This window comes from Ambystoma mexicanum, chromosome 12, assembly GCF_040938575.1.
Source record: "Ambystoma mexicanum isolate Mex_15411 chromosome 12, UKY_AmexF1_1, whole genome shotgun sequence".
Classification (NCBI taxonomy): Eukaryota; Metazoa; Chordata; class Amphibia; order Caudata; family Ambystomatidae; genus Ambystoma; species Ambystoma mexicanum.
The window spans coordinates 438678786-439584548 of record NC_090936.1 but is presented as its reverse complement, the minus strand read 5'-3'; the positions used below and the strand labels follow the sequence as shown (position 1 = coordinate 439584548).

The following is a 905763-nucleotide window of genomic DNA, read 5'->3' as shown; positions in this document are numbered from 1 at the left end:
GGTAATTGTTAGTATAGACATATGTGTGACTTTTATAGAGACATAACCCACTGAAAGACTTTGAACAAGTGTTATTTAGTGCATGCATTATCGAGAATATGTTATGTTAGCTTAGATAGATAGTGACCACCCTGCTTCACAGCGACCAGACCTTCACCCATTCGGAGCACAGATGTCTGACGTCCATCCTTGAATGGAGACACACTTGATTCATTTAAAAAATCGAAACAACCGTTGTTAAAATACATGTGGTGTTTTATTTTGTATCTTATTTTCATGACACAAAAATACAAGACTTTAAAGATTATACAGGTCAGGTTGCAGCACAGCGAGAGAAAATCCCCTGTACTGACCGCTGTCACTCGGGAACGTTTCTCTAATGGCACGAACGGCACAGGCGGGTATCACTCTTCGAACGCGGTGTCGAAGCCTCCCGTGGAGCCACCATGTAAAGGAATGATAGGCCACCAGCCTGTACTACCTGTGAAAAGGAATGAAACAAACTGTTTTTAAATGACCAAGATAAGTTTAATAAACGTTTGTTGTCAATGACAATTCTTGTAACTAATGGCATTCTGCACGGACAAATGCTATCTAGACAATGCACACTATTGAATGACTTACATGCGTTAAAATGATATTTAGATGTCATTTTGGATATAGTAGAAGAACATGAAATCGGCGTGGCATGACAAGCAGAGTATACGTACTCGTTACTCGGATTATGAGGACGAACAGTTGCGCGAAGTTCGTGCATAAGCACCATCATTATTCTCAACACGGCCCGTGTGAGGCAGGCTGCCCTGAAGTCTGGCAGCTCGGTGATGCATTGCGGTCGTGGCTCGCCTTCTGAAATGTAGGCCAGGCATCCCGAGTTTTCTCGGCAGCAGCAGTTCTCTTCCTCAGTTGGCATTAGCTCGCACCGATTGCATGTGCACCAGGTGGAGACGCCGTCCATTCGACTAGGCCCAGGCTCTTCATCTGTTGATTCGTCCTGCCAACTGCCGTCCGAATCCCCATCGTTTTCGCGTGCTTCTCTTTCCAGTAGTTCCTCCTCGGTATACTCGGGCTCGTACATGTAGGGCATTATTGTAGCCATTGTGTGTTAAACAAACTAAAATAATTTATAGCGGTGGTACTGGTATCTGTTCACACGGGCTACAATCGGCGAAGGTAGCTGACCAGAGCACTGAAACGAGTCACAGAATACTCAAAGTAACACAGAGAGAGGAATGGAATCGAAAATCTGCTGCTGTGTGTTGTGAAACGGTCTGTTTATACTTATTGAGGAAAGAGGCGTCCTGCCATTTCCATGGTGACACGTCATTAGCTGAAGCGCAGCGAATGTTGACACAAGACGTGCTTTGGCGTTGGGAAATGGGCGGTAAGAGTCTGCTGATGACAGGCTCAGGGGCAGGGGAATTGATTTAGTGCCGCAAAAGCAGGTCAGCCAGGGCGATCGGGGAAAAGATAGGATTATCAGAAAATGGCGGCTCCCTGGTGCTTGTTTTCGCGTGCGTTTAATGGACGAAAACTCGGGTAAGGTCCATAGGAAAGTTTTCTAAAATCGAGCCACTTAGGCTTAAAAAAACATGGCCGACCCGTAGGGACAATAACATTTTTTACTCGACCATGCCTTTAAGTTTAAACTGCTCTATGTTACTGAGGATTCCAAGCCTGACGACGGGGAATATTCACAGCATGTGAATCTAGGAAAGATCCAATGGAGAAATAACCATTCTCATCTGGGGGGAAACGGCCTGGCCAGTATATCGACATCCGGAGGTTCCCCATCCACAGGAACGTAGTCATCATACTCATCTGTGTGAGTACCGGTGGTGTCGGTGTCCGTGCCAGTGTCCATTTGATCACAGGGGGCAGCATCCCAGGCACTGGCTGAGGGGTAACAGTGGCCTTAGGAGGAGGTGTGGGCTGAGGCCGAGAAGGCCTTGGAGGGCACTTGGCCTTAACAGGCACAGGAGCGGTAAGCAGTTAATTTTGGATTTCAGCCACCAGTGTCTGTAATGTGGTCATTGTGTCCAAGGACATGTCCCTCGGTGCAGGTGCAGGAGCCTGGCCTGAGCCCCTTGGAGGGCTAAACAGCTGGTAAGGCCAGCGGGTTGGTAACCCCTGATGACACATAGGCAGAATGGGGGGAGGTTCCCCTTGACCCCCTTCCTGTTCCTAGTACAAACATTCTGGCAGGTCTTCTTCAGAACTGGTTTAGATTGGGGGGATCCCAGACGTCCCAGAGCTAAGAGCGGTGCAGCCTTGGTGGGTCTGAGCAGGAAGTCCAGAGCTGTAGGCATGTCTCTCACTAAATCATAGCCCCTAGGAAAAGAGGCAACGGCTGGAGCATGCAGAGCAGGAAAAAGCTCTGTTGTTGACAGGACTGCCATTGGAACCACTGATGGAGGTCTAGGAGGCAGGGAAACCCTGTAGGCGTTATAACCATTGCAGAGGTAAAGGTGACGGTTGTGGACGAACCCCTTGGTGTAAAAGCTGTCGACAGAAGAGCAATCTTTGTAGACGCTCAACAATGGGGTGGTCATTGATGGGGTGACTGTCTTGGAGGATGAATTTGTTGACGAGGCTTCAATGATGGTGAAGCCAGCGACGTGTCCTTTGATGATTTGCTCTTTAATGAAGATCAGTGTTTGGTCAACAAGGCCATCGATTTCCTCACAGATGAGGTAACCCGCCTGCCGGTAGGCTAGCCGTCGACAGAGCCAGTGACGGCGACCGACCCTGCTCCGAGCTGGGTACCGCAGCCACGGTGACCGTTGACGAGGAAGGTGAGGGAGCATGTGATTTTGCCTTCTTTTGATCTTTGCCAAGGAATCATCCTCAAATGATCTCTACCTCTTTTTACTAAAGGGAGCATGCTCTTTGGACCTGCCAGTCCTCGAAGTGGCATTACTATGCCCATGGGCCACATCAGAGGCCTTCTCCTCCTCGATCCATGCCACCAAACTCAGATGACGGCTCATCCGTTCGCATCGTGGTCGGGATGAAGACAGTAAATGCACTTGATGTGCCAATCCTCGAAGATATTCTTCAGGCTGCAGTTTTCACAGGACCTGAAAAGACTTTTCTTCGTGGCATCTGCCATGGTATTTGAGCACGGCCAAAGCCTGGGTCTGTGGCGACACGAGGTGAAGATCTGACAAGGGACTGAAGATCTTCTCCTGCAACAGGTCCCTGCTGCTGGTAGTGACTCTGTGATGGTAGACGATAAAGAGATGAGGAATGTTCTTTAAAAATAGGTAAAAGGGCTCAAATCTATCGATTTCGCGGAGCAATGTACGAAGACTCCCAACACGAGAAACGTTCTGTAAAACTCTGATGATGGCTACCAGGGGTGGAGCTTTAGAGGACAAGTGTCATTGGCTGGGGCAGTATGACCCAAAGTGACACTGACAGGCTATAGAGGGGACAAGCAGTTTTTTTTAGATTATAGCTAAACTGCTTTAATTTTACTGAGGATTCCCAGCCTGAAGACGGGGAATATTCATGAGCATGTGAATCCATGCACAACCCCATGCTGGATAACTCTTTCTGCGCAGGGTTGATTGTGGCATTTAAACAGATTCCTGAGGGGGCCTGGGCAGCTCTGTGGGCATCCCCTGGGTACCACCACTGGCGACTGCATCACTTAGCTGGTGGCTTACCCTATCATTGCTGCACCCTGAGTTCCACATTCTCCTCCATGCCCCTCCATCAGTGAATCTGTCACATTTAAAGTCTCAAGTTTCCTACAAGTGGAATGAGAAACAGCCGTCCCGATGGGAAGATGTATTACAGTGTCTGTTATTGCTCTTAAAATCTGACACCCCGCAAAGATCTTATGCTGGCTTCAGCACTTTTGCAATGAAGGTGCTGATTGAGTGCCAGACAGGAGAGCGCACCTACAAATTGCGGGGACAAGGAGGGTGGGCCTGGGACACATCACTAGGGGGGAAACAAGGGGATCTCTGGAAGCTGTAGTCAGACCGAGAGACCAAGCATGGAGGGAACAATGGGGTACACTCTGTATATAATACAATACAGAAACAAGGGCACTTGCCACATAAAGGCGAGCGAGGCGAAACTGCAGGTAAGCACACTCCGTGGGGGTGCCACAGGTGAACCTCACCCAGTGTGCCAGCTTTGAAAACACAGCGTGTGCGTCGTGGCTGAGGGGAGGGGAGCTGAATTCAGGCTGGTCCTCTCCAGCAGACCAAAGTCGCAGGAAACCGCACTGGGTGAGGTAATCAAGGCCGGCGAGCAGGTGCCACGGCTACTCGTGGGAGCTGGAGCAATCAACTTAATCCAGAGAGGCACTTGCATGGCACTAAGGCAGTTTCAAATTGCCCCTTAGCTAGTAGGTATGGGAACACAGATGTGAAATAGAGGGCTGCTCCATGAAGAGCCAATCAGACGGTAAGTTTGTGTGTCCCTGTAAAGTAACATGCCCACAGAGTGTCTACAATAGTGTTTGCGAAGGTAATCATCAGGCAGGTGCTGTGTGAATGTCTCCCTTGCCACCAGTTCAGTGTGTCATGTGAGCCTTGCTTTCTGGTGCTGGCCAATGGCACACAAATAAAGACCTAGAGGTCAGCACAATTATGTTATTATTAATTGCAAACTGTTTGTGGGGTGGAGTGGGAAGCAATATGCCACCACACAGGGAAGGGATGAGCCCAGAGAGGGCAAGTCTGTTTGCTCCAATCATGTCTAGCTAACGTATGTCTAACTATAGAGGTATGATTTAGTTTAATCAGTCAGCTTCATGAGAACCGAGAAGATGTTACGTTTGAAGTGAAACTGTTTCTAACTGTACACACATTGTATTCGCGATATAAAAGTGTCCTCCGCTGTGAGCCAGTTTGTCAGCTCTCATCAACCAGTTCTGTTCCACTGTGCTGTTTGATTTGTGCTCGTCCAGCTGTAATAAACAGCGTTACTTATTGCCTGGTGTGCACTCCTTATTGGACTACTACTGGTAACTTACCTATTATGAGCCCAAGTGGAACCCTAATACAACTTGGCCAAAAAAACTGATCTTGTGAGAAGCCTTTTATGGTTGTAGGTCAAATGGTCGAATCTAAATGGTCGACAGGACAAATGGTCGACACCAAAAGGTCGACAGGTCAAATGAGCAAATTTTTTTTTTTTCACTTTTTATTTTTTGGGGGGGGGTCCCCCCGCCCCAACCCCATTTTTTTTGCTTAAAACCCCTTTTTTTTCCCTAAACGAAAACCTAAAAAAATATATATAACTAAATAAAAATTCGATCATTTGTCCTGTCCACCAAATTGTGTCGACCATTTGTCTGTCGACCATTTGACTAGACACCGCCTTTTATCCACCTGAACCTTAAAGCTAGGCAAAACAATACTTTCAGTCAATTTCTAGTAGCAGGAAAAAATTATTAAGACAATGAGTCAAAGGTGGTTTTACTTAATATAAAGGCTCCGTGCGGCTTTGTAACCCGGCCCGACTCCCAGTAAGGTATTTGAGTTTATTTTGTGTACTACGCTCCTGCGAAACACCGTTTTACAATATTTAGTGTTTTTGTGTGGACATTTGCCAGATCGCATCCTACTGAGCCCCCTGCTCCACCACATGCCCTCATTCTTCTCTCCCTCTCCCCTGGTTGCCTCCAAGCCCACTTTGTCCCTTGATTGGGGTGTATACCCAGTGTTTGAAACACCAGTGTGGTGTACCTGTGCAGCAGAACGCTTGGTGCTGCTTTGTGACCTGTGCCTGCCTCGTGGTAAAGTATCTGAATGTATTTTGTGTGCTCTGCTCCTGCAAAGCACTTTTTTACAATATTTAGTATTTGTGTGTGGACTTTCACTGTATCGCGGCCTGCTGAGCCCCTTCCTAAGCCCTTAGCCATCTTTCTTCTCTCCATCTACTCTGCCCGCTTCCCAGCCCATCCCTTCCCCTGATTGGGCCTTGGGCCCTATAATTAATTTAAATTTTGTATTTTTAAAGTGCTCACACAGCCCGCGGGCATCGAGGCGCTGTTACAGGAATTGTTTGTTTTTTAGTTGCTTAATTGTTTTGCCTTAGTTGCATATTTATGATGTGCTTGAATACCCAGCGGTTTCTAAGCGCGGACCCGGGGATCGAACCTGTGTTGCTTTGTGTCGTTTTGCTTCTAAGGCGATTTAATTTAAGACTCTAGGGTAGCTCCCTACCCATGCAGCCCCATCGGCTAAGGGCCCTTAGGCAAAAAGCAGCTCCGGAAGATGCAGTTTCAGACCATGTTTTCCCATGTTCGCTTGCGAAGCCGGCTAGCTGCCAACCCGCAGCGCCTGAATGGGTAAGTGCGGTCTGGGTGGGCAGTACAGCAATTACTGCGTTCAAAAAGCCCAACCTCTCTACTCATCTACATAACTTAGAGCACCAAAGTTATCCAGCTAGTAATAGTATCCCTATCACTGCTGTGCACCAGTAACTCTCATTGCATGTACTGTTGTGCTCCCATTTTAGCCGTCTCTCCCTCTATCCAGGTATCCCAAATCCAGTTCTTTCTGCATTTATTGTTCTGTCCCCATTTTAGGTGTCTCTCCCTCTTTTCAGGTATCCCAAACCCAGTTGTTTCTGCATTCACTGCTGTGCTCCGATTTTAGGTGTCTCTCCCTCTATCCAGGTATCCCAAATCCAGTTGTTTCTGCATTTACTGTTGCGCTCCCATTTTGTTTTATTTTATTTATTTTTATTTATTGGGCATTTATAATGCACCTATACAGACAAAAGGTGTTTCAAGGTGCATCACGACAAGGGAGGGGGCAGTACAGGGGAGAAACGACAAAACATTCCTACTAGGTCTTAAAACATTCAGATCATGCAAGTGCCGTAACAAGAAAGAAGGGGAGGGGGGGACGGAGAGTGAAGGTTAGGGGAAAAGGGAAGAAGACCAACTGTAATATTCCCACTGGGTCATGAAACAATTTGAATTGGGGAGGTGAGGTGAGGATGGGTGGTTACAGGGAAGAAGACAGATGATAACGTTCCTACTAGGTCGTGAAACGATTCAGAGAGTGCAAGTTCAGTAACAGAGTGCGTGGAAAGGAGGAGAGGTAAGTGCGGAACAGGGAGGAAGGGAGAAGCACAAGAGAGAGGGAGGAGAAGGGAACATAAGTGCAAGTGGACAGGTTCACTTGCACTTAGAGGAGAGGGTGCACAAGGTAGTGCTAGAGGAGAAGCAGGAGGGAGCCAGTGGCAAGGAGTGATTGCAGAATCCGCCAAGGCAGGGGCAACAGAAGCAATGTTGTCCTTGAAAGTTCAGGAGGAGCAGGGTAATCCTGTTAGGTTGAAACTCACACAGTGCTGAGCCATCCAAAGACCTTACCAGGTGACGTGGGAGAGAAGAGGAGAGTATCATAGAGGGGAGCCACCGTAAAGGAGCTATGTATAGGAAAGGAAAATCAGTGGTCGACAATGAAAAAATGTGGCTGGATCAGCACTCCTCCTCATGTCTAGACAGCACGGAATGAGGCAGTTTCCACAGGCAGGATGACACACTCTGGCTCGGGCTTTAACACTGAAACAGTTCGGAATGTGAATCGAGACCTGCCTGGCTTACTCAAAAAGTTCCCAATGGTCCCCATCTGTCGGGCTCAGACCTTTAAAAAAAAAAAAGAACAAAGTTCAACGTTGGTTCCCCTCTAACAAGCTCAGACCTTGCACAGTTCAACGTTGGTCCCCCTCTGCCGGGCTCATACCTTTCACAGTTCAACAACACTTGCTGGGACTCACTTCCCCAAGCTTTTACTCAGTCAGGCTCAGATCGCTTTTCGGATGTCGAAGACTTTTGAATGTACTGTGCTTCCTTTGCAGACCACCGCAGGACCATTTACTTTATTTGTTTTAGCTGTTAATTACAACTTTTTTTAAAATATTAACCACATTTTGAATTCTTAGAACAATCACACAGCTGCCTTTAACAAGGTTAAAACATCTACAATTTACATGAGGAATTACATCTTAATGAATCATAGGATACTAGAAAGTAAAACGATAAAACATAGCAGCCGTTATACATACAGGGATAAGATAAAGTGACATTGCATTGTAGAGATTTATTTCTAATCATCCGTGCAAAAATGTGTCATGAATTTTCAAGTCCAGTAAGAATTTGACTGTACCAATATTTAGCGGTACAGAATGTGCATTAAAACATTTTGACCACATCTTCAGTAAAAATCCTGAATTGATTAAAATGTTTAAAAATACTTCTCTTCTTTGTTGTGCTAAGTGACGACAAACAATAATTAGATATTTTAACGTTTCATGCTGATCTCTGGCTTTACAAAATCGACAGTTTGAGTCCGCATTCAGAACTTTAGAACGCAAGGCAGTCTGTCGTTTAGTCGGCCAGAGATTCAACCAGAATCTCAATAGAACGGTGGCGTACCTAGCATCTGGGAATTTTTCTAAATAAGGAGGAATCGTATGCAAAGGTTTTAAAGCAAAATCCCCAACACGGAAGATTGAGTAGGTGGAACACTTTTCCACGTCATTCGCCAATCCCAGAACCAGAATTTTGATTTAACTTTATCTGGATGTTTGACTAGGGCTTGGAAGGAGATATCAGCGTTTAGCAATAATTGTTTACAGTAGGTTTCCCAAGCATGTAACAGACTAGAACCCTGGCCATTAAGGGCAGCGACTAGCAATGGTAGTAAAGTTATAACCTAAGCAGGGCTGCTTAGGCACTTTCTTTACAAGGCCAGAGCTTGCCACGCCACCATAGCAGATAAACAAACTAGGCCCAGCTTGTATCGTAGAATTGCCATAGGTATACTCTTTGGAACAGGATTTTTTTCCCCAATATATGCCTTCAATATCCTCTAATTTTGGGTGATTTTTCAGTTGCTTGCATTGAGCTCCATATACAATAACTGGGACTACTTTCTGTTTATGAAAGGTAATCACAGGGATGTAATAAAACCTACCATACTTCTTTTGAATTATTCTACCTTGTGATGATAAAGTACGCATTTTTAGTTTTAGTTCAGTTCTGTATGGAAGCTCAGTAATGCTATTATTAATATTCTGCCCCAAGTACTTGTATTCATTCATGATAGATAGCAGTGTGTTACCAAGTACCAATTGAAATTTACATTTAGCTTTGTTAGCAGTGGGATATAATATCAAAGTATTACATTTTTGAATATTGAGGGTTAACCCATTTGTTTGTGCATAGCTCTCAAGAGCATTCAATTTCCTTTGGAGCCCCGCCGGCGTTTGATCAATTAAAACCAAGTCATCGGCATATAAAAGCCATGATACATGCTTGTTGCCAATTTTAGGAGGTAAGGAGCGTGTTTGATCTAAAACAAGGTTAATATCTTTGATATAAAAGTTTAAAAGAATTGAAGCTAAAATACATCCTTGTTTGAGACCAGAGGTCGCTGGAATTGCTGCTGTTAGCAATCCATTCCTTGTAAGGTATACTTTAACGGAGGTGTCCATATACAATTGATGTATTCAATTTAAAATGTAGGAGGGGCAACCTGCTTTTAATAATTTCAACCATAGTAACTCACGTGAGTCGAACACCTGTTTAAAATCAATGAAGGCTAAAAAATGGGTTGGCTTGTATTAATAGCTTGTTTTTTGATAGCAGATAACAGGAGTAGGTTTAGGGTTGTGCCTATTCCTTTTACAAATCCTGATTGGTGACAAGTCAATAAATCAGCCATTTGCATCCAATCTAATAGATCTTTTAAAAGTAGTCTTGCAAACATTTTACCAGGAATGTCCAAAAGGGCTATAGGTCGATAGTTAGCTGAATCATCTCGATTGCCCTTCTTAAAAATTGGTATTATGATAAACTCCTTCCATGTAATGAGTACATTGTTAAAAATGATTTCTAGAATTAAGGCCCATTCGTGCAGATGTTTTTTAAGAGTTGCATTTGACAAACCACCCAGGCCCGGGCTCACAAACTACTTAATTTATTGATGAACAACATAATGTCTAAGTGGTTAAATATAAGGATAATAGGATAAGCTTTCGGCATAACTATTGGTGGGGTTTGAGTAGGAGCTCTTGCAGAGAACAATGAAAAGTGGGTAATCTATACCTGCTCACTGACTGATTTCAACAAGAGAGTCGCTGATGCAGATGAAGGTTTTTCTTTCAAGAAGTTCGATATTTGAGCAGAGGATTTGCTTGCTATCGCCGTTAGCATTCTTCCCCATCTATTTGCTTTTCATTATTTTTTATTTGACAAACTGCATTTCTATAACGGGTGCAAATGTTAGATCTTGATTTTTTTATGGTCAGCAGTACAGCATTATAGATCTTTTCGACGAAGAGATTTTAATGTTGGAATAGTTAGATGAAAAGTATGCTGATGCTTAAAAATTGGACAGCTGTAGGCACTAGATATTTCTGCAATCAGCATGGGAGTATCTTTATTCTTGATCCGGTTGTATGAGTTTGAAGCATTAACACAATCCGAAAGAGTACTTTTTAAATGGTTTAGTTTGGTATGGGACCAGCTTATCTTGTTTCTGCCAGAATTCAGTGTGATAGAGCCTTTAAACATTTCACGGGGAGGAATGTGTAAAGCAGCCCATTTAATTTCCATGATTGTGATCACTGGCATCAATAGGGATGAAAGAAAAGGATTGAATTCTATTGATTGCATGCAAGGAGATAAAAGCATAGTCTAAAATGGCTTCAGATTCTCCACTCAACCAAGTGGGAGCAGGAGGTACATCACCAGAGATAGTACCATTCAATGGAGTATAGTCACAGGCCTTCATGAGAGATGTCCATCTCGCTGCACACTGAGAAGGAGGCATAGCCTCATTGAGTATGCCTTTGATGCTCAGATCACCCACTTCTAAAGTTACAGAGGACTGACCGTCCACCATAATTATTTTATTTTTTAAAAAATATTTGTATTTTATTTTGAAGCCAAACAAACACACTACAACTGTTTCAATACATAAAAAGCATCATTAGACCAACACATTTTCATTAGAACTCCCCCCGCCCCCTTGTACTAGAGCCGGTTCTCACATGTCATTTACAGGAGCATCATCGGGTAGCACAATACTTAAGCAGTTATCATCCAAGTCCTCTGTTCCGTTGTTACCCTGGTGAGGGTTTGCCATAGAGGCCACCAATTGCCGCCAGGCCAGCAAGGTCCCTACTTCCTCCTCGCCCCCCCTAGTGACCGCTTCAAACCAGACTACAGATTCAGCTTCCGCCCACCTCAAGAGGTCTGCCCACCATAGCTCCACCCTAGGTCTGTGGGCTGCCTTCCAGCCCATGGCAATCCTGCGCTTGGCCAAAACACAAGCCAAGTCCTTCATCTTGCTTATGTGTTTTGAATGTCGGGGTCTAGGAAAAAACCCCAGCATGCATGACCAGGCTGATTCCACATCCAGCACCACTCCCCCACCAGCCAGTTTAGTCTTAACCTCATCCCAAAATCTGCGCACTTCCGGGCAAGCCCAAAACATGTGTAGCAGCCCCGCATCCACCTCCCCACACCTGGGGCATTGCTGCGTAGCTGGTCCCCCAAACTTTGCAATTTTCCCGGGAGTCAGATAAGCCCTGTGGGTAACGTACAATTGAAGTTGTTGGAATCTCGCGTTCCGGGACACCTTTTTATGGTACCTCTGGGCCCACTCCCATTGCCCGTCTGTCATGGGTCCTCCCACCTCCTCTTCCCAATCTTGTCTCAATTGGAGCAACTGCTTCCCTGCCCTTACTCGCAGGAGCTCGTATATCCTCGATATTTCGTGCCCGCCCTCCGATACATCATACATAGTTTCCAGGGAGGCATCAGGGTCTTCCGCTAGCACTGTCTCGGGCCATCTTTCTCTAGTCTTTTTCACAAGCCTAGCGTAGGTTATATATTGGCCAACATGCACCCAGTCTCTTCCTGCAACCTCTGAAAGTCCAATGCCTCCCCTTCCTGCCATATGTCCCCGAGGGTGGCCAGGCCTACCTGTTCCCAGTATCTACGGACCGATTCAAGTAGTTGAGTCGCTCCCGCACAGCGCCGCCAAAGGGGCCTGCTGGGAGTACGGCTCTGAATCCCCCCAATCCTCCATGTCCTGTGCCAGATCTCCCAGCCCAGCCTCAGTAGCCGCCCCCTGCCCACCAGTTTGTCTCTGCGCAACCACACCACTTCCTTCAGAAAGTATGGGGCTGAGTCTCCACGCAGAAGCCTAGCTTCCGCCGAGTATTCAGCCGAAAGCCACCTGGCCACATACAGCAGCTGCCCTGCCAGGTAATATAGTAAAAAATTAGGCAGGCCTATCCCCCCCTTGTCACATGGGTTCTGGAGCTTCCACAGAGCAACCCTATTCCTAGAGTTACCCCACACGAAACCCCTACACACGCTGTGAAGTTTCACGAATAGGCTCCTAGGTATCAAAAACGGGGCATTCACGAAAAAGTGCAAGAGTCTAGGCAGGACCACCATACCGTCCACCATAATTAGATGTAACAGTTGTTAAATATAGCGAAGAACTTGTGATCGTCAATGGCAACCGGGTTCCAGTATATATTAAGCAGCGCAGCTTGGGAATTTAACGGATGATGGATAATAGATGTTGTTATCAATTGAATACCCGGGTAAAGTGAAGCCCAAGGTTTAAGACGAATGTCAGAACCAAATTTTAGAGCTGTCAGCAGCCCTGCCGCGGGGCAGACTTTAACTTGTTTGAGAGCTGGAATCCAAACTATTTGGTACTCGGGCCATATCGGTTGACAGGATATCCATGTCTCCTGCAATACTTTGATATCATATGAGGCTTATTTCTCTTGGAGCGGAGTAAGTGTGTGAACCCTCTTGTGTTTCATATGGTCATTGATAGGGGCATCCTGGTCAAGGATGTTTGTCATTAATATGCAGGATTGGAATTGGCTTGATTAATAGCTTCGGAGAGCCACAACCATTTTGACTGGGTAAGGAGAGTAGGACTATCTTTAAAGTCGACCTCACGCCCCGCAGGTCCTCGTATAGTGGCGCATCTAACCACAAGAGGCTGGTGTTTCAAATGGCACTCGTTAGCTGGCAGGGCTTGCTTATTTTTATCATGATTAGGGAGGAAAACCTTTGTTGATGGTTGGAGCTAAATTTATTATACTTCTCATCTGGTACGCCACTAACTGATTTTGGATTAACATTGGCCTGTTTTTTTTGCAGAAAGCCAAACTGAATTAAATCGTCTTTCGTGTGCTATAGCAGGTCGGCCACAATTTGTGATGGAATCACAAGTTCAACGGTTTTATGCCTGCAGCTGTTTATATACGCAATTGCTTTAATATAACCTGAGCAAATGTATTTCAGATTTGGAATAGCTTCAAAGGCAGTCAGTACTGTTGTGTGGTTCGGATATGGACCATTTATGTGCCTATCTAGCATTGTTAGAAGAAATCCATCTGAACTGGTGTCAGAGTCCCCTTTAGAATTCGTATTAGGGAATTTTGAGTGCCTTTCGTGTAAAGATGATACTTTAGGAGCCAGAGAAAGACTACTAAACTTTGTGGGCTCTTGGTACAATGGTTTCACAGGTGGCTGAACTCTGATGTGAAAGCGCACTCTTTTTGATCCAGTGTTAAAAAATTAGGAAACTCCTCTTCAATTTTATTTGAGATTATTATCCTATTAGAGGTGTTTGATTGCTGTGGATAATGAAGGCTCTGAAGAATAGTCGAGTTGGGGAAGCGTTGAAATGAAGTAGGTAGAAAAATGTCTTCCTCTGTTTGATCCACATCATTGAGCGGGGGTAACTGTGCAATGTCAGAATTCAATATTACTCCACTCGGTGGGGAGACATGCTGGTCGCAAGGAAATGATTTGGGCTGAGGAGGCACCTGGTCAAGGAGTTGTGACGGAATTTGGACATTTGTCTGATCACTCCGCTTAGTAGTTTTGGTGTTCATTACAGATAGCAGGGATCTTGTTGGGATTGTCAAGCCATGAATTAATCTTTTTGCTCTGTAACTAACTGCCTTTTTTGCAGTAGGTTGATTTTTAGTTTTTTTAAAATTTTTGGATTGTGAAGTGAAATTGCGTTTCTGATTTCTCTTCTTACGTGAGATTGGATGGAATAAATCAAACACAGGCGGGGGTACTACTTCTTCAGTGGGTTCTTGATCAGTTGTAATCGGTTGCAGTTCTATAACAGTACGGCTCAAGTGAACGGGAGTAACTCTGCTACTTGAATCCTGGGGAGGAGTTTGATTAATTTCCTCACACTCTCCCTGAGATGGATCCTCCTCAACCTCAATCAACAACATTAATTCACAGTCATTCTGAATCATGGGTATTGGGGCGGGGAGAAAGGGCCCGGGGGTTCTTGGATGGGATGGTTGAGCAGTCAATTCTGCAGCTAGCTAGTCAATTTTAGCTGCCAGTAAGGACCAAAAGGTAGTGTGATAATAAATGTGCTTGTCCATTGCTTCATGCAATTTAATTAGGCTATACATACTTGTATTAATAGCAGATAAAGTAGAGTCATACAACACATTACGTGGATAGGTGATGCCAAATGACGGTCTCAGGACTGGTTTGGCAAAAGATGCTACTGATGAAGTAGATGAGAAAGAGGAATTCGCTACTACTCCGTTCCCTGTTTCTGGATATAAAATGGGGGATTTCAATAGATTCAAGGCAGCTTTACTGATAGGAGGACCCAATTGTATTTCAATCACAGTATTCAATAGCAGAATTGGAGATTGAGAAGTGTGAACAGCATTAGTATTAATTTTTGAAGGGCCTGGGGTCGAAGCAAAAAAGAAGGGTTCAACGGTGGGAACCTGCATTGATGGAGCCGTTTGAACGGCTTGAGAGTATTAGAAGGGAATGTGAGAGGAATCGACAGTGTGAACGATCGGTATGCAGTGATCTTTCACACCCGTTTGTAACACAGCATCTGGCGTTGCATAAATCCCATGATCGTTATCCAGTGTGATAGGTGTGCAGCATGCTAACAGGTCAGTATTAGGTAGATGGTGGTTCACACCCAATATAAACGTCGGACTTACTTCAGAGTCACTTTGAGTGCTTGCAGAGAAAGCTACTAGAGAAATTGGGGGAGGGCTTAGTTAATGATGCAACAGCTATTGGAGGGGCGGGGCTATCCTTACTTGTACGATAAAAATATCAGATGTCTGTCCATCCCTGTGGATTTCGGCCATTTAATTGCAATACGCGGCTGGCTCGCATCAACATTCCTTGCAGTGCCTTTCCCTTGAGGAGTTACGGGGGTTCAAACAGCTGAATGTGGTGGCTGTTTTCAAAGGCATATCACTTGTTAACGTGTATGCCGCCATCCGTCTAGTGTGCTTAAAGAAGGACAACAAAAGCACTTGGTTTCAGGAAAATAGAAAAAAAAGGAAAGAAGGATCCTTTAGCAAATGAGGGGAGCAGTGACACTCAGCCCCACTGAACCGCTGAACAGTGGAACAGCACTCACCAGACGCACTCTCCCGAATGCACGCAAATGCGCACACCCTCCTGATTATGTAGCATGCTGAGAAATATGGGCATGGCTTGGACACTAAAAACAAACAAATAAGAATTAAGATGTAATCCGACGCAGTATGCTCTTATATGCATTAGAGCATACCACAGTCACAAATCCACTGTAGTTGACGAGTTTACTTAGTCCAGAAGTAAAAGTATCAAGCACACGAGGAGGAGCCGGTCAGAGCAATGAGGTAGAAGGCAGAAACAGCACTCGCCGGATGCCCTCTCCTGGATGCGTGCCATTCCCTTTTATCGCCTCAAACAATGTACCTTTCACAGAGACTTTCGAGTGGGCTACCCCTTTTCCCCAGACCACTCCGTTACGCAGTATCACTGATTCCAAAGCTGTTTTTATCTTAAAGTTGATTCAAAGGTGTGCCTTTCCTCGCATCTCATCCACAAGCATGCAGACTTCACTTGCGATATATTGTTGCAAACCTCAATCTCTCTTAATACACACTGGTCTCTCAGGTCGCTTGCCAACTCACCGGCTGTGTGTGGTTCTTTCTTGCTTTTTCGATTTCCAATTCACGAGTCAAGGTTAGTACCAAAGGCTTGACCACGCCTCCCCAACTCTGCCGTTCACCCGGGAGGGTAGCCGGCGTCCTTGAAACACAATGCAGCCTTCGATATTGGGATCTGGCCTTCACGTGTATTTCACGGCCTTGTGGAGGTAAAGACCACCTGTAGGGAACTCTTGGGGGTTTCCACCTGCTGCTCTCATCCCTTGGTCCATCGCTCTGCTCCAGTAGGTTCGCCTTTGCCCCAGAGGTTCTGCTGGTACTAGTGTTCCACCGTGCTCTGTGTGTGTCTCTAGGTTCCGCCTTTTGTCCGTATGAGGAGAGCTAATTGGAATCAGGTGTATGTACTTGAAGTTAAGTGCCTGACTTTTCCTGACCCGATTAGCAGGACATGTCCATTACAATGTATAAGAGTTAGTCTTGTTACTCTCAGTCGCCCTCTTCCTCGGACTAGTGTTTGTGCAGAAAGGGAGGGTGGGGGAAGTTGAGACATTGGATCCTAAAAAATAGGAGGTGCTGGATGTACCAAAAAGGGGGGGGAATACCACATCTCACCATCAGCTACCTCACCCCCACTCCCAAAGACCCCTCACCCAGGTGATCCTCCTGAACTGGTCCACCCCCAGGAACTAGATCGAAAAGCGATGGCTGTGTGCTGGCCACCTGGATGACAAGTCCCTGAGGATTAGCGGGCGAGACACCTTTTGGATTCTCACACCAGGTACCCCCCAAATCTATGTGTTTCTGCATTTATTGTTCTGTCCCCATTTTAGGCATTTCTCACCCTATCTCAGTATACCAAATCTAGGCGTTTTTGTGTTTATTGTTCAGTCCCCATTTTAGGCATCTCTTCCTCTATCGAGGTATCCCAAATCCATTTCTTTCTGCTTTTACTGCTCCCATATTTGGCGTTTCTCCTTCTATCCAGGTGTCCCAAGTCTGGGCATTTCTCCATCTACTGTTCTGTCCCCACTTTAGGCGCTTCACCTTCCAGTCCTATCTCTGTTAAAACCCTGCCGTCCTTGGTACCTCACTTAACAATCTAGCTGTTTATACTCACTGCTGTTATCTCAAATTTGAGTGCTCTCTCGCAATAGCCTAGTACCCCAGTTTTGGCTGTTTTCTGCCCACTGTTGTTGTCTCAAATGTAGGCATTTCCAAATAGACAGATATCTCAAATCTAGCAAATTATACTTGCTGCTGTTGTGTCCAATTTAACTGTTTATACTTGCAGCTGTTGTCTCAAATGTAGGAGTCGTCACCCACTAATCAGGTTCTCTCAAATCTAGCTGTTCCTACTTACGGTAGTATCTCAACCTCAGACGCTCCCAGCCCCCGGCAACCCACCCACCTCCAAGCCAGACCCTACCACGGCAATTGACACACACTTGAGACGGACACACCGACAACCAGGATCACTACCTCCCACACCATTTTCCTGTCTAATCATACCACAACCACCCAGACCGCCCCCCTCGTGCACACTGCCACTCACCACACACCTCCCTACTCACATACAAGAGGAGATCTCAGGCATTCAGAAATACACCACTTCCGACCCTTTACCCATCACCCTCATTCTTGAACCCACCATACACACTGCAAAAACTTTTCATTGCCAACCCCTCCACACAAAGCCTACACACGTACCGACCCATCGCCACTACCATGCACCATACACCCTCCAACTCTCTCTGGCCTACCAAGATTAACCCACTCCCTGCCCCCTCACTTAACTACCTCTGCTGACCTCCTAACCATTTCCAATTCTTCTTCCCCGCCCTCCCTTCCAGAGAACTCATAGCTCCCCACATCCTCTCAGCACCCACCCTCCAACTCTCACACCAGAGGATCTCTCTGGCGCACCCAGAAACAAATGAACCCTGCACCTCTCTCAGCAACCTCTCCCCACACCCTCCCACTCTGCCACCGCCCCATCCCACCTTCCCTGGCAGAAGGCTTTTTCCCACCCACAGTTTCTCACTGCTGTGAGAGATGGGCATGGTGTCAAGAGATGACACAGACAACAGATTGTGACTTCAACAGTAGAAACTTTATTAAGTATCAGGATGGGTGTAATGCCGAACCTGTCCTATAACTATGGTGGGGATTTCCTTACCTAAAGAAACTAAAGAAAGCCTATGTCCATAAGTCCAAATCAAGTGTCTGTCTGTGTCAAAACCTATGCTTGACCTCACGTCTAATACAGAAATGTAGTATATGGTTATTCCAACTAAAATAGTGTTAAAAATAAAGTCTGGAGTAGTCTCTAGTTCCCTTCCCCAAGTTCGGGACACATTTCCACCAATTATAAGCTTCAAATGTTCCTTCAGGACTTGGGTTTCTCTTTCCCAAGTTTCAAGAACACTTGGTTTCAGTATACAAAGTTCAGAAGGAGCTTAGGGTTCGCTTCCCCAAACTTAAAATAATGCTTCACAAAACAATGTTCCAAAGGCGCTCCGGGTTCCTTTCCCCAAGCTTCATAAAACAACATCACAATGTTCAGCTGGATCTTGTGTCAGGGTTGCTTTCACAATTCTCCTGGATTTGTTGAGGCTACCTGTTAATGTTAAAGGATATTTGTACTGTGCACCATCAGCACCGGGGTGGCGCTCGGGCAGCTCTGAAAGGTAAGAGTGTGGGGTTTGTTATTGGGGTATAGTGGGAAAAAGGTAGAGCAAGAAAAGATTATGATGTACTGTTGACAGCTTCAGTTCGGTTAGCACCGTTCGCTGAGCACGAGTGTGGTTTATGGATAGGTAGACTCCCATGTGCTGTTGTGCGAGGCTATGTGTGGTTTGTTTTGTTGTTGTAGTGGGTGTGGATTGCTTCGCAAGGACATGGTTGTGTTTGTTTAGTGTTTGAGATGTTTATGCAAAGAGGCGAATTGAGGTTCAGCAGTTGGGTTAGTGGGTTACCTTTTTGCTTTTGGATATTCAATCCTCACAGAGTCCCTTGCAGTGTTCTGCGCCAGTGTTCTCGTCTCTTTGACACTCTTTGGTGGTCTGAGGGTAGGAAAGCGGAGAAATCCCACCCCCTTTGGGTCTAGAAGTATATGGTATTAGGATCGTTCCTAGGTTGCTATGGGGTGGTCTGCCGTTGTGTCCATGAGTTCTATGGTTGGTTCACTCCCACTGATTTGTAGGTGCTCCCTGTCTCCCTGCGTCCATTTATGGTTAGTGCTCCCTGGATTGTGGCTAGGGTGCCTAACCTTGGGCGAAGTCTAGAGTTGGGGTGGGTTGGGGGCAGGTATGCCCTGGGTTCTCCCCCCCTCTGGCCTTCCATGTGCATTCATTGTGGCCCGTTTTATTTCCTGTGGTGTCTTGATGTTTCTTCTTGTTCCCATCTGATTGTGACTTGTAGAGCTAGGTTTGGTAAGAATTCTGCTCCTTTGCCATGAATTGCTCTGTGTCTAATGCACATTGTTCTGAATGTAATCCGCTGTTTGATTGGCAGCCAGCGTAGAATCTTCAGTGCTGGGGTGATATGGTTCCTTCGTGACATTTTTTGGAGTAGTCTAGCCACTGCATTTTGTATACAATGCAGTTTCTTCAGCAGGTGTTCTGGCATTCTGTGGTAAAGGCTGTTGGCATAGTCTTTTCTGGATGCGATGGTGGGCACTGTTTTATGAAAGAAGGAGAGGAATGGTAGGTTTTCTTTTTATCATGTGAAGGAGGAAAAAGCATTTCTTGATAATTGTGTTTCCTTGCGGTTCTAATGCAAGTCCATTGTCCATTAGGACTCCAAGGTTTTTGACTATTTTCGATGGAGTGGGTGCTGTGCCTAGTTCTATGGGCCATGGAATATATTGGTTATGTTCCTGGTTTTTAGAGACAATCATCATTTCTGTTTTGCCTGGGTTGAGTTTGAGGCTGTTTGTGTTCATCAATTTGTAGAGTTCTTTAAGGAAATCTTCCAGCGTTGTGTTCTCTTCTTGTGGGTCTTCAATTTTATAGATGATTTTTGTGTGTCATCTGAATAGTTGTAGCAGGTAAGGCTGTGTCCTTTCATGAGCTTGATTAATGGAGTCAGGTAGATATTAAAGAGCAGTAGGGATAGGGAGGGTCCTTGTGGTACCACAGTCGGTGACTCGTGGAGTGGATTTGAAGGGTTTCATCCAGACTGTTTACATTCTGTCAGTTAGGAATGACTTAATCCAGAGTAGGGCTAGATCGGTTATTCATATTTCTTCTAGTCTTTTGATGAGGATGTCATGGCTGACTGTGTCGAATTCTGCAGAGAGGTAGAGTAGTTTGAGGGCAGAGTTTGTGTCTGTATCTCAAAGGAGTCCGGTCAAGTCAGGATCTGTTCCAGGGCGAGTCCTTTAAGTCCAGTTTTGGTCTAGCTGTCAGCACGCCAAGACTAACAATAAAACGCACAGTAGCTTTTTATTTCCAATCTGAACAATACAAGCAGTGTGCTAGCTATACTTATTCTGGATTAAATCATTCCTAGCAGACAGAACAGAAACTGTATGGATAAAACCCTTCAAATCCACCCGACGAGTTAACAACTGTGGAGTACCACATGGGTCCTCACTATCACCACTGTACTTCAACATCTACCAGACTCCAGTAATCAGAATCTTCAAGAATACAAAATTACATGCTAGAACAACGCAGGCGACACTCAAATCATCTACAAAATAGAAGACACTCAAGCCGATCACTCAACCCTAATCGAGTGTCTAAAACAAGTCTTTAACTGGATGAACGCCATCAACTTGAAAATCAACCCAGGAAAGACAGAAATCATGATTATATCCAAAAACCAAGAGAACACCACCTACATTCCGTGGCCAACGGAAATGGGAACCGCACCAACACCATCTAAGGTAGTAAAAAATCTGGGAGTCCTGATGGACAACACCCTAACCTTAGAACCACAAATAAATGCAATAATCAATAAATGCTTCTCCCCCCTTCACACAATAAGAAGAATCTTACCTTTCCTCTCCTTCACCCACAAAACACTCACAATCATCGCCCTCATCATGTCAAGAATCGACTTTGCAAACAACCTCTATCTCAGGATGCCAGAATACCTCCTGAAGAAACTACAATGCGTTCAAAATACAGCAGCCAGACTCCTCTTCAAACTATCCAAAAGAGACCACATCACTCCAGCACTAGAAACACTGCATTGGCTCCCAGTCAAACATCACATCACCTTGAAAACAATGTGCATAACACACAGGGCAATCAGCGGACAGGGAGCTGAATTCCTACAAAAGAAAATAATCTAGAAGCCAACAAGACTCCTCAGATCAAGCAACAAAATCCACCTGGAACAAAAACCATACCTTAAGAAAAAACTAGGGGCTCCTCCTTCTCCCACCTAGCGGCAAAAACCTGGAACAAAATTCTGAAAGAAATAAACACCAACTACAATTCAGAAAACTACTAAAAGCCTGGCTCTTCAACATCACAGATTCAAATTGAAAAAACTAAACAGGATGACAGAATTTAGGAAGACACTGACAACATCCAGAACCGACTAAGGGAAACTCATACTATAACAAGAGAGACAATGCTCAGTTGAATAGCACACAAGCGACACCCCATGAGGACAGAAATCAGCATCCCTTGCCAACTCCAGCCAACAACCTCACCCGCTCCATAATCGCTACCAGGTATCATATTTGAATAGAGTTGTACGAATGTTAGCAGTTGCCACACTTGAACTAAGTTGTGGACATTGCCATGGGCCAAGCCCGGATGGAGTTGTGAAGGATGGCAGGTGCCATGCCTGGACGTAATTGCAAGCGTTGGCATGTGCCGCGCTTCGAAGGGGCTGTGAGCGATAGCCTGCATGAGCAGCTGGATAAGACGATGAATGCCGACAACTGCCACATATGGATGGAGTAACGTTGGCTGACCAATGCCATGTACTGGCTGGATTGGGAATCCTATCTGGCCCAGATTTGGATGTACTCACAAACGCCTGCTTGCCCAGCATACAGACAGGTTTGACAGAGGTGGCCGGGGCCGAACTTGGACAAGGTTATTAATGTGAGTGGGCGCCATGTGTGGAAGGGACTGGGAGTGTCAGACGGTCCCAGATCTGGATGGAGATGCAGAGATGCTTGCGCGCCCCACCTGGAGAGAATATAGATGTTTAGCGCCTTGCTTCCAGACAGCAATGCCAATTAACCAATCCACTAACAATTTCACCCCTCTGCATACACCTCTCAACCAAACACAACCACAAGCCTATAACACAACAATCCGCACAAACTTCACTACACTGCAACAACAAAACAAACCACACATAGACTTGCACAACAGCAGACAACGATTACTGACCGGAACACACCCCAAGCCCAGCTAACAGAGTTAACCGGGTTGAGGCCGCCAACAGCACATCACTGCTCTCTTGCACTTTTCCAGCTTATTCCCACTAACTCACCCACCCCCCTTGCATTTTCAGAGCCGCAAGAGTTAAAGGGGACCAGTCCAGTGGTGATAGTGCACGGTACAAATATCCTTCAACATTAACATTCATAGAATACGTACTCACATGTATTTGTATTGCTTAAGTTCTTTATTGAATTACAGACGTTCCACACATCAAATTCACCTTCATTAATTGCTCTCAGAGTTCCATACTTCATTAGATACTCTCGGGGTACTATACATGCGTAATTGACTTCTTACAGTGCTTTTTTCGCCCCTCCTTTTCAGTCGTCAATTGTATCTTCATTGATTGGTTTTATTTGTTTAATTTCCTCTCAATGGCTTAGGTTCTAGTACCAACCATCAATTGGTTCTTCATTGAATGGTCTCATTGGTTTATTTATCCTCATAATTTGTTTGCTTTTCTCTCAATGGGCCTCATTAGGACCCTGGCGGTAAGGGGTTTGCGCCAGCGTTAGCTGCGCCGACCCCTTACCGCCAACTACGAGTTCCCATAGCGCCATGGTCATTTTTCCGCCCGCTTTTTGCGGGCGTAAAAATCCATGGCGCTATGGGACCTTGGTGTTAATTACGCCACCGTAATTTACGGTGGCGTAATTAACTCCTTCCCCACTCCCATTATACCCTATGGGGCCGAAATGGGAATGGGGAAGGGTAAATGGGTCAATGGGGACTTACCGCCCCGCCGACCTCGGAATGGGGCGGTAAGTCCACCATCCGCCATGGCGTAAACGGACTTTACGCCATGGCCGGAAAGTCCGTCGATGGCGGAAAAAATCCGCCAGGGTCGTAATGAGGGCCAATGTCTTAGATTCTGGTACCACCTATCAATTGTGTTTTCATTGATTGGTCTCATTAGTTTTTCCTCTCATAGTTTCCTCTCAACACGCGTTTCTCCATGGATCCATCTCCATGGTTCCTCAGGGGAGAAACTGTCAAGGAAAGTATTTATTGGAACATAGTTACTAATGACTTGCATCTTGTTTAAAAAGAGGTTTATAATATCTCTTGATAAACTGGTAACTATATTATCAGTTATTATGTACTTACCCAGATCAGTTTGTTACAGAGTCTTATAGTTCCTTCAATCCACATATTGCTGTTGCTCTTATCGGTTTATTTCTCCTTGTAGTCAAGGGGTTTCCTATGGGTAGATGTGTGGTCATTAGTTGTAGTCAATTTTTATTTACTTTAACCAACTTTGACATTTAATGTCATTGTTGTTTGGAAAGCGGGATGGTGAGGCTAGTCAATAATAATAATAGTTCATTTTTTTATGCTACGTTTGTCCCTTTTAAAACTAGTTGTAGTAGTTTGTTGCTTTTGCTAATATGAAGCCATTAGTGCCATGTGAATACATCTCTATACAATCTGGTTACTTTTGCTAAGCCCTTTTGTAAGGCCATGTGAATATATCTTAATACAATCTGGTAGGGGATTCAAAGTAGGTTTTTCCAAATGTATACCCGATTGCCAATAAGGTTCTGATTTACATGCCAAGTCCAAACCAGAAAAAGAATTAGAGAGGGACTTCTAATGCAGAAAGCCTTTTCTCCTTAACTTACTACAGGTTTTCCTGGATGCGATTGTCCTCAGCGTTCTTCCCGCTCTGAGTTCAACACACATTTGGATTTCCTTTATATGTGCAGTGATAAACGGTGGAAATGACGTCATTGCGCACGTTTGCAAGGTCATGTAACTGCCCAATTTGGGCAGACAAAATTGTTGATCACCGCGAGCCTGCACCTTTTCACCCAGCCCCGCTGGGCTTTAGAAGCTACTCAGCTACCTACACTCGGGACCTACTAGGCCTGCAATTCACGCCTTGAGAAAGACCCTAGGTCGAAACACGACTTGGCAATTCTTGACATGCAAAGCATATATGTATGATGCAACTGTAAACAAGTTTGTCTGCCCAAATTGGGCAGTTACTGTGACCTGACCAACGCACCATTAAAATTCGACCAACCATAAACATCTAACTGTGTCCAACATTTATTGGAAAGTCATACTAGGGTACTACTATACCACTTGGCAACTGCCATATCCAGCGCCATTGTAAACGAGGTCCCAAACCCATTTCTCCACTTTTACAACCGCTGGGACTTTAGGAGCTCTGTCCCACTGGAACTTCATCACCAGGCTGAAGGAAGAACTTTTGTCAACCTAGAGAGAACAGATCAGCACGGGGGTCCACTCTTCCTATAAGCTCCTGATTGCAATCAGATCAATTATTGGGACATGCTTGACCTTCAGCTCTATAGTCTTCAGGGTCCCTCTTCTTCGTCCCAGTACTATAATGATGTTTCCTATAGTTATTCTGCATTACACTTTGAGGCATCTTCTTCTTTGCAGTACTTCATGAAATTTCAGAGGGTAAATTAGGATACAGACAGCAATATCCTACAAAGTCTGAGGGAGAGTAGGGCAAGTCACTGTCAGGAAAGGGGGATACCGTGTTTGGCCCTCTGGCACCCTCTCCCCAAGGACTCTTCACCCAGGTGATCCTCCCTCACAAGGCCACCCCCAGGGTTGGGATCCAAAGGTGATGGCCCTTCCATGGCCACCTGAAAAGAAGATCCCTGGGGAATAGTTGAGAGTTCCTTCTGGTTTCTCACACTGCCCAGCGTCCAACTCTCAGACCAGAAGAGCCCTCTGGCACCCCAAAAATCTTTGCACCACCGCAACCCCTGCACCTACCTTTTCGGGAACACACCCTGTGCTTCTTTTGCCCAGCTCCTGTCCCTCTCTCCCACAGCTAGAACCCTAGAGACCACCTTGCATCGCACTCCGTCTACCCGTCATACGAAGTAGCCCCCTAGCCCAAATACCCCACCTCTCCACCTGCACCCTCTAACCGCACACTCTCCCTCACATCCATTTACAACCCGTCCCACACCCTCTCCAACCCCACCTCTGAAAGATCCTGGCAGTGCTGTAACAGCCATCACCCAATCCCCACGCCAGCCCCCTGCACCACCTCTGGTGCTACAACCACCTGCCTTGCCCCAACCACACCTCCCTCGACATAGATGGCCCCCAACCTCCTATCCTCTCCAACACACTGACCACTACCAGAAGACCACCCCCGGCCATTTCCTTCCCTTCCCTCAACATGGCACATCTTGCCCTTTCACGAACCATCACCCTCAACTCAACATGCCTAGCCAGCCTGGTATTACTTGACCCACCTCACCTTTCCTAGCTTCTCTACCTTGTCCCCTTTGGCACTGTTGCCTCCCACTTCCCATCCTGAACACAGCATTTACCCCTTCCTTCTCCTTCAAACCACATCATATCCTCCTTGTTTATGCCCTTTGCACCAATCCGTAATAGCACCAAGCCTGACACCTCCGAATGGCCAGCTCCTCTCACCACCCCCTCAAACCTCTGATCCCTACCAACAGAAACACCCATCCCACACCACTACTCTGCCGCAGACCTGCGACCGCCCACCCTCTCTTCCCGGTCCCAAACCACCCGCCTTATTCTACGCATCCACCAACAGTATCCCTCCACCTGACCAACCCCTGTCCGACTCTATCCACCCTCTCGCCTGCCACCACCAACCCCACCAAACTTCCCAGCTCTGCCCACCCAGACACCCGGAAAAACACTGCCCCCACAACATTCCTTGGTCCGAAGTCACCTCCCTCCTCTTCAATGTCTACTCTGTGGCCAAAAACAGACACAGCATGTATGATCTCCTAATCACAGAGAATCCTGATCTCATCTTCATCACGGAAACTTGGTTCTCGGGCAACCTCAAACCAATCGCACATGAAGAATTCCCACCCGACTACTCACTCATCACCCACAAAAGCCCCTCTAGAGGAGGCGGATTAGCCATCCTCCCCAAACCACATATCTCCATCACCCCCACTGAAACACAACCCTGCACAGCTAATTGAAAATCCCTTCTAGTCAAACTCTCCTGCCCACCATCTTGCACTGCTTCCTACTTATCTACAGGCCTCCCAGATACGACAGACAGTTTGCCAACAGCCTATGGGACTCACTAGCGGCCACATTAGTTAACCACCCTTCACTCACCCTACTGGGGGACTTCAATATCTGGTTCGATCTACCAAACAACTCCATGACTCTACCCCTGGTCAACAGCCTAGAGGCACTCAATCTCACCTAGTATATCCCAGGACCCATGCACACTGTTGGCCACACCCTTGATGCCATTTCATTTCATCCAACCACATTTCCACGTCCACCCATAAAACCTCTGACATACCTTTGACATACCTTTCTCTCTCCTCACACCGCTGCCCCCCTCATCCCCCAATGCATCCTCTATCCCTACCTCTCAATTCAAGTACTGGAACAAGGTCATGGTACTACCTGTCCAGGGCAAAGCACTGCTGCATGCCATCCCCGCACTCCTGGCCACAAATAGACCCATACCCATTGAGCTCTTTGACTACTGGTAAAATTACTCACTCCTTCCTCTAAACCCCTCCAAGTCCACTCCATCCCACTAAGGACCTACCCCCAAAAGGTGCACCCCCACCTGAAGACTCTCAAAACCAATAACCGCTTCCTCCAGTGCAAATGGTGAGCCTCCAGAAACCCGCCAAGCAAATCAGTGTTCACCCACTATCACCGAAATTACAAATTATCGATCCGAAAGGCCAAAAAAGCCTATTCTAATAAAAGAATTCTGAGCTGCCGCAGCAAAAGGCAAGAGCTCCACAAAATCATCAAAGAATTCGTGGACCCTTCCTGCAGCGCAACCCTGACTGGGTCCTCACAATCGCTCTGCAACTCCCTCTCTGAATATTTCCACAAAACAGCCACAGACAGGACGGCCACCCTGAACACCAAACTCTCCAACCTATCTGCTTGCCCAACACCCACTCTGCAATAATCAACCCCCTTTTCCCCCCCCGAGAACCCTTTGTAACCCTATCTCGAGCAAGGAGTTGGCCAAACTACTATCTAACAGCCGACCCTCCATCTCCCCTCTTGCCACGCCTCTCTCCTCAAAGAAATCTTCACCTCCACTTGTGCAGGAGAACTGGCGAGGTCGATCCTTAATGACTCCCTTACCACAAGCAACTTTCCAGAACACTTCAAAATCGCACAAATCAAACCTCTTCTTAAAAAAGCATCCCTCGACCCTGTCCTACCAATCAACTACAGGCCCATCTTCAATACGCGATTCTTGGCAAAGCTCATTGCCCGCTCTGCGTATTCAACTATATAGTTTTGTGAAATCGAACAATCTCCTAGACAATCGTGTTTCCTTCCGCGCCATGGAAGAGAAACCACACTGATCTCTTTCTGGGATGACCTCAAAGTCACTGCAGGATGCACAGCATTTGTTCCTCTTGACCTCTCGGCAGTGATTGACACCATTAACCACATTATACTCCTTGACAGACTGCACTCCCTAGGAATACGAGATTGAGTGCTCAACTACATCGCTTCATTCCTCACTAACAGACAGCAAATCACCCATCTCACCCCTTTCCTCTCCACCACATGCCCACTGAACACTGGAGTACCCCAAGGAGCCTGCCTTTCACCCCTTTTCTTCACCCTTTACATGACCCCTCTGCCCAGGATCATCCACTCAGACACCTCACCTGCTCTAACTATGTAGATGACACACAAATCATATAGAGAATGCCTAAATTGACCTCCGACCTAGCAGCATGTCTCACTGACATTGACCGCTGGACGACGACCAATCATCTCATTCTAAACCCAGGGAAAACAGAGATCTTGGTATGCGGCAAAACAACACTATTCTTTCATCCGACTCCCTGGCCACCTTCACTCGGCCCTCCCCCTCCGACCAACACCACTATCAAAAGCCTCAGCTGCACAATGGATTCAGACCTAACTCTGTCTCACCACATCAACAATGCACCCAAGTCCTGTCATTTCCACCTTATGCTTCAAAAGGATATCTTCACCTACCTCACCTACCCCAATAGACTGACTGCAATTATGTCCATTGTCATGTCCAGACTTGATTATGCAATCTCTCTCTACCTGGGTGCACCGGCTTACCAACTAAACAAACTCCAAAGAGTCCAAAATGCAGCTGCTAGACTGCTTCTCGCAATGGGACGAAGGTACCACATCTCACCTGCTCTCTGCACCCTACACTTGCTCCCAATTGGATGTAGGGCCACATTCAAAATCCTGTGTATCACTCACCAAGCCATGCACAAAGTGGGCCCCTAATACTTACAAGAAAAGATCACACCTTATCACCCGGCCTGCACCCTAAGGTCAAGTATGGCTCCCCTCCTAGTGGACCCCGACTCCAATTCGGCCAGGATCGGAGGGTCCACCTACTCAACCCTTGCGCCAACACCGTGGAACTCACTGATTCCCCCGCATTAGACACAGCCAAGACTACATGACTTTCCAGAAAGCACTCAAAACCTGGCTCTTACCCTAAAAACACATAAGGGACCGCTCTGACCACTCGATCTACCACCACGTCCAACATGTCTTGGTAACCCCTTCGATACAGGACCCTTCAATAGGCTCTCAGACCAGGAGATATCTACCTCCAACTATCTAGAGCCATTGCCCTAAACTGAAAATCTGAATCCTAGTAACACTTATGTACCTACGCCATGACAGAGTTGAATCACTGCCTTCCTCCACCAGGTATATACTACGCTGAGGCCAAGGGATATCTATCTACAATTATCTGGATCGATTGTGCTAGACTCATAACCCAAGCACTAACAGCACTTGTATGCTAACACCATGACTGAGCTTGATCATTGCCTCCTCCAGTTATGCACTATGTTATCAGTCCAAGAGATGTCCATCCTTGGTAATCTCACTTATCTGGAAATATTTTGAGCAGAACTACATAATTAGGGCCTACTAGCACTTATATCTTTGCTAACCTTACCTATCAGGGAAAGTTTTTAGCAAAATTACCTACCGAGGTCCTTCTAACACCTATATTGAAACAATATGTTTAGGGCCGGATCTGGTTGTCATCGTCCAATAGCCATGAATGCTCTCAGATCATTTGATGCTTAATCTGATCTGTCTGGGAACTGATCCCGGAACAGCTTTCACGTGGGGTGCAGTGACACCTGTATTCTGATGCTTTACTGGGCTCGCTCTCTGTAGCTAGCTGTTACTATGCTATACTATCAGATAAACTCTCTAGCACACCCAGCACTCACAAGGGACTTTGATGCAGTGTACTTTTCACAAATGTGAACAACATAATAGGACGGGAATACCGACCACCTGCTATAAACAATTACTCAGGACCCAAATACTTGGATCCAATAGCGCCTAGGTTCTATCTTTATTCCCTCGTCCAAAGGAATACGCTCAAGAATTCAGGCAGCGAAACATCTGAGGCAAGTACCTGCAAGTGACATTGTTTTGTTGTACATGACAGTGTTATTCAGATATAACACAAACAACAACCTGGTCATATGCTTAACCTTTGGTTTCACTGAGTACCCGTCACCATATCTAGGATGCACTCAGGTGTCCGTTAAGACAGAACTTGATGCAACCGCACAGTAAGATGGTGCCACCAACAAGCAATTGCAGACTCAGCAAAACAAAAGGACGACTATGATGCTGGACTGGGCTCAAGCACTGGCCATCATTTCAAGGATGTAGTGCTAGGATCGATAGAACTGAGCAGGATGCAGTGGTACTCCAAAAAGCAATTGCAGACCCAACAAGACAGAGGGATGACCAAAGCCTATTAGCCCGAACCCCAAGGGGAGATACCATCCCCTCAACAGACACTGGAATGTCACCAGCCAGGAACAGTCTCCCTCCAATCCACACAGACACTCAAACACACCAATATGCTAACTCTCACCTCTGCACCAACAAACAATAGAATGCAGTTATACCCCTTGATTACTTCGGCCTATCTGTACACATACTTATACACCCCATGATCACCTCAACAGTCTTTAGAATGCAGCTATACCCCACAAAAAAAGCTGCACGCATCATCTCATGCCCAAGCATCACCACCGTCATAATGCAGCTACCCAAGTCCAATTGGCCTTGCTGCACACATTCTACTGATCTCACAGAAGCTCTGCATCACGCCTTGCCCTAGAATACAGCTACACACCACTTAAATCAGCCCTGGCTGCACACATACCGAGTGTATCCAAGCACTGTTTACTAAATAACTCTGTCCACTGACTTTGACTACAGTCCCAAGGGCATTCAACCCACAGTGCTTTGGAATCAAACCAATGGTATAAGGTGCTATACAAATATATGCCCAACAACATAACATATCAGGCATGCTGCCCTGGGTTCTGCTCTGGTTTCTAGTCTGCAGTGACGTAGTTGATGTGCAGGATGTGGCTGACTACTGCCCTGGCACAGTACCTTCTCGGTAGTTGCCACCCGTGCCATTTTATGCATGTAAATATTGTTCCTATGCGTGATGCTCATTATGGAAGCTAGTGACATATGGACACTACTCCAAGATGTTGGTTGCTATTCACAAGAAGGCTGGAATTTCTAGCCACGACGTTGACTAGATAGTGCCTGCTGCATTTCTCTTCCCACTTTTCCAGTAATGTTGGTCTTTCAGTATTTAAAGAAGTGGCCAGTTGTGATGCAATAGATAACAGCAAGTTATGCCTTTAACACCGATGATGCAATATGAGGAATATGAGGAAATAGAAATACTTCTTGCAACCAAGGGGCAACTTTGTCCTCCCAGTATCCCAGGTTTTTAGAGCAACTGCAGTTCTCAAATTCATCTACTTTTGTTGCCACCTCTAACAATTTGCCCATGAGATTAGCAGATTATGGAATAATGTTACTGTACTGTGCTGTTTTGCTAGTCAAAGTGAAATTTATTTGGCAACAGAAAGTTAATCTTGTTGATGGTTTTGGTAATTCCCAAAACCTGACTAGGCCTCGACTAGGGTTAGTATCCTATCAGCTGCCCAACCAGGATCACACCGTGACATTAGAATACTTCCAGGCTTCAATGGTGGAATGAATGAACAGACATCAATGCTAAAATCTCCCACTGTCTGTCTGTCCGTGGGAAATACAACACTTCGATGGGGATTTACTATGTGGGGGCTAGCTGAGGAGAGGCCGACTTCCATAAGGGTTCTCCTCAGTTGCTAGCCCCTACCCTGTCTAGGACCAGTGGTTGATCACTGGTGCCCCAAGCATATTCTGGCTTGGTGGCAATTGCTGCAGGAACCCTTCATATGGCGTTTCACCTGACCTAGACCAGGCAGGGATATCTCTTTGGTACCCCACCCCAGTCATTAACCAGTAATAAGGGCCCTCATTTTATTTATTTATTGTGCATTTGTAAGCGTGTATACGTCAAGTCAATTGTGTTTCAATTTGCCCACAGGGCAACAGTGAGGGAACATGGGAATGAAAAGCAAGCATAACAATGAAAGAGAACGGCGGTCCTACTAGGCCTTGTGAGCATTCAGAGCGTGCAAGTAGCGGCCATCAACTGAAAGAACCTCAGGGTGGCCCCACTAGTTTGTTCCTGCGCTGTCTACATCCAGGAGGGGAGCGGAGGGGGAATTTTGAACCATATGCTCGCTGGTCCCCTCAACCTGCAGCGAAAAAAAAAACAAGGACGTGTGCCCAGGAGGAACCAGCAACAATGAAAAGGGCAGTCCAGGCTGTGAGAATGGGTCAGGGAACCAGCCTCAGGCAGTGGAATTTTTTCAATCCAAAGTCACCTCTCATATCGAGTAGTGATATGCTAATCAAAACTAACCACTATGAGAAAGTCAAATGGAGTTTCGTCACCCATATAGCAAAATTGTTGTACACCACCTAGCTTTTAGAAAAATATTAAGCTTTTTAATGCACCACAGTAAAGGGCAACACCCCACGAAATAAGACCACCTAAATCACATCGCACAGTCATAAAACATCACCTCACCATCGGACAACCTGGTACCGGCCAACAAGCAAAAAATCCCACCAGAATTAACATAAGGGAAAAACACTCAAGGGAGAAATCTACAAAGCAACTTAAATTGCAAAAACTCGAATCGCTTTGGAATAGTGTGTCATAAAGGCACAGCCTATCTAGTATCACCTTCGGATGACCTGACATCCGCCCAACAAGCAAGCATCCCTCTACAAAGAACACAAGGAACAGACAACACCGATCATGCTTGCAGAAAGACTCAAATTGCATTTTCTTAAGACTTCGGACTAGCATGCCATAAAGACGCATCCCAACATGCCTCTCAACCAATTTCTTTTCCGCAATGCTAACCAAACTGGAAAAAGGCGAGGAATGCTCATTTGACAACTACTCCATAGCCGAAACCAATAAGGAAGATCCTAACACATCAAAAGCAACATTGCAATCACCAGCAAGAACCCAACTCCCTAAAATCCATGCTCAACCACCTACACTCATCACATGGCCCAAAATACAAATAACTGAAGAAAAGACCTCTCCCCTTACTAAAAGAGTCACAACTCTACCTACGCCTAATCAACTTACAAACCACACCCTTGTATCTGAAGCATCCTAACAAGGCAGACACCTAAAGTTTGCCATCTGAAAACAGACACCAGTTGCTCTTGGTTCTACAAGCACCAACAGTTGAGCAGAACTGCTGGTCTTTCCCTTCTCCCATAGCCATTACTATCCCCTGCACATGGTATAAATCTCAATAGCACTACCTGCTACATAGCAGCAGCAGATATTGTCTTTTCTGCTTCTGCCATATTGACTAATATCCTGTTAGAACAGGAATTTCAAATATGGTAGCAATTCCTTGAAATGGTGCAGGGTTTTGCAGGAATCGGGCTCCCCTCCTTGAAGAATTCAAATGTAAAGGTTGCAGGGCCTGAGAACGGTCTGGATACCCCTCATATATAGTAACTGATGTATTTTCTTATCTGGTTGTGGAGCCTTGCGCAGTAGACACAAAAGGGATGGTGGTGGTAGAGGGATGTATGCCATCCCCTGGGTTTTGCAGTTGCTCACACAGAATGAGGATATACTACGTGAAGTATCACACTGTGGTGATCACGCGAAGAGGACATGGCATACTGCCACTGGCAAAAGGAAAGGCCTTCCTGCATCCTTTGAGCTGGAGAGTTAATTCCTTTGCAGGGTCCCTGGTGTCACTAAGAGACAAGAGAACAGCGCAATGTTGCCCTCTCGGGAAGATGACATCTGTGTCACATGGGCACTATAACAACTTGAGCACCTGGAGACTGCGCCTGGGTGTTAGAGGTGCGTGGTATAAATCATCATAACATAACTTGATTGCCTCTGTGGCTCCTTTGTATGCTTCTTCCCTAGTACCCTACAAGTATTCATAAGGGTTAATTATGAGAGAGGAGGGTGTCGCCAACCATGATCCTGAGGCCAAAGGCAACAGAGCGACTGTGAGCAAGCAGCGTTTCCCTGTGACCTGTTACCTGGGAACTGTGGTGAATCAAGGTTTTTCCTCGACTCATACAGATAACACATCTCTAAAACCTTGTGGCGGCGAAGGGGCTTGCAGCATGCAACGGGACGCACTGCCAGCATGGAGAGAGAAAAAGCACTTCTCAGATGCAGGATAAAAGACTACAGCCTCTCTCAGCAATGAACGGCAGCACCACTGAAACAGCAAAGTGGTAGACACCTCCCAAGTAGAAGACCCAGGGTTCAGTTCCCCATTAAGGTCGGTGGGCAAGGTTCATCTTAATTTATGAAATAACATGTACAACTCCACAAAAGCATGGGCAAATAAAATAAAACCTTCTTTCATGAAGCAAGAGGAACATTGAGAGCTTTACCGACCATCTACCCAGAAGGAGCAAACCAGTTAAAGCGGAGCAGAGCTCTTATATAGTAGAGTTAATTGGAACTCCAGATTGATCAAACTGTTATTTGAACTGACCAATAGGGGATGACTTACACTGGGAGGATTTGATGTAAGCACTTCCACCAATGGTGAAGCCAGACAGTTCAGTCAATCAGTAGTTGGCTAAGGGGAAGACAGGACTGAATAAAATGAGAGTGAGTTCACATGCAAGTTGTCTCAGCTGAGCAAGGAAGGAAGGAGCCCCTCTGATCCAGGAGTTCAGAGGAACTAGAAAAAAAGTAGCCTGTGGAAAGGGCTAGGCAACCTTAAGTTCATCAGTGAAGAAGGGACTGTGGGCAACCCCTTGCTCAGCGTGAAGCTACCTCAAGAGAAGGGGTGAGAATGAAGATACCCGAATAGTGGGGAATAAGAATCAAGAGATCCCAGAAGAGCAGAAGAGATTGAAGGCACCATGGAATAGGGATAAAAGAGAGAAAAAGCCTTAATCCAGTGAAGTGTGTGAAGCTCTAGCTGAGAACCGAAACACTCCAGAGTGGGGCAAACAAGTGAGAACAGCAGAGAGAGACTGAAATACCTCAGTAAGATTTTATGTGGAACATTTAGCTAGTACATTGGCACCTAAAGAACTTTGTATTGAGGGGAGAAAACTTGGAACATAAGCAGCAGTCAAGCATAATTTTAGGTTTTAAATGCTTTATATTCATGTGTGTACGTTTTGCTATAAATGTGGTAGGCTAGTATAGGATTTGAATTTAGGCTTTTGTTTGGATTCATCCTGTCAAGAATATCTTTTCCTTAATCCTGTGAGTTTTTTAATTAGCAATTTAGCACTTTTGAGTTAATTTTCATTACTTTAGTGTATTATCTTTGAAGCTGGCCAAGAGGTCAGTCTAATTGTAAAAGAATATAATTAAAATGTTAAATGTTAAAGGTATTTGTACCGCACACCGTCACCAACGGAGTTGGTCCCCAGGCGCTCTGGCGGATCTGCAAATTAGAAGATGGGTTGGTTAGTAGGTGAAGCGGGAGTAGGATAGTGAGAACAGTGGTGTTCTGTTGGCAGCTTCAACTCGGTATACACCGGGTGCTGAGCTGTGGTGCGAGTACTGGATCGTTGTCAGTCCTCGTGTGCTGTTGGTGTTGCTTATGTGTTGTTGCAGTGTTGTGAAGTGCATACGGGTTGTTGTGCGAGAGATGGTTGTGTGAGATTTTTGAGTGAGATCAGTCTGCAGAAAAGCTGAGTATGTTAGTCGGAAGTCGGAACAGAAGTTCCCAAGTCTGTCCGAGTGTGGCACTCGCCAATCCTCACCGTTTCATCGGGGTGGGCAAAAGGCTACGCCTGGCAGGGTTTAGTTTGAGTGGGGCGCTCCCTGTGCTGTTCTAAAGCGCTTTGTAAGTGTTCTGATTGCTCCTCGTTGTTCTATTCTAGCCATTTCTGTTGGTGTTCTGATGCTGAAGGTAGGTAGATGTGGGTTGGGTGTCTATTCTCCTTCTTGGGTGCTGGACTTGTGTAGCGGACTCCTCTCAGACTTTCTATTTAAGTGCGTCAGCCGGTTTGGATATGGTACCATTTCATTTGGGGCTTTCGTCTGGGTCTGAGTATGTGATCAGTCCCTAGGGGTCTGTCATGATCCCTGCTTCCAAGGGGTCAGGACTTGCCCCACGACCTTGGAAGCAGGCCCATGACTCTGATCCCAGGAACCAACCAGTCCCTATAGGGACCCTCTGGACCTTGTCCTGGCGCCAGTGGCGCCAGGCTCATGATGGTGACTAGTCCCGGCACAGGATGCGCCGGGCTCATATTAGATAAGAGTGCTTGGTGGACCTACCTGTAGCAGACCATGCTGCTTACTTACCAGCTAACTGGTCTCCTGATCCTTCTCGGCCTGGAACTACTTTTTCTGTCTGGGTGGAGCAGGAGCCACTCCCTGGAAGCAGAACACAGGAACTCTTCTAGAAATCTGGAACTCTTTTCTTACCTGGGTGGGGCCGTGGAAGGAGATGCCTAAGCACTACAGAAGGCTATTTAAACCACACCCGATTGGTTTCACGTGCTTCGCGTTATTCTGCATCTGCAGCAGGACGCTCACAGTGTCAGCTCCAGGAAACCTCCAGCTCCAGATCCTGTGAACACGAAATAACCTGCTGGAATCCAATCTTCAATCTTCTTCAGTCTTCTGCAGCTCCTGCAAAACAAAGGCACAGGTTAGGCTAAAGTAAAGGCAGTGAATCTACTTACCTAATCCAACGGCAGCATCCAAGGCGCCTTTTTCTGCCTTTCTCTTCCGGCATCCGACATCTGCAAAGAGAGAGAACATCGGTCAGTAATATTCAACTACAAGTTCTGCTTACCTGTGTTACGCCCGTTCCAACTCAGCTCGCGCTGCATTCCGGCACCTGCAAGGCAAGATAGATCGGTTAGTAACGCTTAGTTACAAGACTGCTTACCCGTCGCTTTCAATCTGTTCGCGCTGCACCTCAGCACCTGCAAAGACAAAAGAGACATTACGGAGCATTCTCCAGCGCTAGTGCAGTCTTTCTACTTACGTGCCATTAGAAGGATAATCTTCATCGTCACAGCATCTGAAAAGGGAAAGACATAGACTTTACAGACTTAAGACTTTTGAAAGAGAAGAGAACAATGCAAAAGGAACTTTAATACTTACAAGGCACGCTCGTGCATTAACGGCGTCTTCGCTCTCAGCAAATCCTCTGCTATCAAGAGGCAGAGCTCGCATCCAGTGAAGCAACTGGATCCAGCGCCCCTGCACAAGACGCAGGATGGAGAGCCCGGCATTTACCTATATAAGACATCTCACTCTTCAGCTTAAACTGTCGGTGGGAAGGGGGCCCAGTCCGGGAGCAAAACGAACCCTGCGCCTAACACTGAAGACAGTATCCTCGCCAGATCAAGACCTGCGCCTCCGGGGGAACCAGGTGAGCATTACAGAACGCGAAGCCTTACCACAAAATTCCCGCCCAGGCGCAATGGAAACCTCAGACACAGACCAGTTGGCCCAATTACTCGGGGAGTTGAGGGCGGAAGTACACGCTGCACGTCAGGAAACAAATGCCCTAAGGAGGGAATTAGTGGTCTCCAAAGAGCAAACAGACGATTTGGCTAGACAATTGCTGCAAGCCCAAGCTGGACAAACTCCTCTACCAACCCCAAGTGGGGGCCACGCTCCTCCAGCTTCCTCGAATCCGGTACAAATCAATCTACCAGGAAATATACCTTTGGCTCCGCCCGAACGCTTTTCAGGTGATTCAAAAAGGTTTGCTGTGTTCTTCAATCAATGTCGCTTGCACTTTTTGTGCAGACCCGCCGCTTTTCCAACGGACCAGGCTAAAGTGGCCTTCGTGCTCTCTTATCTCAGTGGCAGTGCCGCAGATTGGTCTGTTCCTTTAGTGTCTCAAGATGACCCCATTCTCCATAACTTCCAGGACTTCCAAGCCAGTATGGAGAAACTGTTCGCAAGGCACTATCAGGGACAGGCCTTGGACAATGAACTTCTTTCACTGCGACAGGGCAATCAAGATCTTCTGACTTATATTGCATCATTTAACAGACTAGTGGTGGAAACCGGATGGCCGGAGGATAAGAGGATCACACTGTTTTACAGAGGTCTGCGTGGGGAATTAAAAGACGTTCTGGCTCAAGTGGTAAATCCTCCACAAGACTGTTCCGAATATATTGATCTGGTAGTGCAATTGGATCATCGACTACAGAATCGGAAAGCCGATCGATCCAGATTTGAAACCCGACTTTTTTCAAGGCCACAAAGTTCTACGAAAGGAACTGATTCCGTGGAACCCATGCAAATAGGGGGTGTAAAAGGACCTTTAACCCAAAAGGAGAGGGAAAGGAGGAGACAACTGCAATTATGCCTCTATTGCGGAAACTCAGGGCACTTTCTTCGAGATTGTCCAGTGAAGCCCAAGAAGAAGATAGTAGGGGCGTCTGATAAAGGTACCGAGAATTCTGAGCCGGGAAACGACCTCGCCCGGCAAGTGTAGAGGTCCGCTTGCCGAGCGTTAAAACCAGTTCTTTGACCGCACATTTCATCATGCCCATGGTCCTCGTGAGTCCTGAACAACCTAATCGTATGCATGCCATTAAAGCATACATTGATAGTGGCGCAATCGGGAATTACTTGGACTGTGAGCTGGCCGCCAGGATGAATCTGTCTCTTTGTCCAAAGACGGTGAAAGACGTCATTACCACCGTGGATGGGACGGAAATAGCTTCCGGACCCGTAACTCACACCACCATGGAAGTAACGTTAGTAAGCCAAGATGGGCATCAAGAGAAGATCGTGTTTGATGTGATCAAGGCCCCTCAGTTTCAAGTCATCTTGGGAGTTCCTTGGTTGGAGAAACACAATCCTCAAATTGATTGGCGAGCAAAGACAATCCGGTTTCCAGAATGCGCTTCTACCTGCTACCCTCAGCTCTCCACCAAACTAGCTGCAACTGTTTCTGAGAGTCCGCAACTGCCTCCTGAATACCAGGAATTCCAAGATGTCTTTCGGAAAGACCAAGCTAATTCTTTGCCTCCTCACAGATCATACGACTGTCAGATAGACCTGATTCCCGGATCCACTCCTCCGTGCAGTCGGATTTATGCCCTTACTGAACCTGAAAATCTCCACCTAAGGCAATATTTGGACCAGTACCTGGCTAACGGATTCATCCGTCCTTCGAAGTCCCCGGCCTCCTCAGCTCTGTTCTTCGTGCCAAAAAAGGAGGGAGATTTAAGAACGTGTATAGACTACCGTGCCCTGAACCAGATTACAATTAAGAACAGGTATCCATTACCATTGATCCCAGAACTACTTGACCAAGTCAAAAACGCCTGCATATATGCTAAGTTAGACCTCAGAGGAGCCTACCATTTGGTGCGAATAAAGGAGGGCGATGAATGGAAGACGGCCTTTTGTACCAAGTATGGACTGTTCGAGTATCAAGTGATGCCCTTCGGGTTGTGTAACGCACCGGCCGCATTCCAGTTCTTTATGAATGACTGCTCCGTGAACTCATTGATGTGTGTGTAGTTGTATACATTGACGACATTCTGGTTTATTCGTCCTCTGAGGCAGAACACCGAAAACATGTAACAGCAGTACTGGAGAGGCTCCGCAAACACAAACTTTTTGCAAAATTAGAGAAGTGCGTCTTTCATGTTACTGAGGGCGAATTTCTGGGATTTATTTTGTCACCTAACGGAGTTCACATGGACTCGAGGAAAGTAGATGCAATAATCAAGTGGCCCTCACCATCATCTGTAAAAGGGGTTCAAAGTATGTTGGGCTTCGCCAACTTCTATTGCAGGTTTATTCCAGACTTTTCTCGGGTAGTCCAACCCATTACAGCTCTCCTCAGAAAAAACAAACGTTTTGAATGGTCTACCGAGGCAGAACAAGCCTTTCAGGAGCTAAAGACTAAATTTACCTCCGCCCCGATTTTAAAACATCCCCGCCCGGAACTACCTTACATCGTCGAGACCGATGCCTCCAGCCTTGCTATGGGAGCAGTGCTTTCACAAAGAGATCCAGAAACCAACCAGTTGCACCCCGTGGCGTTTTGGTCTCGTAAATTATCAGCCCCAGAAATCAATTACACCATTACCGATAAGGAACTGTTGGCTATTAAGTCCGCCTTTAAGGCCTGGCGGCATTATCTCTTAGGAGCCCGACACACAGTCACTGTCATTACTGACCATCGTAATCTACAGTATCTTAAATCAGCCAAAGCTCAATCCTCCAGACAACTTCGCTGGGCATTATTTTTTGCCGAATTTGATTTTATAATCACCTACCGACCAGGCAATAAGAATGGTAAAGCGGATGCCCTCTCTCGAATCGGAGTAGAGGAACACATGGTTAACCCTGAGCTCGTACCTATTATTCCTGAACAAAGAATCCTGGGTTTGATCAGCATGCAGTCCATTGAAGAAATTGAAACCCAGGTTAAACAACTTGTAACTCCAACGGACATACAAAAATGGCAGCTTCAGGGGGAAGACTTCACAGTAAAGAACGACTTATTATACTTCAAGGAACGACTTTATCTACCCTGTACCAGCTTACAAAATCAAGTCATCTCTTGTTATCACGACTCCTTAATGGAAGGACACCCGGGTATGGCCAAGACCTCGGAAAAGGTCAAGCGTCACATTTGGTGGCCATCTTGGAGAAAAGACATCAGAAACTTTGTCATGTCCTGTGGAGTGTGCGCCCAGAACAAGAGTCCTAAGGAAAAACCAGCAGGCCTCTTACAACCACTTGAAATCCCACCTCATCCCTGGCATACCCTTTCCATGGACTTTATCACCGACTTACCTCCCTGTTCCGGATACAATACAATCCTGGTAATCGTAGACTTATTTTCAAAAATGGCACATTTCATCCCACTAAAGGGGTTACCGTCAGCAGCAATCCTGGCTCGAGAATTTCTTGAAAACATCGTTCGGTTGCACGGCTTTCCTTCAGTTTTAATCTCAGACAGAGGAAGTCAATTCATCTCCCACTTCTGGCGGAGTTGCTGTCAGTTAGCTCAAATTGATGTGAGGCTTTCCACCAGTCACCACCCACAAACCGATGGTCAGACCGAAAGGACCAATCAGACTTTGGAACAGTACCTACGCTGCATGCTGCAACAGACAGGAGGAACTTGGAAGGACATCCTTTGGATAGCCGAGTACGCTTACAATAACTCAGTCCACTCTGGAACCGGAAAGACCCCGTTTTTTCTTTTGTATGGTAATCATCCTCGAACCTCTAACCTGGATCCACCTCAGGATCTTGGAACACCAGCAGTTGACCACCTACATTCAACCATCACCCAAGCCTTCAAGGAAGCTACTACCCACCTTCAAAGGGCCAAGGAACAATACAAGAAAGGAGCAGATAAACATCGAAAGGAAGCCCCTCAATACCAAATAGGAGATCAAGTCTGGTTATCCACCAAATATTTACCCCTAAAGGGACCACGCACCTTTAACCCAAGATACCTGGGACCCTACTCTGTTACTGCCATAATAAATCCAGTAGCGGTCAAGTTGGATTTACCCCCTCGCATGAAAATGCACCCAGTCTTCCATGTTTCACTACTAAAACCAGTTCAACCAGAAACCCGATTGACTAAATCTCCTGAACCTATCCTAGTTGACGGAGAACTTGAGTTTGAAATCAAAAATATCCTGGATTCCAAGATCTCCAAATCAAAACTACACTACCTGATTGACTGGAAAGGCTACGGCCCCCAAGAAAGATCTTGGGAACCTGCAGAACATGTACACGCACCCCGACTAATCAAGAAATTTCATCGGACATTTCCTAACAAACCAAGACCTCCGGAGAAGTCAACCTTGGGAGGGGCCTTGAGGGGGGGTGCTGTCATGATCCCTGCTTCCAAGGGGTCAGGACTTGCCCCACGACCTTGGAAGCAGGCCCATGGACTCTGATCCCAGGAACCAACCAGTCCCTATAGGGACCCTCTGGACCTTGTCCTGGCGCCAGTGGCGCCATGTTCATGATGGTGACTGGTCCCTGTACAGGATGCGCCGGGCTCATATTAGATAAGAGTGCTTGGTGGACCTACCTGTAGCAGACCATGCTGCTTACTTACCAGCTAACTGGTCTCCTGATCCTTCTCTGCCTGGAACTACTTTTTCTGTCTGGGTGGAGCAGGAGCCACTCCCTGGAAGCAGAACACAGGAACTCTTCTAGAAATCTGGAACTCTTTTCTTACCTGGGTGGGGCCGTGGAAGGAGACGCCTAAGCACTACAGAAGGCTATTTAAACCACACCCGATTGGTTTCACGTGCTTCGCGTTATTCTGCATCTGCAGCAGGACGCTCACCGTGTCAGCTCCAGGAAACCTCCAGCTCCAGATCCTGTGAACACGAAATAACCTGCTGGAATCCAATCTTCAGTCTTCTTCAGTCTTCTGCAGCTCCTGCAAAACAAAGGCACAGGTTAGGCTAAAGTAAAGGCAGTGAATCTACTTACCTAATCCAACAGCAGCATCCAAGGCGCCTTTTTCTGCCTTTCTCTTCCGGCATCCGACATCTGCAAAGAGAGAGAACATCGGTCAGTAATATTCAACTACAAGTTCTGCTTACCTGTGTTACGCCCGTTCCAACTCAGCTCGCGCTGCATTCCGGCACCTGCAAGGCAAGATACATCGGTTAGTAACGCTTAGTTACAAGACTGCTTACCCGTCGCTTTCAATCTGTTCGCGCTGCACCTCAGCACCTGCAAAGACAAAAGAGACATTACGGAGCATTCTCCAGCGCTAGTGCAGTCTTTCTACTTACGTGCCATTAGAAGGATAATCTTCATCGTCACAGCATCTGAAAAGGGAAAGACATAGACTTTACAGACTTAAGACTTTTGAAAGAGAAGAGAACAATGCAAAAGGAACTTTAATACTTACAAGGCACGCTCGTGCATTAACGGCGTCTTCGCTCTCAGCAAATCCTCTGCTATCAAGAGGCAGAGCTCGCATCCAGTGAAGCAACTGGATCCAGCGCCCCTGCACAAGACGCAGGATGGAGAGCCCGGCATTTACCTATATAAGACATCTCACTCTTCAGCTTAAACTGTCGGTGGGAAGGGGGCCCAGTCCGGGAGCAAAACGAACCCTGCGCCTAACACTGAAGACAGTATCCTCGCCAGATCAAGACCTGCGCCTCCGGGGGAACCAGGTGAGCGTTACAGAACGCGAAGCCTTACCACAAAATTCCCGCCCAGGCGCAATGGAAACCTCAGACACAGACCAGTTGGCCCAATTACTCGGGGAGTTGAGGGCGGAAGTACACGCTGCACGTCAGGAAACAAATGCCCTAAGGAGGGAATTAGTGGTCTCCAAAGAGCAAACAGACGATTTGGCTAGACAATTGCTGCAAGCCCAAGCTGGACAAACTCCTCTACCAACCCCAAGTGGGGGCCACGCTCCTCCAGCTTCCTCGAATCCGGTACAAATCAATCTACCAGGAAATATACCTTTGGCTCCGCCCGAACGCTTTTCAGGTGATTCAAAAAGGTTTGCTGTGTTCTTCAATCAATGTCGCTTGCACTTTTTGTGCAGACCCGCCGCTTTTCCAACGGACCAGGCTAAAGTGGCCTTCGTGCTCTCTTATCTCAGTGGCAGTGCCGCAGATTGGTCTGTTCCTTTAGTGTCTCAAGATGACCCCATTCTCCATAACTTCCAGGACTTCCAAGCCAGTATGGAGAAACTGTTCGCAAGGCACTATCAGGGACAGGCCTTGGACAATGAACTTCTTTCACTGCGACAGGGCAATCAAGATCTTCTGACTTATATTGCATCATTTAACAGACTAGTGGTGGAAACCGGATGGCCGGGGGATAAGAGGATCACACTGTTTTACAGAGGTCTGCGTGGGGAATTAAAAGACGTTCTGGCTCAAGTGGTAAATCCTCCACAAGACTGTTCTGAATATATTGATCTGGTAGTGCAATTGGATCATCGACTACAGAATCGGAAAGCCGATCGATCCAGATTTGAAACCCGACTTTTTTCAAGGCCACAAAGTTCTACGAAAGGAACTGATTCCGTGGAACCCATGCAAATAGGGGGTGTAAAAGGACCTTTAACCCAAAAGGAGAGGGAAAGGAGGAGACAACTGCAATTATGCCTCTATTGCGGAAACTCAGGGCACTTTCTTCGAGATTGTCCAGTGAAGCCCAAGAAGAAGATAGTAGGGGCGTCTGATAAAGGTACCGAGAATTCTGAGCCGGGAAACGACCTCGCCCGGCAAGTGTAGAGGTCCGCTTGCCGAGCGTTAAAACCAGTTCTTTGACCTCGCATTTCATCATGCCCATGGTCCTCGTGAGTCCTGAACAACCTAATCGTATGCATGCCATTAAAGCATACATTGATAGTGGCGCAATCGGGAATTACTTGGACTGTGAGCTGGCCGCCAGGATGAATCTGTCTCTTTGTCCAAAGACGATGAAAGACGTCATTACCACCGTGGATGGGACGGAAATAGCTTCCGGACCCGTAACTCACACCACCATGGAAGTAACGTTAGTAAGCCAAGATGGGCATCAAGAGAAGATCGTGTTTGATGTGATCAAGGCCCCTCAGTTTCAAGTCATCTTGGGAGTTCCTTGGTTGGAGAAACACAATCCTCAAATTGATTGGCGAGCAAAGACAATCCGGTTTCCAGAATGCGCTTCTACCTGCTACCCTCAGCTCTCCACCAAACTAGCTGCAACTGTTTCTGAGAGTCCGCAACTGCCTCCTGAATACCAGGAATTCCAAGATGTCTTTCGGAAAGACCAAGCTAATTCTTTGCCTCCTCACAGATCATACGACTGTCAGATAGACCTGATTCCCGGATCCACTCCTCCGTGCAGTCGGATTTATGCCCTTACTGAACCTGAAAATCTCCACCTAAGGCAATATTTGGACCAGTACCTGGCTAATGGATTCATCCGTCCTTCGAAGTCCCCGGCCTCCTCAGCTCTGTTCTTCGTGCCAAAAAAGGAGGGAGATTTAAGAACGTGTATAGACTACCGTGCCCTGAACCAGATTACAATTAAGAACAGGTATCCATTGCCATTGATCCCAGAACTACTTGACCAAGTCAAAAACGCCTGCATATATACTAAGTTAGACCTCAGAGGAGCCTACCATTTGGTGCGAATAAAGGAGGGCGATGAATGGAAGACGGCCTTTTGTACCAAGTATGGACTGTTCGAGTATCAAGTGATGCCCTTCGGGTTGTGTAACGCACCGGCCGCATTCCAGTTCTTTATGAATGACGTGCTCCGTGAACTCATTGATGTGTGTGTAGTTGTATACATTGACGACATTCTGGTTTATTCGTCCTCTGAGGCAGAACACCGAAAACATGTAACCGCAGTACTGGAGAGGCTCCGCAAACACAAACTTTTTGCAAAATTAGAGAAGTGCGTCTTTCATGTTACTGAGGTCGAATTTCTGGGATTTATTTTGTCACCTAACGGAGTTCACATGGACTCGAGGAAAGTAGATGCAATAATCAAGTGGCCCTCACCATCATCTGTAAAAGGGGTTCAAAGTATGTTGGGCTTCGCCAACTTCTATCGCAGGTTTATTCCAGACTTTTCTCGGGTAGTCCAACCCATTACAGCTCTCCTCAGAAAAAACAAACGTTTTGAATGGTCTACCGAGGCAGAACAAGCCTTTCAGGAGCTAAAGACTAAATTTACCTCCGCCCCGATTTTAAAACATCCCCGCCCGGAACTACCTTACATCGTCGAGACCGATGCCTCCAGCCTTGCTATGGGAGCAGTGCTTTCACAAAGAGATCCAGAAACCAACCAGTTGCACCCCGTGGCGTTTTGGTCTCGTAAATTATCAGCCCCAGAAATCAATTACACCATTACCGATAAGGAACTGTTGGCTATTAAGTCCGCCTTTAAGGCCTGGCGGCATTATCTCTTAGGAGCCCGACACACAGTCACTGTCATTACTGACCATCGTAATCTACAGTATCTTAAATCAGCCAAAGCTCAATCCTCCAGACAACTTCGCTGGGCATTATTTTTTGCCGAATTTGATTTTATAATCACCTACCGACCAGGCAATAAGAATGGTAAAGCGGATGCCCTCTCTCGAATCGGAGTAGAGGAACACATGGTTAACCCTGAGCTCGTACCTATTATTCCTGAACAAAGAATCCTGGGTTTGATCAGCATGCAGTCCATTGAAGAAATTGAAACCCAGGTTAAACAACTTGTAACTCCAACGGACATACAAAAATGGCAGCTTCAGGGGGAAGACTTCACAGTAAAGAACGACTTATTATACTTCAAGGAACGACTTTATCTACCCTGTACCAGCTTACAAAATCAAGTCATCTCTTGTTATCACGACTCCTTAATGGAAGGACACCCGGGTATGGCCAAGACCTCGGAAAAGGTCAAGCGTCACTTTTAGTGGCCATCTTGGAGAAAAGACATCAGAAACTTTGTCATGTCCTGTGGAGTGTGCGCCCAGAACAAGAGTCCTAAGGAAAAACCAGCAGGCCTCTTACAACCACTTGAAATCCCACCTCATCCCTGGCATACCCTTTCCATGGACTTTATCACCGACTTACCTCCCTGTTCCGGATACAATACAATCCTGGTAATCGTAGACTTATTTTCAAAAATGGCACATTTCATCCCACTAAAGGGGTTACCGTCAGCAGCAATCCTGGCTCGAGAATTTCTTGAAAACATCGTTCGGTTGCACGGCTTTCCTTCAGTTTTAATCTCAGACAGAGGAAGTCAATTCATCTCCCACTTCTGGCGGAGTTGCTGTCGGTTAGCTCAAATTGATGTGAGGCTTTCCACCAGTCACCACCCACAAACCGATGGTCAGACCGAAAGGACCAATCAGACTTTGGAACAGTACCTACGCTGCATGCTGCAACAGACAGGAGGAACTTGGAAGGACATCCTTTGGATAGCCGAGTACGCTTACAATAACTCAGTCCACTCTGGAACCGGAAAGACCCCGTTTTTTCTTTTGTATGGTAATCATCCTCGAACCTCTAACCTGGATCCACCTCAGGATCTTGGAACACCAGCAGTTGACCACCTACATTCAACCATCACCCAAGCCTTCAAGGAAGCTACTACCCACCTTCAAAGGGCCAAGGAACAATACAAGAAAGGAGCAGATAAACATCGAAAGGAAGCCCCTCAATACCAAATAGGAGATCAAGTCTGGTTATCCACCAAATATTTACCCCTAAAGGGACCACGCACCTTTAACCCAAGATACCTGGGACCCTACTCTGTTACTGCCATAATAAATCCAGTAGCGGTCAAGTTGGATTTACCCCCTCGCATGAAAATGCACCCAGTCTTCCATGTTTCACTACTAAAACCAGTTCAACCAGAAACCCGATTGACTAAATCTCCTGAACCTATCCTAGTTGACGGAGAACTTGAGTTTGAAATCAAAAATATCCTGGATTCCAAGATCTCCAAATCAAAACTACACTACCTGATTGACTGGAAAGGCTACGGCCCCCAAGAAAGATCTTGGGAACCTGCAGAACATGTACACGCACCCCGACTAATCAAGAAATTTCATCGGACATTTCCTAACAAACCAAGACCTCCGGAGAAGTCAACCTTGGGAGGGGCCTTGAGGGGGGGTGCTGTCATGATCCCTGCTTCCAAGGGGTCAGGACTTGCCCCACGACCTTGGAAGCAGGCCCATGGACTCTGATCCCAGGAACCAACCAGTCCCTATAGGGACCCTCTGGACCTTGTCCTGGCGCCAGTGGCGCCAGGCTCATGATGGTGACTGGTCCCGGCACAGGATGCGCCGGGCTCATATTAGATAAGAGTGCTTGGTGGACCTACCTGTAGCAGACCATGCTGCTTACTTACCAGCTAACTGGTCTCCTGATCCTTCTCTGCCTGGAACTACTTTTTCTGTCTGGGTGGAGCAGGAGCCACTCCCTGGAAGCAGAACACAGGAACTCTTCTAGAAATCTGGAACTCTTTTCTTACCTGGGTGGGGCCGTGGAAGGAGACGCCTAAGCACTACAGAAGGCTATTTAAACCACACCCGATTGGTTTCACGTGCTTCGCGTTATTCTGCATCTGCAGCAGGACGCTCACCGTGTCAGCTCCAGGAAACCTCCAGCTCCAGATCCTGTGAACACGAAATAACCTGCTGGAATCCAATCTTCAGTCTTCTTCAGTCTTCTGCAGCTCCTGCAAAACAAAGGCACAGGTTAGGCTAAAGTAAAGGCAGTGAATCTACTTACCTAATCCAACAGCAGCATCCAAGGCGCCTTTTTCTGCCTTTCTCTTCCGGCATCCGACATCTGCAAAGAGAGAGAACATCGGTCAGTAATATTCAACTACAAGTTCTGCTTACCTGTGTTACGCCCGTTCCAACTCAGCTCGCGCTGCATTCCGGCACCTGCAAGGCAAGATACATCGGTTAGTAACGCTTAGTTACAAGACTGCTTACCCGTCGCTTTCAATCTGTTCGCGCTGCACCTCAGCACCTGCAAAGACAAAAGAGACATTACGGAGCATTCTCCAGCGCTAGTGCAGTCTTTCTACTTACGTGCCATTAGAAGGATAATCTTCATCGTCACAGCATCTGAAAAGGGAAAGACATAGACTTTACAGACTTAAGACTTTTGAAAGAGAAGAGAACAATGCAAAAGGAACTTTAATACTTACAAGGCACGCTCGTGCATTAACGGCGTCTTCGCTCTCAGCAAATCCTCTGCTATCAAGAGGCAGAGCTCGCATCCAGTGAAGCAACTGGATCCAGCGCCCCTGCACAAGACGCAGGATGGAGAGCCCGGCATTTACCTATATAAGACATCTCACTCTTCAGCTTAAACTGTCGGTGGGAAGGGGGCCCAGTCCGGGAGCAAAACGAACCCTGCGCCTAACACTGAAGACAGTATCCTCGCCAGATCAAGACCTGCGCCTCCGGGGGAACCAGGTGAGCGTTACAGGTCTTCTTTTGTGGCTATTTCCCATGATATCTTATGGTCTGTCGTGTGGTCGGTTCTTTGGGCTCAGTGTTTGTCCATTTGAGAGTGGTCGAGGTTTGTGTTATTTTCGTTGTTGTTTTAATGGGGCGGGCATTTTAGTGCGTCGCTGTTGTGGTTACGCTGTGAAGAGCCATGATTTGAGGAGTTTCCTGAATGCTAGGTGGTTTGTTGTGTTCCGTATATTCTTAGATAGGTCATTCCAGGTTTTCGGTGCCTGGTGAGAGAAAGAGGATCCTCCGAGTTTTCTTCTGTTATAGGGTTTTGGTTCCAGGCGGATTTCGGTGCTTGATCTCAGTGTTCTTGTCGGTTGATGCAGACGTAGTTTATCGCTTAGGAATTCTGCCCCTTGTTTGTGTATAGCTCTGTGCTTTATTTGTTGTTTTAATGGTAGCCAGTGTAGTATTTTGAACGCGGGTGTGATATGTTCTCTTCTTGGTACCTTGAGGAGGAGTCTGGCTGCTGCATTTTGTATGCATTGTAGTTTTTTTTAGAAGTCGTTCAAGCATGCCCAGGTATAGGCTACTGGCGTCTACTTTGGACATGATCAGAGCGATAATGGTAAGTGATTTGTTGGCGGACAACAGGAAGGGTAGGATCCTTTTTGCTGCTCGCAAGAGGAAGAAACATTTCTTTAGAGAGTTTACATGTGACTCTAGAGTGAGGTTGTTATCCATCAGGACCCCTAGGTTTTTTACAGTTGATGATGGTTCTGGTGTGGTGCCGAGCTCTCTTGGCCAGGGGATGTAGCTGATGTCTCCTCCCTTTTTTGAAACAATCATTATCTCTGTTTTGCCTGGGTTGATCTTGAGGTGGTTGAGGTTCATCCAGTTTAATATCTCACAAAGGCAATTCTCTAGTGTCGTTTTTTCTTCTCGGTTGTCTTGTATGTTGAAGATTATTTGAGTATCGTTGGCGTAGTTGTAGCATGTGAGGCCGTGTTTCTTGATGAGTTTGATTAGTAGATACATGTAGATGTTGAATAGAAGCGGCGAAAAGGATGATCCTTGTGGTACTCTGCATGTGGAGTCTCTAGGTTTGGATTTAAAAGGTTTCATCCATACGGTTTTGGTTGTGTTTGTTAGGAAGGATTTGATCCATAGTAGGGCGGTGTCTGTTATCCCTAGTCCTTCTAATCTCTTTGAGGATGTTGTGGTTGACAGTGTCGAAAGCTGCGGACTGATCCAGGAGAATCAGGGTGGTGCTGTTGTCAGAGTATGCATTCATTTTTAGGTCATCCCATATTGAGAGGAGAGCTGATTCTGTTCCTCTGATTGGTCTGAAACCAACTTGTGCCTGGTCTAGTAGGCGGTGCTCTTCTATGAATTCTTGGGTTATTTTGTAGACGTACGTTTCTAGCAGTTTGGCTATGTAGGGTATATTGGAGATGGGTCTGTAGTTGGATAAGTCCTCTACGTTTCCTGTTGTGTCTTTGAGTAGCGGCTTGATGTATGCTGATTTGAAGGCCTGTGGTACTTTACCTGTTGAGATTGAGGGGTTGAGGAGGTCCCTGTGGTATTCCATGGGCGTTCCTTGTTTGAGAATTGTTTTGTATATGTCTGGGGGGCAAGGGTCTTCCGGAGAGCCCGATTTGTTGCTTTGGTTTACCAGTTTGACGAAAGCCTCAACTGATATTTCTGGGAAGTTTCGTAGCTTGTTTGGGTGTTCCTCGTCGCCATCACTGGGGTTTGAGCTGTGATTGCTTGGTCTGTTTTGTAAGGTCTGTTGGATGGATTTGTTTTTGAAGTGGTCTCCTAGGTCATCGCAAAGTTTCATCGACGGAATTGACGTGTTGTTGCAGCCTGGTGTTTTTTTTATTCCGTTTATGATTTTGAAGAGTTCTTTTTGTGCGTTTGGCGCTCTGAAGATTCGGTTGTCGTAATGTTTCCTCTTTGCTTTTTGTATTTCCTTTTTATATGAGCAGATCTGTTGCAGGAATTTCAATTTGTTTGCAGTGGTGTTGTTGGTCCTCCATTCAGATTCTAGTTTTCGTTTTTTTATTTTCATGGCGTTGAGTAGTGGGGTGAACCATTTTGCTGTTGTTTTCTTTCGTGATGGGGTGAAGGGCTTTTCTTTGGCGATGTTGTCTAGTGTTGTTGTGATCCAGTTGTGGAGCATGGCAACTTTTTTGTCTAGGTCTGCTTCTTCCATGGATGGTGCTTGTGGTCTGCTGAGTTCTAGGAGTTCGGTTAGGTTGGAGATTATGGTTCTCCAGTTTCTTTTCATCATGATCAGTGGTTTTTCTTGTTACTTTTTTGTTGGAGCGGCCGTTGTGATTATGAATGGAATGATGAGGTGGTCGCTCCAGAGTATTTGAATTGGGGGTGCCGTGGTGATGAGATCCTTGTTGGCGAAGATTGCGTTGAGTGTATGCCCTGATGAGTGTGTTGCTGCTTTGACTAGTTGTTGTAGGTTCATGGCTGCTAGTTGGGCGGTTAGGGATTTTTGTGTGGTTGTGGTTTCTTCGTCGAACCAGATGTTGAAGTCTCCGAGGATGATCAGATGGTTGTACTTGATGGCTCGGATGGTGATTGCTTCCGTGAATGTGTCTATGAAAGTCGCATCGTAGGTTGGTGGTCTGTATATCAGTATGAATTTCAGGTTAGTTTTGGGGTTTATTGATGGCTGTAGCATTAAGGATTTGCATTTCTCGATGTTTAGTGGATCTTCCAGTTTGATGGCCAGTTGTTCCTTGTGGATGATCGCTAGCCCCCCCACCCTCTTTTGGATTTTCTGTTTGCTTTAAAGTCTTGAGGGTGATCTTGTAGTTGTTCAAGTTTGTAGTTGTCTGGTCGCGGTGTTTGGTCACGGTGTTTCCGCATTGGTGTTGGTAGGATGAAGAACGGCGATGGCTGCTTCTTCATTGAAGTGGTCCAATAGGTTGATAACAGGGCTGATCAGTTGTGGTGTTTCTGCTGTGATGCTACTCGGATGGAGATCAGTGGTGGCTCCTTCATTGAGTCTGATCATTGGGTTGGAGGTGGCTTTGTTGGTTGTCGTGGCTTCGCTGTATTGTGTGTGTGATGTTGCGGAAATCTATGGTGCCCCTCTGTTCTTGAGATGTAAGGGGTGATGGGGTTGGAGCCCTCCCACTCTAGTTGGGCGCTCCCATCTTTTTTCTGGGTGTTTCGGGAAATTCTTTGCGTGTCTCGAGGTTTCCATGTTGAGACGTCGTCGTTCCGCGGTTGTTGTGAGGTAAGGTGTGAGGTATAACAGAGTACTGAACTAAGCACAGTTAGATTAGGGGTCCTGTGTAATGGAAGAAAGGCTTGCACCTAGGGTTTGACAGAGGTCTGGACCCTAGTTTGGGGGTGCAGCTAGGACTTACTAATTATCTTACCATGCAATCTTTACACAAAGCCCAACTAGATTAGAGGGACCTGCGTAGTGGGAGAGAGGTCTATCAATGCAATCTAAACATCACAAATGCAACTTGGAGACAGAACCCCAGCCAGACCCGGGAGAGCTGTACAGTGGGAGAGAGGCCCATCAATGCAATCCAAACATCACAAATGCAACTTGGAGACAGAACCCCCGCTAGACTTGAGAGACCTGCACAATGGGAGAGAGGCCCGTCAATGCAATCCAAACTTTACAAATGCAATTTGAAGACAGAGCCCCCGCTAGACTCGAGAGACCTGTACAGTGGGAGAGGCCCATCAATGCAATCTATACGTCATACAATGCAATTTGGAGACACAACACCCTCTAGACTTGAGACCTGTATAGTGGGAGAGAGGCCTATCAGTGCAATCCATACGTCACACAATGCAACCTGGAGACAGAACCCCCGCTAGACTTGATAGACCTGCACAGTGGGAGAGAGGCCCATCAATGCAATCTAAACATCATACAAAGCAATTCAGAGACAGAACCCCCAACTAGATTTGAGAGACCTGTATAGTGGGAGAGAGGCCTAACCATGCACTCTAAACATCATACAATGCAATTTGGAGACAGAACCCCAGCTAGATTTGATCCATGAACATGTTAGGTTTTATACAGCACATCGCTACCACCAACGGGCAGTCTCCAGGCGCTCGTGTGGCTCTGCAAGAGAAGTGGAGTTGGGGGGGGGAGTAAGTGAGTCTAGGATAAAAGGATACGTTCAGAACCAGGAGGAACGCCATCTGTGAGTGTTGCTTTGTATTGTGGGAGTTCGTGTGGGAGGCCCTGTGCATTGTAAACATATGGGTAAGACTCAGTCCCTCGAGTGTGTACTAGTGTTTGTGTTTGTTAATGTTAAAGTTTTTTTTTACCACGCACAGGTGTCACTTGCGTGTTCCGTCAGCGCTCTAGCGGTTCTGTGAAAAAATAAGGAGGGGAAAAGGTACGGTTAGTGGGAGGAGCAGACAAAGAGCAAGGGAGATGTGATGTGCTGTTGGCAGCTTCAGTTCATATGGACCGTTCACTGAGCCTGGTGCGCGATTCAGCGGCGGCCCTCGTGTGGTGTTGCGCAAGGTTATGTGTGCTATGTCTTGTTGTGAAGTATGTGCAGTTGCTGTGCTGAGGAGTTCTGGTTGTATTTAGTGCAGTATGTGAGAGGTGTATGCGAAGGGTTGAGTGTTAGTATTAGTTCACCCAGATGTGAGTGATGGATAAGCAATACAGTTTGCCCAGAGATGACAAATGGCTGACTAACGTAGTTCACCTAGATGTGGCGAGTGGCTGACTAACGCAGTTCACCTGGATGTGACAGATAGCTGACTGACACAGTTTACCTGGATTTGGAGAGTGGCTAACTAACAGTTCACCTGGATATGAGAGATAGCTAAGCAATACAGTTCACCTGGATGTCACAGATGGCTGACCAACACAGTTCACCTAGATGTGACAAATGGCTAGCTAACACAGTGCACCTAGTTATTAAATGAGCATTCCTTGCCTTTTTCTAGTTTGGTTAGCATTGTGGAAAAGAAATTAGTTGAGAGGCATGTTGGGATGTGTCTGTATGGCATGCTAGTCCGAAGTCTTATTAAGAAAATGACATTTAAGGGGATGTGCCTTTGTGCCACACTATCCCAAAGCGATACGTTTTTTGCAATTTAAGTTGCTTTGTAGATTTGTCCCTTAAGTGTTTTCCCTTGTGTTAATTCTGGTGAGATGTTTTGCTTGTTGGGTGGTACCAAGTTGTCCGATGGTGATGTTTGATGACTTTGTGCTGTAATTTAATTGGTCTCTTACTTGGGAGCGAGTTGCCCTTTACTGTGGTGCATTAAAAAGCTTAATATTTTTCTAAAAGCTAGGTGGTGTACAACAATGTTGCTATAAGGGTGAAGAAACTCCACTTGAATTTCTCACAGTGGTTAGCCTATTGCTACAAGATATATGAGGACCCTGTGTGGGTGACAAAGGGTGATTTTGGATTGAAAGAATTCCACTGCCTGACCATGATGTGCTGTGCGTATAATGCAGAGCACATTCAAATAGATCATGTTCTTCACAGGTAGCCAGTGAAGGATTGTCAGGGCTGTAGTGGTGTTTTCTCTCCTGTCTAGTCTCAGCAGAGTTTTTGGTCAATGTTTTGGACCCATTGTAATTTCTTGGTCAGGATATCTGGTACGGCTAGGCTGCTTTCATAGTCCATTCTGGAGAGTATCAGTAAGTAATAGGATGTTGGCGAGTGTCCAGTGTTGGGGAGTGAGATATGGAATGATACACCTGACTGAACGTAGGTGGACATGTGATTCTAGTGCGAGTCCACTATCCAGGAGACTAGCAGAGGTTTTTTTATAAATCGCTGTTGAGGTATCTAGTCTGGTTTCCATTTCTACAGGGAAGCAGTGCGTGTGCGTGTGTTTTATGGTAAACAGAGTTGCAGCTCTAAACAGCAATAGGAACCACATGTGCTGGGGTCTCTGGTGACCAACCAACAAAGGTGCGCAGAGATGCAGATGTTGTGGAGTGCAGAAGCCAATGGCTGTCACTCACAGATTAGCAGTGCTGTATGCTACACTGACTCTACAGTGTTAGATGCATGACCCTACACAAGCACTGCAGCTTTTGCGGAGCGAGCAATTTGTGCCACACAGCTCTCTTGCTGACAGCAACAGCTGCTGTGCGGGTATGCCTCACTACTAGAAGCATGAGGTATACTCTGGCTGAAATTCGTGGTGGTGTCCCAATAGTCATGGAGAGGTGCACCACATCAATGCCTGTCTATGTTAGTGGATGCATTTCTACTAAGGGACAAACAGGAGAGAGGGAAAGGACCGTCCATATCTTTTAGTGAGTTAATCCATCATAGCTTGGCCACACAAACAAATCATAGATTTACACCATGCACAGCTACCCTTTGCATGGTCTTCAGATTCTCATGTGGATCTGAAAGTGAAGGTAGGAGTTTGGGGATTGGCTAGGGACGGAGAGGGTAAAGACAAGCATTTCCATGGTCAACCAGGAACCACTACTGTCTGTCTGGGTGTCTTTTCTAGGTGTTTAGTGATTTGTGCACCAGAGATGTTTTGTTTCCAGATGGAAGGATGGAAGACTTCAGGTGTCTGACTTGTCAAGTTGTTTTGGCCTGTGGATGAGGTCTGCAAATTGATTAGGGAGCGGTAGAGTTGTGACTGTTTTGGTAGAGGGAGCAAGATCATCCTTCCGGCACATGAGGAACATTCAGAGATCTACATTACAAAGAGGAATGTAACTGGAAAGTATTTGTGGCTAGAGATGGATGCCAAAGTGGAGAGAGTTGTGATAGAAAGTAAGCTGTGTGCAAACGGAAACAAGAGTGTAAAATAGACTAGGTACTTGAAGTAAAGACCCATGGGTGAGTTTAGACATTGATATTTTTCGGACGGCACCATTTCCTAAGCAAGAGAAACAAGTTTCTATTGGTGTCAACAGATCACTACTAGAAATGGCCAATGGTTGCCATAGTTGACCTAGCGACCATGGGTAGCCTTATAGTTCTTAAAGGTTTTCATAAGGAAGAGTTCCCGACAACCATTCTTAGTGATAACAGCGAAGGAAATGGCACAGTTCTCATAGAACATTGGATTCTGGTGGAATTTCACTTCAGTCTACCACCAGAGGCCAAAGGAATGATAGAAAAAGGCTGAACAAGGGTCATAGGTTGGTACCTGAAGCAAGCATGTATGCCAATTAATTGGATAACAAATGGTAAATAGCCAAATTCTAGGCTGAGTAATCACTGATCCATGCCGGAGATCTCCTTCCATGTGGCCAGGGGACAGCAGCCGCTACCTTATCCTGCCCCTGGGGGTGGTATTCTGAGGGAGGATCACTCGGGAGGAGACAACTGTCAGGGAGAAGCAGTGACCCCATCAGGAGAGATGCTGTAGTCTTCCCTTCCTAGAGAGGAAGACCTCATAATTGCTAAAATTCTTGATGGCTTGTTATACAAGTCCCTCCCATTGTAAACCCAAAAAATCCTTTCCTGCAAAACACTAAGCAGAATAATACCTCGTATATATAACAAACACATAACATCTCCCGTCTCTGCTGTTTTTGTGCCAACCAAAATCATTTTAGAAGTCCTATAAATCCTATTCACTCCAACTGCAATAAAATCAAGTACTGAGACGAGGAAGAGGGAGAAGGAGTTCATGTGGATCAAAGGAAATACTAAACTGAACATGCAGTCTAGTTGTTGTGATGAGGTCCAATTGTGCAGGACATTTAAAATAGGGTCTGCATTAGAAGAACAAAGAGAAGCAGAACCCAGGGCGAAGACAACAGCATGGCAACGGACTGTGCTGGAGAAGGGAGGCGCTCTCAGACTGCTGCTCGCAAGCAGCAGCTACTGGCGTGGCGTGAGGCCACAGAAGGCACCATCAGAAAACCGCTGGGGAGCTGGCAGCAAAAGCAAAGCTACCGGGAGCATAGTCGTGGCCAGAAGCAGCAGGCTTACCTGTGGGTGAATACAGAGCCTGCAGGGGAGCCGAGAGGAGCTCTGCAGAGCGGGAAATGCTGTTGCAGAGTGAAAGCTTCACCGCAGCAACGTGCCACGGGTCCGGAACTTTACCAGGCATTGGTGAGTCTGCCCAGAGATGCTGGGGACCCTGGTGTGTCCTGACAGGCATGTGAGCCATTAACAACTTATTTTGAATACCGACCAAGTAGAATACAAAGACAGAATTTGCCCAACACCTCATGTACGAGATGTCAATATGGGTAAGGTTGGAGCAAGTATTGCTACAAGCAAATGAACACTAGTGAGGGAGTTAACAGACTGAACTTAAACAAGTCTCTATAGATGAGATATCAACGTGGGGAAAGTTTGAACAAATAGTACTTCAGGCCAAGAAAGTATAGACAGTGAATGAATACAAGTGTGCTATACTGAAAGCCAGTGAGAACATTAAAAGAAGCTCTGATGAAAGAAGTACATAAGGCAGTGAGCATTTGGGGAGAGGATTCCTGGCAGGGAAGCATGCAGGGTATCTGCAAGCCCCAGAAAGGGGCTCCTGTCAAGGGAGTACACCAGGTGATTCATTTGAAGTATGCAGAGGAATAAGATATTGTGGGTAGACCTGGCAGGAAAGTATATCAGCGGATCTGATACACCTACTAAAGGATTCCTTGCAGGGCACTATACCAGGAAGTCCACTAAAGTCATAGAAAGAAATGTACTTACTTACTCTTGCAGAACACATGGCAAAACACAAAACAATTGAATCAAAGACTCCAAGAAAACAGGCAAGTGAAAACAGGCACTTGGAAGCTGTGAAATTGAATAAACACCATTTTTCTTGTTAAAATCAAATACCTGCCTGAAGGTTATAAGCAGAGAACTAAAGAGCTCGCAGGAGGATTCTGATGGACCAATATATCAGGTAATCTACTAAAATATCAGAGAGGTTTATAAGAGAACCCTAGATGGAACATCACATTGTGAGTAAGAACCCTTTGGTTTGTGAACTCAGTGTCAGTACATCTAGAAAGGATTGAATGGTGTGGGACATATTGTTTATACATGGTTGTTTGAAAGTGATCCCTTTGCCATTGTTAAGTGGTTGCTTGAAAGAGATAGGTTTGCTATTTTTAAGGAACTATTGTTTGAAATAGACACTTTTCCCATCCTACATGAGACAGCCAGTGGAAGGGAACCACCCTCTGGATTCAAGGAATATTTTAGTTGGATGTACCTACTTCCTTTTGAACACTTTTACCAAACCTACACCAGAAACACTTTCCTCATACCCTTAGCTCATTTCTAGTGTGAGGGTCGGATTAGTATGCTTTGGGCACAAGGACAGTGTATATAATTTTGACGACAAGACACAGATTGACCTTTAGTTTTAGTTTCCTAGGTATGGAAACGGTCTTTAGGATAGGCACAGATGCCTTTATCCAAGCCTTTTATTTTAATAAAGATGATGTACCACCTTGTGTCCGCCTCCCATTTCTTACCTCCTCATATTAGGAACAGGGAGGATCGGGGAGGGTTTATTTGCAGGTAACCTCCAGTCACAGTGGAGAAAATACAGGTCTTAACCATGACTCCAAGTTTCCAGCAAGAGTTACCAAGAAAACTGTTGAAATTGGTGATTATGTCAAGATTAAGTGGGGCCATGAAAAGGGCAACACTGAAGTTTTCCAACCCTGTCAAAGTGGTAAAAGTTCTCAAGGACACTGCGGGCAGAGGGCTGTATGGTATGGAACATGAGCTGGATGCCTGTATGCGGAAATGTTATTTTCCACACAGCGGGCTCTGGCATGGCACTTGGCTTCCATGGTTGGAGTTATTTGGGACAATGGGCCGCGCCATTGCACCGTGGCTTCTGTAATCCAGATAACTGGACCAAACCTACCATACGGGGTCGATGCACAGATCCACCATGTTGGAGAATCTTCAGCTATGATGCATATACTCTGTAAAGGGGTCCGCTGCTCGTAGGAGCCCACATTGTGCCCCCGCTGACCAGCCGACACATACCTCAGCATCGTCCAACTCTTTCCAATTATTAGCCTGTTCAAGCATAATACGAGTTTATTAGAACATCTGTCTTGGAATGGAAATCTATCAGAAAACCATGTATGTGATCATTCAGGGTTTTGGTGATCAGCAAGATAAGTGTAAGGTTCTCGTGATTAAAATGCATTCTGGAAATGAGCATTTAAAATAAACATTGTATACTTTTAATAAAAGAGCCGATGTTGGTAAAATTATATTATTTGCACCCCCCACACCACCACCAAAAGCAGTGTTTGCAACAATAACACAAAAACGCCCCCCCTCCCAATGTTACAAAGGATCTGTTTTTTTTTTATTCGCTGGGGTAGCAACCGCTGAGGAGGGTTTAGCAAATGCGCGGCGGAATGACAATACGAACCTCGGGCACACAGGAAGGAAGGGATAGAGTGAGACAGACATATGGTGTCCTTTTACTGTCCTAAATGTCATACGATAGGCTTGTTAAATCTAGCACCACTATAAAACTACCTTGCAACCCTGACAATAACCATCAAATGCAACTGGTTTCCAGGCAAGCTTACCTTTTGCTGCAAGTTTGAGATTCTGAAGGGGCAACCTGCACATACACTCAATGGACGAACATCCTGCTTATGACACAATTATGCCCGTTCTGAAAGAGCACATACATCTTTATAATTCGATTCATGCGTCACCCTTATGTGCTTTTTCAAATAAAAAGTGGAATAAGCCATTTTAGTAATCAAGCCACACATGGCACAGCGCTACCTAGAAGCCACCCTCCCCCCCGAAGTTCACCTCCAGTTTAGAGTCACAGAGCAATGGGTATGCAGCCATTAAATGTAACGACCCCAAGTAGGAAAGCAAGCGGGGGAGGGGGAGAGAGAAGTAAAAAGAAAAAAAAAACAAGGATCCTCACTGTCCTCGTCCTCACCGGAGGTGTGGCTAGGCTGCAGGAGGGAAACAAAGGGTGTGCCATTCAGAGAGGCGGTTGGAGCTGCAGAGAGATTGCAGCACCCACCTTGTGAAACTGAGGAGAGTGAGAGACGGGCCAGCAGTGAAGCCAGCTCCCGAGTCCCGCCAGAAGCCATTGAGAACAAGCCACGTCTGACACAATCTGCATCTCCGCCCACCCCCTCCTCACCTCCAATCCCTCTCTTCCGCCCCCCTCGTGGAACACCTAAACCCCCACCCCACATCCACACCTTCTCCACCTCCTAACCTCATACCCGCTTTCTATTGTACTGACCCCTCCCACACCCGCTCCAACCCCACTTCCAAGAAACCCTGGCAATGCTGTGTAATCCAAAACCCACTCGCATAGCTCCCCACAGCTGCCCCAACCAACACGACCAGCCTAACACCCACCTCACATGCCCCATCAACACATCCTCCTACAACCTGCCTCCCTCAACACCATATCCCCCCGGCCACCCCTTTCCCCTCACTCAGTAAGGCATGCCTTGCCCTTTCCAGAACCATCGCCTCTACCTTGTTCCCCTCAGACCCACCCTCTTGCACACCTCTAGCACCCAAACGTACAAAATTCAAAGGCAGAGACCTTGTTAGGGAGAATTCTCTCTTTAGGCTGAATTTCCTAACCTAGTGAGCTCCCCAGCAGCTTTGCTGGATTTCTGGAGTTTGTTTTTTTCTCCTGCCAAGAGTGAGACTCTTTTTCTCCCACTCTTGGACATGATTTATGGTGTTCCTTTGACTGCTAATGTGTTTTATGGGCTATGGGGTCCTTTACTCCATAGGGTCTCATGTGTTTTTTCCTATGTGTGTTACACAGCACCCTTCGTGCAGTAACACAGGGGTGTCATAGTGACACCCCACCATAGACTCCATACCCTGGGACTGACTACTGTCTCCCCGGGCATGTAAAGTCACCATTGGCTTTACTAGTCCCAAATTATTAACAGGAACCAGTGCAAACCATCATATTGTGGACGTACTGGTCGGGGCAATTCGATTGCCCCGGGGTCTGTTAGTCGAGGGGGCACGTCTCCATCCCCCCTGATAGAGTTTTGGCTTGTGGCAGTGGATACTACTTTTTATATTCGACCGCGAATATATTCCTATGGGATTTTCCCATTATTCGAGGCTACCAACTTTAATTATTTAATTCTCATAGCCTCGAACATACCGCCGGTTTATTTATTTAATATGAATTCGCCGGTTGGTATTTTTTGCTGGAACTCGATTCTAAAATGGCGTTTGTGTTCTCTTCTGTGACTCCAACCCAAGTCGAGCCCTTTGTTACTCTTTTTGGCGGGCTTCTCCACAGAAGCCTCCAAAAGTGGTGCCACTCTGTCTGGGTACCACAGGGGATGTGGGAGGGGGTTTAGGCACCCTGGACTGAGTTACCTTGGTAACTCAAGTCGCACTCTTGTGTGATTGGCCCAAGTGGTGAGCCGGCCGGCTCACCACTTAGCATGTTTGGTTGACAGCTAGGCTGAGTGAATGGGGGTGTGCTGCATAAAAGCAGGGCTTTGGGGACTGGAACTTCAGAAGTCGCCACAGGACCTGAGAATCCGATGAGGGAGAAGCTGAGCTGACCTACCACGACGACACCACCGGTGGAGCCCTGCGGAACTGACTCACCACTTCCCGACGACAGAGAAGATCTCCCGGCTGGAGAGGCTTCTTCCCCTGACTGGTGGGCACAACCAGTTTACCTTCTTCTCTTCGCACCCCAGACCGGCTTGTGGTCGAATTGCCCATGCCAAGCACCCCGGCAACCGGATAGCCACTTACCACTGGACCGCAAACTAAAGGACCGTTCCTTTTAACTTAGAACTCCGCAGCTGGTTTCTTCCATGGCAGTGCAACGGACTCCTGTCTTCCTCCCCGACGAGATCCTCTTCCCCCGAACGAAGCACCGACTTGCATCCGCTGCCAGGAACAACTGCCCCCACTGGAGTATTCTCACCACTTTAAGGTACCGTGTCCGCCAGGCCTCCCTTTCTAAAGATTGCTACAAGGTAATAATAACCCCTTAACCTTCTGGACTGGGCTGGCCGCCTTGACCTTCTAACTGGTCCCTTTCTTTGGTCCAACTCCTTTTTGAACCGTTAAAAGACTTTTGTGCACTGCAACCGTGTGACCTTGGACACATTTCGTTTTGATCCTCTTAAAGTGGATCCGGCCTACTGACTCTCACGGTGTTACTTTGCCTTCCTCCCTTGTTGTGTTCGTGTTGGGATCGTTTTCAATTTATTCTCTGCTTTTCTCTCCCTTTTAAAACAAATTATTAGAGTGCCATCTGCGTTAAGCGCTCACCGCTGTCTGAAAATAAGTGGGGCTTTACTTAAGACTTGTCTAATATTGTTCTAAGGGAGTGTATATCTTTTAGGGACCATGTTTTTGAATTGCTTACTATTAGTGCCTGTGTGTTTTTCTAGATGTGGTTTTAAATAAATAATTATATCTCTTTTACACCAAGCCCTGGTCAGTGTTTACTTCTTCTACTATGTTCTTTTGACCTATTGTGAATATTCTGCATACTGCCTAACTCTTCTTGAGGGAAGTCTGACTGCTCAGCCACAGCTAACAGGTGAATCTGTGTGGTACAGACTGCTACCAAGTGGGTTTACTGCCAAAAACCTGTAGTCCTAAATCTTTTGCAGTGGCCCCACAGGTTTATGCCTAACACTGGTGTACAGCGGTGGGATTTGTATTGAGTATACACTTTAGAGTGCTTTTTGAACACTTTAGGACAACTAACCACAGAACCTAGCACTAAAAAGCTGATTTTCTAACTATGTCTGCTATGGAGAGTTATACCCTAGAATCATTGTCTGCCAAAACTGCTGATTGCTTAAAAGTATTGTGTAGACATAAGAATCTCTCTGAGAAGGGCAAGGAAATGGAACTTATAGAAAGATTGTTAGAAAACCAAAGCCTGGGTGGTACAGAGGAATCTACCTCCCCAGCAAATGTAGAAAACAGTGATGGTATTGATCTGAATCAAAGTCTTGATAATGAGTCAGAAGAGGAAAGTGAACCTAATGCAGTTAGCCACTCTGAGCCTCTGTCTGCCTTACCTACTGTACCTACTGGGCCTATACCAGGTCCTACATGTAACCCTGCTTATTTTGAACTTGAAGAAATGAAGCTTGAATTAGAGTACAAATGTTTTATTGCTCAATCTGAAAGAAACCAAGAGCTAGAGTTCAGAAGAATGAATGCCCAGGCTGAGCAGGAGCAAGCTGAGTTAAGACCCAGATAAATAGAGCTTAATCATGAACTAGAAATGAAAAGGTTGTCTGTGGAAAATGCTTCTCTCTCCTCTGGTTCCTCTAGGAGTTCCAGTCCCAAAAGACCCATGATGCCTAAGGAATTAGTGGGTATGTATGAACCTAAGTTGGATGTGTTGGATTGGTTAAAAATGTTTGAGTATAATCATGGGCTCCAGGACACCACGGGGAATGAGTTACTTCCCTGGTTGTTCTCTAGGCTTCCCCCTGTTGCAACTGATGTGGTAATGGAGTTGGGGGAGGTGGATAAGAAGGATTATAAATGTGTGAAACTAGCTTTAATAGCTAGATTTGGGAAGACCCCTTCCCAGTACCTTAAGAGGTTTAGGACCCTCAAAAAGCATGATGGTACCTATTGGGCTACCTGGGTGAGTGAAAGTTTGAAAAACTTAGAGGGATGGATTAAGGGTTGCAGAGTTAACACTTATGAAGGAATGAAGAATCTTGTAATGTTGGAGTCAATTTATGATGCCTGCTCTCCTGAGCTCAGACAGCACTTGGCTGATTCAAGGGAATTAGATTCCAGGAAGGTAGCTAAGGCTGCTGACTTGTGGGTTGCCAACAGGGCCATTCACAAGGATTCTGGGGCTACTCATAAAAAGGATGAGAGAAAACAGCCAAAAAAGGACTCCAAAGAGAATTCTAATAATTCCAATTCCAAAGAGGGCCCCAAACCAAACCAAAAGGGTAAGCCACAAGGGAAACCAAATCAGGCTAGTGTACCCCCTGGTGCCAAACCAGAAGGAGGTCAGAACAAGCCTCCATTCCAGAAAGCATTTGGAAAATGCTTAGTTTGTGGCTCTACTGACCATGTGAAAGGAGATCCCAGATGTAAGGGTAAACCTTCAGGGGACCAGCTTGTCTCCTTAGCCTTCGCTCCAGAGGAGGAAGTACAAATGGCAAGTGGAAACTTTCTATTGCTGGCTGATGAACCCATTGGAGTCTCAGCCAGTGTTTCTTTAGTGTCTCTGGGTTTGTGGGAACAACAGAACTTAGATGTCTATAATTCTATCCCAGATAATACTAAAGAGTATTATAAGGACAGTGTCCAGGTGAATGGTCAGGAGACTCCTGCCATTAGGGACACTGGGGCCAGCATAACTGTGGTGGACAAATCATTTTTTCAGGCTGAGGATGTTGCTAAGGCACTCAAACGCCTCACCAAGTTAGCTGGAGGGCCTGTGCAGATGCTTTCTCATCCAGTGTAATGACATGACTGTGAAGATACCTGTCAGCATACAAAGTGAGGTGCCAGGAAGGGTTCTGCTGGGTAATGACTTGAAAACTCTTGGAGTAGTGTGACATACCCCCAGACCTCCTAGTAAAAGGTTACAGGAGCTCACCAGACCTGCAAGGGAGAGAACCATGTGAGGTACTCCCAAGGAGATGAAGAAAGAGATCACTCCTGCTCCACTGGAGATGTCGGCTGCTGTCTCTAAGAAACTAGAAGAAAAAGGGAAACATAAAACTTCTAAAAAGAACCTCACAGCCAGCACTCCAGTGCAGCCAACAAGGACTTCCCCTAGGTTTTCCAAAGTTACACCAGTAACTCCCCCTCCAGCTGAGGCCGAGAGGGAGGTACAACCCTGTGTGGTTGAACTAGACTCTGAAGAAGAGCTAGTGGAAGGCCAGGAACTCATTGGAGATCTGGATCCTGTTGACCATCCTGAGCTGCAGTCTTTACTGGCAGAAGGTGGACCCAACAGGGCAGACTTCAGTAAGGGAGAGAGAGAATGTCCAACTCTGGAATGTCTTCGCCACCAGGAAGATGCTCAGGCTGAAGGGCCAGAGCCTGGGAAATATAGGTTACACTGGGAAGATGCCCTCTTCTACAGTGAACCAACGGAGTCTGCACCTGGGGACAACAGACGACTTGTAGTACCCCAAGAGAACAGACCACAGTTCTTGCAGTTAGCCCATGAGATTCCTTTGGCTGGTCACTTGAGTTTCAAGAAGACTAAGGAAAGGCTCTCACTCTACTTTTATTGGCCATGGGAGCTGAAGTAGATAAATACTGCAGGAGCTGCCACACCTGCCAGACTTCTGGTAAGGTTGGCTCCAAGAATGTGGCACCTTTAGTGCCCCTCCCTGTAGTGGGAGCCCCATTTGAGAGAGTAGGGATTGACATTGTTGGTCCCCTTGATCCTCCAACTTCCTCAGGCAACAGGTTTATACTTGTTGCAGTAGACCATGCTACTAGATACCCTGAGGCAATTCCTATGAGGACTGTTACAGCTCCGGCTGTGGCTAAGGCCCCCCCTTGGTGGTATTTTTACCAGGGTTGGGCTTCCTAAGGAATCTCTGACCGGGTGTCAAATTTTATGTCCCACTACATGAAAGCCATGTGGAAAACCTGCGGAGTTACTTACAAGTTCTCAACCGCATACCAGCCTCAGACAAATGGACTGGTTGAAAGGTTCAACAGAACCATGAAGAGCATGATAGGTGCTTTAGGGGACCCCCTTAAAAGAAAGTGGGACCTTCTACTGCCATGCCTTCTCTTTGCTTATAGAAAAGTCCCTCAGGAGGGAGTAGGTTATTCTCCCTTTGAACTTCTTTATGGTCATCCGGTCAGAGGTCCATTGGCCCTGATCAAGGAGGGGTTGGAGAGTGCTCCTTCCCCCAAGCCAGTCAGAGTGACTGACTATGTGATAGGTCTCCGAAGGAGAATGTCACAAATGATGGCAGAAGCAAGTGATAACTTGAAAGCTGGACAAGCATTGGTCAAGCACTGGCATGACCAAAAGGCTAACATGGTCGAGTTTACTCAGGACCAGCTAGTTCTCATTATGATTCCAACAAGGCAGAGGGCCTTGCAAGACAAATGGATGGGACCCTTCAAAGTTGTGGGTAAACTTGGAGAGGTCAACTATCTGGTGGACTTGGGCAATCCCAAGGAGGCTCCAACAGTCTTCCACACCAACAGACTAAAAGCGTATGTCTCCAGACCTGATGTAGGAGCTTTGCTTCTAGCATCATCAGAGGAAGAAGAAGAGAGTGAAGCTCTTCCTGATCTCCTCAGAGGCTTACCTTTAGACAAAAAGATTGAAGGAGTAAATCTCTCTTCAAATCTGACACCTGAGCAACAGGAAGAGTGCAAATCTATGTTAAATCAGTTTGCCTCTCTGTTCTCACTTTCCCAGGCTTGACCCATTGGGGACAGCATGACATACTCACTGGTGACTGTCTGCCAGTCAAAAGCAGAGGATATCGAATGTCAGAAAATGTAAGACCCCACATCAAAGGTGAGGTCAACAAGATGCTTGATCTCGGGGTAATAGAGCCCCGAATAGTTTTGGGTTTCCCCTTTCATTTGCATCAACCATCTCAAGGGTTGGTGGTCAGTCTGAATGACAAAAGTAGAACCACACAAGTATGGCCTAAACTTCTTCAGAGCCCACATACATGCCTCGTCGGCGCTGCACGATCCACCCACCTCACCGGTCCTAGCCCCTCTATCATGCCCACTATGTCACCCTTGCCTCCCATCTCCGTCTTTAAACATGATCTTTCCCCTTCCTACCACACCCAACCACCACCTCAACACCTCACCCTTCTCCTGGGCACCAATCTCAAACAGCATCATGCCTGACACCACCAATCACCCGACCCCCACTTAGCACCCCCTGAAACCTTCGATCCCACGACACTCATTGCAAGTAGCGCTGCTACTGGCTGCTCTCTCTCTTCCCGCTCTACCATCCACACTCTTTTATCTGGCATAACACTGGGCTCTCCCACACTGCAGGCCACACCCTTGATGCTATTTTCTGCTCCTCCAACCTGGTTTCGGTATCCACCCCTAAACCCTCATCTGGACAGACCACTCAGCCATATCTTTCTCTTTCCGCACACCGCCCCCAAGACCTCCTCTGGACCCCCTTTTCAGTTCAAGTGCTAGAACAAGGTCAAGGTGATACCTGAAGTAATGGTGGAGGCGAGTTAAGGGTAAAGGTAAGAGCCTTTATTAACAAGCAGACCCCGTGGCCGCACCACCACTCAGCCCCTTTCCAACTGACAAGAATGCAGAATGCTGACCGCGTAGCACAGGCCAGCATTCCAGACTACATTACAACACTTCTCCCCCCTTAGCAGAACACCACAAAATAGGTAATGCAACAAAATGAAAAAGAACAAAACTAACAACTGAACAGAACTCAGCAAAAACCACAGTGAAAAGTAGTGCAGAACTAGAAAGATGCTTCCTAGTAACTGAAACATTCATAGAATAATGAAAAATGCATCAAACAATTGAAAAATGCTAAATACTGTGGAAACACCCATAGAATAATGAAAGATGCATCCAACAATTTGGACGATGCGAAATGTAGAGGAACAAAAAGGAACACTGCAAAATGGGAGAAACTTACACCCATGCGTTACTCACACCCACACTTCCAGACATAGGGCCTCATTATGACGCTGACGGTCCTGTAATGAACGGTGCGGGTACGGCACCGGCACCGTTCATTACGGGATGCCCTATTACGAGGTTCCCTTGCGGGACCCGCTCAGAACGTCTGTTCAGACCAGACGTCCTTAGCGGGTCCCCCAATAGGACCAGGGAGCTAATAGCCGGCCCATTATTAACGGGCCCGTTATTAGCTCCCTCCACATTCCCACTGAGCTCTATGGGGGCTCAAATGGGGATGGGTTTTTTCAATGAGGAATTACCGGGTCCTCCAAGGATGGAATGGCTCGGTAATTCCTCATTGAAGGAACCCAGAGCTGGAACCCGGTATGGAGGCAGCCATGCCCTTATAATTAAGGGCATGGCTGCCTCCATACTCGTAATGAGGCCCATAGTCTTTAATTCTAACTTGAGGTACCTGAATCCTCAGCGGGCGCCCCCCGTCACTACTGACCAATGCACGAAGAACACGGTCCTCAGACACACCCACTCTGTCCAACCAGGACAAGCAAGCACTTCACTGCACCCCAGTACCAAACCTCCAGCGGACCCACACACTTGCTGCTCCACGGAAAAAAACACTTAAATGAGATTCCAGAGAAGAGCCAGCTTCAATCGATAGCGCCATGGCGGCACCCATCAAAACAGCTCCCCTTCTCTTGCTCTACTTTGTTCCATCATCCAGAACCACATATCCTGTCCCCACCCTCACCACGATACGGGGGGACATGAATTTACTCCTCCCCTTTGGCACAAACCTGGGGTTCTTTACACATATGCGATCTCCAACCTTGACATCAATGAGTTTCCTCTCACTCTGCTGTGCCCTCAGGCGATCCTGGGCAACACGCACCCTTTCCAACACCTCTGACATGTTCACCTCAGTGATAACTCCCCCTCCACAAGCAGCCGTTCTCAACCTTGACCATGCTTTCCTACCCCTCATGAGTTCAAATGGAGACCTGCCAGTATAAACGTCGAAGGTGTCCGCCTATATGCAGTTCAGGCCTCCGAAACCACCTCCTGCCAGCATAAACCATTGGTGATGGCCAATTGAATGGCCCCTTCACAAAACCATTCATCCTTTCGCCAAATCATTAGCAGACGGATTATATAAAGCTGTCATATAATGCCTAGTGCCATTGTTTCCCAGGAACTCCTGCATGTGATGAGACACAAACTGCACCCCATTGTCGGTGACCATACTCGCGGGTGTGCCTTCCCTGTCAAAAACCCTTTTGTGAAAACCAATCACCTTATCCGTGGTTAACGTTTCAAAAGCAGCAGCCTCGGACCACCACAATGAATAGTCCACCAATACCACTGAGGCACTCCATGGGACCCATAATGTCTAAAGCCACCTTAGACTACACTTCATTGGGAACATCAACTGGGCACACTGGTTGCAGATGCACAACTTTGTTATTATCGCACATGGCACACGTCACACTCTCCTTTACCACCAACTCCACCTCATCATCCATACCCGGCCACCAATACGACTCCTGCAACCTCCTCTTCGTTAGGGACCTACCCAAATGCCCCTAGTGTGCCAGCTCGACACGCCTTGCTCTCAAACTCACAGGCGGCAACAGCCTATCACCTCTCGTGACACCCCACGGTCCCTCTGCCAATTCACTCAACACATGCATGTACGCCTTTCCTTCCTCCCTGCCATTGACCGTCTCCCAACCATCGCACAGACCATCTTTAATTCATGGCAACTCCGAATCTGTGGATGATTCTTTTTTTGCACTCATTCTTATCCACAGCAGGAAGCACAGACACCACCTAGGTGCCCACATCACTTTCCCTCTGCTCCTCCGGCACCCCCACAGGCAATCGCGAAAACCAATCTGCCACCACAATCCTTATGCCTGGAAAGTACTCCACCCTGAAATTGAATTCCTGCAAATCCACTATCCACCTCACAATCCTAGGGGACACTGATCCCCTAGGATTGTGAATCCTGGTGGTGAGTATGTATGTAAGCGGCTTGTGTTATACGGAATTCCCCACAGAAACATCCTGAAATGCTCTGAAGCCAAGGAAGCAGCAAGCGCCTCCCTCTCAATGACTGCATAGCGCGTTTCAGCATCCCTAAGTGCCCTAGACGCAAATGCAATTGGACTGCACACTTCATCTTGCCACTGGCCCAAAGCTGCCCTTAGACTGACCTCACTAGCATCCACCGTAAGCACTGTTCTATTCGTTGGATCAAACAAACTTAAAGATAGCGCTCTGTCCACATCCTCTTTCAACTGCACAAATTCCGCCTGACACTACTGAGACCACTCGAACCTGGCATTCTTTTTCAGTAAGGCACGCATGCATACAGTTTTCTAAGCATACAAAAGGTATGAACTTGACGTAATAATCTGTCATTCCCAAAAACGACCCGAGTTGGTCCTTGTTCACTGTGGAGGGGACCTCATTACCATAACAAACCCTTCCCTAGGTTTTATGCCACTGGCATAGATGGTGTGACCCAAATACGTCACACTGTGCACCCCCACCTTACACTTCGATAACTTCACTGTCAAACCACTTTGCCACAAAATCTGCATGACCCGATGTACCCTCTCGCTAGGTTTGCTTTTATTTTTACCCCACGCTACAATATCACCCTGAAAGTAGCTCGCTTCCGGGCACCCCCAAACAATTCCTGCATCAAGCACTGAAAAACTGCAGGCGCAGATGCCAACCCAAATGGCATGCGACAAAACCTGTATGCACCAAAAGGTATCACAAACGAGGTTAGGGGGCGCGACTCCTCATGTAGATTGATCTGGTGATACGCCGATGAGAGATCGAAGGTGGTAAACCACTGCGCATGTCCCATAATAAACAATTCATTGATATTGGGGAGGGGATGTTGATCGACCCAAATGTTGGAGTTGAGCTCCCTAAGGTCCACACACATCCTTAATCCTCCATCCTGTTTCCGTAATAAAACCACTGGGGACAACCACTCAGAGCTCTCAATTTCCTCTATTATCCCTGCCTTCTTCAATTTTTCCAATTCCAACTTCAACCCTTCCCTGGCCAATACGGGAACATTCCTGATCTTTGGCACCGCCCGCCCCCCTTTTGAGAACAATCTTGTGTGAGAATCCCTGCAACATACCTAGTTGCTCCGCAAACACTGTAGGGTACTTGCTACATAAATGTTGTGACAACTTGTTGTCACCAGACTGTTCCTCCACACTCAGCACAGGCAGACTTTTTCCAGGGCGTATCTCTGTATGGAGGGCTGTTTCTTCATCCCAACCCAAAACGCTCACCACATACTATTTTCCTTCCGTGCTGCATCCCTTGAACTCAATTCGTGCCCATTCATACCCCAATACCTTCATGGGCACCTGGCCATATGCACTGGAATTAATGTCCGGTGCTTTGAGGGCAGACACCTGTACAGGAGTTAGTTATACCCCTCGCAAACTGAATGCATTGGAGATAGACCCCCACCCCCCCAAACCAAATGCTGATAACTTGCTGGGTTGATCAATGACTTTAATATTGCAAAAAATAAGAAATTTAGTGCTGTTTAGAAATGCACTTTTAAGGGCGATCTATTTTATGAGGTCAGAATGCCTTGCAAAGTGGAGAATATATAAGGTAGTACATGTTTATGATAAATTATCAAACAATCTTGATTCGAAATTGAGTAGGGACTAAGCTATGGGCAAAATAGGTTGGTCAGGCACTTCGTAAGTGATCAGCCATTTTGGGGGTGGGACAAAGTCAGGCAAACTCTGAGATAATGCTGGGCATACAAATAGTGGATTTCTATAAAACCATGCTGACCAGAGATGCCAATGCCCGGTGCAGGGTGATGGGACCCTCATTTACACACCTCCTTCCCAAAATTCTCTCTGTATACTTCTGGGGAGATAATAGCATAAGGGGAACCCGAGTCCACCAACATTTTCAGCCGTACACCATTCACAGTCAATGTGTCCTTAAATTTTACAATGCCTACACTCCACAGCCCATGCAGGGCACTTCTTTGCCGCAGTGGGATGACTCGACCAACCGCACTTCTTGCACATCTCTCTCATGACGCCCCGTTGGTTCACTCTGCTCATTCTGTTTGATTGACCCTCAAACTTCTCAGTCTTCCTTCTGACGTCGCCACTGCCCTTCTTGGGTGGGGGCACAACTGCTTGGATGGACTCCCCTTGACTATTCCTGTGTGTCCTCTCAGTGACGACCTGAACACTGGCGCGTGACTCAATGTTTCTCGCAATTTTTATTTCCTTGTCTAAAGGCATGTCTCTGTCTATCCAAAACCTTTCTCTTACCTTAGAATTGCTCGTCTTCAACATGATCTGGTCTCTGATGTATTTTTCTTGTACTCTTCTGTAAACTTGCACATGGCCATGAGAGTATGCAAAGCCGTAACATAGGCATCGATACCTTCCCCAACCCCTTGTGCCCTGGACAAAAAATGATATTATTCAAGTTCCACATTGGATCTCTTTCCAAATCAACCTCATTTCTTGAGAGCGGTTTCATACGCACTCACTACTCTCTCCCTTTTTCCGCCACCTGGGATGTACACCTCTTCACCCGGAAGATGCCTGAACACGGAGTCCTTCAGTCCCCCAGACAATTCAATAATGCCGCCTCCTTTTCATCATCTCTGTACCTCGTTCCTCCAGCCGCTCTTGTATACACTTTGAATGCATCCACCCAAAGATCCTACAAAACTGGGGGTTCACCCGGGGACATTAAAAACACTGGGGGAAGCCTGGTGTTGCTGTGCAGTATGATTGGGTAGGGTTGCTCCAGTCACAGTGCGTGTGCAACTTACAAGGGTGCACTGCATGCCCTCGTAAATCACTATCCCTTACACCCTTTCTCCTCTTGTGCTCCCTTGCTGTACAGCCTACTCGATCGTAGAATTATATGGTGACTCATACACCTGGAGTGTCACAGAACCTGCTTGATTTGTTTGCCCCCTACTTGATTGTAGATCCTTTCCCTGGGGTGGCACAGCACCTTATTGTATGGCAAAGATGGCACAGTACTTTCCTTCTCATTTTCCAGCTCAAGTTCTTGTTTCTTGCTATTTGCCAGGGGATGGCAAACTTCAGTGCTAGTCGCTAGCCAGGAGTGACACAGCAACCAATTCCTTATTTCCTCTTCCGTGCTCCTCTGCCTTACCACCAGCTTCACCTTGCTGAATGCGGATGTGGAGATGCTGCTGCAACACTGTCCTCGGGGTTGCTAAGGAACCAAAGATGGCTTCTGGGAGCGCCGACATCACTAAGTCCTTTCCTCTAGTGCCGTGTAAACACTGGAGCCTTCCAGCTCAGACATTCAGGGCTTGGTGCGGCAAGGATGTCGGGCCGCTTGTGCTTCCTCTTCTTGTTCCGCCGTCGCCCAGGAGGCAGGGAAACAGCAACGATGACCCACCCAGTCTCAACATAGTCACGCTTCACACGCGTGGATGAACCGGGGTCCGCACCTCACCACCCTCGGCGCCAGTGAAGTAATGGTGGAGCCAAGGTAAGGGTAAGGGTAAAGATAAGCGCCTTTGTTAACACGCAGACCCCGTGGCCACACCGCCACTCAGCCCCTTTCCAAATGACAGGAATGTAGCCAGCACTCCAGACTACATTACAACACCATGCTATGCACTCTGCCCCCATTCCCAGCCACAGATAGACCCGTACCCATCGAGCTCTTTGACTCCTGGCTAAATGACTCACTCCTTCCTCTCACCCCATCAGCTCCACTCCTCCCCGAACAGGACCAACTCCAAAGTGGTTCAACCCCCACCTGAAGGCGCTCAAAATCCATCAACGCTCCTTCGAGCACAAATGGCGAACCTCCAGAACCCCTCAAAGCAAATCAGTGTTCGCCCATCATCACCGTAATTACAAATCTGAGATCTAGAGGTAAAAAAAAACATTACAATATAAGAATCCTGAGCTTCCGCAGGAAAGAGCTACACGCACCACAGGATCAGCACAGAATTCCTGAACTCTTTGTGCTCCTCTGCCCCGGCCACCTCCTCGCAAACGCTCTGTAAAACCCTTCCTGAACACTTCCACAAAACAGTCCTAGACAGGACGGCCAACCTCAATGCCAAACGTTCCAACCTCCCCACCCGCCCAACACCCGCTGTGGAAGAATCTACCCTCCAGCCCTCCAAGCCACTGGGCCTCATTACGAGGTTGGAAGTAGCCTTGCCGGTAATTGCCCTTTCGCGGGTGCTGGGCCCGGTACATCCCCATTTCCATTTGAGCCCATACGGCACAATGGGAAAGGGGAGGGTGGTGTCACTAGTACCGTTAATAACAATACCGGTGCTACCATCACGTTATGCTCGCAGGTGCCGGTTAGACCTGGTGGCTTGCAAGGGCATCCGCGAGCAGAACTCCTAGTATGGTGGTACGGTAGCAACGGTGCCGGTAGTGATACCAGCGCCGTTGTTGCCTTACCGCCATACTTGTAATGAGGCCCACTGTCTTTCTGCTTTTTCAACCCTGTCTCGAGCGAGGAGCTCATGAAACTTCTATCCGACAGCAGACCCACTGGCTCCCCCCTTGACCCTTATCCCGCCTCTCTCCTCAAAGATATCTTCACCCCCACTTGTGTAGGAGCTTGCAAAGTCCATACTTAATGGCTCACTTACCTCCGGCAGCTTCCCAGAACCCTTCAAAATCAAGCATGTCAAACCACTTCTAAAGAAATCATCACTCAACCCTCTCCAACCAAGCAACTGCAGGCCCATCTCCAACACCTGCTTCTTGGCAAAACTCAGACTGCACTGCTTATTCCCAGCACAACTGTTTCATGGAATCCAACAACCTAACCTCCTAGGCCCCGCGCAATCAGACTTCCGTTCTCACCACAGAACAGTAACCTCACTGATTGCTATCTGGGATGACCTCAAAGTCTTGGCAGACTCTGAAGGGTGCACAACACTTATTCTTCTTGACCTCTAGGCAGTGTTTGGCACTGTTAACCACACAATCCTCCTCAATAGGTTACACTCTCTAGGAATCCGAGACTCTGCACTTAACTGGATCACCTCATTCCTCAATAACAGATAGCAACTCACTTTCCTCTCCACCCATGCCCAGTGAACACTGGAGTACCCCAAGGCGCTTGCCTCTCACCTCTTCTCAACCTTTATATGACCCCTTTGCTTTCACACCCTCACCTGCTATTAAGTATGCTGACGACACGCAAATCATCCTGAGAATTCCAAAATCGACCTCCGATCCTTGCCCTGACGTTGAAACAGGTCTCACAGACATTGACCTCTGGATGACAAGTAACCATTTCCTTCGGAACTCAAGGGAAATTGAGATCATGTTGTTCAGCAATACAGCACTATTCCTGCAACTGTCTACATGGCCACTCGTCCCCGCAACCCCCCAAATCCCGAATGTCAAAAACCATGGCTGCACAATGGACTCAGACCTAACCCTATCCGACCACATATATAAAGTATCCATATCCTGTCACTACCTCCTTAGGCTCCTGAAGAGCATCTTCCTTTACCTCTCCTACCCTAATAGACTGGCTGCCATTATGTCCTTTGTCAAGTCAAGACTACATGACTTTTCCTTCAGAAAGCACGCAAAACCTGGCTTGTTCCCCAAATCATGTAAGGGACCACTTTGGGCCACTCAACCTACCACCATAGCCAGAAATGGCTGGAACCGCATCAACACGCAGAGGCAACAACTATCAGGACACAGAAGCCTGCTCTAGTGATCAATGTATTCCAACACTAGAAAGTTGCTGGCTCAGCAATTAATGGCCTAGCTGCTCCCATGCGTCAATAAGCTGACTGTCACACCAAACCACGCTACTAGCCTTATACAATAGCACATGACAACTACTGACCGAAAAACGACCTGGGCTTCAGCAAACGATGTAAACCGAACTAAAGCTAGAATCAATCAACAGCACATCACAGCTTTCTAGTGCTTTTTTCCCCCTCTCAGTCCACTAACTTACCTTACCCTCTTGCTTTTCATATCCGACAGGGCACCACTCAGGTGGTGATAGTGCGTGGTATAAATATCGTTTAACATAAACTATGACAGGACTACCCATCCATTCGCTATAAACAATTACCCGGGTCCTGGAAAATGGGCCCACTGGCACTTATAAACCAGCTTCAGAAATGGACAGACACTGTTCCACCTCAAGGGAATACGCTCTGAATCAGGCAAGGAATCTGCATCAATACTCTAACTGCACACCAGATCAGGAACTCCCTAAGCCCCGCTGCATGTAACAATGCCAGTCAGACACACCACTAACATCACGGCCTGATCTGTTGCCGGACCTTCGGGTTCACTGAGTACCTGTCTTCATGCCTAGGTTGTACTCGTATGTCTGATAGAACTGGACTGAAGTAAATTCACACTGAGAAGGTGTCATCCTATAAGCAACTGCAGTCTCAGCGAGACACAGGGATGACCATAGCCGCTGAAGCTGGACCTTGGAACCACTGAACAACAGTTTTCAAACCAAGTTAGTACTCGTAAATCCAACAGAACAAAACAGAGCTGGAGGCAACTGCACAAGGAGAAGGTATCATCCGATAATGAATGGCAGACTCAGCAAGACACAGGGACGACCATAGACCTGTAAGTCACTTAACCCCATAAAGAATAGGAATAGGGCAACACAACACCAATGGCCACTACCAAGCAGGGAATGACAACCTGAAGCCTGGTGCAGAGAACAAACTCCACACTAGACAGAGAATTTATCTCAGAGAGCCAATGCTCCAAACCCCGCAGACTCCTAGGTCAACGGCCTTCCTGCACATATTCCACTGATCTCACACAACCACTGCACCACGCCTAGCATTAGAATGTAGCTACACACCACGTAAACCACACTGGCTGCACACATACTCAGTGCACCCAATCACCATTTACTACCCTACTCTCTCCACTACAGTTTAACCCACAGGGCTTTAAGATCATGCCAATGGTATATAAGGCGCTATACAAATGCACAATAACATAACATATCAGAACAGAAGCGGGTTGAAACATTGTGTAAGCGGCTCTGCATCAGATGGGCTCACCAACCTTCCCTAGGGGCGCCGCCAAGAAGACAAAAGTACACACTAGCACCGGGAGGAGAGCGGTGAAACCAAAGCAGGGGAGAGCCCACAGAGTCCCCAAAGTGCCGAGAGCATAGGACAGCCCCAGAGTGGGGAGAACCGCAAGAGCCCGAAGAGACCCCAAGGTGGGATGAGAACCAGGAAGCCCCAAAGCGGGGGGATACCAACCAGGAAGCCCCAAAGCGGGGGGATACCAAGAGACCCCCTAGGCAGGATGAGAACCAAGAAGCACTAAGGCAGGGTGAGAACCAAGACGCTCAAAGGCAGAGTGAGCCCAAAGAGATCCGTGCGGAATGAGAGACTGAGATAATCTAATGTGTGGGGGAACAGAGGGAGTGGGGGCGACGGTCACAAGAGACAAAGATTCCCAGAGTAGAATGGAGAAAGTTCTTCTGATAAACCTGAGCTGAGAAACACTCAGTAAAAGACACTCAGTGCATGGTTAGAGCTGTATCTAGGCAAGCAAACTATAGTAAAGATACAACAGAGAGGGAGTCAGATACCAGCCACTGTCCCTGTGTTTGAGCAATGGCCTAAAGTAGGTGTTTGTTGGATTAATGTTTTTCTTGTGTAGTAGTAGAGACAGAACTCAGGCTAGAATAGGATTCTGGACCGAGGACTTCATTTAGGTAAGACATCCTGATGAGTGACCTTTTTAAGTCTTTTCTTTGTACAGCGGGTCATAGAATCCTAGGCTTTGGGACAGTTTAGGAATAGGTTTTAGTTAAAGAATAAAAGCAACCATTCAGACATCATGCCCCTGTGTCGTCTCCGGATTCTGACCTATAACATTATGTTCTCATAAACTGGCATGAAACATGTAAATACTCCTTTTAAACCCCTTTTAAATGCATGGCTCACATAAATCCCAAGCAGCATCAATTTGAGGTTGCGCTCACACCACCTTCTCACACCATGTCATTAGGTTTTTCAATGTTTTTTACTTGACAGTTTCCATTACAAAGATAATACATATTTACAAACTTGCTCACAATGCTTTCACTCGGTCAGCCACCCTCCCCTACCACCCATCGCAGCATTTTGAGAGAAAACGCTTCGCTTCCGTGGAGTCGAGCGGTAGGAAATCCAGCAGCTGGAACTTGTGAAAGCTCCATGGGTTTCTAGTAACGTCGGTTGCTCCATGGGCGTGTTGACGCATCTGAAATAAATAGTCATCAAATCCAAAGTAAAAAAAATAATGACATATAAAAAAAAAAACAGCTCAACAGTGAGAGTCCTTTTATACTATACATCCATTGAAAGAGGAGGGAGAATTGACATTAACGCAGTTATGCAGTGAATCCCTGCGCGGGGTATCCAAGTATGGAAAGTAAAATGGCTGCCGCGCGGCCCAGCAGTAAACCAGACTTCATTCACTGGGGGTGGTACTGCATCAGTCTTCCATTTGCAGGATGTCTCCATGTTTCCTTTGCACGCCCATCAACTAAGTAAACTAAATACACACAGTAGAGTAATTGAAAAAGTCTAAAAATGCCCAAGATCTAATAAGTCCCTTCTGTGGAAATAAGACCTAGTGAATGCGGAACTGAATAAGTAGTGAGGTACCTAGTTTTACAAGACATTGTCTGTAAACGAACAACGAGTTTGTGCCACTATACCCGTAGCTGGAATTAAGTTGTCCACAAGAATGCAGTTTCATGAAGATCTTTCCACCCTTTTGGAAAAAGCGGAATGCCGGATTAGAGGAAGGTGTGGAAGCGTGCACAGGCATGTTGGAAATCTGAAAGGAAGTGATAATTGCTCTACTAGCCAAACAGCCACAAGGAGCTACTTGCCCTCTGCAGTTTAACTCACAGATGGACCTGGGAGCGGGCGGGGGCTGTTTTGAAGGCCCTCCAATACTTCAGGATAAAGCTATACAGTACTACTTTATCAACTACAATCAAGGATACTGGGTTCGCCTTGTAAGCATTTGTAAGCTTGCAGGTCTGGGTTCAGGCAAATCTGTGCACTTGTGGTGTCAGCGACTGTCTGCATTACTTAGTTCAATCCTTGCAATTTTGGGATGTTGGAGATGGTGGGGGAGGAAGTTCAGCTTGGTGAAAGTGAAGTTGTCCCATTGGCAAATGATTCAAGGAACGGAGAAATGTGGTCCCATACCGCCATCGTTCCTGCTTCCAGTGTTGGTCTTCCACAGAGCCCCTGCCCATCTTTTCCTCTGGTTACATAGTCCGGTAGGACCATCTGAAGCTTTCGACTACCCCCTCCTCAGCTTCCAATGAAACTTCCGTTTCACTGGTTTCATAATGAAAAAAGGTCTCTTAAATAAGCATTTAATTATTATCTATCTATTTATTTATACACATATAAAATATATATTTATATATTTATATAATATATATTTTGGCTGGTTTCTTCCTTTGCTTTCCTGCCCGCTCATTCACTTACAGACATACTGATCCACAATCTCGGTGCACTTTTTGCACTTCACAAAGCAGCACCAATGGAACTTGCAGTGGCAGCGTTCCACCTGGACGGTCTTGAATTGGTCGTAGCCCCGGCCGCAGCACATCAGCTCGCAGCCGTCCATGCCCTCGGAGGTCTTGTTGCAGAGTCGGCCCAGGGTGCCTAGCGAGCCAGTGGACTCATTGCGCAGGCAGTAGTCGGGGCTCTGGTCTGTGTACACCAGGTCCTCCACGGTGGGCAGGTTGAAGCGGTTGTTGACGAGCTCCAGCTTCCCCTTCCGGTTGATGCGCATGGCGGCTGCGCTGTCGTACTTCTCCTTTAGGTGGTCGCCCACCTTGCGAAAGTCTGCCAGCTGGAGCCAACAGGTCTTTAGACTGCAAGAACCAGACACGCCGTGGCATTTGCAGGCGGCATCTGCTAGTTTATAGACAGCCTAAGGAACAAGAAAAGAAAAACAGAAAAGGGAACATTAATCTTTCTGAAGCGTTGTAAACAAAGAGAAGAAGAAACTGTATTTAGCATTTCACTTGTAGCCAGGGCTACTTTGAATTAGGATCCTGTGACAGCTTAAAATATTGCAATGGCGTCATGCACACAATTGCACTGCTGAATGAAGAGGGGGTACACCTTGTGTTGTTTTATAATGAGTGGGCTGCGCTGTGATGCTTGCACATTTGCTGCTAATAAGTCCACAGGTGTTTGCACTGTGAGACATAATGTGATTTTTCAAGCGCCTGTGGGAATCTAAACTATCTGTGCCCTTCGAGAACCTTCTACACATACCGACAAAGCAACTCACACGGCAGGTGAACACCGGAGAGCAGACCCCCTCCAGAGCATAAGCACTCCCACCAGCATGCACGCACCTCCTAGAACACTAGGGGCACGCCAAGCCCCTTGTGGCGAACCATGCCACAAAACAACCTTGCCACAAATCACCTAGACACATACCAGCGCACAGAAGATGGTGGCTTCCAGTCTGCATGCATCTACACTGGTTTGCCTCCGTCTGCCCATGAAAGCCAACACCAGGCTCGCAACCTACCAGCAAGGACGAGGCAAATATTACTCTTCCGCTGTTAGAACTACTGTTGACCATCGACATATTACTCTGCTTTTGCCACCGCACGCTTACACTTCACGGCTGTAACTCTTAAACTGAGCCTTGCATTGCATTTGGCTGTGATTTTTAATTTGGCCTGGCTGTGATCCGGGCGTTGCCTTGAATTGCATCCAACTGTGATTCGGACGTTGGCTTTGTATTTCATCTGGCTGTGATTTTGCATCTACCTGTGACTTTAATTTTAGCCTTGTATTGCATCTAGGTGTGATTTTGATTTCAGCTGTGTAATGCATCTCGCTGTGATGGATAAAATGTGTTCTAGCTGCACACAAAATGTCTCTCCTGCTTCAAATACCTTGCACAGCACTTCTACCATTAGAATGCAGCTATCCCCCACGCTAAAATTTGGTCTAGCTGTGCACACAATACTTCTCACATACCCCCCAAATAACCTCTTTCAACATCCGCTTGCCTGCTCAACATGGATGACTAGCAGCGACCTGGCTACCCCTAGCTACCTTTGTACAGGCTAAAATGCACACACACATTCTATAACTCTCTGGTGAATTTCCAATACCTGGACTTCGGTCCCCCAAGGTTGTTCAACCTACAGTGTATTGAGACCATACTAACGGTGAAAGGCACTATACAAATGGCCATTAGATTGCAACAGCAAAGCAACCTTGCACTGCTTCCTCTACTAACTACCAATCAAACCAAAGCCACTTCTCTTGCAGATCCCAAGGCATCAAGAGACCGGGCAAGTGGCAGCAGTGCACCTTATAAAACCCAATAACATTGCATTATACAAACCCAAGGAGAAACAACAACAAAAACGGCTTATAATGCATTTGGAGAATCTTCATGCAAATCCAAATTGAACGTAAAACTTTAAGAGTTTGAATACACAGTTATCCAGAGAGGATGAGGCAGTGCATCCTTGCAAGACCCCTCTGGCACAGAGACGGACTTAATTGGTGGGGGTTCCTGAGAATGGAATCACACTGCAAGAAATATCCACCAAAATACAGTAGGTTTTTTGGGCAGAAGAATCTCAGAGGAATGAATGGCTTGGCTGCCATCAGGCGAGGTTGAAGTACAGGTGTGGCTTGATTGATTAGCCACTGTAAGTGTGTGACCAACTAACGCGTCATATCCTCTTTCAGATGAAAGAAGTGGCGTGGCGACTACAGTGAAGGGAGTTCGGCTCAAGCGAGGGCACCGCATTTAGGGTTATTTCTGTAAATTGGCTACTTATTTAATGCAAGCCCTATTTTACCTGAGAAATGGCCCCCAAAGGCTATATTAAGACTCCCAGGAAATCCACCTTTGGTCTGAAGGATAATAACGGGCCTGTAACAGGTTTATTTATTGAAACATTTCTTTCTTATGTCTTGAGCATCCACTTATAAGTTGTGTAACTACCTGGTAGCCCAAGTTGTCAGCCCGAGCGAAGTGAGGGCAGATACCAAGGGCTCTGGGCCGTTACCACCCCCCCGTTCCAGCCCTTAGATCAGAGGATTAAGGCGATTAGCACCTGGGGTTACCAAAGAGGTAACCCCGGGGGCTAAAAAAAAGAAAGTATTTTCCTTTGTTCGGCGAGACGCTGCACGCTCCGTGGAGCCCTGCCTTCCCTTTCCATGGTGGCCAGTGCCACGAAACACGTGTCTGGGGATGCTATTGGTACTCTTGTTCAGAGGAGAATTGCCTAGCATTTTGGTGCTGGACTGCCCCAGGGCAGGACAAACACTGATATGTTTGGGATATTTCTCCTCTGTGAAAGATAGTGAGCTAAAGACTCTGGGTAAGGCTCTTGTAACCAGGACTAATGTCTGGCAGAGAGTCTCCCAGGACCTCCCTTGTTATTTGCCTGTTCACAGACAAAAAGGCTTGGTGGCAGGGAGAACTAATACTGCGTGGACCCCCTAACTGATTTCTGCATGGGGTTGAGGGGTCTATTGGTAGGCTGTGTAATCACTACAATGTCAATATCATCACTTTCCCAAAACAACAGTGTCCAGAGGATGCCTGTTATTGTAATAGGGACAGGGTTACTCGACCTCCATTTCTTTGCATTCTGGTAGATTAAGTCTTTCAGTCAAGATGGAGGGGAAAGAATTACTCTTTGATTAACACATTTTTATTAGGGGGTTACTATATTTGTCAAGCTGGTTTATTAGAATGTGTGTACTTATCAGTACTCTCGTTAAAGCAGAATATTCTTGAAAGCCCAAAACTATACTAGAGAAAATGTGGGGCCAAGTTCCTAAATTGCCAAAAGTGCCTGATCCTGGGCAGATCATATACGTGGGAGTTCTAATGTGGTGCACATAAGCCCCGTTTTTGCACCAAATAGAGGCTAGCCTGACAATTAAACAGAGCAGATGTGTGCATGTGGCTCAATGGCTCGTTTTACTCGGATGAAAATAAATAAATTACAAATGAATGCTGATGCCAAGTTACAAGTGCTGCTTTTTTCCAGCTTGCTCTACAGTTATGGCATGAGAGAGTGTGCGTGTGTATTATATACGATATAATCTCAAGGGTTCACATTGGAATACATGGATCAGGAGTTGGAAGTAGCACCAGGGAGTCAGATTTCCCTCTGACCAGTAGTTCATTGTGGTGACCCAGGAGCAATCATAGTGAGGTCTTGTGAATGAGCATCGGAGGATGGTGTACACTTAAACGAGTAACACAAGATGATTAAGATAAATTCAGAGATTTGAAAAATGCTACTTTTGTACAGACATTCAATATTGAGAGATGCACACATGTCAGAGTGCCTAAAAGATGGTGGAACTTGGCGGTTGCGTGCCATTCGCCCCTTCCCGTTACTGACTAGTCCTGTTGATTTCGCTCTGCCTCTTTCCTTTCCATTTCATTTACTCTTCCTAGTTCTTCCCTGTCAGTTCCTCGGGCTGGCTGCTACCTCTCATTTAGTCATTACCTATCTCTTTCACTACAGCCATAACTCTGTCACTGCATCGTTAATAATAATAATAATAATAATTAGGCTTTTATATAGCGCTACAAACCCTCAGGTATCTGAGCGCTGCTTATTATTACCCACGGTGTGTGGTGCTCATTTATCGACCTCGGAAGGATGAAAGGCTGAGTTTGGCCCCGCCGGGATTCGAACCTGCGTTAACAGGCTCTGCACGGGTGTCAAAGCGGGCGCTCTACTCGCTGTGCCACTTGACCGTTGTGGGCTGCAGTTGCTTTACTGCCACTTCATTTGTATATCCAACACCACCTCTTTTTCTGGGATGCCCCCTTGCTTGCTCTGGCTCTCTGCTGCAGAATGAGGAGTTGGTACAGTGTGCCACAAATCTAACTTACACATCAGATGCACATTATAACTCTTAGTACACGTCTTTGTGACATGCCCTAAAGCTCCATTATACGCATGCTCAAACACACGTGTATGGCGCCAGTTACTTGGGAGGCTGAAAGTAGCTCCTGGTAGCTGCTAGTGTCAAATATAACCGTGTCTTCTAGTCTACAACCTGGAGCTAAATAGCTCCATCAATTTTGAACCCAATATTTGCACAGCACTCAGGCACTTTATTTGAATTATTGACATGCATATATGCACCGAGTTGATTTTTAAAATATTTCTGCTCGGGAGTATTTATCAACAAAAGAAGTCGTGCCTTTTAATATTAGTGGGTTTTTGTGATAGTTCTACGTACGTATTGCTATGTGAGAGGAATTGACATGACTGCACTTATGCAGTACTAGACACCTCATACATTGTTAACATGCATAAATGCACACATTGGAGTCACTTTATTGAAACTGTTGATATGCTATGGATAAAACCTAGACATTCCATATGTTTTGTTGGATGGATTTTATACTGAGTTGTACTATAAACTTCTGGCCGGAAGCACTAGCAAACAAACTAGGCTGTGCCATTGAACTTAAGTGGGTCTTGGTGTGTGCAACACACGGGAACCGGGGTTTGCTCAGGCTGGGGGTGGCTGGTACATCCCTCGTTCTGCTTTCTCAGCGGCGCCAGAAGAGGAGATGGGATGGGTACCGCTCAGGGTCATCGGTGTTCAGAGGGGGAGGAGGTTGCATCCGGCTCCTCTCCCCAGTTCTCCTGCGAGTTTGATCGTGGAGCGGGCATTATAGTGACGCTCAGGGTCATCGGTGTTCAGAGGGGGAGGAGGTTGCATCCGGCTCCTCTCCCCAGTTCTCCTGCGAGTTTGATCGCGGAGCGGGCATTATAGTGACGCTCAGGGTCATCGGTGTTCAGAGGGGGAGGAGGTTGCATCCGGCTCCTCTCCCCAGTTCTCCTGCGAGTTTGATCGTGGAGCGGGCATTATAGTGACGCTCAGGGTCATCGGTGTTCAGAGGGGGAGGAGGTTGCATCCGGCTCCTCTCCCCAGTTCTCCTGCGAGTTTGATCGTGGAGCGGGCATTATAGTGACGCTCAGGGTCATCGGTGTTCAGAGGGGGAGGAGGTTGCATCCGGCTCCTCTCCCCAGTTCTCCTGCGAGTTTGATCGTGGAGCGGGCATTATAGTGACGCTCAGGGTCATCGGTGTTCAGAGGGGGAGGAGGTTGCATCCGGCTCCTCTCCCCAGTTCTCCTGCGAGTTTGATCGTGGAGCGGGCATTATAGTGACGCTCAGGGTCATCGGTGTTCAGAGAGGGAGGAGGTTGCATCCGGCTCCTCTCCCCAGTTCTCCTGCGAGTTTGATCGTGGAGCGGGCATTATAGTGACGGTCAGGGTCATCGGTGTTCAGAGGGGTAGGAGGTTGCATCCGGCTCCTCTCCCCAGTTCTCCTGCGAGTTTGATCGTGGAGCGGGCATTATAGTGACGCTCAGGGTCATCGGTGTTCAGAGGGGGAGGAGGTTGCATCCAGCTCCTCTCCCCAGTTCTCCTGCGAGTTTGATCGCGGAGCGAGCATTATAGTGAAAGATTGTCAGCACCAAGCCTGTGTGGGGGAGGCACCTTGTGCACCACAGGGTTGTACCACAGGTTATAGTCTGCAATGCAGGGGGAGGTTGACAACTGCGTTGTCCGGTCAGCGCCCACAGTCCAAGATGGTAGCGACTCTGTGGCCCGTTCAGATCGGACAGTTTTGCAGGGGTTAAACTTCAGATTCTTGTCCAGGTTGGGTCAGCTATCTTCCAACACCAGTGCCTATAGAGCAGGAGCAATTTGGGAACAGGGGGTGGGGGGAAGGAGCATGATATTATTCAGGATTGTGGAGGCCGCGTAGGAGCAGTGGAGCCCACATCCTTCCCAACATGCTGCGCCTATGGGTGCGTGTTTAAGACTCTCCATAGTGTCTTTTAAAAGTTATCCTCTTTGACAACTTTTGGCAATATTTTTTAACGCTATTTATTCTACTGCATTTCATTGTGTTGAAAGGTTTCTTTGCTACGTGCTATTCTGCCGATTAATTTTACTCTCCTGCTGCTACTGTGAACTTTTAGTACATCAGTTGAGTTTTCTTAGACTGTGCCACCTTTTCTAAAATTGTATGAGTTGCACTAGCTTTTAGAATTCACTTTAGGGGCTTGCCATTTGATTTTCATTCCTTTTATTAATATAAACTGCTAATCCATTTAGATAAGATTTGATTGATCTTCATGCAGTGGAAAAACCTCAGTTAAAGTGCATTTGAGGCGCAGGTTTAAACAACCCCCTGACTTTAGGAAGGTGTTGCAAGCTATACCACGTGAACAGGGGGCACCACAGGTTCGGACCCCGGGTCCGCGCTTAGAAACCTCTGGGTATTAAGCGCGTCATAGATAACCTATCATATCATATCATAACTATGAGCCCCTCGATTGCACAGCCCATAAGCATACCAACGGCACCAATTACGATGTTAGTGGAAACTCGAGCACACTGGTGACAGACACGTGGATTCACACCCACATTTTCCAGTTTTGAGCCAAACCTAGGTTAAACTATTTTCTGGGGAAAATGTCATGATGATCTGTCCTTCATGGCAAAAGTTATAAGACCTAGAATGTTCATCTTGGCACCTTAACTATATGGGGGTGTTAGTCGCTCAATAATATTATATGTGAAACACACAAGCAAACACCCTTTTTTACCCAATGGTGAGGCAAAGGCAACGTTTTGTACACTTATGGACAATGCTAAAAGCACACTGCAAACAGGGTTTTTGAATTTGCGTTGTAGGCAGATATGGGTGCACATATTTTTCTTTGCAATCTGGCAAATGTATTGCGATTGTAGCAAAGAAAACTAAAACTGCTAGAATGCAAAAGAAAGAAAAAAACAGTGTAATGGGCGCCACTGGTGACCTCTACGAAATACCATTTCAGTCAGGAGCCTCCTACCACAATTCAGCGATAGCTTCACTGCTTGAATGCATACATGCCAACATTCTGTGACCAAAAATCAGTAGGAATCTTAAAGTTTCAAAAATAGTCAGGTGAGGAGGTAATGATAGGAATAGGGCGCGTCAGCAGCCCATTGTCATTGAATGAGCCCGCCGCTGCGGGTGCATTCAATGACAATGAGGCGCCTGCCACGCCTTCTGCCATCACGCCAGCTCGGGGGAGCCCTTGAAAGACTCGCCGGAGTTGACGTGATGGGGGGCTAATGGCGCCTTTTGTGAAAGGCACTCGCGGCGGAGGGGCGTCCTTAGCCCACCGCCATGGGCGCCTTTTACATCAAAGGCCTGCATGCTGCACCTTCTCCCGCTACGCCAGCTAGGGGAAGTCCTTGAAAGACTCCCCCGAGCTGGCGTGGTGGGGGGCTAATGGCGCCTTTGGCCAAAGGCACCCGCGGTGGAGGGGCGCTTTTAGCCCACTGCCGTGGGTGCCTTTGACATTAAAAGCCTGCATGCTGCGCCTTCTCCCGCTACGCCAGCTCGGGGAAGTCCTTGAAAGACTCCCCCGAGTTGGCGTGGTGGGGGGCTAATGGCGCATTTTGCCAAAGGCATCCGCGGCGGAGGGGCGCTTTTAGCCCACCGCTGTAGGTGCCTTTGACATTAACAGCCTGCATGCCACGCCTTCTCCCGCTACGCCAGCTCGGGGAAGTCCTTGAAAGACTCCCCCGAGCTGGCATGGTGGGGGGCTAATGGCGCCTTTAGTTTCGCCAAAGGCACCCGTGGCGGAGGGGCGCTTTAGCCCACTGCCTTGGGTGCCTTTGACATTAAAAGCCTGCATGCCGGGCATTCTCCCGGTACGCCAGCTCGGGGGAGCCCTTGAAAGACTCCCCCGAGCTGGCGTGAAAAAAAAAATGGAAAAAAAAAAATCGGTATTTGGGGTCAAAAAATCGGTAGGCGGTAGGACTGCTTAAAAAGCGGTATCCTACCGCTTAAATCGCCTAAATCGGTAGGGTTGGCAAGTATGTGAATGTGTGCCTCCTTTTCATACACCTCTTTCCTTGCCATCTGTACATGCACAAAGGATATTTTCGTGCCCATCGTGAAAGAAGAACAAAGAAAGCAGATGAAAGCAGGTTCTTGTGAGATGAGAAACAACCGGAAACGCGGGCAGGTCTTCCACAGGGCACTGAAGTGGGAGTCTGAAACAAAGCATCTGGAGGCTCTGGCCAGCTGCAAGATGGCGGCCTGCCGGAAAAGGTCATTGAACCATGGGGCCATGCGGGCGCAGCCGTCCATGGAATGTAGGCAGATCACTCGAGAGCGCTAGCGGCCAGATTGGGATATTTAGCTCTGGCTAGAAGGAGCGAGCCCTTGTGCCTTTAGACAGAATAGATTGCCAAAATAAGTAATTTTGCATACAATTACACGAAATGCAAAAGTGCCGTTCCAGTATGTCCAATTAAGTGGATGGCATACTGCTGTTTGTGCGCCTGTCTACGCTGTAAACATGATACAAATAGTGCAGTGTTTACAGCCCTTCTATGTGTTTGTTTACAGTAAACAAATGCGACATGCAGTGCAGTGCTTACAGCCTGACTAAGTTAAGAAGTATGGTTCAGTTTTTACAGTCTGTTGGTGCCTGGCTCAACATGCCACGCGAATCCTCACACTAGGCTTAATAGGGATACTGCGGTACCGCAACATATTTTCTTCACATACGTGTACCCGCTAAGTCTAAATAGAGGCAGCACCATGGCTAAGACTTATTGCGGCCAATCACATGCAACATTTGCTTATATCCTCAGGTTTCACCTCCCTATATCATGTCTCGCCCGTGCTGCCATTTACAGCGCCGCCGCGTACCTCAGAGGCTTTGCCCCGCAGGGACATTACCTTGCCCAAAGGGCAGTGTGGGTGAGTAAGGTAGGAAAGGGGCTTGAAGGCACAGGAAGGGAATAGTTTCTTACCTGTAACTCCATTTCTCCAGCATTGGTATCTTTCATGGATTCACATGCTTAGAATATTCCCCGTCGTCAGACTGGGACCCCTCGGTACACATATATAGCCTTTTCCAATAGGAAAACTTCTGACACTTTTGTGTCCTATCTACGTCCTTTTAGGACCCGCCTACGCATGCCCCGTAGGCCGTCCCCGTATAAGAGGTCCGCCCCCGCGGTTCCCCTTCAGATTTCGGCCCCTCCAAAGTAGGAAGGGTTAAATTTATCAATCAAATACATTACATTCCGGGGAGGTTGGCGGGCGCATGTGAATCCATGAAAGATACCAATGCTGGAGAAATGGAGTTACAGGTAAGAAACTATTCCCTTCTCCAGCATTGGATCTTTCATGGATTCACATGCTTAGAATAGATTGTATAGCAGTAACACTTGAGACGGCGGTGAGAATGTAATGTAATATACCCTAAACATACTACACAATGCATATGTAAAGTAGGAATAAGTTACCTCATATAACCTTACCCACATAAAATAAACTGTCATTAAAAAAGGTAGACCACAGATTCTCCACAGCGTGGAGCTTACCTTACTGAAACAGATGGCGCAGGACAGCTCTTCCCATCTGCACCTCGTCCGCATGCTGCCTGGCAAGGCAGTAGTGGCGGGTAAACGTGTGGGGCACTGACCATGCCGCAGCTTGGCATATGTCCGTCAACGGAATTCCTGCCCATAAAGCTGTTGAGGAGGACATCGATCTTGTAGAATGGGCTCTAGGATGTCCTTGCAGTGGCCTTCCGGCCTTAGAGTGACAAAACGCAATCGTCGATGAGACCCATCGAGCCAATCCTTGTTTAGAGATTGCTTTTCCTCTCGTCGACGGACCATATGCGACGAACAGTTGTCTAGTAGACCTGAATTCCTGTGTACGATGTAGGTAAAATTTCAGAGCCCACTTAACGTCCAGGGTATGAAGAGCTTTTTCTGCTGCCGATGATGGTGTGGCGAAGAAAGTAGGGAGAACAATGGACGAGTGTTTGTGATACACTGTCGGAACTTTTGGGACGAACATAGGATTAGTTGCCAGGACTACTTTGTCCTTAAAGAATCTTAGGCATGGCGGGTCTACGACCAGCGCTTGCAGTTCCGAGATTCTTCTAGCTGATGTGATAGCAATCAAGAATGCCAACTTCCACGAAATGAATTTTATGTCGTACGTGGCCATAGGCTCAAAAGGCGGTTTCATTAAGCCTGCCAACACAGTGTTGAGACTCCAAGTCGGGGGGAAACGTTTTTCCGGGGGAAAAGCTCGAAATAAACCCCTCATGAAGTGTTTTTACAAGTCTGTCACTAAATAGAGGAGACGACTGCCTTTTCCTTGTGAACCTCGAGATGGCAGCCAGGTGCACCTTTATCGATGTAAAGGATAATCCCCTCTCCGTCAAGAGGAGCAGGTAAGGAAGAACTTGTTCCGGCGTCACCAACAACGGTTGTAGGCCCTGTTGTCCCCTACACCATTCACAGAACCTCCGCCACTTATGGGAGCAGGATTTGTTTGTAGAAGGGGCTCTAGCCGCCTGCAGAATTTTTTGACAATCCTCCGAAACGTCTAAGGCACCGAACTCCGAGAAGTCAGGAGCCAGGCTGTAAGGTTGAGACTGTCCGGGTCGTGATGCCACACCGTGCCTTTGTCCCGGGATAGTAGGTTCGGGACTTTCGGAAACCCTATGGGATGTTCCAGCGACAGGTGAAGCAGGTCGGAGAACCACGGTTGCCTTGGCCAGTATGGTGTCACTAGAATTACCCGGCAATTGTATCTGCGTATCCACTGTATTGTCCTCCGTATGAAGGGGAACAGGGGAAAAGCATAGAGGAACATGTCCGTCCATGGGAAGGAGAATGCCTCCCCCCTGGAGCCCTCTTGAGGCCATCTGCTTGCGAATTGCTCGCATTTCTTGTTGTCTTTGGTCGCGAAGGCGTCCAGAGGGGGGTGACCCCATTTCTCGAACACTTTCATCAGGTGAACTGTGTCCATTTCCCACTCGTGTATCTGGGCCATGCTTCTGCTGAGGGAGTCTGCTTGGGAGTTCCTCACTCCTGGAAGGTGATGAGCCACGATGGAAATTTCGTGCTTTAATGCCCAATGCCATGTTTTCTGGGCTTCTATGGAAAGAGTTCTTGATCGCGTCCCTCCTTGTTTCCTCACATAAAACATGGCTGTTGTATTGTCGGTCAGTATTCGTACTCGCGAGCCCTTGATGTGTGGTAGGAATGCCTTCAAGGCCCATCGTACTGCTCTGAGCTCCAACACGTTTATGTGTAGGAGTGACTCCGTTGGAGACCAGCGACCTTGCGTTTGGAGAGCACCCATGTGAGCTCCCCATCCGGTTAGGGACGCATCCGTGACTATGGTTTGCTGAAACTCCGGCTCCTGTAGGGGTACGCCGTTGTTCAGATTGTGGAAACTCTGCCACCACTGAAGGGTCCGAAGCAGCTTGTCGTTGTCGATTGTTATCTTGTCTGACCACGATCCTTGAGCCTGCGTCCATCGGTCCGCGAGGAATTCCTGGACTGGCCTCATGAATAGGCGACAGTTTTCCACCAGATGGATGCAGGATGCCATGGCCCCTAGGACCGAAACGTATTTTCTCACTGAGATCTTGGTGTTTCGCCGTAGTCGGCATGCTTGTTGATTGAGTCTTGAGGTTCTGTCGAGAGAAGGTTTCACTAGCCCTAACTGGGTCTCGAACTGTGCCCCCAGGAATACCAGCGATCTCGATGGCTGCAGAGAGGATTTTTCGAAGTTTATGGCGAATCCCAGCTGTTGTAGAAGCTGCATGGTGGCTTGTAAACTTGTGTTGGTCGACGCTGGGGAGGATCCCCTTACCAGCCAGTCGTCGAGGTATGGGAATACATGGTGGCCTTGCTTCCTTAGCCAGGCCGCTACTAGAGCCAGGCATTTCGTGAACGTTCTGGGGGAGGTCTTGAGCCCAAAAGGAAGAACCGTGAATTGGTAGTGAGTCCGCCGTATTACAAATCTTAGGAATTTCCTGTGTTTCCGACACATTGGAATATAGAAATACGCGTCCTGTAAATCCAGGGACGCTAGAAATTCCCCCTCTTGAACGGCGCGGATCACTTCCTGCAGAGTGAGCATCTTGAATTTTAGGCTCTTTAAAGACTTGTTGAGATCGCGTAAGTCTAAAATGGGACGCCATTTGCCGTTCGGCTTTTTTACGACGAAATATCTTGAGTAGACTCCTTGACCTCTCTGTGATGTTGGAACTAATTCTATCACGCCCTTTGCTAGCATGAGTGTTACCTCTTGTTGCAGTATCTTCAGATGGGAATGAGCGGTGAACGCAGGTGGAATTTGCGGAGGGCTGTGTTTGAATTGTAGAGAGTGTCCGTTTCTTATAGTATCCAGCACCCATTGATCCGTCGTTATTCGTTCCCATTCGTCGACATATGCTGAAACTCTTCCCCCCAGAACGGTGTGTTGTATGTCACTGCTGATCTTTATTCTGCTTGTCTCTCGACGACGACGGATATGATGGTCTTTTCCTGGAAGTCTGGAAGTTCCGTCGACGGTTTGCCGTTTGGGAGGCACGTCTGTATCCCTGGGAGGGGTAAGCTGATCTGCCAAAGGATCTGTCTCCAGATGCAGAGAATCTTGAATTACCTGTAGCCCCTCTAAAGGGATGAAAAGACTTGTAGTTTCTGCCACTCTGGAGGGCACCCAATGAACGTGCCGTGTCCGAGTCCTCTTTCATTCCCTTTAGGGCTTCGTCCACCTTCTCACCGAAAAGAAGGTCTCCCTCAAAGGGCATATCTAAAACTTTGTATTGTACTTCTGGCCTGAAGTAGGTACACTTAAGCCATGACTGTCGACGTAATACGACCCCATTATTGACTTGCCTGAAGCCTGACTCAGCGAGGTCCACCGCGATGTTTATTGCGTGATTTGAGGCTTCCTCACCTTCTCGGACGAGTAGCATCGCTGCCTTCCTATGCTCTTCCGGAAGATGATCAAGCAACAGAGCTAGCCTGTGCCACATCTCCCTATCGTATCTGGCAACAATTGCCAGAGAGTTTGCGGCCTTCACTGTGGTCGCTCCCACGGATAGCACTTTTCTGCCAAAGGCATCTTGTCGTCTCGCTTCGTTCTCAGGAGGAGTCGTGCACTTCTGCTGGGCCTTCGCCTTCCTCGCCGCTGCCGCCGACACCACCGAGTCTGGCATTGGTTGGGAGGATAAACACTTGGGGGTAGACTCTGGAGCCTTAAACTTTTTTTCCAGGCGTCCTTTCACTGCTGGCTCTGAAAACGGGTGACGCATTTTCTGCAACCCCTCCTTCCATACATGGTCTAGTATTGGTATCGAGAACACAGACCTCCTTCTCTTACCCATGTGGTCGAACAAAAAACAGTCCTTTTTCTGTTCTTCCTGGGACAAACCAAATTCTTTGCATGCCTTCTCCATCATAGAATGGAATGACGCAATGTCGTCCGGAGGGGACGGGTGAGCTGGGCTTCTAGGGGTTTCCAACTCCACCTCTGACTCCCAGGTTGGATCCCTGGAGGGGGATGATGAGATATCCGACATAGCTCCCCTGTCACACTCCGAATCTGGCAGCTCACCTTCCTCTTGTGCCAGCGCTGAGATTGGCGTGCGTAGGTGCGTCGGTTGACGGGCCCGGCTCGTCGACTGGTGACTGTGGCAGGTTTGCCTGAGGTAGTCTCTGGTCCAACGACTGTAACAACGACTGAAGCGTGGACAGAATTTCCAACGACAAAACAGATTGAGGATTGAGAAGAGGGGCAGATACCGGTATAACGGATCCCCTCGTCGACGACTTGTCAGCCACTCGTAGCCCTAGGTCTGCTGGGCCAGCTATTCTTTCATTCTCGTCCTCCGAGGACAGCAACACAGCCTGTTCTTGTAGTAAAGTATCCGGGGGGGTCGGATCAAAAACTTCAGGCCTCCAGGCCTCCTGTAGAACCCCCGTCGACGAGGCCATCGACGACGTCGTCGTCGGTGGGACGGTGGATGCCACCTGCGTAAGTGGCAGGGTGGAGGCCGATGACTGGGCCGCCGTCGATGACGGTGACTTAGCAGGTGGTTTTGGCGGTCCCGCCTTTTCCACACTTGACTTGCTTTTACTCGACTCTCGACTCGTGGTCGATCTATGATGATCGCCCGAGGAGGATTTCCTTTCCTTTTCATGCTTTTTTGCTGAAGATGATTTCTTTGACGAGGAGTCTCTTCCAGACGACTCTTTTTCCGTCGGTCGAGATTTCTTCGCTGGTGGTTCCGACGAGGTAGCGCGGCGTGATGTTTTCGCCGATTGTGTGGAGCCTACCTCCGAAGGGGGGTATGCCCCCGCTCCATCATTCAGCCATGCCACCAGTCGTCGACTGCGGTCTTTGAGGGTTTTTTGAGAAAACCCTTTGCATATGTCGCAGTTATCCGCCGAATGATGAGGGTGGAGGCAATATATACAATCCATATGTCCGTCCCCCTCGTAAACTTTTTTCAAGCCGCACGTCGCGCATGGGCGGAACAGCGCTTTTCCTGACACGGAGGACATTTTCTGTACTCAAATTCCAGTAATGCAACCTTGTACAAAATAGTAAGACAACGCGAGGAGATCCCACTACTTTGGAGACGGTTGAAATCTGATGGGGAACCGCGGGGGCGGGCCTCTTATACGGGGATGGCCTACGGAGCATGCGTAGGCCGGTCCTAAAAGGACGTAGATAGGACACAAAAGTGTCGGAAGTTTTCCTATTGGAAAAGGCTATATATGTGTACCGAGGGGTCCCAGTCTGACGACGGGGAATATTCTAAGCATGTGAATCCATGAAAGATCCAATTCTGGAGAATGGGTGCAGAGGATAGCCGCAGACAAAATGAGACAGGCTGGTGATCTGGTGAGGCGGGGAAACTAGATAGTCTGAGAAACGAGTAGGAGAAAAAGGGGGGTCCCCATTTGAGCGAAATAAAGTAGGAGTGGGGTCAGCGCAGCAAATGCCAAGAGCAGGAAACTCACGCGTCTAACTAGACGCTAAGAAGAGCTATGCAGTACTCTCTCCCAAACAATACATACATGTCCCACTCTGAGACCAAATACATATACATTAGATGCAACGCCCAGGTTCGGACAGGCCTATAGGGCAATGGCGAACCAAAAATGCATTATGCTAGTGCGGGACAGTTTTTTTTGGCCAATGTGGAACATTTTCATGAGTTACTGAACTATGCGGCTAGTAGTTTTGACCAGTGTTGCTGAATGAATATTCTTTAAAATGCACAATTTGTATCACATTTTATCAAAAAACTCTCCCAGGGCCATGGGTACTACTCAAACAGTCTGTCACAACAGGAATGAATTGCAATTTGCAACTGTGGGTCACTTTTTCATTGGTCCCCGAGACAATTGCATGCCCCAGTCCAACCCTGGCAACACCACGTAGCGACATCATGAACCAGGAAACTCTGCATAAAACACTTGCTTATGACCATGCTGTACCGGTATCGCTCCAAAACATCTAATGTAATCACTGCAAACCCGAAAATGTAGGCTCTTTTTCATCGAATTGTTGCACTTTTTCTCACAAAAATTGATGGTAAGTGGGGTAGGGGTATTAATTAGGCATGGGGGATGTGTTTGGGGAGGGGGGTGGTGGCTGTGGCCCCACCACCCCCTGCATTTTTTTGTGAGAAAAAGTGCAAAAATTCAAGACGAACAAATATACAATCGCCATTTTCGGGATTCGCAGTGATTTCATTGCAGTAATCACATAGATCCGTATACCAGGGCCTAGACCCTTGCAGCCTTCAGTGCAGTACAGCCACAGCACTGGCAGAGTGACACTACAACACAGCATACACATAGTGCAGTGATTATCGCCTGAATCTGGAAACACTAAGCACAGTGCCGACTCAAAATCAGCAAATGCCAGTGCATGGAAAATGCTATTAAAAAACAAACCTTTGAATTTCAAATGTGGAATACACAACTTTGACATTTTTTAAAAAAATGAACATCCCTGGAAGCGTGTGGAAGAGGGAATCTAGGTGCATTTACCCACTAGTGTTTAACCTGAACTTAGGTGCATTTTCCCCACTACTACCAACTTTCCCGCACCTTACCAATTCTGCGACTCTGTCAACAACACTAGAGGGAACACCTGTGCACATAGTCCATAAAACCATCAACACTACTCAAATGCACACTAACACAATATATTAATACACCTAACAGCCATCCGCGTCTCTGGACCCCTTACGGATACAACTATCCAGTGTGCACGACCACAAACCCCACCCTAACATCGCACGACACACACGTCCAACACAAACACTAGCACACATCCCAGGCACTGATTCCTACCCATAAATACGGTTACAACACATGGGGCCTCCCCGAACCAACTACCACATGCAAGACAACGCTCACAGACACCAATGGCACCTGGTTCTGAACCAATCCTATCTTCCTATCCCCACTAACACACCCAGCCCTATTCTCTTACAGAGCCACTTGAGCGCCTGGTGAGTGCCATTTGGGTGGCAGCAGTGTGCAGTATAAATCAACAAAACATAACACTACTGTGTATCTTGAAACAGGGTGCTTTTTCTCCACTACTGGAGGATAGCTCAGCGGCAAAGTGCGCGCGCCTTGGAAGCAAGACAACACGAAGCAACACAGGTTCGATCCCCGGGTCCACGCTTAGAAACCTCTAGGTGTTTAAGCGCGTTATAAATACGCAACTAAGACAAAAACAATTACGCAACCAAAAATACAGAACAATCCCTGTAACAGTGCCTCGATGTCCGCGGGCTCTGTGAGCCCTTTAAAAATGTAAAATAATAAATAAATACTGTGTATCTTGAATCCAGATGCATTGCCCCACTACTGTGTATCTTGATTTTAGGTGCATTTTCTCCACTACTGTGTATCTGGAAGCTAGGTGCATTTCCCCCCATTACTCTTATTGCCTTAAGTCCCATACCCATGGGCCCCTGGCCTGTTTGTGTGACTGTGTTTCACTGCTCTGTTGGGGTTGAGTCTGGGTGGTTCTATCTTTGCAGTCTGTAGGACTGTCAGCCGGATGTGTTGGGAGTTGTCTGTGTGCTGCACTTGGATAGATTAGTGGGTAGGAGATGTGTTGCACTTGGATGGATTTGGGGGTAGGAGATGTGTTAGAAGACATATTAGGATTGCCCCATCTGTGCGTAAAGATCCATCAGGACAGCTTGCCACACCTCTGGTGCCTTGGTACCGGACCTGGTAGTTTGACATTAGCCCGGTTACAATCCCTGTAAGGACAGCCATGGGGGTTGTACTTAGATATGCAGATAGCTTAGCACTGCAGGTAGAAGAAAGCACACGTAGGTTAACACATGTGGTACACTTGGAACATTAATGCCTACCATGTTTCGCCTGCCCATGATGCTCGAAGTTATAGGTTGATAACACTCCATTGCACCTACAACTGCTTAATATAGCCACTGTAACACACAGTGGTTACATGCTGGTATCCTTGTTATTGCGCGTATTCGACTGCTTTGGTTAGCGTTTGTGGAACGTGGGAGTTATGTTGTAAGACTATAAAGGTCACCGGTCTATTGTGCTCAGAGAATCCCATTAGCCTAGTTTCTATGGTGCCCTGTCTGTCCCACCCAGAAGATGTTCTACGTTAACGAGTCTATTGCACTTGGTAGACTTGATGGTAGCCTGTCCATAGTGCCCAGAAAAGACTACAAGGGTTGTTGGCTTTTTCTTCCCCACAGAAGACGGGATGACATAGCAACATCAAAGATAAGCTCCATCTGAGCTTAAGGCATGTATAAACGCACCATTTTGGTGGACACCCCCCTACCTGGTCAAATAACCTTTTCGCACTGAAACACCAGCCTTGCCTCAACACCTCTGCCATTAGAATACAGCGACAACCCATGACAAATTCGGTTTAGCTGGGTACATATCGAGTCTCTAGCGCTCTGCCATGACCTCCCTCAGCACCCGCCCACGTGCCTGACCTCTTGGGTTGCTTATTGGAGCCTAGCCAGCCCTCCTAAGTCCTAATCTTGGCCAAATTCACGCACGCATTTTAAGCCTTCTGTTAAGAACTTTCCCATACCTGGACTTCGGCCCCTGAGGGCGTTCCTACCACAAAGTTTGTTGAGGCCATACAAATGGGAAAAGGTGCTATATAAATGACTAATACAATACAATATAGCGAGGGCAAGGAAGCTGGGTATGTTATTGGTGTGTACAAGTTAGGTGATGTTTGAGGCTTGTGGAAGACTCTAGAATCTCTGATCATTTCTCCCAGAACTCTACCCTCGTACCTGCCATGGTCGCAGAATAGATGCCGTTTTTGCCCTATCTGGCAAAGGTCCAGCAGGGCCCACTGGACAGAGCACACCTGCACGAGTTAGAGTGAAGTATGAGATGGCAATCTACCGGCCAACCAACATACAAAAGAGGGTGAAATGGGCACCTCTGGATTTAATATCTGGTGCAGCGCTTTTTCAGGTAGGGAGGGGACTCGCTCCCTAGTTATTTTGCTACAATGGATTGGATCCAGTTCCTGTCTCCTGTAAGGGCCAGATCCAAGCTACTCTAGAGTTTGCCTTTTGATGTTACCCCAGAGAGTGGCTTGTCTGTAGGTAGTTTGGAGGGGTGCAGGAAGTGTGGCCTAGGAATTTCTCAGATGATGGATACCTTCTTCTGGTGATGGCTGCTATTCTCTGAATCTAAATGTCATACCTTCCATAACCCTTAGCACTCCACCAACGAGTGGAGTCTCCAGATTGCCCCTCCAAACAAACTCCTCCATTACCTATTCAAAGATCATTGTTGAGTTTAGGGATTCGTGTATCTATTTGAGACAGCTAGGAGACAGACGGGGAGAGAGAAGGAGAGACGGAGAGAAAGAGTGCGACAGAGATTCGCGGGGAGAGAGAGGGAGAGAGAACGAGAGACAGAGAGAGAGAATGACAGGCCCCCAGATTCGAATACTGCCTAACTAAAACAGTTCTTGGAGATTGTGACATCACTTTCCATTCTGTATCCTCTATCCACCACACCACATCACTTTCCATTCAATATCCTCCACCCACCACACCACATCCCTTTCCATTCAATATCCTCTACCCACCACACCACATCCCTTTCCATTCAGTATCCTCTATCCACCACACCACATCACATCACTTTCCATTCAATATCCTCTATCCACCACACCACATCACTTTCCATTCGGTATCCTCTACCCACCACACCACATCACTTTCCATTCAATATCCTCCACCCACCACACCACATCCCTTTCCATTCAGTATCCTCTATCCACCACACCACATCACTTTCCATTCAATATCCTCTACCCACCACACCACATCACTTTCCATTCAATATCCTCCACCCACCACACCAGGGGACCTTAACCTCTGGATTGATGCGCTTTCCAGCAAAGCTGCATTGTCCTTTCATGACTGGCTAACAGCCTTTGGGTTTCACTCATTGACCTCCCGCTCTCTCAGCACACGCATAAGGGAAACGCACCTTTAGACGTAGGTTATTCCACTAATCCTGATTTAGTAATAGAAAAGTCCATCCCACTAAACTGATTTTCTTGCAAGCTGGAACATTTAGCTTCATATCAGTCTTCTTTGAATGTAAAGAAGACAGGCCAAACATTCAGTTGAACCCCCGACCCACTATCATATCATATGTTATGTTTGCACCTCATAAATAGCTGATGACCCCAGTTGTGAAACAGCTTTTCAGGAATATTTTAGAGGATTTCACAATGTACATAACTCTAATGCCCAGAATAACTTCTCCACAACAAGCTCCTGCTGCATCATACTTCAATTCCGAATTAAAAGCCATAAAATAAACTAAGAACATTCTGAAAGAAGGTGGCATGAACATAAAAGAGAAAATAGAATTGCATATTGACATCCAGCAATGGAGCTACAAAAAAGCTATAGTTGAGGCAAAGAAATCCTCCAGACTCAGCCGATCATCGATCACAAACTGTGGCCTAATAATTTCATGGCCAAACATCATGTACCTCTTTCTCTAGATCTATGTGAGGTAATTAATAATTTCTTTCCAGAAAAAATATATCTATCAGGCTGAACGTCGGTGAAATTGCCAAATACACAAACTCTTCTGCAGCAAGACCCCAAAAGAAATTCCTACAACCTACAAACTACGGATGTACCAACTCCAACAGCACTACTTAGTACCATAAAGTCCACAGACTCGGGGGCCGATCCGGTGCGTGGGTTGTGCTTATTCATCAACAACCCAAGGCTTTTGCTGAATGTATCTCGCCCCTGATAAACATACTTTTTGAATCAGGATTGCTTCCTGCACACTTAAATAAGGCTTTGTGTCTCCATTCTTGAAGGAAAGTGGTCTAGACCCTACCCACAGTGTTGCCCAACTTCAACCCGCCAACCAAACTTCCCCTTCTTTCCAAGGTTATAGTAAAAATGGTAGTCAACACGCTTCAGATTTTTCTCGACACAAAACAAGGCCTGCCTCCATTACATTCTGGCTTTTATCCTGGGCATGGGACCAAGACAGGTCTTCTGGACTTTTGAGATGATACCTTGATCACAGTTGGTAGCGGTCACGGTGTGTTGCTGACACTCCTAGATCTATCTGCCACCTTTGAAATTAATGATCATCCTATCTTAATTAATACATGATCACCAGCGGTTAACATGTCAAGCAACACCCTTGCAAGGCTCCATTCACTTCTACAGGCAAGAACTCAAAAAGGATCTTTTACGTCTACCATAAGGGTTAGCTGTGGAGTTCTGGAAGGGTTGTCCCTCTCCATCCTTTATACTCTAACAGCCATCTGGTTCTGCTCCTTCAACTTCTGGCATCTTGGGATGTTTCCCAATAATATGCAGAGGATACCCAGATGTACATCAAAATGACAGGTATGGAAGATACATTCCTCACTTTAAAAGAATGACTAGGGAGCTACAAAAGAGTAGACCAAATTTCTAAATTAGCAACTAAATGGTAGTAGGACAGCTCATAGTTGTGTACACAAAATATGGAGACCTTACAGTCCATTACCACTGGGCACCTTGTCGCTTTCTCCTCAAACTAATTCTATAACCAGCAGCTGTGTTTGTTTCCGCTAAGAAGACTAAGGAGCATTGGGCCGTTGATATCTTTTCCACTTAGGAATCTAGCAGTAGGATCCGAAATGCAAAACTTGATTACTGTGACTTCCTTCAAGTGGGCTTGCCTTGGTTCTAATTTGTAAAACTTCAAAGTGTGCCGAGTACTGAGTTCACCTTATTTACAACTTGCATACATTTGACCAGGTCTCTGCTGTTTGATCACCACTGCATTGGTTAGAAGTTTACAATATAGTGATAATTACAACGGTTCGCTGAGCTTTCAAACCTACGTACTCTTTGGACCCGCCAATCCATCGTCTAAAATGATTCCATATGTGCCGGAGAAAGCCCTTCGAAGCGCAAAGCAATATCTCTTATGCATTCCTTCCTGTCGCCTAAGTTCAAAAGGTGGTAGAAGTGTCTCAATCTGGGCTGCTAAGATTTGCATCACCCCCTCCCCCCTTCTTTTAGCTCAATTAGTACCCTGTTGCTGATTGGGTCATAGTTGAAAACCCATTTATTTGCATAGGCAGTCAAAAGCTCAGCGCCTATGGACCTTTTTTTTTATAAGCATGCTATAGACATTTTCCTAATCAATCAATCGGTAAAAACAGAGAAAGAGAAAAAGGGTTTGGTAGTGAGAAAGGGAAATGGAGCGGTGAGTGTGGGGAAGAGACCAGGTTGTTTGCCTCATTGGGCCGGCCAGGCCTTATTCATGCTTCTGGTGCCATGTTATAATTTGCTATATGTAGTGATCTATAGTCTGCCCCTGACTAACCTGCCCATGAAGGTCTCCACCGACTGCTCCGTGGGCAAACTGTACATTCCAGCACGATGTGCATACCAACGAAGCCACCCACAAATGGCAATTGAACACTGCTACCAAAAGTCGTCAAACGTCAGAACACTACACCGCTACCAACAACTTACATGCCACAGCCCCAGCAAAGGCACTCTAGCTCCACAGGCAGAGAAGGCTGCGCTCTGGGCATGAATACCTCTACGCTCTCAACGTAACACCTAGAAACAGGCCCACGGGTTCTTTCAGCCTGCCTTCATTAACAGAATGCCACGGCAAAGCCATCTTGTATTTTCTTCCTCTTCCCACCAGTGGCGTCGCCAGGAATCAAATTTAGGAGGGGCACAGAGGGGGCCAAAGACAAAAGTAGGGGGGGCACAGACAAAAGTAGGGGGAGAACATGGTCACTGCTCGTCTTAGATAGGGGGGCTTGGCCCCCCCAGGTCCCTCCCTAGCGACGCCACTGCTTCCCACTAACCTAACCCACCCGCCTCTTGCATATCCGCCAGCGCACCGGTTGACTATGCAAATAGCGGCATAAACTCCAGTATCACAGCATAGGCATTGACAGTGAGCTTCCCCAAAGGTTCCCTGTCCTCCTAGCCAGTATATGTCTGCTGGAAAGCAGGTGGCCAACTGACCAGGGATCCAAGGGGCAACATTCTGACAGCTCTGGCATGGCACCCCAAGGTTCTGGTGCGTCAAGCCAATCCAGGATTAGGTGTCTGCCATGCATACACTGGAATATAATACAACACAAGGCCACAAATGCCAAGTGTTTTACTAGCATCCAACTAATAATGCACACTTCATAAACATGTAAAAAATGAAATGATCAAACACATGCAATGCACGGGCGATTTGCAACCTTATCCAAAATATTGAATCGTGATGCTGACATTTCTAGTCTAGCAAGGATCCTGGGTATTAGACCAATCAGTCAGCAGGCCAGCAACTAGCGAACTAGAGGTGGGACCCATGCACATGGCAAAGCGGACCTTGGCGCGATCTTCGGGGCTGGCACATGCAAAGATCTACACTCGGTGCGCTCACGGGTGTGCACCTTGGGCGAGGTGACAAAGGCATTCATCCTCCTCCAGTCAAGTTAAGGACTGGCAGTGAGCGGGAAACCCCATTACTCAGGTGCTAAGCAGTTCACATTCTGTGGGGGGGGGGCGCTATATGAATGGTCACTGCTCTCCTCGGGGACTCTGAACGCACTGATGTTTTCTCCACTCGCTAGATGAGTTTATTTGCACTAAGTAAATCATATGAAAGACATTACGAAAAAAGCACACCCTGTTGCCCCCTTGCACAGCTAGGTGCAAATGCTCCCACCTACAGCCGGAGAGAACCTGCTTTGCCTTTAAACACTTGTGTATAGGCGCGTTATAAAGGCCATACCATATCATACATTGACCAAAAATAAACCCCCTTAGAACAAGGCATATGAAGGCCACCCTCCAGGGTGGAGTGCTCGTTGAGAGAGACAGAAGGGCCGAACTGAAGAGCGACTCCAGTCCAGCCGAGCAAGAGACCTTGAATGTTGGCGGCCATCCACCTGGCCCCAAGCTTGAAAGCAGCCACAGTAGGCCACAGGATGTTTGGGGGAATTCACCGCTGCGCGCCTCTTGTTTTCGACTTGAGCAACAACCTACGCCCGCAGCTGCAGACAGCGTTTCCAGGGGGCTCCTTTGATTCTGAGAGTAGTCGTTACGATTGGCTCGAAACGCGGTTCACTGGGGGCACAGGCGATGCTGTTTCAACCTTCTCACCTCGGAGGTTTTAAGGCTCAGCAATGTCCATGGTAAATAACATTCCACGACTTGCTAATACTGAACAGTTCAAGTCTGAAGTTGATTTTCAAAATGGAAGGGCCACCATTTGGATTCTGCAACTTTAAGAATACAAATGTACTGACATATAACATTTGTGCCAGTGGTAAAAACGCCTGCTGTAGCATTACATAGAAAGCCCCTCTCCCATATGGGGGCATACAGAGGGAATCAGTACAAATGGCATGGGGGAGGGAGGAGCAAGAGTCATTTTGGCTGAACACCCATGTAAAAAAAAAAACACTTTATCCAGAAAATTGCTATTGTCTTACAGGGCAGTGCTATTTCATACACAGGTTGTTTGATAAGGGTTGGTGATTTGCGCTGGGCAAAAGCAATAATAACCCTATGTTTAGAATAGTGTTTCTCCAAAAATCAAAATAAGTTCTGTTGCTACAGGTTAGTTTATTGGTGCCACGTGTTAAGTTTTAAATTGCAGCCGACGCGTGTTTCGACCAAAGGTCGTCTTCAAGGCTGTCATTTACACGAAGATGGTGTATGCATACAATACAGAAAAAATATTATAGAGAAAATATAATACAGAACATATATTACATAGAAAATAAATATGATCACATCAAATGAATTGAATGAAAATAATAGACAGCACCAATGTCACGAAAAATATAACAGAAGAATAGTCACATCGAAATTAAATGATAAATGACAGCTATACCGAGAATGGCATTCGCAAGATGTCAAAAGCAAGTGCGTTACATACAATAAGGACGATGGACAGTCAGGGTCAGAGTTAGAAAGACACAAAAACAGCAAGTCAAACTATTATCTTATAATAAAGTAAGCTATTTTATGAATAGTATGGTTGCAGAATTGTACACAAATGCACAAAGCACGACTAACTCACCAGGAGGCCTAGCACTGCAGATGGATGCAGATAAGTCAGGTGCAGACAGTGGCCTACACAGACTCTTCAGGACCACCTCTGGCCAGTCAGGCCCTCCTTCCAATGGGGCAGAGGCACAGATGCAGCAGGCGCAGGCCTTAGGCTTATAGGTAAATGGTGATGCGAGGTGCTAGGAGTCAGAGGCAGCAGGGGCTCACGTGGCTCCTGCAGCAAATAGGGAGGCGTCTCAGGTGGGACAGACCCTGCTGCAAAATACGCAAAAAGTGCCTAGAATCGGCAATCTCACGGCACTTCTTGGAGCAAGGACAGCCAATCATAGAAACTGGATTTAGGGCGCCATCCCATCGGCGCCTAGAAACTGACAACACTGTTGTGGCAAAAATATATCTTCATTTGCCAGGGTCTGAAAGAGGGAGTATCTATTGGCATTTACATATTAGGAGACAGGGTTTGCCAGTGCAAGGGGTTTGGTTTGCAACCAGACAGCAGAGAAGGACAGCTTATTAAGATCTCGCTGTGTGACAATAAAAAAGTGTGTGTGTGTGTGTTAATGTTAAAGGATATTTGAACCGTGCACTATCACCACCAGAGTGGTCCCCTGGCACTCTGGTGGTTCTGAAAGAAAAGGGGGGATGGGATTCTGTTAGTGGGGATGAGCTGGAGAAGTGCAAGAGAGCAGTGATGTGCTGTTAGCAGCCTCAGCCCGGAATTACGCTGGCTGGGTTTGGGGTATTATACTGCCGGAAGACGTTGTGTGCTGTTGTGCGGGTCTATGTGTGCTTTGTTTTGTTGTTGCAGTGGTGAAGTTTGTGCAGACTGCTGCATTGTAAGTTTGTGGTTGCGTTTGGTTGGAATTTGAGGTGTATGTAGAGGGTGAAGTTGTTAGTGGGTTGGTTAGTTGGCATGCCTGTCTTGAAGTGTGGCGCGAAATTTCCATATTTCTAATCAGGTGGGGTGTGTGGGCGTCTCTGTGTCTATGTCCAGTTTAGGTGCTTTGCGACACTGACGGACCATTTCCAATATGGCATCCGTTCATATGCATAACCTTGCCCAAGTTGGTGCAACCGGCTGCCTACGTGGCCCCTGTTTGTATGCGGGGCGGGCAGGCGTTTGTACGTCCCTTGCTGTCTTGCACAGGAAGCATTCCTAATCTAGTAGGAGGGCGGCATTGGTAAGCCCGGGTTTGCTCTCTCCATGTGTTGAGCTCTGCTCGGCCTCTATCATTTTATTCAGTTGCTCATTCATGTTACCGCTCCTACCCCTTTGGTGTGTTGCAAGGCTAGCACGTGCACTTATGTCGAGAGCCGGCGTCTGCCTACATTCACAACTCTTTGGTCCATGCCCCTGTCAATATCCACAGCTTAATTAGTGTGGCAAGTGCTAATGTTGACCCAACTTTATACAGGTAAGATCTATACTAGCAACTATCCAGCGGGTGAAGGTTGTTCGCCTGGAGTTGGCTAGGAACGCTGGATATTGTCCTTATGGGTGTTGCCTCTCTTGTTGTAGTAAGAGTTTCTTTATTCGGTTCTAGATGTTGTCATTGTCGTCCTAGGTTTGTTCTCTGGGAGTTGTCAAGGGACGCTGGATTCTGTCCTTATGGGTGTCGTTTGTGTCTTATTAGACATAGTGTCGTCTCTGTTGTTGTAGTAGGAGTTTCTTTATTCTGTTTTAGATGTTGTTATTGTCGTCCTAGGTTTGTCATCCTTTTCATTGCGTTTCCCGTTTGGTGGTTTTGGCTTTTCAGTTTGCATCAGTGATGTTGAAGAGCCAGGTTTTTATTAATTTTCTAAATTGTAAGTAGTCTTTGGTGTTTCTTATTTCTTTCCGGATGTTGAAGGCCAGTCAACAAAGCTACAGGTCTGTGCCAACGTCAGCCATGACACAAGATGGTAGCAGCAATCCAGAAGGAAGCGTTGGACTGCAGCACAGTATAGGATCCCAAATGCACAATACTAGTAAGTAATGCCATATGCACTGTACAGTGGTGACACAGGGGGTATCCTGCTTTCTGAGATGATACAAATCAGGCGGCTCCCAGACAAACCTGCTTGCCCTTTCCTCTGCTGTGGTCTCCACATTGCAGCCGGCAGGGGCAGAGACAGGTTTTCAGACTGAAAACTGTAATTGTAATTGAGGCGGCCACCATTTTAGGGTCAGGTGCTCGGCTCTGCAGGCCGAGGGAGAGCTAATCTGTCTCCACATCCCACACCTTGTCGCTAACTGTACTAAATACCCCCCCCCCCATGTTCCCGGAGCCGGTGTGCCGTACTTTTCTCTCGCTGTTGCAGGTAGTGTCGGGCATTGGCACCCCCGAATCGCCTACAGTTACAGATTCGCCCCCAGCGTTCTCTGCCTCAGATTTTAACTTGTAAGGGCACTCTGCTGCTCCCATTGATGGTGAGGTGACTGCAGAGGAAGTCAGAGCCAGGCCGCTGTCTCCCATCAGGAAGTGCCAGATTGTTCACCTCCGTCGGCTTCGTAGTGCTAGGCTTTGTTTGCCAGCATTCCACGCAGTCAGGCCTATGATCTTTTTGTCATGGGCTACTGCCTGCCCGGATGAAGCATATCCTCAGTGACATGGCACTGGGTCACAATGCATCAGGGATGCTGCTGGCTGCAACGGTCTCTGTGTCGATGAGTTTGGGACCAAAATGGCTGCCTCGTCTAGCTTACCTGTGTGCCCACAGGTGCTCTGCCTGACACTCTGCAGTGCACCTCACTCGGTGCACCTGCGTATCAATGAACTTCAGTAAGTCTCCTTTTCCCTGGAAAATGATCAGCGTTCAAGAGGTATAATAAAGGGATTATGTGCAGCCGGCTACGGAGCTCCTCAGACACTTATTTCACGTCTCTCACTCGCTCTCCTTTAGAATGACCCTTTCACCCCCACTACGTGAGGTTTGTTGTGAGCACAAAACGGAAGTGTGTCTACTTTGGTGCGAGTACGACTGGCTTGCTCTTATCAGTCTTTTGACGTTCTGAGAAGGAATCCATGACTTCAATGCAGCGTTTCTCGATACATTGTTTCAGTGTAGTAGCCAGGGTAAAAAAGCAGTTTCCTTCTGTGTTATATTTTTGTGTGCTTGTCCTCAGAGGTTTTGAGTTAATGTTAATGTTAATGTTAAAGGTCATTTGTACCGCGCACTATCACCACCGGAGTGGTCCCCTGGCGCTCTGGCGGCTCTGAAAGAGGGAGGGAGGGGTGGGTTAGTGGGTGGAGGCTGGAAAAGTGCAAGATTGCAGTGATGTGCTGTTGGCAGCCTCAGCCCGGTGGTTCCGTCGGCTGGGCCTGGGGTGTATGCGGCCGGTAGTCGTCGTGTGCTGATGTGCGAGTCTATGTGTGTTTTTGTTTTGTTGTTGCAGTGTAGTGAAGTTCGTGCGGTTTGCTGTGCTGGAGGTTTGTGGTTGTGTTTGGTTTGGAGTTTGAGAGGTGTATGCAGAGAAGGAAGTTGTTAGTGGTATTGGTTAGTTGGCATCTCTATCCTGGATTGAGCCGGTTGGGCTCGTGTAATCTTACACGACGGGATGCTTGTACACCCTGTGCCTCAGGAGGTACGTGCTCGTTTTTTTTTTTTTTCTCCATTCGAGGTCGTTTGAGGATTTAGCTGTCCCCTCCGCCCGCTCCCTTAATAACTTTGCATGCTCCTCACCCCCCCACATGACTAGCGCAGCTGCTAGTGTCCATACTTCCGTTTGTGTGGTGATTAGTTGTGTCTTGTCCGTTCCACAGCTCGTGGTACCTAGTTGTGGCTGTACGGGTGATGGGGGATGGTGAGGGTTGGCTGGAGTCGTTGCCTCCGTCTCCCTGGGTCTCGCAGGTGGACCCCTGTGTCAAGGTCCTTTTTGTTGAGTCATTTGTCTTATTGTTGTTTCGGTTTTAGTCTCTGGTTTTGAAGAGCCAGGTTTTTAGTAATTTTCTGAATTTGAGGTGATCTTTGGTGTTCCTTATTATTTTTGGGATGCTGTTCCAGGTTTTCGCGGCTAGGTGGTAGAAAGCGGTTCCTCCGAGTTTCTTCTTGATGTAAGGTTTTTGTTCCAGTCGGATTTCATTGGTTGACCTGAGCGGTCTCGTTGGCTTGTAGATTGTTATTTTCTTTTGTAGGAATTCTGCTCCTTGTCCGCTGATTGCCCTGTGCGTTATGCACATTGTTTTGAAGATGATGCGCTGTTTTACTGGGAGCCAGTGTAGTGTTTTTAGGGCCGGGGTGATGTGGTCTCTTCTGGATAGTTTGAGGAGTAGTCTGGCTGCTGTGTTTTGGATCCTTTGTAGCTTCTTCAGTAGGTATTCCGGTATACCGAGGTAGAGGCTGTTTGCATAGTCGATGGTTGACATGATGAGGCCGACGATGGTGAGTGTTTTGTGTGTGAAGGAGAGGAAAGGTAGTATTTTTCTTGCCGTGTGGAGGAGGAAGAAGCATTTCTTGACTGTTGCGTTTATTTGCGGTTCTAAGGTTAGGGTGTTGTCCATCAGGACTCCCAGATTTTTTACTACCTTAGATGGTGATGGTGCAGATCCCATTTCCGTTGGCCACGGGATGGCGGTTTCCTTTTGTTGGTTTTTGGATATGATCATGATTTCGGTTTTACCTGGGTTGATTTTCAGGTTGTTGGCATTCATCCAGTTGAAGACTTCTTTTAGACAGTCGGTTAAGTTTGAATGATCGGCTTGGGTGTCTTCGATCTTGTAGATGATTTGAGTGTCGTCTGCGTAGTTGTAGCATTTGATGTTGTGTTTCTTGAAGATTCTGATTACTGGGGTTTGATAGATGTTGAAGTACAGTGGTGATAGTGAGGATCCTTGTGGTACTCCACAGTCGTTGACTCGTGGGGTAGATTTGAATGGTTTGATCCAGACGGTTTCAGTTCTGTCTGCTAGGAATGATTTAGTCCAGCGTAGCGCTGTGTCTGTTATGCCTATGTCTGCTAGTCTTTTGGTTAGGGTGTCATGGCTAACTGTGTCAAAGGCTGCAGAGAGGTCGAGCAGGATAAGGGTTGTGCTTGACCTTTGTGTGCCTGGCTTTCTTGGTGTGCGTTGGTCGGACCCATGTTTTTATGAAACCTACATGGCAGCCTTGGTGTGGTGTGCAATGATAGCCGTCTTCTTCTGTGTATGTACCTCTATGGGCTTCTGTTTGGTGACTATCTTCAGTGTTTCCTTCTCTTTCCAGAACTCGCTCTCCACTTCCTTTCACCCAGAAGGCAGAGACGCTGCGGTCTTGGCTGCGAGAGGTCTTTTGTGGACATTTTTCCCAGCCTTATGCCAGCCATTTTGGAGCTCCATGGCAAACCTTTCAGAGTACTTGTGGTAATGGGGTGGATGGTTGTTTTGCAGCTTTTGCTTCTTTTTTCCCCATATGCTGCCTTAACGGCTCTTAATTCCTCATGCGCAGAGTTGTGAACCTCCTCCCCCAGCGCATAGGCCTTGGCTAGAGTTCCTCAGAGTGTGTACTATGCCCATTTCTGCCTGCACAGCATAGGTCACCCACCACTCCTGTCTTCTATTGTTTACGGTTTTGTGTTTAAGCCTTCTGCAGGCTATGCTCTTCTCTTTGTGGTCTTTGAGGAGCGTGGGGTGGGGGGAGGGGGGGGGGGTTGAGCGCACATTAGGCGTGTACCTGCCCATGCAAAGATTGTTTTGCAATAGCGTCAACATTTGGATGGCGTTTTCTCCAAGAGGACTTATGGCACAGGTAACTGTATGGAGATCAGAAATGTTTGATTATATAAAAAAAAATCTACATGTGAAATATGCATTTTTTGTCCCTACCATTGAATCCACAGGCCTCCGTAGATGCTTTGTCGGTGTCATCTTGCCTCTGAGTCCAGCTGTCTAGGTCAGGTGAAGAACCATACTCCTGTGACCATCGCCATCCAATGGTGAAAAAAGAAAATACCCAATCTAAGACCGTAGGCGCACAGGGGCATTGTGGGTACCTGCACGTGTAGGGACAGTGTGACAACTGTAGTGCCCCAGACCAAACTCCTGATGGCGGGATATGCACAGCCTGTCAATCTAAACAGACTCAGAGTGTGAATGGAGGATAGTACAGGGGCAACACGCTGGTCCTGGAAGCAAGACCACACAGAGCAACAAAGGTTTGAATCCCGGATCCGTGCTTAGAAACCAAAACTCAGGTATGGCATTAGGTGTGTTATACAGGTTTCACTGTAGCAGATCTAGGTGGGGCACCACCTCAATCTGGCTAATATTTGGAGGATATGGGGGAATGAGGTGGAAGAATTAGCATGGAGAGTAAAGCGTCATCATCTTTAATCCTTATGCCACTTTCCAAATTCCTCCTTGTTCCTTCTCCTCATAGCCCACCCTTCCTCCAACGAAAAGTTAAAAGCCAGATGTGGTTTGATGGACAAGTATAGGTTGTGAAACTGCTGAGGCCGGTTTCTAATCTCAGCCTCTTCGCTTGAGTAGTTTTTTTTTTTACTGTGTGACCCGAGCAGGGTCAGACTGGGAAGAATTGCAATGTTGTCTGGGGTCAGCAGGACGTCTGAGGAATATGGAGGATGAAGGAGGACGTGCGATGGCCTACACTCATTGGCATATCGCAATATGCAGGTCACATAAGCAACCTATTTTTGGGAGGGTGAAACTGGAGATTTCTATACAGCGGAAAGGAGTGGCGAGTTCAGAGAAAAATGGGCACAGTTCACCATTCCGCCTGCAGAATCGATCATTTCCCTCTCCAGACCATACCTGCCTAATCTCCGGGTTTATCCCCGAGACTCCAGGTTTTTACGCTCTTCCCCGGAGTCTCCGGGATTACCGGCAATCCAAGGAAATCCGCCCACACCTCGATGTGACTGGTTACACCGTTGGTGGACAATCACACTGAAGTGTGGGCGGGAAGTAAGGATCTGCAGCAGATCAGAAGGCCGGGCGCCCAGTTCCCCTCCTAGCAGCATCTCCTGCACTGAAGAGAGTGAGTGACAGGCGCGCACACAGGAACTCGACTCACTTCAGAGAAAAAGACGGCTTGGAGATCTGCTGCTTCAGTCTGTTCAAAAAGGGCAGGCGGGCTCAGGTGACGACAGCATCTGTAACTTGCTTTTACCATTGCAGTTTTAGTATTTATGGAATTCGGAGTAAAGAGCTAATTATTTGGCAAACAGCACGTGATCCGGGTTTTATCCGAAATTTACCTAGAACTACCTTTGGAAAAGAGGCTCTCAGTCGTTTTTTTAAAGTGGCCGAGTCGGGTGGGCGGTGTCTTGGAGAAGGGGGCGGGGCATGTGTAACGTTATTCCAGGGGCTTTGCGTTTAGGGGTGCAGGCAGGTATGCGCAAGACATCATTCAGAGTGCGAAAATGTCGCCCATTTTGTGGATGTTGATACCGAGCATGAGACCGTTTCAGCCAGTCAGCAACCCAGAATATTATGTGCATGAAAATGTAGCCCAATTGGCAAGAATGTGTACACGCCAGAGGAAAAAAACGCCCAAAACACATTAAGTTACGCCCTCAGTGGCGAGCCTAGCAGGAAATCCCTCCCATCGCCATAGTTCCATTATATGGAGAATGAGTCTCCTCCATAGGCCCCCAAAAGAGAGTGAGGTCTCTCCTCACAGGCTTTGCATGCCACGCGGCGGTTCCTTTTGGAACCGCACGTGCTCCCAGTCACATCTCACGCTTCATAAGGAAGTTCGCAAGTATGCAACATGCTGCAGAACGTTTGAATGAAAAGGCTACTCTTCCCCATTGGCCAGCGAAAGAACCTAGCCCGGAGAGCGGAGACTAAGATGGTGTGTGTGTGTGTTATAAGGGCGCTGGGTGGCGCGAGCAAGCCGGCGATCTCCCGGGGCCAGGCGGCATTCCTGAGGGCGCGCCCGGGTGCCCAAGTCAGCCGGGCACAGGTCGCGGTGATTGATGGCAGGGGCCTGCTGCAGGCCGCCTGGGCAAACAATCCAGATGCGCAGACTGGAAAGCAAGATGGGCACAGGGAGAGATAATGCCTGGGACCCGGGCGGGGTTAGGAGGAGAGAGGGAGGAAGTGTTGCAACCTGGGCTGAGCACAAACAAATAAAGCAGGGCAATAAAAACAGCGGGGGCTCGGCCCGGAGCCCTGGGGGAGGGAGAGGGAAAGGAATAGCAGTTACAGGCAGCAATAATAAGAAGGAAAATACAAACACCCCCGCCGCCCCCCTTTCCATCCCAACCAAACCAGTCCTGGGAACTGCAACATCTGTGCTCCCTCCCTCCACCCCGGCCTCATCTAGGTGTGATTAACTGGGAGCGTTTATTGCCGTTTTATTGTAGGTGGCAGAGGAATGGCCGGGGAGGGGGAATCTGCCTGGCCGGGCGCACAGCCCCAGGTATTGGCCGCATTGTCTGATCCTGCATAGGCGGGCATGTGAACTTTATTACCCCCCTGACAGGGGCTGGGGGAGGGGTGACATGCGCGAGAGGAGGCAGAGAGGAGGCACACGGAGAGAAGCAGGCAGAGGCAGAAAGAGGGGACACAGGGAGTGCCGAGAGGGAAGGAAGCTGACAAGGGGCGACAGGTCACTGAAATAAATGAAGGACTACACTACAGCAGTGGCTGCCAGGAGCGTGATGGCAGCAAAACAAACATCAGCGCCCTATTGTTGTTAAACGTGCACTGCTCCCAAATTAGAGGCACATTTCATTTCAATAGAGCGCCAGTGTCGCCTTCTGCCACCACAGCAGTTCGGAGGAGACCTTGAAAGACTCCCCGAGCTGGTGTGGAGGGTGGCTAATGGCACCCCTTAAGGTCGGCCCTGGTGATGGGATGGGATTCAAGCATTCCCCTTGATACAAACTGTGGATTTGTCCGACTGTAGACCTGTAAGCATCTTAAAAACAAGAGATTTTGCTCTGCTTGCAATGACGGGCCTTTCTATGCAAGCCTTTCCCAAGCAGTAGCGGTGGCACAATTAGTTAATGCATGTGCTTGTCACTTAAAGGATAGGTTTTCAAGCCCACCCTGGGAGAACAGCGAACCAGGGGGCATAGCTCAGTGGCAACGTGTGGGTCTTAGAAGCAAGACCACGCTGAGCAACACCATAGCTCTCAACCATTTCTGTTGCAAAGGTGGGTGAAATCACACAATTTTGTTTTTGGCGGGTGAGACGCCCATTGGAATGAATGGGCATGCAGGAGGCTTGGGGGGGTGAGTCAGCCCTTTACAAGGCGGGTGACACCCGCCAAAAGCGTGAGAGTTGAGAGCTATGGCAACACTGGTTCGAATCCCAGATCCGTGCTTAAAATCGACCTCCGTATTAAACACACTATAAATACCTGCACTTGCAACGATCCGAACGTACAAGGCCTAGTAGGATTGTTCGCCCCTCCCTCCACCCCCTTGCCTTGTTGCGCCTTGAGACACACAGGCGCATTACAAATGAACAATAGAAAATAACTTACATTTTGAAGGAGAGGGGCGAGGAGGAGACACAGAGGGAGGAGGTTCGAGAATGGATACTGAAAGATTGAGGAGAGAGAAACTGGGAAGAAGAAAATCAAAATGGAAGATGGGGACACAAAGGGAGCTCTAGCCTTGACTGAGTGGAGTGGTTCTATTACTGGGATTTACTTGCAGCACACCTGTGTACAGTCTCCAGGCGCTCTGTCGCCAACCCCGTTCACTAATGGGGGGGGGGTGGAGAGCTCAGTGGGGGCCTCTCCAGAAGAAAGTCCCCTTTATGTCCCTTACCGTGCCTGGGCATCAGGAGAGCGGTGGAGGGCTGCTTGAGGCAAGGAGCCGACCGGCTGCTTCACTTGGCCACCCATTGAACAATTTTGAGGGCAGTTACAAAGAGGGGGTGGACTAGGTTAGTGGGGGGGGTGTAGAGGGAAAAAGTAAGGTTGTGTTGCTGCACCCAGTTGGGAATTACCCAGGTACTGTCTACTAGTCTGTGTCGCGGGCACATAGGTATCGGAGCCCAGATGGAGCCTTGTGTTCCCATGGTGCTAGGGTGCACTGGTCGAGGCAGTAGTTTGGAAGTTGGTTGTACAGTTATATAGGGATTTTAAACTGCTGTGTGCGAGTGGCATAGTCGGACTAACTGTGTGTACTATGTTAGCCGTGAAAAAAAGGGTGGTGTAAAAAGGCAATTTTTTTGGGGCTGTTACCTCCTGGCCATCCACAAGATTGCATCAACTGCATCAGCTCCCTCTGCACACCTCCTGCAGCTTGCTTTAGACGCAGTGCTATTAAAACTTGTTTTTGCTGTACACCGCCTTGAGTAAAAATATTGTTTCCTGCCCCCCCTCACTCCCCACCTAGGTGCATATATTTTCTATTTACAGGACTCGCTTTTTGAAGGCACTTTCACCACCACCCTCCCACCCCCGGAACATCCTTCAGGGCCCCCATGGGGGGGCCATCCCCAAAGTTTGAAGACTACTGCTTTAGAGGAAGTGATGCAGAGGTAGGCCTCTTATGAGCTGATCTGGTGGAGGTTTTGCTTTGTAATTGAGTAGTGCCAGGGGCTACTGGAAGTGGTAGACTTTTTCCACTGTAGTCCACATCTTCCCCTTACCGACTGATCTGCCAAAACAGCCTAAAATGGTAGCAACACAACCTCTGACGAAGCTGTTTGCATGAGGAATAGAACATCACCACAGGGGTCATGAGTGGTGGCGGAACAGGTTCCGTGTACAGCATACCCATGAGAAAAGCAAGAACAAAAGCATGAGGCACGCTGAAATCACAATGCTGCAAAACCCAGAACCACTGTCTGGACACAGACCCTCACCAACTATACTCAATGAAAGTTGGTAAAAAAAAAAACAGAAGCAAGTCAAACTGCCAGTGTGTGAGTGGGGGGTGGGGGGAACAGACTGGTTTCCTTGCAAAGTGATGAATTAATCATAATCACTGGCAATTACAAAGGGACGGCTTCAATACAATAAAATACAAGAGTGCTTTATTGATATGTCAGAAAAACAATACAAAGCCTTCGTGATGAACCTGATGGTGTCATCGCTCCTTTCCCAGAGGGCGCCCCTCCTCATGTGGCCAGGGGACGGCAGCTTCTACCTGATCCTGACCCTGGGGGCAGCCAATTGAGGGAGGTCCAAAGGGGGGCGGAGGGGAAGCAATATCATTGAGTGAGACATGGGTTCCCTATTAGGGACACCCCTTCAGTACCTCAGGGGCTCATGGCATAGTGTGGCAGTAATCCTCAATATTGCTCAACACTTAGTCGTAGAACTCTCAAACACCTTGCAGTGTTATCAGTAACAAAGACTGACACGAGGAGGAGAGCAACCATAGTGAAGATTACACAGCTAGACCAAGTGAACGGTCTAGCTGTTGGAGGAAAACAGCTCCCTTCACTACCAGAGTTCAAAGATGAAGCTGCGCAGAACTGGAGAGAGACCCGACCCGCTAGTGGTTGCCAGGGGACCAGAGATGTCAGGTGGACAGGCAAGCGAAAAAGGGACACGAGACCCGCTGGCGCGAAACACGGAGCAGGGGAAGCTCTGCCGCATTAGCCAGAGGTGGGAGAGGACCAGCTGAGTGTTAGAGGCGCCAATGTTTACTGGAGCACGAACGATGCACAGAAGAGCACACGCAGAGGAAACCAAAGCTGCCTAATAATACCAGTGAGCCAGAGAAAGCAAAATTGGGATACTGGGGAACTTTGGGGCATGGACCGCCATGAAACCCATAAAGGAGGGCTCGATTCCGAAGCAGTCAACCAGAGAGCTTGGACATTGTGAAAACCAAGTGGACAAAAGTGAATTTGGGAAAACCAAGTTTTGGGCGCGTCTGAGACCTGCACCCATAATCACATATGGTGAAAAGAATTCTCAAGGAAGACTCATACCATTTGAGTGGTTGTCCTGGCAGTAGAGTACACTCGGACGACAGCGAGAGTGAACAGTGTAATTAAGACCTGGCAGGAGTGTATACCAGGCGTTGTGCAAGTCTGGGACCTGCACCCATAAGTGTAATTGTTTGAGTATACTATCTCGAGGAAGAATCATACCATTTGAGTGGTTGTCCTGGCAGTAGAGTACACTCGGACGACAGCGAGAGTGAACAGTGTAATTAAGACCTGGCAGGAGTGTATACCAGGCGTTGTGCAAGTCTGGGACCTGCACCCATAAGTGTAATTGTTTGAGTATACTATCTCGAGGAAGAATCATACCATTTGAGTGGTTGTCCTGGCAGTAGAGTACACTCGGACGACAGCGAGAGTGAACAGTGTAATTAAGACCTGGCAGGAGTGTATACCAGGCGTTGTGCAAGTCTGGGACCTGCACCCATAAGTGTAATTGTTTGAGTATACTATCTCGAGGAAGAATCATACCATTTGAGTGGTTGTCCTGGCAGTAGAGTACACTCGGACAACAGCGAGAGTGAACAGTGTAATTAAGACCTGGCAGGAGTGTATACCAGGCGCTGTGCAAGTCTGGGACCTGCACCCATAAGTGTAATTGTTTGAGTATACTATCTCGAGGAAGAATCATACCATTAGAGCTATTGTCCCGGCAGCATATACCAGGTGCTTTTCGAGTCCTTAAGGAGGATTCAAGCCCTTAGGATTTTGAACTGCATTGAATGTGGAAAAGACCTGGGAAGGGAGTCATTTCCCCTGGAGTGAGTTGCAACACCAAAAGGGGGTTCGGGGGGGAGGGGATAGCCTCTTGGGCTACCAACAACCTGGTTATTTTTTTTTTTACTTTATGTTTTTCCTGGGGCAGGGCGTCATTCTCTGCAACTGAACACTATTGATTTGGAATCTGTTAGATTTATGCCTTTTTGATGAACTTGAACATTAGTGCACTTTTCAAGCCAAAGACAATACCTTTAACACCTTAGAGTTACTTTTAGAAGGAGAGGGCTAGGGTAGCATTTTGGCACAGGACATTATTGCTTCAGACACCTTGACACGTGGCAGGCCCTTAGTTTTTGGTTGAGGTAGGGAAATACCTCCTAGATTAGGGGCAGAGAGGCATTTTCCAACCCATGTATTATTGAAATAAAGGTTTATAGCAATCATCATGAGTCCTATGTGTCTCTTTCCTGGCTCCTCACACCTTCCACACCATTTTTTTCTCCAGCTGTCCGTACTATTACAAATAGGGAAGACTAAATGGAATCCAGGCCTTATTTAAACTCCAAAAGTGGCACTCCAAACAGGGTCACATTACTTCTGCAAGAGACCACATGTAGCTTTAGCCTCACTGCGTGTTAAACTCGAGTAGCTTGGAACTGGAACTCAACAAGCAGCAAGCTTTGCCCCATATGTAAGCATACATGTGACACTTAGTGACTCTACAACAGTGACAATGGATGTGAAGGCTTTGAATTAATCATACCCACTGGCAGTTGTTAGTCGCAGACTAGAATGCAATTTTCAACCTGCTGTACCATTGCAAAAACATATGGCAATCAGGCTTGATCCCACCCTAAAACGGACAGCTCATCCTGACCTGTGAACTGCTCGGCTTCATGCGTTCTCCAGGAGCCCAGGGGTTGAGATGCTGACCCCTGACCCATGGCAAATGGGAGGAATGACAGTCCTGGTTTACACGTGGCTCAGCGGTTGAGAGCCCGGTGGGGGATTGCAGGCTGGAGGATGAGGTAGTGAGTTCCCTGTGCCGTGGGGAATAAAGGGGTAAAGGCCCAAGTCTCCACGTGGCTTAGGGTTGGGTGGTGAGCCCTCCGCGCCACAGTCAGTGTGAATGCCTGGGACCCTGCGGGGAGAGTGGGCACGAAGGTTTAGTGAGATGACGGCAACTGCAGAAACAACGTTTGCTGACTTTGTTCAATGTCTTTTCATACGACCGGGCACCAGAAGCTTAAAAACCATGCCGGGGAGTGTGTCAACTCTCGAGACCACTTCATACCCATGCCAGTTCCCACAAAACAGTGGTTATGAGCTTCTTAGGTTGCTTTGTTAAGTGCCATACACTATGGGGTCCCTGGGTACCCCAGTATAGGCAATTCCTTTTGTCAAAGAAGCCCGCCCCTTTCTAGTTGAAGACCATTACATTTATACATCGAATGCTCCACTATCCCCCCAAAAAAGAAAACAAAAACCTTCCTTTCACAAGAAAAAACACTCCACGTTCACCGATGTGTCCCTCCTTCCACAATAAGGCCACGCCACGTTCATCAATAAGGACTCCTCCTTTCACCATTGGACTCCATAATGCCTCCTCGTTTCATCGAGGAAGGCTTTTATTTTGCAACAGCCCCACCTCACCCCCTCCTTCGTCATAAAATGGTCCTTTCTCCTGTCACCAGTGGGACCTCACTTCCCCTTACCCGAGTATTTACTAGGGCATACAGAGTGCCAACTAGTTGCCTGCAAGGACTAGAGTAGAATCCCAAAGTCGACTCTTTGCAGGTGCCAAATGTCAAGTCTGATACCGACAGGGCCATCGAGGCATTTTGGAAAGGGGCAGCCTGCATTTTGGCTTCCAAGGCTTGCCAGGGCAATCAGAGATCTGCCCACGCCCTGGTAAGCCCTCCTGGCAGACAAATTATTCTACAGCGTAGGCGCGATAACGGGCCCCAGGGCTATCGCGATAGGACGAGAAGCGTAACTGAGAGGCTGCGCCCCTCCCCCGGACACGTGTAGCCTCCTAGCAGCCGTCAGGGCCTGCTCTGCCTGCTGCCATGGGGGGGAAATCCTCCTACTGGTGCCCACGGGCTCTACTACCCGGGTACACTATCCCCCGCCCCTCAAGGAAGTTCAGTGAGCTAACCCAGGACCCCGGGCCCTGCCTACCACGGAGACAGTGCATGCGCCCCTGGGACGGGTGCAAAGTCCCGGGCAACATCTAAATGGCCCTTTTGGTTTATAGCGCTGGGTGTTAAACATCTTTGTTTTAAAAGCTCTCAAACGTTTGCAGAAGAACGGAGTGTTGTTATGCCCAGAATCACACAATTTGTTGAAGTGCGGAGATGCCGTGATTAGAACTCACGAGGCACAGAAAGATTATCTGGGTGCAAGGCCCCGTGTTGGCGTGGTCTCAATGCCTCGTGTCAGAGAGGCAAACTCGCTAGCAATCTAAATGTAACTTAAACCTTGAATACACAGCAGCAACGTTCTGGCAGTCGAAATAAATGGCATTTTGTTGGCTGTAAAGTTAGAGCCACATCTGGGTCAAGTCGCCCGAATGACATGACATGCAATGTGCCTGCTCAAACGCGTGCACCCCCTTCAGAGGAGCCATTTCCAAAAGAGGATGCAACATCTCTTGGGAGGGCTGCCCAATAAAACATCGCAGGGCTGAATGTCACCGGGACGACAAGGAGAGACAGGCAGAGGCAGGCAGAGAGAGAGAGAGAGAGAGAGATGCCTGATAAACGGGGAGGTCTCCTGCATTGCGGATCAAAGGCAGCGACACAACAAAGAGCAATCTCTGGCCCCATCTCCTCCAGCGCTCAGCAAGAGGGCCCTGGGCAGAGGAGAGCAAGATGGCCGCCAGCTGCAACAGCAGCAGCAGCAGCAGCAACACACAGACTACCCAGACCAACCAGAGGGACGCTGCCCGAAGAGAAAAAGGCACACACAACAAAAGGCTAAAGAGAAAAGTGCAGAGGCGTACACATCCCAAGACAAAGAGGCACGTGGCATAGAACCATGAAGAGTAAGGAGCACAGGGGACAGGCATCTGCTCAGTAAGGAGCACAAGGGATAGGAATCTGATGAGTAAGGAGCACAGGGGACAGGCATCTGCTCAGTAAGGAGCACAGGGGACAGGCATCTGCTCAGTAAGGAGCACAAGGGATAGGAATCTGATGAGTAAGGAGCACAGGGGACAGGCATCTGCTCAGTAAGGAGCACAAGGGATAGGAATCTGATGAGTAAGGAGCACAGGGGACAGACATCTGCTCAGTAAGGAGCACAAGGGATAGGAATCTGATGAGTAAGGAGCACAGGGGACAGACATCTGCTCAGTAAGGAGCACAAGGGATAGGAATCTGATGAGTAAGGAGCACAGGGGACATGCATCTGCTCAGTAAGGAGCACAAGGGATAGGAATCTGATGAGTAAGGAGCACAGGGGACAGACATCTGCTCAGTAAGGAGCACAAGGGATAGGAATCTGATGAGTAAGGAGCACAGGGGACAGGCATCTGCTCAGTAAGGAGCACAAGGGATAGGAATCTGATGAGTAAGGAGCACAGGGGACAGGCATCTGCTCAGTAAGGAGCACAAGGGATAGGAATCTGATGAGTAAGTAGCACAGGGGACAGGCATCTGCTCAGTAAGGAGCACAAGGGATAGGAATCTGATGAGTAAGGAGCACAGGGGTCAGACATCTGCTCAGTAAGGAGCACAAGGGATAGGAATCTGATGAGTAAGGAGCACAGGGGACAGGCATCTGCTCAGTAAGGAGCACAAGGGATAGGAATCTGATGAGCAAGGAGCACAGGGGACAGACATCTGCTCAGTAAGGAGCACAAGGGATAGGAATCTGATGAGTAAGGAGCACAGGGGACATGCATCTGCTCAGTAAGGAGCACAAGGGATAGGAATCTGATGAGTAAGGAGCACAGGGGACAGACATCTGCTCAGTAAGGAGCACAAGGGATAGGAATCTGATGAGTAAGGAGCACAGGGGACAGACATCTGCTCAGTAAGGAGCACAAGGGATAGGAATCTGATGAGTAAGGAGCACAGGGGACAGACATCTGCTCAGTAAGGAGGACAAGGGATAGGAATCTGATGAGTAAGGAGCACTAGGGATAGAAATCTGATGAGTAAGGAGCACATGGGATAGAAATCTAATGAGCAAGGAGCACAGGGGATAGAAATCTGATGAATAAGGAACACAGGAGATAGAAATCTGACGAGTAAGGAGCAAAGACATCTGCTCAGTAGAGAACATAGGGGACAAAAACAGGGGCATGAAAACCGGAAGAGAAAAGGGCACGAGAACATAAAAACGTGTGAACAGGTAAAACAGAGGGTCCGACCAATCGGAAAAGACACGAAAACAGGGACATAGGAACCCAATAAGAATTGTGCATAGGGCATAAGAACCGAAATTGAATTGTGCCCCATTCTGGTCAGGTGTCTATGCCCCACCCACAGGACAGAGAGACCGGAAGATAGAAAGTATGAGCAGGGGATGGGGCGCATACGAGCAGGGGATGGGGCGCATATGAGCATGGGATGGGGCGAGGGGATGGGGCGCATATGAGCAGGGGATGGGGCGAGGGGATGGGGCGCATATGAGCAGAGGATGGGGTGCATATGAGCAGGGGATGGGGCGCATATGAGCAGGGGATGGGGCGCATATGAGCAGGGGATGGGGCGCATATGAGCAGGGGATGGGGTGCATATGAGCAGGGGATGGGGCGCATATGAGCAGGGGATGGGGCGAGGGGATGGGGCGCATATGAGCAGGGGATGGGGTGCATATGAGCAGGGGATGGGGCGCATACGAGCAGGGGATGGGGCGCATACGAGCAGGGGATGGGGCGCATATGAGCAGGGGATGGGGGCGCATATGCGCAGGGGATGGGGCGCATATGAGCAGGGGATGGGGCGCATATGAGCAGGGGATGGGGCGCATACGAGCAGGGGATGGGGCGCATACGAGCAGGGGATGGGGCGCATACGCGCAGGGGATGGGGCGCATATGCGCAGGGGATGGGGCGCATATGCGCAGGGGATGGGGGCGCATATGAGCAGGGGATGGGGCGCATATGAATCTTAACAGGCAAGAGCCCGGTGGACTAGAAATCTCAAGAGAAAAGAACAGCAAATAATAATGTTGACGAATTAGCACACATCGCAAACTGAAGGGTCTCTTCTTACTGATAAAAGCCTTGTTGTAGAGGGAAGGGCCATTATTGCTGGATAAAAACCCCACACCAGAGTTATTGCCCGAGGTGAAGCAGAGAGCTGTAAGTTGCCGGTCTGTAAGGCTAGCACATGGATCTGAAAATTAAAGGGTTTTTAAGGGGGCTGGGGGGGCAGAGGGGTGAGCACACACAGTTACTTCTAATGTTAATTTAATGAACATAGAACTAGAAACAACAAACTGGACACCTTCTGTGATTCATTGTGGGGTGCTAGTTTGGGGAAATTACCTCTACTTGCCCCTCTCTGATTTTAAAAAGCTTAAGACAATTGTTCCTGTGCTTCTTGCCAGGCTATTGCTCGAGTCCGAATGCTTGGGGTGAGGTGTACCCAGAGTTTTAGGAGCACCATGCTGACACCCATGTGCTAATAGGTGTCATTGTCCAACCCCATGGGACTCAAATTGTCGAAAGTGTACTATCAGGCTTCCCATTGTCAAAAGAAGGGGGAGAAGGCCCAAAAAAGCCAGGTCCATCTGTGAACCGAACAATAGTGAGAGAAACCCCCAAGCCCTGGTGCCACATTTCTGCCATGCTGGCCGCTTTTGAGTCATAGTGAAAAAATGAGGGAAAACACTCATGTTTCTGGGGGGGCTTTGCTCTTGAGGGTTGTATCAGTTCAAACAAGAAAAAAAGGATGAGGATGAGACGACGCGTCCCCTCCCTTCGACGCACAGGTAGGGCCACCTACTGGCGGCTAATGCGAGCACCCATCAGCTATTCATCAGCTATTCATGATCAAACTCACAAGTTATACTAACCAACCCACTAGCAACTTCACCCTCTGCATAAATCTCTCAAATTCTAACCAGACAACCATAAACTTACAACACAGCAATCCGCACAAACTTCACCACACTGCAATGACAAAAAAAAAGCATGCACAGACCCGCACAACAGCACACGACGCCCTCCGATAGTACAACACCCCAAACCCTGTCAACGGAATTCCGAGCTGAGGCCGTCACCAGCACATCACTGCTCTCTTGCACTTCTCCAGCTCATCCCCACTAACTCCCCCCACCCCTCCTTTCTTTCAGAACCGCCAAAGAACCAGGAGACCACTGCAGTGGTGATAGTGCGCGGTACAAATATCCTTTAACTTGAACATATAATGCTGTTAAAACAAAGTTTATTTTAAAGAAAGTATCTTGATGAAAACAGACAAACATATGACGTTAGTTGTCATTCACAATACGAGAACATGTAGTTCTTAAAAGGGTGATCTTAGTCACACAAAGGTGATGACATGTACTGTAAACAATGTCAGCACATTTCTACCGTCACGCCACGCCCCGGCAAGATATTGGTCCGTATTTTTCCATTCCTCAGACCACTCAGAAAACAGTGTGGGAAGAAGGAAAGATGGACCAACTGAGCCGCCCGGCCAACAAAGACAGCAGCCACTTAGAGACTACGGGAGAGAGAAGCTGTGGCCCTTATCTGCGGCATGGGCAGGCGGATGGAGTTGTTGGACCGAGCCGTCGAGCCGGTGCTCTGAACATATGCCCCTGGAGCAGCAGCAAACCCGAATGGAAAAGGACCCTCCCTCCCCAACAACACTTACCTGTAACCAAACCAGAATGGAGAAGTAGAACACCAACATAAGCCTTAGCCCGACTTCACCGTTATATTAACTATAGGAAGGAAGAGTGGACAGGGCGTAGTCCTCTATTTAAAACATTGCACTCTATACACACGCCCCCTGGGGAAAAGAACTGGCCAGATTGGCTTGGGGAAGCTGTCCAATAAGGACGCAGGATTTAAGCAGGGGACAGAAATCAGAAAGGGTGTGGTCAGTAGAGGAGGCGAAGGTAAACCAAAGGACCACAAGGTGTGAGGAGGGAGTGGTGCCTTGTGGTGGAGCACTGTGGAACAAGTGAGGTATTGGGTTAAAAGGGATAGTGGTTCCCATCTGCTCTTAAGCGCCAAGGAGGGGTAAATATCGGCCTCGATCAGAGCCGAGTACATAGCACTTATCAGGCCACTGGAGCCCGTACATCGATCAAGGATCGTTTCAAATGGGGTAAGATCCCTCTGCAATTGGTCCTTCCAGATTGACCTTGTCATTACCCCTTTGAGTCTCAAATACAGGAAGACTGAAAGCGAGCCTATACCGAGCGCCTCCTGGAGCTCCTGTATGGTTATAAAGGTTCCATTGCGCCATAGTTGGCCCAACCTTTCCAGCCCCGCTTGATACCATGTTTCATAGCTTCCCGGTTCTGGGATTGCATCTCGGATTCCTGGTGACCAAAGGTGTCCTAAGGGGGATGGCCATGTCGTGACGCCCACCATTTTCCTGCCGGGTTTCCATACTGCCCACAGTGTACCCAAGATAGGGTGGGATCTGACTCTCCCACGCAATTGAGATCTGGGGACCCATAACCATTCGGACACAATAAAGGGACGAAGGTGATAATTATCCAGCACTATCCACTGGGGCTCCGAACGTTGCCTAAAGTGCGGGACAAGAACCCTAAGTTGCGTCGCCCTGTAATATGTCTCCATATCCGGGAGGCCTACTCCTGCGTTATCTTTGCGGAGCTGGAGTAAGGATCTCGGAATCCTTGACCTCTGGCCCTGCCATAAGAAGGTCAAAAACAGTTTTCTCACTTCCATGAAGTATTCCGGGGGCATCCTAACGGGGAGCATCTGAAACAAATATAATATTTTAGGGAGAAAGACCATCTTTATGGCATTTAAACGGCCCATCCAGGAGATATGGGCAGACAAATCTCGCAAAAACTGTGGCTACAAATCTGCAGACGCACTGCGAAATCCTCTATATCCTGCCAGTATAAACTGCATGCTATAAAGTTATTGTACAGATGGCAGTATGACCCGATCAGGCTCGCCAAGATGTATCAGGGGGTTAGCCCATACTGTTGGAGGGGTTGTGGGATGCGGGCTGATTATTGGCACATGTGGTGGGGGTGTGCAATGGTTCAGACTTACTGGTCGGAGGTTCTTAGCTGGATCAGGGACCTGGACAATGAAGGAAGGGTGCAGCAGCCAATGTTTATCCTGTTTGGTTTGATCGAAACAGGGGACAAAGTCGTAAAAGCACCTAGGATGGTACACGGTCTATTGATGGCTGCACGAGCCTGTCTCACTATGGTATGGAAGAGGCCCAAGCTCCCTAGTAAAACCGAGTGGCTTGGGGTTGCCCAAACTCTCTATAGAATGGAACGCTTGACTGCCGCCTTACGCGGAGATCTTACTGATGTCGAAAGTGCCTGGTCTGAGTTCAGAGCCAAACATGCCTTGTAAAGACAATGTGTGCAGAATATTGTTGCGATCTGGGTCAATACTGATAATGAACGATGATTCTCGTTGTGGCGGTTCCTTGGGCCATGTTATGTGTCCTGGTCGGATATCATATTTGTACTCGATGCTTTCTGGTGTTGTCTCACTGTTTCATGTTGTTTTTCAATCCCGTACTTGGAGATATTAGAGGGGGGGGGGCAGGGGGGAGGGGAGGAGTGAGATTGGGTTTTACAGATCTTATTTGCTATACTGTTCGATTCTCAGGAATTATTGCACATGCCATACGAGGACGGTATTCACCTTACATGCTTTTTCTAATATCTTATTGACAAATTCTGTATGTAAGTGATTGTTGAATCTGTATAAAATCAATAAATTTTGAATTTAAAAAAAAAAAAAGGGATAGTGGTTCTGCAGTGTGAGTGGGCGGGTTTGTGTAACGTTTGAGTAGAGTCATTTAATGTAAGCAATGAATGCAAATTGGGAGTACACGGTGGAGAAGGGTGTCAGGAGGTGGGAGTGTAGTAGTAGGAGTAATAGTCATGTCGGAGGAGGAGTAGTAGCCGGGTGAGAGGAGGAGTAGTGGCGTGGAGCGGGAGTAGTAGTCACATCAAATGGTGGAGGTGGGAACTAGACTGTGGGAGAGAGACCAGAGGGGCAGAAGGGAGAAGAGAGAGGCCGGAGGTAGGAGTGCAATCAGAGTGTAGAAGAGAGGGGAGAGTGGCCATACAAGATAACAGGGGATTGACTGAGAGGCTGCAAGGCACTTCCCAATTCCCAGACACTAACCTATGACTAGCAAATCCCCAAGGGATAGGTAGTTGGCATACAGAGAGCACAGTGCTCGCACAGAACAGCAACCAGACAGTAGGGGCTACACATCAGTAGCACTAACCTGGGATTATGGATGCCTGGGTGAGGGAGGAGGTACCAACACAGAAGAGAGAGAAGCACCTTTAGGGAGGAGATACCAATGGAGATGAAAGCGAGGGGCGAACCTTTGGCCCACAAAATGTCAACAAAGACCCAGGAACTGTCCTTCAGACCCACAGCGGCTTGAGTGCCATCTGTGACATTTGCCAATATAGACATGCACCATTCAACATTTTCACCATCTCTGATTGGGCGTATATATTGCATGCAATCTGCCATTCCATTCCGCAGCCTTGAGGGGAAAAAAGGCGGTTTTTTTTAGCCACACTAAACGCACATTTATTCCATCTCCACACGTCTTAAAATGAGTTATTTAAAAGTACTGGAAATTTACCTTGAAAAATAGCCATTCAATTCCTTAGCCAGACCCATTTTTGGATGCTGTCCTACCCAGACAAAAAAGCAAAACACTCCCAAAAATCGCAGCGTTGGGAAGTGATACTTCTGTGGAGCGCATTGTTTTTAAAACATCACTCCCAGCTGTGGAGCCCCAGTAGTATTCTTAATTGGCCATTGTCCAATCGTTTTCCCTTCAACCTCTTCCCGAGTTTTTCCCTTCCATCCCGCCCCCAAATTAGAGGTTCTTACAGATCTGATGACCTACCCCCGCCTTCGGTTTTGTTCTTAGAAAAGATGCCAACTGGCACCTCAGCAATCTGCCTTCATTTTTTGTTGTCATGGAAGTTATTTCCTACCGAAATGTTTTGCGTGGAAGGATTCAGATGATCAAAAGAAAATCACGTTCAAATTAAATTTGTAAGCATGTCTTGTATAACTGCGTCTGCACGAAGGGAAACACATTTTATTTCCCTTTGGAAAACCCTGTTGATCCCTAGGAAATGTGACTTTCTCCTACCCCAGTTATCCACATTTGGAGAGGTACCAGGACGTCCCTGTGGATCCCTAGGCAATGTGACTTCCTCCTACCCCAGAGTTACCACATTTGGAGAGGTACCAGGACGTTCCTGTGGATCCCTAGGCAATGTGACTTCCTCCTACCCCAGAGTTATCCACATTTGGAGGTGTACCAGGACGTCCCTGTGGATCCCTAGGAAATGTGACTTCCTCCTACCCCAGAGTTACCACATTTGGAGAGGTACCAGGACGTTCCTGTGGATCCCTAGGCAATGTGACTTCCTCCTACCCCAGAGTTACCACATTTGGAGAGGTATCAGAGCGTCCCTGTGGATCCCTAGGAAATGTGACTTCGCCCTTGCCCACAGCTTCATGCTTTTGCAGAGGCATCAGTGTGTACCTGTGGATCCCAATGAAATTTGACTTCCTCGTACCCCAGAGCTTCCTGCCTTTGAAGAGGCACCATTGTATGTGGATCCCAAGAAAATATGACTTCCACCGATCCCAGAGCTATCCACCTTTGGAGAGGTACCAGGATGTCCCTGTCGAACCCTACGAAATGTGACTTCCTCCTACCCCAGAGCTTCCCGCCTTTTGAAGGGGCACCAGTGTGCTTGTCTTGCCCCTACACCAGAGCTTACTGCTTTTGGAGAGGTACCAGGGTATCCCTGTGGATCCCTAGAAAATGAAACTCCCCCCGGCCCCAGAACGATCCGCCTTTGGATACGCAATGGTGCGCGACCTGTGGATCCGTAGAAAATTGGACTTCCACCTACCAAGCTTCCCATCTTTGGAGAGGTGCCAGAATGTCCCTTCGGATGCCTAGGAAATGTGACTTCTCACTACCACAGAGCTACCCACCTCTGGAGAGCCACCAGTCTGTCTCTGTTGATCCATTGGAAATGTGACTTCCAATCACTGCAGAGCTACCCACCCCTGGAGAGCCACCAGTCTGTCTCTATTGATCCATTGGAAATGTGACTTCTCATCACCGCAGAGCTACCCACCTTTGGAGAGGAACCAGCAGGGGAGTTGGCCAAGTACCCTCATTTCAAAGGATGCCAATTCAACTCTGTAAACAGCGTACTGTGGCCGTGTTTCTATAATGACATCAAGAAAAGGCTATGAGACGATCTCACTAGGGGCAGCAGCCAGCCGGTAGGGCTGATTTGAAAGTTGGAACCAAATCCCCCCAGGAACAGGGACCGTCAGATTACCTTCACCTGAATGACGTGGTTTTGGCTCCAGGCCTTGACATAGCTGCGCCCTCCTCTCCGACAGGTGGTCAGACCGGAGAGGTAGTATTACATGCGTGGGCCTGCTGTGTGCAGCTGATGAAAATGCAGACAGACGCTGCTAGACCGCAATGGCAGGGGCAGTGCCAACTGCCCTGGCACCTCTAGCACACATATACACAAGTTACGGGAGTTTCCATCGAAAATGTTCCATCTACACATTTTTCCATCGAATGTTTTCTAACGAAAAAATGTTCATCTATTGCATTATTTGAATTTTTTTGGGAGGGTCCCCCAAACCCAAGCCTCAGTGAGGAACAAGCGACGAGAACCTGCAGAAACTCAACGTCATTGAACACGTTGGTACTATTAGAATGGGGTCAATGGAAATGGATAGATCCTTTTTTGGAAAATTGAGGGAAAACACTGATGATTGGAAGCATTGTGAAATTTGGCAGGTAAGAAAACGGAGAAATTGGTATTTGCTCGGGATCCCACCGTTTTTGTCATGAAGTGAACCCAAGCAAGAGAACCCTGGTGCTCTCGCCCAACACTAAACCCATCCCTTCCAGACTATTCAAGTTATGTGTATTTAGCTCCTTAAATTATCAAGGTTAGTTCTTCTGTTCAAATTTACAGTATGTCTAAACTGTGTGCAGGATTTTTTTTTAACCAAGTGACTTTCTCCCCTTTTCTTCCTGGCTTCCTTCACAAGGACTTACATATACACAAAAGAGAAAAAGCATGTCCTATAGGCGTTGTCTGTCCCACTCTTAAACATCAACACATAAATAATTTGATCAAATATCGATTTATTGTAAAAATTCACCTTAGACTTAAAACAAACCACATGAAATAGTAGGCCAGGTGTGTCAAAACTGACCAACTTCAAAAAGTTGGCCATTTGTGTCCTCATACAGATAGCCATGTATTAGGACACAACTGGGCAACTTTTTGAATGTATTTGTTTTATCCATGTGTTTTGTAAAAAAAAAAAAATCATGAAATATGGAATTGCATGTGAATGCATATAGATGTGTCTATGTCTAGTGGGTGCGTTTTCTTTTGATTTCTAATTTTACTATTTCATGTGGATTGTATTAAGCCTAAGGTGAATTTGACAATACATCGATATTTGCTATTCCTGATATAATGATTTCTGTGTTGTTTTGATGTTTAAGAGTGGGACAGACAATGCCTATAGGACATACTTTTTCTCCTTTTGTGTATATGTAATATATAGTCACCCAGACAGTAGAGAAATAGAGTTTGGGGTCCGTGCAACAGGCTTCCTTCTGGGTTTGAGAACCAGCATCTATACCGTCCTTCACAAGGAACCGTGCCTCATTACTTTCCACTCTTTCTGATTCTCGTGTGCGACTTCGGGACGCCTTTACTCACTGTGGCTAGAATCTTAGCAGCGTCATATCTCGGCGGGGGTTCCATCCTTCAGTGGGGGAGGCAGACGGTCAGGAAAAGTCAGGAAGTGCGAGAGGCTGACAATCAGGAAAAGTCAGGAAGTGCGAGAGGCAGACGATCAGGAAAAGTCAAGAAGTGGGAGGCAGACGATCAGGAAAAGTCAGGAAGTGGGAGAGGCAGACGATCAGGAAAAGTGAGGAAGTGGGAGAGGCAGACGATCAGGAAAAGTCAAGAAGTGGGAGGCAGACGATCAGGAAAAGTCAGGAAGTGGGAGAGGCAGACGATCAGGAAAAGTGAGGAAGTGGGAGAGGCAGACGATCAGGAAAAGTCAAGAAGTGGGAGGCAGACGATCAGGAAAAGTCAGGAAGTGGGAGAGGCAGACAATCAGGAAAAGACAGGAAGTGGGAGAGGCAGACGATCAGGAAAAGTCAAGAAGTGGGAGAAGCAGACGATCAGGAAAAGCCAGGAAGTGGGAGAGGCAGACGATCAGGAAAAGTCAGGAAGTGCGAGAGGCAGACAATCAGGAAAAGTCAAGAAGTGGGAGAGGCAGACGATTAGGAAAAGTCTGGAAGTGGGAGAAGCAGACGATCAGGAAAAGTCAGGAAGTGGGAGAGGCAGACGATCAGGAAAAGTCAGGAAGTGGGAGAGGCAGACGGTCAGGAAAAGTCAAGAAGTGGGAGAAGCAGACGATCAGGAAAAGCCAGGAAGTGGGAGAGGCAGATGATCAGGAAAAGTCAGGGAAGTGGGAGAGGCAGACAATCAGGAAAAGTCAAGAAGTGGGAGGCAGACGATCAGGAAAAGTCAGGGAAGTGGGAGAGGCAGACGATCAGGAAAAGTCAGGAACTGTTATCTGAGATCAGAGCGATGCAGAAGAAGAGAAAAGATAGATTGCAGAAGTACCCGCTCTCCGAACAGGTTCTGTAGACAGACATGATAACACTCATTATTTGTTGAAAATGAATGATCTTGTAGGTGGCTGTCCGCCTCCCTCTGGAGTGCTGCAGTTTGCTGCAGTCCATTGCGGTGCAAATATCTTGAAAACCGTGTATCCTTGACTTCGAGTTTAGTTCCTCGTGCCGGGACCAGTTTAGAAACAACATTTTTTGTTTCTCTTCCCAGTGATCATGGTTCTCAGCATTGTAAAGCTTGTGTAGAAACATGTTTTGCTTCCCTTGCCTGTCAACATGGTTTACGGCTTTGTTGGCAGGCACCATCTCACAAAAATCCTCTGGAAAAGTCATTTCACCTGATGCAACAAACTTTTGGAAACTTCTGGAATGCTACCTGCCTTCACCTTCGCCTCTCAGGTCCATTCGCCTCTCATACATTTTTTGTTTCCCTCCCAGGTGAACATGGTTTATGGCTTCCTCGACAGGCCACAAACCCACAAAATCCTGCTAACTTTCACTGAAATCCAGGGAAAGGGGTGGAGTGTCCAAATGTAGTAATGTCCCAGGGTTCTAACAGGTAACTATGAAAAGTTTGGTGCAGATTGGTGAAACAGTGTGGAATTGTATAAGGAACAACGCTTCGCCAAGCCACAAACCCACAGACACATTTTGACTTTGATATCTATAGATGAACAATGTTTTACCAAGAAGCACTGTACAAAGTGCATATTGATGGCTGGAGCAGTACCATTGATGGGGGATTAATCTCAATCAAAGCTAGCCAAATGATGCGTCCGCTTACAGCCAGGCGACAGTGACAAAAAGATACAGAAAAAAAGGCTCTTTGATTTTGGAAAGTGCATTGCAACCTTAACTGTAGGGCTGCGCAGGCGCGTGGGTGAGCACGGGCAGGGGCGGCCTATAAACGCACACTAGACACATTCGCACACAAAAAGCATACACAAATAGACCAGAAAACAAAAGACTTTGGCGGCAATCAAGCTCTTATTCCTGGCGCTGCAGTAGGTTCCTCGCATGAGCACTTTGCAAAATCTATAACAAAATACGTTACAATTATGGGCCAAGAAGTCCCATTGCATAACACACGTCCTTTTGTAGGTACATTCTTAAACACACACAGATCCATGCAGTGGCGTTCCGGTAACACCCAGCCCTGTGTACAGGTACACCTCTATGTCATATACCGCTATCTCTACTTGGTTTTCGACAGCGTGTTACATCAGGTAATCTCCCATTAACTCGCTCTCTGCCGAGCCGGCACTGGCCACCATGCAGGTCTTGAACGAATAGCACTAAAATGCAGCGCAATGAAATCTTAGATGCACCTACATGTAAATAACTCCACCTGGCACTCAGACTGGACACAGGTGCACTTGGAGCAATCACCACAACCGTGGGGTGCTGGCACGTGTGGCACCCAACATCCGAGGGCTGGCCCGCACTGCACCGGTTACAGCCTGCCCTACTCAATTCACAGGATAGCTTGGCAGAACCTAGATGCAGGGACAAACTTGCAGAGCAAATGTGGTGCACCCCGGCCAACCCTTCTAGCCATTATGTGTCCAAGACACCTTCCATCCAAACACCAGGCCACTGTCTGATAGCGGAGCTTTGCAGCGACAGCACTTTCCGATAAGAGAACAGCACTGCAAAGGCATACCAATTGCAGCTGTGGGCTATACAGACCCCCTTTGGAATGGGTGAGAGGGGGATTGTACAGGGGCAATGCGCTGGTCTTGGAAGCAAGACCACACAGACCCATTAAGGTTCAAATCCAGGATTCGCGTTTAGAAACCGAACTCAGGTATGGTATTAGAAGAGTAGTTGGCTCTAGCTTTGGAAGTGACCTTGCTAGGCCATTGTTTTCTTGGTGCATCGTGGTGAAAAGGCACGTTGTAAGATCACAGGTAACTGGTTTGAGGTTTACCCAGTCTTCAGGTCCACCCGGCAGCACAGAGGTTACAGGATGCCCCTCGCCGGCATCACACGGCCAACTGCAAACTGCAGCACTAACACCAGATACTTCTACCAGGACCCCACAGGGGGCTACAAGCCAGTACCAATAGCCTTGATAAAGACCCTCGGGTCGAAACATGTGTCGGCTGACAACAAGGGGATTCAAGAACCCCCCAATGTACAATATGTATTGACAACATAAATCAACCACTTGCACAATTAAAAGCAAAATTACATCGCAATTTGCAACGTTTAAGAACAATTCTTTTCTAAATCCATTGAGCAAGATAGCCAGGAACGAACCCCCTTTTTCTCCAGGTATGGTATTAGGTACGCTATTAAAAAACTATCAAATAAATAAATGGATATATAGCACAGTGCTGTTGGATGAGGCCGACATTCTAGCAGCTATGAACTGCCAGTCAACTAACTTATCCTAACAACTACTGGCAAGGGTGTCTGTCCTCATAGGAAACAATGGGGTTAAGCTAATGTTGACATTTGTAGAGCGCACTTCAGCCACGAGTGACCTCTAGACACTGGAGCTGAAGGATTGCGTTTGAACATCAATGCCTAAATGTGGCAGGGTTCGGCTAAAGAACAAAGATACTGACAAAGAGGTAGGTCTTAAGGCTCGATAGAAACAGGAATGTCCTTGAGGGCAAGTGGAACATAGCTCCTTGAGGATAGGTGTCAGAAACAGCAAAAGTCTTTCTCATATCTGCCTGTGCCCAGTTCCTGTGATTGCACGACCAGTGGCATTCTGGAGTTACTGCAGCCGTGACAGAGCAGTGGTCGGGCAAAGACCGAAACAGAAGTATAATGCCAGCAGGACAGAGATGTAATGTTCAAGACAAGGCAAGAGCATATTCACGGTTCTTAAATGTTAAAGGATATTTGTACCGCACACTATCACCACCAGAGTGGTCCGGATCTGAAAAGGAAAGTGGGTGGGGGGTGAGTTAGTGGGAACGAGCGTGATAAGTACAAGAGAGCAGTGATGTGCTGCTGGCAGCTTCAGTTCGGTTAACACTGTTTGCAGAGCTTGGGGATGCTTTCCGGTCGTTAGCCGGCGTGTGCTGTTGTGCGAAGCTATGTGTGGTTTGTTTTGTTGTTGTGGTGTAGTGATGTTTGTGGGGTTTGTTGTATTTTAGGGTTGTAAATGGCAAAAAACGTTTTGCACTACGGCTTTGATTCAGAGTATCGGTTTTTCACCTGTGTAGATGGCAGGGGGCAGTGGTCTTAATTCAGCAGGCCAGAGACCATCAGCAGAGACTAGAGGGAGGGTCAATAATTAGGATCTCTAATTTAGAAGGATTCAATCTCAATTCATCCAGGGGCTCTGGGAGGGACAGAGGAGGTGGGCGCTGTGTGATGTCAGCTAAATTAACATCAACTTGAAGAGGGGGAGAATATACACATTAAAGGGGAGATTAAAAATAGACGATGCCTGCGGGGCTCCATTAATCAAGGTAGGAACTCTGATCTGTAGCCGGATAAACCCAGGAGGACCAGGGCTGAAGTAGCTGGTGTGTCCACAGGATAAATCCAGAAGGACCAGGGCTGTGGCAGTTGGTGTGTCTGCCGGATAAATCCAGGAGGACCAGCGCTGTACCAGCCGGTGTGTCCGCAGGATAAATCGAGGAGTACCAGAGCTGCAGCAGTCGGTGTGTCTGCAGGATAAATCCAGGTGGATCAGGGCTGCATCAGCCAGATTCCAAAGATACTGTACAATTAAAAGTAAAGGATGTGACTTCCTCCGGCCGGTTGAAAGGGAAGAGGTTGCGATTCTAAAAGAAAGTGTGCAGCTGGGAGGTCACTGCCTTTTAAAGCAGGTTTGCTAGATCGGGCCGACTCTAAATCGGAGGATAAGTAGATAAGTGTCCAATATCAGCATTGGCGTTTTTCAGTAGTGGGATGACTATAGCTTTCTTCACACATCAGGATACCAGTGTTTGAGATACGGAGGAATTAACTGGTTAAGGGGGTCGGCCACTTCACAATCTGCTGCACGTAAAACCGCACTCGGTTTGGGAGGCCTGTATGGACTCTGTGATAACAGTGTCCACCCGCAGGCCGGCCACCAAGGATATGCCCTTTGCTTGCCTTGAGCTACCTTTGCCCAAGGCAGGTACCCAGAGGGGACCTTACCCTACAAAAAAAGTGGGGTGGAAATGCGTGTTAGTTGCTCCCAGCTGGAGCAATGCACGGCACACACAGAGCAAAAATCTAGCGAGCAAAAGAGGAAGGGAAACAAGAGCACTGCCACTAGTCAGTGAGATCCTTCAATTTGACAGCACTGGCGCTTCTCCGCAGGGTTGTCATACTATTTACGGACAGTGCTGGTACTTTTCAGGAATACAGTGTGTTCAATGGTAAAAATTGGCTCTTCTCAGCAGTGCCCCTATATATTCAATATAATACTATCTCAGTTGGATGACTATAGTTTTCTTTACTTGGACCACACCATTTGAATACCCTTCCCCTTTTTTTGCGCTCTATTTCAAAATTCTTTCCTCTTTGCTAAACTCGCCTAAAAACGTACCTTCTTTCGGTATCGCCTGAAAAAAAACAATGCCAAAACGACGAAGCCGAAAACAACAAATTCTTTTATCGAATTTAGTTATTTTAGAATTTTTTTTTCAAAACAAATAGATGGGGGTTCGGTAAGGGAATAAATGTAGGTAGGGGAAAGGCTTCAAGGGGGTCTCCCCTCCACATTACATTTCACAAAAAGAAGCACACAAAAAAAAATGATTTTGTTTCCTCGAAACTTGAATTAAAAAAATGTGGTCTTTTCGGCCTCAGTTTTTTCCCCATTATTTTAATTTAGAAACCCTTCTTTCTTCTTGATCTTTTGGCTTGATTGTTCATTGCTCATATCATTGTACTGCGATTATGTTTTGTGAATCGCCTAGGCATTAAGCACTATAGAAATACAATACATAAATAGTTTTAAATGTAGTACTGGAAACTCTGAACTGGAATGCTGGACAATAATTAGGAATGTAGCAGTCCTTCTGATGAGACAGTGCTGGGGTTTCCCAGCAGGAACCATATTTGCTAAATGGGACAGTACAGCCACTTCTCGGAAAGACTTCCGTAGGGAGAGTAATGGGATGTCTTACCAGAACTGACACATGCCAAATCGGGAAGGCACTGGCATTTCACAGAAGGACTCAGGCACTGTGGTACAGAGAGAGCCTGCAATTACTTTACACATTATTAGCACAGTTTTGTTTGGCGCCTGGCTGTCGAGGGGGTGGTGGGAGAATGACGCTAGACACCAGTACCAAGCCTCCTTACCCTACGTCCAGCCTCGTTGTTCTGCAGGTTCATCAATGTTCGTGCCTGTTCTTCTGAGCCTTTGGGGTAGTTCTTTTCCCTCTCTCGTGCGTCAACAAACTCCTTGGCGAAGCGGTAACCATAATCCACATTGTCCCCACAGCCGCCCCAGAGCCAGTCTCGATGCAGGTCCTTGGGCCGTGTTGTCCGGCTGCAGCCACAGGTGGAGAGCTCACCCTCGCGACAGGCGCGGCTGATGGCGTTCACGACTCCCGCCGCACTGACTGCGTAAGTGAACGCCGTCTCTCGACTGCCTGCCGTTGGGGGAACAGAAAGGGAATAACCATTGGTAAGAAAACAAAAAGGCAAATATTGGAGCAAAGCTTTTCTTTACATGTGTTGCTCTCCCGTCTCCTCGCTTCTCTATCCATATCTTCCCCATGGACAAGGCACAAGGTAAATAGCTGAAAAACCCACCAGCCGGGAATTGTGGGTTAAGTAGATTGCTAAAAATCCTGGCAACCGCATTTGTCGCAGACTCCACATTTGTCATGTGTGCCTCTAAAATAGTAATTGGACTAGAAAGAGAAGTTCTTGTGACATCACAAAATGTCAGCGAGCCCGTCCCTAGCCCCACGACTGCTCCGCTGACGTCTTGATATGTCAGACAAGGAACGTCCCATTTATTTATTTTGGATTTATAAAGCGCCCAGCGGCCCTTGGGCATCGTGGCGCTGTTACAGAATATTCACTTATTACCCGAAGGCAGATAATACATATGCAGTGATACAAATATCATATATAGTAAGTAAGAGAAGTACATGAGGGCAGATATACAGAGGTAGTGTTACAAATAGCACCAATGGTACATAGGAGTAATACAGGTTAATGACAGTTGGTGTTCAATGGTTACATCGGAACAGTGTAGGAAGCTGTACAATTTGGAGGTGGTCTAGTTAAATAACTTTGTTTTTAGTACCTTTCTGAAAACTGTGAGGGATCCTTCCCTTGATAGGGATTCCGGCAGGCCGTGCTGTGGCCAGAGAGCAAGAGGAAAGTACCCAATTCACCAATATCATCCTCCCGTTTCCACAGTTTGTTTGTTTGTTTATTTATTTTGTATAGCGCTCCTGACCCAGAGGTATATGGGCGCTTAAGCATCAGGTTACAGGCATAGGTAAGAACATTTGTACATTTGTGCAGTAAATGTATAGTTACAAAAGCAGTTATGAAAGCAGTTATAGTGGAATTAGTAACATCGTAGCGGATACATACATACATACAGTGCTAGTTATTTGTTGAGTAACCAGGTGATGATCTTAGTTCTGAAAGGTTGAAATGTAGGGGTAGATTTGATGTCCAATGGAATAGTGTTCCATAATTGTGAGGCTAGAACTGGGAAGCTGGATCCACCGGCTCTTTTTAGGGAGTATTTGGGCACTGTCAGTTGTAGTGTATTAGAGGATCTGGTGGTTCTAATATTCTGTCTTAAGGTGAATTTATCGGTTAAATAAGGTGGGGCCAGGTGGTTAAGAGCTTTGTAGGTGAGGCAGATAGTTTTAGATCTATTTTTTGTTGGATGGAGAGCCATTTGCATGTGATTCTTGTGGCTGAGATATGTTCTCTTCTGGGAATATTAAGGGCGGCACGGAGTGCATTGTTTTGTAGAACTTGCAGTTTATTGACAACCGTTTTATTGGCACCTACATACAGGCTGTTGCAATAATCCAGTTTGGATTGTATAAGTGCTCTGGCTAGAGTAAGGCAATTGTTGGGGGATATCAAAGGTCTGCAGGCTCTGATTAGTTTCCCAGTGTAAGCAGTGGCTGAGGCGGTCATATTAATTTGTTTGGCGAGGTTGGTGTTAGTGTCGAGATAGAAACCCAGAGTTTTTACACTTTTGGCAGTGGGAATAGTGTTGCCGTCAATGGTGAAGCTAGAGTAGCTAGGGCTGAGATTCCGGATAGTGTTGGGTGAGCCGACAAGGAGCAGTTCAGCCTTGTCATCATTCAGGCAGAGGCCATGTGTGGCCATCCATGCCTGAATGATGGAAAAGACTTCACCGATCCTGTTGGCGTCCGCGTTGTAGTTGCCTGATAAAGTGAGGAGTATCTGGGTGTCATCTGCGTAGTTGGTGTAGGTGACACCCAGATGGTCCAGTTTATCGAATAGGGGCTTTGTAAATATATTATACAAAGTGGGTGAAACACAAGATCCTTGTGGGACACCGCAGGTAATGGGAATAGGGTCGGCTGCTGCTATGGGTGAGAAGACTCGCATGGTCCTGTTGTCCAGGAAGGATTGGATCCATGTGACCGCCGAGTGGGAGAAGTGTGCTGCCGATGATAAGTGGTTGCACAAGATTTTGTGGTCAACCAGGTCAAAGGCAGCGGAGAGGTCGAGGAGAAGCAGGCTGGCAGCCCTCCCTTTAGCTTTGATTTCGTCTATCTGGCTCTTGAGATCAACAAGGGCCGTTTCCGTCCCATGTTGGGGACGAAAGCCAGATTGGCGAGTACCTAGTAATAGGTTAGTTTCAAGGTAATCCTGAATTTGTAAATAGGCCACTCTATCAAGAATCTTTAGTAAAAATGGGACAGTGGTAATGGGTCTATAATTTGTGGGTATGTCTGGGTCGAGGGTCTGTTTTTTTAGCAGGGGTATGACCCAGGATTGTTTCAAATTACTTGGGACCATGTTGTTAGAAAAAGACAAGTTTATTAATTTGGTGATGAAGGGGGAGAGATCCCTGGCAGCATCCTTGTTAATCTGTGCGGGGCAACTGTCCCCCTTGCAGTTCGAGGGTTTCAAGGATGCTATAATTTTTTGTACTTCAGGTATGGTAACCTTTTTGAAGGTGAAGCCTGAGCTAGTGGCGGTGAGTGGGGGATGGGTGGGTCTGGAGGTGGGGTCATGTTGCCGTTTGTTTCAAATTTTAGTTTGGAGCCCTGAAATTTTGTTGGCAAGGGCATTCTGGATCCCTGTGCACCAAGGTTTATCCTTTGTGCAGGTATCTTCGGGAGGAGTGGGGTTTTCTAATTCCTTTAAGATGTTAAAGAGCTCTTTTGTGCTGGAGCCTGCCTGTGAGATCCTGGAATTAAGAGATTCATTCTTAGCACGTGTGATCTCATTTTTGTAGAGGGTGGAGATATTGGTAAGGTTGGTTCTATTGTCTAATGAAGGCACCGATTTCCATAGTGATTCAAGTTTGCTTTTTTGTAGTCGGAGAAGTTTGAGCTCTGGGGTGTACCACGTATTCAGGTGCGCTTTAGGTTTCCCTTTGCGCATTTTTAATGGGGCAATGGTGTCGATAGCTTTAGCCATGGAGTCATTATAGGCGTTGACCAGCGAGTTTAAGTCAGTTGTAGTTGGTAGGGCGTTCAGAATGGGGGTCACCAGAGGCATTAAGCCTTCAGCTGTGATGTTGCTCTTTTTCCTAGTTAGGCAGGCCGGAGCAATAATAGGCCTTTTGTGCACTAGGTTGTTGATATTAATGTCAAGGGGGAGGAAGTGGTGATCTGTCCAGATGAGCTGTACAGGGTCCTTTAGGGTGATGTTGCAATTGAGGGCGGTTCAGTGCTGAGCTAATTGATGGGACACGTTTATAATGGAGCATGACCAGCAGCAAGCTACCAGAATCCATTCATGCATCTATGTTATTATGGGGGATGCCCTACCCTTATGGTATGATGTTCTTACATCGGCAGACTTTTTTTCGTGGAATTTTGCCGAAAATGTTCAGTCAGAAAATCGAATTTGAAAATAGGGCGGGTGAGGGAGAGGAAGAGGATATAAGGGAAGGGGGGAGGGGGACGGGAATAGGGACTAGATAATAGTGAGTTTTCCTGGCCAAAAATATTCTGCCAACAACTCAGTTTTAATTAAAAAAATCTGCCGATCTAAGAACATAGAACCACCCTTACACATTTTAGAACCATAAAATATTCTTTCAACAATACCTGCCGGATGAATACAAATCCCTCTCCCCACAACAACAGTCCTTGTAACTATGTTATTGTATAAAATGCCATGCCTAATTCGGGCACAATCCTGCTGTAAAGCGCTCTGCTGCTCTTGAGAGCTAGGCTCGCACTATAAGCAATAAAATACTTTTTTTAAAAGGCAGTGAAATGTTAAGAGGAACTGCATTGGGAATCGCCTCTCTTCTCACTAACAACGCCAAACCAGGATCAAAGATGACTCTTTTAGGCGACTTTAACTTGGGCCTCAATGACCCCAAAGACAAGAACGCTCTGGCACTATCAAATACTATGTCTGAACTAGGCTTCCTGAACCAAATCACCAGCCCTACACACAATAAATGTAGAACCCTAGATTGGATCACTGATCTCAACTGGGACATCAAGATCCTCTCTAATCTACAGTGTGCCTGGTCAGACCATCATCTGATCATGTTCAATATTCAGGACTCACCCCCACGCGGCCTTAACCAGAAACAAAAAGAACATCACTGGAGATAAGATGCTCTTGCTGCTCTCTCCCATCACCAACATGCAGAACCACACCAACCTTAACACTGAAAAGTTGGTAGATCTGTACAATCATAGCCTCACCGCGGCCTTAGATAAAGTAGCCCCCTTAAACATGCGGAAAGATAAACAGCCCACCTCAACACTTGGCACACCATTAGCCTAAAAAAGCTTCGGAGCACCAAGAGAGTAGCTGAAGGGGCTTGGAAGAAAAAAATGTCAACCCTCAACAAAGAGAAATTTGCATTAGCTTCCAACAACTACAGAAACGCCATCCACCAAATGAAACGCGATACCTACAACGAGAGAATTAGCAATGCTAAATCAGGGACCAAAGACCTCTTCTTCATCCTCCGGGAACTGGAAACCCCTGGGACCCCAGACGACCACTGTACTAAAGACACCCTGTGGTGGTCTAACATTCAAAAAGCACTCCTAGGCAAAATTACTCTCCTCCAAACCAAAATTGACCAAAAAAAGCTAAGGCTACTCCTTGAAGACCTACACTTCGACCATAGCAACACTATACCTAATCAGGCTATTCCATTCCAATTCACGCCAGTCTCAGTACCAGAGGTTACCAAAATAATTGAAAGTTACAAACCTTCGAAATGCTAGGGCGACACCTGCCCCCCTACCTTCATCAAAGAAATGGCAGCGGATCTCGCCCCTTTCATCATTACCTTCATTAACTCCTCATTTGAAAGCAGCATAGTACCAACCAACCTTAAAGACCCCTGGGTCCTCCCACTTTTAAAGAAACCTATGGTAGATCCATACATTCCAACCAATGTTCAACCCATCACCACTGTACCATTCCTACTTACAATTCTGGACAGGGGCCATACCCCCAAATCTAAAATTACCTCGAAAACCACAACCTCCTGGGCCTCTGCCAATCAGGCTTCAGACCAGGTCATGGCACGGAAACAGTGCTCATTGACCTCAAAATCCAAGTGGATGAGTTAAGGGATAAAAGGAACATAGCTCTCCTTCTGCTACTAGACCTTTCGGCGGCCTTCGATTTGGTCAGCCACAAGGTCCCCTGCGAGCACCCGACTACTGCTGCTCACTTCTCCACCAAAGCCACAGACTGGATTCAATCTTTTCTATCCAACAGGACCAGGAGTCTTATCCACCACAGCAACTGCCGACCCAGCCCCAGTCCTACACGGTGTGCCACAAGGGTCATGCGTCTCGCACACTTTGTAAATATCTTTACAAAGCCACTATTTGATAATTTAGAAAGCCTGGGTATCTCCTACACTAATTATGCAGATGATACCCAAATACTGATCCCCCTCTCAGGTTCCTACAACTCGGATTCCACACTTTTGAACAAAATCTACCAAGTCATTCAATCATGGATGGCCATCCACGGTCTCTGCTTGAAAGACAACAAAACAGAAATCCTTCTGATTGGTGCACAAAACCGACTAACAAATTGCCTATCCAATTCCAATCCTTCACCATTGATAACATCATTCAAGTTGCCAAAGCAGTCAAAACACTAGGGATTTACTTAGACTCCACCCTCAGCCTCACTAAACAAATCAATGCAACAGCCTCCTCTGTAGCTTACACAGCTAAACTCATAACCGCCTGCAGACCATTCCTGTCACCCAACAGCTGCATCACCCTAGCCAGAGCACTTATCTTATGATTACTGCCATGCCCTATACAACGGAACCAGTCTTCACAACTTGAACAAACTTCAAGTTCTACAAAACAATGCGCAAAGAGCAGCCCTGAACATACCGAAAGCCAACCATCTCTCAGCCACGCGACAAAATGGCCACTGGATTCCTATAAAATACAGAATCCGCTACAAAACATTATCCTCGACACACAAGTGCTTAGCCAACTCTGCCCCCAAATACCTGAACTGCAAGTTCTCTAAAAACGTCTCTGACAGACCCACCAGATCCGCCCAAGTGAACCAACTCACTATATCCCAAGACACAAACTGGAAAAATCTGGAGACAAGAGCTTCCCAGTCCTAGACGCCAAAATGTGGAACGCACTGCCTTTCGAAATCAGAAAAGAGGCAGAATACCAGCCCTTTCAAACTAAAATGAGAACGTGGTTAGTAGCACAAGAATAACCCCTGTCCTTGAAGCAGATCCCCTGCATTGTGTACTACTCAAACATGTAACCCTGAGTATGTCTAACTGTAACCTGCTAAATAAACTAAACCGGATTCCTGTATTATCAACTGTTATGTAACACATGAATCGTGACAACTGTACTTGGAATGCTCAAATTCATAACATCGAGCTGCAATATGTTGAAACCTGCAACCCCTTGCTTGTTCCTGTTCCAACCACAACTTCCTAAGCCGCAGGACAAGGTCAACTATAATGTAACCCAGTGACATTGTACTCTTAATGTAACATGTAAACTTGCGTCCGGATACCTTTGGGTTTCGAGTGCCATATAAATAAACAATGATGGAGTCCCTTCACCTGAGAGCAAGTGCAACTTGAGCTGTAAGCACTTGCAAGTAAATGTACACTGGAATACTCTGCATTACACACGTGTGGTACCCACAGCAGAGATCAGCAAGTGACCTGGAATACTGACACCGATTTGTGTCGTCCATGAAAGGCATCAAGTGTTATCCGTCGTGTACACTTCAAGATGCATTAGTGCACCACCACACCTAAATAGTGGAGGAAACTATACCCTTTCTTAACCCCCTCAACCACATTGACTTCAGACACTGCGCCCATTACTTATTTAATGAGCTACAAGGAACGTTGAGACCTAAAGTGATGCATGCTCATGTGCCATACGGCCACTACCTGTGGGTGGAGGTTGGAGGTATTTGAAGTGGCATGTACTGAGGGGTGCATTTAAAGGCCCCAAACAGAAGTCCCTTTCACATAAATAGCAAGATTTTAAACACTGAAGTAAAAACGGCCTGGCGTTTGTTTTTGTTTTTCAAGTAAAAGCCATGTGGAAAGGGGCCTATCTGTCATTACCAATGAATAAGAAGCATTTTAATTTACAAAAGAAGGAGGAATCAAAGATACCTATCACATGGAAAACAGGATTTTTAAACATTGAAAACATAACAGCCTGCACATGTGTGTGCAAATAAAACAGGTTTTGAAAAGGTAAAAGTAAAATAAATATCACTGCTCACAGAAAAATGTTAGGAAAACAAAACCCATGTGGGTTGACAAGAGCAATGTATACTATATTTCACCCACAAAACTCCAGTGACATTTGATTTGAAGAGCCACTTTGTCTTAATGATAAAATGGCTACCCAAGGAAAACCCTTTTGCTGGCTGAGGGTAAACCTTTGCAAGGATATCTCCCACTTCCAGCCTGATGTCACATCTCCTATCTAATGACAAACCGCAATAAAAATGTTCTGCTAAAGGCGTCGAAATTCAGTGTTCTCCAGACCTGCTGGCTCTGAAAGCAGGGTCTTCAAGAAAAGCCATCATTGGCTGCAGTACGACTAATATGTGTTAAAATAGGGGCACCCACTTCAAAGAGCAAGCTTCCAACACAAAGGAGACTTATAAAGGTACAGGGTGACCCAGTGAAAACAAATGGCCGGAAGTAGGAGCATGACCATTTCTCCCGTATGAATATACATAATTTATTTTAAAGGACTATTATCATTTAGGCCCTTTTTTCAGCCATCATAAGGCGTGTGGATTTCATTTATGTACCATTCTTGATGTCATTTCCAGGCAATTTGGAGGTTATAAAATTCATCTTCCTGTGACTCTGAGAACTATAAGGGCCAGTTAAACTAGGTTTCTGGCTGATCTGAACATGTTCCAAATGTGAGAGTTGGTGAGCAGGGGGAAGTTGTAATTGGGGATATGCTTAAAAACGTACATATTCATAACTATTGTGCCGTTTATCGAAACGGCAGAAAGGTGCCACATGGTCGTGCTACATGATACATATTTGGTGGTCGGCTTATCTAATTGCCCATGATCAGCGGAAACAGAAAATATGTTTAGTCTGGCAGTTGCTAGTAAAATTATGAAGTTGTGATACATAACTAGTTTTTGCCAAAAAGTTGAAAGGAGACCAAGGACGACGACCAAACCCCTAAACCACTCCTGACTTGGAGGCTGGGTTTGGGAGGAGAGAGAAGAGTAACTGTCCAATCCTAGTGGCAGGGATTATTGCAGGGTACTTCCCCCAAGATGGTAAAATTAGTGGTGTCATCGCTGCTATGTAAGGGGGACTGCACTAGAACAGGTGGAAAAAGGAGCAAGACAGGAGGACAGAGAGAGGAGACAGACCAACAGGACGGCTGCTGAAACTTACCATCTGACAGCTATAAGGAGATACCAGAGCAGATTGCCGAGAGTGCATCTGGGTGGAGCCGTCTAGCTCTCTAGGAAGGCCTCAAAGCTGACTGGGTCTTATGGTGGAGAGCGGGAGGCCATCTTTGAGAGTGGAGTGACGAGACCGCTGCTCTATCTTTCCAGCGTGTCCTGAGATGCAGCTGGCTTTCCTGAACCTTAAACAGAGCTTGGCTTGCTATGTAAGTAGAACTGGGCTCTGGGAAACCAAAAAGTGGGGGAGTCTGCTTGCCTTGAATCCCTTCCCTTTATAGTGGGCAAGGGGAGCAAAACTGTGTAGATCCTTAGCCTGTTCCCCATTTGGCACAACACTACGGGGGGAATTTTGTTAAAATTCAACGAAATTAACAAAGCTCACTTCGCAGTGTGTGTTGAAAACTATAGCCTATAAATGCATTAGGGAATACAAACATTTTAGCCAGCTTCCCCAACACAGGCCTTTCAATAAGGGGGGGTCTGAAATACAAAATTCCCCAAATCATTCCAATGTTTTGTGTCTAACTTCCCAACATGGACCAAAGCAAGGGGGGGTCTGAAAAACAAACCACTAAATCACCCTGTGTTTATTTTAAACCAAACGTGTGGACGAAATCATCATTACCAATATTGAAAACCTACTCCTAGCCTTTTAAGCCTGCAGGTAAATCAAAATCGCACATTACATAAGTCCCTTTATTATTGATCTGTGTAATTATTTTGTGATTTGAAATGTGCAGAAAGTGAATAATTGTGATTGCATACTTTTTAATCCATTTCTGTGATTTATTTATTCTGAGAGAGGTGGATTGTCTTATGCCACAGATAAAGTGGTTTTGGATATTTTCGTGCTAATTTCCATTACTTTTAATTTAAAGAAATACCAATATATTTCCTGTTAACCAGCCTTGATCTTGGCTCATTGTTAGCTAAGTGGTGAGGGATCCAAGGGACGTGTTATTTGTCTGGGATAGGGCTAAAGAAAATGATCTGTTAATGTTAAAGGATATTTGTACCATTCACTATCACCACCGGAGTGCTCCCCTGGTGCTCTGGCGGCTCTGAAAGATGGAGGCGTGGTGGGTTAGTGGGAATAAGCTGGAAAAGTGCAAGAGAGCAGTGATTTGCTGTTGGCAGCCTCAGCCCGGTGGGTCCGTTGACTGGGTTTGGGGTGTTTTATGGTCAGTAGTCGTCGTGTGCTGTTTTGCAAGTCTATGTGCAGTTTGTTTTATTGTTGCAGTGTAGCGAAGTTTGTGCGGATTGTTCCGTTTTAGGCTTGTGGTTGTGTTTGGTTAGAGTTTGAGAGGTGTATGCAGAGAGATGAAATTGTTAGTGGATTGGTTAGTTGGCCTTTCTTTCCTTGCAATTATGTCTAGGTGTGATGCTTGCTAATTTCAAAATTCTGTCTAGATGTGAGGAAGGCTAGTGATCATGATTCCATTCGGGTGTTGCACTTGTCATCATTCACAGTTTCATCTAAGTGTGGCGCATGCCAACATTCACATTTCTATCTAGATGCGACGCAGGCTAAAGTGAAGAGTTCTATCTAAGTGTGGTACATGCTAGCATTCATAATCCTATCTAGATGTAACGCTGTCTAGAGTTATGGATTCCATCTAAGTGTGGTACATGCTAAAATTCATAATCCTGTCTAGATGTGACGCAAGCTAAAATTGACAATTCATTCGAAGTGTGGTACATGCTAACATTCATAATCCTGTCTAGATTTGATGTAAACTAAAATTGAGAATTCCATCTAAATGTGGTACATGTTAACATTCATAATCCTGTCTAGATGCAACACAGACTAAAGTCAAGAATTCCACCTAAGTGTGGGACATGCTAGCATTCATAATCCTGTCTAGATGCGGCGCAGACTAAAGTCAAGAATTCCATCTAAGTGTGGTACATGCTAACATTCATAATCCTGTCTAGATGTGACGTAGGCCAAAGTAAGAATTCCATCTCAGTGTGGCACATGCTAACATTCACAATCCTGTCTAGATGTGATGCAGGCCAAAATCCAGAATTCCATCCCAGTCTGGCACATGCCAACACTCACACCTCGATCCAGATGCGACGCGGCCCAAAGCCCAGAACCCCATCCCAGTGTGGCACATGCTAACATTCATAATCCCGTATAGATGCGACATGGGCTAAAGTTCAGAATTCCATCTCGGCGTGGCACATGCCAACATTCACAATCCCGTCCAGATGTGACGCAGGCCAAAATCCAGAATTCCATCCCAGTGTGCACATGCCAACACTCACACCTCAATCCTTATGCGACACAGGCCAAATCCCAGAACCCCATCCCAGTGTGGCACATGCTAACAATCACAATCCCGTCCAGACGCGACACAGGCTAAAGTTCAGAATTCCATCTCATTGTGGCACATGCTAACTTTGGCAAGTAGGTTAGTATGTAATGGAGGCAACATTTACAGTCCAGCCTTGAGTAGATTTAGGCTGGTGGTCACAAATCTCTCCAAGTATGCATGGTGTGAGACTATGGCAATCCACAATATCGAAAGGTAAAGTAGAGTGGCAGGGGCTTTCTGGAGTAGAGTAATTGCTCTACAACCCACCCATGCCACACTTACAGTTTTTGTTGGTGTCTGTTGACTTCTGGCTTCTTTGGCTTCCCCTGCTGACAGCTACAGACACATCTTGGAGCCGCTAGTGTGGAAGCCGCCCTTTGCCTCGGGCCCTTAGCCATGGGGGCTGCAAGGCAGAGGGTTGCCTTAGGAGGTTCATTTAAGACTAGAGAGCCGGCCTATCACGGGTGGAGGGAGGGCCGGGAGGTGGGTGGAGGGAGGGGAAGAGGAAGGGGAAAGAATCGGGAGCGAGGCCGCACACAGGGGCCTGGGTGCACATGGAGACACGGCACCAGATTTGTTTTTTTAAAAAGGCCCAGATGGGACAGAAGGGGCCCACCAGCTCACCTGGGGACGCCACGTTGTAAATGGTATTGTCCCATGGTGTGCCTGCATGCCTCCGGAAGCGTAAGCCCAAGTGGCCTATCACGGGTGGAGGGGGGGTTGGGAGGCGGGCGGAGGGAGGGGAAGAGGAAGGGAAAAGAATAGGGAGCGAGGCCGCACGCAGGGGCCTAGGTGCACATGGAGAGGAAGGGGACTGGGAACACTGTGTTGTAAATGGCCTGTCTGTTAAACAGTTTGTTGTGTCATGGAAGGGAAGGAGGGTGGCTACTCAATAAACCGTTACAGTAGCATTAGCCTAGAAAAGGCTTCTAATCTGAGGACTAGCAATAACTGGAATGATAATATGCTGCCCTCTAATGGCAGTCCCAGGCAACTGCAGGGCAGGCACGGCTGAGTTATGAAATTCAAATTCAACCAAAATCTCCAAGTTGCAATACCTTTTATTGGCAAACTGAAACTATTACGCGGGGATGGAATGTGCATACGCTTTCAAAGTCCCAAACTTCATCAAATGGTGGGCAATTCACGGTGTGGCCTTGTTAACATGCCCACCTCAACCTATAAACATGGCAGCCTGAGTGTGCAGAGCAGCAAATCAGTGCCCACCCCCTTAAATATGTCCGCCTTGTTGTGCATTGCCCGAGCACATCATTGGCTCTGTGGGCATATTAGCCTGAGAGTGCAGTGGGCCGCGCTCATGGCTGCCTTCCACACATTGGAACTAGACCGGGCCTTCACCATGACTGGAGCCAGTGTGTGCGAAGAGCTGCAAACAGCCCCCCCTTCCCCCCCCCCAACGCCGCTCATTGAGTTACATTTATATTATACCATGCCAACGGTCTCTGTTGTTAGATGTATTTCTGACTCGAACACACGTGTGCTTCACTCACTCGGACCCACTCGACACTAGCATGCCCCACCGCCCCCAAAAGAGAAATTAATGCGATTGAAACTCATGGACTGTGGGAAATTTCACTCATGGTCCCACCCAGCCCAGCACTCTAGGGGCGAGTGCCACTCACTTGGCCTAGCCCTCACTTCAGGCTTATTCTGCGAAAAGTGAGTCACACTCGCCCAGCCCAGTGGAAGCAGTTATTGTGCAATTGGAACTTCATTCATTGAGTAGTAAACATGTCATAGTCATCACAGACACAATAATTCATTTCAAATTAACCCACAACCCCCTGCCCCCCCCCGACCCAGAACTCCCCCTTTAGTGGGTCGAACTCCTTCAGCCCAAGCCCCGCTCGCTGGATGCTGAGCCTTGCTCATAGCCATCCTGAGTGAGTGCCTGGACTTCACCAACTACTGGACTGCAAGATCCTGCGGCAATATCGCGAAGAGGTTTCAGTCTCCACGACGAGGGCCCTGGGGTTAGGAGAAGAGGATGTGGATTTAGGAAACACAAGGCAGGCTCTGTGTCTGGCCCCCAACGCCCCTTCAAAGGCTGGCCTCCCCAGCAACCCGCCCCCAGGATGGCTGGATATCTACATGCATCCCTGGCGTAGATGGGGGCCGCTCTGTGCCTTATAAAGGGGACCGCGGGGGTGGGCAGGCCCCCCGCGGCTTTAACACCTTGCTTTTATTGTCCGCAGGGCTGGAGACACGGAACGCAATGTCTCAGCCCCGGGAAGATTGCATTTCAAACAAGCCCCGGGACAATGCGGCCGGCTCACACCTCCACACAAAGAGCGGCGAGGGCCTGTGAATGCGGCTCTGATCACTGCAGGCTGGAGAAACCCAGGGCAGGCAGGCAGAAAGGAAAAGAAAAGAAAAGGGCTTTACACCTCCGCACACAAAAACGGATTTCACACCTGCTTGCTTGGAAACTTGACTCAGAACGCTGCCCGGGCCGCCCTTACAATGAAGCTGCTAAGTGGGTGTCAAGAAGGGGTAGCCACGGATGCTGAAGCAAGGGGTCTCCCAGGAAGTGGGCACCACCTCCCCTCCCCCAGCCAGCCACAGGACACCATTCAAGAAGCGGCAAAACGGCAAGCAAAAGTGGGCGTTTTTGTATTGCTGACTGACAGGGCTTTTTCCAAGTATCCCCCGGCTTGTCGCCCTGGCATCATTTATCCCCATGGCACCCCATGCGCACCGCAATGTCCCTTACCTATCTGCATAACTCGGCCAAAGACCGAGGTGTTGTCCACTGTGCTGCAGTTCCAGCGCCGCTGCTTGAACTGGTACTGGCACTCCTTGATGCCAGTCTTGGCCCCTTCTCCGATGTACATCATGTGGTCCTGGTAGAGCTGGCAGAGCTTCTTCTGGCCCGGAGAGAGGCTGCTGAGTTGGCTGCACACAGGCTGCGCCCCGATGATGTACATCTCCGGCCTCTGCACCGGATTCTGAGCCAAAGACCTGAAAAAGAAGACGGTGCATCAGCCGAGGCTAGGCGCCACCATCCACCCTGCCAAGATCACACAAGCAACAGATACCAAAGCAACGCCCATCATCTGAGTACCAGTGCCAAGTGCATGCCATGACCGTGCACAACACCCATACAAGCAATGCACGCCCGGAGAACAACCTTCAAGTGAGGACCAGCACCAACATCTGCCCAAGATCACACAAGCAACAGACACCAAAGCAACGCCCCTCATCTGAGTACCAGTGCCAAGTGCATGCCGTGACCGTGCACAACACCCATACAAGCAACGCACGCCCGGAGAACAACCTTCAAGTGAGGACCAGCACCAACATCTGCCAAGATCACACAAGCAACAGACACCAAAGCAACGCCCATCATCTGAGTACCAGTGCCAAGTGCATGCCATGACCGTGCACAACACCCATACAAACAATGCACGCCCGGAGAACAACCTTCAAGTGAGGACCAGCACCAACATCTGCCAAGATCACACAAGCAACAGACACCAAAGCAACACCCATCAACTGAGGACAAGCACCAAGTGCATACCATAACTGTGCAAGCAGCACAGGCCTTGTGAAAAACCTTCAAGTGGGGAAACCGCTAAGTGTGCATGCCGTAACCCTGCAAGCAGCACACGCCAGGGGAACAACCTTCAAGTGGGGACCAGCATCAAGTGCATGCCATAACCCTGCAAGCGGTACACGCCAGGGGAGCCACCATCAAGATAAGGCACCAACATCTGCCATGACCATACACAACACCCATACCAGCGAGACACACTAGGAGAACAACCAAGTGAGAACCAGCACCAACATCTGCCAAGATGACACAAGCAACAGACACCAAAGGAACACCCATCAACTGAGGACGAGCACCAAGTGCATGCCATAACCCTGCAAGTAGTACATGCCAGGGGAACAACCTTCGTGGGGACCACCACCAAGTGCATGCCGTAACCCTGCAAGCAGCATACACCAGGGGAACCACCTTCAAGTAGGGATAAGCACCATGTGCATGCCATAACCCTACAAGCAGTACATGCCAGGAGAGCCACCATCAACTTAATAGTAGCACCAACATCTGCCATACAGAGCACCCATGCAAGCAATGCCCACTAGGAGAACAACCTTCAAGTGATCACACAAGCAACAGACACCAACAAAACACCCATCAACTGAGGACCGGAATCAAGTGCATGCCGTAACCCTGCAAGTAGTACAAACCAGTTGAGCCACCATCAATTGAAGAGCAGCACCAACATCTGTCATGGCCATACACAACGCCCATAGCAGCGACACACACTAGGAGAACAACCTGTAAGTGAGGACCAGCACCAATATCTGCCAAGATCCCCTGATGACCAGCACCAGGTGCATGCCATAACCCTGCAAGCAGTACACGCCAGTGCAGCACCCATCAACTAAGAACCAGGGCCAAGTGCATGCCATAACCCTAAATGCAGCACTCAACAGAGGGGGCACTTTCAACATCTGCCATGACCATACACTACACCCAACCAAGCAACGCACACATGGGGAACATCCTTCAACGGGAGGACAAGCACCAACACCTGCCATGACCATAGAAGCAACACGCAACACACACACACACACACCCCCTCCTCCCGCCCCAGGGGAACAACCTTCAAATAAGAACCAGCACAAACATCTGCCATGAGCACACAGCAATACGTGCCAAACAGATGGACAACCATAGATGAGGCCAAGGTCCAACATCTAATATGAACAAATGACAAATACCACAAACACACCAGCAACCGCGACACGGGGCTTACATCTGCCAGTCCACAAGTTCAAATAGAATACACCAATCTCAAGAACAATGAACAGCTGAGTGACAGAGTCAGCCTCACAAACACAACACATCAAGCCCAACTGGAGAACTAGTATGCGTCACAGGACTAAGAAACACACTCCAAACACAAGAAATACAATCAAACTAATAAGACGGGTATCAGCCATGACACAATCACCACACATCAAGCCTGATGCTCAGCACCTACAAACACACAAACAATACCATCAACCATCATTAAAGGCCAGTTAACATCTGCCAATGCACTATCTGGCAAACAACAGAGGACAATCGGAACAGCAGCCATCAACTGAGGCTCAGCATCAGTGGCTGCCATTGCACAATCTAATAACCACTGCAGCCATAAACATGGCGCCAGGGCCAGCCATGCTACACCACCATCAAGTGAAGCCCTTCACCTGCACTGGCACGGTAACAACACACATAACCCAGAACCACCATCAAGTTAGGCGCAGCACTGCCTCTGCTGCACCACCTTACTGCGTACACATTGTGCAAAAAAGGCACACGGCAGCCGAGGCCCCACACCAGTGCTTGCCACAACACGCAGAGCAGCGGTCACTCGAGAACCAGTGTCATCCGCGATTGTTAGTCACATAAACCACAAGCAGCGAAGGCCTCAATCTCACAAAACACACACTTAACAAAATATCAACTGTGAGGCAGTAAAGCGCAATGACTACCAGAAACACACAACAAACTCCCACCAAACTGAAGAACCACCATCAGGTAAGGACCAGTGCCAGCTGTGCCACTGCCACACACATAACCCAAACAGTAGACAGCTGCCAGCGGAGGAAAATAGACAGGCATGCCATGACCACACACGCGGGCGCGCGCATGACACACACACAATAACATGCATACAGCTGAACACAAACACAGTAATAAATGCATGGCTGCCGTTTTAACATAATGTCACAGAACATCATAGCTCAGTGGGTTAATGTGCCCGCCACTGCAGAGATCTGGCCGCAACTCCTGGACTCAAAATGTGGCAGGGGACATCGCCTTTCTGTCCGACAATGTCATCAAATGAATACATTAAGACTGATCTAAATCACAAACAGAAAGGACGCGGTTTCTGGCAGACGCGTTCATTGATAATTTGATAATAAAGTGACAGCTGACAGGCACAGGTAAGGGGGCATATGGGTGAAATGTAATTCAGGGAACCCTCTCAGCAGTGGGTTCACCACGCATTCGGTGTCAAGGATGCTAAGAGGGGGCGATCAGCCCCTCAGACTCCGAAGAAAGCAGGTCACTGCGCTTTTGTGGAACCTCTTTAGATCAAAAGGGAAACTTTCTGCAACAAGTGAGTCCAGCAAAAGGATTCCCAAGTGAGAGATCCAGCGGGTCCTGCGCCCGGCAGTAGCAATGGGGACATAAAGCAAGCACAGTGCCCACTTACAGATCACCAACTGGTGAGCTCTTTGGAATGAAACTCAAGCTCATTGTGCCAAGGGCCCTGCGTTAAAAAGGGCCCAGCTGGGTGCCTGTGAGTAGAAGCAAGGATGCACTGTTGCCGAGGGAGTGCCTGTGAGTAGAAGCCGGGATACACTGTTGCCGAGGGAGTGCCTGTGAATAGTAGCAGGGTTGCACTGTTGCCGAGGGAGTGTCTGTGAGTAGAAGCAGGGATGCACTGTTGCTGAGGGAGTATCTTTGAGAAGTAGCAGGGATGCACTGTTGCTAAGGGGGTGCCTGTGAGTAGAAGCAGGGATGCACTGTTGCCGAGGGAGTGCCTGTGAGTAGAAGCCGGGATACACTGTTGCCGAGGGAGTGCCTGTGAATAGTAGCAGGGTTGCACTGTTGCCGAGGGAGTGTCTGTGAGTAGAAGCAGGGATGCACTGTTGCTAAGGGGGTGCCTGTGAGTAGAAGCAGGGATGCACTGTTGCCGAGGGAGTGCCTGTGAGTAGTAGCAGGGATGCACTGTTGCTAAGGGGGTGCCTGTGAGTAGAAGCAGAGATGCACTGTTGCCGAGGGAGTGCCTGTGAGTAGTAGCAGGGATGCACTGTTGCTAAGGGAGTGCCTGTGAGTAGAAGCCGGGATACACTGTTGCCGAGGGAGTGCCTGTGAGTAGAAGCAGGGATGCACTGTTGCTGAGGGAGTATCTTTGAGTAGTAGCAGGGATGCACTGTTGCTAAGGGGGTGCCTATGAGTAGAAGCAGGGATGCACTGTTGCCGAGGGAGTGCCTGTGAATAGTAGCAGGGTTGCACTGTTGCCGAGGGAGTGTCTGTGAGTAGAAGCAGGGATGCACTGTTGCCGAGGGAGTGCCTGTGAGTAGTAGCAGGGATGCACTGTTGCTAAGGGAGTGCCTGTGAGTAGAAGCCAGGATACACTGTTGCTGAGGGAGTGCCTGTGAGTAGAAGCAGGGACGCACTGTTGCTGAGGGAGTATCTTTGAGTAGTAGCAGGGATGCACTGTTGCTAAGGGGGTGCCTGTGAGTAGAAGCAGGGATGCACTGTTGCTAAGGGAGTGCCTTTGAGTATTAGCAGGGTTGCACTGTTGCTGAGGGAGTGCCTGTGAGTAGTAGCAGGGATGCACTGTTGCTAAGGGAGTGCCTGTGAGTAGAAGCCGGGATACACTGTTGCCGAGGGAGTGCCTGTGAGTAGTAGCAGGGTTGCACTGTTGCCGAGGGAGTGCCTGTGAGTAGAAGCAGGGATGCACTGTTGCTGAGGGAGTATCTCTGAGAAGTAGCAGGCATGCACTGTTGCTAAGGGGGTGCCTGTGAGTAGAAGCAGGGATGCAGTGTTGCCGAGGGAGTGCCTATGAGTAGTAGCTGGGATGCACTGTTGCTAAGGGAGTGCCTTTGAGTATTAGCAGGGTTGCACTGTTGCCGAGGGAGTACCTTTGAGTAGTAGCACTGTTGCTAAGGGGGTGCCTGTGAGTAGAAGCAGGGATGCACTGTTGCTAAGGGAGTGCCTTTGAGTATTAGCAGGGTTGCACTGTTGCCGAGGGAGTACCTTTGAGTAGTAGCAGGGTTGCACTGTTGCAGAGGGAGTGCCTGTGAGTAGAAGCAGGGATGCACTGTTGCTGAGGGAGTATCTTTGAGTAGTAGCAGGGATGCACTGTTGCTAAGGGGGTGCCTGTGAGTAGAAGCAGGGATGCACTGTTGCTAAGGGAGTGCCTTTGAGTATTAGCTGGGTTGCACTGTTGCCGAGGGAGTGCCTGTAAGTAGAAGCAGGGATGCACTGTTGCTGAGGGAGTATCTTTGAGAAGTAGAAGGGATGCACTGTTGCTAAGGGGGTGCCTGTGAGTAGAAGCAGGGATGCACTGTTGCCGAGGGAGTGCCTGTGAGTAGTAGCAGGGATGCACTGTTGCTAAGGGAGTGCCTTTGAGTAGTAGCAGGGTAGCACTGTTGCAGAGGGAGTGCCTGTGAGTAGAAGCAGGGATGCACTGTTGCAGAGGGAGTGCCTGTGAGTAGTAGCAGGGATGCACTGTTGCTAAGGGAGTGCCTGTGAGTAGTAGCAGCGTTGCACTGTTGCTGAGGGAGTGCCTGTGAGTAGAAGCAGGGACGCACTGTTGCTGAGGGAGTATCTTTGAGTAGTAGCAGGTATGCACTGTTGCTAAGGGGGTGCCTGTGAGAAGCAGGGATGCACTGTTGCCGAGGGAGTGCCTGTGATTAGTAGCAGGGATGCACTGTTGCCGCCGAGGGAGTGCCTGTGAGTAGTAGCAGGGATGCACTGTTGCTAAGGGAGTGCCTTTGAGTAGTAGCAGGGTTGCACTGTTGCTGAGGGAGTGCCTGTTGCCGAGGGAGTGCCTGCGAGTAGTAGCAGGGATGCACTGTTGCTAAGGGATTGCCTGTGAGTAGTAGCAGCGTTGCACTGTTGCTGAGGGAGTGCCTGTGATTAGAAGCAGGGATGCACTGTTGCAGAGGGAGTGCCTGTGAGTAGTAGCAGGTATGCACTGTTGCTAAGGGGGTGCCTGTGAGAAGCAGGGATGCACTGTTGCCGAGGGAGTGCCTGTGAGTAGTAGCAGGGATGCACTGTTGCTAAGGGAGTGCCTGTGAGTAGAAGCCGGGATACACTGTTGCCGAGGGAGTGCCTGTGAGTAGAAGCAGGGATGCACTGTTGCCGAGGGAGTGCCTGCGAGTAGAAGCAGGGATGCACTGTTGCTGAGGGAGTGCCTGTGAGTAGTAGCAGGGATGCACTGTTGCTAAGGGAGTGCCTGTGAGTAGAAGCCGGGATACACTGTTGCTGAGGGAGTGCCTGTGAGTAGAAGCAGGGACGCACTGTTGCTGAGGGAGTATCTTTGAGTAGTAGCAGGGATGCACTGTTGCTAAGGGGGTGCCTGTGAGTAGAAGCAGGCATGCACTGTTGCTAAGGGAGTGCCTTTGAGTAGAAGCAGGGATGCAGTGTTGCCGAGGGAGTGCCTATGAGTAGTAGCCGGGATGCACTGTTGCTAAGGGAGTACCTTTGAGTAGTAGCAGGGTTGCACTGTTGCAGAGGGAGTGCCTGTGAGTAGAAGCAGGGATGCACTGTTGCTGAGGGAGTATCTTTGAGTAGTAGCAGGGATGCACTGTTGCTAAGGGGGTGCCTGTGAGTAGAAGCAGGGATGCACTGTTACCGAGGGAGTGCCTGTGAGTAGTAGCAGGGATGCACTGTTGCTAAGGGAGTGCCTTTGAGTAGTAGCAGGGTAGCACTGTTGCAGAGGGAGTGCCTGTGAGTAGAAGCAGGGATGCCCTGTTGCAGAGGGAATGCCTGTGAGTAGAAGCAGGGATGCACTGTTGCTAAGGGAGTGCCTGTGAGTAGTAGCAGTGTTGCACTGTTGCCGAGGGAGTGCCTGTGAGTAGAAGCAGGGACGCACTGTTGCTAAGGGAGTGCCTTTGAGTAGTAGCAGGGTAGCACTGTTGCAGAGGGAGTGCCTGTGAGTAGAAGCAGGGATGCCCTGTTGCAGAGGGAATGCCTGTGAGTAGAAGCAGGGATGCACTGTTGCTAAGGGAGTGCCTGTGAGTAGTAGCAGTGTTGCACTGTTGCCGAGGGAGTGCCTGTGAGTAGTAGCAGGTATGCACTGTTGCTAAGGGGGTGCCTGTGAGAAGCAGGGATGCACTGTTGCCGAGGCAGTGCCTGTGATTAGTAGCAGGGATGCACTGTTGCCGCCGAGGGAGTGCCTGTGAGTAGTAGCAGGGATGCACTGTTGCTAAGGGAGTGCCTTTGAGTAGTAGCAGGGTTGCACTGTTGCCCGAGGGAGTGCCTGTTGCCGAGGGAGTGCCTGCGAGTAGTAGCAGGGATGCACTGTTGCTAAGGGATTGCCTGTGAGTAGTAGCAGCGTTGCACTGTTGTCGAGGGAGTGCCTGTGATTAGGAGCAGGGATGCACTGTTGCAGAGGGAGTGCCTGTGAGTAGTAGCAGGTATGCACTGTTGCTAAGGGGGTGCCTGTGAGAAGCAGGGATGCACTGTTGCCGAGGGAGTGCCTGTGATTAGTAGCAGGGATGCACTGTTGCCGCCGAGGGAGTGCCTGTGAGTAGTAGCAGGGATGCACTGTTGCTAAGGGAGTGCCTTTGAGTAGTAGCAGGGTTGCACTGTTGCCCGAGGGAGTGCCTGTTGCCGAGGGAGTGCCTGCGAGTAGTAGCAGCGTTGCACTGTTGCCGAGGGAGTGCCTGTGATTAGAAGCAGGGATGCACTGTTGCTGAGGGAGTATCTTTGAGTAGTAGCAGGGATGCACTGTTGCTAAGGGGGTGCCTGTGAGTAGAAGCAGGGATGCACTGTTGCCGAGGGAGTGGCTGTGAGTAGTAGCAGGGATCCATTGTTGCTAAGGGAGTGACTTTGAGTAGTAGCAGGGTTGCACTGTTGCCGAGGGAGTGCCTGTGAGTAGAAGCAGGGATGCACTGTTGCTGAGGGAGTATCTTTGAGTAGAAGCAGGGATGCACTGTTGCTAAGGGGGTGCCTATGAGTAGAAGCAGGGATGCACTGTTGCCGAGGGAGTGCCTGTGAGTAGAAGCAGGGATGCACTGTTGCTAAGGGAGTGACTTTGAGTAGTAGCAGGGTTGCACTGTTTCCGAGGGAGTGCCTGTGATTAGAAGCAGGGATGCACTGTTGCTGAGGGAGTATCTTTGAGTAGTAGCAGGGATGCACTGTTGCTAAGGGGGTGCCTGTGAGTAGAAGCAGGGATGCACTGTTGCCGAGGGAGTGGCTGTGAGTAGTAGCAGGGATGCATTGTTGCTGAGGGAGTGACTTTGAGTAGTAGCAGGGTTGCACTGTTGCCGAGGGGGTGCCTGTGAGTAGAAGCAGGGATGCACTGTTGCTGAGGGAGTATCTTTGAGTAGAAGCAGGGATGCACTGTTGCTAAGGGGGTGCCTATGAGTAGAAGCAGGGATGCACTGTTGCCGAGGGAGTATCTTTGAGTAGAAGCAGGGATGCACTGTTGCTAAGGGAGTGACTTTGAGTAGTAGCAGGGTTGCACTGTTTCCGAGGGAGTGCCTGTGAGTAGAAGCAGGGATGCACTGTTGCTAAGGGAGTGACTGAGTAGTAGCAGGGTTGCACTGTTGCCGAGGGAGTGCCTGTGAGTAGAAGCAGGGATGCACTGTTGCTAAGGGAGTGACTTTGAGTAGTAGCAGGGTTGCACTGTTTCCGAGGGAGTGCCTGTGATTAGAAGCAGGGATGCACTGTTGCTGAGGGAGTATCTTTGAGTAGTAGCAGGGATGCACTGTTGCTAAGGGGGTGCCTGTGAGTAGAAGCAGGGATGCACTGTTGCCGAGGGAGTGGCTGTGAGTAGTAGCAGGGATGCATTGTTGCTAAGGGAGTGACTTTGAGTAGTAGCAGGGTTGCACTGTTGCCGAGGGAGTGCCTGTGAGTAGAAGCAGGGATGCACTGTTGCTGAGGGAGTATCTTTGAGTAGAAGCAGGGATGCACTGTTGCTAAGGGGGTGCCTATGAGTAGAAGCAGGGATGCACTGTTGCCGAGGGAGTGCCTGTGAGTAGAAGCAGGGATGCACTGTTGCTAAGGGAGTGACTTTGAGTAGTAGCAGGGTTGCACTGTTTCCGAGGGAGTGCCTGTGAGTAGAAGCAGGGATGCACTTGTGCTGAGGGAGTATCTTTGAGAAGTAGCAGGGATGCACCTGCACTGATGAATTGTGCCCCAAAGCAGAGAGCTCAAGGGCAGATTAGGTGACAGTTGCAGGCCTGCTCATACTCGTAGCGAAAGATTATGAAAATCAAAAGGTAGGCACCCATGTTGGCCGGGCTGGGAAGTTTCACACCGGGATGGGCTTACAGGTATCTCATCCTGCCAAGAAGACCAGGGCACACATGCACTGGGCGGGGACGGTGGTATTTGCAGGGCAGATGGGGGTGCCAGTACTCTACCCGCTGGCAGCACAGGAGCGCGTTTGCAGGGCCTGGCTTGTGCGTAGGCTACAGGCACCACAGGAACGCACACCGCCGGCAAGAGAAGCGGCTAGGTAGCGGAGCACTGGCCGAGAGTAGGTGCAGGGGTTGCGAGGGAGCCAGTGGCCACCAGAGGGTCACGTCTCAGCCACACTTTCCATGTTCATGTCATGTAAACTCTTATACACGTGCTGGCCGTACCCGCTACCCAGGCGGTCTCCGTGCACCACACCAAGTTCACAGGGAGGAGGGGAGTTACAAGGCTTTCAGAATCGGATAGCAAGATAGGGATGACGGACGCTGGGGCGGGGGGTAGGGGTGGAGAAAGAGGCCAGTTTTGAGGCTATGCATGGGGGGTGGGAGGGCGTTCCAGGTTCGGGGTACCCACTGGGGGGTGAAGGCTGTGTGCTGGTTTACTTGCAGAGTGAAAGTTAGAGGAGATTTCGGGCGGCGTGTCTGGTTTTTGTGTGGATGGTGGGTTTCAGATTGGCGTGAGGGTAGGGTGGGGCTTTGGCCCCGTATGCCATGCAGTGTCCTTTGAAAGCAATTCTCGGGGGGCATGGGTATTGGTGGAGCTGGGGTGGCGAGCGAGTGTTTGGCTAAGTGCAGGGGGGCCACAGTACTCTTGGGGAGTCTAGTGAGGACTGAGTTTCTGCAGCCCAGCTTGAGGAGGTTTTAGGGCCTGGGCTGGGCCTTGTGGTGTGAAGGATGGGTTGTGGGGAGGGCGTGGGGGGGGGCTTGAAGGTGAAGACTTGGGATTTGACTGGTGTGGGGGGAGAGTGCAGGTTGCCCGCCGTGAGTTATTTCACCCAGAGGCTCCCTGAGGGTGTCTGGGGCGGTGGGGGTTAGTTGAAGAGGCATTCCGTGGAGGTTGAGATTTCGGAAGTGGGAGGCCATCCAGGTAGTGACGGTGGAGAGAAGGCCTGAGGGTGTGGGTCTCGGAGGGAGAGGGGAATTAGGGGTCTAGCTGCGTGTCCTCCGTCAGTGTGAAGAGTCCGTCTCTCGTGAGCAGGAGGGGCGACGAGGACAGTCCGTGCGCTACTGTGTATTTGGCAGGGAAAAGGATGTGTTGAGGGGCATGGGTCGTCGGCGAGGAAGGAAGGAAGGGAGCCCACGATGTGCATTGGGAGAATGAGGGCACAGAGCGACGCGTTCATGCTCAGGTGCAGTGTGCATACACAGTAGCAGAGAGGATAGGCACTGTAGCATTGCATACACCACAGAGGCACAGCAACGCCGCCCGCAGCGGCAGTAGCGTGTGGGTGCAACATGCATGCAGTGGCAGAGTTAAGGCACAGTATCGGCACACATGCTTGAGCTCTGGTAGCAGAGTTCGGGATATAGACAGAACGGCAGCATCGGGCACAGTAGCAAAGTAGATACCCGAGTTCCAAAGCCAAGGCACAATAACACACACACGCACACGAACAGTGGCGGAATATACACAGGCAGAAGAGTAAAGTCACTGTAGCAGCATGTACACACAGTGGCAGAATAAACACACGGAGGGAGGCATAGGTGTGGAGGCATAAGAGCAGCATATACACAGTGGCATAGTTATGACAGCGTGGCAAACTGTATGCCAGCAGAACGGGTAAGGCACAGTAGAAGCGTGCATACACACAGCATGGACACAGGGGCAGCAAGACACATTGGGAGAATACACACAGACACGGCAGATGCGTGGCGCCACATTATCAATGCGTGTGCGCAGTGGCAAAATGAAGTGTACCGGGGCATGCACCCAGCTCAGGCTCCTGCCCACTGAGCTCACCTCCAGGACCATGACACCCCCCCACCCCCGCACACACACACAACAGCGGGTTTTAGGCTTACAAATCAGGAAAATAAGAATCTGAAGAGGTACTCACCACCAGGAGGTGGCCCCCGCCGGGGGCGGGCAGCAGAGCAGGGCGGCAGCCAGCAGCAGGCGAATCCCGGGCATAGTGGCCCCCAGCCCTCGGTAAAGTCCCCGAGCCAGCGGCCTGCACGGCACAACTTCCTGCGGACGAAGGAAGGGAGCAGGGGGTCACCAAAGAGACTGCGAGGGGTTACACAGATCCAAGCCCACCTCAGAGAAGGACGGGAGAAGACACGCACCGAGCGCCCCCTAGGTGTCCCGCACGGGACCAGTCTGCTGCCCCAGGGCTGAGTCCTCCGATCCACCTGGCCCTCCTGCACCCGTGCGCACTCCTTTCCGCTCAGGTGCGGGGCGCATCTCATTCATACTGCCCCCCACCCCCAACGCCACTTCCACCCCCTGGGTCTGCAGCGTGCAAATAATCCTGCTTCTCTCCACAGCCCACCCCTTTACTCGGCTCGCTATCTCCCCTTCACAACACGCGCTACCACCCGCCGCCAGGCAGCGCCCCTCCCCGCCTACTTACCTACTGTCCCACTCTCCCTGGCCCGAGCCGCCCCATCCTTCTGGTCGCTACTCCTGTCCCCTGCCCCATTGTCCCTGCCTCGCAGACCCACGGCCCCACTCTTGCAGTCACCGTGTGCCCCCTGCACAGCATGTGCTACCACCCGCAGCGAGCCCCCCCCTACCTACCTACTCCCCCATTCTTCCAGTCACCGTGTGCCAGCCACCCTGCATAGCGTGTGCTGCCAGGCAGCTCCCCTCCCCACTCTCCCTGGCCCGAGCAGCCCCATCCTTCTGGTCGCTACTCCTGTCCCCTGCCTCGCAGACCCACGGCCCCACTCTTGTAGTCACCGTGTGCCCCCCTGCACGGCATGTGCTACCACCCGCAGCCAGGCAGTACCCCCTCCCCTACCTACCTACTGCCCCATTCTTCCAGTCACCGTGTGCCAGCCACCCTGCATAGCGTGTGCTGCCAGGCAGCTCCCCTCCCAACTCTCCCTGGCCCGGGCCGCCCCTCCCTTCTGCCCACCACCGGTGCTACCCCCGCCCCCTGCGCTGCGCACCTCCTTTCCTGTGCCCCGTCGCCGCTGGCTCCCTGCCCCGGTTCCCCCCGAGACCCTCGCGCGCCCGGACCTGGAGCTCGGCTCAGCAGCGGCGGCGGCGGCGGCGCTCACTCCACACTCCGGGGAAGTCCATGCTCTGCCCAGGACAGGCGCTCAGGCTCCGGGGGCCGGCGTGTGAATGGGAGCGCACTTGGGGGCCGTGCACGAAAAAGTGACACTTGGGAAGGCGAGCGCGGGAGGGGCGGGGGGCGAGGGAAAGGCCGCGGCGAGAGCATTCATCAGGACAGGCGCCCTGCGTATCTCCGCAGAGATCACACTGCCAGCCTAGTAACAGCGCCTCCACCCCGTTCCCCAAGTTTAAAGCACACACACACACAACATGCCCACACCGCCGCGCCGTCAGGGAGGGAGGGTCCCGGGCTGGCCCGCATGGAGATGCTCACTCGGCGCACCTCCCCCACCCACCCACCCGCCCGCCAGCCAGCGCAGGGACCACCAGGGGGGCGGGCGGCCTGGGAAAACAAGCACACCAAATGGGAGAATGTCTGGGAAAACAGTCCACCGGGGAGGATGGGAGGGGTCCCCCACAAATCATGGGACGGGCAGGCAATCAATGGCAGACTTCATCAGCAGCAAACCAGGGGTGCAGGGTAAGTGAACCCACCAGCCAAGGCGTTCCCTTTGGAAAAATGGCGAGGGGCGATTTCTCCTTGGCCCACCTACCTATAGCGCTTTTATCAGGGCATCAAGGCGCAGACTGAAGAAAAAGCCTTACAGTTCGGGCTAATTGGAGGAGTGGAGTGGGGGGGGGGGTGGGGGGAGCTGGGTTGGATAAACACCAACCAGCGAGGATTAAGCACACATGAGGGAACCCCACATTTAAATGAGGATCGGATGGGACCACATCAAATGGGGATTAAATGCTACCCAACAACGGATACAACCAGCATTAAATGGGGATTACGTACAAATGACAGGGGATGCGTTAAAAAACAAAAGGGAGGGGGCCATACAGGCACCCAATTAGGTTTTACCGAAATTAAAGGGATTAGACACATCGGTGGTGGCGGGGGGGGGGGGGGTTTAGATATCTAAAGGGTTAAACACCAGGGCGGCATCTCCATCCAAACCAAAGGGGCTATGCACTGCACAAAGCGGGCTGACCCGAGCCAGGCGCCCGTCAAGGTGGATTAAACCGCGATCAGAGGGGACACCATCGAGGCTTTCAGCACAAATCTGATGGGGCCAACACACATCAAAGGGCGTCAGTTGCAAATCCTGGGGAAGGGGGGAAGCCTAAAGGAAGGGGGCTACGCACAATGTAAAGTAGATGGGCACACATAACGGGAGGTCAAGGCCAGATTAGGGGGGTCAACACAAACGCAGAGGGGGCAACTGGGGTCAACACCAGGGAAGGTGGAACGACCGAATGCAAGTAGGGGTACACGCACGGACGGGGACACCATGGGGGGCTGCGCGGAGGGGTGCTAAGAACTAGCTATGCGCCAAGGGGAAATATTAAGCACATGGGATAAACGCACTTTAAGGGGGCTACAGCCCAAAGGAAGGGGGCTGATAACTATTCAATGGAAGGTGGGCGCATCGAAGGGGGTCGGGAGGGCAAAACAAGGAGGTAGCTCAGTGGCTGGAGCACCTGCTGTATCACTGCAGTATTATGCAAGTCGTATGTTTGGATAAGAACGTGGTAACGGTGCCTCGTAGCTTTCTGTGGCCATTAATGAGCACAATTACTATTAAAAGCACCAGTTTTGTCTCGGGAGGATAACTCAAGGGCAACGTGCTCGCCTTGGGAGAAAGACGACACGGAGCCACGCAGGTTCGATCCCCGGGTCCGCGCTTAGAAACCTCTGGGTATTAAGCGCGTTATAAATAACCTATCATATCATATCAGGCTAATCCAGTCGGCGGTGCGTGCTGTGCAAACGAGCGCGGAACAACAGCACCCTTAATCTAGGGACATAAGGGGCCAGTTACTGCAGGCAGTGAGGGGATTAGGCTAGGAGGGGCGCAAGTCAACAGCACAAAACCACACAAAGACTAACCCACCCCCCCCCCCCCCACACACCACACACACACACACACACACACACACACACACACACACACCAAGAAGTCTGATGCCACCGGGGACAGAAGTGACGCCCAGGCTTTAGCCCTCCCCACGAGAAAGAGCTCACACATACGGACGGTAAGTAGATCAAAAACCAATCTGTGAACCATAATTCAAAAGTCCAGGCCACCACAAACCCAGGGAGCTGGGCTATGACCACTCACCTGGAACATTGCACCCGCTCCACACACTGCAGGCAGACACCTGCGGCCTACCACCCCCGAAGAGCCCCCAACCCCAACAGAGGGGGTTCACAAGAGACACAGATATTGGCCATCCAATACAAGTGGCACAGTTGCCGCATCATTTCCCCGAGATATTTGCAGCAGTGTGGCCATCAACAAGCAGGGTTCTACAGGCCTTTTAAATGAATCCAGCCCTCATCGCTCCAAGATGGATTCTGGCATGACACAGCAGGTGCATGACGCAGGAATGGGAAGGGACGAAGGTGTGTGTGTTCCATGGCTGGCGGGACATACACTTGTGGGGCAGGTTTGGGCCGACGAGTGCAGTCACCTACTTTCTGTGGGACCCAATGGCACGGCCTGGGGACCCTTTCTGTGTGTGCAGCGGGAAGTTTCCCAGCTGGCAGAGTATTGACTGGAAGCCCAGAGCGAGACTGCTGGGTCTGAAGAGTGTGACCGACAGAAGAGGCCCTTCAGTGAGTCTGGCACCAAGGGTGCAAGCAGGAATTACTGGAGCACGACTGGTGCTGCTTTGTGCAATAGCTAAGAGTAATGTGTGTAAAAAAAAAAATAGTCTTTTTATTGCAGTTTTAATTGCAAACATAAGAAGAACAGGCCGCTCAGTGTGAAAGATCCCAGCACTGCAGGTGATAACCAAGACAACATTACAGGTGCATCCTGGGCCTGGAACTCAAACCATACCTTAAGAAAAAACTTGGAGGCACCTCCTTCTACCACTTAGCCGCAAAAACCTGGCGCAAAATCCCAAAAGATATAAGAAACACTGAAGATCACCTAAAATTCAGGAAATCACTAAAAACCTGGCTCTTCAACACCACAGACTAAATCTGGAAACCAAAACCGGAAAAAGGATGACTAAGCCGGAAAGGACACGGACATCCCCGTCTGAGAGGGTAGCTCCCACGGCACCTGGACGGGCGACACCGGATAGACTGGAACATAGGCGGCACGCACAGAGACTGAGTGAACTATCCCAGACAATCCCACCAATACTTTCGCCCGCTCCTTAGTTACCCCCAGATACCACAGTAGTGTGGAATTGTCGAGACATTGGCAATCACCCCACTACCTGAGAGGTTGTCATTGGCAGGTGCACTGGCCACAGGAGTATGAAGGGAGGATAAGGGGAGCTATGAGAGAGCATGTTAGAGGTGGGGGCCAGAGGAGTAAGGAACCTTGTATACCAGTCGGACCCAGATCAAGACAGAGCCGCATTGGGGGAGACTACGCTTCAATTCAGGATAGAGACGCAAACTAACCAACCCTACTAATATTTTCCTTTTCTGCATACACCTCTCAAACTCCAAACCAAACACAACCAAAACCTACAGCACAACAAACCGCACAAACTTCACTACATTGCAACAACAAAACAAAAACACACATAGTCTTGCACAACAGCACACAACGACTACCGGCCGCAAACACCCCAGGCCCAGCCAATGGACCCACTGGGCTGAGGCCGCCAACAGCACATCACTGCTCTCTTGCACTTTTCCTGCTTCCTCCCACTAACTCAACCTCCGCTCCTCTTCCAGAGCCGCCAGAGCGCCAGGAGACCACTCCGGTGGTGATAGTCGCGGTACAAATGTCCTTTAACATTAACATTAACTCTGTAGCACGGGGAGGGCGGAATAAGGATGCAGACAAGTTGGATGAAAGTGGTGGAGATTTCTCCAAGACCCCTTGCAAAAGAAAATATTGTTGCATAAAAAGGAAAAAAGAAACACTCCAGAAATGCTTCATGTTCTAAGCGTGCTGCCACATTAAGCATTGTTCTAAATCCAGGCCTCTTAAAACCTTTCAAGTTGGCATCCAAGGACCACCTTAAGTGTAATTCCGCCAGACAACCAATATCTGCGGCGCCCAAACAAAGGTCCCACCCACTGGATTTTCATTGGGTAGACTGGTTCTTTCAATTTCTATCCATATCTCTACACCAGTGACAAAGCATCTCCTGTGGGCCTGTTAGAGACGAGAGCGATTCATTGCACCCTCACACCCTTTCACCGCCCCAGCTGCAGAAAATACAGAACCTACGCAACCGCTAGAACCATCTGTGAAAACGATGGGAACACAGCTTCCGGACCCGTAAAAGTCAACTATATCTGCTACTTTTCCAGGGATCAATTTGAATAACTCTTCAGCTCTGTCTGCATCCCAAAATATAGACTCCTTGCATTTCCAGGTGAGCCTCAGCTCGGTCTGTGGCCGTATGCCGGCTTTCACCACTCGAGTGAGAAGGGATTTCTTCAGGATATTCACTTTTCCCTTTCTCTTCTCAGTCGCTGGCGCCAGGTCCGGGAAGAGTAGAATCTGGTGTGCTGGTACTCTAAATTCCTCTTCGCGGCTCAGGCTTTCAAGATTCTCTCCTTATCCCAGCTATCCAATAGCATGGTTGGTCAGGGGTACGTGTTGGTATAATGTAGCATTTATCTACAAATATGGGGTCATCCTCTTCTTCTAAATTGATCATTTTCATAAGCCAGTTGGAAGGAAATGCGATTGGATCGCCCCACTCAACTCCCTAATTCGTGTAGCCTGCACTGCATTTTTAAGATATTCAAGCCTATTTTTCATGGCTCTGTTCCTTAATAACCGCCTGCACTTCAGTTCCACTTGTTTCATTATCGGGGCCATTTTGGGAGCACTGTGGGCCTAGTTCAGCAGTTCTCTGCTCCAACGTGCAGGTTCGTGCATCCAGGTGGGCCACTTTCTCATTCAATTTATCTAGGGTGACCAGATTTTCAAGACAAAAAACCGGGACAACCAACAACATACAAGAAGGACCCCCCCGCCCCCTAACCGGACCTCCCCCGCCCCCATTCCCACAGTATATGCATAAAGATTATGCGGCTTTGAGTGTTGATAAAAGCGCGTAAATACCAAGCATGCCACTGATTGATTTATGCATTTTAATGGCAGATTTGTACAATGAACTTGACTGTTATTGGTATTTATTGTCAAAATGTTGAGCATCTCAACTATAACACTGAAAAAAACATGCAAATATTAATATTTATTTATTAAATATGCTTTTAGCACAATTGGCTTTACATAAATACAAAACATCAATACATCCATTTGCCACTTAACACATTTTTTAAAAAGATGTAAAATATCCACTCATACATATACAATTCCTAATGACACATTTTTTAAAACCGTTAAAATTAGATTATAACATTTCATCATATGATATATTAAATTAATATCATTGCCTTCTAACAGGCTTTGCCATCTTTTTTCCATATCAGCTGTTGTAGAGGTGTTATTATATCCTTTCAAATATAAATTCCTCAAGGTCTTTAAGCTTTCACACTCACATTCGAGATGTTTAGCAGATTCTATCATTGCATAGCCACATAGTCTACACATTCTTACATTTCTTGCTATGCCAATCTAGCACCAATAATTTCCATGATATCACATTTGTTATATTTAAAAAGCATGTAAGATCTCACTGTATCAGCACGCGGATATGCATATAGATATTTAGGTTTTCCAGTGTCCAAAGTGCAGTATGCAAGGAACATGCCACTGTTAGATTTGGCAGCTAAATTTACCACATCCCTTTCTTTTGCTAAGGTATATATTGTTTCTTTCAGTAAATATTAATAGCAAAAGGTGCTTTTGCTCTGTTTGACATTACATATCTTGCGATGTACTTTCCTCAGCCGGTCTCTGTGGTGCAAGCAGTTCATGCATAAGGCTTGTACCTGGAAGGATAGAGGTTCGAACCCATCCTAAAATGACCACATTCTTAACATCTAATATTGTTTATAGCGTGATTAAAAAAAAACTCGGGACAGGGGGACAGAGGTCCCAATCCCAGGACAGTCCTGGCAAAACCGGGACGTCTCGTCACCCTAGTTTATCAAACGTGTTCTCCAGTCGGGCCATTGAATTCTTGATTGGCCCAAGTGCCAGCATCACCGGGTCCCACGATGGTGAAAAAGAATGTGGTCTCACCGGGACTAGACGGCTTGCTACGTGCATCAAAAAAGTCCAGATCCACCTGCTTCATCTTGTTCTTGTTCTTCCCAGCCGCCATTTTCCCCTTTTGCGTGCTGTTTTTTTAAGATGTCAAAGCAGTGCTACGATCGATCATCAGTAAAAAGTTTGCCTCGGTCTGTAGTGCCAGACTTTGAGTTGAGATCTGTTCCATTCGCAGTAGTGGGTATTGGGGATTACCGTTCTGGGTTAGTTTGGAGTGGATGAACTTTTTAAATAAGAAATGTGCATAAATGAAGAAGCGTAACAGGCCAAGAAAAGGGCGTGTAGTTGTTGGTGATGGTCAGTTTGCACAGGTGTGCGTTTTTTATTTTTTATTTAACTAGTGGCATGACAATGGGCCTCATTACGAGCCTGGCGGTCCGGAAGATAAGGGTGACAGTAGCAGTGTTCTGGCACACTTTCCGGACCACCAGACTACAAGCATGCCTGTAGGGGCCGTTGCTCAGGGCATGTCTGACCTGCCGGGGCCACCGGCCCCTGCAGGCATGGTTTTCACAGAAGCACCGGCACCATTACCAACGGTGAGGGTGCTTCCGTGTCCCCACTCCCATGGAGTCCTATCATACTCCACGGGAATGGGGACTTACACTTTCCGCCGCCTGACATCCCGAGCCGCTGGGACGTGTAATGTTCCAGTGGCAGCAGGTTATCAAGCGGCAGAACAGTGTTACGATTTCGGCAGCAACCCGCTGGTAGCGCCGCCAAACTAGTAATGAGGCTCAATGTCTTTTTCATTTTTGGGATGGTTGGTCAATGAATTGTGATGTGTGGGGCTGAAAAACATACACACGCTTAAAGAATTGTGGTTGACCATGTACAATAAGCAACAAACACATGATCTTACCGAGATGATACATTTGTTAGTGTTAGGCAGAAACCTGTGCAGTTCCCTTTGGGAACACCGCAAAAGATTTAGGACTATAGGTGTTAGCAGTAAACCCACTGGGTAGCAGTCTGTACCACCCAGATTTACCTGGTAGCTGTGGCTGAGCAGTCAGACTTCCCTCAAGAAGAGTTAAGCAGTATGCAAAGTATACACAATAGGCACTCAGGCACAATAGCACAAGCAAACACTGACCAGAGCTTTGGTATCTAAGTATATAATTATTTATTTATAAACACACTGTTTGAAACACTCCAGCACTCTTATTGTAAAACACTCTAAACACAGTTACTATTATGGTATATACAACCCTTATTCCTTACCAGACAAGTCTTAGTTAACACCACTTATTTCCAGACAGAGGTGAGCGCTTAACTATAGATGGCACTCCAATAAATTCATGAAGAAGGGAAGGAAAAAGACAGAATATGTGAAGATACACCACTCTAAGATTTAGGAACACTTTTAGCAAGGCAGAAGAGCAAAAGTCACTTGTGAGCCAAAGTCCATAGGCTGGGCCCACTCTTAAAGAGAGCAGAGCACAAATGCGCCCAAGATCACACAGTTACACTAGGCTTTGAAAGTCTTGCAGAGGGTTTGAAAAGAGTTTAGAGAGGCTCAGAAAAGTTTAGCCAGGGTGTCCCAGGCTAACCCATGTTCGAAAGCCGGGGGCTAAAACTACCCCGTACAGTCGGTGGCAAGGGAAGCCAGGCGGAAAACGGTACCTTAAGTGGGAAGGATCCTCCAGCGGTGGCAGTTGTTCCTGGCAGCGGGTGCAAGTCTCGGCGTCGTCCAGGGGAAGAGAAGATCTCGACTTGGAGGAAAGATGAAGGTTGTTGCACTGCCAGGGAAGAAACCAGCCGCGGAGTTTTCCGGTTAAAGGTATTACCCTTTATTTCGCGGTCGTGGTAAAACATGGTATTCCGGTTGCTGGGGTGCTTGACACAAGGCAAGGCGGCCACAAGATGCGTCGGGAAGGCGAAAAGACGGTGAAACTGGTTATCCCCGCCAGTCAAAGGAAGAAGACTCTCCAGCGGGAGATCTCCTCTGTCGTTGGGAAAAGTGGTGAGACGGTTCAGCAGGGCTCCACCGGTGGTGTCGTCGTAGCAGGTCGGCTCAGCTTCTCCCTCGTTAGATTCTTAGGTCCTGTGGCGACTTCTGAAGGTCCAGTCCCCAAAGCCCTGCTTTTATGCAGAAAACCCCCATTCACTCAGCCTAGCTGTCACTCAAACATGCTAAGTGGTGAGCCAGCCGGCTCACCACTTGGGCCAATCAGGACGGAGTGCGACTTGAGTTGCCTAGGCAACTCAGTCCAGGGTGCCTATATCCCCCTCCACCCCTCCTAAGTACCCCAGACAGAGTGGCACCACCTTGGAGGGCTTCTGTGGAGAAGCCCGCCAAAAAGTGGAACAAAGGGCTGGACTTGGGTTGGAGTCACAGAAGAGAACACAAACGCCATTTTAGAACCGAGTTTTGGCAAAAAATACCAACCGGAGAATTAATAATAATTAAATAAACCGGCGGTATGTTCGAAGCTATTGTAATTAAATAAATAAATAGAGATAGTAGCCTCGAACAATGGGAAAATCCCATAAAGAAATATTTGCGGTTGAATATAAAAAGTAGTATCCACTGCCACCAGCCAAAACTCGATCAGGGGGGACGGAGACATGTCCCCTCGACTAACAGACCCCAGGGCAATCAAATTGCCCCAGCCAGTACATCCACAATATAATGGTTTGTACTGGTTCTGTTCAGAATTCAAGACTAGTAAAGTCAATGGTGACTTTACATGCCCTGGGAGACAGTAGTCAGTCCCAGGGTATGGAGTCTATACTGGGGGGTCACTATGACACCCCTGTGTTACTGCACTGCGGGTGCTGTGTAACACACATCACAAAAACACATGAAGCCCTATGTAGTGAAAGACCCCATAGCACATTAAACACATCTAGAGTCAAAGGAACACACTCAAATCATGTCCAAGAGTGAGGGTAAAAGAGTCTCACTCTTGGCAGGAGAAGAAAAATAAACCCCAAAAATCCAGCAAAGCTGCTGGGGGACTCACTAGGTTAGGAAATTCAGCCTAAACAGAGAATTCTCCCCAACAGTTAGGCTCTCATATTTTTGTCTGGCAGCCTTCAATACAACATGGGTTTCTTCCTCACTGGATGAGACACAGTCACACAGACTTCCCATTGTGTTCAAGGTGGTGGCTTAAGGAAATGTGTAAGTGAGAAGGCGGTCGTTTGTTTTAAAGGTAAAACAATGAGCCATATCAAACATGTGTGCATCCAGCAACACTGGTTGCATTAGATTTGACATCCTGATGCAATATGTAAATCCAATTAAAAAACAAAGGTGGGCATTACCCTACCAAACTTAATGGGTAGTCCTAAAATACAGAATACAAAAACACAGTGATGCATTTTTTGCATCCCGATAAATGAGGCAGCAGTATCCGGGTTTATCATCTAGTTAGTTACGTCCATGGAATCAGGATAAGGTAAGAAAGTAAAGCATAGAGTCAATATTGTAACATAATGCTAGGATGCTATCTGGTGAGCTCCGGATAACCTGAACTTGTATTTTTAGTAATATAAATTATGCAGATAATTCTGTTTCTGAAAGGGAAGTCTGCCAATCAGACCCCCTTTCCAAATTCTCCTGACATCTCCAAAAAGTGCCCAAGAGGCGGAGGTGGCTTCTTAAAGGAATAGCGCGCTCAAAAATGTTATTGTTCCTAGTGTTCGGGCATGTGGTTTTAAGCAAACTGGGATCGACCCTAAAAACATTTCCTATGCAATTTACCTTAGTTTTCCACACTTTTACACATGCGAAATCAACGAGCGGGGCACAGCATTTTTTGTTAATTCTATCCGTGGATCGATCTCCCTAAGCTCAAGTGCCCCTGCGGCATTAAATCATATCACCCGCCCCTGAAGCTGACATCACTAGACGCGAACGGCCCATTTCACAACACGCATGAACGTCTTGTGTCAACGTTCTCTTTGCGCCAGCACGTGTCTCCATGGAAATGGCAGGACGGCTCTTTCCTCAATAAGTATAAACAGACCGCTTCTCATCAGACAAAATCAGAGTTGCTTTTTCAATCGTTTCACTATTTGTTTTCTATAGCCTGTGACTCGTTTCTGCTCTGTTCAGCTATCTTCGATGCTTGGAGCCCGTGCAAACAGATACTTGTACTAGCATTAGCATTACTATTGATTTTAATTTTGTTGTGTAATGGCAACAATACAGCCCTACCAGCACAAGCCGGAGTATTCTGAAGCGGAATTAGTTGATAGAGAAAGATGCGGAAACAATGGTGCATCGGACGACAGTTGGGAAAACGAATAACTGGCTCCAGAGCCTAGTCGCATGGTAGACGTTTCCACCTGGTGTACTTGCAATCGGTGCAAGGTCATGCCAACTGAGGAGAACTGCTGCTGCAGAGAAAACTCTGGATGCTTGGCCTACATATCGGAAGAAGACACCACCGCTATGTGTTACCGAGCTGCATGACTTCAGGGCAGCCTGCCTCACAAGGTCCGTGTTGAGGATTATGATGGTGCTTATGTACGAACTTCGCGCAACAGTTCACCCTCGCAATCCAAATAACGAGTAAGTATACTCTAGGTTTGATGTCACTTTGACCAATGAGGCCACTAACATTTCTTGTTTGTCTCCTATATTGTCGTAACTTTGATCCCTCACTGCCAAATTAATGTAGTCTGGCAATTCAATACATCTCTCGCGCTTTGGGGAATCATTGTGGTCATCTTAGGTGTCTTTCAATTTCAACTAAGAAGCAATATTTCTCTGTGCCCCAAACGTTATGGATTGCATGGGTGTTCACTTTTGTAATGTGTCTACACTTTAAAGGCCAAGCTGATTGATCTATGAAGTAACATGTGTACAGGCAACTATGCCATAGGATACAGGATGCATTTTCAACTAAGGTTTGTACACTTATCAGGTTCATTTAAATACAGTATGTATGTTTCTCTTCCACAGGTGCTACAGGTTGGTGGCCTACCATTCGTTTACATGGTGGCTTCATGGGAGGCTTGCATACCGTGTTCGACGAGTAATACCTGCCTGTGTCGTTGGAGCCATTTGCGCCAAATTCCCCAGTGACAGCGGACAGTACATGGGATTTTCCCACACTTTGCTGCAATCTGAAGTATACAATGTGTAGTATATTTGTGCCATCAACATCAGCAACAAAATAAAATACAAAAGAGCTTTTCTGAATAGTTGTTTACATTTTTCTGTGAATCAAGGACACGCTCACTTGTCTATGTGGGACATGAAATAATGGTTGGTGCCCTTTTACGCTCACCTCCTCTGCAACAATCCATCCTCCCTCCATTATAAACAGCCAAAGTGCCAAACACCATGTACACCTCAAAGGTATCTTCCGCACAGGGGCCACTGAACACACGGCCTCCCCAGACCCTGTGTCTCCAGGCTCCCCTCTTGCAAACCCTGCCCCTGCAATCCACATAAGTATGTCTCCCTTCAGCAATGTTCCGGCCGTTTTCTGCATGCCTCTTGCCCATCCATCCCCCCATCCACTATCAATGGCAGTTCGCACCAGTAGTCGTGCCCTCCTAAGGGGACTGGCAGGGTGGGAATGCCCAAGGTGCCAAACACCATGTACACTTCAAAGGTATCTTCCGCACAGGAGCCATTGTAGACATGGCCTCCCTAGATCCAATGCCTCCAGGCTCCCCTGAAGCAGACCACGCCAGAAACATGTCACACATTCACATACACCCCCACTTTTCTAATCCTTTATAAACCCCTTGATATTTATCCGGAGAATATCTCTGAGCACTGGAAGTCAACTTTTGATTGTGCTACCTATTCTCCAGCTACTAACTCCCCTGCTTGCTGAATCTAATTGTTTGTTAGTCAAGGTAAGGGTAGGTCACTTTAACTTCACTATATTCATCTCTTTCTGATCTCAAATTTTCTATCTATTTCGACCTAATGTATCCAGTGATGAAATGTTCTTTCATCTCAATGACTTAACCATTGTCTAATGTTTCAAGTGTTCGGATCTCGAAAAATAGTAAATGCCATCATTGTCAATTGTAATAGAATCACATCTTTCTCGGACCATGTCTATAAGCACGTTTCCTTTTGACGCATGAAAGTACATTCAACGGACGAGTAACACGTTACTATTAGCGTCATATCAATCAATTCTGTATGTATGTCAATTCTGTATTTATGTAGCATTCGACTACGCTACACAGGTTTTGCTTCTTTGATCAAAACAAACATGGAATACAAAACTGATATAATTCCATCAATCTCATGCATTCAGTACAAGTTATTTGCAATTGTTTATACTTTTTTATACAGATCTTATCAGTTTTTCAAAAATGCCTACTTGTATGGCTTTGGGTTGCAATTCTAGGAGCCATGTCAAAAGTCAGGGCACAATCCTGCATACATTCCCGAAGGATATTCATTTAATAAGAAGATGGGGTCGACATTGTGGTTTTGCGGTGGACGAGATTGAAAGTAAAGCCCAGACTGTCTTTGGAGACTTCTGCATCTGCAGCTTGCACTTTAGCCAGGATATGTACGACCAATCGAAGAACACAAAAAAGGGTCGACCCAGAATGTTTCATAAATTGCTTCCAAATGCAATTCCAACTCTATTGATGCACACGCTGCCTCTGGTGTGTCCCGGATGATGAATTAGCTGTAGGCGGTGGGGTACTGAACAGGTAACTCCATGAACGGATTGGTGCTTTCGGTGTAGATGTGTCTTATAAAGTTTGCATTTTTACCAGATTGTATTACATTTTAACTATACTACATTTTACTACACATCTGTCCCTGGTTTATGGAGCCTCAAATGAAGTAATTATGACCATGGAAAACAATGCCATAGTGCCCTTCACAAGAAGCATAATGTTTTCGTAATCAGTTGCTTGACATGTTCATTTTTTTAGGAAAACAAACTGATGGAAGCACATACCTACGAAAGTGACAAAACCACCGACACATCCAGTATACCAATGGTGAGCCCTACAGACTTGCAGAAGTTTATATTCTCTACAGTTGCATTTTACCTACATATCTAATGCAAATCTAATTTTTCCCTTTTACCACTTCATCACAATGCACTGAAAATGAAGGATCAAGATTCTGCATCCATTTATTTTCATGAGCCAACTACAGCTTCAAGCGTTTATCAGCTAATTTTATTTCACTTTTCCTTTACTAGAATGTATTATGCTTGGAATTTCCAATAATATGAAAACATGTATGTATCCTGTCGGTTGTTTACACCAAGTGTCTTTTATGGGTTTCTCTTTATATGTACCATTGTCTGCATCCCATTGTCGCTGTTCCGTTTCGCTGTTTTCATCCGTACTAAAACATGTACTGTGTTACAGGGGAATGCTGGTACTTCGACTACAATTACATCGTCCTTTGCAGCTGGTCCACAGTATGAGGCATGCATACTTACAGTTCCCTTGAATGAAAGAACATACATTCTACATAGGATACTATTAGACAGTGAAAATCATATAAACGTGCAGTGTTTCAAAGTTTTCTCTTTCAGTTCTAACGTTACACTTCCTCCCTAATGCAGAATACATTGCAAAATGTTTGAGGGCAACATTACAAACAGTATGTTTTGCACTGTGATCTATGATCAAGTAAACTTGCCATCAATCAGGTGAAATTCGAAATGTATATTTTGACTAAATGACGTGCACCGTTTGCGAGGTTATCTGTGTAAGCGATGTGTGCGATGAAAGATTTTAATTTCCAATACGATTGACTTGTTTTTTTTTAATGAATATTCTATTCAAGGTATGTACACATGGTGTGGAATTAGAAGAGGAGACACATGAATCAGAGGTGGTGGATCAGGTTGCTGGTGCGGTCGTTACAGAGAAGACCATGGTTTCACAGAAAATCAAGAAAACAAGGGTAACTAGCAAACAATTTAGTTTTCTAGAAGTGTTTTGGGCTGGTGTTTTCTTCATAACATGTTTTTGTATTTAAAGTGCTATCTACTGTATGTGTGCTATACACTAAACATGTTTTTACAACCTATCTCCTAGAGGGCCAGAAGGAAAAGAAGTATAAAGACACAGACAACAAATGAAACCAAAAAGAGGTCACTTGCCAAACAGATTTCACCATGGAGCAACACCATTTGCTTATTGACAGGACTACGCAGCGCCTCAGACTCGTGATGCTTACACCCTGTTGCCTGAAACTGAATGCAATGTGACCGGCGAAGCCAGCAAAGTGTTCTTGGACCATTGCTACAATGTGAGAACTCTACAAGATGAAACTGAATATAATGAAGATGCTTTGGAATTCCTCGCAGACCACTTGACACAATCTACATCTGCAAAAAATGGTCCACCCAATAAACAATCAACGTTGATGGTTTCTCCAATTTGTGTGCATATAACAGAAGCTGAACTAACAGAGACTGAAGCTTCTACGCAATTGACAGAGGAACTTGCCAGAGATCTGGACTACTGTTTGTCTAGTTTGGCCGATTTGTCCACCGCAGGTGAGTCACAAACCACAATCATGCAGGACGATTGGCTAATAAAGGAGCAGAAATACAACATATTCGACAGCTGCCTGGTAGAGATTATACTGATGCTGAAATGTGTCCATACATTGAGGGGTAACACATGCGGGCAGCCATTGGTGCATGCGTCTCGTGTATTACAAGGCACTAACCTAAAAATCTAAGCCAGGTGTGTCCACCTCCATGATGCATTTTCATGGTCCGCTCAACCGATGCTCTGCAAAGTGCCAGCTGGAAATCTACTGTGTTCAGCAACTTTACTTTTCAGTGGCTCGACCTTTAGTAAGTTGTCCAGTTTCTGTCAATTTGTGGGGGTTCGGTTCCTTGCTAAAATGCAGTACTATAAATATCAAAGATAATTCTTATTCCCTGCTATTAGTCAAGCCTGGAAAATTGAACAAATGTCAATTGAAAGCACATTCTCAGGAAAACGGTTCAGACTAGCTGGTGACGGACAGTGTGATAGCCCCGGATTTTCAGCAAAGTATTGCACATACCACTTTCAAGACATGGAAACAAAAAAATTGTGAGTTCGGAGATGTTTCTCCATGGCCACAGAGGATTTACATTGGGACACCTGCACGGTTTCATGAAATCCCTGGAACATCTTCAATCGAGCGGAATACAAATAGACCTCATAGCCACTGACAGACATGTTTCAATAGCCAAGGCCATGCGAGAGCAGTTTCCAAACATTCATCATCAATTTGATGTATGGCACGTTGCCAAATAAGTCAATAAAAAAGTACAGCTGCTGGTAAAAAGAAGGGTTTGGAAAATATTTTACAGTGGTCTCAGTCTTTCAGCAACCATCTCTGGTGGAGCTCCAAAACATATGATGGGTCTGTGGAAATTCTACTTGAAAAATGGCGCTCATTAATGCACCACTGTTCCAACGTTCACTCATGGACAGAAAACCAACATTTTCACAAATGTGCACATGGACCTTTATCGGAGGAGCAGCAACACAAGAAGTGGTTGGTTCCATTTTCACCTCCACACAAAGCTCTTCAGAAGATTGTGTTTGATAAAACTCTTTCAAGAGACCATAGAGGGACTCACAGAATTCTGTCACACTGGAGATTTGGAGGTGTTCCACAATATGTGCCTAAAGTACAGACCAAAAAGGTTGCATTTCGGCATAGACGGTATACAAGCTCGGACATTACTAGCAGTATTAGTGCATAACGAGAACATAGGGAGAGAACAATCGAGAACTGCAGGAAACTTTGGGATGCTTCGTTACACAATGGCCTTTGCAAAAAGAAGCAAAAAAATGGGTGGCCAAGCCAATATACCATGAAATGGAATTAGATTTTGTGAAAGATCTCACTTTGACTGTGCTGGACATGCATACTCATGGAATCGATCCTGATTTTGTTGTTCCGATAAATACATTGCCACAAAACATTGCAAACGTGCCCTGACCACCTAAAGCGGATCTCATTGAACAGTTGACTTCCCGGTATAAATGATTTGCAGCGGTGTTCGTACATGAAAAATTGAATGCTATTAAACTCAAATTTCAGAGCTATTAAAAGTATTAAGAAGTATTTATTTATGCACATTTAATCTGGTTTATGATTCATTAATTTATATCTTGAACGATAACATGCATGTCTGTGGTTGCTTAATGTCTGCAAAGCGTCCAAATTGTCTTTTCAAATGTATCCTCTTTGTCAACTTTCTTTAGCAAGAAGTGCCTGTTGTAGGATGCCATACAGTGTAACTGTATTTTGCCCCCTCACGCTTTTGCCCCACTCTTGTGGGTCCTTGACTGATCAGGGCATGGCAGGGTCAGATGGATATCAGCATGAAAGGAACTGTGGGGTCTGAGCTGGTGGACTCAGGCCTGGCGGGGGTGTAGGTTGTTAGTGCACGGGAAGTTCAGTGGAGATGAATGGGCACCTGGATTTATGACTCGTCAGTGTCTCACGTTAGCCACAGAGCACATTCCTCCGTGAGAAAAGGGAGCGTGCAGACGTGGCGAGGATATGGGGTGGGCTAGCTGAGCTAGGCACTGGGGATGGGAGAGTTGCATTTGTACAAAGAGAGATGGATTTTCTGGCATAGTAGAAAGATGTCATTGGGCCTATTTGAAAATGGTTTCCATGTTATCTGTTTTGCTTACCCTAACTGACTGTTTTCCCAAAAAAATGAAATCAGTAACACTATTGAGGATTACAAATGTATTCACGATACTGCAGCATTGGTGGATACCCGCAAACAATTCATTTATTTTTTTAACATATTTCAAATGCCACGTTGATGGGCCGGTGTGCCATGGAGTGAAGGTCACTTTGTTTGATTTAGCTTGTGGGGAGTTCACACCGACGCGTCTTGTACAGTATGTTTTTAATTTGTGGCTTTCCTTCACAAAAAACAAAAGTTACCAGGCATACACGCTCAAAACAAGGTTCAATTGTTGTTCGACCTTGTAAGAAAGGGAGGATTTGCTATGGATTGAAGGATGGAAGTTGTGGAATATCCAAAAAAATGATAAGGTTCACTATTTTAAAACTTGACATTGAAACATTTATTTTCATTCTATGAAAACCATTGTTCTGAGTGGACACTGTGCGTTACTCCGAGAGAATGGAAATACCAAATATCATTTAAGTTTGACTGAAGATGAGTTTATATATAGACAAATGATTAAAAGTTTAATTTTCTGACCGGTATTGCTTACTTACATTGTTATGCGTTGTTGGTTGGGGCTTATTGGGACGACACGCAAACACAACCTCTATGCAGGCTAGTGCTATCTAAACCACTTCGTCACATGGCATACGAGTGTGTGCTGTCAATGTTGTATTATTGGGTAGCAGGCTCTCCTCTCTAGTATCCGCAGCCATCGCCTTTAGCTCAATGTACCTTTCACAGATGGTAAATATCGATTTGCATATTTATCTTTATCCCAGGCACATGGGAAGTCCAGCACAGAAATGCTATGGCAATTCCCTTCTCAACTAGAGTACCCACAGCAACACCATACACGTGTTTCAGTCTTGTTGTGCCTCATCAGTGAGGTGGAGTTGTGGCTCATCAGTGAGGTGGAGCTGTGCCTCTCTGAGCACAGTGAACATGGAGTCCACATCTGGGTTCCCCCAGGTTCCACTGACCGCAAGTTTGTTGCTAATAATCTGTTATAATGCTGTCTATGGACCTCATTACAAGTTTGGAGGCAGCCATGGAGCTATTAGCTCCATGGCTGCCTCCAAACCGGGCTCCATTACCGGGTTCCCGCAATGGGGACTTACCGGGCCATTCCGACATAGGAGGACCCGGTAAGTCCTCCTTGCAGGAACCATTCGCTATTCCCATTTGAGCCCCCATCGGGCTCAATGGGAATGGAAAGGGAGGTAACAACGGGCACATTACAAGAGTCTTGTTGTTACCTCCCTCTTCCCCTCGCGGGACCCGGAAAAGACGTCTGGTTTTACCAGACGTCTGATCCGGATCCCGCAAAGGGAACCTCATAATCGGCCCTGACGGAATGAAGAGGGCCGGCCCCGTACCGGCCCCCTTCATTCCGTCAGCCTCAGGGTCGTAATGAGGCCCTATGTGTTGTTTGAATTTTTCCGTCAGCTTCCGCATCCCATTGGGAGCTAAACATACTCCACAGCGCTAACCTCTCAAGCACATCGTAGACTCCAACTTTCCCCAATGTTTTCCATTGTTTGTGGTTTGGGTTGGTTATTAGGTTTCACCCGGTGCAGAATGAAAGGGTAAATGGATACATTTGAATAAAGAACGGCTACTGAAACATATTTTAATTCTGTTTTCTACACAGCTACATTCTTCCTTTCTGCAAATGTCATCGTTTCCAGATGCTGAGTGATGGTTTCTTCAACCAGCAATGGCAGATACGCCTAAATGGATGGATGTCGATTACACTGATGTGGGACGATCGCCCGGGGCTGATATGCCCTTTGGCGGTACCAGCTACAATGAGCAACCTGTAATCATTTACGGTGGTCTAGCAAGAAGCTGATGCCGAAGCCTTGCAAATCAAGATGCGTCAAATGCGATCTTCTCCCGAAAGAAAAACTGTGTGCCTCATGATAAAGTTTTGATGCTGTAACCCAAGGACATTCAAAAATTGGTGTTAAATGGAAATCTGCGGATTGGTCTCGGAGCGTTTTTTGTGAAATAAAAGAACATTATAAATTGCACACAATTCATTTTTCTTTTAAAAATAGTGTTTTCTATTCCCATTTGGGATGTGCTCTGCGATGAGAGGATGTGATTGTTGAATTTCCGGGTCAACTGACATTAAGATGCAGGTGATATCTGGGTGCGTTTGGCTACGCTGCCCACTAACGTCATGAAAGTAGGTGGAGAATATCGCTAGGAATAGTGATGTCAGCTTCAGGGGTGGGTGATCTGATTTAGTGCCGCAGGGGCACTTGAGCATAGGGTGATCGATGGGATTAGCCAAATTATTTGTTTACAATTATTTGAATCATACAATTGTTTGAATAACAGGGGTCCGAATTGAGCTTCTGCACAATTGACTGTATGGTCATTTTTATATATATAATGGGTTGGGGTAATAATAATATAAGGGGATTGGGTGGGAGGGTTGGATTGGGTGGTGGGCTGCGGGGGCTTTCCCCCTGCATATATATCCTAATTGACCGTTTAAATTCGGTCAATTGTGCAGAAGGTCAATTGTTATTCGAACAATTGTCATTCGTACAATTCGTATACAACCCGATCGATCCACGGATAAGATTAGCACAAGATGGCCACACTCTGCTCGTTGATTTCGCATGTGTAAAAGAGCGGAAAACTAAGGTAAGGTGCATAGGAAATGTTTTTACGATCGATCACAGTTTGCTTAAAACCACATGCCCGAACGCTCGGGACAATAACATTTTTGAGCGCACTATTCCTTTAATCGTCTGCACCACTGATTCAAAAGCTAATTGTGCATATTAGTCAGCCTGTTGGCACTTGCTAAAACAGGAGAGTCTTAATTGCTTTCCTAAAAGCCAGATGACTCGAAAGTATCTTTATTGAGGGGGGTAGTTTGTTCCACAGTTTGGCTCCAGCTATAGAAAAAGGCCCTCCCTCCGATCCTCGAATGATGGAAGAGGGGTACGGTAAGCAAGTTAGCAGAGGCTGAGCGCAACTGACGAATAGGGCAATAGCGTGAGAATTTAATTTGCAGAAACTCAGCTCCTTGATCTTGTATAGCGCGATGGACTATGTATAGTGCCTTAAAATGAATGCACTGGTTAACAAGGATCCAGTGAAGTGAGCGGAGCACTGGGGATGTGTGCTCTGTAGGGTGTACGGGTCGCCACCCGGGCTGCCATATTCTGAAGGTGTTGTAATCGCTGAATGAGACCCTTTGGCTGGGCCAAATACAATGAGTTGGAGTAGTCCAGCTGCAATATCAGGCTGCTACAACTGGAGGGCGAAGAGGAGCAGGAATCAAAGGAAGAACTCTCTTTAGAACTTTCAACTGAAAGTGTCCTGCTTGACAGACAGCAGCAACTTGGTTGGACATAGATAGGGAAGCCGAGAGGATAACACCTAGATTTGTCATCTTACCCACCAGAGAAGGGAGGACACCAAGGGAGGTAGGCCAGAAAGAAGAAACCCAGAGTGAGGGGTCGGGCGAGACACCCCACTACCAACACCTCAGTCTTGTCTCCGTTCAATTTGAGCCAATTGTGGTTCATCCATGGCACCACGGCGGTCAGGCATCCCTGTAGGCACAACGACATCTCAGCCTGATTGAGATCTAATCGGATCAGGATCTGAGTGTCGTCGGCGTAGGAGTAACACCTGACGCCGTAGGAGCAGATGAGACACACAAGTGCCCAAATGTAGATATTAAATCGAATCAGAGACAAAAACGACCCCTGCGGAACACCGCAGCTGAGATGGCAAGGAGCAGATAGAAAAGGTGGCATGGAGAGGGTCTGGGTCCAATCCGCCAGGAACGATGTGAACCAATCTAGTACCTGGCCAGATATACCTATCTGGGCCAGTCGAGACAGCAGAATGGGGTGGTCGACCGTGTCGAAAGCTGCTGACAGATCTAACACAATCAGAGCACCAACCCCATCTGAGTCCACCAGCCTGGCCATGTCATCCCGAACGGAGACCAGTACACTCTCCATGCCGCTGCCTGGTCTAAAGCCAGACTGTGCAGGGTTGCAGAGTTGTGAAGATTCAAGAAGTGATAGAATGGGTGATACCAAAGATTCAAGACGTTTTGTAAGAAAAGGAAGGAGGGGAAATAAGACAAAAGCTAGCCAATGTAGTAGGATCTAGTGATGGCTTCTTTAAGAGAGGGACAACTCTGGCCGCTTTTAGTTCGGGTGGGACTATCTCTGATTGGCATGAGTTAGTCACTGCCGCAGTGAGTAATGGCAGGAGATCGGGTCTATTTTTTTCATAATGTCCACCGGAATGGCCTCAGAGGGGGAGCATGATTTAATCTTTTGAATTTCCATAAGGATTTTTTTTTCTGAGAACATGGGAAAAGAGGTCCACTCTTTAGAGCCCACTGAAGGTGTAGGGGGTGCAGGGCAGTCTGAATCATTCGATGAGGTGGCAGCCGAGAGCTCGATATTCTGCCTAATATTTCCAATTTTTGTTATGAAAAATTTGGATAGGCTATCACATAGTTCTTGGGTAAGTATGACCTTTGCAGTGGGTGTGTCAGATGAGGAGAGTGATTTAACGACGGAGAAGAGGGCTTTAGTTGACACAGGGCATCTCCGATTTCCTGAGAAAGATACTGAGTTTTCAATGCTTTAATTTCGGCATGATAGGTGGCAAGACATGTCTTGTATGCATCTTTAAGAGAGGAGTCATGATTTACGCCACTTCCGTTCAGCCTGCCTGACTTTCAGCTCATCAGCTTTCAGTCGGTCAGAGAACCAAGGTTGCAAAGGCAATCTGAGTGGATGAACGTATCTCAGTGGAGCTATCCTATCAGCAGCCTCGCATAAGGTATGAGATAGCAATGAAAGGGAGGTGAGCAGGGCAGTACAACTAGTAGTTACTAATGAAATAGGACCTTGGATATCGGCATTACGCCATGAACGGAGCCAGACTTTCGATAGTAGGGACTTGGCAAGAGGTCCAGAGACCTTAAATAGGCAAGTGATTAAAAAGTGATCTGAACAGAGAACTGGTTCAACCGATGAAAGAGTGAGTAAAGATTCACTAGCACAAATCAGATCAAGTGTATTGCCCACTTTATGTGTGGGGCTCTGTACTAGTTGATACAGTTCAAGATCCAATAAATTGTCAAAAAAGGAGTTTAGAGCAGTGGACCTAGGGGAGTTACATTTTAAATTAAGGTCTCCAAGTATTACCAGATGGGTAGATCACATTTGCAAATCATCTATAAAATCTAAGAAAGGTTCCCCGGAGTTCCCGAGTGGGCCAGGAGGTCAATATATAAGAACGTTGACTAACAGAGACTCACTCACACCGGGGTGCTGATTATTGGAATTCTTTTGAAATAGGCGTACATAGGAGTCAGGTAGAGTTAAGAATAGTCCAGGTGAGCACTTTAGGCCAAAACAGGGGTATCACCATCTTGGATTCTTCTATGATTCACTAAACCTCCCGCCCCTTGCTACTTCCTGCAGGCAGAGCCCTCTGGGTGTGACATCAGAAGTGTGGTGGGTGAGAAATGAGAGGTTCAGACACAAAGAGGTATCATTCTCAACATTAGCCATTTCATTAATAACAAGAGGTTTTAATAAAGGCCTGACTTTCCCTATCATAACAAGAGTGTCCCTTTCTATGAAACTAAAACTAAAGCAGGATAACCTTGTGTCCAAACTCAATCTAACCCTCGCACTAATGCATACAAATAAAATGTGCAAGGTAAATCTTTCAAAGTTCAACTCAACAGAAAAGTGCAATAACTCAACATGTAACTTCAACAAAACACTTATTTTATCCAAGGGTTGGCTCTCTTACCCTGGATTATTTCAAGCAAACTGTTCACAATAGTCTATGCCAAGACTAGTCTCTTAAAGGCATTATAAATGTCTCTTTCTCCCAATACTATCCTCAAGGTGATAAGAGAAGTCTCTCCTGAGCTTTCAGAATGGCAAAACAAAGTATCCTTTCCACACTGTTGGTTTGAATAAAGTAAAAGAAAGTCTTTACAAATGTCCAGGATGGCAAAACAAATGTCTTTTTCAGATTAGAGGTACAAACATGGTGAAAGGCACGTCTTTTTAAAGTTTCTTGCTGACACAATGTTCAAAGGAAACAAGAACTTAAGACGAACTAATCTCTTTTCCACATACCAATTCAAAGTGAGTTTCCAGGTACACTGCCCTGCCAGGAAACTCATCAGCTGTAAACTCTTGAAATCCTGGTTTAATCTCCAGACAGGTAGATCCCCCTTTTGGACCACTGAGATCCGCTGGTGTACTCGCCTGCCAGGTATCTTTGTCCAAAAAGGTTTCACTACCGGATATCCTTATCAGGCTTCTCTGCACATTCACTTTCACCTTAACGGTTACTTGTACCAATTTCCCCAAACCGACATCCAATATCTTAGGGTTTGTTCAAGCTTTTCCTTTTAACAATCTCTCTTGACTCTTGGCAATGCTTGTTTCAAGCATCTGCCAACTGACCTCTTTAAGTCTAGAGAATTACACCATAATTGCCCCTTTTGTTCTTTTGGCAATGTCTCTAGGCTTAGGCAATGCTGGTCCCAGTTTTCCCCCCAACTGGCATCTCATGTCAGGGAAATTGCACCACATTCGCCTTTTCCATTTTAGTTATATTAGGTTGGTACTCAAAAGTACTTTCGATATGCTTATCAGCATATGCGCACATTATGGGTCCCCCTTAACTATAAGGCTGCGTAACCAGCTCTTTGTGTGGCAGTTCAGAGATGCTTGCAAGGGGCTTGCTCCCTTTCAGTGGCAGAGTCCCGCTGGGTCTCTGCATCTGCTCTTCTAGCCTTCGCTGCCACGACCGGTGCTGCTTTTCAGCACCGTATCTCCACACACTATGCTTCCACTTGACCGGAGCTCCTCCACGAACGCCCGGATTGCCGCTAGCTGACTTCCGACGTGCTCCTCTCCCCAAATGTCCTTTGTGGGATCTCTTCTGTCTCTAGCCACGCTTCCCGCTCCACGCACTCTGCAACTTTCTTTCTCCATCCACGTTACCGTTTCTCTTCCTGTTTTCATAGCTGCAGGTGATCTGGGCATTTAAAAGTCCCACACATCTGATTACCTTTGTAACAACTGAACTGCATATTGTTCTCAAGATCACATTTCCTCCACATGAACTCCTTACTCTTCCTCTTCACAGTACTTGAGGATTTCTGGGACTTTGACTTCAAGGAGGTTTTAATGGATTTTACATTACACAAGTGAACAATTGTAATATCATTACAATTACCATAAACATCAGATGTTTCACATGCTTTACTTTTATCATATCTACATGGAGACTGAACGGGTTTTTGTTTAAACAAGAGTCTTTCTCAGGTTCTAGAATCAGTTGGTTTGGAATAATGGCAACAGACCTTTAAAAACCTTGGAATGAATGGATCTTCTTGTATTTGTATGTATTGTTTTATATAGTGCCTTGATCCAAGGCGCTTTACAATGAACAACAACAAACACATTAAACATAGAACAGTAGATATAATGGTAAACATGAGACAAACCTGGGGGGCCCTGTTGAGCAGCCAGCAAGATGGCTGCTTAGCTCTAACGCTCCATGGCCCGTCAGCTGAAAATCCGTCTGAATCAGCGGTTCTACTAATATTCTGGAGCTGAGACCCTGAGCATTGTGCTGCCCAACGCCTTCACATCATCTGGGCCTGTTTTGGGGCGAAATCGGAGCTTTTTGGCCGCTCCACCTCCGGCTGAGGCCTCCTGGGCCGCGCGATCCCTCTGCAGCCCGTCCCCCCCCCTGCGCCCTGCAGGGGACCGCTCTACGCGGCGGCCGGCTGCCCGGCTTCTTCATCTGCCTGCGGGGTGCACTGCCGCTTGGGGCACCAAGCTTCCCCCTTCTCCGCCTTCCCGCCTTGGACTTTACCGGTGCGTGCTGCTGGGTGGCGCTGCCCTTCGCGCCCTCACTCTCCCCGTGGGGGGGGTGCGCCTGGGCTCGCGGCCTGTCGGCGCGGCTTCCCTCGCCGGCCCGCTCCTGCTCGTGGGCGGCGGTGGCGACACCAGCCCCCTGGCGGGCGGATTCAATCCGTACTATTGTGGGGGCTGCTGGAGCGGCCCCCCGCAACAACAACACCCCGACATTCCTGCCTGGCGGTTCCGCCGCTGACGTCCCTGTCCCGTGGGACGGCCGGAGCTGGGCGGCGGTGCCGGAGCCTCCCTGTGGTCGGACTCCCGCTACTAACTGGAGCCCCGCTCCTGCCCGGATTACCATCCACATTTCAGCCTGCAATACTCGGAGGTGAGGAGGTTGGGGGTTCATATTGCTGCGCACTACGCCCAGTTTAGACTGCCTTATCCACAGGCTGCGCTTGTCCCATTCCTCGAGGAACGGTGGCCCCCACACATACCAGGCTCCCCGAGACCATTTGTCTTGCGCTGGTGCGACTCTGGGCGCTCCATCATTCTCCTCTCCCCCGACTGTGCAACTATTCGCTGCGCCCTGAGATCACTAGGCGCCCCTGACTGTGCTGCCCTCCATTACTGGCTCCTTCTGCCTGAGGCCCTTCTGGCTTGGGGGCGGGCACCACCTGACACTATACCTCCCAGGTTATACTGCCGCTTAGACATCTCGACTGCCCCTCAGAGTGGGCCCAGGCTCTGGAACACACCTGCTGGGAGTACTCCTCGCTCCTGCCCCCTAGGCTGTTGCCGGCCCACTGCTGATTGAGTGCCGGAGTCCCTCCATAAACCTCCGGGGCCCCATTGCTGACTTACTGCAATATATACCCTGCTGTTCTCAGTGTGCCCCCAAATATGTCCGGCAAGGCACATGGGGCCAACAAGGCTGGAGCAATGGACAAGTTTGCCAAATCACTTGCTAAACAGGACCAGGGTGGGGCTGCCCTCCCTCAGGACGACCCGGATGCATCCTCATGTTCTCTTCAGCCGGACCTTACGACACTAATGGTGTCTATGGGCAAAAACTTTGCGTCATTTCATGATAAATTAGATGATATAAACGCCAATGTAGCCTCACTACGCACCAAATTGGATCAGCATGGCACTAGGCTGGTTGAGGCCGAGACCAGGATTGGGGCTACTGAAGATGAGGTATACGTGCTCCAGAACCCGGTCTCTGACTTGGTGCGAGATATGAAGCAGGTCAAGGCGAAGTGTGACGATTTAGAGTCCAGATCCCGCAGGAATAATATCCGCATTGTGGGGGTTCCGGAGGCAGCCCTCAAAGGCAAAATGGAACTTGCAGTCAAGACCCTTCTGAGAGACCTCCTGGGCGATCCTCAACTCTCCCTGTTTTTCACTATTGAGCGCGCCCATCGTTCACTGGCCCCACGCCCCAAGCCGGGCGACTTCCCCAGACCAATTATTGCCAAGGTTCTCAGCTTCAGGGATAGGGACCACATTCTACGTCTGGCCCGCGAAAAAGGGGAACTGAAACTTGAGTCCCAGACTATCCGTATCTTTCCCGATTTCTCGGTCAACGTTCAAATGGAGCGCAGACAATTCGAAGGTGTGAAAAAATTGCTTAGAGAGAGGAAAGTGGAATACGCCATGTTGTTCCCTGCAGGGCTGAAGCTCACCCACCATGATAAACTGTACTTTTTCACAGTCCCTGAGGAGGCTGTGAAATTTATTGAGTCCCATATTCTTGTCGCAGGGCCGGAGGGCAACCCTGTGGATGAGGGTTGAGCCGGCCTGCCATGCACCCATTACTTGAATCATTTGTGGTACCATTACCATGCCTGTCATCTGCATTCTCCTTGTAATCTCATGTATCCTTTCCTTTGTGTATTTATTTATTGTCGTAACTCGTTGCGAAGTTTCATGAAACGCAATATGGGTCACAGATGTATGTTCTACGGTATATTGCACCTAAACTGGGATCCTCTATTCCTATACCCCCTACTTACCGTACTCTACTATGGTGTCTCCTCTAAAACTTAACTTAGTTACCGCTGCACGTTATTTGGTGTACTCCACCGTTCAATCATCTTCATCGGGCTCACGGCAGCAGCTACCCCCGCTGCAGTTGCAACGCCGAGTTTGGCTTGTTTTGTTCACTGGTTGCTCCCCTGTTGGGTGTGGGGGCCGGTCCTGCCCCGTTGGGTTTGGCACGAAAGCCATGAGACTTTGCGTGGGTTTTTGGGCACTGCTGTGTTGGGGAAGGCAGTGAGGGAGGGGGGAGGTGCAGTTGGGGGATGTTTTAACAAAAATGGTGAGGCAGTGGTAGCTTTTGGTACGATATATCTGGCCACTGTATTGGTGGCCGGCACTGGTTCGACAAACTATGACACACATTACTCGGATCCTCCCTAAAGTGCTACTGAATGGCCATTAGGCTAATGTCTTGGAATATGAGAGGGCTCAGCAACTTCACGAAGGCACGCAGGGTCACGGCTTATGTCCAGAGGCACGGGGTCAAAATACTTCTCTTCCAAGAAACCCACGCCCTCGCACATCTCTCGTCCTCTCTTGCCCCGGCATGGGGCCCCAACAAATACTACACAGTGTTCTCCTCACGGTCCAGAGGTGTCCTCACCTTGATTCACAAGTCCTTGGAGTTCTCCCTTCGCACCAGCCATATAGATGTCCGGGGCAGATATGTGATCCTCCACTGTTTCCTTGCTAATGCAGAATGCCTCCTGGTCAACACATATGCCCCATGCTTCGATGCATCCGATTTTTTTGACCACATCCTTGACATCCTCCTAGGTTATGTTGGGGTTCCCATTATTTGGGGGGGGGCATGAATCTCATCATAGACTCCGACCTGGACAGATCCGGTGATGACCCAGAACACTGTCCAGAGCCGCTTGTCGCCTCCATGCACACATGCTCACTGCCGGTCTGGTAGATGCCTGGAGAGTACTCCACCCAATGTTGAAAGAGTTTACATTTTACTCCTCTGTCCATGACAGTCATTCCAGGATTGACCTTTTCCTTCTCTCCGCGGGGCTCATGGGCAAAACACTTACCACACAGATTCTGCCGTGCACAGTATCCGATCACTCCCCGATCACATTGGACATTGCCTTGCACCCGGCCCTCCCCCAGCACTCTAACTGGCGGTTTAAGTCAGATGCACTGCATGACATTGTCTTCAAGGCTGACATCCTCGCAGATATCACCTTGTTTTTTGATAATAACAAACGCCACGAGACAACGGATGGGGTGAGATAGGAGGCCTTTAAGGTTTTCATCAGGGGCATGTGTATCTCTAGAGAGGCTGGGGTCCTGAAAGACATTAGAAACTCTCTGCGCCGTTCTGAGTCCAGACTTAAGGAGCTAGAGTGCGAGTATGCGACCACCCCCTCTCCACCCAAGCTTGCACAGATAAGAACTGAACTGGACGCGTTCGAGTCCTTTGCCCTCAGTGAGATAAGATACCTTGCCCGACCCATTGCGGCCCGAAAGTATGGTGAAGGAGAGAGGCCGGGCCGTACCCTTGCCCGCCTCGCCCGGGCCGAGGGAGGTAGAGCTCGGATTGATAGTATCATTGACAATGACAGAGTGCGACATTGGTCTGACCGGCCCATTCTTGAGACCTTCGCAGATTCTTATGCAACCCTTTATGCCCAGCAACCAGAGCACAACCCGCAGGATCTGGACGACCTCCTAGACTGCATCCCAATGTCCCTTATATCTCTAGCCACGAAAGAACAATTAGATGCACCCTTCACCCTTGATGAGATCACTGCTGTTATTTCGGCCCTCCCTAAAGGTAAAGCCCCCGGTCCACACGGCCTAACCGCCGAGTTCTATCAGGAACATGTTGCCCTCCTTGCTCCACGCCTTCATGAGGTTTGGGAGGAGTCGCTGCGTCTTACTACCCTCCCCGGGTCCCTGCGCGAGGCTGTCATCACCGTGCTCCCCAAGCCGGGTAAGCCTCTTGATGCATGTGGCTCCTATAGACCTCTGTCCCTCATCAACACGGATACCAAAATCTTCGCCAAAATCATAGCAAATAGGTTCCTCCCCATCATGAAATATCTGATTCACCCAGACCAGAGTGGTTTTGTCCCTGCCCGTTCCACTGCCTTAAACATTCGGCAACTGTTTAACATCATCTCTAGAATTGACCTCCAAGCCAACGCTGTGGCCATGACGCTGGATGCCCAAAAAGCGTTCGACATGGTCTTGTGGCAGTATCTGTGGGCGGTGCTGGAGAAGATGGGGATCGGCCCATACATGAGGTCCTGCATTAAACTACTATATACTAACCCCGTGGCCAGGGTCCTGGTTAACTCTCACCTGTCGGCTCCCTTCTCCCTCCACAGAGGGACGCGGTAGAGGTGCCCGTTTTCTCCCCCGTTATTCGCGATGGCCATCGAGCCCATGGCGTATAGTGTACGAAACAACCACGTGCGCAAAGGGATCCATCTGCAGGATACCCCCGAAATTATATCACTTTACGCCGATGACGTGCTTCTATACATTAGAGACCCCTCAGTCCACCTCGACCCGATCATGCGTGAAATTATCAAAATTGGCACAATCTCGGGATTCACTATTCCCTTACGCCCGCAACTTCTCAACCTGCATGCGAATTTCCTCTCAAATGGGCACTTAAGGGCATCAAATACCTAGGGGTCCAGGTGTCCCTCTCAAAATCCTCCTTATTGTCTGATAACTATGGGGCTGCCGCGCAATATGCTGATGCCAGGATGGAAAGATGGCGAAACCTCCCCCTCTCACTATCAGGGAGACTGTCCCTAATAAAAATGATCATAGTTCCGAAGCTCCTATACATATTCGCTAACGTCCCACTTTGGCCCGGGAAACAGTACTTTGCGGACCTGCACGCAGGGTGCGCCCGCTTTCTGTGGCATTCTGGTGCCGTGCGTAGAAAGTGACAACTTATGACCCTACCTTATGAGAGGGGTGGCTTCAGTGCACCTGATCTCACCCAGTATTGGATAGTCGCTCAGGCTCAGCATGCTACATACTGGTACCATCACCAGGACCCCCCCCACATGTTAAGCTTGAAATCCTGGCGTCCGGGAAGGTGAATGTCATGTCCTTGATCCTTTTTCACTCGTATCGCTCGGAGGCCCCTGCTGACCCAGTAGCCTCCACTATAAGGGCGTGGCGCCAGATCTTGATGCCTGGTTCTGCCCCCCCCCGTATTACAAATGGCTTCCCCTCTGGTCGTTCCCTGGCCTCACCCCCACACAAGATAAGCTCCTTATGCGTCACTGGTCGGACCTGGGATACAGATCATTCTCCGACCTGTTCCCCGACGGGAAATTCATCACCCCAGATACGTGGAAGCCAGGGCACTCCAAGTCCCCACTGGAGCTGCTGCAATACTTCCGACTTAGGGCGGCAGTCCAAGACATGTGGCCCTCGTATCCGGACGAACCCCCGAGTCCCCCGAGATCTGCTACATTGCCAACTCCGCTGGTGGTAAGGGCATTGTGTCCTCCCTGTATAAAATGTTGATGTTGCGAGCTGTAGAACCCCCCCACACACTGTTCGGGATGCCTGGAGGCGGGATCTGGGATTAGACATCACGGATGATATGTGGACCAAAATGTGCATGCATACGCGCAGGGTTTCTCTTAATTCCAGAGTTAGATGTGTTCAATACAAGCTACTCAATCGCCTCCGACGCGATTGGGAAATTTGCCCGGGATCAATCCCACCCCTGTCAAAGATGTAGGTCTAACGATGCGGACCACGCTCACATGTTCTGGTCTTGTGGGGCATTGGCCCCGTTCTGGGATGCGGTGCTTGAGACCCTCTCCGAAATAGTGGGGTTCTGTGTTGACCCTGACCCCCTGTCTCTTCTGTTTGGGCTCTGGGAGGTGGCTGAGGCTAAACGGGAGGCAAAGTTTCTGAATGTGGCGGCGATTGTGGCCAAGAAATGCATCCTACAATGTTGGAAGCGCAGATTCCCCCCCCTTCTCTAGAAATGTGGCTGAGAGCCCTTACCTGGACACAATCTTGTGAAGAACATGATGCCTAGTATTGCTCGACCTAAAAACATATGGACAGAGTTTTGTAGCTACTTGAACCGCAAGGTGGACCTGGAGCTTCTGTCATCTCCCCCATCTCCAGATCAGGGGACGGATCATACTACACGATAAATGCCTCTATTGTAATCAACCTCTGTTAGGATCATATGCGACCCTCTGTAGAATCTGTGCTTTATCATGCACGCTTCAAATATGAAATGTGTGTTGTTGTAACCTGTAATGTGCCAGCTACTACTTCTTGCCAATAAAGAAAAGTTTGAAAAAAAAAAAAACATGAGACAAACCAGAAAATCAGCATGTAGAACAATTTACAATGAGAAAGAAGAGGAAAGGAGGGTGGGTGGAGAAGGAAAGAGGGGGAGAGAGAGAGTAGTGAGTAAAGTGAGTAGGAAGAATGGAGATTTAGAAGAGAAGGGGAAAGATAAAGGGAACACCGAGAAGGGTACAAGAAGGAGGGAAAGAAGGGTGAGGGGGGAAGGGGATCAGGGAGGGGAATGAAGAAGAAGAGATTTCAGTGAGGAACGGAAGGAGGAATAGGTAGGGGAGGAACGGATAGAGAAAGGTAGGGAGTCCCAGTGTAAGGGGGCAAGGAGCTGAAAGGAACGGAAATGAGAAGAGGCACAAGGGGGTGGGAGAACTGAAAGTAAGAAGAGATCAGCAGCACCAAGAGAGTGAGAGGGGGTGTAGAATGAGAGAAGAGAGGAGAGGTAAGGAGGAGCAAGGTCGTGAAGAGATTTAAAGACAAGACAAAGGAAGTGACATTTAAGTTGGGAGTGGAAAAGAAGCCATCCTAGCTGAGAAAGTGAGTTGGAAATGGAGTCATGAGGAGAGAGAAGACAGAGGGTGCAGATGGCAGAGTGATAAAGGGATTTGAGGGGGGCAAGGTGGGAAGCGGGGAGACCAAAGAAGAGAGAAGAACAATAGAAAAGGCGAGAAAAGACGAGGGAAGAGATTCAAAGTTTGGTAGCATGGAAGGTGAGAGAGGAATGAACTTTACGGATGTTAGAGAGATGGTAGCGACATGCCCGAGAGGTGAGGGAGATATGATGAGTAAAGGAGAGGGAAGAGTCAAAGTAAATGCCAAGATTACAAGCAGTGTTGGAAATAGGGAGACTGGAAGGGGGAAATTGATTAAAGGGAGGGGGAGAGGGAGGAGGAAGTGTGGAAGATGGAAAGAACAAGACTTCAGTCTTGTCAGTGTTAAGAGAGAGATAGTGAGATGACATCCAATTCTTCACAATAAAGAAAAGTTTATTGCTTCCCTCCTTGTGGGGTCACCACTCTCACCTTACAGCCAACTCCTGCCATGCGGTCCACCCTCAGAATATCAACCCCAGGGTCAGGATAAGGTAGCGGCTGCCTTCCCCTGGCCACATGGGAAGAGACCTTAGGCTGGGGATTAGTGATGACTGCAGGATTCATCACAGAAGGCGAAGGAGACTTATTACAGAAGCCTGGATTGGACCCCGCACAACATGCTTGCTTTGGACCAATCTACTGTAGCATTCTGCCTTCAGAAGGGTTGTGGAGGCCTTAGTTGACTCATGTTTTGACATGGATTCACCTGGAACTTTGTTGGGGATACAGTCTATATAGTCTATTACAAAGTCCTCTGACTTAGATGTGAAGACATAAGCTTCCAAGGAAGAGTAAAGCTCTTCGCCCTATCCACTACAGGGGCACATTTTGGATGCATACTTCGAATGTGAAGACAAATTGGGGGGAGGTCTCCATGCCATTATATCAGAGGCAAAGGCCTGTCAATCTCACCTGAATCGGAGGTTACCTAATCTCTTGTGCTAAAGTTATATGAAAATGAACCTTTAAAACACATTTTTTCAGTAAAAGATGTTATGGATCATTAGGACACTAGATGCAAACTGTACCTTTATACCAATAGCTCTAAACATTTTGAAACGATAGACAAAATACGGGAGTGCTCAAGTTACAATTTGTAATAATTATCAAATTATTTTCAGCGGCGGGCAAATAAATTACCTTAAATGTGTTCTAATTCCTTTTTGGAACGTCAATACTGACAAGTGTCCTGGCTCAAATATAGTAGATGTCTTGTGCGCATATAGCTAAATACAAAATAAGTTAGGCCTATTTCCCTTCAGGGACCGCCCAAATATATTTGACGCATCCCACTGTATTCGAGATACTAAGCTGATGTAATACGCTTCAGCGCAATGATAGTGACAATAGGCGTTGCGAGATGGCGCCCGTTACGATCGCAGAGCACTGTGGGAAAGCTGCAGTTTAACGAACGGTAAGCGCACTAGGGTGAAATGTTGTCCCTTCTCGTGGGAACTTAAATCAAGCTATCTTACACAGGTCTGTTATTATTTTTCGAATACAGGACCAACAGGACTGCTTCTAACACTTGATAACACTCACATGGCATTGGTCATGAATATGGAACACAACGGTAGAAGACAACCATGATCTGCATACGTTTGATTGTCAGCAGCCTAACCCCTACTTGCCACCTGGCTGACTAATAGTCAAAATTAATTGACACAATTAGGCACTCGTACTGTGGTATATATAATTGTATTTATAGGATACGAGGAATTAGCAAAATTACTGGTGTTGATCATTGTGACATTGGGAAGACTGTACCCTGGATATATCCAGATGACTTTTGAGGCGATAAGATATTAGGACATTCATATAGGTTAGTATTTATCAAAATACTCTATTTTATTATTACCTAAATAAGCTTTATCAAATGCAAGCCCCATCCCGGTCTTTTTTCTATTTCTATTGTAGATTCTATCAGTGATACGACCTTGACCATATGTAAACAGAGACGCTCTTCTTCTTAATTATCAGATGCGTGGGCGGACCCACGCAGGCGCTTCCCCATCCTAAAGGATGATGTGCACTCTCTACTTGGCTGATTGACGGCTATTCATTATAATAGGATGTTTGTGAGGTAATCAGCCATTATTATTGCCACTGAAACGTACCCTTTGAAGCTATTTCTATATTGTTTCTATATATTTAACAAATCGTGGTACACTTAAGATGACTCTTCTGTTTGTGGCCTGACAATTGCCAATGGCAGAGTCTAAATTCGTTTTTTGTTCTCTTTCCTTCTAAGCTCCCCCACCACCCCCCGCAAACCTATTCCTCAATTACTTGATGATAGTTTCAACAAATAGCAGTGTAATGGTTAGAAAACAATCTGCCTTGACAAAGCCCTATGGGCGGAACTAGTGGCCACTTAGTCGGCACTGATGCTTAATTCTTTATGCTAAATGATTTCTGATTTAGTTCAATACTCACTTGCTTACTAACTCACTTCACCAAATTGCAAGTAACCAGTTGACCGATTGACCTACTTATGTTAATGTGATATTAAATCATTTCATCAGAGCGCTTGCATATGGGTGGTTGTTTTGCTCATGCACGTTTGGGATGACACTGCAATGGACCTCACCTTCCCATCACCAGCCACATCAACGAAACGTCCTACATCACCAGCATGCACTCCACTTTCTCCCTCCACATTCAACCCCTGCATAACTCTCCTCATCAGCAGCCGCTTAAACACTACCATCCACGTCACTATCCACATCACAACACAAATGTACATCACCTCCACCTTTTACATCAATGCCACATTTCACATCACTGTGACCACCCAAAGCACCCCACAAACATCCATGTTACAACACGCCTGCATCCACACCATCATGTCATCACCCTACACATCCATCTACCTGCATCACCATCCCACCGACGGAATTCCCACCATTCCCACTCACACCAGCTTCAACATTCACATAACAAACACCTTCCGATTCACCATCACCCCTATACCATACACATCATCATCATCATCACCATCATCATCATCCCCAATCACCAACCTTGCTACTGTCAACATCATCATCAAAACACCGAATACCTCACCAGCCTAGATCAACCATCCCCACAGCATCCAGTTCACTTTCCATAACCGTGCCTGGAGACCACGAAAATGGCAACCTTGCACGGTAAAAAACCCATTGGCATAACATAAAATTGCCATCATTACCACAATACATGAAAACAATCCTTGACTGTACTCTCTTAAGCCATCATCTAACACCTCACCATTCACATCAAAAACAGCATCACAAACTCACTCCCACCATTCTATCAGCGTCACCACACTCAGCCATACTGCATGATTAATTTCACCACACCACCATTTTCCTTCACTCCCAAATCGCCATAGACACCCACATCAGCTTCCACAGCCATACCAATATCAGCTTCCACAATCACACCCACATTGCCATTTACCTCCATATCCGAAAACTACCCCCACCCACCGCCCACATACTGACTCTAGGCCACAAAATATGCGCCCGCCACTAGTCGTTTGCGAGTGATATTTCAATCCTGTCAAGTAAGAAATGGTGTGCAGTGTGCTTGTGGAAAATGATAATTAATTCCAGAGGTTGAGTGGCTTGCTTAGATAGGATCATGAAACGTGTAATGTTTCACCCTGCTAACATTCAGTCAGACGTCAGTGAAATATACATGCACCACTCAAATCCCTACATGCCACCTACACCCTCCTCACCACCCAAACCAACGCTTTCATGCAGCGGTCGCAGAAGGTCGTATAGCTTGGTCCACTTGAAGAACTCAGACACCAAACCCCCCTGGAGAATACAGCCTCACCATCATGCAGGTGCTGCAGAAGGCTTGCCAGCCTGTCCACCCGTCCAGATCAAGCTATACTCACCCACCGCTGTAGAGAACAACTCCCACTAGCATTCACAGTCTAGTGCCATGGAAGGATGAAAAGCCCAACCAACCGGAAAGAGACGCCACACACACAAACCACTCTGGGGAAAAAAAACTCCATTTCACATCTAAACTCTCAGGGCGAAGAAAGGCTGGTCCCTCTGAACACCCTAATAGAAAAAAAGTCAGGCACAATGCGCAGTAGGGAACAATTCACATGAATGCATTGCGGAGCAGGACATCTGGCCATGAGAATTTTGGCGCCAGCTGTTTCCGCGGGCGCCTTGGGCGCAGGTATACTTTTGGTGTGCGGCGAGCAGGGCGCAGAGACCTATTAACGCTGCTCTCACAAAATCGACCCTGCATTCACTTTGACTGAAAATTCCACCGAGACACATAGGATGCTGTCTCCTGCATGTTATGGCGTGTGTTTGGAGTTCAATCAAAGTGAATGGAGGAGTTCATAGGTCCCTACGTCAACAGGTTGCGCCAAAAGGGTAATGCACCGAAATGGCCAGTGCCCAAACGCTCACGCCGAAAAAAACATTGATAATGCACTCAGGTATTGGAGAAGGTTGCAATGTCTAGTAACTCAGAGCACACCACACCCTCACATTCCGAAGAACAGCCTGAACACTCAGAAGATGCTACCCTCACCAACCACACTAGAGAACAGACTTGCACTATGCAAGCACCCTCTAATGTGGAGGACTTGCAAACCTTGGCCAGCCGGAGAAAGCACTCCAGAGAAGACACTCGTCCTCACATTCACATCTGTGTGTCACAGAAGGTTGCAAAGCCCGATATCATCAGGGTTTTAAAGCGGCACGTGGCAGCTATCAAACCTTAATGCACGTGCAGTGCCAGAAGTCCCGCCTGCCGAAGGAAACGAACGAGCGTGCACCCAGCATTGCCACCAGCTCGCCCTACCTCTCACTCACTTTAGCTCTGCCCCGTCCAGGTCAATGCATCCATTAGGGGAGAGCCAGTGGGCAGGGACGCCCTGTCTGCAGACACCAAAAGGCGGAGAACTGCATGCCTGGGAACTCTTATGTCCTTGTCTTCTTCTCACTAAACTCTCTAAGCTACAACTCATTCATTCTCAGTGTCACATCCCCAATATCTGTTCAATAAAAGATAGGTACACACCGTGAGACACCCGAGAGCATATTCACACCTACTGCCCTTGGATCCTTTGAGTGAGGCAAGGTATCCCCCTTTCCCTTGTGATAATAAACCTTCCCCTCCCACTGCCTTCCTAGCTGATTGCCATTCATGTCCTCTTATTTCCCCTGAGTCACACTACTCTAGTACTGGGGCGAGGAAGAGGTGACTTGGAGTTGTAGACACCAACACTCAGTAACACCACTCTGGTACTGAGACGAGGAAAAGTCCTGGAAACTATTGCTAGGGTCAGGAATGTCCAAAAAACATACGCAATTGTGGGTCAAGCAATTGAACTGAAGTGCTTGAACCGGCAACGTGTTAACAGGTCACAGGTGCATAAAAGCTGAAGCTGCCAGCGTAGAAGGGGAAACCAGCCAGAGAGAAGTTGGGCTGGAAGAGACAGGCATGAGAGGGGAGAATTCGTGCCCAGAAGGGTCCTGCCGAAGAGAGTGCTGCCTGGAGGCCAGGACGCCAGCTACTGCTGAGGAGAGACTGACGCCAGGGCCCGAGCGGGCTGTGAGAGGGTCAAGATTGCCAGAGTCTCCTCTGCCAGGTGCCCACAGCCAGAGTTCTGAGGCACGGAAGACTCCAAGAGCTGCAGGCCACCAGTAGCGTCCATGAGCGAAAAGCTGAGCTACCGGCAACCCACAGGGAAATTTGCAGAAGGCGAGCACTGCTCGCAGAGCTCTGGAAAAGTGTGCACGGAGCCGAAGAACACAAGGGGAGCGAAGAAAGAGGATGCCCGGAGGCACCGCCGAGTACCGGTGAGTGAAATTAAGGTAACACTCGTACCAGGACGCTCCTGGGGCTAAAACTGTGCATATGGTAATGCTGGATGAACTGAATTATGTGTGCAATTGATGGTGAACCCAAAGTAAGGGGTTTTTGAACACCATGAGCAAACGCTGAACTATAAGTAAAGGAACTTGAATATAAAGCAAGCATTATTGAATACCGACCTAAATGAAAGCTTTGATAAACCTATGAATGAAATGAAAACATTTATGAAACATACGTAATAAACATTTAAAAGACAAAGGGCTTCACCACGAGTTGGCCGGTATCTCCAGCGGTATTACCGCCGGGACTATTTGCATTACCGCCAAACCCCCCGGCGCTATTAGTGCTGGATCATGGGTTTGGCGGAACAGTAAATTCCCATTCCCCATTGGGCCCTTTCGGGAATTCCCCATTCCTCATTGGGCCTAAGGGGGAATTTTCGGTGCTACTACCGCCAGCGGCATTAGTGCACGGTAACAGCACTGAAAATCGGCTAAATTGCAGCGGATTTGCCCCCAGCTCAGAGCTGGCAGTAAATCCTGCCAAACCTGTGATTTGGCAGACCTTTAAATGCGCTGATAATAGCGTTACCGCCACATTGAAGGGTTACCGCCAAACTTGTGATGAGCCCCAAAGAATGAACCTTTATGAATAAAGTGAAAAGCAAGTAATGAGCAATTATGAAGATTGTGAAAGCAAGGTGGTGGAAGAGAGTGAGCCCCAGAGAGTGAGTCGTGTGGAAGAACACACAAAGGCAAAGCCAAGAGGCTGTCGAGGAGAAGCCAAAGTAAACCAGAGCATGGGTGCAGTGAGAAACCTATGTGGACAAGAAAGCCTAGGGTTATCGGTTGCGTGACCTGTAATGGGTGGCCCATGTGGTCCAACAACTGCACCTAAACAGAGGATCCCTTGTCTGGAAAAGCCAAGGAAAGTAAAGATGAACCATCTTCACTTGTGAATTAGATTGCTGAAGTGAATGTGAAAGATAGCAATCTGTTAAAACTATTGAATAGCTTGAAGGATTGTAAAGTTGAACTGGAACTGGTTTTGAGACTTAAGAGACTTAAACTGATTGTGAGTTGGCAAGCTGGAAGAGCTGACGTCTTGGGGAAGTGAAACTCGAGAGATTTCGGAACTGTGTTGTCTTCTTGGGGAAGGGAACCCGGGGTCTTTTGGGAACTCCTTTGAACTTGGGAAGGGGAGCTGGAAATTAAGCCGAGAGCTGGAAGAAGCTTGGAACTTTATTTGGAAAACTATTTCTTTTGTTGCCGACATGCCTACACATTGTTTAGCTTTAGTTGTGGGGGCAAGTCTAGGTTTTGGACACAGACTGATTTTTAAGTTGAACTTACTTACTCCGACTAGCCTTAGTTTTTTTAGATAGGGAAATCACACCTTAGCATAGGGCAAGTTAGGCCTTACATAATTCTGACATTTAAGTAAATAAAGATATTTTGTTTGAACCTTGAATCTGTTGTCTGTGTCTTGCTGGGTTAGGACGAAATTACCTAACCCGAAATGACCGACCTCACCAAAAGACCTAAAACACACATACCACGAAAAGTTCTGACTACCAAAAGTTTGAACTTTTCGTGGTATGCGTTTAGGTGTTTTGGTGGGGTCGGTCTGACATTTTTTTTATTTTAAAAATGCTGCAGGGGGGGCTGATGGGGCCACCCCTCCCCACTAGCTCTCCTGAAGGAACAAAAATAAATACATTTAAAAACAAACAGGGGCTGCGGGGTTGTCCCCCGCAACATCCCGCTCACTATACTACAGAGTATAGTGAGCGGGGGTTGCAGGGTAAACCCCTGCATGTTCGCATGGGAAATGTACAAACATTTTGTATTTGTGCATTTCCCATACAAACATTTCCCATGCAGACAAATCACGTAGATCTGTCTTGCTTCATGATGGCTTCACACCAATTAGAATAAAAGTCATCTCAAGGTGGCTACAAAGTTCAGAAGAATGTGGAGGCCATGGAAATTAGGGGAAATTATCATAGGACATGGAACTTTATCCGGAAACCAACTATCATCCACCCTGAACTAACTGCTACTGCATTTGCACCTTGATCCTTACCAGGACACCCGCTGTGTTGCATTACTCCAATATCGCACCACACCTTGCATCAAGACAAAACTTTGGTTTTATTCATCCAATAGAACTCTCTTCTTGTGTTTTGATGGAATTTATTTTCATGCATGTACATGATACCCCTCCTGCATATCTTTTGGGTTTTGTGCTGATTTATGAATCAAATGATGTTAATTATGAATTATATATGTATAATTATGTAATCAGCCTCAGAAGAAGAGCATGGTTTGCTCGAAACACGTGTCAGGCTGACATTTGAAAGATTAAAATGATCTCTGCACTCATGCAGTAAACCTTACAGAGATTGGCGCAGTGCGATTGTATAAATTGCTTATCCCACATGTTTCAGTTCTCAATAATTTCTTACAGAATCTTCATCAGGAGTATGGCTCTTATACTTTCACATCAATTCACACACTCAAAGATGGCCGCCGCCGAAAATATAGCATCTTTTGCTTTGATCACGGCACTCCAACTACGTGATTGACTGCCTTACAGCATTTCTATCCAACCAGTGGACGCCGGCAGGCGAAGTCGGCCCACTGCTAATGTGCACTAGTAAGGCGCCTGACTGAGTCCCTTCCATAGAAGGAAGTCTACTCGAGCAGGAGCTCGTCATCTGTGGCCCGCGCTGCATGGCAGCAGTGCCCCCATCACCCCCAGGCTGAGGCAAGGCTGTGTGCCTTTCTCATTGTGTTCAACTGTCCCTGCAACTAGCGGCTTGGAGTCTGCAGCCCGATCGCCCAGAATACAACATATTCAGTAGTCAAATGCGCTCAATTTGCTTGGGGTTTTGCCAATCAGATTCTCAACATGCAGCATTTAGTGCCTCAAATGCTTTCTCAATTCGTTATTGGCAATGAGACTGCTTCCCAACATGCAGGGTTGTGTTTTTTCAAACACAGTCTCTCAATAAGTCATGGGTCTCGAGACTCTGTTTCCCAATGTGCAGAGACATTTTAAGCCCAGTTAGCTGTGTGTTTTATGCATACCCTATATGCACTGTTATTTTTTACACATTCTCTCAATTTTGTCTACAAAGATGTTTTGGCCCACCATCTTAGACTGGCTCTGGTCAGCATTAACCCTTCAGGTCATAACCTGCCAGCTTCTCTGGCATCGTCTATTTCACTGGAGAAAGCTGCAGATCTAAAAGCTTTCCTACTGGACTTGCAGGAGACTTTCCCTTGCTCTGCTTCTCACACTCCACTTCTCTTCATTAGCTGGTTTGCCACAATGGCCACTGTTGGAATGGCTTCACTCTGTTCCCTGAGCGGGGCTCTCGTCAGGCTCTTGACGTTTAGTTGCTGTCTGGTCTCACTGGGCTTTTCCAGGGTGCGTTGCATCATAGTTTCCCCTCTGCTCACTAGAGACCGCTTTGATCTATGCCATACTCTGGACATTCTGGTCTCTCTATTTTGGTTCATCCTTTTGTGATGTGTGCAAGCCGCCCTCAAGATAAGATGTGTATCAGCCCTTTTTATGCACAGAAATCTTGTCAATACGGCCCTTTCAATTCTTCATTGCGTACCACTTACACAGGCTATTTATGGCAGCACCCCCATAAATCATGGAACTCACTGGTGACAGCCCGGCTAGCAGATTGCAAATCCACTCTTTACTTCAGTAATCGACACAGTTCCTTGAAAGAAGCAACTGAGATGAGTCCTGGTCTGTTGAATTTTTTTAACTCTCCTCTGTTAATGAGGCAAATTTAGATCTTTTTAGATCAAATGAACGACTGCTAAAACGTAATGGGCAATGACTATTTAGACATCAAGATACTTATAGGAGATGTCCCTTCCATACTCAACTGCAACAGTTGCATGCATGATTGGTGGAGAATTTGTTGAAACCACAGCTCCTGTTAAGAGATCTTTGTTACGAAAAGGCATATGCAGACATCTTCCCACTTTAAACTAAGGTACAATATACAATACAAATGCTTTAAAACGAAGTGTATGTCTTGGATGAACTAGAATCAAGAAGATTAACAAAATGATTTTCAATTTATAGAATCCGCCGGCATTACACAAAATGCCTGAAGTAGCAATCTACAAGCCCTGACGAAGGCTGAGCTGCGAATTGCAAGCACGAACAGCCGAAACTTAAGTTGGCTACTGTGAACAACATAATATGAAACTATTTCCTTGCACAAAGCGACCAAATGTACAAAAAAGTTGGCCTGCTTTTATTATACAATTACAGCAGAAAATGAAAACAGTTGTCATCATTGTCTGCACTATATCTAATCCTCAGACTAATAAGGACGGACCATTGATGCATTTAAACTCTATTGTGGTTTGATTTTTTTATGTCTAGGTTTTGGCGACAGGTTCACAAGTGTTGAGTTTTTGGTCTTCATGACTTAATGCTTTGGATCGACCAAAATATGTGAGAGATTTGAATGAATTGGTTGTAATTTGTCGAATATATTTACATGTGAATAAAATATGTCTATTTTTCTAAAGTAGTGCCTTCCTTGAGAGTTTGAAATAGTATTTCGTAGTTTTTTCACAAACTGTGTGTTTGTTCAAGAATATTGGGTTCCATTTTTTCATTAATGCTACATTTGCCGAACTGATGGACTCCAATGCAGATTTAATTATTGGATCTTCCTCTGTATTTCTTTGGGTCAGTAGTTGTACAAACCCTGGTACCATCGTTGATGGAGGAGATGCTTCCCAGGCTTATCTTTTGATGGTCCATGTCTGCCCAATGGCACAGATAGAGGCACTGTAGTACTATTTGCCTTTTCAAAGCACTAGAATATCATTATCATAATTTCGAACTGGGTCGTAAATTAGCTTTTGAGGGCATGGGTTGTAACCACTCCCCTGTGGTTCATCAACAGGTAGTGGGGGATGTCAGGAATATTGTATTCCTCAAAGAATGCGTTCAGTGGGCAGTAGTGCAACACAAATGATTGACAATGTTGTAGATATGATTGGTTATTTATAATGCGCTTAATACCCAGAGGTTTCTAAGCGCAGACCTGGGGATCGAACTTTTGTTGCTCCGTGTCATCTCTCTTCCAAGGCGAGCACGTTGCCCCCGAGCTATCCTCCCGAGACCAATATAGGTCACCAGGCCTTGTTTCAGTACTAAAAGGACTACTTATGAATACCTTGGGAGGCATATCAGCAGTAACTAGCAGCTACATGGGTTGGTTGAAAGAGTGGAGCGGCAGAGGATTACAGTGCCGCGTAGTAAGTTGGGCGAAGTGGTCAAGCGTAGCCAGGCGGCTAGCAAGAGGTACTAAATCCACAGCCACGGCTGGAAACATCCATGCTGGTGATGTGGTAGGAGTCAGATAGCCTGGAAAGATATGGTTTATAAGGGTTGGCTGATGTGTTTCAGTCTGAAGTAGTAAGATGTATGTGCGTGGGTTATTTGATTTCCAATGGACTGGTGCAGGTAATTTGATGGTCTCTTGAGTTTCAATGGAGACTAGTCAGGGTAGGGAGGTCACTAAAGAAGGGGATACCTTTTTAAGCGGTATGGTCACTTGATTTGCTTCAACAATGGGGCGAGGGGATTTTTTCCTATAATGTTAACGGACCATAATATTTCCGGGAGGCGCGGTCAGCGCTTTATTTTCTTGGGGTGGGTGAGTTTTTGCCCCACCCTTGAAATACTAACCAGTGTATTTCCCGGAGAGGCGTGGGAAGTTCGTGGCTTCATTACCCACATATTAGAAGATCGCTTTTTTGCGGATATCTTCAACTGACAGATACAAACGCTTTATAAAAAGCGCAATACATACATAAAAAGTGGACTTGACATCTAGCAGGCGAAAAGGTTAATTTATTTACATAGGGCTTGGAGGCAAAAAAGGTCACATTGTTGGCTAAGGCTGTCAAGAGACCGTTTTCATGTAGGCTGCTTCACATGCATGTTACATTATCCGCTGCTCTCATGTTCTTCACATAGAACTGGCACAATGCATTCCTCTCAACAAGGAACAGAATAGCAACAGTTTATGTGGCGCTCCACAGACTTTCGCTGGAAGCAACAAATTTCACTCAGCAAATTCCACTCAGGCCGAGTACTTCGATGGCGAATGCAGGAATTCTCACAGGGCCCACTGAAACTGTGACGCCTTGAACTTTAACATGAAAGTAAGGGTGTACATGTAAATACCAATAAAGGGTTGCTGGCTATAACATTTTTGTGGAGGCATTTTGGAGGGCACAGGGCACGCACTTGACTCCCTATGTCCCTCATAAACGGGGGTATGGGTAACAAGATCTTACGTCGTAGGCTCCACTCGATCTTTTGCCACGTGGACGCGGGGCAGATGGAGTGCATTTCCCATAAACAAAGCGCCGATATCTGTATCTAACTCCAGAGCAGTGGCCTGCCACCTTGGGCTCTCCGGGATGTTTTGGACTACAACTCCCATCAGCCATAACCTGCAAGGATTACGATGGTGACTCATGGGAGTTGTGGTGCAAAACATCTGGGCAGCCACCGTTTGCAGACTCCTGCTCTAGTCTAGAGGGAGTGGCCTTCAAACTGTGGGGCTGGCCACCCTAGGGGGTCGGGAAGGATGTCCAGGGGTACGGTGGCAGCAGATATTAGAAAATATACGCAGTTATAGCGTCTGGGGTGGCCCAAAATCAATATTTTTTACTCATGGGGGGCTCATTATAAAAGATATAGGATACCACTGCTCTAGAGCATTGGGCATTTTTTTGCTGGGCGCATAAATTTTGCGGGGAGGGAAGGCTTTGTTTTTCCCATGGAGGGGCTGTTGGTGATTTTCACGTGAATTGGGGTTAAGTAGGGCTGACTTTTTTCATGAGAGAAGATATGGCAAAATGCACGCAGCACGAATGGGTGTCAGGACCCTTTTATTGCCCAAGGAGGAGTAGGGGCTTCCCTTTCATATGGAGGTGGCATGGGTGCCTGTGCTAGGGAAGGAACCCCTTGCCCCCAATGCCCCTCCTGGGCCCAGGTAGGCAGGTGCAATGCCGCCCCCCTGGGTTGTACAACTGGCGGAAGGAAGGCTGTGGATCAAAGGGCTTCCCACAGGGCCTCCCCCTCTTTTGTCATGTAGTGGGTCCTTTCGGAAATGGCCCTGTGCCCAAGACAGCCAACTGCCCAAGCCCCCCTCCTCCACACGCCCAGCACACCTCATCTCCCCTTCAAAAGGAAACCTCTGCCCTTGCCCTCCCCCTCTCTCCAGGGAAACATGCAGGGGCCCGGGCGGCTGGAGATGCAGGCCAGATAGGGCAGGAGCCAAGGGCTAATGGATTTATGGTGGGTGGGGGGCTGAGGTCCACGGCCTCAAAACAACAGGAAGAGGTTCAAAGGGACTTCCTGCTCAACATCATTCCGCGCGCAGTCACACGGGACAATTAGATGTAGGCGGAGAGCGTTCCACTGGATAACACCGTCTAGCTAACGCAGGCAGACCACCCCCTCCCTGGCACCCCCACTCCCCGACTAATGCACTCCGCGGAACCTGGAACCTTTCCACCTCCCCGCGTGTTTACCTCATTAATGCACTCGCTCCTCACCGCGCACACGCACTTAATCTCCGTATATCCACAGCCACCCTCAGCCTGTTCCCTTAAGCCCCATATCCTCACCGTGGCCTTCCAAGGCACAAAGCCAAGCCACTAACCATTAGCAAACCTCCAACCCACCTCCCCCCTCCACCCGCCTTCCCAGGACAGGTAAAGGTTTCCATATCTCACTTTTCAAAACACAGCGTTGATAGACTTGCCACTTAAAGCCGCTTGCAAGCGCCCCCCCACTGCTCCCCACAACAGTGCTGTACATAAACAAAGCACAGATCAGATCACCCCATCTAAAAAAAGGCGAAACCCATAATCACTGAACCTATATCCTGTAGATAGAAACGCATCACAATGTACAGGTAATGGGATCACAGGGATCGGATTTTAGTCGAGTTCCTACTAATAACCATTTTTGTCAGGCATTTCTATAATGGACATACTACAAATCAAAGCCCTAACCATCATTGGCCACTAGCTTTAGTTTCATTTTAATATCTTTGTGGTACATGTACAACACTCTCACGCCCTCTATATACACCGTTACCATATTTCCCCAAAGTATTACATATGTATAAAACACAGTCCAGGCCTTCCCGGGGCACTCAATATTCGTGACACTTCGATCAGAACGTTTTAAATCCTCCAATTTGTTGCTGATCACACTTGACTGTAAATCCACCGCATTTCTGGACGAAACATGTCCTCAAAGCTGTACTAGGTCACCAAAATAGAACCAAAAGGAATCTGCACCTTAAATTAAAAACATAAATAGTGATGAACGCTAAGAGCTGCCAGGCCTTTCTAATCTGCCCGATTGCCTCTGCCCTTGAGTATCCTGCCTGCTCCGACGCCGCGTAGCCTGGTGCTTCTAAATGGAATCGTAGTAAAATGTCGCCCTCATTTGTGCGCCCCTGCAGTCATTGCGACTTTGGGAGCAAACAAAATACAGACTCCCATTACTGCATCCAAGCAGAGCGGGGGTGGCAGGTGTGTCCCCCGCTCTCCTTGGGCACAGCAACGCTGAGTTTGGTGTTGCCGGGGACAAGAAAGTAAAAAAACTAAAACAAATAAAAAACACCCTGAAGCGTCAGTTGCGACCCACGTGATTGGGAGGAACCGACAACGCAGGGATAGCAGGAAGTCGGTAGCTCACAGAGAAGTGTGCGCCACAAAGGTAAGGGGAGGGGGTGCGGGTAAGGGAATGCGTATAAAGTGATCTATTTGATTACTTCACTGCACCGTAATTGGCATCGACATTTTCATCAGCGCATTTATGGGCAGCGCAGTGATCTCATAGATTCTTCTAAATGGGAACGCCGTAAGGCGGCACGTCCCAAAATGCAAAGTTCTGCTGACTAGCTGAAGGTGTCAACCTCAACCTGGGGTCCAATTGGCAATACCCCAACCACGATCGCTTCCCAGGTGGCTAATGCTCCTTCCTACCGATTCATCCCCAATCAACATAGCCAAGTCAATAGTAGGGGGTATTGTATGGGCATTTGTGAGGCATTTCCCATTTGCTAACTATTGCCATCTATGCCCAGGTATTGCGAACATTGGGTTAGAAGTGAAATCAAGCTGACAATGTGACTAGTAGGTGCCAAATAATCTAATTATTAATAAATAATGACCTTGCCCCGAAAGGCCAGCATTTGATCCTATAAGGACATGCATGTGATGTTTCCCCCTCCCCAAAATGCCAGCATTTGCCCAGTATTAAGGACACCTGTGATGGCTTCTCCCCCAACCTCCCAGCATTTGCCCTGTAAGGACACGCCTGTGATGGTTTTACCCAGTATTAAGGACACCTGTGATGGCTTTTTTTACCCCCAACATGTCAATGTTTGCCCCTGTAAGACTGCACCTGTGATGGTCTTGCCTCAACATCCATATTTTCTCCTGTAAGGATACACCTGTGATGGCATTACCCCAACATACCAGCAATTACCCCTGAATGAACATAGCTGCAACGGCTTTGCCCCAACATGTCAGCATTTGCCCAATATGTAATTTATAACAGTATGCATAGACATTGTAGACAGACTTCAGTTCAACGCGCTGAATGGAGGTCTTTTTGCTAGGTCTATCTTTTCAGCGCTGAAAAGGTATACTGAGCATATGGGCTTTATTGTATTTGTATTTCATTACATTTATTGTGGGTGCCTAAAGAGGCTTCTAACAGAAGCAATCACTGTATAAGTTATAAACAGTTAGCAGGGCAATCCTGAATAAGGTGCCTCAAATAAGGAGAGTGTGGGGTGGTTAGGAGTTGGTGGTTGAAGTAGGGGCAGTATTACACTTACCAGTGAATGACCGAGAAAAGCGCCAATGGATCATGCAAGTGGCGATAGTGTGCAGTACAAGACCCACTAACATTAACACAAAACCAATTTTAACAGTAATTATGCACATCTGAGGTGGACATTCGAAGGTAGTACAGAAGCAGCCCAAGCAATAGAACTGTGGTTCCAAAATAAAAGAATGTCCAACCAACATCCTGCCCATCAGGCTCCGAATCTGAAGAAAATAGATGTCTGATCGGAGTTGGAAAGTACCCCAGAGAATGACATTTCTACGAAAACGAGTGCCAAACATTCCAGACCGCATTTGCTTTATGGACTTTTCATAAGACGGAAGGGCAGCTTGATAACCTCTTTTGCCTGGGTTCGTTTCGCAAAACGCACGCAAGCTGATAGGATAGCAGACATTGCAAAGTGGATGTTCTTAAACCGGTGGCCAGAAATGTTTCTAGTAAACCTGAGTCTGGCTTCGTGTGACATCACCAATCTGCTCCTTCATTCATTGGTCCTGCTTCTTCTGGGATTTCATTCAAATGGCCATCATACTGTACTAACCAGCACGCCATCGAGTCCTTGAAACCCTCGCACCGCCACTGCTACCACCGCCGCGACCAATTCTGCCGCAGCACCGACTCTACGATCAGCCCCCAGTCACCGCACGTTCCACTGCTCATCCCTTAACTACGGCGCCAGAACTTCTCAACACTTCCTCTCAGCATGAGTGCTCCGTGGATGAACAATTGAACTACGCCAAAGCAATACGCTGCTCTGCATCTTTAACTGGTGCATCGCAATAGTAATCCATCTGCCTCTACTTTACCCTCCCAATGTCTGTGCGAGTTCCTCTGATCCCTCCCCCTCATAAGCTTGAGTTCTGGCGTATTGCACCGCTTTGACTGTTGGCCCATTTCTCTGCCACTCTGTGCTTGTATGAGGTTAGCGCCTCCTTATGTTTGTTCGCCATACCTAGCCTGTAACTGCATGCTTAGCCCGTATTGATTGCCTGCCTCACCCATAGTGCCTCCTATTGATTGCTGCCTACCACTGCCATTATTTGTATCACTTAGCCTTTGACTGACACTCAGTCCTAGCCTCACATGGTGATCTGACCTAAACACTGCTATCACTTGCTATAGCCACCGAACATTATTATCTCTTAGAAAGTGCTTTGCTACCACATGTTAGCATGCTCCTGCTAGCCTCTAGTCAGACTGTATACTTCATAGCCATCCTACAAAATACTATGATCCACACTATGCTACCATACTTACCCACCCTGGCACTTACCTCTAACCCACATAACACTATAGCTACTAGACTACTCTTAGACATGAATGACCCTTAATCCCCTCTACCAAGCTATCCCTGCCTAACTACAGATAGGGACCTACACCATAGAGCTAGACTAGCCAAAATATACGAGCCCCTCCCCCCCATCAGTTCCATCCCTACTACTATAGGAATAAGGCCTATGTCAACCCGGCCCTGCCACACAAATATAAACTCTAACCTAGGTCTTAATTCTGACCATAGGCCAACAAACAGATCAGCTAAGCATAGCGAACCTAAAGCGTCACAAGTTAGCCATCCTACAACGACCACCACCCTGAATTCTCAGATCAAGGGAGCTCTAATCAACGCAAGATCCCTAGTAGCACATGCTACAGAAATTGCTGACCTGATCATAAGCGAGGATTTAGACTTCCTCGCCATCACTGAGACCTGGCTCCACCTTGCAGCAGGCCCCATGCTCACGCTAGCAGTCCCAGACGGCTATTCCACACTGAGACAAGACAGATTAAAATCTAGAGGAGGTGGTATCGCCATCATCCACAAATGCAGCCACCCTATGCGATTAACCACTCCTATTGATGTCCTCTGATGTGAATTACTATCTGTTAAAGTCCCTCTCACCAACGCTCAAACCCTCAATATCCACCTGATCTACCGCCCCACCCCCCCCCCCCCCCCGGGCCCTCCCGGTACTTTCGAGGACGACATTAACACCATTCTGTCCAGTAACCTTAAAAGTTCTTCTCAAGTACTTGTACTTGGGGACCTTAACATGGGTTTTAATGACCCTTCAGACCAGCTCGCCCTCACCACATTCAATACCTTCTCAATACCTTCTCAGAAATTGGCTTTACGCAAAGAACTAACGCACCCACCCATAATAAAGGCAGAATACTTGATTGGGTGGCAGACTACAACTGTCAAGCCAACATCCTCTCTATCTCACCTCTAGCTTGGACCGACCACCACCTTGTGTCCTTAATGTCTCTACCAACAGACCCCTATCGCCTCCAGCCACCAGGGCTCCACCTCCCAGCTTTACTCCCTACCCTCAACACGCTCCCAGATAATGCGGATCCTGAGATCCTGGTCAAAGAATACAATAAAATTATGACCACCTCCTTGGACTCGATCGCTCCCCTCAAACTCAGACCAAGCAAGCCTAAAACTCACCTGAATAAATGGTTCACGCCATTCTTAAAAAACTTAAGACAACAAAAAAGAAGTTGCAAGACTGCCTGGAAAAAAAACTACCCTCAACAGCTAACAAACTCAAATTCACTAAACTCTCATCCCTCTATAAAAAAGAAATATGTCTAGCAAAACGTATACCCTTCGATACGCGCACATCTCAAGCCAAATCTAATACGAAGGAACTATTCTCCATACTCAAAGAATTAGAGACCCCAATAGCACCTCCTGACACATGCATGAAAGATAAAAAATGGTGCTCAGAGTTACAAAACACACTAGCCAATAAAATATCCACCTTACAAAATAAAATATCTAGCAAAAGAGCTTCCTTAAATGACTCTACCCAATCTAAAACAACTGAGAGTAGTACTCCTAATGAATCCACCGGATTCAACTTCACCAAAGTTTCTATTCCCGAAGTGCAAAGAATGATCCTGTCCCTGAAACCGTCTAACTGTCAGGGTGATCTCTGCCCCGCACAGCTTATTAAGGATGCAGCCAGAGACCACTCTCCTTTCATCACAAAACTTATTAACGCGTCCTTTGCCACTGGAACTATCCCTACCAACCTTAAACAATCCTGGGTACTCCCACTCTTAAAAAAACCCACACTTGACTCATCTACACCAACCAACTAGAGGCCAATTACGACAATACCTTTTCTTCTAAAAATCTTGGGTAAGGTTGCCTATGTACAAATCCAAAAACACCTGGAAGAACATCACCTACTAGGAGCCAGACAATCAGGATCCCGTCCTCAGCACGGAACGGAGACAGCTCTTATCGACCTTAAGACCCAAGTTGACGAGCTTAGAGACAACGGCAAAGCTGCCTTACTCCTTCTCCTAGAACTCTCGGCCTTATTTGACTTGGCTGATCATACTATTCTCTGCAACCACCTCAACAAAGCGGCACACTTCTCTGACAATGCAATTACCTGGATTAAGATCTTTTCTAAATGGTAGAACCATGAGGGTATTTTCTCCCACAGCAGCTGCTGACCCCATACCAATTACCTGTGGCGTGCCTCAGGGCTCTTGCGTCTCGCCTACATTGTACAACATTTTTACCAAGCCCCTTTTCGATAATCTGGATCATCTCGGTATCACCTACACTAACTATGCAGATGATACCCAGATCCTCCACCCGCTTTCTGGGGATTACAAAATTGATTTGGCCTTGGTGAATAGATTGTACAACATCATCCATGCATGGATGGCCACACATGGTCTATGCCTGAATGATGATATAACTGAACTCATCATCCATCCTGGGCACCACTTCCAGCCTAAAAAAATTAGGACCCGCTTACTCCTCATTTATAATTGATGTCAGCACTATCAAAGTAGGACACGAAGTAAAAACTCTAGGCTTTTATCTTGATTCAAACCTCACATTTGTCAAACAAGTTAACTTGCTAGCGTCCCCCACGGCCTACATGTGTAAACGTATCCACACAGCAAAGCCTTTTCTCTCTGACACTAGTTGCACCACCCTAGCCAGAGCCCTCATCTTGTCTCGCCTGGATTATTGCAATGCGCTCTATCTGGGGTCTACTAAAGCCACTATTAGAAAAATCCAAACTCTGCAAAATAATGCTCTTAGAGCGGTATTGGGCATGTCCAGAAGAGACCACATCTCTGAGATTAGCCGACAGAATAACTGGCTTCCAACTAATGATAAAATCCTCCTCAAAACTCTGTCACTTACCCACAAATCCCTCAACAATGCTGCACCCACCTACTTGGTCGACAGATTCCACAGACAGATCTCTGTGAGACCTTCTAGAACTGCTTATAAAGAATGCCTTTCTATTCCTAAATTCAATCGTTCCACAATTGGTGGCAATAGCTTCCCGGTGAAAGCAGCTAAACTGTGGTACTCCCTACCTCCGACACTGAGATCTGACCTACCCTACCAAAACCTCAGGACTATTTCCATCTTGTGGCTTAAAAGCGAATGCTCAGTAAATACAGTAAGTAGTCAGGATTCACTGCCAGGAGCCACTACTATCATGCACCTAGACGTATACCTGCTCATTTACACCCTACTATCACCTATACCTGCACATACTACTGTTGTAAGTTGTTTGCATCAACCGCATTCTTGCTTCTGCACCAGCCACCTGCAAATGGGTTGCATCTGTATATACCCTATATTTAATTCCTGTATGTAAATATGTATGTACTACCTGTATGTAAATACTTACTCTGTTGCGTCCTGTTACCCGAGGGTATGTCGTGCATTATAAATAATAAACAGATAAACAAACAAGTCACAACATGAGGGCCAGCTTTCCCATTTTATATTGTTAGTTAAGCACTTCACACTGTATCTAATATAACTAAGAAAGCTTTCTTGTAAGGTAGCTAGGAAAATAATCTTGTACGGTAAGTAACCTTGTAATGTAACTAAGATAGTAGTCTTGTACTATAACTAAGAAAGTATTCCTGTAACGTAACTAAGAACGTCCTCTTGTAATGTAACTAAAAGTATTCTTGTAACAGCGCCACAATGGCGAAGGGCTGCTGTGCGCTTTATAAATGTAAAAAATAAAAGCAATACAAATAAAATAAGTTTCTAAACAGTAGGAGACTTTAATCAAACTAAAAATATAAACACAAATCAAAAACACTATAATAACCCAACACTGTACAAAAAGACAAAGAATATGCAGACTAGAGAATGAAAGGGGGCACTCTAGGCCTGAAGGCAAGGATATACAGGTCGATGACTTCCGACAGGCCGAGTCAGTGAAGAAGGAGACCTAAATGTGGACCTTGTTGCACATATCCCAATCTCATCCCGGCGGCAGAGAAATGATAGGTGCACATTGTTCCTGGCTCCCTCATCTCCATCGTCGATGTACTGCAGGTGTGAGAAACGCTATTTACTCAGACAGCCATTTAGACCCTATCCTGATGATGTCACAGAGGAGATACGGTTGCAGCCAATGGAGCAGGTAGACGGACTGCGAACATGCAAAAGCTGATGACGTCATGATGTTGTCCCTGCACATGTGATCTGCACTTGTGAGACAATGCCTATTCATTCGAGCCGGTCGGAAACAGTTGTTCCCATCCATCCGAGGACAGGATGATACAAAAGTAATACCAGGTTCAAAGCCTAATGTTCTTTCTCAAGGCCTAGAGGATCGGTTATGGTAACTTGTTGATTACAACTAGCACCTTCGGGGCTGTTCTCACCACCCAGAGTAGTTGCACTCCGGCTAGTAACTTTCCAAAGCTCAGAGACTGAGAAGACCCGATTTAACCAATCACTATTCACCTTCCACGCTAAGCTCACACTTTGTTGCATAACCCAATCACAGCACACTAACCTGACATACCTATAGTTGCAACATTCAGGAGGTGGTCGCAGCAGGAGTCACCACATATGGTTCAACCAATCCATGTACTAATCCCCTACATTTCCCATATGTAGTCTACCGTACAAACCAACCCCATTCCAGCTTAGGTTTTTGGCAATGCATCTTTATTTTGTGACGTCACATGGCCTCAAAACGGGATGACAGGTCTGTGATCGACGAGAAAGTATAAGAGAATGCTGCGTTATTCATAACTTGATCCCCGTTGTGAACGCTTTCAATAACAGTAAACCTTTGCCACATTGTTGGCTCTTCCATTTTTGAGTGCAGGGGATTTCCTCAGCCTAGTTCCTCTTGCTTGTAATCAGGGAGATTGACAAATCCCTCGCCTTAATTCATCAACATCAAGACAATTGCTTCCAATGGGTTGAGTTGGCGTAGAGACAGAACAAAGACAGATAGAAACGTGGTGACTGTCAGAGGCAGATCCAGGTACTGGCCGCGTCTTGTAAAACTTCTTGAAGCATTCTAGCTGGTTCGAAAGTGCTTTTTACCGCAGATCACTAACATCTACTGCATGTACAGCACAACTCAAAAGATTTGCAGGATTAGGGAGTAACCCTGCTGAAGAACTTCCGGCACAGGGGCTCTCTTCTTAAGAGGCTCAGTGTCCACTCACTGGAGACTATTCCAAAAGGAGGTCTAGTGAAGTGGATGCACTGGTTTTCGGTCTGTTGACGTTTCACTTGGGATGGTCTGTGGATGAGCTGCATATGAGCTAAAATCTTAAGTGTCTTACACTACGAATAGTTTAAAGGAAAATAAGCTAATGTTACTTTTAGTGTCCCAACAGGCAATTTTGCATGTTCTTTTTGCCCTACCGTGATCCAGATGGAAACTTGAATACTTCAGTATTAGCAACCCACTATTCCGGGTCAGGACTTATAGTGTTGACCCTTCGGGGGTACTTTCACACCATCAGTCTTTCTTAACACTCACTGTTGTGTAGCATCGGAGAGGATGCCTACTGCAGTATGGAGTCTTCAACATCATCCATTATCGTGAACCCTTGGCCAGAAGATCTGCCCAACCACACCCAAATAAGTCCCATAATCCCATGGCCTTCTCACACAGTGCCATGGGAAACCTGAGAGCTCTGCCAGGGAAAGCTCCCTCTTGCATGTGCAAGACGTGCAGTGATTACAAGATGGTGGCGCAGTCTTTTACAGACACGCCTGAAACAGAATCATTTAGCAAACAACCAATAGTTCACTAGTAGAATCACTAACAGGTGAAAACCTTCCCAAGAACCTTCCGCAAAGGGGAGGGGACGGAGCATATTGAAGAGCCCAAAGAGTGCATATGTGCAGGTGTTTGGAAGAGTTTGTGTGGGGGGTTTTGAAGGAGAGGCTGGGGACAGAGGAGGTTGCTAATGACAGGTACTCAAATGAGGTGGAAATTGTGAGAGCTAAGAGCAAAAGGGCAACACTAGGAGCAAATGAGGTGGCGGAAGGAAGGAGTAAGAGCTAAGGAGGGCGGAAAAGGTAGAACTGCAGAGATAAGTCTAGGAGAGAAGAATTAGGGAACACATGCCCTAGTGCTAAAGGGAATATGAGCGAGGGGTGAAGAGGTATGGGCACGTGGTGGTGGGGTATGGAGGGGGCAAAGCAGGAGTTTCCAAAGGCAGAGGGGAAGATAGGAGACCTAGGAGAAGGCCCACAGGTGCACAAACAAGGAGGAGAGCAAGAGAGGACTGAGCGCCCGTGAGATGAAAGATTGTGCGCTCTAGCGTGCCCCCCCCCCAAACCAACTCAGTCCCTGTGACCCAGCCAGCGTACCACTGAAAATCCAAGGCATACGAGTTGGCTTAAAACAAGTTAGGAACCTCCTGGCAAGCATGACTAAGGTTCTCTGCATTTCTCGCATCGGCAATGGCCCAGCCAGATTCAGTAGCCCAGAGGACGATAGTCGCACCAAGGAAACCCAAACTCCTAGAGCGCCAGTGATCTGAGCCTGGGAGAACCGTTGTTGTACCAAGAGAATGAGGGACACGCAGAGACTCGGAAAGACTGATCAGCCTGTTTATTTTTAAACTATAACATATTTGGGATCTCCTTGAACAAGATACTGGGATACTGGAGGAGGTTTATGTAGGGAGGGAACCAGACACTAATCACAGGGAGAAGATACGAATAGATGTTGATGGTAAAACGTAATGACTGTCACGTGCCGCTTTACACCAGATCACCTGCTAACGGCTCCTTTATTGTGATTGGTAGGGTTTTCTCTGCTGTACTGTTGGTTGTACTTTTTGGCTATTAGTTGTCGCTTTAGTGCCACCCATAATGTTTATGTATGTTTATTGAATTTATATAGCGCTTTAAGCCAAAGCGCTTTACAATATAACAACAGGTACAAAAGTGAGAGAAGCGTATTTACAAACAGGAACAGGTCAGTAGAACAATAAGTAGAACTATTTACAAAGATGTGGGGAGGGTAGAGGAGGGGGTAGGTGAAGGGAGTTACGGTGTAGGATTTGAGGTAGGGGGGAGGAGGGGGTTGAAGGGGAGGGGAAGGGAAGGTGGAGTGATCTTCTGGTGTCCTCATTGGCCTCAAGTAGTATTTGTTACCAAATTAAGGTCAGAGAGGGAGGAGAGAGGATGGGGGAAAGGAGGGGGGGCAAGGGTAGGAGGGGAGGGGTAGGGAAGTGAAGTCGGGGGGGTGAAGAAGATGGGCTTTCAGGGAGTGGCGGAAGGATGAGTAGGTAAGGGTGGAGCAGATGGAGAGCGGGAGGGAGTTCCAGAGTAGGGGGGCCAAGAGTTGGAAGGAGCGGGAGTGTGAGGAGGCACATGGGGCTGGGGTTACAGTGAGGAGGTAGGGGTTTGCTGAGCGGAGAGAGCGGGAGGGGGCGTAAAATGAGAGGAGGAAGGAAAGGTAGGGGGGCGCCAGAATGATTGCATAGGAGCACTGAAAAGCGAGAGACGGGAAATAAGCAAAGTGTTATTTCCCCACCCATTGGCATGCACAACCATATGCTGCCCCTCCCTTACCAAAGTACACACTCTTGTGATTGCTTTGAGCTAGCTTGACCATGCAGTATCATCAAACGTTGTGCTGTATAAGGCCTGCCAGTGTTACTTCCACGCATTCCTCTACGATGTAATGGCTTTATTGCTGCTGTGAATTAGTTCCTGGTGTAATAAAATATCTTAACCAAGTGTGCCTGGAGCCACTTGATTTGTAAGCAAGTTGTGTGTCCTCGCATCTGTTCCTTGCACTAAACTCCTGTTAGATACAACCATTGATAAAGCCACCAGTTTTAGACATTTGTCAGCGACTGGCATCATATTATTTTTATTTATTTATGTATTTATTACGTGCCGAAGCTCGCAAGCATCAGGGCGCGACAAAGACACAAGAATGGAAAGTTCACAGGACGACACAGATAGTAAGATGAGAGAAGAAACAGAGAGGAGCGTAGCCGGATGGCCAGCGCGATGAAGGCATGATTATTTGAAGAGTATGCTCTTCAGCTGTTTCCTGAAGGATTAGGTGTTTCTTTCCAATCTGATACTGCAGGGCAATTTATTCCAATGAGAAATTGCCATGCTGGGAAAAGCTTGACCTAGGCCTGTGGATTTACCAGGGAAACTAGAGTTGAGTAATCCTTGTTTTGTGGATCTCAGGCTTCGGCCCGGCTCATACCAGCTAAATTCTTTCTTTGGGTATGCTGGGGCCGTGCCGTAAAGACAGCGGTGGACCAGGGTCAGTGATTTAAAAGTAATACGTTCCCTCACTGCCAACCAGTGAAGGTCGTTTCTGTCCTTTGTGATATGATCACGTTTAGATTTTCCTACGATGGACCTAACTGCATTATTTTGAATGATCTGGCACTGTTTTATGCAGCTGCTACTGGCGCCAAGCATCAAGGCGTTTCCATAATCTAAGCGAGGCAGAATGGTGGCTCTCACGTTCGTGGCACTATTTTTGGTGTTTAGTAAGGGTCTAATACTGCAGATGAGCCTCTGATAGTATTGACAGTTTCGCTTCAAGTAGGCGGTTTGGGCCTCTGCTCCTAGTGCAGATTGTAGATAAATACATAGGGTTTTGACCTTGTTTGATACTGTGATAGAGGAGCCTCATATGCCCAAGTACTCACGCCATTTTCAAGCTTTTGCGATGTTATGGCCAGGTAGTAACATGATGGCATTGCCTTGTAAGTGCGTATCCCATGCTACGTGAAAACCAACCCTTTTGGTTTGCCAATGCATGTTGCTTTATGTGGCATTTGAGGGTGAAATGTCCATGTATTGTATCTCACAGGTGGTCTGCCACGGCCTTAGTTCAAGCAGGTCATCTGCCGTACCTTAGGTCATAGATAAGGTTTATCATCTAGAAGAGGTGAGACACACGCAGCCAATGAGGGGCACTCTAGGTGGACACACCAATTTCAAAATATGCTGTAGGATAACAACAATAAACATAATTCTGCCACTCACGTTGCATAACTGTGATAATGCTACCCTAGCAGTGTGATCTATGTTGAATAACAAGCCTCGCCTGCACAGCTTCCTGCAACTTCCAGAAGGATTGGCATACTGGGAGTGACCTTCAGACCATTGCTGACGTTAGGTTGAGACCGTTTCTCTGCCTCCAGGACCAAGTAAAATGGTTAATAATCCACTATCATCATCATTCATGCCATGTTGTTGCCTCAAAGCCATAGTCGACCGGACACGCAGATCACGCCACCTCTGCAGTGCATACTAACCTTAGGACAGAACCGGTTGTAAAGATGAACAGAGGCGGCTTAGAAGATACGTTGTTGATAGCCAGCAATTCAGCCAGGAAGCACATGCCTCATGGTTGAGGCACTGGTGAGGCTGACCTGGATGGTCCGCAGCCAAGGGTGCCACTCGAGACAGATTCTGAAAGGCAACAAGCTTACTTTGTCAGATGCATGGTGAGGTGCAATGTGTGCAGTGTTGCCAGCTGAATGGAGTTGGCGGCAGCAGAGGTGGTGGTGCAAGGGCTATGATGGTAGAAATTATTGGATTTTAAGCCATTTACCATTGGTTGAACATTACTTCTTGGGTTTTGGGTTGTACTGTCAAAGGTGGCTGTATGAGCAAAACAAAAGATGTGATGGCTGGAAGGTTTTGAATTAATCCTAACCTCTGGCATTGCTCTGGGCAACCCTCCAGACCATCGTTCTTCGTCTCATTACAAAAGGGGAAAGACCATATGCAAATAAGGCTTGGTCCCACCCAAAAGGGGAAGTCCAGCCCGAACTGCTTGACCACGTCCCATCTATACGAGACCACAAGTATCCCCAAACATGTTTCAGCCTCGAAAATAGCAGGCCTCAAAATGTGCACTCACCATTGACTAGTAAAAATGGATTCTTGGTCAGTAAGAAATGGTGTGCTTCATGCATGTGCAAAATTGAGGGGGGGGGGGACTGATTTTGTATGCCTGTCTATTAGCTTGTAACTTGAAATGCTTACCCTGGCAATAGGCATTCTTCTAACAATACTCTCTATTCAGGGCATACTAGCCATGCCATGGAAACAGTGGAGGGAGAAGTTCAATGTGTATGTGACCGCATTGGGAGGGAACAGTTTCTCATCCAAAAGAACCAGTATGGTTGGCAAATTGTGGTCTCCAAGACCTTCTTGCTATCACTGAAACCTGGATTTCCCCATATGAAACTGGCCCTACACGGCAACAAACTATCGTTCATTCACTCTCCTCGTCTGACTGGCAGAGGCATCGGACACCTACTCTCTTCCCGCCTCAACGCCTTACAAATCTCCAATGCCAAGTCCTCTCCTACCACTTTTGAATTCACCATCCCTACTATTGCTCTGGACCACTCGGTTCACGTCATCTCTGCTAGCGCCCTCCTGGTCCCACTTGACCATTATTTGGTGAACTCCAGCAACTCCCTGATTCTCTTTTCACTAAACACCAGCTAATTCTCTTAGGTGACTTTAACCTTCCCTGTCCAAACACTTCTCAGAATTCTGAACGTCAGTCTTTTCTTAGTGACCACGCATGCCACTCTGTCCATAACCTACCTACCCGCACCAAGGGTAACTTTTTCGATCTATTATTCATCTCCACCTCTCTCTCAGCCCCTAATACTACTGTCACACCATCCCTGTCTGATCACTCAGTGGTTTCTAAAATCTTCTTTCCACCCTCTGACCTCTCCTCACCTATTGCTAAAAGAAAGGAAATGTAAACCTGCTGCAATTCCTCCCTTTCTCTAAGACCTACAGTTCTCACTCTCCTCCTTCACACCTGATGTCTCTTATGTCAACACTCCCTTCTTCAGCTTCCAATCCCTAATATATGACTCATTCTCCTCTCACTTCATATTGCTAATTTTCATCACAAAGTCTCAGCATCCTCAACCATGGGTCACCCCATTCATACGCTCTCTCCACACAGACATGCGTCTGCTGCTGCGCAAATGATGGCCCCTGCACTTGCATCAGGACCTACAGTTCTACCTCTCTGCCCTGAACTCTCTCAAGTCTTCTCTTGATGGAGTGAGAATCAATGAGGGTTAGGTAGAAATCCCTTTTCGCTCAAACCATCCTCGCTGGCTGCAGGGTAACCCAACCTAAATTCACTCCTCCTAAACCTATGACTATCAACTCCACTCCAGCTAATGACCTAGCTGAATACTTTGCTGCAACAATTCCCAAAACTAGAGCCTCTCTCCTGACCTTCCTCACACTCCCTCCTCCTGCATTCTACACTTTGCCTTCTCTACCATCATCCTCTATCTCTTCCTCTCACTTTAGTCACACTAATACTGAAGAAGTCCTATCTCTACTTATGAAGGCTGACCCCTCTTGTGCCCCATCAGACCCTCTTGTTTCTCAGCCAGTCAAGCCTATTGCCTCTTTAGTGGCCTCTCACCTCACTGAACACTTCAACCTGTACTCTAACTGCTTATTTTCCCTCTTTTTTCAAAATGGCCACAGTCATCCCTCTCCTAGAAAACAAGGGGCTTACCCACACCTACTGGCTAACTTTCACCGTGTGTTTCTCCTTCTGCACTACTCTAAAGTGCTTGAAAGGGTTGTGCTCAACCTTCTTACCAATTTCTTAGACATGCACAACCTTCGAAACCCCCTACATTCAGGTTTCTGCTCCTGTCACTCCACAGAAACTGCTCTCATGAATGTCATGGCCTCTGCTAAGCACTACAACCTATCCTCCATCCTAATTCTCCTTGACCGGTCAGCTGCCTTTAACCCTGTCGATCACTCCGATCTCCTTAATACTCTCTTTCTTTGTTGGATTCGCGATCGAGCCCTTGACTGGATTGAATCCTACCTTAAACCTCGCCAATTCTCTGTCTCCTTGAGCTCACACCTCTCAACTCACTCCAATAGCTGTTGGTGTTCCACAAGGCTCTGTCTCTGGCCCTCTCCCCTTTACACTCTACACCTCTGCTCTTCGGGCCCTAATTTCCTCCTTTGGGTTCTCGTACCAATTCTTCACAAACATCCAAATGTTCTTCTCTTTTCCTGAACCATCCTCTGATCTCTCTATCAAAATTTCCAACTGTCTCTCTGCCATTAAATACAGGCATACTCTCAGATATTAAACTCTACCAAAACAGAGGTGCTCTTATTCCCTGCAAAATACTCTCTCTCGTCTCTTCCCCTGCCTATCCAGTTCCAACCGGACACTCTTCCCCTACTCTACTTCAGCTAGAAATGTCAGCATCATCTATGACCCTTCTCACAACTTCTCTACTTTAATCTCCAAAACTGCAACAGTGGCTCGTCTCAACCTCCTAAATATTGGGAAAATCAGGCACCTCCTTCCTTTCAACACTGCCAAGCATCTCTTAACCACTATTGTCTTCTGGCCTACTGTGCCAGCATCCACTTCGGTCTCCCCAACTATACTTTGTGTACTCTTGACAAGATTGTTAACTTCACTACCAGGACTCTCTTTGGACTACCTCACTTCACACCTGCTTCCTCATACCGTCACCAGGCTGGATGGCTGACGACACAAAACAAGCCCAAATTTAAATGTCTTCTCCTCATTCACAAATCTATCCACAGTAAGGCACCACGTATCTATCCTCCTCTATCCAACTCTACAAGCCTTCTTGTAATTTCTGCTCTGCCTCCCCAACTACCCTTATGGCCCGTCAACCTCCCTGTGCGTGCTCTTGCTTCCACTCTTTCTCTCATCTTGCTCCACTTGCATGAAATTCTCTTCCCCTGAACACACGAGAAGTAGTCCACACAGATTTGTTCAAAACCAAACTAAAAGTCTACCTCCTCGCCTCAGAGACACCCCCTTAACTCATATGACTTCCAGCTAACATTTTTCCCTTGCCTCTAACCTTTCTGGGCCTCCCTTTAGCACTTCATCCATCATGGTGACAACCCTAATACAGCGGGTCGTACCACCTACCTGCACTTAACAATTTCTTATGTTGTACACACATTTATTGTCCTAGGTGACTGTTCCATATACCTCCCTCCACAACCTGGTCAGAATGTCACTCAAACTCACCCCATTGTAAGAAGCTCACTGCTTCCCGTCAAATCTGATTTCTTATCTATTGTACATTTTTGTGATGAAAAGAGCATTGTTCCTCCTTGCTTACAAAATAAAATAAATGAAATACCAAAATATGTGTGGCACAGATTGGGTAAAGTAGAATATAGAAAACAATGTATTTGAAAGTCATTTATTGAAGATATGTTCATTCTGATTAACTATTTGACCCAGAAATGTTTACAGTGGAGTTTATATTCAAATAATTGCACAGGATGTATGGACTTGTGCTAACAGATTGGTGTACACTTGTATTACAATATCTTCTTAATTGCATTTCCGAGACGTGACAAGTTTTGAAATAAAGTTGCAGATGATTATGTTGATGACGATGTAGAAACAAAGGCATGGCTGCGAAAAACACTTGGAAACCAGAAACACAATGACCCCGGTGCACCTCAGCGAGCCAAACCTCTCCCCTGAATCCTACATGGGGAGGAAGGATAGCTCAGGGGCAACATGTTTGTCTTGGAAGCAAGACAACGCAGCGCAACAGGTTCGAATCCCGATCCTACGCTTAGCAACCACTCACTGGTATTAAGCGTGTTGTAAAAGAACAATTATAATTATATTTATGGTCAGTTTGCCTTTCATCCTCTATCTCCATTGCAGACCTTCAGACCTGTGACTGAACTGCTGCTTCTCTCCTGCCACTATGCACTTTTCTTGCATGTTGGCTTTGACCACTATCTTAACTGTTCCCCATGTGGCTCTCCGGATCTGTTGTCGCCAGTCTGCTGTTACTATAGCACTACAGAACCCTGGTTGGTATAGCAGGCTTTTTGCAGGTAAAGTGGACAGAAATTCTGCCTCTTAGTGACCATTTTTTATTAGGCTCATGCTCCAATGCCTGCCCTGGATTCTCAAAGATTAGCAAGGCTTCTCTATTTGGGCGGGTATCTTTGCACTCCCACCAGGGTCTGGGCTAGAGTTCCCAGCAGGCATCACTCTCACTGCTTGGTGATTTTTAGGTGTGGGCCCAGTTTCTCAGCAGCCCTTCCAACCTAGCATGTCCCTTCAATCTGGTTTCTCCTGAGCTCTGGCTCCACTGGTTCAGCCACCTCTTTCTCCTTCCTTGATCCCAGCGGCCATCTGGGCTTGGCCAAGACAAGCTCTGCCCTCCTGGTTCTATTTCTCCATCTCTCCTCATAATTAATTTATTTATTTTAGCATTTCAGAGATGTCAGGCTCCAGAAAGTGTCTGCAGGGGAAGCCAACGAAGCCAGCAGCTAACAGACACCAACAAAAACTGTAAGTGTGGCATGGGTAGGGTGTAGGGCAATAACTCTACACCAGAAAGCCTCCACCACTCTACCTTACCTTCCCATAACATAGACTGCCATAGACTTAGCCCATGCATACTTAGAAAGTTGTGTGACCACCAGCCGGATATCAACCATGACAGTGTTTGAAATGTTGCCTTGCACTGCATCCTAACATACTAGTCAATGTTAAGTGTCACACCTGGAGGAAATTGTGGATGCTAGCCTGCGTCGCATCTAGATAGGTTTGTGAATGTCGGCATCTGCCAACTTGGATGGAATTAGGAAGGCTTAGCATACACCACACACACTTGATAGAACTCCAATTGAAATGTTAGAAATGTGAATGTTGGCATGCACCGCACTTAGTTAGAATTCCTAGCTCTGCCTCACATCTAGATGGGATTATGAGTACTAGCAAGCAGCATACTTAGATGAAACTGTAAATGTTAGCATGTGCCACACCTGGATGGAACTTGAATGTTAGCATGTGCCACACTTAGATTTGAGAACATTAGCCTGCGCCGTATCTAGACAGGATTGTGAATGTTAGTGTGTGCCACACTTAGACGGATTTCCTAACTTCACCCTGCGTCGCATCTAGATAATATTGTGAAGGTTAGCGAGTGCCACACCTAAACGGAATTATGAAGATTACCAAGCACAACACTTAAAAGGAATTCAGAATGTTAGCATGTCCCACACTTGGATAGAATTGTGAACATTAGCCTATGCGGTATCTAGATAATATTGTGAAGATTAGTGAGTGCCACACTCAGACTGAATTATGTAGGTCAGCAAGTGCTACACTTAGAGAGAACCGTGAATGCTTGAATGTTAAATGTCACATAACCCACTAACCAATATAAACTCAAACTCTCTGCATACTTAAAAAACTCACACAACCATTTCTCGCACAACAAGCTGCACGCACTTCACCACACCGCAACACAATAGCCGCACCAATAGCACATGCGGACTGACACCGATCCAATACTCGCACCAAAGCTCAGCACCCGGTGTCTACCGAGTTGAAGCTGCCAACAGTACACCACTCCTCTCACTATCCTACGCCCTCTTCACCTTACTAACCCATCCCACCAGATCCTCCAGAGCGCCTGGCGACCAATTCCGTTGGTGACGGTGCGCTATACAAGTACAGTTAACTTAACATAACATTTATTACAGCGCACAAAACCCTGAGGCATCTAGGAGCTAGTTACAGGAAAGTGCGTACAAGGAATATGGTATACAGTCTGGCAAAGCTACTACTCTTGTTGCGGGGAGCTACATCAGGTTGCATATGGGGGTGGTCAAAGTAGGTACGGCTATACAGTCTGGAAAAGCTAAGGCTCTTGCTGCGGGGAGCTACATCAGGTCACATATGGAGGTGGTCAAAGTAGGTACAGTTATACAGTCTGGCAAAGCTGTGCCTATAGTTGCGGGGAGCTACATCAGGTTGCATAAGGGGTGGTCAAGATACAGATATACAGTCTGGGACAGCTATGCCTCTTGTTGTGGGGAGCTACATCGGGTTGCATATGGGGTGGTCAAAATAGGTACAAATATACAGTCTGGGACAGCTACGCCTCTTGTTGTTGGGAGCTACATCATAATGCATAAAACGAACATGATATACGGTTAAATACAGGTGAGAATGCAATAGAGTTTGTTGGTACATATGCAGGTTCAGTATAGTGAGTAATATGACTTCCTTGAACGAGACAGGATACTTCTCAGCAAATGGTTTAAGGCAGTTTTTGCAGCCAAATAGTGTGATATTGGTCTGAGGATTGGAACGACACGGTTTGCAGTGTACCAAAGGTGGACTAGGGGGGCAGAGGATGCATAGGTGCACAGGTGGGGGTACCACCCAAGGTTAGTGTGTTGGGCATCAGGTGCAGGAGGAGTTGTCTAGTTTCTGTAGAAGTCAGGTCGGGAATGGGGTAACAGGATTCGTGACTACGCAGTCAGTTAGAACAGCGGTCGCAAAAGCATAGTGTGTTAGGAGAGGAGTACAAATGATTGTTAAGCTACAATTGGAATTGGCAATGTTTGATGGTGGTGGTTTTACTAGCGTGTGGCGAAGATCGCGCTGGACTCCAGTGTTTTCGTCTCAGCAGATGGTAGGAGGGGGCCATTAGGGCCCTCCAGGTCCTGGACATGCCAGGACAGGAGTTGTCTTGCCCCTTAAGTGCGGCACTTATGTGGAGGCGGGCGTTCGCCATCCGGCTACATTGGCTGCAGGATATCAAGAAGGAGCAAGCCAATCTCATCTGCCTCCAGACATGATGCATCAGGACAAGGTCAGGCAGTGGCGGCCATATTGGAAACAGCCTCGCTTGGCCGGCGTGTCCCTCCATGCAGTCCTGGTGCTATGGGCAGATAGGGAGAGCCTTGCACCCAGGCAGATTGAAGAAATGGCCCAGACAGGAGTTGTCTTGCCCCTTAAGTGCGGCCCTTGTGTGGAGGTCCTATTGGCTGCAGGCTATCAGGAAGGAGCAAGCCAATCGCATCTGCCTCCAGGCATGATGCATCGGGACAAGCACCATTCTCTCTCCGGAACATCTTCCCATCACCCACCAAGTCAGAAGGCTTGTGCCTCACTTTATACAGGTGCCTAGAATGACAGTGAGAAGAGTTACCATCTGCAAGGGTGTGAAAGTCTTCACTTGTTTGATTTTTGTTACTGAAATAAGAGGTAATTCTGTGACCAAAAAGGAGACCTTCTAATCAGACCCCCTTTCATGGTGATCCATGCCAAAAGCATAGTGTACTCATGTACATTTGATGTCACCAGTCTCCCGAAATCTCCAGCAACTGCTCTGGAGTGGCAACAAGGTAGGTTCAAAGGTCACGTGCATTCTTGACAGCTGTTGGAACACACATTTCCAACAGGCATTAGTGGTTTTTTAATATTCTGCACCTCTGGTCAAAACATAAATGTTATTCTGGTGGCACATTAAACTGAAAATATAAGCCATATCTGATTATGACTTGATGGTTACTGATTTCACACAATTATACAGCCATAGCATTTTGATATTATTCTAGTATCAGCTTGGTGAGCAGTGCTCCAGCTATAACTGGGCAACAGAGCTGCTGTGTATTAGCTGGTTAGCCTGGCTGTCCCCACAGCATCCATCTGGAACAATGACCAGAATTCTGCTTCTCTGATCCCTCCCATGAAGGCTGTGGTCTCCCTTCCAGGGCATAGGAAGAGGATGACCCCTGGGAACTGGTGCTTCAAAGGCAGGCCCCACATAACAAAGCCACACTTACACAAGCGTACTGATCCCCAGGGTCCCACTGAAGTCAGCAGACATGGGAAGGGGGTGGTGTTAGAGTAGCCAGAGGAGGGACAGAGGCTGAGAGAGGCATGGCGCCACCTTAGTTTCTGCTAGGCCTCTCTACACCATCCTGTCCCCTCCTCACTTCCTGCAAAGGGCTCTGGCTACAGCAGCCTGGGTTGGCCCCTGACAACAAGCTTGCTTTGGACCAATCCGGCACAGCAGTTACCTTCGTAAGGGCAAGAAATCCTGATTGGTGTGATTTGCAGGAAACACTCTGGAGTCTTGTACAATGAGGACTTCCTTTTATAAGAGAAGACACAGGAAAAAGAGATAGGCCACACCAAGTGGAACGCAGCAACCACCGGCCACCCTCACCCAATGTCAACTGACGCTCATTCCCATCACCAGCAAGGATTCAACCTTCAACATTCAGTAACATCAAACAGGGGCGTTGCTAGGGGGGGGCTAAGGGGGCTATAGCCCCTGATCTTTTGGTTGTAGCCCCGGATAGAATCTCAGGAGCTACAGCCAAAAGACTAGCTAGCCCCCAGTCCCAACAGTTCCGACATCAGCTTAGCCCCGGGTCTTTTCCAGACCTAGCAACTCCCCTGACATCAAACATACACAGGGCAATGCAGAGCATTTCACTCACAGAGGTGAACGGGAAGGCAGGACACCAGGCGGAGAAGGGAAGCAGGTTATTATAACACAGTGTTAATAAAGTGTTCTTACTGACAACTCGTAACAATATACACAATTATATAGAGTGCCGGGTATGGCCTTGGCTGTGGTCTGAAAAGCAAGCCACTGGCAAATGGTCCATAAATACAGACAGAGGCCACAGGGTAGACGGCGGGGGAGCGGGAAGCACGGATCAGACCAGAAGGGACAGAATCTGCAACAGTGGGACCTGAAAAGAACTAGACGCTGGAAGGCGCCCTCTTCTACATTCCCCTGCCTACAAACAGCTCCCACGGAAGACTTGCAGGCAAAACGGAAAAGATTTTTTTAAAAAAAGGTAGCCATGCACTCGGTTAGAAAATGAGATTCTCTGGTGCGGTCTTTGCGAACCCTTGTCAAACTTGTCGTGCGAAGAAAAAAAGGACTTTAACTGTCATAAATCGTGTTGTTGCAAAAGGCATTAAACGTGAAAAATGAAGCCTCGTAACCTTCAAGCCTGCTGCCGAAAATAAAGTTATAGTATAACATACGGTCCATGTGGCCCTTAATTGCCCTTGAAGAAAAACAAAGTGCCACCCACCACCGGTGTGGAGAACACATGCCAGCGCCGATGACGTCACCGATTGCCCCCATAAACCTCAGTTAATGGCGCTCTCGAGCGGCGATATGGCAGACAAATGCAGGGTAATGCAAGGAAATGTCATTTAACCCTTAATGGCCGCGGCCAGTAGCCAGTAGTTTGGTTTGTGTGTGTTCGCCCGCCTATTAGCTTCAACACCCAACACTAATCGAGTCAGAATTCAACGGCATTTTCGGAATTGTTTAGGGCAATCGTACATTTATTGAGAAACCTCCAGGCTCAAAAGAGGGCATTGAAACGGTTGCGTGGCCACACATGTAGGTGCAAAAAAGAATGGAAAGTAAAAGTAGACAACTCGGTGCAGGAAGTGATCCGCCATTATGCGAAAGTATGTTTATGGACGGCAAGGCCTTCTAGAAGCAGGAATTATAACGAGGCCATGCACAGGCAAGGCACTTATTGGAAGTTTGTAGTTCAACAATTTTCACCAATTGAAGTTTTGGAGTGTGGTCTGTTTTAGCACCTCGGCCCTATGTGTTTCAGTTTAACAAGTAAAAAACTTTTCACTCCTTCCCAGGCTCGTTGGCAGCACGAGTGAGATCTGGCTATAAGAGGACCAGGCATTGCTGCCAAGTTTCCCAGTTCGATCCAGACTCTTTGAGCCAGTCTTGATTTTTTTGTCACACTGCATGCTGGGACAAGTAGGCCCATGGAAAAAACGAAAATACAAGTTCCAGCATGCACATGGGAGCAAAAACCAGGACTGGGTCGAGGTGTCACACATGGAACTGGGAAACTTGGCATGGAGGGCCAGTGAGTCAGTGCTGTGTAAGGGACCCAACATGCTGTGCTTGGTCCTCTTTATAACAATGCCCAATTGTTGCCTTCCTTCCTGGTTTCTCTGTGCTGGGTCCAGGTGGGACATTGCAAGTGGCTAAGGCTAATGGCTGTTAAATTCTGACAGAGCTCTGTCCAGAAAGAAGAGACCATTTGTACTTGGGCGTAGGCAGAGTTTCCTTTGGTCTCACCCAAACTAAATCTCCCAAAATGTGCAGACGTTCACACTTTAGTAAAAAAGAGGCAGGTGGTGGGTCATCGGGGTTGGTGCTTTAAGTGCTTCAAGTTTGCACCAATCATATTGGGGTTTTCTCAAATAAATTGGCAAGCTGAGACCACAAAATCTCAATAGCAACTTGGGAGATCGCTCCACCTCCAATTCAGATTATCCAAAGAATACAGTTCTTGTGCTCTTGCCTCGTTGCCAAAGTGACTTGCTTAGAAGAGCTTGGCTGCCACCTTTCTCTTAGCCCCTACTGAAGCCATATAAAGTGGACTTCTTGGCCTCACTTCTTTCGTGTTTGGAGTATTGGCCTGGAGGTGCCTGTCTGGAGTTTTGTGATATCCTGAACAACCGGATATTCCAGGACCAAGTCACAAGCTGTGTGGGGCTAGCAGAGATTCAGGCGAACGGAAGAGCTGTGGCAACAAGTCAAGTGCAACCAGCACTGGCTAAATGGCTGAGGCACTTAGGGCATCATTATAAGTACGGCGGTGCTGTATTAACTCACCGCCGTACTATGACCTTGTCCCGCAAAATACTGAAGGTAATTCCGCTGCCTTACTGCCAAAAAACGACCAAATCGGCAGAATTACTGCCGAAACCCCCATGGAGTCCTATGGACTCTATAAAGGGAAATTACCACAGCCATACCATCATTTCTAATCGGCAGTAATTCTGCCGGTAATTCTGCCGGGCAAAGTGGAGGTAACGATAATTCCGTTTGGCAGTATTCTGTCAGATTTACCACTGGATTAGTGATGTTTGTAATGAGGCACTTAGTTTTTGTAGGTCCCAATTCATATTGTAGAAAGTGAAACTGCATTTTCCAGAATGCAAAGCGTTATCGACCGAAACGAACCAGGACTCACAGAAGAGGTCATACATTGCATGGGCCATCCTCCCACCATGTGGGACAGATGGGTCTCAGACTGCATCTCCACCCTGACGCACGCAATCTCACTGTGTCCATCGGGAACCTCAAGTGCAAACCTTAAAGCAGGTACAGAGGCCCAGGTGGCCTGGCTCGTCTTGAGCAATGTGATGCCATGAGACTGGGTGACCGGTTTCTTGGGGCTACGCCAGCAGCATCCATGGACTGGGTTCCCCTGCATCGAGATGCTGAGCCGCCTACTGGTCATGCCGGGTCTCGCCGCAAAAACTCCAGCTGTCTCCATGGAATCCAATGGAATAGTCGTCCCTGCTTTTACTGCGACTATTGCTTTGGCCTTTTCTCATAGATCCCTGGGCATAACGGGCAAAGGGCAGCTTGTGAAGAAACAGTCACCCACAGGATTCAGGGTATCTTGAGGAGCGCAGTATATCTATCGTAGCTTCCAATGAATTTGGCGTGACAGCCACATTCAATCCAGGGAATTATAACCCACAAAAGGTTCACTGCGAAATCTACATGCCAGTGTATGGTGGAGATAGGTAGACCGCAACATAATGCCCCATTCTCTGTGCCATAAGTAGACATCACCAGTGAAGTCATCATGCCTACACAATATATACTATTTCATCTGTTTTTTTCCTGAGAGAAAGATACATCTCATGATATGTCACCACCTCTATGTAGGCATGGGGGTGTGCCCAGGCCTGATTTGCATGTGGTCTTTCCCTTTCTATAATGGCCCGGAAGGTGAACAACCTATGGTCTGGAGGGTTGCCCATAGCAATGCCCTCTAGGATTAATTCAATGCTTTCCAGTTGGAACCTTTCACTTCGGTTTAAAGTTACTATAAGTGGAACAGGTACACTCAGACATGTGCCCGGAACTGGTTGCAGCTAGAGACCCAAATGAGCCTGAAACATGTCTGGAGTGTGCTTGTAGTGTTGTGCAGAAAAGATGTGACCTAGCAATTCCGGCTGGAGTACTGCTTTTGGGGTGGGTCCATGCCTGATTTGCATACAGTCTTTCCCCTTCTGTAGCAGCTTGGCAGCTGAAAACAATGGTCTGGGGGTTGCCATGTATGTATGTATGTATGTATGTATGTATGTATTTATGTATGTATATAATCTTATATAGCGCTGGAAGCCCGCAGGCATCAGGGCGCTTAACATAAAACAATACAACCTATAAATTGATGGCTATCACTAATCCTATGCTGGCTCGGACAAAACCGATTCCCCTTTCCTGCAAATTCACTTAAAGAGGTGTGTCTTCAAACCTTTCCTGTGTGTGGTTATAAAGAATACAAAATCTTCCAGCTATCACCCTTCTGTGTTGCTTAAAACCACATCACTGTGCAGCTCAAAAGGGTACAAGTATGGCAAGAGTAACCGAATCAAATTCTAATTAGAGGTCACAACGACTTCAATCGTTTCAAGACCTGACTGTGAAAGCTGAAAAATGGAGGGCCTTAGAGGGTTATATTCTCAATGGCCGTATGAGCTACTGTTAGCACCTCTCCCTGTTCTTATCCATTCCTAAGCATAGGGTTTAAGTGGCCCAGGCCAGAGCCCCGGCAACCTCCAAATAGTACCCCAGTGACTGGGCACTCATCTCCCCCACTAGCGCCATCCCCTGCATGCAGCCCTTTCACATCGTGCATTTAAAGGGCTCCCAGAAGGGGTTGGTGCCACAAATTACAAAACAAAGGATATGGGCACGTTCAGCCAAATGAATATTAGCAATGCACCAGCCTCTCCAACCGATTTCTTACAAAGGTGGAACTAAAGATGTCAATGCCTTTTTGTAAGAGGTCAATGGGATAGGCGGGCACATTACTAGCAGTCATTTTGCTTCCCCCGCCTCTCCTTTTCTTTTTTCATCTGTGGTGCTGACCCCCTGAAGTCCACCTTTTCACGACAGGTGGAAGAGATGCCGCCCACAGGGGGTCAGGCGCCACAGATTAGGAAATTATAAATTACTCACCGTAGTGACCAACATACTCCTAGTCCATAGACCCATCTCCTCCATACTGTATGGGCGTCCCTCTCCAGGGACGGGAGACAGAACCCTTCTCACCAGAAAAACCCTCTTCCCCCTTAAATCTAGAGGCACGCGGGGGCATGGCCCCGGGAGCATGCGCTCCCTCAAGTCCGCCCACCGGCACCACCCCTTAATCCCCATTGACGCTTGAACAATACTACCATTGCCTAATGACACCAGTTTTATTAGGGGGAGGATGGTGGGACGTATGGAGGAAAGGGGACTATGGACTAGGAGTACGTTAGTCACTACGGTGAGTAACTTATAATTACTCCTACGTCTTGTCCCCTTTCCTCCATACTGTAAGGGTGATTACAACTGAATGTAGCCCCAGGGTGGAGAGGTGACCCTCCTTAAGAAAACAAGTTTCTTAATAGTGCCTGCCCGAATGCTGCCTCTGACCTGGAGCTGGCATCCAAACAGTAGTGCTTGCAGAAGGGCAAAGCAGTGGTCCACGGGGCTGCCCTACTGATGAGCTGCCAGGGAACGTGCCTCTGGAACGCAACTGCTGTGGTCTTGGCTCTAACAGTGTGGGCATGCATGTTCGCTGGAAGTGGTTTGCGCGGCCCCTCATAGGCCTCCCTGATGGCCGAAACCATCCACATTGCTATAGAGGCCTTGGAAGACAGATAACCCGGCCATGACCCCCCGAAGCTAACAAAGAGAGCGTCCAATTTGCGAAAGCTCTTGGTCCTGTCCAGATAGAATTTCAGAGCGCGCCTGACATCCAGACAGTACAAGACCCTTCGAGCAACGTCCTTAGGATCCACAAAGAAAGTAGGTAACACTATCTCCTCATTTAGATGGAAAGAAGCGACCACTTTAAGCAAGAATGCAGGATGCATTCTCAGGACCACCTTATCTGTGTGAAAAGTAGTGTACGGTTCTGAAGCCACCAGTGCCTGAATTTCGTTAACTCTACGTGCAGACGCAAGACCCACCAAGAGAGTTGTTTTAATGGTGACCAGCCTAATGTCCGCATACGCCATTGGTTCGAAAGGTTTGTCGTACCTTAACCAGCGGGTTGGAGGAAGAGAAAACATCCTCTTCCGAGTTCCAGGCTCGGCTCCTATGGCTGCCAGGTAGGTACGGCATGTGTCTATTTGCACTCCTGAGTGTGCGAAGTGTGCAGAGAAGGATAGCACATCGTCCAACGTGCAAGTAAGCAGGTCAATCACCTTTGATTCCGCCCAGTGGCAAAACCTAGTCCATTTGCTTTTGCACTGGCTCCTAGTAGCGTTGCTCCTAGCTCCCTGAATGATGTCTAGGTTAGCCTGTGACAGCCCTAGATGCTTTAGTGTGACCTGCTCAGGAACCACGCTGTGAGGGCTAACTTCTGTGGGGTGGGGTGGATGACCCTGTCCTCCTGCTGCGATAGAAGGTGAGCTGGGCCCAAAGGCAGGTGAATGGGAGGCTTGTCCGAGAGGCTGAGCAGCTCCGAGAACCATGGTCTCGCAGGCCACCACAGAGCTATCAGAATGATGCTGAGGTGACAGGATTCTCATTTCTTGCAGATCACCCTGTGAACCAGGGGAGTGGGAGGAAATGCATATGCGGCCATGCTGTTCCACTGAATCAAGGCAGCGTCGCCCAGGGAGCCAGGGCCCTGCCAAGCCGCAACCTGAGGGCACGTCTTGTACCAGATGGCAAAAAGATCCACCTGAGGATGACCCCATCTGCTAAAGATCCTCAGCAGGAACGGATTGTTCAATTGCCATTGGTAATTGTCTGCTCCCATTCTGCTGAGCCTGTCCGTCTCTAGGTCGGACACCCACGGGAGGTGGATTGCACTCAAGTACATATTGTTCTCCAGGTCCCACTCCCACATGCTGACGGGGACCTGGTATGCTGGTGGATTTGTCAGTTTGAATGAGAATCGTCTTGCCCCCGATAAGTGGCAGAAAGGCTTTGAGAGCGAGCTAGATAGCTTTCAGCCCCAGCCAATTGATATAGGCCTCCTGCTCCAGGAGGGACCAGACTCCATGGACGCTATGGTTGTCCAGCAAAGCGCCCCATCCTTCCAGGGAGGAATCTGTGGTGATGGTGACTTGCAGTACTGCTTGCCAGAAGGGCCTGCATCTCCGCAGGTTGCCGTCCGTGGAGCACCAGACGAGGTCCTGGTGGAGCAAGGGAGGAATGCTGACAAGCTCCGCTTGGGAGCCTTGCTCCCGATTCGATGAGGCTGCGAAGTGCAGCTGCAATCTCCTCATCTTGAGCCTTGCGTGGGGTACTGCCAGTAGGAAAGCCGTCATGATACCCAATAGATGCTGGTACCACCAGGGTGATGTCACCTCTCTGCTGAGAAAATAACCTGTGGCCCTCATGATGGCCCTGATCGGGTCCTCCGAGGGGAAAATTCTCTCAGAGCTCTTGTCCAAGATAAGGCTCAGAAAGGTCAGGCTCTGCGTAGGCTGCAGCCGAGACTTCTTGAGATTGATGGAAAATCCCAGTTCGTGGAGTGTGTTCATAAGGGCAGAGGTGATGTGACGAACTGCCTCCGGAGATCTCACCCTGACGAGCCAGTCGTCCAGCTACCGGTAGACATGATGACTTTGGGCCCTGAGAAGGGCTGTCACTGCATTCATAAGGCTGAGTTGAGGCCAAAAGGTAGAACCTTGTATTGGAAGTGGAAGCCCATGATCCTGAACCATAGAAAGGACAGGTGAGGCTGCCAAATTGGGATGTGTAGCTAAGCGTCCTTCAGATCCAGGGAGCACATCCAGTCTCCCCTGGAGAGTGTCTCTGCGACCAGCGCTGGCATAACGATCTTGAATTTTTGAAGAGGGAGGGAAAGGTTCAGGGTGGAAAGGTTCAACACAACTCTCAGGCCAGCCTGGTTCTTCTTTTGTATGGCAAAATTCCTGGAGTAGAAGCCCAAGCCTCTCTGGGGAGGCTGGAACATCTTCCACTGCCTGGCTCTCGTCGAGCGATCGAATTTCCGCCAACAGAGTTGTTGTCCCAATCTGTGGGAGTGGAGGGCAGGAGAGAGGAGAGGGAGGAATCGATAGACGGTAACCCGTGGACACTACTGATAAGATCCAGGGGTCCGCGAACCTTTGACGCCAGGACTGTGCGTGAAGGGCAAGCCTGCCCCCCACCGGAGACACGTGGATCCAAAGGGGCGCGTCATGCCTTCTTTCCCTCTGAGGCTGGGGCAGAGGAGGGGGACTGAAAGAAGCCCTTGCTCCCCTCCTTCTGCTGTTTGCACCGGTGCTGACTCGGAGAACGGTCAGGTTGTCTCGACCTCAGTTCCTGGAAGCTCTGGAACCCGCCAAAGGCCTGCCCCTAGTCAGAGCATTGATGCAACTGGGTGTGTGCCTTGGGCGTGGCCTTTGTGAGGAAATAGATTTCATAGTTTGGGAACTGTTTTTCTTCTTATCTCGCTCCTCATCAGTGGTGGAACGAAAGAGGTCACCACCTTCGAATGGAATGTGTAATATGCGTTCCTGGATGTCCGGTTTGAACTTGATAGCCCGTAGCCAGGTAGTCCTTCTCATGTCTGTGGCGATGCAGATGGCACAGCCTGAGGTGTCAATGGGCGCCATGGTGGACTCCATGATGTCCTGAGCCACCATTTTAGCTTCTGCCAGCCCTGCCTTGAAACATGCCTGGCTCTGCACCAGACGTTCTGAAAGGAAGTAAGCTATTTCCCGCCAAAGCCTCTGATTATCGGCCGCCAGCATGGCATCTGCATTGGATTGACGAAGGTACAGTGCAGCGTTGGAATAAACCTTCTTTCCAGAAGCCTCCAAGATCTTCTCCTCCTTGCCTAGAAGCGCCAAAGACAAGGCAGCCCAAGACGACTGAGGTTTGGAGTAGAGTGACGCCGCAGCGATCACCGTAGTATGCGGTTGAGGGTGTGCCGCCAGCAATAGTGGGTCCACCCCCAATTGCCTATACTTAGCGTCGAGGTGCCAATTGACAGGCTAGGCCGAATGGGCTTTAAGCCACCCCTTTTTGGCCAAGGGAACGATGTCCTTCTGCATCGGGACCCCTGTTCTAGCCACAGGGCGTAGAGTAAGGACTTCGGCCAGGACCCCTGCCTCCGGCTGTTCGACCTCGGGTTGAGGAAGCCTCAAGTATTCGGCCAAACCTGAGAGCCGTTAATGAAAGGCCTTGGCTGAGAGAGGCGTGTTTGGGTCCTCCTCGCCAGTGTCCACCAGGGTGTCCGGCTGGTCCGGTGCAGGAGGAGGAGAGCTGGGCACAGAAGGCTGCGGTGTAGGAACCAGAGCCGGTGGCTGGTGTGGAACTGCCTGAACTGTGGGAGGCAGGGAAGCCAGAATCGAAGCACCCGGCGTGGGCAGCAGGGGCTGCGCGGGGGGCCTGAGGCACTGGAGCCATGGCAGGAATGACTATAGGCGCCGGCGGTGGGACCGGTGGGAGCAAGAGGACCTTTTAAAAAAACTTGTAATCAGAGGCTGGTGGGGTGGTAGGTGGTATGGACGGAGTAGCAGGTGGCTGCAGGGGCCTGTGTGTACTCTGCCTTGCTGGTTGCAGGGTAAATCTGCCCTGCGACACTGATGGATAAGCTGTACGACACGTACCTGGTTGAGGCTAGTCCCATCTTGAAACTTGTTCTCGTACCTGCTGCGCACCAGGGGGTGATATAGGAAGAGCAGCCATCTTGTCTCACACGGTGGCCATTTTGTTAGGGTGCATGCCACGTGCCAAAGTCGTGGTGCTTGCCTCGTTGGGCCCGGCCTCCGACCAGGACTATTGGCGGTGGAGCATGAGACCTACCCTGCACCTCAGGACGGGGCCTGGTAGGCGTGTTGCCTTCTGCTGAATCACTGGTAGTGCTGCTTACAGGCACCCCCTCAGACATCTGTCCGGTACTAGGAAGTAGCCCCTAGGATGGACACCCAGTAAAAGAACCTTGCCGCCCCTCAACACTGCCCGCAGAAGGATGTAATCACCCCTCAGCCTGGCAGCCGGTAGCTGAATTGGCCTCAGTACCTGTGCTGGTGGGAGAACCTGACTGGTTTCTCCCGCTCTGGCATTTCCTTGGGAAGGAGTCGCCCTTGCAGTGTGTGACGGAAAAAAAGCAGCCCTACCTTGGACCTTGACTTCTGCCTGATGAAGTCCTTCAAGTACTCGGGAGGTGACTTCTCGAAGAGCTCCCTCCACCGAGCAAACCTGTTCTTCAGAGCGCGCGTCACATGCGGTACAACCCTCGGATCAGTGATCAGGGCCAAGGCAGCAGAGGCAAAGAGCGTGGGGGTCGGACGTAGTGAAGAGCCCTTCGCAGGCCGGACACCTGCTGAAGACCGCTGACGTCGATATGCGCTGAGGAGGAGGAGCGTGGTACCAGTGGACTGAGTACCGGATAAGACCAAAAAACAGAAGGCAAAAGACAGAAGAAAGTATCCAGCGAAGAGCGGATTACAAGGCCAAAGCCAAATCCAGGAGGCTGGTGAAAGCGGTCCGTTCCGGTCGACTCGGAAAGGGGACTGAGGGGTGGCGCCAGTGGGCAGAGTCAGGGGAGCGCAGGCTCCCAGGGCCGCATCCCCACGTGCCACTAGATTTAACGGGGAAGAGGTTTTTTTCTGGTGAGAAGGGTTCCGTCTCCTGTCCCTGGCGAGGGATGGCCATACAGTATGGACGAAAGGGGACAGGACGTAGGAGTATGAAAAGGAGAGGATGGGTGCAGCAAAATATGTGCAAGCAGTGTACCCACCTCTCCTTTTGAACTCGTCAACAAAAAACCTGCCACCTTTTGTTTTGTCTTTCACACCCCTTCCGGTCAGGCACTAAGGCCCCACCCCATGAGCCCCCTGTCGAGTTTGTTCTCTTCCCACCTAAAGCACTGCATAGGTGCTTGGGCTTTAGAGACTGTTCAAAGTGATGGAATGGGGAACGTTAATGCCTAAATCCTCCATGGCGCAATAACAAGATACTTATAGTGCCTATCCGTGCGGCCTCAAACCAGTTCACATGTGATATGTTATTTATAACGCACCTATACACAAGTGTTTCAAGGAACGACAAGACACGGGAGGGAAGACAGAGGGAGGACAAGACAAACGATCTTACTAGACCTTGTGACATTTAGATTGTGCAAGTGCGACAACGCGAAGTGCAGGGAAAGGGAGAGGGAAAAGTGCTGTGGAGGGTGAAGGGGGGGGTGCAGTTAGGGCAGCATTGCTAAGAGTAGGTGCAGCCAGAAGTGCAAAGGAGGCAGAGGACTCTAGAGGTTGCAGTTACAGCCCCTAAGTGCGCGGTAGGCCAGGAGAGACAGTGCAGGTGAGACTAATCAGGGGGAACCAGGTGCTCAGTGAGACAGAGGGTAGCAAGCAACCAGTCGGTGCAGCAAACCGGTAGGTCAGCAGGGGAGGGGGAGGGAGAAAGCGGGGGAGAAAAGGAAGGTTTTGACCTGCTTCCGGGAACTTCAGGCGGTCCAGCTCAAGTTTGAGAAGGGCAAAGAGGCTATTCCAGAGGGAGGCACCTGCAGAGGAGAGAGATCTACCCCCCACTCTCTACCTGAAGGAGGGTCTAACCCTTATAGAGTTGGATGTAGCTGAGCAAAGAGTACGGGAAGGAAGGTATTTAGGAAGAGGGCATTGGATGTAATGTGGGCCCTTACCCCAGAAAGCCTTGTGGACGATGCAGAGGGTCTCAAACTTAATCCTTGCAGCCACCGGGAGCCAGTGTAGAGATGTCAGGACTGGAGAAATATAGTCCCTGGGCTTGAGGCCAAGGTTAAGTCTCACGGTCCTGCCCTGGATTAGTTGCAGAGGGCGGAGACTAGAGGAAGGCAGATTGAGAAAGAGGCTGTTGCAGTAGTCTAGCCTAGAGAGAACCAGGGATCTGGAGACAGGGAGCTTCTGGTGGAAAGTGAGAAAGGGAAGAATACCTTTGAGGAGGTGCAGCTGCTAGTGGGACTTCTTGGCGAGTTCTGTGATGTGAGGAGAGAAGGAAAGAGTGGAGTTGAAGATGACACCAAGGTTTTTTGCCTCACAGAAAGGCGAAGGAGGAGGTCCCAGGGAGGGCGGCCAGAGTGAGAAAGGGAAAGCAGGAGCAGGGGTCCCATTGAGAAGGATCTCAGTCTTACTGTCATCAAGGCAGAGATTGTTGGAGGCGCAGCACTCGTCAATCGCGGATAGACGGTCAGGAATGAGCAAGAGAGGAGAGAAGGCTGAGGGGAGCCTGAAAGAGAGCCGAGTGTCATCTGCATAACACTGAAAGTTGGAAGAGAAGGTAGAGATCAGGTATGTCAAAGGGGCCAAGTAGACATTGAAGAGCCAGGGTAAGAGTGTAGAGCCCTGGGGAACACCATATATGGAGAGAGAGGTGGTGGAGAGAATAACATGAGGAAAGAGAAGCTCGGTTGGTACCCTGGCAAGAAGAGGGGTGGAAGCCAGCCTTCTCAGGAGGGACTAGTGGGCACACTCCTGCCTCCCATCATCCAGGACAGCAATGGAAGCCAACTTAATCCCCTCTACCCATGGTCGGACTGGGCCATAAAATTGTTTCGGGCACCAATGAAAAAGTGGCCCACAGTTGCACATGGTTATTCATTCCTTTTGTGACACTGTTTGAACAGTAAACAATGGGGAGTTTTTTGATAAAGTGTGGTGCAAATTGTGCATTTAAAGAATATTTATTCAGCAACACTGGTCAAAACGGTATTACCCAATTTGTTCGAATTTAATTTGTTTTTGTAAATACGTCCGAATTCGGCCAGTACCTTTTGATCCATTAAATTTGAACACAATTGGTAATCAATACCGTACATGGGGCACAGGGTTGCAGGGGTATCCCCAGCTCCCCATGTTTGGTAGTGATTGCCTTGGGGAGGTTCGGGGGAGGGAGGTGGGTTGCGGGGGTGTCATCTGCTTCCTGAGGACTGGAGGCGGGAAAAAAAAAAGAGAAAAGCGGACCCTGCAGAGTCGGATCCGACCATGTAAGAGAGCCGGAACGGACGCTGCAGGGTTAAAAGGAAGCGGAGAAGCAAAAGGCAAGCAGGGGGGGTGGGAGGGGAGGGCGTACTGGGATAGTGGTGGCTCAAAATGTTGCCAAATTTGGCAGCAGCAAAATTGTATACCCAGCTAAATTGACCACGGTCAATTCCGCCATGAAGAATTCTGCCAAGGTCAAATCACGTATATCTGTCAAAACTAATAGCTGCAGAGGGAATTAACTCAAACTGGCCGAAATTGTCCAAAAAAGTGGACCACTTTGACCAAACAAACTGGCCCACACCAGCATTTTGTGCTTAGGTCAGTCCGAGTCGGCCTCCAGCTAAATGAGTGCAGGGGAGCCATTCCCATATTCAGTAGCGTGTGATCAAAGTCATCCTACCCATCCCCACCTCCAGTAGGCAGAACGGCCAGCCACTCCACCCAACCCGTACCACCAACTGTCAATGCCATTGACTTGGAAGCTAGGATAGGCGAAAATGGAAAAAAAAGTGAGCTTAAAAAACGCTGGGCCGAGACAGAGTAGATATTTTTAACCATCCATAAACAGGATCCAAGACATTCCCCAAGGGCATACACTTGTGGAGGCGGGGAAAAGCACCTCCAATTGGATGGCGGGCCCCAGTCACGGCTCATGCGTGTGCTTGTTTGCAGCAGCCCTGCGGCTATCTACCGTCCGGCTGCTTTCCCTACCTGCGGCTTGGGAGGGTCCACGCAGGCCCGCAGATGGGATTACATTTAAAACTCGGACAGACCCGAAGCAGCATCGGAACAGTAAACAGTCTGGGTTACACAAGGCCGCAAACACCCAAATGGGGCTGCTCTGATCCCATGATCCCATGCGCGGGATAGGCTACGTAGGCGAGAAAGGAGAACAAGAATTTTGCAAAGGAGGGGTTTAAACAGGGGGGCAACACATTTCTGTATGTTTGGTGCCCGTTTGGATTGGGTTTACCTCACATAACGCAGTGAATCTCTTGGTGAACAGTGGGGGGAAAGGCGGGGTAGATGTATCACGGCTGCTTCCAGGAGCTTTGCCAGCATACAGAAGTACCAGAAGAAAGTAGTGCCAGGGCGTTCGCATTGGGTCCTTCTTAAAACGAAACTAACTGCAACACAACGTGCACCTCCACCCGGCTTTCACATTATTGCCAGTCCCAAAGTTCAGTTATCTGCAAAACGACCTCTCCCTGAAAAAAGTCAAGTGGGCGTGATAAATGATAGGTCATTTATAACGCGCTTAATCCCCAGAGGTTTCTAAGCGCAGACCCGGGGATCGAACCTCTGTTGCTGTAGTATTGCTTCCAAGGCAACCGCGTTGCCCCTGTGCTATCCTCCCGAGGCTGCTGCCTTGTGCCCTTGTGGGCCAGGTTTAACCAGCAAGTGTGCCCTCACATATCCATAACTGCATACCCGCCGGGCATGTACACAGACCACAAACACTCTTGCTGGTTTCCTTCAGAAACACACTGCATATGGAAGGTCTACACATTGTTGTATTATTTGTACTGGTCTGGGCCTTGTGGTGTGCAATTTTGCGCAGGGGGAACATGTGGCACAGTAAGATTCAAGTACGATGAACAGCAGCTGTGCCCAAGAGCATATTCTGCCCTTCCTACAAGGGCAGCCTTGCGGCAGCAGTAGTGCTTAGAGGAAGGCGTTCTAGCACCAGCCCGGCTAACCCATGCAAGATGTGAGGGTTTACGCCGGGTCCCGGGCCCGGCTTCCTGTGCACATGTCACCAAGGCAGGGGACTCTTAGGGAGAATTCTCTGAAAAGGCAAATTTCCCAAACCTACTGCGTCCCCCCAGCAGCTTTGCTGGATTTTTGGGGTTTCATTTTTTTCTCCTGCTAAGAGTGAGGCTCTTTTTCTCCCACTCTTAGGCATGATTTGAGAATGTCCTTTGACTTTGTAATGTGTTTTATGGGCTATGGGGTCTTTTACTCCATAGGGCTTCATGTGTTTTTGGTAAGTGCGTTACACAGCACCCTCAGTGCAGTAACACACGGGTGTCATAGTGGCCCCCAAACATAGACTCCATACTCTGGGACTGACTACGGTCTCCCAGGGCATGTAAATTCACCATTGACTTTACTAGTCTTAAATTGTGAACAGAACCAGTACAAACCATCATATTGTGGAAGTACTGGTAGGGGTAATTCGATTGCCCCTGGGTCTGTTTTTCAAGGGGGCACTGTCCAGTCCCCCCTTGTCGAGTTTCTGGCTGGTGGCAGTGGTTACCACGCAAAATATTCCAAATATTTCCAAAATAATAACTTTCAAGCTCCTCAAACGGCATTGCAGTCCTGCATGGTCTCAGAAGCAGCTTGGGTTGACCACTTCGAAGCCCTCTACAAAGCAGAAGTCCCTGGCATCACTACATTGGAACCAACTTCGAAACCATTGGATTTGACGTTTCCAAGAGAGGAGATTGTGTCTATAATTAACAAGGCAAAAAAATCTAGAGCTCCTGGACCGAATGGTCTTACCAACTTCACGATTAAACAGCAGCCTGAGCTATGGGCATCAATATGGGTAACCCTATTTGACAGAATATGTAAAACCCAGAAGACTCCTAAATCCTGGAAATCCGCTGTTATTGTCCCAATGTTCAAGAAAGGGGACAGAACATGCCCAAAAAACTATCGCCCAGTGGCAATACTGGATACTCTGGGGAAAATCTACGCCACAATGTTACAGCAAAAACTGGTGACCTGGGCAATCAAGTCTAATCATGTAGATAAAAGACAATCTGGCTTTGTGAAGCAAGTGGGCTGCTCATTAAACTTGTTACTCCTGAACCTGATGAAAATGGAAGCGATAAAATGTAAATCTAAGGTATATTTGACCTTTATCGACTTCTCAAGTGCCTTTGACACCATCGACAGGCCTTGCTTGTGGTCAAAACTACAAAGTTGGGGCTGTCCAGCTGACTTAATGGCAGCAATTTGAGAATTGCACTCCGAAACCTCCATAAAAATCCGGTTGGATCGATCTGTAAATGTAACTACCCCAATCAAAACCTATAAAGGGGTAAAACAAGGCTGTGCCTTAGCTGCCGCAATATTCAGTCTATTCATCTCAGATATTGGGTTGGCAATTGACTCTGTAAAATCATTTCCCCCGAAGATTGATAAGACCCGTCTAAGTTGGCTGTTATACGCCGACGATCTCGTTCTTATGGACCTAACACCTGTCGGCCTACAGAGGAAACTGAATGCGGTTGCCCAATACGTTGCATCTAACCACTTGGTGATAAACACAAAAAATGTGAAATTTTGGTGTTAAAGAATCTTAACAGCGGAAGACAAAACAAGTTGAGACAACCAAGATGGCACTTGGGTCGGGACGCCATTCAGATAACTCAGAACGTAAAATATCTCGGAATGCTAATAAATTCATCAATCAACGATGGACCATGGATTATTGAAAATAAAAGGAAATGCAAACAACTGGCCAGTCAAGCGGTCATCATACAGAAAAAATTAGCGAAATTTTCACTAAAACCAGTTCTAGCTATTTACCATCAAAAGGTAATCCCAGTGTTATTATATGATGCTGAAAACGCCTTGGGTTGCAGTCATGATACATGGTCATCGCTGGAGCACTGTTTTTGGTCTAAAGTTTTGTCTTTGCAAAGGGGAATTCTGACATCTTGTGTGAGGTATGAACTCTCGCTTATCTCGCTACATGCTAGGGTATGCTGGGCCCTAGTAAGTTTGTTTCGGAAATCTCGTCAGCGTGAGCACATACCACAATTTGACATCTTTCATGACCCATCGCCAGATAATAATAGCATGGTGTCATTATGGTCTAAAAGATGCAAAGAGATCTTGAGTGATCACGGAATTAGCCTGGATATGCTGCATAATGATCCGAATGCTGCCAAATTGAAAATCTGGCACGCGGACTGGGAGCAAACTTGCTCACAACGTGCCACAGCCTCCATGATGAAGGACGCCCCGCTTGAAACAAGGCCATTTAACGTGCTACAACGCTATATCGAGATGTTTCCAGACTCACAGGCTCAAAGAGTGTTCATGATGCTGCGTCTGAACGCATTTAAAACTAACGAGCGGTTGGCGTCATAGAGAACAAACAAAGTCTCAACCTTAACGTGTAGACTATGCGCTAAAGATAAGGAAACCCTGAAGCATTTGGTGCTATTCTGCACGGCACTTCGCTCAGAAAGGGCAATTCACCTGGGGCTTTGGGGCCTAAATTACCCTTCCCGTTGTGCCGACGACTGGTGGGCCTATATGTTTCAAGGATGGGACATGAAACGTATATTACCACTAACTCGATTTCTAATGTTAATTGAAAAACGCCTGAATATATTATCGGCTGATGAATAACGACGACAGTGCATTGCTTACTCGTTTGATAACTGGGAAGGGTATTTCTAAGGGACTCCTAAAGGATGACGTATTCTGATTATGTGTTGTGTTCTGTTTGTAACCATTTTAAAGGTTTGTAAGAAACCGATAAAATAAAAATGAAAAAATAAATAAAAATATATATATATATATATATATATTCCACTGGAATATTTCCTATGGGATTTTCCCATTCATTTTAAACGCACCACTTTTTTGGTGCAATGTTAAAGATATTGCTGGGTTATTTATTTAATATTTATTTCCCAGTTGGGTCTTTTTGCCAGGACTCGGTTTTAAAATGGCGTTTGTGTTCGCCTCTGTAACTCCAACCCAAGTCAAGCCCTTTGTTCCACTTTTGGCGGGCTTCTGCACAGAAGCCTCCAAAAGTGGTGCCACTCTGTCTGGGTCTACAGAATGTGTGGGAGGGGGGAATAGGCAACCTGGACTGAGTTGCCTCGGCAACTCAAGTCGCACTCTTGTGTGATTGGCCCAGTGGTGAGCTGCCCGGCTCACCACTTAGCATGTTTGAGTGACAGCTAGGGCTGATGAATGGGGGTTTTCTGCATAAAAGCAGGGCTTTAGGGACTGGAACTTGAGAAGTCGCCACAGGACCTAAAGAATATGAAGAGGGAGAAGCTGAGCCGACCTGCAACAACGACACCACCGGTGGAGCCCTGCTGAACCGAATTCACCACTTCCCAGCGACAGAGATCTTCTTCCTGGAGAGTCTTCTTCCTTTGAGCTGGTGGGGTTAACCAGTTTGCCTTTTTTTCACCTTCCTGGATCGTCCCGTGGTCGAATCGCCCGTGCCAAGCACCCCGGCGGCCGGATAGCCACGGTTCACCACTACCGCAAATAAAAGGGTAGTACCTTTTAACCGGGGAAACTGCGGCTGGTTTCTTCCCTGGCAGTGCAGCGATCTCCAGCTTTCCTCCACGTCGAGATCTTCTCTTCCCCTGGACGAAGCACCGACTTGCAACCGCTGCCAGGAACAACTGCCCCCGCTGGAGCTTTCTCGCCATTTTATGTACTGTGTCCCGCCTGGTCTCCCTTGCAACATACTGTTCAAGGTGTCCTGTAAATCCTCGACTCTCTATCCTGGGGTGACCTCGGACCTGTTAACTAACTTTTTCTGAACTGATCCAACTCCCTTTTGAACTATCTGCAAAGACTTTTAAAGTGTACTTCAACTGTGTGATCTTGGGCACATTCCGCCTTGCTCTCTCCAAGAGTGGGTCTGGCCTATGAAGGTTTTGCTCTACAGTAGACCTTGCCTTTCTTGACTTGCTGTGGTTCTTTAAAAGTGTTGGTATTGTGTGTTTTCCTATTTCTGCCTTTCTCTCCCTTTTTAAACTGAATTATTGGGGTGCCATCTAAGGTTACACGCTCACCTCTGTTTTGCAAATAAGTGGTGTCTTAACTTAGACTTGTCGAATAATTTAATCAGGGAGGTGTATATATTTATAGTGACTGTGTTTGAACTTGCTTGACATATTAGTGCCAGTGTATTTTTATATACTTTTATACCAAAGCTCAGGCCAGTGTTTGCTTGTGCTACTGTATCTTTGTACCTAATGTGTGTACTCTACATACTGCCTAACTCTTCCCGAGAGAAGTCTGACTGCTCAGCCACAGCTACCAGGTAAATCTGGGTGGTACAGACTGCTACCAATTGGGTTTACTGCTAACACCTGTAGTCTTAAACTTTTTGCAGTGGTCCCTAAGGGAACTGCACAGGTTTCTGCCTAACAGGGACCAGTTACCAGTGGGAATTATGGTTGGTGAACATGGGCATGTATTCTTGCTTGCTTTACCGTACCTTCAATGCACTGCCAGCCGAATGGAAGTGTGCTACGCATTCTGCTGCTCTTCAGTCCTATAACGAATGATGGATGAAGGATTACACCTGTGTCAGAAAATGGCCCAGGGAAGCAATGGATACTTACCATTCCTGCCTGCGGCATCTGACTCGCGTATGCATGCCGATTGAGGAGTAGGACAAGGTACGAGTCCACTCAATCAGAGGGTGTCATGGCACACGACAATATTGACACTTGGTCCTCATTAGGAGTCCGCTGGTGTGGCCTAAAACGGTGGTAATGCAGTGGTAACCACTGTATTACTGCCGCATTACCAAACCACTAAACTATGGATTTGGTGGTAAAGAGGAAGAAAAACCCCCAGCAAAATGCTGGAGGTAATTCTGCCACGTTACTGCCAAAAAACATCAATTTTGGTGCAATTACCGATATCAGAATTACCACCAGTGGTAACTCTGCCGAAATCCCAAACGGGGACACTAACACCACCATATCGCCACTTGTAATCCAGCGGTAATTCCACCGTATGAAATGGCAGTAATGGTAAATCCGTTTGGGGGTATCTGAACGGATTTTCCGCTGAGAAAGCGCCAAACTCATAATGAGACCTTTGTGGGAAGGCACAATGGTCTTCCCCCTTTTGTAATGGCTAGGCAGGTGAAGAACGATGGTCTGGAGGGTTGCCCAGAGCAATGCCAGAGGTTGAGTTTAATTCTAAACCTTGCAGCCATCACCCCTTGTGTTTTACTGTAGACGACGCTTTGTGTGAAGCCAGGATAACTCTGCAGCACATCCTGCAGCTGGGGCAAGCACATGACTTGGAAACTCAATGGACATTGGGGAAGTAAATGCTGTACAACTCTTGCATGGTCCTAGGAACTGGTCTTCGCCCATGGCTCATTTGTCATGGGTGTGGAAACGCTGGTGGATCAGTCCCACATCCTGTCCAGTGGCCAGCAAGAGTGAAATCCTGCAGGAGTGTACATAGAGTGTTGATCTAAAGCAAGCAACCCCTTTGCGAATCCCCATGCCCCAAAAAGGCAGGCCTGTCCAGAATGACCATTATTATTTTTTAATTCTTCAATTATTGTGATACAGTTACATAAAGAAACCTCACACAATTCATCTATTTAAATACATGAAACGTTTGGCAGTTTATAAACACACAAAAATACAAATCAGAAAAATTTATAAAACATGATAAAACCTATCAAATACCCTTACAAAATACAACTAATGTATTGGAAAACACAATAAAATCTTAAAATATTGCATTTATAATAGTCAATTTTTCCACCAATTTCATTCATCCATTATAGCGGGAAAGATGGAATATTCTCCTTGCATTGAGGGCTTCACATTCCAGTAACAGATGATACAGAGATGCCCTTCTTCCTGTTGTACTGGCCTGTGAGGGTGTTTAACAGATCTAAAGCAGCGGAGGGATCCTGCGATGATAGGGGGACCAATTTACTACATTTTTAAACAGGACTAAGTTATGGAAATGCTCGAGTGATTCTTGGCCATCCAGATTCATGAACTTAATTTTTTTTTTTTTTAAAAAATTAAAATAAAATGTATACATATAGACATCATCGCCCATCCAATCAATCTCCTTCAGCTAGCGATCACATTCCTCCCTAACCACATCCAGAGCAATACTGGGCCTTATTGGAACAGACTCCCAACATGTTGTGAGAACACATGGTTGTTTACCATTACAAAAGGCACACATTCCATTTTCAGTGGAACCACAGGACCTTATGATCATTGTTGAAACCCCAGCCAGAGGGTTTTGACGGGTTCTTCATGTCCACAGTTTTGGGGGCGCACATTGCACCAAAGGCTCCTATGAACCGATTGCCCTATGAGCAAGCTGGCATTATCTCAGCCACGAATAAGAATGCATGTTTTAGGGCTGGTTCTCCACTGCCACTTATTGCCACGTTCACCACAAGTCTGCTACAACTAATCACCAACATCACCAATAGTCTACGTCACCTCGATAGGCACCAACAGCACACTCATCAGCCTTGACCTGGCGGAGGCATTGCAACACATCTACTTCACGTTCAGCATGCATGGTGATGAGCCGGAGGGTCTGCACCCCCAATGTGGTGGACTGTTTCAGGACTGCGGGGTGCCTGGAAAAAGAACTGCACCTCGCTTCTTTGATTCTACAGCGCAACCAGTGTCAGTGAGGGTCCAGGAGCTGCCATTCCATCTAAGAAAGGAGCAGGAGGTGGAGGCTTGAAGATGCAGACGCCATTGAGAAACATGGATGTCTCTCCATCGCAGTGACGTGCAAGTCAACGCAGCATGGTGTGGTCCAAATCGGTGTGGACATCGGACTTCCAAACAAGGCTATCAAGTGGGTGGGGCATCCTACCATGAAAAACCTACTGGCACAGCTGCGGGGTTGCCGCTGCGTTCATCAACTTGGATCCCAGTGTTGGGTGCCATGAGGGGCCCCTGAACACAGTATAGTTGCACTACCACATTTTCATCCCAAGCCAGACTATCACTCCAAGGGACAGAGCGTTTGGGTCTCCCCAGGGGCAGGGGTGTTCCAGTACATGATGGGAGGGGCCAGGACGGGACTAGGTGCTCACTGTCAGTGAGGAGACTCTTTAGCTCTGCCTCAACAAGGCCAGAATTCTTCAGGTGTCTTCAGCAACAGGGCTGTCTCGGCTGACCCACAGAAAGCTGTGGACAACCAGGCAGCCTGCGCTCCCATTTCACCCCACAGCAATGAGAAGTTCCCAAGAACTGTTAACTATTACGGGGGTTTATGCTCAGCTTGGCAATTTTGACTGAGCCCCTGCATGTGTGCATAAAGAAATATGTGCCGGGGTGTGGTCCAGCGCAAGCATCAGGGATGCTCCGACTGCAGAAACCTGCACAGCATCTTTCAACCCCCTGTTTAATTTCCAGCTGGTCATGGATAGCAGCCCTTGTGACTTGGGGCTAGTGCTCTTGCAGGAAAATGTCCAAGCATCAGTCCCACATGTGACCAGCAGGAATAGTCTCAGATTCCGAGAGCAGTGCTTGCAGGGTTATGGGGTGCTGCCACTTTCATCTGTACCTGCCACATTCAACCAATACCTGGCGCTCTTTGCCCACCGCATCGCCGCTCTCTGCCCACATTTTCAGAGCTATGCGGATGATACCAAGCTCATTTTCAGGCTACCCTCGGCCTCCTCTTCTCCTTCCCTCATCTCTGACTGTCTTTCTGCTATCCAGGAATGGTGTGCCGCCAATGACCTCTGCCTTAATTCCAGTAAGACCGAGATTCTACTCATCGGCACTCCCTCTCCCTCCTTCCCTACAGCTCTCTGGCCGGCCTCTCTTGGCTCTCTTCCTGCTCCCACCTGCAAGGCTAAAAACCTCGGGGTCATCTTCGACTCCACACTCTCCTTCTCTCATCACATCTCCAACGTCTCTAAGAAGTCACACTACCAGCTGCACCTGCTCAGAGGTATTCTTCCTCTCCTCTCCTTCCCCCAGAAGCTCACCGTCTCCAGAGCCCTGGTTCTCTCTAAGTTGGACTATTGCAACAGCCTCTTTCTAAATCTGCCTGCCTCTACTCTCCGCCCTCAACAGGAGAGGACTGCAAGACTTGTCCTTGGCCTCAAGCCCAGGGATCGTATCTCTCCAGCCCTGAAATCTCTCCACTGGCTCCCAGTGGCTGCAAGGATTAAGTTCAAAACCCTCTTCATTATCCACAAGGCCTTCTGGGGCCTGGGGCCGCATTACCTTCAACTCTCTCTTCCTAAATACCTTCCTTCTCAGGCTCTTCGCTCATCTGTCCCCAACTCCCTCAGGGTTAGCCGCTTCTCCAAGCAACGAGTTGGTGGTCGATCTCTCTCCTCGGCTGGGGCCTCCCTCTGGAACAGCCTCCCTGGCTCCCTGAAACTTGAGGAGAACCATCTCCGGTTCCGGAAACACCTCAAAACCTTCCTCTTTGCTTCTGCTTTCTCTGCCTCTCTCCCCTGCTGAAATTCCTGCCGATTCTGCACTGGTTACCTGGCCACCCTTTCTGATCTTTGGCCAGGTCCCGCCTTTGCACACCTCCCCTGCCTCCCTCGCACCCCCCCCTGCACTTAGGGACTGGTTCTGTATCTCTTCAGTCCCCTTCCAGCACTTATGTCTGCTTCTTACCTTGCACTTGCCACCATCAGGCCGTTTTATTTATCGTATTTATTCTTCTTTCCCCATGTACTGCACTTTCCCCTTTCCCTTACCCCTGGCACTCTTCCCTTTGTCCCTACCCTCGCACTTGCGCAATCTCAATGACACCTGGCCTAGTAGGATCGTTGTCTGTCTTCCACTGTTTTCCCCTCCCTTGCCTCGTCATGCCTTGAAACACATGTGTATATTAGCGCGTTATAAATGCCATATCAGATCATATCATATCATACTCGTCTGGTCACCTGGTGACAACAGGTGTAGCTCACAAACCCCATCTTGCACTGATGTCAGGAGCTGCACCTCGACTTACCTCATAGCTGCCAAGTTTCCCACTTACATAAGTGATACCTCGACCCAGTCCTGTTTATCTCCCATTGCATTCTGGGACTTGTAGGCCCTTCCTTGCAATGGGAAAAACGAAACTACATGTCCCAGCATACAATTGGAAATAAACAAAATCAGGACTGGCTCGTGGTGTAATGCTTTTGAAATGGTGCATGGGTAGCTTTTCCAGTTTCCTTTTCGCCCTGTGCGGCTGTCCCACTGTCATGGTCTCTATGGGAAATTGTGGATGTTACCAGGTAAGACAGGTGTTTTGGTTCTTGCCAAAAAAGCCATTGTGACAAACTACTGGAAATGGTTTCTTGAGACCGAGGAACACCACGAGAAAGAACCAGACCAGCCTTCAAGGGGTTCTTCTAGTGAGGAATGAACTTTGCGTACAAGGAAGGACAGGTGCTTATAGACACCCACATTCTTCCGTCACAGTCAATTGAGAGAGTGATAAAGCTTGTGTACAATGGCCAGCGGCATATGGCTAAGAGGAAGGCCCAGCTCAAGGGAAAAGGTGTTGTTCCCGGACTCAGCATGTTGGGCTTTGCCCCATGTGTCAAGCTGCTGGACTATCGGACAGGTCACCTCCGACAGCCACTCCTGAGCGAAGCAAGATGGGCTTTGGGACTTTACCCTCAATGTCCAACTCAAGAGTGGTAGCGGTGGACAGTGACGCTCCCCGGAGGTGGAATGCACCCAGTGAACCTCTGAGGAGGGATGGGTTCTCTCCTGCTGCACATAACACGCGGCCTACGCCAGGGATCACGTGCCAAGCTCACACGGCGACATGCGACTGTGGGCCGGATTCTGAGCTCGGGGTAAAAGCAGCGTGGAAAGACCCCATTCGCCCCTCTAGTCAGCACAACCATTCCGAGGTGGGTGGAAAGACTGCAGGAGACATGTCCTGCTTTCTAGCTGTCAAAGCTGATCATATCCATCTTTGTAGGGCCTGCCTGTGTACCAGTTACATTGCGAGCATTTCTAAACAGTCTGCCACTTTTCTCATTTACTTAAGAGTTCTGGATCTTTCTCTGAATAATTAAAGTGGTGCTGCATACTGAGAAAAGTCTTCATTATAAAGTTAAAAGAGTGCAGCAGATGTTAACGGCACCTCATAGGCGCCGTATTTTTACTCCTTTTCTTACATGCAAAACCAGGCTTTTGGAAGGAAAATCCCCTTGCAATGCCTGCCCTGCACCTGATGGGTGGCAGGCAGTGTGCACTTTAATCTAGTCTGGTGTTCTAATTACGGACCAGGACATTTTGGCACTGGGCGATTTGGCGCGGACGTTTCGCCGCAGGAGCCAGTTTGGTGAGGTCAGTTCGGCTCAAAGATATATATATATATATATATATATATATATATATATATTTTTTTTTTTTAGGGAGGTTTGCGAACAGTGTGTTGTGGCCTAAATAGATGACAGGACGCTGTAGGGTTTCTAACAGTCTTTATTGACTGACAACAGGGAGAAAGGCTCTAAGGCGGCCTGGTGATTCTGGGCGCTTACTCACAGTTCATTGCCATCAAGTCCTGTGTCTTCCCAGTTGATTCACTGTGGAAAGGTTGTGCTCACCGGTGGCACGCTGTAGACTTCTAGGGCCCCCATGAAGCCTCCTGTGGCTGTGGTGTTACGCCCTAGAAGCTGTGGTGTGAGTTCTGTCACTCACTGCCTTTTATCCTGTAATCAGGAGCAGCGCTCCTGTGTGACCGCTTCAGCTGGCCGAGCGCCAACTCTGAAGCGGGAACGTTTTCCCGCGGAGCGTGGGCTCGCGAGATCCCGTCTCGCGAGATCTCGCGAGAACACGCTCCCGCGATCATGTGATGTCCCCCCACACACCTCCTTTGCTGGGAAAAAGGATGGGTGGTCACTCCATGATGAAGTCCGCATATTTCCTGGGTTTCCTTCTCTCTCTCTGGGGCCTGCCAGGATCGGGGTATGGAGCTGGATCGATGAAGTGTCTTTGGGAGGGTGCTGGTGATTCAGGTTCTCTTTGTCCAGTTCTTTGCTGTGATTCCCTGGGTGTTGTTGGGGAAATGGGGCTTGCGAAGTCGTTGTGATGGTGCGGCTCTATGGTATCTCTACTCGGGAGGTGATGGTTCTCGTATGACTCTTGGCAGACTTGATCTCCTCCAGTGTCTCCTTGCGAGTGTACAATGTCTTCTTTCCTGCGGTACATGGCTACCCTTTCTAGATTCCATCTCCTGCCATCGCTGGTGCAGATGTGGTTTGCCCCTCTCTCCATGACTTCTATGGGACTGCTGTATCTGGACCCAGTGGAGGTGTCCTTGTGGGGAAGTCATATCTTCACCAGATCCCCTTTGTTGACTTGTGTGTGTCGAGCGGCTTGGCGCAAATCCCCCTGTGCTTTCATTGCTTCTTTGTTGCGCTGCATGCGGCACGTTATGTCATCCATGTCAACGTCTTCGTCGGCCCTCACTTGCTGGAGCCATGGTGGTACCAGTGAGGATGCTGCCCTTCTCCCCCTCAGCAGATGGAAAGGTGAAACACCTGTGACGGCGTTGGGGGTGAGACGGTGGGCCGCTACGGCTTCTTTGACTGTCTTGTATGGGTCCAGGCCCGAGGCGTGAGCCAGTTGTAGCGCCCCCTTGATGAAGCGGTTTGCCCGCTCGACTAGGCCATTTGCCTGTGGGTGGTATAGACTTGCTTTTCGCTGTTTGATGTTGTTGAGCTTGAGAAATTTTTCCATTTCTCTGGAGACTAGCTGGACTCCGTTGTCCGTGACGAGTTCTTCGGGTAGGCCCTCCCGCTGGAATATGGCGGTGAGTGTTTCAATGACTGTTCATGTGGTGATGTCTCGGGTGAAGTCAGCTTCCACCCATTTGGAAAAATAGTCGACCAGGACTATCCCGTACCTGTGCTCTGGGGGCATGTTGTCTAGCGGCCCTATGAAATCCCACCCCAGTTTTCGCCACACCCCTTTGGGGACTTCGGTGGGCAGCATGGGGGCTTGCCTCACGGCTAGGCACTTGTCGCTGTTTGAGCATTCATGGCACCTATCGACCATCTGCCGTATGTCCTGGTCCATGCCTGGCCACCAGTATGCGTTGCGTATTCTTCGTCTGGTCATGTTGCACCCTAAATGGCCAGAGTGTGCTCTGCACAGTATGACTTTGCGGATTCCGCTGGGTGGGATGACTTGATCACCTCTGAGAATGAGACCGTTCATGGCGGTGATTTCCTCGTTCACCTTCCAGTAGGAACGAAGGCCTTCGGGGATCGCTCTCTCGTTGGGCCATCCATTTCGAACCCAGGTGCTTACGTGCCTTAGGGCACAGTCCTGCTCGAACTCTTCCTGCCAGTGGCGCTCGCTCATTTCCATGTACTCGACGTTCCTCAAGTCGCCGATGGAAGCAACGACACATTCGTCTTCCAGGAATGTGGTGCCGGGGGCGCTTTGGTTCAGGAGCCTGGACATGCAGTCCGCTTGTGCGTTTTTCCAGCCCGCAATGTGTTGTATCTCATATGTGTACTCTTGGAGCTTTGCTGCGATCCTGGCCAGTCTGAGGGTGGCCGTCTTGGTGCCGCCCGGGCTCAACATGTGGATTAGGGGTTTGTGATCGGTGATCAACTTGAATCTTGTCCCCCATACATATGATCTGAAATAGTCGACCGCCCAGGCGCATGCCAACATCTCTTTCTCTACCGTAGAGTAATTCTTCTCGGATGAGGATAGAGCCTTGGATGCAAACGCCACAATGTTCTCAGTGTCGCCCTTTTTCTGGGTCAAGGTGGCCCCTAGGCCGAATGCGCTGGCGTCAGTGGTGATGTAGGTGTCCCATTCAGGGTTGTATGGTTTAAGACACGGCGCGTGTAGAATCCTTTTCTTGATTTCGCCGAAAGCCTCATCCTGTTCTGGGCCCCAAGAGTACGCTGCCCCCTTCTTCAGGAGCTCCCTCATGGGAGACGTGGTCTCAGAGAACCTGGGGACGAATTTGGCATAGTACTCGGCTAGGCCCAAGAATGAGCGTAGTTCCTCTTTGGACATCGGTGCTGGTGCTTCTGTAATGGCCTCCATGAGGTTCTTCTTGGGGCTTACCCCATCACTCGAGATGCAGTACCCAAGATATTCTACCTTGTTCACCCAGAAGACACACTTTTCATGGCGTAAGTGAATGCCTTCCTCCTGAAGTCTGCTCAGGACTGACTTGAGTGCCTTGTCATGGGTCTCGTTGTCTTTGGCATACACCAGGATGTCATCCTGGAAGAATGAGACATTGGTGAGGCCTTTAAGCAGGGAGTTCATCATCCTCTGGAATGCGGATGCTGCGGACGATAACCCGAAAGGCATGCGGGTGTATTGGAAGGTGCCAAAAGGAGTAATGAACGCCGTCAGGGGGCGGGAGGACTTGTGTAGAGGAATCTGGTGATAGGCATCACGCATGTCCAGCTTCGAGAAAATGGCCGCCTCCTTCATCATGAGGACAATCTCATTGATGCTGGGGAGTGGGAAGCTATCCGTGATCACCTCCAAGTTCAGGCTTCTCAGGTCGATGCAGATCCTGAGGTCGTTGCTGGACTTTTTCTTTACTAATACTACCGGACTCAGCCACTCTGAGGATTCTACGGTTTCAATGGTTCCTTCTTCGACCATCTTCCTCAGGTGGGCGTCCAAAGCTGGTCTTGCGGTGGCAGGTACTGCCCTTACTTTGTGCTTGACTGGGGTGGCGTTGGGTTTCAGCCGAATCTTGTGGACAAAGTTTTTGACTTTTCCCGGATTCTCGGAAAACAGGTTTGGAAAGATCTCCTTGTAGTTTTGCGCTGCTCCTGATGAGATCATGAGCACCTGTTCCGGAGTGCTGGGATCTAGTTTCATGCTGAGTTTGTGTTGGTCATCCCACCCCAGCACGGCTGGACCTTTGGGTGAAAAATACACTTTGGTGGTGGTAGACCTCCCTTTAAAATCGATCCGGGCCTTGATGTAGCCCAACAGGTCGACCGTTGCCCCTCCAAACACGGTCGGTTTTTGCCTGGTTGATCTAATCTCCACCTTTTCTTGTCCCATCATCTCCTTGTACGTGTTGATGGGCAGAATGGTGAGGTCGGATCCCGAATCAGCCATGACGCGCGTTTCCATTCCGTCCACTTTAATGGTGCAGTGGGGCTTTTCTCTCCTGGTATGGGGGCATTGACCATGACAACCATGGGTCTGTCCTGTAGTTCATCATCGTCAGTTGAGGTGCAGTCACCGTCAACACGGGAAACAGTTTTCTCCCGCTACATGCATGCCGGAGCCACGTGGCCAATGCGTCCGCACTTGGAGCACTCATTCCTGGCGGGGCAGTCGCGGTCGTTCGCCATGTGCTTGGAGCTGGCGCATCTGTAACATTTCGGTGCCTCCTTTTTCCTGGGACTTTTGTCTTTGGGGCCGTCGCGGGAATGCTCGTCTCTGCGACCTCTCCATTGTAGCGCCGCCATTTCGGGCACAGGCAGGTGACCTCCCGCCTCCTTGCGTCTGCTGGAGGTTTCTTCCTCTGCCCTGGCAATCTGGATGGCTTTATCGAGGGTGACCTCCTTTTCTTGGATGAGTTTGTCCTGTACTTTCCTAGAGTTGGTGTGGACAACGAGCATGTCGCAGATAACCTGTTCTGCATTTTCTCCAAAGGCGCAAAGAGAAGCGAGTTCCCTCATCCTGGTGATGTAGTCATCCACGAGTTCGCTCCCTTCCTGTTTGCGAGTGTAGAATCTCAGCCTGTGCATTACAATGTTCTCCTTATTGGTGAATCTCTTCATGATGCGACTAGTCGCTTCTTTGTAAACATCGTCGTCTTCGACGTCATCGTCGGCCGCAGGTATTTCTTTAAGGCCGGCAAAGATGCGCTGACCTTCAACCCCTAACGCATTAAACAGCATCGCCCTCTTCCTGATGGGGGCATATCGCGTGCCGCCCACTGCTTCCAAGTAGGTGGAAAAAAGGGGTTCCCATTGCATCCAAGGAATTGCCGGTGTCCCTGGCAAGGGGAGAAACGCTGGGGGTGGTGTGGCGCCTTGCATGGTGGGTCCGTGGGACTTCTGGTATCCTTGTTGCCAGTTATGTTGTGGCCTAAATAGATGACAGGACGCTGTAGGGTTTCTAACAGTCTTTATTGACTGACAATAGGGAGAAAGGCTCTAAGGTGGCCTGGTGATTCTGGGCGCTTACTCACAGTTCATTGCCATCAAGTCCTGTGCCTTCCCAGTTGATTCACTGTGGAAAGGTTGTGCTCACCCTAGAAGCTGTGGTGTGAGTTCTGTCACTCACTGCCTTTTATCCTGTAATCAGGAGCAGCGCTCCTCTGTGACCGCTTCAGCTGGCCGAGCGCCAACTCTGAAGCGGGAACATTTTCCCGCAGAGCGTGGGCTCGCGAGATCCCGTCTCGCGAGATCTCGCAAGAAAACACTCCCGCGATCATGTGATGTCCCCACACAGTGGCTCGCAAAATTGCAAGACTAAACAGTTAACCACAAGGCCATAGCGATCTTATCGATTTCATCTGCAACAGTTGCTTATATTCATTCATTCGGAATCACCCGCGTTAAAAGAAGTAACTAGTGCGTATGAGACTGATAAGATCTCTATGTCGGTCTTGCAACCCTGCAGGCCAGGGTTCAAGACAACATTAATACTTACATTTTTAAAATTTCATTAAAATCCTTGAACAGCCGCGCCGAAATGTGCTGGGGCCAAAAGGTCCCTGCGCCGGACTGGCCGCGCCAAACTGGTCACGCCGAAATGGGATGCACCGTTCTAATTGGCCGCCCAAATGCAACCGATGTGGCACGGGGAGTATCTTTTTTGAAAACCACGCCACATAACTTTAATCATATGTGCCAACAAACCAAAAAGAAGCAGCACCAAAAGTAAAAAATAAGATTTTTAAACTGGAAACATTTGTGCGCTCAAATGTAGTCACTGTCACTTGGCATATTGACACCTCTTCACAGCCGAAGCGTCGGAAATGTTCACAAATGTTCTCTGCTTTCAAAGGACTGCCCGTCAGAACACGTGCCATGTCGTTTGTCACTTGCCCAGCAGATGGCCCCCTTGTTCCAAAGTTAGTGCGAGTGAGGGGCAGTGGGGGGAATGCGCCGAGTGGCCCAGCAATGTTCCAGAGTGGAGGGAAATCTTTCGCGAAAAGCTATTTCCTCCACGCTTTCTTTTATTAAATCACGCGATTCACCAACGCGACAACGCTGGTGAACATGCATTTCCTTCCTATGGACAGGATTCACCAATACTATGGACTTTCCATCGCATTGATGAAAGGGGGCGGCGGGAGGGGGGCACTGGGCTCTGCTGAGATTGCGACGGGCTGTACTTGGCATTTCACTATCAAAAGCCGGGTTCACTCTGCTCGCAAATGATGGAAGGCTATTCACCTACAAGACACACCGCTCTTCCGATAGAAAGATGCTCTCTCAAGGGAAACAAGTCTGGCGCATTCGTAGTCCATCCAACAGGTCCCCTTTCTTTACAGTGCATTCGGACTTCACATAGGAATTCTGAAATTGGCTTTGAAAAAAGCTCCGTCCTAGTATTTCCTTCCTATTGTAACGAATAGTTCTCATGATACAAGCAGAGCGGGTGGCAAACGAGCCCTTGAGAAGGCCAGTCTGCAAAAGAACTGGAACAGAGAGTAGTATCTGCGATGTCAAAGTAAGAGAGGGCTCAAACACACCTGCAACTGTCTTAGATGTGCAGGGGATTACTAAAGACTGCATCGAAGGATAAAGTAGACCATTGAATTTCGCTTGCTCTTCCTTTTTTCATATACAAGATTTAATATGAAAAGGCTCAATGTTATGCCTAATTTAAGCTCAACCAGTTCTCTTATAACCAGATCTCAAGAGAAATGCAATTTATCGCCAGACGCTGGTTGTCCAAAGAGAGATTCCCTTTGAGTTTGAAAACTTGAAAAAGAGCTTGGAATTAGCCACATGCACATTGAATGCAACTTCCAGGGAACTTAATAAATGATAGAAAAGTTTTATGTATAATTTCAAGGTTCAAAAATAAGAGTCAATGAGCAGGCGCTCAAACCAGCTCTTGGGTGTCATGGGTCACCCAGTAGGCAGGGGCTACCAGTGGGGAACCAGGAGCAAGCACCCAGCGCACCGCAAATCTCACGTCCACATGATACACACCAGCTTTTTGTCCATTTTGTATGATTCATTATGTTGACATGTGTATTAGATGTGCCCCAAATCATTTTTCTAAGCATTCTCAAATACTAATGTCACATATGCATGTTTGTAAGGCACCAACTGGTCTGCGGAGTGCGATGAATCCGACGGATCCGTCACTAAAACCCTGCCTAAATTCCCCTGCTAGGCGGCCAGGGAAAGGTGCACGCTTCCTGATCCTGACCTTGGGGGTGGTGTACTGCGGGAGGATCACCTCAGATGATGAGGAAATCCTGAGGGATGAGACACAGTATTTATCCTTAAAAGAGGAGAACCTTTGAAAGCTCTCAAAACACGCAATGGCCTATTGTCACACTACGATTTATCTGAACCCCATATTAAACCAGTGAATGTGGGCAAAGCTAGGGGAATAGCTTTAAAACACGCAAGGAAGGAAAGATCATTTGAGACCTCTAAAGATTAAAATTCCCCTTTACTCCCATAGGTATAGTTAAAATAGAATATATATATAGTGAAATGGAATCTATGAATATTGACTTAAATAAACTGCCTTCCTCTTTAACAGTAAATTCTAATGATTTGTCCTTAAATACCTTTAAGGGAAATAAATCTACACTTAAAAATAAGAAGTTGACAAAAAGACCTAATTTAGTTGATTGGGAATATAAGACCCATAATCTCAGAAGTACTGGGACGAGGAAGAGGGCTGAAGGTCAATCTTGCAGCAGTAGTCGGGCAATTAAGCCTAATAGCCCACACCTGGGGGAAGCTGGCAGGCTTAAAAGGCCCCCTCAGGTGCAGGCCATTAGTTGTAGATAGAGCTGTGGCTTGAGTGCATGCGCCAACAGTAGAAGCAGAAAGAAGAGAGTACAGTGTTGGCAATCCAGGCAGAAGTGGGAGAACCGAAGGGACGCCGAGACTTTGATCCCGCAGATTTCAACTGCCTGTCCTGTGAGGATCCTGTTCCGCCAAACTCTAAATTGCAGTGGTTGCACAGCAGAAGGCGTGAAGGAAAACTGCTTTTCCCCATGTGAACCTAATTGCAGAGATAGCGCAGCAGGATGCGTGCCGGAGGCCAGGCCTAGAAGGTGCTGTGAAGCCAAAGTTCTCAGGAGCGAGAGGGGCACCTTAATTGCGTGGCCAGACCAAAGATATTCTCAACAAGGAAGGATGTGGATCCAAATAGAAGCATGATGTCATAGAAGCACTGCAACATGCAAAGGAAGAAATACAGAAGCCGGTGAGTCTTACTGAGCGTTCTGACTCCTTGAGCGAACAATTGCAGGCAACAGTATCCCAATACAGTCACTTGCGTCCGAGTAGAGGTGATGTGTAACTGACCATTAATTGTCAAACAATGAAGAACTTGAAATGTAGCACTCGCGCATAAGCAAATATCATTTATGGCACTTGCGTAAGAAGAAAACGCAGTGAAACCTTCTAATGGAACATTAAGCTTGCTGAAAACCCATGAAGAAATGGTTGCATGTGCTTAATAATGATTTTAAGCTGAAGGGTAATCTTTATTTATTGGTTATTTGTAATGCGCACTATAAAAAGTGTTTCAAGGCGCATTAAGAGAGGGGGACGGGGAAAGGGGATAAAACAAAAACGTTCTTACAAGGTCTTGAAACATTCAGAACGTGCAAGTGCTGTAACATGAAAACAGTGAAGAGGGGGAGGAGGCGAAGTGAGGAAAGGGGGGGGGAAGAGTGAACAACAATAAAAAAGCATTCCTAATAGGTCGCGAAACGATTCGGAGCATGCAAGTGCTTAGCATGAAAAAGGGAGAGAGAGGGAGGAGGGGAAGTGCGGGTTAAGATGGAACATGGGTGAGGACTAAAAACAAAACAGGAGACAAAGCGATCCTACAAGCCAGAGACAATTCAGATTGTGCAAGTGCTATACATAGAGGGGGAGAGGACCAAGCTGAGGAGGGAGGACATGACAATGAAGCGGCAGGCATCAGACAGAGAACATGAATGATGGGGAGCAAAAAGGCGCAGTAGGGTTAGGGAAGGCATCAACGCAAGGAGATAGAGGCTAGTAAGAATGCAAGACCAGATGATAATACGCATCAGTGGAGCAAAGTAGAAGGTGGTATCAGGGGAGCATAATAAGGGAGGCCAACTGTTGGCACACGGGTAAAGCAACAGGAAGGCAAAAGAGAGAAAGGGAGGGTGAGAGAGGGAGTGCAAGACAAGGAGGCACAAGGAGGAGGACAAAGGCAAGAAGGGTCAAATAGGATTGTGCAAGTGCATGAAGTTCAGTGGAGGGGGTAAGGAAAGGTACAGGAGGCAGAGGATCGGAGAATGCTAAGGTGCAGGGAGCAGAAGGAGTAATGGAGGGGGTAGCATGAACAACAATAAGGAAGGAAGAGTGGAAGAAAGCGGGATAGGAAGGAGATTGGGGACACGAGAGACAGAACAAAACATAAACGCACAATCCTGGACAGAGGACAAAAAAGAAAAGAATACGTACAGGAGCAGAGGAAGGAAAAGCAGGCAGGCATATAAATCAGTAACTTTAACATAGGCCGAAAGTGCATATGCATGAATATGCAGCGAAAACAGGACATTAGAGCACACAGATAAGCAATAGCAACAGCAGCAGTGTCGCAGATGAAAGGTGAAGAAGTACAACATCAGTACAAGGCAAGAGAGTCACAGGATCAAAAAGCATTGCAAAGTGCTAGGAAGTGCCATTGAGCTGTGGCTGCCCCCCGCCCCTTTGGCTGAGGGGGCACCTACTTAAAACAGAGGCACATGCGCATTATCGCGTGCACGTTGCGAGGTGCTAGGAAGTGCTTTTGAGCCGTTTGGCTGCTTTGCTGCTTCTTGCTTCTGGAAGCATGTTACAAAGCTACATGATCTATCTAATTGTTTGCTGATATTTTCTTTGTATTTGTTTTTACTTTTAGAGCTAAAACTCTCTTGGCCCCGCCCACCTTCCCACAAGCACCTACTTAAACCCAGACGCGCGCGCATTAGCCCATATGCATTGCAAAGTGCTAGGAAGTGCTGTTGAGCTGTTTAGCTGCTTTGCTGCTTCTGAGTGAGTTTTTTTTATTTCTTTATTCTTTATATTTCTTTTTTTCTCTATCCTTTCCGAGCTGTGGGTTTCACTATTTCACTTATAATTCCAGCATTTATCTAACCTTTTCATGCCATCCGAGTGAAATCTCTCTCCTTTGTTTTGTCTCAGTGAACTCTACGTGGCCGATTGACAACAGGCGCAGTGAACAGCTTAACCAACTCCGATTACGATACTTCTCCGATCGTACATGTCTGTTATTTACACCCTTACCTCAACAATGCCTCCTGTGAAGGAAAGAACAAAGCTTCTCGAGCAAGTTGAACGCACACCCAAATGGGTTGCCCATACACCAAATCTCACATGCAGCGGGAAAGCGGCAACACAACTTCGCACAACATCTTTAACGCATGATATCCGGGGCTTTTGCAGTCCTGCCTTCACACCTAAAATTCCTTTAACCTCAGCTATTCCAAATCCCTGGTTACTTATATCTGCTAACGCAGTGACGATATGCAGTGACAATGATCTCCCGACAGTTGATCTGTTCAGACCGCCGGATTCGTTATTAGCTGCGGGTTTCACACTATGCGAAGAAACTGACAGTGCTCCTAACTACTAACCAGAACACTCTAAAAGACAAAATCACCACGGCTCAGATACACACGTGTGTCCTGGCCCAGAAGGATACATCCAAACCGGCAGTGGAAGATCATAACACAGATGGCGCGCCAAACCTACCTTATGCTTCTGACTTAAGTGCAGAATATCCTGGCTCATTGTCTCGCACACCCCCTGATCCCTCAGACAATATGATCAGGGCATCCCCGACAATTCCACATGCAACGCTGATCCCATCCATTCTATCCCAGTTGCCAATCATGTTCACCAATTCTCCTCAAGAATCTTCAGTTTTGTCTCTATCTTTCAGTCACCGAAACCCCAGAAAAACTGCAGTTATTTTATCACCCCAACACCAACCATCTTTACCATAAATAGCTGTGCCTCATTACATAGAAATCACCCTGCAGGCCATGAAAATAGCTCTCTTTTCACTAACTAAATTGTATGAAACCCTTGATTCGAAAATAATGGCCCAAACTGGATATTCTAACGCAGTTATTGCTCATGCATATAATTGCTGTGGAAAATATGAACTCTAAAACAAATAATATGTTATTTATGGAATCAATTTCTTCTGATTGCCTAATGCAAAAGATAAGCTCATTAGCTTTGCTAAGATGCAACGCTATTGCTCCTATTTCAACCACAACTTCTATCCCGTCCGAAAAAGCAACCTATAACATCCCCATTCCAAACATCCCAACTGGCGAAAATCACCAACAGAAAAGCATTGTCGACATAGCGGCTGCAAAATCCGACTCCGAAACATCGACAGTACCGGAAGTGCAGAAGCAAACGTTCACAATCTTTGCAAAACCAAAAAGAACTTCCTCCTTAACCCCGCTGCTAAAAAAACTAAGAACATTAAACAGGCCCCTCCAACCAACCGATCGAGCTCCCGTCACTGTATACACTCTCGGACTACATCCAAAAATTAGTCACAAGCTGCTTCAGTGGCTGTAACAAAGAAATATGCTAAACTAGCCAGGAAAAAAAAGCAGAGGTGCAGAAGCCCTTAGATGACGTGATGCGAGAGGCTCATTGATCGCAACAAATCTGCTCCATAAATTCTGGTCCACTATCCTGCCCGGAAAATACCCTGGCTGTGATAGAGTCCCAACAAACACCTCAAAACACCTGAGAGGATAATTTTCTAACTTTGGAAGCTAGACGAGCTGAGATAGCCAAATCAGTCGCACTGTATGTGGCAAATTGTCAAACAAAGCCGATCTCTTGCTTCCCCAACTCATCGCTCGTCTCAAATCCTACACAGAGACATACGCAATGTATTCCACCAGCTACCAGCTCCTTGCGACCTAACCCTATAAGGTTGACTTCAATTACTCCTACCACTGTCTGTCAAAGTCCCTGAAATAAAGGCAAAATATGGCCTTCCAATTTCTCATACTCAACAACTAACACTTCTGTGTAGAGGCGGCCATTTCCCGATTTATGGCCTAAATAGAGTGAGTGTCCTAAACATTCTCTGAGAAATTCTGCTTTTAGAGGACCTCAACACCTCTGACATAGCTCAGGTTGAGTTTTTAATGGACAATGACTCATCCATTGTCAAACTGTGGATGCAGTCAGGAATTGTGATGCACATGAGATGGCAAGCTCGAGAAGCCCTCTAAATCTTGGGTTTCTACTAACACACCAACCATATCCTGAGCATCTGGGAACAACAGAATCTGCAAATAAAAACTGAGAATAACGAACCCCAATCTCATGCCATTAAAGATAACTTATTCCCAGGATGCTGTCAAAACGTACCGACAAGTTGAAGCCATATCATTGACGCGCCAACCCCAATACAAAAATTAACAATCCCAGACAATTCCAGCTGCAAAATGGATTTTAGCATCTTGGAATACCAGGGGTTATAAGCATTTTACAACAACCACTGGTAATCCCTTAAACAGATATGATATTGTCGCTCTTCAAGAGGTGTGGCTTTTAGAGCCCCCGATTTAGGACAACTACACCATCTCACTACTACCAGCTAAAGCCCAATCTAGAGGCCGTCCTATGCAGGTCTTCTAGTAGTAACTATCAAAATCTCCTCAGGTCTTCAACTCTCTCCGTGGCTCACCCCAAATATATATGCAATTAGTCAGAATAAAGTCTACAAACCAAACCCTGGCCTTGGTGAATATTTATTGCAACCATGGGGAAATCCAAGATAACATGTTCTTACTCTTACAAGATCTAGAGGAGATATTAGATCTTATATGAAAGGACGACTCAATTCACTGCACTTTTCTGGTAGGAGATTTAAACATGAACTGTATTACAAAAAATCAACCCCATCCCCTTAAAACGCTGGACCTCTATCATGAAGACCGACAGTTCATCATGGTCAATGGATCTACTGTGAATGATAACCCTCTGTGTAGTACTTAGTACTTGGAGAAGAGGCAATCAAACAGCCCTAATTGATTACATTTATGTTGACCGTGAGCTCTTTGCTAAGGTTGACCATTTTCAAGTCATACCGCAAATATTTAGTGACCGTGAGTTGCTATCCACATCATGATCATGGTCTTTACCATTCTCTTTCACAAGTCCAATATAATATCACACCTTTGGCAATTTCCAACTGTAAAAATCGTTTCAGATGGGCTCTGAATTTGCTGAAAGACCTAAATATGCAACTTGAATATCCCACCGATATTTTAAATCCTGAACTAATTTATTTAGAAGAGCTATATGTAGCTGCCATGAAACTATATAAAACGGTAGAGCCTGGTATTGCTCATCGTGTATCAAAGCACTTACACGTTTATGAACATGAATTACACAGTACAAAAACTGTCTACAGTGCAGCGAAGTGAGCTCTATCCAATCTACCACTTCAAATTAAATCTACCAAAATGAAACAAATTAAGACCAAATACAAGAATTGGATAAGAGCTAGAAAATCTCTGATCATCCAACAGAATGCAGAACGGATGTTGCAAGCCATCGCTTCTAAGAACTCAGCTATAGTTTGGGGTCTTTTAAATAAGGCAAACAATGTTACACAAACACCTGAACAAATAAATGCTGTCCCAGACGAAATCTGGGACAGATAACATCGAACTCTATATGCATCTACACCACTATGAAGTTATGATGTGGGAAATGTACTTAATGTCAAGAATGACGTAAGTTTTGACATGGCAGATATCATATTTTACATTTCCAAACTAAGCTCCTCGAGAGTCCCAGGACTGGACAGCCTCAGTAATGCATTGATCAAGGAACATCCAGAAGCTTGGGCTAAGATCATGTTCAATATATTTACAAGAGCTATAACAACTCGCCTAATTCCACCATCATGGCATCAATCAATAATCGTCCCAATTTATAAAAAAAGGTGATAGACACTCACCAGAAAACTATAGGCCGATTGCACTTCTAGATGCACCAGGTAAACTGTTTGCATGCATAATACTCAAGTATTTTAATGGCTGGATGCAACAAACACAGCAACATGATCCTTTCCAGACAGGGTTTGTCGCCGGCTTGGGCACCTCAATCAACCTGCAAACTCTCCACGCAATTAAAACGCATGAATGTCAACTCAAACAACCTGTCTATATGGCATTTATAGTCTTTAAAACTGCCTATGATTCCATATCCAGAGATTTATTGATGATAAAACTAAAGGAAGCTGCTTGCCCAACCAACTTACAATTTTGGATTTTACAATTCCATTTGAACACCACTATCCAAATTCGGCTAACTTTGGATGGTCGATTAACGGCTCCAATTTCAACATTCAGAGGCGTAAAACAAGGCTGTATCATGACCTCAGATTGATTTAATTTTTTACATCTCTGATATGAGACATCACTTTGGGAAAATGATCTCTGACTCACCCAAACTGGGTTCAAAACAAATTCTGTGGGTGTTTTAAGCTGATGATCTTGTACTACTAGCTAAAACACCAAACAAACTCCACAAACTCATCACTCAGCTAGGCAACTATGCTGATTTGAACTTGCTAACAGTTTACTTAAGTAAATCTAAGATCATGATATCTGCAACTAAACATTACATCAAAAAATCTTACTTCAGATGGACTTTACAGGGGGAAGCATTGCAAATGGTTGACGAATATAGATATGTAGGCCTTAATACAAATAACTATATCAGATCAACCATACCTCCTTGATCGGAATAAGAAAATCCAAACTGCAGCTCCCCAAGATTGCATTCTAAATTCAGAATTTGGTAGATTCTCTATTCTTCCCAGAGTAACTTTCTATAACAGGAAAGCTATTCTGACATTATATATGGAGCGGAAGCACGGGCATGGCGTGCTGAACCCTTTTGGCTGAGGTTAGGTTATTTTTGGAAGCGTGCTTTGTCACTCCCCCGTAGCCAGCCGATGTGAATCCTACGCCATGAACTAGGCCTTCTATTCTTAAATGTAAAATACATGTGGAAATTACTGTAATTTTACAGGAAATGCTTGCCACCCTCTACCCCTGGATCTTGATGTACACGTTATTCATCTATGTCAAAACTACTGACCAGAAATTGATGTCCATCTTGAAACAGAACATTATTGCATACATGACTCAAGCTGACATATCTCCTGATCTTTTACACACTAATCCTATCAGAGCGAAACAAAATCTTTGGAGATACAATTGGATCTGCAATAGAAACCAATTTATGACATACCAACACTTCCAGGAAGAGCAATTCCATCCAAAATGCTTAGTATCATAGAATCATATCTAGCCAAAATTCCATTGGCAAGATACGGAAGTCTGTTTCTAAGATTTCGACTCATTTTGTGGTCCACTACAGAAATCTTAGCAAACCGTAGAAAAATCCCAAAGAATGAAAATATATGTAGATTTTGCAAGGTTAATGAACAGCAGGAGACCCTTAGACATTTGTTGACTAGCTGTACTGAGCTATTACTGAAATGGAAAATGTTTTTTCAACTTTTTTTTAAAACGATCTGATCGTTACATATGAATCGCTGTGGAATAGATTATTCAACTCTGAGCTGACATATGTTAAAATTGCAATTATAAACTTTCTTATATCTCTTAATTTAGATTCATTTTATGTTATAAATCATTCAAATAAGAATTCCTCACTGTTTAAGATTTTAGAAGATTAATGTAATCTGATAGATAATCAATTGTTTGCTCTATTTACTATCTGGTTTTAGATTGAACCGTGTTTTTGTTCATGTTTGGTTTTTAAGGATGAATTGTAAATAGTGTATTAATACCTGTTTTATCTTTTGTAAACTATTGAAAGGTTGATTTTGTTTTCAACTATATCAATAAAAAATCAAAATAAATCATAAAAAAAGTCCAGGAGAGCAGCAACAGCGGCCAGTTGATGCAGGCAACAGCAAGTACGATCCAAGTCCAGAGGCCAAGATACCGGGGATCAGGAGCAAGGAGGGAGATGCATGAAGCAAGAGGAAATCAGGTAGTAACCAGGGAAACAGGATGGCAGAGACCAGGAAGGGAGGATTGAAGGCACAGCAGAGGGCCGGGTAACACAGCAGAATATAAGGGGGCAGAGGAGGCAACAAGAGGAGCCGTCAAGCTGAGAGTGAAACAGGTGTTTCTCCAATCAGGAGTCAAACCAGCCTTTCCCGAAGCCAAAGAGTGGTGCAAACATTGTCATAGGCCAAGCAGAACACCTGCATTGCCCAAGTTCAAAGTGTGCAAGCATTACCTGAAGCCAAGAGAGACTGACGAAAGCTTGCGAGTACATTATACTGCCTGGCAGAGTGCAAAGGGGTATACGCAAGTTTGGGGAAAGGGCAGCTTGCTGCTTGGGATTATTCTTTAAAAGCCGATACCTACATTACCAAAGCCAACAGGAGAAAGAGAGAAGTATTTCCTAAAGCCAATTTTGGGCTGTCATTGTTGCAGACAGCCACGAGTGGCAAAGAGGCTGCCCCTCTGAAAAGGGAATATTCAGAGGAAGAGTGCCTTGCTTACTTGAAGATGCTGAAGTGCCATAAAATTAATCCTGTCATATCTGAAAAACGGCTTGAAGTCACAACAAAGATACAAAGTACTGAAGCTGTGGTGTTTTTGGCTGTCAGTAGATTTTAAATTTCAGTGGCACAATTAGAGGTGGAACACTGTGGGGCAGAGGAGAAGAGTCTCTTGGTGAAATCCTGCAGAGCACACGTTACTCTAAGCTAAGAGTTGTCTAGAGGGAAGTAGAAGTGCTGTGAAGTCATCCTGACAGAGATAAACAGTGATTACAAATGCTATTAAGAGAAGCTAAATAAGTGTTAAACAGAAGTTGGATTTTATCAACCTAATCAGAAGTTGTGTCTATCTGAGCCTAGAAAAGAAATAGAAATGCATTTCTTTATGGACATTTATAGGTTGCGGCAAAGCATCTTGGCTGGAAATAACACTGATGCTCTTTGATGAAGTGGAAATTCATTATTCCAGCAAGAAGAGATTTTCTGTTGTTTGAACCTTGTTTAACTAAACTTTCTCTTCATATATTGAAGGAGCCAAGAACTGAATTGAGACTGTTTTCAAACCCAGATTTCATTGTTTCTTTTTGTTGAACATTGGGACTGAAGTTACCTTGAAACGTGGGGAAGGGGAGGTCACCCGGGTTACCAAGAAAGACTGTGAATATCATTGTTGATGTTCTTGTGAATAGCCATTCATTTCGTTATGCATTTGATGTAGTGCGAGGGCCAGATAACCTGTGTTAGTGTTTACCTTTAGTTTTGATACGCAGGTAAATCGTAGTCAGAGTAGGGATAGTGAAGCATTTGATGAAATGTATAATTTAATAAAAATGGCAAAGTTTTAGAAATCATCCAAAAGTTGTCCGCTTCACATTTCTGACCCCTCACAGGAGCCAAAAGTAGCTCCTGGTAGCTGTTGGTTTTCAGCTGACCAGGATCTTCTAGGCTAGAAGCAGGAGCTAAATAGCTCCCAGCTCCCCTCAATTTTGCACCCTGCTGAATAGGGGACAGAGTTCGGAGCTTGTTGGGGAACCCACATTTTATTGGTACCTCTGGAGTAGAAAAGCTTGCCAGCGTACACATTCGTTATGGCCAGATAAGGAATTAAAGCAACATGCTCTTCACAGTTCGCAATCTGTTCAAGATTAGTCAGTGGTCGAGGGTGTCGAAAGCAGCTGACAAAGCAGGCATAATGATGAGCAATCATAATACTCATCTAAATTCTACAGCAACTGCTCAAGGACATCAACTAGGGTGTTTTGAGTGCCACAAATCAGTCTGAATCTGGATTGCCCCTAGCCTAAAAGACAGTGGGTTTAATCAAATGTCTGGTGCTGTGCTGTGACAACCTTTTCCAGAATTCTTGGGAGGAAGGAGGTATTGGTCATAAGATTGTAGTTACCTGTGACTTTGGGATTTTAATTGGGTAATCCAAGAGTGCTTGAGTAATTGGGAGAATTCCATGTTCCAAAGTTTGCAAGCATTCATAATTTTACACAGTTGATGGAACACAGTCTTGATAGGGAGCTCTGGGTATATTTTCTCACTCTAGGTGGGTATTTGTGACCATCATTGATAGCCTGCTCTCAAGTAAGGAAGCATACTTTTACACAACACCTCAACACCTACCATCGAGTAATCAATTGTATCCCTCAAGTTGCCAAGCAGTAAGGGCTCATAGGGGATCGCCATACCCGCTTCTTACTCACTTCTTCCCTGCTTCCCCTTTTTTGTACCTGGCAGTGACATGGAATCTATGTCATCAGTGCGCCACCTGTAACTACGCCGACTAAAATGTTGATGTCAATTACGGCACGGCGCAGGCGCAGTGATCAGATTGATCACTTTTCCCCTGCAATACTCCAACCCCCACCCAACTTACCTTTACCACAGCACACTTCTCGGTGCACTGTCGAATCCCTTGTACCCCTGCAGCATCAGTTCCTCGCACTTACATGGGGCAGCACTGATGCTGCTGGGTCCTTTAAAAATATTGGTTTTCTTTTTCCTGTCCCCCGCTTACCGTAATGGTAAGCGGGGGACACCCCTGCAGCTCCCAACTCCCATTACTGTGACCAAGGAGAGCGGGGGAAACCTCCGCTCCACTTGGGTGCAGCAATGGGAGTCTGCATTCTCTAAAATGCTGACAGCGCAGTAAAAGCCCAGTCTGTATTTTAGATTCGCAGTGATGGTATGACTCCTTCACATGTTAATGGCCAATTCTTGGCCATAGAACTTCTGAAAGGCGGCTGTGCACTGTAAGAAACCTGAAGGTATTCTCACTTCTTTTCCCCCTGGATCCTCTTCTCAGGTGGCCAGGGGGCAGCCATCATTATTGGATCCAGACCCTGGGGTTGGAAAAGCGAGGGAGCATCACCTGGATAGAGTGTCCTTGGGGATTGGAGATGGGATACCATTAGTGAAGACACAGTACTTTACATCTTCCTTTCAGAAAAGAACCCATATCCCAGAAGTGGTTATGGGATATTGTTCACGTTGGTCCCTTGCCTCGGAGAGGGATAGGAAATATCATTCCAAGAGGGTTAAAAAGAGAAAGCGAAAGATTGGGGATAAAGTATTCCTGGAATAACCAACCTCTGACCTTTTTGGGTCATTATAAAAGTATATCCCCTTCATTCTCCTCTTGGAATACCTAACAGTATTGAGATGTGGAAGAAACACTTGCGAGTTACCAATATTACACCCTTTCCCTATTCAAGTACTGAGATGAGGAAGAAGCAACTAAAAGTAATAAACACCAATTACTCTCACTACTTTGGTACTGGGACAAAGAAGATGCATGAAGGTCAGGCATGTCCTGGTAATGAGAGCAGGGCAACAGTAATTGATGGACCACACCTGCAGCCTGTTACCGGACCACAGGTGGGTAAGAAGCAGCACAGTGAAGGAGAGAAAGAGAGCCGGGAAAGAAAAAGCAGAAGGAGCTCTGTGGGAGAGAGAGAGACGCCAAAAATCCAAGACGCCGAATGAAACCCAGTGCAGGACGATGATCCCACAGAGGGGAAGGCGGGCAGCAGAGGCCATCGGCAAGCAAAGGCAAAGCTGTGCACGAGAGCCGGAGTGAGCGGAGAGACACGCCCGGGGAGCAGGCTTTCCCGAAAGGAGGGAGAAGCCGCATGAAGGAGCTGATGAGTCAGTAAGTGTCTGGGACACTTTAATCACTGGGGCACTCCAGAAGACTGTGAATGCAGTAGCGATCAATGGAAATCAATGAAGCAGCATCGTTTCAAATACCTAAATGAATGAGATGCCTTTATTGAATACCGAACTGAGTAAAAGCAAGCAAAGCAGCCTTTAATGAATCAACTTTTAATGAATACTGGATTGAATGACACAAGTAAAGTTACCTTTATTGAAAACCAAAATGGAATAAAGAAAGAAAGGTGTATTTATTTAAATGAATCACGTAAAGAACTATTCATGGAATAACAAATTGATGATTGAATTAAATTAAATAAGAAAAGCTGCATTTGTGATGGAATGAACAACAAACTGAAAATTTATGAACAGCCGAGTTGAATAAACAACTAAGTACAAAGTGAAGCCAAGATTGAGAAACCACTCATAGGTTAAAGTTCTGAAGTTGCATTTGAGAAACCACTTGTTTGTTTGAATATTGAACTTCTCAAGGAAGCCTGGAAGTTCCTGGTTGCGTGAACCTCAATGGGTGGAACGTGTGGTCTGAAACTGCGCCAAGACCGGAGAACTATTTTATGGGGAATCCAGAACTATTGAAAGTGAATGCTAGGTTCCTGGTTGCGGGACCTTGTAATGGGTGGACCGTGTGGTCTGAAACTGCGCTAAAACCAGGGAACCTCTACAAGTCGACAAGGAAGTTTGTGTAGTGAAAGAAGGAAAACAACAAACAGTAAATATCAATGTTGGGGAAGGGAGCCCTGAGTTGCAAAGTCTTATGGAAAACCAATCGCCAAACAAAGCTTCAAGATACTTCTTTATTATTATTCTTTTAAACCTTTTTATTTGCATTTCCAACACAAAACATAACGAACAACAACAGACATCACATCTCTATGGGCACATTCAAGTTGGAGTTCACATTATTTCTTGTCTGCTCGATTCACGACAAGGCCCTCTTTCCCTGTGTTCATGATGTTCATGCACTCTCTGTATTTCCCCTGGGTGCGGTTGCCCCCCCCCCCCACTGATTTGTTTAGTCTCTTAACCTCCGAGCATCCTCGGTCATCTGGGTAGTCCTCATCCAGGCCTCCTGGCTCACCTGAGCTGTCTCCTTCACCGCTTCCGAACAGGTCCTGCACAAGGGTGTTCCATGCCAATACCTTAGCCCCACTGTCGCCTTCTCCCCTTTGCGTTGCCCTTGTCCACACTGATGTTTCGGCTATCGCCCATTTCTGCAGGTCCAGCCACCACCCCTCTATCGCCCTTGTGTATGCCCTGCTTTTCTACCAGGGTCCGGAAGTCCAGCCAGTGTCCATTTTGCCACAAATCTCCTATTTGGGCTACTCCCTTATATTCCTACTGTGTTCTATACATTGCCAGATTTGCAATGCAGGCATCAACTAATCCCGCAAGAAGGATTTGCCTGGAGTTGGGGTCCCTTATGCCTTGGATTTTCCACGTTCTTTTCCATAGAGCTACGCCCAGCCTGACCATGTTAGGGAGTGTTTTAGCTGAGGCTGTATCTATCCAGAGGAGCTCTCTCAAGTAATATTGCTGCACCAACGGTTGAAAAAGTATTGAGTCTATTGATGTGTCCTCGCCCAACCATTGCACCAAAAATTTAAGTTGAGCTGCCAAATAATATTGTTCGAAGTCCATGAGCCTGATGCCCCTCCCAATCGTAGTGCCTTTGTAGTGTTCAGTGCGACCCTGTTTCTCCCGCCTCCCCACAGCAACTCCCTTGCCATGGCGTGTACTACTTTAAAGAACGACCCAGCGATGTTGTAGGGAATGTTAGTGAAATAATACAGGGGACATGGTAGCACCGTCATCTTCAACAGGGCTGCGCTCCCTATCATCCCCAACGGTAGCGTCCTCCAAAAGTGCATGGCCTTCCCTATTTCATCTAGGGCCACCTGTGTGTTAGCCTTGTGCGTCTCTTTAGTGTTGTGATGTATATCCATTCCTAGATATCTGAAAGTGAGTGGGGTTCATGTGAGGCCTAGATGCGATAACTGGTCTGGGGGTTGCACCTCTCAGGCCCGCCAAGGGGAACAACGAGGATTTTTCCTTGTTGATAGTAATTCCCGACAGCCTGCCGAATGCTCCCAGGTCTTTGAGCAGGTCCGGCAAGTGTGTCAGTGGTTTCTGGACATAGAGCAGAATGTCATCTGCATAGATTGATATTTGGTGTACTTCCCCATCTATCACTATTCCAGTGTCCTTGTACTAAGCCATTAGAAAGGCTGCAAATGGTTCTAGGGCCAGGATATATAACATTGGGGACAGTGGACATCCCTGCTTCGTACCCCGTGCTATGCTCCACTCCTCCGAAACGTGTCTGCCCATCTTCACCCTCGCCCTTGGATCCTTGTATAAGAGCTTGATCCAACGTAGGAACCCTTCACCTATCCCAAAGTGGGCGAGCACTCCCAGGAGCCAGTCCCAGTTCACTGAGTCAAATGCCTTTATATCATCCAGTGAAGCCACTGCGCTTTCCCCTTCTTCCTGATTCGTGTTGTCTATAACGTGGTGGAGTCTGCGGAGATTCCACATTGTATTCCTTGTCGGTACATACCCAGTTTGATCTGGGTGCACTAGGGTGGGTATAACCCTTTCAAGCCGGTTGGTCAAAGCCACTGTCAGGATTTTGGAATGTTGGTTTATCAGGGAAATTGGTCTATAGGAACCGCACTCTAGAGGCGGCTTCCCTGGTTTTAGTATTGGTACTATTGTTGATTCCGACATACTGCTTGTGAGCCGTCCCCTCTCGCATGCCTCCTCTAGTGTCTCCAATAATCTCGGGCCAGGCTGTCCCTGTATTTCTTGTAGAATTCACCTCGTAACCCATCGGGCCCCAGAGACTTACCTGTCGGAAACTGGGCTATAACGCAGACGGTTCTTCCACTGTGAGGGGTGTATCTAACATTTGAGTTTGCTCCTCTGTTAGTTGGGGAAGGTTGATTTCCAACAGAGCATCAGCTATATCTCCTGCCTCTGCCTCCTGGACCCGCAAATATAGTATCTCGTAGAATCGCGAGAAAACCGTATAAATGCCTTCCTGGGTCCTAATCATCACCCCCTGCTCGTCTTTAATTGCGTTTATCGGTTCTCGTTTGCCATCCTGTTTAGTTAGCCAGGCTAGGAGCCTGCTGGGCTGTCTCCCTCTGTATGTAGCCTCTGTATATACTTCCCAATCCAGCTTCCCCAGCCTTTCCCAGATTGCCATACACTGTTGCCTCAAGGTAGTGAGATCTCCCAGTTCTTCTCCAATCTCGCCTGCTCGTGCTTGAGCCCTTTCAACCTCTCTTTCTACTCCCTCTAGTTCAGCCAAAATCTCTCCCCTAAGGCCTCCAGTCTTCCCTATTGCCGCTCCCCTAAATACCACCTTAAGGGCCTCCCAGACCGTTCCAGTGCTATCCACACTTCCCGTGTTGTGCTCAAAATAGTCGTCTATTGTGCTCTGGATGTGCTCCTGGCATTCCCCATCTAACAATGCTTCTGTCCTCATTCGCCATGTGGGTATAGGGGCTCTCCTGTGTGTACGTGCCCACGCCGCACCGAGCAGGGAATGGTCGGAGAGTGTTCGTGCATGAATATGTGCCCTGTTGAATTTCCCCTAGTATCTCCTTGCCCGTGAACAGATAGTCCATTTGGGTGAATATCCCATGCGGGACGCTGTAGTGTGTCCATCCCCTAATGCCCACGTGTACCTTCCTCCAGACGTCTTCCAACTCAAGCTGCTCCAATATCTTCGGTAGTGCTCTGGCCGGCGGTGCTGGCTTCTTGTGCTTGGAGTCCAATCTATCCAGTCGAGGGTCTAATCTACAGCTGAAGTCACCGGCCCAGATGATCGATGTATCCCTATAAGGGGCCAGCCGGGGCGTGACTGTCCTAAAAAACTCTGTTGCATCGTGGTTGGGGGCATACGTGTTCACCAGGCACACCTCTCGATTCTCCAACATTCCCTGTATGATCAATACTCTGCCCTCCGTATCCCTTTCTTGTTTTATGAGTTGGAACGGGGTACCTGGAGTAATCCACGTCAACACTTCCCTTGCGTAGTTAGAATACGTTGAACAGTACATTTGGCCTCCCCACTTCTTGGCTACCTTATCTTGCTTTTCGGCCGTCAGGTGTGTCTCCTGCAGCATTGCAATGTGGACCTTTGCCCTATTCAGCTAGGCATAGACCCTCAGCCTCTTGACGTGGGCATTTAGTCTCCTGACATTCCATGTGACTACGTTTAGTACTTCCTGGCCCATGTGTTTGCTGAATCCGGTGGCCCGCTCATTCCCATGGGCTCGTAAACTTGTTCTTCTAGTTTGGTGCTTCCGGGTCCACCGTCACTTTCCCCAGCTCATTGGGGTGGTGTTGGTCCCTCTGCATCCTGGTGGCCTCCTCCTGCATCTGTTCTGCGTGGGCCCACATCCATGGTGTGCCTCTCTGGTTCTCTGCGTTTGGACGTAGCTCTGATCGCTCTCTCTTTTTGCCTTGTCGTTTGATGCTTTTTCCTCCACTCGTGCCTTCACCTAACCAAACTAACCATGCAATTACTACAACTATAAACAAACGCCCAGCCCCCCACCCCCCGCTCTGACTCTGCTGCTCTCGAGGTTCTCCCTTCCCTCCTGTGGGTGCACTCGTTGCAGCGTGATGCCTTAAAACTGGCATCGCAAATACTGTTCTTCTGCAGGGTCTCATCTGTGGATCTTGGCGGCCTGCTCTCAGAGACTGCGGGCTCCTGCATCTTACAAACTGCTGGTTCTAGTCTCTGAACTGTCACTCATCTGTCCGGTGCTCTTCTTCGTGGGTCACCGGGGAGCGTTCCTGACTTCCCGCTCGTCCCCGTCTCTCAGTTGCGGGATCCCTTGTTGGTCCATCCATTCTTGGGCCTCTGTCGTGGTCTTGAAGAAGTGTGGCCTGCCATTGTATAACACTTTCAATTTGGCTGGGTACGTACATCAGCATGAATCGTACCTTGGCGACCCTGAGGCGTTCCTTTGTTGACCAAAATTGTGCTCTGCGTTTGACTTGCGCCGTGTAATCTGTGTAGATAGTTATTCTGGCAGCGTTCCTTGTTATGACCCCACCCTCTCTTGAAAATATCAAGATCTTTTTTCTGTCTCTGAAGTTTATGATCTTTGCTATCATGGGTCTTGGGGGCACCCCTGAGTGAGGTTTCCTAGTTAAAGCCCTGTGCGCTCTCTCCACCATGAATCCCTGGGATAGATGCCCTTCCCCCACTTCTTGGAGCAGTAGGTTCTCTACGTATCCCGTTGGGTCCCTGCCTCCTTCGCCCTCCGACAGCCCCACTATGCGCACATTGTTGCGCCTGGCTCTTCCTTCTGCGTCCTCAGCCCTCTGCTCCAAGGTACGTATCCGGTCCAACGCCTCTGCCATTTTGCTCTGGGTAGCAGTTATGTTCGCTGTGTTACTCTGCACTTGCTGTTCTGCCATGCCAACCCTTTCTGATAGGTTCCTTACATCTTGCCGTAAGAGTCAAACATACACTATCACTGCATCCATTTTAAATTCAAGCAAGGTTTTTAGCGCTGCTATGGCCTCAAAGATGCAGCCCTCTTCCTTTCCCTTCTCAGCCTGCGCAGTATCAGTTCTGCTGGAGCCAGGTTCTGGCACCTCCGCCTGGGGCGCTTCAGTCTTCCGGGCAAACGCCTCCATGCTTATTTGTTTTTCTTTCCCCCCTTTCTGATTTTCCGACATATCCTTACTGGGGGCACCTTGCCTCTTGCGTCGGGGCCCCAGCCTTGCTTCCTCCCTGCCACCGATGTGTGTCCGGTCGGCGTCTCTGCGCTATTTTCTGCTCACTGATGTTGCCCCTTGTACCATGGGTCCGTGCTGCTGTGACACTCCGAGCTTCCTGGTCCGTGTGCTTGTTTGTCCACCGTTCTTGCCCCGCTGGGGCCTCAATCCTCTCATTCCGACAGGGCCCCGTTGGTGGTGGGCAACAGTGATGTGGCGCCTGCAATTTTGATTCGTCTCCCTTCTACCATCTGCTCGCCTTTCTCGGGCCCAGGCACCCTTTTTAGCGTATGCTGTTATGCTCTGGTCTGTTAGACTAGGCCTCTGCTTATGTAGGCCTTTATCAGGGCGTGTTCTTTATCTGTGTCCATGAGTCCAGGTTCGCCCTATTCCTGCTAGCAGATGAGTGATTGTGTGCCAGTGGACAGTGGACTGTGACCTCCAACATAGCGTTTATTTTGCCTTGCAAAGCTAATCCGCCCTGTCTGCTGGTGTGGACTCCTGGATGCGTGTAAAATGCTGTGTGACTGCAGTCTCTGGGTCCTCTTGCCTTTGTCTTAGCCCTCCTCCTGCTGTCTAGTTGTCAAGCCTCATTCTTATATTCCATGTTATGGGCTTGTCTGTTGCGAGGTTCCGTGTTACTTAACACCAGACACCCCTGGGATTCCAGTACTTCCTCCTTCCTCCTTCCAGTTGTTTGATGGCCCGCTGTATTGTGGCGGTTTTTGGGGGTTTACCCTGCCCTGGTACGTGCCCTTCCTTCCCTCCTGGGGCCCACCATGACTCCCAGCCGGTTTCCCTGTGGAAAGGGCCATGCTGTCCCTGCTCCACCTGCCTTCTGCCGGTCCGCGGTCTGCATGCTGCTGTATGGGCTCTGAGGTACCTGCCCGTCTCTAGTCTATGCGCTTCCTTCTAGAGGCCGCTTGGGCCTTAACAGGCTTTCCTCGCAGCGAGGGCTACGGCGTCCTGATCAATGGACTCTGCCTTCCCAAGTGTACTACTTGCCTTTGCCGACGTCTGATCTGCCCGGGTTGGATGTTGGGCTGGGCCCCTACTCACACAGTTTTTGTATGGGTTGTTTATACCCTTATTTCCAGACCCCTTCGAGTCCAGGCCCACACTCTATGGCTGGCTAGTGTGAGACTGTCAATGGGCTGTGGCCTCTCTCATTTTGTGGATGCACCCTGTTGCGTCACAGTGGCCCCCTCACGTACTGGTGACAGTTTGACTCGCCTTATGATGGTGCTCTGAGGGGCATTTATGGGCCACCCACCTTGCTCCTGGGGTTCGGTGCGAGGACAATGGTCTGCCTCCTTCTGTCCGCCGTCCGGAGAGGATACGTGATGCCCTCAGTTGATCCGATAGTGGGCTTGCGTGTCTCTTGTCCGGGCGGTCCCCCGCCGGCCTCCAGCTGTTGGTATTAGTTAGACCCGCTGTGGGCCTTCTCCCTTGTTCATGGGGCCTGATACTGGTCCTTCCAGTGTCCCCCTGCCTCTCGGATCACCTTGGCCGAGGTTGTGTCCCTTCTTGTGTTTGTTGTCTCGCCGTTCGGATCTCTGTGTCCTTGGGGCTCCCGGCCAACTCAGCTTGGCTAACCAGCAGCCGGCTCCACTGTTTTCCACCGCCCCTCTGGCCCTCTCCGCAATGTCTGTTAGCCGTCTCTGTGCCCTCTCTGACTCTCTCCCCCAGGGGGTGTTCCGTTTTGGCAGTTTCCAGGGAGGATCGCTCGCAAAATTGTCTTACTTGGCAGTTGCAATCCGGGCCGAGGCCCTCTGCGTACACAGCCTTCTCTTCCCGGGTACCCAGTGCACGGCTGTGCTCCACACGTCCCTCTCCACGCTGGGAGTCTCTCCGCTCTTCCATCTATCCTGGGTCAGTGTGTCGGGCCCACCTGGGAAGCCTGCTGTGCAGTCGCTGTCTCGCCCCGGTGGGTCCGCCTGCCAGGTCTGGTCCCCCGAAACCGGCTTCTCCCTTTGCCTCGATCAGTATGAGGTCAGTGAAGTTGGTGCTGGATCTCCACGAGGCTACCTGACCTCGCTTCGCTAATGTCCGGGTTCGGAGGTCTCGGTCTTCGCCTCTCTCCCCCATCGTGCGGCTGCGGTGTAGCGGGTTCTCTTGGGTCTGCCTGCATGGTGTCCGAGCTATAGGTCCTTGTCATCCTCAGCGGGCGCTCCCGGGCTTGGGACTTCCTGCGCGTGCCCTGTCGGCGTCGTGAACAGTCAGTCCCACTGTCTTCACGATCCGCCCTCGTGTTGGGGATCGGGTGCAACTTTTAGTTTGCCCCCCCTCGCTGGCAACCTGTGTTCGGCTCTTCTCCTGACTTGCACGTCCCTCGCCCGGGGCTGCTAGCACCGGGGTTCACCAGCTCCACAACGCGTCTGCCATTTTGTGAGGCCGCATAGGTCGGATCTCGCTGCAGGCTCTCCCCTTCTTTCTCCATCTCGCGGTTCCTTGACGGTGTCTCCCCAGCCGTGCCTCAGCCCTTCCAGCACTCCTTCTCCAAATTTCTTACGGTATATTTGTGTTGTGTGCTAGCTTATCGGACCAATTGTACGGATCGTGCAGGAGCTCTGCAAATCTGCGTCTCTAGCGCATGGCCGCCAAGCCATGCCCCCACTTCTTTTTGTGTTATATTTGAACATTGAACTTGGTGAAGGGAACCCTACAGCATATTGCCCTGAACCGTTTGGAATTTGGGAAAGGGTACCCTAACCCTTGCAAAAGTGTAGAACTGTGTTTCTTCACGTTTGAAATTAAGGTAAATGAAACATTGTGGTGTACTTCTTGACTTTGGTGGAAAAGAAGCTGAAGAGCAAGTCCAAGCTGGAAATAGCTCGAACTTTATGTTTGAATCACTGTTTAGTTTATGGTTGACATCCCTACACATTGTTTTGTATAGCTGTGAAGGCAAGCATAGGTTTTGGACACAGACAGACTTTTCAGTTGAACATTCGGACACAGCCTTTCCTTAATTTCTTTAGGTAGGGAGATCCCACCTTAGCTTAGGGCAGGATAGGCCTTACACCATCCTGACATTTCCTTAATAAAACATTGTTGTTAAATTTGGAATCTGTTGTCTCCGTCTCCTTCCATGATGCCAACCTCACAGCACCCACCGATTCTGCTTTACCGGCAAGGACTGTTAAACTTTCTAGGGACGAAGATGTCACACTTCAAGGGCATGCTTCAGTTCAAGGGAATGCTTCAGCACTACTCACGTGCATCACACAACCATGTATTGCCTCATTCTAGTACCACAAAAGCCCTGCAGACAAAAACTGTCCTCACAGAAAATTGCTTGGAATCATGGGCAAGTTTCACTACCTTTACGAAAATGTTTTCATCCATGACAAATGATTACACATGCACCCTTACAACCACAAGCATACACTTTCCCCTTAAACCTCCTTGTACCTTTAAATTATTATGTCTCATTTGTCCTACTCCTGCTTCTCTTATCTCCTTACCCTTCGCCATGCCTGCCCCTCCCCCATTTCCTGTCTACAACATACCACAGTCTGTTTAACCCCAAGCAGGGCCACAATATACCACTCTCAGGAAAGGACTGCAAGGCCACTTTGGTGGTGGTGGGTGTAGAATAAAAGCGTTTAACATGACAATTTAACCACAGCACGATTTATCTGAGCAGTTGTGCCACATCCCGAGCATATCACACAACCAGACGTTATGTGTTATTAGCTACCTGCCACTCCACTGAACTAATTCACACAATTGCATCCTTACAGGTCGAATCTCTTTAGGAGATAGGTATTTGTGCAAGGTTGGGTCTACAAATGAGGGTCCACATTTTAAATGACATTCATACTTCTGAATTCAAACCTTGTTTTCAGTGTGCGCATGCCCATAGTGTTCAATGCTCACATCTACCAACACAAGAACTAGCAAATCAGGATGTGTCTAGGGGGTACCGTCTACTATTACGAATCTGAGAATGGCATCCTCTTCCCCTATTGGGGGATCTTTCCCATGGGGCCTGAGCAGTGCATTCACAATACAATAACCCTGATGGGGGTGGTGCACCAAGGGAGGATCTCATGGGGATGGAAGCCCCCTCTGGGATTGGGGATGACTATTCTCAGGAAACGTGGTATGCCCCTGCTTCAGTACTGCCAACACCTTCACCAATAACAAGTCCTCCTTCCACCCTCTAGCCAGTGCAAATAGGTTGTATTGTCAAGGTAGTCAAACTAATATACTTGACAAGACTAAAATACCAACCAAGTATTTTGCATCTGCTGTTTTTTAAAAGTACTGCAAAGAAGACAGCAAGTCCAAGCATTACTTTGGAGAATCAGCGCGGGTGGTCTAGCTTCTCATAAGCCCAAACGAAAGCAACAAACCAGTGCAGAATTTCAAAATTAGATCAGCTGGAACAGGGAGGGAGAACAATCCTCTGAGGAGGGCCTGTGGGAGTCGTGTACCGGGCAAGCAGATGAGAGCTGAAAGGGAAGCCTTGAACGGAGGAAAAGGAGAACGTGAACCTGGTACAAGCAGGAAGGAGCACTGGTGCTGTTGCCGAGATGAACCACTGGGCGCCCCAGGCCCCGGCGAAGCGCCTGCGAGGAAGGATGGGCATCCGGGCAGAGTCGGATGTCTGCAGAGCCGCTGAAGACCTGCCGCTTACCCACACCCACCGGAGCTTCGAGAAGCAACAAAGCTGTTTGGGAAACTCTGGTACCTACAACAAAGAGGCAAACAGGTACACAGGTTACACAAGAGGGGTTGGAGATTGGGGAAAGCAAGGGGGTGAAAAGAGAAGCTGGGGCAAGAGGGTCTGGGACCCTGAAGGGACATTGCAAGTCTGAGACCTACACCCATATGGAAATGGAAGTGAAAGTATAAGCGGGTCTGGGACCCCAAGGAATAAGAGGGTCTGAGACACTGAAGGGACATTGCGGGTCTGGGATCCGCACATATATGGAAGTCAAAGTATAAGAGGGTCTGAGACCCCAAGAATAACCAAGAGAGGAATCCTATATTTGGCAGGAGAGTGAAGCAAATAGATATGACAACGAAGTACAAGTCTAGGACCTGAACCCACATGAGAAGCCAAGAATAAGAGGGTCTAGGACCCTGAGTCAAAAAGAAGCAAACAAGGAAAAGTTGCATGCTTGGCAGGTGTGATGAATCAGCAATGATCCCCCCCAAAAACCTGGCCTCATACGCTTCTCAAGGTGGTCAGGGAAAGGCAGACACTCTCTGATCTCGACCCTGGGGGTGGTGTTTTGCGGTAGGATCACATGAGGGGGAAGCAGGTCGAGGAGGAATGGGAAATCCCTTTGTTCAATTTCCCCCGAAGCCCCACTCTGCATTTGCTTTACTTTCAAGTTGAATCAGCAGAAAAAGACCTGCATTGAGAATGGCACCACATTTGCTGTTCTGTCCTCTGAATATTAAAGCAGCGCACAGTATTCAAGACGGCCCTGCATTTGTTATTTCTTTCTTTCTTTTAAAACACCACCAAATTGTGCGCTCCATCAAAACCCACCTCTGTGTGCTTTATTTCATCGGATTGCCCAAAAGTTAGGCAATACCATCCGAATAACGGCATTGTCTACTGAGAAATCACATGAGGGGCAGAGAGTTCTGCTTTTCACTCAACACTGCTTTTGTTTCCTTTTGATGTGAACCATTGCGCTTCAATTGCAGTAAATGAAAGAAATAACGTGGCATTTATTTTTCCATATCAATATCAAAGTGATCCTGTGCAGTATCCTTTGGTGTCCATAAACCAACAGTACATGCAAAACCCCCCAGAAGATTAATTGAAAGTTAATCCCGCGAGTTGCAGAAACCGCATTTTTAAACTTGAAATGAACACACGTGTGAATCTGCTCTTTTGAAAATAAGGAAAATTCAGTTTAAAAGTTAATGTCAAATGACAGCTTTTGCTCGCACAAAAATGTGATTGAATATATGGGTGGAGGTTTGGTTATATAATGTACATTATATACGTCCCCACAAGACTTGGTTACTTAGAAAAGACTCAGAAACCAGTAAAACCGGGTTTTTGGACCAGGTACTGAATTCAAAGGCCAGCCCTATCTCCCACTGAAACAGTCGCATCCATTAGTGAACTGGCCCACAATGACATATGAAAAGGCCAAGAGTATGAGGATTCACTGCCTTGCTAGACTAGCAGCCCTGGAAGAAGGAACAATGGAAGCCATTAGGGCTGTTGCATGGCCAAGAGGTGTGATTTCCTCCAGCACCCACTCTGAGGGAGGAACTGTCAAACTTCAAAGGGCATGATAAAAGTCCTTTGTTGTAAGCTGGGCCTGGCAGGGACTGTTTTCTGTGGGGGCTGCAGCACCACCCACACGTGTGACAAATCCACCCCATTGACATTAAGGGACTTCTGTGGTTTAAGACATTTTTCCCAGCACCCTGAATAAGTAATCATTTTGTATTATGCCAGTTTTTCATGTGATTTTTTGACAAATGCAAAGAGACCAAAGTTGGATATAGATGCTGGAGAGAGTCCATTGGCTGCTGGCTCCCAGGCTGGGTTTGTCTCACCTTGATACCGGAATAAACTACCGTTAAGTTTCTCCTCAGTTGTTGCCTTCTGTATATGCATCTTTTGGGAAAACCCTCCCTCCAAAACAGCTGTTCTAAAAATTGGATAATCTTGCGACTCGAGATCCGCTTCAGTACACATACCTTGGGCCATTTGGAAAGGATGTCAATTAGCACCAACAGGTAGGTATCCCTACAACCACTGATATTAAAAGGTCCTAACAACTCAATCGCCACCTCATCCCATGGCAGTTTGGGACTGTCTCTTACAACCATGGGAACCTTTTGAATGGTAAGCCCTTTATCACCTTCCATACATTCCGAGCAAGCCAAGACCTGCCTCTTCACATCCTTGTCTACCCCAGGCCACCAAAAATCAGCCCTCACTAAGCCCTTGGTCCTTTCTGCACCTAAGTGACCAACATGGGCTAAATCAATTATTGTTCTCCTCATGCCAATCAGAACCACAAGTTGATGACCACAAAACAGATAATCCCACTTGTGCCCATAACTCATCCTTTACCCTACCAAACCCTTCCAGCACTGTGTCCCATCCTTTAATGTCTTTACTCTTGACCTTTTTGAGGACTTTACAATACAGTTCATCTTCCATTGCTACTGTATGAATCTCACTGCTATATGTATTGTTGTTCTTAGAACCTTCAATGCCTGACAACAGTATCTAAGTATACATGTTTTGGTTCAGAGTTTGGGTATGTGAGGGAGTTGTGGATAGAGATGCTGGAGAGAGTCAGTTGGTTGCTGGCTCCCAGGCTGGGGTTGTCTCACCTTGATACTGGAATAAACTACTGTTAAGTTTCTCCTCAGTTGTTCCATCCTGTGTATGCATGCAGCCATCCTCAACAACCAAGTACATGTTTCTAGCACTTGGTGAACTGAAATGGCCTTGAAAGACGCATTTCGGGGTGAATTCTAAATGGGACAAATATGAAACTAGGTGGGATGATGCAAATTGTTACTGTGAACATGTGTAGTCATTGGCAGAATTTTTCATACGCATTTTATAAAAACGTCGAAAATGTGCGAAAGGGCGATGTGACTTCGCACAGAGTCGGCGATCGGATTGTCCAATTCCCTGTGACCTAGTAAATACGCATATCTACTTCTCAGGGCGGTGGCTAGTATAGGTTTGATGTTTTGATCTATGACTCCTTTTTGGTAAAAGGTAGGCTGGAGAGACAAAGAAAGGTCATAAATGCAAACACATAAATGATGTAATTTCCCCATAACCAATCGGCTCAGTGGGCGGAGGGAGGACTGGTCAGCTGTCCTATCCCAGGAGAGGGATAATTCCAGGATACTTCCCACCCCCCCCAGGTTGTACATTCAATTATGTCATTTTGACTATATAAGGGGGAGACAGAAACACAAGAGACTCACACTCAAGACTCACTCAAGATTCAAAATCCATTCAAGATCCAGGAAACCATATCCATCCATCCAGACAGATCCATCCATTCATCCAGATCTAGGCACACCCAAGAATCCAGGAAGAAAGGAGAGGAGGCAGATGACCCCATCCTAGAGTGCAGTGACTAGACCTTGTCTAGCTCTCCAGCATCCCATCAAGGAGAGCCCAGTGATCAGATCCCTTGACCCAGCCGTACCAGTGACCAGATCCCTTGGCCCAGCCGGCCAGAAGAACCAGATCCCTTGGGCCAGCTGTCCAGAGACTTTGCTGGCTTTCCAGAATCCCAAACTCAAGCTTACATTAAAAGTAGCACATAACCCCAGTTCCCAAAAATTGCACATCACACTCTTTTGACCCTTGCATCCCATTGAAATCCCATCAAAGTCCTAAATTGCCAGTATAATCTGTTCACCTTTCCATAGACTAATCTGTATTAGCCTGTGTATGTTAGTGCATCCCTTTTCATAAATCTTTCAAAAGTCTGTATAAATCCTTAGCATTATTTGGAAGTAAATCAATGAATTCCCCTACAAAGAGATTCACAGTGAGTTTGTTGACATTCGAAATTAACCACCTCATGTCCAGTGCATTTAATAATTATAGCCATTAAAATATAGCCTCAATAGAATTAACCTTTGTGTAACAGAAACCGAATTTGCCTCTGTTTTGCATGCTTTCCTACCAATTCCAAGTTGCATTTGTCCCATAGAAAAACCCAAACCATAGTCCCATTGAGAGAAACCCTTTTCTATCAGAATCCTATCTGTTATGTGAATTTGTTCCTTGTCCTAAAAAAACAATTTTCAATTTTGACAGCCAAACCCTTTTCGTGGCTGCTTATCCTCCCAAGCCTCGTGTAGAAACTAATTTCCATTCTGCCGCGTATGTTTTCTTTTGCATTTGTTTTTCTTTTCAAAAATTGAGTTTCTTAGCTTGTGTTCACATTGCCTTGGCGCCCTGCTTAGTAGTCTGTAAGCTTCCTTATCTCTCAAGTGTAGCAACCCACATTTCTGTCCTAGCTATCCCACCACAGTTGCAAATTGCTGTGCGAGTGACAAATGAAATCCGATTATGCCATTTTGCGCATAAATAAGGTTTTCATTTTCTTTTCCGGCCTCCCATCTTGGCGTGGTGGATGGAAAACTAAATATGATTTTTCCCAGTTCATACTGACTCCGTGCTACTGCCTTCCATCCACAAAGAATTTAGTTAGCAGATGTTTGGGGCTGAGTGTTGCAGGGGAAGTGCTTAACCTGAATGTTATCTGTTGCTTTTAATAAAGATTTCTCTTTTGCTTGCTATTAATGGTTTCTGCATATTGAGTTAGGAGTTTGAATTAACTATATTGTGGGAATCTTTGCATTTGTATTGCCACCACATTGGTGGTTGCTGCCCAATTGTTTGATTTTGCTTGTTTTTGCATTTGACCATAAAAAAATATCATATTGTTATACACTGGCCTGGCTCCTGGTCCATTGCGACACAGGGTGTTTGTTAAGGTGGATGTGAGACGGGTTGGGGGGCCTACTCAAATAAAGAACCTATGGTTGATTAAAGATAAAAAGCGTTTTTATTGTGCGCCACATTCATTGTCAGAGGAAGGAGTCACTGGCTGGAGTGTGCTGTGTTATAAACTGTTACACAGGGCAGATTTACCGAAGTGGTTGGCCAGGTCGCTAGGAACCACAGCAGCAGAAGTCCTGTAGCAGCAGCAAGGGGAACAGATAAGAGTGCAAAGCAGCACTCGTGTGTGAATGAAAATGGTTCACACGTTACTTTTGAATACCGAACTATTGTAAAACAGCAGAAGGAGGGTGAGGGAAAGTGATTCCCAAGTTAATTATGAATAGCGAACTAGTGAAAAGCAGAAAATGCCTAGTATATCAAAGCCAAATGACTGTAAGCTTGTAAAGTGTGAGTTTGTATAAAGCCCAACCAACTGTGGGGACCACTTTGTTAAGAGTTAATGTCAATAAGCATTGCCCAAGCCAAGAGAAACTGAAACCAAGGCAAACACAATCTAGCCAATATTGCCAGCAGCAGAAGGGGGCTAGTGTAAGATCTATAAACCCTGAAACTGGTTGTCCATATTGTTTACAGCATCTGGTACAAGCTGGAATACCCACACATTTCCCAAACCAGAGGAGAGGTAGGAAGAGACCCTATCCCTCTCAGTCTTTGGTTGCTTGTGTAGTGGGGAAACAAGAGTGGCAAAAAGGCTGCCCTTCAGGGAAAATATATCCAGAAGGGGAAGAGTATCATTTGCAGAAGAGTACTAAAGAGCACCAATGTGAATCTTGGTTTCCATGGAAAGTTGGTGAATGTTTTGAAGCTGCAATGTGTTGAATGCTGTTAAGCTGTTGTAAACCTTGTGTCAGTTGACTTTGGCCACAACAGCATTTGTCGCTATGAAACACTGTTTGGGCAGGGGAGTATACCCAAATGGAAAGCCTTTGGAGAATGTAGGACTGGTATGGAAGCAGGCCAAGTAGAAGATGAAGGACTGCTACAAGGTGGTCCTGACAGGGACACTTTATGTTTTTAGTACATCTGGAGGAAGAGCCGTGCAAGGCTGTTTCAAAGAAGTTGTATTATTTTTGTTTGTTGTCGGAGTGGCCAATAATCCTGACCAAGACAATCATTGTTGCTATTGAGGAACTAAGAGCCTGATTAAGGAGGAAGAAGAGCCATATATCTTCTGTATCGGAACTTTGTTACGAATCAGGATTTCCTTGTATTCTTTTCTTGAACTGTGAAGCAGAATCACATTTAAATATGGGGAAGGGGAGTTCGCCCAGGTTATGAAGAGAAACTGGTTACATTGTGAATTCAATCCCTATTGTTTTGAACACCATGCACGTCCTTGTTATATGTATAAGTATGAGGGACAGAGTGTCTACTTTCAAGGCATAAAATAAGCGGTATTGCGTCGCAATTTGCGATACGATACCACTGGTTTGCCTTTTTAAGTTAGAAATCATGTTGCAGCTACTGCAATATGATTTAGGGCACCGAGCGCAGAGCTTAAAGGCACAGTAATCTGTCTCTTTTTATTTAAACCCTGCGCTCGGTGCACTGACAGTGTGCAGGCCGCAGGCAGAAGCTCCTGGGCTGGGCTAAATACATTGTATCAATGTATGAGCCCAGCCCGGGTGCAGCGTGGAAGTCACGTGGATACAAGACTATGAGGCTACAGCAGGAGCACCCCAGCTCCACTCACAGACCCGGCTTCAAGGTAAGGAGTCATGCTGGTGTGCTTGGGTGGGGGGGGGGGTGCTTGGGAAGGGGGGTGCAGGCCTTCTGCAAGCCCTTTGTCTGCGGGCAGAGGGGGGTCTCGCTCACTATCAGGGTCACGCAAGAAATGCTGCACTTTAAGTAACAGTGTCTGCTTTGTAAGGGCTGGGGGCCTCCAGTAGGGGGGTGCAGAGGGTGATATAGGCCCAGTGTTGCTTGCATGGTGCACAGACAGCAGAGCTGCTATTGAAGCAGCCAGTTTGGGGCCTAAGCCAGAGTGTACACCAGGAGGCCGCCCCGACGCGCATATTACAACTTCCTGTTTGTTCATGGCTGCCCCATGTGAACGGCACAGGCCCAGCTTGCAGTGCATGGGTTCACCGCCAGCCCTCTCTGCGGCATGCAATGCCAAGGGAGATGCAGTGCAACCTAGCTGCAATGGAAAATGCGCTGCAAAGCAAAGGGCCTGACACACAACGTGTTTTTCAATTGGATGCACCCATTGAAAAAAAAGCCTTGTGAGTCAGGCCCAAAGTCTGATATCGTTCAAAGGCAGATGTGGTGCAAAGCGTGCTGCAGTGCAACTGTGCTGTGATGCGATGCAGAGTGTTCCATGGAATGCATGGTGAGCAGCACTGGAAGTGAGCGCATTGCAAGGCGTGCTGTGATGTGAAGCATGCTTCGGTGCAAAGTGAGATGCGGTCAGATGTGTACTGCGATACAAACTGTGCTGCATGCCAAAGTTATCCCTAATGTACTGCAATGCAAAGTGTGCTTTCAAGCACATTGCGGAGCAAAGCAAGCTGCCCTGCATTGCAAGTGGCACTGCGATGCAAACAATGCTGCTGTGCAAACTCCACTGCAATGCAAGCGATGCTGCAGTCAGTGCCATGTGCCGGCGCCGGCTGCTGACACGCAGGGCTGTTCGCAAGCTCGGTGACCTCTGCAGAGGGAGGAGTCTTTGCGTCGCATGTGCTCGGGGGTGTAGCGGTGATAAGTCGGGTGTTGCTGGTCCCAGCAGATGGACTGCAGAAGCCCACAGCGTGAATGATGTGTGCGAGGAGGCCACTGGGATCCCAGAGTCCCATAACCTCTGGGTAGAGTACACTAGCAAGATGGACTTTCTGTGCCTTGATCATATTTTAATCCCTTTTCAGAGGTAAACCTACTCACTCTGCAACTTGCGACTATTAAATGTGTGATGTGTGCCATATGTATGATTCATATTATTTGCACGATGGGTACCACATAGATCGGTAGAGCCTCTTCTCCGTCCATCTTAGAAAGTTAGTGCCCCAATGCCCTGGGCAGGACAGAAATGGGCGAATGAGGGGCTGACTCAGAGAGGGCTCTCTGCCATGCACAGAAGGGGACTGTGGAGCGCATATGTGTTAGACGAGAAAGCTAGCACCTAGGATGGTGAGAGAAAAGCAAGTGCCCCACGTACCAAGATGGTGCATTCAACATTCAGCACTCAGCATTACGCTTTGCATATTTAGCCTGCATATTGAGCATATTGTGAACATTAGCCTGCGTCACACCCACTCTGCAGGGCTCTCAAACCTAGGTGTAGCCTCCACCTTTGTCTGTTGCATATTAAAACGCACTCATTGCAGAACTTAGGCCTCTCTCCCACTATACAGGACTCTCAATTCTATGTATATCCCCCTTCTCTGTCTACTGTATGGGAAACATAATGTATTGTGAACATTGGGCCTCGCCCCCATTCTACAGGATCCTCGAATCTAGGCGCTTAGCCAAACTGCGAAGGTCAGCTGGGAGACATATAGCCCACTAATCAAAAATGCTAAAAATGTCCACATACTTAACGCCTACAAAAACGTACACAACCACCTCTCGCACAGCAAGCCACATGCACTTCACCACATCGCAACAACAAACAACACATAAGCCGCACAAACAGCACACGAGGACTGACATCGATCAGATACTGGCACCAAAGCTCAGCGCACAGTGTATACCGAACTGAAGCTGTCAACAGGACACCACTTCTCTCTCACTATCCTGCTCCCTCTTCACCTTACTAACCCACCCCACCTTCTCGCTTACAGATCTGCCCGAGCGCCTGGGGACCAATTCGTTTTGTTGGTGGTGCTTGGTACAAATACCTTTAACATTATATAACACTGCAAACTGGCAACATGGGGCAGTTGCTGGGGACATACCTGAGGCTCATGGCCGTTATCAAGTGAAAAGGTTGAAAGGCCCCGACGCTGTCCCTGATTGCAGGGCTTGTTAGCAAGTGGCTGGCAGTAATATTTCTCCTACCCGTTCCGGTCGGACAAACATTTCCAGCCACTTAAGCAGGTTGCTTTAGGTAATCAGTTGCTCTTTGTCTGTTTTGTAGACATTGGGATGTGTCTGTAGAGGAAGATAGCAGGCAAAAGGCCTTCACACTGACTTTGACAACAAAGGAAGAGTGACCTGAGAGGTTATAAAAGCCTAGCCCATCTTTTAATCTTTTGTGTTTGGTGCCATGGCAGTGCTTTACGAGAATGGAACAATATTTAAAAGGTCTTTTGCAAGCAGGTTGTGATTCGGGCTGTCACTTGTAGTCTTATATTCAGGGTGGTGCAAATACTCCCCGAAAGGTGCTTGCTTCGAGTGATTTGTGTTCTTTGCAAATAATCAACCATTTTGTGTTTCTTGATACCCAAAACAAATGTGTACTAAATAGAGCTTGGAAGGTATGTGGTAAGTTGCTTAAATGGCTGGCAAATTCTGGCTTCACTGCTTAACCAAACTGTGTGATCCTGAGCAAATCATTTCACCCAACCCAGCCACACCAGTATGCTGGCAAGAACAGAAATGTGCATTATTTATCCTTAGGCAGTGTTGGTGGCCTGATGGGCATTACATTCCAGAATTTGCTGCTAACTTGACACTACTACAATGCCGGGGAGTCACAAAATGCGATGCCTGTGTGCCATAGGTTTAGAAGAGATTTCTGACCTCTTGGGCACTCTGATGGTTTTCTGTTGGCTTTTAGGTGTCTGGGACGGCACTCCCTCTTTAGATAATTTATTTTGATAATTTAAATCATCTCAGTTTTGGCTGACTTGCAATAAGCCAGACCACAAATAGATGATTACATGTTACTTGCTGGGCCCACTAGTCTCGCAGATGAGACTTAACGGCACTACTTGATAGGTGCTGCACCAGGGCCTCACTGACCTGGGCAGACCAAGAGACTGGCATCTATCTGGGCATTTGGTTCTGCAGAGTAAGATAACTAATGTCCCCAATTTGTCACAAACTCTTTGTACCTACTGTCTTCATCTTGGGCAGTTGCTTGCAACAGTTTTATGTCAAACACTAGCTAAATGAAACTTGATAATAAAATAAAAATGACACATGCACAATTGCATCTTTTTTGATGTCTTGTTGACAATTTGATGGACACTGCACTATGCACCACCAACTGTTGCATGACCCAGCTGCACAGAGCCTTAAACTGAAAAAATGTTTTCAGAGCTTTTTTTTTTTTTTTAAATCAGATCTATTTATATGTTCCATTCACACAGTGAACCTTTACATTTTACAGACACTCATTGCAATAATGTATTAGTGACTAGAAATGCTGTATTCTTGCTAATTGTATGTCTTGGGGTAAAACTAACTTTTGGTGACATTTAAAATAGGAGTACAAAATTGCTAATCAAATAAGTTTATTTGCTAATCAAAAATATTTTAATAAGCAAATTCTGCTAATCAATTTTTGAAAACTAATTTATGCCTTGTACTTTAGTTTTATTTAAGCAGGCAAATCCTTGGCAGGGTAGGGGTAGTGAGGCATTCATACAACCTTATAAAATAATAAAATGGCATTTGTTGAGAAAACTTCACAACATGGTCCGTCTCACATTTCTGCCGTCTCACACGAGGGAGTAGATACACCCTACATTGCAAGTCTCGGGCCTGCACCCACGTGAAAGGCAAAGACCTGAAGTAACGAGGATTAAGAGGGTCTGGGACCTTGTAAGAGAAAGAGAGACAGTCCATGAGAGTACAACGGCTTGGCAGGAGAGTAAACCAAGCCGTTCAGATACTTGCGAGTCTGGGACTCGCATTCCCATAAGAAATTGAGAACAAGAGGGTCAAGGAACCTGGAAGTGAAAAGGACATAATCCTATACTTGGAAGGGAAGTGTGCCAAGCTGATGGGATAAAATAACGGAATCTGAGAACTATATCCTTGTGAATTACTACGTGACATTTACCTAAAAGGATGCAGGGCTCAGCAGCCCTAAAGGAATGAAACTAGAAGTAGTCTAGGGTAAAGGGTCACAACCCTAGCCTTGGAATCTTATACTTCTAAACATGGTTTATTTCATCACTTTTGATTGACCGAGAAACTGGGAACTTTTCTGTTTGTTGGAACGATCATGAACATTTTACTTGAGGAAGAGATTATCCTTGCACAGTTGGTTTAAGTTGTTAGTGTTAGGGACAGAGGTAGGCTTTTGCGACACGACAGTGACAGACTTTTTGGTTTTGGACATCCTGAAAATGTCACTAGTTTTCTTTGAGCCAGGGAAATCTCTTTTGTCTTTAGGGATTGACAAGCCTTTTTCCAACCCTTTCTTGACTAATAAAAGTCTGTACCCAAAAGTATGCCACCATTGTGGCCGGGCCTGACTTCTGCACCCTTACACCACCCTTGTATAGAATTGGATCATGAAACTACATTGTGATTGACTTTTTTCACACACAAAATCTTTCCTTTTACCACCCAGCTTTGCAAGAGCATCCTATGCCTCTAGGTAGTGAAAACCCAGATTAAAATGTAAATCGGGATCTTGTTATCCTTATATACCCTCAGAGCTGGTTCCCTCAAGTTTCACTAATATATCCATATTGTGAGCTGTGTAATAAATATTGTAGACTTTGGAAGCCGGTTTTGACATAGGTTCTCTGAAACAGAAAACCGAGAACATATCTAGCTTTAGAAATCCTGAGCTTAAAATTTAAGTGAATGCCTATGGATTCAGCTGCCCATGTGTGCTTACAGAACATATTTTAGTATATTGTATAGCCTAGGAACAGCTGCGAAAGAAGAAGTTGACGCCCTGGCAGGAGTGCAAATTTAGCCAGGGTCAAAGACCTTTTGAAAGACTACACTGGCTGTAAAATGTATAAAGGCTCTACTTTGAATGGGGGAGAGCAGATAATGAGAGGGCAGGTTGTTCCCATGATAAATTGTACGACCATGTGGAGATAGCTAGACCTATATAATAAAACCTGTGTCTCTGAGAATAAGTAATTCTGTTCCAGGTGTTTCATTTTGTGCTTTAAAGTTATTTTTTTAACACAGTGGGAAATACAAATAAATATTTCCCCCACAATATCACTGGATCAAAAGTAGGCAAGCCAAAGCTTGCACATCCTTTTCCAAAACCAACTGACATTTTGCCCTCTGCATTAATGCAGTACGCCATAAGTCAACTGACAAGAAAAAGTGAGACACCAACCTTGTTTACCTTAACATGTAGGGACTAGGGATAATCAGTTTGTGAGACAATATGTGCATCTCACTCCTCTGCCTTCTTTTACCAACAATATTCACCTTCTCATGGCCTAATCTTAGACTAGGTCAGTTTCTGGAGTGAGCGTCCCAGTCCCAGTATTACGAGTGAGGAACTTACCTGATGGGGAGGCTACAGTCATTTTAAGTCTACATATCTGGCAGGATCTCACACACCCGCCACTATTCTATCTCTAACGTTTAAATCGACCAAACCTGCCATGAAATTCCAATGTATATATTACCCCAACACATACTTTTCAGTGCTGCATCTCTTTAGAGGACTATATATATATATGTACTAGATTAACTCACATCCATTCCAATACAAAATATTTCCCCCATGCCTGGCTCCCACCATGCATCTAATCTGCAACCTCCACTCAGATTTCCCTCCCTCTTACTTCATTCTTGGTTGCCTCCAACGCAGATTAAGGTGCGGTTTCCCCCGGCACAATACACCATAGATAATCGTTGGTGCTTTAAAACTAATACGGCACATTATAAAAATATATTATTAGAGCACAACATATATATGTGTGTAATCATGTGGCCTAGTATTCAAGTGAAGCCATCAGCCGTCATGGAGATACACATTCTATTCTGATTTCTTTGCTCTTCAGAATACAGGGACAAAGAAATAAAGTTAATTAGAAAGAGAAACATCTACAAATCTACCATCAAACCACTCCAGCCCTGTCACATTCAAAACATACAAGCCACGACACACATTAATATTTCACATGACAACAAACGTACATAACAGACATGCAGGGCTGGTCACAATACCTCAAACCGTGTGGCTTCCAATCCTCTATAGTCTATATTGCCTCTGGGCTTACCCAGTGTTCTCCACTATCCCTTGTACTTAATGTCTGCCAATGTCCTTATTGAAGATGCCATTAGCATCCAAACAAAGGCGGAGGATTCACAGATCTACATGAAACTCACCTAGGCAGAGGCCAACTTTAGAACTCAAGACATCCCAATCCAATCCACAAGAATGGATGAGGTCAAACCTACAACTCATCAAAACTAAGATTGAGATTGTCTTGCTAAACTATTACATGTTTCGGGCACATAATAGAATATCATTGAAGGGCATATGCCTTTCAGCCATAGTGAGACCCTTTCTAAAGGTAAAAACATAGGCCTCTACTTTGCCCAAGAAAGGACTACGGCACCCCAAGGAATCTCAGTAGTTAGCAGCTGCTTTTTCCCAGATAAATTAGGCCTTCTGTTTGAATCACAGATACTCAGTGGTAGGAAATAACAGTAATCCATGCATTAACTACCCTGACACCTGTATGCTGTATGCTCCTTGCCAAACTACAAAGGGCACAACATGCAGCAATTAGCCTGGTGAATGGCCTGAAGAAAGAAAAACAGGACTATGAGAAAGCCAATCCTCTGGCACAGGGATTGAACCTGGTCTTGAAGAGTATTGGATCAGTCTCCTCTGGCAGCCACGCGGCTTTCTGTGAAGATACACAAGGAAAGGCAAGTGGGTCCTAATTCGATTGCCAGAAGACGAACCCTAAAGGGGCAGAACACCCTTCAAGGATGCTGGAAGATCAGGTATAGAATGCAATCCAGGATTGAAGGAAGAAGCAAGGAATATATGCAAATTGAGAAGGCAAAGGGGGAAATAGGAAAGCAGGGAAGGCACAGACAGAGGAGGATAGGAGCATAAGCAGGGCAGAAGAGGGGGAGAGAGGAGCCTAGATAGAAAGCAGCACAAGTCACAGAACAGGCAGAACACCGGTCAGCAGAAGGGTACCCAAGCGTTGCGATGTTTCCTTGCTTCAGTCCAGAAAGACTTTAGTGGCTTGATGCTAGCCGGATTGGCTTGAAGCAGAATGCTGCCCGCCATCTTGGTGTTGACATAGTGGCAGTCATGATGCTGTACATTCATTGCGACTGCTATCTTGTTGAGGATGGGGCCTATAAGGTAGACCCAAGAGAGCCAGGAGTTAAGTACTTATGTATAATTATTCTGTTAATTGATATTGGGATTGTGTCTGTGTTTAATACTATTCACTGGGCTGGCTTCAACGCCTGAGTGCTGCCAACCCGAGTTACTTTACATTTCTTATTAATACAGCAACACTTCTACTCGCATTCTTCATGCTGCAAGGTACAGCGCTGATCTGTGGTTTCGACAGTGATCTGCAGAGTTCGGGTGCCAACTAAGGAGCGAGGGAGTTTGCAGCACAAAAGGGGCTTTAAGTGCTGGTTGCAGCGCAAAGGTGGTCACGGTATATTGCATGACCTCCAAGTCATTTTTCAGAAGCTCAAAGGCACGTGCTTTGATTACGATGTCGCACGCCGAGCCAGTCTTCCGTCTTGGGACCAACAGTCCTGTCTCTATACACACAATTACATTTCTATTCAAGCGCACAGCGACGGATACCTTGTGCCCAGTGTTGCGTCACTACAGGCTTCAGTACTGCCACACAGGATTTTCCTTTTATTAAAAAAACTTGTTTTCTTACTTCTGTGACATGTCAGTTCTTGACTCAGCAATAACACAAGGTGTACGATTCTCTGAGCATTCCTTTGTTTGATCCCTCACAGTGGTCCACTCTTGGTCCAGGGAGAGGCCTCCTTCGCCCATGTGGAGAAGTATTTCGTTGTCAGAATGCAGAAACCTCTTGAGAAAGAGGAAAAGAAATAATTATAGATGAATTGTCCAAGACCTTCCACTTTCCAAAAATCTAGTGTCACCTGAATTGGACCCACAGTTGGTCACTTTCGTGGCTAAGTCCGTAAAGACTCTAGTAAGGCCTGGATTAGGATAAAAGAATGTTAGGACAAGGTCTTACATATTTCAGGCCCCCAAACAAAGATATGATTTGGCAGAGGAGGCAATGGACAACAGGTGTACAGTAGACCCTGTCCTCCCTGAGAGTGGACACAAAGAACCATTTGTTTCCTGTGCAATGCTAATGCAGCCATCAGTGGGGAGCTCAGAAAGGACGTTCCTTTGGCTCTAGATACCAGGTGTAGAAGCAGGATTACTTTAGTTACGAGAGCATTTTATAAAAGATTATCAAGATATGTGGCCCTTCATGCTTCCTTAGATAAGGGTCAGACTTCCTTCAGGTGTCTGTGTGGGTTGTTATTTAGGATGAGACAGAAAAAGGAAGGGGTAGTTTGCACGGCCGTTCAGTTCAAGGACCCCAGCGACATGTACATCCTTCCCAGTATGTGCACGAGGACTTCCAATCTACATTTTATCCTCTGCTTGGAAGAGGATGGTGATCCAGATCCTGAAACAGCAGGGTCTTTCGATGGAAAAGACATTACATTGTGAAGGCATCATGAAGCAAGAGACAGATAGCAGATTCACTTTCAGGATGGAGTAACGCCTATCTTGCCCTAAGCTAAGGTGGGATTTACCTACCTAAAGAAACTAAGGCCAGTATGTGTTGTTAAGTTCAACTCATAAACCTGTCTGTGTCCAAAACCTATACTTGCCCTCACAACTAAAGCTGTAGGGATGTCACCATTAAAAGAAACAGTTTTCAAAGTAAAAATCTGAGCTAATTTCCGCTCTGGCTTGGGTTTCAGCTTCACCTTCTCCCACTGTCAAAGTAGTTCCAAACGATCTTGGGGGTTTGCTTCCCCAAGTTCAACAGAGTACCAAAATGTCTCAGGGTTCCCTTCCCCAAATTCAGCACATTACACAGAAACGTCGGGGTTCCCATCCCCAAGTGTAACACAGTGCACTAAAAACCTTGGATTTTCCTTCTCCAAGTGGGAAGCTCCTCCAACAGAACTGCTATGAGCCTCTTGAATGCTTCCAGGTTTAACTTTGTAATCCTGTAGGCTCTTTTGATAACTTCAACGACTGCTTTCTTTAACTTCACCAATCACCATGCAGCACAGCCTTTATTTCACGGCGTCCTGTGCTCTTTCTCCAGTAAGGGCTACTTGGTCTAGGCGCAGTTGTCAGTCGACATGGTCCACCCATTAAAGGTCACGCAACCGATAAACCATGACACTTTGTGATGCTCTTTGTTTTCCTTGGTTTACACAGATTTTCCTCCCTGGACCGTTGTCAGTAATTTACATTCATGGTAGCTTTCACAAGGATAGTCTCTTGGCTTTGCCACAACCAGTCACTCTGCTGTAAATTCTTTTTTTACTTGGGTTTTTCAATGCCCATTCAAGTTGACCAACTTGTCTCTTTCACACTTGCTTTTCTGCTTCATTCAATAGTGCTTATCATGAACTTTCACTTTGTTCCTCAACTGCTTCTTAACGGATTTTCACTGCATTCACAATTGTACATTCAGACAGCAGGTAAGCATGCACCAACATGTGTTTACTCCCTCTGTCCCCACAGGCATGCACAGGCACGTGCCAACATGAGTTTACTTCCGCTGTCCCCACAGACCATCCCCACGCCTCTGGTCCCCCGTGATGTTCCTTTGTGCCACCCCTTTCCCGCACACAAGTGTAGCCTGTTTTGCTTGATTCTTCTACCATGCGTCCCCTCAACTCCCACCTGCCTACTTCGGCAGGAGTCTGTCCCGATACATTCTGGTTTCACCATCACTATCTTGTGGCCAATGCTGGATTTGACTTTTATGAACTTCACTGATTCATGGTGCGTCACCCATTGTCATGGTGGCCCTGAATCATGCCGTTCCCATCTTCATCCTGTATCCAGGCTTGCAACATTATGTGTTACTACTGACTTCTGCAATTCTATTCGCTCTCCCCCCTTGCTTCTCCACTTTTTTTGACTGCTTACTCTGTGTTCTCTCCTCCTCTCCCCTTCTCCCTTTTCCTATCTCCTCCCCTTACTTTCTTCTATGGACTTACTCTATCAGAATTGTCCCTGGACCTAGTATGATAGCAACCTCATCTGTTTCCTCCCCCCTCCCCTTACTTGTTTTTTCCTCCCCCACCCCTCCAGCACTATCTGAAATGTCATCAGGCCTAATACGATAGTCGCTTGTTTTGTTCCTCCCCTCCCTTTCTCCACCCATCTGCCTCACCTTTTGTTTTCTCGGACTCTGCCAGAAATGTTGTCAGGCCTAGTACGGTCGTCACCTGTCTGTTTCCATTTCCTTCCCACTCTCCCCCTCCCTTCCTTATCTAGGTCTTAGCTCTTGCACTATCTGAAATGTCATCAGGCCGAGTATGATAGTTAATCTCACATCCTTACTGTTCATGGCCTGTACGAATGTCATTGTATTGTCCCTTGTTCCCTCCATTGACTTGAAGCGCTTTGAAACAAAGTGTATAGGCGCTATTTAAATAAACTATCATATCATACATCATTCGTTTTTCACTTGTGCAGTATTTTTGTCTTGTTTCCAATCTTTCTCTTCAATTCGGTTTTAATATAAATCTTGGTACATTTCAAAAGGTATTTTGCAGTTTGTTTGGTATTCAATAAATCTTTTGGCATTTCAAAAAAGTGCTTTGCAGTTTGCTCGATATCCAACATTCTTCCCATAGGGTTCCAAACACCCACTCTTAGGAGTTTTAACTGAACAGTTACTGGCAAATGTCCAATTCCTGACCCTGGGGTGCCCCGGTATGAGTATTTCCGCTCTCACACTCACCAATACTCGGTTGCTCCTCTGGGTGTCTCTGCACTCTTCTCTGACTTCTACTTTTTCGTCCCGTTTAAGCATCAGGAGCTCCAGCGAGCAGCGCTCGCTACTCGGAAGCCACTGTTGGAAAACTTCTGTGTTCCCCAGCTTCAGCTGGGAACATGCAGCTCAGGTAATTGCAGGGGCTCTGGCCCTCTCACGGCCCGCTCGGGTCACGGCACCTCTCTCTCCCATTGACAACACACAGTGTCCTCTCTGCCAATCCTACTCCAGCCTGCTCCTCGCCTAACAGCTGCCTCCTTCATACAAGGAAGGTTCCCCCCTCCTCTCTTGTTTTCGCAAACACTTGTGGCCTTTCAATGGGTCACAGGTCGAAGTCCTTTGCCTAACCACAATAATATACAGGACATGCCTGTCCTTCCATAGTCCTCTTCCTCATCTCAGTACCACAGTGGTGAAACTGACTAAAGGTGTGCATTACTCTTAGTTGCTTCTTCCTCGTCTCAGTTGTAAAGACCTGTGAATGTGGGACAGCAGGCGTGTAGGGAAGGGAAAAGGACTTACAATACCCTACAAAGGTTGGGAGAAGGTAGGACTCATTCTCAATAGGCAAAGGGGGATATCATGTCTGAACTGACAACATCCTCTCCCCACTTACCAATGTCCATCCACCCAGATGATGCTCCCTCGCATCTCCACCCTGAGGGTCACGATCCAAAGGTGATGGCCTTTCCCTAGACACTTGAGAAGCGGTTCGAAGGGAAGTAGATGAGAGGTTGCCCTCAGGTTCCTCACAGTGGTAAAACCTCTCCCTTCCCTGCTGCTTTCTTCCCAGGAAAAGAATAGGGGGCAGGTTAGCTGGGTTTCCACGTTCTTGGTACAACATCACTTGAGACCGATGGATTCTTCAGACGATTGAAAGGTTTTAGATTCTGTTTTCACAAGAGACCAGTTCAGACCTCCCTTCCTACTCTGATTTGCCCCCCCGCCCAAAGGAATTATTCCTATGCTCCACTGGGAGGTAATAGACCTCTTCAACAAGGGAGCCATTAGACAAGTTCCCATGTGTACTCTAGGTTTTCTGAGCAACATCTCAGCAAAGAAGAAATTGCTAACAGCTCGAAATCTCTCCAATCCCAGAGAATGCAACTGTTTGCTACAATGCAACCGTTTCAAGATGGAAGCCATTCATCTGTTGACCCTCCCACCTCTCCTGCTAAGTGGGGTCTGGATGACAAGGTTAAAGATGCTCATCTGACCATTCGTATTCACCTTCCCTATCCAAACTACCTACAGTTTCTTTGGGACAACAGGAAGGGTGTATATGTTGCGCTCCTCCTAGGTCTATCGTCTGCCCTCTGGTATTTCACCAAGGTGATGAAACTGGTAGCGACAGCTCTCAGGGTAAGTGGAATTCAACTCATCTACCTAGAAATCCTTTTAATGTCAAAATCAAGGACCCTAGCAGCTCCTCATCTAGAGATCACAATACTTCGAGAATTGGGGTTCATCGATTGGAAGAAATCCCAGTTCGAGCTATGCCAGATAATAGAATTTCTGAGATTCCGACAAGACACTGTACAAGGCTCTCTTCATCTCCCTCTGGCCAAGATCGAGTCCATCATGAAAAAGATCAAAGCAGTATTGATGGCCCAGCTAATCTCTCGAATATCGTTGGCTCCGATTATGGGACTATTGTCTACATCGATTCAGGCAATTTCCAAGCCCTCTTCATATGGAGCCCATCAGAGTTTGACAACTCTTCACCTCAGGAAGGGCCTCCATTGTGCAGATGGGATTCAGCTTTTCTCAGAAGCCAGGCTGAAATTGCAATGGCGGTTAGACCATATGCAAGCCTGGAATGGCAAGGCAATCTTTATGATGAGATCTATGGCCATAGCAGAATCAGATGCTAGTCCCTTGCTTGGGTTGCACCATGAGCTGCAACTTCATGTCCACTGGGGAGGTGAACTCTGCAGAACAAGAAACGTCATATCCATTGTCTAGAATTATTGGCAGGCTCATTTGCTCTCAAAAGCTTAGTCATGACAGGATCAACTGTTACATTCTTTTAAGAATAGACAATGTACAACCGGTACAGTATGTCAACAAAATGAGGGTCCCAATTTGTGGATGCTGGTGTGAAGAGAAGGTTTGCCATTTTTCTCTCGCCGCAGGGATTGTAATCGAAGTGGAGCATCATCGAGAGTTGCACAATACAGTGGTCAACTAGAATTCCAGACACATGAGCGGCTCCAGCGGCTGGAGACTGCAACAGTTGGATTTTTAGAAGATTTCTCATCTTTTGGGGCCTCTGAGGTAGACCTTTTTGCTACTCCCCGCAATACCTTCTGTTCTTTCTTTGGAGACTGGATTAGAAAGCAACTGATGTGGATGCTTTTCAACAGAACTAGTTGAGAATCAGAGGTTATACCTCCCCACCGTTCGTGATGGTTTTGAGACAGATTTGACAGACCAATGTAGTGCTGGGCACTCCTCTATGACCGTCTCGGGCTTGATATCCAGTCCTTTTGTAAATGTTTGTGCATTTTCCTTGACTCGTATTAATGTTTTCCAGTGTTCTGTTGTGCCTAGGCGTGGGAACTTATCAGATAGTACACCACAGCTCCCTCCTTTTGGTAGTGTGGACAATGTCAGGGGTTTTTGGAATCTCCATGGAATTTTGGCTACAGCTTCTTCCCTGTTCAGGAAATCTTGGGCACCAAGAACTACAAAGGGTTATCAAATCGCTTGGGAAGCTTGAGTTTGCTGGTCTGCTGGCAGAGACTTTGATACCTCTACGGCACCTCCATTATTTTCTGTGTGCTCTTTTTTAAGCAAACCAAAGCATTTTGCACCATTAATCTATACAGATCAGCCATTGTGGCTGGGCATGTTCTTTTGGAAGGGGCATCTACAGATAAACATCCTTAACTATGCTGCAACCTTACAGGTATGAACGTTCTGAAGCCCCAAACTACCAAATACAGTGCTCCTTGGGATGTTAAGTTAATGTTCAACCTATTCAATGCTTGGCTACTCAATTAATTGAGTTTCTAAAAACAAGTATCTGCCAAACAGACTATGCTGCATTGCCTTCTTTTTCAGAAGAGTTTAAGGTGATATAACTTTCTACATTAGTAACATATTTCTCTCCTTTTGGTGTAGGTTTTAATTTGAGCCGATCCACTAGTACTACCACAATTAAATACCATGCCTTTTATGAACAACAAAAAATATGTATTGCAAAATGTTTAAAATAATATGAAAGAGCCACAGCCAATCTCAGGAGATCAATCACAGCAACTGATTTATTTCAAAAAACATTTTGGACTGGTTTTTTCTCCTACACCAGCCAGGTTGGTCATGTCCCTAGGTGGAATTGATGTGTCGATATTTGGGGTTCATTCCTATGCGGGTGCTATAGCTTTTAAATATTTTCTAGCAGGTGGTTCTCTGCAAGATATATTGCAATAGGCGAATTGCACTAGCAATTCCACCTTAGAAGTGGTCTATTTTAAGCCTACTGTAACTAAGACACTGGTCCCCAGGGCCCTATCACTGGTGTTGCAGGAACCCTGCAGGGGCTCTCTACAAACCTTCCTGTTTCAGAAGGGTAGAAGAAAGGACTCATTCTGCCCCTGAGACTCTGTTTTGGATCGCCCAGCAACCACAGAACCAAGGAAGCAACCCCAGCTCACCCTGCATCTCTGAACTGCCTCAACACTGGTGTGGGCACTTCTGACAACATCCAAGCTGATGCAAAGGAACTGCTGCAGTCATCGCCTATTTCGAGGCTTTACTGCCTCTTCATCCCTGAGTTTTGATAGACACCAAAGGGATGCCATCTCTGCATCCAAGACCTGCTGAGTGTTTTAGCGTCCCAACTCAACACTGCCTGGCTGGTTACCAGCTTCTTCGAGCGCCAAACAGTCATTCCTGCAGTACCTACAGACTGTGTTGAGCCCACTTGGCCAGGTTGCAGCTGGACAGTCTCTGCTTCCCTGCAACCCAGCAACTGAGGCAGTCGAATCTTCCACGGCCTGTCTGCACCTGCAGGTACCAGCATCTCCAGCCTGAAGGCCATCACCGAACTGCACTGCATCCTTGTTGCCATCACCACTGCTGCCCGACTCGATTCTTAAAGCACCCAGATTCCCAGTTCAACACTTCTGAAACACAAAAATCAAGAACTAAAAAGGTATTTAAGTGGCCCTGTCCCCCTGGACTGGCCTTAAGGATTCTAATGACGTTTAAGCCGCCCTGCGCTACCTTTATAAAGACATTCATTAACTTTGCCATTTTGCTGCCGAGACCTTTTTTTTTAACCAACTTTATTTTCATTTTTAACTTAAGACAATGGTTGAGCTTTCGTCACAACATGTGTTAAGAACATTGTTATCAACATGAACCTTTTATTCAACACCCTTGAACTTTCTTGCAGAGTCTAGTATTGTCTTCATACTTTTCCCCACCCCTCCCCCCCACCCGTCCCCCCTTCCTTTTATTAATTGAACCAATCAAAACCATGGTTGTAACCAGAACAATTCCAAGAGGCAACCCCTTGCCATATCTTCTGCTGCCTTTATCTGATATGGATGTTTCTAAGAGCCCGGGGTTTAAAGTATTGATTCTCCCGCTCCCCCACATAGTCCTGAAGTGGGTCCCAAATGGCCAAGAATTTCAGATATGACCCTGATTTTGTGGCGCAGGTGTTTTCCATTGCCATAACTCCCCACACTTTCACCCACCACCATGGAGTTGTAGGGCCCTCCACTGTCTTCCATCGTTGGGCCACTGTCATCCTTGCTGCAGCCAGAAGGTGGGTTATGAGGGCCGCTCTGTTTCCTGAGGCTGCATAGTTCCCTTCTGCCACTGCCCCCAGCAGAATGACTTTCGGGGACCATGGTAGGTCTGCGCCCGTTATGTCCCTGATCAGGCTCAGTATTTCTTTCCAGTATATTTTTATCCTTGGGCACGACCACCACATATGGAACATGTCTCCTCTTTCTCCACACTGACGCCAGCATTCTGGGGGGTACGTGGGGATCATTCTGTGTTTTCTACTTGGGGGTAAATACCAGCGGTAACAGTTTGTATGCCGATTCTTTAATTGCCGTGGATTTGGATAATTTGTGCGCCCTCCTCCAAATTTGACTCCATTCTTCCTGCGTAATCTCCTCTCCTATGTCCTGCTCCCAATCTTTCATGTACTGGAGGGAGTCGTCCGTTTGCGCCTTATCCAATAGCTTGTAAAGTCTAGTGATCCCTTTTTCATGTGTCCCCTCCCGTATTGTTAGTTCTAGGCCTACCGGGGGTCGTAACTCTGCTCTTTTTACCTCTGGGTGCGAGATCCAGTGACGCAATTGAATATATTTGAATCTGTGGTTTTCGACGAGGCCAAATCTATGTTTACATCCTTCGAAGGCGAGTGGGGCAATGTGTCTGCTTCGTTCCAGTCTTCCCAAAATCTTTTGTGAAGGCCAGGTGAGAAATCTGGATTATGCGTGATAGGGGATAGTGGGCCCACACCTAGTTTGACCCCCCTGCTACGGATAGCCTTATCCCAGCTGTGTAGGGTCGTTTTAGTGGCTGCTAATAGGATACCTCCCGTATCTCTTGATTTTGTTTTTAGGAAAGGTAGCTTACTCAAAGGGATATCTGTCGCAGTCTGTTCTATTTTCTCCCAACCTGGAAGAGGGTCTTTACCCGCCCATTTCAATGCTGGTGCTAATTGAGCTGCTAACACGTATCTCCCCATATCCGGGACTCCCAGCCCCCCCCCCTCCCCCCCAAGTAGTGTGGGCCGCATCAGGATCCTTTTTTTGGATCCTCGGCTTCTTATTTCCCCCAGATGAATTTAAATACCGCCTTTTGGAGTTCTAGGATCTGTTTTGGGGGGATGTCCACTGGGGTTGAGCTTACTACATACAGTACTTTGGGTAGCAAGGTCATCTTTATCGCCGCTACTCTAGCAAACCAGGGCAATTCCTGGGCATCCCATCTCTGCAGGTCTTCCTGCAGGCGCTTCCATAGAGGTATAAGATTTGCCTTGAGCAGATTCTTGACGGTTCTAGTGATATGGATTCCTAGGTGTTCGAGGGACTGTTTTTCCCATTTCAGGGGAGAATGTTCCTTCAGGAAAGCTATGTCCCCACTACCTTCGGTTATATTCAACACTTTGGATTTTGAATAGTTTATTGTGAACCCTGATGTCTTTTCGAACTTCTGCAGTTCTCCGATTATTCTGGGTAATGTGTGTCTCGAGTCTGCCATATAGAGCATGATATCATCTGCGTAGAGGGCTATCTTGTTTTGAATCTCCCCAATGCGCACCCTTGCCGAGTTCCCCTCCGGATATTGATTCTTTCTGAGGTGTAGCCATTCACCATTAGTTGCGTAGATGGATGCTGGTAATTTGCCAGAACCATCTTGGTGAATATCGGTCCACAGCCAAAACCCTCCAATATCAGTTTTAGGTACCTCCAATCTATGCTGTTGAATGCTCGTGTGGCATCTAATGCAGCGATCGAGAATTTTTGGCCCCACCTGGCCCCCCAGTCTATTATGTCAATTACGCGCCGGACATTATCCTGAGTATGTCTCCCCCTTACGAAGCCTGCCTGGTCTGCGTGTATTGTCTCGGGCAGTATTACTGCCAATCGATTCGCCAGTGTTTTCGCATACAGTTTTGCATCTGTTTTGAGGAGAGCTATGGGGAGGTAACTGGTGCATTGAAATCGGTCTTTCCCAAGTTTTTCGTGTTTAGCAGTATTTGCGCCGTTCTATCTGCAGTATGGTTTTCTAGTTTGGCTCTGGCCTTTTTAAGGTCTCGCCCGGCTCTGGGCGTCTGACGGGTCTTATGGAGCTTTTCAGCGTTTCTAACCTCTTCTTCCAATTTGCGCGTTATAAGGGCTCGCACCCTTTAGTATTGTGTTGCTTGCGCTATGAATTCCCCCCCCCCAATTACTGCTTTCCCCGCATCCCACACCACCCTCCAGTCCACCTCTCCATTGTCATTTTCAAGGAAATAGTTCCCTATGGCTTCTTCCATATGTGCCCTCAGTGCAATATCCCTCAGGATTGTTTCATTTAGCCTCCATTGTGGTCGGGGTCTATGTATTGTCCCTTGCAGGTCACGACTGGGGCGTGATCGGAGAGGTATTGGACTCTGATTTCTATTTTTTTGACATAGGGGATCAATGTAGAGGACACCAGAATCATGTCTATTCTAGAGTAATCCCTGTGCACTGCTGAGTAGTGTGTGTATTCTCGGGTGTCTGGATGGAAAAATCGCCACGTTTCTATCACATCCAAATCTCTGAAAAGCTTTCCAAGGGCCTGTCTGTTTCGCTGATCTGCTGCGGTTGGGGGGGGTGTTTTATCTAAGCTGCCGAGATCTTTACATGAGCACCCTAGGCTACAAACCCAGATTGCCCCTTCAGTCTACAGTCTGCTTTCTCTGTGTGTTCTCTTACAAGGCTGTGCAAGTAGTACCTTAATGAGTCGTGTACAGGTTTGTTAGTTTAAAGATCCTACTTTTAAAGAAACTTGGCTGACATTGTTTTATTTTGGTACCACATCAATACTGTTTGCATTGCTTCTGTACCAATGTGCACCCCTCCTGGAGAGTACAGCCTACCATCAGCCCACGTTACTTATTTCATTAATTAATAAGCACACAGCCATTAGCTTTGCATATACAACATCTATAACATACAAAGGACATTACAATGCAATCACTATCCTATTTGATTTTAAACCAGTTTAAAAAAATCTATGACATATAGCTAAATCAAAAGTAATAATTAAAACCATCAATTACAAAAAATCATGAATATAACATGTCAATAAAATAACATAAAACCATACAATCAATGACAGCAACATACTACAATAGTCATAATTTAAACACTTCCAATAGAATCTAACAAGAAGGAATATCAAGTTGGCATCACAACCATGTAAAAACTTTGCCCATATATATATATATGAGAGATCATCCAGTTCAATGCCGTTTTTGTAAGCTTTTAAATGTTTTATTTTTAACCCTTTAAGACTATCACAAGCGAGTAACAAATGTTCAAGGGTTTCAATTACATTATCGCCACAAAGCCTACAGTTTTGTTCATTTCGCTGGATACCTATCCGGGTGCCCTGGGTCACGAGTGTGATACTTACATTAAATTTCATTTGCAAGTATTGCCTTGCTATCGCGCTACTTGGAAATGCTACAATATAGGAAGGTTTAATAACTGTGCATGAAATATATTGACAGAAAACTGCTATTATTACCTGATAATAGGTTAATCAAATATTGCTCTTTACTATGCTGCTTGAGTGTTAGTTTAAGGCAGGTCTTTTCATTTAGACTGTGCCATTATGCCGCCTAGCACAGCATCCTTCTTGCCATTTCAAACAAGTGCGGATCATGTTTTGAAGGGTGCCAATAGTGCCCACGTTACCAAGAGCAACAACAGTGGTGTACCTATCGGGTTGTGCCGGTTTCACCTTTATGATTGGGATCACTGCTGATTTAGTAGGAGTAGGGACTGAGAAGACGCTTTAGTCACTACTCATCCCTGTTCTCCTGCACAGCAATAGTCATTTCACTACAGCCGTACGGTAAGGGAAAGCGAACAAACAAGTTAAAATGAGACAGTGTGAAAGTGGAAGAAGGTTTCACAAGAGCCCGTGTGGCCCCCACTATGGCTGCTAAAACTGCGTGAACATGGGCTTTTTATCCTACAAACTACCCAAGTGTCTGTCCTATATTCTGCTTTTGTTGACGAAAACAAAATGGTGCTTGTATTGCTAGAATTGTGTCAATGGCATGACACGCGCAGAACAACCACAAAGCTGTAATTAGACCCTAAACTTCGGTTTTACCTTTAATCCTGCTGGGTAGGATCGGCCAGTGTAGCAGACCCCACAGCAATGCAGACAACAAGAGCAACACATCGCAAACAGGGCTCACGCAGCTCCTGGAATTGGCTCCTCTATTCCACACACTACTCCACAGGACAGCCTCATATCAGAAAATCCATAGCCCCAAATGCTGGATGAATGCATCACGACAAAGTGCAAGACTTATCCTGCAGCGCCTGTCTAGGGGAATAAAGCTCATTAGATCTGCACCATCCAATATGAATGACTGTCACTTTGAGTACTGCTTTGATCCTGATGGTAGTGAGGTCTGTCTGGATTGAAGGCAGTGGATTTGCATATAAATCTTGTTGCCATTTTAACCTAGTAGTTAATTCAAGCTCTCCACAGTTGTTGAGGGTTTATAGTCATAATACCGAACTTAAAAATCTCGAGAAAAAAAAAATCTTGAAAAAAACGGCCGGAAAAAAAAAAAAAAAAAAAAAAAAAAAAAAAAAAATCGAATTTTTTTTAATGACTTTTTTTTCGAAATGGGGGGTTCCCCCCTAACCCCCCTTTTTTCTATTTTTTTTATTTTAACCCTTTTTTTTTTACTACCTGACCCAAAAAAATACATATATAAAAAAAAACTAAAAAAAAAAAAATTATTAAAAAAAATAATATTTTTTTTTCGGCCTTTTTTTTCGAGATTTTTGTTATTCGAGATTTTTTTTTCGGCCTTTTGACCGACCACCGTTGTTGAGGTAGAGAAGTAATGCAGGTTTATTTCTTAGATTTTCCATGTACAGGAGAGAAGAAATAAAAGAAAGTATAAAGTGAAACATCAACTACCATGCAGCTCCAACACCGACGGTATTATCCAATTTGATTGATCAAATGGTAGATCTGGTCCGAATTCGGTGAGTACCATTCGATCAATTAAAAATCAATCAAATTGGGTGATCAATACAGAACACACAAGGACTATACCCGATTACTTTAAACTGCAGCTTATCTGGTATGCCTTTCAAGGAGGAGAATATTTTGTGTTTATGCATAGACCGTGACAAAGAGCTGGTACCAGTGATTGACCCTATTTTCTCTCTCCAGACTCTCTCATTTCTTCCTTTCATCTTTGCCATTATTTCTATGCAGAATTACTCAAATCATGTTCTTGTTTTCTTCATTTTCTAAGGCCTGTCACTCTACCCTCTCTCCTTGCCTACAGGCTATTCAGATCTGGACGTTCTCTGATTTTCTTACCCTCAATGCTTGCCTTTCCTGCATCTACGATTAGTTCTCCTTTAAGTCCTCCAGCTTTTTCTATCCACTTTCCTAACTTTCTCTCCCTGCTTCTGCTCGCAATCTTATTTTTTTCTGCTCCCTCCTTTTCTTATCAGACCTCTATCACTGTTTAGTCCTGTCGCTTTCATTTGTATAATGTCTGTAAAGCTGGTCCAATCTTACCATGCTACTAAACTCCTCACCTCGTTGAAAAGGCTCTCACCAGGTCTACTTTTCTGTCCTTCTACTCGGGCTTACGGCTTATCAGTAGGTCCCACTTTGCTCTATTTAGTACTCGATTCACTTACTTTGTATCTGTCCTCATGATTGTTTTGCTCCAATGGCTCACAAACGTGGCTGTTTTTATGTTCAGCATTGAGGCAAGAAAAGCCAAATAAAATACAAAGGGTAGGGGTTCCATAGAGCCCCACAAATCATCATTTCCCGTTCTACTGGTGTTCAGGGTAAAGTTTAGCAGCTCGGTGAAACTCCCTCTATTTAGCCATTTCAGTTGACGCTAATTGCAGAAAATCAGGATATTTATGGAACCCCCCACCCCCCGGGATGATGCATATTGGTACGGTCAAGCTATGGTTTTATTCAGCTGCTTGGAGTCTCGTTTTGTAGCGCTTAGTTATATCCAAGCACCCCGCAGGCTCACAATATGGTGAATGTTTGTTCGCAGATGGGGGTATTTTCCTCTGAAAAGGTGTCCGTAGCCTTGTGCTGAGAGGGGGGAAAAAAGAGAAACAAAAAGAGGGAAGTTTGAGGAAGGAGTTGTGGTCCGCCCATGCAGTGCATACATTGGTGCAATAAGAGTTTTTGGGTAGCAGGAGCTAAAAACAAGTAATGAAACAAATTTAAGGTAGCAGGAGGAAGAGTAGCTGAATAGCAAAAGAGTTAGAGAGGCAGAAGGTTGGAACAAGGAGAAGCGCACGGGCAACAAGGAAGTTGCAATGCAATACGTTGTGTTCCATGAGACGTCTTTTTTCCAGACGGCCAAAGGCTCCTCCTCCTTGAGAAAGTCAGGTGGTTCTGCGTCCGAGTTTGTAGAATGACCCCCTGGTTGGCAATGTCCCGAAAACGACATTCTGTGGTTGTAATGAGCGGAGAATACAGGGAGCCAGGCGTCACCAATCTTATAAGGACCACGGGCAAGATTGGGTACTGACACACACTGCTAGAAGTGGGTGGCAGTTGCCTGGTAATAAAGTTGGTAATAGAGGTTTGTGAAAGCATACATTATGTGTTGTTTCACAGGACCTCTTATTGCTGTATTTGATATTCCTTAGAAGTACTGGGACGAGGAATGTGGGGAAAAAAAGTGTAGTAATCCTTATTACTACTAGCCCTACTCTTCTTCATCAGAGAAGTTGTGACCTGATTCACCCTACCAGTGGGGGATGCTAGGTTCTTAGAAGCTGTAGGAAGCGCTATATAATAACACAAATTAGTAACTGGGCGGGAGGAGCCAGCTAATCAGGTGGCTAGGAACGCGGGCTTGACCAGCTAGTGTAAACATGTGTTCCATGCCGCCAGCCCTGCCGCCATTTTCCCCCACCCCGTTCTAATGTTTAATCCCCCCTCCCCCAATTTACCTTATTGCAGTGGCACTCTCCGCCCAGGACGGACCTTCCTCTCTCCGCTTTGGTAACACGGGTGCGAATGGACTTAACACTCAATCCGGCGGGCAGGACCGGTTGTTACCGGCCCAGGGCACTCTTTAAACGCCATTGCTCCGCTCTGCCCTTTAATTTGGGCCGATAACACCCGGCCCGCTGGATCTGTGTTTATTTTATTTACATAGTGTGCCTGACCCAGGGGTATCTGGGCGCTTATAATAAAGATGTTAACACCACATTATGCGTATGGCAAGAAGCACTGCCAAAATAGAACATGAGCCCTACCCTACCCACCACTCCATATTTTTACCCAGCAAAGAGACGTGGATGGCAAAATACAAATGAGTGTTAAAGCACAGACATTGAATGCAAAACCAGAAATGTGTTTATAAGAAGAAAGAAAGAGGCGTGCGTTTATAAGTAGAAAGAAAAACGCAGAATAATTAAAGTAAAATGAACTAATCGCTGGAGATAATTTTCACAATGTGTTGGAATCGGCGAGGTCGTGCAAGTTTGATGGTTGTTTTACTGGGCTTGTGGTTCTAATGCATTGTGCTTGTTTTCACAACAGAGCATGTATCTCTGGCAGCGCCGATTGGCTGCGGGCACAGTTACCAGGAGTCTTTCGCATTAAGAGGCAACGAGTCTTTCCCGTGTTGTCCTTCGTCTATTGCGATGTCGCGCGCAGGCACCGCCTCCTTCCCTTTTTTTTCTCATCAATACTCTGCAGGCAGAAGTCCGGGCAGCCCCGCACGGCAGTTTTGAAACACAACAGACAAAGGCAGAACTCAGAAGGCCCCCACCGCCAGCTGATCTGGTCTCCATTTGAGTCCGGCGGCGCGCGAGGACGCTCTTTTGGTGCACGAGCGCGCCAAGACATCGGCAGGGGGCGGGGCGTAACAACGACCACCACCGTGAGACCATCCGCCGCCGGCGCCAAGGCGTAAAGAGAGGGGGCGCTCCCCTAACCAGCGGTCTCAAAGCCTGAACCGCCACCCCGCAGCATGCACGGGACCCGTGAACGTTTGAACTGTCGGAGCTGAGAGCGCTCACCGGAAGTTGCCCGAGAGACAACACGATCGCGCGGCCGCCCCCTCTTATCCGGCGCCGTGGCCGCGCCAGAGGTATGCGAGGCGGAGCGCGCGTGCTACAAACGACGCCCGCGGCCTAGGCCCGAGGAAGAGGTGGCGCTGGAGGCCGCCATGGAAACGCACATCTCGTGCCTCTTCCCCGAGCTGTTGGCTATGATCTTCGGCTACCTGGACGTGCGCGACAAGGGGCGGGCGGCTCAGGTGTGCGCAGCCTGGCGCGACGCCGCCTACCACAAGTCCGTGTGGCGGGGCGTCGAGGCCAAGTTGCACCTGCGGCGCGCCAACCCGTCGCTCTTCCCGTCCCTGCAGGCGCGCGGCATCCGGCGGGTGCAGATCCTGAGCCTCCGGCGCAGCCTGAGCTACGTGATCCAGGGCCTGCCCGACATCCAGAGCCTCAACTTATCCGGCTGCTACAACCTGACCGACAACGGCCTGGGTCACGCCTTCGTGCAGGAAGTGGGCTCGCTGCGGGCCCTGAACCTCAGCCTCTGCAAGCAAGTTACGGACAGTAGTTTGGGCCGCATCGCGCAGTACCTCAAGGGACTGGAGGTGCTGGAGCTGGGCGGCTGCAGCAACATCACCAACACGGGCCTGCTGCTGGTGGCCTGGGGGCTGCGCGGCCTCAAGAGCCTGAATCTGCGCTCCTGCCGCCACGTCTCGGACGTGGGAATCAGCCACCTGGCGGGGAACACCCGCAGCGCGGCCGAGGGCTGCCTGGGCTTGGAGCAGCTCACGCTGCAGGACTGCCAGAAGCTAAGCGACCTGGCGCTCAAGCACGTCGCGCATGGACTGACCCGGCTCCGAGTGCTGAACCTCAGCTTCTGCGGGGGCATCTCGGACGCCGGTCTCTTGCACCTATCCAAGATGGCGGCCCTGCGCTCGCTGAACCTGCGCTCCTGCGACCACATCAGCGACGTGGGCCTCAAGCACCTGACCATGGGCAGCCTGCGCCTCTCGGGCCTCGACGTCTCCTTCTGCGACAAGGTGGGCGACCAGAGCCTGGCCCACATCGCGCAGGGGCTGGACGGGCTCAAGTCCCTGTCGCTCTGCTCCTGCCACATCAGCGACGACGGCATCAACCGCATGGTGCGCCAGATGCACGGCCTGCGCACCCTCAACATCGGCCAGTGTGTTCGCATCACGGACAAGGGGCTCGAGCTGATCGCGGACCACCTCTCGCAGCTCACGGACATCGACCTGTACGGCTGCACCCGCATCACCAAGCGCGGCCTGGAGCGCATCACGCAGCTGCCCTGCCTCAAAGTGCTCAACCTGGGCCTGTGGCAAATGACCGAGAGCGAGAAAGTGAGGTGAGGAGGGCCCCCACTGGACTCTATGTAGACTCAGCCCAGGGGGCTGCGCTCTCTGGGAGCGGCAGTGCTACCAACGGACATATCGGCAGCCCGGTCACCCTTCAAGCACAGCACATTCCCGATCGGCCAGCGCTCCCCAGCCTTAACCTCCACACGAACTGCTTCAGGCGGGATCACGCACCGCGCCCGAGGTGGCGAGTCAGAAGGTGCTTGAACACGCACATGTGTTTGAGGGACATGAACTGTCAGTTCGCATCGAACCCCGCACACTCGCCCAGTGTTGCTCACTGCCCTGCAATAAGCTGGCCCGCCTTTGATCCCCGACAGGAGAGGGGCGCGTCGTATAGCGAAAGAAGCCATCACTCCTTTTTAACACGTAGCGATGCAATGTGTGTTTGCCAATTTAGTGTTTGGGGCGAGGGCGTGTCACCCAAAATGGGTATATGATATTGCAGGACCTTTTATTGGGCTAACGTGTATTTAAAAGAAGAGGGCTTGCACGTGGGTGTCTGCTTGGAGTGATATGGACAATGTACGGCAACACGTTAGCCCATTAATTGTACTCCATGCGAGACGCTTAATCAGTCTATTGGACGGCTTCAGGACTTCCGTTGCGGTATTCCAAGTCCGTGGCAATGTTGCTTTTACTTTAACGAACAGACTACCCTGCGATATTATGCGGCTTTTAGTCACTGCGAGCCCCCCCCCCCCCCCAACATCATGTAACTGGTTAAAGAGCTCCCCAGTAGAATGCAGATGTTCATGTTTCTTCATGTTTTGTTTAATCGAGTCACTCTTCTAGTGGGTACTACAAAGACATTTTTATGCCGAATATGTCTGGCTACCTCGTTTTTAATTTGCATTTCCAAGAAAAGCTCTATTGTAAGGAAAGAGTTGTGTGGGATCGATGGGAGAAACAAAAAATGTGCCTAGGATAAAAGATGCCAGTTGGTCTAGAATTTTGCTCGAGGCTGTGCCGGGTGGCTCGAGTTCTGTATCAAGTGTGTGGAGACGACATTTCTACGATAATATAAGTTGGGATGATCCAGTATTTTTACAATTTATATATATATGCAAGTATCCCCAGCTGTGTCTCCACAGGACAGCCGCCGACTGGCGTGTCCAGTTGGGGAAGCGATACGAACTAATGTGAAGGGTGGGATGTATCGGCCTATTTGTTATGTGGCTCAGACAACTCTTACTGTATTTTTGGTTACATGCGATATTCGCCCTTTATGTTCGTTATAGCACCTCACCAGTAACGGGCCAGACCATGACGACCCAGTGATCCTAACACATTAATTGTACTGTGTGTGAATTTGTACAAAAGATCCTCTTAAAACATTTTTATATTCTTACGGTAAAAAGCGACACTGATATTTATATAATAAAAGAGGAAATATAAAGTATGGTTTTATATTGTGCATTTGACTTTATAATTACATTTTTCTCTTCTACGTTGGAAGACATGTCTTTCACGTGGCTTACGCGCTACGGTGTCTGAGGGTGGTTGTGTTGCACGGTTAGATTCCTATATCGATTCGCCTACACCAGAGACTTAACTTCCGGCCAATTGTGAAGCCATCCCCGCAATTTAGCTGCCTTTTGAAAAGTGGGCAGGGGCGGTGCGGTTTCGGCAACAATAGCTCCAGGTCTGGTCTACATGCGAGTTTTCATAAGAGAGTAGTTGGGCAGCAGTAGCTCTTTTCGTTTGATCACCCACCCTAAGCGGACAACACAGTTGATGCAGCAGCGTGGGCCCATAAATCCGGTGGGATTTTTGTTTGCCAGGAGCTGCCAGAAAGACCAGCTCAGTGGCAACATGGCTCCTGATGCAATTTTATTTATTCATCCTTGGTGTTTCAGCTATGTTTAGCATTTGAGTAACTTCCAGCATGCCACCCTTTTTAAATAGTGGTGATTGTCTGAACCGCTTACTTATAACTACCGAGGATCCGTCTGCGAGATCATGATGTCATCCGTTTGAGTGGACACTCGCTGACAATACATAATCATTGAGGAGATCCCACTTCCTAATACATAATGGTGGATGTGCTGCACATTTCTTAAATTCGGAACTCTCAAAACTGCGTTGTGGTGCAGAACGCAAGATGAATTTTGCATTCTGTGAATTGGGAGTACTGGCAAAGCACACCACTGGTACATCCGTGTCTAGACCAGTGTCAACGCAACTGCACACAAATTAAAAGCCAACAAAATGGACGTCCTCTGTATGATGGAAATACTTATTTACATATGAACTGCTCACAAAGTCTCCAGTTCAAGTCAGTTAGTGTAAAGCATAAAACATATAATGGCACCCAACACCTAAAGGCAAATAATGCCTTGTATCCCTGTGTGTGTGTGTGTGTTTTGGGACCATGTCCCATCTTCCGGGAATGATCCGTTCCAAGTTCTTAAGTAACAGGAGCACTCTAAGGCATCCAACAACCTATACTTTTCATGGTGTCATTTGTGGGTTAATTGCAGACAGATCTAATCCGATCTGGGTTGTTTGACCATGGCAGAATTGTTTGCGGCGAAATTCAGTCAATTTTGCTGCAAAGACAATTTTACTGCAGCCAAACACACCCAATATGCCCTTACCTTTTCTCGTCCGCTGCCTCTCCTGACCCTGCAGCGTCAGTTAAATCCCTCCATTGCAGGTTGGATTAGAAGCCGCGGGTTTTTTTTTTTATTTTATTTTTTTGCCCCCTCTCAATCTTCAGGGAGCTGGGGTACTACCTTGATCGGATCAAAGGGTACTGTCCAAATTCGTTCAAATGTACCATTCAATCAAATTGGGTAATATCATATAATCTGACATACCTTACTGCATTTGGCAAAATTATAGCTATCATGACACTTCTCACACCGTTCCTATGACCATAATCCAGGAGTAAAAGCCAAATCCACTAATCAAGGTGAAAAATAATCTAGTGTTTCTAATATGCCTCAGAGTATCATAGCCACACCTGCTCAGCAGGGAGCAAGGCATGCAGAAGCTGCTAAATTCTGGCTAGCAGTTTTCCAGTAGTAGTGTTCCTCACTTGTAAAACGTAAATACCACTGTTAACAAAATAAATTGCTCTGCTAGATAATAGCGGTATCTGTTATCAGCGTGGCACAGACTGCAGGGTCACTACAGCGTTGCACAAACTATGGCATGGTTTGAATTTAAGATTTGATGATCAGGAGCTAAACCGCTCCTGTGCGTTAGGCATCACCCAGGTGGCTTGGGCCTCCTGGGGAACGGGGAGCAAGGACAAAGCCTGCCTCAAATGTAGCATACACACGAGAGAAACAAATATATTGACCATTTTAAATATTTTCTAAATGTTTTCTAACGCTTCTTGGTACAAATTCCCAAACGCACACAAAGTAAATGTCGCCTGGGTATGTTTGTAGAACACCAGTTGGCGTGTGGAGTAATAAGTAGCTCCTTGTAAAAGTTGGTGGCCCGCTAAGCAGGCTTTCCCAAACTAGAAGCGGGTGATCAATTTATACCACTGTTGCCGATGGTTTTCAGGGTTAGGACACGACCCAAGACAGTACTTTATTCAGAGACTTGAATGATGTACTTAATTCAGAGCGTATACTTCACTGTGCTAATTTCGATCAGTATGGAACCGTAAAAAGAGTTCGCAATGCTTTCATTGTGGCGTGCTTGGTGGAAGACTGATTAGGTGCAACGTGCATTGACCATTTGGGGTTGCTGAGATAATCACACAGCACTCGTGCCACATCATTGGACTCATCCATTTTGGTGTGCTGAGCAGATGTGTGGCAACTAGTAATGCCCAAGTAAGTGCGTGTACAGTTTAGTCCTAGATGTACCATGTGATATTTCTTCCTTGTAACCCGTCAACAAGATATGGCAGGTCTTACTCCGCTTAGACAGACTTTAGTGGCCAGTCCAATTCAGGTGAGTGGTATTACTTTGAATCAGCGCTGCTCATTTGCTGGCATGGTATTTTGAACCTTTACCTGCAGTACAACTGGTCATCATTTAATTGCTACCGTACTATGCATTGGGTAGGTGGGCTGGGAAAAACACCAGCCGGTGCCTAATCAGTCTACTTCTCAGAACACATTGCTGCATCGTATTTGTGCCCATATATAATTGAATTGCATCCTCATTACGTTAATTTCGTAGTTCTATGGCCTAGTGTACAGGCCCCCATCCACACAGATCAATGACTGTCTTCCAAGATATACCTGCATTGATGCCCCACTAATTTAGTTAACGAGATATTCAACTCTCTCTGAGGGGCTTTTTCTTCCAAGATTTGACAGATGCAAAAGGAGTTAAGGTTACTCGAGATATCAGGGGGTCTGCAACCCCCGTTTACTTGATTCATTGATCCCTCACCACTGACTGAACTGGGTAGGACTGGAGAACCATGTAGTTCAAAACATCCGGACAGCCAAAGGTTCCAGCCCGCTACTCTTGATCGTGCACATTTACCTGGTTCTAGTTTAAATGTGCCTATCGTGTTCCACCTTCTTTGGGATTAATCTCGTTTTAGGGTGCTTGCGCTTAACAGCCTGCTGTGTATTTGGTTTCTCCCAGTGCAAGCTTCTGGCAGGAGGATGTAGATAAATGGTATGGAGTGCGCAGCTTTTCATATGGCATCCATAGATTAGATTTTTTTTTTCTCCCTCGGGTGGGTTCTGCGTGCCAATTCTTCTCAGATTGTTTTGTACAAACACCACAGAAGCATGCACAGCAAATTATACATTTAATGTTAAGCCTGGCCCGTGTGTACAGGTTATGATGGGACGGACTGGTGAATCCTGGTTTGGGTCAGTCATTTTTGTGTGGGGCGGGGGCGTGTCATTCTTGAGTGATCTGTGCCATGGCGACAGTTGATCTCGCCGCATCAGCAAAAAAACGTCAACCTGCTTAACATGGGACAGAGTGGGATCTCTTATTGGCTTTGGGATACAAATATGTGAACTCTGATATTAAGCGACTTTTTTAACAGACTTGTGGAGAACAATGGATGCAGCATAATAACAAATTAGGCTTTAGAAAGGGAGTACATTAGAGGCTCTGGCAGCAGCAGTTAAGCTTAGTTCCACATAACTGGAACGAAACAGTTCATTAGTAGTTGTGGCAACAAAAGTACCGTTTGGACCAATTCAGTAAAACCTACCAGGTGACTTAAGTGTAGACTGCAAGAAAACTTCTCAACTCTTATTTCGATCCCAGTCGTGCAGGCTCATATTGGCGGGGGGAGGGGAGGCAGGAGTGGCAGGCTGAGAAGATTAAATGTGTGGAATCGCTACACTGGAGGAGGTGGCTAGCCAATTTGGGGGTGGGGGGGTGTTAAGCAGCTGCCTCTTGTTGCCCTGCCACCTTTTATGGTAGGCAATATATGTGCACCTGGCATCCTGAGACCCCGACCCCCCCTCCCTGCCGCATCCTCTAGTTTGCCCTCCCCCATGCATTAGCTCTGGCCATCTTTACATGTCCTAGAATACATAAGAGAAAAACCAGCGCCGACGTGTCAATTTGGATGCATGGGAGCGTTGATCATGTTTAACTATAAATCCTGTAGAAGCAAGTAGTACCCATAATGGTAACAACTATTCTACCGTGCCACCCGTGGTATCCCCGGGAAATAATTTAATCTCCTGGTACCTTTTCTATCAACATTAAGTTACACTTTACTTTTTCAAACCTCTGCAAAAAAGGTGTCAGTTTTAGATGTTATTGTGGTACATCTCCCCCAAGCAGTCCAACATCGGGTGCTAGTTGCTTATCCGGGCCATTCTGGTACTTTACATGTGCATTTCCAAATTAAAGAAATGCTACACAGAAGAAAAATGGGTGGGGGGCTTTTGGCCGAGCTACTCATTTGACAACTTGGGAGCTCTGCTGTTCCCTCCCAATTAAATACAACACGTATCCTACTGGGTTGGTTAATATAGGGCTACCGTCTCTCAACAGACATGGGGAGTAGTCCTGTCTTCACCTTTTATATTATGGTACTCTTCTAAATTAAGCTTTTATTAGAATCCTAGGCAGCTCACAATGGACGGGCAAGTCATGCTAAGGTTGAACCATTCCATCGAAATATGCACCTCTGCACCGGGGACCTGAAAATACGCATCCTTCTGTCCAGAAAGTCCAAACAATTTTGTGAGCAAAAATCAACCTAGCTTAAAAGGAAAAAAAACCTCTTCCAGATAAAAGGAAGCACTCAACCTTGGTTTTTCTGCGGTCAGGAATCGAAGGGCACGGTGACCCAATCTTGAAATAAAAATGTTCTTATAATATATTTTTGGGGTCACAAAAGAACATGAAGTTGATTAGGGAAGAGGTAGGTTTTAAGAGGTTAACATGTTAGGCAGATGGGATGTAGGTTAAGAGGGGTAACTTATGCCAGGATATAGGCTTTTAGTTAGAACAAATCTGCGTGGAGTGTTTCACGGATGTCTGGGGGAAGACCATTCCGTTCACGTGGAGCAAAAAGAGGCAGCATGGCGAGTGTAAGGAGCCACATGTGTAATCAAGGAGGCAGAGCGGAGATTGCAAGACAGCTTGTAGAGCTGGACATATGCACAGTGGTGCCTTACTGTGGTTAGATTTGTGAACCAGGAGGAGAAATTTAAATCTATTGTCAGCCATCCAGCCTGGTGATGATGCAAGGAAGTTTGGGGAGTTCAAAGAGTCCTGGTAGCAAAGTTAATGACCTTGTCGAGAGGAGACCGAAGAGGATGCTGGCATAGTAGTCCAGTTTAGAGAAGACATGGGTGGTTATGATTTTTCTAATATTTAGGATGAGGTAAGCTGCTGCTCCAGTTTTGGAGATGAAAGTAAGTAGAGGGGTCATAACTCATGCTGAGGTTTCTAGCTGAAGAAGAGGGGAGTATGTCAGGTGGAAACTGGATAGGAAGAGATGAGGGCAAGGAAGAAGAGCACCTCTATTTTGATGAGTTTAGCAACAGAGTGTGACACTATCCGATATTTAATGGTAGAGGGAAAGTTGGAGATTTTGATCAAGCGATCAGGGGAGAGTTCAGGAAAAGATGATTTTTGGCGTTGTCTGAAGTCTGTACGAGGACCCAAAGGGGGCGATTAGTGCCCCAAGAGCAGAGGTGTAAAGAAGAGCTGACCCAAGATAGCCGTGTGGAACACCCAATTAAGTGAGTTGAGATGTGTTGCTCCAGGAGACATAATTGGTGAGGTGCCATCTAGGATTCAATCCAGGCAAAGGCTCAATCGTGAATCCCAAGAAGAAGGGGAGTATTAAGGAGATTAGAGCGATAGACTAGCGTCCAATGCAGCAGACAGGTCAAGGAGAATTAAGATGGAGGATAGGTTGAAGTGCTTAGAGGCAATGAAGTTGGACACATTCATGAATGCAGTTTCTGTGGAGTGACGGGAGCGGAAACCTGCTTGTAGAGGGTCTTGAAGGTTGTGTATGCCTAAGAAATTAGACTGTTGAACACAACCCTTTCAAACCCTTTAGAGTAGTGTGGAAGGAGAGACAGAAGGGGAAAGTTGGCTGGTAGATTCGGGCCAGGCCCTCGCTTTTCAGGAAAGGGAGGACAATGGCTGTTTTGAAAAGCAAGCAGAATCGAAGCACAGGTTGAAGTGTTCAGCAAGGTGAGTGGCCACTAAAGGGGGAATAGGCTTTACTAGCTGGAGGGCTAAGAGGGGTTAGCCTTCAAAAGTAGAGATGACTTGACTATTAGTGTAACTTGAATGGGATATCAAAGCAGAGGATGGTAGAGTAGGCAGGTGTAAAATGTGTGAGGAAGGTCAGGGGTATTCAACTAGGTCATTAGCTGTGAGTGGCGTTGGTGGTTGTAGATTTGAGAGTAATTTTAGGGTGCCCTGTAGCCAGCGAGGAAGGTTGGAGTCAGAATCAATGGGTAGGTAGAATGTCCTTTTTGCTCTATCAAGAGAAGGCTTGAGAGAGTTCAGAGCCGAGTTGTGGGTGCTCGTGCGAGTGGGTACGCCTCTATTTGTGCAGCAATCGGTGCATGTCTGTGCAGAGAGTGTATGAATGGGGTGACCCGTGGTTGAGGATGAAGGTAAGCAGTGAAAGAATGAGTTGTATAGTGGGGATTGAAAGTTGGAGAATGCTGTGTTGGTGGAAGCGGCATCGGGTGTGAATGAGAAGAGTGAGAACTATAGGTCATAGGATGGAAACAATAGCTGTGGATGGAGTGACAGTAGCATTAGTGGCTGAGAGAGGGTTGGAGAAGAATAAGAGATCCAAAAGTTACCTTGCCCCATGGGTGGGTGAGTAGGTAGGTTATGGATAGCGTGCAGAATGTGGTCACTAAGAAAACAAACGCTGAAGTTCAGATTTCTGGGGTGATGTTTAGTGAAAAGAGAATGAAGGAATTGCCCATGCTCATTAAAGAATGGTCCGCTAGGAGGGTGATAAATGGCGATGATGTAAAGCGGAGCTATAGAGCTGGTGAATTCAAAAGCGGATGACCTGGTTGGAATAAAAATTCTTCAGGCATCTTTTCTAGCTGAGCATTTCCGTAATGAGCTCAAGGCACCCATGCAGGCATTTCCTTTTTGAAGGGCTGATTGAACCTGTTTTTCAAAAGTCTGGATTTACTAGATATCTCCCCGCTCGTTAAGGGAAACCCTGCCCTACGTTATTTGTGGCTGAAAAGTATCCAGAATTAAATCACTTCATGCTTTGGTCCCCACTATCGCCTGCACTGTGGATTATTGCATGGGGTAGGGAGTGCTGAACATTTCTAAACATGGTTTCCAAGTCTTTCAGAAGATCTGCATAGTGCCTTGTGTGGCGATTTATTTGTTGCCCAGCATAAGAGAACGCATTTTTTAACTAATGGACCAGACACCTGCAGAAGGTGCAGGTTTGTTCAGCGAAAGCAGGTGGTGGGTGATTGCCAGTCATGATGGACTTGTCTGCTTCCTCCAGAGACTGAACAAATCGGCTGGTGCATTTTTCTAGCATTATGCCAGGTTTTTTTGGTGTGCACTTCTCCAGCTGCAAGAGCTCTCTCCAAATTACCTAGAGATGTGCCTGGTTTGGTAAAAATAGACGTAACTTAAAGTGAACGTACAGTTTGGCAAATAGGTATGGCCTTCCCACCAAAACGAACCGCCTATGTCATTTGCAGATTTTTTGGGCGTATTTTTTCTTCTGCAGAACAATTCATTTGGAGAGATGAGGAAATGCTGTCCACAGATTCATTATAGCAGCAAACTATCAAAGTAAAACACTGAGAACTTCATTTACCTGCATATCCTATCCCACTATATTAGTACGTTCTACTAACAGTAATACAATTAATAGAAAGTCTAAATACATTAGTAACATGTATATTGGAACCTGTAGTACTACTTCCACTATTAGTAGCAACAATAGTACTATCTGTGCTAACAATGCTAGCAGTATGCCCGGCTCCACGCCTGAGCAGCTATGCCCCACCAGTTCCTAACTCGCTGGTACCAATAATCTGAATTCCTAAAAGTCTCCTCCATGAAACGGCCCCTTAGTTTTCTCAAGGGAAACCCATCTTGCTTTCATGATATTTTTCTAAATCACTACCATGCTTCCTCTGAACTTTGGAAGCCTAAGATAAGCTACCACTAAAACCTAAACTGATCCCATTTTAATTTGTTATTGGGTTAAAATAAACTTAACATATAGAACAATTACACAGATCAATAGTACATTCTGATTAAATCACACAAAAACAAACAAGAAAAACGAAAATAAAACAATTTTCCAATCTTATGCGAACTCAGTTTCACACTTCCAATTTCAATGATCTTCGAAATCCCACAACTGCCAACATATCCATGGTCGCGTTACCCCTCAAGCATCTATTCTAAAAACATTCTGCATCAATAAAATCTGCTGATAGTGGGCAAAATATCTCAGTCTATTTGTTTGTTGTTGGGGACATTGGATAATGTGATGTTCATGTTTTAATTATATTCACAGCCCTACAAAATCTGCACGAGACATCCCCTACTCCCAGCTTGTTGTATTTCAACAACATTTCTTTAATGGTGTTGAGATTCCATCTGAATCCGAGGAACTTGCACCATTTTTCTCTATTTGTCTTGGTCATGGGGTCCAGTGTAAGAACTCCAAGCTTCTTGTGATCCCCTGCCGAGTGTGCCAGTGGATTATAACTGTCTGAATCAAGTTACTCCGACTCCTTTTGGTACTGTTGGGTCTATTAATCAACTTTTCTCGAACCAGTGTCACTCAACATTCTATCACACTCAGTACTAACGTTTTTCAAATGAAAATCCATCCCAGTAGGGTATGGACTATCATTTCTTTTAGGTCACGGTATTGAGTATTGAGTATTAGAAGAGGCATTCAGGATTCTACCCAATACATTCAAGAAATTCCAAAATACCTGTACCCTTAAGGGACCTGATCCCCAGCTTGTATCAAATTGATGAAACATTTGGAAGCTTTAACATTTTTCTTCAAATCATAGCTTCAATTCCCGGAAACAAGTTCAAAATAGAGAGGGGTTGTGTTGCTTGATGTTATATCAATTTAGGCACGACCGTGCCCTCCTAATATTTCAAGGCTGGTTAGACAGAATTACTTGCACCATGCACATTTGATTGATGAAACCCTTTGACTTAACCCACATGTATTGCTTTGTTCGATCTGCTGATGGGAAATCCCAAATAGATAAAGTGGTTCACAATTTCCAATTCATCACCACTCCACCATACAAAACCCTTTAGCATTCTTTTCTTAGTACATTGAATAATTTTTATTTTTTTGTGGTGATTGAGAGACAATTGCTGACGCATATTTCCCATTAGCCACTGAAGTCCTATCGGCAGCATATCAAACAAGAAGCCATCCGTGTAGGAGAGCCATGTTAAGTTTTGTTTGTTAAGCTTTGTCGATGAAAATGTTACTTTATCTAACGGCTCTCCTACGTCTGGCACATAGAGGTTAAAAAGGCAGGGGGAAGAAAGCACACCTGCCTAAACCCCGAGTAAGTTGATATTTTTTGTGTCGGGGATCCCTGATAGTTCATTCTGACTAACATTTGATTATGAATGCAAAGCTATAAAGAGTTGCAACACGCCTGCCAGTATTCCCCAACTAAACATACTCCACAGTCCGCTTCTATCCACCATGTTAAACGCTGCCATCAAATCTCTGGTCACCACATGTAAAGCACTAACTACCATTCCAGACAAGTTTTTGGGCCGGTCATTTAAGTTAGTGACGGGTTTTACTTTTACTCCCACGCCATTTCTGTAGTCTCTGTCTCGTGTGACCACGCCACCAGTTGTTGTAATAGCAAGGCTGCAAAAACCCTTTCAGCGTATCGAAATTGGTCTCCGATTCTTAGGGCCATTGCGATTTCCCTTTTTAAATACAGGGACAACATAAGCGGTTTGCCATGTAGTAGGTATAATCTGGGACTCAACCATTTGCCTGAAAGAGCCAATCTGGATCCATGACCATGTGGTAGGATCATCCCTGAAGGCAATGTTCGACAAACTATTAGGACCTGGGGCCTGTGATCCACTAATGCCCTGAATAATATTGAAGATGTTTTCCTGGTCAAGATTAAGATACCATTAAGTGTCATTGGACCCATTCTCCTGACCAAATACGGTTTTAAAATAATTGACCTAAAGTAATTCACTTACTGGATTCCATTGCATGTCTACTTGGCTATATTGTAACTAAATTGAAAACCCCTCTAGGTTAGGACATAGGTTTCGCAAATATATTATAACAAACAGGTATCCTAACCGTTCAGTTCTTTATGCATACACTGTACACTACATTTCTAATAAGGGTTCACAATAAATGTCTTACTAAGTTCCCAATTATTTCACAAAATTGGATATGGTGGTGGGAATGTATTTTCCCATCTCCATTATCTTTATTTCATTTGTTGGGACTTTTAAAGAAATGCTACTTGCTTCCACATGTTTCTATACATAGTGACAAAAAATCATATTCTTGAGGGTAGCAAAAGATTCTTTCGCTCCCATCAACCATCATATACTTCATTATTAACAAGACAATGAGAAAACAATGGTATGGTCCACACTTGCGGAATACATAGAAACAACAGTCCACTGTAGAGGAACATACATAAATCCTGTTTTTAGTATATACAAAAGTATATACACACTGCTACTTCACTTTACAAAGACTTGCATATTAATGACCCAAAAGATATGATTTTGTCTGTGTGCCCATGTTCTAAGCTGTGGTCATCATTTGCATTGGTTTATATGTTCCTCAATTAATACTTTCCAGGCAAAGCAGAGGTTGTATTTGGTCGACGTCACTAGTAGGGATAGGGTACATGGTGGAGTTGCTGTCCGTCCCTAGCATCGGGTGATTTCACACTCCATGTTCGGGACCTTTAAGATGATGAACCCCTGAAGTGGCGACATCAAATGTTATGATTACTTTTATCTTGGGTGCTGCCATTACCTGGACTAAATGTAAATGAGCAGGGATGTTTAAAAACCAAGAGAATTGGGAAGTGTAAAATACCTAATACAACTGACCTTGGGGACCAGAGAGCCATAGACTGCTCTGATCCTGGTGAGCAGAATGGAGGTTTAGTTCCGGTCTGGGGCCAACACCCGGGATGGAAAGATTCTGTGGAGAGGAAAGCATAAGTGTGTATGTAGTGTGTATATATATATATATATATATAGAGAGAATGGGGGAGTACCCTCATGGAGTTATTAGATGTCCTCTAATGCAAATAGTCAAAGAGTAATTGTAGCATAAGGACCTTGTATATGCAATGGGAGGTGGGGGGAGGCGAGGGTCCTAATTCCGCTCCTTTGCTGCAGTTGGTTGTTTCCTGGTCGGATGCAGTGACATAAAAAGGTATTGGTGAGGGAATATAATTTTTTTTATTTTGCATTTTTAAAGCGCTCACACAGCCTGTGGGCATCAAGGCGCTGTTACAGGAATTGGAATTAGAAGAGCCATATGTATACTTTGTACTGACGTATAGTATTGTAAGTTCAGCACTGACCGGCTAGAAACCAATGTTGTGAAAAAAAGGAAGCAAGCAAGGGTCGGAGGTTACCTGCACTGAAATTGTAGGGCGAGGTAAGGATAAAGATTAATGCAGGAGCCCAATGGCCATGCGCCTTATTGGTAACGGTGTGCCCGTTTCTGCTGCAAGAATGGGAGAGAGAATATGGCTGAGCAGACGGGCTAGAGCATTGGGGCCTGAATCACGTACCGTGTCAGATCAGTGTAAGAGTACACATCAGATAGTGTGTGAGGCGTGTTTACCAGTGGTATATGGCACCCAAAAACCGATCAGTGCTTCAAAAACCGGTCCGCGGATGTCCGGGTGTCTGTTGCATCGGAGCCGCGTTGCCAATATCTAAGTCTAGGTAAAGTAATGTACCGGTGTATGTATTTTGGTATATGCTAAAATAGGATTTATGTATGTTACTCTACACTTAACTGTTGTATCTATGTATTCCACAGGTGTGGGCCATACCATTCCATTGGTTTCTCAAGGTCTTGTAAATAGTATATGATGGTTGATAGGAGAGAATCTTTTGCTACTCTCAAATATGCTTTTTTTGTCACTATGTATGAAACACGTCTTTAAAAGTCTGAAAAAAATGAAAAACATAATGGATGGGCAAATAAATTCCCACCCTCCTATCCAATTTTATGAAAGATAAAATGATTAGTCTTTATTTTGATGTTTCAATTGGGAACTTAGTAACACATTTATTGTGAACCCCTAATAGTGCAGTGTATGCATAAAGAATTGAACGTTTAGAGCAACTTTTTTTTCTCTAATTTTCGTGTCTACTTGGCCCCTTCCCATCTCATGGACTACTCACCAGAAGGAGACGGTGTCCGTTTTGCATAGACGTTCTAACATCGCCTCTGCATTGTTCTGCTGGAGCTGTGCTCGATATTGATGAAGCCAGTTAAGATGAGACTGACTGTTTACCCTTTTTAACGTCCTCCACTCTGAAGGCCTTGTTACCCCATATTTTCTATTCATGGCACTGATATTTGATCTAAGAATACATTTTTCTTGCTTGCCTTTCTGATCATATTGATGAGGGCACCTAACATGTGACAAGAAAGGCTTTGACTTGAGATTCCCTTTAGTTGCTCTGCAATGACGTGTTCGAAGTTGTTCGTACTAAACGTATCCAACTTCCACTCCATCGATGTTGACACCAAGGTTTCAACCAACTGTCCAGTAAACAGAGTGGTTTTTCCCTGGTTCCAGGTTACACAGTTGCTTCCCTAACTTCTCATCGGTCCGATGCTATCATATCTCATATCATTACCCAGTAGTCTGAGAAAATGAAAGTTGTCAGTAATCATTTCAAGCCCATTCCATTCGCAATCTACCACCCTGAATCGCTTAAACCAGCAATAGGAGTTCTCATTTGCGACAATCTGATCCAGGGTTGAGCGTTTTGTCCTTTGCAACCATATAGGTAGACTCAGGATATCCCCCACGGTATGTTCCATTAAGCTGTTGTAAACCAGGTTCTTCAACACTTAGTTATTTCGGCGATAACCTCAGTGTCGACATGTGGAATTCAAGTCACCACCCAACGATATAATTCCTCATTCCACCTCCGTTAGCCAGTCCGAAATGCATACTCCTTATGGATAGATTCCATACTGCACAGAGATGGATGCCAAAAAGATGTCAGATTTTTTTTCGTCGACCCCTTACCCATAAGAGACCTGCAGGGCCCAAAAAAAATCTTCCCACTCCTGGGCTAGGTGTTCAACAGCAATTCCCGAGGCAGTTTTAATGAGAGTAATTAAGCCTCCTGCAGGTCACCGGCGCACTCCCTTTACTGCTGCCTGTAATGTCGTGATCTAACCATATAATACTGGGCATTGCATAAGCCAGGTCTCCTGAAGGAGAATTATTGAGTAGCCTTTTAGCATTATCCCTGGTGCCCAGTTCTCAAATAAGTTTGAATTTCCGCAACTATTCCAGGACAATATGCCTTACTTCTCCCATTGGTGGGCACAAGAACTATGATCATAGGGATCCAGGTAGCCAAGTCCAGTATTCTAAATCATGGCCCAGTTGATCTTCAGACATTGCCCACTGGACTTTTAGTTCATTACTCATGTCCCAAAGTACAGAACATTTTGGTTTCAGCTAAGCTTATACCTGGGTCCGCACTATCCGAGATATTTCATACCTATACTGTCGTAATGGGACCGATTCCTTTAGAATGGGGTTGGACCTCAGTTCTATCTGGGTTGGCAAAATCCAGTCTGGCCAGGTCTTTGTATGAGATGGCTCGTAACAGGGGAATTTACGAGAGGAGTGAGAAGATGCCCTTCCTGTTCATGACCATACAATGTGTCAACGACCACTACCATGCCTGTGCAACTAAGTTCTTGCAAGTAACAGCCCCTCAATGCCCCTGGGCTGCTTGCACGCTATATAAATATAAATAAATAAAAATAAATAAATACTCCTATTCTCTGGGAGCAAACATTCTACACGTATCTTCCAGTTTTTCGTTCAGTTAATACTCTTATTTTCATGTTTCCTCTCCTCCCCAACAACCTGGTTGTCAGTCTGTTTCCCTGTTAGGTCTTCCCTCTACTACATGTAGGTCAGAGCAACAGGCACCCCTCAAGATGCTGCTCGCACCCATATTCCTAAATCGACCCGTTTCAAAACGTTTTCACCGTACCACACATTCATGTTGATAACCCCCTTTTCAAAAAGGCCCTGTCCCTGTATGTTTGAAGCACTGGGTGCATTTCCCTTACAGATCAGCCCAAACTGACCGTTAATTAGCTTACAACCAACATCATCCCCATTTTTCTGAGCACTGGAGTTCTCAGAAACAAAGTGCTAGTGGGCATTTCGCTCAGACTCATTTCAACACCCTTGTCCAAGCATCCCCATCCAAGTTGCCTTGGGGAATATTTCTGTTCAAGCAGGTATGAGAAATTAAGCCATTAGGACTGCGTTGCGTTTGTTTGTCGCTCTTCGCATCGGTTTGATCAGCAGCATCCACCTTTGGACGAGTCATATTCACAGAGGGTGCAGCAATATACATGGTTTCTTCAATGCCAGAGTCCATATTTCCCATTTTAGTCACCGGTTTTCTGTTAAGTGCCTGTGTAGAATTGGCCATCTGTTTCCCATTATTGCCTTCCTTGATCTTAGTAATATCAGGGTTTTAAAGAATGACCTGAAGCTGCAATTGCTTATTTTTGCCTGTTTCATGGGTTTTTGGTGTGCCATTTCCTCTGTTTTTTCTTGGCACATATAGCGAAACTCATTGACCGCGATGCATACTCTCAGCTCAACAACTTCGTAGAATCCAACAACCTACTTGGCCCCGCTCAATGTGGCTTCAGGCCGTGCCATGGAACTGAAACCACTCTGATTTCGATCTGGGATGATCTCAAGGTCTCGGCTGACTCAGAGGGCTGTTCTGTTTTTGGAATTTCTAAAGCGCACGGCCACCCGGAGGTATCTTGGCTTTGTAACACTGGTCCTCCTTGACTTGTCAGCCGCCTTTGACACCGCTAACCACTCTTATCCTCCTTAACCGACTACCCTCCCTTGGAATCCAAGGCTCAGCACTGAAATGGATTGCCCCATTCCTCAACAACAGGAAACAAATCACCCTTCTCTCTCACCCATACACACAGTGAAAACCTGAGTGCCACAAGGTGCCTGCCTCTGTTCTCCTCTTCAACCTCTATCTGACCACGCTACCAGCGATCATCGGCGAGCACAACCTCACCTGCTACAACTGCGCTGACGATACCCAAATTATCCTAAGCATCCCCAATATTTGCAGCAACCTTGAATCCTTGAATCCTACCTCCAGAAATCACCTTGATAAAATGGAGATCATGGTGAGCGGCAACTCTGCCCTCCTCCCACAACCACTCCCAGGGCCCTCCTCCCTTGGGCCCCCCCACACCTCAAAAATAGTCTAAAACCATGGCTGCACTATGGATTTGGGCGTAACCCTCTCCCATCAGATCAACAAAGTATCAAACTCCTACCACTGCCACCTCAAGCCCCTAAGACACATTTTTCCACACCTCACCTACCCCAACAGACTCGCCGCCATTATGTTCACTGTAATGCCAAGACTGGACTATGCAAACTCCTTATATCTCGGTATCCCGGCATACCAACTTAAACTCCAAAGAGCCCAAGCTCTGCCGCCCGACTCTTCCTTGCATTAGAACACAGGGATCACATCTCCCCTGCTCACTGCACACTTCACTTGCCTGTTGGACAAAGGGCCACTTTCAAAATTGTATGGATTTCCCACCGACCAGTTCACAAAACTGGCCCAACGTACCTACAAGAGAAGATTATACCCTACCACCCATCACACACCCTAAGGTCAAGGCCTGCCATCTTACTAGTGATCCCAGCTTCCAACTCAACCAGGATTGGGAGGGGGTGGGGGTCACCCTACTCATCCCTGGCTCCGACTGTGGAACTCACCCAAGACTACATGGACTTCCGAAAAGCTCTAAAAACATGGCTTTTTCCATAACCATGACTAATGCCCACTGAAACTCACCGCTATTTATCGAATGCTGCCTCCACCATGCTAATCACACTGGCAGCACACATACTGAGTACACCCAAGCACTGTATTCTACCCATATCTCTCGACTGACATGGACGATGGTCCCTGAGTGAGTTCAACCCACAAGTGCTTTTCATACCAATGATATATAGAGCACTATATTACTGCCAAATAACATAACTGCTCTTTAGCTGATATGCCTTCAATTTCTATTGTGCCACATTGACGTTGTGTCCCATCAACTACCGTAGCTGGTGCCAAACAAGCACTCTTTGTTCCTTTCCACTGTAATAAGGGGATAGCTATTTCAGTTGTTGCAGCTGTAGAGAGTCAGATGATGTAATTTCTAGTGCCTGCCCCCTCACCTGACACCAGGTATTATCCCAAAACCGCAGTCGGAACCTTGCACTGACGCGGTGGAAGGATGTCTGCATACACCACTGAACATAGAAGCAAAGTTTGACAAGTGCAAAGGGACATTATGAAGAGAAGACACATATATACTGAAGCGATATGCAGATGCTTAAAGAATGAAGATGTGATTGAAGTAACAAAGTAAATAGGAAGAGATGAAGAAATGTTATATGCAAAGAAGACTGGTGAGATGAAACTCAGCAAATGTACATACGCAGAAACGAAAGGTAGATGAGGTATATAGAAGTTTGCTACAGTAGGAACTACAACGCAATAAAGCAGCAGTGATGCAAAGATGGACGTCAGCATTGTGTTAAAACGGCCTCAGAGACAAACCAGGGCTGCAGAGTTGAAAAGCGCTGGAAAACAGCTTAATGCGAGGAACAACGAATATCTGTTTGGGTGGGGTTAAGGATGACACCTCAAGAAATAATTGCAAGGTACAAAGGGAGTTAACAAGGATAAACTAGGAATGAAGGACATAGATTAAAAAGAGGCGAAAACATCTGCAAATGCCAAGTATTGAACAATCAATGATGCAGAAAGCACATGTAAGACGGAGCAACCAAGTCTCCAGAGGCCAGGAGGAGTAGTAGAACCCAGTGTAATTTAACTAAATAGCATTAAATAAAAGGACAAAATTGACACATTTGTGGTCTCTTAACTAATGTAGTGCAAAACCAGAAGACAAGGTCTATTTATGAGCGTTCCAGGCAAAGATAGCTGTGTACCCATACTCCCTTAAATTTTCTGAGAAGAAAATAGACAGCAAGGACAACTACAAAGAAGAAGCCTTGGCTTGGGGCCTGTCTGATGAGAGATGGTAGCCTAATTGGTAGTATTGGTCAGTGATCTGATGTTGTTCCCCGCACCTGGGTTTTGTTTTTATGCTGATAACACGCTGAATGTCTAAGGTTGGGAATGTATACCAACCAATCATAAGAGGCTATGTACTATACAATGTTGCAGAAGCCAATCTGCTGTTGTTATTCTACTATAATCTGTATTATACGTATTTAGAGGTAGTTTGAGGCGTGCCTACTAGATAATGGACAGCCAATGATGTTATTAACACTTACGCACACTATATGTATATATGTTGCCCTAACCAATCCCTCCCCCTCTATAGGTTTTACTGTTTGCAACGTAGGATATTGTAGCTGACGTACATCGAAGCATAACGCCTTGTATGTCAACAGATTTCCCTACTTTATTTGAACTGACAAAGTAGTACTTTGCCATATTTGTGGAGTCTGTCTAGTTATTTGGGTCTGAGATTATTTATACGTAATTCCTTCTGGCACTTGGAATGCTCCAGATGCTACTGCCCATTTTGGTAGCAGAGGATGAGTCACCTAGGCCCAGATCTAGACTCTCGGACGATTGCTATCTTTCGCCAGAAGATAGCAAAGTTTACATTGGAGAACAATACACATATGTGGAAAAAGACAGCTGGCAGGTGCCCCTTCAACGAAATTCCTGAACTGAATGCGAACTGAGTCGATGCCGAGGGACTCCAGCTGAGCAACGGATATAAGTAGAGCATTGAAGGTGGCAAATAAAGGGGAAAGGTTATAGTATAAGTGGAAATATATATAGTAACATGATTTGCGCTTCAAGAGAAAAAGAGATACCTCAATTCCATGGGGGCAGAAGGACACGCATTGAACTCCAAGTAGAGTATATGTTAGGGATTCCTGAGGCAAGTGCCAATATGAAGAGTGTGTGCGTCACTCCAAAATAGGGTTGATATTGAGAGGAGATACATTTACTGAGTAGAAAGTAAAGGAAGGTGATCACAGGAAAAGAAAAAGTGCAATTTACTTGGAGTTATAAATACATCGATGTAAAACTTTCATTGTGTATAAACTAGGTGTACCGGATAGTTAATTTACTATTCAGCGGAATACTGAATAGTTGGTCCAGCTATTTGGCTGTAGCCAAGTCATTTTTCTTTTGGGTAAACATGTTCTAGGCCATAATAAACAACATTTCAATGAATAAACTAAGGAGGCATTCTATTGCATGGGTATTCATGGTTATTAATTGGATATGTCTCTGTACGCTTATTAAAAAGACAAAAATAAATACAAAACAGATCTACTTTACTCTGGTCACTAATACGAATAACCTGCAAGGGTAAGGTTATATTACAGAAAAACAAGGCTTTCAACATTTTCTGCTAAGAGGCTACTTCTGTGATTAGAATAAATATCTCTAGCTTTACTGAACCCTCTCTCGCTGTCCACACTGGTAGGAGGAGGTGCCAAGTATACACAAGCAACTTTTGCCAACCCTGGAAATCGAACACTGTTTATTTGCCACCACTCCAGCAGGTCTTCTGTTTTAGGGAGCAGCAGCTCACTCAAAACGAAAGTGAGCTCAGTGTCCATGGAACTATTTGATTAACTCACACCAGCCGTGGACTGCTGAACAACACTGTCCCACATGGTGGAACACTCATCTTGGGTGGTGGCTCGTCCTCTTGCAGGTCAGGGTCTGCGGGTTGCCCCACAGGAGGATGGGAGGTCTGTTCAGGGAGTAGAGGGGATTGCACATTTGACATTGTTGGCCACATCATCATTACTGAAAATGTTTCATTTCAACCGAGGACCGATACCTGTCGCCACACAGTGGATGGATATGGCCTCAATGTCTTTAAACCTTGCCTCTACAGCCTTCAATAACTCTGTTTTAACAAGCTTCACGCCAGTGTCCCTAACCTTACCAGAGCCCAGGTAGGACCATAAAGCTTTCACAGCAGGAACCACCAAGACCAAGAAGATGCTTGATGCATGGGAGCAAATCTCCTTTGTGAGCTCTGCAAAGGGTGCCAACAAAGAAAACATTTTCTGACAAATGCCCCTGACAGGCAGAAAGATTGTACTGTGCGGAGGACGATAAAGTGTCTAAACTTACTGGCCACCTCTGCCCTACCAGTCGCCACAGCATAAAAAGGAGGGGTTCCACTGTGTTGACATATTGTGTACCCTTAAGTGCCAGGCTATTATGGAGGTGTATGCAAAAAGGACGAGCATACCCGTCCTTGGCACTTAAGGGGTTAACTGCAATTCAGAAAACCCAAGATCTTTTTGCAGTGCGTGCAAGCGGGACATGGTGGAACTGGAATGTTTGAAGTGCCCAACAAGTTTTCTTGCATGCAACATCATGTCCGACACAGATCTTTTCACAAAAAGGACATCATGGATGCAAAGCTGTAGGGTATGTGCAAAACACCCCACACCAACAAAATCTGCATCTATGAAGGCCTTGCACACGTTAGGTGCATTATCGCGAAGAATCACGTGCACTTTGGAATGGCTGATTTGCCACCTTTCAAGCATTTCCTGGAATGCCAAGACTATTTTGGCACCAGTATGGCTTCCGCCAAAACCCTCCCACTTCAACAAAACTCCATGCCTTTTTCATGTTGCTGGCTAGCCAATGTCCTGTTAATACTGTGAAATCATTTATGGCCTTATCAGAAGTCCAACAGTCTACAGTAAACGCTAGTTTCTCAGCGCTCTGAAGCAATACACCGACTCACTTTTTCATACAGGTCGGGGATGATGAGAGTCGAAAAATATTTACGTGATGGTATTTTGTACCTAGGCTCCAACTTCTGAAGTACACACACAAAGCCTACATCCTCAACAACAGGAAATGGTTGCAAGTATAATGCTATCATTTCACTGGTACTGCGATGTACAGCATGTGCGGAAAGGCTGTCCAGAGAATCTTGACTGGACAGCTGTGACCATGCCCTCTTGCACTTTGCGGGAGTCACTTTGCTGTTGATTCTTCCTACAACAGCCTCTTTTTTCCTTTCATATTGGACATAGTCATTGTGATGCTTGAACCACAGATGATTGGTTAGTGCTGAAGTGCCGAGTTTGCAGAACCACGAGACAAAACCACAAGACACACAGAACACACCGCACCGCCTTGGAGTTATCCATTTTAATGGTAAAGTTATCTCACACAGGGCTGATTTTCTTCTTGGTGCTACTCATGCTGACAATGAGGATGCTCTGCTGCTTTGGCCCAGAGATAGGGTTTCTGCTGGGCAAGTCGCCTAGCTGTTGCTTGAGGGCCTTTACGTAAATCAGAATCTCGTACTGGTGACATTTCATTTTAATGAAAAAGTCAAACATAAGGAACAAGTTACTTACCTGTAACTGTTGTTCTCCAGCATGGGTCTGGCATGGATTCACATGCTCATGAATATTCCCCGTCGTCAGGCTGGGAATCCTCGGTAAAGAAAAAACCAGTATCAGTTTCGTTTCTGATCTGTCTTTCGTAGTAGTAACCAATCACTGGTCTCTGCGTCATACTGACCACAGCCAATGACTGCCCTCTACCTAAGCACCGCCTCTGGCAGCCATCTTCAGATTTGGAAGCACGTTAAGTGGCAGTATGACCAAGTGAAGAGCCGCAGAGGGGTAGGCGGGAGGGTTCGCATGTGAATCCATGCCAGACCCATGCTGGAGAACAACAGTTACAGGTAAGTAACTTGTTCCTTCTCCAGCATGGGGTCTGGCATGGATTCACATGCTCATGAATAAAAAATACATAGCAGTACACACATGCACAACCACGGGAGGTGGCAAAGGCTCAACATTAAGCATTACATCAAACTCAACATTAAGCATCTTACCTCCTCACCAGGCTCACCTCAGGCGAACAGGTTGCGCAGCACTGCTTGGCCGACCCTGGACTCCTCCCTGGAATCCCGATCGACGCAGTAGAATTTAGTGAAGGTGTGCGTCGACCTCCACGTAGCAGCCCTGCATATGTCCAGCAGGGGAACACCAGAAAGGAACGCCGTGGTAGCTGCGATCGCTCTGGTGGAATGGGCTCTCGGACGGCCAGGCAGCGGTCGGTTTGCCAACCGATGACAGTACATGATACAGCCGGAGAGCCATCTGGAAATGGAAGCCTTCGAGAGAGCCTTCCCCTGATTGACAGGTCCAAAGTTCACAAAGAGTTGTGACGTCTTCCGAAAACACTTCGTGCGGTCCACGTAGAACTTCAGTGCTCTAGCCACATCCAGCGAGTGCAAAGTCCTCTCAGCCGGCGACGAAGGCGACGGGAAGAACACAGGCAACACCAAGGGTTCGTTGAGATGGAAGTCCGACGGTACCTTTGGGCATGAAGGAGGGGTGCGTCCTGAGCACTACCCTCGTGTCGTGAAAAGTCAAGTACGGGGCCTTGCAGGAAAGGGCCTGGATCTCTCCCACCCGTCGTGCGGAGGTGATGGCCACAAGAAACGCTGTTTTCCACGACAGAAACTTCAACGGGGCCGAGTGCAGAGACTCGAACGGAGGTCCCATGAGCTTGGTCAGCACCACGTTGAGCTCCCACGCCGGGGCCGGCGCCTTCACCGGCGGGAACGATCTGAACAGTCCCTTCATGAACTCTTTCACCAGACGATGAGACCACAGGGACGACCGGCCCGTGGTTCTGGTGTATCGGGAGATCGCAGCAAGATGAATCTTGATGGATGCGTGTGCCAGTCCAGCTTTGGCCAGCGTCAGCAGGAACGGCAGTACCCGGGGAGCCGTAATCCGTAGAGGGTTAATCTTCTGTGCGTGGCACCAGATAGAAAACCTCTTCCATTTGTGTCCGTAGCATTTAAGAGTCGAGGACGCCCTGGCCTTTGCAAGAACCTCTCTGCAGTCGGCCGGTACGTCGTATCCTCCAAACTCTAGCGCTGCAGGAGCCAGGCCTGCAAGTTCAGCGATTTCGGGTCGTGGTGGAGGATGGCGCCTCCTTCCCTGGAGAGCAGATCCGCGTCCACCGGCAGCTTCATTGGCGGGGACGCTGACAAGTCCAGAAGGTCCGGGAACCATATCTGCCTCGGCCACGCAGGTGCGACGAGGATCATCCTGCACCGTGACCTCTTGAGCTGGTTGACGAGCCGGATTAGCAGTGGCAAAGGAGGGAACGTGTAGAGGACCAGGCCCTCCCAGGGGAACGAGAAAGCATCGCCCATGCTCCTCGCCTGGGGAAACCTGCTGGCGAACCTCCGGCACTTGGAGTTCGTCGCCGTCGCGAACAGGTCGATCTGGGGTGTGCCCCACCGTCGGAAGAGGCGATCCACTAGATCCTGCCGTAGTTCCCACTCGTGGCACGAGCGCAGCTCCCTGCTGAGTCAGTCGGCGATGGTGTTTTTTTATCCCTGCCAGATGAAACAGCACCAGAAACATCCCTTGGGTGACTGCCCAATGCCACAGGTCCTGCGCCTCCCTGGACAGTGCTGGGGACCTGGTTCCGCCCTGTTTCCTGATGTAAAACATGGTGGTGGTGTTGTCGGTGAAGATCCACACCACCTTGCCCTTGAGGGACGGAAGGAAGGACCTGAGGGCCCAAAAAACTGCACGGAGCTCCAGGACGTTGATATGTAGGGATTTCTCCGTCGGGAGCCAAAGGCCTCTTGCGTGCAGATTTTCGGTGTGCGCTCCCCACCCTTCCAGGGAGGCATCCGTGGTCACTGTCTCCTGGTGGGCTGGGGTCTGGAAGTCCATGCCCGCCGTCAGATGCGCGCAGGTGCCCCACCACCGGATCGCTCGTCGGAAACTCTTGTCGAGTGTGATCCTTTCCTCGAATCTGCCCGTCGTTTGGATCCAGCGCGCGTCCAGGAACTCCTGCAACGGGCGCATCCGGAGCCTGCACATGGGAATGAGGTAGATGCAGGAAGACATCATTCCGAGGAGGGACTTGATGGACCTCACCTTGGCCGCGTCGGCCACCAACATCCGCTGCACCTTGCCCAGGATGGTCCTGGTCCTCTCCTCCGACGGGGAGGCCAGAAGGGACACTGTGTTGAGCCTCGCTCCCAGAAACAGAGCGTCTTGCGCGGGTACCAGGTGGGATTTGGCATAGTTCACGGAGAATCCCAAGTCCGTGAGAAGTTGGACGGTCCTTGCCGTGTGAACCACGGCGAGCTCCCTCGTCTTGGCTCGGATGAGCCAGTCGTCCAGGTTGGGAATATGGAAGTAGGCATCCTCCAAATCCAACGACGACAGGAAGTCTCCTTCCTCCAGCTGACCCAGGACGTGCTGGAGGGTGACCATCCAGAACTTTTGCGCCTTGATGAACTTGTTCATACGTCGCAGGTCCAGGATGGGGCGCCATCCCCCCGTCTTCTTCTTCACGAGGAAGTATCTCGAGTAAACTCCGGAGCCCCGAAGCCTCTTTGGGACGAGTTCGATGGCGCCCTTCCTGAGCATCGCCTTTACCTCCAGGAGAAGTTGAGGGACGTGAAGTTCTTTCCTGGCCACGGGGGGGACGCGCGGACACCTTCTTTGAAACTCGAGCGCGTGGCCCCGGGCCAAGGCGTCCAGCACCCAACGGTCGGTGGAGATGGACTCCCACACGCTGACGAAGCTCGCCAGCCGGCCTCCCACCGGGGTGCTTCGGTGGGGGCCCGACCCCACGGCCGGTTCAATCCTGCTTCGACGAGGCTTTGCCACCTTGACCTCCTTGGCGACGACGGCGGGGTCCGCCAGACATGCCTCGTCCTCTGTAGGCCTCCTGAGACGATGAGCGGGCCGCTTGACGGTAGGTGGAGAAACCGCCGCCGGAACCTTTGGAGGCGCCCTTGCCTCCGCTGCTCCGAAAGGGCGTCCGTCGTTGTTGCAGAACTCCAAGGGCCCGGGCCGTCTCGGTGTCCGCTTTAATGGCCTGAAGGGAATCGTCCACTGTTTTCCCAAACAGGTTGTTCCCATCGAAGGGCATGTCCAGGACTCTGGTCTGAACGTCTTGACGGAAGTCCGTAGCCTTGAGCCATCCACGCCGCCTAAGGCAAACGCCGTTGCCCAACTGGCGGAACCCAGTGTCGGCGATGTCCGTCGCAACGGTAATGGCGTGGTCCGAAGCCACCTCACCTTCCTGCATGATCTCGAGGGCCTCTGCCCTCTTGTCGTCCGGCAAGAAGTCCAGCAGGGGAGCCAGTTTGTACCAGAGCTCCCTGTCGTAGCGGGCCACGATAGCCAAGGCGTTGGCCGCTTTAATCGTCGTCGCTGCAGACGAGATGACTCTGCGTCCCATAGCGTCCAATTTCTTTCCCTCGCCGTCCGGTGGGGAAGTCGATGCGGAGGCCGCACCCCCCCCGCTTTCTTCCTGGCCACCGCTGAGACGACGGAGTCCGGGGTAGGCTGCGCCCGGAGGCACAGGGGGGCCGTGTCCGGGACCCGTACTTCTTCTCGTACCGGTCTCTTCTAGCTGGCGTCGTGGAAGGGTTCTTGAGGAGGGTGAGGCCCTCATCCCAAATGTCGTCCAATAGAGGCACTGCGAGGACCGTCTTCCTCTTGGCCTCGCGCCGCTGATAAAGGAAACCTTCCTTCTTCTTCTCCTCAGGGCAGAGTTGGAAAAGCTCGGATGCCCTGGTGATCATGGAGTGGAACGATCCAATCTCGTCGGGCGGAGAAGCCCTGGTGGGAGGCGACGACGGTACATCCTCGTCGTCCGTACCCGTCGCTGCCGTGTCAGTCCCCGTATCATCCCCTCGGGTGGACGGGGAGGAGGGCTGGAAGGGGCGCGACGGCTGAAAAGGAGATGGAGGGTGGATCCTTCTTTTCTTGGTAGGGGGAACACCAGAAGGTCCCGGTTCTGGGTCCCCCGACGGGAGAGTTTCCGTCGGCAACGGTAGTCTCGTCCTCATCTCTGAGCATAAGGACTGTATAGCCAACAAAATGGCCGCCGAGTTGTCTCGCGGCGCTGGCAGATTGGAATCCGACGGGCGATCAGGGGCCCCGTCGGTACCCTCGACGATGTCGTCGTCACCTGCGTCGGGATCCATCCCGACGGGCCGGTCTTCTTCCACGCCGAGGCCGTGGCTTAAGACCTCGACCAGCTCCTCCTCCGAGGTAGAGGCAGAATCTACGACGACGCCCTGCCCCCCCTTTTTCTTCCCCACAGGGGATTTCACGGGGGTCCTATCGATGGGCACAAAAGAGGACTCCCTCCGAGGTGGCAGGGAGACTCTGAGCCCCGAGGTCGCCACCGCTGGTGTAGCCTCCACAGGCTGAGCCAGGGCCGCCGCGACAGTTTCGATAGAGGGCTTGGCCGGATGGATTAAGGCCTTCACCACCTTAGGTGCGCTCACCACCTTATCCTTGAGGGGGGGGGGACACTGCCTCGCTCCCCTTCCGCCTTCGAGCTCGACCGGGGCCTCTCCAGGAGCTTCGCCGGGTGCTCGGCCTTCCTCTTACCCGACCCAGAGCGTTGGCTCGTGGTTGATGGTGCCGGGGAGGGTGCGCCCTGCCTGGCGCCCGTAGAGCCCGACCGTTCGGCGCTCCCGGTGCCAGCGGACTCGCGGTGCTTGGCCTTATGTAGGACCCCCGTCGCCGGGGCGTCCTCAAAGCTCTTAGAAGACCGCTCGGATTTCTTCCTCTTCTTCTCGCCGGACGGGCTCTTCCCTTCTAGCCAGTTGGCGAGACGTTGATGGCGGTCCTTCATGGTCCGCTCCGACATGTTGCCGCAAAACGCACAGTCCTTCTCCACGTGCGTCTTGTCCTCATGTAGGCAGTAAAGACAAAAAGAGTGTTCGTCCTCCTTGAAGACGTTCTGCAGCTGGCATCCAGGGCAGACCCTGAACAGCTTTCCGGGCGTCGAGCTTCCCTTCTCCTGGGCCATGACCGGGCCTGAGAAACTTCTGGAGTCCTCCAAAAGCGTAGCTCGACGAAATCTTCACCCTTGAGGGGCGCAGACGAATCCGACACGGGTCCCCGTTGATCGGATGGAGAGTCGGTGGAGCTTGAGGCTCCTTTTGACCGAAAAAACGAAGTTTTTGAGAAAAAACGTGAAAAAAATAGCACTAACGCTCGAGAGCAATAGCACGAGGATCCCAACACATGAACGTGCGGTAAAAATCTGAAGATGGCTGGCAGAGGCGGTGCTTAGGTAGAGGGCAGTCATTGGCTGTGGTCAGTATGACGCAGAGACCAGTGATTGGTTACTACTACGAAAGACAGATCAGAAACGAAACTGATACTGGTTTTTTCTTTACCGAGGATTCCCAGCCTGACGACGGGGAATATTCATGAGCATGTGAATCCATGCCAGACCCCATGCTGGGGAAGAGTACATTTTGCCAGGGCTGTATCGGATGATGGCTCTGAAGCGTTATTTGGGGTTACTTCAAAACTGTTTTAAAAAAACCTTTTAAAAAAGGCATATAACATAATGTAAAAAAGGAAATATGAGCATTCAATGACAAAAACCGGGTTTGAAATTGCCAGGAGTAGGAAGCTATTTACTTACATCCACTGGCGGCGGCAAGCATAATATAGCAATCTTTCATTTATCAGGCATACGCACCGGGTGGTGACCTCCCACCTCAAGCTTCCCCTGAATAGTAGAACACCCATAGTACTCACCAGATTTGTAGGCACTACGCAGTGATTTGCATCAAGGTGGAATGGCAAGCCGGTCTCGGAGATGAGCTTCTTTGGTTGATGCTGTGTCTTTTCAGGGCAGTTGTATGACTAAAAGTAAAGGATTGAGTTATGTATGAGCAGCTGAGAGCAGAATACACCAATGCTTACAAATACTTAACACAGGGTTCCGCAGCACCCTCCCACCCCCCCTTATACTCCTATGCCAGACCATAAGCCCCCAGCACTGACCAGAGGTCAATGCTGTCCCTTGTCACACCACCTTGCAAATCACTCCTCTCTGGCATGAAAGTCCTAACGCCCCAAAGCTGGTGGCCCCAGATCCAATGTTGGAATGGGCAATATGGCAAATGCCTGAACCAAAAACACAAAGCTACCGTGGACCAGTTTTCTGGGGTCATAGTTGCCCACTTTTTGGGGTAATGTGGTCAGCCAGTTTTATGAGTTGCTTCGCTTTGCGGCTAATCATTTTTGACCAGTGTTGCCGAATAAATATTCTTTCAAATGCACAATTTGAATTGCATCACATTTTATCCAAAAACACCCGCTTGGGTACTAGTCAGTGTCAGAAAAGGAATGAATATGAATAGCCATTTGCAACTGTGGGCCACTTTTCCATTAGTGCCAGAGACAAGTTTATGGCTCAGCCCGCCCTGGGGACAAAGTGCCCCGGTGGCCTCGTGAGTCTGGGGGCCGTAACCAGAGAGTGGAGCAGCCCCCTAATACTAAAATGAAGGTCGGACCACCAGCTTTGCACCGGTGGCCGGTGCAAATATTGCTGTCCATTTCGGTGAGGCCGCAGGGGTGCAGGAAATCCCAGCAACCTCACCGTGTGTCGGGGGGTTGGGGGAGACTTTCCAAATTTCGAGGCCGCCGGGGGAGACAAAGTGACCTGGCAGCCTCATGAGCCGCTCCCAAAGAGTGGAGTGGCCCCCGAATACTAAAATGAAGGTCGGGCCACAGGCTTTGCACCGGTGGCCCGACGCAAATAATGCTACCCATTTCGGTGAGGCCAACGGGGTGCAGGACACCCGAGCAGCCTCAGTGTGTGTTAAAGGAAGGTGGGGGGGGGGGGGAACTTAGCTGGGCAGTGAACTCTCTGGCGGTGCTGGTGTTTTCTGGTCTGTTGGCATGGGAAGTAAGAGAAGGGAACAGTTCTACCCTTCCCTCGCTTCCTATTTCAACATGCAGATGCTGCTTCCTTTGTGGTCAGGCTGAAGAATCCAAAAGCAAACATCTTATTTGGCTTCTGAAGCCTACACACTGCCACACTTTTTGAATTAACTGTCATCTCCCAAACAGGGAGAAGACAGCTAATCATAGAAAATGGACTTCAGCTTCGAGTCACTATGGCAGAAACTATTCTACCAAAACTGAATAGCTGTTTTTCAGCCGAAGTTCGGCCAAATAGTGACTTGAAGCCGAAGTTCGGTACACACCTAGTATAAACAAAGACATTAAACGATAGTAATAAATTAGCAGATTATTACATTTTAAGATCAATCAATTGACGTCAGACAAGGATGAAAGTTGAGAAAAAAATAGTAAATAAAATAATCGATAGAATTAAAAATGAAGGAATAAAGAGAACGATATTGTAGAGATTTTTAAATTGGTCAAAGAATTGGTCTTTTTTAGTAAAGGGCGACAATTGATGCTTGCCCAAATCGTATTGTATTTTTGTAATTGGTTAGAGAACCTGGTAAGTAGTGACAGTCGAAATTGACTTGTCATCATGGGGAACAAACCTTTCATACACTTGTGCAAGATGTTACCAAGACACACTTAAAATTAAGAACCATCATGTCGAGGCGGATAAAAGGCACAGCTGATGAAAAAATGTTCATGCCCTGGCCTCAAGAGTGTGCGTTATCAAGAACTGTATTACAACATACTTACACGCGGCATATACAGGGAAGAAGTTACAGAAAAGGTTAATCATTCTGGAGATATGGAAAATTTATCAGAGTGAGAAAGAAGAACCGCCCGAGAAGGAGTGGATGCTAAATCAGAATAAAGGGGAGGACTCAGCTCCTCTTCCTCCTTCTGAAAACAAGAGTACAGAAACTAAGAAACAAGGAATTAACCCTCGAAAAGACATAAAAGCAGCAGCAGAGTATGTTAATCCAACACATGCGCCCCCCCCCCCCGCCCCCGCACGCTTATACTATCGAGGACAACACAGAAGAAAGCAAGATTAAGGAACGCAAAAATATGTCAACACGCAATGAATATAAAGAGTGTGATGAACAAAGAGACAGACCGATAGAAGTAGAGGTGGAAGCTAAAAGACAAAACGAAGGGAAGGACAAAGCCTAGGAAGGGATACTAGTGCAAAACAAGTGGATGGGAGGGCAAGATGGAAAGGGCCTCAATGGTGTTCAAGAGAAAGAAAAGGAACAAGACAAAAGGCATATAAAGAGGAGAAGGAAAAAGAGGTAATGAAAGGAAGAGCAAAGAAGGTATGAGGAGAAAGAGAATAGAGAAAATAGAAATAGAATCCCAGAGATTGAAAGAACGTAGGTCACAAAGAAGGCGAGAGGAAGTAGAGAAAAGGGACATGAGAAGGGAAGAAGAAATGAGAAGGAGCAAGGAAAGATGACAAAACAGGTTATCTTATTAATAGATGTATGGTGCCAATTGAAGCTCAAGAACAATGGGAAGAAGAGAGAGGGTCACAACAGCCCGCTGGGGAGTTGCAGGGAATACCAAGAATGCAGACATGGGCTGATGAGCACAAGGTATCGGTAAAGAGGGCTGGGGATTTATATAGGCAAAAAGGGGGCAAGGAGGGTTACAAAACTAACAGGAGCATTGAGAGATCTCTACCAGAAGGAACATGGAGTGGCTTGGATGATCAAATGGTAGACTAGCATAGGGCACGGTCCATAAGTGGGTTAGATCTTAATGACGAGGAAAGGACGATAGCCATACAAGCTGGGGTTTATTGATGTCAGATGAATAAGGGGAGGAAAATTAAAAGGCACAAAGAGAGGGTGTGCATTGTTTTTCGATAGACCCAAGCATAGAAAAAGGGGTAACATGGTAAGATTTAGAAGATCCTAAAGAGAAAACACTGGAACCGACACCATAGCCTGAACGACCACCAGCACGCTTGCACAGTGGCGGGGATATAGCCCTGCCATATGTAAGCAGATTAAGGTCACTGCCAGGACGAAGACAGATGGGTGAAGCTAGCCCCACCTGCAAAACAAGAAATGTTGGTGGGTATAATTATGGGCCTGTGTTTACACAATTCCCATTATTAGAGAAAGGAGGCGGAAGACCACAATGTATACCGTGGCCACACATGTATAAAGACAATTTAAAATGTAAGTTTGACTGCGGCTGCGGGAAAATGTATCTATGAGTTAGAAAGGATGTCAGCGGAAATCACATTAACAGTGGGCAACATAAAAGGCCTGGTAGCACCTTTTCTAGGAGAGACAGCAGAGGCCATTTGGAGACGAGCATGGTATGCGAGTGTAACAGCACAAAACACGACACATTTAATAATTGCAGAGCAGATATATGAGGAGCCCTTACAGTACAGTACCCCGACACATAAAACATGGGTGCGATTATGACAAGGAAAAATGGGTGAGGATGAAGAGATTCAAGAACATTGGATTCTCGAGGCGCAGGAACCTTCGGATAAAACGGTATCATTATTTTATCATATTTTATGACACTGATTGCCAAAGCCAGTGCAACAGCAGATGAAGAAACAGGTAGGAATGCAAGCGAAGCCATGGCCAGAAATACAGTCGACTATTGCACATCATTGTTGATTGTCACAAGAGAAAAATAAGAAGAAAGCTGAAAGTAGAAAGCAAGAGGAAGCAAAGTTAGCTCTGATTTATTTTCTCGAATTTGGCTACATATTTAGTGTTATTGACAAGTGGTAAAGGTGTGGTAACGAAGCAACGGGAATGGACCTAGAGGGGAACAAGGTAGAGTTCAAAACTCTGAAGGAGGAGGAGGTTTTAACAGGCTATTCTCCACAGTATAATATCATGCCCAAGATGACACGCCGAATCAGACATGTGCGCTACAAAAAGAGCAGGCACAGCAAGTCCAGCACAAGTACAAATGCCACAAGAGCATCTACAGCAAGACCCTATACAAACACAGCAAGTACAGACCCAGCAAGTGATGGCATCACAATGGAATATGAATACAAGAGTTCCACAAGCATACACACCTAGCAAAGGGCGTGTGACCGTGGTAGGAGGAAATCCTTTCACAAGTACTGGGATGAATTTATACCACAATGGGGCAGCCCACAGAGAGACCTGATGTGTTCAGTATTACCAGTGACACCAGACCCTCAAGCGGAAGCAAGGATCAGGGTAACGATAGGAGGCAAGACATTTTTGTTTCTTTTACTCCCTGGAGCGACTTGTTCCTGTGTTCAAGAGATAAAATACTGAATGTCTGGCATTGCCATGAATGTGCAGGGATTCTCTGGGGCTACAAGTTTAGTTCCTTTTACTTTTGAGTTGCCAATTTCCAGGAGAAGAACATGATGTGTCTATGCCACTGTTGTTCTCTAGACAGGCACCAGTCAACATATTAGGATGTGATCTGATGACACAGTTAAACATGACGATATCTTTTACTTATAAAGGGATTGTGTGTTCCACGCCAGGAATACATTTCCTGAATGTGAGTTTATATTTGCATTTGCAGGCCAACACATTACAAGGGGTTCCTTTGGACCCAGAAGTATTTTTGCACAGTCTAACTGTTTTGTTAACTTGGCTCCCTAGACTAGTAGGTCAATTATTGAGAATACCCGATTAATTCTTGCTTAGGCCAGAAATACCTATGGATGGTGAAGATGGATGGGTGATTCCCATAGAGTTAGAAGCAGCAGTAGTAGTCAGAAAAGAAAGAGTAGCTGTCCTTGGGACAGATGAGCAAAGAGGATGGAGAGTAGTAATAACCCCCAGTGAAGGATATAGATTGACAGATGAAGAGTTGTTCAAGGATGATTAGTCAGTCGATGAATTAGTATTTTTCATAAGTCTCACTGGATTAAAATAGAAACAAAAATACAACACAGAATGGCATTGGTAAACATTAAACCACCAGAAAGAAACCACCATATTTTCAGGAAGATTTAGAAAAGGTGCCAAGCATTTTGTGGACCAGCAGTCCTCATGACGTATGTCTATTGAATTGAGCAGAAGCAGTTAAAATGAAGCTCAAGCCAGGAGCCATCTTGCCACAAGCAAAGTAATACCCAATATCCAGAGAAGTGGATGAAAGAACGTTCAAAACCATTTCCGCTTTGATACCACAGGCAAAATTAGAACCATCAGAATCCCTCTGCAAGTCGCCTGTGTACCCAGTGAAGAAATAAAGATGGGGGTTGTGGAGATTTATCCAGGATCCCTGTCCTCTAAATAATATTGTTGAAGCAGAGTTTACTCTAGTTCCAAATTCAGCTACAATATTATGCAATATTCCACCTACAGCCAAATATTTTAAACTAATAGATTTAAACAGCTTGAAAGTGCAATAATTCAGTACGTAGATGACATATTAGTGTGCAGCAATGATTCAGTTCAACTAATGACCACATTGGCAGAAAAAGGCTATAAAGTATACAAAGAAAAACTACAGTATTGCCAGGAAGAGGTCCTATACAAAGGACAGTTAATCTCTCAAGCAGGGAGAGAAGTGACACCTGAGAGAGCCGAGGCAATCATGAAGACTCCTAGACAGTGAGGGAAATGCAACAATTTTGAGGCCTATGTAATTATTGTAGGCCCTGGGTTTTTGATTACAGTACATATATCCAACCACTTTTAAAAAGACTCAAGGAAGCACAGGTGGGCAAAAGCAAGATAATATGTACAGACAAAATGACCAAGGGAGTTGAAGAATTAAAAGGGGCTATTTGCACAGCCCCTGTTCATTATAATGAAGACTTTGATTTGTTTTCACATTCAAATGGAGAATTAATGATAGCAATCTTCACACAGAAAACCACACTAGGACATGGACATAAACCATTACATTACTATAGTGAGATTTTAGACCCAGTAATGAAATGACGTTACCCTTGCGAACAAGCTTTAGCTACTGCTGCTTTTGCAATTGAAAAGGCTGCAAGTATTTCAATGGGGTGCTCAATGACGCTATTTGTCGAGCATTCCTCATTTTAGGGAAACCCAAAAGTACATTGACTACACAAAGAGGATCAGAATAGGAGGCGATTATTTCAAATCCAGCGATCAAAATGGTTAGATGTAGAATAGTGAATCCAGCAACATTTTTAGCAGCATTGTTAGGGAAAGGGGATTATGTACATGATTGCACAACGTATACTGAGGTCTAAAATGATATTCCCCATGTTAGAGAAAATGCTCTCGGATGGGGGAACATTCTATTCATTGATGGTTCTTTGAAAATTGACCAAACGTTAGGAGAAAGACATACAGCATCAGCAGTAGCGAAGCTGAACCGTGATGGTGAATTTGAAGTAGTGACAAGTGAGTGCGAGATTGCCTTTGCATTGTTCAGCACAGGCTGCAGAATTAGTGGTGCTTAGCGCCGCACTCCAGAGATATGAGGATGAGGAAGTGACAGAGCACTCTGACTCTGCCAACCATACACGCAGATCGTCACGTTGGAAAAGGAGGAATCTACTCCATGCAGACGTCCCACCAGAGCAACATGCGCAGCTATTGGACAAGCTTATTAAAGTATTAAAGCTTCCATTGGCTATCGCTGTGGTGAAGTGCGCAGCCCATACTAAAAGGACAGATTTGATTTCTTTCTGTAACATAGCCGCAAACATTGAAGCCAAAAGGGCAGTATATTTCCCAGACATTTCTGATTTTGAAGTAGAAAGTGTTAAACCCTTGCTTCACCATCGTGCATCATCCTGACAATTGTTTAACATGCTTTCCATTGTACAGTTAATTGAATTACAAGGTTGAGGCCCACAGGAATAGCAGAATCTATGGAAGAGAAGGGGGTGTACTGTATCCACCACTCTATCTTTATGGAGTCAAGGCAGTACTGGAAAGCCAGTTATGCCTCTAGGATTATTGAAGGTGGTGCTGGAGCAGCTTCAGTACACCGCGAACACAACTTGAGAGAGTGTTGCTGCTACGATCGCAGAAGACTGGTTCTCACCAAATCTATTAGAGCATGTGGCACAGTTAATTGTGAACCACATTATATGTTAGAAGTTCACAGCAGGACGCACTTTAAGAACAGTTAGAGGAGCAATCCCAAGGCCTAACGGGCCTTTTCAGCATCCACATATATAGTATTTGGATATGTTGCAACTATGCAACAGTTACAGGTATGTTAATGGTTGTATGTCCCTTTTCCAGATGGATTGAGTCCTGCTGTCTGATAATGAACTGGATTTTGTAAATTAGTTATTTGAACAGATAGTTTTTCTGTTAGGCATAAAACAGTCATCTGCTTATGACCCACAGGCCAAAGGTATCTTTGAGAGATTAAACTGACTTCTCAAAGAAAGGACAGCAAAGATTTTAAAAAATTACTTTAAAGAAGGGATGGGTGCATCGTCTTCCCCTTGCTTTGTTTGCAATAAGAAACCAGCCTCATTCAGATCGCCACCTGACTCCTCATGCGTTGGTGACTGGACGTTGCATGAGAATACCCCTTGCTCCTTCCACTCAAATAGAAACTGATGCCCACAGTGTAGCGAAGACATTAGGTGATGAGATGCAAAATTATCTGTGTCATGCCTGCCGGTCTCCGTTCTCCTCCTGCCCTCACTACTGTCAGGGGCCATGCCTGTTCACAAACAGCATGACTGCCACCTGCTCATAGAATGGCTTACAGAACAGCTGCCAGGTTGTTCTATACATGGTGGAGACCGTTAGGCTGTTTGCCATGGCATCTGTGCAGCGGCGCTCAGTTACGTCACTTGGTAACTAGAAGCTCTACGCGCGCCATGGTCACGTGGCAGGGTATGCAGCGTCTCGCGTAACAGGTCATCAGGAAGCTATTTAAACTTCACGAGGCAGAGATCAGGTGCTTCTGATTATTGTAAAGCTTCTCCGTTACCCGCTTCCATGCGAACTTCCTTGTGTAAATCCTTTCACAATTGGCACCGGTTACACGGTCTACTTGGATTCCGCTCTGCCCGCGTTACCTGCTTCCCTACGATGACTTGGCTGGCCGTCACATTCTGGATTGTTACTTGCTCGCACCTGGACCAGAATTTCTTCAGGGATACGTTGTCCGCGCATGCACCAGCTATTCAACGCAGATATGCAGCCCGTGCATGCACCCACCACTCACTTGCGGATTTGGTACCTCACTTCCACGTCGGGGTTGCCATGAACTTGTGTGCATTTTTCGCACATCTCCAGCCTCACATCCTACTCTGGGTCTCCTCTGAAATACTAAGCTGAATTCTTTTCGCTTGTTGCAAGCCTCCCTTTCCTGACCGAGGCTACACAGAACATTCAGTTCTCATCCAGTGAATTCCTCCAGTGAAACACCGGTTGTACCACGAATTACACTCCTATCCAGCATCCTACTTTCCACTCCTCCACGGATATTTGTTATTCAGTGCACAGTACTTATGAACGTTCTGCAGTTTATCAACCAGTGCACCAACCAGACTATAGTGAGTCCCTTGTGCCGTACAACGTTTAGTCCCTTACTAACCTTCCCTTTATTCCTCGTTTTTTTCCATTCCGTCTTCTGCACTCTGGACCATCTATTGGACTATCCACAAGCACCATTACGGTAAGAGTTATAACTGAGGGGCATTATTCAAGGATAGGGCAGTAGGGAGGCAGCCATACGGTCTCCTTAGTTTACTCTTCTTTAACCTGCCTTCTCAGGGGGGGTCAAGAAGGAGGTACTACAACACTACTCAGGTTAGTCTAGTTTTATTCCCAAGGTCTTCTTGCATTTCCTTACGGGTAGTGTCTGAATTATACTCTTTCTTTACAGCCTGGGGTGTTCCTGTACTTACAGATACTGCACCCTTTCAAATGATTTTCTCCTCTAGCTTTTTTCGTTATTAGCAGCTAGTGGGGTGTATCATTGGGAAAGTCTGTTATTGATTACAAGGTGTAAGGTCTTCCTACATTGACCAGTCGTTCATCAGGGCCAGAGAGGTAAGAGATATTCCTGACAGTCTCAACCTTCTCTCTGGTAAGCCTTTCACATTCCATTGCTCTAAGAGTTGTGCCTTGATTGTGACATTTGACAAATATGACCACTAGTGTTTCTTTAATTTCCCAACTGATCAAACATTGGAGGGAAGGGTCGAAGAAGACTGAAGAAGACAGCCAAACCATTGATCTTGATAAATTGTTAAAACAGCCTAGTTTGTAGCCAGGGGACCAGGTGCTGGCGCTAGGTTTCATACCCACTTGGAACAAGCTTTGTTTGGAAGGACCGTACTTAGTAGAGGAGGTCACTTCCACTGCTGTGAAACTTCAAAACCAAAGAGCATGGCTGCATCTGAATGACGTAAAGCTCTACAAAGCAGAGACCCTTACCCCTCTGACAACCATTGACAGTGAAGCAAGAGAAGTCGTTCCACGGATGACAAGATCGGCTCCCAAGAGCCAAAACAAAGATTCATCAAAATATAGACATTCCCAAGTTTGATGGGTAACCAGCTTTTAAATAATTTTAGGACAATTTTAGTTAGGAAAAAAAGAACGATTTGTGTTGGAGACAAAGTAACAAAACGTGCATATAACACTCCATGTTACCTAAAACTGTAACGTTGCACACATTTTCGTATGCTGTTTTTTTCTTACATTCTTCAGTCCTATCCAGCTTTAATAAGACGACATGTGAAGGCGGTTACATTTTTTGAGAATCCTAAAAACAGTGCTAATATTTACAGAGTTATTATTACAATAATTCTGCAATTTCTATTATACAAAGGAGTAATTTGTAAAAGTGACACAATTGTGCATTGAATTAAAAATAATCTGATGTTTCCAAGTTATTAGAAATGCACTGCCAGCAAGAAAAGCGATAAACTTATTTGGAATAATTCTTATGATCTCATTCTGTATAATCTGTCTTTTTTTCCTTATTATCGCATTTCAACACATACTTCATCTGTATTTTTGATAATTAGGTAATGAGACTTCTGTAATTATCCCTAACAAAAGTACTAGCAACATTTTCCCTAATATTTCTAAACAAATTGAGCAAAGAGATTCTGAAAAAGATAGAGCACATAAACTCATACCTTGATAATTCAGCCATTTAAAAAAATGTGGTATCGGCACATGGAGGTGGGGAAGAGAATTTCAGATGAAAACTGTTATGCGTGTTCTCTCATCCCTTATGCCATGAGCACAGCCAGAACATTAATTGCAAGTGAAATACATTTACATGATGAAAGGTGTCTCAGCCATCTATCAGCTTGCACAACAAGAGGACAATTAGAAGGAAAATTGGCAACCCTAAAATGGAGGTTGAGAAAGACATTTCCATATGAAGATGAATATCAAAGACACAGCAAATGGAAAAAGATCCAGCCTGGATTCATTGAATGCTCAAGTTCTCACTTAGTGGTATGACTGGAGATCAGATAAGGATTGTTGTACAAAAACGATTGAAGTCAGACCACTGGGAAACACCAGGATTGCAAGGATGTTGGGAGAGACCTCAGATGTTAGTGTATGGACTACTGGCAACCAGCAAATGATGAGAAGATGGAATGCTAGCTTGTAGAGCACATTTATTGATGACAGCACCAGTGCAGATAGTGCACATTTCTGAAATCATGGGCCAAGTATTCAATACTATTAACATGTGTCAAGAATGAAGCAGTACCTGTATCCATATTACCGATGAAGAATGTCACAATATGTTTCCGAAACAGAGGTCTGACTAAAGTTGGAGAAAATAAAGAATATAAGCAGATAATTGACATTCCAGGAATTAATGGAGGAACTGTGATGCTAATGGACCGCTACTGGGCCTGTGGAACCCAGAGATTACATGCAGCTGCCTAAAAACTGGGGAGGAATGACAATGCATTACTTACCGTAAAAGCATTTCTGATGGTTGTATCTGCTTAGATTCACATGCTGTGCATAGGTCCGACATCCAGTGGTCACTGCGGAGTATTGCATTTTGTTTTCGTAGTCGAAAAGGGACGTCGACAAGGCGTGTCTGAAACACTATCCCTATAGTGACGTGCGTTGTACCCACAATCCCTCACGCGTCGAGGTCCCTCTGTTTGTATTTTTCTGCCCTGAGGGAGCCTTTTAGACGTGGGGGGAGTACAGAAAAGAGAGATATAAAAGGAAGTCTATGTTCCTTCCATCCGAGCGGGGAGGAAGGGTGGGCGCATGTGAATCTAAGCAGATACAACCATCAGAAATTCTTTTACGGTAAGTAATGCATTGCCTTCTGATGTTTGTTAATCTGCTTAGAATCACATGCTGTGCATAGACTAGCGAGCAGTACCCGGAGTTGGCGGTGGGTTAAGAGAAGGAACAGTAGAGAAAAGATGTCTTAATACTGCCTGTCCCACCTGGGAGTCAGATCTAGAGTGTGCATCTAGACAGTAGTGTTTTGTAAAGGTGTGCACAGAACACCAGGTAGCCGCTTTGCAGATGGACTCAAGGGGAACATTTGCAATGAATGCTATGGACGCCCCGTGCCTCGAGTAGAATGTGCTCTTGGCCTAAAGGGCAGTTCTCTCTTAGCAAGAGTATAGCAGAGAGTGATGCATTGAACAATCCATCTAGAAATAGTGGACTTTGAAACTGCATCCCCTTCTCTTCCTGCTGCCACCGAGACGAAGAACTGATTAGTTTTCCTCAGTGGTCTGGTTCTTTCCATGTAGAACATGACCGCTCTGCGGACATCTAGTGTGTGCAGAGTCCTTTCTCCCAAGTTGGAAGGATTTTGAAAGAACGCTGGTAGTTCTATAGACTGGTTTACGTGGAATTTTGAGATGAATTTCGGAGCAAACCTTGGGTGAGTGCGTAGAACCACCTTATCTCTGTGAACTGTAACGAAGGGGTCTAGAACAGAAAGAGCCTGAAGTTCACTTACTCTCCTGATGGAGGTGATAGCTATTAAAAAAGCAGTCTTAATAGTGAGGTGTTTAAGAGATGCTTTGTGCATGGGTTCGGATGGAGAGCCCATGAGTCTGGTAAGTACCACATTAAGGTCCCATCCGGGAGCTGGGTCAGCTATCCGGGGGTGTATTCTCTTTACTCCCTCCATGAAGGCCTTTATAACAGGGATCTTCCACCACGACACCTTGAGTTGGGAAGTGGTGTATGCAGAAAGTGCCGCTAGGTGGACTTTAATGGAATTGAACACTAGACCTGAATCTAATAGGTGGGTCAGGTATAGAATAATATGTGTGGGAGAGCAGTCAATTGGGTTGATGCTCTTACCCCTGCACCAGATGACAAACCCTCTTCCATTTGCTAGAATAGCAGTGGCGAGTGTTAGGTTTTCTGGCTTCCCTGAGGATGTCCATGCATCTTTGCGGGAGCTGTAGATGTCCGAATTCTATGATCTCAGGAGCCAAGCTGCTAAGTTCATGTTCTGGGGGCATGGATGTAGGGTCCTGCCCTCGTCTTGTGACAGCATGTTGTACGGGCAGGGGAGTTTCACTGGGGGAGATAGAGACATCTCCATCAAGTGAGCGAACCATGGCTGTCGGGCCCACATTTGGGCCACCAGTATCATGGTTACTTGTTCCTGGTGCATCTTGTGAACCACCTTGTTGAGAAGGGGAGTCGGGGGAAAAGCGTAAACCAATTTCCCTGACCATTGCATCGACAGACCGTTCCCCTTGGATTGGTTCTGGGGGTACCTGGAGGCGTAACTTGGGCATTTGAGTTCTCCAGGGTTGCGAACAGGTCTATTTCTGGGAATCCCCATTGTGTGAAGACGTCGAAGACGATGTCTCCGTGCAGTCGCCATTCGTACTCTTCGGGCAGGGGGAAATCTCTGCTGAGTTTGTCTGCCAGCAGATTGAGTTCCCCTGGTACATGTTGTGACAGTAGGAACATGTTTTGTTTGAGAGCCCACTTCCATATATTTTGGGCCAGTTTGGACAGTCCTGGAGAGTGGGTTCCCCCCTGCTTGTTGATGTAATACATGGCTGTGGTGCTGTCTGTAAGGACCATCACTGTCCTGCCTTGTAGGTGTTCCTGGAAGGCTTTTAGCGCCTTGAACACTGCTAGTAACTCTAGAAGATTGATGTGTTTGGATGCTACGTTCGGAGTCCACACTCCGTGAGCAGTCTGATGGGATAGGTGAGCTCCCCATCCTGTGAGGGATGCGTCTGTGGTTAGAGTGGCTTCCGGCACGGGTGTGGCAAAGGGTTTTCCTTTTTCCAGGTTTTCCTTTCTCCACCATTGTAGCGAGAGAACTAAGGCCTGCGAGACCACCACTAGATCGTCCCACAGTCCGCTGGCCTGACACCACTGGCTGTTGAGCCACTCTTGCATTGGGCGCATGCGCAGGCGCACGTGAGGTACCAAATAAATACACAACGCCATCATGCCTAGCAAGCGCATTGCTTTGCGTACCGTCACCTCTCGACCGGTCACATATTGAGGGATCTGAAACAGCATGTTTTGGACCCTCTCTTTGGAGGGGAAGACGAGGCCGTCCTTTGTTTGAATTAGAGCCCCTAGGAATTGTTTGATTTGGCTGGGGTCTAGGCTGGACTTCTTTTCGTTGATGGAGAAGCCCAACTGGAACAAAAGGTCTACAGTCTTTTGGGTATTGGAGAAGCATGTTTCGTAAGGATCCCGTTATGAGCCAGTCGTCGAGGTAAGGGTAAACTGGGATGGACAACCTGCGCAGGTGGGCCGCTGCCACTGCCAGCACCTTCGTGAATACCCTCGGTGCTGATGCTATGCCGAAGGGTAGCACTCTGAACTGGTAGTGTTTTCCCTCTATCATGAACCAGAGGTATTTTCTGTGCGCTGGCAACATTAAAATATGAAAGTATGCATCTTTCATGTCCAATGTTGTCATGTAATCTCCCTGTGATAGCAGTGGGATCACTTCCTGTAAGGTCACCATACGAAACTTTTGGGGTTTGATAAACTTGTTCACTGGGCGCAGATCTAATACAGGGCGCATGGTTAGATCCTTTTTGGGTACAAGGAAGTACACTGAATAAATACCTTCCGTTACCTGAGATAGAGGCACGACCTCTATGGCTCCTTTTTCCAGCAGTTGTTGTACTTCTTGTAGAAGGATGGCAAGATGTTCCGGTGACATGCGTCGTCCCCTCGGGGCTTTGTATGTTGGGGAACTGTTGAATTCGATGCAGTATCCGTGGGCTACGGTGGAAAGTACCCAGCGGTCTGACGTTATACCCTCCCATGCTGGAAGAAAAGATGTTATCCGGCCCCCAACCGGTGTTGCATGGGAGGGGACGCGAATCTTCGCGTCACTTGGTTTTGTTGGGGTCTTGGGAGCCTCTGGGGGTGGACCCCCGCCCTCTTCCTTTGCCCCGGCGCTGGCCTCTTTGGCTGTACTGCCCACTATTGGTCTGGAAATTGGTGGCAGGGTACTGTTGCTGCTGGTTTTGTTGTTGGCGTTGGCCACGAAAAAAGCGTTTGTTGCCATAGCCGCGCCTGGTAGAGGGCTTAGAGATTTGGTCAAGAGTTTTGATAGTATCGAACTCTTTTTTAGCCATCTCCAGAGCCTCATCCACCGCTTTCCCGAAGAGGTTAGAGTCTTCAACAGGTTTATTTATTAAAGACGCCTGTGTCTCCGGTTTGAACCCTGAGTTGCGCAGCCATACGTGGCGTTTAAGGAGTATTCCCTGAACCAGGGAAAGTCCTGCTGTTTCTGCCGCATCCAGAGAGTTCTTTACAATACACTGGTTGACCTGGGTTCCTTCGCCAATAGTTGTAAGCAGGCGTGTACGTAGTGGTTCCGGCGCTTCTTCGGCGTCTTTGCGCAGTTTGGCCCACTGCGCGTCCGCATAGCTAGCGAGCAAAGAATTGTTGTTCGCAATTCTTGCCGAAAAGGCAGCCGAGGATGTAACTCTTTTTGCAAGGGCATATAACCGCTTGCCCTCCTTGTCAGGTGGTGCCTCACTGGTGGAAAGTGGTACCCCTGCCCTCTTTCTTGTATTGGTTACTACCAGGGAATCCGGAATGGAATGTCCCCTGATGTACAGCGGGTCTGAGGGTGAAGGAGTGAAAAGTTTTTCAATTCTAGGATTGACCCCTCTGATTAGTGCGGGTGTGGACAGCGAAGGGATGATTCTTCTTTTCACCGAAGCGAGGAGGGGAATGGTCTGACTGACCGGGGGTTTCTCCTTAATTACTCTTTCCACAAAGTCTAATTCAGGAGAGAGCTCCCCAGTGTCCAGTTCGAAATGTGCTGCTGCTCTGAGCAACAGGGCATTGAATGTGGGCTGATCGTCAATGGGAGACGTGTTTCTAATAGGTGAATTGTCAGGAGGATTTAGGTTCAGGACATCAGTGTCGGAATATATTGATGGGGATTGCCAGGGGTGAGAAGGTCCTTCTTCTGGATTTTCTCCGAAGCCTTCTCCTACCAAGTCTGGGCTGTCTTCCAGACCTTCCTCCTGGTTCCGTCCCTCTTCCTCGTCCGTAAAATCATCCTCTTCCTCAAAGTAATGTTCCTCCCCAGTGAGGTCATACACACTATGGCAGTCTGAGGCTGTGTCCTGGTTGGGATTGACTAATCTCCGAATCTTGGCCCTGGGGTCCTCCTGAGGCCCTTCTCTTATTCTCTTGGGAGTGGGAGGGTTCTGTGTATTCATAAACCTCTCCATTCTTTCCATGCAGAGATGGAGCCTCTCCATGGTTTCATGGGGTACCCTTGAGCGGTCTAGCGGGGGAAAAATAGTGTCTTGTAGCTGAAAACGGCTCGACCTCTCCCACAATGTTGAGGAAAGTGTCCCGTCGCCCTCCGAAAAGCCTTCAGGTGTGTTGGGGGTCCCCTCGACTGAAGGGGGTTGTCCCTGCCTTTCTTCGGGCTTTTTCGGCGTGTCTTTCGACCTCTGCGTAGTGCCCGACGTGTCTTTCGGCGTACGCTTGTGGGCGTCGGCTACCACGATCCTCGCCAAGCTCTCAGCGACTCATTTGTCAGCGGAGGGCTGTGGTTTCGACGTTATGGGTGTCGATCGCTCTACGGCGGCATGCGCTTTCTGCTGATGTGCGCCGGCCGATGGTTTGGGGGCGGCGCCCTTATTTGCCGAAAGCCCAGTCGCTGGTCGCGGCTGCGAGAGGGGCTTCGAACCCGAACGGTCCGAGGAGGCTGCCGGTGGAACCTGCGTCTCCTTGGGCGCTGATGCTCTCTTCGCCTTCGACGAAGAAGAGCCATGGGTTGTGTGCTTATGTGTGGTCTTGTGTGCGTCAATGTCGCCGGGGTGTTCATCCCCATAAGCAGGGCGTGAGCCGAGCCCGTCGGGGCCGGGGACAGACGACGAAGCGCGTGTGCGCTCTTTAGGGGGGTTTTCGACTTCCGTAGCGGAGGTCGTGGTATCACGTTCCTCGTCACTGTCGGTGGTAGCAACGGTGGGTGAAGCGTCGGCCTTCGACATAGCGTAGGCCGCCCACCTCTTGACCCTACGGTCTTTTAGAGTCTTAGGCTTAAGAAGCCGACAAGCCGTGCAACCTTCCTCTTTGTGATCGAGGGGCAAGCAGCGGTTACACCGTGAATGCTTGTCCTTCCAAGTAAACTTGCCCTTGCAAAGCGGGCAAAACCTAAAGGGTGTCCTCTCCATAGCCGAGGCAATAAATCGTGATAACCACCCCAAGGTAAAGGAAGGGGAAAAGGAAAGGCATTCTCAGAAAAGAACCAGAGATGTCCCACGACCCCCACTCTCCCTACTGTATATGGCCTGCGAGGCCAGGCCACGTGTTCGGCAACGCCGAAGGATCTCCTCCGCTCGTCCCCCCGTCGAAGATCTTGCTCGGCGGAGACAGCTTCACAACAGCGTCGAGGGGGGGGATCGATATGTTCTATATTAATATAGGAAAACGACCAAAGGTCGAGGAGATGAAATCTGCAATGTCTCTCGAGGAGCTCCGCGTAAAGGCGACCAGTAGCTGGGCTGAAAAAAACAATCTGAGGGACCTCGACGCGTGAGGGATTGTGGGTACAACGCACGTCACTATAGGGATAGTGTTTCAGACACGCCTTGTCGACGTCCCTTTTCGACTACGAAAACAAAATGCAATACTCCGCAGTGACCACTGGATGTCGGACCTATGCACAGCATGTGATTCTAAGCAGATTAACAAACATCAGAAATGTTCTATCTGAAATGTTTTATATAGTGATTTTACATGTTGCTGCATTGGTTATTCCCCAGATTGATCTCCATAATGAAGATTTTCTAAAAATAGTTGTACACCAGAGAAAGAAGAGGTTGCTTAACATCCTTCGGCTGAAGAGAGCGAACTATTTCTCAGCAAAATCGCTTATGAAAATATTCCAGATCAGCATAAACTATTTGGTATAACATCGATGATATTTCATCCATATTCATGCCACGACTTCAAACCGCAGTGAATGCAAAGAGGTTACAAATCACCAGATGGGAGCTGCTACAAACTATTAGCACGAGGATAAAAGGATTCAATGCGATCCGAGAAGAAGTGAGAGCAATTCGATTGACGACCCTCCAGAACAGGTATGTCTTGGACCGGATTACAGCAATGGAAGGTGGCGTTTGCGCCAAGATCGGGCCTTCTTGCTGTACGTATATAACTGCCCATTTTGGAGAAAATGGAACCCTGACAGAGGAACAAGTTACTTACCTGTAACTGTTCTCCAGCATAGGTCTGGCATGGATTCACATGCTCATGAATATAAGAATACATAGCAGTATACACATGCACAACCACGGGAGGTGGCAATAGGATCAACATTAAGCAATACAAAAACTCAACATTAAACATCTCTTACCTCCTCACCAGGTTCACCTTAAGCGAACAGGTTGCCCAGCACTGCTTGGCCGACTCTGGACTCTTCCCTGGAGTCCCGATCGACGCAGTAGAATCTCGTGAAGGTGTGTGTCGACCTCCACGTACCAGCCCTGCAGATGTCGAGCAGGGGCACACCAGACAGGAACGCCGTGGTAGCAGCGATCGCTCTGGTCGAATGGGCTCTCGGACGGCCGGGCAGCGGTCGGTTTGCCAATCAGTGACAGTGCATGATGCAGCCAGAGAGCCATCTGGAAATCGAAGCCTTCGAGAGCGCCTTCCCTTGATTCACAGGTCCAAAGTTTACAAACAGCTGTGATGTCTTCCGAAAACTCTTTGTGCGGTCCACGTAGAACTTCAGCACTCTAGCTACGTCCAGCGAGTGCAGAGTCCTCTCAGCCAGCGACAAAGGCGACGGGAAGAAAACTGGCAACACCAAGGGCTCGTTGAGGTGGAAGTCCAACGGCACCTTGGGCATGAAGGAGGGGTGCGTCCTCAGCACCACCCTCGTGTCGTGAAAAGTAAAGTATGGGGGTTTGCAAGATAGGGCCTGGATCTCTCCCACTCATCGTGCGGAGGTGATGGCCATGAGAAATGCTGTCTTCCACGGCAGAAACTTCAACGGTGCCGAATGCATAGGCTCAAATGGGGCCCCCATAGCCTGGCCAGCACCATGTTGAGCTCCCACGCCGGGGCAGGGGCCTTCACCGGCAGGAACGATCAGGACAATCCTTTCGTAAATTCCTTCACCAGCCAATGAGACCGCAAGGACGCCTAACGGCGTCTAGTCAAATGGTCGACAGACAAATGGTCGACACAATTTGGCCCACAGGACAACTGACCGAATTTTTTTTTTAGTTATATATATTTTTTTAGGTTTTCGTTTAGGGAAAAAAGGGTTTTTTTTGGAAAAAAAGGGGTGTGGGGGGACCTCCCCCCCCAAAAAAACAAAAAAAAGTGAGAAAAAATAAATTCGACCATTTGACCTGTCGACCTTTTGGTGTCGACCATTTGTCCTGTCGACCATTTAAATTTGACCAGTTGACCTACAACCCCGTCCTGTAGTTCTGGTGTATCGTGAGATGGCGGCCAGATGTATCTTGATGGAAGCGTGAGCTAGTCCAGCCTTGGCCAATGACAGTAGGTACGGCAATACTTGAGGGGCCGTAATCCGCAGAGGGTTAATCTTCTGTGCACGGCACCAGACAGAGAACCTCTTCCATTTATGTCCGTAGCACTTGAGAGTTGAGGACGCCCTGGCCTTTGCAAGAACCTCTCTGCAGTCGGCTGGGATGTCGTATCCTCTAGTGCTGCAGGAGCCAGGCCTGCAAGTTCAGCGACTCTGGGTTGTGATGAAGAATGGCGCCTCCTTCTCTGGAGAGGAGATCCGCGTCCATCGGCAGCTTGACTGGTGTGGACGCTGACAAGTCCAGAAGGTCCGGGAACCAGATCTGTCTCGGCCACAACGGTGCGACGAGGATCATCCTGCACCGGGACCTCTTGAGCTGGAGCAGCAACGGCAACGGAGGGAACGCATAAAGAAATAGGCCGTCCCAGGTGAACGAGAAAGCAACGCCCATGCTCCTCGGCTGGGGGAACCTGCTGGCGAACCTCCGGCACTTGGAGTTCGTCGCCGTCGCGAAGAGATCGATCTGGGGTTCGCCCCATCGTCGGAAGAGTCGATCCACTTGATCCTGGCGTAGTTCCCACTCGTGCCACGAGCGCAGCTCTCTGCTGAGTGAGTCGGCAATGGTGTTTTTTACTCCGGCCAGATGAAAAGGCACCAGAAACATCCCTTGGGCGACGGCCCAATGCCACAGATCCTGGGCTTCCTTGGATAGGGCAGGGGATCTGGTTCCTCCCTGCTTCCGGATGTAGAACATCGTGGTGGTGTTGTCGTTGAAGATCTTCACCACCTTGCCCTTGAGGGACGGAAGAAAAGACCTGAGAGCCCAGAACACTGCACGGAGCTCCAAGATGTTGATGTGGAGTGGCTTCTCCTCCGAGAGCCAAAGGGTCTCGAGTGAAGATCTCCGGAGTGCGCTCCCCAACCCTCCAGGGAGGCATCCGTCATCACAGTCACCTGGTGAGCTGGGGTCTGAAAGTCCGTGCCCGCCGACAGATGAGAGCGGGTACCCCACCACCGGATCACCTGACGGAACGTCTCATTGAGTGGGATCCTGTCCTCGAAGCTGCCCATCGACTGGATCCAGCGGGCATCGAGGAACTCTTGTAAGGGGCGCATCCGAAGTCTGCAAAGGCGCACCAGATAAATGCAGGAGGACATCATCCCGAGGAGGGACTTGACAGATCTTACCCTGGCCATGTCCGTGGCCAGCAGACGCTGCACCTTGCCCAGGATGGTCCTGGTCCTTTCCTCCGACGGCGAGGCCAGCCGTGCCACTGTGTCGAGCTTGGCTCCCAGAAACAGGGCGACTTGCGACGGGACCAGGTGGGATTTTGGAAAGTTAATGGAGAATCCCAGGTCCGTGAGCAGCTGGACGGTCTTCGCAGTGTGCTCCACGGCGAGCTCCCTTGTCCTTGCCCGGATGATCCAGTCGTCCAGGTAGGGGTAGACGTGGATCCCCTGCAGGCGCAGCCACTGGTGCGAGGCACTTGGTGAACACCCTGGGTGCCGACTTCAATCCGAACAGGAGGGCCTTGAACTGGTAGTGCCACCCTTGGACCACGAACCTGAGCAACTTTCGGTGTCTTTTTAGAATGGGGATGTGGAAGTACGCATCCTCCAAGTTCAACGACGACAGGAAATCGCCCTCCTCCAGCTGTCCCAGCACGTGCTGGAGGGTGACCATCCGGAACTTCTGTGCCTTGATGTACTTGTTCAGTCGTCGCAGGTCCAGGATGGGACGCCATCCTCCCGTCTTCTTTACGAGGAAGTACCTTGAGTAAACTCCGGAGCCCCGAAGCCTCTTTGGGACGGGCTTGATGGCACCTTTCTTGAGCATCGCCCTTACTTCCAACAGTAGTTGAGGGACGTGATTTTCCTTCCTGGCCACGGGTGGAACGCGAGGGCACTTCTTCTGGAACTCGAGGACGTGCCCTTGGGCCAGGGCGTCCAGCACTCAACGGTCAGTGGAGATGGACTCCCACACGCTGACGAACCTTGTCAGCCGGCCTCCCACCGGGGTGCTTCGGCGGGGGCCCGACCCCACAGTCGTTTCAATCTTGTTTGGAGGCCGCCTTGCCTCCTTGACCTCCCTGTCGACGACGATGGGCACCACCTGACTTGCCGCGTTCCCTGTAGGCCTTCTGAGACGAAGATCTTGCCGCTTGGCGGTACGTCGAGGAGCCACTGCCGGATGTCTTGGAGGCACTTTGTCTGCCTCCGGAGCTCCGAAAGGACGGCCGTCATTGTTGTAGCACTCCCAGTGCCCGGGCAGTCTCCGTGTCCGTCTTGATAGCCTGAAGGGACTCATCAACCGCCTTCCCAAACAGGTTGTTCCCGTCGAAGGGCATGTCCAAAACTTTGGTTTGTACGTCCTGGCGGAAATCCGTCGCCTTGAGCCATCCTCGTCATCTCAGGCAAACGCTGTTGTCCAACTGACGGAAAACTGTGTCGGCGATGTCCGTTGCCACCGTGATGGCATGGTCCGAAGCAATCTCACCTTCCTGTAAGATTTCAAGGGCCTCAGCCCTTTTGGCGTCCGGAAGGAAGTCCAATAGAGGGGCGATTTTGAACCACAACTCCCTGTCGTAGCGGGCTACGATAGCCAGGGCGTTGGCCGCCTTGATAGTCGTCGCTGCAGATGAGATGACCCGTCGTCCCATCGCGTCCAGCTTCCTGCCCTCGCGGTCCGGCGGGGAAGTTGATGTCGAGGCCCATGCCCCCCCAGCTTTCTTCTTGGCTGCCGCCGAGACGACCGAATCTGGGGTAGGTTGCGCCCGAAGGCACAAGGGGGCAGCGTCGGGGACCCGGTACTTCTTCTCGTACCGGTCTCTCTTTGCAGGGTCCGTGGCAGGTTTCTTGAGGAGGGAGAGCCCCTCATCCCAGATGTCATCAAGAAGTGGTACGGCGAGGACCGTCTTCCTTTTAGCCTTGCGCCATTGGTAAAGGAACCCTTCCTTCTTCTCTTCGGGGCAGAGCTGGAAGAGCTCGGATGCCCTAGAAATCATGGCATGGAAGGATCCAATCTCGTCGGGCGGGGACTCCGAAAAGGGGGCAACGGGGGACACGTCCCGTCGTCGCCTCCGTCATCATCTTTACCTGTCGTAGCCGTGTCCGTGCCCGTATCATCCCCGTGGGTAGTTGACCGGGGGGAAGGCAGAGCAGGCCGCAGAGGTGGGAGAGGTGGCGGAGGATGCGTCCTCTTCTTATGCGGTGGACTTTCCAAAGGTCCCGGCTCCGGTTCCCCCGTCGGGTCTGGCTCAGGTACCTCCGTCGGGGGGAGAGGCAACCTTGTCCTCATCTCCGAGCATAAGGACTGAATCGCAGACAAAATGGCCGCCGAAGTGTCCTGCGGCACCGGAAACGACGGCCGCGAGGGCTCTTCAGGAACCTAGTCGGCGCCACCGTCGCTCTCGTCGTCGCCCTCGTCGGGATCCCTCCCGATGGGCTGGGCTTCCTCCACGACTTCGATGAGCTCTTCTTCAGAGGTCGTGTCCGTATCCACGATGGCCACATGACCCCCTCCCCCTCTTTTTCCAACGGGGACCTCGTGGGGGTCTTCTCGATGGGCCTGAAAGACGACTTCCTCCGCGGTGGCAGGGAGACTCTGGATCCTGAGGTCGCCTCCACAGGCTGAGCCAGGGCCGTTGCAACATCCTCAATTGAGGTCTTAGCAGGGTGAATTAAGGCCATCGTCACCTTCTGCACGCCTGGGGCCTTCACTTTGGGGGGAGGGTCCGAGCCTCGCTCCCCCTCTGCCGGAATCTTTGAGATCGGCCGGGGCCTCTCCAGAAGCTTTGCCGGGTTCTCGGACTTCCTCTTACCCGAGCCAGAGCGTTGGCTCGTGGTTGATGGCGCCGGGGAGGATGCGCCCTGCCTGGCAGCCAAGGAGCCCAACCTTTCGGTGCTGCCGGTGCCTTTTGTTGGGCCCCCATCGCCGGGGCACCCTCACAGGACTTAGAAGACCGCTCAAACTTCTTTTTCTTCTCGCCTGACGGGCTCCTCCCTTCCAGCCAGTTGGCAAGACGGAGGTGGCAATCCTTCATGGTCCGCTCCGACAGGTTCCCACAAAACGCACAGTCCTTCTCCACATGCGTCTTGTCCTCATGGAGACAGTAGATGCATAACGAATGCTCGTCCTCCTTGAACACATTCTGAAGCTGGCATCCAGGGCAGGTCCTGGACAGCTTCCCGGGCGTCAAGCTTCCTTTTTCCTGGGCCATGTCCGGGGTAGGCCTTGGAACTTCTAGAATCCTCCAAAAGCGTAACTCAACGAAATCTTCACCCTTGAGGGGCGTAGAAAACTCCGAAACGGGTCCCCGTTGATCGGATGTAGAAACGGTGGAGCTTGAGGCTCTATTTAACCGAAAAAAGAGAAAAATCTCCTGAAAAAGCGCGAAAACGCAGCAAAAGCTCGAGAGCTACACCACGAGGACTCCCAACACTTGAACGTGCGGTAAAAATCTGAGGATGGCTGCCAGAGGCGGGGCTTAGGGAGAGGGCAGTCATTGGCTGGGGGCAGTATGACCCAGAGACCAGTGATTGGTTACCACTGAGAAAGACAGATCAGAAACGAAACGGATACTGATTTTTTCCTTTACTGAGGATTCCCGGCCTGACGACGGGGAATATTCATGTGCACGTGAATCCATGCCAGACCCCATGCTGAAGAACAATGTTGTCAAACCTGCACACGAAGATGGAAGAAGAAGTAGACGAGACTGAGGGAGATGACTGGTCCTCGTCCCGGCTTTCGTGGATTCCAAATTCCTTCAAGCTACTGGGAGCAATACTAGTGTTGGTGATGCTAGGATTCTGCAGTGTGAGAATCATCATTGGACAATGTCAGAAGACAGCAAAGAAAGCTATTGGGATGGAGATAATGATCAATATAAATGCTGAAACTGGTGAACACATGCAAGATGAGAACACCACCCGTGAACATATAAAGGGAGGTCCACTGTCAATGCTGAGCAACCAGGAGTAGAACATGAATCTGTGCATGCGGGACTTATGTGCAGATTGTTGGAGCATGTTCTGTTTCAGGGTCCATGGAAGCATGCAAGCAATTTGTGTACAAATTTTTAAAAAGTGAATTGGTTTGGTAATATGTTCAGCAGGAGTATGTGTTTAGGCAGTGTGTAATACCAAGGTACTAGGTGCAGGTGTGCTGGGACAGGAGCAGTGTCGTATAGGCTGTAAGGGAGTAGCATGTTTGACATAAGACATGTGGCACACAGTTATACAAAGGAAGGTCAGCTGGCAAATGTATAAATATCAATGATGTATAAACATTTCTACATCAAATACGAAAATGCACGTGATCATACAGATGTCATTTTATCAGCGTAAACCAAGTAACAAGTGCCTACATCAGGGCAGAAAGAAACAATTGCAATAAAGTTAAATATAAAACATACTTTGTTGTCAAACTGTGCCAACTGTGGCATGGTGAAGTAAGGAATCGAACAACAGGGTGATGTGTTTAAACAAGTTTTATTTTTATAAATAATGAAAAGGTCCTACCTTTCCGTACCTCGAAAGGGTTATCCCCGCCTAAACACACTCAGGTCCTCATTGTCAGGAGGTTTGATCAAATGAAGTGTCCATCCTCTGTCCAAAACCGACTCCAACCCCACCACTAATCTACAACAGAGTTCAGCATCCAAATGAAAATGGAGCCAGGAGAATGGATCCCTTCTCCTGGTGAACTGGCTGGGTTTATCTCTTTCTCATCAATCATTTGCTCTAGTTTCTTATTCAACAAAAACAGTATGGTCAGGAGAATGACTTCCTTCTCCTAACCTACCCTGCACCCTCTTGAGGGCTGCCCTGGGATATTCCTTGATAACAGTCCTCAAAAAGTCTCTTCACTTCTTCTCAAGGGCTGCTGAAAACTAGCTTTACAGTTCCTGAAATTCTTCTCAGTCTTACCACGTTATGAGGATAATCTCCAGATATCTCTGGTTGTCTAAATCCACTTAAATCTTACTTGGATTATCACTGCGACAAGGGTGATTCCTCATGATGCACTCTTGATTTTTAGACCTTTGTATATCACTATTGTGATGAGGAAATTGCTCCAGAGGCTTTCTTGACTCTTGGTTCTCTTGGTGTCACTACTGTGACAAGAGAGATTACTCCCGATGCAACTTCCACTCTCTGTGTCGCGTTGGTAATTAGTGTGATAAGGGAGATTACTCTGGTGCAGCATCCATACTCTGCTCTCCCCGGAACCCAGCCAACTTTCCCACAGTTCTTGTTACCTTGTTTGTGTAGGGAGCATGTTTCCGGTTCTTCCCGGGGTCGCGGGCAGTTTGCTGTTCAATCATCGGTTCCTTCTGGTTAACCTGCTCGGCTCTGCGAAAGCTTCGAGGTGGCGGTCTCAGCGTCATCGTTGAACCGAGCAGTCCACCTCCCAGAGGTTATGCCACCACCTCTACGTCCCCAGCACTGGAGTGAGTCAGCTCCCAGCGGGCTTACAGGTTTCTGCTCCTGCCACGTCCTCTCTTCTGAGGACCAGCTTCTCTGCACAGTGGACAGGTTCCTGGGTTCAAACTTCCCGGGCTTTGCTGGCTCCTTGCAGGCTTCTTTCCAGATTCTCTTCCTTCTGCCCTCTCTCAGTTTTTCTCTCTCCTAGATGGGCCCACCGTAGCAAAGTGTTATAGTCTTTTGTTTGTTACCATGATGTATTCTGCATGCCTCCTTGTGGCCAACTCTTCCCAGTACTCTTCGAAAAACATATGTACTTTTAGTTGCACTCTGCAGACATTAGGGTTTTTATGGGTGCAAAGGCCAGAGGGTTTTGCGGTTCCTTCACACTGAGGAGTCTTTCTCTGTGGAGTCTACGCTTTCCTCCACCACTAGGGGGAATATTTGGTAGCAGCTTCACATCCATAGCCTCACAGGGAAGGGCTCACCTCTAGGGAGAAGTGACAAGAATCCGTGAGTCGCCACCCAACTTCATTCTATACAGGGAATAATCCCCAAACACCAAACAAATGCAGCAAATATGGGATGTACATACATTCACGTTCAATGGTTCCACCAGCCATCTGAGAAACAATCCACACATTTGTTCAAAACCAAACTAAAAGCCTACCTCCTTGCCTCCAATTTACCCTCTTAACCTACCACTCATATGCCTGCTAGCTAACATGTTTCCCCTCTGTCTCTTACTTCCGCTGTCTCCACACTAGCTCTTCACCCATTAAGGTTACACCCCAAGCACAGCTGGCCGTACTGCCTACCTGCACAGACAAAGGAGGTGGGATTGTGGTATTCAATGTAAATCAGCACAACCAGATAGTTTTGTATATTATTAAGTATGGTAAACACCATCTCAAATTAAAAAAAGCCCTCACCCAGGAAATTTAACACATCTCAGATACTACCCTAGATGGGTTTCAGAGACAATGGATAACAAAAAATGAATTGGAGTTCCTTAACAGCTCTCAGGAACATACTCCGTCCTTTTATGCCATTCATAAGATCCATAAAGGATGAGACTCACCCACCTGGCAGTCCCATCATGGCCAGATGTGGTTCCATTATTGAACTGATTGTTTCCTCAAACCTTTGAGCCAACTAACTACATCATACTTGAAAGACAATGCCAGTCATTGATATCTTTGAGGGACAGATATTTGCCACTCATACAGAATTATTGGTGACTATGGATTTTAAATCTTTATATATCTTTATATACCAGCATCCCTCAGGAAGATGCCATTGAGTGCATACAGGCCATTTTATCTTTAACAGGAGGGAAAACCCTTGTGTATTAGGACGAGTACAAGAGTACTTGTGTAACAGGAAGTGTCCCAATAGTCTGATGTATATGCACTATTGTGTGTACACTACAGCGTATATACATCAGACCAGTACTCCAGTCAAGATTTTGAAGTTGTGTAAGTCCAATTCCCAATGGGAGCATTTTATAAGCAATAAAAAAATGTGTTTACTGGAAAATGCAAATTAACAAGGGGGGTCCTGGGAGTCCCTCTGCCAGACATTAGTCCTGGTTACGAGAGACTTACCCAGAGTCTTTAGCTTACTATCTTTCACAGAGAAGAAATATCCCAAACATATCAGTCTTTGTCCTGCCCTGGGGCAGTCCAGCACCGAAATGCTAGGCGTGGAAAATGGAAATGTTTTTGAGATAGTTATTCCTTTGCACCTAGTTATTCATAAACATTAAAAACAATACAGGTTTACCTATTCCAATCAGGCAGTAATAATAGTAGTGGCTTCCTGTGGTATGTGAGAAACCTCAAGGTGTCTCACTCGCTAGTCCCGGGGGATCTGTCATCCAGGTGGCCAGGACACGGCCATCACTATTGGAAGGGAAACGTAAGACCACAAATCGCAGCTGGCGAATGGTGAGAAGTATGTCAGCGGTACATGGGACCCTCCTGCATTGATAGCCAGAGCGGGGAGAAGTGGTTGCCATCGTGGTACCATCCTTAACTCCATAGGCAAAAGACGCCAACTGAATTCAGCACAGCCGCTGAGTCGGAAAGCACTGATAATAGACCGGACTGTGTTGGGCTCAAGGTTGAGAAGAGCAACATGGTATGTGAAGAAGAAGTGGTCCTGCAGCAGGTTATGTTAAATCATGTGCATAGTCGAAAGTCTTCGGTTGTTATAGAATCTAAAAATACCAAGAGGCCTTAGGGGAGGCTGGCGCGAGGTGTCCAAGTGGTCATACGAGGGTCAAGCCAAATCCCTTGAACAGTCGAAAGTCTATGACAGGGTGTGGAGGCAAACGTGAACCCGACTGAGGGATGCCAAGAGAAAGCTAAGCAAAAGTGACCGAATTCAGCACAGCCGGTGAGTCGGAAAGCACTGATAATAGACCAGACTGTGTTGGGCTCAAGGTTCAGAAGAGCAACATGGTATGTGAAAGAAGAAGTGGTCCTGCAGCAGGTTATGTTAAATCATGTGCATAGTCGAAAGTCTTCGGTTGTTATAGAATCTAAAAATACCAAGAGGCCTTAGGGGAGGCTGGCGCGAGGTGTCCAAGTGGTCATACGAGGGTCAAGCCAAACCCCTTGAATAGTCGAAAGTCTATGACAGGGTGCAGAGGCAAACGTGAACCCGACTGAGGGATGCCAAGAGAAAGCTAAGCAAAAGTGAACTGTGTAGAGGCAAGTGTGAACCCGACTGAGGAATGCCCGTAAATTAGGGTAAACAGTAACCCATCTGAGAACATTGTGGTGACATAATTGTGTAAATCCTGACTGGGGGCATTAGGGAAAGCCTGAGTGTGGGCTAAGACCCGGACTTAGGTAAGGGAAGAACCTAAGGGATGTAGGAGGACTTTCTGTTGAACTATGCTAGAATGGCAATGTGAACCCGCCGGAGGGATACCAGAGGTCTGAGCCCGGATGAGGGGGACCGGAGTAAAGTGGAGAAAGAAAACCAAAAGGTTGTTTAAAAAGACATTGAGACGTCTGAATATCACAAAATGATGATATTGTGATTGAAAAGTAAAGTGAACAGTGTTACTGGGGCAAATGTGAACCCCGACTGAGGGATGCCTGCGAATTAAGCTGAACAGTTATACCCTGTGAACATTGTGAAGAGAAGTGTGAACCCGACTGAGGGATGTCCGCAGTGAGTGATTGGTCTGAGCCCGACTGAGGGAAGCTAACGTTTAGAGAAGGATTGGAGCCCAGCTGAGGGGATCCAAGGGTGAAGAGTAATTGCCCGACATGAAGAGAAATAGAAGGAACTTTGTTTATGACACATCAGGCCCTCTGAAGCAACAGACTTTGCACAAAAGAGACTTGGGCAGAGAAGCCCCGATATTTGAGAAAAGGAACTGAAACTTTGTGCCGGAGAGGCCAACGAGTGTGTTGTGCTCAAGAGGCCCGCCTTGTCCTGTGCTAAAAATGTGGGGAACGGAGACCACAGCAATAACATCCTGACTTATTCTTTTGTGAACTCTTCTTTCTTTTCTTGTGAACATTATCCCACACTATTTTGTAGCATGCGGTAAGGATTGGCAATAGTTTCTTTTAGTATAAGCCTTTTTTATTTGACTAGGCTCCACTAGGACTGCATTATTACTATTGGATGGTCGTAGCTTGCTTGTTCCCATCTTAGATTAGGTGTAAATTATGCGTTTATCTCACCCATTTTACAGGTTAATAAAAACCCTTGAACTGTGATCACTTGTGTCGGTCTTACTTTGATACCATGCCTTCCTTACAAGTACTATGTGCACTACTGGTCCAACCATATCCATGGAGCTGTCGGGGTGAAAGTAGGAACACAATAAGGTCCTATGTGTCCGTTTCCTGTTTTTTGTTGGGAGTATTTATACTTCCTATTTTTCTTTTTTGGGAGTATTGCCTATTTTTAGGAAGGAAAAGTGGCTGATACACCCCTTATCTGTAGGGCTGCATCAGACTGTTAGGACACTTCCTGTTACATGAGTACAGGACCATCTTACCCAACAAGATAGCAAGGAGAGGGTACCCATCCATTTATTATCGATCTGATGACTATAACTCTGCAAAAAACGTCTTTGTTTTTGATAATATGCTTTTTCTACAGGCTTCACCCCTATCCTAGCCATCCTCTACATAGCCACATTTGAAGAGTAGTTTATTTTTTCACACGGAAATCCCTTTAGCAGCAACATTAAATTATGGAAGCGTTATAATGACAACATTTTCGTATGGGAAGGCACACATCACAGATTACAGGAATTCCACCAGTGACTGAATGAGCGGAACTTGAATATTCAATTCACTAATGAAAGTTACACACTTCAGATTAACTTTTTGGACTTGACGATTAAATGCTATGCTAGAAGGTTCAATATTTAGGAAATCCAGTGATTGTAATACCATCCTACACTTCAACAGTTACCATCCGCGCAGCCTTAAAAAAAAAATCTACCCTATGACCAGTATTTAAATATTACGATGTAATTGCACCTCATTGGCTCTAAAACGGTCATCCAAATGGTTGGCATGTGAACGAAAATCAACCAGAGGTTATCCAAGGAAACGAATAAGCCATTCTAAAAAGCAGGCTTGATATACTTCTAGAGAAACCTTACTTGTACCAAAGGTACGGTCCAATCCTTCACGGAGAATTACATACGTCTCAACCTATTGGCCCATCACTCCCTACATGAAAAAAACAGTTAGAAAATACTGGCCACTTGTTCAACTGAGTTTGCCAAACAAGCTCTGATGTTTGCACTAAAACGTTCTAAGAATTTACTAGAACTTCTAGTACACTCCCAGCTCAAGAAAGAAATTCAGAACTACTTTTGGGGATTTGCGACTCCTCGGTCACTTTCCATGCAGGACCTGTACCGTTTGTAAATTTACAAAGAAAATCTATTCCTTCAAGTTTGGGGATACTGAATGGGAATTACGAAACATGACCAACTGCAAAACCACTAAGGTAGTATAATGCTTTGTGTGCCCATGTGGTCTCTGTTATATTGATGAAACAATGAGGGCTGCCCATGTCCCTATTTCAGAACAACGCTCACGAATAAGGTGTAAATACATCACAGCACCTATGGTCTCACACTTCTTAGAATGCCGCCATTCAGCTAATGAACTATGTTGCTGGATTATTGGCCTGGTGAAGGCCTCCACCAATGCACAACGTGCACTGCTTTATAAAGAAACCAGGTTGATCTATAAGATGCAGGCCCGCATGGTGGGTCTGCATGATCAGCACCACCTTTGACGGACAACTTTCTCAACTATCTTGGCTAGTAGGGCATGTTCTGGTTACTGCCCTTTCTTGTTTCATAAAATCATCCACCTTACATTATGGTTTAACCATGGCACTTCTATTGGTGTACTTCCCCAAACATCAGACGTATGGAGCAACTATGGGATTATTCGCTGTATAGCATGAAGTTGGCACAGTTTGACAACAAGTATGTTTTACATTTAACTTGATTTCAATTGTTTCTTTCTGACCCGTTAGAGACACTAGTTAGACAGTTTACTCTGATAAAATGGCGTTCGCGTGAGCGTGTGCATTTTCGTTTTTGATATAGCAATCTTTATACATCATTGATATGTATACATTATCTGATCTGAAGCTACCAAAAGCACATCACAGCTTACTTTCTCTTTTTCCCTGCTAACATAGCCGCTGCCCTCCTTGCATTTACAGATCCGCCAGAGCGCCAAGAGACCCCACAGGTGGCAGCAGTGTGCAGTATAAGAACCTTTAACATAGCATTTGCCAGCACACCTTCATTTTTACAACTGTGTGGTACATGTCTTATTATCCCAATTTTTTTGGCGGCTCCTCATTCATTAATACGACACTTTGGAATACATAAATATTGGTTGCGTCTTTCCGCCCTTCCGCCCACTTATTTCGTCCCTCGGTTCAGCATTTGGGGCAATATTTGTTGCGGCTGCTTGCACGGTCTAGTGTTTCAACGCAATGATGACATCAGTGAAGGCATCATCAAGCAGGACACAGACAACATATTCTGAATTCAAAACAAACATGTCAGGATGGTTAAAGGCCTAACTTGCCATATGCTAATGTGGGATTTCCCTACCTAAATAAAACTGAGGAAAGTCTAAGTCAAATTGTTCAACTGAAGAATCTGTCTGTGTCCAAAACCTATACTTGCCCTCACAGCTAATCTAGACAATGTGTAGGGATGTCAGCAATCAAAAAGAAACAGTGTCCAACAAAGTTGTGAGCCTCTTCCAGCTCGCAGCTTCCTTTTAGCTCCCTTGCCAAGTATAAAAAAAAAGTTCCAACCAAAACGTTTCAAATGTACCTTTCCTGAGTTCAAGATGGTAGTTTAACCAATACTCGGGGTTCCCTTCCCCAAGTTCCAAGTAACACAATCCCAAGCACCAAAGAATCATTGAATCTCCAGTCTCGGGAGGATAGCTCAGCAGCAACGTGCTCACCTTTGTAACAAGACGACACAAAGCAACACAGGTTCGATCCCAGGTCCACGCTTAGAAACCTCTGGGTATTAAGCGTGTTATAAATAACCTATCATATCATATCAATAAATGTCTCAAGCCATCAGGGTTCCCTTTCCCAAGACTCAATTTCAGCAGCACACAAAATATCCCTTATTCTTTTAGAGTTCTTTGCCACTCTTGTACAGAGTTCTTTTGTCACTCCTGTATTTTCTCTGTATGATGGGTTTTCCATGTGCAAATGATGTCTGTGTTGAAATAGTGTTCAAAGTAAAGTTCCATTCACTTTAGAAGACAGCACATACTGATTTCCCTTGAATATAAAATATCAATAATTTTAGTAGGTTGCATCTACTGGTTTAACTTGAATTTGAAGTTACATTTTACTCCTGGACTTCGCATATTGCAGTTCTGCTCTTTTGTAAGGTTTTCGTTCAGTTCAGTATTCAAGAAAACATGGAGTGTACTCAATCTGGTATTTGATAGGCACAGGTTGCAGTGGATAAGATTTTCATTCAGTTTGATATTCAAGAAAACAGGTTTTGCCCTTAATTCAGTGTTTTAATAGGCATGGGTTGCACTTAAGATTTCCGTTCCGTTCACTATTCAAGAAACATGTTTTAAATTCAGAACACACCTTTCATTATACCTGTGGTGTAATAGTTCCTTAATTCACTTAAAACGGAATATACATCCTTTGGAGACTTTCAAAAACATGTTTTCTCCTACACGCGACCACTCTGCTACAAATTATTTTTGGGACAATGGAGTGGTTTGGACACTTTTGAAAACATGTCTTTCCCCACACGTGACCACTCTGATACAAAATATTCATTGAAAACCCAATTTAAACCCTTGCCCGCCGGGTTTCTCAATGGCTAGAAACTCACGGGTCGCATTCAAAGGCTTCAAAGCAGCATGGATTGTACGGCCTTCGGCTACTCGCTTCAGGGGTTCCACTTCTGCCTCTTAGGCACCCCTGTGTCGGCAACCCAACAAAGGGAAACTAGCATCTTGAACGCAGTTTAAAGGGGCAGCCCTTCCACATGACTCCCTTCTTATCGTTCGGCTTGCTCCACCTAGCTCTAGCTCCCACATCACACGTGCAACATCCTTCCTGCTGCTGCTTCCGTTGTTCTTCTACGTACAGGTTTCCCCCGCAGCCTCCTCTGTTGCTGGGCTGGTCTCCTTTTATACACTTGCAGCCCCTTAACAGGCTGCATGTGTGAATGGCCAATCAGCCCTACCTGACCACAATCAGCGCAGCATGCCTGACCTTGACAGATCTTGGCAGGCATCTTCCTAGTCCCAGCGAGGTTATGATGGGTTTAAAAAGGTTTGAAAAAAAACCTTTCACCTGAAATGTAAAGATAGGAAAGTCCAATTGAGCCAAGTCACACATTCCACAATGCCACCTAGTAGCCATCGCTGGAAGTTCATCACCAGTTCTGAGCCACAACAGCAAGGCAGATACATGTATCAATCTCTCGGCCACCCCCGTGGGAGCAGTGTCACCGCACACAGATCCTGTGCCTAACTGGAACTTCTGGCAGTCTCCACGTCAGCAATCTGACATTAAGGAGCCGCTCTGAAGGAACGTTTCCCTGGGAAACCTCAGTAAAAAAAAACAGAGACAACAAGAGAACTGGCGTTATCAGTCAAACCGAAAATGCTCGGTCACAGTTACAGAGCGGCTCATTTCCCACTGGTGGAAAGCTGTGTGAATGGTGCTCTAGAACGCATCACAGTGGCTCACTATACCCTGGCTTCAAAGATTGAAGTGGACTCCATCTTGTAGTGGATATGTGCTCTGCGAGATAAGTTAATGAAAACATACCATATCCCCTCCTTACCCTCTTTCTCCACCAATGTCTCTTTAGACAAAGATGTAACCTCACATTTCAGCACCTGGTCCAGCCTGCAACCCAAGCACTACGTCATTTTTTAAAAAAAGAGGGCACTGCACTTCCTGACAATATTTCTCCTGCTATTCTTAGTAAACTAGTACCAATAGAGTACTTATATTGTTATTACTTTTAGGAGTAGTACTATTACTGGTGGTAATAGCGATACTTATGATGCCATTATTAATACTGCTGCTGCTAATAGTACTACTGGTTGCGGTAGTAATCCTAGAAGTACGTCTAGATGGTAATACCACTTTTATTACGAGATGGGCCTTATTTCACTAAACGTAATGCCCAAAATAACAGTGTACAAATATATGATCATCGTTTTGGTTATATCGTTCTAAGAAATGTTATTTCCTGATTAAGTGAACACGAAACTACACTTTTTTTTTTAAAGTCCCTGCAGTTTCTGACGTTTTGTGTATGATTAAACGGTCTCCTTAAGGCGGCAAAAAATAGGGTTGAAAGAAAACAAAATCTAGAATATGAACTTTGTGAGAACCTTGTGGCCTTAAGGTCAAAGGCTATGTCGGCAGAGTATTTGAAAATCATGTCCTCTGATCTAACTCCTTATTTTGTGCACTTCACCTGCCTCGAGAAGCCGGATACATTTACGAAATTCGGGCTGAAGCTTCTTGAAACCCTAAAGGAGTTGGGTGCCAGGCACAATACCACTAGGCCCGACAGCAGGTTGCTTTTATAATATACCCTATATGTTGGGACACCAAGTCACCTAAAAAGCAACACTAATACTCATGAGAAAGACAGGTGTTTCAGGACAGTCGAGAAATTGCCGCTCGATGGACATCTGGCCAAAGCGTCTAAGCTTTAAGGGGCACATTAGTTTTCTTAGCAGAAGTACTTCAAACGTGATTGATTAGAAGGTTTTGTAAATAAATGAATAAATAAGAAACTAGGAACTCGTGGCATCTTGTTACAGAAATGATGGTCCAGGTCTTTCTTGTACTTTTACATTTCTTTTATCGAAAAAGTTGGCGAGACCAGCACAGACATGTCAGAAACTAGTTAGGCACAGCTAACAGAACATCCTTCAGCCGCGGCTCAGCAAAACAAAGACATCTCACAGACTGCAAACGATATCAGTTGGTTCTAAGAATCAGATGAAGGCACTGCAGAACTATTCCACCCACAGGCCCCTACAGGAGTGGTAACCTACAGAAAATATGGATTCAAGCTACCTCTAGTTTCAGACACACCGTCTTTGGCACCATTCACTGCTTGGACTGCGAAAACGGCCACATTATGAAGCTAGATGTCATTCAGCACGCATAGGTCAGACAATCAATCAAACCGAAGTGTTTTGCTACGTGTAATATGCCATTTTATTACCACAGCGTTTGTACAATATCAGCGAGATAAGAGGCATTACACAATTGTAAGGTGAGGAAGGGAGAAGTGAAGCTGGATAGAAGGCATTCATCCTATTTGTTGAAGTGCCAGGTTTTGGTAAGTTTCTTAAAGGTGGCACAGGAGGTTCCATTCCTGATTCGAGGCGGAAGGGAGTTACAGAGACTGTGTGGGCCTTGACAGTAAAGCTGCTGGTTCCCCCTGCCCGACATTTTTTAAATCTTGGAGTAGCAAGTAAAGTGCTGTGAGAGGAATGGAGAGCACGAGCGTGGTGTTTCCATGAAATGCTCTTGTTCAAATATCTGGGGGCGACATTGTACATGCAGCGGATGTGCCCGTGTCAGAGTTTTAAACTCGATGTAAGCTTTGATGGGAAGCCAATGTGCTTTGCATCTAGAGGCAGTGATGTGGTCGGAGCGGTGCACGCCCAGGGCTGCTCGGAGGACTTTATTCAGTGAGAGTTGTAGTTTAGAGAGGTTTGTTGCAGAGGTGCCGTGGTCGACCAGGTCAAAAGCAGCCGAAAGGTCCACAAGGAGAAGCATGGCCAGATTACCTGACTCTCGGATACAGTCTAGCTGTATTTTGAGGTCCAGCAAGGCGGCTTCTGTGCAGCAATTTGGACGGAACCCTGATTGTCTTGGCCGAGAAGGGGATTAGTTTCGAGGAATTATAGGCAACAAAGTCGAGGATTTTGAGCAAGAATACAGTGGTGATGGGGCGGTAGTTAGTAGGTGTGGCAGGATCAAGTGTTAAAAAAATAAAAATTTAGGAGCGGAGTGATCCAGGCGGACTTGATGCAATTAGGCAACTGGTGGTCTTAAACGAAGCATTCACAAAGTTACTAATGGTTGGAGAGATTGTGGGTGCACAGAGCTTTACAATGTGCGGTGGAAAGGCGCCGGTGTTGAGGGCTAAGAGAGACTTTAGTATGTGTTCTTCCGAGACTTGGGTGGTATCTGTGGGGGACTGAAAGGGGATGGTAGTGGGGGCAGGTGCCCTGGAGGTAAATTGGATATTTTTGCCGTTGATTATTTTACAAAGTAAGTTGATTTTGTTAGCAAGGGCATTCTGGATGGTAGTACACAAATCTTTGTCGGCACAAGTGATTGTGTTAGGGCTGAAAGGGTTCTCAAGTTCTCTTATGATGAAGAACAGTTCTTTAGTGTCAGACTAGCATTTGTAAACCTCGTGCAAACACCAGTTGTATACTGCTGATACAATGTTCATTGGTAATGGAAACAGCTGCGCTTCAAAACTTCACCACAGCAGAAAGAACATGAGACACCCTGATCGAGTGGGAAGGGAGACATTCACATGGCATCTGCTAGATAGCGACCTTTGCAACCACTGTGGTGGACACTCTGAGGGCTTGTTACTTCTCAGGGACACCAGGATTTACTGTCTGATTGATTCTTCGAGGAACAACACTCCACTCCACTTCCACGTTCCCATACCCACCGGCCAAAAGGCAATTAAAGGCTGTGTGAGCCTACCTTTGGCTCAGGACCACTTCCCTGGCACCCACCAAGCAGCCCTTGGATTGCTTTACCGACCTTTATTACATCACCCAGTGTTGTTTCAGCGACTCTGGTCTGCTGGAGACGTGCAGCTCAAGTTCAGTCCCCCCCCTCCCTAAACCATGGCGCGATGGCCATGTGTTCACAGGGGGCCTCCAGGACGAGGCCCAACCTGTAGCATCCCTGCTAAGTCTATTTAACTGGAGCATTCCCTATCTCGTAGTTGTGCATACATGTTCCCTGTACCAACAGCTTATACAAAGCATCCCCATCCCCTTATTCCTTTCTGGGCCTTATTCGAAGCACCACTACACCTCCCAGAATGCCCCTGCACACCTCCTACGAGGTGTCCCAGCCCATCCCGCTCATTCCTTCAATTGGTAGGTGTGCCCTCGTATATGGTGCTGAATCAGCACCTTCATTACAATTTGATGCCAAGATCTCTTCCACCTGTCTACGGACAAAGAGCTTAACAAGAGGAAAACATCTACCCAGACTGCAAAGTCCACAGGGATCCTCTCCATGCCAGCACACAAGCCTTTTCAGCACTCTACCTTTTATAAGGTTGCCAGACAGAGGGCATTTGGCGGATTGTGGCTACTTGCACATTTAAGTCAGGAGTTCTGCTCCTACTCAAAGGTCTTCTATGCAGGATCATCTTATGCAGCTTCGGCAGATCAGAAGAAGCAATGAAGTGACGAGCCAGGTCCACATAACACCAGTCAGCAGCAGGCTCCCTCGTCTGGCAGGCCTTCTCCCAGGACTCTTGGACGCAGCCCGTAGTTTCCAGGGGCCAGCACCTTCCCAATCGTCTCTGCCCTCCCCCCTCTCCATCTCTCATGCAGATAGGTTCCACTCCTCTACTGAAACAGGTCAGCAAGCTCTTCTTCACAGAGGCCATAGATGATGTTCCCCTGAACAGAGGGGAAGGGCTTATACTCCTGCTTTTTATCTGTACCCAAGAAGAACCAGGCTGGCCTGAGACCAATCCTAGACCCCTCTACTGTCAACCTTTTCCTACCCACGAAAAGTTCAAGATTATAACACCTGCACAGATAGTAGGCTTAGCCCAAGTGAACACTTTGCGCTGTGGACCTCAAGAACGCTTATTTACACGTGCTCATATGAGAGCACCACCAAAGATTCCTGAGGCTCTCCATTTGCATGAGGCATTTTCAATACAGGGTCCTCCCATTCAGATTCAACTCTGCTCCGACAGTATTCACGAAACTAATGAACACAGTTGCCAGCTCTCTTTGCCTGCAGTGCATACAAGTCTACCCATACTTAGACGATTGTCTGGTCTGAGCCCCATCTCAGCACAAAGCTGCTGCTTCGGCCCAGACTTTGACAGATCCACTCTTCAATCTGCGTTTCTCCGTCAATCATCAGAAATCTACCTTAGTCTCCAACAGGAGACTGGCCTTCCTGGGATTTGTCTGGATTCTCAGTTGTAGATAATGTTTCCATCTCAGCAGAGGAGTTTAGATATCTCGGTCACTGTGACCAGTTTTAATAGAGGCAGATAACATCCGCTTGGTGGTTTCAGAGACTGCTGGGATTGATGGTTGGGTGCACACTATGTGTCCCTCTAGCATGCCTGAAAACAAGGTGTTTGCAGTTACACGTAGCCACTTCCTGGAATCAGCCGACAGGGAGACAGTCGGACCACATTCCAATGCCATCATTTTTTAACCAGGATTTAACATAGGGGGAGCCAGCCCTCCAACCAAACTCTGGGCATGCCTTTTCAGGAAGCGGATCCGGAGGAGTGTCTCACCACAGATTCCTTGCTCTGGGTTGTGGAGCCACCTTGGGACCTCTCAAGATACATTGTCTGTGGTTCCCAGATGGGAATCTTCTATACGTTAATATACTAGAGCTTCCGCTATGTTCAGTTCCCTAAAAGCATTCCTGCAGTACTCAGAGGGAAGAGTGTTCTCATCCAAACAGACGTCTCAACCTCCAAGTATTATCTGAACAAGCAGGGAGGTATGAGATCTCCTCCCATTTGCTTGTTGGTGGTGAAGATATGGGAATGGGCCATAAAGCCGTAAATTGTCATACAGGCCATTCATTTACCAGGACTGATCAATGCGGAGGCGGACCTCCTCAACAGAATGACATTCCAGGATCATGAATGGGGACTATAGATTGCAGACTTGGAGACCATATTTGTACCTTGGGCCATACCTCTTAACCATGGCAGAGAACAGCAAATGTTTCTTCTATGCCTCGAGAGGAGGAATCGGCACAGACTCTGGGAGAGGCTTTTGCAAGCAACTAGGACTTCCAGTATCTAAATGAGTTTCCCCTGATCCCTCTTCTCCTCGGGGTCCTGGAGAGATTCTCCTCCAGCAAGGGCACCACTCCCATTCTGATAGCCCCCCAGTGGCCAGCCAGATATGAATTATCTCACCTGGTGCAGGCTTGGAAGGAGGGTCTGATCGTATTTCCACCAGCCATGTTGCAGAGAATCACATTGTGCCTTTCCACCTTCTCCTACACCAGCAACAGGGGAGAATTGTTCACTCCTTCCCTCTATTGCTCAGTTTAGCAACATAGTTCATGAGCATCTCCCCCCTAGGCCATCTGCAGAAAATATGGAAATCATACAGGCGGCCAGGAAGTATTTTGCTCGGGCCCAATACAGGAGTGACAAAGTAGACTAGATTTTACTACTGGGCTCTGGATAAGCACAACAATACATTGTCCTGCCTTTTGAACAAAGTCCTTTCCTTCGTCTCATCTTGCAGCTACCAGCTTTTCTGTCCACTCATGCCCCAATAGCTGACAAATGGTCTCACCAGACTATCCTCCGGATAAGAGACCTCACCCGGCGTGGGACCTAAACATCATTCTAGCAGCCCTTACACTCAAAACGTTCCAACCCTTAGCTTCCGCTGAGCCGAAGTTCTAGTCATGGAAGGTGGCCTTGCTGCTGGGGCTCACGTCTGCGTGTAGAGTCAGTGAGATCTAGGTCCGGTCCTCTTCCGAGCTACACGGAGTCTGCGCAAGACAACCTTATCCTTATGGAACTCACCCAGCCTAAGGTGGCATCCTCCTTCCACATCAACGAGGAGGTGGTACTCCCCACCTTTGTTTAAACCTGCAGTCTCCTGCAGATGTTGCCCTTCATTCGCTCGTGGTCAGAAGATGCTTTAAGTTTGACCTACATTGCACAAAAGACTTCAGGAAATCAGATGCTTTTTCGTAACCGTTGGCGGTCAGCATTCAAGATCTCAAGCCTCTAACGCCACAATGGCCAGTCTCTGGCATCAATCATTCTAGTGCCATGCAGAAGCGTGAGCCCCCAAAGGGCATCCATGCTTGTGCCATCAGAACCAAGGCCACGGTAGTGGCCTTTCAGCGTAACATCCACTGGAACATTACTAGTAGTGCTGCCACATGGTCCTCACCATCCACTTTTGGTAAGCACTATTGTCTGGACACTAGATCCAGGTCAGAGGACTGCTTTGGACAGGCCTGCATTCACAAACTTTTCGCCGCACAGTTTTCTGGGGACTGGAGCAACCCTTACTATTTCTCCTGTAAAATCTCCCATCAGTACGGAAGAAAGGGGAGCAGTAAGAAACAGTTACTCACCTTAGTGACCAGAGTACCCCTAGTCCATAGTCACCCTTTCCACAATATGACCCACCCTCCATCACCCATAAATTGGTAAAATGGTAGTAGATCATGAGTGGTCAAGGACTGACGGGACGGCCAGTGGTGGTACTCAGTGTGGGTGGGCTCGCCCAGGCATGCCTGTGACTGATTTAAGGGGGAAGCTAAGCCTTTTGCACCGCAAAAAACAATGGTCCGTTCCCTGCTGGACGGACTCCCATCAGTATGGCAGAAAGGAGACTATGGACTAGGAGTACAATGGCCACTATGGTGAGTAACAGTTTCTATATAAAGTATTGTCTTTCAGTGACCTTCCCCTCAACCTCATTATTTTCTTTAATTTGCACACTTCGCAAGAGAAAGGAGGGTTTCCCCCAGAAAGAAAAGTAGTATAAGCGGATGCGTACGTGCTGACAATCAGAATCTCAGTAAGCCACCCAAAATGACTATTACGAATGAATTACAGGGGATTGCAGAGGTGTCGCCCGCAAAATGCACAGACGGTCCTCCATGCGTTGTACACGGGAGATGGGAGAGGTAGTAGCCACAGACCTGCTGTGGTTAGGTTCCAGTCGGGCAACAAAAAAAATGTTTACTCACAGTGATGAAACCTATCCAGAAAAAAACAGGCTTTGATGAAATCTGACTGCAAGTAAACAGCATAGATCACATGTGTTTATATTTTCCATTACAATATGGTATTGATTTTTCTATAATGTATCCAAGGTTGAATTATACTCTATATTGTTTTCCCTTTCCCATTTTGAGGATCTCGGATACATTTCCATCTTTTACATAATTTTCATTAATATTTTTTTTTTGGATTTCCACACATACATATGAATATTCAATGTTCGTTTGCCATTATGTTCTCCTTCTTCGTTCTCCCCTCCCCTGGCCTCCCCACGTTTACCCTCTCCCTGTTTTGTGTCACTTGCTCTGCTACTTTAATCTCCTGTTTCACGTGTACGCTTTTCTGCTTTTCCATGTCGGAGCTTAGTTTTGCATATGGTCAATCTATTCTGTTTTTTAGAGGTATCTGGCCTGTAATTTTCCATTTCTTTTGCTTACGCTTTATGACTTTTCACTCCTTTCACTGACCTTCCCCACATGACAGAGACACGAACACCACATGGTCTGACTTCCTTCTCCCCCAGTCCTTTGCTTTGAGTTACACAGACACTTACATGACAGCAGATACACCATATCTGGTCAGCACCCGACTTGGTCCGTTGCACGGCTCTCTTTCGTAATGTCTGGCAGTCCGGCGGCCCAGGGGGACTTCACGGTTATGGACTTCTGTTCTAATTCAATAGCAGATTTTATTTGTATTTTCTTCCACATGAAGGTATCTTCTTTCAAAGATGCGTCATCAAAATTACTTTCATTACACTTTGGATTTGTACTTTTCGGTGCGATTTCTTATGGAAACATTGGAAACATAGGGACATTTGGGGTGGAAAGTTATGCACTGGGACCTTTCGTCAGTGGTCTTTGTCTCTTCTAATTTCTTTTGGTCTAGAATAATGGGTCTTTGTTGACATTCCTCCACAATGGGAAACCTGGGTAAGGTGTTTTCGTCCAAATCATGTTGAATTTGCAGATCGATTGATTGGTGGTTTCAGATTCTATGAACTTGGAAAATGAGTTGTTCCTAATACATAACGGCACTATAGTCGATAGCTCTGTGATGGCAGTTTAGATTATTTTTATATTGTTTTGCTTTTAAATTCTTGCTCCAGTGATGGTCCATGGCCAATGCAAAACAAATGGAGGTCAATGCGGTCGAGTTTCGTGGGTATTCTTATCCTTGGTTTTGGATCATCAGTACCCAGACAAGACCACTGCTCTCTTGTCGACTGGTTTGGCACGTCTCTGGCTTAAACGTATCATTTCTGTTTGAATGACCTTTCACAGAAGAGAAGACCTTCTGGAAGATAAAAAAAAGTTACATGATTTTTCAGTACACAGGCATGCTTCCAAATTTGTAATTCTGCATACATTTCTTCAATCAGTTTTCTGAAATTTGGACTGCAGGTTCCGAAGCCTCTCGTGTGTTGCTAGACAGTGAACACACATACACCACGCTGGCTTAGGATTTGTTTTTGGACACTCGGCCGGAGTGTCCATGACAACAGGGCCTTTAACATTATTCACGTGAGGACTTCCTCCTTAATTTTTCAGTGCAACCATTGCAGGATAACTCTGGGACAACGTACCGCTTTAGGAAAATAAACAATGCTGTACAACATGTGTTTGATAGTTGGCTTGAAGGAGGCGCCAAAGAAAAAACTGTTTCCGACATCTTCCACTCCCAGAGCCCTTTCAGGGATTATTTAGGAGGAAAGAAACAATGGCAAGTCTAGTTCAAGGAAAAATCAATAGCAAAAAAGATAAACATTATCCAACTTCATAATCAAGAAGAAAATGGGAGAACATCCATCTGGGGTATCTTCGAGGATAACGTGTTTAGTTGATATAGTTTAGTCGAATAATAAAACAATACTATAGGCATTAAAATGAATGCCTCCTTCTACGAATACTTCATAACACTCTGGAAACAGAGACCCCACATTTTGTTTTTACATGCAACCCCTTCAGTCAGTCTTCATGTTTTTAATCCCGATATTGTGGAGACAGCATTGGCCCTCATTACATGGGGTCAAACGTTGCTGTAAGTGCCATAGGTAGTGAGTCCGGATGTGTACATGCATGATGTAGTATGTATCCTCTATCGCATGTGTGCCTGCCTAACAAAAGGCATGTGACATGCCCAAGATGTCTGTTATTTAAGTGGCCACAGATGCAGCTCCTCTCGGTAGCCTTTAGGAGGCAGCAGAAAACTGTTATTGTGTAAGTGGTAGACAAAACTATGGAACTCAGTGTGGGGGTGGGAGGGTATCGGTCAGGGGAGAGTTTTCTGAAAGCTGCTCAGGCTGGGTTGGATGGCCAAGGACGGTAGTTAATGAACCCCCTCACAGGCATCTTGCCCCACGAGAAAATAGAGTATAGTAATTAGTGTGTGAAGCCACATAAATAAATAACGCCATTTAGGCATCACCCCTCCTGCCCCCACTTACGCAGTACACACTTTTTTCAAACTTGAATCCAAAAGGTCCACCAACCACCCCTCGCTCCCCCAAAACAATGTTATGCCTGAATTAGGACCATTGGTTTTTCAACTTTTTATAATAGAAGAAAAAGTGAATCAGATCCTCATCAGTCATGTGCCTTTGTCTGGCTTGGGAATAAGCTTATCAGGCCTCAGTACCAGCATCACCTACACTTCGATTAGATAGCAAAACACCATCAATATTATGATGGGTTTTAAAAAGCATGACAAAAAATGACCTAAAACGTGGGTATAATAGGCCAGTTCAGGTAGCAAGCCACATGCTTCCCAGTAGTCATCCCTGGAAAATCACCTCCCACTTCAGAGCCACTAAATAATTTTATTTTACATTTTTAAAGCGATCACACAGCCCGCGGGCATCGAGGCATGGTTACAGGAATTGTTTTTGTTTATTTAGTTGCGTAATTGTTTTTGTCTTGGTTGCGTATTTATAACGACCTTAAACACCCAGAGGTTTCTAAGGGCGGACCCGGGGATCGAACCTGTGTTGCTTCGTGTCGTCTTGCTTCCAAGGCACGCACGTTGCCGCTGAGCTGTCCTCCCGGGACATAATGCACTATGGGTATGCAAATTAGCTGAAAAGAGTGCATTTTTGCCCCAGAAAATTGCCTGGTTATTAAGGGGCAGCACCATTTATACAAAACTGTATTCACCCACTGCTCTCCAGGATACAGACAGCCACATGCATGTTTCACCCTCGTTTGGAAGCGATACAGTCTGACATCCTTGTGGCTGGAGCATTGGGCTATGTTTAGCAACCACCATCAAGGCTATGATGGGTTTATAGATAGATACATGGCAAAAAAAGAGCGAGAATATTTGTAGAGGTACACCGAAAAATGCAAGAAGTGAAGTGAGTGGGCACCACTTGGTAATAAATCCACTTGTATCCGGTATTCAAAATAGTAAGCAAAAAGAAAACTTTTTCAAACAATTTGTATCAAAATATTCAAAAAGGAGCTAGTTGCGACGAGTTTGGAGACATCCAAACTGAAAATACATGTGAAGCAGGAGACCGAGTGAAATACCAAGTCACGCCGCCGCTCTCTATAGTACCCAGCATGGGTATGTGCTTAGTCAAAATTGCTGGTGATTCAATCTTGTAGTAAAGGAAATGCATTTAGTTTAGAAAAGACAAAAAAATAAGGTTCTGTTTTCAAAACAATTTTTATCAAAAATAATCCCAAGGGCGAGAAGTCACTAATATTTTCTTAGTGAGGAAGAAATTGCCACAACTAATCAATCAGACCAAAATTGCCAATGCATTTCGGAAAGAATTTTCCTTCTTCGGGGCCAGTCTGAAGATAATGCATTCAAGTTCATAAGCAAAGTAAAACCATTCCAAATTGTGCAAAATAACGTATAACTGTGATACATCATTATAGTGAAGCAAAAAACATACCATTCAGTTGTAGTTTCAAAAGTAGATGAGTAGTCAAGGGAAAGGATTTCAAGTAAAGTAAGAAAAAATAGAAAAAACGAACAAATATGAGTCAATATTCAATGTTGATGTCCAATAAATAAATTAAATCAAATTACAGACCTCAGGGACATAGATGGGGGCCACCATGGCACCCACATATGCGAACTGCTTTATGTACAAGTTTGAGATGGGCAATGTACTAAACAAACAGGAATGGAACAAGGATATTCATTTATGGACGCGTTACATTGATGACATTTTTGGAGTGTGGAAAGGCACCAGGGCAACGTTTGATGCCTTCTTCGACTACTTGAATAACATCGGTCAGCGCATTCAGTTTACGAGAGAGATCTCGCATGACACAATCACTTTTCTTGACGTTCTCATCAAAAAGCAAGCAATTGGCTACAGTACTACTCAGTTCCGCAAACCAGCTGACCGTAATAACCTTTTACACCACCTAAGTTTCCATCAGCCTAGTCTGCTCAGAAAACTCCCATAGAGCCAACTGCTACGGGTTAAAAAGATTGTTAGTGATCCAGAGGACTGTATAGCACAACAACTTGTGATGAAAGAAAAATTCCTAGCACGTGGTTACAAACAAGAGGAACTCAATACAGCATCCGCAAGGGTAAGCACCCTAGAACGTGAGACCGTATCTACTCAAAACCCTAAAAACAAGAGAGAATTGAAGTCACTGGTGTATGTATCCAAATTCTCTATTCAAAGGAACAAGATCAAGAAAACCATCAAGAGACACTGGGAGATCTTTAAGAATGACATTAGGGTACAAAATGTATTCAGCGAATTACCAGTGTTCGCCTACCAACGAAGTAGGAATCTCAGAGGCGAATTGGTACACACGAGACCACCCCTTAAAGAGCCAATAACTCAACAGACTAGCACATTTCCTTATCTCCATTGTATTAATTGTAATTCAGTAATGACGGGCAATGCCATTCACCACCCCAGAACAGGGAAGATTTTCCTTAAAACATATGGAACCTGTGACAGTATCAACACCATTTATGGCATCAAATGCCCATGTGGAAAATACTATGTGGGCCAATCCACAAGAACGGCCAAAACACGGTTGAACGAACACCGGTCTTGCATCTGGAATGCAAACACTAACTCGGCTGTAGCACGCCACTGGGTTGAAAATGGACATAACCTGACACAGATAAGATTTGTAATTTTGGAAGTACTAACAAAAAACAATCCACATGACGATTTGGGTCAGCGGCTCAACCGCAGAGAAACCTTTTGGATTGATAAACTTGGCAGCTTAGCGCCCAATGGACTTAATGAAGAAATCAGTTATCACTGTTTTCTATGATCTTGTGTTATTTCTACTGCTATGATTGATATGCTCCTAAATAGTATTGTGTTATTTCTATTGCTATGTTCCTAAATAGTATTGTATAAGATTATGTCACTGACTTCTGCATAGTACTTTCCTTGCCAAAATATTGCGAACCAACCAACAACCCTGCCGTATATCCTAGACCCTCAGTCTGGGACCCAAGGTGCTGTCCTTTGACGACACTGAATACTGCAGGGCTGCATATTATTGTGCAATATAGATACATTTGTATATCTGTATATCTGGACTGTGACTACTCTTCTGGACTCTAAATGTCCCTGCTTCACATCCTGGACTTTTAGTCTGGGACCCAAGGTGCCGCCCTAGGACGACACAAACAACAGCAGGTTTTAATATTAATAGCACTGTTCATTATCTCTTTGTATATGTTTCCACTTATTGGTGTAACCATTTATTATTTTCCTATATGTTGCCACTTACTGTTGTGCCTGTTTCTTTTCTTCACAGGTATTTCTTCTAGTTCCATGAAAACCAAAATGTTTGTTTTATTTTATTTTCATTTTTCATCACACTAGAATTCCTTATAAATATTCATGAGGCCTGATAAATGTTTAAATCTATTCATATCAAGCTCATTGGCTTGATTGCAGCCTTAGATTTTGACCGCGCGCCCATTCGGGCCGCGATGCGGTCACGTGCTGTCTAAAGGAAGCGTTGCCCTAGCAACGCTTCGATGCGGCAGCCGCAGTCTCGTACATGCCGGCAACAGGAGAATTTCTCCGCTCCCGTGATATGCACAGTAAGATTTTCTACACCCCCAAACTAACCTGAATCACGGACCTTAACCCTTCACAATAATGTGTTTCTTTTGCTTTCAGTCACAACCCTGTCGGCTGTTTCTCTGCGCTGATTCCTGGTCAGGCAGTTTTTTCGTGCGCCACATGGCTTCCATGATTATACTTTGCCACACACTCTGCATGCAATTTACCAATCTCAGGTAATTTATTCTCTCCATTTTATTTATTGGACATCAACATTGAATAGTGACTCATTATATTTTTTCGGTTTTTCTATTTTTTTCTATTTTTTCTTACTTTACTTGAAATCCTTTCCCTCGACTACTCATCCACTTCTGAAACTACAACTGAATGGTATGTTTTTTGCTTCACTATGATGATGTATCACACTTATACGTTATTTTGCACAATTTGGAATGGTTTTACTTTGCTTATGAACTTGAATGCATTATCTTCAGACTGGCCCCGATGGAGGAAAATTATTTCCGAAATGCATTGGCAATCTTGGTCTGATTGATTAATTAGTTGTGGCATTTTCTTCCTCACCAAGAAAATATTAGTGACTTCTCGCCCTTGAGATTATTTTTGATAAAAACATTTCTGAAAACAACAGAACCTCATTTTTTGTCTTTTCTAAACTAAATGCATTTCCGTTACTACAAGATTGAATCACCAGCAATTTTTGACTAACCACATACCCACTCTGTCTCCTGCTTCACACCGAAAAATGCAAACACCCGTCCAACCAGCACATTTTGTCAAACCTTATGTATTTTGTACACATCCCTCTCAATCAGCATTTGCTAATTTAATGGCTCATGTTTGTGCTCCAAGTGTGAATGGCTACACAAAAATATGTCAGGAATAGTCTTATCAAAATTAGGATGGTTCCAATGCATATTGTTTTTCATAACTTCACTTTATAACCAGAAGTACTTTCCCCTTTAAATTTTAGTTTTCTAAATCTTGGGAAAATTGAATAACTTTGACAAGGATCGTGTTATCACAATTCCGCACAATAATCCATAAAATTCTTTGTTGGAGCTTGGAAGCAGGCAGGTGTTTATGGTTCGGCTCCTGGATTTAATTTTACCCAAAAAATTCAGGTGGAGAACTATCAGCACCCAATTTAAAAAAGGCTCAAAAAAGGTAGAGGCCATAACTGTGCAATAGAGCCAAAAAAGGGCAACATGACACTCTGATGCTCTACCATGCACCAAAGGCAATCTGCTGGTTTTACGGCCGCAAAAGACTGGAGAGGATCTTAATGTCTAGGGACAAAACACTGCTTGAGCATCAATGCATCAATGATGGGTCTTCTACTCTTATTCCGCTGACCCCGCCGCCCCCTGCCCTAACCCCCTGGGAAAATCGTGAAGCAAAAACAGTGTCCTTAGTTTTACTTTGAGACCAGTTCAATTATGGCAGCACGGTTTGTGTTGAGAACGCTGACAGGAGTTGTGTTGGGGACCTTCAAGGTTTTGCTACATTGACGACCATGGCCAAAATCCCGGGTGCCCATGCCATTTATATCTTGACATGGGTAGTGCTGGTATTGGGCCAGATTTCCCTGGATTCAGAATGAGGCAACATGCATTCCGAATCTAGGGAAACCAAAAGTCCATGCCCAGCCACAGTAAGAGCTACACCGCCAGCAATCTGCTGTTCCCAGCTCAAAAATAACTACTTGCTGGTTTTTAATTTAAGAACATTAAAGTGCAGTTAACGTTAGATGGCTGTAGACCCGCCAGCTGTCAGCTAGTGGTAGATGCATCTGGTGGGTGATTTAAACTGGGAAGGATGCATTAAGCGGCATGCTGTGGGTCGCAATGACCATTCACCATTTTGTTTAGGGCTCAGATTAATCTGCACACTTACCCTCGGGATGGGATAAAATAGAACTAAAACCGTGCTCTTTTTGCTACACTATATTGTCAGGTTGCTCTATAATGTAATTTGTGCACATTCCAAGCCATCTCAAAAACGTTAGTTATGTTTTTTTTTTTTAGAAACAGAACCTTCATGACTCCTCCCCTAAGAGCACCCTTTCCCTCTGTGTCCCAGTGGATTCCCAGGGTATTTTTTTCATATGGAGGTCGCTGTGCAGAAGCCAGACAGGAACACCTGAGAAGCGGCTCTTACTCATGTTCATACAGATGCCAGAATGCATCCCAAGATCACAGCTAGCTTTGAGACAAAGGGGATATGCAGACATTTGCCTTAGGGAGTGTCACAAATAACACCAAGAACAGAGAACACGGTCACTGCTCGCCTTAGGTGGGAGGGGACAATGGATTTCAGAGGGAGGGGCCTGGGCCGCCCCAGTCCCCTCCCCACCGCCCACCCCCTCTAGCGACGCCAGTGCCTCTCTACAAGTAATATTAACTATACAATGAATTTCCACTCACTAGAAAGAAAAAAAAAAAACAAGTTGTACAATTCTTGTTATCCAGGGCAGACAGACACACACGATTAAGAAGAAACAGTCCTTTGCACAAATCAAGTAGCTGCATTGAACATTTTCAGTTGCCTTCGCCATGTTGAAATTCCAGAACAGAAACAATAAAATAACGAATTGATCTTCCTAAATGCGGGACCAAGACAGGAGCTGGTGGTCACCAAGTGCTGGACCCCGGCCCGGACGTCCTTGAGTGTTGGTACAGCAGGCCGCACGTGTCCCAAAGACGACAGGGACAGGCGTGTCAAAAACAAGAATACAGCGGGTCTACACCGAGAAGAGCACCCAATGCAAACGAGGAGGTACCGCAGCAACTGTTACGGGAGAGGTTGTCGAGCTCGCGCCTCAAAGACTCAGAAGATAGCCCAGTGGGGCTGTGCGCCTTCTGCAGAATGAATGTGCTGCCAGGGCGGGTCTCGCTTCCCTCCCTCCCAAGACTCCTCTAACGAGAAACCTTGGGCTTGGGAATGGCAACACCACTTCTCCCCGTCGCGGAGCTGCGTGGCTGGTATTGTGCACTGGATAAACGATCTCGATCCCTTTGTTAGCCACAAGGGGGCCCCAGAGGCATAACTGGGCATTCCACTGTTTTTCGGGAAAGAGAGCAGGAGGCTGCTGACTGTTTTAGTTTCACCGATGCTACATTTATGAACTGCTAGATACCGACTAGAATTTGAAATCAGTTAACATGTGAAGAAAAATATAACAGGAACTCCCAGCCCCCCCACTCCCCCCCTTCAACGCACCCCTCCCCACGAAGAGTATAGCTGCACCGCACGTGGCTGGACTCTGGATCTGTGAGCCATTTACGCAAAAGCATTTTGCATGCTGGGACTTGCAGTTTCGATTTCTTGTAGTTCTCCCGCTTGCAATGGAAAGTGCATTTAACAAGATAAGGGGACGAACTGATGGCTGCCACCGTCATTTCAGGTTCGCCACCGGGGTATCCGCCATTTCGCGTTTTATTTATTTTTGACATTTATAGCAGCGCACCAAACCCCAAGGCATCAGGGCGCTAGTTACAGCAAGTGCAAGGTGAACCATCTTAGAATGCGAGAATAATCAAAGCAGGTTACAAAGTACAATTGGATGGCGAAGAGCACAACTGGCTGAGTCCCTCATGGAACGGGGTTATATCAGAGAAACATAGTCAAACTCACAGGAGGAGAGGGAGAGAGGGGGGCTGCCAGGGAGCTAACAGGCATATTGTGAACAGTCACAGCCAAAAGAAGTGGGAATACATGACTTGCAATAAGACTACAATAAAACGTATGGACAGTACTAGCGGAAGTGAGGAAGGTGTCTGTTGACTGGCAGTAGTTCGAGTTCAGAACGTGGCCGAGTCAGGTGCAGTTGCTTTGATGCATCACAGAGTCTGGCAAGAAAAACAGAAACAGTGAGGAGGGAGTGAGGCGGAGAAGAGGATTTTTGTTAATGATGCATGTTGCAGATATGGCAACATTCTAGAACACATTCTTCCTTTTGTTGTGGCGTGGCTAGGCCTTGGTTGCTGCGCGTGGCGCACATAGAAGGAGACGGACACGGAGCAGTGATGCACACGTCTTCTCTTTATTAATCTCGTACATGAACTGCCCGATCCCACCTCCCGCCACTTGCCCTAAACCCTTTTTAATGTGGAATGAATCTGCTAGGCGGAAGTGTCAGCAGAGCACTGTGTTGGGTTTAGCAATGCCGACGCAGCGCACACAATAGCAGTGCAGCGCTGCTCATATATCCCCGCTCTGGGAGTTGGCCTAGGAACCCTCATTGGTCGCAGTCCTAATTTGCGTTCCAGCATGTGTAGTCCTGCATTTATAATACAGAAAATAATAAGACGTGCACCAGCATGCAATGCGAAAATTAGACCAAATAAACTACTCACGGGTAACACCTGGCACTTATTCCTCTTGAATAAGCATTTAATATGGGTGTGCACCCACAACAAAAACATATTTTCAAGAGGGTATCCTAACACTTCCAATTCACATTCTTAAACTGGAAACGTTACCAGGGGTAGATCCAAGTAAGAGCTCGGATGGCAAGCAGGCTTCACACGGGAGCAGGGGAGCTCGCTCAGCAAGATCCCTGCTCCCCTCAGACGTGTGTGTGACCTGGCTGCAGTCACAGTACGGAAGTTCCAGGTCAACACAATGAGGATTATTCAAGAGGGATCGAATGCAACTTTGTAAATGTCTCTTCATGGCAGTCTGTCCTGTTGCTGTTTAGTGAGGCAGGACTGTGACCCATGTGTGCCCAGCCTCAACAGCCCAAGCGCATTCAGGCAAGAAAGCATCTTGGCAAATATCTGCACTTGCCATATAGCGAGTGGCCTTTCCTGTGCATTGAAGGACAGAGCCTTACCAGGCATGTAAACCTATAAATGGCATGACAGTATTATACAGAAAGAATGGTCACCTGGCCACCTTTGGGCTGTAAATACAGCCAACAATTAGATTGCACATGTAAGTTTATCCAACAACACAATGTAATCATTCAAACTGTAGTCTTCAGACGTTTACAAGCTTCTTCTACTTGTGTAGACCAAAGCCCAATGCGTTTTGGTGCCCCGCCCCCACCCTTCTTCAGGAGCAAAATGTCATTACAATAAATAATGATTCCATGATTAATAATCAAGCACATCTTTTCAAATGGTGCAAAACAAGTCTACATATAAAAGAAATCTTTCATGCCAGCCGATACATATGCCCGCATGCGACCCAGTGGGCCAATGTCACAATCATGGGAGCAACCGCTGTATCAACTGCATACTTATTCTATTGCACATACAACCTTAGCCCCGAGAACTTCCATACTGTAATTGTGTACTGCAGTCGGAACGTGCCATTTAATTCTTGGCTCTGGTCCATCTTCTGCACCGCGGTATCCTGCATTTCTTCTCTTCCACTGGGTACAGCTTTCAAATTTGAGCTTTGTTTTCTTACCTTCTTTATCTTTTTCTCTTGCGGTACTTCCCTTTCTTATGTCCTTTGCTTTGTTTCCTCTTACTATTCTTGTTATGTTCTCACTGTTACTGGCTTACTGAAAGATTCTAGGATTTCCGGTTTCTTCTCATATTGGAGAGTTTATCTCTGATATTCAATTCCAAGACCACCCTTCTGCCGCAGCAAACATCTTCATTGCCAGTTTCCGGCTTTTCAGTCATCAAGGTGAATTCTGCACTCTGCCTTGCTTCCAATGGACTGACCACCTCGTCTCCTACAATCAATATTCACAGGGTCTTTTCTGCCTTTGGCTTTTTCCCTGAATGTGAGGCTGGCCCCCCTGGAGGCCTCCAGGGCAGGTTTCCACCACTGTCAGGGTGGCCTCCGGAGGGGAGAGACCTTATCTATACGAGAAGAAGGTCCGGAACCCCAAGGACAAGCCCTCCAGTAAGAAGAAGAAGCTTCCAAGGACTAAGAGTCATTTCAAGGGACAAGCCTCAGAAGAATCAAGTGAGGAGCAAGGGAAGGTGGAACCGGAGTCTGACAACTACTATTAGACTAGTAGTTGTCCCAATTAAAGGTGAAACAGGCACAACCAAAAACATATAGCTCCAAAAAGGAGACTTACAGACTAAAGTTACAAATAATAATCAAACATACTGTGTAACCCACCCCTGTAATAGAAGGCACAAAATAAGCAAACTTTAGACCTAGAGTAGCTTACACACCTTAGAGACGAGCAATATTTTCATCAGCAATGTTGAAGTTCAACAAAGTGGTGTTTTAAAAAGGCTATTAGTGGGTCTTGGGGTCCATTAAAGTAAGCCAACGGGATCGCACTTCTACAAATACCTTCTAGGCTTGTACCGGATGAGAGGCAGTGGCATGACAGGCTTCTAAGTGCTTTTTCACAGTTCGATAAAGGGGTCTAATGTTCGGCAAGATGCTTGTTTGCAGTGGGTTGAGCTTGCGTTTGAGACGGAGCAAGACAATTGCTTCAAGCAGGTCGAAGAGCAGTTACAGCTGTTTGAAGTGAGTAGAGTGCCAAAGGTAGCTCTGGGGGGGTCCTGCGGCAGAGCAAAATGGCAATAGTGGATCGTGGAAGGAGACAAGAGCCCAAGCCTATGCCTTTGCTTCTTGGTTGCTGGGGGACCCAGCCCAGGGTGTCTAGGGATAAGGGAGCCCTTGTTCTGCTAATCCCAGGAAGAAAGATTGCGAGAGCACTTGCAGGGGCTCTCGCAGCCAGTGAGAAAGATCCAGAGTGCAGTGGTCAGGCAGTAGATAGGTCGTGTCCACATAGTAGTGCACCCAAAATATCCTCTGGGATGGGCGAGTGAAGAGTCATTCTCCCTTCTTGGAGGTCTCCATCTTCACATCTATGGCAGAAAATGTGGACAGAATGTACCCAGTTACAGCTCCAGCAAAATCCTCCTTCTGATGTCCATAGAAGATTCAATGGGGCTAGAGTGGCTTTACATAGTCAATCTGGCACAGTGGATTTGCCCATACCAAGGTTTTCATTAGGGTTCACTTCGGGCTACTCTAATAATGTTCTTTTCCTGGTGATGTCCATTTTGGAGTGCTTTGCCTGCAGGAAGTGGGGAGGGGACAGCAAAGGTGTGGGAGCCCTGGGAGTTTCCAAGATGGTGGGACCCGGTCTGGGCAGGTAACCCTCAGTCTACCCTGCATCAAATAGTCTCTAGTACTTGCCACCCTGGTGTGACCTCCGTTGTCTGGCAGGACTGTCCTTTGAAGCATGTATCGCCACACTACCCCCTGGGGCATTTCCCATCTTCAGCAAGCCTTTTCCTATGAGAGCAAAATGAAATTCTAGGCCAAGCCCAATTTGTTAATGTTTGCGGTACATCTCAGTCCTAGACAGTTAATATACAGAAGGCCCTGACAAAAACCAAGTGGACGATACATTTACATCCATAGGTTTCAGAGAGGAGAACTGTAGCATCACAGAGGTCACCATGTAACAACTAGACAGGGCTTATTAGATCTAGTTATTAATCTGCTACAAGGCCCTGAAAGCACACACCTATATAATGTTGGATTAAGGCTGCCCACTGTTAAAGGCAGTCCATCAGGCTGTTTGCAGGAATGCACATGACTCTGGAACTACCATGTTGCCACATTATAAGGCAGATGCTGAGGGGCGCCATTAGACAGTCGGCAAAGTTACATGTCTGCGCTATACTTCTCAGCATGGAGCATTATGAAATGATTGGCAGGGCTCACTTTCAGAGACTGAATCACCAGCATCATTTTATATATATAAAAAATAAAAGCTCAGGTTTCTAAACCCTCACAGATGGCATTCAGTCACAGTATGGCATTCCTTTGGTTGGAAGAAATAAGAAGGCTTGCCCCGCTTTGGCATGTCCAGTTGTAATGTAGACCAGTCAGTGGATAATAGACCCCTGCTCTGGAAGATGTGGTGGGCAAAACATCAGGTTTAGAATAGAATTCTGTGTTTGAGGTGAGTCACTGAAGTGTCCAAAGTGCAGCAGGTGATGTCCTTCGCCAGGGATACTCCAAAGACTGGAACAACGGCATTTTACTCTCTTCGTAGACAGCTCAACAGGTCTCCTGTGAGGCTTTGTTAAAGCTTGCTGTCATAATGCGGTCATGAGCATAGCATTGCGAAGGCTGCCATGGGTCTGTGTGGGAATGTCAAGTGTGGCATGATGCGACAGATGGCTTTTAGTTAAGAGTAACCAATTCTGGCTATACTTTAATTGGATATAGAGGTAAAGTTGTCCCTAATAAAGAATTTAAACATGCATCGTTTTTTAAATGTCATACTGGGTTGATTCTCGTATGCCGCTTTCTGCTTCCCTGCTCCTCTACTCCCCATAGACTAGAGTTGATGAGGGGCAGCCAGCAAGCACTTGGGTAGCACCAGATTCTACTAAACGTACCACTCTAAATCTTCCTGGTGGACAGCCACAGCCAAACCCCTGGTTGGACATTTCAGGCAGGTTGGTCAAGGAACATCTACCACCGATGGGAGACAGCAGAGCTTCCTTCACACACCCCATCCCCAACTTCCTCTGTAGCCACGGGACACATGGACATTCCCATTAGGCCTTTCAGAGAAGTTGGGCTCAGTGATAAGGTATCACAGACCTTTCCGAAAAAAAGCAGCCCGGCCGCAGACATGAATATTGGTGGTCCACCAGGCAGGAAGTTTTATTTTATTATTTAAAGCTCAGACCTGGCTCCAGAGCAGCTGAGCGTTGTACAGTGTGTGGGTAACCAGTGTTTGGGCTGGCATCTTTTAACAATAACTTAGTACTGTGAATTGCGGTCAGCGCGTCAGTCTGTACATCGATTCAGATTAGTCCTTACTCAGGTGTTTAAAAAGCCACGTTTTGAGAGATTTCGTAAACTTGGACAATTGTGGGGGCATTCAGAGCCGATACCGGAATCGAGTTCCAGAAAGTGGGTGCATGACAAGAGAAGGATTGTTTGCGAGCCCTCCTGAATATGCAATTTAGACTTGTAACATCAGGTCAATCATCACTGTTACTGGCCAAAGGATCATAGAGTGGTGGGCTTCGGGGCATTTGTGTTGGTGGGGAGTAAGATGGATGCACAGAAATGGAGGTGCTAGTAGATTATGACCCATCTCTAGCTAGTGAAAGGTAGTCTGCCAACAGATTTTTACAAGCGAGCAGCGGCATAGAGATTATGGCTTTAAGGATCACTGGCTTGTCCAAACACTGCTTGTGCAGTTTTATAGGCAAATTCAGTCCTTCCATGCCAAAGAAGTGTTGAAAAAGAATCATTTTTTGGGCTTCTGTATGGGCAATTGCCCAGCGTTCACCAAATATGTGAGAGCCTCACTACCAAAAACACAATCAAATATCCAGTTCTTGGGGTGGTTTCAATCCAGCGGAGTCTACAACCATGTTTTAGCTGACTGTGCCCAATGACGCCCAACAAGGCAGCAGACTGTCTTTTATCTAAGAAAAATATAATTTACGGATCAGTGATCCAATACACGGTTGTAGACTGTGGGAGCCATCTCAGAACAGCTTATTTATCCATGTTAGTTCTTAGAAGAGGGGCTCAGCCATACAGATAAGTGGTGTATCGTTCAATTTTACTCCATAAAAATAGGCAAATACTCCCAAAATCCAAACAAATAATAGCAGACGGAGGTATAGCATCTTGCACCCCTCCTTTCACCCAAACAGCTTCATGAATATGTCTGGACCAGTAGTGCATGTAGTACAAGATGAAAACATGGCTATTATTGCAGCCTGATCGGAAGAAGTAAACATGCATCTGTTAATGTGCACAAATAACTAGGTGCAAAGAAATGATGATTACAAAACATTTCAGTTGTCCTGTGTAAAGGCATCATGAAGCAAGACACACAACAGATTCAAAGTTCCAAAATAATTGTTTTAATAAATTAAACGTCAGGATGGATGAAGGCCTAACTTGCCCCATACTAAGATGGGATTTCTCTACCTTAAAGAAACTAAGGAAAGTCTGAGTCAGAAAGTTCAAGTTAAAAGTCTGAGTCCAAAACCTATCCTTGCCCTCACAACTAAAATCGATGTCAGAACTGTATTTCAATCACTATTTCTGCTTCTGAGCTTTTCCAGCTGTCAGCTTACTTTTCAGCACCCCTTCCCAAAGTTCAAGGAAGTTCCTCAAAGGTCTCAGGATTACCTTTCCCAAGTTTAAGACCGTTCCACAAATCCTCAGTGCGCGCTTCCCCAAGTTAAAAAAATCCTCAGGGTGCCTTTTCCCAAATTCAAGAAGGTCAATTTACACTTGTTCATAAACTTTGAAATGGTCAAAACAACTCAAGAACAACTTTACACTCCTTCTGGATTGGATCAACAGTTCAAGCACACTACTTTTTAGTTTACTTCAGCAATGTCTTTGGCTTTCACAATTGAGGGTTCCCTGGTCTAGGCGCAGTTGTTAGACCACATGGTCCACCCATTACAGGTTGCGCAACCAGGAACCATAGGCTTTCTTAGCCCACACAGCTTCTTCTAGATCACACTGATTCGACTTCTTGTGGCAAAGTGCCAGATATCCTTTTGCCAGCCTTTGGCCTTGCCACACTGTGTTACTTGTCAATTGTTCAATTAGTGGTGTTTCTGCTCCTGGCACCACCTTGCCGTCATGCGCTCTTGCAATCTTTCACACTTATGCTCGTGTTTCATTCTAGGCTTTCATTTGAGGCAATATTTGAATTTCACCTTTCACTTGTTATCAAATCGTAGCTTTGCCAAAAAGTTCCCATTCAGTTTGGTATTCAATATTTGCAATTGCTTACTCTGCCGTTTCATCTCATTATGCTAAGTTTGCTTTTAACCCATGGCTTTGGGTTTGTTTGGCTTTCATCATGTGCATGCCATTTTTCATTTGATGTTCGCCTCGCTTTCCCACAGCCCCCAGGAGCGCCCCGGTTAAAGTGACTTTCCCTTATTCAATCACCGGCTCCAAGCGTTCCCTTGCGGTTGTTGTCCTTCGGTTTTCAGCTCCACCGGCTGGCTTTCCTACACCCGCCAGCCTCGCTTGCACTTTGGCTTCCCTCCTGCTCTCGCCGTCAGCTCTGCTTCTTCTTCCGCAGATGCTTTCTGCTTCCTTTTCCTTCTTCACAGCTCCGGCTGCATGTCTCTGACCCTGAAGGTCCACACAACCGTGGTCTTCTTGCAGCCCACCAGTCCCTGGGCTCCACAGTTCCTCTGGATCATCTGCCGGCGTCCTGGCTCTCCTGCAGGACCCACCACGTCTGCCTCCTCGCAATCAGGATTCTCTGCTGGTCACTTTGCTGCGGCTCTCCTACCTTCTTATACACCTGCAACCACTTAACAGGTTGCAGGTGTGAGTTGTAATTGGATATAGTCTGGTTGCAATTAGAGGAGAATTTGGGACATGCCTGACCTTTACAACCCTCTGCAGGACTCCTCCTTGTCTCAGTACTAGAGTGGTGAAATTACTTGGTGTTAATTTCACCTACTCTTCTCTTCCTCGTCCCAGTACTATAGTATGTTGAATGAAGGGAAATTAGGGGAGAGGTTTTGCAATAGCCCATGAAGGATAGGGGAGGATTAGGATGGTGTTCACAAGGGAAAGGGTGATACCATGTCCTACCTGTGGATACCCTCTCCCCAATCCCCAAGGACCCTCCACCCAGGTGATCCTCTCTCGCTTCTCCATGCCCAGTTTCAGGATCCAATAGCGATCGCCTTTGCCTGGAAACCTGAGCAGAGGATCCAAGTGGAGTAGGTGTGAGGATACCCTCAGTTTTCTCACACCTGTTAAAACATTTTTACTCACTTTTAAAATACTCCCATTTTTACTCCCAAGAAAATAATTTTACTCCCACTTCAAAATCTTATCAGGTGCACTGGAGGGGCTCCCACCATTTTGAAATGCTTGGGGTTTACCCCAAGTTTGAAAGGTAATCTGGATGTGGAACCCTTGCTCTGTGCCTAGAGGCGCAGCTTCACCTCTCCGATGACAAAGCTCTGCCTTTGTTTGGTCAGGTATTGTGGACTATAGTCTATCCCTTGCAGGACAGCTTCTTATAAGTAGAAAAGGGCTAACGCCAGTAATCATACTGGGTTTTATCAGTGGGCTGCTATTGCTTCCTGTATCAGTTTGAAACGGTATTGGATTGGTTTTCAGACAGGATTCTTTTTTTACAGTAATCTTTGCCAACTAAATACCTACGAAAAAACTCTCAAAATATATAGGGGTTGAGAGGTTTAAAAGAGTGCGTAGGGGCTTCCCCACCCCCAAATTAAACTCCCAAAAAATTAGGAGTATTCATAGTAATTTTTCTCAGTAAAAATTACTTAGAAAAAAATAGCAGCAAATGGACATAGAACCGTTGAAACAGTCCTCAGACTTTGTAGCCAAGAGAAGGATTTCCTCAATGAAACTGTAATGTTAAACTTGGCAGTTAACGCTTGGGTTCTACGAAAATGCACTTGTGAAAAACGTCCATGTGTAGACAGCCAATCATTGCCTTCGACAAAAACAGTAGTCATTAAGACACCAGGAAGCTGGGATTCTGCTGGCCACCCATCTCTGGGATTGTGCTTCACAGCATAAAGAACTGGATTGTGTGTTGTGCCTCTCCTCTTCACCGAGGGTTCATTCAGTCACGACTGGAATCGTAACGGGTGGTCACCACACACAGTCATGCACATCAAGGGCAGTCTCGATAAGCAGTTCACTGGTTTATTTCTCCAACCCACTACATACTCTAGCGTGAAATTGAACTCTTGCAGTGTGTCTGCAATGTGGAATGTTGCCAAACGCAGGACCCTCGCCTCTTCATGCCTTCTTGAGTCAGTACGAGAAACAGTTGTTTGCGATTGTGGAGCAAGTGAAACAGTACACACGGGTATGTACAAAAAATATTCAGCGGCCCAGGCGCAAGTCAACATTTCCGGCTTAATAACTGCTTCATGAGAGCTCAGCATTTTCCCCAACAATTCAAATGCCACCACGTACTACTTTCAGGAGTGTCTGCAGCAGGCTGGTTTCAGATCCAAATGCAGCAGTGTCGACAGTCACAACTGTTTCCCTATTGGAGTTCTATGGGTGAAGGCACAGTAGAAGAATGAGGCAATTCCTGATGGTTTGGAAAGCAAGCTCCATGTGTTCCTCTCAGTGGTGCCCAAAACCCCTCTCCAGAAGATTGCATGACCTGAGGCTTCAAAGAGAACACCAAAACAAATTACTGTATTCTAGAACCCTGTAAATGGAAGTAGTTCTCTGTTGGGACTGAAGGCTTCGGTTGTGGCTGCAGAAAGGCTGTGCTTGGGGTGGATTCCTAGTGTGAAATGCTGTGCCCTATGTATTCAAATATGCATTTTCGGCATGGTCGCACAGGTCCACTAGTTTGCAATCAATGGAGAATCGTCTAGAACACTAGCGGAACGATATCTTGATTTTTGGGTCCCGACAAGACGGTCGACTAGACTACCTTAGAATTGACGAGATGGGTCTTTTACAGATGTTTCAGAAGTCCAAATGGCATACTGGTATGTTGACAGATGCTATTTTGGGTAACAAATGTGCTATGTTTAAAGGACATAGTAGCACCTGCTGCACATTTGCACGTTTGAGATGGAAGCTCAGCCTAATTGCACGGTTAGGTTAGTTATATCAAGCAGAAGAAAATGGAGTGATATGATATTCAATCTGTAACCGGTTCAATTCATCCATTGGTGCTGGTACCATTGGAGAAATGAAGGCTACATTTAATCATTCTGTCCCGACGGTCATCAGATCAGTCATTACTGTTGACTACAGCCGCAGGCCTAAACACTTGACACTTTCTGCAAAGACTTTGCCATTCTTTGTGCTTCAGTGTGCGATCTATTGCTAGTAAGATGGGATTGGCTGCCATATCGTGGTATGCTCTTGCCAATTTCTTTTCTAATTTGCCTCTCTTCCTGGCGTTTCCTGCAATGGGTGAAAGAGTTTTTCGTTCCATAAAACATCTGGATCTGACTTTGCAATCAAAAAGGTGAGTAACAGCACAGGCCTCTTCTTTAGGTTCAGGCACTCTGACTTCTTCCACGCATCTCGTAGATTGCTCCCCCTCTTTGGCAATGGCTTCATCAGATATAGGTTTTCTGCTGAGCAATAGCACCGCCTGAACTTGACCGGCCCCCGCAATCATTTGATCCCTGATAATTTGGTCATTTACACCTCCAAATTTTCTTCCACCTTATTTCAAGCTACTGTGAATCCACTGCTGTCTAATCCCTACACCAGTGCTCTAGAAGCATCCAAGGTGCAGACAGGCATTGCTGCCTAAGAATGTAAGAGGAGCTGTGCAACAGAAATTCTGTGGAATCTGGGTTTGTGCAGAAGACACCTGGCAGAGCAGACGTAAGCAGCGATGAAGAGGTCACCATTGAAAGGGATGCTGGCGTACAGAGAGTCTCGATGTAGGCCTGGGCCTCGTCACCATGCGATTGCTATATTGAGCGATATGCAAGAAGAAAGCTCTGCTGACCACGGATTATTTACCAGGATAATCGTCATTTCTCTTTTAAACTCTGCACATAGCCTCCCATCCCAAGTAGGTGGTTCCTAGTACATACTTGTTCCAGACCGGTTGCCGTGGATGGGTCCATCATCACACAACCAGTGTTATGTTCCACATACTGGCCCCAACAGGGCAACTTGACCAACAGGCAGGTTGACACCAACATTCAGGAGGACTCAAACCGGAGAAGATCTTTGCATCCAGCCAAAGCTGGACTAAAATATATCCTCTTATTGCAAGCAACGTTTTCAATCGGATTAGCGATCCAAAACCCAAAAGCAGCATCCAGGGTGATGGCGAGCCTCACATTTCCTGCACAATTAGAAATGGCGGGTTTTGAACGATTATCACTGGTCATCACAGCTACAACACTGTTTTGCGACCTCACCAAGTCAAGTTCAGTAGGAGGTCTTCTGGGTTGCTACAATCTAGATGAAAAAGTTGCATTCTAAGCACTAGGCAATACCAACATTGTTTTTTCCTGTCAAATTCTTCCTTTGCCAAAATCAGGAATTCCAGGTTTTCATCTAATTGCCTCCAGCCCTGACAGAACCAAACCCGTGGCCATTTATAAATCGCCTCCAGCTGGGCCTTTAACCATTACAGTGCCCTTTACATATGCCCGGGGAGCCGCAGCACAAAGATGCCAGGTCTGGAAAAGAACACGAAAAGTGGTCAGGAATTGGTTGGGTCAAGGCGCAGAGGAACGCTGGAACGGGCGATGCAAGAAGCAGGAAGGCAGGTTCAGTTCCTCTGACCTGCCACCCAGGTAAAGCAATCATGAACCCAAAGGTGTTTGTACACAGTGTCAGGAAGAGGCTGCAACTATGCTTTGGAAAAAGAAGGCTGCAACCTTAAAGGAAGAAGAGGTCTAAATGAACAGGGTAAAAGCAGACGTATATCTTCAGATTGTTCTCGACAAGCCATCTCTAAGGAACATGGCCATCCCTCAAACAAACTGCCCCTGCCCAATACCTATTGCCCTCCCAATCCAGTGGCGTATTTAGGCCTTCTGCTGCCCTAGGCCAAATAAGTTGTGAGAAGCCTACGGGCGTTCTCACATCTACTCCCTGGGGAGCCTCTGCTCAGGTGGCCAGGGTAGGGCCTTCGATTTTGGATCCCAACCCTGGGGGTGGACTAGCGAGGGAGTATCATCTGGGCAGAGGGTCTTTGGGGATTGGGCGGGAACGCCCGAAAGGCGAGATATGGTATTTACCCCTTCCTGATTCTGTCCTGCCCTACCCTCCCCTCCGCTCCCCTCCCTCAGCCTTCATGGGCTATTTTTAACCCTATCCAATGTCCTACTCCAATCCTCCAAGATACTGGGGTTGGGAAAAGGCAACTGAGGAGAATGTCTATCTCCTATCATGAACCCCATGTTAGTACAGGAACAAAAACCAGACAAACTGAAGTACCACCTACTATCCAATTAAAACCCTGTTTTAACAGGAGAGTGAAGGTAGATCACCTCAGGTCAAAACGGATTTCTGCTAATAACGTTTTTCTCCCTTCATATCCACAAAATACTGAGAAGATGCCTCCAAGAGTGGTGCAGAATACCTATATGAAACTACTGGGACGAAGAAGAGGGATACTGAGGACTACAGGCCTGAAGATCAGGCATGTCCTGTTAATTGGATTGATTGTGGTCAGGCAATTGAGCCCGTGGCTGTACACCGACAGCCTGTTAGAGGCTCACATGTGCATAAAAGGTGGAGTCCACAAACAGCATGGAGAACAAGAAGCCTGGGTGAGGAGAAAGCAACAGGAAGGCCAGTGCAGCCCGCAAGAAGACGGGGCACCAGATGCTGAAGGACAACACAGTGAAACAGGGTGTCATTGTGTTAGGAGGGAGCCGTGTCTCCAGGCACCCTGAGAAGGTAGAAGAAGGGAGCCATGGAAAGTACCTGTCCCTTTGCTGTGGCCAAGAACTGTGGCCAAGGATGGCAGTGAATCCCAGAAAGCATCTTAGCGGAGAAACTGAAGAAAAGTATGCCGCAACTGGAAACGAGAGTGCAAGGAAACCCAGTGCGCATATGAAAGTGAATTAATTATATTGTATCGGAGCGGCCGCGTGCGGTCGGCAAGTTCTAGAAAGTCTCCCATCGAAGTAGAAGGCCGATTTAAGACAAATGCAATGTTTAATGAATTTTGCGAAATACATTATATCACAGTGGTCACGTTTGAGCGATACATGTTCAAAAGTCTCTGATTAACCAAGGTCATTGAGAAAATATCACAAAATGAGAATATTATGAATAAGAGCATGAGAGCTGTGAACAAGCAACCAGAGGGGAGCCAGTGAAGTGTGAACAAAATGCTGAACCGGCAAAACTAAGTTGAACAAGCAGAGGTGAAAGCTATAAATGAAAACCAACCAAGTATATTCTAGAAAAGAGAGCCAAATAAGCAGCAAGAAAGGCAAACCCTTACTCTATGAACTTGTGAGTCCTTGTAAACTGCCAAGTGACAAAGCTGGGCAAGGGCAAGTGGTTGTGTGTCCTGGAACGGGTGGGTCAGGCGACTGGTTAACTACACCTAGAGCAGGAGGCCCCAACAAATCCAGGAGAAGTGTGAAAGCAGCTTTGAAACGCGATAAAGCAGGCATTGTTGTTTTGTGGTGCAGCACTTGCAGCTTGGGAAAGAGAACCCCAATGTCTTTTGTGGCAATGTTTTGTCAACCAGTGCTTGCAGCTTGGGGAGAGGAACCCCAAGCTCCTTTGGAATATTGTTTGCTGAGCTAATACTTTAAGCTTGTGGAAGGGAAATCTAACCTCCTTTTGGACTTTGTATACTGAAACCAACTAGGCTTGAAACCTGGAGAGGAGAAGCCCAATGCCCAAAGGAACGTTTGAAGTCTAATTGTTGGAACTGTATCCTGAACTTGGGAAGGGGGCTAGAGACTGCTTCAGAGTTTATGTTGAACACTATTTGAGTTACAATATACCTACACTGCATTTCTGTTTATACTTGAGGGCAAGCTTAGGTTTTGACCCAAGCAGACCTTTGTTTTGGACTTACGGACATAGACTTTCCTTAGTTCCTTTAGGAAGAGAAATCCCCACCATAGCTATAGGGCAAGTTAGGCATTTCACCCATCCTGAAACATAATAGAAATCCTATCATTGAACTCAGAACATGTTGTCTGTATCATCTCTTGATACCATTGCTTGTCTCACAATGTGCATGCGCCCCCCCAAACATTACTCCACCTCTGCCAGACACTGCACCTTCACCAGATTCGACCCCTACAAACAACTCTGTCCAAATTGTCCAAGCTACGCCCCTCCCCCCATTATGTCTTCATAACATTATCAAGGATGTTTTTAAGTTTGCTTGGATTAGAAAGTTATTGCTTCCTCTATTCATTGTCATCTTCTATGTTATGCTAGTTGAAAGAGTTTTCTTGTCTCTGATGCCTAAGGTTTGGAGAAGGCAGAGTGTTCTACAGTTGAGTGCACTAGAGGGAATTGTTATGGCTAATAGTCTACAGTCGGTTAAGTCTGAGAACAATCTTTTAGAGGCAGTGATATGAACATAGACTGTCTGCCAACTGGACACAAGTGAGAGAAGGCTGGAATGAGGAATTTGGGTTTCAATGCCAATATCTAGTTTCTCTCACAAATTGCCTGCTGTCACTCTATGAGAAGCACCTAGACTGGTCTGTAATATGAATGCAAGATAACTACATTTCGACATCTGGTCTTGTCAAATGGTAAAGTTTACATATGAAATAGCGGAGTAAGGCACATCTTATAAAAATGTTGGATAAAAAGAACAACCCCGTTTCATGGTTACAGCTCTGGTGTTAGCAAGGGGAAAAAAGGGAAGCAAGGCAAGTTACCTGCTGCAGCCGATGTACCTCCAATCCCTTGGGCTGGAACACCATTAAAATATGGCAAAATCACAAGTAAGTTGTAAACTCCGCCTAGGCATAAACACCTCAGTAGAGTAAAGACAGTTGGAGTAGGTTATTGGAATCTTTGGGTGTGCATTCTCACGGTGGAATAATGGATAAGGTCGACCTTGAACATTCATGTGTGGGAGGCAACAGCATTCCTCGTAGCTGCACAATGCAATGAAGTGGGACATACGGTTTACATCATTGCGGTTTGTGCCGTTGTCCAAAATACCAAACACTCCAAGAGTAAAATTGAGCAATGGATAGGTTGTTGCAACAATATTACCTTTGTGGGTGCGATTCACAGTTATGAATTGTGTGACATACTTTGCAGTTGGTTCTCCTGGTAGTACTGAGCGTGCAGTAGAAGGTCATCAACATATATAAACCCAGCAGGGATGCCATTTGCCTGCTTAGCACTGAGCAGCTTATGTAAAGATGGCTGTATGGATATCTTAATGGGACACCTTTACAGCTGTGAAACTTTGACAGTTTTTGTTCTCACCCATCAATGGATTTGGGTACCCTTTCACAGGTTTCTTGTTGCACTTGTGCATTCAGATTTACTCTTCACCATTTTAACTTCTCTATGATCGATTTCATGCTTGCACCTTTTGGGTGGCCACAGACCTCAAATGTGGGGCGAGGGAGGGAAATAGGTGCTTTCTTCTGAACATCATTTTAGTGCCACCTGTGCTTGACATAAGGATAGGAATACGTTTAATATTGTAAAATGATGCAAACATGTGGAGGTTTCCCTCTAGAAAAGTAAAGGTTAAAATGATGCAACAGTTTAAAAAATACATATCGTGTATTTGAATATAAAAGGGATTGCTTAACACAGCGTATGGGGGTACTGATTAGAAAAAACGCCAAAGATAATGTGAAGCGACACCAATAAAATCAATGAGGGTTTGGCGGTTTTGCAAATGAAAGAGCATTTTGGGAAGATAAGAATGACCAAAGAGCTCTGTCTGTCATATATGTCTCTGAGAGTTTTATGACTGAATAAATAAATACCTAAAGCATGCTGGGTTTGGTACACATTTATTTTTTGTTTTTCAAGCAAAATTCACAATAACTCTTTTGCAAATATCAAGAATTTACACAAGTTTGGCCATCAATGACTTTAGCTGTCAGAGTGGAATGACTGCTAACAGCTCAAAATTACTTGCAGTGTTGTGGATCAGTGAGAATCGGAGAAACAAAATTGGCTTTATATTTAAAAAATGACAACCAGTAAACAGAAAATAAACTGCCGTTCCTCTGGCAATCTGCCACTCTAAGCCTGGGCCTAGTCTGCCTTGCTGTAAATGTGTCTATGCTCCCATCCCTCTGAAGAAGTATGGCAATGACAGAATGTCACTGCCTGTTCCAAGAACCGCAGTCAGTTTGTCCTGCCAAACTCCGCTCAGGAGAGCATAATTCAGGTTCCACAAAACGGTCAAACAAGGTTGTGTGGCAAGGTTACATATCTACTGGCTGGATAGCTCACAGGTTAATCGTTCACTTCTGACATGGAAAACCTGTACTTCACAAGTTCAGATCTCAGCACGGCCGATGAATCCTTTATTCAATGGAGTACGATTAAACTGGGCAAAAGTACATTCAATAATATAGCATGTACACACAGAATCAAGGAACAAAGTGCTTCATTTAAAAAAGAAAAACGGGATACACTACTCAATTACAAATGTTCATGCAAATTTGGCTGAAGCAGTATACATGATGTGGTATGCAAGCACATGCGCCTTCAGGGGAACAGCAGTTTTTAAAGACTACTCAGCTTTGCGCAATACTATTGATGGTCAGAACATGACATAAAAGTACATTGCAAATACAATGACAAACGCAGTGCCAGTTTCACATAGATGTAGGCGAGCCAATGAGCACTCAAGCCTGCCTTAAGCAAAAGGCCCGGCTCTGGCTTGTCTCTAGGTCTTCTGAAAATCAAGAGCCAAACAAAAGCCAATCTAGACATTATTGGCACTGCATCTAGCCTGGGCTCTTCCATGCTGAGCGGAAGGTCTGTCAATACAATTGAAGTCAGCAGGGTATTCGAGTTCTGTCTCCTTCCCCATTCATGTCATCAGATCACAAGCAGAACCAATTATGTTATTTGTTTAAAAAAAGTATTATTAAACCTTATGCTTGAGTCTCTGCTATTAGCTAGATGTCCCTGTCCAGAAGACAAGCTCTCTGTCCCTTATAGTGTAATATCCCTAGTCAGGCGCTGATGTATCGGCTACCCGGGGAAGAAGGGAAAAAGTGGGGAATGAGTAATACTCTCCCTAGCCTGGCTCGCTACTTTCCTATGCTAAAATGCTGCACACTGAGGTCAGTCAACCGTTCATTTTTAATAATGTTGCTGGCCCTTCGTATGTCTTATAAAATACGATGGAGCAACCACCGTCCAGTGGAAATTTTCCAGTAAGTCTATTAAAAAAATCTATATGTCCTATGTACCAGATTTCTACCAGGTTGTTTGTAAATCTGGTAGGTTGGAATAGTAACCTAATCCAACCAGTGAGCGGAAGGTCTGTCTGGCAGAGCCAAGCAGTAATCGCAGGTTTTTCCACCCAGCCCGATTGGTTGCTTTTAAGCTGGAGCAGGCCAAGCAGAGAGGGCTGGATTTAGCGTGCTATGGTCTGCCCCATCACCTCAGTTCTTCCCTGCTCTACCAAATGTGGAAAAAATGAAGGGCCGTGGAAAATGAATTTGTTGGTTTATTAGATACCACAAGATAGGCTTTGGTCTACATATGGCTGTGGGCGTACTGGGAGAAGTTTCACCTTCCCTTCTTCTTGGGAAATCCTGCTTGAGCAAGTCCTCACTTATGACTGGAGAGGAATTGGTGAGGGGTAAGTTCCCCACCAGAACTGAGGCAGGGGTTGGGCGCTTAGGCATTGGCACGTGATCTGTGGTCACTACAGTGCTCTCAGTCGATGCTCGGCTCTGAGGGTGTGATGTACTTCAGTGAGAAAACACACACACACGCACACACACACACACAAGATTGTACATTTTAAGCAGATTTTTTCAGGATGTACTTTTCTTGCTGGAAGTGTCCACGGTTGCATGGACTACAATGCTCAGCTAGGAGCATAGTCATAACTGCTTTCACTGCACCAACCAGCTCTTGTGCGTCACCCTGTAGAAAGACACATTCTCCCCTCAAGCATGGGCTGGACTTGAATTACGTGGGTCATTAATAACCCAAGGTGATAGTCGCCCATCAAGGACACTTTCAATGGTATGATAAGAAAAAAAGGTAGGTAGGGAAATGACACAAGATGATAATGGGATATTAGCACCATCCAGAGGAGAGGAGGAGAGAATAAAGTAGAATATATGATGAGATAGGTTATTTATAACGCACTTAATACCCAGAGGTTTCTAGGCGTGGACCTGGGGATCGAACCTGTGTTGCTCCCGGTCATCTTGCTTCCAAGGCGAGCAAGTTGCCCCTGAGCTATCCTCCCAAGACGATTCATTCATTTTATTATTCTGGTAAAGGCTGCAGTAAACTTTATTGAATGCTCTTCACCAAAGGCAGCGCAACCTGATGGAAACAGGTTGCAACTGGAGCAGGTGCACAATAACTGCCGTCCACCAGCCCTCAGTCAAAGACACTTCACAAAACCTGCAGCATCCATTGAAATGGAAAGGCCAAATTACCAATAACAAATGATTCCACTTCGAAGGTTGGGAAAATAGCTTAGCAGATTAAACAGTGGTCCAGCATTTTTGGGTGTGCAAACTATTCAGCCCTTTATTCTACTGTGTTTGATACAAATTATGACACACAAAGATTGCTTTGGGATTTTCGCTGTTAGTGGACCACAGCCAAAACTGTTGACATTTTAACAGAAAAAGAACTGGTGTTCATTAAATGTATATTTCCACACGGGTTGGCCCTGGTTTCAGCATATATCTCAACCTCTCCAAGTTGTAATGAAGATCCTATGCCCATTGCCCTCAAGAGACACTTTTGGAGGGTGCAATGAGGCATCTGGGTTCACATTTAGTTAGGATGCCTTTTCCTTGTTCTCACCCTTCAAAATATTCCTTCAGGCCAACGCCTAAACTTGGGAATCTTTTGGATTTGCCTCGTTCCGACAGCTCTAGCTGAGCAATTTAGCCAACATGGAAGGGTGCAGCATGGCCTGAGTGAAGGGAGGCGCTAGCCACTCACCTTCAGGCCCAAATACACAGCACTACAACAGACAGTTTACACAAACTGAAAAAATAATTAGATTTGGCATTTTTACGAAATGTAGTTAACAAGTTTGCACCCGTGCCTATAAACCAGAGATTTGACTAAAATCCCCGAGCCTCGGTCCAAGTGAGCATGCTACATTGGTGAGCTGTGTAAATAATTTATGTTGCTTAACAGCAGAATTGTATTTAACCAGAATAAGAGCACATGCAGCTCAGTTTACCACCAGCAGGGAGCCAGATGTATTGAGAATTGTGCTCCACTAGGCTGCATGCCTTTTTCAGTGTTAGTGGTAAGTGGTGATGTGAGGGACCTGCTAGACCAGTTTAGCTTTTATAGACTTAAAAGCTGACCTTTTGCTGTATATTAGGATACACAAAAAATCTTTATGGACATCACTTCAGTAAGGTACAAAATATCAGCCTGCCTAATTTACATGCTTTTTTGTACAATGGCTCAGCATGTGCATTGCTCCTAGGGCCAAGCAAGACTCCTGACTCGGCACGTCTTACAGAATTCTTGGCTTGTCCACCTCTAGCATGACACTTCACACAGGAAGGGAAGGGGCGGGCGGGGCATGCAGCCATTCAGTCACTCCTCTAGTAATCTCCCCCACCCCAACACAGATTCCACCACCATCGCTCTCCACTTCTGGATGTGTTAGAGTGCATTTAAGCACAAGATCCTGCTCGACAAGGCACCCATGGTTTAACATCGGAGGCAAGGCATCAGGCTCAGGAAAGACTGCTCATGGTTCAGTAGGATTATCTTTGGATCCACACTGTGAGGTGCCTCAGTGCTGCTGCTGCTGCACGATTAGTAGTATGAGTGCAGGCTCTCACATAGGCTCTTGAGGCCTGATAACATTTTACATTTCCAAATCAAGTGACAATATTGTTCCAAAGTAAAACCAAGTAATATAACAATTAGGTTGTACGCAACAGCAGGTTTTGGTAAAGGTAAATTTCCACAAATGCTGAATATACTGAATGCATCCGATCTCCGCGAGAAAGAAAAATGAATATTTGTTTTACTTTCACTGCAAGTATATGCAGGGCGAAAGACCCCCCACAACTCCATAGTCCCCTTACCTTATTTATTACCCTAGCCCACCCACCACATATACTTGCAGTGAAATTCACAGTAAAAGGTTCCACATGTTTGTATTAAGAATTGTTGCATTCGGTGAGATAACGAATATACCCAACTCCAGTCTCCTCTACCCACTCTAGCCTTGCTAGGGCCGTATCCCTTTTATTGTTAGCATTCAGCCCACGTTTCTATAGTATTTGTTGTCCATATTCCTCTTTCCCTTGTTCTCCATGCTTTCATAACCATTTGTCACTCTTTCTTGCCCACTCCCTGCCATGTCGCCCCCCCCTTGCATTGCCCCACAATTGTGTGAAAATGGTCTAATGTCTCTGCATATCTGACATTGCATCTCATCTCCTGCCCTAAATGGCCTTGGTTGGTCTTCTAAAATCATGACTAAGGAATTCCATCACCATAATAGATCATGGTCTAGCCACAGGACAGGTCGAAGCGACAATGGAAATAAAATCAGGGGTGACCGTGATACAGGGGTAGTGGAGTAAAGAACAACATGAGGAGGCAGTGGTTAGGTGGTTATGCGCCTTTTATCATTGGTATGATTCCAAAGCGCTGTGGGTTGAACGCCCTTGGGGACCCTAGTCCAGGTCAGTGGAGAGTAATGTAGCAGAGTGCTTGGGTACACTCAGTATGTGTGAAGCCAGCGTAGATTGAGTGGTGTGTAGCTGCATTCTAGTGCTAGCCATGGTACAGTGGTTGTATGAGGTCAGTAGAATGTGTGCAGCAGGCCAGATGGGCTTGGGTAGCCACATTCTGGTGGTGGCAGAAAATCTGAATGGGATTGGGTGTGGAGCTAGGCCGCTTTTCGAGGGGTATAGCTGCATTGTATTGTTTGTTGTGTGCAAAGGGTAGAGTTTGCATATTGTTGTGTTTGAGTGTCTGTGCGATATGAGAGGGATCCTGTTCCTGACGCGTTTCCAGTGCCTGTCGAGCGAAAGGTATCTCCCTTTGGTTTTGACTATTAGGCTAAGGTCCTCCCTGTGTCTTTTTGGGTCTGCACTAGCTCACTGACATAGTCAGTTGGACCATGACAGCCAGATTGGACCCACATTTTAAATATAGGTGCTAGAGAAGGGAATAGTTTCTTACCTGTAACTCCATTTCTCCAGCATTGGTATCTTTCATGGATTCACATGCTTAGAATATTCCCCGTCGTCAGACTGGGACCCCTCGGTACACATATATAGCCTTTTCCAATAGGAAAACCTCCGACACTTCTGTGTCCTATCTACGTCGTTTTGGGCCGCTTAGGCATGCGCCAATAGGACGTAGTGGTATAAATAGCCCTGCGGCATCCTTCAGATTTTAACCCCCAAAGTAGTATGGGGTATATATGGTTTGCATGTAGGGGAGGCCGGCGGGCGCATGTGAATCCATGAAAGATACCAATACTGGAGAAATGGAGTTACAGGTAAGAAACTATTCCCTTCTCCAGCATTGGATCTTTCATGGATTCACGTGCTTAGAATAGATTGTATAGCAGTACTCCCAATTTTGGAGGTGTGTATGTAAACCAATATCATAGCCACACATGCATTTTACCATGGCTCAACTTCAAGTCATAGTACATTAACCGCAACAAACATTAAGGTTCATTGGTAGAAGGATATACCCCTCTACGGGGCTTACCTTACTGAAACAGGTGTCGTAGGACTGCTCGTCCCATCTGCATGTTGTTGCTCGAGGCAATAATGTCGGGTAAATGTATGTGGCTTCAACCAGGATGCTGCTTGACAGCTATCTCCCAGCGGAATTCCGGACCACAATGCCGCCGATGACAAAGTGGATCTCGTCGAATGGGCTCTTGGACGCTTTTCCAGCAGTTTTCCTGCTTTCGAGTGGCAAAAAGCAATCGTCGACGATACCCAGCGGGCCAGTCTTTGCTTTGAGATCGCTTTTCCCTTTGCCGAAGGGCCATAAACCACAAATAGCTGTCTTGTACCTCCAAGATCTTGAGTACGATGGAGGTAAAACTTTAGAGCTCTTTTCACATCTAATGTATGGAGAGTTTTTTCCGCGACAGATGAAGGTGTTGCGAAGAATGTTGGTAGTACCATAGAAGAATGTTTGTGGAACATGGTTGGAACTTTAGGTATGAAATGAGGGTAGGTTGCCAATACCACTTTATCTTTGAAAAATCTCAAGTAAGGTGGATCAATAACTAATGACTGTAGTTACGAAATTCGTCGTGCCAATGTAATAGCCACCAGAAAAGCTAATTTCCACTATAAGAATTTTAATAATGACGATGACATAGGTTCGAAAGGAGCCTTCGTTAGTGCTGCCAACACCAGGTTAAGACTCCAGTTCGGAGGAAACTTTTTAGTTGGAGGAAAAGTTCGAAATAAACCTATCAGGAAATGCTTAATTAACCGGTCACTAAATAATGGTGTTGAATGTCTTTCGAGTGAATCTCGAAATAGCTGCCAGATTAACTTTTATCAAAGAAAAAGATAAACCCTTTTCTGCTAAGTGCAGCAATTATGGAAGAAGCTGTTCTGGCGTGATATTTAGCGGGTGCAATCCTGGCCGATCCTTGCACCACATGCAGAATCTCCTCCACTTACACGCATACAAAGTATTCGTGGACGGAGCCCTTGCAGCTTGTAAAATTCGACGACAGTCCGATGAAATGGTTAGAGCCCCAAACTCGGAGAAGTCAGGAGCCAGGCTGTCAGGCTGAGGCCGTCCGGGTCGTGATGCCAAACTGATCCCTTGTCCTGAGATAGAAGGTTCAGGATCTTCTGGAACCTCACTGGTTTCGTTATCGACAGCTGAAGTAGATTGGAGAACCATGATTGTCTCGCCCAGTACGGGGTCACCAGGATCACACGACATGGGTATCTGTGAATCCATTGTAGAGTCTGACATTTGAGCGGAAACAGAGGAAACGCATACAGAAACTTGTCCGTCCACGGGAAGGAGAATGCTTCCCCCAGTGAGTTGGGTTGTGGCAACCTGCTCGCGTACTGCAAGCACTTCTTGTTCTCTCTCGTTGCAAAGAGATCCAGGGTAGGGCGGCCCCATTCTCTGAAGACATTCTCTAGTTGTTGGTCGTTCAATTCATCTCTCTGCTGCGAGAGTCCGCCTGTATATTTTTTACTCCTGGCAGGTGGAAAGCCAATAAATTTACCTTCTGTTTGAGAGCCCAATGCCATATTTCTTGGGCTTCAGTCGAGAGGGTTCTGGAGTGAGTACCTCCCTGTTTTCTCAGGTAGAACAATGTTGTTGTATTGTCCGTCAGTATCCGTACGACAGACCCCTTTATGCGTGGTAGAAAAGATTTCAGGGCCCAATGTACCGCCCTCAACTCCAGCACATTGATATGAAGGGTGGACTACTCAGATGACCACCGACCTTGCACTTGCAGGGACTCCAGATGAGCTCCCCATCCAGTCAGAGATGCATCCGTCACCACCATCATCTGAAACTCTGGTTCCTGTAGGGACATTCCTGTCGTTAGATTTGTGGAGATTCTCCCCCACTGCAGTGTTTGAAAAAGCTTATTGCTGATGGTCAATTTGTCTGACCATAGTCCTCGACTTTGGCACCATCGGTCCGCCAGGAATTCTTGTATCGGTCTCATGAAGAGACGACAGTTGTTTATTAAGGGGATACACGACGCCATGGCCCCTAGTAGGGACATGTACTTTCTTACTGACACTCTGGTGTTGACTTTCCACTCCTTTGCCTTGTGCCCGAGTTTGAGAACTCTTTCCACGGATGGTTTCACCAATCCCGACTGCGTCTGGAACTCCGCACCCAGAAATACCAAGGTCCTTGAGGGAGTTAAGGAGGACTTTTCGAATTTGATCGCAAAGCCCAACCGCTGCAGAAGGTACATGGTGTCCTTTTGACTTTCTTGTGCTATCATCGGAGACGATCCCCTTATCAACCAATCGTCCAGATTAGGGTAAACATGACGACCTTCTCTTCTTAGCCAAGCCGCTACTGGAGCCAAACATTTTGTGAATGTCCTGGGAGATGACTTTAGTCCGAATGGGAGTACCGTGAATTGATAGTGGGTTCGTCCGACTACGAACTTCAGAAATGTTGTGTCGTCGACGCATTGGTATATGAAAATAGGTGTCTTGCAGGTCTAACGACGCCAGAAAATCCCCGGGCTGTATAGATCGGATAACCTCCTGAAGCGTAAGCATCTTGAACTTCAGATTTTTTAGTGTCTTGTTGAGATCTCATAGATCTAGAATGGGTCGCCACTCGCCGTTGGGTTTTTTGACAACGAAGTAATGGGAGTACACTCCCTGCCCTCTCTCTGCCACCAGGACCAGTTCTATTGCCCCTTTTTTCAGCATAAGCGCCACCTCTTGTAGTAATATTTGAAGATGGGGTTGCGCCGAAAACACAGGTGAAATGTGCAGTGGCACGTCCTTGAATTGTAAAGAGTGGCCCAGATGTATTGTGTCTAAAACCCACCGGTCTGATGTTATTCGCTCCCACTCGTCGACGCAACGAGATACTCTGCCTCCCAGGACGTCCTGAAGCTTGTCATTGCTGGGTCTTTGACTGCTTGTCCTTCGTGGAGGATGAATAACCTCCTCTTCTTGAAGCCTGATAGTCTCGGCCTCTTCGAGTTGCTTGGGCAGCTCGTCTGTAGCCTTCAGAGGAGTAGGATGGTCTGCTGAAACCTCGGTCCCTAGATGACCCAAACCGGGAGTTTCCTGATGCCCCTCTGAAGGGACGAAAAGAACAAAAATTTCGGCCACTCTGAAGGGCTCCAAAAGAGCGTGCTGTATCCGAGTCTTCTTTCATGCCTTTCAAGGCCTCGTCCACTTTCTCCACAAACAATTGCTCCCCTTCACACAGCATTTCGAGCACTTTGTATTGTACTTCTGGTCTAAAAGTCGTACACTTAAGCCAGGCTCGCCTCCTCAAAACCATTCAGTTATTGATCTGTTTAAAACCTGATTCCGCCAGGTCTACGGCGATGTTAATTGAGTGATACGACGCCTCTTCCCCCCTCACGTACCAGCAACATAGCCGACTTTCTGTGGTCTTCTGGTAGATGTTCCAGGATGGGGGCTAAACGATGTCACATCTATCTGTTATATCTTGCCATAATAGCTAGAGAGTTGGCTGCCTTTACTGTTGTTGCTCCTATCGACAACACTTTTTTGCCAAAAGCATCTTGCCTCCTGGCCTCGTTGTCCGGGGGGAGGAGGGGTTGTGCATTTATGCTGTGACCTCGCCTTTCTTGCAGCCACTGCCGATACAACCGATTCCGGGGAAGGTTGAGAAGATAAACACTTTGGAGTTGACTCCGGAGCTTTAAACTTCTTTTCTAGTCTTCCTTTAACTGCAGGCTCGGAGAATGGATGACGCATGGTTCGTAACCCTTCTTGCCAGACGTGGTCTAAAATGGGGATCGAAAACATTGACTTCCTTCTTTTCCCCATATGATCAAACAAGAAACAGTCTTTCTTTTCCTCCTCCCGGGCCAGGCCAAACTCTGTACATGCTTTTCCCATCATTGCGTGGAAGGAACCAATGTCATCCGGCGGCGACGGTTGCGCCGGGCTTCTTGGAGCTTCCACCTCAGCCTCCGACTCCCATGTCGGGTCTCTTAAGGGGGATGATGAAACGTCTGAAAAAGACTCCCATCATTCCGACTCAGACTCTGGTAGCTCTCCTTCCTCCGGATGTGAGCGAGGACGATCTTCACTAACCGGAAGAGTTGTTGGTACCCTGGCCATTGATCGCGGAGCTGGACCTGGCTCGTCGACGGCTGGCGTAGCATGTACTATTGCAGGTACACCAATTTGAGGCAATTGCGCGTCCAAACGGCCCAATAGCTTCTGCAATGTGGACAACACTTCCAGGAACAATACCGCCTGGGGGTTCAGCAAAGGCGTGGTGACTGGGATACTTCGTCCACTCGAGACCGTCAACGAATTGACCCCCTGCAATCCAAGATCCGATGGACCCACTACAGGTTCACGGTCATCATCTACAGATGATATGGAGAAGGCCGCTTCTTGTTGTAACAAGGCCTCAGGTAAGACCGGATCATAAACCTCTGGTTTCCAACCCTCCGGAGGGGCCACCGTCGACGATGTCATTTTCTCAACAGTCGTCGTCTGAATTGACGGAATGATTGCAGGAATAGCTTGCACTGATGGTAATGAAGACGTCGACGACCGAACTGTCATCGACGACGTTTGTTGTGGCGCAGAGCTCTAAGGCGTACCCGCCTTTTTTTGAACTTGACTTATGTGTCGACGAATCTTGACTCGAGGAATACCTGTGGTGGTCTCCTGAGGAGATCTTTAACAGATCTTTTCTCTCCTTTTTTGATGAGGAGGAAGCGGATGAAGCCTTTCCTTTTGAAGACTAGTCTCTCGTAGAATGTTTCTAAGAAGAACGTTTTTTCCATCGAACGTGGTTTCTTCTCCGGCGGCTCTGCAGATAGAGCGGCGGGGGGGGCACCGGAGTTTTAGATCGAGGCCAAGCTATGTGTACAGCCTACCTCAGATGGTGGGAACGCTCCTGCACCGTCATTTAGCCACGTCACCAGGCGTCTATTGCGGTCCTTCAGGGTCTTGTGTGAGAAGCCTTTACAGATCTCACATGTGTCAGCCGAATGATGAGGATGAAGACAGTATAGGCAGTCCATATGCCCATCTCCTTTGTACACCTTTTTTAATCCACATGTAGCACACAGATGAAACAATGCTTTTCCAGACATTGGGAAAGAAAAAACACACTCAACCTTGTAAAATAGCAGATACTCAAGGTGATCCCACCACTTTGGTAGACGGTTGAAATCTGAAGGAAGCCGCGGGAGCGGGGCTATTTATACCACTACGTCCTATTGGGGCAGGCGTAAGCGGCCCAAAAAGACATAGATAGGACACAGAAGTGTCGACATTTTTCCTATGGAAAACGTCTTTATAAATATATCAAGGGTTCCCAGCCTGACGACGGGGAATATTCTAAGCATGTGAATCCATGAAAGATCCAATGCTGGAGAAGCTCTCGTTGGTAGTTCTGTTAAATACATTCCCAGATAGGTAGGATTAGCATAAGTGCTAGTAGACCCTTGGTATGTAGTTTGCTCAAAGGTTTCCAGATGCATAAGATTGGCAGGATGGGTATCTCCTGGACTGATGGCGTAGTGCATATCTGGAGGGAATGATGATCAAGCTCAATCATGGCACTGGTACATAAGTGCTATTGGTGCTTCGGTTACGAGTCTAGCACCGTCGGTCCAAATAATCAGAGATGGAGATCTCTAGGCCTCACAGCGTATTGTATACCTGATGGAGGGAGGTAATGATTTAACTCTGTCATGGCATAGGGACATAAGTGCTACTATAATTCAGGTTTTAAGTTTAGGGCAATGGTTCCAGATAGTTAGAGGTAGATATCCCCTGTCCTGAAAGCCTACTGAAGGGCCGTATTGAAGTGGTTACCAAGCCATTTCTTAGATGTGGTGATAAGTCGGGTGAATTTAACTCTGTGCATTTGGGACAATATATAAATAAGGCGGTCCCTTGTGAGATTTAAGGAGAAGAGCCAGGTTTTGAGTGCCTTCCGGAGGGCCATGTAATCTTGGCTGTGTCTAATGCACGGATGATGGCACCAGATTTGAGTAAGTGGACTCTCCGACCCTGGCCTAATTGGGGGCAGGGACCACTAGGAGGGCTGTGCTTGACCTTAGGGTGCGAGTTGGGTGGTAAGGCGTAATCCTTTCTTGTAAATATTTGGGGACTACTTTGTGCACCGCTCGGTGAGTAATACACAGGAGTTTGAAGGTGGCCCTACATCCACTTAGGAGCCAGTGAAGGGTACGGAGAGCAGGTGAGATGTGGTCTCTTTGTCCCAGTGCGAGAAGCAGTCTGGGAGCCGAGTTGTGAACTCTTTGGAGTTTGTTCAGTTGGTAAACCGGTGCACCCAGGTGGAGCGAGTTAGCAGAAAGTCTGCACATGGCAATGGACATATTTGCGGCCAGTCTTTTGGGGTAGGTGAGGTAAGGGAAAATGTGCTTCAGAAGCCTAAGGTAGAAATGGCAGGATTTGGATGCATTGTTGATGTGGTGGGACAGAGTTAGGTCCATTGTGCACCCAAGGTTTTTGACAGTGGTGGCGGTCTAGGGGGGTGGGGAGAGTGGGGGTGGCCAAGGGGTCAGTTAGGGGAATAGAGCAGTTTTGCTGCATACCATGATCTCTGTTTTACAAGATGATTTGTGTGTCATCCACATAGTTATAGCAGGTGAGTTTGTGTGAGTGGATCCTGGGCAAGGGGGGGGGGGGGTCGTGTTAAGGTTGAATAGAACGGGTGAGAGGCAGGCACCTTGGGGTACTCCAGTGGTCACTGGGTGTGCAGTGGATAGGAAAGGGGGAGAAGGGTGATTTGCTGTCTATTAGTGAGGAATGAGGCGATCCAGGTGATAGCCGAATCTCAAATTCCTAGGGAGTGTAGTCTGCTAAGGAGGGCCATGTGGTTAATGGTGATAAACATAGCCAAGAGGTCAAGATGTCCGAGGACTTCAGATGGTTGAGTAGACGCCTAATGGCTGCGGTTCTGTATGTGTACTTGGGCCTCGAGAAGGGGCACAAGGGAAGCAGGTGCAATGAGTGGAAGAGTTCGGAGTCAGAAGTGGGGGTGGTCTGCATATGTGTGGTGTTGTAGCTGCACAAGTATCCCTATAATTCAGGGCGGTTGTAATACTCCAATACAGCTAGAATGAAGACAAAATATCCTTATATTACACTAGAATCACAGTTTCCTTAGGCTTATTGATATTGATATTTTATTTCTATCGCGCTCGTACACAAGTGCTTCAGAGCGCGACAAGGCAAGGGAGGGGAACAGGGGAGAATAAAACAGCAATCTTACTAGGCCCAGTGACATTGAGAACGCACAAGTGCATGGGAGACGGCAAGGGGAAAAGTGCATGGAAGGGGGGAGAAGTGGAAAGTGCGAAGCAAGGGAGAGACAAATAATAAATAAATAAATAATAAAGGCAACAAACAGTGGTAGTGCAGTCAGCAATTTGCAAGTGTTAGGTTTAAGGCAGCATACAGGGTAGGTCTCATAAGTTCAGGAAGAAAAAAAAGAGGGGGGCTGTATGGGTACAGATACAGACCCCAGTGCAAGGAGTGGCCCGGAGGCAATGCGGGAGGGTGGTAGGGTGGGCAGGTATCTGGGCCACGAGGACAGAGGGTGGCCAGGTGCACGGTGCCAAGAGAGAACAGATCAGCATGGGAGAGGCTTAGTGCAAATGGAGTTAAAATCATTGTAACTAGTGTAGTAAAGAGGCTTCAGAGAATTTTGTTGTACCTAAAATGCAACCAGATTCAAAACATGTGCAGTATTCAAGATGTACAAGGATTCAAAACCTTTGTAGCACCTAAAATGCAGCCAGATTCAAATCATGTGCACCACCTAAATAACAGAGTTCGGGAGGACTATCACCCCAATGTACGCTAAAAGGGGGCAGGCTAAGTGTATGGGAGGTTATGCTCAAGTGCCTTGGAGAGGAACAGAGGGTGTTATGGGGTTGTGGTATGCTGTTTGAATGAGGATAGGGGGGTGTGTTCTGGAGTGATAGTGTTTGTTAGATACAGGTGCTGTTGCTAGGGCAATTTGGCTGCCAGGGCTGTTCAAGTGGATGAAAGGCTCACAAGGCAAGGGGATCATACTAAGGTGGGGGATTAAGGCAGATTAGAAATGCAAACATACTATTAACAACAAAGTTGAGGCAATGGAAGCTGTAATGTACCCAAGTGTTGCAGAAGCTTGTTTGGTTTGGCTTAGGCACCCCGGATGAACAGAGGCAAACAGGGGTTGTGAGCTGTTCTAGGAAGCTGCCCTTTCCCTCTGGCCAGCTGCCAGGGGATGTCCTCTTAAGTGCAGCTGTGCCTGTCACGTGGCTAGAGACACGAACCAATGAGAACCCGAATGGGGCGGGTATGCACATTTGTTGGGGGGTTTATATTGTGCATTGGAGGGGGCATGGAGATTTGGGTTTGCAGGGCGCGGGGCAGTTCAGCAGGGAACCTAGTTCCACTACTTCTTTTCATACACTTCGACCACTGGCTAAGGGGTTGGGTGGGGAAAGTAAGAAAGGTCGAAACAAAGGACTAAACCACAAAGACAGGCAGATCAGCTCTTGCAAGAAGGGTATGATGAAAATCATAACCCAACAGGTGCAGGGTGCCAGAGACATCTCTAGGACAAAACAGCCCATTCCCATTAAGACATTGATTAAGAACCTATATCCACAGTTCTCATAGAATGTTCTAGTATCAAAGGATGTCATTGCTAATGGACTATGGAATGGTAGTGAAAGGCTGATACACTAGGGCCTGTGCTGCTAGAATAACCTAAAAAGAAACATAAGCAGATGTCTGGTTTCACAGATTTGCAGTTTTTCAAATGGTTTCATGGCATCACGGGTTAGAGGACCTAGAAGCAAAGCATTTTAGGCATTCTGAAAAATGTTTAGTGGCTGAAAAGTGTACCCCAAACTTTGGTATTCCGCACAATGCAATGTGCTGTAGACACTGCAATGCGATCCACAGTACCGTTTCATCTGTCCCTCGGACACACCTCCTCGGTAGTAAATGATCTGTGTGGGTTTAAAGCGCGTAGGCTTGTAAAACTGTATAAGCAGCTCTCGCGCCATGTTGGTCAGGAGCGCCTGGGAACTAGTGTCCTGGCCGGAGGTCTGCACGCGTACAGACCCGGGTGACCGTCCATGCTTCCCACTCTGGTAGTGAAGGTCGTTTGGAGTATGGAACAGTTAAATCGGGGAGGATGGGGAGGGGCGGGGGGCATGAAAGCCCAGTGGAGGGTTGGTAGTAGCAACAGTGCATGGAGAGACCAGAGAAGAGCAGGTGGTAACATTGCAAGAGGTGGAAGGGATTAGATCATCAGATGGTGCTGGACGGACTGAACAGAGGGACCCATCTCTTGCTCAGAACAGGAAAGTTCCAGCGGGTTTAGTGGGCTCTAGGAAAGAACAGGTGGTGGGAGAAGGAATGAGGCATCAAGGAGATTACTGTGACATCAGAGCAGCGGGGAAAGAAAAATCAGCAAGAAGCTCAGGCAAGGAAACAGCCCAGGGCCCCCCACACCACCTAGCACTCGGCTGTCTACATCCGCGACGCGCATACTTTATGTTAGCTTGCGCCCATTTTGGCATGGTACCCAATAAAGCCTGCATATAGATCAGACCAAGAAGGTTGGGGGGGTACAAAAAGCCTTCAACACCAGAAAGGGTTGAGGTAACCCCTCAAACTAAAAAATGAAGAAAAAAAAAAAAGACTGGGCCAAGTGAGCCACAGGCCGGGAAAGCAAAGAAACAAGCAACCAGGGGACAATGGACAAGGGGAGGGTCTCGAAGAGAAACTAAAACCAAATTCTATCTAGAGGAAACCATGCAAACTAATTTGGGAAATTCCCATTTTAATTTTAATTTGCCCTGCTTACATCACACCCCCTAACAGAATATGATGAATTACAGCATAAGGTCCTGGCAACCTGTGCTCAGTCCTGGGGGAACCCTTTACAACACGTACGCTTCATATGTAGATATTACTCCATTAATGTGACATACATGACCTTAAAGAACCTTGTGAACAACGTGTGCTGAATGAGCCAGTCTTCATTTTCAACTTGTGGGACTCCCAGACCTTCTGTTGCATATTTCGAGGTACTTTTTATTATTTCAAGGGCCTTAGGTCTAGTCACCTTACGTTTCCTAGGGTAATCCAGACATGGCCCCCTTGCTCACTGTGCTCAGAGAGGCACAGCTCCACCTCACAGATGAGGCCCAACAAGGCTGAAACACGTGTCTGGGGCTGCTGGTGGTACTCTTGTTCAGATGGGAATTGCAACAGCATTTTGGTGCTGGACTGTGGGCGGGACAAAGACTGATATGCAAATGGTTATTTCCCTTCTGTGAAAGGTACAGTGAGCTAAAGTGTGGCTGCGGACTCTCGAGTGGGTACCTTCCCAAAGAACAGGTCAATGGGCCTCGTTCGTTCTCGCAGAGGGGCGTCTATGACAACATTTATTTTTTTCATTTTCAACCTGCCAAGAACAAGCCCTCCAGCTAGGTTTCAATAGTGTAGAATGCATTTTCATATGGTGTCCATTATTTTCAACCAATGGGCCCCCATCCCCAACACCTCCATGCTCCCTTCCCCTCATGCACCATCCTCCATCTACCCCATTGGGTTACCCATCCAAAGACAGCCCCAGTTGCACCATGTGCCATTTCTGCAGAACTTCCTGTTGACTGCCTCTGCTCAGTTGCTAAACATGGTCACCTATTCCTCTGTGTCGGGATTCTTGCTCAGGTGTAAGACGACCTTCCGGAACAGATAGGTCCACAGGTATCCAACGTCGCCTGTTCATAATCTGCTGGAGAGTTCTCGCAAAAACCCCAGCACTTTGCTAGGATCGTGGCCAAAAGTTCCTGCAAAGGATAACTTGACTGGCCATCAAGTGTGATCAGTTTTGACTGTGGCAGAATTCCACCTTTGTCACCCAAATCTTCCCTAGCACATCCCTTTGCCAAGGAGGTTTTCCAGCCAGTTCTACTAAAGTCACCCTCTTATCCTCCAAGTGTGGGTCAGCTCCCAGGACTACTCCAAATAGAGCAGTCACAGGCTTCCACCGCCACATCTAGAATAGGGGGGCGTTTCATCTCCAGGCACAGTCTTCCTCGTCCTTCCAATATTTCCCGTCTCTTTCTAGCATAAATTCGTTCTCATTGGTCAGTCATGTTAAAGCATTTTCAGTTTTGTCGACTATCACATAATTGGATATGATTTCCAACTGTTGCACTTTCCCATTTGTAAGTCCTCGTCAAGTTCCGTGTGTGCCTCTGTTCCAGTATACAATGTGAACCGTGGCAAGAATTTAGAATCCGTATGTTCACGGTCCGCCTTAAAAAGCAAATAGTACATGTGCACCTCAGACTGTGCCTACACTTGGACTTAGCTGAAAAATAAGTATTATTGGTATAATTTTACCAGCAGATCAGATGTCGATTGGTAATTAACACCTACATTATCAAATTATGATTACGAAAACCCCATTTTTGTGTTCCAAATGTTTCCAATTTTCACACAATATTATAAGTACTGAACAGGTCAGTTACAACAAAAACAGCCGAAATATTTTAAACTTAGACCCTAGAAGGCTGATGAAAATAAGGTACCCACTTTCAAGCAGTACTTTATTTCCTGTATCGTCTTCAAATGGTTGCAGTGAAGCACTTGGGTAACCACTGGTTTAACAGTCATTTTACAAAGCATTTTAACTATTGCATGTAGAAAAGAGGTCTTAAATTGCAACTGTGCAGGCATTTAAAAAACAATGTGTTGAAATTATTTTAGGGAGGCGCGATTATAGCATGTGGGAGCTTCATCTACGAGTGTAGTCTCCAGCTGTGGCCTGGATGTTTCATGAAGTCTTAATTTATTTATTTGTACATTTACAAAGCGCACTAAACCCGTAGGCATCAAGGCGTTGTTACAACCAGTTACACTTTAGTCTTGAGTGGCCAGTAGGAGGGAGGGATAGGGGGAAGTGGGAGGGATATATGGCAGGCGGGGCAAGGCCCTTAAGCACAGTTAGTTGAAGAGCAATGCTTTCAGGGTTCTCCTGAACACCCAGTACGATTGTTCTGCTCTCAGAGAGGGCGGGAGAGCGTTCCAATGTATAGCTGCAAAGGTAGGGAAGCTTGCCCCGCCTGCTCTGGATCTTTTTAATTTAGGAAGAAGCTGCCTGTTCGTGTATGCCGATCTGAGTGGTCTGTCTGATTGGGCTCCGCTGATCTTATGGGAGAGGTAGGGTGGGGCTGAGTCGTAGAGACATCTGCGTGCGATGGAAATTCATATTAGGTGTTCTAGGAGAATTTGGTTTGGAGGTGTGCAATTACATAATTTTAACTTTCATTTGTGCAACTTTCATAGTTACCAATTTTCACAAGCTTGAAACATCTTTGGCTTTCACAAGGATAAGGTGTCATGAACCAATCCACATTTTGTTGGCTGGTAAAATGATAGCAATAATCATTAGTTTACAAACAAACCTAAGCATAGCCAAAGTCTTAGATGCACATTTTTTTTCACAAGTTCATTGTATAGCCGATGTAAGCAGTCCATGCAAACCTAGGTTTCCTCAAACTAGAGAAAGGGGTGGACAATATAACAAAAAAGCTAGATGAAAGCCTAGCCACTCCATTCCCCCCACACACAAATCCCTTGTATTTTGGGGCTCCTCCCATCCAGAGACTGTGCACACATCCCTCCAGTTAGAACACCCCCCCCCCCCATCGCCCAACCTATATTTATTCACCCTTTTCCAAACATCACACTCTCCTTTAAAATATCTCCCTTTAACACAGCTTTTGGACCTGAAGATTGCAAGTGACACTCCACTTGCAGGTGTACCCCCTGCCTTTTGCTCTTTATCACGTTGCCGGATGTACCCTTAGCTGGCATGGGTGTTACCTCTCCTGTGAAATGCTGGAGTCCTGCTTGCCACAATCCCGCAAGCAGCCTGCAAAGAATAACCCTCTGACTTCAGACCTAATCATGCCAATGCTGCCACAGGCAAAAGGGCACAGTATCCGACTTACTGCTTGTAGTGGGACTCGCTACCAACAAGTCTGGCTGTGGTAATGCAGAATAATTTAGTTTAGAGTATATGGGGCAGTGCCGTTTTCTATGTATGTGTTCGGATACCAACCACCTTCCAGAGTATTCTGGATCAGGTCCAGTGTTTTACATTCTCTTTTCACGACTCTGTGCTAGGGTCATCCCTAATGGCGGGGCTCGAAATCAAGATTGAATAAGCAGGAGCTAAAAGTGGCTCCTGGGTATGCAGCATCAACCAGTGTCCAGGAGCTACCACTGCAGACTAAGGAGCTAGTACATAGCATTCCAAATATCTTCCACATACGATGGAAACATCATTTTGTCCATTATTTATGACCAATTATGCTTACTATGTCATATGTGTCCTAATGTTTATAGATTGTCCCAAATGCACAGAGTTAAATTCACATGGGTGTGTTGTTTGGCATTAGTTGGCTTGGAGAGCCAAAAGTAGTGCTTGGTAGCTGTTAGCGTCAACCTAATCAGGCTCTTCTAGGTTTCCAGCTCACCTCAATTTCGAGCCCTGCTACTGGCATGGATTATTTAATTTGAACTCCCCCCACCGCCATGTATAGGTGCAACGTGGGTGCCTCTGTTCCAACAGTGTGGGCTTCATTCGATGTGTGGTCAGCTCCAAGTCAGTACTAAAGTTCCTGCTTGTGGATAGCAGGCAGCTCCCCATACCTCATCGCTCCCTAATTTCCCAGTGGAAGCAGGGTAAGGTTTTCCCGGTTTAGCTCTACAGTTCAGCAGCCCTTGCATAGTTGGAGGCTGCAGAAAGTGGGCCATCTATCAACGAAGGTCCAGGGACCTCCTACTCCTCTGGTCCCAGATGTTCTGAGTAGTCAGTTGCTGCATGGGCCCGGTGCCCTTATACTCTATCTCACAACCCATGGATTTCATGGGGTGGGCCACTCACCTTCCCTGCGGCTGACAACACACTTCTGGAAATGCCCTTGAGACGCGCGATTTCCAGCACCCACATTGGCCCATCTACCAAGCACCTCCTCTAGAGATCCTATCACTGACATGGGGAACCCAATCCTCCTTCAGCCACTGGTTGCCCCCAATAAACGCAGCAGGTCTAGTGGAACTACCCTCCTTCTGCTTGCTTTCTCTTTTCGTACTCACTTGGCTTGGGGAGTCTGCAGAAGACCTGCCCATCCATCTTGCTGCGTCCTTCACCAACCCCATCAGAGGGTCCATCCGCCATGCAGATCAGCCCCTCCTTCCCAAACATCCAGTGCACAGGCCAGACAGACAGACAGACAGACAGACGCACACACACACACACACACACACACTAAACGGGGGTGGGAGATTGCCAAAGCTTGCTCCCCCATGATGCTAGATCTGAGGGGCATGCATGTTCTAGCAGCAAGGTGTGGTTTTGCACCCTGGCAAGGACAACAGTGAGAATTCTGTAGACGAGTTATACAAGAGTACCCACAGTATGGCTTGCTGTACTAGAGTGATGTGAAGCCTTCACACTTCAGCATGATGACCTGTTGTAGTTCCGAGAGCCAATCATGCCATAGATGGTCGTGCCAAGAGGTATCATGTGCCCCAGCAGAGGCGAATTGAAAGCGCTCCAGCCATCGTTCTTCAATTTTGCAAAAAGCTACTCGGAGTGGGACGGGTATTCCCAAGGTCCCTAGCTTGCTGTGCCTAAAGACCCAAGTTACACTTCACGGGACTATACCCAGTCGGACTGAATCAGGACTGGAGTTGCCTTGTGTAACAAGGATGTGAACTAGCGGATCTTGGAGTGAAAAATGTACTCACAAAAAGAGCGATGCTGTGAGGGCCGCTCTTTCGTGTTTGGGGGTTCACCGTGCACACAATATTCAACAGCACCCCCTGGCACCCCGTCACCCCTAACGCTCCCATCTTCCCACCAACGATGTATCTGTTTTCCGCCTACCAACCACAGCGTATCTCTGCATTCTGCTCCGGGAAAGTGTGTCGCTCTATTGGGCATCATTCTTTTTTCCGGCGATCTTGTGAGCGGCGCGCTCCCCCTAGCAGTCTGTAGATTGCATACAGAACTGGCAGTTTGGGCTCCACTGCCATTTTTGGGGTGGGGCCAAACCTGATTAGCATTATGGTCTTTCCACTTCTCTAATGGCATGGTAGGCTGAAAAGCAACAGTTTAGAGGGCTGCCCAGGGCAATGCCCAGGTTCATCACCAATTCAAAGCCTTCCAGCCACCACTGTTCGGCTTTGTGCATGCGTACCAGCAGGGTGTGCTTGGTAGGTGTGTTGATGCCCAAGCACTGAGGGTTGTAGGACTCCTAGATGCCAGGCATGCTCACTCACTGTAGCAATTCCAGCGGTGGGAGGCGCTCGTACAGCAGCATGGTAAGGTACAAATGCAGGTAGCAGGGTAGCCATTAGCCCCATTACCCCTCTTCTACATAGTTTTGCTCTCAGCAAAAAATGGCTGTGAGGAACTCACCAGTGCTCTCCGACTACAAAGGAGGCCTCATGCCCTCAAGAGTCTAAACCTCTGCAGGGAGCAAGCGATCACAAATGTCTCTCAATGCTCTGTGTCCTCTTGCATGTAGAAGTATCCCAGCCTCAAAGGCTGGCTGGCTCTTTAAACCCATTCTTGCTCAATTCTTTTCAAGTGGGCCCAAAACGGCCATGAGGCCTCCAATGACCTGTAGGCCACAAGAGGCAAGACCGTATGCGTTTAATGTTCTAATAGCCCCTTCAGTGACAAGTGCCAAAAACGAAACCTGCTCAAGCAACTCTGTATACCCCCACCCCCACCGCGTATACCAGCCTCCCCCCTCGCTTAAGCCCCTTGTAATAGTTTTACTAAAATCCCCTTTTGATGGTACAAATCCCAGCTGGAAGGTCTGGCCACTGGTGGCCCAGGCGCACAAAGCGCAGCTCGACAGCTCGCACCAAAGGCTCCCACAAAGGCATTTAATCGAGTGGAAAATGTGCTTCAGGCCAGTGGTTTGGGCCGTCAATTATTGTTCAGGGATTAGTGTGGACAGAATGGAAGCTGGTGGCGATCGGCCTGCCGTCCATTCCCAGTACCCCTCCCCAGCCACTGCGCCCTGCTCTTTGCAACAGTGGGTAGTTGGGCTCTGCCAAAACTACTTCCGCTGCCCAGAGACTCATTGCATACCGAGTTTGTGCCCAAGATATGCGGTTCTCAATTTGAAACCTGAAAGCGCAATGTCGCCGCACCCACCTGGACGTGCCCGTAGTTCTGCCAAGAGTGCAGTGTTCTGAAGTGCTGGCACTATATATAGTTATGCAGATGAAGTGTTGCCGCTTTTATGCACAGTACTCCAGGGATTAAAACGCTCAAGCTGCGGCCTACTACCCGAGCATAGAAAGGAACTCGCCCCCAGGAGTTCTCATGCACACAGCACACCATTTCTTACTCGCCAAAAGTGAATTATCCCTGAAAAAATGGCTGGGGCGATTGCAAGAGGTGGGCCTGCAGTAATCCTTCTAGATAGTGCCTCTCCAGCGGATTACACATCTTGGGGTTGCTGAGAAGCACCTGTACTGTGCACAATGAAGATGTGTTTAGTTGCTCCTTTTGGCCTGTCCATTGTAGGCACTTTGCTTTGCCGCACTAGCCCTTTACTCGGTACCAGAGTCAGCAAACTGCCTACCCATCTGAGTCGCATTTTCTTCATTATGGTCCAGGGCAGGTATGTGGTGGCGGCTGGAGTAACTCGCACATGCGCACACTCGAGTGCAGAGGAAAAATCCGCTTGGCTCCAAGCCATCTTGGAATTAAGGAAAGTCAACAACGGCACGTGGGCAGGTGACTGGCAGTCAATAGGGAAAAGCATCTCATTTGATCTTCAAACTGTGCTGCTGGTCACACTAGGGAAGACGGGGACCTAAACTCTTTAAAAATATAATACGGGGACAACTTTTAATAGAACGTGTAAGCAGTTATAGGTTGTGGGGTGCTGGAATCATTTTACTAAAGGGAGGGAGAGCAGTATATATATAAAAACAAACTTGACTATCACCTGTGTAGAGGGAAGAGACCTCATGAAATTCGGATTGAAAAAGGTAGCTGGTATTATGGACAAATTGTCAGTCAACTCTAAAATTAAACATTGAGAAAAACATGCACACGCTTTGAGAAAGAATTAATGAGAGTAAAGGACTACCTCATAATTAATAAAACCTAACATCTTATCCGATGCATTATAGACACCCTGTGACACACTTTTCCAGAATATCGGCAAACATTTTTTTGTTAAGAAAAATTGTGCTTTTTTTGTTACTTGGAGAGTCACCTCGAACCCGTGACTTGTCGAGTTGTCCTCCCGTCTAGAAGTTTCTCTCACATGATTTCATCTCTACCAGCAACTAAGAGATTTTTCGAGGCAGAGCACACAAGACCAATGTAAACGTTTTACAAGTATTACCGTCACTGAATATGAACAGCCAAGATCACATTCCACAGGTAGGAATTGTAGTTATTAAAATAAAAGGAGATTTCCTTAAAAAAATAAAATGGGTCCCAACTGCAGTTGCCCTTTTAGAGCAGGCTGAGCAGTGTCGCCAGCTGACCAGAAGGTAACCCACCTTGCATGGGAGCTCAGGGTGGGAGCGGAATTTTACGCCAAGAGACCTATTCATGGCACAGCATGTAAACCCTGCATCCAGAATGAAGAGGAATTCATCAGTCGTTCTGGAGGGGGGGTGCATCCCTCATTATATCTGCAGGTAGGCCCTTCCTTCTATCCCTCACATAGTAGGGAAGGCATGTGGTAAGATCAACAATCGGGGAATGCAACCGTCCCAACATCTTTTTTGACCTAGCAGGGGGCATACCATACGACAGAAGATCTTGTGTCAGGTGTAGAAGAGGACTAGTGGAGTCATTCTTCAGATTGGTAAGGAGTACCGCGGTAGATGTACGCCAAAATAAGGCAACGCGTGCAGATCAGAAGCTTGCTCACCCACCCCAAAAGCTGCGAGACGAGCACACATTAGGCCAATGCCAATGCCCAGTCATCAACCTGAAGTCATGCCACTGCCAATTACTCTGCCATGGAAAAAAAAGCCAAAAACCGATGCTGTGGTATCCTGCATGGCGATCCATACGCAGGCTGACACCAACTCCATGTCCACGAACCTTCCTTCCCATTATACTGCTCTACCACTGAAGAGTGTCCCACCACACTCTTGTTGAAACGGTGGCGATGTGGCCAACCCTGCTACCCAAGAACAAACACTCAAACCAAATGAATCCGGTCCCTCCTGAGCGACCAAGACAAGGAGTGGGCCTGTAATCGTTCCCAAGTTCATGACAATCATCTGCACTGTCCATGGGAATCCCGCCTTCCCTCTGCCCAATCTTTTCCAATATTGATGCTCTCCCCGTCCATGCCACAAACAGGAGCCTCTGCCGCCACTCTACACAGACAACCAGATCTCCCTTTGGGGGACCCTCTGCGACGCCAACAGGGAAAGCACGATGGTTTGGAGCATTACCTCCTCATTCAATGCCTTTCATTGCTCTGCTGTGCAGGGGCCAATACATCTGTGCAATGATCAACTGCAACTACTCAGCCTCACCCTCCATTGCTTTATCTAGGATTTGCCAGCAGAAGTAAGTCGCAAGGTAGTGCTGATGGTATTCACATATTCCCCTAAGGAAGCATCAGTCATCACTAACTAAAGGTTAGGTCAGTATAAATATTGTAACAGTGTCGAAGAAGTAAGCTAACGCAAAGGTGGCATGGTTTTGATTAGACTTACTCCTGTGTGAAAAAGGTCCTTAATCTGCATACTTCTAGGAGGCGTTTCCCTGCCTCAAAACAAGTACTAGAAGCGTCTGTCAAAATGTCCATAAATTCCACCGCCCTGTGTCAAAACCTATTTCTATCCCTTACACTATAGGACTAAAAGTTAAACTAACAAAAGGGTCCTTCTTTAAGGAGAATGGCTCCCTTCCTCTTAGGTACTGTTCAAAAGATTCTCTCAATGACTCCCTTCCCCTGGTTTACATGTTTCACCCAGTCCTTGCACAACGTTACCTCCAGAAGAATGGCTCCCTTCTACTGGTGCAGCTCCTTATACTTTTCAGTAGAACCAGGGGGAATGACTCCCTTCCCCTGGTGTGACTTGATACACTTCACGACAATGCCAGGGGGAATGACTCCGACAATGCCAGGGGAAATGACTCCCTTCTCTGGATTCTTTACCTCTAATCTCAGTTCAGGACCAAGAGAAGCCCCCCCCCATCTCTTGGTATGCTTTTGGCACAGTTCAACACAAGGCCAGGGGGGGGGGGGGAATGACTCCCTTCCCCTGGTGTCTTTATCAGAATTCCTGATTTGGTACTAGGAGAATGACTCAATGCTTTTAACTTCACTGATACTTTGACTGGTTCTCAACAAAAAGTCCAAGATCTTGTCAAGGTTCCAGACCCTTCTCTGATGGTCAGGGGTATTCCTTCTCCCACTGTAATGAGGAAGATTACCTGTGATGCTTTCCGTCTCTAGTTTTGGGCCTAGACCCTTCTGTGGTACTCAGTGGTTTTATGAGCACCACTGGGACGAGGAAGCGTTACCCGGATGCTTCCTGCGTCAGCGGTTTCCTTTGTGTTTCCCTACAAGGTCTCCCATGCCCCCTTTTTACCTTAACGCGGGTTGAGGCCCTGCATGGCTTTATCACGGATCTCCCAACTTTATGGTCTCTGTGGGACGCATTGGTCCACCTGGCCAAGGTTACACCACTGCTCTTCTTTCCAGGACGGGCAGAGGGGTCTATCCCTGCAGAGTCCTCAGTTGACTCTTGCAGCGTCTTGCCGGCGTCTGCTTCTGTCGGGATTCGAATATGCCAGGTTTCTCACTCCTCAAAGACGTCAAGTCCGTCTTCAGTTTCCTTTTATGTAGCACTGTTCCCGCCTCCACCTATCGTCAACACCTGCAGTGAATGGTCGTGGGGCGCTCTGCATGATTCTGGCGAGATGCTATAATTGGGTAGTTTGATTCGAGGTCAACCTCTTTGGCCTTGCGCCCCAGGTACTATCAAAGTTGATTGTGTCACATCTGTGTGAAAAGAGTTTTTCAGAGGAACCACTAACCCTCCTCTGAGGCTTTAGACCAGCGGTATTCAAACTGCAGTGCGTGGCCCTGTGGGGGGTCGCGGCCACATCCCTCGGGGGCTGCGAGAGCCCAGCATGAAATGTAAAAAAGAAATGAAAAATGTTTTAAATTCTTCTTGTCGGGCTGAAGCATGACACTGTCTCAGGCACCAATGAAAAAGTGGCCCGCAGTTGTAAATGGATATTCATTAACAGAGTGTTTGAATAGTACCCAAGGGGGTGCTTTGTGTTAAAATGTACTGCATTGTGATATTTATAGAATATTTATTCAGCAACAGTGGTCAAAATTACTAACTGCATAGGGAAGTAACTCATCAAACTGGCCCACATTGGCCAAAAAGGTGGCCCATTTTGACTGGCCCACACTAGCATTTAGTATGTATTGCGCTCGTACACGGGTGTTTCAGAGCACAACCAGGCAAAGGGAAGGGGAACAAGAAAGTAGGCTAGTCCGAGCCTGGCGGCTCATCCATAAAGCGAGGTGGTGCCCACCCAGTGGCCCCCTCACCGATTAAGGAGGAGCTAAGGAGCCAGCCCAGAGAAACAATGAGCACTCCCTCAGCTGCTTTTTCCAGCTGAGGGATTGCTCCTGGGCTGGCTGACCTGTCAAAGGGGAAACCCTATTTCCCTTTGACAGTTAAGTTCATTCCCCAGCCGCACATGCTCACTGAACCATGCAAGGCTGGGGTGTTTTGCTTCGTCAGCATTGCATAGCTCATTGGAAACGCTGGCTGGGGCACTACATGTCTTTATGTGCGCCTCCTCGCACATACGAACAGAGCAGCCTGGAACAGGGCGTTTCAGCACCCACATGCAAGCCAATGTAGAAGGTACGTTTATGTTAATTTATTTTATTGAATCATAGCCTAGTGGGGCCCAGGGGACAGGAATGGTATATTTTTTGCAGGACATCTATCATAGATGTCCAGTAAAACATGTCATGCCTGCCCCCTGGGCCCCCCAGCAGCAATTGCAAACCATTTGGATATTTACCCATTTTCTTTTAAAGAATAAACAATGCACAATTTTAACCCATTATTTTATTAAAAAATGCACGGGCGAAACCCCCCAAACCGCCCTTGATTTGTTCGGACTCCCTCAATGCGCTTGGTCGCTATGGAATTTTTGGGGGAAATAGTTATGCCTCTCCACTTCAAAAATTCACCAGCCGCCACTGGCTCTCGGACTGTGTTGGGAACGGGATGGGGGAACCCAGGGACTGTGGTGGGAGCAGGATGGCGGGAACCATGGGATAGTGGTGGGAGAAGGGTGGGGAGAGCCCTGGTTGTGGGATGGTGTGGGGAGAGCCCAGGGACTGGGTAGGAGTGGGATGAGGGGGCCCAGCCACTGTGATGGGTGCAGGTGGGGGAGCCCAGGGACTATACTGGGAGTAGGGTGCAGTGACAGTGCGCAATACATACTGTCCATTTGGCTTTTTTGGGGGGTCCGGCGTGCCCAAATTTTGCTCAGGGGTGCCTCGGCTAAACATTTTTGAAGACCACTGGCCTAATGGATTTACAATGTGAGGCAACTTCTTTAACTGGCATGCTCGTCAGAGTCTCACATACAAAATAATCCAGTGTGCTTGTGAATGGACATCGCACACTTCGTAGCCATCTCTTAAAACAAAAAAAAAAAAGATCATCAACACAGAGGAGCGGGGCCGGAGGGGTCCCGAACAATTTATTGTTTGCTCAGGGGGGCCTTACCACTGCTTTAGACAAACTGCTGACATTTTCACACTGTGACTGCGCCACACATAATAGAAATCTTGAAAAAAACAATTTCTTTTGAACCACTGAAATAATGTACTAACATGTCACATGTCTCCCGTAGGAGGCCCTTTTAATTTTGACACGTGCGTCAGCTCATGCCGAGCCTTTCTCAAAACAAGGCATATATTTTGGTCATTAAATAAATCACATCATTGTGATTGTTGAAATGTAGAACGAGAATGAACATCCTATGCTTTAATCCCTGGGTTCGAATCCCACCTGCAAAAATGCAGCTGCTCCCTTATCCCATGCGTCGGCTAGTCCCGATTCTGGTGAGCCACTTTGTGGTAGTACTTGAAGGTGTTGTTAGATTATAATAGTAAAATGCATTGTTCTTAGCCCCAAGCTAATTCCTTTTTTGCGATCGGAATCCTGTTCTTTCATATTTAAAATGGAGTCGCATTTGTCAGTCATTTAGTAGAAACAAAATAGAAATGCGTTTATGGCTTCCTCCGTCAGTCATTACAGGAAAAGGCTGGGTCCATGTCACATCTGTTCTGCAATGTAAGGTAAGCTGTTTCAACATGGCTCTATTCTTTTCCTTACATGCAATGCAAACGCTGACTGCACCAAGCAGAGGTTAGTTACACATTGAGTCATAGTATTCAGTCTTTCCACTTTGTTAAAAGATTGTACAAATAGGGTGACCATTGTTGGACTGGAGGGCAAGTGGATTTTGTGTTTAAGGCCTCAAACATAAGTCACTGTCTGTGAACTGGCCGATAGAGTTTGTCATTAAAGCCATAAGTAAAGTAGAAACTCACAATAACAATAATAACTGTTGGAAATGTAATTTGTATTGCCTTCTGGGGAGTAGGGCATTATTATGTATGTAGTCTGAACATATTTGTGTTGTTATCTCTTGTAGAATATTAACAACTGACCTATGCTAATGCAGGCTTCATTTTCTGTATAAAAGAAGAAGCCTTGTACTATTGAGGCACTTCACTTCTCCACTCTCCATGAAATACTGGTCGTGGCTGAACCTGATGTCCGCTCGAGTGTATTGTATGTCTATATTAAAACTTGCCTTGCAATTTTGAAACTCTGTATCAGATGCTTTTTCTGTTTGAATTATAGCACTTAGAAGTCTCAAAATGGCACCCAATGTGGGGCCCCAACGAGCATGAGGGCACTTTCACTAGACTAGATAGGAACATGCCAAATGGACTGCTTGATTTCGGGGATCCCTGCCATCATATTTACTCGCAGCTGACACTAGCCTCCATCGGCGGACTTCTCTCCATAGACGCCCTCTACCGGCTGGGGCCACCACAAATTTCTCGCAATATTTTGCCCAGAGCAACTGAGACAGAACTTTGTTAGCAGGTATAGCTGTTTGGCAGGTAAGACTTGGTTGTTGTGGTTATACCGAAGATATTTGCAAATACCTTCTTTTGCCAGGGAAAGTCAGAAAATGTTATGATGCCTGGTCCCAGTAAACTTTGTAAATATGGGCCCGGACTTTGTTATGTTTGCTCTGCAAACGACTTAGAATTTGGTCAGCCTGCACCCCCAGAAGGTACCCCACCATATGAGATATGTAAACATGGGTTAGGGGCGATTGTATTTAACAGTTCATGGCACAAACAGACTAAAGATACGCCTAGTTTATGATGGCCAGAAAGTGGTTCTTTTGATGTATGTATAATTCAGCATTTAGAATATGTATTATTAAAGAATAAGGCCAGACCCTCAGTCTTTGAAGTTATCCGCGATTGGCACAAAGAACCCACACAGAAGATCAAACTCAAGCAGAAATTTGCTCGAAGACACATCACAGGGGGATAAAGCTTTGGTTCATGAACAAAAATATCAGCAAAATAATAGAGTGATAGACAGAGATTGTCAGTTACAAAGAACAGCAATGTATCCCATTATATCTACTACTATCCAAGATCCTGTAATAGAACGGAGCCTTAACAACCCTCGCCAACATCTCCTTCCCTCTGCACCCCCTCCGCCTTATGGTCAACCACAGAGTCCATTAGTATTAGGACTCCTGGGCCCTCAACTCCCTCCCACTCTCCCAGATACCCAAGATCCTCCCCCTCTATCAGAAGATGATGATGATGATGAATCAGATGCCAGCATAAAAGGTTCTAATTTCCTTGCCTTTTCTTTAGTCACTGGGCCATATATATACTGACTAGGAGGATTTATTAAGAATACACAAGCCGCTCTAATGCCTAGCCAACGAAGGAAGTCGAAAAAGCAGGCTGTTCGGTTAGTATTGAACAGAGTCAGACAGAATGTGGTTGATTAAGTACTTGAAGCCCAAGGTCCAGAGCGACTGATGTTATAAAGTTTGGGTAATGAGATTCGAATCCAGTGGGAACAGAAAATGCCTTCTGCAGTTACTAGGGAATTGCAAGATTTAAATTTAGCTGCCTTCTCTTGTCATATGGAGACGGAGGCCTTTTCACACATCAAAGGACTTTGGAAGCTATTGGATGAAATGAAAGGACTAGACAAAGCTCGATTGGGTTCAGAAACCGAAAACTAATACTTCTGAATATGTCCAACAGCCTGTAATTAACACAGTATGTAAAGAATCTCGTTTGTCGGATGAAAAATTACAGTTAATTACACGTACCGCTCTTAGAAGGGCCACCACTTTGACCCCTCTTTCAGTAATTTGCAGGCTTTTGTCAGTATGTTCCCCAGATGCATGCTATGAAAGTATTGTTGGATGCAATTACACAACAAAATGAGGAAGGCGAGTTAGAGAAATCTGCAGATTTGCAACACTTGAAACTTATAATACATAATGCATCCATAATGAGTATCCCAAAGCCTCTCATTCACTTAACGGCACTTTTAAAATTACGAAAACTACCCAGTTGTCAGCTCCCTATGTGAGAGGTGCCGCCTGTTTATATACCACAGCAGGCTACGCTTGATGCTCAAGGAAGTCCTGTCCTTCATAATCAAGGGAAGCCAATTATGCAGCCTGCTAAATATGATACCCAATTTGTTCACATACCCTTTTCTAGGCAAGAATTAAATGCATTAAAACAGACCATCCCTGATATTAGGAAAAATCATATGAGTTTTTATAAAGAATTAGAAGCTGATTTAAATACCTCTTTCTTTACTAAGAGATTTGGAAACTTTGTTCTCAGTAATTTTGCCATCAAATATTTGGACACCAATTAGAAATGTCACTGACCCTGCAACTTTGTGGAGGACATGGGACAGACTTTTTCAGCTTGACGCTGACAGGGCAGCCGGCGAAAGGCCCGCTCCTGCAGTGCTCAACCATCCCACTATGATAGTTGCACAACGTAAAAGGGTGTTACCCGAGAAAAAGATTAATTGGGATAAGCTGGCCGCATGTGTACAGAATAAAACTGAAAGGGTAACAGAATATTTTAATACATTTGAGCAAGTATTTGATTTTTCAGGACAAGAAATGACTACCTCAGCAGGGAAACAATTATTTGTAGATAAATTCATCTGACAATTGTTACCTGAAATTAGCTTTCTTATAATGCAATCCGAGAGTGCTTGGCAGTCAGACTCCGTCAGACATTTTGCATATGGATCAATATTATGAGAATAGAGTAAATGTAGAAAAGGAGAAAGCAAAAAAGAGTGGATCTCAAGACAAGATTGTTAATACAGCAAGTACAACACAGAACTAGAGGAGGGCCGTTTATTGGCTCAAGAGGAAGAGGTGTTGGTCCATTTTCACACATTTTACTGCCAGGTCCTAATCAGTGTGCATATTGCAGACAGAAGGGCCCACTGGAGGGCACAGTGTCCAGCCATGTTGAATAGGGGAAGAGGACTGTATCAAAGATGAAGAGGGCATCAGGGAGGACAGGTAGGAAGTAGGGGTGGCTGGGTACCACCTGGGCCAGCGATTGGCTCTGTGACAACTACAGTCCCTATTAACACCAATGTTTTCAATAAACCAAGCAAGTGATTTGTCACTCATCAATACAATATTGAAGATTTCTCTTGGGATTTCTCAGAATAGGACAGCCCTCAAATGAAAGTCAGGACCCTACGTTCACAGGAGAGTTGGAAGACAGGAGCATATATTTCTAGTAGACACAGGGGCGCAAAAGAGCTCCATAGATCATGCTGAGGTTCCAGATATTGCTTTGAGTGGGCATACTAATAGTTCAGTAGGGTTTGCTGGAACACCTGTAGTTAGTAAAGTATCAGCTGCAGTACCATTCCTTTTAGGACCAGCAGCTAGTGAGATACCATTCTTAACAACAAAGTGTGGAGAACATTTGTTGGGGTTGAATATTTTGAAAAAGGTGTGTGCTATTTATTGTACGCCAGACAGAATGCACATTACAGTATGTCCATCAAAAATGAATCAATTTTTAGCAAAACCTTTGCCACCTGAATTTAATAACATCCCTGATGCTTTATGGGCAGTATTGGTTAATGACGTTAGTTTTATGGATATTTCCCCAGTAAAAATACAAATTCGACAGGGAGCAATTTATCTGTGTATTCCTCAGTACAGGGTATCACCTGAAGGTTATTCAGCCCTTGAAACAATTGTCTCAGACACGGGAATGTAGAATAAATAACGCAGAGCCTGTGTAATAGTACTATTTTATCTGTTTTAGAAAAAAGGAAACACAGGTCTACCATAGCGTCTTGTTATTGATTTACGAGCGATTAATAAGATTGTAGTGCCTCAGTTTCCAATATTTCAAGATATTACTACCATTCTTACCATGATACCGCCATTTGCAGACTAAGTTTCAGTGATTGACTTAAAGAATGCATTTTTTAGTATACCATTACATCCAGATAGCAGGTTCTTATTTGCTTTCTCCCTTGGTGGGAGAGCATTTACTTTTACTAGAATACCACAGGGTTATACAGAACGCCCAAGCATATACGGTAGGGCACTTAACGAACAGTTGGATTACTTGAAATTGCCTGAATCGGTTACATTGATTCAATATATTGATGATTTGCTTATAGCAGCTCCCACGGAGGAACTATGTAAGCGTGCACCTAATTTGTTATTGTCATATCTAGCCTTCCATGATCATAAAGCTTCTTAGTAGACATTTCAGTATTGTAGACAGGAGGTTGCTTACCTTGGATACCTCTTGTCTAAGGAGTGTAGGAAAGTAGCACCTGATGGAATACAAATGATCTCTAAAATGCCACAGCCGAAAACGCAAAACAAGCTAGAGCGCTGATAGGCGCTGCCTCCTATTGTAGACCATGGATACCCAATTTCTCGCTTATTGTTAAACCTTTGATGCAACTCACAACTCAGAATGTACAGGATCCAGTGCCATGGACTGTTGAACATCAAGAGGCATTCGTATTGATGCGCACAGCGCTTTGTTCTGCTCCCATTTTAGGGACTTTGGATTATGCCAAAGAATTTGTTTTGTTTGTGCATGAAATTGATGGATGTGCTTTGGCTGTTTTGACACAGGAACATGGAAGCAATAGACTGTGCGGCTATTTTTCCTCCACGTTAGACCCTGTTGCGTGTGCTTTGCCTAAATCTTTGCGCACAGTAGCAGTTCCAGCTTTGACTGTAAAACAATGTGAAGGTATGGTTTTAGGTCACTCTTTAACCGTGATGGTACCTCAATCGGTCGATGTTCTTTTAAATAGGACTCAGACCCAATATATGACTACAGCCCGACTTACAGTGTTAAGCTCACCTGGTCTCTGCGCAGGTGTTAGGGCACATTTGCAGCCTTCCCTGGAGTTCGATCACCCCCTTCCGGTTTCGTCCCCTGCGGATCCGCAGCGACAATCGGTGGCACTGCTCCTGCGTGGATATGGGAAAACGTGAATGCACGGCTAGGTGACTGTGGCATCTCCCAAACCCTTCGACCCAAGGTGCGATTTCAGTGGGCACGTACCGGCCCATAAGGCTCACCTGTTAAGTGTGAATGATGTCCTGCTACTTCTGGCAGGGGCGCTTGTTGATGGAACTGAGACCTTCACTGATTCCTGAGTAATAGTCCAGTCCAGCTGCAACCAAGCTCCTCTTTCTGCTTTCTCTCAATGCCTTGATGTTATTGCTCCCAATGTTGTTTTTCCCTGAATAACATTCCTCTCCGTTTTCTCCCAAATAGATGGAAATGCGGCTTAGCTGCGGCTGTGGAGGCGCGGAACGCGGCTGAGCAGAAGATGCATGCGACCGCAACGTCCAGCAGCAGGGGAGTGATGCTTTTAGAGAAGGTGCGAGGTTTAATGGCAGCGCGCCCTTAACGGAATGTCTTTAAGTGTCTAACCTTGTCTTTTGCAGGTGCTGCAAGTTCAGATGGAGTGCGTTGTGCCGCGGTGCCCAGATGATACTGTCTGCCTTCTGGGATGTTTGCAGGTGAACCGTGTTGCCACGAAGATGATGTCTGTGCTCCGAGATGTTTGCAGGTGAGCCGCGGTGCCAGGAAGAAGCGTACAGGCGAGAGCAGGATCCTACGGATGGTAAGTATAACTATAGATGGCAGGATCTCTCCAGGTAAGATGAATCCCAGGCGACGGTGAGCGTTACGCTGCACGGAGCGGCAGAATAACACAAAGCGTGTGCCTTGGGGTTGGGCTGGCTTTTATAGCCGAGTTCTTAAGGCCACACCCCCTAGCTCAGTCCTGCTTGCCACACCCTGCCCCTCCTAGAAGTTGCACGTGCAGATGCAGATGGAGGCCACACCCGGACTAATTACACACACGTGAAGTTCTTGAGAGCATTATTGCCCATAATAAAAGACTTCTGTTCCATTCTAAGCACTTCTGCCCATAATGAAAATGTCTTGTTTAAGTTCTTCCATAAGCCTGGCGCCAAAGGCGCCAGGACTGCGTCCAACCAGGCCCCCCAGCCCCCATGTATAAACGTCCCAAAGGGACGTGCGTGAACCATGATGCCCCCTGCTCCCTCCACTTGATGGTGCCGCTCTTGTGATCCTGGGCAAGTGGCCATGACAACCAGATATGAATTGATATTGTTTGCACCACATATCAAAATTAAGAGCTGCAACACACTCAACCCCCCTGAACTATTACCTATACCAAATCAGGGTATTGGGGATATTGAGACAGCGAACCATAATTGTATCTTCGCAACTGAGGAATACACCAAGGGTCAAATTGATTTGCGAGATACCCCCCCCTCTTCTGCAGGTGGAAGGAGAATCATTTTGTGACGGTTCAGGTTTTAAAATGCCTGATGGAACTACAACCGCAGCCTACACGGTTACTACTTTAAAAAACGATAGTTGAAACTAGAAACTAAACGAATCCTCTTTAATTCAGCACACGCAGCAGAAATCATAGCGTTGACTCGTGCTTGTGAATTATCGGAAAATCTTTCTGTAAATAGCTTTACTGACAGTACACTTTTGGAGTACCACATAATTTCGGAAACTATGGGTGGAAAGGGGATTTTTGACTTCACATGGAACTAGGATACAGCATGGTTTTTTAATATTACGACTGTTGTCATCTCTAACGCTACCAAAGAAACTAGCAATAGTTAAATGTGCTGCCCATCAGAGAATAGTGACTAAAATTCAAAAAGGAAATGATGTTGCCGACTCCATAGCTAAGCAAACAGCGTTAGATTGTACCTCGGAGATGTATAATGCTGAGAATATTAGAAGGGCTCAGGACGTGGGATGTATAGAGGAAACCTCAGTCAGCATTAAAGAGATACAAGCAATGACCACTGAAGAGGAAATCAGTGGGCGGGAAGACAGCTCTGCTATGCAGGATGAAGGGTGTTGGGTCACTGGGTCTAAAAAAACAGTGAAGGCTACCTAATGTTTATCGGCCGCTAGTCATGCGTATGGCCCGCTCTATTTGTAAACAGCTGGAAAACGTTTGGTGTAATTCATTGATTATCGCAACAGCTGAGAATCTGGTTAGGAATTGTGTAATGTGTCTAAGCCATAATGTACCTCGCATGAACTTTTGACCCTCGTACCCGTCCATTTGAAGTGTTGCATTTTGACTTTAGCGAATTAGAAAGATGTAACATTTTGAAATAAGTGTTAATAGTAATCTATGCCTTTAACAAATGGGTAGAGGCTTTTCCCTTGAAAGAGAATACTGCAATCTCGACTGCAAAAGTTGCAAAATGTTGAAAGAATATTTTCCCAGGTTTGGATTACCCAAAGTAATTTGGTCTGATGATGGCCCCCGCATTGCAGAAGTAATACGAAATGTGTGTAAAGGATTTCAGATCAAAAAGAAATTTCACACAGCTAACATCCTCAAAGTGCAGGGTTAATTGAACGCCACAATGGAATTTTAAAGAACAAGATCTCTAAATATGTGCACACACAGGACTTAAATGGCCAGATGCTTTGCCTCTAGCATTACTTTCTATGAGGACTATAGTTGGGTCAAAATCAGGACTATCCCCTTATGAATTTGTTATGGGCAGACCAGCTAATGTGTGTGGTGCTCCAAGACCACGATCATTGAAGGACATTGAACACTCACTGCTTGTTCATTATTGTAAACAATTCAATTGACTGAAAAATTGCTTTCTATCCACCAGCAGCTGAAGGGTAGCTTAACAGACACAAATTTGCAAGATGGACATCGGGTGAAGCCTGGAAACCTGATGATGGTCAAGAACTTTCAGTGGAGCACTGCACTGGAACCATATTGGTTAGGACCATACCAGGTGTTATTGGCCACCCAAACTGCAGTCTGAGTAGAGGGGAAACAGCATTGGATCCACGCTGCTCACATCAACTTGGTTCCTTTGCATTCTCCCCCTGATGAACATCATCCTCTTTCATCTGAAATAAAGGATTGTTGCACCCCTGTGAGTCTGTCAAAATCTGAAAGTCTTCAATACCGACATCATCTTGTTCGAGGATCATACTATTTTGGGAGCAATCAGATACAATGTAAGACCCCAGGAAGGAATAACAGTGTCCACTGAAAACCTACAAAAGTGCAGATCTGGTAGTGAGGTCAGATTGTGCCCACTGGAAACCTACAAGTCCAGGTCTGCTATAGGGGTCAGCCTTACACCTTTGCAAAATCAGCGTGTCCTGATCTCTGTGCACACCAGGAGGTAACGGGGTACCTAAGGACAGAAGAAAACCTGTATTATGGAGTTGCATACACTTGATGCTCAAATTCGAATGAAACACAATGAAGTGAATTTGCCTTCTCGCTCACGAAAACTATGGACAAAAGAAGATCAAATAGTAATGTTGACATTTTGCAAGATTTTAGTAGTAGGACTTTCTGCCATTTTCTGGTTCCTTGAACATGATTCTGTGCATCTCTTAAAGACACTTCTTCCCAATGACACTGAAGCTACTACCGAGATCCCTTTTACCCCTCATGTCTTAACCCATAGTCATCACCCCTTGGATGTGTTTCAAAGATATGGGTACCATAATAATTCATATATACAGGTTTTGTATAAAGTTCAAAAGGCCATTAATGGAACAAATTGTTGACTGTGTTCACATGTTCCACAGAGTGGACATGGCCTAGGGATACCCTATTATGCCGTCCCAATTAATAGATCAATATTGTGTGCTGTACTTTCTTTATCTCATAGGAGGCTGATAAATTATTGGGAAAGAGCAGGAGTGCCTCCTGGAAGGATAATGCTGAACACTATTAAAAACCCTGAAATATGTAATGACACCCTTAATAGCGATCAATCAAGTCTTAATATGGTGTCTAAACTCCCATGGAGATCCTATACTTCTTAAATGAATGTTAAATATCCTTTATTCTAGGTACCTCATAGGATGGGAGAACCTCTATTTGCTATAGCTAGGGATAAATATAATATGCAATCCTTTGATAATATTGTTGATTATACCAATCAATACCAGTTCCCATAAGGAAGGATGGTATTATTATTATGTCTGTGAGGACGGGAAAGTATATAAGTGGTTGAAAAAGGGTTGGACAGGCGTATGTTATCTTGCCAATATATTTCCTGGAGTTTACATGGCCTCCAGAGAGAATATATACCAGCGTATAAAGTTGCAGAGAGGGAAAAGAGAAGTGGACCAGACTGATACTGATGCCCAGGTAACAGCTGATTTTGGGAAAGGAATAATACTGTTAGGGGTTGCTCTTAACTCTAGAAGCATTCATAGACTGAGTAGAGTGGTAGAAAGTATGTTGAACGAGACTGCAAATATATTTGTGAATTTAACAACTAAACAGAACGCTATTAGATTGGTGGCACTTCAAAAGAGGCTGGCGTTGGACATTCTCACGGTTGCGAAAGAAGGGCTTTGTAAATTTGTGGGATCTTCTTGCTGTACTCACATACCTGATAAAGCTAGGGATATCTTTGATGCTATTGATCGATTACACGTGTTGAGAGAAGTAGTGCATTATGAGGTGGGACAGGAGAACAGCTGGTCCCAAAGGTTTTGAAGGAGTCTGCTAAAGGATGGAAATTACTGTCTATATTTATTATGGTCATTGGTCTATGGGTAGGTTGTTGTCTTCAGTGTAGTCCTGCATGTTGTTCTTTTTTATCTCAGAATTGTGTAAGGGCAGTAAAAAGAATTAAGCGGCTCACCAAAACTAGTTATTGAATGAATACGATGATGATGATGATGATGATGATGATGATGGAAGAAATACAGATCCAGAATTTAATGGACATAGATACTGAAAGTCTAACTGATTTGGGGAAAAAGATTTAGCTTATGCTAAAAGGGGGGTTTGTTAGAATATAATGATAAAATGCATCGTTCCTAGCCCTAAGCGAATTCCTTTTTCGTGATCGAAATCCTGCTCTTTAATATTCAAAATGGAGTCGCATTTGTCAGTCATTGAGTAGAAACAAAATAGAAATGTGTTCATGGCTTCCTCTGTCAGTCATTACAAGAAAAGGCTGGGTCCATAGATCGGGCATAAATCGGTCGCCTGGCCTTCGCCGATAAACTTAGGTTAAATAACATTAAAATAGGTCCATCTGTTCTGCAAAGTAAATTAAGCTGTTCCAACATGGCTCTATTATTTTCCTTAAATGCTATGTATTATTATTTATTATAATATGCTTGTAACAAAAAATGGTTTTGCATATAACTCATATAAAATCATACAATCACATGATAAAATTAGTTCTAAAACACATAAATCCCATTTGATAGCTCAGTTAAAATATCTAAGACCAACACATACAATTTCATCATGTAGAATATAAAATTCACATCATGTCCACTTAGTAATTTTTGCCACATGTCTACACCATTGCATTTATACTTATTATATTTTATGAGATGCAGGTTACGCAGCCTAGTCAGACTTTCACACTCGCATAATATATGATAAGCAGTTTCTAAAATATTCATCCCACAGAGTCTACAGTATCTAAGTTCTTTAGGGATCCCAATTTTTGCTCCAAATATAGACAATACATTACATAAATTGAATTTAAACTTCAAGTACCACCTAATAGTATTACTTTCTGGGTATGCACATTGGTAAGAGGGTTTGCTTTCGCTAATTGCCAAATGATCAAGAAAAAAACTGCTATTTGCTTTGGTTGCCAGATTCACTCTCAATTGTTCACAATCTAATTCATATATCTTCTTTTTCAGTTTCCTTTTTATCCGTGAAATACTCAATAGAACCCAGCTAAAAGAATCATGCTCTATCCATTTATAGTACATCTCTCTCCGTCTATATAGGGTTATAAAATCAACATTGTTTTCTCTGCATCTAAATTGTTCCATCAACTTCACCACAAAAGTATCATTATTAAGTCTAGTTAGTTTGGTATACAACATAACAGTCATTGCTTGAATTCGACTGTTAACACTATTCACTTCGCATTCTAACAATATATACTCATAGGACACATTTTTGGGCATTCTCAAAATCTTTAGAACTTTTGCTTCAAATTTCTCTAGTTCATTTTTAAAATAGCATCCCCATATTTCAGCACCATAAAAGAAACATTTTTTGCAGAGTAGAGTTTCAACACAGTGCTAATAGAAATATTCCCTTGGCATCCAATAGATTTATTTCAAGCCATTGTAGCAATCATACACTTTCTTTTGGTTTCATTCCAATGTTTATTTCCATTTCAGTTTATTATCTATAATTATACCCAAATATTTATATTCATTTATTACTTCAATCCTTCTCTTATCAATCAGCCATATTGGGTTTTTCTTTTGCTTTACCTTATTACATTTAAACTTCATGATTTTTGTTTTATCAATGTTAATGGCTAAATCATTCGCCTTAGCAAAACTTTCAAGTTTGTTTAGTTTTGCTTGGAGTCCTTTGGGGTATAATCTAATAAAAGGAGGTTGTCGGCATATCCCAACCATCCAAGCCTCAATGTATCAAATTTGAAGTCGTTTATCTGGATTTGCCCTACCTCTCTTAAAAAGTCTGCCAAATATAAATCAAAAGGTGTCGCTGCTAGAGTGCAGCCTTGCTTAACACCTCTTGTTGTGGGTATGTCCTCTGACAATTTCAGTATCCTGATAAAGTAACTATCATATTAAGCAAGGCATGCGATATTCCACATTTCTTCAATTTTGCCCATAATTTCTTATGTGATCCTGTATCGAATGCAGCAGAAAAGTCAATATAAGCGAAGTAGACAGGCAATCTGCGTCTCTTCCATGAATACTCTACTGCACTAACCAAAATTGTCAAGTTATGGGATGTGGAAGACTTGGCTCTGAATCCAGATTGATTCTCTGGAAGAATCGCACAGCTAGCTATCCATTGGTTAAGTTCAATTAATAGTATTTTCGCAAAAGTCTTGGCCGGGATGTCTAGCATAGCTAGCATTCTGTAATTTGCCAGTTGTTTGCGCGATCCTTTTTTGTATATTGGCAGTATAATGCTCTTCTGCCAAGACTCGGGTAACTATTTCAAATTTTCCGATCCACTGGTATATATAGCACCTTAGCCCAACGTTCCGGAGATTGATTCAGGAGGGCATTACAGGTACTATCTGGTCCAGCAGCTCTCCAGTTAGGTAGTGACCTTATCAATAGTGTCAAGGAACTGGTTCCGTTCCAGATCCTCACTTCTCTGTTATAGTTGGGTACATCATCAACCATACTCCCGAGTGTATTTTTAACATGAGCAATCCAGCCACTCTCACGGATAGAATTAACAGGAAGACTTTTCTCTTTTGTTATTAATAATGTCCCACATTTCTTGATCATTTTTATTTTTTGCTGCATTAGCGAGGGTAAGCCAGATCTCATATTTTTTCCTTTTCAGGTAGGATTTTTTCCAGTACTTATACTCACTTTTGAGTTTCCATATCTTTTCAACTCCACATGTTTCATTCTTATTAACACATTCACGAATATTTGAGCTTAACAGTTTTTTTCATAGTGAATGGCGTTATCAAATTTCTTGTGATGTGTCATTTCAATTTTTCATTTAGTGATCTATATTTACGTTTTTCCATTACTGTTGCGCTCATTTTATTAGTTACCAGCTCAAATTCATCCAAAAACGTACTCACTGGTTTCATAGGGACAGATTCATAATTCCGAATAAAAGTGTCTAGCAAATGTATAGCCACTTCATTACCTTTTTTAATATTTGTTGGATTCCATTTAATACGATTGCCTGCTGCATTAATTCCAATCTCTCCATTCATTTGATATGCACTTCTATTTTTTACTTTCGCTTTTTATCAGCAGATATAGGGGCAAGTGGTTGCTTTCTTCTCTACACCTGACCGCCATATCGCATACTACCTCTTGGGCTCTTCTATCCACAACCATGTAGTCAATGGTACTCCTACTTTTTCTGCATACCCGGGTCACATTTTCCATGGAATCTCCAAGAGTATTACCGTTTAGCACAGTCAGGTGATATTTGTTAAATAAGGATATCCAAGCCTTACTTTCTCTAGAATTATTTTGTATAGCAAAAGGTTCGGAATTACATTGTTTTATTATAACCTCAGTTTCACAATTAAGTTTTGTATTTAGATCACCCACTATAATAACTGGGGTCTTGTTACTAAATTCTTCAAGAATTTTGGAAATGGTCAGAATATTCTCGTTGTTATATTTTCCTCCGGGTGGATTGTATATATTGACTAATACTATTTTATCCATATCTGAGGAAATACATGATATTACTACTATTAATACCATGTTACTGGATTCTTTATGTTTTATTCCTCTCCAAGGTGGTTTGAATGAGGCCATCAGACCTCCCTTAGGACGACCTCTAGGACCTTGACTGGCATTGCTTGTAAAATTACGATGTCCATCTAGTTCGCATTCATTAACAATCCATGTTTCTTGTAGCGTAATCATTCTAAACATGTTTATGTTATCTAACAACCCATCATCCTCTGTGTAATGTGCATTTCCTCGATTGCTCCAGGATAGAATAATTTCATTGCCATCAGGGACGCACTTCAAAATGTGGTTTAAATGCTACAAGAAGCCACTGCCAATAACCCTCAGGAGGTATTGTATCAGTAGGTCCAGAATCAGTGCCTTCACAGTGCATATTATGATTTATGATGTTTACATTATTTACTTTACCATCTTGATTATTCCTTTTGGGTTTATGTGCACTAGTTACTATTTCATATTTGACTTTTGGCATGTGACTTTCAATGCAGGTATATCCTGATTTCTCAAACATTTTGCCTTGACTCAAAATAAATTCATGAATTGACAGTTCATTGCACCATACTTTTGACACAATTTTGTTAGAACTCACCACCTGATCAACTATCTTAAGATCGTCTGATACAATCATCCGCAGAGGGACAATGGAAGAACATAGTGCCAGGATTTGCCGTCTATTAAGGACAACAAACTCAGCTGTATCAATTTATTCGAATTGCAGAACCCGCGTCATCTTGTTAGTCCCATCCCATTCTTGCATGTTTACAAAAAATACTGAAAAGCTAGATAATTTAAAGTATTGAGGTTTTTCATAATTTAAGGCCTCATTCTTATCAGGACTTATCTTTCTCACATCTCTCGTTCTTCCATCCTCCACCTGTGAGCCTGTTGTATGCTCATATAAATTATGTAAATCTGTGATTATTTCATCTAAACTTTCTACCTTTTTATGTTTTTTAGTCTTCTTTATTCCCACCTTCTTCGGTTCATTTAGCATCTCCGTTTTATTCTTATTCTGTTGTATTTTAGGTGGGTTAATAAAAAATTCCCTAGTGTCACTATCATTTGTCTTTCTTGTTTTTTCAGTTTTATTTCTGGAGGTAGTTTTCACAAGATCTTCATGTATAGCAACTTTGTGTTCTCCTTCTCCAACAAAATGTGCTTCTTTATATATTGATAGCGATTTCGGCTCAGTCTTATTAATCTTCTGATTGTTCACAGACACATTTATTTCATGTTCATTAATTTCAACACTCATCAACATGGACTATACATCCATTATTAACTTGTTTAGCTTTCATAGTATTATACATGGCAGCTTGGCCGTAACTTCTTTTCTTATTGTTGGTCTTCCCTTTGTCTTGTTTTTTAGCCCATCGAGGTTCACACTTTTCTTTCGTTCATCTTCTTTTCTTTTTTAGTACACTATATTCTTTTACATTGTGCTCATTATTACACTTGTACGGAATATTAGTTTTAGTTACCTCACAGATTCCACTATCTGCGTTCACCTCAACATCTACAATTTCAACAGAGGTGTTAGTACTTTGATCACAAACATTATGTTGCTTTCTTGTGCTGATCTCATAAAGTAACAAGGAATGTATCGCTAATTTACTTTCAATTGAATCACATTTTTCAACAAGTGTAACCAACACATTTTCAAGAGCTTGAAATAGCTCTTCTGTATTCATGCTCATAAAACTTGTCTCATCTAGAATCTCATTTTTATCAACATTAATATACTTTTCCTGTGAGCATTCCTGCTCTCTCTATTCTTTTATTGTTAATGGCCAAACGTGTTTGACCTATAACAATTAGCCCAGAGCTAGGATCTATTTCAAACCGCTCTCCCGGGTTTAGAAGACCAGTATTTTCAGAGACATTCTAAATGCTATGTAAATGCTGACTGCACCAAGCAGAGGTTAGTTACACATTGAGTCATAGTATTCTGCCTTTCCACTTTGTTAAACGCACAAAAGGTGTCTTTTTAAGATTGTACAAATAAGGTGACCGTTGTTGGACTGGAGGGCAAGTGGATTTTGTGTTTAAGGCCTCAAACATAAGTCACTGTCCGTGAACTGGCCGAAAGAGTTTGTCATTAAAGCTATAAGTAAAGTAGAAACTCGCAATAACAATAATAACAGTTGAACATTTAATTTGTTTTGCCTTCTGGTAATTAGGGCATTATTACGTATGCAGTCTGAACATATTTGTGTTGTTATCTCTTGTAGAATATTAACAACTGGCCTATGCTGATGCAGGCTTTCTGTACAAAAGAAGAAACCGTGTACCATTCAGACACTTCACTTCTCCCTCTCCATGAAATACTGGTCGTGGTTTAACCTGAAGTGCACTCGAGTGTATTGTCTGTGTAAATTAAAACTTGCCTTGCAATTTTGAAACTGTCTCAGTGTAATCTTCATGCTTCTGATGTTCTTCCTCGTCCCAGTCCTTACTTCGTTAGTCTCATCACTATGACAATAGTACATATGTTTGCTTTCTAAAAAAGGATTGGAGGTGGGGTGTGGGACTAGGGAATGTATGGGGGTGATGGGATTTTCAGGACTGCACCCCAGGTGGTTATCCTTCTCACCAGAGGGGGAGTATCTCCCCATGAGGTCCTCCTGCATTAAATCACCCCTAGGAGGACAGATGGGTAGCAGCCTCACCTCCCTAGTCTTATGAAAAAGGGCTCCCCTTTGGGGAGAAGTGACAACACCTTGTAAATCGTCAAAATATGTACTTGCCGGCCAAAGACAGACCTCTTTAATAAGGTGTTAACTTATGTTTTCCCTGCTTTCAGCTCCTTGGGCGGGGCAGTGAGTATGCTTGGTGATTAATACAGTTGAATGAGGGGCCCATTATGTGCATCCTCAAAAATAAAACTTCAAAAATCAACAATTGGAATTTGCATTAGGAATAATCTCCCTTATTATCTATGCACTACACCGCTGCCCAATACAGTCTCAAATAAAGGTCTACAGGCCAAACGGATTTAAGAAAACATACATTTTAACAACATGGTTAAAAAATGTTTCAATGATGCACATTTGGTGTAGGTATAAGACAATAACATTTGCAATCAAGTTAAAATGCACCTTCAAAAGTTAACTTATAGTCAACAGTTTCAAAAAGGCCCTCAACAATCATCCACAACATTTAGTCTTACAAGCATTTTACTGTAGGTTTTTCATTGAACAAAAGTATTCATCATTTGTTGCCCTGACTTCGAAACAATTAATTATTGAAAAACTGAAGAAATTAACAGTCTGCAATCATCCTCCCTGTTCCCTTTCAACAGGTAGCTTCAAAGTCCGACCTCCAGCACCCTGAATGGCACCCGACCCAAACTTACATATTACAACTTCAACACAAGAGTTTAACGCTCTCACTTAATGGGCCCACTCAGTGTTTCAAACAAATAATCATAACAAAGTTCCAGCTAACCCAGTCCATCATTTCAAGTTTAATAAGAATGATAAAATCCTGTTTTAAAAAGGTAGTGTTTGTGGCAGATACCCCCCTCATTGAATTACTGTGATAAGTGTTATTATTACCCCTATTAAATGGTAATGTAATATAACGTAAAGTGATCTTGTATAGCGCATCTCCAAGGCATAAAATAAGCAGTGTCGTGGAGCAATTTGCTATGCAGTTCAGTAGGTTTGCTAATTAAATTGGCACTTGTGTAGCAAAACCAGCTATTTAAGTTACCCTGTTCAATGAAAGCACAGCTCACCCTGCATTCCTCTCTTGCCTTCAGAGCTATCCCCACCCTCCTTTCTCTGTTCACTGCAAGTTTCAAAGGGCTAATAGAGAGAGTGCAGCAGTAATTATCCCCTTCATTCACGTGCCAAAAGGCCTCTGTGGGAGTGCTACGCACATTTCCTTTTCTTTTTGAAATAGTTGCAAACCGGAAATAATCGGGATATTACCGTTATTAAGCTAACTGTATCCTGTCTGCCAAAGACCAGTATGTGTTAGTTATTTCTTTTTAAAAAGGCTTTCAATTCCTTTTCTAAAAATGTAATAGGTTACATAATGCATAATTACAGTATTGCTACTATAAAACACTGCATTATCCCCATGCTTTACAGTGAAGTGTATCTAAATTTCAGTGTCAACTAGATTTCATTTTGTTTGGAACGATGCTTCATAGCGATAAGTGGACACTTTTGAAAATGCACATGACCACGCAGCCAAATGCTTTGATGGCAAACCTAGTCCTGTGGCCTGCTGGTTACATACAGCTTGCAACTGGTGCTCAAACCATGTACTGATCCCATAGTCCTTGACATTCTATCTTACCATGTTGCTTTATACCTGCTACTCTGAAAGTGAGATGGCTGCAAGCTACAATAGTATGCCTAGTTCGTCCCGTTCTCTGCCTGCTACGCCATCCAATATGCTTAGTCCTTTACATAATGAATACACAAAGCTAACTTGATATTTACTTAAAGTAGCAATCAATAGTTTCATCCAGTCTGTGCATCTATAGACCTACTGCAAAACTGTACGCTGTCTTTGGGCTCCAGAGCTCCCTTTGCTCTACGATTACGATTGCATTATCTATTTGCACCTGCAGTAGAGAGCTGGCCAAACTGTTTTCAGAGCCTTTTTATCATATCTATTTATTTGTGTCCATTCATGCAGCTAACCTTTTTACAGACAGTCATGCAGGGCTCGCAAAGTATTTTCACCCACTCGCTTAGTTGAGTAGATTTTAAGAGGGGCCAGTACCATTTGCAGGGGATGTTGGAAACGTTTATTTAAACTTTACTTTGTTTGCAGTAAACGTCAAATAAAAGTTTCACGGTGCATGGCTGGCCTCCGGGTAGCAGCAGTGTGCCAAACTAAAGTGGGTTTGTGGTGACTTGCACCATTTTGCAGAAAGCACTTTAAAAGGTGTTGTCTTCCATTGCCATGGATCTAGTGCATGTCATTCAGTCGAGTGGGCAAACTAAGTTACTCAACCTGCAGGTGTAGTGGAATTTTAAAGCATTTGCAAAGCCCGACATCACACAAATGTCTTACTGCAGCGGTACACAAAACTGCTGTATTGTTACTCATTGTATATCTTGGGAACACGTATCTTCTGGTGGCATTAAAAATATTAGTACACAATTGCTAATCAAATGGGTTTGTTTGCTAATCAAGACACATTTTATTAGCAAACTCTGCTAATCAATTTTTGAAAACTAATTTATGGCCTTGTCTGATGACTTCAAAGGGACTCCACTGATCAGCCCCTTGGTGCGAGTTGGACTTTGTTATACCAGGACTGTTTTTAAAGCCCTGGTTCCCATGAGACCTCCTTGGAAGGGGTCCTCTGGTCTGGGGAGCGAGAGTGCGGGGCACGGTAGGTGTGGAGAAGGGTGTTGCCTTGCTCAGAGTGGATCAAAGAAGCAAAGCAACTTCCTGGGCATTGTCCCACATGGCTGTTGTGCAGATATCCAGGTCAGAGGCAATACTCACCAACTCTTGGTCATAGCTGAAATACTGCTCACCAAGCTGAAGCAAATATGATATGCAAATACTGTCACTGTATAATTGTGGGACCCCCAACAGTAGCAACCAAGCCATAACAAGCCATGGCTCATATTTACAGAAACATGCCACCAGGCTGCACACATGTTTTGAATCAGAGATGCAGAGGATTAAAAGGCTACCTCTGCCTGTTGGAACTTGGGTTACAGCAGCTGTCAGAATCAGGGCTCGAAATTAAGATTGGATAATGTGATGAATCTTGGAGAGTCATCACTGGTCCCCAACCTAAAGTTTACTCCCATGTGGCCAGGGAAAAACAACAGTTACCTGATCCAGACCCTGGGGTTAGCAACATGAGGGAGGATCACATGGGAGGAGACGGCCATCGGGGAGAAATGGTGACTCCCTTAAGAGAAGCGCTGTATTCATCCTTTTGTGGGGATGAAGCTCCTATAATCCCCAAATGCCTGATGGCATGTTGCCACTGCGAAAAACCCACCCATTGGAAAGCCTCAAAGACAATGGGCCTCATTACACGGTAGGCGGTAAGGGTTTACCGGTGTTTTACCGGTACCAGTAAACCCTTACCGCCTTACTACGAGGTCCCTTTGCGGGTTGGAGAATTTAACGCCTGCTTTTTGCAGGCGTTAAAAACCAACCCGCAAAGGGACCTGGGAACTAATTACGGTACCGCAATTTGCGGTGCCGTAATTAGCACCTTCCCCATTCCCATTATGCCCTATGGGGCAAAAATGCGAATGGGGAAGGGCAATGGGGGAAGGGGGAATTACCGCCCCACCAACCTTGGAATAGGGCGGTAATTCCCCTTTCCACCAAGGCGGTGCCGGTATTTTACCGGCATGGACCAAGGTGCTAATAGCATCTTGGTCCACCGCCGTCCGTGTAATGAGGCCCAATATATGAAAGACCACCTAAACAGAATACGTTTTCCACTTTGGGAATATATGGATCACATGTGGTACTCGCTGACTGTAATGGTTCTGTCTTAGGTAAAAATCCTGAACTTAATGTTGTTGCTTAGAATGTTAATATGACATCTGCTGTTTCCTCCAATTATCAGTTGAAACAAAGTGATTTTGGAAAACCTATAAGCGCTATGGACTTCAAAGCTCAGAATGCCTAAAGTACTGGGACGATGAAGAGGAATAAAGAGTTGATAAGGATAACTGATGATGTCAAACAGACCGTGTGGTCTAGTTGTTTTAATTCTAAACAGCTGCACGGGACATTTAAATTGAAAGCCCAGCCGCAGCTGACAAGCAGAGGAAGGAAAGTGGCAGGAGCAGCAGAAGCCGAAGCGAAGGCCTCGGCAGAGGTTGCAGTCAGAGTAGAAGTCATGGGATTCTGCGCAGCGGGAAGCAGAAGTGTGGAAGAACGCTGAGGTGCGAGAAGCCCAGCACATAAGGGAGAAGCGGTCCTGAGTGACTCAGTGACGCTCCATCAGACCGGCGTACCTGAAGTCCCAGTGGAGCCCGGCAAGCTCCCAGGAAGTGCCACATGAGCAACAGCAAGCACTGCAGAGCTGTCAGCAGCGTTGGCAGGCCAGAGAGGCTCTGACAGTGGCCAGAGATCCCGTCTGCATTGAAGCCGCACTGCAGCCCTGTGAAAGCCCCCAGAGATGCCATAGGAAGCTGCTGAGTACCTAGAGAGACAGAGAGGTAACCCGGGGACGCTCCATAAGGGACGCTCCATAAGGGACAATTACAATTCAAAGACAATTGTGAAATCCGACTAAGTAGAAAAGAATGGCAGACAGGATGCAATTCTCCTCACAGAAGATACCAGTATTTTGGGGAAACCTGGAACCCACATTGCCATTGCTACAAGCAGAGAAACCATTGAGAGTTATGTAAAGTTTAAACCATTCCTGGCAGGTGAGTAAACCAGGAGAGAAACAAGTTGCATGAATTTGAAGCCTATTTCTGGCCGGAAAGTAGACCAGGAAAGGAACAGTTAAAGTTGCTTTCAAATAGAAAACATTGTGGTTATAAAGAACCTTGTGTGTGAAGTTGAAACCATTCCTGGCAGGTGAGTGAAACAGGAAAGGAACAGTTGTCTTCAAGCAGAAAACTGTAGTGCTATAAAGAGCCTCTGTGCTAGTTATTTACCTTACCATTACTTTATCCGTTTAACAAACTATTGTGTAACAAGACACATTTGCTGTGCTATCCTGATAAAGCTATCCTATGGAAAGAAGGGTTGTGACATTTTTCTACGTAATCATTTTTGCTGCTTGGAAAGAACACTAAGAAACAGGTGCTTTGGTTTTGAACAAGTGTTTTGTCGAAGAGAGTCTCTCAATCAATTTGAAAGAAGTGTTGGATGAAAGAAACCTTTTTCATTGAACTGAATAGAACATTGTTGAAACATAACTCTTGTAAAAGCCTTCCTGAATTGATTCATGGGTAGGGAATCGAACCCTGATCACAAGGATTACTTTATGGGAAATCTGAATTTGAACTTTTGCACATTTTGGTTAAACTAAAAACAGACCTATTTACCATATGTAAATTGGTTGTATCTATTAGTGTGAGGCTCAGATACATTTGGACATCTTTCTTTAGCTTTTAGTTTGATAGGCAGGAACCTTCTGGTTAGGATAGGGACAGATAGGTGTTATCCCATCCTTTTTTTAATTTTAATAAATATGTCAAAAGTTGAGAAAACCACAGCTTTGTGTCAGTCTCTCATTTCTGACCCCTCACAATAAGCAGGAGCTAAAGGTAGCACCTGTGTATGCAGCATTAACCAGTGACCAGGAGCCACTACTAGGGAATGAGGAGCTAGTACACATTGTGGTGACCAGGGGCTACCACTAGGGAATGAGGAGCTAGTACACAGCATTCTGCAAATTTAACATCCACAGAAGATACACACATGTCATTTTGGCCATTATTTATGACCCCTTGTGCTTTAAATAGTGTATAAATGTGTCCTTTTTATTTTTAGATCGTCCCAAATGCACACAGTTAAATGGCATATGTGTGTTTGTCCAGCATTCATTGGCCCGGGGATTCAAAAGTAGCTCCTGGTAACTGCCGCTGTCAAGCTAACCAGGCTCTTCTGGGCTACAAGCAGGAGCTACATAGCTCCCAGCTCGCCTCAATTTGTGAACCCCGTAGGAATGCACAGGTGGCCTTCGAGCCTGCCCTGCTGCCAATGCAGGGCTGGTGCTGAGGATGTCAGTAGATGTTCAGCAAGTCACGAGTGCCTAGGATTTTGGCATGGAGTAATATGAAATGGGGGTCTGATCATCAGACTTCCCTTTCAGAAACAGACATACGCACATTTTATTAATAAAAAAACGAAGGCTTACACCATATTGCAGAAGGCATTCTGTCACAAAAGCTGCACTCTAGGTTTGAAGATGGGGGTGTACCGGCAACTTCAATTTACTGAAAATAACTTTCACAAAGGTAGAGTGGTGTCTTCCATTCAGTAGGGCCCTTTAAGAAGGCCAGTGGGAGGTGGGGCTGAACTACTTAAATTACCTTTAAATACTTGTTCTGGGACTCAACAGAAAGAAGTCAAACTTCATGTCCCACCATTTGGATCAGCGTGGGGACAGACAAGTAGATGGATTCCACTTCGTTGAGTAAGCATTGGGACAGCTAGAGACTTGATTCCTGTGGATCAAGTAGAGCTGGGCCAGTCAGTGTCTTCCACTGAGTCAAGTTGGCATAGAAAAAGATCTAAGATCCATTCAAAGAATGTCAAAGGCAGCTTCAGTTGCTTGCAGAAGCTTTAAAAGCAACTGGACACAGTCATGCAGATCAAAAATGCGACTAAAGCATGCAAACAGTGCCCAGTGTGGTTCTTGACTTCTAGTTGAGCAGAGGTCCCCGTCCAGGGACTCCAAGGTATGAAGTCCTTAATTCTGCAGTTACCGGCCGGGAAGAATTTTAGAGATCACATGCAGGGCTCTGTCCCCTCCAATGTACATGTTCCTGGATTACAGTGATCACAGCGGCAGTAGGCCTAGTCCAACCAGCAGACCACCCCAAAGGTTCCTTTAGGAGGGTAAAGGGAAAAGGCTCACCCCTTTTCTGGAGGTCTGTCTTCGCCTCTAGGCGGGTGGGGGGGCTTTAAAGCAGACTGGGCTCCCAATAGAGTTCCAGATGTAATCCTTCATATGTCCAAAGAGGATTCAAAGAAGGGGTGGGTCACGCTTTTAAATAGTCAATCTGCTAGAGTGGATTTGTACCTTGTAGGCTTATGTAACATACCCAATCCTGGCTGTCGTTAGAGAATCTTCTACCTGGTGATTTCATACCAATGATACCTGGTCTACATGAAGTGGGGCAAGGGTACTGGAAGTATAAGCGCTCTGAGAACTCCAGAAGATGGGGGAATCCCTTCTCTTACTAGAATGTCCTCGCCTGAGCTAGTCTGGTCTACTCAACACCCTTTCCCAGTCTGCCTATATTAAAGTCACTGCTAATACCCACTGTGGGATTTATTTTGGTCTGGCTGAGCCAGTCTTGGTGCACTGGACATCTCCCTTCCACTTGAGGGCAGTTCCTGCCTTACTGAGAGGCAGCAACCCTTTCCCAGGGAAGACCAATGGTGTTTGCCGGTGCAGAGCCCAAATGTTTTCTTTGGGGTGGAACTCTGTCCCAGACAGTGAGTACACAGAAGGCCTGAACAGCAAGGTTACTAGAATGCAAGCAGACAAACTGACGTTTTGGCCAGTATTATTGTTGATTCTGAGAGACCACCATGTCTTTACCAGTTATGGCTTATATTTCAATTTTTCATCTGCTGCCAGGTTGATTGAGTACACAATTCTATGATTCAGGAATGCCTACAGTTTAAAGGAAGATCCTGCTAGTGGAGTGTTGTGCTCTATCCAGCTTTTGGCAAGAATGTGCAACAATTTGAACTGCCAGTTTACCAAACCACAAGGCAGGTGCTGAAGGTTTCGGTAGACAAGACCAGAAGACTTGCATGCATGCACTATGCTTTTCAGCCTGGAGCATTATCAAAGGGAGGGGGTCTGCTCAGCAGTCACCACTTTCAGAGACAAATCTATCCGCATCATTTAAAAAGAAAGGATTTGGCTATTCCACCCTCACAGATGGCATACTGGCACAGGGTCAGACTATGACACCGAGTGGGTTCAAAGAGTCTCCACATTCAACTACACCTTTCATCAATCACACAATCAGCCACCAGTTTTACAAAGCATACACAGATCTGTGTACTTCAAAACTTGCGAAACTACAAGCAGTGTTTATTCCTTATGACAAACACCTATTACAAAAAAGAAAGTTTCTCTGGTTGGACAAAGAAACGAGACAGAAAAATGGTCTCAGGGATAGGGGCAAGAATAATTAAATTGTGGCATTTTGAGTGGCGACTCTACAGGAAAAGGGATTTGAGATAAGGACCAGAAACCCTATAGAAAATAGACTTCTTGGTTTAGGAAATGACTTTCCAAAAAAGTGATCAAGATGATTTATGAGCAAGAACCTTATTGGAAAGAAATACCTTTTGGAATGGGTGAAGGCGTTAAGGAAATGGGCTCCTTAATTTAGAACAGAAGTTACACAAACAAGAATGTAAGAGCTGGAAGCAGAATCAATAAGGAAAAGGGCCTCTTCAAAACAGAAACCCTTTAGTCATGGGCTTTGGGAAGAAGACACTGAAAGGAAATGGCCAGGAGAAACAGCAAGAGAGGTCATGAAAAGTCACTGTAAAGATAGCTACAGAAATCCTACAGGCATGGGGTTCTGCCTCAACCCCACCCCCATCTATGAATTCTTACAAAGACATCATTCACATTGTTGATCAACGGATCTGAAGATTCGGTGAACCAATTGCTAGTATCAAATGCTACTGCCTAGCACATTAGTCTATGTAACCTCAAGTCCAGGTGGAGCTCTGTTTCAGTCTTTCATGGTAAGAGGTAACCTTCAACTGCACTTGACCAAGTTACATACTTGGCCTTGCGATTCGGTAAGCAAAGTTCAGAATAGTGGACAGAGAAGGGTAGCGTAGCAGATTAGGTTTAGCACTTGAAAAATAAGGGGACCCAACTGGAAGTTTTAAAGAGATGTTCAGCAGAGCGGAAAGACCATTGAAAGGTTACATGGGTTAAGCGATGAACCAAAGGTCCATCAGTGACCAATACCCAGTCATCTGATTTACCGGTAAACAAAGTATCATCAGAAAGACAGAGGTTGAAGTCGAGGCATCCCATAAAACATGCCATGATGGTTGCCTGACGTCTCATGAAGTACATCATCAAACAATGGATTTCAGCCATCTTGTGAAGACCAGATTAGTTTCGAAAGTGATGCTGAGGTACAATAACGAGAACTCCACATACTACTATTTTCTGGAATATTTATGACTTGCCGTAATAAATTCCTGGAGTCGAGCCATCCAGCTAACCATTTGACTCTGTTCCATGTTGCGCAAAAAATAAAATGGTATTTTTGTTTTTTAATCTATATTCCAGCAATGTTTTATCTTTTCGGGAAATGCATTTTGTTAGAGCGCAAGTAGATATTAACAGGTTAGGTTACTTATGTGCTTATACTGCTGCGTTTTGTGAAATCCAGCGCAACAGAGTCCTAGGTGTCCATATTAGAGGGAGGGGAGTGGTGACAGACTGCTAAAGGAAACAGATGCATGAAGGTAGTTGAGACGAGGATGCTTTGGAGCGGTGTGCAGGTAGGAGATGCGAGGAACGTCATTTTGTTGAGCGCCGGAAGAGAGGCCCAGATTCAAAGGCAGGATGGGAAGATGGGCACAGCATCAGTCCCCCAGATAATTAGAAATCCGCTTAAACACCAAGCTTTCAGAATAGTGAGGGTGGGGCAATGACAGACAGATAGTTGGCATTGTTATTGCGTTCATGATTTCTTTAGAATACTGAGAGTTACAGTTTTCTAGCAATGCTACAAGGTACTACTTGCGAGTCGTTAGAGGAGCGTTAGGTGTAGGTCCCGGGTGCTCGGTCAATAGACTGTGGGGTCAAACTGATCACCTGGAGAACAAGGGTTGGCAGTCCACATGATGGTAATCCGCTCAGTAGGTGGTGTGAGAAACCTGAAGGTGTCTCACCTGCTAGTCCCCAGGGATCTGTCATCCAGGTGGCCAGGACACAGCCATCGCTATTGGATCCAGTTCCTGGGGGTGGACCAGTGGGGGAGGATCACCTGGATGGGGGGAGTCCTCTGGGCATGAAGTGGGACACTGGAGGTTGAGTATCCCCTTCTTTGTGATGCCCTTTCCCCATCCTGCCTATTAGGATAGATAGAAACTCTACCCCCCCCCCCACTTTCCAACATGAACAACAACAGACTAATACCTGAGCCGTTTACCTGACATGACCCAACAAAAGGATCAGGCAGAGCCAGGCAATTACCGACAACTACACACACCTGACTACCCTTTCCCTTCCCCATAGGGATAAGAGGCCGAGCACAGGAGCACAGTCTGAGCAAGGCCTAAAGCAAAAGGAATCAGCCATTCCACGATGGCAGTTCAAACTGAGAAGAAAGGCGGCGAGACCTGAAAGGACGACAAGGAGGGAGTTGCCCTTGCCCTTGCCCTTTCCAATCCAGACCCGCAAAGCTTCAGATGAAAGCAACATAAAACTGGGAATCGCAGCTGGCAGATGGTGTGACGGATGTCAGCGGTACATGGCACCCTCCTGCACTGATAGCCGGAGAGACATGGTTGCCATCGTGGTACTGTCCATGACTCCAGCGGCAAAGGAACCGCCAACGAGCTCAGCACAGCCGGTGAGTCAGAAGAGCCCGATAGTCGACCACACTGTTAAGCTGAAGGTTGTAGTGGCAACAGTAAGACCATAAATAGACAGAAGGTCTTTTGTGAACAAACTCGATACCAGAGATAGAGTGTTCCAGCGCCATGGGGGACCTCAGTCGAAGGTCTCTGGCTGGTACCCCTCTCCTGAATGAAGAGACGGTGTTAGACATTGAGAGTGAAGAAACTACAAGTACCAAGAGGCCACGAGGAAGGCCGGTATAAGGTGTTACGGTGGTCAAACAGGGGTCGAGCCAAAGCCCTTATACACTCGAAAGTCCTTGACACATTGCAGAAGTTTTGTTAGTGTGGAACTGGCATTTGCACCCGGCTAAGGGGAACGCTGTGCGAACTGTGATGGTAAAAATTCTGCGCTTGCCGTAAGCGAACAGAGTGGCCAGCGAGACAAGATCGCTTATCAAAAGTCCGTTTAAATTGGCAAGCGCTCTAGTTGGCCTGAACCCGACTGAGGGAGGCTGACGACAGAAGGATCAGAGCCTGGCTGAGGGGGATCCAAGGGTGAAAAGGTACTCAACCAAGGTGAAGTTAACCAGAAGGAACTTTTATTTTGTTGTTTTGGTGTATCAGGCCCTCTGAAGCAAGAGACTTTGCATGAAAGGAGACTTGGGCACAGAAGGCCCCAATACTGAGAAAAGGACTGTAAGCTCCTGCCAGAAAGGCCCAGGTGTGTGCTGTGCTCGAGAGTCCCACCTTGGCCCGTGCTAAAAACAAGGGGAAGGGAGACCCCAGCCATAGCATCCGGACCTATCATTTTGTGAGCACTTCTTTCTTTTCTTGTGAACATTATCCCACACTCTTTTGTAGCACAGCGGTAAGGATCGGCAATAGATGTTTTAGTATAGGCCCTTTTTATTTGACTATACTCCACTAGGACTATTATTTGATGGTCGTAGCTTGCTCCCATCTTAGATACAGGTTTAGATTAGGTGTTTATCTCACCCATTTTACAGTTTAATAAATACCCTTGAACTGTGATCACTTGTGTCTGTCTTACTTTGATACCATGCCTACCCTTCTCTGGTGGAAGAAGGGAATAAGACAAAGAAGGAAAGAATGAGTGGTGAGAAGAGGGCAGAGTTAGGGGTGGTCAGAGTGGATCATATTTCTGAGATTTTTGAAGAGCAGTAAGAGGCAAAGTTTTGACAGTGAGAGATAGATGAGAATGAACAGTGCTGAGGGGGAGGAGTGCATAAACACCAATCAACTCCAGCTTACATTTGCATGCACTTTACTTTCATGCAGGAGAGACCATCTTACCTTGTAGGTAGCCACCAGGTGTTGTGTGCTGCCTCAAGCCAGACTAAAGTTGTGGTTAATGAAAAATGGTGCACAGATATTTATTATAAGTTTCTCACCGTAGTGACTAACATACACCTAGTCCATAGTCCCCTTTCCTCCATATTGTATGGGCGTCCTCGCTAGGGACGGGAAACAACCTTTTTCACCAGAAGAAATGGTCTTCCCTTTAAATTTAGATGCGCATTGGGGCGCTGCCCTGGGAGCATGCCCTCCCCTGACTCCACCCACCGGCACCACTCCTCAGTCCCCTTTGACGCGTCAACAATATTACAATTGCCTAATAATACTGGTTTATTACAGGGCAGGATGGTGGAGCGTTTGGAGGAAAGGGGACTATGGACTAGGAGTACTTAAGTCACCACGGTGAGTAACTTATCCCGTCCCCTTTCCTCCATACTGTATGGGCGATTACAACCGAAAGCAGACCTGGGGAGGAGAATTGCCCCTCTAAGAAAACAAGTACTTCAAAACTGCCTGGCCAAATGCTGCGTCCTACCTGGCGCTGGCATCCAAGCAGTAGTGTTTGCAAACGGTTGATGGGGTAGCCCAAGTACCCACTTTGCTGATAATCTGCCATTGGACGTGTCTGTGGAAAGCCACAGCTGTGGCCTTGCCTCCGATGGTGTGGGCATGCATATTTGCCGGCAAAGGCGTGTGCTGCCCCTCGTATGCCTCCTTGATGGCCATAACCATCCACCTTGCTTTGAAAGCCTTGGAGGCTTGACAGCCTGGCTTTGATCCACCAAAAGTGATCAACATGGCATCCGATTAACAGAAGCTCTTTGTCCTGTCCTGATAGAGTACGCCTGACATCCATAAAGTGCAACACCTTTTGAGCCTCAGCCGTTGGATACGCAAAGAATGTTGGGAGCACTATATCCTCGTTAATGTGAAAGGAAGAAATAACCTTAGGCAGGATGTGTCCTGAGCACCACCTTATCCCAGTGAAACGTGGTATAGGGCACTGAAGCCACCAGAGCCTGAATTTCGCTGATCCGGCGTGCTGAAGGACGGCCAACCAGAAGGGCGGTCTTAATACTAACCAGCCTGATTTCTGCTGACGCCATGGGTTCGAAGTGTTTGTGTGTCAGGGCGCCCAACACTACATTAAGGTCCCAGACCTGATGTGGGCATTTGACAGGAGGATATAATCTGGTCAGACCCGCTAAGTGCCTTTTAACCACCGGATTGGAAGAGGATAAGATGTTGTCTCCCGAATTCTTGTAGGCTGCTATGGACACCAGATACATACGGCAGGTGTCTACCTGTACACCTGAATGAGCCAGGTGTGCAGAGGAGGATAACCTCATCCAGTGGGCATGTCAGAGGATCAATCTTGTTTGTCTTGGCCCAGTGGCAGAACCTGGTCTACTTGCTTTGGTACTGATTCCTGGTGGAGTCGCTTCTTGCCCCCTCTATGATAGCCAGATTGTCCTGTGACAAGTGCAAATGCTTTAGAGTGATCTGTTTAGGAACCAAGCTGCCAGGGCTAACCACTGTGCCCCCTTGCTGGGATGGTAAGTGGGCTGGTGCCAACGGGAGGCCTGCCGGGGGCTGATCTGTGAGGCAGTGAAGGTCGGAGAACCAAGGTATTGCCAGCCACCAGGGGGCTATCAAGATGAGCCGGAGGCCCCGTGACTCACTGACTTTGCAGATGACCCTGTGAATTAGAGTGGAGGCGTATGAATTCATATTGTTCCACAGAATCTGTAATGCATCCTCCAGCTATCCTCTGCCTTGCTCCAGCCATGATGTGAACTGATGGCATCTTCTGTTGCTCACGTTCGTGAATAGGTCTACCTGGGGGTGACCCCACATGTCGAAGATACCACTGAGGACCTCCTCGTTCAACTGCCACTCGTAGTTGTTGATCCCCAGCCTGCTGAGCCGGTCCGTTTCCAAGTTGGATTCCCCCAGAAGAAGGACTGCTGACAAATAAATGTTGTTCATCAGTGCCCAATCCTAAATGTCGATGGACAGCCTGCAGAGAGGAGGGGACCTGGTACCTCCCTGCTTGTTGATGTAGTAAATACAGGTGGAGCTGTCTGTATGCAGACCGACCAGCTGCTGATAATGGGGAGGAACGTCTTGAGAGCAAGCCAGATGGCCATCATCTCAAGCCAGTTGATCGTGTTCCAGCTGTTCCTGCCGTGACCATATGCCATGGAGACTGATTGCCCAGCGTAGCCACCCCCCTCCCAATCCCTCTAGGGACAAGTCTGTGGTGATGGCGATCTCCTGAGAGGGCTACCTTAACGGTATGCCCGTTATCAGGTTGGTCTCTGCACGCCACCTCTCCAGATCCAGGTGTGGATGCTGTGGAATGCTGACTAGGGCTGCCTAGAGCCGGTCTCCTGATTCCAGGAGGCTGAGAAATACAGCAGCAGTCTCCTTATTTTGTGTCTTGTGTGTCGCATAGCCAGGAGACAAGCCGCCATTATCCCAAGCAGGTTCTGGTACCACCAAGCTGAGGTCGCTGGTCTGCTGAGAAAATTCCTCGTGGCCTTCTTGATCGCCATTATCTTGTTTGCTGAGGGGAAAATCCTCCCTGCCCTCATATCCCAAATCAGCCCCAGGAAGGTTAAAGACTGGATGGAGAGCAGCTGCGACTTCTTGAGGTTGATTGAGAACCCCAGATCGTATAGCATGTGCATGAGTGCTGAAGAGACTGTGTTCGGATGAGCAGTTTGTCAAGTTATGGATAAAGGTGGTGGCATCCTGCCCTGAGCAGGGCTGCTACCGGGTTTATTAAACTCGTTAATACCCTTGGGGCCGAGTTGAGGCCAAAAGGAAGGACCTTGTACTGAAAATGGAAGCCCAAGATCCCGAACCTCAGGAAGGGACGATGGGGCTCCCAAATGGGGACGTGCAAGTAAGCATCCTTCAGATCCAGGGAGCACATCCAGTCTCCCACACACAGAGTCTCCGCAATAAGAGCTGGAGTAACCATCTTGAACTTTTTATGTGGTAAGGAAAGGTTCAAGGAAGAAAGGTCTAGAACAACTCACAAGCCAGGCTGGTTCTTCTTCTGAATGACTAATATTCGGGAATAGAAGCCCATGCCTCGTTGCGAAGCTGGAACCTCCTCTACCACCTGACTCATGATGAGCAAGCGGATTTCCGCCAAGAGAGTTGCCGTCCCAATCTGTGGTAGTGGAGGGGAGGAAAGAGGGAATGGAGGGATTGGTAGGCGGAAGCCTGTGGAGACTACAGAGAGGATCCATGGGTCTGCGAACCTTGCCTGCCAGGAACGGAAGTGCATGGCAAGCCTGCCGTCACTGGAGACTCGATCTGGATGACGTTGTCACAACTTTTAACCTCCAAGGCTGGTGCCTGGGAGGGTGGGGACTGGAAAAACCCCTTGCGAGAGGATTTGTGCTGCTTGCACCTGTGTTGGCCAGAAGAACGGTCTGGCTGTCTGGCACTTTGCTCCTGAAAACCCCTGAAGCCACCAAAGGTACGTGCTCCGTCCAAGCGCTGGTGACTCTGGCTATAGGCCTTGGACGCTGACTGTCAGGATTGACACCGATTTACCTGTCTGAGAGCTATTCTCCTTTTTGTCAAGTTCCTCATCCGTGGCCGAGTGGAACAAGCCCCCCCTCAAATAACAGGTCTAGAATGCGCTCCTGCACATCGGGGCTACATTTGGTCGCCTACAGCCAAGCCATCCTCATATCGGTAGATCTCGCTACCTGCTGTGTCGCTGTGAGCCACTGTAGACTCCATGATATCTTGGCCACAATTTTGGCCTCTGCCAATTCGCACTTGAATCACGACTGACTCTGCGCAGGGAGCTCTGGGAGGAAGTCTGCAATCTCCCTCCACAGCTTCTGATTCACTGCTGCCAGCATGGCGTCAGCAATGACCTGGCGCAGATGGAGTGTGGCATTAGAGTAATCTTTTTTTCTGTAGGATTCCAACAGCTTTTCCTCCTTCCTGAGGAGCACTGAGGTTGCAGCAGCTGACGAAGACTGTGGCTTGGAGTAGAGGGAGGCTGCAGCTATAACTGATTAATGTGGTTGGGGGTGCACTGACAGCATGAGGGTGTCTTGCTCTGCCTGCCTATACTTGGCATCCAGCCGTTTATTGGTGGTCTGCGTGGAATACGGTTTCACCCATCCCTACTTGGCAAGGGATTCTACATCTTTTTGCAGAGGGATGCCCGTTCTTGTAGTCGGACGGATGACTAGTACTTCTGCCAGAACCCCTGCCTCAGGCTGCTCAACTTGAGGCTTTGGAATTCCCAGGTATTCTGCTAGCCCAGTCAGCCTCTCGTGGTAAGCTTTAGCTGACGAGGGAGTATCCTGGTCCTCATCCTTGTTTGTGTCGCCTGTGTCCTGCAGGTTCGAAGCTGTTGGAGACGTGCTGACTGGTAGTGCTGGGGGATGTGCCAGAGACTGTGAGCATGGGAACCTAGGGTTGAACCGGTACCGGGGCCTGCAACACCGTCGGAGCCCGAGGCAGTGCCGTGGGTAGCATGTCCTTGATGACCCCCTCCTGAGGATGGTGCCCATCTGCGGTGATATCATGAGTGTAAGGAACTTTTTGAAACTTTAGAAGAACCTATCCTCGCATGCAAGGGGAGTGCCTGGGGGTGTGGGAGCCGTGCCATGTGGTCTTGGCGGTCCTTGCGACAGCCCGCTGGGAGCTATGTACCTTCCTTGTGCAGATGTGGTCGGGTATGACGTGGACCAGGTTAACGGAGTGGTCCAGTCCCACCTAGATGTGCGTTCCCATGTCGGCTCTCCAGAAGGAGGCGGCTCCGGGCGAACCGCCATCTTGTCATTCCCCGCGCCACGTGCATCTGTGTAGTGCTTGAAGAGCCGGGCCCAGTCTCCACCTGTACCCTTTGAAGCACAAGCTCAGACCTTCCCTGCACCTCAGGTAGAGACCTGGGAGATGGAGTGCCCTCTGCTATGACGCTGGTAGTGCTGCATGTAGGCGCCCCCCCACCTGGAGTGATCCCGCTAGTGGAGCAAAGCCCCTCAGGGATGTCCCCGGTACAAGCGCCTTGCGGCCCCTCTGCCTGTTGGCCGGTAACTCTGGAAGCCTCGGTCTCCTTGCTGGTTTTAGGACCTAGAAGACCCCTCCCACTCAGGCGCTTCCTTGGGAAGGAGTCCCCGTTGCGGGGTGCGGAGGAGAACAGGGCACCTACCTTGGCCTGGTCTTCCTCCCGACGCAAGTCTTGAGGTCCTCTGGTGGTGATCTCTCGAACAGCACCCTCCACCTGGCCAAGCGATTCTTGAGAGCTTGCAGGGTCAACGCGTCGCAAGCCGTGGTCAGGGCCAAGGCACCGGAGGCAGAGCGCATGGGGATCTGACGTGGGGAACCCTCGCAGGCCGGACACCTGCCAAAACCCACCGTCCTCAACATGCTCCGGGGAGGATCGTGGCACCCGAGGACAGGGTCTTCTCTGACAATCTAGGAAAAAACAGAGAAAGAAGAAATAGAAAGTTTTCGGGGAAGACCGGGTGGAATTACAAGGCCGGAAGCATAAACCAGGAGTGCTGGTCTGTTCACGTCAACGCGGAAAAAGAGGACTGGGGAGTGGCGCTGGTGGGTAGAGTCAGGAGAGCGCATGCCCCCAGGGCCGCGCCCCTGCGTGCATCTAAATTGAAAGCGGTAGACAATTTTTACTGGTGAAAAAGGTTCAATTTCCCCATTCCTAGCGACGGACGCCCATACAGTATGGAGGAAAGGGGACGGGACGTAGGCGTACTGTGCATTAGAGGTCACCCCTAGGCGTTCTCGTAGCCCCAACATACTATATGTGCCAGTGGTAATGAATGCCAGCCAAGAAGAGTTTGCTGTGTGATCTCCTTCTCGTGGTGGTTTACAGCAGGAAAAGAGGTTTATCAGGAAATGGGAGAGTGGTTTGTGTTTGCTTGCAATGCAAACTCTCAGTCCATCTCAACACATCGCTCAGAGAAAAGCAAATCACTTTTCCTTTGCAACCGAAAAGTCCTTGTAAAACAATACCAGATTTCCAGTGTCCAAAACGAACACCTTACCTGCTGACTGGCTAAACCAATCCCACAGCTGAGCAGCAGACATTTCTAGCTCCTACATCGCTCTATATGGCTGGGGTTGCGCAAGATTGTTTAAAAATATACCTCAAGAGCTCCCTCTACAACAGCAGTTCTCAATCTGTGATACCCCATCATCTCAGAAATTTAGACCAACAATAAATCGCAACACAAGGAAAATTAACCATGTCCTGCATCCCAAATGTGCCCAGTGTGTTCAGGATGAATTAGAAAAAGGCTGCGCACTGCGCATTCCTGCAAGGTAGGGCCAAAGTCTGATCTAGTTCCAGGACAACAAATTGTGCGAGGCGGTCAGCAAATATACCCAGGAAGGGGCAGGTTTAGCACTGATTAGCAATAGTTATTGAGCGAGTAAAGCCCAGAGGATATGTTCCTGTATCATTACACCCCACAGCTGGAAGTAGGGACCATCTGGCACCAGCATTCCAGATATAGAACATTGGTGCTTTCTTCCATCCCAAGAGATTATGAATGTTGCTCCCATTAACATGACCAGAGCATGTCCCCGCCAATCAAGCTCATCAGTGGGGGACCTGGTTCCACCGGATACACAGCCATGGCAAGAGCAGCAAGCAGAGAATCATCGTCTTAAAGGTTTACTTGATATACCAAAGGGGGCCAGCCCATACCATAGAAGAAAGCATGCAGATATCCTCAAATATCTTGCAGACTATCATCCTCCTCCTGCCCTGCCCTTTAGAGATCAATGTGTGTGCAAAACCCTGGATTGGGGGTTAGAATTTACCCAAAAAATGTCATCTTGTAGATTTCATTACCTTGAGAAAGTTCAGTCCCAATACAATCTTTTCAAAGACTTAACGTTCCACCTATTGTTTTTAGGGATTTTATCAATGAAGTTGCCCTCTTCTAAGGAGAGGTTTTGCACTCACTCCCATGCCAACAAAGGAAACCATGGAGACTTCCTGAAGCCTCCTTGCACAGCTGTGCTCGTGGGTGGGTGGGGGGGGGAGCATTTTCAAATTGCTACCTACCAGCCAGACATACAAAAATCACTTGCTACTTCAATTCTACACATACACACAGCAAACCATGTCTTACTCGCCAAGGGTCAATTATCACTAGTCAATGGCAAGCAAAGAGTGCACATTTTGTGCCCTGGCTGTACTAGTTCTAAAGGTTTCCTTGCAGGTTGGACTGAAGGTATCTGACACTAGAGTTCGTCTCAGGCCCATCACCAGTGAAAAGTGTGGAAACGTTCCAATGTTCATTAAACTCAACCCCTCCCCGCCCAACCTCACTCTACCCTCAAATAGTCATGACCTCGTAGGCACGTCGCTAGCATGCATTTTTATTTTACAACTGACTAATTTGAACTTTTAATGCATAAAATCTTACAGTTCTCTATAAGCACTTCTGCCACGAATTAGCAGCCATTTTTTCAGGGAAGCAGCAACAAGGAGCAGTGTAGAGACGCTAGAAGCGCAACGGTGGTTCAAGTTTCATTGCCATGTAATTTTGGTCTCTTTGCTGGAACAGCCAGCGAAGACTGCCAAGCAGGACGTTGCCCTTGGTGAGCAGACAACCCCACCGTCCACTGGGATCTGCGCAGAGACCGCCAACTATTTTCAAGGAGGCCACTAAACAAGCAGTCAGATTGGAAGGGTTTTCAATCGCTGCCGATCTGGGCACAACTCCAACCACAGACGAGAGATAAAATCCAGTCTAAGCCACAGCCAACTTCTGCACCGCAGGGTGCTCCGGGCCCGTCCTCACTCATAAGCAAGACGACACATCACCCCGATATCCAACATTTCACAGGGAGGATCTTGCTTTACTAGCCTCAATGTCAAATACATGGCGCTGCTAATGCTGCAAATCCTGCTCTGGGAAATAGCTGATGAATTGGCTTGTCGGTTCCCAGAGGAAATGGCTTTTTCTGCTGACTTCGGTTCTAAGCCAACCTCCCCCTGTAGGAATCGAATACAAATTGCCTGTCTGGAGTGCTCAGCTCCAGCAGGGACACTTCCACCCAGCAGTGCAGAGTTAGTGCAAACATGGATTCAAGATGCCTTCCCCCGCTACTGCCAGCTGGCGCTCTGTCGAGAGAACTTCCACATTGCGTTCCCCTGGGACCCTCCTCACCCTCCAACCCCACCAGTGCCAACAAAATCACAGCAGACATTTTTCATAACTTTACGTTCTCCCATACCAACTAATAATCCGATTCCGTGATCACCACCCACCCCTTACATGGTAGTTTTCAGTCCACGTCAGTCGTTAATTCAATTATCCCAAAAGGTCACATGCAGTGAACAGCCTGTGCCGAAATAATACTCTAGCTGGGCTTTCAGTTCAGCAATAAAGCATTGGCCACGGCGAGGCAGCACTCCAGCTGTGGGAGAACAGGTGGTAAAGTGGAGGAGCATTGAGTTGTATCCCAGTACAGCTCCACCGTTAATCTTCCCAAAGTCGACAGAATGTGTACCATTACCAGTGATAGAAGTGGAGCAAAAAAGTAGTGGAACTCTGACTACAGAGGGGGACAGAGTGGGAAGGAAGAGAGCACCGCGCAACACATTTTTCAAGGGTTGAAGTCATGCTGGTTGACTGCCAATTGAGTTGAAACAGATTTCAGTTTAGCTGTAACTGATATCCAGTGGTAAAATGGAGAAGTGTGCTTTAACTTCACAAAGAACAGTTCCAGAATGGTGAAAATGGTTGCAAAAAGTAGTGGAGCTGTTAACAGCAAAAAATAACATAGTGGAAAATCGGTAGTGGAAAATCGCTCCCGACCTTCCTGCTCACTTCGACCACTGGCCATTACTGCTTTTTCGAGTTAGTACTATATAAAAGCTATGTCGCGCTGAATGCGCCTAAGCTTTTCTTGGATACCCTTTTGCAAAAGGGGAGGATTGGGCCGGGTGTTTAAGAACATAACTTCCTGGAAATACACCTTGATGCTATGGAAACAAAAAACCCAAAAGTAGACATGGAGCTAATCTAGGTCTTCCAAAGGGGAAACAAAGGCGTGTTGGGGCTCCTGTTAAATCCATAATGGTCTTACAGAAACTTAAACTCTTAGAAGTGAAATTCCTTGGAGAGGAAAGGGGCACAGCAACTGTTAAAAAGGAGGACTATGGAGGCGGGGATAGCAGTAGGGTAGTAGAGCATAGCTGGCCAAATTCATGCAGTCTGTGTGTCCAATTGGGGAATTGATAGAGAGCAAGCCTATGGTTAATTGTAGAGCCCTGGTTCAGGTGCAGAATGATTTGAGATTGCTTTCATTTGTGGAAGTTTGAAGAACGGTCCCAACAATGGGAAAACTGAAGAACACTGATCTGGCGGTAGGATGATTGGCGAGATCAATGCATGCTCCTGCATTACAGAATGTGCCTAGTCCAGCTGCAAAGTGATTGGAGCCAGCACATCTGGTTGAGTTCCAAGCGGACTTTAGATGGCAGTCAATGTTATGGGGTAGAAGGTTAGATGACTGACTAATCTGTTGGTCAAATAGGAACAGATGGCTTTGAGCAAGATCTTGTGCGGGAGGGTGCCTTTGGATGGACAGCCTAGGGAACATTCAATGTGGCGGTTCTATTTTTGCCATTCAGGCAATGAAGGTTGATTGAAGTCATGCACAGAGTAGGGGATGGCCTCTTCCAGCCAGATGTGTGGCCTATAAAAGAGAATCTTTTCTATGTGTGTTTTCAACAAAAAAATAACCGAGTTTATTCATGCCACAGCCAACAAAAACCTGATACTTGTACGTGGATTTGCATGTGGTACACAGTTTACAAGGTTGTTTGAAGAGGTCACACACACTACGTTGTTTAACTCCATTGCATACAAAAGCTGGAACCCCATACCTTAGTCTCTCTCTTCCGAGGAACTGGACCTCACCAGCCCAGTGCCTCACTTGTTGCTGTCCTTTAAAAACAACAGAAGCCAACATGTGAGAAATACCCAGAAAAATGATAAACATTAAAATAGCTTGTTGGATAGGCTGTAACCCACCTCAGCAGGAAGCCAGTAATGTTAAATATATGCCATATGAGAGTAGACTTGCCACTTACACATCAATCTGATCCTAGCCAGAAAGGCAGTCCACTCAAATACCAGGCAATTCTCCTCCAAGCAAGAGTACAAGCAGCAACCCCAGGCCTAGAGAGTGCTGCCTCTGAAGGCACGCAAAGCAAAGAAGAAATGTCGGTAACGCACGGTTCGGAAGTGAGGGGAGCTATTTAGCTCCTGCGTGTGGTCTAGAAGAGTCTGGTTAACTTGACAGCAACTTTTGGCTCCCCAGGCCAACCGATGCCGAACAAAACACACATATATGGATTTAACTTTGTGCATTGGGATAATCGATAAATGATTAAGACACATCTACACAGCATTTGAAGAATAACGCGTCATAAACAACTGATAAAGTGATAGGTTTGCATCTTATGTGCAAGTTAGATTTGCAGAATGCTGTGTACTAGCTCCAGGTTCCCCACTGGTAGCTCTTGGTCACTGGTTAATGAGCTGCTTTTAGCTCCTGCTTACCAAATCTTAATTTCGATCCCTGGTATAGCCCTACTCACTTAGGAGGAAACCCAAAGTGATCACAATTCGCCGCAATGTTAGACATCCTCTGAAAACAAACGCTAATCTCTTGTTTGGGCTGCAACCCACTTGGGAGGACCTCAGTTGTGGGCTAGCTCTATGCCATACCAATGAAGAACAATTAGCCATGCCAGGTGTCTAGTAATCAACACTGGACATCCACCTCGAACCTGTCACACTTTGTGCTGCCTGTGCATTTGTTTAGCCACGTCAAACAGCTAAAGGAAATCTATAGGAATGAGTGAAAGGAAAATCACCCCCCATGAATAAGACTAAGATGTCTAGAAATTAGAGCTACTCTCGAAGGGATCGAGGGCTAGTCTCCCCAACTGCACCCCGTGCTGAACGGCCAACGGTAGTGAAGGGGGTCAGACTATATAGACCGGTTACTGCATGGATACAGGTAAAACATTAATACTGGCTCTGGAAAAAAGTTACTCTGCAGTCTGGTTAAGGTTAAATTACATAGACAATCTAAAATAGCTGCTCTAACGATCGAGCTCATGCCTAAAAGTTCACCAGATCTTGCAAGCTGCTGATCTTAAGCAACACAAAAAAGAGTCGATTGCTGGAAGGTTTTTAATTCATCATAACCTATGGCAATTGCTCTGGGCAACCATCCAGAAAATCTTTCTTTAGCTTGCCAGGCCATTAACAGAAAGGGAAAAGACCATATGCTAATCAGGCTTGGTCCCACCCCAAAAGGGGCAGCCCAGCTCCAACCGTTTGGTCACATGCCTTCTGCACGAGATCACAAGCAACCCCAGACATATTTGAGCTTCATTGGGTGCCAGTGATGTTTAGCTAGATTCTCTAGGTCAAGCAGCCTAGGGACCCACGTCTGGACATATGCATCCCACTAGAGGGACGTCAGCAACACAAAAGAGGTGATTGCTGGACAGTTTCGAATTGATGTTAACCTCTGGCAATTGCTCTGGGCAACCAGCCAGACCATCGCCATCGCTCTTCAGCCTGCTTATGGTCTCATGCAGAAGGGATGTGACTTAGCAATTTGCATGTGGTCTACTCTTGCCGCTTCTGCAATGGCTTGGCAGGCTGAAAAGCGATGGTCTAGTGGGTTTCCCAGAGCTGTGCCAGTGGTTATGATTGATTCAAATCCTTGCAGCCATCACCTTTGGTTTTGCTAAAGATGCTGATCTTGCCACATCTAAACACTCGTGCTACGTTTAGAGAAGGTCATGAACTTTGTCAATTTGGCAAAAGATATGAAGCATTCATTTGCATTGGGTTTTCCATAAACCCAGAAAAGTGGAGGAGGCCGGTTTGGGCAAATACTTTTCCTGCGCACCTCTCGAAATGGACTGCTTGGATTGGGATTTTTGGCTAGCCCTTTCCGTTAACTTGTTCAAGCCACCAGAATACAATGAAAAAAATATATATCCTTGCCTCAACCACCAAACGAGAGATGTAGTCAACATTTTTAAGAGATTAAAACTGAATCCATGTATGCACATGTGCAAAGCAGTTCGAGTGAGATAAATAAGTACCGACAGAACCAAACCCCAAAGTAAGCAACAACTGACTGATGAGACACCACATATATGCAGATAGGCTATGCCCACTGTGACCCCAACAAGAACTCGTGCGGAATACTGTGGAGCAATAAATACAATGTAGGGATGAACTCACAACCGTGCAAATAATGTCAATCAATTCCATGCATCGTGTTGTCAATGAACCATAAATGTGGGAAAAATGTATGCGAGACACACAAAAATAACTGGGAACACAACAACCACAGACAACACATGCCATGTGTGCATGCTAAGACTAGGTTCAGAACGAACAGTGAAACAAAAACATTAAAAACAAAAACAAACAAAAAAATAGTAAGATAAAGTTCTTTAAAACTAAAAAAAAACTAAAATAAGTGGGCCTGCCAGTGTTCAGGGACCAACACGAAGTCCAATTAAACTCTCGAATACAAATAATAAGTCCACCCCACTGCAAATTTAACTTACACACCACTACTTCACAACGCTCGTGCAAAACCCCACATCAAAGCTATAGTTAAAATGAGCCTTGAGAAGTAGTGGCTTAGTGTAATGGCTAAACGTGCAGTGTGATTGACTCGGGGTTAGAGAAGGAGTTTTTTGGACTGAGCGTGTTCAACGTGGTCATTGCCAACGTACGTAGACTTTACAGCTCGTCCCCTTTGTAGGGTTTTAACGTTAGTATTCACAGCATTTAAGGGAACCCTATCTCGGTGTGGTGCACAGGGCCCCCGCTGACAGAAGTCGCGGGGCCTGCAGTAGACATGCTGGAAACATTACCGGCTTCTAGATTTTGCCGATAAGAAAGGGTAGGCCTCATTTTCCTCAGCCCAGCCCGCCCGTAGCCTGGAGCGCCTGAAACCCATGTGTGCGCCCCGAACAGGAAATAAACTGCAGAAGGGTGGGTTGGTGGGCGTCTGGGATGATCTTATGTATTTATTTCACTGGCTTAAGTGTTGGAACGGTTTCTCGCTTAAAGAAAATGGGGTTGGGGGTTTGCAGTCTTCGACTGCATACCAGCTCCCTTGCTCGGACCACCTTTGCACACTCCGTCTCGAGGCCGCCCCACCCCCTCTAACAAGCTCCAATAATCCTGTGTTCAACAGCTTGTTTCACTTAAAACACGTCTCGGGCTACAAGAGCCCGCAGCTCTCAGCAGGGAAATCAAGGCAGATATTTTTATCAAAAGGTTTTGAACCGAGCCCACTCCAGCTACGTCAGAGACATACAAAGGAAAAATGCGCTTTATGGACGAGGAAGAGGTGGAAATAAAAGAAAATGAGGAGAGGCAGGGCGCGCGAGCAATACGCTACAAACGCGGGGGTGAGGGTTGGGAGGTGGCGTAGCGCTTTCAGGCATGCCCCAGAGGGCCTGGGCTTCCTAAACCTCTCAGCAGCACCACACTCTGGGAAAGATTACCGGCTAAGAAAGGGCGGCCTTTCAATTCCTCCGCTATGGCTCGCTCTCATTACAGCTATTAATTGTATACCCACACATAGCGGGCATTGTACTAGCTAAAGATTATATTACGCGTGAAAATGTTTTTTTTTTAATATGAACTTTCTTTTATATCGCGCTGACTAACGTACTATTTTAAAAAGAAATTAATTGGACACCAGGGCACATTTTTCCCAGCCCGTTAGGGAACATAGAAAATAATTTTTAGTTAAAAACAAAAATATAGGTACTATAAACACGAAGTGCAAACTTACAGGTAGCACTGGGCCAAAGTCATCCCAAACACACTCCCAGGAAAGATGGTTCCTCAGCATTGTAATCACTGGAAGCTGACGCAACAAACCTTTCTTGTAGGCAAGATACATGATATGCTTCTTAAATTTAAATTGTAATACGGGGCAATTCCCACAAAATACATCACTAAAAAAACAGCTGGGCCCCTTATTCCACTGCATTGGGGAGAGCATTTGTTCCTTCATGTGCTCATTCAGTGCTTAGCCAACTTCAAGACACCTTGGTGATCTTTCCTTTGCTTCTACTGGATCCAGTTGCTGGAATACGTCGAGTTGGGCACAGACTTGGCTGCTATGGAGAGCATTCCCCAAGCTTCTTTTAACCAGAGTTCTCAAGTTTCCCGTGGCCATGCATGCAATGGCTGCCCAATACCGTTTTTGCTTGAAATTCTGAGACTTGGTGTCCCCAAAATTCAAACAGCAAAGGAAAAGAAAAGCGTGAAGTCCCAGAATCCAAATGGTAAAAACCAGAGCCGAGTGGCATTCCCAATCATGGCCATGAAAACTTATTTATTTATGAATAATTCTTATGGAGCACAGAAATGGAAAAAAAAGCACCAGAGAGATAAGTACAAACAATAAGTAAAACATATTTTAGATTTAAAAAAAAAAGTATAAAAGCAGAACAAAGAAAAAAGCCAGATCAAAAATCAAATCAAAAAGCAGTATTCCAAATCCACGTTTTAAGATTTTTCCAAAATCTCAGAAACGGACATTTTCTGAATATAAAAATCGGCATAGAAGCCCAGTGAGTAACTGCCACACTCGAAACTTTTCAAGGTGCAAGTGTACCTACAGTTGCATACCTCTAAGCGGCGAGAAACTTGCCAACTCTGGGGGAATAGTGAATGGAGTTTCATGTTTTAGACTGTCGTGTCCGTGGACAAAAGGAGTTGCCCGCGCATGCGCAATGGCTTTTTGCTGCATTCACGGCAGAGAAAGGGAGAAAGTGAATAAAGATAGCTGCACCCCCGAGTCTCTAGGTCCCTCATTTTGGCACGTTCCCACACAGCAGCAGCAACCTACATAATAGGGGTACACAATATTTGGCGACAAGGATGGGATATTAATGGACCTCCCCTGGAGAAATATCACTGGTGAGAACCATATTCTCCCGAGTTGCAAGGCTGGAAGGGGACTGCTGCCAAAATGTCTGAAAGTGAAGTGAGAGAAAGTCAGAGGCAAGCAGAGGAAGCATCTGATGATGAAGGGCCAAGTGCAGCTGCATTTTGCCAATCATGCCCTTTCGACATGGGAAATCAGCAAGCCCTGGACGACGATGGGAGAGATGGGTGCAGAGATTCGAGAATTATATGGCGGCTTATGATGACAAGTTCGCCAGGAGAGTGCTCACCAACCTGGTTGGAGATGAAGTTGAGGATCTCGTCCCTACATTCCCACCCATAGAGATAAGGAGCCACTAAGTACTTATTTTGCTCCTCAGCGCAATGTGGACCACGAAAGACACACTTTCAATACAACATGCTAAATAACGGGTGAATCAATGGATGCGTTTGCAACTGGACTATGCAAATTGGCGGCCCACTGTGACTTCCATAAATTTGCAAATGAAGAAGCCATTAGGTTGAGAATTATCGGAGGGTGTCGATCGTCCACGTTCAGAAAAAAACTACTCTGCAAACCTCTTCCCCTTGTCACCATTCTGCAAATGGCACAGACGGAAGCGAGAGCAGATTCCCAGGCTGCACAGATAGAGACAAGTAAAGGACAGGTGAGAGAGCAAGCGTACCACATCAGTCCAGGCGGTAGAGGCAATAACTTCATTAATGCCCCGTCAAGAAAGTATGGCACAACCAAAAATGTTATAGGTGTGGTCTACGATTATCCCATAGCAAAGGCATAATATGCCCTGCATTTAGACATACATGTACCAATTGTGGAAAGGAAAACCACATGGCGAGAGCATTTAATGCGCCGCAGAGCCGGACGCAAGCAAGTAACGGCAGAGGGACCAGACCAGAATACAATATACGCACTTCTGGGCCCAGAAGAGACATCAATGCGATAAGAGATGTGGTAAGTCACGTCTGAAAAGTCACTGGGCAATCTCCATCACCCCCACCAGTGCAGGAAAGAAGCCAACAGTAGTATGCATACATGATGAATGATGTGGCGATTGGCCCGGGAGGAGACCTGGACATCCAAGTAGGTCAACACCCTGCCAAGTTCCTCATTTACACGTTGAATATCATGTGTTTATCAGAATTTTCGCAAAATGGCACAGCCGCCTATATTAACTCAGTCAGAGCTGAAGTTATTTCAGCGGGCTGCCTGGGGACCAGTTCGAAACCATGGAAAATTCTCGATGCGACTGAACTACAAAGGGCGACAAGCCATGGTAGAGTTGCATGTCCTTCATGGAGAAGTGCAGGGAAGTAATCTGTTAGGCAAAACCACAGCCCTTGAAATGAAGATCACGGCTGTGATGTACACCATGCAACATGAGGTCCCAGTGTATGGGGTCCGAGTGATGCCATGTTTTCCAGAACTATTCAAAGACATTGGATGCCTGAAAGGGGACACACAGTCACCCTTCACATAGATGGGGTCGGGACCTCCAGTAGCGCAACACCCTCCACGAATACACATTTACCTACAACTACAGGTGGAGAAAGAGATTCAATGTCTGTTGAGTGTGGATATAATTGTACCTGCCGTGGTCCCACCCCGTAGGTCTCGCATGTGGTGTCAGTACCCAAACAAGGATTGTTTGACAAAATGTGTCTGTGTGTGGACATGCGTCAAACTAACAAAGCAATTGAACGGGAACGACATCCCGGCATGCACCTGGATGAATGATTAGTTAACTGAATGGAGCCAAAATATTCTCCTATCTTGATTTATACACAAGGTACCATGAAATCCCACTAGATGAACAGTCACAGTACATAACATTAACAACCCACAAGGGCTTATTTCAATACAAACGATTAAGCTTCGGGATATGGTCGGCTGCTGAAATCTTTCAGGAGAGCATCAGAAGAGTAATTCGGCATAAAAAAACTGCTTCAATTACAGCGACGATATTTTGGTATTTGGTACGAATGTTGAACATGATCAAGCACTGCAACAGGTGTGCCTGGCGCTCTCTCAGGTGGGGCTAAAACAAAACGCTGAAAAGTGTGTGTTTCACAAGAAAAATCTCAAGTTCTTTAGACATGTGTTCTCCAAAGATGGAATGAATCCTGATCCTGGAAAGATAACTGCCATCGCAGACATTTCTCCCCCACAAGACGTGAGCGAGGTGAGGTCCATTCTGGGTATAGCCAGCTATTGTAGTAGGTACCTGAAGGACTTTGCCACCATCAGTGCGCCATTAAGAGAGCTCACCAAGCAACGGAAATAATTTCAATGGGACAGATCCTGTGAAGAGGCATTCACACACAAAGAAAGACATTGGATCGGCAGAGTGCATGGCCTATTTTTACTCAACTAAATGCACTGAATTAACTGTGGATGCCAGCCCGGTAGGCTTGAGTGCCATCCTGGCGCAACACACATCGAGAAGAGAAAGTCCAAGAGCCACTGTTGCCTATGCCTCAAAAAGCCTAAAAGCCGTAGAAAGAAAATACTCACAACCAGAAAAGGAGGGGCTAGCGGTTGTCTGGGCGTGTGAACACTTTCAAATGTTCTTGCTGGAGAAACCCTTCACAGTCGTTACTGATCACCAAGCCCTGGTCACCATCTACAGAAACCCTCAATGCAGAATGCCTGCTGGAATTGAGAGGGGAGGGTTAAACCTGCAGGATTCTTCCATAAGCCAGAAAAACCCAAAAACCCGGCAGATTTCTTTTCTCGGCACCCACTCCGGAGACAGGAACATGACCCCGTCCATGGCAGAAGACTACATTAATTTTCTCGCTCAGCAAGGACCCCCGAAGCGACTCACGACGAGCATGGTTAGAGAGCACACCATGAGCGACAGAATATTACAGAAAATAAAAACTGAAAGCATCTCGAAGGTGGAGAGTTAGTGACCTAGAGTATGCACGTGAAAACCAAGAGGCTTTGAAGTAAGAAGTGCAAGCATTTAGACAAGTGAAGGATGAGCTGTCAATTACCTCGTGGGAAGCGTATAGTCATACCTACAGATCTACGCCAGCAGGTAGTGTACTTAGCACATGAAGTTCATGGTGGTCACTAAGCGACAAATAAGAGACACCACTTGGTTGCCAGGGATTGACTCAATGGTGGAATGCGCAGTAAAAAGATGTCACCTGTGTCAATGCACAACAAAGTAAGACAACCCTGAACCACTCAAGAAGTCAGAAATGCCAGAGGCTCTGTGGACACATGTAGCGGTTGACTTCATCGGACCATTTGGAGGTGGAAAATACTGGATGGTGGTGATGGATGAATTTTCTCGTTTCCCCCCCTTGTACAAATGATTTTGTCCACGGGCCCTAGCACGCTCATCCCTGAATTGGGCAACATCTCTATGTGGGGCATTCGGAAATATTAAAGTCAGACAACGGGCCGCCATTCAGCAGTCTGGAGATTGCACGATTTATGAGTTACATAGGAATACAATACCAAAGACCACACCGCTACTGCCTAAAGCCAACGGAATGATTGCTAAATATAGGGGAAGCCTCAAGAAAGTACTTCAACAAAATGAGCTGAGTCAGATGTCATTGAACCAAGCAGTATTCAGCATGTGCAGGGATTACAGAAACTTGCTGCATGGCATGGCGGGAAGGTACCCATCAGAGTATTTCAAAGGAAAGTAAAAAGGAGACTTCCTCACAGAGAAGAGTCTCGGAAAAATGACCCCTCCAGACTGATGACGCAGGCAAGAAATGGGAGATGAAAAGATATGCTGATGAAAAACAGAAGGCTAAGCATTCAACACTTCAAACAGGTGACAAGGTTCTTGTGTATCAGAAACAAGAGTGGAAGTCAAAGTCAAGATTTGATCCTGCTCATTTGGTCATCACGCAGATAAAGGGATCCATGGTGACTGCCCGATCTCCCGGAAGGGTGATCACACAAAATGTGTCTCAAATTAAGCTTTACTGTGGGGAAGAGAAAGAGCATGACGAGGAGGAGAGTGCTGAAAAAGGCAGTCAAGAAAGGTCAAGAAATGATGATGTAGGACCAATGGAGCCTGGACCTGCAGTGGAAATACATGCAAGACCAAAGCGATGCAAAACAAGGTCTGTGAGACTGATTGACGAAATATGAAACAAACTGAGTAATGTGTCTTATTTTGTTCTAGAGGGGAAGATGTTGTGTCCAGCAAGGACACAGTTAACGCAGTGCGACGAGGAGGCTTGTCACGTGAGTTGTGCGCACTTGCGCAACAGGTTTTTGCTGCGTTCAAGGCAGAGAAAGGGAGAAAGTGAATAAAGATACACGCATTTCTCTGAGTCTCCATGTCCCTCACCATGTTCCCACACCATGTTCCCACACAGCAGCAGCAGCGACCTAGATAAAAGGGGGACGAGATTGATTGATTTTCAGAGGACCGTGTTTTTCCCTTTAAACATACATGGATAACCTTACGATTTAGAATAAACTGTCACGTGGAAAGTATATCAACTGGCATTTCAACCACTGGTTTCAGTTCTCAGGAATATGAATGTGTAAGACTTGCATTTGATAGCCACAACAGTGGTCTATTACAGCAAACATAGGAGTTAGAAAGAGAAACCCCAGGTGCCGTTTAGCAGCCGAGCCACCTGCCGCGCTGACGGTGGAAGAGAGTGAGCTGAGCGGAGCCTCCTGCCGGGAGGGACGCGAGCTGTGGCAGCCGCACATTGTGCGCACATAAGCGATGTAGGCAGCGTGGTGGGGGCTCCAGGAGGAGGTGGACCACTGCCATTGGGTCGGCGGTTCCACCCGCTGCTGTTTCCGGTGATCAAAGACAGCTGTATCCTGAACCTGGAGGAGAGTGCACTGCACACTCTTGCTCAGAGCTCACCCATCCCGAAATTGAGGGCCGTCATCTGGGGAGGGAGACCTGCACACACCAAGAGGAGTGATACCTTGATGTCTGGAGCCGGCTGTTTTATTGTAATTTGGGAAGTGAAGCCTTGTGTGCTTTTCTTGCTCCTTGATGCCTGGCAGCTTGGTTCCCCATCTGCTGGGGCTCTGAGGGGACACCTGCGAATCTGGGCACGTCTGTGAGCCCAATCCATATTTTCCCCTGCGGGTCTGGTGGCAGTAGGCCTGCAGAGATATCTACATATTGCACAAGAGGGGCAGCATTCTTTGGGGATAACTACGGGGCTGCTGGTGATACTGGCACGAGAGGCCATGGCACTTACCATCGAAGGAGTGCGCCTCAGGGAGTGGGAGTTCTCCGATACTCTTGTCTGTCCGGCAACTCTCCTCTGCAGATCCCATCCAAGCCATCTGCCCTCCCTTGGGGTGAGTAACAATCGTCATGACGAAAGGGGCAGGCACCATGAAAGGGGGAGGCATAGACCAGTTTGCGAAGCCATCCCCGTGCCAGACTAGGGACACTGCTTCTTGGCTAGCTACACACAAGGTAACAGTAACAAATAATAAGGTGGGCCCGTGCGGACATATCTGTATCCTGGCATCCAGGTTTCTTGTGATGCTTCAATTGTTGTCCACTCTGCACAGAAACAGTTGTCCTTGATGGGAGTGCAATTGTTTTGGTTTTTTGTTGCGTTTGGGGTTGGGTGGGTACTACGCAGCCGAAGTTTGGGTGGCTATGGGTGGGGGGGCTATGGGTTGGGGGTTGTTTTTGGATTCAGGGAAGGGGTGACATTTCCCTAATTGTGAGGGATGTGAGGTAGGGAAGGGAAGTTGCCCCTGATTGGGCAGAGCGTTATACATTAAAAAAAAAAATAATAATTTAAAAAAAAAGGAAAGAAAAGAAAAAGAATCACCTTAGCAGGCGGTAGACCTTTACCGGTCGGATGCACTCAAGAGCATTGGTGGTACATGGTCATCTCTAGGAGGCAGCCGGGTTATTGGGCACCGATAAAGGAGTGGCATGACCACAATTAGCATGATGAGCTGGAATGTCGGAGGGCTCAGCAATTATACGAAGGCCAGGAAAATAGTGTCCTATGCCGTTAGACACAAAGTCAATGTCTTATTTCTTCAGGCGATGCATGCCAAGGCTGCAGCCCGTAAAGGAGTGGCCACATCTTGGGGGATGGGGGCTATAGATTCTTCACATCCTTCTCCACCCAATCCAGGAGAGCCCTCACCATGGGTCACACAACACTCAAATCTATGTCGAAAAGCACGTTCATTGATCCTGATGGCAGATACGTTATCATACATTTCATCCTAGAAGGTACAGGGTTACTCTTGGTTAACACTTATGGCCCAAACATTGATACCCCCCCCACCCACCTTTCTTTGAGGAAGTAGCTTCCATTTTATTAATGTACCCAGGGATCCCCATACAATGGGGGATGGGCGGGCATGAACACTATTTTGGACCACTATCGGAATAGAACATGCAGGTCACCTAGAACCCCGTCCAAAGCAGCTTGCATCAACTGGATTCACTTAAATTACAAGACGTGTGGAGGACACTCCACCCTGGGGACACCAAGTTTACTTTTTACTCGTCTATGCAAGATATGGCGTCCTACATTGACATGTTCCTGCTCTCTCCGCAGCTGATGGGAGAAGTCACAACAGCGGGCATACTATCATGTTCACTGTTCGATCATTCACCCGTAAAGCTGAAGCTCAAATTAGGGGGCCGGGCTCCAACCCGCATGACTTGGAGATTTAAATCAGATGCGCTTCAAGACATTGCATTTAGGGTGGATATAGAAAACGACGTACACACATACTTTGTACATAACACCCGGACGCTACTTCATGTAGCACCCTGTTGCAGGCATTTCAAGTGTATGTCCAAAGAATGGCCATCTCCAGAGAATTCAGGGTCCTTAGAGCCATACGGCGAAATCTGCAGGCAAGTGAAGCTATGCTTAAAGACCTGGAAAATAAATATCCCACTGCGCCTAGCCCTGCTCTCCTGACTGACATGCGCGCTGCTCTCCTGACTGACATGCGCGCTGCTCTCCTGACTGACATGCGCGCTGCTCTCCTGACTGACATGCGCGCTGCCTTAGATTCATTCAGAGAGCATGCACAGGACGAGGTCGGTACTTTGCGAAACCTGCGGAGAGGGGGGAACTGCTAGGAAGGACTCTAGCCCAACTGGTGCTCACCGAGTGGGGCTCCTCCCAGATCTATTGTATACTTAACGCACAGGGCGATCATGAATTCACGGGCCGGGAGATACTCTGGGTCTTCCACCATTTCTGACACCTTGTACAGTGCAGCGCCTTTAAAGGCCGAGCAGGCCATACACGCCCTACTGGCAGATGCCCCAATTTTCCGTTTGCAGCCAGGGAGCAGATCAATACACCATTCAACACTACATAGATCATGCAGGTTATTACAGAGCTCCCCAAGTGCAAGGCGCTAGGTTCGGATTGGCTCACTGCAGAGATTTACTGCCGGCTATTTAAAGTCATGTCCTGACTAACACCTGAGGCTTCAGCAGTGCCAGTCGACTTGGATGTGCAAAAGGTGTACACTACACTCGCTCAATTGCAAGGACTTTAGTCAACCCATACATTTCAGAGCCCTTAATGCTGGGTAGAGGTACACGCCAGAGATGTCCCCTGTCCCCACTGCTGTTCGGATTAGCGAATGAGCCCATGGCAGACCTGGTCAGGGGAAAAACAAACATTGGGGGATCCGACTGCTAAGCCCCACCAGAAATAATCTCTCTACGTGGACGATGGACTGCTCTATTTCAGGGGCCCGCATACAAACCTCAACCCTATAACGAGTGACATCACATGTTTGGGGAGTACTCTGACTTCAATGTCAACTATACAAAGTCCAAAGTTTTTCCTCTTACTGACGAAACGGTTAGGACGGGTGGTGCTTTCCCTCTGAAGTGGGTGCCTGCCAAAATTAAGTACCTCTGGGTTGCGATTCTCCATAAACCATGCTGCACATGAAGTGTGCATACAGATAAAGTTTGACTCGTGGAAGGCCATACCACCATCCTTGGCGGCGAGACTAGCTTTAGTGAAGAGGATCCTTCTTGCCAAACTACTATAACTCTTTGTGCATGTCCCGCTGTGGCCGGGAAAGAGGTATTTCGTCAGGTTGCATAAATTGCTGTCCCAGTTCCTTTGACGGTTTGTAAAAGAAATGGGTGGAGCTGACGCCACCTCGCACGTTCAAATCTATTGGTTGGCAGCGCAGGCACAGTGCGTCCTTTTGGTATGGGGGCGATGGCGCCCCGCCGCATGACCGGTTGGAGAGATTGGCAGCGGTACAACTGCTACCAAGACACTGTTGCTCAACTTAGCATATAAATATGAGTACCCATTCGACCTGGTACAGAGCACACTTACTGCATGGCGAGCCATATTCTCGACGGTGGGGGGGGGGGGGTTAGGTCATCAATACATTAAGGGACGGCCTCTCTGGAACTGCCCAGGCCTCCCTCACACATGGGACAGCGATCTCGGCACGCATTGGGAAATGCTTGGTTATAGAATATTGGGTAACCTGTCCCCCCATTCCCCATCCCCCGGTAGTTAAAGTCCTCACATTACAAACCTGGAAGCAGGGCCACTAAGGTATGACCTCAGAGATTCCACAGTTCTACATGTTGAGGGCGGTGGCCACCAAGCTGTGGGAGTGGTACCCATTAGAACCCACAGAGGAGGAGCTCCTTAAATACATTTCCAACTCGTATGGCTGTCGCAGGCTGCTATCCTCACGGTACACCATGATCATTCAAAAAGGGGTGACCCAGAACCCAAAGGGATGTAGTGAGTGGGCAATAGATAAGGGAGTGGACATTTCAGATGATCAGTGTGTCGCAATGTGCTTGCTGCCGAATCCTTTTTGTTGAATGCTAGATTTAAACTGATCCAATTTAAAGTGCTCAATAGACTACATTATACCCCTAACAAGATTGGTAAAATCTACCCAGGAGCACACCATAGATGCCCCTGTTTTCGGGGAGATGGGGCTGGTCACTGGCACATGTTTTGGGAGTGTACCAAGCTGTATGATTTCTGGAGAAAGGTGTTTGAAATATTGTCCAAAGTCGTGAACCACCATGGCCATGTACCCCTAGGAGTGCATTGTTTGGGGTGTAGGAGGATGTCCCGGAGAGATGCCTCGGGTCCTTCCTCAACATGCCTTCCTCAATATGGGCTGTGTAATAGCGAAACGTAATATACTGATGAAATGGAAGGATGCTGTGCCCCCCTCAGGGTGGAGAATGACTGAAAGAGTTGACGTGGGCTGAAGACTGAGGGGCTCTTTATCAACATGCTGCCCACCACGTCCAGACCGAGGGACATTTGTGCCGAATTTAGGGTGTATCTAGCATCATTGTAATGCCACTTGGTCGTCTCATGCTGGAGTGGTGGCCCCATACTCTAGCATGTGCTGTTTTTTTGTAGACATGTGTTGTATTCGCTCTTCCAATACTGCTGTCAGCTGCATTGTAGATCTGTGCCTGTATCCACTGTTTGTTCTAACGCGCTGAAATACATGTTAATGTTATGTCTGCCTGCCAAGCTAAAATAAAGGTTTAAAAAAAAAGCTAGAAGCAGAGCAGGCAGAGACTGAAAAATAGCAAACAAAAGAATTCGAGAACCCCGTGAAGAGCAAAGAAGCTAAACTGAGGGAGGCTACACGAGGCCTCAGCCCCTAAATAATTTGAATTCAAACCCTCCCATTCACCGTCTCCCTTCCCTGGTCCTGCTTCAACCATTCTCTTTTTCCGCTGAGGAGTCTTGTTTTTTCCTCCTAACATCAGACGCACAATGCATTTACAAGGTATACATAGAACAGAAAAGGTAACGTGCATACTTCATTACTTACTATGACGGATAACCATAATCGGAAGTCTACCTATGGAGATCATTGAATAACTTAACTTGTGATTCAATGGATTTAAAATGAGCAGCATGAATGTTGGGTAGACCCACTGGCACGAGAGAGACATTAATAGAATAGTCAATCAATCACATAGATGGTTTTCGTTTTTGAAGGGCTCATATAATTTACACCCAAATAGTTAGCACCAGATGATTACAACATGGACTCAGTAACACGAACACAAATGGATCAGTGGGGCATTTATTTAAAAAAAAAACTCACACAACCTTCATTAGAATAGGTTAATAACACTTTAGGGAATATATGTGCAGCATCTAATATAGAAATGTTTAATACGTTTCATTACAGAGAATTGGATTTGGGGATTTAACCCTTATATTACTTATCAGACATCAGTCACGTGGACCTTTCATATACAGTATTTCAGGTAAGCAACCCCGCAGGCTTTGGGGGGTCCCCGATATGTATTTGATCAATACATAATGTAGTGCACGGAACTATATGGATTTACGAATTGTACTAATGGAATATCATGTTTTTTCTCCCTGGTTTCTTCTTTGATTTATTATTTTTTCGCATTATGACTTTTTTTAAAAATATGAATCTTGCATTATTCTTGTCCTGGCTTTCTTTTTGGATATATTTTATTTGTTTTCTTCATCTCTTACAATCCTCCCCATTGCCAATCCGTATTTTCTGTCTTTACGACTCTTGTCTTTACGATTCCCACATTATGGGAAATGATGAAATCACGATTTCAAAATGTTTTTCTTTTGTACTAATTGTGTTTCTTTTAAATGTGGATTACTTTGCAAATGTTGCATTCTTTTGTTTATATTAATAGCCCTGATTTGACAAAGGCTCAGCCGAGCCGAAACACGCGTAATCATCATGGAGAGGGCATCTCATTATGAATGATTATTAAACCAAGCATACATAAACTCAATGGCGCAGAGTCCTGGATTTGTTTTTCAACGTCACCTAATTGTTGGACGGTTAGAGCTTCATCACCGTCTTATTTCAATGACCTGCGACATTTAATGACACATTTTTTGCATATGTAAACCAATCTTTAAAGAGTGAATTCTAGGGATTATAAGGAGTCGCTTGGCGGAGCAACTTTCAATAAAGCCATTTTTTAAAAGTCTTATTACCAAGCTTTGCCTTGGGCTACTGCCCTTTCCCCATCTTATATTTAAGCCTCTTGGGGCCCCTGGCTTTACCCCTCAATTGATCGTACTAGTTTGATGGGGGTCTGGTTCCTCAAATCAGGCCCTGCAATTGCACCCTCTTTGGGCACCAAGCTCTTTTTGCGTCTTGCATAAGAAATCTCATTACGAGGTCCCAGTCCATGCAGAATTTCTGATGGTCTCCCAAGAGGGCGGATGAGACCCATTCCATGGTCACTAAGCTCCAAACCTTGCCTACCCATTCGTGTTCCTTGGGTGCCTCTTTGGATGTCCACTTCTGGGCTATTAGCAGGGCCCCTGCCAAGACCAAAGTCACATATACTTTGCGTTGGACTTTGGTGGGTAAATTCCCCAACTCTCCCCCACCCCCATTATAAAGAGGCCCATGCTCGCCCCCCCGATTCACTCCCAGTATCTCTACCACCGCCCCCTGTATCGTTTCCCAGAAACGTTTAAGCTTTGGACATTGCCACCATACGTGCCTCCTGCTCCCTTCACCCCCACACTCCCTCCAGCACCACGTAGAGTTAGAGCGAGAGAAAACAGCCATCCTAACCAGGGTGATATGCCATTGATACATCCTTTTCATCCAGTACTCCTGTAATTGTATTGATTTAGCTAGTTTGGGGATGTTTGCCTATAGCCCCTCCATTGGTCTTCCTCAATGGGTTGCTCCCTTTCCCAGTTGGCCATGAAGTGTCTAGTTCCCGCCCCCCCTTCTTTGATTAGCCCATATAATGCCGCCACCAAGTGACTGTCACCTGTATTAGGTGTAATTAATTTTTCAAAAGGGGTTAGCTCTCTGATCGCTGCTTCTTTGACCTTCGGGTGTACTAGCCAACTGGACGTATTGATACCTTTTGAACTGGTTGAAGGGCTTTATCTCCCCTCCCTCAAACATATCCCAGATTCTGTGCCCCCCCCCTGGCCATTTACAGTAATTGTTACCGGGGAGTCCCGGCGTGAATGGTGGGTTTCCAAAAATCAGGGCGAGGGGAAGGTAGTTGGGTAAAATCGCTTAGCCACTGTATCCCATGTGTTGGCCACGAATGTTTCTATTTTGCTGCTATACATGTTAATGGCCCTGTCTTCTCTTGAAAGCCAGAGGAAATTACCCAGAATTTCCCCCCATCACTGCTCTGTCCATCTCTCTCCAATTCTTCCCTCCATCGTCCCTACACCAGTCCCTGATTACTTTTATCTGTGTGGCGTCGTAGTATGCCATGAGGTCTGGTTCCCCCATTCCTCCCCTGTTCCTCGGTAGTCTAATAATTGCACGCGATAGTCTTGTTTTTTGTGAGCCCAGAAGAAAGTATTGGTAATGCTCCTAATGGCTCTGAAGTGTGCCAGGGGGATTTTTACGGGGAGAGCCATGAAGGTGTATAGTAGTCTTGGTAAAATGGACATTTTTACAATGTTGATTCTTCCCATCCATGAGATCGCCAATGGGCCCCAGGAGGGTAACTGGTACCCAAAAGAGGGGGGTAGTTGGCTGCAAAACAAAAAGTTGATCTACTCTTTTGGTGATTCATATTCCCAGGTATTGGATGTTATCAGGTGCCCAGGGGTATGGGAATGCCCACCTCCGTTCTTTTTCCCTGTCCTGGGAGCAATGTTCCCTCCAAGATGTGCACATGCGCGCTTGCCCAGCTTGCATCTGGGTGCCGCTCAGAAGATTTTTAGCAGCGCACACAGGCAATTCTCACCTAACTAAAAAGATGTAATAAGGCACAAGTCACAACAATTACCTGAAATTTGCTTTCTCTTAAATTAACTAATCTTAATATTCTGGTATAGCTGGTTTGCATTACAATTATTTATTTATTGTTATTTATCTGTTTCTCCTCTGCTTCGCACTTTCCACCTCTCCCCCCTTCCATGCACTTTTCCCCTTCCCCTCACCCATGCACTTGCGCGTTCTTAATGTCACTGGGCCAAGTAAGATCGCCGTTTTGTTCTCCCCTGTTCCCCTCCCTTGCCTTGACGCGCTCTGAAACACTTGTGTACGAGCGCGATAGAAATAAAATATCAATCAAAAGCATAACCTTAATAACCTATAAACCCCAACAGAATACACCCACAAGAGGTTACATACTAATATGAGAAAGTGGCTCCATGAACAGCATCATCTAAGATTTGCCTGGACACATTAACCAAATAATGTTCTTTCGCCACCCATGACTCCGACACTTGGCTCTACCATGCTTTTCCCTTACGACTCCAACTTGTGCCCCAGAACACATTTAGATATCAACCTGGACTCCTCTTCTTTTGGCTCTACGATAGGTTACCAGACTTGTACAGACATCCACTTGTTTTATATTTGTTATAATATGAATAACGTTCAAGTACCAGAATATCTGTTGCTCATGGTGCCTCACCAAAAGTGTCTCCCTCACTATGTAAACCAACCATCAGCCAAAAATGGGTTACTGACTTTGAGTAAGTAGTCTACTTGGATCTGTAGCCTCATCCGGTGCTTCCTCTTTTTTGTACATATATCACGCAAGTGTTTTACAGAGGTCCCTTTGCAAGTTAACACGTTATGAAACCCCAATTATAATTTGCCTTCTAAGGATTTTCAGGAGACAAATGTTATGCTCAGCATCTCCTACTTTAACACTGCTTACAATACCCTATAAGTGGAGACCAACATTGCAATATCATTTTCTTGGCCTGCAAGGGAAATGGGTATCGACTATTCCTCAACACAAGAGTAACAGGGGATACCAGGGATATCTATGCACTGTGACCTGGCCTGGAATGAACACATAAAAGATTGACATAGAAGGTCAGAGTACTGTTGCGTTCAGATGACAGGTGCTAGTGTACTATCCATGTCTACAAGGTTGAGCTAATTTATTGGTGCAAAAACCTACTGTCAGGCACCAACGTCCACCAATGAACAAAAACCTGAGATGAAACAATTGAATTCAACCCAGTGGACGCTCAAATATAATTAAATATTTTTATTGACATTATTAAACAAATCATTAAAAAAAACCTGATTTTTCAACAATAAAAACATACAGCAATATTAGTATCAAAAGTTATGTTCGTGTGGATCAACCCTGTCAATTCATCATTGGGCTGACCTGATACATCATTCCCATCTAAAAACCACAACCAACCAAACTACAACCACACCACTTTCATACACATCCATTCACAAAATTCATTCAATAATGACAAACATATCATCAATAAAAATCAAACATTCTAAAACACCTATTATACAATTTTTTGATCCATTATTAATATGAACCATAAAGTTTAGCACCACTGAGCCTATTCCTCATCAATGTAATCTCTTCTGGCTCAGGCTAATATTGCTTTGAACTATTCACAAATAACAGTACACTCCCCAACCCGACATGTTTCTTTCTGTATAATATTCAGTAAACAAAAATTCTTCAGGGGCACTGTGGTCCAGCGAAGTAGGGTAGAAAGTAGATGGAAAAAATGAGAGACATGTAGAATACACCAGCGGAGCTCACCTGTATAAGAACACATCAATCAGGCCAAATGCTTAATTTACAAGATTGATCATTACTACCACCATGTTATCAATAAATGGGGCGTAGAAAAGGTGATTAATACCTTCCTTCTTCCTTAAACCAAAGGAACTGTCAGGGGACCGTAATCCACAAACCAAAATAGAAGACACCATATGAATTGGTACCTCTACAATATATCCACCATCACCAACACCCCGTGAATCTCCTAGATATCCAGAATCAAACAGGAAAAAAATCTGTCAAAAGGAAAAAATTCCTATGACCAAAACAGTTATATGAGACCACCGGAGAGTGAAGGGAAGTGAGAAAAAAATCGACTATTCCTAGCATTATTCCTCTATAATATTAGGGTGATGGATATTCAGATAGTTAAATCATTTTCCCAAATCTGCATCCTTTCCAAGTGTTCAGAGTTCCTTTGGGCATAGACCTTAACAAATGATATGGTAACTTGCCGGTATAAAGAAACGGCTTCACTGAGCACTTGTTTAATATTCTAGGGTTGTAGGTGTGGGGGTATGTTGCAAGAAATCCTGTATGCACTGCAAAATAATTATGTACATGCCGATAATGCACACAATATTACAATGAGACATTAAATATGTTTTGCTTGCAAAGTATTGTTGGTTAGTAAACATGCCAGTGAGTGTTTACTGCTACAATCCCTCACATTTTACAGTGCTCTGTCAACTAGTATTGGAGGCTATCACAGAAGCCGAGGGATGCAGGAGTACAGGTGGAAGGGCAGGAGAGAACACTCCTTGGTGATGAACACATCAGCAAACTTAAAAAAACAAGTCGCACCTTTCAGCAGGACAGGGAAGGAAATATGTTTGTTTGCTGAAGGGTAGGAAATTGCACCTTGTATTTCTATCTTTGCTCCGCTGCTGAAGCTTTCCTATATAATCATGTGTTCTTCCGTTTATTGGCTCAAGCATCCCCCTGCAACTTTAAGTGATAATGCATGAATGAAGAAAGGTCCCTGGTTACAGAAGAAGGAACTCAATCTGTTGTACTTAAGAGCATTGCTGCTACTAAGTTAAAAGGAGATATATATATATATCATTTTCTTCAACAGGCTCCATTAGAAACCTCAGTAAGGCACTTGTTACATTTTGTCTTGGCTGTGAGGAAGGGAGTGCACAACTATGGGCTGTATCGTGAGCCCTGTCATTTCACTTCCTATGCAAGGGTTGCAAGAAGGGCTCTGATAAGATGTTGCTCCCTACTTGGATTCAAATGATTTTTCAGAAAGTAAAAAAGTAATTAGCTTTGCCATTAAGGATGTTTTATGCTTATTCAAATATGTTCTTGCCTCTTAAAACTCCTTTATAGATCGGGCAGCAATCCTATTAGAGTTGTTTCCTATGCCACTGTTCTGCTGGTAACTAACTTGAAAACATATCAGTGCAGCTTTGTGGGTAGAAGCAGGGGGTTAGGCTCCTGTGTGTTCATTGTTTCCCATTTGTGTTGGGCACATTTTCCTATTTTTACAGAATGAAAATGGTTGGTGTATATGTTTCTTAGCTCTAAGGCTTGTTTTGAGTGTGTGTTGTCACAACTTACAGGACAATGCAACGTGGATAGTAAGCAGAGGCCCAGGAATTTTGACCCATCATATTCTGAGGTGCAGTTATAACTATGCATATTAACCTGGCCCTTGGATAACTTAAAATGACACACAAACTCTTATTGTAATGTGTTCTGACACATTCCTTTTCGTTGCCATTATCCCATCTGTAAATATTGTATTCTGCCTGAATAGTTTGACAGCTCCATCAATTATGCAATGTGTTTTTTTTTGATACACATGAGAATTTTTCCAGTGGCTTAAAAACAGTTTTTCTGCAGAGGAGTTCTTGTTCTAGGTACCGAGGGAGATCTTGAAGTCTTGGACTAGGTGATGAGTAGTCTTTATAAAAACAGAACATATTTCTTAGCCTATGCGTTTGGAAAAAGGTGGTGTAAGATGCAACTTTTACACGGATTCGTAAAGAATTGCAGTGTATGGGAAGCGGAAATTCCTTTCCAAACTCTATTCAGAGACAGTAGCTCACTAACTTTGCATGCTCACAAAGGGGTTTACCTCATTAGTTATTTGCACCCAATGGAAAATAATGTGCACACAACAGCCAACCAGTTCCGCACAGAGAAAAATGATTAGAGGGAACATTGCCTGGGAGACCAAGAGGTTCAGGATCTCTGATTTGTTCCAGCAGGGTGACCTCCCCGAAGGAGGCCAGTCTCTAGTCTATGGCTCTAATGGACTTCTTTGGGGAGGTTACTGTTAGCACCATGTCATCTGTGAATGCTACGACCTTATGTTCCTTCTTGCCAAACGGGACTCCTTTTATTTCTTTCCTGTCCCTTATTTTAACTTAGCAGCGGTTCTAGATGAAGTGCATAGAGAAGTGGGGACAGTGGGCAACCCTGTTTGGTTCACCTCGAGATCCCTACCGGAGCCAAGAGTTCCCCATTGACTAGGAGGCGCAGGGAGGGGTTGTGGTAATAAGAAAATATTTTTGCTAAGAAGGCCTCCCCAAAGCCCATTTTTCCCCATGGGGTGTTTTAGGAAACGCCACCCCACCCCGTTGAACGCTTTCTCCACGTCCAGCGTGACTAGCAGAACGGGAGTGCAGATTTTGTTGACTTTTTTGATCAGATGGGCGATGCTGCAGTGTTGTGTGTCTGCCTGCCTTTCGTGAAGCCTGACTGGTCGGGGTCCACCAGGAATGCTAGTAGTTGTTGCAGTCTGTTAGCTAAAATCTTGGTGTAGATCTTCGCATCAGTGTTGATAAGTGCTATAGGTCTAGAAGAGCTACATAGGGTGGCGTACTTCCCTGGCTTGGGTGGAGGACCACTTTCGCCTCCTCCATGGTGGGAGATATCCCGTCCCCAAAGCGGTTATAAAGGTCTGTTAAGCGCAGGGCCAGCTGATCTCTGATGGTTTTGTAAAAGTCTGTTGGGAATCAGTCAGCGCCTGGGGCTTTATTGGTTGGGAGTGACAAGATAGCTTTTCTTTACCTCCTCAAGAGTAATGGGGTCCTCCAGCTCTGCTCTTTCCTGGGGCGTCATTCTGAGTAGGTTGCATCTTTTCAAGTAATCTAGCTGGACCCTAGATGGGGTTCATCCGACTTATATAGAACAGAGTAGAATGCTGTGAATTCCTTAATGATTTCCTGAGTATCAGAGCATTTGTCCCCCCCTCGCATTTTTTATTTTTAGAATTGTACTCTCCTTTTTCCCCTTCCTCCTCCCTTTCACATTCTAGCTAATAGAGTGTCTGTCAGCTTTATTCGCCTTCACATAGGAGCTTAGCTGAAGTTAAGCTAGTGAGCGTTCCGCTCGCCGGTCTGCAAGGTTTCCAGTTAGCCCCTAATCGTTCCATACTCACTTCTGATTTCTCCCCTTGCCCCAAAGCCATTTTTAACATTACTGTTTTCAGTTTGGACTCAAGCTCCACCTCCACAAGTCGATACTTCCTATCTCTTGGCCTTGATGGCTATTATTTTCCCTCGGACTGTAGCTTTAAACATGCCCCAGACTGTGAGGGGGTTGGCGTCAGGGCTTTCATTATTTTGAAAGTATTCTCTCTCAGCTTCTCATCCCTGAATATGTATGCAGGAAATTTCCACCTCCTGAGCCCTGGGGGGCCTGCCCTCCTTCCGATCTTCAGCGTTATGGGCGAGTGGTCTGAAAGAGTTATTGCCCCCACCTCTATGTCTGCCAATTGTTCCACTAAGGACCGCAAAACCCACATATAATCTATTCTCAAGGAGGTTTTCTGTAAATGGGAGTAGAATGTGTAACCCCTTGCTTCTCCCCTCTTCTCTCTCTCTAAGCGTCCACGAGTGCCAGGAGCTTGATTTTCCCTTTAAGCTCTTTCGAGGGCTTATTATGGGAATATGACATTCTTGCGCTCCTGTCGCTGTCCGGGTCCCATGCTAGGTAAAAGTCGCGCATTAGGATTATTTTCCCCATTGCAAATACCTCCAATGTGTGGACTGTATGAACGGGTCCAGACCTATGTTGGGGGCGTAAAGGGTAGCCAGTGCAACGACCTCCACTATACCCTGCAGAGTCTGTGCTAGAAATCTCCCCTTATTATCGTTGATGTGGTCTGTCACTGTGAGGTCCAAATTGTGTTTTATTGCTATAAGGACTCCCTCTTTTTTGGCGGCATCGTTGGATTGCAGCAGTTTTCTGTAGCCCTTGATTTTCATCCGAACTTTGTCCCCGTAATATATGGATCTCCTGCAAGGTGACCACATCTGGATTTTCTATCTTTAGGAAGTGATCCAGTTTCTTTCTTTTTGTTGGGGAGTTAAGGCCCTTGATATTCAGAGATAGTACATTTAGTTTATTCTGCTTAACCATCTGTTGGGGGTGTACATAATCACACTGTCAAGTTTTGATGCATTTGTTCTGTCATGGACCAGGGCCTCTCTCCTCCCCTTCCCCCGGCTTCCCACCTCCCGCTGGTTTGATCCCACCGGCTTCTTGCCCCCCCCCCCCGAACTGCCTCCTCTGGGATTGGGTTCACTTCCTCTCCCAGAGAGTCCCCATCGACCCCCCCCAGGCTAACATTGCATGACCCCTGCCCGGATAGCTTTGGTGTTTTAGCTTACTCCTGTGAAGATTCTTCTCTCGGGGGCCTCCCAGAAGTACCTCATTTTCCTTTCGGCCCACGTAAATGTCTTGCCTCGACTTCTTTCTTCGGCCGGTTTTTAGGGACCCCAATCTTTGTTGCTAGCCTCGCCGGCTTCGAACCCCAGGAGGGCCGCTCCCTCCTCTACTGGTGTTATTCTTTGCTTTCCTTCGTGCTCGAAGAGTAGGCCAAATGGAAAAGTCCATCTGTATCTAGTCCCCCTTTTTGTAAGTTCTTGTGTGACCAGGCACATCATTCCCCTTTTTGTGAGGTGACCTGGAAGATATCCTGATAGAGCTGCATGGGGGCCCGTTGTAGCTTAGTTCCTTCTCATGTCTTGGCGTCGCCAGGATTTTCTCTTTCTGGGAGAAGTCATGCATGGCTACCAGAACGTCCAGAGGGTGAGCCCCTGGTTAATTGCTCTTCGGCCCCAACCTGTGTGCTCGGTGAACCCGGATCTCAGATCTGGTGAGAATGCCAGGCCTGCGAACATCTGTTTGATCGTGAGGGGGAGATCCGCATCACCAACAGCTTCTGGAAGTGACTTCACCCTGATGTTCACTCTCCTCAACCTATTCTCCTGGTCCTCCGATTGGATTTCCAGGCTGTGGGTGGCCCTGGCCTCGTGTTACAACAGTTCTTCCATCTTGTGCATATCATCTGCACTGTCCTGCAGCGCTCGCTCGTTCGTGTCCACTCTTGCTTCTAGCATGCGCAGGTCCCCCTTCACTTCCTTTAGCATGCCCGACAGATCCTCCCTCATCTTGTCCATTTGGGATTGTATGGTCGATACCATTCTTTCACCGAAAGATTGAAGGCGCCTCTCAAGGACCTTCTAGGTGACTGTTTGGTCCGACGATCCTCCAAAGGTTGGTTCTGTGTGGGGGTTTCATCCTCGCCGTCCCCTCTTGTTCCGTGTCAGAGTGGGCGCTCCCCTCCCTCCCCAACATCTTCTGAATTGGCCCCTCCATGGTCTTTCCCCCCCCGAAGTCTGATCAGTGTCTTTCCCTCTATTTTTTGACATAGTGGTATCCCTCCAGACCATTGTTTTTCACCTGCCAATCCATTAGAAAAGGGTAAAGACCATATGCATATCAGGCTTGGTCCAACCCCGAAAGGGGCAGTCCTGGCCAAACTGCTTGGTCACATCCTTCTGCACGAGACCACAAACATCCCCACACATGTTTCAGCCTTGTTGGGCCTCATCAGTGAGGAGTAGTTTGGGTCTCTAGGCCCAGCAGGCACGGGACCCACGTCTGGGCATACCCGTCCCACTCGCGGTGACTACATAAAACAAAGAGGTGATGACTGGAAGGTTTAGAAAAAATATAAACCTATGGCATTGTTCTGGGCAACCCTCCAGACCATCTTTTTTCACCTGCCAAGCCATTACAAAAGGGGAAAGACCACATGCAAATAAGGCTTGGTCCAACCCTAAAAGGGCAGTCCAGCCCAAACTGCTTAGTCACATTCCTTCTGCATAAGACCACAATCATCCCCAGACAAGTTTCAGCCTTGTTGGGCCTCATCAGTGAGGAGTAGCTTGGATCTCTAGGCCCAGCAGGCATGGGACACATGTCAGGGTATGATTGTCCCACTTGGGGTGATTAAGCAAAACAAAAGAGGTGATGGCTGGAAGGTTTAGAATAAATCTTAACCTCTGGGATTGCTATGGGCAACCTTCCAGACCATCGTTTTTAGCCTGCCAAGGCATTACAAAAGGGGAAAGACCATATGCAAATCATGCTTGGTTCAACTCCAAAATGGGCAGGAGCCATAGCGAGGGGGGGGGGCCCTCCCTCCCCCCAACGGACAGTAACCGAGTGCCCTCAAATCCACCTAAGGACCACGGAGTGTGGATTCTAAACCTTCCAGTCATCACCTCTTTGTTTTACGTAGTTACCCTGAGTGGGAAGGGTATGCCCCAACGTGGGTCCCATGCCTGCTGGGCCTAGAGACCCAAGCTACTCCACACAGATGAGGCTTAACAAGGCTGAAACCTGTCTGTGGATGATTGTGATTTTGTGCGGAAGGGATGTGACCAAGCAGCTTGGGCTGGACTGTCCCTTTGCGGTTGGACTGAGCCTGATTTGCATATGGTCTTTCCCCTTTTGTAATGGCTTGGCAGGCAAGAAATGATGGTCTGGAGGGCTTCCCAGAGCAATGCCAGGGGTTAAGATGTATTTTAAACCTTCCAGCCATCTCCTCTTTTGTTTAGCTTAGTCACCCAGAGTGGGACGGGTATGACCTGATGTGGTTCCTGTGCCTGCTGGGCCTAGAGGCCCAACAAGGCTGAAACATATCTGGGATGCTTGTGGTCTTGTGCAGAAAGGATGTGACTAAGCAGTTTGTCCCGAACTGTCCCTTTTGGGGTTGGACCAAGCCTGATTTGCATATGGTCTTTCCCCTTTTGTAATGGCTTGGCAGATGAAAAAAGATGGTCTGGATGGTTGCCCAGAGCAATGCCAGAGGTTATGATTTATTTTAAACCTTCCAGCCATCACCTCTTTGGTTTGCTACATGATACCAGCCTGACAAGCTCACATGGTCTCCTGACGCTTCCACAGCCTTCGCCAAGACCAAGATTGCCCTCTCCATTGCTCCTGCCCTCACCCTTCTTGACTACTCTAAATCATTCACCTTATTCTGTGATGAGAAAGAGGGGTATGCCTTAGACATACTCACACAGAAGCACAGGGACCTACAATGCCCTGTAGCCTATTTTAGCTAACAGACCTTGAAGCCTCTGCCTTTCCCAAATGTCTCGGAGCGGTAGCTGCCACTGCCCTTCTCCTTGCAAAAGCTGACATCGTCCTAGCACGCCACATAAACGTAGCAGTACCACACTCTATTAGCACTCCTCCTCACCCTCCCCCTTCCCTGACCCCCAGCTCTTGTATCCCTTTGTGCACTGCCTTCCACGCTCCCTCTAGGGGGTGGATACCTCCCCTGAGACCAGAGACCTGGTATGTGCCTTGTGGGTTACTGTCCTGGCCCATTTGCTTTAGTAGGCCTCTTCGGGCTGGGTGAACTTTCTATTGTTGCCAGCCCAGTTCTTTTTTTGGGGGAAGGGGCAAGGGGTCAGTTGCCCGGTCGTGCTTTGGTGGTTGGTGCCCCTGAAGGTGCTGGTGGGGTCTTGCAGCTGATATTTGAAAGACCTGTCCCTTGGGAGTCCAAGCCCCCCAACCTCCAGTTTATTGTGGCCAGCTTGTTCCTTTATGTCCTGGAGGGAGGTGCCTAGTTTTATTGTCTGACCTCCCTTCCCCCCTCCGGAAGGAAGAAGTTGCTGCCTGTGGAGTCGTCATGCCAGTGGCTGGGCTCCTCCTTCCCTGAGCTGCTCTCCTTTTCCACGAGTCCCTGAACCGCCCGTTCAGAATTTCTGGTGCCCTGGGAGCTCCCGATGGGGCTTTGCTGTACCGGCATATGGGGGGCATGGATGAAAGGTGAGGGGGTGGGACAGCGGGCATTACTGTAGGTGTTCCCATGGATTCCGCTCTGGGCGCTCGATCCTCTGCCCAGGCCTCTCACCCCCACGCCTCGCCCCTCCTCCGTGTGGCGTCTTGCTGCTTCACGGATCTTAGTGAGGGACGCGGCTGATGTCGGTCGCAAGATCCTCACGTCTGGGTCGCATGTCCCTCTGCAGCACCCGGGGGATCTTTCGGGGTAGATGAATGCCTCTCTGCCCTCCTGTTGCTCGTCAATCCTCCGGCTTTGTTCCTCTGCTCCGGCTGCGCCCTGCTGGTTTGACAGGATACTGAGTGCGGCGCATCCCTCAGTCCTCTCACAGCCGGCCCTGCAACGATGCCGGGGCGGTCCAGTCACCTCGTACTTTTCAGGTTTGTGAACGAGCGCGGTGTGATGGCTGGACTTTCGTTTGCAGCTCTTAAGCCCAAGGAGGGGTATTCTACTGCATACTAAGTGCTTAGGTAGGCTGTGGGGAACAGAGTGCTCCGCTTCACTGTGTGCTCACCACAGCGGCCATCTTGCGAGTCTGAATGATCTTTTAACATGGATTGCCTAGCACCCAAGTGGCCATCATTTGAAGGCCCAGCTCTCGTTTAAGGTCAATGGCCATTTTCTTTACTGCTGTGGCCCTCAAAAATAAGTCTACTTCGAGGCATTAGATTGAGAGGCTCAAGTTGGAGCCTCGTTGCATCTCTGAAATGTTTGAGGCCCATGAAAAAAAAGGGTATTCACTAACCAGCAAGAGGGAAAACCATTGGACTAAAGCCACGGGTCATGACCTTCATCCATGAAGCACTCAGTCCAGTGAAGAAATACAACTGGAAGGGAGACAAAAGGAATTGACCACCTCACTTTTCCAAGGGAGTCTTGTGCTGCACGATAGATACTAGAAGTGGGGAACTTTTGAACATGGCTCAGCCTGCACACACATGTGCAAGCGAGAGAGACGCAGCTACCAGGCCATTTTCAACCATGCATTTGGGGGGTGGTATCCCAAATGCAGCATAACCCCCGTTAAGACCTATCTGCACAGATCGTATTTGAGAGTGCCAGCAAGGCAGGAGGGGTGGTTCCGACAAAGAGCAGCTGCGGATGGATTAAAAGCTGAAGCAAAGTAGCACCTACAGGTGCCACAATCAGTTTTGTACCGTTGCACTGTTATCAACATCTGTACATCTCGACTCGTTCTCATTAAGCCAGATTGGGTGATGTGCTCCGAGTTACAGAGGGCAGCAGCACAGACTCAGGAGGCCCTCAAAGAACCATTGAGAAAGATAGGCAAGAACATTATAATGAGTGGGGTTAAAAAAAAATAGACTAGAGACAGGCGAAAGAAGAATGCGAGGTGAGCAATGCCTACAGAATAGATGGGAAACAGACCAAAAAAGAAAAGTGTGAAAGGAGAGCTAATAAGAGGGAGGAAAATGAGCAAGAAGGCTACAAAAGGGATTAAAAAGAGAAATAGCAAAGAAAAAAGGATAAGGGGGGAGGGTAAGTCAGTAAGTGAAAAAAGTTGTTTGGCAGGAAAGATTGCATACAATAACAAAGGGCTACATAAAAGAGTGAAAGAAATTGTATTTGCATTTCATATAGTGCGGATCTAACTCAAAGGAGCAGAGCACTTTACAGGGAAAGGAGCATCTCAGACAAGAAGTGCTGTATCAACATGGGACCCCTGGAGTCTAGGGACATAAAGACCACCCGCTGCATGCTTTTCCAGTAGGGATTAGAACCGTGGTCTTCAGACCAACTTTAAGCTACGAGAACACGTACTATTGAAAATTATAAAAATGGAATAGAATGAAAGAGCGAGCGAGTTCGCATTACAAAGGGGAGGTGGAAGAACGTGCGTAATGGAGAAATAGGTCAGACTGCGTTCACCGCTAAATCCCACAGTTGGGACAAAGAGCCGTCCTAGGGGTAAGCAGACGGGAGGGAGTTACCTCCTGCACCGGGTCTGAGCTACCTGGGAATGCAGTACACAGATGGTGGGAGGGAGGGGACGCCAGGGGAGAGCAGGAGGCCAGCCAAGAATGCTCACAACATTCCTCCACTACAGGCCTCCAAAAAGGAAGGACCAGGGAGGTAGCCTGGGTGGCACCAGCTTCACTGAACGGGCACTCCAGGGCAGGCACCCTCACAAATAGGCAGATAATGCTCTCCCCCCTGCGCCTCTCCCCCGCCCCCCCCCACACACCGAGTAACTGAACGTGCGATATCACAGATGGGCAAAGAGACAGCCATAAAACCACAGGACATTTGCAAGGTTCTGTCTGAGCGCAAATGGTAAGCCCAAACTGCATTGTTGCCTTTACACAACATAACAAAGATAAAGTGCAAAACTAGGCCTTACAATTCGTGAATCTCCACCAATTCAGTGTCCATTTAATCTTTTGAGTGGATTCCTTGGCTGCTGCATGCTGGGTAAACCACTTAATGAGTTAAGTTGAGCACATATCCCCCTTACGCTACCCTACCACCCATCACCCGCCAACCTTTCAAATGAAGGGTCCTGGTGAGCTGGCAAGACCACTGAATAAGAAATGTAAAAGCAACAGGTCCTACTGAGAAAAGCCAAAACCTTGGAGGGTTGTAGACTACCCAAAGGCCTGAATCAGCTGCCCCTTATGCTAATCAGAGGTTTCAGAGCTCTTTGTACAAGAAGAGCGGGGTGGGTGAAGATGGTCTGGCTTCTCTCAGAGGGAGACCAACTGTCTGAGTTTGCATGGCCACTTCAGCCCCCCCCCCACCCCCAACCCTCCAAAAAACGTACACACGCAGAACCCCAGAGGTGTCATCTGATCCATAAAACATAACTTTGCATGCAGTACATCTAAAGGGGGCCCTTGGGGACCAGAGCCGGTAATCCCTACCAGGCTCCAAGATGTACCAACCTCATCAACTCTTAGGACAACAGGTGCTGAAACCTGCAATGGATTGGGGTCACAACTTAAATGCCCAGGATCTGGACTATTGGCCCTGAGATGAAGCACTCTGTATTCCTGTCCCATTCGACTCAGATGGTAATGGCGGCAACGTATGTCAACACTGTGCACCCATCAGTCTCTTGCATAAGGAGTTCCAGATTTGGAGGGGGTGGGGGTTTGTAATATGCCCTTGCCTGCAGTTCAGGACCTAGAAAAAAAAGGCGACCATCCCCTTGAACTTCCAACAGTGGTTCAGTTGTTTCCACAGAACCAAACGATCAGAGTTCCAATTCAGACTTCTCCCCCACTTGTCAAAATGTCCTGATCCCCGACTAAGGAACTGTCACCCTCTCTCACGGGGCCATTCCCCTCAGAAATAGTGTAACATGCATGGATATGTTCCCTATAAAAAATATGCCCATTAAAGATCAGTAAAATGGCTGGTTCCCCTAAAAGAGACTTCATGTATCATCTATAGAGAAAGGGTGTGGACCCCACCTCTGAAGCTCACGTAGGTGTTGTGCCCTCCTGTTCTTAGGTTAGGGTGAATGAATGAAGGATGAGCTGTTCAGCCCAGAGATCATTACGACCGGGCATCATATCATTACGACCGGGCATCATGGTAGAGAATAATGGCCAACCCATGGTGACCAAATGATATCCTTTTTTGGCAACATCAACCAAGAGGGCCCCGGCTATTAAGGGGCTTGTGTCCACTAGCTTTCCACCTACCCTAGCTAGATCTCATAAGAATTGTACTTTTTCCATCCAGTACACTAAACCGAATTTGCAGAGCCACAGACATGTATAGTTTTACAAATGACCTTCACCACACTTGTTAAACTGGATTACAGTCCGTCTCCCTATGTAAATGTATGCTCAGACGTGGGCTTCGGGCTCTCTGCGCCATAGGGAAGCAAGCTGCAGCTCACCGAGAAGCCCAAAGCAGGTCTGTGGCCGCTTGAGTTTCTGTGCACAGGGGACGCAGACCGGCAGTTGGGGTTGGACTGATCGCACTGGTGACATGGGTAGTGCCCTTCTGCAATGGCGTTGTAATATATGTGTGTAGAAAGTTGCTAAGAGTAATGCAAGTGGCACAGTTTAATTCAAAACCTTGCACCCATCACAGTTTCCTGGCTTGCTAAGTGCCACCTGTTCCTATACTTAAAAGCATGCACACCCATCCATAAGAGAACAAAGAGTGTCTATAAATCAATTCAATGGATCACGCAAACAGCACAGTGAAAGAAAGCAGTGCTAAGCATGCTCTACCAGCACGCGTGACCATCTTAGTTGCCCATGGCTTAGCAATGTTTACCTGACCATTGAACAGAACCAATAAACACACCTACAAAATGGCCTCCTACCAGTTCAAACTATATTATTACCACCTCAACAATATTTATTTCATTGACACCGAAAGAGGGAAATCGATCGAAGCCACCTTGCTGGGATTTAGCGACTTTCAGGTGAGACTTCTCTGCGGTGGGAACTCAACTGCAATAAGCCCCCGACTAATGCCTTGCAATGAGTTCAGGCAAATCGACAGCCTAGGTGAAATTGCCACAATGGGCACACCGAAGCAAAGGGTACTGGACCCTTCTTCGGCCACAGACTAAAACGTCAGCTCATAGCGAGTGAGGCTCAAAACAAAATTAATATACTGGGCAGTAAATGGAGGATTATCTAGGCTGGGGCACCGAATACTAATTTTGCAATTAAATAGAAAACATTGAAGAAAGGAGCAGTCCACTGCAGAGAAAGTTATGAGATGCAGAGACCGCTGCAGAACGCTTGTGGAGCATGGCATAAGTGAGCAGACAGTGCCACATGCGTCTTTTATTTGCAAAGGCTAGAGGCTTCAATGATCAGCCCCTGCTGCTTGGCATCCGGGGCGCAGAACGTACTTTTGTAGGAGTCGGCCTTTGATCACTGTAACCCAAATTAGTCCCACCACTTAAAGAGCGAGAGCGTGTTTGTCTGTAAAGCAAGTTTCATGTGAAGAGGAGTACAAACTCGTTTTTATCTATTGTTGCTGGTTTTATCATCACCTAAACTTGGATGCACAGAGGCAATCGTACCGAGAGAAAGGAACATCTTTGAATCCACAAGAATCTACACACAAGGAAAAAAAGAAAAAAAGAAAAAAAGGGAAAAAGAACAAAAGGAAGACAAATAGAGAGCCGATGAGAGAGAAAATTGAATACCAATCAATACTGAATCAGAATTATGAGAAACATGACAAGGAATCTCCCCTGAGGAACCGTGGCTAAAGTCATGGGGAAACACGTGTTGGGAGACAATTTGGGAGACAAAGTTTGTTTATTGAAACTTTAAGTGTATGGAGTATCCAGAACCTATACTGAATAAACAAATTGGAATTAACATAACCAAGTGATTGAGTAATTCTTCCCAAGGAGCGCACTAAAGGGTACCAACTTTATTTCTCGGAATTAAACTTGTTGGTGTCCACATTTCATTCTAAACTATGAGACTAACCATTCAATCCCACATGGTCCCAAACCCACACCCTGACAACTCAATTGAAAATCCATGATTTACTAGTGCACTTTCCGGGCAAGTAACCCTTGCATCGGGTTAATTGTCCGGGCCTTAAACCCAGCACTACCAGGTAGCTGAAATCCCTCTGTCATTCAATAACAGGATTCCATATATTTACAGAGATGACACCTCTCTCCCACATTAGTACCCGGCGAGGGACAATGAGATTGTAACATGCAATTTCATTGGCCCTCGCCGGGGCGTTACCCCGACTGGGAATCCCTCTCCCGATTACTTTCCCGTCACCGGTGGGGGGTGTGGCAGCCACTCAGCCAATTAGGAGGCTCTGAACTGGTTAATCCCCGCTCTGAGTCACCACACGTCTGGAGGATGCCATCTTCCCCCACCATGATCGAGGTCTTTTCCCTTCTGCCGCCTCCCCCAATCCAAACAATCCCCTCCCTGCCTTCCCAACCCCACTTACCTTCTTTTTTTTCCATTTCGGGAGCGGACACGCTGGGAACACTTCTGTCCCCAGCACATCCGCTCCCGGTCTGCGACAGGCTGTAATGGAAATGAAGAAGGGACTACACGTGGAACCTTCTCTCCTTTCCATGGTGGGCATTTTCTTCGTTTACCCTTTCCATTAATTTTGAATAGCCGCCATGGAAAGGGAGAAGGGACTACTTGTAGTCCCTTAACCCTTTCCATGGTGGCCATTTTGTTTTGAATTCATTTTGGACGGCCGCTATGGAAATGGAAAATTGACTTGTGTTCCTTTCCCTGTGGCCATTTTTTGATTTTTTTCTTTTCTGTTCTGAAATGGCAGAGCATTTCGGAACAGAAAAAAAATGCTCTTAGTTCCCCGGTTTTACAGGTCAGGGTACTAATAGCAATAGGCCCCTTGCAGGGGGGGGTGGCATTACCACTTCAGGTAATGCGAAGCAAGGCCCTGTAACTATGGGCACCGGGGCATTACCTGCAGTGGTAATGCCCCCCACTGCGAAGGGTCTATTGCTTAAATAGCAGCAGACATAAAACAGACTTGGTTGAAACGGACCTCGACTGCTGCTCCCCCTCAGCCTTCAATCTTGTTAAACCAGTTTGGTCATTCAAAGTTTCACCTCACAAATCCAAGCTTTGGTGATTCAAACAAACTTCCCACAATGAGGGGGCACACAATAATCTATGCATAATATCCCCCATACCTCCCAACTATCCCAAAAAGCTTCCTGTGTATGTATGTTCATGAATGTGTGCGTTATAAGACTACTGTGTCCCCTCATCACAATATCCAGTCACAACCTTCTATATTGCATGCGCATGTTTGACTCCTTGCTTCTCATTAAGGCTGAATGACACTGCATGCATTTATATTGCATCTATACCATATCAACAAAGTTGTCATTATAATGCTGCACACATGCAAATCTAAAAGTGTATCATCTTACACAAAGAGCCCTAAAAGTAACATTTATCCCATTCACATTACACTATATTTCTGTCAATTTGCAACATCGCCGTCATCACATTTCCCAATATGTTGCCGCAATTCGTACTTCTCTTTACCCGTGGGGCCTTCATTAATTACAATACTTCCTACTGCAGATATGTGGTAGCAAAGACCCCCAAGGTCGAGTGAGACCCATCTTCTGCACCAGCATAATTCTGTCCAAAGCATATATGGTAAAGATGGCTAGATGTTCCCAAGTTGCGAACAAACCATTATTACTGCATACTTTGAAGACTGTTCTTTCTTTGGGGGAGCAACTGGGTTACTTGAAATGACGATTAACGCCACCGCTTAGTCAGGATTTGGGGGAAGGCAGAGAGTGAAGGCTCCTAGAGCTCAGCTTTACATGGCAGCCTTCCTACCACCCTAGGCTACTTGACCCAAATAAGGGGAAGCAAACAAATTATGCACCCTTTTACCTCTAGGTCTGGAGCGCTATATAAATAAAACAAACAAAACAAACTGTTAAGGTTTGCAAAGTGCCTGATCTTGCCAGCTGTCAAGGAGAAGGAAAGGCTACAGAGATCAGCAGTTTGTCAACAGCCCACTTGCAAAAGGTGCCAGCTTCCTTCCACTGCCAATTCCTAAAGTTGTGCATTCCTCGACGGCCACCATGCAGAATGTGTTGCCTCCTTTTACTCTAGCAAGTCACCCGTGGTTTCACTGATGCCCAACATTCTATCTCCCATTGCCCGAACCACAAGAGTGCTTGATGCAGAAACCAGACAACAAGACTTTTCTGGAAGTAGCAGACTCCAGAACAGTGCAGTATCTGCAGCCAGCCCTGAAGTCCTGCACGACCTCCGGGATGGAATTTGGGGAAATACCAGACCCACCTTAAAAATGCTGCCAAGCTGAAGGTACAATGGGAAGACCCGATCACAACTGGTGGGGCAAGCACGAGCCACACTTGGTACTGTCCGGTGAAATATTTTGCACTTAAATCTTCCAATTCAGTACACCTCCACGAAACAGCAAGGATTATTTCCAGAGTGAACATTAGAGAAGTTGGTTTGCAAGGCAGCCAGAAGACCTCAGATATTTTAAACCGTGTTTAAGTGATGCCACCTTGTCCTCCTGAACACGGAGCTGTGCTTACAATTAGAAGCTCGAATTACACAGTGGAATTGGTGTATTAGCCACTTAGGATTTGGTGGAGAAGGTGGGATCAGCAAGTACAAGATGGTACACTTATAAAAAAAAAAATTACATTATTCAGGTTTTGTACAGTACACATCATTTTGTGGTCAAGTGAAGAGGCTAGGATTAAGGCTTAGCTTTCCAGTGTCAGTAAAGTAGCCACCAGAACACAACCGGTTCCAGATTTATGAATAACCTGTCAAGATACCCACAAACAATTATGGTAAACATGAGCATCCCAATGCGATACACTATGCCGTCATACTGTGCCAAATTACCACCATAGTAAAAGCAACACATTGTCAGAGGCAAGCTGTGCCCCGACCCACCCAGGGGTTTGCAGCCAGGCGGGGGAGTGACGTATGGAGAATAGCTTGTATTCATATGGATGAGTTTTCATCCATTATGTGGTCATCTTCTAGAGACTGTTAAGATGAGAATCACGGGAATGCTGTGTACCTGTATTTCTGGATGGTCTCGACGGGGCAGCCAGGCTGACGGGAAGACTTGGTGACACAAGCAACCAGCCCTTCCTCCACCCTGAATGGGAACTGGGTGGAAGATGGACCGATTCCCAATGCCACAACCAGATTGCAGAGATGGCAGTTCTGCACAGCGTTGACAGAAGAAGTGGTTGGAGGGAATCCTTGAAGAGAAGTTAGGAGTCCCAAGGTGTGGAAGGCCACACCCACAGCTGGCAATGGGTGCTGAGAAGCTGAGTCCAAAGGTGTGGGAGGCCACACCCGTAGCAGGCAATGGGTGTTGAGAAACAGAGTCCAAAGGTGTGGGAGGCCACACCCGTTGCAGGCGATGGGTGCTGAGAAGCAGAGTCCAAAGGTGTGGGAGGCCACACCCGTAGCTGGCAATGGGTGTTGAGAAGCAGAGTCCAAAGGTGTGGGAGGCCACACCCGTAGCAGGCGATGGGTGCTGAGAAGCAGAGTCCAAAGGTGTGGGAGGCCACACCCGTAGCTGGCAATGGGTGTTGAGAAGCAGAGTCCAAAGGTGTGGGAGGCCACACCCGTAGCAGGCAATGGGTGTTGAGAAGCAGATTCCCAAGGTGTGGGAGGCCACACCCGTAGCAAGCAATGGGTGCTGAGAAGCAGAATCCAAAGGTGTGGGAGGCCACACCTGTAGCAGGCAGTGAAAGCTGGGAGGTAAAGAATCCAAAATGGCACAGGAGAACCAGGGAAATAGCCAGGCCAAGGGAAGAGAGGAAGGAGGACAGGGAACCAGGGCTAACAAGAGAGGAAACCAGGAGGGGATGAAGCTGGACCAGAGAATGAAGCCAGGAAGAACCCCGGCCACAGGAGGGAAAAAACCGGCAGTAGGAGAAGGTAAGGACTAGAGGATCAGGGAAACAAGGTAAGCGTTAACTGACAGAGCGGGAGAAGGCGAGGACACGATCCGGAACAGAACGCGTTGAGACGCGATCTGCTCCCGACCGCGTCTCTCCCTTTATGGGCCGCCGGCGCCTGCGAGGCCTGGAGCGCAAGCCCGATGGTTGCCAGGCGCCGGCGGCCCCAGAATGAGGCTTGAGCAGCAAGCTGCTCCACGCCTCGGCGGCCGCCCCCACGGCACATGCGCGGGACCGTAATCGCGGTCCCCGATGCAAGCGCCGCGGAGCTGCCGCCCCTGTCCCTGGAGCTCTCCCCCCGGCGCCTCCCCAAACGCGGAAGCGCGGGTAGAGGCGCCAGGGAGGGGGAGCGCGAACAGTGAACCCCGGTCTCCTGGTAAGCGTGACACTATACCCCCTCCTAGGAAGATCCGGAGCCCCAGGCTTCCAGGGAGACCGCCGATAGAATTCGCGCACAAGGCACATGCCGAGAGGGTTCCCAAGTGCGATCACAGGCCGGGTACCCCTTCCAATCCACTAGGAAATGGAGCACCCCCCTGCGATAGCGGGCATCACAGATCTGCTGAACCTCAAATTCGGGAACCCCCTGTACTAGAACTGGGGCTGGACAAACACTGGAGCGACCATAAGGATCTGCCACATAGGGTTTCAGGAGGGAAACATGAAAAACAGGATGAACGTGCCATGAACGAGGCAGCTGGAGACGAAAAGCTACAGAGGATAGACGTTTGACAATCCTAAAAGTATCGGGGAGCTAACTTAACAGGTAGATTGCGGAGAGGCAGATTCCTAGAGGACAGCCAAACCCTATCACCAACCTGGAAATCGGGTTCCATCCGCCTCCCACGGTCAGCCTGAACCTTCATGCGGTCACGAGCGGCCGTCAAAGAGGCACGCGCCAATTCATGCTGTTGTTGGATTGTGGAGACCAAGGCGTCAGCGGAAGGAACCGTACTGGTAGGTACAGGGTGGAAAGGAATCAGCTTAGGATGTTGTCCCATAGAACAACGAAAGGGGCTGGTTCCGATGGACGAATGAAAGGATTATTGTAGGAGACCTCAGCTAGGTCTAAATAGGTACTCCAATTGGTTTGTGTGGCATTAGCAAAACTACGGAGATAGGCTTCCAAGGTCTGATTAGTTCTCTCCGTGAGACCATTGGTCTGTGGATGATATCCCGAGCTTAAAGCCCTATGAATGCCGAGATGACCACAAACCTTACCCCAAAAGGAAGAGAGAAACGGAGACCCTCGATCTGAAATGATCTTCTCAGGAAGACCATGTAAACGGTAGATTTCGTGAAGAAAAGCAGTGGCCATCTGGACCGCAGTGGGAATCTTTTTAAAAGGAATGAATTGGGCATACTTTGTAAAACAGTCCACTACGACCATAATACAAGTATGTCCTGCAGAAGGAGGAAGATCGACAATAAAGTCGGTAGCAATCGAGTGCCAGGGGTATGGTGGTAATTCAGTAGGAGAGAGCAGCCCTAAAGGATGTTGTCTGGGAACCTTGGATTGGGCACAGATGGGACAGGCCTGTACATACTTCCGAACTTCCTCAGCCCAACCAGGCCACCAAAACTGTCGTGATAGTAACTCTTGTGTAGCACGAATTCCGCGATGACCTCCAATGGGGGAATCATGAACACCATGCAGAATGCCATCGCGAATATCCCCTTTAGGGAGTTATAGTCTCTTCCGAAAGAACAAGAGGCCATGACTTTCAGACAGAGGGCCGTTGGAGCAAGACTGACCTCCAAGGATCAGACCGGGTAGCATCAGATATCGACTTTAAGAGTGGCGATACCGTCGACAGAAAACGATGAGAAGGAATCAGAGGTTGAATCTGACTGGAGGTATCTTCGTTCTTCTCTCTCTCCAAGGACCGAGAGAAGGCATCTGCTCTTACATTCGAGGATCCGGAGATGTAAGTAATATGGAACACAAACGGAGAAAAGAAGAAGGCCCACCGAGCCTGTCTGGGTGTCCGACATTGTAAAGAGCGTAAATACTGTAGGTTTCGATGATCTGTACGGACCTCAACCGAAAAACGGGCTCCCAACAGATGGTGTCTCCATTCCTCGAATGCTATCTTGATGGCCAATAGCTCCTTCTCAATAACTGCGTAGTTCCTCTCACTAGGATTTAGCTTGCGAGAGAAGTAAGCCACGGGATGTTCGATTGACGTAGCAGGATCCTTTTGTAACAGTACAGCTCCAACAGCAAAGTCCGAAGCGTCTGCTTCAACGATGAAGGGCAATTCATCCTGTGGGTGGCGTAAGATCGGGGCAGCCATAAAGGCTGATTTCAGAGCGTTAAAGGCTTGCGAAGCAGAATCATCCCACAGAAAAGTTATCTTGCTGCTTGTCAATCTCGTAAGAGGTGCTGAGATTTCAGAGAAGCGTGGAATGAATTGCCTGTAAAAATTGGCAAATCCCAAAAAGCGTTGCAGAGATCTTACGTCATGTGGTAGCTGCCATTCTTGAATTGCCTTTACCTTCTTGGAATCCATCTCAATACCGGACTGACTTATCACAAACCCTAGGAATTCGATCCTGGATTGATGGAAAGAACACTTTTCCGCCTTGACAAACAGATGATTATGGAGCAGCCGATCGAGAACCTCTCGTACATGACTTGTGTTCCTCCTTAGATCGGGAAAAGATCAAGATGTCATCAAGATAGATCCAGACAGAGATTCCGATTATGTCCCCAAAGATATGATCCATGAGCCGTTGGAAAATCGCCGGGGCATTGCACAGACCAAAAGGCATAACCCTATATTCGAAATGCCCAAAAGGAGTCTTAAATGCCGTCTTCCATTCGTCTCCACACTTGATTCGGACCAGATGATATGCCCCTCGAAGATCTAGCTTAGTAAAAATCTGAGCCTGATGTAGGGTCTCTAAGATACTTCGAATCAGTGGTAATGGGTACCGATCCTTGATGGTGATATCGTTTAAGAGCCGGTAATCCACACAGGGTCTTAAGGAACCTTCCTTCTTCTTTACAAAAAATAGAGGAAACCCAGCGGGAGACTTGGATGGTACGATGTACCCCTTACTCAAGCAGTCTGATAAATAATCCTGTAATACTCGTCTCTCTTCCCGAGACAACGCGTATAGCCTGCCATGCGGAATCTCAACTCCCGGAGACAATTCTATGGCACAATCGAACGACCGATGAGGTGGCAGAGGTATATTACTTGGTTCGGCAAACACTTGTTCGAAGTCAGCATACCCAGGAGGGATCAGCAATGCAGAACAAAGGTGAGTCCCCTTGTCTCGGAGTTCCAGATTAGTTGAAGAAGCCTGAGTCTGGACAGGCAAGCTGCATCTCGAGGTACAAGAGGTGGAGGAGAAGGTCAAGGTATGAGTCCTCCAATTAATAACAGGATTGTGATGCTGGAGCCAAGGTAGCCCCAAGACCAACTTGTAGGTAGGTGACCTGATGACGTCCAAAGCAAGCCTCTCCACATGATCGGCGATCCTAAGTCTTAGTCCGATAGTATGCAGACGAACTGGTCCAGAGGACAAAGGAGTACCATCAATAACCTCCACAGGAAGGACTGAGTGTCTGGGCAAAAGAGGGATTTTATGAGTGCTAGCAAAATCCTCATCAATGTAATTGCCCGATGCTCCACTATCCAACAATCCAAACACTTCAAGTGTCCGGCCGGGCAGTTGAATCTGAATCTTCAAGGTTAATAAAACAGCTGGTTGCATGGGAAGAAGAATCGAGCAAAAGGCGGAAAGGTCTGAAAAAGGGGTGAGACCTGTCGTTGCCTCTCCTCCACACGACAGGTCCTCTAGTTTCCCGACTTCTTCTTTTGAGGCCGTAAAGGACACATTCCCAAATAGTGTCCGGCGGCTCCACAATACAGACATAATCGTAATGTTCTTCTCCTCCTTCTTTCTTCCTCTGATAATGGCCCTCTCACAGCACCCAACTGCATAGGTTCTGGTCCAGAGTCTGTCGAACCAAAGGCGCCGGCGGGAAGACTGGCCGTTCTGGGAGTGACTCTCTCTAGTCGGCGTCTCTCGGTCTTTCGTTCGGTTAGTCTCTGGTCTATGCGAAGCACCTGGTTAATTAAGAGTTGGAGACTTTCAGGTTCAGGGATGTGGAGTAGTTCGTCCTTATATTCCTCCCTAAGCCCCCGGCGAAACAGGGTCTTTTGCGTAACTTCGGGCCATTGCGAATCCGTAGCCAGCAGGCGGAAGCGACTGATATATGTTATTATGTCTGAGCTGCCCTGTTTGATGTCCATTAACTGATTCTGCGCAGCGGCAGCCAAGTTTGGTGTCTGAAAGACCTCCAGAAATGCCTTCTCGAAAGCAGCAAAATCGTTAAGAATGGGACTGTTGGTAGCCACAAAAGGTGTCGCCCAGGCTAGGGCGTTTCCAGTTAAGTTTCCCAAGATATAACCGATCTTGGCCTTATCATTATTAAAATAGGTTGACCTGAAAAGGAAATGGATACGACAGTGGTTGCAAAATTCCGCCACTCGACGCGGGTCTCCATCGAACCTGATTGGGGCAGTATGGGCCAATGAACTTTCGGCCTGTGGAGCACCTCCGGTCCCCTGAGTTACCATCTGTCGTAGGACTTGATTTTCTTGATGAAGAGCAGTCATCTCTGCCCTGAGGGCTTGCAACTCACTACGCAGGTCCTGCGTGTCCTCCATATCCAAATCGGAAGGAAGGCGTCTCAATCTGTTAAGATGAGAATCACGGGAATGCTGTGTACCTGTATTTCTGGATGGTCTCGACGGGGCAGCCAGGCTGACGGAAAGACTTGGTGACACAAGCAACCAGCCCTTCCTCCACCCTGAATGGGAACTGGGTGGAAGATGGACCGATTCCCAATGCCACAACCAGATTGCAGAGATGGCAGTTCTGCACAGCGTTGACAGAAGAAGTGGTTGGAGGGAATCCTTGAAGAGAAGTTAGGAGTCCCAAGGTGTGGAAGGCCACACCCACAGCTGGCAATGGGTGCTGAGAAGCTGAGTCCAAAGGTGTGGGAGGCCACACCCGTAGCAGGCAATGGGTGTTGAGAAGCAGAGTCCAAAGGTGTGGGAGGCCACACCCGTAGCAGGCGATGGGTGCTGAGAAGCAGAGTCCAAAGGTGTGGGAGGCCACACCCGTAGCTGGCAATGGGTGTTGAGAAGCAGAGTCCAAAGGTGTGGGAGGCCACACCCGTAGCTGGCAATGGGTGTTGAGAAGCAGAGTCCAAAGGTGTGGGAGGCCACACCCGTAGCAGGCAATGGGTGTTGAGAAGCAGATTCCCAAGGTGTGGGAGGCCACACCCGTAGCAAGCAATGGGTGCTGAGAAGCAGAATCCAAAGGTGTGGGAGGCCACACCTGTAGCAGGCAGTGAAAGCTGGGAGGTGAAGAATCCAAAATGGCACAGGAGAACCAGGAAAATAGCCAGGCCAAGGGAAGAGAGGAAGGAGGACAGGGAACCAGGGCTAACAAGAGAGGAAACCAGGAGGGGATGAAGCTGGACCAGAGAATGAAGCCAGGAAGAACCCCGGCCACAGGAGGGAAAAAACCGGCAGTAGGAGAAGGTAAGGACTAGAGGATCAGGAAAACAAGGTAAGCGTTAACTGACAGAGCGGGAGAAGGCGAGGACACGATCCGGAACAGAACGCGTTGAGACGCGATCTGCTCCCGACCGCGTCTCTCCCTTTATGGGCCGCCGGCGCCTGCGAGGCCTGGAGCGCAAGCCCGATGGTTGCCAGGCGCCGGCGGCCCCAGAATGAGGCTTGAGCAGCAAGCTGCTCCACGCCTCGGCGGCCGCCCCCACGGCGCATGCGCGGGACCGTAATCGCGGTCCCCGATGCAAGCGCCGCGGAGCTGCCGCCCCTGTCCCTGGAGCTCTCCCCCCGGCGCCTCCCCAAACGCGGAAGCGCGGGTAGAGGCGCCAGGGAGGGGGAGCGCGAATAGTGAACCCCGGTCTCCTGGTAAGCGTGACAGAGACGTGCATTCTTGGTATTATTTCCGCCCTGCGTTTCATACGTGGCAGGATGTATGTTGGTGGTTTGCCGTTCAGCCTACCCTGCCTGCAGTTCTTCTAACGTGGTAGCAGAAAAACCTTCAGGGAGTGAAGGCAGATCGAGGAGGTTGCCCACTAATGTATTTATTTTTTATTTGTTATGGGCTGGAGCCCAGTAGGTATCGGGGCGCCGTACAGGAACACAAGAAGACAACAGAGGCATAAGACAAAGGAAAATAAGAGGAGTGCGTGGGGGTTGATTGGGGGGGGGGTGTACTCCTATTCAAATAAGGTGGTCTTTAGTTGTTTTCTGAATTGTTTTCCTGTCGTATTGTTCAGGGGAGGCTATTCCAGGCTTTGGCTGCTATCAATGGCAAAGACCTTTAATTTCCATTTGCCCTTTTGAATTTGGGGCATACCAGGAGTCCATTATCACTGGATCTAAGTGTTCTCTGTGGATGGCAGTTTTGGAGTTTCTCCTTAAGGTATGAGGGGGCGCTGCCATAAATGCTTTTATGTACCAAGGTAAAAGTTTTAAAGCAGATTCTTGAGTTAACTGGGAGCCAACGAAGGGTTTTTCTGTGCTTCGTGATATGTTTGCGAAGGCTCACATTTTTGATAATGCGGATGGCATTATTCTGCACTATCTGTAGTTTGGAAATGTTACTTTTAGTGGCATCACTCAGAGGCGCATTGCATTAGTCAAGCTGAGAGAGGATGATTGCTCTCGCCAAAGTTTCACAATGTTTTTCCGAGAGAAAAGGCTTGATTTAGCAATTTTAGGTATTAGTTCTAGGTCTTCACCTTGTAATTGAACTTGGAGGTGGAACTCAAAGAGGAGTCTAGATGGGTCCCCAAGGTTTGTTTACTCATAATAAGAATTGTGTGATTGTCAATCATAAAATTGACACATCAAATGAGTGATAAGCCATTCCTAGGCCTTGTGGCATATGGTATTTAGTTTGGCAGAGTCATGATCATAATTGCCATCCATGGTCAGTAGGAGTTGGGTATTGTCTGCGTGGTTCGAAAAAAAGGGCATTTGCCTCACCCAATAGGTCACACAGTGGCTTGGTGTACACATTGAAAAGGGATAGTGACAGGCAGGCTCCCTGAGGGACCCCGCAACCTATGGCGACCGTCAGAGTGGTAATCTCCCCAATACATGGTCGATCTATCAGCTGAAAAGGAGTGAAACCAAGCTGTAGCCTGATGGCAGCATGTGCCAATCTTTTCACGAGATTGGAGGAGGATGTTATGGTCTAGCAAATCAAAAGCAGCAGCCAGGTCCACCAGCACCAAGAGCCCACACTTGTTGTTATCGACCACGTGTAACATATTGGTCTGAAGGTCTAGAAGGGTGCTCCAGGTGCTATGGGGAGCTCTGAAGTCAGACTGCTTAGGGCGTAGAATTGAGTGTTGGTCTAGGCAATTTTGGTATTGCCTGGTGGCCACCACTCTCAGAAGGAAGCGGGAGTTTATGATGGGTCTGCGATTGGTGGCAATGTACTATTGTTTCTGTGTTGAAGGCAATTAACAAGGAGTTAACAAGGCCCCATGCTTGATTTACAGACATAGCAATAAATACACAGTTCTTTAGCAGGATTCTTGGGAGGCACCATTTGCAGACCAGCTGTGCCTTGGCAACAATCACCAGATGTGACCTGTAAACCTCTTGTATAAACCTGAGTTTCTTGAAGAATACAGAACAGTTTTTAAAAAAGCACTACAATTCCCAAAATGCAATGGCAAACAATTCAAGCATTGGCAACATTTCCAGTGACAAGCTACTAGCCATGTATAAAATGTCATTCAACTCCCTTAGTTCTCCACCTGCACACAGTATCCTACTCACCAAAAGTCAAATACACTAGTCAATGGCTAGTGGACGTTGCACATTTTGGGGTCTGCAGCCCCCTTCCCCCATCGCCCACCCCTCCCGGTCCCCCATTAACTATGATGCTTTTTTTACTACAAGATCTGGAGTTCTGCAAACAGATCCCTTCTCATGGCACGGCCGGGCAATGAAATTAGTCAGTGGCTGAGTGGTGTTTCCCCAGTCCCAAAAGGTAACCAGATTTTCAAACCCAAACCGAAAACAGGGCACGCCACCAACCTAGACGTAGGACAGTTTGGAAAAATCATCAACACGGAGAAAGGACTATAATTTGCTAGCAACACAAATTCAGGGTTACAATGGCCACAAACACAGAATGACTAATGCCAGCAACAGAGAAAACGCATACAGGAGGAGGGTTCATGCAGCTGCGTCCCCAATAGAGCACAGTTACATTCATGTCCAGGTAGCAATGCTTTCTCAGTGAACACCAGTCCCCTTTCTTCTGATGGGATAAGTGAAATCTCATGCTCAATTCCTGCAGGATTCGCAATGATGAAATCGCTAATTTATTGGGAAAAATGTTGAACAGGAAAGAGTTATTTTTGATCCAGAAAGTACTTTCAGAGGAATGCATTTTGGTGCAACAACCTTTTGTCTTTCAGTAGGCGATTTGGGAAATCACTGCGGCTCGGTTCCAAGTTCACCCTATTGAACAACAAAGGCTTTCCACGTCCCCAGTTCCATTCTGTTCCCCAGGTATTGTTCATAAGGGCGTGAGGGGGAGGGGAGGTTCATTGGTTTCAGATATAGGATGCGAACTACAGGTGGTGGCCAAGGTTTGTGAACATAAGGTGCTTCCTGGAGAAGACTGAACATCTCCACCCCCTCTAAACTGCTTATTTCATCTCATCATTACCAGATCTGCAAGTCACGTAGTTTTACACACAGCGTGTCCCTCACTTGAAACCCTTCAGATGTAGCATGCACACGTTTTACATCTTCCCAGACAAGCACACTACTATATAGGATACGGGCAATTCATACATTATTTACATATTTACACCCAGATCACCTGTTTGGCTACACGCATTCATAGTGTGTGAACACTATTCTTGAAAATGTCATTAACAACTTTGAACTATACACTCCGAATTAGAACAATAATCTCCATCTACCATATTCTTTCCCAAAATCACTGGATACAATGTGTTCAAAGACAGCCCCCCACTGCTATTCTGAACAACGCTATAAAGAGCCCAGACCTGGGTTCGAAACTGCTGGGAGCTAGTTAGCTCCTGGGCAGAGCCTGGCTAGCCAACAGCAACAGCTACTAGGCACTGCTACCTCTGGCTCCGCAAGCCAACTGGCGCCATACAAATATATCTATCCGACAGACATGAGGGATTTCTATAAAACGTGCAACATTAATGTACTAGACACAAAGTTATAACCAACTTCCTGTCTGAAGTGACTATTTGACAACAAAAAGCACAAATTCCTAACTTTAGGAAAACTTATTTTGTAATTCTTTATTTTTACATTGCCATGCATAGCTGATCTGAAAGCCCATCCATGAAGACTTATTTGATGCATATTCTGACCTCAACACAAAATGGAGGAGTACATTTTACTCCAGAATCCCAGACTTGCAATGGCAAAGTATCAACAGGTCCTCATTTGACTCTACGATATGAAGTTTCTAGCCATGGGCATTATTCTAATGAAGCACTATTGATCCTCCCTATTCTCAAGATTCCTAGAGGAAATTCTAATGTTGCCCTGTAAGGGATTGGGGCTGATGTTCTAGGCTCATATAAGAAATCGGCTTCGTGCAGAGCTGACTGGGACGTTAGAGGCCAACCACTAATGCATGAGCAATGACAGGTGGCCAGCAAGTGGGCAAAGGAGGCGTTCTAGGCCTTTCAATCTTGAAATAGTAACACTAAATAGGGGGTCTCTAACGTGTGGATCTCCAGATGTTTTAGACTAAGACTCCCATGATCCCACACCATTGACTAGATGTTGGACTACAACTCCCATCAGGCGTAGCCAGCATAGGGAGCCAAAGGTTGCAGACCCGGGAACTGGTGTCTAGGTCCTAGATTACAAAAGCTTGTATTTGAAAATATACTGAGACAGCACACCAAATCCCCCGATAGGGTATGCAGGGTGTGAACTTGCATGACATTCTGGGCCTGCACAGACTACCTAGACTTCTGCAACAAGGTCTACCTGGTTGATGCAATGATAAGCTAGCGTGTTTGATCTAAAGATTAATGCACACTTGGAATCTACAAATTTAGACCGCATGGCTATGGCCCTGGAGTTGCACGATGTATGGATTGCACGTGAATGTACTATTTCCTCCTTCCAACCCCATGCAAGTCAACCGTCAAAACAAAGTTAGGTGACCACTTTATGTGACAATGAGTGATAGCACCGCGAGAAATATATGGAAATTTTGCGTTAGATTGCTGAAATTCGATCATTAACAATGGAAACGCAGAGCATTAAGAGGTATTTGTACCCTACTGTTAACCTACGGCCTGCTGCTTCTCGTATGATTTAGTATACTTCCTGCCTATTGCACCCTGCCTGATCTAGTGACCTAGGGCTTGCCTACGGCATCACTGTATCGTGACCAACCAAGTGGCCCACTGCGTATTCACCTCAATAGAATAACTGTCGATTTTTTACTGCAGCCCACCCGGCCCCATGATCACGCACTGACCCACTATATCGGACCAGCCTTAGCCTACTAATCCTTTGCCCACTTACCCTATACCAATATCTTAATACAACATATCTAGACGCTCAGCCTCCAAACATGGCCACACTAAGAAGAGTGACACTCACCATGGCCACTATCCTCCCTCTATTTCACAATATATCACCCTCTCACCTCCCACCCAACACATGGTACAAAGCATCTCCTACTACACTGACCGTAGCCTCCCCCCTCCTAGAACCACCTCTGTCATCAGCAGAATGGATCTCCAAATTCGCCACCCCGCTACACCCCTTATCCCATGTCCCACGCATTTGAGAAACAAGACTAGGCTCTCGCTCTAACACGCCCAACAACGCTAGTCTCTATATCTCATAGCCCACGCACTTATGAAATGCAAGACTAGGCTCCCGCACCAGCCTCAAGCCCAAGTCTCCTAGAACTCTCACCCTGCACACAGGGGACAACAAATCGCTACCCCCACTCCACCAGCGTCACATACTGTCACTCTTAACAACCAGTCTCTCCACGTCACCTGACCTCCCACTAGATGACTCAGCGACTCCTGCCACTACTATAATCAAGGGCGCCCTCATCAACGCGCGATCCTTAGTAGCTCACAATCCTGATATTGCAGACGTGATCACATCCAAGAACTTGGACTTCCTCGCAGTTAGCAAAACATGGCTACATCCCGCTGCTGGGCCCTCACACTCAATTGCCATCCCAGAGAACTACTCTATCATCCGAGCAGACAGAAAATTCAGGATTGGGGGTGGTGTGGCCGTCATTACGAAATCCAACCTAAACATCAGAGAAGTCACTAATCTAGGTATATCACCCACTGAACTCCTATCCTTTAAACTCCCACTATCTAACTCCCGAACGATGCTATTTCACCTTATATACAGACCCCTAGGAGGACATCTCCCACCTACTGACACCTAACACAAAACCAGACTCAAATTATTCTAATGGGCGACTTTAACCTTGGCCTTCATGACCCTAATGATGCAAATGCGTCCCTGCTTAGTGACACGGTCACTCAACTAGGTCTACCACAACGCATTAACAAACCTACACATGCCAAAAGGTAGAACTCTGGACTGGCTGGCCGACGTCTACTGTGACATCTCTTTGACCGACATCACACCATGCGCCTGGTCAGACCACTATCTTATCACCTTCACCATACCCAAAGGTACTCAAAAGAGTGAACCTACTACTGCTGCACTGCAAACTTTAGCCAGGAACAAACGCAATATCACCATTGAGAATCTTAGACCCTTACTACATCCAATCACCAATACTGATCATGCTATCACTAAATCAAATCCAACGACCCTAGTCGAACTCTACAATGACACATTGGAATAAGCTCTGAGCCAAACAGCACCCCTTAAATTAAGAAAGGTTAAACCAACTGCCCACATGAACAAATGGTTCTCTGCAGAATTAAAAGCACTTCGTAATATCAAAAGAAGAGCTGAAACCAGCAGGAGAAAAGCCCCCTCTATCTCCACTAAAGAAAAAATATCTTCTGCAGCAGTCACTTACAAAGCTGCTATTACGAACGCTATTTTCAACACAAGAATCCACAATGCCAAATCTGGCACGAAAGAGTTATTCTCTATTCTAAGAGAACTAAAATCATCAGTGCCCCCGACTGATAACTGCATCAAGGACAAAGTTTGGTGCAATAACATCCAACAATCTCTCTCAAATAAAATAGCTCTCTTGCAAGCCAAGATAGAATCTAAAAAAGCTAACCTCGCTACCAAAGACCATTCTAGCAGTATACATAGTTCTCCCCATCCAGACTGCCCCCTCTTCCACTTCTCACCAGTCACAGAGGACGAAGTAGTTAACATAATTGCTAGCCTAAAACCTTCTAACTGTCAAGGTGACCTGTGTCCGGCCTCAGTTAGCAAGGATGGGGCTAAATACCTAGCTCCCTTCATCACCGCTTTGATCAACTCTAACCTGTCCCGAACAACCTCAAAGAGGCATGGGTTATACCTCTGCTCAACAAACCTAACTTGGACCCCAATGTACCGACTAACTATAGGCCCATCACGACTGTTCCCTTTCTCTTGAAAATACTGGACAGAGTAGCTTACCTCCAAATACAACATTTGGAAGATAACCTTCTAGGCCTGCGACAATCTGGCTTTAGACCCAGGCATGGGACTGAAACGGCCCTCCTGGACCTAAAAATCCAAATGGATGAAGCCAAAGATAAGGGCCATCTGTCCATTTTGCTCCTGTTGGATTTGTCTGCAGCCTTCGACCTAGTCGACCACCAAATACTTACCAAACACCTCTCCTCGGCTGCTGCATTCTCCCAGAATTCCACCAATTGGATTCGGTCTTTCCTGTCTGACAGAACGACCAGGGTCTTCACCCCATCTGTCGCGGTGGACCCTGTCCCAATCCATTGTGGAGTCCCCCAAGGATTTTGTATTTCTCCTACGCTTTACAACATCTTTACCAAGCTCCTCTTTGACCGTGTTGATGACCTGGGTGTCACATATACAAACTACGCTGACGACACCCAGGTCCTCATCACGCTCACTGGGAGCTATGAGGATGATGTTGCAAAACTAAATTAAATCTACCTTGAAATCCAAGCATGGATGGCTACCCATAGTCTGCTTAAACGATGACAAAACGGAACTGCTTATCGTCGGTTCCCAGGCCCGTCTCAACAAACATGACCCTAGATACCAGTCATTCACCATTGATGGCAACATCATAAATGTCTCAAAAGAAGTCAAAACGCTGGGTGTGTATCTCGACTCCACACTCTCGCTCAAAAAACAAACTAACGCTACTATATCATCTACGGCCTATACTAATAAATGTATTAATGCCTGCAAACCATTCTTATCTACCAACAGTTGCCTTATACTGGCCAGGGCTCTGATTTTGTCCAAATTAGGCTATTCCAACACACTCTTCCTTGGCTCCACCACCCACAACTTGAATAGACTACAGATTCTACAAAACAACGCCCTCAGATGCGCCCTTAATCTCCCCGCAAGGCCCACATCTCCACCATCAGAAAGGAGATTCAGTGGCTCCTATCCGTGAGAGAATCCAATTACGCTCACTCGGCATCACACACAAATGCCTCTCTTTGACAGCCCCACATTACTTATCAGACAAATTTAGCAGACAAAACTCTTCCAAACCTACTAGATCCTCATATCTGCACCAACCTAACATCCCAAAGTTTAACCTGAAAACGGCAGAGGAGCCAGCTTCCCTGTGCAAGAATTGAAATGCTGGAACCCACTCCCCATGGTAATCAGAGCCGACACCTAGTTCTGGTCATTCAGAGCCAAGGTGAAGGAGCTGCTCATAACTCAGCAATAGACTGTTACTTGCATTCAGCTAATTCTCGCATCCTGTTCAACTTGTGCTTTCCATAGCTGTGGCCCAATTTGTTACCCGGTCCTCTCTAGAAATTTCCTATGCCCTTTTATTACGGACCCTTCTGTAACCTGGTCCATCATGCTATTTATTGTACTGTATCATGCTCTGCTGTCTCTCACATGTGCAACCTTCTGTAACCTATGTTGCTCTTAAGGATAAAGCGCCCAGTTACCCCAGGGTTTGGCTGCGCTTCACAAATAAACTAAACTAAACTCACAAATGCAAATAATGTGATCATATATATTGAATGGGGAGATTCATAGTTCAAAAGTTAGAAATAAATTCCAGCAAAGGTATTTTCAGTCCTGAAGCCCCAAAAACAACAATGGCACATCCTGCAAAGAATTTTATATCCTAGAGTAGGCAAGAGGGTTTCGCAAGAGCCAGTTAAGTTTACCCCACCAAATCTCGTCTCTTTTAGTCAGGTCCACTTACATGGTGCAACCGAAAGCCAGCCCGACATGTTCTAGGGCAGCTTTTGGTTTCCAATCAAGCCCGGAGGATATTATATACAAATACGCAAGGTGCAAAATTTCAAGTTGCAAGACTCTAGTCAGTCATAAAAAGTCACTTTCCACGTCCATTCTCTGCATACACACAGCTCACCATTTCTTACTCGCCAACAGTCAATTATCACAAGTGGCGAGGGCACATTTTGCAGCTTACATATGCACACCGTTAAACACAGGCACAGGCTGCATTCTCCCCAACTGTCCCAAAGTAGAGCAACTCCTCCCTGACGCAAGCACACCCCCTCCCAGGAACAATTGCTGCCCAGCTTCCTCAGAGGCATTGCCAGGCTCAAACTGGACTAGGGCACTACCTGGAGTGCAGGCCTGGTTGCTAGTGTGAGACTATGTGTTTGGGTCAAAGTGGGCTGTGCAGCTAGTAGTTTTGACCAGCATCACCGAACAAATATTCTTTAAAATGTGGTCACTGGGGTCCTCACGAATACACCAACACTCAAAGACAATTCAAGGCTTTTTATTTTCCCTCTAGCCTTCCAGTGGGCTTCCTCCACCCTAGCACAGATTTCCCCAAGATGGTCACTAGAGACCAGTTACACTTACGATCTCAACTCCTACTGGCTAGAGGTAAGGGCCTAAAGGCAACAGCCTTACCTAGCTTATTGCCTCAAAGTTCCTCTAGATGGATGCTAGCCTGGAGTCCGATAAGAATGATCATGGTCTCCAAAACGGGTAATTGTGCTTTCCTGCCAACAGATCTCATTCACGCGAGTGTATGCCTCCCCCCAATGTTCTTTCTGTACGGTCTCCTCCACCCACCCCTGCCTGTACCTCTGATTTTATTTAATCTACACTCGTTCCCACTCCCCTCTGACAGGAAACTCAAATGTATCAGTCGATAATTATGCAGATGACATTGCACGAATCTAAAAAATTGACAATTAGGCCCTTCCTACATTGAACATCCCGCGGGTGCCTTCATAAAAGGGTATATGGATGGCAAAACAGCCACTTACTTCTACACCCAGAAAATCTCTAGACAAACCTTTATTCCATAACATGACACACAAAAGCAAACTCTGGGCCCACTCCTCTGTGACATCGCAGGTCAAGAACTTGGATATCAGAATGGATGTAGACTAACAATTGGGCCACAAATAACATCAGTAGCCAGAAAGGCTTTTGCTCACTTGAGAATCTTAAAGGAGAATTCTCTTTTTCGTTCAACAGAAATACACTGTCTTAATCGCAATAATAATCACAATTGGACTATGTGAACAGTCTTTTCTTGGGAACGCTTGCATCCATTAAAGCTGGACTCCAAAATACAGCCGCACGATTGCTGCTATCCCTAGGACACAGGCCACATCTCTCCAGCCTTCACCTCCCTCCAATGGCTTCCAGTGGTGAGGAGAATAGCTTTTAAAACACCCTGCATCACATTCCAAACACTGCATGGAACTAGACCACAATTGTTGAGGGAAAAAAAATAATGAAGACTTAAAGCTGTTGTGTATATATATATCCCATAATATTAGGCCTTCCTCACACACCAGATGGGCAGTTGCCTGCATTTAATGAAAAAGTAGGAGGGTCCACGTTTGCCTACCTTGCCCCCAAACTGTGGAACTCCCTCCCTCCCAAAATAAAAGTGATTACAACATACTCAGAATTAAAAAGAGTGATTCAAACATGGCTATTCCAATTTCCCCCTACTAATCCAACTACAATTAAATAATAACGATCTTTGGATTTCAATAACGCAGAAGCATAGTCTACTTAGCACTCAGCTAGCTCAATGACTTAGAAATATATACTACCATCCCCATTAACTCTCCCTCAACAAAAAGACATTTTATTCACAGTAAACACAGCTCTCATATACAACAAACACTCGCACCTCTCGCATGGCAAGTGAAGCCAGGATAATTATATAGTCTGGATATTGAAGAAATGGCTTAGTGACATTAAGAAATGTAATGCAACAATAGGATTTACAGCAGAGTTCCCTAGCAATACTGGCCTTGACATACAGCAGATTAAGAAAAAAGGTGTAGAATGGGATAGGATTCATAACAGCTTGCCTGTCTACTAAGTCCCACTACTCAAGGATCCCCGATGGGAAAACCCTTTAAGTACACCTATAATGCACGTGATAATATGATCCGAGGATGTATTATGAGGATCTGGTTTGACCAGCTTCCTACCATCGAAAGGCGGGGCGGTTGGCTGAAGAATCCTTATGGTGAAAGACTGGCTTATTTGTAAACTACATTTGAAAACAGCGTGACACCCACTGACAGCATGCCCAATTTTAACCAATTTATGTATCAAGGGCTATAGCAATGAGGTTATGGACATAAAAAGCGTGCGCACAAATCAATTCTGGGCACGCCTTTTCAGGAAGCACTTAAACAAATTCAATTATGTGGCATTCTCTGTACCGGAATTGATTAAACTAGAGTATCTTAAAATCAAAGAATAAATAAAATATGCAAATGTAGTTGGTAATTTGTATTGCTTTGAAATTGAAATAGATATGTCCTCTTTTGACCTTTTAAATGGTATCTGATTATATATATATATATATATATATATATATATATATATATATATATATATATATATAATGACATTTTTGGCTAAATGGTAGGTTTACCAAAAAACCCAAATTAAAAAAAAAATGATATAGTGTTCTGTTCTATCGTGATTGGGATGTATTTCACTTACTAAATTACAAGCGTATTGCTTTATATGCTTTTACTTTAAACACATTTATTTTCCTTTGGCAATTCTCATGTCCCAGTAATCAACAGTACTTTAATCTTACCTTCCTGTAAAGTCAAATATATATATATATGTAAATAAATAAATCATCAGCCAGTGTAGCGACACCGGCAACTTAAAAGTCACACTCCAAATTGCCTTGCAAGTTCCAAAACGAAATTATATCCTGAGTAAATCACAAGGTGAGGCAGCATTATGACGCGTTTCGCAAAAAATCCCATTGCATATATTTTACACACATATACATAGGTATAACCATACACACCCCAGGCAGCTAACCAATAGTTCCCCACCATCCCCCAGGAGTGGTAATATGTGGGTGGATCTCATGGAGAGGCTTCTCTCCTGGCGGTAAGAAGGCGATTGGGAAGCACAGCCCCTTTAAACCCCAACCCAGTAGGCTGGGGATAAGACCTGAACCTTATGGGTCTAAGCTCATGTCTTAAACCATGTATTACTGTGAAACAGCGAACCAACCTGACGGTTTAGGTACTGAGACGACTGGGAAAAACACCAGAACTGATACAGTCAATGGAATGGAAGTTACGTGTGGTTCACGGTAACATACAAGGATATCTCACAGGCTAACGGGTGTTAGCCATGAAGAAACCAGAAACAAAGAAGAGAATAGGCATCCTATATGGAGGCAGAACACCAAACGCTATACAAACGCTAAACAACTGAAACCTGGTGGCCGGTGAGTGAGAGGCAAGCTGAACAAGAGAGGGTGTGACAGAACACCCCGGTTAACCAGAAGTACATAGTTCGTAAGACGCAAGGAAAGGATCATACCAGTCGTCCAAGAGTCGGCCCTACGGAAGTATGGAGATTGGGTCGTGGTCGTGTGACCTGTAGTGGGTGGAACGGGCGGTCCAACAACTGAACCAAAACTGTTAACCCTACCCGTTCACACAGGTACCTACACAGACATGAACAGTATCCAGAGAGGTGGTGGCTGGACAATCAATAAAAGGACAGAAGGTTGAGCCCCTGGTCCGCTTCTCAACAGCCAGCTGTACAGGGCCCAAGAAGCGAACCCTGACGAGAGTGGGAAAAGGCGATTGACCATCACAAAAACTCATCCCCATCCGGTGAAGACTCCCAACATCAAGTACCAGGTAAAGAGAATTATTAAAATCCAGGACCGGGCCAAGGGAAACCTAAAAGGGCATTAGAGGACATTAGTAATAACAGGAGGATACAAAGAACCATCAGCTGAACATACATAAAGATTAAGAAGAGTAAAACGCCAACCCTCACCTTGGCAGTTGTGATTAAAGTCTGTCCGTACTGCTCTGGAAACCAGACACCCCTTGAACCATATTCAAGGAGTTACATTTGTGTACAATCCGAAGGAACTGAAACCTGTTGATGAATCATCTAGGGCTGGCCCATCAAACCAAACTCCAATCATCTTCTGTCCTCAGTCTGTTACACCTTGCTGATTTGTCAACACCAGATCCTGCCAAGAGTCTGTCTTTTCAGCTTATGACCTTAAACGTGCCTTCCTCAAGATAAGAAAACCATTATCGTTGACATTCTCTTCGCACTTGAAAAGCAAAGAAAATGAAAAACCCCTTCGAGACTTTACACTATAAAGAAATAGAGAAAACCATAAACCAGTTGCCATGTTCTTTCTAGAGAGGGGCGCCTGCTAACTTTTTTGAGTTTTTGTTCATACAATTCCTAGTTCAGTTCCAGGGGAGTGTGGTGCTGAACAGTTGGGAGGGACTTCCGGGAACAGCTTCATCGTCCCAGTGGGGCAGATCGAGAATTGTGCAAAACCCAGAGATTGTGAAAACCTTCATAAATGGAACCACAAACCTTATTAAGAACTGGGAAAGTCATTGGGCAACCAGCTAAGAGAAAGGAGTCATTATCCTAGCCCCACAAGAAATGTATGTGATTGTTTATTTTCTGTTGCGTTATGGAGTGCATCTTCATCCCACCAACAGACCAAAGTCTGGAGTTACCATTGTGAGAAGCCAGAAAGTGTCACCCGCTAGTGCCCAGGGTTCTCTCTCTCAGGTGGCCAGGGGACGGCCATCGCCTTTGGATCCAGACCCTGGGGGTGGACCAGTGCGGGAGGATTAGCTGGGTGAGGGGTCTTCAAGGAGTGGGTCACCCAATGGCGAGATGCAGGATCCCGCTCCCTGTATCACCTTTACCACATCCTACCCGATAGGATATTTAGAAACTATACCCCCACCCTTTCCCTTCACAAAGACTTATTCACAGACAGCCCACTCTGGGAAAAAACAGACTCACACCCAAGCATTGTACCCGAGATGTCCACTACTATGGTCAGGCAAAGTCAGGCAATTACTGGTAATCACTCACATCTGACTTCGATTGACCTTCCTCACACGGATAAAAGGTGGAGCACGAGAGCACACTGAGCAAGGCAAAGCATACAAAGGAACATTACTTTTAGGATGGCAGCTGAACGAGGGAAGAAAGAAGGCAAAAAAAAAAAGGATACGCAAGGAGGGAAATACCCTTGAGCTTTACTTTCCAGAATCCTTCAAACTAGAAAGCATAAGGCCCGGCAACCAAACTGAAGAATCCTGTATTGTGTGTCAGATACCCGGGGCCTTCCTGCATGGCTGACCGAGTCAGGGAGGATCAGTCGCCGCTGTGGTGCCGTCCTTGGCTCCAAGATCAAAGCAGCGCCTGAGAGATCAAAGCAGCGCCTGAGAGATCAAAGCAGCGCCTGAGAGATCAAAGCAGCCAGTCAGTTGGGGACACCGGTCTGTGTTGAAGTCAAGGCTGCAAGCGGCAACGTTGTGTAAAGTGTGCAAGAATGAAGATTGAAACACATAAGATGAAAGACGTGAGGAAAGCTTAATTGCTGATGAATGTTTGAACATTTACTGGAGAATGATGCAATACCAGTGACAGAGTGGTCCGTAGAAAGTGAGATTACATGGTCCTCGCCCGAACGAGGGACACCAAAGTTAAATATCGTGCTAAAGGGATCCAAGCCCGAACGAGGGAGATCTATAGTCCTAGCACGAATGAGGGAGACCAGTTGTGAACATTGTGGTAAATGGGGTCCAAGCCGGAAGGAGGGAGACCCATGATGAATATGGAAGCGAGATCTTGTACATGTGAAGATCCTGATCAGAAAGGAACTTGGTGCTGGTTTGTTATGACAGGCCCTCTGCAGTAAAAGACTTATTGGAAAGGAGGCTTTGGTAGAAGGCCTTGATACTTATGCTGTGAACTGTATGCTCGTGGCCGAGTTGCCAGAGTGTGTACAAAGCTTGAACGTGCCGCCTTACCCCTGCTCAAAACGTGGGGAAGGGAAGCCAGCTGCTCAACTATCCCGACATATTTCTTGAACACTTTCCTTTTGCATACACTATTGTCCCACACCATTTTCTATTGTCCCACACCATTTTGTATATAGAACCAAGGATTGGCAATAGGTTTATTAGTATAGGACCTTTCATTTTGACAGACTCGACTAGGACTGCGTTATTATTTGATGGTCGTAGCTTGCTCGCATCCTTCCTTAAATTTAGGTTTAGACAGGCGTTCAACCAACCCATTGAAGTTCAATAAACACCCTTGAGCTGTGATCACTTCTGCCTGTTTTCACTTTTTGATACCATGCTTTCCTTACACCGTGCATGCCCAAATACCATTTTCTCTCACCAACCGATACCTCACCTTCAAATCTCTCCTAGCCTCCTCCCTGCTTTACTCCACGGTCCTCCGGTCGCTGGTCCGCCTCCTCGCCCTTACTCGTACAACCCACACACAGCCCTTTCACCTTCCCCCTTTTATGCTGAACGGTCTGGGATGTAGCCTTTTCCTCCCTTTCACATTGGCTGGAGCATTCACCTGCCCCCGTGGGCCAATCTCCAACTGACACTTCCCCTGGGGCTGGATTGTACAGGGAAACATGCATAAAGTGTCCATTTAGCTATACCCTCACTCACCGGGGCTTTTTGATGTTCGTCAGCATGTGTCTGTCTCCCAGTCTCCCTCTGTCATGTCCCTGCCAGGCCCCATGTCCAAGGAATGTAGATGCCCAAGTGATGAGCCATTCAGGCATGTGGCCTCGTGACTAGGCAATGGACGGCTCTGCTCCCACGAGTGCAGAGTCAACCACACTGAGCGTGTCAAGGGAGGATAATCCGGCAGAAGGCACTCTTGGGCGTAGCAAAGATGGGGAAATACTACAGTGACAACAGATTCAATTAATTACATTTGGAGAAGCCCCGCAGATGTGGTTTGGTGCCGCACCCTGTGCATTTTATTTAATTTCACAGAAAATACTTGCTGGATAGAATGCTGTAACAACTGTTTAAACTGCACACAACTACTCTACAGTGTTTAAATTGTGCAGTACAGCCTCTGGGCATGGCTACGATGTAGGTGATCTTGTACATAGAATGCTGCATGGCAAAAAAAACAGAGTTCACGTCTACAGCTGTCAACATAGCTTCAAAGCACTTTTGCACAGGTTAAGGTGGAATGCTTCCATACCAGGCTCTCAAACTCCAACATCAAACTCAAAATGCCCAATCTAATCTTAAACTCTCATTAAAGATCCTGTGGTAGATGGAGTAAAACGCCAAATAAATGAGTACACAAGTACAACGCAGTTCAGGAAAGGGCCATTAGGCCCAAATTTGAACTGCAAATGAAAGCTAGCAACCAGTCCACACTCCTGTTGGACCCCAAGATCCCCATGTTGCCGTTACATGACAAGGTAACTGCAGCCCAGGTTGATACGGTAGAAAAGGATGGATTATGGAGATTAAATCCCAGAACAGACCAGCTTCAGCCCAAGAGGAATTCTGCCTTTCACATCGCTATAACCATCCCCATAAAGTTTGTAGATAGCCTCAAGAACTCCCATTTCAGGGCTTTGCTCCCAGACGAGTGCTCAGCACACACTCATTGAGTGCTGTAGTTGCTCCCAGCTCTGCTGTCTAAGGGAATCCAAAAATGTTCTACAGCTACCTTGTGCATGGTTTCCACAGTCCTAGGCTCACAAAGACAACCAGCTATTGTGGAAGGCTGGAAAACCTAACCACCTCAGACATAACTGCATCATTGCATTACAATGTATACAGTGGCAGTGCATAAAAAAAGATAGCCATATGACCCCCCACCCTACGCTGTCACACATACACATTTTTCTCAAAGTCTGTTGAAGACAGCCTGGATAGAAAGCTCGGAGTAGATTTTCTCACTATGCGGGAGTATGTGCTCCTGTACTTTGAATAGGCTTCTCCCCAAGAAAGGCATCACATTTTACAGCACCTAACAAGCTAACATGGCTCTTGGTGGAATGAGAGCCCCCCCCCCTTTCCATTCCCAGTTTCCCTGGTGTCTCCCGCACTCACCTTTACACAGCCAACGTTTGGTTCTCACACTTTTGGCAAGTAGCTTGGCACCCCAAGATTAGCCTCCTTGTTTACAGGTGGGTTTCAGTCCCTTTCTTTCCATCCGCGTTTGTGTGATCCACTACCAAGGAGTGCACGGGTAGTATAGCGCAGTGGCAACACGATCGTGTTGGAAGCAAGACGATGCAGAGCAACATAGGTTCGAATCCCGGGTCACACTTAGAAACCTCTACCAAAAGCCTAAACCCCAGCTCCTCAATTCCCTTGTACCTTTCCTTTTGTCTCTAGTTCCTATTCTACTCCTCATACTCCTTCATCCAACCCTAAGTCTAGTTCATCCTGGGCAGGGGAACAATACGCTACCATCTGGACTAGCCTCTATGCTTCATAAATACTGTCGTAGACTGCTGCACTATTTATATAGCTGTGACTCAAATGATATATGTGTATCAGGAATGTGTGGATATACATGTAGGTACATTTACTACCGTGGGATTTATCTGCCCGGTAATCATAACGAGGTCCTGGACAAGTGACACTGCTATTGTGGAATGTATGCATACCCACAAGTGCTTTGTATTATTTTATTGTATTTACTTATTCACAATTTATGTACTGTACCTCCACTGCAGCCTAGATCACTGTACAATTCTAAGAGTCGAAATTGCAGCAGCATATTTTGTACACATTGCCTCCCATTTACATGTGGGCATTTGTACCTAATGAGGCTGGTTCATGCTAACAATACCCCCTCTACAGCCCCTCTTCACTCCCCCAACACGCCCCTCCACCCATAGATACAGGCCATACTAGGAGAGGCTAGGGTTCTCACTGTAGGGAGACCCCTCCACCCAAGAGTACACACTCCACTCTAGCTTTCGGCTTCGGCCTACACCTGCAAACTCATCACAGCCTGCAGACCCTTCCCGACAACCGACAATTGTATCATCCTCGCTACAACTCTCATTATGTCCAAAATTGATTACTATAATGCCCTGTACTTAGGGACTAGCCAAAGAAATCTGGATAAATTACAGGTCACTCAGAACAATGCCATCAGGGCTGCCCTTAACGTCCCGAGGAGATCACACATCTCTGACACAAGACGTAATCTTCACTGGCTCCCTGTCACACGTCGCTTATCTCTCAAAGCCCTTGCTCTAACATACAACGCCCAGAATAACCTGGCACCGGCTTACTTGACCAATCATTGACCAATCATTTCATGCATCACACCGCAACCAGACCCCCGAGGTCTGCCCAAGTACACACACTGACTATACCTAGCTTCAAGCTGCAGACAAGTGGCATAGCGAGTAGAGTGCTCGCTTTGACATCCGTGCAGAGCCTGCTAGCGCAGGTTCGGAATCCTGGCGGGGCCAAACTCAGCCTTTCATCCTTCTGAGGTCGATAAATGAGCACCACCCGCCGTGGGTAATAAGGAGCGCTCAGATACCCTAGGGTTCGTAGCGCTATATAAATGCCAAATTATTATTAAATTATTATTATAAATAATTAATTGTACTGCTTCACCTCCCCCTCCTTCCACCCCTGACTAAGCACCATGAAGAAGAAAAAAAAACAAATTTAGGCATGCAGATGGATTCATCACAGATCCAATAGATCTTCACATGGGTTAGGCAATGGCTTTCAAGCCATCCGCACATTCTGAAATATTCGGTACCCAGTCAATTTACCGAAAATAATTCAGAGTGGTACATTTCACCGAAAAACCATAATACTGAAAATATTTTTTTTTAAAAAATATATATATATATATATATTTCAATTACGAACGGCTTCAACCAGAAACTATTCAGGCGAGCAGCACTCCACGAACAAAAGTGTTCCAATAATCCAAGGAATCACGGAAATCCAACAGCAAACACTGCAGCATAGGTTGCATATAATATAACAGCCTTTATTTTACGTGTGCAACAGATAAAAAGTAATCTCCCAGTGCAAATTATGCTTGGCCAGACGGCAGCCTGACGCGTTTCACCACTAACCAGTGGCTTGTTCACAGTTTATATAGTAGTGGGGCAAGCGGTTGACATGGGTCGGGATGGGGTGGCGTTATAAGGTTAGAAAATCAGCGGGGTGGTTGCCCCCCTCCCCAAAATTATTTTTTAAAATGTTGGTTGCGATGAAATGTGCCACTGTGAATTTTCCGTCAGCAAGATCACATATAACCAAATATCTACCTAAATAAGTTGAAACGTGGGTCACAACAATAGCATGCCTTGGACTGGCCCCGCTAGCGGCAAGGAGGGGAAGGAGAAGGAGAAGGATTGGGCATCTGAAAACTTGGCATGATGCTGGAACTTTGCGAAGCACCGATCGAGAACATTCACGCAGGAGAAGTGCTTCATTAGGATTCAAGTAAAGTTCCATCTCATCTCACTTTCATTACCTGCACAGCACTTTGAAGTTAATCCTCATATAGAGGAAAGCATACCATTTAATGTAGATTTGTGGCCCCAGGGACACATGCTTTCCACCATGTGCTCATTTTCTTTTGCAAATTACGTTATAACATTTTGTAGCGCATTAACGTGAGGGTACTTAAGCACTTTTGTTGTTTGTTCATGGCCCAATTTACTTTTCATGATATTAAATATAGAGAGGGTGGGGCTATGAATCCATACAAACACGAAGAATAATAATGGAGCTAAAATAACTCTTACACACTGATGCTGAATGCAGCGAGGTTTTGCATGCCAAATGTCTGCCAGCAAAACTGTGGGTCCGTTTGTAAGCTGAAGCAGGCCATAGTTAACGGCGCAAAAGGTAGCTCAGACATCCCTCTCTCACATAGTGAGAAGATTTGCCATGAAGACTCCTCTGATCCAAGGTAATAGTAGCTGTAATGTGGGCTAAAGGGTTGGAAATGAAGTCTTCTAGGGACAGAGATGGACATGGTCCCATTTTTGACAAACACTCCTGTAACTGCTTTGAACCACCCGTAATGCCTAGATGATAGACCCAGCTAGCCAACGTTGCATGATGCAACTCAAAATATGTCTTTTAAGACCTGTACGTTGTAAGGGTGTGAAAGGAGGAGATCGACACACACAAGTGGCATGCTTTTGGGCAAAGACGTATTAATCGCCACAAAGAAGACCATCACCAACCCATCCCTAAATCTAAGAGATGATTCCCTGCCTCAACTAAAATATTAGGAAAGGGTCAGAATGTCCATAACTAAAAAGTCCACTCTCCTGTGTTAAACCCCTACTTCTATCCCCTAGACGTGTTACGTAACTAAACTAAATTGGACTTGTCCCTTCTGGGTCCAGAAAAAAGGACTCTTCTTCTGCACGGGTATAGTTCACAAAGTAAGGGGGGGGGGGGAAGAGTGTCTCCCTTCCCCTGGCCTTTCTCAGGCTGTTTGTACAGCGCCACAAAGTAGGGAGGGGGGTGGCGGGGTTTCGCTTCTTCTGACCTCTCTCAGGCTTTTCTTGGCAGTTCAACAAAGGTGGCGGAATGTGTTTCTTCCCCTGGCCTTTCTCAACCCTTTTAGCGGTTCGGCAGGCAGTCCTGGTATACTCCCCTGCCAGGTATGGCATACGGTAACAGAAACCTTCACTTTGGTTTCTCTTGCTTGAGGGTACCAGACCCCGTCAATATGGTTTCTCGTGCTTGGGTCCCAGACACCTTCATGAACCCAGGAAGCCTCAGTACCTTGCTCTCGGGATACTGGTCTGAGGTGTCGGTCTCGGACTTCCCCGGGTTTTCCAATTACTTTTCTTTGTCTCCTTTGTCCGCGCTGCCTCTGGCCACTCTACCACACTTCCTCAGAGCCAGGCTGTGCGTCTCTGCAGATCGGCGTCCCACTGCGTTCCTCTGATCGTCGATTTCCTTCTTCTGCTTGTCTTGGTCTACCGTTCCTCGGCAGAGCAGGTAGGAATGTCAAACTAGAAATTACATCATGCCTCCTATTGCTATGAATATATGTATATTGGCTAACAAGCCGCTTATAAACTACATGTGAATAAACTCGCATTGCAAGGTCCTGACCTTAGAAACCATGTAAACTGTCATTTTGGGTCAAGCCGCCATTTTAGGTTTTCTTGCTCTATAAAGTCACCATGTGAGCTAAAATGGTAGCCTATGTTATTCAGAACAGAACTCGATTGTCATGACCTCTGTACAGCTAATATATAACTTGCCTGCAGGCCACTTGTTAGGGTCATGAGCTGAGACCTTGTCCTTCTGCTGACCTGTGTGCAATGGATTACCTGTATCACCGAAACTGATCTATAATTGAATGAGAACACCTGCTTAACTATATTGTATAAATTAAGTCCCGCATTGTAATGTTAGGCTTAGAGCATACATTATTACCATTTCTTCTTGTTAATGTATAAACCTAAGATGAACTAGATTTGACCTGGCAAGGGACCCTAGAGCAGTAACTTATTTATGGAATGGTTAACCCAAAGGAGGGCTGAACAGCAGGCTTGAAATGTATAAAAGCCTGACTGTTTCAATGAATATTTGCACTCACTGAGCACACCGAACCACGCCAGAGTTCGCTGTGTTGTACTGAGGGTCGATAGCTATCTGAATTTTGTTCTGTTCTTTTGTAACTGAATTCAGTATAAAATAAAGTACTTTGTATGTTCCTTTGTAACCTGTGTTTGGTGCGTTTCCTTTTTAGTTACCCTGCCTCATATTATTTCCTTGTTTTCACAGGAACACCGGGTCTCCACTTGCCACGTCCCGCTCAGCAGCTTCTCTCCCAGCCTCGCCAACTGCGGTGCTGGGATCTAGTCCGCAGTGCCTCCGGGGAGGAACTGACAGTTTGGTTCGTCCCCCTTTCATCTTTAAGCTCAGTCTCATACCAGAACTAGACGGTTCAGTGCGCATGTCCCGGGGGTTCTTCATGGCTCCCAGTTTCTTCCTGGTTTCATTATCTTGAGATGACAGATCAGTGGAGTCAACCCTATTCTTCCTCGTTCCAGTACTACTAGTACTATTGGTGTGGCAGAAGTACGTTTGGGGTAAGATGAAGGTAAATGAGGGGACAGGGAGGGGAAAAAAGGTAAGGAAGGCGAGAGGAGGAAGGTGGGTGAGGGTTGGCAATACCGCGTTGACCCATGATGTCCTCCCTGTACCTCAGAGGAGGAATCCCTTCCCATCAGATCCTCCCGCTGAGTACCAACCCCAGGGGGACTATCGGGTAGTGGCCTCACCTCCCTGGCCTCTTGGAAAGGGCCCTCCCCTCTGGGAGAAGGGACGACATCACAGGATTTGTCACAATGTGCATATAAGTAAACCGTTGCGCCAACCACAGCTATGGGTTGGTAAGCCATGGACCGTGGGGTAAAGGCGGGGGCAACACGAGGGTGCTAGGATGTATCCCAATATTGTTACTCAACACGATAGAAGGCCGTCTCTCTACAGACGAGACAAAACGGGGTTGCTTTAAGTGGCTGGCGCAATTGAAAGCCCCTAGAGGAACAGAGCCATTCTCCAGTCAGTTTGTGTTAATTTTATTCTGGACAGTGGGTGGTGCCAAGTTTGAGATCAGTTTGCAAGTTTGAAATAAATCAGAGAACCCTCCACATCACAGCTCCATCAGGAAGTCCTAGTTTTAGGGAGTAGCAAGAGGTCAGGGGTGGTGGAAATGTGCTAAACTTGGGGTACTTCTCAAGTATCAAATGTCTGTCCGTTTACCTGCATAGATTATTCCCCAAGAATTATGCAATCCAGCTTTGTGGCCTCTGAAGACCTTCTTGCAACCATCTCGTAGGGAGGAGCAGCCTGGTCACAGTATAGCCCCACCAACTAAAAGTTAGCAACGAGCTTCACAGCCCAATTTTCCGGGACGTTCCACCCTTGCATAAAAGGGCAATCTCAGGGTGGAACGCTCAATTTCCAATTCCAATCCCCTTCCCGAACCCCACCCATGATCACTCCGGTGGAAACAATCTTGCAATCACTAAGCAACTGCTCTTTCGAGAAATTGTACAATGGAATCGTTTTTTTGCAATGGATCGATCCTGTGTTCGAACCCAGATAGTTTAAATGAATGGTACACAAGCCAAGCGTAAAGACAGGTTTAGAAACTTGTTTACCAAGCTGCAGAGATCTAATGAACATGCCTTGACCAGAAGGGCTGGCAGGTGTTACCAACGTCATCAGGCATCTGTGCTTCGTCAAGGTTTAAGTGGAAACCATTGATTGCGGAGAAATAGGTTAGGTTTCTTTGATTTCCTCGGTTTCAACGACTGTATACTTTGATGTGCGTAATACTGCAAATAAAGAGGCCATGCAGAGAAGTAATCTGAAGAGACGCATGAACCTTCTCTGCAGGTCCCTTTTCAACAAACGCGCCACGGGTGGCGGAGCGTCAATAGGATAAACCGAGCTCTCCCTCCCAAAAGGCACCTGGCACTGTAAAGTAGGACACAGGTGCGAGGGCCACATGGCGAAAAACACTGCAGCCCAAAACGCGCTATTCAGTGCCTGAAAAGATGGACAGGAAAAGGTTGGAATTGATGCCAGGGAGTTAAATTTTTAAAGCTGTATCCTACAGATTTTTTTTATTGTTATTAATAGAAATTCTATAAAGCTTTGGACAAGCTCTATGGGGCATCATAGACATTACAGAGAACACTTATCCTAGAAGAAGCATATGGATGTTGCAGAGCCTGTGTCACACAGAAACCGAATTGTAGAGGAGTGGGGCGTAGATTACAGGGTGCAACATGGTTAGGTTAATAGATTTTTATGCTGTGCCAAATCACCACCATAGTACTATCAGAACACTCCATAGTGTGTTGGGGAAGAGGAGGATGGGCAAGCAACAAAAAAAAAAAAAAAAAAAAGGTACGGACACAGGGAGGGAGGGATACAGCGGGAGGGGCGTTTTTGCGATAGCATGGGTGCGTGTCAATCCTCTAACCGAGCCTACTATAGACTGTTTTCACATACATACAAATTTAGAAGGACTGGAAGAAAACGTGATCCTTTGGTCAAGTCAGACATTTGAAACCTGAAACCTGGATAAGAGCCCATGTTTCAAGCTCAGCATTGCAGAACACATCTTTTCCCCCTGGAGGAGGCTGGAGATTTAAGTCAGAAAAACGGCGAGGTACAACGTGGCTAGTAGCAGAATTGATGACATTAGGTGACCGCTACATCAGTTAGCTTCATAGCCACCAGGTATTCAAGCAGGCAGACTTTTAAAACCTGGGGATAGTCGCAGGGTGTGCGTACAAATTATATGGGATAATGGTAACACCGCCACAATCATCATTGTTGTTACAGCGGATTAATAGGGGAAGACAAACTGCTATTAGGGAGGATACTAAAACAATATGGAGGCTGGAGTAGGGCAGCAGAGAGTATAGGAGAAACTAAGAAAGGTTATTGCTTCAAGGTACCATTTTCGTTGTTGGTAACAAAGGAGCAAAATGTTCACTCCTTAAGATCGGACAGACAGATTTCATACATGGTTTAAAATCAAAACCAATGAGGCCCTCGTTTGTTTGCAACAAAAAAAAATAATGCCCCATCTGCATTTTTGTCTGATTGATTCATTACACAATATATTTGAACACACAACAATACATTCGCCAAGCCAAAGGAATGCTAGTAAAACTGCAACTGTGTGGCTGTCTGTTTAATTTGTGCTAACGCTGTGAACTACACCAAAGGGAAATGGGATCCGCTCCCCAGGCTACAAAAATATCAGGAGCTAAAAAGAAAGAACTCCAAGGACTGGTCAATACATGAGTTTAGAACTCCTCCTGAACTGCTGTGGTCATTCAACCAAGATCGACAACTTTGGGGGCAACAAAAAGGATACAGAATCATAAATGCCCATTTTGATTGATTTGAATGACTTGTTGGATATCTTGACTGACAGGATGTCATCTGTCAGGGTAGACTAGCCCGAGCTGGTTTTATTTTTTTTGTACCAAATGACGCTGGTAATTCTATCTCGAAGTGAGATCTGCTAATCAGACCTCCCTTTCATAATGCTCCATGTTGAAAAGTATAATGCCAACATGCATCTCTGCCTCAGATGGTCTACCGACAGCGCCCAGTAGCTGCCTTGTACTTTGGCAAGGTTCCAGTTACAGAGCAGCGTGTGTATTCCTGATAAGAACCTACTGGAAACCAAATGTTCCCACAGCCAGGGGATGCCTTTAGTCGTGGGCGATCCAGTGGTTCCAAATTATATATAATTGTGTACTCCCAATGGCTGGTGGCACATTAATAAATTCATAGAACCCATATCTAGATTGATCTGGTGGTCCGCAGGAGTACACAATTATAAAAAAAAGCCCAAAACCCTCTTGGTACAATTTCATTTACTTTGTTTCTAGGGACTCTAATTGACGGGGAAACATGTATCCCTTGACTGGTGATGAGTTTCACTTAAAAAAAAAACACATTTGGGTCCAGCCCGAAACCGCCTTTGTTTACGGTGGGAAAGGCTGGGCAACTTCACAAAAGGACAGGAAATATCCCAGGGGGTTAAGCTGGGAAGCAATGCTTGAAAGAAGAGCTTCGCCAGGATAATGGATGCGTCACAGCAAGGTGGTAAGCACTAGATACTCGGGAAGAAGGTAGACAGGGGATGTGGGAGGAGTTACCAAAGGCTGGAGAGTAGTAGCAGCCATGGGAGCGGTTCCGTCATCTTTGGGTTTCTTAGGCTACGGACATTTGCTTTGCTCCCTCCCAATTTACAGACGACAAAGCACTCTGGGACCGACATCAGGTATAGAGTGTTATCACAACAGGCAGGATAGGCCACCTAGAGAAGCCTTAAAATAGACCAATCCACACTGGCAAATGGACGTGAACCCCCAACACTCAATGTGTCGACATCAAAAGAAGGTTTCACTAGGAACTTTATTGGGATACAGTCTGCCTAAAGTCCTCTGTCACAGAGCTGAAAAAAGATTCCAAGTAAGGAGCAAGAAGCCCCGCTCATCCATCCCAGAGAACCATTTGTGTGGAATTATTGGGACAAGGTCTGCTTCTGCCTCAACACTGGAACCAGGATCCTGCTCAGTGGAGGAGACAGCCTCTGCTAGTGCTCTCTGGCAAACTTCCTCGCTGGAAATGGCAGAAAAAGAGACTCACCGCGCCCCTTGAAAACCTGCACTGGGTCTCAAAGAATCCAAGTAACAGCTGTAGGCTGGGTTTTCCACCTCAAACCACTTTCAAGACGGCTCAACCGATTTGGAGTGGTTTGAGCAGCTGCGGCACCCATGGAGCTGCATTTGACATTCACTGCTTCGATCAGCTGACACTACGCCTGGCTGCCTGCACTTCAGCCACGTTTGGGCCAATCGCTGCATCACTAGACGGTTAACCGTCTAGACACCCACTCAATCCATCTTGACACCATTTCAACCCATTGTAAGGTCGGCAAGAAGCCTGCTGCAACGCCGTTGAGCTACCCAAGAATATACAAATGTGCAAGTGGTTTTGTCCCTGGGCCTGATCTTAAGGGCCCTATTGACAACTCAGGACTCCACTCCTTACCTTCTGAACCATTGTTACAGAGACTACGAACAGTCTACCCCAGTCTTCAGATCCAGAGGGCCTCATCTCAAAGTCTACATATTCTCTGAGAAGAGTAGGTTAGTAGGGTGTTTATCGGTTTGTTTTTTACGCATTTGTAGGGAATCGTGGACACTTATTCTGGTACCCCAGAACCATTGTTTAGATACTTCTTTGCTAGATCAGATCCCTTCAGAAGAGGATAGCCTAACATCAGTCCATGTGACAACAGGCAGCAAAGGAGTTGTATCCGTCAGATGGTGCCCGTTTCACCTTCAGAACTGGAAGCTGTGCTGGTTTAGCAGTAGTGCAGAGCACAGAAGGGGAGGTTGTCCATTTCACACATTTGTACAGCTGCAAATCAGCAGTCTTAATTGTCTAGCAAGTATGTAGAAATGGCTAGAGGTTTTAAAGCTCCAGCCCATCCCCTTTTTGACCAAATAGTTTGCAGTGTACTCAGTTTTTTTTAGAGCCAGGTTTAACCCATGATGGAATGCGGTTGGTCTTCTGCCTTCACGTCTATGCATGTTGAAGTAATTAAGACCACCACTCAGGTGCAGGACCCCGGTCCATGTACGGTTTCCACCATCTGAGGAAATGATTCTCCTTGCCAGTGCTACGTTCATTACAGCCCCTGCCACACACATTTACATGCTGTCTTTCAGAAAAAGCGAAAGACCCAAAGGTTTAGCCCAAAAAAGCAGGGGGTAGAAGCTTCCCAGTCCTCGCTGGCAAAATTTGGAACACACTGCCGCCCAACATCAGGCTAGAACCCTCCATTCATAAATTCCGCAATGGGGCCAAAAACTGGCTCACTCTGAACGATAACTAAGCCACAACAGCTAAATTCGCGCAAAAAACTCTTAGCCGATCATGTAATCTTTGTACTTTCGCCCATGCTTTATGCTATGTAAACTTTTATTTAAATCCTTTCTTTTCCTTTTGTTATGTACTGCGCTCATATCTCATGCATGTAAGATTGAAACTCCATGTCTTTAATTGTGTGTGTGTATATATATATTTCTCGTCTGTACCCAAGAAATGTGCCCAGTTGCCTCAGGGCGCTGCATAAATAAAATACAATACACATTGCTATGCTCTTTGACAACCCTACTTCACACAGGTACTGTTAGTTGGCTCTGAAGTTGTTTGCTGTCTCTCCTTGTGTGCGAGCTAAAGGAAGAACGTACCAGGAAGAAATTGCTCATCAAAATGATCATTGGCATCTATAACTAAAAATAAATAAAAGTATAATTGGTAGAGCGCGCGTGTGCGTGTGTGTGTGCGCGTATGCCATGCATATTCAATTCTGTTACTGTAGGTTTTGCAAACTTCTTCGCAAGGGTGGCTGTGGGGACATGCAAATCAATCTAATTGTATTCCTTTTTTGAAAAAGAGGCAGAAGTTGTGCCTTAATTATTGTGAATAGAAGCCACCGGGTCAGTGGCAAAAATCAGTTGGAAGTCAAGATGTTGTGATGTCAGGATGTGTGGACATTTGTTCTAGCGATCCGATGTCAACTGTGGTCTGATCAAACATTGCATGATTCGGACCTCAATATGGCCATGCATGACTGGCCAGGACTGTGGAAACGGGATTCAATTTCCTAGTGACCATATGTAATGTATTTATTGCCATAATGCCCAGGCAGGGGACACAATTTGCAAACAGCTATCTAGGTCTCAAGCACAAGACTATTTAGATGCCTTTTGCATGGCGTTTGCCAACTTCTCACGCACCATATTGAACCCTCACACAACCACTACTAGCCATACATTTACGCTCACCCACTACACCACCACCTCACAAATAGATTATGCCACTAGCCACTGCTTAAATACCAGATAGTGTGGAGGTTGTAATTACGCCGCCATTGTGTACATATTTGGATTCTAAACGACAGTCTACCATAATACCAGTTGGGTACAGCAATGCAGAGCCAGCTGATCGCCGAGCCCTACAAGGCCACTCCATTGCAGCTTAGTGCTTTTAAAAAGTAACACATTGAAAAAGGGACCTCAAGCACAAAACCACTTGACATTGCAGGTTTGTCTCACGATATCCTTCAAAATTCACACCCACCTCCTATTTCTTCACACTTTAGCATCGGTCCTACCCAAGCCGACCCAAATTCTCTTCAGCACTTTAGTGTTTGTCTCAACTGTAGGCTCTCAAATTGGCCCCTTTGTGCCTATTTGGGGTGCATCATACTGACATCTTCTAACACAAGAAGGCCAGTGCATGTTATGAAGAGAACATTTGAAAGATGTGTATGCAGAGGTTTTGCAGAAGAGCCAAGTGGTAGCTTAACTCCACACATTTTAAAAAAGCTGCTAGAATGCTACAAGATTGGCAACTGGGTTACCAGAAGAGCATCTAGGCAGGCCAGCAGTCACTGGGAACTTAGAGTAGTCCACCCTCACCTGCAAGTGTCCCTGGGTCGCCGATATATCCTACCTGTCAAAGAGTAGATGTGGGTGCCATGGCCCCCATAGCACTGTCGACACCATTTAGTAGCAGATGCTTACTCACTCTCTGAATCCAGACATTTTTATAACATTGACATATGCTACTGTGCTGGAGAGCCCCAACATGCAATAGAGCCTTTTAGGCCTCATGTTAAATACTCCTCTTTAGTTTGATTAAGCATGGCCTGTATACTCATGCATGTTTTCAATTTAGGGTCCAACGACTTTGCTAAAAAGGGCTCAGATGTAGGATATGGCAGTTTGATAGGTTCACTTATTCTTCCATACACACTCCATCTGAAGTTTGACCTTTTCCTCCCTCAATCTTGACCTAACTTACTAAGACAACTCATATCCTTACAGATCGGGCTATTTTCTGACAGTAGCCAAGCATGTGTGGCACAAAAGTTTTGTCCCCCCCCCCCCCCCCCCCAACCACTGCCTTGTGCTTTTAGACCCCTCCCACCCTCCCGTAGTAGACTTTCTAGTTTATCACCTCACGCCACTGTACTCTTTGAAAACCCAAGGTTTGCCAGTCCCAGGATTAACCTAGTGGTGTCGTTTGGGGGAGAGGAGGGATGCGGGGAGGGGGGGAATTGGGACAATCCCATAACCATACACGCTTCTAGACTTCAACGGAATGCCTGAGCACATCCCAAGTCAATCACACATCTGCCAACCGTACTTGCCATTGAGTACCAAAGTGTCGCCTCTGGCCCTCTTCTACTGGCATACTCCTCTCCACCCCACGTGGCTCAGCACATTTTAGTCTTTGCACAAACAAGCTTTTCAAAAGGTCTTCTAGTCTCTACCCATTTCTACCGAAAGCCTCCCTCACCACTTTACCTTGATCTAACCCATTACCCCTCTTCATTCTATTAACACTGTCCTGGTCTTCAGATCTGCCTACAAACCACACGTGTTCTCCCTTGAAAGTATCAATACACCGGCACTCACCTCGATGAGATCCACCTCTCGCACACTGTAGTTATTGTACCACACCTCTGGTCTCTCGCCGTTGTCCCCCAGACCAGAGCCCTCATTGAACCCCTTTGCAAAATACATTAACCTACTCGTTACCACTTTATCATTATGTAAAGCAAACTGCAAGGGTGTTGTACCCACCAGTGTATTCTAATGTACATTGTCTGCTCAAATCCCCTTTCTTCAATAAAGTGCATTTTAACAGAAATAAAGTCAATGCAGCACCAACCCACTCCACTTCAAAATCTTGCTGCCAAGAATTGACTATTACCACCTCCCTCCACTCCCTCGGACGACGGCCTAGACGCCCCAGAAAGGGGCAAAGCTTCCCAGCCTGCTGACCAGACTCGGTCCTGGAGGACCAATGCAGTGGGAACAATTTCAGAAGAAAAGACTACTTATATTTACAATCAATTATTTACTGTGGTGCATTTAACAAGGTAACCGACGTTGTAGTAAGATTATGAGCAAAAGAAGCACAAAACCTTCAGTTAACATGTAGGTTCCAGAGCTCCCCTGTCCATCCTTCCCACCCGAGTCCCAGCCCAGAGGTGGGGCACGAGAACAAGGGGCTAAAACAAGGTTTTCCCAGTGAAATCGCCACAGGCCACCAGCCTTTGTAGTTGGAAAGCATTCACGGCTTCTTTGGACAAAAAGGAGCCAAAATGGTCCAGTACCCCAAATGGACCTCCTCATTATAAATACCTCAGCACTAAAAGCCCCATCATTCCAAATAGGTCACAATGAGTTGTACTGAAACAGTGCTCCAGGGCCTCCCAATGCAAAGCATCTGCCAGAGAACCATCCAATTGATGTTGGATCACCCCATCAGCAAAAACTATGGCTAGTTCCAAAAGGATTGTTCCGCTTCCCGAGCCAGAAAGTTGAGGCTTGGCCTAATCAGTCAAAGGGCCATCTACACTTTAGAGACGAACAAACCACCACCTCAAACAGCAGGATTTAAGGACAGCGGATGCAGTCTTGTTATAGTGGGTATCCAAAGAGCACACTGAGCCAAAGCCCCGCTATAAAAGCAGGTCTAAACTTTGCACAGGCATGACGAAGTAACGATATGTGAGGTTTCAGGAGTTTCCCAAAGCAGAGCAAAGTAAAGCGGTAAATGATCAAACAACGCATTTTGAAATGTTTTCTTTACTTGTAGTTCAGCCTTTTTACCAATGAGTCTGAGTTCTGTCAACTTAACACCTGCTTTATCCTCAGTAATGTGGAAGTGGGAGGCAGGTCAGCATGGGGGAGACCCCAGTCAGGGCCACAGTTTTGTACCGGGAAGTCAACAGACCCAGGGTGTGGGAGGCAGGGGGCTGCACTAAAAGTGGGAACACAACGAAGGCACCAAGGTCATTGTAGAAACCAGGAAGAAGAGTAAACTCATTGCCAGCAGGACGAATAAGACACACTGGACAAAGGCGATTACCTACACTGAGATGCGGGTACAAGGAAAAGCACTGATGCAGGCACATTAGCTAGGCACACCCACTGGCATGGAACCATGGGCCCGGAAAATACCCTTGGATGCACGGGGGCATGGGCCCGAAGGGAAGGGTTGGAGAGGACGTGGGAGTATGGGGTTGGTAGAGAGAGGGCTGAGAGAGGGAGGACTAAAAGAGGAAGTACCCAATGAGAAAGGTGGCACCCAGTGAGAGGTGGTGCCCAGTGAGAGCACACAGGGGCACGCGAGGGGGAAAGACGCAGAAAGAGAGAAAAGGAGAGTGAGAGAAAAGGAGAGCGAGAAATAGCAGGGGAGGCAGGGCAGAGAGGAGAACTAGAAAAGATTGGGGGAAGACAGAGAAACAGACCTCTCTGGCTGCAACCCCCACTGCCGGCACACACCACAAGCAACCAAGAGAGAGCCCCCAGTTCTTTCTGCAGAGACTTATACAAGGCTGTTGCTCCACCCATTCCAGGGCCAGCCCTCCACGCTCAGGCAAGTGTTTGGTTGGTTGGTTATTTCCAGGACACGTTTTGTTGCGCCACCCCTCTAAGGTCAGCCCCCCCCCCCACCCAGCCAAATGTTTGTTTAGTTGTTGCCAGGCATTCCAGTTGAGATGGGATGCAGAGCAGGGAAGGGCACACACTTTCGGGTATTCTGTGTGATTCCAAGGTCAGGGGAGTTGCAGTTGGAGTCCAGAGGGGAGGTTAATTGCTGGACTGGGGAATGGAGGAGGTTCCCAGAAAGGGTGCAAGAGGTCAGGAGCAAGCTTGGTGACTTGCAGGGGGGGGAAGGATAATTACAGGATTTAAAGATTGAGGCCTAAGCAGGAGACGACAGTGGAGCTGGTTTCTGGCTCAAGGGGGCCTGAACAGGTTTTCTGTTACTCGCTGTAAGCTGGTTGCCTAGGCTGGGGATAAGGAAAACTGGTTTTGGTGGAGCTTCCACAGAGGGAAATGTCCAGTGAGCCAGAAACAAGCAACTAGAGGGATTATTAAAAGGTACAAAATATAGTGATCAGGCAATGTTGGGGAGCTGCAAGCACTTGACAGAAATAAATATCGCGCATAAACAGTGCAGTGAATATACAGTCATATACAGTGCAAGGTGGATAATACATTTGAGAAACATGTAAGTCACACAATACATGTGTAAAATGAAAAACCACAGGAAACAACAAGTGACATATGGATGCTGCCATTTCCACTGTAAGATTATCCCCTTCCCCCAAAAACATGAATACATTCTCCAGCTTCATTGTAATGGTTTCAAGCTTGGCACAAACTTAACATTAAGTTCTAGAACTATAAAGATACTGATCGCGAATTGAAAATAATGTAAATCCAGGACTGCATCGATGGGGCTAATTTCATGCAGGCTGAATGTCTTTTCCAGAGTCCCCAATGCTTTCTGAACAAAGCACTCATTTCCACAGCTGAAGTCTTGGATTGAGGCCGTCCACTGACAAGTTAAAGGTTCCTACTTGGGCAATGGAGTAAGTGAAGACTGTGGCCCGGGAAGTGAGGAGGGGTGGGAGGAGGATGCTGCTGACAGGAAGCTCATGGAGGCCGAGACAAATCCAGCCGACTCGCTAAACAGACCAGTTTTGCCATAAGCTAGTATACCGAAGGCCACCGAATTTGCAATCCACTATAGACAAAGCTTTGAACATTTCATGTTTATCATTTTAAAAGATTGCATTTGAGGAGAGAGGAGGGGGAAGTCAAGAGACGGTGACCGGGTGGAAGATGGGGTGGGGGACGAATCTACGTGATCGTGTCCCAAGAATATAGAGCACAACAATTTGGTGCCAATGTGTTTCCAAGGATGTGGTCATCTGAGCTGCCTTTAAAGAAAGGACACTCATGCAGACACCCAACAGGGGTGTAATATAAAGGGCCTGGTCGGATATTCGTAGCGGTTGTTTCTGCAACCCTATAGCAAATAACACAATAAGGGTACCACGAAAACTCACTGCAACCAGCACAACCATCATTAGATATAGTTCACCAGGAAGCAAAAAACCAAAGCTGAAATGTCAGAACTCACAAAATGCATTAATGGGAGAGAAACAAAAACACAGCCATCCAAAAAATGAGGTTATATCCCAGCCAGCTATTCTCCAAAATAAATATTCCACTCACCCCTTAGGTAGCACATGGATACGATTTTAGTTCCTTTGACAGTCTTCTAGCAAAAAATTGCCTTTGTTCACAGTGCTTTATAAAATAACAACATGTACCCATTTCTAAGCGCTGCAACACAGTCGTTGCTAGTATGCAATTTAGCAGTACTGAGTTCATGAACCTCAAGCACTAGCAGTAACAGATCAACACAGCTTGCAAAGGTGCCCCTAGGGGACAGCTCTACTGGGGCTGAGCTGTAGGATCCTCCGGGCATACCCACAATGCATAGCGCAAAGAGTGGCCACAGCAAAGGCCATTTGTGAACACCGAACGTGCTATTAAGCATCCCCCACTCCCGCCCCATCCCCCCAAAAAAAAAAGAAGAGTGGGAGAGCAAAGCCAGAAGACAATCAAAGATGTACTTGGTTAAGGACCGAGTTTTTGTATTCATTTCAAATAACTACTGCACCAGGGTGAGGGTGGTCTAAAGGGTTGGGGGGGGGGGGTGCGTGGGGTATATTCACCAGCCCCATCGCCACATTACCCAAGGCTTTCCTCTAAAGGTTTCAGGACGGGTCCACGAAGACAAATACATGGATTTCTTTAAATAACCTTGCTCATCTCCCCGTGACCGCCTTCTCGCGGACACAGGTCATGTTCTGATGACCGCATGGCCCAGTGTCTCACTGAGGGAACGGGTCCCACCCTCCCGCCTACATCCGAGGCCCAATCATTATTCCGCGTTCGCCCATTACCGGGAAAATAACTGCTCCCTGCCCCGTTGGGAGAGCCGCACCTTTCAAGCAACTTCAGCCAGTCTTCTAGATACGGGTCCCAAGAGTAAGCATCTTGTAACCATTAGATTTTAACGTTCAGGGTTTTTTTCTCCCTCCTGCAGTAACCATGGGGGTATGAGGCAGTGTTATGGGCCAGGGAGTGTTGGGTGTGCACAGCCTGGGATGTTAAGGGAAGTGCTCAACAAGAGAAGGAGGGGTCTTCACTAAGCCACTGCATTGCTCTGTCATGAGGGCACATCTACAAAACAAATGTTTACCCAAAAATCTGTACGGTGGGGTTGGGGGGGGGGGTCGTCGCAGACTATTGGGGGGACGCAATGGGGGCTGTGACCCAATAAAGTTAAATAACTCACGCATATACACACATTTTAGAGTGAGAGCAAAGACAGAGCTGCTGACCATCTAGTATCCCCGTACTTTGCTTAGTGCCCTCACTCTTACCCCCCAGCCAACCCTGCGGAGTCATTATACGCAGGTATCGCTTACACCTCTGAAAAGGAACCGTTTACACCACGGGGCCACCCACCTCCACGCCCACAACTCCCCCCCCCCCCCCCCCCCCCAACTGCCATCATAGGCTTCCTGCCACAAACCCCCAGAACAGGATGCCGGGGGCAGGCGCAGGTTTCCCCATGTAAGGGCAAGCAGTGCGCGGCGAGCGCGATTATCCCGGCACCACAGCTGCTTTGAAAGCTCCCCGAGCCTGGCCATCAATAACGGGGCGTGAGGAGGCCCTGGCTCCTGCGCAAAGACGGTGCCAAGCCCGCCGCCGACTCGAGTTCATGTTTCAAAGGCCTCGGTTAGCAGTCGGTGGCGGCGGCAGATCATGTATCTGCGGCCCTTGTTACACATAAACAGGGCCTGCTTCTCCTCAGAACAGTGCCGTGCCGTTCCTTCCCAGGCGGGCACGCGCTTAGGGCGGGAGGAGTTAACGGTTACGGCTGTGAACGTTACGGACACCTTTTTTAAGTTTACTTGTTCTACTATTGGACTTGTAGGTTTAGGGGTGCGACTGCCTGGAAAGGGGATACTAATCTCACACTAATCTCACCAGGTTTCGCTGACAAAGTGATTTGCACGGGGTCACTAAATTTGCCCAAGTGCAAAATCCAGTCTCTGCTTCCATCACAACACATCCATTCCAAAAATCACTTGCGCTCCCATACCCCGTGTCAAATCTTCTGCTCCCCTCTTCCATCGGCTCCTTCCACAGCCCCCCTCCCCCCACTTCCTTACCACAGCATGAAAACTATGCACCACAAACACACGAAGAGACTAAGAGGCGAATCCCAATTAACCATGCCCTAAAAAGTTCTGTACCTTTTATTCAACATGTATGCATTAACGTACACATCCGGAGCAAAAGAATAGCAAGAAAAAAAACAATGTGGAAACATCAATCTTCCCTTCCCATCTGCCCTCCCTCCTCTAATCCATCCATCCAACTTCCATCCACCCTCAATACCACCATTCCATTTACCACCATGTCTTCTTTGTGTGCCCCAAAAATGCCTCCCCAACACTGGCACTACTCCCAGCAGTCCAGAGGATGGGCAGTGGGTCCTGGCATCTTATTGTGAAAGAGGACCCCCCCCCCTACCCTCACAAGAGTACTACAGCATGGAATGTGACATTTTGTGGCTCACGGAGATACATTTGAAAGTACTAGATCTAATTTTTGCAGCACATTTTGAATTGAGAGTGCAAGTAGGTGCTAGTATGAAGAAGGGAGAGCAAGGGTGCAAACTGTAACCAGTATGGGGTAATTTGTTTTTCAATCCCAAATTAAACGATGGAAAACACTCCTGTTCACTTTTACACAAAAGGTCCCTCTGCGCAATTGTTAATGGTTTCCCGCATAAATAGGAAACGTGAATAGCAAACTATGCAATGCTATGTTCCAGCAAAGAACCAAAGAAAGTTTCACACGAACAAAATACAATATTATTTTTAACTGATGACAGACTCAAAATGTGTGGAGAAAGGGGATAAGCTTGGTCAGTAACATTTATATAGTCATATTTTATTAATGTCATAAACACAATTATCAAAAATAGACAAGTTAGAAGTCACAAAATGTATACAAAAGTGTGAAATATCTAAAAAAACATCTCAATTTAATCCTACATAAAGCAACAATGTATAGTCCATATGTGGATAAATATAGCCTGTAAACATGGCCTACAAGAATGTGTGCTAGATTACCTCGATAATAACTAGCTATGGACTCCAGTTACATCCGTGTTCCTTGGAACTGGTGACTATACTTCTATCCACTGGAAAATTCAAAAATATATATATTTTTGAAAAAAACAGATGTTGCAGCCAATGTCGGCTTGAGTTCCTATCTAGAGCGAAGCCTTTGTGCCTCTCTGGTTCCTTTCTCAGATGGCCAAGGGTCTGCACCAGGGGTGCCTGTATTGTGGCTGCAGCAATATATGTACAATTCCGAGAAATAAAGTTGGTACCCTTTAGTGCGCTCCTTGGGAAGAATTACTCAATCACTTGGTTATGTTAATTCCAATTTGTTTATTCAGTATAGGTTCTGGATACTCCATACACTTAAAGTTTCAATAAACAAACTTTGTCTCCCAAATTGTCTCCCAACACGTGTTTCCCCATGACTTTAGCCACGGTTCCTCAGGGGAGATTCCTTGTCATGTTTCTCATAATTCTGATTCAGTATTGATTGGTATTCAATTTTCTCTCTCATCGACTCTCTATTTGTCTTCCTTTTGTTTTTTCCCTTTTTTTTCCTTTTTTTCTTTTTTTCTTTTTTTCTTTTTTTCCTTGTGTGTAGATTCTTGTGGATTCAAAGATGTTCCTTTCTCTCGGTACGATTGCCATTCACGGATGCACAGAGGCAATCGTACCGAGAGAAAGGAACATCTTTGAATCCACAAGAATCTACACACAAGGAAAAAAAGAAAAAAAGGAAAAAAAAGGGAAAAAGAACAAAAGGAAGACAAATAGAGAGCCGATGAGAGAGAAAATTGAATATCAATCAATACTGAATCAGAATTATGAGAAACATGACAAGGAATCTCCCCTGAGGAACCGTGGCTAAAGTCATGGGGAAACACGTGTTGGGAGACAATTTGGGAGACAAAGTTTGTTTATTGAAACTTTAAGTGTATGGAGTATCCAGAACCTATACTGAATAAACAAATTGGAATTAACATAACCAAGTGATTGAGTAATTCTTCCCAAGGAGCGCACTAAAGGGTACCAACTTTATTTCTCGGAAAAATATATATATATCAATTGTGCAAATGGTAATGAAAGAAATGCAAGATATCGCCAAATGATAAGACAGAGCAAATGCTCACAAATAAAGCAGTACCAATTGTCCCAATATTGTCTTTTGCTCTTGTGACCACTTTCTTTGGTTCTTCAATCTTACATGCTCCCCAGGTTCATGATGAAGGGGACACCCATCCTTTTGCTGTAATGCTATGTTCCAGCGCCTGGATGCCTAAGGGCTTTGGCGTAATATAAATGCAGGAACATAACAGAACAGCAGTAACAACGATAGGTGTCCAGAAAAGGGTAAATGCCTCCCGTAATTAACGATTGTAAACAGGAAGGAGGGCGGTAGTGTTAGTAGGGAGGCAGGGAGTAGGAGAGTGGGAGAAGTGGTGTGCTGTTGCAGCATCAGCTCGGTATACACTGAGTGCTGGGCTTCGGTGCAAGTATCGGATCGGGCGAGACCTTGTGTGCTGTAGGTGCTGTTTATGTGTTGTTGATGCAGTGTGGTAAAGTGTGTGTGGATTGCTGGGAGAGAAATGGTTGTGTGACTTTTGTGTGGGTTCAGTATGCAGAAAATTGAGGGTTGGGTTAGTGGGTCTGTATCCTGATTCAGGTACTTCTGGTTCCGTTTGAGCTGTATCCCTGTTGGTGGGTTTGTTGCTGGTTCCTTATGGGACGTCTTGCTGTGGTGGTGCTGCGCGGATCCAGCTGTGAGTATTGTAAGGAGTGATGGGTGTTTCTGAACCTTTTCTTTGGGTGTGGAACTGGGTTGGTACTATCTATTCTCTTGTTATCAAATGTGACACTGGTCAGTTGAGGCTTTGAATGGTTCAGGGTCGTAGTGCTGTTGATGAGGAGTCCTAGTGCATCCGTCTTGGTCAGCCTGTGTATTCAGTCCTTAGTTTCCTCCTATCATGACTATCTTTCAGTTAGTTCTTTGGTTTCCGTGGGGTGACTTCCTTAGGGCTATTGTTTAGTTGTAGTGTGTGTGATGGCGCAACATCCTTTGCTCTCACTCTCCCCTGCTGGAGAGTCAGTGTGAGGATGATCTGCCCTCTCAGTTGCTATTACAACATAGGCAAAGTGGATCAAGGCCTCAGGCAGACCACGTAGCCCCCTGAGGCAACCCCCAAAGAGATCCACTCTATCCTCAGCCCTTTCTCATCAAGTCTTCACAACATTCGCCTTAACATTAAATTCCTTTAAGCGATGTCACCATAGGGATGTCCAATTCCTTGCCTCCATCTCCAGGCATACCAAATGCCACCACGTATTCCCCCAAACCCATCACCACAGATACCAAATGCCAGCACACGTCCCCCTGCACCCGCCCCATCTCCAGGCATATCAAATGCCACCACATATTCCCCCCACACACCTCCCCATCCATACCAAATGCCACCATATATTCCCCCGCATCCGCCCCATCTCCAGGCATACCAAATGCCACCATATATTCCCCCGCATCCGCCCCATCTCCAGGCATACCAAATGCCACCTCACATTCCCCTGCCCCATCTCCAGGCATACTAAATGCCACCACGTATTTACCAGCACGCCTCCCTATCCATACCAAATGCCAACACGTATTTCCTGCACCCCTCCTCAGGCATACCAAATGCCACCATGCATTCCCCAGCACTCAGTCCCCATCTCCAGACACACCAAATGCCACTACACATTCCCCCGCACTGCGCCCCATCCCCAGACATACCAAATGCCACCATGCATTCCCTGTACTCCTACCCATCTCCAGGCATGCCAAATGCCACCACACATTCCCCCGCACCCTGGCCCATCTCCAGGCATACCAAATGCCACCACGCATTCCCCCACACTCCTCCCCATCTTCAGGCATACCAAATGCCACCAAGTATTCCCCCGTGCCCCTCCCCAACCCCAGGCTTGCCCACTGCCACTGCACATTTCCCCCAGCACCGTCCCATCTCCAAGCCTACCAAATGCCACCACGCATTCCCCAATGCTACCACGTATTTCACCTACACCCCGCCTCATTCCCAGGCATACTAAATGCCACCACGCATTCCCTGCACCCCCACCATCTCCAAGCATACCAAATGCCACCACAGATTCCCCCCACACTCTGCCTCATCCCCAGGTATACCAAATGCCACCATGCATTCCCCGGCACTGCTCCCCCATCTCTAGGCATACCAAATGCCACCACAGATTCCCAATGCCACCATAGATTCCCCCCACACTCTGCCTCATCCCCAGGTATACCAAATGCCACCATGCATTCCCCGGCACTGCTCCCCCATCTCTAGGCATACCAAAGGCCACCACACATTCCCCTACACTCCTCCCCATCTCCAGGCATACCAAATGCCACCATGCATTTCCCCACCCCCATCTCTCGGCATACCACATGCCACCACACATTCTGTGTGCCTCTCCCCAGCTTTGGGTATCCCAAATGTTTCCATTCCGAACCCCCCCCCCCCAAATTGACGAGCAGGCTATATTCAGCCACAACCTACTATCCTCAATGGTATTAATTCAACACAAAACAAACTGCTAAATAAAATACTGAAAAACAAATGGTGCATTTACATGATCAAATCAATAAACTGGCATGTGACTATATCCTGTGACTATATCCTGTAACCTCTAAACGCTGTTCCTATATACGTTTTCCAGCCAATAACACTTACAAAGGCTACTTTGCCACCTCCCCATTATGAATTGCACTGGCGAAACAAGGACAGTCATACACAAGATGCTGTTGTATGTAAAACTAATCTATTGAATGTGACAAAGCAGCCTGAAGAGCTACCCAAGGTTCCCGGTGGCCCATTTCAACAGGGGCTCCTTACCTACAGCTGGTAAAACCAGTCTGAGGCACATATTACAATGGAGACATAAAAAGGAACACAGGGAGGGGGGGGTTAATAGCTGCAGATCATCAAGGGCAGGCCGCCAGTGAGGCTGAAAGTAAATGGCCACTGAAAAGTATTTAATCACGCCTTGTCAGCAAGGTGCTAACGTTGTCGAAACTGAAGCAAAAAGGCAACGAGGCGTTAAGAACATTGCTGGATACTGCAAAACCAGAGGGAGATGATGCCCTGCAGGTGCCAGTAAAAGTAGCCTGTAACGTGTGTGCTGCAAAGTGCACATTTAATGTCCTGAATTTAAGAAGTATTTTGCTGTGTCATAAAATACCCCCAACATAGGGGTAGGTTGTTGCAGGTGGGTTTGCCACCAAGGTACAACTAAAAAGTTGAAAGTCATCAACACGTCCCAAGATGTTACAGCAGGCAATAAACATTTCATACAATGAGAGCCAAAGCTTGCATTGCGTACAGAATGGATTCCTCTCCGTTCCCATCAACCCACACACACACTGCCCTACCTATAGACATAGGCACAAAATACCAATTTATGGTCGACCTGCACCGGCCTGATATTACTGCAGTGCTGATCTGGCACAGTACACAAGCAACAATATCATATAGAACATGGCTCTCCGTGATATCCAGCGTGCCCTCTTTGGAAAGGAGGGTGAGCAGCTTAATGAATGGAAGGGAGCATCACAACTGGACACATGTTGTAGCTCTCTTTGTGGCTTATGGTGCTCTAGCACAACAAGCAAGCTGCGGTAACCTCGGCTCGAGCCCCACTCCTGATCCTTCTCTCACCACATGTTTTACTCCCCACTGCTCATCTTTCTGGTCCCCTCCCATTCTCTCACTATCCACTCTGCATACACAGGCATCTCACATCACCTCCTGTCATGAGGAACAGGTTCTGCTGGTCTTTGTGGCATAGTTGGAGGCAGGTTGGCGGTATATGGATGGGAACCCCCAAGATGGCACCTGCAAGCTGCTGTAACATTGCAGTCTCTGGTGATACACGTTGGTCATTGGCTCCTCCCCCTCTTATGGGAACTATAAGTTGTACCGGACCGAAGCATTCTGCGTTTGCCTTTTTCCACAGCAAACGCTCGTAAGTTTCATCTTTTCTGTCCTTGCATGTTAATTGTGAGTCCTCTATTCATGCTTTGCCCCACTTTCAGGTCTCTCTTGGCCCACCAGATGTTTTGGACTACAAATCCCACCAGTCCTTCCCAGCATAGTGAATGGTGAGCGTTCACGTGTATCCTAGTCCAGACCATCTGGCGAGCCAAAAGTTGCATAGGGGCGTATTGTACCTTTTTCAAGACTCTAAAAAGTTGAAAAGCCTTGCGACATGTTTCAGGCACGTCGTGTGAGATGATTTTGCCAGATCATTGTGCTCCATTATCTGGTCTCCAAACTGTACATGCTTGGTGGGTTGAATGATGCTCGGGTCTAGGCCGACATCAGCAAATACTACAAATAGCCCATCATCCTTCCAGGAGTGCACATGCTGTTAGTTGAAAAGAAAAAACTCCACTTTATCTTACATGCAGTTTAAATGAGGTCGGTGTAGGGACTACATATGTTCTATGGTTGGTAACTTATTTAAATCACTGGCTGTCAGAAACCAGGCAAACAGAATCAGGTCTACTACTGCTCATAACCTCTCAAAAACCCTTCTCCCCAGAACTTCTGGAACCACCATTAACCTTCTATTTTCAATTAAGCAACCACATCATCAATTTTAAAAGTGGAATCTTCCAGTAAACCACCCAACTAAACTAGGTCTCGCCACTTACTTTCTCAATACACATCTACTATTAGAGACGTGGCACGGCTAGGAGCACACAACAATCTATGTAACAAAATCCATTAAGAAAGCACTATTTTCATATCATGGTATGGCTATAAAGGAGATCACTCCAAAACTATGCATAGCTGATAAGCGTGTCAGGTAACTCTGTAATAAGAGATCAGCAACCACATAGAAATGAGACGATGTGGTACAGAAACAGAGAACTTTCTAGGCACCGGACCATTCACAACCAAAAGACAAGCATTGACAATACCAACAGTTTGGGCTTTTGTGTAGGCTTGGAAAAGACAAGTGCCAGGCATATCCATAGTGGTATTAACTGACAAATGAAGATAACAGATGAGAGTACCTGGTCATCTAATAGCAAAGTGCCTGGCAAATGCCTAATACCTAGACACAAGCCAAAACTATTGGCTTTGCCAATGCTGGTTTTGAACAGGACCTCAGTGAAGGACACGCTCAGTGCTCATAAATTGAGTGGCAGAAGGCTAACCAAGTAATTCCTTTTTATTACACCAGTAGCAGGTTTACAATTCAAATTAAGCCAATAACTCTAAGAAAACTGCTTTGAATAAACACTAGTAGGCACTTAAGAGTGCACAATTTGATGGGAAGGCTTGATTAAAGCAAGCTCAAAGAGTTCCCATGAGGAGGTGTTTTGGGTGGTGAGGGGCAGTAACGACCATAGGGATTAGCATGGCAAGGTAATGGGTGGGCAAATACCCGGAGGAGCTAGCACACAGTGTTCATCAAATATAACTTCCACATAAGATGGAAACATACCATTTCTTACATTGTTATATATTATTAAGACTATGGTATCAGTTAAACAGTGCACACAATTGCACTTGCCATTGGCTAGTGCTAATTGAATCTTGGCTAGTATGACATTTGGTGATGTATGTGAGGTGTAATCAAAAGTCCCAAGCCAACGGAACTGAAGGCCACACTGGAAAAAATGACTGGCCACCCTTCATAAAAGAACCTTCAGGCTGAAAATGGGCCTATTTAGGAAGACTATGTGGGTGTCTTTCTGCAGTTGAAATCCAGAGAAAGCTAAAACAAAAATGTAATCCAAGTGCAGACTGGAAAAGACACAAATGCAGATTTTTTCACTGAATCTGTCACCCATCAAAAGGTGCCAATTCAGACCCACTTTTCAGCAGAAAAAGAAAGCAGATAATTAAAAGTCCTTCAGATAAGAGGACAGGATGCCAAATGGGAGGAGGTTCTCGTGACATCACAGGGCGGCCTAGCTCAGTATCTGAAGTGGGGGTGGGGGGATCTCTGTGTTACCAAGGCCTCCCAAACATTTACGACAGTCTGCCAAATTCAAACAACAAAAGGGCTAATATAAATACTGTCTGGTAAGCTTTAGTCACATGCTGGCCAGGAATGGCAATGGCCTGCAAGAAGAGAAGCTCATATGAAGACCCCCCCATAGTTTACATGGACTATCGCAATTGTTGCAACTTCTCAGAAACCACTGCATACATGTAAGTTTCATTTTTTTTTAGATAATTTCAAGGCGATTTGTTGAAATAAAATGTGTCCATCTACGGTTTAGGGAAATGTAATGACAAGCTAAAATGTGTTTCTGGCTGCTCTGGACATATCCTGAATTTCAGAATTGGCGTGCTGGTGGAGGGTAAAATTAGGTATGGAGAGTAAATTGCATGTGCAGAACTATTATGCTTTTTGTAAAAAAGGTCACAAAATTGCCAAATGTCTGTTCCAGACTCCTAAACCAATCCTTAGAGAGGCTTCAATTTGGGAGAAGGGAGAAGGGTAACTGTCCAATCCTGGTTGCAAGAACTATTAGAGGGCACTGCCCAATATTGAACTCTTCATGGTGTCATCAATGGTATATAAAGTGGATGCACTTTGAGAGTAGGGGAGAGCTGCTAAAAATGACCATCTGACAACTGCAAGCAAACACCAAAAGGAGATTTTACCTGAAATTCTATTTGGGTGGAGGTGTCTATTGCTGGAAGGCCTAAAAGCTGACTGGGTCCTATGGTGCAGAGCTGGGGACCATCCTTGAGAGTGGAGTGACCAGACCCCTGCCCCATCCTCCCAGAGCGTCCTGGAATGCAGCTGGCTTTCCTGAATTTTAAACAGAGGTTTTCATTGTAAGTAGAATTGAGTCCTTTGAAACCAAAAGGTGGGGAATCTGCTTGCCTTCAATCCTTTCCCTTTTTAGTCGGTGGGGGTGTGGGCAGGAGGGAGAGGGGGTGTGTGTAGATCCTTAGCATATTTAACTAAAATGGAATGCAACTAATTCCCTTTGGCAGAACACTGCAGGTTAAAATTCACAATTAACATAGCTCATTCCCAGTTTGTGCTGAAAACTATAGGCTGTGATGTAATTGGGTAATCCAATTTTTTCCTGTTAACCCTAACTTCTTTTAGGAAGAGGGGTAACTTTGTCCCTAAACTAAAACCCCCACAAATCCCTACCTGCCAGCTTCCCCCAACACAGGCCTTTAAGTGGAGGGGGGGCCTGAAATTCAAAATTCCTAAAAATCATCCCAATCTTTCCCAACACAGATCAAAGTAGGGGGCCTGGTGATGGGTATGGAAAAACCCACTGCTAAATCACCCTGTGTTTATTTTAAAGCAAAGGTGTGGGTGAGATAATTACCATATGCATTTGTACAAATCTGTAAACCAAACTGCTAGCCTTTTAAGCGCACCGGAAAATCAAACGTGCACAGCACTGTATATGTAAACTGATTTTGTTCACTGACCAGTGTTGATTATTTCTTGAAGTGAAATCTGTACAAAGTAAAGAATTGTGATTTGTGTTATTCCCAACCAACTTGCGTGATTTGTGTAACCAGAAGTTTAATTGTGAGCCACAGAGAAGGTGGCGTGTGTCGTTTTAGTGTGATCTCCATCATCTATCCTTCAAATAAATATAAATATTTCTTGCACACCGTCCTGGTTCTTGGCTGACTGGTAGCTCCGGGGAAGGGGTCTAAGTGCTATGAGATGAATTGGAAACGGACACTGAACAGTTTTTTGGGTGACCCCTTAATTGTGGAGGGAAAGAACTCCCCACGTTGAAGGGTGGCCTCTCAATAAACCGTTACATGTATGTATAGCACTAGGGGGCGAGGGACTTTTTTTTGGCCAGACTTAAGCTTGCAACTTAAGGTGGTGGACGCACATTATTTTTGGTCACTGGGGAACCAGGGTTATATATTTCTCCAAGACATCATGATCTTCAGGGTAAAAAATAAATTACATAGATCACAACGAAAAAATAAAGGAGCACCTTCACCAAAAGTCAATGCTATGGTGCTTTCATTTACAGAAGGACCTCTATCGCTTGGCCATCCATGTAGAAATTATTCCCTGCAATTCTGTACCCCACAAAGCAATGCAGAATTCCAGACAATAGATTATGAGAACGAAGACGATTACTGAGAATTAGGGTCCATGCCTCCAAGAGAAGGCCCTATAGGCAGAGAAAGTAGAATCTGAAAGCTTTTCACAGGTCAAACAGAGTGAGTTTAGAAATTTTGGGTCTTGCAGTGTTGGGGAGGGCAAACAATTGCACAGCCTCCTTCTCCCAATTTACCATGAAAATACCATGAAAATGGGCCTCCACATCGGAGTCTAAAAATAAATGTGTAATAAGCCAGAATACACTAGATTGGAAAGATACTGTTAAGATAGTTTTGCATTGCTTTGTTAGGAATTCTGAAGCAAAGTCCAAAATATAAAATTATGCCTTGTGGGTGTAGCCTCAACAAGGCACTTTGGGAAAAGTTTGGGGAAACACTTTACTACTTTTTTTTCCAGAGCAAACAACGGTTACGTCAAAAGCAACAGGGAGAATTTGTCAGTATTCTCTTATCAACACAGAATGGGAAAATTAGGTGAACCCAGATGCCCCAGTTTAGACAGATATAGATTTTTAGAACAGAAGATGATTGAACTGACTGGCCTTTAACCATACTGCAACTCGGCCAACGCTGTTTTTTGGTCTAGGTCATTCTCCTTGATCCAGTTAAAATTTCCAAAAACATAACAAAAAGTGTGCAACACCCGTTCCAAATCTCCTGTAAATCCTAAACTAAGCCATGGACCAGGGTTGGTGCACAATTTGTCCCTCCCTCCTGACTTTAATATCTTGTCAGATACAGAATGAGATCTGTCCAGAATACCTTGAGGGGAAAATAGCCAAATATTAATGTGGTCAGAATGGAGCCACCAGAAGATTTCCCTTCATTCTAATTCATGGGAATGTAAGATCGTGGACACAAGAGAAACTGGGCTGTAACCTGGTACTCTACAGTAGCACAATGACACAAAAAACACAAAGCTTTAATCACAGGGCAAATTTCTGAAGCACTGCAGTTCACAAGTCACAGGCAAGTGCTTAAGAGAAGTTACCTTAGCACGCAAGCATCTTTGAGGATTATAGGTCCTTCACTTATTTTCGTTTAACCACATGCTGTAGAAAAAGACCTCCAGGCCCGCAGGGAACAAACTATCAAACAGAGATACAGTGACATTTATGCCACATGGAATGCCACTAGCCCACCGGGGAACTGGGACCAACTATCCCAGCACATGCCATCAACAAACCGTTAATAGAGGGTATCCAACCCATAATACTGTAGGGAGATGTTTTTGTGAAATCTGGATAAGCATTTGAGCCAGATTTTAGGGGAGTGAGTGATGTTGAAACACAATTGTGATGGTGTTTGAATTGCTACATGAATAGGAACTGCCCTGAGGAAGACGGTGAAAGGGTCGAAAAACGTGTTGGCTGTTTATTTGCATTAAATATGAAAAGCAATTCTATGAACTAATTGGATATTTGATTTTTTGTAATTAACTTAGCTTTGTGATGTTGACAGGAAGTTGGGGCGTAGGTGGCCAGGCTATGGTGTGACACACAGAGGGACCACATGACTTGCCCCCAGTCTCACACAGACCTTTTACCACCTAAAGTAGCTATGGGAACAGTAACTGTGCCCGCCTGTGTAATGGAGGACGATTTAACCTATGCAGCCAAACACAGCCTGCCTAGGAAGTTCAGGGTCTAGTGTCCCAATTTAGATGGGTACTTTAGGATTTGATGGCCTGCTCTCAATTACTGTGCTACATTGTACACACATCCCCCAGCATGGGGCATACAAGCTCACCCCTGCACCCCATTAAAGTGGCCAAGCAGGTATGGCTCCTGGAGGATTACTTTTAGCCCATATAGGTTCACATCATTCCTCTGTACGCAACCAAAATAGTTACGGTAATTTCGTCATTCTGCTTGGTATCCGCAGATAATTCTGGTGTACTAGGAGGTACATTTTAATAACGCCATCTGGTCAGGGAATTGTTGACCATATAACTATGCACAGACTAATTCTAGTACCATGCAGTACTGTACTAGAAACTACACTCCCAGAAACCTGACTAGCATCCCGAGTGTGTTGGACTCTGATCACTCATTTGACCCTTGAGCAAGGACTGCATGCACAATGTGGGTCCTTCCCTATGGTACGGTGGGGAGGGTCAGACAAGTTAAGTTGGTTGATAAACCGGTACACTGGAGTACATGGTGGGCATGATGTACTCGGGACATCCACCCGAGAAGGTGGTCTTTCTACCAAGGGGAGGTTGGTTTTGGGAGAACTGCAGAGAGGCCAGACCACAAGATAGGCTGCCTCTTCACCAGATGGGTAACCTTGGTCCCTCCACCTCCTCCAAACACAATCAGAAGGTTGTTGAATATGACACCTTCACCACTTTAAGGGGGCTATTCCATCACAAATGAAGTTGCATGAGATGCAGATCATCAAAAGGCAGCCAGCGTCATCATCGCCACTCTTTTGTGCAAAGCTATGTCTTCATTTGGACCTCATAGGTCCGCACACTCAAAGTTCGACGGTTTCCCTTTTCTTTTTTTACTTTACTTTGCAAGGGAACTTATAAGCACAGGTTTGGTCTCACGCTGATAATTGGTGCTTAAAGTACGTGTCAAGACCTGAAATTGCCAGGACCTCGAATTGAGCAGTAGGACTAACCATTCAAACTGTGGCTGCAGACAATACTAGCAGAGGAAACGAGGCCTTCTATAAAGAGGAGGTTCACATAGTTAAAAGAAAGAGACGACTGGAAGAAAACAAAAAGGTAAAGAGATAAGAATGGCCTTACTGTAAAAGATACGGGCTTGAACTAAGGAAGGGAAAGACTTAAAAAAAAAAAACTACTGCAGAATTGGTACTTCGCCCGGATACGGTGCTCTGTGGGCCAATGTACGACGCAGGAGTTTGGCATTGCACAAATACATATTCAAACGTATTATTCCTCGTTTCACAACTGCTTGCAACAGCGTGCATGGCCTCAACATGTAGGTCAAAAAGGTAGCGGTCACTTTAAGACATCTTTGGAACGTTTGAGACCTTATACGCACGTGCCCCCCCCCCCACATGCAGGCTCCTCCTCTTACAGCACACCATCAACTGCTAGAACCTGTTCCAGTACGTTGCTGCAACTGCTTTGGGGAGGGGAGGGGTGTCGGGGGGGACATATCTGCTTTACTAGGATGGCTGGGTGAGTGTTGTAAAAGGAGGCCAGAGCAAGCACCAAGAACCCTAATCACCATGAAGGCAACTTGTGTTTTGTCATCCAGCTCTCCAACTGTTTGGGACCAGACTAAAAAGAGAAGGGCGGAGGGCAAAGTATATTTGAGACATTATTAAAGAAATAGGTGGCAAAGCACCACTTCGCCATAAGAAGCATTCGTTCTGGAAAATGCATCTTAAGAATAATGCTTGCAAATAGTGAGAGGCATAGTTCTAGTTGCAGCCCTGCACATTTCAGAAACAGGGGCATGCCTCTGCCACCAATGCCGCCTGGACCTTTGCAGAATGAGCCCAAAGCCTCTACCAAGCCTCGATTCCTCGCAAGCCATGAGCTTTGGATATGCAAGCAATAGGCGACCTCGCAATTGTGGCTCTAGTGGCCTTGCTGCATGGGAAAGACCACCAGAAGTTACAAACAGGTGGTCAGACCTCCTAAATGGTCTAGTAGACTATATAAAATGGTAACATTCAAGAGACCTTCAGACTGTGTAAAACGCCTCTTCCCTGGAGAAGAGGGAGCAGGGCCTAGGATGAGAACAGGAAGGAAAATCTGGAACTATTTTAGCTCGAAAAGATGGGCCCATGCAAAGAAACTCCTCATCTCTATGAAAAACCAAAAATTTCTCCTTAAAGCTCAGATTCTACTAGCAGACGTAATAGCTACCAAAAAAGGCGTGGTTTTCCAGGTCAATAAATCAATGACCGAAAGGTTAGTGCACCAAAGCAGCTAACATTAGATATAGATCCCAATGTTCTGATTAAGAGCCGGAGACAAAAACATAGTCATTTACTTTTTACCTCTTTCTCGTGGACCCTTTCCTGGCAGCCGCCACGATGACAGCTAGATTTTGTTCAGAAAGCTGTGGATGGTTTTAAGAACCAAGCTTTCAAGTTCAGCAATGGTAGGAGGAAGGAAGTGCCTGCACTTTCTGCTGAGACAGAAGACCACCTGTCTAGGAAAGACCTATCAGAGAAAGGGCTGGCGTTTCCTGAAGATCCAAAGAGCAGATCTGATGCAGCCAAAACAGAACAGCAACGATCATCAAATAGTTTGAATCGCAGAGTCCTGTGCACCAACGAAAGAAGAGGGACGCTTAAAAGGGTCTTGTTCAACCACCCCCATCAGGTAAGCATCTCCCAGAGAACGAAGCACCAAACCTCCACACCAAAATGCTTTTTGGGGTAAAGCGTGCTGTACGGCACAGCGGAAGCACGCATCGGTTTGCCCTCATATAGCACCAAAACTTGGGAACGCCCTTCCCAACGCACTTAGAGCTGAGACTTCCCTCCCAACGTTCAGGAAAGCTCTAAAAACCACTCTGTTCAACTAACACCTCCCTTTCCTCTCCCCACTCCCTCTTTCCCCTTCTCCCCCTCACCATGACTGTACCCTGCTTGTTGAAACTAAGATTGTATGATGTAACTTAGTAGATTGGGCCTCATTACGACCCTGGCAGAATGGGTTAACGGGTGCCGCAAATGGATGCTGACCCGTTAAATCCATTCCGCCTGATTACGAGGTTCCCTCGCGGGACCCGGTAAGGATGCCTGGTAAAACCAAGCGTCCTTACCGGTCACGCGAGGGGACCCGGGAGCTAACGACGGGCCGGTCATAATCGGCCCGTTGTTAGCTCCATGCACCCATTCCCATTGAACCCTATGGGGACTCAAATGGGAATGGGGAAGGTCCGGGCCCGGGTTCCCTGAAGGAGGAATTACCGGGCCCTCCAAACTTGGAATGGCCCGGTAATTCCCCATTCAGGGAACCCGGTCCTGGGTTTGGTGGCAGCCATACCCTTATTAAGGGCATGGCTACCGCCAAAGTCGTAATGAGGCCCATTGTCTTTTAACAGCACCTCAATGCCTATGGGCTGCTGTGCGCTTTATTAATAAATAAATAAATTTATGAAACATTTTCACACATGGACACTGAACTCCCAATTCTCGTATGGGCAGACACTAGTCTGCTTGGCCTGTCTGCCAAAACATTCTTTTCCATTCCAGATGGGATGCCCTTATAACAAAACAAAAAGTGGCTCTTGAGGACCCAATACCAAATGTGTCCTTCCTTGCTCATTTATATAAAAATGGACTTGGTATAGTTAGCAAAAATGGGGACTACCTTTCCCTGAGTAGAATGGTGAAATAATAGCACATAGAACCCCCCACTCTTTTACATCCTAATTCAAGCAAAGACAATGATATCCGCAACCATAACCTGCAGGGGTCAATAACCAGTGGCTCGCCTAATGTTCTTGACTACAACGCCCACGATACTCCACCGTTAGCTACAACAGTTAGGGCTGATGGAAGTTGTAGTCCAAAGCAGCTGGAGAGCCAAAGGTTGCGGACCTCTGATCTGAAGAGTCCATTATTGAACTTTTAGGCTGAGGTTGATGGAAGGAAAACATCAAAGGTTTTCTGACTGGTTCCCCATAGTCAAGGACTTGTGACCTTTGCTTCAGAATTAGAACTGGTTCCACTTGCTGGTTCAATGCTGCTGGAGAGTACCCATTTTTAGCTTTTGCAACAGGACCAGATAAATACATCGTGCCATCAGTCCCAAAAGCATATGATCTGCTCCCCTGTTAAGTTCAGGTGGCTCAGAAACCGCAATCATCTGTTAAGGCCAGGACCCAGTCTTAGGGAGAAAGCACCTTTCACAAAACTGTATAAACAATGTTCTGATAAAACGGATTCTCTGATGGAATGAGATTGGATTTGGGAATGGTCATTGTAATATCCCAGTTCACACAGAGTGTTTCCAAGTTACCTGTACCTGCTGAATGGCTTAACCTGCAAACTGGGTCTTCATTAACCAGGTCATCTAGGTAAGGATAGAAATTGACCATATCCAGTGATATTACCGAATAGGTAATAACGAAGAACATTTTTACCCAACCCAAAATACTGAATTGTTTAGTAAAAATATGTTTGGGCGTTGGGATAAAGTATTAAAACGGGTGGAGAGGGGGTTTGGGTGGGGTTATAACCCCAGGGAAACGGGGGTACCCACCCCACAAAATAAAAAAAACTATTTTTTCGGCATGCTGAAAAGGTTTCGTTATAACACATTGTTAAAATCTAAGATAACCAAATGGACATATACGAGTCACAAGTTAGTGGCCAGCATTGACAGCACTTTCGTGAACACTCTGGGGGATAGAGTGTAGGCCAAAGGGGAAACCAGTATATCGATAGTGCCCATTTACTACCGTGATCCCTAGACACTGGTGATTTTCTTTTAGGTTTGTGATGCTAAGGTAGGCGTCTTAAAAATCTATTGATACCACCGAATCTCCTGGCTGCAAAGACACCAAAATTCTGAGAATCTGTTACACTGTGAAATGTCTCCACATTAGGAAACTGGGTTAGATTGCCACCACTTTGCAATTGGGAAATATCTTGAGTAGAAACCTGGACCGTTTCCTTGTGGGGCGCGTTCTATTGCTCCTAAAAAAAGAAGTAGTAAAATCCGAGGCGCTCCAGAGATGTTTTTTTATCGTTGGCCAAGAAGGAGGAAGAGTTAGAGAGTTACCTAGACAAGTGATGCTCAAAACCCAAGTTTCCCAGAGTAATATTTTCCACATAGATTGAGGAATTTGGAAATGCGCCCTGCCACGGGCGGTGTGTGGGGGGTGTTAATTTATGTAAATCAGAACTGGACACACACATCCCCGGGATGATGTCAAGTAGATTTTGCAGATTCAAGAATGGAAGCCGCTGAAATTGATTTCGCTTTAGACCTTTAGCTTCTTTTTGAGAGCATAAAGATGGAGGATCCTGAACCACTAGCAAACCATTGATGAGGCTTTAGACACTGAACTGATGAGAAGATCATTTTTATGAGATAAGGGTTTTGCAGCTGTAACCCTTTCATTGCACTGTTGTAAAAAGCAATAGGAGGATGGATCAAATAGCGTTTTACTATCGAAGGGCAAACAAATGTCTGTTACAAGTTGAGGTTGTAGATCCCCCTCTTCTCTACCTCATGAAACCCAGAAAACAACCTCATCCATCACATCCGATGGAAGAAACTAAATCCTTCTATGTTTTCCCAGCAAAGGATATTGGATACTCACAGAACTGTATCCAGCCACATCTATCCACCTCAACTGCAGGGGAGAATTGGAGCAGGGCTTCTTATTCTGATTTCCTAGGCCTTTGAGCTCTTATCTAGCAGAGATGCTGGCAAATGAGCCTGCCCCTTGTGCCAATGGCCGCTGACGCTACTGTTGACCGTGTAGCTTAATTGCCAATTAAACAAAAGGATCTCCCTTAGGAACCTTATATTTGGCATCAAGTGATTTGGAAATTACAGAATCTGAATAAGGCGTGCCTGAAGGTCTCAAAGCTTGCTGTAAAGTGAAGCTTTCCCGAGCGCTAGAGGTCTGGACTGTTCGGTGTGAAGCTTTCCAAAACCTCCTGCAGGTTCCAGTTTGTCTACTGGCAATATTTCCAGAGCTTTAGAGAGTTTCAGGAGACATCTTTGATGGAGAGATAAACTGATGCTCCTCGCCTGTGGCAGTGTCAGACACCGTTTCTTACTCTGAGGAGCTGGCTATATCCTCCGAGCCAGCATTCACTGTCCGCAGGATAACAAATGGATTAATTATTTAGTCTGAGCTGAAACCTCCAAAAACGGATCTGGAAGCATAGTGTCCAACAAGGTCATGGACAGAATAATCTCCTTGAAAGTATTAAACACTACAGATCTTTTGACCTTAACATTAATCAAAGTGACTTGAGGAGAAACCTGTGTTTTTTGACAATTAGACTTGGTTCTCTGGATAGATTTGACGTGGGAAAAAAACCGCACCAGGCGTTTAAGCCTTATGTGGAGTGCTAAAAATCTGCAGCTGGAACAGAAAACTATCTGGTGAGATCAAAATCTTCAGCATCATACATAAGGGTTACTTAATCCAAATAGTCACTGAGCACCAGAGTAGCCTTAGGTTTCTCCTCATACACTTGCTTCTTAAAGGAATGCCTTTTTGGAGATACCAGTACTGAAAACGGGGTCCATCGAGAAGGAGCCTCGCCTTTCCCATGACAAGAGACTATCCGGTTTTCTTGGTCCCAGGAATTCGGGATGCGTAGCGCTAGTAACCAGATTGGATGCAAAAGATGCCACTGCGCTACGGGGTTCGGTGCATACAAAAATCAACCCTCAAATATAGTCAACCCCGTTTTCCCCGTAGCGGACCTGTACAGACTTGGAAACTGGGAACAGAGAGTGTAGGAGGGGGCCTGTGCAGTCTTGACCCAAGTACAGAAACTTGTACTCCATCTATAGGTATTGTCTCTCCCATACGCCTATCAGCAGCCTTCTTGGCCCTGACAAAGTCTTCCATCGTCTTCAGTACTGGTCCAAGTACTGACATGGAAAGAAGGCGGTTTCATAAAGACTTTGGGTAAATTCTGTTACAGAAAATGCCGGAACTCCCTGGAGGACGAATCCCCAAAAACTGGATGCAGGCATAAAATGGCTCAGCCTCCGAAAACTGCTTCTTACACCAGATACATTACTTGAAGGGAGTCATGTAAAGGTAAACGTCTGCATCAGAAGGCCATAAGGAACGAAAAACTATTACATTGGAATAAAAACTGTTGACTCAACAGTTCACAGCAACAGCCAAGAAAGGAAGGGGGCAGCAAAGCAAATCCAGATCTGTCTATTAGGCAGAAAAAAACAGAAACCGAGTGCGAATGTTGGTGAGGAGAGGGTATGGGGGGGCCTGCGCACGGAGGGAAATGCTCTTACGGCCTCCAAAACATTCTAACGTGTTCTGAAAGTGTCAGCTATCTTTTTGCAAACGGCTTTTTCTGCAAATGCAGGCTGTCAAAACCAGTTGGCTTTTTCTGCAAATGCAGGCTGTCAAAACCAGTTGGGTAGGAGAGAAATTAGAACCACAGAAATGTATGAATATATATATATATTTTCAGTTTGCTTGTACCGTGTTGGCCAAGGGTTGAATAGAATGTTGGTACAGAAGAAAACAATGAGTCAATACCCTGATGAGGCTAAGCCAGTCATTTATTTTGCATATTTGCGAGCTCGTGGAATACCTCCACTTCCTCAGGCCGAGATAAAATGAAGCATTTGAAAAAACATCACAGTTTTACAGCTTACATAGCCCATCCTGCAGATACCCTGTTATCTGTACCTGATTTGTAGAGATAAATACACACACATCATTCTGCAGGTCAAGTAACTCCCTTACACACCTTAGTTTCTTTCCAAGTTCATTACATTTTATTGGTACTTAGCAAGAGTTGGGTGCTTTCAATTGAAGGTCGTGCATGAACAGAATCTACGCCTTGCCATCTGCTTAGCCAGAGTCTGATAAAATATAACAAGCTGAAAAGTCAGATCCGAACTATTCCCAAAGAAGCTAGTTGGGGAGGGGTGGGAATGGAGTGCCAGACTACCTATTTCTCCCCTCCCCCCCCAATGTCCAATGTATCCAACTGCATAGCTCGCGACATAGCCAGAAATCAGCTCAGCCACTGAAGAAATCCACAAAGCTGACACGTCATAACACACTTAAGTATGGGCTCGTTCTACAGGACACTGTTTTCCCTTTTATTAGACAGCTGCTGATGTTCAACAGCTGGAGTGTGGCCACGAGGAGATGTTTGCCATTGGTTAAGCTGTCCTCAGTTCGGTGCTTTATTAAGCCGGATTTCCCAATGCATTTACACCAATACCCAGCCATATGGGCATCACTGGAAACTGGCATTCACTAAACATCCCGACCACCTGGCTTGCCCAAAGACACGCCTAGATTAACCTCTAGCTGCATCTACTACTCCTGCGCTGGACCTCTGCTTGGATGGAGGCACTACAGCTCACTGGCTGTGATGAACACAAAGCATCTTCAAATTAAATAATGGGTGCGGGAATGGTTCCCAGTCAACTACGGGTGCAATGGCTATACAGCTCTGTGTTGGGCCAAAGCACGGGCTTCCTATTCTTGAGTGGACTTCTTCCAGTCACCTTACACTAGTTGGCACATTCCCAATTTGAATGACGAATTGGTCCATTGCACGCATCCGTGTCTCCATGGTTTCAGCTGGTCATTTTCCAATGGGTGGGAGATTTATAGAGAAGGCACTTAAAGGCTAGCCTGGTGGAAATCGAAGGGGCAGGCATCCTTTGCCAGGAAAGCCAGCATGCAAAGAGAATCCAATGACGCGCTTTGAACCTCATGACTCTTCAATGACTGCAACGTCTTTCCAGCAACCCACGATGCCAATGACCTTTGGGGCCGTCAAGTTGTTTCCTGACCTCACCAGCTCCGGAAGTGAGCAGGGGTGGGGGGGTGTTAGAAATCCCCTCGAGGTATGCAGGCCCAGATGGCAAAGCTTACCATCGCGGCAGATGGCAATACATCTAAACCAGCAAGAACAAGGATTCCCAGTTCTAAGAGCCGGCCTACCATTGTACTTGGAAACCACAAGTGCAGGTGGCAACTCACCCACAGGCATAGGGGTAGCCGAGTCATGTATCCCGCTGGGGGCAGCATCTACAAATCATTGGCCAGTACACAATTGTACATGCGAAAGCAGCGGCCCTTTTTAGTTTCAGGTGTTTATAGTAGCTCGTCTTCCACATTTTAAAACGTAACCAGGTCAACAGTGCCATTGTTCTGCTGTGTGTCACTGTGGGGCCCAATTCAATTGTCTTGGAAGCAAGACGACGCTAAGCCACCCAGGTTCGATCCCCGGGTCCGGGCTTCGAAACCTCAGGGTATTAAGCGTTATGAATAACCAATTACAATAGAACAAAAGTCTCCTTCCTACAAACTCACCATTTTGGTTCGGATAGAACCACGAAAGCAGTGCTCCAGATACAATTTCGAATTAGGAGTATTTAACTACCTACTTTTTAAAAAGGTAGGGGTAAAATTATTTTTTAGGGAGTAAAAGTCCTATTCAAAATGGGAGTAAGAGTAAAGTTTTAACTGTAAAACAAATGCTTTTATAATACATTGTTTTTTGCATGTTGTTGTTAACATAAGATTAAAGTTGACCTCTTCAGATCAAGCAGTAATACTCGATTCTTCCTGCGGCACTACGCACTAGTGGTCCAAACCTATCCTTGGAGCTGTGCGAGTGAAAGCAACGAGGTCTATCCATTTCCTATTTTTTTTTGCTGGGGGTATTTTTGCTCATTTTTATTTTTTGGCTGTATTTGCCAATTTTTAGAGCGCAAAAGTGCCCGATACACCCCTTATCTTTAGGCCTGCAAGAAAGCAAGACATGTCGGGTCTTCCATTTTTAGACCTGATGAATGTATTGCATTTACTTTGGAGTTGCACAATTTGCAGGTAAAAGAAAACATGTTGGCAACTCGGTCTAATACATTGCAGTGGTCATTAAAACAAAAAGGGGTGGGGTGCACCCCTCAACTTCTTAACTATGAGAGAATTCAGCATTATCAAGGAGAATAGTTATTTAACTTATAATGCGTCTATACAGCAAAATATGTTTCAAGGTGCAACAGGACAAAAGATGGGGTGGGGGCGGGACAGAGATGAGGAGGAAAAAAAAAAAAAAAAAAAAACAGTCCTACTAGGCCTTGTGTCACTCGAATCGTGCAAGTGTAGTAACATGAACTGCAGGGGAGATTGGGGGGGGGGGGGGGAGGCTGGGGTGGAGTGCCATCAGGGAAGAAACGGCCCATGGGTGCTTATGCGAGTGCCACAAGGGGAGGCCAAATGGACAAGTGCCAGGGGGAATGCACAGGGGAGGAAGAAGGTTGATGTGCCAATTGCAAGAGATAGGCTGGAAGGGCTCAGATGTGTGCAGGCCCAGCCAGGCTAGTGCAGGGGAAGGAGCCCGGAAGGGGGCAAGTGCAGGTAAGAGAGGGGTCAGGGGTCAGGGGAGACCAAGTGCAGGGGTAGACTGGTCGAGGAATGCCTGGTGCCCTGTAAGAATCTGAAAGCAACCAGTCAAAAAGAGGCAGAGAGGGACATTAGTGGGGAGAGGGAAGGGGGGAAGAGAAAAGGAGGGTCTTGAGAAGATTCCAGACCTTAAGGAGATCCGGCTCAAGTCAGAGGGGCAGGTAGGCCTTATTAAAGGGAGGCACCGGCAGAGGAGAGATATCTAACCCCCCCCCACTCTGCTTGGAAAAGCATCTGATTTGCAGAGAGTTAGAGCTAGAAGACCGAAGGCTCTAGCAGGGATTTAGGGAGAGACAGTTGGATGTAGAGGGGTCCCAGGCCTCGGAAAGCCTTGTGGGTGATGCAGAGGGTCTTGAACTTGATCCTTGCAGCAACCGGGAGCCAGTGGAGAGATTTTAGGACTGAGAGATGCAGTTCCTGGGCTTGAGGCCGAGGATAAGTCTTGCAGTCTATTCTAGATTAGTTGAAAGGAGCGAAGGGAGGAGCGAGTCAGATTGAGGAAGAGGCTGTTGCAGTTGTCCAGCCTGGTGAGGACCACAGCTCTGAAGACACTGAGTTTCCAGGGAAAGGTGAGGAAAGTAAAAATGCATCTGAGGAGGTGCAGCTGAAAGTGGGCCTTCTTGGCAAGGTCCGTGATGTGAGGCGAGAAGGAGAGGGGGTGGGTGGGGTTGAAGAGGACCACAAGGTTTTTTGCCTCACGGGAGGTGGAGGCGGAGGGGGAGGGAGCCCATGGAGGGCAGCCAGAGTGTAGGAGGAAGGAGGGAGCTGGGGCCCCAATGAGAAGGCTCTCAGTATTACTGGCATTAAGGCAGATATTGTTAGCAGTGCACCGTGACTGAACAGCAGACAGACAGAAATGAGAACGGAGGAAGAGGAAGGAAGCTTGAAGGAGAGCTTTGTGTCCTCCACATAAAACTGGACGTTAGGAGAGAAGGCGGGGATCAAATCGGCTAGATGGGGCAAGGTACATCGTGAAAAGCCATGACGAGAGGACAGAGCGCTGAGGGACACCACAGGTGGAGAGTGAGATGGAGGAGAGAAAAGGGCCCAATTTAACCTGGGAAGGTCGTTCAGAGAGGAAGGAGGTCAAACAGTCCAGGGCCAGGTCCATGATGCCAAGGGATTCACAGAGCCGATTAAGAAGGATGGCATTATTGACAGTATCAAAAGGCATAGGAAAGGTCAAGGAAGATGAGAACAGAAGGAGAGTTGGAATCAGTATTAAGAGCAAGTCTTCACAGGTGTTCAGGAGTGCAGTTTCCGTGCCTCTGACTGCTCTGAAGCCAGACTGGTTGTTGTGGAGACAACCAACAGATTCAGTGTAGTGGACAAGCTGGGAGATGGTCAGCTTCTCCAAGAGTTTGCCCAGGAAGGGGGTAATGGAGATAGGGCAATAATTAGCCAGACAGGAGGGGGTCAGCAGAAGGCTTTTTGAGGAGAGGGTGCACAAGAGAGTGCTTGAGGAGTATCAGGAAGGATCCAGGGGCAAAGGAGGGATTGCAGAGGACAACCAAAGCGGGAGCAAGGGAGGCAATGCTGTCCTTGATAGTTCTAGAGGAGCAGAAGAGCACCTGTTTGGATGAGACTTTCATAGAGCAGAATTGTCTAGAGACCTCATCAGTTGATATGGGAGAAAAAGAGAAGGAGGGAAGGGGTGAGCCAAGGGAGGCCTGAGAGCGGGAGTAGGGAGTGGTGTAGAGGAGATAGAGGACAGGATCCTGAGTTTTAGTAATGAAGTGAGAGGCCAGTGCAGTGCAGAAGGCCAGGGAAGGCAGTAAGATTAGCGAGTTCCTTGCAGATTTTGCAAAAGTCCAGCTGCCTTGTTAGTGGCCTTAGAGATGCGTGCTTGGATATAGGCCTTCGAGTGGATGGATTGTCTGTATTGCCTTTGAAGCAGGCAGCAGGCCAGTCTTTCAAAGAATGTACTCTAAGCGTGCCACTTCCACTCAGCAGCTCTGCAGTTGCATTTCAGAGAGGACAGGTCAGAATCATACCAGGTGTTATATGATATGATATGGCATTTATAACGCGCCTATACACAAGTGTTTCAAGGCGCAACAAAGTTACACTTGGAGGCAGGCTTGATGCAGATACTCATGACAGGGGCAAGAATATGCAGAGTGTTGGAGATGGATAGTTTAAGGTTCGTAAGGGCTGCATCAGTGTGAGAGTCAGTGGGAGGGGGAATAAGGGTGGTGGCAAAATCAGCAACTGACACTCACTTCATTGGTCAAATATGCGGGCCGGGGGCTTAGCAGGGGGAACCAGGACATCCAGGTGAAAGGACAGGAGAGTATGATCAGACCAGGAGAGAGGTAGTGAGATGTTTGGCGATGGGGATATCTGCTGAGACGAGAGCCTCCATGGTGTGTCTGACTAAGTGCGTCAGACCGGAGGGAAGAATGGGGAGGGAAAGAGTCAGAGGATGCGGAAGAGCCCAGAGGCTGCATCAGGGGAGTCAAGGTGAATATTGATGTCTCTGAGAAGGGAAAGCTTGGCGGTGGAGGCCAGGAGAGAAGAGGTGAGGTCCTGACCACTCGAAGAGGGAGACGGACCAGGGGGCCTGTAGATGGTGGCCAGGGTCAGTGAGAAGATAGGAGAGACACCAAGTCTGCAGATGAAGCATTTGAAGGAGGAATAGGACTGAGTGAGTAGGATAGTAGTAGGGACCCATTTAGGGAAGATCTGGGCTAGTCCGCCCCCGGACCGGTTAAGCTTGTGCTTAGGGAGGATCCTGTAACCCTCCGGGAGGAGGAGAGTGTCACAACTCATGACAGAGCTGGCCGTGAACCACACCTCGGTTAGAGAGAGGACGTTGAGGCCTTCAAGGAAGTGGCAGATGTCAGAGGAGTGTTTAACGGCAGAGCAAGACTTGAGGGTAGCTAAGTGGAGCTGGTTGTCACTTTTGAAGGGGGAACAGGAGGGGGAACAGGAATGTGGTATACCAGTCTGTGGTGGCAGAGGGAGGAGTGACACGAGAAGGGAGGAAGTTGCTGAGAGACGGAAGACGCCTATCAAGAAGGAGGAGGTTGAGCTGAGAGCCCTGGACCATGACAGTGCCATTCAGGTAGAGATTAATGATGGCCCTAGAGTAGCACTGTTTGGGGGATGGCATTTGGTTATGGCCTTCTCAAGCATTATATAGCTGAAACCATTCAAAGCATTTCCAGACCAAGTGGACCAAACCAGACTGATTACCATTTAAACAGAGCCCCCCAAACCCCAGCAAAGTCTGTTTTAAAACCTACTGTGATATAGCCTGGGCACCAAAGGGGAGTAGCCAGGGTCAGTCAAGTATGCATTCAGCTTAGGCTAGTTTCTACTAGTTTGGTGTTTCAGCCAATTACCAACCAAACTTTGCTAGCCTACAGCAACTTGGCACAATCAATAACCATTTTCTTAATTACGTAGAATGGCACATCCCATGGGTTGTGAAGCTCTATACTCAAGTGCTCTCTCAAAAGACCACCACCAAAGACAGGGAGGCTTCAAGCAGCTCCATCCACAAGTATCTAAAATTAAAAACTCTAACCACATTTTTTAGGACTATAGAGGGAATAGCAAATGATCCCTCCTAAAATATTCAGGGGGAAAAAAGACAAAGATACATCCAGCAAACCTTAAAATGTGCACTGGACTCTTGGCGTGTAAGAACACATTTGTAGAATGGTGTGATGTCACTTCAGTTAATAGCACGATCCACGGCTCTGCCATATCTTGCTTGTCAAATCAACTCACATTTTTACTTGGATGAAATGACACCATTACAGTACACAATAGGGACAACTTGTGTCCTAAAGCTTTTCACTCGCATCTACCAAAGTGCCTCACATGTTCCATGACTGTATACTTGAATATGACATTTTCCATGACTCCATACTTGAACATGGTCTTGTAACATTTAGGTCAATGCTGGTATGTTTGGCAACGTTCACCCTCTCTGTAACTTGCATTTCTGCTACCTGGTTGGGTCAGAAAAAGTTGAGGAACACCGTACAGTTAAAGGACGCAGCTGACTTCACTGCTTGAATTGCAGCATTGCAGGTAACCTCCAGTCGTTACTACTTGGTCTTCCCTACCTAAGCAATGTTCTGAGCCACCACCCTCAGTGCCTCTGAGCCCCTTCCTTCTTTTCCTATATCCGGAAGCTACAGTTGACCCCTTCCTTGCAGTTCCGCTCGATGAGGTTTTACAACAGTTTCCACTGGTCCATGATCCTCCAACAAGTTCTGGACTGAAAGACATAAAAAGAGGTTTTCCCCAACCCCCTAATCAGGTTTTTTCTCTGCAAAGGTCTCCTCTTCAAACCTCTTGCTTCGCAATAGTGCCAAGAATTGCTGGCAAGGTGGCATCCAGTGAAGAGAGATTGTATCCCTCCATCACCTGTGTCAGGCAAGTGATGCTGCTGACAAATACCACTTTAGCCCTTCCAAATTGCCCAGAACAGGGTTAGAAATTGCTGGGAACCCCATAATACATTATCCCGCCTGGACGACATTTTTATTTCCAAAACACTCACTGGCACCATTGTCGACTCATTCATTTATAACATTATAATTTCCGATCACGCCCCTGTTCGAAGATATAAGTAGGCCCTCTCCACAGTGAAAAATAATTACATATTACAAGACCAACAATTCATTTCTTCTGTCCAATCCTTCTTGCAACAGTATTATGAGAATAGTTTTGGCAATGGTGGAGTTATTAGTGGAGGGACTCCCTTTCTCCTGCGCACCTCCTCTTGTTTCTGAATCAAACCAGCAGCCTGGATCCTGGTTTGTCGAGGAACCAACTCTGGGGTTCCCATTTGTTTAGAAGAAGTGTGGGGATGACAAACTCTGGATCAGTTGGGCGCTGGTAGGGTATGATGGTCCAATGGTCGCTGTTGAGCGAATTAATCAATTATATGGTCCAGTCAGGTCTTGGTCAATTTGGTTGTTTATTTTTGGTTAATTAGCACCAAAGAAAACATCATTGTAGAAATGATTGACAATTTTTTGACATGGTAAATCGCTACACAGCCGACACGCGTTTCAACCCAAGTCTTTTTCAAGGCCAATTGAGTTAGGGGGTGGGCTTCAAGATGCTGTAAGCTGGTCCTCCCAGATAAGGGCGCCAGGGGGGCTGGATAGCCGATCGTTATCCGTGTGCACACGGATTTCTGAGAACGCTTGCACGCAACGAACTCGCCGGACCCGGCTAACGATCGGCTATCCAGCCCCCCTGGCGCCCTTATCTGGGAGGACCAGCCTACAGCATCTTGAAGCCCACCTCCTAACTCAATTGGCCTTGAAAAAGACTTAGGTTGAAACGTGCGTCGGCTGTGTAGCGATTTACCATGTCAAAAAAAGTGTCATTCATTTCTACAATGATGTTTTCTTTGGTGCTAATTAACCAAAAATAAACAACCAAATTAATGACCAAGACCTGACTGGACCATATAATTGATTAATTCGCTCAAACACGACCATTGGACCATCATACCCTACCAGCGCCCAACTGATTCAGAGTTTGTCATCCCCACACGTATTATGAGAATCATGATGTAGATACCTCAGTGGTAAACAATTAGGATGCTTTTAAGGCTGCCCTTAGGTGTCATTATGGCATACGCGGGTAGGAAAAAGCAACAATACTATCAAAACTCAAACACCATTAATCTTCATCGTTTTATGGCATTACACTGCCAAATCAACAGTGAATTTACCAATCTAGCAGCAGGTACCCTACTCAAATATAAAACTAAAACCTATCAAACGTCTAATAAGGCTGGTAAGTCTCTTGCCTCATATTTGAAGACCAGGAAGGAAAGGCTTTATGTCTCTCAGATTAAAGATGCCTCAGGTACTATTCACAAGCATCCCAGGGAAATCCTGGACTGCTTTCAAAAAATTCCATTAAAATGTATATACCCTTGACACTCCTATCCCTACTGAAAATATTCAGTCTTTCCTCAACAAAATCAACAGATCCTCCTACCCACAGATTGATCTCTCCCATTTAGACAGAGACATCACACTCTCTAACATTATGCAAGCCATTAGGGGTTTAGGAAGTAACAAAGCTCCTGGTCCAGATGGCCTCTCTGCTGAATTTTTTAACACTCTAGCTCTATAACTAGCTCCTAAACTTATGTCACTTTTCACTTACTTTGTTCAGAATAAATCCTCCTCCGGTTCTTTTTCTGAAGCCCTGCTCATTTTATTCCTTAAGCCAGATAAAGACCATACATGCCTAAGTAATTATCACCCTATATCCATAATTAACGTGGAATGTAAAATCTTTGCTAAAATTATTGGTAACAAAATAGAATCCTCCCTCCCAGCCCTGATTAAGTCGGACCAAGTGAGATAATATGTGAAAGGACGCAACATCTCTAATGCTAGACTATTTTTGGATGTGATTCACATTGTTTCTAAAGACAAAAAAGATAGACAGGGTTATGCGGCTATAGCATTGGGTGCACAAAAGGCCTTTGAGCGTGTTAGTTCAGACTTCATGTTTCAATCTCTACATTGCCACGGTTTGGTGATACATTTATTTCATTTGTTAAACTACTCTATTCTTGCCCAAAATCCTAAGTAAGTATTAATGGTCAGTCTTCCTCCTCCTTCTCATTATTAAGAGGAACGCGACAAGGATGCCCTCTTTCCCTCCCATCTTATACATTCTATCGTTGGAACCTTTACTAGAGCTCATAAGATCTAATACAAGCATAAAAGCAATCCTGTGTGGGACAACACATTGTAAGATTGCAGCTTACCCTGATGATGTGCTCATTTTTATTCAAATCCCAAGCTCCATATATCCCACCTGCTTGACACGCTCCACCAAGTCAGTCAAGTTTCTGGGTATAAACTCAACAAAGAAAAATCTGAAATTCTACCTCTTAACTCTTTCTGTATTAAACATGAATTAGATTCATTTGGCCTAAAATGGTGTAAAGACTATTAAATATCTAGGTATAAGCTTTGCCACCACAATACGTGATACTATTAAATTGAATATGCGTATCTTGATAGTTAAACTTAAAAGATCTTTCTTCTAAATGGTCCCCCCTTTATCTTTCCTGGTGAGCTTAGCTTGATACAATAAAAATTATGCTTGCCCCCATTATCCTATATTATCTACAGCTTCTCCCGGTTTTACTTCCTCTTTCTTTTTTCAAACCCATCAACTCTATCTTACTTAATTTCATATGCGGTCCTAGCAAAAGTAAAAGGATTGCATTGGCCAAACTCAAAGCCCCTTAAGAAATGGGAGAGGTTAGATTCCCGGATTTTAAAACTTTATCACTCGGCTTTTCTGATAAAACAGTCCCTATGTTGTTTGTTTATATCTTATATGTCAGATACTCCCACGTGGTCCGGATTAGAGGAAAAGATAGCTTACCCATATGCCCCTGCTGATCTCGTTTATCTATTTAACCACACCTCTATGGCTCTATCTGATCCGGTTAAGGCCTCTGTGACAGCTTTTAAGGTTTTCCTTTTTCCTAATAATAGGACTTTAAACCATGTATCTCCCCTACTTTGGAATAACAAAAACATTCTCATTAATAACAGAACTCTACACCGAAAATCCTGGATTAAAAAAAAAAAAAGGTATAAAATGTATTCAACAAATCGTCAATGGCCCAATTATCCTACCATTTCAGCAATTGAGATTCTTCTACTCCATCCCCAATACTCATTTTAATGTCTACAACAATTTGGTTAAGGCTTGCCTTGATGCACTGCATCATTTCTCTTGCAATGTCCTCTCGCCTGATGTCCTTCGACTATTACGGATCACTATATCCCCTAGCTGTAGTGCTTCAAAAATCTACAAAGCCCTTAATACTAAGTTAGTTGCACAGCCTGTACGTCTGTTATGGGAAAGAGACTTTGGCCTGGGCCCTAGATGATCACATATGGTCCTTAATATTCTCATAAATTAAGAATATTTCTGTATCAGCCAATATAACACAACACTATCTCTTCTTTATACATAGGGCGTTTATCACACCTGTCAAATTGTCCAAGTCTAGGAATAACTCAAATGATGGATGTTGGACTTGTGGACGTTCCCCGGCATCTTATGAACACATGTTTTTTAACTGTTCTTTCGTCTATAGGTTTTGGCAAGATGTCTGGAAATTTCTAAAACGTATCTTCAAGGTTGATGTTCCACTATCCTTTTTGAGTATTGTTTTAGGTAGTCTTGCTATTCGATGCCGGGACATGCAAGCATCTAAGAGCCTATATGATTTATTCATTATTATTGCTTTGAAACTTATAACTGCACATTGAAAAAATGCATGTTCTCTCTGCAATAGAGGTTGGTGGAACAATATTTGTCACACTCAAAGAACTGAACAATGTATGGCCAAATCACAAGACTCTATCCTCAAATACAATATAAAATGGTAATTCTTTCTTTGATATCTGGATTGTTTTAATGCCTCTTAAACTTATGTATGTACATTCTTTCAACCAATCACTTTTGCAATTTATATCTGGAATGTTTTAATACTCTACCTATTATATCATTATTTTACATTTCCCCATCCTTCCCATTCTTCTCTTGTTTGTCTCCCCCGGTCTGTTTTTGCACATACTTGTGTTCTTTAATAGTGGATCTCAGTGTATTAGCTGTTAGTTATCTTCTTTTTTTCTTCAAAGTTCTCCATATAGGTAGTTTTTGATTTTCGTAGCTTTACTGTTATTTGATATTAATGTACCTTACTTAAGCTAGAGTTATATATGTCAACTTAGATTTCTGCTTTTCATTCATGTTATTAATCTAATAAATATTATTAAATCACAAAAAAGAAATAGCTGGGAGCCATTTAGTTCCTGCTCTATGCTAGGAGAGCTTGGTTAGCTTGAAGCCAGCAGCTACCAGGAGCTACCTTTGGCTCCCCAGGCCAACCAGTGATTTAACAGAGTATTTCAGAATGCTGGTATGCTCTTCAACTAACGGCCTTAGCCTCTTACTTCATTTGCTCTCTGCATTCCTTCACTCATCTATCCTACCACTCCTCCCACTGCATTCTACCTGTTTTTGAAAATCGAATTTAGGTTTGTCTATGCCTTACTTCTGTGCAGCTACTTGTTCTGCAAATAGGTGCACAGATGCCTTTGACACGGTAAACCACAACATCCTGATTGCACGTCTACATGACACCCTGGGAATCAGAGGTCAGTCTCTGGCGTGGTTAACCTCCTTCCTTCCCGACCACCCATCCCAGGTGGAACTTAAGTCCTTTCTCTCTACTATCTCTTTCAACTTGTGGCATTCACAAGTCTACATGTCTGCCCTTGCATGTGTGATTTCCACTTTCATCCCCAACTTCCAGTGTTATGCGGATGACGCCCAACTCTCCTTCAGGCTACCCTCAGCCACCTCCTCTACCTCTACCTCGCTCATATCTGACTGCCTGTCCACAATTCAGTCATGGTGTGCTGCAAGCGACCTCTGCCTCAACGCTAGTAAGACTGAGATCGTTCGCATTGGGACTCCTGCTCCCGCTTTCCCACTCTCACTCTGGCCAGCCTCCCTTGGCCCTGCGCCCACACCCACCTGCGAGGCAAAAAACCTCAGAGTCATCTTAGACTCCACTCTCTCCTTCTCCACTCACATTTTGGACATCTCTAAAAAAAATCCAACTACCACAGACACACTGCATTGTCCACAAGGCTTTCTAGGGCCTAGTGCCTACCTATCTGCAACAATGTCTACCTAAATACTGTCCTTTCCGAGCCCTCCACTTATCTACCTCCAACTTTCTGTGAGTGAGCTGGTTCTCCAAGTAGAGATTAGTAGGGAGATCATTATCCTCTGTTGGGGCCTCCCTCTGGAATAGTCTCCCTGACGCTCTCCGTCTTGAACCCGATCTCCTTAAGTTATGGAAACTCCTTAAAACATTCCTCTTCACCTCTTCCTCCTCTCTTCCTTTACCCTGCTAACCTTTATCTGCTCTATCCCTCCTTTTCCGCACAGCCTTCCGACTGGCTGCCTGGTGTACCCCAGAGCCTCACAGGTCCCTGGCACCCTTGCAAGTCCTCTTGCACTTGCCTCCGGGCCTGCACTTGCCTCATTGTTACTGCACTTGGCTAATGATCCTTAAGTGTGGCATCTCTCAGCACTTACCCCAGCTTCTGACTGACTGGGCGCACTTGGTACCCCTCCCGGCACTTGCCCCCCCAACCCCCTCCACCTGTATGCGCACTTGCTCAATCTAAACGCACCATGCCTTGAAGATTGTCTGTTTTTCCCTGGTCTCCCCTCCTTGCATGGTGGCGCCTAAATTGCACTTGAAAAAACTGCAGAATCGTTGTCAGACCCATTTGCTGTCATCTACACTGTTAATTGTAGTATATGTACTTGTTCCATGCACTCACTCTGCCTGTGCACACTTGCATCGTTCAGAAATTCAAGGGCTCTGAACAAATGAAGAGGGAGAATCAGACTATGCCCTCCATCCCGAAAGACCCTGACCAGGAAGAAGAATCTGTGACAATATGGGCCTTGTTCATATGAACTTATATCCATTCCTACTTCTCCCACGATGGATAATTATCACGAGAGATTCCATCCCAGCAGACCCTACAATCCAGCAGTAGTGCGGATCTTACCCAAAGTGAACGAGGACACACAAGACGAAGCTGGAGACGATTACATGGATAGACTCGACTGAGCACTAAGAAACCAAGCCACTATTCGTTAGAGACACCATGACAATTTAGCTATTTTAGACATGAAGCACATGTACTATCCGCACACCTTGGGCACACACACACTCAACTACACGAAGAACACAGGTATACAGCTCTATATATTTAGAGGACAGTGGTGTATACATACTGTCTGTACGTTTATCATTTTGCCATTAGGCTGCAGGAGAGTTGAGATCTCCGACAAAATACAGAATCATTTGAAGATTCTGTGCTCACAAACGTGGTCTCCAAGCACGTGATCTGGCCGAGCTAAGGGGCTGCCAAGATTGGGGCCCGAGGAGGGTAACCTGTTCCGCCGTCCAGACAATAGCTGCAACAAAGTTGTTAGTCACGTTACAGTTCTGTGTGGGGAACTGGAGCACGCTCATTGTAGCTATGGGCTACACACCGTCATGATGCTGACACATAGTTGCACCTTGCAGATACAGAATTGCACAAGGCACCATTCATATGTGTTCCGCAGGATGGGAACAGAGTTGGGCCCAGGCTTGGGGCCTCGCGGCTCACCCAATGACAAACACAGACCCTAGGGTTGGACAGTGGGGGTCACCGAACAATCATGAGGCTTGCTCACTGTAACAAACTTAGTGAAACAACTTTTCGGGAATGGCCAAGCATACCACCTGACACTACATTGTCCAATAACACATCGCCTCCATAGGCTCCTATATGGAACCTACCACTCAACCGCCTATCCCGAGTGAAGATAGGTTTTTGAGACGTTTCCCGAGAATGACGCCAATCGTGACGACAGATGCCATCAAAACTGGCCTGCGAGCCAGGGTCCGTTGAGAGATGCGTGGACCTTCTTCCATGTATATGATCCCTTTGGTGCTTTGGCTCTAATAAACCGCAGTAATTCCTTGCCTCTTGTGGGGACCTGGCGTTCTTCATTGGGCAAAGGGAAAGAGTTATTCCTTCCATGAATTCGCACCTGGGGCTCCCAGAGCGGCTCGACTGGACCAAGGGGCCCGCCCCGCAACACCTCCTTGAGCGCTCTGACACACTTGCTTTGTGTATCGGCGCTTTACAAATAAACAATGCCATACCAAGAAATATGACACATCTAGTACACATTTAAACATAATGGGCAAAAAGTTAAACTTTGCTTCTCCTTTGGAGGTTAGATTTGTGTTGCGCTGTGTACTTTCTCCTGGTTCCCCATAGCCTACCGCCCCCAAAAAAAATCTTAATCAACAAAGAGAACTGAGGCAAGAAGTTGCAGCGGGCAGAGTCTTCCGGAGGAGGGGAGGTCTAGTTGGCGTTGAAAACCCCAGACCGTGTTTTAGTTGCAGCTTCGGGAAATGTGAAGACCCTAGACAAATTGCTGTTCCTGTAACCCCCCCCCCCCCACACACACACACACACTCCCCCAGTCACTACAACTGTTTGAAATGGGTATGTAACCCTGGCACATGGTGCTAGATTACAAGATTAGAAATGCCCTCTCACACCATTCTTCACGCGTGGCAATCTGAACCACAATGCCTTTATCAAACCATGGTCTGATGCTTTGCAGACCCGAGTCTAGACTTGGGCAACTGATCACAGAAAAAAAGGAATTGGGGGTGCGGGGGGGGGGGGTTAGAGGCCAACCCCTAAATGTATTGGAAAGATTTTTCATGCTGGAAAAACACCAGCAATCAAAACGAGATCGTATGCTAGAATCTCAACACCCTCCCCTCTCTCGCAAACAGGGTCTCAATGAATGCCCGTGCTGTGCAGATAATGCAACATTGCTGGCCCGAGTTACGCGGCAAAACAAATGAATACAAAATGCAGGGCGGTTGCCCACCTTACTGCAGGTGGTACACAGTGTGCACTGTTGCCGGGTCATGGCACTAGACTATGTCGGGTATGATTGCGAAATACTGGCCCAAATAAGTGTTCGAAGGTGTGTGTGTGTGTACTGCCGTTGTGAACACTTTCTAAAAAGAAACGTACGTCCCCCCCACTCCCAAAAAAAACTAAAGTAGTTTGATGTATGCAGATTTGCTGAATAGTTCATTCTGACCCAGCCTTGCCTCCCAGCACCCGCCTGCTATGGCACAGCTGTAACAGTTTAACTTCCCCGGCTGCCTGCACCAGGGCAGCAGACTTCATTTGGTAACCAGTGCACAAAAATAAATGCATAACAGTTCCGTATCAACCGGCGATTAACAAAAAAACAAGGATAATTGCACTGAAACTGCGCATGCACCCAGGGCCTCCAAACCGCTGGGCTCCCTCGCGAAACACCTCTGCCCTTTAACGAGAGGCCTGCCTGCCCCTCTATGACCCCACTAAACCTGTGGATTCTGGCCCCCTGAAGCCCCCACCCCCCCACCCTCAACCACCATGGCATTCGCAGAGGCCCAACGGAAGTCAAGCAGGAGGCCAGACGGAAACGTATGTAGACGCCGATTTCAGTGCCAAAACAGAATTGGCTTTCTGGTGAGCGCCTTTTGAATTCACGTATGTGGGCTTTCCAAGCTGTGCCCCTACCCGACAGTTCCCATGTTGGCTTGCTTTTTAGTCCGTCATGGCAACGACGCTTTTGTGCGGCCAAGAAAGTGTTGGGGCATGGGATAATTTACTCCCAGAAGCAGCAGTGTCGAGCCGCTTGATCAAACCGTGTGATCCTGGGCAAATTACGAGGGTCCTGTGGCTAGATAAAAGGTTTCCTTAAATTGGAATCTCTTGGAAGGTTTAGGATTTTGTAAGAACAGGACACTTGCCAGGAAGGTAGTGAAGAGGAACTAAACTTGCAAGCGACGGGAGTGCCTAGCTCTGGTGCAGACGGCACACTATCACGCCAGCAGCAATGGGCAGCGGTGTCTGCAGGGGGGCGGGGGCAGCACAAGCTTCATGTGCGGTGTCTGCTGTCTGCTACAGAAATAAATCGCGGGCTTAAGCTCCCAAAGCACCATGACACACAGTAATGCAGACATTATCCAGCCCTGGGGGCTGGAGGAGAGCTATCCCCCTGCTCGCTGCCAGGCCTCCGCCTTTCATTGTCAGGAGCTCTGCGCGACATCAAGAAGGGGGATTTGAGCCCCTACCAACCACGGCAAAGAATGGCACGGCGGCAGTGGCCGGCGAGTTATGCATCCGTAACATAAGGCAACATGCAAATGCCGCCTGCATAACAAACACAATCAGCTTTTATTCTGCACCTCGGTGTGGGATGCCTATGTCCCGCTTTTATCCTGGCTGCTGATCGCAGACCGTTTCTGCGCAATTAGTTAAAAGAGCTGGAAAACGAGCAGGTTTACTATGTGTGCAGCTAGGATATATGGAGCACCCTTTTAGGAACAGCAAACTCGCCGCTATTTATCCAGCTGCCTGCCAAAAACGTGTCCTATTTGCCCGGCCCTACGTACTGGTCCCGGAGCCTGTGGCCCGGCACCCTGACACCGTTTCATCTCGTGTCTTCTGCCGAAAACAAACAATTGCAAACACAATCACTGCCATGCCCCCAGCTTCTCCACAAAAGTGTGCAGGCACGTTGCTATGCTTCAGGCGGTCGGATGCCCAGCTGGCGACATTCATATGATGGGGGACACATTATTTTGCACCAGAAAAAAAAAATGCAACTCCTTGCCCACAATTTCCCTCCTCTGCTTTATCGCCACAATCACAATATGAGCTGATCGCCGTAGCATCGCTCCGGCGTCGCTCCAACGGCCCCAGAGCAAGTGCCGAGCAGCGGTGTAACAGTACACGCTGTTTCTTTTTTTTCCCCTCTTATTCTTTTCGTTCTACTATTAGACAGAAAAAAAAGTGGAGCGTGTATGTACGAGGGGGGGAAAGTTGCCGACTGACATTACGTGGAAGGAAGCCAGAGGGAACCTTGGAAGCCCTCAGACGCGCGCGTGCACACACATGCACACAGACACATGCACACACACACAGACACAGACACACACGGGGCAGGGGGGCTGCGCTCTGCAGCTTTCCAGGAACCAGGGGAGAGAGCGAGGAGGCTCCGGAGAAGACACGGGGGACTTCAAATAATGTTTGACAGCACAGGCAGGGAGGGAGGGAGGGAGGAGGGCCCACAGGCAGGGAGTGTTTGGGGGGCATTGTGCCTTTATCACATGTACTAAGTAGGAGAGAAAACACAACACGAAAGGTAGACGGGGGGGGTAGAACCCCCTCTGGTTTCTTCCCGAGGAGTTAACAGGGTGATGGAATTAAAAGTAGACAAACAATTCCCCAGCCCCCTCACCCCCCTACCTGCGTGCCCATGGCGCTGGAGGGGGGACGCACTGTCCCCACAACGGAGGTCTTCCACGGAGTAGTTCCCAAAGGAGCCAGGTCGTCTCCCTCTCGGACGAGGGCGCACTTCACACAACTCAGCAGGGCCTAGTACCAGGCAGTGCCCAGGCTTGCAGATCAGGGGGCTGGGGGCACCTGCCCAGGGCGCCTACAGGTAGCACCAGGAGTGGCTTTTGTCAGGCGCAACTGCAGCAAATACTCCAAATATCCAGCTCCGGGGATCCGATCATTCCTTTCGGGGTGCCGGTGCTTAAGGGGGTGGGGGCTGGACTTGTACCCCTTATCCAAGAATGTAGACTCTCCCCCTCACAGCCTGCTTGCACCACTGCTTTCAGTTTAATAGTGCCTGCAAGGAGCAGAGAGACCGCCCGCGCGCCGCGCGCTCCCCTCCCCGCAGGAGCAGCGCCGCACGCACGCTATTGGCTGGTGCTGGCGGCCGAGGCTCAAGTGCAGGGGGCGTGGCCTGCCCCGCGCGTGGACCCTCCGGGCGACATGCAGAGGCGGGCCTCATTGGCGGCCCAGTGGGGCAGAGAAGTTGCTGCGCGTGCAGGGGCGCTGCTCTCCCTCTCTCTCCAAGGACCCCTAGCACTCCGAATCCGGGGGGCTTGGGGAGAATCTGTTGAACCTGGACGCGTGAGCCACCTTGGAACGTGTCCTGTATGTCTGCGGTCGTGTAAGTATTAGTGCTCTGGAAAAGCCGCAGGGATACAGTCCTCCCCCCACCTTTAACTCGCACTGTCAACTTTGTAATGGAAAGTCCACAAATAGTAGTGCAGAAGTAAATTACATTTTGATGTGAAATACACCAGACTGAATGAAACAAAGACGTCTATGGCTTCCTCGCAAGGCTACGCCACAACTGCAGTGCTTGAGTGTCATTTAGAAAACCATTGCTTTCTGGGAGCTGAAGTTTTGGTTAACTTCAATTAAACAAGTAGTACTGCAACCCAGAGGCGTAGACAGGGTAAGGCCCACCCAAAATCTGTAAAGGCCCACTCAGCAGAACCAACTTCTGTAGGAATTTGCACCCAGGGTTTAATTACAGTGCAATCAGCTGGGGTATGGCTATTGTCTACCAAGGAGGTATCTTTAGCAATAATATTGGTTCTTTCGGCAGGTAAATAGGGTGATGATGTTGATTACTGTTGCTAATGATTTTTTGGTTCCCTAGGTTGTGTGGTTATGTTGCTAATTTTCTTTTTCTATCACAGGTGGAGTTACGGGTCTGTCCTAGCTGGAGAGGAGTTTTCGCTGCAGTTGCTGCCGCGATTGGTACCCGCTGGCTGTGCCCGTGCCAGGTTCGGGCTTAGACAGGCACTGACTTCCTTACGGACAGTTGAGACTCCTCAACAACTGACGCAGTGGTCCCGGGTTTATTCGCTCTAGGCAAGGGCATGGGAGCTACTTGTCAGTTGGTATCCAGATGTGGCTGTCCGCTATGTAACAATCGGAAGTAACAAGGGTCACCGGAGAACAATGAAATACTGGTGAAAGGGCCACCCAAAAGGTGTTGTAGGCCATTACGCTGAAAGAGGCTGGGACCGCCCATTTTGCTGACCGCAATAAAATGTGATCTGTTGGTTCCAAAAATATTGTCTCTGCGGTCTAATTTGTAAGTGCATATTGTCTCTGGTTCTTGGGAGGGGGGCAAGTAGGGGATGGTCCCACTATGTTATGTTAACAGATATTTAAACCGCGCACTATCACCACCTGAGTGGTCCCCTGGCGGATCTGAAAAGCAAGAGGGTACGGTTGGGGTAAGTTAGTACGAGTGAATGGAGAAAAAGCACAAGAGAGCTGTGATGCGCTGTTGACAGTTTCAGTTCAGTTTACACCCTTCGCTGAGCGTAGTGTACTAGGGGGACCCGGCCCATAGAGTCGGGGTTTGCTCCGAAGTACTTTAAGACAAGACAGCTGCACCTCGAGATGAATGGGGGTGCAGATTCACTTACTCCAACACCAATCAATAAGTACAACTCAGTGGTTTGGCAAAGGGAGTCTGTTTAATGACAAGTACAAAAAACGGGAGTCATGGCAGTCAGCAGTGATGCGATAGTCCGTCTCGCTTCAACTCCAACGAACTTCATGAAAACAACATTATTTATAGTAAAAACTCGTCATAGTTGACGTGTAACACTCCAAAGTTAATAAGCATTTCTATTGATTCGGAAAAGGTAACTTTAATATAGGTGCTATATTTGTATATGGTAATGGAGTGAGGGGATTGGGTAAACACTGTCAGGTGGGCGTCTAAGCCCTTCCTTCAAAAATGACTACTGTAGATGTCACTACAAGTACAATGTCCCATTGGTTCTACTAACTATAGGACCCTAGATTATTTGGTCCATTGTGATTGGGTTGGGACCAACCCCATGCACACATTTCCACTTTGCTAGCAGCACGCAGAATGGACAGCCAGGTGCAGGGTGTCCCCTCATCTACCCGGCCTTCCTCCAATTAAGGTTACAATCAATCATCACTTCAACAACAATGTGTCAATTATGTTACTGTGGTTGGCCTCGAAACTGCATCTTCTGACTGAGAAAGTTCCGGTATCTTTTCCTGGGCGGATGCCACGCGTAGGTGGGGACTCGTTCTTCTCCTTGCTCGGATGGTCACGTGATGCAGACACCGTAAATTTGCCTAGTTTCTCTCGATTTGTGCATTTAATTCTTATTCGGCTTGCCACCTGCCTATGCTTCCTTATCTTGACCTTTCAGAGGCAGGATATTCTGTTTTTAAGTTTCAATTTAATGTAGCTGCTGTTTGTTTCTTCGATTGGTATGACCTTGGCTCCTTTGGCATGAGTTGCATCTGCTGAGTTTCAATTCAGCCATTTATCCTCGTTTTGCTAGAATATGAAGCTTGTTGTGCTTGGCCTCTAGTAACCTAAGTTGATTCTGCTTTTAATGCAATGTGGACTTGCACTTATAATACTGTGCCTTGTTTTGAGGTACATTATGTAAACATGGTGCTTGCCGCTCTATTCTTCTACTAAGCATAGCAAGCCGCACTGGTTTCTTAGCTTCTTGCATTTCAAGCATATGTACAGGCGTTAGCGGGTTAGATATCTTCATCCTGCTTACAGCCTAAGCTTCTTGCATTTTGACATCGTCCCTTCATTCTATGTTCACGATATCTTTATTCATAACATTTCGTCTCTGCATCATTCTATGGTTGTCATTTCTTCTATCTGCAAGTCAGTCCGGGTCCTCTTGACGTCACCATTCGTCTTTCATTAAGGCCTTTTTGGTTTCTTCCGGGATGGTACTTAAGCAATCTTCATTTCTTCTCTTTTGCTGGTAGGGTTTTCTTAATGGATACCTTACTGTCCATGGTGTTCTTGGTATAGGTACGTCAATAGGTGCTGGTCTTCTAATGGGTACTGGGCAGAGCCCTACTGCAGCTCTCTGCTGGTTTATTTGCTCATCATACGTCACATATCTCGGTGTGAACGTTCCTGGTACTTCAAAATGGGCGACTGGAGTGCAGGCTTTATTTGGGACCTCCTCTACACTCCCCCGTCTGGGTGATCCATCGACCACTTTCACTTCCTTCTCTATATCCAATTTGTTCTGTTCTTCCGTATTCTCCTTCACTTATTCTCTTGGGTTCATTCCTTCTTCATCTTCTAGATCCACACATGATGGCCTGAAGAAATGTCTCTTTGGACTCTATCTTTTATAACTCCCTTCAGATTTCCTGCATTTCTTACATGTTCGTCCTTGTTCCAGGTAATTAGTTGACATTTTCCATTCGGGCTGCAGTAAATCCATCTTCCCACATAGTTTCTGTGCTTCGTGGGATAGAGAAATGTTCTACCTTCTGGTGCGTGCCTGCTGGCCTTCACAAAGTCATTTATTTCTACATCAGTCAGGTCTTTGGGTTTCCGTCCTGGCTCGACATCAATCATGATCTTCATCCCTATAGCTTTCTTCACAGTCTTCTGGCATTGTGATATTATTATCTTAATAACTCAAAATCCTAGTAATATCAGTACTGGCAAGGCTCCCAGGAACTTAAATATGTCTGCCATCTATTGTGGGACCCATGAGAACAGTGATCCAAACCAACTGTCATCATCAACTTTGTCAGTTTCATCAATCATTTGGTTCTGTAATTTTGTCAGCATACCTATGGCTTCAGAAAAGCTTCCATTTTCCTCGTCGTGAGAGGGTATAAATAAGCAACATGATTCTCCTATTTTTGCACAAACTCCTCCATCCATAGCTGTGATCATGTCAAGCACATATCTGTTCTGCAGAGTCATCAGTAGGATGGCTCTTAATTCTTCTTGAATCGCATTAAATCCTTTTATGGTCGTGTTAATGGTCTGTGGTAACTCCCATCTGGTTATCTGCAACCATTTAGTATTTGCTCCAACCTGAAATCTCGGCATGAAAATCGTTGGGAACACTGATGAGGTGAGGCTAAATAGCCTGTGTTCGTATAGGGATTGCATGAAAGGCTTCTTCTGATTTGGCAGAGAAGTAATTCTCTCTCTTCATTCGAGTTGTCAGTTCCACAGATCTCTTCTTCCTCAGGTGAGCATCTGCTTTCGGGAAACTGTCGATATTCAGGTCACTTTTCGGCATCACCAATGCTGGAACGTGGACGTTCACTATTGTGCATATGCCTCCCCAGTCTCCTGGCAGTCTGATGTATGCTTTGGATCCACATGCCCAATAATGGTCCATAATCACAGCAGTTCCATGTACCATTCCTGGAGCCTCAAAAACTCATCCACAGTGCTGATTCTCTCCCATCTTCCTTGTGCCGTTATTTCTGAAACATAACTTTGGGCTTTCTAGTGACACTATCTGCAAGGGTCCTCCTCTGTCTGACCCAAATGAGTAGTTTTGCAAGTTTTGGCATCCGATTCGCACTATGTTGATGGTTGGCTCTCAGTGACCGAAGACCATCCATGCTCAGCATATCACTACTCCTTTCTCCCATCCGTCTGGTGAAAGCACTGTTCCCCAAATTTGCATTTGGTCCCGATTCTTCCATCGCCGAACTTCTTCTGGAGTTTTCCATGGACATTTAACTTCTGATTTGCTTCTCTTCTAATCTCTGCTCCCATTTCAGAGAGGCATCACTACCCACGAACTGGCCTCTGGTCTTACACATTGCTATGTGCGACATACAGTGTGCTGTCTGGACATCAATTTCTACAGCCACGAAGATCTTGGACTTCCCCATGCTGTATGGTAGGAGTGCACATACAAAGCATTCCCCTTCTGAACTTTGCCTTCCAACTTCTTTCATGTGTTGGTACCAAATGTTTCCCAGATGTGCTGTGCTGTGCTGTCCAGGTAGTCGTTTAGTTCATTGTCATCTCCATGCATGCTTCTCTTGATTCATAGTGTTTTCCTGTAGTTGGCTATCCCTGGATCCCTGAAGGCATCTGTATGTTTTTTTCTTGCTGGAGGATTCTCAGGTATCCTGGTCCATAGTGCAGGCCTTCTCATCTGCGCCATTTCAGTTGATCGAATTCTAGCTGCTTTCTCTTGTTCTTTTAATAGTTCCTTTTCCCTGGCTAGGAACATTCGTACCCATACTGGCATTGGTTTGGTGTATGGCTGTACTGTGGAACTGGTGCTTGTTCCTTTCATAGGGACATATATGCTTTGCAATACAGTTTCTGCGATTTTGTTCTTCAGTTCTTCTTGCAGCTTCCTTGCTTTTGCTATGTGTGGAAACAATGAGTCTACTATCTGTTGTGTCCATGTAGAGAGTTTCTCCGAGTTGGCTCTTGTTTTCTTAAGAGTTTCTGGTATGATGGTTTCTGTTGGTTTTCCTCTTAACTCTTATTTTCTCACAACGTCTTCTGTGGAGTTTCTTATGGCAGGCAGTCCCTTCTTCTTGGCCGTTTGTGTTTGTGGTTCTGTAGTCATTGACACTAGGCCTGTTTCGTGTTCATTCAGTGTTTGCGTGCGTGTAGTTGTCAGTGATGTTACTTCATTCATCCCTTGCCGACCCTGTCTCCTGCTCTCCTTTCCATTTGTTACCACAAGAGTGTGTGTATCACTGCTAATCACATTCATTTCAAGTTCATTCATTCTGCCAGACTTTCTAGGGACTGGAATGACTATATAAGGTCTGGGGGGTTTTGTGGGCCTTATGTGTACATCATTAGGTGGGTGCACTGAATTTGGAACGCTTAAAGAATGCAATAAAAAATGCTGTTCTGATCGTTAATGACAATAAAATAATGATGAATATGAAAGTCAAGCGGAAGCATTTTCTCCCGGAGAAGCGGGGGTGCCTCTCTTCTTGTGGGAGGACCAAGTTGCTGTTCTGGGCCTCCATCTCGATCATTCGACAAAATGTCAATGTTATTATTTCCTTAACCAATATTGTCTTTTGGATACTGTGTTCATGAGTGTTAGATGTTCCACAAGTGTCCCCCCCCCCCTCTCGCTGGCGACGAATTGTCTCTTAATTCAGGATACAGTTCCTTTATTAGACTATGGGAATAAACAAAACAAATAACACTTCAGTGAGTCCCCTTTACTGTGCCTGTTCAAAACAGGTGAGCTCCCAATCCACCCCCCTAATTTGCTTCAATCCTGAGGACATAGTGTATGTTGGTCAGATACAAAGAGTAAGGACAGAAAATATCCAATACAAATGAAGTTCTTGACGCTGCTTCCTCGATCTGTCCCTCGGCGAAAACTCTTTAGAATCTCCTCAGATGGTTAGAAAGTTCCACTTGAAGTATGATTCCATGCAGGAGCATTCCCATCTGTGCAACATTAGTTGGATCTCTGATGAAAGTGAGGACGTCAACATTGAGTAGTCTCCCCACTAGCTCTTGAAGGTCAGTAAATAGGCAAAAAAAGATGTTGTGTGCCAACCTGCTGTCTTCTGGAGACAGGGACATCTGTCCTGTCTTTGTTGAGGTTCAGGATTATATGTTCTTTCCTTGATGTAAACAATGTCTGCACCGTCCAGTCACATGGAGTGCAACCAGAATGATTATCTTATTTAAGAGATGGCTCAAATGTTATTTATTTGCTGGATCTCGAAGAAATGTGAGTATGCCTGTTGTTCTCCCAATGAGTGTTGGAAATCTTGGATTATGCGAAAGAACAGTTTGTTGATGAGCTCATCTATTTCCGCCTGTGTTGGGATCATTTGGGTCCTTCTCACTGTACTCAGAGAGTAGGATAAATTGTTCGGCAATGACAGTGAGCAGTTGTCTTATTATCTTTTCATTTTCAGGATCTTGTAAAAAGTCAGTGACACTGGTGAGCCTTCCTACCAATGACGGGTATGATGTAAGCACTAGATTGAAATAGGTGGCCACAACCTTTGTGATGTCTCTACTGTGGGACACCATAAGTGATTCCGAACAGGGTTATTGTGCAGAAAGAGTCAGGATACTTGTCTTTGTTTGGCTGATAATGCGTCCTTCTTCCGCGTCATGGATCTCGTCTGCACGTGCTGTGGTTTTTCCCCGTCCCTCATCGATTCCTCTCGTTGGGGTGCAGGCAGGGGTCCTTCTCCAATGTAGGGTTTTATATTGCCGAGAAAAATCCACGCTCTCCTGCTTTGCAGTTTCACAGCAGACGGAGTGCAGTCCTCCACTGTAAAAGGTCAGTTGAAACTTGGCTCGTCCCACTTTTTCCTCATATGGTTTTTCACGAGGACGTTGTCTACAGGGAACATGAGTGGAACACGTAGACCTTGAACTTGGTCTGTTGTAGCATCTCCTTCTGTGTCCCGTGCTGCGCTGCACCCTTTTCATCATCGCTGCAGCTGGTCTGAAATTACAGTAAGGCAAGATGTCATGCAGTTCAGATAGTTTTGCATTTCAGACCCTAAAACCTCTCCTGTTGGCTGTGCATCACATCTAGCTCTGTCTCAGGGTATTAGGGGAGTTCTCATTCTTCTTCCTGTGGCTATCTCGTGTGGCGTAAGATGATGGTCGGAGCCGGGTTGGTTCTGAAGAGCATACAATGCCAGTGGAAGGCAGTGCAACCATCCCTTCTTTAGAGTAAGCTTCACTTTGGCTATCCTTTCCTTTAAAAAGCCGTTGAGCTTCTCACAGATCCCATTACCTTGTGGATGATACGCCGATGAGAACTTGTGCTTTATACCAAGCAGCAAGCTAATCTGCTCGAATACAGCATTGACGAAATGAGGGCCATTATCTGATCTCATGACTTCGCAGAACCCCCCACTTGGGAAACACTTCCCTCACTAAAAATGTGGCTGCACAGGTGGAGTCTGGGTGTGTACATGGACCTGCCTCAATCCATCTAGAGAATGGACACACCACAACAATTAAATATCTGTACCCGTTACATTCTTGAATCATGTCGACATGCAAGTGTTGAAAAGGCCCATTTGGCCAGGGGATGACTCCTCTCATTACTTTTAATGTGTGCCCCGCTGTAAATTGCTGGCAAATTATACAGTTCACCATGAAGAATTGGTAGGCAGAATCCTGTGCAGTGCCCTTAGGGACCACTGCACACAATTAAGACTACAGGTGGTGATACAAGTTTTACCTTCGGTACAAGGCTGTACTACTATGTCATAGGGGTAGCAGTGGTGGAGCAGCCAGGCTTATCTCAAGAGTATATGAGCAGTAGCAGTGATTACACAAAGGGACCACAATTACTGTGACTCAAGCAAACAATGACTCAAGGTTTCAGGTAGAAAAATACAAGTACATTTATTTTTAAACCATTCATTATAAACACAACACTTCTATTAAACTTCAATAAAAACCACACGTTAAATATACTACAACTAACCAATTCACTTTGTACAGTAAGTCTCATGGTAAGTACCCTGTGTTGGCATGAACCAGTGTTAGGCACAAAAACACATTACCGCGGATATGTTTGCACTCACTTTTTGACAGTTCGGTCTACTAAACAAACGCGTATCTGTGACATGAAATGCTACCGGGGCAAAAACACACTTAGCACCTGAGATACCCAGAGGGAGTTGGAGGCAAAAATCACATGCAATATTTTGGTTATGCAGGCAGAATCAAGAAACACTCAGAGACAGGAGTTCAAAAGTCAAAGGGCCGGAGCCCGGGTCGAAAGACACCGGGACCAGTTGCCGAAGAACACACGGTCTAACAGTTCACGATTCAACGGAGCCAAAAGTACTTCGATATTGTCAATGTTCGGAAGCAAAAGTTATAAGAAGGAGGGAAGACAAGGTCAAGCCTTGGAAATGAAGAAAAAGGGATTCACCCAGTTTCCTCAACAGAACATAGTACCTTGGTCCAATGGTGCAGCTGGTGCCCTGGCAGTTGTTCCTGTTGGTTTCCCTCAGACCCACGATTCCTGGAGCTTCGTCAAGAAGGGAGGACGTCTGAAGGGGGTCTGCACCACACATGGATGAGGCCGGCAGCAGCGACACGGAATAAAAGGTGCGCTCCTTAAAAACAGGAGAGGCTCTCCAGGTGGCTATCCGGACCACTACAGCAGTGTGCAGCGATTTCGACCACGGAAGAGGATCCTCTGGCTGTAGAAGATGAGCTGATTATCCCCACCAAGCTCAAGGGAAGAAGACTCCGGACTGGATCTTCTCTGAGTCGTTGAAGGGCAGATAGCTCAGGACTGCAGCAGGGCTTCACCGGGACGAAGTAGTTGCAGCAGCCGTCATTCTCTCCGCTTCTCTTCGGTTCCTTGTAGTTCCAGTGGTGACTCTCTGACTTCTAGCCCAAGAGACCTGCCTTTTATGCGAAAAACCCCCATTCACGCAGCCTGGCTGTCAATCACCCAGCAGGGCGGTTGTCCAGCCCGGACAACTAACCTGGCCAATCATGACAAAGTGCGACTTGGGTTTCCTAGGATACCCTGTGCAGGGGGTGACTGCACCCCTCCCTCACATTCAGCCCACCTAGACACCCAGGCGCCTTGAGGAGGGCTTCAGGGCAGAAGCCCGCCAAAAGACAGTGAACAAAGAAGGCAAACCTAGTTTGCCACGCAAAGTAAAACACAAGAAGGACTTTAACAAAAAGAAATGGCGAATAAACCCAACCGGAGCCAAAAGAAAGACGATATGGTCAAGCGGGTTTATGTTCGAGGCTAATATAATAGCCAAGAACAGTACCATGTTTATCTAATATAATCGCGGTAGAAAAGTTAGGGTAGATACCACTGCCACCAGCCAAGTCTAAATGTTAAAAGAGCGAAACAATGCTCTAGGAGGTACAGATAAAAAGGGATACGAGTTAACCCTTTCGAGTACTCCATGGAAGATGGGGTGTACTGGATCTGTGGTAGATTGACTAAGTAAAGTTAATGGAAACTTTACCCTTTTCTGGGGGACAGTAGTCGCCTCAGAAATGGAGTCGAGGTATGTCTCAAAGACAACCCTGTGCCACGGCACTGAAGGTGCTGCGTGACACACACAAAGAAGGGGACTACTGAAGTGGTGTACTTCAGAGTCCACAATCACAAAAACAGATGGAAACGCATAGAAAAACACAGGTAAGAGTGGGGGAAAAGCTCTCACTCTTACCAGGTGGACAGAAATAAACTCCAGAAGTCCAGCATAGCTGCTGGGGGACTCACTAGGTGAGGGACATTAGCCATAAAAGAGAATTCTCGCTAACAAGAATGCAAGGTGCTCGGTTAAATTCGGTATGAACCAGTCTTCCGCGAGCGTTGCTGCTAGATTCTCTTTTGTCATGCGTGCTGGGTAATGTAACTGCTCCAGTGCTATTTTTAATAGGGCTACAGACATTACTGGTTTACCAGTGCTGTCTTGTTGCCACAAGCTGTCAGAGGGGTTTAAAGAACACCCTCGACGTTTCCACAGGTTCTTCTCTTCCTGTGGTGCCTCCCCTTGAAGTTCCATTAGTTGTGTTTGCCCCAAATCGCTATAACTCTCAGATGTAGTTCGTGCCACCAGCATCCTTTCATTGATATGGATGACTTCCACTTCCATGATCGTCTCACTTTTGGATGTCATGCGCTTGGCTTCCGTGTCTGCTGTGTGATTTCCGCGCGAGATAAAATCTGTCCCTTTGATGTGGGCGGCGCATTTCACGACCGCTATACTCACTGGGAGCTGTAGTGCCTTGATCAGCCTGTCCAATAAAACTGTGTGCTGCACTGGCGTGCCGTCCGCTCGGAGGTAGCCCCTCCTTTTCCAGCACGCTAAGCCTGCGTGCACTGTCAACGTCACATAGGCGAAGTCACTGTACACAGTTACTTCCTGGTCTGCATGATTTTCAATGGCGAGTATCAACGCCAATAATTCTGCAGCCTGTGCTGAATGAGATGGTATTCGTGCACTAAGAAGCACTTGAAATTCTCCATTTGCTGTGTGCTTTACCACAGCAATGCCTGTGTATCTTTTCCCATCAGTTTGGCCGATCCGTGAAGATATGTCAATAAAGACGGTCTCTCCCCCTGCCAAGGCATTTTCTTTCACCCTGGGGATTTCATCATAGAATTCTTCATAATTTGCACAGTCATTTATGGGCTCTTCTTCAGTGACTGGCTCTGCTATAAACATAGGTGGGTTCACTGTCTTACATCTAACTATTTTGATTGATGGATTTGACATGATCACTTCATAAGCAGAAGCTCTCTGAGATGTCAATGTGCCCTTTGGTTTCTCTAGAAGGCAAATAGTGAGTGCTCGACGTACAACGTCATTGAGCATCCCATTATAATGGCTGTGGCCTTTTCTATGGCGAATGCTGTGGCAGCTAAACTTTGTTCGCAAGGGAAGTAGCCTCTCATCACTGGGTCCAGATTCCTGCTGTAATATGGCAGGGGCTTGTACCCCAGCGAGGTTCTATGAGCGAGCACTGCCGTCATAACGCTGCCATTTGTGTGCGAAAACAGGTAAAATTCCTCTGCATAATTAGGAAGCCCTAGAACTGGTGCTGTGCAAATAGCTCTTTTGAGTTCAGCAAACCCCTTTTCCATGGACTCAGACCATTCAATCTTCTCCTTCGTCACTTGGGCCTTCTTTAGGACCTGAAGTAAAGGCTTAGTGTAAGAGCTGTAGTCAAAGACCCATGCCCTGACATAGTTGCATAGGCCTAAAAAGCTCTGCATCTGCTTTATCGTGTGTGGCTTAGCCATGCTCAATATTGCTTCAGCCCTTTCTGGAGACACATTTTTTCCCTCATGTGAGATCAGTTGGCCTATGTACAGCACTTCTTGTTGACAATATTGTAGTTTTTCTTTGACAACCTTGTATCCTTTCTCAGCCAGTATAGTCAATAGCTGAATGGAATTGTGTCTGCATTGCTCTTCTGTGATGCTGCAAATCAAGATGTCATCCACATATTGCAGGACGACACTTTCTAGTGCAATATTGCTTATGTCCATCTGCAGGACTCTGTTGAAAATGGAAGGGGACTCACAGTGCCCCTGTGGTAGCCTCGTGCTTTTCAGGCGCATTTGTTTGAACGTGAATGACGTCAGATTTGTGAGAACAGTGCAACGGGATTGAGAAAAATGCATTTTTCAAGTCAATCACCGTGAAATATTTAGCCTCAACAGGTATATTACATAGGATTGTGGACGGGTTAGGGATTAGAGGGAACTCGGCCTCAACAATATTGTTTATTGGCCTTAGATCTTGCACAAGCCTCCAAGACCCCCCTTTACTTTTTTCACAGGATACACTGATGTATTGCATGGTGACTCTGATGTCACTAAGATGCCTTGGTCCATCATGGCCGAAATTGTCTTAAAAATCCCCTCATCTGCCTCTCTGGACATGGGATATTGTCGTGCCTTGGGTAAAATAGCTCCTGGTTTCAATTTAATTCTTACTTCTCCAACCCCCTTCAAGAGGCCTACGTTATATGGTCCTGTAGTCCATACTGAGACAGGCACCTGGGCCATGTCGCCATCAAAATAGTCAGGACGCTTTAGTACCAGCGTCATTCTCTGGGGCACCTCTCTTTTAATCATTTTAACCCAAAAAGTGAGACTCACTTCCACCATTGTCTCTCCCATATCTGTTGGTTCTTCAAATAGATCGTCATCGGTGATGTCAGTCACTCAATATCCTTCTTCAATGGCGATTATCGCGCACCATTGTCTGCCCTTGTCGTCGTAACCGTCAATCAAGACTACTTTCCCTCATACTACAGCTATCATCAAGGGAAATACTTGTCCCTCCTCCTCATGCATCGGTAATCTGGGTCTGAATAAGAACTCATCAGGGGTTCTCATGGTTTTGTCTGCCAGGCCTGGTAATCCTGCCATAAGCACATGCATACTGTCACACTCACCTGTGTCACTGCAGGAGCGATGGACGAGCCTCCCTTGACCCGAGTCTTCACTTCCCCTGTTTCACCCGGAGGAATACCTTGATCTTTAGTAGGGTGTGCACTCCATCCTGCATTTGCAGGGGAGCGATTCACTCATGTGATTGGTGCCAATGTCTGTAGGCGGAGTTCAGATGCCAAATGCTGTTTCATGCCTTCACAGCGAGGCCGAGAGTTCAAGGTGCCAGTTTCTTCACTGGTTAGAAAGTCCTTCCCACAAGTGAACGTTGCTCGGAGAATGAGGAGTGTCCAAAATTGTCCGTATTGTCCTTGTTTGCTGGTATTTTTGTGGGTGAGTAGCGCTGCGTGTAGAAGCAAGCTGCAGGTAGGTTTGTGCAGTGCCTTCAATTCAAGCGTGCCTGGTAATGTCTCTCCCTTTCCCTTGCAGGAGAAATTATGTGGTATTAGCGCCTCGAGTCCAGGTTCAGCGCTACTGGAGACTTGGTGGTAAGTTTGCAGGGAGGCTTTTAGTAAGTATGCACCGCGTAGAGTGAGAGCGCAGTGAAATAAGTGTCTGCGTTATTAGAGCGAGCGCATTGAATAATGTCTCTTCTTTCTTACAGGGGTTTGTGCGCTGGTGCAACTAACCTGGATTCTAGCGTTGCGGGAAGATTCGGTGAGTATGCGCAGCGTTACTGATGTGCGCGTGTTAATGCTGTTCTTCTTTGTTCTTACAGGTGCCGGTGTAGAAGTCCCCTCTTGACTGGAGATAGAAGCGGCATGGAGTAAGAACCAGATAAGCTGAAGCTGAATGATCCAGAGCGGGTAAGCAGAAGTAGGATGATCCGGAGCAGGTAAGCAGAAGCAGGATGATCTGGAGCAGGTAAGCAGAAACACGATGATCCGGAGCAGGTAAGCAGATGCTGGCTGATCCAGAGCACGGCAAGTGTGTTGCTGATACAGCTCACAGTAAGCAACACGAAGCACTGGAAGAATCTTGGGTGTGGCTTATATAGCCAGTCACACCCAAACACTAGAGAGCTCATGAGTTATCATGCACTTCCTGTTTGGCAACAGGAAGTGGTAACCAGGAAGTTACTACAAACACTAGGAAGGAATGAAAAGAGGGATTTGTTGTGGATTCATTGTGTGCCTATGCCAGGCCTGCCAAGCCTCCACCCAACTTGCCCCAACTACCTGCCTGATACCCATGACTGTCTTCCCCCTCAAGACCCCTCCCAATGGTGTGTATGAGGGCTTTGGTTTCTCAGGATGGTCCCGTTGGAATTTCCGCACCAATCGGGGGACATGCACGTGCATGCTCGGTTCCCATGATCTTTCCTGGGGTCCGTACCCCTTCCAGTCAATCAAATAATACAGGGTCTTTCGTACTTGTTTGGAATCTAATATGTTCTTTACTTCATATTCTGGTGCTTCTTCACCCACTTGTATAGGTGCGGGAGGTGTGGAAGTTCGGGTTCCTGGGTGTGCTGGTTGTAATAGTGACACATGAAATACGGGATGTATACGCATATGGCGAGGTAACGCCAGTCTCATGGTTGCTGGATAATTACTTTTTCTATTGTATACTGGCCGATGTATCTAGGCTGAAATTTCTTGGGACACTTTAAAGCAATGTGTCTAGTTGCCACCAGACCAAGTCTCCCACTTGATAATCTGGGGCTTTTCGTCGATGACGATCAGCGTTTCTTTTCTGTGTTTCTTTGGCTTGCTGTAGGTTCCTGCTAGTTTCTCTGGCTGCCTCTGTCAGAAACGATTATGGTAGGGAGTCTATGTAACTTGACAATTTGGTCTAGAAAAACCTTCGCCAGGGTATGAGCTGAAGCAATACCCTTTAGAGCTATGAATTGGTCCATTTTGGAGAAGAGGTACACTACTACGAGGATAGTATTGTAACCTGAGTTAAGAGGTAGATCAGTGACAAAGTCCATTGATACTGTGTGCCAGGGCGCTGACGGGATGGTGATTGGCTGAAGGAGGCTGGCTGGTTTTTGCCTGGATGTTTTGTATTGTGCACACACCTCCCAGGTGCCTATTTAGGTGGCAATATCTTCTCACCAAGTTGGCCACCAATAAGATTTACTTACTTTCTTCATGGTTTTGGCTATACCTGGATGGGCTTCTAACAGTGAGTCGTGGTAGTCTCATATGATTGCTTGTTGCAGATCCTTAGTTGTAACGTAGATGCGTTTTTGGTAGTTTGTCTTGAATGGTGAACTGATCTCCCTTTGTGTCCCAAGCCAGTAGGTCTTCTTTAGACATATTTTCTTTTATTGTTTCCTGCAGAGTATTTAACAGAAATGGGCCGATGCAGAGGCTGAGAATTTTATGGCTGGTCATGATCTCCACCGGGTTAGGGGCATTATAGACTTCCTCTCCTGTGCCAATGCAGGATAACGCACCCGCTTTCCCGTTCTTAACTCAGGGGCAGTAGGTGAATACAAAGTTGTATTCCATTAAGGATAGGGTTCCAACGGAGCTGCCTAGAAGACTGAGCTTTTGCTGGGCGTAAGTATTGCAAGTTCCGATGATCTGTTATTATTGTGATGGTGTGTTTTGCTCCTAGTAGGCAATGTCGCCATTCACACAGTGCGCTTTTGATTGCTAGGAGTTCTTTCTCAGAAATTGCATAGTTTAATTCTACTGGTGAAAATTTCCTTGACCAAAAGGCAATGGGGTGAAGGCATCCGGTTTCAGGATTTTGTTGAGACAATACGGCCCCATGGTAATGCTTGAAGCGTCCGTTTCCACGATGTATGGTAGATCGGACTGTGGGTGTTGCAGAATTGGGGCTGAGGTTAATTTTTCCTTGAGAGCTTGGAAAGCTTCTTCCGACACTGGTGTCCATTCGAACTTTCAGTGTTTGCGCAGCAAGGACGTTATTGGATGTACAATATGTGAGAATCCTGGTATGAAGCGTCGATAACCCTAGGAAACTCTGTACTCCCTTTACAGACGTGGGTGAGGACCAAGTGAGGATTGCCTCCACTTTTCTATTGTCCATCTTGATCCCCTGCGGTGTCAGTACATATCCCAGAAACTCCACCTCGGTAACCTGGAAGGAGCATTTTTCTAGCTTTGCGTACAGTTGGTTTTCACGCAGTTTGTGGAGTACAACTCGAACGTGGGTTACGTGCTCTTGGGGAGTGGTGGAGTAGATCAGAATGTCATCGATGTAGACGACTGTGCAGACATCAAGGCGTTCCCGTAACACATCATTCATAAAATGCTGGAACGCAGCCGGGGCATTGCAAAGCCCAAAGGGCATGACCTGGTATTCGTACAAGCCATAGCGGGTACGGAACGCAGTCTTCCACTTGTCCCCTTTCTTCATGCGTACCAGGTGATATGCGCTGCGTAAGTCTAGCTTGGTGAAACCCTTTGCTTATCTCACCTGGTCTATGAGTACAGGTATCAGAGGTAACTGGTACTTATTTTTTATGGTGACTTGATTTAGGGCCCTGTAATCAATATACATTCTTAAATCCCCCTCTTTCTTCGGTATGAAGAAAAGTGGGGAGGCGGCCGGTGATTTAGATGGTCTAATGAAGCCATTGGCCAGGCATTGATCCAAGTAGGTCCATAGATGAGTGTTTTCTTCCTCGGTTAATGCATAAATGCGACTACACGGTACTTGTGCCCCTGGTTGCAGGTCGATCTGGCAGTCGTAAACTCGATGTGGTGGTAGTGTATTAGCTTGCTCCTTCATGAACACATCCTGGAACTCCTGGTATTCCTCTGGTAAAGTGCCCACCAAGCCTAAACCTGCTATATTTTCCTGTGAAGCGAACAATGGGCTTCCTTTGATCCCTTTGATGTTGCAACAAGAGGTGCATTCCGTGGAAAAGAGTAAGGTTCGAGCTCGCCAATCTATCTTTGGGTTGTGTGTCTCTAGCCATGGTATCCCAAGAATCAGCTGGAATTGGGGTGCAGCGATAAGGTCGAATCTAATACTTTCTCTGTGGCCATCTTTGCAGATTAAGGTGATGGTGGAAGTACACTGTGTTACTGGTCCCGAAAAGAGTTGTGTGCCATCCACAGCTGTCACGCTTTCTGTGGGTCCTTATGGAGGAATGTTAACCCCCATGTCTTTGTGGTGTTTATGTCCAGGTAGTTCCCAATAGCCCCACTGTCTATGAAAGCCTTGAGGGCATCATGCATTCCGGTGGGCTGTGAAGGGTCTACCAAAACCACAGGAATACTGAAATGTGAGATCTGAGTGCTCCGTTCCTGGCTCGACAGACCGACCTCTACATCTGCCGGGCGTTGGAGTTTTCCGCTACCGCACCTGTGTCTTCCCCTATGTTATCTAGTACCCCCATTGTCTTCCATGGGGGTTTAATCGTGTAGTTCCGGAGGAAGTGACCAGATCGGCCGCAATATAAGCAAAGTTTTTCCTGACACCTCTGTTCTCTCTCTGCCATGGTGAGTGGTCCCCTGAGAACACCCAATTGCATGGGCTCTGAGTGTATTCCTGAGGCCTGTCGATGGGACGCTTCCTTTGGTCGGACATACACTGGTCTATGCTCTGATCTGGTTCGGTCGGCCGTGCGATCCTGTAACCGGTGGTCTAGTTGCATAGTTAGGTTGATGTATTCACTGCAATCTTCGGGAGGATTAACTTCTTGCGCCAAGACATCTTTTAATTCTCCTCTCAGTCCTATATAAAATAACGTTATTCGTTTCTCCACTGGCCAGCCTGATTCGGTTATTAAGCGATTGAATGTGGCGACATAGGAGATTAGATCCTGATCACCCTGTCGCAGAGAGAGTATCTCATCAGCCAGGGCCTGACCTCGAATCCAATGGGCAAATAGTTTTTCCAGTTCACACTGAAAACCTGGGTAATTTCTCAGTAAAGGGTCATCCCTAAGCACTAACGGGACAGACCAGTCCGCCGCGTGCCCTCCTAAATAGGAGAGGACAAAAGCTACTTTAGCTTGGTCGTTCAGAAAGGTGTCTGGTTTGCATGTGAAATGTAGCCGGCATTGATTCATGAACGCTCCATATTTCTTGGAATCCCCAGAGAAGCGTTCCGGGGGTGCTAAAGGGATGTTGCCTCGAAGCAATACCTGAACAGGTGTGGCTACAGGTGCCACAGTAGGCTGCCCCTGTGGAACTCCACCTGGTAGGGGTGCTAGCCCAGCTTGGGTCTGTAGGAGCTGTCTTGCCAAATCATCTGTTTTGTCCCTGTTGGCTACCAGTTCGCGCCTTAAGGCATTTGTCTCTGAGCGGGCTGCATGCACCTCAGCCCATAGTTCACCTAACAATAGGGAAAGCTGGTCTACCTCGGAGGTTTCCATCGCTCGGGCAGAGGTATTGAGGATGGCTTTGTGTTCTGTTACACTCACCTGTGTCTCTGCAGGAGCGGTGGACAAGCCTCCCTTGACCCTGAGTCTTCACTTCCCCTGTTTCACCCGGAGGAATACCTTGATCTTTAGTAGGGTGTGCACTCCATCCTGCATTTGCAGGGGCGCAATTCACTCATGTGATTGGTGCCAATGTCTGTAGGCTGAGTTCAGATGCTAAACGCTGTTTTATGCCTCCACAACGAGGCCGAGAGTTCAAGGCGCCAGTTTCTCCACTGGCTAGAAAGTCCTTCCCACAAGTGAACATTGCGCAGAGAATGATGAGTGTCCAAAATTGTCCGTATTGACTTTGTTTTCCGGTATTTTTGTGGGTGAGTAGTGCTGCGTGTAGAAGCTAGCTGCTGGTAGGTTTGCGCAGCGCCTTCAATTCGAGCACGTCTGGTAATGTCGCTCCCTTTCCCTTGCAGGAGAAATTATGTGGTATTAGTGCCTCGAGTCCGGGTTCAGAGCTACTGGAGACTTGGTGGTTAGGTACGTTTGCACGGAGGCTTTTGGTAAGTATGCACCGTGTAGAGAGAGAGCGCAGTGAAATAAGTGTCCGCGTTATTGGAGTGAGCGCAATGAATAATGTCTCTTCTTTCTTACAGGGGTTTGTGCACTCTTGCAACTAACCTGGATTCCAGCGTCGCAGGAAGATTCGGTGAGTATGCGCAGCGTTACTGATGTGCGTGTGTTAACGTTGTTCTTCTTTGTTCTTACAGGTGCAGGTGTAGATGTCCCCTCTTGACTGGAGATAGCTGCGGCGTGGAGTAAGAACCAGGTAAGCTGAAGCTGAATGATCCAGAGCGGGTAAGCAGAAGCAGGATGATCCAGAGCAGGTAAGCAGAAGCAGGATAATCCGGAGCAGGTAAGCAGAAACAGGATGATCCGGAGCAGGTAAGCAGATGCTGGCTGATCCAGAGCACGGCAAGTGCGTTGCTGATACAGCTCACAGTAAGCAACACGAAGCACTGGAAGAATCTTGGGTGTGGCGTTTATAGCCAGCCACACCCAAACACTAGAGAGATCATGAGTTATCATGTACTTCCTGTTTGGCAACAGGAAGTGGTAACCAGGAAGTTACTACAAACACTAGGAAGGAATGAAAGGAGGGATTTATTGTGGATACTTTGTGTGCCTATGCCAGGCCTGCCAAGCCTCCACTCAACTTGCCACAACTACCTGCCTGATACCCATGACACATACCCTATGCAAACATTTCTGGCTCTAATGGTATGGCCCTCATGGATAAGCGTCCTGAGTATGCCCAGATTATTTTGCATACATTTGAATAGTGTATTCCTGGAGTTGAACATACTATGCCCTCCTCCGTGAACGAGATGGTCATGTTTAACTTCGTCATTAGATCTCTCCCCAAAATGTTTACTGGGGTCTGACGTGAATATAATAAAGGCACGTTCATTTCACATTCTCCTATAGAGACTGGAAGTGCTTTGGTAAAGGGAACACGACTTGTCGCTCCTGTGAAACTGAGTATTTATGGCCTCGCCGGACAAGGAAAATTTGCCTTCACAAGTACACAAGCGTGTTGCACTTGTGTCAACAAGGAAGAAATATTCTTTATTCCCTATAACGACATCCACCCTAGGTTCCCTGTGAGGGTCTGGTGTCACTGATAGGATAGAACACATCAGGGTTCCCAGTGAGCTGTCCTAGTTCGTATACAAATTCGGCTCACTGGGTGCTGGTGAATTTCCCCCATTCCCATTGTTACTCCTCATTCCAGGGTTCATGGTCTGCCCTGAGCCTCTCGTTTGTGCCACTTGCAGTGGTGACTGTTGGGACTGCCCTTGTGGGAACGTCCCCATGCTCTGAGGTTGTGCACCTTGTTGCGCTCCTGGTGCTTGTTGTTGCACCGTGTGATTCTGTGCAACTCCCTGCTATAAGGCTGCAGATGGATTCACCATACCTGCTCCTGTCCCTTGGCCGTTCTGCATCATGCCTTGGCTTCTGCATGTGCGCGCCAAGTGCCCTGTCATTCTACACAGCCAACATACTGGCGGTGGTCAGATTATTTGCCCATTTGACATATCTTGATTGCCATTTTGCATATTTTGAAAACATCCTTGATTATTTTGGAAACCTCCCTGATTACTCTGCCATCCTCTTCCCCTAAATCCTCTTCCCCGTGGGTAAAACCCTGAATTACCCTGATTATTTTGCTGTGGACTAGCCACCTGCTGCATACTCTATACAGCTGCGCTAGTTATCGTGGCTACCTCAAGAGAATATTTTGACAATTTCTTTTGCACCAATTTCACTTCCTCACCTTTTCGAGTTGCTTCCTTTTTGCGATTCTTTTCCTGCAGCAGCCTACAATAATACAATAATGTGCGATGGTTAACTGTATTTCTGCCCAAGCTTTAGCTTCAATACCCACCAGTTTCTTGAGCTGTTTCTGTACCAGTTCCGGCAGTCCTTGGCACAATATATGGTAAAATACAGGTATAGATTTCGTCCAAGATTCATGAGTCTCGAGCACCCATGCGTCTTGAAAATTATGTATATAAATCAATGGATCCACAGACTCTTTCATTTTCCGTGTCATTATAGCTCCCATATCTGAAGTATCTGGATATAGCACTCGTAGCGCTTTCCATACAGCGTCTCTACAATTGTTAAATGGAGCTCCGTCATGCGAGGTATTAATCGTGGTTACACCAGGGTAGCATGCTTGTGCCCACACATCGTCAGCTCTCTCACCAAGTATGGCGATTAGGAGACCTTTAATATCCCCAATAGCTAACGTGTTCCCTCCTGTCATTTTTTCTAACTCGTGTATCCATTTTCCAGCTTCGGATGTCAGTATTGGAAGCTTGTTTGTCACGTTTTCTCGATCCATGTGTGGCCATGGAATATATTGCGGTCTTATTCCCCCCTTCTCGAGCAACTGAAATTGGAATGTGTAGCCCTCTCTCTCTTCTCTCATTGTTAACCTGTCTGTTGCAGGGGTAATATTTCCACATCGCCGTCTACTTGGCAATGCCCTTGGTCTGTCCACATAGGGCGGCGAAGACACCCCGCTCTGACCGTGAGATACTTCTTCATATCAGTCAGGCTGCGTGGCTGACTCTGATGCCCTCAGTGCAGACTCGCTAGTGTCTGACATCTTATTCCTTTTTCCCTCGGGAGTCGTTCTTTGCTCCTTTCCTCCTCCTCCTCATTTTCCTTGCGCTCCTCTCTTTCGGAGTCGGACATTGTCTGTCCCCAACTAGTGCGACTTCTCGTATCCTCTTTCTTCCTACTTATTTCTAATCTATCCAGGGATAATTCTCTATTCCCGCTACTTCGGGAGCCATCCTCAGTGTCATACAGCTGAGTGCTCTCTAGGTGCTTGTCTTCCCCCTCCCCTTGGGGTATTTGTTGTAGCCCCATTTCATCATATATTCTATCGATATTTTCTCCGATGCTTGTGGTGTCCAAGTCATCGTCAATATTTACCCTGAATGTACCTGGTACTGAGTTGTACTCAGGAAAAAATTCTTCGATGTCTTCCCAATCTACCACTGGAGCGAGTTTTTGAACCTCTCTCCCCAGATATTCAAGATCGCATGCTCTGTCTTCGCTTACGTTCTATATCCTCATGGAACTCCTTGTGTTTCCTCGCCTCTTCTCTGACCCTATCTTCTTCCTTTCTTTTTTTATTTATACATTCATCTGCTCTTCGAATTTCCTCATCTCTTCGTCTTTTTATTCTTTTCTCATGTATCCTTTGTGCTTCTTCTAACCTTTGCTGTTTCTGTCTGTCTTGATCATTGGCTCCTCTTGGGTTGCGATCAAGCTGTTTTTCTTGTTCTTCGCGATATAGCTGTTCTCGCCTTTGTCTGTCTTTCTTCCTTATCCGTTCATCTCTTAATTCCTTCTCTTTCCCCTTTCTCTGTGTCTCATCTAACCTCTCCTTTTGTCTTGCATCATCAATGCTTTTGCCATCGAGTTGCAGGAAAATTTGCCCTCCCATCCATTCGTCCTTTGCAAATGCTATCTCATCAGTTTTATCCTCACTTCCCTTCCATCTCTTTCCTTTTCTTTCCTTGTCGAGAGATGTACTTGTCTGTGCCTGATCTCATCTTGCGTCATCACGTCTCTCCTTGTCCTGTGGGACTGCGGAGGTAACATTCTTGCCCTTAACCTTCCCTTGATTTTCGTCACTACTATGTGTAGGTGATTCATATGGGGGGTTGCTGTACCCCGTGGCTGCTTTGAGCTCTCTCAGTGGGTATAACCCCTTGTCCTTACTTCCTTCAACTTTCGTTTCAAGTGGGGCAGGTGGCGCGGTAGGCGTCTCACCCCCCTCTGTGCATACATAAGTATCCAATCTGTTGGCGGCTCTTCCTCCTTTCCCTGTTCATACATTTTCCACAACTCGAGAACAGCAAGGCGTTTTTCCAACTTCTTGCCTGAATATGTGGCATGCGTGTTTTGGCAACTGCTTGCATAAGTCTGCCACTGGAGTTATATCTTTCATGCTTAACTCCATTTCCTTTCTTTTTATACACCACTTGTCCGTGTTTTTGTGTGACGTAAACAACTTCTAACAATATGAGCGAGCACCAAACATTGCAAGCTCCAATCCAAATTTTCACAAAAATGTTATATTTTGCCAATTTACTCAAAAACATTAATTCACATGCGATTTCACCTCAGCTATAAAATCGCACAAAATTTGGATCCGTTTTCTCAAAGAAATATTTTAGACATATGACGTCACAACAAAAAACATATACAACAGACGCTTGACAGACTGAACAGACACCAGCTGGATACAGATATCTCTGCCTCTAATCATTACCCCTTCATAGAGTGTAAACATACCCCTTTCACAACGTCTTTAAACGTTGTGGTAGTCTAATCGTTCCACATTATGTGGGACTCTGGGTACACGTTTCTTCTAGCCGCTATATTAAAGCGTAGGAATAAGGCGAATCCTCTCACTTCTCGGGTGTCTGCCCCGGTAACCTTTCAGTTCTCGGGTTTCTGCCCCGGTAACCTTTCACTTCTTAATTATTCTTGAGTCATTATCCCTATATATATATATATATATATTACTGTCTACTCTACTTCTAACTATATTATGTTTTCTTCCCTCCTATCTCAGTTACCTTTTCCCTTTACTTGTTCTAAGGCATGCACTATTTGCCAAAACATTCATTTTTTTGTTTCACTCACTGTTGGCATAGTTCCTCTCTGGACCCTCGGGATCACCGCCTTTGTTACTGCCTTCTTCAGCTTTTCGCCCGCTCAGCTGCCCGTAGGAATGGGAAGGGAAGTGTGGGGAACATGGGTCCCTTCAGGCCCTGACTGCAGTCTCTTTTAACCTGCCACTGTCTACGGGGAGCTTCACGGTCTACTCAGCCGAATGGCAATGGACTTGTAATATTGCCGAATAGCTAGAGTTACTTTATGTGAATGGTCAATAGGTGTCTTACTTTAATCAATAATCGATAAACCATTCGATCTTAGCTACCAAGTGTACTGGGGAGACTCCAGGCCGGCTCATAGAGTTGGGGTTTTCTCCGAAGTACTTTAGGACGAGACAGCTGCACCTTGAGATGAATGGGGGTGCAGATTCACTTACTCCAACACCAATCAATAAGGACAACTCATGGTTTGGCAAAGGGAGTCGTTTAATGACAAGTACAGAAAACGGGGAGTCATGGCAATCAGCAGTGATGCGATAGTCCGTCTCGCTTCAACTCCAACAAACTTCATAAAAACAATATAATTTATACTAAAAACTTGTCATAGCTGACGTGTAACACTCCAAAGTTAATAAGAATTTCTATTGGTGCGGAAAAGGTAACTTTAATATAGGTGCTATATCCATATATGGTAACGGAGTGAGGGGATTGGGTAAACACTGTCAGGTGGGCGTCTAAGCCCTTCCTTCAAAAATGACTACTGTAGTCTTCATTAAAAGTATGACGTCTCATTTGTTGTTCTAACTATAGGACCCTAGATTATTTGGTCCATTGTGATTGGGTTGGCACCAACCCCATGCATACATTTCCACTTTGCTAGCAGCATGCAGAATGGACAGCCAGGTGCAGGGTTCCTCCTCAGCTACCCGGCCTTCCTCCAATTAAGGTTACAATCAATCATCACTTCAACAACAATGTGTCAATTATGTTACTGTGGTTGGCCTAGAAACTGCATCTTCTGACTGAGAAAGTTCCACTATCTTTTCCTGGGCGGATACCACGCGTAGGTGTGAACTCGTGCTTCTCCTCACTCGGATGGTCACGTGATGCAGACACCGTGAATTTGCCTAGTTTCTCTTGATTTGTGCATTTAATTCTTATTCGGCTTGCAACCTGCCTACGCTTCCTTATCTTGACCTTTCAGAGTCAGGATATTCTGTTCTTAAGTTTCAATAAGATGTAGCTACTAATCGTTTCTTCTATTGGTATGACCTTGGCTCCTTTGGCATGAGTTGCATCTGCTGAGTTTTGATTCAGCCGTTTATCCTCGTTTTGCTAGAATATGAAGCTTGTCATGCTTGGCTTCTAGTAAACTAAGTTGATTCTGCTTTTAATGCAAAGTGGACTTGCACATATAATACTGTGCCTTGTTTTGAGGTACATTATGTAAACATGGTGCTTACTGCTCTATTCTTCTACTAAGCATAGCAAGCCGCACTGGTTTCTTAGCTTCTTGCATTTCAAGCATATGTACAGGCGTTAGCGGATTGGATATCTTTATCCTGTTTACTAAGCTTCTTGCATTTTGACATCGTCCCTTCATTCTATGCTAACGATATATTAATTCATAATGTTTTGTCTTTCTGCATCATTCTATGGTTGTCATTTCTTCTATCTGCCAGTGAGTCCGGGCCCTTGTGACGTCCCCACTCGTCTTTCATTAAGGCCTTTTTGGTTTCTTCCGGGACGGTACTTAAGCAATCTTCATTTCGTCTCTTTTGCTGCTAGGGTTTTCTTAATGGATACCTTACTGTCCATGGTGTTCTTGGTATAGGTACGTCAATAGGTGCTGTTCTTTTAATGGGTACTGGGCAGAGCCCTACTGCGGCTCTCTGCTGGTTTATTTGCTCATCATGCGTCACATATCTCGGTGTGAACATTCCTGGTACTTCAAAATGGACGATTGGAGTACAGGCTTTATTTGGGACCTCCTCTACACTAGATGTGAATTTTCTGTCGGTAGTCATGTTCTGTTGTGCGAGGCTAAGTGTGGTTTGTTTCATTGTTGCGATGTAGTGAAGCATGTGCGGTTTGTTGTATTGTAGTGGAATGGCTGTGTTTACTTTAGAGTTTGAGAGGTGTATGCAGAGGGGTGAGTTTTCTAGTGGGGTTGGCGAGTGGTGATACTTTATCATACCCCCCCTCAGTTTTGTCCAGCTGTGGCATATATCCCTGTCAGTGTCCTACATTGTGGTGTGCTAAGGTTCCCACTCCTATTTTCTGTGCAGAGTTGTGGGTTAACAGAGCTATTTAGTGGTGATCCCTCCTCCACTCCCCACCCAGTGTTCAGATTAATGGGTGTCTACATTGTTTATCCCCTGTCACACCCTGGTGTGCAGCCACAGTCACCTCCCTGGGCCCAGTGGTTTATCTGTTTAGTGGCCACGCTTTCCCCTTTAATTCTGATGCTCTCTGTGGTTCAAATTAGGTTGGTCCTATCTCTTTCCTTTGTTTCCGGTGAGGCCCTCTATGAGAACAGGTGTACCTGGGTCTCCCTACCATTCGGAGGCCTCTACTGCCATGCACTTTGTCATGGTCTGGCCTAGACCCCAGTCTTTCCATTTGTGTGTTCATTCCATGAGGTGTTGGTGTTGTTCACACTTTTTTGTCATTTTCTGAGTTGAAGAGCCAGGGCGTTAGGAGTTTTCTGAATTTTAGAAGGTGCTTCATGGTTCGTATTTCTCTCGGGAGGGCATTCCAAAGTTTAGCGGATGGGCAAGAGAATGCTGATCCACCAAGTTTTTTCCTTGTGTATGGTTTAGGTTCCAGGTGGGTGTTGTCCCTGGATCGGAGTGTTCTGGTCGGGTGGTAAATGTTGTTTTTCTTTTGCATTAATTCTGCTCCTTGGCCGTGGATCGCTCTCTGTGTTATGCACATTGTTTTGAATGTCTGGCCGCGGCGTTCTATATACGTTGCAGTTTCTTCCTTAAATAATCCAGCATTCCAAGGTATAGGCTGTTGCCGTAGTCTATCCTTGAATGGTGACGAGATGATGGAAAGTGTTTTGTGCGTGAAGCAGAGGAAAGGTATAATCTTTTTGTGTGCAGGTGGAAGAAGCATTCCTTGATTATCACACGTACTTGCGGTTTTAAAGGTTAGCCCGTTGTCTATTAGGATTCCAAGGTTTTTGACAATTTTGAATGGTGTGGGCACTGTTTCTAGTTCTGTGGGCCATGGGAAGTATTCGTTGCTTCCTTGGTTTTTGGCTATAATCATGATTTCCGTCTTGCCCACGTTGACTTTGAGGCAGTTCACGTTCATCCATTCATAGAGTTCTTTGAGACAGTCTATTAGCGTTGTGTTCTGCTCTTGTACATCTTCGATTTTGTAGATGATTTGGGTTTCATCTGCATAGTTGTAGCAGGTGAAGCTGTGTCTTTTGATGAGGTTGATTAGTGGAGTCCTGTAGATGTTGAATAGGAGTGGGGATAGAGAGGATCCTTGTGGTACTCCACAGTGGTGTCCTGCTGCACAGATTTGAATGGTTTTATCCATACTGTTTCTGTTCTTTTAGAAAAGAAAGATTTAATACTGAGCAGCACTGTGTCAATGATCCCTATTCCAGTCTCTTGATGAGGATGTTGTGGCTGACTGTGTCGAACGCTGCAGAGAGGTCGAGTAGGATCAGTGCTGAGTTTGTGTTGGAATCTGCGCTGGTCTTTAGGTTGTCCCAAATCAAGATAAGCGCTGTCTCTGTCCCTCTCATGGGTCTGAAGCCGACTTGCGCCTGTTGCAATAGTTGTTTTTCTATGTGTTCCAGTGTTTGTTCATAGACATAGGTCTCTAGTAGTTTTGCTGTATAGGGAATATTTGATATCGGTCTGTAGTTAGAGAGGTCTTCCACATCACCCCTAGTATCCTTGAGTAGTTTGATGTATGCAGATTTGAAAGCCTGCAGTACTCTCCCCGCTGAGAGTGAATGGTTGAAGAGGTTTATGTGGCATTCCAATGGTGTGCCCTGTGTAAGGATTGATTTGTAGTGTTAGGTGTGCAGGGATCCATTGGGGAGCCTGCTTTGTTGCTTTGTTTCACCAGCTTGCAGAAATTATCTCCTGATATTTGGGTGAAGCTTTGCAGCTTGTTCTGTGGTTCCAGGGTAGGTAAGGGATGGGGCACGGGCGGGTTGATTGATCCATCGTGTATGATCCAATGTATGTCAGTGATTTTCTTTTTTAAGTGGTCTAGAAGGTCATTGCATACTTCTTATGAAGGTACCAGTGTGTTATTGAAGCCAGGTGGATTTCTCTTCTCATTCACGATGTTGAAAAGTTCTTTCTGGGGGTTTATGGGTTTTGTGATTCGGTCGTCGTAGTATTTCTTTTTGGCTTTGAGAGTTTCCTTTTTGTATGCTCGGATTGGTTTTTGATAGTTTATTCTTTTGACCTGGTCATAGTTTTTCTCCAGTTCTAGTTCAAGTTTCTGGGTTGTTTTTACTTCTTTGTATTGAGGTAGGGTGTAAATCATCTTGCAACTGCTTTCTTTTGTGATGGCATGAAGGGCTTTTCCAGGGAGATGATGTCTATTGTTTCGGCGATCCATTTCTGGATTAGGTCTGCTTTTCCGTCTAGGTCAATTGCGGCTGTTGGTTTTCAGGATTCTAGTGGTTCTTTTAAGTTACTGCTTTTGATTGTAATCCCGTTTCCGATCGGGGTGAACTTTTGGGGCTGTTTGGGTGTATGATGAGGTGGTCACTCAATAGTATTTGCATAGGTGGATTTTATGATGTGTCGGAAGGCGGACATGAAGTCTCGCGTCTACATGAGTTGTTGATGTCCAAAGTAGAAAAGGAGCCGGAGAAATGAAAGCAGAATTGGGAGGCAGAGTTACAGGAACCAATATCGGAGGCACGGTGGACTAGAGCTATGCTTTACCGCAAGAAGGTGTCCAGAAATGCAAGTCTTCAACAGATTCAATTATATGTGACTCACAGAGCATACCTAACTCCGGATAGAATAGCAAGGTTTCATCGTTGAGTATCACAGTTTTGTCCAAAGTGTGGGGAGATAAACGCAAATCTGATCCACATGTTCTGGGGCTCCATAGAGATTGGGAGATTCTGGGGGGAGGTGGCCCAAACATTAGCCGAAGCAGACATCACCCTAGATATCGTTAGGGAGCTTCGCACATCCCAAGACTGCTAAACATGTGAGTAAACTTAAGGATTTAGCGTATATATTAGCGAAACGCAGGATAGCGATGGGTTGGAAAGCACAAACGAGGCCTGTAGTACAAGTGTGGTGGAGAGACTTGATAAAATGGGCAAATGCAGAAACTGTGGTGTGACAAGAGGAAGCTGGTCGGAACACGGAACAATGGGTTGGGGGGATAGACGCCTGGGGGCAGTTGATCGCGGGCCTGACCAGCTCTGCACAGAGCACCAAAGACTCAGAGAATGTTCCTGAGCAAGAGGGTGCTGACACCAGAGGAGTGGATGAAGAATAAGGGGAGTAGAGGTAGTATTATGGGGTGTGACATAGGCCGGGCTTGGGTGGGGGGAGCTGTGGGGAGAGTGGCACAGACTGCTAAGAATGGAAATGTAACGCACTATATATGCTTATATATGTCTGTAAGTTAATATGGTTATTTAAAAATAAAAATTGTTTTAAAAAAAAGTATTTGTATTGGTGGTGCACAGTTGAGGTCAGTTTTTTGTTGGCAAAGATTGTGTCGAGAGAGTGTCCTGCTGTGTTTATCACCCCTTTCACCATCTGGCATATTTTCATTGTCTCAAGCTGCTTGATCAGTGATTTTTGAGAGTTTGCGTTCCCTTCTTCAAACCATATGTTAAAGTCCCTGCGGATTATCAGGTGATCGTGTTTGATGGCCAGGTTTGTGATGGCTTCTATGATGGCTTCTATGACGGTGTCTACGAAGGTTGCATCGTAGGTCGGTGGCGTGTAGATGAGTATTAATGTGAGGTTTGTTTTTGGGTCCACTGTCAAGTGAAGGACGAGGGATTTGCAGTTTTGGATTTTCACTGGGTCAGCTGTTTTCATTTCCAGGTGTTCTTTGTACACTATTGCAAGTCCTCCTCTTTTTTCCTTTTCTGTTTCGCTGTGTGCATTTGAATTTGTTGGGTGGACAGCTGTGTAGTGTGACTTTGTAGTTGTCTGCAGGTTTCTGTGAAGAATTGGGTGTCTATCCCCCGTCGTAGAGTAGATCATAGATCTATGTAGCATGTTTGGACATTGATCTTGCGTTGATTTGATTGCAGTGTATTCTTTTACTAGCGCCTTGTTTTGGTCTTGTTTTCGTCTATTGGTGGTCTTGTTGGCGAAGTTTCTTATTAATCTCAGTATGTGGGGTGTGTTCAGTAGGGTCTGTTTCATCATTGAGTAGTTCGACTACATTTTGCTATTGTAAAGCTGCAGGGATACAGAGACCCGACAACAGTCCTCTGTACATTTAACTCAAACTGTCAACTTTGTAATGAACGTCCACAAATAGGAGTGCCGAAATAATTTCAAGTTTGATGTGAAATACACCAGAGTGAACAAACGATGTCTTGACTGACCATATGACTTCCTCGCACTGCAACACCACAACTGCAGTGCTTGAGTGTCATTTAGAAATCCTTTGCTTTCTGTGAGCTTAGGTTTTGATTGTTGCAAACTTAGATACCAGGATGCATAGAAGGACAACTCAGGGCTGTTGGTTGTGACATTTTACCACATTTATCAATTCGGCAAGGCTCCAAAAAGGTGGCCTTTTCAAAAACGCCTGACCAAGGACTAATTCAGAAGCACGACAGCAACTCACAGTACTGCACTACTGTTAAAACACACCATCCCAAACACTGACTACCCACACCCTGTCCACTAACTGCTGCTCTCGAGGTAGATCCACAGATTAAACAAAAAAGTAAAAATCACAGGAATCCTACAATAAATTTGTAGACCTGGACTATTTTTGCTCTATCCCTTGATATGTGCCAGTGGAGAAATATTCTACAGCCACCTACCTGTCAGGACTCACCGCAAGCCACAATCACTTTGGCACATATGTCAAATGTCGTGCAGCCTCCTCCTCTCCAGATTCAGTTTCTTGGTGTAGCGTCTAGTTAGTGGTGCACAGCGACAGACAGCAGACATCATCCTGCGACGCACTTCACAGCCGGAGCTTCAAAGAGGAACCTCTCCTACTCCCAAATCCGTAGCTACGTGCCATATCATACGTGCTTTGTAGACAAAACACTACTGTAAGTTTTGTTTATTCCTTTCTACTGAATCTATCTTTCCCTCACTCTGCCTTCACTTACCTTTCTCCCTGTCTCTCATGTCCCTGTCAGTAAGTGGCTTACTCTGCTGTGGCATTACCCAAATTGACCTTTTACAATTGACTTTTTGCACAATTGACCTAATTATAGTGGTCCTAATTGACCTTCTGCACAATTGACGTTTATATTATTTTAGTTATTTTATAAATGTATTGGGTTGGTTTTGTATTATAAATAATATAAGGGTATTGGGTGGGGGATTGCAGGGTGTTTTGGATTGGGTCAGGGGTTGCGGGGTTTCCTCCGCATATATGTCCTAATTGACCTTCTAAATTAGGTCAATTCTCCCAAGGTCAATTGTGAAAACGTGAATTAGTATACAACCTCTGCTGCTTCTCCTTTGCCTCCTGATCACATCCCGCTCCAGGGGCTCCTTACACTGCACCCTTTACCCCCGACATAGCAGAGTGAAAGTATCCTGCCTCTGGTGCATTATGCTTCAGGAATTTGAGCTGTTGTCTATCCCTACATATTGTTTCCAATGCCATATGGAAACATGTATCTGAGCCAGCACTCCTTCATCAGATTGCAAGACTTCTACAATGGGTTTCTTTCCCCAAGGGTTTCCCTAGGACCACCTGCTCTCCTGTGGAATTTCATTTCAGGTCGACAGGGTTGTTGTCACAGTCCACTTTGGTACATCTCCAGGTCAGGGTCATTACTGAAATATTGCTCAGTTTACCTGCAGTTATTACACTACCATCCCAGATCAACTAGGATGGTGATATAGGTGTGCAAGAAGACCCTGCAATAAAAGCCAGTAAGAGGAGCCTGTTATGTCCCCGAGTTCCTTTGAAATGCCGCCAAACTCTGTGGCCCCCAGCTAGCCCTTATGGTGAGTTGAACAAAACACATTACAAGGAAAATACAATTTATATGGCTAAGTTTATACTTTAACGTCGTTGACATTCATGATTACATTGGCATTACTCAATTCAACCCTGTTGTGTCCCTTTAGCTTTGCAAGGGACGAATATATGACCAAGTCTTTAATTGGCACCGTGTTGTAACCACCCTGTGCACATCCCACTTCACAGGCTAACTTGATAGCCACTACAGGGGATACATACTGTCTGTCAGGCCTTGCAAAGCCCTATCTGGCTGTGTTTAATCCCCCACGTAGTGCCCTCTCATATACCTCTTAAGCGCTTAGGCAGGAGCATCCACATTACAATCCCGACAGTGGAAGAGCACAAGCAGCATATAACTGACAGCACACACTAAACAGGATACCACTGCAAACAGCCTCAATTATTAAAAATCAGCAGTGTCTGACATTGGGGCCCCAAATCACCTTCAAGCTGCTATCTCTTTTGATGCAGCACCTCTGATATCAGTCGTGGCCACTCTCCGCAAACCGGTATGGCATCACTCATCTGGGGCATTACTCCATGTTGGGCTTGCTGGCAGGCAGCAGTTTCCCAAAAGGTGGGGCCAGCTCACCCTGTGCAGCTGTGCCAATGCAAGCAGGGCTGCCCGATGCTGCTGTCTCTCAGGTGATCTGTGACGAATCCACTTCTGGGACACCAGTGGTCAAGGGATGAAGATCGGTTTCTAAACCATCAATCATCCCCACACCTCTAGCACACCAGAAGGAATCCAAACAGATTGGAAACACAAGCAAATTATAAACCTCCTTGTCCAATTTTGATAACGTGGATGGAACGGCAGGCGTATCTCTGAAAGGTTGTGGATCGTTGGTTAGTTGCAACACAGCAAAAATACAATTGCACAATGATAAAAGGGACTGTCCAGTCAAGATTACATAAAAATATGGACTTTATTATTATCACAACAGACAGTTGTAGCACATTACAAAATACAACCCACCGTGTAAAGGAACGCAGAGGACAGTTTCAAAGAAGGAAAAGGGATGCACCCTGGATACTGACAGGAAGGTAGTCAGTATAGTAATATATCGCAATAGTTCAACACAAAGGGAGCAATGGTTTGTAAAATGTAACCAGGGGCCTTCGGAGAAGGACCAGGGGGACAGAACCACAACATACCTTGTGCTGTAGGAGTTCTTGGTGCTCAATATTGTCAAGTTGGTTTTTGGGGGATTTGCGGCTTCTGCGACAGAGTTCAAGATGGGAGGTAGCTGTGGGTATCACGTGGCAGGCAGTTTGTCGAGCAAGACTGGATCCACGGCTGCAGACTGGCCTACCGGGCATCTCAGGGTCAGGAATCGTTGTCTCAGTGCTGGTCGGCAGTTCTGCAGGACTGGTCGAGGTGGCCTGGATGCCGTTAGCGACTAAAGCATAACAACACTCAGAGGGTGCAGTCGGTTGCAGCTCGAGAGGTGCGACTGGCTCGAAAATGTCCTTTAAGGCAGATGTCAGTAGATGCTTGTCGATGCACTTCTCCTAGCTTCTTCACTGGACTTGGGTCATCCTTTAAGGCGGACGGCCCAAAGCTCAGGCGAATGTTACAGGCAGTTTGCCTTGTCCTTGATTTGATTTAGAGACTCTCTGGCACTTCTCACCTAGGCAGCTTGCTGCAGAGCCTAGCAGTGCTGGCTGGGTACCGGTTTTGGAGCCGCTGGAAGGTCTTCTGGATTCGCCATCTCCCTCTGTTCCCTGGGAGATGTTTAGGGGCGGGATCTTGCTTCCGTGTATGGAAATCCTGGCCTTCCTTCACTGGCGTAAGCTGTACGGAAAACTGTATCTTCAGCCAGCATCCAAATAAGCTCTTCTTGTTACTCCTTGCAAAGCCTTCAGATGATCTGCCCAAAAGAGGGGCTCAGTCCTCTTTTAAAGCCAAATGGGCCACAGTGATTGGTGTAGGCTAAGGCTACCTTAATGAACAATCCTGGGCCCCATCAACAATCTCCTGTATGCCTGAGGTCATAACCCCTCTGAGGATGACTACTGTAAACATGCAGTCCCAGACATGACACTTCACTATCATTGATACTGATGGGTGGGAGCTGGCTTCAGGTTGACACAGTGCATATCAACGGTTGTTGGGGTTTCCTGTCTTTTGTTAAACTCTGCAGCAAGGCCCCATGTGGGCCTGTTTGAAGTATACTCTATTTGTATGTTAATTGTGGTAATTGCTGCCATTATCTGCAGTGCTTACACAGGACAGGGCAGATCCATGGAGCCGTTGATAATTAGGCTGGTCACGGCCATAGGAACGTTTTGCCCTCCCCCTTCTGAGATGACATGGCTGTCATATTCCAACTAAATATGACGGGGGGTGGCACCTGTAGGCTGTGTCCACCCAGAGTACAGATGTCTGTGTGTATGTCATGCAGAAAGCATAGGAAAATGTGTACAGATTAGCCACACCCATTTTCCAGAGGTTCATTGACCATCATTCTATTTCTTTTAAAATTTCAGAAAACCCAGTCAAGCGCCCACCCACTGCGCAGCTGGCGGATTCCTCACAGTAAGTCCCAGCCCCCAAGGATTTAGCTCAGCTATATATTGGCTCAGGGTAAGAGCTGGCTTAGAGAGCCACAGTCCTTCTTTAGCAGGAAAGTCTGGGCTATAAAAAAACAGCAGTTTCAGTAAGGATAAGTGGTCAGGGGAGCAGAGGAAGTGAACCAAAAGACCAGCGAGGAGTGTGCAGCAAGTGAAGAAGGGGTTGGAGGTGACTACTGGAGTGCTTTGAAAGAGTGAAGGCGAGGTGTTTGGTCGAGAGTGAGAGACTGGCTGAAGGAGTTTTGGAAAGAGAATAGAAAGGGGGGGAGTTTCAAGAGTTGTGAGAAAGGCTGTGTGTGTCTTAAAGAAAGAGGGACATGAAAGGCAGGTGGGTAGGGGAGGATAGAGGCAGTGGTAGTGTTCAGGGTAGAAGATCAGAAGGGTGTTGGCGGGAAGAGGGAGGGAGAGAAGCTGGCCACGCTGCCATCCCACTGTTGATCACCCAGTCGGCCGCAGCCCACAAAGATCAGGCTAAACGCCCCCTCACTCAGTGCCGGTCATTCAAAAGCTTTCCGGTCAATGAGCTAGAAGCAGACTTCCCCACCACAGGGAATGCCTCTGTCCTCCTAGAGTTATTCAACAATGAATGAAACTGGTTGAGACGTATGCCCAATAAAAACTGGCTGTGCTAACATCAATCCATCCGTCTCTTGGTACACCCAGAGCTCGCCTCCACCAAAGGCTCAATCAGAGACCTAGACAAATGGTGATGCAGAAAATGTGACCCTGGAGATTTCACCAGCCTCAAATCTCTGCGCCTTTGAAGGTAATGTTACAATGTAGGTTCCATGCACTCTAGGTTAACTTCAAGTAAGTTTATTTCCAGGTTCTTAGATACAGATCCACATGAAGACATAAAGGACATTATCTGAGACAACACCGGCTACCATCACCCAGGGCAGGCCAGCTGTAACTGCCACTACACAGAACACTCACTAAGAACATCCCATCATCCACACATGAACATTCCATATGACATTACAAGCTACCTCACCTCAGACAGGCACAATACAACACACCTCCCTCCTTTAATAAACCATACACACAGAACAAGTCACATACCAGAACAACACAACACAACTACCACCTTCCAAGATATACGCACACATGACACTCCACTGCAGATGGACACTTCCACAGCCAAACCCAACCATCAAAATATCACACCCTGACAAACTACATTCCATGTGCCAATCACAAAAATACTGTCATCCATCTACCTGTTCCTGCCACAAACAAGCAACCAGGCTCTCACACCAGGACCCGACAAACCCTGAAACTGGGCTATTTCACCTACGTTCCTGAACCACCACAAAACTGCTTCAACTCCTGCCGCCTGCCCCCGCCTACATAAACGCGGGTGTCCAGGCTGCCACCCTGGAACTCCAGCAGGCCTCCAGACTGCCACTATAGAGAACTGAGACCTCAAAGCCTCCAAAAAGACAACCACAACCTCACTCCAACAGGGATTCACAAAGTGGAAACATACAACATCACTGAGATCACAAACACCCATGGACTCAACATCATACACGTTACACCAGACCACGTTGTACAAACCTTCCAAACACATTGGGAGCAGTGGCCACGTACTCCCAATGCCAACATCAATGACTGGTAACAACTCAACGATATTATTCGCAAGGATGGCACCCTCACACAAGTCGGACTGTTGAACCCATTGGTAAAACGAAATCCACAAAAAATGCCACAAGTAACATAAAAAACTATTTACTTATCATCTCAGGACACACCACACCCAAATCCAACGGGTTATTACCAGGTGTCCCCAGCTACCCCTTTACCACCAACTACCTACTGTCCTATAAGATGAGAAGGATACAAACCTTAGAGAGGAGGCGCTAACTCCCCTTAGAACAACCACATCACTGTTCAAGCTTTACCAGAATCCTACAAACTCCCTAAACCAGACCAATACCCAGACATGAATTATAAAAACCAAACCTCCTAGTAATCAAAGAGCCGAGGCACTACCTCACTCTATAACAACCACTTGGCTGTTCAACTTTTACCAAATCAGGTAATCTCCATAACAGACCAATACTTACAGTTTCTGGGGGTGGTGTTCTCCTTTTCCAGTAGCTTGTCCTTCCTGCACCCCCCGCAGCAGGGTCCTCAGTCCTTCAGCTTGTGGCACGTAGGTTACCGAAGACTGCCTCGTCGCCATTGTTACGATGTAGGTTCCAGGCACTTCAGATTAACTTCAAGTAAGTTTATTTCCATCTTTCTTGTTACAGATCCACATGAAGACATAAAGGACATTAGCTGAGACAACACCGGCTCCCATCACCCAGGGCAGGCCAGCTGTAACTGCCACTACACAGAACACTCACTCAGAACATTCCATCATCCACTCATGAACATTCCATATGGCATCACAAGCTACCTCACCTCAGACAGGCACAATACAACAGGTAAGTCTCTACGCTCACACCAGAAAAAATACAACCAGCTAGGGAAGAAGGCCCAAGAAACTAAACGCTCACACCAGAAATAATACAACCAGCTAGGGAAGAAGGCCCAAGTTACTCTTGCAAAAATAACAAGTTTTTATTTCTACAAAAATAGGTGCATCAGCAAAGAACTCTGCTGCCACGGAACGTTCTGCTGAAAAAGGGGACAAGCAGAAGCTTAAAAGGAGACACAGTGTCATAGGTTACGTCATTGTATACAGTGGAACCCCGCATGGCTGGCTGGTTGGTGTGAACTTTTACATGGTCGGCCTGCTCCATAGGGGATGCCAGGTCATTAGCCCCAGCCCAGTCCATCCGTCTTCCATCACGTGGGGTCTGCTGGGCTCATTGTCTCCAGGGAACCAAGGCCAAAGAAACAATCAGCTACATTTGTAAATAGTCCTACTCTGTCATTGTACAGTGCACCTGGCATGCTCAAAGACTAGCACAGGTGGAGTCTCGAGGTCAAACCGACTCTCACATTCTTCACTCACTCCTGATCACATCATCCGCACCCAAGGCTTCCACCCTCGCTTTGGGACTATAATTTATCCCTCCCTGTAACTTGCTCTACAAACCATGTCAATATGAAATACAGGTGGAGTGACCATGCTCTCAGATCTTTATGGTTGATTGGTTTATGGTCGGTGGTCTGGGGTCAGCTGGTATCTTGGAATTCAGGGGTCTTGGGGCTGCATGGGTCTCGGGGCTGGGGCAGTTGTAAAGGCTATAACTCATGGTTAGCTGGGTGGGGGTCGGAGGCCTGCTTCGGCCTGTCTTTGATAACACGCACACCAAGGCAGCCAGTTCTGTCTTGTGGTCTTGCAGGGCACGTTCCTTTTGGAACTTACATATTGGCAACAATCTTAGAACAAAGAAGGGTTTCTCTGGGGGTTGGCAGCGAGGGCCTCTCTCATCATCGCTTGGGCCTATTCAGATTTCCCCTTCAAACTCACGGCCTGTGTCTAACACACTAAATACTGCAAGGCCGTGCAGGCCTTATGCTTTGACTATGGGTACTTAATATCTGCAAAATGGCATCTGCTTATATGCGCGCACTATCACGGTCATCACGATCTGGGCGGTAGCCCTTAAATCTGTCGGAAACGGTACTAGCGCAGCCAATACCCCTCCACCGGATCACGACTGTAAATTCTGATGGCGCTATTACAGCTGGGCCGAAACAGCCGGCTGTAATAGCACCGGCAACCAAATGCGCAATTACAGAGCTATCACAACTACAGCGTTGCCACACATAGCGCCGGAAAACTGGCGATAATATCGCTGAAAATACTCCCGGCCAAATGCTGGAGGTAAAAGAACACATGAGACAGCAATAAGGGCCCAGGTGGAATGAATGCACACATGAGGCCTACAAAAGACCCACCCGTAGCCCACACACCTTCCCCAACACCATGTAGCCATTAGGAGCAGGGAGGAGACAGCAATAAGGGCCCAGGTGGAAACAATGCACACAAGACCCACCCATGGCCTAGACACCCTCCTCAACACCATGTGTCCATTAGGAGCAGGGAGAAAACAGCAGTAAGGGCCCAGGTGGAAACAATGCACACAAGAGGCCTATAAAAGACCCACCCAAGGCCCACACACCTTCCCCAACAACATATTTCCATTTGGAGCCAGGAGCCTTGATGTGGACATGTACATGCTGCGCCTGGATCTACAGAGGCCTGACAACCAGCCCAGGGCCCTGGGAGCACAGCGGGTGGTGGGGAGGAGGAGACCAGCACCAGCAAGGCGGCCAGCCATCCCCACGGTCAGGCCAACACCCTGGCCCCTGACTGATGGCCAGTTGGTGTCTGAGTACAGGCTGGACAGGGCAACCATCACCCAGTTGCTGGACACAATCCAGGTTGACATAGACAGCCGTATAGCCATCAGCACCGCTATGCCCCCACTTGTGAAGCTTGTGTCCGTCCTACAGTACCTCAGGACTGGCAGCTTCCAACACACTGTTGCCATGATGCATGGCATGGCCCGTCCACCTTCGGTACCGTGCTGGGGCAGGTGCTGGATGCACTGCTGCTCCATATCAATGAGCACATTGCATTGCTAGCCACAGGTCAACCAAGTCAAGGCACAGTTCCATGCCATTGTCCAAGCCCCGAACTTGATTGCAGCCCTAGATTGCACACATGTTGCACCTGTAGCACCCTAGCACCATGAGGCAGCCTACAGGAACCAGAAGAGTTTCCATTCCCTCAATGTGCAGATGACCTGTAGCCCCGACCTAACTTTCAGCCACTCCTGCGCCCGCCACAACCCACAACTCCTACATGGAGATGCATGAGGCCAACACACATGGATATTGGGTGAGTAGAATTTCTGCATGAAATACATGCCAATGTTCAGCTGATGTGGGGGCGGGGGCAGGCACACAGGAATCATTGCATGCCACCAGGAGACACAGCAAGCACTAGCACAGTGCCATTTCCATGCCTGTGTGTCGCACAAGAACCCCTGCACACGTTCCCCACAGCAGACAACACAGAAGTTGAATGCCACACACTTGTGAAAGGACAATCCCATATGGAAACACAACAACCACAATGCAACTTGTCTGTGTCGTAGTGCTACTACTCACCCTGACACACAAGAGTAATCTCACCCTGGGCCCCACACAGGAATGCCAAGTGAGTCCAATTGTAAGCACATCCACAAAACCACTGTAGATGAGCAGGTGAGGTCTCGATCATGAACATCCCTGAGATAGTGAACCCTTAGTGGCCATTCACATGCCTGGCCAAATGTTGAAAAATGTGCTAAGTAGCGGACGCGACACCAGCCTTAGAGACAGCCACAACACATCACCTAACAATATATTACATAAACAGGCAGATATGACGGGAGCCTCATCCTGAAGAAAGGGATGCACCACTGTGGCAATGAGACAGAGGGCTGGTGCATGCACCAAGTTCCTCATAAAGTAAATGGCGAACATTGCAGAGCATACACGGTGCACATGAAGACACCCTAATCAAAGGAGAAATGTAAAAATGACCGTACCTGTTCAGCATGAGTTTCACCCACATAACCACAAACATAGTCTCAGATCCGCTGCTGCATGTACATTGACACCAAGTGCATGCAAATTGAACCTGCCACATAACACCTCATTAAAGTACGCAGGCTGCATGTATAGGTCAGCCCATGCATGCCTCTAAAGATGATGGGTGTATACCAACATTGCAATGAGATAGCATGTACCTGCTGCACACATACTTGACTATACTGCCTAGTTAAATGATTTATAACGCTTGCACATCCCCTGAGAACCTACCTAGGCCTAATGTACATGTTTTGTCCCCTGCAGGTGATTCCAGATACCCGCAGTACACATGGCTCATGACCCCTGTGCGTAATCCACAGACACCAGCAGAGCTGGCATTTAACATTGCCCAGAGGCACAAACGCATTGTTGTGGAAATGGCATTTGGATTGCTAAAGCCACGTTTTAGGTGCCTAGACCGTACGGATGTGGCACTTTTGTATGCGCCAGATAAAGTTGGGTAAAATTGTACTCACCTATGCCATGTTGCATAACATCTGCTGCCGCTGGCATGTGCCACTGCCCCCGGATGCTGATGCCCAACCACCAGGGAATGTGAGTGATGATGAGCATGTGCCGATAGCCGGGCCAAATGCACAAAGGGATGGGGTGAGGGAGGGGAGGTTGGCCAGACAGGCGTTGATTGACAATTTCTTCTGATCTGGTGGATGGGTACATGACACATACAGCACTTGTCAAATAAAGAGCACTTGAACGCAGTCATGAATGTCCAAGCTTTCTATGCAGTATGAATGGGATTTATTTTTCGTGGAACAAACCTCCCTCCCCCACAAATACCCCAACACACATTCCCCCCTCCCCCAACACCCCAGCACACATTCCCCCCTCCCCCTTCAACACCCCAACACACATTCCCACCCTCCCCCCTCCAACACCCCAACACATATTCCACTTCCCCCCTCCAGCACCCTAAAACAGTGCATGTGGGTTCATGTGCCCGGGCCTCAGGCCAACTGTGCACTGTCCATCTATGACGGACATTGATGCTTCCCACGTCCGGGTCCCTCTGTTGTGCGGCGTTGGGGATGCTGCAAGGAACGTCGCCTGGGCGAACCCTGCAGGGATCCCTCTGTGGGTGTCGTGGGGGTTGATGGTATTGATCCTGCTAACTGCAGTTGCTGGTAGAGGACATTGTTGGCTTCCCGCATATGCTTGGCATGAGCAGATCGGACCTCACAGAGCGCACATACTCTGTCCAAATACAGTGAGGGCCGCAGTACACCCCTCAACCACTCTACGGGTGCGGGCATTGTCCCGCGCCCTGGTCTTGGCTGCTCTCCAGATAGCACAGCTAATCGCCTTTATGTGGCAGTTGTGCTCACCGGCCATGGCCTCAGTTGTCCTCTGACATTCCTGAATGACGTCCAGCCATCCCATTACTGCAGCTCCTGTGACTATGGGTCTGTCAGGTGTGGTGTTAATCGGCCTGCCAGGTCTGCACAGGGTTGTAGGGGTCTTGTCATTGGACAGTGCGGCCTGTCTGTTGGGGCTGCGGCGGGTGGCGGGGCTGCCTTCAGGTGTCCCATATGAGGGTGTGTCCACATCAGGCAATGGTGTGTGGGCACAACGTCCACCTGCAGGAACGTGGGGAGTGTCTATTTCCACTGCCACTTGCTCCGGGGTCCCATGGGGTATGGCCATTTCCTGATTGCCACTGTGTTTAGGTGAGAACACTGGTGCATCATGTTCTTCATCAGTTGATGTATGGCCGTCCTCAGTGTTTGTCCCACTGGTGGCTACCTCCACATCCTGCAACCCCCTGGTGGTTTCAGGCATTAGTGACGGTGACACCCTGGTGGCTTGGGGATGTTGAGCTGGTCTGACTGGGCTGTGGTGGGGTGATCTGGTGTGTGTCCTATGCCTTGATTTCTCAGGCCGGTCCCTTCTCGGAGTGGTGGTGCTGGTCGATGCACATCTGGGCGTGCGTATGGATGGGGCTGCTTCCTCTTCAGCAACGTTGCCCTGCGATGATTGCTGTGTGTCTGTAGGGTACAAAGGGTCTGGTATGAGGAAATGGCAACTTACATTTGTATCATGCGTTTCATGCTTTACAGGGGGTGAGGACACATTTTGTATCTTGCTTGGCCATTACATGTTTGTTATTAAATATTTTGGGATTGCTGGAACGTGCTAAAGGGGAGGGGCACTGCTTGGACATGTTGGTGTGGCATCTTCAGATGTCTGATGTGAATGCACAGCTCCCATGGCACTGTACGTGTGGGGGGCTTTGATACGCATGCACACATCACATTGCTGTGGCCAGGCCATGGATATATTTGCCTTGGGACTAACATTGATACATTGGGGCTACTTCAGGCAACTCTGGATACCTGGGGGCGCTAGTGTACGGTGGTACAAGGGACCACTCATGGGTGGCTGCAGTGCATCACACACATTGCAGCCACATACATTCACACTGGGTATGGAGGGGATGGCCCAGTCACAATAATGCGTTTTCAAGGGGTGTTCTCACCTGCATCCTCCTGGGTGCCAGTGCCTGCCTCCGCTCCTCCAACTCCCTCAATTGTACCCATGTCAATGAGGGTGGTCATCTGCTCCTCCCATGGTGTGAGCTCCGGTAGTGGTGGCCCCTCCTCCAGGCCCCATGGTCTCACTCCTGTGCTAGGCCAGGAGCCCACAGACACGGACCTGCAAGTCGTTGACCTGCTTCTGGCAGTCCTCCCCGTCCCTGGGCACACGGGCCACCACTGTCGCCTTTTGGTTGACTGCTCGCCAGATCTGTGTGCGTTGCTGTGCGCTGATCTTCCGCTGCTGTGGCCCATGCAGCTCATCTTGATGGGCCATTACTTCCTCCATGAGTATTGTTAGTTCCTGGTCAGAGAACTTGGGTTTTCTGACCCTGTACATGGCAGACTTACACCTGGTACGCTCCTGGGACATTTTGCAGCATTTGCAGTAGTCGATGGCTTTCAAGGGCTGCGATTTTTGGCGGATTATGATTTCCTACATGGCCACCACGTTATTTGCATTCTGGCGGTGACGCATTTCCAGCGGCGCTATTAGCGCGTGCTTATAGTGCGGTAACCTGACGGTAGCGCAATGGGTGCTGATTTTAGGGTTCACAGCCAATGTTTCCGCAGGGTGCTATTTGCGATAACGCCAAGGCCGTGAGCGTGTGCTCACAAACTCTTGATCTGGCATTGTTTATGCCACACATTGCAGCGTTAACGCAAATAGCACTCGGCGGATATAACACTGGGATACCGCCCAACCTGTGATGACCCCCAATGTCTAAATGTCTAAATTGCATACAGTATTATGTTTGTGTGGGACCTTTAGGACACCCCCCCACCACCTGGTCTATTATAGTTCTTCCAATGGGACTCGCCTCACCCTAAAGGGAGGGTAGGATGGGATCGCTCCCATACCAACATTCCCCCCTTTCGTTACTTCTACAGTAACAAATTCCCCCCACGCATGCGTTCATTCTCCCTTCTCACTGCCGCCTCATGTGGTGGGGTCCCCTTTTGTGGTATTCAGGCCCTGCACATGGACCGTAAGCTTTCCCCTGATTGCGCATATTCGTCAGGCGTGCATGTCATATAAATACATCCCCCATCGCCTGCCCAATCCACCCATACTTCCTCATGGTTCTCAGGATCAGGGGGTGGAATAATAGTGGTGTGATATAAGCAGTCCACTTCGTCTCCTTAGGGGATGGGGATTACGTGAGGAATGGCATGGTCAGTTTGTATCTCACTATCTTATGTATTGCGAGGTACCTTTGAAACCCCAAATGACACCATCCTAATTGCACTACTAGGCACTGATTTGCCAAAACACTGGAGGCCCATTTGGCAGGTGCAGAAGATGACCAAGATGAACACGATGATGAGTACCAGCATCTTCACGATGGCACATAACCAGGACGGAGCCCACTCGAATGCAATGTCAAACCAGTCATTTCCTGGTATTCCTCCTTCTTTCTTCATGCAAACCCCCAGATCATGTACAGCTGCAATTGCGTGGGATAATGACCCGTTCTCTGCATCTTTGGGAGGTATGAATGTGCAGCAGGAATCTCCAATTTTTCAGCACACACCTCCTCCCATCGCCGTCAACATATCAAGAATGTAGCGGTTCTGCATCATCATCATCCTGAGGGCGCGCAGCTCGACTTTTATGACATTGAAACCATACTCATTGTCACTTACCAACTGGACCAGATCCCAGCATACAATTTCCAGCCACTTTGCATTGGCTACTACCTGCACGTCGGGTAGCAGTAGTGAGGTGAGAAAGGTTTCTACTGAGCTGAAAAGTCTGTATTAATCAGGGATTTCCACAAGCACTGCAGCAGTCTCTCTAGATAGATAGTTTGATCTTTTCTTCCTCTTTAACTTCTCATATTGCCCTCTTCTGGGTAGGATGTGAAACTCTGGCGGTGGTAACGGATTCTGTTATTCAAACATGGGAGAAATGGTTGGGGCCGTATCGGGTACTGGCCCCCCTTGCAAGTGTTCCTACGGGATTACTAATAGGGCTGAGTGCAGTGTTGCCAGCCAACAGTAGCCTCTCCAAAATGGCGGGAGGTGCAAGATTGCTTGTTGGCCACAGACCCAATAGTAATCCATCACTGCCGCCATACCTCTCTTCAGGTCTGGAATGAGGAGGGTCTTGTTGCATCATTCGTTAGAGTCAATAAAAATAGTTCCGTCACTGCAGAAGCAAAGTACATATGTTTCTTTCCGGTCCACTTATACTGGTTTTTCCATTGCTGCAATCCATGTCAACTTTCTAATGTGCTCTGTCCAGAGTTGTGCGCAGATTGCTTCTAATCGAGCCAGGAGTTCCTTATCATGTAGCTCTCTGCCAAGCAGCCAAGTGTAGTCTCTTGCCATCTATTGTTTATATATTTAAGTCCTTGGATCACCAAATATGGTTGCTGCAGGCATATAATGTCTCTCAGATTATCGTTAAATTGAAGGGGATCTGGATCCACAAGATATAGTTGCATGCTGTGTGCCTGGAAGGTGTCTTTAACTCTACATAGTGCAAGGTGAACCAGCTGATCGCTCGGCGCGTGGAGGATTAGTGAACATACATAACAGCTGCCATTTGTAGTTTATCTCCTACTGCACTCCATATACCAACTGTTGGTCATCTCGTGGTGCCGCATATCTTCAATAGCATCAAGGCAAAGCCCATGGGAGGCATCATACTTCGCCCTTCGTACTTGCCTTTTCACTTTCTTATGTGGCCCTATGGGTTTGCTCACAGGACTTCTAATGCTAATATCATCATGACTGCTTATGTTCTGAAAAATATTCTTAAAAACAAACGGGTAAAAACATTCTAATATCATGCTCCCACTCGTACGTACAGATCTACTTGTTGGTCTGTTATCGCTGTTATTCTGCTTATTACTATCATACATATTTAAGGTGATGTTTGTAATGTTTGTGTATGTACTCCACCTCTCTTATATGATCCTTCCATATAAAAGATACTTTCCAACAAACTCCTAGTATAAACATTAAAATGGTAAATAGTGCTGTATTAAAATGCATACCACACATATATGAATATGAACATCTAGGAGCAACCTCATAGCCAATACGTTTCCTAGCATAAACTAAAGTATTTGAAGTTGCTGGTTCCATCGTCTTCTCTCCTAAAGGGGAAAAAGAAGAATGCACACAAAGGGTTAGAGAGATAAAGAGAGAGAGAAAGAGAGAGCGAAGAAGAAAAGAAAAAAAGAGAGTTATTTTATAAGAGATTTATGTTTTAGCAGCAATGTTTATGTTTGAGCAGCTGTGTGTGTGCACTAAAGAAATAAGGGCCGGAAAGAATTGTGATATGTGGCCATATGATTAATGGTAAGAGATATAAACAATGTCAGGTGCGTCTAAGATGAATGTGTGATGTCCGAGGGTGCCTTGTGGATGTCAGAAAGGTGTATCCAATAGCAAAGCCCCTTCACTTTCCCAGCGAGAGGGGGGTTGAAAACACCACTTCATAGGGACCATGAAACCTGGGGTCATTCCATTTTTTAATAAAGCTCCTTACGTAAATACGTTCTCCAGGCAACAGCTATTGGGCTGGTTGGGAGCTTGTTGCAGTCATGTTTGCAGTGTCCGGTGTATCTTCTGGGTATTACCAAAATTGACCTTTTACAATTGACCTTTTGCACGATTGATCTAATTATAGTGGTCCTAATTGACCTTCTGCACAATTGACCTTTATATTATTTTAGTTATTTTATATATGTATTGGGTTGGTTTTGGATTATAAAGAATATAAGGGGATTGGGTGGGGGGTTGCAGGGGGTTTCCCCCTGCATATATGTCCTAATTGACCTTCTAAATTAGGTCAATTCTCCTGAGATCAATTCTCCCGAGGTCAATTGTGAAAAGGTCAATTAGTATACAACCGTCCTCTGGTCGGGGTGGTGCAATCTGTCAGGAGACGCATTTAATTGCATGTGTTCGGGTTGTCAGATATTGAATTCACCTAAAGCTCCTGCTGCCCTATGGGCATCTGATGCTCTTCTAACGGGACATATGGGTGTGTTTATGTGCTGACCAGTGACCCCCTCATGGGATGGTAATTGGTGGTCTTTGCTGAGTTGTGTGTGTAAACTGAAGAGGACCAAGTGTAAGCAGTGCACACAGTTCTTTTTCAACGTGTTGCAAAGCTTAGATTGTTTGCTCTTAAGAAGCCCATTGATCCTCTCCACAACGCTGTTGGCCCGGGGGTGATACATTGAATATATCCGGTGCTTAATGCCAAGTGGTGCTGTGATCTTTTTAAAGATCTGATAGAAAAAAATGGGTGACATTATCGGACCTTAGCACACGCCCCTTCAGGTAAAAACCTCAGGGACAAGGAATTTGGCTGCACATTTGACATCCAGGTGTGCATAAGGGCCAGCATCGACCCACTGCAAGAAAGGGCAGACTACACAATCAAATATCTGGACCCATTGCATCTTTCCCCCATGTCAGCGTAAACTATGTGCAGCTCACAGAACAGCCCAGTAGGGTGGGGAAGGGTGCCTCATAGTGTTTGTAGTTTCAAGTCTGTGCTGAAAGTTTTACATGTGGTCAGTGTATGATCATGTTAGTGAGGTGCTCCTGAATGTTGGGTGCGAACCAGTCCTCTTTTATGTCAGCTACAATTGGTTGCTTTGAGCTGTAGGAGGGGGTGGAGTTGGTCAAAAGCTATCATCAAAAGTTCATAGGGCATTACTGCTTTGCCAGTGCACTCCTGTCGCACTCCTGTCTCCACAACAAGTCAGTAGGGGATTGCAACCTCTCTTTGTTCATAGTTCCTTTTATTTGTTTGCTGCTTTACTCTGTAATTCACTGAGCTATGTAACAGGCACTGCTGTGTATGGGGTGTTCTGCTTATTATTTGGAGGTATGCTCACAATGCATTCAGCAAGGTGCAGGAACTGGGAGATAGGTCGCCAGTTTCTCAGTGAAATTTCGTCTGTGTTCTTAGTGTGGGCGGTGTAAGGAACTCATGGTGGAAATAGTAAAGACAGACACACGTGATCACAGTTCAAGGGTGTTTATTGAACTTTATAATGGGTGACAAATGCCTAATATAAACCTAAATCTAAGATTGGGGAAAGCTACAACCATCAAATAATAATAAGGTAGTCCTAGTGGCGTCTTGTCAAATAAAAAGGGCCTATATTAAAAAAAGTAAACAAAAATTGCCAATCCTTACTACTAGTTACAAAAGAGAGTGTGGGATAATGTTCACCAGAAAAGAAAGAAGTGTTCACTAAATAATAAGTCAGGATGATATGGCTGGGTCTCCCTTCCCCACGTTTGGGGCACAGGACAATGCCAGACTCTTGAGCACAGCACACTCCTGGGCTTCGACAGCACGAGGTTCACAGTTCAGTTGAACGATATCAAAACCTGTTCAGAGGCTAAGTCTCTTTCCTGCAAAGTCTCTTGCCGTAGAAGATTTGCTGGTTAGAAGTAATAAACAAACAAAAGTTCTCTGTGTTCTTACACCTTGGACGATTGCTCTTCGCACCTAGGATCTCCCTCCGCTGGGATCCAATCCTCCTTACAGAAATGGGCCTCACTCCGTCGGGTTCACTACAGCCTTTCTTCAACACAATTCATGTATTCCTAACACAGTTCATGTATTGCTCAGTTTTATCAGAAAGCAGGGTTTCTTCCTCTAAGGCTTTCTTTCGGCATCCCTCTGTTGGGTTTACATTTGCCAATTATCACAGTTCACAAATCGTAGTGGAAAGTGTAGTTCCCTTTCCCTAGCGTTCCTCTGGCAATGGTTCAGAGACTTTCGATTGCACAAGGGATTTGATGCAACCCTTGTAGGACCACTCTGATGCCTCACGCCATCATTTCTGAGGGCCTTCTGGTTGTCGTAGTTTCAAAATAACAGGTCCCGGTCAGACCCTTTTGAATGAGCGCCACGTGGCCCCAGACTTCTCTGCACCTCGACGGCTTTCTTTAAAGTTCAAACAAACACACAAATCCTTTCTTCTTGCGTTCAAAATGTTGCCAGTCGCAACCTTGGGCTTAACACAGTTCGGTTTGATATCAGCTTCTTCCGACTCACTGGCTGTGCTGACCATTGGCTTCTTTGTTCTCTGGAGTCAAGGATAGTACCACGGTAGCCAGCTTGCCACTCCGCCTGCGTTATCAATGCGGGAGGCCCCATGTACTATTGACATCTGTTGCTCTGCACGCCAGCTGTGACTCCCGGTCTTACGATTTCCTTTCTAGATGCTTCACAGGTCTGAGTTGAAAAGAGAAAGGACAATTCCCCCTTCATCGTCTTTCCGGGTCCCACTGTTTTTCTTCTCCTTTTGTACTTCCAATTTGGTGTAGCTGTCTCCTCGTGCGTTCGGCCTTGCTCAAAGTGTGCTTTTGTGCTCTGGCTTGTATCCCTGTGGGGAAGTTAAATAACTGTCAGGTTATTGTGAATTGCCTGACTCTGCCTGACCTGAGTGTTGGGACATGTCAGGTAAACGGCTCTGGTGTGAGTCCGTTGTCTGTTACCGTGTTAGAAAGTGTTTGTGTGGGGAAAGGGAGGGTAGAGCTTCTAAATATCAACAGGGTAGGATGGGGAAAAGTTGTTGCAGGACAGGAGATACTGCGTATCAACCCCCAGTGTCCCACTTCTTTTCCCCGAAGACCCCTCGCCCAAGTGATCCTCCCCCACTGGTCCACCCCTAGGAACTGGATCCAATAGCGATGGCCGTGTCCTGGCCACCTGGATGACAGATCTCCAGGACCAGTGGGTGAGACACCTTCAGGTTTCTCACAGCGGCGCACATAACAGCCTCTACAGAGGGTTTGGACAGTGCAGGAATTAATGTATCTAGTAGTGCGGCATTTTGTATTGGGGAACCGTCCGCTCTCCGGAATCCCTTTCTTTTCCACTATGACTGTCATGATCACTGCTTCCAAGGAGCCAGGACCAGCCCAACGTCCTTGGAAGCAGGCCCCTAACCCTAATCCTAGGCACCAGCCGGTCCCCACTGGGACCTTTTGGACCTTGTCCTGGCGCCGGTGGCACCAGGCTCATCAAAACCATTGGTCCCGGCACTGGAAGCGCCGGGCTCATAAAAGGTATAAGGATGATTGGGTGGACTTACCTGCAGCAGACCATGCTGCTTACTTACCAGTCGCTTAGAAGCTATCTAAGAACAGGGACTACTTTCTTACCTGGGTGGGGCAGCTCCACTCCCTGGATACAGCACTGGAACTCTTCTGGAAACTGGAACTCTTTTCTTGCCTAGGCGGGGCCGTGGAAGAAGATGCCTCATCACCCCAAGGCTATTTAAACCACACCCGATAGATGAAGCGTGCTTCGCGTTATTCTGCATCTGCAGCAGAACGCTCACCGAGTCTGCTCCGGATTTTCTTCTTCGGATCCTGGACCTGCAAGAATCTACTTACCATTTCAGTATCCAGACATCATCACCACCTGCAAAGAACAGAAACAACAGGTTAGCAAGGCGAACTTTACACGCAGCACTTACTCACCTGATCCATCGGCTGCGGTCGCTTCGTCACGCCGCATCTCCACATGCAAAGGCAAAAGTATTGCTATACTTACCGGCACGCTGTGGATTCCGGATTTCTTCGTTCTGCATCTCCGCCTGTAAAGACAAAGCATTGTTAACAACTTACTGGCATTCCGCGGACTCCGGCGCTGCAAACCAACATCTGAAAGGCAAAAGAAAAGACATTAAGCAGGTATTTACTTACGTCCATCCCGCTCGTCGCAATACAACGCCTGCAAACACTCCGTCGTCTCTTTAACACGAACTAAGCTGCAAGGAAAGAGACAATTAGAGCACTTGCCATACTTACAAACTTCCAGGCGCTTTACTTCATCTTCCATCTCAAGAGCCCTGCAATACATAAGGGAAAAGCATTATATAGAGTCTGCATATACACGTGCCACGCATTTAAAGACTATACAGACAAAAGGTGTCCAGAAACTCACCGCTCGTGCAGACAACGACGGTAACCATCCTCTGAATTCAAGAGGCCTATGTTTCACCAGTGAAGGAACTGGCAACGGCACCCTGCACCAGACGCAGATGGAGAGCCCAGCATTCACCTATATAAGGTGAGCACGTTGACCTGGGGGCTCTACGAAAAAGCTGGGAAGAGAGAAAGGGAGAGAGGGACATTCAACTACCCAGACCATTAACCCCCATATTCTTTCACCTGCAGAAACCTCACTCTTCGAGTCCGACACACAGTGCGAAGAGGTTCGACCCCAGAAGCCAATCGAGTCCTGCACATCACTTTTCGAGTCACAGACAGCTTCCTGCCAAGACCCGCGCCTCCGTGGGAATCAGGTGAGCGTTACAATGACAGACCGGCATGTACTGTTGCCGTGACGTATGCCTAGTCAGAATAAATGGTCATGCGGGACCCCTGTGATGCTCACAGCTCTTCAATGAGCACTATGAGCTCTGCTGCTTGGGCTGAATAATGCATTGACAATCTTTTCATAATCAATGTCTCATATTCACCTCCCTATAGGCACACTACTGCGGTGCCCATATGTCTCTGGCCCATCTCTTGGTCAATTATTGCTGACCCGTCAACAAAGAGGACATCCCCCTCCTCCAATGGGCTGTCGCTTTATTTGGGGATGTAATCTTCCACCCCTTCATAGGTTACACAGTCATGGGTTGCTGAGTCCTTTTCTGTACACATTTCTGTTAAGAAGGTGGCATGATTTACTGTTTTGCATCGTACAATATGAATTTTTGTACTTGCGAGAATAATTGTATACACTGAGGCTCTCTGTGTTGTCAGGGTAGATTTTGATATCTCTAGAATGGCGAACACTGAATGTTCCACATATAAGGTGACGGAACATCTCATCACGATAGTGGAACTTTCCTTGATCGTGAACGCAGCTGCAACGAGTGCCTGTTCACACGCAAACTGTGCTTGCATCACTGTGTCTAGCATGCCACTGTAGTAGGCCAATGACTTGTGGGCCATTGTACTCTTTTGGGTCAATACTACAGTCATAACATGGCCATTAGAATGTGAGAATATGTAGAATTCATGTGTGTAATCTGGGGTGACGAGGACTAGGGCTGCAGATATCACTTCCTTTAAATCATTTAACTTTTTTTATCATGTCTGCAGTCCATTGTACATTGTTATTGCTTTTTTGTGCTTCATTGAGGTCCTGCAAGAGCGCCCTGGTATATGCTCTATCGTCCACAATCCATGCTCTGCAGTAGTTGCATAGCCCCACAATTTCTGCATGTCCTTCACTGTGGTGGGTCAGGGGGTGGTACGCACAGATGCTGCTCGATATGGCATGATCCTTTTGTCGCTCGCTAATATTAACTGACCTAGATACAGTATTTCCTGCTGACAGTACTGTAGTTTGGCCTTGCCAACCTTGTACCGCTTGCAGGCCAGTAGTTGTAAGAGTGTGATAGAGTGTCTCTGGCAGTGCTGCTCACTGTCACTACATACAAGAAAATCATCCACGTGCTGGATGATTGTGCTGGGTACTTGAATATTTCCTAAATCCGCGTACAATATTCTGTTGAAAATGCTTGGGCTCTCGCAATACCCTTGGGTGAAACGAGTATGTTCAAAGCACATTCCACCGTGGGTAAATGCTGTAAAATACTGTGAATCGGACTGCAATGGTATGGAAAAGAAGACCTTTTTCGGATCCACCACTGTAAAGTGGGTCTCCTCTTTGAGAATACTGCATAAAATGGTGGTGGGTTTGGAGACTGCAGGAAATTCTTTCTGTACCACATTGTTTAGGGTGGCGTAAATTCTGGATCATCCTCCAATTGCCCCCTGTTGCCTTTTACACAGTGTAAATAGCTGTGTTACACAGGGATGAGGCTGCCACTATTATATTTTGATCAAGCAGGCCCTGTATTGTGTCTCTAATTCTCTTGACAATGGGTATTGTTTCACTCGGGGTAGTACTGCTCCTACCTTACATTATGTGTACTGGGGTCACTTCCTATTAAAGCCCAACATTATGTGGATTGGTGGTCCACACCGCTCAGGTACCTATTCTATGGTTGCTTCAATGAAGGGGGGTGGGGTCACAATGGCCATCAGGGGGCATTGCACTCTTCGGTACTGCACCATGATTTTGTAGGGGATGCAAATCTCTAGTATTATTTCTCCATCTTTGTCATTATTTTCAAACAATTCAGCATCTGTCACCTCTTTAAGAGGTACAGTGGGGTCAATGCAAAGGACTGTACACCACTCACACCCATCCCTGTTTATCCCTAGTAAAATTACTCTTTGCTGACACCAACATCCCTTGCAGGTCTAGGGACAGGATTGTGCCCACCGCTAACTCCGGGGACACCAGAGAGCGAAAGATAAAATCTGGTGGCACTCTCCAACCGCCCTGGCAATTTGAGGGACTGCCTCCACAAGCACTGTTATTCCATAGATAAACATGTCTGGGTCTACGGGTATCCCACGGATCACTACCTGCCCTGCATGTATGATTACCATTGCTCTTATTGTGCACATTCCTGGCATGGTACAAACAATTCCTTGATCAGTGAATGAGATTGTCATGATCAACTTACTGAGCAGGTCCCTGCCCAACAGAGTGACATGAGAACTCTCAGAATACAATAATGGACTGTGCACCACTCTCCCTCCCCCCTTTACATCTAGCTCTGTAGTGTGTGGAACCATGGAAATAGCCCTAGCGAAGCCCTGCGTGTCAAGAGTTTTGCCGATAGTGTGAAGTCCACCTCGATGATGCATGATTTTGTTGCATCCAATTGACCATACAAATGAATTGCTTGTTTCCCATCTCTGCCCCCACCAAGGCTTCCTCTTCAGAGTTCAGGGTCCTTGACAGGACCGGACACGCAAGAGTTCTCTGTGGGCTGTCTTAGTCAGGATATGTATTTGTCCCAGGAAACGAAAAGGGGTTTCACCCACCAAGGCTGTACCCCAAAAGGGGGCAAGCGTACCATTGGGTACTCCATTAAATAGGGTTGTGCCACCTCCCTGCTGGTAGGTGTGCTGGGGTGCGTGTTGTTATACTGTTTTGTACGGTTGTGCTGGTGGACCAGGTATCTTTGGGGGTGGCTGAGTGTAGGGTATGGAAGTCATTCTGGTTATCTGCAATTGTGGGGGCCCCTCGGGTGATGGGACGTAGTTGTACCCCGTCCCTTTTCTGCTCCTGCATTCGCTTGAAAAATGTCCCCACTTCCCAAAGTTCCAACATTGTGAAGGCCCCATTCCTCCCCCTTTGGGACCCATTCCCACAAAACCTCCTCCCCTTGCTCCTCGAAACCCACCTCTTCCTCGCTGCTGTCCTCTTGTTGCCACAGCGGGCCAGGGTACTGTGGACCCCTGCCCCACTGTCCTTGCCCTCCTTCTGACCAAACCACAGTTATTCTATTGTTTGCAAACTCTTGGGAGTTTCCTGTCACCTCTGTCTGCACTGGCGTAGACCCTAATGCTTCCACATCAATTTTAGCTAATTTATTCTGTACCAGTTTTGCTTCCTCTGCTTGCCACCTCTGGGCCATTTCCTTGCAGACTCTTTTATCCTCTTACAATTATGTATTAGTATATTCTGTATTTCGCCCCCCCCCCTTCGCCTTGATGGCCACAATTTTGTCTGGTGCTTTTGGCACCTCTTTTGGCAGGCCCTTTTTAACAATAAAGTAGAAAAAGGATATTGACTGGTCTCATGAACCACCCATCTCCGCTCTCCACATCTCCTGAACCTCAAGAATAAACTGAGAGGGGTTTTTGTCATCGCCCATAGTACATTGCATTATCGATTGTATGTCAGTTGTGTCTGGGAACGCTTGCTGAAGAGCATCCCATATTTGTGTTTGGATCTTGTTAAACGATGCTCCACCGTGTGCATCGTTTGCCAAAGTCACTCCCGGGTATCCTGCTTTTATCCACACATCCCCAGCCTCGTCTCTGATAGTCGCTACTAATAAACACTTAATGTCGCCAACTGCCAGGGATACCCCGGCTGTTTGCTTTTTGAATGCATAAATCCACTTGCCCACACCTGCCGTGAGGGGTGGGACACCTTTATCAAATAGTTTTTATACATTTGTGCTCAGGGCACATACTGTCCCCTGCCGGTCCCCTTATGGATAAGGGGCATCTGCATCAGTGCCCTACTCCTGTCACTCTTTTTTCTGCTTCCTTTATTCTTTGCTATTGCCATCTGGCCAAAACTGCTCCTTAAAAAAAAAACAGAAAAGAGAGTGGGCACCACCATGTATTCAAAAATGTTCAGAATATTCAAGTAAAAATCAAATATTTCAAAAAAGAATATACATCCAATTGAAAAGGAGCTGGCTGTGACAAGTCTGGAGACACCCGGACTTATAATTGCAACACACGCTGGAGACCAAGTAATAATACTGGGTCACACAACCGCTCTCATATGGGGCCCAGGATGGGCACGTATTTATATCTGATTCACGACAAAATGTTCAAGTATCCATAATATACCATACTTCTTAGAGAAAGGAAGATGAGTCTTTCGGATTCATATCAAAAATGATTTATCCATAATAGTTCAAACAAAAAGCTATCACTAATAATCCTTAGTGAGGAAGCAGTTGCCACAATCCACATGTATTAGACTAAAAAAGCCAATGCATTTCGGAAATTATTTCCTTCATCAGGGCGAGTCTCATTGGTGTGGTCAGTGGTGAAAAACAGAACGTCCTGCGTTCATGCCCACTCAGCAGTGGGTTGTAAATGACAATATGCACAAAGGCATGGAGAAAATCCACTCGTGCTTACAAGGAAACCAATCTTGTAATACACAGAGAGAAACGGATCGTTTCTCTCTGTGTATTACAAGATTGGTTTCCTTGTAAGCACGAGTGGATTTTCTCCATGCCTTTGTGCATATTGTCATTTACAACCCACTGCTGAGTGGGCATGAACGCAGGACGTTCTGTTTTTCACCACTGACCACACCAATGAGACTCGCCCTGATGAAGGAAATAATTTCCGAAATGCATTGGCTTTTTTAGTCTAATACATGTGGATTGTGGCAACTGCTTCCTCACTAAGGATTATTAGTGATAGCTTTTTGTTTGAACTATTATGGATAAATCATTTTTGATATGAATCCGAAAGACTCATCTTCCTTTCTCTAAGAAGTATGGTATATTATGGATACTTGAACATTTTGTCGTGAATCAGATATAAATACGTGCCCATCCTGGGCCCCATATGAGAGCGGTTGTGTGATCCAAAACTGCTCCTTAACCTGCCATCCTAAAATCTCTCTACCCAGAGAGTTTGTTCAGGCGTTTGCTCTGCCTCCTCTTCCTCATCATCAACTGTACTCCACCTGTCTTCCTCTCCTCTGTGAGATCCAAAATTACCATATCCTAGGCTGTCCGCCCTCTCGCCCCTTCTTCATCTTTCTCTATATGTACGTTCTTTATGGTCGTCTTATCAACTCTTAATAAAACGTCTCCTGTTTTCCACCCATTTACTCCTTGCTCTGCTATTTTGTCTGTCTTTACTTCACTCTCTTCTGGCTGCAATCTGGCCAGTTCTGTTTGTGCCAATGCCACCTCTAGGTCCCTTTTATTTATATCGGAATTCCCTGGGACGTCCGCAGGGGATACCTATGTGGTGGTGGGGCTGTCGCTGTGGTGGACATATAAGTCGGGTTGGTATAAAATACTGCAGGGTGACCGGTCAATGGATATATTCCACTGCTTTCCGCTGGCGCCCCTCCTTCCTTTCCTGGACAGTCATCCCTGGTAACGTTTGGCGCTCCTCCTCCTCTCTCACACACTCTTTTAACCTTCGAACATTTTCCAAAGTTATAATATTTCCCTCCTCTTTTGCAACTGTTCCCCTTGAATTTGGCTGTCAAGAATATGGACATGTGTTCCAAAATACCCTGATTATGGGAGCCCTGCTGTGGCCACGAGTGTGGCATCCCTCCATCTCTTGTCTCCACCGCCCATTGTTTGTGATAATTCTCGATTCCCCCTGGCTATAACCGCAATTTTGTGTACTTTGGCCATATTATTTGTAAATTCCTACATACCCCGCTCTTGTAAGAAATGTATCTCACCTCACGATTTACTACCGGCTACCCCCACGACGGTAACCATAACCTTGTACATTATGCCTTGCAAATATCTGTAATATCTGTATACCCTGTTATGTTTTGTAAGTAATGTATCTCACTGTATGATTATCTGTAACTAAGCTTTGCATCTTCTTGTAACTGCTGCGCCCTAATACCCCTGGGTCTGTTGCGCATTATAAATAATAAAACAAACAAACAATCTACTGGCAGGGCCTTATATATATACTCTAAAGGCATTTCTACTCCCATTATGATGGTCCTTCTTGCCCCTTACTGCCCTTACACCTTTGCTAGTGTGCCACGCACACCGCTGCTGCTTGTCAGAAAAAGGTCAGTCCTGCATTCCTCCCGTCAAAAAATCAAAATTACTTTCTCCCCCTTTCTCTCCCCAAACACCCCCTCTCACACTTCACATAGGCAAAACACGCTACCACTTACACGATGCCACTCCTCGGGCCTCCACCCTACACAATAGACACAAACAAAAAAACAAAAATAAGATGCTAAAATGAGAACGATTACTATTCCCCAGCCCACTAATTATGTGGGGCTCCGACCTGTTTCCTTTTTGCTCAGTTACACAATATACGTGGAACCACCTTCTCCCGTCACTCGCGAAGGCTCCCTAACATTCAGTTTTCCTTTCCTTCATATTCTCCTTAAAAAACTCAATAATAATAATAAAACATGAAAACAAACCACATCTACACCACACCAACAATCTCACTTTCTGCATGGTCACAACCTTCACAGTTCCCATATACCCGTCCCTTACTTGTCATCACTTGCAAGAGTATATGCACATGTGCGTGTTCACCTGAACTCCTCAGTCATGGGGTCCCAATAATACCAGCCTGCACTCTCCTGGGAGCCGTGCCCTGCTCCAAAGAGCAGATAGAAATTCTGCAAAGACGGCTCCTGTAAAAACAACTCTACAATATGCGTTTTTTCAGGTCTGGTCCCTGTAGGTGGGCGAGGCCCCTTAGGAGAAGTGGCCTGGCAACCTCAGCCACAAAGAGGGCGCTGGGATCACGTTGCGGTCTCAATTGAAGGCACGTCCCTAAATGCTCACACCAGAAAAAATACAACCTGCTAGGGACGAAAGCCCAAGAAACACATGCAATGATAAGTGTTTATGTCTACAAAAAAAGGTGCATCAGCAAAGAACTCTGCTGCCACAGGACACTCTGCCGAAAAGAAGTACAAGCAGAAGCTTAAAAGGACACACAGCATCATAGGTCACATCATTGTATACAGTGGAAACCCGCGTGGCTGATTGGTGTAACCCTATACATTGTCAGCCTGCTCCACAGGGGATGCCAGGTCATGGGTCCCAGCCCAGTCTGTCCGTCTTCCATCACATGGGGTCTGCTGGGCTCATCGTCTCCAGGGAACCAAGGCCAATAAAGCAATTAGCTACATTTGGGAATAGTGCTACTCTATCATTAGACAGTGCACCCGGCATGCTCAAAGACTGGCACAGGGAGAGTCTCGAGGTCAAACTGACTCCTACATTCTTCACTCACTCAATCCCGAACGCATCATCCGCATCCAAGGTTTTCACCCTCAATTTTGGACTACAATTTATCTACAAACCATGTCAATATGAAATAAAGGTGGGGCGACCATACTCTCAGATCTTTATGGTTCATTGAGGAACTCTCAGTATATCAGGACCCATGCTTTGACCAGAGAGTGAAACTATGGGTAAGATACATCAATGATATTTTTTTAATTTGGGAAGGATCTGACATATTGCTTCATGAATTCACTAATAGACTCAATCAAAATCCATTTGACATAGTATTCACTGGAGAAAATAATACTCACCAAATCAATTTTTTGGACCTCACGATTTATGTCAAAGATGATCATCTGGAAACTTGTACTTTTAGGAAACCAACCAAAGTCAACTCTATCCTGCATGCAAATAGCTGTCACCAACGGGCAACTATTAAAAATATCCCCCTTGGAGAGTATATAAGAGCTAGATGAAATTGCCAAAATGACACAAAATTTCAACAAGAATGCAACCTTTTGAGGAATTGTTTCAAAAGAAGAGGATACCGTAACAAGTGTTTGCAGAAGGCCTTTGAGAAAACTACAAACCTGCAACACAAGGATACCTTAACACTGAAAACTAAAAAAGAAGTGACACAAATGAAAACAGTGTTTGTAACTCAATTCAATAAGGACCATCAAAGAATTAGAAAAATCCTACAAAGACATTGTTACTTATTACAGTTGGATGAACATTTACTAGAAAACAATAGACCATAGAGGCTCCCCTACCTATTTGAGGTTTGGACACTCAATTAACTGGTTGAACATGAATTATCACACTAAAACATGATTAAGAACAATTGTACTTAGAAGTTCATGGAAAATACAACCTAACTTCATTGCTGATTCTGTTAAAAACAATTTTAATACAAAGCATATAAATTTAAAAATATACACATAAAAATTGGTCAATGAATTGACAGATAAAGTGACCAGTGCTGTTGAATAAACTGCTGTTGAATCAAGTGTTGTGTGCTAATCACCAAAAAGTGCTAATAGAGTACAAAATACATAAAGTAACTATAACTCACTTACAAGCATATTCAAGTTCTAAATTAACAGATGCTTAATTTGGTATACAAGAAGGCAACCTTTGACTTGTTACAGTAAACAGAAAAAAGCCACACAAAATACAACAGATGAGACCTGTCTTTTTCAAATGTCTCATCACTTGGTGCTTTGGTAACCAAATACCTAAAATACACCTTGGCGGGTTTTTAGTCCTTGTAGAGGTACTTAGTGTTAGTATCTACTTTAGCAACAGAAGGATACCTTAACACTGAAAACTAAAAAAGAAGTGACACAAATGAAAACAGTGTTTGTAACTCAATTCAATAAGGACCATCAAAGAATTAGAAAAATCCTACAAAAACATAGGTACTTATTACAGTTGGATGAACATTTACACCACCATATTGATGACAAACCAACTATCACTTTTAAAAAAGCAAGCACACTCAAATCCATTATCTGTCCATCATTATTACCCGACGCAAAAGGGGTGACAGATAACACGTGGTTGAATACAAACCAACCAGGCTTCACAAAATGTGGTTTTTGCACAATGTACAAATTTGCAAGAGACAAAACGAAAGAGCTTGAAGGTCCAAACGGTAAAACTATCAGAATTCAACATATGATTAATTGCAGAACCAGGTATGTGGTCTATGTAATAATTTGTACCTGTAAGAAAATGGACATAGGCAGTACCAAAAGGGAACTGAGGACCAGGATTCGGGAACACCCGACGTAAATTGGAAGCCAGGATTCAGCCCTACCATTATCCATGCACTGGCAAAAGAATCACCAAATGGACGATATATGAGCCTCATCAGATTTGTGGGCCTGAAGCACGTTACACTAACCAAAAGAGGTGGTGATAGAGTAAAAGCCTTACGCCAAGCGGAAGCTAGATTAATTTGCTCGTTCAATACAACGGTGCTAGGCCTGAATTTTGATACAGAAATGGCGTCGTTCCTGTGAGGCTATATTTCAATATAGCACACTGACTCCAGTCTCGGACTGATTGGAATGGGTTAACTCTAATAGAATAACCTGCATGAATATGAGATGTATGCTTCCCAATGTAATGTTTCTTTCGCAAGAATGTATATTGGATTTGCAGCTAAGTCGCTTTGATATTGATGTCTTTTCTTCACAGATGGAGTACATTGTCCCAGTTTTTATAAATAAGTAGAATTATTATATGCCAATGTAACCTAGTAATGCATAAACTGTGTTTGATGATTGTTACAGTTTTAAACACTCAAATTGTGTCAATATGACGAACCCCCATTTTCTGATCAGTGATTTAGTTTTAGCATTAGTAGCTAAAACACATTGGATTAATTACATATCGGGATTAAGGTGGATCATACCTATGCTTATATTTGAGGCACGCACATGATATATCACTAGGATCCCCCTACTGTATGCGTAGGAAGCACTAATGATTTGGCTCAAGGGGCAGTGCACTTCTGCTGCATGCTCGTTTGCCGTGTTGTATTGGCCGACGTGGCGATGCATCGCCATGACAATTGCGGTTGCCATGACAACTTTCTGAGTGCGGACAACCAAACTATCTTATTAAAGGTAACGCTGATCTCCCCAAATTAAATTAAGGACATAGCATCTTTGCTTTGGGCTTTTTTCATTTATTCCCTTTTTTTGAATTTTGATTCCTTAGATTGAATGGGTAACGAAGCGTTTTTGCACGCCCTCATACGCGTATAAGTTTGCGTAATGGCGGACGTGACGACGCGTCGCCATGGCAATAGTTAAATATTCCCAAAATGGTGGCGGCCGGTGTTAGATACCCGGAGCAAGCCAACGCGGATGACAGGAGCCTTATTAAGTAAGTCTAGACACCCGATATGTGATACAGTGTTTATGTTGAAATGAGACTGTTACTTTTAAATGGGGGAATACGCGACATGTATCTGGGGAATCCATGATGTTTGGGATAGTTACGGAGTAATGATTTCACTTGTTTGAATACTCATAGACTCACATTGAGATTGGTAATATTGAATAGGGTGTTCATGTTGTAATGAGACTACTACTTTTCAATTGGGAGAAGACGCGGCATTAATATGGGAAATCCATGATGTTCGGGATAGTTACGGAGGAATGATTTCACTTTTTGGGTTGTCATAGATTCACATTGTGATTTGTAAGTCAGAGATCCGACTCACGAGATAAGACAAAAGTAGTGCTGTGATATTTTTAAAGATCTCTTTCAAAAAATGGGTGCCATTATCAGACCTTAGTACACACCCCATCAGGGGAAAACCTCATGGACCCGGAATTTGGCTGCACATTTGGCATCCATGTGTGCACAAGGTCCAGCATTGACCCACTGCGAGAAAGGGCAGACTACACCAGCAAGTATCGGGACCCATTGCATCTTTCCCTCATGTTCATGTAAACTATGTGCAGCTCGCGGAAAGGCTTGGTAGGGTGAGGCAGAGTGCCTCATAGTGTTCGTAGTATCAGGCCTGTGATGAAAGTTTGACACGTGGTGCAGTGTATGATCATGTTAGTGAGGTGCTCCTGAATGTTGGCTTGTCGAACCAGTCCTCTTCTATGTCAGCTACAATATGTTTCTTTGAGCTGTGGGAGGGGTGGTGGAGTTGGTCGAAAGCTATCCTCAAAAGTTCATAGGGCATTACTGCTTTGCAGGGCACTCCTGTCTCCACAACAAGTCAGTTGGGGATTGTTTGCAACCTCTCTTTGTCCATAGTTCCTTTTCTTCGTTTAGTGCTTTGCCCTGTAATTCAATTAGCTGTGCAATAGGCACTGTTGTGTATGGGGTGTTCTGTTGATTATTTGGAGACATGGTCACAATGTATTCAGCAAAATGCAGGAACTGGGAGATAGGCCGCCAGTTTCCCAGTGAAATGTAAAGACAGACACAGTGATCACAGTGCAAGGGTGTTTATTGAGCCTTTTAATGGGTGAGATAAACGCCTAATCCAAACCTAAATCTAAGTTGGGAGCAAGATACAACCATCAAATAATAATAAGGCAGTCCTAGTGGCGTCTTGTCAAATAAAAAGGTCCTATACTAAAAAACAACTATTGCCAATCCTTACTACTAGTCACAAAAAAAAGGGTGTGGGATAATGTTCACCAGAAAAGAAATAAGTATTCCCAAAATGATAAATCAGGATGGTATGGCTGGGTCTCCCTTCCCCACGTTTGAGGCACGGGACAAGGCCGGACACTTGAGCACAGCACACTCCTGGGTCTCGACAGCACAAGGTTCACAGTTCAGTTCAACAATATCAAAACCCGTTCAGAGGCCAAGTCTTTTTCCTGCAAAAGTCTCTTGCCTTAGAAGGTTTGCTGGTTAGAATTAACAAACAAACAAAAGTTCTCTCAGTGTTCTTGCATTCTTGGGCGATTGCTCTTCTTCTGGGTTCGAATCCTTCTTACAGAAATGGGCCTCACTCCGTCGTGTTCACTACGGCCCTTCTTCAACACAGTTCATGTATTCCTAATACAGTTCATATATTGCTCAGTTTTATCAGAAAGCAGGGTTTCTTCCTCTTAGCTTTCTTTCAGCATCCCTCTGTTGGGTTCATATTTGCCAATTATCACAGTTCACAATTGAGTTGAAAAGCAGGGTTCCCTTCCCCTAGCTTTCCTCTGGCAACGGGTCAGAGACTTTCAATTGTACAAGGAATTTGACATGACCCTTGTAGGACCACTCTGATGCCTCATGCCACCCTTTCGTTCCTAGGGCCTTCTGGTTGTTGTAGTTTAAAAGAAACAGGTCCCGGTGAGAGCCTTTCGAATGAGAGCCACATGGCCCCGTACATCTCTGCACCTGGACCTCAACTGGACTTTCTTTAATATTCAAACAAACACACAAGTTCTTTCTTCTTGCATTCAAAATGTTGCTACTCACCACCTCAGGCTTAACACAGTTCATTTTGATATCAGCTTCCTCCAACTCACCGGCTGTGCCTAACCCATTGGCTTCTTTGTTTTCTGGAGACAAGGATAGTACCAGGGTAGCCAGCTTGCCTCTCCGCCTGTGTTATCAATGCGGGAGGCCCCCGTGTACCATCGACATCTGTTGCTCCACACGCCAGCTATAACTCTCGGTCTTACGATTTACCTTCTGGATGCTTTGCAGATCTGAGTTGAAAAGGGCATGGGCAGTTCCCCTTTGGTCATCCTTCCAGGTCTCACCGCTTTTCTTCTCCCTTTGTACTGCCAGTTTGGTGTAGCTGTCTCCTCGTGCGTTTGGCCGTGCTCAATGTGTGCTTTCGTGGTCCACCTTTTATCACTGTGGGGAAGGTAAAGGACCGTCAGGTGTGTGTGTGGTTATTGTCAATTGCCTGACTCTGCCTGACCCGAGTGTTGGGACATGTCAGGTAAACGGCTCTGGTGTTAGTCTGTTTTCTGTTACCATGTAAGAAAGTGTTTGTGTGGGAAAAGAGAGGTAGAGCTTAGAATTATCATACAGGGTAGGATGGGAAAAAATTGTTACAGGGAAGGAGATGCCGCGTCTCAACCCTCAGTGTCCCACTTGTACTCCACTGGTCCACCCAAGGAACTGGATCCAATAGCGATGGCCGTGTCCTGGCAACCTGGATGACAGATCTCTGGGGACCAGCAGGTGAGATATCTTTAGGTTTCTCACAGCGACGCACTTAACAGCCACTACAGAGTGTTGGGACAGCACAGGAATTAATGTATCTAGCAGTGCAGCATGTTGTACTGGAGAATCGTCCGCTCTCTCTGGAATCTCCTTCTTCTCCTCTATGATATACCGGCATGTACTGTTGTTGTGACATATGCCAAGTCGGAAATAAATGGCCATGCAGCACCCCTGTGATGCTCACAGCGCTTCAATGAGCACTATGAGCTACGTTGCTTGGGCCTAAATGATGCATTGGCAATCTTTTCATAATCAATGCGTCATATTCACCTCCCTTGAGGTGCACTAATCAGCACCCGTATGTCTCTGGCTCATTTCTTGGTCAATTATTGCTGACCCATCAACAAAGAGAACCTCCCCTGCCTCCAATGGGCTGTCTCTTGCTTTGGGGATGTCAACTTCATCCCCTTCATAGGTTACACAGTCATAGGTTGCTAAGTCCTTCTGTACACATTTCTGTGAAGAAGGTGGCAGGATTTACTGTTTTTCATCGTACAATTTGAAGATTTGGGCTTGCGAGAATAATTTCATACGCTGAGGCTCTCTGTGTCGTCAGGGTAGATTTTTATCTCTCTAGAATGGCATACACTGAATGTTCCACATACAAGGTGACGGAACATCCCATCACAATAGTGGAACTTTTCTCGATTGTGAACGCAGCTGCTGCAAGTGCCTGTTCGAATGGGAACTGTTCTTGCATCTCTGTGTCTAGCATGCCACTGCAGTAGGCCAATGACTTGTGGCCCATTGTACTCTTTTGGGTCAATACTACAGTCATAACTTGACCTGCAGAATGTGAGAATATGTAGAATTCATGTGTGTAATCTGGGGTGATGAGGACCGGGGCTGTAAATATCACTTCCTTTAAATCATTGAACTTTTTTTTATCATGTCTGCTGTACATTCTACATTGTTATTGCTTTTTTGTGCTTCCTTGAGGGCCTGCAAGAGCATCCTGATATATGCTGCATAGTCCAAGATCCATGCTCTGCAGTAGTTGCATAGCCCCACACAAATCTGCATGTCTTTCACTGCAGTGGATCAGGGGGTGGCACGCACAGATGCTGGTCTATATGGTATGATCCTTTTGTCACTCGCTGATATTAACTGACCTACATAAAGTACTTCCTGCTGACAGTACTTTAGTTTGGCCATGTCAACCTTGTACCCCTTCCGGGGCAGTAGTTATAAGAGTGTGATAGAGTCCCTCTGGCAGTGCATCACTACATACAAGCAAATCGTCTATGTACTGGATGATCTTGCTGGGTACTTGAATATTTCATAAGTCAGCGTGCAATGTTCTGTTGAAAATGCTTGGGATCTCGCAGTACCCTTGGGGCAAACGAGTATGTTTGAAGCGCATTCCGCCATGTGTAAATGCTGTAAGATACGGCAAATCTGGTTGCAATGGTATTGAAAAGTAGCCGTTTTTCAGATCCACCACTGTAAAGTGGGTCACCTCTTTGGGGATACTACATAAAATGGTGGCATGGTTGGAGACCACAGGAAATACCTTCTGTACCACATCGTTTAGGGGGGTGTAAATCCTGGATCATCCTCCAACTGACTCCTGTTGCCTTTTACACAGGGTAGATAGCTGTGGTACACAGGGATGTGGATGGCACTATTATACCTTGATTAGACATGGCCTGTGTTATGTCTCCAATTGCCCGGGGTAGTACTGCTCCTACCTTCAATGTTATGTGTACTGGGGTCACTTCCTATAAAAGCCCAACATTCTCGGGAGGATAGCTCAGCGGCAACGTGCTCGCCTTGGAAGCAAAGCGACATGGGGCAACACAGTTTCGATCCCCAGGTCCATGCTTAGAAACCTCTGGTTATTGAGCGCGTTATAAATAACCTATCATATCATAACATTATTTGGGTTGGTGATACACAACCGCTCAGGTACATATTGTAGGTTTTCTTCAATGAAGGGGCGTGGGGCACAATGGCCATCAAGGGGCATTGCACTCTTCGGTACTGGACCGATTTCGCAGGAAATGCAAATCTCTAGTATTATTTCTCCATCATTGTCATCATTTCCAAACAATTCAGCATCTGTCACCTCTTTGAGAGGTACAGTTGGGTCAATGCAAAGGACTGTACGTCACTCACACCCATCCCTGTCACTACTCTCTTCGCTGACACCAACAACCCTTGCAGGTCTAGGGACAGGATTGTACCCGCCACCAAATCCGTGGACACCAGAGAGGGAAAGATCAAATCTGGCAGCACTCTCCAACAGCCCTTGGCAATTTAGGGCACCGCCTCCACAAGCACTGTTATTCTGTAGATACTGGGTCTTTGGGTATCCCACGGATCACTACCTCCCCTGCATGTATGATTACCATTGCTCTTATTGTGCCCATTCCTGGTGTGGCGCAAACAATTCCTTAATCAGTGACTGAGATTTTCATGGTCAACTTACTGAGCAGGTCCCTGCCCAACAGGTTAACACGAGAACTCTCACAATACAATACGGCACCGTGCACCACTTTCCCTCCTACCTTTACCATCTAGCTCTTCAGTGTATGGAACTGTGTAATTAGCCCCAGAGAAGCCCTGCATGTCAAGAGTTTTGCCCGATAGTAGGAAGTCCCCTTTGCTGATGCATGATTTTGTTGCACCCGAATCGACCATAAAAATGAATTACTGGTTTCCTATCTCTGCCTCCACCAAAGGTTCGTCTTCAGGGTTGAGGGTCATTGACAGGACCGGACATTCTCTGTGGGCTGTCCTAGTCAGGATATGTATTTGCTCCAGGAAACTAAAAGGGAACCCCCATGCCTGCACCCCAAAAGGGGCAACCGTACCATTGGGTGCTCTGTGAAACAGGTTTGTGACACCTCCCTGCTGGTAGGTGTGTGTGTTGTTGTAGTGTTTGGTGCTGTTGTACTGGTGGACCAGGAATCTGCAGGGGTGGCCGAGTGTAGGACTTGTGTATCTTGTAGGGTATGGCTGTCATTCTGGTAACTAGCACTTGTGGGGGCCCCTGGGGTGCTGGGCCATAGTTGTACCCCAACCCTTGTCTGCTCCTGCATTCTCTTGAAAAATATCCCCACTTCGTACAGTTCCAACATCGTGAAGGCCTCATTCCTCCACCTCTGGGCACCCTTTCCCACAAAACCTCCTCCCCCTTGCTCCTCGAAACCCACCTCTTCCTCGCTGCTGTCCTTCTTGTTGCCACTCAGGCCAGGGTACTGTGGACCCCCGCCCCACTGTCCTAGCCCTCGTTCTGACCAAACCACAGCTAATATATTGTTTGCAAACTCTTGGGAGTTTCCTGCCACCTCCGTCGGCACCGACATAGATACTGATGCTTCCACATACATTTTATCTAATTTATTCTGTACCAGTTTTGCTTCCTCTGCTTGCCGCCTCTGGGCCATTTCCTTATTACACTCTTTTATCCTCTTACAATGATGTATTAGGATACTCTGTATCTTGGCCCACCCCTTCGACTCGATGCCCACAATTGTGTCTGGTGCACTTTGCACCTCTTTTGGCAGGACCGTTTTAACAAAGTAGAAAAAGGATATTGACTGGTCCCATGAACCACCCGATCTCCGTTCTCCACATCTCCTGAACTTTAAGACTAAACTGAGAGGGGTCTTCGTCATCGCCCATAGTACATTGCATTATCGATTGTATGTCAGGTGTGTCTGGAAATGATCGCTGGATCTTGTTAAACGATGCTCCAACGTTTGCCAACGTCACTCCTGAGTATACTGCTTTTACCCACACATCCCCAGCCTGGTCTCTGATAGTCGCTACTAATAAACTCTTCATGTCGCCGACCGCCAGGTGTCTGCTTTTTTAATGCATAAATCCACTTGCCCACAACTGCCGTGAGGTGTGGGAGCCCCTTTATCAAATAGATTTTATCCATTTGCGTCCAGGGCACATATTGCGGCCTGCCGATCCCCTTATGTATAAGGGGCATCTGCACCTGTGCCCTATTTCTGTCACTCTTTTTTCTCCTTTCTTTCTTCTTTGCTATTGCCATCTGGACAAACCTGCTCCTTAACCAGTCATCCTAAAATCTCTCTACCTGGGGAGTTTATTCAGGCGCTTGCTCTGCCCCCTCTTCCTCATCATCAACTGTACTCCACCTGTCTTCCTCTCCTCTGCGAAATCTAAAATTATTATGTCCTAGGCTGTCCGCCCTCTCGTCCCCTTCTCCCTCTTTCTCTATATGTACTTTCTTTAAGATCATGTTATCTATCCTGAATAAAAAGTCTCCTGTTTTCCACCCATCCATCAAATCCTTGATCTGCTGGTTTGTCTGTCTTTACTACACTCTCTTCTGCCCGTAATCAGGCCAGTTCGATTTGTGCCGATGCCAATGCCACCTCTAGGTCGCTTTTATTTATATTGGCATGCGCTGGGACATCCACAGGGGAGGAATATGGGGGTGGTTGGGCTGTCGCCATAGTGGCCACATAAGTCGAGTTGGTATAACCTACTGCAGGGCGAGTGGTGAATGGACATATTCCACTGCGTTCTGCTGGTGCCCCTCCCTACTTTCCTGCACAGTTGTCCCTGCTATTGTTTTGCGCTCCTCCTCCTCCCTCACACTCTTGAGTATCTTCGAACATTTTCCAAAGTTCTAATGTTTCCCTCTGCTTTTGTAAATGTTCCCCTTGTATTTGGCTATCAAGAATATGGAAATATGTTCCAAAATAACCTGATTATGGGAGCCTTGCTCTGGCCACAAGTGGGGCATCCCCCCACCTCTTGTCGCCAACGCCCATTGTTGGTGACATTTCTTGATTATGTCATGATATAGTGGCAGGGCCTTATACATATACTCTAGGGGCATTTCTCCTCCCATTATGATGGTCCTTCCTTCCCCTTACTGCCCTCATGCCTTTACTAGCGCACCACGCACCCTGCTGCTGCCTGTCAAAAAAAGGTCAGTCCTCAATTCCCTCCCCATCAAAAACACAAAAGTACTTTCTCCCCCTTTTCTCCCCACACACCACCTCTCAAACTTCACACACTTAAAACACGCTACCATTTACACAATGCTCCTCCTCGGGCCTCCGTCCCAGGGGAGTTGCTAGGTCTGGAAAAGACCTGTGGCTACGCTGATGTCAGAAATGTTGGGACTGGGGGCTAGCTAGTCTTTTGGCTGTAGCTCCTGAGATTCTATCCTGGGCTACAACCAAAAGATCAGGGGCTATACCCCTCTAATCCCCCCCTAGCAACGCCCCTGCTCCGCCCTATACAATAAAAACACAAACAAAACAAACAAAAATAAGATGCTAAAATGAGAACGATTACTATTCCAGAGCCCACTAATTATGTGGGGCTCCTACTTGTTTCCTTTTTCATCAGTTACACAATATACGTGGTACCACCTTCTCCCTTCACTCAGGAAGGCTCCCTAACATTCTGTTTTCCTTTCTGTCATATTCTCCTTAAAAAACTCAATAATAATAATAATAAAAAACTCACAAAACAAACCACATCCACACCACACCACCAATCTCACTTTCCACGCGTTCACAACCTTCACACTTTCCCATATACCCGTCCCCTACTTGTTATTACTTGAGAGTATACTCACATGTGCGTGTTCACCTGAACTCCTCCGTCACGGGGTCCCAATAATACCAGCCTGCACTCTCCTCTGAGCCACACTCTGCTCCAAAGAGCAGATAGGAATTTTGCAAAGACCACTCCTGTGAAAGCCACTTGACCATAGGTTTTTCTTTGGGTCTGGTCCCTGTAGGTGTGCGAGGGTCCCCAGAAGAAGTGGCCTCGAGGCCTCAGCGGACACGGGCAGGGGCACTGGGATCACGTTGTGGTCACCAATTGAAGGCACGTCCCTAAACGCTCACACCAGAAAAAATACAACCTGCTAGGGAAGAAAGCCCAATAAACCCTTGCAATGATCACAAGTGTTTATTTCTCCAAAAACAGGTGCATCAGCAAAGAATTCTGCTGCCTCAGTGATGGTCTGCCGAAAAAGGGTACAAGCAGAAGCCTAAAAGGAGACACAGCGTCATACGTCACGTCATTGTATACAGTGGAAACCTGTGTGGCTGATTGGTGCGACCCTGTACATGGTCGGCCTGCTCCATAGGGGTCGCCAGGTCATTGGACCCAGTCTGTCCATCTTCTATTCATGTGGGGTCTGCTGGGCTCATCGTCTACAGGGAACCAAGGTCAAAGAAGCAATTAGCTACATTTGTGAATAGTGCTACTCTATACTTCTACAGTGCACCTGGCATGCTCAAAGACTGGCACAGGGGGAGCCTCGAGGTCAAACTGACTCATACATTCTTCACTCACTCCCATCACATCACCCGCACCCAAGACTTCCACCCTCGCTTTTGGACTATAAGTTATCCCTCCCGGTACCTCGCTCTACAAGCCATTTCAATACGAAATAAAGTTGGGGCAACCATACTCTTAGATCTTTATGGTTCATTGGTTTATGGTCAGTGGTATGGGGTCAACTGGTATCTTGGAATTCAGGGGTCTCAGGACTGGGGCAGTTGTAAAGACTATAACTTGGGGTTAGCTGGGTGATGGGGCCGGAGGCCTGTTTCGGCCTGTCTTTGATAACACGTACACCAAGGCGCCCAGTTCAGTCTCGTGGCATTGCAGGGAACACTCTTTTTGGAACAAACATACTGGCAACAATCTTAGAACAAAGAAGGTCTTCTGTGAGGGTTGGCAGCGTGGGCCTCTCTCGTCATTGCTTGGGCCTATTAAAATTTCCTTTTCAAGCTCGCGGCCTGTGTCTAGCATCCTAAATACTGTATGGCCGTGCAGGCCTTATGCTTTGACTATGGTTACTTAATATTTTCAAAATGGCATCTGCTTATATGCGCGCACTATGTCTAAATGTCTAAATTGCATTCAATAATATGATTGTGTGGGGTCATTAGGACGCCGCCCTCTGCCCTGGTCTATTATAGCACTTCCAATTGGGCTTGCCTCTTTAAGCACCTGCGGGGTAGGATGGGTTTGCTCCCTTCCCAGCACCATCCATAGGATTCTGATTACGGAGGCCAAAGCTGCTACTCAACCACCATCGGAGCAGCTTCCAACAGGCTCATAACCCACTTTAAAGTAGTTAAACATAGCACAAAACCCTCACCTGACCTGACGTGCCAGCAACTCAGGGAACAATCAGAAATATCACCAAATCAACCTCACACAGCATTAGCCTGCCCTGCCCCTCCATCACACACACTTCCTCTCTGGCCTGTATTCTCTGCCCCCTCTCCCCAGACCTACACAAAACAATTGTTTCCCTCAAACCTACTTCCTACGCTGACAATAACATCCCAGCCTCCATCATTAAACAATTGATGGGCCCAGTGCTCAATGTACTCCTCAGTATCATTAATGCCTCCCTCACAGATATGTCACTCCTGTACACCCTCAAGGCTGGGCTCATACAACCTCTTTTTAAACTACTTCCCATTGCAAACTTCCAATGTATTGGCAAAATCTTGGAAAAATTGTCACTACAGAGCTACTCACCAGAATCAAAGAACTATACCTCCTCAATGACTATGAGTTGGGGTTCCGTCCTAAGTGTAGCATCAAGACAGTCAGCATTCAGGTGGTAAATGATGCCCTCCAAATCATGGATAAAGGTGACTCATGCCACCTTGTCCCCCTTGGCTGCATTAGACAACATTGACCGCCGGATCCTCCTCTCCCACGTCGCCGACAGGATGGGATTCTCTGGCAGTATCCTGAATTGGTTTACCTTCTATTTCTCGGGCAGACACCAGGCCGTCCAGATGAACATGCTGCATTCTAACAGGCTCCCTGTCTCCTGCGGAGTCCCTCAAGGCTCCATAATATCACCAATCCTTTTGAACCTTTACATGGAGCCTCCAAGCAGACTCCTCAAAATCCAAATATAGCCATCCAGAAATATGCAGAAGAATACTCAGTTGTACATGGGAGCAAGAAGCCCACAGAATAGGAGTTGCCGCTGCAATTACCTAGCCATCATCTAGTCCTGGACGTCGACTGTCTACCTCAAACTTAACCCATCCAAGACGGTCCTCCCGCTAAACAACAAATTGCCCAACAGTGGATCAATGATATGCACATAGAAGGATTTGATCACTCCGATTCAGCAAAATCTTTTGGATTCACCATTGACTGCAGCTTATCCTTCCAGAAACACATCACCAAGAAGGCCCAAATGGCCTGGCTCCTAAACTCCACCCATCGCAAAATCAAACCCTTCATCCTGCTGCAGGACTTCTGGACCATAATTCAGGCCCTTGTGGTCTTGCACATCGATGGGGAACTATCCTCTTGATGGGGTTCCCAGTTGTTCACATGGCTTCCCTAAAAGCAGTCCACCACACTGCAGCACATCGCATTATAGGTGCACAGAACTTGGACCGAATCACCACAATCCTAAGGGAACTACATTGGCTTCCTCTCCAAGCCAGGATATTATTCAAGACTGCATGTATCATCTACAAAGCAGTCATGAGTAGCACATCTGCATACCAGGTGGCTACGCTCCACATAATCAGGTGGCACATGCCCATTGCACAGCAAATTGATCAACAGAGCGCAAATCACAACTCGCCCGCAAAGAGAGGCCCTGCAAACAATCCTGCTCTTGTCACATGCCCACCCTTTGGATTTCGATCCTGGTATCAGCTTGGAATGCTCTTACAATTCTCTAATTTTGCATATCTCTCAAACCGTGGTTTTTTCAACACCACCGGAGGACCAATCCCAATGGATGTACAGAGTGTAGCACAGACAGTAACTCACAGTACTGCGCTATTAAAATATGACCGCCAATACACTGGCACCTCATAACCTATACAGTGCTCTGCTGCTCTCGAGCTAGGTCCACGCTTTAAACAATTGTGTACCAGAGGAATTGGGGATTCACAATAACAATGTTCCCCGTTGTCTGACAATCTTGGGCCCATCAAAGACATCCCAATGCAAAAATGGAGGACTCAGCCATGGGGCAAATTCTACTGTGTTTTATTATCCAATACAGGCAGGGATCATATAAGAAAACAAACAAATCTCCAGAAACCTCAGCTCCTTCAGCTGTGTCACACATTTTTATTCACAAGTGACCTCCCAAAAATCAGGTACACCTCCAAAACCTATAGGGTGTTCTCGTTGGTCAGCTTAGACTAACTACCTATAGGGCCTATATGGGTTAGTGGTTCTACTGGCTTTCGATATCAGGTGGCTCTGCCTGAGACTTCCCCCAATTTGTTCCAAACGACACTGTTGCAGGGTCGCAGGAAGACCAATGGCCTGTGCAACATTTTACACCACCTCACATATCGAGCTTCTAGATTGGCTAGGGCAGGTCCTCCCAGACCTGGGACCCTTTCTGAACACAGAGCTTGGTGTACCTTTTGAAGGTGATGGGAAGGGACATGGAGGGCTGTGTGTTTCCTATTGTTGCTACTGGCCTGATCACCTAGCCTGTGAGAGTGCCTGCAGGTTGCAGTTTTGGTGGCCAACACTTGGATCATTCCATTCCGTCTCTCTGGGAACAGCTTCTCTTCCCACCACAAGTAATGGGCATTGTCTGGTCCTGCTGGGTCATGTGTGAGTGCACCGCAAAATGAAGCCCTTCTGTCTGTAATTATGAGGGTTTTATTCAGAATTCTTGCAAGTGGCTTGCTGCATGGGGAACCAGGAATTTTCCACCCGCCCTTGTCCGTGAACACAGCCTTGTGCTGCAGGGATCATCTCTCCCTTTCCATGTGCTTGAGACCTGGCTTTTCCTACCTTATTCACTTCAGACACTCTATATGTGTTTTCATGGCTTCTTGTAGTTAGTTGCTATAAAGAATATGCAAGCTTGGACCATGCATGTTAGAAAGCAAGAAAAGGTTCTTAGCTTTATGTAAATGTATTCGTCCTCTACCTACATGAGTTATAAGAATGTTTTTCATATCAGTTGGGTGCATGTCTGTGTAACTTCATGCATGGATGCATATTTGCTTCATGGCTAATGCGGCTATGTCGTTATGTCACTAATGATGTCATCGATACCTGGCTTTATTGTCCGTCAATCTGATCCATTCAAGAGACCGCGGTCTCCTCTCCTAAACACCATCAACTGGATACGGGTTGAATGGCTTTCTGAGAGAATATCTCTTGTCATATCTTTGATACATTGGTGTAGTCGGTCACCGGCCAAACAGCGAGTTACACCTTTCATTCTCATCCTGCAAGTCGACATTCACATAGGGGTAATGAGGGCCATTTCAGGGACCCTTTCTTCAATCCCCGCTCTGGTTGACTTGTTGACCACACCTCCAGCCTTGTTTACCTTCAGCTTTGAGAGCCATATCTTTGCCACTGCCCCTAGGTGTCCATAGAATCTTGCATGGTCATCCAAACTCCATATCACATAACTGCAGTCTCCTCCATGGTTGCAACAAGCCATTTTTCCCAATAGTCTTTGGTGTCGTAGGGATACTCTGACAATACTCCAGGTGGAAATAGAGGATAGTCTGTTATCTGGGCTCTAAGTGTATCTCGAGCTTTTATTATCTTGTAGTCTTCTGAGTCTACCAGTACTTTCATCCGTATAGTCTTTTCAGGTATCTTTCGGCATTGTGTGATGCATATTCTGATAACACAGAAGGTCCGTAATATCAACACTAATGCTGCTAACACCTTCAATCCGTTTGTCATCCATGTTGGTACCCATGAGAAGATATAGGACAGCCAACCGTCATCTTTTCCTGCAGCATCCGTCTCTGCCTCCATGTTAGCATGCATCTCTGATAATCTGGTGACCACCGCAGTGAGTGTGCAATTGTCTGCGTCAGTTTCTGGCACGAATCTACAGCAAGAAGACCCAATCTTGGTGCAAACTCCTTCTTCCATGCCTGTAAATAAATCTAGCACATATCTGTTCTGTAACACCATTAACCTCACTGGTCGGAGCTCTTCTTTGATTGCGTTGAACCCCTTGATGGTCGAATTTATTGTCTGCATCAGCTCCCACCTCATGATCTGGAGCCATTCTGCAATTGAGCTGGCCTGTACTGCTAGAATGATGGATGCAAAGAATATTTCTGTTCTGCTAAATAGTCTATGCTCTGGTGGTATTGTATCCAGGGAGTCCTCCATTTCTGATGACATATAGTTTCCCCTCTTTACTCTTGTGAGCTCTACAGACCTCTTCTTTCTCTTGTTAGAGTCCATCTTGGGGAACTCATCCATTTTGATGTCCTTCTGGGGTACTACCAGTGGTGGGGTGTTCAGGTGCACCAGTGAACATGCCCCCCCCCCAGTTAGGTGGCAATTTCATGTATGCTTTTGATCTGCAGACCCAATAATGGTCCACCAATACAGCGTTATGACCTTCATACCTGGAACTTTGTCTGCTTACATTCCCCGTTTTCTCCAACCTTTACTGGACCATCATTCTGGAAGCATACTGCTGCTCTCCTTTGGTCGGTATTATGGGCATTTGCCCTGCCTCATTCTCCACCCATGTACAACTTTGCACTTGCTTCCCCTTCTTTCAGGCATTTGTTGTTTTTCTCTTGCACCATTTGGACTGGAAAAAGCACATGTGCATTGTTCCCCACCACTCCTCCTTTCCATCCATCAGCTGTGTATACTTGCCCATACACCAGCATCTGTGTTCTTTCCCAGCATCCCGGTTCTCCTCCCATCTCTAATGGTCCCCTTTTGGGAAATGGCAACTCCTTTTTCTACTCTCTGTGAACCCTCTGTTATGTATTCAATGGGCTGATATTTTGTTCCAGTAATCATCCATCAGTTTTTGAGTTTTATATAGGTATCTTCAAATGAAATGTCTTTTTGGCCATCCATCTCAAGGTAGCTCTCTTCCCTTGAAATCGTCCTCTTGTGGTGCACAACGATAAGTGCATAAGGCATTGTGCTCTTGCTGCTAGGATTTTTGTTGCCACAAACATTCTGGAGGCACTCATGGCAGATTGGATGAGAGAGCAGACATAACAGCTCTCTCCAGTGGCTTGTTTACCTACTTTGGTCATGGGTTTATACAACATGTTATTAGATTCCCTGGCCGAATCAGTTAGATCTGAATCAACCTGACTTGAATCTTAGTCTGCACTGCGCCTTCTTCTCCTTACTGGTTTGGCAGAGCTTATTGCCTTACCTGATATGGTGGCATACCTGCTCAGGTTGGGGTAATGTTAGTAGGGTGTCACAGCTTGTGCATCTACAAAGAATAATCTTCATGCAAGAATGAGGGTAAAGACAACAGAATGCACAAAATATCACAATCACGCTTGGCACCCATTACTTACTCCTCTTCTGAATCCTGTGTTGCTCCAAGTGTAATGAAGAAAATCTGCCTGTGATTCCTCAAAAATACATGATTGTGATGTTAACATATGTTAGATCAAGCTCTATGGATGTAGTACTGTGCAAGTGCGATGAAAAACAGTCTCTCCCACACAGTACAGATTCTAGTGTCACTGAGCACTTCAATGAAAGATGGGTTTCTGCAATTAAGTCATGGATATGTTTGGGCCATATAGAGAAGAAATGTGTAAAGAAATAGACCAGGAAGCACCCTACTCTCTGATTCTGACTGTATAACATATTGTATGAAATTATCCTGGAAAGTTAGGGGCCTTTAGAAAATCATGGAAGTCAAAAATAACAGTCGCTACTTTCACGATGAATAGCTATGTGTAAGGAAAAGACTGTGCCTAGTCTGGATGTATGAAATGTAATTTCCCTAGCTCTCTTGCTCTAGAGCGTGTAAGTCTTTACTGCAAATCTTCTGCTTGTCTTTCTCTTGGTTTGGTATTTGTCTCTTCCCCTTGCCTCAAATCGGCCCTGTCTTCTTTGCGGCTGGGAGAGGTCTCTGCCTGACTGGGTTTCATGTCTCCAATGTAATTCCAGGCCTTCTTCTCACGTTTCTTCACTGCTCAATAGGTTGCTTCCTCCACGGTATAGGGGCCATTAAACCTGGGTTTATACCAGGGGCCTATATAATATTTTTAAAACACTGTTTCCCATGTGTAGAGGTATGGTTCTGATAAGCGATTTTGGTTTGTCTCTGGAATGGCGTTCTCTTTGTTCTTCTTCAACCTCTCCCGCCCTGCCTGCAGTTGGCAAGAAATATAATACGCACTAGCCGTCAAAGAAGCAACATATTCATGCATCTATGTACCAAAAACACTTGGCACAGAATTGACATTGGTTAATGCCCTAGTGGGAAGAGCCAGGGGGAGTCGCATGCACCGTCCGGTTCCCACCTCATGTGGCATTAAATGGTGGTCTGACCGATGCTAGTTGCGTAATGCGAACAGGGCTAAGGGCAAACAGTGTAGCCAACTCTTATTTAGAGTGGCCTTTATTTTTGCTATTTTCTCCTTTAGTAGGCCATCGGGGCGTTTGCACACCCCATTCGTTTTTGGGTGATCAGCACAGGAAAACGTATGCAGTATCCCCAATAAAGTTATGTGTTGGAAGACCTCATTAGCAAAGTAAGGGCCATTGTCAGACCGTAGGACCTCACACACACCCCAGCGTGGGAAAACATCTCTAACCAGGAACCTTGCCACTTTAAGGGCATCGGGGTGTGAGCAGGGACTGGCCTTGATCCATCAGGAAAAGGGACACACAACTACTATCATATAGCAGTAGCCCTGACATAGTTGGAGCATATCTACATAATCTACGTGGAGATGTTGAAAAGGACCTAGTGGACAAGGTATGGCTTCTCTCACTACTTTCAGGGTATGCCCAGCAGTGAAACTCTTGCAGGTAACAATTATCTACAAATGCAATCACATGTTACGCCAAATTGGAAAAAAAACACTCTTCCCCAATGTGAGCAGCAAGTACATCCTTCCCCATGTGGGTCGGATGGTGTAGCTGTGTGAGTGTAGTCTGTAATAACACCAGTGGCATTACCAGCTTGCATGTACTTTGCTGTCGCTGATGGAGATATAGACTTACGTCTTACCCATAATTCATTTTCTTCCCTCTGTATGCTTCCCTGTAACTCCATTATCTGGCTAACTGGTAATGCGCTATTGTCATGCGCCGCCTCACCTGGCGCATTTGGCCACACAGACGAGTGTATTCTCGTTAGCACTTTCCCTTTCTTCCGGGTGCGGGTACGGGTCTAGTCTTTCTTTGTTCACTCTGCTCTTAAGCCCAGCCTTTCCGGGCTGACACTGCGTTGCAACTCACTGCTTTCCTCGTGAGTCAGACGATGTGTTACTTTCCTCTTACCTTCCGTTTTCCTTTCCTTCCGTTCCTTCTGTGGTTTCCCTTTATTCCTCCCTCCGGCTCCCCCTGGCGCCGCTTCTCGTCCTTTTCTCTAGTTCCTCTTTTTTCCCGGTTTTCTACCGTTCATACGGCCCTTGTTACCTGCTTGCGGTTACTTCGGCTGCTTTCTGTCCGGAGCCATTTCCCCTTTTGGCTTCCACCTTGGGTCTCCCCATTTGTTTTAGCCATACCTCTGGACATTTGCAGGTTTCCACGATCAGCCTTCTCTCCTGGTTCATACTTACTTCTACTGCTGCTGCATTCTGGGAGTCGTAGTCCTTCACCGCCCTTCCACGGCAAATTCCTTACCTGCCATCTTCAAGAGTTTTTTTTTGCCGGCTGGCCTTTTTTCCTCTTGTTGGACTTCATCGGAAGGGGGCCCCTCCTGCTTGCCATCACAGAAAGGCAGCAGAGTGGCTTCCAACCGAGGGAGACCCTTTCTCTTCGATCGAAGGTCTAGGAGCAAGAAGAAGAAAGAAGGACGAAGACCGGACAACACCGTTACCTCAGGTGAGGAGGAGGAGGAGGAGGAAGGGGATATTGATTCCTGTAGTGGCTCAGAGTATAGCACTGACTCAACTCCTGAGACCAGTTGCAAGCATTTTGAGAGATTGCAGCGCCCACGAAACATCATGGCTACTGCCGAACAGATGCAGGAGGTTGTGGCTGCCCTACAGAGCCTTACCCAGGAGGTGCAGACTCTGAAAAAAGAAAATGCTGATCTTCGACAATCTATGGCTACTCGTGAATTACAATGTACTGAATTACTTGCGTTACCACTCACATCCGGTAAATTTGATGGATCCCCCCGGAGATACAAAGACTTTATGGAAGCCTGTGTAATTCACTTTACTTTTCGCCCTCAAACCTATGTGTCCGACAAGGCTCGTATAGGTTTTCTAATATCGAATCTAACGGGAAACGCTTTGGCATGGGCAGCACCACTGGTAACCAGTGGTAGCCCATTACTCCAGGATTATGGTGCCTTCACCGCCCTATTCAAAACCACGTTCGAAAGACAGGAGACAGCCCAGGTAGCCAGTGAGGAATTGCTGGATATCCGACAGGGTACGGCTGATCTACTGTCCTACATTTCGTTGTTTAAACGAACGGCTGCAGAGACTGGATGGCCAGAAACGACGCTATACACTATTTTCCAAAGGGGCCTCAGGGAAGAACTCAAGGATGAGTTGGCCCGGTCCCCAAGGCCAGCTACTCTTTCCGATTTGATCTCCACGGTTCTCCAGATCGATTTTCGACTAAGTGAACGACGAGGTGAACGGCGCAAGAATCGTGGTCTGCCTTTTAGGCTAGAATCTCCTACCCCTATTCCCTCCTCACCTTCCACAGTACCCGACAAAGCAATGCAGATTGGAAGCATGAGAGGTCCTTTGACTGCAGAAGAAAGAAAGAAGAGAAAAGACAACAACCTTTGTATGTATTGTGGTTCCGACAAACACATACTACGAGATTGCCCTCCTGTTCCTCCACGGCGCCAGGGAAACGAGAAACCTTGGAACTAGAAGGGGCGATGCTCCGAGGTGTACCAACAAGTCCCTACGTAACATTATCAGTTACTTCCACCTTACCGTCCGATGACAACCGACTAATGGTTATGGGAATACAGCTATTATACAACAAAGAAAGGCTAGAGGTGTTAGCTCTAGTGGATTGTGGAGCGGCTGGTTGTTTCATGGACATATCCTGGGCCAAACGGATGGGTATAGAAACACAAGAAAAGGAAGAGAACCAAAAAGTGGAGGGTGTGGATGGAAAGCCGTTATGTTCTGGCCTCATCACCCATTCCACCATCCCGATCATTATGACAGTTACCCATCACGAAGAAACCATCCAATTCGATCTCATCAAGGCTGCACATTTTCCAGTCATACTGGGAATCACGTGGTTACGCAGACACAATCCGGTAATAGACCGGATGAAGAACCAAATGGCATTTTCTTCTGACTATTGTAGCCAGACCCGTCTACAGAAAAGGCACTATACCAAAGTTGACACAACTACTGCAGACCCTGTGGTCAGGACGGCTTCCGAGATTCTCCCCATTCCTGTATACCTGGAAGATCTCAAAGAAGTTTTCAACAGTGAAGGTCCACAAGCACTTCCTCCTCACCGGCCAGAAGATTGTTCTATTGATCTTATCCCGGACGCTCTAGTTCCTTTCAGAAGAATGTTCTCCCTCTCTCTTAAGGAAAAGGAAGTCCTGCGGTCATACCTCGATGAAAACCTTGAAAACGGCTTGATACAATCTTCCCGTTCTCCGGCTGGGGCCTCGCTATTTTTTGTCCCTAAAAAAGATACCCATGAACTTCGTCCCTGCATAGACTTTCGCGGTCTCAAGAGTGTGACCATACGGGACTGCTACCCTATGCCACTGATAAAGGATGTACTAGAAGCGGTACAAGGTGCCGTCGTCTTTTCTAAACTGGATCTCCGAAGAGCATATCATCTTTTGTGAGTCCGTGCTGGAGAGGAATGGAAGACTGCGTTCCGTACTCCTTACGGACTTTTTGAATACCGGGCATGCCTTTTGTTTTGGTGAACGCCCCTGCAGCATTCCAAAGATTCATGGACCGCATATTTTCAGACCTTCTTTTTCTCAATACCATTGTATATCTGGATGACATTTTAGTATTTTCCGCCACCGAGTCAGAACACAAGACCCATCTCCGACAAGTGATCCAAAGATTGCAAGAAGATCATCTGTTAGTTAATCCACACAAATGCATCTTTCAAGCCTCCGTAGTTCCTTACTTGGGCTTTCTCTTGTCCCATGAGGGAGTCCAAATGGATCCCAGAAAGGTTACCGCTATCCTGGAATGGCCAGTTCCCACCTCAGTGAAAGAAGTGCAGAGATTCTTGGGTCGAAGTAATTTCTACCGAAAGTTTATTTCAGGGTTTTCAAGGACGCTTCTACCCATTACCTCTCTTCTCAAGAAAGACGTTCATCCATTTATCTGGACGGAACAAGCCAATCAAGCATTTGTCCAGTTAAAATCAGCCTTTTGCTCGGCTCCCATTCTTCAACAGCCCGACCAGACCCTACCTTTCATTGTGGAGACTGATGTGTCAGCGGCAGCTTTAGGCGCTGTTCTTTTGCAAGAACATAAGGGCTTTGAACACCCGGTGGCCTATTTATCCAAGACACCGACACCTAGCCAAAGGAACTATTCTGTTCTTGAAAAGGAACGATTAGCCATCAAAATGGCATGTGAAGAATGGCATCACCTACTCCAAGGCTCAATTTGTCCATTCACTATAAGAACGGATCACAAAATGTTTTAAATCCTGCAACAGATGGAGTGTGTCAACTCTAGACAAGCCAGGTGGGCACATTATTTTTCCCAATTTGACTTCATCATTACGTACTTGCCTGGAACCAGGAATATCATGGCAGATGCTCTCTCACGAATACCTATTGCAGGTAATCTTCCACATAACATGCCAGAATACATGTTATCCCCCAAACAAGTGGTTTGTGTAGTCTCGTTGTTTCTTCAAAAGGTTAGGCAAAATACCGCCGCCTGTGCCTCTTTGCCTCCCAATGTCACCAGCAGAGATGGTTTGGTGTTTCAGAAGCAAAGATTATACTTGCTTGACTCGTCTACCAGGCTACAGGCTTTGAGATGGTGCCATGATAATCCGGTGGCTGGACATCGGGGTGTCGCTGGAACCATCGATCTACTCCAACAACATTTTTGGTGGCCCGGTATGCTTAAGGAGGTCCAGAGTTATGTACAGTATTGCCCCATCTGCAGCAGATCTAAATACGATACCAGGAGACCGATAGGTCTGTTACAACACGATTCCATTTCCGAAAGACCTTGGAACACGATAGCAACAGACTTTATAGTCGAATTACCACCTTCAGAAGGGTGTACATGTATCATGGTCACAGTCGATACTTTCACCAAAATGGCACATTTCACCCCACTACCCGGTATACCCACTGCATCCGAGATGGCTACCTTCTTCATCCGTGATATCTTCCGTCTGCATGGACTTCCGGCCAAGATAATATCGGACCGGGGAAGTCAGTACACCTCACATTTCTGGAAGGCACTTTGCAACAAATTGGGAGTACAAAGAGCGTTATCTTCAGGTTTCCACCCCCAGACTAACGGCCAAACTGAGAGAACCAATGCCACGTTAGAACAATACCTCCGATTCTACATCAATTCCCAGCAGGACAATTGGGTGGCATTGCTACCATTGGCAGAATTCTCATACAACAACAGCAGTCATAGTGCCACTTCTCTTAGCCCTTTTTTCAGTTCTTATGGGATTCACGCCCAAGCTATTATTCCTGACAATTTACAAGCCACTGCCATTCCTTCTGTGGACGATTTACTCGTCAAAATCGCTGACGCACACAAGACAGCCTATCAAAGTCTTGTTAACGCTTGTCGCCGATACTGCGACCAAACCAACCCCCATCGACTCCAGTCTCCCTCATGGCAGGAAGGGACCAAGGTATGGCTCTCTACAAGGTACTTACCCCGCTGGCTGAAGAGATCTAAGCTATCTCCCCGATATCTGGGTCCTTTTTCAATCTCCAAACGGATTACCCCTGTTGCTTACAGATTACACTTACCTGATCACATGAAACATATTCACCCGGTATTCCATTCTTCTTTACTCAAGGCATGTAGGGCGGATCTCTTCACTCGACCTATTCCGACCATCACGCCTTCCAAAGACACCAACCCTGAAGAATATGAAGTGGCTTCCGTGCAAGATTCCAGATATAGAAGGGGCAGGTTGGAATATCTCATTCATTGGAAGGGTTTCCCCCATTCAGAGGACTCCTGGGAACCGGCATCACATGTCCATGCCCCTGTTTTGGTCTGAAAATTCCATCGATCCCACCCTGGCAAGCCGGGTGGTATCTCTTTGGGAGGGGGGCATACTGTAATGCGCCGCCTCACCTGGCGCATTTGGCCACACAGACGAGTGTATTCTCGTTAGCACTTTCCCTTTCTTCCGGGTGCGGGTACGGGTCTAGTCTTTCTTTGTTCACTCTGCTCTTAAGACCCGCCTTTCCGGGCTGACACTGCGTTGCAACTCACTGCTTTCCTCGTGAGTCAGACGTTGTGTTACTTTCCTCTTACCTTCCGTTTTCCTTGCCTTCCATTCCTTCTGTGGTTTCCCTTTATTCCACCCTCCAGCTCCCCCTGGCGCCGCTCCCCGTCCTTTTCTCTGGTTCCTCTTTTTTCCCGGTTTTCTACCGTTCATACGGCCCTTGTTACCTGCTTGCGGTTACTTCGGCTGCTTTCTGTCCGGAGCCATTTCCCCTTTTGGCTTCCACCTTGGGTCTCCCCATTTGGTTTAGCCATACCTCTGGACATTTGCAAGTTTCCACGATCAGCCTTCTCTCCTGGTTCATACTTACTTCTAGCGCTACTGCATTCTGGGAGTCGTAGTCCTTCACCGCCCTTCCACGGCAAATTCCTTACCTGCCATCTTCAAGAGGTTTTTTTTGCCGGCTGGCCTTTTTTCCTCTTGTTGGACTTCGTCGGAAGGGGGCCCCTCCTGCTTGCCATCACAGAAAGGCAGCAGAGTGGCTTCCGACCGAGGGAGACCCTTTCTCTTCGATCGAAGGTCTAGGAGCAAGAAGAAGAAAGAAGGACGAAGACCGGACAACACCGTTACCTCAGGTGAGGAGGAGGAGGAGGAGGAGGAGGAAGGGGATATTGATTCCTGTAGTGGCTCAGAGTATAGCACTGACTCAACTCCTGAGACCAGTTCCGAGCATTTTGAGAGCTATACCCTTCCTGTAACACCATCATACACACACGAAAACATGTGTGAGATAGAGTATCAAAATCTGAAATGTCAACAAAATATGCTGTGTGCTTCGCTTCTGCTGCTTTATTGCCCCTGGAGACCTTCCCCCTTGTGTGGACTTGGCACTTCACGACCGCTATGTCTGCTGGGTGTTGAAGCACCTCTATGAGTCTGCCAAATAGGGACGTGTGCTGCACTGGCATACCGTCTCATGTCAGAAGCCCCTCCTCTGCCGTTGTGACAACCCAGAATGTGCTGGAGATGTCACTTAGGCAGAGTCTGAATACACTTGTCACTTCCTGCTCCTTGCTCTGCTCTAATGCTAATATAAGAGCCACCAATTCTGCTGCCTGCCCTTAAAAATGTGACGGTAATCGTGCGCTTGCTACTAGTTCAGCTGTCCCGTCTGTCTTTATTTTCACTACTGGCGTCCCAGTGTGTCTCCCCCGAGTGGTCTGGTCTATTGTCGAAGAACCGTCAATGTAAAGCACTTCTCCCCCCTCAAATTGCTTTTCTCTTACTTTTGGAAGATCGTCATACTGCTCCCTGTAGGTGGTGGAGTCATGTATGTAGTCCCCCTCATCTACTGGTTCTGCTACAAATGTCACCAGATTTACAGTCCTGCATCTTACTACCTTTATGGATGGATTCAATAGCATTACCTCGTGCCCTGAAGCCCTCTGTGTGGTCAATGTACTTTTGGGTCGTTCGAGTATTGCAAAGAGAGCATTTATTTATTTTATTTTTTGCATTTGTAAAGTGCACTACAGCCCACGGGCATCGAAGCGCTGGCATGCTCCACTAATAGGGTGGTACTGCACCCCATTGTAATACTCACTGACTTCTCTAGTGCAAAAGCAGCAGCAGCCAGTGCTGGCTCACAAGGGTAATGTCCTCTCAATACTAGGTCTAATTTCCCACTATAGTATGCCAATGGTTTGTGTCCTAACGTAGTCTTGTGTTTTAGTACTGCAGTCATCATTATTCCATTGGAGTGTGGGAACAAATAAAATGTGTCCTGATAATCTGGGATCCCTACCACGGGAGTTGTGCATATTTCTTTCTTCAGCTCCTTAAATGCATCTGTCCATTGTAGTGTGCCCTCCCCTCTCTGTGCTTCCTTGATTGCACTTACCAAAGGTCTTGTGTTTGTGTATGTGCTGTAGTCAAATACCCAAGCTCTGCAATACTTACAGAGACCTAAAAACTGCTGCATCTGTCTCACTGTCATAGGTTTCGGCGTCCTATGGATTGCCTCCACTCTTTCTGGTGTCACTCTCCCCCCTCCTGCGAGATTAGCTGTCCAATGTACAGCACCTCCTTCTGACAATACTGTAATTTTACATTATCTACCTTGTTCCCCTTCTCTGCTAAAACTGTCAACATTTGTACTGAAGAACAGAGAATTGATTACACCGCTCTACAAGGCAGTGGTCGAAGTGGGTGGGAGTGGTCGGGAGCGGTGCTCCTATACTACTTCTAATTAAGTTTTACAGTTCCTATACTTTTATTTTAAAAAGAAACCGTTCCGGAATGGTTTTGTTTTAAAATAAATGTGTAGGAAGAAGTTGAAACTTGCACTTTCAGTGCACTGCACTGGACGTTCCCTTAAACAGCAGGCACATGTGTTTTGGGGTTTGTATTGTGCATGGGAGGGGGCATGGCAATGGGGTTTGTGGGGAGCGGTGCAGGCCATTAGGGAAAATAGCTCCACTACTTCTTTCCGTACACCTCGACCACTGCTACAAGGGCCAGGAGGTTCGAGATTGTGGTGGTTTGTACATAGTGTTTAACATGCAAAAACACACATTTGATACATTATGATCAATCATTTAGAAAAAGATAAAGAAATCCTTCACAGAACCAAGAAAGCACTAGTGAATACAAAAAAGAAAATGTTTTAATGTTGGCTGTACAAAATTTAAAAGAACAGTACTTAAAAGGACTGAACAAATAAGTGCAAAAATATCACAGATACTAGAAAGCTAAGAGGTAAAGTACCCAGGGGTGTAAGTCACTAAATAGACATTACTTTGCAAAATTAATTGAACAGACTACTATCATTAGAGGTCTTTTGTGAGATAGTTGACATGTTTCGGCCTTGGGTTAGATTGGACACTATCCCTAGTTTATTTTCAAAAATGGATGTATCTGCCTCTTCAGGACAATGAATTTCTTCCAATTTATCTTCGAAATTAATGATTTACCCCATTTTATGATCTGTATGTGGCATCACTGATTTCTCCAGGCTCTGTGAGAAGAAATGACGCAAATTACGTCAGTCTGAATAATTTCTTTAAGTTGGACGAAATGTGCGGGAGTTAAATGTCATTGTGGCAAGGGAAAACCCAAGTCTTGTCCTTGAGGATTGCTTTAGAAAGGGACTGGAACAGCTAGATGTAGTTACGGCGAGCATAGATAAATGCAACTGCAAAGGCCATATGTGGAGCAGTGAAGCGTGAGAGCATTGAGTTCCTCAATTCAGTAAACGAGCAGGCCGCTAAGCTAATAGCAATTATTATCGCGTGTCTTGCCATGCATGGAATTGCATAATGAAAGTGGTTGTTTAACGAACAGGAACAAACCGTATGAGACGTTCCATTCCTCAATTCAGTGAACAGTCAGGCTGTTAAGATAACAGCAGTTACTATCGCATGCCTTGCCGTGCATAAAAATGCATGCCGGAACTTGTGGTTTCACGAACCGGGACGAGCTGAGTGGAACTGGAGCCGGAATTTTGTTTATACAGTTCCTATACTCCCGTTTGAGAATTGAACCCCCTATATCAAAAATAGGGAGTTTACCTTTATATAGTGATACCAACATTTGTACTGAGCCATTTCTGACTTGCTGCAGATCCAAATGTCAACGTACTGCAGTGGTATTCAAACTTTTTGACCCTGAGCACCCCTCCCCAAGAAAAGTTTCTCCGGCCCATGCCCCCCCTATACACATGGACTCCAAAATTGTACTTGGTTGCGAACGGTTATCGCCCGCTGGAGTAGAATGGTGCCTCTAACGAAGGAGTGAATGCCAAACACCACGTTGTTTCCAAATCATTGCTTGCAATGATTCAAATCAGATTAGAGGACAAATATTTGTGAACAAAGCATTCCGATTATTTTGCTATAATACAGAGGACTCGACTAAAAATAGTGTTGGATATTTATTTCACACAAACGAAAACACCCAATATTACTGTCCTGTATTAACATTTGCTATGCAAGTGCTGTAACAATTTGCTTCTCAAGTACAACAACGTACTGTCAATGCTGTCACTTGCAAGTTGGACAGTTGCATATTGGAGAACTAGTGTGAAGGGTGGGCCTGCCTTTCACCAGCCAGCCTGTCAATATTGGGTTCAATTTTTGCAATAGCCAACCGCAGGCTTTCTTCCACCTCCAGCTTTGGCCAATATTTTGTCTTTAGGGCTGCAAGTGCAGAGAACCCAATTTCGCACAGGTATGAGGTGCTGAAAGGTAACAGTACATTGACTGCACATTTTGATAAAGTTGGAAACTCTGCAGACACATGTTGCCAAAATGCACTCAAAGACAATTTTCTGAATTGGCTCTCTAGTAGGCGGTCACTTTGGAGCTCCATTAGTTCCTCCTGGAGTTGTATTGGGAGATGGGCTCCTACGTCAGCTAGGAAAGGCTGAACCACCCAGTCATTCATGTTGCAATTGTCGTCAGGAAAGTACTTTGAGACTGGTTCTGAGAGCATTTAAATGGTTTCCAATTACTTCAGAAACACATGAAAGATCATACTCTGTCTCTCAAGAGCATCTTCTAATAATGGGAACGCATTGACTATGCCAATATCAACCCTCCTCCTCCAAAGCTCCAGCTTCTTCTTGAATACCGATATTTTTGCATTCATGGCAAATGATGTGGTTTCTGTGCCTTGCAGGGAGAGGTTTAGAAAATTTAGCTTTTCAAAGATGTCGCCAAGGTAAGCCAACAGTATAAGCCAGCGTGGATCACAGAGAGGCTCTGCTTTTGTCTGGTCTAACTCCAGGAGAAAGTGTCTCACTTTGTTTCTGAGTTCATAGATGCGATTTAAAACCTTTCCCCTGGATAGCCACCTGACCTCTGTGTGAAACAGCAAAGCATCATGGTCAGCTCCCATTTCTGCACATAAGGTGGCAAACAGACGGGCTCTTGTGGGGTGCATCTTAATAAAATTTACGATCTTTACAGCAGAAGTCAAAACCTGTGTCAGTTCATGCCCCATATTGCGCACAGCCAGAGCTTCCTGGTGTATCATGCAGTGTGTCCACACAATATGTGGAGCTACTGCCAATACTTTTGCTTTTAGCCCAGCTCTAGCACCACACATTGAAGGAGCACCATCCGTGCAAATATCAACACACGCCCCCCACTTTAGGCAGTTGGAACTTAGGAAGTTGTTTAAAATTTCAAAGAGTTCAGGTGCAGTTGCTCTGCCCTTAATTGGCTTACAAAACAAGAAGTCCTCCAACATCTCCTTTCCATAGCAGTACCTCACATAGGCAATCAAGTGAGCTTCTTTTGATATGTCAGTGGCCTCATCCAACTGTAGGGCGAACTGGCTGTCTTTCAAGCGCGATATCAATTCTGTACTGATATCAGAGGACAGGTCACCAATACGGCGGCAAATTGTTGTGTCTGATATAGGGATACTTTTGCATTTCTCTGCTGCACTTTCACCAAGCATTACCCGGTTGACAGTGAGAATGGTTGGGAGAATCACTTTCTCATCATCTGTAAAAGGCTTCTTGTTTTTGCCAAGAAAGTATGCAATGTGGTAAAATGCTTTCAAAGCATTTGCAGGTACAGATGCCACACTTTTAACAGTCTCCTTTTGCTTTTTCATGCCTTGCAGCTGCCGTACAAAGAAAGCCCTGGTCTTTTTTGCTAAATCGGCATGTTTGGTTTCCAAATGCTGCCTTAATTTTGTTGGCTTCAGGCTGCCATTTGCTAATGTAGCACCACAAATCACACAATGCGGCTTCACTTCCCCAGCGACTGTGATGCATGTGAACCCAAAGTCCAAATAAGAGTGATCATATTTCCAGGTTTTTGCATTTCTTTTGTCTGTTCCCACCTCTGCTTCCGCTTTACGTTTCTGATCCCTACCATCTTTGGGCACTAGAAAACAATCCATTGAGAAAAGGAGCCTGAACCTGTCGAAACATTGCAAACGGTTTTTAAAAAGTAAAAATGCACCCCAAAAAAAGCGTAAACATGGCAAACACCACATGCAAAGAGTTAAACTGAGCCATGTGAAAAGGTTGGGGTTGGTGGGAAACACCCCATGCAAAAAAGGGTCAGAAATATGGGGTGGGGAAAAAAGGAGAGGAGATTTAAAAAAAAACTAAAATTCAACAAAAAACGGTCTGAAAAGCTTGGGAGTAGGGGAGGGAAGCCCCACACAAAAATGGGTCAGAAACACTGGTTGGATTAAAATACATTGGTACAAGTCTCAGAAGAATTACTATTCAGATCATGCAGGCCTAGCTCTAATTTCTTTTTGCAGTGTGACCCCGGACTAGGTTGCAGGTGCAACCTTGCACAGGGTGGATATAAAACATCAGCATATTTACTCATCCAATGGCACACAGGGAAAATAAATCCTTACCTGCGTGACTGGGGCAAGTGCTTCACTGGGTTTTTCTTGCCGGGACACAGGTGGTTTGGTTGATAAACTGACGCTTGGAGCAATGTGCTGCAATGAAAACGGAACAGTTAGACAAGCATATATGGATCTTCCTGAGACTTCGAATTAGGATTAGATGAGCAGGAGCTAAACCCAGCTCTTGGGTAAAATGCATCAGAGATAGGTACAGCCCCAGAAATAGATAGGGTTGAAATCCCTGATTCAAATACATGACCCGCATGGCGCTGCCACCCCTGTCCCCCAGACGCCCTTCCTACCTACTCTCAAACGGCACTGGCACCTACCAGGGAAATACGAAGATCGGATGACGGGCAGGAAAGATCCGTCAAAGTATGGTAAGGCGAAGGTCTTCTGGCGCAAGTGCTGCAGGTCTGGGGGGAGGACAGAAGGTGTTAGAGCAGAGGTGGGGAGGCATCACTGTTAAAGACAGGCTTTCAACATGCAAACACAACACCGGCAGATCCGAGGAGTGACTAGTAAACAGTATATGTTGGTAGCAAGACAGTGAAGGTGCTTCTGTGAAAAGCAGACCTAGCAATTTTCTGCTTCCATTGACAGCTGTGCAGAGAGGGGCAATGGCCAGTTGGGAATAGCATTGCAGCTCAGAGCAATACATGAAAAGGTCCCTGTGTATAGCGTAGGCTCGTGCCATCGACATATTAAAAATTAAATGTCTGTCACATACAGCACGTAACCGAGGCAGAGGCGAGGGTAATACAGGCAGAGGCGACGGTAACACAGGGAGAGGCGAGAGCAGAGCAGTTTCAGTCCCCCGCTTGCCTCCATGGGTGTAATTTTAGGGGTGACAGGGGTGTTTGTCCCCCCCCCAACTTTCATGGCACACCATTTTATCCCCATTCATTTAGCTGGGGAAACCTTTCATCAGATGTCATGTCCCCCCCAACATTTTCAGCAAAGGCACTCCACTGCTTGCCTCCTCTCCTCCATGCCCCCTAATGTGGGGGTCGCAGAGGGAGAGGGGCGCAGGGGGACCGGTGCTGTATTAATAACGCAGCTCCCCCATGGCAGATTGCTGGAGCCCAGCAATCAGCCATGGGGGAGCCGTGTTGTAAACACAACACCGGCAGAGCAGTTTCAGACCCCCGCTTGCCTCCATGGGCGTAATTTTAGGGGGGACAGGGGTGTTTGTCCCCCCCAACTTTCATGGCACACCATTTTATCCCCATTCATTTAGCTGGGGAAACATTTCATCAGATGTAATGTCCCCCCCAACATTTTCAGCAAAGGTACTCCACTGCTTACCTCCTCTCCTCCATGCTCCCTAATATGGGGATTGCAGAGGGAGAGGGGTGCAGGGGGGACCGGTGCTGCATTAATATTGCAGCTCCCCCATGGCAGATTGCTGGGCTCCAGCAATCTGCCATGGGGGAGCCGCGTTGTAAACCCAACACCGGCAGAGCAGTTTCGTTCCCCCGCTCGCCTCCTCTCCTCCATGCCCCCTAATGTGGGGGACGCAGGGGGGACCGGTGCTGTATTAATAACGCGGCTCCCCCGTGGCAGATTGACACGGGGAGCCGCGTTCAAAATAAAGGGGAAGGGGTGACATACCTCTCACACGCATCGGCGGCGGCAGCAGCAGCAGGGAACACAGGACACCACAACGCAGCCTGTGCGCGCGATCCAAATGCAGGAAAGCGCGCGTCCAGGCTGCGTTTATTTCCTGTTTCATGGCCACGCCCCCACCACATCGCACTGACTGAGCATGTGCTTGAGAGCCAGTGGCTCCCCATTGCACATGCTCAGTTCAGTGTAGCAGGAAAAAAAAAAGAGTTACTCTTTTTCTTCTTCTGGAAGGCATCACGCGCGCCCCACAGATTGAAGACCTCTGACTTACTGTATGATGGTGGTCTCCAATTGTACGTTGCCTGGATCCATCTGGAGGACCCTATTAAATATGGAAGGTGACTCACAAAAGCCTTGTGGGAGCAGATTGTGTTTCCACTTTTGGTTTCTATATAGAAAGGAAGTCAGGTCCTGTGACTCTATGTCAAGTGGTATAGAGAAGAAGGCATTCTTCAAATCTATTATCGTGAAAAGGGTAGCTTCCATGGGAATGCTACACATAATTGTCACTGGATTTGGAACTAAAGGGAATTCTGCCTCTACAATCTAGTTCAAAGGGCACAAATCTTGTATAAAACACCATGACCCCCTGTTGCCTTTGTATCATGGGTCAGTTTTCACATCTCAAAAATAGATGTACCTTCACTGTGTAATTTCTTCAATGGTGTGCTGGTAATTAAAGCTACACCCAATACACCCAATACACCAATCACTAGGTGCATCTATTTATTATAACAGGCGCATCAAGTTCGCCCCAATATTCAGACAAGGAAACTTCAGTAGAAAGTCTAGCTCTTTTCTACTGAAGTTTCCTTGACTGAATATTGGGGCGAACTTGAAGTTACACAGTGAAGGTACATCTATTTTTGAGATGTGAAAACTGACCCATGATACACAGTGTTGAAGCAGTCTACAGCATGTTGTACAGAAGTTTTCCCCTGAAGAATGTTTACCCGTTTGAGGCTTTTGGAAGAACAGAAACATGTTGGGAATTTTTACAACACATGTAGAATGTTTATTGTTTTAGTTACTTGTCTGTTGTGTTCGTGGAATCACTTTAGGAGATTTTAGACGATAGGTCGAGGTATTAGGTTATTTGTTCCACTGTGTTCTATGTATTTAGGTCTATTGATGTTTTTTACTTTTGCTTTTTGAATTTGTATTGTACTAAATAAATTGATATTATATATTTTTTGATACACTACAGCTTACAGTCTATTTTTTACGGACTAAGTATGCCGGACAATCAAGGATTTTTATTTTTGGATGGAAGGGTCCAGTAAAATTACCGTTTGTATAATCTTATCTCCTTTATAGAAATATATCCTCAGAGCATGCCACACGGCTGCTCAACAATTATTGAATGGCGAACCATTGTGCACTGTGTTCTGTACTGTTACTCCGGGGTAACCCTCCCTTTTCTATATATCGTCTGCAAACTTCCCGAGAATTGCTGAGAGCAAGCTCTTCATGTCACACACTGCTAATGATGTTCCTGCAGTCAGTCTCTCTAGCTCGTATATCCACTTCCCAGCCCCTGCAGTCAACAATGGTAACTTACATCTTAAATGATCTTAATCTATCTGCTGCCATGGTGTATATTGAGGTTGCACCTCCCTTTTCTAGTAGTGGACACAATGTCAGTCCAATCCCTCCTCCTTGTCTACCTAGACAAGGAGGAGGTAGTGGTGGTAGTAAACGCCCTTGTCATCTCTCCTTTCCTCCTGCCTTGGCAAATCTCTAAGCCTATGCACATATGGGCAATATCGCCTGTGCTGTGCGATATACCTTTCGGACATTGCAGCCACCCCCCTCCATCTACCCTAAGTCTCTCCATGTCTTTGCCCTCTCCCCACATGGTGTCTCTAACTGGACTTGTCCCCCGGGAGCGGTGACAGGGTCTCTCCTCTTCGTTGTCCTCGCTCCCAAATAAATTGTTGTCGGACCCCGTGTCCCCAGCGACACTGTCAATGTCCTCCTGGAAGCAAAGCATTCTCAATACTGTGTCTCCCGGCTGCCTTCCTCCCAGTTGACCTGTACTTCAGCGTTTCCCCCTCATGGAGAAATCAATTGTGTCTCTGTCTATCCAAGGGGTAGCCCTGCTGCTTTTCCAGCTTCCGTCTCGTTCTCTCCTCACTTGCGTTTCCCTTTCCTCGTCGTCACTAAAACATGCTAAACCTATCTTTACATGCGCTGCCCTTAAGGCGCGTCCCTCCTCGTATTTGCGTTGTCGCTACCTAAGGAGTCATTCGACTTCTAACTTTCTTTTGTCTTTTATTTGCACTTGTCTTTCCCTTTCTTCTTCTGCCTTTCTTTTTGCCATGTCCTTAAGCTCTCGGTCTTCTCGCTTCCCACTCTTCTCTCTCGTGCTTCTACCTTCTGTTTCTCTCTGCACACCCTTTCATTCTCTCCCTTCTCTTACCTTTCGCATCTTTCTACTTCCTCCATTATCATTGCCCATTATCTCGCTTCTTCCGCATCTTTGTTACTTGCTACTTCCCTGCTTGTGCATTCTGTTTTTCCCGCAACCTTCACATCCAATTTAAGTAATATCTGTCTGCCTATCCATTCATTTGGGACCATCAACTCATGCCCCTCAAGGCTTCCCCCTTTCCCCAGGTCATTTTCTTTTAACCTCGCCTGGATCTTTCTGCTCTCCCTGCATTCGCAGCCTGCACTCTGCGTTCCTTTGGTAGTCTGTTCAGCCTCGCCTTGCTCCTCATTTGCACCATATGGTGGAGGTGCATCTGTGGGTTTGGTGTACCTTGCCGCTGCCTTGAATTCCCTCGCAGGGTATAATCCCTGTGTTCCCACTGCTGCTCCTTCGCTCTCTGCCTCAGCATCCATTGTTGGTTGCCGTGCGAGGTCCCCTTCCTCGTCCTGAAACATTTTCCATAACTCTAATATGGCCATCCATTTGCTTAACTTTTACCCCCTTGTAAGCCTTGTGTATGTACATATGTAATTGTTGCTGCACACATTTGGAGAAGCTCCCCTCTTTTGGCCAGGGCTTTGCCAATTTGCCCTCTGTGCTGCAAGTCCATTCTGTGCTTTATTTACAGGTTTTGTCCTTACATCAAGGGAGGGACTTGCACATATGCTGTAGTGGTGTGTCCCTCATAAGTTTACCTGCATACATTATATATCAATACTTACTTGACCTCAAATTGGGATTTTGACAAATTTACATTTTTTAGCATACACTTAATTTCTTTCACCTTGATATCAGATAACAAGTACTAAATCACCACACCCACCTGAGCCTCTCCGGCTCTCAACCCATACCCCGGGAATGCTGCATGCACTGCCCCTCTGCAGCTCTCCACCCCAAAGCTCAACTGACAACTCTTGCTCATGCGCTGCCCACGCTGCGCCCCAAAGGCGTAACCACTTTTTCAAAACTTTGATTATAGCTTTCCGCCTAAAAGACTGTGCAACTCTCGTACTCCTTGAGTCCTACAACTTCATTGGTGACATCATCTCTACAATAAGGAAGACATCACTGACACCTGCCCCTTCAATCTGTCCTCTTATAGAGTCCCCAAACAGAATGCCAAACCTGACAAAACACAAATGATATATATGTGGCCACCTTCCTGCCTAACCAACAGAGAAAACCAACAATTCACGTGATCTACCTGTACCTAGAGCGTCGCCTGTTAAGACGGATTTCTGAACTCTGTCCTGGCGGCGCAGAAGTTCAGAAGGCCAACCTAATTACTTGGAACAGGGTAACCTCTGGACAAGCCAGACCAATCAGGGTAGCGATCGCGGCGGTCAAGACTAGGTCTCAAGAGGGGTGAGGGTGACTGAAAGCCCGCAATGAGCACACAAAGCAAGGACACTTACAAACTACTCCAAACAGGTGTTATATTAAAAATATATACACATTTATTCCAAGGCCTTTAAAACAATGACCGTAGCGAGAAATCACAATACAACTCTAGTAAACCAACACATACCATACCAATACAATATATATACAAATACAACAAGTCTCAAGCGTTAGATGCACGAAATGTGTAGACCACCTAAAAGGGAAGGAAAACAGGCAGTCCGCCTTCAGAGGCACCTAACTAAAAGGAAGTCCGAGCCCTACGAAGAGTGGAGCCTTGTGCTCAAAAGTACCTGCACACGCTGGTGCCAACGGGCAAAAGGGGAGTCTCTTCGAGGGAAATCAGGCAGTTCAGTTTAGTGCACAAATGAAGAAGAACAGTGTTCCGCAACTCAAGCGCAGCCTCCACTGGGGGCAGAAGCAGAGCGCGAGTACGGAAAGGCGTGCTGTTTAGACACAGCGGGGAAAAGCTATGGGCTCCTGCAGGAGGGCGACCAGTTCCTAGCTATGCTACTCACCGGTCCCCGATGCAAGCAGACCCAGGCTTCTCCGCGTCAGTTTCAGTTGCTGGCAGGTTCAGAAGAGCAGGGGACGTCTCGTCGTCGTGTTGAGTCTGCAGCAGCAGAGTTGAGTAAAAGACGTCCCAAACGAAGGAACCCGCACAGTTTGTTACCACAGCAGGGCAACGGAGCGGCCGTGTGTATCTGAGCCAAATGTACACTACTCACTTCAGACCTGGGAACGCCAAGTTTACGAAGCGTGTGAGAGTGACAAGGACTCGACATACTACACAACCTGGCGGCGGTTACAGAGCAAGACTCCTGTGTAAGCTGGTCAGTCTGCTAGATGGCCCAGAGACGCTTCCGAAGGCTTACTGGCAGGAGATGGTGAAGATGCCGAGAATAGCTGTTCCCGCTATTCCAAGGGTCGAAGTACCAGTACAGGCCTTCTGGTTCAATCAAAGGTGAAACGGATTTCACAAGGCGACAGCAGTGCAGAGGCGCAGTCCTTCAGCGGGTCACCAGCGATTCCTCGGTTCAGCCTCTTGGTTGCAGGATACTTGGCTCCTGTATTCCTTCGTTCGTGAGAACTCAGGAGATCGACATGGTAGTGGTGTTTCCAGCCCCCTCTTATCCACGGTTCCCTTCGCGCCAAAACGGAGGGGACCCAATGGGAGATTCGCTCATCAACACTCACACCATTCGTGGACCAATCACGGACCACGGTGGTCCCAGGCATTCACACCACCCTAGACTCTCTGGCACCCAGGATGTGTATTGGGACCAGACATCCCAGCCCACATCCTGGAGGCACACACCAGGCATGTAGAAGCCCAAGAAAGCATCCGTGTTTCGCAGGAAAGTACATGCCCAAATAAGGAAGGCCCCGGGTCGGCTCGACCTGGGAAAGGTGAAGGGAGCAAGACGGTCAGCGGACAGGACAAAGGAGCCTCGTGGTCTGGCCATTTTGGGAGCCAGACCACCATTTTGGGTTTAGCGCGAGAAACGCGCTTAAAACGCCAAGAGGAGCTCAAAACACAAGAAACGATCGCTGCCACCATTCCCGTCCGTGAATCACTTGCACCGATCAGTTACAATCCTAAAAGAGTATCTAGGGCCCGTAGAAGGCTAGAGACCCAAGAGAGCACTTAGCTTACAGTGCCCTCTTGTGTCATGTTGCACGAAAGCCGCAACATGATAAAAGAAACTACGGAAAACAGCGTTTCCCGGTACTGACTGTCTTAATGGCATGTCAGTTTCCCCGTAAGAAAGGAGCGAAAGCCCAGAGGAGCGCGGCAGAAGGCTGCACTTCTCTGGCAAAGTCGAGAACAAGGCGAAAAACAACAGCAAAAAGTTTAGGGGTTGCCACATGGAAGGAAAATTACCTACAATTACGAAATCTTTCCTAACATCGCCTTGTAGATAAAACGCCTCAGCTAGACTTAACGAGTAGAACACCTTCCGCAATACAAGCCAGCTTCATCTGCTGGGCTCTACACATGGGGATATCAGCATCCAAGCTACAACACTCAACCAACAGGAATTCCAATATTTACATATCTTCTGTCATCTGCACCCTTAAGTCAATCGTCTAAGCTGACTCCCCAAACTGATCGCCCCAAGCCCGAATGTTCCCTAACCAAGAACAAAAGTTACACAACAATGCTTCTTACTATGCAAGAACCCCAACACAACCATCAAGTAGAACCTGTCCACTCCCTCCCCTGTTTGCCATATAGCTGAGTCTATAATTACACTCCGTGATCCGCTGACATTGCTCGGACACAGACTCCCCCCCAACCTGCCCCTCTGCCTTTCCAGTATGCTGGGCAACCCATGGAAAGCGTGGTTCCTGAGGCCCTCTTCACAATGTGCACTCTCTGTGTGCCTCTCGACGTCTGTGGGTCTCACCACAGCACCCCAGGCACGTGACGGGACGTAGCGTGCCTGGGGTGCTGCCTCCCTCTACTACCAGCTGTTGTGTACCAGAGGAATTGGGGATTCATAATAACAATGTCCCCCGTTGGCATAGAATCTTGCACCCATCAAGGACTCCCCAATGCAAAATCGGAAGACTCAGCCATGGGGCAAAGTAAACTGTCTTTTATTATCCAATATAGACAGGGATCACACAGGAAAGCAAATCTCCAGCAATCTCAGCTCCTGAACCTGTGTAACACATTTTTATTCACGAGTGACGTCACAAACATTAGGTCCACCCCAAAAGTCTATGGGGTGTTCTCGTTGGTCAGCTTAGACTAACTACCTATAGGACCTATGTGGGTTAGTGGTTCTACTGGCTTTCGATATCAGGTGGCTCCGCCTGAGACGTCCCCCAATTTGTTGCAGGGCGGCAGGAAGACCATTGGCCCATGCAATATTTGACATCACTTCACAAATCAAGCTTCTGGATTGGACGGGTTCTCCCAGGCCTGAAACCGTTTCTGGTCACAGAGCTCGTTGTACCTTTTCAAAGTGATGGGAAGGGACATGGAGGGCTGCATGTTCCCTATTGTTGCTATTGGTCTGATCACCTAGTCTGGGAGAGTGCCTGCAGGTAAAACAAATGGTGTCGAACACTCCCGTCCCTGCACAACTTGTTGCTCAATATCAGCCAATCTTTTGACAAAAATTAATAAACACTTTGTAAAGAAAGGGTAATTGTTGTAACATTCTATGTAATACACATTTTTAAAGGTCAATAATGACACTTGTCAATGATAGGTTCTTTGTCCAAGTCTTCTTTTATATTCATAAATTAGCAGTACAACACGTTTCGGGATGGAAACTCCCTTCATCAGGTGCAGTTCAAAAGGTATACAATGTAATAAATATAATAAGCAGATTGTCCATTGGAAATAACTCAAAGTCAGTGCATTGTATATACAAAGTACACATATATGGTAATCAGTTTGATTTATCACGTTGGATGCTATTTACAACCGTATTAGAATCGCAAGTAACTATCAGCAATACAAAATAGTATTGCTAACTTCATTTAGAGTAATGGTGGATCCAATTACAATTTCGGATAGGACATGAGAGATTTATCAAAGACACAGTGGGTCCTTACGAGGTTGGAGAAACTGTCCTTACCGGCATGGAGCAAATACTGTGTCTGTGTAGGAAGGAGCCCGCTAACAGTGGGCTATTACGAGTTTGTGTGCACAAGCTTAGCGGCATGCGGGTATAGACAGTACCAGCATGCCGCTAAAGTCCCAAAAATGCCCCTTAGCGGCATCATGGAAAGCACAGACAACACTACCGGTGCCATCCTCCCCTAAATAACGTGACCGGCATCAATGGATACGGCATTAGCGGCCACCGCTATTAGCGGTGACCGCTAATAACGGTGCCCGCTAATAAGCGGAACCAGAAGTAGCGTCATTGCACAGGAACTGGAAAGAACACGGCGGCCATCTTGAAGAACACAATCCATTGCCATCCTCACTACACATGACCTGGAGCCTATTTCCGACTGCAGAAATTAACCCTCACCACCAGCATCATGCCTAAGGCTGTCAAAAAAGGCGTATCCCGGCAGCGCAAAGAGCACTCCACAGAGGACGAGCTGACAATGCTCACAGAGACACTTGCAGATAATACTGAGGTTGTCTTTGCCAACAACCTCAAGAGAGAGGCACAGATTAGGAAAAAGGAGATCTGGCAACTTGTTGCCCAAAATGTCAGTGCAGTAGGGAACACCCCCCGCACAATCAAGGACGTGCGCAAGCGATGGGACGACCTGCACCTGAGAGTCAGGAACATAATGTCGGCAAACTAAAGCCAGGCCATGGCTACTGCCGGTGGTCCTAGCTCACCCATCAAGCTAAGCCGGTGGGAGGAAATCTGTGCCAGCGCTATTGGCATCGAGGCAATAGAAGGTGTGGGCGAGATGGAACGTGGCGCCACCTCATCGGCGGATGGAGGCGAGTGTCCTAAGAAAACACTGTAATGCAAAGTATGATGAAAGTCCACCAATTTGTCCATCCAAAGAGGCAATGCATTGCCCATTACATACACATTGACACATCCCTGCCTAGATGCCGTCCTCAGCACAGACACATCCACATGCATGCAGCATGGCAGTGCCATACCTGACACACGCCACACAAATATGAAAACGCCATAAGTCACACTGCACGTAGTCCACGCATGTCCCACAGCATACACCAGCTCCTTCATGAGTGACCCTGACGAATGCCTGCATGCTCCACCCATATAGCAAACAACGTGATTGTTAAATCTCCAATACATAATCCCCTCTTATGTGTAGTACAGCAATAATACCAATGTATGCATGATGTGTGTCGATCCATCACTGATGCCGTCCCTCTCTTGGTCCCCCACAGGCTCAGATACTGACACCGAGGCTCAGGACTCAACCCCACAGGCAACAACTCCCTGGAAGAGGGCCAGGGAAGAAGACAACAGGCCTTCTACTTCAAAAGGGCCAGCCAAGCCACGACAGGCACAGAAGGGGCAAACACCAGCGGATGCTACAGCATTGGTGCCGCTAAGGGCCACTGCTACAGTCCCCACAACACCTGTGTCCCCTGCACAGGAGACAGTGCCCGATGGGGCCCTTTCAGCTCTAACCAGCTCTGTTGGGGAGGCGGCAGCTACGGCACCCCAGACAGACGAGGACGCGCAGAGCCAGGGCCAGGTGTGTGTCCCTGTGGAGGATGACTCTTCGGACTTTCCTGCCACGCCCAGTCCCGCATCATCACCCCAGGTCACACCTATGTACTCCTACCATGACACCACACTGGAGCAGTCTGGAGGGGAGACAGTTCAAGGGAGCATGAGCCCCACAGAGGAGACACATGGATTTGGGGATGACACACATGCACCATCCACCTTCACTGGTGTCCGGCCAGGGGTGCAGCAGTTAGAACATACAGTGCAGCGCCAGGAGGAGCTGACTGCCCTAGTCAGGCAGTTTGTGTCAGATGGTGTCCAGGCAAGGCAGGAGGGGCGTGACAACACTGCGTCCCTGAGGCAGGCCATTGAGGCCAGCACTACGCGCATATGCGAGGAGGTGTCTGCTCTGAGGCAGGTCCTCTCCCACATAGCAGATTCCTTGGAGGCTGAGCGTCCGGCTCCCAGACTGGAGCAAGCGGGCACCCCATCAACATCCAGCTCCACTCAAACCAGCCCCCTTCGCAGGTCAGCACGCACCTTGCGGAGATCTGACATGCCGCCACCAAATGCGGGAAGTGGACGAATGTGGGACAGCCTGATTAAGACAATAGATGCAGACACCTGCAGCATTTACCTGGACACCATGTGTGTGGGAGTTGTGGGGAGAGGGTGTGTGGGGGATTTGTGGGGGGGGAGTTGTGGGGGAAGAGGGTGTGTGGGGGAGTTGTGGGGGGAGGGGTAGAGGGTGTGTGGGGGAGTTGTGGAGGGAGTGGGATGGTGGAGAGGGTGTGTGGGGGAGTTGTGGGGGAGGGGGAAGGGGGAGAAGGTGTGTGAGGTGGAGATTTTGAGCACTTTGTACTATTGAACAGTTTAATACACCCGTTGTGTAGCAGAAAAAATACTTGAGTGGACATTCCTTTTTGCATATGTGTCATTTATTGTAATACAGTGCATAGTGTACATGTACTCCCACACCCAGTGTCATCTGTCCCACTTTCATGTCACCCTCTGCACCCATGTGTGTTAGAAATATTGTGCAATCACTGACTGATGCACAGCATGTCCCTCCTGTGCATCGGCACCGCGATGATGTGCGCCCACATCTTCTTCATCCCCTTCATTATCACCTGGTGGTTGCAATTCAATGTCAGGGGGCAGGGGCACGTTCCGTCGGACACACATGTTGTGCAGCATGACACATGCCATGATGATCTTGGCCACCTTCTCATGCCTGTAGAGGAGTGACCCACCTGACCGGCTAAGGCAGCGAAAAAGTGCCTTCAACAGGCCAAAGGTCTGCTCGATGACCACACGGGTACGGGTATGGGAACGATTGTAGTCCTCCTCGTGCCTTTTCTGCGGGTTTCGGACAGGAGTGAGGAGCCACGGCTTCAAGGGATAGCCACTATCACCTGAATGTGAGCAAAAAAAAAGGTGATAGTCGATTCACGATGGACACCTGTACTTATCACACATGTCTGCAGATGTTTGTTGGTCACATGCACATGTCCCTGGTTGTATGCACACATTTTTCCTTCCCTCAATGTGTTCTGTGGCATGGTCTTATGGTGTGGATTGAGTCTTCAAGATGATACACGGTGTACACTGCCTTGATGTTGCTCATGCATTGTGGACGCATACCGCTTTGTATGTGTTAAACATGTGATGTGTAGTGTCCTGTATGATTTTCTAACTGGCAGAGTTGGCAGTAGTCTCTGCATTATTTGGCATTCAGCGCTGATTATTCCCATGGTGACATGCTGCACTTCTGTGGTGGTGGCCCTGTGACAAGCAGTGGATTCCCTTGGTGGTTTTGTTTAGTGCAGTCTCATTGATGCTTGTCCTGTGTGGTGATTTGCTGCAGACATTTACATAGTGAATACTCACAGGATGTTGCTGGATTGTGTTACGGAGGGTGAGGTCCGATGATGGGTGGTGCACGTGTTGTGGGGTGTGGGCTGGTTTTTATTTTGGCATGTTGTGACAGGTGTGCAGCTTACTTCATTGCTATGGAATTGGTTGTCATGTTCAGTTTCAGATGCTTTGGGGCACAGTGTTTTGGCATGTGCACATCGTGCTGTCACCACAATAATGACACCATGGTGGTGTGTGCATCTATCCCCACATTTCACTGCCATGTGCCTGTCATGCAACTTACCAAGCAGCCAGGCACGTCGTCCTGCATGTCGCTCCATGTAGCGTGGAATTGCGCAGGACCATTGAGTCATGAGTTGATCCGGGAAATCGGGCACAATAATGTGTGATGATCTTGCTGGAATCACATACCATCTGTACATTGAGTGATATTGCTTACGATTGCGGTACACCAGCTCTGTTGCATGCAGGACCACCAATTCCGCATGGGTGCAGTCAAGTGCACCAATACAATTTGGCATGCCTGCCAGTGCATGGAAGCCAACTTTTGTGTCAAAGATCTCCTGGGGAGTCCGTGGTAGGGATATGTAGTCCCTTGTGTGCTTCAGGAGGGCATCCAGCACTTGGTTCAGCATACGTGAAAATAAGGGTTGTGATATGCCATGCATGTGCCCCACTGTGTGCTGGTAGGTGCCTGTGGCCAGGAGGTGGAGCACCAACACTACCTTCAGTAGAGGGGGGATGGCGGTGCGTATTTCAATAAGGCTGACAATGTCGTTGTGTATCATGTCCACAATGGTGGTGATGGTGTCCCGGTCCAGACAATACAGGGTGTGGATCTGCTCAGCGGTTAGGTTGAATGGACTGGCTCTGATGCGAGGGATTGGGGGCTGCCTGCGTTGTACCACTGGCTGCATTGGTGGGGCTAGCTGGGCCTGTCTCACCCTCCTTCCTCTCCTGTGTCTCCTCTGTGGTGCCTGCTGCTGCTGTTGTTGTTGCTGGTATAGCAATGCAAGCATGTCCTCCAGCCCCAGTATTGCTACTACTAGTGGAATTATTTTGGTGTGGAAAGGGGTGTGGTGTGTGGGTGTGCTCCTTTTGTGCTGGGCCAGGCTCCATTGCCTCCACCTGTGCTGATTGTGTGCACCTGTGGCAGTTGGGAACACTGCACATAGCTGTTTACGGGTGGTTCGCAATGCCGGTATCCTGTTTTAGCGCCTTCATGATATCGGTATTTGCATGTCCTCCTGACTTGTGATGTCCTCCTGTTGCCGGCCTGAAGGGTCGCATGCCCGCGCCCATGCCGCTATTACCGACCACGGGTATTAGCGGCACCGCTAATACCGGGTTCTTGAGTCGGAACAGCCCGGAGCGGTATGTGGTGCCGGTATTCCTTTACCGGCATCGTTTTTCCATTACCTCCAACCTCGTAATGACTCCCACAGTGCATTCTTTATGTGACTCAAAGAACACAGTGATGTGAGCATGTGGACATGCAAGAGTGATGTGTGTCCAAGAGGGATCCGGAAACTATCACGAACACTCTGTGTACAAGTATCAAAAATGAAGTACAGAAAAATACAATAGATTGTACCTGGATCATTAGCTTTGACTATGACAGAAAATGAGGGAAAAGTCAATGGCATCTCATAAGGATCACAGCTAATAGACCAATAGAGTGAAAAAGAAGATAACTTTAAATAAAGTAGAAGATTCTACTGGAATGGGAGCAGGTACGAGTCAGAGAGACTAAGAAATAGGTTACTTAAAGATTACCTTAAAAGTAGAAGAAGATTCTTCCGAATTCTGACAGCAATAAAAAGAAAAGAAGGAATACACAGTCCATAAAGGAAACACTAATTATTGTTCAAGGACAACTGCTGAATATGTGTAAAATATCTTACCAGGATAATTATGTCCTTAACTAAGGAGCGTCCACAGAACGCCGTAGGTCCTCAGAATGGAAGGGCAAGTAGAATCGAAATAATATTCCTCGCATGTGACCTCAAAGCAGGGTACTGCCAAAAGTAAGAGAAATAGGGTTTCAATGAAAGGTCGTGTTTAAATGGAAGTGGCAAACTTCACAAGCCTTCAAAAAAGTAAGGTTCTGTCATCAGAAAACAAAATTGAGCATGGCAAAATTGTGCCTGCAGGTTGCAGTTTTGGTGGGCAACACTTGTATCATTACATTTGGTCTCTCTGGGAACAGTTTCTCTTCCCACCACAAGTGAATGGGCATTGTCATGTCCTGCTGGGTCACATGCGATGGACCGCAACATTAAGCCATTCTGTCTGCAATTATGAGGGTTTTATTCTGAATTCTTGCAGGTAGCTTGCTGCCTCAGGAATCAGGAATTTTCAACCAGTCCTTGTCTTTGGCTGTGAACACTGCCTTGTGCTGCAAGGATCATCTCTCCCCTTCCAGGTACTAGAGGCCTGGCTTTTCCTACCTAATTCACTTCAGCCACTCTGTATGCGTTTTTATGGCTTCTTGAAGTTAGTAGCAATAAAGCATATGCAAGCCTGGTCCATTATTCTGCAACTTGCGTTTTTCGCTTTGGCGAAAGATAGAAAGAAAGGGTTCTTAGCATTATGTAAATGTATCCATCCTCTACCTACAGGAGTTATAAGCATGTTTTTCATGTCAGTCTGGTGCATGTCTGTATAACTTCATGCATGGATGCATATTTGCTTCATGGCTAACGCGGCTATGTCATGATGTCATCAATACCTGGCTTTATTGGCAGTCGATCTGATCCATTGATGAGACCTCTGTCTCCTTGAAACCATCAACTGGATATGGTTTGAATTGCTGTGTCAGAGGCTATCTCTTGTCATATCTTTGATACATTGGTGCAGTCGGTGACTGGCCAAACAGCGAGTTACACCTTTCATTCTTCATGCAGTGAGTCGGTCTTCACATAGGGGTCATGAGGGCCATTCCAGGGACCCTTTCTTCACAATCAAATAAAGAAATAAAAAGGAAGAGAGCGCTAAGACCAAGGGACGGGGCGTGGAGAGAGAGCTGGTGAAAGGTAAGACGAGGAAGCATAGTGCAGTGAGATAGAAGAGAACAATTGGAGGGTGGAGATAGGAGAAGCAGGAGAGAACAGTAAGACAAGGGAATGGAGCATGGAGAGAGAAAGCAACAAGGAAGGGAGGGGGAGCAGAGAGGAGACGAGTCAGTGAGGAGATGCTGAAGCGAGCGTAGACGTGGAGCCAAGTACCCCCACCCAAAGCTCCTCCCCCATGTTGCCTATATGTTGGGAGCCAGAGTGTGAGACACGTGCAATGCCAGTGAGAATACCTATACCAAAGAGAATACTGGAAGTAAGATTCCCATTGAGGAAGCCATACATGCATACACGACAATATCATGGTCATTTGAATGAAATCCTGGAGGAAGTGGGAAAGCAAGCCAGAAAGCAGACTGGTGATGTCATACAGAGCAGACATGACACACATGAGAACAGATTGAAGAGTATAAGCATTCTATAGAAATAAAGGAGGCGATGCTAAGCATGAGCAACATTTCGGGCTCGGATGAAGATGCTCATGCTACAGAAATAATGAAGAGGTTATCAAGTCATTTTAAAATTGTACAGTTGCAGCAATGCAAATAGACAAAGTATTCGTAAAGGCTAGCTATGTAGTGAATAGATTGCAGCGATGCGGCAACATATATGTATAAGAAACTTATGGCCTTTGGATGATTCCACAACACACTTTAGCAGAACTAGATCCAGTGAAAGGAAAGGTTTTCAGTGTGCCGCAGTTAGAAATTGGAAGCTAATCCATGCAAGTGAATCAAAGAAGAGGTTTGGCTGGCTCAACACCAAGATGTCAATGCCACTATGGGCCTGAATGTGCATACAATCGGTAAAGAACATGTGAAAGAACAGAACTCCTGTTTTAAGTGAGGAGCAAGAACATTGAAGACGTCAGAGGTTCATCATTTAATAATATTTTAAATGTAGCAAGACTCAAAAACATGGTCTGCAGTCACGTGGTTGCATGAGAATAGATACTAAGACAAGCTGTATTGAAACCGAGAAGACAGAGTATGCTATACTCCCTCATATTCTTCAGCACAAAGAACATTTTCAAGGCTGAGTTCAAAGCCTTAATTGACTGACAGACTGTAAGGGTGATGATAGATGACAGGGGTAATTGGTGGGAAGCTATGGTTATAACCAGCCCACAAGCACCTGGATGATAGCCTGCGAGCTGCTTGTCTAGGTGGAATATTACAGAGGAGCACAAGAATGCCAACCAATTAGAGGGGGCCACATAATAGAGAGCCCTATAATTTGTATAACCAATGGGACGTTGTGTATTTGATGACCTTCGAAGAAACCTGCAGTAAGGGAGGGCTTAGTTGCCCCACCTGATGTTAGAAACCCAATCACTTTCCCGACTAGTATGGAACATATAGCTAGATGTTCCTTGTAAGCCTATCACCATTCCAAATAGGGTTTTGTAGTTTGCAACGTAGGTAGACGTCAATGATGACGAGTTTCCATTATAAAAGTTGTGTTTTTTATGTGTTGCATTGAGTGTGAAGATCAAGCCAACGCATTTATGTTCGTTGTAACTCCCTGTTTTCGATCATTGATATTAAAACAGTTGCACTTTGCCAACTTCCTGAGTCAGTTTGATTATTAATGTTTGAGTATATTCTGCATCTCCATCCGTCTCTAATTATTGCTATCTCGTCTTGAAGGGCTGGGTCGGATACCCCAGTTCACATGGTAGCAGAGCTGATAGTTAAAAATCCATCGATCTAGTAAACTTTGGGGTCCCGGAAAAATCGGACGTCCTCCGACATTTAACTGAAAGAACATGAGGCTCCCTGTAGATAGTGGCTGTTAGTTTAAAAATCTTGCAAGTGGAATCCCCTCCTGATTTCTACAGGATGCTGAGCGAATTGAAGGTTGAATCGGCTGGTTAAAGGAGGAGACGATCCCGAGGGTCGGAAGTCGAAAACGCGAATGGTGAGTAGGCTGTGTGAGGTGGCAAACTGAATGGGCACTGAGTGGGAAAGAGTGATAACGGGATAGAGTAACAAAGGGTTGGTTGATTGGGGTATTTTATTTTTTGAGTTAAGACGAGGAGCGTCATAGCATGAGACGAAGAACATCACAGTTTAAGGCAGGGGTGCACAACTGATTTTGACAGCGGGCCGAAAGTACCCTACATGATGGCTATAGTGGGCCGAAAAGTAAATGTGGGTGGGGCGGTAGGCGTTGCGTGGCAGGAGGCTTTTTCAACCCCTAATTTTTATTAAACACTATGCCCCACAGCCCCCTCCACTCAAGCAAACACTATGCCTCATGGCTCCCACCCCGCATGCAAACACTATGCCCCATGGCCCCCACTCCCCAACCAAACACTATGCCCCAAGACACCCACCCCTCAAGCAAACACTATGCCCCATAGCCCCCACTCCCCGACCAAACACTATGCCCCAAGACACCCACCCCTCATGCAAACACTATGCCCCAAGACACCCACCCCTCATGCAAACACTATGCCCCAAGACACCCACCCCTCATGCAAACACTATGCCCCAAGACACCCACCCCTCATGCAAACACTATGCCCCAAGACACCCACCCCTCATGCAAACACTATGCCCCAAGACACCCACCCCTCAAGCAAACACTATGCCCCATGCCACCAAGCATGCACCATGCATACATACTCATACAGACCCCAACCCCCACACCCCTGCATACAAACTAACAAGCATGCACCCATACAGACCCGAACCCCCCACCCCCAACTCAGCACACAAATCCACAAGCATACACCATGCACCCATACAGACCCGAACCCCCACCCCCAACTCAGCACACAAACCCACAAGCATACACCATGCACCCATACAGACCTGAACCCCCCACCCCCAACTCAGCACACAAACTCACAAGCATACATCATGCACCCATACAGACCCCACCCCCAACTCACCATACAAACTCACCAGTATATACCATGCACCCATACAGACCCGAACCCCCCACCCCAGCACACAAACCTACAAGCATACACCATGCACCCATACAGACCCAAACCCAACACAGCACACTAACCCACAAGCATACACCATGCACCCATACAGACCTGAACCCCCCACCCCCAACTCAGCACACAAACCCACAAGCATACATCATGCACCCATACAGACCCGAACCCCGCACCCCCAACTCAGCACACAAACCCACAAGCATACACCATGCACCCATACAGACCCGAACCCCCCCACCCCAGCACACAAACTCACATGCATACACCATGCATCCATACAGACCTGAACCCCCCCACCCCCCAACTCACCAAACAAACTCACAAACATGCACGCATACAGACCCGGACCCCCCACCCCCACATCTCAACATACACTTCACTTGCACACCAACACATTCAAGCAGACCCGACACACCCCCCAACCCGCATCTCAACATACACTGCAGACATACAAATACAAACACACCCGACCCACCCCCCCACTTCCGCATCTCAACATACATACAAAAACAAAAAACACAGTCAGGACGGACCCGAGACAGACACACACAAACATACACCCTCCCCCCCATGTACTTACCCAGACGTGCTGGAACACTGGCAAGGCTTCTGGCACTACGGCTGGCGTGGCAAGCAAGGCTCAAATGCCTACCGGCATCAAGTCTTACTGGCCACGCCAGCCGTAGTGCTGGCACTCCATTGGTGCAGCACACACGCACTACGTGGCTCATAGGAACTGCGTGGTTCGTGTGCACTGAACCAATGAGGGCCAGTGTTTTGTCCGGCCCAAAAGACAACAAAGACTTTCCTAATGGAGGGCGGCCGATGCTGCTTGTGGGCCGCCATCCATTAGGAAAGTCTTTGTGCCTCGCGGGCCGAACAAAACGGCATGGCGGGCCGCAACTGGCCCGCGGGCCGTATGTTGTGAACCCATGGTTTAAGGTATATAAACGATGAGCGATCTATATAGTAAGCCTGGAGACCTACGCCATGGTAGCTTGTCCTAAAGTCCAAGTGGACGTATATAGGGTACAAATGATCAAGGCATTGTTTAAGAGAACAGCTCATACTTCATCGGAGTCATTTCTAATGGCAGAAATAGTCACGAGGAGCGTGGACTAAAATATATGTTGGCCGGCCAGTCTATCAATTTGTTTGTCTGTCTATAAGTTGTATGAGATGTATGTGGTAAAGAAATTGTCCACTAGTTTAGTGGTAAACTAGTGACCACTAAATTAGTTGTTCTGAAGACTGACTAAGCACCCGACAGACCTAACCAGATGATGCTGTAGAGTCATTCCTTCCCCTATTGACTGTTATGCATACGCAGTCTGCTGCTAAATACCTGGGAATATCCTGGACCCTTTCTGGCTGTCTCGTACTTTTCTATACATACTCGCACCACTTGTGTTATCAGCTATTGCCACTGCTCAAGACATATGCCTTATAATGTATCTCGGCCTATATGTCTTATGTAAATTTTGTACCTATGGTGCTATTGTATGCCTGGGATGTAGATATTTGGAATATCTTGCACCCTTTCTGACTGTCTCCCACTGTTCTATGCATTCTCGTACTGCTTGTGTTATCAACTAATGCCAATGCACAAGACATATGCCTTATGATGTAACTCGACTTACATGTCTTGTGATGTAAATGTTTACCTTTGGTGCCACTGTATGACTGAGATGTAAATATGTTGACCTGTTGTAAAATGCCTCTAACTTGTAATTGCGCCTAGATACCTCAGGGTTCGGAGCACCATATAAATGAATAAACAAACAAACGGAATATTGAGAAATAATGAAGAAATAGACTTTGGTGGAAAAATTGAGATTTGAAAAAAAATATTATTTATTTATATAGTCGACCAATGGTGTTTCTTGAATAAATAGATTGAAGTAAAAGTGAAATAAGAGGCTTGGAGCTGCGACGATTGGTACATGCTCATATTGTATTATTTTTCTGGAAAGCATTTATTTTGTGTGAAATAAAATAAAAAAGGTGACAATTGACTGTGACCCAAGTTATGATGGAGGACATTACTCCACTTATACATTTGTGCAGACAGCTGCTAAAACATGCACCCAAACTTAAGCAGTACAGTGCATAATGGGTTATGGGTACGGCATATAAAATGTTCATGCCATGGCCACAAGGGGATCGCTGTCTAAAGCAGTTTTGCAACATATGTCGACATATTTGCAAGCAGCATATACTGGAAAAACGTTAGGAAAAAGGTTAGCGAGCTTAGAGCTCTGGAAAATGTACCAGGAAGAAATGTAAGACCAGCCTCATGAGGACTGGATGCTTAACCAGTGAAAAGAGGGGGGTGAAGAGCCTTCTGCTCCCTCTATCTCACCTGAAGTAAATGGCGATAGTACAAAAGGTGAGGGATTATATCCTTGAAGAGTCGCATGAAACAGCATCAAGAGTCTCGAAAAGACTCCATAAAGAGATGTGATTCCTAAAGTCCCAGGGGACAAGTAAACAAGTGACCAACCAGGTATGTCTCTAGGTATAGAGAGAGAAATAAAAAGATGCAAAGGAGAAAAAGATAAAGCTGACAAGTTAGTCCTCCTACAGAATGAATGAATGGGCGGTCAGATATTGCTCAAACTTGATGGAAAGAGCATCGAAGAAGTAAGGTAAATGGACAATCAGGATGAACAGGATAAAAAAGACAGGGAACGAGAGAAACGATTGAAAGAGGATGAGGCTAAAAGAAAGAGTAGACAAAGAGGGGAACATCTGTATCAAGATGAACAGTTGACAAAACAGGAAAGAGCAGAAGAGCAAAGGAAGTATGATAACAGGCAAAGAGTAATCGAAGAACGAGGCAGGCTATAAAGGAAAAGAGAGGAAGAGGAAGAACAGAATTTAAGGGATAAAATAATACAAAGCCGCAAAGATGATGAAGTGCGTAGAGCAAATGAGAGAAGAGAGGTGAAAAGACAGGAAGAACAAAGTGTCGGGGAGGAAGCAAGGAAACGAAAAGAGCTTGATGAGGAAATGGAACTCAAGAGAAGTCAGAGGGCATGCGACATTGATCGCATAGAAAAAGATAATGGAACCTAATTCAGTAGTAGCCTGGGAGGACATAGAAGAGTTCTTCTCGACACATGAACCAATGCCAGGTCCGTCTAGAGTAGATTTAGAGGATAATTTTGATATAAGAAGCATTGGAGAAAAAAATCAATAAGGTTTATCATGACATGAGGACCAAAAAAGAATCGAAAGTTAAGGGAAAGAATGATCGATTCGAAGGTGCACACCCGCAAGGCAAAGAGGGAGGTTTGTTTAGCCTCGAGCATAGAGCTTTGTCTTTGGACAAGCTGACTCTGAATAGAGACGAGTACGGGGGAAGCCATACTAGTTGGGGACAGGATATGTCAGACAAAGATAGAGAAACCTTCCGTGGGGAGGAGGGAACTAATGCATATGTTTTTGAAGGGTATTCTCTGATAGACAGAGAAATAAGATGGTCAGATCTAGACCTGCCCAAAACGAGGATGCTAGAACCACTAGCGGGGCTAGATCGACCTAAAGGGCGATCCCATAGTGTGAGGGGGACTCGCCACCTTATGTGAGCAGACTAAGGTCATTACCGGGAAGAAGACGGTGTGGAACCATTGTCCCTGCTCTGGACAGACAGACGATGGGGGGACAAATGTGATTTTGGGATCTCACAATTCCCATTGTTAGAAAAGGGAGGGGCCAGACTGCAGTATATACCTGGGCCCCAGATGGATAAGGATAATTTAAGGTGTAAACTCCCAAGTTTGAAGTCGGTGCCAGAAAATAGATCTATGAATTCGAGAAAATGGGAGGAGGTAACATGCTGGCTATAGGGGACATTAAGGGTCTTCTAGCAGCTACACTTGGCGAAAAAGCCAATGACATTTGGTCAAGAGCAGGATACGCAGGTGTCACTGCTCAGAACACTGCTCATGATTAATTAATAATTACAGAGCGGCAGTCTGGAAAGAGCTTCGAGAACAGTATCCAGACACGTTGGACATGGACATAATGGCACGTAAGATGCAGGAAGGGTAGGATCCGTTGATTTACATACAGAATTTCCAAGAGCAGTGGAGCTTGGAAACGCGCGAGCCATGGGTGTATAGGCCGTAGAGAAACGCCCAGAAACCCCCTAGTTTTTGCACATTAAGTAGCATTGAGTTTTCACCCTAAGTTTCTAGAGTAATCCAGACGTGGAACCCTTGCTCACTTTTCTTAGAGGGGCACAGCTCCACCTCACTGACGAGGCCCAACCAGGCTGAAACACGTGTCTGGGTTGCTGTTGGTACTCTTGTTCAGAAGAGAATTGCCAGGCATTTTGGTGCTGGACTGCCTTTGTTGGACAGGACAAAGACTGATGTGTAGTGGAAATTACTCTTCTGTGAAAGGATGCTGAGCTAAAAACTCTGGTTGAGACTCTAACCCAGGATATAGGCCGGTAGTAGAGAAACTCCCAGAACCCCCCTTGTTTTGCATATTAAGTAGTTTTAGGTTTACACCCTAAGTTACTAGGGTAATCCAGACGTGGATCCCTTGCTCACTGTTCTTAGAGAGGCACAGCTCCACTTCACTGACAAGGCCCAACCAGGCTGAAAAACGTGTCTGGGGTTGCTGTTGGTACTCTTGTTCAGAAGAGAATTGCCAGGCATCTCAGTGCTAGACTGCCCTTGGGCTGGACAAAGACTGATATGTAGTGGAAATGTCTCTTCTGTGAAAGGATGGTGAGCTAAAAACTCTGGTTGAGACTCTAACCCGGGATATAGGCCGGTAGTATAGAAACTCCCAGAATCCCCCTTGTTTTTGCATATTAAGTAGTTTTAGGTTTACACCCTAAGTTACTAGGGTAATCCAGACGTGGAACCCTTGCTCACTGTTCTTAGAGAGGCACAGCTCCACCTCATTGACAAGGCCCAACCAGGCCGAAACACGTGTCTGGGGTTGCTGCTGTTAATCTTGTTCAGAAGGGAATTGCCAGGCATTTCGGTGCTGGACAGCCCTTGGGCAGGACAATGAATGTTATGTAGTGGAAATGTCTCTTCTGTGAAAGGATGGTGAGCTAAAAACTCTGGTGGAGACTCTATGTCAAGCCTGGACAACACCGGGGAACTCTTCCGTGACCCCTCCTCAGTCCTCAACTCTTTCTTCTGATGAGCCGGTCAGAGTCTCTATCGTACATTTTCTTCGGTTTCCAGCTCATCGGCACCTCAGGGCCGTTAGTGTGAAGGGGACTCGCCACCTTATGTCAGCAGACTAAGGTCATTACCGGGAAGAAGATGGTGTGGAACCATTGTCCCTACTCTGCACAGACAGCTCAAGTAAGTAAGGACGAGCCCCGCCGGAGGCCACCTTGGCATGATGTAAACACCTGACCAAAGGGAACCCCAGGGAGCCAGCCTCCAGAGCAGGGAAAAAGCACTTGGCACCAAAAAACCCTGTAGTTAAGAGTCCTGCTGATGCAAGTATGATGTCCTTGGGCACGGCAAAGTATACAAGAACCTCAGGTCGGAAAACTACAATAGAATCCGACTGGAACAGAACATCAACGGAGACTAGATGCAGATTAAGGTTTGAGCCTTGAGAATGTTTACAGACTGTACCAGGAGTAATTCAGGAATAGAGTGGAACTAGGATATATGGAAAAGAAATTCCAGAGAGACTGAAGTTAGAGCAGGAGCTCAGAAAAAGGTAAGAACAACCACGGACATGTAAGAACACTTTGCGTGAGAAATGCAGCGATAGAGGCAAACGGGAGAGACGATGAAAGGATAGCGAGAAAGCGTACCTGTAGAGCGGGCAACAGATGAGACGAAACTCGATGAAACAGAAGCCACAGAAATTAAGAGTGGCGAAAATAAGAAGGTGAAGACTGGAAAGACAACAGAAAGAAATGAGGTAAGGCGGGTACTGAAGGGGGACCACTGTGTAGAACGAACACTCAGGAGCAGGAGAAAACAGCTAGGAGAGCTGCAGCGGGTACCAGGAAGAACAATACAATGTCCGAGCCGTGACTACGGCACGTTGTTATAGCAACCTTACCATGCAGCGGCCATGTTGGGAGAGAACTAGACCACATGTGGTCCTTCTCGGATAGCTGTTCCCAGGACCCGATTCAGGATGTGTGATACAGTGGATCCTCCATGAATGCCATTAGCGCCAGGGCTGCCACATGACACTCTAACCCGGGATATAGGCCAGTACCATATAGGCCAGTACCATAGAAACTCCTAGAACTCCCCTTGTTTTTGCATATTAAGTAGCTTTGGGTTTTCACCCTAAATTACTAGGGTAATCCAGACGTGGAACCCTTGCTCACTGTTCTTAGAGAGGCACAGCTCCATCTCACTGACAAGGCCCAACCAGGCCAAAACACGTGTCTGGGGTTGCTGTTGGTACTCTTGTTCAGAAGAGAATTGCCAGGCATTTCGGTGCTGGACTGCCCTTCGGCAGGACAAAGACTGATGTGTAGTGGAAATTTCTCTTCTGTGAAAGGATGGTGAGCTAAAAACTCTGGTTGAGACCCTAACCCGGGATATAGGTTGGTAGTAGAGAAACTCGCAGAACCCCCCTTGTTTTTGCAGACTGTGAATCCTGCCACGTGTGTGGTTGAACCACTGGCAGAAGACGATCATACACATGATTGCTCGACGTATGAGGAATTATATGACGAGATCCTGAGGGTGAAGGAAAATGCTCTAGCAGCTGGGGAAATCATCTTTATTGTTGGGTCTTCGAAAATTGATCAAACTGATGGCAAAGATGTTCAGGTGCCGCTGTGGTAAGGCACATGGCTAATGGGGAATTTGAAGTAATGACAAATGCACAACTACTGTCCCACTTTTCAGCACCAGCTGCAGAATTAGTGGCGCTGATGGTCACTCTCGATAATCACGCAGACCTGGAAGTAACCGTGTACAGTGACTCTGCCCATGTTATGTTGACACTATACGCAGGGCTAGCACGTTGGAAAAGGAGGGGCTGCCTCCGAGCGGACGGCACTCCAGTGCAACACGCCACCTTATTTGACAGACTTATTAAAGCACTACAGCTTCCAGTAGCCATCATGATCGTTGCGTGCACAGTGCACACTAAGAGAGCAGACTTTATCTCACGCTGAAATCAAGCCGCAGACGAAGAAGCAAAATGAGTTGCATAGTCAAAAGATATTATGAGCTTTGATACGCCTGATTTGAATGAAAGAATGGTGGTGATGATGATAATAAATGAAAACTTCAATAACTTGTCAAAGACGCAACTAATGGAAGTCCAAGGTGGAGCACCACAAGATGAGAAAGATCTGTGGATATGGAGGCAGTGTTCTTTATCCCCTTCTGAAAAATTGTGGTGACAGGAAAGCACTGGTAAACCGGTGATGCCTGTAGCCTTATTAAAGGTGGCGTTGGAAAAGCTACACTACCCTGTGCATGTCACTAGGGAAAGCCTCACAGCAACTATTGCAGAGGACTGGTTCATACCGAATTTGTTAGAACACGTTGAATTTTATGTAGTAAATTGCATCGTATGTCAAAAGTTTACTTCTGGGCACACGCTGCAAACAGTTAGAGGTGTTATCCCTTGACCGAATGGTCCATTTCAGCATTTACATATTGACTATGGTGATCTGCTGCAGGTCTGTAATGGCTATAGATATATGATAGTGGTGGTGTGCCCCTTTTCTAGGTCGATCAAAGCTGGTCCATGCACACACCCAGACGCCACTTGCACTGCGAAGTTCCTAGTTCGAGAAGCTTTTCCTTCATGGGGAGTATGTGAGGTATTGAGATCAGATAATGGCCCATTTTTTGTGAATGAAGTGGTCGAGCAAATTAGCGTATTGCTCAATATAAAGCATGCGTTTCCTCAGTTTATCACCCGCAAGTGAACAGACTTTGTGAGAGGCTCAATGGTCTGCTCAAAGAGAGAATATCCAAGCTTAAGTTGACATTGAAAAAAGGATGGCTGCATTGTCTGCCTTTCGCATTATATGCATTGAGGAATCAATCAGGCTCTGACCATCATCTTACGCCCCATGAACTAGTAACGGGGAGGCAATTGAGAATGCCTCTCACTCCTCCATCGAGGACTAGAAGTGATACCCGGACAACAGCAGAATTGTTAGGAAATTATCTACATGCCTACTTACCATGTATGACTACAAGTATCTCTGTCATTTGAGATCAAGTCAAGCGAACGGGCTGTCGGTCTCAGAACACAGATGTAGACCATACAGCAACTGGATCAAGTGAACTTTTATTGCCAAGATTGTTTCCTGGTGACCGAATTCTGATTAGAAACTTTGTCCGAAAAATGGCATCAACCTAGGTTCAACGGTCCTTTCATCATGGAGGACGTCACTCCATCGGCAGTGAAGGTGCAAGGAAGACACGCTTGGATATTCCTTGGAGACGTGAAGATCTACAACAGTGACACCACCACACCCCCACCCATTTGGAAGCAAGTCAAGGAAAAGTAGTTCAGCATGTGCAGACTAGATCGATGACAAGGAAGAAGGACGCAGAGACTGTCTAGTAGACAGATAAAGAGTTCATTGGACTGTGGTTCCTTCGAGACACCCTTTGTAGCTGCTAAGCAAGGAGTGAAGAAGCTATTTTTCTTGAGCCGCAGGAGCTTGCTAAACATTGGACGGAGACATATTGAAGTCTTGGGAAAAGAAATGAAAAAAAGAAATGCCAGACCTAGAGTTTATCTTTGACGATTGGAAAAGGGAGTTCCCAACTCCTTTATCACAGAGTTTCTCTTTGGAGGTGCCCATGGTGGTGCCTAATGGCAACATTCATCGGATCATTCTTGCTGTTTTCCTCTTCATTCTTCGTGCATATCCATCATTGGTTGGGAGAACTACTGATGTTCACGTGTTTTGCAAGATCCTAAGAATGGTCCAGTTGTAAGGAGGCTGCTCCCAGCTATAATTGAGCAAATCCTACAGCTACCCGAGTATTGTATGGAAAATACAAATGCCTCTGTCTGATGAAGGCGCTCATAAACTAGTTGGAATGATCTTTTATTTCTTGATTGAAGAACGCTGCACCTTGTTAGATGACAAACCGACACTTGTGCATTCCTGAGAGATCCCTGGAATCAATCAGCAAATTGCTGCTTGATATAATTGAGCAAGTTTGTCTACTGTCCTCAACAACACAGTGAGCATCCTGATGGTACTGCCATGTGATGATATTCACAATCTACAGCCCTTTATCTTTTGCTATTTGCTGGAAGTTCATCCTAATTTTGTTTGGTGACAGGACAATGCCTTTGTCTTTATCCGGAATCCAGTTGATCATCCTGCAATCATCCAGCAGCTTGTGAAGCTTGTGGAAAAGATTTGACAGTTGCCAGAATATTGTATGAGATTGCACGATTAAAGTTTGGTTTTTCCTTCCTTAAAAGTAATCATAAGCATTATGGGCAATGTTGATAGCAATAACAATGTGGCAACTAACGAGGCTATTGTTGCATACGTTGAACCTCTTGGTATATAATATATACATGCATTATGTTCATTATCATTCTACTTTCTCTTACAGTATGTACTGTCTATTATGTAGATCCAAATAAGGCAGTAGTTCCTGTGTATCTTCCTATGCAGCAGGAGGGTACAGATGTGGCAAGAGTAAGACCACCAAGGCCTTATGTGATTGTTCCTACTCCAGGGATGCATATGAAAGTGCCTAATCCTGTGACAGATAGGTCTAAGCTTCCTTTTGGGGGGAGGTCAGCATTGCAAGTTATTCATGATTCTTGGTTACCTTCATATTATGCCAATAGGAAGAGACCTCATGTGACTGTTACTGCAACAGTAGCACATGTAAAGACACTGGTTTCACTGACAAATGTCTCTATGATTCCCCCAGTAAGAAGGAACTATGCAGACATGCTTCATGAGATGATTATAAAAGCTCATGAGGCAAGAAGGAGACATAAGAGAAGTACAAGGGAAGATTATCATGACTTCAATGATTATCTAGAAAGCACAGCACATTTGGGAAACATATGTTAACAACACATGAAAGAGGTAGGAAGAAGAACCTCAGAGGAGGAATGTTATGTGTGTGCACTCCTGCCTTATAGTATGGTGAAGTCTAAGATATTCATAGCTATTGAAATAGATGTTCAAACAGCACACTGCCTATCTCACGTTGTACTCTGCTGAACAAGAGGTCAATTTATGGGCCGAACAGCCTATCTAGCATGGGCAACTGAATGGACAGATTCAGACGAAGATGATTATGTTCAAGACACAAAGACAAGAACAAGAACCCATATTAAAAATCATGTGATAAGATACAAACAGCCTGGAGTGAAAGGGGCTGGAATCCGATGGGAAGTAAACAGAAGACTTGAGAGTCAGGAAATTCAGCAGAAGACATTTGAAAATGGAAAAACAGAGGCCAAATGCAGATTTGGGGATCAGTGCTTTGTCCAGGTGGATGGGAAGAAGGAGTGGTCATCTGCAGAGTGTGGGTAGTGATAGGACGCTACAAGCCAACTATTGACATTGTGGAGAATGAATGCAAACCTCTATGGCCGAAATATGCAAAACTACTGATATGGGTCAAAGATAAAGGAGGCCCATTGCAGATAGTGCCTCTGGAAAGTGCAAAATGCAACGTTTTGTTCAAGAAATAATGGCACAAGAAAACCTGGAGAAAACCAGAACTGTGGTTCAATCTTTGACGTACCAGGAATGAGCATTGGAACAGCAGTGATAATGGATCATTACTGGGCGTGTGGGTCCAGAACTTATATGAAGCTACCCAAGGATTGTGGAGGACTATGTTCTATAGTGAATGTTCATGTTCGAGCATTGGCGATTCCTAAAGGTGAACTGGATATTGGTGAATTTTCCAAAGCAGGTGCTCATCTGAGGAAGAAGAGATCTACTGAGCTCCTGAATAGAATGAAGAGAGAGAACAATTTCTCAGCCAAATCAATAGAAGCCTCTGATTCTATCCCATATGAGCACAGACTGTTATGTAAGACTTCATCAATATTCACAATAATCTTCATGCCCAGGATCCAGACAGATGCAAATACTAAGTAGTTACAAATAACCCGATGGGAACTGTTGCAGACAATCATCACTACCATCAAGGGATTCAATGTTATCAAGGAATAGCTGAGAGCCATACAACTGATGACGCTTCGGAATAGGTATGTCCTGGACATGATCACAGCTATGGATGGAGGTGTTTGTACCAAAATTGGAGAATCATGTTGTGCACTTATACCAACTCATGACGACGAGAATGGCACCTTGACGGAGGCCATATTGATGCTGATGAAGTTACGCAGCCAGATGATAGACGAAGTGGAAGACATTGCTGATGACAGTTGGTTTGGATCACTCTTTTCCTGGGTTCCACAATTGATGGCAGACATGTTCAAGTTCCTTGAAGTCCTGATAGTAATGTTATTGCTTGCATTCTGTGTGATCAGGATAATAATCTCACAATGCAAGAAGACTGCAAAGAAGAAAGACTGCAAAGAAAGATATGGGAATGAAGATCATGATTGATGTCGAATCAAGATGGAAGATTAAAGAGCTGACAGATTAAGAAATTAGAGATTACGTGAAGGCCAGCATGCATGCACCTGAAGGAACAAAGTTCCGGTAACTGAAGAACCAAGAGGTATGTGGGGAAGTGGATTTACTGCAGTCCAAGTGGACAATGAATGCTCATATCCTGAAATAAAGATGAGCATGTGAAAGCAGCAGGATGCCTGAAAGGAGTCATAAAGATATGAAAGAAAAACATTTCTTCAGACGGGGACGTCTTGATGTAAAGACTTGAGAGAGAGTGGTCGATGAATCGCCCAAAGGGGGGAGTGTAGAGGTGGAGCCAAGTACCCCCACCCAAAGCTCCTCCCCCGTGTTGCCTATATGTTGGGAGCCAGAGTGTGAGACACGTGCAATGCCAGTGAGAATACCTATACCAAAGAGAATCCTGGAAGTAAGATTCCCATTAAAGAAGCCATACATGCATACACGACAATATGATGGCCATTTGAATAAAATCCCAGAGGAAGTGGGAAATGCAAGCGAGAAAGCAGACTGGTGATGTCATACAGAGCAGAGATGACACACACATGAGAATAGATTGGAGAGTATAAGAATTCTATAGAAACAAAGGAGATGCCAAGCATGAACAACATTTCGGGCTCCGGATGAAGATGCTCATGCTACAGAAATAATGAAGAAGTTATCAAGTCATTTTATAATTGTACAGTTGCAGCAACAGAGGTAGACAAAATATTCGTAAAGGCTAGCTACGTAGTGATTGGATTGCGGCGATGTGCCAACATATATGTATAGGAAACGTATGGACTTTGGATGATTCCACAACGCACTTTGGCAGAGCTAGATCCAGTGAAAGGAAAGTTTTTCAGTGTGTCGCAGTTAGAAATTGGAAGCCGGACCATGGAAGTGAATCAAAGAAGGGGTTTGACTGGTTCTACATCAAGAAGTCAAGGCCACCTTGGGACAGAATGTGCATACAATGGTTACAGAACGTGTGAAAGAACAGAACTCCTGTCTTAAGTGAGGAGCGAGCACATTGAAGACGTCAGAGGTTCATCATTTAATAGTATTTTAAATGCAGCAAGACTCAAAAACATCATCTGCAGTCACATGGTTGGATGAGAATAGATACTAAGACAAGCTGTATCGAAACCGAGAAGACAGAGTATACTATACTCCCTCATATTCTTCAGCACGGGGAACATTTTCAAGGCTGAGTTCAAAGCCTTAATTATATGGCAGACTGTAAGGGTGATGATAGATGACAGGGCTAATTGGTGGGAAGCTATGGTTATGACCAGCCCACAAACACCTGCATGACATCCTGCGTGCTGCTTGAGTAGGTGGAATATTACAGAGGGGTACAAGTGTGCCAACCAATTATAGAGGGCCACGTAATAGAGAGCACTATAGTTTGTATAACCAATAGGACATTATGTGTTTGATTACATTCGAAGAAACCTGCAGTAAGGGAGGGCTTAGTTGCCCCACCTGATGTTAGAGGCCCAATCACTTTCCTGACTAGTATGGAACATATATCTAGATGTTCCTTGTAAGCCTATCGCCATTCCAAATAGGGTTTTGTAGTTTGTAACGTAGGTAGACATCAATGATGATGAATTTTCATCATAAAAGTTGTTTAATGTTTTTCATTGAGTGTGATGATCGAGCAAACGCTTTGATGTTCCGTTGTAACTCCCTGTTTTAGATAATTGATATTAAAACAGTCACACTTTGCCAACTTCCTGATTCAGTTTGATTATTGATGTTTCAGTATATTCTGCATCTCCATTCGTCTCTAAGTATTGCTATCTCGTCTTGAAGGGCTGGGTCGGATACCCCAGTTCAAGACGGCCAGCAGGAGAAAAGCAACAGACCAACCATACTACCCAGTTAGGTGTCTAGGAAGTCCCTGAAAGAGTGAGATAAGGCTATGGCCTTTAGGCTTCCCTGCAATGTGGGATGGACCTAGAGTGTAGGGATACCAAGGCTGTAGTCATCAGATTGCGGTGAGGAGAGGGGGCATGGCCAGCACGCATGCCGTAAAGTCAGACCTCCACGGAGCTCCGTCCGCGATCCTGAGACAAATGCTCAACTTTCGCTGAATCCAGGTCCACAACACGAGTTGAGGCCAGAATATTGTGGGGGAACCGATTGCCAGCACTCGGCAGCAATACTGGGCGGAATCGGTGTGCGGACGACGGAAAACGGGACTCCAAGATGGCGGCGCCCGCCCCGGAGTAGGACTGAGCCAGCCTCGGCCCCCCGGGTCATCCTACGGACCGCTGCAGCTGGGGCGGCCGCTGCGGAGGAGCCTGTCACCTGCTCCGCCGGCGGACACTTGAGAGCGGGAGGCCGGCGCCGATGACTGCTGCAGCTGCGGAGGTCGGAGGAACCGCTGCGTGGGCGCGGCCAGGAGGAGGTCGTATCCGCCGCGGACGCTGGGACAGGGAACACTGAGCCGTTCCAGCGGCACGAAGGTGAGACCGACCACGCTCACAGCTCACAGCTGAGCGGAGATACGGGGAACAGAACAGAAGGCGGCGGGCCCCTCATTAACGCTGAAAGCGGGACCGGGTCCCCTTCACAACACTCCCTAACGGGATCACCTGAACTTGCCTCATACGGCCTTCCAGCAGCCTGAGGGAGCGTAGCACGGCCGGCCCTGGGGCCCAACACTGACTCCTGCGAGGAGGACTGGCCTAGATCTGTGGGGCCCCTGTAGCACTAGAGGCTGCCTGATACGCAGGAAGATCCATGGGAGGAAGACCTCAGCAGAAAGAACCCACTCACAGCACTAAGGCCCGGGGGGGAGAAGGGCGAACAATATAGTGACTGGGAGCCCCAGGGAGCCCGACCCACAGGCGGTGGGACGACACCTGCCTGCCGGTAGCCCATTGGAGACGCAGGCAGGAACCAGAAATAAACTGAACGCAGCCTGAAGCCCGGAACTTATTTGCACCACGACGACTCCTTCAACAAGGCTCTCCATACAACCTGAGCCCACAGCCACTGGTCAAGATTTTGAAATCTAATCTTGGAAACACCAGCTGCTAGAAACAACTGAAAAGCTAGGGTTGGATCCCTGGGACCAAAGTTCCCTTGAAGCCCACACAAAAATTTAGATACAGAGGTCGTCGACAGACCTGCACTCTGCAGGGGGTAGCACTTATAGACCTCAAACCAGGAGATCTTTCCCCCCAGGACCAAGCCGAAACTAGTCACAATGGACTCCTTCACGACAGTCAGACCCCAACGGCAGTCATCACAACAAGACCGAGAATCCCCCGAAGACTTGCCTCAACAAGAGGAAGACCTTAAACACACGCAAGTCCTCCAAGCAATAGCTGCCCTCCGCACATCACTCGAGGGACGGCTTGAAGAGGTGAAGTCAGACATGCAACTCATGCGGCAGGACGCCCGCAACCTAACGGAAAGAGTCACGGTGACAGAGACCGCCCTGCAGGAAAATGTTGAGAACACCCGAGATCTAAAGATGACGGTCAGAGATCTGGAACAAAAGGTGGCAAGGCTAGAGGCCCGCTCTGAGGACGCAGAAGGTCGGGCGCGCCGTAATAACATTTGTATACTGGGGGTCCCTGAAGATCTAGAAGGCCCAGACCCGACGACCTTCATTGAAACGCTCCTACAGCAAGAAATAGGGGCGGCAAACCTCTCCCAGGGGTTCTCTGTCGAAAGAGCCCACAGGTCTCTTCAGACACATCCCCCACCTGGATCTCATCCACGACCAATCATAGCAAAGATTTTAAATTTCAGAGACCGCAAAACCATACTACGGTTCTCTAGAGAAGGCGGGGAGATAAAAAGAAATGACTCAATAATAGTTATATACCCGGACTACACCCCTGCAGTACAACGAGCCAGAAACTCTTACATTCCAATAAAAGCCCGGCTGAGAATGCTCAACTTGAAATACATGCTCTTATACCCGTCACGTCTCAAGATTCTATATAAAGGGAAAGCAACGTTCCTAGAGACCCCAGCCGCAGCTAACATGTGGCTTGAGTATAACAACCTGGCGGATGACAAGGAAGAACCACTGAACTCAGACCGAGGATGACCACCCACCCCCCGATGAACGCAAGCAATGGGCAGTCCCTGCAGAAAACAAAAGGTAATAAACACGAACCGTAGACGAACGAATCACTATGAAAGTCCTACTACAAATCTCGCAACATCGGACGCGAGATCGGAGGAGCATGCAAGCGGCGGACAAACAACCCACCCCACCAGAAAAGGTGTAAGCAGTTTGCTCACACACAACCTGATCCGGAAGGCCAGGAGTGGCCTGGAAGGCTCAGGAACCCCTGAGCGCTGCAAGTTAAAAGCAACTGCTAGGGTCAGTTTGGAAAGTTTTGTTTAGTTTTTCCCCCATTCAACACAATGGGATTTACACAAGTTCAAAAATCTCCAACCAGCGAAGGACTTGGGGCCGGAACGAGAGGACAGGTGGGGAGAAGACCAGGACAGGATAGAAGGACAAACGAGGTCAACAGGGGTCGGACAACTGTGAGTGTTACTCAATTACCCTGTAATGGCGGCTAAAATAAATATAAAGATATTGACCAGGAATGTGAGGGGTCTGGGTTCATACCTAGGCCGGAATAGAATCAAGTCCTATTTGAACAGAAAGAGAGTGCAGATAGCGTTACAGCAAGAGACACACTGCACGGCTGAATCCCTAGCGAGGCTAAGTGAACACTGGGGAGGCCAGGGGGTCGGAACTTCGTACTCTAAGTATGCAAGAGGGGTATATACTTGGATTCACCCACAACTCCCTTTCCAAGTAATTAAGTCCGAGTCAGACCCAGAGGGAAGGTTTGTAATACTATGGGGCAGGCTAGAACAAATAGATATTTGCATAGTGAACTCTTACCTCCCCAACACTAACATCCCATCGCACCTAAACTCCATGTACGCCAAGATTGCGCCATATAGGCATGAAATCCTTTTTTGGGGGGGAGACTTCAACTGTGTCCATGATTTGATACTTGACAGGTCCTTCCCGCATCCAAAAGGGCCCTCAGCGGCTACAACAGCCCTCTCCCTATTAACCGATAGGTTACACTTGGCAGATACCTGGAGAGAGTGTCACCCTGACGCTCGAGGGTACTCATATTTCTCCTCTCCGCACGGTCTCCACACCAGACTGGACTATGTTTTCATAAGCAACGAACATCTGCCACAAATAGAAGAAGCCCAATATCTGGGCAGAACCATTTCCGACCACTCGCCACTTCTGGTGGGTTGGAATCACACTGGCCCCAGACCTCCTATTCCAATGTGGAGAATGCCGATAGATGCCCTGGGAGACCCGATATTTAGGGAAGACCTACACGAATTCATAGAAAGCTTCATTGAAAGAAACACCAGAAGCGTGGACCGCTTAAGCACAATGTGGGACGCCCTAAAAGTAGTAACGAGAGAGGAAATCATAGCAAAGGCAGGGGGCGTTATGAAACAACTTAGGGGCGAGCTGATCCACTGGGAGCAGCAGATAGAACAATTGGAAGCAGCCCCGGTTGCCACAGAACAAAGGGAGGATAACCTCAAAGTACTTAGAACTAACTCTACCTTAGCATGGAATAGGCTCGCCGAATTTGATTATGCCACCAAAACGAATAGAATACATACGGAGGCAGACAAACCAGGCAGAATGCTAGCCTGGCTCTGCAAGAAAGAACACCCCAGGCACACAATCACTGGGGTACAAACTGAAGAGGGGGGGGGTAGCACAGACACAGCAAGCCATAAACGATACCTATAAGGGCTTCTATGAACACCTTTACTCTCATAATGACCAGATCCCCCTAGAGAAAATCATGGACACCCTTGAAGAGATAGGACTCCCCAGGATGCCCCCAGAACAATCTGAGGCCCTAGATGCAGATATCACAACTGAGGACATCACAGAAGCTATTAGCTCACTAGCCACTTGCAAGACGCCTGGGAGCGATGGTCTGCCCACTGAGTTTTATAAGGCGTATGAGTCCACCCTAACGCCCCTGCTACACGAGGTCTTTCAAGAAGCACACGAGACAGGGATATTACCCGATAGCATGAGAGAGACCCTCCTGATCCCGATTATTAAGCCTAACAACGACTCCAGCCAACCCTCACCATCCCCCATCACCCGTACAGCCACAACTAGGTACCACGAGCTGTGGAACGGACAAGACACAACTAATCACCACACAAACGGAAGTATGGACACTAGCAGCTGCGCTAGTCATGTGGGGGGGTGAGGAGCATGCAAAGTTATTAAGGGAGCGGGCGGAGGGGACAGCTAAATCCTCAAACGGCCTCGAATGGAGAAAAAAAAAAACGAGCACGTACCTCCTGAGGCACAGGGTGTACAAGCATCCCGTCGTGTAAGATTACACAAGCCCAACCGGCTCAATCCAGGATAGAGATGCCAACTAACCAATACCACTAACAACTTCCTTCTCTGCATACACCTCTCAAACTCCAAACCAAACACAACCACTAACCTCCAGCACAGCAAACCGCACGAACTTCACTACACTGCAACAACAAAACAAAAACACACATAGACTCGCACATCAGCACACGACGACTACCGGCCGCATACACCCCAGGCCCAGCCGACGGAACCACCGGGCTGAGGCTGCCAACAGCACATCACTGCAATCTTGCACTTTTCCAGCCTCCACCCACTAACCCACCCCTCCCTCCCTCTTCCAGAGCCGCCAGAGCGCCAGGGGACCACTCCGGTGGTGATAGTGCGCGGTACAAATGACCTTTAACATTAACATTAACATTAACTAATAAACCCCCTGATAGATGCGACTCTTACCGTCCGATAGCAATGCTTAACTACGATGCGAAAATCCTGACAACAGTGTTAGCAAATAGACTGGCCAGAATTATAGGGGAAGTAGTAAAGGAAGACCAATGCGGCTTTATACCAGCCCGAAACACAACCATGAGTTTGCGCAGAGTGCAGCATGTTATCGCCCAAACTGAAGCTTGCACAGAAGCATACGCACTGCTGTCCCTGGACGCCATCAAGGCGTTCGATTCGATCTTTTGGGAATGGCTATTGGCGGTTCTGGAAGGGTTTGGCTTCGGCCCGAGGTTCATTAGGTGGATCAAGATACTATACACGAAACCTAGAGCCAGAGTAAAAACTGGGAATCATATATCGGAGGTCTGGAACATATGCAGAGGAACCAGACAGGGTTGTCCCCTCTCTCCCATGCTCTACGTACTAGGCCTAGAACCCATTGCTATCTATTTTCCAAAGCAATATTTTGATGCTGGGATCCGGCTGGGAGACACTGACCACATTATCTCTCTCTATGCGGACGATGTCCTATTGTTTGTTAGGGACCCATACTACAATGTGCCCACGATGCTGGAAGTCCTAGACAATTTCGCGAAGGTTTCTGGAATAAAATTCAGCAGGGCAAAATCCTGCCTCTTCCCCCTGGCAAATTTTAAGGGAAAGGAAACATCAGAGCTTCCTTCGGTGGGAATACAGTGGGAACACACCTCGTTCAAATACTTAGGCATACACATAACGCATTCCCCGGAACAAATGCACAAGCGCAACACTAAGGCTGCTCTCCCGACCTTGAGGAAATCTATGGCCTTCTGGGCGAAACTTCCCCTATCCATGATGGGCAGGGCCTCCATAATTAAAATGATTGTCCTTCCCAGATTCTTGTATGGATTTCAGAACGTACACTTCTACATCAAAGCGCCCTTCTTTCGCTACTGGAAAGTATGCTGAGAGACTTCCTGTGGGGGAAGGGAAGACGTAAGATAGCGCTTACCACGTTGTCATTACCGTATACTCAGGGGGGAATCCAACTCCCAAACTTTGAAAAATACTATCTGGCAGCACAGTTTAGCTTTGTCACCAAGTGGCTAGCAGACGATGCCACATCGGAGACGCCACTCCTGCAGCCACTGGTCTCCCCGTTGTATATGAAAGAACTTTCCTGGGCCCCCACCCACCTGATAAGAAATGCCCCCCTAATGGTCACCCTTGGACGCAAAATCTGGCATAGGACCGAATCCCTCGCCCATGTCAAACACCAATACTCCCCGAACATACCGCTGGTCTCGGACCTATGCAGATCCCCCGGGGACCTGCAACACCTCAGGCACTGGGAACAGAAAGGGATATAATCATGGGGAGACTTGTACACGGGGGGGAGTTCAAAGAATTTGAAACGCTTCAAGAAGAAAATGATGTTCACACAGGCCAGTTTCTGTGGCATCAAAAATTAAGATCCACGGCACGTGCCAGATGGTCGACATGGCCAGAGGAACCAGACACAAACCCCCTGATTACGCTACTGTATGAACTGGGAGAAGGAGGGAGACCAGTGTCTCAGATCTATAGCCACCTAAATGACACCCCCAACCCACGCAGTGCTGGACTGAAATCCAGATGGGAAGCAGACATAGGCCGAGAATTAACAGTTGGGGAATGGGAAAGGGCTCTGACATTTCCTAAAACAGTATCCAGGAATCATAGATTTAGACAAATACAATTGAATCTTCTGCATCGGACATACCTAACCCCATCCAGGCTGGCCAAACTCCATAAAACTCAGAGCTCCAAATGCACTTGGTGCGAAATGGACAATGCGGACCTGCTCCACGCATTCTGGCGGTGTGCCAGGACACAATACCTGTGGTCTTTAATACAGCAGACAAGTGAAAATCTGGGGCTGACCAGATATGAATGGACTCCTGCGGAGTGCCTACTCGGCACATACCCCAGACCAGCAAAGCTAAAGCACCTCGTTAGATTAATGGACATTATGTGTATCCTGGCTAAGAGGACAATTGCAATGTCCTGGAAGAAACCATCGGGACCACAACAGAAAATCTGGCACAGAGGACTGAAACGATGGGTGCTGGCAGAAACGAAAGCCTGGGAAGAAAGTGTGGCCAGATCCACAGATGCCTCGAGTATGACCTTAGACGCCTGGAAAGGACTCACAGACCCCTTGTTCTACCCCTCCGACGATAAGCCACCTTGAGCCAGCACAAACCCACAGTAGGAAGACCTACGGACAGAACTGGAGTCCTCGAGGCAGCCCAATCATAACTTCATGCGATCCCTGCTAAGGGAAGTTCCCCTCCCCTGAAAGTCCTAATCCCCCCCTGTCCACTCGGCACCGGCTTCTCAAGAAACAAAACACTTGGAGATAGTTAAGGTTTCAATGTTAAGTTGTAAATGTTAATAATCCGAGATGCAATGTGATTTATTATTTGATGGCAGTCATGGTAATTATCCTGTGCTTGTAACAAATAACAAATGCCAATAAACAAATTTGAAAATAAAAATAAAATCAGATTGCGGTGAGAATTGGGGTGAAATAGGGAGACTGGGCTAGGGAGATGGGAAGACACTACCAAGTTGAGTTTAGGGTGCAGGAAATACCCCTAGAGTGATAACATCAATTGCCTTGCAGACATATACTTTTCTAATAAAAGAATTTAAACTAAATATGTTGGTTATTGAGCACCCCTTGTCGCAAATGGATCAAGGAATGCACCAAGTCTCAGAGACAGTTCAAGGATCCCTCTCGCTCTTGTTTTATGACCCTCTAAGCAGCTCCACTCCATCTTTGCCCGTGTTCACCTGGCATGCCTGCTGCAGTCAACCAATAAGGTAAGCCTGGTGTGGGTGGGGAGTACAGCGATCACTGTTCTCCAGTAAAACCCCTCCACTCTTATTACCAAATAGCCACATACATTTAGCCGATTTGTGTAAAGTAGCCTTATCATGCATTTAGCATAAGTGTGCAAGGTAGCCTCATCTTGCTTTATAGCTCACCTGTGTTAGTAAACCATATCTTGCATTAGGCCTGCTTGTGCAAAGTGGTCTGGCCTTGCTTTTTAGCTCACCTGTGTTGGCCAGCCATATCTTGCATTGGGCATGCTTGTGAAAGTAGCATTACATTGCTTTTTGCCCATTTGTGTTAGTCTGCCATATCTCGTATTAAGACTAATTGTGTAAGGTTGCCATGTTTTGCACAGTGCCTAATTGTGTAGGCTAGCGATGTTTTGCAGTTAGCCTAATTTTATAGGTTAGCCATATTTTGCAGTTAGCCTAATTGTGTACTGTAGCCATGTTCTGCATGTGGCCTAATTGTGTATGGTAGGAATGTTTTGCACTTAGTCTAATTGTGTAAGGTAGTCATGTTTTGCATTTAGCCTAATTGTGCAGGGAAGCCATGTTTTGCATTTAGCCTAATTATGTAAGGTAGCCATGTTTTTATTTGGCCTAATTGTGTCAGGTATCCATATACAGCATTTAGCAATTGCAAGGACGAAACAGGCATCACAGTTAAATAGAATTGTAAATATTAACCACGCGTCACACATAGATTTGTGTAGTTTAGCCATGCGTCACATTTAGATATATTTGTGAACATTAGCCATGAACCACACTTGGATAGATCTGTGAAGATTAGCCACGAATCACAGTCAGATTGTGAAATTAACCTTGCATATCACTAGATAGGATTGTGAAGTTTCGCCACCTAGAAGAACTGAGAGAGTAGCAAATGTACCAACCAACGTGCTCCTGCTCCCCTCCAACACACCACCCCAGTACTACACATGCCCACTGGGCTAGGCAAATTATGCACAAGCACACACAAACACCATAAATGTAGAGGATTAGCTGAATGCCTCTGCAGGAAGTCCCGCACCTATTCTGTCCATATGCTGGAAACCGGAAATTGCGACATATGCAACTCCAGTAATGGTACCCATTACACAAAGAGCCTTTGAGACAAGGGGCCTCATTACGAGCAGCCCGGAAAAAACGGGTTCATTACCGGCATGCCGGTCAGAGCGGGTCCGTGCTCGTATGAACCCGCTAACAGCGGGTGATCATGAGTGCGCTAGCACGCGCAAACCCCCATGCAGGTAATGGAAATAACGGCATGCCGCTAAAGCCCCTCCAATCCCCAGATAGTGGCATCACGGGACCCGCCAATACCGGCACCGCCTAGGAGCAACGCCTAAATACCGGCCTGGTAATACACCATGCTAATACCGGGTTCGCAAAACCGGACCCGGAAATAATGTCATCGCGCAGGAACGGAAAATGGGCTGGCGGCCATCTTTAAAAACACATTCCATTGCAATCCTCCGGAACCACCAGTCGATAGCTGGAGAGCACAGTAGAAAACTATAGAGAATGTCAAAGGCTACCAGGAAGACCACCCCCCGGCTGCGGAAACAGCGTTACTCAGACGCAGAGCGGACCATGTTAGCGGACACTCTAGCTGCACATGCAGACATAATCCAATCCACGACAAGAAGTGGGAGGTGTAGCAACAAAAGAGGCAAATCTGGCAGGAGGTCGCCCCTGAGGTATCAGACGTAGGTACCACCCTGCGCAGTGTGAGGGACTGCAGGAAGTGGTGGGATGACCTCCGGTTGAGGATACGCAATATCATGGCCAGCAATCAGAGGGAGGCCATGTCCACAGGCAGGGGTGCCCACCCCCCTGCCAAATTGATGGCCTGGGAGGAGACAGCTACCAGATTCATCAGTCCTGATGTCATGATGCCTACCCCCGGGGAACCAGACCAGTTCCAGCAACCCCGGAAGCAGGCATCAAGTTATTTTGAGCAAGCCCAAAAACCCCTGCTAGGGGCTGTTTGGGTGCGGTCCTGGCGCCTATGGCGCCAGGCTCATATGCAGAGTCAGTCCAGGCTCATAGAGTAGAACTTACCTGATGCAGACCATGCTGCAAGCTTACTGATGCAGACCATGCTGCAGAGCTCCAAGCCAAATGAGGCTTGGAACGGACTATTTTACCTAGGGACTATTTTTTACTCGGGTGGGGCTGGGGAGGAATAATTACCTGGGACTATTTTGGACGCTATTTAAACCACGCCCGAAAAGCAGCACACGCTTCGCGGTATTCGGCATCCAGCAGCGTAATGCTCACCGTGTCTGCAAGCCTGCATCCAGTCTTCTGCCACGCCCGCCTCGAGTCTGCAGCTCCTAGAAAAAGGGAGGAACAGAACGAGAAAAGGTTAGAATAAGAGCAAAACCTTCGATCCTTACCTGAATTCCGGATCCACCGCGCCACCGAGCTGGAAGAAAGAAGTATTTTACGCGCGCCTCCTTGCCTGCTGCAGCGCTGCGCTGAACTCACCGGCCTTCGCAGCATCCTCACGATCCACCGCATCCTTCTGCACGTTCCCGCACTTCGGCACCTAAGGGGAACACAAGAACAGCAAAGGTGAGCCAAGGGAATAAACAGAGGCAATAGTAACTACCCCCATAGACTTACCTGATTACCGCCGGGGGTACTATTCCTCTTCAGCACACTAGCGTAAAATTCAATAAGTGGACAAACCCCTGAGGGGAGTTTTTTTCGATAATTATATTTTTCAGGAAACAGACAACTTCTTGGAGAAGTGAACTTTTTTTTGAGAAGTAGGAACATACCATGATTTGATGGAGTGACACTTTGATCATATGTTTATAACAATATGGTAAGCCTCTTTTCATGGAACCAGGATATGATAATACAGTACACCAGGCCAATATGAGTCTAATGCCAATATGTGTTGTATATTAGGTCAGAAGATAGCGTAAACAAGGCATCAATTTCTAAAGTAATTGGAATTTTGCCATCATGATAACCAATCAAGGTTAGAGAAGACTCCCGGATATTGAACCCTCGAGTTAGAGCGGTATGTAAATTAACAGCATGCTTTTCACCCTGATGGGGATAAGGGTTACACAGCTAGTTTAATCAATGGATTAGGATTGTGACATGAGGGAGTAATATAGTGCCTCCTTTTTTATTAACAGGGTACATCGTCTTTACAAGAAGACGGAGGCTTGGTAATACAGTGTCATCTTGAATAGAACCGACACAAGATACTTCACACCCCTGAAGAACATCCTACATTGTTGTGCTAATGGGACAGAAACTTGTACAAGTTGGGAATCTACAAATTCAAAATACGCAATAGCCACTAACATCTAAGGCTAAGGGATCTCAGTGTGATTAGACTACACAGGTTTGACCCAAGATTGAATTTATGAATAGTACCAACTTAGGTTGATTCACTTGTGTTGTTCTAAGGTTGATTGATTGTTTTATGTGATATGATCATTTTTTTAATCATTTTTTTAATTGACTTCGTATGACTAATAAAATGTGTATTTTTCGAGGATCATAGTATTACTTAACTACTAGATAGGATACCCATGTGTGTTTGGCACCTTTAAGGAACTGAACTTCTTTTTGTAGATAACATGCAGTGAATGCTAACATGCCCCCTCTGAATACCCTGCGTGACACACCTGTAAGACATGAATGCATGATCAAATGAATAATGAACAGCACCATCTTATGCCTCTGCCATGTCACACCATCACTGATGCCCTGCATCTCTTCTACCACCCCCCAGGCACTGATGAGGAAGAAGCAACCTAGGAGACCACTGCAAGGGCATCCACTTCACACCCTAAGAAGAGGGCAACCACCACCTCTTCTGGAGGCAAGCAGGCCACAGCCACTGCCACTGTGCCTGTGCGAGCTGGGTCACAGCCAGCAACACCTGCTGCCAGTGTGCCCGACACACTACTGACCCAGCAGGCCACTCCCACACCTGTCCAAGGGGAGTCCCTGGAAGCACCCACCTCCACTGGGGAAGAACTTGATGCCAGTGTGGAGCCTGAGGGAGACACCGAGGTGACATGCCTGGCCACCCCGAGCCCGTACCCACACCCTCGCCCCAACACCTGCAGTCACCCACCTGCAGTGAAGCTGATCCCTGCCTCCGTGACTGTGACCTACCCACCTCTGAGGAGTGCAGTCCCGAAAATGCCGTCCAAGTGACTGCACAACCCACCACTGCAGCCCCCTCCAAAACCCTGGAGACACGATTGTCGATGGTGGAGGCCCAACAGGAGGCCATGTTAGACCTACTCCGCCAGTACATAGCGGACGGGGAGGAAACCAGGCGGGGTATTGCCACACCAATTGCGTGGACCTCAGCGGCCATCGAAGCCAACACAGCCGCTGTTTATGCATCGGCTCGGCTAATGAGGGACTGCCTGGGGGCGGTGACACAGGTGCTGACTTCAATGCTGCTCCATATGCAGCGGCCATGGCTGGCACGAGGTGTGGAACCTGCCAGCGACTCACCTACTACCTCCAGACCAGCTTCATCTGTCCCCACCAGGCCAGTGCCCCAGAAACGTAGGAGTGCAAGGCACACTGAAATGCCACCTCTGGACAGGAAGAAGTCCCGGAAGTAGCGTGGACAGACAATGGGAGCGGAACACAAGGTTGGGGGTGAAGGGGTGCATCTTGTGGAGTCTATTGGGTGTATTGGTGTTGGTTGGGGGGGGGGTTTGGAGTTTGTTGGCGGGTCTAGGAGTTTGTTGGGGTGGTCTGGGAGTTTGTTGGGGGGGTCTGGGAGTTTGTTGGGGTGGTTAGGGAGGGGGGAGTGGGCACATTTTTGCTGTTGTAAATAATACACACGTTGTGATAAGAAAAATCCATGGCTGGACATTGTTATTTTCGTGTTTGATTTGATTGATTTGATTTGATTTATAAAGCGCAAAAAACCAGGCCCAGGGGCAACCGGGCGCATACTCTTAAACATGTTACAAAAAACCGCAGTTACAGTGAGTTACAAAAATATACAGCATACATACATGTACTGAAGGGTACCATTAACAGCATATAATACAGGGACAGAGCAGAGAGAAAATGTAGATACAGTCCTGTACCCCACATGGAGTCTGGACTGTGTCAGGGTCTCATGAGTCTTGGGAGAGCAGCCATGTTTTAGCATTGTTCTTGAAGGAGTGGAATGATGGTTCAATTCTGATAGGTGTGGGCAAGGTGTTCCAGAGTTTGGAGGCCAGGACGGGGAAGCTCACCCCACCAGCTTTTTGGAGTTTGCATCTAGGCACGATGAGGCTGTGAGTTTGGGCTGCTCTGGTAGGTCGAGTGGAGGTGTGGCGTGAGAAGCGAGCGGACAGGTAAGGTGGGGCGCTCTTGCTCAGACATTTGTGAGTTAAAGCTAGGGTTTTCAGGGCAATTCTTTGTTTTACCGGGAGCCAGCGTAAGTCCGATCTAACGGAGGAGATATGAGAGCGTCTCGGGATGTTTAAGGCTGCCCTTAAAGCATTATTTTGTACAGTTTGCAATTTATTAAGGTTAGACTGACTGGTCCCTAGGTAGAGAGCACTACAGTAGTCGATTTTGGCCATAACAAGAGTTCTGGCGAGTGTGATACAGTTGGTGGAGTTTAGGAAGGGTCTACAGGCAGTGATAAGTTTGCAGGTATAGGCCGAAGCTGACCTAACTGCATTTATTTGTCTGTTCAGAGAAAGCGAGGAGTCAAGATAGACCCCTAGCGTCTTAGTATCTTTGGAGACTTTAATGTCATTGCCGTCAATAATGAAGGACTTGTAGGTTTGGTCTAGTTTGTTGAGCCGATGATTTGATCCTAAAAGTAAGAGCTCAGTCTTATCATTGTTAAGGCAAAGTCCATGCTGTGCCATCCAGGCCTGGATGACCGAGTAAACATCTTTAAGGGCTTTGGTGTCGGCTGTGTAGTCTCCTGTGATAGGGATGAGTATCTGGGTGTCGTCCGCGTAGTTAGTGTAGGAGACACCCAGATAGTCAAGCACATCGAAGAGAGGCTTGGTGAATATGTTATACAACACAGGGGATACACACAAGCCTTGAGGAACACCACAGTGAATAGGGGAGGGATCCGCTGATGCCAGCGGTGAGAAGACCCTCATGGATCTATTGCTCAGGAATGAGTGGATCAAGGCATTGGCAGAGTCGGAGAAGTGGGCTGCGTATTTGAGATGCTGGCAGAGTATTTGGTGGTTGACTAGATCAAAAGCCGCGGAGAGATTGAGGAGAAGGAGAACAGCTAGCTTCCCATTCCTTTAGTGACTCCATCTGAGTTTTCAAGTTGATCAGAGCTGACTCCGTGCCATGTTTAGGGCGGAACCCTGATTGTGCATCCATTTAATGTGTTACGGTGTTCAGTGCCCAACATCCAACATTCCCTGTGTGCATGTCCACATTGGCCCAGTGTCTGACTGACACATGTCTTTCATAGTCCCTGTGGGTCAGGAGTATCTGTGAATCTGTGCTTGGCGTACTGCATGGCCATCCCATGCATCATGTACTAGCAGGGGGGCAACTTCACTTCCGTCTACATCCTCATCATCCTCACCCGGGGCATGCATGTCAATGTCAGGTGGCAGTGGTACATTTCTCCGGACGCACATGTTGTGCAGCATGACACAGGCCATGGTGATCTTTGCCACCTTCTCAGGCCTATATAGGAGTGCCCCACTAGACCTGCTCAGGCAGCTGAAATGCGCCTTCAACAGGCCAAAAGTCTGCTCAATCACAACACGGGTGCGGGTGTGCACATGAATGTACTCTTCTTCATGGCTGTTCTGCGGGTTCCGCACAGGGGTAAATTGCCACGGCCTCAAGGGATATCCTCTGTCACCAACAAGCAAATACAAATAGGTGTGTGTCACTCTGAGCTGGCACCTTCAGATAGCACAGTCATGGCGGCAGCTATTTGGTGTGGACATGCACATGTCCCTGTACGTATGAAGAATTGTCACCTAGATGCATTCTAAACTGATATGAGGTGTGGTAGTCTGGATGGCGTTCAATAGATGATGCAGGGTGTAATCATGCATGCTGAGGCAGATGTGCTGTGGTAGTGCAACAATGTTTTTTTTAAAAAACTTTTATTTATTCAGCTCGGTAACACAGGTACAGGTGAGTAACAATAAGGCATATGAAATCAGAGCAGTTCAATCGGTACGAATACACATAGTTCGTATAAACGAAGCACATAAAGGAAAAAAAGAATCAACATATACACAGGTGGGGACACATGGGAGGTCGGACCATAAACAGATGGAGAAAAACAAAGAAAATAAATTCAAGGTCCGCATAAGGATGAGCTAGGTGAGGGGGCTGGGGATGCAGGATCCGAGTCGGAGTCAGTAGGAGACATAAATGAGCGAAACTTCAGCCAGATATCTCTAGGTCTGGAGTGGGCGGGCTGTTGTATCGCCTAGGACTCTTCTGTGTCGGAGGCCCACGTCACTGCCCGGAGTCACTGTGCATGAGTAGGGGTGGTAGGCCTAAGCCAGCAAAGCAGAATTGTGTGCACAGCAAGTAGCATACAGAGGCCAGCAAGTTTTCTGGAGTCACGGTGGAGCTTGGGGAAATCATGAAACAGGCATTTCATTGGGGATATGGGAATGGGGGATTCAAGGATAGACGACATAGTAGAGCATACTGAGGTCCAGAATTGAGCAAGTCGGGGGCAAGACCATATCATGTGGATATAATCAGCATCATCATATCCACACCTAGGGCACCTAGGGGAGGAGTCGTCCGAGATGCGGCGTAGCCTGGTCGGAGTGTAGTGGTACCTGTGGAGCACCTTAAATTGAATTAATTTGAATTGGGAGTTGAAGGAGACACCCTGGATACGTGAACACATATGGGCCCAGCGCTCATCAGTCACCTCGAGGCCGAGATCAGTCTCCCAGGAGCGCCATAGTTTGGGGAATGTAGGGGGCGATCTGGTTTGAAGCAGAGTGTATAATCTCGAGATTTTGCCCCTCAAGGGGATGGGTGAGGTTAGTTCGGTGATTGCAGGTTCATTGGGAGGCAGTGCTGAGAAGCATGCGTACTTGTGCTTGAGTACTCTTCGGAGGGACGAATATTGGAGCCAAACGGAGGGTCTCCGTCTGAGGGAAGCCGGGAGGTCAGGCCACTCGTTGAAGTTACCCTGTTCGAATATGTCACGTAGCAATTCATAACCCGCCTCGGCCCAGGAACGAACTACAGAGGGTGGGACTCGTGGGACTTCCGGGAGGAAATTCCAAATTGGGAGGTTACCGTGGAAGGGATGGGTGGTGCCCAGTATTTGCCAAGATTTGGATAAGGCCAGGGATGTGCATGCCGCTGGGTCCAATGAGTCTAATATCACTGGCATAGGTGTGATCACAAGAGATCGAATGTCACGGTCACTGACTGATAGTCTCTCTAGCCTGACGTGGGGAGGGGGTCCAGAGTATTGAACCAGTGTGCAGTATGTTGGAGTTGTGCCGCCAGCCAGTACCTAAGGAAGTCTGGTGCCCCAAAGCCGCCAGCTTCCATGGGGGCGGAAAGGGTCTTGAGTTTAAGGCGGACTGCGCCCGAGTGCCAGAGGAAAGTGTTTCGGATGCGTGTCAGCGCCTGAAAGTAGTCAGCCCCCGGTCATTGCGGAATATTGGCAAATCTGTACAGTAGTTGGGGAAGTACCACCATCTTCAGTACCCCTATCCTGCCCGCCAGTGAGATCGGAAGTTTGTTCCAGCCCTGTATTTTTATTGTAAGGTTTGCAAGGTATGACTGAAAGTTTTCCTCCAGGACCCGTTCGGTGTGCCTGGACACCACTACGCCTAAATAAGTAAATTTAGATTGGGCCCATGCAAATCCCATGGTATCGGGAGGTGGGAGTGTACTGGGAGTGAGCGGAAAGAGGGTTGATTTGGAACAGTTCACCGTGAGACCAGAGATACGACCAAATAGAGCAATATCTTCCAGTATTGGGGCCAGGTTAACCTCAGGGGAACGAATATAGAGGAGAGCATCGTCAGCATATAGAGAGACTATATCTGAGGAGCCAGCTGTACGCAGACCCCTGTGCGAATGGTTCTGGCGAAGCATGTCAGCAAACGGCTCCATTGCCACCGCGAAGATTAGGGGTGAGAAGGGGCAACCCTGTCTAGTGCCCCTGGCAATGTGAAAAAGGGGGGAACAACGGCCCTCGGTACTGACTCTGGCCACGGGGTTGGAGTACAGATGCCTAACCCAGGAGACAAAGGTGGGGCCAAATTTGCATTTGTCAAGTACCCGCCAGAGATAGCTCCACGAGACCGAATCAAAGGCCTTTTGCATATCAAGGGTTGCGGCCACCGCATGTACACCTGGGCTTACTCTACTTATAATGTTGAAAAGACGTCTCAGATTCAAGGAAGTGGAGCGGCTCGGGATGAATCCCGACTGGTCCGGATGAATGATATGTGGCATGAAGGGGATAAGCCGTAGAGCGAGTGACTTGGCATAAATCTTGACATCACAGTTGATCAATGAAAGCGGACGGTAAGAACCGCATTGGGTGGATGATTTATTAGGTTTTAGCAGGACTGTAATGGTGGCTTCGCGGAGTGAGGGGGGGAACTGACCTGCCTCCACCGACTCCTCCCAGAGTGCTGCCAGACGTGGGAGTAGGAGTGATTTGAAGTGCTTATAAAACTCGATTGGTATACCATCCGAGCCTGGGGATTTGCCCGAAGATAGGGAGTCTAGGGCCTCTGAGAACTCCTCAGTGGTGAGTGGGTTCTCAAGGGACTCGATGGTATCGGGAGAGAGGGCCGAGAGGGGGAGTTTATCAAGGTAAGCATCTATTTCCGCCGTCGTGGCATTGTCTGAGTGTGCATATAGGGATTGATAGAAGGAAAGGAATTCGGTATTGACATCTCCAGGGGAGGTGGCCAGGGTCCCGTCAGGTCTCTCAATTCTGGGAATAGGTGGGGCACCGAACTCACGGCGGAGAAGTCTAGCCAGGAGACGGCTAGGACGTTCACCCTCACCATATCTCCTTGCCCGACCGGGGTTATCAAGAAACCTCAGCTCGCGGCCTGCGAGCGAGCGAAAGGTGTCCAGTTCCGTGCCAATTAACGCAAGGGTTTCCGGGGTTGGGTCTAGAGCGTACTGGGCCTCCAGCGATTTCCCTACAGATAGTTTTTAGGATACCATTTTCCTTGGAAAGGGCAATGCCTCTGATATAGACCTTAAAGTCTCCCATAGGGTGGCCTGTGAAGACACGGTGTTGGTGTTGATCTCGAAGAACTCCTCGATCGCCGACCCCATCTGCGAGCTAAAGACCGGATCAAGGAGAGAAAGTGGTTTCATTCTCCAGTGTCTGGTTTGGTCCCGGTCTAGACCCCAGCATAGGGTGACAGTCACTGGGGAGTGATCCGATAGAGTCCTAGGAAGGATTGCCATACCAGACACGGTCTTCATCAGATCGTCGGATAACAACCATCTATCAATCCGGGAAAAGGAGTCGTGAACCGAGGAGTAAAAGGAATAAGAGCGGGAGTCGCGGTAGAGGAACCTCCAAGCATCAAACAGGGCCAAACGAGGAAGGGAGGAAAGTGTGGTGTATGCAGCTCTGGAGAGTTGACGGGGTCTGGAGCCAGATCTATCAGGATCCACGTCGAATATCGTATTGAAATCGCCTCCCCAGAGAATCGGTATCAGAGGAAAGCCATCCAGGAGAGTTATAAGATGTGTGTAAAAGTCGGGGTCGTCAATATTGGGACCATATATATTAAGCAGGATAACGTCCCTATTTTGTAGGGTGCCATGGAGAAGCACGTACCTGCCCTGGGGATCGATTAACATAGCAGTGGGGACAAATCTAAGGCTCCTGTGGATAAGGGTCATGACCCCGTGGCTCTGGGTAGAGTAGGTGGTGAAGTACCTTTGTGGGCCCCATGTTTTAGCGAATTTGTCACAATACTCCGTGCATGCATGCGTCTCCTGAAGGGACAGGATTTTAGCCCCGTGACGCTCGACCTGAAGTTGTAATAGCCTCATTTTCTTGTAGTTACCCAGCCCCCGTACATTCCAGCTCATAAATGTCAAAGTTTCCTCACTCAACCCTCCGGGGGTGGCCATCGAGGAATACGGGTGGATGGAAATGTGCCCCCCATGGTCGGCGCCCAGTGCGGGCAAATCTGTATCGTCGATGGGATCGTAGTGCTTCGGACTCAACCTTCTCTGTGAACACCAAGCTTTTTTTAACATATAACCCCATTCCCCCCTCCCCTCCCACATTCCTCCCCCAAACGGAGGGATGATCACCCTATAGCCCAACAACCAAAACCAGAACAGTGGCATCAATGCCTGGGGGGCCTGCGAGGTGGCCTGGCGGCGATGCTCCGAACCATGAGGCAATATTAGGATAACCATAATGCCCGATACTAATATCGATTCCCGTCCAAGGGAGGTCCCGTGGGGGAAGGGGCAGGCATGGTAAACATATAATGAACCAATTTAATGGGGTTAACCCGGTTACGTAGCATTAGGACAATGAGCAGGGAGCAATAACAGTAGTGAAAAACATCAAAGATAACAACAGTATTTGTTACAGGTGCGAACCGGTGGTCTCGTGGGAACCACATTAGGTAATGTCAGAATGCCAGCGGACCAGGCAAGTACTGAGGCAGGATATACGGGTATCCGTTGAACAAATGTCTTAAGCAGTGGCGGGCCAGTAGTGGCGTCTGCTGCAAGAGCATTTCAGCCGGGAAAGCGTTCATCTATGAACCTGGAGGCCTCCTCGGCAGTTTAGCAGGGTATAACATGGAATATTTCACCTGGAGGTTGCGTAGTCTCCTCTTCACCGCCAGGAAGGTCTTACGTTCCCGCTGAACAGCCACCGAAAAGTCTGGATATAGATGTATCCTGGCCGCGCCTAAGAGAAGGTCTCACTTTGCCCTCGCCACCCTGAGGAGAGCGTCACGGCCCCGAAAGTTTAAGACCCTGGCTATAATCAGGCGTGGGGGTGCACCAGGTTTGGGCTTCGCCGTGAGTGAACGGTGGGCTCTCTCGATCGCAAACTGCAGGGAGAGTTTTGGGGAGTCGAGGAGCTGAAGCAACATACCCTCCACATAGTCCTCCATGGGTTCCTGTACACCGTCCTCTGGCACCCCGACAATGCGAAGGTTGTTGCGCCTCGAGCGAGATTCAAGGTTCTCGTTCTTCTTCTCCACCTCGGCGACACGGGTGGATAGTATGGAGACCTCCGCACGGAGGGAACCTAGGCCGTCTTCGGCGGTGCTCACACGCTCCTCAATCTCGGTCACACGACCATCAGTTCTCTCCATATGCGCTTTAATGGAGGATATCGTACCATTGATATCGTCCAGTTTGCTATGAATTGTGGTGAACCTCTCACGGATAAACTCCATCATCTTCTGGGATTCGGGTGGTTCCGGTGCGGGTGAGGGGGAAGAGTCCTGTGTAGATGCCTCCGCCCCGGGCCCCACCGAGGGTTTAGTGAAAATATTGATGGAGGATTGCTTCTTGCCGGTTCGTGTCGACATGTCGCCGGAGGGGGGACAAACTTAAGCCCCCGGAGACCAAACAGGGGAGTGGATATGGTGGCCCGAGCAGGTTACAGGATCAAGCAGGCAGCGCCTGAGTGGGGGCCGAGTCGAGCGCCCGGACGAAGGAAATATGGCGTCTCCACCGGAGGCACGCCGGGGTAGTCAAACCACGCAGGAGTAAGTTATCCGGAAGTTTTCAAGAAATTCCGCCGGGGGTCCGGACCCAAGAAACAATGAGCAGCCGAAGAGATACAAGGAGCCGGTGTCGCAGGTGTAGGGGAGCAACCCTGTATGAGGCAGTAGGACGGATGGCGCTCGGTGCAGGTCATTGAACGCAAGTGGAGAGGGTCGGGGCCCCGGATCAGTCGCAGTAGTAGGCCCAACGGCCAGGTGGATCGGTTGTCTCCGTGACCGTAAGATCCCAGATGGCTGAAGGAGGGAAGGGGAAGCAAGCTTCCAAAGTCCGGGAGGAAGAGGGCAGGATCCGCTGCTGTGTAGTGGGCGCAGAGCATATCGGGCCAGGGCCACTCACCACCCGGGGTAGGATCGATGCTCACTCGGGTCTCGGACAGCACACCGCCCAGGACGGGGCAGCGGAGCGGGTCGCTCTGGAATCCAGTGCGGTGAAGAGGGAGAGGGAGAGGCCGCTGTGCAGTACGGGCCAAGCCGGAGCGAGCCGCGCAAGGCGAGTGGGGCGCCCCTCCCCCACACAGTAGGCCGCAGGCCGCGGAGCTCGGGCAGGAACTCCTGGAGCCGAGCACGGAGGCCAGAGGGCACCCGCCTCCGCCCTTCTCGGGGCGGGCTGAAACTCCGCAGCAGAGGCGGCTCGGCGTGCGAAACTCGCGTGGTAGACTCCCAGTCCGGTCAGTGACCCACGCCGGGTGTCGGCTATACGCTGTATCGGGGCAAACAGGAGATTTTGCAGATAAAAAGTGCCACACGGGTCGGAGCAGTGCATCAGGCGGCCATCTTCGTTGAGCGCAACAGCGCCCCCCTGCAACAATGTTTAGCCTCCAATTCATGCTGTTCATTCTTCACTATGCATGGTCACACTGACCACATTGCCACAGTTGCCATCCTGTTCATTCATGCCTTGCTTGCCATCATCATGGTGGCCTGGTTGTGCCTCTTGTTGTCATCGATATGCGTTATTTGTGATATGTGGCCCAGTGATGTATCATGTTCCATGCATTCTCCAATCACCGGCTATTGCCACCCAGGTGCAGTATACCCCCACCCCTTTCTCACCAAGGTGCAGTATGCCCCCCTTATACATCCCTACACATCAGTACCCCAAAACACTGCCATGGGACAGTTGTGCAACTCACCAAGCAGCCAGGCACCTGGTCCAGCATGTCGCTCCATGTGACGGGGTAGCATGGAGTTACGCAGTACCATGGCATCATGTGTTGATCCGAGAAATCGGGCGCAGCAATGTGTGATGATCTTGCTGGAGTCACATACCATTTGCACATTGATGGAGTGGTATTGCTTGCGATTGCGGTATACCGCCTCTATGGCATGGGGGACTACTAATTCCACATGGGTGCAGTCGAGAGCACCAACACAATTGGGCATGCCTGCCAGTGCATGGAAGCCTACTTTGGTGTCGGCTATCTCCTGGGCAGTCCGTGGTAGGGATATGTGGCTGCTTGCGTGCTTCAGGAGGGCATCCAGCACTTGGTTCTACATGCGTGAAAATAGTGGCTGTGGAATGCCATGCAGCTGGCCCACTGTGTGTTGGTAGGTGCCTGTGGCCAGGAAGTGTAGCACAAACACCACCTTTAGTAGCGGAGAGATGGCAGTGCGTATTTCTATGAGGCTGGCAATGTCATTCTGTATCATGTCCACTATGGTGGTGATGGTGCCACAGTCCAACCGGTACAGGGTGTGGAACTGCTCAGGGGTTAGGTTAAAAGGGCTGGGTCTAGTGCAAGGGATTGGTGGTTGCCTACGAGGCACTGCTGGCTGCGCTGGTGGTAATTGCTGGGCCTGTCTCACCCGCCTTCTCCTCCTGCATCTCCTCTGTGCTGTCTGTTGTTGCTGCTGTAGGAGTAGTTGTTGTTGCTGTAGCAGAATGGGCATGTCCTCCAGCGTCATGATAGCAACTGCTAGTGGTAGCATTTTGGTGTTGGAAGGGGTGTGGTGTGTTGGTGTGCTCATTTTATACTGGCCCAGCCTCCATTGACTCCACCTGTGGGGATTGTGTGCACCTGTGGCAGTTGCCTTGTATCCTGATGGCTGTTTGCGGGTGGTCCGCGATGCCTGTATGGCCGGCATCGTGCAGCTTGTGATTACCGGCTTCGTGATGCCGGTATTTGCATGTCCGCGTGGGTTGGGATGTCCCCCTATTACCGGCATGCCGGTATTTGCTATTATTTAGGGTGCCGCTAATACCGGGTTGCTGGGTCAGAATACACCGGAGCGGTAAACGATGCCGGTATTACAATACCGGCATAGTTTTTGCCTTATCGCCAACCTTGTAATGAGGCCCAAGGTGTCCACTGAGAAAACCCTATGTGATGTATCCCCGAAGCAATGGCGGTCTCCTGAGGGAAAACCATAGAAGTGTGAAGATGTGAAAAGGAGAGACTGGCGACGCCACAAGAAATGAGCGTGACGCACTGAGAAGGATGATCAAAGAAGAAAAGGTATAGAGCTTATGGAATCTCATGGCGAAGTAAAGAATTAAGAAGACATTCATGTGCGGAATGAAGACTGCACGTAAGAGAAGCACTGCAGAAAATACAAGTCGTTTTTATAATAGTACAGATGCTGTAACGCAAGTAGGCTAAGTAATCGTAAAGGCTGGCTATATGTAGTGAATAGACTGCAGGCGGTGCCACCAATATATATATATGTGTATATAGAATCTGGATATTCGATGTCACAAGTTTAGTAAGCTCAACCCATGGAGCAAGGAGGATTGATAGCTGTGTGTCGCAGCAAAGAAATAAGCTGAAGCGGGAAGTCGCACCAAAGGAAAACTGCTTGGCCTGGTGTCAAAGGCTAGGGCAGCCAAAACTGATTATCATACCTTGAAGAACAGTGAATGTGAGAATGCCAAGGCATCCCTTGTTAAGTTGCAAAAAGAGAACACCATGAGTGCCAAGTTCTTTTATTCAAGACTATTAAATGCTATAAAATGTGTCAATTCACTGTCTCTGATCGCGTGAGCCCAGGATGAAAATAGAATTTGGCATGCAGATCTGAACCTTGATAAGCACATGCTCACACTCCCTTATATTCCCAGAGACAAGAAGCGACTACAAGGCCATGTTGAAAGACAATCTGAATGGCAGGCGGCATGAGCGATGAGAGAGATGGGGCTAATTGGGTGGGGAGGTACGGTCAAGTTTGCCCACCAGCACCTGGGGTACTAGCTTACATGTATTTGGAGTTTTTTCTTTTTCACCTTCACTCAATTCTTTGGTGTATGTACTTTCAAAATGCTCAATGCTGACCTTTAGCAGCGCACTCACGTCCAGTCATTTTAGCCGTCAATACGGGTTTAACTGTCCCCCCCTTCCCTTTTGTCTTTTTGTTTTTTCATTCTAATTCGTGTTCCATTGAGAACTCATTTAAAAATTCCAATGTTAATGGAGTTGCCTTCCGAACGTGTCGCTAGCACTTCATTTTACTACCACAGTTCTTTTTATTGGTTACTTTAGAGTTACACGCATTGTTCCTTGGGTTATTCAATTTGGTTTTGAAATAAATTGATTCGTATCGGTTTTATGTGGTTCTATATTGCAGCGTGCCCTTTCAAGTATATATTCACTCATTCAACATGGTGGTCCGTTTTCCCTAACTTCAACAATCGTGCATGCCTGTCCTTACACTTCACTTCCTGAAGGCTCATGTATATTTAGTCCTATTACTATGTCGCGAGGTGCGCGATGGAATCCTAAGCAGACACAAACTTACGGCCGCCGCGGTAAGACGTGTTTATACGCTCCCCTTAATACTCATGTTGAAGGTCCTAATTGATAATTAACTGACACAGTGGACTTGGAATTCTTTTGGGCTCTGGCATACTTATGGCACACTTATTGAAATTAACGTATATGCCTACCTTATTCTTAAACATTTGCTGGTATTAATGTATCATTAATTTAGATTCCCCACTTTTTCTCTTTTATTCCTTTCGGTTCTGATGAATTTAGCCTTCCGCAATTGCGAGGCAATTTGAGGTATGTTTTTAATTTAATTTTCTTGTTACTCAGTGGAAAAAAAAATCGTTATTTGTTTATTTTTTTTCACCTTCCAGGCTGCTTTATAATTGTTAATTGCAATTTGGGTTTGATTCTAGAATTTATCCTGGCAGAGGCCTACATTTAATCTGTGAAGTCTATTTTAGCTGGAATTCAAGGTAAACCCTCACTATACATCTATGTGGGCATAATATGAGTCTTTTATTGATAAGACTCTGTGGATTGTATGGTTCTTGATTGCGCTGCTATGGTCACTGGTTGTTTCTAAAATTGTGCAATTTTATCTTTTCATTTGTTCCCTTGCAAACGTGCTGCAAACTATGGAATTTGTTCATGTATACGAGAAGGAAAATATCTAATGTCGGGAATTGCCATGAATGCTCAAGGATTCTCTGGAGCTACAAGTTGAGTTCTTTTTACTGATGAATTACCAGTCTCAATAGGAGAGTGTGACATATCTGTTCCATTGTTGTATTTACGACAGACACCAGTTAATATCTTGGGAAGAGACTTAATGACAAAACTTAATATGACGATTTATTTTACTGACAAAGGTATAGTGTGCTCCACTCCTGGGATACACTATATGAATGTGGGTGAATTTATATTTGCATTTACAGGGCAAATGGCTCTGCGTGATGTGCCGATAGAACCAGAAGTTTTCCGTTATGGGGTGAGCATTCTGTTAACATGGTTACCTGGCTTAGTGGGAAAGACTAAGAATATCTGATGAATTTTTCTTTAGACCACAGATACTTATTGATGAAGAGGGGGATAGTGCATTCCCTTATAGTGAGATGCAGCTATAGTACGAGGGGAAATGGCATTTACTTAAAGCAACGGATGATGAGGGTAGGCCATCGAGAACTGCGATTGCCATTGAGGAAGGGTGCAGAATTGACTGACGTCACTGACAATGACACGTTTAGGGATGACCCTATGGATGATGAAGTAGTGTTTTTTATGAGAATTACACATTGGATCAGAATAGAGAAAAGGGAGATCCCACAGAGTGTGGTGATAGTGCGGCAGCGCCCAGCGTTTTTTGACAAAGACTTCGAGAAAGTGCCACACGCTTTATGGACTACAGGCCCTTATGATGTAGGCCTATTGAAGGGCGTAGGGGAGGTTAAAATAAAGATGAAACCAGGAGCGATTTCACCTCTAGCAAGACAGTACCCCATGTCTTGAGAGGCAGAGGAGGGCATTTTTAAGACCATTTCAGCACTGATGGAGCAAGGTATTCTGGTACCATCAAATCATTGTGCAATACCGCAGTGTGTCCTGTGAAGAAATCGAAGGGGGGGGTTGTGGAGATTCCTCCAAGTCATGAGACCTATTAACCAGATTGTAGAGGCAGAATTTCCTTTAGTTCCTTATCCAGCGACAATACTATGTAGCATACCAGTAGAAGCGCAATATTTTATGGTGATTGATTTGAAGAATACATTTTTCTCAATCCCGTTGCATAAGGATTCACAAGATTTGACTTTGTTTACGTTCCGTCAAATCTGCCTGAAACATACTTGTTTGCCTCAAGGGTACTGTGAGTCTCCGTCGATCTTAATAGAGTTCTACAGATGGACCTAGGGCAATATTGATTTGAAAAGCACTGTGGTACAGTATGTAGATGACATTCTGATTTGTAGCACAACGGAATATGAGTGCAGACAAGATTCGATTCAACTAATGACTATTCTAGCAGACAAGGGATATAAAGTAGACAAAGAGAAGTTACAGTATTGTCAAGAAGAAGTATTGTACATAGGCCAGTTGATCTCGCATGAGGGAAAGAGGGTAACGCCTGAAAGAGCTGAAGCGATCATGAAAACAGCACAACTGCACACGGTAAAACAGATGCAACAGTTTTTGGGATTATGTAATTATGTAAGTGCATGGGTATTTGACTATAGTTCATACACAAGACCCCTTTTGCAGGCTTTAAAGAAAGCACAGATGAAGAGACAGAGAGTGGAATGAAGAAATGGAGGAAGGGTTTGAAGAAGTAAAGAAAGCAATTTGTACAGCTCCTGTTTTAGGAATAATCAATTATGCTGAGGAGTTGTTCTTGTTTTCACATACAAATGGGGCAGTTATGACAGCAGTGCTCACACAGAGGACTACATTAGGGTACAAACCTCTGGCATATTACAGTGGGAGTTTAGACCCGGTTATGAAAGGGCATTTTCCTTGCGAACAATCATTGGCAGCCGCCTCGTTTGCAATTGAGAAATCTACAAGTATTGTAATGGGTTTTTCTATGACCCTTTTTACGTAACACGCTTTATTTGCCATTCTGGAGAAACCCAAGGGTACATTGACATCTCAGAGAGATTCTGAATATGCAGTGTTGATATCAAATCCAGCGATTAAAACTGTCAGATGTAAAATAATAAACCCTGCCACCTTTGTAGCTGAGCCAGTGGCAGGGGGCGAGCATGTGCATAATTGCGTGAATTATGTAGAGTTCTATGACGACATACAACACGTAAGAGAAAACGCATTGTTGGGAGAGGAAATTCTCTTTATTGATGGTTCTTCGAAAATTGATCAAACAAGTGGAGAAAGGCATTCTGGCACAGCTGCAGTGAGGCACAGAGCAAATGGCAAGTTTGAAATTGTAGTAAGTGCAAGACTACGTCTCACTTTTCAGCACAAGCGGCAGAATTGGCAGCGCTTATAGTTGCACTCGAAAAACATGAAGGGTAGGAAGTGACTGTGTACAGTGACTCGGCCTATGTGACATCAACCGTACACACAGGACTAGCACACTAGAAAAGGAGGGGCTACCTCCGAGCGGACGGCACTCAAGTGCAGCACTCATCCTTATTGGACAGGCTTATTAAGGCACTATGACTCCCAGTAGCCATAGCAATAGTTAAATGCGCAGCGAATACTAAGCAAACTAACTTTATCTCTTGCAGGAATAAAGCCGCAGATGCAAAGTCCGAAGAGGGTTGCATATTCACCAGATATTTCAAGTTTTGAAACTCGAGATGTAAAAGAGAAGGTAGTCACGATTATGGTAGTGAATGAAGGATTTAATCATTTACCAAGAGCCCAGTTAATGGAGATTCAAGGCATTGCACCACAGGAAGAACAGGGCTTATGAAAGGGAAACAGGTGTTCTTTATCCCCCACAGAAGCATTATGGTGGCAGGACAGCGCTGGAAACCCAGTGATACCATTAGCATTGTTAAAGGTAGCGATTGAACAGCTGCACTACCCTGCACATGTAACTATAGGAAGGCTTACTGCAACCATTGCAGAATACTGGTTTGTGCCAAACCTGTTAGAACACATTGCATTTTATGTAGTAAATTGTATCATATGTCAATTTATTTTTAAATGTTTTTATTGGCATTTCTTAAATCGACATGGTGCCATCAATGTGCATGATTGCCAACATATAATATATAACACAAGTTTAAGAACATTATAACCGAACAATAACCAACAGTAATTGCCTCCAAATGTTTTTCATCCTATTAGTTGCATCACTTTAGAGTAGGATAATTTATTACGCGTTCCTTTAGCTTTTATATTAGGTGCATTTAGAAATGTGTGGAGTTACCAAAAATAAAACTTCTAACACTAAACAACAACAGTCTACATATAGAAGGGGCGTCTGGCTCAGGTGGGTATGTCACCGGTAAAAGTTCCATTTCTCAGGAAGTGAAGGGGATAGTGATCGGGATGACATCATCTGTGTTTCGATGCTTGAGTTCGGGTGTAGTGATAGTAGTAAAGTTCTTCATGGGGGTTTATGATCTGCGCTGAAGTGTATGTCTCGCAGGAGGGCCTTCCAAGAGTCATGGGTGCCACTCGTCATGTCTCCTCCATAGACGACTCCATCCTGCCAGGCTCTGGTTTCGGCTGCGGTCCATCTCTCCAATTCTCTCAACCAGCGCTCATGTCTCGGTCCCCCTGGTGTCTTCCATGCCATGGCTATGGTTCTCTTCGCCAGTATGCATGCGATATCCATCAGCTTTATGACGTGTTTGTATTTGCTTGGCCTAGGGTAAGTCCCTAATAGGCATTCTCCGGGAGTCCACGCATATCTGCTTATTCCGGCATCTGTGCAGGTCTGTCGTACTCTGGACCACAACGCCATTGCCTTGGTGCAAGTCCAGAACATGTGGATAAGATCAGCCCCGTCACTCCCACACCATGGGCATGCTGAGGAGGCCTGTTTGTTGAAGGAGGCCACCCTGTGCGGGGTCATGTAGTCCGGTATAGAACGTTTAGTTGTATCTGACCAAATCTAGAGTTCCTCGAGACCTTCTTGGGGTATAAAAGTACTCTCTCCCATTCCTTGTCTGTGAGTGCAGTTTCAAGATCCACTTCCCACTTCGCCTTTAGCGCCGAGCTTTTGGGATTAGGTTTGTCATTGAGTCTTTTATACAATCGAGAGACGGGTTTCCAGCCATCTGTAAGGTCATGCATTTCTTGCAACAGTGGGTCCGGGGTGGGTTCCTCTGGCCAGCTGCTCCAGTTTTTCTTGGCGATGTGTTTGATACGATGGTACCAGAGAAATTGGCCCCTCGGTAGCCCTTCGTTGGTCTGTAAAGATTCAAAGTCCCTGAACTCGCCATCCTCAAACATGTCTCCCCATGTGTAAATTCCAGCGTCCTCCCATCTCCTGGCTATTGTAAGGTCCGTTTGTGTTTTGCATGTGTCAGCCAGGATGGGGTTGTCTGGAGAGTAGGGGTGTTTCACTTGCCTAATGTAGCAAGTTCTGGACCAGATCCGCCTTCCAAGTTCGACAATCATGGGGGCACCAGATTTCTGTTGTAAAGGGTTCCAAAGCGTTTCTCTGGGGAGTACTTCGGAAGACGCTTGCCGTATCAGTCCCAGCTCAGCCGATGGCTCGTCTGAGATCCACTTAGTCACATGCCTGAGTTGTGCCGCAAGATAATACAGCTGGAGATCTGGGAGTTGTATTCCTCCTTCCTTATGCGGAAGGGTTAGGGTGGCTAAGGACAATTTGTGTCTGGTAGGTCCCCACAGGAAGTCTTTAATGAGTGACTCCAGTTTCTTAAAGAATGGCGGTCTAACGTAGTGGCATATGTTGGCAAAGAAATATAAGAAACGGGGAAGAACTATCATCTTGATAATTGCTGCTCTTCCTACCATCGCAAGTGGGAGTCTTGACCAGAATTTCATAGATCTGCTGAGATTGGTTAATGCTGCTTCAGTATTGTGGTCGTGTGTGATCTCTGGGGTGTGGCCCACATTGATTCCTAAGTACCGGAACTTGTCGATTTGCCACTTCATCCTTATATTCGGGAGTTCTGCCTCATCGAGGTCTCTCAAGCTGGCCAAAGGGAAAGCTGAGGATTTCAGTCTGCTGAATTTGATCCCAGAGTATTTTGCGAAGTTGTCTAGTACTTCCAGTGTGATTGGTGCGTTAGCTTGGGGATCCCTCAGGTATAGCAGTACATCATCCGCGTACAGTGATATTATATTGTGTTCGTTGCCTACCGAGATGCCTGCATCAAAAAACTGTTTCCTAAAGTATATGGCAATCGGCTCCAGGCCCAATATATATAGCATGGGCGACAGCGGACACCCTTGTCTGGTGCCCCTCTGTATTTTCCAGGATTCAGACACCATTCGGCCAGTCTTTACTCTTGCTTCGGGAGAATTGTAAAGCACTGTGATCCATCTGATGAAGCCTTCGCCAAACCCAAACCCTCTTAGTACCTCGATAAGCCACTCCCAGTAGATGGAATCAAAGGCCTTAATGGCGTCGAGCGATAAGATCGCCAGATCCTCTTCACTCTCACGGGTTTCGGCCATAACATACTGGAGTCGTCTCAGGTTGGCCGTGGTGTTGCGCCCTGGAACAAAGCCATTCTGATCTTCGTGTACGAGGGACCCGACCACCCTAGCAAGTCTGCAGGCCAGTATGGTGGTAAGAATCTTGCTGTCGTAATTTAACATGGCCAAAGGGCGGTAGGAGTCACAATCGTTGGGTGGTTTGTTTGGTTTAAGCATGGGGATTATTATCGTCTCCTTCATTGTGTTAGGTAAGACCCCATTTTCATAAGCCTCCTGATAAACCCCGTGGAGAATCGGGGTGAGAATGGCTTCATACGTTTTGTAGAATTCGGGCGGAAGGCCATTGCTTCCTGGGGCCTTGCTGGTAGCCAGTGATCTTATTGCTGCAGACACGTCTTCAGCCGTAATTTCCAATTCTAATGCTTCTCTTTGTTCGCTGGATATTCTTGGGAGGCCTATCTCATCCAATGTGTCTCTAATATCCTCCCTGGGTATTTGTGTGTCATGGGAGTATAACGTGGAGTAGAATTCGGCAAACGCTTCATTGATACCCAGTTGTGTCCTGTGTCTTATCCCTTTTTCATCGAGTATCTCCGTTGGGAGGTGTTTGGGGCGTTCTCGCTTACACAGCCAAGCCAGCAGTCTTCCGGGTTTGTCGGACTCCCTGTGGGATCTAGTGGTGTATGTTGCAAAATCAAACTTCTCCAGTCTATCCCAGGAAGCTTGGCATTTCTCACGGGCTTCCTTCAGTCTCCCTTCAGCCTCTGGTGTAGTGGTTGAGGTGGATTCCAAACGTAGGATCTCCTCCTCCTGTGCTTCGAGATCGGTTCTCAGTTGTCTACGAGTGCCCCCAGCTTTGGATATTATTTCTCCTCTGATTACTACCTTCATGGCCTCCCACAATGTGCTCCAGGTGGACACTGAGCCTTTGTTAATATCAATATATTCCTCAAGTTTTTCGGCGAGGTCTTCTTTAAACACAGGGTCAGCGAGGGTCGCCGTGGGCATTCTCCACATAGGGATTGGAGGTCTAGGTCTTTCGATTTGCCATTGCATGACCAGTGGGGAATGGTCAGAGATTGATCTTCCCAAGTACGTCGTGGTTTCAACCAGTGAGGCTTGTTCTCTGTCGACAAACAAGTGGTCGATTCTTGTGTAGACCTTGTGTGGGGCCGAATAGTAGGAATAGTTCCTTTTTTCGGGATGCTGTTCCCTCCAGATGTCCACCAAGTCAAGGTGTTCCAGCGCGTCTGTCAAGGCAGACGTAGCGGGGTTTCTTGGGTGTTGGGGTGGCGTGGACCTGTCTTTAGAGCCATCTACGACACAATTAAAGTCCCCTCCCCATATGAAGGTCTTATTTCGATGGAGTGTCATCCGTGAGCACACCGCCTTGAGGTGCGAAGGTATTCCATGTTGTGGGAAGTATGAATTGACTAAACAAATTGGAGTCTGTTCAATAGTACCCCACATTATCACGTACCTTCCTTCCTTGTCAGATTCAAATCCTTGTAATTGGAATGGTACATTCGGGTTCACCCAGGTGAGCACTCCCCTCGAGTATTTGGAGTAAGATGATCCTCTCCCGGTCCCAGCCCATTTTTCGATTATTTTAGACATGGCTTCCTCCGTGAGATGTGTCTCTTGCAACATTGCAATCGATATTTTCTTCCTGCGGAGATAGGACTGTATTCGATTCCGCCTCAAGTATGAGCTCATCCCCCTCACATTCCACGTCATTACTTTGAGATGTGACGCTATCGGGGCGGTGCTTCGGGCCCAGCGGGCCACTCTTCGACGGGAGTCCGGATCAATCCTAGTCGTGAGTTATGATACAGCAGGCGGAGGTAGTCCGGTTCCACACCCCCGGAGACATAATATACTTCCTTCTTGCCCATTTTCGACGTCTGTGACATGTAGACTGTGTAACTAACAAAACAATTAACAAAACTCAAACTGGTGCGCCCAGCGATTACATCGTCATGGTGATGCTCAGGCGCTCTCAAGCCGTCAGGACCCATCCGGGTATCGGGCGTGAGGTAGGTTAGGCAGGTGGTTAGCCCGACCTAGGTTGTTTGCGGGGGATAGGTCTGTTGCCTGGTGGCGAGGCCGAACGAGGGCCGTTTCTATGTAGCTGACTGTTAGCTGGATTACCTTCCGTGGTCCGGCCACATGTGGTTAGCGTGTCCCTCCTTGGGGTCGTATCTCATGCGGTCTGGGGAGCGTCCGTCCCTTCTGCGAGGTTGTTATCTTCTAGCCACATATTGGCGGCTGTTGGATTTTCCAGAAATATCGCCCTTCCCTTGAAGATGACCTTCAATCTCGAGGGGTAGAGAAGCATGTATTTCAGGTTTAGCTGTCTTAGCCTTGCTTTCACTGGTACAAATGAGTTTCTTTCTCTCTGAACTTTCTGGGTATAATCAGGGTAGATAGCGATTTTGGAGTTACCCCGTTCTATTGGGCCTTCCTCTCTGGAATACCTCAGTATGGTCTCCCTCTCCTGAAAGTTGAGTATTTTGGCGATTATGGGTCGTGGGTGTGAGCCAGGTGGAGGCCTCTTCTGGAGGGACCTATGCGCTCTTTCGACTGAGAACCCTTGGGTTAGCTTCGCTGCGCCAATCTCCTGTAGAATCAGAGACTCAGTGTAGGCCGTTGGATTCGGGCCTTCGCTTCCCTCGAGCACTCCCAGTATTCTGATATTTCCCCTTCTGGCCCGACCCTCGGCTTCCTCGGATCTTGTCTCTAATGCCGTCACCTTCCTCTCTAGGTCTATGACTTTGGTCTTCAGGGCTACGGTATCTTCGGTCGTTTCGCAAATGGTTGTCTCAGCGTTTCTCACCCTCTCAGACAAGTTTCTGGCATCTTGGCGTATAAGTTGGATGTCGGATCTGAATTCCTCCATTTTAGTGTCTATGTGTGTTCTTAGCGAAGCTATAGCCTCCATTACTTGGGTATGGTTGTCAGCTGTTTCACTCTCTCTGGCCTGTGCCGGTTCGGGGGTGGGAGGGAGAGTTTGCGTAGAGGACTTGGATTTAGTGGAAACATACGAATCCATGGTAGCTGGTTTCCCTTTGTTCCTGGCAGCCATCTTCAAGTCGTGAGTTGTCCGACGTGCTGCAGAGGCAAGGCGTACAATTTGTGGGGTGATTCGGGTAGGTTCAGGGCTGGGCGGGCGTACCAGGCTTTGTACATTAAGGCAGGATTATGTCCGACGACTCAGAGAGTCAGAAGTTGGCTTCCCGTGTCTTGGGCCCAATTGCGTATGCTTGGTCGTCAAGGGTCTGTTGTCCGGTGGACAGCCACCAGGGTGAGGCCCATCGCATCTTCTGGATGCGTCTCAGGGAACGCGTATGGTGGGCGCAACGGGTGATTCCCTCCAGCTCCTCACCTGAACCATCCGCCTCCGCTCGGTGAGGTCGGGTAATCAGAGGTCTGCCGCCTCGCTGCCCTCGGGCCGCTCGTCTCTCCGGTCGCAGTCTCGGTATCCGGGCAAGTGTGTTTGGCGTGGCCGCGACGGGAAGGAGTTCCGGACGGGAGACTCCGGGCCTCACGGGCCGCTCCCCCAGTTCCAGGCAGCTCGCGGTCCGCGCCGACCCCAATCCCCTCGGGGCAGGAACCTCACAGCGGTCCCTGTTGCGGCGAGGGGGGCCGGGGCGTGTCTCGCCGGTATTCTTGCGGAAAGCCGGGGCTCTGAGTGTTCCAGTAAGCTCCGGGAGGAGCGCCCTTAGGAGCGGTGGTGGTTGGCTTCGCCTCCGAGGAAGGCTGCATTCATCGGCGATCCGCCATCTTGGATGTCGTCAAGGACGGGCAGGGGGGACCGGTTCGAGTGCGGTCTCTCACGTCCTGTTGATCCGTTTTTTCAGCGGAACAGCTCTGCCTTGTCGGGAACCGTTTCCTCCTTCCTCGGAGTCGCCTTTCCGTCTCCGAGAGTGTAGGTTAGGTCGGCAACAGGATGTAGAAACGGCGCCTCGGCCGGAGCTCGGCAATTCAGCCTCTGTGCGCCATGAGCTCCAGGCAACGCCCCTCATTGTATCATATGTCAAATGTTTACCGCTGGGCATACACTGCAATAGATTAGAGGAGTTATTCCTCGACCGTCTAGTCCTTTTTGGCATTTACATATTGATTATGTTAACATGCTGCAAGTATGTAATGGATACAGGTATCTTATAGGGTGGTGTGTCCCTTCTCCAGGTGGATCGAAGAAGGTCCTTGTACACACCCAGATGCCACTTGCACAGAAAAGTTTTTAGTACGTGAAGTCTTTCCAAGATGGGGAGTTTTTGTGAGGTGCTGAGATCCGATAATGGGTCACATTTCGTTAATGATGTATTTGAGCAGGATTATTGCTGAACATTAAGCACACGTTTTCTTCTGCTCACCACTCGCAAGCGAACAGATTATGTGAGGGACTCAATGGCCTTCTTAAGGAGAGGGTCGCTAAACTTAAATTGATGCTGAAAAAGGGATAGCTATATTGCCTACCCTTAGCTTTGTGTGCCCTAAGGAATCAGCCTGGTTCGGACCATCACCTGACACCCCACGAGCTAATGACAGGAACGCGAAAGAGAATGCCTTTAACTCCTCCATCGAGGAGTAGAAGTGATGCCCAGAGCACAGCAAAAATGTTAGGAAATGAATTAAATGAATATTTAACATGCCCGCTAGTATCTCTGTCATTTCAGATCAACTCAAGCATCAGGGGGAGGCTCTCCCTGGACACTCCTTATAGATATTATAGCAGGCGTGCAAACTCATTTCTTGAGTTCTTTGAAAAGGAACTTTAGAAAGTAGCTGATGCATTGCAAACATGCCTGAACTAGATTTTGAATTTGGATTTGACAATTGGAAGTGGGAGCAGTACCCAGATTAGTTTCTTACTGGATATTTGTTCAACTGAGTTTATGGTTCTTCCCGAAAGTAATGTGCATTGTACTTGCATTTTTTGTGTTTATTCTTGGGGCTTATCCTGCCTTGGTTAGGAGAGATGTGGATATTCACACATTTTTATAGGATCCTAAAAATGGCCCTGTAATAAGGAGCCTGATTATAGCAATTGTAGAGGAGCTACTACAAATACCAAATATACTACAGTTGCTTGAGTAGTGTTTAAATTGAGTAAAGCAAAAATGGGAAATTGTAGTGTATTGTATTTATTATTTATATAGCGCTTTCATCAAAATTGTTGAAATTGGCAGAGTTTTAGAGAATGAGCAAGCTCAACTAAGTCCAGAATGTCGCAAATGGTGGGGATTGATACATCGGTTTATGATATATGTATGTGCCACCATACTCAGTGTCTTTCTGTTTCTTCTGTTTAACATTCCCTATTACATTAACGCTCCTGTTGAGACAGGCACTACTATGATTCCTCCTACTACAAGTACTGCTCTTGATTCATTCACTTCCACTAAGGTAGAGACTCCCAGGGTTCTCCACAGAGAGGGAACTCTTCATTATAATATTCATGATTACTATTTGAGCACTGATTTGGTAGTAATGAGAAGTAAGAGAAATGCAGTGGAAGATAGTGAAGGAATAAACACATATCTAGACAGTACATTACACTTGGCTAATAACATGTGGTATCAGCACGTGAAAAAGGTGGGAGAGAAAACATCTAAGGACAGTTGCTATGTCTGTGAACTCACTCCCTATGTCATGGATGCAACACAAACTTTAATTTCTAGAGAAATCCCGGAGGAAAATGACAGATGTCTCGTTCATCTTGAGGCAGGCATTACAAGAGGCAATTTCAAGGAAGCTGGGCCACTTTGCAATGGTGATCGAAATGGTAATTCCCGTTCCAGGATGATTATATCAAGACTACACAGATGGAAAAGGAATCTGCGTGGAAAAGCAAGATGCATACATATCCTGAGAAAGGACATGAAGAGGTAGTAGTTGTGGAGATGATGAGGCTGAATTGCCCTGATAGAGCAGAATCAGCAGGGTGCCTGTATGTTGGGAATGAACACAAGACTTAGTTTATGGACATGTAAAATCCACGAAAGGATGGGAAGGAGGTCTGATGTCCTGCACAGCTCATCTATTGAAGTCAGAATACTTGCCAGAAGTACAGAGAGTGAAAGATGCTTGTTTAAAGTTATGGGCCACATGAGACTGCTGACATGGGGCCCGATGATGGTGGTCCCATTGATAAATGCGACATTATGCATTCAGAGAAAGGGAAAGAATGATGTGAAGAAATAAAGGCTGCAAGACTACAATCAATGTCAGTAGAATGGGAGCAGGGACAGCCATCCTGATGGATCGATACTAGGCTTGTGGGTCCAGAGCTTACATGAAGCTGCCTAAGGATTGGGGAGGGACGTGTTCCTTGGTACTCATACATGTTCCAGCGTTAGTGATTCCTAAAAGTGACCTGAACATTGGAGAGTTTCCAAAAGCAGCTGCCCATTTGAGGAAGAGAATATCCCTCGAATTCCTCAATTGGACAAAGAGGGAGAATTACTTTTTAGCTAAATCAATAGAAGCCTTTGATGCCATTCCATATGAGCACAGGTTGTTCAGCCAGACTTCAGCGATATTCACAACTATCTTTATGCCTGCGATCCAGACAATGGCCAATGCCAAATGGCTACAGTTTACCAGATGGGAACCCCTGCAGAAAATCAACCCTACCATAAAGGGATTCAATGCAATCAAGGAAGAATTGAGGGCCATAAGGCTGATGGCCCTCCAGAACAGATATGTACTTGATATGATCACAGCAATGGGTGGAGGAATTTGTGCCAAAATCAGGCCATCATGTTGCACATTAATACCTTCTCATGATGATGAGAATGGGACCTTGACAAAGACCATATCGTTGCTGAGTAATCTGTACAACAAGATGGAAGATGAGACAGAAGATATTGCAGATGACTGCTGGTTTGGAGCTATCGTCTCATGGGTTCCACAAAGGATGACAAACATCTTCAGATTTCTTGTAGCAGTATTGGTGATGATATTGTTTGGATTCTGTGTGATCAGAATAATAATTACACAGTGTAAGAATACAGCAAAGAAGGCAGTAGGAATGAAGATCATGATCGATGTTGAATCAGGGTTTGGACCCAAGGAGTTGACAGATGAAGATATCAGAAGTGCATAAAGGCTAGCATTTTAACACCTGAGGGAGCGAAGTTCCTGCATCGAAAGAATCACAAGAAGTATGTGGGATGATGGATCTACTGTAATCTGAATGGACGATGCAGCCACATGACCTGGAGTGTCGATGAACATGTAAAATCAGCAGGATCCCTGAAGGAAGTAGTGAAAAAGGTGGACTCCAAAGGAGCCCTTTTCCAAGAAAAGATGCCAAGATGTGGAAACTGGTGAAGGAATGACTGATAAATCAACCAGAGGGGGGGGGGGGTGTAGAGGAGCCGCTGAATACCTCTGCAGGAAGTCCCGCCCCTATTCTGCCTATATGTTAGACACCGGAATTTGCGTCATGTGCAACTCCAGTAATGATACCCAATACACGAAAAGCCGTTGAGACAAGGTATCCACTGAGAAAACCCAATGTGATGTAGCCCCAAAGAGAGGGCGGTCTCCTGAGGAAAAGCGCAGAAGTGTGAAGATGTGAAAAGGAGAGACTGGTGACGTCACAAGAAATTGGCATGACGCACTGAGAATGATGATTGAAGAAGAAAAGGTATAGATCTTATGGAATCTGATGGCGAAGTAAAGAATTAAGAAGACATTCATGTGCAGAATGAAGATTGCACGTGTGAGAAGCACTGCAGAAAATACAAGTCGTTTTATAACTGTACAGATGCTGTAACACAAGTAGGCTAAGCAATCGTAAAGGCTGGCTATATGTAGTGAATAGACTGCAGTCGGTGCCGCCAATATATATATATATATATGTGTATATGGAATCTGGATATTTGATGTCACAACTTTAGTAAGCTCAACCCATGGAGAAAGGAGGATTGATAGCTTTGTGTGTGTCGCATCAAAGAAATAAGCCGAAGCGTGAAGATGGACCAAAGGAAAACTGCTTAACCTGGTGTCAAAGGCTAGGGCAGCCTAAGCTGGTTATCAGTCCTTGAAGAACAGTGAATGTGTGAACACTGAGGCATCCCTTGTTAAGTTGCAAAAAGAGAACACCGTGAGTGCCAAGTTCTTTTATTCAAGACTATTAAATGCTATAAAATGGGTCGATTCACGGTCTCTGATCACTTGAGTCCAGGATGAAAATAGAAGTGGGAATGCAGACCTGAACCTTGATAAACACATGCTCACACTCCCTTATATTCCCAGAGACAAGAAGCGACTACAAGGCCAAGTTGAAAGACAATCTGAATGGCAGACGGCATGAGAGATGAAAGAGATAGGGCTAATTGGGTGGGGAGGTACGGTCAAGTTCACCCACCAGCACCTGGGGTACCAGCTTACGTGCTGCTAGAGAATCCAATGTTCCACAAGGGTATAAGCATGCCAACCAATTGTAGAAGGCCACATGACGAAGGGATAGCTTGAGAGCCAATGGTGCATTGTGTTTCTAATAACTGTTGAAGATGACTTGCACTAAGGGAGGGCATACGTTGCCCACCTGACTATAGAGATCCAATCACAATCCAATCCCTTATAGAAAGTATACTTAGATGTTCCCCTTGATCCTATCACAATCCTATGTAGGTTGTCTTAGTTTGCCATGTAGTATGACGTCACCTATGATGAGTTGTTGCTATATAAGTACTGTTTTTTATGAAATGCATTGAGATCATGCTGTGCGACGTCAGTTGATGTTCGTTGTGCTCCCTTTTTTTAGATAATTGAGAATAAAACAGAGACATTTGCCAACTTCCTGAGTCAGTCTTATTGCTTAGTGTGAGAGTTAGTCTCCATCCCATCCATCATATGATGTGTTACCTCGATTACAAGAAGCATAAGGGTTCACTAGCAAGACTCACATACAACAAACAATCCCTGACACTGAACCTTACCCATAGCGATACAAGCCAGTGCATCTACACATACAACACACAGACACACCCCAACATAACAAACATTCACATAGAAAACATCCCATGCATTGGGCCTCAACCGTACAGATACAACAAGCTAGTGCACACAATCAACCATCTGCAAGCCAACACACACAGATGCCAGTTTCTTCTTGTTCTTGACCTATCCTGTCACTCTACCCTCACTAACAAACCCCACCCTCTTTCTTGCAGAGTCACATGAGTGCCTGGAGATGGCCCTTGGGTGGCAGGAGTGCGCAGTATAAATCAACATAATACAACCCTCCTCCATAACCCCAGGTCAATGCTACTGAATATGCCTAGGATTTCGGTGCTGGGCTGCCCTAGTGGGTGGGAGACTGGCGGAAAGACGGATATGCAAATGGATAGTCTCCTCTGCGAAGGGCGCAGTGAGCTAAAACGTGGTTGTAGACCATCCTGAGTGGAAGAAATTCAATAGAACAGGGTATTTGACCCATGTTCGTTTTCAGTACAGGGGCTTTCCACACTCTTTTTCAGTGCTACTGGATATGGACTGCTACTGTCTAAACCTGCCTTATGCTATGAGGAATTCCTGAATGTCACCTCACAAGACTCCCTCAGAGTCTTCCTAAATGTCCCTACTCTATCCAATTGTTAGCGTTCTAAATGGCGTAGGAATTAGGTCTTTCAGAGACCCTGTAAGATTCAGTGTTTCCTTTCATGCTCACTCTCGCCTCTCCCTTGTGTTTGCCTTTCTATACTCCCTCTCCACTCCTTTTGCATTTACTTTCTTCTCTGCCACTCTGATGTCTTTCACACATTCTAGGTCTCGTCCTCCACTCTTTGATGTCTATCCTTCCTCCTCCACACTAAACTCCCTCCCCCACGTTACTACCATCACACCTCCCCTCCAACCACTCAAACTCCCTCTTTTCACTCAGTAGCATCCCCTTCATAATAACTCCTTACACTAAGCTTCCTAACCACACTTGCTTTAGAATATCACACACATACTATCACACACATACACTGCAGTATCACTTGCACTCACTATCCAATGCCTCACCTGCTACAAAAAACGCTTCCACAATTCACTGATACTTTCCGCCTGCTGGTCTCTTGATCTACTACCATCGTCTCCTATGAACTCACACGAAAAACCCACAACTTCCTGTTTTCTGGGTTGGCATTTATTCACCTGCCACCCTCCGATTGGTCTGCTGTGCCTGGCCAATCTGGCCTTGCCTTCCCCCACCAGGGAGTGGTTACAGATCAGCAAAGTTTACAAGTAGTGGGCTAAGCACTGCCCCCTTTCTCCATGCGGGCCTGCTGTGAAATAGGGACGGAGGGCCGGGAAGCTGAATGTCCATGTTTGTGTTAGGGGGCCTGGGTCTTGGCTCCCCCATGTTAAGTCCACTGTGTATGGGGTCTGTGCCCCTTGTTTTAGTCTTGGGTGGTCTAGGGTGTTGCCTGCTGGCTGTTGGTGTTTGCGGTCAGTGCCGGGCAGCGTGAGTGATGCAGCTTTGCCTACAGCTGTGTAGAACTTGTGCTGGCATGTCCCTTTCTCTCTGCTGGTTCCCAGTCTCTGGTGGCAGAGTGAGGGATGATGGAGGGATGCTTTAACTCGGCTAGGTGCAGGTTTCTGAACTCCCATTGGTGATGGCGTGTGATACTTGACGGCTGCTTGGTCAGGTGTCACCTAGCTTTTGATTGGTGTCACTGAAACAAATAAAAAGATACTGGCGAGCATCCTGTATAGGAGGCATGGCGTGAGCCAAGGTCATACTGCAAAGACACAGGTTGGCACACGGGGGAGGGTCTGGATGTGGCTTTCCCCCTCGTGGGCCTCCCACCCCCAGCTGAGAGGGGTTCCCCTTCCCTCCTGACCAGACCACAAATCTGGTCTTGTCGTACTTGTCTCAGAGGCCACTTGGGTTTCAAGGGACCGTGTTGAACACACAGCTGATTTTAGGATATACCTTCATCTTTCCCTCAAAGCTGGCAGGGATACCCACTGAAAACATGGCTCATGACACCATACAACAACCACACAACAAGAGAGATGAAGTAACACAACTGAGCCCATGTGCACACCAGGAGCATCATCGAGAGCGCCACTGGCATTCTAAAGCAATGCTTAATGTGTCTGTACCATGGCACCAAAATGAACTCACTTTGTTGAAAACTGTCATCCTGCCTCATGCTACACACCATGCCCACAGATGCCTGCCTTCCTATTCGTCACTTATTACTATCAGGGGGGTGGTCTGGGCAGAATCCGCCTGTATCCTCTACACTCGCATACTTTTAGCCCCTTGCTCCTCCCACAGCTGGCCCGGTCAGCCAATGGAGGTGGAGTATACTTGTTATGACGGTTATTGACTGATCTCCAGATAGGCATGTCGTGGGCGCATTGATTTCTAGCACAGACAGCGTGAACCCCAAACCTACTGAAGGACTGGCTTTGGTGCATTGAGTGCTGGGCTCTCCCGATTCAAGATGGTGGACTGACAACCCTACTACGCAGAGGATGTGAAACGCCCCTAGGCACTCTTGCCTCGCTTCCTCGCGATCACCAGGTGTTGGATTATATGCTTCACACACAATACGTCTTGCCCCCCTGTACAGAAAAGAGGCAGGACATGACCAGTGTGTTGGCTGCAATGATGTGCCTCGCCTGGGCCATTTCGCCCCTTAATCCTCCGTGTGCCCGTTGTTGTTCTCCCCTGTACCACATCTCTCACAAGGACCATGTCTTCCGCGTAATGTAGCTATGAGGCTCTTCACCGCACCCATTATCTGTCTCGAGCCCCTGACGATACACGAGCCCCATATGGGCTCCCCATATGTCTTCCACCCAAACAGCAGACATGCAGTGTACATCTGTGAGTCCTTCACCTAACTTGTCTGCAAAGTTACACGACCTATCTAGTCGGGGGAGGGGGGGGTCGTGGTGGGGGGGAGGGTGTTGGTGTCAACATTTTTAACAATATCACCATGGCTCGTCCATGTACCTGTTGGCCCTGATGAAATAAAAAAAACTGAGAGGAACCGCTCTTCTGGTCTCTCTTGACGTAATCCCCATTGAAGCACCAGCAGACCCAGTGTCCTTGTCCAACTCGCCATTAAGACTCCCGACTTATGCTGCAGGGACGTCACTACCTTTGGATTCCTCAATGCTGCTTGGAAGGTCTGAGATGCACGCAACATGCTCCTCAGTGGCCATCATGCTGAAACAACAGGGGAGTGGGTAGCGGCAGGGTCTCAATCTGTGTGTTTGAAAGAGAAGGCAAGAACTGTAAACAACATGCACAACAATAGTATGAATGTGTCACTTTTCAAACAATGCTTTTGTCAGCCAGCCACATTTGCATTCAGGCAGCTCTCCGCGATCATTTGCCCTCTCTGTAAGAGGTATGCCAGAGGCAGTATGCAAGGTGGTGGCAAGGGGGAGTAAGGTACACTTCCCAGGACATGTTCTGCAGTACCTGCACATGATTATGTGTTAGGCAGCTGTGTAGCTACATCAGCTTCACTAATGAGAGAATTGTGAAATGGCAAGCTAAGACATTGACACACTGAGGTTTGCCCAGTGATGTAAAAATCACCTGGCTGTGTTTGCCTACTACAGTCACTTTTGAACATTCTCATTCCATACACCAGGACCACTAGGCTCTATAGTGTTGTAACGACGTGGTGTCCCCCACACTTGCCGTTGGTGTGTCTGTAATCCGAGTGACGTGATGAGCGATGCCATGTATCCTGGTCTTCTGTGTCCGAGTCTCCCACCACAGTCCAAGACCTGTTGTTGGGTGGGTCCACTGGCAGCCATGTCTTCCCATTCTGTGGATTAGTGAGAAGTATGTGTGCAGGTTGCGGACACGCGTGTGCGTCTCCTCCCTGTCCGATGCTTTATGGGTAAGCGCACCCAGAGGTAGTCGATCTTCAGTGGTGTAACACTCCTAGATGCGTAGGGCAGTGCACAGGTCTTTTACTGGTCGCGATTCCTTCTCTCTCTGTGATACAGACCGTCCCATTTGGCTGAACTTCTGTGGCAACGATCAGTATTTCTGCTTTGCTGAAGTCAGGCATTGATTGGCCCCCACTGTGCTGAGCCACCCCAAATGTTGCCTCTTGAGAGGTCTTTATGGTGGGCTGCTGTTATCAGTTGCCAAAGTAGTATGTTCTGGGCGTGCCAGTTTTTCTTGGAACAGCTAACGGACTGGTGTGCTGGGTCTCTTGGTGGGCCTTTTGGGCTCTGATGGGGTGTCCTTCCCAGTTGATGTGGCCACACTGGGCTTCCCCTGTCTTGGTTTCTCTGAGCTGCTCGTAGTATGGTGTGGCAGCTTCAGCACGGATTTCCGGTCCCTCCTTTCTATGTCAAGACGGAGGCGATCATTATGCTTCAACTTCATTTATTTCCTCTCTCCAGCAGTTTCAACAAATTAACACTGTTTCAACTTTCCATTTGAAATAAATAAAAAAAAAAATTAAACCAAAAACGACTTTTCCCCATCAGTCTTAGGTCCACTGAAGTCCCAGTGTCCCGGTCAAGTTACCTAGTCCATCACTTCCTGTGCTCTCCCTCTTCTTTCCTGCTCTCCAAGCACATAAGTGGCATTTTATTAGCTGTGTAGTGATCAGTATGAATAGAGCAGCTTACAGCGTATAGAGCACACAGCAGCAGCTAAAAAGCCACTGCGTGGGAAAGTGTAGGTTGATCTGCGCGCTTTGGCTTTTTGGGAGTGAATTTTGTACTTATTGTGTACTTATTTTGTTGTCACGGAGCAGCGGCTCTGAGCCGCATTCTCGGCATGTCAGGGGTTCGCCGGGATTCTCAGTTGAAAGGTGCAGAGCGGCCCCCACTTTTGGGAAGGCAGGGCTGAGCCGCGCACGTCGTCTCGACGTGCTGGCACAAGAGGAACCGCAGATTGGTGGGAGGAGGCGCCCCCACCCTCGGGAGCGAGGAGCCTCCGCCTTCAAAGCGAGCATGAAACGGCGTACATCAGTAATAGTACGCGCTTCGCTCACAATCACCGGATAACTGTTAGCTCCATTAAAAGGCATATCTTTTGTGAGCACGAGAAGCCCCAAAACACACGTTCATTGAGCGGGGAGAAGTTGCATATACCGCAGGAGCAGTAAGAGCTCCAGACAAGTCTGGGAGCACAGGAGCTCCATCCTGAGCCCGAGAGCCTTTCCAAAGGCATTACGGTCGACCTCACATTCACAAAGCAGATTCTTACCAACAAAGGCCATTTGGTACAGATCTCAATTGACACAGTGGGGAAAAAAGCTCATACTTGCATTATCCCACGTCCAGAAGCCTGCTTAGCGGACCAGGGTGCAGCCTCATTGACACAGTTAAGTGAGCTAGTGGACGTGCCACTACAGCTGCAAGGGTATCCATAAGGCACTTACCAGCACAGAGACATGGCAGATTTTGAATGGAGTGAAGAAGAGCAGGAGGCTGTCTATTCAGAAGACCTAACCTGTAGCTTTAAGGAGGTGCTGGGGGACTCACTCATCGAGGCAGTAGCTCAAGGGGTCAGACCCCCTCAAGACAGGTTGGAAACAATCAAATTGTTCCTGAGCCAGAAAGACAAGAGCACCCTAACAAAGGCAAGCACGTCCACAAGGGTCACGCCAGAGGCCCGGAAGAGCAAGAACTCTTCTGACCCCCCAGGCCAGACAGACGGGGCAGACCTACTAGTCCCAGAGGTTACCGATGCATTTAACAGACTGCAAGAAGCTTTCATGAGTAAGTCGGTGTGCCGAGCCTCAAGACCTCGTACTCAGAGGAAGATAATATGGGCGATGAAGGGGAAGGATTCCCCGAAGAGGAACCCATAGAGTCTCAGAGTTCCTCGCAAGAGGAAGCAGACAAAGAAGGCGATGAGGAGGTACTGCCTCCACCGAAGAAAAGGTTGCGGAATCTCAACAATTTAGAAGACAAAGAGACATTGGACGTGTTCCACCCGGAGGACATCCGTAATTCAAAGTCTTCAGAGTGGGTGCCATGTCCGAGGGTCTTCAAGTACATGACCCAAAGACTGCGAAAAGCATTACAAAAAGAAGTGAGACAAAGGATGAGGGTAGAGTGCCCAAAGCCGGAAAACCTCCAGGGAAAGTGGCAGAGGCCCCGGAGCTGGATCCGAAGATGTTGGCCTTCGTGGCAAAGAACAACAGAGATCCTACAAAAGGGATCGACCGATCATGGCGTAGTTGCCAAGAAAAGGTCCTAGATTTAGCAGGTCCATTGGCAAAAATCATGGATTTGGCTGAGCGAACGAAAGACACAGGAGAGGAAGTAGACCCAGGAGTACTTGCGAACTGGGCGCAGAGGGCAGTTTGCCTCTTAGGAAACGCTAACTGCGCCATCTCATTCGAGCGCAGGAGAGGGCTGCACTCAAGACAGACCCCAAGCTAGGGGACTTGTCATCCTACAAAGCGGGCAAAGCAGCCCAAGGACTGTTATTCGTGGAGACCATCCAGAAGGAAATGGGAAGGTTTGTCGGAACCTATACCTCTCTGGAGAAGGCGTAAGCCTCTATAAAGAAAACTTTCCTCGGGAGAGGTTTTGGCGGGACCGGTCGGTACAGAGGCTGAGCGACCGGTCACTATCAAACCTTCAGAAGGCCTCAGTGCAACAGAGCCCATTATTGGGAGAACAAACAATCAGACACCTTTTTTCCGCCAAGAGGGCGTTTCCTGAGAGGAAGGCGTAGCAGAGGCCAGGGAAGAGGACATAACTTCCCCACAGGTGAGAGATTACTCATATCCGCCAGTAGGGGGGAGAACAGCGAGATTCTGGGAAAACTGGCGTGCGCTTTCCAGCGACGCCTGAGTTTTACAGACAGCCAGAGGCCTGCGCATAGAGTTTACAGTGACCCCAACCCAATCCCACCCCCCCACGCACTATTCTCAGCGCAAATGGAGAAGGATTCATTACACGCAGAGCTACAGAGTCTAGCGAAGAAGTGAGCAATAGAACCTTGCAAAGCAAATCCAAAATACATTAGCAGTATGTTCCTTATACACAGGAAGGACAAGGTGAGACCAGTGATACATTTGAAGGAGATGAACAGACGGGTAGTCTACCATCATTTCAAGATGGAAGGGACTCATCAGCTCAGGGATACGTTCAGACAGGGCTACTGGCTCTCAAGAATAGACTTAAAAGATGCCTATCTTAACGATACCAATCCAAGAGAATTACCGTCCCTTTCTGGCGTTCGACTGGGACGGGCGATTATGGCAATTTGCGATGATGCCATTTGGGCTAGCATCGGCGCCATGGGCGTTCACGACACTCATGAAGTCCGTAGCCGCAGCGATCAGAGAGAAAGGGATAAGAATAATCATATACCTAGACGACATCCTACTGATGGCGAGCAGCAGAGACACCCTCCTGTACCAGACAGACTGGGTGGCGAGACTCCTGGCCTCACTCGGTTTCCTAGTGAATCGAGAGAAGTCAGAAATGAGACCAGCGCAGAGGATAGAGTTCCTAGGGTTCATCATAAACACCAGGACAGGTACCCTGGAGTTGCCGAACAGAAAGAGAAGAGATATAAAAAGATAAGGAGCTGCCTCAGCAAACCGTTTATCTCTCTTTGGACGATAGCGTGAGTGGTAGGCTTGCTAGCAGCTTCAATCCAGGCGATATTTCCGGGGCCCCTGCATTATTGGGCCTTCAGCGGCTGAAGATAAAACACTCATAGCAGGGCTTACAGTACCACCAACTAGTACCTCTAGATCAAGAGTCCAGAACGGAACTGGAGTGGGGGTTACAGAAAATGGAAGCGTGGAATGGGAGAGCCATTTTCGGCAACCGGCCTGACATAGTAATAGAGTCGGATGCTCGCAGAGTGGGCTGGGGAGCTCGCTGCGAAGAACTGCAGACAGTGGGCAAGTGGAGTTTGGAAGAACTCAAACTACACATCAACTGTTTAGAGCTGATAGCCGGATCCTTTGCGATCAAGGCTTTCACGAAAGGCAAAGTGAATTCATGTATCCTGCTGAAAATGGACAACATATCAGCAGTCAGATGCATTAATCATTTAGGAGGGACGAAGTCCAGATTATTAGCGGAAATAGCCAAGGACTTCTGGCATTCCTGCCTGAAGTCAGGGACATCGGTAGTGGTGGAATATTTTCCAGGTTTGCTGAATGTAGTAGCAGACTGGAACTCCAGACATTTAGCAGATTCCAGTGGCTGGATGCCGGACAGGGAGATATTTTGGCAAATAGAAGAAATCTGGGGACCAGTACACATAGATCTGTTTGCATCCAAACTGAACACTCAGAAGAAGACATTTTTCAGCTGGAGACTGGACCCGGCAGCAGCAGGGGTAGATGCATTTCTGTAAGACTGGAGAAGAGAGATGCACTATGCATTTCTGCCTTTCATGATGATGTGCAGAGTGCTAGCATAGGTGCACAGGGAGGCAGCGACACTGATAGTAGTGGCCCGATATGCAAATTGCAAGTATGGTTTCCAGCACTCATGGAGCTAGTGACAGATTACCCAAGAATTTTGCCGCCAGGAGAAAGCCTGTTCACGGACCCAGATGCGTTGTTTCACCCTCTAAGAGTGAGGAGGATTCTCCCGCTGATGGCGTGCAGGATAGCAAGAGACACTGGAAGCTCCCGGGAATTTCAGCACAGGCTGCAAGCCTCATCCCAGAGTCGTGGGCACCATGGACTAGAAGGAACTACGACGCAGCTTGGAACAGATGGTCGCGATGGTGCAAAAGGAGAGGTTTTCATCCTGTTTCAGCCGGAGATACTAAACTTTTTAGCTGAGCTTCTTCAGGATGGGAAGGCCTATAGAACAATAGGGGTGTACAGATCGGCAATATCAGCGGTCACACACCTATAGATGGGGTGCCAGTAGGTAAGAATGTAGCGGTTATCCGATTGCTTAAAGGAATAAGATTTAGAGACCCGCCACGACCAAAGTATGACTCATTATGGGACGTGTCAGTGGTGCTAAAATTGCTAGCGGATTGGCCCAGTAACAAGTACCTGTCAGGAAAGTTGGCAATGCTGTTATGTATGGTATCTTGCTGGAGAGTAGCAGACGTCGGAGTGCTAGATGTGGATAGGAAAATATACGTCCCAGAAGGAGTGACGTTTAACTTAGTAAGGAGAACGAAGACCGGCTCCTCCACTATAGTCTATCCATATATGCAGGGACATCCGAAATGGTGTGTAGCAACATGCATAAAAGAATATGAGAGTAGGACAGCAGAATTGAGGCCAATGGGAACGACCCAATTGCTTATAGCGCGTAGGAAGCCACACAAAGGCGTAGGAACAGGCACCATAGCAAGATGGGTCAGATAAATTATATGCTTAGCAGGGATAGACATGACTAAGTTTGGAGCGCATTCTGTTAGAGGCGCAATGGCTTCAAAAGTGCTAGTTCTGGGCATGACTTTGCAAGATATTCTAAGAGCGGCCGATTGGGCTACTGATACCACGTTTAGAACATTTTACTTTAAACCGGTTCATGCAGTAGCGGAATCAGTGGTAAGAAGCTTTGAACTAGCATAATGCTCGCCTCCGTCTTCACATATAATTCCCCCTGCTAATAGCGCAGGGAGCTCTTGATTCTATTAAAGACAAGGAGGCGAGCATTACTTTCCCGCCCTAGATACACGGGAGAGTTAGGGTTGATCTATAATGACATTGTGTGAGGTATATCAATGTGTTACTTTAATTTACTTCCCAGAATAGTGTATGTATCCGCCTTCCTAACATGAACTGTTGTTTCTGTCATTAGGAGATGATCAAAAGAACAGTTGAGATCGCTCTGGGAAAAAGCAAGTCGTGGAGAGTAGGAACGCAAGTTGCTATGTGGAGGAACGGCTCAACAGAACGATCGAAGGAGCAGAGACTATGTTGGTCTAATTGTCAGTTAAGTTTTCAGTTGTATTGCAGTTGGAAAGCAGTCAAGAAGAGGGAGAGCACAGGAAGCGATGGACTAGGTCACGTGACCAGGACATTGGGACTGCAGTGGACCTAATATTGATGGAAAAAGTAGTTTTTGGTTAAAAAAAAGAAAAACGTTTATTTCAAAAGGAAAGTTGAAATAGTGTTAATTTGTTGAAACTGCTGGAGAGAAGAAATAAATGAAGTTGAAGCATAATGCTTGCCTCCTTCTCTTTAATAGAATCAAGAGCTCCCTGCGCTATTTACAGGGGGAATCTTCATTCCTACCCGAACTGCTACACATTTGGCGGACTCGGGCTTGTGCATTGTATTCCAGGTTACTGTGATATTCAGGTGGTGCTGTACACACATACATGGTGGTCACGGGTGCAGCCTGGGGATGGAGATGTACCTAATCAGTGATCCAGTATGGAAGACCCCATTGCTGATTGGCAGGTAACAGGGCTGTGCCACATTAGATAATAATCAGTTAATGCATGATTTCTATAATGGTTTGGGCAGGATGGCACAGCAAATGTATGGCCTGCCAGTGTTTGTGTACTCTGAGGGTCAAAGAAGGTGCTCTCTTGCTGGCCTGTGGAGATGGCTATGGTGGGGCAGCTGTGGGTGTGAGGGATCTGTGCCCCAGGTAGCAAGCTGTGGAGCCTGCCATTGGAGGATGTGGGTGGATGGAATTGTTTTTATGTGCACGGAGCCTACCTTTGTTGGCAGTCCTCAGCCCTGGTGTTGCAGAATCGGCAGTTTGTAGCATGATATGGTTTGCCATCACGCCTTCAGATGACATGATGCATGTATTGCCTGTGATAAATACTGGTAGAGATGGTGCCGTGGCTGTGGTGGCGACAGTAGCGCCGGTGGGTATGTGACCTTCTTTCCTGCACATGAACGCTCTGAATGGCCCCTATGTCTTTGCGGCATGCGTATATGCTATGGATGCGGCATTTCCATGTTTAAAAGATTTTTATTGCAAGAAATTAATATACACAAAAATTAATAATCATCAAGGATATGCAAAATACATGACAAACATATGAAAGAAGCATAACAGAAAAGTTGATGAGATATTTGATGTATATGCAAGCCAATTATATATAAATAACTGGGTAAAGTAAATTAAGAGTTTTTAAAATAAGAAGGGGGTGACAATACAAGTAACAGACAAAACAAATAACAGACAAGGCAGCAGCGGGACATGACATACATAGGACGGAGGGAGGGGATGAGGGGGTACATGATAATCATGACAAATAATACGTTTGTGGTATTAATGAGAGTCAGTATTAGATAGAAAATCAAGAAAGGGTTGCCATTTCAAATGATGTTTACAGAGTAGATCATGAGAGGAGGCATTGCAACTTTCTAATCTATTGATATTAAAGAGAGTTCCACCAGAAATTGTAATGAATATGACTTAAGTTTTTACAATTAGTAGTAATGGTTTGGATTGCAACCATTAAACATAAGTCAAAGAGAAAGTTTACATGTTTGTTAGCAGGTGTAGCCTGTAAAAGAGAACTACCAAATATAAGGAAGTCAAAGGAAAAATCTTGATGAAATTTGAAAATAGATTTGATAGTGTGCCATACAGAGTTCCAGAAAGGTTAAACATGTTGACATTCTGCAAACATATGCTTAAAAGAGCCTTGGAAGTGTACACAGCTCCAAGAAATGTAATTATGTATTAGTCCACACTTCAAGAGAGAAAAAAAGAAACAAGGGTGATGAAGGCTCTATGATGGAAAAAGAAAAGGGTTTGGGTTAGGCTGGCTGAAGCAGTAATCTTAGAAATGCATTTCCATTGTGGGGGCCAGCATAGTTGAAGATCCGGTACTAGGCAATCGTTTTTCCAGTTACTATGAAGAAGATCAGCCGATGGAGTAGGAGACGTTGACATCAGGATTTTGTAATATGTAGAGGCCGTAGTATCGGAGTTCAGCATATGTAATAGCCTTTGCGCATCAGGAATATTGGAATTATACATAAGCGATTCATAATTTTCCAAAATTGCAGCAATAATTCCTCTTCAGGAAAGAGGCGGGCATATGGAACTTGATAGCAAAATCATTAAAGGTGATAGGAACATCCTGCAAAAAGAATTGTTTGCAAAATGTGATACCTCTAGAGAGCCATGGCTTCCAAAAAATAGATTTACCTTAAATTTCTATAAGGGGATTAAGCCAGATGAAAGGAGAGGTGAACAAGGTCGGTTTAATTAAGGATGGAAACATATATGCTTTAAGATAGAGTGCAGACTGGTGAATACAGGAGTATTTAGTAAACATTCTTACCTTTAACCACTTAAGTGCCAAGGACAAGGTATCTCGTCCTTGGCATTCCCTCCAGGTTGCCAAGGACGAGATAGCTCGTCCTTTTAGGCACTCTGGGATCGCTCAAAACAGTAATCCAACCCCTCGGCTATGTGAGGGGGAGGTCCCTCCTCACTCCCCAGGGGTTGGATTACCTTCAGTTTCACGTTAGCGTGCGTAATGCCCTCTCCCCCCCAACCTAAGTGGATGGGGGGGCACATAATGTAGCCCTGCCTGGGGGCAGATTTCTGCCCCTAGTACAGGGCTTCTGCCCCCAAGGAGTACTACATGAGATCCCCCCCTATCCATTTGGGGTGGTAGGGGTGGGGGGGCAGAGGGCCACCAGACATGTGAGGGCAGGGCCCCCAATGATGGGGCTGTAGCTTTGTGACCCCTGGGGCCATCTGCACCCCAGGGAAGGGCCCAAACCCCTAAAACAAATAAAGAAATAATACAATCTAATCGAACAGGGGTGGGAGGACCAGAGGATCACCAGGGAATTTTGTGACAAGGAAGGGGGATGGCCCTCTCACCCACCCACCCTAAGAGGATGGGGGGGGCACATAATGTAGCCCTCCCTAGGGGCAGATGTCACGAGATGCCGCCCTCCATTTGGGGTGGGGGGGAAGAGAGCCACCCCCTTTACATTACAACCTTCCCCGGTGGTTTAGGGTGCCCCTTAGCCCCCCTAAAATGCATTCTACCATTTTCAAATTTTCTTTTTGTTTACCCAACTTCCCTTGGTGCAGATGGGCACATTAGTGTGCCAATCTGCCCCCAGGGTGCCCAAACCCAACTTCCCCATCCATTAGGGGGCCTGTCCGGCATTTTGTGGTGAACCTCTCCCCCCACCCTGAATGGAGGGGGGCACCTCATGCAGCCCTTCGTAGGAGCCCGAGGGAGGGCTGCATGAGATGTACCATGGCTCCGTTTTTGGCTTGAGGTATTGCTTGTTTTGTGAAACATTACAAGTAATGTGTGATTTCCTAACTACAAGAGTCATGAGAATGCAGCAGAGCATTGTTTTTCTCAAAATTCATAGAAGCCATTGCCATACCAGGCCAACCATGTCCACCACATACCTTTTTGTTTTCGGTCATTTTCCCGCTTTTTCCCCTACATAGTTGTTGCCTGATCTGCACAAATCACCCCTTTCTAAACCTGGAATATTGTCTACTTTTCAGAAATGTATGCCTTTCTGTCCTCCCATTCAGCTTTCCTACCCTTTTCTTCCATTCCGTCTACGCATGTCCTATTGGAAAAAAAAAGGCCAAAATGGCCTACCTCTCACAAAACGGTTGATAACCATATAAAAAAAGTTATTTGGTTTCCACTCAACCTGTTCTTGAAAGCCAGGAAAATGGGGAATTCAGCACAGCAAACCATTTGTTCCTAGCTCTTACAAGTAAAAAACCACAGGCATCTTTGTACATCATGTTATTGGCATTTTTGTTTTTTTTAAAAACACTATTTTCTGCCTTTTTGGTTATTTTCTCTCACCCCCTACAGCAAACTAGGATTCCTGGGTGCTGTTACGAACGCCTACATGTGGGGAAAGCAGGGTCCAAATTTGGCCGAGATATCTCACGTAACAAAAAGGTTACAAGGCATTGAATCGACACATGCCTAAATCACCAAAAAAAGGCCTTGCCACTGAGGGGAGGGGGAACCCATGGCAGTTAAGGGGTTAATGAGGTAAATATCTGCCAGGGAAATTGGAGAAACCATGGCTCTTTTCAGACGTACCCAATTAGGCACACATGCTGACTGCTCATGGGTAAACCACATCTGTGCTTGTTTAATGATGAAAGCCATGTGATATTTTTTTTAATCAGTTAAGCCGACACCACCCAAAGGAGCAGGACTTTTTACATTTACTAAGTGAAATTCTGTGCTTCTTTTTCCCCCATAGAAATCTAATCAAGCAGGAGTCTATGGATTTGAAAGGGGAATGAGGAAGGGGAATTGGAAGCATATAGAGGAGATAAAGGATGATGGGGAGATCATCAATTTAATAGATTCTAGGTGGCCCCACGAGGGGAAGACCATGAGGATACCAGTTCTTTTACCCTAGCCAATAGGATTTCTTAGTTTTGTTTGCGAATATTATTGATGGATGCTGAAACATGAACACCAAGATATTTGAAACCTTTGGGAAACCATCTCATGCATAAGGAAAGAGTATGGTGAGGTGTACAATGTATGTTGAGGGGGAGAGTTTCAGACTTATCTATATTAAGTTTGTAGCCAGATGCTTTAGAGAACTTTGAAATGATGTCAAGTAGATGTTGTGCGCTTTGTTCTGGGTTTTAAAAAAAAAGAAAATCAACATATGCTGCCGTTTTGATATGGAGATGTTTATATTGAATTCCTAAAATGTTATCATTTTGCCTAATAGCTTCTAGAAAGTGTTCAAGTGCTAAAATAAAAAAGGATTAGAAAGTGAGGGCATCCTTGGCGTGCCCCTCTTGATAAAGGGAAAAAAAGGATAGCTGTCCATTTACAAAGATTGCAGTTTTGGGTTCAGTGTAGAGGACATTAATCAGAGAGAAAGGGGGGACCAAAGCCATGCCATTTAAGAGCTTCGAATAAAAAATCCCATTCAACTCTATCGAAAGCTTTTTCTGCATCAAGAGCTACCGCAGCATCGGGATCCTTCAAGTTGTGTATTAGATCTATGATATCTAAAAAGAGTCTAATGTTGGAGGACGACGCCCTACCTTTGACATATCCAACTTGATCTTGTTTAAGGAGATTGGCTAAAAAGGGGAGTCTGTTGGCTAGAATCTTAGCATAAATCTTACAATCAGTATTAATAAGGGATATGGGATGATAGTTTTGAGGGAAATCATGGTCTTTATTGGATTTGGGGAAAACAATAAGCATGGCCTCTAGAAATGAGCCTTCTGTCATTTTTTCTGAAATGAAATGAGAGTAAAGTTCACTAAGTTTAGGGACTAATAAAATGGAAAAATTGGCAAATAAATCAGTAGTGAAGCCAACCGGTCCAGGAGTTTTGCCTTTTTTAGATGTTTCAAAGCTAGAAGTATTTCAGAAGGAGTAATTGGAGCATTAAGTGATTGAAGATCTGTCAAGGAATGGGAGTCCCTGGATATGTTGTGTAGAAATTCATTAACAAAAGCATTATTATGAGGGGCTTCAGAAGTATACAGGTTGGAGTAACATTTTGAGAATATTTGGATCATTCCTTTATCCAAGCATTTTCTGTTTACTAAATGATCTTTAATAACAACAATCTTAGTTCTTTCTTAAATTTGAGGTAAGATGCCAAACATGTACTGCCCTTGCTGGAGAGTTGATAAATCTTAGCCTTATATTTGAGCATGTTTGCACAAGAGTATTGTGTGATGATTTTGTTATATTGAAATCTTAACTTCAGAATATATTTGAGAATAGAGGAGGAATTAGTACTGGCAAATTGGGCTTCCATGGGTCTAAGCTGTTTGAGAATGGATTCCGACTCTTGTTTACGTTTTTTCTTTTTGTTGACAATGAATGATATGATATGACCTCTAAGAACCGCTCTATAACAGTCCCAATTATGGGTAATGGATACGTCTTGATTTTTATTCTCGGCAAAGTAGTTATTATATTGTTAGGCTATAAAAGGTGTAAATGATTCATCACTCAACAAACTAGTATAGAATCTCCATCTATTTGAGTTCCTAGAGTTTATTGGGGATGCAATTTGGATGTATATGCTGGGGCAGAAATTGTGATGGATTCTATTTGGACAATGAGAGGGAGACTAACCATGGAATTGGGAATGAAGATATAGTCAAGTCATGAGAAGGAGTTATGGGGTGTGGAGTAAAAGGTGAAATCAGAATCAGTAGTATGAGATATGCGCCATGCGTCGCTAAGACCTAGTTCTGATACAAAGTTGATGAATTGCTTGTGAGAGGTGGTGTTGATGTATCACACACTGGACTTCTTATCTAGGAAGGGGGCCATAACCTGTTTACAATCTCCACACACAATCAGATTGTGGGCATTACATTGACGTATAGGATTTCTTAGTTGTCGCCAAGTGCTTGGGTCTGGAGATGTTGGGCCATAGATATTGAGTATAGAGTATTCTTTAGAGTCCATTAATATCTTGAGCAGAACCCATCTTCCCAGGTCATCAGAATCATTGGATAGTACTTTGCATTTGAGAGCTTTGTTAATCAATGTAATAATTCCATTTTATTTACCATTTGTGGCACTAGAGAAAACCTGGCCTACCCAGTGTCGCTTAAGTTCTGCTGCTTTTTCATTTGAAAGATGTGACTCCTAAAGGCAGGCAAATGAGGGTTTCAGTCTGTTGAGGTGAGATAATACTTTTTCAGGGTAATTCATGGAATAAATGTGCGCCGAAAAGGGGAGCGCAAGCGTGAAAAATGCAGAGCACGCGTGCTAAAGCCGCGCAAGCAGCCTTTCATCGATTCATGGAATGCGCTGCGCGTGTAAAACCTGGGATGTGCGCCAAATCCGTGGGTGGTGCACGCGGGCGCACACGTCACTAAACGGCATGCAAACAGGGAAAGCGCACATCATGTAGCGCACACAAGAAAAGTGGCCATAACACGGGGCGTAACACGCGGAATGGGGAACAACGCGTGAAAATGTGGGCATCACGGGGGAAGTACGGGAGGTAAATGCTCGCAACGCCCACACGCGCCCTAACAACACGTAATCATGGTATCGAACAGGGGAAACTCGTGCGCCAAAAAAGATGCGCTAATCCGGAAACACGTACGCCAGCAGGAAGCAGGCGCAAGCGGCCCCGCGCAGCATAAAAGTGCGCACAAACAACAAACAAGCTCATACGCTACGATGAATATGCCGTTCCTCGCAGCAGTGGTCGTGGGACACCGCAGGAGGAGGAGGATAGCCAGGCCCCGCAATTTTTTAACCAGGACCAGCCTTTATGGGATGCCTGATGACCAGGTGTATAGGAGGTACAGGTTTCCACCATTAATAATTGTAGAACGGGTCAGGGAGTGGGAGGATGACCTCACATCACCCACCATGTGCTCCCAAGCACTGACCCCCTTGGAAAAGGTGCTCAATGTACTGCACTTCTTGGCTACTGGGTCATTTTAGCAGACAAGTGCCATAGTTGGGGGTGTCTCACAGGCCACGCAGTCCCGCTGCCAACACCAGGTGTTATCCATCATGACTACACGCCCCTCACTCCGCAGGCACATATACATACCCACAACACCTGTAGAAAGGCAGGCTGTTGTCCAGGAGTTTTACGGGGTGGCACACTTCCCCAAAGTGCTAGGTGCCATTGATTGCACCCATGTGGCTCTACGTCCTCCCAGGGCCACTGAGCACATCTATCGAAACCGCAAGCACTGGCATTCCATCAACGTGCAGGTTGTATGTGATGCCAAGGGAATCATCACCTCATCATATGCCAACTATCCGGGGTCCAGCCATGATAGTTTCATATTCAGAATGTCACCCCTAAACCGGGACCTGGAAGCTGGGCCGCATGGTGACACATGACTAATTGGTGAGTATAAATGCCTCTGCACATGCATGCATGTCAGACACAGAGAAAGTGAAAACCCCACTAATGACAACCATTATCACCTCCCCAGGGGACAGTGCCTACCCTCTGAGCACCTACATGATGAGGCCAATACGGAACCCCACCACACCATCCGAGGTAAGATACAACACAGCCCATATTGCAACCCGGGGCATAGTGGAGCGCACATTCGGAGTGCTGAAGTCATGCTTTCGCTCCCTTGACTGCTCTTGTGGGCAGCTGCTATATGCGCCCCCAGTAGTGTGCAGGATCATAGTGGCAGCATATGTCCTGCACAACGTTGCAACCCGGCGGGGCGTGCCAGTGGACATAGTGGTGCCTTCACATCCCCAACCACATGCACGGCCGCTGTGCATGGGAGGTGAAAGGGCATGTGGTGAGGCAGCCCATACCCAGTTTGTGGCAAATTACTTCACCTAAAATCCCACCCCTGCAGAGTGCACACAGGCCTAGCACATACCAGCTGACAATTTATGATGATGACAAAAGGGACAGTCAACTGTCACAACCATACCACCCTGAGATTGTTTACCTGGAAGTGCTACATTGTGTGCATCCCTAGCTACTTAAACACACCCAATGCTGTGTCAGTAAAAGGCACACATTCATGCAGCATGAAGGACTACCCCCTTGCAAAAAACTACAAATAGTGGCATGTCACCCAACCCCTCCCTAACCCCATCACAGCTACCCAACACACCATGGCATGGCAGGCGATGTGAAAGCAAGCAAATGAATGCACATCACATGACACAAGTGTCACAAAGTGCACCATCCCAAATGGAAACAGGCCACAGACAATTGTCTCTCACCAATGAAAAAAAACCAGCACACATTAACAAATACTTACCAGCAAGACAAAACATCAGTACAGGATCCAACAGTGGTAACATATGACAATAAAAAATTAAAGTGGTGCAAGTGTCACAACCTGAATAAGGCAGCACATCGACCCCTTCCAACTGCAGAGTGTTGCTGGTAGGCAAATGTGTCAGTGTACTGCATACAACATGAACTGCATCTGCAAATGAGACGGGCTTGTTAAAACATGAAGAAGCTACATGTATATCAGCAAAAAGTCCTGTATGTAAAACCATATAGAAATCCACCATGCAGTGGAGAAATGAACAACAATCCCTACTAGGGATGTATACACAGTTTGGACTACAGACTGCCCACACAACTTATGGGAGCCCAATGCCTCTGTGTAAGTTGCTGTCACTTGGTCACACCCTTTGCAAGCCCATGGAAAGGGGAAGCAGGAGGGGCGTGTGTGTCAGGAACCCAAGTTTCTAACCCAAAGACAGAGCAAGCCTGCATGTGCCCAGCTGGAATACACAGTTGATGCCTACTGGAGCCACACAAAGCAACACACTAACATTAATTCGCAATCTGAAAGAAAATGTTTATGAACAAAAATGTAAATGCAAATGAAAGATAGAAAAAGCAAAAGTAAATGTAAAGTAAAATAAACAAATTAAATAATAAATTAAAAATCAGAAGCATAACCAAATAAAAATAAATGTATGAAAATCCAAATAAGAAATCAGAAAAATAAAATAATAAATAGAAAAAAGAAGAAGAAATAAAGATAACAAATGAATTAAATACTATTTTCATTTAGCACCTCGGAATGAAATGTGAAAAAACCAAACAAAATAAATGGCCATGTGTGGACCTGGGGGGTTGAGGGGTCCCAGGGGGAGACCACCCAGGAGGGACGAGGTACAGGGTGCACCCCAACACCCACATGCGTGGATGTTGAGAAAAAAAAAACCTCCATGAGCTCATGGCCAGCACCGCTACCCTACAGTGGGAGAACTGCCGTCACTGTCATCACCCTCTGGTGGTACATCATAAGGTGGCCGTGATATGGGAGGCAGACCATGCAACGCCCTGGCATGCTCCTCCATGGCAGCAAGCATGCAGGTCTGAAAGGTTTGGTTCTGCAGGATGATGGTACGGAGATCCCCATGCAGCACCTCACAGGTAGCACGCATTTCTGCCTGCAAGGCCTCGCGTGATGCCCGGATCTCCTCACGGGTTGCCTGGAGCTCAGCTGAGAGTGTGCGTGTCAGCTGCTCCAGCTGCTGTTCTGACTTTGTACTCCGGGACACCAAGTTCACCCAGAGTATCTCTGAGGGATATATGTTCTAACCTCAGGGCATCCCTGTGGGCCTGTGACTCTGCAGATATGGCTGTGCGCAGACTCTCCAGTCCAGCCCGTCTGTCCCTGTTGGATGCCAACATGTCCTCCCTGTATGAGTGACAAATGGACTCTGTTGCCTGCTGCTGGAGCTCCACCTGCCTTTCAGGGGGGAGAATGGAAGCGGCCATCCTATCCACGGCCTGAGCCATCATCTCACACGATGCCCCCTGTTGTTGTGCTGCTATAGTGGACATGGAGTTCTCCCACACAGTATTGCCTGGTGGCGCACGGCCACCGCGTTGGCGGGCACCACACCTGTTTGAGGCAAGGTGATGCCCAGCAGAAACAGGAGTAAATATTGTGGAGTGTGACCCTGCATCCGTAACCACCACAGGCGGCCTTTCCAACACTGAATGCCACATAGAGGGGTCTACTCCCAGTGCAGGTGGGTTGGACAGAACAGCACCCCTGACAGAAACACTCACCTGCGACGGGACATATGTCTCAATGGGACATATGTCTCAATGTCCGATTCAGCACCTGATTCATAGAGGTCTCCGGAGGTGTACCCAGCGACACCCGTGGACAGTATGGCCTGTAGGAGTAATGGGTTTTCACCCACCACCACCCCACGTCCTCCATTGGTGCCTGGTTGTGGCTGTGAGTACTCCTGCCTCTGCGCCATTGCCTCCTCCTCAACAGCATCTAGTGCCTCATCACCTGCAAAAACATAAAAGAAAAGTAATGAAAACCGGCACAAGCACCATAGCCCACACACATAGGCATGACGTGGCAGACATCCAGTACATAAATGACACATGTCACACATGACAATAACTCTGGCATGCATGTACTGGCAATGAGTTGGAAGGGGAGGCAAAAAGCAGACACTGAGGACTCCAACATGGAAACGCAACACATGTGCAGCATGCTGGATAGCACTGGCATCACACAATAGCCTGTGAGGCGCATGGACAATCCACATACATGACACATGCCAGCACACCGATGGCATGTAGCATAGCCATGGCAGATTTGACAAGGACACCCAGATGGTAGCAAATCAGGACTGTCACCCATCCATGTGAGATGGACATAATGAAATAGAACATGCAAAATAGTGTGGCAAAACAAGCATGTGCCACACGCTGCAACAAAGCTAGTGTTCACTAATGCAGTGATGGCAGGCACATGGATACATCAATGGTTGGTCACTTCGACATGACAGAAGACAATTGTCATGTTCAACATTCAAACAGGGCACCAAAGTGATTGTGTGCAGGCCATGTGTAGGTGCACATTGCTCAGTCAGCCTGATTGATGAAATCATTCTCATAATAAGGAAACATAAGTGGGCCATTGTGGGGTGTAATCTATGTCAGAAGTATGTTACATTTGGGGCAGAAGGGCACAAAAATGTGTGATAAACATGCAAAGGATTTAATCAATCAGGCAGAATGAACAGGAAAACAGTATGAACAATGTTGTGGCAAGATGGCCGTTGAAGGGCAAGTGCAGTAATCAGGTGCAAATTGTCAACTGCGGTCAGAAGGGATACTTGAAAAACTAAACCCAAGGCCGAGCTATGGTTTGGAGGCACCGCATGGCTGACCCATAGCAGTCATAACTACACAGCCACACCTGGCACTCAATCTGAACACATCACCCAAGCAACATACACATGGTTTACAGACACATGCATGGCCACTCACCGGACCTCAAGATCTGGTAGGTCTCCCATGCCTTGGATCTGATCCTCTGTGATGAAGGCTCCAGCGATAGACTCATGTTCTGTGAGTACTTCCTCCTCTGGTGGAGACCCACTGCCAGCCACCAGAGTAGAGGCATGATTGGAAGCCGGCTTGTTCTTTGCTCTGCATTTCAGGTCATTCCACCGCTCAGAGCAATCATCAGCTGTGGGCCTGACAAATCCAAGGGCACTAATCTGGTCCGTGATACACTTCCAGTGGGCCCTACGTTAAGCAGTCGTGCCTTGCACCCTGCAGTCACCAGCATTTCACAGCCATTGGCCGATACGTAGCCCACAAGTGCGTCTAGTTCCACATCATTGAAACAACGCTTCCTTGATGTGCCGGAGGGGGGAGCCGTGTCTGGGGTCCCAGCCTGTACTGCAAGCGCACCCTTCTTCCTCTTGGGAAGTGGTGCAGACCCTGAGTGGCTTACACCGCTCTGGTTGGTAGGGGCTGAAGCGCAGGTGGACTGGGCACTGGAAGTAGCCAAAGGTCTCACCGCAGGCATTGGCTGCTGGGTGATGTTGGCAGGACCAACCTCGGTGTGATGGACTTGGACCAACACTGTCCCGGCTGGGAGACTCGGAGTTGGGGTGGATTGAGCTGCAGCTGTCCATGCAGCCTCTTCACCCTGCCTACTTGGGGCAGCAGATGACATTGCTGCCCCAGATCCACGGGGCATGGTGACAGCAACTTTCACCGCCACACGTGGCTTTGACTTGGTGACACGGAAGTCAGCCTGGGAGTCATCCTGTGCTGGTTCGGTTGTCAATATGGGCTGGGTTAACAAGGCCTGAGCTGGGATGGTGTCAGCTGCATCTCGCCGACCCATTGAGAGGGGGGGCATAGGTGTCCCTGATTGGTCCTCCACACATTGGCCTGTTGGGCCACCCTGCACATCCTGGCCACTACCCCTACCGCGCCCACCTCTTGGAGGTCAGCCACCTTTGCCTCCCTTACCGCTTGGTCGACTCCCAACCATGGCGCTGATGTTCTGGTGCGAATGGGAGGTGCAGTAAACAATTTTCCTGGGCAATTGGGGTGAAAGGGGCAGGGTACTAGATGGAATACGTACCCTAGTGCTCTAGCAAGGCTGTCTGTGACCCCTGGGGGAAGATGACAGGTCACGCAATGCTCAGGCACCCCGAAAACAACATTTTTACGTGCACACGACACCTGGAAGCCCACGTGCGTGGAATAAAGAAACCGCACTACGCTGTGGCACCCAGAAACACAAAAAGAAGCGTGCATGTGGTACAGGCAGGCTACAATGACCTCTGAATGGGTACGTGACACACGGGGGCAACCACAGTTGAAAAATACACACGCGACTCACCGTCTGCCTGGAAAAAGAACGTGAAAAAGATGCACGTGTGCACGTTGGCAACACCCCCACCAAAAGAAGAAATTAACGCTGCCCGAGTATACAAGGAGTACGAACTGGAACCGTTGTGAAGTAATCGCGTGTGAACCGACAAGAAGTACAAGAATCACCCGCTCGCTCTCCACAAAAAGCATGTACAAGAAAATGGCATCCTACGCGTACCTTTGAACCCAGCCCACATGTGTGATGTCACTTACGCACGTACGGCTAAGGGCCTTTCCTCCAATTACATGCAGTGACACCCGGACGTGCAGTTTTTGCACGTGTACAATCAACATGCACCCGTGTGGAGGGAAACGCCCGCAAAACTTACGTCACAGACGTGCTTACACGCTAAGGGCCTTTCCTCGAATTACACGCTGACATTCACTTTTTTCACATGCCAAATCACTCAGTATCAAGCTGGCCACGCCTCAACACACGGAAGACCACGTTCCTGCCCAGAAGGCCATTTTCCTGCCCCCCAGAGTCCCGGGCACGCTCCCACCTGCTATCTGCTGCTGTCTGCCTGCCTGCCTGCTGGCTATGTGCTCTGCTTTTTGGTGCCTGCACGTCAGCCATCTGCAGGGGTCCAGTTGCTGTGACCAACCCTGCTGGAACAGAAGACTCCCAACTGGCATTCCATCGCTCCACAGCCCAGCCCCAAGACCCAGTTGCCTACCCACACCTGCCTCGGGGGTTGCCATGTCCGACACACCACCATCTGGCACCAGTGGCAACCCCCCAGCAGAGAGGCAGAGGGCTGCCAGCTTCAGTGCCAATGAAGTTGGCATCCTGGTGGAGCAAGTCGTGGGGCATTATGATGCCCTCTTTGGAAGTTCACACGCCAACAATGAAGGACGGAAGAGGATCTGGAAGGACATTGTGGCTGCCATCAACGTGGAGGGGGTGGCAGCCTGCGACATGCAACACGTCCGGAAGCGCTGGGAGGACTTCAGGTCCAGGACCCTCAGCAAGGCCCGGAGCCCCTTGAAGGCAAAGCATGCAGAGGGGTGCCGGGTCCGCATTACCAACATCCAGATGAGGGTCCTGGAACGCATACACCCAGCGCTCCACCTCCAGATCCTTCAGAGGCAGACCCATCCGGAGTCGAGCGGTAAGTGTACATGCGTACTGATTGGACGCTGTGCATATTGAGGTGTGGCAGGAGTGTGCAGGTTGGACATATGTCTTGGTAGGCCCATGTATGGATGTGTATGTACAGGGACATGAGCCTGCCGCATGTGAGTCCAGTCATGTGTGAGGCACATCAATGGTGTATGTGTTGAAATGCATGGTGGCCAAATGCATGTGTGGGTGCACACATGTTTAAATTTCTGTGTATGTACTGTGGCATGGTTGTGGTGTGACACATGGATGCTGGTTCCACCTTCATGTATGTGCACAATGTACATGTGCATGTGTGTGTATTTGACATGTGTGCCACTGTGATACACCATGGAAGCATGTGACACTGACATGTGGGAGGCTGATTGGCAGATGTGACATGGATGGCGATATCACTGTAACAGGTGGTGGAGATGTACAGATGCATGTATGTCTGGTGGCGTGTGTGCATGTGTTCTGACCTCCCTGTGTTGCATGTGACGTCAGGCTAACCTTCGGATGCTCATGCTGTTGTATGTGTATGGATGGTGCTGCTTGCTGCAACATTCCTGTTAATTTGCGCATGTGTGTGGGTTGAAATGATATGTGTTTTTGGGAGTGTGATGCCATGTGTGAAGTTTGACACTGCCACTCATGTGCAACTGGCATGTGTGTATCAGACCATTGTACAGGGCCCTGATACCTCTGTTCTGTCTCTCCCTGTCTGGAACGTCAACTGATGAAGAGGGCGGACATGGTGCAGTGGAGCACAGCGGCAGGGATCGCACCACCAGCCGGAGACGCAAGGCCCAGCTCCCCTCCCAGGTTGTCATCTTGTCGGGGAGTGAGGAGTCTGGTACCGCGTCCATGGCCGCAGCTGCTAAGGGTAGGTCCAAGTGGCGGAGGTCGGAGGTGGACTCCTCGGCAGCAGAAGGGGCAACTGAGACCCCACAGGGACCTATGGAGGAAGATGGCACGGAGTCATCCAGGTTGGTGGGGGGTTTGGTTGAGGAGGAGGCCGTGGAAGGGCCACATACGGGGTCTGGAGGGGGGATTCCACTGTTGCTAGTGGTGCAGTCCAGGGGCAGGGACAGGAGGCAGCAAAGTCGGCCGCTGAGGTGCCTATGTGTAATCCTGTCCCCGATCCTGTGACAGCATCATCCCGCACCAGCAGGGATGCCTTTGTCCAGACCCATTCTCAGGGAGGGGATGCGCGAACAACTGGCTTTCCTCTCCCTGCGGACTTGGCAATCTGGGACCGTGTTGAGCCTGTCCTGGCTGGCTGGCGTTGCATCAATGTGGCATCCTGGATGACGTGCAGGGTTTTCGTGAGGACTCTGCACGTTATTTGGGATGCCTCCTTGACCGCGACCTACTAGGACGGTTCACCAGTGCTGGGTTCCTCCGTCTGCTGGATCTTGTACCGACCCCCTCCTCAACTGAATCGCCTATGCGCCAGTCGTCCTCCGTGCCATCTTCTGGCCCAAGTATCACCTGGGCACCCTGTGGAGCTGCCTCTGACCCAGCAGCCAGGCTGTTGGAGGACACATCCCTGCCACACTCGGGAGTCAGAGGTCCAGCAGGGGTGGCCAACCCAACAACTGGACCCCAGCAGGAGGAGGACGTGCAGACATCAACAGGCAGGGCACATGCACGGCAGCAGCAGCCTCAAGGTGGGAGCGATGATGACTCAGGGCCATCAACATCAGAGGGGCAGGCATCGGCTGGATGGCAGGAGGACCCTGGATTGGGAGTGTCTTCCGTGTGGCAGCGGTTTAGGCCAGCAAATGGATGCGGAGCGGTGGCGGGTGGAAGAGGCACGGCTCACTATGGTCAGGGCGAAGAACTCCATGCACAGTGCGCTGAGGCGGGCTGAGTGCCTCGAGAAAATTTGCAGGGAGTTGGAGGTGGACATGCCGTTATCCCTGCGAGACCTCGGGCCAGAGAACAGGCCCGCCTCCAGGACGTTGAACAGGAGTTCGATGATGCCCTGGCCGGGGAAATCAACAAGTGAGCCATAGGACTTGCCCGCCATCATTGTATATAGTTCATTAGTGTTAGGTTTCCTTTCTATTTTTCTTTCACTTGGGGTGCATGGACTATGCCCCACCTTTTTGTATATAGTTATTTGTTAGGTAGGGTATTTTGTAGGTTTCCTTTGGATTGTTGGGCTCATGGACCCTGGATTTTTACATTGTATATATTTCTGGACTGCATTTGACTTTATTGATTTTTTTTTTACCCATGGAGCAATGGTTTTCTTTTTTGTTTAACTTTGGATTTGGTTTGATGGACGAACGCTTTGGAGCCTTTTTCATTTGGATTCATTTTGAATCAGCATTCATATTTTTTTTTATTTGAAAAATCTACAGTTTTAACATATGTAAAAACTTTTGTTTCAATTCTACTGACATTGCACCAAACTCCTCCAAAACCAATAGCTCTTCACATCAAGGAAAGGAAGAGAAGGCAGATGATCAGAAACAAAGATAAGAATACATCAGCCAGTTTGTACACAGCATGCAAGAAATCAATTCATTCTCTGTTCATTTTCACCAGAACACAGAATTGAGTCTCAAAACGGGCATTTCAGAAGTGCATCTAGATAGTTTACAATTGCACCAACATATTTTGCATTTGCACCAGATGAAATCTTAAGCCACCAAGTGAACATATCATCATCTAAGGGAGCAAATTGACCCAGGTGTATAGATCACAAGGCACTAGTTTTCTCGCACTCAATGATTAGGTGTTTCAGCGATTCAACTGCCAATGAACAGAAGCAACATAGATTGTCTTTTACCAGTTTGTCTTTTCGTTGGCAAAGTATTTCCTTAGATTTCAAGATATTCAATCGAAACCTGAGGAATTGCTCGCGATAGTAGCGAGAAGGAGAATGCATTAAATAATGCGACTGAAGATTTAGCTTTTTTTGACCAATGTCTAGCCAGTATGTTGAAGATAGCTTTTCTCGTTTATCTATGTTCATGATCCAAGCCCAAGACTCGAATTTCTTTTTTGCAACTTGTGGTCTAGTCAAAAGATCAAACTCAGAGATTCCTGCGGCATCAACCCAGGCTTGTACTCTCAGACGCCACATATCTAATAAGATAGCATTGGTATCAACATAGAATTTGTTGAATATTTGACAGGCAGGCATTGGATTCTCACCAGACATTTTTCACAATAATGTGATTGATTTCCAAATCACATGGCTATGCAGTGAGTTCAATGACAGTTCATCACGTAAAGATATCATTGAGACGCATTGTGGTAGATGGAGAACATAGGGCCAAAAACGCCCCTCTAGAGAATTCCAAGTGCGCTCGCTGATGTTCCAGCTGACCTCAGCACCAAAAGTTAGTATAGGCACTACCTTTTGTAAGTATAACGTTAAGACCAGGGATAAAGAAAATTTGCCATAACTTTTGTTTATTTTTGCCACTTGAAAGGCAAGACTCATGGTTTTTAATTTCAGGTCTTTCACCCATTGATGTTCACAAATGGAATTGTTAAACTGCACATCCAAGTATCTTATTGAGTCTACAGTGTCAAGGACCTGGCCGTCTACAGTCCACCTAAACGCCTTTGCCTTTTTACTTGAAGCAGTGCCGATTGCCACAATTTTTGTTTTTTCAGTGTTAATTGTGAGCTCATTGATCGTTAGGTACTCATATAAAGAGTTGAGCAACCTTTGGAGACCAATTTGAGTTCGATCAATTAGCACCAGATCATCTGCGTAGGCAATGCAACTTAATGGAACTCGGTTAACCTTTGGGGAAAAACAGTGGACATGACCTAGATGATCCGGTAAATCAGCCAAAAATAGTTTGAACAGATCCGCGGCAAGGGGGCACCCCTGCTTTACACCCCTTGCCGTTGGAATGGGATCGGACAGGTCTCCATTTCTATTTAGGCGTAACCGGATTGAGGTGTTCGTGTGAAGAGCCATAATTGGATCAAGAATATTTGATGGGCACTTCCACTTTCTTAATTTGTTCCAGAGGAGGCCTCTGTTTATACAGTCGAAGGCCTGCTTCATATCAATAAATGCTAGGTAGATGTTATACCTAGCTCATTACATATTTTTTCATTCATTTTGGACATGCAGCCTTTTGTTTATTATTTCTTTTATTGTGTGATTTTCTTTCATTCCCTTGCTTTTGTATTGAATACATTTTGGTTTCATACTTCATTTGTGTGGTATTCTCTCATTGGTTTCATGCATGTCACTATGTGGGTTTTCTCATTCACTTGCACCCGTTGTGTGTGTGTGACGGACATGTACTGATGTGCATACTTGTCATTTGGGATCTATCATGACATGGGGATTTTAATGTGGGGTGGATGGAATACTTGGTTGGGTGTATGGACTGGGGTGGCGTGGGGTGGGCTTTGGGTGGCCATAAGGGCCATGAGTGTGGATCGTGATGACGTGTTGGGGGGGGACATGAGTCGGGGCCTGCTGGCCGGTGCCCCTCAATGGTGGGTGGGGAGTGGGTGGGGGGACATGAGTCGGGGTCTGCTGGCAGGTGCCCGTAACTGCGGGTGGGTGGATGGGTGATGGACATGAGTCGGGGCTCACAAGTGTGCTCACAAGTGCATGGTGCCATGTGGGCTGCCTGCAGGGCATGGTGAGGGTGGTAGGATAGTTCCCCTGTGGTGTGGGATGCCTGCAGGGCATGGGGAGAGTTGTAGGGTAGTCCCCTGTGGTGTGGGCTGCCTGCAGGGCATGGGAGGGGGGACCGCACACCCGGGAGGGCCCACGATGCCCAATAGCATGTGAAACTTCCCGCACACCCCCCAAAATACACGTACCTCGCTCTCACCTGGAGTATCGCATGTGAAACTTCCTGTGCACCCCCAAGATACAAGTACCCCGCTCGCACAATGCCTATCGCATGTGAAACTCCCTGCATACACCCCAAATACACGTACCCCGCTCGCACAAGCCCTATCGCATGTGAACCTTCCCACGCACCCCCAAGATACACGTACCCCGCTCGCACATGGCCTATAGCATGTGAAACTTCCCGCGCACCCCCAAGATACACGTACCCCGCTTGCACAAGCTCTATCGCGTGTGAAACTTCCTGCGCACCTCTGAAGTACACGTACTGCGCTTGCACAAGCCCTATCGCGTGTGAAACTTCCTGCGCACCCTCCAAATACACGTACCCCGCTCGCACAAGGCCTAACGCATGTGAAACTTCCCGCACACCGATTAAATACACGTACCCCGCTCGCACAAGGCCTATCGCATGTGAAACTTACCGCGCACCCCCAACATACACGTACCCCGCTCTCACCTAGAGTATCACGTGTGAAACTTCCCGCGCACCCCTGAAATACATGTACCCTGCTCACACAAGCCCTATCGCGTGTGAAACTTCCCGCGCACCCCCGAAATACACGTACCTCGCTCGCACAAGGCCTATCGCATGTGAAACCTCCCGCCCCCCTGAAATGCACATACCCCACTCGCACAAGGCCTATCGCGTGTGAAACTTCCCGCGCACCCCCGAAATACACATACCCCGCTCGCACAATCCCTATGGCATGTGAAACTCCCACGCGTACCCCCAAAATACACGTACCCTGCTCGCACAAGCCCTATGGCGTGTGAAACTTCCCGCGCACCCCCGAAATACACGTACCCCGCTCTCGCCTGGAGTATCACGTGTGAAACTTTCCGCGCTCCCCTGAAATACATGTATCCCACTCGCACAAGCCCTATCGTGTGTGAAACTTCCTACGCACCCCTGAAATACACATACCCCGCTCGCACAATCCCTATGGCGTGTGAAACTTCCACGCGTACCCCCAAAATACACGCACCCTGCTCGCACAAGCCCTATCGCATGTGAAACTTCCCGCGCCCCCCGAAATACACGTACCCCGCTCTCGCCTGGAGTATCACGTGTGAAACTTCCCGCGCACCCCTGAAATACACGTATCCTGCTCACACAAGCCCTATCGTGTGTGAAACTTCCCGCGCACCCCCGAAATACACGTACCTCGCTCGCACAAGGCCTATCACATGTGAAACTTCCCGCACACCCCCGAAATACACGTACCCCACTCGCACAAGGCCTATCGCATGTGAAACTTCCTGCGCACCCCCGAAATACATGTACCCCACTCGCACAAGCCCTATCGCGTGTGAAACTTCCTACGCACCACTGAAATACACGTACCCCGCTCGCACAAGCGCTATTGCGTGTGAAACTTCCCACACACCCCCGAAATACATGTACCCCGCTCGCACAATCCCTATGGCATGTGAAACTTCCACGCGCACCCCTGAAATACACATACCCCGCTCGCACAATCCCTATTGCGTGTGAAACTTCCCGTGCACCCCCAAAATACACATACCCCGCTCGCACAAGGCCTATTGCGTGTGAAACTTCCTACGCACCCCCGAAATACACGTACCCCACTCGCACAAGCCCTAGCGTGTGTGAAACTTCCCGCGCACCCCCGAAATACACGTACCCCGCTCTCGCCTGGAGTATCGCATGTGAAACTTCCTGTGCACCCCCAAAATACACATAGCCGCTCTCGCCCAAGGCCTATCGTATGTGAAACTCCCTGTGCACCCCCGAAATACATGCAGGCACCCCATCCACCCTGGGCATGCCCCGCAGGCAGCCCATGCCACAGGGGGGTGCTTTTTCTACGCAATTTACCAGGCGCGAGTGGGGTATGTGTTTTCCGAGGGGTGCGTCAGTACATTTTCACGCTTTTGGGTGTCGTGAGCGGGGTGCATGTAGTATTTTCACGCGATTACAGTGTACCGGCCCTGTAAACTGGTGCAGAGTTAGCGCGGCCCTTTGCGCTGCATTGGGGATTTCAATGCCTTTTCCTTGCGCAAGGGGCGTTCTTGGGGGCGTAACTGGCGCTGCGGGATGTTCTCTGCGCGAGCGCTCAAAATGGCTTGGGAATTCCATGAATACGCGGTGCACCAGAATGCTGTTTAGCGCACACGGCTGGCGCACGCTCCCTCTCTGCTTTGCTCGCGTGCGCTGCCTCTGCGCTGAAATCTATGAATTACCCCCTTTGTCTCTTGATCGGATTATGTAAACCTTTAACATTCCAAGAGACTATGTTAAGTGGCATGGCTATGGAGGGTGAAACCATGAATTATGGAATGTAAGCAAAAAGAAGAAATTACAATGCTACACAGACTATGATACCAATTGAATGAAACGACAGAGCATATTAGCATAGAATATAACCGTGTACCCAGCATAACAGATGAAGACACAAAGGGAAAGAGACATAAGGGAGGGGATATGACAAACAGTAAAAACATGGAAGTTGGTAAAAATAAGATATATCTAAGAACAATAAGAGGAATAGTGGAAAACAGGAACCAGCCACACCAATCCATGTTGTAGAAGTAATATAGTGAGGGGAAAAGAGCCAGAAAAAAATAGGCTCACCAAAACCCTGCTCCCGTGGAGAGAATCAGAGATCCGGGAAGAGAGACAAGTAGCTCAAGCGAGGTACTAATTGTCCTTCAAGTGATGGGGTTTGATGTATCCATTTCATTCAGTTTATGAGATTGAATATGCTGTCTTAAATCTGACGAGTTCTGGAAGGTCGAGGTCTGCCCATTTAGGGTAACTTTAAGGATGTCTGGATGAATAATACCATATCTGGCATTCAACTGCCTGAGGGCGGTCTAAAGGTCAGGAGTTCTTTCCTTCTTGCTGCAGTTGCTTTGGAGACATCTTGTGTGATGAATATTCTTTTCCCCTCCCATGTCAGATGTTTAATTTGCTTAACTTTTTCCACAATGAGGGTAATATGGGTTAAGTCTAGGAGGACAAGTATAAGGGTCCTGGGTGAGTCAATGGAGATTCGAAGAGATCTGATGGGACCAATTTGATGCACTCTTTGGATATTAAGCTACATATATGCCGGCAGGTTAAGGATTTGAGGTAGGAACATATATAAGAAGGCAGTAGGTTTATCTTTTTCAATTCCTTCCGGAAGGCCAATAATCCAGAGCTTATTCCTCCTATTCCTGTTTTCCAGATTTTCAGCCTGTTGTTGTAGAGCAGCAACTGTAATTTCTAGATTGTTAACCTTATTTGTGATATCTTCAGCATCTCCAACTCGCCTTTCCACCTCATTCATTCGAACATCAAAGATGGTCCACTTGTTATCATGTTGCTGCAATTTAGTATTAGTGTCTTTCATGAAGGGATTAAGAGCCCTTATTTCTGAAATAATAGTCTGCATAACAGGGTCAATTGTGTCTTCTTTAGGTATAGGAGACTCACTTTTTTGCCTCTTAACAGTAGTACGGGACGATCAGGATGTCTCCTTTGTTTGTCCTTTTTTAGATGCCATTATGCAAGACAAGAATATGTAAAGGCAGCAAAGTTCAATACTGTTCTATTCCAGGCAAAAACAACAAAACAATATCAAATATATAAAGACCAGTCCATGGAGCAGACTACAAATGTTGACCAGTAATTAGTTTGTTTGAAGCAAAGAAAAAAAAAAGTATTATAGGGGAGGAAACAAATGCTTTGTGAGGTAAAAGAGAAAAAAAAGCAGCAGTATCCCCCAAAAAGCAGTTGAAATATAGGTCAGCCTTTTACAAGGGAAAGAAACGGACAAAAAAGCCATAAAAAAAACTTAATATCCTTTAAGGTTTGAGGAATTCTTGATATAAAGGCTTATTTATCAGAGGAGCCAGTGATGTGAGGAAAACGTGTTACCAGGTATGAGGCGAGCTTCCCATGTCGCAGTGCCCGCTCAGCTGACAGGGGACGCCGGCAGCTGTTCACACAGGATGACACAGCTTTAGGCCCAATCCCGGAGGCTTCACACATAAAAAAAGCAGCCATGGTGCAGCTTCTCCCAAACAGCTCTGGATATTCACGAAGCCTGGCAGAGGACAAACGGACCGCCTAGAAAGCAGAACATGAGGTGAAAGGAAATAAATAAAGGTATTAATGCTCCACCAGAGCGGAACGCTAACACTAGGCGGGCATTCCCTTCGGCGCCAAATGCAAGCATGCATGCATGCATGCATTCTTTTAGCTCAAACAGACATAACGCCCAGGCACATCTTCAAATAATGTGTAGTTAGAGGTAGTATTTAACAGAAGAGACATCACTTCCAGCTCAGCTTTAAGTCAGCCAAAAAAGAGTCAGTTTAACAGAAGAGATTTCACTCATGCCTCAGTTTCAAATGATAGTCAAGGACAGTCTGTATAACAGATGAACTATCACACACAGGCACCAAGTACAGGGCGAAAGGAGGCAACTGCTCCCTTGCTTCTTTAGCAATGGTTGCAGGAATCTCACTCAGTTTTTGACTGTACATCCCAGTGGCTGATGGTGAATTCTTTTGATTGGAGGGCTTTAAATATTTTCCCCAAATATGCCAGAGCGACCGAGTGTAGAGGGGGAGCCCAAACCAATCAAGAGGGGTTGGGGAAATTTCACTCTCCTGAATAAATTGATTTTACAGCACATTTTAAAAAACAAAAATTGGGTAAAAAGCCAGACAGTTTGCAATAGGTTTTGTTTGGTATCTCGAGAAAAAATCCAATAGATGCAAGTCATCAACAGTACACAGGAGCATTTCCCAAACACATTTTCATGATGCCTTTGCCTACAATATATGCCAGTATAAATAGATTTTCACACTGGCTGTGCCCATACATTTCTATACCGGCTGCACCAATACATGTCATTATTCCCATGTAAGAACATACTCATATACACGTTTGCTTTTGTAGAGGAGCAGCTGCATGCCTCTGCAGGAAATCCCAGCCCTCTACCTCCTATGTGTTGGAAGCCTGAGATTGTGCCGTGTTTGACACCAGCAGTTGTGCCAATACTGCAGCGTATATTCGAAAGAGGATAACCATTGAGACAGCCCTATCGAATTTATCCCCGAAGAGACGACAATCTGAGGGAGGGATTCCCTGAAGGAATATGAAAAAGAGTAAAGAAAGAAGTCTGTGATGTCATAAGAGAGTATGAGCGACGTCTCAGGATACTGGTTGAAGATGATGTATGGATCCTACAAAAACTAATGAAGTAAAAAAAAAATCGAATCAACTCTTAAATATGGAAAAGAAGATTACACGTGCACAAAGTGTTGCAGAGAATCAACTGTTCAATAATTGTACAGATGCTGAAACGCAGGGTAGTCTAAGTCATCATAGAAGCTGGCTATACGTAGTGAATAGAATGCAGGTGAAGGCATCATTGTATAGAAGCTGGACATCGGTGTCATGAATTTAGTAAACTAGGTCTCATGAAGAAGAAGGGGAGAAGTGTGTCGCAGCAAGAATTAGCTGAAATTGTGGAGCTGCATGGCGAGGTTGTCTGGCTTGGAGTCATGACTGAAGCAGCCAAGGTCAGCTATCTATTCTGGAAAGGAGTGAACGCTCAAAGGATGAATCGTTCCTTGTGAAGGTGCAAAGAAAGAACACCAAGAGTGCCAAGTTTTTTTCATTTAAGAAATTTAAAACCTGCAAAATGGACTAAATCGTGGTCTCTTGACATGTGAGCCAAGGAGGAAAATAGAGTCGAACTTGGAGTCCTAGAACACAATAGTGAGTTCCTGCACTCCCATGTATTCCCAGAGACAAGGATACTTTGCAAGGCCAAGTTCAAAGACAAACTTCATGGCAGAAGGCTTGGGTGAGGAGTGATGCTGGGCTAATTGTGTGGGGAGGTAGAGACAGGCCCATCTCCTTGCACCTGGGCTTATGTGCTGCTAAATGAACCGAATGTTCCAGGCATTGCACAAGCATTATAACCAATTGTAGTGGCCCATATAATGAAGGACCTTGTAGTTTTAAGACCAATCAGAAACCATGTACTTGATGTTTTTGAAGATGACATGTTTTAGAGGTAGGCATATATTGCCCAACTGACAGTGGGCAGACGATCACAATCCTAGTTCCTATACAATGTGTACTTAGATGTTCCTCTTAAGCCTATCCTGATCCCCAGTAGGTTTATTATTTGCCAAGTAGAATGACATCACCTCTGACATGTTTTAGTATAAAGTCTATGTTGTGTGAAAAGGTTGTTGAGAGAAATTGAGCGTACGTCTGTTGATGTTGGTTGTAACTTCCTGTTTCAGGTAATTGTTAATAAAAGAGTACTTTGTCATCTTCCTGAGTTGGTTTGGTTATTTGGACTCAGAGTTATTCTGTGAACCCATCCATTGCATGCACGTTCCTAAAGGCCATAGACTCCTTTTGGGCACAATGGCAGTAATGATACTATAAGAAAACAAGTCCATGCCTGTCCTGCTAATATGTGGCAGTATCCCCACCTATGAATATACTCCAGTTGGCTTTACCATTAAAATTGTCATGCCACAGCATGAAAACATTTCCAAACTGGATGCATCAAAATGCCAGTCTAGCCATGCAACAACATTTATCGAGCTTGCTTCATCAAAGATTCCCAATACAAAATAAAATATCATGGCACAGTAATAAGTGGCTAGACTACCGGCACCAAAATGGCAGTCTAGGCAAGTAACAACACTGATCATGCCTCCTTTATCAAAGATTCCCAATACAAAATGTCATGCCACAGTAAGAAATGGCTAGACTGGCGGCATTAAAATGCAAGTCTAGCTACATACTAACACTTCTCATGCTTGTTTTATCATAGATGCCCAGGAAAAAATGCCATTCTTACCCCCTGAACCTCCAGCACCTTGCATGCACACAATGTGATTATGTGTACATGTGAGGCACTGGTGGCCCAAAGGGCAGGCATGGTATTTTGTACTAGGCATCTATCATAGATGTCCAGTAAAGAAAATAACATGCCTGCCCCGACACCTCGAGCGCCTTGCTCATGGAGCTGATTATGCCTCATGGGGATGGAGGCTGTGCAACAATCCCTCTCCTGCCAAAACCAGCTCCATGGCCCAGCACAAACACCCGTGCACACGCAGCATGCACTCGCTCATTCACATGTGCACCCATCATCATACACTGATTCATTACATACAACAAAAGCATATATACACATATTTAAATTACCTTCTGCCCTGGTCCTGTAATTTTTCCACCAGCGCTGCAGTTTCTGTGTAGCAATAAGAGGAACCAGGAAGCAAAGGGCGTTTCCTGGTTCCTGCACATGCACGCAAAAGCCAGAGTGCTGATGACGAAGCACCCCCACTCCGTTTGTATGTGTGGGGAAGCAAAGGAGCGCCTCCTCGCACATACAAACATGTGGTTCCCCGGCCAGCATCCCCAATGGACATGGAGCAAGTTAATTCACTGTATTGCCTATAGCACTTACTCACTTTTATGCACCCTCACCACTGGGAATGATTGGGTTACTGGCACGAGTTAAATATGTTCCCTTTTTGCACTATGTCAATTGATTAGAAAAATGCGTGATGCTGTAATTGATTTACACCCCATGTGACATCATTACTACCAGAATTCCCTTATGTATTTGGGCTTTTAACTGAATACAATCCAGGTGAATGGCAACTCTTTACTATGGGAGACTAATATTTTGTCTATATTCAAATATGTCTTTACCTTGTAATGAAGTGCACATTAGTTACAATTATCCAAAGTTTGAACAATCTTTCTTAATTTTATTTTCTAGATCAACATATTAGGACTTTGGAATCATGTGATTTGATATTTGCTCCTGATAAATGGTGCAACCCGAAACGTGTTGAGCTCACAATTTACTTGCTTAACTTTGTGTTTGATTAAACTCTTTTTGCTCTTTGAATATCTTGTTTTCTAAACATGTTAAATCAATGATCTATACTGGTATATACAATTGACTGATATTCAGTATAGTGGTGTAAGGTCTAGGAATCACCCTTAAAAAAGCCACAAACGTAAAGCATGCCAATGCATGGTTCTCCCAGGAGCTCGCACAACTATGCTCCAAAAAAAGGGCAGCACTTACCACTTGGAAAAAGCACCCCAACGAAACCACTAAAGCCACTTTCAAGGTCCTGTCTAAAGAATACAAAATCGCTATCATCAAGGCAAAAGCCCTGTCCTTCAACACCAGGATAGCTAATGCCAAATCAGAGAACTGGAGCCCCCTGCCGCCCCGCCCTCCACCCTCCTTAAGGATGAGGCCTAGTGCAATAAAATTCAACGCGCCATGCTTGACAAGCTGGACACCTTGCACTCCAAAATCATTGCGCACCAACAGGCACTTAACATTATCATCGCCAATAGCCACACCCTCCCATCACCTGCCTCTTGCCAAACCCTGCTATTTGAATTTAAGGACATGACTGTGCCTGAAGTCACTGCCCTCCTCAGATCCATCAAACCGTCCAACTGTAAAGGAGACACCTGCCCAGCCCAGGTCATCAAAGACTGTGTCCCCTCCCTTGCTCCACTCATCACAGCGTTCATCAATGCCTCCTTCCAATCTGGCTTCGTTCCAATTGGACTCAAGGAAGCCTGGGTTCATCCGCTCTTCAGAAAACCCACCCTAGACCCATTGGTCCCTGGGAACCACAGACCTATCACAACTGTCCCCTTTCTAAAAAAAATCTTGGACAAAGCAGCCTACCTGCAGGTTCAAAAATTCTTAGAAGACCACCATCTTCTTGGCCTCCGTCACTCAGGGTTCCGGCCAAGACATGGCACCAAAACGGCCTTCCTTGACCTTAAAAATCAGATAGACGACCTCAGAGACGTAGGCAAACCTGCGCTCCTTCTCCTCCTTGACCTTTTCGGCCGCTTTTGATTTGGTAGACCACAAAACCCTCTGCCATCATCTATCCACTGCAGCCAACGTCTCTCCAATGGCCTGCGACTGGATTACCTCATTCCTACAGGATAGAGCGATGAAGGTCTTCTCCCAATCATCATCTGCCACTCCCAGCATCATCAAATGCGGGGTTCCACAGGGCTCCTGCATTGCCCCCACTCTCTACAACCTCTTTACGAGGCCACTATTTAAAATCTTGGACACCTTGGGCATCTCATACACTAACTATGCTGATGACACCCAAGTGCTCATCCCCCTCTCGGGTGATTACTTGACGGACTTGAACACCCTCAACTCTGTTTACTCCATGATCCAATCCTGGATGGCAGAAAACTGGTTATGCCTCAACAGTGAGAAAACCAAACTTCTGCTGATTGGCTCCCCATCCACCATGGGCAAGTTGGATAGACAAACAATACAAATCCTTCTCCATCGACAATATCCCAATCACTGTCTCGTAAAACAAAGACCATGGGTGTGTATCTCGACCCCAACCTGTCCATGAACAGGCAAGTAAATGCCATCACGTCGGCATCTGCTTACCATGCCAAACTTGTTAATTCTGTTAGACCGTTCCTCTCCAAAGAGAACTGTTTTACCATCGCTAGAGCCATAATTGGATCCAGACTGGACTATTGTAACGCCCTCCTCCTAGGAACCTCTGAAGAAAATCTAGCCAAACTCCAAATTACTCAAAATAATGCCCTTAGGGCCACCACAGGGCTCTCACGCAGGGATCATATCTCTTGACTGAGGAGACAGGTCCACTGGTTATCAGTCAAAGAAAGGATCATTTTAAAAACCCTTGCTCTAACTCACAAGTGTCTTCACAATTTGGCACCCCCATACTTGGTGCAAGGATTCTCCAAGCCCCAGTGCTCAGACCTACTAGGACCCCCTACTCCAACAGGATAACTATTCCCAAATCATGAAAAGCCTGTGCTGGTGGCAGTAGCTTCCCAACACTGGCTGCCACCCACTGGAACGCCCTCTGACCACATCTCAGGACCATTGACTCTCATGCGGCCATCAAAATGAGTTTCTTTGTCTAAAAACGTGTCTGTTCTACTCTGTACTATGTAGTCTTTACTTTGTGCAGTGTCAACATTGTAACCGTCACTGTATGCACTGTAAGTACCACCTGTAACTATATCATGTACTCACTATTAAGGAAACCTTGGGCAGCATTCGTGTAACCCTGAATCAAGCCTTCTTATGCTCACCTATAGTGCCTCGAAGCCCACGGGCTGCAGTGGGCTCTACAAATCCAAATAAATAAATCTTCTCTTCTCATTTATATAATTTTCTTTGTGCAAGGGTTGTTCCCTTCTCCCCCGCACCTCAAGTCTATGTGACAATCATTACAGTTCTCCTGAAATCATTCTCTTTACTCAGGTGTGCATCTACAGCCCATAGTGTGCATTAGTGAATACCGTCTTACGATATTATGATGTGCTCTCTTGAAGAATATGCTCCCATGAAGATTGAAATAAAAGGGCTATGAGTGAATTAAGTCACTCCATGTTCTTGATACCCAGACATTGACTGAATCAGATTTATTCTGCCGTTTAGTTGTTTTTAAGGTATACAGAACTTGTGCCCACCAGGAACAACCCTCTTGTTGTGTTGTGCGCCCCCAATGGCCCATGCAAGGTTGAGGAAGCAAAACATTTCCAGGTTTGCATGGCCCATTGGACATGTGTGGCTGGGGAGCAGAACGGAAACTGCGCTTCCCTTTGACAGTTCAAGCCAGCCCAGGAGCGCTCCCTCAGCTGCAAAAAGCTCTGTGTTTAGACTGGGCTGGCTCATCGTCTCCTCCATAATGGGTGAGGGTGCCCATGGGTGGGCACCCCTTGCCCATTATGGACAAGCCACCACTGGGACACCCTCAATGAATTTATCAATGTATAGGGCTGATGTGGCTCTAGATGGAATATTGTTGACATGAACTACTCGGTTGGTAATGCAGTGATTTTGAGCACATTAAGGGCTCCAGAGACACGACGATGCACTTATGAGCCACCCGATGGCTGCACTTCTTGATTACCTGCACTCAGCCACACGCTGGCTGCACTTTTGAGTTACCCATGAGGATCTCTTTAGGGAAACCAACTCTAGAGAAAAAAGTTGTCAAATGTTGAAGTATCTGCTGGGAGGTGTTGTTTCATGGAGGGAAGGCCTTGGGATATCGGGTGGCATAAACTAAAGTTACCAAGATGTACCAACCCCCTAACTTAGATGTGTCAAGAGGTTTCACTATATCCATACCAATATGGGAGAAGGGTGTATCAATAATGGGTAATGGTTGGAGTGGAGCCGGGGAGGGTATATGTGTACTAGTCTTCTGACATAAGGCACAGGTAAGGACAACATTTTTGACATCCGCATGAACTCCGGGCCAATATAATCTGTTTATCACCTGCCCTTGAGTTTTTGTTGCTTCTAAATGGCCACCTGTTAGATGGGAATGGGCAATTTCTAAAACCATTCTTCTATGACATTTGCGGACCACAATCTGAGACAGACATGCTCTCTGAACTGGTATCTCCTCTGTAGAGCAGACCGTACCTGATAAAGAAGAAGGGGGCCTCCTTCTGTCTCCCCTCTTCCTCTACGATGGTATGCTGGAACGCTTTGGCTTGCATAGGATTGTTGCATTGGGCAAACCCCAAGTCTGGGATAATCTCAGTTTCCTCATCTCTAGGTTTTAATTGTAAGACCGCTGGTGGAACTGGAGGGTCTTCATCTGCCTCCCCAAAGCCTTTCTCTCCACTTTCTGTCTTGTCTGTGTTGGTAACTTCTACCAGTTTGAGTAATAGGGCATTCTCTAATATCCCCTGTGCCACGTTGTCTCTGCTCTTGATGTGGAAGGGATATTTACCATTATTCTGCATTAGAATTTTCACGTCACCCCTTAAATCGGGGTCTATTGCCCCAGCCATGAAATCCAGGCCAAACCGCCAGGCCAGTCTAGATTTGGAAGCCAACCTTACAAAGGTTCCTGGTGGGGGCACTAGGACTCGATCAGTAGATATTAATAACTGGTCTCCGGTTGCAACACCGATGCATGGCTACTGCATAAACCAAAGCCAATGGATTCCTTAGTGGCTACAGGTTGGTTGTATGCTCGCTCACTACGTTTCTCAAATGTAAGGGTTCCCCAGTTTGTAGCAACTGAGCCAGATCCTACTGACACCATGTGTAAGAATCCGGAGCATTGTGATGGTCGCTATAGACTTTTATTTAAGAAAAAAGGAGGGTTTGGCGAAATACCTATCTCGCCCTATCGCTATGACGGGTTCCACTGCCTCAATGAAACTAAAGGATGTCAGTGTCAGAATGTTCAAAAGTAAAGAGTTCTCTGTCCTGTGTCCAAAATCCTAACCTGACCCTTACATGCTGAACTCAAAATAAAGTGCAAAGGGATATAGTCTTTCAACTGGCCATCTGTAGCTTTTTTCAGCGTTCCAACACAATGTTCAAAAACGTACACACACACAAAAAAGATCAAAGTTCCACAATCCTCAAGAAGGGGTCTCCTTCCCCTGATTTTCTCAGGCTCTTTATAGTTCACGACCACAGAGCTATTTGCTAAAATATGCAGTTTTCCAGTCCAGGGGGTATGGCTCCCTTCCCCTGGATTTCACACAGTCAAGGCGTTCTCTTCCTCTCCTTAGCTTTCAAAATGTATTCAACTTTCCAGTCCATGAGGTATGGGTCCTTTCCCCTGGATTTCCCGCACCTAAGGAGGTTGTCTTCCCTTTTCTTGACTCTCACAGTTTGTTTGCAATTGGGTGCAGGTCCCAGACTCGCAATCACTTTGCCTGGTGTACTCTTCTGCCAGGAATTTCAAAATGTTCACTTTATGATTGGGTGTGGATCCCAGACTCGCAAAAGGTTGCCTGGTATACTCTCCTGCCAGGGTTTGAACAATGTTAATTTTATGATTGGGTGCATGTCCCAGACTGGCGACAGGTCGAGTGGGGCCGGTTTCTGGCCATGCCTGGGCCGGTTTGAAAAAAAGAAATTAAAAAAAAAATAATAATAATTCGCATTTTTTTTCTTCAAAAAACCCTTCATCCTTTTTAGGTCGATAAATGAGTACCAACACAGGTTGGGTGATATTGTATGCATATTTGTTCTATAAAAAATGACATTATGTACATAGCCGGGATCATCAAGGTCGGAATGGCCCTTAGTCCCTGGAGAGTGGGGGCGGTTTCTGGCCATGCCTGGGGCGGTTTGGAAAAAAGACATTTGAAAAAAAAAATGATTCGCATTTTTTTTCTTCAAAAAACCCTTCATCCTTTTTAGGTCCATAAATGAGTACCAACACAGGTTGAGTGATATTGTATGCATATTTGTTCTATAAAAAAGAGCTTACGCGTTAGTGCTATACAATAACATTATCATTTGGCCTTGGACGTCTGATTGGATTCACAGTAATTTAGTGTACTTTGGAACAATGCTATTTGATGCCACTTCCTGTTTTGTCAAGGGGTGAAAGGTCATGTTTCATCGCTTCCCGGGATGTCACTTTGGGGTGGGGTCAAATGACATAACTTCCGGTGATATCATCAGAGGTCAAGGGTCGTGAGGCGAGGGGTGGGCCACTTTTTTGGGGTGACTGGGCCTATTTCTTGTCCCAGTCCGACCCTGCCCAGCTCCCTTGCTCAGGTTCGCCCTGCGAATATTACTGTCTCTCCGCAGCATGCAGTATATGCTGCGAAATGCCCCGTTGTCCCAATTCCCCTCTCTGGGCTCAGCTGTATCTTGTGGCGGCTTCAGCATTCTCCACACGCTTCTGTTTCTCCAGTGGGGCATCTCCTGTTGGCGTCCTGTCCACTCTCTGGTACCCGCTATGACATGGCCTCCTCTCCACAGCGTCTCCTGCTGTAGGCCTCCGTGCGGCTTACTTTCGACCTCTGAGCTTTTCATAACAGCACTGGTTGGAGTTCTCCTGCACTCCGCTACAGCTAGCTTCTTCCTTGCTTCCCATCCTGCATTGGGTGTAGTGGTTCTCCCTATTCCTCACGGTGCTGGGGTTTTAAATGTCCTAGCACCTAACAGATCCATCCAACCACTAGAGCATGGCTCTAATTCTGCAGCTTAAATGCCCTGCATTGCGCTCATGCTCTTTGTCTCAGTCCTTTTGCAAAAAGTATAGGCAAGTGCCCTACTGTCAGTGCAAAGTGGATGAACTGGATCTATATCACAATATGCCATAAAGGTTTGTGAATTCAATGGATTGGTGTAATATACTGAGTGGGCAGGGGGAATAACATGTTCCTGGCAGTGAGTCTCATTCCCTCCATGAGGATAGTCTTCCCCCATCTGGTCCTCTCTCAGGCAGCTTCCCCCAGGGTTAGGATCAGATAGCATCTGCACTTCCCTGGCCATTTGGGAATAGACTTTCCCCAGAGAGGCTGTGATGACATCACTAGATTCACCACAGTTGTCTTCTCAGGTATCTCCTCACCTAGGATCTATCTTCTTCCTCACATTTCACCTCCTGATTTACTTGCCCTTTATTATCCTCAGCCACAAACTCTGGAAAGTGGGAGTCCTCACTTCTGCTGTTGTGGGTATCAGGCTTGTCATCATCCTCACTCATGCTGATCCCCGTTGCGGACCTCAGGATCACCTTCTTAAACCAACTGGAGTTTTGTGTCACCTTTTCACCTACCCTGCTGACCGTGACCATAGATCCTTTTTTTCCTAGTGATTGTCTACATGGCCATTTACTGAAGCAGATCCAACCTCGGAGTAATCTTTCTGTTCGGCAACAATGCCTGCATCTGGATTCTTGGTCATTGTTCTCTCGCTGCATCTCTCTTACTCCACTCAGATGCGGCTTTCCTGCTACTCGGGACCAATATTCCAGAATCGTTGACCCAACCTCGCTGGGGAAATACCTGTGGATGTGTGTTAAAAGTTATCCTATATGCCATCATAAAAGCAGTCTGCGCCTTTTCAAGAGCATGCCTTCTTCCATCGTAATCCTGAACATCCTGTTGAGTGTGCGCATAAACTGTTCCACATCACCATTGGCCCATGAACAACATGGTGTAATGCGCTTATGCTCCACATCCAGAAATGCCTTAAACAGAATACCCTGCAATGGTCGATCATTGTCTGTCCTCACCGACCGCGGCAGTGCATGTGCTGCAAAGATATCCTCAATGAAAGGAATCTCCACCTCTGCCGATGTCGAGTTAACAAATCGCACCAACGGATACCTTCAAAACTCATTGAGGACCTCCAGGAAATTACTATTCTGTAGAATAGTTCGGAAGTTAATACTCGGGGCCTGCAACAGTTCTTCCGCTCTTTTAGGTGTCTGTATAGGTGGGGGTTTAGAAAGTCTCCCAGCAGCCAGGCACCATTTGCATTGCACAATCACCAAATCTATGCGAGCCTCCAGATCAGGGGACCAAACCTTCTCCTGGAGGTGTTCCTTGGTCTTGCCCACTCCATGGTGACCTGGGTGTGCCTTTTCCAGCACTGCCGAAATCAGGGCTGGGGGAATTACTATTATTGTGCCCGTAGCAGCACCCCTCAGCTCCCAGCAAGAGTTCAGCTCTCACTCTTCAGGGCCCATTCATTAAAGCTTGGGTGTCCGGTGTGCATTGGCCCACATCCGCCAGCAGCATCTTCTACTGCCCTCCAAGTAGTTGGTCTACTACCAGCTGCATTCCTCTATGCCTGCTGCGATCCCCTCAAGTGACATTGAGTTGGGCACTGCGGCCTTGGTACCCATGTGAACCAGTTCCTCAGTCTCCAATGTCTGGACATCCTCTTCCGGATTCATAACCAGCTAATTTCTCAAAAGGTAATCAGCAGGATTTGACGCCCCACCTCAAAAAGAAGAATCAATCCATAATCCCCAAGTTGCAGCATCCACCTCTCCAATGTCAGTTGTGGGTGCAGGGCGCAGCCAGGCAGTATAGGCAGCAATGTTTGTAGTCCGTGACCACGGCGACAGGCTGGCCAGAGACATATGAAAATGCCTGCAGCCCCAGAGCACAGCCAGTGCCTCATGCTTAATTTGTGAGTATGTTCTCTCCGTAGCCCTGAGCGTCTTACTGGCAAACTCGATGGGCCTTCAAACACCTTCACCATCTACCTGCGTCAGCACTGCCCCCGTCCCGCTGGACTTGCATTGACCAACATTTCTGATTGGAAATGGGTTTGAAGAACGTCATTGTAGGGTCCTCTGCAAGGGCTGCTGTGGCCTTCTCAAATGCTGTCCGAGTCGTCGCATTCCACTGCCACACGGTATCACTGAAGATCCAATTCTTCATAGATTTTGTGATTGTAGCCAAATTGGGAATGAACACCATGCCACCACGCACATGCTTGTATAGTGGTTCATCTTGCAACATTGTCCACATTGTCTTCCCATCGCTGGACACTCCTGGGGATCTGGGAGTGTTCCACCACACTGGTCGCACAATGATTTTTCTGTAACTTGACATCCTTGTTTTGCGGTGGATGGGTTTTCGACCTTCCCTCTTCTCTTGCTGGGCCGAGGGTGTGTAGACTTGATTGTATGCACCTGTTCGATTTTCATACCCTTCATTGCATCTTTCAAGTGTGATGCCTGCAGGTACGCCAGCTCTTGGGCTCTCCTCGGCTCCAGAATAAGTACTTCCTTAGTTGTGACAAGTGATACAAGTGATACTTCTGGATGATTTGGCTTCTTATCTCTCCTTCCTCATCCTGGAACGCACATGTTGAGGCCAGATGACACAACCTGGTACAGATGGCGTCCAACAACACTGTCTGCTCCTGTTGCACCTGTCTCAACTAGAACCATGCATAGTCCATATTGACCATTGGTGTAAAATAGTTAGCTAAGGCTACTTTGGTGTCTGCACATTGCCCATTACCCTGGGCAATGTTTTGAAAAGGTGGTGAGCTTCACTGCCGACATAAAAGAGCAGCATGGAGCACTTGGTGTCGCCATCCCAGATGTTGGCAGCCCCAAAGAACATGTTCAAATGCACACACCAGAAGGCCTTACTAAGTCGCAGCATAGCCAGTGACACACTGCTACATGAAACTCTGGGACCAGATTGCTCTGGGTGTTTTGCAGTACCTTTTGTAGTCCCGCGCCAGATTGAAGTTCTTGCCACCATGGATCCAGAGACTATGGCCGCTTGTCTTTCACGTCACCTCCTTCAGCCCCTATTTCTCTTTGCTGGGACATGTTCAGACCTGTTGTCGCACGAGCACTCTCAATGTGTAGAGCAGCTAATACATGTGCTTACAAGTACACTTGATCAGTGCAGACAATTTTCTTCTGGCCACCCTTTCAGAGTGCTCCAGTCAGCAGAGCACAGCACATGTCCTGCCAGGGCAAATGCCACCTCCTGCACCAGCAGTTCCCCTGTAGAGGGCGTGTCACTTTCCCCCTCTACTTGGATGGTCAGGCTGGGCGTGTGCCGCATTGTCTCAGTCAACCGGGAACATAGCTAGCCGCTCCCCACCACGCCGCAAGGTGGCAGAAACCGAGAACACTTCCGGAATCTTTCCTCCACCCAACGCGCACCCACGCCATACGCAGTGGCGTTCTGGCTGCGAGTCTCAAGTGACCACCTAGTCACCAAGTAGTTGAAGGTCCAGTGTTGCTCCGGACCAAACCCACACGGCGTGGTGTTGCAACTGCCCGCATCTGCAAGAGACGGGCTCTTTCATTCAGGGCATCCCGTCACGTCCACCCTACTTTGCAGCCGAAGGGGCGGATAATATTACATGCCTTGTAGTAGAAGGCTGCCAAGGTAGCTCAGCAGGTTGAGTGACTGTGGCCGAGATGTTATACATTTAAAACTGGCTGTAAATCTTATGTTTTTCAATTCCTTATAAAAAAAAGCCAGTGCTTTAAAATGTGTTCGGCTAGGGGTGGGGGGATGGGCTGATCACTTGCATTCAGGACAGGGGTGGGGGAATTTCTGCCCCGTAGTGAAAATCAAAAGTTGGCACCCATGAACCCACAGTTTAATTTCCTAATAACTGCTGTCAGCACAATAGAAGCATTTGTTTGTAGTTAAGCAGTTTGACAAGCATATACCATCTTCAGAAATATATTTTGTGATATCACAAAGGCAGGGGCACAGAAATTATAGAGTATGTGTGTGGTAGTCTGAAAAAAGAAAACACATTTTAAAGAAAACTAGTGAACGTGAGTTTGAGAAGCATGTTTCAGTTTGGAAATATCATTTTAGTTTTTTCTAGACAAGTGTAAGTTGCACAATTGGAAAACAATAGTGTGCCCATCATGTAGGAAGACTGGTTTTAGCAGTGATGGCCCCCAGCCCCAGGGATAGTCATGGCCCATTAATGACTGTGGTGTGCCTTTCAGGCCAGAAGAAAGAACAAAGGTTGAGCAAATATGACCTGCAAGTTATTTGCCCGAGGGGGGAGAGGGAGCATGCCAGCAATTAGGGGGGAGGAGGGCTGGCAAAGCAGCAAATTGGGAGGGGGTGGCAATTGCCCCATTGCCCACCTCTATGGACGCCTGTGAGCGCCTTTGCCATGCATGGAATGGACAAGGAGTTCCTTTTGCCGGAGTTAGGTTGTCAAGGTGACATTATGGTTTGCTGAGTGTTCATGTCTTTCCTTTGTGGTCATTTATCCTCAATTAGGGTAGGCAACTTTTTTGCCTTTTTCCGAATGCTGTATGTATGCACATTTTTCCTCATGAACATTAATGAGGGATATCTTAAAAAACTGTCAGAATTCCAGCCTTCGAGGCCCAGAGTTGGACAACCCTGCCATAATCTAATGCCAACAGTGCTTAAAAAAATAAACCCAGTGTGACAAAATCACTACTGAGAAGGAACAAAAGTAAAATAGCTTTTTCCCTGTGTGGAAACCTACTCCGGAAGTCCTCAATCCCTTTTTAGGGACCACTGCCTTACCAGGGAAGAGTCGCCATTTGCATATCTGTTCCTTCCCACCCATAAGGACAGTCCATTCCAAAACGCAACCTCCTCTCGGCAAGAATTTGCTATCCACTTTAGAGCAGCATTTTTATAACGGCCTACATGGGTAAAAACTGGCGTCATCACCCGTTACTACATGCTCGCCATTTTAATATGCTTTCACTGCCAGTTTGAACTGTGAAGGTGTTGTTGGCTCAGTTCATCCACTGGGTTAATGTGCTTGCATGACCTGCTATGGGAAGACTGGACTACCCAGCCAGGCCCTTGAGCAGAAAGGGCGAGCATTTGCCCGATCACCCTTTATTTAAACAGAGGATGTTGGGATCCCATGCATCACACCCAACAGGTTCTCTAATCTTCATGAAACACAACATTCTTCTGCATGTCTATGCTCGAGTTGCACTTAACGTGCTTAAGTGATTTTCAACATCTAATGATAGGAACTTCCATCCATAGGCCTAGGTGGTCAGGGGTCTAGGAGGGCCCTGGCCTCTCTTAATGTAGGACCTGGCAGGTCATGGAGCACCATCTTTTTTCTTACCACCAGCAGAGGTAGTCATCTCCATTTGTATTGCAGTCCAGGTGAGCAGTGTGGGGCTGAATGTAGCAGGCCTGGCACATGCCCACTGACAGGAGCTATCGCCATATCTTCTTTCCGCCTGCAGGGTCTGTGTCATTGCTTTCCATGCAGCAGCGGTGGACCCTGTGGCGTTAAAGCTGGCAGGTGAGGTGAATGCGATTGGCATGGTGGATGTTAGCGCTGGTGCGGTGGCGAGCATTGAAGCAGGGTCTGGTGTGGCAGTGGAGTCTGGAGAGGTGAAGGAAAGCAGTGCAGTAAAGCTGAGAGTTAAGCAGGATGTGTCTAGCATGGTGGCTTGCAGTGGTGGAGAGCATCTACTGTGGTGCAGCCTTGGACAAGAATGGTCAAGGTGTTAGTATCTGGTTGCTTCAGACTTGCGCTTTAATGACTGGGAGTCCATTGAAAATGGTGTCGGCAGTCTAAACTCCCTAAGATTCAAAGGGGCTACAGCTCCCCATTCAACTCCACACAATGTAATTTATGCCTGTTTATTCATAATCCCCAAAATCATCTTGGACGGCAGCTGCTGCATTTTTAGCTGCCAACTCAGAATCATAATCTTGCTTCCCCTGTTACTTCTCGACACCTGTGTGTGCTACTGATTCACAGCCTACCCAGCCACACATGTTTGCATGACTATGTGCCAATCTGCCAGCAGCACTGTGTGCTTCATCTTTTTAAATTGTTTTTATTGTATCTGGTTTACACAAAGTAAACCTTTACAAAACAAAGTAAAACATTTTCACATTAAAACAACGGTACATATAAAATCAAAAATGCATAAAATGACAAGAAAAAGAAGGAGAAGGCTTAAGAAGACAGAAAACCAATGACTTAAATACCATTTTCAAATTCAACAGTCAAACTAGGTGAACATATCCCTTATCTTGACTTTCCCATCATACAGTTTTTCTTTTCATTAGTCTTTAACAGGGGTCTTGATCAGTTTCCACAGTATTTCTACCTGTTGCTACCAGACCGCACACCCCTGTTAAGAAATTCACCACGGCCAATTTAAGCGCATTTAGTCTAGCATGCAACATATTCCACCACAGAGTCTCAATGTCCACCCTATAGGGGTCGTGGACGAATCTACCAAAAACTGCTAGCTGCTGTGGAGCTATTGCTTTGCACTCCAAGAATAGATGTCTGAGCGATTCAATAGTCGTTCCACAGTGGCAGAAGCGAAAAGGGATATGTTGTCTCGCTCCGGATCTGATTTCTAATATTTCCCCTGTGAGAAGACCATTACATTGAAATCTTAAGTAGCCTGCTCTCTTTAGAGGGTCTGCAAATTTAATCAGATAGAATTCTAACATACCTAATTGCTTCCCCTCATGGCAAAGTTGCTTATACATCTTAGATGCACCAACCACTTCCATTGTCCTCATCCAAACCAACCATTGCAACCTTTATTTCACACCCATAGGGTTAGTAAGCAGAGTCTCATGCGAGTAATCAATATTTTCAAGGAGATTTACACATTTTCTGCAAATTTAGCAGCCACTTTGATTCAGTAGTGCCATTTCTCAGTCCATTTCCCAATTGAGCGTAAAGTGAATTTTTCGTAGACATAATCAGATTTCTATATAATGACATTCTTTTCGACCATACTCTCATATTGAGGGAGAGAATACCTAGTTCAAAACGTATTGCTGACAAGGGGACACTTTTCGGTAGGTAGTAGATACGTTTTCGCCATATTTTAGATTCCAGCTTCTCCACCAATCGAGCGGTTTCAAAAGGTAGAATTTCAAAACCATATATTAATTTCGGTACTACTTTGAGACTATAGAACCTAATCAGTGGAATTACTGAGTATTTACAATATTTACTAGATACCTTTTTCATTTGAAAAATAAGTCTATCCACCTTCTCCAAATAGAAGCTCCAGTACATATGGATAGTACCACCCCCAAAAACTGGAAAGCTCAAGTAACACAAAGATCTTACTTTTATCAAAGAGCATGCATTGATCTTCCATTTGTAATTCAAAAATTTCTTCCTATTGGTAAGAGAGATTACCACCGATTTCTTTTCATTTATAACCAGTGCATTTTCCTCTACATATGCAGTTAGGGCCATTAGTTTTCTCTGGAGACCCACAGGGGTGTTATCAATCAAAAGGAGATCGTCAGCATATGCGCTCCAGCATATTTTTAAACCTTCAACCTTAGGTGAAATCAGGGAGAAAGTCGTCAAGGGGGCGTTTACATCTGAGGTATAAAGGTTGAACAGGGTGGGGGCAAAGAGGCACCCTTGCCTAAGCCCATTACTTGTTTGAATCAGTCTGGAAAGGTCACCGGACATATTCAATCTCACTTGGATGGCTGAGTCCTCATGGAGATTGATGAGAATAGCCAGGAGTTCCGAAGGGAGCCCCAAGGATGACAGTTTGGTCCATAGTCTAATCCTATCCACCTTGTCAAAGGCAAGGGAGAGATCGATTGATGCCAGATAGATTGGAATTGCTGTTTTCTTACAGGCCTTTTCTAACAATAGACAAATAATCAAACCTCCAATCTCCGTACCCATGCCTTTTTTCGACAACCAGACTGTTGGATAGGTAAGATCTTATTAATATTGGCCCAATCCTTAATTCTCTGTAGTACCAGCCCAGCAAATATCTTCGAGTCGCATCCATGACCGAGATCGGACGATAATTAGCTGCACTGGTTCTACCCCCCTTTTTGTAGATTGGGACAACATACAATATCCTCCAGGATTGTGGAACTGATCTAGTCATAATGCACTCACGAAAAAGGATATATAATACTTTGGCCCAATGTTCCGGATTTCTCTTTAGTGTATTATTTGTCAGCCCATTAGGACCAGCCGCCCTTGAATTATTCGCCCCCTTTATCTGAGTTTCAATGTCTGATATGTTAAATTTGCATTTCCACTCTCCCCTTTTAATGGCCATCAATTCATCTGTCATCTCTAGTTTTTCTTTATACATTTTTGAAAAGTATTTTTCCCAATTATGTTCCTGTACATTGACTGATTGCATCGTCACCTGGGATTTTTCCATCGCATTTATTAGAGACCAGAACTCTCGCCCCGAAGAGTCTCTTAAAGCATTGAGCATGTTTATATTATCATTACCTACAAAGACCATCTTATGATTCTTCAACCAATTTTTCTTTACCTGTTTAATACGTAAGATTTGTCTCCTTTTTTCTAACTGGTCTAAGTTAGATTTCCCTATGGCTCGAATATTGCAATTTGCCAACATTTTTTTTTGCCTTACCACGGGGTCATAAGCATGAGCATGATTACATTTCATAGTACCATATTTGCTTTTCTTGACAGACCTATCGATCATATCTTTGACATATCCAGTAAGGTAAGATGCAGAAAAGAGATGCGATCTAGTAGACAGTGTCATGCTATGATATTCATGCACAAAAACAGTATTGAGTTTGTTTATATTACCATCGTGCCAAATTATACGATTTCCACCACAAGAGACAGTGGCTTTCATCTGAGTAGTTTCTTGGTTCGATTTTACTTCATTCCATGCCAGTTTAGCCTCAAGGAATCTATGATCACTCATGTCGGTTTCGACAATACGGAATTCCACACATAGGGCGGACAGAGAGATCGACATGAATATGTGGTCGATATGGGATTTATAAACACTGTTTGACCATGTATTCTCATTTACAGAGGAGTCAAAGAGAGCATTAATATGAGTAAACCCCCAGTAGTCAAATAAGTTTCTCCAAATCTGACCATTAGTGGTCCTATGTTTCAGAACAAAGGGAGCCCCCTCAATATCTCCCGTGTTGTACATGGATATCAACACAGAAGAGCCCATTTTTGTTACCAATTCCTTCTCCATATTTAATTTCAGAATTGAGATCCCCTGCAATTATAATGTCTAATCCTCTGTATTTGAGCAACATGGATGCTATGCATTTATTTAATAACAGGATAACATCGCTTAACAGTTCCAACTTATTCCAGTAGATATCCAGCACAAGAATAGGATGAGGATGCAATGTATTCCCATATTCCAAGACAACGCCCAAGGCAAAATTCGATATTTCCACAGATTCCAAAATGTGTGTACCAGTTTCTATTTTAACCGCAATGAGTAAGCCTCCTGCTGGTCTACCATGAGACCCCGACTTGGCAAACAAATGTCTACATTCAAAATCATCTAGTTGTAACAGAAAGGTAAGCCATGTCTCCTGTATACATAACAGGTCAAATTATTTAAATTTGTCACATAAAGCCTCCAAATAGATTAATTTCGAGTGTCCCCTAGAGTTCCATGAAAGTAGTTGCCACTGGTGGTTTACCTTTGTGCAACTAAAGTTTTTGTAGTATATTTTGGATTTGTGAGATGGACTCTCTTAGAGATTGAGCGAGCCATCTCCAACCCTGGTCCTACCCCCCTTTGGGAAGAGTATCAATTCCCTTCAATCTATGTAAGTCATCCCTGGGTTGATAGGAATTATCTTTTTGGTGCATAGGATCCTTCCCATTCTCTCACCCATTGCTGAAAATCAGGATATCATATCCCATCCTATTGAATTGCTCTGTCTCCTGCATGATCAGGTCAAAGATCTTTTGAGAATTTGGGACAATACGCACGTGATCAAGGCGCGTTGGATGGATAAAATCCACCAGACAGATGTCCGGGGAATCTCATTAAAAAGTGACAGGACACGGGTTCTATTCAGAGAAGAAGGGCCACCAATATCACACAAGTTATAGAGTAAAAAACTCGGATATTCGGAAAAAGAGACACTCCTCCACACTATGTTCCTTAGGTCACTATCCTTGATGTGGAGTGGCCTGGCCGATTCATATTGTGTTGACTTCCCCGATTCCTGAGGCCCAAGATGTACTGAGGAGGTCCTCCCATCCCTTACCGGTACCCCGCCTGTCCGAATTGGCCCACATCCATGTATTGTCTTTGAGTTCCCCCTCCCCTCAAGTTGTGGTTTGTTGGCATCTCATTTTGACCCCAGATGGAATTGCCCTTTAGTTCGCAGCCCGCTAGTACCTTATTTCTAAGCACTGCTAGATCTGGTAATAGGTCAAAAATGACTTTTTTTAATGGTGTTGGGGAGGTCTGAGTTTTCTTTATAACATTTTCAGTAGGGGACTGGTGTAGTCCATTTGAGTTTGACATTTGTCCCCCAGACACCACTTCATCATTTGCAGAGTTTCCAATTTTGGATTGCATTTTCACTTCAATTCCCTCTGGATCCTGAGGTTTCAGCACCCCTATGAATAAGGGGGCCTGCTTCTGATCCAGGGGTTTCGAAGAGAAACCCAATCTCTTTGACTCTGCAGAAGTCATAGGAAATTCAGCCATCAGACTTGAGAGTTCCTGTGGCAGTATTTGTCGGGAGGTTGATTTCTCCATACCTTATAGAAGTTAGAAAGTTGGAGTTGTTTTACTTCCTTATTCCCCCCTCATTTGCTGTGTATTTGGTTTCCCATTTTCAGTTCCTTCTGCTCCATCTTCATTCCTCTGTTTCAGGCACACATCCAACTCTGTGTTTTTTGTTTTTTTCAATTTCTTTTTATTTTATTTTTTGCCGGAGTTGTTGCTAGGGTGGGATTTGTGGCATCGGTATTGTGGAGTTGCAGGGCCCTCCTACTTTCTTCATTTAGTTGTATTAGATCCGATAGAGCCACTTCATTTGTTGGAACCTTAGATTCTTTCATCTTAGTTTCCATGTTCACAGGCTTCAGTCCTTTCTTTATCATCCTCTTTTTTGCTTTTAAAGCCAAGCGTTTCTGACGCCTCGAGAGGAAGAAGCCATCCCCTCCTATACTTCCACCATCCTCCTGTTTTTTAGAAAGATCTTCTTGCCCCCCTGAACCCTTACCCGAGTTCATAGCATCAATTGGGGCGGATGGGCTATCTGGGGTCTCATTGTTATTTGTTTCCTTTACCTTGGCTGGCAACGTCAACCCCATAGCTGTTCTTGGGGTGGGGTTCCCAGTCAATGATAGTAAACCCTGTTCTAGTTTGGTAATTTTAGAGGAGAGCTCATTGACTGCCTCTATAATACTCTTTTCTCCTTCTGATTCTAGTATCAACACTCTATTTCCATCTTTTTCCTTGCTTATATTCATCCCACTCCTGAAGGAAAGGACGTTCGCAAAACCGGGTCCCCCATTTCCTATAGCCATCGTTTGGCATCCTTGTGAATTGGTTTTAGGGTCTATTAGTATACTGGCCTTCTTGGCCAAGGGGTCTGTACTTTCAGCTTTACCCATAAGGAAACCTTCCACTCTACTAAGTTTTAATTGGGATTCCATTACAATCCTTTTTAGATCTCTCATCTCCCAATGGGTAAACTCGTGCCCCTTGTCAAGGAAATTCAGTATCCTTGAGATCACAGGAAGTGATTCCTCAAACTTGTCATTATTTTCAGGTATAGGGGAACTTGTGAGCGAGACCCCTGATGTTAACAAGTTGGTAGCATGTAGAGGTGGAGCAGTACTAATCAAGTTCTCTGGTGCTGTCAGCCCCACCTGTTCTCCCATAACATTTTTTTCTTCACCAACCCAAGATTCCTTTACGTTAGTAAAGATTGAGGCCGATGGAAGGGGGAATCTTGTATTAGCTGAGAAACTTCTGTGGGGTGTTAGGGTCCTCACACGCGGGAGAATATTAAAGAGATGGACGTTATCAATTCCATTCTGTGCTGCATTTACAGGTGTGGATGGACCCCTGGAAAGCTTAGTGCGCATCCCCAATTCCATCTTCACTGATTGGCCCATCATAGAGACATCTAGGTTTACATCATTTGTCTCGCTATTCACTTCCTCGTTGAAGTGTTGATTTTTCGGCTCTCTTATACTCGAAAAACTGGACTGAATGGGGATCTGGGATTCAAAGGACAGGCTGGAAGGCACAAAAGATATATCCTCCTCCTCCAGAAAATGCCCTCCGTTTTTTTTTGTATTTGTGAGTGCATGTAAGAGAGTTTTACCTCTTGTTTAATGTCAGCCTTTTGTTTGTTTTCATATTCCTCAGTATTCACATCCCATGTACTTTCTTCTTCAGTCATAATATTCAAAGTGTGAACTTTTACTTTTTGCCCATCCACCCCCTCTCCAATCTGAATAGATTCATGGGATTCCCTAAAAGATTTTACCTCGGTCCCTCTACATGGGGTAGGAAGATTATTATCCATTTTCAAAGCTAGACATACTTTTCCATTCCTCAACACCGTCGCCATTTTGCAAGCCAATATTTTGTCAGGATCCACGGTTCCACCCCAATCGCCCTCACAGCCAAACAGCCCAACAGCACACCTGTACACACTTGCAATGCGCGCACAGCAATGTGCGTGCACTACAGGTAATGTAGAGCCTTTCCGTGTGGATGGGGCGGGTACAGCTCGCAAGGCAGCTGGAAAGAAACAATAAAACGTGCGTGAGCGTCCCACGTAGACAGTATACGTGCCAGAGGAGGAGCGCAATCCCAGCCCACAACAAAGAAAAAAACCACCCTTAAAACACTAGCACAATACAACACAAGAGGTGTGAGCACAGCCCACAGAGTGTGAGCACAGCCCACAAAGCGTGAGTACAGCCCACAGAGAATAGAGCAGAGTCCCAAAGAAGCTGAATAAAGTTTGTGACCAACTGTAGTAATCGGAAAAAGTGAATTACTGTGGTCGTTGTAGTACAAGGTTGTAATAGCGTTTCGCCAAGTCCGTGTGAAGCGCTCTTCCTCTTGCGTATACAGCGCTGTAGCAGTGAGGAATCAAAGAAGAGTCCAGCAGCAGGAACCAAACAGGCAGAGGGGCAGTGTCTCAGCCCAACAGCACACTTGTACACACTTGCAATGCGCGCCCCTTTGGGATAAGTCCCTCCGTAGATAGATGTTGCACTGAAGATCTGCAGCTCCACTTCCAAACGTGACCACATCTCCCGATCATACACAAGAAGGGGACCGGTCACGTCTGTGCCAATGGAACACCAATTGGCACCCATTGTGGGCTATTTGGGAATCATTCATCACCATAATCCTCCCCGGACAATATCCATTCATATTTTTGTCATTACCTGCTGTTTGCAATACTTCCTTATTTAATTTTGGAAACTACACGTCCCATAATGCACCTTGTGGCTGTTCTCATTACCTGGCTATTCCTATGCAGTAGTCTTAGAACTACAATCCCCATAATCCTTAGAGATTTAGCGATGCTTTCACTTCACCAGGACCAGAGAGGGAGGAGGCAGATTACCTTCGGGTGTGGTGCTCCAGGTGCTGCTAATGAACCTGCTTCAGAACAGGGCAGTTCAGCATTTAAGAAGCTGTCCGCTGGAGCACAAGTCTCTTGCAGTGAGTTGGCTCCGAACCGTTTTGTGCTTTGATCCTTGCATTTCTGCTGTGTCTGTTGCTGCTGTTTCCAGAACCTGCTCCAGTTCCAGTGTCCTGTGCTCTTTGTATTGCAACCCTCCTACTGCCTTATGCCCTGCACCTCTGTTCTTCCCACATTGCGCCCCTGCACCCCTACGTGCAGTCCTCTGTTCCCTGTCTGCAGTCCCTTGCTCCCTACCACCAATTATCTTGTTCCCTGCCTGCAGTTGCTTGTTCTGTGCCCGTAGTCCGTGTTAGCTTCCTAGATTCCAGTCCTAGGTTTGCTTGTTATCTGCAGTCCTGCCCTTGTTCTTCTAGTTCATGGTCACATTTCCTGGTTAGCAGTCTGCTGTTCAGTCCTTGTTATTCTAGTCCAAAGTTTTGGTGGTCCCGTCCTTAGTTTATAGTCTGCATTTCCAGTCTCCTGCACCCTTGTGCTTAGAATCTTGTCTTCTTGCTTTTCCCATTTAATTCCCAGTCTCTGTCCTCAACCTTGCTCACTTTGGCTTCCTATTCTTTCCATGGATGTTTCTGTTACTGTTCTTGTCTTCACAAGTGCTTGTGCAATTCCTTTATTCAGAGTTTGGCTGCTGGATTTCCCAGCAGGCAATCTCTGCCCCTTTCCTTTGTCACGTTTCAGTATTGTACCGTGTTCCATATTGTTAACAGTTTTCTGGTTCCTGTTCGGGAGGCCGTCGCTGTTCAATCCCTGCTGGACCCGGACAGGCTTCAGTCTTGTGAGTACTGTTTCCTTGTTCGTGCATTAGGGTCCAGACCCATACTTGCTAAACCTACTGCTTTAGGCAGTAGGCTACTGCTTTTTAAGCAGTCCTACCGCCTATAGATTTGGGTGACAGATCCAACTGCTTTTTACAGTGGCAGGTAATTTATGTGACTCTAAGGCAATTAACCGGTCTGTGCGGTGGGCGGGTAAGTGATACATTTGAGTGATGGGCTCAGATCAATCCACAGAGCTGACCGCTACATGACTCTGCCCTGCACTCTTGCACCCATGGAAACAATAATAATTTAGCTGTTAGCTGTAATTTGTCTCAGTTGGTGGATCACCATTAAATAATGTAGGAAGTCAGTGCTCCAGATAAGATGTCGAAGTGGGCGTATTTGACTCCCTGTTTCTTTTAAATTGGGAGCACGTGAATTTTTTTAGGAAGTCCCATTCCCAGTGGGAGCACTTTATAAGGGTAAAAATAGGCTTTAAAAGTAATTCAGTAATATTTTTGTAGTACATATTTCTCTGCATCGGTTTACTGATGCACATTTAAAGATATATTTTGACCTCTTCAGATCAGGCAGGAATAGCGGTTTCTTCCTGTGGCACTACGTGTATTACATATGCATGGAGCTGTGTGTCTGAGAGAGCGGTGGAAGGCTCCTATGTGTGCCTTTCCAATTTTTTTCTGGGGGTATTTTTACTCCCAGTTTTTATTTTTGAGTGCATTTACCATTTTTAGGGAGTACAAGTGGCCAACATGTCCCTTATGTGTACGGCTGGAGGCTGGTGTTTGTGGGTTCGTGTGGTTAACTGTAAAATTCATAGTGCCCTCCCCGCCATGCATTATCTAGAGAGCAGCGACTACATTCACCATGATGCTCTCCAATCACCCAGGTGCAAGTCCTTGCAAATATTTCCACACTGCATTCCTCAATAATTGGTGTTAATAACCACATTCAATCATAACCAACCAAACGACTTTGGTAGGGCGTAGGACTGAGTTTTTCCAGTCCTGATTCAAACCTTTGACTGTGTGTGTCACACACATTTGCCACACATTGTTCGACACTGTGTTTGGCCGTCTTCACTCTGCCACGGCCACTTACACGAGAAAGCAGCCCAAAATGGTGGCCGTGACCTTGTGTCCAGTTTGCTAGGCAACCCTCACAGCTCAGATTGGCTGCATACCTGCATTTACCCAGCTCCACTCGACCGGATGCCGTCAGCCGGCCCATCCTACTAGGGCCTACCTCATAAGGCCGCTGTCTGTCTTTGCCATTCACAGCTCACTACTGCAGCAGCAGCACTCCAGGAAGGGCAGGAGCCCTCACCCAGAGTCGGCTTCTGGAGAAGCGCGACAGAACAGCGTGCTCTGCATCACCCCGGCCTCTGCTTCAGCCTGGGGTAAGCTCCGTTACTTCAGGATCCCCCTGAGGGATTTTGGCCCCCTCATTGTGCCCTAGTGCACCATTGTTCGACACAGTGTTCGGCCGAATTCACTCCTCCACGGCCACTTACACGAGAAAGCAGCCCGAAATGGCAGCAGTGACCTTGTGTACAGGTTGCTAGGCAACCCGCGCAGCTCGGATTGGCTGGATACCTGCATTTAGCCAGCTCCACTTGACCGGTTGGCATCTGCCGGCCCATCCTACTAAGGCCTACCTCATAAGGCCGTCGCCTGTCTTTGCCTGTCCAGACCTGATGGGGCCGAGGGGCCAGTCACGCTGCCCGACACCCCACCCGCCTATTTGCAATAGGTTAATGTGTGATTCTTCACTTGTGACTCACATGGACATGAACCTTTGGCAAGTCTACAATCTACATATCACCACTATTACATACGATACGGTGAGCCGCGATGTATCATTCTAGTACGAGTAGCTTGCATCTGCCTGCCTAGCGGGTCGGTATTTACATATTCTAAATTTTGTACTGTGATTTTGTTGCAACGCATGTTTGTGCCTTCCTTACCATGGGCCGGGGAGGCTACTTACTTTATACAGTATTACTCACTACATGTATTTACTCTGCAATAGCTTAGCGCTTATGCCATCACGTACTTGAAAGGATCTACACATGGTATTTCGATTCTCCGTCAGACTTCTAGCCAACAGTACCTTATCTACTGGCCTAGTGGGAGTCTGACATATCTTTAATAGCCCATTATGAGTGTCAATCTGTTACGCCTAAGGGTGCCATGCTCGACTAGTTATACTTACCTCCTCTACTAAAAGTTGACTCTAATGCTATTACACGGCAGTTCGAGCATCATAGCCCTATAGCTGAGTGTGCCTTCTCATTGTTTTTCGCCCAGAGACTCCTGTCGCTTAATTTTCACCTGTGCTTACGTTGCTACTGCCTACCTCCCCCACGATAACACCTAGATTCTAGCTGCATGCTACCTTGCACACTCTACGGCTACAGTGCGTGCACCGTTGCGTGACTGTCTTAGGGGCCATGTTCTCCCATATGTACTAGCCTTACTCTGACCTTTACGTTGCCGACGTACGGTGCGCACAGTTCATCGCTGCTTTGCATGTCAACATGAATGTAAAATTATTAGTCTTATGCCGAACATTTCTGCTTACGTCTGCACTATGTGCAAACACTGCTGCTGACTAGTATGCCTGTGCTCTTATTAAGGTACTAGCTTCAACAAATTGTCTAGTACACCAATGATATTATTAGGTATTAGCCATATGCTGCTTTAACGTTCATCTTAAATGCTCCACGTCCAGATGCATCCACAACACAGCATACTAGTTGCACCAAAGTACCCTACACAGTACTTATCACTATGCGAGCCAGTATTATTTTAATGTATTACCTCCATCAACTAGTCTCGCTCTCCAGCACCATCGCCACAATCAACTTTCCGCACCAATTAATGATGACCCTTCATCAGGATACTAACCCCCCCAGACACCAGGACTTGCTTCAAGGGTGCCTTCATCTACTGAGGGCTATGTCTTGGACGCCTCCACTGCCCCAGACATCACCCACTACCGTGTCCCACACCATTTCTGCCCAGCACCCTAGCCTTCCCACCTTTACTGCAGAATAACACCCACAAATCCAAATCCACCACATCGCCTTTAGGTGCCACACGCTGTTCACGGCTCTCAACAAGAACACAGAACGTTGTATATGCACTCACAAGACCTATACGAGGCTCCACAAGAAGAGTTAGACTCTCTTCATGTACCTATACACAATATAAGGATTCTAGATCCCATACCAACCACCTGATTAACAATAACTCACATAAGTGCCAAACACCCAACTCCTGCAAGCCCCCTCCCACTACCACTCTCCCGGACCCGACTCCCAAAAACCACAGCTCATATCACAGAATGACACTACAATTTACCAGTTGGTCCCACCACCCCAAACACCATTGATGCCAACACCCAAAACACCACTAAAAGGCGCTCTACTAAATGTAAGGTTTCTAGGACCAAACGCCATATACTCGCATGACCTTATTCTAGACATCAATTACATTTCCTAGCAGTGATCGAAACGTGGCTCGACCCAGCCTCCGGTCCTCTCCTCACACTAGCCATCCCATCTGAATATACCATTCTCAGGGCAGACAGACACGAGGATACCGGAGGAGACGTAGCTATAGTTGCTAAAACCATCTTACAATTTAGAGAATGCAAAACGGAGACCTTAACAGGATACGTACTCCTTTCTCTCAAATTAGCCACTGACCCCAAAACCACCATTCATTTCCTAATCGTGTATAGATCCCCCAACTCAGCAAATCACCCTGACATTGACCTACCTCTAGTTATCACTCCACTCCTTAAACCCAAAACAAAAATATCTAGGAGACAATAATCTGGGCTTCAATGATGCATTAGACCACAAAGCCATTGCCTTACACAATGCGTTCTAAGGAATGCAATTCACCCAATTGGTCAATGGTCCAACCCATTCTAAAGGTAGAATTCTAGACTGGATCCTAACTTTGAATACCACAACCACTCTGGAAGATATTCTAGAGCTATCCTGGACTGATCACTCCCTAATTCGGTTTAACATAATCTTGACCAATGACCCAGTCTCTCCACCCAACCCTCCTATCCCTATCATGTTTAGAAACTCACGCAAACTCACCCCGGAAATTCTGACCACTATCCTGAACAAATTACTCAATGCACAACCCACAGTTGGCACTACTCCTGACAGCATTTTGCTGCACTACCACAATTGCCTCAGTACAGCCATTGATGATGTAGCCCTGAGCAGATCCAAACTACCCAGACTCAAATGCAGCAACCCTTGGTACAATGATGAACTCATTGAACTTAAAAGGAAAAAAGAGCCCTAGACCATCTCTCCAGAAAAACCCCTCCAGTGAAACCAAAGAACAACTCCTAGTTATCTTCAAAACCTATAAACTCGCAGTGATCACCTACAAAGCTAGCTTCCTGAACCTTCGCATCTCCAATGCCGCCTCTAATAGCAGAGAACTGTTTTCAATCATTCGAGAACTAGAAACACCCATCCCACCTCCTAGCCCAGCAATAGCGAGCAAAGTTGGTGTACCACCATCCAGGACGCACTAGCCTCCAAAATAAATACTCTTCAAAATAAAATCACGCTGCAAAGAAAGTCTCTACAACACACTACTGAGCTCACCCCATGCCACTGACAGATGCCTTAGAAACAATACCCCAATTTTGTTTCAATAAATTGACCCCAACCCAGGTACTGAATACCATGACCTCCCTTAAACCCTCCAATTGCAAAGGCGATAATTTCCCTGCCAAATTAGTCAAAGCCTGTGCCCGTATACTAACTCCCACCATCACTAACTTCATCAACTCCTCATTCAACACAAATTCCATCCCAGCTAATATCAAAGAAGCGTGGGTAACTCCCTACTCAAAAAACCCTCCCTAGACCCCACCATCCCTACTAACTACAGACCTGTTACAACAGTCCCTTTTCTGCTTAAAGTTATAGACAACAGTGTGTATACACAAGTTCAATCCCACCTGGAAAGTAATCACTTACTAGAAGACAGGTAATCCGGCTTCCGTCTCAGGCATAGCACTGAGATAGCCCTATTGAACTTTAAAAATCAGATGGATGCCATTAGAGAATAAGGAAAACTATGTATCCTTCTATTGTTTGACCTATCGGCGGCATTTGATTTAGTGGACCACAACAATCTATGCCTAACACTAGACTAGCAAATGACTTCCAGTTCTCAAAGGATGCTACATCCTGGATTAAACCATTTCTCTCAGATCGAATGTCGAGAGTAGCGATTGGTGACAAAGCAGCGTATCCCATTGCTGTCCCTCTGGGCGTCCCGCAAGGTGTCCCGCAAGGTTCATACCTTTCCCCGACCCTTTACAATGCCTACAATAAACTTCTTTTCGCAGCCCTAGATGCTATGGGAGTTATATATACCAACTTCACAGATGACACACAAATACTTATCCCCATTTCAGGTCATCTAGAACAGGATACCATTTGTTTTAATAAAATTAACTCATTCATCCAGAACTGCAACCAACAGCCTCTGTCTTAATGGAGAAAAAATAGAGATTCTCATAGTAGGTGCCCCCACCCTGCTAAATAAGTTACCTACTGAGTATACCTCCATCGTCATAGACGGCACACCCATTAATATATTGAACCAAGTCAAAACACTAGGTGTATAACTCGACTCGAGCCTCACCATGTGCAAACATATAAACACACTTGCCTCATCCATGGCTTACACAGCCAAACTTATTGCACTAAGTCGACCTTTCCTGACACCCCAAAATTGCATAATGCTTGCAAGAGCCCTCATCTTGACCAAGAACGATTACTGCAATATACTACTGTTAGGCACTTCCAAGAAAAACAAACAAAATGTAACTTTTACAGAACAAAACTTTGAGAGCAGCACTAGGTATAAGCAAAAGAGACCACATCACACAACACAGGAGAGAAGCACACTGGCTGCCCATACAAGCAAGAATACTCCATAAAACTCTTACCATCAAACACAAATGTGTCACCTCAAATGCCCCGAGTTACCTCAATCAATGCCTTACACTCAAAACAGCAGCAAGAACACTTAGATCCAGCTCCAAAGTTCACCTACGTGTCCCCAGATTCAAGAACACCAGAACAGGGAACTCCAGCTTCTCTGTAGTTGCCCCTAGAATCTGTAACCCACTCCCCACCAACATTTATAACGAGCCCTCCCACCCACAATTCAAGAAATTGTTAAAAACCTGGCTGTTTAATAAATACTAACCACACTGCTCTACTTTGTTATAACATGTAACCTATGCCGTTGGACCAGAAACTTTGCAACTTTGACTGTAATCATCATCAAGCACTTCTACCATGGAACCTAGTGTTCTTGTAAAACTACGCCGTGATACCCCTGGGTTTGGGCGTACAATCAAATGCAATAAATAAAATCCTTCCAGCCATTTTGAAGAGCGCCTCCTCAGGTCTCCGCCAAATCTGCAAGAATCCCAACATGTAGGTCGATGGCACCTCCTGGGTGGGCACACCAGGGAAAGAGATGCAAGATTCTTCAGCTGTTTCACATTAAAGACATGCCCTAGGATTTGTAGGTTTCCCAGCTGTTCAGTTTTTCTTCATTTTTTATTTTATTTTTTTAAAATATTTTTATTTTATTTTATAAAATCAAACAAACACACTACAACTGTTTCAAAACATAGAAAGCATCATATTCCAACATATTTTCAAACTCCCCAACTCTCCCCTCCCCCCTTAAACTAGAGCCGGTTCTCACATGTCATTTACGGGAACATCATTGGGTGGCACAATACTTAGGCAGCCATCATCCGGGTCCTCTGTTTCGTTGTCACCCTGGTGAGGGTTTGTCAACGAGGCCACCAATTGCCGCCAGGCCAGCAAGGGCCCTACTTCCTCCTCGCCCCCCGTAGTGACCGCTTCAAACCAGACTACGGATTCAGCTTCCGCCCACCTCAAGAGGTCTGTCCACCATAACTCCACCCTAGGGCCTTCCAGCCCATGGCAATCCTACGTTTGGCCAAGACATAAGCCAGGTCCTTTATCTTGCTTATGTGTTTCAAATGCCGGGGTCTAGGGAAAAGCCCAAGCATGCATGACCAGGCCGATTCCACATCCAGCACCACCCCCCCGCCGGCCAGTTTCGTCTTGACCTCGTCCCAAAATCTATGCACCTCCGGGCAAGCCCAGAACATGTGTAGCAATCCCGCATTCACCTCCCCACACCTGGGGCATTGCTGCATAGCTGATCCCCCAAACTTTGCAATCTTCCCGGGGGTTAAATAAGCCCTGTGGGTAACATACAGTTGAAGCTGTTGGAATCTCGCGTTCCGGGACACCTTTTTGTGGTACCTATGAACCCGTTCCCACTGCCCATCCGTCATGGGTCCTCCCACCTCCTCCTCCCAATCTTGTCTCAAATGGAGCAACTCCTTCCCTGCCCTTACTCGCAGGAGCTCATATATCCTCGATATTTCGTGCCCGCCCTCCGATACATCATACATGGTTTCCAGGGAGGCGTCTGGGTCTTCCGCTAGCACTGTCTCAGGCCATCTTTCTCTAGTCTTTTTCACAAGCCTAGTGTAGGTTATATATTGGCCACCATGTACTCCCGTCTCTTTCTGCAACCTCTGAAAGTCCACTGCCTCCCCTTCCTGCCATATGTCCCCGAGGGTGGCTAGGCCTACCTGTTCCCAGTATCTGCAGAACGATTCAAGTAGTTGGGGGTCGCTCCCGCACAGCGCCGCCAAAGGGGCCTGCTGGGAGTACGGCTCTGAATCCCCCCCAATCTTCCATGTCTTGTGCCAGATCTCCCAGCCCAGCCTCAGTAGCCGCCCCTTGCCCACCAGTTTGTCTCTGCCCAACCACACCACTTCCATCAGAAAGTATGGGGCTGTATCTCCACGCAGGAGCCTGGCTTCCGCCGAGTCTTCAGCCGAGAGCCACCTGGCCACATACTGCAGCTGCCCCGCCAGGTAATAGAGTTCGAAATTAGGCAGGCCTATCCCCCCCCTGTCACACGGGTTCTGGAGCTTCCACAGAGCCACCCTATTCGTAGAGCTGCCCCACACGAAACCCCTACACACGCTGTGAAGTTTCGCGAATAGGCTCCTGGGTATCAGAAACGGGACGTTTACGAAGAAGTGCAAAAGTCTAGGCAGGACCACCATCTTGAGCAAGGCTGCCCTCCCCACCATGGTCAGGGGCAATCTGGACCAGAATACCATGCTGTTCTTGATCTCCTCAATCGCCGTTTCCGTGTCGTGCTTGTGTTCTGCCTCGACCTTGTGGTAAATATTTATTCCCAAATACCTAAATGTCACGGGCTGCCATGGTATTGGCAGGACAGGCAGCCTCTGCACCGGGACATTCCTATATCTGCCCAAGGGGAACAGACTGGACTTTCCAGGGTTCACCGATATTCCTGAGAGGATTGCGTACCGTTCTATTACCTCTAGCACGTACTGTAGGTTTTCGTCTGGGTAGTGCAAATAAAGGAGCATATCATCCGCATATAATGATATCAGATGCTCTCCACTGGCAGTGTTTATGCCCACCTCCCCATATTGTTGTCGCAGGCATATTGCCAGTGGCTCCAATGCCAGTATATATAGCATGGGTGACCAGGGGCATCCCTGTCTGGTCCCCCTGCCTAGTTGCCAAGAATCTGAGACTATGGACCCTGTCTTGATCCTCGCCATCGGGGTGCTATAAAACAACTGGACCCATCTGAGGTATCCAGGTCCCATTCCGTACCCCTTCAGGACCGCTTTCAGCCAGGGCCATCGTACCGAGTCGGAGGCCTTGACCGCGTCTAACGACACTATAGCCAGCTCGCCCGTGTCTTCCTCAGTTTGGTCTATGACATGGTGTAGCCTCCTGTGGTTATCGGTGATGTTCCTACCTGGAACATATCCCATCTGATCTGGGTGTATCAGTTTCTTAATCACCCTCTTCAGTCTATTAGCCAGCACCGCCGTGAGTAACTCTCACCATCACACATAAGTGCATTACCCAAAATGCCCCCACCTACCTGAATGATTGTCTCACCCGGAAAACGTAACAGAATCCTCAGATCCAACTCGAGCACTCATTTACTCATTCCCTGCTTCAAGAACTCCAGAACAGGCTAGTCTAGCTTCCCTGTAGCAGCCCCAAGAACTTGGAATTCACTTCCCAAAAATATAAGCAATGAGCCGTCCCACACACACTTTAAGAAACTTCTAAAAGCGTGGCTATTTAACAAATGTTAACCCAACTGCATCATACGTCCTGTGCACAACCACAGGGCTGATGAAACTGACCTGCTGTAACTGTCAATGTATTATAGTGTCAACCTAGCGGGCTGTAACCACAATGTAATTGTTTCTTTCCTAATCACTGCATGTTTTGCCTTGTAACCAGAAAGGTTTTTTTTTTTTTTAATCACTGCACTGTAACCTACGCCGTGATACCTCTGGGTTTGGGCGTATAATCAAATGCACTAAATAAATAAAATAGATATGTTAATATGCTACTTTATATCAAAGCGTGTTCCCCACGCTTTGCTGCTGCAAAGGCAAGGTCTTCCATAAGCCTGTAATTTACAAGACACAGCTTCACAGTACTGTGAGAGGGCCTAACTCCCAGTTCTGAGGACCTCCACATGTACCCCACCACACTTCCCTCAAGTCTGGGGTCTTTACCTATTGCCATTACTCTGTGGTTTCATTCCTGTGGCTGCCCGAGGTGGCTCTCGCCTACCGCACCAAGGACTCGCACAGTTTCAACTCATGATGCGGGGTGCACACCTTTTATGTTGTCCTTAGCAAAGGGCAGTTACCCCTCTGCATTCAGCGACAGATGATGGAGTGAGGTGCCCCTGAACTCATGCACAGCTGGTTAATCAGTCACCAGCACTATAGCCAAATTAGGCAGAAGCGAGGAGGGGAAAGTGTGTGTCTACGTGGGTGAATGTGTGTCTGGGAGTGTGTGTATGTGAGTGAATGTGCGTGTGGGTGGTGGAGGGAGGAGAAAGGAGCCAGCTTGAGCCAAGCTCCCAATTACACCGAAAGAGGACACAGAAGTCTGTCTCTTGGGCATCATGGCTTTGCCGTCATCATGGAATTAAGTCACCTTGACTATGGGGTGGGTGGGGGGGTGTATGCTTCCAGTTAGTCAGCCCCACCCCGGCCATGTTGTGTGTCTGCTCAAGGCTCAGTGAGGGCACATTTCCATGCGCCATCTAACCCCACAAAAGTTTCCTTTTACAGCACAATTATGTGACAAACTCATCTCGGGGTTCCATTTAGATGTTAACGCACAAATTACACTGAAAATACATTCAATCAAAATATGAACAGAACCTTTAAGTGACAATTAGACTCATGAGGGGATGGTTTACCGCTCCCAGTAAAAGTTGAAGTATTCTAAAATACAGCGATATACACAAAAAGGCTTAGCATTAGTAGCTCTAAACATTATTTACACATTGGAAATAATAGTTGGTGAATAAGACGTTATTACCGCTTTAATATGTTGGGGCACGTGGTCTGAGAAAGCAAGCATGCCAGGTGTAACAGTGAAGGGGCATTGTACAAGGTTTGGCAAAATGAGAGGAGCAACTGGGCAGCAGTCCAGCAGAGGGATGTGTAGGAGAGAGCAATGGTGTGGCCAGTGAAGCAGGCGGCCAGGCGGAAATGGGGCTAAAACATGCACACTGGAGAGGCGGGATTAGGGAGACTCCAGATCACAGCATGGCCCTTCCAAGGGCAGGGCGGGGACATGGCTACTTAGGAGCCCGGAATAGGAAATGCATGGTTGCTGGTGGGACAGGTTTCAGGGGAAGAAGGAGAAAGAACATTGTAAGTAGGCGGTCTCCTAGCCCCTGCTGAAAAAGTAGGTTACTCACAAGTGTTCGTTGTTTAAACTCTGTGTTAATTTGCATTTTATTTAACCAAAAACACCCCAGTGTAAGTTCATCTGGTACAGGCTTAATTTAGCAGAGGACTTTCTGATTGCCACCAGCTGCCTTTCCTCTATATATCACTCCCCCATTAACTACCCTGATCGAACCACCTATCCTCTCTCTTCTCGCAAACACAAACAGACAACTTGCGGTCAACCGCTCCATCCGATAACCTTACCTTCACTCTCTTCAAACACTCAAAAAGTCTCCTAAATCCTTCTCCGCCTGCTACAGCCTCCTTTCTGGTCTTATGGTGCCCCTCCAGATCCTCCAACCTCATCCAGAAACCTCTCTCTACCAACTGATTCTGCTGGCCTTTTAAAGCCCTCCACTTCCTGTCTAGATGTTTTTCTCAGTTCCAATTGGGCAGTTAGGGCAGCTGTTTCCCTGGGACAATTTCTTTATGCTGTACCCCCATCTCCCATTGCGTGCTGGGACCTCCCCTGGAAGTCTTTATGAGAGCCTTTAGCCCCACCCCCTTTTCAGTCTCCATTTTCCCCCAGCCAGCCATGCAGTCTCTTTGGTCGCTTGCAAGTCCTTGTCCACAAAGATTTTGGGGAGTATTACTCGGTTTCCCCATAGTGCTGGGCAGCCCCAGCTGGTTCCAGCTCTGCTGGCCAACTGTAGCCAGCCTGGGGTTTGTGGGGTATATGATGGGTCTCCCATTCAGCTCCTGAATGGGGTAAGATAGTCAATTTCCATTAGGAATACCAGTTTGTTCCTCGTGTTTCAGACCGGTTCTTATCTGTTGGGCCCAGGTGCATTGTGGTACTTGTAGATTTTCGCTGCATGGTGCTGTTTCCAAGGAAACATCCATCGCAGGGGGTCTGAGGAGGCTAATGCATGCTGGTAGCTGTAGCCTTTCGGAAACCACCAGAAAGAGTAGAAAACGAGACCTGGCCAGGGCATGGGTGGATCGGCATCATGAGGTACCATGACGCAACACATATCAGGGAGTCATGGATGGGTTTCCCCCTTAACTTCCCACACTGTCTCTGGGGTAGGTCTGGCTCCAAAATTGCCGTAGTCCGCTGCATACTGCAGACAGGGGTCCTTGAACCCCCACTGCTTTGACCTTACTCATACCCATAACGTAGCTTTGCATCAGATGAGAACTTATCCAACTTACTCCATCTAGTTAAATAAGCGTTGACCTAATTGGGGGGAGGAAAGTATATAACATGATAGGAGGGAGAATTGAAATTGTTGTGACTGATGAGGGGAGCTTTGAAAGCTGCATGTTTGTGTGCGGAGCATAAAATTGGGGTTGACTCTAACCATCTGATGCTCGTTAAGCCCCCTGACATTGGTCCTGCCTCACACCTGCCTGTCGGACACCTTTTTGTCTAATGTGGTGTTCATCCTGCCTTTCAGATCAAATACGGTGCAAAGATTTGCCTGCATCCATCATTTAAAAAAAAAAATGTTCTTGCCTATTCCTGTGCTCTCCTGGTCCATCCTAGATTAGACCTCACCCTGCTCCCAGGTGATAAATGGTTTGCAACCACTTGAACTCCAGCCTTGCCCCCTCCCCTCAAACCACTCAACATGCAGTCACTGCCCAAGATCCCGCATGCCATCTTCTAGATGCTTATTCATCTGGCACACCACGCCTGGTGTGGCGGATGAAGAAACACAGAGGGAGAAGGAAAAATAACATACGTTATTGCATACGTCATTACAAAAGCATTGAAAAAAAGACATGAGGTTTCTGTCTCTCTTGCTGACATGTTCATTTTGTGAATGTGCCTCCTTGGCTTTTAAGAACTTGTTAGCAAATAATCCACAGTACATACTAAGGTCAGGCATGCAGTGTAAATGGACTTAATCAACTTCGTCTAAACAAGTGGTGTGATGGTGTCATCACTTCTTTCCCAGCAGTGACCACTGGCCATGTGGCCAAGGGATGGCAGCCGCTACCTGATCGTGACCATGCAGGTGGCTATATGAGGGAGGATCACATGGGGGAGGCAACCCTCAAGGGAGTGACGTGACATCATCGGGCGAGACATGGTAACGCCCTTTTTTTCTTTTAGGATACCCTATCCATTCCCCATGCCTTAATGGCATATTGTCATACCTCCACTCACCCACCTAGGAAGGGGACGGAAAACACTTTCACAGGATCTGTATTATAAGTCCTCAAAACCTGACTTGCTTTTCAAGACTCCTAAAAACACCTTCCCATACTCTAATCACCAAGAACTAACTTGCCTTTCAAGATCACTGAGAACACTGTCCCAGACTTTGCATACAAGTTATCAAAAACTGACTTCTATTTCCCTAACTACAAAAATACTGTGATGAAGATGATGAGCCGAGTAATGAAGATCAATGGAGGCCAAGAGCACAAGCTGCGCTCTTTAGTTGTTTCAGGAACATGCCTGATGCCGGGAGATTTAAACCGACGAACCAGCGGACAGCGACATGCTGGCTGGAGAACTCTAGTCCCCTCTGTGTCGACCATGGCGCTGCAGGGCTAGTGAGACGTCCACAGAGCCAACCGGCTCATTGAAAAGGCTGAGGAGAGTTGACCGCCAGGTACGGTATGCTGCAAGGATGCCTGAAGCAGGAGAATGGATTCAGGGCTTTCGGAGGTACCGAAAGGCAGCCTCCACACCACCCGAGTCCGGAGAGACGCCGACAGATGAGCGTGAGCCAACAGAGACAAAGAAGCTACAGCGCAGAAGTGGTGAAAGGGAGTGGAACACTGAACTGTCACTACAAGCTTACCACAAGAGAATCTACATACACTACCAAGAGCCACCGAGTCCACCCAAGGGAAGCAGGGACACTGGGGTGTATTGGCAAACATGCCGAAAGCAAATAACGGTGAATGCAACATATGAGAACTGACAAGCAAGTGAATATCACTTAAAGAGAAAGAACAAAGTAAACTTAAGAGTCACATTTTTAAGTGTATGCTGTATGCCTATAGGGAAAGCCCTGGCAGGATAGTATACCAGTCAGAGTCAAGACAGAACAGAATATATGTAAGAGACTATTAAGTCTGTAAGTGTACACAGTGCACATATAAGAAGCCCTGGCAGGAGAGTATACTGGGCAGATACAAGTTGCAAGTGTTCTCACATAAAAAAAGCCCTGGAAGAAAGCATAACAGGCAAGGTCTAGTTTAACAGTGTGTACAATACATCATCTAAGGAAGTCCTGAGAAGGATACATCAGGACTAGCAAAAAGCTATGTTAAACATATTGAAAATGGGTGAAAACCTGGCAGTAGAGTACACCGGGTATCCTACCAAGATACAGAATAACAGCTAAGTGAGTTTGTGTACCAGTTGTGTTGTTGATCAAGAGAAGCATAAGGAACTAATATTCGTGAAAGTATAAAACCGAGTGAAGAGAAATTCAGGAGAAGGGAACCACCCTCTGCAACAGGGAACTCCATCCTTCTGGAACTTTTGTTTTGGAAATACACATTTCCTTTTTGAACATTTGTACACTACGCAAGGCCAAAGACAATTTTCCCTTTCACCTTAGAGTTGATATTTTGAATGTGAGGGTGAGAATAGTACTTTGGTCACACACAATGTTTTGCTTTGGACATTCTGACATTTGACAGTCCCTTAGTTCTTTTTAGGTAGGAAAACATCTCTTAGAGTGGGGATAGAGAGGCATTTCCTAACCAGCTTTTCTTTTGTTGATAAAGGTTTATGGCCAAACCATGAACCCCCTCCTGTGTCCGCGTCTTATTCCTGGCTCCTCACAGTGTGGAGAATTCCTATAGGTTATAGGGAAAGCATGCTGCAACTGATGAGGAATACTATCTCAGGGGTCAGCAGGGGTTAACTCAAGGTGATTCAACAGTCTCTATGGAAACCCAGATCTCCCCAAGGATTCCCTGGCCTACTCCATTATACAATCTCAAGGACAGTACACCCAGTGCGCTCCTTGGTTACTCAGTCTCAGGGATACAGCACCCATCTGCATCCTACTCTAGGGTTAGAGCCCCAACTAGCTTCTTGGCAATCTCCTAGAAACAAGAACTTCCTACCCTTTCTTTTGGGTATTTGTGCAGTGTATTTATTTCCACCCCCTTGTCGTGAGTTACTCCCGGGACCAGTAGCAGTACTTGAACACATTCCTACCAGTGGGATATTCTTTCCCCTTGCGTAAGTCGTTTGTCAGACTTTTACCTTACCATCATCCAGCCATGGATCGCCCTCCTAGGACAACATCTCCTGGTTAGTTTTCTAACTGTTCTTAAGCTCTTCCAATCTCTTTTTAATCTGGTGTCTACCAGTGTCTGAAGTATAGGCCTCGGCAGGCTTTTAGGGCTCTTTCTCTATAAGCTCTCTCTCTCTATAAGGTCTCTCCATGTTTCTAAGATCTAGCCCTTCACAACAGTGTGTCTTTCACAGCACTGTAACTCGCATCAGGCTGCCATGACAAGGTGAAGCCTCCCGCATGGTGAGGATGCATTATTGAACGCCAACATTTTGAAAAGCGAGGACAGGAGTCTATGCGTGTTTAGAAATCGCAAAGGATAGAGAAAAAGAAAACAAGAAATAAAACGGACACATTGACATGGCCATACCATCGGAATGCTAACGCTAAGGATGCATCATTCGAATCATTCGAATCTGTTGCAGCGATTTGGCAGTTATTTGACGCACATTGTGAATTGGCAAGAACTGGCCTTTAGGATCTTCATTGAAAGTCAGAATTGTTCACAACAATCACCAATTGGGACATCAGTCTGACTACAGAGGACTGGGTGCCCCCAACTGCGAGGACTCTGAAATTTTGGAATCCCCACACACCCCTGTCTGAGGCACAGGGGTCGTTCTCCCTGCCCTGGGGAAGGCGCGTATGGATGCCATACGACTGACACGCCGAAACGTGTCCAAATGCCCATCAGACAAGAAAGGGCATTGTGAAATCTGAGACTTTGGACACACACCAAGGCAGATTCAGTGCATGAATATTCATTTACCATGCAGAATTGACGGTAGCATTACTAATACCGTATAGTACTCAACAACTTGGTTTATAAAGAATTAACATATTACGTGTATATCTTTAAACCCCCCTTTTTCATTTTTATTATTTGTTATTGTTTTACTTTGATTTGCATTCACTTGTTTTAATTTCCAAGTATGTGTTTCTATTATGACTGTATGATGACACATGTATTTTTCTACTGCATATAACATTTCTGTTTTGAATATTAGAGATACTCTTTGTGATTATTTGCATGATTTATTTCAAATAACTAACTTGTCCAACGTATTGTGTTGTATGCAGTGTGGACCCCTGTTTTCTTCATGATCTCATATTGACCCTAACCACGCATGCCCATGAGGGGCTCCCCTATTTGATGTCTGCTTACGATCTAGCCCTCAGCAGGCTGTTCATTCGTATTGATGTCTCTTCCTGTGTTTGACATATAACCTTCTGCAAACCGATTTTTATTTGATTTCCGTGATTTATACAGTGCAAATGACCCAGCCAAGGGTATTGAAGCTCTCTCCTAAGAGCTATGTTCTCAGCTGAGAAATAAAAGGAGAAACATTCACTCTACTTTAAGCGTACACTACTGAAGCGTTTTCCAAACAGAAGTATATAATTCGTTGAATTTTACTTTTATTCGACACACAGTCTTAAAAGTTCTAAATAAAACTCATATTATAATACATAAAAAATGGTAAAGTGAAAGACCAATAAAATGCAGCACAAATATAAGATTAGATGGTATACATTAGGCTGTTTAAAAAATGCTTACAACATTTCCACAACTTCTTCAGAAGTATGCAGACTCCTTATACCTAACGTTTTTTAGGAATAATGGTCTGAAAACTCTATACAATGCACCCTCACCACCAATCACACAGTGAGCATTTTAGTAATTGTGGCAAGGCCAGAAAGGTGTACCCAACCCTGCTGGTCCTTCCCCAGATCACTCTGAACCGATCCCCTGCACAGCAAGACCTTGCCGTACTTTGAAAACATTTTCAAGGAAGCGCCAGCATGCTTTTTACCACCAGGCCGGAGTTCCTATATGCATCCGGGCCCAACGTGGGCCGCCACACCATCCGGAAACATCAACCCAATGGCTATTCTTCAAGATGGAGGCCTAGAGGAGGAAACAAAAGAAACAACAGATGCCCTTCCTGCAATCCATAGACCTCTCGCAGTCATTGCTCTCATAGCACCCCCACCAGTGATCAGCAAGATGATTAGGGCACCCCGGAATTAGCCCACACTCACCCGGGAGACTGCCTACTCATTGGGTGTCTGCAGAGATTACCTCCACTGCAGTGTGAGTTGTGATGAATCCTATGGAGTCCTCACAAAATCCCAGTCTAAAGTCTCCTCCCAGATGGCCAGAGGAAGGCAGCCGCTACCTGATCCTAACCCTTTGGGGGGTGGGGGAGGGAGTTTTTAGCCGAGTGGATCGCCTGGGAGGAGAAGGCCACCAAGAGAATATAATGACTCCGTTAGGAGAGACGCTGTATTCATCCTCGTCTGAGGGTGATGTTTCTCTAATACCTGAATACATAATGGCATGTTGTCATAGCAAGGCTTCCCCTCCCAAAATTACCCAATATGTCAGTTGTGAAAACCCTTATGGTAAACATGGTAATGATATATGTAGGAGTCAGGGGAATTACTAAAACTATTTCTAATAGTTATAATTATCCATTATGTTTGAATGATCAAACCAAGAATCAACCATGAATTCCTTTGAAAGCTTTACCTAAATGTACATTCTATAAATCAGAAAAACTGTTAGTTAAATAATGTTAAAATGAATAAGAACATTATGGACTTCAACTCCAATAATGCTTTTAATACTGAGACGATGAAGAGGGGCTCAGAGTTTCAGAAATGTAGTGTGCAATCTAGTGGTTGTAAGGACCCAGAAGTCGGAGTGGCAGAAGTTGGGAATCCAGAATGCAGAGAACGCGTAGCGGGAAGCAGCACTAAGACTAGCTGTCCCAGTGGAGGGAGAAATTCTGCTGGTCCTGCATCCTGTTCCGGTGGTTGGTATTCACCAGAGTATGCGCAGAGCAGAGAAAGCTCCCTTTTTAAGAGGCGTGACACGTGAGCAGTGTAGTGTTACCAGAGCTGTCAAGAACTCGGACCATCCAGACGAACGAAGAAATCAAAGCAGCAGGACCAACAGAGATGTAAGGAAAGACCAGTGAGTCGGCCTTCGATAGGTAACACCGGGGCGCTCCAGAATGGACTGTGGGCTCAAAGTAAAGCTTTTGAATACTGAACTGTTGAATTAAATCATTTTGGGTTCAACTCTCTGTTTAAGAGAGACTGAGTTGAAGAATATTGTAACCGCCATAGCCAAAGTAAAAAGGGAACAATATTCAAACAAAGCAACTAATCTCCAAACAGGGAGATTACCTTTAAGAAAAGATTATAACCAACATTGCCTAAACCAAACAAAGGCAATCATAAATGAAAAGGGGTGCAACTTTCCTAATAAGGACTAACTGTAAAGGAAACATTGTAGACTATATTACCAGCAGCAAATTGGTGGTGTAGAAGGCAACCAAGGATGGCTGGAAATAAGTCCTCCTTATGATAAATGAATCAGTGTGAGAGACATTGTCAGTGTGTGTTGTGCATCCTTATGGAAGTAGTTATAAACCCCATGTTGTTGAAAGTCAAAAGACTTATCCAAGAAGTTGTTTTTGATTTACTTTCCCCATTGATGATTTAAGTGTGGAAAGTTTGAAGCAAGCCTCACCACAGAGTACTAGCAGTAATAGTAGTGGGAGTTTTATCCTGGCAGGCGGGTATACAAGCTAAGGAACAATTAGTGGTTAGTCGTGGCAGGCGAGACGACCAGGAAGATCATTTGAAGTACTGCAGTATGGTAGAAGGTTGTGGTGGAAAGAAAGTGGCAAGTCCATTAAATGTGTTCTGATGAACTGTTGTAAAACTATCCTGACAAAACTGTATTGCTTATGAAGAAGAAATGTGATTTGAGGAAAAATTATTGGTCTTCAAAGAAGAGAACAATAACATTGAATACTGACTGGGTGTGTGAAGACAAAGTCTTTCTGGTCATCTAACAGAAGTTTGTGGAAACTTGGAAATTTGTTTTGAAGCGTGAGAAATCCTATTTGGAAATAAGACATTCCACTTGCCAAGTGAAGGACTTATGGAATGAAAAAAACCTTGTGTTATACTTGGAGTGAAACTTTGCAATCAATTCAAAAGAACTTTCTTGATTTGGACATTGGCTTGAAATATCCTGAGTTGATCCTGGGGAAAGGGATCTGACCCTGGACACAAGGACATATGTTTATAAAATGTCTGTTTGAATATAACTTATTTTATGGAGTTTAAACAGCCATATAATCCCTGCATGATTGTGTTGTATGTACAGATACTATTGGATATTGGATTGTTATCCTTTAGCCTTAGTTTGACAGGTGAAGGCATGCGTGGAAGTTTGCTTGCTTGCCATGCTTTATCTATGATATCTTTGTCGTGATAGATAGGCACTAGCTGATATCTTGGTGTGTCATCTGTTCCTGTTTGGACCTGTACCTCCTGCATGTTTTGTATTGTCCCACGGGTGTTGCCCATTGTCACCATCATCATTGCACCATTAGGTACTGCGTTAGCACAACATCGAAGGCCCACCTGGCACAGGCAAAAAATTAAGAGGAGGAACACCAAAGCTAGCATCAAAAACTTCACAGTTGTTCCAAGCCATGAGGGGACCCAGGAGAAGATGTTATCGAACCATGTACTCTCTTCTGCTCCGCCTTCTATTTTCATTTTTTCTCCCAGGTTGTGGACTGCTTCGATCACATGGGACAGGGAACCATTTTCTGCGTCTTCGGAAGGTACGAAAGTGCAGCAGGCACTTCCGATTTTTCGGCAAACACCTCCATCCATCGCAGTCAACAGGTCCAGGACATACCTGTTTTGCATGGTCATCAGTCGCAAAGCCCTTAGTTCCACTTTGATTACGTTAAACCCGTCTTCAGTGTCGTTCGCCAGCTGAATCAGTTCCCAGCGTGTTATCTGGAGCCATTTTGCATTTGCTCTTCCTTGGACACTTGAGACCAGTGAGGCAAAGAATGTTTCTGCTGAGCTGAATAATCGATATCTATCTGGGATCTGGGCCAATAGTTCTGAGGATTCCTTTGATATGTAGTTAGACGCACGTCTGTTACGGGTGAGCACTTCTCCCTTGCTTCCGGAAGATAGGACGTACATTTGCGACTCCGCAGTTGGCTGGGCTGCACTCTGTTGCCGGCGTTCCGGTGTCTTGTTGTTCCCGTCAATGTGGCTTTCTGGTATTACCATTAGGGCTGAGTGTAGAGTGGCCATTGAGCAGCTGCCACTCCACGACGGGGGGAGATGTAGGTATGCCTGGTTGCCGCATACCCAGTACGTGTCCATAAGGGCCGCTGTCCCTTTTCTCAGATCTGGGATGGTGAGGGTCTTGTTACAGTTCTTGTTTGTTCCCATGGAGGTCTTCCCCTCCCCTTTGAAACACAGTTCATAGTCTATTTGGCTCTGTAGTTTGAAAGGTTTTTCGATGGCGGTTACCCAAGTTAGTTTTGAACTGTGTTCTTTCCATACTGGTGTGCATGTTTCTTCTATCCACTGCAATTTCTCTGGTGCCACACCTCTCAGTGCTTCCGCCTTGCACATTACTTTTTCATCCTTCCACTTGTTATCAGAAAAAAGTGTCCCTTGTATTGCAAAAAACGGTTCTTTTAAACATATCACCCCTGCCGTCTTTGGATAGCACGTTTTCTCGTTCTGCAGCATTTGAAAAGTAACTTTGTGTGCCTGGAAGGTGTTCTTAATCCTGCATAACGTGAGATGAAGGAGACATTGGGCATCTATAATTGGCAACTCTTTGGGTAGCAATACTTTTGGTGTACCTGAAGCGTGAGGAATGAGGGAGCAGACATAGCAGCTCTCATTTGTTGTTTGCTTAGCTGTAGCACTCATATCCGCATACCATTTATTTGTTTGGTGGGGGTGTCGTGGGTCTTCCATCTTATCTAAACCTAGCCCATAGTACTCATCATACTTTCTCCTCCCTGCTTCCCTCCTCCGTCTGTTGTTCTTGTTCCTCATGTACTTCCCAACTCCCTGGGCGAAGGATAAAATAGACCCCCCTTTCTCATTCCCGCCCCCCGCGGCCCATTCATCGTATAAAATTTCGTGTGCTGCTATCATCTTTTCCTTTTCGTCCCTGAGTTTATCTTGCAGGTTTTTTAAGACGGGGGCAGGTTGACTGGTGGGGGTATCATACAACCACGATATTGCAGACGGATTTCGGTCATTTAGGCTGCGAGCATTATACCTATACATCACTGGTGGAGACACTGTGTTGTTTTGCATTCCACCCTGTGGCTCTTTCTTCTCTGATATGGCAGCATTGGGTGGTGTGGTGTGATAACCCCATACAAGTTTAGTTCCATCCCATACCAGAAAATCACCTTCTCTCGTATTGACACTTGTAGTTACATTGGTCCCAGTGGTGCTGTTAATCCCAGTGCTGTTAATCCCTCCCCCCTCGTTCATCTCGATAGAGATCGCGACAAACCAATATGTAACCAGGCCAAACATTAGCATAAAAAACATCGTGATACACACAGACAATTCGCACTCATACGAATATCTACATCTCTCATTTAATAATTTTCTCATTCTGCTAATTCTATCCGTTGCAGGCTGCCTGTTAGATGCCATGGTAGTTCCTGTTTGAGATATAAAAGTGCATTAAGTGCATGTATGTAAACATTTTGTTGGCACCATTAGGGCCGTTATATGTTGACGGGAAATGGAGGTGGGTAGGGTTGTAGGGAGGGGAATTCACAGACAAGGGTGTTAACAAGTTATAATTTGATCATTTCATCAATCACATAATGGGATAAACAAAACAAAAAACAAATAATCAAGAAAATGCAACAATACTTCATCAGTCACTTTCCCATTCGTGTTCATTGCTGACGCACACACACACAAGTCGATGTTCAGACATTTTGTTCAGTTAAATTGGTTGCTGTTGTCTGTGCCTCCTCATCTGCCTCCTCTTGCACATTATTATAAGCTCTTCGCACATCTGTCAAGTGTATCCAGTACCGCAAGCCCTTCACTTTTACAGCTGTGGGCGTGCAGAACACTACCTCGTATGGGCCGTGGAACCGTGGTGCATTCCATCGACGCACAAAACTCCTGACATAGATTAGTTCGCCTGGCATTAGCTGTAGCTGCTGCTCAGGTTCTGTGACAGACCCTGTTATGTTTCCCTCCTCTCTAGTGAAGGGTGGGGAGAGCTGCCGTGATATTACGCGCGCTGCCCTTGTTAGTTTTTTCAAATAGTCCGTGAATTCTTCTCCTAATATCGCAGCGCTTCTGTGTGCATCTGAGTGTTCGCGCAGCGGGGAGTGTGCTGTGTGCATTCGTCTCCCAGTCACGATTTCGTGCGGGGACAAATGGTGATCTTTACTTGGCTGATTTCTCAATTCAAATAGCGCAAGGGGCAGACAGTAGATCCAGTTCTTTTTAAGTGAAAAGCAGAGTTTTGATAGCCTGCCCTTTAGTAGTCCGTTCATCTTTTCCACTACGCCATTACTTTGAGGATGATAAATCGAACACAATTTGTGTTTACTCCCAATAATGCAGTTACTTCCTTGAAAAGTTCATTAACAAAATGAGTACCATTGTCTCAGCGAATCACGTCACAAATTCCCCAGTGCGGGAATATTTCCCTCACTAGGAACTTGGCGGCGCTTTTGGCATCAGGTCGTGCACATGGTCCAGCTTCCACCCACCGTGAGAATGGGCACACAACCACGATCATGTACCGTGCGCCATTACACCTTTCCCCCATGTCTGCGTAATCTATATGCAGTTCTCTGAATGGGCCAGTGGGTTTAGGAATTGTTCCCCGGAGTGTGCGTAGTGTCATTCCTGAATTGTAGATCTGACATGTTGTGCATTCCATTGCTAATCGAGATACGTGCTCCTGGAGACAGGGCACGAACCACTCTTCCTGTATTTCTGCTGCAATGTGCTGTTTGGTATTATGTGCGGGGAAGTGTAGCTGTTGAAATGCAATTTCTAGTAACTGTATTGGCATTACCACCTTCCCCGAGTTATTTTGCCGCCACAGCAGGTCTGTTCCCGACTTGCTGCACCCCCGTTTTGTCCACATCAATTTTTCCTCTGCACTAGCTCCTTCCTGCAATTCTAGTATTTGTGATATGGGCATCATGTTGTACCCTTCTAGGGGCTCTTTGTTTCTCTTATGCTGGAGCATGTACTCACCTGCGTCATATTTTTGAAAATAGGAAGCCTCCTTGGCGGCAGCGTCCGCTGCCGCGTTCCCCAAAGACACAACGTCTGTGTTGGATGTATGTGCTTGGCACTTTACTATTGCTACTGCAGTAGGGTTTTGTAGGGCCTCAATTAACTCTTTCAACAATTCTGCATGCTGTACTGGTGTTCCGTCTTCCCCTCGAAATCCCCTACGCCCCCATCTTGCTAGACCTCCATGTACTGTCGTCGTCATGTAAGCTGAGTCTGTGTATATTGTCACTGCACAACCCTTTGCTGCATGTAGTGCTTCTATGAGTGCAATCAGTTCTGCTGCCTGTGCAGAGTAATGTGATGGGAGGCGGTATTGCACTAGTGTTTCATACTCACCGTCTTCTAACCTCACTACTGCCATGCCAACGTGTTTTTCTCCCGTGTCCACGTCAATTGATGCAGACCCATCCACAAAGTAAACTTCCCCCTCGCTTAGAGCGTTCTCACACACAACTGTGTCCTCCCCTCTTTCTCCTGTGTAGGTTGCGCAATCGTGGTTCTGCATGTCCTCTAGTGTGCATGCTTCTGTAATGAATGTGGCGGGGTTCACTGTCTTGCATCTCACTATATGGATGTTGGCGCTAGACAATATAATCTCGTAGGCTGTCGCTCGCTGTGTGGTCAGTGTGCTTTTTGATCTCTCAAGTATTGCAAATAATGAATGTTCCACAAACAATGTCACAGGGCAACCCATTACTATTGTGGCACTTTTCTCAATCGCGAACGCGGCTGCAGTGAGTGATTGCTCGCACGCGAAATGGCCTTGCATCACGGCATCCAAAGTACCACTATAGTAAGCCAATGGCCTGTGTCCTAAGGACGTCTTTTGTGTCAGTACAGCTGTCATGAGTGTTCCCTTGCAGTGTGAAAATAGGTAAAATTCGCGTCCATAATCAGGGTTTGCTAGCACTGGAGCGCTTGAAATTAGCTCTTTTAATGACTGAAATGATGTGCTCATTTCTTCTGACCATTCTATTTTTTTTATTCTCCTGTTGTGCTTCCTTGAGTGCTTGTAGGAGGGGCCTTGTGTATGCTGCATAATCTAATATCCATGCTCGGCAATAGTTGCACATCCCCAAGAATTTCTTCATGTCTTTCACTGTTGTGGGTTCTCCTACTGATCTTATTGCTTCTACCCTGTCGGGAATTATTCTTTTTCCATCTTTTGATATGAGCTGTCCCAAGTATAAGGCCTCTGTCTGGCAGTACTGTAACTTCTCCTTGTCTACCTTGTACCCCTTGTTTGCCAGTAGGGTCAGGAGCGTTGTTGAATCCTTTCTGCATGTTACCTTGTCATGTGCACACACTAATAAATCGTCTACGTACTGAATAATCGTACTCTCAACTGATAGGTTTCCCAAGTCTTCATGCAATATGCGGTTGGATATACTCGGGCTCTCACAGTATCCTTGTGGTAGTCTGCAGTGTTCATATCTCTTACCCCCCAGTGTGAATGCTGTGAGGTATCTACTCTCTTCAGCCAGGGGTATTGAGAAAAATGTGTTTTTCAAGTGTACTACTGTGAAATGTGATGCCACTTTCGGGATGCTGCATAGTATTGATGCAGGGATCGGGACTAGAGGGAACTCTTTCTGAATTACATCATTGAGGGGGCATAAGTCCTGTATCATCCTCCAAGACCCTCCTTTCGCTTTTTTGATTGGATAAATACATGTGTTACATGGGGAGTTTGAAGGCACTATTAACTCTTGTGCTAGTAGTGCATTTATTGTTTCTTTTATCCCTTCTTCAGCTTCACGGGACAATGGATACTGTTTAACTCGGGGTATAATTGCTCCTTGCTTTAGTTTTATTACCACAGGTTGTACTCCGTGCAACAGCCCTACATCATGGGGGCCTGTTGTCCATAAATTGTTTGGTACGAGCCTCATGTCGTCATCAAAAAAGGACGGCGGTGCTCCTACCACTGCCATCAATTGGACGGGGGTTTCCCTAGCTTGAATCAAAATGTCACAGGGCATTGCTATTTCCATTACTATCTCACCATCCCCTTCTGTGTCTGAAAAGAGATCCTCATCTATTAACTCTCGTAGGGCGATGTTGGCGTTGGTACACAGCACTGTGCGCCACTCACATCCTTCCCTGTCCACTCCAATCACAGCAATCCTTTTCGCTGATACCTGTACAGCGTGCAAGTCCAATGATACCACTGATCGTGGTGCTGCGTTGGGACACACTATGGGGTGGAAGAGGAACTCCGCTGGAATCCTCCAGTCCATTCTTCTTAGTTCTGGAATTATGAGGGCCAAAGTCTTTAGCCCTTCAATAAACATTTCCTCATTTTGTGGCAGCCCTCGTATTTCCTGTGTGGTTGTGTAGGCTTGCACTACCAACATCGCACGCAAGGGGCATATCCCGGGTGTAGAACACACTATTCCTCTCTCGGTAAATGATATGGTCATGTAAAGTTTACTCAGGAGATCCCTCCCTAACAAATTTATTGGGGAATGTTTGTAATACAGTAAGGGTGCCTTCACAGTTTTACCCCCCACTGTTACATCCAAAGCTTCTGTGTAAGGAACTTCAATTACAGCCCCAGAGAACCCCTGCGTCTCTAACTTCCGGTTAGATAACGGGAACCGGCCCTCTCTGATACATGATTTCTCCGCTCCCGAATCAACCATGAATATGAACTGCTTGTCTCCTATCTGCGCCCCTACCAATGGTTCCTCTGCTGCATTTTAGGTGGTAGATAGAACTGGACACGCAAGTGTTCTCTGGGGGCTGTCCTATGCGGGGTGTCTCATCGCCCCCCCCCTCATTAAAGACACTTCCTGAAATCACTAACATGCCGTTGTAAGGTATTGGTGCGGGGGCCCCGTTTGCTGTTGTCCCGAAAGGGTTACCTGGCGTGTATTGCATACTGTCATTGTTTTGTGGGTGGTTCTGTGTTCTATACTGGGGTCCCTGTTGCTGGCCAGCATTACCTTGGCCTGGGTTTCTTAGTTGCTGTTGTCCCATTGGGAGACCATATGGGCTTCCCGGGTGGGGATGGCCATATTGTTCTACCTCTTGGAACCCGTTGTTGGGTCTGCTTCTGCACTCTCTAGAGTAATGCCCCCATTTCCCGCAGTTCCAGCAACTTCCTTGCGCACCTCTAGGACCTTGCCATCCATTTCCTCCCATTCCCCCGTACCCTGATCCACCTCCTCTTCGGCCCCTGTACCCACCTCGTCCCCCTCGAGGGGTCCACTCTTGCCACTGCGGACCTCCACCTTGCTCCTGCTCATTCCACTGCCGCTGTCCTATTCCCGCCCAATTAGTTGCCACCCTTCCTTGTAGTGCTATCAGCCCCTCCTCCTCATCATCTCCCTCCCTGCTGTGTGGGAGCGCGGCTACTGCTGCTGCAACCTTCACCAACTTTGTCTGTACTAACTTCGCCTCGTCTGCCAATCTTTTCTGCGCCACCTCCTTCTCCCTCTCCTTGATTCGTTTACAATGGTGTACTATTATACTCTGAATCTCTGGCCATCCCTTTGCTTCAATACCTGCTATCTTGTCGAGCGCCTTCTGCACTTCCTTTGGGAGCCCTCTCTTTATAATGAAGTAAAATAAAGATGTCGATTGATACCAGGGCGTGCCCGTTTCTGCTCTCCACATCTCTTGGACCCGAAAAATGTAATCCATAGCCTCCTCCCCGTCATTCATTGTACACTGCATCACTGACTGTAAGTCCGGTGTATCTGGGAATGTTTCGCGTAAGGCATCCCACACCCTGGCTCGCACTGTGTTAAAGGAGGCCCCATCATGGCGGTCACAGTCTAATGTTACTCCCGGGAAACCGGCTTTAACCCATACTCTTTCAGCCTGATCGCCCACTGCTGATACGAGCAAACTCTTCACATCTCCTATAGCTAGGGGTACCCCGGCAGTGTGTTTCTCAAAGGCGTATATCCACTTACTTGCCCCTCCTGATAACGGGGGCAATAGCTTTAATAAATTGGCTTTATCCATCTGAGCCCATGGGATGTAGTTAGGCCTCCCTCCTCCCCTATGTATCAATGGGAGCTGTAGCCTTCCTTTTGTCGTTGCCTCTGCACCCGTTCTTGCTGCTGAGGTTCCCAGTGATGCCATTTTCCCCACTCTGTTCCTTAATCGCCCCGTCCACTCATCATCCATCATAGTAATTCCTCTCTGTCCCCCATAGGCCTTTCTTCATTGTCAGTATCTCCTTCTCGTGTCCCTATTTCAATTATTCGTGTCGGTTCTTCTTCAATTCTGAACAGTATCTCACCTTTTTTCCACCCCTCTTCAGGCTTTCTATTTTCACCTGGCGCTCTAGACGTGCGCCCTGATCTACCCGTATTAAGGGCTGTTTGTCCACACATGTCTTTTATCCTCGAGAGCTCATCTTTTGCTATTGAGAGTCTTGACTGTAAATCATCTGTGAGTTTCTCTATGTCCACCCTTTGTGTACTCGCCTGGCCTCGCTCTCTCGTACTTTCATATGGTGGGGGTGCCGTGGGCCGGTGGGGTGTAGTAGCTGTCGGGGGAGGCACATATGTGGGGTCACTGTATCCTTCTGCGGGTACAGGCTTGTTTAATATCGGGTACAAACTTATTACCTCTACTGGTGGCGCTACACTTGACAATTCTTTAACATCTTTCTGTATCATTAGTGGGTTGTCTGTGGTGGACGGGAGATCAGGATTTAATGCTGGTGTTTTAGGCGGTGGTATCTCTTCAAATAACCTCCAAAGATCTAATATTTCCCTCCTATTTTGCAACTGCTTCCCCTTGTACTTCAAACAAATGCATGTGGCCACCATATCCAGAACACTTTTATCAAACGACCCTCCCTCGGGCCATATCTGGGGTAACCCCTCTCCCTTCAACTCGGTTATCCATTGGTCGTGATATTTCTTAATCCGCTCCGCGTACCCTGGGAGATTCTTACAAATATGTGATAGGGGTGTTTCAGCCCCCATCTCTGCGCCCTCCTAGTGCTTGTGTGTCTCTGTGTGTCTGCAACTATAATGTAAATGTATTATCAATATTATTTTTCGTTTTCTACTTCGCATTCAATATTGGGCTCCTTTGGGCTCTCCCCCCCCTGCCTGCACAATACAAAACTGGCTGTACACAGTTTCTACTATATTCTCTTTGGGGGGCACATGCAAGAGAAACCCATCATTTATTTTGACATCATCAACCCGGAAATCAAAAAGGTACCCACTCACTTCACTGTATCAACGTTGTCTTCAAAAAGTTTTTATCCGGTCACACTTACCATGACCATTTAACTACTATACATTTATAACCGTTTTACACATTCACAACATCAAATTGCCTTCTGACACATGCGAGGTGCACACACCTCTTTGTAACACTCTATTCACAATTCACGCCGTCCTCCCTTTCCTCCCTAGCCGGCTGTCCCTGTCCGTCTTACTTGGATCTATGGATGCGTATATATATATATATAGGTCTGCTCTTCCCTTTTCTAGTAGGACTCTTACTTACTCCTTAAGTCTGCGTTAATCTCACTGTTTATTTTCCCCCTAACCCTAAAGAAAAAGAAAAGAAAGAAGTAATAGCGGTCACTAATATATTCGCAGTGCCCCCTTTTGCTGAACACTTTTATCTTATATTCCACTTCTTCATATATTCTCAGTACTAGTCAAGATAGCACTATGCGGCGCCGCCTTCCACCCCCTTTCGGAGCTAGGTTCCCGTCACTTTTATCTCTTATTCACCTCTTAATCCTAATGGCCATATGCAAAGAAAAAGCAAGGAAAATTTTAGGATGATCCTTAGTAGATCTGCGTACCCCCTCTTCGTTCCCTGTCCTACACTTCTTCCCCCACTCCCTTTACAATCGCTCGCACTCAATACTCACGTGCCCGTCTTGAACCGATAGTCTCCGAAACTGGGTCCGTCCAGGCAGTGTTGCCGTCAGCTAAACAGTCAGCCCCGGCTCCGGCGAGCGGTACTCAAAGGGGATTTTTCAACTGGGATCCCGTACCCTTTCTCTATTGAGTGCGCACTTCTTAGTGTACCGGTCGCCGTTGGCGGCAGCCTCCCGGAGCCGGCTCACCGTGCGTATCCCTTTTAGACCGGAGATTCTCGTGCCAAAAGGGGATGGTAATGTTAGGAAAATGATAATAATAATGATCACGCTTTCGGGGTCACCACTGAAGGCACGCGTCCCCCAGCCAGCACGATCCTCCCCGCAATGAGAGACAATGAAGGACTCTCCCAAATCGGGAATAAGGCCAAGACAGAGTGCGGGTGAGCTTAAATGGGAGTTTATCAATGAGAATACGGCATGCAAAGAACTCTGCAAACTCCGAGAGCGCTCTGTCTGACAATAGCAAAGACAGGCGTATATATTTACAAAAAACGTCATAAAAACCTACACACTATAGGGGGCACAAGTTCAATGGGATTGGGTGGCGACAACTAACTATAGGTGCTGCTGCGATGTGGTTGGCCGTGGCTGGAGAACGTCACTGGGCAGCCTCGTGGGTTGGGCAGGGCCTGGCAGGTTGGCAGAGTTCATCCGGTCGGTGTTGTTGTGCCATCGCGGCCAGTGTCAGAGATGAATGTCTTTTCCTGACTTATTTGCCCTAGGCCATGCACACCACAGTCATTCAGTCATTTCAATATTATCTTCTTTAGTAAATCTTCCAATAGGTTATTCTACAGGTTAATGCAACACAGGAGGAATGTACCCTGTGAGGGGTCTGGAGGTAATACGTCAGGACATGGTTACCAGTGTCCTGTTGACCGGGGCTATAGGTCGAGGGGCTAAGCTCCAGGGCCTGGGACGGGCGGTACAGGTCTTTCTGCCTTGTTAGAAGTTGTTATGGATGTTCCGCTGTGTGTTGTCAAAGTGTTGGGTGTCCTGATTGCACAGGGCCATAAGTTTAAGATGATCCGGTGGGCTATGGGATTTACGAGGGGGTGCCTTTAGAAGTGTGTGTTCAGGCAGAGGTTTACTGCCGTGCTGTAAATAATGCAGGTGGCGGGCCGTGGCCTTGGGTGCCGCAGAGGGGGCTCCAAATCTTTGAAGCGGCTCCAGTCTGGTTGGGGGAGGCAGAGTAGCGCAGCGCGGGCCTCTGCTCTCATGTCTTGGCAGCCTTCACAGGGTGGGAGGGGAACGGCCTTGCATTCATTTCACAAAGGTGTCTCCCTCGTGTGTTGCCGATTTTAGGTAAAAACATCACAAACATTTGAACACTCTATAATACTTATTCAAAATCATTTTGAAACATGCATTTAAACTTTGCTGGATGTGTTTCGATTATACTCAGTCTGAGCACCTTATCCGTACACTATGTTTTAACAACTAGAGTATTTAGTTATATGCATATACATTTGCAGTAAGTGAGGTAGTACTGGGGGTTGGTGGAGTACATAGAAAGTAACTCGCCACTGTACGTGGCGGAGGTGGCACGTGAGGGGCTTAGACATACACGTGTGACAAGTGCATTCTCGCACACTCTTCACATGTGCCCGTGGTATGGTTACATTCGTTTTCTTGTGTACCCTAGCAGCATCAGTTCATTTGTGGCGTGGGACCGCGGGGCGTGTGGCTTTCAGTGATACTTATGAAGAATAATCCCCCGGGAATGCTTCTAACATTTGCACACCCCTGCAGCGGTGTGGGTCCTTCACGGCTGGTGTCATGTACGATAATTGCACAATTTCACAAATTTCTTTAGTAAGAGTGGTTGTATGGAGAGGATACATATGTTAAAAGTGGTTTCTTACATTCATATTTAGGTACATGTCTGCTTCCAGCAGATGACCATTCTTCAGATCTTCCCATCGCCCAGGCCTTGCTGACCGGGTCATTGTGGGAGCAGTGATACACTGCGGAAGGTGAACTGTTACAATGTTAATGTATTACGCTAGATCATGCCCGTCTTGTTCGTGGGAACGGGCTTGCAGCGGATCTACCATGGTGCTGCGGAGACAGGGAGGACTGAAACTATCTGAAGGAGGGGGCCGCGCTGCAGCGCGCTGAGCTCACACCATCTTTAGCAGACAGAAAATGGTTTCTGAGGCCTAGCTAAATTTAATACGTGCGGGCAATGTCTTCAGCAGGTGAGCCATCCACCACCTGGGCCCTGGTGGTAGGAGGGAACGCCCGATGAGCCATGGCCCTCACCCGGGGTGGAGATGTAGGCAAGGAGGGGGGGTCTTTTGGGACCACTCCTCCCCTACACAGGTAGGGAAATCCCTGTTAGGTTATGGAAAGAGAGATGTTTGTCTCACCCTTATTATTTATTTATTTGTTTTATTTATTTATTTGTAACGCGCCGTAGCTCGCAAGCATCAGGGCGCGAAAAAGACACGAGGACGAAGATTAACAGGACGACACAGAAGAAAGTAAAGAGAGGGGGGCAGAAAGATGGCAACATGATTCGGTGTAGAAATTGCCTAGTTATTTGAAGAGAAAGGACTTCAGATGCCTCCTAAAGAGTTGGGTGTTGCTTTCCAGTCTAAGGCTGCAAGGCAGTTTGTTCCAGTGGGAAGTTGCCAAACTCGGAAAAGCTCGACCTAGACCAGTGGCTTTGCCTGGAAGGCTAGGATTGATCAGTCCTTGCTTGGCGGATCTCAAGCTACGACTTGGCTCATACCACCTGAACTTTTTCTTAAGGTATGCTGGTGCCGTGCCGTAGAGACATCGGTGGGTTAGGGTTAGTGATTTAAACAGGATCCGTTCCTTCACTGCCAACCAATGGAGATCATTTCTGTCCTTGGTGATGTGTTCTCGCTTAGATTTGTTAGTGATGGACCTGACAGCATTATTCTGAATAATCTGGCATTGTTTCAGGCAATTATTGCTAGCGCCAAGCATTAACGCGTTACCATAGTCCAAGCGAGACAGGATGGTAGCTCTCCCTATCGTGGCACTGTTCTTGATGTTAAGAAATGGTCTGATCTGGCAGAGAAGCTTTTGATAATATTGACAATTTCGCTTTAAATAAGCGGTTTGGGCTTCTGCACCTAGGGAAGATTGTAAATAAATACCTAGGGTTTTGACCTTATTTAATAAAATGGCTACTGGTGAGAAAACTCTTTCTACTTGTCCATCTCGTATTTCTGACCCCTCAGAGTGCCCTGAAGGAACCATGGGGGTCTTATTTTGGATCATTGAAATATGCCATCAAAGCCCAGCAGCGAAGGCAAAGGACTGGAAGCAAGGAGACCAGCCCAAGAAGCCTCAACAGGATTCAGTGTCTGAGAGCACAGGAAAAGAAACAGGATGATTGTGGTTAGGGGGATTGCTATATCCCATAGGTTAGGGATCTGCAACATGAAGCTCTCCAGATGGAGAACAAATTCTAAATTCGTTTTTACACTGTTCTGAGAAAAACACTATGCCTAAATGTACTAATTTAAAGCTGCAACCATTTAGAGCACAAAACGAAGCTTCCACTTGTGCTGAATCCATTGAAAATGAAGGAGAAGGTATTCTGTCCAAGATGGCTGCCGCCATGTGCTCTGGCAAACCCTCCCTGAGTGCCTCTGCACAGCTCCTGCCTCAGCTGCACTGTGATTGGCCCAGTTCCAGCCTATCTGCTGCCAGTATCCACAGCCGGCAGGCCTAGCTCAAGAAGGCCCAGAAGCAAGGCCACATCCTGTTGGGACCTGTCAGAGCCTGGATGCCTGGGCACAACTCTCTGTTCCATGCTCCCTCGCTGCCACACTTCCCACCAGGAAAATCCTACCATGTGGCAGCCCCTCCGTAGTCTCCAACATAGGTAAGTCCCATGCTGATTCATACAAGCCTGTGTCTGTCCACTGCATCTCGGCTTCACCCCCTGCATCCAGGCTCCTTTTTTCACCCCTAACACATAACCTGCTCCCTCCGCCACTCACAATGTGTCTGCCTGCTATCACCCACTATCCTAACCCTCTCTCTCTCAACTGCACAAACTGCATCAATCAGTCCCGTCCATTGCCCAACCTGCCCTCACAGTGTTGCACTCTTCAGCATTACGTACTGCCAGAGATACATATCAAGTCACCACACTGGCCAGCAAACACAATCTTGCTAAGAAGCAACTTTCTCTACCCTTACCCATACCCAACATATGCCCTGCCCCTACTGCCTGCATTCCTTCACCCCGGCACCCCCCAGCCCCAAATCATCAACAGCTGATCACGAAATAAAACCATCTATGAATGCCTTTAACCCTTGTATATTTTGTTATATGACTCGCTTGATGTTACTGCTTCGCGTGCCTTAGTAGCTCCAATTGTTAGCTTGTTATATGCTCCACTTCACTACAAAGTGATGCGTGCCTAGCTAGATACCATTGCCATGCATGTCCCACCTCTTAACACTGTCATGTGTGCCGCCCCATATGTTTGCCTGAAATGTGCCCAACCGGACTACAAAGCATTATGCGTTTTTCATGATGGCACTGCCTTGTATTCCCCTTCTGATTACAATGTTCTGTGTGCCTCATCCAAGGATTATGCTATGGGTGTTTGACCCAATAACAATATGCACCCCAGCAACCTGTAGGCCTCTATTTATGGCCCACCTGCTTTTCTCATCTCCTCTAGGAACTATATCTGTACCCCCTACAGCTGTTAACACCTTTACTGGTATAGGAGATATGCCCACAGACCCACATATCAGGCCCACTTCCTTCCTGCCCCATGCTAAATCCTTCATTCAGCCTAACATCCTGCACTTCCTCCCCCACTCTTACGCAATCTTGCCCTACCCAAACTACATCCTGTCAGAGCTTGCAAGCAAACAAAGCCCACTAGGCGGCACTGGCGCCCTGTCATCTACCTGCCCTAAGCCCAAGAGGGCCCTGCCTCCTGCACTGCCCAAGCCCATGAGTGCCCTGCCTCCTGCACTGCCCAAGCCCATGAGTGCCCTGCCTCCTGCGCTGACCAAGCCCATGAGTGCCCTGCCTCCTGCGCTGCCCAAACCCATGAGTGCCCTGCCTCCTGCGCTGTCCCTTGAATGACTTGCACCCCCAGACCTAAACCCATGACCACTTCTTCCCCCCCTCAAAAGCCCTATGATTACACAACCTAAGCTCTAGAATTTCCCAGCACCCCGTTGATCTCCAACATCTCCCCTACCCTGTTACAACCAACCTCAGACTGCTTGGGCTATCCAGCCGGACCTCGCTACCTCCACCACCTGAACACTTTCCCCCCTACCATGAGTCTGCATGCCAACCAATCATGTCCTACCGACCAGAACAAACCACTTAATTGCACCCTTATTAACATCAGATCCCTGGGCGCCCACGCTATAGAAACTCATGACCTAGTCATCGACAACCAAATTGATCTACTAGCCATCATATAATCTTGGCTACATAGTGACTCAGGTGCTATGCTCAGCATTGCTATTCCCATCCAATTACTCGATCCACAGAACCGACTGTGCCAACGCCATTGATGGCGGAGTCGCCGTCATCTACAAATCGGACCTTCATATCCGCTCCATTCTTATGCCTCCTACTGAGGGATATGAAATGCTATTACTTAAACTTAAGACTAATCCCAAGATTTCTTTCACCATTCTCCTGCTCTACCGGCAACCTAATGCCGCCAGCTCACCTGACTCTGAAATCCCCCTCCTCATAACGCCCTTCCTCAAACTAGCCACCAAATGCATAACTTTAGGTGACTTCAATCTGGCTTTCAATGATACCACTGATCATAAAGCTACCACTGTGGTCCAAGCCCTCCACAACATCAACTTCTCACAACTTGCCTCTGCCCCTACCCACACGAAAGGATGCACCCTCGACTGGATACTTACAACTAATTCGACCATCGACATATCTGTCATCAGCCCAGTCCCATGCTCCGATCCTCATCTGATTGAATTTAAACTACATCACTCAAACCCCCCGAACAGCAACACCTGACCACCACCGATCAAAATCCTAGCGAGAAGTACTCAGAAGCTCACTCATGAAACTCTCAAACCCACCTTGTTACTCTCATTGAAACACTGCCTCCAAACTGAAAGAGCCCCACGGCCCTCAGCAACCACTTCCAAGACAGCCTCCTAGTCATGCTAGATTAACATGCTCCGCTCCCTTCAAAGACAAATCTCTGAAACCTTTCAAAACCACCAACATCTGGTTCACAAATGAACCAGTTCTGCACTGCAGACAGAAAAGAGCCATTGAGCATCTACACAAGAAACGCTGCACCCCCAAGAATGCCTCCCTACTCGCCACCACTTCCAAGACCAACAAGGCCACTATTTTTGCAACAAAAGCTGCCTCCTATGAAAACAGAATTAGAACAGCAAGCTCCAACACCAAGGAACTCTTCACCATCTTGCACGAATTAGAAAATCCTTGTGCACAAACCTCTTTAGTTCAGTCTGACAAAGCATGGTGCACCACTATACGAACTGCTCTAACTACCCAAATCAATTTACTCTGTAACAAAATAAAGACTAAGAAAGCTCTACTCACTGCCAAACCTACACACAGGTCCATCATAAAATCACCCAAGCATAGTCCCCCACTTCCCCTCCGAAACCAGTCCCTAGCTTTTCCTTTCAAGCTGTATCCCAAGTAGCTCTTCTGAAGACCATCCAGGTCCTCAAACCCTCCAATTGCAAAGGAGATACCTGCCCTGCCAAGCTGTGCACCTCCAGCCTTACCCCCATCATTACAGAATGTGTTATGGCCTCATTCAATTAATGCGAAATACCCACTCTACTAAAGCAGCCTGGGTCCTCCCTCCCTCCCAAATCACCCCGAAAAACCTCCCTGGACCCGATAGTACCTACCAACTACAGGCCCATTACCACAGTACCCTCCTGCTCAAAATCCTAAACCGCATTGCTTACTTACAATGCCAGAAATTCCTAGAACAACACTCTCTCCTTGGCATCAGACAATCTCGTTTCTGACCGAAATAGTACTGAAATGGCCCTTATCAATCTAAAAATGCAACTTGACAGCATCAGATATGCTGGCAATGCTGCCATCCTAGTTTTCCTAGACCTCTCCGCTGCATTTGATCGCGTGGACCATGACCTACTCTGCCAAAACCTCTCCGGGATCTTCCACTTCTCACCCAAGGCAGTCCGATGAATCAAATTCTTCCTAAGTGACCGTACCTCCGAAGTATTCATTGATAACCACTCGGCTGACCCTATCCCTGTCCCTCTTAGTGTCCCACAAGGCTCTTGTCTTTCCTCGACCCTTTACAACACCTACACAAAACCCCTCTTTGACATACTTGACACCGTAGGCATCACCTATACCAACTTTGCAGACGACACACACATTTTATCCCTCTTTCCGGCAACTACACTAATGAGACTAACACCATTAACAAAGTCTTCTGCATCATTCAGTCTTGGATGGCTACCCAAAGCCTTTGCCTCAATGATGAGAAGACAGAGTTACTCGTTGTAGGCTCTCCTGCTCGCCTCAAATCTCTCAACCCCTCCTACACCTCCTTCAGCATTGGCAGTTCTACAATCTCTGTCCTCAAACACGCCAAAACCCTGGGAGTTTACCTCGATGCGAAATTAACCAGGAAGAGGCATGTCAATGCTCTGGCATCATCAACCAAACAGATCTCATTAAGCAGACAATTCCTGAGCCCCAACAACTGCCTCACGCGCTACAAAGCCATTGTCCTGAGCAAACTAGACGATCCTAATGCCCTATTCAAGGGCACATCTGCATCCCATCTAGCTAAGCTACAGCTTCTTCAAAACAAACCCCTCCGGGCAGCTCTGGGCTTCCACAAGTCGGACCACATTTCTGCAACTCGACGAGAAGGCCATTGGCTACCAATAAAAGAACGAATTGACTTCAAAACCTTGACTATAGCACACGGATGCATCTACAATGACACCCCCATGTACTTGAACCATTGCATGACAAAGAAACAGCACTGTCGCTCACTCCACTCCTCTGACCAACTCACCTTAGCTGTCCCACGTTTTAAGCTAGCCAGAGCAGGAGGGGTTAGTTTCAGCACCACATCCCCCCCACCCTGTGGAACTCCTTACCTCCACACTTAATAAATTAGCCTTTCTATCCAGCATTTAAACGACTGTTGAAAACTTGGCTGGTCAATAAGTTTGACTAACACTCTAAGCATGAACTGTCTCCTACTTTGGCTGTACTACTTCCTACTAACGCAATGATCTGTAAAGTCTTTACTCTGTTATTACCCTGTACGAACGCCATGATACCTGTGGGTCTGGGCGTTACACAAATGTTAATAAAAAGAAAAAAGGATTGGACTACAGCACCCATGATCCCAGATAATTGACTATGCTGTCTAGGGCTGATGGGAGTTGCAGTCATAAAAATTCTGGAGAGCCAAAGGGTACAGACCCATCACCTAGGGCCAAGCAGGAGGTGATACAAATCCTGTCCTGAAGGCATAGGCGTCTCCAGCGGGGCGCAATGTGGAGCAATCGGTCTGCCTATTTGATGCTTCGCCACCCCGTCCACCTCTAGCTAAAGATACTTAAGCAGCCGTAAAGGTGCTCCTTTGACCAGCTGGCAATCGCATTTTAACTGCCCCTTCGTTTGCTTACCTTTCCTTCCTTTTGTTCTGAAGCAGACAGTATGGGAATAGATGGGCCATGAATATCACTGGGGTGTCAGACAGCTAATTTGAAAACTGGATTCCCAAATGCTGTTCATACTGTTGTCTGGTAAATGCGCTGTTTACAATTCAATATGAAACCACAAAAAAGCCTTTAAAAAAAAAGTCACATTTCTTAAACCTTAAGACACTAGTTCATTTAATTATTCTGAGGAGTTTTGTGGGAAAACCTACACAAACACGTCTTGTTCCCCTTGCATTGAGTATATCATTGCAGGGTATGCATTTAAAGATGTTTCTGGCTTGCCAAACTGCTCAATCTAAATTAAATGATTCTATTAAGCTGACAGCAGTTAAAAGGAAATTGAGCTGTGGGTTCCAGTGTGCCAACTTTTGTTTTTCACACTGGGGTTAAAATATGAGCAAGTGACTAGGCCAGCCCTACCCTGGTCGAAAACTACATTTTACAGCACATTTTGTTTTTAGAAACAATAGCAAAGGGTCATATGTTTTACAGGCAGATTTTAAAATATAACATCTCTGCAACATTCGTTCAACCCGTTAAGCTACCTTGGTGTCACTCTACTTTCAAAGATTTTAACCTCAGATCTGGATCCAAGATTGTGCTCAAAATCACTGCATCACCAACAGTGCAATTCGTGTACATGACTTTAAAGCCAATAGTGTTTCATCAGCACCCAAACTGATTAATTTAGGACGTGCAGTCAGGAAATGAAACCTGAAAACCTCTCTACAGGGGAAACGTGATGTTCCTGCCCCCCATTGCCAAAACACTGAGTGGGAAGTTGACCATTTTCTTCCCCTGTACACAGCACCTGTAGGTGATTTCCCCTGTTAAATAAGATGTCTTTGACTACATATCATTTGAAGCTAAGTTTGGACTGGTGTTTGTTTAATTTAAAAGCACACTGTCCTTTGCACACTAGTAGGTCATGAGTGATGTCTTCTTATTAAAGGTATATTGTCTCTTGCTTGCATGTATATCACACATAACAAGCTGCATGCCTGCGTCAAGCAACAATTAAGAGCAGGTAACTATCACATATATATAACCCAGGGGAATGACTAAAGGAACCTTAAATTAGCCCATGCCAGGTTGAGATGCTAAAACCAGCCCTTTTCAACACATTGCATTTAGGCAATTATACACCTGGTTATATAGTTAATCTAGAACTACAATTACTATTCAAGAGTACAGAATAAGGTGTGCACATACAGGTGCTTGAACAACTCAGCCTTAAGACCCAATGCAAGTGCCTTTTCCTGTAAAACAGGACAGATAAGCAATAGTGGGTCAGTTATTTGCCCCCCACAGTCATTCCCTCAGACTGTTCAGCTATTTGCAGTAGTAAAAAAGGGACTGTAAGAAAGGTGTCTCTGTGGCATGTAGTTACCTTTTGATTCCCCTGCCCCCTCCCTGCCGAAACACAAGTACAAACAATTTGCACATACACTCGTATAGAATTCTGAACCCTAGCTCGCGTCGCATCTAGAGAGAAATGCGATTGTTAGCATGTGCCACACTTCGAATTCTGAACCCTAGCTCGCGCCGCATCTAGAGAGAAATGCGATTGTTAGCATGTACCACACTTACAATTCTGAACCCTAGCTCGCGCCGCATCTAGAGAGAAATGCGATTGTTAGCATGTGCCAGACTTCGAATTCTGAACCCTAGCTCGCGCTGCATCTAGAGAGAAATGCGATTGTTAGCATGTACCACACTTACAATTCTGAACCCTAGCTCGCGCCGCATCTAGAGAGAAATGCGATTGTTAGCATGTGCCACACTTACAATTCTGAACCCTAGCTCGCGCCGCATCTAGAGAGAAATGCGATTGTTAGCATGTACCACACTTACAATTCTGAACCTTAGCTCGCGCCGCATCTAGAGAGAAATGTGATTGTTAGCATGTGCCACACTCAGGATTCTTAACTTTACCTTGCGTCGCATCTAGATAGAAATAGGACTGTTAGCATGTGCCACTCTCGTATAGAATTCTGAACTTTAGCTCGCGTTGCATCTAGATAGAAATGTGATTGTTAACATACACCACACTTAGAATTCTTAACCTTAGCTTGCGTCGCATCTAGATAGAAATGTGATTGTTAGCATGTAGCACACTCGTATAGAATTCTCAACTTTAGCTTGCGTCACATCTAGATAGAAATATGATTGTCTAGAACACACCAAACTTAGAATTCTGAACTTCCGCTTTAGATAGAAATGTGAATGTCAGCATGTACCGCACCTAGATGCAATCCCAGAATTGCAAGGACAGCAATGCCAACTAACCGACCAACTAAAAATTCCATCCCTCTGCATACACCTCTCAAACTCTAACCAAAAACAACCACAAGCCTTAAACTCAGCAATCCGCACAAACTTCACAACAATGCAACAACAAAACAAACCACACACAGACTTGCACAACAGCACATGACGACTACGGACCATAAAACAACCCAAGCCCAGCCAACGGAACCACAGGGCTGAGGCTGCCAACAGCACATCACTGCTCTCTTGCACTTTTCCAGCTTATTCCCACTAACCCACCCCCTCGCCTCCCCTTTTTCAGAGCCGCCAGAGCGCCAGGGGACCACTTTGGTGGTGATAGTGCGCGGTACAAATGTCCTTTAACATTAACATACAACCTTTAAGGGTCGCCTGGGGATGGAAAGTTCAAAAGCTTCCCTTTCACTGTTTGTGTGTCAGTTGCCAGGATAGGGACTGCAATGAACTAGCCATGCAAACAGATATTGTCAAACTAAGGATGATGGGCAGCGTGATTTCTAAGCGCTTGCCTCTGACATCTGTGTGCAACCTGCAGTCACACATTTGAATTCTGTCTGGGTCGATATGGCCCTTCATCCTTTGGAAGCTGAAGAATTGAGTCCCTGGAAGATCCTTCTCCTCTTTCCTGTCGTCCACGCAATGCATTTCAATGCCCAGGTAACTTCCAACGAAGGATGGTGACCTTTGCTTTGGAAAAGGCCGTCAAAACCTGGCTGCTCACTAGACCAAAACAGACAAACTAGCAGGACACCGTCCAAAGCATGTACCAATCAGAACTTTCAACCTCTAGGCACCCCATGCTGGGACTGCAAGACACGCCAGAACCACTCAAATGAACCAGCCTGGTCCTGCAACACCCAAGCGATGGACAACCAGGATGTGAACATAATACCCATCGCAAATCTGGTCATAAAGACCGATCAGAGCACCAACTTCTAAAACTAGGATGAAGTAGAGACTGGCCCATTTGGGTAAGCCTCACTGATGTGCGCGACATCCGTGCACAACACTTACACAAGAAAACTTTGGAGATCGGAAACAAAATTGGGGCAAACTCCAACTTGTTCTCTCCATCAGATAGAAGACACTAATACTACCCCCACAATCATCATAAACTAGAGCCCAGAACAGTAACACCACCACATCTCACACAAACCAAAGCACACATGGCCAATTTATACCTGTTAACACTGCCGCAACCTTAGGAATTTTAGCAAGGGGTGGGGGGGCAGGCAACTAAGAGCTCTTCTTACGGCATGCTACATCCATGGCTCCATCACGTACGGCGTCCCAGTGGGGGCTCTCCCAGCACTGTCTTAAATACATTTTGAACTTCCTTCCTCTGGACACATACCCAAGTATCAATGTCACAAACCACATGAACCCATCCTGGCCCTCCACATTACCATTACTTTACTTTATTCAATTTCTAACGCGCAGCCGTGAACCCTGAGGCGTTAGCGCACGAGACATGACAAACTGACATGAAAGGCAACATTGAAAGATCAAGTCATCAGAAGTAAGAGGGCCAAGGCCGGAATGGAGGACATGAGGCTAAGTGATTAATAGAAAAGATGGTTCTTGAGGGCCTTCTTGAACGAGGTGACAGAGGATTGCTGTCTGAGAGTTCCAGAGTTTGGGTGCCGCAAAGTCAAAGGCCCCATTACGACCATTAAGTGGGGGCAGTGGGACGCGTATTGCAGCTCTCAGACAAATAAGATAACACCATGAATTGCCAGATAGAAATGTAATATTATTGTACAAATAAAATTATGGTGAAGGGTTACATGGGACATGATTATGGGTTCTGCGTTTAAAGCACTGAGTGGGCACTTTAAGCAAGACCACATAACTGGATAACTGGCATGTTGGAGGTGTGATATGCAAGTTTGACCTAGGTGCAATTCAGAGGGCTGAGGTTTGGACCGTGAAAGTAACTGATGGGGGGTGGTGGTGGTGGGGGTGTGTGTGTGTGTGTGTGTGTGTCTGTGTCTGTGTCTGTGTCTGTGTGTGTGTGTGTGTGTGTGTGTGTGTGTACGTGTGTGTGTACACAGTCTAGTGATTTCTTTTTTATGTATTTTTTCCATTCATTGTAAGCTAAAACAACAAAGGATGATGAAAGGTGTTCAAAGAAAATCACACAGTCCTAAACTGCTAAGACCAGATGCTTTTGGGAGGTTTCTAAGAGGGCCTTTTGGCAACCGTTCAACATGGTACTTTTTTTTGTCCGTTAACTTGATGAAAATCTTTTATTGACGTAAACCCACTCTGAACTGCGGTAGTTTCACCCTTTTAACCAGTTTAACCCTCATTTGTTTGTGCTCACGCCCCCAGCCCCCCACAATAATCTCTATAGACAACACGGCACCACACCACAGAGTAAGTACTGGGACCAGGAACATAGGCGCTGTTTTGCCCCCTCTAAGTGGAGCCCTGTACCCCATCTCTCCCCACCCTGCACCGGCAATGCACTTATTCCAGGAGTCTTAAAGGCGCTCCTTGGCCCAGCCATCATTCGCGTGTTTGCCAGGGCTTTATTTGCTTAGCCTGTCTTCTTTCTTCTGGCCTGAAATGGACACCACAGGAATCAACAGACCATGAATATCACTGGGGTGGGGTCCATCTCTGTTAAAGGCAGGCTTCCTACATGCTGGGCCCACTATTGTTGTCCAAATGCGCATTTTACACTTGCATAGAAAAAATGCTTAATCTCAAAGAAATGTTTCTATTGTGCCAACATCAGTTATTCGGAAACTAAACTGTGGGTTCATGGGTGCCGACATTTGATTTCACTACGGGGGCAGAAATTGCCCCACCCGCTGCCTGAATATAAGCAAGAATCTAGCCCAACCCGTGCCCTGCCCCAACACATTTTATAGCACTTGTATTGTTTATAAGGCATTGCAAAAAGTAATACGATTTACAGCCAGTTTTATACATATAACATCTCAGCAACAGTCACACAACCTACTGAGCTAACCTGATAGTCGTCTACTGTAGGGCACTTCTATGGATCCTTTAATGTGCTCAAAATTGCTGCATTGACAAAAATGCAGTTAATGTACATGACAAAGGTCAACAGTATTTAATCTGCAGCCACACTGACCCCATGCATAGATTCATTGAGGATGTACCAGTGGCGGTTCTTTCATAATGGGCGAGGGGGCACCAGCACCCTTGCCCATTATGGTGGACTCGAGGAGCCAGCCCAGTGGAAACAGTGCACGCTCCATCTGCTTTTTGCAGCTGAGGGACAGGCCACTTCATCATCGCGGTCTCCCTGTTGCGCGCAGGTGATGGAACCAGGAAGCACTCTCTGTGACCTGCTTCCTCTTCGTGCTATGGTGGAGCGCGGCAAGGACTGGGGCAGAAGTTAAGTTGATTTATATAAGTGTACGTGTGCTTGTGTTTTCTGTAATAAGTGAGTGCATGATGCTGGGTGCGCATGTGAAGGAGCAAGTGCATGCTGCGTGTGAATGTTGTGTGAATGTGTGTGCGCGCGTGTTTGTGCTGGACCAGGGAGCTAACAACGCCCCTCCTCCACCAGCCAAAATCAGCACCACGTGCGTGGCAGTTGTGGGCCCATGGGGCAGGTTTGGTGGGTTTTTTTTTTACTCGTCATCTATGATGGATACCTAGTTTAAAAAAAAGGATAGTACAATTATGGCGACTAAAAAATGTCGCCCAGTACTAGAACTGTGCCTTTGCGCAGTTCAAAAATCCTGACCCCCCCCCCCCCCGACCCCAATTACTGCGACTAGGGGAGTCGGTGTAATGGGACTCGGGGCTGCAGGGGTGTCCCCCGCTGCCATTAGATGGAAGTGGGGGACAATTAAAAAAAAGCAAAGTGAAGAAAACAAATTAGACTCTGTGGTGCCAGTTTTGACCCACGTTAATGGGCGAGAACCGACGCTGCACGGCAGCACACTTCTAATGTGTGCTGCTGGCAAGATAGGTGGGAAGGGGGGTGGGTAGGGGTCTGCCAGCCTACAGTGATCTATGTGATCACTGCACCACGCCATAATGGGAGTTGGCAAAATGGAAGTCGACATTATGAGCGACGCAGTGATCACATAGAACCATAAAAAATACCATGCCTGCCCTTGGGCCCCAGTGCCTTGCATGCTCACATAAACACATTATGTGGGCCTGAGGCGCTGGGAGCAGGCACCATATTTTTCTACTGGGCATCTATGATAGATGCCTAGTAAAAGAATACCATGATTCACATTGATTGTATGTGTGCAAGGCGCTGGGGGCCCAAGGAACACGCATGGCATTTTATATTGGGCATCTATGATAAAGCAAGCATGATAAGTGTTATTACGTGGCTAGAATGGCATTTCGGTGCAGCCAGTCTATTCCTTACTGTGGCAATGACATTTTACATTGGGCATATTTGGTAAAGAAAGCAAGATGAGTGTTATTTTGTAGCTAGACGAATTTGAATGCAGCCAGTCTAGACATTTCTAACTGTGGTATGACATTTTGTATTGGGCCTCTTTGATAAAGGAAGCATGATCAGTGTAATGGGACGACCCTTTAGATAGCAGCACTTCTGCCAAGGGGGGGGGACCCTTTCGATGAGGATGGGGAGGTGAGGCCGCTAACCAATAGTCCCCTTCGGCGTGGTAACATGCAGGAGGACCTCATGGAGAGGGACTCCTCTGCTGGGGATAAGGACACAATTGGGAGTCAAGAGACCCTTTAAACCCCAACCCAGCAGGCTGAAGCCAATGCCTGAATCTTCTACACATAAGCTCACATCCGAAACTATGCGTTAGTGTAAAATATCAAACCACCCTGATGTCATAGTTACATGGACGAAGAAGAGCTTGAGGATGCTACAACCGAGAGGGACGAAGGCTCGATCAGCTGCTGTCAATTGGACTCACGTTACGCTGGTGTCGTCCCACTATTTTAACTGAACAATAAAGAAGGACCGAGTTCTTTGTCTTCTGACCTGTCCAGCAATGGTCATGCGGTTCTGATATGCTGATAGCTGTTGTATGTCCAGGAAGAGAACCTGGCGAGTGAAGAGGCAGCGTCAAAGCCAGTAAGGTGGAGCTTGGCCCTCAGGAGACTGCAGTGAGGGACGTCTCCAAAATCCAAAAGAGGAACAGCGCGACACCCGAGAAGCATCTTCCAAGTCGGTTGGGAACCAGCGCAGTAAACTTAGAGAGATGGAAAGGTGGTGGCGCCACCTGTTGTGGGTGGACCATCCGGTCCTACAATGGTGCTGAGACCACCTACTCCAGCCTGCAGCAGAGCCGCATAGGCGAATGTGTGGCGAGTACAAGAGACTGTGGTGGTGGCGTGATCTGTCGTGGGTGGACAGAGCGGTCCGTCAACTGCGCCAAGACAGCCAATAACAATTGTCAGCAGAGAGAAGCAGGCTGCAGAAATAGCATGAAAGAAGAAGTTGAAGCAGAGGGAGAGGACCTGCGACCCCTGGCGAAACTGGTTCAGTGGGGGCGGGAAGATTTGAGACTGTAAATCGTGAAGAAGCAGAGAAACTAGTAAACCACTTTGTACCGCAATTCCCTGGGCAGTGCCACAAGAGTGACGAACTTAGGGAGCATCTTTGTCATCCCAACGGTGGCAAGCAAAAGGGTACAAAGAAAGTGGATTGTGTTAGACTCTGATTGGATGAACTACAACCTTTGTTGAAGGAACATTGGGGGAGCCAGCTAGGAGAAGGGAGTCATTTTCCTAGTCCCACGAAGATTTCGTAGAACTGCTTGTGTGAAAAGTTTGGGATTATTACGTTGAGGAGACTTGGCATCCTTTGTATCCAGGAGAAGGGAGTCCTTCGCCTGGGTCCCGATCAGCTCCAGAACTTAATTATTATTTATCGTAGTGACAGGGATAGTGTAGGATTTATTTTAATGTTAGTTTATTGTTCATTTATTGGATCTTTTTGACTGGGATGGTGCCTTTTGAGTTGGACTTCCACAGACTTCCTAATGAGCACCCGAGTTTCTTTATTTTAGGTAGAGAAACCCCATTAGAGTTAAGGACAGATAGGTTTATCTTTTCTTTTAATAAAAGTCTATAGCAACCACTATGGCACCACTTGGTCAGTCTTGTCATTCCTTGTCACCACAGTTATTACATGGCTAGACTGGCATTTTGGTGCAGCCAGGCTAACCACTTCTTACTGTAGCATGTGATTTTATAGTGGGCATCTTTCATAAAACAAACATGATACGTGTTATTACGTGGCTAGACTGGCATTTTGATGCAGCCAGTTTTGGCATGTTTTCATATTGTGGCATGGCATTTTTTTATTTTTTACTTTTATGTTTATTGGCATTTTCATAAGATAATTCAATCATTTTTGTTAAACACAAAACTTCAACAACCTTCATTATTCCCACCCCCCTACCCTTAATTCCCCGCATGTACTACCGTAACCGTTTGCCTAACGGGACGTTGAAGCGGGCAATTGCTTCGGAGACACTTTTGGCGGCAAGGATTCTGAATATAGTTCCCCTGCTCGTTAGAGTTCCTGTTCAACATAGGAGTACTGAAAGCAGGACATCCCCACTGTTTCACTCGGTCTCAAAGGTTCCAGTTTCGACTCCCCCATTTCAACGTACAAATTCCCCACTCGATCGAAAAGCTTTCCATCGTGTCATTTACCACTGCAGCCAGTTTCTCGTAAGTAAATATGTCCCACAGCTTGGTTGATAGTTCACTCTTTGCTGGGGTGGTTTGTCTTTCTATTTCTGGGCTAGCGCTACCCTCCCCACTCTTAACATGGATTCAATCATTTTCGGAAATGTGGGAGTGACCGTGTCAGCACCAGGGACGCCCAGCAACCCCTGGGGGGGGCTCAGGCTGGGAACTACTCCGACCAGGTCTTTAATCATCCAACTGAGGACTTCTTCCCAATATACCTGTACCGTAGGACAATCCCACCACATGTGGTACCATAGCCCTGGCTGTCCACACTCCCTTGGGCAGAATGGGGGAGGATCCCGCAAACATCTTGGACAATCTCAAAGGAGGCAAGTGCCAACAGTGTAGGATTTAAACATTGTGCTCCAGGTGTAAAGGTTGCCAGAAAACATTAACTTGTAGATTCTCCCCCCGGTGTCATCTGCTATCTGCCCCCACCCCCAGATTTTAACTCCCAGAATTGTTTGAACTTCTGCCTCCCCTCAAACTCTGCCATGACCAGCACCCTATACATTCTGGACAGTGTTCCCTTCCTCGTGGTGGACTCACTAAGAATTTTCGCAAAGGGTGTGAGGGGGCGTGAGGTTTCGTAGTTCCATTTAGGGTAGGTCATTATACCCTTCAGGGGCTGGTATTCAAAGACATTCAATACATTTACTTCCAGTGCCTCAGTCAACCTCAAGTGGTTCTCTCTGAACAGTTGGGCTACTCTCTCAAGGCCCCTGTCTGACCATAACTGCGTGCGTCAGAAGCCCTTATTTCCCAAGTCCAATGGATCGCCCCACATCAAGCTCAAAGGAGAGGGGGGGAATTCCCTTTGCCCTTTTTCCATAGGCCTTATAGAACAGAAAGGGTTGGGTGGGTCTTGATATGGGTAGGAGTCGCATTGCTTGGAGCCAACAACAGGTCCATGACTTTTTTAGGATGGGCATGTATGTCTTCAATATGTGTCCAGTAGGTGCCCAGATCGTCTTGTAGATGCTCCAACATAACTCACAATCGTGCTGCCTTATGGTACTGCCTGAAGTCGGGAAGGCTGAAACCGCCAAAGCCTCTGGGGAGAATTAGAGTAGCATGTTTAATTCTGGGCCTCTTTCCCTTCCATATGAACTGATTCACCATGGTTTCTAGTTTTGAAAAGAAAGTTTCAGGGAGAGGCGAGGGGAGGGACGTGAACAAATATAGGAGGCAGGGGAGAATGTTCATTTTCACTGACACCATGCGCCCAAACCAGGACAGGGTGAGGGGAGCCCAGCGCTGGAGGTCAGCCTTATTTCTTCTAGAATGGGAGTGAAATTGAGCCCTACCAGTTTCATCAGATCTCCAGGTAGGTGAATGCCCAGGTACAGGGAGGACGTTAGCTCGACTCTAATCCCACTTACAGTTTTCTTACCTCTGGTTGCTGAGTCATCCACTCTCATGGGCTTCACATTAGACTTGGGAAGGTTAGTTTTCCGGCCCAAGAATCTGTCGAACAGATTTATCTTGCTTAGGAGTTCAGGGATGGATTATGCTAAATTCGTCACATAGCAAAGGATGTCATCAGCAAACAAGGAGAGTTTAAAATCAACAACCCCACACTGAATTCCCGTTATCCATTGGTTCTCCCTAATAGCGATTGCCAGGGGCTCCATGGCCAGGGCATACACAGGGGGCAGACAGGGCAGCACTGTCTCGTTCCTCTGGTGAGATGGAGAAAAGATGAAATTGTGCCATTCACTGCCACTTTTGCCGTGGGGTCATTGTATAGAGCCGGGATCCACTGTCTAAAATGCCTACCGAACCCCATCTTCTGCATGACCTTTCCCATCTACCCCACTCAACTCGATCAAAGTCCTTCTCTAAGTCTATGGAAATCAGATATGCCTCCAGGCCCTTGCGTTTCGATACATCATCAGCTTTATATTTTTCCTTACATTGTCAGGTCCCTGTTGCCCCGGGATAAACCCCACTTGGTCCCCATGTAACAGTGAGGTCATCAGGTAAATGAGTCTATTGGCCAGGACTTTTGCCATAATTTTAACATCAGTGTTTAGCAGGGAGACTGGTCTTCCTTTCCTTTGGAATAACGATCAGGGCTGAGAGCATGGATTTTGGAAGGGAGCTCATTTCCATGGCATTATTGAACAGCTTGGTCATGAACAGTGCCAGGGTAGAGCAATATCTTTTGAAGAAATACACAGTAAAGCCACCTTTTCCCGGTGTCGTGCACCCCTTATGATACTAATAATGTCCATCACTTCCTGTTCAGTAATGGGAGCATCCAAGGCTTCAGCTTTTTCCGGGTGGACACTCGAAATCGGGAGGGAGTTCAGGAACCGGTCTACGTCAGTCCCGTCCCCCTTGTATTCCTAATTATAGAGTTTCTCGTAATATACTCAAAACTCCTCAGCTGTCGGGGGGTCCTCCAGGAGCTTTTCACCTCCTGGCGGGCGGATCACATCCACCCTTCTACTGTTTCTCTGCTCTCTTAACCTCCATGCCAGTATTTTATCGGGCGTTCCACTTTTTCCATATATTTCGGCTGTAGGAATGCCAGTTTTCTTTCAGTTTGGCCCACAATGAGGGCTTTCAGTTTTGCTTTGTTTTCCTGTAGCTTAGCCCATTTCCCTGGAAACATCTAGGATTTCAGTTTCCCTCCCAGCTGCAAGGACTCAATTTTCCCTCTAAGAATCTTCTCCTCTGCTGCCCTTTTTCTCTTTCTATTGGCCCTCATTACTATCACGACTCCCTGAATCGTGGCTTTCAAGGCTTCCCAAATCCCCACTTCCCTGTTGTTGTTAAATTCAAAAAATTCCCTGATCGCCTTCAGCAGCGCCTGGACTAGCTCTTTGTATTGCAGCAACTGATCATTGCATGACCACCTGGACTTGTGGTTCGCTGGGGGCAATACACTAATTCTAACTCTCACGAGTTTGTGATCCGACCATGGGAGATTCAACGTGGATATAATCTATCCTTGAAAACGTGTCATGCACCCTTGAGTAGTATGTGAAAGGGGGGTCCTGACCCTGCTCCCTAACATGAGAATCCACCACCCCCATGTCCATGTTAACCCTCTAGAAGCACAAGGAGAGCTTGTTTTGCGACTGGGTGGCTGTTTGGTGGCCCGCTCTCTTCCTGTCGAGCTCTAGGTGCAGGACTATGTTAAAATTACCCCCATTATCAGTGTACCTTCTACAAAGGCTTAAATTTTACTCTTGACAGCCTTCCTATACTGATCCTGCGCCTCATTCAGGCAGTAGAGAGAGACCACTATGAGCATGTGCCCTTCAACCTCCACCTTCACCATCATAAAGCAGCCCCCTCTGCCCTTCGATTGCGCCTTCATGGGCATAGTGACGCCTACTAACAACTAGGAGAGCTAATCCTTTTTTTTGGACAGACAAGAAGTGTGGAACACCTCCCCCATTGACTTGGCTCTCAAGGATGGTTCCCTCCCCCTCTGCCAGTGGGTCACCTGCAAAACCATCAAATCTAACTCCAGCCGGTTGAAATCACGAACAGTTGTGCAGGGAATTCAATCCTCTTACGTCTAAAGAACTCAATGCCATTTTATTAATTGTGTTAGCCATTGGGGTGCCTGGCACTTCTCACGTGTCCCTTCATTTTAGCACTATGGCACACACCTCCCCATGGCTGAGCACCCATTCTTCTGAACATACATGGCACAACTTCCCGCTGAATGGCTCTTGTGCTTGGTAGCCTGTATGATTAGGGCTCCCCCCCATTGAGTCCGCATTTGTTAACCTTAAACCCACCGCCCCCCCCATATGTAGTCAGAAAACAGAACTCCACAACATTTAACTGGTCGGCCTACTGGAACGTTGCCTCACAACAGATGGTCCAAGTAACCCCCTGGCCTCAACAGTGTTGATTACTAACTGGTCCACCTAATTGGCTGGGAAGAGTTCCAAGCCACGGAGAGCCTCTGCGCCCCATCGGGTGTCACTTCGTAAATCCCTCCAATGGAGGCTTTAAAGAGTTAGCCCGCTCTTCGGACTGCGGGGATGACACTGAGTTTAACTTCTTCAATTTTCGATGGCCACGAACACGGCATCTGTCCACAAATCCATTGACCTTCTGGGTTCCACTCGGCTCTCCACCCTGAGCGTCCTACGCGGCCGCTGGTGCCGAGTCACCTAGCAGTTCCTGTGTCACTCTGCCTATGTCATCTTCTGTTATGAGGCTGTATTTATACCCCTCAAACTCAAAAGGCAAGAGTGAATGGAAACCCACACCTATAATGCACTCCTTTGGAGATGAGCCATTTTGTCAGAGGTGCGCAGAGTCTCCTCCTGGACAGGGTGAAGGCCAACAGGTCTTGGAATACAGTTATTTGTGAGGCTCCCCATTCTACCGGGCCCCTTTTTCGTGCCATTTCCAGTATTTTTGATTTCTCCGCAAAATAATGGAATCTCGCCAACAGTGACCATGGAACCCTGGAAGCCCCACCCCCGCTCTATGTGCTCTGTCAATGGTAGGTTCATTGGTATCGCCTTCATTGAAGATCTTTCTAACAACCTCATTTATGGCCTTAATGATGATGATCTGTGTTTCTCCCTCTTGCTCCGCTAACCCAAAAAATGTTAGGTCGTTGCGGCGTTCACGATTTTCAAAATCGTTCATTTTTAGCACACACTTCTCTTCCCTTCTCTCGAGCTCCAAGAGTCTCACATCAATTTGGCTCTCTAGTAGGTCCACAAAGGTTTGGTTTGCATCAAGGCCCTGGATATGGTCATCCATCCAGTCTTTTGCTAATGTCCCCCCCTAAAGCATCTTATTTCTTTGAGAAGCGCCACAATGCCCTTGCTCATCGACGGGGGCTTCTCCAGGTCCGGGACACTCGTGGCAGGCATGATTTCCTGTGTTGGGGGAAGCCAGGTCATATTGGAATTTTCAAAGAGAAGCTGCCCAGCTCGTGAGTGGCTAGTTGATTCTGGGCTTCCCAGGCTTCAGGTTGGGTGTTCCACTCGGGGGGAGTGATGGGGTTGGGCTGGGGGGTGCTGTGCGTTGACCCCCTGCTCAACGGTCTATTGTACGACAGATCATTTCCTTTTGGACCAAGGGCGCTCTCAGGCCGCAGTTAAAGAGGGGTGGCTGCTTCTTCTTGTGGTGATCACAGCGCACTGCGCAGGACTCCCGGTATAGCTTGCAAGTTCAGGGGCCTAAAGGTGGTTGTGAGGTCTCACTCAGGGCCCCAGGGATCCTCACCAGGGCCTCAGCGAGGGTCCACTCAGATTGGCACTGGGGTGAGGCGGTAAGGTTCGGCCCAGGCCGTGAGGGAGCCTCTGGCGCCCTCCCCTGGTGCATGGCAAGATGTCGGGTAGAAGCTGGGGGAGGCCACAGCTGGGGCGGAAAGGTGGCACCCGGGGCCCTGCGTCGGGCCTCAAGATTCAGCTGGCTTTTACGGGGCTGAGGGGGGAAGTCTCGGGGGGCAGCAGCGCTGATTAGTTGAGGAGAAGGGTACAGCCGTACCCGAGGAGCATGATCTCCGCTCCGGTGAAGTCTCTGGAGCAAGGGGTGGGTCCAGCGCTGCACCTCGACCAGGATGGGAGGGCCTCCACTTGGCTTCCTTCGTTCTGTTTCTCCTCCCGGGCCTTCAACCTCGCTCTACCCCCGGGGAGGTCGGGGGGGACTGGGGATCCAGCTCTGGGGGGGGCCCACAGAAACCACAGTCTCCAGGCCGCCCGTGGCCTGCACATTCTGGGCTATGCTTCATGGTTCTTTGAAGTGGCTCGGGGCCTGGACACGTCCCGCTGCAGCAAACCTGGCACTTTTCTCGGGACTCCCTGGTTCTGGAGACTCGGGTGGTTCACTGGCACGGTCACCTGGGTGTCAGACACCTCAGGGGGCTGGGGGGGGGTACCTCAAGTGGGGGGTTTTCGGGGGGGCTCTGGTTGGAATTCGGCCCTTGGGTGAAGAGCAGCACGTAGAGACTTCTACATCTCTATGCCCCCTGGTGGCCAGTCTGACATGGAATTTTTAATGGTAAAGCCAACTGGAGTATGTTCGTAGGTGGGGATACTGCCATATATTGGCAGAACAAGTGTGGACAGGTTTTATTATAATATCATTACTGGCATTATGTGCAAAGCAAACATGAGTATGTTCTTATATGGGAATACTGGTATTTATCATGGGCAAAGGCATCATGAAAATGTGTTGGGGAACTGCTCCAGTGTACTGCTGCTGACTCATCTATTGGATTTTTTTTCTGAGTTACCCTAATAAACCAATCACAAACGGTTTGGCTTTTTACCCAATTTTTCAAAGAAACAGTGCTATAAATGCATAATTTGAAGCCATTATTTTGAAAATGTTCCCAGGGAGAAACTCACCTGACCCCTCTTAATTGGTTCGGGTTGCCTCGCTGTGTTCGGTCGCTCTGAAATATTTGGGGGAAATATTACAGCCTCCAATTAAAACATTCACCAGCCGCCACTGGGATGTACAGCCAGAAACTGAAAACTGTAAACAATTCTTTGGGGACAAAGTGAGATTTGTACAACGAATGCTAAAGAACCAAGGGAGCAGTTGCCTCCTTTCCCCCTGTACTCGGCACCTGTAGGTGATATATCATCTGTTAAATAGACTGTCCTTTACTATCATTTGAAACTGAGATACGAGTGATATCTCTTCTGTTAAACTCACTCTTTTTGACTGGCTATTATTTAAAGCAGAGCTAGAAGTGATGGCTCTTCTGCTAAATGCCACCAATTACTACAGATGATTTGAAGCTGTGCTGGCAGTATTGTCCGAGAACTGTAAAAGAATCCAGTCTCTTGCTGAGTGAATGGGGCATTTTTACAGCTGTTGAACGTGAGTGGGATGCATTTAACTTGATGCAAAGGTCTTGTCTTAAACCTACTCTGAATATGCTTAATGTCAAAAAAATGTAACCAGCTTGGTAAAATATAGGCATATAGAAACCAGTTTGGCCTGTTGACCTTGGGATGGCCAGCTGTACCTTATTTTGCAGGGGTGTCCCGTTATGGAGGGCTCTATCCTGTGATGGCGGTTAAAAGTCCCTCGGTTGTTGATTCAGCAGTCTCCACCCCGGCTTTAGACATCCTTCCAGGCACTGCTAAAGTTTTGAATTTAGACAACTTTGCAGACAGTGTCAATGTGTTGAATTTAGACAACTTTTCGGGCAGTGTGAATGTTTTGAATTTAGATCACGTTCCGGGCATTGTGCATGTGCTTCACTTAGACAACGTTGCAGGCAGTGTTGTGAATGGGAGACAACCTTCTCGGGCATTGCTTAGCTTTGGAACTTAGGTAACTTGCAAACACTGTTCCGGTCTTTGAATCAAACAACTTTCATGCATTGTTTGTGTTAGACTTTTGGTTACTATTCAAGCACACATGTTTTTAGACAACTTCAGGCCCTACCCTGGCTCACATGTAGTCATTAATGACTGCGGACTGATCTCACAGCTTCGCCCATTAGCCACAGCCCCCGCCTCCCAACTTCCCAATCGTTCAGGCTACACCCCTGCCATCATCACACACACTGGCCAGATCAGAGTGGCACTCTGGCGTTCCAGAAACCCAACCAATGCCCTACCCAGCCACCCTGTCCCCCTTCCTACATCTCCTTACCACTCTCCTCCCCTGCTCATGCACACGCCCCCTCTGCACCACACATATTTCAGAGCCTGTCTGCCCCTCCTCCTACCTCCTCCACCTTGCTAACCACCCTCCCTACAAACCTCTCACTGCTCAGATCAGAGCTTCACACTGGCGCTCCAGAAACCTAATTAATGCTCTGCCCAGCCACCCCCTTCTCCATTCTCCATTCTCCTTACCCCTCTCTCATCCACTGCTCATACACGCACCACCTTCTCCCCTCTGCACCACATGCATATCTATGCCTGTCTGCCCCCTCCTCTCACCCCCACCCCCATCAACCCTCCTGACACCACCCTCCATGCAGCCCAGAACAGAGCTGCACCCTGGTGCTCTAGAACCCACAACATCAGCCCCTCCAATCACCCTCCCATCTCGCATCTCCACTCCCCCTACTTTCCCCTACAACCCTCCTACACACTCACCCCTGGACATTCACTCACCTTTCCCTCTGCCCACTTCATCCTTACAACCTCCCCGTTCTCTCACCAACTTGTACCTCCCATCCCGAAGTGCAGCACGGGCCGCTCCTAGCCAAACACACCAGCCCTTAAAAGCCCTCCCAACACTCACTCACACTCCTTTGGCCCCCAAGCCCCCCAAAAATAGCACTGGTCTCACCCACCCCAGGACCTCCCAACCTCATTCTTCTCCGGCCCAGATCCCACTCTTTGCCTCCCCTCCCACCCCAACCCTGTCCCAGCTCTCTTCACTCCCTCAAAAATCTCAAGCCCTGCCAGCCAGCCGCCTGCCCTCCCCTGCCCCTCCCAACAACCCCCATCATGCCTTCCTCTGAGCCCCCATCCTTTCCCTGACTGCCCCTTCTCTCCTCTCCCCGCCTCCACCTTCTGGCCCTACACCAGCACACCTCTCCACCTTCTTCCTTCCAGATCCTCCCACTCGCCATCCCTCTGCACCACGGAACATGCCGACCCCCATACTAACCGTAACAAAGTGCCCCTCATGAAAGCGAACCTGCGCTCTTGCATACTCAACAACACTAGGTCAGTCTCCAAAAGCAAATACATCTTTGACTTTATCTCAAATGAAAACCTGGACATCCTCTTCATCACTGAGACCTGGTTCTCTGACGACCATGAACCTTTTGCACACAATGCCTTCCCCCCAGGCTACTCCCTGATAGTGCAGAATAGGTCCAGCAAAGGAGGAGGTTTGGCCATTCCTCCAAAGACACCATCTTTCAGTCCTACTCAAGAAGAAACTACCCTGCAAAACTGACTGTGAATCACTGCTAGCAAAGATACAAGTCTTCCCTTATGTCAACCATAGCTTCCAACTCCTATACAGACCACCTGGATACAACAAGAATTTGGCAGACTCCCTTAGTGACGCCCTATTTGTCTCCTTAATTCAGCATCCATCCCTCACAATATTAGATTTCCACATACCTTCAAACCCTATGACCCGTTCTCTCACTGACAACATGGAACCTGACACAAGTATCTCTCCCCATCCACACCGCAGGACACACCCTCAACACTGTATTCAGCTGCAGAAACCTGATCTCCACCCTACCTCCCCACCCACTAATCTGGACAGATCACTGCGATTTTCTTTTTCCTCCCAACCACTCCCCCTTCTTTGTCCCATCACGCCAGCTCGCTCTCTCGGTCCCTCTCTGGAAAAGTCAATATTAACCCTGATGAGGCCAACTCCGTCCTAAACTCGCTCCCAGTGCTCTCACTCCATGAAGGACTTTGTTCCATTGACCTTTACGATCTCCTCCCCCTCGCTCCAAAGAGGCATACCTCCCAGAGACTGGGCCTCGACCCCAAGTGTTACACAGCCCACCTCAAATCTCTCAAAACCCACAAGCACTGCCTGGAGTGGACTTGGAGAACTAAGCCCACACCCCAAAACAAAACCTCTCTTGCAAGACTGACCAAGGCATAACTAGACAGAAATCAGAAAATACAAAAAAAAACGTTTACGGGAACCAAATCTCCAACTTCTGTAACCTTATAACCTTAGCCAGGAACTGCACATAATCATCAAATCATTCAAGACGCCTTGCTGCTCAATCCCTACTTCCCCTAACACACAATCACTCTGTGATGATCTGTGCAACATCTTTCATAATATTGCCATTGTTGGGACACCATTCCATCATCTCCAAATTAGTCTTGGTGCACCCGCCTCTTCCCATCCCACTCCAAGCCCTCTATGCCCCATCCCTACTCCGCCCACTGAGCCGGTCCTCTCCTTTCACCCCATCTCACACCCTGAATTCCTCCAACTTCTAGCACAAAGCCGACCTTCAGGCTCCCCTGGAGACCCAGATACCCCTCCCTTCTTAAGAACAGCCTAACGACAACATGTGCAGGCAGCATTGCTCGGTCCATCATTAACCAGTCACTCTCCTCCAGTATCTTCCCGCAGGCCTTCAAAACCTTGTACGTCAAACCCCTCCTCAAAAAACCCTCTCTCAACGTCCTCCTTCCCTGCAACTACAGCCACATTTCTAACACCTGCTTCATTGTCAAACTCTTAGACCACACTGTGTACAAACAGCTCTGCCTCTTCACAGAAACGAATAACTTCTTGACCCAGCCCAATCCGGCTTCAGACCTCTCTGAGGAACTGAATCCTCCTTTGTGTCGATTGGGGAAGGCTTAAAAAAAACAGCAGATTTGGATGGATGCGCTGCACTCATCCTCCTCGATACCATTAACCCTGCCATACTTACAGACAGGCTTCACTCTTTAGGGATCAGAGACTCTGCTCCAACATGGATCTGCTCCTTCCTTTCAAACTTTAAGACATGACTCCTTGTATGCTGCAGCACGGCCCCCACCTTTAGAGAGCCCTCGTCTACCCTGTTGCCTACGCTCCCTGGCAGATCCGCTGAAAGCCCGTTCCCACGACCAGTCGGACATGAGCTAGTGTTAGAGCAAACACTGTATCTTTCACCTTCCGCAGTGCATCAATATCCTCAGCATGACCCGGGCAGCGGGGCTTGCTTGTAAAATAACTGTAAACCGTCCTCAATGAAACAAAAGCCTTAATCCCACACCAGGAAACTGCTCATACATATATACATATATTGCATTACAATGATATCCCTTCTGCACGACCCCCGTGTCAAAAATCTACAAACACTGTACGAACCGAAGAATGTGTCATTGTGCGACCACATGGTCACAATACTCAAACCCCCTCAGTATGCACACACACTCAGGGCCCCTGGCCTCCTACTATGTGCCTCTCTAGGGGTAATGTAAAGGGAATGATACCAAGTCCTTATGCCATGAATACCCTGATGCTGCTAGAGTGCAAAGGAACACAAGCGCGACAGTATTGTGAGCTCATGTAAATAAGATACATAGAATGCCATCAAGTGCAAATGTACAGGTTTAATGTGTATTACTGCTGTCAACCGTATTGGTCTGTTGCTCCTGCGTGCTCCACCAACCCTAATGCTACCTCACGTATCATGTTTACAGTGTGATGCTAAAACTGCTAATATTGCAAATACTTACCCTATAGTGACTAATGGAGCTGTATATATAGTTAACGAATTCTGAAATGAATATGTACTGATATAAATACTATAGATGTGTAACCCCTTAGCCAGTTTACATTATGCAAATCCCTTAGTTTTACAGTTTGCAGCTTGCGAGAAGACTATCATTGTGGGCATATCCAAGGCCACCTCTCCTCCCTTCCCATTGAAGCCTGCCAGAGAAAACAAAGGCCCGAGCGACACCGCCTCACCTCCCCCAATTCGGCTGGAGCCATTTCAGGCATTCATGATTCCCCTACTAACCTATTGTAGGATTTACAGGACAACTGACATTGCAGCATTGAATGAATGGGGTATGCCTGACCCTTAGGGCAGAAAGCCAAGAAAGATGTCCATCAATGACAATGACCACGCCTGACCGGACAGCCCCTCCTGGATGAGCCCAGCTGACCTGCCCACACCACGTTGGCACCCGGCAGTGTCCACCAACCACGGAGAGACGCATCACAGCTGCACATATAGTCAACGCCACCCAATCCCCATGTACATGTGCCCCCTATAGTGTGTCGGTGCCTATGACACTTTTTGTAAATAAAAACGCCTGTCTTTGCTATTGTCAGACAGAGCGCTCTCGGAGTTTGCAGAGTTCTTTGCATGCCCTATTTTGACTTAGATAAAGCTTCCCTTAAGCTCACCCGCACTTGGTCCTAGCCTTATTCCCATTCGTGGGAGAGTCCATTCTTGCCTCTCATTGTGGGGCGGGTCGTGCTATCTGGGGACGCTTGCCTTCAGTGGTGACCCTGATTGCGTGATTACATCTCCTGGTACATTCTTTCCGTCCCCTCTGGCACAAAAATCTCCGGTCGAAAGGGGAAACGCACGGTACGCCTGCTCCGGAAAGCTACCCGCCTACGGCGACTGGTACGCTCAGAAGTGCGCACGTGTTAGAGAAAGGGTAAGGGATCCCGTTTCAAAAAATCCCCTTTGAGTACCACTCGCCGGAGCTGGGGCTGGCCGTTGAGTGTGTGGCAGCACCGCCTGGCCGAACCCAGTTCGGAGACTCTCGGTTCAAGACGGGCACGTGAGTATTGAGTGCGCATGATCATAAGGGATACGGGGAGTAGGGGAAGGGAACAGGATTAAAAAAAAAAAACAAGGTCATTTAAAAGGGGGACACGGTGGGGATCACTAGAATCAATACTATACTTTCTTTCCTTTTTCTTTGCATATGGCCATTAGGATCAAAAGGTGAAAAGAGATAAAGAGACGGGAACCTAGCTCTGCAAGGGGGTAGAAGGCGGCGCCGCATATTGCTATCTTGACTAGTACTGGGAATATATGAACAAGTGGAGAATAAGATAAAGGTGTCTGGTAGAAAAAGGAGACACAGTGAATATATTAGTAAATGCTTTTCTTTGATTATTTCTGGGTCTATAAATGAAAATAGGTGAAATACTTAGTAAAGACAAAAAGAGATTAAAGGTTAACTTCCAATAGGGTACCGACTATCATTGGATATGCATTATATGTGTTGACACAAAACCAGGTTATGATGATTTTAGTGGATTGTAAAATGTACATGATCATGGTGTGGTCATGGTAAGTGTGACCAGGAAACATTATAAGGTGGTAAGCCCAATGAATTAAGTTGTTTCTTTTGAATATTTGTGCTGGAAATATAGGTAGTGTGCAGAAGGTGGTTTGCTCTTGTATGTGCCCCCTAAGTAATTTTTAGTATAAAGTACACAACTGCACACCCCCTTATTGCCAAGGTGTCAGAAAAGCATAGAGTTTTAGAGATACATATCTATACATATATTCTTATATAAGCCAACCACATACAATGGGGACACCCCTGGCTCATATCTGTAAGAGTTTACCTGGATATGCTGAACGCATTAGGAAGTACCACGATCAGTGGGTCACAGAGTTAGAGGGAGAGGGCCTGCCCCAAATATGGCCAGAAGGAGGATCTTTTGATAAAAATGTTCTAGACATGGTGGCTACATGCATCTTTATGAAATATAAGGGGAAACAGTTCCACAACAGGAGGGAGATATTAGATCTCTGGCGATTGTTTGAAGAGGTGCCTCCCATCAAAAAGATAGAGCCGACGACCAATTTGCCATCCACCACAGACAACCCGTTACTGATACCCAAAGGCGATAAAGAAGGGACTGAGGAAGAAAAACCAAGTGAAGTGACACGGTTGTACCCTATACTTAATAAACCGGTGCCCGCAGAAGGGTATAGTGACCCCACATATGTGCCCCTAACTCAAGCTACAACAACACATGGCCCGACTGCACCCCCGCCATATGAGGGTCATAGACAGCGTGGACTGATATGTACACCCACAGTAGATCTAGAGAAGTTAACAGAGGATTTAGATTCAAGGCTCTCATTAGTAAGAGATGAATTATCTAGAATTAAAAATATCTGTGAGTAAAGTGGGACTAATGCTGCCCGATTAGAGCAAACACCAAGGGCACAAAACAATGACAGGACGATTGAGGAGGGGTGGAAGAAGGGGGAAATATTGTTCAGAATACAAGAAGTGCCCACGCGAATAATAGAAATAGACGGGGCAAGTGAACATGCAGATGATGAGATTTTGGTTACAGGGGGAAGAGAGGACTTGTGGTGTGATGTGGAGGACGATGAAGAAGAAGGTGGGAGATTAAGTGTGGCAATGGGAGGAGAGAGTGGGAGAATGGATAGTGCACATCTGGGGAGAACAATGGATGAGGAATGGACAGGGCGACTAAGAAATAGGCTACGGAGAATGGCCCCACTAGGAAGGAAGGGAACGAAGGTGAGTACAAGCACAGCAACAAAGGGGAAGTTACAACTCCCATTGATACACAGGGGAGGAGGGAGACCAAACTACATACCCTGGGCTCAAATGAATAAGGCCAATCTGTTAAAACTATTACCACCACTGTCCGGAGGGGCGAGTAAGTGGATATATGCATTCGAGAAACACACAGCGGGGGTCCCACTGGCGGTAGGGGATGTAAAAAGCCTACTAGTATCAGCGGTTGGAGACCAAGCAGATAGAGTGTGGATAAAAGCCGGTTTTCCGGGGGTTAGATTAGATTGTGACCGTCATGATGGTGCTTCCTTTAACACAGTACGAGCACGAGTGTGGGACGCATTAAGAGAAACATTTCCAGATACACCAGACTTGCAGTCGGTTATGCAATGCACAATGAACAAGGGGGAGGATGCTATGGATTACATTTTTCAGGTACAGGAGATGTGGAGAGCGGAAACGGGCACGCCCTGGGACCAGTCAACATCATTATTTTATTTCATAATCAAGAGAGGATTGCCGAAAGAGTTACAGAAAGCACTTGACAAAATTGCAGGGATCGAGGCGAAGGGGTGGCCCGAAATACAGAGTATAATAGTACACCACTGCAAACGAATAAAGGAACGAGAAAAGGAAATAGCACAAAAAAGATTGGCAGATGAGGCCAAGTTAGTACAAACGAAACTGGTGAAGGTCGCTGCAGCAGTAGCGGCGCTCCCACATAGTAGGGAGGGAGACGAGGAGGAGGAGGGGCTGGTAGCAATACAGGGGAGGATGGCAGCGAATTGGGCAGGAGCGGGACAACCACAGTGGAATGGACAGGAGCAGTACGGAGGTCCGCAGTGGCAGGATTTGGCCCCTCGCAGGGGACGAGGTGGGTACAGTGGTCGCAAGGGGGGGGGCAGAGGTACGGTGGTAATGGAGGATATGGGGCAGCAAGGCCCCAGAGGTGCACAAGGGAGCTGCTGGAATTGCAGGAGGTGGGGGCACTTCTCACGAGAATGTAGAAACAGACCAAACAACAGATTTTAGGATGTGGAGCAATATGGTAACCCCCACCCAGGGAGCCCATATGGCCTCCCAATGGGAAGACAACAGAGGCCAGAGGAGCAAGGGTATGTAGACCAAAGACACGTTCAACACAGCAGAACACAGGGTCACCCACAGAATGACGAGCCTATGCACTACACATCAAGAAACCCCTTCGCCACAGTTGCGAACGGGGCACCTGCCCCAGCCCCCTATAGCGGTGTGACGGTTGTGTCAGGCAATGTTTTTAGTCAGGGGGGAGCAATGAGGCAGCCAGTATAGGACAGCCCACAGGGAACACTTGCGTGTTCCATCCTATCTACCACCTACAATGCAGGGGAGGAACCATTAGTGGGGGTGCAGATAGGAGACCAGCAGTTCATATTTATGGTGGATTCGGGAGCCGAAAAGTCATGCATACGTGAGGGTCGGTTTCCGCTTTCTAACCGTAGGTTGGAGACGCAGGGGTTCTCTGGGGCGGTCATCGAAGTTCCTTACACAGAAGAGTTGGATGTGACAGTGGGGGGTAAGACAGTGAGGACGCCCCTACTGTATTACGAACATTCCCCAATAAACTTGCTCGGAAGGGACCTTCTCAGCAAGCTCAATATGACTATATCCTTCACAGAAAGAGGGATAGTTTGCTCTAGCGCGAGTAGTACCTGATCTAAAAAGGTTAGAATGGAGGGTACTAACAGAATTCATCTTCCGCCCAATAGTACGCACAGACATTACACCAGGGTCAGTGATATCTTTAGATTTGCATGCAGTACAGATATCAGCCAAAAGTAATTGCAGTAATTGGTATGGACATAGACGGGTGTGAATGGCGCACTGTGTTGTGCATCAATGCTGACATTGCCTTACGTGATCTATCAGATGAGGATCTCTTTTCAGACTCAGAAAGTGACGGAGAAATAATAATGGAAATAGCAATACCATGTGATATCTTGATACAAACGAGACAAGTGCCTGTACAGTTAATGGCTGTGGTGGGAGCACCACCTTCCTTCTTTGATGATGACATGAAATTAGTGCCAAGCAACTTGTGGACTACAGGTCCCCATGATGTAGGGCTGTTGCACAGAGTTACCCCAGTCACGATAAAACTAAAACCAGGAGCAATCCTTCCCCGAGTCAAACAGTACCCATTGTCCCGTGAAGCTGAGGAAGGGATAAAAGAAACGATAAGTGCCTTATTGGCCCAGGGAATAATAGTACCCTCAAATTCACCATGTAATACTTGCATTTACCCGATCAAAAAAGCAAAGGGAGGGGCATGGAGGATGATCCAGGACCTACGCCCACTAAATGACGTCATACAAAAAGAGTTTCCTCTAGTCCCGAACCCTGCATCGATACTTTGCAGTATCCCAAAGAACGCATCACATTTCACAGTAGTTGATTTGAAAAATGCATTTTTCTGCATTCCCCTGGCAGAAGAGAGCAGATACTTGACAGCATTTACACTAGGGGGGAAAAGATATTAGCATTGCAGGTTACCACAGGGTTACTGTGAGAGCCCCAGTATATTCAATCGTATCCTCCACGAAGACTTGAGAAATTTGACAGCTGAGAGTACAATCATTCAGTACGTAGATGACTTGCTCATATGCGCACAGAATGAGGAAGAGTGCAGGAAGGACTCAGTTACACTCCTAACACTGTTAGCCCACAAAGGGTACAAGGTGGACAGAGGGAAACTACAATACTGCCAACCAGAAGTATTATACCTGGGACAGCTGATATCAAAGGAAGGATGGCAAAAAGATAATACCGGACAGAGTAGAAGCAATCACAGCAGTAAAAGAGCCAAAAACGGTAAAAGAAATGCAGAAGTTTTTAGGAATGTGCAACTATTGCAGATCGTGGATACTAGACTATGCAGAATACACAAGACATTTACTACAAGCACTCAAAGAGGCCCAGCGGGAGTATAAAGAAATAAAATGGTCAAAAGAGATGAGTGACTCATTTGCGTCACTCAAACAACTAATTTCAAGACCTCCAGTACTCGCCAACCCGGACTATGAGCACAAATTTTACCTGTTTTCTCACTGCAAGGGAACACTAATGACAGCTGTTCTGACACAAAAGACATCCATGGGACACAACATGTACAAAAGAGGGGGGTACCCTTTCTAGTGGACAAGTTCAAGGTTATAGTACTTCACAGGTACAGTAGGGTGGTCCGGCCCACAGATTGATATGTAGGTTGGTCTATTAAGTGATGGATCCAAACCTAAGATCAAAGGTGTATTGCCTTCTCACTGAGCTAAAACAAACCAGAGAGTAGCAAACAAAGGTTTTATTTGCTAGTTATATAGATAGGTATTCAATACATAAAAGTTGAGAACAAATGTTGAAAAAAAGTGCAACATACGTAAATGAAAGGTTAAGACAACATATAATACCATCAATAAAAATTCATAACAAGAAACAAAAGTATAGTATTAACAACAGAGTGAACAAGGAGTACTGTATTATCAATATACAGGTCAATCTTAAGCAGAGGTTTCTTTTCTATTTTCTTGCATACTGGTGAACCAATTGAAGTGGACACACAGGTCCTTTGTGAAGAAATTCAAGGTTAGAAATTCCTTTATGAATAACCTAATGGAAAGTTGCTTAGTCGGATATTACTTTCCAGCATAGTGTGTTTCCAGGGTCCTATGGAGAATAAGATATCTTGGTGGCCAACGTGACAGAGACTGAATAAACAGGGTCTGATTCAGACGGGAACAGATGAATGTAGCAGTTCCCGGGTGGGCACGTTTCGGCGGAAGTGCATTAATGTAGCGTCCGCCTTCATCAGGGCTCCGTAGGGGCGACCCTGCAGTGGGTGAAGATAGCTTGAGTGAGTAATTTTACAAAGATGCCAATGGTCATTTGGCATATATTACAGAAAGTATGGTCTTTCATACAGCAAGGCGGCGGCTTACCTGCCGGTGCTGAGATCCCAAAAACTCGGTATCCAAATCACCAGAGGGCAGAAAAGGGGCTGGGCAGGGGAAGATACTCAAATAGGTCCTGTTGAACAATGAGCTGGCCCAGGGCAGTAGTTGTTGGGTAAAATCTTGTGCTGCACAGTGGACAAAAGAAGGGGGATATATAATTACTATGGGTGTTGTATGGACCTCACTACTAGCTGCAGTGGCTTGTGATCAAGTGTCAACGCACTTAAAAGAAAAAAAGCAAGCAGCGGTACCTTCAGGTGGACAAGTGAAAGTTCACTTGGTAGTTGATGGGTAGGAATGGTGGTGCAGAGATTCTTCATCAGCAACAGGCGTGGTTTCTGCGAGTGGTCCTAGGGGGAACCCTGGCCAATGGAAAAGAAAAAAGCAACCCAAGGTGAGGTAGAGTGCTAAGTAACCCGGTCATTGGAGGTAAGGCGTGTGGGCTACATGCGTGATCCATGTGTGGGACCTTAGAACTGAGTACGAGGTGATGTCTACTGGCACACATTTGGGTGGTGGCTAACTATGAAGGTTAGTGCTGTCGGTGACATCGTGTACAGCTGGGAGAAGGAGGGAGTAGGGCCTCCCTCTTGTGCCCCGAGTATGCTAATGGAGGAAACCCTCGTGACCGTGAGTGCAAAACGAAAGTAATGACTTGCTCACACCCAGTGTGTGCAAGTAGATGAGCAGGCATTCTGTAAATGCTGACAGAAAGCTTACCTCGCGTAGCGGCTCACAAATGTCCCCGTCTAGCTGGAGAGAAAGCTGCCGCGAGTGCACAGTGTAAATGAAGGCGCGGGTGCTAGATGCCGTTATAGAAAATACGGCATCTATAGCAACCGTGCGTGCACGTGGCCTGAGGCTCCGTTGCTCTGGCCAATCCCCTGCAGGCACGGGTGGACGCGCGCATTCCAGGATGTGTTTCTGCTTGTAACCATGGAAACTGGCAACGGCGTACATAGTTTGCTAATGCAGGGCTGCTCATAGCGCAGTCGGGACTCATCCCACAAAGTATGTGCAGGTGAGACTCTGGTGGAGAGCTCAGGGGGGTTGGGGTGGGGGAGGGTAAAAAGGGGGGGGAAAGACACGGGGAGGACAGGGTGGCGTGATCATGTGTCCCCGCACTGTGGGAAGGAGTTGTGAGAAAATTACTCACATGCATATCCATAAGTGCTGGGGGGCCCAAGGAGGGTCACAGGTGCGCATATGTTGCTGCAGGACCACCGGGTATAGGCGGGGGTTGTGTGTTGAAATGCCTGGCAGGAGACATAGTCAGGTGGCATACAGCAGGCTGATCATGGAGTTTTGTGTTTAGATACATGGCTGAAGGATCTCATTCAGGCCATGGTGGTATGTGTCCAGGCGGTGGATCCATCTGGATTCTTTTTTGAGCAGGCTATGTTGTGTGTCCGCCCCGCCTGTCACTTTTTCCACCACCCACCACAAGATGATGTTGGGGGTGTGGTTCATCATCAGGTAGTGCTCCACCAGGGGGGCTGTCAAGTTCTTACATCTAATTTTGGAGCGGTGTTCTGAGATCCGTATGTTGACAGCCCTGGTTGTTTGGCCGATGTATCTAAGGCCGCATGGGCACTCAATGCAATAGATCACATTTGAACTTTTGCAATTGGACAAATCTTTTAGGGTCCATTGTCGTGTACCAATGGAAAAGGACTTTATTTTCTTTGTAAATTTACACGCGACAGCTGCCGCATGGGTGATGACCTTGTAGGGGTCGAAGTGTGCGGGAACTGCCGCATTTGGTATCTGGTTGGTAGAGGGAATGCACCAACTGCTCTTTAATATTTTTAGCACGTTTAAAGGTGAACCTCGGGAGTTGTTCATCCGGCAGGTTCAAGCGTGCTATATGCCAATGTTTCTTAATGATTTGTTTCAATTGTGCCGTGTGTGCACCAAACGTGACCACGCAAGTCATGCGTGTCTCGATAGACTGGTCTTCCCGTATTGGATGGATAAGAGTATCCCGATTTGTATATCTGGCTCTTCATGGCCTGTGCCAGTTGTTTCTTGGGGTACCCTCTAGCTCGCAGACGAGCAGCGAGGTCTTCCGAGTGACGTTTGTAGTCTACAATCGAGGTACAGTTCCTCCGGATGCGGAGGAATTGCCCGTAAGGTAAGTTGTCTCTTGTGTGTGCTGGAAGGTTGCTGGTGTAGTGGAGGAGAGTGTTCCTGTCCGTAGGTTTCCGGAAAAGGTCACATTGTAATGTACCCTCCTTGTGTCTGATCGTAAGGTCCAGAAAATTAATCTCTGAGTTGTTATTATCAACGGTAAATTGAATGTCCCTATTGCGGGTATTCAGTCATGTCCAAAAAGCCACCAGTTCAACCGCAGTGCCAGTCCAAATAAATATCACATCGTCTATATAGCGATGCCAGTTGGTAATTTGCGCCTGCCATTGATTCTGGTTTGAGAAAATGTGGTCATTTTCAAATTTGGCCATATACAATATCGCCAGGCTTGGTGCGAATGCCGCACCCATGGCCGTGCCTTTGGTCTGGAGATATATTGTGCCATCAAAAGTGAAAAGGTTTTTGCAAAGGGCGATCTCCATTAATTCTAGGACAAAATTGATCGGGGTCTTGTGGGTAGTGGAGTCGGCAGACATCCACTCACGGGCACACTCGATTGCATCCGCTTGGGGGATATTTGTGTACAAAGACAATGTCCATTGTGACCAGAAATTGACCCTGCGGGTCAAATGGGAGGCTTTCAAATACGGAGATGGTATGCGTAGTGTCTTTCAAATACGTATGTGTTTGTGTACTGATGGGTTGAAGAAAATGATCTACAAACTTGCACAGGGGCTCCAGAATTGAGCCACAGCCAGATACAATCGGGCGGCCAGGTCGATTAAGGGGATCCTTATGTATCTTTGGTAGGGCATAAAAGCATGGTGTTCTCCCCGAAGGTTTAGTCAGGAAAGCTGCCTCCTGCCTCCTTGTCAGAGATCCAGTCTCGTTCTTGTGCAAAGGCAACTGCATTGCTTATTTCCTGACAGAGGTCCTTCGTAGGGTCTTTGCGAAGGATCCTATAACTGTCTCTATCATTGAGAAGTTGCAAAACCATATCTTGATATTGTGTGTTGCTCATTATCACCAGGCCTCCTCCTTTGTCAGAGGGTTTGATAACGATCTTTTTGTTGCTCTGTAGTGATATCAAAGCCTGTCTCTCTGCTGTACCAAGATTATGTTTCGTTCTCAAAGTACCAGTTTTAAGACGATCTAGGTCCTCCAGTATGCATCTCTCAAATGTGAGGAGATCGTGTGGAATCTGGCCATGGGACACAAGCCATTGGCTTACTACAGTGGCACACTAGACACAGTTATGCAAGGACACTTTGCGTGCAGTCTCTCGCTGCCGCGTTCGCCATTGAAAAAAGTGCCACCATAGTAATGGGATGCTCCGTTACATTATATGTGGAACACTCCCTTTTCGCGATACTGGAAAGATCTAAAAGGACACTAATAACACAGCGAGCAACAGCGTACGAGATAATATTATCCAGCGCTAACATTCACATAGTGAGGTGTAGAACAGTAAATCCAGCGACATTCATCACAGAGCCATGTACAGTAGAAGACATGCAAACGCATGATTGTGCAACATACACAGGAGAACAGGGTGAGGGCCCGGTGGTAAGTGAAAATGCCCTGACAAGGAGAAGTGTACTTTGTAGATGGATCAGCATCAATTGACATGGATACAGGTGAAAAACATGTAGGAATGGTGGTAGCGAGACTAGAGGAAGGTGAGCACGAAGTGCTAGTACAATATCGCCTACCATCACACTTTTCCGCACAAGCAGCAGAACTTGTTGCCCTAATTGAAGCCTTACGTGCAGCCAAGGGATGCACAGTCACAATATACACAGATTCAGCATACATGACTACAACGGTACACGGTGGTCTGGCCTGGTGGGGGCGGAGAGGGTTTCGCAGGGCGGATGGAACCCCAGTACAACATGCCGAGTTGCTACAGGAATTAATTGAAGCACTTAAAGAACCTACAATGGTGGCAATCGTCAAGAGCCAAGCACATACGTCCAACACAGATATTGTATCTTTGGGAAACGGACGCTGCCGCCAAGGAGGCGTCATATTTCCAAAAGGAGACTGCAGGTGAGTACATATTGCAGCAACAAGCGAGTGAGGAATTACCAGAAGGGTACAATGCCATGCCCATATCACAAATACTAGAGTTACAGGAAGGAGCAAGTAATGAAGAAAAAGCATTGTGGGAAAAACGGGGTTGCAGCCAGTCGGCAACAGATTTACTATGGCGCCAAAGTAACACAGGTAAAGTGGTGATGCCCATTAAATTAATGGAGATAGCGTTCCAGCAATTACACTTTCCAGCACACAATGCCAAACACCACATAGCAGCAGAGATACAGGAAGATTGTTTCATGCAAGGGCTCCAGGAACATATATCAAGTTAAGCAATGGAGTGCACAACGTGTCAGATATACAATTCCGGAATGACATTACGGACACTCAGAGGGACAATTCCAAAACCAACAGGACCCTTCTGGGAACTACATATTGATTACGCAGACATGGGGGAAAGGTGTAATGGGGCACGCTACATGATAGTAGTTGTATGTCCATTTTCAAGATGGGTTGAAGCTGGTCCATGTGCACGTCCAGATGCTAAGTGCGCAGCAAAGTTCCTAGTGAGGGAAGTATTCCCGCGCTGGGGAATTCGCGACGTGATTCGCTCAGAAAATGGCACTCATTTTGTGAATGAACTGTTCAAGGAAGTTACTGCATTATTGGGGATCAAACACAAGCTTTGCTCGATTTATCACCCTCAAAGCAATGGCGTTGTGGAGAAGATCAATGGCCTATTAAAAGGAAGATTGTCCAAACTATGCTTCTCACTCAAAAAGAACTGGGTGTATTGCTGACCCCTAGCACTATTCGAGTTGAGAAACCAGCTAAGTAAGGACCACCACTTGTCCCCTCATGAGATTGTGACGGCGAGAAGAATGCACACAGCACATTCTCCGCTGTGTAGACACTCAGATGCACATAGAAGCGCCACAGTATTAGGAGATGAGTTTACTGATTATCTGAACAAATTGACTAGAGCAGCGCGTGCAATCTCAAGACAATTGTCACCGCCATTTACAAGAGAAGAGGGAAACCAAACTGTGTCATTCGTAGAACAGAGCCCCCAAGGACACCTAATGCCAGGGGATTTTATTTATGTTAGAAGCTTTGTGCGCAGATGGAGTGCCCCAAGATTCCATGGCCCATACGAGGTAATTTTTTGTACTCCCACAGCAGTCAAAGTTAAAGGGCTGAGGTACTGGATACATTTAACAGACGTACAAAGGGCCTACAATAATGTTCAGGAGGAAGTGGATGAGGAGGCGCAGACAACAGCAAATGATAACAAATGAACCATTAAATGAAAAAGGTACAGCTAAAAATAAGCGTATCAGGTATATTAATATGCTAACAAAGAAATTGATTTACAGGTACGAGAAAGAAATAAGTGAATAACATTAATGATTGAAATGAAAAATGGAAAAAGTGATCGAATATCAATGAGAATATGTTTCTCTCTCTCTCTCTCGCTCTCTCTCGGCCTATTTCACACTATAATTGCATGGTGTCTACAGTACAAAAAACAAATGTTTACATGTATATACTTAATGCACTTTCATGTTTTGAATAGGAACAACCATGGCAACGAACGGGCAGCCCACAACGGAGAACAATAGAATATCGAGATATAGAAATACTATAGTAGAAAGTTGTAGATATTCGTATGAATGTGTGTATCGTATTATTTTTTGTGATAATGTTTGGCACAAGCACGTATTGGTTCATAGCATTCATTTCTGTCAAGATGAATGAGAGGGGAGGGGGCAACAGAAGTAATATTGCAAATGAATATATAACAACTGAAAAGGCAAAAGAAGGTGATTTTTTGGTATGGAATGGATACCGGCTTGTGTGGGGGTATAACACGAAACCGCCCAAAACAACCAACTATTCCAAGAAAAGCAGTGCTGAAATAAATGCTAGCATAAGTCCCCTGCCAAATGACCGCAACCCTTCTGTCATATCGTGGCTTTATAATACCCCCACTATCCCGCCCACACAAGTAACCACCCCTACAGCAGCCAGTACCTGACATCATAGAAAAACTGAAGAGAACAAAAAGATGGCAGAAAAGTTTGTATCTCTGTATGATGAATGGACAGAGGAGGATGTGGGAAAAGGGGGGTATAGAGCACACATCGCCCATTAAGCTGCGAGATATCTTAGAAATAATAGGAGGAAAAGGGAAGTATGACGAATATTATGGTCTGGGTTTAGATCAGATGGAAGACCCAAGACACCCTCACCAGACTAATAAATGGTATGCAGACATGAGCACAACTGCTAAACAAACAACAAATGAGAGTTGCTATGTCTGCTCCCTTATCCCCCATGCCTCAGGAACACCCAAGGTGCTGCTACCAAAAGAATTGCCTCTGATAAATGCCCAATGTCTCCTTCATCTTACGCTGTACAGAATTAAGAACACCTTTCAGGCACACAAAATAACTTTTAGCATGCTGCAGAACGAGAAAACATGCTACCCGAAAGTAGAAGGCGTAATATGCCTGAAAGAACCATTTTTTGTAATAAAGGGGACATTATTCACAGACAACAGATGGAAAGACAAAGAAGTTACATGCAAAGCGGAGGCACTGCGGGGAGCGTCACCTGAAAAAATGCAGTGGATCGTAAGAACATGTACAGCCATCTGGAAAGAGCACATCACAAAGTTAACGTGGGTGACTGCCATTGAAAAACCGTTCAAACTGCAGAAAGAAATAACATATGAATTATGTTTCCAGGGGCAAGGAAAGACCGCAATGGGGGTAAACAAAGACTGCAACAGGACTCTCACCATCCCAGACATGAGGAAGGGGACAGCAGCACTCATGGACACCTACTGGGTGTGTGGCCGCCAGGCATACTTGCATCTCCCACAATCATGGAGCGGCAGTTGCTCACTGGCCACGCTACATTCAGCACTAATGGTGATACCAGAGAGCCACATCGGCGGGGGCAGGAAAGGGCAAGAAGCCCCCCGTGAAAACAAGGCCCAACCGACAGAAGAACCGCAGATGTATGTTTTGTCCTCTGGCAACAAGGAGGAAATGCTGTCCCGAAACAGACGATCATCCAACTACATATTCCAGGCATCTTCAGAGCTATTGGCGCAGATCCCAGACAGATATCGATTGTTTAGCTCTGCAGAGACCTTCTTTGCCTAACTCATTCCAAGCATTCAGGCACGGGCAAATGCTAAGTGGCTCCAAATAACACGCTGGGAGCTGACCCAGTTGGCAAACGATACAGAGGAAGGTTTCAAAGTGATCAAGGTAGAGTTGAGAGCCCTGCGGCTAATGACAATGCAAAATAGGTATGTCCTGGACCTATTAACAGCAATGGACGGAGGTGTTTGCCGAAAAATTGGAAGTGCATGCTGCACTTTCGTACCTTCTGAAGACGCTGATAATGGTACATTGTCCCACGTGATCGCAGCAGTACACAACCTAGGAGAAAGAATGAAAGCGGAAGGCGGGACAGAAGCAAGCACGTGGTTCGATAACCTTCTCCTGGTTCCCATCATGGCTGGGATTGACTGTTAAACTACTAATGCCAACAGTAGTGTTTTTACTTCTAATATTTTGTGTGTGCCAGATGGGCCTTCGATGCTGTGCGGGCGCAGTACCAAATGGTACATTGATGATGGTGACAATGGGCAATGCTCGAGGCACAACAGTGCAAGCTATGCAGGAAGCTCAAGTGCAAACAGGTGAAGAGCCGGGGCCTAAATACCAGATAGTGCCGGTATACCGCAATAGGGATATAGTAGATAGATTATGGCACACAACAATTAGAGAGCCCCGGGAACTGGAATGGTATGAGGAGGTGTGGGTAGACTTGGAGGGAACTAGGGATTGTAAATATCTAACTTGTACCCCAGACAAATATGCTAGAAGGGGGGAAAGCCTGAGGGGGGTGTGCAGGGCTTGGATGCCCATAAAGGGCACCCCGGCATGGGATGAGGCTGTGGCTGATGAAAAAGAATGTGAGCTGTTGGGGGAGTTACGTTATTCGTTACTTAAGTAACGAAAGGGGGGAAATGTATGGGAGGACAGGTCAAAGAGACCCCCCCTCCCCTGCAATCCCCTCCTTGTGATGTCCATGACTCATCAGGGGCCTCCCTGCCACCAGGGCACAGGTGGTGGGTGGACCACTGGCCGACACATTGACTAAACATACTGTATTAGGCTAGGCCCAGGAAACCATTTTGAAAACCAGAACGCCATCTTAAGACATGACTCCTTGTGCGCTGCAGCACGGCCCCCCACCTTTAGAGAGCCCTCGTCTACCCTGTTGCCTCCGCTCCCTGGCAGATCCGCAGAAAGCCCGTTCCCACGACCAGTCGGACATGAGCTAGTGTTAGAGCAAACACTGTATCTTTCACCTTCCGCAGTGCATCATTATCCTCAGCGTGACCCGGGCAGCGGGGCTGGCTTGGAAAATAACTGTACACCGTCCTCGATGAAACAAAAGCCTTAATCCCACACCAGGAAACTGCTCATACATATATACATATATACATATATTGCATTACAATGATATCCCTTCTGCACAACCCCCGTGTCAAAAATCTACAAACACTGTACGAACCGAAGAATGTGTCAATGTCCGACCACATGGTCACAATACTCAAACCCCCTCAGTATGCACACACACTCAGGGCCCCTGGTTTCCTACTATGTGCCTCTCTAGGGGTAATGTAAAGTGAATGATACCAAGTCCTTATGCCATGACTACCCTGATGCTACTAGAGTGCAAAGGAACACAAGCGCGACAGTATTGTGAGCTCATGTAAATAAAATACATAGAATGCCATCAAGTGCAAATGTACAGGTTTAATGTGTATTACTGCTGTCAACCGTATTGGTCTGTTGCTCCTGCGTGCTCCACCAACCCTAATGCTACCTCACGTATCATGTTTACAGTGTGATGCTAAAACTGCTAATATTGCAAATAATTACCCTATAGTGACTAATGGAGCTGTAGATATAGTTAACGAATTCTGAAATGAATATGTACTGATATAAATACTATAGATGTGTAACCCCTTAGCCAGTTTACATTATGCGAATCCCTTTGTTTTACAGTTTGCAGCTTGTGAGAAGACTATCATTGTGGGCATATCCAAGGCCACCTCTCCTCCCTTCAGGCATTCATGATTCCCCCGCAGCTCACATGGCCACGAACAGCCACCTGAATTATTTACAGCCCAGTAGCAAAATCCGGCCATAACCAGAGGCCAGAGGTGCCCCCTCATAGGTCCCATGACCCATCAGTTCACCCCAGATTAATGACGCTTGTAAAAGAAGATACCTAATATTGCACCAACATTGTGTAAAAGCATCCGTCATGACTTCTAACGAGACCCAAAGCCCAGACAGCTTACCCCATGCCCTGAGACCCGAACCTGTGGCCTATGATACCTAGTCAACAGGATAACCGCAACCCTGTATTGATGTATCGCCAAAGTACCCCATCTAATGCGCATTCCTCCCGTGTTATATTAACCTGTAGAATAACCTATTGTAGGATTTACAGGACAACTGACATTGCAGCATTGAATGAAAGGGGTGTGCCTGGCCCGTAGGGCAGAAAGCTAAGAAAGACGTCCATCAATGACACTGACTATGCCTGACCGGACAGCGCCTCCCGGATGAGCCCAGCTGACCTGCCCACCCCACTTTGGCACCCGGCAGTGTCCACCATCCACGGAGAGACGCATCACAGCTGCACATATAGTTAGTCGACGCCACCCAATCCCCATGTACATGTGCCCCCTATAGTGTGTAGGTGCCTATGACACTTTTTGTAAATAAAAACGCCTGTCTTTGCTATTGTCAGACAGAGCGCTCTCGGAGTTTGCAGAGTTCTTTGCATGCCCTATTTTGACTTAGATAAAGCTTCCCTTAAGCTTACCCGCACTTGGTCCTAGCCTTATTCCCATTCGTGGGAGAGTTCATTCTTGCCTCTCATTGCGGGGAGGGTCGTGCTATCTGGGGGCACTTGCCTTCACCCTCCACAATACCAGACCACGATTCCTCCAGGACAAGCTCACGTTACCAACCCACCAGAAACTTCAGATCTGGTTCAGCTCTTCTCCTTGCTCTCCCCCATTTCAACTCCACCAGAATGGGAGGAACCACTTACTCCGTCAAAGCCCCCTCCATCTGGAACTCCCTTCCACTCCAGATCCGAGGCAATGATAACTATCTCTCCTTCAGAAAGGTCCTCAAAACCTGGCTATTCCCAACGGCAACCTGAATCTTCTTCCCCACCCTTATTTCCATCACCAGGGCATCACTTGCATCCATCAGCCAAACTCAGATCAGATTATTTGCACTTCAAGGTAAAGTAAGAGACACAAACAGTCGTGCCACCTCCGAACCCCTTAGCATCAACAAATTCCCAAACGTCAACAAGTAACGTGGTCATACACCTACATGTGGTGTGAAGGCATCATGAAGCAAGACACAGACAACAGATACAAAGGTCAAAGTAAAATAATTTATTAACATAATAAATACTTTATTGTGATACAATCCAGAAATTGGATTTTACACAACTCATACAAATCTCATATACATAATAGACAAGAACAAACTATTTATGAAATAAATAAATTAGGTTAGATAATACAACATACAACATGGGTGACAAACTGCAATATACAACAATATAAAACAGCTAACATATGATCTTTTGTTAATCAGAGTTCTCCAATTGATATAAATTCTAAAATAGATAAATGTCAGGTTTATTTATGCAGTGATTTAGGAATTATAGGAAAGAAGTAGTTTATGGCCACGAGCTCAGGATACCTAGTCTATGGCAATCGATTTTAAAGGTCTAAGAGGTGATCAAATCATTGGATAGAATAGGGATATGTCATGGTCAGCAATTTACAGACATTTACCAGACCATAGATTCACACAGTCACCAAGTCAGAGTGGTATACCGACTTCCAGATATATTTAAGTTCATATATGGAGTAAAGGCTTGATATGGGTCCATAACCTGAAGAGTGCTAGCTGAAGGCTTAAGGAGACTGTATTCAGACAGCCATACCAGAAGTCTTCTTCTTTTATCGCCTCATAATAGTGGACCCATTTTTCATATGCAACCATATATGTAGGGCCCAGTTTTGGGCAGAGTGTTAGAACAAGTCGGGTGGATTCAAGTACTCCTGCCCCCTGACAGATTCGACAGGTCCTGGCCTCTCGAGGAATGTTCAACCGAGGGCCAGTAATAGTAAGAACCGGTAGCTGATTTGTTCTTAATTGCAGCAGGAACCGTCTAACTTCAGGGGCCGGAGATAGCATTAAGTAAGCCTGAGTTTTTAGGTATCTGTGGGTGACGTGAGAGACTGCCTCATACCCACTGAGCATGGATAAGTGGTCTGTATTCATACACGAATCCCACTTATTCAGTTTATCTTCAAATGCTTTTTTTTGGTGGATATATGGTTGATGTTTCAGTTTTTCATAAGGCCAGTCAATCTCTGCAAATAATTATTCATTCAACTCTTGTATGATCCACCCCGGGGATGTTTTTCTGAATCATAGCTATGCCCTGCCAACCTTAGTAATTTGCAGCGGGGGTTTGCTCAAGCTTTCAAATAGAAGGAACCTCACGCACGCAGTGCCATCCCTCTCAGGGAAATGAGCCCCAGTTCTAATCTTAAGTATTGTACTGAGCAGGATGGTCCCAGGCCAAAAGCAGTGCGCCAATAGTGACCTTCTAAGATGTTGAGCCAAGTTAGATCTTGCATGGATAATGCCTCCAGGCCATATAGAATTGTGGGTACAAAGTTTAGCGGGTAAAATTTCAGAATACCCGCCATGCTAAAACCTGCAGTGCCCTTTGCAAATCTACAGGCCTGGAGGGTGAGCAATTTTGCCCTCCGTTTTTCATTTCTTATTATTGCTTCGTAGTCGAACAGTCCTTTGAAGTCTAAACCCAAGTACGGATATTGCTCCACCACCGCTATTGTTCCCACATTGGAATCAATACCAGTTTGTTTAAGGTCTTTTCTTGCAATAGTCAATATTTTTGTTTTTCCCAGATTTATGACCAGTCCCAACTGTTTGGAGTATACCAGTAACTCATTAAGTAGGTTCCTAATACCAGACGTTGTACGATCAAAGAGGATCAGGTCATCTGCATAAAGCATTCCCGTAATCAGTGTTTCACTCAATTTGGGAGGGCAATTTGACTTTGATGACATACGGTCCAACAGATCGGCTATATATAGGTTATATAGCATAGGCGCAGTTACGCAGCCTTGCTTAACTGCCATATTAATGCAAATCTCCTCTGTGACCTCCCCCCGATCATTGAGTCGGACCCTGGTGGTGGTGTTGCTATGCAGAGCTATCAATATGTTAAGATTCCACCTAGGGCAATCCATGTGCTTCAGTTTTGACCACATGATGTCACGGCCCACCAGGTCAAAAGCACTAGTAAAGTTTACAAAGACAATATATAGTGTGGCATTCTTGCAGCTCATGGTTTTGTTGATTAGCTGGTCAAGGACCCTAATATTATGGGTAGTGCTTGCCCCTGGCCTAAAGCCTGTTTGTGCATAATTCAGGATCTGTTTTTCAGTGACCCATTTTTCGATTTCTTTGAGAACCAAAGTGTTGAAGATTTTACTGGTTACATCTAGCAGAGAGAGTTGGCGGTAATTGGCAGGTGAAGTTGGCTCCCCCTTTTTATATACAGGAATAAGCACAGATTTGTTCCAGGAGGAAGGAATTTGGCAGGATCTACACATTCTAGAATTTATTAACTCAAATGTCAGGATGGTATCATTCCTAATTTTCCTTATGCTAAGGTGGGATTCCCTGCCTGAACAAAACTAAGAAAAGTCAGAGTCAAAGAGTTCAACTTCAAAGTCTGTCTGTGTCCAAAACCTATCCTTGCCCTCACAACTAAAGCTAAACCATGTCTAGGGGTGTCAATAATGAAAGAAATGGGGATCAACAAAGTTCTGTGCTTCTTACAACTCTTAGCTTCCTTTTCAGCCTCCCTCCCCCAAGTTCAAGAATGTTCCACAAAGGTCTCAAGATTACCCTTTTACCAGTTCAAGGCAATACAGTTCCACACAATCCTCGGGGTTCCCTTCCCCAAGTTTAATGTAACACATTTCACACAAAAAAGGGTCTTGAGGCTCCGTCCTCAAGACAGTATTTATAGTTCCTCAAATCTCAAGGTTCCCTTTCCCAAGATTTCAACGCAGCACTCAGGGATGTCATTTAGGGGTCGCAAATGCAACCCCTGAGTTCTCCCTTAATACCCCTGTGGTCTCCCTTGCTACCCCTAAAATAAAAGTTAATTAAAAAGCGTCATTTTTTTTTAATGCAAGCTCCTGCGCTGTGGCCAGAGCCATGTCTCCCTTTGCTTCTGGAGTGGCTGGCTTTCTTGTTCAGGCCTCTTAAAATAAAATGAACAGGAGGTCCACAAGTCTCACACTTTCAGCAGTGACCCTAATTAAGAAATAATAGGAATACCAAATAATATGTCTTTCTGGAATTGTATACAATTATTGCTAGACTTATTAAAGGTTTATATTATTTATCTTAGGCACACTTCAGGGGGGGAGTCACTGAATTAGTCTGTTCTTAAACGCCTCAACTCAGCCGTTCATCCTTCTGAGGTCGATAAATGAGTAGCAATACAGGGTGGGTGATATTGTATGTATATTTTTTCTATATAAAGCGCTTAAGCGCTATATAATAACACATCATTATCATTTGGCCATAGACTTCTGCTTGCATTCACAGTCATTTGGTAATATGGCCTATACACACTTATCTTAATGATACATATGGTGATCCATTCTTACATGAAATATATATCCCATTACAGTGATATTGTAACCATATTTTTTTCGTAGTGTACTTAGGAACAATGCTATGTGATGCCACTTCCTGTTTTGTCAAGGGGTGAAAGGTTGTATTCCATCGTTTCCTGCGATATCACTTTGAGGTGGGGTCAAATGACATCACTTACTGTGATGTCATCAGAGGTCAAGGGTCATGTGATGTCACTTCCGCTACCCTTGGCATTTTTTTGGAATGACGTCCCTGGCAGCACTTGCACGGGTTTCAATCTTTCAATGTTCAGCCAAAAATAGGTCCACTTGACCCTCATGGTTCGCTTTACCAGTTCACTCACTGTGCGCCTTGGTTTATTTCACAATGTCTTTTTACTTGCAGGTATTTAGGGCTCACTGGTCTAGGTACAGCTGTCAGACCACACGGTCCACCCAACCGAGAACCCTCAGTGTGCCGTTTTAAACTTTCTCCTGGTTAGGCTCTTGGCTTTGTCACCATGTGTTTGACACTTCTTGCCAGCATTTGGCCTTGCCGTATTGTATCCATTTATAAAGTTCACTTTATGGTGGGCTTTTCCCTTCCCCACCTTTCTGTGGCATTTTTTCACACTGGTGCTCTTTTTTAGTAAGTGTTTGCAAATGGGCACTTTCCCCTTTCCCCTTTGGTGGTCATCCATTGTGAACTTTACCCATAAAGTGTTATTCAATTCTGTATGCAATAAGCTTACTTCAGCTCAGTTTCAAGGTTTTCACTAATTTTGACATTCGATATATGTATTTCAGTTATGTTTCAAAGTTTCAATCAGTTTGGTATTCAATAAACATGTGAGGCCCTTAATTGCACCAAGTTTAGCACGCTACGAGCACCACGAACGTGGGCGACTTCCCTAAACTCACCGGTCCTGGTGTTCCTCTCCAATGGCTGCATTTCTCCTCTGTCTTGTAGACCAATGGGCCGGCTTCTGTGAGCCCTGCTCGCCTTCCGAATACCGTCCTCCACACACCGGCAGCCCTGCTGCCTCGTCTTGGATGGGATGCGGACGGCGTCCTCTCTTCCTCCAGTCTCGTTCAAAGCTCCAGCTGCTGTCTCTCCCACACAGAGACTCCCACGCCTGGTGATCTCGGCTGGCTTCCTGGCTTCCTCTCAGGTTCGACCACGCCTGCCTCCTCATGACACTGGTCCCCTGCTGGTCTCTGCCACAAAGGCCTCCCTGTTGCTCTCCCTGCTGCATTTCTGGTCTCCCTTTATACACCTGCAGATCTTTGACAGGTTGCAGGTGTGGATTTTCAATTGGGCTTGCCTGACCATAATTTAAAAGGACATGCCTGACCTTTAAGGCACTCTCCAGGCATCTTATTTGTCCCAGTACTAGAGTGGTGAATTGAGGTGTTAGTGTTGTTCACTCCTAGTCGCCTCTTCCTCATCCCAGTACTGTCAGAGGCAAAAGATGGGGAAAAGGGGGGAGAGGTCTTACAGTAGCATATAAAGGCCAGGGAGGGTTAGGTTGGTCTTCAATAGGGAAAAGGGGATACCATGTCTCACCTGCAGGCATCCACTCCCAATCCCCAAGGACCCACCACCCAGGTGATCCTCCCTTCTTTCTCCACCCCCAGGATCAGGAACAAAGAGCGATGGCCTTTCACTGGCCACCTGATGAGAGGTTTCTGGGGGAGGAAGAGTGAGAATACCATCAGGTTTCTCACAGCAGTTGCCAGCCGTTGTCACAGCGGCCCTCCCCTGCACTCTCAAAACCAAATGCTACTCAATTACAATAATACACAACAAACAACTACCGTCATACTGCGAATACATGCGATAACTAATTTCAGACTAGCTGGACACACAACAAAAGTCTGGCACCCAAGACAGCTAGAACCACGTCAGAAGGCATGGTGACCACATGATGAACCTCCTCAACCCCTAAACTCTGCATATTGACCATCCAGGATTGCTGGGTTTTGTGGGCAGCCAGCCCATCAGCCTATCTCGCTCAGGCTTGTGAGCACCGGTATCCCATTTATAGCTCCTGACAGTTCGAGAGTAGCCGGTATGAAACACATGTAATGTATCAGGATAGCCTGCTCACAGCATGAAATCGGTACTGGGATTTCCTGTCTATTGACCTCTACCTTGACTCCACACCTAGAAGATCCATGTTGTCATCCTGTCTGCAGTCTAACGATTTATGGGGATTGTCGATAATTGCACTCAGAAGATACTTGAAATTGTAATCATAATTCTCAGCGCGACTGTGCCCAGATGATGCATTAGGCCTGCATGTTCCGTTGTACCTAGAAATAACAAAGCCTTTTACAGCGCCCAACTACCTCCATGACTAGGCCCTGTCCGAGCCTCAAGGTACGTATGCACGCACTCGTCAGTAAACCTCAGCCTCAGGCATGGCTACCCACCCTCACACAGTGGAATGCAGCGACGACTTCCAACAAATATTCAGGGTCTAGATGGACACATAGCAGGGGTGTTGCTAGGTCTGGAAAAGATCTGGGGCACGCTCTTGTCAGGACAGCCAGGGCTCTGGGCTAGCTAGCCTTTTGGTTGTAGCCTTGGAGCTTCTATCCGGGGCTACAACCAAAAGACCCAGTGCTGTAGCCCCCTTACCCCCCACCCCACAGCAACGCTTCTACACATAACACTCTTCTAGGCTTAAACTCAGCGCATAAAACCTTATCAATCAGAAAGCAGCAACGACCTAGAGCAAATTTTGGCCAGCTGGACACTTAATGAATCTCTCTAGCTATCACACACATTCGTCTCCACTCAGCACCCATCCATGTGCCTGACTTCAAGGGTAGCTCTACGGATCCCAGCCAGCCCTCCGAACTCTGTATCTTGGTCAAATGCAGGATCGTGTTCTAGTTTGCACACTACTTCCCACTCCTTGGACTTCGGTCCCCTGAGGGCGTTCCCACCCAAGCACGTTGAGGCCATATTAATGGGATAAAGGTGCTATACAAATGACTGCTACTCCTTGGTGAGCCTGCAGCTCGAGCTGCTGCCATGGCTGTTCCAGTCTTGCTGCTAACGCTCCAACACCAGGCTTCATTCCATTGCTAATGCTCTGTTGGTACGGTAGTGATGGCCATGTTTGCAGTTAAACACGGCCATCACCTCACAAGGACCATTAGCATTGCAATGAAGCCAGGTGTTAAGAGCATTAACAGATCTCAGAAAGTTGCCCACCCTAGTTGACCCTTATTTAACGTGCCAACACCCCACTCCTCCCTCCCTGTTGTATTTGTGATCTCTAGCTTGCACCCCTAATACTTATTTCTAGGGGCGCCACTGACCAGGAAGAGGGACGTGGTAGCAACGTTTTTTTTTCGTACTCCTCTAAATGATTTCCTTGTGCATTTGTTATGAAGTAGACCTCTGTAGTTGTAACTGTGCAACGGTAGTCTCGCCTGGCGTGCACGTAACCCGAGAAGCGTCCTTTGTCGCGGTTGTATTGTGGCCATGCGTTTGGGTCAAAGTGAGGTTCACGTGTCCTTGCAGGTGTTGGCAGTTTGTCACGTGCTCCAGCTTCACAGAGTTCAGTCTCGGTGAGTGGGCGTTGACCTGCATTTGCATGAGTTTGTCTTTCCCGGGAGGCATGTTTGTTCTTCTCTTGGTGGGTTATTTGCGCGCTATCTTTTCCTGGGGTGGTGTTCTGCCTCTTCTTGAGGGGAATGTTTACCTTTCATTATGCGGTTTCTCTCACTTCACTAAAACTTAACATTGCTGGGAGGGAGGGCCCAGGGAATTCAGCTGCAGGAAACAAAAACCGAACTTGCTCCGAGCACAATTCCAAGCGGAATTTCTACGACGAAAGAAATCTTAGAAATGTGCGACTTCGAGCGTTTGGAGGCCACGATTTCAGGCATTGCATAGTCTCGCCCAAATACAAATACCAATTAACAGAAGAAAAAAACGAGACAAGAAGGTTGCAGCAGGAAGAACATGCAGCTCAATGCATTGAAGAGAACACTTAGGGCCGCATTACGGAATGGGTGCATTTTATAGCCGAATACTGTCGCTCCCCCCAGTGGTATTCCTGAAAAGCCACCAAATTCAGAGTTTACCACTGCCTCCGGTGGCATTGCTGGGATACAGACAGGTATAATACAGCAATACTGCTTGCTGTGTTTGTTACAACATTTATTCTAACAGTTTCAACCCTCATATTGATGGTGGAAAGGGACAGTGTACAGTCATGTTTCTATTGCAGAAAAGGGCCAGTTCCGATACGTTTATGTTTTAAGTGGCAAAGGTGAACACTCACGCCCATCTTTTCACCCTCTTAGAGTCCACCCTATATTGAAGAGAAACTCTTGTGCTTCCCTGGTCCATAGGAAAAACCCCGAGTTACATTTTAGCTGAGATTTCTGGGGTGGAGGTACAAATTGATGGATTTCCATTTTGAAAGCTCAACAAATAAATGGGTGGCATTTGCAGCTAAAGTTTGATGAAAGGTGGGCCCCACTCAGTTATTTCAGTATTAGATTCTCCAGATTAATATAACTTCCCAATATGCATGATATATTCAAGGAACTGCTTGGTAGAAGACGCCATGGGCACAAGGCTATCAGATATGCACGCGAGCTTCACGGTTGACCCCGCACCAACCAATCGCTCTCTAAATCTCCTGATCACAGGTTGAATAAATCTTAATATACACATTCTTTATGTTAACGTATAACATTTCTCAAACACAAATCATGTTTTCCATAAACATTATAATTATCACTGAGTCCTTTTATTTCTTCATAAGAGGCCGTGTGGATTCAGACTGAGTGTGGATTAAGCGGAGCCCTCAAATACCGGGGAATTACGAGGGTACTCTTAAATCATTACACAGAGGAGTTATGTATCAAGTGACATGGTGAAAGACCGCTATGAACATTTTGGCTACGTAATTATGTAATAGACATTGTTTCTACGGGCGGTCGAAGCTTGGGGAATCATGCATTTATTTCGATACACTATTAAGGTTTTGATATGCAGTCCAGATCTTTGGGATACGATCGCGAGGGCACTGTACCGCACTCTGTCCACGGGGGATCCCACAATATCGACACTTAATGTAAAACGGAACCCCCAGTTGACATTTCTTGCTGGGCGTTTGTAACTCGCAAATATGTGCGTTATACATCATGTTGAGTTCCAAAGCCAATGCATTTTGGATGTTAATCCGTCTTCAGGGCTAAACACTATTCAAATGTACAAAACAATAGACAAATATATGTGCACATAGGTCAAAACACCATTACAAATTAATAAACCACTCGTAAGACAAACAAGAGCCACACAACATACAGACAAAAATAACACATCAGCTCGTCATCACTTCAAGACTTCCAATTCTTGTATACACGTCTGCAAGTGTTTTCAGGAATACGCTCATTTACCTGCATATAGCATAAGGTTTTGTGCAGGACTGTAAAGAGAGCGAGAACATTGCATGTGTCCATGTGGTTACTATTTACATTCCATTGCCATCAATGTTTGTAAAGGAAGATTGTGTACAGTACCAGAGTCTTCCTTAGAACCTACTGGGGGTTAATGGTCACGATCGGCTATGTAATCCACATCAAAGCACCCAAATGGAAAAGTGTTAAATATCTAGTGATGTATCAATACACCCACTCATCCCGTTCTCCATCCCGTTCCCCATCCCGCTTACCTGTAGTTTTGATAAACGCTCCAAAAAGGATTGTGGATCCGCAGCACCGTGCAACATGCATGAGCCTTACCTGTTCATACTTTGTTGTCGTTGTGGGTGGCGCAACGCCACGTGTTAGTAAAGACTACACCAGCTAGAAAGAAACCCGTAACCAAACAGACTGGCACATTCCACCATTTGCATTGCACAAACTGCAGGTCTGTAGCAAGGGCAATACAATAAATCACCCGATATCCAGTGAAAAGATAAAAATTCAGTTTTGCAACGTGTGACACCAACGGTTCCATGTCATTTCATCACGGGAGGTTTTTTCGCTGTTTTTTTACCGCAGATTTTTTAATGAAAAAACTAAAAAAAATTATTTTTTTATTTTTGGGGGGTTATGCCCCAAGCCTCCCATCCCCTTTAATTTTTTTTGTATTCCTGTACACCCACATACAATTTATATATTTTTCTAACCCCACCCAAAAATTAGATGAGTTTTTTTTCGACAAAATATTCACAGTAAAAAAACCTGCGAAAAAATATCCTGCGATGAAAGTACGTTGTACCACACCAACAATGTGATTTACTCTATTAAGTGTCCCTGTGGGGAGTATTATGTCAGACAGTCTAAAAGACCATGCAAACAAAGATGGAATGAGCACTGGTCATGCATAAGAACTAAGAACATGAATTCAGTAGTGTTCCGTCATTGTCTTGAAAAGAAACAAGACATAACACAGATACGATTCCAGGAGGTGGAAGTGATCACCAAAAAAGACGCACATCTAGATCTAGCCAGATCAAAGTGAGACTTACTGGATCGAAAGATTGGACACCATGACACCCAGAGAGATGAACGAAGATTATTTACACATACTTCATATGAACTTTAATGTTGGTGACATTATTGGTAACCTGTCTGAGCCACAACAATGAGTAAGAGACAGACAGCTGCAATTTAAGTGTGGCAATGGGACTATTAATATTCATGGTGATGATGTAGGAATGTCTGAATGCACTAAGGAATGTTTTAATATTTGTTCTTCTATTGCAAATATAAAGAAACCCCAATGGATGCCCATAGGGAGCAGCAATCATTAAGTTATGTACCCAAGCTCCAGCGGGTACCATTACCATATGACATCTAGGATATACATGTACATTTTAAATTCAGGCAGCTGGAATATAAATCATATGTCCCACTGCACATGTGACCACAATACTAGCAGATACCTCTACAATGTTAAGACTGCAAATGTATTCCAATCTCACCTATGAAAAAATGTCAAGAGCGCGGTGCGCTACTCCTTTGTTATCTTGCGCTGTTTAAGCTGAACCCTCAATTACCGGGGAATACTCTTATGTCATTACACAGAGGAGTTATGTTTTGACATGGTAATTTGACAGCTCTAAACATTTTGGCTACGTAATGATATAACACACATTGTTTCTACGGGCGGTCAAAGATTGGGGAATCATGCATTTATTTCAATACACTATTAAGGTTGTGATATGCAGTCCAGATCTGCAGCCCTGACTCTTTGGGATACCATCGCGAGGGCACTGTACTGCACTCCGTCCTCAGGGGATCCCACAATATCGACACTTGATTTAAAACGGAACCCCAAGCTGACATTTTTTGCTGGCCGTTTGTAACCCAGAAATGTGTGCGTTGTACAGCATGTTGGGTAGGTGTGTATACTTGGTATTTGCAGATGGCAGTAATACCTCCTACCTTGTAATTTGGGGAGAGAGGGGGGTTAGAACCAGTAGTATTTGTTAATGACGTTGACATTACAGTTTCCCTCCCAAATGGTAGTGATGCCTTAAAAGCGTGGGTGCCCTGCCAACACTGAGCAGCAGAAAGAACCCTTTAGAGCAGTCGGTGTCATGGAAAGGAGTAGAGTTAAACAGAGCCCAGCCAGAAAGGACCGAGAAGCCGTGGAAGACGAGCGATTCCTGTTCATCGAAGAAAAACATGACTGAGATTGGGAGGTGTGTGTATGGGGGGGGGTATTGCGTGTGGAGGCAGCAGATCCCATGTTCACATCCCAGCAGGGTTAATTCAGCATGTTATCCTTTTGAGGTCAATACATTGTGTACTATTGAGTTGATGAATTTTAACGCTTGATATCTACGGGGCTAAGACACATCAAACATCTGTGGCAATGGCCAGTAAATGCAAGAAAGGTTATCTAACATTTCATTTGAGATTTGAACACAATAATTAGCGTGTCTTGTGTTGATGCCTGCACTCTCATCGAGACATCCCCATTAAGTGCAATCCCCATTTCATACACCTTTACAGAGAGATCCCCATTACATGCACCTTTACAGAGAGATCTCCATTACATGTACCTTTACAGAGAGATCCCCATGTCATGCACCTTTACAGTGATCCCTGTTACATGCACCTTTACAGAGAGATCCCTGTTGCATGCACCTTTACAGAGAGATCCCTGTTGCATGCGCCTTTACAGAGAGATTCCAGTTACATGCACCTTTACAGATAAATCCCTGTTGCATGCACCTTTAGAGAGAGATTCCCGTTACATGCACCTTTACAGAGAGATCCCTGTTGCATGCACCTTTACAGAGAGATTCCAGTTACATGCACCTTTACAGAGAGGTTCCCGTTACATGCCCCTTTAGAGAGAGATCGCTGTTACTTGCACCTTTACAGAGAGATCCCTGTTGCATGCACCTTTACAGAGAGATCCCTGTTGCATGCACCTTTACAGAGAGATTCCCGTTACATGCACCTTTACAGAGAGGTTCCCGTTACATGCACCTTTACAGAGAGATCCCGTTACATGCCCCTTTAGAGAGAGATTGCTGTTACTTGCACCTTTACAGAGAGATCTTCATTACATGCACCTTTACAGAGACTCCTGTTACATGCACATTTACAGAGAGATCCCTGTTGCATGCACCTTTACAGAGAGATCCCTGTTACATGCCCCTTTAGAGAGAGATCCACGTTACATGCACCTTTACAGAGATCCCTGTTGCATGCACCTTTACAGAGAGATCCCCGTTACATGCCCCTTTAGAGAGAGATCCCCGTTACATGCCCCTTTAGAGAGAGATCCCTGTTACATGCACCTTTACAGAAACCTCCGTTACTTGCACCTTAACAGAGAGATCCCCATTTCATGCACCTTTACAGTGATCCCCATTTCATGCACCTTTACAGTGATCCCCATTTCATGCACCTTTACAGTGATCCCGTTAGATGCACCTTTACAGAGAGATCCCCATTTCATGCACCTTTACAGAGAGATCCCCATTCCATGCACCTTTACAGAGAGATCCCCATTACAAACACCTTTACAGAGAGATCCCTGTTACATTCACCTTTACAGAGAGTTCCAGTTACATGCACCTTTACAGAGAGATCCCCATTTCATGCACCTTTACAGAGAGAACCCTGTTACATTCACCTTTACAGAGAGTTCCAGTTACATGCACCTTTACAGAGAGATCCCCATTTCATGCACCTTTACAGAGAGAACCCCATTTCATGCACCTTTACAGAGAGATCCCCATTACAAACACCTTTACAGAGATCCCAGTTACATTCACCTTTACAGAGAGTTCCAGTTACATGCACCTTTACAGAGAAATCCCCAATACATGCACCTTTACAGAGAGATCCCCATTTCATGCACCTTTACAGAGAGATCCCCATTACAAACACCTTTACAGAGAGATCCCTGTGCCATTCACCTTTACAGAGAGTTCCAGTTACATGCACCTTTACAGAGAGATCCCCATTACAAACACCTTTACAGAGAGATCCCTGTTACATTCACCTTTACAGAGAGTTCCAGTTACGTGCACCTTTACAGAGAAATCCCCAATACATGCACCTTTACAGAGATATTCCACCAGAGCCTGAATCTCACTAACTCTACGAGCTGAAGCCCCACTAGTAGCGCTGTTTTGAGCGTGACCAATTTGATGTCCACTGTGGCCATGGGCTCGATTGGTTTGTGTGCAAGGGTGCCAAGAACAACGTTAAGACCTGACAGGTGGGTAAAGTCTGGTCAACCCCATTAGATTCCTCTTCACCACTGGATTAGCAGAGGAAAAAGTATACCTGTCCGAGTTCCTGTATACGCCAATGGCCGCTAGGTATGTTCTGCAGGTTTCTACATGGACCCCTGATCTGGCTAAGTATGCCGAAAAAGACAACACCTGGTCCAGAGTGCAGAATAGAGGATCCACTCCATTTTCCTTGGACCAGAAGCAGAACCTGGTCCATTTGCTCTTTTACTGCCCGACTCCTGGCTCCCTGGATACTCTCTAGGTTGTCCTGGGAAAGCTGAAGATGTTGCAGACTCACCTGTTCGGGTACCAGGCTGCTAGGGCTAGCCTCTCTGGGCAAGGGTGAATCACCCCCCCCACCCCTGGCTGCACCACGAGTGGGGCTTCCCCGAGCGGGAGAGGGACTTCTGGTTGGGCAGACAGCTGCTGCAGGTCTAAGAACCTAGGCCTGGCCGGCCACTGCGGCGCTATGAGGATGAGACGCAGCCACCGGGATTGTCTGATCTTGCAAACAACAACCTTGTGGATGAGTGGGGTAGGAGGAAAGGCGTACGCCCAAATCCCATCCCAGGGGATCTGGAGCGTGTCCCTGAGGAAGTCTCGCCCTGTTCCACCCCAGTAGGCAAACGGCTGACAAGTGCAGTTGCTCTCCATCGCAAACAGGTCTATGATAGGGTGACCCAACCTGCTGAAGATCTCCTGAAGGACTGCCGTGTTCAGCTGCCACTCGTAATTGTTGGAGCCCACCCGACTGAGTCTATCCGCCGATTCTCCCGGTAGATGGACTGCTGAAATCCAGATGTACTGCTCGATAGCCCACTCCCAGATGCTGAGGGCCAGTCTGCATAGGAGTGGGGGATCTGGTAGCCCACTGCTTGTTTATGTAATGCATGCAGCTAGAGTGGTCATTCCAAATGCAAACCATACTGCTCCTGATTAAGGGTAGGAATGACTTGAGTGCGAGCCAAATGGCCATCATTTCCAGCCAATTGATGTGGTTTTGCTCGTTGGTCCTGGGCCAGAGACCATGTACTGTGTGGGCCGACAGGGTAGCACCCAACCCCTGGAGGGAGGAGTCCGTATTCATATTATGATCTGTCGGAGGCGGTCTGAATGGTCTACCCACCATGAGGTTCACTTGCTGCCTCCACCACATGAGGTCCTTCTGTAGGAATGAAGGTATCCTGACCGGGGCTCCCTGATGACCCGACTCCCGATCCCAGGATGCCGAAAAATGCAGCTGCACCCACCACATTCACAGCCTGGTGTAAGGGATAGCCAGGAGGCATGCTGCCAGTACTCCTAGCAAGTGCTGTTAACCACCAGACCGTAGTTGTTCTGCCGAGGAAGTGAGCAATGGACGCTTTTATCTCCACCACCTTTTACCCCGTGGGGAACACCCTCTTGAGTGTCCCACAGCAGCCCCAGAAACAGCAGAGTTTGTGTTGGGCCGAGCTGCAACTTCTTGAAGTTGATTAAAAACCCCAATTTGTAGAGTGTAGTCATGAGTCTGGTGGTCGAGTACCTGATCTTCTCCGGGGACTCTCCCGACCAACCAGTCATCGTGGTACGGATACACATGGAGGCCCTCCGATCTGAGCAGGGCCGCCACCACGTTCATCAGTCTTGTGAATACCCTCAGCGCTGAGTTCAAGGCGAACGGCAGCACCTTGTGTTGAAAGTGCAACCTCATGAACCGAAACCTGAGGAAGGATCGATGGTGAAGCACTATGGGGACTTGCAAATGTGCATCTTTCAGATCCAGGGAGCATGTCAGCCCCCCCACACAGTGTGTCCTCTATAAGCACTGGCATCACCATTTTGAACTTCTGTAGAGGTAGGTATAGATTGAGGCAGGAAAGATCTAGGACCGCTCTAAGGCCTGCCTGGTTGTTCTTTTGAATGGCAAAGATGCAGGAGTAAAAGTCCTGCCCCTACTGGGGGAGAGGAACTTTCTCCACTGCCTCGCTCTGCACCAGGGAACGAATCTCTGCCAAGAGTGGGGGAGGGCAGGAGGAGTCGGAAGCCTGAGGAGACCACCGAAATTACCTATGCGTCTGCGAACAGTGAATGCCAAGCTTGACTGTGCAGGCAGACTGGGGTGCTGTGGGCCTGAGAAGAGTTGTCATTGCTTTTTTGGGTCTGAGGCAGATGACAGAGGGGGACTGAAAAATCCCTAGTGAGAAGACTTCTGGTGTTTTCACCTGTGCTGACTGGGCGACCTGTCCAGTTGCCTGGACCGGTGGTCCTGGAAGCCCCTGGAAGCCACCAAAAGATCACTCTCTGTCTGAACGAGAGTGGCCCTGTGCGAAGGTCTTAGCTACTGGCTTGATGAGAATGGCCAGGTATTTGGCTGTCTGTGAGCTGCTCCTCTTCTTATTGAGTTCGTCGTCAGTCAAGGAGTGGAGCAAGCCACCGCCCTCGAAGGGTAGATCTAGGATCCTGTCCTGGACATCAAGATTGAATCTGGTTGCCCTGAGCCATGCCATTCTTCTCATGTCCATTGACACACAGATGGTCCTGCTCGCAGTATCTATGTGCGCTAGTGTGGACTCCATGATGTCCTGTGCTACAAGTTTGGCTTCTGCGAGTCCCGCCTTGAAAGCGGCTTGTTTAGGTGCCAGGCTATCCGGTAAGAAGTCTGCCATCTCTCACCACAGCCGTTGGTTAGCCACTGCTAGGATGGCGTCGGCATTGGCTTACCTGAAGGGATGTCGCCCATTTGAGTAGACCACCTTCCCGTAGGCCTCGAGCATTTTCTCTTCTTTGCCCAGCAAGGCTGAATTTGCAGTGCTCGTGGTGGAGGTCTGGGGCTTGGCATTCATTGATGCCACTGCATGGACTGAAGACAGAAGTTGGGGGTGCACAGACAAGAGCAGAATATCTCCCTCCACCTGCTTGAACTTTGCATCCAACCTTTTGTTTGTTGGCTGAGTTTAATGGCAAGGACCTCCACGTCCTTCTGTAAAGCTATGCCCAATCTGGATTCAGCTTTGATGGTGAGCGCTTCGGCCAGTACTCTCGACTCTGGCGGTTCCCTCTGTGGTTGGGGAATGCCCAGGTAGCCGGCTAACCCGGCAATCCTGTCATGGAATCGCCTAGTGGAGGAAGGCGTGTCCTGCGCCTCCTAGTCAGTGTCTTGCTGGTCATCTGTGTTAGACGGTGCCCCTGGGGCCGCAGGTGTCAGTTCAGCCATTGAAGATGGCCCGGGCATTGGCACTGGGGGTGTAGGTGCTGCTACCGAAACTACCGGTTGCATGGGCAAAGGAGTTGGAGGAGGTAAAGGGAGGTGGGTGTGGGAGGAAGCATCTTCTGGACACTTTCTGAACACTCACAAGGCATAGTAGGTTTGTCTCCCCTTACCATTATTCTCATTATGTTGTACTATTAATGCAATTATTTATCCTGGCTGTTTCCAGTGTCCCCACCCTGTTTGTCCTGTGGGCGCTTTGAAATAGTTTTGCTAATTGTATAAGCGCCTAATAAGTGAAAATTAATAAATGCCCTTGAGGAGGTTCCCCATATGTGGGGACCACATGAGGGTCAAGAATTTGTCAAAAAAATGATCTTCGCAAGTGGCCTGGGTGCGATCCTGCACTGGTGTCTGCTGAGGTGGAGTAAAGGCCTGCTATATGCTCCCTCTTCCCGAGTACCTGTCCTCCTGGTACCTTGACTGACCCGAGAAATTTGGGTAGGAAGTGGACCACGTCACCGGAGTCAATCTGCCCTGGCCGCAGGCTGTCGCCTTTGTGCTTCACCATGTTGGCGGACTTCTTTCCTGGGCGCCATTTGTCTGCGCGTGCCACCATTTTGTCTATGCCTTCCGCACATGCAGAGGACGATGTGGGAGTGGGCTAGGCCTGCATGCCTGGACGTATCGGCGTTGCCCTCCTGCACCTCAGGCGTGGGTCTGGTAGGCAATTGGCCCTCGGCCATGAGGGCGGTAGTGCTGACTGCGCTGCCTGTAGGTGCCCCCTCAGGCATGAACAGGGTAGTAGAGCCAGGCCCCTTGTGACGTGTCCCAGTATCAGAGCCCGTAGGCCCCTCAGCAGTGGAACCGGTAGGGCCCTTAAACTCCTCGGCTGTTAAGCTGGTAGCTACAGCAGCTTCAGTGTTCTTGCTGCCGGTGCGAGGGTCTGACTGACTCCTCCTATCAGTAGGCTTCCTCGGGAAGGAGTCGCCCCTGCAGGGTGCTTTTGAGAATACAACGCTTACCTTCTTGGTCTTCCTGCATACATACTCCTTAATGCTCTCCGGTGGTGTCCTGGAGAACAACTCTCTCCACTGCGCCAGCCTGTTTCTTAGAGATCGGGGTGGGAGGGCGTTGTACGATCAGCAGCCTTTCCTTCCTTGGTCTTCCCCAAGGCACTGGAGAGGAAGCACGCGCAAATCTGATGTGGGGAAGGAAACGTCACATGATGGGGACCTGCTGAAGCCAGCTGCAGTCGACATGCGCTGGGGACGGACTAGGGCACCGGTGGACTGTGTTTCCAACCAGAAAATAGGGAAAGGGCATGGAATTACGAGGCTAGAGGCCTCACCCAGGAGCGCTAGTGAAAGCGATCTGTTCCCGTCGACGAGGAAAAGATGACTGAGGTGTGGCACCGGTGGGCGGGGTTATGGGAGCGCATGCTCCCAGGACTGCGCCCCCATGCGCATATACATTTAAAGGGAAAGTGTTCTTTTTCTGGTGAAAAAACGTTCCATTACCGTCCCTAGCGAGGAACTCCCATAGAGGATGGAGGAAAGGGGATGGGACATAGGAGTAAGACATGGGTCCAAGTAAAAGTGAACGTGCTTAATTTTAGTCATAACAGGTTAGAGAGCATCAGTGTCTGAGATGTTCTTTAATCCTTAGTTCTGTGATCATTAGTCCTTTCCTCTCCCCTATTCCTGGTCAGCCTTCCCAGCAGCAGTCACTCACAACCTTTGGGATTTGTATCATCCACGCTTCGCTTTGTGTTTTGTCTTTCTTGGCTGGCTCTAGTTTTGGCAGGATGTCCGGTTTGCCCTCCAGCAACTTGTAGGTTTTCCTGGTGTCGCATGGCAAATTTCTAGAGAACAAGCAAGGGAAGTTGGTGTTACTTTCACACAAGCTTTATTTGCTTTCATCGGGCATCGGGGCCCTTGGTTTATCATTGTTCAGACTAACAACAAAATGATTATCGACAAAATAGTGCAGTGCTTAAAGCAGGCATTCAAAATGAACAAGTGTAGGCATTTCTTCTCAGTTCAATTTGTATAGAACTGGAATCCACATTTCTGAAGATTGGGCCAACTGTACAGTGCAAGTCAGTGATAGGTACCCGTCATCAAGTTTGCTTTTACCCCTTGTCCCTCAAGGCACGCCCTTGGGTCTCTCTTGCAGTGTGCTGGTACCACCTCTGGCTTTTTGACAACACTGCTGTATGATATGGCAATTATAACGCGCCTATACAGAAGTGTTTCAAGGCGCGAAGAGCAGCACACAACTTCCTGGACTAAACCTGCTTCTCCTCCTGGTTGCGCCAACATGCAAGCCACAAACATTTGCCTTGTTTCAGTCTGCAAGCGTTTACTTCTGCTCCCGCGCTTAAGTTTAATTAACATGCTAGGCTTCCAGGCACAAATTTGCATTTTAAGTTCAAAATGTGCTTACACTCCAGAATATACCTACCAGGTGGGGCCTTGTAGTTTCTGCATCACTCACCGACTTTCTTGGGTTTGGTTGAGTGTCAGCCTTCTCGGTAACAAGACTCCATTGAGAAGATAAAAGGTGGCATTCCCCCAAATATGAGGCAGGAATCGCTGGTCCCATTGACTTGCCAGTGGTCGTCAATGGGTTCTCACGTTTCGCCCCCAGCAGGCCATTACCCCATTGGGCCATCAACCTCACCCCCCTCCTCTAAGTCCAGGATGCTGAATAGCTATTTCCCCTTTTTTATGGCTGGCCCATTAAATGCATCTTTCATCCCAATTCGGAGCCTATTTAGTTTCACAAGGAGATGTCAATCATTGGAGGTGTGGGATATATAAATGCTGAGCCCAGCACTTAAGTGTTTGGTTTCATCATAGCGATATATATTCCACGCTCAGAGGTGAGAAAGTTGACAGGCTCTTGCCGTCAAAACCCTTTGCCATCGGCGCTCCTCATGGGCATCATAGTAGAGTGCTGCCTTCTGCCTCAGAATGGGAGGGATTAAGCCCTGCCAAGACAGAGGCTCACCCTCTTCCCAACCTTTATCCTAGGTCTTTTTCTCAAGATCCACCCCCCCACCCCCATCACTTATGGGACGATGATGGATGTCCCCACCAACCTCACCCAAGCTTACAGTTGCTTCCTCTTTTCTGACTTCTCGGTTATCTCTTCACCTCCGCTCCTCTAGTTTCTTGGGGTTTTCACTTTGCCTCTGTTCCATCCTTAATCCTCAACTCCCCATTTCTCTTCTCTGGTTACTTTTTCTGACTGCTTGGTTTGGGTCCTCGTTGGTCCTAACATCCTTCTGTTTCTCTGGGTATTCCCTTTGTTCTTACCATTTTACAGGGTTCTCCTAATTCCCAGTCATCCTCCTGTGTCACAATTTTTGTCCCTGCGGGTAGTACCACCTCTCTCCTACGTCCTCCTTTCCTCCTTTAAATCCACTCTCACACTCTTACCCCCTTTTTGGCCCTT

General features: G+C 46.8%; 2 protein-coding genes across 6 annotated transcripts; one reads left to right on the top strand and one right to left on the bottom strand.

Moving 5' to 3' along the window:
• Window positions 1-77386: 77386 nt before the first annotated feature.
• On the bottom strand, window positions 77387-592581 carry WNT5B (Wnt family member 5B). 5 transcript variants are annotated; one of them, XM_069628623.1, is made up of 6 exons: window positions 592186-592581; window positions 343787-343894; window positions 160734-160864; window positions 149441-149688; window positions 135605-135897; window positions 77387-79325 (listed from the first exon to the last, which is right to left on the bottom strand). In XM_069628623.1, exons 1-6 carry the CDS (start codon window positions 592195-592197, stop codon window positions 78867-78869), a joined length of 1251 nt encoding a protein of 416 aa, XP_069484724.1. In that variant the 5' UTR covers window positions 592198-592581; the 3' UTR covers window positions 77387-78866. The 5 variants fall into 5 exon arrangements, with proteins under 5 accessions (XP_069484724.1, XP_069484725.1, XP_069484726.1 ...); XM_069628624.1 differs by lacking the exons at window positions 343787-343894; window positions 592186-592581 and adding an exon at window positions 161861-162206; XM_069628625.1 differs by lacking the exons at window positions 343787-343894; window positions 592186-592581 and adding an exon at window positions 161644-161739.
• On the top strand, window positions 313724-316824 carry FBXL14 (F-box and leucine rich repeat protein 14). Its single transcript, XM_069628621.1, has one exon. It carries the CDS (start codon window positions 314214-314216, stop codon window positions 315414-315416), a length of 1203 nt encoding a protein of 400 aa, XP_069484722.1. The 5' UTR covers window positions 313724-314213; the 3' UTR covers window positions 315417-316824.
• Window positions 592582-905763: the final 313182 nt, after the last annotated feature.

Coding starts and splice junctions, on each gene's coding strand:
- WNT5B (XM_069628622.1), bottom strand. CDS start 161,085: ATGAGATGCGCCCCGCACCTGAGCGGAAAGGAGTGCGCACGGGTGCAG. Junction 149,689..160,733: donor GCGGGGGCCACCTCCTGGTG/GTGAGTACCTCT, acceptor CTTCTTTTTCAG/GTCTTTGGCTCAGAATCCGG. Junction 79,326..135,604: donor ACAACGAGGCTGGACGTAGG/GTAAGGAGGCTT, acceptor CTTGTTCCTTAG/GCTGTCTATAAACTAGCAGA.
- FBXL14 (XM_069628621.1), top strand. CDS start 314,214: ATGGAAACGCACATCTCGTGCCTCTTCCCCGAGCTGTTGGCTATGATC.